Source organism: Homo sapiens, chromosome 17 (assembly GCF_000001405.40).
Source record: "Homo sapiens chromosome 17, GRCh38.p14 Primary Assembly".
NCBI lineage: Eukaryota > Metazoa > Chordata > Mammalia > Primates > Hominidae > Homo > Homo sapiens.
The window spans coordinates 67,801,004-68,822,590 of record NC_000017.11 but is presented as its reverse complement, the minus strand read 5'-3'; the positions used below and the strand labels follow the sequence as shown (position 1 = coordinate 68,822,590).

General features: G+C 43.6%; 9 protein-coding genes, 5 long non-coding RNA genes, 2 other non-coding genes and 7 pseudogenes across 174 annotated transcripts, besides 91 other annotated features; 12 read left to right on the top strand and 11 right to left on the bottom strand.

Annotated features, from left to right (window-relative positions):
• Window positions 47,693-48,062: an enhancer, noted in NCBI's record as "active region_12651". NCBI's record gives its function as "activates an Ori minimal core promoter by ATAC-STARR-seq in GM12878 lymphoblastoid cells {active_cell/tissue: GM12878}" and the evidence as "EXISTENCE:reporter gene assay evidence [ECO:0000049][PMID:35858748]".
• Window positions 88,429-88,723: an enhancer, noted in NCBI's record as "tiled region #8583; K562 Activating DNase unmatched - State 9:DNaseU". NCBI's record gives its function as "activates a minimal TATA promoter and a strong SV40 promoter by Sharpr-MPRA in K562 cells {active_cell/tissue: K562}" and the evidence as "EXISTENCE:reporter gene assay evidence [ECO:0000049][PMID:27701403]".
• Window positions 89,740-90,321: an enhancer, noted in NCBI's record as "OCT4-NANOG-H3K27ac-H3K4me1 hESC enhancer chr17:66728411-66728992 (GRCh37/hg19 assembly coordinates)". NCBI's record gives its function as "activates a minimal SCP1, AML or CMV promoter by ChIP-STARR-seq in primed H9 embryonic stem cells {active_cell/tissue: H9 hESC(primed)}" and the evidence as "EXISTENCE:reporter gene assay evidence [ECO:0000049][PMID:30033119]".
• Window positions 127,492-130,801, top strand: LOC124904049 (uncharacterized). Its single transcript, XR_007065887.1, has 2 exons — window positions 127,492-127,617; window positions 130,555-130,801. It is a non-coding gene; the product is annotated as an uncharacterized LOC124904049 (long non-coding RNA).
• Window positions 135,246-135,745: an enhancer, noted in NCBI's record as "H3K27ac hESC enhancer chr17:66682987-66683486 (GRCh37/hg19 assembly coordinates)". NCBI's record gives its function as "activates a minimal SCP1, AML or CMV promoter by ChIP-STARR-seq in naive H9 embryonic stem cells {active_cell/tissue: H9 hESC(naive)}" and the evidence as "EXISTENCE:reporter gene assay evidence [ECO:0000049][PMID:30033119]".
• Window positions 135,746-136,247: an enhancer, noted in NCBI's record as "H3K27ac hESC enhancer chr17:66682485-66682986 (GRCh37/hg19 assembly coordinates)". NCBI's record gives its function as "activates a minimal SCP1, AML or CMV promoter by ChIP-STARR-seq in naive H9 embryonic stem cells {active_cell/tissue: H9 hESC(naive)}" and the evidence as "EXISTENCE:reporter gene assay evidence [ECO:0000049][PMID:30033119]".
• On the bottom strand, window positions 142,985-194,437 carry LINC01482 (long intergenic non-protein coding RNA 1482). Its single transcript, NR_110825.1, has 5 exons — window positions 194,405-194,437; window positions 179,826-179,921; window positions 150,425-150,478; window positions 145,226-145,642; window positions 142,985-145,000 (listed from the first exon to the last, which is right to left on the bottom strand). It is a non-coding gene; the product is annotated as a long intergenic non-protein coding RNA 1482 (long non-coding RNA).
• Window positions 190,504-191,003: an enhancer, noted in NCBI's record as "H3K27ac hESC enhancer chr17:66627729-66628228 (GRCh37/hg19 assembly coordinates)". NCBI's record gives its function as "activates a minimal SCP1, AML or CMV promoter by ChIP-STARR-seq in naive H9 embryonic stem cells {active_cell/tissue: H9 hESC(naive)}" and the evidence as "EXISTENCE:reporter gene assay evidence [ECO:0000049][PMID:30033119]".
• Window positions 194,129-194,423: a silencer, noted in NCBI's record as "tiled region #13674; K562 Repressive DNase matched - State 22:ReprW". NCBI's record gives its function as "represses a minimal TATA promoter and a strong SV40 promoter by Sharpr-MPRA in K562 cells {active_cell/tissue: K562}" and the evidence as "EXISTENCE:reporter gene assay evidence [ECO:0000049][PMID:27701403]".
• Window positions 221,224-287,475, top strand: FAM20A (FAM20A golgi associated secretory pathway pseudokinase). 11 transcript variants are annotated; one of them, NM_001243746.2, is made up of 12 exons: window positions 221,224-222,328; window positions 232,242-232,467; window positions 266,848-267,032; window positions 267,764-267,814; window positions 270,640-270,718; window positions 278,870-278,962; window positions 279,782-279,897; window positions 280,426-280,606; window positions 281,633-281,742; window positions 282,625-282,706; window positions 283,195-283,254; window positions 284,850-287,475. In NM_001243746.2, exons 3-12 carry the CDS (start codon window positions 266,858-266,860, stop codon window positions 285,112-285,114), a joined length of 1,212 nt encoding a protein of 403 aa, NP_001230675.1. In that variant the 5' UTR covers window positions 221,224-222,328; window positions 232,242-232,467; window positions 266,848-266,857; the 3' UTR covers window positions 285,115-287,475. The 11 variants fall into 11 exon arrangements, 6 of the variants coding, with proteins under 6 accessions (NP_001230675.1, NP_060035.2, XP_047292275.1 ...); XR_002958041.2 differs by lacking the exons at window positions 232,242-232,467; window positions 284,850-287,475 and adding an exon at window positions 281,868-282,044 and having other exon boundaries at window positions 283,195-283,255; NM_017565.4 differs by lacking the exon at window positions 232,242-232,467.
• On the bottom strand, window positions 271,275-408,968 carry PRKAR1A (protein kinase cAMP-dependent type I regulatory subunit alpha). Of its 11 annotated transcripts, none has more exons than NM_001369389.1 (12): window positions 310,449-310,591; window positions 307,472-307,604; window positions 307,015-307,197; window positions 299,665-299,835; window positions 298,775-298,866; window positions 298,514-298,575; window positions 297,633-297,679; window positions 296,679-296,837; window positions 294,691-294,751; window positions 293,600-293,721; window positions 292,590-292,671; window positions 289,160-292,314 (listed from the first exon to the last, which is right to left on the bottom strand). In NM_001369389.1, exons 3-12 carry the CDS (start codon window positions 307,189-307,191, stop codon window positions 292,142-292,144), a joined length of 1,146 nt encoding a protein of 381 aa, NP_001356318.1. In that variant the 5' UTR covers window positions 307,192-307,197; window positions 307,472-307,604; window positions 310,449-310,591; the 3' UTR covers window positions 289,160-292,141. The 11 variants fall into 11 exon arrangements, with proteins under 11 accessions (NP_001263219.1, NP_001356318.1, NP_001263218.1 ...); NM_001276289.2 differs by lacking the exon at window positions 310,449-310,591 and adding an exon at window positions 310,043-310,161; XM_047436370.1 differs by lacking the exon at window positions 310,449-310,591 and adding an exon at window positions 309,613-309,863.
• Window positions 294,289-294,583: a silencer, noted in NCBI's record as "tiled region #15560; HepG2 Repressive non-DNase unmatched - State 15:Elon". NCBI's record gives its function as "represses a minimal TATA promoter and a strong SV40 promoter by Sharpr-MPRA in HepG2 cells {active_cell/tissue: HepG2}" and the evidence as "EXISTENCE:reporter gene assay evidence [ECO:0000049][PMID:27701403]".
• Window positions 309,691-310,200: a silencer, noted in NCBI's record as "silent region_8904". NCBI's record gives its function as "represses an Ori minimal core promoter by ATAC-STARR-seq in GM12878 lymphoblastoid cells {active_cell/tissue: GM12878}" and the evidence as "EXISTENCE:reporter gene assay evidence [ECO:0000049][PMID:35858748]".
• Window positions 309,691-310,980: a biological region, named in NCBI's record as "H3K27ac hESC enhancer GRCh37_chr17:66508045-66508618".
• Window positions 310,114-310,687: an enhancer, noted in NCBI's record as "H3K27ac hESC enhancer chr17:66508045-66508618 (GRCh37/hg19 assembly coordinates)". NCBI's record gives its function as "activates a minimal SCP1, AML or CMV promoter by ChIP-STARR-seq in naive H9 embryonic stem cells {active_cell/tissue: H9 hESC(naive)}" and the evidence as "EXISTENCE:reporter gene assay evidence [ECO:0000049][PMID:30033119]".
• Window positions 310,271-310,360: an enhancer, noted in NCBI's record as "active region_12650". NCBI's record gives its function as "activates an Ori minimal core promoter by ATAC-STARR-seq in GM12878 lymphoblastoid cells {active_cell/tissue: GM12878}" and the evidence as "EXISTENCE:reporter gene assay evidence [ECO:0000049][PMID:35858748]".
• Window positions 310,621-310,980: a silencer, noted in NCBI's record as "silent region_8903". NCBI's record gives its function as "represses an Ori minimal core promoter by ATAC-STARR-seq in GM12878 lymphoblastoid cells {active_cell/tissue: GM12878}" and the evidence as "EXISTENCE:reporter gene assay evidence [ECO:0000049][PMID:35858748]".
• Window positions 323,861-324,044: a silencer, noted in NCBI's record as "fragment chr17:66494688-66494871 (GRCh37/hg19 assembly coordinates)". NCBI's record gives its function as "represses an EF-1alpha promoter that drives an FKBP-Casp9 reporter gene in an ReSE screen in HepG2 liver carcinoma cells {active_cell/tissue: HepG2}" and the evidence as "EXISTENCE:reporter gene assay evidence [ECO:0000049][PMID:32094911]".
• Window positions 356,254-356,303: a silencer, noted in NCBI's record as "silent region_8902". NCBI's record gives its function as "represses an Ori minimal core promoter by ATAC-STARR-seq in GM12878 lymphoblastoid cells {active_cell/tissue: GM12878}" and the evidence as "EXISTENCE:reporter gene assay evidence [ECO:0000049][PMID:35858748]".
• Window positions 364,653-364,939: a silencer, noted in NCBI's record as "fragment chr17:66453793-66454079 (GRCh37/hg19 assembly coordinates)". NCBI's record gives its function as "represses an EF-1alpha promoter that drives an FKBP-Casp9 reporter gene in an ReSE screen in HepG2 liver carcinoma cells {active_cell/tissue: HepG2}" and the evidence as "EXISTENCE:reporter gene assay evidence [ECO:0000049][PMID:32094911]".
• Window positions 364,653-365,355: a biological region, named in NCBI's record as "ReSE screen-validated silencer GRCh37_chr17:66453793-66454079".
• Window positions 364,676-365,355: a silencer, noted in NCBI's record as "silent region_8901". NCBI's record gives its function as "represses an Ori minimal core promoter by ATAC-STARR-seq in GM12878 lymphoblastoid cells {active_cell/tissue: GM12878}" and the evidence as "EXISTENCE:reporter gene assay evidence [ECO:0000049][PMID:35858748]".
• WIPI1 (WD repeat domain, phosphoinositide interacting 1) lies at window positions 365,095-401,310 on the top strand. Of its 5 annotated transcripts, none has more exons than NR_135470.2 (13): window positions 365,095-365,249; window positions 369,599-369,681; window positions 371,694-371,863; window positions 378,002-378,098; window positions 386,112-386,209; window positions 386,879-386,971; window positions 387,965-388,171; window positions 389,016-389,123; window positions 392,431-392,595; window positions 393,655-393,762; window positions 395,338-395,456; window positions 396,416-396,516; window positions 400,771-401,310. NR_135470.2 is itself a non-coding variant. In NM_017983.7 (13 exons), the coding sequence occupies exons 1-13, from the start codon at window positions 365,170-365,172 to the stop codon at window positions 400,816-400,818; spliced, it is 1,341 nt and encodes a 446-aa protein (NP_060453.3). In that variant the 5' UTR covers window positions 365,095-365,169; the 3' UTR covers window positions 400,819-401,310. The 5 variants fall into 5 exon arrangements, 3 of the variants coding, with proteins under 3 accessions (NP_060453.3, NP_001307701.1, XP_016880297.1); NM_017983.7 differs by having other exon boundaries at window positions 387,965-388,035; NR_135471.2 differs by lacking the exon at window positions 387,965-388,171.
• Window positions 370,572-563,421, bottom strand: ARSG (arylsulfatase G). Of its 44 annotated transcripts, none has more exons than XM_047435634.1 (14): window positions 531,023-531,096; window positions 514,880-515,648; window positions 478,800-478,987; window positions 475,419-475,466; window positions 470,905-471,016; window positions 465,787-465,924; window positions 453,847-454,043; window positions 452,067-452,147; window positions 437,419-437,527; window positions 427,398-427,518; window positions 426,016-426,096; window positions 421,141-421,231; window positions 402,085-402,402; window positions 381,070-381,890 (listed from the first exon to the last, which is right to left on the bottom strand). In XM_047435634.1, exons 2-13 carry the CDS (start codon window positions 515,095-515,097, stop codon window positions 402,128-402,130), a joined length of 1,659 nt encoding a protein of 552 aa, XP_047291590.1. In that variant the 5' UTR covers window positions 515,098-515,648; window positions 531,023-531,096; the 3' UTR covers window positions 381,070-381,890; window positions 402,085-402,127. The 44 variants fall into 44 exon arrangements, 43 of the variants coding, with proteins under 43 accessions (XP_047291600.1, NP_001339839.1, XP_047291603.1 ...); XM_047435633.1 differs by lacking the exon at window positions 381,070-381,890 and adding an exon at window positions 393,216-393,954; XM_047435644.1 differs by lacking the exons at window positions 402,085-402,402; window positions 426,016-426,096; window positions 531,023-531,096 and adding exons at window positions 370,572-371,900; window positions 563,165-563,421 and having other exon boundaries at window positions 381,767-381,890.
• Window positions 384,245-384,334: a silencer, noted in NCBI's record as "silent region_8900". NCBI's record gives its function as "represses an Ori minimal core promoter by ATAC-STARR-seq in GM12878 lymphoblastoid cells {active_cell/tissue: GM12878}" and the evidence as "EXISTENCE:reporter gene assay evidence [ECO:0000049][PMID:35858748]".
• Window positions 386,051-386,551: an enhancer, noted in NCBI's record as "H3K4me1 hESC enhancer chr17:66432181-66432681 (GRCh37/hg19 assembly coordinates)". NCBI's record gives its function as "activates a minimal SCP1, AML or CMV promoter by ChIP-STARR-seq in naive H9 embryonic stem cells {active_cell/tissue: H9 hESC(naive)}" and the evidence as "EXISTENCE:reporter gene assay evidence [ECO:0000049][PMID:30033119]".
• On the top strand, window positions 398,043-398,140 carry MIR635 (microRNA 635). The gene has a single exon (NR_030365.1). It is a non-coding gene; the product is annotated as a microRNA 635 (primary transcript).
• Window positions 408,155-408,811: an enhancer, noted in NCBI's record as "H3K27ac-H3K4me1 hESC enhancer chr17:66409921-66410577 (GRCh37/hg19 assembly coordinates)". NCBI's record gives its function as "activates a minimal SCP1, AML or CMV promoter by ChIP-STARR-seq in naive H9 embryonic stem cells {active_cell/tissue: H9 hESC(naive)}" and the evidence as "EXISTENCE:reporter gene assay evidence [ECO:0000049][PMID:30033119]".
• Window positions 408,610-408,659: an enhancer, noted in NCBI's record as "active region_12649". NCBI's record gives its function as "activates an Ori minimal core promoter by ATAC-STARR-seq in GM12878 lymphoblastoid cells {active_cell/tissue: GM12878}" and the evidence as "EXISTENCE:reporter gene assay evidence [ECO:0000049][PMID:35858748]".
• Window positions 408,812-409,470: an enhancer, noted in NCBI's record as "H3K27ac-H3K4me1 hESC enhancer chr17:66409262-66409920 (GRCh37/hg19 assembly coordinates)". NCBI's record gives its function as "activates a minimal SCP1, AML or CMV promoter by ChIP-STARR-seq in naive H9 embryonic stem cells {active_cell/tissue: H9 hESC(naive)}" and the evidence as "EXISTENCE:reporter gene assay evidence [ECO:0000049][PMID:30033119]".
• Window positions 423,424-423,783: an enhancer, noted in NCBI's record as "active region_12648". NCBI's record gives its function as "activates an Ori minimal core promoter by ATAC-STARR-seq in GM12878 lymphoblastoid cells {active_cell/tissue: GM12878}" and the evidence as "EXISTENCE:reporter gene assay evidence [ECO:0000049][PMID:35858748]".
• Window positions 427,701-427,775, top strand: TRUND-NNN5-1 (tRNA-undetermined (NNN) 5-1; annotated as a pseudogene).
• Window positions 441,157-441,357: a silencer, noted in NCBI's record as "peak2959 fragment used in MPRA reporter construct". NCBI's record gives its function as "represses an SCP1 promoter by STARR-seq MPRAs in K562 erythroleukemia cells {active_cell/tissue: K562}" and the evidence as "EXISTENCE:reporter gene assay evidence [ECO:0000049][PMID:32103011]".
• Window positions 443,854-444,373: an enhancer, noted in NCBI's record as "H3K27ac-H3K4me1 hESC enhancer chr17:66374359-66374878 (GRCh37/hg19 assembly coordinates)". NCBI's record gives its function as "activates a minimal SCP1, AML or CMV promoter by ChIP-STARR-seq in primed H9 embryonic stem cells {active_cell/tissue: H9 hESC(primed)}" and the evidence as "EXISTENCE:reporter gene assay evidence [ECO:0000049][PMID:30033119]".
• Window positions 465,784-465,843: an enhancer, noted in NCBI's record as "active region_12647". NCBI's record gives its function as "activates an Ori minimal core promoter by ATAC-STARR-seq in GM12878 lymphoblastoid cells {active_cell/tissue: GM12878}" and the evidence as "EXISTENCE:reporter gene assay evidence [ECO:0000049][PMID:35858748]".
• Window positions 475,708-475,847: an enhancer, noted in NCBI's record as "active region_12646". NCBI's record gives its function as "activates an Ori minimal core promoter by ATAC-STARR-seq in GM12878 lymphoblastoid cells {active_cell/tissue: GM12878}" and the evidence as "EXISTENCE:reporter gene assay evidence [ECO:0000049][PMID:35858748]".
• Window positions 475,868-475,977: an enhancer, noted in NCBI's record as "active region_12645". NCBI's record gives its function as "activates an Ori minimal core promoter by ATAC-STARR-seq in GM12878 lymphoblastoid cells {active_cell/tissue: GM12878}" and the evidence as "EXISTENCE:reporter gene assay evidence [ECO:0000049][PMID:35858748]".
• Window positions 477,249-477,749: an enhancer, noted in NCBI's record as "H3K27ac hESC enhancer chr17:66340983-66341483 (GRCh37/hg19 assembly coordinates)". NCBI's record gives its function as "activates a minimal SCP1, AML or CMV promoter by ChIP-STARR-seq in primed H9 embryonic stem cells {active_cell/tissue: H9 hESC(primed)}" and the evidence as "EXISTENCE:reporter gene assay evidence [ECO:0000049][PMID:30033119]".
• Window positions 477,750-478,250: an enhancer, noted in NCBI's record as "H3K27ac hESC enhancer chr17:66340482-66340982 (GRCh37/hg19 assembly coordinates)". NCBI's record gives its function as "activates a minimal SCP1, AML or CMV promoter by ChIP-STARR-seq in primed H9 embryonic stem cells {active_cell/tissue: H9 hESC(primed)}" and the evidence as "EXISTENCE:reporter gene assay evidence [ECO:0000049][PMID:30033119]".
• Window positions 503,729-504,023: a silencer, noted in NCBI's record as "tiled region #10227; K562 Repressive non-DNase unmatched - State 21:Repr". NCBI's record gives its function as "represses a minimal TATA promoter and a strong SV40 promoter by Sharpr-MPRA in K562 cells {active_cell/tissue: K562}" and the evidence as "EXISTENCE:reporter gene assay evidence [ECO:0000049][PMID:27701403]".
• Window positions 530,009-530,238: an enhancer, noted in NCBI's record as "active region_12644". NCBI's record gives its function as "activates an Ori minimal core promoter by ATAC-STARR-seq in GM12878 lymphoblastoid cells {active_cell/tissue: GM12878}" and the evidence as "EXISTENCE:reporter gene assay evidence [ECO:0000049][PMID:35858748]".
• Window positions 530,639-531,328: a silencer, noted in NCBI's record as "silent region_8899". NCBI's record gives its function as "represses an Ori minimal core promoter by ATAC-STARR-seq in GM12878 lymphoblastoid cells {active_cell/tissue: GM12878}" and the evidence as "EXISTENCE:reporter gene assay evidence [ECO:0000049][PMID:35858748]".
• Window positions 531,098-531,272: a silencer, noted in NCBI's record as "fragment chr17:66287460-66287634 (GRCh37/hg19 assembly coordinates)". NCBI's record gives its function as "represses an EF-1alpha promoter that drives an FKBP-Casp9 reporter gene in an ReSE screen in K562 erythroleukemia cells {active_cell/tissue: K562}" and the evidence as "EXISTENCE:reporter gene assay evidence [ECO:0000049][PMID:32094911]".
• SLC16A6 (solute carrier family 16 member 6) lies at window positions 531,112-555,565 on the top strand. Of its 6 annotated transcripts, NM_001174166.2 has the most exons (7): window positions 531,464-531,505; window positions 539,468-539,594; window positions 544,264-544,502; window positions 548,521-548,664; window positions 549,824-549,952; window positions 550,937-551,752; window positions 553,245-555,565. In NM_001174166.2, the coding sequence occupies exons 3-7, from the start codon at window positions 544,271-544,273 to the stop codon at window positions 553,493-553,495; spliced, it is 1,572 nt and encodes a 523-aa protein (NP_001167637.1). In that variant the 5' UTR covers window positions 531,464-531,505; window positions 539,468-539,594; window positions 544,264-544,270; the 3' UTR covers window positions 553,496-555,565. The 6 variants fall into 6 exon arrangements, with proteins under 6 accessions (XP_024306789.2, NP_001167637.1, NP_004685.2 ...); XM_024451021.2 differs by lacking the exons at window positions 531,464-531,505; window positions 539,468-539,594 and adding an exon at window positions 531,112-531,198; NM_004694.5 differs by lacking the exon at window positions 539,468-539,594.
• On the bottom strand, window positions 565,427-616,462 carry AMZ2 (archaelysin family metallopeptidase 2). Of its 30 annotated transcripts, none has more exons than NM_001346472.1 (8): window positions 616,353-616,462; window positions 594,971-595,115; window positions 572,121-572,403; window positions 571,624-571,797; window positions 571,413-571,541; window positions 568,024-568,187; window positions 566,715-566,891; window positions 565,427-565,777 (listed from the first exon to the last, which is right to left on the bottom strand). In NM_001346472.1, the coding sequence occupies exons 3-8, from the start codon at window positions 572,401-572,403 to the stop codon at window positions 565,622-565,624; spliced, it is 1,083 nt and encodes a 360-aa protein (NP_001333401.1). In that variant the 5' UTR covers window positions 594,971-595,115; window positions 616,353-616,462; the 3' UTR covers window positions 565,427-565,621. The 30 variants fall into 30 exon arrangements, 28 of the variants coding, with proteins under 28 accessions (NP_001333401.1, NP_001333402.1, XP_024306556.1 ...); NM_001346473.1 differs by lacking the exon at window positions 594,971-595,115 and adding an exon at window positions 573,886-573,951; XM_024450788.2 differs by lacking the exon at window positions 594,971-595,115 and adding an exon at window positions 573,886-573,947.
• Window positions 573,063-573,112: a silencer, noted in NCBI's record as "silent region_8898". NCBI's record gives its function as "represses an Ori minimal core promoter by ATAC-STARR-seq in GM12878 lymphoblastoid cells {active_cell/tissue: GM12878}" and the evidence as "EXISTENCE:reporter gene assay evidence [ECO:0000049][PMID:35858748]".
• Window positions 574,422-574,721: a silencer, noted in NCBI's record as "silent region_8897". NCBI's record gives its function as "represses an Ori minimal core promoter by ATAC-STARR-seq in GM12878 lymphoblastoid cells {active_cell/tissue: GM12878}" and the evidence as "EXISTENCE:reporter gene assay evidence [ECO:0000049][PMID:35858748]".
• Window positions 574,936-575,481: an enhancer, noted in NCBI's record as "H3K27ac-H3K4me1 hESC enhancer chr17:66243251-66243796 (GRCh37/hg19 assembly coordinates)". NCBI's record gives its function as "activates a minimal SCP1, AML or CMV promoter by ChIP-STARR-seq in primed H9 embryonic stem cells {active_cell/tissue: H9 hESC(primed)}" and the evidence as "EXISTENCE:reporter gene assay evidence [ECO:0000049][PMID:30033119]".
• Window positions 575,482-576,028: an enhancer, noted in NCBI's record as "H3K4me1 hESC enhancer chr17:66242704-66243250 (GRCh37/hg19 assembly coordinates)". NCBI's record gives its function as "activates a minimal SCP1, AML or CMV promoter by ChIP-STARR-seq in primed H9 embryonic stem cells {active_cell/tissue: H9 hESC(primed)}" and the evidence as "EXISTENCE:reporter gene assay evidence [ECO:0000049][PMID:30033119]".
• Window positions 583,475-583,544: a silencer, noted in NCBI's record as "silent region_8896". NCBI's record gives its function as "represses an Ori minimal core promoter by ATAC-STARR-seq in GM12878 lymphoblastoid cells {active_cell/tissue: GM12878}" and the evidence as "EXISTENCE:reporter gene assay evidence [ECO:0000049][PMID:35858748]".
• Window positions 584,204-584,453: an enhancer, noted in NCBI's record as "active region_12643". NCBI's record gives its function as "activates an Ori minimal core promoter by ATAC-STARR-seq in GM12878 lymphoblastoid cells {active_cell/tissue: GM12878}" and the evidence as "EXISTENCE:reporter gene assay evidence [ECO:0000049][PMID:35858748]".
• Window positions 586,884-586,943: an enhancer, noted in NCBI's record as "active region_12642". NCBI's record gives its function as "activates an Ori minimal core promoter by ATAC-STARR-seq in GM12878 lymphoblastoid cells {active_cell/tissue: GM12878}" and the evidence as "EXISTENCE:reporter gene assay evidence [ECO:0000049][PMID:35858748]".
• Window positions 593,074-593,959: an enhancer, noted in NCBI's record as "H3K27ac-H3K4me1 hESC enhancer chr17:66224773-66225658 (GRCh37/hg19 assembly coordinates)". NCBI's record gives its function as "activates a minimal SCP1, AML or CMV promoter by ChIP-STARR-seq in primed H9 embryonic stem cells {active_cell/tissue: H9 hESC(primed)}" and the evidence as "EXISTENCE:reporter gene assay evidence [ECO:0000049][PMID:30033119]".
• Window positions 616,579-616,628: a silencer, noted in NCBI's record as "silent region_8895". NCBI's record gives its function as "represses an Ori minimal core promoter by ATAC-STARR-seq in GM12878 lymphoblastoid cells {active_cell/tissue: GM12878}" and the evidence as "EXISTENCE:reporter gene assay evidence [ECO:0000049][PMID:35858748]".
• Window positions 616,709-616,838: a silencer, noted in NCBI's record as "silent region_8894". NCBI's record gives its function as "represses an Ori minimal core promoter by ATAC-STARR-seq in GM12878 lymphoblastoid cells {active_cell/tissue: GM12878}" and the evidence as "EXISTENCE:reporter gene assay evidence [ECO:0000049][PMID:35858748]".
• Window positions 616,849-617,378: a silencer, noted in NCBI's record as "silent region_8893". NCBI's record gives its function as "represses an Ori minimal core promoter by ATAC-STARR-seq in GM12878 lymphoblastoid cells {active_cell/tissue: GM12878}" and the evidence as "EXISTENCE:reporter gene assay evidence [ECO:0000049][PMID:35858748]".
• Window positions 621,477-622,293: an enhancer, noted in NCBI's record as "H3K4me1 hESC enhancer chr17:66196439-66197255 (GRCh37/hg19 assembly coordinates)". NCBI's record gives its function as "activates a minimal SCP1, AML or CMV promoter by ChIP-STARR-seq in naive H9 embryonic stem cells {active_cell/tissue: H9 hESC(naive)}" and the evidence as "EXISTENCE:reporter gene assay evidence [ECO:0000049][PMID:30033119]".
• ARHGAP27P2 (Rho GTPase activating protein 27 pseudogene 2) lies at window positions 622,289-623,931 on the bottom strand (annotated as a pseudogene). Its single transcript, NR_027283.1, has one exon. The product of NR_027283.1 is annotated as a Rho GTPase activating protein 27 pseudogene 2 (transcript).
• Window positions 622,950-623,029: a silencer, noted in NCBI's record as "silent region_8892". NCBI's record gives its function as "represses an Ori minimal core promoter by ATAC-STARR-seq in GM12878 lymphoblastoid cells {active_cell/tissue: GM12878}" and the evidence as "EXISTENCE:reporter gene assay evidence [ECO:0000049][PMID:35858748]".
• Window positions 623,040-623,179: a silencer, noted in NCBI's record as "silent region_8891". NCBI's record gives its function as "represses an Ori minimal core promoter by ATAC-STARR-seq in GM12878 lymphoblastoid cells {active_cell/tissue: GM12878}" and the evidence as "EXISTENCE:reporter gene assay evidence [ECO:0000049][PMID:35858748]".
• Window positions 623,210-623,299: a silencer, noted in NCBI's record as "silent region_8890". NCBI's record gives its function as "represses an Ori minimal core promoter by ATAC-STARR-seq in GM12878 lymphoblastoid cells {active_cell/tissue: GM12878}" and the evidence as "EXISTENCE:reporter gene assay evidence [ECO:0000049][PMID:35858748]".
• A 3,983-nt stretch (window positions 623,932-627,914) lies between the features above and the next one.
• LOC105371870 (uncharacterized) lies at window positions 627,915-657,188 on the bottom strand. 4 transcript variants are annotated; one of them, XR_934937.4, is made up of 4 exons: window positions 655,679-657,188; window positions 640,919-641,040; window positions 640,245-640,295; window positions 627,915-639,223 (listed from the first exon to the last, which is right to left on the bottom strand). It is a non-coding gene; the product is annotated as an uncharacterized LOC105371870 (long non-coding RNA). The 4 variants fall into 4 exon arrangements; XR_001752982.3 differs by lacking the exon at window positions 640,245-640,295; XR_001752983.2 differs by lacking the exons at window positions 640,245-640,295; window positions 640,919-641,040; window positions 655,679-657,188 and adding an exon at window positions 641,397-641,887.
• Window positions 636,491-636,560: an enhancer, noted in NCBI's record as "active region_12641". NCBI's record gives its function as "activates an Ori minimal core promoter by ATAC-STARR-seq in GM12878 lymphoblastoid cells {active_cell/tissue: GM12878}" and the evidence as "EXISTENCE:reporter gene assay evidence [ECO:0000049][PMID:35858748]".
• Window positions 636,661-636,750: an enhancer, noted in NCBI's record as "active region_12640". NCBI's record gives its function as "activates an Ori minimal core promoter by ATAC-STARR-seq in GM12878 lymphoblastoid cells {active_cell/tissue: GM12878}" and the evidence as "EXISTENCE:reporter gene assay evidence [ECO:0000049][PMID:35858748]".
• Window positions 637,631-638,231: an enhancer, noted in NCBI's record as "H3K4me1 hESC enhancer chr17:66180501-66181101 (GRCh37/hg19 assembly coordinates)". NCBI's record gives its function as "activates a minimal SCP1, AML or CMV promoter by ChIP-STARR-seq in primed H9 embryonic stem cells {active_cell/tissue: H9 hESC(primed)}" and the evidence as "EXISTENCE:reporter gene assay evidence [ECO:0000049][PMID:30033119]".
• Window positions 639,004-639,063: an enhancer, noted in NCBI's record as "active region_12639". NCBI's record gives its function as "activates an Ori minimal core promoter by ATAC-STARR-seq in GM12878 lymphoblastoid cells {active_cell/tissue: GM12878}" and the evidence as "EXISTENCE:reporter gene assay evidence [ECO:0000049][PMID:35858748]".
• Window positions 639,084-639,153: an enhancer, noted in NCBI's record as "active region_12638". NCBI's record gives its function as "activates an Ori minimal core promoter by ATAC-STARR-seq in GM12878 lymphoblastoid cells {active_cell/tissue: GM12878}" and the evidence as "EXISTENCE:reporter gene assay evidence [ECO:0000049][PMID:35858748]".
• Window positions 640,345-640,474: an enhancer, noted in NCBI's record as "active region_12637". NCBI's record gives its function as "activates an Ori minimal core promoter by ATAC-STARR-seq in GM12878 lymphoblastoid cells {active_cell/tissue: GM12878}" and the evidence as "EXISTENCE:reporter gene assay evidence [ECO:0000049][PMID:35858748]".
• Window positions 652,522-653,021: an enhancer, noted in NCBI's record as "H3K4me1 hESC enhancer chr17:66165711-66166210 (GRCh37/hg19 assembly coordinates)". NCBI's record gives its function as "activates a minimal SCP1, AML or CMV promoter by ChIP-STARR-seq in naive H9 embryonic stem cells {active_cell/tissue: H9 hESC(naive)}" and the evidence as "EXISTENCE:reporter gene assay evidence [ECO:0000049][PMID:30033119]".
• On the top strand, window positions 663,531-666,094 carry RDM1P3 (RDM1 pseudogene 3; annotated as a pseudogene).
• Window positions 667,684-668,183: an enhancer, noted in NCBI's record as "H3K4me1 hESC enhancer chr17:66150549-66151048 (GRCh37/hg19 assembly coordinates)". NCBI's record gives its function as "activates a minimal SCP1, AML or CMV promoter by ChIP-STARR-seq in primed H9 embryonic stem cells {active_cell/tissue: H9 hESC(primed)}" and the evidence as "EXISTENCE:reporter gene assay evidence [ECO:0000049][PMID:30033119]".
• Window positions 668,184-668,685: an enhancer, noted in NCBI's record as "H3K4me1 hESC enhancer chr17:66150047-66150548 (GRCh37/hg19 assembly coordinates)". NCBI's record gives its function as "activates a minimal SCP1, AML or CMV promoter by ChIP-STARR-seq in primed H9 embryonic stem cells {active_cell/tissue: H9 hESC(primed)}" and the evidence as "EXISTENCE:reporter gene assay evidence [ECO:0000049][PMID:30033119]".
• On the top strand, window positions 670,120-696,116 carry LRRC37A16P (leucine rich repeat containing 37 member A16, pseudogene; annotated as a pseudogene).
• LINC00674 (long intergenic non-protein coding RNA 674) lies at window positions 686,662-721,036 on the bottom strand. Its single transcript, NR_027418.1, has 6 exons — window positions 720,632-721,036; window positions 719,533-719,648; window positions 716,038-716,169; window positions 708,066-708,169; window positions 697,111-697,201; window positions 686,662-697,006 (listed from the first exon to the last, which is right to left on the bottom strand). It is a non-coding gene; the product is annotated as a long intergenic non-protein coding RNA 674 (long non-coding RNA).
• SH3GL1P3 (SH3 domain containing GRB2 like 1, endophilin A2 pseudogene 3) lies at window positions 686,826-689,375 on the top strand (annotated as a pseudogene).
• Window positions 720,137-720,915: an enhancer, noted in NCBI's record as "H3K27ac-H3K4me1 hESC enhancer chr17:66097817-66098595 (GRCh37/hg19 assembly coordinates)". NCBI's record gives its function as "activates a minimal SCP1, AML or CMV promoter by ChIP-STARR-seq in naive and primed H9 embryonic stem cells {active_cell/tissue: H9 hESC(naive and primed)}" and the evidence as "EXISTENCE:reporter gene assay evidence [ECO:0000049][PMID:30033119]".
• Window positions 720,602-720,761: a silencer, noted in NCBI's record as "silent region_8889". NCBI's record gives its function as "represses an Ori minimal core promoter by ATAC-STARR-seq in GM12878 lymphoblastoid cells {active_cell/tissue: GM12878}" and the evidence as "EXISTENCE:reporter gene assay evidence [ECO:0000049][PMID:35858748]".
• Window positions 720,916-721,695: an enhancer, noted in NCBI's record as "H3K27ac-H3K4me1 hESC enhancer chr17:66097037-66097816 (GRCh37/hg19 assembly coordinates)". NCBI's record gives its function as "activates a minimal SCP1, AML or CMV promoter by ChIP-STARR-seq in naive and primed H9 embryonic stem cells {active_cell/tissue: H9 hESC(naive and primed)}" and the evidence as "EXISTENCE:reporter gene assay evidence [ECO:0000049][PMID:30033119]".
• Window positions 720,922-720,981: a silencer, noted in NCBI's record as "silent region_8888". NCBI's record gives its function as "represses an Ori minimal core promoter by ATAC-STARR-seq in GM12878 lymphoblastoid cells {active_cell/tissue: GM12878}" and the evidence as "EXISTENCE:reporter gene assay evidence [ECO:0000049][PMID:35858748]".
• Window positions 721,032-721,171: a silencer, noted in NCBI's record as "silent region_8887". NCBI's record gives its function as "represses an Ori minimal core promoter by ATAC-STARR-seq in GM12878 lymphoblastoid cells {active_cell/tissue: GM12878}" and the evidence as "EXISTENCE:reporter gene assay evidence [ECO:0000049][PMID:35858748]".
• Window positions 721,095-726,489, top strand: LOC124904048 (uncharacterized). Its single transcript, XR_007065885.1, has 2 exons — window positions 721,095-722,039; window positions 726,113-726,489. It is a non-coding gene; the product is annotated as an uncharacterized LOC124904048 (long non-coding RNA).
• On the bottom strand, window positions 726,101-727,522 carry FBXO36P1 (F-box protein 36 pseudogene 1; annotated as a pseudogene).
• Window positions 732,433-732,482: an enhancer, noted in NCBI's record as "active region_12636". NCBI's record gives its function as "activates an Ori minimal core promoter by ATAC-STARR-seq in GM12878 lymphoblastoid cells {active_cell/tissue: GM12878}" and the evidence as "EXISTENCE:reporter gene assay evidence [ECO:0000049][PMID:35858748]".
• Window positions 735,014-735,589: an enhancer, noted in NCBI's record as "H3K4me1 hESC enhancer chr17:66083143-66083718 (GRCh37/hg19 assembly coordinates)". NCBI's record gives its function as "activates a minimal SCP1, AML or CMV promoter by ChIP-STARR-seq in naive and primed H9 embryonic stem cells {active_cell/tissue: H9 hESC(naive and primed)}" and the evidence as "EXISTENCE:reporter gene assay evidence [ECO:0000049][PMID:30033119]".
• Window positions 735,317-735,376: a silencer, noted in NCBI's record as "silent region_8886". NCBI's record gives its function as "represses an Ori minimal core promoter by ATAC-STARR-seq in GM12878 lymphoblastoid cells {active_cell/tissue: GM12878}" and the evidence as "EXISTENCE:reporter gene assay evidence [ECO:0000049][PMID:35858748]".
• Window positions 741,252-741,752: an enhancer, noted in NCBI's record as "H3K27ac-H3K4me1 hESC enhancer chr17:66076953-66077453 (GRCh37/hg19 assembly coordinates)". NCBI's record gives its function as "activates a minimal SCP1, AML or CMV promoter by ChIP-STARR-seq in primed H9 embryonic stem cells {active_cell/tissue: H9 hESC(primed)}" and the evidence as "EXISTENCE:reporter gene assay evidence [ECO:0000049][PMID:30033119]".
• Window positions 741,753-742,253: an enhancer, noted in NCBI's record as "H3K27ac-H3K4me1 hESC enhancer chr17:66076452-66076952 (GRCh37/hg19 assembly coordinates)". NCBI's record gives its function as "activates a minimal SCP1, AML or CMV promoter by ChIP-STARR-seq in primed H9 embryonic stem cells {active_cell/tissue: H9 hESC(primed)}" and the evidence as "EXISTENCE:reporter gene assay evidence [ECO:0000049][PMID:30033119]".
• Window positions 774,151-774,351: a silencer, noted in NCBI's record as "peak2956 fragment used in MPRA reporter construct". NCBI's record gives its function as "represses an SCP1 promoter by STARR-seq MPRAs in K562 erythroleukemia cells {active_cell/tissue: K562}" and the evidence as "EXISTENCE:reporter gene assay evidence [ECO:0000049][PMID:32103011]".
• On the bottom strand, window positions 775,737-786,856 carry KPNA2 (karyopherin subunit alpha 2). 2 transcript variants are annotated; one of them, NM_001320611.3, is made up of 11 exons: window positions 786,035-786,856; window positions 785,384-785,481; window positions 785,096-785,233; window positions 781,825-781,913; window positions 780,238-780,506; window positions 779,592-779,686; window positions 779,228-779,491; window positions 778,520-778,753; window positions 778,088-778,270; window positions 776,670-776,819; window positions 775,737-776,087 (listed from the first exon to the last, which is right to left on the bottom strand). In NM_001320611.3, exons 2-11 carry the CDS (start codon window positions 785,456-785,458, stop codon window positions 775,995-775,997), a joined length of 1,590 nt encoding a protein of 529 aa, NP_001307540.1. In that variant the 5' UTR covers window positions 785,459-785,481; window positions 786,035-786,856; the 3' UTR covers window positions 775,737-775,994. The 2 variants fall into 2 exon arrangements, with proteins under 2 accessions (NP_001307540.1, NP_002257.1); NM_002266.4 differs by having other exon boundaries at window positions 786,751-786,856.
• Window positions 786,324-786,543: an enhancer, noted in NCBI's record as "active region_12635". NCBI's record gives its function as "activates an Ori minimal core promoter by ATAC-STARR-seq in GM12878 lymphoblastoid cells {active_cell/tissue: GM12878}" and the evidence as "EXISTENCE:reporter gene assay evidence [ECO:0000049][PMID:35858748]".
• Window positions 786,563-787,110: an enhancer, noted in NCBI's record as "NANOG-H3K27ac-H3K4me1 hESC enhancer chr17:66031597-66032144 (GRCh37/hg19 assembly coordinates)". NCBI's record gives its function as "activates a minimal SCP1, AML or CMV promoter by ChIP-STARR-seq in primed H9 embryonic stem cells {active_cell/tissue: H9 hESC(primed)}" and the evidence as "EXISTENCE:reporter gene assay evidence [ECO:0000049][PMID:30033119]".
• Window positions 786,563-787,123: a biological region, named in NCBI's record as "NANOG-H3K27ac-H3K4me1 hESC enhancer GRCh37_chr17:66031597-66032144".
• Window positions 787,074-787,123: a silencer, noted in NCBI's record as "silent region_8885". NCBI's record gives its function as "represses an Ori minimal core promoter by ATAC-STARR-seq in GM12878 lymphoblastoid cells {active_cell/tissue: GM12878}" and the evidence as "EXISTENCE:reporter gene assay evidence [ECO:0000049][PMID:35858748]".
• Window positions 802,131-802,704: an enhancer, noted in NCBI's record as "H3K27ac hESC enhancer chr17:66016003-66016576 (GRCh37/hg19 assembly coordinates)". NCBI's record gives its function as "activates a minimal SCP1, AML or CMV promoter by ChIP-STARR-seq in naive H9 embryonic stem cells {active_cell/tissue: H9 hESC(naive)}" and the evidence as "EXISTENCE:reporter gene assay evidence [ECO:0000049][PMID:30033119]".
• Window positions 802,131-802,769: a biological region, named in NCBI's record as "H3K27ac hESC enhancer GRCh37_chr17:66016003-66016576".
• TRR-CCG2-1 (tRNA-Arg (anticodon CCG) 2-1) lies at window positions 802,622-802,694 on the top strand. Its single transcript has one exon. It is a non-coding gene; the product is annotated as a tRNA-Arg (tRNA).
• Window positions 802,650-802,769: a silencer, noted in NCBI's record as "silent region_8884". NCBI's record gives its function as "represses an Ori minimal core promoter by ATAC-STARR-seq in GM12878 lymphoblastoid cells {active_cell/tissue: GM12878}" and the evidence as "EXISTENCE:reporter gene assay evidence [ECO:0000049][PMID:35858748]".
• C17orf58 (chromosome 17 open reading frame 58) lies at window positions 826,122-831,492 on the top strand. Of its 3 annotated transcripts, NM_001382359.1 has the most exons (4): window positions 826,122-826,468; window positions 828,607-829,167; window positions 829,356-829,547; window positions 830,488-831,492. In NM_001382359.1, exons 1-4 carry the CDS (start codon window positions 826,393-826,395, stop codon window positions 830,676-830,678), a joined length of 1,020 nt encoding a protein of 339 aa, NP_001369288.1. In that variant the 5' UTR covers window positions 826,122-826,392; the 3' UTR covers window positions 830,679-831,492. The 3 variants fall into 3 exon arrangements, with proteins under 3 accessions (NP_001369288.1, NP_858041.2, NP_858042.2); NM_181655.4 differs by lacking the exon at window positions 826,122-826,468 and having other exon boundaries at window positions 828,985-829,167; NM_181656.5 differs by lacking the exon at window positions 826,122-826,468 and having other exon boundaries at window positions 828,985-829,167; window positions 829,356-829,690.
• Window positions 826,803-826,892: a silencer, noted in NCBI's record as "silent region_8883". NCBI's record gives its function as "represses an Ori minimal core promoter by ATAC-STARR-seq in GM12878 lymphoblastoid cells {active_cell/tissue: GM12878}" and the evidence as "EXISTENCE:reporter gene assay evidence [ECO:0000049][PMID:35858748]".
• Window positions 828,647-828,906: a silencer, noted in NCBI's record as "silent region_8882". NCBI's record gives its function as "represses an Ori minimal core promoter by ATAC-STARR-seq in GM12878 lymphoblastoid cells {active_cell/tissue: GM12878}" and the evidence as "EXISTENCE:reporter gene assay evidence [ECO:0000049][PMID:35858748]".
• Window positions 828,957-829,036: a silencer, noted in NCBI's record as "silent region_8881". NCBI's record gives its function as "represses an Ori minimal core promoter by ATAC-STARR-seq in GM12878 lymphoblastoid cells {active_cell/tissue: GM12878}" and the evidence as "EXISTENCE:reporter gene assay evidence [ECO:0000049][PMID:35858748]".
• Window positions 829,147-829,206: a silencer, noted in NCBI's record as "silent region_8880". NCBI's record gives its function as "represses an Ori minimal core promoter by ATAC-STARR-seq in GM12878 lymphoblastoid cells {active_cell/tissue: GM12878}" and the evidence as "EXISTENCE:reporter gene assay evidence [ECO:0000049][PMID:35858748]".
• Window positions 829,447-829,496: an enhancer, noted in NCBI's record as "active region_12634". NCBI's record gives its function as "activates an Ori minimal core promoter by ATAC-STARR-seq in GM12878 lymphoblastoid cells {active_cell/tissue: GM12878}" and the evidence as "EXISTENCE:reporter gene assay evidence [ECO:0000049][PMID:35858748]".
• Window positions 838,213-997,088, bottom strand: BPTF (bromodomain PHD finger transcription factor). 51 transcript variants are annotated; one of them, XM_005257150.4, is made up of 32 exons: window positions 996,254-997,088; window positions 967,829-968,651; window positions 955,904-956,127; window positions 947,571-947,774; window positions 946,847-947,035; window positions 936,275-936,463; window positions 930,557-930,747; window positions 928,866-929,221; window positions 928,426-928,557; window positions 918,673-918,802; window positions 917,751-917,889; window positions 912,830-913,009; window positions 909,404-911,714; window positions 903,753-903,877; window positions 902,448-902,576; window positions 899,601-899,751; window positions 898,002-898,044; window positions 893,990-894,236; window positions 893,471-893,632; window positions 893,104-893,255; window positions 890,572-890,680; window positions 881,935-882,152; window positions 878,219-878,441; window positions 876,266-877,182; window positions 874,783-874,865; window positions 874,285-874,510; window positions 862,716-863,050; window positions 859,085-859,258; window positions 858,187-858,379; window positions 855,935-856,019; window positions 846,633-846,819; window positions 838,213-840,339 (listed from the first exon to the last, which is right to left on the bottom strand). In XM_005257150.4, the coding sequence occupies exons 1-32, from the start codon at window positions 996,864-996,866 to the stop codon at window positions 840,303-840,305; spliced, it is 9,477 nt and encodes a 3,158-aa protein (XP_005257207.1). In that variant the 5' UTR covers window positions 996,867-997,088; the 3' UTR covers window positions 838,213-840,302. The 51 variants fall into 51 exon arrangements, with proteins under 51 accessions (XP_005257207.1, XP_005257216.1, XP_005257208.1 ...); XM_005257159.3 differs by having other exon boundaries at window positions 876,695-877,182; XM_005257151.4 differs by having other exon boundaries at window positions 930,557-930,744.
• On the bottom strand, window positions 844,619-844,893 carry RN7SL622P (RNA, 7SL, cytoplasmic 622, pseudogene; annotated as a pseudogene).
• Window positions 867,924-868,218: an enhancer, noted in NCBI's record as "tiled region #4989; K562 Activating DNase matched - State 8:EnhW". NCBI's record gives its function as "activates a minimal TATA promoter and a strong SV40 promoter by Sharpr-MPRA in K562 cells {active_cell/tissue: K562}" and the evidence as "EXISTENCE:reporter gene assay evidence [ECO:0000049][PMID:27701403]".
• Window positions 987,258-987,317: an enhancer, noted in NCBI's record as "active region_12633". NCBI's record gives its function as "activates an Ori minimal core promoter by ATAC-STARR-seq in GM12878 lymphoblastoid cells {active_cell/tissue: GM12878}" and the evidence as "EXISTENCE:reporter gene assay evidence [ECO:0000049][PMID:35858748]".
• Window positions 991,105-991,606: an enhancer, noted in NCBI's record as "NANOG hESC enhancer chr17:65827101-65827602 (GRCh37/hg19 assembly coordinates)". NCBI's record gives its function as "activates a minimal SCP1, AML or CMV promoter by ChIP-STARR-seq in primed H9 embryonic stem cells {active_cell/tissue: H9 hESC(primed)}" and the evidence as "EXISTENCE:reporter gene assay evidence [ECO:0000049][PMID:30033119]".
• Window positions 996,215-996,484: an enhancer, noted in NCBI's record as "active region_12632". NCBI's record gives its function as "activates an Ori minimal core promoter by ATAC-STARR-seq in GM12878 lymphoblastoid cells {active_cell/tissue: GM12878}" and the evidence as "EXISTENCE:reporter gene assay evidence [ECO:0000049][PMID:35858748]".
• Window positions 996,447-997,142: an enhancer, noted in NCBI's record as "H3K27ac hESC enhancer chr17:65821565-65822260 (GRCh37/hg19 assembly coordinates)". NCBI's record gives its function as "activates a minimal SCP1, AML or CMV promoter by ChIP-STARR-seq in primed H9 embryonic stem cells {active_cell/tissue: H9 hESC(primed)}" and the evidence as "EXISTENCE:reporter gene assay evidence [ECO:0000049][PMID:30033119]".
• Window positions 996,535-996,734: a silencer, noted in NCBI's record as "silent region_8879". NCBI's record gives its function as "represses an Ori minimal core promoter by ATAC-STARR-seq in GM12878 lymphoblastoid cells {active_cell/tissue: GM12878}" and the evidence as "EXISTENCE:reporter gene assay evidence [ECO:0000049][PMID:35858748]".
• Window positions 996,915-996,964: a silencer, noted in NCBI's record as "silent region_8878". NCBI's record gives its function as "represses an Ori minimal core promoter by ATAC-STARR-seq in GM12878 lymphoblastoid cells {active_cell/tissue: GM12878}" and the evidence as "EXISTENCE:reporter gene assay evidence [ECO:0000049][PMID:35858748]".
• Window positions 997,143-997,840: an enhancer, noted in NCBI's record as "H3K27ac hESC enhancer chr17:65820867-65821564 (GRCh37/hg19 assembly coordinates)". NCBI's record gives its function as "activates a minimal SCP1, AML or CMV promoter by ChIP-STARR-seq in naive H9 embryonic stem cells {active_cell/tissue: H9 hESC(naive)}" and the evidence as "EXISTENCE:reporter gene assay evidence [ECO:0000049][PMID:30033119]".
• Window positions 997,165-997,234: a silencer, noted in NCBI's record as "silent region_8877". NCBI's record gives its function as "represses an Ori minimal core promoter by ATAC-STARR-seq in GM12878 lymphoblastoid cells {active_cell/tissue: GM12878}" and the evidence as "EXISTENCE:reporter gene assay evidence [ECO:0000049][PMID:35858748]".

The window sequence follows — 1,021,587 nt, the reverse complement described above, 5'->3', positions numbered from 1 at the left end:
ATTCTAAAATCCTATCATCCACATTGCTCCTGGGAGGCACAATTACAGCATCTCCTACTGTCAACCCTGCCCATAAAGGACAGCACCACTGGGCTTCTCAACAATACTGACACCTTCCTCACCAGCTCATTCCTACTGCTTTGATAAAGTGTCCTCTAAGCCCTCCCAAGGAATGTACACATTAGTGGGTTTCCCAGTTTTATACAGTAAATACATTCTGGCATGCCAAATCCCCTGGGTCCTTGAAATATTTTCTCTATAGACTTCCATGGAAGTTATAGCATCTTCACTTTGTTTAATATGCATCATCACTTTTTTCATGCTTCCAGGAACCTTCCTAGCAGCTTACTAAACCTGTCACTCAGAGCCATTGCCATGGTGTTTAATCTTGTGTCACAGAAAAGGGATCTCATATTGATAATCTCTTCTTTCTCCAGCTTTTATTTGACTGTCCTTGATCCGGCATGCGGATGATTCACTTCCACACTCTCCTACTTGCACACATGAATCACGTCCTGCATTTCCTTTGATATATGATCCCTCTCTTCAGCAGGACCAGATCTCCAGTAGAGTTATTCTGGTTATGCTGAACTCTTGCCCTATTAATGAGTCTAGTGTCCAAGTGGTTGCAAATCCTGGGGAAGGCAAGCATTTTCTTATAGTGCACCTGATTCATTTAAGGCCTCTGCATAGTCTTTGAACAAGTAGAAGGGGCCACTTCCACCTTTCAACAAAGAGAGTGGGACACTTCTCAGTGTCTACATATATGTCCCCATTCCATGTCTCAGAGTCCCACTTCTTCTATACCAGGACCCGAACTTCAACATAAAAGACTTGTTTGGGCTAAGAATTCAGCCTTCTTTGATGTTCTTTCATTTTTAAAGTTAACTCCTGAGTCTTGTTTTTAGTATTGCTGTCCTCTGGCTGCAAAAGACAAATATCCCTTTAAATGCTACCAAGAAGATTCTCTGACTTTCACACTTTGTTTTTAATTTATTTTTAATAGAACTGAGCCTTTTTGTTTCTCTCCTCAATGCATTATTAGTCCTTATCAATGGCCACTCAGTTTCATAGCCCTGATAGTTACTGTTCCCCTGTGCTATCTCAACATAGATAAAGTTGTAACCTCCTAGAGCATGCCAGTAACTATCAATACTCCAGCTGCCACCAGTAATAGGCTCCTACTTGCCTTTGAAGAGACAAGTGATTAACCTCTGGAATCCCATCCTGCCTGTGTCTACTTCCTAGGAACAATTGCAGAACCAACTGGCTTAGTTTGGGTGCCCTGGAAGCAGCTCCTAATGTAAGGATTCTTATGAAAGTGATTTACTGACGGAACACTCTCAGAGAAGGAGAGTAAAGGAAGCAAGGCAGATAAGGAGGAAAAAACTAAGCAAGGAATGGTCTAGGATGGAGAACAGATTCAGCCTGGAGCTCTGGAGAGTGGATTGCGACACAGAGTTGGTGTCACTTAAGGCCCGTGTGCTGGTCTTTGTACCCTGCATGTCACTTAGTCAATGGTCGCTTGCCATCATGGGGGATGATGAGATGGCTCCGATTTGGCCCAAGGCAATTATTGGAAGAGAGCGGCTAAGAGCCAAGAGCAAACAAAATTCATTGCAGCTGGAGATGCGTGCACTGACCCAGAAAAGGAGATCAAGGCAGGTATCAATGTTATCTATTATACACAGTTTGTAAAAGCAGAGCCGGGATTCCAACCCAGGCAGGTTGGTCTGTTGTTTGAACAAGCACATATATTGCTTCATGCAACTGCAGAGGATGGAACATGTTTATGTCTTGATTTGTACAACTGAAATATTATAGTATTATCTCTAACCTCATTTTCAGGTCAAAACCCTGCAATGACTTTGTTTATCTTGGGCTAAAATACACTCACTTGCTTAAGTTCAAGAGGCACTGCTCTCTCCAGTTCCCACAGTAAGGTTCTGTTTTCACCGTAATCAGATTCTGGCCGCCGAGAAACCTATTTGTCTATTGTCTACAACAGTTCGGACCCCATGTTCCCTCTTGTAAACATTCGGAGGAAAACTTCAAACCTAAGTTATCTCACCTTCTAAAAATATTTTTTCCAAAGGAACAAACAATAATTATTGCTACCTTTTTTTAGTTATTTCAGAATGATATTTCATTTTAGTGTGCTATTGTTGAAAAATGAAACTAAGTGGAAAGACACAATAACACAGTGGTTTATAATTTCAGCAATATTATGAAAATACTAAATTTGATTTTTGAAGAATTTACTCATACATGATTGCAGAGATACAATATTAAATAGGATGAGATTACCAACAACATGGTTTCTTTGGAATCATTACCATTTAATATTTATTGAACAACTAGGCAAGTTAGAATCAACTTCACATTGAAAGTTATTGCCTTAAGGATTCTTACAAGGATCGTGATGGTTTGGGAGCATCATTCATGGTCTTTTCTCAATGCCCCTTGGTTCAAATAAATTAGAATAGTCATGACTGGTACTTAGCAATCTGAGTATATGTGTGCTGATCAGAGCATATGGCATAAAATGGCAAAACAGAGTATGAAGAAATACTGAACACAAAGTGAAGATGATTACAGGTTTTAAGTGTGAGTTTAAATATAACATGGCAATTCAATTTTGCATATTTAAATTTGCTTTCTCTCAGAATCCATAGAATTGACCAAAAAATATAAAAAGAAGAAAGTCATTAGCACTAAGAATCAGAAAAGTGGCATTAATAAGTCAGTAATGATGTTGTGTAAGTTATGTCAGATGGAGGAAAATAAGAGATTTAACACAGAAAGTAAATAGAAGAAAATAGATGGAACATCCCTGGGAAACCCCCCAGTGAGTAGCGAATGGCCAGTAAGGAAAATAACTAGACAGTTGGCTTGGGATAAATCAAAGGATTTTGGCAGCTGCACCAGGACAGTGCACACAGGACATCTGTCCACAACGTTTGACCTCAGCTTTCACGTGGCATGGACTGGCATCACGTTCTTGTAAGGAGGGCATTCAAAGACGCTAATGAGGGTCCCTAGTGCTCCCCCTGACTTCAGATGGCCACCACAAACAGAAAAGGAAGATAGTGCATGTAATGGATGCCTGTTGTTTTTTCCTGCCAAGCATTCATTCACCCTTCTGATTTTCCTTGGGAAAAAAACACCTGTCCCAATCATAGTTTCTGTGGCTCAGATGGGACCATCTGTGAGGTCCAGGCCTAGCTGATCCACCTCGGCCTTCCAGTATACTCCATCCATCCTAGACATTTTTCTCTTTTTAAGAAAGGTACTCAATTTTAAATCTCTTGGCATGGGAAATTTGGGGGAATAAGTAAATTTATTTCTATTGGAACTAGAAATTGAGAAAAATTGAAATTTTTTTAGCATTCTATCCTTTTTCATAATACAGAAATGCAAACATAGAAAAACAGGGAAAACCTCTGAAGCACTGCTGGAAAACAAGATGAGAGTACCAAATAACAAAAGGTACTAGGAACATGTAAACCTGTGCTGCTGACAGCTACCTGGTACCAGGAAAAAAAAAAAAAAAAGGAAAATTCTAGCTTTGACCTGATAAAGATTCCCCAGGTTTAGAGACACATGGACTGGACCAAATGGCAGGACTGGAAGCCCTCCATAGGAGCAAACCTTGACCCACAAAACACTCTAGGAAGTGGAGACACCAACCTCTTCATTCTGAGCAGCATAGGAGAAAAGATATGGGTGAACTTCCCCACTGCATGACTGTATTCAAATTGTCCAGTAAAACCTCCTTCCAGCCTGCACCCACAATGTCTCAGGCAGTGTGCTAAGTGACTTTGAAAATAGGACTTCATTTACTCTGAACAATGATCAATTTCCATGCTACATGTGAGACAGCTGGGGTGTGTGTTGCAGTCACTCGCCCCTGTCGTATGGGCAGAAAGTGGACCAGGCTTTGAGTTTGGGCTGCTTGGATGAGATCATATTTCTCAAACCACTGGATTCAAATGATACATTTATACAACTCACAGAACCCATCAGAGAAGGTAGCTTTTCAGTTTTAAGATGGCAAAGTGAGAAACTTTTTAGCACCCCATCCCTCTCCATAATACAGAAATCCAAAAACATAAAAACAAAGAAAACTTCTGGAGCATTGTCGGGAAACAAAATGAGAGTACCAAAAAACAAATTAGAAACAACTTCTGGAGAGCAGAAAGCAGATGGCATCACAGGGACTGAAATGTTTATCACTCTCGGTAATTTAGACATGCGGAGAGGCCCCCCTCATCCCCCATGAGTTAAGGAAACATGTTACCCTATTAAAATCTTAGAATGGCTTCAAGTAAAAAATTAAGGGCTAGAAACAGAGATTCAGGCTAGCAAATTGAAGTTTTCTTGGACTGAGCTGATGGCTCAAGATCTCGTCAAGAATTTCTCACTAAGCAGAGTGGAGTGGAGAGGAGGGGAGAAAATGTAAGATCAGAACTTAGTGTGGGTGAGTGCCCTAATACATGGGCCGGGGGATAATGCCAGCTAACTATCAGAACAAACCTGGAGTACATTTTTAAGAGTTATTTAATGGGCTCAGCTGTCTCAGGATATTATTCACTAGATTTCACAGCCAGTTGCAGCCTCACGCAATAGACTTCCTGAAAGACACGGCAGCAGAGGGTGGCAGGAACACCAGGGAGTAATTGGCAGGCAGCAAAGTGAGGGTATTCAGGAGCCCAGAAGACCCCTGCACAGAGTGTAGAGTGGTTGCCCTTAAGCTGAGACCTCATGATGTAAGAAAGAACACACAAGTTACAGTGGAGTTATATAGTCCAAAGATCTGTAGAGTCACCCACCTAATACAGGAAGGCCCCTTACCCAAAATATATTATAGAATGCAGCAAAAAAAAAAAAAAAAAGATGCAGAAAAAACTTCCATGAAAATGACGGACAAAACACATACTGAAGTCTTCCTTTCTACTCCAAGGACACAAAGGATGATTTTTAAAAATGTTTTACCAGACAAAACCACTTGGAGGCCACAGGTTGAATGCGTAAGAGCTGTTTGAGGAGTTATGGGTACAGAAGCCAGACCAGTGTGGGTTAAGTAATGAGTAGTGGGTGGGAAAAACTAAGATAGCGAGTACTGGCAACGCTTGAGAAATTGGACTGCGGAAAGAAAGCAAGAAATGGATTGGTACCTGAAGGGCATGTTGGTTCAAGGAATTTTTTTTTTTTTTTTTTTTGAGACAGTCTTGCTCTGTCGCCCAGGCTGGAGTGCAGTGGCACGATCCTGGCTCACTGTAAACTCCGTCTCCTGGGTTCAAGCCATTCTCCTGCCTCAGCCTCCCAGGTAGCTGGGACTACAGACATGCGCCACCACACCCGGTTAATTTTTGTATTTTTAGTAGAGACAGGGTTTCACCATGTTGGCCAGACTGATCTTGAACCCCTGACCTCAAGAGATCCGCCCACCTCGGCCTCCCAAAGTCCTAGGATTATAGGCATGAGCCACCGTGCCTGGCCTGGAATGGTATTTTTAAAAAGAAAAAATATGAGCGTGTGTAAAATCTAAGAGAGTTCTCTAAGGGATTGCTTATAAAATGACCTTAAAAATGAACATGTTTATAGAAACTGGAGGAAGGAGGATGAGTAGATGCCTATGGTGCCAGGTCTGTAGATTTGGAACCTGGAAAATGGGAGCTGCACTCTGATGATATCTACTGTGTGTGGGTGTGATAAGGAAGTCAGAAAATGAAGGAGAGCAGGAAATATTTGAAAAGCCACTGTGTCACGTAATTTTCTATTTCTTATAGTGATTGGTGGGCACCTGAGTGTTTATGGTATCAATATCCTTTACACGGTATAGCCATTGTATTCCCTATTTATGCAAGTGATAGAGTTCACAACAGTTGTTTTAAAGAGAGATATCATTTGTGGAAAATATCAGAGTGGATGATTAGATCTAAATATGGAGCAGTGAAAATTTGCAGGAATAGGCTGGTGGGGCACAGTGACTCACACGTATAATCCCAGCACTTTGGGGGAGCCAAGGTGAGAGGATCACTTGAGGCCAGGATTTCAAAGGTTGCAGTGAGCTATGATAGCACCACTGCACTCCAGCCTAGATGACAGAAGAAGGCTGTCTCTAAAAAATAAAAATAAATAATTTAAAAAATAAATGTGTGGGAGTGAATCTGCTATTGGTGTGACTTTATCATGTATCTCTTGGCTGCTTGAATGAAGGCATGGAGTTAGAAAATGGCTTAGTTTATCTTAAGTGTTATCATATGGGTAAAAAAAAGAAAAAACAGAGAAGCAAGAGAGTTTGGCATTTGAGGCAGTATCACGGAAATAATGAATTATATATTTTGAGCTATTAAGAGTGAAAGGGAAAAAATAAAAAATTAAAAAATTAAAATAATTAAAATAAATTAAAATAAAATAAAAAAGAGTGAAAGGGAAGAAAGGGAAAAGCCAACAGTTTGGGAGAAAGTTGAAGATTAAAACACCAGACATTGTGAAAATGATCAAAGATGGTCTACAGGGGTAGATTAATAATCTGAAAGTAGAGGGGGCTATGGTGAGAGGGAAAGATGCTTGAATTATTAATTCTGTCGGTGGGATGGTTTTTGGTGATGATATATTTCCAAAATGTTCTTGTGGGAGTGGGTGGTTGAAGGGGTACGGAGGAGAAGGAAACTGGAAGAGTGGGGGCTGGAAACCAGAAAGCCATGGTATTCACTGGGTTGTTCATGCAGTCGTTGGAGGACTGAGGATACCCAAGAGGATAGCAAGGTTAGAGTAGAGAGGAAGGTGACGAGACAAATGTCAATGTCTTTGATGAATGACGGATGGTGAATAGGTGGTCATTCGAGGGCAGCTTTGAGGAGGGGCAAGGGTAGAATAAATAAATGCCATGGGTCTCAAATGAGTAGTTTTTGTTTTTAGAGATGGTGATATACTACTCTGCAATGGAGAGCAAAGAGGATAGGTAGCCCACCCCTCAACCGTGAGGTAAGCGAGGTTGAATGCATAAACAGACACTTCCTGAATGGCAGTAAGACAGAGCCAAGTTTAAGCTGAAGCAAATTATCGAAAAGAAGTGGGAGATGTTGTAGCTATAACAACATCTTACAACATGTTGCTGGTTATCAAGTGGCAATTCCAGAAGGCTCACTATAAATATTCTGTGCCAGGAGGAAATTTGAGAACTAGATCAAAGGCAAGACCATGCAAAACTGAGTCTTTCTACCTCCAGCAGTGTTAATTCATTCCACATTTATTCAGTCAAAATTGAGTGATCTATTTACATCAACCTTGAAGTTACTAATCTATTTATAATAATATTTTAAGATGTTTATCAAATTGATACTTTCTAAAAACATAATTCAGAATGGCCCACCACAATTCAGAATAAAACCACCGAATGAAATGAGGATCATACACAGTTTATAGAACAGTTAACCTAAACATATTTGTGCACACAACAAATGAAAATTGATATAAAATGTAAATATGATATTAATTACCAAGCCCCTCCTTGCTAGATTACAAAAACATCCAGTAAACTCTGAGGTTCTATAAAAATGGACAGGATTTATTTATGTTTTTACCTAAAACCTAAAGAATGATTGGCAGTATAGTTACATTTTGATGGATACATGGCCATCAAAAAGATAAGCCTACACTTATCTGTTTTCCCAGTACCATATGCTCCAGATAATCAGCTTGAAGTGAGGGATCTATCTAACTTACATAAATGAGAGGTTGAGGGAAGGTACAAAAACATGTTTTTTGTACATGTTCCAAAATGTTTTCTCAATTAGGATAAATATTACTTCTTTAGAGTTCAGATAAAGGGTTGACACATTTTAAAATTCTTCTTTGTTAGAATGAATTTTGCCCTATGAATATCCCAAAGCCAAATGTGCAAGTATAAGTAAAGAAGCTAGGAGACATCAAAACACCCATTTTTAAAAATTAGTAATGGGTAGTATTAACAACTATTTGGTTCATAAATGAATGCCATTTGCAATTCCTTTTTTAAGAGATATCTTCATTCCCATGTTCATTACGGCTCTATTCACAAAGGCCAAGATATGAAAGCAACCTAAGTGTCTATCAACCGATGAGTGGATAAAGAAAATGTGGTATATATGTATGTTTTCACTCATAAGTGGGAGCTAAATGATGAGAACTCATGAACACAAAGAAGAGAACAACAGACCCAGGGCCTACTTCAGGGTGAAGTGTAGGAGGAGAGAGACGAGCAGAAAAAATAATTATTAGGTAGTAGGCTTAGCACCTGAGTGATAAATCTTTACAACAAACCCCCATGATACAAGTTACCTATGTAACAAACCTGCACATGTAACTCCTGACGTAAAATAAAAGAAAATGTGTTATATATACGCAATGAAATACTATTCTGCCCTAAAAAGGAAGAAAATTCTCCCATTTGTGACAACATGGATGAATCTGGAAGACATTAAGTGAAATAAGCCAGTCACAGAAAGACAAATACCACATGATCTCACTTATATGTGGAATCTTAAAAAGTTGATCATACATAATTAGAGAGTAGAATGGTTGTTTCCAGAGGCTGGGGTGGCTAGGGGAAAGGAGGGCTTAGGAAGATGTTGGTCAGCAAATACATATTTACGGAGCAATAAGTTTGAGGTGTATTGTACAGCACAATGACTGTAGTTAATGACAATGTATTATATTCTCAAAAAATGCTAAGACAGTGGGTGTTAAGTGTTATGCCCACAAAAAATGATAATTATGTGAGGTAATGAATTTAATTAGCTAGATTTAACTATTCCGCAATGTATATATATACTTCAAAACATCATGTTATACACAATAAATATATACAATTTTATTATGTCAATTTAAAAAATAAATCAATGTGGAAAAAAGTAATTTATTTTCAAGAAGCATGGAAAGGAATTTGTTAGAGTTTTTCCCCACTCTTCCTCCCAGACCCTGTTAGAAAGCAAATCTTGAAGTGAATCTATTTATAACCAGAGTGTCTCTCCCAATTTACTGTGGTTTATGATAAATTTTTATCTTATCTCCTCCTTGACAGTTTTATAATAGAGATGTGTTTACACTTAATGAAATGTGTGCAATATTTCTAAAACAGAGAACTAGAGGCACACTCCAGAGCTGAGCAACACATTCTCAGCATGACAGTGACTTCCTGTAGCTTCTGTGAAAAATTATTGCTTCCTCTCAATGCCTTGTCTCTTTTTCTCAAGATGTGAAGCCTTTGTGTTGACAGTAGTTACAAAATCTAATTTATACCACTCTTTGATCTTTAGATCCAGGATACAATCCCTTGTGCTTTAAATCTGTCACTTTTCACTTGAACCTTGGGTGGGCTTTATTCATGTGAGGTGAAAAATTTTAGATTCAGGTAAAAGCTAAAAAATGCATGGGAACTTGGTTTTGCCAAATCCACAGGGTGTTACAATGTCTTATTTAATATTCAATTCAGAGCCAAGTACTAGTTTACGATTTTTTTTTTCTGAAACAGCATAGTTTTGCAATTTGCACTGGCTTTAATAGCCTCTTCTCATGCTAATGCTTCTGAGTTACATGATTTTCTAAACACTCAAAGATTTTACCATTATGGTGACTGCCCATTTATAGCAGCATCCCCATTATATTCCAAAGAATAAATGAAAACCAGCCTGGTTCCCAGAATCTAAACATACTTCATTAACTTAATGTTGCCTATCTAAATGTATTTTATTACTGTGATATCATTCCCAAGTCTCCCTCTAGTCAGTCCCCTCTCCCAACAGTACAACACCAAAAAGTAGAAGAAATCCGTTGGTCGCATTCTTCCTGAATCCTATCCAATACTTTCATAAGGGCTTTAGATATCTCATGAACTACAGCACATGTCAACTAGCATTAGCAAAGTTTCAGATGCACCTGTGCATTCCCAACATTTGGGCCCCAAGTTCACCAGTCACATTCGTTCCTCAACGTCCAACATCCATTGTATTCAATATCTTTCACTGTATAATAAATAATCCTAAAATTAGTGGATTAAAACAACACACATTTTTTGATTAGCAATTTTGTGTGTAAGGTATTTTGAAATGACTTAGCTGGGTCCTCTGCTTCATGGTCTTGCAATCCCATGAAGTTGGCTCAGGGGGCTGCTGTCCCATCTGAAGGTTTGACTGGGGAAAGGTCTGCCTCTAAGTTTACTTCATAGTATTGGCAGTTTACTCAGTTCCCCTTGGGCTGTCGGACTGAGGGGCTCAGTTACTAGCTGGCTGTTGTCCAGAAGCTGCCCTCAATTTTAAGCTATGTGGGCCTCTCGAACTTGGCAGCTTGCTTCTTTTATACTGTAATCAAGGAAATGACATTCCATTATCCCTTCTGTATTCTAATGGTTAGAACCAAGTCACCTTGTCCAGTCCACACTTGAGTGAAGCATACTTACACAGGGCATGAATACAAGAAAATGGGGATCTTTAGTGACCATTTTACAGGACATTCATATTCATACAGAAAAATTAGATATTCATGAATCCTGTGTAAGATAAATAAATATGGTTTACCTCCATGAATATAATTGTGCCCTAGTAACAAGGAGTAAGAGCTCCAAGGAAGAAAGAGAATGTGACATGCCTCCTTAGGTAAGAAAATGCAAATCTTAGTCACATGATAAGGGTTGGCTGTGTCCCCACCCAAATCTGATCTTGAAGTGTAATAGTACCCATGTATCAAGGTGGGGCATTGGATTTGCATTGCTATAAAGAAATATCTGAGACTGGCTAATTTATAAAGAAAAGGGGTTTCATTGACTCACAGCTCTGCAGGATGTACAGGAAGTATGTGCAGGAAGCATGGCTGGGGAGGCCTCAGGAAACTTACAATCATGGCAGATGATGAAGAGGAAAGAGGCACATCTTACATGGCTGGAGCAGGAGGAAGAGAGAGCAGGAGGTCTAATACTTTTAAACAACTAGATCTCATGAGAACTCACTCACTGTCATGAGAACAGCAAGGGGGAAATCTGCTCCCATAATCCAATCATCTTCCACCAGGCCCCTCTTCCAACACTGAGGATTACAATTAAAAGACTTGGCGGGGAGGGACACAAATCCAAACTATGTCACAGCCCTATGTATCTCCCTTTGATGAGCACTACAGTCCCACTTTACCCACAATGCAGACAATGCATGCAGCTATTGGTAGCATCTAAAAACACAAAATTTTGTATAAAGGGCTTCACACCTCAAATACAACTATGCAAAGCCCACAGCAACCATGGCCCCAGTGTAGCACTGTTTCAGATCTCCTGGCTCTGTCTTCTAAAGTTAGTCTATACTTCAATAATGGGAAGCACATCAGTGCTTGCAGATGAAGGAGTAGTTAAATACTGGGGTTTGAAACCCACAAATAATTACCTTGCAATAAACCAAAATCAATGTATGAAGTTTCAAACAATTTTCCACAATTGTAAAAACAATCTGACTTTCTAATGCCTGAAGAAAATGTAATAGTGTTAAAAAGTTTCTGAAAACACCTACAGCTTATTACAAAGGTCAATATCTATTGATTGATATGAGAATACTCAATATAAAATCATCACAAAACCAATGAAATAAAAATGCAAGTATAAACAGGCTTTTTGATTATAAAAAAATCAAGAGCCCTGATCAAGTTCTGTAAAGAACACATATTTTTTATAAGAACCCAGGTTAGTTCAGCAAACCAAGCCATCAGGAGTTTCTGCGTTTTATTTATATTTGTTCTTTCATTGACATTTTTGTTTGTTTTGGCTACAAGTTCATCTAATGATGGGTTCAAATCTCAACATACACAGTTACATTGAGATTTGAACCCATCCTAGTTTTACTGTACTGTGCAGGGATGTGTGCCTGTTGAGGGTACGTTGAGGTGTATTTGGTACTCAGATGCTGGAAATGCACGGATGCACTGGAAACTTGACCTGTCTAGCTGACAGGCATTGCCGGTCACAAGCTGTCTAGAGACCTTAAGAAGAATCACTTTGGGAGGCCGAGGCAGGCAGATCACCTGAGGTCGGGAGTTCAAGACCAGCCTGGCCAATATGGTGAAAACCTGTCTCTACTAAAAATACAAAAATTAGCCAGGCATGGTGGCAGGGGCCTGTAATCCCAGATACTCGGAAGGCTGAGGCATGAGAATTGCTTGAACCCAGGAGGCGGAGGTTGCGGTGAGCCAAGATCACACCATTGCACTCCAGCCTTGGTGATAGAGAAAAAATAAATAAATAAATAAATAAACAAGAAAATCTGAGGACTGGATGGGAATCACGAAGAATAACACCAAAACCTTCCTCTCGCTTTTTGTTGTGATGGGGGGAAAAAGTTGAATAAGAGGAGGCTAGAATAAGGCATTACAATAATGAAACTTGCATGTCCTCAGAGACTCTGGGGAACACATATTCATGTGCAGAATAATGGCTGGATGCTGATAGATGGGAAAAATATAAGCAGAAAGAAACATCATGACTTAAGGTGCAGAGGCAGAAAATTATGAGGCAATTTCAAAAGCTTTTGTTGTCTGGAATGGCAGGAATTTTTTTGCCTGGTGGACAGCATGGTACCCCAAAAACATAGCAAATAAGACAGTCAGTGTCCAATACAGGATAGAAAAACAAATCTATGAACATTATCCATTTGTATTTTTGTGAATGCATATTGTAAAATGCAGAGATTAAATGATACGGAAATTATTTACCTCCAATAAAAGTTTAGTAGGACAAATCTCATCTCTAGGAAATAAGAAAATACAGTCAGCCCTCAGAAAAGTTGCGGTGCTATCTCTTGGAAACTAAACTGTCCTCTCTGGTCCTTCCCCTGTGTATCTCTGGAGCCTGATGCCTCCATGTACTGCTTTAGTGTGAACCAAAATCACCCTTTCCCCTAAAATTACCTTTTATCCTCCTCTTCTTCATCCACTGAACTGAAATCCACTTCTTAGTGTAACATTAAGACATTTTGGGAATGCTTCATATAAAAGAGCTGGGTCAGAGAATAGACTTGGCAAAGAGATCACTTAGGACTAATGAGAGCAGGCAAAGAGGGCTGGGTGCACATGGGTGAAGGGACAGGAATGGATTTGGAGGCAATAATAGCAAAAAAAGGTTCTCCTTCCCCACATGCAGAGAATACAGTACTATAATAATGTGCTATTTTTATAAGGGACTTGAGCATAGCAGATTTTGGCATCTGCGGGTTGTCCTGAAACCAGTGCCCCACAGATATGGAGAGCTGACTGCATTCCAAGTGAAGTTCATGAGGATTCCTAGAGCAGAAAAGAAGACAGCAAGCTTAGAGGGTGAGTTCCTCAAATTTTGGAATAGTGTATTACATTTTTCATCTTATCTCCGGCCCCAGAAAAATGATTGGTTAGGGAAGACCTCCCTCATAGTGAAATTCCTTCATTAAAATTATCTCAAGTCAAGCAAGAGCATCCTTAAAGCTAGGAATATGGAAATGTGAAAGAAATAAAAGAATTTTTCAATTTTCTATAAGAGTAATCTGAGTAAATGTTAAATTTTGTTTTCTCGTGTTTGGACCTATCAAACCTTCCAAACTATAGGTACAGAATATGAGTATCATCTGATTTACAGTAAAAGCTATTCCCACAACCTACAGCTTCTAAACACAACAGGATTTTAATTAAATTCTTATACTGGGCACTCTTGGTTCATGATGGGAAGATCTAATGAGGCTTAGTGCTAGGTATTAGAAGTTGATTAGCTACACCTACAAGTAACATTGGTGCAAGAAGTCTCAGGACTTAGAGCCTTATTTGTCTTCCTTCTTCTTTACCCAGTAGCTATTCTTACCTAGAAAAAAAAAAGAATTAAAAAAGCTCCTGACTGTGTGCTGCTATTTAGATTTTTAAAAAGGCTTTGCTTGCAACTTTTTTTGGGCCTTATGTAATGTCTACAACTTTCCCAGAAGGGACATCTGAGAGTCCTTTGCCAATTTTTCGAAACTGAAAAACAAGTTAACAACAACAACAAAAATCCCTGAAAGCTTGAAATCATCAAAATGTCATCTAAAGTCTTTTACAAAAGCTGTTTCCTTCCCAGCCCTGCATTACTTCTCTGGAATTGACATAAAGAACATGTTTCTACTGTTCCTTTGTTTTGCCAAGCTAAATTTTCAAAGGATGCCATCTTTTCATCTGATTTTTCAAATGCCCATGGACCTCCAATTCCAGAATGCGTTCTACAAGCTTGATATTCAGTGGCCCTGCACTACCCATAAGATAATTGCTTTCCACTTCCAGCCACCTGGGTGGCACCAAATGTCTCAGTCTTCTGAGAATCTGACCCATGTTTCTTGGCAGGCACTAGCTGGAAATGCATTCCAACAGACTGAGAATTGCAAACTCTTAATGGCTGCAGATTGGAAGGCAGCTTTCAAGTGTTAACATTATGTCTTACAAGTACATTTCATCTCTACACTGGGGACAGGTTGCTGTCCTCAAAGTGCTCTTTACTGCCAAAGGAACCAGAAGTCCACAAGCCATGTGCTTTCCAGCTTTTCATGCATGTTCAAAATGGCATCAATCCTGTAACTGAAGTTAATTCAAACACAAAAATACTTTAATGTCTCATATTTACTTGAGAAACTAAATAATTTATCATGCCAAATTTTAAAGTCCTGTCTTATTTCTCCAAGTGCAATGTACCACTTACATCCTAATCAATGAGTGCCACTTCCAATCATGAAACTATCACTTTGTGTCAGATTAAACCTCCTGATGATAATAATTACACAAGTTGTTTTAAGGTAAGGGTAAGGGAAATATTTAAAGGAATGAAGAACAAGCAAAGCAGACAAAAACTAGATGGAACATGACCCTTGAAAGAAGGGACTCAAATGAGGTAACTGCCATATTTACCCAAATTTCCTCCTAAGAGAAATTTCCAATATTTGCCAAGTCTGGGAATAGAGCCTAAGAAGAAAACAGCAATGTTACTGAAATTTGGGAGGCAGAGGTCAAAGTTCAAGGCTTCAGTAGTGGCTGGAAATTAATTCTGGAGAGGAGGAAACCACGAAGTGTTAGCTCTAAAATCTGCACAAAAATGCCAAACAGGAAGACCCAACTGCCAATCCCAAGTGAGATTCCCTCTGCATGGAATAGCATGGATCACAGCAGTGCCAACCACTAGAAGTAGGAGCCCAAGACATCTTCTATGGGTTCAGAGCTGGGGGGCCTGTGTCAGGTACAACTGCTGCAGGACCACAAACCACCCTAGGAAGAGCATTCCAGAGGGGAAAAAAATAAGGAGTGATTGTGTATACTGGGGTTCCTCAGGTTCCTAACTGGACAACTGCCAGGTCTTCCACCCCTGCCACGCTCGGTATTCCAAAACGTGTTGGAAGGGCATGCTTCCCTTTCGCAGGAATGAAGTACTGAACATCCAAATGGTCCTAGTGAGGCAGACAGCATCTTGCTAATAACGCTTTCTGGTGTCCCTTCTTTAATTCTCTTAGTCTTCCATGCCACTCTTCAAGGGCTCCATTAGTGTGTGGGTGGTATGGAGCATGATAGGTTCAGCCTATGCCATGGGATTGTGCCCATTGTTATGTGTTGTGCTGTAAAGGAAGTGCCCTGGTCTGATTGGAGTCCACTAGGGGACTCAAACATATGGTAAAGATCTTTCTCTGAGATGACTATGGTGGCACCAGCATCCTCATGCTGTAAGGGGTTGGCAGTTTCATATCAACAGTAAGTGTCAACTGCCATGAAGCACCAGCAGAAACCACAGCTGGGTGTTAAAGGTCCAATATGATCAATCTGCCAAACCCAAGCCAGGCCAATGCCTGTGATAATATGTCCCAATTCTCTGTGCATTGTACTGCTTGGGCTCCCTGGCAGGAATTGCAAAACTGTTTGCATAGCATCCTTGGCTTCTGTGTCTTCAAAATTCACGTTCCTGGATTTGATTGCTGCACACGAGGCCACCTTCCGTGACCACTTTGCTGATGCACCTGTGGGTGGCCATTTCAACTTGCGCACAAGCCCCGTTGGCTGGGGAATTCCATTTGTGTTCTCATTTGAAAAGCTGGTTTTGTCATGAGCATCCACATGAGTGACAAAGATTTGTCCATTCTATGCAACAACTTGTTGCGATAGTCCTTGTCCTCACACAGGGGATTCCTTAAAATTCCAATCATGGCCGAGCGCAGTGGCTCATGCTTGTAATCCCAGCACTTTGGGAGGCCAAGGCGGGAGGATCACGAGGTCAGGAGATCGAGACCATCCTGGCTAACACTGTGAAACCCTGTCTCTACAAAAAACACAAAAAATTTAGTCGGGCGTGGTGGTGGGCACCTGTAGTCTCAGCTACTCGGGAGGCTGAGGCAGGAGAATGGCATGAACCTCGGAGGCAGAGCTTGCAGTAAGCCGAGATCACGCCACCGCACTCCAGCCTGGGCGACAGAGTGAGACTCCATCTCAAAAAAAATGTCCAATCATTTAGTTGCCTATCTCCTGATCAATGGCTAGACCTCTTGCCACATCCCAAGAATCCCTAAAGATGTAGTGAAGATATTTGGGCAGGGAGGCTTACACAGCCATCACCATTGCATACAATTTGGCCCACTGGATGAATTCTTCCATTTTTAGTACATTCCACTCATTTTGATTAAGAGGCAGCCATCCACTCTGAGAATAGCTCAGAGTGGAGTCTGCAGCCTTTCAGTTTCACAGAAGTTAGACCACAGCTTCATCTGGATCCTCTAGGTGTTCACGGGGTTGGTTCTTTCTGAGGTTGGTGAGTGAGAATCTGTTCCATGCCTCTCTGGTGGTTTGCTGACCATCTCTGGTGTCCTTGGCTTGTAGAGCTCTGCCTTCATCTTCACATGGCTTTCTTCCTATATATGTGTCTGTGTTCAAATTTTTCCTTTTTATAAGGACCCCAGTCATACCACAGTAGGGGCCCACCCTACTCCAGTATGACTTCATCCCAACTTAACTAATTACATCTGCATCAACCCTGTTTCCAAATAAGGTCAGATTCTGAGGTACTGAGGGTCAGGACTTCAGCCTATGAGTTTTGGAGGCTGTACACAGTTCAACCCCTAATAGGATCTGTCTGAGTGGGTCCATTTGTCTCTCTCTGTCTCAAAGCAACAGTTCCCAATTTATCTTTTCTCAGCAATGGTGTTATTTTGGTCTCTACTGGCTTCTCTCTTGTTTTGCTTCTAAATTTATTTCAAAGCCAGTCAGAGAAGAAGTGTGATTTCTGGGGAGGTGGGTGAGGATTTCCCTTTGGAGATCCTAAAATGGTACATAGAAGTATGTTCCACAGCCACACTTTCAGTCTCATGAATAATAAGCTTCAGAAACCTTAGAGCAATTGAGAGTGATTTGGATAACTCGTGCTCTCTTCTTTAAGGCATAAGATTCTCCTATCAGCCTCTCTTTCATGGTTTTGTCCTATTGCCTCAACTTCTTCCTACTGCTATTGCCTTCTTTCTGTGTGCCTCACATTCAGAAACTTTCTAGAGAGTCATGTACTGAGACAGTTTTTCCATATCCAGTATGGAGTTCCCTTATTCTTCAGAGCTCTAGGGTCAAGCTCCTGTCTAAGGTCATTGGCCTCTCTCATATCCAGGCTACAGATGTGTGCCTTTAAGCCATGGTGCTGATGATGAGACAATGAACTGTGGTCAGAATAATACTAGCACAGAGAAAACCACAAAGCTTAACCTATACAGGGGGTCTTTACTCAAAAGAAGGTGTTGGCATCTCAGATAGGATATTTATGGACTTGTCATTGCAAATTTACTACATAGTAGTACATTCACTTAGCAAATGCCATTATGATGTTGAAAATAAGAAACGTATGTTTTCCTGATACTAGTAAACATTGACTGATTCTATGCTCTGAAGATCTGGTTCTTAAGACAAATGCATGAAAATTGGAAGTTAATTAGGAAGTATATCCTCTATTTCCCAAAGAATAAATAATTAATTGACATGGATATATTATTTCAACAACATTTTGTTCAGTAAAAAGAGATACACTGTCAGTTAAATATTAAAAATTATCTCTATACTTTTGTAGTATTTATAACTTCAACACAGTAACGGAATAGGCAAATACAGACACCAGAGTAAATCTTACCCATTTACGACTCTATTTATGTAAAAATTTTTCTTCATAAACTATCATTTCTTGATTTGTTCTGCTATTAATTAATTGGTAAGTCTTTATTTTTATTTATTTATTTCGAGACAAGGTCTCACTCTCATCACCCAGGCTGGAGGGCAGTGGTGTGATCTCGGTTCACTGCAACCTCCACCCTGCCAGGGTCAAGCAATCCTCCCATCTCAACCTCCCAAGTAGCTGGGACCACAGGTGCACACCACCATGCCCAGCTATTCTTTTGTATTTTTGGTAGAGATGGGCCCTTGCCATGATGCCCAGGCTGGTTTCGAACTCCTGAACTCAAGCAATCCACCCTCCTCGAACTCCCAAAGTGCTGGGGTTACAGGAGTGAGCAACCATGCCCAGCCCCAAGTCTTATTTTTTAAAGGCTCCTTAGAAGGAGGTGTTTTAATAACAATTTCTGTGTTTTGTCTACCAGCTAAAACATTTTGTTGCCAAAAGTATTTTTGTGTGGTTCAAACACTGAACTATATTGTAAATTCTGTCATCAATGTCAGTTACAACCTCCTCCTTTTATGCTGTTTTCTAGTGCAGAAACTAGAAAGCTACAGATTATCTTGCAGCCAGAACTGTCCACGGGACTTCATGCCAACCAATGAGACAACCAGAAGTCTGCTGTTGCTGCCTCTTTTATTCCTCTTTTTTCCTGCCTGAATGGTTTACTGATTATGGATGCAGCGCCCATTGTTAAGGACAGAGGAGCAGGGAGAGCAAGAGCTTGCTCCTTGGTAGCATTATTGAGCCACAGTACAACTAAGGATTGTCTACTCCCAGATTTCCTGTAGTGTGAGACTAACATATGCCTTTCAGTCTAAGCCACTCTGTCTTGTGCCTGAAGCTGAACATAATACTGTTACACCTTTTTATTACTAGCATTTTGGTCAGTGTCTCAAAATCATCTACTTGACAATAGTGTGTGCCAAGTAGCAGGGTAGGATAAATGCTGTAGCATCTAACTGCAAAAATCAATGACTTAACAAAATTAAGATTGATGATTCATTCACGTCATAGTCTTTTCAGGTGTTTGTCTGGTGCCCTTCTAAGCAGTGTTTCAGAACTTGGGCTCCTGCCTGACTCGTGGCTCCTCTGAGTGTCCTCTAAAAGCTCTGTACCATATTGTAACTGAGTATTTCAGCTTTGAAGTGCATTCTAAAATGTTTTTTGTCCTTTCTCCCTAGTCTCAGGGTGTAACCTTGAAGCAAATTGTAAAAAAACTTTTTCCCTCTTAGTCTTAAAATATGGCCTTGAAATGTACTTTAGAACACTGTCTCTCCCTCCTTTTCCCACCACACCATGCACACTTATCTAACTATATGCTTGTTAAGAAATTCCAGGGGCTAATTTTAAAACAAACTGGGGGCTGGGCACGGTGGCTCACGCCTGTAATCCCAGCACCTTGGGAGGCCGAGGAGGGTGGATCACGAGGTCAGGAGATCGACACCATCCTGGCTAACGCGGTGAAACCCATCTCTACTAAACAAAATACAAAAAATTAACCAGGTGTGGTGGCAGGAGCCTGTAGTCCCAGCTACTCGGGAGGCTGAGGCAGGAGAATGGCGTGAACTCAGGAGGCGGAGCTTACAGTGAGCCGAGATCGTGCGACTGCACTCCAGCCTGGGCGACAGAGCGAGACTCTGTCAAAAAAAAAAACAAAAAACAAAAACAAAAAAAAACTGGGTATGGGGGTATGGAGAAATTCCCTTCTCCCCACTTCAAGATGGATAATCTACAGCTCGGCTGCAACTGAGATGGTGCCAGCTGACACACCAGGTTGACAATAACTGAAGATAGCCATAGGAGCAAGACGTGTGGACCTGCACCCTGCATCACTCTTGCATATTTCCCACACCAAACTTCCCCTTTTGTTGTTGTTGGTTTGTTTTGGGGTCTTGTTTTTGTTTTTTGAGACAGCGTCTCGCTCTGTTGCCCAGGCTGGAGTGCAGTGGCGTGATCTCAGCTCACTGCAACCCCCGCCTCCTGGGGCTCAAGCAATTCTCCTGCCTCAGCCTCCCAAATAGCTGGGGCTGTAGATGCACACCACCACACCCAGCTAATTTTTGTATTTTTAGTAGAGACGGGGTTTTACCATGTTGGCCAGGCTGGTCTCAAACTCCTGACCTCAAGTGATCCACCCACCTAGGCCTCCCAAAGTGTTGGGATTACAGGCGTGAGCCACTGCACCTGGCCTGGACTCAACTTTTTTAAAGCTGCCCTCAGCCCAGAATCTGAGATGGTTCATTTGAGAGTTAAGCCTGGGCCATTCTCCCATCTGCTAGCATTGGAATAAGCTGCTTTCCTTGGACCACACCTCGCTTCTCATGCTTTGACTTCCCAGTGGCGAGCAGCCTAACTTAAGTTGGTTACAATATTAGGAACAGGTGAGGGAGAAACTATGGCGATTCTTCAGGGATGATTTAGGGGCCAGAACCAGAAACTGTGTATATCACATTCTCCTGTATTCCGTTAGCCAGAACCCAATCCCACGACACACCTAACTAACTACAAGGGAGATTGGAAAAACATAGTTTAGCTGCAAATCCAGGAGGGCAATGAAGTGGGTCTCATGACCACAAAGCATCTAGATTACAGATTCATAAAATTCTAGGTCAGGAGTTGGCAAACTATATGGGCTATGGCCCATCAACTGGTTTTTATAAATAAAGTTTTATTGGAACACGGCCACACTTACTTATTAATGTCTATGGCTGTTTTCAAACTACAACAGCACAGTTAAGTATCTGTACCAGAGACAATATTGCCCACAAAGCCTGAAATAGTCGCTATCTGGTCCTTGATAGAACAAGTTTGCTAACTCCTATTATAGAGTAATAAGTAACTTTAAGAAATTTTTTTTTACTCCTTTTGTTTCTGGCAACACTACTACGGAAAAAAAAATTGTTTGCTAAAATTATGTCTCCATAGAAATAAAGTATTTTGTCCTTGAAAATATTCAAGCCTTTTTCAAATATTCATGTAAACATTTTTATACATTCCACCCTTTCAGTGTTGACAACAATATATAATTATTTTTAACAGAAAACAGAACAAAATATTAAATAATGATTTCATCAGATATGTATCGTACAAACATTTCTCTTTTCTGCAAACTCCACTTTTCTTTCTTTTTTTTCCAATTGTGTGATTTACTATCAATGTTAAATCTCCAGATTATTTAGCACTTCTATATATGTTTTCTATATAATATTCACCATTCTACTACTACCTCCTTTTTCTCTTTTATTTCTTAGTTTTATACATCCTTTATTAGAGGTATAACTTCTAACTACTTTATTTCCCAAGCATTTAGCCAACTATTTTCCAAACTATTTTGCAATTTTAATCTCTTGGGCAAGTGATTTTTCTGACTTCTCCAACTTTTCTTTTGCTCTTGACCAAGTGTAATGTATTGAACTGAATTGTATTTTTCTATTTTTTTCTCTTACCTCAAACATGGTTACAAAATGGTTAGTTGTATCATTCTCTCTGGGAGGTCTGCTACTCAGCTTTCTTGGCAGACTGTTAGCAAAGAAGTGGGAGATGAGGAAATGATGGAAATGAAAACAAGATTAACTATGATAAACTTGACTCTTAAAGGAAGAAGGGTAATAGCATCATCATTGCAAGATGTAGGAAAAATCTCATAAAATGTTGTTGTTTATGTTGTTGTTATCATTGTCGTCCTTGTTCTGGTCCCCTGGGAGCTTGCATGGCTAGATGGTGACTTCGTGATCTCCTTCACTCACTTACATAAACAACATACTTCACCACCACTGATCAAAACACGTTTTCTTATGATAATGGCCAAGCGATCCCGACAAAGCTATATATATATATATATACATACACATATAAAATGGTAATTGCAAAAGAACATGCTCATTACTTCTTGCTCATGCTTCTATAAGAAGCTGTCATATTACTACATCAATAATCTATTCTGTCTTATATACATAAATATTAAATGATATTAGCAAAAGAACACTCTCATTACAGAATGTGATAGCCTCTTATAGAAATGTTATGAACAAACGATGGAAAAGAAGCCACAGAATTTTATTTATTTTTTATTTTTTACTTTTTATTTTGCAGTTATTTATTTATTTATTTATTTATTTATTTATTTTTGAGATGGAGTCTCGCTCTGTTGCCCATGCTGGAGTGCAATGGCACGATCTTGGCTCACTGCAACCTCTGCCTCCCAGGTTCAAGTGATTCTCCTGCCTCAGCCTCCTGAACAGCTGCGATTACCGGCGCGCACCACCATGCCCAGGTAATTTTTTTGTATTTTTAGTGGAGACGGGGTTTCTCCATGTTGGTCAGGCTGGTCTTGAATTCCCGACCTTTTGATCTGCCCACCTCAGCCTCCCAAAATACTGGGATTACAGGTGTGAGCCACCAGACCCGGTCAAGAAGCCACAGAATTTTTAAAGATTTCTGTGGAAAACAAAGATTACAAAACCACTTAAATAAGGACCTAATGACAACATCTAGCAAATTCAGAATGTCTTATTCTAGCAACTGAAGTGAAAGGTGGGAAAAGGGATTGGATAAAGGAAAAAGCATGCAACAAAGTACCAGAAAAAAACACAAAAGATTTTGAAGTGGGGAAAAAACGTAAAAGATGGCTGCGTGTCTTGTTTACTGCACCCTTCTGGATTATCTTTGCCTTTCATCATCTTGGAGTTTTTATCTTTTCAATATCCTTATCTGTGAAATAAAAGTGCTTACCACATTGGGTTTTAGTGATAACTGAATGAGGTATCTTTGTACATACTTAGCACTCCATAATAAGCATCCAGTAAATACTAACATAACAATACTACTAAAAGACCACTACACTCCAGCCTCAGTGAGAGATCTGTGAGATCTGATGTTCCGTCTTGTAAGGAATCTTCTTACAGACAGTAAAGAATTTAAAACGGGATTGGAAATTAGTTCATCAACCCTCTTTCTTAGAATGTCTGTCTCCTTCATCATAATTTCAACTCAAGAGTTGAACTGAGCGTCTCCATGTGCAAAGGGCATTAAAGGGAACATTAGACTGACACCAAAATCCTATTCTCAGGTTACTTCCGGCTTTGCCTTAAGGGGAAAGAGAATGTCCCAATCAAATGGAAAGTATACATGCAAATTGAGGGAAAATTATAGTTTCTTGTGTTAAAAGATAATTTTAAAAGGAGTTTATAATTATGACCCTTAAATAGATATAAAATAATAGCATATCAAAAAATTTATTTCAATCACTGATTTATAAGGGAACTAGTAAGAGATTACAACCAGTTCAAGAGAGAACTCCAGAGAATATACATACACAGGCAGATGAGGAAAACTGAAATGACTGTACAAAAGGACATGAGAAGGATCTATCCATTGGATAATAATCATTTGCATTCCACTGATACAACTCATTTTCATTTCTTTGTAATCATTTGCCTTTTTTTAAAATCAGTTTTCTTCCATTTACAGAGATATTAAGGCAGAGAGCAGTTAAATAACTTGCCAAAAATTCTCAACAGGTGAGTACCAAGAGCTGAGATGAGAAATCAGTTTAGAAATCAATCTAGCTTCCCCCAGGAACAAGTCTCACAGCTCCCTTGTATCAACCTCTTTTTTTCTTTCTCTCTTTTTTTTTTTTTTTTTTTTGTAGGGACAAGGTCTTGCTATGTTGCCCGGCCTGGTCTCAAACTCCTGGGCTTAAGCAACCCTCCCCAGTCCTGCCACCATAGCCTCCCAAAGCCCTGGGATTACAGGTGTAAGCTGCAAGAACTTCTTGAAAGGCAATTCAACATAGTGTTTAAAAGCATGCAGGAGTCCTGGGTTCAAATCTCCATTCCAGCTCTATCCAGGTATGTAAAACATGAATAATAATAGAACCTGCATACAGCATTTCGTGAAGATTAAATAGATTAATATATAAATTCTTAGAACAGTGCCTGACACATAGTTAGTTCCCAATAGGTTGTGATTATCATACTAAGAGCAAAAAATAAAATGAAACAATCTGGGTGCACCTGGAGTTTCCATCGGTTGCAAACTTTGTAAACAATCAGATAGTAATTTAAGCTTTGTGGGCTAAAATGGTCTAATGTTGCACATTCTTTCACCTTTTTTTTACAACCCTATAAAAATATAAAAACCGCTCTTAGCTCATGGGCCATATGCAAACAGGCCACAGGCTAGGACATCACCTATATTATGATATTTACCAGAAAGAAGCTAGTTATTGTAATAACCAAACTGGTTAAAATCTGTTCGTAACACATATGATCTTTCTACATACTCAGTACCCAAAATTGTCATTGTCAGGCCTCTGAGCCCAAGCTAAGCCATCATATCCCCTGTGACCTGCACATATACATCCAGATGGCCTGAAGCAACTGAAGATCCACAAAAGAAGTGAAAATTGCCAGTTCCTGCCTTAACTGATGACATTCCAGCATTGTGATTTGTTCCTGCCCCACTCTAACTGATCAATTAACTTTGTGACAATACACCCTCCCCACCCTTGAGAAGGCACTTTGTAATATCCTACCCCAACCCACTGCCCTTAAGAAGGTACTTTGTAATATTCTCCCCACCCTTGAGAATGTACTTTGTAAGATCCACCCGCTGCCCACAAAAAAATTGCTCCTAACTCCACTGCCTATCCCAAACCTATAAGAACTAATGATAATCCCACCACCCTTTGCTGACACTCTTTTTGGACTCCGGCTGCCTGCACCCAGGTGATTAAAAAGCTTTATTGCTCACACAAAGCCTGTTTGGTCGTCTCTTCACACGGACACACATGACATTTGGTGCCGAAGAGCTGGGACAGGAGGACTCCTTCAGGAGACCAGTTCCCTTGTCCTCGCCCTCACTCCATGAGGAGATCCACCTATGACCTCGGGTCCTCAGACCAACCAGCCCAAGGAACATCTCACCAATTTCAAATCAGGTAAACAGTCTTTTCAGTCTCTTCGCCAACCTCTCTTGCTATCCCTCCACCCTTCAATCTCTCTCTTCCTTAATTTCAGTTCCTTTCCCTTTCTGGTAGAGACAGAGAAGATGTGTTTTATCCATGAACTCAAAACTCCAGTGCCGGTCACGAACTCAGGAAGACAGTCTTCCCTTAGTGTTTAATCACTGCGGGGATGCCTGCCTGATTATTCACCCACATTCAGAGGCATCTGATCACCATGGGGATGCCTGCCTTGATCCTTCACCTTGGTAGCAAGCACCACCTCCTCTGGGTGGCAAGTACCACCCCCACCCTCTGTGTCTCTACCCTCTCTTTTCTCTGGGCTTGCTTCTTTCACTATGGGCAACCTTCCACCCTCCATTCCTCCTTCTTCTCCCTTAGCCTGTGTCCTCAAGAATTTAAAACCTCTTCAATTCTTGCCTGACCTAAACCCTAAGGGTCTTATTTTCTTCTGCAGCACTGCTTGGCCCCAATACAAACTTGATAATGGCTCTAAATGGCCAGAAAATGGCACTCTCGATTTCTCCATCCTACAAGACCTACATAATTTTAGTCGAAAAATGGGCAAATGGTCTGAGGTGCCTGATGTCCAGGCATTCATTTACACATCAGTCCCTCCTTAGTCTCTGCTCCCAATGCAACTCATCCCAAATCTTTCTTCTTTCTCTCCTGTCTGTTCCTTTAGTCTCCACCCCAAGCTCTGAGTCCTCTGAATCCTCCTTTTCTATGGACTCATTTGACCTCTCCCCTCCTCCCCAGGCTCCTCCTCACCAGGCCGAGCCAGGTCCCAATTCTTCCTCAGCCTCCACTCCCCCACCCTATAATCCTTCTATCACCTCCCCTCCTCATACCAGGTCTGGCTTACAGTTTTGTTCCACGACTAGCCCTCCCCCATCTGCCCAACAATTTCCTCTTAAAGAGGTGGCTGGAGCTAAAGGCATAGTCAAGGTTAATTTTTAAATGAACAGTGTTGTTTTTACCTAAATCAATCTGGCCTGGTATATGACAACATAAAAAAAAAAAACTCAAGGATAGAGCCCAAGAGCTCACCAAACAAGCAAAGAATTATGCTGAACCCCCTTGGACACTCTTTAATTGGATATCCTGGGTCCTCCCAATTCTTAGTCCTTTAATACCTGTTTTTCTCCTTCTTTTATTTGGACCTTGTATCTTCCGTTTAGTTCCTCAATTCATGCAAAACTGCATCCAGGCCATCACCAATCATTCTATACCACAAAAGCTCCTTCTAACAACCCCACAATATCATACCTTACCCCAAAATCTTTCTTCAGTTTAATCTCTCCCACTGTAGGTTCCCATGCCGCCCCAATCCTACTCGAAGCAGCCCTGAGAAACATCGCCCATTATCCCTCCATACCACCCCCAAAAATTTTCACCGCCCCAACACTTCACCACTATTTTGTTTTATTTTTCTTATTAATATAAGAAAACAGGAATGTCAGGCCTCTGAGCCCAAGCTAAGCCATCATATCCCCTGTGACCTGCACATATACATCCAGATGGCCTGAAGCAACTGAAGATCCACAAAAGAAGTGAAAATAGCCAGTTCCTGACTTAACTGATGACATTCCACCATTGTGATTTGTTCCTGCCCCACCCTAACTGATCAATTAACTTTGTGACAATACACCCTCCCCACCCTTGAGAAGGTACTTTGTAATATCCTCCCCCCACCCACTGCCCTTAAGAAGGTACTTTGTAATATTCTCCCCTGCCCTTAAGAAGGTACTTTGTAATATTCCCCCCACCCTTGAGAATGTACTTTGTAAGAACCACCCCTTGCCCGCAAAAAATTGCTCCTAACTCCACCGCCTATCTCAAACCTATAAGAACTAATGATAATCCCACCACCCTTTGCTGACTCTCTTTTTGGACTCCACCTGCCTGCACCCAGGTGATTAAAAAGCTTTATTGCTCACACAAAGCCTGTTTGGTGGTCTCTTCACATGGACGCATGTGACAGTCATCTCACTGGCAATTATATTGAATCAAACTATATAAAATTGCTATTTCTGTAGGTCAAGGGTTAATTTTTGGAAATTTTGTGTGGCTCAACCTGCCAGCAAAGGCATGTGAGCCGAGACCTGGATCACTCCTTGTCTTACTTTCCCTTTCTGTTTGCATCTGTAAGTTTTTTTGACGGGAAAATAAAGCCCATCAAACCTAATGTTTTGCATAATGGAAAACAAAATATATGAAAAGAGTTTGGGGGGAGGGGAAGATTGTTTTGCTGTTTTGTTTTGTGACTTTTCAGCCCATTATCTTCACTTCCTCTTCCTTGTTCTCTAGCTTCTTCCCTGGTTACCTCTTTTCCTGCCTTCGTATTTACCAGCTCTTTACTTTATTTCAATCATCTTCTTTCTAGCTTGTTTGTGTTTGTTTTTTCCTACCCTTAGGGGATTATACAGACTTTCAGACTACATGGTGGTAAGAATAATGGATTGTTCTGTGTTAAAAAAAATTCAGAATGGGAGAAAGTAGGGCTGTGTTCTGGAAGCAATGAGAGCCTGGGGCCTTGGAGGACTTTCTATGCCCAAGCCTCACAAAGAGAACATCTGGTGCGACACGCAGCTGGGAAAAGATCTAGTTTTTAAAAACAGACAAAGCCCTATTATATAAAGGGAAAAACATATCTTTTTTGTTGTTATTTCAAAGTTACAAGTGCTCCCTCTTCTGTCAACCTTTAGAATTTGTGCTCTCTTGGGCCACTCTGCATATCAAAGAAAAAAGTGGATAAATAAAAATAATGAAGCAGAATAAAGTTCTTCACTCATGGAAACTTGAATGTTGTAAGCAATGGAAGAATTCAGGGACACTACACGAGGAGTGATCCCTCTGTATTAAATGCAATGTCCCTGCCGGGGGTGGTGGCTCACGCTTGCAATCCCAGCACTTTGAGAGGCTGAGGTGGGCAGATCACATGAGGTCAGGAGTTCAAGACCAGCCTGGCCAACATGACAAAACCCCCTCTCTACTAAAAATACAAAAATTAGCCCGGCGTGGTGGCGCACACCTGTAATCCTAGCTACTGGAGAGGTTAAGGCAGGAGAATTGCTTGAACCCAGGAGGCAAAGGTTGCAGTGAGCCAAGATCATGCCACTGCCATGCAGCCTGGGTGACAGAGTGAGACTCTGTCTCAAAAATAAATAAATTAATTAATGATTAATAAATGCAATGTCCCATGGTGCTGTGGCCTGTGCTATTTGGATGGTCAGCTACTTCATTGCAACATGCACCAGTTTCCTGGAGGTTAGTTGCTAATTCTAAAAGGCTTCAGATAATTCACTGTGTATTGAGTCATGGCTTGATGACGACCTTGTTTACAAAGCTCATTCAAACAGCCCAGTTCCTGCCCGTTTGCTCTTTGACCCTGACCGAAATCCACCAGAAGGCGAGTGACTTACAATGGGATTATTCACATTTCTGCTTTTTGTTGCATTATTCACTTGAAACTAAAAAAAAAAAATCAAGGAGCAATTACTTCCAAGACTTTTCCAAACACATCACTGGGCGGGGGAGGGGTCTTCATCTGGGGGCAAGGCACTGCAAACTTCCAACATTAGGATATAATCTGTGAATGAGATAACCTATCAGTGGTGGCCTAGGCTCCAGCCTTCTGGTCAATCTCAGCAACTTGGAAGCAAAAAAGCAGAAACTGTTACATTGGTTGATACTTCTTTTACAAAAGGGATGCTCTGTTCTCTTTTGCAGCCAAAATCCACAGTGATCCACATAATACTCAGGAATCACCCAGAAGGGATTTCTATCTGAAAGGAGAAAGAAGCTCTGGGGCATGAATATACGTTGTCTTGTAAAAAAATAAATCAGTAATTCATGTGTGTATATTTTATACTCAATGGGAAAAAATGTTTTATTTAAAAAAACACTCAATATTTTACATGACATTGTGAAAAGGCAGCACGGAATTACTCATTTGCTTCCTTTTTTAAAGTTTTAGATGAAAAATAAACATTTAATCCCATCACTTGTTCTTAAATGTAATATTATTTTGTTGTCCTTTACACCCCAGTTGTCACAGGTCAGAAACCCTGAGAGAAGCCAAGATTGCTAAAATGAAACTTTACTTCTAGAAACAACCCCAGAATTAAATGTTTCTCCACTTGGCATGGAATTTGAAGATTGACTTTGAATGCCACCTTGGAATCTAGCATTAGCCAGTTACTGCAATAAAGAACAAAGGAAGGCTCAGAGGAAGTTGTAGGAAACCTCAGTGTGTCTGAGATGACCTGCAGCAGAGGCCATGCAACAAGGTCCCACCCCTGGGGACCTGGAGATGTCACCTGATAATTACGGTTTTGGTGAATAGTGATAAAGATGCCAAAAACAGTTTTACCAGCAAGCATGACTACCTAGCAATAGGATTAGACCTGTGGTAACTTTGTAACTTTGGTCTGATGTCATAGTTTTGTGTGTGTGTGTTTTTTTGTTTGTTTGTTTGTTTTTGGTGTGACCGGAGTTAGTAAAAGCTGAGAGAAGTAGAAAGATGAAATAAAACAAACAGTCCAAGGTTACCCTGCAAAAATTAACTCCAAGCCTGAGAATCAGTATGCAGAAAAAATAGCAACGTGTATAGTGTCAATTTCTTTTTGTCAGCTCCAGTTTATGAGAAGAAAATGATGGTAAAGAGTATAGCTAAAATTTTGGTCTTCTTTCAAGGTTTGCCATGTAGATAAATGTGTCTAGGAGTTTGTAAACCACAAAACAACAGGGAAACTCAATCCTCAAAACCTTCCATTTACAAATGAAAGCCTTCTCTTTACAGGGCTTACAGAAATAACCATACAAAATTAGCCACTTACTGTTATTTATAACCACATGGAATATGGCAAAATAATTTTGGCTTGATTCTTATTCCTGTTTATACTGATAATCCCAACTGCCATATATTCAAATTCCAGATAGATGAGGCACTAGAGGTCTTATGGAGTCTCTTTCTCTCTTTTCCTTTTTCCTTACCCAGTACTTTTTTTTTTTTACCCTTTCTCCTTGTAGTTCTGTGTGAAATATAAAACAATTTTTGAAAATGATGAAACACCCTGCATAATTAGATTTCATCATTTGTTCTCTTGCTTCTTTTGCCCCTCATTGTATAACAATTGCAGATCCTTTCTTTTCCTGAAATCATTATGTTTTCCCCCACTCCCTTACGTTACGCAATAAACTTGGAGTGATATTAACGTCTTGTTTTGAAATGAGGGAGAAAGAATAGAAAAAAAATGTCAAGGGCTTTTGGCTTTCTTAATGCCTTGTAGAGCATTTAGTGTTGTTCAATGCCTCATTTGATTCTCAAAAATATTAATCAAGGGTAACAAATGAGATGCCTTACTCAGAATGTGAGGACTAGCTCAAGAAACTGCCCAGCAACTGAAGTGAGTGCATTGGCTATGCACCTTGTTACCAGAATCTTTCTGCTGAGCTTGGAATTTAGTGTTTTGCACATTTCTTCTAACCTGGACATCTTACGTGGATGTGACTTTTAGTTTAGATTTAGGGAGGACATGTGTAGGTTTCTTATGTTGGCATATTGTGTAATGCTGAAGTTTGGGGTATGATTGATCCCGTCATGCGGGTGGTGAGCATAGTACCCAACAGCTAGGTTTTCAGCCCTTTCCCCTTCCTCCCTCCCCACTTTTAGAGTCTCCAGTATCTATCATTTCCATCTTCGCATCCATGTGTACATCCAGTGTTTAGCTCCCACTTATAAGTGAGAACATGTGGCATTTTGTTTTCTGTTCCTGCATTAGTTTGCTTAGGATAGCGGCCTCTGGATGCATCCATGGTGCTGCAAAGGACATGATTTCATTCTTTTTATGGCTGCATAGCATTCCATGGTGTACATGTACCACATTTTCTTTAGCCAGTCCACCGTGGATGGGCACCTAGGTTGATTCCATGTCTTTGCAGTTGTGAATAGTGCTGTGATGAATGTACAAATGCATGAGTCTTTTTGCCAGAAGTATTTATTTTCCTCTGGGTATGTACCCAGTAATGGGATCACTGGGTTGAATGGTATTAATAGTTCTGTTTTTAAGTTCTTTAGATGCTGATTTCTTGCAGCTGTTAATATATTTTTAGACTTTTGAAAGCGATAGCCAAAAAATACTTCCTCTTATCTCTTAATGATCCACATTGCAGCTTAGAGTCCAGTGGTCCACACGTTAATGTTACATAAGCTGATGGCTCTGGCCCATTTTGAGCTGTTGAGATGTCAGATAGGAGTAATATAACTATCTCTGCCAGAGGTCACTCTAGGATTCCTGGCAGATTGAGCGATCAACTGTGCGGGGTGGTCCAAGACTGAAGAGGTTCCCAGAACAAAGGACTTTAACTTTTAAAACTGAAAAAGTTCCAAGCAAACCAGATGAGTCTGCCCTGACTCAACCCACAGTGGGTGTCCGAGTCTGTGCCGTATGATGGTGCCCTGGGTCTGCCACAGCCTTCCCCTTTCCAGTTTCTCATCCCTTGTTACCCTTATTCCCACCTTTGAATACGAGCCCCTCTAGTCATTTATCATTTCCTTTCACAAACTTTCAAATCCTCAACCCCAAACACAGAGCTGAACTAGGATGTTGGCTAATCAAGGTGAAGGTCTGAGATGGATGGGGATGTCTCTACTTAACCACCTTGCTGCTGCAGACCTCACTCAGTTAACTGTGAACACATCTCTTACCAGCATTGACCGGGCCTCATTGCTGTCTGAGAGGCAAGTTTCCAAAATCTGATTCACTTTTGAAACCTATGTGAGTTTCCTGTAGGGCCCTCCCCACTGCCCAATTTCCTAACATAAGAGATAGAACTTCCAGCCCAGTTTCTGCCATTAGCAATCCGTGCATCCCACGGCCTCTTGCTACTGGCAACCCCTCATCCTAAGGACAGCTCTTGTGGGAGTCAAGATGGTGCAAGCCCAGTTGACTTCCTTGGTGGCCCACCACATGACCTGTGGAAACACTGCAGACCCTTGGCACAAAATGGATGGGAGTACAGCTGCTCTTCCCTCATGCCTCTCCCCACCCTACCAGTTTGTTCTAATCCTCTTCTTCCTTAGGAACAGATCAGCAAATGCAGTGTCTAAGCAGAAATCCAGTTAAGGAAAGGAAGGCAAGTGCTCCCTTCTGGGCATCACCCTCCCTATCATCTTTATTACAGATTCTCTTGGAAACTCTCTCCCTCTCCCATTCTTGGATGTAGTGAGGGGAGGGAAAAGGGGAAACCTCTCACTACAAACTCTGCATTTCCCATGTGGCCAGTGACAGGATCCTTCCCCATCTCCTCAAGAGTGGGGGGCTAAAATAAAATTAAATACCTAGGAATTAACTTAACCAAAGAAGTGAAGGATCTCTATAATGAAAACTATAAAACACTGATGAAAGAAACTGAAGAGGAAACAAAAAAATGGAAAAAGATTCCATTTTCATGGATTGGAAGAATCAGTGTTGTTAAAGAACACTGTTGTTACTCAAAGAAATCTACAGATTCAATGCAATCCCCATCAAAATACCAATAACATTCTTCACAGAAATAAAAAACATCCTAAAATTTATATGAAACCAAAAATGGCCCAGAATAACGAAAGCTATTCTAAGCCAACAGAAAAAAAAAACTGGAGGAATCACATTACCTGACTTCAAATTATACTACAGAGCTATAGTAACCCAAATGGCATGGTACTGACATAAAAACAGACTCATAGACCAATGGAACAGAATAGAGGACCCAGAAACAAATCTACACACATACAGTGAACTCATTTCCACCAAAGGTGCCAAGAACATACACTGGAGAAGAGACGGTCTCTTCAATAAATGGTGCTGGGAAAATGGGAATCCATATGCAGAAGAATGAAGCTAGACCCCCATCTCTCACCATATAAAAAATCAAATGAAAATAGTTTAAAGATTTAAATGTAAAGCATCAAACTATGAAACTACAAGAAAACATTGGGGAAAATCTCTAGGACATTGGTCTGGGCAAATATTTCTTAAGCAATGCCCCACAAGCATAGGCAACCAAAGCAAACATGGACTAATGGGATCACATCAAGTTAAAAAGTTTCTTCACAGCAAAGCAAACAATCAACAAAGTGAAGAGACAATGCACATAATGGGAAAAAAACATTTGCAAACTACCCCTCTGACAAGAGATGAAAAACAAGAATATATAAGGAGCTTATACAACTCTATAGGAAAATAATCTAATAATCCTATCAAAAAATGGGCCAAAAAATTGGATAGACATTTCTAAAAAGAAGACATACAAGTAGCAAACAGATATATGAAAAGATGCTCAACATCACTGATCATCAGAGAAGTGCTAATCAAAACTGCAATGAGATATCATCTCGTCCCAGTTAAAATGGTTTATATCCAAAAGACTACAATAACAAATGCTGGAAAGAATGTGGAGAAAGGAGAACCCTTTTACACTGTTGGTGGGAATGTAAATTAGTACAACTACTATGGAGAACAGTTTGAATGTTCCTCAAAAACCTAAAACTTGAGCTATCATATGACCCAGTAATCCTACTGCTGGGTATATACCTAAAAGAAAGGAAATCAGTATATCAAAGAGATATCTGCACTCCTGTATTTGTTGCAGCACTGTTTATGATAACTAAGATTTGGAAGCAACCTAAGTGCCTATCAACAGAAGAATAGATGAAGAAAATGTAGTACATATATACAATGGAGTAAGATGAATGGATAAGGAAAATGTGGTACATATACACAGTGGAGTACTATCCAGCCATAAAAAAGAATAAGATCCAGTCGTTTGCAATGATATGGATGGAACTAGAGATGATTATGTTAAGTGAAATAAGCCAGGCACAGAAAGACAAACATCACTTGTTCTCACCTATTTGTGGGATCTAAAAATGAAAACAATTGAACTCATGGACAAAGAGTGTAGAAGGGTGGTTGGTTACCAGAGGCTAGCAAGGGTAGTGGGGGACTTGCAGGGGTGGTGGGAATGGTGAATGGGTACAAAAAAAATAGAAAGAATAAGATCATAAGACCTACTATTTGATAGCACAACAGGTTGACTACAGTCAACAATAACTTAAGTGTACATTTTAAAATAGCTTAAAGAGTGTAATTGGATTCTTTGTAACATGAAGGATAAATGCTTGAGGGCACAGATACCTCATTCTCCATGATGTGCTTATTTCACATTGCATGCCTGTATCAAAATGTCTCACGTACCCCAAAAATATATACACCTACTATCTACCCACAAAAATTAAAACTTTAAAAATTGTTTAAAAGAGTGGGAGACTTACAGCGTGGGTCTGGTTCTCCTATATCTTTGGACTCCCTGGGGCAGGAGTTTAGGATCTTTAGGGGTCTACTTCTAACCTGTTTGTTTGTGCCAAGTTCTTCTTTACCAAAAAAAAAAAAAAAAATTATTGGTGAGAAATCTAAAGTACATAGCATACTCTTTCAAACAAGGACCATTTTGTTAAACATTTAGTGAATGTCCACTGAATGTCTGATGCTGGAGTTACAGAGAACCTGATGGTTAACTGAGAGAGACACTGAGTCACAGAGTAGCTCAGATCATCTCCCCAGTGTGTGAAATGCACTGAGCCCAGAGAGTGGGGCTGACTCCCCTGAGAGAGATCATAGATTCCCCCCTCAGCGTGAACCACAGAAAACAACCTGGTGTTGGCAGCAGAATGGGAAGTGGATGAAGATACATGAGAACAGCCAGTCATAGCTGACATGTTAGCACCAAAAAATGCTAATCTCCATGTTGAAACATGACATTATAGACTGGACATGCAACTGAAGATCATAAAACTTGATTTACTCAGCACCTTTGTGACCATCACAATCAGGTGTTCCTTGGCCTCGGTGCCAGCTCCCATACCTGCAAACCTGCGTGTCCCAAACCCAATATTTGACTTCACATGCATTCTGCTTATTTGTCTCTGATGACGACTAACTTCATTTTTCACATCCCCCACTTTGGCCTTGAAGACCCCTCTTTGGGTGCTGTCTCCCCATTTATCTGCACTGTGTAATAAGCTTTTGTCATTGTTTCGCTCTGAGTGTGGAGCTTCAGTCTCAATTTCCCCCTCACACACGTTCTAGCCAAATGAAGCAGCCTCACCAAGGGTCCTCAAAGCATGGTGAAGCTCTCCTATGCTCTGTTCCTGTTAGTAACATGATGCCCACATTAGCATAGACGAGCACAGAGCTGTGAAGAAGATGTTGGAACATCTCTTGCCTCTTGTTTTCCCAGCTTGACCTCTTAACCTATTCATGACAATGATGTTCATCTCCAGCCACCACAGTTCCCTGCACACAACATGCACCTGGCTGGCTCTTCCCATATATCTTCATCCACTTCCCATTCTCCTGCCAACACCAGGTTGTTCTCCGTGGTTCACACTGAGGGAGGAATCTGTAATCTCTCTGGCAGGAGTCAGCCCCATTCTCTGGGCTCTCACTGCGCTTCACACACTGGGGAGATTATCCGAACTACTCTGACTTGATGTCTCTCTCAGTTAACCATCAGATTCTCTGTAACTCCAGCATCTGATGCTCAGTTGGTATTCACTAAATGTTTTAAAAAAATGGTCCTCATTTTGAAGAGTATGCTATTTACTTCAGATTTCTCACCAATAGAGTCTTTTTTTTTTTTTTTTAGGGAAAGAAGAAATAAAAAACAAACATCATTAATTAAGCAACTGCTTATATACCAGGAATCAGCCTCTTCTATTCTTTGATGCCTTAGTGAAATGGTTGAGTAATTTCACGTTTTTTTAAATAAAGAAACTGAGACTTAAAAAAGCAAGGTAGATACCTCATAAGTGTCTGAGCCTGATGTGCATAGTAGGCTATCTGGCTCCAAAGTCTTGGATCTTTCCACTATGCCTTTAAAAATATATAAAGGGAAAAAAGGAAGGAGGGAAAGAAGGAAGGAAGGAAGGAAGGAAAAAAGAACAGGAGGGAGAGAGCGGGGAGAGGAAGGAAGTAGGGAGGGGAGGAGAGGAAGGAAGGAAGGAAGGAAAAGGAGGGGAGGGAGAGAGGGGTGAGAGGAAGGAAGGAGGGAGGGAGGGAAGAGGGAGGGAGGGAGCAAAGAAGGAAGGTAGGAGGAAAGGAAGGAGGGAGGAAGGAAGGTGGGAGGGAGGAAGGAAGGAAAGAGGAAGGAAGGAAGGAAAAGAAACAGCAAAGCCATACTTGTATATTAAAGCTGTTTTGCTCTGGTTTGGTTATGATAGGAATACTAAAAAGAATGTGGATTGGAAAATACAGCCACCTGATGGTTTCATTGGAGCTCTGCAGGAAATGCTGGTTAAATCACCTTCAGGGTTGTGGAGACATCTTCCCCACTTGCTCGCATTCATGGCCCCATGAGACTGGTACCAGTGACTTCTCTAGACCCCTGGACACACTTCTGAATGTGAAGCCAATGCTTAACTTAGCCCATTCTCACCATTCACTTCCTCATCTGCAACTACCATTGAATTACGTTAGGTTCCCCCAGAATACCGTTTATGAGCCAGTGTTGCTTTCACATTCTCCAGCTTCAGTCCAGCTTTAATTTCTGCCATCTTTGCAAAGGCAGCTACTGACTATTCGATGGATCCACATACTTTATCAGTGTGTTGCAGGGGCTGGCATGTGGTTCTATCATCGTCCACAGTCACTCACAGACAAATCTCATCTAGAGGAGAACAGCTGATGGCTTCTTGAAATGATTCTTACTGTGCAGTTGTTTGGATGGTAAATACAGATGTGGTTTCCGATCACCAATATTTGCTTACAAAATGCTAAATATCATCCCTTGCAAAGTACACAATAAAATAAAAGACCCAAGAGCATTTTATAAGCTATAGAATCTGGTAAACATATAAGGAATTAGATGAAGAGGGCAGATCTTGATCTCAGACCACTTGGTCCAGTCATTTACTCCTTAGGCAATTTGGGACAGGTTCCCAAGGCTCTCCGGCCTCCATTTCCTCATGTGTGATATACAGCTGATAAGAGTTCCAGACCTTATCATCCAATCATAATGATTAAATAAGGTAAAACCCAGAAAGCCTATTATTAGCATGTATTTGGCTCCTGGTCAGCACTCAATAAATGTTAGCCAAAGTATCACCATCATCATCACCTCCCTAGAGTTGAAAAACAATTTATGACAATTCACAGATACTTCAAGCTTCTACTATGGAAACTTCATTATTACTGACACACAGTGATAGACATTACTGCTTGCTAATTATCTCAAATTTTTTTTCATTTTCAAGGGCTATTAATTTAATAAATGTATTTGAATTCAGTGGAGGAAAACAGAAAAAAAGGTAGAAAAGTATTTCAAGCTGTATGTAATAAGGTAGACAGATTATGAACATTAAACCTAGCCCATGTGGTTTAAGAGCAGTGATTTCTAGCACAAAGTATAAAATTCTAAAGCATAAAAAATTTAAACGAAGATATATGGCTATCTCCGTTTCATGTAACAAAAGTTGGTGGTAGTCAAGATTTAAAATATGATCAGTGAATAACAGACCTTGGGCTTTGTTTTTCAAAAAGGCTGGAAATTAGATTTTGGTACTGCAGGTATTTCAGGTAGCTAAATGAGATTCCCTCCATCTCAACTGCAGTATTGGTCTGTGTTTTAGATAAAATGAGAATCTTGTTTCTAAAATCATGTGCCGCATGTTCAGAGTATGTTTGTTTCTTTAGTAACCTCACTTGTGGGGGTAAAACTGTACATATTAACCCAAACTGTTATTATGTTTGTACTTAGCTGGAGAATAACAGAACTATTAATCCCTGTTGCCGTAAACATCAGATAGCAGGGGCGACTGCATGTATTTATGTCTGCATGCCAGGACATGGTGTCTTATGATACCTGAGTAAAGATAATAAATACTTCTTTCACAGTAGGAGTTTACTAAAGCTGTAAGTCTGTGTTTTCTACCAGAAATTTAAAACAGTAATCAGAATAAATGCCACTCAGATGTTTATTGTCATTTGCAATGAACAAATAAGTGACTGGGAGAAATAGGCTGGGAAAAAAGTCTCAGAGCCAACAGAACAAGTTCTCAGAATAAAGGGGTTCCTTTGGTTTATGCAGAGGGTAAAAAAGAGTCCCTGGCTCTTCATTCCTTTGTCACCTTTCTATCCAATGTTTAAAGCCACTGTGTTCTCAGAATGGCCGCAGAACGTGGGCAGCTGGTGCCTTGGACGCTGTCCTACTGTGGCACGCTGAAGTCCCCTCAGCCCTGCTAGAAACTGGCACACAGTGCCACATAAATAGCATGGGCTTTATTTATGCAAAGGGAACAAGTGGTCCCTTCTCTAGGAAGGTTACACCCTTAGGACTGGCATTTGGTGGCAGATGGGCAGTCTTCATTTCATGGAAACCTAACTCCTATCACCCTAAGGGGTGACACAACATTCCATTCTAGACCCTTGGACATGGGCCAGGACAATTCACATTTGTTTCATATGAAACAGCAAGTCAGAGGAATAAATAGCCCTTTAACCTTATTCAAAGGATCTGTCTGTGTGGGACCTTTTGGGCTGAGCCCCAAGGGTCAAGGAGGCCTCACATTTTAACCACTCTCCAATGACAACTTTTTTGTCAGTAGAGATGAAGGGGACTTGCCACAAATATTGATCCTAATTTAATTTTGGACACGTAATAGTAATCAAATTTAAGAGTAGTGAGGTGGCTGTAAAAATGGGGCATCCCCACCAAAGCTCTCAGAAACCTGACTTTTCATTGTGTTTTGAAAAGAAACAGTGGCCAGGCTTGGTGGCTCATGCGTGTAATCCCAGCACTTTGGGAGTCTGAGGCGGGCAGATCACCTGAGCTCAGGAGTTTGAGAACAGCCTGAGCAACATGGTGAAACCTTGTCTCTGCTAAAAATACAAAAAAAAATTAGCCGAGCATGGTGGCACATGCCTGTAATCCCAGTTACTTGGGAGGCTGAGGCATGAGAATTGCTTGAACCCAAGAGGCGGAGGTTGCAGTGAGCTAAGATCATGCCACTGCACTCCAGCCTGGGTGACAGAGCAAGACTCTGTCTCAAAAAAAATTAATATTAAAAAATAAAATGAAATAAAAAATAAAAGGGAGAGAGAGAGCGCGCTTACCTATTACTGAATAAGAATAAAATCTCTTAATGCCACTCACTTTAATCTCTGCATCTCCTTTTCTGGAAATGGTGGAATTTTTAGCATGTTTCTGAGTCTGATATGTCTCATATTTTTAAGTGCCTATGGCATGCAGGAAAGAAGAGAGACACTCCCCAGAGGAAAGCCTGCTGCCCTCCCTGAACTTGGGCCATGAACTGACCATGTCATTACATTATCCCTCTTCAGTCCCAGGACTCAATGTTGCAAGATCCCTGCAAGCCGCATTCCATTATTCAAATGCCATTTCAGCCAAAATCTCCATCTGCCTAAAAGATGTCTCTGTCCTAGCCAATGGCTCCTCCACTGGCACATCATCTGAAGCCTCAGAATTCTATACAGAAAAGCCATCATGATGATTTAAGAGTCCTTGGGGTTTGTAAGAATGAGAGTCTGTTTCATAAAAATTGGCATCCAAATCATGGTTCCAGCTACACATGTTTAATACTGAATTTAAGTAATCAGATTCCTAATTTGAAAATTGCTTAGTTGCCAAGACTCTGATAGACCTTTTCTCAACACAAAAGTACAAGACGAGAGGGCAGCTTAAGATATCCATATGAAAAAGAATAAAATTGGACCCCTACCTCACACCATATACAAAAGTTAACTCAAAATGGACCCAAAATGTAAATGTAAGAGGTAAAGCTAGAAATCTCTTAAAAAGGAATATAGGTGTAAATCTTAGTTACCTTTCTTAAACATTATACCGAAAGCACAAACAAGGAGAAACTGACAAGCTGAACTTCATCAAAATTAAAAACTTTTGTGTGTCAGTGAACACTATCAAAGAAGTGAACAAAGAATGCACAGAATAAGAGAAAATATTTGTAAATCAAACATATAATAAGGGTCTAATATCTAGAATATATTTTTTAAAATTTGAAACTTGACATAAGAAGATAAATAGCCCAATTTTAAAATACACAAAAGATTTGAATAGACATTAGTCTAAACAAGATATACAAATGTCCAATAGGCACATAAGAAGATGCTCAATATTATTAGACATTAGAGAAATGCAAATCAAAACCACAATCAGATACAACTTCATACCAACTAGGATGGCTATAAACAACAACAATAATAAAAACAACAAATAAATAAAAACAGAAAATAATGTTGGTGAATATGTGGATGTATTGAAGTCTTCATGCCTTTCTAGTCAGAATGTAAAATGGTTCAACACTGTGGTAAACAGTCTGGTGCCTCCTCAAAATGTTAAGATTTACCATGTGGTCCAGCAATTCCACTACTGGATATGAATCCAAGAGAATTGAAAATGTGTGCTCAAACAAAAGTTTGCACGTAAATGTTCATAACAGCATTATTCATAATAACCAAAAAGTACAAACAACACAAATATCTACTAATTGATGAATGCATAAACAAACTGTGGCATAATCATTCAATGGAATATTACTGCACCATAAAAAGGAATGAAGTGCTGATACATGCTAAAATGTAGATGAACTTTGAAAATCTTATGCTAAGTGAAAGAAGCCAAATACAAAGGCTATATATGGTGTGATTCCGTTTATCTAAAATGTTCTAAATAGGCAAATCTATGGAACCACAAAGATTAGTGGTTGTGAGTTACTGGTAGGGGGACTGGTGGTGTTAGGGGAGAGTTGAGAGCGACTGCTAACCTTTTGAGGTGATGGAAAGGTCCAGTAATTAGACAATAATGATAGTTGTACAACATTTTGAATATATTAAAAACCACTGAATCATGTACATTAAAATAGTGAGTTTTAGGGTAAGAGATTTATATCTTAAGTTTTTCAAAAAAATAAAAATAAGATAAAACCACACACAGAGAACAGTAAGTGCTCAACAAATCACTAAAACAGCAGTCACCAGCTGGAACATCCATAAGTAGACATCAATAGAATGAACCAGAAAGCCCAGAAACAGACCAGGGAAACAGGAGAATTTTTTTAATAGGATACAACGCCATTTCAAGTTAGCTAGGAAAACACAGATTATTCAACAAGTAGTGTTAAGACAAAGTTTAACCATCTAAAAAAATAAATAAATAAGGCGGATCCAGACCTCACACTCTACACCAAAATAAATTACATAAAATATTTAAATATAAAAAACAAAATAACAAAAATGCTTTTAAAAATTGATAATATTCTATAAGGGACTGCATCTATTTTATAATTCCAGGATAAATTTACAATATAAAATATTTTAATAATTCTTATTCAATATTTGCTTTTATTGTTATTATTAAGTATATATTTAGTTGTTATGTTCATATGTAATGGCGTGTTTTTCAGTATTGCGGCAATAGAGGGGACAAAAAATAAAAATAAAAAATTGTAGTATTGATCTAGAAGCACACGAACAGCTGAATATGTTACAATATGTTCAAGCCATGTTTCAGCAATCTGTTTCTGGTCTAATGGAGACATTCCCAGCCAGGAGGGATTTTGCCTCCCAGGGAACATTTGGCAATGTCTGGAAATATTTTTGATTGTCCCAACTTGGGCAGTGCAGAGGGTGATGCTACTGGTATGTGGTGTAGAAAGGCCAGCAACAATCTAAACAGGGCAGCTACCCAGAGCAAAGAATTATCCAGCTCAAAATATCAATAGCGCCTCTGTTCAGAAGCCTTGCACTAGTGGAAGGATGGTGCTTGATGTTCTTAATAATAAACCTGTTTCCTGGGACCCGTGGAAACTCCCAGGCATTGAGACACCAGAAACCAGAAGCTCCTTCTTTGATGCTTCTCTTTTATTATTATTTATTGAGAACTTATTGTATGCCAGGCACTATGCTAAATTACTTAAGTGCAGTATTTAATTTTAATCTTCACAATTACCCTATTCTACATACTACCTTATTGTACACATTTGTTATTTCTTATTCACAATGAGGAAACAAATGCTTTGGGTAACTTATCAGAGGTTCCTAAATATTGAACAGTGAAGGTAGGACTGGAACAAAGATGAATCTGACCCCAGGGTCCGTGTATAAAACTTCCATGCTTTGCCATCTTATAAGACCCTGAGCCTATTCCATGGGTCCAGTTACATGTCTCTGTCCTCCAGGGTAAAAGTTAAGGCAGGAACATGATCAAATAACTGAATGTGATTATCATTGATCATCACTGATAAGGAAAGATTCCTGGACCACACTGCCCACTGTTGAGGGACTAAGTATTAAAGAGCACTAGTAGACATCTCTCTATGAAGAGCAGCATTTATTGTAAGGTTACACTCTACCCATCAGGGGTACTGACATAGCACCCCTGACCGTGGCTTAGGAGCAGGGAGACTCAGGGTCTGGCAATGTGCAAATTCTCAAGAAGCAGAAAGTATGTTTTCTGTCAGCTAATGGGTAGAATTTGGCTCTGAACCTAGAAGCATGAAGCAGTGAGTCTGTGGCTCTGGATCTACACACAACAGGAGGGATGAAAACCAGGGAAACTTAGAGAAAAAAGGACTTTAAAATACATTACGTGAGCACATAGTAGCTTTTAAATAAATAATGAACCAATGAATCAATGAATGGATGGAGAGTTTTGCATTCCATGCTAATCAACAATATGACTTTTGATATGCAATGAATCTCTTGGTAATGGCATCAGCATGATGTTTTAGCACGACAGAGTACTTTTACATGCATTGTGTTGTTTGTTTCACACAACAATCCTATGAAAGAAGAAGAGAAGCTATAATTAATCCCATTTTGGAGATTCATTATTTCATCAATTAAACAGCTGCACCATGCTGGGAACCAAGCAAGGCTCTGGAGGTCTGTGATAAACAGAAAAGACCTGGCCTCCACCCTCACAGAGCAGGAGTCTAACGGGGAAGGCAAATGTCCAATGAGTAATTGCAAGTCTCAGAAAGTCACAGAAGGGACAACAAGACCTACAAATAAACAAACAGTATCCCAAAGGGGTTAAGGGCTCAAAAGTCATGTCTTGGGTTGGGCATGGTGGCTTAAGCTTATAATCCCAGCACTTTGGGAGGCTAAGGTGGAAGGATTGCTTGAGCCCAGGAGATCAAGACCAGCCTGGGCAACACGGCGAACCCCCATACTTAGTAACCTCTGGTAAGTTACCCAAAACATTGGTTTCCTCATTGTGAAAAAGAAATAACAAATGTGTACAATAGGGTAATATGCAGAGACATGGGCATTCGGGTCCAGGAGCCTTTCCTAATTACAAAAATTAGCCAAGCATGGTGGTACGCATCTATAGTCTCAGCTACTTGGGAGGCTGAGGTGGGAGGATTGCTTGAGCCCAGGAGGTCGAGGCTGCAGGGAGCTGTGTTTGTGCCAGTGAACTGTAGCCTGGGTGACAGAGCAAGACCCTGTCTCCAAAAAACAAACAAACAAACAAACAAACAAAAACAAAAAAAAGTCATGTCTTTTAGGAGGGCAGTTGGAAAGCTGAGTCTGTTTAGCCTAAAAAAAAGGGAATTAACATTAAGACACGATCATAGCATTCAAACATTTGAAGAGATGTCATGTGGAGGAAGGAACAGACCTCAGACAGAGGAACTGAAGAGCACAGGATAGATCCTGGTGTCCTGAAAGACAGATGTGTCTAATGACATTCAAATAAAAATGCTCAGGTGGCAGGTGAGAGAATTGGATCCCTGCCAGGCCATCGACACACACTTCAGTAGACTCAAGAACACTGTGGTTCAGCGTATGAACTCTGGGTCAGCCAAACATGGCTCAAAACAAGCCCCCTGTTACCACTACCACTGCTTTTGAGCTGTGTTTCCTTAGACAATAATCATTGTCCTTAACCTTTGTTACTTAATCTTTCTAAGCACCACCTTCCTCAGCTGCAAATGGGAGATAAAGACAGCACCTGTCTCAGGTGCTCGTCGTAGGATTCAATAAGATAAGGCATGTAATCTGTTTCACTCATTGTTTGGCACATGAAGCCCCAGGTAAATAATCATTAAATGAATATTCCTTTAATGAATGGATTTCATAAAGAAAGTACCCAATAAGCATTATTAGCAATGATGTCAGTAGCACAACGAAAACAACAAACTCGCCATGCAGATATGAGGATGAAGTGAAAGACGGGTGAATGTACTATTGACCCCACCGAGGTTTGCAAATAGGTGGTGTTTCTCTTATCAGTCAGAGAGATAACAAGATCAACTTCTGCACCGGGTAAAGTTTGGACCAAATGTCCTCAAAAATCATCTCCAATTCTTAAATTCCGTGAAAATCAGAAGTGTCTAATAGTCCAATTGTAGAAGTCAGGAAGTTTCTATTCCCTCAGGACAGCAAGAAAGGTCATGGAGCTGCAATCATAAAGCTGTTTGTTTCCAGAAAGGAAATGAAAAGTCCTTCTCCCAGTCCCTATCCCAACTTGTTATTTACAACAACATAAAAGTGCTTTGTTTTTGTACCTTTCTCTGAAAGAACGTGGCCAATCGTCTCTAAAATTCTCAGAGTGTACATATGAGATTTCTTTTGCTTGTTTATTTTTTTCCCAAGCCCTCCCAAAGAAATGCCCCCAAGGACTGCAAGAATCTTCAGGATATGAATTATAGTCTTTTACAATATTTGGTCTTCTTCCAGTTCTACTTGGAATCTTTGACCTGAATGTGAAAAACACAGAGCCCTTGTTTCCACTGAGATGCAGAAAAGGGTTTTCAGATTGTGCCACCTTCTGGCCAAATTTGGAAACCAAAGTGACAGATTTCCTTCATGCCTTCCCAGCAGTGATTCTGCCCCACCAGGGAAGTGGGGCAGGAAATGTCTGCCTGCTGGGCCTCCCCGGAGGTATCATCTTGAACTAATTCAAATTAAACCATGGGACAGCTTCAAAAGCTCATTGCTTATGTATTTAGAAGCACATGTTTGTACTAAAGAGCAATTACTCATGGTGCTCTGATGTAGGTTCAACCTCTGGAGTGGGAAATCAAATCGGGAACTTTCTCAAACGCTTTTAGCTGCCAACCTTAGCAGATGTGTAAATCAGTTGTTGTTCAGTTGCCTGAAACACTCACAGCTACTTTTGTAACTCTAATAAAGAGAGATTAAGAAAGAGAGAACAAAGATCCAGGATCTGAAATCCCTGTCTACTTATGATGACTGAAGATTGATACAGGATTCGTGCAAAGGAGCCACTCTAGAGAAACCCCTTCATCTATAAAACTCATCCGAGTTTTGGGCCCAGACCCCTATGCAGAACTCTTTCTATGAATGAGACACCAGGATGCCTCTCGTGCCTCTGCTTTACGCACAAAAAAAAAACAGAAAATGGAATGATCTCCTTGATGTGTTTTCCCTAGAACCCACATCTTAACCTAAGCCAATATCTGTGGGAAAGAAGAGGCAAGGAAAGACTAACCCAGGTTATAGAGTCCCATAATTAACAAAGTTTCAAAAGAACCTAGATTAAATCATCCATTCCAGGCCTTCCCAGGGTGAAATAGAGAAGAAAGAACGCAGGTTTACCCAGGAGGGAAACAGCCCCATATCTACCTAGTAGTGAAGCTTCATGGAAGATCAAAACCTTAGGAGGCAGAGAATGCCAGACTCTGAGCCCCACAGTATCAAAGCAATGATGAAACCTAAGTATGTCTCATCAGCAGGTTCAGTTCAGCTCTGCGGCCCTGGCAGGCCCTGAAACCTCCTTCTCTAAACAGTGCCTCTCTTAACAAGAGCAGGGGAGAGAGGGATGCTTGAACATACTTTATTCTTCCTGGAGCTGGCGTATTTCACCAGAACAAAATTCATCAGCATTTTTTTAATCTGAAAGAGCTTGGGTTTATAACACACACTTACAACTAATATCCAAAAGTTTGCCTTCCAGGTGGTTGAAATATCACTATGCTGGTGGTCTATTCTAGACATAGATAGCTGACATAAAACACACACTTCCAAATATGCCTAAGATTTTTTTGAGAAAAATATTTTCAAAAACTATTAACCATTTCAAAAAAACAGGGAAATGTCTTGTGAATTGGCTATTCTCTATGAAACACATCAATACAGACGGTTTTTAAAGGAACATGATCTGAAAACACATAGGCTTAAATATGTACCTGATTTGTTATGAGGTGGATCCTTGGACTTTGTCTATTACTTAACACATTTTTTCATTAAAACCTTAATTTGTAGGCTTTTTGGGGACTAGATGTCTAACAGGAGAAGTTGGTTTTAACGCACAGGTTGAAGTAACAGAGCACTTCCCAAAGTATGTTCTTTGGGACACTAGTCCCTCAAGATGTTTGGCAAAAAGGGCATCTGTACCCAAAATTTGGAGAAATGTTTCATGTTATATATGTCTTCTAGGAGATTCACAATGCACATGAGCTTATAAAGAATCTGAGAAATTTGGAAGTAAAGGAATAACAGATTAAATTTGCTTAACTTCAAAATGTTCAAACTTCATTGGCCAAGGAATACTTATATAGAGAAACATCTAATGAGATCTCAAGGAGCTGAACACATCACAGGAAATTCTGCTAATACAACAAGCAGATATATGAGGTTTTCATTCTTATTGATTATGACTTCCCAGAACCAGGAGAAACAGGCCTCAACACTGAGACCAATGCACAATTGCTCTACAACACCAAAAACAACTTTCTATGGCAGGAGAACAGAGAGGAGACTGAACTAATAGGTCCTTGAACTGCTGAGGGCCTTTATAGACCATTTTCCTAAGCCTTTGCCCATAAAAACTAAGTTCCAGGAAACAACAGCACAGCTTGTAGTTATGACAACAGGAATGAAAAATCAGCTTCTTCATAAATCATTTAGGAAGTGAATCAACCAAGCCATATTTGAAGAGCTGGATTCTAACACAAATCTTGTCTTCACCTAAATCTCATAGGATTATTCTTCCAGAAAGGGTTGGATTTCTATTTCTTCTCTGTAAAATCAGAAAACATGGATTGCAGTATCTTAGAAAAACTCCTCTGCCTTAAGAAGTTGTAATACTCATGAATCATAAAAAAGAAATCAATCATGTTTTCTTTTTTGCTGCCTTTCCTAGAACTTTAAACTTGCAAGGAACCTCTTTGTATATTCTCTATACTAGACGTAACTACTTTTTATTTCTGGGTTACTGGCATAGGACATTGTATTTTCTGGTTTTAGGGAAAGAGGAAAATTGAGTGCTGTAGGGACCAGACCTACAGTGTTTGTGGGTTTTTCTCCTCGTGTGCAGAGATGAGAGATCATAGAAATAAAGACACAAGACAAAGAGATGGAAGAAAAGACAGCTGGGCCCAGGGGACCACTACCACCAAGACGCAGAGACCGGTAGTGGCCCCGAATGCCTGGCTGTTTGGTATTTATTAGATACAAGGCAAAAGGGGCAGGGTAAGGAGTGTGAGTCATCTCCAGTGATTGAGAAGGTCACATGAGTCACGTGTCCACCGGACAGGGGGCCCTTCCCTGTTTGGCAGCAGAGGCAGAGAGAGAGAGAGGACAGCTTATGCCATTATTTCTTCTATGCATTTCAAAGACTTTTAGTACTTTCACTAATTCTGCTACTGCTGTCTAGAAGGCAGAGCCAGGTGTACAGGGCGGAACATGAAAGTGAAACAGGAGTGTGACCACTAAAGCACAGCATCACAGGGAGACATTTAGGCCTCCAGATGCCTGTGGGCAGGCCTGACTGATGTCAGGCCCTCCACAAGAGGTGGTGGAGCAGAGTCTTCTCTAACTCTCCCTGGAAAGGGAGACTCTCTTTCCTGGTCTGCTAAGTAACGGGTGCCTTCCCTAGGCACTGACGCTACCGCTAGACCAAGGTCCGCTAGTTAACAGGCGCCTTCCCAGGCGCTGGCATTACCGCTAGACCAGGGAGCCCTCTGGTGGCCCTGTCTGGGCGTAACAGAGGGCTCACACTCATGTCTTCTGGTCACTTCTCACTGTGTCCCTTCAGCTCCTATCTCTTTATGGCCTCGTTTTTCCTAGGTTATAATTGTAGAGCAAAGATTATTATAATATTGGAATAAAGAGTAATGCTACAAACTAATGATTAATGATATTCACATATAATCATATCTATAATCTATTTCTAGTATAACTATTCTTATTCTATGCATTTTCTTTATTATACTGGAACAGCTTGTGCCCTCGATCTCTTGCCTTGGCACCTGGGTGGCTTGCCGCCCACAGAGTGCCAAAATAATCTTCTAGGAATTCACAAATGGTTTCCTTTGGCTGAAACTTGTTAAGGGTTAAGCAAATCCCCCTGGGGAAACTCAATTTGCTTCACCTCTCAAGAGTAAAGTTAATCGTAAACTGGCCACATTTTCCCTTTTACTTCACCTTCATCTCCCACAGAGAACTCCTCTGCAAGGATTTGTTTCTCCTTTATTTTTCTACTTCAAGCAAAAGTAGATTAACCACCACGTTCTGAAAACCTACTCTTATTGGTCTTCTTTCTTAAATACTTATAAATGCACTAAAAGTCATCATTAACCCCTGAGAAGTTTTTCTGTTTTGTTTTTTTACTTTAAGTTCTGGGATACATATGCAGAACGTGCAGGTTTGTTACATAGGTATACATGTGCCACGGTGGTTTGTTGCACCCATCAACCCGTCATCTAGGTTTTAAGCCCCACATGCATTGGGTATTTGTCCTAATGCTCTCTCTCCCTACCCTTGCCCCCCAACCCCGCCAGGTCCCTGTGTGTGATGTTCCCCTCCCTGTGTCCATGTGTTCTCATTGTTCAACTCCCACTTATGAGTGAGGACATGCAGTATTTGGTTTTCTGTTTCTGTGTTAGTTTGCTGAGGATGATGGCTTCCAGCTTCAACCATGTCCCTGTAAAGGACATGAACTCATTCTTTTTTATGGCTGCATAATATTCTATGGTGTACATGTGCCACATTCTCTTTATCCAGTCTATCATTGATGGGCATTTCGGTTGGTTCCAAGTCTTTGCTATTGTAAATAGTGCTGCAATCAACATACTGTGCATGTGTTTTTCTAGTAGAATAATTGTCAAATGCTGTTGGAAGCAGAGATCCCATATCCTTTCTACCATTTTTGGCCCAACCTAAAGTGCCATCTATGGGGGGATAGTTCTGACTAAGAAGTGTTTATTTCAAGAGATGTCAGAGAGAAACTATACTTTTGGTTTCATGGGAAGTCTTTACTTCCATGCAAGGATGCTGGAACAAATTTTTCCAATCTTTTTTCACTCTGCTATGGAAAAATCTACATGCAACCAAGGAGGTGCTCATTGTCCCTTCTGCCCATGCTGAGCAAAGGATGAGATGCTTTCTGTTCACAAATTGCTACAACCACAAAGTGTGACAAAATAAGAAATTTGAAAAGTAAAAGGGCCAGACGAAAAATTCAAAGAACTTTTCTTGGGCTCCCTTTGAAAATAAGAGCCATTGCTTTCTGTACCTCAGTAAGTCTTGTACTTTTGCACATTTCTAAGACACCTTTGGACTTTTACAAAGAAGTCTTTGCCCCCACCTGCCTCTAGGGACTTGTGTAATCACAAATATTCTAAAGGTATACACATTCATTGAATTTGTGGTGGCCACATCCTTCTGTTCATCTAGCTATGATTATGGAGAAGAGAAAAGTCTCAGAGGAGTTCAATCTGAAGCTTGGACACACCATTTGTGCCTCTCTTTGGGATCCTGGAAAAAAAAAAACCAAGGATCAGAAAGCTGAGGTGATGCCCTGGGCAGGATTCCCCCAAGTAAACTTCCCACCTCATCCCCCTAGAAGTTTGCTCTCCAAAAGTTGAAGAAGGCTCTCCTTTCTATGTCACTGGGCTCTAAGCACTGGGATTACCAAAGTTTATTTTCAACAAGCCTTAAAATCTAACCCCTTATTGGCCTTGTGAACAGGGCAGGCCTCTTACAGAGGGTAGAAGCGGAATGGAACGACACACATTCAGCCTGTACTGGAGATTGTGGTAGCCACTCGGCCTCATGAGCAAATTCCCAGCTCTCACTGTTAACATCCTCCCACTTCTTCTTACAAGCTTCTCTCTTGCTTTCACTCTGTCTCAATCTTTCTTAAAGTGAAATCCTCAACTCTAGCCCCAGGAATCTAAAGGAAGAGATTCTAGCAATAGTCAAGGCTATCATCGATGATTTCTCCTCTCCAGTGGGCATTTACAGTCAATACTGAACCCAGAAAGCTTTCTTAATTTCTGCCCTCTTGGGATGTCGCTCCTTGGACTTACTGATGCTTTTCGAATAGTGAAAACATTTTAGGCAAGGGGAAACATTGCCCTCTACAGGGCGTATGAATCTCAACGTTTTAAAGGCCATCACTCAGCAGCACAGCACATGTGATTTTCAGGGATTCTTCATTCTTCCTCTACTTTTAGGTTAATACAGCTGGTGACAATCTTTTTTTTTTTATTTTTTATTTTATTTTATTTATTTATTTTTTTTTTGAGACGGAGTTTCGCTCTGTCGCCCAGGCTGGAGTGCGGTGGCGCGATCTCGACTCACTGCAAGCTCCGCCTCCCGGGTTCACGCCATTCTCCTGCCTCAGCCTCCCGTGTAGCTGGGACTACAGGCGCGCGCCACCATGCCCGGCTAATTTTTGTATTTTTAGTAGAGACGGGGTTTCACCGTGTTAGCCAGGATGGTCTCGATCTCCTGACCTCGTGATCTGCCCGTCTCGGCCTGACAATCTTGTTGGCTAGAATGACTTCTGCACACATTTATTGCTCATGTATAAAGAGAAAGAGAACGCCAAGAAAAAATTTTAAAGTTCCATTCTTTTTGCAAAAACGTGTTGATGCAATACTTCCCAAAATCAGGCGAAGGTGAGGACATTTTGAACTTGAAGTTGCTGAGGGTCCTTCAGTGGTGCTGGGAAAGCTAAATCCTGTCAGTCCATTTCATAACACCACACAGCTAACAGGAAAGGGAGTGTCATGGGTTTTTCAGGTTTTCCTTCCAGGTCCTGTATAGAAAATAAGAAGCTATGTCTCTGCATAGCAAAAGAAACTACCATCAGAGTGAACAGGCAACCTACAGAATGGGAGAAAATTTTTACAATCTACCCAACTGACAAAGGGCTAATATCCAGAATCTACAAAGAACTTATACAAATTTACAAGAAAAAATCAAACAACCCCATCAAAAAGTGGGCAAAGGATATGAACAGACACTTCTCAAAAGAAGACATTTATGCGGCCAACAGACACATGAAAAAATGCTCACCATCACTGGCCGTCAGAGAAATGCAAATCAAAACCACAATGAGATACCACCTCACACCAGTTAGTATGGCGATCATTAAAAAGTCAGGAAACAACAGGTGCTGGAGAGGATGTGGAGAAACAGGAACACTTTTACACTGTTGGTGGGACTGTAAACTAGTTCAACCATTGTAGAAGACAGTGTGGCGATTCCTTAAGGATCTAGAACTAGAAATGCCATTTGACCCAGCCATCCCATTACTGGGTATTTTCCCCAAGGATTATAAATCATGCTGCCATAAAGACACATGCACAAGTATGTTTATTGCGGCACTATTCACAATAGCAAAGACTTGGAACCAACCCTAATGTCCATCAATGATAGACTGGATTAAGAAAATGTGGCACATATACACCATGGAATACTATGCAGCCATAAAAAAGGATTAGTTCATGTCCTTTGCAGGGACATGGATGAAGCTAGAAACCATCATTCTGAGCAAACTATCGCAAGGACAGAAAAACAAACACCGCATGTTCTCACTCATAGGTGGGAACTGAACAATGAGAACACTTGGACACAGGAAGGGGAACATCACACACTGGGGCCTGTCATGGAGTGGGGGGAGGGAGGAAGGATAGCATTAGGAGATATACCTAATGTAAATAATGAGTTAACAGGTGCAGCAAACCAACATGGCACATGTATACATATGTAACAAACCTGCACGTTGTGCACATGTACCCTAGAACTTAAAGTATAATAAAAAAAAGAAAGAAAATAAGAAGCTACGTCTCCCCTGATGCGTAGCCCCACATATCACCTATAATAGAACTCTTTAAAAATGCATGGTTAGGCCTGGATCGGTGGTTCACCCCTGTAATCCCAGCACTTTGAGAAGCCAGGGTGGGCAGATCACTTGAAGTCAGGAGTTTGAGACCAGCCTGGCCAACAAGGTGAAACCCCGTCTCTACTAAAAACAAAAATTAGCCGGGTGTGGTGGCACATGCCTGTAATCCCAGCTACTCGGGAGGCTGAGGCAGGAAAATCACTTGAACTTGGGAGGCGGAGGTTGCAGTGAGCCGAGATCACACCACTGCACTCCAGCCTGGATGACAGAGTGAGACTCCATCTCAAAAAAGAAAAAAAAAATGCAAGGTTAAATTAAGAGGATTTCATGATGTTAGTCTCTATGACTTCAGTTAAGTAAAATCACTATGAAGGTGAAAATAAATACTTACCTCAATGGTCATAGAGTCCTAACCAACAGAAGTTTCAGAGAAAATATAAGAAATAATACATGGGTTTTTTTCTTTAAAAAAAAAATGAAGGGAATTATCAAAAGCTAAAGATAGCCTGAAAAACAGTGGATCGATTAGAAAATATTGAGGCAAAGTAATTAGTGCTAAACTCTATGCAGAGTAGCCTCTGTTAGCCAGCAGGGAAAACTAGGCTGAAGTCAAAAACCAGAAGGCAAAAACTTCAGGAGTTCCTGAGACATAATTATCAAATACATGGAGTTTAACTCTGTATCTTAAATTACAAATATCTAAATGTGGGTGTAAGTCTTCACCTAGGTCAGGTTTCTGAGAAAAGGCTTCTCATGCATATTCTGTGAATATAAAAGAGATTTTCAGAGGGTTCCCTAAGTATTTTACATCTGAGCCCTTTAAAAAAAAAAAAAAAAAAAAAAAAAAAAGTTTGTTTTAGGCCAGGAGCAGTGGCTCACGCCTGTAATCTCAACATTTTGGGAGGCCAAAGTGGGTGGATCACTTGAGGTCAAGAGTTCGAGACCAGCCTGGGCAACATGGTGAAACGCTGTCTCTACTAAAAATACAAAAATTAGGTGGGTGCAGTGGTGGGCGCCTGTAATCCCAGCTACTCAGGAGGCTGAGGCAGGAGAACCGCTTAAACCTGTGAGGTGGAGGTTGCAGTGAGCTGAGATCACATCACTGCACTTTAGCCTGGGTGACAGAGCTAGACTCTGTCTCAAAATAAATGAAAACTAAAAAATCTGCTTTAGAGGGCCAGCTCCTCCTCCCACCTTTCCTGTATCTATAAACAGTACTATTGTTTCCAAGACTCAACGTTGTCACCCACACCCAGCAATTCACCAAATCCAATGGCTCATCCTGCTTGACGTCATGTTTTTCTAGGGATATGTCCCTTCCTTCGTAGAGCCAACACTCTTGAAGTGTGGAGCAGAGAAAGGATTAAAAGGGAAACGGGATAGGTATTTAGTGAATTCTAATGAATTTTTCATAATGTCATTCAATCGCCACAAAAAAAAAAAAAAATCCTCACAACAATCCTGTGAGGAAACTGAGGCTTGGAAAGTTTAAGGAACTTTCCCAGGGCTTCCTGGCCCATCAGACGTGGAGCAACAATCATGCACCCCGGTCTGCGTTACTCCAATCCCATGCTTTCCCACCATCTCATTCTGCCCCCCAAGCAAGTGCCTACATAGAGCCGTGCATGGATCGCAATGCAAAAGGGACCTCTGTGTTTTTGCACTATATACTCAATCCATTACAGCAGCCCAGCCTCAAAGTTAGGCTACGATTTCCAGTTGACAGAAATAGCCCCATAATTAATCTGTCTACCTCTTCTTGTACTCTCCTTCAAGCTGTTCAGATAATCCCTTTCTTTCTTTTCTTTCTCTCTCTCTCTCTCTTTTGTTTTTCTTTTTTTTCTTTCTTTCTTTCTTTTTTTTCTTTTGAGACGGAGTTTCACACTTGCTGCCCAGGCTGGAGTGCAATGGTGCCGTCTCGCTCACTGCAACCTCTGCCTCCTGAGTTTACGTGATTCTCCTGCCTCAGCCTCCCAAGTAGGTGAGATTACAGACACTCACCAACATGCCCAGCTAATTTTTGTATTTTTGTAGAGATGGAGTTTCACCATGTTGGCAAGGCTGGTCTCGAACTCCTGACCTCAGGTGATCCACCCGCCTCAGCCTCCCAAAGTGCTGAGATTACAGGTGTGAGCCACAGTGCCTGCCCCAGATAATCCCTTTCAAATTAATCTTACTGCAACACAAGTCTGTGCCGCCCATTAGCCATAAAATTAAGGCCAAATGTGTTGATCTTGAACCATAAAGCCCTCCACAATCTGGCATAACCCATAATTATTCCTGGTATCCCTATGCAAATGCCTCACCAAGGCAAATGAGAATCTTCACATTCCCTAAGCATATTTTTATGTCCTTTCCAGTTTTGAACAAATGCTCAGTACTAACAGAAGCATTCTCTTCCCCTCTGCTTCCTTCAGGAATGATTTCAAGGCCAGGCACAGTGGCTCACGCCTGTAAACCCAGCATTTTGGGAGGCCGAGGCGGGCGGATCACGAGGTCAGGAGATCAAGACCATCCTGGCTAACACAGTGAAACCCCGTTTCTACGCCGGGCATGGTGGCGGGCACCCGTAGTCCCAGCTACCCTGGAGGCTGAGGCAGGAGAATGACATGAACCCGGGAGGCAGAGCTTGCAGTGAGCTGAGATTGCACCACTGCACTCCAGCCTGGGCGACAGAGTGAGACTCCGTCTCAAAAAAAAAAAAAAAAAAAAAAAAGAAGAATGACTTCAAATGCCAAGATTCATCCTTGTCCTTCCCCGGACACTGGAGTTACACTGCCTTCCTTCCACCCCACCTCTGCCACTTACTAGCTGGGGAACCTTGGACAAGTCACATAACCTCTCTGTGTCTCATTGTCTTCTACTGTAACATGAGGGTACCTACCTCATAGAGTTGTGAGGCTTAAATTAGTGAATATATGATACTTCAAACACTGTCTGACACATTGTAAATGCTCTGTAAATTTAATTGTTATCAAAATCTTCATCATTTCCATCATCATCATCCTCATTATTTCTTGTTCAAAATTTCCATAGACCTTTTAGTACCTGAATATATTTGGCATGAATACATACATTACTTCGGGCAGGGTTTTCTTTAAATAGTTTGTGGTTTTGTCCTGTATCTGTTCCATCTATTTTTGTTATGGCCTATAGAAATTCAAACAGAATAAACCTCGCTAAGACAGAATCTACAAAGACAACTGTGTTCTTGTGTCTCCCACGCTGAACAGCAGAATCTTGACTCAAAGAATACTAAAATCTATTTTATTGAGCTAACATTTGTTGAACACGTATTTTTTTCCAGGAACTGTGCTAAACACTCTTTTTACACGTTCTCATTTAATCCTTGCAATAACTTTATGAGTTATAATTAACCCCATTGTATAGATAGGAAAACTGAGACTTAAGGAAGTAAGCTATACACGGCCAAGGAAACATCCCAAACTCAGGTGATTAAGGCCTCTGTATACATTCCACTTATAGTTACAAGCACAAATAATACAACTGACTGACAGGCTGCTATAGCTTGGATGGGTACCCCTCTTCCCCAAGTTTAATGTTGAAATGTAATCTGCAATGTGGTTGTGTTGGGAGGTGGGGCCTAGTGAAAGGCGCTTGAGTCCACGAGGGTGGATCCTTTATTATTGCTGTAATTCCCTACCTTGGGGGTAAGTGAGTTCACACTCTTGATTATTAGGTCGGCACAAAAGTAATTGCGGTTTATGCCATTACTTTTCATGGCAAAAATCGCAACTACTTTTGCACCAGCCTAATAGTTTCCATGACAGCTGGCTGTGAAAAAGTGTGGCACCTCCCCTTTTCTCTGTTGCTTCCTCTCTCGCCATGTGGCCTCTGCACACACCAGCTCCCCTTCACTTTCTGCCAGGAGTGGAAGCAGCCTGCAGCTCTCCCCAAATGCAGTTGCCCAATCTTGAACTTTTCCAGACATCAGAATTTCTAAGCCGAGTAAGTCTTTTTTCTTTATAACTTATCCAGTCTCTGGTGTGTCTTTATAGCAACACTAAATGGACTAAGACACATGCCATACTTAAGTTCTCCTGTGAAAATTCAGATCCTCTTCATTAAGGGATTAGTGAGAACCCTTGGCCAATGTGGCCAAGAACCTCTGTTCCAGAATCTTCCTTTTCTTATGTTGCCTCTCCTCATGGTTTTAAATACCATCTATATGCTGATTTCTCCCCAATCTTTATTTCTAAGTCAGACTTCCCCTAAACTCCAGAATAATACAGCAAGCCACCTTATCAAGATCTTTACTTACATTATATCTCAAACATAACATGTAAAAACCTAAATTTCTGATTTGGCTCCCTCAAATTTCTCTAACCATAGCCATCTCCATTTCAGTTAAAGGAAGTGTCATTCTTCAGGAATTTGGTCCCAAATCCTTGGAATCATACTCAACTCTGCTTTTTACTTTTTTTATTTTTATTATTATTTATTTATTTATTATTTTATTTTTTTGAAAGGGAATCTCGCTCCATCACCCAGGCTGGAGTGCAGTGGAGAGAGCTTGGCTCACTGCAAGCTCTGCCTCCTGGATTCAAGTGATTCTCCTGACTCAGCCTCCCAAGTAGCTGGGATTACAGGTGCCTGCCATGATACCCGGCTAATTTTTGCATTTTAGTAGAGATGGGGTTTCACCATGTTAGTCAGACTGGTCTCAAACTCCTGACCTCAAAAGATCTGCCCGCCTCGGCCTTCCAAAGTGCTGGGATTACAGGCATGAGCCACCGTGCCCTTCCTCAACTCTGCTTTTTCTCTTATCTTCCATATTCAGTGTTTCAGAGGTATGGGAGGCTCTACTTCCAAGATTTTTCTAGAATATGAGCGCTTCCCACCACTTCTGCAGTCATCACCTTGGTCTGAGGCACCATCATCTCTTACCTGGTTGTAATTCCTGTGTCTCTGACAGGAATTGTTCTCTGCACCTGGAAGGCTTTTCCACTGCGTATCTCACAGCTTGCATTGTCACCTCCTCAGGTCTTTGCCCAAATGTTATCTTCTTAGGGGCCTACCCTGTCCACCCTACTGAAAACTGCAACCTCATTTTCTCCCCCTTCCCTGGGCGTTTTTCCCCCATAGATCCATCGCTTCCAAATATAATAATTTCCTCATTGTTAATGCTTATGGTTAGCCTTCTCCTAGAAAGTAAGTTCCACAAGGATTTAGATTTTTGTCTTTTTTATTCACTGATAAATCCCCAGCACAAAGAACAATATCTAAAATGTGGCAGGTGCTCAGTAGACACTTACTGAATGAATCAATTAGTAAAGCTGATACTCAATCCCTGGCTGTCTCAGCTCTTGACAACTTGATTACTGTGGTGCCCTCTAGGAGAAGAGAGGGGTCTTTTTAACTAGATCAGAGACCCTCTGATGCGAGCTGCATTAAAAACAAATAGCCTGTAGCTGACATTCCTGGGTAATACCATTGCACATCCACTGGCTGTCATTGCTTGGACACATCACAAATTAATAATGTATTGCCCAGTGTTATCTAGTCCATATCAGGACAGTCTTTGGTATAGAATGTACACAAGCAAACATTTGTGTGGCTTCACAATAGTGTGGGCAAAGCTAAAGGCTGAGTTTGGGGATAATGTGGAGAAAAGGCAAGAGGCAAGACAGGGACAAGTCACTAGGAACAGAAGTCGTCACCTGGCAAGAAGCCCCAGGAGAGAACGCCATAAATGTGAATCTGGGTTGACCCAGAGATTGGCCCTCAGCTGTGGAGTACAAGCTCAGGAACCCCATCTGTTTATGTATTTGGAGAAAATCTGAGCCTCATGAGTGGACAACATTAACTGGAAACTCCAAAGTGATGATGAAAATCAAAATGGTAATTTAGAATTTAAAATTTCCAATGAGTACTGCAACTTCCAGGGGCACTAGGTACCCATTTCATTAGTCAATGAATTTTCTCCTGCGAGTGAGCTACTTAGGGGGCCAAAGCATAATCCAATGCCAACATATTAATTTGCCATGAAAAAAATGAAATTATAGGCTGGGTGGGGTGGTTCATGTCTGTAGTCCCAGCCCTTTGGGAGGCTGAGGCGGGTGGATCACTTGAGCTGGGCAGCATGGCAAAACCCCATCTCTACCAAAAAATCAAAAAATTAGCAGGATGTGGTGGCATGTGCCTGTAGTTCCAGTTACTCAGGAGGCTGAGATGGGAGGATCGCTTGAGCCTGGGAGGTCAAGGATGCAGTGAGCCATGATTGTGCCACTGCACTCCAGCCTGGGTGACAGAGTGAGACCCTGTCTCAACAACAACAACAAAGAAGTAAAAGAAAAAATGAAATTGACATGGACCAAGGTAAAACATCTTGAGAATGTGCTGCCACCCCAGGTTGGTCTAAATCTGTGATGAACAAATTCATACCTGCAGCTGACCCAGCAGAAAGTGAAAGTGAGTGATACAAAGTTTCCTAGAAAACCCTGGAAGTGGCTGTACATTTGTGTTCAATAGTCCATGAGTAGCTAAAAGTGTAGAATGAGTCATTGAAGGAATGAGCACAGCATGTAAGGAGGATGATAAATAGGGTTGGTCAGACAGAAGGAGATGGTCCACCTTGAGGAACTGTGAGATGTCAGCCTGGAGCCTGGGTTTGGGAGGTCTTATGGGAGTCGACAGAGCAGCATCATAAAAGCTCTTGAGTAGAAGTCTGAAATGATGAGCCAGGATGTATTCTGTGACCCAGCATCAGTTAGGATTTTCCTGTTGTGTAGCAGGAGATCCAGCTGCAACAATAAATCATATTTATTTGTTCTTACGACTTGAGGTATGAAATGTTTCAGGTACAGTTGGAACATGGCTCTGCTTCCATTCCTCCACAGTTCCATCAGCTTTGTCCTCCACTCCGTATCCATTCCATGTTCAGGGTAACAAACACTCCCCGTGACAGTGAAATGCCTGCAGAACTTCCAGGCTTCATTTTTACATATTGGACAGCAGTGTTACCCAATAAGAATATAATGTGAGCACATTTGTAATTCTTAATTTTCTAGTAGTCTCATTCAAAAAATGTTTTAAAGGGCAGGGCACAGTGGCTCATGCCTGTAATGCCAGCACTTTGGGAGACCAAAGCAGGAAAATCGTTTGAGGCCAGGAGTTCAAGACCAGCCTGGGCAGCATAGCAAGACCCCATCTCTACAAAAAATTTAAAAAATTACCCAGGCATGGTGGAGTGCCCCTGTAGTCCCAGCTACTCGGGAGGCTGAACTAGGGGAGGATTGCTTGGGCCCAGATCAAGGTTGCAGTGAGCTGATTGTGCCACTGCACTCCAGCTTGGGTAACAGAGCAAGACCCTGTCTCTTAAAAAATAAATAAATAAATAAGAAACAGGTAAAATTGATTTTAATAACATTTTATTTTTCCCATATGTCCAAAATTTTATCATTCCAAGATGCAATTGATATAAAAACCAATTATTATTTATGAAACATTTTACATTCTGGGGCAGGCATGGTGGCTCACACCTGTAAATCCAGCACTTTGGGAGGTTAAGGCAGGAGGATCGCTTGTGTCCAGGAGTTTGAGACCAGCCTGGGCAATATAGCGAGACTCTGTCTCTACAAACAATAACAAATTAAAAAATTAGCCAGGCATGGTGGTGCATGCCTGTATTCCCAGCTACTCAGGAGACTGAGGCAGGAGGATTGCTTGAGCTTGGGAGGTTGAGGCTGCAGTGGGTTGTGACTGTACCACTGCACTCCAGCCTGGGCAATAGAGTGAGAGTAAGACTTTGCCTCAAAAAAAAATTACATTCTAGTTTTAATGAGACTTTCATTATATTACGTCTGTGAATATGTATGCATTTGTGAATAAATAAAATAAATGTGTTACTACAGGCATTTCAAAAAGTTTGCAAGCCACTGCTGCCTTAAGGAGAACAAGTCTTTGCTACACATGCAAACTCAGACCTATTGAATGACATTAATCTTAATAATCTTAAAAACCTAAGAGAAAAGAGAATTGTAGAGTGTCACATCATTCTAATGCTCATCAATTATATAGCAGTTCTACACACAGCACATTTTGAATTAACCGTATGCATCTGATTAGAGTTTTTCAAACAGATGAGTTATGATGTGAACCACTATAATATGCAAGACTATGTCACATGGTACATAGGATAATTTTTTAAATTTTGTGTTTATATTAGGAAAATATACCTAGCACATTCAATAGCAATGGAAATGGACAGTGAACAGTTGGAGTTAGGGAAATATTGAAATATCTGGCTGGATGAGTTGCAGAAACTAGAGATACACACCAATAAATATGTCCTCTCTGCTGTCTATAGAGATGACGTAGCTTCTACTTCCTTCCTTAGCAGACTCTCTGGGATTTTTTCCTCCTTTGCCATTTGAACAGAGAATCCCAGAGAAATCCAATTTCCCCCTTTTTCTTTCCAGCAAGAGCAAACACCAAGAGACTTGGCCATTTCTTATCCTCCTCTTCCGTGCTTTCTGAGTGTCTATAAAGGAGAGATTCTTGGTGTTTGAAGACCACAGATGCCTCCTTCAAAAGTCACATGAAGGACTGGGCCTGTGGGCCTCGTGGCTCATGCCTGTAATCCCAGTGCTTTAGGAAACCATGGTAGGAGGATCCCTTGAACCCAGGAGCTACCCAGGTGTTTGAGGTTACAGTGAGCTGTAATCATGCCATTGCACTCCAGCCTGAACAACAGAGCAAGATCGTGTCTCAAAAAAAAAAAAAAAAAATTACACGAGGTGAAACCCCAGAAAATTCATCAAAATATCAAAATAGTGTGGAGTCTTGTGGAGTCTTTTTTTTAAAAAACAGATTCAAATAGGAGAGCTATCCGGACTACCCATTCCTGCTTCTAACTTCTGCCAGAAGTACTGGACAGAAAAATACCAATGTCAAAGGACAAAGGGTGTCACTCCTGGGAAGGAGCTCTGACCAGCCTTTTAAACTTTGCCTTACCTTGCATGGCAAAGAGTTCTGATTAGAGAATTGCAAACACTTGCAGGCGAATATCCTGCAATAGCAACAACAGCAACCCTGGGAAAACACCCTATTTACTATGAAACGTATTCTACATGTCTTCGTTATGATGGTACTGGGGGAAGTCATACAATGCATATGGTAGGCTGGTAGCAACACATCAGAATCTAACCCAATGTTACAAGGAATATAACTAGAAATGGTAATGCACCTGGTCCAACCTGAAGTGTTGTTGAATCCATATTAATGAATCAAATGAAAAATTATTTATATCTGTTAATGTTCAAAAATATATTTTTCACCTATGCTAATGTTGCTATCAGTTATGGTTAGGTTTTGTTTGTTTGTTTGTTTGTTTGTTTGTTTGTTTTTGAGACGGAGTCTCGCTCTGTCGCCCAGGCTGGAGTGCCGTGGCACAATCTCGGCTCACTGCAAGCTCCGCCTCCCGGGTTCACGCCATTCTCCTGCCTCAGCCTCCCGAGTAGCTGGGACTACAGGAGCCCGCCACCACACCCAGCTAATTTTTTGCATTTTTAGTAGAGACGGGGGTTTCACCGTGTTACCAGGTGGTCTCAATCTCCTGACCTCGTGATCCGCCTGCCTCGGCCTCCCAAAGTGCTGGGATTACAGGCCTGAGCCACCACGCCCGGCCAAGAGTGATGGTTTATGTGTCGACTTGGGCTAGTACCAGTTATTTAACCAAACACTGGTCTAGATGTTGCGGTGAACGTATTTTGCAGATATGATTAACATCCAAAATCAGCTGACTTAAAGTAAAGGAGACTATCCTAGATAAAATTTGTCGACCTCATTCAATCAATTGGAGGCCTAAAGAGAAAAAAACTGAGACTTCCCAGGGAAGAAATTTTGCCTCAAGATGGCAACATCAACTCCTGCCTGAGTTTGCAGCCTGCGGCTTGTCCTACAAATTTCCAACTTTCCAGCCCCTACATTTGCACCAGCCAATTCCTTAAAATAAATTTCTCCATCTTATGCACGCATATGCTCTTGGTTCTGTTTCTCTGGGGAACTCTGATTGATTTATTACATTTTGCTAAAAAATAATTCCGGGTGTCAAGACACAACCCAGGCCTGATAGTGCTGCTTTTTGTTGCAAAAGGGAACCAGTCCCATTTGCTCCATCCCTCGGAACTGCTGATCATGTCAAGTAGGGCTCGGCAGTGCTCACACACAACTCAAGGTGGCGTTCATGCTCTACTAGAAAGAGCCAGGCTTCCTAGTTGCCGGCCACGCCTCACAGACTTTTCCCCTCAGATTTCAAGACAGCCCAGTGACTCAGCAATGGGAAAGAGAAAGCATAAAATTTGGACCGTGAATACTGCAAACATATCCAACACTATCAACAGGAAAATTCACTTTGGGAATGAATGCTTTCTTGGGAGCCCCATTTCTTTGGTAGGATTTAACCTACTCTAAGCAAATAGTCACTCGGACAGTCCTACAAAATCCCCCACATAATAGGAATATGGTTAACTCGCCATTTTGTCTTGTTTCTGCCTGCCACAAAAGCTAGGCCACCTACTCATTGTTCTAGATTTTCTTACTTTTCAAGTTTTCAGGGTTGTCTTTTGGAAATTTAAGCCCCTGGAGCCCGAGGGTGCTGCACGCATGCCTGCATGTTCATGCACACAGGGCATGACTCACCCTGACCCCAGGATGTCAGCTGCCCTACCCGCGGTCCTGGAGAGACAGACACTGCCTGTGCCTGCTCTGCAAACCCCTTGGTTAATCCTGCTGGTGGCCAGGACCATAACCTGCCATTAGGCCATGTCCTTGACCACAGAGTGCAAAACAGTTTAATGGTACAGGCTTGTTTAATCCCTGTATTGTTTTGCAAGATAAGTTTGAGATGTCTTTACTTTTTAAATTTCTGCTTTGCATGTGGGGAAACAGGACCAGATATGCTGAACGTAACGCAGTGATTCAGAATTAGAATGAAGGACTCTTACCTTCAGTTAAAGGTGCTAACCTCCCTAAATCTCTCCCACGAAAGTCTTCCCTTTTCCCCGCCACTGCTGACCTTCACCGTATACATATAGTATTTGCTTGTTTATTTTTTAGAGTGTACACATTTACATAAGCACACAGATCAATGTCTGTGTTCCTGCAGTTTTAAACCATGTGCCAATGGTGCAGTGTTACTGCCATGACCCGAAATTAGAATCTTTTACATTAGAATCTGACTTTTACAATATACACACAGTCTCCCTCTTAAAGATACATAATTCAGAATAGCAGGTGGAAAGCCCTGAGAAATCCTATCCAAAATAAAAAATGTAATTCTATTTAATCACATAATTTCTTAATTTACTTGAACAGAGATCATTTTTTTTGCACTGTACTCTTTAATTTAACATCAGTAACATTCCCTGTAGCACCCTTTTGGAAATGCTGAATAAAATTAGAATTTTTTTATAACATAAAGTTAGGTGTGTAGACAGTGACCACCCCTCCCCTCCAATAGTCCACCTTACTATGCAGAGGAATTTCAGAGTTCACAGAATTAGTCTTAGAGATAGTTGGATTTCTGTGGCTTCCCAAAGCATCCCAATGGTTGACAAAAGCCAAATCCCATAGCAGTTTTCTAATCCTGAAATTAAGGAGCAGAGATCAGCTTACGTGGGTTAAATAGCACTCTCTTGGACTTTGGATAGGCCCTTCCCTTCCTAAGCACACAGGCATCTCCCAAGGTCCCCTTGAGGCCCCTCCAGCTGTTCCAGCCTTGGCATCAACAGGTGACTCCCACTCCTAATCCTTTGGAAATGTCCTCCAGCCATTTTCATTCCCTTAATTCTTGAAAGGTGACTTGATTACTGGGATATTCCTAAAAATCCACTACATTTTTTACTTTTTTTTAATTTTCATTTTAAATTCTAGGGTATATGTGCAGGATGTGCAGGTTTGTTACATAGGTAAACAAGTGCCATGGTGGTTTGCTGCACCTGTCAACACATCATCTGGGTATTAAGCCCAGCATGCATGAGCTATTTTTCCTAATGCTCTCCCTCCCCACATCCCACTCCCTGACAGGCCCCAGTGTGTGTTGTTCTGCTCCCTGTGTCCATCTGTTCTCATTGTTCAGCTCCCACTTATGAGTGAGAACATGTGGTGTTTGGTTTTCTGTTCCTACATTAGTTTGCTGAGGATAATGACTTCCAGCTCCATCCATGTCCCTGCAAAGGACATGATCTTGTTCCTTTTCATGGCTGCATAGTATTCCATGGTGTATACATACCACATTTTCTTTATCCAGTCTATCATTGATGAGCACTTGGGTTGATTCCATGTCTTTGCTATTGTGAATAGTGCTACAATAAACATATGCATGCATGCATCTTTGTAATAGAACGATTTATATTTTTTGAGTATATACCCAGTAATGGGATTGCTGGGTCAAATGGTATTTCTCGTTCTAGATCTTCGAGGAATCGCCACACTGTTTCACAATGGTTGAACTAATTTACATTCCCACCAACAGTGTAAACGCGCTCCTATTTCTCTGCAACCTCACCAGCATCTGTTGTTTCTTGACTTTTTAATAATTGCCATTCTGACTGGTGTGAAGGGGTATCTCATTGTGGTTTTGATTTGCATTACTCTAATGATCAGTGACACTGAGCTTTTCTTTTTTTAATCTAGCCCCAAATGAAAGCCAACTCCAGGCAATGACTTTTCTCCACAATGATAAAAGCCCTCATTCTCACAGAGGAACACACCCTTCATCCCTTTTATTTGTCCAAGAGAGTGGGTAGCTTTGTACCCACTAACGTTTCTCACACTACTCCTGGTGGTCTTTCATACCCATAGGAGCTAGAAAGAGGTATGGACTTTGTTTGAAGTGTTTTAGGGGTCAGAGACCTTATAACAATGACCCTACATGGCCAGGAATTTGTTGTTGAATATAACTGTATGTTAGTTTTCAAACTCTGGATCATCTCAGAAAAACATTGACTTAGAAGGAATAAAACTACTGGGCAACGGTGGTCATCCCACGCTGAGTAATTTCCTCTGGCTTCTTTGTGAGCTTGGGGACCATCGATAAGACTGGTCTTCAGTTTGTGGCCCTTGCAAACTTTTTTTATCAGGATAATAATCTTAGTTTTCTTTAAATAATTATAAGAGTTAAGCCCAAAAGGGCAAGGAGACCTGATAGAATCGGCCTCTTTTCTGTTAGAAATGTGATTTCTATTGATCAAATATATTTTCTTTATAATCAACCGACTCTCCCCAAATCCCAGAAAATGAAACAAAACAAAGCCAAGCCACTTACAGGACCAGTAACATCTACATCTAGAAACAATCCTACTCAAATGTTTCTTCCTTCCTAAAGCTCAGGATCCAAAGTAAATAAAAGAGGCTCCTTAGTGAAGATTTTAAGAAGACAGAATCCAACTAACTTGAATGATTTGAGTTCCGTCCTGCTAAGAGAGAAAGAAATAAATTCATCTCTTAAGACTTGGTTCAGGCCTGCTTCCTCAAGGAAGCCCTCCCTGACCACCACCCCATGCAGCCTAGCTTTAGCAAGGGGCACTTTTCTCTGAGCCCTCAGCCCAGAGACAGAGCTCCATGCACCCTGTGAATATAGCACAAAGGGTTATGATGATCTTCTCCTTGCCACAAGGCTTGATGCCCATTCACCTTTGTAGGCCAAGCACATAAAGGTTTACTAAACTGAATTGGGCCTCGCAGGCTGAGGATTCTGGGAGTTCAAGCATGAGTGATGGCAAATGCTGCCTGTAGAGTTCAGCTTGTAGCCCTCCCCACTCACCCTGCATCTGCCGGTTAACACGGCTTCATCTCCACCGGTCAGTTTGTCAAGAGCTGCTCACTCTCACTCTGGAAAGATGACCATGAGGACTGAGTATGCTTTGCTTCCATCATTCTCACAACAGTCTATTTGAAAAGCCTTTCGTTGGGCCACATGGACTCTCAGGCATCTTCAAGATAGAGGATCAACTGCCCTTATTGTAGTCTTCATGGTTATTTTATTATACTATCTATGGAATGCATGTTATTTGCCAGACCCTGTGCTTAGACCTTTGCATATTTAATTTTACTTAACTCTAACCTGTTAATGTAGGTTTTCCTATTCCAATTTTACAGATGAGAAAACTGAGACTTTGAGAGGTTTAATACCTATTCAATATCACACAGCAGCCAGAACTAGAAATCACTCATGTGAAAGTTCATCTGTCTATTTAATTTTACTTAACTCTAACCTGTTAATGTAGGTTTTCCTATTGCAGGTTTACAGATGAGAAAACTGAGACTTTGGGAGATTTAGTACCTATTCAATATCATACAGCAGCCAGAACTGGAAATCACTCATGCAAAAGTTCATCTGTCTTCTGTTATCAAACTCCACTGCTATCATAGAAGATACATTAAAATGTGAAATTGAAATATAAAAGGAAGAGGTGGAGAAGGGAGAGGAGAAGGGAGAAAGAGGGAAAGAAAAAGGAGGGAGAGTGATACGGTTTGTCTGTATCCCCAAGCAAATCTCATCTTGAATTCCCACGTGTTGTGGGAGGGACACAGTGGGAGGAATCGAATCATGGGGGCAGGTCTTTCCCATGCTGTTCTCGTGATAGTGAATAAGTCTCACAAGATCTGATGGTTTTTAAAATGGGAGTTTCCCTGCACAAGCTCTCTTCTCTTGTCTGCTGCCATTTGAGATGTGCCTTTCACTTTCCACCATGACTGTGAGGCCTCCCCGACCACATAGAATTGTGTGAGTGCATTAACCCTCTTTCTTTTGTAAATTTCCCAGTCTCAGGTAGGTCTTTATCAGCAGTGTGAAAACGGACTAATACAGAGAGGAAGGGAAGAATAAACTGAATAATTTTTTTAATTAACTCCTTTGAAAGAAATTAAGGACAGAATTTTAATTTGAGTGATGCTGGTAGAAGTGATGCAGGTTAAATGTTACTATAAAAGACAAAATAGTTATCTTAAAAATAAGTAACTTCCTGCATTAATTATCTATTTCTGTGTAGCAAATGATCCCAACACTTAGCCATTTAAAACAACCAATATATACTATCTCATATTTTCTGGGTGTCAGTAATTCGGGAACTGCTTAGTTGGATGGTTTGGGCCCAGGGTTTCTCATGAGGCTGTGTCAAGCTGTCAGCCAGTGCTGCAGTCATCTGGAGGCTTCACTGGGGGGCTGAAGAATCTGCTTCTAAATTCACACCCATGACTGTTTTCAGGAGGCTTTCATCCTTGCTACATGGGACTCTCTATAGGTCAGCTTGTGACTTAGCAGATGACTTCCCACAGAGCGAATAATTCAAGATAGAGAGTCTGACCATGACAGAAGTCACAATGACTTTTATAACTTAATCCTGGAAGTGATGTGCCATTGCTTCTGCCATGTTCTGTGTGGTGCAGAGAAGACAACACAGGATGTAAATACTAGGCAGAGTCCATTGGGGATCATCTTGCAGGCTATAGCTTCTACCCTCTCTAAGCTACAACCTCACAGAAAATTGCATTGCCTCTGAATCTGGGGCCTACTGCTGAGCATCCAGCTGATGAAGTTCAAATGTTCAGTAGGCAAAAGCCACAAAAATGGGCATGTCGGGGGCACTTTCAGACAGAAGGCAGATGTTTAGCATCATCCACGAAAAAGGAGAGAATCAAACAGGTCATTTGTATGCATAAATGGAGGCAAGAGAATCTCAGACAGACTTCAGTACGGGGTATAGAGGAATGAGTGGAGACCACTTCATTGGAGACCACTCAGACCACTTCAAGAGAGATGACTGTATGCGTCTCTTTTCTACTCCATCTTCAGTGGAGTTGAAATCAGCCATGGAGGAGTATTTCATCATGCAAACCAGCCAATGCTACAAACCAGGACTTTTATTTGTTTTTAGGAGAGTGATTTGTTTAAACATTTGCCAGGACACCAGTGAAAGAAACCCACTTTCATCTTTTTTTTTTTTTTTTTTTTGAGATAGAGTCTCTCTGTGTCACCCAGGCTGGAGTGCAGTGACACGATCTTGACTCACTGCAACCTCCACCTCCCAAGTTCAAGTGATTCTCCTGCCTCAGCCTCCTGAGTAGCTGGGGTTACAGGTGCCCGCCACCATGCCCCACTAATTTTTGTATTTTCAGTAGAGACGAGGTTTCACCATGTTGGACAGGATGGTGTTGAACTCGTGAGCTCAGGTGATCCACCAGCCTCAGCCTCCCAAAGTGCTGAGATTACAACCATGAGCCCGGCCTCCCATTTTCATTTTGATCAGGACCCACTGAAGCTCACACAGTCATAGATAAAGTTCTGAGTTTGGTACCAATCAACTCTAGGTCTTGATAATAACAGGATAATTGCCTGACTGTAACAATCCACATTAAACAGATTAAGTCCCTCATATTGCATTGGTGGCCACCAATGCTGTCTTTTTACATATGTAAGTCAGGCTTTGCAAGGAGTACATTCATTTTTCAACAAATATTTTTAAGTTGTAGTTTTATCTTATCATCGAAACTCACACCAGGCATCTTGACCAAGGAAAGTTTACAGTTTATGGCAAACACCTGGAAAGAATGACAATGTTTCTAACTTTGATCCCTTGCCAGTACCGCATAGTTAGTAACTAACTAACTAACTAAATAAATAAATAAATATTTTTAATTGCATTGGATTCCAATCTTGAGGAAGGTTAGGGATTTTAGTTTGTTTGCAAGAATGTAAGATAGCAACGTCTCTTAATTTTTTAAGTCTAACTTTCAAAAACTGCCACATAGCATGGAATAAACCCAGGGTCCCATCCACACTGGATCAAATAAAGAAAATATGGTGCATATGCACCATGGAATACTATGCAGTCATAAAAAAGAACGAGATCATGTTCTTTGCAACAATGAGAATCAGCTAGAGGCCATTCCCCTAAATGAGCTAACACAGAAACAGAAAACCAAATACTACATATTCTCACTTATAAGTGGGAGCTGGCTGGGTGCGGTGGCTCACACCTGTAATCCCAGCAATGTGGGAAGCTGAGGTGGGCAGATCACCTGAGGTTTGGAGTTTGAGACCAGCCTGACCAACATAGAGAAACCCCGTCTCTACTAAAAATACAAAATTAGCTGGGCATGGTGGCGCATGCCTGTAATCCCAGCTACTTGGAAGGCTGAGGCAGGAGAATCACTTGAACCCAGGGGGCAGAGGTTGCAGTGAGCCGAAGTCACACCATTGCACTCCAGCCTGGGCAACAAGAGTGAAACTCTGTCTCGAAAAAAAATAAGTAAATAAGTGGGAGGTAAACATCAAGTATACATGGACATAAAGATGGGAACAATAGACACTGGAGAATATAAGAGGGGGAGGAATGGAGACGGGCAGAGGCTGAAAAGCTGCCTATTGAGTATTGTGCTCACCACCTGGGAGATGGACTCATTAATATTCCAAACCTCAGCATCATGCAATATATCGTTGTAACAAATCTGCACATGTACCCCCTGAACCTATAATAAAAATGGAATTGCCAAAACAAAACAAAACAAAAAACTGTCACATAGAACCTGTCAATTCAATTCAACTGACAAACACTGATTGGTTACCAACTGTTGGCTAATGCCTTGGACCAGGTACATTCTAATAAGACATAGTCCCTGTCCTTTGGTAGCTTAATCAGAGTCAAGGGCATTCAAATATGTAGGTGCTGCTCTTAAAAAAAAAAAAAAAAAGTGTTAAATTAAGTTTAGCCTAAAGCTGCCTCCCTGCATATTTTAAGCTCAACCTAAAGGTTTCTCTGTCCATAGTGAACTGTAACCTCACTGGATGTATAAATAGACTATAACCTAGTCTTATATCAATCACCAAGTTTAGGCCAATAACAGACAGTCAACTATTCAAACCATGTTCAAATAGGACAAACGCTGAGCAGTTGCCAGTACAGCTATTCTGTACCTCACTTTCGTTTGCTGAATGTCATTTTCCTTTTTCTGCCCACAAATCCTCTCCAACCATGCCACAATGCTGGAGTATCTCTGACCCTATTCTAGTTTGGGCAGCTGCCTGAGTCGTAAATTCTTATTTGCTCAATTAAACTCTGTTAAATTTAATTTGTCTAAATTTTGTTCTTTTAACACACACTTGGCCAATACTTCCCTAAGTAAATAGCCACAAGTTTTTTAGCCCAGTCATTAAGAAGAGTACAGCCTCTATATTAGAGTCCCAGTTCAAGACCCAGTTCCACCATATAATAACTGCATGACCACAGTCAAATTATTTAACCTCTTTAAGTTTTAGTTTCCTCATCCATGAAATGGAATAATCATAGTCCCTGTCTCTAAGCTTATCATGAGGATTAGATAAGATAATGCATCCAAAACACTTTGTACAATATCTAGCATATAGTAAACTCTCAATTAAAAATAGTATTTACTATTCATCTTCTTCTCCCTGCCAACCTCTGCTCAGGATTGTAAAAAAACACAACCACTTTCTCAGCTTTAACTACATCTCTATTCTCTACTATAAAGCCATTTCCCAACCTGTACATTCCAGAAACACAGGTCATTTCATTCTCCACCAGTCCCCAAATATTCATCGTAATCGTAGACATCAACCAAAAAGAGAAAAACCTATAAGTGAAGTATTAAAAGGGTGAAATCAAGATCTACCCCAGATACCGTGAAAGGGGCAGGAGGAGAGTGCCACAATTTTGTGGTATATCCCCTCACACATTCTTATGTTATTGTCGTTTACTCTCCAAGAAGTCATGTACTTTGACTATTGCAAGTCTCTGAACCTCCCTGGGAGGACTACACAGCTCTGTACAACTGTGAAGTTCCTGCATCATCGATCACCCAACAGCCATTCTCCAAGGACATTGCAGAGAGATTCTGGGAGTCACCATCTATGAAGCTCAAGGGCATAAGCTCAGCGATCCCCAGGATGCAGTGAGTAGATTATGCTTTCATTGGCTCTCACTGTCCATGGAACACGCCTGATGCTCTCCCAATGCTCCAGGGAGAGTAAGATGGTTTCTCCTGGCTGCTTTCCCTTAGTAGAGAAAATCCTGCACCTCCCTCCTTTAGGGAGCGGGGCACTAGTAGATCACCTGGAGATTCACAGCTGCTTATACCAGCAGCAGCAGCCCTTGGACAGCTCTAGTGCCAGGATTCCCAGACTTGTGGCTTATCACACATAACACCAGTGCAGTTTGATAAGTTTGTTAGAATATGGCGCTCATGTAGAAAAGATCCTCGTTCATTTTCTTAACAATGTTCTACATTCAAATACCTTTAAAGAGGGATAGAATAGTTTGAAATGAAACCAAACCAACATGACTTTTTAAAGAAGTTGAAGGGTGGCCGGTGCAGTGGCTCACGCCTGTGGTCCCAGCACTTTGGGAGGTGGAGGTGGGCGGATCACAACGTCAGGAGTTCGAGGCCAGTCTGGCCAACACCGTGAAACCCCGCCTCTAGTAAAAATACCAAAAATTAGCCAGGCATGGTGGCGTGTGCCTGTAATCCCAGCTACTCGGGAACTCGGGAGGCTGAGACAGGAGAATCACGTGAACCCGGGAGGCGGAGGTTGCGGTGAGCCGAGATCGCTCCACTGTACTCCAGCCTGGGCGACAGTGTGAGACTCTGTCTCAAAAAAAAAAAAAAAAGAAGTTGAAGGGTACAGGATCAAAGAATCACAACTAATTGATAAAGATTAAAAAAAATAAAACAAAAAAACTTCCATAATAGTTTATCATTGATCAAGTTCTTGCTACATTCCAGGCAGCATACTAAGTGACTTACATAGTTTCTCATCAAATCCTCTCAAAAAAACTCTTTAAGAGGATGCAATATTATCCCCGATTAAAACTGAGAAGACAGGGCGGCTTAGTGGTGTTAAGCAACTTGCACAAGGTCATGTGGTAAGTTTTCAATGCCTCGTCGTTTCTAAAAACTTGTATTTAGAGAGTTTCAAAAGCCCTGGAGAGGAAGAGAGAAAACATAATTTCAACATTTCTTGGGTTGCATTTGTAATGGGTCGGGGTACGGACTGGTTGAATGAGTACGATCGTCAGTACCTTTAGGTGTTTGCTGGTTGAGCCGTCTTCCCTCGCAAACAACTATTTCCGAAGCATGGACTGACGTCATCACCTAATTCTGAAAGTAAATATATGGTCTAAGTGGTTTTACAGTGGTTCTTAGCCTCACTTCAGGCTGGGACGATCTTCTGCTAGAAGGGAGGAGGGCCAGGAGTTCTAAACAGAGCAGAAAAACTCAGTAACCTTCCCTTCTTAAGCCCTCATGGGCTTGTTTTCCTGTTTGAGGCGTAGACACAGTTAACTCCAGCAGTCAGAGCCCTCAGAGTACTGCTGATTCCAAATGAGAGAGTCGTATTTCTATTATGTTATATTCCCAGATGCCCCCTCAAGCTCTCCATTTCTGTTCATCTGCTGAAGATCCCTTACTGAGTTTAAGATTATCCTTGAGTGTATGTACATTCTAATGCAAATTAAAATGGTGATGAAGAACAAACAAGTGTCACAGGAAAGAATCTGCCTTCTTTAACCTCAGAAAGTAGAAATACACCGTTGAAAGAGATTCCACAGTTAACAAACTTTACAATTAAAAAAAAAAGTCCTAAATTTCACTTGGAAACGCAGCATGTGAACTCACTGGCTGATGAGAAGCAGCTTGCAGAGGCTCAGCTTTGACAGCAAGGAGGCCAGCATTCTGGTTCTAGCTGTGCCACCAACTGGAAGGGTAGCTTTAGAAAAGCTAATCCACTCAAGAAACAACAGATGCTGGTGAGGTTGCAGAGAAATAGGAGCACGTTTACACTGTTGATGGTAATGTAAAGTAGTTCAACCAGTGTGGAAAGACAGTGTGGTGATTCCTCAAAGACCTAGAACCAGAAATACCATTTGACCTGGAAATCCAATTACTGGGCATATACCCAAAGGAATAGAAATCATTCTATTACAAAGATACATGCACATGTATGTTCATTGCAGCACTATTCACAATAGCAAAGACATGGAATCAACCCAAATGCCCATCAATGATAGACTGGATAAAGAAAATATGGTACATATACACCATGGAATACTATGCAGCCATGAAAAGAAACAAGATCATGTCCTTTGCAGGGACGTGGATGGAACTGGAAGCCTTTATCCTCAGCAAACTAACGCAGGAACAGAAAACCAAGCACCGCATGTTCTCACAGTGGGAGCTGCACATGAGATCACATGGACATGAGGAGGAGAACAACACACACTGGGGCCTGTCAGGGAGTGGGATGTGGGGAGGGAGAGCATTAGGAAAAATAGCTAATGCAAGCTGGGCTTAATACCTAGGTGATGGGTTGATAGGTGCAGCAGACCACTAGTGCACACGTTTACCTATGTAACAAACCTGCACATCCTGCACACGCACCCGGGAACTTAAAAATAAAAATAAATTTAAAAAAAGAAAAGCTAATCCATGTCCTAACCTTCCTGTAGAGAGGAGCAAAGTCACATGAAACACATTTGATAAATGTTGCATTTTGCTTTCATTATCATAATATTAATCATAGTTTGAAATATCATGACTTTTCATGATGTCAAGTGTACTGGTAGCTCTCTCCCAATTGATGACCTCACTTTGCATTTCTCTAACTGGAAACACTCAGCCAAGAACTATCTCATCTTTCCAGTTGTCTCCCACCTGGTCTCCCTAATTCCGCCCTTGTTGCCTTGGGCCCTTTCTCTGACCAATAACTAGAATGAGACTTTCAAGTCCTAAATCAGGTCACGTTGCTCTGCCACCAGAATCTACCAGTGGCTCCCCTTCATTCTTGATGTAAAATCTAAACTCTTTCTCTTGACCTACAAGGGCCACAGGATCTGATCCCACCTCTGACCCCTTTTCCTCCTGTTCTCTTTCTCTTGCTCTCTGTGCTCCAATCCTGCTGACCTTGGATACACAAATTTTGGGGCTTATATTGTTCTAAATTTAGATTCTAAATCTTTGCACGGGTGGCTAGTTTACCATCTATCTAAAACTGACCTCCCATTTCTATGGCCTACTACCCTGGTTTATTCTTAAAAGTATATTATTTCTTCATTTGTTTACTTTTTCTTGTAGCCCTCACAATTCCCAAGTGTCTAAAATAATGACATGTTGTAGGTATTCAATAAACGTTTATTGAAACAGATGGAGAGATGGATGGATTCAGTTCCAAAGCCTACATGTGTGTATGTGTGTGTTCATTTATTTACTATTCTGGAAGACTGACACTTAGCTCTACAACACTAGAGCATCTAATTGATCATTGATGCTGTGTTTCTCGACAGTGACCTCAAATGGATTACTGACTGACCACCTGCAGAGGAAATTATCATCACTTCCCTTGTGGGACTCAGTATCAGAAATAGTGAGAACTAAGGAGTATCTGTGATAGGACAAGTAAACCAGAAATCAAAAGACGTATGTCTAAATAGAATAACTTAGGACCCAAACTAGAGGAATACAGAAATGAGCGAAGGAGTCCTGAACCTAGATGAGAAAAATCACAATCTCTGTTGGAGAAGAAATTTCTTCATTTTCCACCATGTTCCAAATTATGGATGCCTTATGTCTTCTGCCCACTCTAGCCCTGCTCCTCCTTATCTATGTCCTAGCTTAGTCAATGTTCTCATCATTCACCCACCCACCCTCCCATGCCTACAACCTTGGTGTCAGCCTACGATTCCTTCCTCAGCTTCATGAATGTTCCTTGTATTCAGTCGATTTGCATATCAGGTCAATTTGATCTCACCTTCTTCTTGCAACCACAATCTTAGTTCCTGAGCTCTTGTCTCTAAGCGGACCTCCACATTACTTCTCAAAGGATCTTTCTAAGTAGTAAATCTGATTATATAACCTCCATACTTAAAACCTCTTGAAAGGATAAAGTCCAAATTCTGTAATATGGTTTTTAAGGGTCTTCTGCTCATCTCTCTGGCTTCAATATCTGCTTTACTCTCTCACTTTTACCACCGTGAGCCACACGTACACAGTTGCTCTCCTTAATCTCTTTCTATCTCTCACACATTCTCTCTGTCTGTAACATTCTGTTTTTGTTTTGGGGGGTTTTGGTTCCGTTTCTGCTTTGGAGATGGGGGTCTCCCTATGTTGCCCAGGCTGGTCTCAAACTCCTGGCCTCAAGTGATCTTCCCACCTCAGCCTCCCGAGTCGCTAGGGTTACAGCCATGAGATGCCACATCCATGTCAAACATTCTTGCTGCCTCGCCTTTCCTAATTACTTAAAGCTCCCTAAACACATCTTGGTCTTTCTAGTCCTTCCTTAGCACATCTTGTTTCCTCTACTCATCTTACAGGACTCAGTTTAAGCATCTTTATGTTCAGAAAAAAACAGTATTTTCCCTGATGTATGAGAAGACATTTTTTTTTTTGCTTTTTTTTTTTTTTTTTTTTTCTGAGACGGAGTCTCACTCTGTTGCCCAGGCTAGAGTGCAGTGGCGTGATCTTGGCTCACTGCAAGCTCCACCTCCCAGGTTCATGCCATTCTCCTGCCTCAGCCTCCCAAGGAGCTGGGACTATGGGCACCCACCACCACGCCCAGCTAATTTTTTTGTATTTTTAGTAGAGACGGGGTTTCACCGTGTTAGCCAGGATGGTCTTGATCTCCTGACCTCGTGACCCACCCACCTCGGCCTCCCAAAGTGCTGGGATTATATGAGTGAGCCACCATGCCCTGCCTTTGTTTGCATTTTTAAAATAAACCCTTTTTACATGATATTCTAATTATTTATTTACACGTCTGTTTTTCTAGCTACACTGAGTGTTTCTTGAGGGCGAGGATTATATTTTACGTTTGTTTCTCCCAGAACCTAGTTCATAGTCAGTACCAATAAATGTTTATTAAATGATATAGACAAAGGTAAGATTAAAATGTATTATTGATTTATGTCTTTCTTTGGCTGCTGGACACAAGCAATCGCCATCCGTCTTAAATAGATAACATCAGCATAAGGCTCTTTTCCGTTTCTATACATATATCTTAGCCATCAAATTAAATGGGTTGTCATTGGAATGAATCACAGCCAACACACTACTATATATTTAACATTCAGGATGTTGTGGGTACACAAGCCTCTTAGAAGTGAGTTAGGATCTTCAAATAAAATAACTTAAATCCAAGAGCCACAAACACAGGGGATTTAGATGGGTTTCCTGATCTGCATAAGAATGACTGACATAGGATTCTTTAACATTAACACAATCCAGAAACTCATGGAAATGTTGACTTTTATTCTTTCTTTTATGATGAAAGGTTTCGGGCATCCTCTCCTACAAGTGTCTGCAGACCATGATGCTGAAGGATCATATCGCCCACACCTGAATGACCCTCCAGAGGAGCAAGGCAACTTCTCCCTTGTGCTTGTCCAGCAGCCTGTTCCCTCCTTCTGATCTCCTGTGCTGATTCAGCCAATCTGCTCAAATTGATGCAAGAATCAACCTGCATCAAGGCGCCACTGTGTGAGTCTTGTATGATAGTTACCACCAAGTTAGACACCACTGAAACGGGAGAAGTTTCTTTATCCCCCTTGCAGGGCATGAAACAGGAGTGTGGCTCACTTCTTCAGTGCCCTGCTGCTCAAACCCCTAGGGGAAGCATGAAGATGGGCAGGTCGTGGGGTGTGTTTTGGGGCTCCAACCCCACAGCAGCATCTAGGGTTGAGTGTTTACAGCTCCCAAAGCCCCAGTGGACATGTGTTACATTGTGCTCCTTCAGCTTTGCCACCTGCAGGTGGCTTGTGTTAATCAGCTCAATTAGACCTTCTGCCTTATTGCAAGGACAGAGGGCTTTCTGTATCCTGGGTTCTTGCCTTAGTGTACAGGAAAAATTGGATCACTCGTGGGCTTGGAGAATAAGTGCAAGGTTTTACTGAGTGGTGAAAGCAGCTCTCAGTAAGGTGGATGGGGAGCTAGAAAGGGGAATGGAGTGGGAAGGTGGTCTTCCCCTGGACTTCGTCCACCCAGCAGCCAGACTCACCTCTGACCGTCCCTGGCCAAATACCCCTTGGCATCCACGTTGTTCCACCATCGATGGCTTGCTGGTGTCTACTGGTGTCTGTCAGTGTGTTCTGGACATTGTGCACCTCCCAATGTCCAGCCACTTGTGTCAATGCCTGCTATGGTCTCGGATTTTTATGGGCACAGGATGGGGGGCATGGTGGGCCAGAGTGGTCTTGAAAAATGCAATATTTGGGTTCAAAAACAAGAGTGCCTGTTCTCACTTAGGTCCATGGGCTTAGGCCCGAGGGTAGAACCCTCACCAAGGACCCCACCCTTCTCTACCCAGCACTTCCCTGCCCCCTTCCTGTATCATTATGATTAAAAACTCTTAGGGTCTAAAGCCAGGCTGATGAACCAAGCAGAGGATATGACAAAAGTAGATTTGGCCTCTAGTCTGCTCCTCAGTTATGCTGGCCATGTCTGATCTAAACGGTGAAAGTAGGGATGTATGAGATGAAAGAAAAGGGAATACAACCTTCGTATGAGTTCAAAAATGACCAAATGAAGGTGATCTGGAGTAGATATCTGCTCTTCAAAACACTTAGCCATTTGTGATAACTTGTGGTTATCTTCTTGCTTTCACTTCATCTGCAGACCTCAAACAATAGCCCCTGGAATCATATGTGACTCAAACACTTCTTCAGTTGTGATTCCTAAATAGAAAACATTATTCTCTGGCAGAAACAAATGCTACGGAGCTGCGAAAAAGGAAATCCAAGTACAGCCAATGTCTCAAAGAGTGTTTTAAAAATGAAGGAAAAAGAAGCTTTCAAATACACTATTACTTCTCAACAGCACAATTGCTCCTTCAATGTTGAAAACACTCTCTCTGGTATCAGGAAATAAATTACCTTCATGCTAAGTCAAAGGACAGGCTGGAGAACTGGGTAGGAATTTATCCCATTTTCCCCACCTCCACCCCTCACCACTTTTCCAGGAGAAATTCTAAAGTTACACCCCTTCTCAGCCAGGGATCCTGCAGGGAATTAAGCCCTCAGATCCTAGGACATGCATTGTATTAACTTATCTTGTTTGCATCGAAAATGCTCCTAACTCTGTACTATCTATGGGAGAATTGAGAAAATAGTCATTCAAAGCATTTTCTGTAGGACTTAATTCTCTCAAGGAACACCGGTTGAATAAGTCTGTAGGTAAGAGACTAGATTTTGTTTATTAGCAAGCAGAGCTGAACATCTAAGTGAATATTGTCTCTTATAAAGTAAATATCTTCCTCTGATTCTCATATCTCAAAACAGCTTTGGGACTACTTTTTGGGAATGAACTCCATGGCCCATAGCAACATTCCTTTGACTCTTCAGCACTGGCAAATTTTCATCTTTTCTATGAATTGCATTGAACTAAACACAAATATAGTGAAATGTGCAAGCCTTAAGTATGCAGCTCAAGAAACTTTTACAATGGCAAGACATTCACTCAACGGCCTCCTAGAACCTCCTACATTTTTTATTTTATTTTATTTTTTTGTAGAGACAGGGTCTCACTATGTTGCCCAGGCTGGTCTTAAACTCCTGGACTCAAGTGATCCTCCCACCTTGGCCTCCCAAAGTGCTAGGATTATAGACATGAGCCACTGCACCCGGCTTTTCACTTTTTTTTTCCAGTCATAGCCTTCCTCCCAAAGAAAACCACAATTCTGACTTCTATTACTATAAATTAGTTTTTCTGTTTTGGTACTTTATATTAATGAAATTTAACAATATATAAAAATTTCAGTCTACTTTCTTATTGTCACACGTAGCCCTCATTTGTAATTTTTCATTACCATATGATATGCCACTGTTTGAATACATCATATCCATCATAATTTGAAGCATATTTGGGTTTTTCTCACTTTCTGGCTACAGTGATAATGCTTCCGTCAACATCTCTCATACATTCTTTTGGCAGACGAAATGTTTTATTTCTATTGTTTATATATCAAATAATGTAATTGATGGGTAGTAGGGCATGCATATATTCATAGGTTTAATAGATATAGACAAACAGCTTTTCAAAGTGGTTATATAAATTTACACTGACTAGTATTGTATGAACATTCCATTTACTCCAAGTTCTCAACACTGCTTAGTAACCAAAACACAGGGTCAGTCACTCACCACCAGCAGAGTCTAACTAACAAGAGTGAGGTCTGGTATAAAGAAAGTGACTTTTTATTCCTAAAGTAGTATAGGGGAAGTACAGGCTTCCTGCCTTAAGTATCCTTAACGGTACTGCTTCACTTTTGCAGCAGAAAGTGGGTGCTTTTAAAGAGGGAGTCTATGCAGAGGTGGAAATGAACAAGTCGGGGCCTGCATATCACATTGGTGCCTTACCTATCGGGCAGTAGAGTTGGCATTTTCATGGGCAGAAATAGGTTGTAAAGGTGGCTGAAAACTCTCTGGGTGGGAGAGAGTTTTGTAGCAAACATACTTTGGGTTATGAGTTGACTATTATCTCTCAAGGCAGTCTCCTGGTGGGTGAGAGTTCCTCTCTGGAGCTTCTAAGCACATAGTTACATGAACTTGATCTGCAGCAAGTATCTGGTGAGGGGAGGTAAGAGGTTATAATTGCATTTCTAAAGGGCTAAGTAGGAAGTCAGGAATGGGGGAAATAGAGTAAACAGAAATGAAGAGAAAACAATTTTTAAAAATAGTAACTCATTCTCTTTTTTCTTAGAAAAAATAATATTGCCTTTTGTACTAGGTTACACTAATGACAGTTAAATAATAATGTTGCATGTCGTACTAGGTTACGTTTTTGGTTTTTTTAATTTGGGCCATTTGGGTGTCTAATAGTATCTCATGTAGTTTTAATTTGCATTTTCCTGATGACTAATAACGTTGAACATTTTTTCTTTGTTGAATGTCCAGTTAAATAGTCTCTTTGGGAAGTAATTTGTTTACCCTTTTTTTTGAGTTTTTTTCCTTAATGATTTGTAGAAATTCTTTATAGATACTAGATATAAGTCCTTTGTTAGATATATATTTCAAATTTCTTTTCCCAGTAAATGAGTTTTCTCTTTTATTATAGCATCTTTTGAAAAACAGCAATATTTTATTTTCATGAAGTCCAATTTATCAAATATTCTTTCCTTTCGTTTATTGTGAATCCTGTTTAAAAACTACTATCCACCCTAAGTTTAAGTATTTTCTCTTTTTTATAGAAGTTTATTGTTTTACCTTTTATATTTTCTAGAACTGATTTTCCTATTTGGTGTGAGTAAGCAATCGAGATTATTATTCCCATGTGAATATCTAATTGATTCAGCAACATTTATTAAAAATGTCATCTGTCTGTGATGCTGTAACGTCGTTGTAAATTAGGTGACTGTATATGTATGGAATTGTTTTTGCACACTCTTCTCCTCTACCATTGGTATACCCTTAAATCAATAACATTCTTCTATATTTACTGTAACCTCATAATAATATTATCTGTAGTGTAGAGCCTCCAACTCTATTCTTCAAGATCATCTTTAACATGGTTGGTCACTTGCTTGTCTATATAAATTTTAAAATTAGTTTGTCAATTTAAAAAAAACTTCAAAGATTTGATAGGATATTGGATGTATAAGTTGGTTTGGTGAGCATTACCATCTTTACAATATTTAATCTATGACTATAATATGTTTTTCCATTTATTTAGAGTATTACTAATTTCTCTTGAAAATTGTAGTGTGTTAGAATTGTGGGTCCCCCAGCCCAAAAGATATTTCCACCCAAAACCTGTGAATGGGACTTTGAAACAGGAGAGTTCCCTGATCGCCCTCACAAGACATATAACAGGGGTGTGGCTCCCCTCTTTGGTCTCTGCCACTGCTCACACCCCTGACAGGAGCAGGAGCACACAAACAGGTAGGTGCAAGAGCCGGGGTGAGTGCTTTGGGCTCTGGCCCCATGGTGGCATCTAGGGGTGGGTGTCTGAGGCCCCAGTGTTACAGTGCTCTTATAGCCTTGCCATCCACAGATGGCTTAAGTGTTAACCAGCTCAATGGACACCTCTGCCTTTTCACAAGGGCAGAGGGCCAATGTGACAGCTTTCTTTATCCTCAGCTCTTGCCCAGCATCCCAGAAGAATCAGGTCACACATAGGCTTGAGGGATGAACATGGAGTTTTACTGAGTGCTGGAGGTGGCTGTCAGTGAGTTGGATAGGGAGCTGGAAGGGGGATGGAGTGGGAAGTTGATCTTCTCCTGGAGTTTGGCCATCTAGTGGCCAAACTCTTCTTCAACCAAACCCAGCCGGACTCCTCTCAGTGTTTAGACGTTCCTTCTCTTCTCTGCTTCTCTGTCATGCCATTCCACCATTCATCTGCTTGTCTCCTCATCTCCTTGTCTCCTCATCTGCTCATCTGTCTGCTTGTCTGCTTGTGGAGCCTGGGATTCGGAGTTTATATGGGTACAGGATAGGGCGTGTGGAGGGCCAAAAGGCAACTTTTTGGGTGTGAAAACAGAAATGCCTGTTCCCACTTAGGGCCACGGGTCTCCAGGCTTGAGGGTTGTGCCTTTGCCAGGGAACCACCCTCTTCTACCCAGTGTTTCCCTTTCTCCTGTTCATGTCATACTTATCAGGAAAAGAGTCTTTGTAGATATAACTAATGTTAAGGATCTTGACATTTAAAATTTTTCGAGATCATCCTGGGTCTAGCATAAGTCTTAAATCTAATGTCAGGTGTCCTGATAAGAGAAAAGCAGGAGATTTCTCTCACACACACACACACACACACACACACACACACACACACACACACACACACACACATACGGGAGAAGGCTATGTGAAGATGGAGGAAGAGATTAAAGTCATGCAACCAAGGAATGCCCGGAGCCACCAGAAGCTGGAAGAGGCAGGGAAAGAGTTCCCCCTGGAGACTCCAGAAGGTGGATGTCCCTGCCAACATGTTGGCTCAGACTTCTGACCTCCATAACAGTAAGAGAATAAATTTCTATTGTTTTAAGGCACTAATTTGTGCCTTAAAAGGCACTAATTTGTGGTAATTTGTTACAGCAGACCTATGAAACTAATACAATAATTTTTATGGTGTTCTATGCAAAGATAATAAAATCTCGTTTAGACATATTTCTAGATTTTTTAAGTTATTGGTGTGACTGTAAGAGGTGTCATTTAAAATTTTTCATTTGTAATTATTGGTACTGTATAAAAATACAGTTGATTTTTCTATGTTGACCTTTTATCCATCAACCTTGCTAAATTTACTTATTAATTCTAATTGTTTGCTAGTAGATTCTTTTGAATTTTGTACATGCACAAATAGTGTTTATATATGTGGCTTCCTCAAATAGTAATTGTTTCATTTATTCATCTGCCATTTTTAAAGGCTTTTTTTTTTCATTGCTTTATTGCACTGACCTTCTATGCCATACTGAAAATAGGTGGTATTTGTAAGCATCCTTATCTTGCCCCTGATCTCAGCGGGAAAGCTTTCAATATTTCACCATTAAGCAGGATGTTTGCTATAAGTCCTTTATAAATAACCTTTATCAAATTTAAAAAGTTCCCTTTGTTTCCTAGTTTGTAAGGTGATTTTTTATCATGAATAGGTGTTGAATTTTATCAAATATTCTTTCTGCATCCAATGAGATTATTATGTTTTTTAGTCTTTATTCTGTTAACATGGTGACTTACATTATTTGATTATCAAATGCTAAACCAAATTTGCATTCCAGGAGGCAAATTTGCATGATGTGTTACCTTATACGTCACTGGGTGTGATTTGCTAGTATAATGTTTAAATTTTTACATATTTTTGTAAGAGAGATTGGCCTATAGTTTTCCTTTCTAGCCAAGTTTTTGGTATCATTCTTTTACAAAATGAAAATGAATAACCTCCAATTTTTTTAATCTACAAAATTCTTTCTCAAAATGTCTATATTTCATCTTCACTTATTAAGGGATAGTTTTTCTGGGTGTAGTTTTCTATATTAGCACCTTTTTCCTTCGGCACTTTAAACTTATCATTTTATTATCTTCTGGCTTCTATAGTTTATGTTGAAAGACAGCTTTTGGCCATATAATTTCTCCTTTGAATATAATATGTCTTTTTTCTCCAGCTGCTTCTAACATTTTTTTACTTTCTTGGTCTTTCTGCAATTTTAATAGGTTGGGCTGTCTTTACATTTACTTCGCTTAGTGTAAGAGATTCTTCAATTTGTGAATTGATGCCTTTTGTCAACTTGGAAATTATCAACCAGCATCTTTTCAAATACTGTTTCTCCCTAACACCATTTCTCCTCTTTTTCTGGCACTCCAATTACACATGCTAGCCAATTTCAGAAATTTTCATAGGCTTCTTATACTTTTTCTATATTTTCCATTCTTTATTTTAGTATCTGTGCTCCAATCTGGGTATTTTAAAAGAGAATTTACTAGCCATTTCTTCTTCTGTGTCTAATCTGCTATTAAATCCATTTATTAAATTCTTCATTTCTTATGTTATTTTTTAACCTATAAATTTCTACGTCTTTTTATCCACAATAAAATCATTTCCAATTCTCTAGTGAAATTCTCTATATGTTCATTTGTTTTTTAACATATTTATAATATTTATTTTAAAGTCTGTGTCTCACTACTGTCTGTTTTTCCTCTTAGGACTGGGTTGATTGGCCGTGCTTCCTGGTATATCAGGTCATTTTAATTGACTGTCAGACATTGTATGTAAAAACTACAGTGGTTCTAGGTGATGTTATCTTTCTCCAGAGATGATTAATTTTCTTCTGGCAAGCAAATATGGTTAGTCTCATCACCTTGATCCAACAAGGGATGAAAATCATGTGTTTTCATCCAACAACGGATGAAAGCTCTGTTTCAGGCTTTGTGAGAGCTGGTCAATTTCTGGTCACCTTAATCCTAGTGCATAGCACCTGATGAGGCTCAACTAAAAGCCTAGGATGTTCGCCAGGCCCCTCCTCCTTGGCAAGCTCTGAATTTCAATGTTTGTCTCTCCAGCAGTGAGACTGCTGAAACCTCTGCTTAGCTTTTTATCTTCTAAGCTACTATTTTCTGCTTGTTTTTTTAGATCAGCGCTCTAGGCATGTGGAATTTAGTAATCAGTAACTGCTTCAAGTAGAAATAGCACTTAGAATGTGAGGCTTATTTCTCTCCAGTTTACTGTGCTCTGGGACATTGGCACCTCACGTCCTGGCTGCCTTGGTAATCCTAAGCTCAAGTTTTACCCTTAGTCCAGTATAACTGCTACAAGCTCCAAGCAACCTCATTTGGTTCTCTATGACCCATGATGTACATTTGCAAATTCCCTGAGGGGAGCATAACACGTAAACCTCACTTCAAGGTATTTTCCTTCTCACCTGAATCTGGGCCCCTCTTGTTCAACTGCTTTGGCTAACTTCCAATACCTTCACAGAAATGTTTATGAATGTTATCCATCTTTCCTAGTTATTTTCAGCAGGATCGTTAATCTGCTATAAGTCATTCCATAGTTGTTGGAAGCAGAATCTTTATTTTACATTTCAAATTTTTGAAAATGAGCAAATTAGCCACAAACAATTTCAGCAAAAATGTTATATATATACACACACACACATCTAGGGTTGTATTTTGTAGGTTAAGAAAAAGGATGGCTATAAAACAATTTTGCCAGTATGTGCAAGGGTTAAATGAAAATACAGATGATTCATACTGGCCAGATGTAAGACACTAAGAAATGGAAGACCTCTGCTAACTACTAGAGACTGTGTGTGTCCCGTGTAAAGGGGTCAATAGCTTTTCAGCCCTAGATCTAATCAGCCAAGCTTTTCTGTAAGGGCCAGATATTAAATGTGTTAGGCTTCGTGGGCCATACGGTCTATCAAAACTACTCAGCTCGGTCATTGAAGTGTGAAAGCAGTCATTAGACAATAAGTAAACGGTGGGTCCGGCTTTGCTCCAAGAAGATTTTATCTACAAAAACAGGTGGTGGCTATATTCATGAGAGACATTGGCTTGTTGTTTCTTTCTTTGTACTGTTGTTTTCTGTTTTGGATATCAGAAAAATGAGTTGGGAAGTGTTTCCTCTTCTATGTTTCTGAAAGAGATTTTATAGAATTAGTGTTAATTCTTCCTCAGACATTTGGTAGAAATCTCCAGCAAAACCATCTGAGCTTAGAGATTTCTTTTTATGAAGTTTTTAAATTAAAAAATTCAATTTCTCATATAGTTAACAAGGCTATTCAAATTATCTATTTCATCTTTTGCAGTGGTTTGTGCCTTTGGGGGAATTGGCCCATTTCATTTAAATAGTCTATTTTATGTTTGTAGTGTGGTTTGTAGTATTCTCTTATTAGCCTTTGGATGCCTGTAGAGTCTGTAATGATATCTTCCGGTTCATTTCTGGTGTTGGTAATAGGTGTTTCCTTTCTCTTTTTTCTTTGTAAATTTTGAAATTGAGGTTTCTCAATTTCATTGATCTTTCCAAAGAATCAGATTTTTGTTTCATTTATTTTTACCTATTTTAGATTATTTTTTAAAAAAAGCACTCTGCCACTCTCTTACTTTTCTTTCCTTTTCTTCGTCTTGCTCTTCCTTTTATTTCTGAAGGATATTTTCACTGGATGTAGAATTGTGAGTTGACAGTTCTTTTCCTGAGCACATTATGCCATGTCCTTCTGGCTTTCATGGGTTCCAAGGAGAAATTACAGTGAAAATGTTATCTTTCTTTCAATCTTTTGCAGACTTTTTCTTTGTTCTAAGTTTCTGGATTTCGCTTATGAGGTGTGTTGGCATCAATTTCCTTGGTGTGGATTTCTTCAGGTAGGGGGCTGGATTTGGCCCACAGGCCCTGGCTTGCTTTACTCTGCCTGGATGATTGATGCTACATGAAAATCCAGGCTCAGTATTGTCAGACTTTCTGATTTCTTTAAGAGAAACTGGAAATCCAGAGTTCTTTAAAACTTGAAATCACCTGAGTTTTTAAGTCTCCCAATAAATTCTAATTTTTTTCAGCAAAGAACTGGACAAAAAATGAAAACAAACAAAAAATCTTCATACCTTCAAAGGCCATGGGACATATTTGTTAGATATTAATGTGGTACTCTTTAAAATTGTAAAGTGTCATTCTTTGTTTCATTTAATGCTTTTTTTGTGCCTTTACTTTAACTTTGATACAAAAATAGAGATTCATACTTTTTTTTTTTCAAGACAGGGTCTCACTTTGTTGTCCAGGCTGGAGTGCTGTGGTGCAATCACAGCTCACTGCAGCCTCAACCTCTCAGGCATAAGCTATCCTCCCATCTCAGCCTCTGGAGTAGCTGGGACCACAGGCATGCACCAACCACCAAGCCTGGCTAATTTTTAAAAAATTTTTTTGTGGAGACAGGATCTCACTATGTTGCCTAGGATGGTCTTGAACTCCTGGGATCAAGCAATCCTCCTGCCTTGTCCTCTCAAAGTGCTGGGATTATAGATGTGAGCCACCAAGCCTGGCCCATACTTTCTTTTAACTTATATTTGCTTGTCATGCATTTTCCCATCCTTTTATATTGAATTTCTATGAGTCACTTTGTTTTAAACATGTTTTTTTCTCAGCTTATAGTTGGGTTTTGAGTTGAGAAGTGTTTCCTCTTCTATGTTTCATATTTTTAAATCATATTTTTAAATTATGGGTTTTAGCTCAATTATAGTAATTGACATGCTAGATATGATTAGTCTTAATTTGTTTCTTCTCTGATGAATGCATGGGCTTTTATGCATGGCTTCTGAAGACAAAGAAGTAACGATTATAGAAAAGGCCTACTCCAGCAAAGATCTGGAATAAGCATGTCATCAAGATGACTACATTGATAGGGTTTAATGATGTTTAATGCTCCCAGGGATGTACAGCTTTTGACATAGCAGATATTTAAAAGGCCATTCTCATTTATTTATAGTTAAATCACAGATTCCTTTCAAAGAAAATCATTGGAGAATAAAGCAATTATACTTCCCTCCTTTCTTTCTGCTTCCAATGCCCAAAGGAGCCACAAACCAGTTAGGGTGGTGGGTTTTTAATGTTTCCCATACACCAACTGGCACCTCCACATCCCTTAGCTGCTGGCTGTCAAGCAGCTGGCCCTAATTTCAAGAAGTGGAAGAGCTCAGTCATGTGACATTTGGGACTCACTCTGCTGCCCAAAGCAATTGGAAAAACCTGTTCTGTTTTTGCATTCCTAAAACTCAAGCTGCCAAAAGGCAGAAAGGAATCATGAGAAAATTACTTTTTCATCTCAGGCCTTCTTTTTGTCCTAAATAGGGAAAATTGATATGGGAGAGCTATGTCATCCCTTTGTCCAGTGGCCCCTCTCCTATATCATGGACCCTGGATTTACTTCCTTCCTCCCTTGTGCCCTATGCTTTTTGGATCCCATGTTTACACTGAGAGAGGCAGGAATCAAGGGGGTTGAGGGCAGAGGGCTGCTGCCAGGAAATATCGAGAAGCAACGGAAAAGCAGAGCATCTCTTTGGCACATGGTTGATGAGATAATGGACTCTCCAGGTGAACTCCCAGGCACCTGGGATGGAAAAAAAAATCACCTCTCCTTCCACTGAAACTGAAGGGCTCAGAAGGATCAAGTCATCCTGATCCCAGCCAACCTGAGCTGGCAAGGACCTGACATTGTGTTTTCTCAGCCTTAAAGACCAGCTGTGTTTTGTACAGCACAGCACAGTGAAGCAGCAAGCCCAGTTACTTGATTCTCCATTAGTTCCTCACACAAACAAGAGTATCCATGATCCAAGTTCTAGTGAAAAGGCCTCATTGCCTGGGGTGGCACCCGAAGTTCTTTGTCTGACAGCCAAGGAAATCAAGGACGCAGACACACCAAGGGTGAGGTTAGAGCAGAAGTTTACTGGGCAAAAAAAAGAGAACAGCTCTCTGCTGCAGAGCGGGGTCCCAAAAAGGGTTGCCATTCTGCAGTGAAATGCAAGGGTTTTTATAAATGAGCTAGTGGGGAGGGGGTACCTTATCTACATAGGGTACAAAAAACAGTTAAAACGAGGTGTGTCATCTGCATAGAGCATGAATCTCTGGCAGTCCCCATCCCAATCTTTTATTATGCAGGCGGGTCCTTAGCCTGAACTACTCTGTCTTGTTTATCTCTTTCCTACAGTGCATGTGCTAAAGGAGAGGGGATGGTGCTCCCACAATGAGCATGCCTGGCCCAAGGTAATCCTTTCTATCAGTGCAGCTGCAGGCATTCCCCATGCAAGTTTCCAACTTCCTTATCTGAGTATGCCTAAAAAAGGAAAGGAATGTGCTTACTAAGCCCCACTGTGCTTGCTGGGACCCACCGTATGTATGTGAAGCTAGCTGATTACCCAGGAAGCTCCCTCTCTGTGCCAGAGTGCACTTCCTTATCTATGTTTGCAGCCCAATCTTCCAGGCTGCTCTTTGTTAGAAGAGAAGTGATTTCTTGGGCTGCTTTTCGTTAGAAGGAAAGTTCTGCCGAGGACTCTGCCCTATCTGCCTTGCTAGTTTCTTTCTACTGTCTCTCTCACTAGTTTTTCAAAAGTCCTTTTCTGGGCCCCAAGGAGGGTGATTTGATGAGGATAACATGGGACTTGATGTGGATTTGAATATTGTCTCTACCACTATTTGTAACTATTTGACCTTCAACAATCAATGCCCTTAAGAATGCAGTGAGATATGCACAGAGTGCCTGTGACATCACTGTATGGGTCTGAACTCTCCAGAGAAACAGAATCAAGTGGATATGGAGAGAGAGAAAAAGATTTATCTTAAGTCATTGGCTCACACAACTGTATAAACCTGGTGAATCTAAAATCTGACTGGGGAGGCCAACAGACTGAGGACTGACTCAGGAAAAAGTTGAACTTCAAGTCTGAAGACAGTCTGCTGGTGAGCCAGGAAAAGCCAATGTTGCAGATGAAGTTGGAAAGCAGTCTGCTGGCAGAACTTCCTCTTGCTCATGGGAGGTTAGTCCTTGTTCTACTCAGTCCTTGAACTGACTGGATAAGGAGAACTCATATTTTGGAGGGCAATATGCTTTACTCAAACTCTACTCACTTAAGTGTAAATCTCATTCAAAAACCCCCTCACAGAAACATCCAAAATAATGTTGGCCAAATATCTCAGTGCCATGGCCCAGCCAACTTGACATTACCACTGCCAACAAACACTGGAGATCCAGTAAATATAATTCCTTCTTTCTCATTTCCCTAATTCCTGAACTATTAACTCCTCTTTCTCCCAGCTCCTTTACTTTTTTCTCTGTCTTGGGCCCTTTGGTCACTGACAGTCTCTGTCACTGTAACTGCCCAATGGGTTCTTCCTTACTACTGCACAAACACATACCATGGCATTGCAGTGAGGAAAGCATTTAATTGACATGAAGCCAGCCATATCACACAAGAGACGGAGTTATTACTGAAATCAATCTCATTGAAGGTTTATATGTTAGGGGTTTTTCAAAGATCATTTGAGGGAAGGAGTAGGGGCTAGGCAATGGGTGCTGATGGTTGAGTTGGAGATTAAATCATAGGGAGTTGAAGCTTTCTTCTTGCACTGAGTCACTTCTGGGTGGGGCCACAGGAGCAGCTGGCAGATCTAGGTGGAGCCATGGGTGTCAGACATGCAAAAAAACCTGAAGATATCTCAAAGGCCAATCTTAGGTTCTACTGATAGTGATGTTATCTGCAGGAATAATTGGGGAAGTTGCATATCTTGTGACTTCTAGAATAATGGCTGGCCATTGTTTATGTTTACACCTTAGCAGAATTTAGGCTCCTCTCCTCCTCCTAGCCTAGTGGTCTCTCATTAGCTTTACAAAGGAAGTTGAGTTTTGGGAAAGGGCTATTATCATTTAAACTAAATGTGTCCCAAAGTTACCCAGCCTAAGCCCAGGAATAATTAAGGCAGCTTGAAGGCTAAAGGCAAGAAGGAGGTTAGCTAGATCAGATCTCCCCCCCTCCCATTTCACTGTTATAATTTTTGCAAAGGCAGTTTCATGATTGCTGAGTGAGAATTGTCTCCCAGAATGCTTGCCCCCAGAATATTCTGCATGTGCTTTTAAACTGCCATCTGCTTTGCTCCTGATAACCCTCTGTCCTTCACTGTGCCCTTGCCTTCTTGTTCTACTGGCCTAGGCACTTACCAAATGTTTACTCATCCTCAAGGCCACCTGTCTGACATTACATGCAGTCTCCCCTCCACATTTTTATCTCCTCTCAAGAAAATTAATGATGATTATACATAAAAATAACCATGAAGAGGAAATAGCAAAGACTGAATTTAAATTCTTCTTGATAATCACCTGTTTCAAATATTTCTGTGTTCCATTTCTCTTATATTTGGCTTCCTGGTCTTTACTTTTGAGAAAACTGAACAAACAGCCTCCCCACTTGGTTGCTTTTCCCTTGCTGCTCCTCCTCTTTCGGTCAAGGCAGTGGAGCTCATTTTGCAAATCTCTTCAGGTGTTTTCTTTTAACATATGCAGAGTGAATGAAGATTTTCTCTAGGCCATCAGTGACCCACTGATATGGTTTGGCTATATCCCCACCCAAGTCTCATCTCGAATTGTAGTTCCCATAATCCCCACATGTCATGGGAGGGACCCAGTGGCAGGTAATTGAATCATGGAAGCAATTACTCCATACTGCTGTTCTCGTGATTGTGAGTGAGTTCTCATGAGATTTGATGGTTGTATAAGTGGCTTTTCCCCCTTTTGCTCAGCACTTCTCCTTCCTGCCATCATGTAAATAAGGACATGTCTGCTTCCCCTTCCGCCATGATTCTAAGCTTCCTAAGGCCTCCTCACCCGTGCTGAACTGTGAGTCAATTAAACCTCTTTCCTTTATAAGTTACCCAGTCTCAGGTATTCCTTCACAGAAGCATGAGAATGGACTAATATACCCACTGACCAATTAACAGAAAAAATTAATTTGGGTAGAGAAAAACTTTCTCAAAACTAGAAAATATGCAAAGATTTATAAATGCATATTAATCTGTAATCTGTCTCTAAGAGATAAATGTAATGGTCTTCTATATAAATTACAGAACAGGAAAAGAAAGATCACTTCTTGAATATACAGTTTTACAGAGCTTGATCTGGGGTACTGGGAAGGCACTCTAAAGATAAAGAAGGCACAAAAGGCCCGTCACAGTGGCTCATGCCTGTAATCCCAGCACTTTGGGAGGCAAAGGCAGGCAGATCACTTGCGGCCAGGTGTTCAAGACCAGCCTGGCCAACATGATGAAACTCCATCTCTACTAAAAATACAAAAATTAGCCAGGCATGTTGGTGCAGGCCTGTAGTCGCAGCTACTTGGGAGGCTGAGGCATGAGAATCACTTGAACCTGGAGGCAAAGGTTGCAATGAACTGAGATCATGCCACTGCACTCCAGCCTGGGTGAAAATGTGAGACCCTGTCTCAAAAACAAAGAAAGCTACAAGAAACAATAGACAATGAAGATGGAGGAAATTTAGAAAATACCTTAAATGGCAACCAATGCATAATTGAAGGAATGCAAAGAGTAACAAGCACTCCTAGATTCAATAAACACCCAGAAGAGCATCAGAAGCACTTCATCCTCTTCTCCAGACAGCTAATTTCTACCCAACTTAAATCCCCAGATCAAAACTCTCCTCATTCTCAAAGATTTCTTAAAGCACTCCAACTCACATGTTATCACTTTCTTCTCCAAACTCTTAGAGAAGTGTGTTGCCATAAGCTTTGTTCAGCACAAGATTGTGATGTCTAATAAACTGCGACAGTTTGCTTTGCTATTGATTGATTTTTCATCCTTCTATGTCGTGCTTTTCTCATTAGACTGGAACATACTTGAGGACTGTGCATATGACTTGTTTCTCCATGTCACTCGGAGAACATAACACAGTGACTGCAATGGTCACTCAAGACATATGAGTTGTTTGTTAAAATGTGTCCTATTTTACCCACACTATCAGGAAATGACCCAAGAACACCCACCTAGTATGGTGAATTCTTAGAATTTTATGTTGCCTCGGCATTCATTTTGAACATAAGTTTAGCTTTCTCATACCAAAGCAGGGCTCAGTCACGCTTAACACAGTTTCTAGTTCTATATCTCCTTACAGTACCTCAGTGAGGCTGATCCAGTTGTTTGCCTGTAACAGGAATGGCACAGCAGAGATTACTGCCCAGATATCAGAAGTAAAAAACACCATACCTAAATGGCCCAAACCAGTGGCCAGAGATAAGAACTTAGAGGCATTCTTCCTGCCTACTACACTGGGCTCCCACTTTTCAGCTGCTTCCTTTAAACTGATCATTCAGACATTTACCCAGGAACTTAAACGTGATCCACATCCTATTCTTCTATATTCACTGCTAGTTGTTGCACTCTCTCTCAGGCTCCTTTTTTTTTTTTTTGAGATGGAGTCTCACTCTTTCACCCAGGCTGGAGTGCAGTGGTGCGATCTGGGTTCAAGTGGTTCTCCTGCCTCAGCCTCCCAAGTAGCTGGGACTACAGGCATGTGCCACCACATCTGGCTAATTTTCTTTATTTTTAGTAGAGAGGGGTTTCACTGTGTTAGCCAGACTGGTCTCCATCTCCTGACCTCATGATCCACCTGGCTTGGCCTCCCAAAGTGCTGGGATTATAGGCATGAGCCACCATGCCTGGCCTCAGCCTGACTCTTTATTTCTGCCTTGCCTGACCTGGAGATGGAGGACTGCCCTTCTGACTCATTTCTCTAATGATTAGTGATGTTGAGCATTGTTTCTTATGCTTGTTGACCACACATACATCTTCTTTTGAAAAGTGTGCCCTCCCTACCTAGGATCTGTAAGTAATAAATCTTTGAACTTATTTCCTGCTGCAGTGGTGGATTGAATTTGTGCCTTCCATCTGAGGAACCCAGGCTGAGTTTTCCCTAGGACGTTGGGAAGAACGCAAGGCCAGGCTCCCAGTGCCAGAGAGATGGTGATGTGGGTATAAACTGGAAATGGCTCATACAAGAGCCATCAAGATGTCTGCCAGTACAAACAAGTTTCCCGTGTGAGGGTCAACTGGTCATAGGTTGGGCAACTAGGCATTAGGCCGTTCATAAGGTAAGAGAAAGATCCCATGAAAGGCAGTCACTTACAGACACCCACTCCCAGCTCCCTTTTATTTACCACTATCACAGGGCTGCTAGTTGCTTTGGTACTGGAACACCAATTTAGCTAGGAGCTCTCAAGTCACCTCGTCATATATATAAATTACAGAACCGGAAAAGAAAGATCATTTCTTGAATACACAATTTTACAGAGCTTAGGTTCACCCTTAGCTAAACTAAGCTCTTTAGTTTAATTTAGCTCTTTAGCATTTTTCATGGCTGCGTAGAATTCCATGGTATATATGTACCACATTTTCTTTATCCAGTCTATATTGATGGCATTTATTATTCTATCTTTGCTATTGTGAATAGCGCTACAATGAATATACATATGCATTTTACACGTTTCTTTATGGCAGAACGATTTATATTCTTTTGAGTATATACCCAGTAATAAGATTGATGGGTCAAATGTTAATTCTGTTTTAAGTTCTTTGAGGAATCACCACATTGCTTTTCACAATGGCTGAATTTACATTCCCACCAGCAGTATATAAGCATTCCCTTTTCTCTGCAACCTTGCCAGCATCTGTCATTTTTTGACTTTTTAATAATAGCCATTCTGACTAGTGTTGGATGGTATCTCATTCAGGTTTTCCTCTGCATTTCTCTAAGTATTAGTGATGTTGAGCATTTTTCCTTATGCTTATTGGCCACATGTACATCTTCTTTTGAAAAGTGTCTGGTTCATGTCCTTTGCCCACTTTTTAAAGGGGTTGTTTGTTTTTTGCTTGTAAATTTGTTTAAGTTCTTTATAGATACCGGATATTAGATCTTTGTTGGATGCATAGTTTGCAAATATTTTCTCACATTCTTTAGGTTGTCTGTTTACCCTGCTGATAGTTTCCTTTGCTGTGCAGAAGCTCTTTAGTTTAGTTAGATCCTATTTGTCTACTTTTTGTAGCAATTTTTTTTGGTGTCTTCGTCATGAAATCTTTGCCAAGTCTTATGTCCAAAATGGTATTTCCTAGGTTATCATCCAGGGTTTTTATAGTTTCACGTTTTACATTTAAGTCTTTAATACATCTTGAGTTGATTTTTGTATGTGATGTAAGGTAGGGGTCCAGTTTCAATCTTCTGCATATGGCTAGCCAGTTATCCCAGCACCATTTATTGAATGGGGCCATTGCTTGTTTTTGTCAGCTGTGTCAAAGATCAGATGATAGTAGGTGTGTGGCCTTATTCCTGGGCTCTCTATTCTGTTCCATTGGTCTGTTTGTTTCTGTACCAGTACCATGCTGTTTTGGTTACGGTAGCCCTGTAGCATAGTTTGAAGTTGAGTAACATGATGCCTCCAGCTTTGTTCTTTTTGCTTAGAATTGCCATTTCTATTTGAGCTCTTTTGCAGTTTCATGTGAATTTTAAAATAGCTTTTTTCTAGTTCTATAAAGAATGTCATTGGCAGTTTGTTAGAAATAGAATTAAATCTGTAAACGGCTTTGGGAAGTATGACCTTTTTAACAACACTGATTCCTCCTGTCCATAAGCATGAAATGTTTTCCATTTACTTGTGCCATCTCTGATTTTTTTGAGCAGTGTTTTGTAATTCTCATTATAGAGCTCTTTCACCTCCCTGGTTAGCTGTATTCTGAGATATTTTACTCTTTTCATAGGCAATTGTAAATGGGATTGTGCTCCTGATTTGGCTCTCAGCTGGGATGTTGCTAGTGTATAAGAACGCAATTGATTTTTGTTTGTCAATTTTGTATCCTGAACTTTTGCTGAAGTAGTTTATCAGATCAAGGAGCTTTTGGACAGAGACTATGGGGTTATGGGGTTTTCTTAGAGTGCAGTGGCCTGATCTCGGCTCACTGCAACCTCTGCCTCCTGGGTTCAAGCGATTCTCCTGCCTCAGCCTCCCAAGTAGCTGGGATTACAGGCATGCGCCCCACGCCTGGCTAATTTTGTATTTTTAGTAGAGACAGGGTTTCTCCATGTTGGTCAGGCTGGTCTCGAACTCCCGACCTCAGGTGATCTGCCCACCTCAGCCTCCCAAAGTGCTGGGATTACAGGCATGAGCTACCACACCCAGCCAGGGTTTTCTAGATATAGAATCATGTCATCTACAAACAGGGATAGTTCTACTTCCTCTCTTCCTATTTGGATGCCGTTTGTTTCCTTCTCTTGCCTAATTGCTCTGGCCAGGACTTCCAATACTATGTTGAATAGGAGTGGTGAGACAGGGCATCCTTGTCTTGTGCTGGTTTTCAAGGGGAATGCTTCCAGCTTTTGCCCATTCGGTACGATGTTGGCTGTGGGTTTGTCAGAGATGGCTCTTATTACTTTGAAGTATGTTTCTTCAGTGCCTAGTTTATTGAGGGGTTTTGTTTGTTTGTTTGTTTTAACATGAATGGATGTTGAATTTTATCGAAGTCCTTTTCTGCATGGCCCAAACCTTCTTATTACTGCTGACCCCTATACTCCAGAGCTCTGACAACATTCCACCTACTTTTCAAGGCCCAGCTGAGATTTGCCCCACCCAGGAAACTTAGCCTTCTATTTCTTTCCTCATCAGAATTTATCCTCCTCTCCCCCTAAAAGATGACATTTGTAATAATTTCACCACTGATGACTTGCATTCAGATAAGCTTCCTAACACAGATGAGAGGCACAAAGCCAGAGCTGGTAAGCTGGTTGGCACACATACATCACCACACCTTATGTCTCAGCTGAAATGAAGCAAGCACTCCTTATATAGATTCACAGGGGTATGGGGGACATGTGCATCAGGAAAAAAAATTTAAGTTGGAAACTACATATTTATGTGAGTTTCACACACATAAATAATGCTAGAAAAATTATGAAGGGTTATAGTCAAAATAACCCTGAATCCACTTAGATTTACTTTTCAATTTTTTTTTATTTTGTTTTGTTTTTATTTTTTTGAGACAGGGTCTCTCTTTGTTGCCCAGGCTGGAGCGCAGTAGTGCCATCTCATTTCATGCAGCCTCGATCTCCTGGGCTCAAGTGATCCTCCCAACTCAGCCTCCCAAGTAGCTCAGACTACAGATGCACACCACCATGCCTAGCTAATTTTTGAATTTTGTGTAGAGACGGGATTTCACCATGTTGCCCAGGCTGTTCTCCAACTCCTGAGCTCAAGTGATCCTCCCACCTCAGCCTCCCTAAGTGCTGGGATTACAGGCATGAGCCACCGCACCTAGCTAGATTTATTTTTATTAGTGCATTTTATTCAGCACTTTAACTATTATTTGTAACAAACTGCTGATGACATGTCTCACAACTGATAGAGCCCACCAGAATGTGTTAACAGCAAGGCTGAAAGCTGCTGAACTGATAATGCCTCCTCTTGCTTCAAAGGCTTTGGAAGGCACAGACTGTATCTTCTTTGCTTAAAGGTCTTAGCCCTGTGCTTCAGTCATAGGAGGAACTTATGAATTGTGAATGGTATTGACCCGAACTGACTTTACCAGACCTGAATGAGGGTTTAATCAGAAAAGCTCCCATAGTAGAAGAGAGAGCATTCTGAGGAATCCAGCAGTTGATAAACAAGCCTTTACTGCACTCCCTCGGGAAATGAAGCTCTGTAAGTAGGCACTCTAGATAATGGATGGTGGGGAACAAGCCTGTCCCCACCCTGTAAAGAGGGCGTATGGGAGACAAGACCAACAAATATGTAATCAGCATAAACACAACGAGAAAAATACAGTCATTCCAAGAGTATGTTGAGGGGGAAGAATGAATGGGTAAGGTGGGAGAAATGAACCACAAGATCACTGGAGAGAGAAGAGCCTGGTTGTTGTGTGTCTGGCTCAGCTAGTCATTAGCAACCTGAAAGCAGAGAAATCCCAGAAAGCAGTCTTCCAGGGGCCTCACACTGCCCATTCTCCACCAGTGCAAAGGGCTGGGATTAGCAAAGTCCTGCTCTGAACTTCATAAGGCTTTGTTTGGAGTGTGGAGCAGTCAGAGCCACTCAGTCCACTAGGGAAGGGTGACCCATCCTCACTGGGAACCCAGATGAGTCTTTTCCTGTATGGTTCTTTCTAGAGCATTCACGTGGTCACCAACACATGAGAATGGGAGGACAGCTCCACACAGAATGCGGCTTAGCTGTGGATGACTGTCCACCTCTTGATCCCTTTGCTACCACTAGTTTTGATGGAGACATCATTGTATGGAATGTGGAGACCCCATTGGCCTCTGCTGCTTCCAAAAGACACTACGTGTCCCTCTCAGAGAGAGATGCCAAATGACAAAAGAAGGTTGGAGATCCAAGCTGACTTCCTTTCAAGTTATATTAGTTGATGATTAGGTGAAAAAGAATCTTTCTGCTGATAGACTGGCTTCCCTGTGATCAAGTTGACCCTTTAACAACACAATTTTGAACAGTTTGGGGCCACTTATATGCAAATTTCCTTCTGCCTCTACCACCCTCGAGACAGCAACACCAACCCCTTCTCTTCCTTCTCCTTCTCCCCCTCCTCTGTCTACTCAACATGAAAATGACAAGGATGAAGACCTTTATGCTGATCCACTTCCACTTAATGAATAGTAAATATATTTTCTCTTCCTTAGGATTTATTGGTAACATTTTTTCTCTAGCTTACTTTATTGTAAAAACACAGTACATAATACATATAACATACACAATTTGTGTTGATTGTTTCTATTATCAGTAAGGCTTCTGGTCAACAGTAGACTACTGGTTAAGTTTTTGGAGAGTCAAAAGTTATACACAGAATTTTCTACTGTGCAAGAGTTAGCACCTCAACCCTCACATTATTCAAGAGTCAACTGTATATTCACTATTTGTATATAAATCTCAGGAAATATCCTTTTATATGAAAGGTTCTTATTAACATCTTCCTGCAATATCATTTTAATGAGCTGGGGAAATGAGCAGACTTGCTCTCCTATATTTGACTATCCCAAGAATTCTCAAGTGATACAACTTAGCAATATTTGTGCGGCCTCTAAAAAAACTGGAAAATCAGTTCTTAAAGAATTAAACCATTCCACTGAGCAGTTTTGCAAATATTCAGTTGCCTGTCTGCTGCAGAAAAGCAATTAGGTTAGTAGAAGAGTACTGCATGTACTTTTCTGCTTGTACTAGATCCTGGAGGATCTAGGACTGCTGTTTTTAAAAAACTTCACAAGCTAATTTTTATTTATTTATGACCTCTTATTTCCAGTATCATGCAAAGTGTTTTTATGAAGATCAGTCTTCACTACCACAGATTCATTACTTTTTGGTCCAAAACAATGGGATAGAGGAAAATATTCTAAATGTCCTGGACTTACTAATGACTTATGTTATTAGTAATGATAGTAGGTAAGTCTTATAATCTCTGGACGTTAATTTCTCCCACTTCAAGAATGGAGAACTAAAGTGTCCCATGCAGGATTGAGGAGATCAAATAAGAAAATGCGTATGAATCTCTTTTGTAAAGAATAAGATATACCAATGTTAATGACAGTGTTGCTGTTACTATTTTTACCCTCACTGTGATCACAGGGCATTGGCCACCAGATTCAAGAGTGTCATTAAAATCCACATTTAAGGATAAGCAAGATCCCACTCTTTTCATCAAAATGTAATAGTGTGGCATTTGACTATTTAGCTTTGATTCTCAGAAGTATAATTCATTGAAACTGAACTGGGCTGAAAGATTATTGGATAATCTATCGGCTACCCATGTTTTTATTTATGAGTATTTTCTCTGTGTCAAAGCAACTAACCTTTTCTTAATTCTTCTTTAAGGAATAAAAGTAAGTTTTAACCCATTTCTATGTTCATTTTTCCTTCTGACATCCTGTGAGGCTGGCAGTTTTTCATTTGTGTAGGATGGGCTCAGATCAGCCTGATTCAAAAAGAGTAAGAACATTATCCCAGAAGAAATAAGAGTAAAGCTGAAATGGTCTTATCCTTCCATATGATGGAGGCAGCCTACATAATCTGTCTAGTTCTATTTTTTATTTCACTCTAGAGCTAATAAAACACATTCAGTGATAATTCTGTTAGCAAGAGATAGTGCAAATAATGGCAATAAATCTGCAGGACAATTCAAGCTTCTAGAGCTTCTATGGATCATCTAAAAGAATCAAGTTAATATCTGAATGCATTAATATATGTGTGCCTGGCACATAGGATGCTTCACGAACTTGGTAGCTTTTAATATTGAGTGACAGCAGTTGCTTTTTGTTTGCTTTTTTAGACAGGGTCTTGCTCTGTCACCCAGTCTGGAGCACAGTGGCGCAAACACGGCTCACTGCAGCCTCGACCTCCTGGGCTCAAGCAATCCTCCCACCTCAGCCTCCCAAGACACTGGGATCAAACGTGTGTGCCAATTTGCCCTGCTGATTTTTTTTAATAGGCATGGGGTCTCCCTATGTTGCCCAGGCTGGCCTTGAACTCCTGGGCTCAAGTGATCCTCCCACCCTCAGCCTCTTAAAGTGCTGGAATTATAGGCATGAGCCACCACTCCCAGCCAACAGATCTTCATTTATGAGGTGGGACAATGCAGCACAACTAGGCCTGTCTTGTGTTTCTTACTCTAATTTTCATCTCCTTGATCCCATTCGGTAAAGTGGAAGCCCAATAACAGAAAGTACTTCTCAGGTCCCAACTTCACCTCCTGTCAAACTCTGGCATCCTTTAAAGTCCTGATGGCACCATCTAGGGGTCCCCAGGTAGTGTCTCCTGATGAAAGATAAACAAGTCTTGTCTTCTAAAAAGGACTTGCATCTCAGCCTTCCCACAAACAGACCCATCCAAGAAACCCTCCAAGACATCATTAAATGTCAGGGTAAATACAGTATCATTTGCCAAAATAAGACCGGGCTGACTTATCATAGTTTCCCCACAGGAGACAGCACAGCACCTAGAACCAAGATTTTGGAATCTGACAGACCCAGAATCAAATGCAGCCACAGCTATTTACTAAGTGTGACATTAAGTCATTTAACCTTTCTGATCCTTATGTTCCTTGTAAATGGGAGCTATTTGAAACCCACAATATATTTGGTCAATCTGTTGCTTCTGTACAAAATTTGTATTTTATCAAATACTTGTATGTAATTTATTAAGTGCTTAGCAAACGTCAACTCATTTAATTCTCCTACCAAGCCTATGGTGTAGGTACCATTTTTATCCACATGTTATAGACGAAGCCAGCAAGACACAAGAAGATAAAATAGGTCACAAGGTCACACAGAGTGTGGCAGAGGCGAAATTCAAACCCAGGTATTCTGGCTACTGAATCCTTATTTTTAACCATCATCCTAGCTAATCTTTAATAGCCAAACAAGGAAGTATTTTTTAAAACTTTTTCAGGGAATTAGTTTTTAAAATAAGAAAGTATTTTTTAAACCATGTTGTCATGGACATTTTCAAACACACAAAAGCAATGAGAATTCCTTGTGCATTGCATTTTCCTCTCATTGCAATAAAAAATATCTTTGTTATTCTTTTTGATCTTGCTCATATCATTGGCTAAATTACAGTACTTACCATAATTTACCTTTTGTCTCCTCACACAATCATAAAAGTAATCATGGTGAGTTCTTATATTTGTGCAGTACTTTCTTTCTTTCTTTTTTTTTTTTTCTTGAGATAGATTCTTGTCCTGTCACCCAGGCTAGAGTGCAATGGCGCGATCTCGGCTCAATGCAACCTCCACCTCCTGGGTTCAAGCAATTCTCCTGCCTCAGCCTCCCAAGTAGCTGGAATTAAAGATGCATGCCACCACTCCTGGCTAATACATATATATATATACATTTTGTATCTTTAGAGACAGGGTTTCATCATATTAGCCAGGCTGGTCTTGAACTCCTGACCTTGTGATCCACCCACCTCAGCCTCCCAAAGTGCTGGGATTAAAGGCGTGAGCCACTGTGCCCAGCCTTGTACAGTTCTTTCATAGTATTATTTTCTACATTACTTTGGAATGTTCACTAAGTACTTTTATTTTACTGTTTCATTGAATTCTCCAGCAATCTTCTAAGGCAGGCAGTGAACTTTCTATAACCCCATTTTGCAAATAGTCAAATGCAGCTCAGAGAGCTTAAGGAATTTTCTCAAGTTCACACACCTAACAAATGATGGAGTCTATTAAAATATCAATCTGATTTTTAAAGTTTTCAGCTCATTTATTCTCTGGACAACAATATATAGTGGAAAAATTAGTGAGTTCTGGAACTCAATGGACTTCAGCACAAATCCTCATTCTTCCTCTTAAAAGTATGACCTTACACAAGTAATTCTCTAAGCCGAAGACACTTTATCATTAAAATTGGCTAATACTACTTATATCACAGGTATTTGGAAAGATTATATTTTAAATTATTATAATATATAAAATATATTATAAATACATATAAAACACGTGCACATATAATGTGTGTAATCTAATATGTACATATGCATAAAATCTATACATACACATATGTAAGCATGTGTGTATGTGTATGTATAATCTAATACCACAGCTATCCCAAAGCAGATGCCCATTGAATGTAAGTTACTTTTTCCTGCTTCTAGATAGGATCAATCAGAAGAAACACCCTACTGATTGCTCAGTAGTCAGGTGCCCTACATCCAAATCTCCCCAAACTTTTTCAGCATTAGGATATTCACCAAAGACTCCTGGATGCTTTTTTTCTTTCCCAAAATTGCCTACTTCTTTGGTGCTCAGTTTCCCCATCAAACTGAAGATGTTCCAGTTTTATTGATTACATTACATTCATCTCTTTGGAAAAACTAAGCAAAGCCTCCATTATTTTATTTCAACCTGGGGGTCAGGTTGGAGGCTATATGTTATATTCTTATAGAAAGAATCATTTGTGTAAAATCAATTTTAAAAATGCATTACAAGGCTGGGCACGGTGGCTCATGCCTGTAATCCCAGCATTTTGGGAGGCCGGGGCAGGCGGATCATGAGGTCAAGAGATCGAGACCATCCTGACTAACACGGTGAAACCCCATCTACTAAAAAATGCAAAAAATTAGCTGGGCGTGGTGGCGGGTGCCTGTAGTCCCAGCTACTCGGGAGGCTGAGGCAGGAGAAAGGCGTGAACCCAGGAGGCGGAGCTTGCAGTGAGCTGAGATCACGCCACTGCACTCCAGCCTGGGTGACGGAGCAAGACTCTATCTCAAAAAAAAAAAAAAAAATGCATTACAAAAGTGGTCTTCCCACCCCTGAACTAAGCCTTCTCTATGTCAAATAAACATATCTGTGGCTTCATGTCTTCCTTCTATATTTATGAATAGTTTATTAAGAACATCATGGATGAATACTTTTTAGCTGAAAAATATTAGACTTTAACAGGAAGGCACAATTTGTCTTTTGTGACTGGATATGTCAGCTAGCCTGTTTCTTTACTCATATGTTTGCATTTAAACTCTCCTAAATCAGTAGAAACATAAGTGACTTTTAAAGAAGAAATTCAAGAAAAGCGGTTCTTTTCACTTGTTCCATTACAAAATGAAACTTCCCTGCTTAGAACTAGATGGCATAATGCCTGGTACGGAATTGGCACTGAATATACTTTTGTTGAATGACTAAATGAATGAATGAGATCATCTAAGTATCTTACTGAAGCATATGAATTATGACACTTTCCAGAAATCTGCTTTTTGATTCTTTTCCATATATATGTGAAGTAGTTTCAATTAGAGCTAATAGTTTCTTCAAGTATTAATATTTTGAAAACCTATTTTAATGAATAGTGATAATATTTAGTGAATATATTGATCATATTATACAATAAATCTCTCAGACACACACTGTTGCTCTCTCTTTCTTTCCTAAAATAAAAAACATGAAGGTAAATATCAGGTTTTCTCCTTCTAAATAATTACAACTTCTGAATTAGTGAATTAAGTGAGGTTGTATTGTATCTAACTTTAATACTTTATGTTTAAATTGGAATCCATTTTCATACTGAGATATGAAAAACATATGGTTGCCAACTTTGTAGTACCAGCCCCTGGGCAGGGTGCATCGCTTTGCCAAGCGAATGCTGAACTCACATAGACCAATCCTCAGCTGTTCCACTGGTTGAGCAATTGCAGCTCCTTAAGGCTTTTCTCAAAAGGCCTTCTTTTCTCCCTTTTTAGCTTAGTGTTCAGTGGAAAAATTCTTGTTTCTCTAGCATCATCCTACCCTTTCCTCCCTAAAGAAGGCTGCAGTCCTGATAAGCTCCCATTCAGGGTCCCTCCACTGATGGAGTGTCTCTGAGGAGAGAAAGAAGTATGACAATACATAGTTCACAGTAACTATGGCCTCAAGGCACAGGGGTACACTGGGGGGTGGGAGGAGACTTGGGTGGCCTTTATATCTAGAATGGTGAATTTGGAATCAAGAAATCAATAGTCCAGGTCTGGTTCTATCATTAACTGTGAGATCCTCCTCTTCTGTATTTAAGAAAAAAAACATCAAAACTCAGTGTTTTAAATAACCTCAAATATCATCCAATCTGACTCAGAGGGAATCACCACTTCCCAGTGCAATAGGCTTAGATTTTTTGGTTGAAATCTCCTGTTTTCACAGTCTCTTGCAGACAAAAATGGAAGTAAAATGATGTGAACCAGACCTGGCTTAGTTATTATTTCACTGTTTGGAACCTCTGTGCCCTGTATCAGAGTAGCATGTCTTTATTTTGGTCTTCTGTAAAAGATTGAGATTCTTGATGGGAAGTTTCAGTAGTTTTTTTTTTTTTTTTTTAGATGGAGTCTCGCTCTGTCACCCAGGCTGGAGTGCAGTGGTGCCATCTCGGCTCACTGCAAGCTCCGCCTCCCGGGTTCATGCCATTCTCCTGCCTCAGCCTCCCAAGTAGCTGGGACTACAGGTGCCCACCACTAAGCCCGGCTAATTTTTTTTGTATTTTTAGTAGAGACGGGGTTTCACCGTGTTAGCCAGGATGGTCTCGATCAGCTGACCTCATGATCCGCCCACCTCAGCCCCTCAAAGTGCTGGGATTACAGGTGTGAGCCACCATACCCGGCCTCAATAGATGTTTTTTTCCATCTCCAACGTTTTATGATTCTGTATCCTTTGGATACTGAGGATTGTTCATTATTGGTAACTTCAATAAGCCAAAGCTAACCCCACAGCTAACACTGATACATAAAAATTCTATGTATCCTCTTTTCACCCACCCTGCTACTGTAAAATACAATAAAACCTCAAATAAAAAAATCAGGTAAGCTTATGAAATGGCTAATAAATACAGGAAATATTTTATCATAATTTTTAAAAAATCATAATGAAACTACATCAGCATCAAAGTTAAACTCTTATAAAGAGAATATTAATAATAAATACATCAATTATTAAATTAATAATATTTGTTATTTTTAAACTACCAAGTACTGAATATTTATTGTGAGTCAAACTCATAGTAAATAGAAAAAATAATAATAATATGCCAGACATTAGTCCAAATAGAATTTAATCAGAAGAAAGATATGTGGATTACATTTTTTAAATACTGATCAAAATAAAGATGCTCTAACCATATAAATTGGCAGATGAAATAGACTTTAAAGTAAAAACATTATCACACAATATGTCAGAAAAATATTACAAACCTGAACCAACAAACATGAGCAACATAGCTCCAAAATATTACATCAAACTGTAAGAAATTCCTAATAGTTGACCACTTTTTGCCCTACAAAAGCAACAACTCATATAAAGTAAAGGTCAATAAAATTATGGTATATTGAATTTCTTAGAGTGTAATTTTTAATACTTAATTATTACAGACTGATCGATCAAGTGATCAAAAAATTAATGATGTTGGTGAGTTAAACAGCAGGAGTAAGACATTTGGTCAAATTCACATATTTAGAACTTTATGTCAACTCTTAAATAATCTGAATTCTTTTCAATTTTCCAGAGAATATTTTCAAAAACTGAGCACATACCAGACCATAAAGGACATTTCAATAAATATTAAGGAATTGATTGATAAAACATGCAGACTATATTCTCCAACACAATGCAATGAGAACTCAATTTCAAAGAAAAAAACAAAAATACTTTTGTGTGTTCAGAAACTGAAAGAAATATGGTTCTAAATTATTCATGACTCACAAAGGAAATTATAAAAGAAATTAGAAATAATGTCAGTCCAGCTTATCACGATCTGATTTTCGTATTTGATTTGGTCAGCATGACTTAAAATCTGGTAATGCTGCCAAAGCTAATGTAGTGGGCTTCAGGAACAACAAAAAGAAAATTGCTTGTTTATTTCACCCATTTGTCCATAGCTTTTGCCTCTAGGTTTGATTCAGTCTTTTCTCTATTTTTTTTTCTCCAGGGTTTATCTAAGTGTCACCCCCTTCAAAGCTGAAAAATACACAGGAACATCATCAACGGTGCTTAGTACTTCTCATGTGGCCCCATGATCATCATGTTTGAGATACTTCTGCAAGAAGCTCCAAACAGTGAACTACTGAGAGAACACTTGTGGGAATATTTGCAGAGACAAACAAATGTCATCTTAAAATACCAGCTACTGTAACTTACCCACAACAAGTAGGCTTCTTGGTCTGTATTAACCCTGTAGGTACTATTGTTGAAATAGGCATCTCCCCTACTCAGGAATGTGGGCAAATCTGATCATGCCTCTTTAAGGTTCTAATTTGACAGAAGCACGTGAATAAGCAATCATTTAGAAGAGTATATGCCTCCAAATCAGAGCAATACAAATAAGAGCAGGGAAAGCTATTTCACTTCACTGCTCATTTCCCAAGTATCCAAGTAAAACACTTCCTTAAAGTGTCACATGCATTAAAACACAAAGGAGAAAAACAGGCAGAGGTAAGCAAAGTTTAAATCTGTAAATCTGTTCTTTAAGACTCCAATTAATAAAAACTCAGGGATTCTACTTGGAATATCCTACCCATAACATCATAATGTCAATAATCCAACAGTCAAGAGCCCCAGAATCAGGGTCTAGAATGCCAGATGAAGAATAGAGAGGAATCCCCGTGAATCCTGGGGTTTTGTATAATGGCAAACACTAAGAAGTAAGATAGAAAGAGTGAAATCCTATTGACACTGTTGAGTCTGGACACCATCCTAAAAATGTCCTGTTTCACTAATTGGAAGGGCATCCAAGTAAGGAGAAGCTTGATGCCATATGACAACATCAGGTACTCAGCTCATTTCTCTCTCTCTTTCTCTCTCTTTTCCTTTACGTCACCAAGGACAAACTCAGGATGTTGACAGGACAGACTTTTGTAGGCAAACGGTTTGGCCAATCTCTCACCAGTATATTAACCACATGGGCAAAGAAAATATTTTTTCAAAATGGATGTTTTTGCTTTAGGGTGGAGGGATATGATATTTTTCTTTCTATCTTAATTTCCTTCCATGTTTATGTTTAAAATTACTTAGTAAGTAAAAGTAATGGTTATGTTAGATAAAATTCATTCACCACCCTTAATATGACTCAGTGACTCAAAGACAAAGTTCCAGAGCAAAGGGTCAATCTTGTGAGAGAGGTCATGCAGAATTTACAAAACAAAATTTATACAGAACACTCAGAAGTATAAAAAAGATGAAGTTCATTATTGTTTATAATTACTCACTTACTCTGAAGCTACCTTTCCTCCTGCTGGCAGAGAAAAATTCAAATTAATTAAATTAATTTTAATTAAGGGCAACTGACTTTGTTCCTGTTTAAAACATTTCACTTTGGGATTAACTCAGCTTCATTTGGGTAAATTGCCCAGGAAATTCAAAGACTGCTTCCCTCCTCTCTTAAGGGGTCACTTTGCCCATATCTTCTTCCCAAGGTGATATCTGGGGGCAGAGAAAAGCTGGCATATAGTCCTTGGAGTCCTGAGTCTTCAGCTACACGCTGGTTTTGTCCCTGAATGTCCTTGGCTGGTGTTTACTTAGGTGTGGCCAATTTCACTGTCCTTTATGGGCATCCGCTGGCATCTGCTGCTGATGTCCAAGGTCTCTGGGTCCCTCAAATCACCAGCCCTCTATGGTTTGTGGCCTCTTGCTTCTTAGCCCTGAAGTCTATACCAAGACAACATTGTTCTCAGCACCTTGGTGTCCTCTCCCTGGGGCAGACAGGAACTCTGGGCCATAAGGAACCCTCTACCCTGGAAGAGGGATGGTGGAAGTTTCACCACTTCCCTACCACAGTAGTCACAGGGGGGACACGGGGGACAAGTCAAGATGTGTTGACTCTCCCTCAAGCTATCTGGGCTTTCTGTGAGGGTTTCCAATGCCTCATCACACCCTGCCCCAATTTTGCTTAAGTAAGGTGGGGTTGGGGAGGAAACAGTCATTTCTCAGTGACCAAGCTGCGGTACACATCCTGGTTGTGCCCTCTCAAAATCTCCCTTCCTTCTCCAGGGCAATGGTTTCTATTTTCTCTTCCTGTCTGGTGGAAATTTCCCACAAGTCATTTCTCCTGCCTGCTCTCCACTTGTGGCTTTGATCCTCTGTGACCTAGCCTGGCTTTCTATATGTTAATGGAAACCTCCAAGAATTTTAAAAACTTTTTTCTCTCTCCATGAAGCCTGATTTCTAGGACCATTACCTTGCTGTAGATTCAAAATATTGTCTTGAGATTGGAACCTTAAAATTAACTCCTTTTCTTTGATTTTTACTTTATTCTTTTTTTTTTTTTTTTTTTTTTTAAGACAGAATTTCATTCTGTCACCCAGGCCAGAGTGCAGTGGTGCAATCTTGGCTCACTACAACTTCCACCTCCCAGGTTCAAGCGATTCTCCTGCCTCAGCTTCCCGAGTAGCTGGGATTACCTGTCACCATGTACTGCTAATTTAGTATTTTTAGTAGAGACGGTGCTTCAGCATGTTGGCCAGACTGGTCTTGAACTCCTGACCTCAAGTGATCCACCCACCTCGGCCTCTCAAAGTGCTGGGATTACAGGCATGAGCCACCATGCCCAGCCACAATTCTAATTTTTTTTTCAAGGCAATGGAAGCTACATCAGCTGATGATTTACTCCAAGTAGGATAAGTAGAAATTGTTTTGATAAAAAAGATTGTCTACAAAAGGTTCAAAGACATATGAGAGCACTGCAAGAAACGTGACAGAGCCTCAGGGCTAGTGAGAGTGTCATCATTACCACCCCAGGTCCAGGACCTCATGGTCTGACGGAAGGGTTACCAAACTCAGAAGGAGAGAATATTTGAAGGGAAGTAGTAATCTTCAGTGAGGGTCTCAGCAGGCTCAATGCAATGCCTTAGGGAAGAAGCTAGACAGGGGAATAAATAGTGACACCATTATCCTCTACTGATATAATCCAAACAAGTCAGCGTGGAATAGGGTGAAGGGTGGATGTGACAGCAGAAGATTCTCTGTCAAATGCTTTTCCCTAAGAGGAGAATATAGAGAAGACCAACTACAAGAAAGTAGGAAAAAAGAAAAATTCACTGTATTTTTCAAAAATATTATGTCCCTATAACAAATGTGTGTGTTATCCACAGTTTAATTTCTGTCGGTGTCCACTTAGGTATGTATTTCAATTAGATACCCATTAATTTGCAAAGCTGCCTAATAATGACCATAATAATAGCTAACCCTGAGTTCTTTCTCTCCACCAAGCACTGTGAAAAAAACTTTTTAATTGAGGTTTTTTAATCCTCAAAAGAAACTTTTGGGATAAGCGTTAATGATTATCATCTTCATTTTACAGACGGGATAACTGAGACTAAAAGAGTGAAAGTGTTTGTCCAATCACATGAGCTGGTCAGTAGTCAATATAAGAGGTAACACTAGGTTATCTCTAAGATAGAGCACTAGGAAGAAACAGTGGAGAGAACTGGAAAGAGCCTGCCCTTCTAAGTTACAGCTGATGGTCATGATCTGGAATGCAGGGGGTCTTGTGTTGCCAGATCTGGTTTTTCAAAAGAAGCTTGTCATCCACATTGCATAGGAAAGGTCTCCATTTTTTTAACTTAACTGGTCAATTTGAATTTTTAACACAATTTGAAAAATAAGTGAGTTAAACACACCAGGAGCTTCCCTTTTGCAACATTTGCTAGACTGTATCAGAGAAGCCCTACCCCATCACTCCGGTGCCCTCTTACCATGGTTTTAGTGCTTGTCAACAGCCCTTACAGGGCTACAAACCAAGAAGGTATATTTCCTGTCAAACTGACACCATTATATTTGTATATTCAATGATAATAGCATGACAGACTATTTGTGGTAACCAGCATGAAATAAGTATCATCTAAGAACTTTACATATGTCATATTATTTACTCTTCACAACAACCCAGCCATTTACATATGTATAATTATCCATACTTTACCGACGAAAACACTGGGTTCAAAGACATTAAGTCACAAGCCTAAAGTTGCAAAATAGAAAACAGCAGAACTAAGGACTGAACTCAGGGCTCTCTGACTCCAAAACTTAAGCCTTTTCTATACCAACAGTAGAGGAGTCTCCCCTGCACCATTCTGAGATTCTACACACACAAAGCAGAAACCTGCAGGGTCAATCTCCTCTTCCAGGTCTGGTACCAATGCTAACATCAAAGTAATGTATTTTGCTTTGCAGACTGTTCACTAACCAACCAAATATTATGGTTTCGAAAAGCACCATGGACCCCTTTTGAACACCAAACAGAAAGAGATAAGCAAAGAGTGGGACAGCTTGTACTTGGAAATGGGCAGGCAGGTAGAAAAACAAGCCCAATCTGCTGAAAATTAATAGGAAGGCAGAGACTCCACTGAAGAAATGTTAAGAAGGGCCTCAGGTCATTTTTTTTTCATGCCTGATTTACAGAGAAAATATCATTTTAAAGAGTAGCTTTAAAAAAAATGGGCTGCACTCCATAAAACTCAAAGGACAATATTAAATAAGTACATTGTATCATTTCCTAAGCGTACCTTCCAACCCTGGAGTACTTCCTCCTCTCCCTGAATCATAAAGCTTATCTTCCTTGATGGACGTTTTGGCCATCCCCTCTCAGCACAAGCAGCCCTCACACTCCCTGCACCCACATCTCAGTCAGCACATTTGTTTCCAATACAGAAATAAGGTCTAATCAGACAGGAAGCTACAAAGGAGAAAACCCATGTTTACACTTTCCCATATGCTATGTCATTTGCTAGATTTATTGCTAACCCTGAATCATCTCTGATTTTCCGGACTTCAGTTGTCTCAAGTGCCATCTCATGTTTTTCCAAACGTTTCCATCATTACGTTGAGAGTTACAGCAATGAGTTACAAGGTTTGCCCTTTCAAGAGATACATTGCCAAAAGACTTCTTCATTTCTACATACAGCTTACTAACAGGTCTTCCCAATTAATGGGTTCAAGATGAATTTCCATTCCCCACCTTCCCACAAAACAGTCGTTCCTTCCCTAGGACTCTTCTCACAGTCACTAGTACTGTCAGCGACCTCATTGCAGGTCAACACGCTAGCAGCTCCCTTGAGTCTTCCTATTGTCTATCTCCTCTATCCAATGCACCCACAAGTCTTGTCAATTCTACCTCCAAAACCTCTCTCAAGCTCATCCTCCTCTCCCAGTCTCCAATGATACTATCCCAGTGCAAGCTGCTGTGGTCCTCTCTCACCTGGACTGAGCCAACCGCCTCCCACCTGGCTTCCCTGCTTCCCCCTTCCCCCTTCCAATCTGTTCTTCATAGATAAGCCAGCCTAATTCTCCTAAAATGTAAATCCAAACATGGCATTTTCCCTTGGCTTTCCATTGCTTTTGGAATAAAATCTAAAATCATGAATATTTCTCATAAAACCTGCCTGGGCAGGCTCAGGTTTCTCTCCAGCCTTATCACCTGGCATCCCTCCATGCCATTTTCCCCCTCTCTGTCCACTCCAACTACATTGGCTGGTTTTCTGTCCCTCAGATACTGCAAGCCCTTGTAGCTCAGCATTCCCATCTATCATATTAGGAAGCTATGCGGTGCATTTTTAGTCAACCTCAAGTCCACAGTGATGACCAGAGGCTTTGATAGGCTTTGACTATCTCAAAGCCTTTGCAGATGCTGTTTCTTCTGCCTGGAATCCTCATCCTTCCATTTCTATTTGAGAGGCTTGTTCTTAGCCTTCATGCCTCAGCTCTAAATTCTTTTCTAACCACCCAATCTAAAGATTGTCCTTGACAATCTTGGCTTGATTGTCTCTGTCTCCCATGTTTATTTCCTTTAGGGCAACTTTTGCAAACTATAATTACTTTACTTATATATTTACTTACTGAGTATCTTGTTCCCACTGTATCCCCAAAATGTAGCATAGATTCAGGGGCATGACAGGAAACAGAAAATAAGTGCCAAATGAATAGAGCCCACCAACATCATGCTTTACCTCCAGTAAAGCACAACTCAGAGTCAAAATGAAGGAAGAAATATCGCTGGCTTGTGTAAGGAAGCAAGCAGCCAGATAAACTTATAAAAACATGCTTTCCGCTAAGATCACAGAAGATCTTTTTCTAACTGATTATGCTGAGCTGGGGAGCATGACGCAAAGATAATAAACACGTTTAATTTGAAACAGATGGAAATCTGGTCAGTTCCCCCACAGGTTCTTTGACATGGGGGCCTTTAAAAAGCATTCTCTTCTCTTCAACATTTTATGAGTATGATTTTTAAGTGCCAGAATTTGTTCCCAGGGAGGGCATCTCAGCTCACCAGCAGTCACTGGATAACTATTCATCTTGACAAGGCATGGCTTAACTGAGTCCTGTGGGCTCACATCATTTGCATATCTTCTTGATACGATAGATGGGAATGCTGAGCTACAAGTTTATAAACAAGAATCCCAAAGCGAAAGAAGCACTTTCAGATTCTTCAGTGGGACACTGGAGAGATGTATAATAACCTATTTATTGAGCATAGATTTCCTTAATGTTCCGAAATATGCCTTAGGGTTGTCAGTTCAAATGTCACAACTTGCTAAAAAAGTTGGCGGAATCTAACGAACAGACGCAGAGCAGATGTTTTTCCAAGCCTAACAATTTTGTTTTCCTAAAAAAAAAACTGCCCAGCTAGTCACAACTGTGCAACACATAAACCGCTTAAGCTGAGTCTTTTGAGAGGAGTAAAAGAACCATCAGAAATGAATAGAAGCTTCAAAAAACACAACTGTAGGCACCAAGTTGCAACTCAAATGAAAAATGATGCATCTTTTTTTAATCTGGATGGCATGAGAAAATTTCAGGTTTCTATCCAATATGGATGAGGATAGTTCCCATGTCTGATGTGAGTATAAGGCTCCAGTTGGGACTCTATTATTAACCATTCTCTTCTAATTATCACCTCCAGGATCCTTGTTTTCAGATTAAATTTCTTTGGCTCTCAGGGAAAAAAATATATTAAACCTACCAAATATGTTGCCACTTAGTGCTTCTGTAGGTGGGCTACCCAGAAAATGCCAAAGCAACGTCATGGCCTGTTGTCTGAGCCCTTACTATGCAGCAGGACACTCTTGAACAATCCCAAACACAACCTTCTTGGGTGAAGAAGCACGCCCTTGACTTTCTGCTCCTGACTCACTCTGGTCATCACTGTGGACTTGAGGTTGATTAAAAATGCACCACTATCGGCCGGGTGCTGTGGCTCAAGCCTGTAATCCTGACACTTTGGGAGGCTGAGGCAGGCGGATGACTTGGAGGCAGGTGGATGACTTGAAGTCAGCAGTTCGAGACCAGCCTGGCCAACATGGTGAAACCCTGTCTCTACTAAATATACAAAAATTAGCCAGGCGTGGTGGCACAAGCCTGTAATCCCAGCTACTCAGGAGGCTGAGGCACGCAAATGGCTTGAACCTGGGAGGCGGAAGTTACAGTGGGCTGAGAACAGGTCAGTGACCTCCAGCCTGGGTGACTGAGCAAGACTCTGTTTCAAAAAAAAAAAAAAAAAAAAAAAAGCACCACTATTAACTCTCTCTTCTTCATAGTTAATATTTAGAGTCTACAGTCTACTATCTATGTTTCCTCTCTACCTTCATCCAATACTTTGTAATCCATCCATCTATCCCTCCATCCATCCATCCAACAAATACAAATTGAGCATCTACCTTTTGCCAGATATAGTACTACATGGTAGGGGTACATTGGTGAACAAGGTTTGCAGAATTCTGACCTCATGGAACATATAATCTAACAGTGGAGATAGGCATGAAAACTGACCATTACATATAGCACAACTGGTCATTACTAAAAATATATAAATGAATAATTAACATAATGTGAACTGAAAAACAGAAAACACAGTCTAACATGCAGTATGTTGACCCTACTTACTCTAAAATGAAATACTTTGTTGTCACCACTGGAAGCATTAGTGTGGAAAACCTGTTCTCCAATCGTCTTACTATTTAGAAGAGTATTCCCACTTAATGAGACTATTAAGTGGGAATTACTATCTTTTGCAAGAATAAGCTGACAGTATTCTTTCTTTCTTTTTTTTTTTTTTTTGAGACAGGGTCACTCAATGTGGAGTACAGTGTCACCCAGGCTATAGTGCAGTGACGCCACCATAGCTCACTGCAGCCTCAACCTCCTGGGCTCAAGTGGTCCTCCTGCCGCAGCTTCTGGAGTAGCTGGGACCACAGGCATGCACCACCACACCCAGCTAATGTTTCAGCTTTTTTGTAGAGACCAGGTCTCGTTATATTGCCCAGGCTGGTCTCAAACTCTTGCCTCAACCTCCCAAAGTGCCGGGATTACAGGTGTGAGCAGCCGCGCCCGGCTCATTTCTTTCCTTTCTAGATTAAGTCATTTTTCATGAAGTTGGGGGTTCCAGTTCAACATCTTCCTCTTGTGACCACATGATGGGTCACCCACTGAGGTTTGTTGAGTCACTCAGCACATCACACCTGAGGGTGGATGTTTCTCTGTCCAGATTTCTCCGTGAGAGGAAGGATGGGAACAAGAGGCAAGAGGGCCTACCTGAAGACGGGCACTTGCCTCCCAGTCAGGCGTTGCAGAAGTGGGAGGGTGCCTGGAGCACTGAGGACAAGACAAAGGAGGCAGAAGATAAGGCTGCCGAACAAAGCCCTTCTCTCAGCAAAGCAGAACTGTGTAAAGATGCAAAGGGTAAGGCCAGCCCGGGGCTGCAGACCCAGCCCTGGTGCATTTCAGTTTATGAAATGGAGTCCTGGAGCTAGGGCCTTTTGGGACAAGGCCAGAGCTAATGTCCTAGGACAAGACAAAGAAAAAAAAAAAAAGCCAGGCACGGTGGCTCACGCCTGTAATCCCAGCACTTTGGGAGGCCAAGGCAGGCAGATCACCTGAGGTCAGGAGCTCGAGACCAGCCTAACCAACATGGAGAAACCCCGTCTCTACTAAAAATACAAAATTAGCCATGTATGGTGGCAGGTGCCTGCAATCCCAGCTACTCGGGAGGCTGAGGCAGGAAAATTGCTTGAACCCAGGAGGTGGAGGTTGCAGTGAGCCAAGATTGTGCCATTGCACTCCAGCCTGGGCAACAGGAGCAAAACTCCGTCTCAAAAAAAAAAAAAAAAAAAAAAAAGTTGTAAACAGCAAGTCTGCATAGCTACTACTACCCACGACTGGAATCTGGCTTGAAAACTCTAATTCTCATATTTAGGTATTATCTGGTGTTGGGCCAAAGAGGACGACTTCCAATAAAACCAAAGCCTGTGCATGCCACTAGCTCAGTAGCTGCATATGGCATCCTGGGTCCTGGAGACTCAGCCCCATCTTCTCAATGAGAGAATCTGATCATTTGAAGGAAATGTAGAGAGCACCACCTCCAGGGACTAGCTTGATTCTGGCCAAGGGCCCCCCACTCTTTGTCGCATTTATTGCCTTTGTATCTGTGGAGTTGGGCTCCTCCCGGTTGGGTTCAGTCTCCAAGCTTAGCAAACCACATATCTGAGCCCCAGGCACATCCCATTAAGGCAGGGAGCAGTCACTAGCCAATGAGGCATCTCTTCAAGAGGAATGAATCAGCTGGGGATTTGGTGTCTAGAGCAGCAGGCCACAGTCATGAGCTGATGCACAGAAAGGCAGCTGAGCTGTCTGGAAGCATGTTACCACCTCTCCTCTTTTCTCGTCTTGTAAATTTTTTTCTCTTTTTTCCGCCTCTCTTTGTCCCTCCTCCCCTGCCTAACCTATTACCTAAGGAATCACCTATCCTTGCCATGGCTCTCAGAGCTCTGACTTACTAACCTTGGATTCAACACACAGAGGAGCCTGTGCTCTCTATGCCAAGAGAGCTTGGGAAGGCACATAGGCAAGTCGTCTTTGTGTTTCCATTTCTTTCTCCAGCTAAAGAAATCAAGCCTTTTGCAAATAGCTCTACATGATGTTTCTGCTAAGTGTGCCTTATTGATGGAGGAGGGAAAGAAAGAAGGTGTTTTATCTTTAAGCCTCATTTAGTAAGTAAAATATGCAACCCTTTGTGACTATTAACATAGAGCTATTACTCCAAGTACTAAAGAGAGTGACAAACTGCAGCTGGCAAAGGGGGGGTACATAAATTCTCCAAATTTCCTCTAGAGCTCCAGTCACATACAGTCAGAGAGGGTTTTTAGTTATGCAGATGCTGTGTGCTTTTTGGAAATCACAGTTTCGATTCCCTGAAGTCTCAGCTTTAATCACATTCAGGCCAATGAAAGCTGTCAAGATGTGAATTTGTTAAGAGAGAGTTTCGAAATGGGTCTTTCGCGAAGCCCAATCTTACCATCCAGAACTGAAACTAGCTATTAAGGAGAATTGCAGTGTAGGGAAAGAGAAGAAAAGAGATGTAGCGAAAGTGATAGGAGAGAGAGGGAAGACCCTTGATCTCAGGATAAAGGCCTTGGCCTTGAAGCAAAGCAAGGGCAAAATCTTCACTGCAGAGTTCAGAGTGAGATGCAAACTTCAAAGGTATGTGAGAGAAACGACAGGCCTATACCAGGCTGAGACACTTTCCAATGGTCTGCATATGAGCCGTGGCCTCGCCAAACATCCCTACGCAGCGATGTTGGCTCCCTTATTTTCTTTCAGCCTCCCCAGTTTATATTTCTCTCAAGTTCTGTCTAGAGATCAAAATTCCTTTTTTCTATTGTTGTTGTTGTTGTTTTTAACCTCCATTTCAGATATCAACCAAATACAGAGCCAACTAAGACATAGAAACTTTAGAGAGAGCTTAGGACACAAAAGTGCATTCATTCTGTCATTCAACAAATGTTTGTTGAGCACCCACTATGTGTCAGGCACTGTTCCGGGTGCTGAAAACTCGTTGGTGACTAAAACCAAGAAAGATGATCCAATACACTAACACAGAGAACTCACTAATGGGCTCCGATCCATCATTCTCCAACTCATCTCCAGCCTTACAGAGCAATGTTGGGAGGGTGAATTTGATCACCACTCCCACCCACATATGGTCCAGTCTGTGCCAAATAAATCATTTCATGAGAAAGTGAGTTCTTGCTCCCTAAGAAAGTATTGCTTTGGAAACATTTACCCCAGAGGCCTGCAGTTCAGAATCCACACACTGCACCCATGCGAGCTTGTCTGTTTCTTATTTTTCTCCCACTTGAAAGCAATTAGGCTTTTCTTCCATTTGGGGGTTTCTACCCACTTCTGACCCTAAATGCTCAGGAAATTACAAAGCAAGTTTCCCAACAGATGCTTTTACCAGCGTCAGACAGTCTTACACAGCTGCTAATTTGCTCTTGCTACATCTTGCAAGCCTGATGCACCACGGAGGAATAGAGGCTTGAGCTGAATGGCCCTGCTCCTTCCTTATGAGATGCCCAGCTGCAAAAGTAAGGTTGGCTTTCATTGCCTGATGAGGTGCTCCCAACCCATGGAGGTTCTGCCAGGCAAGAGGTCCTAAAAGAGAAAAGCCACAGATATAAGATGTAAAGATTGGCTATGGAGTGGGGTAGTGTGTGTGTGTCTGTGTGTGTGTGAGAGAGAGAGAGAAAGATTCACAAATGTTTAAAAAGAAATTGGCTTTCTTGGAGGTGTGTGGTTTCTACAGCAATTTTTGGAATGTAAGTGCAGAGAATAGCGGGGGCGACTGAATCTGAAGAATCCACAGCCACGCCCCAGTGAGAAAGCCATGTGTTCCATCAAATCTGAACCACAGCCCTTGCATATAATCTGCCTCTGCTTGGGGGTATCTGGGGAAATTTGGAAGATTGCAGATCAAAGGGAGAGCTTGCTTCAATTTGTCCAGAGTCAGGAAAACACATCTTTCCGACCAATACTGGGTAACTGCACATCCTCCCCAAACGTGCTCGCCAAGCCCAGATGGTTTTTTTGCGTGTTTTTTTTTTCTCTGAAAGAAACAGCCGTTTGAAAAAGAAAGGAGACTAGAGAGAGCAAAAGCTCAGAGAAAATGAAGAGTCCGCTACATATGTGTTCCGTGGCTTTGTACAACTCACTCCGGATCTTGGTACATCAGTTTCCCCCATGCAAAATGGAACTAATTATACTCAGAGTATCAAAGAATCACAAAGTTAGTAGAGATTTCAAAGGTTGTAGTCAGTCAGACCAGGCTGTAAGAGCCTGACACATGGCAGGCACCACTAATTGTTAATTAACTATTAACAGTTAATTAACTGTTAGTTAATTAACCATTAACTAAAAGAAATCAATTAGTTCATTGAGTGAAGAAGCCAACAGGTGAATGCATGCTGGGATCCCTGTACAACATCCCAGCAAGTGGTAGTTCCATATGTGCTTAAATACCCCCAGCAGTGGGACCAGCCACTGAGATGGGTCACTGTGTCTTTGACATATACAGATCCAAATCCCAACCCAAATCCAAATATTGCAACCTGGAAGTTTTTACCATTGGTTCCAATTCCACCCACTGGGACTGAGCCAGAGGAGATTGATCCTTGCTCTATGTGGAAGCCCTTCAGATTTGAAAATAACTGTCATGTCCTCCACTGGGTCCACTTTTCTTCAGGCCATTATTCCTACTCCTATAGTCATGGCCCTAAATAACAAACAGGGTTTTGGTTTTCTGCCCCATCCTCATCACTTTCCTCTGACTGAGCCCCAGTTGGTTGGTCCAGGTGCCTACTGGAGTCAAGCCCTTGAGCTAAATTCAGGGGTTTGGCTGTGACTGGACTGAGGAGAGAAAAGTGTGCTCATCCCCTTCTTGTTCCATAATATCTGGTGTCTATTGATGCAGATGATGTCTGATATGGTTTGGCTGTGTCCCCACCCAAATCTCATCTTGAATTGTAGCTCCCAGAATTCCCATATGTCATGGGGGGACCCAGTGGGAGGTAATTGAATCATGGGGCCAGGTCTTTCCTGTGCTGTTTTCGTGATGGTGAATAAGTCTCACAAGATCTGATAGTTTTATAAAGGGGAGTTACCCTGCACAAGCTGTCTTGACTGCCACCATGTAAGACATGGCTTTGCTCTTCCTTCATCTTCCGCCATGATTGTGAGGCCTCCCCAGCTACGTGGAACTGTGAGTCCATTAAAATGGCCTTGCTGGGGTATACATTGGTTACTGCCCACTTGTCTTACCCCAAATCCCTACATATTTTCTAGATCTCAAGTGAACTCTCTCTCAGGCAAGGGGTGTTCAAAGACAGAGAGCAACTCTTTCTTGGGTCTTCCCTGCCTCAGTCAAAATTAGACACATTAGGCCTGATGGGCAATTCGTTACTCTGATTAAATTATATTTTGGCCACACATTCCCATACCATACCAGGATATTTACTTCCCACAAGTCAGTACTGAAGAAGAGAGACATCCCTGTCTCTTCTCCTTTCACACTGATTATATCTCTAGAAAGGGATCTTTAATAATAAAGTTGTCAAATGACTTCTTGCATATGTTAACATCTGATGGCTCACTGAGTATTTTCAAATATTTGGGAAGGTACCTTATGAGGCAGGTTTTTACATCAGCTAGAATTGCATTTGGCCTGAAGGGATAAAAAGAAAAAAAAAGATCACCAATAGAAAGAGAAGTATATTTCCACCATGTGTTAAGATGTCCAAAGGAAGGCAGGGAAGGGCTGGTGGGTGGCTCCATGATGCCATCAGAGACCCAAACCATTCATAGCTTTCTGCTCCTCCTTATCCTTAGGCTCACAGGATGGCTGCTCACCTCAGGACATCACATCTACATTCCAGGTAGGAAGAGGACATGCAGGTAAAGGGAAAATGAAAAGGAACATTCTAGCTGAGTACAGGAAAATGATAACTTTCCAAGACACCCCTTCTTTACCAGTAGACTTTCACTTCTCACTAGCCAGAGATAGGTCTTACAGCCATCCCAGCATCAAGACAATGAAATGGTTTTAGTTAGAGCACACTAACTTCATCCCACAGTTAGGCTCCTCCTACTGAAGAAGAGAGGAGAATGGATACTGAGTAGGAGGTCCGCCCAAACATTATTATCCCTGTTTTATAGAAGAGGAAATGAAGGCTAAGACAAGTCAAGTGACTTGCCCAAGGTTACACAGCTGCCAGAGGGTAGAGTAGGGTTCAACTACCTTCGAGTCAAAGTCCACGTCGTGGGCAGTTCCAGAGTTACATTGCTCATCGGAGCTCACACAGCACCATTCAGCTTATAAATACCTATGGAATGCTCTGGTGCAGGACACCCATGGCCTTTGCACAAGATGACAGAGGGGGTGGTGACCACCTCTCTGAGGAACCATTTAGAAGCCAACACAAGAACACACACCTCTGTTGACAAAAGCTGGCTTTGGCCACCCAGCACAGCCAATATCCTGCAAGAGAGCCCATGTGGCCCCAGTCTGAGAATAACCAAATCTTAAAAGTTCTCTCTATCAATCTCCTTAAGAAAATGGAAAAGCTGGGCCGGGCGTGGTGGCTCATGCCTGTAATCCTAGCACTTTGGGAAGCCAAGGTGGGCAGATCACGAGGTCAGGAGATCGAGACCATCCTGGCTAACACAGTGAAACCCCATCTCTACTAAAAATACAAAAAAAATTAGCCAGGCATAGTGGCGGGCACCTGTAGTCCCAGCTACTCGGGAGGCTGAGGCAGCAGAATGGTGTGAACCTGGGAAATGGAGCCTGCAGTGGGCTGAGATCGTGCCACTGCACTCCAGCTTGGGCGACAGAGCAAGACTCCATCTCAAAAAAAAAAAAAAAAGAAAAAAAGAAAATGGAAAAGCTGGACTAAAATGTACATTACTAATGAAAGTAAAGCTTAGCTTTTCTTTAAGAAAGGACCACTGTATAATTATGATGTTTAAATTCTGGATCTGATCAGAAATGTAGGCCAACACCCTCGCCTCTCAGCTGGAGCAAAGCAGATATGGTTGTCACCAGGCGACCACAGCCCCATCTCTTTCTTTCTTAAGGTTTATTTGATGTTCAGTAAATTGGCCTTTGAGGTCCCAGTTGTGATTAAAACAGCCTTCTTCAGTCCTTCTCTTGTTCACGACTGACATACGTACCAACTTGGGGGCACAGCTTGGAGTGTGGATCTGGAAAAGACACCATTTCCACGCCTCTGGCCCTGACCCTCCACATGTGTGGCATATGCTGGCAGCTCCTGCCTCTAATTCCACATCATTGCACAAAGCAAGCAAGACTTTGAATCCACCTTGGTTTTGTCCCAGTTTATAGCTTTCAGAAAGCCAGTGGGCTAGTGCAAATGAGCCTCATTTTATAAATAAATGGTGGTGATGGTGACATGATTAAACAGCTTGGGGTCAGAAATGTCAGGGTTTCACTCCCAGCTCCACCAGCTCATAATGTGGATCATTGGCCAAGCCCTTTAACCTCTCTGTATCATGACTTTTCCACTGGTGTATTAGTGTTCTATTGCTGCATAACAAATTATCACATATTTAGTGGCTTAAAACAACACCTGTTTATTATGTCATGGTTTCTGTGGGTTGGGAATCTGGGTGTCTTAGCTAAGTCCTCTTACTCAGAGTCTTATCTGGAGCTCTGGGATGTCAGCAGAATCTATTTCCTTACAGCATTAGTACTCACGGTGACTTGCTTATTAGCAGGCCTCCAATCTCTAACACTTCTTTTAAAGGGCTCACCTGATAAGGCCAGGCCTACCCAAGATAAGCTCCCTTTTGATTACTTTAGAGTCAGCTGATAAGGAAACTTAGTCACATCTGCAAGAGTTCTTCACCTTTGCCATCATATAATCACAGGAGCGACATCCCATCATATTCATGGGTCTGGCCCACATTCAAGGAGAGGGGATTATATAGGGCAGGCACAATAGGGGGCAGAATGTTGGCATCGTCTTAGAATTCTGCCTTCTTCACCTTCCTAAAGGAAGATACTAATAGGACCTACCTCATATGGTTGTTTTGAAGATTACATGAGGTGTTCAGTGTAACAGTAGGTACCCAGCAAGCAGCAGCTACTGTAATTATTGTAGCGTTTTTGACTAGCTACCACATGGCAGGCCTCATTCTAGGAGCTGGGGATTCGGAAAACTGTAACACAAACCTTGCTCTGAAAGAAATCATGACATTTCTCTAGCACTAATAGTTTCCACCCAATTCAAAAGTTGGCAAAAAGCAATAAAGCTTTAATCCAACTAAATGACTTTTTTATATAAAGATTCAGGGTTTGCTTGACTTGTTGGAACCACTGCCAAAAATAAAAAGTGCTGACTGTAATCAAATACTGTAATCCACAGGATTATTATTTCCACTCTCCAGAGCCCCCTGGTTTGACTGCTATTTTGCAATCGGAGGAGCAGCTATTTGGCGCTAGTGCTCCAGCATGGGTAAATGCCAACTCAGGGGTGTCTCAGCCTAGGCTGCCCACATCTGAGTTACCTGGAGAGCTTGTCCAGGATCCCACTTGCCAAAACTCAGATGCAATTGGTGTAGAGTGCACCTGTGTGTTGGGATTCTTTTAAACCCCTCAGGAGGCTCCAGCATACCACCAGGGTTGAAAATTCCTGCTCTAGCCAAAGCTTGATAGTTTCCCAGTGGTCTGAAGACTGAATTCCCTTTTTAACAAAACTGTTAAAGACATGATAAGCCAAAGAGACACGAGCAGCGATAACACATTTTTCCATTTATTTTCAGCAAAGGGATTGAAATTCAACACGTCGCACACCTTTTCAAGCCACTATCGCAGGTCTGGATGTTGAATGTAATTCTGCTACTTTTTGCAGATAACAGCTTGTCTCTGGGTAGAGAAAGGCTGGGATCGTATTGAGAAAAGATTAAATTTCCCACATATCCAGAAAAGCTGATGGTGCTCAGCATGTATTCTGCTTGCTCATCTGATGTTCACTCTGTCACCTACAAGTATTAAGCACCTACTCTATGTCATGCTTCATGCTGGATGCCAAGGCTTCAAAGATCAGTAGAACCTGAATTTTACCTTAAAGAGACTAGAGTCTAATGTCAACATGCAAACTTGCCTTTTCTGTACCAGAGGAGAAATGCTTCTGGCATCAAGGGCATGGAACTAATTTTGAGGTTATAAACAATCTTTAGAATTTGTCTCAATTTGGCTAGGCGCAGTGGCTCATGCCTGTAATCCCAGTACTTTGGGAGGCTGAGGTGGGCGGATCACGAGGTCAGAAGATCGAGACCATCCTGGCTAACATGGTGAAACCCCATCTCTACTAAAAATACAAAAAATTAGCCGGGTGTGGTGGCAGGCACCTGTAGTCCCAGCTACTCAGGAAGCTGAGGCAGGAGAATGGTGTGAACCTGGGAGGCAGAGCTTGCAGTGAGCCAAGATGGTGCCACTGCACTCCAGCCCAGGGGACAGAGCGAGACTCCGCCTCAAAAAAAAAAAAAAAAAAAAAAATTTGTCTCAATTTTCTTTGAATATGTCTTCTCTCTTTCCAGGGTCTCATAACTTCCAGAGAGCAACCCCTTTCCAACTTCCCCTCCTTCTCCGCCCACTCCCCCCAGCAAAAAAAACAAAATTGTAATTAATGATGGGAACTTAAAAATTGCCCAGACTTCCTAGTTATCTCACAAGGAAACAGGGCAACACAGAGCCCCAGCCTCCACTTCTCCCACCCCTCCGAACCCCCAGTTCCTTCTCCCCTACAAAGGAACAGTCTCTACAATCCAGAACAAGTCCTGAGCTAGGTGGGGGCTCATGGCTTCTACGTGCTCAACATTCCCTGCTGCCAGTAGGGCCAATTGCAAATGCAGCAGAAAGCAGATGCTTATTGATTTGGGCTTTGGCAAAAACCAAGGAAGCTGGATTCCTCTTTTGAGATAATGCTGAGCCAGTAGCAGCTGTTAGAAACAGGAAGCCGTGTGGACTCTGGTGTCATAAAAGTAAGACTGGATTTGACGTGCCAATTGCCTGGGATCCAAAGGGGAACTTCTCTCCACTCCTCAGAATGTCATATGTTTCTACAAAGACCTGAGAGGCAACCCAAGAGGCAGTTCAGCTGGAAGGAAACCAGAATTCCTGTTCAGACAAAATGCTCTCCTAAACCCTCACCCCCTTCATTTGTATAGTAAACCTTTATGGAGAGCCTACTAGATACAAGATACTGCACTAAACTATGCCAGTCCATCACCTCCCCACCCCCACCAACGAACATTTTTTTAAATATCAGAATCCCACCATGGTCTCAGAATTCAGCGCCTTGGCAGACTCCAGAAAGAATCATCCTGAGTTATTTTTTAAATGCCTACTCTGGTGTCTTGAGAAAACTGCTACATTAAGCTTACTTTATTCTCTATTTTTAAATTCTGTTATAGTGGTGCTTCACTCTGGGCTGCTGGAAACATTCAGGAACCACATCAGCAAACACCACCCCCGTTCTCCATAACATCAGCTCCTTCCATCTAGGGAAAAGGAAATGATCCACACCTAAGGTCATAGCTGGCCCAGTAGAGGAAAATGTCAAATAAAACCCAGAAATGGAGAGTCGCCATTATTTACCCCTTTGGTGCATATGTGTAGGGGAATAAACAACTCTCTCCATTACATTACATCATTACATTACATTACATTACACTACTCATCCACAACATTAGGAAGTCAGATTGCATCACACCCCTGAAAGCTGGCCAGTGTGAAAATGAGTGCTTAAGGGACATGAGGATGAAATTGTTTACTCTAGGAGTTAAGGTATGTTTTCCTCTAACAGACAGGGGCTGTGTATCCCTAAGTTGGTTTAAATGTGGTCATAAAGTCTAGAATATGACCTGGAAGACTTCAAGGTCCCTGGAAGCCACAGATTTCATAATGGAGTTAGGCAGGCAAGTCCAGGCTTGTTTCTTTTCAGACTTATCATGGACCAGTTATCTAGCCTGAAAATGGATTTTGAAATTGCTGGGGAAACTTCAAAATTACTCATTTCTATCTTGGAAACTAGCTCCAATCTCCTTACAACAGGAGGTGCACTGAGGCATCCCCTAAGACAGGAGTCAGCAAACTACAGCCCACAGGCCAAATTTGTTCTACCACTTTGTATGGTTTGTGAGTGAAGAATGGTTTTCCATTTTTAGATGGTTGACAAATAAATCAAATGAACAGTTTTTTTTTGACACATGGAAATTATATGGAAGTCAAATGTTAGTGTTCATATGTAAAGTTTTATTGAAACACAGCCATGCCTACTCATTCACATATTGTTACTTTTGTGTTCCAACAGCTGTGTTGTATAATTGCAACAGAGACCACATGGCCCACAATGCCTACAATATTTGATACCTGGTCCTTTAAGAGGAAGTTGATTGACCCTTGCACTAAAGTAAAAAATAATAATAATAATAAGCCTGTACACATACAGAAAAATGAGAGGGTCACATAATTTATTCTTTAATTATCTAATTAAACAATCCTATTGTAGCTCCTAATTATCTTCTCCACTCAGTAAAACCCCCACAATGAGAATCAACTCATGTGGCATTAGCAGAGCAACTTACCAATAATGCACCTGGCAAAGAGACTTTTCCACCATGTTCATCACATTCTCAGAACTTCTAGAAAAGCATATCAGAATATCAGGTAGATTCTGTTTATCTCCTAACCAGAGTTTTCATTCTTGGCTATGGGTTGGGGGTCTGCTTCCTTCTCAGCTGCACAAGCCTCTTTCTTGTTATGCTGTAAGGTCAGGCACCCCTAATCTAGCCATGGAAGAAGTGAGTGCCATATATGGAATCCTACGGTGTGGCATTTCTCTCCCTGCTTCCTGGCAACAGATTGGATGCTGCCACTTTCCCTGGGACCTGTTTATCCACCATTAATCTCTTCAAGTCTGACCACCAACAAACCTGTGGGATGAAGCTGGGAATTGTCTTCTCCAATAGCAAAGAGCTTCCTAATGCGTGACGTAAGTCTTTCAAGGATCCCTTTTTATCTCTTATCCTTTGCAGACTGAGAAGTGACAATGTACCCTATACAGGGGTGGGCTGAGTAAACAAGGTGTTGTGATAGACCAAGACCAAAAAAGCAGGAGTAAGGGGTTTCTGTTCACCACCATCCCCACTCTCACCACCCCCACCCACCCCCGTCACCTCTCTGCCTCCGTGTAAGGGCAGCTCGGGGAGAGAAACAAAGCCCTTGAAGTCAGTCATAATGCACAATAAACCTCTCCAGCAATCCTCAAAAAGAGAAAAAAAAATAAGAAATTCTTAAAATCGAACGGTTTTCTGATATTCCTAATGATTTTTTCCAACCCCCTGGGCACCCCTGTTCCTCTTCCATACCCTAAATTTCTGCTCCATGTTGACTACATACGCTGTTATGAGTCTCATCCCCTGATACCTTATCCTGTAGTTACTAGGCTCATTTTGCTTTGTGTGAAAGAGGCATTTTGGAAAAGTTTGGTATTATCCTAACTTTCTTCCTATTATGTTAAAATCCAGAAACGTCCTCCTTCAAAACTTAGTCGTTTAATGTGACAAACTCCTGGTGAGCACTTCCTACATGACATGTAATTCATGTAGAAAGATAAAACGCAGGCATCGTTCTCAGGGACCTTGGAGTCTGAGTGGGACATTATTAAGTATCTCTACTTGATCACTTACACAAGCAATAAATCAACTCGGGGACACAGACCCTTGAAGTAAATGGTGTGGAAGCCCGGAGGAGGAGGAGCTAATTCTGATTTGGGGGCCAGAAAGGCCTGCAGTAGAGGTGACACTTCATTGGAAGCCCAGATTAGGGTCCTGAAAGATGAATAGGAGTTAGGCAGGAGGAGGCAGGAGAGCAATGGGTGGAGGGCAGTGGGTGATACAGCCAGAAGAAGAGATACATGCAAGCTTCAGCTCCTATAGTAAAAATGTAATGATAATGGTGATGATGGTGGTAGTGGTGATGATGGTGATGGTGATGGTGATGTTGAGGGTGATGATAATTATAATGGTGATGGTAGTGATGATGATGACGATGGTGATGGTGATGATAGTTGTGATGATGGTGATGATGGTGGTGATGACGATGGTGACTCTTCTGAAGAAAGGCAAGATGACAAATCAGGAGAAAGAGAAGAGCCAGAGAAGTCCAGGGATGGAGGCCTCTCTCATGTTTCACTGCAGGCACAGCTCTGCACTAGGTCAGCTCTGAACCAATCAGAATGACCAGTTGGGCTGGCCCCTTTGAGGTCCACTGGCATCAAGCTGCTGCTCTTCAAGGTGAACTCTGGAAACTACCTTTTTTGGAACCCAGTCTCCAACCTGACGCTGCCTAAATTAATTTAAACTTGATGCAAGAGAGTGACAGCCCTTGGGAAAATGCTTGCTTTCACTTTGCTGGGTCTAAGTTTCCTCATCTGAGAAGGAGGATATTTGATCTCTGAAGTCCCCGATGACCTCTGATTTTTGCCAGCTCCTCTGTCTCCTGCCTGCCTCCAGAGCTTCTATCTCAGTTCCTGTCTGGCATCTTTATGGTCAATGCTGGAAGAAATAAAACAACACACATCTTTGTTTCCTGCTGTGTGGGAGGCAGGAAATGGCCTAACTCCCTAATTGCCATGAGGTTCTTGTGGTGTGTCCAGCTGCCCACTCCTTAGCACACCCCCACCCTCCCAGGTGTCTCAGCCAGAAAGGAGGGCACGCTCGGCCATCAGAAGCTGGAATCCATTCACCACAACCACCAGTTGCCAACCACACCCCTGGCTGTGTGGAGTATAAAATAAGTCAAGATGTGGGTAGAGGTAGCATTTGCTGAGCCTCCTCTGAACACAAGGCGGATGGTCAAGCATGGCTGAGGAAGGTTTTCTGGTCAAGAATCTAGGCTGGGCATCATTCTCCCAGTGACCACACGTGGACAGAACAAGAGCAGGTATGAGCTCCAAGGGAGAAACTGATGTACAAGCCAAATTTGGGCCTCTGTTGTCAGTCCAAATGAGCTAGACCAGAAGAGAGAAACCAGTTGAGAGTGAGATAGTCAGGAACTAGGAAAACCAGCGGAGATCTGGGGTCAAAGCAATTGGAAGCCAAAGTCTGGTGCTGCTGGAGCTGTGGCCCCAAGCACAGGAGTTGCTGTTGATAAACCAACCTGTAGACCTGTCCTGGGCAGGAGGCTATTGTTAAGGAAGACTTCCTGGTTGGCAGAATTCACTGGGCACCCTATGTTGGTGTCTTTCCTAGTGGAAGGCAAATGGGGTTCCTTTGCTTCTCGGTTTCTAATAGAGGCAAGATGAGAATTGCAAGACAGGACCCCTCATCACACATCAGATCCTACCTCCTGACTCTGGGAAGAATGACTCTCAACCCATGACATTCTCGTCATGCCTTTTTTTAACGTAAATCATGCAATCTCATGGCTATAAAAAGATCTTAATCAATAATGCACTGCAGAGATGAGTGACGAGGCAAGGTCTCGTAGTGAGTGGCACAGTTAGAGCTAGAGCTCAGTCCCAGGTTCCCAGCAGCAAATAAGGGGATGGCTCTTGTGTCTGCCTCCCCAAGCCTACAGAAAACTTTGTGTCTGCCTCCCCAAGCCTACAGAAAACTTTGGTCTGCCTCCCCAAGCCTACAGAAGACTAAGAAAGATAAATGGAAGTCCACTAATAAACGAGAGGCATGAACAAGAACCGCCTGCTTTAGAAAGTACACCTTGCCTTGGAGTGGGCACGTGGTACTTGGTAACCACATGCTATCTGGCTCCTCTGCAGGCACTGCAGGTCTGCCCCAGCAGGGCCCTTTCCAGCGCTTCATGAACAAGAGGTGGAGAAGAGACTAGCCGGCTGGAAGGAGCGCCGCAGTCTCTAAGGAGACATTGACGTGCACAAGTACTATCAGTCTTGGCTGGTCTTCACCCCTTTCCAAGCCCTCACCACCATGGTGAGCCCTTCTTTTGTAATATGTTTTGAAGTCTTTTGGTGGGACCAGTGGCAACCCAAATTCTTTATCTTTTGAGAAGTGAATTAGTTCTGGCTGCAATCATGCTGAGAAACATACGACCCTAAAACTGAGTGGCTTGCAATAGCAAATATCAATGCTTCTCAGTCATAAGAAGGTGAGAAGCATTCTCTTCCACTTCTGTTCACTGCAAGCTCACAGAGCAGAAGAAAGTCAAGAGCTGAGAACAATAATCTCATCTGCCACAGGAGACTAAATCTAGCCCACTGAAGGTCAGTGACCTGAGGTTTAGGGAAAAATCTGAGAGCAGACAGCTGCAGCTGTGTTGTTCAGAGACACAATCATTTCAAGGAGAGGAGGAGATCTGGGGAAAAGGGAGGTTTTTGTGATATAAAGGAAAATGGTTCTGGTTCCCATTCCTCTGTCTCACCTGTGATTTTCTGTACCCAAGTCAATTCAGGCAGGGCTATTCTGAAGTTCATTTCTTTAAGACTATTACTATTATGTTTTTGCTATACTTTCTATATATACATTCTTGTGATTCTAAAATTTGAGCATGCATGTGAATCACTTGGAAAGCCTGATTCAAATGCAGATTCCCAGGCTTGTAGTCATTCCACTTTGGATGGTCTTGAGTGGGGCCTTTAAATTCCCTTTTTTAATAACTCTCTATTCACCACCTTTATGCATTATTACTCAGTCAGTGCTTCCCAACCTTGTGCATGTCATAGCACACACAGAAAATGGCACATTTTGGAAGGCACACTGGAGTGAAATGAGAAGGTTGCTAATGGGGCTAGACAACCAGTGCCCTTGAGTCTGAAGGGAGCCAGTTTGTTAGCCCCCTGTAACCCATCCACAGCTCAACGATGTGCACTGCAACCCTGTCAGGAGCTCCTGCTCATCAGCACTTCTCATCCTTTTCTGAACATCAAAATCACCTGGGTTATTAGACACACTAATGTCCAGGCCTCACCCTAGACCACAGCTTATATCTTAAGCTCTGGGGCTGAGTCCCAGCCATCACATCAACATGTTTTAAAGTTCCACTGGTAGGGTGACCACTCATCCCAGTTTCCCAGGACTTACTTTCACACCTTTCCCAGGACTTTCCAACTTTTAGCACTGAAAGTCCTGGTTTTAAAACTGAAAGTCCCAGGTCCTTGGAAACTGGGCAAACGATGGTTGGTCACCCTATCCACAGTGACTCCAAGGTATAGCCAAGTGTGAGAACCACTGCTCTCTGAACTTTCTAGAAACTAGCCCCAATTCTTCATATCACAGGTAGTTGCTGCCCATCTACCCAATCCCTGGCCAACATTCCTTGCACATGTGCATGTGCGCAGCCCAGAGCTCTGCATTCTTGAGAACCCAAGAATGGAAATCCCAACTCTTCCCTCAAGGAGCTTCTCATCTGCTAGGGAAACTGAGTCACATGCCAAAATCATGCTACAAACACAAATACAATTAAATGTGAATGAGAGAAAGAGCTCCATGAGTTGCCAGACCCACAAGAAGAGGGTTATCCAAATTTGAGCTGCCATCTGCTAAATCCAACTCCAGAAGGTCTTGCTAAAGAACAAATTATCCCGATAGAGACATTTTCTCCCAGTCACAGTGACACTTGGAAACAGCAGTTGTCCCATGTATTGTGAGTAGTAGTACCCATGTATAGAGTTCTTACTACATATTAGGTATAACGCTAAAGACTTCACACATACTTCATCCTCATGACCTCCACCATATTACCATCATACACATTTTATAATGAGAAAACAAAGTCAGAGACATGTTAAGTAATTTGCCCCGAATTCTTATTAGTCACTGGCAGAACCAGGATTTGAACCTGGTATTGTGGAACAGGTGCTTCCAATCCCCACGCTCTATTTTATTGCTATTATTCTGTGCCTCATAGGACATGCAAAGATTGGTGCTTCCCTGAGACCTGCCCACTAGTCACCACATGCAGAGAATGGACACTTCATGCCTCACTGATGTGAACCTCCAGGACTGACCCTTGTCTTCCACAGAGCTGGATTTGTGAAAGGATGACAGCAACCACAGGAAAAAGAAATCAGTGAGCCACATTAAAACGCCTTTATTCCCTGCAACAGTTAAAGCAACAAAATCTAATGACATGAAATAAACACTGCAAAACTGCATTCTGACCCCTTGCTGCAAGGTTTTTCATTAAAACAATTAGAGCCCATGGCCCCAAGAATGCTGAGACACTTTCAAACTTGACAACATTTAGATAACTGGAGGAACACCAGCATCATGCCTCTGTGTGAACATTTCGGAGAAGGTGAAATAAATTAGGACCTGCAATACAATTGGAACTGAATCCTCAATAAAAACACTTTCCTCAGAAGTGTGAATATGGGCTGAGGAGATGGTTATATTTTGATGAATCAAGGACCCCACTCTTTGCATTTTTCTGTTCTACCATCCTCAGAGTACTGGATGGTAACCTCAGGTTTTGCTCTTCATGGTCATAAGATGGCTGCCACTGCACCAAAAACCACATGCTCAAAGGGTACATCAAACACTGGAAGGTTGATGCTTTTCCTCATGTTGCACATGCACACACACACACACACACACACACACACACACACACAAAGAAGGAGAACATCTCCCAGGAACCACTCAGAAGATTTCCCAGCAATTCTTGGCCAGGATAGGGTGGCTCGCCTATTCCCTAACTACAAAGGAAGCTGGAAAAACAAGTACTGGGCATATACTGGGAGGCTAGTTCTACCATCAGGAAAAGAAAGCAAGAAAATGGCTGATGGAAAAGCGATTAATATCTGCCCCCAGTGGGAGATTCAGTAGTTTGCATGTCAGATCATTACAATGAGAAATTTTTATTTATGCTGAGTGAAAATCTGCCTTTTTATAATTTCTAAGCATCAGTCCCAACACTACACCTCTGAGAAGGTGGCTCCACCCTAAATAGTTTTTATTTTCCTTTGACATTTAAAAGTAATACATGCCAATAATAAAAATTGCTGAAAGGTATAACAAGAAAATAATTACCCAAAATCTTACCATTTAGAAATAAGTTGTGTTTGCATCTGAGAACTTTCAGACCTTTTTTTCAATCTCTTGTCCCTATTTATAGTGTTGAGGTTGTCTTTGGGCTGAGAACTCTTTTCCATAGTTTTTATTAGGGAGTCTTCTTGGAACCATTGCCCCATAACTCTCAAAGGATCATCCAGTCCACTTCTGGGTCCTGTGGTCCACTTCCAGGTCCTGTGGTCCACTTCTGGGTCCCCTTCCAGGAGGCTACGGTTACAGAGGCTATGGCATCCATTTGCATTACAACACTGTACCCAGGCGAGTGCCCATCCTCCCCTTGCTACAAACTTCTGCACAGACTAAACAACCCCCCAAAACAAAAATAAAACCTATTCATTCTTTTTTAAGAAAATCATTAACCTTTTTACTAGATTCATGGAAAGCTTAGCCTTTTTCTTTTTTTAACATCATCATATTTATTTCTGAACTACATGATACGCGGAAGACACCACAATTTCCCTACTTTTTGGCACGTGTCGTCTTTCAGTCTGAGGTAAACAGTTCCCACTGAAGCTATGTTGGCTCATTTAATAATTGCCTTGTTAGTTTTCAATTTGCTGTCATCATTTACAATGACACAGGCAGAATTTTGTATTTTCCTGTTTCCCATTCCTCATCAGCCAAGGGTCCACAAACTATACAAACCTGTTTTTATAAATAAAGTTTTATAGGAACACAGTCATGCTCAATTGTTTACACATTGTCTGCGGCTGCATTTGTGCTACAATGGCAGAGCTGACTAGTTGCCATAGAAAGCGTATGGCCCACAACGCCAAAAATATTTACTACCTGGCCCTTTACAGAAAAAGCTTGCTGAACTGTCTTAGGCCAAAATCCCCTCTATGTTTTCTACTTCATTTATCTTTGACTTTTTTAGTTAAAAAATTAAAGTTTTAGTTAAATTTTAATTTAAAAGTTATTTTTTAGATTTCCCTAAAGTCTAGGGCCCATGACTCTCCATCTAAACTTTCCCTCACAAGTATGAATTCAAGTAACGATCATACTAACAGCTAATGTTTATTGAATATTTGCCCTGTACTAAATGGACTGATTTGATTTTTGCAACCATGACATGACGTAGGTACTACTATCATCCCCATTTTTCAGAGGAGAAAACAGAGACACGATAAGGTAAAGGAATGTCGCTGATAAGTAGCAGGGCCAGCATTTGGACCATGGGGCATGATCTCAGTGCCTATGCCCTTACCACTGTGCTATCTGCCTGCCCAGTGAGGTTATTTTCTCCCAAAGCTTCCCTCACCTTTGTGCTCCCAATCAGTTTTTCCTTACTGGTTTAAGTTCCAGATAGAAGATCTCCGTGTGGTTTTCTTTACCTTCTCGAAGATTAATTTGCCAGCAAAGAAAGTCAAAGACTTATCTAGTTTCCTTCTACTTTTGTTTAAATGTTTGTCCCCTCCAAAACTCATGCTGAAATGTACTTCCAAATATGGCAGTATTAAGAAGTGAGGCCTTTAAGAGTTGATGGGGTCTGCCCTCCTGAATGGATTAATTGGATTAATGGGAATGATGGGTTATCTAGGGGGTGGGACTGGTAGTTTTATAAGAAGAAAAGAGGACATGATGAGCATGCTCAGTTCCCTAGCCATGTGATGCCCTATGCCAGTCACTCAGGACTCTACAGAGTCCCCACCAGCAAGAAGGCCCTCACCAGATGTGGCTCCTTGATCTTGAACTTCTCAGCCTCCATAACTGTGAAAAATAAATTTCTTTTCTTTATAAATTACCAGGTTTCAAGTATTCTGTTATAAGCAACAGAAAATGAACTAAGACACCTTCCTAGAAGGACCTATAGTTGGCATCTGCCTAGTGTCATCCCCATCACGGCTCTACCTGCCCACAGGCTAATTTATCATCTGTATTCAGAAACCAGCCTGCATACCTTGTGCACGACCTGGCAGTTTGTGTATAACTTCTGTCTCTCCTATTGTTCTAGCCATGAGCTGCTCTATTCCATCTGTGGAGGGAGGGAAGGTTCCATACAGTTGGCCCCATACAGGTGCCAATGAGGGCTTAACATCAGTGTTCCCCTACCTACATGTTTTCTTTTAGACAAGGAATAGCCTTCCAGAACCCCAGCAAAGTTCAATGGAGACCAACAAGTGCTTGAGACCCACAGAGGAGATTTCCAACACTTAGATCACATGCCCAAGCATTAAAAAGAAGAACTGTCAATTTAGTTTCACAAGTGACAGTAGACCCAAGGTAAATACAGCTTTGCAGGAGCCCATTAATTACACAAAGCAAGATCTACATTTTAAAAAAAGTGTATCTTCTACTCAGAGGACTCAGGAAAGTAAGAACTCAGAAGTGAAAATTAGTAATATTTGTATCAGCCAAAATATTCTGAGTAATTACTTTGCTCCATGCGTATGTTAAAAGCTTTTGCGGATTCACCTCTTTTAATCCACACTATTGTTCCACTATAATAATCCAGTATTATTAACCATGAAAAAACGGAAGTTTCAAGATATTTTAACAGTGCTCCCATATACCTACCTCCCTCTCTCTACCTGATCAGCAAAAACTAATCCTGCACATTTGTGCCCAACCACCACACACATTCTTACCCCACCCTCCCTGAAGTTTATTTGTTCTGTGTTCTTTTCTCAGTTCTCTTGGTAAAACAGCCTGTGCACCTACAATAAACGCTAATGGATTCGTCTGCCACTGTTTCTTCTTTTTTTATAATAAAATCCAATACATTTGTTGAATAATTAATACATGCTGATACATGTATACAAATTCATTTTATTTCTATCTCTTTCTTTGTTCTTCCAATTTTGACTGCTGCCTTCCAGAGCTAAGACATAAAAGTGAGCACATTAACCTCATGGCAGCTGAGTGGGGCAGGCAGGTTCCATGGTAAGAGCCCTGTAACGAAGATGCTAGAGCTTTGGAAGTTGGGCAAGTTCCATAGGAGGGGAAAAATCAGAGGAAAGGAGGGGAGCAAGCTAAAGTTAGTCCTGTATGGTCAAAAGCTGGAAGATGGGTTCAGGCTGAAGCTCTGCCACTTATGACCCTGGTGTGCATGTATAAGTATGTGTGTGTGTACATGTATATGTAATGAATTCAGGTAGAGAGGTGAGAGACATGACTGGGGCTGTGAAATCCAACAAAGCAGCCTCTTATTCTAGAATCATTCCCTCACACCAACCTGGCAACCGTGCCTGTCTCTCTGATGACTTACTCTTCTCCCTTCCAGTGAAGATGTCCCATGCCGCTATTCCTACTATGAAGAGCAGGGCCCTCACCCTTCCCTACAGCCCAGACCAGAAAAGCACTGCCCTTTGATAGGTGCCCAGAGCCAGGCCTGAGGATAGACAGAGAGACACAGCTGCTAGGCAAGGGCCACTGTTAAGGGTAAAATCAAGAGCCTGCAGTTTGCCATTTGCAAGGAGGAAGCAAGACTAAAGCCCACAGGAATGGGCTCAGCTCCATTTTTGTGGGGATCAGGGATACCTTTTATTTGGAATTCTAGAAATTATGACTTTCTTATTGTACGTTAATTAAACTTCCCCATCTGCTTTGCACTGTGACCTCCAATAAGGTCACTGGATAAAGATGGATGTGGCCCACGCCTCGTAACAGCCCTCAAAAACCCTCCCAAAATGCTTCAAGGTAGAAATTAGTGATCCTGGTTAAACTGGGCTGGGCCTGAGCCAGAAGGAGAGATGCTCTGACATGAGCCTCCATCTGTGGTTTCCTGCCCCTGTCCTACATCTGCAGGGGACTCTGGGTCCTAGGGGTAACAGGTAAGGGAGTGAGGCAGGGAGGGATTGGGAAAAAGGAAAAGCAAGAAGGGGCCCCCCCAACCTCAGACTCTGCATTCATCTCCGTCTGTAGTCAGCAGTCATTTCCTGTGCATCTCCCACTCTCTGGGCCTGGACCAGGCTCTGGGCTTAAAACACCAAGCATGACAGTGTCCTTGCTTGCAAGGAGTCCTCTGTCTACCCTCCCTGCTACCTGTTCTCAGCCCATTACCTGAGCCCTTGTCGCCCTGCTCTGTGGTCCTCAGGTCATGGCTCCCTCCCACCCCCTGCCCCGCTGGGATGCCGGTTACAGACCGTGGCAGCCACCACCATGGCTTGGCCTGATGCCATCTCTATCCTGACTGTTCACCCAGTGGGGTGGCTGTGGGGAGGGGAAAGCCCTGTGGCCATTGGGGGCAGTGGCACTCTGAGCACCTCTCGCATGGACATAACGTCATGTACAGTCACAAGTGCCTGCACCTCGGACACACTCATTCATTTGGCAAATATTTGAGTGAGTGTCTGTCATGTTCCAGGCATGGTACAGGTATGAGGGATATCACAGGGAGCAAGACAGATATGGACTTTACCCACCTACACTATCCTTCAAGCCTAGAGGTTTAGTGGGAAGAACAGATTCATGAACAATCTCCACAGGAAAACAGCTTTACCTGGAGAATCAGGGAAGGCTTCCCTGAGGAAGTGACATTTATACTGAGATAGACATGAGTCAATCATAGAGCAGGCATCTACCAGACATGGAAAACAGTATTAGTGACGTCTCAATGGTGAGTCAGCACAATGCTTTCAAGAAACTGAAAGGGGGCCTATGTGGCTAGAATAGGAGACGATGAACGGGGAAGAGGCACCAGGTGAGGGGAAGAGGCACCAGGCCCTGCTGCAGAGGACCTCAGAAGCCATGCCAAAGACTTCAGGCCTTACCCCATAGGCAATGGGAACCCAATGAAGGGTTTTTAACATGGGAGTGCCTATTGAAAGGACATATTTGGCCAGGCGCGGTGGCTCACACCTGTAATCCCAGTACTTTGGGAGGCCAAGGCGATCACCTGAGGTCGGGAGTCTGAGATCAGCCTGATCAACATGGTCCCACCTCTACTAAAAATACAAAATTAACCAGGCGTGGTGGCACATGCCTGTAATCCCAGCTACTCGGGAGGCTGAGGCAGGAGAATCATTTGAACCCGGGAGGCGGAGGTTGCAGTGAGCCGAGATCGTGCCATTGCACTCCAGCCCAGGCAAGAAGAGTGAAACTCCATCTCAAAAAAAAAAAAAAAAGACATATCTACCCATCACGTGGAGGGAGTATCAGAGTATCAGAGATAAGAGACTCTAGTTGGGACACTAATGTCATGGTTCAGGCAAGAGATATGAAGCCTTGGACCAAGGTGGAGGCAGAGGAGATGATGAGTTTGGGGTGGACAAAATGTGTGGTTTGAGTGGACGTAACAGGTGGGAGCAGATGCTTTTCAAAATAGCTTCTTGGTTTCTAGCTTGAACAACAGGATGGAGGATGATGGTGTTTGCTAGAACAGGATTATTTGCCCAGGCTGGCCTGGAGACCTATAAATTACCATCTCTATGCAAACCTGAATTCCAAGTTTCAAAATACAGATCTAGCAACAAACTTTTGAAGCAAGGCCTCCATAAAAATTGCGAATAGCCTGTTCTTTTATCATTTTATTAATATCAGGTGTTTTCAAAAGAGGCTTGTTCTGTATAACCAAGCCTGGGTCTCAGATATCCACATCCTTGAAAAGCAAAACAAAACAGAAAAAGAGAACAAAAAATATTGCTCACAGTTTGGCTTTGTTTTGTTTTGTTCCTATTTCTTGCTGACTAAAACTAAATGCTGCCATATGCTCAGAAAATATCCAGCGTTTGCATGTTTTTTTTTTTTAATTTAGTTTTATCTGGTGGAGTCACAGAGACTTCAGCTAAGTAACCCTATAATCTGCGCCTCGTGAATAACCATACAATTGAGCAATTGCAGTGATCACTGAGGGCTGCTGTGTGGACAGTAGGTTTTGGGGATTTTTCCAAAAATTTTTTTCTCAAATGCCAGGAAAGAGAACATGTGTGTTGAGTCTCATGGCCCAGTGTCCTTTGGAATCTGCAGCCTTCCTCCAAAAATAATTAAGGTGAAGAAACAGGGCCTTAGTAAGCCAAATGCATTTCCAGGCCTAAGTCCATTTCCCAAAATAATCTTTTGGACTTTTTTTTTAAGTGGAGAAACTTGGGAATAGCTAAATCTGTGCAGAGCCTTTTTGAGTGCTTAGAATTATCTTTTTAGAACTCTTCACTGCCTGATTATTGCTTATAGTGTCTCCACATCTCAGTGAATTATCACAAACCCTGTAGACTGATATTAACAGGCCCCATTTTTCTGTTGTGAAAGCTGGCTGGTAGCTGTGGGTTAACCTGTATAAAGTCAGGATGTTGGGGCCAGGTGTGGTGGCTCACACCTCTAATCCCAGCACTTTGGGAGGCCGAGGCGGGCAGATCACCTGAAGTCAGGAGTTCAAAACCAACCTGGCCAACGTGGTGAAACCCTGTCTCTAATAAAAATACAAAAAATTAGCCGGATGTGGTGGCACATGCCTGTAATCCCAGCTACTCGGGAGGCTGAGGCAGGATAATCGCTTGAATCGGGAGATGGAGGTCACAGTGAGCTGAGATCGTGCCACTGCAATCAAGCTTGGGTGACAGAGCAAGACTCTGTCACCAAAAAAAAAAAAAAAAAAAAAGGCAGGATATTGGTAAATTAGAGTGACAAAATTTGAACTTAAACTAGTCTAATGCTGAAACTCAAGATGATAAAGATTCCCATTTTACTCTAAAGTTGTTGATCCATAAGCAAAGTAAAGGACAGAGATGTTCTAAGGCCCAGAAACAACAGCACTGGTAGTTTCATACTATTCCCGAGTTCTAGATTTGACTGGATATCTCCAAGTTCAACATGTCACAAACACAAACCATCACGTTCCCTCCAAAGTTTGATTCCTTCCCATCTTCCCCAACTCATTCAATAAAGCTGCCATCTACCAAGCTATTGGTACTAGAAATCTTGGGATCAATCTTCATGCCTCTCACTTTTGGTGTTGCCATCTATAGCTCCTACCTTCTAAGCATCCTTCAAATTAATTATGTTCTTCATCCCCATCCATCTTCCACTACATTAGTTTTAGCCCTCATCATCTCTGCTCTGCACTTACCATAGCCCAATAACTCTTCCCCCTGCCAGAGAGATTTTTCTGAACACAAATGAAACCATGTCCTCACTCCTTAAATGGCTCCCCATTGCCTCTACACAATGAGAGCCACAATCCTGATCATCTTACACGGGGTCGTTCTTCATCGGTTTCAGCTTCATCTCCTGCTTCTCCTCACCCACTTCCTTCAAATCCCCCCTCTCACATTCATCCCTTCCCTTCACACCAACCATCTCTTGGCCATTGAATGTCTTGCTCTCTTATATTCCTCTGTGCCTTTGCATATAATATTCCCTCTGTCTTGATTCTTTCTTCTTTTCTTATCTCTTAGGGAATGCCTACTTATCTTTCATCTTCTCTGGGAAGCTTCCTTCCAACTCACAGGCAGAATTAGTTCCTCTCTATTTTGCTCCACTTTTATAATGTTTATCACAATGAATGGTAGTTGTCTGTTGTCTGCCTTGAGAGCTCTGATTTCCTAGAGTGGTGATTATGTATTATTCACCACTATATTCCCCCATGCCCAGTACATGCCTAGTCCTCAACAGCATCTCATTAAGTGTCTGGTAAAGAAGTGGATGAAAAAAAACATGGCACCCAAGCTTTAGAAATTGGGTGTGGTTTTGCACTAATACAGCAGCTATTATCAGCGAGCAGAGAAGACACTAGAGACAGCACAAGGTGACTCAGAGGTGAATGTGCGTGTGACAGAGGGCCAATGGGATGTTTAAAAAGCTTCAACAAGCATAAATGAATATGGGCAGACTCCCCTGAAATTGGCAGGCATTTTCCTTAGGGAGCTCTGTGTGATTTGCATAATTGACGCAGTTCTGCCCATCTCGTAAATCACAGTCTGAAAACAGCCACATGACAGCAGTCTGGCAGGGAAACCGAGGAGGACTTTGTATGAAGGACTTTCCCAGCCAGGCTGGGCAAATCATTTTCCAGTTCTCATTTTATTTTAACATGAATATATTACATGCCCATTCGGTATCTGGCCTTTTGCTCTATGCTCTAATGAGGCTTTTTTTTTTAAGTGTTAGATGTTCTCCTCCCATTCAGGAAATTACAGTCTCACTGAGAAAGCTAATATATACACCTGGAATTATCAGAAGTCACAAGGCTAGGTAAGATCAATGTTAGATTGTGCAAAATCACTTGGAAGTAAAAAAATACCTAGGGGATGGATGGATGGATGGATGGATGGTTGGATGGATGGATGGATGGATGGACGGACAGATGGATGGATGGATGGATGGATGGACACGTGGACAGATGGATGGACGGACAGACAGATGGATGGGTGGATGGATAGATGGATGGATGGATGGATAAATGGGTGGGTGATTGAATGGACGGATGGATGGGTGAGTGGACGGGGGGGTGGGTGGCTGAATGGGTGGAAGATAGATGGTAAGCTGAGATAATTAGGGAAGAGTTTATGGTGTTCATTTCCAGGCACAGAACTTAACACACAGGCCAAGCTTAAAAATGTTTGAATAAAAGACATGGAAGAGGAGACTGGTAGGAAGTGGAAAGGCAGAAAGGAGGAGAAAAAACATTGCAAAATGGAGGAAAATCTTGATAAAAGTAAGAAATGAGCACAATGTGGAGCAGAACAGAGTCTGAAGGGAAGAAGATGGATACAATAACTATCACTATAAAAATGGCCATTTACAGAGCTCTAACCATGTGCTAAGTACTTTTCATGCGCTATCTCCAGCATTCTTCACATACGTATACACATGCACACACACACACACACACACACACACACACAAAATCCTACGAGTATTGCTAACAACTCAATATGGTATATTAATGGAAGGAAAGCTCAAAGAAGTTAATCACCTTGCTCGAAGTCACCCAGCTAGTAGATGATGAGGACAAGACCAGAATCCAGGCTCTCGACTTCTTCTTACCACTGCACTGACCTAACTAGATAAACAGAGAATAGATATGGAACATCTTGACTTCAATAATGTGGAATTTCTCCAGGTCCCTAGATCACTAGGCAATGTTTCTAAGGACCATAGAAATCATATCTTTTTCCTGCTTCCCAAAACTTTTAAGTTACTCCATGCAGGATATATATTATGCAGAGTAACTGATTCAGCTGAAAAGCCCTAATAGCCAATGTACCTGCAAAATGTTGATTTCTGATATGGAAGATCAGACTTTTCCAAGCCTCAGTAAAAACTCCTGTTTGTGGGGCATGATCCCTATGCTCACAAGCTACAAACTGATCTGATAATGACTTCAACCTCCTCTTTGCTGGCTCCTCCTCTTCTTACTAATCTCTAAATGCTGGAGTTCTCCAGCATTCCTTCTCTATCAACACTCTTTTCTAGGTTATTTTTTGTAGTCTCACAGTGTTAAATATCTTCCATGTGCTGATGACTTCCAAATGTCTATCTCCTGCCTGACCTCTCCTGGACTCCTCTTATATATGCTCCTGCCTACTAGGCACCTTCTGTCACAGGGTTCATAGATGCTGCAAACTTCAGTATCTAAAACAAAGCTGTTAGTTGTTCCCTGCTCCCCACGTCTGACTACCCCTCAGTGTTTGTTGTCCCAGCCAGGATGTCAGTGTTCAACCGATTGCTCAAACCCTGCACCTGGAAGCCATCGTTGGTTAATTTCTTTCCCTCTCACTCTATGTCCATTCCACCAGCAAACCCTATGAGCTCCACATCCTCAATCTGTCCCTTTGTCTCCATCAGCACCGCTACCTTTCTCTTGGACCTTTAACTTCTTTTTTTTTTTTGAGACAGAGTCTCGCTCTTTCGCCCAGGCTGGACTGCAGTGGCGCTATCTCGGCTCACTGCAAGCTCCGCCTCCCAGGTTCACGCCATTCTCCTGCCTCAGCCTCCTGAGTAGCTGGGATTACAGGCGCCCGCCACCGCACCCAGCTAATTTTTTTTTTGTATTTTTAGTAGAGACGGGGTTTCACCGTGTTAGCCAAGACGGTCTCGATCTCCTGACCTCGTGATCCGCCCGCCTCGGCCTCCCAAAGTGCTGGGATTACAGGTGTGAGCCACCAAGCCCGGCCTGGACCTTTAACTTCTATCCTTGCCATCCTAAAGTCTATTCTCCACATAGCAGCCAAAGTGATGCTTCTGAAATGTAAATTACATTATGTCATCCCTTTGATTAAAGCCCCCTGCAGTGGGCTCCCATTGCATTGAGAATAAAGTGACCAGAAGTCTTCAACAATGGTCTACAGGGCTCTCCTTGGTATGGCCCCCAATTTCTCCCCTTTCCTTCCATCTCCCCTTCCCCCTCCCACCTTTTCTCTACCTCTTCTCTCCACACTTCACTATGCTTCAGCTCAGTAATCTACACCAAGCTTGGCCGGGCACAGTGGTTCACGCCTATAATCCTAGCACTTTGGAAAGCCACTTGAGGCCAGGAGTTCAAGACCAGCCTGAGCAACACAGTGAGACCTCATCTCTACAAAAAATATTTAAAAATTAGCTGGATGTGATAGCATGTGCCTGCAGTCCTACCTACTTGAGAGGGTGATGCAGGAGGATCTCTTGAGCCCAGAAGTTCTAGGCTAGAGTGAGCTATGATCATGCCACTGTACCCCAGCCTGGGTGACATGGGAAGAATCTGTATCTAAAAGAAACAAACAAACAAAACACACCAAGCTTGTTATTCCTCAGTGCCTTTGCACTGTCTGTCTCTTCAACACAGAACACTCAACTCATTTCCTTCTTTGGATGGATGGATGGATGGATGGGCGGATGCATGGATGGATGGATGGATGGATGCATGGATGCATGGATGGATGGATGGAAAGGTGGGTGGGTGGGTAGGTAGATGGATGAATGGATGGATGGATGGCTGGCTGGATGGATGCATGGATGGATGGATGCATGGATGGAAAGGTGGGTGGGTGTGTAGGTGGATGGACAAATGGGTAATGGAATATGCTGTGCACTTGGAATTGCTCCAAGCTAATCAGATATATGAGAAAATTATAATGCATCAAGATGCCAGTCTTTCAGCATTCCAAATAACAGGATGATTTAGCACAAGTTAAAATACTCAACATTAGTTTAAGGAATGATACTGATTGATGAGTGAAAGGTGAGAATTTTTGGAAGCCTGCAAGAAGGACTGATATTTTTTGGTCCCCAAATGACACCTTCTTTGCCCTCATAAAATGTTATTCCTGGCAGGAAGTACCAGTCACTCCTCACCGCTTGAATGAAAATAAGAATGAAATGAAGGAAGGAAGGAATGGAAACAAGAGACAAACAGGAAACCATGTTTATTTTTTACCATAAGTCAGCCAAACTCCCACACACCTATGCTGTGCATTTCCTCTGTTGGGTGTTAGAAAGCGCAGCAAGAAAATGACCGTTTCCTCCTCCCTTTCTTCAAGAAGCTATCTGGCAGTCACCCTCTGGATACACAGCATGTGAAAGATTGCAGTGGAGCAAAGCTTAGAGGCAGGAAAAATGCTCCATTCTCCATTTATCCAGGATTTCTCAAGAGAGTCATTTAGAAACTCTCCTTAACAGGGAACCGTGTAGATATTTAGCAGTGGTAAGGCTAATAGGGACAAGGTAACATTTGATTTAAAACTCTCACATGCTTGGCTGGGAGCGGTGGCTCACACCTGTAATCCCAGCACTTTGGGAGGCCGAAACGGGCAGATCCCAGAGGTCAGGAGATCGAGACCATCCTGGCTAACATGGTGAAACCCCGTCTCTAATAAAAATACAGAAAATTAGCCGGGCATGGTGGCGGGCGCCTGTAGTCCCAGCTACTTGGGAGGCTGAGGCAGGAGAATGGCGTGAACCCGGGAGGCAGTGCTTGCAGTGAGCGGAGATCACGCCACTGCACTACAGCCTGGGCGACAGAGTGAGACTCCATCTCAAAACAAAACATGCCTTACTGGGCCACAAGGTAGATCAGGTTGCTGTAGAAAATTGTTCTGTGATGAAATGACATGGAAGAAAACAGCAGGACCCTTAACACCGTGGGATGTGTGCATGTTTCTAAACCTTGCACTCCAGGGCTGGTAAAGTTTACCTCCAATCGATTTATTTTGCTCAGCGAGTTTTCTTTATCCAACAGAGGCTCTTCTCAAGAGAAATTGGAATGTGAATACCTGTTCTAATTTAGACTGCTCTTTTAACTTCATTTAAATTACTATTATCATGCCCAGTCTTCCATAATGATGCACCTTGGTAGGCTGAAATGTCTCTGAGGTGCAGGCCTTTAATGAAGATCTTAGTCCAAGAGATATAATTTGACTAGTCTGCCATGAAGTGCTCACCGACTCAGCTAGGCTTTGTCCCAACTTGCACTGACCTCCCTGCCCCCTAAGGATGCAGTCTGCTTGGCTCTCTTCCATTTTCCATGGTACAGGTACCCGACTGTCTCTTTCTGCTTAGCTCCACCTGCCCATTCTTTGTATAACAATAGCATCACAGTCAAACACAAACAAGAATATTGGCAAAATATCCTTATCCATATCCACATGGGCAAGAAAGTGATTAAAATGTCATTCAGTTGAGAATAAAGTTGCTTTAAAATGTAGTTGTTGGCTGGGCACAGGGGCTCATGCCTGTAATCCCAGCACTTTGGGAGGCCAAGACGACTGGATCACCTGAGGTCAGGAGGTCGAGACCAGCCTGGCCAACATGGTGAAACCCCATCTCTACTAAAAATACAAAAATTAGCTGTGAATGGTGGTGCATGCCTGTAATTCCAGCTACTTGGGAGGCTGAGGCACAAGAATCGCTTGAACCCAGGAGGTGGAAGTTGCAATGAGCCGAGATCGCGCCACTGCACTCCAGCCTAGGCAACAGAGCAAGGCTGTCTCAAAAAAAAAAACAATGAAAAAAATAAAAAATAAAACAAAAATAAAATATGGTTGTCTTAAGTTTTTACACATGCTGAAGAATTTGGAGCTTCATTCTGACCTTTTTCCATATACAAAGGAGCCTGAAAATTCTCCTAGACGTTTCATAAGAGTTTGCAGTATAGCAAGGATCTTGACTTGAACGGAAGCTGTGTTTCCCTGAGGTGTCAGGTATGTGAAGGTATCACTGGGGTCCAGTGAGCACATGAGATTGATCAAATAAAAGGTCTCAATCATTGGGAAATAAGAGGCCGTTTTTGGCATAGCGTGGGAGTCTGTCACTCAGATCAACTCTTCAAGAATTTATGCCCGGGTCCTAGGAAGAAGGGAGTCACAAGTGAAATGATGGGAATTCTATGACATGGTGAGGCCATGACAGCACTGGTCCGGAACCGAGGCCTGGGAACACACAATGGGAAGAGACAGGGGACCCTCTTAGATAGAAAACAGGAGCAACTTTGTTCCTCAGAGGTATGAGCAAATTAGCAGTGCCAACTTGTGTGCTTTGACTCTCTCAACCCAGACCCCATTTCTTTTAGAACACCTCCCCACCCCCATTCCTTATCTAGTCTTCAGAGATAATTGACAATCCATATCTATGGAGGATCACCACCCCTTTCTTACTTTTCCAGGAAGGATCCTTGAAGCACTTGAGTAGAAAGAGCACACATATTCAATGAGTCCTGCTCTGAAAACAGAGGGCCTCTAACATGGGACTCCAGACCCAGAAAGCCAGGAAGATAGTGCCAGGTTTGGGAAGAGGGATGGAGAATCCTGAGTTCCAGTCCTAGCTTTGCCACTGACAGATGGACGACTTAGGCAGGAAATTGCTTCCCCTCTCTGGGGCTTCTGTTATTTCGTACGGCTGCTTGCCATGAATCTCCTCCAGGGGACTCTCTGGGTCTGGAATTCATTCTTTTGAAAGGTAGTCTGGGATCTCCAGGCTCTGGAAATACCTGCATGGCTGGGGAGCGACTGCACGGGAAGGTACAGGATTTCCCGAGTTCACAGTTGCAGACTCACTATGCCATGCAGGCTCATCTGCCACAGAAGTTGGAAAAAAGTGTCAAACATGCATCATCGTATATTCCCACATCATTCAGCTGATTTGCCTCCAATCCGGATCCAATGACCTGTCTTACTGCTCTGGGCTCCACTTTAAGGTGGAGAGTTTCGCATCTGGAAAGTGAACAGCCAGGGCCTGCAGGGAAGTTCATCATTCTTTTCAATTTGTTAAAATCATACCACCCCTATCTCCCTCCCTTCGGGGCTGGCCAGTCTTTCTCACCTTCCCTCCTGAAACTGCAAACAACATATATTCAGAAGCGAAGTGATAGATTAGTGCAATGAACTGAATGTTTGTGTCCTCCCCAAATTCACATGTTGAAACCCTAATCCCCAGTAGGATGGTTTTGGGAAGTGAGGCCTTTGGGAAGCAATCAGGTCATAAGGAGTGCTCATGAACAGGATTAGCGCCCTTATAAAAAGAGACTCCAGAGAGCTCTCTACCATCTTCCTGCCACATGAAAACACAATGAGAAGTTGACCATCTGTAACCCGGGAGAGGCCCTTACCAGAACCCAACCACGCCGGCACGCTGATCTCCGACTTCCAGCCTCCAGAACTATGAGAAACACATTTCTGTTGTTTATAAGACACTCAGTCTATGGTACTTTGTTACAGTACCCTTGGCAGACTAAAACAATCAATGGGTTATGATGCCTGAATGAGAAATAGAGCAGTTTAATTTGGAGCGAAGGGAAGTCAATGTGGGATCATTTTTGTAACAGGGAAGAACGAGCAGAGGACAGATCCTTCCTTATTTAACCACCTCCCATTCTTACCACTATGCTGTCCAGAGATGAAAATAGACAGTTAAATATTTGGTTAGTCAAGGAGGTGTTCACCCAGGAACAAAATCTCTTGTGTGTCATTTGCCTTAGTCCCCTAGATACTGACCTCCAGTCTCAAACAAAAGGAAATGAGGAACGGGAAAACGATGATAAGACAGGACTTGAACCTTAACTGCTGCTTCCTCAGGCCAGACGGAGCTGTCCTTAAATGCACTGTCCTACTGCTTGCTGGGTCACTGCTGTTATGTGCTTGCTGGCATTTGGGTCTGGTCTGGTATTGATTTAAGGGAAGGAAATAAGTCACAATTCCTTATGGGCAAAGATAATTGCAATGGGACTCGTTTTTCCTAACCAAAGTCTTTTCTTCATTGCCACTGGATTCAAAACGACTCCATCTCCACATTCTCCACCATGGCTGTCTCCCCAGAGTGGGCATTCCAGTCCCTGCCCTCTGGCCTTTAATGTGGCCATCAGCTAATCTTCGAAATCCTCCTCTTCCACCCTTCCCTAGATAGTTCCTGAGGCTTAAAAGAAATTTTTCCTTTAAAGCAACAACTCTATTGTCCAGATACAGGGCTTTGTACTTGCCTATTTGAAGTCTAATCTTTTCATTCATACTTTGATGAATAAAGTGGTCTATTATTTTTACATGTATAGAGAACTGGCCTAAAGGTACGGCCAACTCACAAGTTCTATTTGTAGACAATGGTAGTTGGTGAAGAATGTATCTATTCTCTCACAATGTTCCTTCCAGGCTGTAAGAAAAGCAAGTCTCAAACCAAATTTGTCCTATCGCATGGACATTTATTCAATAAATAATTATTGGCAAGCAGGCTCAACACAGTTCACGCAATCGTTTCCATAGACTCAAATGAACTTCCAGCTCTCTTTTGGGAACTATAAACATCACATTTATAGGACAAATTTTGTCAAGACAGACACAAAAACATACCAGAGGCAGGATTCAGTTACTCTCAGTTATCCTCGCAAGACTAGAAATGCTCCCAAGTCAGAGAATTAAGCCAAGGTCAGTGACCCAGCCTCAGGTTCATGGTCTAAGGGTACGTGTGACAATCTTGTAAGATGTTCATGCCCTGGTAATGGAAGGTAGTGGGTGTCTCTAAAATATTTTAGCCAACACACAAAACCTGAATGCTTTGATTTCTCCAATGAGAATGCATTTCTAATAATCGTTGTGCTAATTAACAAGCTATCATCTTCACCAATAAGAGTATTTCTAATATCACTCAAAGGAGTTAGCCAGCTTGCTTTAGGCAGACAGTAAGTGAAGGGTTCCCGGAGAAACTCCGACCCGTGTTTTGTGCAGATAAGGGAACTTGCACAGGGGGCTTGCCCTGCGCAACATGCCCGCAGTGGACTAAGGGCCTGCATGTGCACTGAAGGAATGCGGCAGAGCCACAAGGAATTCGCACCTTATACAACTAGGGAATCCAGCCCCATCAGCACGTATGTAAAAGCCCTTGTATTCAACTGTGAAGGGGACAACCAGGAACCTGCTTTCAGGACTTTTCTCTTTGCTGAGAGCTTTCCTTTTGCTTAATAAGTTCTACTTCACTCACTCTTCGAGTGTTCGCATGACTAATTTTTCCTGGTTGTGAGAGAAGAACCCGGACCTAGCTGAGCTAAGGAGAAAAAGATCCTGCATCATCACTATGCTATCTAGCAAAGCCTCGGATGTTGACCAAAATCTGGGTAACAGAGCACTGATAGTAACCGCATTGGGTATGGTACCTCTGACATAGCTAACTAGATATCCACACTCCCATCTCCATCTACCACCCTTTCCAATGTGAATTCTCATTTTGGGTGACTGGATGGATATAAAGTTAAAGCTTAAACTAACTGCCCATGCATAATTTTGCATAGTCTATGTTAAAATACTTTAAAGGAGAACATTGCAATGACTCCTTATAACTCAGCTTCTAAGTCACAGCCCAAATCAAGTCAATCCTAACTCCTTGAGTATTCTGCCTTACATATTATTTCATGTGCAATGCTGGATGCTTCCTATATCAAGTGTGTGCAGATGAAGAAAATACATGATGAATTTATAATGTTGTGGAGGCAAAGACATGTAAACGTATTATTTGAGGAGGGAGAAAACATGGAAGGATAAAACAGCAGCTAGTCACAAGACGTCAAATTGAAACATTGGCTTTGTGCTCTGCACATTTTTTAAAAATCTTAATCCAGTGACATCCTTGATATTAGAGGGCTATGGCTAGTTATGGGGACTGGTTAAGTTAAGGTATTAACCAACTGGATGAAAAGTATGTAGGTAAATTTTACTTCACATTTCAAAAAGTAAAATAATATGAAGAAAGGACATATTTAAGGGGAAAGATGAAGTGTTCTGTTTTATATGTTTTATTCATACTTTGGTGAATAAAGTGGTCTATTGTTTTTACATGTATAGAGAATTGGCCTAAAGGTTATGCCCAACTCACAAGTTCTATTTGTAGATAATGGTAGCTGGTGAAGAATGTATCTATTCTCTCACAATATTCCTTCCAGGCTGCAGGAAGGAACTATATGTGTTTTCTATGGAATATGGAAATGTTAGAGTCCAATGGATATTTGGATATGTAGAAGGAGACATTTTTTTCTGATTGGATAAACATAAGTTTTAATGCCAAAGAGAAGCAGTGTGTAAAAAGATAGAGAATGTAGGGGAATTTGAAGGTCAAGCACAGAAATTCCAGAGGACACAGGGTAAGGCTGAGTGGGAGAGAAAGAAAGGAAGAGCCAAGTGAGAGGAACAGTATGTGTAGGAAGGTAGCAGAGCATCTGCAGCCACATGGCAGAGACCAAGGCTGATGGTAAAGTGAGACATGGTATGACGACCGCATCTCAAGGTCTCAAAAGAGCTAGGAGGTAAAGCAACTTCATGGCAGTGAAGGGGTGAGTTTGCACACTCAATGGCGGGCTAGTGTATAGGGGCAGCAATTTATCCAAAAGCCCTATTTATACAGGCCCTGCCCTTGATCTGGGCAAGGGAGCTCCATCAGGATAAGATGTGATCTCTTTCCCAATCACGAGTTCTCTGCCACAATTACCTTGCTGGTCCAGTTACCTGGTTTCTACCTGACTCAGGTAGGAACACTCCTTCTTTGAACGATTGGGTTTTCTAATCCTAAAAACCACACTTGTATACTCAGTGTCATTATAAATATGCACCCACACCCGGGATGTTCCTCCATCTATCCTAATGGATGACTACATCCAAGGAAATATCCAGAAGTTTAAGAGCACCCAAGAAAGCAAACTTACACACAGGTATACCTTCTCTTTAAGTGGTACCTACTTATGGTTTTATCTGATAAATGAAATCACTGCATAGCCATTTGTGAAAAATGTGGAAAATATAAAAAAAGCACAAAGGATAGAATTAAAATCGCCCATTATCTGTACTCCTCTCTCAGAAGTAACTACCATATTACCATTTAAAACCTACTTCCAGACTTTTTTCTTCACACAGATAACTTATACATTTTATTAAAATGGATCTATTTGCATAATCATATACTCTGAATGTTTTTCTATGTTAGGAAATATTCTTCTACTAAAATAATGTCAATGGCTGCATGGTACAGATTAATTTTCCAAGTTTTCATTTTTATGAAACAAATTGTGCTTATTATGCCTGTAAATAAGTTTTTGCAGAAATTTATTCTTACTTCCTTAAGATGGGTTCCTATATATGGAATTGATAAATGAAAGCATATGTGCATTCATAAAGCTTTCAAGACATCACCAAATTACTCTGCAGAAACTCTAATATTCCCCCCCCATCAGAGGTATGGGAAAGAACCTTATTCCCTGTTCCCAAACCTTCCAATATTAAAGAAGTTCAGCCATACCAAATACACAAAGTGGCTATTTGCATTACAGAAGAAGCAATAATTACTAAGTAGTCAAGGGCACGGACTTTAGAATCAGATCGTCCTACACTCAGATGTGTAGTTCTATCACTTCTTATGTGAGAGATTTCCACTGGGTTATTCTAAAAGAAAAAGAAAAATGCCTTATTAAGGTATAATCACCATACAATCAATTGAACATATTTAAAGTATACAATTTCAACCATAAGAGAGCTGGCATGGCATACTAACATCAGACTAAACAGACTTTAAGATGAAGTATACGAGTTGATAAGTTTTGACACATGTACACAACTCATGAAACCGTCACCACAATGAAGATTGCAAACACATCCATCCCCCTCAAAAGTTTCCTTTTGGAATTTCTCCTTCCTGGTCTTCTCCAGTCCCAGCCCCAAGCAAGCACAGATCTTTCCGTCACTACAGATGAGTTTATATTTTCTAGAGTTTTGTATAAATGCCACAAAATAGCATGTACTCTTTCACCTTGCTTCTTTCACTCAACATAGTTTATTTTGAGATTCATTTATGTTGTCACATATGTCAATAGGAAACTGGTGACATCAGGGTACAATTGAGACTGGGAAGGTCAAGTGACTCAATGAACAGCATGTAATCAGGGCTTGGATGTAATATCAGGAGAACTGCAGAAATGAGTGAGAGCTCAGGGTACAGTGGTGAGGGGTGGCAGGGATGGGGTGGAGGGCGACACGTTCGCAAGCAGAAGACAGGGCTGAAAATCAAGCCTCAGAGCAGGACTCTCTTAGGGTGCACGGAATCATGTGAGCTCAAATCCACCCTACGTCACCACAAAAAGCAAATCAGAGTAAGTCCCTGGCATCTGTAAGAGTCTTTGCTTGCCAAAGGGGCAATCAATCTAATTCTAATTAGAGAATTAGAATTAGAACTATCTATGGACTTGCCAGGAAAGGCCCTTAACACTCTGATATCCATTCATTTCTTTTCAAAAATGGAATTCTTTGTAATTGACTGAGTTGAAATCACTGGAGTTATTTGTATTAACAAGCCCATACACATCTGGGAATTTTGCTTTATTCTATTACAGCCTATACAATGCTAATAAACATGCATTTTCTTCCAGCCTCCGAGCTACTTAAGAAAAATTAAAAGGACATATTTCACTGCAAACAATCCTCTTTGAATTGACATGGCAATTCTAAAGCTTTCCCTCGGTCCCCAAAAGTAATTACACCCAGTCAGGGAAAATAAATCTTTGTTTTCTAATTATAGAACAGATGTTTTCCAGAAACAATTACCCCTAAGCCACTAGTAAAAATAATATAACAAATTGATCTTTGATTTAGGAAACAGCTGTGTGATTCTACCAGCAACAAACACTTATTAGAAGAAAAAAAAAGAGTTGCAATTTATATGAACCAAATGTATTTCACATTTCCTGATTTTCCCAATTTCCCAGAATTCTGAGATTCCAGGAATCAAGAGCAAGAGCCAGTCACTGCTGTTTCTTTGAAAGCAGTGGAAGCCTGGGGGGCACTTTACTTTGGCCGAAGAGGAATTTCATGAGCTCACTCCTGTTGGATCTCAGGACCCTCGGTACATCTTACCTATTATCTTCCCTGTAAAGGTACTAACAATTTTCTCCAGGGTGGTTCTGACCAATCATTCACTCAACACTCAACTTCACTGAGCATCTACCATCTCAGGCACAGTGTCACTGGCCTGCTCTAACCCTTTCAGAGGTTCCCCTGTTGCCTGGTAAACTAAGCTAAGCATCAGTGCCTCACCTGAGAATTGGAGACCCTCCACAACACACGTACTCCTAGCACCCTTTCTTTTTTTTTTTTTTTTTTTTGAGACAGAGTCTTGCTCTGTCGCCCAGGCTGGAGTGCAGTGGTGCGATCTCGGCTCATTGAAACCTCCGCCTCCCAGGTGCAAGAGATTCTCATGCCTCAGCCTCCCAAGTAGCTGGGATTACAGAGGCGTGCCACCTCGCCCAGCTAATTTTTGTATTTTTGTATTTTTTAGTAGAGATGGGGTTTCACCATGTTGGCCAGGCTGGTCTCGAAATCCTGATCTCAGGTGATCCACCCGCCTCGGCCCCCCAAAGTGCTGGGATTACAGGCGTGAGCCACCGTGCCCAGCTGTGCTTCTTGCACCCTTTCCTATTCTTAGCTTCCACTCCTCTGTGCTCTTCTTACCTCTACTACTTCCCACTTTAAGTTGACTTCCAAGCTAGAGATAGTCACATTTTATGCCAGAAATTTCTTTCTTCAATTAACATATCTTAGGACCAATTGTCCTGCAGGAACATATATAATGTTTGGAGTATATACAGTTAAAAGCAAAATTATTCTTACAGATATGTAGCCATCAGTTTCCTCATTTTCACCATAATTTTGTCCAATTACAGAATTTTGTGAACCTAAGGTGTACCTACCATACTCTGTTTTATTTTTTCTCAACATTAGCTCTAATGCATTCTTCTAAATTACTATTACAGTTATCATAACCACTGCTTGGTCTCCTTCAGGCATTTTAATACATCTAGCTTTCCAAAGTTATTGACATTTTTAGGCACATTTTTTGTATCAGGCTTAGCACCTGCACAAAATAAAAGTCTAGATAATATTATTTCACACTATATAAAAGATTTAAAAATTATAATAACTGTAAATATTAAAATGGCAACACAGCAATCACCACGATCAGAATTTTCAATACCCATAAACAACAGATTGGTATCTGGACTAAATAATAGTGATGTGGAATAGTGAGTATTTTGCTTAACCAGGAAAAGATGCATCAACGTTTCACAAAAATTCAAACACATTTTATTATTCACTCAGCCCTCCAGCTTGGAAGTTATAGAATAAATTGGCTTTTTTTATTTGAGAAATGAGAATAATTCCACATTTGTACAGTAAATGAAACTCCATTAATATACCTATGCATCATATTTTCAAATTCCTCTAACTCAGGCTCACGTAAAATGAAACCACTTTGAAATTTTCTCCCTTAAATGTCCTCCCTCCTTCTCCCAACAATTTAGACCTGTCAGAATCTCACCAGTGTTTAAAGCCTAGATGACACAGAATTAATTTGCTTGTTGCTTAAATCCAGTAACATCTGAACTTCTATTACAGTAGTGTCTTATGTGAATGTGTCTGCTTTTCTTATCTCTTCCTATTCCTCCTTAGACTAGCTATTCCTTACAGACAACTAAGAAGTATCATACAGTTAGAGCCCTTAAACAGTTAGCACACAGCGCTTGATTGAGGAGGTGTTGAGGAAGTTTGCTGCCAGGTGTAGACCCAACCATGGGATTGCTGGATCACAGAACAGTTTTGGTTTTAATTTTTAAATTTTAATTTAACACCATACTGTTTTCCATAATGGCTATACTAATTTGCATTCCCACCAGCAGTATATAAAGGTTCCTTTTTCTCCACATCCTCACCAATACCTGTCATCTTTTCATGTCTTTGATAGTAGCAATTCTGACTAAGGTGATAGCTCACTGTAATTTTGATGTGCATTTCCCTGATAATTAGCAATGTTGATCATTTTTTCATACACCTGTTGGCCATTTGTATGTCTTCTTTTGAGAAATATCTATTCAGGTATTTTGTCCATTTTTTTAATTGGCTTATTTGGTTTTTTGTTGTTGAGTTGTTTGAGTCTTTATTTTATGTTTTTTCTCTGAAATGGGATCTTGCTCTGTCACCCAGGCTAGAGTGCAGTGGCACCATCATAGCTCACTGTAGCCTCCAACTCCTGGGTTCAACTGATTCTTCCGCCTCAGCCTCCCAAATAACTGGAACCACAGGTGCATGCCACTTCACTTGGCTAATCTTTAAATTTTTTGTAGAGATAGGGTCTCACTTTGTTCGCTGGTCTCAAACTCCTGGCTTCAAGCGATCATTCCACCTCAGACTGCCAGAGTGCTGGGATTACAAACATGAGCCACCACACCCAGCCTTGGATATTAACCCTTCATCAGATGTATAGTTTGCAAATATATTCTCCCATTCCGTAGGTTGTCTCTTTGCTCTGTTGATTGTTTTCCTTCCTGTGCAGAAGCTTCTTAGTTTGATTTAATTCCATTTGTATATATTTGCTTTTGTTGCCCATATTTTTGAGGTTTTATCCAAAAAAAATCCAAGGGAAATGAAATCAATATATAGAAGAGATATTTGTACCTCATGTTTATTGCAGCATTATTCACAATAGCCAAGATATGGAATCAACCTAAATTTCCATCAGTGGATGAATGGATGTAGAAACTGTGGCATATATACACAATGGAATATTATATACAGCCATAAAGCAGAATGAAATCCTGTCATCTGAGACAACATGGATGAACCCGGAAGACAATATGTTAAGTAAAATAAGCCAAGCACAGAAAAACAAATACCTCATGATCTCACTCATGTAGACTCTAAAACGTTGTTCTCATAGAAGTAGAGGGTATAACAGTGATTAACAGATAATAGGGAGTGGGGGGTGATGGAGAGAGATTGGTCAATGGGTACAAAACTTCAGTTACAAAGCAGAAATAAGTTCTGGTGTTCTATTGCATAGTAGCATAGTAGGATGACTACAGTTAATAATAATGCATTGTATATTTCAAAATAGCTAGCAAAGAGAATTTTGAATGTTCTCATCACAAAGAAATGATAACTGTTTAAGGTGATAGATATGTTAATTACCCTGATTCAATTAACACAATGTATACACCTATTGAAACATCACATTCTACCCCATAATTATATACAACTACTATGTGTCAACCATAAATTGAAAAAATAGAAACAAAAGAAAAAAATTGCTTTTCATTGAATCAAATATTAAATCAATGTTAATGACTAGTCTCCAAATGATCTAGCCTCAAAACTGTTTTTTTTGGTTCAGTCAGCAATAGTGAAAAATCATATATTTTCTAAGAAATAAGATTTGTTATAGTTTTAGTTTCCTAGGGCTGCCATGCAAAGTACCAAAACCTGGGTGACTTAGAACAACAGAAGTCTATTATCTCAAAGGTCTAATATCCAGCATCTATAAGGAACTTAAACAAATTTACAAGAAAAAAAAAACCTTAAAAAGTGGGCAAAGGATATGAACAGACATTTCTCAAAAGAAGACACGCATGTGGCCAAGAAGCATATGAAGAAAGGCTCAATATCACTGATCATTAGAGAAACGCAAATCAAAACCACAAGGAGATACCATCTCACACCAGTCAGAATGGCAATGATTAAAATGTCAAAAAGTAAATGCTGGCAAGGTTGCAGCGAAAAAGAACACTTACACACTGTTGGTGGGAGTGTAAATTAGTTAAACCGTTGTGGAAAGCAGTATCGTGATTCCTCAAAGAGCTAAACGCAGAACTACCATTCGACCCAGCAATCCCATTACCAGGTATATACACAGAGGAATATAAATCATTCTGTCATAAAGACACATGCACGTGAATGTTCACTGCAGCATTATTCACAATAACAAAGACATGGAATCAACTTAAATGCCCATCAATGGCAGACTGGATAAAGAAAATGTGGTACACAAACACCATGGGATACTATGCAGCCGTAAAAAAGAATGAGATCATGGCTTTTGCAGGAACATGGATGGAGCTGGAGGCTATTATCCTTATCAGACTCACGCAGGAATGGAAAACCAAATACCACACATTCTCACTTATAAGTGGGAGCTAAATGATAAGAACTTACGAACACCAAGAAGGGAACAACAGACGCTGGGGTCTACTTGAGGGGGGAGGGTGGGAGGAGAGAGGAGCAGAAAAGGTAACTATTGGGTATTGGGCTTGAGCGGGGAGGATGGGAGGAGGGAGAGGAGCAGAAAAGATAACTATTGGGTATTGGGCTTAATACCTGGATGGTGAAATAATCTGGACAACAAATTTCCATGACAAGAGTTTACCTTTGTGACAAACCTTCAAATGTATCTCCAAACCTAAAATAAAAGTTAAAAAAAATTAAAACACTTTTTCAATAAAGTAAAGGTAAAAAGAACGGTATTGTCTCCCAGTTCTGGAGGCCAGAAGTCTAGATCAAGGTGTCGGCAGGCTTGGTTCCTTCTGAGGCTGTGAGGGAGGAAGTGTTCCCTGCCTCTCCCCTCGCTTCTGGCAGCTTGCTGGCAGTCTTGGGTGCACATTGGCTTCTACTGCGTTACCCCTATCCTGCCTTTACCTTCACACGGTGCTCTCCCTGTGTGCCTGAGTGTCCGTGTCCAAATTTCTCCCCCGCTTTTTCTGAGACAGGATCTCACTCTGTTGCCCAGGCTGGAGTGCAGTGGCACAAGCACACCTCACTGCATCCCCCCTCCCAGTCTCAAGCAATCCGCCTGCCTCTGCCTCCCAAGTAGCTGGAACTACAGGTACCTGCCACAATGCCCAGCTAATTTTTTAATTTTTTTGTAGAGATGGGATTTCACTACGTTGCCCATGCTGGTCTCAAACTCCTGGTTTCAAACTTCTGGTCTCAAACTCCTGGCCTCAAGCTATCCTTCCACCTCAAGTGATCCTTCCGCCTTGGCCTCCCAGAGTGCTGGGATGACAGAGGGGAGCCACCACACCCAGCCTTTCTCTTTTTCATTAGGACACCTGTCATATTGGATTAGGGACCCACTCTACTCCAGTATGACATCATCTCAACTAATTACATCTGCAACCACCCTGTTTCTAAATAAGGTCACATTCTGAGATGATGGGAGCTAGGATTTCAACAAATGAATTTTTGCAGAGACATAGTTAAACCCATAAGAGGCACCCTTCTATAAAAGAGCCAAAGGAAAAACCTGGAATCACTTTCTGGGATGAAAGAAAGGGCCTGTGAGCTGGCTTTCAATGAGCACTGAATGCCAGTTAAGAGACAATTCCAGGTTCTCCCAGATAAGTCATTGAGCCTCTTGGGGTTTTCTGAATGTAACAGAATCTGCCCTATCATCTTCTAACAATTGTTTGGAGTAATATGTGGGTTTCACAATGTGAGTGATGCTTGGGAGTAAATTATAACACTCCTTGAAGAGAGAAACTATCTCATGAAGGTACTTTCCTAAGCTCGATGCCCAACCAGGGTGCTTAGTTCAACATATTAGTTGAATACATGAATGAATAAAGCAACAACCAAGAAACGTGCTGACAATTGATCCAGATGTGAATATTCCAAATAAGTAATACACTGTAGCCAGAAAAGTCATCGATTACATCCCTGTGATATTTTGAGAAGAGAGGAGAAGGAAAGCATGATGTTTATACAACCTACCACCCCAGCCATCACATAACAAACACAGAGCCCTAGGAAAAAGGAAAAGAAACAGTTACTCCATCTGTCTGAACTTTCCTTAAACATTACATTTTATAATTCTTCTCAATGACTTAGACAGCAGATTTCACCATCTTTCATACTTTAAGCTATCTTAGGGTTTTTGTTAGTCACAAGTATATATCATGAAGCAGCCATTTGAAAATGTGGTTTCTCATGTTATCTTTTTCTTTTAAATACTTGTGAAGATTAATTACCATACATGTGGTCTAACAGCCTCCTTTCTTCACTTAGTAGCATTTGTTGAAATTATTTTCTTATCCACACATATAGAGCTACCTTTTCATTTTCAGTAGTTGTATAGCATTTCAGTGAATGAATGTACCACAATGCATTTAACAGATGTCCTATCAGTGAATATTTATGTTAGTTCCCAATATAATCAATATCCTCAAATATTTTTCCTTGCAGTCTTGTCAAATAATTTCTGCAGTTATAACTGAGAAGTGTTATTTATTTATTTATTTTGAGACAGAGTTTCATTCTTGTTGCCCAGGCTAGAGCGCAATGGCGCGGTCTCGGCTCACTGCAACCTCCGCCTCCCAGGTTCAAGCAATTCTCCTGCCTCAGCCTCCCAGTAGGTGGGATTACAGGCACTTGCCACCTCGCCCAGATAATTTTTTTGTATTTTTAGTAGAGATGGGGTTTCACCATATTGGCCAGGCTGGTCTCGAACTCCTGACCTCAGAAGATCTGCCCGCCTTGGCCTCCCAAAGTGCTGAGGTTACAGGCGTGAGCCACTGTGCCCGGCCAAGAAGTGTAATTTAATGTAACCTGGGAGTGAATTGTTGGGCCAGATTTTATTACTAGATTCCCATTCATTCTTTCTTTCCGCAAATATTTAGTGACCATGGACTATGGGCTATGTATTGTTCTACAGTGTTGAATGTGGTAGGCACTGATTCTGCCTTCATGGAGCAGACATCCGAGTAGGGAAGACAAAAAAACAGAACAGAAAATGTATAAATGAGCAAGAGAATTTTTCAGAAGAGCAGTGCTTTTGAATAAATAAATGGGGCAGTTTGATAAAGATCAACTAGTAGGTGGGAGGAGGAGGATTGTTATCGATCAGGGTTTAACCCGGAAAGCAGAACCAGTAGGAGATGTATATTAAGAGATTTATTGCATGGAATCGATTTACTCAGTTGTGGGACCTGCCTAGGTAGCTTCGAAATCCACAGGGCAGGCTGGCACTTTAGGAATGGATTGAAGCTGCTGTTCACAGGTGGAATTTCTTCTTCAGGGAAGCCTTGGTTCTGCTTTTAAGTCCCTTCAACTGATTGAAACAGGCCCACTGAGATGATCTAGGATAATCATCCTTTTTTCAAGTCAACTGATTATGGACTTTAATCACATCTACAAAAGATCTTCACAGCAAAGCCTAAGCTCGTGTTTGTTTGTTTGTTTGTGAACTGGAGACTGTAGTTTAGCCAAGTTGACACATCAAAAAAACCATCACAGTGTTCCAGATGGGATGGTCAAAAAAAAAAGTGACATTGAACAAAAAGTTGAAGAATGAGAGAAGGCAGGCAGAGGGAGAAACAAGTACATAGGCCCTAAGATAGGAAAGAGCATGACATGCTTAAAGCACTGCAGGGAGGCCAACGTGCCTGGACTGTCACAAACCAGGAGGAAAGAAGGGAAAAAAATAAGTGGGAGATATCAAGTCATGTGGGCATTTTAAGTCATAAAAACATGTGCAGATTTTATTCTAACTAATATAGGAAGACATTATAAGTTTTAACCAGCAGAGCAGCATAATAGATGTAAGTTTTAAAAGATAAACATCCTTTTGCTGTGCAGGAAGACCAGCTAGAAGAATGTCCAGCTGAGAGTGGATTGTGGTTTCACTGGGATGTTGGCGGTAGGGAAGGAGAAAATTGGATAGGTTTGAGAAATACTTGGGGTAAACCAAGGCAGACACTGCTACTTAACTATCGGTATTCATTCTCCCCTTTTTACCTACCCACCGCATCCCCATCTTCATATTCAATATTCAAGATAGAATATTCCCTACTGCAATAGTCATTATCCCTAGCTATCCGTGCTGCTGGACTCAACAGTGGAGATGCAAATGGAAGTTGCTAGACAGGCTTCCGGAAGAGCTCTTGTTAAGAATGGACCCAACTGGCTTGAGTTTTTATCCTTTTGCCCTCCCCCCTTCTTCCTGCCTTAAATAGGAATGCAATTTTGGGTACAGCAATCATTTTGCAACTGTGAAAACAAAAGCAGCACAACTTATGTGCATGCATTTGCATGTATATTTGTGCTGAGACAAGGGTGGTTATGGGCATATGCATTGGCACTGAGAAATGAGATGCTTTATAAATGAACTAATTTGCTGGGTCTGGACTTGAGTTATCAGAAGTAAAGATTCCAGAAGTCACTTCTCCTCTCTTGACAAATAGAGCACCCATTTACCTTTTTTCAGGAAGACACAATGAGGCCTTGATGTACAGATGGCTGGTTAAAATACTGTGATTCCCTTCATTATGTTCATAACTCCTTTGCTGCATTTGCATCTCTAAAAATCCAGATCAGAATAAACAACCTCCCAGTGTTTTCTCAACTTCTGGCTCGGGAATCTATCTGTTAATAATTTCCAGAATAGACGGTAGAAAAAGAAGCAATGGTTCATTCTAGGTCATCTTCCACAACAACTGACTGATGTTAGCATCAGAATCTTTCCGCGGATGGTGCCTTTAGAAGAGAGAGAAGTGTGTGGGTGTAATGGCATAATCTCCATTCACTCTGAAAGACACTCAACAGTGATGTTTATAATCTGGTGCTTTTGGATTTTCCTTTTTCTTTTTGGGGGGAGGCCTTGCTGATTCATTTAGTTAGAAAGACACCTCCAGCTTGTTGCTATTTATTATTGTTGTTATTTATTGAAATAATTTGTTGTTATTTATTGAAATAAATGTCAAAATGGCCTTGGAAATGACAGGACTGAAGGGTTTATTTGTAGCATCCTTTGTTATTAAAATAGCAACAGTGGCCCTAAAGAATCACTTGCTATACCAGTTTTTTTTTTCTCACAGCTCTGGTTGCCCAATTGCTGTCTTATTTACAAATAACAGAGTAGGCTGCAGGAAGAGCAAAGGCCTGATTTTTTTTAAGTGCAAATTCTAGGGCTAAATCTTACACCAATAAATCAGAAACTTTAGGGATGAAACCAAGGAATCTATGTGATTCCTATGTGCGTGTGACTCTAATATTATTAGAATATATTATGTCTCCTTCTCACTCCCAAGAATCCTTAATATTATGATTTCTCCTGGAAGCAAATGAGAACAAGGCATAAAGAATATTCCAAAAGCAAAGTCTGTTGAAATTGGCTAATTTGTAGCTCCATGTAAAACCCTATAGGGTTGGGGAATATGTGAAACAGAAAAAACTACCAGACCTGCCCTCGTTTGCTGGGGAAATGAAGTCTATTTATATGGTAAACTGTTTCAGGAGCAACCCCGGGTAACATGCATGTGAGAAAGAAAACCAGCCACAATGCTGAAGGTATGAAATCAAAAGAATAATCTGAGTTGGGTGAGTTAGTTTGGTTTTCATATTGGGAAATTGCATATCTCCATAAGAAATATTGATTTGGAGTTAGTTGCATGTTAGAATTCATTCTTTTCATCCCAGAAACAGAAGCATGAATATGAGGGCATATAGCGTACGTGTAGCATTTTTGAAGGGGAGGACAAAAAGAATCAGTATTTACTAAACTGTGTTGGGGCTTTCCATTTAAAAAAAGAGGTTAGATTCCTCCTTCATACCACTTACAAAAATGAATTCTAGATGTATTAAATACCTAAAGATAAAGCACAAGACTATAAAAGCATTAGAAAATGTTTTTATAATTCTAAAGCTAAGCCTTTCTGGGCAAGACATAAAACTGAGAAGGTAAAAATGAGAAGATTTGACAGATTTGGCTACACAAAAATAAAAAAAATCTGCACTACAAAAGATACCACAAAGTTAAAACAAACCAATAATAGGCTGGGAGAAATATTTGCAGCAAATATGATAGATAAAGAAATAATATCTAGACTATAGAGTTATTGCCAATCAACAAGAAATGGGCAAACATCTCAACAGAAAACAAAATGAGGTAAAGAAAACAAATTACCCAAAAAGAAACAAACCATGAGCAAACATGAAAATATGCTCACCTTTTTTTAAACTCTAAAGAGACAAAAATCATTGTAGCAAATATTTTTCTTTTCCTTCAACTTTTACTTTAAGTTCTGGGGTACATGTGCAGGATGTGCAGGTTTGTTACATAGATAAACGCGTGCCATGATGATTTGCTGAAAGACCAACCCATCACCCAGCTATCAAGGACAGCATCCATTAGCTATTCTTCCTGATGTCTAGCAAATATTTAACAACTACTGATAATATCCCATGTCAGCAATAAGGCAGGATAAGGAGCACTTTCACACACTGCTGATATGTTTGGAAACACATAAATACAGTCATATGCTACGTAATGATGTTTTGTTCAATGACAGACTGCATACATGAAGGTGATCCCATAAGATTATAATACCTTATTTTTATTCTACCTTTTCAATATTTAGATATGTTTAGAAATACAGATACTTACCATTGTGTTACAATTGCCTACAGCATGCAGTACAGTAACATGCTGTACAGGTTTGTAGCCTGGGAGTAATTTGCTACCCCATATAGCCTAGGTGTGTAGGAGGTTATACCATCTAGGTTGGTGTAAGCGTACTCTATAATGTTTATACAATGACAAAATCTCCTAACAACACATTTTTCAGAACGTGCCTCCTTTGTTAAGCGACACATGACTACATAACTTAAAGCAAGTAGAGGTCATGCAGGCTTTCCATTCTGAACTAGGGTTTATATACAGTTTAACCATTTGGAACCTTATAAGCACCTCTCCTTAACTGTTTACATCACTCTAAATTTTGCTCACCTTTACCAATAGTAATTCAGATACAACCTTATCTTCCATTAAAACATACCAGAATTCCACTAGAAAGTAAGTTCCATGTGAGTGGTGATTTTTTTTTTTTTTTTTTGACAGAGTCTCACTCTCTCACCCAGGCTGGACTGCAGTAGCATGACAATGGCTCACAGCAGCTTTGACCTCCTGGGCTCAGTATCCTCCCACCTCAGCCTCCTATATAGCTGGGACTACAGGCACTCGCCACCATGCCTGGCTTATTTTTGTATTTTTTGTAGATACAGGGTTTCGCCATGTTGCCCAAGCTGGTCTCAAACTCCTGGACTCAAGTGATCCACCTGCCTCAACCTGCCAGAGTCCTGAAATTACAGGCATGAGTCACCACACCCAGCTGAGTGATGATTTTTTTAAAACTGATTCTTATTACCGTATTTCTACTTCCTAGAGCAGCACAAGATACATGGTAGAGGTTTAATAAATAGTTTTTAACTGAACAGAATGAATGAACTCAGCTGTCCAAGCTGTGAAGACCTAGTTCCAGGGATAGAGTTTCTGGCTATGATATGCCTCTGGCTAATGTAGGCAGAAAGGAAATTATTAAAAAGGTAACAGAGAGTTCTAAGTCTATGAGGAGGAGGAAGAACCTGGATTGGGAATGGCAGGAACCAAGAGAGACTGAGAAGTGGGAAGAGAGACAGGGTCACGCCCCAGGAATGATGTTATATGCTGCCGCTGGATCCACCAGTTCACACCCAGCAGCCATTGACACACCCTCAGTGCCACCTCTACACGGAATCATTTTTCATCTTCCTGTACCTTTGCACTCCTCTCACTAGGCTTAAAGCATTATGTGGCTGAACTTACATCCTGTTCCCCTGTCCTGGCTTCTGTGGAGTGGGGAGAAGGAATATTTGGCTCATCTCCTAATAATAAGCGTATTGGCCTTTGGAGAGAGGAAGGCTACATACAGCATGCGAATGTCCACCATAATTACACTACAATCTTAAATTTTGCCTGTCCTTACATTTATGGGTGTAAAAAAACAGGCAGCAGTGTGGAAAATGCTAATACTGTCATGTTAAGTTTTTTAAAAGCATGTTAGAAATTAAATAGACATTTGACAACACCTCTGAATGAAACTGATGCATAAGAAAAAGGATGGGGAAAAAAATGTACCAAATTTCAAACACGGATGGCACTAAGATTATAGGTTTATGGGTGATACTTACTTTCTTCTCTTTTTCACAGAAATGATGAATATTTAAATGCATAAATTCTGTTCAATGGCAGGGCCCACTTCTTTCATCTCAGAAATGCCTGTGTATGAGACAAGGTGGAAGGGAAGCTAGAGTGTGTTGATCTTTGGAAGACTGACAAGACTAAAATTTGCCACTTGCTTTTTTTTTCCCACAATTAAAATAATTTAATACATCTTTTTTTTTTTTTACAAAGTTTGTTTCCAGAAGAACTTTTGATGTCAGTAAATCTTCACAATTCCTCCTGTACATTTTAACATTCATGGACTTGTAATGATGATGGTAAAGGCTAGTAGCCTAATAGATATATTTAATCTCATAGTACACAATTAATTAACAGCGGTTAAACAGCAAGCATGCTGCCTGGCCTCAGATCGGAGAGGAGGAGAATCAAAATCTCGTTTCCAAATCCCTCTCTCATCAACCCACCATAACTCAGAGATTTTCAGGGCTGTGGCTGGAGGCAGGGTTTTCCTCCTGACCAGAAAAATGGGAAGACGAATTATAAGAAAGCACAGGAAAAACAAATAAATGAGGAATGAGATTCTTATTAGATGACTTCTTGCAGAGAGAGAAGATCAGCAAGGCAGCGTGCCCTCATAATTCAGGCTGCTGTCAGCTTAGACATTTCTTGTCCTCATCAGCTCTGTGGAAAGGTCCTGGTCTTGGGAGTGAAATAAACCTGGGGAGGAAAGCCATTTGACCTTGGGCAAGTTACTTCACCCCATTGACTCTCGGTTTCCTCATTGGAAAAGGAGGGTAGTTATATCTCTTAGTATTATTTAGATTTCTTTTGTTGTAAGTATCAGAACTTCACTCAAGCCAACTTTAGCAAAAAAATAAATAAATAAATAAATAAAGGGTGATTTATTATAAGGCAGCTGGAGTGTCTCATGGAACTGAAGAACAGGAATCAGGAACAGGAAAGCCATCAGGAGACCAGGAAGAATGATTTCTCCTTATTCTTTTCTTCTTCTCTCTCTCTCCAGTGTTTTCATTCCTCTTGGGAGGATCCTACCTTCCCACACCCCCAGACTGGCTTCTCAGCTACTCATGGGGGGCAGTGGGTGGTAGAGAGGATACCGTTATAAATTTGGCTGTGAAGGTCATTATTTTAAAATACTTGTTTGGGGACTCATATTGATGACACAAAGCTTCTTCACAATTGTTGCTCATGTCGAATGAATTACTACAAATCATACAGCTTCTGCAGCCTGTGTTTGCTGGAACGAAAAGCCTGCCTCTACTTCAAGTGCCCAGAAAAGCCACACCATGTTCTTTGTTGCATCCAATTAAACTGCTGGCCTAGAAATGAATTTGCCTGCCTCTTCTGGAAGCTGCTTTGTCCAGCCACAAGTTTGTTTTGTTGGCTTATAAAATACAACAGCTGGTAAGGAATGGGGGTTGTGGATGGGAAAGCCTATTATTATTTCGTTGGTTTTTTTAAACTTTCACAGCAGTGGGAAAAAAAATGTTCGTGACAAGTACTACTGTTTTGTGAATATGTCTATCCCTTTGTTTATGTGCATGATTAGAAAAAGGACGGGGGCAGGGAGTGAGGGTAGGAGGGTTAAGGGGAGAAAGCGAGAAAGAAAGCGTGACAGATAGAAGAGCCAGAAAACCACAACAGGTATAATTTTAGTCTTACCACTACTGACAAATTCTATCCTCTGAGTTAGGACAAAAATCAATGGAATACAAAAATCTCACTTTTAATAAATGTAAAGAAGAAGGTTATTATGCCATCAAAGGGTTAACTGATACAGCTTCGGTCAATAGAGAGGCTGGCATTTTCCAAGCTCGCTCCTGGAAGAGATACTCTGATTGGGCCGGCTTGAGCAAGCTGCCCCTTTTTAAGCCAATCATCGGTGACCAGGGGTGAGGTCACATCATACAAAATGGCTTCCAGGGGTCCACTATTCTTGATAAGGGCACAAAGACAGGATCATGGGATGCTGGGGCTATACCTCAAAAAATACCCACTACACAATCTCAAGAGGTGATGCAAACACTACTTGTATGTTAAAATCCAAGCATTTTGTTCAAGACAAAAGCAAAACAAGTGTCTATTTCCTTTCCTGAAGCATAACTCTGTTTCCTCGTTGCTCAGATTGAGGTACCCATTCCGGTTACTCTTGGCTCTGCTGATGTCTGTGCCAGAGACATGGTAAATTGATAAATGTTTCCAATAATCTGAAGAACCTGTTTCCTGAAGGAGGTGATTAACTCTCACAAGTATCTTTCATTTATCTTTTGGTTGCAAGAAAAATCTCAGTCTTTTTTGTTGTTGTTGTTCCTCTTTTTTATTTATTTATTTATTTATTTATTTATTTATTATTATACTTTAAGTTTTAGGGTACATGTGCACAATGTGCAGGTTAGTTACATACATATACATGTGCCATGCTCATGTGCTGCACCCACTAACTCGTCATCTAGCATTAGGTATATCTCCCAATGCTATCCCTCCCCCCTCCCCCCACCCCACAACAGTCCCCAGAGTGTGATGTTCCCCTTCCTATGTCCATGTGTTCTCATTGTTCAATTCCCACCTATGAGTGAGAATATGCGGTGTTTGGTTTTTTGTTCTTGCGATAGTTTACTAAGAATGATGATTTCCAATTTCATCCATGTCCCTACAAAGGACATGAACTCATCATTTTTTATGGCTGCATAGTATTCCATGGTGTATATGTGCCACATTTTCTTAATCCAGTCTATCATTGTTGGACATTTGGCTTGGTTCCAAGTCTTTGCTATTGTGAATAATGCCGCAATAAACATACGTGTGCATGTGTCTTTATAGCAGCATGATTTATAGTCCTTTGGGTATATACCCAGTAATGGGATGGCTGGGTCAAATGGTATTTCTAGTTCTAGATCCCTGAGGAATTGCCACACTGACTTCCACAATGGTTGAACTAGTTTACAGTGCCACCAACAGTGTAAAAGTGTTCCTATTTCTCCACATCCTCTCCAGCACCTGTTGTTTCCTGACTTTTTAATGATTGCCATTCTAACTGGTGTGAGATGGTATCTCATTGTGGTTTTGACTTGCATTTCTCTGATGGCCAGTGATGATGAGCATTTTTTCATGTGTTTTTTGGCTGCATAAATGTCTTCTTTTGAGAAGTGTCTGTTCATGTCCTTCGCCACTTTTTGATGGGGTTGTTTATTTTTTTCTTGTAAATTTGTTTGAGTTCATTGTAGATTCTGGATATTAGCCCTTTGTCAGATGAGTAGGTTGCGAAAAGTTTCTCCCATGTTGTAGGTTGCCTGTTCACTCTGATGGTAGTTTCTTTTGCTGTGCAGAAGCTCTTGAGTTTAATTAGATCCCATTTGTCAATTTTGGCTTTGGTTGCCATTGCTTTTGGTGTTTTAGACATGAAGTCCTTGCCCATGCCTATGTCCTGAATGGTAATGCCTAGGTTTTCTTCCAGGGTTTTTATGGTTTTAGGTCTAACGTTTAAGTCTTTAATCCATCTTGAATTGATTTTTGTATAAGGTGTAAGGAAGGGATCCAGTTTCAGCTTTCTACATATGGCTAGCCAGTTTTACCAGCACCATTTATTAAATAGGGAATCCTTTCCCCATTGCTTGTTTTTCTCATGTTTGTCAAAGATCAGATAGTTGTAGATATGCGGCGTTATTTCTGAGGGCTCTGTTCTGTTCCATTGATCTATATCTCTGTTTTGGTACCAGTACCGTGCTGTTTTGGTTACTGTAGCCTTGTAGTATAGTTTGAAGTCAGGTAGTGTGATGCCTCCAGCTTTGTTCTTTTGGCTTAGGATTGACTTGGCAATGCGGGCTCTTTTTTGGTTCCATATGAACTTTAAAGTAGTTTTTTCCAATTCTGTGAAGAAAGTCATTGGTAGCTTGATGGAGATGGCATTGAATCTGTAAATTACCTTGGGCAGTATGGCCATTTTCACGATATTGATTCTTCCTACCCATGAGCATGGAATGTTCTTCCATTTGTTTGTATCCTCTTTTATTTCCTTGAGCAGTGGTTTGTAGTTATCCTTGAAGAGGTCCTTCACATCCCTTGTAAGTTGGATTCCTAGGTATTTTATTCTCTTTGAAGCAATTGTGAATGGGAGTTCACTCATGATTTGGCTCTCTGTTTGTCTGTTGTTGGTGTATAAGAACGCTTGTGATTTTCGTACATTGATTTTGTATCCTGAGACTTTGCTGAAGTTGCTTATCAGCTTAAGGAGATTTTGGGCTGAGACAATGGGGTTTTCTAGATATACAATCATGTCATCTACAAACAGGGACAATTTGACTTCCTCTTTTCCTAATTGAATACCCTTTATTTCCTTCTCCTGCCTAATTGCCCTGGCCAGAACTTCCAACACTATGTTGAATAGGAGTGGTGAGAGAGGGCATCCCTGTCTTGTGCCAGTTTTCAAAGGGAATGCTTCCAGTTTTTGCCCATTCAGTATGATATTGGCTGTGGGTTTGTCATAGATAGCTCTTAGAAATACAAACTACCATCAGAGAATACTACAAACACCTCTACGCAAATAAACTAGAAAATCTAGAAGAAATGGATAAATGCGTCGACACATACACTCTCCCAAGACTAAACCAGGAAGAAGTTGAATCTCTGAACAGACCAATAACAGGAGCTGAAATTGTGGCAATAATCAATAGCTTACCAACCAAAAAGAGTCCAGGACCAGATGGATTCACAGCCAAATTCTACCAGAGGTACAAGGAGGAACTGGTACCATTCCTTCTGAAACTATTCCAATCAATAGAAAAAGGGAATCCTCCCTAACTCATTTTATGAGGCCAGCATCATCCTGATACCAAAGCCGGGCAGAGACACAACCAAAAAAGAGAATTTCAGACCAATATCCTTGATGAACATTGATGCAAAAATCCTCAATAAAATACTGGCAAACCGAATCCAGCAGAACATCAAAAAGCTTATCCACCATGATCAAGTGGGCTTCATCCCTGGGATGCAAGGCTGGTTCAATATACGCAAATCAATAAATGTAATCCAGCATATAAACAGAACCAAAGACAAAAACCACATGATTATCTCAATAGATGCAGAAAAGGCCTTTGACAAAATTCAACAACGCTTCATGCTAAAAACTCTCAATAAATTAGGTATTGATGGGACGTATCTCAAAATAATAAGAGCCATCTATGACAGTCTTGATAATATACTAGGTCCACGTAGAGGCAAAGCACAATGTCACAGATTACTTCGTTAATCCTCACAGTAGTCCTGCAGAAAGACCGACGTTATTATCCTCATTTTGCAAACCTGTTCACTGAGCTCAGAGAGGTTAAATAACTTGTTCAAGGTGACCTGGGTTACGGATGCAATTTAAATTAAATCATCTAATCCCTAGCTCAACGTCATCTTCATTGTACAAGGCAAGGTCTTTTATTTCAGTAGAATTTGGTGCTTGAAGCAAGGCTTGGAAAGATTGGTTCATTCTATGACTGTCAAGCACAAACTAGGCTTGAAAAGGCACAGTAAAAATACAGTATTATAATTATTAAAATAAGACTTGAAGGGGTCTGGATAAGGAAAATACAGATTTTTAAATGTTTTCTTCATTATTTTATATATTTTCTAATTTTTAAAAAATGATCAGGCATTACTTTTTAATTTTCTAACTAAAGGTTTAAAAATTACTTTTAAAACACACAAGTAATGCATGAATGTGTTCTTGTAACAATTCTAAAATTTAGAATTATAAAGTACGGTAATCTTAAAGTCCCTTTTCAGTTTCCTTTCCCCCAATCTCATTTCTTTCCCCATAAATCACCCATTAAAATTGGAGTGTATGTATATCCTTTTGGACTCCATATGCAAGTACCTGCACATATATATTGAGAACTACCATTTCTATTCAAGTGATATCTTATTATCAAATGTATTATTCTGTAATTTGCCTTTTACATTTAATAATATAACTTGGAGAACTTTCTAGGTCATCATAAATCTCATTTATAAAAGGTGAAGTTATGCTTCATCATATGACTTTTCCATAATTTCTTTCATCAGTCCATTAATGATGGAAATTTAAGATATTTCTACATTGTTTTTGCCATTACAAACAACTCAGAAATAAACACTTTTTGTACTTGCATCTTTATAGTACCAGCACTAGTATTTTCTGAGAATAGATTCTTAGGAATGGAATTTCTGATTCCAGGTATATGGGCATTTATTTGTCATGCATCACTTAATGACAGAGATACATTCAAAAAATGCATCATTAGGTGATTTTGTTACTGTGTGAACATCCAAGAGTGCACTTATACAAACCTAGATGGTATAACCTACTGCACACCTAAACTACATGATATGGCCAATTGCTCCTAGGCTACAAACCTGTACAGCATGTTACTGTACTGAATACTGTAGGCAATTGTAACACAATGCTAAGTATTTGTGTATCTAAACATAGAAAAGGTACAGTAAAATTACAGTATTATAATCTAATGGGACCGCTGTCATATATGTGATCCTTCATTGACAAAAACATTGTTATGCAACATGGGACTGTGTGTGCCTCTCCCTGAGATTATAGCTGTGTCAGCACAGGTTCATAATGATCTTATCAATGAATGCAAATTAAAAGAAAGTGGACAGTCAATTTCTCTGTACCCTAGCCCAGATCTACAGATCTTACAACTGTGTAAGGCTTCACATCAATAGAAAACCAAACCCATGCCCAGTTCTTAGTGAGGAACATGTTGGCTTCCAAGAGAGGAAAACTAGGCAGCTCAGAAATGGTTCAATCATTCATCTCAAGGTCTAGTCATTATTATTCAAACTGTCAATCTCTATAATTTTCTAGGGAGAACCGAACTGCCTCAGGTGTGGGTGAATGAATAAATGGTAAAAGGAAATATGAATAGAAGAATAGATGAATAGAAGAATAGATGAATGGAGGGATGGATGGATGGATGGATGGATGGATGGTTGGGTGGTAGGCAGATGGATGAATAGGTGAATGGATGTAAGATTACAAAGGCTAGAACTAATAGCAATACCTTTCATGAAACTTACATTTTAATTCTAAAGAATTTGGGGTGCTCACTTTTCTCATTTAATCTTAACTTTTTTTATTGTGAAACATAAAGCACAGAGGGAAAAGTGAAAAAGAAATTCACAGCCACCATAAAGCATACACCCATATAACAACCATCAAGTTCAAGAAACAAAACTTTCCAAGACTCTAGCACCTCTTTGCTTACCTCTTCCTAATCACAACCCCATCCTTCCCCCACAAGGTACCATCCACCTTTTATGGTAATAACTTACTTGCCTTTTTATGTCATTTTTACCTACTATTTGTTCATCCTTAAAATCTATAGTTTTATTCAGTCTATACTGTTCTTTACATAAGTGGAATCCTAGAGTATGTCATCATCCTTGTGAATAGCTTACTTCACTCCACTTCATATTTGTGAGATTCATCCACATTTTTTTGAAACAGGGTCTCATTCTATCACCCAGGCTGAAGTACAGTGGCATGATCACAGCTCACTGCAACCTCCACCTCCTGGGCTCAAGTGATCCTCCTGCCTCAGCCTCCTAAGTACCTGGGACTACAGACATGTACCACCACATCCAGCTAATTTTTAAAATTTGTTTGTAGAGACAGAATCTCACTCTGTTTACCAGGCCGGTCTCAAATTTCTGGGCTCAAGCAATTCTGTCTTAGCCTCCCAAAGTGCTGGAATTTACAGGTGAGAGCCACCACACCCAGCTGATCCCCATTTTTTATGTAGCTATAATTTATTAATTTTTATTGCAATAGATACTTTTATTGCATGCTATATTGCAATGCATTTATCCATGCTGTGGTTGATGGGTATTTGTATTGTTTTCTCTTTAGTGTTATCATGAATGATACTGCTTTGAAATTATTGTATATAACTGCATGCACTTATTTATATTAGCTATATATCTAGGAGAGAAATTCCTGGGTCACAGTGTATATGAATCTTCAGCTTCAGTAAAAACTACCAAACCATTTTCCAAAGTGACTGTAACCAATTTATCCTGTAGCCAGCAGTGTGTAAGAGTTCCAGTTACCCAAGTTCCTCCTCACTGCTTGATTTTAATGTTAGCCATTCTGGTGGGTGTGTACGGTTACCTCACCGTGTTTTTAACATTCGTTTCCCTGCAGGGTAATGAAGTTGAGCCTTTTCATAAGTTTATTGGCCATCTGTATATCCTCCTTTTGAAGTGCATCTTCAGATCATGTTCATTTTTCAACTAATCTACCTGGCTTTTTTCCATTTATTTCAATAAGGTTTTTATGTATTCTTATTTTGGTATAAAGTTATGATGGGAATGCATTGGGAGAATGATCCACCTTTCATCATTCTCTGGAGGAGTTTGTGGAAGAGTAGCATTTTTTTCTTAAATTTTTTGGTATAATTTGCTAGTGAAGCCACGTTGGCCTAGAGCTTCCTTAGAATGAAGATTTTTAATTATGGATCAATGTCTTCACTAAGAGCATTCAGGTTGTCTATTTTTTCTTGTGTTAGTTTGAGTAAGTTGCTTTATCAAGAGATTTTATTTTTTTATCTAAACAATGAAATTTATTTGAGCTTGTATCAGTTTGCTAGGGTACTGTAACAAAATACCACAGACTAGGTGGCTTAAACAACAGAAATTTTCTCTGAGTCTGTGGCTTGCCTCTTCAGGTTCTGGAGCCTGGAAGTCCAAGATCAAGGGGTTGGCAGGTTTCATTTCTCCTGAGGTCTCTCTCTTTGACTTGCAGAGGGCTGCCTTTTTTTTTTTTTTTTTTTCTCGAGACTGAGTCTCACTCTATTGCCCAGGCTGGAATGCAGTGGTGCGATCTCAGCTCACTGCAATCTCCGCCTCTCAGGTTCAAGGGATTCTCCTGCCTCAGCCTCCCAAGTAGCTGGGATTACAGGCACCCGCCACCATGCCTGGCTAATTTTTGTATTTTTAGTACAGACAGGGTTTCACCATGTTGGTCAGGATAGTCTTGAACTCCTGACCTCAAATGATCCACCTGCCTTGGCCTCCCAGAGTGCTGGGATTACAGATATGAACCACTGCACCCAGCCACACTGCCTTCTTATTATGTCTTCACATCCTGGTCTCTATGCACACATTCTTAGTTGCTCTTTCTCCTCTCATAAGGACACCAGTCACATCGGATTAGGGCCCCATCCCTACAAGCTCATTTAGCCTTAATTACCTCTTAAAAGGTCATATATCCAAATATGGTCACATTCGAGGTTAGGACCTCAACACGCAAATTTGGGGGTAGGGAATACAATTCACTTCATAACAGCATTTATAAAATCCTCTTATCTTTTTAATGTCTGTAGGATTAGTGTTGCTATCTTCCTTTTCATTTTAGGTAACCATTTGTGCCTACTTTCTTTCTTTGTCTTCTTTTAAAATCATTTTGTCATCTTTTTAATGTCTGAAAGGTCTGTGGTGGTGTCTCTATTTTTATTTCAAACATTAGTCTTCTGTGTATTCTTTATTTTTTAAAAAATTAATCTTATGAGAAGTTTATCAATTATGTTAGTATTTTCAAATGGCCAAATTTTAGCTTTGATGTTTGCTTTCTACTTCATTATTGTCTGTTGTAATATTTATTTCTTTTCTTCTGCCTCCTTGAAGTTTACTTGGCCATTTTCTTCCTAACTTATTGGAGTGGATGCTGGGTGTATTAATTCATTTTCACACTGCTATAAAGAACTATCCAAGACTGGGTAATTTATAAACAAAAGGGATTTAACTGATTCACATTCCACGTGGCTGAGGAGGTCTCAGGAAACTTACAATCATGGAAGAAGGGGAAGCAAGGCATGTCTTACATGGTGGCAAGAGAGAGAGAAAAAGAAGGGGGAAGTGCTAGACACTTATCAAACAACCAGATCTCATGAGAACTCACTCACTATCATGAGGACAGCATGGGGGAAACCACACACATGTTCCAGTCACCTCCAACCAGGTCCCTCCCTAGACATGTGGGGATTACAATTCAAGATGAGATTTGGGTGGGGACACAGAGCCAAACCGTATCACTTTGGTAATTAATTTTCAACACTTTTTTTTCTTTTTCAATATATGTACTTAAGGCATTTCCCACTAAGTACTTGTTTAACAGGAAGTTTTGACATCTAATATTTTTAATATCATTCAATTCAAATTTTTTTTGTTTCCATTATAATTGACTCTGTGCCTCACGGTTTATTTAGAAGTGTATTTCTTAATATTTTTATTGATTTTTTCTTTTTAAATCAATTTAATTTAGGTTCAAATTTACATACAATATATTATATGCATTTATACATAATACAGTTTTGTGAGTTTTGAAAAACATAAACATTAGTGTAACCATGACCACAATTAATATATTGAACATACATTTTCACTCCAAAAAAAGTTCTCCAACTCTACCTTTAACCACAACCACTAAACTGCTTTCTGTCATTGCAAACTAGTTTTGTTTGCTGTACAATTTTGTATAGATAGAATCACATATTATTTACTCTACCCTCTTTCATCATCGTAATGATTTTGAGACATAGCCATGATGTTGCATGTATCAGTAGCTTTTTGCTTTTTATTGCTGAAGAAGTGTTCCATTGAATGAATATATCACGATTTGTTTATCCATTCACTGTTTGATGAATATCTGAATTGTCTCCAGCTTTTTGTTATTACAAATAAAACTACAATAAACATTTATATATAATTCTTTTGTAGACATGTGTTTTCATTTCTTACATACAACATAGTAATGAAATTTCTGAATCATACAGTGAATGTGTTAACTTTACAAGAAATCGCCCAATTTTTTCTAAAGTGGTTCTACAACTTTAGAACCACTTTGCAGTTCTACAGTTCTCAGTAGTAATAAATGAGGTTCTAGTTTTTCTTTTCTTTTTTTTTTTGAGATGGAGTTTTGCTCTTGTTGCCCAGGCTGGAGTGCAATGGTGCAATCTCGGCTCACTGCAACCTCTGCCTCTTGGGTTCAAGTGATTCTCCTGCCTCAGCCTCTGGTTGGGGTTCAATCAGGCTGGTGGGAAAAATATTAGAGATAGTGTAGAGATAGACACAAATCTTCTTGGAAGGCCGAGAAGTTTGCATAACTTCTATAATAGATCTGGCTGAAGGTGGCCTGGTCCCTTTATCTTTAGTTAAACAAAATTAAAGTAGTAACAAAGGAAGGCAGAGTAGTTTACCTAGCTAGCTTGTTTACTCATATGATCTTAAGACTAACCTTTATTGTACCACAGGTACTTAAGTGCTTTTTACTCAGGAAGTCCACAATGTCAATTACCCTTTAATGGTGTTAGCTCAAGCCTTTATTAATTAATCTTACCAAATAAATGTGAGTCTCGCTAGCTGATCAGGGCCAAGTCACGACTGTTTACAGGACTCAGCAGGGAGTCTGTAAGCGGCTGAGACACACTCAGCTGGACAGGCAAAGCAGAATATCTGTGTGTCAGTGTACGTTATTCATCCGTCACCGGGTCAGGGGTCTGCAACGGACAGACCCCTCCCCGCAGCTGGCGCCCCCATAAGAGGTGCACTGCCACAGTTGGTGCCCCGTGTGGGAAACTGTGTGATGAGCACTGCCACAGCCTCAAGTACCTGGGATTACAGGCATGTGCCACCATGCTGGGCCAGTTTTTTGTACTTAGTAGAGACAGGGTTTCACCATGTTGGTCAGGCTGGTCTCCAACTGCTGACCTCAGGTGATCCATACACAGGCTGGTCTCCAACTGCTGACCTCAGGTGATCCATACACCTCAGCCTCCCAAAGTGCTGGGATTACAGGTGTGAGCCAGCACTCTCAGCCTGGTTATAGTTTTTCTGCATCTTCACTAACACAGGCTACTGCTAACCTTTTACATTTTGACCATCTTAGTGGTTGTAATTTGTATTTATCTTATGACTAATAATGTTCGGCATCATTCCATGTGCTTCTTGGCCATTAAGATATCTTTTGTGAAGTATGCATTCAAATCTTTTGCTCATTTTTTATTGAGTTTTTGTTATCCTCTTACCATTCAGCTGCAAGAGTTACTTATACATTCTGGACACAAATCATTTGTCATATATGAGTATTGCAAATATTTCATCTGAGTCTGTGGCTTGCTTCTTTGATTCTTAACAGTGTCTTTCGAAAAGCAAAGTTTTAAATTCAATGAAGTCCAATTATTATGACTAATTTTTATGATTAGTGCCTTTTTGTGATCTGTGTAAGAAATCTTTTCTTCTCCAAAGGCCATGAAGACATGAAGACTTTTCTCCTCTGTTTTTTTTTCTAATTTTTTTATAATGTTAGCTTTTTCATTTAGATCTAAAATCTATTTTGAGTTCATTCTTATGTACAACGTACAGGTTGAAGTTCACTTTTTGCATATAGATGCCTAGTTACTCCAGGACCATTTGTTGTTACTGATTTTCAACTTTATTAAATGTGTTTAGAAATCAAACACTATATAATTTGCATCATGAAATCTGGTGAGACTTCCTTTACGTTTCAGCATATAGCCAATTTTTATTGTGCTTGAAATTAGTAAGTATTCTCCAGTTGTTGGCTGCAATATTCTCTACATGTCCTTAGGTAAAATTTGTTGATTGCATTATTCAAGTTTTGTGTATTATTGCTGTTTTATATCTACTTATTTTATCAGCCACTGACAAGTGTGATAAAAATCTGTCAGTATGACTGTGACTCTATTCATTTCTGCCTTTTTGATTCCATATTACTGGATCTATACAAATTGAGAATTTTTATACCTTCTTGGTAAATTGATCCTTCTGGCATTATGAAATTCCTCTTTATCTCTACCAGTCTTTTTGCATTAAAAACAGCATTTTTAATCTTAACATAGCTACATCAAATTTCTTTTGGTTAGAGTTTTCATAGTGTTATCTTTTTTTTTCACCTTTTTATTCTAATCTTTCCACATTCTTGTGTTCTTGATATGTCTCTTGTAACCAACAAGGGTCTTCTTTCATTGCAATTTGAGCCTTTTAATTTGACCATATAGTCCATTTGCATTTGACATAAATACTGATATGTCTAGGAAGCTGTATTAGTTTGCTAGGGCTGCCACAACAAAATACCACAGACCTGACAGCTTAAACAATACATACTTGTTTTCTCATAGTTCTGGAGGCTAGAAGTCCAAATCAAGGCATCAGCTGGGCTGGCTTCTTCTGAGGCATCTCTCCCTGACTTGTAAATGGCTATCTTTTCCCTCTGTCTGCACATGATCTCTGCTCTGTGTCTCTGTATCCTAATATTCTCTTCTTATAGAGAGACCAGTCATTTTGGATCACATTTACCTTAATGATCACATTTAACCTTGATTACTTCTATAAAGGCACTATTTCCAAATAACGGTCACATTCTTAGGTATTGGAGGTTAGAATTTCAATATATGAATTTGGGGAAGAGAAGGGGACATAATTCAGTAGTAAGTATGTCATCAAGCAGATAAAATACCATCTATCATGTGTTTTCTATTTGTTCCATCTGTTCTTTGTTCCTTTTTTGTCTTTTCTCATCTTGTTTCGAATTGATTTCTTTATTATTACATCTTTTCTCTATTAGCATGAAAGTTGTACGTGCATTAACCATTCTTTTAGTGCTACCTGGAAATTATAACATGCATCCTTGGCTTATCAAAGCAGAACATTAATTGGTGTCTTTACCTACTCTCCAGACAAAGACCTTGGAACCCTTTAACTCCATTCAGCCCCATTCTTATTTATGTTTAAATTAGCCTACATTTTAAATCTAAATATATTTTAAATCCCACGATGTGTTATTATTATTGCTTATATAATCAATATGAATTTAAATTCATTCACATCATTGCCTAAAAACAAAAGTTCCTACTTTATTTATCTTTCTTTTGTTGTTCATGAAGTGAAACAACACTTCATTTGTCTCTTATGCTATCCTTGTGCAACATATAAAAACAGATATGTTCATCCTCTGGTGACGTAAGTGGAAGAACGACTAAAATTCCCGACTCTATAGAGTCCTAAGAGAGGAACCTACAGAAGTCAGAGGAAACTTCAATATCAAGAAGTTTGGAAAGAGGTAAATATTATAATACCCCATAAAGACAAAACTTCTGCCAAACTGGATGACATCGGTTCATTTCTGTGATGTTTATTTTGTTTTGTTGAAGAGGAAACTAGATGGGAAAAAAGCAAAGCTGAGAGAAAGGATGAGAGAAACATGCAAGGATTGAGAGAGTGTCTAGAGATGGAAAGAGGAGCTCCATGGAGACCTCCCAAGAGAGTGACCTGGGTGGCATAATAGCAACCAACATGAGTTGGAACTCAGAAACTGGTAGATGTTTGTCATTCCCAACCATAGGTCCTGGATTAAAGGAGCCCAGAAAATCATAGCAGAAGCCCAGATATCACACAAGTGACAGCAGAGCAGGCATCCTCCATGTTTATGAACTTCCTAGTAATACGATTCAGCTTAGAGCGCTGTAAATATTGTCAGTCCCTGCTCTTGGGCTTGTGAAAACCTGTCTGGAGCTTTGCAACTTGTGACTATTCAGACTCAATTAATGGAAATGAGCTGTGTTTTTAGGGTGAAAATATCCTTTCCTTTGCCAGCTTCCGAACCATGTGTCTTGCATTTTGAGACGAATCCAGTTGCGATGTTGACAGGTGCAGACTAACTACTCTTTCCACAACAAGCATTTGGAAACATTTTCCTGGTGGTCATGCTGCAAGTCTTGTGTATTAAAACTAGGGCATCAGGTTTGCTAAGTCAGCACACTCAACATAAGATATGTTAGAGACATAACTTCTGAGGTGAAGGGAATGATGGCAAATTTACATCAGAAGCTTTGTCTGCTGGTCCTTAAGATCAGTTGACTAATGGTCTTTGCCTCTGGGGTTTTTTCCATGCTCAGAAATAAGGACAAAGAAAAGACCTACTTAAAGATAACTAAAATGAGGAAATTTTCAGAAAATTGACTCTTTTTATATGATTGTTATTATAAGTTAACATTCATTCTGCTTGCCATGAGCCAGGCACTCATTATACTTAGCTCTTAGTGTGCATTACATCACCTTATTCAAATCTTACAGCAATCCTACCATATAGACACCACTGTTATTCCCATTGCAATAATTGGGAAGGTTTAGTAGCTTGCCCAAGTCAACTATGTGGAAGTGCCAAAGCCAGGAATCAAATGTGGCTTTCTTACTCTGAAAATAATGTCCTTAACAACTCCAATAAACTACACATTAAAATGAGCTTACCACCAGTATTATATCAACAATCGAGTTAATCACCATTACTATGTCTCATCTCACTAAAAACTTGCATATAGATGCATCTGCGCTGGATCTAATCGCCAAATGTCTGGTTCACCAAAGTGGTTTGTATCCAACTTTATGTGCCCTCTGAACTCAGTTGCATATGATGGGCAACAGTAAAAGCCACACTTTCAAAACCACGATGCAGCAAAGTTCTCAGGTGTGCTTCATTATCCTCCTTCCTTCTCCTCTAGCTCCGAATCTTCCACCTCTCCCAGTTCCATACTTCTTTGCCAGAGGCTGAGTGAACCATAGCAGAGAAGGACAAGTACAAGGAAGAGCATTTAGGAGAATGATCTATCATTTAAACAGGTGCAGCATGGAAAAAGAATAGAAACGTACATAGATCTGCACAAATTGCATGGCAATTCATCTGGGACATTAGATTTTGTAGCAAAGTGATATTTTTTAAATATGTATCTATGGTATCTCTTTTTTGGCCTTTTCTCCATTTTTAACAGCAAAGCTAATTTATGTTTATTGGTTAGGGCATAAGGTTGAGCTTAAAGAAGGAAGCAGAGAAACAAACAATATTTTTCCTGGCTCCAATGTTTTAAAAGCCTATGATGTTAGGAGTCTGGAAAGGATTCTTACCTTAGACAAAATGTTCCTCGGAAGACATCTTTAATTAAGGGGAAGGCCATGTATGAACCATATAGACACGAACAAGGAAGTCTCCGTGGTGACATGCTTGGGCCAATGAGGAAGGATCAAATCAGGCGGCAGATATCTTACCCAATGCCCATATAACCAGATTATATTAAAAAGTAGAAAAACCCATGAGACATCCAGTTCCCCTGAATTTAAATACAATGCCAGGGCAGGAAGAAACCTCAAATTAACTGAGATTACATTTTTCCGCCCTAGAGAAATAGGAGATTGAAATATAAATTAGATTGAATTTCAAAAATACATTATAAGTTGTTTTTCTCATACACTCAAGCTTCTGAACAAAGAGTCGTACCTATGACAATTTATACAATTGAATGCAAATCAGGAGAGCATTCACAGCTGACTTCCATCCAAAGGGAATCTTCGGAAAGGATAGAAAGGAAGAGGTTACCGGCCACAAGTTTGGGAGATTTCTGGACAGCAAAAGGGACAGGCCATGCTTCATTGCCAGGTCAACTCATATGAAAGGACAATTTGTCTCTTTGTAGACATCCCAGAGCAGGGACGTCAAACAATTTTGAAACACTTCTTTTTGGAAAAAGAGCCAAGATGTTACATAAAGTTAAAAAAACAGGTTTGCAGCCCAAGGCTCAAGACTAACACTGAACGCTCTCTCAATGTATTAGGAATCTTGTTTCCCTAAAAAGGGAGAGCTAAGCCTTTGCCCTATGGACATGATGCCATTGGTTGCTTTTCTCTTTGAGAGGAGTTAGATATGCTCCCTTTGTAGCCAACAAAGAAAGGGAGAAATCTGAGGACACATCTGTGCTGAATCTAATCGCCAAATGTCCGGTCTCAACAACGTGGGTTTGTATCCAACTTCATGTGCACCCTGAACTCAGTTGATGCCTTGGAGACAGGGCAGGGGAATAAAAAGCAAGAGAGGTGCATTCCATAAAAATAAGAGGCTCTTGACCTTTCTATTCAAAGCACACTCCAGGGATCATCAGGAGCAGCATTGCCTGGGAGCTTGTTAGAAATGCTGGATCTCTGGTCCCAACCCACATCTCCTTAATCCTGGTTTTCACACAAGATCCCTTGGTGATTTGGAAAGCTCATTAAAGTGTGAGAAGCACTTGTCTAGGAAGCCAGCCTCAAGCTTCCGGAAAAATCGAGACTCCTAGCTGTTCCAGCAGGAAGGATTCCTCATTCTGGGAGGTCTTGCAATCATAAGAATGGCATGGAGAAAATGACAGGCCCTGGAATTAGTCTGCCTGAGTTCAAAGCCTAGCTACTTTATCAGCTCTGGAGCCTTAAGCAACAGGCTCTCTGGACCTCAATTTCCTAATCTGTGAAATGGAGACAAAAATGATAATACTAGCCAGGTGTGGTGGCTCACGCCTGTAATCTCAGCACTTTGGGAGGCCAAGGTGGGAGGATCGCTCGAGGTCAGGAGTTCAAGACCAGCCTGGCCAACATGGTAAAACCCCATCTCTACTAAAAATACAAAAATTAGCTGGGCGTGGTGGCGTGCACCTATAGTCCCAGCTACTCAGAAGGCTGAGACAGGAGAATCGCTTGAACCTGGGAGGTAGAGGTTGCAGTGAGCCAAAATTGCGGCACTGCACTCCAGCCTGGGTGACAGAATGAGACCCTATCTCAAAAAAAAAAAAAAAAAAAAAGGGTAATACTGGAATTTAGTTCCCAGGGTTGTCATGAGGATTAGATGAAAGAAAATACATAAAATATTTAGAATAGTGCCTGGCACAAGGAGCCCTCAATAAAAGTTAGCTATTAGTATTTTTAAGAGAAAATGTCTTATGTTTTGGATTCCTAACAAAAGTGCTGAAACCATCTTGGAGAGTTCTTCCATGTTCTTCCTTCTCAGCTACAGAAAACACAAGGAATGATTTTAACTGCTTCTGACCAGTCTATGCTAAGTGGTGGGGCATGGAGCCAATTCTAGGGGGAAAAAAAAATGGCATAGTCACTGTTTCCCAAACCGTATTCATTCCAAAACTCCTTCAGTCTTTTTTTAACCATATCCATATACAACCCTTATGTGTTATTTTTATTTAAGTCAATTTACAATGAATTTTGTTTCTTAAGAGACACATCCAAAGCAATAAATATTATCTATGAAGTCAGTAGTTTAATGTGATTTTTTTCTAATTCACTTTAAAGTGAAACCATAAATATGAAAATTAAAATGTTCACACATACATAAAAATGTTACTTAGAACTCCAGGAAGTCTTTTCATTCCTACATTAGCATTTTATTAGCTCTCAGCTGTAATTCCAAATGTTTTGACATCAAATCTCTCCACTCAAGTGATTTGAGCAAAACCTTTGCTTCCAGCTCATGCAGCCCAGCTGAGGACCAGAGCCACCAAGCAATTTGTCCAAGCAACACAGCCAGTGCAAGGCAGAAAGATTAGACCACAGCTTTTCTGCAGTAGAGACGGCAAAAGCATCCTTATTCTCCCAACAGCACTGAGACAACAGCTGTGTCTGTGCCCCTATTCCTATTCTCTCTGCTTGGTGACTTTTGTCTTGTTCCTGTAATGATTGAAAGTCCCCTTCCTTTCACATCTAATATGATCACTGGATTCATACGACAGAGCTAAAGAAATGATTTCTAAATGTCATGCCTTTCCTTTTGCAGTTTTCCCACATCAGGGGGGCCAGTTTCTTTCGGGGCCATCAAGTTTTTTCTCACATAGCAAATGCAACAGCTTAGGTTTTCCTGCCACCCTACTTTTCACAGAGCATATGTCAAACAATGAGCCTCATGGGCCAGGTTCCCTGCTCCTCAATGATGCACAGCTTCTGCAAAAGGAATGCCTAAGCAAGCTCTCACGAGTGACAGCCTCCGGCCCAATTATTTCTTCTCCATGTTTTTTCTCTGTGAATTATCAAGTGACATTCTAGTGATTCTTGACAATGTTAATTAATGTAAAAGGAAGGAGAATAAATTAACCCAGTCTATCTGCTCTGCTTTATGGCGGGTATGATAATGTTCTAAGACGTTGTGTTATCAACATTCAGTTCCATTTAGTAAATATTTTTGAAGGGCTCCAGACAAGCTACAATTACTAGAGGCTGCACAGGTTTCAAGAGTTGGATCTTACAACCCTTACAACAGAGGGATGTGTCTATTCCATAGACTCGCCAAACAAAAAGTTTTCAACTTGTGTTTATCCGAATCATGCATTCTCAAAGGGGGCAATATTACAACCCTACTCAACAAAATCTTATTCTTTAGTATTTAATTTCTCGTATCAGGGAGAAATTTAATGTAATTTAATTAACTTAATTTACAATTAAATTAGCTTGTCATTTTACTTTAATTTAATAATTTCAATTTAATTTTTTCTGGGGGGAGGATAATAACAGAAAAAACGGTTGAGAAACACTGCTCTAAATGCAACGATAATTCAAATATACTCCTCCTTTGACCCAGCAGTTCCGTTACAGGAAAGGGGTCCCGATCCAGACCCCAAGAGAGGGTTCTTGGATCTCCCGCAAGAAAGAATTCAGAGCAAGTCTGCAGTGCAAAGTGAAAGCAAGTTTATTAAGAAAGTAAAGGAATAAAAGAATGGCTACTCCATAGACAGAGCAGCCCCAAGGGCTGCTGGTTGCCCATTTTTGTGGTTATTTCTTGATGAGATGCTAAACAAGGGGTGGATTATTCATGCCTCCCCTTTTTAGACCATATAGGGTAACTTCCTGATGTTGCCATGGCATGTGTAAACTGTCATAGGACTGGTGGGCATGTAGTAGTGAGGATGACCAGAGGTCACTCTTGTCACCATTTTGGTTTTGGTGAGTTTTGGCCAGCTTCTTTACTGCAACCTGTGTTATCAGCAAAGTTTTTATGACCTGTATTTTGCACTGACCTCCTATCTCATCCTGTGACTTAGAATGCCTTAACTGTCTGGGAATGCAGCCCAGTAGGTTTCAGCCTCATTTTACCCAGCTCCTATTTAAGATGGAGTTGCTATGGTTCACATGCCTCTGACAATTCCACTTCCATTATTTGTCTCAGAGAAAGAGTCCCTGGAAGAAACAAAGTCATTTGTTGCTGACTATATCATCATTTTTAACAGGGAAAACAACCTAAATGTCCATCATTTGGAAATAGTTCAATAAACTATAGTGCATCTATATTATGCATGCCTGTAATCCCAGCACTTTGGGAGGCTGAGGTGGGCGGATCACTTGAAGTCAGGAGTTCAAGACCAGCCTGGCCAACATGATGAAACCTGGTCTCTACTAAAAATACAAAAATTAGCCAGGTGTGATGGCACAGACCTGTAATCCCAACTACTTGGGAGGCTGAGGAAGGAGAATCGCTTGAACCCAGGAGGCAGAGGTTGCAGTGAGCCGAGATCGTGCCACTGCACTCCAACCTGGGTGACAGAGCCAGACTCCATCTCAAAAATAAATAAATAAGTAAAAGGAATGAGGTAAGCTTAGGGAAACTGACATGGAGAGAGAGGCCTCCAAGCCTGATACAGTTGGGCTGCGTCCCCACCCAAATCTCATCTCGAATTATAGCTCCCATAATTCTCACATTTGTGAGAGGGACCCAGTGGAAGATAATTGAATTATGGGGGCAGTTTCCCCTATACTAGTCTCATGGTAGTGAATAAGTCTCACGAGATCTGATGATTTTATAAGGGATTTCCCCTTTTGCTTGGCTCTCTCATTATTTCTTGTCTGCCACCATGTAAGATGTGCCTTTCGCTTTCTACCATGATTGTGAGGCTTCCTCAGCCTTGTGGAACTATGAGTCCATTAAACCTCTTTTTCTTTATACATTACCCAGTCTCAGGTATGTCTTTATCAGCAGAGTGAAAATGGACTAATACAAAGTCATATTATGGGTTGGAAAAAGCACTCTGCAGAATATGTGTGCATGATCACTTTTAGATTAAAAAACACACACAACAGATCTATGTATTTCTGTTTGTGCATGCTCTATATGTAAATGCAAAAGAAAGTCAATGGAAGGTTACCCACAAAAGTGATAAACTCAGACTACCCTTGGGGATAAGGATGAATTTGACAACAGAGAGGTGGTTGAATTGGCAGATGCACTATTTTATTTATTGTTTTCTGTGTGCTTTCTTTCACATTTTGCACAAGAATAAGTCCTGAATGACTCATAGAAATAAGAATAATAAATAAACAAATATTTATAAAAATCAACCCTTCCTCACCTAAAGAAAGGAAGAAAAGATCTCTTCAGCCCTAAAGAAAAGATTTGTCACTTGATTTCTAATAAAATCAGGAAGTCGAAAGCCTCTGTGCTTCACTTGGATTATAGTTTTTGTCTTTTTAATCAAATTATAGAAAAATGACATAAAGCTATGCTAGGTTTAAAAAAAAAATTCCTAAGGCTTGAAGTAATCAAAGAAATCAAATAGTCAAGAGAAATGGATTTTACTATCTAAAAATGAAACACTGGTGGGCAAGACCTCTAGAGGATGGTTGGCAACAGGTATCAACATGTAAATAAGCATACCTTTCCACAAGCAGTCACAATTCTAGGAATTACACAAGGATGTTCATTACTGCGTGCTGTACAATAGAGAAAAACTAGAAATCACTTGAAAGTCCATTAATATGAGATTAATAAGCAAAATAAGGCAGATCTATATAGAAGAATACTTTGTATTCATTCCCAATGATGATCTATATTTATTGGAAATGGAAAGAGATCTACAAGGTATTATTGTATTAAAGAGTGTATTAGGCCAGGCATGGTGGCTCACACCTGTAATCCTGGCACTTTGTGGAGCTGGGGAGAAAGATCACATGAGCCCAGGAGTTCATGACCAGCCTGAGCAATACAGCAAAACCCCCATCTCTACAAATGGTGGTGGTGGTCCCGGCTACTCGGGAGGCTGAAGCAGGAGGATCAGTTAAGCCTGGGAAGTCCAGGCTGCAGTGAGCCAAGACTGCACCACTGCACTCCAGCCTGGGAGGCAAAACATTCTTTTACTTGAAGTCTAAATCCAGTTTTGGGGGTACCAGCCCTATCTCCACTTGGCTTCAAGAACATTAGCAGCTAGACTTAGACCACAGGAAGGGTCTTATAGGATTCCTTTTTAAGGAAACTGATTAGTCCAGGAGAAAAATCCTACAGACACTGATATCTGAAAGTCTCCCAGTGAAATGCCAGGTTACTACTTGATCACTTGACAGTGAAGTTCCAAATTGACAGGCTTTTGTCAATTACCCACCAGTGTAGAGTTTGCATTTTAGTGTCTCTCTGGTAAGTATAAATGAACAGCCTAGAAGAGTTAGACATTGACGTCAGCTTTTACGTAGTTTTGCATTGCTTTGAATTGGTATGTTACAAAGTTGGGTCCCAGCTCTCTTCCAAGCTTTGAATGTCAAAAAAAAAAAAAAAAACGTTGAGGGTCAGGGGGCAGGGTGGGAAACAAACTAAGAGAAAAAATTTCATGGAAATAAAGACAATGCAGATGGCAAAATGACTTTTTTAACTATAATAAATATCCTCAGAGAAATAGTTATATTATTATACAATGATGGTCTATAAAAAGAGATAATAAGAGAATAAGAAACAGCTCTTGGAAATTAAAAGAATAATTGTAGAAATTTTTAATTTGATAGAATGTTTGAAATGAAATAGAGTTGAAAAAATCTACCAACAAGTAAAACTCAAAGATAAAATAAGGAAAATAAGAGAAAAAAGATAGAAAAACTAAAGGGTCTATTCAAGAAATTCTACATCCAAAAAAAGGGAAAAAAGAAGGAAGAAAAGAAGAAATGTTACAAGAAAAAGAGTACATGGAAAACAGAAGGGAAGAAATTTGCAAAGAAATAACACAAGGAGTGAAGGCCGTGATTTTCCAGACTGGAAGTTTTCATCAAGTGTTCAGCACAATAAATAGCGGGGAAAAGACCCACAAGGCACATAACGATGAAATTCAACAACAACAACAACAAAGTTCAGAACAAAGAGAAAAGAGCAGATCAAATGGAATGAACAAGGCTTCAGAATGCTATTGGAATTGAACAATGAGCAGAACCTTCAAAATTCTGGAGAAAATAATGCCCAATGTAATTTGATATTCAGCCACGATGTTCTTTATTTGAATAAAGATATTTGCAGACATGCAAGAATACAAAAATTTACTTCTCATGAATTCTTTCTTGGGAGGTGTATTAGTCTGTTTTCATACTGCTTAAAAGAACTGCCTGAAACTGGGTAATTTACAAAGGAAAGAGGTTTAATTGACTCACAGTTCAGGCATGGCTGGGGAGGCCTCAGGAAACTTACAATCATGGCAGAAGGCAAAGAGGAAGCAAGGCACCTTCTTCACAAGGTGACAGAAAGGAGAAGTGCCGAGCAAAGAGGGAAGAGCCCCTTATAAAACCATTAGATCTCATAAGACCTCACTCACTATCATGAGAACAGCATGGGGGAAACCGCCCTTCTCCCCCACCTCCCCCAATCCCCCTTCCCCCTCCCCGCCCCCGCCATGATTCAATTACTTCCACCTGGTCTCTCCCTTAACACGTGGGGATTATGCAGATTACAACTCAAGATGAGACTTAGGTGGGGACACAAAGCCTAACCATATCAGGAGGTTCTTGGAGAATATTCTCCATCAAAATAAGAAAGTACACCCAGAAAGTAAGGGCTTGTGATTTGAGAAACAGAGATCCAACCCAGAACAGGAGTTACAGGATTTTTCAGGAATGGCAGTAAAGAGACATCTTAAGACCTGTAGGCCTAGAAAGCAACCAGACCAGATGAGAAAAGCAGAACAAGGATCAGAGTGAGAGGGTGTCAAGAAAAGATGATGAAATTGAGGGAGTACCTGAGCTGTCAAATGTATTCTCAGATTATCCATTCACTTAGAAAGTTAAGGATTGAATTAGTAATGGATGCAATGGAAACCTAAAGCGAATAATGGAGGAAGCAATTATTAAGCCCAAGAATACAAAAAGTTGTGTGAGACACGCAATTGCAGCTCAGTGGTGAATCACAGCTATATAATCATTGTAGTGTAAATATACGATGTTGATTTACCCAAGAATGGGAGGTGGGAGAAATAAAAATGCGTGGCTACAGCACGAGGGCAACCCAGACATGTGAGGACCACCCTTAACCAAGGAGGGACTGCAGCCAGTGCACTGGTATCTCCACCCTCCTGCCCTCTAGCGGGACAATTCTGAGGTATGCTCCATAGTCTCTCAAAGGGCTCCCAGCATGACTGAGCTCAGATCGTCCACAGTGACAATCCACTCACTAAATGGACCCTTCGTTGACTATTCTCTCTTCATTCTCTCGTTCTCCCTTCATTCTTGCTTGTGCTTCCTCGGAGTGCCTTTTGATTAAATTGTGTACTGTATTAGTCCATCTTCACGCTGCTGATAAAGACATATCCGAGACTGGGTAATCTATAAAGAAAAAGAGGTGGGTGGGCACGGTAGCTCAGGCCAGTAGTCCCACAACTTTGGGAGGCCGAGACGGGAAGATCACCTGAAGTCAGGAGTTCGAGACCAGGCTGGCCAACATGGTGAAACCCCCGTCTCTACTAAAATTACAAAAATCAGCTGGGTGTGGTGGTGTGTGCCTGTAATCCCAGCTACTCGGGAAACTGGAGCAGGAGAATCGCCTGAACCCAGGAGTTGGAGGTTGCAGTGAGCTGAGATTACACCATTGCACTGCAGCCTGGGTGACAAGAGTGAAACTCTGTCTCCAAAAAAAAAGAAAAAGAGTTCTTTTTCACAGTTCCACATGGCTGTGGAGGCCTCACGATCATGGTGGAAGGCAAAAGGCACTTCTTATATGGCAAGAGAGAATGAGGCCCAAGCGAAAGGGGTTTCTGCTTATAAAACCATCAGATCTCATGAGACTTACTCACTACCATGAGAACAGTATGAGGGAAACCACCCCATGATTCAATTGTCTCTCACTGAGTCCCTCCCACAACACATGGGAATTATGGGAGCTATAATTCAAGATGAGATTTGGGTAGGGACATAGCCAAACCATATCATGTACTGTCTTTATCTCTGTGTCTCCTTCACGCAAGGTTGCCAGATTTAGCAAATAAAAATACAAAACGCCCCACTAAATTTGAATTTCAGATAAATGACAAATCATGTTTTCATACAAGTTTGCCCATGCTATACTTGGGACATACTTGTATAAAAAATGATTTGTTGTTCAACTGAAATTCAAATTTAAATGAGCATCCTACATTTTATTGGCAACTCGACTATTGTGGGGAACAAAAACTAAGACAGAGGTAGAGCCTCTTGTTTTCTAGTAAGATGTCAATAGTAATACATAAAACCAAAAATCGAGAAAGAGTTCCTTAAGCATATTATTTTAAGATATGAAAGCAGGCCGGGCGTGGTGGCTCACGCCTGTAATCCCAGCACTTTGGGAGGTTGAGCGGGTGGATCACCTGAGGTCAGGAGTTCAAGACCAGCCTGGCCAACATGGTGAAACCCTGTCTCTACTAAAAATCAAAATTAGCTGGGCGTGGTGGCACATGCCTGTAATCCCAGCTACTTGGGAAGCTGAGGCAGGAGAATCGCTAGAACCCAGGAGGTAGAAGTCACAGTGAGCCAAGATCACTCCACTGCACTCCAGCCTGGGCAACAAGAGCAAAATGCCGTCTCAAAAAAAAAAAAAAAAGCAAATAGCGAAAGAACTTGCTAAAAGAGTGGACAACAGTTGGCTCCAGGGAACAGGATCTAGTGTGAGAAGGGGTGGGGCAGGAGATTACTATCTTTTATATTATTCCTCATGGTACCACTGGACTTTTTAAAAGCTCTGTACATGTATAACTTTGATTACAAGTCTTTTGTAAAAGAAAAATTGAACCATGTATTTACATTCCCATCCACAGTCTCTCTCCTCACTTTGACACATCACATTTCTTTTGTTCTTAACTAATCTGGTGGGTGAAAAAAAAGTTACAATTTATTACTTCCAGATACTAATAATTTTGAACATTCACATCCCTATGTTTCTTGAATATTCCTAATTATCCTTTTACAAATTAGCTATAATGTCTTCAGCCGAATTTTCCTTCATGGTGTTATTTGTAAAAATTTCAGTGTTCACTTTTATTACATTTTAATACGATATACATGATTGACATGACTTTTAACTCCAAATCAAGTTTGTACTGAGAGATGGTGATTTATTAGTTTGAATCAGTGGAAAGACTCCATAATTGCCAACTTTGAAAACACACACACACACACACACACACACACACACAGAGTGAAACACAACCATTGGGGTCCTACCCTTCGTATGCAGAGGGACCTCCACAGCCGACTTTTGGGTATTCATCAGACCTCTGGATTTATTTTTTTTTTTTCTTTTTTTTTGAGATGGAGTCTCACTCTGTCACCCAGGCTGGAGTTCAGTGAATCTCAGCTCACTGCAACCTCTGCCTCCCGGGTTCAAGCGATTCTCCTGCCTCAACCTCCCAAGTAGCTGAGACTACAGGCACACGCCATTACGCCTGGTTAATTTTTTTTGTATTTTTAGTAGAGACAGGGTTTAACCATGTTGGCCAGGCTGGTCTTGAACTCCTGATCTTGGGATCCACCCACCTCAGCCTCCCAAAGTGCTGGGATTACAGGAGTGAGCCACAGCACCTGGCCTATCTTGTTTTTCTTAACCTCTTTTTGCTTTTAACTGGATTCCTTCACTTAAAAAATAAAATCTCATTTGGTGAAGCATGTATTCATCTTGGAGAAGTAACCACAGTTTCATGTTAACAATACTTTTTTACTGATATACAATATTTTATGGATTTATGGGGTACGTGTGATATTTTGTTACATGCATAGAATGTGTGATTAGCGAGTCAGGGTTTGGTGACAGCTAGAATGGCTCGGAAGCAGTGTCTCTCATAAAATTACAACCAGGATGTCAGTGGAGGGTGGGGAGGCAGGGACCGGAATGCCCACTTCTAAGGCGGCTCACTCCCATGGCTGTCGGCAGGACGCCTTACATCCTCACTGGCTGTTGGCAAGAGGACTCAATTCCTCACCATGTGTACCTCCTGCTTGGGACTGCTTGAGTGTCTTCATGACACAGTGGCTGGTTTTCCCAGAGTGAGGGATTTAAAGAGTAAGAGAGGCCAGGCGCGGTGGCTCACGCCTGTAATCCCATCACTTTGGGAGGCTGAGGCGGGTGGATCACCTGAGTTCGAGACCAGCCTGACCAACATAGAGAAACCAATCTCTACTAAAAATACAAAATTAGCGGGTGTGGTGGCGCATGCCTGTAATCGCAGCTACTCGGGAGGCCGAGGCAGGAGAATCGCTTGAACCCAGGAGGCAGAGGTTGCCATGAGCCGAGATCATGCCAATGCATTCCAACCTGGGCAACAAGAGTGAAACTCCATCTCAAAAAAAAAAAAAAGAGTAAAAGGGATGCAGCAATGTTTGGATGCCAGGCCTCAGAAGTCACACTCTGTCTTCTCTGCAATACCAGACACAAATCATCCCTGCTCAGAGTGGAAGGGGATTACACAAGGGTGTGAGAACCAGAAGGCAGAGATCACAAGGGACCCTCTGAAGACTGGCTACTATAGGTATATATTTTTCTTAGTTTGTGTAAATCTTATTACAGCAAAATGGGACAAAACCAGATGAAAGAGGTAACTATTACACTGTGTGGTGTTCAAAACGTGTTACTATTTTTCATCAAAACTAAAATTCTATCACCTGAAGGACAAACTGTTATTTTTTGTACCTTTAAAAAGTAAATAAAACACTGTCAGTTAAGTTATAACACAGTTTATCAGTTTGAGGTTTTATTTTCTACTTATTGAGAAGACTTTTGTACTTATATTTAGTGACTGTCATAGAATTACTCTTGTGTCTTCATGAGAAAGAGAATATAAGAGAAAGAAAAATTCAGTCTGAATGTTCACATTGCATGCCTATATCAAAGTATCTCATGCATCCCACAAATATAGATGCCTACCATGTACCCACAAAAATTAAAAATTAAAACAAATTTAGTTCTGCCTGGCTGACAGTAACTGCAAGATGCATTTCTAATTTCAGAGATGTTAAAATATGAAAAATAGGCATCTTTAAGGAATGATATATAACATTTTTTTAAACTTCCCAACAGCCCTGCGAAACAATGATTGTTTTTACAGAAGAGGATGCCAAAATTTAATTAGATAAAATTGCTTCCTTAAAGTCACACATCTAGTTAAGACAGAACAGATACTTGGCTCCAGGTTCCTCTGACTCTACAACCAAAGCACATAACTCCTGCATGTTCCTGCCTCTCAGGTCAGTATGGTTATCCTCATTGCCGGCATCACTGACACCCTTATCAACATTGTCACAGACACAACCATCGCTGTTGTCACCACTATCATTCCTGTCACCACTATAATTACCATGGTTTTATCATTGTCACTGCCACCATAATTGTTGTTGTCAACATCATCATCATCATAGCTAATATTTACTGAGCATGTACTATGTGCTAAGCTCTGTGCTAAGGGCTTTACATGGTTTGCCTCATAACTACCCTATAGGTAGGTTTATCATTACCCTATTCTACAAATATTAATAGTGAGGCTCAATAAGATTAACTAATTTGTTCTAAGTTATTCAGCTGAGGTCTGAATAGCAGGGTTGAATTCAAATCCACTGACTATAGAAACCACACGCAGTATCTGACTATAGAAACTACTACAAGCCGGGCGCTGTGGCTCATGCCTGTAATCCCGGCACTTTAGGAGGCCGAAGCGGGTGGATCACATACGCTCAGGAGTTCGAGATCAGCCTGGGCAACATGATGAAACCCTGTCTCTACAAAAAAATACAAAAACTAGCCAGGCATAGTGATGTGTGCCTGTGGTCTCAGCTACCCAGAGGGCTGACATAGGAGGACAGCTTAAGCCCAGGAGGCAGGGAGGGATTGCAGTGAGCAGAGATCACACCACTGCACTCCCACCTGGGTAATAGAGCGAGACTCTGTCTCAAAAAACAAGAAAAGAAAAGGAAGTACTACTGTGTACGCTATTAAATACAGTATACAGCAAATCATAGGGCCTCAGTAAGTGATGTATATACTTGTGCCTAACCCAGTGACTGGCATATAGGCAATAAACAATTACAAAAGCACCACCAATGATCGAAGCTAATGTTCATTGAGCAATTACTATGTGCCAGTCATGATGTTAAATGCTTCACAGTTTATTGCTGTTAGTCCTCATATTACCCTTATGAGGTAGGTACAATTTTTATCCTCAGTTTACAGGTGGGGACATTGAAGGGTAGAGAAATTAAGAAAGTGTTCAAGGTTGCACTATCAGTGAATGACCCAGCCATAGTTCAAACCCAAACAGTGTCATTTAAAAGCCCATGTTTTTGATTACCATACAATATTGTCTCCTACAAGAAATGTTATGAGCGAATTTGTTTTCATTGATTCACCCCACAAATATTGTCTGAGTACATACCATAGGTCATGTGTTTGCCAAGTGCTATAGATATAATACAGAATAAAAAAAAAGATAGACCTTTCCTCCATGGAAATTACAGTGTGGAGAAAGTACCAATAAAAACAAAAGCTACGAAGACCATGTAGATACAGGGATGTTCAATCTTTTGGCTTCCCTGGGCCACATTGGAAGAAGAAGAATTGTCTTGGACTACACATAAACTACACTAACACTAACATTACTTGATGAGCTACTGAAAAAAAAAAAAAAGTCCATGCACAAATCTCGTAATGTTTTAAGAATGTTTATGAATTTTGTGTTGGGCTGCATTCAAAGCCATCCTGGGCCACATGTGGCCTGTGGGCTGCAGGTTGGACAAGTTGATGTAGAAAGATGGCGATATTAATAGAACACTCATATTTACATCCTACCCTTCCCAAAACTCCACTAAGAAGATGCTGAGATGGTAATGATGATGACTAATATTTATTGAATGTTCTCTGGGTGCCAGACGTTAATCTGGGCACTTTACATGTGTTGTCACTTTCCAACCTTATAACAATCCATTTTACAATTGAAGAATCTAAGGCAAAGAGAGGTTAAATAACTTGTCCAAAGTCACATAGTTAGTATGCGGCAAAGCAAGTGTAAGAATCTAAAGCTTGTGCTTTAATGCATCTCTTTCCACAGTAAAGGAGAAAAAAATACATAAATTCTCACAAACAGAGACATCAGGACAAGAGATGTCCTGAATGGGAAAGATAAACAGTTTTGAGGAAGGAGAAACAGGGCAGAGGGAGTAACTTCTTTAGCAGGGCAGAGAAAGCTGTGAATAAAAGCAGAGGGCTGAGAATAGACCTGCCTCTCCCCACCACAGAGAGTCAGAGAAACTCATAAGCTGGGGACATCTGATATCACAGAGTGTAGGAGGGGGACACAAGAGCAACCCTGGAGGCTAAGATGGAATTCAGTATTTATAACAGTCAGCACCTTCACCTACTCCCACACACAGAGTGCCAGAAACCAGGAACTGACCCTCCACCCCAAGGAGAGGTTGGCAGGGAGACTTACCAGCTTCCCGTATCTCCCTCCACATGGAGGCAGGACACGCTCTGGCCTTGCCCACCCTCCCACTAGCCTCTCCCACAGGGCAGTAAAGGTGAGTCTGGGAGAAAGAACCGGTCAGACTTAGTTCAGCTCCACCCTTTCCTCCTGGGAGTGAGTCTTTCCAAGACAGAGCATGTTTTTTTCTACCCCTCAGTGAGAACAGTCGTACCATGGGAGGAGTCCTGTCCCAGTTCAGCATTGCCCGTGATTGGCTGCCTAAGTTTCCCAGTTCTGGGGTTGAGTTTGCAGGCCCACTGGACTCTTAGACTAAACTGCATCCTCTACCTGACTCTTCAATTGTTTAATAAAAGTGGTTTCTTGGTCTTTCATCTGCCTTACCTCTTTTCCCACATTATTTCTCAATATGCCAAAGTTTGGGTTAATTTTTTAAAAAGGAGAGACAAAGGGAGGAAGAAAGAGAAAGACAGAGCCAGAAAGGGAGAAAAGAAAGAAAGAAAGAGAGAGAAAGAGAAAGAGAAAGGGAAAGGAAAGGAAGGGATTTGTGCTAAATGTCATCCTTGGAGAGATATGAGAAGATAATGCATCCATAAAACAACCTTAACATAACATCCTTGGAAAGATATGAGAAGATAATGTATCCATAAAACAAGAATTTATTAATCAGTGAGGAAAGAAGAGCTCTTAATAAATAAAGCTAGAGCACGCAAAGTAAAAATTTCTATGGAACTTTATCTTTCCATGAATATAAAGTTCATCCCAGTTTCCTTCCCACAAAGATAGCAAATAGAGATCAGGAAATAAAAATTATGGGCAAAAGCAAGACATGAGAGAAAGGATTAACCCAGAAAACCTAACAGTCAAATAACAGGAATAGAAGTTTCCGTTCCAGACAAACAGAAAACAGGTAAAGAAAAATACACACACACACACACACACACACACACACACATTTATACACATACATACAGGAGTAAAAGCTAGCAGCCTGTAGACTGAAAGAATATACAAGGAAGCCAGCATCAGAAGGAAAAATAGAGCTAAATTATCACAGAACTTTACAAATCATGAATAAATAAAAGATCTTAAAAAGATCTTAGAGGCCAAGCGTGGTGGCTCATGCCTGTAATCCCAGCACTTTGGGAGGCTGAGGTGGGTGGATCACGAGGTCAGGAGTTTGAGACCAACCTGACCAACATGGTGAAACCCCGTCTCTACTAAAAATACAAAAATTAGCCAGGTGTGATGGCACATGCCTGTAATCCCAGCTACTCAGGAGGCTGAGGCAAGAGAATTGCTTGAATCCAGGAGGTGGAGGTTGCAGTGAGCCAAGATTGCGCCACGGAACTCCAGCCTGGGCGACAGAGCAAGACTCTGTCGCAAAAAAAAAATAATAATAATAATTTAGAGGGAAAAAATGGTGGAGGAAATGCTAAAGTCAGACTTCTCAGCCTCAATATTGAAGAGGATCTTTACAAAGTATTATGAAACTATTACCAAGACACATTGCTCACTGAAAAGCGCAAGGTGCAGAACAATGCACTTAGTGTGCTACCAAGTGTGTTAAAAGAGAAAAAACAAAGAGAAGAGAAAACAAGGGAAGAGAGATGCTTGAGTGTGCGCAGACTATTCCCGGAAGTATATAAAAACTGGTAGAAATAATACATGGACATGTACTATTCGAAGTTTTTTGTCATGGATTGGGGGCCAGGCGCGGTGGCTCACGCCTGTAATCCCAGCACTTTGGGAGGCTGAGGCGGGCAGATCACGAGGTCAGGAGATTGAGACCATCCTGGCTAACATGGTGAAACCCCGTCTCTACTAAAAAAAAAAAAAAAATCACACACACAGAAAAATGGATGGGATAAAGATGGCATACAACCTTGGACTATGTCCACGATAAAACATCCAGGAGCCTGGCGCGGTGGCTCATGCCTGTTATACTAGCACCTTGGAAGGCCGAGGCGGGTGGATCGCTTCAGCTCAGGAGTTCAAAACCAGCCTGGGCAACATGGTGAAACCCTGTCTCTGCAAAAAAATACAAAAATTAGCCAGGCATGGTGGTGAGCACCTGTAGTCCCAGCTACTCAGAAGGCTGAGATGGGAGAATGACTTGAGCGTGGGAGGCAGAGGTTGCAGTGAGCCATAATTAAGCCACTGAACTCCAACCTGGTGACAGAGTGAGACCCTGTCTCAAAAAAAAAAAAATTAGGAAAAAATACATTATATAAAATTTGTGTATGTGATGATTACAACTACCATAGTGTCACTGATTGTAAGATGCACATTTTGTTCACACATCTCTGAAATTATGCTATGTATTAAAATCAACAGTGCGCTATCCATCTTATGACAGATCATATTGGCAGATCATATTGGCAGGAGTGTTTCTTATTTGGGGAACATAAAATAAAAGGTATCTTACCATTAATGGCATCTTACAGTTTGTGACGTTTGTGTATTCATTATCTATTGCTATGTAACAAATTATCCCACGACTTAAAGGATTAAAACACCATTAATTATTTACATTGTTTGTTGGTCAAGAATTCAGGCACAACTTAGACTCTGCCCTAGAATCAGTCACACGCTGCTATGGAGGTGTTACTTGGGGCTGGGGGTCATCCCAAGACTTGACTGGGGAAGAGTCTATTTCCCAGCTCACTGGTTGTTGGCAGGATTCAGTTCTTTCTGGTTTGTTGGATTGACAGCTTCAGTTCCTCACTGGCTGTTGGCCAGAAGTGACCATTGTTTCTTTGCTCCATGGCCTTCTGCAGAGGGCAGGTCACACACAGCAGATGGCTTTATGTAAATGAGTAAGTGAGGGAGCAAGAGAGGGCAAATAAGAGAAAAGTCACAGTTTTTTGTAACTTAATCTCTGAAGTGACACACCATTACTTTTGCCGTTATTCTATTCATTAGATATAAGTCACTAGGTTCAGCTCACACTTTTATTCCATGAGGGCATGAAAACCAGGAGGCAGAGGCCACTGAGAGCCCTTTTAGAAGCTGCTTACCATAATATGTAAAAATATATGTATATGGACAAAAAAATAAAGCATTTGGAAGTAAGCTTTGTCAAGTTGTTGGTGCTTTAAACCAAAACTGGCAAGTCAAGGAAAAGCTTATTTTTCATGCTGTTGCTTTCAGACAAATCTGCTAGTGTGATCCTTTGAAGGAGTGAGATAAATCCCAGGGACCTGGAAGTCTTTGTCCAGAGTGAGGCCACACTTCCCACGCTGACATAAAGTCAGAAGGAGCAGTTGCAACCTCGGATCTGTAGGTGACCTTGGGCAGCCATGGGGAAGACAGGCAACTGGCGAGCCACAAAGGCCTCCCTGCCAATAACAGCTCCCCCAAGCCATCGTGTAAATCATGCTTGGAGGTGAAGGCAATGAACATTCCAAATCTTCACAGCTTCAAACCTCTTGATTTTCTGCCACATCTATTTTGCCAATTCCTGACCCCGAATCAAGCCAACCATCCATTTTCTTTGTTTCTGCTCCTGGATTGTCAAACATTGCTGGAGGAAATTCTAAAACCATGCTCATTCATTCTGCTACAAATCCAGGCTTCACAGCCTGGGCAAGACACCATGTGACTCATGCCCAGTGAACTCCCTTTCTTATCCCCTGCAACAGCAAGGAAATGATTGCATGTGTGTGTCTTCATAGATAGGTAGGTAGATAGGTAGATAGATAGATAGACAGATAGATAATAGAATGATAGGTGAATAGATTAATTTATAATACAGACACATAGAATATATAGTATATGTTGTTTGTAATATTCATAAATGTATATATGGTACATATTGATATAGATTTCTAGATATATAGAAATATAAAATCAGATAGTGATAAGTGCTCTAGAAATGCAGATACACTGTTCAAACTCACCACATTCCTTCACAAAGAAGACTTCTTCATAAATGCTATTGCCCTGTTAAGAAGGCTCTTACAGGCACTCTTTTGCCTGAACTATCCTTTCTCATTGGTAACATCTTGATTCAAATATTCTTTCACTCCAAAGGCCTTCCTTGACCACCCATCCCAACATATTAAGGTGCCCCAGGGCATTGTTTTAAACTCACATGGAGCATTCTGGGATATTTTAAATTTTCAAGGGAAACACAACGATGGCTGGCATCTGCTGAACACTGGGAGAATTCCTAGTCAGAGGTACTTAACAGTTTCCACATGAAGTCACTACATTCCCTTTGATGGTGTCATATTTTGGTGAAGTTGGCTTTGGGGTGGCAGATGTGATCTAAGAAGCAAGTACCACATGAATTCAACGTGAAAAAAGAAACGAGGGTGGCAACGTCCAATCTGCTTCCAAGGTTCGAGAAGCTGTGCAGCGCCCAACAGGCATGCACGTGTTACTAGGAAGTAACCATGGTCTTTAAGAATAAAATATGTTTTCATTCTACAGTATGCCCTGTGTATCTTTTTAAGCAGCTACTAAGTTGTTAGGACATGAAAATTTATTAAAATATCAGGACTTAACTACTTAATAAATGGAACTCTTAGGTATTTATTTTGCCATGGGGCACTCTAAAAGAATTGCTAAAACACGAAGGCCTCTGTGAACCCCAAAAGTTTAGAATCTCTGCTCTAGACTCTTATCACCAGTACAATCTACCCTTGTAATGCTCTTTACCTTCCCTCACTAAACAATCATTGTACTTTGTTGCAGTTGCTTAAGTAACAAAGTGTTTGGAGCTGTCAGCTGCTAGTGTAGATCACACCTCTCTCTTTCTTTCTCTCTCTCTCTCTCTCTCTCACACACACACACACACACACACACACACACACACACAATTAGGGAATGGACTGAAAGAAGTGATAAAGGACACATGAATGGGAATGAAATAATGTCTGTGCACCATCCACTTCACCAGATCCCTTGAAGCTCCAGAATATGGAGTGAAGACATTAGAGACAAGCCATGACAGCTGCTGTGAAACTCTGGACAATAGAAGAGAAACTTGATGAGTGCAGGAGACAAGGCATAACACAAAGTATACAGGAAGCCCTAACCTGAGTCGCACCCTTGCATGTGACATTGATCATCTCGTGAGCACTGGTTTTTCGGGCAATGGGAATAGAACAAAGGGAAGCTGGAGGCAGAGAGTATGGGTGGAACATATGCAATGTGGTGAATGCAGGAGAGAGATTTGTTTCTGGGCCCATCCCCTTGGAGATATTTCCTAAGTATCTAGGACACTGCATGGATGAGAGTTGAGGCCCTGCCACTCACAAATGAGAACAGTTTGGATCACTTGTAAGCTGTATGAGGACCAGGACCAGGTTGGACCTCTTTGCTGCTATCTCTATACCCTAGGACAGGGCTCACCCCATAGTAAATGCTTATGTATTTGTTCTTGTCTATGTGGGTTTCTTTGTTTGCTTCTAACAGTCTTGAAAAAAAAAAAAAAAAAAAAAAAAGGCACAGATATTTCCAACCTACCAAACTCCATATATCCTAAAACAAACTCATTGTCTTGGAATGTCCTTTAACTCTCCCATGTCCTTTGATATCTCATATCCAATCTTCCATGGTTTCCATCTCCAACATTTCTCTTGAATACTGCCTTATTCAGGTCTTCATTTCCTCTTGCCTCAAGCCCTTCCTCCATTCTAACCCATCCTACACACTGCTTTCTGATACTCAGTTTCTCACTCCCCTGCTCAGAAACCTCCCATGGTTTCCTATTGCTTGTCTAATAAAGACCAAATTCCCTGGTAAATCTTGTGAAGGTCTTCACGTTCCAGTCCCTTACAACTTCAGTTTCTTCAATTTCCCTCACCCTTCACTGACTACCACCTGCCCTAATGTTTGTATGTCTGTATTGCTATTCATGCCATTTCCTCTCTTTCATGCTAGCTTATAAGTTCCTTGGCTCTTCAGGCATGGGCATGTTCTTTTTTTTTTTTTTTTTTTTTTCTTTTGACAGAATCTCATTTTGTGGCCCAGGCTAGAGTGCAGTGATGTCATCTCACTCACTGCAACCTCTGCCTCCTGGGTTCAAGCAATTCTTCTGCCTCAGCCTCCCAAGTAGCTGGGATTACAGGCGCCCACCACCATGCCTGGCTAATTTTCATATTTTTAGTAGAGACGGGATTTCACCATGCTGGCCAGGCTGGTCTCAAACTCCTGACCTCAGGTGATCCTCCTGTCTCAGCCTCCCAAAGTGCTAGGATTACAGACATGAGCCACCGTGCCTGGCCATGTTCTTTATCTTTATATATCCTGTGCCCTTGTCCCTAATACAATTCCTTATTTTGTGGAGGAAACTTCATCTGCCTGCAAGCCATGGGAAGGACGTCAGTTAGAGCTAGACTGCAGGACTCTCCCTGCCTTCCTCAATGACTCTGCCCAGAGAAGAAGAGGTGACTTATCTGATTCATGAGTTTGGCGAAAGGATTTGAGTTTGCTTAACTTAGCACCCCCCCCAATCTCTCTTTGAAAATCCAGCCACCTATAGGAAACCTGCTTTCTCAGTATATCCTCATTTGTTCTTGGCCATCCAGAAAGAACAAATGAGGATATACTGAGATGTCCCTAATTGGGACAGGATTATTCCTGCATGAAAGGCCTCCAGTTTGGGGGACTGATATAAATTTGACTCAGGGTAGTGCATGCAAGCCTCTTGGCTAGATCTAAGCTATGCCCTATGATATAGAGCTTTATGAGTAACAAAAGGGATATTTTTATCTACATCTGTTTGATTCTTATGTCTATTTTTCAACACATTCCAATTGAGGCAGGTTGGGAGGATGCTGTTTTTTAGGTCATCTCAAACCTAACATCTCATACATATTACGCATATGCTATAGGTGTCTCAATTTAACTGACTTGAATTCTATCCCAGAGGCATATTTTCCATTTTCTCATCCTGAGTAAGATTGAGCAAACAAAGCCTTACTTTATAACTTTATAAATAGTATAACAGTAACATGGCATCTTTCAACTCAGGAAATTGAAACATTTAAGGCTTGAGAAACATCATTTATTTCACAAACAGCATGAGGTTGGGAAAAGCCAAAAATGGATTTTCCATGTCAAATTTCTCTTCATCTGTAACCCTTCCCTTCTCACGGAAATTTATAGGTTTCTGGCTTCCTTTCTCTTTGGTCATTAAATTTAATTTCCCAGGACTTGTGTTTTTGTTTGGGGTTTGTTTACTTTTTCTAGTTCCTGTTCTAAACTTGGAGAATTTTCCCCATTTTTGATTTTATAGATCTTCTCCTCTCATTTTAATCTGTCACTTTTCTAACCTATTCTTTTCTTCTACCTCTCCTCTCCTCTTTTACTTCTTAATAAATTCCATAGATGACCAGGCCTCCTGATTCTCTAAATGCTATTTTAAGCCTTTGTATTTCTTTTGTCATCCTCTCAAAATACAGGCAAACCTACCTTTTTCCATCCTTCCCTCCAGCCTTGAATTATATGCCTGTCTTCCTCTTTTCTATCCCCCATAGTACCTAGCATATCCACTTTTCTCCATTCCTCTTACATCCTTTCTATCTCTTTTTCTCCACTGATTCCTTACCCCCTACCTTTAAACATAGCCAAATGTATGAGTCCATTATCATGTTGCTTTAAGGACATACCTGAGATTGAAAAAGGTTTAATTGGCTCACAATTCAGTATGGCTGGGGAGCCCTCAGGAAACTTACAATCATGGCGGAAGGGGAAGCAAACACATCCTTCTTCACATGGCCAAGCAAAAGGGGGAAAATCCCCTTATAAAAACTTCAGATCTCATGACAACTCACTATCACAAGAACAGCATGGAGGTAACCGCCCCCATGATTCAATTATCTCCACCTAGTCCCTCCCACAACATGTGGGGATTATGGGAACTACAATTCAAGATGAAATTTGGGTGGGGACACAGCCAAATCATATCACCAGGTTTCCCTGCTTTGAAAAAAAAACTCTCATTTCTCACTTTATTTGCAGTCCCCTCCCACCTCTAGCTATCTTACCCTTTCACTCACCTTCTTTTCACTCTCAGAAAACTAAAAACATCGCCCCATATGTTCTACCTGTGTTTCCACACTGTTGGATTGCTCCATAGCTCCCTGACCTTCTGCTTTCAGCCTAATCACTCAACTGAAATAATTGCTGTTAGAGTTCAAGAACAATTTCTTCATTGTCACTTCTCAGTCTTTCTTCAGTCCTCATTTGTCTTGACATCTTTGCTACATGTGACATTGTTGATCACATTCTGACCTTAGCCTCATGTTCTTTCTTTTAAAACTGTGGTTCAATCCTAAGTCTTGGTGAACTCTGTGGCAGGCACTTTCAGTTGCCATTCTCACCATCTATCAACAACTGATCAGCCCCAATCATGGGAAACTCTCCCCCTTTGGCAGCGATTGATGTAAGGGCAGGCACATGGCCCATTTCTGATCAATGGTAAAAGGAAGACCTCCAAGAGGGTCTTGGGAAATATTTGACTCCCTATAAAAGGCACATAATGAGAAAAAACATTTCTTCCTTCCCTTCCCTTTCTTCTTGGGATATTCCCACATTAAAAACATAAAGCATTGAGCTGCATCATCCTGCCACCATGAGAAAAGGTCAAGAAGAATACAGAAGCCAGTGCTGTGTCCTGACATCTGGAACTGCCAAGTCAATATTACAACTACACACATACTGGAATGGCAACAGGTATAGATATAAGTAGGGAACTATTGGCTATGTTTGTATTATTTGCAACCAAATACATTGAAGCATTCCTCTGAAACTTTCTGCCTCATCCATTTTCACAGAATATATTGTGAGGTCTATGCTGACCTTATGAAAATCTTTATTTGCAAACTTCCCCACCCCCTAGACTCTCAGGGCACCAGATGTTTCCACCTGGATTTCATACCATCAGCTTAATGCAACATATGCAAATCCAACTCATCAGTTTTCGCCTAACATCAAGAAGCCTTTTGTCATTTTCATTAGGATGAAGAACTCCGCTGAGCTTTGTTAGAAGGACATGAGTTCCAAGAGCTCCAAAGTAGGGGGTATAGTACAGATAGGTGAGACAGACAGAATTTCAGATTTGTCTTAACATGGCTTAGCTCTGCCTGGGTGTTCTGGCCATTTCACCATGGCATGGATGAGACACAGAGTACATGGTAAGACATGGCCAATGATAAAGCCAAAGTAGAAGCAGTTGTCAGATCATGAAAGATGCCTTCTGAAAGAGCTTGGCCTTAATAGTGTAGATGGTGTAAGACTCTCAGCTGTGGAACAGGATGATCAGATTTGTGTTTTGCAAAAATAGCTTCAGCAACATTATGAAGGATGGATCAGAATGTTCAAGACTGAGATTAGTAAAGCAAAATAAAAATTCTCTAGTCAGAAAATCATGAGGTCCTGAACAAAGACTCTGAAAGTGGCAATGGAGGGGAAAGGATATATTCGAAAAATAATTAGGAGAGAATTCATAAGATTGAGTATGGAAATTGAGGGAAACAGAAAAGTATAAAAATGAGAACGTAGGTTGACCAAGTAGTTAACGGCATAATTGTATAAAAGGGAAGACTGTAATTATTGTGGGTCAATATACTGGAGTTCAGTTTAGCACATGTTCAAATTAGTTGCCCATGTAACATACAGGTGGAAATATCTAGTAGCCAGGGAAATACATGTTTCCAAAACTCAGAAGAAAGATTTGGAAACCCAGGTTTGGGAGTGTGAAAGATACTGGGATGTACATGCTCAATACCCATCCCAAACCCCTTCTTGCATGATTTCCTCTCCTGCAGAGGCTACAATGTTAAAAAAAAAAAAAAAAAATACGTTTCTCAGTTTCCCTAGTAACTAGATGTAGCCATGTGACTATGTTCTGTTCATTAATGTTAAGTAGGAATGCTGTGTGGGACTTTTAAGAAAACTACTTTAACTAGTGTAACTCAAATGGGAGGTAGACTTTTTGCCCTCTCATTCTTCCTTTTTTCTTCTGCTGAGGTCAAGAATGTGATAGCTGGAGCTCCAGCAGCCATTTTGGCCATGATGTGACCTTGAAGATGGAAGCCATATAGCAGGAAAATAGAGCAGAAAGATAAGAGGACCCTTGATTCCTAATTACTGTGGAGCCTCCGTACCAACCCTGGACTGAGCACCCCCAGACTTGTTTTACATTTCGGTTTTATGTTTTATCCCCCAAAGTACAATCCTAAATGATACATTAAATCACTATCAGTTTATAGGTAATCCCCACAGAGGATGAGAGGTCACGTTAGAGCCATGGAAGTGGAAGAGATCTTCCAGAAATAATCTATACGATGGGGAGGAAAATAAGCACTGATTTCTAGAGAACCTCAATGCAAAAAGCAGAGGGAGAGAAGTCAGCCAATGAGACTTGGAAGGAAGAGAGAGAAAGTTAAAACGATGTGTCAGACCTAGAGATGGCCTGCTCAGATTCCTAGCTACAAGAAGTGTGAGGTGAGAAAGGACTCACTGCCTAGCTGAAAGGAGTGGGATTGGTTAACAGCTCCATCACGGTCTACCTCCATTTTAAGGTCATACTCTTCTTGGGCTAGCTCCTGGCCAATCACTGAGTAACACAGTAAGTGAAGATCACTTCTCAGTGCAGCTCTGCCAATGATTGAACAATGCATGACACAAAACTTCTACCCATAACAGGACTTCTCTAACAGGCCCTCTTTGTTCCAGAGCTCTCTATTGGGCTGATAGACACCATCAGACCTGCATCACCATCTATCTGATCTTAGTTCCTTCTGCCCAACTAATCTTTTGACGACCTAACTCTGTTTCAGCATCTCCTTGCCAGAAAACCCAGCTGGATATTAAGAGGCTGTACAAGTTAACATGTATTATTTGATTTGATTAAATATGTATAAAATCATTTACTTTCAAAGTGAAGAGGTAGGTTAATGATTTCTTCAACTTACCAAAACTGCCAAACACAGATGTTCTTACTCAAAGCAGTTCACTTTCCAATTCATGTGCTCAGTCCTCTCTGGTTTTTTATCTCTCTTAACCCAGAATAAAACCATATTCCATCAACAGTCCTTCCAAAATGTCCATTTCTGTTGTCTTACTTTCCATTTAAGTTTTATCTTGCAATCAAATATGTAGGAAAAATGAGTAAGAATGAATTAATAACATCACAAGTAAAGGAATGCATTCGAGGCCCTTTGCGTGCATCATTACCGAATACTGTCCAGATTCAGCTATATTATGGTATAAATCACAATCATTCAACACATAACTCCATATGGTAAAAGCTCAATATAACAAGATTAATTTCTAAGGCAGGTATTAAATATGTTCCCAGAACATAATGGCCAAGAGTATTGTCAATAGAATTCATTGAAAAGGTCCTTGTTTCTGAGAATCCAACCATTTATTTCACAAAGGTTCATTTTCTCTTCCTTCCTTTTATGTCAATCATCACTTAGCACAAATTAATCTCCCAAACAAAGTATGAATACCTGCAAATATGTTGGCATTTCCTTCTTATAAGAAAAGCAACAAAGCAGATAAAAATCTGCTTTCCTCAATTTCAGAGAGCCACTATTATTGGTGTACTATTGAAAACCTCTGATGTTCTCTTTGGAGGTCAGCAAACTACCACCCATAAGCTAAATCTGACCTCTCATCTGTTTTTTAAATAAAGTTTTATTGGCACACATTCCTGCCCATTAGTTTAAATACTCTCTATGGCTGCTTTTGTAGTACAAGAGCAGAGTTGAGTCACTGCAACAGAAACCATTTGGCCTACAAAACCTAGAATATTTACTATCTGCCCCCTAACAGAAAAGATTTGCCAACCCCTGTTCTAGTTTAAAAATTATCATGTACTTTTATATTTCAGGTATTTATCCACTCATTTCACTGACATTTTAACATGTTAACCTCAGAGTTAACAGATGTCAATCTGAAATCAGATAACTCTTTTTAAAGATCATAATACATGACCTTTTTCTTTGATTAATAGGTGGTTATTATTTTTAATTAATCTATTTTTTAAATTATCTTCTGCCCAGATGACATTTGTGTTTTTTCTCGGATGACATTAGAATCTTGACTCCAACACTTGATATTCGGCCATGTTTTAAGATAGAGGTTTAAACTTCAGGTTTTGGAATAAATAAATAAATAAATAAATAAATTTTAAAAAAAGCTAGTCCCCAGAAGAGACTGGAAATAAAATATCTACTGCTTTAAGAGAAATAAAAAGATGAGTATGCCCTAATTCCAATGTTTTTCTGTCTTTCCTTTTGAAAAGATTGCCTCTCTAAATAAAAGAAAGATGACAGCCTTTTAAAATGCCTTTTATCCTCAGATCTTTTGACGTCACAGACCTTCCTATTTTAATGGAGCAGCACCTTCTAAGAATTCATCAATGAATCGTAACACAAAAAGGAAGGGGAAGAGGAGGTCCGGAGTGCAGGAAGATTCCAAACTGCTGTCCTAAATGGCAAGTGTTATGCAGACCACAAGTTTGCTCAATTCAGAGATGCCCAGAAGGCTAAGCGTGGATTTCTGGTTATCAGCTTCCGTGTGTCAGCTTTCGGCTGGGAGGTCTGTAGCTTACCCATAGAACATAAATTAACTTAGGTTTCTGTGTGATGACTTTGCCCTCCTCCTGAGGCTCTTTATTTTCTCTTACTGTTTCCTTCTCTGTAGTGCACACAACTACTTGGAGTTTGTGAACCATGGGTTCAATCATAACTTCAAGATGATCAAATCAGCATTTTTGAATGTAGTCTCTCAGTTTTCATATGCCAAGTACATTTTTACTTTCCTTTTATTTCTAAAGTAGTGTAAAGATCTTTGCATAAAAATCATAAAATACTAGTAAGTAAAAAAAAGGAAAAAGAAAATTCAGATTATTCATAAATCCCACCACCCAAAGAAACCAATGTAAAATGTTGCTATATATTTATTTATGCATGCAATGGGTTGAGTGGTACTCATCCCTCACCTCACCTTCCAAAAGATACATCCACCCAAAACTTGTAAATGTAACCTTATTTGGGAAAAGGGTCTTTGCAAAGACAAATGTAATTATGTTAAGGATCTCAAAATGAGACAAGTCTGGATTATCTTGTAGGCCCTATATGTAATGGCAAGTGTTCTGATTTCAGACTCCTGGCATCCAGAATTACGGAAGAGCACGTGTCTGTTGCTTGTGGCAACTTTATAGCAATTTGTTACAGTAGCCTGAGGAAGCTAATATATTTATTCAGTAAATATTTATTGAACGATTGTAACTCAGATATTATACCAAGGAGCTGGTGTATAACACACCAAACAGGCTGGGCGTGGTGGCTCACACCTGTAATCCCAGCACTTTGGAAGGCTGAGGCATGTGAATCACAAGGTCAGGAGATTGTGACCATCCTGGCTAACATGGTGAAAACCCATTGCTACTAAAAAAAAAAAAAAAAAAAAAGCTAAGCATGGTGGCAGGCGCCTGTAGTCCCAGCTACTCGGGAGTCTGAGGCAGGAGAATGGCATGAACCTGGGAGGCGGAGCTTGCAGTGAACCGAGATCACACCATTGCACTCCAGCCTGAACAACAGAGTGAGACTCCATCTCAAAAAAAAAAAAAAAAAAGAAAGACACCAAACTTCTCAAAGTTTTAATCTATGCATACATAGAAATATATATATAAGTATGTTTTTAATGGGTAATGATATGATTGTTATTAACACACCTTTTCCATCTAGTGATATAAACATCTTTTTATGAAAATAAATAAATACAGCTTAATCTTATAGATAAACCATTATTTTGCTCAGTTTTCAATTTTCAAACATTACACTTATTTCCATTTTTTTCTATACTGTAATAACCATTTTTTATCTAAATATTTACATACAACTTTAATGATTTCCTCAAATTTTTATAAATGGAATTCAGAAGTCAAAGTCTGTACCAGTTACGAATTTGTTGCCTCTCAGTTCCAAACCTACCTTTCTCTGTTGGGCTTTATGAAACTGGAGCTGGACCCTCTAGACATTCCTCCTTTACCAGTTGTCACAATAATAGGCTTTGTCAATAGAGGGCGCTGGAGGAACTCTGCAAGGCAGTAGTGGCAGGAAGACACTTCTCTGGGTCCCAGTCCTCAATTTTACTTCAGCATGGGAGCCCTGCAGCCTTCACCAACTAGCTCCAACCACACTATCAAGTCGCACTCCCCACCACCACCACTCTGTGGTTGTTTCCACAGTAGCTCTGACCATGGCCTCAGGCATCGGTAGCCCCTCCCATGGGCTCTTTGACAGATCAACATGGCCTGCTATCCAGAAAGTTTCTTCACCAACAGTGGCTGTTTTTTTCCAGTGGTAAACATGCTCTCTATAACGAGGTCTAAACTTCAGCCTTGGCTTAAGGGTAGGGGAACCCTCCTAGTCCTTAGATCCACTTTTCCTCAGCTTAGATGTAGCAGCTTCTTTTTTTAATTTTTGCAGCTGCTACTTCTAGATCCCTTTTACAGGTAGGTGTCTTATCACTTTTACTAGTTAATAATTCTTTTTATTAAATTTTTCCTTTTCAAATAATTGGTATGCTTTTCATCTCCTAACTGGATCCTGACTGATATAAAGTCTGTAGGCATTTACATTACCAAATTAACCTCCAGAACAGTTTCTTCAATTTACAATTCCTTCCCCAAGTCCTAGTCAATTCTGGATATTTTGTTGTTGTTTTTTTTTTTTTTTGCAATGAAAATGTGATAAGAAACAAATGATCTATTGTCAATTGTTTTAATTTGCATTTATCTGATTACTATTAAGGTAGAGGCAAAGCTACCTGAGTATATGTAGCATTGGAAGGAGTCATATCAAACCAACAATGGTTACCTGTGGGGAAGAAAATCAGATAGGGAAGAGGAAGAAGGAAGGGAGACTTTCACTTATTACTATAAAATTTTGTCTATTGTCCAAATATTTTAAAAAGAGAGAATATTCATATATTATTTGTAGAATTAAAAATAAATACATCATGAAGATATGGTGCTACTGAGTCCTCTGTCTGCCTAGATTCTACTGCTGCTAGTCAGAGTTACTGCCTTCCTTTGCAAAACTGAGCACTCAGCTTTGAAACTGGTTTGTCCAGACCTGATACCATGGGCTCCAGTTGTGTCCACTGACTTCTCCCTCTAAGGCTGCATCTAGAACATCAAAGGGAAGTGAGGGCTTAGCATATGTGCCTAGTTATGGCAACTATAGTTCCTGACTCTTCTGGGATAGATGACTTATGATTTTTAATACCCTGTTTCATGAGTTTGACCCTAAGTCCAGATTTCCAGTTCATAAAATATGGCCAGCATACATCTGTGAAAGAACAGAGGGAGAGTGTAGAAGCCATGGGGTCCATTTGCCTTTTCCTAGTTATCAAGTGAACACTGTGGAAGGTTGTGAAATGTAGGACTTAGTCTAACGCAGAGAAAGGAAGAGAGCATGATTGGTTCACCACAGACTTAGGCTGTAGTCATGCATCTATTTCCAAAATGATTAATCATCTTTTACACCTTTCATCCTTGCTTCCAAATTTAAAAAACAAAAGCAGCACGAAGAGAGTTAAGATGATGTCATTGTATCTGTCCCCACTGTAACTTATAATTTTATGATTCTTCATTTGTCAGAACTAAAATATCATAAAAATATAAATATTTGAAATTCTCCTTCCAAGACAGAAGAGTCCTTTAATTACGCAGCCAGCTAATAGACCTCCATCAGGCTGAACTGCATTGGGAATGGAGAGGGAGACAGAAGCCATTAAGAATGGAGACTATTGCCCTATGTATGAAAGGACTGAAGTGGGATGAAATAAAGAGAAGAGAACAGGCATAGGTGGGGAGGAGTTTATGGGAATTGGGGTGAGAGGGTAAAAAGGAAAAGGAGATTACAAAGCCTGAACTTTGTGGAGAGAGACATGTATTGTGGATGTTTAGAAAGGAATACTAACAATTGTATACCTCCATAATGTAATTCTCCTTTTCCATTCCCTCAAAAATTACTGAGTGAAGACCTATGTTAATTTTCAAAGCTTTTTGGAGTCATTTCTATTTATTTTAGCTGTATTGACGTTCTGACACTGAACTTTGAGCCAGACCAAGATATTTATTTGTGTTACATTTGTTTAATGTTTGTCTCACCCACTAGCTGTGAATTCATACAGTGGATTAGGAGTTGCTAGAAAACAGTTATGATACTTTAAGACATGACATTCTAAAGACCCAAGAAGTCCCAGCTTCCCACCTTCTAAGAATAGCTGTACTGTCAAGGTAGTAAAAACTGAAACAGGGAAAACACATCTGTTGTTGTTCAGTCTGGCATGTAAAGCTCACATAATATATGCAAGAGTTCTGTTCAGATGAATTGCACAGTCTGAAAGCAGCCACGCATAAAATCTGTGAATTTCTTCCCCTTTTAAAATATAAACTCAGTTAATTTAAGTTGAAATTGCTCTTACACATATTCCTTGCCCTCTACCATGTATTTCCTTTAAAATAAAATAGAGCAAATTTCTTTGACTGCTGCTGCTTATTAACCTGCTTCACCTTAATGTCAAAGCCCAACGCTTTCTTTCAATGGTCTCTTTAAAAACCTAGAATAGTCCAGGATATGAGGTCACAAAATGAATCAAGTCAGATTTTTAATAAATATTGTAAATATGAAAAGTAAAGAGAATGAGTCATAACGTGATAGAGAATAATGTGACCAACATCCATATAGCACTACCCAACTTTGTCAAATTTTAACATTTTGTAATATATGCTTCAGATCTTTTTTCTAAGAAATCATTTCAGTTACTGCTGAAGCCCCATGTATAATCTTCAACAAGCACTTTTTTCTCACTTTAATTCCATATGTAATCACTGTGCTGAATTTGGTGTTTGCTAAGAACTGAATATCTGTGTTCTCCTCAAATTCATATGTTAAATCCCCAATTTGATGGTATTAAGGGGTGGGGTCTTTGGGAGGTGTCTCAGTATTTTAGTGTTGCTATAAAGAAATACTTGAGGCTGGGTGGTTTATAAAGAAAAGAAGTTTATTTGGCTCACAGTTCTGCAGACTATACAAGAAGTATGGCACCAACATCTGCTTCTGGTGAGGGCTTCAGGTTGCTTCCACTCATGGCAGAAGGTGAAAAGGAGCCAGTGTGTACAGAGATTACATGGCCATAGAGAGGAAGCAAAAGAGAGAGGGGAGGGAGATGCCAGGCTCTTTTTTAACAACCAGCTCTCCCGGAAACTAATAGAATGAGAACAGTCTTCCTTACCCTCCCAGACATTAATATATTCATGAAGGATATGCTCCCATTACACAAACACCTCCCATTAGGCCCCACTTCCAACAATGGGGATAAAATTTCAACACAAGATTTGGAGGGGTCAAACATCCAAATCATATCAAGGGGTAATTAGAGTATGAGGATGGGGCCCTCATAAATGGGATTAGTGCCCTTATTAGGGGATGAAAGGACCAATGCTCACTCTTTCTTCAGTGTGTGAGGATACAATGAAAAAAGGGCTATCTGCAAACCAGGAAGAGTGTCCCCATCAGACACTGGATCTGCCAGCACCTTGATGTTGGAATTACCAGTCTCCAGTACTGTGAAAAATAAATTTCTTTTATTTAAGCCACCCAATCTATGGTATATTTGTTATAGCAGCAGACTGACTAAGACAGTATTCATTATTCTCATGCATGTTTTTATAATTTTACCAATTTTTTGTTTGTTTCTTTTTCAGAGACAGGGTCTCCAGGCACTGGAGTGCAGTTGCATGATCATAGCTCACTATAACTTCAAACTCCTGGGCTCAAGATATCCTCCTGCCTCAACCTCCCATGTAGCTAGGACTACAGATGAACACCATTGCACCTGACTAATTTTTAAAATTTTTTGTAGAGAGGGGTCCTATTATGTTGCCCAGGCTGGTCTCAAACTCCTGGCCTCAAGTGATCCTCTCTCCTTGGCCTCCCATAGTGCTGGAGTAATAGGTGTAAGCCACTGTGCCTGGCCTAGTTTGCCAGTTTTGAAGGTTATCTAAATAGTATCATACTGCTACACACACACACACACACACACACCCCATATTCATGTTTTCTTACAACTTAAAGATGTATCTTTGCTGAGAAAATACAGTTGTACTTCCTTCATTTTAACTGCTCATTACATAATAATACCACAATTTATTAACATATTTCCCTATAGATGGATGTTTACTTTTTTGTGCAATTATTTGCTATTATGAGCCAGGCTACAGGCAAAATTCTTTTGGATGGAGGTATGCAACCTTTGTTTTTTATTTTATTTTATTTTGTTTTAACATAATTGAACAATAGGGCCAATAAAGTTGCCCTTTTTTTAATGTACAGTTCTGTCAGTTTTAACACATGGATGGATTCACATGACCACCATCATGATAAGGATATAGAATAGTTCCATCACCCAAAACAACTTCCTAATGCTGTACCTTTGTAGTCATACCTTCATCACGGTCCCTAATGCCTGGCAGCCAATGATCTATTCTCTGTCACCATAGCTTTTCCATTTCTAGGCTATCATATAAATGTAATCATACAATATGTAACCTTTTGAGACTGGATTCTATCACTCAGCATAATGCCTTTGAGATGCATCAATGCTGTCATGTATACCCATATTTTGTTCTTTGTTGTTTCTAAGTAGTATTCCATTGTATGATGTACAACAGTTTATCTATTTGCCCACTGAAGGACATATGCACTACTTAATGTTGGCAATTATTAATAAAGCTGCTATAAAACTTTCATAAGTAGGTTTTTATGCACACATAAGTTTTCAATTCATTTGAGTAAATACCTAGCAGTGGATTACTGGGTCATGTGGTAAGTACATGTTTATGTTTTCAGATGTTTGGAGATTTACCAGATATCTCTCTGTCATTTATTTCCAGTCTATTTCTATTATGAGCAGAGAGCACAGTTTGTAAGATTTGATTATATTAAATTTAAATGCTTGTTTTATAATGGAGGATATAGTCCATCTTGGTAAATGTCATGTACACTTAAAAATAATGTGTATTAGGCTGCTTTTGAGTGAAGTGTCCTATGAATGTTAAATTAGATTTAGTTGGCCAATAGTATTTTTCAGTTCTTCTATATCCTTGCTGATATTCTGTCTACTTGCTCTGTGAGTGGCAGAAAAAGAAACACTAAAGTCTTTAGCTATAACTGTTGAATTTTCCCATTTATCCTTTCAGTTTTATCAGTTTTACTTCATGTACTTTGAAGCTGTATTGTTAGAGGCATACACATTTAGAATTATTATGACTTCTTGGTATATTGTCTTTTTGATTGCTACTTTGAGTAATACTAATATAATTATGCCAGATTCTTTTTAATTAGTGTTTGCCTGATATGTCATTTTCTATCCTTTTAAGTTACCAGTGGTCATATATACACCGGGTTTCTTGTAGGCAGCATAACATTGAGTTGTTTTTTAATTCATTCTGAAAATCTCTGTCTTTTAATTGGTGTGTCTAGGCCATTTATATTTAATATAATTATCAGTATGTTTGCATTTAGGGCTACCATTTTATAATTTGTTTTCTGTTTATTTCCTATATTTTTGTTCTTCTTTCCCCTTTTCTGCTTTCTTTTGTATGATTTGGGTAATTTTAGTGTTTCATTTTAATATATTTATTATTTTTATTATGTCTCTCAGTATAGTTTTTAATTTTATTATATCTCTTAGTACAGTATAGTATTATAATCTAGGAATTATAACATATATACTTAATGTTTCTCAGCTATTTGGAATTAATATTTTACCACTTCAAGTGGAATGCAGAGTTCTTACCAACAAACAAGTCCCTTTACCCTCTTCCCTTCGTATTGTAGTGGTCATACGTATTACGTCTCTGTATACTGAATCTCTATCAGATAATGCTATAATTTTTGTCTTCAATTATTAGGTATATTTTGTAAAACTTAAGATGAGAAAAAATAATCTGTTATATCTACCAATATTTTCACCATTTCTGTTGCCCTTCCTTCATTCCTGATGTTCCAGGTTTCCCTCTGGTGGCAGTTGCCTTCCATCTGAAATCTTTCTTTAGCATTTTTGTTAGAGCAGGTCTGCTGGTGATTGTTTCTTTTAGTTTTCTTTCATCTAAGAATGTCTTTACCTCATTTTCACTCCTGAAGGAACTCAATGCTGGAAGAGAACTTTGAAATTGTCTACCACAAAATAGTTATTTACACGTGAGGCAAAGGAAGCCCAGAGACATTAATTAATTTGTCCCATGCCACCAAACTAGTTAATGACTGAGCCAAGATTACAGTGTAAGCTCCCTAACTCCCAATCCAGTGCTCTTACTCTTCCTACAAAATGCCTTGGTTTGCTTTCTCAAGTATTTGGTTTATACTGGAAATAAAGTTGTGTGAAAAGGTCTAGATTAATATATGCTTAGTAGAAAAAAAAGTAAAATTCTCATTCTTTAGAGCTGAAAAGGACATTAAAGATCATTCACTTCAGCGTTTCATGTTTCAAATGAGGCAACTGAGATCCAGGGAAGGTAGTTCAGTTTCCCAGGGGAAATTTACCAATAAGTACAGCCATGACTTTTTATAGCAAGATCACACTACATACCCATCATTTGTAAAGAACAGGCACTTATTTGTTTATTTGTGTTCCCCAGTAGCAATGATGGGGAAACACGTACTCTCTGTCTCTCTCTCTTTAGCGCCTTAGAACCTTATGACACAAGTTGGATGGCCAATGTTAGACAATGGATCCTACCTAGCCTATTTGGAATCAAATCTGTGACTTTGCTCTCATTAGCACTGTCCTTTCAACCAGTGATTCCCAAACTTCAATGTGTGTCAGAATCTTATAAGCTGGTAAGAATCAGCTTATTGAAAATGTACATTCCTGGCCCCACCTCCAAAAAATACTAGAACTATGGTGTGGCCCTGGAATTTGCATTTTTATAAGCACATCAGGTACTTCTGATCCACAGGCTGCACTTTGAGAAATCTCTGGCTTATGCTGAGGCATTATGTGTTGGTCACGATTAGAAAATTTTGGACTTTCTACCTCAGAATAAGGTGTTGAGTGCAATACTAAATCAGTTTCAGTTTCTTAAGTTCACTCCATTCTAGGTCTTCCATTTATAGTAATTTCAATTGCATCTCTTGCTGATTACTGAGACAGCTAGCAGGTAAAGGTAACATTCCTCACATGCATCTATACTATAATAAAAACTGTGAGGGACATAGATGTCTACATTTAGTTATTTCTTTATGTGTCTCTTACTTATTGGTTTTTCAATAGGATCAAGGCAATTTCCATTGATGTTCTAAGTAAACATCTACTGGGGCCAGGCACAGTGGCTCATGTCTGTAATCCCAACACTTTGGGAGGCTGAAACAGGCAGATAGCTTGAGCTCAGGAGTTGGAAACCAGCCTGAGCAACATGGTGAAATCCCATCTCTACCAAAAAAAAAAAAATTAGCCAGGCCTGATGGCATGAGCCTGTAGTCCCAGCTACTCAGGAGGCTGACAGGTGGGAGGATCACTTGAGGTCAGGAGTTCAAGGCTGCCATGAGCCAGATCACACTCTGCCACCCTGCACACCAGCCTGGATGACAGAGAAAAACCCTGTCTAAAGAAAAAAAAAACCATAACGGATGTTTAACTTAACACTTATGTAGATGTTCTAACTTAACACTTATCTTGAGCTAGATTATATACATTTATGTTCTTATTTTAAGTGCTCTTTTCCAAACCACTTCCCACCTCCATGTATGAACACACATAAACCCACAAACATCATTTATTCTGCAGGAATTTGTTAATTCTCATTTGCATGCCTTGCTGTGTCTAAGATCCTATGAAGACAGGAAAATAAAAAAGAAAACATGTTACCCTTGAACTCATGGAGTTATAGTCTAGTATAGAAAACTGCCTACACAAACAAAAAACAACTAGTCAAGTTCTAAGCAACACGGGAACATGGGCAAGATAAAAATAGAGTCTAACCTTCACAGATAGAGGAACTTGGTGTTTAAATGTTGACTCTATTGTTTTCATGATTTAACTCCTGCAAGTAGAGAGCTTGATATTTAGCTAGACTGAAAGGAAACACAACTGCCCTTTGCATTTGCTCCTCTTAATGCATGCAATGGCACAGATTGCTAATCTGCTCTGTGTACTACCTCATACTTTTTTCCCATTGGCTTGTGAGTACAGGTATAGCTGGACTCTCTGATGATCACAAGACTCTTGAAGGCAGGAAGGAATTGTGTCATATATTTCTTTATGTCTCCTACAGGGTCCAAAGCTATGTCATCTTATTGTAAACAATAATTTAGCCCCTACTGTATACTAGGCCATATGCGAGATTCTACAGTTGTAGAGATGGCCAATATCTCTGCCTTCACTCAGCAAACATTTCTTGAGCATTTCTCAAATGATAGGCCCCATCCTCAGAGCTCTGTGTACATATATAAGTAGCATTCTCCCTCTACACTCAGGAGTAGTGCTCCAGTGAAGATGGCAGACATGTGTACTGTGTAAATTTGCAATGGCTGCTGTAACAAAGTGCCACAAGCTGGGTGGCTTAAGCAACAGAAATTTATTGTCTCACAGTTCTAGAATTATAAATCCAAGGTCAAGGTGTCAGTAGAGTTGGACTCTTCTGAGGGCTGTGAGGGACAAATTTGTTCCATGCCTCTTACCTAGCTTCTTGTGTTTGCTGGCAGTCTTTGGTATTCCTTGGCTTATAGAAGAATTGCCCAATCTGTCTTTTATCTTCATAGGGCATTCTCCCTGTATGCATGTCTCTGTGTCCCAATTTCTCCTTTTTATAAGGACACAAGTCATATTGCATTAAGGGTCCACTCTACACTAGTACGCTATCAGCTTAACTAATTATTTCTACAACAACCCTATTTCCAAATAAGGTAACGTCCTGAAGTATTGGAGGTTAGGATTTCAACAAGTGAATTTGAGAGCAGGATATAGTCAACCCATAACACATACTAAAAAGGAAACCCAACATGGCCAACGTTGTAATAGGGGAACATATGAGGAGCTGTGGGGGCACATGAGAGCACAAGGCACTGAGTTTAATGGGTATGAAGACAAGCATCAGAGAAAAATTGGACAAGTGGCCAAAGCTTGGGTGGACTAATGGGTGTTTTCCAGGTGGGGAAAGGAGAAAGAGCTTTCGGTTAAAGACACATCTGTGAGAGGTTGTGTGGGGAAAAGCAAGAGAGATCAGATTGTTACTGTGTCTGTGTAGAAAGAAGTAGACATAGGAGACTCCATTTTGTTATGTACTAAGAAAAATTCTTCTGCCTTGAGATTCTGTGACCTTACCCCCAACCCCGTGCTCTCTGAAACATGTGCTGTGTCAACTCAGAGTTGAATGGATTAAGGGCGGTGCAAGATGTGGTTTGTTAAACAGATGCTTGAAGGCAGCATGCTCCTTAAGAGTCATCACCACTTCCTAATCTCAAGTACCCAGGGACACAAAAACTGCGGAAGGCCGCAGGGACCTCTGCCTAGGAAAGCCAGGTATTGTCCAAGGTTTCTCCCCATGTGAGAGTCTGAAATATGGCCTCGTGGGAAGGGAAAGACCTGACCGTCCCCCAGCCCGACACCCGTAAAGGGTCTGTGCTGAGGAGGATTAGTAAAAGAGGAAGGAATGTCTCTTGCAGTTGAGACAAGAGGAAGGCATCTGTCTCCTGCCTGTCCCTGGGCAATGGAATGTCTCGGTATAAAACCCGATTGTATGCTCCATCTACTGAGATAGGGAAAAACCGCCTTAGGGCTGGAGGTGGGACCTGCAGGCAGCAATACTGCTTTGTAAAGCATTGAGATGTTTATGTGTATGCATATCTAAAAGCACAGCACTTAATCCTTTACATTGTCTATGATGCAAAGACCTTTGTTAACGTGTTTGTCTGCTGACCCTCTCCCCACAATTGTCTTGTGACCCTGACACATCCCCCTCTTCGAGAAACACCCACAAATGATCAATAAATACTAAGGGAACTCAGAGGCTGGGGGGATCCTCCATATGCTGAATGCTGGTTCCCCGGGTCCCCTTATTTCTTTCTCTATACTTTGTCTCTGTGTCTTTTTCTTTCCTAAGTCTCTCGTTCCACCTTATGAGAAACACCCACAGGTGTGGAGGGGCAACCCACCCCTACAAGGTTGGAGCACTTGGGAATTGCAGAAAGTCTTGTGGGGTGAAGACGAAAGAGGGGGCATATAAAGAAGAAAGGAGGTAGAAGCCAGACCACGAAGAGCTGTGTCACAATGAGTGACCTAATCCAGCAACAAGGAGAAGCTCAGGGGGTTTTCAGGAGGAGAATATCCTGGTTGCCTCTGCATACTAGAAGTCTCACTCTGGCAAGAGTGTGTGTGGGCACTGAACTAAGGTACCATGGAAGCAGAGGGACCAGTTAGAAGCCTATTTGCAAGTATGAGCAAGAGATTATGAGGCTCTAGATACATCAAGATCAGTAGAGATGGAAAAGGAGGGAGGGGCTTCCAATGAAAGATTTTAAACAGAATGATGGGTCCCAGCAAACAGCAATTTAGGATACCTTCAGTGTGAACGGAGAGGATGTATGTGAGGCTGGCAAGTAAGCCAGGGCCCAAGACATGGAAGATCGGAGGAGCAGGAGAAGGCTCATTTCTAGGAGGGGTAAAGGTAGATTAGAGGCAAACCTGAGGAAGCCAACATCCTATTGGCCAATCCTACTGGTAGGATTTCCACTCTCCTATCCAGCTTCATTCACACTTAATATCTAACTCCCACATGCAGTTCTGCACTTGACTGTGACCTTTAAAGGGCATGGAAAATATGTTTACATAATTTCCAAGCAAGTTACACTATTGTTCCCTAAATTGGGGCCAGAAAAAAAAGAGTCTACTAAGCGAGTATGACCCCATGGGTTGAGGAGAATTGAAGTCACAAGACCTGCAGTGTCACCACATCCACGTCCTTTGCCAGCCGAGAAAAATGCGCATCAGTTTGCCACACAGTTACTGCAGTTACATCACCACCATTCAATGCCTGACTTCTTCATTCGCTTGCCATGACATCTAATTAAACACATTAGAAGTTGCAACGTCTCTCAGAAATTGGAAATCAGTTAAAATTTAATTCCAGATAAAAAGGAGGAGGTTCTAGAACCCCTCAAAATGCCCACCATCATACCCAGAGGAGTGGAGTAGCTGGGAATAGTACCGTCTTGGGCTTTTTCACTTGGACTGGGCACTCAGGCCACAATGTTATGCCCCTGAAAGCAGGTTCCTTCCTGCTATCTTCCTTTTCCATCCTTTTCTATTTTTGTCCTAGCGATGAGCAGTCTCTAACCAAGCCTAGTGTACTACAGGAACTAATAAGTAATCATAATGATAGCAAACACATATTTCACACTTATTTAGGATGAGTTAGGAGCTCTTCTAAGTAATTTATACATAGTCAAGTGCCACATAACATTTTAGTCAATGCAACAGTGGTCCCATAAGATTACAATACTGTATTTTTACTGTATGTTTCCTATGTTTAGACACACAAGTACTCACCACTGTGTTACAACTCCCTACAGCATTCAGTAGTCGCATGCTGTACAGGTTTGTACCTAGGATCAACAGGCTATGCCATGTAGCCTCCGTGTGTAGTAGGCTGAACCATCTAGGTTTGTGTAAGTACACCCTGATGTTCACACACACAGGAAAATTGCCTAAGGATGCATTTCTCAGACGTGACACATAATTGTACTTCAATTCATTTAAGTCTCATAATAACCTTAGGAGGTAGGTTCCATCATTATCTTCATTTACATTTGAGGAGACTGCAAAGTCCCGAAGAAATCTTACACTGAACCACGGGGAAAAGAACTCTGGTCTGAACCCACAAGTCAAAGTATGTCTGAGGGTTCTCAATTCCAGCAAGGGAAGGGAGGGGGTTAAAGAGTAGAACTAACTTACATGGGAAGCTTTGCTGCCTGGGCAAGCAGCTTCTGGTGGATTTCCTGAAATTCAGCAGGGTGGGGCCGCCTCTCCAATCAGACTTCACTTTACTATACTATGGGGTCATTAAATAGAGGAGCCAGGAGTTCAGGACTCCCTCCCTCTTCTTCAAAAGGAAAACTGGGTGTGGGGAGGGTACATTACCTCACAGAATATTGGAGAAAGCCTAAATGTGTCCTCCAGTGATTCATTTGGGTGGACTACTTTCACACCAAGCTAAACTCAAAAGTTCGGAGTGGGGTCATCAGGGCCCCTCCCTCCCTGAGTGCAAGAAACATTTCCTCTTTTTAAAGTACAGGCAGAGTTGGAATCAAACTCCTTCCAAACAGGAAATCAGCAAGATTCTAGGTAAAACTGATACCTTACTTTTAAAGGTCAAGCTCTTTCCTTCACCAAGAGCGTGTTTCCTGAGCACCTACTATGTGCCAGGCATGTGGTAGGTAGTTGTTATGAATCTTGATGTGCCCTGCGCTCTGCAGGGGGGCGGAGGTGGAAGGGAACACAAAGAAAGAACAGATACCAACACTGCCACCCCCGCCTCCCCCCACCCCCCCCCACACACTCATTTGGCAAAGCTTACAGGAAAAAAAGGGTTTTAGGGGGCTTGTGGTGGTTTTTTTTTCCCTAAAAATAATAGAAATGGTAAAAAGAGGCTTCGGACCCCTCGCGTGAGTCCCTTAAAGTGACTGGATTGAGACCTGGGCAGGGAAAGTGGGAGGCCCGAGCGAGGGGGAGGGCGCAGGCAGTGGGTGGGTGACAAGGTGCAAGGGCAGCGCCGGCTTCGGATCGGGAGTTGGCCGTCAGCTGCGCCAGAGGCAGGTGCCAGCGGAGAGTGGGTGGGGGTGCCGGCGCCAGGCCAGGCTCGGGGAGGCCCCGCGCTACCTCTGCCTCTAGGAGTCCAGGCGCACAGACAAGCTCCCCGGAGCCGCTCCTGCTTCGCCAACTCCCCACTCGCGCCGCCCGTGCCAGCCGCCGGCACTGGCGTCTCCGCCGCCCGCAGGAGGAGTCGCGGGAGCACTAGCAGCCGCCGCCGAGCGACAGCATCCTCAGGAGAGACGCCCCGGGCTTTGCAGCCGGCGGCCTCCGTCCGCCCTCCGCGGTCGCCCCCCGCCCCGTCGCCCGTCCGCCCGCGGTGGCAGCCGGCGCCGGCGCCCCGGGGCCCTTCACCTGCCGCGAGCGTCCGGGCGGGCGGGCGCACGGGAGAAAAGGCGCAAGAAGCGGGCACCCCGGGAACCCCATTCCCTCGGCTCACTCGGCGCGGAGAAGCGACGCCCGCTGACTCCGAGAGCCCCGGTGCTCCGTGCACCTGGTCCCCAAGTTGAGGAGCGACACCCCTCCACAGGGGACTAGCCCGCGCGGGGAGCATTCCGGTCTCACTGACCCCGGCCCACCCGCGGGACTCCAGGCACCTCTTCTGCCCGCACCCCGCGACCCCTCCCGGGACCCCGGAGACAGCCGGCCTGCCCCCGGCGTCCCCCTTGGCCAGCACGCCATGCCGGGGCTGCGCCGGGACCGCCTACTGACTCTGCTGCTGCTGGGCGCGCTGCTCTCCGCCGACCTCTACTTCCACCTCTGGCCCCAAGTACAGCGCCAGCTGCGGCCTCGGGAGCGCCCGCGGGGGTGCCCGTGCACCGGCCGCGCCTCCTCCCTGGCGCGGGACTCGGCCGCAGCTGCCTCGGACCCCGGCACGATCGTGCACAACTTTTCCCGAACCGAGCCCCGGACTGAACCGGCTGGCGGCAGCCACAGCGGGTCGAGCTCCAAGTTGCAGGCCCTCTTCGCCCACCCGCTGTACAACGTCCCGGAGGAGCCGCCTCTCCTGGGAGCCGAGGACTCGCTCCTGGCCAGCCAGGAGGCGCTGCGGTATTACCGGAGGAAGGTGGCCCGCTGGAACAGGTGAGGACCCCGCCCGGGACGCGGGAGAGCGGGCGCTCTGGCCGGGGCCTCCCCGCGCCCCAGTCTCGAGTTTCCTGACGCCCCCGGCCCAGGGCTGCAGCGGCTCCACCCACGGCTCCAGCCCTGGCGCTGGGCTTAGAGTGTGTTCCCCACCCGAACCCCACCAGCTGTTGCAGACCTCACAGTCCAGTCCCGGAGTCAGATAGTACGAGGAAAAAGTTTCTATTGCAGCCGCACAGCGAAGAAACGCTCTCAGCCCCTTCCCCTTGAGCGCCTGGGTCGTCGTTGAGCCCCACTCCTGCTCCCTCGTCCACTCCCGCTCCCTCGTCCGCTCCCAAACCCCACTCTCTGTCCTGATGTGGAGGAAAGCTGCCGCTGGACTTCGGGTTTCCAGAATGAGGCCCCAAACAGGGTGACTCCAGAGCTAGTTGAAATTCAGCACTTAACTGTGCTCTTTGGGTAAACCTGGGCGCCTTCCAGAAAGCATGTTTCTCCCCAAAACCCAGTTCTTTCCCTTTCCTTATTCCTCTGCCCAGTTTCAGAGATCACAAGGGGGTCATCTGAGGCAGGAAGTAAATGGTCAGTTCTCTGCCGCAGCCACCCCATTGTTCACATTTAAAACGCGGCTTGGGCCCATCCAGCAAGTATTAGAACTTGAAGGCACTTTTATCGTCTTGTATGATCCTGGTGATTTGGACTGACTTGGATCTGCGGCTTGATGCTTCCACAGACGAGAAAAAAATCTTTCAGGGAATTTTTTAAACCCAAAGCAAAATACAGAGGAAAAAATATCAAATATATTTAGGATAAAATTAAGAATCTTTCTGGAAAAGGATGGGGGTGTTAGGGAAGGCAGCACGCTCATTACTGAGATCCCTTGCTAGTGGCAGGAAGCCTTCGTATGAGTTAAGGACTCTGTTTTGAAGTACAGAACTTGTCTAAATACCACTCACATGCAGAGTTCACTATCGCACCACACCCATCTCTTTACTTAATACAAGAGATTTCAAAGTAAGATGTCATCGGTGGTTTTATGGTCCCTCCAGAGGATGAGCAGACCATAAATCTCTCTTGAAACTCAGAGCTGGGCCAATTTAACTGTTTGCTCATTATTTTGTAATGCTGAGATTGAAGGGAGAAAAAAAAACCTTCAGAAATTTTTGCAAAGGAATAAGTTGAGTTGTTGGCTGAATCACTGTGGTGAATTTCAGTAGTAACTCTACGGCTCACATTTTATGTTAGAAAGAAAGTGATTCTCAATTCCACGTTAACTGTGTGCAGTAATAAAAGGCAGTTTGAGATTGCTTCTCAGACACTGTCATTTTCAATATTATCTTTATTTCGTCAATAACATGGAAGTCTGGCTTAGTGAACCAGGAAATTTTGCCCTTAGAAAAAGTATCTATATGTCTACTATGGATCTGAGAATGAGAGACTTTGGACAAAGTCACTTGCTTTTGTAAATGTGATCAGCATTCATTTAGTCACATTTCTGTGGTCTTAAACTTCCCGGTGTTACTTTGGACCCGAAGCAAAGTCCAGGGGAATATTATGGCAGAAAAGCAAAAATCTTTCTCACCAAACTGTTCTACAATCAGTTTTAAGCTTGATTTCTACACCATTATGTGTCAACAAAGACAAAAAAAACTCGCAAAAACACACATACTTTCTGACCAGAAATGATCTTGGTCATTTAACAGAAGATCAAGTGGGGGCTGGTGACCTTACTATATTCAGAGATCACAGAGTAGTTTTGTGTGGTTGCTCAAATGTGACATTTTCCCAAGTAAGGTTTGTGGGCCACAACAGGAGGACCCGCTGCACTTATAAATGTTAAAACTGGACCTCAGAGGCAGAGAACACTCTCCTTCCACCCAAACTGGATAGTAAATGTTAACATGAACATATTAATAAGCAGATGTGTTGTTACTTATATCAGGGTTAAAAATGAAACACAAGGCCGGGCAGGGTGGCTCACACCTGTAATCGCAACATTTTGGGAGGCAGAGGCAGAGGGAGGATCACTTGAGCCCAGGAGTTCAAGATGAGCTTGGGCAACATAGTAAGATGTCGTCTCAAAAAACAAACAAAAAAAATAGCCAGTGGTGACACATACCTGTAGTCCTAGTCACTTGAGGGACTGAGACAGAAGGATTGCTTGAGCCCAGAAGGTTGAGGCTGCAGTGAGCCATGACTGTGCCACTGCACTCCAGCTTAGGTGACAGTGAAACCTTGCCTCAGAAAAAAAAAAAAAAAAAACCATACAGAAGATTCATTAGCCAGGGTGAATTTGAGCCACACTCAGAGTTCTATTGTGAAAGGGAGTCACTCATTACCTTAAATGAGAGTGCTCCCTGCCAAATATGAGGATGTAGCAGTGCTGATGAAGACAGGGGGCCTGCCATTATGTGCAGGGTCGAGGACACCCCTAGATCCTAGCAGCAGACAAATAAATAGAATGGACAGCAGAGGAAGAAACAATGAAGGACCTTGCTAATTGTTTTTCTCTTCACAGACAAGCTCTCCTTGTTTGTAGCCCTGCCAATATTTAAAATCTAGTGATTTATAAACATATGAGGGCCAGGCACAGTGGCTCACACTGGTAATCCCAGCACTTTGGGAGGCTGAGGCAGGCAGATCACCTGAGGTCAGGCGTTCAAGACCAAACTGGTCAACATGGTGAAATCCCATCTCTATTAAAAATACAAAAATTAGTTGGGCATGGTGGTGGGCACCTGTAATCCCAGCTACTCAGGAGGCTGCGGCAGAAGAATCACTTGAACCCAGGAGGTGGAAGTTGCAGTCAGCAGAGATCGTGCCACTCTACTCCAGCCTGGGCAACACAGTGAGATTCCATCTCAAAAAAAAAAAATGTGGATGCCTCCATGCCAATACCTAACATGAAGTCCTATCCAAAATAATTGTATCAGCAAACTGTCCACCACACCAGGAGAAGTACAGAGAATAAAATAAGCCAAATCAGTGTTCTTCGCCACTTGCCCACAAGAGACCATTAGTCTGAGTGATTTTTTTTTTTTTTTGTAATTTTGACCATCATACTAATAAGAAATGGTATGAAGTCAGAAAGTATCCTTCCACAATTCAAGCTCATTACCAATAAGAGGTAGGTTATGGTGTGTCTCCCCACCTCCCCACTCACCCACACGTTCCTTTTTGATTTCACACAATGGAAGATGACATTTGTGCAGTTTTGAATGTCTTGGGTTTTTAATTAATATTTGTTCACTGGATGTCAACATTTAGACATGTAGTTAAGTTACAAATGGGAAGATGTGTTGATTTTTAAGGTGGGCTGTCTGTGTGCTATCTGGCCCTGAAGCTTTCTGCAAACCTCCTTCACTCACTGTTCTTCCCTCCCTTCCTTTCTTTTCCCCCCAAAAATGTAACTAAGTGTGGCACAATCCAAGTTAAAAATGTAATTAGGGAAAGTGTTTCTGTCAGGTGGTCAGCTGCTGATCACAGCCAGCCAGCCAACGCCAGGCTCCATCAAGCATGATGACACATTTGGCACCTGTATTGAACAGTGACGAGGAAAGTGCACAGGGAAGAAGGGAAATGAAGTCTTCACTTTCAGGCCATACACTAACAAGCCAGAATTGTGCTGCTCTTAGTCCTTTGCTTGAATAAGTGATGACGCAGGGCAGGCAGGCTTTACCTGGAGCACAGGTGATGGTTCACACTGTTGCTCGCCTTTGCATTCTTAGATACTGAGCTTTGGATTTCTTCTCTGGCCCACAAGCTGCCCAAGTCAGACAACATCTGTCTTTTGACGTGTCAAACTGATCAGCTTGGCCAGTTTTGCCCACATATGATTGGCCTTTTGGCCACATATCTTTGGTCAGTCTCTCTGTAACCCTCTGGTCTCGACAGGCAAGGTCAAACAGGGTCAGCTCTCCCTAATGTAGAAACCCCAGCAGCTATAACACAAATATGAGTTTTTGCTTTTCTTTCTTGACATCTTCCTCAGATGTCAGGAAGGTTATATTGTCTTGCAATTACAGATTCAGCATTTCTTAGGGGTGTGTGTGTGTGTGTGTGTGGTTTCCCACATCAGAAACTCCTGTCTTCTTCACCCCTCCTCCTACCTATTGCTGTCACTGAAAGAAAACCTAGTCCTGGGTCTCTCTTTGAAAATCACCGCAAAGAGACTGGGCAGCTTTTCAAAAATGACAGTTGGTCAAAGGGAGTAAGTTGGCTGAAGTTTTTCTGGGGGATGCTTTGAGAAGATCCAGAAGCCAAGGCAGATAGAGGAGAAGGGTGGAGAAGAAGTCAGGAGAGATGAAAAGGAATTCAGCTAGAAATAAGAATTGCCTCGTCTAGGAGCTTGGGGAAGATAAGCTCCTCCCTGCCCCAGCTCCCCCATGGCATCTGTGGAAGGAAAAATACAATCTCTCCATTCTCACTCCCATCTTTTTATCTCTGTCCTGCTTATTTTGTGCCTGCCCTAGAACGCTCTGAACCTAGATTTCTTGTGAGCAGGCAATTCAACCCGCAGGCTGGATGAAAGTCCAGGTTCTTACTCATGGATGGTGGCCATTTGCTTCTCTCCCAGAGTCAACAGGGCCTTGGCCCCTTGTTAGATTCTCCCGCCAACAATGCTAAGCTAAGACAGGAAGTGGCCTCCTGTGATTTGGAAATGGACCTCAACCACGGCCCGTGTGTGGTTAGCAGAGAGAGTGGGGAGCCTGACTTCCATTTCCCATTTCTCCCAATTAGAGCCTTGCTGGACTAGTTTTGGAAAAGATATTATTTTAGTGGTTTCCAAATCCCTGAACTTGTAGTTGGAGGAAACCTCTCCACTCCTCTCAGAATCAAAAGCTTCAAGCAGATGGTTTCTGAGAGGGCTGGTCCAGACGGCCATTATCAGGTTTTTTCTCCCTCATTCCAAAGCCTGTCCTCACTGCTGTTGCCACAGCAAAAACCTAAATCAGGGAGAGCATCAGTGTCATTCATCCAAGAAAGACAGGCACTTCCTGCTTCCAAATAGATCAAAATGAAGCCCTTCAGCTGAGAACCAGAGGCTGTTCCATTGTTCCTAACAACACTCTTCTTTCACCACAACCAAGTTCTCATCAATCCTGAGAACCCAAGTGGCTAATTTTTTGCATGCAAATGCTCCTACCTAAAACATGCTTGTTATGTGCCAGGCACATTACATACACTTATTTTAAGCCTCATAACCTCTGTAGAAATAGGTGCATGTGGTAGATGGAATTCCAAGACAGCCTTCCAAGATTTCCAGCCCTGGCATACACACCTCTCCTAGTTGTTCAGCCCACTGCTAATATGGGTACTGCTATAAAGGGATTTTACAGATGTAATTAAGGCCCCGTACCAGTTACCCTTGGGATATGGAGATTATCTGGTTAGCGTGACCTAATCCATGAATGATTTAAAGCAGAGAGTTTTCTTGGGCTGATCACAGGAGAGGAAGTGAGATTCAAAGCAGAATAAGGATTTGATGAGCCATTGCTGATTGAAGATGGAGGGGCCATGTGGCAAGGGATAGGAGCAATCTTTAGGCTAAGATTAGCCCCAGCTGACAGCCAGCAAGGAAACAGGGACTACAGTCCTACTGCCACAAGGAAAAGAATTCTGCCACCACCAAGAATGAGCTTGGAAGCAGATTTTTTTCCCCAGAACCTCCAGATGAGAAATCAACCTAGACACCACCTTAAATTCAGCTAAGTCCCTGTGCAAAGCATACAGCCACACCAAGCTGGACATCTGACCTACAAAACTGTGAGCTAATTAATGAGTGTTGTTTTAAGTTACTAGGTTTGTGGTACTCTGTTATACAGCAATAGAAGACAAATACAATACTGTTTTGTTTTTTTTTTTTTGAGACGGAGTCTCGCTCTGTCGCCCAGGCTGGAGTGCAGTGGCGCGATCTCGGCTCACTGCAAGCTCCGCCTCCCGGGTTCACGCCATTCTCCTGCCTCAGCCTCCCGAGTAGCTGGGACTACAGGCGCCCGCCACTACGCCCAGCTAACTTTTTGTATTTTTAGTAGAGACGGCGTTTCACCATGGTCTCGATCTCCTGACCTCGTGATCCGCCCGCCTCGGCCTCCCAAAGTGCTGGGATTACAGGCGTGAGCCACCGCGCCCGGCCAGTACTGCTCTTTACTTCATTTTATAGAGGAAACTGGAAACGAGAAAGTTATATAACCTGCCCAAAGTCAGGCAGCTAGAAAACCACAGGCAGGGTTTATACCCAAAGGGTCTGGCTTCAGAATCCATGCTCTTAACCACCAGCTCCACCACCCTATGTCCTTTGATGCCCAGATGTCCCAGCTTTTCCTCCTTTGGGAAGGCTTTTCTGAATACCTCTCCCCACTGTGGTCCCTCCCTGACTATATACATCCTCTCCATATGTACCATATAATTTTTTGATTTTCCACTATGTCCAGCTGTAACTTCATGGAAGCTGTCTGGAGCTTCATGTGAGAAGGAATGGTCACTTGCCCTTGGCATGAAAAGCCCCCAGCTTGCCCTGGTCGCTCTAATATAGCTGTTGCAGAGCCAGAGTAAATATCTGTGGAACAAATCATTGGAAACAGATGACACCAGGATTTGGGGGCTGTTAGTCAATGGCCTGTTATCTTCTTTGAAAATAGCCTTGAACAAAAACAATTCCAACTGTAAAATCATCCCACTTGTCTACTCCTCCCTGTAGAAGTCTAGAGCAAAACCACCCTGCTGAGACATTCTGAAATTTGGATGTGGAGTGCTCTTCTTATTGCAGTAGCCTAAATAAAATCAATGTCAAAAAAAGCCATGAAGGAAAGTTGAGAAAGCATCATTTGCCAAGAAAAGAGGGAATTTCTTCAGCTTCCTGTGCTTTCTGAGGAAGAGCAGCCAAGAAGTCTTGCATTAAAGAAAAATGGGAAATACAGAGACCTTGATTTAGCCAAAGCTATCCCTGCTCTGCCCCCTTGGCAGGTGCTGACCTGTATTTTTTGTAATTATTCATTAAGCTAGAGGCTGATGAGAGCCTGCGGATTCTGCTGAAGTAGGCTTGCATATGGCCAAAAGCCAAGTAGGGATAACATTCTAACCAGCTGCAGCTGTAGCAGAACAGAAGTTACTAGACATAAGTTCTTACCTGTTATTATAGGCAGGCACACACATATGCACTTAATGAAAACCACAGTACAGAAAAGAGGCTTAGCTCTTTTTGTGCCCTGTCACTTGGCAGAACATCCTATAGTTGAAATGTGAAATCAGGACAGAACTGAGTTTGAAGTGCTATGGAGATGGCAGCATCCCTGACTTTCAATCCCTGTAGCCTGGCTTTGGAGACCAAGCACTGGGGGCAGCCAGTAGACTCGGGCTTGAGCAAGAGGCAAAGTCAAGTCCCAGGGAAAAGCCTGTTTTATTGAATTCACTAGCAATAAGCCAGATAATAAATTTAAGAGGCCCCAGGGAACACAGCATAGTAGAGGAGTACTGTTCCTAAGAAGCCAAGAGCCTGTAATAAAATTCAGCAAAATACGGAAAGTAAAAAAGAAATTTAAGAAGTGTTGGCACAGGGTACATGGACTGAGAAGCTGGATCATGAAAAACAAGGTGGTGTGGAAAGAGATGAGATTTTTAAAAGCTTGGGAGAGGTTGATGGGATAGGAAAGATGTCCACTGAAGAAAAACAGCGCTGTTCAGCCCTGGCAAGTGAAGCGCAGCTCTCAGATTGCAAATTTACCTTCAATCGTCAACACCTAGGTTGAGCTCCACAGGTTGTAGGTAAATCTTTTTGATGATACCAACCAAAATGGAATATATACGGAGGGACAGATTGTCTCTCCTGGCCAATTCAAGTGTCCTTACAGGGTCTCAGTTTCACCAGTTGAAACGGAATTTTTTTATAATTCTGATTTTCTTCAGTGGCTGAATACTCATAAATCCCATAGGGAAAGTATGTCTATCTGCCTCCACAGCTGGCTCACGTACTTTTTTTTAACCCCATTCATAGTTAACTCATAGCTCAGAATTATGCACAACCAGTAGCTGCTTATTTTCACATTCCATGCAGCCCTGAGCACTCAGATAGGAGAAAAGTTAGATTGACCAACCTCAATTCCATAATCAAATCCAGCCCCTTGTTAACCAGAGTTTCATTGCAGAAGTTTTGTAATTGGGGTCATTGGATCCCACTGAGTCCAGTTGGTGAGGTCCATTTTTCCCTTAAGTTTCATGCAAAATCTGCATCCAGTGCATATGTTCATTTTCTTACTGTTGCAGAACTTTCTCCTTAGTTCAGCTAAAACTGGGCTCTTTTCACACCACCAGGAAAGATTAGGTTCACGGACACATAGAAGGGTGAGGAAAACGGAATTTACTGGGCAAAAAGGAAAAAAGAAAGATACCTCTCAGCAGAGCAAGAGAGAGTCCTGCTAGCAAATTTCCCGCCTCACAGACTGAATCCCAGGTCACCACACAGGAACAGGAGAGGCCAGGCTCCTCCCCACGCAAACGGGGTGACCTTCCCGAGGCTCCACCCCCATCCTCCCAGTGCGCAGGCGCAGGTCGGCGTGATTAAGAAAGGATCAGCTGGGAAAGGGAGGGCTTCATCTGGGACCAGCAGTCCGGTTGTTCAGCCTTCAGGCTGTTTTAGGCTTGAAGGTGGGGTTTCGCCAGGGACCCTTAGCTGTCTCCTGTCTCTATCACTAGCAAATAAGTCATTATATTTTTTAAGTATTCCCCACATTCATCAGGATTCTGCGGTTTCATGTGACAGAAACCCAATTCAAACTCACTGTAGGAAGAAAAGGAAGTTTTAGACTCAGTAACCAAACCTCAGTAAGGGCAGAAGGAACTGCCCTCACAGCATTAAAAAGAGTCCTTGGGGCCGGGTGCGGTGGCTCACGCCTGTAATCCCAACACTTTGGGAGGCCGAGGCGGGCGGATCACGAGGTCAAGAGATTGAGACCATCCTGGCTAACACGGTGAAACCCCGTCTCTACTAAAAATACAAAAAAATTAACCGGGCGTGGCGGCGGGCGCCCAGCTACTCGGGAGGCTGAGGCAGGAGAATGGCGTGAACCCAGGAGGTGGAGCTTGCAGTTAGCCGAGATCGCGCCACTGCACTCCAGCCTGGGCCACAGAGTGAGACTCCCTCTCAAAACAAAACAAAACAAAACAAAACAAAACAGAGTCCTTGGACTCTGTGTCTTTGTCTCTATTCCCTCTTTCCATAGTTCATCTGCTTATCTTCATCCCTTCCTGTGGCCCATGTACCCAAAGCCTTGGGACTAGACAGAGAAGGTTTCTCTGATTTCCAAAAAGAAAGATCCTGGGCAAAGATGCTCATTGGGCCAGGTCTGGGAATACAGCCAGGCTTCAGAGGGCTACAGTTGGCCCAGATGGAGGCTGATTCCCACCGTCCAACCAATCACTGATGCCAGGGAGGCGGAGTCATTAGAAGCACGTGGCTCAGAGTGGGGAAGAGCAGTTCCCCCGAACCAAGATGGAAATGCAGACTGACAGGGTGGTGGAGGGGCTTTAGTGACTAACATGGTACCAGAAAGTTTCTCAACTTGTGTCTGCTACAGTCACTGACTCCTATGGCTGCTGCTCTAAGGTTTTAAGAATTTTAGAAAGCAAATTCAATCATAAATTCACATGTGCAGACTTTTTATACCAACTATTAAAATCCTCCCAAGGAAATAGGAATCTTTATTTGGGCATTCTTTTAAAGCGACTTTGGTCTTTTTGTGAGAGCATAAAAAAGAAACTGATGGGGACCCAGCTCCTTCACGGGTTCATGTCTCTTTCTCCCACGGGTTCATGTCTCTTTCTCCCACGGGTTCACGTCTCTTTCTCCTGAAAAAAGAGGTCTCAACTGGGAGCGAAGATACCTGTGTGTAAGTCCTGAGAAAAGTGTTTTCTTCCCCAGGCCTCAGTTCCTGCTTTTGAAAGGAAGAGGGGGAGTCTGTGACCCCTGAGGCCTCCTTGCAACTCTGTTTTCCAAGCTTTGCACATCTTCCGAATTTCTTCTTCAAAGTCTACCCTAATGAAATATCAGACAATTTTCCAAGTGTGCTTCATGAACTTCTGGGAGGTGCTTCACAGTTTCTGCAAATGATTGATTGAATTTTCACTTTGAAAAAATATACTTTAAGGTAATTTTTATATAATTTAAGAAAACCTACACCCAATTGTGTTATGCACCATTATGATCCTGCCTCCAGTAACTGTGCTGACAGATGGCTTCTCCTCTCATCTTTGTTTAATTGAGGAGTATTCTGAGATTGCAAAGTGAGCTGTTAAAAGCTGTTTCCTGCTGCAACTACTTACAGATGTTTATCAGGATTTTCAATACTCTGCTACCAAAATAATATATAGAAATTGATTGGGTGCTAAAATAAGATTATTCCTGTCTCCCCTTACATCCAATTTTGAATGTTTGCATTAATAATCGTATTATCCTTCTTGTTTTCATTGATTAACTTTTTAAACAATTTTATATATTTGACCATATGTTAGATTTATATCAATAAATTACAAATTGTGTCTATTTCATACATTGAAGTTTCTGTATAATATTTCTTTTGAAAAGAAGCTGCCACTTCTAGAAATTTTTTTTAAACCACTGATTTGCAATATTTGAAAATAGAGTAAACTTCCTTCCTTTCTCCAAAATTGATGTGCCCAAACCCAAGACTTCTGCTCCCCTTGCCCCCAACTCCAAACTATTATCACTAGTAAGAACATGGTATTGGTCTCTGATAACTCCTTTCCATGACTTTGACAATGCTTCTACCACTTGAGCCTAAGAGAGTATCTTTTAGGCCCTGTGTACTGTTAGCTTTTGCTGTATAACAAACTATTCCAATACTTAGTGACTTAAAACAAAAGCCACTTATTTAGCCCCCGATTCTGCAGGTCAGCACTTCTGGCTGGGTTCAGCTGAATGGTTCTTCTGGTCTCTACTGGACTTACTCAGGTGTCTGTAGTCAGCTACTGCATTGGTTCCGCTGATCTTGGCTGTACTGCCTCCCATGTCTGGGTTCTGGGCTGGAATGGTGATCTTGGCTCCACGTGGCCTCCACCTCTCATTCTCCAGGAGGCTAATGCAGACTTGTTCATATAGTGGCAACAGGGTTGCAAAAGAGGGTAGAAGCCTCCACAGCCTCTTGAAGTACAGGCCAGAACCTGTTAAATGTCATTTCTGCCATACTATGTTGGCCAACATAAATCAAAGGCTATCTGGGGAGATTCAGGAATCCTGGCCATTGAAGAGAAAGTGGTCTACACAACTTAGTTCTCTTCTACTGAGCAAAAGCTCAAGGGAAATCCCTTCTGCTGGTGAGTTGTCCAGCAGTGGGCAGACAGCTGATAGTGGTAAGACCCCGTGCCATATGTTAAAGTGAAAGAAATTGAATACAACCCTTCAAAAACCTAATGAGGCTGGTATAGACTGAATTGTGTCTCTTCAAATTCACATGCTGAAGTTCTAAACTCCAGTACACCTCAGAATGTGACTGTGTTTGGTGACAGGGCCTTTTAAGAGATAATTAAGGTTAAATGAGGTCCTGTGGGTAGGTCTTGATCCAATATGATTGGTGTCCTCATAAGAAGAGAGATACAAGGAACTCATGCACATAGAAGACCATGTGAAGACACAGAGAGAAGGCAGCCATCTGCTAGCCAAAGAGAGAGGCATCAGAATGAAATCAACCCTGCTGACACCACGAACTTGGACTTCCAGCCTCCAGAACTGTGGGAAAATACATTTCTGTTGTTTAAGCCACCTAGTCTGTGGTATTTTGTTATGGCATCCCTAGAAAACTAAAACAGAGGCTAACTCACCTGGAATGGCCAAGGACAATCTGCTGGCTTAGGCCTGTCTCCATCTCAGTTCCCTGGGGCAGGGGCAAAGCCATATCTGAAATTTTCTTTTTCCTCCCATATGGTTCTTACAGCCTCAAGAGGCCTCTTGGCCTTTCCTTCCTTAAAGAAGTGACCCCAGCCTCTCTGCCTCCCAGATGAGACAGTCTGGAGCCTGGATCCTCTCCTTAAAGCAAAATATCTAGTTCATCATTTATTATCTTTTTAATCTATTTGTTTATGGATGGGCTTTGAGCTCCCCTTCTTCTGGGCCCCCTTTTTTTTTTTACGTCAAAAGCTGAAAACTGGCTCTTTGTCTCTCTTGGCATTCCTCCTGTAATTGTTCTACTCCTACCAAGGCTGCAGATGCTGTGGTTGGATGAATCAAGCATACAGTATCATCTCACAAAGGTTTTAAAGCTTGCTTTGTAAACTCATAAGCACTTCCTTTCATATTAACCAACATAATACGTAGAAACAAAAGTGAAGGTTTGTTTTTCTTCATCAGTTCTGTTGACAGCCTATATTTTATGTGTATTTCCAAGACCATTATCTGTTCATTTATCTACAGGGCACTTGTGATAATAGTTGTTAAGATTATTAACACCATGAACATGTAGAGTCCTTTCCACTTCTTGAAGCTCTTTTAAATTGTATGTCATTAGATCACCACAGCAAAATATTGGTCTTTATAATTCGTAAGACTCTGGCCTGAAAATCTCCATGGAAAGGCATCCAGCCAATTGATGTTTTATTATGAAGCAGCTTGCCCATTGCCCCAGACTAACTGGGCTTTAGTTGTCCACAGTGGATTCCATGTAGGGCCTCTGGTGAAAACATTCGGCAGGAAACATAGGTGCTGCCCTTGCAGTGACACCTCCTAGAGGCTGAACCTCTTGGAGAGCTCTCCACTCTCCACTGAAATGGATAAAAATGCCCTCAGTGCAACTTAATGATATCAAAGCAACACAGGTAAAAATTTTGTGCTCCATAGGTATTATAATGATAATCATTATGTTACTTTAATGTAATGGTGAGAAACTGAGACTGGATCTTCTGGTATAATTTGCTGTCAGAAAATTAGATATATCATCAAGGATGGATTTTCTGCTACACACTTTGCTGCACTAGCCTAGACCCTGTGGCAGAGAACTCTCTGTGAGCTGTACAGCCAAGGGTGAATGCCCGAAGTGTCACACTCCCAAAACATTGGAGGTCAGTCAGGCGCGGTGGCTCATGCCTATAATCCCGGCACTTTGGGAGGCCAAAGCAGGTGTATCACCTGAAGTGTCAAGAGTTTCAGACCATCCTGGCCAACATGGAGAAACCCCATCGCTACTAAAAATACAAAATAAAAAATAGCTGGGCATGGTAGTGGGCACCTGTAGTCCCAGCTACTCGGGAGGCTGAGGCAGGAGAATTGCTTGAATCTGAGAGGCGGAGGTTGCAGTGAACGACATCACACCACTGCATTCCAGCCTGGATGACAGAATGAGACTCTGTCTCAAAAGGAAAAAAAAAAAGAAAGTTGGAAGTCAAGTCTTGAACCATCAGATCTCTTAGCATTGCCTGAGCAAGGTCTGAAAGGGAATTTGGTAACTATATTTGTTCCCTAGGGCTGCTGTAACAAATTGTCACTGTTTAAGCCACTGTGGGTGGCCTAAAACAACAAAAATGTATTATTTACAGTTCTAAAGGATAGAAATCTGAAATGAAGGTGCCAGAAGGGCAGCACGCCATCCAGAGGCTTGAGAGGAGAATCTGTTCTTGTGGCTGCCAGCTTTCACTGGCTTCTGGCTGCATCACTCCAATCTCTGCCTCCATGATCACATTGCCTCCTCCTCTTCTGTCTTTGTCTGTCTGTGTCTTCTCCTCCTCTATGTGGGTCTTTCTCCTATAAGGACACTTGTCATTGGCTATCAGGTCCACCTAAATGATTCAAGATGATCTCATCTCAAGATCCTTAATTTAGTTAAATCTGCGAAAGCCTTCTTCCAAATAAAGTCACATTCACAGGTTCCAGGGATTATCTTTTGGGGGACCATTCAGTCCACTTGAATCATGTTCCATGACAAATACAAAGGCCATGCAGTTACCATTTATCTTCACTCTTGTAAAAAAAATTTAATCTTTTAGATAAAAGATTATCTAGTAGATTATCTATACCTATATCTTTATCCAAGAGTTAATCTTTTAGGTAAATCACAAAATAATTCTGATATATCACAATATAAAATGGTTGAGAAAAATGTGCCAAAGGAAAAAGAAGGATACACAAGACCAGTGGAGCCAAGAGTGAGGAACTTCTCAGAACACTTGCCATGAGAACCTTCCCACCACAGAGTCAGCCCTGCTTGGTGGGGAGGAGCCACCAACCATGTCTATAAGGTAAAAAGCAGCCAGTGACCCAGGAAGGGCACTGGTAGTGACTAGGTAATTCACTGGTAATTCCTGGTAGTGACTAGGCAGATGAATACCTTCCTTGTCCTTCTCGCCTCACCTCCTCCAAGAGAGGACACTGTATGGTGTCAGGACTAGCATTTTCCATCACATCCATAGGGGAATTACCCAGCAATGGCTCTCAGTGAGTCTCTCTGCTAGCACTGTGCCCCACAGCAAATTCCAAAGTCATGTCCCAGGCACCACCCCACCCATTCGCGATCGTGGTGATCAAGCCTGCTTTCTTGTCTCATCTCAGGAGAGAATTTAAATTGCTGAGGCTCCAGAGGAAAGGGCAGCAGGCACATTCTTTGGGCAGCCCTCCATGAACCTGGATTTTTTCAGCAGGGCTTTTCACTGACATTGAGTGGCAGTGCATTTAGGATAAAACTTTCAGAAACACTTTGAGTGCAGTTTTTCAGGGTTGTCATTCAGTACAGAAAAATAACACGTTTTGCCCATGTACCCTAGAACTTAAAGTATAATTTAAAAAAAGAAAAATTTACATAAAACCTAAAAAAAAAATAAATAAAGCCATGGTATTGGTGGAAAAACAAAAAAGAATGTGTTTGCACGGATGAAGAGAGTGCAATAATACACAATGAAGACTCGGAAGTGTGGGAGGCAGAGGGGTTGAATAGAGGGATATTAATAAACATAGTGTTTGTTATTTGAAAAAAAAAAGAAATAGATTTACCAATTAACTGAACTTAGAGGTAGGAACAAAAGGCTCTTTCTGAAGTCATGGAGTCAAACAGGATAGGCAAGTGAACTCAAAGCCACTGACCTCTGTCTACAGGGAAGCCACAGGTCTAAGGGCCAGCCTAGATTCCCTTCAGACAATACCTTTGAATCTGCTGTGACAGGCGAGCCAGCGGGTAATCAATACCTCAAAGCCACATGCCATGGAATGTGGCTGCAAAATGTTTGGCTGGAAAAATACTCCAAGAGACTGTAACCAAACACCTACCTTAGGTATTAAAAAACATCAATAAAGCAACCATTGAATGCCTAACTTTATCAGCGTAACTCACCAGTGGCCTCTCTGGGTTTAACTCACTGCAAAATGTACACCCCAAGTAACTGAATGAGACGACATTCTGTTCTGTTATTAGCTATAAAATCATTAAAAGGCAGGGGAAGTCAGCCAAATATGATGAGCTAGGATTTATAGCAGTTGGTCCGCAGCAGCTCTTTTTGGCAGTTGTGAAGACAGTGGTCTGTTAAGGCTGCTTGCAGTTTATGATATTAAAGCCATTTTATTTGCATATAAGAAAATGCTTCTTCCTCCCTCTCCTGGCAGGAGATGCTATGCCCAACTCATCCAGAAGTATTATTTACTCATTAAGGCATAAATTAAGCTGATGAACCAGAATGGTCAGGCTCTACTGAAGATGTGAAGATGATCAGCAGGCTGCTTCTTGTCCTTTGCGTCTACTTTCAAAACTGCCCACTCAGAGAGAACTTTCCTGTCCTGCTGACCCACAGGGGTCCCAGATGTTGTCCTTACCAAGCCCTGTTTTATTTTCAGCTGGGCTCTTAACACCACTTAATGCCTTTTTGTGTATTGATTTGCTTAGTGTATAGCCTCATTAGATCTTAAGCTTTTTGTGTTTGGGTTTTTTTTTTGTTTTGTTTTGTTTTGTTTTGTTTTGTTTTTGAGATGGAGTCTCACTCTGCCACCCAGGCTGGAATACAGTGGCACCATCTCAGCTCACTGCAACCTCCACCTCCTGGATTCAAGTGATTCTCCTGCCTCAGCCTCCCAAGTAGCTGGGATTACAGGCGTGTGCCACCACACCTGGCTAATTTTTGTATTTTTAGTAGAGGCAGGGTTTCACCGTGTTGGTCACGCTAGTCTCAAACTCCTGGCCTCAAGTGATCCACCTGCCTCGTCCTCCCAAAGTGCTGAGAATACAGGCGTGAGCCACCACACCCAGCCAGATCTTAAACTCTTCAAGGGTTGAATTGGTTTGAGTGGTGGCTCTATTTTGCATTCCCTAGGATGGCCCTTGAGGTAGGCCGAATAATGGCTCCCCAAATGATATTCATGTTCTAATCCCCAGAACCTGTGACTATCATCTTTTTTTTGAGATGGAGTCTCACTCTGTCACCCAGGCTGGTGTGCGGTGGCACGATCTCCACCTCCTGGTTCACGCCATTCTCCTGCCTCAGCCTCCCAAGTAGCTGGGACTACAGGCACGCACCACCACGCCCGGCTAACTTTTTCTGTTTTTAGTAGAGACAGGGTTTCACTGTGTCTCGATCTCCTGACCTCATGATCTGCCCGCCTTGGCCTCCCAAAGTGCTGCAATTACAGGCATGAGCCACCGCAACCAGCCAACTATCATCTTATGTGGTTAAAAAAAACAGGTCTTTACAGATATAATTAAGACTCTTGAGATGAGGAGATCATTCTGACTTATCCAGTGACCCCTAAGTTCCATGTCAAGTGTCCTTATATGAGGAATGCAGAAGGAGATTAGACACAGACGGAAGAGGAGAAGACAACGTGACCACAAAGGCCGAGAGTAGAGTGAGGTGGTCACAGGTTGAGGAACACCAATAGCCACCAGAAGACAGAAACAGCAAAGAAGGGGCTTTCTCCTAGAGTCCCCAGAAGGAGCACAGTCCTATTGCTACCTTGATTTCAAACTCTCAGACTCCAGAACTGAGAGAAGGAATTTTTTGTTATTTACGCCACTAAGTTTGTGGTAGTTTGTTAGGGCCCCAACAGAAAACTAATAGAAAGATGGAGGCTTCTTTGTGTCTTCATCATTGTAACCCAGGTATCTAAAATGCTGTTTGTATATAGTAGGCACTCAACAAATATTTGGTAAATGAATGGTTAAGAGAAACTTGGCAGTCAGGCAACTCTGGGTTTAAATCCTGGCACTAATCTCAGCACTTTCGGAGGCCGAGGTGGGCGGATCACGAGGTCAGGAGTTCAAGACCAGCCTGGCCAACATGGTGAAACCCTGTCTCTACTAAAAATACAAAAAAAAAAAAATCAGCTGGGCCTGGTGGTGTGTGCCTGTAATCCCAGCTACTCGGGAGGCTAAGGTAGGAGAATTGCTTGAACCAGAACCTGGGAGACGGAGGTTGCAGTGAGCCTAGATCATGCCACTACACTCCATCCAGCCTGGGCTACAGAGCGAGACTCTGTCTCAAAAAAAAAAAAAAAAAAAAAAAAAAATTAATCCTGGCTCTTCCACATAAGCGCTATGCAGGGCCAAGGCTCATTTCCTCCAAGCCTCAGTTTCCTGGTCTATAAAGTGGGATGTAATCTGGACCCCAAGAGGTGGCTGGGAAGATGGAGTCAGATCATGTACAGAACACACTGAGCAGGGTGCCTGGTTTCCTACAGCACTGATCCTCAAGCAGATAAAGGACCACTGCTAGTTGATTATGCTTTAATATTCCTTACAGGTTATTTGATACTTATCGATATGCAGCCTTATCCATTTATGTTTGATGTTTGGGTGGATGATGATGATGAAATGGCTTTTGTGGCCTCCTGTTGTCAGGGAAAGGCACCAGTGCTTCCAGCCCAGCCATCGCCCTCACTTGACTTAGCTGCCTCTCATGCTTCTAGCGAGAGAGAAAACACACATATTGATCTCTCCTCCATCACTTCGACGTCAATTACCTAATGCTTGCAAATGGGGAGAAAACACAGAACGCAATCAATCTACTTATTTTGGAAACTCTGCCCCCCTTCCCCTCCTACATGCACATACCCTTCTCAGTGCAAACTGCTGAGCCCATGTTTCTCAATGACTTTCCTTGAAGTGACAGGAATTCTGCTGATTCTAGGAACAACTCTTTTTCTTTTACTAAAGCATTTATTAAACTGGTTAAACAGGCTAATCTCTGCTCCCTGGAGACCTTCCCTTCAAACCGTGCCTCTGGTGAGTCGGTGACACTTTGATGGCAGGTGACACTTGTGCGGCACTTACTCTATGTTAAGCACAGTGCTGACCACTTCACCCACCACACATTTACTCCCTGCAACAACCCCATAAGCAGGTACAGTCCTTATCCTCATTTTCAGATGAAGAAAGTGGCTCAGACAGAGTATGTTACACAAGAAACTGGATTTTGGCTGGGCACAGTGGCTCCCACCTGTAATCCCAGCACTTTGGGAGGCCAAAGCAGGCAGATCACGAGGCCAGGAGATCGAGACCATCCTGGCCAACATGGTGAAACCCTGTCTCTACTAAAAATACAAAAATTAGCCGGGCATGGTGGTGCACACCTGTAGTCCCAGCTACTCAGGAGGCTGAGGCAAGACAATCGCTTAAACCCGGGAGGCGGAGGCTGCAGTGAGCAGAGATCACACCACTGAACTCCAGCCTGGGCAACAGAGTGAGACTCTGTCAAAAAAAAAAAAAAGGAAAAAAGAAAGAGAGAGAGAGGAAAGAAAGAAAGAAAAGAAAAGAAAGAAAGAGAAAGAAAGGAGAGAAAGAGAAAGAAGAAAGAAAGAAAAAGAAAGAAAGAAAGAAAGAAAGAAAGGAAAGAAAGAAAAGAAAAAAAGAAAAGAAAGAAAGAAAAGAGAAAAAGAAAGAAAGAAAGAAAGAAAGAAAGAAAGAAAGAAAGAAAGAAAGAAAGAAAGAAAGAAAGAAAAACTGCATTTCGGAGATACCTTTTCAACTCCAGAGCCGAAACTCAACACTGAGTTTAACTTTATTTCATGTCTGAGCCTGAGTCCTGGAAACCAATTTGAGAAGAGATTTGTGTCCAGGAGGCTTAGTGAGCCATGCTGTCACAGTACACCCCTTTGCATCAGGGCCCAGAGATTATCGAGGCAGAATTACTCCCAGTACCCTGCTCTGGAAGTATAGGTTGCTTTCTCTTTCTGGAGGGCAAGTTGGCAATAAGCATCAGACGTTTTAAAAGTTATCCAACTCATCCCTCCTTATGCACCATAGTTTTTTATTTTTATACAAAAGTTTTTTGGTCTTCCTAATCAGGGGGAAAAATCATTATTGGTGGAGTATCTTACACATATTCAGATGTCATACTCGGGTGTCATCGCAACGCTGCCTTGTACTAGCAGTGCCACCTTGGAGGTGTCATTTTTGCTGCCTATATCTGGTTCCCATATGTTTACAATGGTGGTAATAATAATAATACTGACCTTATGAGGAGTTTCTGTGGGGGTGAAATGAGTTAAAAGAGCAAAGTGCTTAAAACTGCCTGGCCCCATGTGAGTGCCACATAAGAGGTAGTTAGCTATTTTCCTCATTCACACTGTAGGCCCATTTTGGGACACTGGTTCCTCTTGAGTCTGATTTTTGCTCACCAAGGCAGAAGTCCAGGTGGTTTCCACCCTGGGACAATCCATGATATGCCCCTTCTCATTCAAGTCCCTTCCAGTTCGGGGCCACTCCAGCTCAGAAGCCCCATGCCCCTCTCTGGGCGGGTTTTACTTAAGTGCTGAGCCAGGGCTGTGGTTCTATGAGGTCAGGATAAGGTTAAGGACACAGTTAGCTGGAGTGGAAACAAGAGGTGCATTGCAACATAGCATAAAACCAGCTCCCAGAAGAGGAAGCAATTGTATTTTAACGAGAAAGGAATGAGTTTTTGTCGGGAAACCAGCCCATTTCGGGAAACCAGCCCATTTCGCAAAAATCTCAGTAAAATCTTGGTACAGTCATTGCTTTCTCAACAGCAAACAGTTAATCAGGTTCTGTGTCTCCCCCCACCCACCACCACCATGATCTTTAAGAAGGCTCCAAGGAAATTCAAATTAAATTCTTGACAAAGCATTCGTTTCTCTGCAGCCACTGTGGAAGAGCAGAAAAAGCTCAGGTCACAACCCTGGCTTTTATTCCTCCTTTCCACTTATTATGTTGTTACTTCCACTTTGTGGACCTTAGTTTCTTTAAGAGCTTGAGGAGAGGAGAATAAGACAATAAATGGAAATAACCTAAAATGCCTTTATAATGAGATTTATGCAAATGCAAACTATTAATAGTATTAAATCAAAAGACACATCCTATGTTCAATAAGTACCAAGAGGCTGTGGCAGAGGCATTTTCTGCTCACCAAAGTCCACTTGTTCTCCCGTGTGTTCCAGCCCCCAGCAGTTAGTTGGGGTCATGTGACTAGTCCTGGACAATGGGTTATCAGTTGATGTGATCTGCGTCGCTTCCCAAAGCATTGAAGAGCCAGCACTTCATCTTCCAGTTCCTCTCTTTTCTTGCCCTGATGACTGTGAAGACCATTTGTTGGGATCTTGGTGTGTTCATCAAGCTGGGTCCCTGAGTCAGTGTGTGGAGCAGAATCCCTACTGACCTTCACGAGACAAGTAGCATGAGTGAGAAATAAGCTCTTGTTTTGAAAAGCCACTCCGATTTCAGGATTAAGCTGTTGCTCTAACAGAACCTACCCTACTCTCACTCAATAGGTAAATGAATTCAGATGGATTTTGCTCTACAAACTCAAAAATCAAAGTAACATAGCATTGGTTTATTTTTCAAAAGTCCAATCACTTTGGACTCTAGGCCCTCTTTTCTGTTTGGTTGGCTAGAAATTTAGTCTGAGTCATCACTGGAGCTCCTTACCCCAAGCCCCTCATGTTGGGTCAATGTCCTTAGGGTGTCTGGGAGCACATTTGAGGAGGACCCATAGTCCATGTTCCATCACCTGGTCTCGTGCAGGTGGGTGGCACTGTTGGTTCTGCATCAAGTTCAAGCACAGGATTATTGGCTGAGACTCGGTTTCTGGTGCCTAAAATGAGTCTTTCTCTGCACACACCTAACCGTTCCCCAGCACATTGGATCACCTCCAAGAAACAGGCCAGACACAGACCCCAGTCAACTCTCCTTTCCTAACCTTGGAGTCTCTTCATGCTTCCCCAAAATTCTGTGCTTCTTTATGCACTTTCACATTCTCTGTTAAATCCCCCTGCCTAGCAAATGCCTTCACTGAGCCTAGACATGTTTTTTTTTTTTTTTTGAAACAGAGTCTCGCTCTGTCACCAGGCTGGAGTGCAGTGGCGCGATCTCTGCTCATTGCAACCTCTGCCTCCCGGGTTCAAACAATTCTTCTACCTCAGCCTCCTGAATAGCTGGGACTACAGGCACCTGCCACCACGCCCAGTAATTTTTTTTTTTTTTTTTTTTTTTTTTTTGGTATTTTTAGTAGAGACAGGGTTTCACCATGTTCACCAGGATGGTCTCGATCTCTTGACCTTGTGATCCGCCTGCCTCGGCCTCCCAAAGTGCTGGGATTACAGGCATGAGCCACTGCACCTGGCCGAGCCTAGACATTTTTAAAAATCCAAGGAAGGAGTGAGAGAAGCCTGGCTACCTGTCTAAACTTCCCCTTGGTCCTGGATCCTAAAAACACTCTGAGGCAAGGAACACAAAGGCCCAGCTATCTTCTGAGAACAGGGGTGGGTAAAATTCCGGAAGAACAAAAAACACATTAATATCTCAATAAATTATCCTACCACATGGGTGACTGGTCATGCTGAGGAGGAAAGGAGGCCAACATTTGCTATCATTCTCTTGGTTTGCAAATCAGGTGGAAAAATAATACCACGCAAATTAGCACTAGCTCACAGGCCAAGGACTTGAAAGAATTTAATCTGAGTGAGCCACAAGGAAATTTGCTTATGAACCATGAAAATATGTGCCCCAGCCTAACCCCGTATTGTACCCACCTACATGCAGATTCCCCAACATTCAAATCCATCTCTCTTTCAAATGCCCATGCCTGTATGATAGGCAGTAAGGCAGAATTCAGACACTTTTGAAAATAAATATATTCTGGTAAACCTTTGATTATTAGAGGACCCAGGGGGTGGATTTTTAAAGCTCCTGCTTTGTCTTGGTTCTCTCAGAGTATTGCCTTTACACCACGTTTCTTCTTTTTGCATTCAGGAAAATGGTAGAGGAAAGAGAGGACACCTGTCTATCCAATGTCACTTGCTAATAGTGTGCGTGTGTGTGTGTGTGTGTGGTGTGTGAAATATATATTTATTTATTTTAGGATTACACAGTTGGAAGATTGAAAAGCACCACAATGATGACATTTAAATAAATCAATATTGCATCTTTTGCAACTAACACGTGTGTTAGTGTTTTATCAATATGCTTGTTAGGTTGGTAGAAGTCTGACAACTAAATGCTTGCTGACTCAAATTGGTTTTCTTTTTTTAAACAATTAAGTAACATTTTTAATTTTTGGCTGTGCAGAAGCTATAGAAGGAGTGGAGAGGCTCTGAGGAAGGCTTTTACGCGTCTATGGAAAATATTAAATTACACCGAGTGCAAAATCCATCAGAGCAATTTTCAGGCCATCATCAGAGGATTAAGTGCTTTATTTGCTCATTATTCTATGGCTCTAGCCCAGGATTTCTAACTCAGCATTACTGACATTTGGGGCCAGATCATTTTCTCTTGTGCAGAGCTGTCCTTTGCATTGGAGAATGTTTACAACAGCCCTCAGCACTCTCCCCACCAACTATGACAACCAAATATGTCTCCAAACATTGCCAAATGTCCCCTGAGGGGTAAAATCGCCCCCAGTGGCGAACCACTGGTCTACAGCAGGGAGGCAACAGTTCTGCAGAAAGGGAGATTCTGCAGCTGCAAGGCCCCTGTGCTGCGTGAATCATCACATCACAATTAGGTTGAGGAGCTCCGCAGTCCAGCTTTAATATTTCATGTTTCCCAAAATGTGTCATGTACCATGCAGAATAGAGGGGAATTGGTGTGTGCTACGTAAGGAAATGGTTTAAGAGATGTCCTCTGAGCAGGAGCCGTCATGGCAGGACTTCTGCAAGCCTTGACTGTCTTTCTGCACATGGTCACTCCCCTCAGAGTGGTCACCGTTGGCAGCTCTTTCTAAGTTTATTTGTGTGGAGCTAGATGTTTTGGATCTTAGCTCTATAGCCAAAACAAGAATCTGGGAAACTTGGCCCGGATAGAAGGCATCTGCTAGTTCCCTGACTGGACTCTGGGGACTCTTAGATGAGGGATCATTCTTTCATTCTTCTCCAGGGTGTCTGAAAGTTGTTGTGAGGGTAGATAAGCAGACTTTTTACTATAGACAGAGTCCCAGCTCCTAGAATGTCCCTCCTGGCCTGCCCTAGGCAACTAGCTCAGCCTGGGGCCATTTTGACTCAGAGCTGTTAGGCTATTCAAAATGAACAGGGCTGAGCAAAATCAACAGGGCAAGTCTAGCCACTTTGATAAAACCATTTAAAACAATCATATTTTGATTCCTAATTTTTTCTCAGATTTGCTCATCAGTTAAGCAAGTCGTTTTGTCCCTAGGTCCCCAACTACATGTAACTAACGTTTTCTGTAGTACCCACCACTAAGTGTCTGAAAGGTGTCTACAGCGAGGATCTCCCTGCCCAGACTGAGCACCCTCACAGCATTTATGGACTTACAGGTCTCTCTCCCTGGGGAGGAGGCTGGGACAGTCAGAAGGGAGCCTTGGGCTCAGGGCTGCAGCATGAGGAGCCAGGAGGTGCCAGATGGACCATGATGCAGTCAGCACGTAGGGTCATGATGAAGAGCTTGGCCTAGGAAGCCAGTCGGCCAGGTCCAAATCACTGCACTGTGCCTGCCACTCACCAGGCAGGTGACCTTGAGCTAGCTCAAGTCAGTCTCCTCATCTATAAAATGGGCTAACAATGGACCTGTCTTATGGGGCTGTTGTGAAGAGTCATGAGCCAGCACATGTGAAGTCTTCATAAAAGGTGCTGGCAGAGAGCCATGGCTCCAGAAATGGTGACAATTATTACATGTGAGGTGTGGGGGATTGAAGCAAAGAGTGCTTGAGGCAGGTATGGGGGCAGGGTCTAGAGAGCCAGAGAGGACCATGGCACTACGAATTTGGAGCTGGCTGAGCACTGGGCTTTTGTACTCTTATGGGAGCTTGTTCCATTGGCTGGCCAGACCCATTTAAAGGGCTCAGCATGCAGCCAAGTTTCAGAATTCGGGATGAGATGAAGAAGCAAGAACCTCTCTCCAGCCTAACACCATCCACTTCCCCAGGGTTAGCTCCTGGGCAAGGGAAAGGCCATTCTTAGGGGGCGCCCTTTGGACTTGGTTCTCAGAAACAGCAGTGCCTAAACATCACGCCCTGCCCGGTGGCAGCTGTAACTGCCAATGGCTGATTATGTGTGTGTGTGTGTGTGTGTGTGTGTGTGTGTGTGTGTGTATAATATAAAATATACAATATATAAAATATAAAATATATATAATATATAAAATATATAATATATAAAATATAAAATATATAATATATAATATATATAATATAAAATATAAAAATATAATATATAAATATAAAATATATATAAAATATAATATTCTATATTATATTTTATATATAATATAGAATATATTATATATAATGTATAAAATATAGAATATATTATATAATATATAAAATATATATTATATAATATATAAAATATATATTATATAATATATAAAATATATAATATCTAATATCTATAATATATAATATATAAAATATATTATATATAATATATAAAATATATAATATATAAAATATATAATATATATAAAGTGAAGACATATATATATAAAATATATATATATATGTAAAGTAAAGTGAACCTGTGTTGGCCAGGTTGGTCTTGAACTCTTGGCCTCAGGCAATCCTCCTGCCTTGGACTCTCAAAGTGCTAAGATTACAGGCATGAGCCACTGTGCCTGGCCTGCTTGTATATTTGTAAAAGCCACCAGAACACATTATTACAAACTGACTGGCCTAAAACAACATAAATTTATTGTCTTACATTTCTGGAGGCCAGAAGTCCAAGCTCAAGATGTATGCAAGGCTGTGTCCCCTCCTGAGGCTCTAGGCGAGAATCCATTTCTTATCTCTTTCAGCTTCTGGTGACTCCAGGAATTTCTTTTTTAAAAAAATATTGATACATAATAGTTGTACCTATCGACTAGTGGCCACCTCATGCCAGTCTCTGCCTCTGTGGTCACATTGCCTCATCCTCTTTTCTCTGTCTTCTTGTCTATGTGTCTGTTTTATAAGGGTTCTTGTAATTACATGTAGGGCCCACCCAAATAACCCAGGATCATCTCTCCATCTCAAGATTCTTACTTTAATCATATCTGCCAGCCCATCTGGACACATAGGGTATGTACAAGCCCAGAGATTAAGACGCAGATCTCTTTGGGGGCACCATTATTCAGCCTACCCCAGGGACCATCCTAGGGAATGCCAAATAGAGCTCTTGACTTCACCTTGGTAAGCAGAACTCAGGTAACTGGGAAATTAAGCAGAAGTTGGAAATAATTCTTCACAGTATTCCTTCCCCTTTGTAAAGGATAAAGTTACCAGTACTGAGTCCCAGAAGTCACAGTAACAATAACTCACATGATGTTACGGTTTGAATGCTTGTCTTCTCCAAAATTCATGTTAAAACTTAATCTCCAATGTGGCAATGTTGAGAAGTGGGGTCCTTAAGAGGTGATTGAGTTATGAGGGCTCTACTGTCATGAATGGATTAACTCATTTATGGATCCATGGATTAACAGATTAACGGGTTATCGTGGGAGTGGGTCTCATGGTGCTATAAGAAGAGGAAAGGAAACCGGAGCTAGCACACTCAGCCCCCTCGCCATGTGATGCCCTGCACCACCTCAGAACTCTGCAGAGGATCGCTTAGGCCTAGGAGTTTGAGACCAGCCTGGGCAACATAGGGAGATCCTGTCTCTATAAAAATAAACAAAATTAGCCGGGCATGGTGGCACACGCCTGTGGTCCCAGTTACTTGGGAGGCTGAGGTGGGAGGATCACTTGGGCCTAGAAGGTTGAGGCTGCAATGAGCCATGATAGCTCCACTGCAGTACAGCCTGAGTGACAGAGTGAGACCCTGTCTCAAAAAAAAGAACTCTAGAGAGAGTTCCCACCACCAAGAAGGGTCTCATCAGATATGCCCCTCAACCTTGGACTTCCCAGCCTCTAAAACTGTAAGAAATAAATGTGGTCAGGTGTGGTGGCTCACACCTGTAATCCTAGCACTTTGGGAGGCTGAGGCAGGCGGATCACCTGAGGTCAGAAGTTCAAGACCAGCCTGGCCAACATGGTGAAACTCTGTGTCTACTAAAAATACCAAAAAAATTAGCTGGGCTGGGCATGGTGGCTGGCACCTGTATTCCCAGCTACTTGGGAGGCTGAATCACTTCAACCCAGGAGGCAGAGGTTGCAGTGAGCCAAGATCACACCACTGCACTCCAGCTTGGGCGACAAGAGCTTAACTCTGTTGAAAGAAAAAAAAAGAGAAAAGAAAGAAAGAAAAGAAAGGAAGAAAGGAAGAAAGAAAGGAGGGAAGGAGGGAGGGAAGGAAGGAAGAAAAGAGAGAGAAAGAAAGGAAAGAAAGGAAGGAAAGAAGGAAAAGAGAAAGAGAGGGAAAGAAAGGAAAGAAAGGAAGGAAGGAAGGAAAGAAGGAAAAGAGAAAGAGAGAGAAAGAAAGGAAAGAAAGAAAGAGAAAGAAAGAAAGAAAGAAGAAAGAAAGAAAGAAAGAAAGAGAAAGGAAAGAAAGGGAAAGGGAGAAGTGTTATTTCTTATAAATTGCCCAGTTTCAAGTATTTTGTTATAAAGCAACAAAAAACAGGCTAAGAAACATAAACTTTAATTCATTTAATCCTCACTAAAATTCTATAAGGTGGGTACATTTATTATCCTGACTTTTCACATGAGGTGAGGCGCAGAGAGGTTAGATAACTTGCCCTAGGTCACACAGCTGTGAGTGGCAGAGCCAGGACTCGGGATGAGGGATCTGCCTCTCCCACCCTTTCCCCTTTCTAGATTCACAAACCCATCACTAATGGTGACTCTGATTTACAGATACAGCAGCATTTACCACCTATCACCTGCTCCTTAAAATCAAGCTTTGATTCATGAGCTAGCTGAAGCAGATAATCTTTCAGGGCTGGAAGGACAGCCTCCAAAGCGGGGGTGCATTTCTCTTTGGGGAGGTGACATGAGAAGGAATTGGGAGCTCACTTTGGGGTCTAGCAGATCACTGCAGCTCCGGCCCACTCACATTGCCTCAGAGCTTTGTTTGGACTTCCCTTGGCCTCTAGGACACAGAGATAAATGGGCGAGGAGGCAGATGAACAGAAAGGGAAGCAATGAGAAATATGTTTTTTGAGCCCATGAGATGGAGCGGTGGGAAGAAGTCAGTCAACAATTCTTAAAACAAAAATAAATAAATAAATAAATAAAATTAAAAAGAAAACAGAAACAATTCTTCAGCCTGCTTATGACAACCCATAGAATTCTGATGATGAGTCAGCTCGTTCTGCTGAAGATGCATTTTGGGGAGAGTTGATCGTTCTGCATAATTCTATCATGAACACAGGCAGCCGGCACAAACGCAGTGCTGAGGTTTCAGAAATGAAGCCCATTCCAACAGTGAACACCAAAAAGCCATTTCCAAAAGCCCATGCCCTTCTTGGCCCAGTTACTACTACTCAGTGTTACTGCTCTGATGGTCTCATACTCAGAAACTGGTTAGAAGAATCAAGAAAGTCCATTGGATAAGGACCCAGACTTAATGTCTCTGAAAGTGCTCAACAAATACGCCTGGATTGTGAATTGCACAATTGCCTGTCAGAGGCAGATTTACCATGAAGCTGATGAAGCCTCAGCCCACTTCCCCTCACTTCCCCTGTGGGTGCTGAATGCTGTGGAGTTGAGAAGGGAGCCAGGTTATGATCAAGAAATATTTCTACATACAGCTGGGCACTGTGGCTTACACCTGTAATCCCAGTACTTTGGGAAGTCAAGGCAGGTGAATGGCTTGAGCCCAGGAGTCCAAGACCAGCCTGGGCAACATGGAAAAACCCTGTCTCTACAAAGAAATAAAAATAAAAATAATAGCCAGTTGTAGTGGAATGCACCTATATTCCCTGCTACATATATATATATATATATATATATATATATATATATATATATATATATATATATGTATGTATATACACACACATATATATACACACACACACATATATATATTTCTACATAAGTTTGATATCTCAGAAAAAAGCCTTCAAGTCACCAGTAATTTATTGATTCTTTTTCATTCTAAATAAACCTTTACTCTCATACCTGGTTTTGTATTCGTAATTTTGTACTCTTTTGCTTAAAGATGGTCCTCCAAATTGTATTAGCTTCAGGTCTCACAAAACCTGAATCCTTCCGTGTCACAGGAGAAATAGAACAGTATGAAGGAGGATTCTTCCAAATTCATCACAGCCATGGGGAAAAAAAAGAAAAACAACCTTGAGAAAATGTTCTTTCTAGGACCCACGTCAAGGATAAGAACACTGAAAGAGACATATGGATCAAACAGATGCAAGATTTAATTTAAAAGCCGAGTGCTATAGAAGTTCACTATAATGCTTTTCTAATTGTCTGTGTGACAGAGTGCTCTTGGAAATGTATTAAATGAGTGAGACCAACCTTATGAACTCCATGGATAGAATTCAAGTGCAATTCCTGTGTCCAAGGGATTTTCTTCCTCAAGTTTTGATACTAGTGTTTTGGAGTATGATGGAGCTTTGGCAGCAGGAAACGTGTTCAAGCATCTAATAATCGGTTATTTATAGAATATTTACTGTGTGCATAGCACTCCTGAGTGCTCCTTCAAATACTGAGGAGGATGCAAAAGAAATCCAGGGTAGATCCTTGCCCTCAGGAAACTTAGAGTTTAACTGGGAAGAAAGCACATGGCTCCAGCTCTTTCATTGCTGTTCCATTTCTCTTCTGATGGTATAGCACAATGAGCAGTAAATTCAGTTTCCAACGAAGAGATTTTTCCTGAGTGCTGACAGCCCCTTTCTCATTTTCCTCTCACTATTTGGGATCCCAGGCACTGATGACCAGAGCTTCATGAACCTCTGCAGGTCAACCATCCTAACCCAGGTGATGGGACTGGGCGGACCCCATCATACCTCTCCATCTGACACAGTGCCTCCTAGAATTGCTCTGGAATGAACAGCTCCAGGAAATGTACAGGGGTTCAAATAATTAGAAAATACTTAATGGATTATCACCAAATTCCTCCCCAGGAGACCTCAGTATGAGCTCTCAAAACAGAAAGAGTGCCATTTCTCATAATAGCTTAGTAACCAGTGAATTTAGCAAAATATAAATTCTGTGGCATGCAATTTAAATAGCTATACTTGAGAGGACTTGGCATCACTACTTTTGGAGGAGAATGTGTGGCCAGATGCCAAAGGGAGACTAGTTATTTCAGCAGAAAGGACAGAAGTTATTTCTCATTATCATTTCGGTTCATCCTAACTCAGGAAAGCCCCAGGAAATTTAAGATGTGACAAAGTTGGAAAGAAGGAAGAATGGGAGGCAGGATTTCTGGAAATTTTAACATTATAGCAAACATATCCTATCCAGAGAGCATGCAAATCAACTTCTCCTATACTGGGCTTGAGTAAGCTTATGGTTCCCATTAGCTGTCTTTCCAGAAAAATACAGAAAGTCGTTCTCCTGAAGCTATCATCCACTAGGTGTGAGATAAGGAGCACATTAATTCATTCAACAAATATTTATTGAGCATCTGTTGGCCAGGTGTAGTGGCTCACACCTGTGATCCCAGCACTTTGGGAGGCTGAGGCAGGCAGGTCTCTTGAGGTCAGGAGTTCAAGACCAGCCTGACAAATGGTGAAACCCTGTCTCTACTAAAAATACAAAAATTAGCCAGGTGTGGTGGCAGGTGCCCATAATCCCAGCTACTCAGGAGGCTGAGGCAGGAGAATCACCTGAACCTGGGAGGTGGTGGTTGCAGTGAGCTGAGATCATGCCACTGCACTCCAGCCTGGGCGACAAAGCAAGACTCAGTCTCAGAAATATATATATATTTATTGAACATCTGTTATGTGCTCAGGATGCTAAGGATTCAAGGGTTAAGCAGAAACAGAAATAGACTCTACCTTTGTGGTGTCTGGGGTGGATGAACACAAGCAAATGTGAAACTGTAAGTGCAGCATGGATAAAGGAGAGAGACACTGTGCAACGCAACACAGAAACAGAGACATGGGACCTCTCCGGAGGCCAATGCAGACTTCCAAGGAATGAAGGCCTGAGCTGGTAGACAAATGAGACAAACGAGGAGGCAAAGATGAGGAAAGTGTGCCCCAGGCCAAGGATATGGCTGTTCCAAGCACCCATGGTGGATAGATCATTGCCTTTGTAGCTGGGATAGAAGAACATGAACCTAGACCACTGAGTCCAATAGAACTTTTCACAATGATGAAAATGTTTTATCATCTGTGCTGTGCAAAAGGGTAGCCACTAGTTACATGTGGCTACTTAGCAATTAAAATGTGGTGGGTGTGGCTGGTGTGACTTTAATTTTTATTAGTTTAAATGTAATTAGTCACATGTGGCTAGTAGCTATTGCATATTGGCCAGTGCAGGCCTAAGGAAGCTTGTTTTCATTTAACATCAATAAAGAGACATTGAGTGCTTCTGAGCAGGAAGCTAAAGGTTTAGATTTGCATTTTGAAAAAGCAATCATTCTGGTTACAGTTAGGAGTGCTGATCAAAGAGAGTCCCAGTGGAACTTCCAGTTAGGAGGCTATTGGAAAAGTCCAGGTGACAGGCTAGGGTGATGGTGGTAGAGAAGAGGGGTGGACAGATTCAGGAGCTGTTAAAGGAGGTAACATCTACACAATTCGGTGATGCAGGGGACATTTTGGGAAGGGAGAGAGAAATTTCAAGGATAACTCCTGGAATTCTGACTCCAGGATAACTCCTGGAATTTATGAGTCCTTTGCACAAAAGCGATCATTGAAGCTGGGGGGTGTGGATGCAATCTCATCCAAAGCAAGGCTAGAGGGAGAAAGAAAAAGAGCCAGAACAGAAGCTTTCAGAATTGTAGTGTTTAATGATGGACCAAGGTAGACTGAAAAGGAGGGAGCTTCTGTATGCTTTGTGGCTAGTGGCTAAGACACTTACCTCACCCTTAGAAAGATCGGGCAGTGCCTAGGAATTTTATTCTGTTAGAAACTCCCCACCCCTGCTCCCACCCCTACCCAAAATATATCCACGTCAAATCCCTGGAACCTTTGAATGTTACCTTATATGGAAAAAGGGCCTTTGCCCATATGATTAAGTTAAGAATCTTGAGATGAAGAGATAAACCTGGATTATCTGGGTATCTCAATGCTTGCACAAGAATCCTTATAGGAGAGGAAAGAATTAAGAGAAGAGGAAGAAACAAGGTAACCACAGAGGCAGAGATTAGCATGATGTGGCCACAAGACCAGGGATGCCTGGAACCACCATAAGCTAAGAGAAACAAGCAATGGATTCTCCCCTAGAGAGTGAAACTCCCCTAGAGTCTCCAGAAAGCATAAAGTCTTGAAAATACCTTGATTGTGCACTTCTGGCCTCCTGAAGTATGACACAGTAAGTTTCTTTTATTTATTTTTAAAATTTTTATTTATTTATTTATTTATTTATTTTAGAGATGGAGTCTCGCTCTGTCACCCAGGCTGGAGTGCAGTGACGCGATCTCCGCTCACTGCAAGCTCCACCTCCCGGGTTCATGTCATTCTCCTGCCTCAGCCTCCCGAGTAGCTGGGACTACAGGCGCCCACCACCACGCCTAGCTAATTTTTGTATTTTTAGTAGAGACGGGGTTTCACCGTGTTAGCCAGGATGGTCTTGATCTCCTGACCTCGTGATCCGCCTGCCTCGGCCTCCCAAAGTACTGGGATTACAGGCGTGAGCCACTGCGCCCAGCCGTTTCTTTTATTTTAAATGATCAAGTTTGAGGTCATGTGTTATGGCAGCCTTAGTAAACTCAGACACTCCCCCTATTCTCTCTTTCCCCAAGAACAGTCATAGCCAATGACTGACCAGAGTAAGAGTATGTATTAGTCCGTTTTTGCACAGCTATAAAGAAATACCCAAGGCTGAGTAATGTAGAAGAAAAGAGGTTTAACTGACTCACAGTTCCGCATGGCGGGGGAGCCTCAGGAAACTTATAATCATGGCGGGAGGTGAAGGAGAAGCAGGTACCTTCTTCACAAGGTGGCAGGAGGGAGCGAGTGCAAGAACAAGGAAGTGCCACACTAAAACCATCAGCTCTCTTGAGAACTCACTCACTATCATGAGAACAGCATGTGGGAAACCACCCCCGTGATCCAGTCACCTTGACCTGGTCCCTTCGTTGACACGTGGGGATTACAATTCGAGATGAGATTTGGGTGGGGACACAGAACCAAACCATATCAGAGTACAAAGGCTCAGCTCCTTTGCTTCAATGCAGGACAAACTTTCAGGTATACCAAGCCTAACAGCTCCCCAAAGGATTAGACCAAGACTAGGACTTCTTTGTCTGGCTTCTTCCTCCCCTGTCCTCACTTTCTTACTGGTTTCTCCAGGGAGCACCTTCATAATGAATCACCTGCTCCTAAACCCAAAGCCCAGGGCCAGCTTCAGGGAGAACCTGACCTATGACAGGTGGCCTTCACTGGGCAGAACAGAAGCCACAACTGAGGCCCAGGCTTAGAGAGACAATCAAGAGTTTAGTTTTAAACATGTTGAATGTAGATGTTTTTAAGGCAGGGGTTGGCAAACTGTGGCCTGCAGACAAAATCTGGCCCATGACCACTTGATTTTGTAAAAACAAACAAAAAAAGCAGCATTAGAACACAGCTTTGCCTGTTCGTTTACAGATTGCCTAAGGCCCCTTTCGTGCAATAACAGCAGGTTTGGGCAGTTGAGACAGAGACCATAGGGTCCACCAAGGCTAAAATATTTGCTATCTTGTCCTTTACAGATATGAGCAGTGGAATTTATGAGTCTACTGCTGAGAGAGCTGGAAGAAAAAATTTATGAGTCCTTTGCACACAAGTGATCATTGAAGCTAGGGCGGTGGATGCAATCACATCCAAAGCAAGGCTAGAGGGAGAAAGAAAAAAGCCAGAACAGAAGCTTTCAGAATTGTTGTATTTAATGACAGACCAAGGTAGACTGAAAAGGAGACACGGACTAAGTGACCGAAGATGCAGAAGTAAATCCAAGGAAGTTCCTTAAATTTTGAAAGATCAGAATAACATCTTTCATGTTGACCGTTTATTTTCATATCTGAAGACACTGAAAGCTTTTATTTTCTCCTGGAGAGTCAGCATTTAAAACTACCCATCAAAAGAAATGTGTTTTCTCCAGTGCAATCAAAATGATTTTGAATTAAATTATTTTGGAGTTAGTTTGTCCCAATGCAACTAAAAACAGAGAGATACATTGTATACCTATGCAAACCCTTAGCTCTGAACTACCCAGTGATGTTCAAACTCATAGAGAAGTGTCTAATCCTGACTAACGCTTTTGCTGTTTTCCCTCTTTGACCCTGCTGTAGCATTGCCTAACTCCTGGGGAGTTCCTTTATTTAGAAAGTTTTCTTTGTACACAACTTGGAGCGAAATACTCTGAAAAAGACCATATTTGTCTTGGATTATAAACCATCAAACCCCTAAAATATTTTGTAACCCACTAATACCAAAAATATACTCAGGCCATAGTAGCTGCATATGTCAGTACTAGTGGAGAGCTTCCAACTTCTTTCCATAATCAGTGTTAAGTACCTTCTGTGCACAAGGTGCTGTGCTAAGTTTTGGACGAGGCACAAAGTTGAGTAAGACATTGCCTCTGCCCACCCTCAGTTAGAAGAAATGAGAAATATGCCTAAATCACTATTACTCAAAATATGGCAAGAACAATAAAAGAAATTGGAGTTTTATGAAAATTTGGGGGAGTGAGAAAGAAAGCTCACATCTGGTTGGTTGTAGGACTGGAAAAGATTCAAGGAGGAAGTTCCATGGGAGTTTGGCTGGGAGGAATTTCTGGAGATGAAAGTGTAGAAGAAGGCATTCCAAGGTGATGGAACAGCATGAGGTGGGAGGAAAGTACAGGAACACTAAACATAGAACTTAGGTAGGAGGGCAATGGGTGGGGAGGAAGATTTAAAGAAGTAAAACACTTGGGGAAATGCTAAAGTAGGAATTTGGATGAGAGTCCACGGACAACAAGGACCTATTGAAGGATTTCATAGGAGGGAAATAAGTGCTTGCAGCTGTGCCCTGGACAGTGAATTTGGCAGTGATGGAGGCCTGGAGTGGAGAAGGGAAGAAGACTGAGGTCGTGAATATCAGTAAAGAGACTATTCCAGGATCCAGATAAGAGGGTTAAGGCACAGGCAACAGAAAAAAAGGGGAAAATTAAGAGGTAATGGATGGCTGGGCATGATGGCTCATGCCTGTAATCCCAGCACTTTGGGAGGCAGAGGCAGGCAGATCACCTGAGGTCAGGAGTTCAAAACCAGCCTGACCAACGTGGTGAAACCCCATCTCTACTAAAAATACAAAAGTTAGCTATGCTTGGTGGCACACACCTGTAATCCCAGCTACTTGGGAGGCTAATGCAGGAGAATTGCCTGAACCCAGGAAGCGGAGGTTGCAGTGAACCAAGACCGGGCCACTGCACTCCAGCCTGGGTGACAGAGCAAGACTCCATCTCAAAAAAAAAAAAAAAAAAAAAAAAAAAAGGAGGTAATGGAGGTTAAACTCCAGGATTTAAAAATGATTGGGAAGAGGCAGGAACCAAAGATGTCTGTGCTTTTTAGCTGGGAGACCTTAGGAATGAACAGCTAGCTATATAGTTTTGGAGGGGAACAAATGGGGGTCTCAGCTTCCCCTTCTGATACTGCCCCACTTCTCCACTGTAACACCCATTGGAGAGGATTGCTGTGTCTATATTTGCATGGTCAGGTATCAAAATTACTCCAAAGGGGCCTGACCTCAATCCCCAAAGAACTGTTGAATATAGCAGCCATAAACCTTTGCTCTAAAACCTTTGGAGGCGGGGGATCCAAACCTATTCCTTCTATTTCCTCAAAACAAGGAAATTTAGGCACTGGGGAAGATTTTCAGACCTGAAGCCGTGTGGTTAGTGACTAGGAGCATGGGGAGCCGCCCAGTCTTCTGAGAACCTTCCAAATCCTCCCTGAACCCTGTGAGTCACAGCCGTCTCCCCTCCCTGTCTGGAGCACTCGCAGCACCCCAGTGGCTCTGCCCTCAGGGTCCCAGAAGAAAACAGGGTGCAGATTGGCACCCTCCTCACGCCCTCAGCTCCCATATCCCAGGAAGCAAATGGGACTCCAGGCTCCCGTTTAGGCCACCGAAGCTCCATTTCCAGGCTTCCTGCCATCCCCATGCCTGCAGACACCCACCTCCTAAGGCCCAAGCCCAGACCTGCCTTGGTTCTCCCTCTAATGCCTTGATAACCTGCCTATTGCTTAGTCTGCACACCAAGAGACCACAGAAAAGCTACAGCAGGATTCCAAGGTCCCTTGGATGATCTGCAGTCTCACACACATGCCAAGGCATGCAAATTGTGGTGGTGTCTAATGCAAGTATGACATACATGCCATTCCCTTGCTTATGGGATGTTCCAAGGGATTTTGCAGTGGCTTGCAAAGCTGGTTGTTTCTGGTTAGCCAGTAGAACAGTGTTTTTGAAAAAAATCATCATCCACCTGGTCTCTCATCTTTATAAGTGGTAAAAATCATGATTAAAAATAGCCACCATTCTTGGATGCCTGCTCTATGGTTGAATATTACTGCACTTAATTCTGATGGTATAGGAGGTAGTATCAGCATTCCCCATTTCCCACAACAGCTAAACTGAAGCTCAGAGGGCTTAAACTACTTTTTAAGCCTGTACCCTATCTTCAGTCTTCTCATTTGCAAACTGTGGATAGGAATATGTATCTCGTGGGGGGCTGCAGGATCACATGAGACATCGTGTTCATAGCAACGACACTAGCATTGATTTTTGATGCTCCACTGGTAAGAGGCAGAACCAGGTCCTTGTGACACAGACTCTGCATCCCTTTCTGTTACTGCACTACCGATTAGTTCTTGTTCGACTTGCTGTGCATTCTGTGACCCTCTCACTTCATTACAGCAGGGGTCGAACTATGGCATTGTCATCATTGTCACCAACCAGTGACACCAAAACAGAGCCCTGTGTTTGGCCTTTGTGCTGTTTATCCTTTATTTGGGACAGTCAAAGAAAGGTTAATGCTAGAGATGGAGACATCTGAGGTGGTCCTTGAAGGACTTCTGTAGGTGAAGACTGATATTGAAGTGGACTGACATCTTGGAACCATCTCAAGAGAAAGATTTAGGGAGATTTAAAGAGGTTAAAACAACAACAGTAACTCTAAATTAGTCTGGAGATGAAACAAGGGCACTGCGTGATGATGAAGGTTATTGAGAAAGATGCCTATCATGTTGACCCACCTATAAGATCATCTTAGGGAAGTGGTTTTGTTTGTTTAAGAAAAAAAAAAGCCCCTAAAAACTGCGGACATGGGGAACAAATTTCAGAGTCTTGCATGGACATCATGGGGCAGACGAGATTCTGTCCTTCCAGGGTGTGGGCTGTGAAAAGTGGAAGCTGACACCATCTCCCAGAGCCAGTGCAAGTGCATGGCACATCAGGAAGGGGTTTGCATCTTTCTTTTTTTTTTTTTTTTTTTGAGACGGAGTCTCACTCTTGTTGCCTCGGCTGGAGTGCAGTGTCACGATCTCAGCTCACTACAACCCCCGCCTCCCGAGTTCAAGCAATTCTCCTGCCTCAGCCTCCCAAGTAGCTGGGATTACAGGCGCCTGCCACCACACCCGGCTAATTTTTGTATTTTTAGTAGAGACAGGATTTCACCATGTTGGCTAGGCTGGTCTTGAACTCCTGATCTCAGGTGATCTGCCCGCCTCAGCCTCCCAAAGTGCTGGGATTCCAGGTGTGAGCCACTGCGCCCGGCTGTTTGCATGTTTCAAAGGGCAGCTTAAAAACTTAGTCCTAACCAGCTGGAGGAAAGGGATCCATTCCGTTCAGATAACTAAGTCCAAGTATGATGGCTGCATCCAGGCACTCAAACGATGCCTTTGAGCAACCTCTTGCCCTCTGTTGCTTACTTCACTGTTCAGTTTTCCTCAGTGGTGGCAATACCAGGCAGGCTTTCTGGTCATTGGCAGCTCTTCATGTACAGTCTTCTCATAGCTGAGAATCCCAGAAAATGAAAACAGCTCTTCTCTGCTAGCCTTTGAAAAATCTTTAAGAATCCTCAGATTGACACAGCTTGGGTCATTTGCACATGCCTGAATTAACCACAGGGACTCAAGGAGATGGGGCATTGTGATCTGAAATTGTGGGTCACAGATCATGCAAGTACAAGAGGAAATATTTTTTTTGCCAGGTCTGGGAAATGCAATTCAAATGAGAAGATGCAATGCTTAAAATAAAAAGGGGGGGGGATGGAAAAGGATGCTAGATGGGGAGACACATGGAGGAATGAGAAAGAGGTATGCAAAAACAACTTGCAGTGTAATTTGTTTAATTGTACAATTACAGAAATATATAAAGTAAAAATGAAGCTACTCATGCATACCCCCAAGGAGCACCATCATTGAGTTTGGTATGTGCTCTTTTCATGCACACTAAATGAAAGTGTCTATGTCTATATAAGCACCTGTATATGATATTTTTAGCAAAAAGAAAAAGACCCACTCTACACTGTTCTGAAATTAGACATCCTTCTACGTCACTACATATAGAGATATCTCTTAAATACCCCTGTCCTAGATATTTCTCTTTTCTCCAGTTTTTACAGTTACAAACAATAATGAACATCTTTGAACATATTTTCTTGCACAGTTGTGCAAATCATTCTACAGGATAAGTTGCAGAAGTGAAATTGCTAAGTCAAAGGGTACACTCATTACACGTTTTGAAAGGTACTGGGGGCCGGGCGTGGTGGCTTATGCCTGTAATCCCAGCATTTTGAGAGGCCAAGGCGGGTGGATCACCTGAGATGAGGAGTTCAAGACCATCCTGGCCAACATGGCGAAACCCCGTCTCTACTGAAAAAACAAAACTTAGCCAGGTGTGGTGGCATGCGCCTGTAAATCCCAGCTACTCGGGAGGCTGAGGCAGGAGAATTGCTTGAATCTGGGAGGCAGGGGTTGCAGTGAGCCAAGATCATACCACTGCACTCCAGCCTGGGTGACAGAGGGAGACTCTGTCTCAAAAAATAAAACAGAAAGAAAGAAAAAAGAAAGAAAGAAATGTACTGGGAAGTTACCCTCTAGAACGATGTGCCAACTACACGCTCATCAATAATTCAAGAAGACATTATAATAAGGTTACTTGATAAGCCTGTTTAAAACTTTTTAAGGTTTCCATTTTGAAAGCGTTTATATAATTGTAAAATTCATGTGGATAAGTATACAAGTTGGACTATATAGGAAAACTCTTTAAAAAAAAAAAAAAAAAAAGAGCAATCAAAAAGACTAGCCCCACCAGCTGTTAAAGTGTTTTATCAAGTTAAAAAAGTTCAACAGCATTGCCTTGGAATATGGCCAGACAGAGCATGAAACAGAATGGAGCTTCCAGAAATAGACCCAAATACAAATGGAAATGTTTTGTCTGACAAAGATGACATTTCAAATCAGTGAACTAAAAAATGAATTTGTTTAATAAATGATTGTTAAAGAACTAGCTAGTCATCCTGGAGGGCGGAAGAAAGGTGAACCCATACCTAACACATTTTATCTAAATAAATTCTAGACCTCTCAGATATTTAAATGGAAAAAAATGAAACCACAAAATACTAGAGGAAACCATGCTTTGGTTTGGTTTCTTATTCTTGTAATTTCAACGTGAGACTGGCCTAAGAATTTCACACAAGTTGGAGCCATGAATAAGTGGGTTGGTCATTTCAACCTTATAAAAAATCAACATTTCTGCATTTTAAAAAATCACCATAAGTGAAGTCAAAAGATTGACAACAAACTGGGAGAAAAATGCAAATCATATGAGAAAAAATGTAATTTTCTGAGTGTATAAACTCAATAGGAAAAAGACTAACAACTCAATACAAACATAGGCAAATGTAATGCAAATGACTCTTGAACAGAGGAAAAGATGTTCTGCTTCCCTCATAACAAGATAGAGATGCAAACTCAAAATGCACTGTGATACCATTTTTCACCTATTAGATTGACAAGGATCAAGAAGTGTCACTACACTGTTGGCAAAGCTTCTTGAATATAGTCTCATACAATGCTGAGGGAGAGGGATTAGCAGTATCTTGCCTTGGCAGAGGGTACTTTGGCAATATCAGTAACAATTATAAATGCACCTACCCTCTGACCCATCAACAACACTTATAAGAATTTATCATACCGATACACTCTCACACATGCAGAACGTCATATTTATAGGTAGAATGTCCCAGCATCGCTCGGCATAACAAAACATTACAAACAACCTAGAAGTTTGCAAGTAGATGATGTCTTCATCTATTCAGACTGCTATAACAAAGTAACATAAACTGATTGGCTTATAAACAAAAGAAATTTATTTCTTGCAGTACTAGAGGCTGGGAAGTCCAAGATTAAGCCACCAGCAGATTCAGTGTCTAGTGTGAGGACCTGCTTTCCGGTTCATAGATGAAGCCTTCTCTCTTCACATAGTGGGAGAGATGAGATAGCATTCCGAAATCTCTTTTTTTTTTTTTTTTTGAGATGGAGTTTCGCTCTGTCGCCAGGCCAGAGTGCAGTGGCGTGATCTCAGCTCACTGCAACCTCCACCTCCCAGGTTCAAGCGATTCTCCTGCCTCAGCCTTCCAAGTAGCTGGGACTGCAGGTGCATGTCACCATAACCCCAGCACTTTGGCAGGCCGAGGCGGGTGGATCATGAGGTCAAGAGATTGAGACCATCTGGCCAACATGGTGAAACCCATCTCTACTAAAAATACAGGATATTTTTTAGAAGGGCACTAATCCCACCCATGAGGGCTCTGCCCTCATGGCCCAATCACCTCCCAAAGGCCCCACTTCCTAATACTATCATACTGGGGATTAGGTTTCAACATATGAATTTAGGGGTAACACAAACATTCAGACCATAGCAGGTTAATGATGTGATTTTCATACACTGGAATATGATGTGATGAACTTAACAAAGAATGAGGAGCTTTCTGTGTACTGAATTGGAAAAATCACCAGAACCTATTGACAGGAAAATAAAGCAAGTTTCAGAACAGTGCGGATTTTATATTATCATACCTATAAAAATAAAAGTGGAAAAAAACAATGGGGAAAAACACCAGCAACATTAGTTGCCTCTGGAGATGGGAAGCGGGTTAACTCAGGGACAGGATGGAAGAGTCTTGACATTTAACATTTTGAGCCATGTAAATGCATTTGCTACTTAAAAAATAAGTAAAATCAAACGTTTTAAAATGCTCTTTTTTTCTGAAAGAAATACTCTTCTTTTTAGGAAACTATTTCCAAGGAAAATTCCAGTATTGCAGAGTCAGGAGCAAAGTGATTTCTACTTCTCCCCTGAAGATCATGTGATTTGTAACTAAGGTTTTATTTTTGTTGATGAAAGCAACAGCCATGAAGACTTTGTGCTTTATTTTTGTGATATATACTTTTTCTCTTTCCTTAAAAGGAAGGCCAGTGTTACCAGGCAATGGCCTCACTGTCCAACACAAATAGAAGGCAATACTATGGCATGGCTTTTGAGGGAAAATAAAAGTTTTATTGCAGAGTATGAATAGTTTTCTAGATCTAATAAAAAATATTACTTAGGGTTATTTTTAAAAGAAATGAAAGCATATGCTTAAAATAAGAGCATTTAGCTTTTGAGCCTTTCTGTGAACAAAGTACGTATTCGTTTTTTATTTTTGAGTACAAATTGCCACAAACTTAGACACTTAGAACAACACCCCATTTGTCCTATAGGTCAGAAGTCTGGGATAATGTTTCAGGCCGTTTTGCGTTGCTATAAAGAAATATCTGGCGAGGTGTGGTGGCTCACGCCTGTAATTCCAGCTCTTTGGGTGGTCAAGGCGGGCGGATCACCTGAGGTCAGGAGTTCAAGACCACCCTGGCCAAGATGGTAAAACCCCATCTCTACTAAAAATACAAAATTAGCCAGGCATGGTGGCATGCACCTGTAATCCCAGCTACTCAGAAGGCTGAGGCAGGAGAATCGCTTGAACCTGGGAGGTAGAGGTTGCAGTGAGCCAAGATTGTGCCATTGCACTCTAGCCTAGGCAACAAGAGCAAAACTTCGTCGAAAGAAGGAAGGAAGGAAGGAAAGAGAAAGGAGGGAGGGAGGAAGGAAGGGAAGGAAAAAAGAAATACCTGAAGCTGGGTAATTTATTTTTTAAAAAAAGATGTAATTGGCTCATGGTTCTGCAGGCTGTACAGGAAGCATGCTGCTTCTGGTGAGGGCCTCAGAAAACTTACTCATGGCAGAAGGTGGTAGAGAACAGGCACATCACATTGGCAAGAGCAGGAGCACAAGAGAGTGAGCGGGGAGGTGCCATATGCCTTTAAACATCCAGATCTCACATGAACTCTGAGCAAGACCTCATTCATCACCAAGGAGACGGTGCTAAGCCATTCATGAGGGACCCACCCCTATGTTACAATTACCTCCCACCAGGCCCCACCTTCAACACTGGGGACTACATTTCAACATGAGATTTGGAGGGGACAAACATCCAAACCATATCTGATGGTATGACTCATTTTCTGCTAGGATCTCACAAGATTAAAATCAAGGTGTTGGTTGGCTGCATTTTCGTCAGCAGCTCAGGGGTCCTCCTTCAAGCTCATTCTCGTTGTTGGTAGAATTCAGTTCCTTGCCCCCATTTCCTTGCTGGCTTCAGCCGGGAAGCATTCTCAGCTCCTCATGGTGGCTTTCTGGTCCTTCCACTTGACCCAACAATAGTGGGTCTTCAAAGCCAACAATAGTGTGTCAAATGCTTCTGATGCCCTGGATCTTTTGGACTTCTGAAAACAGCCAGAAAAAAAACTTTACTTTCAAGGGCTCATGCGATTCAATCAGGCCCACCTTGACAACCTCCCTAAATTCAACAATGCCATCAACGCAGCATAATCATGGAGTGAGAGTGCTTCATAGTCACAGGTTCTGGAAATGAGGGCATGGAATCTTAGAGGCCAGTTTTAGAATCCTGCTTACCATAAAATCATGTTTTCTTAGAGATACGTGACATGATTTCCCAAAGATTTTCAGTCTTGGGTTACGTTCATACAAGGAAAACGCCATGAATGGGGGTGGTGATTACCGTATTCTCCTCTGCACTGGGCAATCACGTCTGGGGATATTACACTTAATTCTGGGTGTCAGAAATAGGAGAGAAATGGTGAAGCAAAACTGCCTTAGTCTGTTTGGGGTGCCGTAACCGATACTATAAACTGGGTGACTTGTAAACAACAGAAATGTATTTCTCACAGTTCTGGAGGCTAAGAAGTCCAATACCAGGGCGCTGGCAGATTCCATTTCTGGTGAGGCCTCTTTTCCCGGTTCACAGATGCTGTCTTCTTGCTATAACCTGACATGGCAGAAGGGGTGAGGGGTTTCTCTGGGGTCTCTTTTATGAAGGCATTAATCCCATTCATGAGGGCTACCCCCTCATAACCTAATCACTCCCCAGAGGCCCCATCTCCAATACCATCACCTTGGAAGTTAAAATTTCAACATATGAATTTGAAGGAAACATAAACATTCAGTCCATTGCAATCACTAAGATCACAAATGGATTCAAATCCCTGTGGTATATTTTATTTCCTTCCCCATAATACATCTATTTTTATTTTGATAGAAAAGTAATTTTTTTTTTTTTAAAGTCAGAGTCTCGCTCTGTCGCCCAGGCTGGAGTGCAGTGGCGTGATCTCGGCTTGCTGCAACCTCCACCTCCTGGGTTCAAGTGATTCTCCTGCCTCAGCCTCTCAAGTAGCTGGGATTACAGGTGTGCACCATCATGCCTGGCTAATTTTTGTATTTTTAGTAGAGACGGGGCTTTATCATTGTTGTCCAGGATGGTCTCAAACTCCTGACCTCAGGTGATCTGCCTCAGCCTCCCAAAGTGGTAATTTTTAAAACTCTCCACCAATGAGAAAATTGGACACGCCCAAATCTGCCATGTTTGTTTTGTTTTTCACCCCACCCCAGACCCAAGGTATACTATCACAGTTTGAGAAACAGGGATATATAGGAACTGCAAAACCCTGCCCCTATAATCCCACCTACCTCTCCCAATCAGCTTTTCCCAGCCAGATGACATCATACTAATTTGCCTTCCCTTCCAACCCAGAGGCCTCCGTCTTCTCATTCAACAGTGCATTTATTCAACCTGCCTCTCTCATCCCCAGATACATCCGTTTCTTGCCTACCTCTCAAAGTGCTCATGTTGTCCTTAATGCAGGAGTACCCTCCCTGTCCCCTTCAAGCCAAACCACCCCCCCTCCCTGCCCCGTTCTTTAGGATCCAGCTGAAGTCTGCCTTCTTCACTGTGGTTGTCCTCAGGCTACTTCATCATAGATTCATCTTTTCCCTTCTCCAAAATGTTAAGGCTTTTCCATCTGAGCCACATGTTTAGCAGTTGATTTATAACAGCTTTGTATTTTGCTCTGGTTATTTCATAAACATACAACTTGTCTCCTAAATTACAGTCTACATCTCTAAATGGTAGAACCATCTTTTTTATTTTTCTCTTTTTTTCCTGGGAGAAAAGGCTACCCAAGCAGAACAAACAGTAAATGGCTCATTAATTCTTCTTTTCGTTTATAATCTAACTCAGCTTCCAGCCCCACTTAAAGATCTGCACCCTCTCTTCTTTTTATTCTCACCAATTGCCTTCACTCCTCTATCTTCTGATTCTTTGGAACATAAAATACTGGGAAATGTAAGATAGGGAGTTTTAATGAGAAAGTGCATAAAGAGGCCCACAGTCTCACCCTGAGATCCCAGATTATATGAGGCCCTAGTTTTATTCTTAGCAATCTGCCTTTTTTCCTTCCCAGGATTTGTCCTGGTTTGTAATTAAGTATTTGTGTATGATATTGTATAACTATGTGTGTGTTTTGCTCACTAGAGTGTAAGCCCTCTGAGGGTAAGAAAGGACCCCACAGGTGTTTTGCTCCCCAAGATATCCTAAGCACAGCTTAAAGCCTAGCCCTCATTAGATGCTTAATACACTTGTGGAATAAATGAAAGGATGAATAAAAAACTGCAGACAAGGTATCTTGGTGGGTCTTTGCATTCTTGTTCCTCTAATGAACAACTATCTGGCTCTTTCAGGCGACACAAGATGTACAGAGAGCAGATGAACCTTACCTCCCTGGACCCCCCACTGCAGCTCCGACTCGAGGCCAGCTGGGTCCAGTTCCACCTGGGTATTAACCGCCATGGGCTCTACTCCCGGTCCAGCCCTGTTGTCAGCAAACTTCTGCAAGACATGAGGCACTTTCCCACCATCAGTGCTGGTAAGGTTCATGGGATCAAGCAAGGGGGGACTGACTTTCTCCCAGAGAGTCTGGGTAAAGCATCCCAGGCTAGGCTCCAGAGTGGAACATTAGAGGCTTGACATGGACACCTGAGAGAAGAGGAACATATGCATTGATCTTTTTCCCTCTGGAAGAGATCCTATAGCGATAATCTCATCCTGACCCCATAAGGAGGTATGCTGTTGTTTGGTACACCTAAAGGAAGGTGATCGCTACCATTTATTGAGTGTTGCTTTTGAAGCAGGCGACATTCTCTTTCAACCAAAGACCTTATGGCATGGATATTACCATTGCCATTTTACAGACAGGGAAACTGAGACACAGAAAGGTTAAGTAACTTGGCCAAGGACCTAGGGGGTGGAGCTGGAATTCAAACACAGGCCTGCTGATACCAAGTCTGTGCTGTCAAGCACTAAGACAATCTAAGTGACACAGCAAATTATTAGCAGAGACAAAAGCAGACTCAGTCTCCCAGCCAGGTATTGCTGGAGTGCCCACTGAAGGGCTAGAGAGCAGGGGTCTGGGACACAGCAGGGAAGGAGGCTACAGTCTCCTGGGCTCCAAGAGACCTCCCACGGAGTGGTCAAGGGCCCCAGGCTACATCACAGTCTCCCCTCTGGTGATCTGAACCAGAGTCAAGGGACCTCCATGTTGTAGGCTCTCCCAGGAACAAGACTGGAAGTTCTCATTGCCCTTCTCCTCCTTTGCAGATTACAGTCAAGATGAGAAAGCCTTGCTGGGGGCATGTGACTGCACCCAGAGTAAGTGACCTAGCCCCACCCCCACCCAGCCTCTTCACCCTCACAGCTGTGCAAACCCCAAAACCCACTCCAGTGGCGACCTTGGGCAAGAGTGGAAGGAGCATGGCTCTCTGCCTAACCTCTGAGAACTCAACGTTTCTCCCCATCCACCCACAACAAGAAAAGGCACTTAAGGGGAAGGGTTGTATAGGCCCCGCTGGGCAATGCGTGGCCCAGGAAAAGCATCATCAACATCACTGAGGAGCTCATCAGAAATGCAGAGCCTCACTCTCTTTCTGAATCAGAATCTGAATCTTAAGAAAATCCTCAAGTGATTGGAGCACGCTTTCAAATTCAAGAAGCAAATGGTGCCCACTATTGACAAAATATTAGAATCAGCCGGGCTCAGTGGCTCACACCTGTAATCCCAGCACTCTGGGAGTCCGAGGCGGGTGGATCACTTGATGTCAGGAGTTCGAGACCAGCCTGGCCAACAGTGAAAACCCGTCTCTTCCAAAAAATATAAAAAGTTAGACGAGCGTGGGAGGCTGAGGCAAGAGATTCACTTGAACCTGGGAGGTGGAGTTTGCAGTGAACTGAGATCGTGCCACTGCACTCCAGCCTAGGCAACACAGTGAGACTCCAGCTAAAAATATATATATATATATATGTGTGTGTATACATATATGTGTATATATATGTGTGTATATATGTATATATGTGTGTATATGTGTGTATATGTGTATATGTGTATATATGCATGTGTGTATATATGTATATATGTATATATGCATATATGTGTGTATATGTATATATGCATGTGTGTATATATGTATATATGCATATATGTGTGTATATATGTATATATGCATATATGTGTGTATATATGTATATATGCATATATGTGTATATAGGTATATATGCATGTGTGTATATATGTATATATGCATAAATGTGTGTCTATGTATATATGCATAAATGTGTGTATATATGTATATATGTATGTGTATACATGTATATATGTATATATGTATATATATGTATATATATGTGTATATATATGTATTAGAATCACTGGGGGAGCTTTAAAAAGTGCTCCTGCCTAGCCTCCACCCCCAGGGGTTTTGATTCAAGTTCAGACGGTGAGGCCCAGGTGATTCTAATATAGCCAGAGTTGAGACTCACTAGGATAAGTGATTAATGGCATCAAAAAGCTAGGACTGAGAGTGGCAGAGCTCCCCTCCAGGAGTGCTGTGACCTGGTTATAGGTGGGTCTGGACCCTAAAGCCCTCAGGCCAGTCATCACCAGCCATGAGTGGCCCCATCCCTTTACTTCAATATGTGGAACACACATCAGAAATGTCTACATGTGACTACATCTGATGGTGTGTGTCAAAATGTATTAGTCCATTTTTACACTGCTCTTAAGAAATGCCTGAGACTGGATAATTTATAAAGGAAAGAGGTTTAATTGACTCACAGTTCTGCAGGCTTAACAGGAAGCATGGCTAGGAGGCCTCCGGAAACTTACAATCATGGCAGAAGGGGGAGGGGAAGCAAGGCACATCTCACATGGTGGCAGGAGAGAGAGGATGCAAAGGGGGAAGAGCCCCTTATAAAACCATGAGATCTCGTGAGAACTCACTATCACAAGAACGGCACAGGGGAAGCTGCCCCATGATCCAACCACCTCTCACAGCATCCCTCCCTCAGCAATTTGAGATGAGATTTGAGACAAGGGGATTACAATTTGAGATGAGATTTGGGTGGGGACACAAAGCCTAACCATATCACTAAGGTTTGAAAATAAAGGTTTAGGCCGGGCACGGTGGCTCACGCCTGTAATCCCAGCACTTTGGGAGGCCGAGGCGGGTGGATCATGAGGTCAGGAGATCGAGACCATCCTGGCTAACAGGGTGAAACCCCGTCTCTACTAAAAATACAAAAAATTAGCCGGGCGCGGTGGCGGGCGCCTGTAGTCCCAGCTACTCGGGAGGCTGAGGCAGGAGAATGGCGTGAACCCGGGAAGCGGAGCTTGCAGTGAGCCGAGATTGCGCCACTGCAGTCCGCAGTCCGGCCTGGGCGACAGAGCGAGACTCCGTCTCAAAAAAAAAAAAAAAAAAAAAAAAAAGGAAAATAAAGGTTTACAGGGCTCCAGGCTTCCCTTTTCTTCAGTTAAGCACCTGCCTTGACCATTTTATAGAACACAAGGTGAGTGAGGTATTGTCCTGACCCTCCAGAACCAGGGAGAGGGTAAGAGAAGTGAGGTGCCCAGGATGCAAAATTTAAGGAAGTAGCACTCCCTGCACCTAAGAAGCACTCACTTGCCAAGCCCTGGTCCCAGCCCAGGTGTACAGTCTTAAGTAGAAAGAGGCATAAACAAACTAGTCTAATATAACAGAAGGCATAATTAGAATCTACAAAGATGTAGTTGAAACACAAAGAGGAAAGGGTTCATTCTTCTTAGGAAAACATTCTTCAGGGTTTTCAGTAAATGTCTTCATTGTATTTTTTGCTCTTTTCCCATACCAGCAGAAAATGTACTTTTTTTTTTTCAAAATGGAGGTCTCACTATGTTGCCCAGGCTGGTTTCAAACTCCTGGGCTCAAGCGATCCTCCCGCCTTCACCTCCCAAAGTAAAAAGTACTGTCTTGAGCCCCTGGACACCGTCACTACGGCCTGACACCATGGCGTTTACCCTGCAGGCTATGGAGAGCACATCCTAGTCTTTAGGGTCTCATTACATAAGAGGAAAGCGAAGTCAGCTGGGCTTATTGAAGGAACAGAGTCACAAGCCTTGGCTGAGGCCCGGAAGCATGGTTAACTCACCCTTCTGCCTTTCACAGTTGTGAAACCCAGTGGGGTCCACCTCAAGCTGGTGCTGAGGTTCTCGGATTTCGGGAAGGCCATGTTCAAACCCATGAGGTAAGTGACTGCCTTCCTCCTTTCCACACCCAGTTGGGGTGGCCCTGGGAAGATTTGGACCAAAAACTAATAAAAGTGACCTAAAGTCTTTCTGCCAGTTATTCAGAGATTCTCTAATCTGCCCAAGCACAGAACTGTTTGGGGTGATAATAATAATAATAATAATAATAATAATAATAATAATTGAAAATACTAAGAGCTTGTCTTTTTCAGGCCCTTACTATCATCTATGCCACACAATGACCTAAGTTGTGTCCTTGGTTCACGGGCAAGCTTATGAGCCAGATACTCTTACAATGTCCACTTTACAAATAAAGATACTGAGGCTGAAAGAGACCATCTCATCCCAATCTTCCAGCTGCAAACAGCAGACCCAGGATTCAAACCCAGGCATCTGGGTTGCTAAGTTCACACTCCACCACTTTAATTGATCCATACTTTTTTCCAGGGAAAGCACTCTCTTTTTGACATCAAAAAGTTTACGGACTTGTATACCACAATACTTGTTTCAACTGAAAAACTAGACAATCAAGAAAGGCTACTAGGAAGTCAATTACATGTTTACATTAATTTATATTTTATTCATAACAACAGCAACTACATGCCTTGAAAATTTTGTGAAACATAGAGATGAGTGAAATAATATGTATTGAGTCCTTAGACAGAGCTTGGTGTGAGTTTGGGTTTCTGGCCCCCAAAGGATCTGCAGCCCACAGGTTAGGGTCTCCTAGAGTTCGGCCCCAGTGCCTTAGCCCAGGGGAATGCTCCTCCTTGAGATGATGAGGTGACCTGCAGAAAAGAAAATCGCCCCAAGAGGGGCCACGTTACCCAAGTCATGCTTTCCTCCAGAATGTGCTTCTTCCAGTGGAATACAATTAGACTGGCAGATTCCAAACCTTCAGCCATTCAAGGGGAGGCCCATTGAGAGCCCCAGTAGATGGTTCTAAGGGCAGGGCCTACTTGAATAAGCACCGAATAAAGAGTTTCAGTCCCAACTGCTTTGGCGAAAGCACCTCCTTAAAGAAGGGGTTGGAGTGGATCAGCTGCATGTTAGATTCACTTAAGGAGGCTTTAAAAATCCTTATGCCTGAGTCCCACCCTCAGGGAGTCCAGTGGACTAGCTCTGGGGGCTCTCCCCGTGATCCCAAGGCCCAGGCAACCTTGAGAACCACTGCCGTATAAAGAGTTCCTCTGCTGGGCACGATGGCTCACACCTGTAATCCCAGTACTTTGGTAGGCCAAGGCGGGTGGATCACCTGAGGTCAGGAGTTCGAGACCAGCCTGGCCATCATGGTGAAACCCCATCTCTACCAAAAATACAAAAATTATCCAGGTATGGTGGTGCGTGTATGCAGTCCCAGCTACTCGAGAGGCTGAGGCAGAAGAATCTCCTGAACCCAGGAGGAGGAGGTTGCGGTGAGCTGAGATCGCACCACTGCACTCCAGCCTGGGCAACAGAGGGAGACTCTCTATCTTAAAAAAAAAAAAAAAAAAAAAAAAAAAGTTCCCCCATTTTTCCTATGTGAAAGATCCAAAATCCTAGTTGTTAGATCAACTTAAAATTCTCCAGAAATGTACATGAGACAATTGAATGTCTGCTTATATTTATATTGATTTTAAAATCCCATCATATAAAACAGTATATAGATTTAGAAATATTGCTTTTGTTCTCCCACTGTAGATTTTACTTGTCAAAAATTTGGGGAATTGGTTGTCATCATCACTTAGAGTCAAGTTGGGGGTGAATGTCAAATCAATATTAACTTATTTCCCCACTCCCCTCCCCCATCACCACCATCAACCCGTTGTAACCGGTTACACTAGGCAGTAAAACCAGCGCAAAGTCAAGTCATTCCAGGTTAATGTATCTGTCCCAAACAAAACAAAGTGGTTGGCTAACTATGCCAGGACTGAATATAGAGACTCCTTTCCAAGGGACAATTTCAGGAGAGACCTCATCTTGTATTCAGACATATAGGGTACTAAAATATGTAAATAAATACATTGTGTTCCTTTGAAATGAGAGCTATAACAGCAAATACACATGGCAATTAGCAGAGGTTCCACAAGTAGACATGTGACTCTTTGGCACAATGCTCAGCTGAACACAAGAGTCACCAGTGAGGTTCTGGTTGTCATAGAGTTTAAATTATTGTTACAGTTAGTCGAGCACATATAATATATACTCAAAAGACAGCCCCAGTTAGAGAGAGGCAACCTAAGGAATACTGATAGAGAAACAGGAGATGTTAATGAGAAGCATAAAAGTAATGATAAATCTGCAAACGCACCACAAATCACCAGGTCCATAGATTCTGTTCTCCGAGCAAAATTTTTATGTGGCACAATAGGATGTCTCTAACTTTTTTTTTTTTTTTGAGATGGAGTTTTGCATTTGTTGCCCAGGCTGGAGTGCAGTGGCGCTATCTCGGCTCACTGCAACCTCGGCCTCCCAGGTTCAAGCAATTATCCTGCCTCAGCCTCCCAAGTAGCTGGGATTATAGATGTGTACCACCACACCTGGCTAACTTTGTATATTTAGTAGAGACAGGGTTTCACCACGTTGGCCAGGCTGGTCTTGAACTCCTGACCTCAGGCGATTCCCCTGTCTTGGCCTCCCAATGTGCTGGGATTCCAGGCGTGAGCCAATGCACCTGGCCGGATGCCTTTCATTTTTTAAAACTGGAAGCTAATATGCAATGGATGAGCTCCACTCTCAGTTCTTTTGTATCAGGGAGGAAAAACTGCTAGAACCTGTAGCATTTCCTTTGCAGGAAAATAAATTAACATAACTCACAGCCTAATACATCTCTGCCTGGTCAGTTAAAACAAATACAGGCAGGCTGGGCACGGTGGCTCACGCCTGTAATCCCAGCACTTTGGGAGGCTGAGGCGGGCAGATCACGAGGTCAGGAGATCAAGACCATCCTGGCTAACACGGTGAAACCCCGTCTCTACTAAAAATACAAAAAATTAGCCGGGCGTGGTGGTGGGTGCCGGTAGTCCCAGCTGCTCGGGAGGCTGAGGCAGGAGAATGGCGTGAACCCGGGAGGCGGAGCTTGCAGTGAGCCAAGATCGAGCCACTGCACTCCAGCCCAGGCGACAGAGGGAGATTCTGTCTCAAAAAAAAAAAAAAAAAAAAAAAAATATACAGGCATAGCTCGCTGTATCTGCGTTTCACTTTATTGTACTTTGCAGATACTAGGTTTTTTACAAAGTGAAGGCTTGTGGCAACCCTGCATCAAGCAAGTCTATCGGTGTCATTTTCCCAACAGCATGTGCCCACTTTGTGTCTCTGTGTCACATTTGGTAATTCTCACAATATTTCAAACTTTTTTTTTTTGAGACAGAGTCTCACTCTGTTGCCCAGGCTGGAGTGCAATGGTTCAATCTCAGCTCGCTGCAACCTCTGCCTCCTGGGTTCAAGCGATTCTCTTGCCTCAGCCTTCCAAATAGCTGGGACTAAAGGCGCTGCCCACCACACCTGGCTAATTTTTGCATTTTTAGTAGAGACGGGGTTTCACCGTGTTGGCCAGGCTGGTCTCGAACTCTCGACCTCAGGTGATCCGCCCACCTCAGCCTCCCAAAGTGCTGGGATTATAGGCGTGTGCCACCATGCCCAGCTAATTTTTTCTATTTTTAGTAGAGACGGGGTTTCACTGTGTTGGCCAGGCTGGTCTCGATCTCCTGGCCTCAAGTGATTGCCAACCTTGGCCTTCCAAAGTGCTAGGATTACAGGTGTGAGCCACTGCACCTGGCCTAAATGTGTGTTCTGACTGCTCCAACAACTTGCTGTTCCCCCAATCTCTCCCAGTCCTCAGGCCTCCCTATTCCCTAAGACACAACAATATTGAAATGAGGCCAGTTAGTAACCCAACAAGGGCCTCTAAGTGTTCACATGAAAGGAGGAGTGTCATATCTCTCACTTTAAATGGGAAGCGAGAAATTATTCAGGAGGCTAGTAAGGAAGGCACGTTGAAAGCCAATAAGCCAAAAGCTAAGCTTTTTGTGCCAGTCAGGCAAGTTGTGAATGCAAAGGAAAAGTTCTTGAAGGAAGCTAAAAGCGCTGCTCCACTAAACACGAATGATAAGAAAGCAAAACAGCCTCACTGCTGATACGGAGCAAGTTTAAGTTATCTGGATAGAATATTAAACCAGCCACAGCATTCCCTTAAGCCAAAGCTTAATCCAGAGCAGGGTTCTAACTCTCCTCAATGAAGGCTGAGACAGGTGAGAAAGCTGCAGAAGAAAACTTGGAAGATAGCAGAGGTTAGTTCACCAGGCTTAAGGAAAAAAGCCATCTCCATAACATAAAAGTACAAGGTGAAGCAGTAAGTGCTGATGGAGAAGCTGCAGCAGGTTATCCAGAAGATCTAGCTAAGATCATTGATGAACGTAGCTACACTAACAATAGGTTTTCAGTGTAGATGAAACAGCCTTCTATTGGAAGAAGATACCATCTGGGACTTTCCCCATAGCTAGAGAAGAAAAGTCAATGCCTGACTTCAAAGATTCAAAGAACACACATGTATACATATGTAACAAACCTGCATGTTGTGCACATGTACCCTAGAACTTAAAGTATAATAAAAAAATAATAATAATAATGATAAAGATTCAAAGGACAGGCTGACTCTCTTGTTAGGTGATAATGTCGCTGGGAACTTAAGTTGAAGCCAATGCTCAATTACCATTCAAAACATCCTCAGGCCCTCAAGAGTGATGCTAAATTTTACTCTGCCTGTGCTCTAAATGGAGCCTCAAAGCCTGGATGACCACACATCTGTTAACAGCATGGTTTACTGAATATTTTAAGCCCACTGTTGAGACCTTACTGCTCAGGGGAAAAAGAAAAAAAAAAAGATTCCTTTCAAAATATTACTGCTCATTGGTAATACACCTAGTCACTCAAGAGCTCTGCTGGAGATGTCCGAGGAGACTAATGTTGTTTTCATGCCTGCTAACACAACATCCATTCTGCAGCCCACAGATCAAGGAGTCATTCTAACTTTCAAGTCTTACCTTTTTTTTTTTTTTTTTTTTGAGCCGTAGTCTCGCACTCTCGCCCAGGCTGGAGTCCAGTGGCTCAATCTCAGCTCACTGCAAGCTCCACCTCCCGGGTTCACGCCATTCTCCTGCCTCAGCCTCCCGAGTGGCTGGGACTACAGGCGCCGGCCACCATGCCCGGATAATTTTTTGTATTTTTAGTAGAGACAGGGTTTCACCGTGTTAGCCAGGATGGTCTTGATCTCCTGACCTCGTGATCCGCCCGCCTCGGCCTCCCAAAGTGCTGGGATTATAGGCGCGAGCCACCACGCCCAGCCAAGTCTTACAATTTAAGAAATACATTTCATAAGGCTATAGCTGCCACAGTTAGTGATTCCTCTGATGAACCTGGGCAAGGTCATTTGAAAACTTTCTGGAAAGGAGTCTCCATTCTAGATGCCATTAAGAAAATTTGTGATGCGTGGAAGGAGGTAAAAATATCAACATTAACAGGAGTTTAAAAGAAGATTGATCTCAATCCCCATGGATGACTTTGAGGGGTTCAAGACTTCAGTGGAGAAGGTAACTGCAGATGTGGAAATAAAAGAGAACTAGAATTAGAAGTGGAGTCTGAAAATGTGACTGAATTGTTGCAACTGCATGATCAAACTTGAACAGATAGAGTTGCTGCTTTTTTTTTTTTTTTTTTTTTTTTTTTGAGATGGAGTCTCGCTCTGTTGCTCAGGCTGTAGTGCAGTGGCACAATCTCGGCTCACTGCAACCTCTGCCTCCTGGGTTCAAACAATTCTCCTGCCTCAGCCTCCCAAGTAGCTGGGACTACAGGCATGCGCCACCATGCCTGGCTAATTTTTTGTATTTTTAGTAGAGACAGGGTTTCACCGTGTTAGCCAGGATGGTCTCAATCACCTGACCTCGTGATCCACCTGCCTCAGCCTCCCAAAGTGCTTGGATTACAGGCATGAGCCACCGCACCCGACCAATAAGGAGTGGCTTCTTATGGATAAGCAAAGAAAGTGGTTTCTTGAGATAGAATCTACTTCTGGTGAAGACGCTGTGAACATTGTTGAGATGGCCACAGAGGATTTAGAATATTATGCAAACTTAGTTGATAAAGCAGCAGCAGGGTTTGAGAGGACTGACTTCAATTTTGACAGAAGTTCTACTTTGGGTAAAATGCTATCAAACAGCATTGCGTGCTACAGATACATCTTTTGTGAATCGATGCAGCAAACTTCATTATTGTCTTATTTTTAAAAGTTGCCACAGCCTCACCAACCTTCAGCAACCACCACCCCAGTCAGTCAGCAAAAAGATTATGACTTGCTGAAGGCTCAGAAGAGTGTTAGCATTTTTTAGCAATAAAGTGCTTTTTCCATTAAGATGTATACATTTTTCAGACATAATGCTATTGCATATTTATTGGACTCCAGTATAATGAAACGTAACTTTTATATGCCTTGGGTGGGGAACCAAAAAATGTGCATGAATGACTTTATTGCCATATTTGCTTCATTGTGGTGGTCTAGAAGCAAACCTGCAATATCTCCGAAGTGTGTCTATACAAAAATTGTTCCAACTAGCCAGCTTTTTTCCGAAATACAATGCAAAACCCTCCAACATTCAGTGACAGGACCAATTTTATCTATTTTCATACCATAACACAGTGTAATCTACATTTTTATAAAATTCAGTCCCAAATCTAAAATACTATCATTTTAAAATGTATCTCTTGAAAAATTATGCGCTTTGTATTTTTCTGTAAGTAATTTAAGGCGAACACCATTTTTTTCTGATTAAAGAGAGAATGTAGAACTTTAACTTTGGAAAATATACATTAGGAACATAAAGATTTATATTTTTAAAATGTAATGTATACAATATAATGTGCAATGAGACGTGCATTAGTGCTTCTCAAAGTATGAGAAGCACTGATCTAAAGTAAAAACAACCTTTGAATTTAAAATTACTTCTTATCTTACATCATACAAAAATGAGAAAATGTTTTAGAAGAACCTAAAAGGTGTCTGAAAGATGATATGTTCCTACAGATGGGACTCAGGAATTAAAATGAGACTGGGAAGAGGGATTGTCCTTGCTAGCCTGGACATCCAGTGATGATGATAAGCTGGCCAGGCCTGAGCACGGAGGGTTGTGCTGTAACGGTGGCTGCACCTTTTAAAATAGAATCTCTACTTTTGGCAGCACCTCACTGTGGTTTCCAGGACTCACTCGTGTTTTTTGGCAAAATGCACAACACGGTTTAAATTGCCAGTGCTTCTTATTTATAGATTTCTGCAACATCACGTTTATTTACATCTAAATCGCCTTGCAGTCGTTTCAACAGTCCCACACAGTGGATTATAAAATTATTCGAAGATCATCATTCTTCCATGTTTATTAGCCTCGAGGCAAAGTCAGCCTAGAGGCCAGAACTCACACCACAAGGCCCTTAAGGATTAAAAAGCACTTTCATGAATGTACACACCCAGCAGGCCCCACCACTCTCAGGCAGCCTGGCGCTTTTCAGGAATTCATTAGAGATTTAATGTATATAAATCAATATCCTCTGCACCAGCTGCCCCCAGCCCTCATGATCCGGCTGTGTTTCTCTGAGGGGATGATGGTCCACGTATTTCCCCCACATCCCCCTAAGACCCAGAACTTTTCTGTTCTTCAACCCCAGCATACTAAGTTGCATTTCTGGGCCACTTTTCCATTACCAATTCCTGGCTCATACCCCACCTTTCTTCATCCTTGGACATCTGGATCTGCACTACCTCTGGTTCTGCTAACCATTCCCCTCTCTTCTGTTTATACCTGCAGAAGAATGTCTATTTCTTCCCTCTCAACTGCTGGGTTTTGAAAATAATCAGCCACTGTCACCAAAGCTTCTTAAGCAGGAAACTTGGTATTGGTGGTGCCTGCAGGACAGTGTCTTGCAAGAAGCCTGTCTCCTCCCACTTTGCTTGTCTTCTCCTGGCGAAGGGAGCCACAGGCCATTCCTGACTTGCCGTGCCATCGCCTGTGTGTACATGAAAAGCATAAAAGCCCGTTTTCCTTTCTCGCTGGTCATGCTCATCAGCTCTCTTCTCAGGCTCCCAGCTGAAGTCTGAGTCCAGGGCGTGATTCCTTCCTTCCTTCCAGACAGCAGCGAGATGAGGAGACACCAGTGGACTTCTTCTACTTCATTGACTTTCAGAGACACAATGCTGAGATCGCAGCTTTCCATCTGGACAGGTAGGGTCTGGCCCCATGGAGATGGCATTGCCTATAAGGACCAATCCTCTGGGAGGGGTGGCTAGACAGACCCTCAAGGTGGGAACTCCCTGGCATTTCTTCCTTCTGGCTTTCTATCTTCTTCGTGCCTCATCGTGGTGTCTTTGAACTCAAAATGTCCCATGCAACCCCCCAGATTGAAAAACACAAGGCCTTTTAACGAATGTAACGAAAAGAACAATTTACAAAGAACACGCTTCCCGCCATGCTGCTTGGGGCAGTTGCTCTAGTTTCCTGATCTGAGAGCGAGGAGAATGCACCCACTCCTATTTATCCAAGGAGTCTCACTGTTATGATATTAGGTGAAAGCACATTCCTAAACATTCCACTCCCTCTATTTGCTCAGTCATTGCTACCCAAAGTGTGGTCTGTAGCGTCATGGGCACTTCCAAGAAGCTTTTTAGAAATAAGAAATCTCAGCCCCACCCTAGAACCACTCAATCAGACCCTGTATTTGAACAAGATTGCCAGGTGACTCACAGGAACATTAAAATATGAGAAGCACTGACCAAGAACAGAGTTGGGATGGTGGGAAGGTTTGCCCAGGAGGCTTGACGGAATAAGGATTCATTTTCAACTCCATCTCCACTCCTTTAGACCTAGGTTTAAAGGCCCAGTGTTGACCTGGGCACTACCAGCTCAACAGTGCAGAGTCACGCCTCACCGGCCACCCTCCTGGGTACACCAGCCAATTCCTAATGTGCACTGGCCGGGGGACAAAACCCCTCCTCCTCACTCCCTGATCATCCCTCAGATGGAACAGAGCTTCCTCTCTTGCAGGATTCTGGACTTCCGACGGGTGCCGCCAACAGTGGGGAGGATAGTAAATGTCACCAAGGAAATCCTAGAGGTCACCAAGAATGAAATCCTGCAGAGTGTTTTCTTTGTCTCTCCAGGTAGAGTACTGGCCCGAGTGATATTCCGGGTCTGAGTAGATCGTAAGCCAGAGTGTCCACCCCTCCATTCATCAGTGGCCTGACACCCTGCTGCTAGCACTATCCATTACTGGGATGGGCGTATGAAGTTGTAAGACACTCCCACCATGGTCTGCCTGACCATAACACAAGATGAACTGGATGGGAAAGGTTGTGTTTGAGATGCTACCTAGTCTGTGTGGGCATTGACCCTACAATGCTGGCCTCCCCGGAACCAGAGGTTATCCACCCAGGGTAATAAAGAGTGTTCTACTCATAAGGATAGAATGCAGTAAGGTTGGGACATTTGAAAGCAGGTTCCCAGGAGGTTCAGCTTAGTAGCATTCACACCCTCACTTCTGGAAAAGTCAATGTTTCCTTCTTCTTCTTTCTCTTCCCGAGCTGTGAGTTCAGGGTTTCCCTTCCCTCCCAGTGGATTTCCTAGGCCAGGAAGATGTCATGCCTCCAGAGCCCTCCACTTACTCCTCCTCTCTCCTCCCCATCCTCCAGCGAGCAACGTGTGCTTCTTCGCCAAGTGTCCATACATGTGCAAGACGGAGTATGCTGTCTGTGGCAACCCACACCTGCTGGAGGGTTCCCTCTCTGCCTTCCTGCCGTCCCTCAACCTGGCCCCCAGGCTGTCTGTGCCCAACCCCTGGATCCGCTCCTACACACTGGCAGGAAAAGAGGAGTGAGTTGGTCCCCAGGCCACACAGCCCAGTCCTTGACAGTAGCCACAGACCCTGTACCAGGGACTTGTTGCTAGCTTGGCTTTTGAATCTGAAAAGCTGCCTCAATACTCCTTTGCCCCATTTCATATTGATCCTGGGATCAGCAGGCCTGGGTCTGTTCTCCCCTTTAGTTCATTTATTCAGTTCTAAAGAACCTTCCATATACCCAACACTAGGTGTTATGGGATACAGAAATGGAAGACTCAGACTCTCTCCTTGAGAAGCTCCTTGGTCTAGTGGGGAGAACAGACATGTAGCCAGATCACGAAAACACAGCACAGCACTTGCTATAACCAGGGAGCACACGAGAATCCCATGGGAGGGACACCTGGTTCCCGAGCAAGCCCTGGGAGACCAAGGACCTCACTGCTGTATCCCCAGGACCTAGCACCCTCCCTGGCACATAGCAGGTACTCCACACTAGCTGACTGAGTGAATCGATCCATCAGTCAAGCCGTCATGATCATCGTGGGAAAAGAAGTAACCAGGCAGAATTTCTGGAGGACATGACAGATCCTAAGGGACTCTGTGAAGGCTGAGAAGAGCCCTCGGATGAAAATGGGCATCGGAGCATTGTAGGCAGAAAACCATGTGTGAGAGAGAAAGGGCAGGAACAGCCCATGGAGGTGCTATGAGTGGCGCAGGGTCCAAGAGGCTTGGTGAGAGGGACTGTGGAGGGACGAGGAAGCAGGTGAGGGTCACTACCTCCTCCTTTCCTGCCTGCCCCGGCCTCTCCCCTCTGGCACACAGTATCCCAACCATGGGTTTAGTGTCCACCAGACTTAAAGGACCCAGGACCTTCTCACCACACGGAATATGCAGCCTTACGCGTCCTTGCCCAGGGCCTTTCTGAATTTTAGAAGCTGCCACCAGCCCAGGGCAGGATCAGGGAGGCAGGGATTGGGGGGGCAGGGGGAGGTGTGGGGAGACCCCCGACACCCTGCCATCTTGGCTTTTCCAGCCCCAGGACTTCTTCTCCCCCTCAGGTGGGAGGTCAATCCCCTTTACTGTGACACAGTGAAACAGATCTACCCGTACAACAACAGCCAGCGGCTCCTCAATGTCATCGACATGGCCATCTTCGACTTCTTGATAGGTAGGTCCCCACACGCAGGCCCCCAGCAGAAGTGGGCTCTGCTATGTGGCTAGGGTTCCCCGTGACCTTGAGCACAAACTTACAACCTGGTTCATGAGGACTGAGTAACTCTGCACCTCCCACAGCCTCAGAAGTGGCGGAGGTCCCAGAGGACAGAAGGTAACAGGCTCCCCTCTCTTCAAAGAACTGGAAGAAGCTCAAGGGGTCGTCACTCATAAGGCAGGCATCTCACCCTGCCACGGGCCTGAGTGGGCGTCAGATTGGAAGCTGTATGTTCACTTCACCAAGTGAGGGGAAACCAGGTAGGAAGGGAAGAAAGTACACAAATATGTAGCAGGGAGGGCCTCAGGCGAGGCCACGGACACACAAGACTAGTAATTCCACCTTCCAGGCCCACAGGGACTTCTAGGGAGACGAGACACTTATGAAGGTGGCCGTCATACAGGAGCTTAGGTCGGAAGCAAGTCAGACAGCTGGCTCATCATCGTGCCTTTCAGGAAGTTTAGCTGTGTCTGTTTACTATAACCAGGATCAGCTGAGGATCTCTGGGCTGAGGAAAGCCAATGTCAATACATACACGAGGTGAAAAGATGACTTTCTGCACATTCAAATCTCTGGCCAAAGGCTGGAGTAGGGGCAGGGGCAGGGGTGAAAGCCTTAGACTTGAAGCCAGTCCATTTAGGGTTTGCTTGTTTCGCTTCCTTCTCCCTCCTGCGGCTGCTTCACTGATGGCCCTGAGGAAATGACAGTGTGAGGCCCAGCTTCGTTCACACCCCTGTCTCTCAAGTGATGACAGGCCTCCGTTCCCTGGAGAGAACTCAGGTCAGGAGCACCTGTCCCCCTGGCCTGCTGGTTCCAGCTAAGTCCTCCCCTCCTTCACAGGGAATATGGACCGGCACCATTATGAGATGTTCACCAAGTTCGGGGATGATGGGTTCCTTATTCACCTTGACAACGCCAGAGGGTGAGCTTCCCCACGTGTGTTCAACAATCCCCTCTCCCAGATGTGCTGCTCTGTGCAGCCAGCTGCTCGGGGGAAACAGACGCCCTGCAAATGAGGGCCTCCACCACCACGTGCCTTGTCTCCTTCGAGCCCGGCTTCTTCCATTTCCTTCTTTCTCTTTACCTTTGCAAGAACCACTTGATCCTCCTCCAGCCTGAGAGCACTCGTGTGCCCTCTAGTGAAATAGGGTGAGGTTTTCGAGAGCAAGGTGCATCCTCAGTGGCTGGCCCTCTGCAGCTAGTGAATGAATGAAGGATTGCTTAGCTCTAACATCTCTGTACAGATGCTTTTGTGATCTGACTGGGGAGAGGGGCTGGAGAGGCAGCTGCCATGATCCCTGGCATTTTACCCCAATCTCTGATTCACAAAATGCTGAGAGGAGAGAGGAAGCCTCAGGGGAATGCAAAGGATGCTGCCGGCCACCCATAAAAGCCTGTTTCTCCTCCTAGGTTCGGACGACACTCCCATGATGAAATCTCCATCCTCTCGCCTCTCTCCCAGTGCTGCATGTAAGTTTTCCTGCAGCAGATAATACGGGCAAGTAACAGTTGTGACCCTTCATGCTGCTTGCAGCCAAGGTCTGAAGGGCTTCCAGTTTTCACTGGTCCAGGACGTAAGTGGGTAGAATGACATGAATCACCTTATTTCCTACACATTTGTGCACTGCATGACATCTCAGCCAATGACAGACTGCATATATGACGGTGGTCTCATAAGATTAATAATATGGTATTTTTACTGCATTTTACAGTTTTACTATCTTTTCTATGTTTATATACACAGCTATCCACCACTGTGTTGTAAAGGTTTTGTAGCCTACAAGCAGTTATCATATAGCCTAAGAGTGCAGGAGGCTACACCATCTAGGTTTGTGTGAGTACACTCTCTGATGTTCACACCGTGACAAAACCTGCGCTTAAGGATACATTTCTCAGAACATATCCCCATCACTAAGCGATTCATGACTGTACTACAACTATCAAAATTTCCCCCACAACGTTTTGTCTTTTTCATCCTTCCACATAGGATGAATTAGGATTTAATCCTTTAAACCTTTCAATTGCCAACTTTAATCGTTGACCCACTCAGATAATCACCTATTTTTGCAGTCTGCTGGGTTTTGATATTACTAATCAGACCTCTGCTTTGCCCAGCATTCATATCGGCTCATAAATATTACTACTTGATCACCATCTAAGCAAAACCCTGATTAAAGTCCTGTAAACCTGTGCAGACTGGAAGAAGGCACGAAGGCCCTTGCTTGGCCACCATTTCTCTAGAGAATGTCTAACTTACTTCCACACTTCTCCAGTGTTTCAGCCAGGCTTGTAAAATTGACCACCTGCTCAGCTGCAGTATGCAGAGCTAATTATAAATATGATATTCACACCTAGCAAAAACATCTCATTTGTTTCCAGCTGGAAAACTCGGAGTAGAGCATGAGTATTCCTCATCTATGTCTTAGGTTAATTTAAACATGCTTCCCTCTGGCCTCCCTTCCCTGCCTCCAGAGCAGGACTGGATGAGCAGTACCTGTTTTTGACAAAAGTCAATTAAGCTGCTTACACATCAGAGTCCAAGTCAGATTCCCACATAAAAAGAAACTGAAATCCTAAAGATGGGTCCTACCACATTTTCATCTCTGTGATTTTAAAATCTGACAAACAGAAATAAAGTTAGCAAGAAACAACTTAAAGGCTGGCAGTACTGGGGGATTTTGAGACAGCAAATAGCTCATCAATTCACCTACTAGAAACTTCTCCCATTAGCTTTAAATCTCCTTGAAAAATCCTAAGTATCACTTTGGTTTTGATTCCCTTAGCGTTGTCAGAGAAAATGCATATAGCCCAGCATCACCATTATTAGAGCACAAATGGCTATGCAGGCTCTTGACCAAATCGCAATTGGGCAAAGGACTGCAGGATACTGGATTTTGCCTTTCATTTGTTCCCTTTTTACCTGGTTTCCATTAAAATGTGCCTGAGAAGACACAAGGAGAGGCGCCAAGAGTATCAGCTACAACAGCTGTTTGTGGGGAAAGAAGTTCAGGCAAGTTATTTTCTTTACATTTGCTTATTTGGTTCCTGTAACTTTGTCTTTTCAGGATAAAAAAGAAAACACTTTTGCACCTGCAGCTGCTGGCCCAAGCTGACTACAGACTCAGCGATGTGATGCGAGAATCACTGCTGGAAGACCAGCTCAGCCCTGTCCTCACTGAACCCCACCTCCTTGCCCTGGATCGAAGGCTCCAAACCATCCTAAGGACAGTGGAGGGGTGCATAGTGGCCCATGGACAGCAGAGTGTCATAGTCGACGGCCCAGTGGAACAGTTGGCCCCAGACTCTGGCCAGGCTAACTTGACAAGCTAAGGGCTGGCAGAGTCCAGTTTCAGAAAATACGCCTGGAGCCAGAGCAGTCGACTCGAGTGCCGACCCTGCGTCCTCACTCCCACCTGTTACTGCTGGGAGTCAAGTCAGCTAGGAAGGAAGCAGGACATTTTCTCAAACAGCAAGTGGGGCCCATGGAACTGAATCTTTACTCCTTGGTGCACCGCTTCTGTCGTGCGTTGCCTTGCTCCGTTTTTCCCAAAAAGCACTGGCTTCATCAAGGCCACCGACGATCTCCTGAGTGCACTGGGAAATCTGGGTATAGGTCAGGCTTGGCAGCCTTGATCCCAGGAGAGTACTAATGGTAACAAGTCAAATAAAAGGACATCAAGTGGATACCTGACTTCTCAGGATCCTTATTCTAGCTACAAGTCAAAGATAACTCCTGGTCCAGACAAAACACCTGGCCTATCACAAGCTGACTAAAAATCTGCACTTTGGGCCAGCGCAGGCAACAGTAACTCTGACAGGTTCAAATTAGACCTCACACTTTCTACTCATATTCTAGTCACTGGACCCATCTGAATCAGTAATCCCTACTGCCCGGTCCTGGAGTAACTTCTTAGAGATATTATAACAAGTGGCAAAAATAAAAGAGGGATTTGCTAAGAATATCAGAAAAGGAGTGTTCCAATTTGAAGAGTATTACAATTGAAATAACATCAAATATGTCACACTAAGCAGCCAGTAACAGAATAAATAATTACAACGAAGGAAAAAAAAAGGAAAGTCCTCCAAGGTCAGGATGGCATGGGAACAGGCCTAGCAGGGACACAAGCCTGGAGTAAGGCAGGAAAAGAGCCAAGGCTGACTACAGCCCACCAACCACAATCTTCTTCCCTAAGACCCCAGGATTGTCCCCGGCCCATCCCCAAAAGAAGAAAGGGGCTATGTGGAAAGGTGAGGCCCTCTAGATGCCCCTCCCTGTGACGGCTGGCTCAAAAAAGACTAAGTCAGGTTTTTTATTGAAGCCTCCCTTAGAAGAAAGTGTAGTAGGGATTCCTTGTCTCCTCTACCTTCTCCCTGACTTGTTGATATCTGAAACTCCTTTTAATAGGAGGCTTTGTTTCTTATTCCATAATTAATGACCGAAAACACAAAGGACAGTAAGGTCTTCATTCCATGGAGTGACTAGTCAGTCAACAAAAGTAAAAATGCCTCATTTCATCAAATCAACTTTTCCAGTAAAGGCCAGAGTTCAAATACTGTAAGCATGAGAATAGAATGGAGCTGTCACTAAAGAGAGTACAAGGTCAAGAACCAGAAATGTCTCCAAGCTTTCTGCAGTGTGAGCAAAGATAGCCTCGACTGGACAAATAACACTTCTGACCCCGTGGTACCCCCACATGACTGGTATGCTGCCCCTGGACTTTGTGTCTCTCTAAAATCACTACCATTCACTGAGATCTGACCAGGTGAGGCACTCACCAACGCTACAGAAGCAACACACAGGTTTCCAATCCTCTCAAACACAGATACAACCCCCATCCTCCAATGTGCATGGAAGAACTTTAAATCTCAGAGAGAGTAAGCAAAATCACACAATTTAGTGGTTTAGACCTATTCCAAAGTCTTCTTTTCACTGTAACACAAAACCCAACAGTATCCCACCCAATTTATGAAGTCAAATTTGTTTGCTTAAAAAAAAAATCAGCTGGGCATGGGCTCACACCTGTAATCCCAGCACTTTGGGCCTAAACAGGCAGATCGCTTGGTCTCAGGAGCTCGAGACCAGCCTGGGTAACATGACAAAACCCTGTCTCTACAAAAAAATACAAAAAAAAAAAAATTTTTTTTTAAATCAACTCTTTAACAGAGAAACCTTAATCCCAAAGATTTCCTTAACTGTTGTGGCCCTACTGCAGCATAGGGCTCCCCACTTCATTCACTGTCTCTCCTGCTTCAAGATGTTTCTTCCCTGTGGATGAAGAACCAGGAGATCACACACAGAAATGGGAAAATATCTGGGTAAAAACATTCAAAGAATAGCACAAAATGGTTTGGGACTTCCAAATAAGACTCTCAGGAAAGCAGGCTACAGCTCTACCTCAAAACCCGCCACCTCCTATAACGAAGGACTGGTTTTCCAATGGCCTATATACACATTTTGCTGCACTCTACAAACAGAAAGCAATAGGCTTGAATTTCACCATGATATGTGGTACACCTACCTTATTATTCACTTATCTTTCAACCTTCCATTACTTTTTGATTAGTAACAAAATTAAGACTCATTTCTCAAAAATATCAGAAAACCAACCGTTTCATTCTTACTCGAGTTCTTCCAGCATGTTCATTTTGAACTGTTTACCTCCCATGAAATAAAAAGTCTCTTGACTCTGAGAACTTTTCAAGTTACTACTGACAGCAAACTAAAAAATGAACGGGAACTGTACTGATGGAAAGAGGCATTTGGAAGAATTCGTTTTAGCCTTCTCAAAAGCCAGGAAGACAATATGAGTTTGAATATTACAAAAAAATTAGTCATTCTCTTACGAGTTAGTTTTATGTTCCATAAAGTCACCACAAACACTGCATTGGCAAATACTGAACATTGCTCCTAGGGGAAATACAGGGTTAGGTTGCTGGGAGTCTCTAGTTACATTTTTATTGACCGATCAATACATAATCTTGCTGTGTGCGTGTTTTATGTTAACGCATGTTTAAGACACTTTATTTAATATATACTGATTCATTAACATTGTACTCATGGCAAACAGCACTGTAACCCAGACCTAAAAGAAACATCCAATATACATATTTTCTACATATGGCACAACACAGCCTTCTTTCACTTAGGAACACTAGTCAGCACTTCATCACTACACTTAGGGGCTTTTAATAGTGAAATCACCAACAACAAAAAAAATACAAAAATGCAAAAAAAAAAAAAAAAAAGGCACTAAAAAGACCCAAGAAAAGGACACTTATTCACAGTATGAAAGATGAGCATCCCTTTGTTCCACCTCAGTTGGGAACATGTGTGTTGGGAGGCTCAAACTTTTCACTTCCCAGCTCATGTCTGCAAAAGCCCTGTGACTATTGATTTTGGGGTTACAAATAAAGTTTAGCAAGTAGGTAAATTACAAATACAGAATCCATGAATGATAAGGATCAACAGTTAACTCATTTGAGATTAACGAAGATTAAAAAAAGCCCACCATCTAGTGGCAACCTTTAAAATCACACAGCTACTTAAGCAAAATTGGCAGAACTTTCACAAAATGAAAAAATCTTACTCAGTGGTTTTGGTTTTAGGTGTAGTCCAGATGAAGTCACAGCTCTGAACTTATGTCAAGAAACAAATGTTAGCGGTACATGTACATAACAATGCTGCTTTCTATGTAAAAATCACATAGCATAGGAAGGAAGAGATTTAAGAAATTCACATAGCTACAGCGTTTACTGATAGCTATTATAATAATACCTTTGGGAGACGGGCACGCTGGCTCACACCTGTAATGCTAGCACTTTGGGAGGCTAAGGTGGGCAAACTGAGCTTAGGAGTTCGAGACCAGCCTAGGCTACATGGCAAAACCCCACCTCTACTAAAAATACAAAAAACTAGCTGGGTGTGATGGCACACATCTGTAGTCCCAGCTATTCCAGAGGCTGAGGTACAAGAATCACTTGAATCTGGGAAGCAGAGAGGCTGCAGTGATCATGCCACTTCACTCTAGCCTGGGTGACAGAGTGAGACCATCTTAGATAGACAGATCGATAAATAGACAAATAGACAGATAAAAACGTACCTTTGGGGACAAATTAAATGGTTATCTAGCCATTGCTTCTTGATGTTGTCTTAGCCCATCTAAACATACACTGCCAGGGCCTAACATAAGTACAAAAGGTTCAGCTATTATTTGTGGTTAGAGATAAAGTAGTATGAAGAAAACTGACATGCTACTTCAATTTTTAAATGTCAATATTTAAATCATTAAAAAATAAAAGAAACAAAAAAAAGAGTCTACTTGGGCCACTGTTTAGAGAGAATTCAACTATAACCAGGACTGTCAACCCAGAGAAATTTTCTTTAGTTACATTTTATTGTGACTCTAAAGGTTTCATACTCCAGAGGACGGGGGGAAGGGATTACTGAATCTAGAAAAGGTACACATGTTCAAAGCAACACAATTTAAAGAATGCTCTTCTAACATACAACATATCTCCAATTTCACTGGATGTGAAGAAATACCAATACACTAATGAATACAACTTAATCATCTCACTCCTCAGAAATCTAAGAGCATCAGAAATAAGGCTTTATATATGAGGCTTTATATATGCAAAATATAAAAGTATCCCTAAGTAACATTAAATGTATATATTAAATTTAAACCAAAGAGTATGCTAATCTAGAAATGATGTTTCCCCATTAAGTCTGGGAAAGTTCCAAGGCCACAGAACCAATCTGTCTTCAATCAAAAGGAAATCTTTAGCTTTTGACTGAATTTTTTTCTTTCCATGACTAAGTAAATAAATCTGCTACATCTCAATTACCCTTTAAGCAAGATTTTGAGATCCACTCTTTGACAAACTGAAAAGCACTGAAAATAAACATTGCTCTTTCAAAACACCGATCCCATAATTCACTTTCCCCCTTTTCATTTTTGCCCACCCGAGTAGACTTTCGGGGAAGGACAGAGAGAGGAAAGACGGAAAGGAGAAAGGGAAGAAAAACTGATTCATTTAAGAATTTAAATTATTTCATCTCTTTTTATTACTTGACCTACCATTAAGACAATCTATAACAAAAAAAGTATATTAGCACACATGGTATAATCAGACTGGTAATCAGGAAGCAATACAAAACGGTCCTTTGGCCATCTATACTTTCTAGAGCAGTAAATCTCATAAATTCACTTACCAAGCCCAGGAATAATGACTTTTAAAGCCTTGAATATCAACTAAGACAAATTATGCCAATTCTGATTTCTCACATATACTTAGATTACACAAAGATAAAGCTTTAGATGTGATCATTGTTTAATGTAGACTTATCTTTAAAGTTTTTAATTAAAAACTACAGAAGGGAGTAAACAGCAAGCCAAATGATTTAACCAAATGATTTAAGAGTAAAACTCACTCAGAAAGCATTATACGTAACTAAATATACATGAGCATGATTATATACATACATGAAACTGCAATTTTATGGCATTCTAAGTAACTCATTTAAGTACATTTTGGCATTTAAACAAAGATCAAATCAAGCTTTAAGCTTGTAAGAACGTAATTTTCATTTTTAATTTTTTAAATATAAAAAGGTAGCTAAACACAAAGTACAGATCAGAAACCCTCATTTAATATAGATTATTTTGGAAATTAAAAAATTTGTAACAAGGTGGCTTTCTTACCCACCCTAAAATGTAAATAAAACCTCTTCCCCAGATTTATACTTCATACTTGGTAACAACCTAAAAGTTTTTCAAATCTATGAAAAAAATCTACCATGACCAATTTAAATTACCTGGGAAAGGGCAGGAGAAGGGATCAATAACAGAGTCAGTTAGTTGCACACAGATGGAAAAATGCTTGCAGTCACTCCCAAATATAACCCTACATTACCTTATATATAAATCACAATGAAAATAAAAGTGCCTACATTACAGAACTGTGAAATTTTGTTTAAAAAAATAATAAAAATAAACTGTTGGGTATCATTGGAATAATGTAACACATAAGGCTGGAAAATACTGAAATACAGTTAAGACTCAATACACAAGTTTACTTTAAAAAAGAAAAGAAAGAAAAGTTTGCCAGAGAAATAAATGCTAGATAGGAAAGCAGGACTTTCAGCAGGATAGCCTTTCAGACCAATTTGAAGCAACACAGACACATTATACCCTACCATCAACCCACCAGAAATTCTAGCTGAATAAAAAGGAAGGAAAAAAAGACTAAACCAAAGTAAAAAACTTCTTCCAAAATCTCATGCCCCAGTGAATGTCACGGGGAAAATTCCCGACACTGAACTTTGTCCGCCTGGCATTTCTCCCTTTAGCAGCATCACCTCTATTTCTCTGTTAGGACATTTGCTCCATCTGTATCTAGTCACAGCAAATCCAATCTCCTGGAATCAGTTTAATGAGCAGAGGAGATTATACTGGAGTCAGCTGAAGGACATACTTTAACCAAACGCTCTAAATTAACAACCAAGAATGTAGACCTCAAATTCTTATTCTCAATTCAGCATCTGATCAATTATTTGGCACTAGCTGGATAAAGGTCTAATCGGAATTTGTGAGCCGAGGCAGATGTAGTTAAATACTAACCAATATTTGCAATCTATGAGTTAGTTTCAAACTTAAAAGGCAGGTATAGATAGCCATACTCAAAAGTATTTCAGAATTGGAGAAGAAACATTAATAACAAGATATAAATAAAACCAGGCAGATTAGCTTGGCAAACAACAACTCTGGAAAAAAAAAAACTGAACCAATCATATCCCATTGATAATTAGCAAAAATGGGCATTTTTCCACCCTTAAACTAGTTTAATTACAGGCAGATGTCTTTCTACTATACTAAGATTTTCTATATCCATTTTCCCTAATCTTTAGAGTTTAATGAGAAACCATTTATTCTACAAAGAAATACAGCATATATGGCCACAGTCTAAATACGCTTATAACTGGACAATTATGTCACTTAAAAAAAAAATCTTGCACTGTTACATCATTACTCTATGGTAATTCAATAGGTGCTGGGATCTGCCCTCACCAAAAAGCATGGCACTCACTGCCCAGGGTGAATACTAACACTGCACAAAGAGAAGCAGTAACAGCAAAGTCTCCATAGAACTCTTTCTATTTATTTAACTGTGTATGAGCATTTAGTTAATGCTCCAAATTGAAAATGGTGCAATAAAAGCAACTTTCAATATATAAACAGACAGGAAGCTGCGATGCCAGTGGCCACTTGGCGCTGCAAGTAGGGAAAATAAAGCAGTTTGCATGAGTGAAGCATGGATTGGGGAGAGGAGAAAAGGGAGGCACAGGAGGCAGATTTCAGACAGACAGTGACACAAAACTGTTGTACTGCTGGATGTTTCGTTTGAGGATGTCTGAGCATGGGCCAAGAACACGTTCAAATCTAGGTCGGTCCAGCTTAACGCACTTCAAGGGGCCACGAGCAACAACTGTGGCAGCACGAGGACGATTCATCAGTAGTGCAATTTCACCTGGAGAAAGCAAAGATGGGTAACAGGCTAACTTCTATGAAAAACATTTCCTTAAAGCAGTGCACTTCTGAGAAAGAAGACAATAGATATGAGACAATCAGTAATTTCATTAAATGAGTAAAGATCAAAATCTCACACCTTCCCTCTCAGAGCCAAAAAAGACTGCAGTTAGAAAATAAAATTCAGGAGAAGACAAAATTATGGAAGACTACAATATCTCACTGAGAGGTGACTTAAAGAAACCATGTATTTATTGTGAGGGAATTCATACATACCAAAATAATCAGAAGGCCCCAATCTTCCCACTTCAACAAACTCTTCATTTTCTGACCGACGTTGTAGCACAGCAGCTGACCCCTATAATAAAATCACCAAAAAGCTAAACAAACACACACTCTCAAACCCAGGGTGGCACCTTAAACATCCTATGCAATTTTAACTACCTTGCAAATGTGTGCATATGATAAAAAATGACTTTAAAGTTAGTCACCACATGAGCTTCAATTTCTATTTTACCAGCATCTCCTGCTAGCGAGGTTCTTCGTATCAAGCTAAGGTGCTTAAAGGGTGCACACTTGGGTTAGCAAACTGTAGATGAAGGGCTAAATCCAAGCTCACTGTCTCTTTCGCAAATCAAACTTTACTGAAATACCACATACATTCATTTACATATTATTTGTGGCTGCTTTTGCACTATGACAAGAGTTGAGACTTTGCGAATGAAACCCTATGGTCCACAAAGCTTAACTTACTTACCACCTGGCCCTTTACAGTCTCCTGACCCCTGATTTAAATAAAATCAATTAGCAACTATGGAGCCACATTCATAGAAATCTGCCACTTGGATCCGCTTAGCAAGAGTATCTGCTATACATTTCCATGGAATGTGGAGATATACAAACACAGTAATTTTTCAAATTTAAATAATTACCTTTAATCCTTATTTGCCAAATAGCCCAAACACTTGCATTTTAACAAGAATAGTGCAGAATCATCACAGTTTGTTATGTTAAATGGTTTTTAGAATTTGGCTTTTCATGTCTAGGGCCCTTCAAGAATTCTGACTCAAACTCATTTAAAAATATAGTGACCTGGCAGAAAACCAAACAACAGCATTTCAAAGTAAAAGATAATTTTAAAATAAAATGGTCAGGTATTCTTAAAAACTAAAGCTATAGTTCAGAATTAGCCCACTCTTTCCCTCTTAGAGCGTACAACTTTTTAAAGTATTAAATTCTGAGTTCTTTACCTCTAAAATTCAAGTATTAAATTCTGAGTTCTTTACCTCTAAAATAATGAAGAACTCATCCCCTGGTTCTCCCTGCACCACAATCTTCTGCCCATCTTCAAACTGCACTGGTTCCAATGCATCAGCTACCGTAAGACGTTCCCACTTGTCCAGAGACTCTGAAAGACAAGAATCAAAATAACTGCTCTGTATTATTTGGTGCTGTTATAAAGGTAAAAAGAAAGTATAAAGAGATTCAACCAAATAGCCATGCCCATTCAACATTCTAGTAGTGTCTCAGATTAAAAGTGGTACCTGTCTTCAATTACCTCTAGTCTGAGCAGGATTCTCATACTGCCTGCAGATAGCCCTTAGATCCTTACTTCGGTAGCCCAGTGGCTAGGTTAATTTATACCAACTGTACCAAATGGCAAGGGAATAAGAAAATGTAATCCTTAAGTATTCCTGAAGATTGCCATCAATGCAAATCAAACCTACAACTACAATACTCAAAAGTCATAGTTTCCCCATCCATATCGTTCCAAAGTTTCATAGAAATAATTTAATCTATTTAAATTCTTGGTTTACTTTATGAAAAAGAACTAGAAAATAACTTTTATTCCCAAAGGCCAAACTACTATCCAAAACACAAAGCATATGTAACCAATTCAAAGAAAAGACAAAGAAGAGGTGAAAAATTCACTGTAATAAACAATGGCAGAAGCCTGTTACCTTATAAAAATCCCCATTCCCCTTTCATGAAGAACAAGTTCTAACATCTCCAAGTCCACATAACAAAATGCACAAAAGAATATCTTCAATTAATCTGCTTTACTCTAAATTTCAACAAACTTCTGGCATGTTTTCAGAGGATGCCAGCAAATGATACCTAATCTTTCCACAGAGGAAATGTATTGTTGGAAGTACTCACTTTTCTGAACCAATCAACTCAATGATGGAACAAGAGAGACGGGAAGTCACAGAGGAAATAACTGTGAATGTCCACAGTCAGAAGGACTTTCAGCCCTTCTGTCTTTTCAGGGGGAATGAGTAGCAATTATACTTTCAGAAGGCTTTTCCCAAGTCCATCCAATTCTAATTCAGGGGTATCTCACATACTAGCAAAGTTAACACACTTTACAACTCACCTAAAATAGAGACTTTACTAAGGAATTCCTCATACATCTTCCGCTTTCTCAGTGTGCTTCCCTAAAAATAAAAATAACAAAAGTGATATCCCCAAGACGTGTAATTATCACCACATAATGCTATGGAATAATAAATATTAAGTTTCAAATAAATTTTAAAACCAGAAAGTCAAAGCTTGTTGCTTTTAATGAGGAAAGTTTAATTTTAACTAATTCATTTTTATTTTACAGGTAATGAATGATATGACATTCTTGTGATTTTTATTTTCCGCCAATATTATGCCCAATTCCTAGCATTTGCAACCAGTATGTTGACATATTTCACAAAGCATTTCCCAACTTCCAAATACAGTCGAAATACCGGTTTATACCTGAGCCTATCACTCAAGATATTTTTCCACACACTTTAAACCAATGTCCAATTTCCATGTTTACTCTCAAACTGATTTTGTGCCACTGCCAACCCAATTTATCTCTGAAAATATTTTCTCACAAAAGTAATCTAGGTCATTTACAACCCAATAATCCTAGTGTTCTTCCTGTTCAACGCTGGTATTTAAATGCAGATTCCTCCATTAGTTCTGGCTTCTCACCTATACAATTGACATGTCTTTATTCTATAAAAAAAGGACCATATCCTCCCCTACCCAGCTATATAGATATTTCACCCCATATCTACAGTTCCTAATTCCTGTCCACAAAGCCAAAGCATTGTGAGGCCCTAATTTCCTTTCAGGCCCACTATGAGAAAGTAAAATATTTTATTTCAAACCAATAGTTCCAGGTCCTACCTCTTCCTTCTTTGACAATGAGATAAAGCTGTAAACATTCTATGTTTCCTTTTACTAATAGTATTCCTGTAGAGGAAATGCAGAACTAACTGTATGGTCAGTTTCTTCTCCAGTAGACTGTCACATCACTTCAAAACCAATCTTTCTAAAATTTAGACTTATCTTTGCCATAAGCGTTTTTTTGTGTGTGTGGGTTTAAGGTTCAGGGGTACATGTGCAGGTTATATAGGTAAACTGGGTGTCACAGGGGTTTGGTGTTCAGGTAATTTTGTTGCCCAGGTAATAAGTAAAGTACACCACAGGTATTTTTCCTGATCCTCTCCCTCTTCCCACCCTCCACCCTCAAGTAGGCCCCAGTGTTTGTTGTTCCCCTTCTAGTATCCACGTGTTCTCATTGCTTAGCTCCCAACTGTAAGTGAGAACATGTGGTTTGGTTTTCTGTTCCTGTGTTATTTTGCTTAGAAAAATGGCCTCCAGCTCTATCTATGTTGCTGCGAAGGACAAGACTATCTATCTAATCTAATCTATCTATATATCCCAAATGCAGAAAAATTTCAAAGTACATCAGGCTGTACATTTTCAAATGGTCAGATGGACACTGCACAAATTTAAGAAAACCATTAAAAATGACCAATGCATTGGCTGAGACTTAAACATCCAAAGCTATCCTATAAATTTATCACAACGTTCTCAAAAAATCTGACTATCACCAGAAAGTTCCAATGGTTTTAGTATTTTGTTTATTCCTTTAACGAGAGGGGACATGACATACATATACATTACTGATAACCCACTTTCACAGGTTAGGGAAGCTGATTATTTCTGAATGGCCCCAAATAACTTTAAGCACTTAAAAGCAGCACCTATCATGCTGTAATGGGTATAACTAGGTAAATTAAGATGTGCCTACCAGCAAATGGATAGATTTCCAAACATGAGATGACCAGCACATATATACCAGATCTTGTTTCCCAAGGTTTTGTTCTAAAATATCACTGCCTAAAATGGCATAATGAATAATGCTAAGCTGGGCTTAATGCAAAGTATTTGCTCATTAAAAGAAAAATATTCGCTTATTAAAAGAAAGAAATATTTGCTCATTAAAAGAAATATTCTCTTTTTAATTTGGTAATATTCAAACATTAGTTACGTAGATGAGAATTCTAAATCACACTCTCAAACACCATGGTCTCTTACCATGAGGATTCTTCTATAGCTGTCTCGGTCGATGCCCCACAATTTCACATTTGTCTTTGCTTTGACAGTGGCTGCTCTCGGTGTTCCATAAATCAAAGCAAGTTCTCCAAAGCTCCCTCCTTCCCCAACACTGGTTGCCCATTCATTGTTAACATAGACCTAAAGTGCAAGTGACATCAAAAAAGTTTATTTTCTAGATACAAACACTTAAATGTTAAAAACCCTCAAACCTTTTTAAAAGGTCACAATCCTGAACTTTGTTTTAAAAAACAGAATATATTATGTTTGCAGTACACAACAGAGAAGAATAGGTGATTTCTGACGAGTTAAATGAGTTAAGAGTGTCTATAATTTACCTGATTTAATTATCTGATAAGAAAAAAGCACTCTGTAAGGATGTAAGGGAAAAAGGTCAGCTAAGCACTAATACCAGTCACAGATACTTAGAGAACCGTGCTGAGCACTATGCTAAACATTTTACTTGCATTAGGTCACTGAATCTTCTAATAATCCTAAAAGATCAATGCTATTATTGTCCCCATTTCATTTGTGAATAAGAAAGGTATATTAATTTTGCTAGCTAATGGCTGGGTCTAGAATCTTTTTTTTTTTTTTTTTTTAAGAGATGAGGTTTCACTTTGTTGCCCAGGCTGGTCTTGAACTCCTGGGCTCAAGCAACCCTCTTGCCTCCATCTCCCAAAGTGCTGGGATTATAGGCATCGGCCACTGCACCCAGCTACACACACTTCTTCACCACCACTCCAGCAAAGTTCTGAACAGAAAATTACCTTTAAAGAGTTTCTCTGTGTCATAAAAATACTTGGCAAAAGGTATTAATAAAATCTGACATACAAGGGATGTAATGACCCTTCAAAATCACTATTCTTATTGCTCGGAAGCGATCAATACATTGGCTTTTAAGATCAACATATTTTTGATATTGGTAAATCTTACATCCGTCTCTCCTTGATCAATCACATAGAAGTTATCCCCTTCATCACCTAAAAGAGGGTAAAAAAGTTAGAAGCATATTCCAAATTAAAGAAAGAAATTATCAAAATTATTACAAAACAATAAACTTATTTTACAGTGGTACTGTGAGAGTGTGTTACAAACTAACACAATCTTTCAGGGGAAAGAAAATCAAGCAACATATTTTAAAAGTCATAGAATTAATCAAAATTTTTTTAGTCATCTCATGGTGAAGAATACCTCTGAAAAAAATTTTTAAAAGCTACATATGTGTAGTTATTAACTGCTATGGCATTTATAACAAGGACATTAGAAACAACTCAAATAGTTAATAACAAATTATCAGGCTGCCACAAAATGAAAATATATACCCACTCATAAAATGTCAAGAATAAATAAGAAAATAAAAAGAGGAAGATAGTCAAAAAGTTAGATCCATGTTAGTCTATATAGGCAAAGTAAGAATCTATAGAAGTCCTAGAACCTTTTTAATAGACAGGGCTATACAATGAAGAATGTAGGTGTTTCATTTATTTCTTACTTTAAAAGTGATTAACAATATAAAGAACATGAGAGATATATATGATTCTGCAATTCTATATGACATTCAAGGTAAGACAATGTAGGCATTTCCTTTAAATTATAAACAAAACTGTATCAAAAATATTAGTTCCCAATACAAAGTGTTCTGTCCATCTCAGAAAATCTTAATTTAAAAGAAATAGAAAAATCCAATAGTATAACAGAAAAAAAAAAGTGGTAGGATCAAAGAGGAAAACAAACTTCAATAAAACAAAACCAAAAAAATCCTCTAGTCTCGCCTCCTCTCCCGTAACAATATTGCATGCTCCAGAGGCCCTTACCTTGCTGAATCACAGTCTCTCCTGCGATAAAGGAGACCGAAAACATGGCATCAAAAATATCACTGCAAAAGAGAGAAGGCCTCGTGTTACATTTCACATGTCTCTTCCGTGAATTTCAAACATTAAGCTTAGAATTAAAGACCCCAGACTGTCATCTGGTGAACAATTACTAAGAGCTCTAAAACTTGCAACAAGTGTTGAAAACAATTTGGGATCACACCCTTACTTGAAAAATAGTGTTAAGAAAGAGCCTGTTCCTACCTTCTCTCATTATCATCAAGATGTGAAAACAGCACATTCTTTTCAATGGCTTTGGCTAAAGCGGCCATTGTCTTGTAATCTTTTGGTATAACCTAGAAAAGAACTGAAGGTCAAATGACAATTCCATAAACCAAAAACATTTCACGTTTGCAACCTGCGCTTCAATTAAATGTCAAGCCACATTATGGTATTTAAACAAGACTGCTTTGTAGTGTTTCACTACAACACACTTGTACTATCTTTGATCCATAAACTACTCAACAAGTATTGACTAATTAATCCCCTTGCCTACAGCCAGGCCTAAATATAAAGTCTGGTACTTGGTTCCCAGTTAACAACTAAAGAAACAAATCAAAACACCTGGACCAAGGTCATTATTCTGAGGCAAAACTAAGTATTTTATAATAATTAGTCATTTTAAAAATCTGTGATCTGTTAGCTTCACAAGCCTCAAGTGCCAGGACAATTCTGTTCCCCTTTAAGGCTAACAGCATAACTCAAAATAGCCTGGCTCTGAGGAAGAGGAGAACACAGGACAAATGAGGCTCGTAGAATAAAAGGTTAAAAGCCACAACATTTAATAGGATAGCAAAAAAAGGACATCACGATTCAAGAGAAAAAGCAATACCGCCCACCTCCTTCTACTGCAAAACAACTGCAAGGAAATAACAAACCCCAAAATGCAATTATTCACTAGTTCATAATCACTATTAGTTATTTCCTCTGACAGCATGCTATTACAGAAACCTGTTTTCCAGTACCCAAGAATTGTACAGGATGGATGAAGTTCCACCCTGTTTTGTATTTTATGATTCATTCATCAAAGGAGACTAGATGACCACCAAGTGGGTCCCAAAAGCATCCCCCCGATATTCAAATATCAAAACTACCTTTCTAACATAGGATGCCGCATCTTCCTCCGTGTAGACCTCAGCGCTGATAGCACCTCGTCGCCTCCTACCTTTAACCACTGGGTTGGGTGGAGGAGGAGAAATCTCATCCTCCCTTGAGTCTGTACGAGTGCCTGCTTTCTGCAGATTCTGAATCTGTTTTGCCTCCTCCTGAAAGAAATTACGAGTTTGCAAAATGAGATCCTTCGGCATGTAAAGCTGGCACTCTCATGTTCCAATGATAGTCTATCTCAGTCACTTCCAATCTCTTCTTCCATTAACAATGTAAGTTAAGAGGAAAACACCAATTCCAAAGGGGAAAAAAAGAGAGTAACACTTGAAACACTCTCAACAGAATGTACCTCAGATGATAACAGATGCTATCCTTTATTAATGGGCAAAAGTCATTAGTACAAGCCATTAGTACTCACATAACATGTGAGTAACAAATCAGATATTCATTAATGTCTTGACAACAATTATCTGTGATGCACACAACAGTAACACACTGCAAGACAAAATCCTGAAAATTGGGTTTTTTTGGATGCTACTGCAGATAGCAAGAGACCCTCCTGCCAAAAGAAATGTTATCAGGAAAAACAATTCAAGCCCAACATAGTGATCCAAGAATGTCTAGATTACTGAGTTATTTCATTAACTCAATAAGCCATTTTCTGGATCTGCCAGGCCAAGACCTATGCTAGGCAACAGGAAATTAAAAACAAATAGGAGAGGGTCCTGAGCCTGTGGAATTCACATTCCAGTTTGATCCCAGATAAAAACAAATAATGAAATGATGTGATGGTAACCACGAATTTAAACGAGATCGTATCTATAATACTTCTCCCAGCAGAGCTAGGATCACTCTTTGTAATCAAGGTTTAAACTTGAAGTTAAAAGACAAAAAGAGTTTACTTGCTTTTAAAAACTACTTATTGGACCAATTCAAATAAAACCTAAGATAAACTATTAAACATTCCTTTTTTCACATCTAGAGCCTTAAAAACAAATTCCTCTCAGATCTAAAGAATTAGTTGTTGTGCCTGAAGTAAAAGGGAAAAAATAAAAATGTGTTATCTTCTACTTTCTCATTCATTTGACCCGTTATTTCTTTTCTATATATAAATTTGTAAGTGCCCATATATTAATCTCCAGAACATTGGCAGCATTCAAGAAAAGCAATGGCGTGGGAGGGAGACCTTTCATTATTATGCCCCTTTGTACCTGCACAACTTTGAAATATGTGAATATGTAACCTACTTTTTAAAATATGGTTTTTAGAAAACTCATTTCATGTTAATTCTGGTTGTTCCAATAACCAGTAAGGTTTTCTCATTTCATATTAACACAGGTATAAAACTCAAGTCTCTCCCAAGTTTAAAGTTTAAGAATACATGACTGGGTACAGTGGCTTACGCCTATAATCACAACCCTTTGGGAGGCCGAAGGTGGCAGATCACTTGAGTCCAGGAGTTCGAGACCCGCCTAGGCAACATTGTAAAACCTCATCTCTACAAAAACACATAAAAATTAGTTGGGCGTGGTGGCACACACCTGTAGTCCCAGCTACTTGGGAAGCTGAGGCAGGAGGATCACCTGAGCCTGGAAGGTAGAGACTGCAGTGAGCCATGATCGCACCACTGCACTCAGGCCTGGGCAACAGAGTGAGATCCTGTCTCAAAAAATAGGCCAGGCATGGTGGCTCACACCTGTAATCCCAACACTTCGGGAGGCCAAGGTGGGCAGACCACAAGGTCAGGAGTTCAAGACCAGACTGGCCATTATGGTGAAACCCCATCTCTACTAAAAATACAAAAATTAGCCAGGTGTGGTGGCAGGCACCTGTAGCCCCAGCTACTCAGGAGGCAGAGGCAGGAGAATCGCCTGAACCCAGGAGGCAGAGGTTGCAGTGAGCCGAGATTGCACCACTGCAGTCCAGCCTGGGTGACAGAGCAAGACTGTCTCAAAAAAATAATAATAAAAATAAAATAAAACACACACACAGTTTAAGAGTATAAATGAAAACACAAATTCTCCCACCCCCAAATTTGTCACTGACATTTCACAAAAATTTCAGGAAAAATTTCACAAATAACATTTCACTTGGGACTACATTCTACTTCACTGAATTTTTAAGATTAATTTTGAAGTAACAAAAGCATTCTGATTTTAGCAGTGTCTCATGGATTCTAGTGAGTCTTTTAAAAACAGCAATCTGAATATAACCTAATCTGACAACTCAGAGCCATTACTCAGATCATGAGTTTTCTAGTATATACTATGATATATTTTTATATCCTTTCTCTTGCTGTTGTCATCCTTCTGTCAGTCTCCTTCCTCCTCAGCTCTTTAAGTGAGGTGATGAATAACCTAAATACCTTGACGTGATCATTACACATTCTATGCCTGTAAAATATCACATGTACTCCATAAAAACATACAAATGTTATATATCAATAAAAAATTAAAAATTAGAAAAAACCTCCCAGTCTACTCAGTGGTTAATTATGTTCTTGACTCTGAGGTTCAAATTCTGCATTCGGTTTTGCATTAAATTCTGCACTATCTTCTTGACTCTTAGGTTCAAATTCTGTCCCCACTACTATGTTTTCCCGATTATTTGTTCCCTCCCTGCTTCTGTCACTCTTCCCTGTGGGTAAAGTATACTTCCCACCCCACTGACTTAAGGCTTGGCTACAGGACTTGCTCTGGCCATGGAATGTAAGTGGACATGCCATACCATGGTTGCCTGTGTGGTTTGGCTCTGTCCACCTTGAGCTTCTGCCCTCCCTCTGCTTTGAGAACAGCATGCCCTATATAGGGCTGCTCCTTCTGCTCAGCCCCAGAACAAGATATGTGGTGTCAAGAACATAAGACAGGCTGATACCAGAAGAACTGCACATGACTGGTCTGTTGTAGTAACCACTGAAATTTGGGGGTTGTATGTTGCTCCAGCAAAAGCTGACGACTACAGTCTATAACCACAGCCACATTACTTAATTTCTCTCAGTTTTACTGCTATGTCTATAAAATGCTGAAAATCACATACCTCGTACATTTGAAATAACGAGTATTTATGTATATAAAGTGCTTCACACAGTACCTGACACAGCAGACACAAGGTCACTGTTATTTTAATTCCTCTTACCTAAGGGTCTAATAAATACAAGAGTAAAAGAAGACTCAAATTCCAGATGACTGAATTAAAATGCAGAAGCTTTCAAAAGACCAACTGTCAAGAGTTTTTGGTACATTTCTTATGGAGTAGTTGAAGGTAACAGAAACACAACCCCCCAGTAATGACGAAGAAGGTGATGAGAATATGACTGTATTTTCAGACTGATATGGTTTGGCTGTGTCCCCACCCAAATCTCATCTTGAATTATAGTTCCCATAATCCCCACATATTGTGGGAGGGACCTGGTGGGAGGTAATTTAATCACAGGGGTGGTTACCTCCATGCTGTTCTGGTGATAGTGAGCTCTCATGACATCTGACAGTTTTGAGGGGCTTTTCCCCCTTTTGCTTGACCCTTCTCCTTGCTGCTGCCATGTGAAGAAGAATGTGTTTGCTTCCCCTTCTGCCATGATTGTAGCTTCCCGAGGCCTGCCCAGCCATGAGGAACTGTGAGTCAAACCACTTTCCTTTATAAATTACCCAGTCTTGGGTATGTCTTTTATTAGCAGCATGAGAACAGACTAATACAGTAAAATGGTACACAGAGCGTGGGGTGCTGTTACAAGGATACCCAAAAATGCAGAAGCAACTTTGGAACTGGGTAACAGGAAGAGGGTGGAACAGTCTGGAGGGCTCAGAAGAAGACAGGAAAATGTGGGAAAGTTTGGAACTTCCTAGAGATTTCTTGTACGGCTTTGACCAAAATGCTGATAGTAATATGGACAATGAAGTCCAGGCTAAGGTGGTCTCAGATGGAGATGAGGAACTTGAGAACTGGAGTAAAGGTGACTCTCGCTATGCAAAGAGACTGGCAGTATTTTGGCCCTGCCCTAGAAATCTGTGGAACTTTGAACTTGAGAGAAATGATTTAGGGTATCCGGTGGAAGAAATTTCTAAGCAGGAAAGCATTCAAGAGGAAGCAGAGCTTGAAAAATTTGCAGCCTGACAAAGCAATAGAAAAGAAAATCCCATTTTCTGGGGAGAAATTCAAGCCTGCCGCAGAAATTCACATAAGTAACAAGGAGCCAAATGTTAATCACCAAGACAATGGGGAAAATGTCTCCAGGGCATGTCACAGACCTTCAGGACAGCCCCTCCCATCATAGGCCCAGAGGCCTAGGAGGGGAAAATGGTTTCCTAGGCCATGCCCTGGGGCTCCTGTACTATGCAGCCTCAGGACATGGTACCCTGCGTTCCAGCTGCTTCAGCTCCAGTCTTGGCTAAAAGGTACAGCTCTGGCCATTACTTCAGAGAGTGCAAGCCCCAAGCCCTGGTGGCTTACAAGTGGTGCTGGGCCTGTGGGTGCACAGAAGTCAAGAACTGAGGTTTGGGAACCTCCCCCTAGATTTCAGAAGATGTACAGAAATGCCTGGATGCCCAGACAGAAGTTTGCTGCAGGGGCGTGGCCCTCCTGGAGAACCTCTGCTAGGGCAGTGCGGAAGGGAAATGTGGGGTCGTTTGGAGCCCCCACACCGAGTCCCCACTGCAGCACTGCCTAATGGAACTACGAGAAGAGGGCCACTATCCTCCAGACTCCAGAATGGTAGATCCACCAACAGATTGCACCATGCACCTGGAAAAGCAACAGACTCTCAATGCCTGCCCATGGAAGCAGCCAGGAGGGGGGCTGTACCCTGCAAAGCCACAGGGGCGGAGCTGCCCAAGGCCACGGGAGCCCACCTCTTGCATCAGTGTGCCCTGAATGTGAGACATGGAGTCAAAGGAGATCCTTTTGCAACTTTAAGATTTAATTACTGCCTCGTTGGATTTCGGATTTGCACGGGGTCTATACTCCCCTTGTTTTGACCAAGTTCTCCCATTTGGAATGGGTGTTATCTACCCAATGACCCCAGGAAGTAACTAACTTGCTTCTGATTTTACAGGCTCATAGGTGGAAGGGACTTGCCTTGCCTCAGATGAGACTTTGGACTTGAACTTTTGAGTTAATGCTGGAATGAGTTAAGACTCTGAGGGACTGTTGGAAAGGCATGACTGTGTTTCAAAATGTGAAAACATGAGATCTGGGAGGGGCCAGAGGTGGAATGATATGGTTTGGCTGTGTCCACACCCAAATCTCATCTTGAATTGCAGTTCCCATAATCCCTATGTGCCCTGAGAGGGACCTGGTGGGAGGTAACTTAATCATGGCAGGGGGGTTACCCTCATGCTGTTATCATGATAGTGAGTGAGTCCTCACGATAGCTGACGGTTTCATAAGGGACTTTTCCCATTTTGCTCTGTACTTCTCCTTGCTGCTGCCATGTGAAGAGGATGGGTTTGCTTCTCCTTCTGCCATGATTGTAAGTTTCCTGAGGCCTCCCCAGCCATGCTGAATTGTGAGTCAATTAAACCTCTTTCCTTTATGAATTACCCAGCCTCGGTATGTCTTTATTAGCAGCATGACAACGGACTAATAGACTAACATACAAATTAACACCTAATACACAGAACTATGACCCACTAACAAGTTGAAAATCTAATTACTTAAAGGTCCAGGTATCTATATTCAACCCTGGAAGGAATGTATACATGTGAACAAAGACCCTTGAATTACAGCAAAAACCATGTTGAACTGTGACTTTAATTATTAAAAGTTAAAGAAGCTGAAACACATTAAATCTAAAAATTCCATCTGCAAAGAAACCATTTTAATAATTATTTATTGCTTTCCACCTTTGTTAGTCTTTAAACAGTACTGTGGCAACTACAAGCTTTGAAACTAGCATCACACATTCAACACTCCCTATAAAAAGATACACACTTAATGTCTCACCAACTTAATCCTCTCATTTGATGGTTTCTATTGATGTCCAAAGAAGAGGGATCACCTTACAGTGACCCATTTCAAAACCGGATCTCCAGGAATGCACTTGACTTCAAAACAAGCTACATCTATGACCTGGCTCTACAATACTTCCATGATTTGGAAATTGCATAAATAAGAGAAAGCCAGAATATCTACTATAATTCCAAGACAGCAAAGCAACATTCACAGTGACTAGTTGTTTTTGTTTTTTTTTTAATTATTCTGATCATGGTACTAAATACAAATTTTAACAATCAGTTTTTAAAGAAAATAGAAAATACCTGATCAATGAGCTACCCAAATACTTTTTAAAGCTTAGTACAGATTCTTTTACTAATAAACTATACTGATTATAAGAAACTATAAAAACCAATGGAAAATAAAGCAAATTATTTCTATTATACAATTAGATAATCATATACCAAAAGAAATGATTCATTTCTTTTGGTATATGAATCATTTCTTTTGGTATATGATTCATTTCAATTAATTCATAATCATTATGAACCACCTCATAACTTCCACATGCACAAGAAAATCAGTAAGTTTCTCTCACTGATTTACAGAAGCGAATCACATAAACTATTCAAAATATTTGGTAACCCAGACTTTTTCATTCATCGTTTCTTGAGGGAGATGAATTGAAGCATTCATTTGCTTCAATTATCCCTGATGTAAAATTATCACTTTGCTTAGAAAAACATATGCCATATACGTAGGTCACAATGACATACAAGCAAGGAGGAAGAGCAAAAAAGAATAAAAATTGGATTAATTTTTTTCAAGGCGCAACAAGTCCTGACCAATAAAATGGAGTAAAATTTTTGAGGAACATCAATATCAATATCTCTACAGTAATTTATCAGATATACTCTATACTAAAATAGACCGAATCTAATTGAAAATTTCTGATATATCAGTCACAAGCTAGATTCATGTTTCATTACACTAGTTTTAAAAGTGGGATAAGATTTACTACGCTTACTTGCTTTGTTCAAAACGGGAGGAGCATTAACTGCCTTTAAGAACTATAGAATTTCTTATTCATAGAACTGCTATACTAGTTCTGATCAGTTTTATCTGTTATAGTTCTACGCACTAATTTAAAAAGTTACAAAGAATTGTTTGGAAACCCTTTATTAGCCAAGTACAGTTAGCATACAGGTTCATTTTTCTGATAAATTCTACTAATTAAGAATTTTTAAATTACTACAAATGCCTTAACTGTATTTCTTATTTGAAATTGTTTTAGACTTTTTATTTAGTCAGATTCCTTTTCTTCCAAAAAATACAAATTAGTAACATTCCAGTTATTAAATGTAACAACTGTCACAATCACCTCATCATCTCCCCACATTTATTTTTACCTTCTCCAACCTCTCAAAGTATTCCCTGAGGAATGCCATGGGTCTCTCAGGTCGAGCAGTGCACAACTGCACAATAGAATCTTTGAGCAGCGCTTGAATGTTATGCTTCTGGACGTAGAGCTCACATTCTCGAAGGCTGCGTGCCTCCTCACTGGCGGCGGTACTGCCAGACTCCATGGTTCTCTGCGAGAAAAAAACACACACATGCTTGTATAAACTATAAAGCAAAATGTCAATCTGGCATTTAACTTGCTAAATTCATTAGACAACTGATTCACAGGGATTTTTTTCTAAGTAGATTTTGTTTTTAAACAGGGAAGTGGGGACTAGGGAATAAAATATGTACAGAATTAGCATTATTCCAAGTAAATGTTTCATTTAGTTCAGGATCTGTGCTCTGTAGGCAACAGTGAGAGTCGATAACCTCAGCTCCTGGGAGGAAGTATGAGCCACTAACCTCTGCAGAGACGGGTGCTGAAGTCAGGCCCTTAAGGGAATTTCATTCAGTTCTCCCTCAAAAGAAATCATGATGACGTGGGAAGTAGGTAAACGGTAAACAGGATACAGAATTACCAGGGCACAAAAGTCAACTGTAAGCGAAAGCAAGTCAGCACAATGAAGAATATCTGACATTCCCTATACGTAACTTCTATCCCATGGGAGTATCCTAACGTCACAGAGCAAACCACTGGAGTGAGGATCTGATTAGCCAACTACTAGCATAATCAAAATTTTTAAAAACACACAAGAAAATTAGATGAGTTTTAAAAGCAACCTTTATTCCAGACTCGTTTGCCAGATTCCACCCCTAAATGATAATACACTAGTGGTAAAAGAAGGAAAATCCTTAGTTGGGGGAGGGGAGAATTCTTACCACATAAACTGTAAAACATTTGGACAGAAAATTGTCAAAATATTTTCTTCATCTTGACAGGAGAATGTTAAAACACTTAAGTTTCAAACTTGCATGAAGATTCAATAGATAAATTGCATTTAATGGATTACATTTAATGGATAAATTGCATTTAATGGATTTTAGAGGATTCGAATTATGGTACCTTTATGTAAAGTAAAGCAAACAGAGATAATGATGAGCAGCTAACCTTACCCTAGAATTAAAAGTTTACTAATTTAACAACAGGGTCATATACTGTTTTCCTTCCAACTCCTAATTACTAAGCACTTAAGAGTAGAAGACAAGAGTGTGGTCCCCTCCACTCAGCAACTGAATTCAATACTAATCAGACTTTTCCAATTATAATGCATTGTAAACTATTGAGATGAAACTGTAAATTTAAAAGAACTTATAGAAAGAATTAACAGAGTAAAGAGCTATTCTAAAGTGCTACACTGTTACTCATTTTGTTTTGACAACTTTCACCATAAAGGTCAACAACAAGTAGACTAATTAACAGACCATTAGAAAGTTCGTGGCTCCAAGACAAGCACATAAATTAGAAGCCATGGAAAAATAATCATGCTGCTACTTTAAACAGGCAAAACAAAAACAAAAACGCGCATTTACTTTAGGATAGATTTATACAAGCCACTTCTCCAGGTCAGGCAATCATATGAACTGAAGATCCACTTCAGTAGAATTGTCTGCATTTCAAATAATACTTAAAGGCCACCAAGAACAATCATAAATCAGATCTTTCATGCTTCAAAGCATTGTCATATTTTAAGAACATTCAAATGATCAATCATTCTAAGATCAGGTCTTTGGCTGGTAGAGATGAGAGAACTGGGCCTAAGGAGTGAAACTGTGTTTTTGTTTGAAACAACTAATGTATTACGAAAACCAAAAAGATAGCCACCGGTAATAGGACAGTATACGAACAGAAATGTACCAAAATTAATGCAGTCACCATGTAAATCCCTGAATAACCAGACTTCACAGTCTTAATATTTTTAATCGAGTTACCCGGATTCTCTATGTGTACTTATTTGTAAAGCCCAACAACCTAGCCTTCCCTCCCCACACACAATTATTTAACTGCTTTAAAACTTTCGCTGCATTGTCTCTATGTAAAACAAAACACTCAGATTCATTCTTTTGAAAATTCAGTTGTGACAAAATTGTTTCGAAAGGATTACATTCTGGGAAATAAATAAAAACACTTTGAGAAACTGTTCCTGATTCAGACCGCACCCCCTTAGACCAGCCAAGTTACGGCTCCCCTAGGGTCATCTTGAGTAAGTGTTTGCTTTCCTCGCTCTGCTAAAAAGACGGATCTCTTGGGAATCTCTCAAGGAGTAGGACGGTCGTCACCACAGGCTCTGAGCTGAAGAGGTTAATAGGTACCGTGTATTTTCTAGAAGAAGGGCAGGAAAATGCCCTTCACTTCACGTAGGCCACGGTCATGACCACAAAATGAAGGGAAGCCGAGACTTCAAGCTACGCCAGTCGGAAGGCCACAGTGGTGGCGAGGAGGCCTCAGGGGGGCAAAATTGGGAAAGGGAGAGAGGTGAAAGGGGACAAGAGGAAATTCAGGAGCCCGACTAAGACCGTCGTGTTGGGGGAAAGATCACTCCGCTATGAAGAGGAAAGGCTACTGCTAGCAATGACGAGTCGTCAAAAGTGGAGAGGAAAACTACCGGCTTACAAGAAGAGCCAGGACCGGCGGACGAGACGATGGCGGACCCCAGTAAAATAGAGCCGTTGTCCTTCAGGAAATGGGGGAGGGTGAGCGAAGAGGCCGCGGCGCGCGGGGGCGAAGGCGGCCGGGGAGGGCCGCGGAGGGCCCAGGGCCCCAGGAGCCGTGGGGTGGGGGCAGCGAGCGCGAGCGGGGCGGCTGGGGAGCCCCGCACCAAAGCCAACGCCCAGACGGCCTTGAGGATGCAGACTCGGAGCCGGGGGCGTGAGGCCTGCGGGGAGGCGCCCGCCGGGCCGGGGAGGGGCAGGGGGTGCGGCCGTCCCCCTGCAGGTCGCTCCCCGTGACGCCATCTTGGATCGGTCCAGCTCCCGCAAACCGGCTGCGAAGCGACGAAGCTCACCTCGCCTGAGCCCCCGGCCGACCCCACTCACCTGGGGACGGGCGGCGGCGGGCGCGAGGCTGCGGGTGCGAGGCGGCGGCGTACCGAGCTCCCTCAGCGCTTTGCTCCCAGCCCCGCTCCACTCTGCGATAGCGGCTAGGCGACAGCTCCACCGGAAACGGCCTGGCCGCAGCCAATCAGCGTTCGGCTACTGACGTCAATGCGCCTCGCTCTGGCCAGAACCGTCGCCTTAGCAACCTTAAGGGCGCAACAGCCCCAGTTCCTCCCCCCTGGTCGCTCTTGGAAGGACCCTCACTCTGCGGTCGTTCGTCTTCCGCCATTCTTTCCATCTTACTCGTCCCTTATCCACAGCAGTTTCCTCACGCCCGCCACTTCTCCTTTCCGCAGTCTCCCTAGCCCGGTTCTCTCCTCCTTCCTGCTCACCTGCCCCTCCTTACCTGTCCCTCTCTGGGTGTCTTGGGTCGCCTTTGTTCCTCCGCCTGCTCTTCGCTCTCTCTCCGCGCAGCTATCGTGCGCTTCCCTCTCGTCCCTCCGCTCCTCTGTCCACCCCACTCTCCCTCCGGCCTCCCTTGACGCCTCTGCCTTTTCTCCCTCCTTTCCACCCCCTCCCTGGCCGACCCACGTGGGGCGTCTCAGATGACAGGTGGGCGACTCCTCCCCGCAGCCCCTGCAAGGGAGGGCCCCGGGCCGGGGCGGGGAGAGTCCTGTCGCTGCCAGCCCCCGGAGGAGGTGGCGGCCCCCGCGGATCTGCAGCAGCTGCGCTGCGGGGCCGAGCGCGGGCGGATGGCCGGGATGCGCTCTCCGGGCCGCGCATCCTGTGCCCGGCCAGCGCCGCCCGGGCCCCGGGCTCAGGTCAGTCATCCGGTCCAGGAAACCTGAGCCCTGCCGAGTCTCCGCTGGGGCCGCTCTCCCCCGCCGGGGGTGCTGTCGTCTGTGCAGGCAACACCGTCCCTGTGGAAACCAGGCACGGGAAAGGACTTTGTCAGGGTCCAAGAGGAGGCCTGAGTCCTTCTAGAACCTGAAGTGCCCCCCCATCACTCCTGACCTCACAGAGGGAGAAGTGCAGAGCGTGCAGATTGTCAAAAATGCCCTGTGACCCAACAAGAAATCGCAGCTGTCCAGACAAGCTGCACTAATGGGGAAAATTCGGAGGAAAAGCGACTTTACTCTTTCAGCCATTTTTTTTTTCCATCAGAGTATCTGTCTAAGGAGGAAGAAAAGGGAGACGGTACAATTTTAGACACATCAAGTCTGTAACTCAATAAAGAAGGCCCATCAAGGAAACATGTCCAAGTGTCTGGCTAGGGGCTGCTTTAGTAGCATTGTATATATTTCTAGGGCCGTGTGCTTAAAATTCATAATGGATTCAACACAATACAAAAAAGCAAAATACACACATATGCAAGTGTCCAGGAGCTGTTGTAGTAACATTGTATATACTTCAAGGGCTGTATGTTTAAAGTAAATCATGAACTCAACACAATACAAAAAAGTAGCTCAATAGTGTTTATATTGATTCCAGATTGAAATGATAATATTTTTGATATATTAGGTAAAATATTAAAGTTAATTTCACTTTTGTTTTTTAATTCTTAGTGTAGCTATTAAAAAGTTTAAAGTTACACAGATGGCTCCCATTATATTCCTATTGGGCAGCGCTGCCCTCGGAGGCCGACTGCTCCCCCAAATCCACCAGGCTCTAAGGGTACTGTCCATCAGATGATTTATTTAGTTATGTTATTCACTGCCTTCTGATAGGGATACATAGGCGATATCAAAAGGGCAATCAGGCTTACAGGGGGGAATGGAAAAGGGAAGTTTCTCCTTTCACTGACTCCCCAAATGTTGACCATTGGCCCTTCTCCAGGGTTGATCAGAAATGGGGATAAAAGAGCCTCAGTCAGATAGGATTTCACTCTTGACAGTACAAAGAAGGGTTGATAAACTGAACCCTACGCTGGCAAGCAGCAGAGGGAATTTGATAGCATTGAGCAGGCCCGGTCATGTTATGGGAAGAAAATATTGCAGTCAGGTAAATCTGAGTTTGGTTTCAGGCTCTGCCATGTCCGGTAATTGACTTAATCTCCATGGGTGTCCGTTTCCTCGGTCATAAAAGGATGAACAGGACTTTGTTGAAGTTAACTACTAAGGGTATAACAGCAAACACACGTATAGCACTTACTGTGTTCCAAGCACTGATCTAAGGGCTTTACACATAATTAATTTAATCCTCATAGTAACTCTTAACATAGGTAATATTGTTATTGTTACAGAAAAAAACATGAGACATGGAGAAGTTAAGTGACTTGCCCATGGCCACACAGCTAACATGGCTTAAACCCAGGCAGTGATCTTAATCACTCTCCATTGCAGAATAGATAGATCTCTCTCTCTCTCTCTCTCTCTCTCTCTCTCTCTCTGTCTACATATATATATATGGTGTTCAGTACAGTGGGGGATATATTAAATGAATGTTAATTTACTTCCCATTTCTCCCTCTTCCTGCAGAGCTACCCAAACTACAAGGTTAAGTCAGAGTGACACTATGTCCCACCATTAGTGTTACCTTCCAAGTGCAGTTAAGACACTAAGAATAAGGAAACAAGCAAGCTGCTGACATTGAGCTGAGCACTTTGAGTGACAGCTGCTTCCTTGCTGAGTCCTGGCTGTGTGTCCCCATTCAGCTGCATGCAGGCGCCAGTCCAGCCACGGGCCATTTCCTGTGTCAGTCACACTCAACCTTGTTCTAGGTGCCAAATCCTCATATGCTGGGGCTTTAGGAGACATAAAGGGAAATGGGCAGTAGACAGTTGAGCCCGGGGAAAGTTCAGTGAGACAGCTGTTCTGAAAAACTAAATAGCCTCAGTGCTTTCCAAATGGTGCAAATGTTCTTTCAGTGCCACTGTGCCACTGTGAGAATACCAACTTGTTGGTATTCGTAAATTATGTTTCAGAAATGACATTTGTTCCACTGTAGTTTCTGTATGGTTTCCCTTCTCCAGAGGCCTTCTGCCCTTGATTCAAAGGTCTGTTAGCCTTTCCTTTGGACTGTGTCCTTGAGAAACTCAGTTTAAAAATATGTTTCTAGAGTAGTGGGATTATAAGTAAATTTTCCTGTTTAACTGGTGGCTAACATCTGTAATCCCATCACTCTAGGAGGCCCAGGCTGGAGGCTTCCTTGGGCCCAGGAGTTCAAGACCAGCCTGGGCAACACAGTGAGACCGCCGTCTCTACAAAAAAATTTTAAAAATTAGCCAGATGTGGTGACCCACGCATGTACTGGGAGGATTGCTTTAGCCCAGGAGGTCAAGGCTGCAGTGAGCCATGATCGCACCACTGCACTGCAGCCCTGGCCACACAGCAAGACCTTCCCACTCAAAAAACGAAAAAGAAATTGCATAATTGCTGTTACAATGCTTGTGAAACAATACCAAAAACCATAAAAGCAAAATAAACATGAGTGATAAGCAGAAATAGAATTAAGAAAGCTAAAACGTGAAAGGAAGGAATACTTTGGTGGTCCATTTCTTGGTGGTTCTTGCACCTAAAGTTTCCATTGGCTAAACACAGATCCACGTATTTCCAATTTCAAAGTCCATCACCACCTACTTATGGTGTACAATGGTACTGAGTACTTATACTTCCTAGGAGACCCAAAGTTGTGGTTTCAGACATAACTAATTCCAGCAAACACCCGAATGCCAAAATGTCTTCCTACTTTTCTCACTGGCAAATGCTCATTTAAACTAAGGAGGGGTGTTTATCTTGAGCATTAATTGAAAATATTAACCAAGAAACCAGAAGGGTGGCAAACTTGGATCTAACACTAAAGCGTTCCAAGTAAAAATATCTTAATCTAAAACATATCTTCATCAAAAATAGCATATTTACTTATTCATTCAACTTTTATTTTAGATTCAGGGGTACAGGTGCAGGTTTGTTACCTGGGTATATTGTGTGATGCTAAGGATTTGGGTACAAGTGATCCCATCACCCAGGTAGTGAGCATAGTACCCAATAGTTTTTAAATCCTTGCTCCCCGACTCCCCCTTCTAGTAGTTCCAGGTATCTATTGCTGCCATCTTTATGTCCTTGAGTAATCAATGTTTAGCTCCCACTTATAAGTGAGAACATGCGGTAGTTTTCTATTCCTGTGTTAATATGCGTAGGAGAATGGCCTCCAGCTGTATCTATGTTGCTGCGAAAGACATGATTTGATTCTTTTTATCACTGAATAGTATTCCATGGTGTATATGTACCACATTTTCTTTATCCAGACTACCACTGATGGGCATTTAGGTTGATTCCATGTCTTTGCTATTGTGAATAGTGCTACAATGAACATAAGCATGCATGTGTCTTTATGATACAATGATTTGTATTTCTTTGGGTATATACAGTCCAAAATCTGCAGGGCAGGTCAGCAGCCTAGACCCAAGGAAGAGTTGATGCTGCAGTCTCAAGTCCAAGGCAGAACTCCTTCTTCCTCAGGGAACCTCAGTCTTTTCTCTTAAGGCCTTCAACTGAGTGAGGCCCACAAACATTAAAGAGAGTAATCTGCTTTACTCAATGTCTATTGACTTAAATGATAATCGCATGTACAAAAAAAAAATACATTCACAGCAACATCTAGACTTGTGTTTGACCAATAACTGGGTAGCATGGCCTACCCAAGTTGACACAAAATTAATTATCACAAGCATGTATTCAGTGAAGTCCAGATATTTGTATGAATCTCTTCTAAAATGTTCTTCCTTTGAATACTAATCTCCTAGGCCTAAGCTGTTTTTAAACAAGGCTGACCTTTTGTCATGGATTTGAGGCTTTAAAAAATAGGGATGAGTCAGTCACCCACACAGATCTTTTTTTTTTAATGTGAAAAGATAGTGGTTTCCTGTTTTTCAGATGTATGTATGTTTGTTTGTTTTTTAATTTAATTTAAGTTCGGGATACATGTGCAGAAGAACGTGCAGGTTTGTACATAGATAAACGTGTGCCATGGTGGTTTGCTGCACCTATCAGCTCATCACCTAGGTATTAAGACCCACACGCATTAGCTGATTCTCCCCCTCCCTGCCTCCCCAACAGGCCCCAGTGTGTGTTGTTCTGCTCCCTGTGTCCATGTGTTCTCATTGTTCAGCTCCCACTTGTAAGTGAGAACATAAGGTGTTTGGTTTTCTGTTCCTGTGTTAGTTTGCTGAAGATAATAGCTTCCAGCTCCATCCACATCCCTGCAAAGGACACGATCTCATTCCTTTTTATGGCTGCATAGCATTCCACAGTGTATATGTACCACATTTTCTTTATCCAGTCTATCATTGATGGGCATTTGGGTTGATTCTATGTCTTTGCTATTGTCACACAGATCTTTGTGTCATGGATGGTATGATCGTTGACTAGGATCAGTAACTTTCTTTGTTTTTGTCAATCTGACAAAGTCAACAAATCTTGTTAATGTATCCAGGTTGGCACTGTACTGATCATGTACCTATACTCTTCCAGGAATTCTTCATTTTTTTCTTTGCTGGAGGCTGGTCATGGTTCCCTTTGAGAAGCTCATGAAAACAATGGGCTTTCTCCCCAGGAAATAAGCCCAAACAAACATACACACACAGCCTTTTTCATCCCATTTCAAGGTGGTCACAGATCCTGAAGCCCATCCATGTATGGACTCCAAGTTTAGAATCCCTTATAAAATGATTCCTGATCATCCACACTAGTGGATACTAGCAGGTACTAGGTAACAGGCATGCAGAGATAAATAAGCCATGACCTCAAACTTAAAAGTTCACAGTCTGGGCCAGGTGCGGTGGCTCACACCTGTAATCTCAGCACTTTGGGAGGCTGAGGTGGGCAGATCACGAGGTCAGGAGTTTGAGACCAGCCTGGCCAATATGGTGAAACCCCGTCTCTACTAAAAATACAAAAATTAGCCGGGTGTGGTGGTGCACGCCTGTAGTCCCAGCTACTCAGAAGGCTGAGGCAGAAGAATTGCTTGAACCAGGGAGGCGGAGGTTGCAGTGAGCCGAAATCGGGCCACTACACTCCAGCCTGGGTGATAGAGCGACACTCTGTCTCAAAAAAAAGAAAAAAAAAATTTCACAGTCTGAAGGGGCCAGCAATAACATGAGTTCTTTCAATAAAATGGCCAAATTATGGGGGTGGGATTGGGGGGGTACATTGAAAGGGCATCTAACTCAGGCATCAGTGATCAGAAAAAGCCAGCCAAAAAAAGGTGTCTGGGATATAATGGTACCCAGTTAGTCCTGCCTGGTATTTCAGGTAGAGGAACTAATGGGCAAGAGAGCATGGATTTCTAAGGAAAATATTTTTCAAGATGGCCTAAGGATAAGATGGAAGATGGTGTGAGGCTGGAAGAGTGATCAGTGGCCTGTGGTAGGGGGGAGGGGCAGATAGTAAATGCTTTAGATGTTGTAAGCCATCTGGGCACTGTGGCAACTTCTCAGTTTGGTTATTGTATCACAAAAGTGGCCATAGGCAATATGTAAATGAATGGGCGTGGATGTCTTCTGATAAAAATTTATGAACACTGAATTTGAAATTGATGTAATTATCCTAATTAATAGACTTTTGGTTTTAGCAATTCTAGGTTTACAAAAAAATTGGCAGAAAATACAGAGAGTTCCCAGATACCACCTCATCAACCCTCCATACATGGTTTTCCCTTATATTGACATCTTGCATTCGTGTGGTACATTTGTTATACTTGAAGAGCCAATGTTGATACTTCTGTGTGTGTGAAACAGGATCTGGCTCTGTTACCCAGGCTGGAGTGCAGTGGCACAATCTCAATCTCAGCTCACTGCAACCTCCCATCTCCTGGGCTCAAGCCAGTCTCCTATCCCAGCTTCCTGAGTAGCTGAGACTACCGGCATACACCACCACGCCCAGCTAATTTTTGTATTTTTTGTAGAGTCAGGGTCTCACTATGTTGCCCAGGCTGGTCTCAAACTCCTGAGCTCAAGCAGTCCATCCACTTGGGCCTCCCAAAGTGCTAGGATTACAAGCCTGAGCCACCTCACCTGGCCTGATACATTATTATTAACTGAAGTCCATAGTTTACATTAGAGTTCACTCTTTCTGTTGTATATTCTATGAGTTTTGATAAATGTGTAATTACATTTACATCTACCATTACAGCATCCTGTGGAAGAGATTCACTGCCACAAATATCCCCTGTGGTCCACTGTTTATCCCTCTCTCCTTCCCCTAAGGCCCTGATAACCACTGATTTTCGTTTTATTTTATTATCTACATATATATTTTTTGAGACAGAGTCTGGCTCTGCCACCTAAGCTGGAGTGCAGTGGCATGATCTTAGCTCACTGCAACCTCCGGGCTCAAGCCATCCTCCCACCTCAGCCTCCCAAGTAGCTGGGACTACAGGTGCACACCACCATGCTCAGCTAGTTTTTGTATTTTGGGGGGTAGAAACAGGGTTTTGCCACATTGCCCAGGCTAGTCTTGAACTTCTGGGCTCAAGAAGGCCTGCCTTGGCCTCCCAAATTACTGGGATTACAGATGTGAGCCACCACGCCTGTCCAACCACTGAATTTCTATACTTTCTCCCTATGTTTTTCTCTCTATTTTTTATTTGTGTGGGTACATAGAAGGTGTATGTATTTATGGGGTATATGGGATATTTTGATACAGGCATACAATGGGTAATAATCACATCAGGGTAACTGGGGTATCCATCACCTCAAAGCATTTATCCTTTACAATTATACTCTTTTAATTATTTTTAAATGTACAATTAAATTATTTTTTACTATTGTGCTATCAAATACTATGTCTTATTCATCCTTTCTAACTAGTTTTTACCCATTAACCATCCTTACATCCCCTCCACCCTCCACCGCTACACTTCCCAGCCACTGGTAACCATCCTTCTGCTCTCTATCTCCATCAGTCCAGTTGTTCTAATTTTTAGCTCCCACAAATAAGTGAGAATATGTGAAGTTTTTCTGTGCTTGGCCTACTTCACTTAACAAAATGAACTCCAGTTGTTTCCATGTTGTTGCAAATACATCTCATTCTTTTTTATGGCTGAATAGTACTCCATTATGTATTTGTACCACATGTCTTTTTTTGAGACAGAACCTCACTCTGTCGCCAGGCTGGAGTGCAGTGGCACGATCTCAGGTCACTGCAACCTCCGCCTCCTGGGTTCAAGTGATTCTCATGCCTCAGCCTCCCAAGTAGCTGAGATTACAGGTGTGCACCACCATGCCTGGCTAAATTTTTTTTTTTTTTAGTAGAGATGGGGTTTCATCATGTTGGTCAGGCTGGTCTCAAACTCCTGACCTCAAATGATCTTCCTGCCTTGGCCTCCCAAAGTGCTGGGATTACAGGTGTGAGTCACCATGCCCAGCCTTGTACCACATTTCTGTATCCACTCATCTATTGACAGACATTTGGGTTGCTTCCAAATCATGGCTATTGTGAATAATGCTACAGTAAATATGGGAGTGCAGATATCTCTTTGATATACTGATTTCCTTTCTTTGGGGTATGTACCTAGCAGTGGGATTGCTGGATAATATGGTAGCTTTATTATTAGCTTTCTGAGGAACCTCCAAACTGTTCTTCCTAGTGGTTGTACTAATTGACATTCCCACCAACAGAGTACAAAGTTTCCCTTTTCTGCACATCCTTGCCAGCATTTGTTATGGCCTGTCTTTTGGATAAAAGCCATTTTAACTGGGGTGCTATGATACCTCATTGTAGTTTTGATCTGCGTTTCTCTGATGATCAGTGATGTTGAACATCTTGTCATATGCCTGTTTGCCATTTGCATGTCTTCTTTTGAGAAATGTCTATTCAGATCTTTTGCCCATATTTAAATTGGATTATTAGATTTTTTCCTATATAGTTGTTCAAGCTCCTTATATATTCTGTATATTCTGTCTCCATATGTTTGCTTTTTGCAGAATGCCACATAGTTGGAAGCATACACTATGTAGCCTTTTTAGACTGACTGCTTCACTTAGTAACATGCAATTAAGATTCCTCCTTGTCTTTTTGTGACTGGATAGCTCATTTCTTTTTATTACTGAATAATATTCCACTGTATAGATGTACCACAATTTATCCATATTTACTAAAGGACATCTCGTTTGCTTCCAAGTGTTGGCAATTATGAATAAAGCTGCTATAAACATCCATGTGCAACTTCTCTGAGTAAATAGCAAGAAGTTCAATTTCTGGATCACATGGCAAAAGTACCTTTTGCTTTGTAAAAAAAAATTGCCAAACTGGATTCTAAAGTAGGTGTACCCTGTACCATCTTGCATTCCCACCAGCAATGAATGAGAGCTCCTGTTGCTCTACATCCTTGCCAGCATTTGTCAGTGCTTTGGATTTTAGGCATCCTGTTAAATGTGTAGTGGTTCCTCCTTGTTTTAATTTATAGTTCCCTAATGGCATATGCTGGTAAGCATCTTTTTTTGTGCTTATTTGCCATCTGTGAGTCTTCTCTGAGGTGGTGTCTGTTTAGGTCTTTGGCCATTTCTTTTTTAATCCAAAATGATTTTATTATTTTTCACTTTCCCAAAGCTTGTGAGCATGAATGCTTCTGAATCAGACCAATAAAGTCTATATTTTGGTTGAATACATTATTAGACTAACTTGTATGATCAAGTCCAGCTCGATTATCAGAAATCATAGAAGTTAACAATTTACTCTGAGAATCTGTTGCTAATATAGATGATGGATTTCCAATTTTTTCTTAGCTAAGAATTTACTCAACTTTAGCTCAGAACCAGATTCAAAATATCTTTTTTTTTTTTTTTTTTTTTTTTCCTGAGATGAAGTTTCGCTCTTGTTGCCCAGGCTGGAGTTCAATGGTGCAATCTCAGCTCACTGCAACCTCCACCTCCCAGGTTCAAGCGATTCTCCTGCCTCAGCCTCCTAAATAGCTGGGATTACAGACGCCCACCACCAACCTTGGCTAATTTTTGTATTTTTAGTAGAGACGGGGGTTTCACCATGTTGGTCAGTCTGGTCTTGAACTCCTGACCACAGGTGATCCACTTGCCTCAGCCTCCAAAAGTGCTGGGATTACAGGCGTGAGCCACTGTGCCTGGCCCCATTTTAGCCATTTTTTAATTGAGTTGTTTGTTCTCTTGTTGAGCTTAAGAGTTCTTTGTATATTTTGGATAAGGTCCATATAATTTTCATGTGTCACATTCTTTGACTTTTTTTTTCAATAATTTTAAAATGTAAAAAATTTCTTAGCATTTATGCTGCATGAAAACAGGTGATTCAACCCATGAGCCATAGCTTACCAACCCCTGCCTTAGAAGTTTAAATTGTCTTATAGCTGTGGGGATTTACTGAATGGCCTCATGCAGGGAAGAGATGTGACCAAGTGCACACTTTATCTTTTGGGTTCTAATGAAGCAAGGACATGAGTAGGGACTGCAAGGGCTCTCTGGAGTCTGGAGCCTGAACACTTCTCAGGAGTCTGTTGCAATGATCCAAGTAAGGGATGATGATAGCTAAAACTAAAAGATTTTGATGCAGGTGAATGAAGCTGGGCAGATTTGAGAGATATTAAGAAAATAAGAGCGAGAGAACCTAGGGATTGATGTGAAGGATAAGGAGGAGACAGGAAGGACTCAAAGATGATACCTAGATTTCTAACTCAGTGATTCTGCTGCTATTCACTGAATCAGAGAACACAGGAAGAAGCAGCAAGGGTTCCATTTTGGAATGTGTTCAGTTTGAAGGGCTGCTGGACATCCACAAAGAGCCGTCTAGTTGCTTCCTTGCTGGTCGGAAGTTTAAGAGAGCTGAGTTCTGGGCATGGTGGCTCATGCCTGTAATCCCAGCACTTTAGGAAGCTGAGGAGGGAGGATCACTTGAGGCCAGGAGTTTGAGACCAGCCTAGGCAAGATAGTGAGATGTCCCTCTCTACAAAAAAATTTAAAAATTAGCCAGGCATGGTTATGCACATGTGTAGTCCTAGCTACACAGGAAGCTGAGGTGGGAGGATGGCTTGAGCCCAGGAGTTCAAGGCTGCAGTGAGCCATGATTATACCACTGCACTCCAGCCTGGGCAATATAGCAAGACCGTGTCTCAAAAAGAGAGAGAGAGAATGCTGAGGGTTTTGAAATCATCAGCTTATTGATTATAACGCCATAGGAGTGAATGCAGCACCTCCTGGGACAGGCTATTGAGAGAGAAGTGGGAAGAAGAAAGGCAGCTGAATATAGAACCATGAGTAAGGCTAACAGTGAGAGGTTAAAGGGAGGAAGGGAGCCCAGAAGGAACATTTAGAAAGCAGGTGGCAAACCTGGAGAGGAAGGAGGTCACAGAAGCCAAGGGAAGCAAGTGTTCTGAGAAGCAGACAGATGCTGCAGAGAGTCAGAGTGAGAAATGAAGAGTCAGGGCAATTCACAGCTCAGGCAGGATACTGGAAACCAAGATGACACTTCTGATCCACCGTCAAGGAGGAGTATGCTCCGAGCTCTCTCCACATGGACTTATGTGCATTGACCAACCAGTAAGAGATGAGAGAATAAATAAACAGGAAGCTGTCATGCTGTTAAATGTTCCTTTGGAACTTGTATCAAAAGGCACAGGGAAAATATACAGAATGTGAAAACTGCGTTGTTTCCATTAACTGCTTTTCTACTCACATCTCAGGGAACAAATCCTCAATAGTGTCCTTACCTGAGCACTTTCACGGTGTGTATATTTGTCCATTTTCATGCTGCTGATAAAGTTATACCTGAGGCCGGGCGCCGTGGCTCATGCCTGTAATCTCAGCACTTTGGGAGGCCAAGGAGGGTGGATAAGCTGAGGTCAGGAGTTCAAGACCAGCCTAACCAACATGGTAAAACCCCATCTCTACTAAAAATAGAAAAAAAATTAGCCGGGCGTGGTGGTGGGCACCTGTAATCCCAGCTACTCAGGAGGCTGAGGCAGGAGAATCACTTGAACCCAGGTGGTGTACGTTGCAGTGAGCCAAAATCGCGCCATTGCACTCCAGCCTGGGCAACAAGAGCAAAATAACTCCATCTCAAAAAAAAAAAAAAAATACTCGAGACTGGGTGATTTACAAAGGAAGAGAAGTTTAATGGACTCACAGTTCCATGTGGCTGGGAGGCCTCACAATCATGGCGGAAGGCAAAAGGCATGTCTTACATGGAGGCAGACAAGAGAGAAAATGAGAACAAAGTGAAAGGGGTTTCCCCTTATAAAACCATCAGATCTCGTGAGACTTATTCACTACCTCAAGAATAGTATGGGGGAACCGCCCCCATGATTCAATTATCTCCCACCTGGTCCCTCCCACACACGTGGGAATTATGGGAGCTACAATTCAAGATGAGATTTGGGTGGGGACACAGCCAAACCATATCAGTGTGATTTTGAGAACTGTTTCCAATTGGTACAGCCCTCAAGCCTTGTTCTCAAACCTTCTCAGAAGTCTGTGAGTCATCCAGTATATAATCAATAAATTCTGATTCTACTTAGATCACCTAGGTTATGTTTCTTTGTTTGCAAATAAGAACTCTGGCTGATATATGTCCCATATCCTGTCCTGGGTATAAAAATCTCTAGGTTCCTGTTTGGATGATTAGGAAGTGACCTGTTAGTTAATGTATGGTCTTCATGTCATCCAAGAAGGGAAGGCCATGAAAGAGTGACTGTGGTCAGTTAGTCAAAAGTCGTAACTGCATGGCGAGCCTGGGCTGGCTGGCCATACTTTGACCAACGCTGATTCACCTACACCACTGGCTGGGGTGGCAGCCCACAGCAAAGAGCTGTGATCAGTGGCCACCACTTACAACTCATTACTCTATAGCACGGTGGCAATCTTAACTCTAGAGGACCAACACAAGCAATTCTCCTCTGTATACTGAAGAAAATTGTAGTAGAAATTCCAACACCTATTCTGAGAAACCCAACGTGCATTTTCCACCTTGAAATAAACATTTTACATGCAATGGTCTTAATAATGGTCATTAGTGAGCTGTAGTAAGCAACCCTGATGGATAGCCCATCTGGTCGGAAGCCTGGCTTGCTGTCCCAGCCCTGCCTGCTCCTAGATTTGGATTCTGGAATGCAAATCAGCACCCAATTTCTGAATATTTTCTCATCCCTTGTTGCTGAGTTTGTCTTGCTTACTTATATCCCTCCTCTCTCTCTCTCTCTCTCTCTCTCTCTCTCTCTCTCTTTTCCTCCCTTCTACTTCCATGACATCCCTGCTCTCTGATATAAGAAGAATGAGGAAGAATAGGTTAAGAGGGAGAAGGAACACTTTCCAGCAGAGGAAATGTGCAGAACACCCAAAGATGAGCAAATTCAGGCTGGAGGACATTTAGGAAACTACAAGTAATTCCACTGGATGTGAAGCCAGAAACTGTGTGAAGGGCATTGGCAAGAGGTGAGTCTGAAGAGCTCATGACAGTGACAATAACACATGGAGAGATCTTCTGTGCCTGGAACCGTTGTGAGGTTTCACATAGATTCCCACACCCTACCCTCACAGCACCTTTTGAGGTACGTACTATTGTTGTTCCTATTTTACAGATAAGGAAACTCCGGCATACAGAAGTTACACAACTTGCCCAAGTCATGTAGTGAGGAAGAGGCAGAGCTGGGGTGTGAACGAGGACCCTAAGCAAAGCTACTGAACTTGGACTTCCACCTGAGAGCTACAGAAGACCTTTAAAGAGGAGAGGGATCTGATTGGCCTGTACTTTAGAGAGATTGTAGGATGCCAGTGTGTCCCCTGATGCCAATAACAAGACTGAAACTGAGGATGTTTGGGAGTTAACACTCGAAGAAGATGTCAACAGACATCAGAGCCAGCACAGGAAGCAAGCGGGCAGTGGCGTGGGATGGAACTAGGGCCAATTGCCAGGTTTCCAAGAACTGAGTGGGGAGCTGCCAGGATTGCAGCCAAGGCTGCAGGAGATAAGGGCATGGGGATGGCACCTAACTGGCTCAGGCTATTTCTCAAAGGCAGGAGCACCCACCAGCTTCCTTGACCCTGACTGTACCCAGTGCCTGACACCAACTTATCTTTTCCAATTTATCTCCCTGGGTTCACATCCTCCCACAACCAGAACCTATTCTGTCATTTATACCCACACGTATTCACAAAACGACCCAGGGGCATTGCAAGAAATAAATACGTAATGAAATGATGTTAAAATATGGATAAAAACAAATATTAAGACCAGAGAAAACACTCATCAGAGCAGAAATTGAGCTTTTGGGGAGGAAAGGAGAAGAAACTCAAATATTCAAGCTGTGTGGTTCCTTGCTCTTGCTCAAGTTAAGCTCAAGTTTGAAGCTAAACTTCCAGTCAAAGTGAAAACGAAGGCAAGGTCATTTACATGGTCGTTACGGAGAGAAAAGAGGAAGTGCACCAGCTGCCAAGAAAACTTGTGGCCCTTTGCTAGCAAAGGTGTGGCATGAATTTTCAAAGTGGACTGCTTTCCAATCCCTTAACCCCCCCTTTACTTCCCCCATCACACCTGTGTTTAGGTGGTTGCATCCATCTAGCTTACAAGCATGTAAGTGTCAATCAAAATCCTGCCCAAATTTTAGAGCCCATCTTAAGTAGTTTGGCACCCATGAAGAAGGTGTCTTTTCCCTCCCTGGTCAGAAGTTTTTCCCCTTAATTATTTCTCTGCCTTGTTGTTGCTTCTTTCATAGCACTCATTATATTCTCTCACATGTTACAATTCAATGTCTATGTGTCTTGTCTTTCGTGAGGCAGCATAGCCTAATGGTTAGAGCAACAGCTCAGGAGTCAACCTCCCTGGGTTCTAGCTTGCCCCTCTCTGGCTGTGTAACCTTGGGCAACATACTTGATCCATCTAAGCTTCAGTTTTTTTTCATCTGTAAAATGAGAATCATAAGAGCATCATCCTTGTTCTCTTAGCACGGCACTTGGCACATGGTAAATTATCACATTTTTATCAGCATCTTCATAATTATCATCTCATCTCCTAGGGCTGTCAGTACAGTAGCCACTAGCCACAGGGAGCTCTTCAAATCTAAATTAATTATAATCAAATAAAGCTTAAAAGTCTTTTCCTTAGGGGTACTAGCCTCATTTCAAGTGCCAGCTGTAGCTAGTGACTACCATATTGGACAGCCCAGATACAGCATATTCCCACAATCACAGAAAGTTCTAAAGTTCCCTCTAGAACGGGGACTAGCAATTTTTTTTCTGTCAACGGTCAAATAGGTAATTATTTTAGACTTTGTGGCCATAAGGTCTTTGTTGCAACCACTCACCTTCACCACTATAGTGTGAAAGCAGCATAGACAACAAATAAATGAATGGGCATGGCTGTGTTCCAATAAAAGTTGACTTATGGACACTTTAAAGTAAATTTCATCTAATTTTTATGTCACAAAATATCATTCTCCATTCGAGCTTGTTTAGCCACTGAAAAATATACAGCCAGGCACAGTGGCTCACGCCTGTAATCCCAGAAATTTGGGAGGCCTGGGCAGGCAGATCACTTGAGCTCAGGAGTTCGAGACCAGCCTGAGCAGCATGGCAAAACCCTGTCTCCACAAAAAATACAAAAATGGGCCAGACATGGTGGTGTGTGCCTATAGTCCCAGCTATTTGTGGGGCTGAGGCAGGAGGATCACTTGGGCCCAGGAGGTCAAGTGCAGTAAGCTGTGTTTGCACCACTGCACTCTAGCCTGGGTGACAAAGTGAGACCCTGTCTCAAAAAAAAAAAAAAAAAAAAAAAAAGTAAAAACTAAGCTTAAGAGCTGTACAAAAACAGGTGATAGATCCAAATTTGTTGACCCCTTCTTTTAGAATATAAACTCCATTTGAACAAATATCATGTCTTCCTCATATACTACATAGCAGACTTCTGTTCTACATTCGAGGAGAGTGATACATAGTTCACAGCCTTTTTACCATAGGAGCTCACAGACTGCAGTCAGCCAAATGATGACCCCTGCAAGAACGTCCACGTCCTACTGCCCAAAAACATGTTGAAGTGTTACAGTACATGGCAAATGGGAATTAATATTGTAGATGAATTTAAGGTTACTAATCAGATGATCTTAAAATACAGAGATTGTCCTGGATTATCTGGACGTGGCCGGTGTAATCACAAGGGTCCTTCCATGTGGAAGAGGAAGATAGAAAGCTAGTATCAGAGTGATGCAGCATTAGGAAGACTCATCTGGCCATTGCTGGCTTTGAAAATGCAGAGAGGGCCGGGCGCAGTGGCTCATGCCTGTAATCCCAGCACTTTGGGAGGCCAAGGGAGGTGGATCATTTGAGGTCAGGAGTTCAAGACCAGCCTGGCCAACATGATGAAAACACATCTGTACAAAAAATACAAAAATTAGCCAGGCGTGGTGGTACACGCCTGTAATTCCAGCTACCCAGGAGTCTGAGGCAGGAGAATTGCTTGACCCCGGGAGGCGGAGGTTGCAGTGAGCCGAGATAGCGCCACTGCACTCCAGCCTGGGTGACAGAGTGAGACTCCATCAGAAAGAAAGGAGAGGAGAGGAGAGGAGGGGAGAGGAGGGGAGCGCAGGGGAGGGGAGGGGAGGAGAGGAGAGGAGAGGAGAGGAGAGAGGAGAGGAGAGAGGAGAGGAAAGGAAAGGAAAGGAAAGGAAACGCAGAGAGGGACCAGGAGCCAAGAAATGTGGCCTGCCTCTAGAAGCTATAAAAGGCAAGAAAACAGATTCTCCCCCAGAGCCTTCAGAAAAGGATGCAGCCCTGCCAACATCTTGCTTTCAGCCTATTGAGACCCATTTAGGATTTCTAAGGTTCAGAATTCCAGATAATAAATTTGTATGGTTTTAAGGCACTAAGTTTTCTGTAATTTGTTATAGCATCAAAAGAAACTAATACACAGATAAGTAGAAGAAATAGACATGAGAACAAATGTGCTACAATGTATGTGATGAGTAAATGAGTATAATAAGAGAAGCACGTGCAATACAAACATTAGCACAGAGAAGATATAGAACCCTGTATGGGAAGAAGTAAGTCTTTCCAGAAGCACCATCAGAGGTAAATTTTGAAAGCTCAACAAGAATTTACCAGGGAGATGGAGGAGCTGGTGGTGTGATAGACAGGTGAGGACAGAGGAATGGAGTAAGGATGGGAACGTCAGTCCAGGCAAATGGAATAAATAAGAAAAGGAGGCTGGTATAGACAATGGCACCAAGGTAAAGACTATAGTTGGTTCAGGAACCTAGAAGAAGCCTGGGGCCAGGTATGATGGCTTTCACCTGTAACCCCAGCACTTTGGGAGGCCAAGGTGGGAGGATCACTTGAGGCCAGGAGTTTGAAACCAGCCTGGAAAATATAGTGAGACCCCATTTCTACAAAAGAAACTTTTAAAAAAATTAGCAGGGCATGGTGGCACACATCTGTAGTCTTAGCTACTCGGGAGGCTGAAGCGGGAGGACCTCTTGGGCTCAGGAGTTCAAGGCTAAAATATTCTACACTCGAGTCTGGGAAACAGAGCAAGACCCAGTCTCAAAAAAAAGAGCCTGAGATATAAAGAAGAGTACAGTAGGAAGGGAAGGTAGACAGAGGCCAGATCTAGGAGGATCTTAGCCCTGCTAAGAAGACTTTCTTTGTTTAATAGAATTCCAATTATCTACGGCTATCTAACAAGTTAACATAAGGCTTAAAACAATAATTATATCTCATTTGTGGAGCAGGACATTTGGCAGGCCCAGCTAGGGGGATTCTTCTGTTCCATGTGGTGTCGACTGAGGTCAGGGGTGGCATTCACCTGGAGGATGGGCTGGTCTGAAGGATACCAAGTGGCTTCTGCTTGGTGGGGAGGATTGATATACCAGGCCCAGCTGAGACCGTTTGCCGGGCACTTACATTACAGAAGTCTCAGGGTATCCAACTTTTCCACAGTGGTCAGGGCTACCAGACAGAATGTTCCATGAGAGGCAGGCAAAAGCTGCATGGCTTTTTATAACTTACCCTTGAAGTCCCAGCACAGCACTCCTGCTATTTTATTTTATTTTATTTATTTTTTGAGACAAAGTCTCCCTCTATCTCCCAGGCTGGAGTACAGTAGTGCCATCTTGCTCATTGCAACCTCTAACTCCTGGGTTCAAGCGATTCTCATGCCTCAGCCTCCCAAGTAGCGGGAATTACAGGCTCCCACCACCATGCCTGGCTAATTTTTGTATTTTTGTAGTAGAGATGAGGTTTCTCTATGCTGGCCAGGCTGGTCTCGAACTCCTGACCTGAAATGATCCACCCACCTCAGCCTCCCAAAGTGCTGGGATTACAGGCATGAGCCACCACACTCGGCCCATATTTTCTTACTCAAACAAATTACTTAGGCCAGCCTAGATTCAAGGGGAAGGGAATTAAACCCAGTCCGTCAACGGAAAGAGTGTTAAAGCTCTTTGGCTGTCTTTAATGTGCCGCAACTAGAACAGGGAGCCAGTAAATGGCATTTTTGATTATATATTTTTAAACATTTTCAATATAGAAAAATACAAAAAAGAAAATTAAAATCATCCATAATCCTCCCACCTAGAAACTATTCACAACGTTGTGAAGAATTTTCTTTCAAAATTTTTGATGGACGATGTTGCCACATTCTCCATTTATCTTCATGCTTTTCCACTCAAGGGCTTTAAGTAGGAAATAGATACTATTAAATTTGCGTGTTGGGCCAGGTGCCGTGGCTCACACCTGTAATCCCAGCACTTTGGGAGGCCAAGGCAGGCAGATCATGAGGTCAGGAGTTCAAGACCAGCCTGGCCAACATGGCGAAACCGCATCTCTACTAAAAATACAAAAATTACCTGGGCATGGTGGCACGCACCTGTAATCCCAGCTTCTTGGGAGGCTGAAGCAGGAGAATCGCTTGAACCCAGGAGGCGGAGGTTGCAGTGAGCCGAGATCACGCCACTGCACTCCAGCCTGGGTAACAGAGCAAGACTCTGTCTCAAAAAAAAAAAAAAATTGCAAGTTGAAAAATATCTTTGGCATCAGTGCAAAGAATAGTTTGGCAAGGAGACAAAGTGGGAAGCGATTGCTACAGCGCCGGGAGTGGCCACTCCGAGGCTTGGCTGCAAAAAAGTAAGAACACGTGCGGGGGGAATCAGCTATTCCATGAGCTTCTCCCTATTTAATTTTTTTATATGGACAACTTAACTTTTAAAAAATATTACACAGCACTTGCCTTTCAAGTTGCCTGCTTGGCCCTCTTCCAAGTGTATTTTCCTTCCTTTTGTTCCTGCTCTAAAGCTTTCTTTTCCCTTCAACTTTTAAGTTCAGGGGTACATGGGCAGGATGTGTAGGTTTGTTCCATAGGTAAACGTGTGCCATGGTGGTTTGCTGAACAGATCAACCCATTGCCTGGGTATCAAGCCCAGCATCCATTAGCTATTCTTCCTGATGCTCTCCCTCCCCACAACCCCCACCCCTCTGACAGGCCCCAATGTGTGTTATTCCCCCCCACCACATGTCTATGTGGCAATTCCTCAAAGACCTAGAGGCAGAAATAGCATTTGACCAGCAATCCCATCACTGGGTATATACCCAAAGGAATATAAATCATTCTGTCATAAAGATACATGCACACATATGTTCATTGCAGCACTATGCACAGTAACAAAGACATGGAATCAACCTAAATGTCCATCAATGACAGACTGGATAAAGAAAATGTGATACATATACATCATGGAATATTATGCAGCCATAAAAAAGGAATGAGATCATGTCCTTTGTAGGGACCTGGATGGAGTCTAAAGTTTTTAATAAACTTGCACTCCTGCTCTAAAACTTGCCTTGGTCTCTCCTTCTGCCTTATGCCCCTCAGTCAAATTCTTTCTTCTGAGGAGGCAAGAATTGAGGTTGCTGCAGACTCATACTGATACAGATTCACCGCCAGTAGCATACTTGGGTGCTGTGTGACTTGGATACGTTCCCAAGCGCTAACACACTTTGGCGCTGCATAGCTCACATATGTTCCCTAGTGGTTAGAGATCTCTACACCTTCTTCAGCTGCAGGCATTCAACCCCTGTACAGTTTTCTTCTCCCTTTCGCTCTCCTGCTCACTAACCAACGCCCAAAACAATTCCTCTCAGTCACAGTGGCTCTGCTCCCATGGCTGATTTTCTGCTCACCCTGACGGCTGGCTCGCAGGGGTGGGAAGAACCTTGGGGTCTGCACCAAGTAGAACTAAGGCACTAATGACCCTCCTGGACAAGAGGCTCATGAGGGTGGTAAAGCTAAAGCCTCAAACCGTGCAATATCTGGGGTGTCCTCTGCTTTTTCAAATAAGATCGGCTCTTTCCCAAGAACCCGCACTGCCTGTTCTTCTGTTTTCCTGTGTCTCCTGAAAAGCGGCCTTGAGCACCTGCCGAATGAACCATCGGCCTCAGGAGCAAGTCAGCCACTTGGCTTTCACTTCGAATGCCACATGACTTCTTAAACACACGCTCCCTGTTATTCATGTGCCTGCGGCTTTTGCATGGCAGAAAAGACACAGGCTTCCTTGCGGATATCTCCTGAGATTTATACTTGGTTTTAACCTAACAGCTTGGATGACCTCCAACCCTTCCCCTGTCTGCTGGCCCATGGCCAGGACAGACACTAACTGGAACTCTGGCTCTGCCAGCTCCTTATGACTTACCATATGCTTTTTGTTCCTGTTATGCCACAGGACCAAGTTTTCTGGTGGCTTTTGAAGCAGTTTGTCCACCTCCATAGGGCCTTCTTCTGGCCCTTTAAGGATCCCACCTACTTTTTTCTTTTTTTTTTTGTGCGTTAGCACCACTTGGGAGGAGGGGAAATTCTGCTTTTGCTATTTGTGAGTTCTTACTCCAAGCCCCAAGTCCTCCAGAGGTTGCTACTTTATGTCAAGAGGGCAAATGAATATTGCCCTCTTGAATCCGAGGTCTGCTCTTTTTGCAAGCATATGAAGGCTTTCCACAAGTGTTCCTCTCACTTCCTCCCACTTCCTCCCACTTCCTCCTGGAGCCTCCACTTCTCTAATTACTTCCACGCCCTTCTCAACAAGCATCAAGTCCTGCAAGGTCATATTCAAATCTTGCAGGGAGGGAAGTCCAGCCCCTTTGCAGCAGTGAGCTGAAAAACAGGCTTCTTGTCTACTTGAAGAACATGGGAACTAGGCATCTGACAAAGGAAATAATCATTTTGGCTGGGCGCGGTGGCTCACGCCTGTAATCCCAGCACTTTGGGAGGTTGAAGCGGGCAGATCACCTAAGCTCAGGAGTTCAAGACCAGCCTGGCCAACTTGGTGAAATCCCATCTCTAATAAAAATACAAAAATTAGCTGGGCATGGTGGCACATGCCTGTAATCCAAGCTACTTGGGAAGCTGAGGCAGGCAAATCACTTGAACCCAGAAGGCAGACGTTGCAGTGAGCTGAGATCATGCCATTGCACTCCAGCCTGGGTGACAGAGCCAGACTCTGTCTCAAAAAAAAAAAAAAAGAAAGAAAGAAATAATCATTTTTTTGCTAAAATGCTCTGAGTGAGAGTCTTGGAGACAAGGATACAGGCTGGTCCAAGGCCACAGGCACAGGAGACCCATAGGACAGAGATGAAGGCTGATCCCAGGCTAACAGATTACCATTAGAACAGAGATGAAGGCAAGGTTAGAGGTATACAGTAAGACAGTTCACTCTAGAACCTCAAGGATAAACATGGGACCCACTCTTCACTCCAGTATCTCCTCTGTTCTCAAGCGGGTAATGTGACGAGATGGGGCCAAGGGTACACGATAAGACTGCTTCATTCTGGAACCCAAAGGATGATGAGGGATGCCCCATTCAGGATAATAGGAAAGTAGAGGGAGTGCTTTCTTTTTTCCTTTTTCTCCTCTATTCTCTCTTCACAGATGGGTAATCGCATCTCCATACCACAGGACACGCCCCTCAGATGCATCCCCAAAACTGGGAAAAGTTTTATTACCCCAAACCTTAAGAAAAAAAAAAGTTTTCCTTTGTGATACTGCTTGGCCTAAAAATGAACTGGAAGGAAATTACAAAACTCAGCCATGGAACCCAACACTCCCTGTGCAGGAGGTCCTCAGATTAGCCTCCTCTGTCTTTTATAACCCAGATCAGAATAGGAGGACAGGGCTAAGAAAAAGGAGAAATGCGGGACAAGAGGCAACCTCAACAACTGGCTGCTTTACAAGCTCTCCAGCACTCTCCATGTTGCCCTAAGGATACTCCTCCAGGTAACTGCCAAAGGTACAAAAAGCCAGGACACTGGAAAACAAAGGGCCCCAATGGGATAAATGGGGAAAGGCCCCGCACGCTTGCCCCCTCTGCCACAAGCTCAGCCAGTGAAATGGGACTGCCCAGAGGGCCAAAGGGACCCTGGGACAGAATCCCAACCCCTGTTAGCCTGGAGCTGAAGGGCTGTCTGCTCAGGCCGGCTGGCTTCCAAACCAGACATCGTCATCAACAAGACAAGCCAAGGGAGGCAAGTAAAATGACACATTTCCCTTTTGGGTTCAAAAGCTGCCTATTCTGTGCTCATCTCCTTTTCTAAACAACTCTCCTCCAAATCCTGTTGAGTAATCAGGGCAAATGGCATTCCCTCTCTCTAAAAGAAAAGATTCACACCCCTTTATATTACTTAAGGGACCAATTACCATTCTCCCACCAGTCCCTGGTAATATCTAAATACCCCACACCTCTTTGGAGCAAAAATATACTCTCCAGCCAGGCGTGGTGCCTCACGCCTATAATCCCAGAATTTTGGGAGGCCAAGGTGGGTGGATCACTTGAGGTCAGGAGTTCGAGACCGGGCTGGCCAACGTGGCGAAACCCCGTCTCTACTAAAAAGAAAAAAAAAAAATTTGCCGGGTGTGATGACACGCACCTGTAATCCCAGCTACTTGGGAGGCTGAGGCATGAGAATCACTTGAACCTGGGAGGCAGAGGTTGCAGTGAGCTGAGATTGCACCACTGCACTCCAGCATGGGTGACTCTTTCTCAAAAAGAGAAGTATGTGTGTATATATATACTTTCCATATATACATATATATATATACACTTTCCATATATATATACTATCTATATATATAGATATACTTTCCATATATATATATTTTTTCCATTTATATATATATATACTTTCCATATATATATACTTTCCATATATATATATATACTTTCCATATATATATATACTTTCCATATATATATATACTTTCCATATATATATATATATATACTTTCCATATATATATATATATACTTTCCATATATATATATATACTTTCCATATATATATATATATATATATACTTTCCATATATATATATATATATATATATACTTTCCATATATATATATATATATATATATATATATATATATATATATACTTTCCAAGATGGGTGCTCACTTAGTATTTACCCAACCTCTATCCTATTTCTCCTAGGAAAGCTACCTAAATCTTTAACCGATAACTTCAATCTGGTCAGCCCCACCTCTGGGGTTTAGAAATAGCCCAAACTTATTCAGACAAGCCTTAGGAAAAATCTGAGCATTTTTTTTCAAATTTTTAAAAAATAAAAAATAAATATTTTAAAAATTGTGTAAAGTGCTTTACACACACAGCTTCAAGACAAGCCCAATTCAGACACAGGATAGAGAAAGAGCCCTCTGAAAGCTTATTTCTCACACCATATCCACCAGGGAGCCTGACATCCAGTTCCATAGTTTCTTCACTCCAGAGCTCAGGTCTAAAAGGTGACCTCTTTATAGAACCATGTGGCAGAGGGAAAGGAATGATGGAGAAGCCCACGCTGGCTCTTTTTTTTTTTTTTTTTTTTTGTTTTGAGATGGAGTCTCACTCTGTTGCCCTGGCTGGAGTGCAGTGGCATGATCTCAGCTCACTGCAACCTCTGCCTCCCAGTTCAAGCAATTCTCCTGCCTCAGCCTCCCAAGTAGCTGGGATTACAAGCTTGAGCCACATCATCCAGATAATTTTTTTTGTATTTTTAGTAGAGATGGGGTTTTGCCATGTTGGTCAGGCTGGTCTGGAACTCCTGACCTCAAGTGATCCTCCCACCTCGGCCTCCCAAAGTGCTGCGATGACAGGCATGAGCCACTGCACCCAGCCCCATGCTGGCTCTTAAAGCTTCTTCCTGAGAGGGACACTTGCCACTTCCTCTCTCATTTCATAGGTCAAAGCAGGCCAGAAGCCAATCAGGTTGTATATATGGGACAGAGAAGCCTTGCAATGGCGTGCAAGCTCCTTAGATCTGGCCACTGTCAGACTCAGACCTCAGCTCTTCTCTCCTGCTCCCACCTTTCTCCAGCCACAGACATCCTGGCTGTTGCTCAAATAAGCCAGGCCCACCTCGATCTCAGGGCAGGCTGTTCCCTCCACCTGAAACATAGACCTCCCCAAACAGCCTCAGGGCTCACTGCCCCACTTCCTTGGGTCTGTGCTCAAAAGCCACCTGGCCATCTTCAAATTGCAACTCTCCCCATGCCACCCCCCTACTCCCCTGTGCTTCATATTTATCACGATCTGACGTATTACATGAATTTCTCTAGTCTGTTTATTCCCTCTCTCTCTCTTTCATACAAACGTAAGCTTCATGAGTGCATTTTTTTTATTTATTTTTGAGTTTTTTTTCATTATTATTGTTGTTCACTGTTATGCCTCTGATACCCAGAACACTATCTGGCACAAAGAAAATGCAAAATAACCACAAAACCACTTTTCTTTCCTTTTTCTTTTTTCTTTTTTTTTTTTGTCTGAGATGAGGTCTTACTCTGTCGCCCAGGCTGGAGTGCAGTGGCGTGATCTCAGCTCACTGCAACCTCCGCCTCCTGCTTCAAGCCATTCTCCTGCCTCAGCCTCCTGAATAGCTGGGATTACAGGTGCCCACCACCAGTCCCGGCTAATTTTTGTGTTTTTAGTAAAGATGGGGTTTCACGATGTCGGTCAGGCTGGTCTTGAACTCCAGACCTCAAGCAATCCACCCGCCTTGGCCCCCCAAAGTGCAGGGATTATAGGTGAACCACCGCGCCCGACCCCAAACCACTTTTCCAATAAGTCAATAATGAATGAATGAATACAGAAAAATTATTAGCACAGGAGAAAGTCAGGAAACGTTGGCTTAAGTTATAACTATATGCCTCTCAATATATACCATAGTGTTAGGCTAAGTAAGTATTGATTAATTAACTTGGTAGCCTTCATTTGAAAACACTAGAATGTAAAAATGTACCTGGAGGTAAAGTTTATTTCCCAGCAGTTGAATTATAATGTTGGTTATCTACATTTTTCTGATTTTTATTAACAAAACCATACTTTGAGATTTCCCTATGTGCCAGGCACTGTGCAATGTGTGTACATGAATGTCTTATTAAATTCACATAACAGGCCGGGCGCAGTGGCTCACGCCTGTAATCCCTGCACTTTGGGAGGCCGAGGCGGGCGGATCACGAGGTCAGGAGTTCGAGACCAGCCTGGCTAACATGGTGAAATCCCATCTCTACTAAAAATACAAAAATTAGCCGGGTGCGGTGGCAGAAACCTGTAATCCCAGCTACTGGGGAGGCCGAGTTGGGAGAATTGCTTGAACCTGGGAGGCGGAGGTTGCAGTGAGCCGAGATCATGCCACTGCACTCCAGCTGAGGTGACAGAGCAAGACATCATCTGAGAAAAAAAAAAATCCGCACAACATCGACTTTGGGAGGTAACTAGCATTAGTATACCCATTAACACTTGGGTACCTGAGGCACAGGCATATTAGATGAGTGACTTCTGTAAGGTAATGCAGCTGGTTAGCAATGGAACCAGATTTTCAGCTCAAGTTTCATTCCAGAGCAAAAGTACACAGTCACACTATATTTTCACTTTCTACAATGAGCATAATTTATTTTTATAATAGGAAGAGGGAAGAGAAAGCTAATTAGGAGAAGGAGAAGGAGGAAGGAGAGAAAAGAAGGAAAGCAGAAGAAGGAAGGAAGGAAGGAAAGAAGAAAGAAAGAAAGAAAGAAAGAAAGAAAGAAAGAAAGAAAGAAAGAAAGAAAGAAAGAAAGAAGGAAGGAAGGAAGGAAGGAAGGAAGGAAGGAAGGAGAGAAAGAAAGAAAGAAAGAGGGAAGGAAGGAAGGAAGGAAAAGAAAGAAGGAAGGAAAGAAAGAAAGAAAGAAAGAAAGAAAGAGAAAGAAAGAAAGAATAAGAGGAAGAGGGGGATGAGAAGAAGGAGGAAGAGGCAGCCCCAAGATAAGGAGCTTGTGCCTCCTGATGCTGTGACAGACTTCAGCCCAATCACTTCATAGAACAGTTTCCTGCAAAGCCATGTATATGTCCAAGACTCCTTAATTATGCGGACATTAAAAAAAAAAACCTCATGAGCTCTTCTCTTAGTCCAGGCACCAGTGTGACTGAGGTGAAACTGATTGCAAAGTGGCTGATTGCTGGGAGAATGTCTTCTTTCCCTTTGATGAATCAACAGTTCACTGAATCACTAAACATGTTATGGATTGTGGGGCTCGATCACTGAAACTTAGGCTGGGCACGATGGCTCACGCCTGTAATCTCAGCACTTTAGGAGGCTGAGGCGGGCAGATCACTTGAGGTCAGGACTTGGAGACCAGCCTGATCAACATGGTAGAACCCCATCTCTACTAAAAATACAAAAATTAGCCAGGCATGGTGGCACGCATCTGTAATCCCCGCTACTTGGGAGACTGAGTCAGGAGAATCGCTTTAACCCAGGGGGTGGAGGCTGCAGTGAGCTGAGATCACGCCACTGCACTCCAGCCTGGGCAACAGAGTGAGACTCTGTCTCAAAATAAAGAAACTTAAAGTATGTTTCTTTAGGATCAGTGGAATGATTCTAAGTAAAGTTTTAGATGAAAAACTGTAATTCTTTATGCCTCGCAAGAATAATTGGAGTGTTTTCTCCTTCAGCCACTTCAACCCCTTATCTCCAAAAGCTTTGGATGTAAAACGGAGTCTCTTCTTCTGTGGTGCGGGCATTATCATCATTTTACAAACACAGGGAGGAAAGCAGAAGAGTTTCAAAGGTCCTATTTCCAAAGCAAAAGATCAAAGGGTCAAAATAACAAGTGGTCACTAAAAGGGAAATATTTTTAGAAGGCTTAACTCAATAGAAGTAACAGATGTCTTCCCCTTTTTTACTTTGCTCTTTCTCTTTTACCAAGCAAACCCACTGCTGCATTATACAACACAATCCAAGGATAAAGGGGAACTCTGAGGTCTAGGACAATATCCTTGCCCAATATTAGCTCATTTTAGGGGTCACTCAGCACTCAGCTATTTGTGGAAGCGAAGTTGATCTTTGTTTCCCACTCTCCATCTGTCTTGAGCTTACCTTCAATTCTAGGCAAATTGTTCTATGTGCGTAAACTACTGCTTGTTTGATCATTTTTCCATGATAGTTTGGTGGGTAAAATAATCTAATTAGCAGAAAGGCAGCCCACAGTATGCCCTTGAATCCAGCAAATCATAGAAGTTCAAGTTGTTCTTTGAGTCCTTGGTAAAACAGATAACATCTGCAATGTCTTAATATATTCCGTGGATCTCTTACAAACTAAATTGCTAATTTGTTAATTCTTTGCCATTGTGGCAGAAAACACATTCATTTTAAAGTGAACATAGCACATTTAACTTTGCCTTGAACTATGAAAGTGAACAATATCCTTTGACTCCCCACTTTTATTTTCATGACAAATTTAGGGACATTTTGTTAGTTTGGATTGTCTCCAGAATCTGAGACTTCACCCTCACTTGCTTTCTCTGTCGGGATGGAAAACACTACTTTGTTTGTCAGCCTTTCTTGCTACATTTGATGAGATTCCAAAACTGACCCAAATGGAGCTTTTTCAACCTGTTAAAGGACATCTGTGAAAAACCTGGAACATTTTACTCAATGATGAAAGACTGAATGCTTTCTATCTAAGATCAGGATCAAGTCAAGGTCATCCACTCTCATCACTCTTATTTAACATTATAATGGAAGATCTAGTCAGTTCAACAAGGCAAAAGCAAGAAATAAAAGGCATCCATATCAGAAAGGAAGAAGTAAAATTGTAGAAAACCCGATGGAATACAAAAAAAAAAAAAGATACCACGATAAGTGAGTTTAGCAAGGTTGTAGGATACAAAGTCAAAATAAAAAAATTAATTGAATTTCTATCTACTAACAATGAAAAATTTTAAATTTAAAACTCCCATTTCTAATACTATCAAAAATACAAAACATTTAAAGATAAATCTGACCGATGTGCAAGAGCAGTACACTGGACACCACAACACATTACAGAGATGAATTTTTAAAGACCTAAATAAATGGATAGATTTAATTTGTTTGTGTGCCAAAACAGTCAGTATTGCCAAGATGTCAGTTCTCCCCCATATTACTCTATAGTTTCAGGGCAATCCCAATAAAAATGCCTGCAGTTGTTTGTGGATTTTTTGTAGACATTGACAAGCTGATTCCAAAATTCATAAGGAAAGGCACAAATACCTAGAATAACAAAAACAAAGTTGGAGGGCTAATGGTACCTAATTTCAAAAGTCATTATAAAGCCCCAGTAATAAAACAACATGGTATTGGCATAAATATTAACAAATAGATCAATGAACTGAACAGAGTCTAGAAACAAACACACACATATATGGACAATTGATTTTTTTTCTTTTCTTTCTTTTTTTTTTTTTGAGACGGAGTTTTGCTCTTGTTACCCAGGCTGGAGTGCAATGGCATGAATTCAGCTCACCGCAACCTCCACCTCCCAGGTTCAAGCAATTCTCCTGCCTCAGCCTCCCAAGTAGCTGGGATTACAGGCATGCGCCACCACACCCAACTAATTTTGTATTTTTAGTAGAGATAGGGTTTCTCCATGTTGGTCAGGCTGGTCTTGAACTCCTGACCTCAGGTGATCCACATGCCTTGGCCTCCCAAAGTGCTGGGATTACAGGCATGAGCCACCGCACCTGGCCTGACAATTGATTTTTAACAAGGATGTGAAGGCAATGCAGTGAAAAAGGACCACCTCCTCAACAAATGGTGCTGAAGCTTTTTTTGTTTTGTTTTGTTTTAAGACGGAGTCTTGCTCTATTTCCCAGACTGGAGTGCAGTGGCGTCATCTCAGCTCACTGCAAACTCTGTCTCCCGAGTTCAAGTGATTCTCCTGCCTCAGCCTCCTGAGTAACTGGGATTACAGGGGCTGGCCACCATGCCCAGCTTATTTTTGTATTTTTAGTAGAGATGGGGTTTCACCATAATGGCCAGGGTGGTCTTGAACACCTGACCTCAGGTGATTCACCCACCTCTGCCTCCCAAAGTACTGGGATTACAGGTGTGAGCCACTGCGCCTGGCCCGGTGCTGGAGCAATTTGATGATTTGTATGAACCAATATGAACTTGGGTCCATGCACATCATAGACAAAAAAAAAAACTCAAACTAGATCATGGATCACAATGTAGAGCTAAACTAACGAATATGTAGAAGACAACATAAGAAATTCTTTTCTGACTTTAAGTTAGCCAATGATTTCCTATGTTTGACACCACAGCATGATTTGTTCAAAAAAACTGATAAATTGGACTTCCTCAAAACTAAGGACAAACAATTAGCCACATCCAGATATGATCAGACATCAAGCTGGAATCATAAAGAAATACTTTCTGCCTGGAAAACTCATAGCTTGCTCCAGGTGGTCTGTCACCCCAGTGTGGGAATGGTTGATATATTTGCTGAGAGCAAATAGTTTATATGCTGAAGGCAATTTGAGGACATCTGGCCCTTCCTTTGTCCACCGATTGACCTTAGTAAAAACAGATAAGGGAGCCAATGGATAGACACACAAAGCCTCCTTTTCTGCCCATTCTTTTTACCTTTATTGTACGGGCAATATTTGGTTTGATAACGCTAAGCTTAATGAGCTATTTAACCTTCACCCGGTGTCTAGGGTTATTGCCCCAGAGTGAAGGAAGTACAAAACTTGAAAACAAAGAGGAATTTTAAAATCCTAAATGTCTTTGCCATTTAAAATATTTATTTTTTTCCTCTTGAAAAGCTAGTGATTGCTTCCTTATTACAGCACCGTAAAAAAAGTCCCAATAATCCTTGTTTCTATATTATAGCATATAAATGAGATGAAACTGTATTTGAATTCCAGTTTTACCTCCCAACAGTTGTGTGTCATTGGGCAAACAACTGAGCCTCAGTTTCCTTGTCTGTCAAAGAGTAATAACATCTTCGTAAGGTTTTTGTGAAGCTAAAATGAGAATGTGTGCAAACATGCACCACTATGCCAGGCATATAGTAAATTGCCAATAAAGACGACATAAGTTTTAAATTACATGCAGTCAAATCCGTCTGTCTTTTTCCCTGTCGCTTCATCCTACTCACCGCCACTCATCTTTCAAAATTCAACTCCAACATCTCCTTGGAGACATCGTCTCTGACCTGCCCTGTCTTCTTGCTCCCCTGGTGGCTTTTACATCCCCCACTGGAACACACAGCACTTGCCACACAGTCAGGACCCATCTCCTAGTCTGTCTCTGGTTCCACCCACTGGATTATAAACTCCTTAAAGGTAGGGCATTTCTTCCACTTTGTGCCCTGGCACCTAGCGCATTGCCTAGCACGTACCAAGCAAGCACTCGACACACATATGTCTCCTTTTCCGTAATCAACAAATCTCGGTTTAAGTTCCATCCATCCGAGAAGTGTTCCTTGTCAACTCAAGCTTCCACTGGCTTTGACATGGTCTATTCAACTGTGTATATCCCCACTGACCAGCATACAATGGGTGCCTAAATAATATCACACGAAAAAAATGAATGAATGGCTGTATGAATAACTATCCCAGGGTTCCAGAAAGATGGAAGACTATGATAAAGAGAAAAATGTCTGGCTACCTGGAAATTCTAGATCAATTAATATAATGTTTTAATGCAGGGGTACCCAACCCTGGGCTACAGACCAGTACTGTGAGCTCTGCTCCTCTCAGATCAGCATGGGCATTAGATTATTATAGCAGCAAGAACCCTATTGTGAACTGTGCATGTGAGGGATCTAGGCTGTGTGCTTCTTATAAGAATCTAATGCCTGATGATCTGTCACTATCTCCCATCATCCCCAGATGGGACCGTCTAGTTGCAGGAAAACAAGCTTAGGGCTCCCACTGATTTTACATTATGGTAAGTTGTATAATTATTTCATTCTATATTACATGTAATAATAGTAGAAATAAAGTGCCCAATAAATGTAATGAGCTTGAATCATCCCAAAACCATCCCACTTTACCTTGGTTGATGGAAAAATTGTCTTCCACAAAACCAGTCCCTGGTGCCAAAAAGGTTGGGGACTGCGGTTTTAATGCGTAACTAAGCTTTCAAAGAGGAAAGGGAAACCTCAAGGGCCAAAAACATGCCACAGGCAAACAGGCAAAATAAAAAGCACAAACAAAAATGGCACTGAAAATACAACCACCCACAAGAGGGTGAGCTGTTGCTATAACTGGGTAGGGAGACACCTGACTGTTAGACCGATAAGCTACAGGCTTATATTTTCTTACCTATGTAGACATAGAGATGAAGCTGTGGACCTGCATGAGGTAGAGAATTGAATCTAAGATTCCTGAATAAAACTGAGGACTTTCAAGGTCTACTACCAAGTAAAAACGTAGAAAATTATCCAGTAGCTCAGGAAGATAAAAATCCTTGTGTTGGCTGGGCACGGTGGCTTGCACCTAGCATTTTGGGAGGCCAAGGCACACAGATTGCTTGAGTCCAGAAGTTCGAGACCAGCCTGGGGAACATAATGAATCCCCATCTCTACAAAAAAATTACAAAAATCAGCCAAGCCTCACGGCACATGCCTGTAGTCCCAGCTACTCAGGAGGCTGAGGCAGGAGGATCACTTGAGCCCAGGAGGTTGAGGCTGCAGTGAGCCATGATTGCACCACTGCACTCCAGTCTGGGCAACAGAATGAGACACTGTTTCAAAAAAAGTAAAAAAGCTTGTGTCATCTGAGTCTGGGTAAAATAGTTTTCCCCTGAGAAACTAAACCCCCTAGCCTGCATTTCCAGTGGGTTTGGATCTGAAATATATAGTAGCAGGGTTGTCTGGGAACCCCTGAACTGATAAATTAATGTTTAAAAATGTCCCGGGATAATGATATCCCTGGGGCACCTAACAGAAGAAACAAAAACCTCCCTGGAAGGTCCTTCCCATAACTCAGGCCACAGGGATTCTCATAAATAGCACTACCCAGAAGATGAGTTCGCAATAGAATATTAATGCTCAAAACTTTAAATTATAAAACAGTCCAAAAATACTTTCAATCAAGTATGTTTACATAATCGAAGACATTAAAGAAAGAATCTAAGGGGAAAACCCTAGGATTTAAAAGAACTGCTATATTTTTTTCAAGGATCAAATAACTTCTAGAAATGAAACATGAGATTGATAAGCTTTGGCTGTGTCCTCACCCAAATCTCATCTTGAGTTGTAGTTTCCATATTCCCCACATGCTGTGGGAGGGACCTGGTGGGAGGTAATTGAATCCTGGGGGTGGTCACCCTTATGCTGTTCTCATGATAGTGAGTGAGTTCTCACAAGACCTGGTGCTTTTATAAGGGGCATTTCCCCCTCTGCTCAGCAATTCTCTCTCCTGCTGCCATGTGAAGAAGGACGTGTTTTCTTCCCCTTCTACCATGATTGAAAGTTTCCTGAGGCCTTCCCAGCCATGTGGAACTGTGGGTAAATTAAACTTCTTTGCTTTATAAATTACCCAGTCTTGGGTATTTCTTCATAACAGTGTGAGAATGGACTAATATAGGAATCACTGAAATTAAAATCTCAGTAGACTAGTTAAACAGGATGTTAAATGCAGAAAAATAGAAAATGTGTAAATTTGAAGAAAAGACTGATAAAATTACATGGAATACAGCACAGAAAAATAAAAACTGGAAAATAGGAAAGTTAAGAGTCATAGAGGATGAAGTACATTTTTAAAAATAACATATTCTCAATGAAAACCCCAGAGATGATGAGGAAGAAGTATCTGAAACATGATGGCTGATAGCATCCAAAACTGATGAAAACTATAGATGTGAGCATCGGAAAACATGCCAGTTCCCATTCAGAATACATAAATCCAAACCCAAAAAATAGCAAAGCAAAATTGCAAAATCACCAAATACAAAAAGAAAATGTAGAAAGCAACAAGAGGAAAAAGAGATTATGTCATCTGTACCTAAAATGGAACAGCAATTCAATCCACAGCTGACCTCACAGTACGAAGATGAAGGAATAAAACACAAGAAATAAAAACAAAAGAAAATATTAAGACTGTGAATAAACCTAAACAAGTTTTTACTGGATAAAAATAATAGCTGTAATTACCAATGTGAAAAGTATAAGAACAATGTAGAAACTAAAATACTGGACAAAAAGAGAATGTGGATAACTATAGTTAAAGCATTCTAAGTTTTTTCCCTACAGTAAATCTACATGGAGAAATGGATTAAGACTGCCTAGGCTGGGCGCGGTGGCTTATGCCTGTAATCCCAGCACTTTGGGAGGCCAAGGTGGGCGGATGGCCTGAGGTTGGGAGTTCGAGACCAGCCTGACCAACATGGTGAAACCCCGTCTCTACTAAAAATACAAAAATTAGCCAGACATGGTGGCGTGTGCCTGTAATCCCAGCTACTCGGGAGGCTGAGGCAGAAGAATTGCTTGAATCCGGGAGGCGGAGGTTGCAGTGAGCCGAGATCGTGCCACTGTGCTCTAGCCTGGGCTACAGAGCGAGAGTCTGTCTCAAAAAAAAAAAACAAAACTGTCCAACATATACATACTAAAACCATAGGGTTTAACACACCTAGGCCTAGTATTATGAAAGTTCTGAACATTGAATATAAAATATAGACACATTCAGATACACACACACACACACACATATTTCTAAATGGTCATAACAAAAGAACAATAATCAGATCGCAATACAAACTTTCATCAACACAGTGGATGTTAGAATGCAATCTGATATTGCCTTCGATGTGTTGAGAGAAAAATGGGTTTTTTGGTTTGTTTTTTGTTGTTGTTGTTGTTGTTTTTGAGACGAAGTCTCACTCTGTCGCCAGGCTGAAGTGCAGTGGTGTGATCTCAGCTCACTGCAACCTCCGCCTCTCAGGTTCAAGTGATTCCCCTGTCTGAGCCTCTCGAGTAGCTGGGACTACAGGCGCACGCCACCATGCCCAGCTAATTTTTTGTATTTTAGTAGAGACAAGGTTTCACCATGTTGGCCAGGATAGTCTCGATCTCCTGACCTCATGATCCACCCCCCTCGGCCCCCCAAAGTGCTGGGAATACAGGCATGAGCCACCACACCCGGCCAAGAAAAATGTTTTTAAACAAAATATTACATTCCAAGCCAAAATATCAAAGAACATGTGAAAACATAATAGATATTTTGGGGCATTAAAGGACTCATAAAGTTGTGTCTCAAGTACAGTTTGTTAAAGCTTACTTGAAAATATAATCCAGGCCAGGCACAGCGGCCATCCTCTGTAATCCCAGCACTTTGGGAGGCTGAGGCAGGCGGATCACCTGAGTTCAGGAGTTTGCGACCAGCTCGGCCAACATGGTGAAACCCCGTCTCTCCTAAAAATACAGAAATTAGCTGGGTGTAGTGGCGTGTTCCTGTAAGTCCAGCTACTTGGGAGGCTGAGGTGGGAGAATCGCTTGAACCCGGGAGGTGGAGGTTGCAGTGAGCCGAGATGGCACCACTGCACTCCAGCCTAGTCGACAAAAGTGAAACTCCATCTCAAATAACATAAATAAAAATGGAAGATATACCAAAAAAAAAAACAAGAATAAAATTGTATTTGAAGCATTAGATCGAACATAGGAGAAAAAATGAAGGGAAGTAACTGAAAATCATCTGCGTAGAAAACCAGAAAGCACTGAATCTGAATTTGACCAGATGGGTTGAATAATATGGAAATAAGTACACACGGGGAAAAAAGATATCTGTCAACTCTGTCAACTTGCTGGGCTGATAAGAGTTTGGAAAAAGATCTGGAGTAGCATTAAACTGGAGAATTCACTTGAACCCAACACTTGAAACATTCTCCAGACTATGACATTAAGATTGTAAAACTGAATATTTACTGGTGCAACTGCAGTCTCATAGTGAGTCTTGGCTCTGAAGTGAATAAAATTTACATGATAATGATGAATTAATGGCAGAAAATGTAAAAGCAGAGATACAGCAGAGAAAAGAAAAGAATTAAATGAATTAGAAGTGATGGAGGGAAGGATGAGTGTTCTGATATCCTCTCATTGTCAACCAGATTTGATGCATGACGAATAAAGGAATAAAGGTTTATGATCATTACTGTCATATGCAAAGATGATTGTTGTGGATTTATAAAATTACTATATGACTGAAGAAGAGAGTGTTTGGGACTTCTCTATTGTACCAAGACAATGAAAGTCCTTGTCTAAAAATTTGTAAATGAATAAATAGCAAAAGCCATATTATTTTGATATACTGCAGAATTCAGAATTTGGGAGAACAAAACAGACATTAAAAGTAGAAATCTCGGCCGAGCACGGTGGCTCACGCCTGTAATCCCAACACTTTGGGAGGCCGAGGTGAGCGGATCACAAGATCAAGAGATCGAGACCACCCTGCCAACATGGTGAAACCCCATCCCTACTAAAAATACAAAAATTAGCTGGGCATGGTGGCACACACCTGTAGTCCCAGCTACTCAGGAGGCTGAGGCAGGAGAATCGCTTGAACCCAGGAGGCAGAGGTTGCAGTGAGCCGAGATTGCCTCCAGCCTAGGTGACAGAGCGAGACTCCATCTAAGAAAGAAAGAAAGAGAGAAAGAGAGAGAGAGAGGGAGGGATGGAGGGAGGGAGAGAGGGAAGGATGGAGGGAAGGAAGGAGAAGAAGAAAAGGAGAGAAAATGAGAGAGACGGACAGACAAATTCCAGAAGGACTGGTAAGAAGCTGGTAACAGTGGTTGCCCCGGGAGGAAAGCTGAGTGGCCACAGCCCAGAGAAGGGGTCAAACACTTTTCACTACATGCCTTTCAGTACTTGTAAATTTTGAACAATGTGCATATATTATCTATTTCTAAAAATATCTCTTTTAATAAAGAAAGGGGGAAAATGGAGACCTCCACTTCCTGCAACATGACAGGCTAGATAACCTGAGATCCTTCTGCCTTCAAATACCTGGTAAAGGCAAATAGAATATGACAACTTCTAGCCATAGTGAGAGTTTTTAACATACCATCTCCTAGTATTGGTTCAATCACACAACCCAAACATAAGCAAGGTGGTAAAAGCTTTGAACAATATAATGTAAAAGCTTGACCTAGTAGATTATAGTAGATTATAAATATTATAGTAGATTATAAATATTATATTATAGTAGACAGAGCTAGGCACTCAACAATTAGTGCATTAACATTATTTGTAAACACTATAGGGCAATTGCCAAAATTGACCAGGCCATAGGCATCAAAACATATTAAACTACACAGAAGGCATCAACAAAACATAATAACCCCCCCAAAAAATCAACATCACATTGCCATATTCTCTGCAAAATTTGAAATCAACTTTAAAGAGAACAACAATAACAAAAAACTTAATATTTTAGAAATTTTAAAATATTCTACATATATATGCATAAAAATATATGTATCAAAGAAGTGGCTATAATGAAAATCAGAAAATGTTTAGACCTGAGATACAACGAAAAGTCTGTGTATCAAAATGGCTAGGATGGGCTGGGCGCGGTGGCTCACAACTGTAATCCCAACACTGCCCCGCGTGGGGCAGATTGCCTAAAGGTCAGGAGTTTGAGACCAGCCTGGCCAACGTGGCAAAACCCCGTCTCTACTAAAAATACAAAAATTAGCCAGGCGTGGTGGCACACGCCTGTAGTCCCAGCTACTCAGGAGGCTGAGGCACGAGAATCGCTTGAACCCAGAAGGTGGAGGTTGCAGTGAGATGAAATTGTGCCACTGCACTCCAACCTGGGCAACAGAACAAGACTCTGTCTCAAAAAATAATAATGAATAAAAACAAAATAAAATGGCTAGGATGAAGCTATACAGCAGGACTTAGAGAGGAATTGTTTCATGTTATACTCATCCTGCTGTTGCTTGCTTTCTTTGTTCAGTATTATGCTTTACACAAGGGGTTGTATTGACATATGAAGATTTAATTCACCCATTTAACTACAATGTAGAAACAAGGGCACAGGTGTCCTGCCTGATGCCAAGGAAATTCTTTCCATGTTTCCACAACAAGTATAATATTCGCTAGAAGTTTTTGGTAGATTTTTTTTATTAGGTTAAGGAAGTTCCCTTTTATTCCCAGCTGGCTGAGAATTTTTATCAGGAATGGATTTGAAACATATCAATCCACTAAGAGATCTGTTGAGAGGGTTATATTTTCCCTCTTTATCGATTTATATGCTAAAAGTGCATTAAATGTATTCATTGATTTTCAGATGTTGAGCTATTCTTTCATTACAAAAATAAATCCAACTTAGATTTTAGAACTTAAAAAGACATTACATTTTTTTTAAAATTTACTTAAGTTAGCAAATAGGAAAACTTGGGCATTTTGATTGTGATTTATTTATCTTTATTTATTTTTTTGAGATAGATCTTGCTGTGTTGCCAGGCTGGAGTGCAGTGGCGCGATCTCGGCTCACTGCAACCTCCACTCCTGGGTTCAAGCGATTTTCATGAGTAGCTGGGACTACAGGCGCCCGCCACCACGCCCAGCTAATTTTTTGTATTTTTAGTAGGCACGGAGTTTCACCGTGTTTACCAGGATGGTCTCGATCTCCTGACCTCGTTATCCGCCCGCCTCGGCCTCCCAAAGTGTTGGGATTACAGGTGTGAGCCACTGCTCCCGCCCTATTTATTTATTTTTGATAAGCTGATTGAGAAATCCTTGTAGAGAGCCGCCTGACACGGTGCACTGCTGACCACTCGTCACGGGATCAGCCCAAGGCCGCGCTGCCTTCCTGTTGCCAGACTTCTCACTATGTGTGACATCAGACAACCGGAGATCAAGCGGGCCCCCGGGGCACTGCTGTACAAGTCACTCAAGCCTCAAACACCTCCTGTACACGCCTGGGGAGTCCAACGCAGAAAGTAACCTTCTGTCAGCATCCTTTTTATTTGTTAGGAAGCACACTTCACCTTTTTAAAAACAGCAGAAATGACAGCTGACTCCCTACCTTTCCAAAAACTTAGCCCCAGGGAAAAGCAGAGTTGATGTGACTAAATGCTCTAAATTTGGAAATGTTTAGGCTTAACATTTTTCAGCTGAATTGAAGATACCTAAACTATATATAGCTATGTATAATACACATGAATATAGAAATATATTTGGTGGTTTTTAGAAAGATTAGCAAGAATGAAAACAGTATCAATGATCAACTGAGTATGAAGATCTTATGTTAACATGCATTTTTTTCTTCAAGAGTTCCTTTTCTTGTTAACAAGTTTTTAAATCAAAAAACGAATACATGCACATGTTTAAAAAGCCAAACAATGGCAAATTATACCAATAAAGAATAAGTTCTCTCCCATCCCATTCTCCCAGTTTCCAAGGTTTTAGGGAATGAGAAGAGACTTGGAAATCACCGTTTCCAGTTTCTCTCCATCTTTCCAGAAATCAACAATCCATATAAAATAGATAGGTTGGCCAGATGCGGTGGTTCACGCCTGTAATCCCAGCACTTTGGGAGGCCGAGGTGGGCGGATCACAAAGTCAGGAATTCGAGACCAGCCTGGCCAATATGGTTAAACCCCGTCTCTAGTAAAAGTACAAAAAATAGCCAGGCATGGTGGCGCACGCCTGTAGTCCGAGCTACTTGGGAGGCTGAAGCAGGAGAATTGCTTGAACCCGGGAGGCAGAGGTTGCAGTGAGCTGAGATCGTGCCACTGCACTCCAGCCTGGGCGACAGAGTGAGACTCTGTCTCAAATAAATAAATAAATAAATAAATAATAAAATAGGTCAATTGATTTACCAAATCAACTGTTTTCAGATAGATCTGTAGCTAGATCAGTAGTTTTATCTTTTCACACTAATCAGTTCTATGTGAGTCTGAATTTAAGTGTATTTATTTATTTATTTAATTTCTGGAGCGTTGAGGTCTCACTATGTTGCACAGGCTGGTCTCCAACTCCTGGGCTCAACTGATCCTCCCACTCAACCTCCCATAGTGTTGGGATTACAGGTGTGAAGAGCCATTGTGCCCAGACTTAATTTTAGTTTAAATGTAAGTGTGTACAATGACATTCTAATATTTCCTCTGTCACCTCCTGTAACTTGTGGAGGCTGTAGCAAGAGCCAAAAGTTGCATCTACAGAATAATTTTTCTCATTATTAAAAATTATTTGTGATCCAGCATTTGCCAAGAGAGGCTGATATCACTTTCAATTATATCAATTAAAAATGAAGTTGCTGAAAGTATGTCGATGACCTAGTGAATGAATTTGCAGAAAAGTGAGCAGAAAAATCTAATGATCAATCAAATACCACATTAACAATTTATTATTTATTACTTTTTTTTTTGAGACAGAGTATCACTCTGTCACCCAGGCTGTTGTACAGTGGCATGATCTTGGCTCACTGCAACCTCCGCCTCCCGGGTTGAAGTGATTCTCGTGCCTCAGCCTCTGGGTAACTGGAATTACAGTGGCATGCCACCACGCCCAGCTAATTTTTGTATTTTTAGTACAGACAGGATTTCACTATGTTGGCCAGGCTGGTCTCAAACTCCTGGCCTCAAGGGATCTGCCCACCTCGGCCTCCCAAAGTGCTGGGATTACAGGCATGAGCTACTGCACCCAGCCATTACATAAAATGATGACACGAAAATGTTAACTTTTTTGCAACTTGTAAGTTAAGTGTGATGCTCACGCATCACTCTTTTCCCTATTACATTTTATTTAGAAATAAAATATTTTTAAAGAAAAGCTTTATGTTTTAGTGTCTTTAACAGCAGTTTCTCCTGTTTTTTGGACAGGAAACCCTACGTTTCCATTTTGCACTGGGGTCTGCAAGTTAAGTCACTGGCCCTGATTGGAAACTTGGTAGTGCAGTGAAGACTCACACGCCCGGAGCAGGAAAGTTCCTGGGAGTTCCACCTGTGTCCCCCAGAACATGGAGGGGTGAGGAAATGGTAGTGTGGGGAGGACTTCTCCACCCATGGCAAGGTGAGGGTCTGAGAGCTTCGAGAGTCATAGAGGCTGGGGGAGTTAGCAAGGCTGGAGCCATCCTGAATGGCCTTACTTGCCACCTGCCTGGGCCACAGAAGAAAGGGGTTGTGTGGGTGGGGCACTGGGGAAGGAGCTGAGCACAAGAAGACAGCTGAACCACACCTCCTCACTCCTATTAGAAACTAGGCAGTGCAGGCTGGGCGCGGTGGCTCAGGCCTGTCATACCAGCACATTGGGAGGCCCAGGCGGGCGGATTGCTTGAGGCCAGGAGTTCAAGACCAGTCTGGCCAACATGGTAAAACCCCCGTCTCTACTAAAAATACAAAAACATTAGCCAGGCGTGGTGGCGGGTGCCTGTAATCCCAGCTACTCGGGAGGCTGAGGCAGGAGAATGGCTTGAACCTGGGAGGCAGAGTTTGCAGTGAGCCGAGATCGCGCCACTGCACTCCAGCCTGGGCAACAAAGCAAGACTCTGTCTAAAAAAAAAAGAAAAGAAACTAGGCCATTCAGAAGGTCTCACGGGAGTCCTCTGAATAACCCCACAAGTGGGGGGCCTCTGAGACAGTCAGGCATTTGCAGACATTTGGAGAGCTCCCCTAGTAGAAAAGCATTAGGCAAGAAAGTACTACAGGGACATCCCTGGCGAAGACCTCCCCCCTCTCCCAGTAATCCCCTCTCATGGCCCCAACTCAGGCAGAGAGAGAGACGGAACGGAAAGGAGGAGGTGGGAAAAGAATAGAGGGGCTTAGCCATTTTGAATTGGCTGTGAGAGTGATGTTTTGATGTTACACATGGCTGGATGGTTCTGCTCTCTGAAAAGTTAGGGTTTCTGTCCATACCACACATCAAGGTCTATGTCTGGGGGAGGAGGAGATTATGGTTACAGAAAAATAAGCTGCCTCCTGCTTGTCCCTCTACTGAATTCACAAAAGCAACCAGTTACCAGTGCATATTCATATATACATTTTAAATACAAATGACAGCATACTGTAGAACTTGAGCCACCTTATTTTTTCCCATCTTAGAGATAGTTCTATTTCAGTACCAATAGAGCTGCTTTGTTCTTTTTAATGACTGCATAGTATTGCATCCACAAGTGTGTCGCAATTAATGCAACCACCCTGTCCCCTACTGATGGACATTTAGTTGTCTTTCAGTTTTCTGCTGTGGGTGTATTACTTTTCAAATCTGGGGGAAAAAATGCATTGAATTTTTAAATTTACACATCACTAGAAGAAAAAAAGGAGTTAGTTTTTTTATTCATTTATACAAAACAATAAGGCTAATGTGTACAGTGAACTCTTCATTGTTTCTGAGTTTTTCCCTCCCATTTTGTGGTAATCTAGAATTTGATGGTCAAAAAGGCCATGCTTTTGGAAGAAAAGAGATTTGGGGGTGGCAGTCACCTCTCTATTACTTATTAGCTTGGCAATCTTTCATACATTATTTTGGTTTTCTGAGCCTCCATTTCTTTGTCTATGAAATGAAGCTGATAATTCCTGCCTGGAAATGTTGATATAATAATAGAGATAATCTTTGGAAAATATAGAGCACACAGTGCATGCTTCACAAAGGCACATGTTTTTATTGTTTTTTTGTTTGTATGTGGATGTGTCTGTATAAAAGCAACGAATTATTAACCTTTGGTTTGTTTTTCCATCACCCCTTCCTCACTATGTATCTTGGCCACCTTTGGCAGATTTGAGGAATGCAAATGTATTTTAATATTAAGCTAAGCAAAGGATATCGAAGAGAAAAGTAGTGTTTAAAGATAATGTAGTTCAAAGACAAAGAAAAATATTCCTCTCCACTAATATCAATCTTTGGTTCTCAATGTGCTTCAGCAATCCCTGGGTTTACCCAAGACTCTCTTGGGGCATCTATGAAGTCAAAACTATTTACAAAATAATCTAAGATGGGCCGGGCACGGTGGCTCATGCTTGTAATCCCAGCACTTTGGGAGGCCAAGGCGGGTGGATCACGCAGTCAGGAGTTTCAGACCAGCCTGACCAATGTGGTGAAACCCTGCCTCTACTAAAAATACAAAAATTAGTCAGGTGCGGTGGCACGCTCCTGTAATCCCAGCTATTAGGAGGCTGAAGCAGGAGAATCACTTGAACCTGGGAGATGGAGGTTGCAGTGAGCCGAGGTCACGCAACTGCACTCCAGCCTGAGTGACAGAGTGAGACTCTGTCTCAAAAAAAAAAAAAAAATCTAAGATGTTATTCGCCTTTTTTACTCACATTCTCTCACAAGTGCACAGAGGGGTTTTTCAAAGGCTACATGATGTTGTGATATGATACGTTGAATACAGAAGCAGATATAAGAATTCAGCTGTCTTCTATTATACCAGACATGAAAGAGATATGCAAAAACAAAAAACGATGCCTCTGTTCTCCCTGTGTTTTGTATGTTTGGGGGTATAAAAAATAATATTAATGTTAACATATAATGGGTTTATTATTACTTTAATGCATTAATAAATATTTTAAATTCTCAGTTTTAATTTCTATTTCACTAAGTAATGATAGATATAATCCATACAAACAAAAGCTCTTTGGGGTCCTTAATAATTTTTAAGAGTGTAAAGAGCATCCAAAAGCTTGAGAGCCACTAATACAGTTAATTGGCATTTGTCAATAATGCTAGTTAAATCAGGACAACATCCTTACTCAAGAGAGGGAAAAAAAAAAAGGACATTCATGATGGAAAGTTTTGTATGATATTTAAGCAACTGATTCTGTAAGTCAGTCAGCCAACAAACATTTCATGAGCACCTATACATGGGGGCATTGCTCTAGGTGCTAGGAGAAGACAGGAGACCCCATCCTCATGGAACTTTGTTTTAGATGGAGGAGGCAGATAGTAAACATGTAAACCAAGAAATCAACAAGATAATTTCAGTTTTGATAACTGTTTTGGGAGAAATACACAGGCTAATGTGATTAAAAGAAAAAAAAGCTCCTGGGGGTAGAAGAAATTGAGCTATGTGGTTGTGGGAAATTTTACACTTCAAAAGGACTTAACAATCTATACTATGTTCATGGATTGGAAGAACAGGAGAGAAAAAAAAAAGCAGCCTACCTTGAAAATAGACAGTGCCTAAAATGGTGCAAAATGAGTGATTCCTGTTTTGGTGTGGGATAAATCTCTTTTTTTAAAAAAATGACTCTCTCAATTTTCCCTGGGAGTCACTGAAGCAGGACTCTTTCAACTGCTCAGGAGAAAGAGATCCCATCAGGAATGCCAGCGGAAGTGGGTGTTGATGTTCCCTGGGATGAAAGTCAGAGGCATATGGAGCATTCCAGAGTATAAGGTCAGACAAGGGTCACCTATAGATAGAGGCTGACTTAAGCCCCCATCTGTGGAACAGATCCCTGGAGAGGAAGTGGAGAGAGAAGAGCTGAGAGCCTAGGAATGGGCCACTTTAAATATTTTGAGATATGTCTTGTCTGCTTGATGTTTTTCCTAACAGCATGTAAATAGTCTCTGGAACTGACCTTTCATGAAAAATTAGAAACCCACCAAAGGACATTTCTAACCTCAGAGAAATAATGAAAGGTCCAATCTGTACCCTCTTTAGATATTCAGCAGTGAAAACATTCAGTCATGTTTTTGGAAAGCAAGCCAGCTTTTTATTCCTCGTGCGTATTTGCAATCAATAAGGAAAATAGGAGATCATGGACATAATAGGTACCAAAATAAACTGGTGCATTCAGCTTTAGCCAATGAGCATTTGCCAGTTCACATTTCCATTTATAACAGAGGTTCTCACTCATCAGCAATGTGTGGTTTAGAGCTGCTGCAGCCGACTCAGCTCACAAGCTAGCCTCTTTTCTGATAGTGTTCCTAAAATTAAAGGAATACTCAAAACGTCAAACCAGGACATTTCGTTCCAGTTCTTTACCAACTGACACATTTTCCATTACAGCCTGCCTCCTCTCACAGCTTCAGCTACTACATCTTCCCCCAATGACTCCTAGATCTCTCTCCCAATCTCACATATCTACCCTTAGCCCCAGATGCAGATATCAAATACCTCCTAGACATGCCCTCTTTGATGTCACACAGGGTTTTCCTTACAGCCAAAGGGACCAAAGTTTCTGGTCCTCAGTGTTTATTTTTCTGTATCATCTGCATGATTGGCCCCACTCTCCATCCTAACAAGGACCTCCATCACAGCCTGGGTGACATGGCAAAACATCATCTCTCTAAAAAAAATGTATATCTATAAATTAGTTGGGCATGGTAGTATGTGCCTGTGGTCCCAGCTACTTGTGGAGGCTGAGGTGGGAGGGTCAGTTGAGCCTGGGAAGTCAATGCTGCAGTGAGCCATGATGGCACCACTGCACTCCAGCCTGGGTGACAGAGCAAGATCGTGTCTCCAAAACAAATGAACAAACAAAAACAAACAAACAACAACAACAACAACCCCTGCATAATAGAGATCCCCGGCCGAAGCTAAGCAGCTAAGTTTGGAAGCAATCATATCCCAGTGTACCTAAAGAGCTGGTGGTATATCAAGAGATTTTAGCTAGGAGAATGAAAGATAAGATTGGAAAGAACAGGCCAGGAAGGAAAGCCTGGGATCTGCTTCAGATATCGAGTTCTTGAACTCCCATTTGAGCTTCATAAAGAGAGAGCTCTGTGTTGAAACTTATTGTCCAGGTGTCAAGAGTGTGACCCAGAATGAGCACAGGGATCTTGAGAGTACAGTAGGGCTTTGACTCAGTGAGAATGCTGGGGCATCGAGCACTGGTTAGATGTCCCAAGGGTTTGCAGTTTGCAGGCATCTCATAAAACTTTAGTGTTCATGACACCCACAAGGATGGCTATAGTAATTCGGAAAACAAAAACAAAAAAACAGAAAATAACAAGTGTTGGCAAGGATATGGAGAAACTGGAGTCCCTGTATGCTGCTATAGGAATGTAAAATGGTTCAGCTGCTATGAAAAACAGTTTTGCAGTTCCTCAAAAAGTTAAACATAGAATTACCAGGTGACCCAGCAATTCCACTCCTAGGAGTTCAGAGTGTTCTCAAGAGAATTGAAAACACGTACCAAATAAGTACATGTATGCACATGTTCATGATATTCACAATAGCCAAAAGATGGGAACAACCCAAATGTCCCTCAGCTGATAAATGTATAAAATTGTGATATGCGTATTCAAAGGAATACTATTCAGCCATAAAAAGAAATGAAATACCGACACATGCTACAACGTGGATGAACCTTGAAAACATTCTGCTAAGTGAAAGCCAGACACAAAGGGCCACGTATTGTGTGATTCCATTTATATGAGATATCCAGAATAGATAAATCCATAGAAACAGAAAGCTGACTGGTCATTGCCAAGGGCTTGGGGAGGAGGGATGGGTAGTAGCTGTTTAAGGGGTACAGGGTTTTCTTTCGGAGTGATGGAAATGTTTTGGAACCAGATAACGGAGGTGGATGCACAACCTTGTGAACGCACTAGATGTCACCGCGTTGTTCACTTAAAAATGGTTAACTGTATGTAAATTTCACTTCAATAAAAAATTACTCAATATAATTCTCCACATTAACATAAGATAGGAGAAAACATGGTTGGGCACGGTGACTCACGATTGTAATCTCAGCACTTTGGGAGGCCAAGGGGGGTGGATCACTTGAGGCCAGGAGATAGAGAGAAGCCTGGTCAACATGGCAAAACCCTGTCTCTACTAAAAATATAGAAATGAGCCAGGTGTGGTGGCAGGTGTCTGTAGTCCCAGCTACTCGGGAGGCCGAGGCACTAGAATCGCTTGAACCTGGGAGGCAGAAATTGCAGGGAGCCGAGATCGCACCACTGCACTCCAGCCTGGGTGACAGAGTGAGACTCTGTCTCAAAAAAAAAAAAAAAAAAAAGAGAGAGAAAACATAAATAACATTTCAATACAAGCAGAAAGGGTGTGTACTGGTGGGAAGAAACACTTCAGTGTTGTTACAGTGGACTCCAGCAGGTGGCAGCAATTAGGCATCAATCACAAGGGCCTTCATCAGCAGAAACAAAAATCCCTATGGGCAAAGCCTAAAAGGGCAGGTCCCCGCACGTGCGAGGCATTTCCGGGGACTCCCAGTAATTAATAGGAAAGGCTTTGGAGGGAGCTGTATGTTCTATAAAAGGTAGAGGAAGAAGCCGGTGAAATTTGGGTAAGTGATAACACAGGCCCATTTGCACGACAGGCCCATTTGCACGCAGAAGTCAGTAAGGTCAGGGGAAACCCAAGTTACACTGACAACCAATCTCCATGCTGACCTGCCTCTCCCAGTTCCCTCATGTAATAGGCCACTGAGTCCTATACATTCTACCTCCACCCACAGCAAGCACCTAAGTTCCAGTGTCTGACTTGAATTGACATACCAGCCTCTCACCTGGTCTCTGCCCCCATCACTCGCCCCTCTCCGACATCCTCTACTGCTGCTGTAGGGAGCTTTCTAAGATGCAAGTCTGCTTTTGTGAATCACCATTGCCTATACACTCATCACAGCTCAAGAAAGCTGAGACAGGCCGGGCGCGATGGCTCATGCCTGTAATCCCAGCACTTTGAGAGGCCCAGGCGGGTGGATCACCTGAGGTCAGGAGTTCGAGACCAGCCTGGCCAACATGGTGAAACCCCGTCTCTACAAAAAAAAAAAAAAAAAAAAAAAATTGCTGGGCGTGGTCGCGCACCGCACGTCTGTAATCCCAACTACTCCAGAGGTTGAGGCAAGAGAATTGCTTGAACCCCGGAGGCGGAGGTTGCAGTGAGCTGAGGTCACACCACTGCTCTCCAGCCTGGGCAACAGAGTGAGACTCCATCTAAAAAATAATAATAATAATAGAAAGCTGAGACAATGTGCTTTGTTTTGCCCAGAAACAATCTGGTCTGTCTCCAGACATCTGTGCATTGCCCAAGAAAGTCCAAGGAGGCTCCCAGCAGAAGGGAAGCGTATTAAACCCTCATCAAGCCAAGAGATCCCATAGTACAAATGTTCAGCCAAAAATGTTAGCAGCAGAAGGGACCAGATAGACAAGGAGTAACTTATAAAAATAACCCGGCCGGGGCCGGGCGCGGTGGCTCACGCCTGTAATCCCAGTACTTTGGAAGGCCGAGGCGGGCAGATCACGAGGTCAGGTGATGGAGACCATCCTGGCTAACACAGTGAAACCCCGTATCTACTGAAAATACAAAAAAAAAAAAATTAGCCGGGCGTGGTGGCGGGCGCCTGTAGTCCCAGCTACTCAGGAAGCTGAGGCAGGAGAATGGTGTGAACCTGGGAGGTGGAGCTTGCAGTGAGCGGAGATCACGCCACTGCACTCCAGCCTGGGCAACAGAGCAAGACTCCGTCTAAAAAAAAAAAAAACCCACACTTCCTCACCCTTTTCATTCTTAAAATGCTGTTTTTGATTGGTATACAAGACAGTTTTGGGGGGATGCAATGTCTTTAGACTCAGAATTTCATAATAGGAAGTGATCATTTTGTCCAGCTGTTCTTACACCTCGTTCTATGAAACGCTGGGCTCTGATAACACCTACAGGTAAAGTATAAGAGGAATAAACCTTTTCAATGTTAGGTGTTTTTTTTGTTTTTTTTGTTTTTTTTTTTGAGACAGAGTCTCGCTTTGTCGCCCAGGCAGGAGTACAGTGTGCGGCGGCACGATCTCGGCTCACTGCAACCTCCACCTCCCGGGTTCAAGCGATTCTCCTGCCTCAGCCTCCCAAGTAACTGGGACTACAGGCACGTGCCACCACACCCAGCTAATTTTTGTATTTTTAGTAGAGACGGGGTTTCACCGTGTTGGCCAGGCTGGTCTCGAACTCCTGACCTCACGATCCATCCGCCTCGGCAATGTCAGTTTTATTAACTTCCTGCAGCAAGAGGGTGTGCACATCAAGTGAACCATGAGGCATCTCAGTAAGAGGCTGTGGGAAAGGGCTTTTTGCCAGGTTTGTGTTAAGTTATGCTAGGAAGGGAAAGGTAGAAGAAACAGGAATCAGGTCAGGAATGGATGTGTTGTGAAGCAGGTGGTTTCATCATCGGATATCTCAGAAATTTTTGTTCAGCAAGTGGAGAAATCGAGTGGGTCTGGGAGAGGCTTTGATAAGAAAGGATTAGATATGCCAATGTCAGTAATTTTGCAGCTACAGTGTGGCCTTGGGTTAAACACAGTTTTCACCTGGCCTTGTGCTGGCCTTGTTTATGACTGTTGGGAACATTCCAGTCTGCTCATCTGAGCTGATTTCCATTTTCTCAGGTTCCCACATGAAGTAGTGGGTGTTCCTGGAAGAAAGGGAATCTATCTTTAAATAAGCTTGGAAAGTACTTGGGAAACAATGTTAAATAAACATAATGCTGGGCTTTCTGGAGACTTGAACGTGCTAAAGTGAATTGTGAATCTCCCAAGACACCTTCAATTTCTTTTCAACACAGCTGTCTGTGTCGAATTCCAGTGTAAGTCAGAACTTCCAGTGATTTCTCAGGTCACTCTGACCTCTTTGCCTGTAGTTCTCCCCACTCTTCTCCCCACTCCAGCGGCCCTGCCTCCTCGCTGCTCTTTGAGCTTTTTCCCATATGACTGCATAACCTGCTCCCTTTTCTTCCTGAGGTCTTGTTCAAATGGAAATTTTCAGTGGGGCCTTCCCTGCCCACCCTATGCAAAATTTCTCCTCCCTACACCCCACACTCCCAAACACACTTTCACTGCTATACATTTCTTAGCACTTATCACCATCTAAGATACTATACATCTCATTTTTCTTGTTAATGGTCTCTCTGCCCAGGTGGGCAGGGGTTTTTATTTATTTTGGACAGCGTCATATCCCTAGAACCTGGAGCCATGACCGGCACACAACAGGCACATGATAAAAATTGGTCAAATGAATGAATGGATGAATGAATGAATATACAAACTCCTTCCAAACTTCTCCTCCTTCAGAGGAAGTGGTGAGGGAGGCTTCTGTGTTTTCCATTTATAGACAGTAAAGAGGTTTTGGAAAAATACACAAGGGAGCCTCAGAGACTTTCTTTTGGGGCTTTAGGACTGGCTACCCATATCTTATCACTCAAGCCAGTTTTTCCTGAGGTGTCCCCCCAACCATCCTAGAACTAAATCATACAGACCACTAGATGGCACTGTTCACCAAGAATCTCGGGATTCTTAGCCACGCCCCTCTCACCCTAAGCCCAAAGCCTTTGAATCCACCTTCTTCCCAGGGGTGACTGATTCTAGAGAATGATTACCACTCCCTGCACCACCGCTAGACTAGAAAGAAACCTAAAGTCGTACAGCACGTTCCAACAAGCCATGCCCAGCCAGGAGCACAGGCTAACTCTCTGCTTGGGAGCAAAGGACGTTTTTGAATATTTCTAGATGTACCCTTGGTAAATGTAGGCAAAGTGCTGGTGCCCTTTGAAGAGCTGCAGGACTCCACACTCTCCCCCTTGTACTTGGCCCGTGGCCCTCTTGGCACAATTCTGCCTCTATCTCTTCACCCCTTGCTCCTCTGTCCCTTCATAGGATGAAGCACAGGTTAAGATGCCAATTCTATTTCCAGCCTTGAGCCAAAGCAGTCCAAGAGACAGCGTGACAGGCAACCTGGGCACCCAGTGGAAGGGACAGAATACAAACTACACCTGCATCAAAAACTGTCCTAGGGCCTTTGGCAACTTACTCGACAGTCTCCACTTTGGCATATGCAGCTGCCTGATGGGGATAAACATTCCTAGACCAGATAGATGTGGTTAGCGTCACATGAGAAGATCTATGACGCTCCAAACCAAGCTTTCTATAAAGCTTGGTCTTCTATTTTCAAGTATCGCCTATAATTATATTCTAAAATTTAAGGCAGGGTGATTGGCTGACCTGCTGAACCCGTCTCTGTGTTCTTGACCAGTGCGAAGATGCCTCGGTGAACAAAAACACCTTGATTGAACCTCTCTGCACTGGCATGGGTAACAGACTCTCAGCTCCAAGGACATTAGCAAAAGCACTTGTAGAAAGCAACTGTCTTCGTGATCATCAGCCAATCAGCAAGCATTTATTGAGAACCTGTAATTCACCTTGGTGTTTTAGGAAGGCTATTCTGGAGGCAAAAATAAGACAGGTGAGGGGAGAGAATGAAGATTAAGACATCAATTCACTCTTTCATGAAATAACATTTTTCCTGACTCTTGGGAAGGAATATATAAGTCAAGGAATATTAGAAGTGTTGTTAGTTTTTGCTCCCTGTCTCTCCCCTTTTAATCAATAAATCCAGAAATAATGGTTCCATTTGGGGGACAAGGGCACATGATAGGGCCTCTTCATTCACTGCAGCCATGCTATCTCACACACACTGTCTATAATTAGAAACAGAAAACCCAGTTGCACCTGCTGCTCGGCCAGACTTCTGGCTGGGGCTTCCTGCTTGCCAATCAGTTCGATCATCTCCTTTCCCAGAAATCACCCCACAGCCCAACCCCTCCTCTTCTACCCTGGCACCATAGGGCTGACTCCTTGAGCTTCCTCCACGTACTGACACATCGCCCTTCCCTCCCTCTCCCTCTTGGCTCCATTGTCCCAGGGCCCTTCCTCCTTTACCCTTTCTCAAAGGGCTACCATACACTGGTCCATTAGAGTTCAACTCGTTCTCAGTTCATGTTCTGAGTGTTGCCCCATAGCAGAAAAGAGAAAGGAGATTATTTCCTGTAACTTGATTTTATAAAAATAGAATGGACTTTATAAAAAGAAGAATAGGACAGGAGTGGTGTTTGTTCACCTAGTAGTTACTTTAATTGTAGATGGTTGGGTGCCATGAATGACCATATGGGGTGACAGGAGTGTTGCATCAGACAGGATGTCTCATTTCCACCTTCCCCTGTGAATGCCCTGTGCATGCCCTAATCAGCATTTTAAAATTACAACCTGATTGTTATACAAATAAGAAGTCTCTCCATTAGATGAACTGTGGCCTGCAATTTTGTATTACCAAACATGTTTTTAATTCCCAGAGCCCAGCTTTATTTTCCCAGATTTTGCTGACTGGTAAGTAACTTACTAGTTACTTACGAGTAAGTTTTCCTAGAAATAATGGAGTTTTTTGTTTGTTTGTTTGTTTTGTTTTTCAGGGAAAAGATAGACATTTAGGAATTTCAGTTGAAAGAAAGAGAAAGGCCAAAATCTTATTCCCACTGGAACAAAGCATTGTCCCCTGCCCCACCTACCCCATTATCTTTTGCTGATGTTATTTAGTAGTGAAATTGCTGTTGCAAGAACTTGTAAGACTTAGGTTGCCCATAAGCCCAACATTCAAATCAAGAGTGTCCTCTCCCACAGAACCCAGAACTAGAATGTTAAAAAAGAAAAACCAGCCTGACATTAAATGGATTCAGCACCTCTTAAGTTATTTATAACCTTGCCCTTGGCTTTTTATATGAATGGACTTCTGGGAAATTTTTTGAGGGTGGAGCTCTTCAAAGTGGCTGCTTACACCTCTAACAGAAATCACAAACCAGCCCTCCACAAACCACATCCAGCTAGCTGATGTATTTAGTTTAGCTTATGAGGTACTTTTTGAAAATAAGAATTAGTTTTCATCATTTTTTAAATTTACCTACAAATACAGGTTTTTAATAAAATAGGCACAGATTTATATAAAAATACAGACTTACATATTGTCTTGGGAAAAATGAAATCAGATGAGGCAGCCCTGAGATGTTATTTCCACATGGCTGGTGCCATAATGGACCATTAGCCTGGAAAGAAACATATAAGGGGGACCATTCACAGGAAAGGCTGAGGCTGGGAAGGTGACCATTTTTCTCCCGTGGCCATAGCTCTAGATCCAAACCTTGATTCCAGTAAGCATGCAGTTCTGCTGCTGATTTAAAGTGTCTGAAATGAAATACAACTTCCTGAATACCTGACTGAAGATCTAGTTTCTAAAAGCAACCCAATGGGCTTCCCCTTCCCAACCATGAAATCAGCTTTGACTCTTCCCTCTTCTTCCCTGCCCCTCCCCCTTCCCCATCAGTTGCCATGCCTGTCATTTAGTCCCTCAAGACTCTACTGAGAATAAAGTAGCCACCAGCTACATGAACACTTAAAATGTGGCTCATGTGAACTGAGATATGGTGTAAGTGAAAAATACACACCGGATATTCAATATTTAGTTCTAAAAAAAAATTAAAATCTGAGGCCAGGCGTGGTGGCTCACGCCTGTAATCCCAGCACTTTGGGAGGCTGAGGCAGGTGGATCATGAGGTCAGGAGTGTGAGACCAGCCTGACCAACATGGTGAAATCCCGTCTGTATTAAAAATACAAAAATTAGCTGGGCATGGTGGCGGGGGCCTGAAGTCCCAGCTGCTTGGGAGGCTGAGGCAGGAGAATCGCTTGAACCCGGGATGGAGAGGTTGCAGTGAGCCTGGTGACAGAGCAAGACTCTGTCTCAAAAAAAAAAAAAATTAAAACCTGAATTAACTGATTAGTAACTTTATATTGATTATCTTTATATTGAAATGATATTTTTGACACATTGGATTAAATAAATGATATTATTCCAATTAATTTGCCTATTTCTACCTTTTTAAATGTATCTTCTAGAAAACTGAAATTTACAATGTGGAGTTCACATTTGGGGCTCATTTTATCTACTGGACAGCAATGCCTGAAAACAACTCTATGATTTGGTCTAATTTTCTGGCCTTGTTTTCATCACTTTAGCCTAGTCTCTCCTGTCCCTTTACTTCCAGAATTTCACATTAGTCCCCTAAAGACTTCTAGATCTTTTCCCACTTCTAATTTGTTCTGCACACCCTGGCCAAGTTTATCTGACAAAGACACTGCTTTTTTATCATGAAACACTCCTGCTCAAAAACTAACACCAGCTCCCAGGTCTATCCCATAAAGTCCAAACTCTTAATAACAAACTGATAATAACAGCTTACACTTTAAAAACTTTATGGTACACTTCATGTAATTCTCCAAACAACGTAGCACCTAGCATGCCAGATTCTAGGTTTTCTAACCAGGACAGAAATGACTGCAGCATTTGACAGAGCTGGAAGGTGGGGGGAAGCACCTTTGATCTGAAAGGTTACAAAAATGGCACAAAGTATCTAAACAGCAGTTCCATTCACTTCTGATAGTTTATACAACACCTCACAATCAGCCAAAGAGCAATAACATCTGTGAATCTATGAGCTGAACTATTTTTTACATCAGTGGAGAGAAAAAAATAATAAAGTTGAGAAAAGAAACTGTTACATTTGCATCTCAGAAAACACAAACCGGAAATCCAACCAGAAAGGTTTAGGTGAAATAGTGCCCTTTGTTCATCTATTGTAGGTCCAAGGTTAAATATATATATATATACACATACATAAAAGTAGCTTTGTCATAAACTGGGTATTAAAAGTGGGAAATGGGGAAAACCGCAATTACTTTTGCACCAACCTAATAAATTTGAATTATGCTGATTTGAGAGACTGTCATATAACAATAACTAAAATATCATCTCAAAATTTGAAAAAATGAATTAAAAATCCATCAGCAGTTATACAATCCAAAGCTGGCAGAGCTCCTGCTTCATAAACCGTATTGACAGTAATTCCGCATGGGAACATGTACAGTACTCAGCTTTTAAAAAGAGATTCTTTGTTAAGGTTTATCTCGAATTACGTGAGTTTTGAATTGTGCTATATCTTCAAGACGTTACCCCTTTCATAAACTACACTGCCCTACACACACTTTCATTTTTTTCAGCTGCGGATCGGATAGGTCTTGTTTAGATACTTTGTGCCATTTTTGTAACTTTTCAGATCAAAGGTGCTTCCCCCCACCTTCCAGCTCCGTCAAATGCTGCAGTCATTTCTGTCCTGGTTAGAAAACCTAGAATCTCGCATGCTAGGTGCTACGTTGTTTTTGCAAATTACTGTTTAGCAGTTATTTAGTGCACAGGTCTTGAAAGCAGACATGCAGACATTCTACCATTTACTGTTACTTTAGACAAATTGTTTAGCTTTGGAGCTTCAGTTGCCTCTTCTGTATATTGAGCACAATCGTATTTTCCACACAAGTTTTATAAGAATTCAAGATGACATACATAGTACGGCGCGCTTGGCAAGTAGTGAGGGTTCTCAACCGCTCGGCAATGGATAAGATAACTTGCTATCTCTCTGGCTGAGGCAGCCCCATTTCAGGAGCTTCTCTCAATGCGGCTTGAGGACTCGACAAAAGGGTGGGGCTTTGGAGTCTAACGCTCTCTGCTAAACTCTGTAAGTTTAATAGGCAGAGTTACACATGGCAAGGGGTCTGGGCGGGGTGGGAACTAGCGCGTCCTCCTGTCACCCTTGCGGCGGCCCCGACGCAGTTGCCGGACTGAAACCAGCAGATCTGGCCCCAGCCGCATTCCTTCTTCCCTCTCCCTCCCAGCTGGGCGGCTCCGGCAATGAAAACACCGCCACGTGGGCCTGCTGCCTTTGCGTCACGCGCCTTTGTCCAATGGAGAGCCGCGTTACGAAGCCAGGGGCGGGTCGCCAGCCGGGCGGGTCCGCCCACAGCTGCCACGGATTGGCCAAGGGGGGCGGTGCCCGCCAGCCGTGGCTTGGGCTCGTGGCCAATGGTGGCCGGAGGCAGGGGCCCCGCCCTATCAGGTGCTCTGGTCCTCGGGACCAGCTGGAGGGGCGAGAAGGGGCGGGGCGAAGCCGGGGACGCGGCGGGGACGGGGCGGGGTAGGGGCGGGGTGGGGACGGGGCGGGGTAGGGGCGGGGTGGGGACGGGGCGGGGTAGGGGCGGGGCAGGACCGGCGACCCGGCCCGTGGAGCCGGCGCGGGCGGGCTGCTGAGGTGGCTGTCGCCGGCTCCGAGCTGCGGCTTCCCGGGCCGAGCCCCCGATGGAGGCCGAGGCCGCGGACGCTCCCCCGGGCGGGGTTGAGTCGGCGCTCAGCTGCTTCTCTTTCAACCAGGACTGCACGTAAGCTGCGACTCGGCCCCTGCCAGGGAGGTGGGGGACAGAGTGTCAGGACCCAGGGGTGTCGTCCTGAGAGCAGCTTGTGGCTTCCGCCTCGAGGCGGCCTCGGCGGGAGGGCCGGTGTCTGCTTCGGACGCATTGGGATCTTGTTATCCCCGTACCCCTTCAGTGGGGTTTGCCGCACCCCCCACCCCACCCCACTCCCAGTGTCCTCCCAGAGCGACAAGGTTGGGCCAAGGGTGAAAGCAGGGAGTTCGCAAAGGGAGTGGTGGGGCTGCGGGGGCCACGGAATATGGGGGGAGCAGGGCGGTGGGAAAGCCAGTGACCAAAGTGGGTGTCTGGGGAAGAGAGACAGTGGCCAAAAGAAAGAGATGAGAAAGGAGAGGAAGTTGCAAGTTGACCCAGGACTCTGTAGTTGGGGCCCAGGAAGATGAGAGTACAGGAAAAACTTTCCCATTTGTCCTTGAGCATCTCAACGTGGCATCTGGGCAGGGCCTCGGACAAAGAGGCAGCCTATCCCTGCGGCCAGGCCAGCCCCTGTCCCATCCCCGACGCAGGGCATCGTGCCTGCCCGCTCTGGATGGAAGAAACCTTTGGATTTCTTTGGCTGTTTTCACATCGCCCACCCAGCCAGGCAGGATCTCCTTCTCGGAGTCCAAGACTCTTTTCCCGGGCGCAGACTGCTTTCTCTCCAGGAAACAGGAGCTCCACCCTGTTGTTTTTGAGTGGATTTTTAATGTTTTACTTCGATGTTCACATTTGGGCTTTGAGAGGGAGCTGGGCTGAAGTGTGTTTCAGGCATCTGCAGGATTCTGTGACTTACAGGCAAACGCCTGTTTCTTTCCCTATTTTCATGGAAGCGAGCCCTGGGGACCATATGGAATCATCTTTTTGGAATGTGCACCCTGAGCATCAGGCGGGGATGACCGATTCCCAGTTTCCCACTTCCTGCTGTACCAGTTTCTGTGCCTTGGCTGCTGGTGACTGAGCTACGCTAATATTGATCCTTCAGTGGTGTAATTAAGGCCATTATGTACCATTAGCCACCCTGGCTTCCATTCCCTTTATGTTTCTGTTTAAAAACACCCGGTGCTGAACAATATGCCTTTGTTTGAAAAACCCATATGTGTAATCATGTAATCGAGTAGCTCTACAGCTTGGTTATTTGAGTGACTTTCAAGTTTTTCTTGACCACAATCCACAATACGAAATATGTATTGCAACATCACCCAATACCCATAACACATACACTATTCACAAAATATCATGTGCAATTTTCTGTGTCCTTTTTTTCTAAGCTGCTTGTGACTCACTGAATTGCGTTTTAGGATCCACTCATGAGTTGAGACCTGCAGTTTATAAAAATGCTGGTATAGATAAAATCCTGATGTTCTGTAAGAAACATTTTGCAAGAGGGCATGGCTGTTGAAATGCCTGGGTGATGTTTTCCTTCCCAATTGAACACAAGTTAAGAAAGGGGGTTAGTTTGCTTGTAAGTAGTAAATGTTCTAAATTCTGCTTTGTAACATCATTAGATTTGACAAAAAAGGGTGTTAATTTATACTCTAGCCATTAAATAACGCAAAGTCCCAGCTTTCTACAGAAATTGAATAAGAATGTTATTTTCAAAACGGTAGGGTGCTTTGAAAGTTAATTTCCTTACTCCCTACTGTTAGTTTTATTTTCTTGGATGGAAGCTCTGCTGGGCAGCTTTGCCTTGCCTATAAATAAAAGTTCTTGTCACAGTCAGTTGCTTTGAGCCACAGAGGGTATGACATTGGATTTTAAAATAAGTCAAGCCCCTTACTGAATACATTTAGGTGTATTGCCATGTCTTTTTCTATAAATGTAGGCTGAATTTGGGATCCAGTATTTCCAAAGAAGGTAGGTGAAAACAGCAAACCCTTACCAGTCCCCTACGCTCATACTTCGTGATTGGTACTTGTGCTATACACTTTGGGTACTTTTTTTTTTTTTTTTTTTGAGACAGTCTTGCTCTGTCACCCAGGCTGGAGTGCAGTGGTGTGGTCTTGGCTCAGTGCAGCCTCTGCCTCCCAGGGTTCAAGCGATTCTCCTGTCTCAGCCTCTCAAGTAGCTAGGATTACAAACGTGTACCACCACACTCAGCTAATTTTTTGTATTTTTAGTAGAGACGGGGTTTTGCCACATTGCCCAGCTTGGTCTTGAACTCCTGACCTCAAGTGATCCACCCACCTCAGCCTCCCAAAATGCTGGGATTACAGATGTGACACACTATGCCCAGCCTACTTTGGGTACATTTTAAATTTGATTAATGATAAATATTTGTCCCAAGCTCTGTTTCCATGAGTGGTGATTAGAATTTTGTTTCTACAGAAAGACTTTATGGATGAAATAAGGTCTAAGTCTAAATTCCTTGATTCAGAGTCTTTTGTGGCCATTGATCAATCACGTAAAACATCACATAAAACATCACTCTGTGATTTTCTCATATGTAGAATTCTTCTGGTCCAGGAGCAGGGCTTATGTTTGAAAATTACTTTAAATTGCTGTCACTTTGCATTAATGTTATAAGACTCTAGTTACAGTATTTCTTTCCTTACTTGCAAACTTTACAAACCTCATTTCGCAGCCAAACACATCTATATTTATGTGAAAAAGTTTATGTGAAGAAAGTTTAAAAACAATAACACTACAAAATACATTTTGAAGTTTTAAGATGCTCTGGGCTTACTTTTCCAGTTGCTGTTTGTCATCATGAATACCTCAGTCTAGGTACTAAATGCCAGTTCTAAGTGCACAGCTGCAAATGTCTAACCCACCAGTTTAGCTACTTAGCAGGTTGGAGGGCTGCGAGACGTCACCAGCTACCTTGTGGATTAAAAGTTTACTGTAGTTGCCCTATCCCTGTGTCCCAGGGAAGAACAAATGTCTGGGTAGGGAAAAAAAATTCCAGGGAAAATCATGTGACCTTCTCTTTTTTAGGCTAGTGAAACAAGAGCCTTGGCCATCCAGGCTTGTAATAGTAAGTTGCTTATTTTAGTATATGCTTCCCTGTAAAGAGTGAATTTCACCTTGCCTTCCAGAGAAGCACACTTCTGTGAGTGTGCTCCGGGTCAGATTCTGTTCATCACTTAGGTGCGGAGGGCACAGCTGGAAAGAGCTGGGTGAGGATTCCCAGCTGCTGAACAAAGTTGACTTTGATGTTTACTTTCAACACAAGGCCAAGAAAATCTGGATTCACGTCCTGTCTTTATCTCCTCATTGAAAAATGAAAAATTAAGAGAACCAGATTTTTTTTAAGAGGCACTTTGATTGTCCTAGATAAATGTTTAGTTTGTATTTTGTTTGTTGGTTGTGATGATTGCTTTGTAGGATATAGTAGAAAGCAGAGTTCTCCAACTTGGGCTGCTCATTAGAATACTTGAACTTCAAATCCAATTAAACTTCCCAGCTGAGTTTAATATACATCCAGGTGTGAGAGCTACTAGTATGAAGTATCAGGACATTTTTCTGGAAACTGATGAAAGGAAGCATCTATTAAATTTTACCTACTAATGACCTACTATGCCTACTTTGAAAGTGTATTTCTTAGACCAGGCATGGTGGCTGATGCCTAAGCACTTTGGGAGGCCGAGGCAGGTGGATTACTTGAGGCCAGGAGTTCAAGACCAGCCTAGTCAACATGGTGAAACCCTGTCTCTACTAAAAATACAAAAATTAGCCTGGCGTGGTGGTGCATGCCTGTAATCCTCACTGCTCGGGAGGCTGAGGCAGGAGAATTGCTTGAACCCAGGAGGCGGAGGTTGGAGTGAGCTGTGATGGCACCACTGCACTCCAGCCCGGGTGACAGAGCGAGACTCCCTCTCAAAAAAAAAAAAAAAAAGGAAAAGAAAAGCAAAGCATGTTTCTTCTTATAAGCAACAAACAAATAAAGTTATGAAGGAAAGAAAAACTGATTTATCTGGTAAAGTGCCTCTCAGACAACAAGAAGGCCCCCTCGTTGTGTTGGAGGTAGAGCTTTCAGCTATTATGAATATTCTTAAACATTCAATTTTTCCTGTTATCTGCCCAGTGGGAAAAACATGTCTGCTAGATTTGACATTTTGTTGGATGACAGAGCTCATGCAGTTTCATGCCCCTTGATCATTTCACTTTTTTTTTTAAGTTGCCTTTGACTTTTTCTTCTTTTCTTTTGCTCTTCCTGCCTGTCAAGACATGCGTCACCATTTAGGAAGTTACCAAGGATCTAAGCTCCTGCAGATGCTTGTTTACTGTACCCCTGAGGCTAGGGGGCAAAAGGCATCTATTTGCAGACAGATCTGTTGTTAGAATACCTGTCGTTATTCCCATGCTGTCATTATCCTCCACAGATCCCTAGCAACTGGAACTAAAGCCGGGTATAAGCTGTTTTCTCTGAGTTCTGTGGAGCAGCTGGATCAAGTCCACGGAAGCAGTAAGTGTGTGTGAGAGAGACCTCAGGGATCTGCAGGAGAACCAGAGCCTCCTTCTAGGCTTTAATCTGCGGTGCTACCAAGCTGCCTATTTTTCCCTTCCTTAGCCATCAAACTTAGGGAGTCAAGATTTTTAGATTTAAATATAAATCGTTGCCACTACTTGCTTTAAACCACAAGCACTTAGATCTGGCAACAGTTTAAGTAACATTTTCTTTTTATAGAAGAAATTATTTGTGTGAAATCATATTATTGAGACTTTTTCACATGCTTATATGCACAGTCATTAATTTTTATAACTGTCAAACCTAAAGGACACTTGTGACATTTTCTTTCTTTCTTTTTTTGAGATGGAGTCTTGCTCTATCACCCAGGCTGGAGTGCAGTGGCACGATCTTGGCTCACTGCAACCTCCACCTCCTGGGTTCAAGTGATTCTCCTGCCTCAGCCTCCCAAGTAGATGAGATTACAGGCACATGCCACCAAACCCAGCTAATTTTTGTATTTTTAGTAGAGACGGGGTTTCACCACGTTGGCCAGGCTGGTCTCCAACTCCTGACTTTGAGTTATCTGCCCATTTTGGCCTCCCAAAGTCCTGAGATTACAGGCGTGAGCCACCTCACCCAGCCACCTGTGACTTATTTTTGCCATTATATTGGCACCATAAGATACTGATAACATTGATTCAGTTTTGGAAGTATTTGTTTGAAGAAGGCAACGGTATCCTATTTACATAGCCCATGTCAATGATGTTGAAGCATGTCTAGTGAACACTGTAAATAATTCACTAGAAATGTGACTTCCTTATTTTGTCAGGGTGATGGTTTATGCCATCATAATAGCGAACAATATACAACCTTTCAGTTTCCTGGAAAAAAAGTGGTTCAGTAAATAATATTTTGGGCTCCTACTTTATTTGTAAGATGTTATTGTTATTACACCATTTTTGTGAATTTTTTGCTCTATGTCTGTCCCACATTGTTCCCTGTGGGCCTTTTCCAAGTGGAAGAAAGGCACACATATGAAAAGAATGTGCTCAGAAAGATACCAAAGCCGTAACCTTTGTGCTCAGGAGGGTCATTAACTAACTTCTTCCTGAGTACAGAAGTACTTTCCTCGTCATAATACTGATGTCCAGATGGTTTTCAGCAGGAAAGAGATCCAGGGAGCACAGCAAGATAGGGGGTGGGGGGAGTACAGATTTAACTGTGTTACTGTCCCCTCCCATATTGGCACCCCTCTAGCAGGACAAGAAGAATTCTGAAGCAGAAGTTCCCAACTGAGAAGTCACGCCTTTGAAATCTCTCAGGGAAAGGGTAGATGAAAATTGTTCAAATATTCCAAACATGTTTGACAGAGCAAACAGTGGAGCCCTAGGGTCTGGAGGGGAGATTCTGCCACTCAGACAGCATCAGAGGCAGCTGTCTGCCTTTGCTCTGACTTGCAGTCTAGTCACTAGTGTTTTCTTTTTCTTTTCTTGAGACGGAGTCTTGCTTGTCGCCCAGGCTGGAGTGCAGTGTTGTGATCTCGGCTCACTGCAATCTCTTCCTCCTGGGTTCAGGTGATTCTCATGCCTCAGCCTCCCGAGTAGCTGAGATTACAGGTGTGCACCACCATACCTGGCTAATTTTTAAAATATTTTTAGTAGAGATGGGGTTTCGCCATGTTGGCCAGGCTGGTCTTGAACTCCTGGCCTCAAGTGATTCTCCTGCCTCAGCCTCCCAAAGTGCTGGGATTACTAGGCGTGAGCCGCCATGCCAGGCCACTAGTGTTTTCTTTACTTTAGATATTTGGAAAGGACTCTGAAAGTGCTCCCTGGGAGAGGGTAAAAAGCCACCTGGCAGGGTGGGGGGCATGGTGGATCACTGTCAATGCAAGCTCAGAGAGGGCGCCTGGCCGGCAAGACCCGGAGAACCTTTGGAACCTGGCCTGCGCCGGGCCCAGTGTCATGGAGGCTGGAATCCTTCTTGGAAGTGATCAATCCATGTAACCTCCCGGCTGCTTTTCCTCCCAGATGAAATCCCGGACGTCTACATCGTGGAGCGCCTCTTCTCCAGCAGCCTGGTGGTGGTAGTCAGTCACACAAAACCACGGCAGATGAACGTGTATCACTTCAAGAAAGGCACAGAGATCTGTAATTACAGCTACTCCAGCAACATCTTGTCCATAAGGCTGAACCGGCAAGTAAGTGGGGAAATCCCTCAGGGTTTCAAAGCTTCTGCTAACGGGAGCCAAACAAAAAGATGGACATCTTTCAAGATCAATGTCTGTAAAACAAGCTTCCAATTCTAATGAGAATGTTAACACTCAGGCCCCGTGTCCCGGGGGTATTGTAAACAGAGTCTACTCCAGGTGCTGGTTGTAACGTTGTTTTCCCTAGACCTCTGGCTCATGTTTCCAGAACGTTGGTCCCTGACTGGTAGGCTGCACCCTCTCCCTAGGGTACAGATTGGGCACCGCAGGGATGGGTCAGAGCTCTGGCTTGGACAGTCCCATGAGCCACCGCAAGAGCACCTTAAATCAGAGGAGCGACTCTTCTGGTTTTGCCCTAGATAGTGTCATTCATTGCAGATGTTGGGGCAATACCACTGAGCAGGAGATGCCTGAGAGTGAAGTGGGGGCTCCCTGGGTCAGGAAAGCTGCCCTTCTCCCACCACGTCCTCAGCTCTCCTGGAAGGTCTGCTATTCAGCCTTGGGTTCTCATTTTTCTTTTTCCCAGCTAACCCTTGAAGACTTTTTGTTTTTTTTGTAGCATTTTCTTTGTTGAAGGATTATTCTGATCTCAAATAGGCAATATGTTCTCTTTTAAAATATAAATTCTTATTCAGTAAGTATTGGGGGTGTTAGCAGATTTCCTTTTGAATTGCTGGGTTTTCATTTTGGGTTGTTGTTTCTGTTTTTGAGACAGGGTCTTGCCCTATTGCCCAGGCTGGAATGCAGTGGCACAATCTTGGCTCACTGCAGCCTCCATCTCCCAGGCTCAAACAATCCTCCCACCTCAACCTCCTGAGTAGCTGGGACTACAGGTGGGCACCACCACGCCCAGCTAATTTTTCTGTATTTTTTTATATTGCCAGAGTGTATTCGTCTATTCTCACATTACTCTAAAGAACTACCGGAGATTGGGTAATTTATAAAGAAAATAGGTTTCACTGGGTCAAGGTTCTGCAGGCTGTACAGGAAGCACGGCAGCATCTGCTTCTGGGGAGGGCTCAGGGAGCTTTGATTCATGGCGGAAGGCAAAGCGGGAGCAGGCGTCTTACGTGGCAGGAGCAGGACCAAGAGACGGGTGGGGGGTACTACCCACTATTAAACAACCAGGTCTCGTGAGAACTCACTCACTCTATGGTGGGGGATGGTACTAAACCATTCATAAGAACTCTGCCACCTTCCTCCAACACTGAAGATTACAATTCGACATGAGATTTGGGGAGGGACACTGATCTGAATCATATTACAGTGTTTCCCCATGTTGCCCAGTCTGGTCTCAAACTCCTGGGCTCAAGGATCCTCCTTGGCCTCGCAGAGTGCTGGAATTACAGGCATGAGCCACCACGCTTGGCCAAATTACTGTGAAGGCAGGCACTGTGCTGGTGTGTTCACCATTATACGACCTGGTAGAAAAGGCAGTGCTTGGTAGATACGTGCTCATAAATATCTGTTTCCTGACTGACTGTTAAATAAGTAAATAAACAAAGAGATTCTTTATGTGACCATGCAGATTTATCTATTCAATTAAGTATTCCCAGAGCGGTTGCTGCATTCATTGAGGACAATGTTTTCTTCTGTCTTTGTCTAAACTCTTAAGTACTAATTAATTTTTTTTAACAAATGAGACAAATAAATGCTTTTTAAATTTATGAGAAGGAAGGGATTGTTTCTTTGAATTGATCAACTCTTTCAAATGAAAATCCACTTAAGTCCACCTAAAGCAGTGCGGTGAAAAATAGCTGGAGAAAGAGAAGTGGGACCTTTTAAGTAGGGAGTAGCAGGAGTAAGAAAGAAAAGAAACCTGCATTCTTGGCAAGGGAGGGAAAGGCAGTTTGAGAGTTTTCTGATTGAAGGCTTTTAGATGAAATTCTTGACTCAGGTGTTTTCACTGAAATCTGTTGGTAGCAGATTAAGTTTCGCTGCTAAACTTTTTATCCTTGCATATAGTAGTAATCCGTATACAAGGTTAAATGTCTGTTTTTGGCACCTGATGATCTTTTTAAGATTGTTTAGGCAAATGATCTGTAAAGACCGGAACCCTCAAATAGCGTCTATTGTATTTGCTTGTATGATTTCTCTCTTTCTGTCTGGTATATTCATTAGCAAATGGGACAAGGAAGGCCTATTTGAGTGTCCGAGTCTGTTAACCTTTAGGTGCCAGCCTCCCCTTAATATAATACTCATTAACTGTGAGGTTCTCCTCCCCCACCTTCTAAAGAACACTGATGCACCAGGAACTGTCAGCAATTCATGGCAAAGCCACGAACCAAGATCTAACAGTTCTCGGAACCAAGATCTAACGTCGGAACCAAGATGAGCATCGGTTCATTGGAACCAATATCTAAGAGTTCTCCCTTCCTTTACATTTCTTCTCCGACAAGAATGATTTGAAACAGGTCTGGGAAGTATTGGGGGTTTGCTTTTCTTAAAACTTTCAGGTTTGGGACTTAAATTTTGGTTTAAGCAACTCAGCTGCTGCAGCCTCTCTTGCCAGGTAGGGATTCTGTGGTGTCCGGGAGGACTGCCCACTCTGGGGAAATGATAAAGGCCCAAGGGGAGTGTGTCCTGTTCTATTCTGTAGCACTCAGTCTGCTACTTCCTCAGGCCTTCAGACAGCACAGTTTCTTTTTTGAAAAACAGGAAAAAGTTAAAGATTTGGATAAGGTGTTATAAGGATCCAAAATCCCTTTTATCTTTTTTTTTTTTTTTTTTTTTTGAGATAGAGTCTCACTCTGTTGCCCAGGCTGGAGTGCAGTCTCAGCTCACCACAACCTCTACCTCCCGTGTTCAAGCAATTCTCCTGCCTCACCCTCCCAAGTAGCTGGGACTACAAGCACCTGCCACCACGCCCGGCTAATGTTTTTGTATTTTTAGTAGAGATGGGGTTTCACCATGTTAGCCAGGATGTTCTCGATCTCCTGACCTCGTGATCCACCCACCTCGGCCTCCCAAAGTGCAGGGATTACAGGTGTGAGCCACCGCACCTGGCCCCAAATCCCTTTTTTCTAAGTATATAGGAAGGAAAGGGCCAAGTGTGGTCCCAGCACTTCAGGAGGCCGAGGCAGGAGGATCGCTTGAGCCCAGGAGTTTGAGTCCAGCTTGGGCAATGTAACGAGACCTAGTCTTTACTAGGTCTTTACTATAAAAATAAATTAGCTGGGCATGGTGGCACTTGCCCGTAGGCCTAGCTACTTGGGAGGCTGAGGCAGGAGGATCGTTTAAGCCCAAGAGTTGAAGGCTGCAGTGAGCTATGATCACGCTGCTGCATTCCAGCCTAGGTGACACAGCAAGACCCTGTCTCTATAAAAAATAAAAATTTAAAAATTTAAAAAAGAAGAACACTTAGGAATTGTCATATGTTTCATTTTTAGTTAATGTTATTTCTCTTGTATTGAACTGAGGAAATATATTTTATGGAATCAAGACAGCTGTATGATGTATTTAGATTTGCATACTTTTACAGTTCTTTTGCAGTCTCCTCCCAGGGGCCCTTGCTATCCAGATGGAGGCTGATTGGCTCGAAGCCTCTGAGGCCAAATCTGTGGTGTTCTAGGGCAGATGCTATAAATATTTTGTAATTGATAAAAGGAGTTATTGCTTATAAAACCTAGAAAAGTAGATGAAATTCAAAGCAACAGACAAGGAGCTGAGTTGAAGGCAAGACCATGGTTCTGCGGGGGCTGAAAACTGATAGTTAAAAAAGCAATCAGCAGCATCGTGCCCACCCCAGAAGCATGCTCTCACACGAACTAAGAGTGCATCCTCGTTCCCTCCCAGTGTTTTCTCTCTGTTTCCCTCTGCGTTTAGTCTTATCTGCAGCCAGCATGAGGGTGACCTGAAATTCAGCTGAGTGAGCCGCAGAGCAGATGGTGCCATCAGAGCTCTTGGGAAAAAAATGCAGATCAGATCAGATGGGCTAGATGTAGATGCTGTTTCTAGGAGAGGCATATGTCAAGGCCCCGCTATCCCAGGGATTGGGTGTGGGGCTGGGAGGGGACACAAGAGGATATCAGAAACCTCTGAACAGAAGGAAGCATAGAACCACGTAGTTCTAACCACGGCATGTGCTGGCAAAAGGCACAGTGATTGGATAAGTCAGAGAATATTTCACAGAGGAACACTCATATTTATCATCAATTTTGAGAACCTGTTAGAATTTTTTTAACCCTCAGTCCCCAGTCTCAGACCTACGACAGAGCCTTAGGTAAAACTGAGAAAGGGCTGGGCACAGTAGCTCATGCTTGTAATCCCAGCACTTTGGGAGGCCGAGGCAGGAGGAGCTCTTGAGCTCAGGAGGTAGACTAACCTGGACAACATAGTGAAACCCGGGTCTCTACAAAAAATACCAAAAAATTAGCCAGGCATGGTGGCGCACACCTGTAGTCCCTGCCACCCGAGAGGCTGGGGTGGGAAAATGGACTGAGCCCCAGAGGTTGAGGCTACAGTGATCTGTAATCCTGCCACTGCACTGCAGCCTGGGTGACAGAACGAGACCCTGTCTGAAAAAAAAAAAATTGAGAAATGTGTTTAAATTTTATTTTTCTGCTTGGTTAACACTGATGACCTTCATCATTCTGAGCCATGGATAGTCTTCCTTGGGGAATAGCAGGGCAGGCTTTTCCCAGGAGCAGAGCCTGCCTCTTTTGTGTGGTATTTTTTGGTACCTTCCCTTCTAGCTGATGTTCCCTGGAATAAAAGGAGCTGGCTGAGACCAGTGGTTCTTGAGCCTCAGTGTGCATCGCAATCACCTGGTATTCGTCTAAAAACTTCCCAAACCAGAATCTCCGGGGAGAGCCCAGGGCTTGCTCCTTGGGCAGCTCCTTGGGCATCCAGGTCTAAGAAACACTGGCCTGAGGGGAGCCAAGTCAGGCATGTGCAGGGGTGGTCGGCAGCTGCTCAGATGTGCGAGGAGCTGCCCAACCAGAAATGCCTTCCTGACACCTCCTCACCAGCACCGATGTCTGCCCTTGTACTGGGCTATGCGTTATATTCCTTTAAACACCCGATACATCAACCCTGTGGCCTGTTTTCACTTAGCTGAGAGCACAGCCATTGGGAAGAGGCTCTGAACCTGACAAGCTTTCATGTGGAGAGGAAGAGAAGGGTCTGGCAGCAGTGGGGAGAGCAAGCACCAGAGAGAGGAGCCCAGGAAGGAACAGTGGGGACGTGGGGCACTGGGGTGTTCAAATGGGGCCGAAGCCCTTCTCCTTTTCCCTTTGCCAGGGCTCAGACAGCGGCCCAAAAGCAGGCCTGGAGGAGAGTCTGAGTAGAAATAAGTTAGAGCTGGTAATTATTCAGAGAGGGGTAAAACCTAAGATTTGGTGATGGAGAGAAAGCAAAGAAACCCATTTTTATATAGGAGGGAGACCTGTGCTATAAACACTGAAAGGCAGCCTGTTAGATGGCAGTGGAAACTACAGAAGGCACATGAAATTGTCTTACATGGCACAGGGGGTCTGATCAGAAAGTGTTCAGAAGTCCTGTTGAACGCGGTGGCTCAGGCCTATCATCCCAGCACTTTGGGAGGCCGAGGCGGGCAGATCACCTGAGGTCGGGAGTTCGAGACCAGCCTGATCAACATGGTGAAACCCCGTCTCTACTAAAAATACAAAATTAGCCAGGTGTGGTGGTGCATGCATGTAATCCCAGCTACTCAGGAGGCTGATGCAGGAGAATTGTTTGAACCCTGGAGGCAGAGGTTGCAGTGAGCTGAGATTGCGCCACTGCACTCCAGTCTGGGTGACAGAGTGAGACTCCTTCTCAAAAAAAAAAAAAAAAAAAAAAAGTGTTCAGGATCCCTGTTCTAAGGAAAGAAGGAGAAGGAAGAGAGGGAGGGAGGAATGGAGGGAGGGAAGAAGGAAGGAGAGAAGTAAAAACAATCTTAATTTCTAATAAAATTTCTTAAGATCTTGCATTTTATGCTTGTGTTCAGGTGGATGATTACATGTGTATGTGTGTACATCCATAAACACAATCTTCAAAATGCATCATCAAAATTCTGCTTTAGGCTTAGAATCAAGTTAGGACTCATATGAAAGATGAATGATTTGGATTTGGTCAGGGTCTTTGTAAGGAACGGTTCGGTAGACTGATAAGTCTGTGTGATTACAGAGGCTGCTGGTTTGCCTAGAAGAGTCCATTTATATTCACAACATTAAAGACATGAAGCTGTTGAAGACCCTCCTGGATATTCCTGCAAACCCAACAGGTGAGCTCCAAAAATGGAACAAATGTCCCTGAAATTTCATGTCCTGGTGCTTCTTTCCCAAGCTTTATTTTCCTCCAAATTGCGAACGTGAAGCAGTGTTTGCTTTTTGAGTCTTAGTGAGGTTTATCTCGAAGCTTTGTCTTAATGGCGGCAGATTCAAATTATGTCAGGCTGTGTGTCCTGCAGGGGGGCTGTGTGCCCTTCATTGCAGTCCAAGAATAACAACACCCTTTGTCTGGGACCCATATCAGCAAATGTGTCAAGGCACGTAAGGTAGACATGTAAAAGATTTCAAGCATCTGCTGTTGAAAAGTGTTTACCCCTAATTGTTTTTTGTGGTTCGTTCAGTACAGAGTAGGCGTGATAATTAGAAGCAGGTTTCAACTTGGCGTGTCTGCATGGCCAGCAAAAAGACAATCTGAACCATAAAGAATATGTTTTATTACATGACAAAGAAATCTCTCTACTTCGACGATATGCTAGGATATTAAACCTTACTGAATTCTCGGGATTTAACACTATTTAATACATTCCTGGTGTATAAGAAGAGGAATGGTTTGGATTTGTTATATTGAAATAGCAGATGACATTATATGAATTCATCAAGCTAGGAGTAAACAAGAAAGAATTCCTTCATTGTGTGGTGGGGTGAGGAGTCAGCACACTGGAACAACTTGTACATTTAATGACTCCAGATTAATATTTGCAGATTATATTTCAGTTTGGTATCATTGAACAACTGCTTCTATTATATTTCAGTTTAGTATCATTGAACAACTGCTTCTATTTGCTGTTTCTGAGTTATTTGGCTTTCACTGAATTTCAAGATCTATCTGGGTGCCATCCAAGTCACCTAGACTTTTTGAACCTTGGTTCCCTTATGAATAATACCCATCTCCCAGGGTTGGCTGAGAATTAAACAAGGTAATGTTTGTGAAAGTGACCAGCACAGGAACTGCCATGCATGAAATACTTCTGATGCCTTCTCTTCATTCCAATTCTATAAATGGCCCTTGGCTGTTGATTTCAGTGCTTTCACATTTCAGCTATGGCAAAAGGATATTTTAAAAGAACAAAGCTAGCCGGGTGCGGTGGCTCACACCTATAATCGCAGCACATTGGGAGGCCGAGGCGGGTGGATCACCTGAGGTTAGGAGTTCAAGACCAGCCTGACCAACATGAAGAAACCCTGTCTCTACCAAAAAAATACAAAAATTAGCTGAGCATGGTGGCGAGTGCCTGTAATCCCAGCTACTTGGGAGGTTGAGACAGGAAAATTACTTGAACCCAGGAGGCGGAGGCTTCAGTGAGCTGAGATCGCACCACTGCACTCCAGCCTGGGCAACAGATCGAGACTCTGTCTCAAAAAACAATGAATAAATTAAAAATAAATAAATAAATAAAAGAACAAAGCCATTGAGGCTGTTAGGGAGTTCTGTGAGATAATGACTTTGAAGCACATTTTCTGAAATGGAAGACGGTACGTGAAGAAGCTGTGGGTGGTAAGTTTTTCCCTTAGAAATGAGAGGCTGAAATCATCTGGACAAGTATCTATTGCAGACATTCTTTGTGCTTGGCACCATAGTAGGCACCATTAGGCAACCTCATACCAGGAGCCCAAAATCTAGTTGTCACGAGTTCCCTTCAACAGTCTGTCTGAGGTGGTCTGAGACAGGTGCGCCAGCAGCCTTTGGCAGGGGTGGAACCATGTTTAACTCTGGGGTGCGGACACAGTTGAAGGGAGCATGTGCTCTTCTGATCAGGAATGAGAGGCCCCTGAATCTGCATAGAGCTTGAGGCTGGCAGGGCCTGAGCTGGGCCTTCAGGGATTTGGGGAGGGACATCGGGCATGCAGAAAGCTAGAAGCTGCCTGTGGCTCTCAGTTTCTCTGAAGAGAGGGGAGTGGACAGTAAATGCCACTTACTCCTCACACCTGTTGCACACTTGACCCCCAGAGGACAGGGTTGCTTCAGGACTGAGCACCCTCCCTTGCAAACAGATGTTTCTCCTTTTTTTTTTTTTTTTTTTGAGACACAGTCTCACTCTGTTGCCCAGGCTGGAGTGAGGTGGTGCAATCTCAGCTCACTGCAACCTTCGCCTCCCGGATTCAAGTGATTCTCATTCCTCAGCCTCCTGAGTAGCTGGGACTACAGGTGCCTACCACCACACCCAGCTAATTTTTTGTATTTTTAGTAGAGATAGGATTTCACCATGTTGGCCAGGCTGGTCTTGAACTCCTGTCCTCAAGTGATCCGCCCGCCTTGGCCTCCCAAAGTGCTGGAATTATAGGCATGAGTCAGCATACTTAGCCACCATTTACTCTTATTTTTTAGCAAATATAGTTGTTTTTCTGTAGTTCAGAAAACTCACTGGTTGCCTTACTTTCTGCAGCTTAAACAGAGAGAAAATAAGGTTTAAAAGTGCAGGGCTATTTGTGTTCCCTGTTAGAGACAGTGTATATTGTTTGTAAAGGGAATCGATTTTATCTCAAGAAAAATGAGAAACAATAGCAGAGACTTCCTCTGTCTCAGATAAAAGAATGCCTCCTTATGAAAGGATCCAGGGATAGGTTGAGTATTTCTTCTGAAAGACCAGGAGCAAACTGTGTCTTTTTAGACCTCTGATGTTCTTTGGAGATATAGCCCAAGGTGTTTTAAATGCTCACGTTTATAATTATCACCTCAACTTCTCCTGAGCTCCCTTTCTACTGCAGTAAAATGGAGATGATCATTTTTAGCCCCCAGAGTTGCCACGGAGAGCGTTACCTGAGGTTGTGGCCTGGGTGGGCAAAGGTGGGTCCGCCCTGTCCATGCGGGCAGTCAGACTCACTCCGCAGCCCTCTCTGTCCCATAGGACAGCCTTGCACAGGTCAGAGCTGCGCTTCAGTGACATGACCAGGTCCTCACTCGGGAACCTTCAGAGGACTCCGCCCTGCCAATTATACATTCCCCAGAGGCCAGGAGTCGCCTTATCTGTTCTCATCCTCTAGTTTATTTTCTGAACAAAGAAATAAGATGGAAACTGTGACTGTTGATTTTATAAATCCTTGCTGGGTACAGAAGGAAGACACAATCACTCGTCTAATTGTCTTCAGCACACAAATCCTGAATGCATTTTGACTTCATAAACTACAAGTAAATTAGCTATACAGAGTTCGCCTGTTGCCTCACACTTGGTATCTAACGCAGCTGTAAATTTCCTTCTTTCTGTCTGTTTGTGTCATGCCCGTTCCTGTTGTGTCAGAGATTGCAGGCTGTTTCCTTTAAAGAGCTTGGCCAGACAGGGGCTCGAAGTTAATTTCCTGCTAGCACAGCAGTCTGCTCTGAGCAGTCAAGGGTGGAAATCTCCATGAAAGTCCTGCCAACTGCAGACCTCCCAGTATGGAGGAGGTGGTCACAGAGCTGACCACCTTTTATGGGATATTGAGGGAGCGTTCCATACCACACAGCAATGCAGATCATTGAACAGTTCATGGTTTCTTCCCCAGCAAGACCTCTTTCTTGTTTGAAAATGCTAATAAAAGTGGTATAAATGCTTCCCTTTTGTAGGAGCATAGGGCATTTGCTGTACAAAGAAGATGTCTTTCTATTTTTGAAAATCGGAAAGCGTAACCTGAGACATTAATCAACTCAGAGGGAACTGCATTTTATAAATCACTGTTAACTTACCTAAAGTTTGACATGCAATACTTTAAATACCAAGATGAGAATCATTTAGAATCATGGGACTTCCTTTGAATTCCACTGATGATGCCATTGGTTCTTGAGTTGAGAGCAGGCACTTCTTTTCCAGCTGTAGAAGAATTACAGCCAAACAATTACAGTGGAATTATAGCTGCCAGTGACTTATGAAAATATGTGTCAAGCTATAACACATCCAAAAGCCCCATCAGAACCTCATTCCTAGGTAGAAAAAAGACTGGAAGAAAATATGCTCAGATGTTCAGAACAGTGAAAAGCCTCTGGGTTTTAGAATTGTGGGTGATTTTTTTTCTCCTTATATTTTCTAGGCTTTGCAAATGTTCTACACCATCACTTTTATATTATACAATAATATTTTTAAAGCCCATATCCTTCCTTAAAAAGGCTTTGTGTAACACCTGTAACAGAAAGAGGAGACTGGCAGAATGGCAATAGCCAAGCTAAGGAAAACTCTTCTTGCTTGCCTTGGGTGGTTCCCAAGATACGAAGATACATTCGTGTGGCTCGTTGGATTTTTCTGACACTTGGGCCATAGGGAAGTCACAGTAGGCTTTTCTGGGGACCTTCATTAAGTCTGTAAGGGTAGGAAGGCAGGATTCCTTGTCTAAATTCAGATGGATTGGTAGAGGTGCGAGCCTGGAGGCAAAACTGTCAAATAAGTGGTATGTGTCAGAGTATGCCTGCCCTCACTCTTATCCTTTGTCCCTTTCTTGTTAGCATCTAGTGTCAACCAGTTCTATAATAGGTATTGCAGAAAGTTCAATATTAGCTTAGAAAGTTTAAACGTTTCTTCCCTTCTGGGAATATTTATGTTTTAACATAAGACTCTGAAGCACAGCTGGAGGTATGCGTCCAAGGCTTCTGCTCCAAGACTGCTTAGCTCTCTCTGCCACAAAGACACGCCCAGTATTTTCAGAGGGAAGAAGTAAGAAACGAAGGCTTGGCATCTTGAAGTGTTAAATCTGGAAAGACCTCTATATCACGGTAGCCTTCATTTCACAGACAGGAAACAGGCCTGAAAGAGCAGCAAATAACTCGGCCAGAGTTTCACAGTACATAGCAGACCTCAGTCTTGAACTCATGTCCTCAGCCTATCTCTAACCAGATAAATATTCCTGAAACATGCCTTAAAATAAAATTTGAAAATCTTTTTTGAGATAAAATTCACATCCTATACAATTCACCCGTTTAAAATGCATGGTTCAATAGCTTTTGGTATATTCACGGAATTGTGTAACCATCACCACAATTAATTTTAGAGCATTTTCATCGCCCCAAACCTTGTACCTCTAAGCCATCACTCCCTATGCCCCCAGCCATAGGCAACCCCTAATCTACTTTCTGTCTCTATTAGATTATGGATTTCTCTATTCTGGACATTTTATATCAGGAGACTCATACAATATCGGTTCCTTTGTGACTGACTTCTTTCACATAGCCTAATGTTTCCAAGGTTCTTCTGTGTTGTAGCATGTATCAATACTTTATTTTTCTTGCTGGATAATATTCTATTATAAAAATATATCACATTTTCTTTATCCATTTATCAGTTGATAACATTTGGGTTATTTCCACTTTTTGACTTATGAATAATGCTGCCATGAACATTCATATACAAGTTTTTGTGTGGACATATGTTAAATTTCTCTTGGGTGTATATGTAGGAGTGGAATTTCTAGGTCATATGAGAACTTTATGTTTAGCTTTTGAAGAACTGCTAAACGTTCCAGAGCACTGCCCCATTTTACATTCCCACCAGCGGTGCATAAGATCCCAGTTTCTCCATATCCTCACCAACATTTATCTGTCTTTTTCACTATAGTCATCCTAGTGGTTGTACAGTGGTATCTCATCGTGTTTTTAACACAGCCTTTTTAAAAACATATGTGCTAGGCCAGGCACGATGGCTCACGCCTGTAATCCCAGCACTTTGGGAGGCCGAGGCAGATGGATCACCTGAGGTCACGAGTTCGAGACAGCCTGGCCAACATGGTGAAACCCTGTCTCTACTGAAAATACAAAAATTAGCTGGGCGTGGTGGCACACGCCTGTAATCCCAGCTACTTGGCAGGCTGAGACAGGAGAATCGCTTGAACCAAAGAGGCGGAGGTTGCAGTGAGCCAAGATCGCACCACTGCACTGCAGCTTGGGCAACAGAGTAAGACTCCATCTCAAAAAACAAAGCAAAACATATGTGCTGAGAAACCTTCAGCAGTTACACACTGCATTTGTAAGGTCTTAACTCTTTAGTTTGGTACGCTAGTCCTTGTAAGATTTCCACAGTCTTCACATCTTTTCTGCCAGCCGCCTCTTTGGGAACCCAGCACACAAGACAACCAGATCTCCTGACTGCCTTCCCTCCCCAGTTTCACAAGACTAGAATCCCTTCTGCCTGCCTAGCTGTTCTTGAAATTTCATTTGGATAGCAAAGAATTCAGAAGGGGTGAGGAATTGGGGTTTCCAGAGCAAAACTGGAAATGGACGAGTGGCCTCTTCTAAGGCTGGGGCCAGGAATGACCTTGTATCGCCAAAGGGGTGGCAGGGCTGCCAGAACGTGCAGTTAAAGGTTCCGGGGCTCAGCCACTTCCTCCCGTAGCTATGCATGGCAAGTGATAAGAGGACAGCCCTGCTGTGGACTCAGCAAAGCCAGAGCAGGAAATGAGACCTAGGTTCCAACTCTAAATGTTTACTTTCTTTTTCCTTTGCTCTCCTTCCTCAGCAGATTAGTTGAGGTATGTTTCAGCCTGACCTAAAGTTTTTTCTTATACTTTTAGAAGAAACCCACTTAATATACTAACTTGTAATAGACGCCAGTCACTTTTTTTTTTTTTTTTTTTTTTTTTAAGAGAGATGTCTCTCTTGCGTGATCTCAAAGTTTCTGGTAACACTTTGGTTTCTATGGAATTGCTGGAATTCACTGCTATCATGTGCACCTCTATTCATCTAAACCATTGTTTTGAAAATCCTTTACTTAAATGCTCCCTTCTTGAATCCCCTTATAAATAAAAACAGCTTATGTTGGTTCAGTGGTTTGATGGGCTGTTTACTCTTCCGGAATATTATTGAAGCATCTTAAATCCAAAATGTCCTCTTTATTTAGTTTGTCTCAATGTCTAGGCACACCATCTTGACTGCAGACGCAGACCTCAAATAAACTTCCTCCTCGGGAGGTACCCATTTCCCTTATCAAGGCAGGGCATTTGGCTCAGAAATTGCTCGGTTTCTTTTTTTTTTTTTCTTAAGACAGAACCTCACTCTCACCCAGGCTGGAGTGCAGTGGCACTATCTTCACTCACTGCAGCCTCCACCTCCAGGTTTAAGCAATTCTCCTGCCTCAGCCTCCCGAGTAGCTGGGACTACAGGCACATGCAACCACACCTGACTAATTTTTGTATTTTTAATAGAGACAGGGTTTCACTATGTTGGCCAGCCCGATCTCGAACTCCTGACCTCAGGTGACCCACCTGCCTCGGCCTGCCAAAGTGCTGGGATCACAGGTGTGGGCCACCTTGCCTGGCCTGAAATTTCTCAGTTTCTAAATAGGTTCTTGGCAGCTCCTCTTCTCCAACTTGAAGTTACTGGCCAACAGTATATAATCATCTGCAGAAAGACCAATATGTACTGACTTTTCACTATAGGAAGATTTATTTCAGTTTTGAGGAAATCTCTTGTAACCCTAGAGGATAATGGAATTGGAAGAAAAGTAGATGCTGTTTCAGAGTCCTGGGGTAAAATGTAAAAATGAGCAATATATACACACACACACACACACACATATATATATATTTTTTTTTTTTTGAGACGGGGTCTCACTCTGTAGCCCAGGCTGGAGTGCAGTGGCACGATCTCCACTCACTGCAACCTTTGCCTCCTGGGTTCAAGCGATTCTCCTGCCTCAGCCTCCCAAGTAGCTGGGACTATAGGCACGCACCACCATGCCCAGCTATTTGTATTTTTAGTAGAGATGGGGTTTCACCATGTTGGCCAGGCTTGTCTGGAACTCCTGACCTCAAGTGATCCGCCCGCCTCAAAGTGCTGGAATTACAGGCATGAGCCACTGTGCCCGGCAAGTCTCATTGTTTCACTGTAGCAAGGACGCAGCCAGTGTTAAATCAGGAGGTCTTCCCCTGTGAAGTTGCTTTATTGGAAGCCTTAATCAGAAGAATCATCAGCGGAAAGCAGTTGTCTGCAAAGCCATTCCTCCCCTTGCCAGTAGGTGGCACTGTAGCTGTACTGTTTTCAGATGCCCTCTCCAGCCGTGCAATCTCTCCCTTGGCCCCAGGCTTCTCATGTTCTGTTTCTTCTTTGCCAGGTCTATGTGCTCTCTCTATCAACCATTCCAATTCTTACCTGGCCTATCCTGGAAGCCTGACTTCAGGGGAGATTGTGCTTTATGATGGAAACTCCCTGGTAAGTTGACGGTGACCTGGCTGAGCCAACCCACCTGCCTTGGCTGTGTGGTCATGGAAGGAGATAGATAAGGACGCCCTGCCGTCGGGGGCTGGAGGCGGTGGGAGTAAGCAATACTGGGGAGTTGTTCAAGAGAAGGTGATACTATTTCCCCTCGGGCTTGCTGTGAGTCAACCTCACCATAAGCCAGCTGGCCAGGCCAAGTTAGACATCTGCAGCATAATGAAAACCACTTGCCAGCAGGGGGCCAGTTGTCTCCCTGAATGTGTCACCCTGTCCCATGCCACAGCCTGAGACAGTGTGCAGGTGTTTCATATTCCCTGCCCTCTGGTCTCTGAGGCATCCCTGAGCGGGACAAGATTGCTGTGGGAAGTTGCCTAAAGATGCGTGCAGGGCGCGCCTGCGACGGCATCACACTGCATCAGGTGCTCCGTTCGTGGCCACCTTCCCAAGGGCAGGAAAAGGGATGGAAATGGAGTGGCCCTTGAAGCCAAATCTTGATTCACCAGAAAATGACACACAGCTTACATGCAGATGGCCTGGGGGACAGAGGAAGAGACAGGGAGCTGGACAAAGGAGGGAGAAAGGAGAAAAGAGGAAGGGGAGGGAGGTGAAATCCATCTTCCCTCCTCCGCAGCATCTGTATCCATTTTTCCTTTTCACCAACAGAAAACAGTCTGCACTATTGCTGCCCATGAGGGAACACTAGCTGCCATCACCTTCAATGCCTCAGGCTCCAAACTAGCAAGTGCGTCTGAAAAAGTGAGTCCACTCCCACCAACACCTCTGTCTGGGTTTCGCTGGATGGCTCCTGCCGTGCGCAGGGATGGGATTGAACAAACCTGGTGACATGAAGACTGACTGGTCTCTGGGCCCACTCAGAATTTGTTTCAGAGGGAGAATTTCTGGCCTCTGCATGTGTGGTATATTCATGCATTTGTTAATTCAATAGGCCAGGGGCCTGCAATATGCAAGATACAAGACACTTTGCATGAAAACTCGTGGTCTTATGAAGAAATGTACGTGTACATCAGCCGTAGAGACGGACAAATGCTACACCTTATAAACACAGTACAGTGCAAACCAAATGCTTTACTTTGCTATTTAGAGAAATTGATGTCTTCTGCCTGGAATAATCAGAGAAAGTGATCCAATTGAATTTTTTTTTTTTTTTTGAGGTGGAGTCTAGCTCTGTCGCCCAGGCTGGAGTGCAATGGCGCAATCTCGGCTCACTGCAACCTCCGCCTCCCAGGTTTAAGTGATTCTCCTGCCTCAGCCTCCCGAGTAGCTGAGATTACAGGCACATGCTGCCACGCCTGGCTAATTTTTTGTATTTTAGTGGAGACGGGGTTTCACTTCACTGTGTTGCCCAGGCTGGTCTTGAATTCCTGAGCTCAGGCAATCCACCCGCCTTGGCCTCCCAAAGTGCTAGGATTACAGGCGTGAGCCACCACACCCGGCCTCAAATTGAAATTCTAAGAAACCAGAGCAGTTGGGTGAACACACACATGCACACACACATACACGCAGAGCCTTGGGCACAGGTGGAAGGGAAAAGGTAGACAGAGGGTGTTTATAACATTTTCCAAGAATTGTTGATATGGCACATAAATAAACATGCCTCTATGCTCAACGTGGTGTTCTTCCTCCTCAGAGACAGATGTTCAAAACCAATAAAACAAACTCCTCTCTAAAGGGACATCTCTGTGTAAAGCCACTAATGGTTATGAAATGTCCACCTGCTTTCTTTTCCAGGGCACAGTCATCCGGGTGTTCTCTGTCCCTGATGGGCAAAAGCTCTATGAGTTCCGGAGAGGGATGAAAAGGTCTGTGTTCAATGTCAAACCCATTTTAAAGTCCCCGCAGAAGTCCCGCAGGGACCGCTGGCAGCTGTCTAGGGAGAGGACAGAGAGTGGCTCTGTGCCCTCCACTCACCTGGAGGAAGTGTAACTACTCTCCCAGGTAATTGACTCCCAGGCTTTACTTAGGGCTCAGCAAAACTGAAAGCCGAGATGCTGTTTTAACACAGTTCAGCCGTGAGAGTCCCTTTTTGATGTGTGTGTGGGCGGCCGGCACAGGAGAAATGAGAGAGCCAGGGAGTCACAATCCAAAAATAATTTCTGATTTCCTTCCATGGAAATAAAGGACGATGTAAAGTGTGACTGTTTGGGATCTTATCGGATGTAGGTTTGCAGCCAGATCAGTGCACAGAGCAACTGGAAGATTCCAAGATGCCAGGAAGGCACAGTTCCTCCCTTCTGCTGACAGAGGCAGGGCTATACCTTGTTTCTTCTCACATAAATAAGACTATGGGCCGGGCGCGGTGGCTCACGTCTGTAATCCCAGCACTCTGGGAGGCCAAGGCAGGCAGATCACCTGAGGACCAGCCTGGCCAACATGGTGAAACACCGTCTCTACTAAAAATACAAAAATTAGCTGGGTGTGGTGGTGTGTGCCTGTAATCCCAGCTACTTGGGAGGCTGAGGCAGGAGAATCGCTTGAACCCAGGAGGTAGAGGTTGCAGTGAGTTGAGATCAAGCCACCGTACTCCAGCCTGGGCAACAGAGCGAGAGACTCTGTCTCAAAAAAAAAAAAAAAAAAAAAAAAAAAAAAAAAAAAAACTATGACCCTTTGTGAATCTTTCTGACATTAATTTCTAAATATGAGCACCACAGTGTTTAAGGGATCTGGGTCTACCTAGGCTCTTCAGGATACATCTGATTTTCTTATAAAGCTGATCTCTGAGTTATAAGGCCATAACTCCCATTTCTCTTGCTCACTGACCCATGTGTTGCTGTGCTTGTAGGTATGTGACAATCAGCTCTCTAGTGTTCAGTATGGATTCACAATTCCTCTGCGCCTCCAGTAACACCGAGACGGTACACATCTTCAAGCTGGAACAGGTCACCAACAGGCAAGTACTCCGCGGGGCACCAAATGCTCATTAAACGAAAGGAGTCAGGCCTAGGCTCTTCTACTGGCATGAATGATCTCTTTTCTTTCTGAACACCCAATCTTGGCTTCACTTGGGACTTCACCTAAGTGATGGAGTGTGTGTTAGCAAAACTTTGGAGGCATGATGCACAAAAGCAAAAAACTGGGAGCCACCCACGTGAGTTCACGTCCTGGCTCTGCCTCTTAGGAGCCCAGAGATCCCGGGAAGATAATTTAGATCTGTGTCCTTCAGTTTCCTCATCTGCAAAATGAACATAACAGTAGTATTAAATGAGTCTGCAGATCTAAAGTGTTCAGCATCGTGCCTGGCACATAGGAAGCACTAAGAAGTGTTAGCTGATATAGCTGTAAATATAACAATATATTTATTTATCATTGTTGCCAGCAGCACCACTGAGCGCTTGGGAAGCACCTGCAATTTCTCAGGGCTTAAGAAGCTGTCTGAAAAGTGAAAGAAAAGCCTAAAAAATGGATAAAATCTCTAGGGAAAGAGTAAAAAGAACTTCAGGGCAGACAATGAGCTTTGAGTTACACCTGTGCAGAATGGGGGTTGGAAAATTCTGGAAAGATGGAGGAGTGAGAAAGGAGCAGCCCCCAGTGTTTCATACCCCACGGTGGGGGGCAAGGATTCTAGAGAAAGAGCGCTTTGAAAACGTTACCCCAACCTGCAGAGAAAGGCAGGATCAGGACAGAAAGCCTACTGTATCTGGGGAGTTGGTTGCTGGTACCCTTGGATGGAGTTTCAGAAGAGGAAGGTGTAGAGGCTGGGCACCATATCACGCTGATACATGCTAACACATACGTAACAGAGGCCGGGCACCTTATCACGCTGATACATGCTAACACATACATGACAGAGGCCGGGCACCTTATCAATGCTGACACATGCGGACCTCATGATCCACCCGCCTCAACCTCCCAAAGTGCTGGGACTATAGGCAAACAGCCACATTTATGATTTCACAGTTCTGCAGCCCAGAATGGCAGGACTGGGTCTTCTTCTCAGCATGACACAAGGCTGAAAGAGAGGTGCCAAGATTTCTCTGACTTGCCCTTCTGCCATCTTTTTCTGCCACCAGTTGGAGAAAGCTATTTTTAAAGGCATGTGTGATTAAAGCAAGCCCACGCTGCCTGAGGTCACCTGAGCCATGTCACATATCACAGCCATGGGACTGACGTCCCCTCATCTCTAGAATCCTTGTCTCCCCCCACCCCCAGTGGTGTATGAAACACTGGGGGCGGCTCCCTTCTCGCTCCTTCATCTTTCCAGAACTTTCCAACCCCCAATCTGCACAGGTGTAACCCAAAGCTCATTGTTTGTCCTGAGGTTCTTTTTACTCTTTCCCTGGAGATTATATCCACTTTTTAGGATTTTCTTTCACTTTTCAGACAGCTTCTTAAGCCCTGATCTTTTTTGGAGCCTTAATTCATCATCTGTTGTCATGGGTTTGAGCACTAGAGGGCGGCTGAGCTGTTAAGATGCCGTTCAACCCCAAGGTTCCACGAGTGAGTGATCGCAATTGCTGCTGCAGCCCCGCCTCCACTGGGGATTATTATCAGAGATTGATTTTCCACTCCAGGCTCTCCCGTTTCTGTCTGTGAGCACAGGTGACCAGGAGCAGAACCTCCAAGCTGTTCTGGGTTCTCCGCTCAACCTGTCCACGGGTGTTCATATGTCCCCGGCGGTTACGGCTCACACGTGCCTCTTCAGCCCTGCTTCGCTGGCCAGGGCCCTTGAACGTGTCTTTAGCACCTCGTGCTGGTCCAGCCGTTACTCTTACATTTGGTCTGACTTTCCAGTCTCTTTCAACCAATACCAGTCCATCCTATATCATCTTGCTGATTAATCTTCTGAAAATGTCCCTTTGAACATGACACCTCCTCCTCAGACACCTTTATTCCCCTTTGACCTTGGGAATGAAGTCCCAGCTCCTCCCGTCCCCCTGAGTCAGACCTGCTGCAGAGCCCAGCAGCCACCACCCCCAGAACCTCCTCATTTCCTCCAGCCACAGAGACACCATCCCATAAAACAGTATGCGCCACGTGCCGGGCTCCATGCTCAGTCCCCAGCATCCTTAGTTCTCCCAGCAACCCTGTCAGGGAGGTTGTGATGATGATTCCTGTTTCCCAAATGAGGAAATCTGGACACGGAAACGTTAAGGAACCTCATCCGCCTCTCCCTTCCTCTGTGGTCCTGGACTAGCTCCTGCCTGGACCATCTGTGCAGCACCGCATATTAACTGCTCACGTGGTTTTTCTTTGTATACACCCGTGCTCTCTCAATCTGGAATGCAGGGTCTGGATCGTACACCTCTTTGTAAACCCCAGCCCGGAGCACAGGGCTGTGGGACAGACAGTACAAGGATGTCTCAGGATGCTTCGGATCACAGAACCCTAGCAGTGCACCTAGCATAGTCACTTTCAGATGAGAACATGAAGGCCCAGAGAGGTTTGTCCAAAGACCCCCTAGCCCATTGGTAGCATAGTAAAGAATACCTCCCAGAGCTCTGAGCTGCAGGGCGAGCTTCCCACCAGGACCTAATCCTGCAGACAAGCAGCCTCTCAGCAGTTGCCTGCTCCTGGGAACTCATATGGCAACCTTGGTTCTCAATGTGCCACCCTCTGTGTGGGGCAGAGCTGGGGGTTGTCTCTCACCAACAGAACAGTCACCCCCTTTGTCTGGCAGAGGCCTTGGGATGAAGTTCCATGACTGTAGGCGACATCCCAGGTCCCTTTGCATGATCTCCATCATTACACATGCTGGGTACCTGGGTGACTCCAGGGTTATCTACAATCAAACACCACCCAAAGTGTCTTGCCCGGAGGTTTGCTACCCACTCAGTCTGGCTCAGGAGGCCTTCACGTTGAGATCTGTCTGTTCTTCCATGAGCCCGGCACAGTCCCAAGCTTATTTAATGGTACCTGGATATCAAGTCCATCTCACTCTCTACCCTAACTCTCTTCTGGAAATCTAGGAATCAGACTAGTCATCAGATAAGCCTTCTTTAATAGGGGAAAGCAGTAGCATTGGGAACCTTTTAACAGCTTTACAATGGCTCTTCTGAAGAACAAACAAGCCCTTGATGCTCTTTAGTTATTGCCAGAATAATACGTCCTGGATTGTTCTCAGTGGGCAGAACATTATGCTAAGGCACAGTCTCTCCCTGCTGCGGGGAGTGTGGCTAATGACGCTTGGGTGTGGAGATTCCTGGGTGCGTGTGGGGCCTGCAGCCCAGTCCCATCGTTGCCTGTGCATTACTCCCTAGTCGACCAGAAGAGCCTTCGACCTGGAGTGGCTACATGGGAAAGATGTTTATGGCTGCTACCAACTACCTCCCTACCCAGGTGTCAGACATGATGCATCAGGACAGGGCTTTTGCCACTGCACGCTTGAACTTCTCCGGACAGAGGAACATCTGTACCCTCTCAACGTACGTACAATGACACCCACTCTGAACAAGACCACACTTTCGTCAATGTATTTTTCCAAAGCACAAAAATCCCCAAACCTGAAAAGAAAAAAAGAAAACTTGCCCCAGGCTGGGCACGGTGGCTTACATCTGTAATCCCGGAACCTTGGGAGGCCAAGGCAGGCAGATCATCTGAGGTCAGGAGTTTGAGACCAGCCTGGCCAACGTGGTGAAATCCCGTCTCTACTAAAAATACAAAAATTAGCCGGGTATGGTGGTGCGTGCCTGTAGTCCCAGCTACTTGGGAGGTTGGGGCAGGAGAATCGCTTGAACCCAGGAGGCGGAGGTTGCAGTGAGCCGAGATCATGCCACTGCACTCCAGCCTGGGCGACAGAGCAAGACTCCATCTCAAAAAAGAAAAAGAAAACTTGCCCCAAAGGAAGGGTGAGCGGAATCAAACCCCTGCTTTTCCTATCTGACTTCAATACGGATTCTCAGGGGGCAGCCAGAAGTTGGCATGGGAATTTTAGCCTTCTGGTTATAATGACACTGTCTTAAAAACAATTCTTATTTTTATGTAATTATGTAAAAAGCCTCCAGATCTGTTTTCTAGGTTCGGACTCCTATGGGGCTGACAGATGTTTTAAGAAGTTTAAAGGAGTTTATTCAAAAGTTGAACATTTTTAAAATTTCACAAAACTAACCAGCAAAGACAGTAAGCCAATCCTCCATTTACCCCCTTTCTGTCTTGGTTAAGGGCAGAGACACATGTCAGAGGGAGACTGCGTCCCATGTAGGGAGCTAATGTGTTCACTAGCTATTGCTTCTCGCAGGGTCGCAGCATCTACACTCACTTGCCTCATCCACACTGTCACGTTCAAAGACAAGAAATAATCCTGAAAGTAGATCCCAAGGCCAGAATGCAAAGGAATAGCCAGAAGCCCAGACCAGATCAGTGGGCTAAGGGTTTGTCAAAGGCAGAATCTGGTGACAGCTAGGGTGAGGGGGGCTTTGTCATTGGAAGCGAATCCATCGCCCATCTTCGTTGTCATCACGGTTTATGTTTTCCTTGGCCCTTAGGATCCAGAAGTTGCCACGGCTGCTAGTTGCGTCATCCAGTGGACACCTTTATATGTACAATTTGGATCCTCAGGATGGAGGAGAGTGTGTCTTAATCAAAACCCACAGGTGAAGAGACTGCTTTTCAAAAGACAGCCTTTCGAGAGCTGGTCGTGTAGAGTTGTCCCTTCGCCAAGAACGACAAGCTTCAGTGCCCTTGCATTGATTTGTTCTTCACTGGCAGTCTCAGTGGCAAACCTCTAGTGGGCAAGTGCTCTGCACCGGGCTCTGTGTCAGGTGCCCTCAGCATGTGGTAATCATCTGGAAAAGTGCCAGGATTAATAACACACAAGATGGTCTCCCCCTCAGCCTATGCTCCTAACACAGCCCTGAGCTCACAGTGGGTGTTCAAAAATATTCCCTGCCACCAGGTGTGGCGGCTCACACCTGTAATCCCGGCACTTTGGGAGGCCGAAGCGGGTGGATGGCTTGAGTCCAGGTGTTCAAGACCAGCCTGGGCAACATGGTGAAACCCCATCTATACCAAAAACAAATACAAAAATTAGCCGGTTGTGGTGGCACACACCTGTAGTCCCAGCTACTCAGGAGGCTGAGGTGGGAGAATCACCTGAGCCTGGAGAGGTTGAGGCAGTGAGCCATGATCACACCATTGCACTCCAGCCTGGACAACAGAGTGAGACCCTGTCTCAAAATAAAAAAAAAAAAAAACCTATTCCCTGCATGGAATTGAAAAGTGCTCTACCAGTCATGTTGACTCACGCCTGTAATCCCAATACTTTGGGAGGCCAAGGAGGGCGGATGGCTTGAGCTCAGGAGTTTGAGACCAGCCTGAGAAACATGGTGAAACCCCATCCTTACAAAAAGAAAAAATATAAAAATTAGCCAGGCATGGTGGTACATGCCTTGTAGTCCCAGCTACTTGGGAGGCAGAGGTGGGGGGATCACCTGAGCCCAGGAAGGTCAAGACTGCAGTAAGCTGTGGTCACACCACTGCACTGCAGCCTGGGCAACAGAGTGAGACCCTGTCTCAAAAAAGAAAAGAAAACAAAAGAAAAGCACTCATGCCTTCTGTGAACAGGCACAGACTGAGCTCTCCTGCTGTGGCCAGGGCACCAGAGCTGCCACCGCCCCCCACCGATGGCTGCTCTCCTTGCTAGCATGTCCTCACCTGTGTGTACTGGGAAGAGCAGAGGACTAATCTTTGTCTAGCCAATGTAAGAGAAAGAGGCCATTTTGACGGTGTGTGACTGCCCCTGGCAGTTGCAGGTCACTTCAGCTCATCCTGGCCCAGCAGCGTGTGGGTAGGTCTACAATTTAAACCCACAGAGTTGGCGGGCGGATCACCTGAGGTCAGGAGTTCGAGACCAGCCTGGCCAACATGGTGAAACCCAGTCTCTACTAAAAATACAAAAATTAGCCAGGCGCTGTGGTGGGTGCCTGTAGTCGCAGCTACTCGGGAGGCTGAGGCAGGAGAATCGCTTGAACCCAGGAGGCGGAGGTTGCAGTGAGCCGAGATTGCGCCACTGCACTCCAGCCTGGGCAATAGAGCAAGACCCTGCCTCAAAAATAAATAAATAACCCACAGAGCTGAGCACAGGCTTCTTCATGCTTTTCCTTTGGAAGGTGTCCTAGATATATGATGATTTCTTTTTTCTTTCACCTCCTCTTGATTGTCACAAGTAGCTTGCTTGGCTCAGGAACAACAGAAGAGAATAAAGAAAATGACCTCAGACCTTCCTTACCTCAGTCTTATGCAGCGACCGTAGCCAGACCAAGTGCATCTTCAGCCTCCACGGTGCCAGGTGGGTGGACACGGGGCCAACAGGGGAGCATCTCCAACAGTGACCTCCCTCCCCTTCTCCCTGCACGCTCCCTCCCCTTCCCCCTTCACTGTTACCTGGGGGTGGAGTGCCCTCCCTCCCCTTCCCCCTTCACTGTTACCTGGGGGTGGAGTGCTCTCCTTGAATTTTTTATTTTCTCACAGGTGAGGCCATGGTAATAGCCTTTAAACCTGGGACCCTCAACCTGGCAAGGCATCACACGATACGGTCTTTTTCCTAACAAGTGGTGTTAACCCTTTGCCTCTTCAAAAATTCCAATGAGGCCAGGCACATTGGCTCACACCTGTAATCCCAGCACTTTGGGAGGCTGAGGCCAGCGGATCACTGGAGGCCAGGGGTTTGAGACCAGCCTAGCCAACATGGTGAAACCCCATCTCTACTTAAAAAATAGAAAAATTAGCTGGGCATGTTGGCACACACTTGCAATCCCAGCTACTCCGGAGGCTGAGGCAGGAGAATTGCTTGAACCAGAGAGGCGGAGATTGCAGTGAGCTGAGATCATACCACTGCACTCCAGCCTGGGTGAAAGAGTGAGACTCTGTTTCAAAAAATAAAAACTAAACTAAAATTTCCAAAGAGCCTGTAGTCCTAGCCACTCAGGAAGTTAAATTGAGGCAGAAGGATCCCTTAGGCTCAGGAGTTCGAGACCAGCCTGGGCAACATACTGAGACCCTACCTCAACAAAGAAAAATTCAAAGAGGTAGGATGCCTCAGGCATCTGAAGTGGAAAGGCAGGTCAGGCTTAAAGATGGCAGATGGTGAGGATTATGACTTGTCCTAGGCACAGTACCTCCAGGGGGAAGACAGACAGCCCCTTTGCTTCCTTTGCCCTTTATTTGAGCCCCCGCTCCCCACCCGCCAGGTCATGGCATAAAAGCAGATCCCCAGTGCTTGTTTCATGTCTCTTTCTTGGTTTCCAGGTTATTCTGAGGACGGCGGGGCGCTGCGAGGAGAAGTTATTCCTGAACATGAGTTTGCGACGGGACCAGTGTGTCTTGATGATGAGAATGAGTTTCCTCCTGTGAGCATTAGGAACCCGTAACTGGGCGGCTCAGTCTGTGTGCTTAGAAGGAAACCTTCGCCTCATACGAGAGGCAGAGTCCCTTTCCCTGTTTTCTAATCTATAACAACTAATTCTCTGCTCTAGTATTTGGAAAGCCATAGGATATTTGTTGTACTGTGTGCTTCGAATCCTACAGAGTAGGCTTTAGGTGTCGAGCTAAACCCTGATGGCATTAGAGTCACCGAATACTAATCCAGGGAGTCTTGGTGGCCTCCCTCCAGCCAGAGGCCTGCGATCCCTTACTTTGCTTCTGTAGCACTGACTTTGCTGCCTGGAAGGTAGGAACACGTGACTTGTCTAAAACTTATTTTCCTGAGGCTCCCATGGATGCGTTTGCAGAATGCTGCCTTCCTTGTGCTGGAGGGGATGGTTTCAGAGGGCTGGGCTGTGTGTTCAGGACTCTGAGCTGAGTTGCTGCACTCTGTGAACCAGCTTGACCCTCACTTACCTGCAGCTCTGGCCGGCAGACCCGCACCTCCCCAGCAGTTGCAGACACTCATTAAGAAACAAGTGGCCGGGTGCGGTGGCTCACACCTGTAATCCCAGCACTTTGGGAGGCCGAGGCTGGAGGATTGCTTGAGCCCAGGAGTTAGAGACCAGCCTGGGCAACACAGCAAAACCCCATCTCCACCAAAAAAAAAAAAAAAAAAGAAAAGAAAAAATTAGCCGGGTGTGGTGTCACGTGCCTGTAGTCCCAGCTATTCGGGACGCTGAGATGGGAGGATCACCTGAGCCTGGGAGGTCGAGGCTGCAGTGAGCTCTGATTGTGCCACTGCACTCCAGCCTAGGTGAAAGAGTGAGACTCTATCTCAAAAAGAAAAGAAAAGCAATTGTGTGCTCTGTGGAGGGCAGCAGGTGCAGGGCAGGAGCTTGCCCGAGCACCTTTAGCTGGGTTTCCCAGCAACCTGCTCAGCCTGTTCCCACAGCTAGGGCCCTCGGGGCTGGCTGAGTGCTGGGCGTGGCTTCTTCCATCACCTGGAACTGAAGACAAGATTCCCTCCTGAGAGCCTGCTGGGGCTTCCTTAACTGCTGATTCTTCAGGCTCCCATCTGGAGTAACATATAGACCGCTCTTGTGAGCTTCAGTCAAAACATCCCAGATAGTCAACCTGAAATCATTTCGAGATGGAAGTACTGATTTGTTTTGTTTTGTTTTTGAGACGGAGTCTTGCTCTGTCACCCAGGCTGGAGTGCAGTGGTGTGATCTCGGCTCGCTGCAGCCTCTGCCTCCTGGGTTCAAGCAATTCTCCTGCCTCAGCCTCCCGAGTAGCTGCAATTACAGATGTGCGCCACCATGCCCAACTAATATTTTGTATTTTTAGTAGAGACGGGGTTTCACCATGTTGGTCACGCTGGTCTCAAACTCCTGACCTCAAGTGATCCACTCGTCTCGGCCTCCCAAAGTGCTAGGATTACAGGCGTGAACCGCCGCACCCGGCCGGAAGTAGTGTTTGGGCCAAGACTTGGAGCATCAGCTCCTAGAGCCAGAGAGGAGCTGCCACTTGGGCACTGAAACAATGTCCATTAGGCTTTGTTATGGAAACTTCTCCTGATCATTGTTTTGTGTCCATTGAGCTTCCAATTGTAAAAGGATGGAGTGCAGGTCTGGCTTCTTTCTCCCGCAGATCCGTGGAACCCTCTAGTGAGCACATTTGGCTTAGAAAACAAAGCTGCGGTGGGGCCCTGCATGCAGGGCTGGGGCTGTTGTTTTGTGATTTCCCACATCGGCTCTGCGGGTCGGTCGCAGCGTGAGCTTTTACATTTCTGGCTTTCAATAGGCAGGTTGTCAGAGACGTGGCTGGCAAGTGAAGTTTATATCTCAGTGGCGGAGAGCAGTTGTTCTTAAAAATACTAATTATAAACTTCAAAACCTCTGTTGGCATGCTGCCTAACTATAAACCAGTTGTTTTACCTTTGGGTTCTCATGGCCCCAACTGGCCTTAAAGGGCGTTCTTCTGCACCCTCAAGAGGCGGTGGTTATTTACCTGAAGTCGAGGCTTCCAGGATCCAGAGCACTCTAGGTCAGACACCGTGGGGACAAATGTGACCATTCTACTCTGTCAGGGTTTACCACATCCAGACACTCACTAGGTTCCGTTTCACTAATTTTGGTAAAAGTCTGTAACTACTATAAAATATTATTAGATTCTTAATTGTAATCGCAGTAAGCCTTGCAACCTCTTATAGTTACAGAATTGGGGTAATGTGGATATTAGTATCTAGGAGGTAGTTCCTTGCCAAAGAACCTGTATAAAATAATAGGTACCTTGTGCAGATCATTTATTTGGGGTAAAAAGGAAAAGGGGAGGTGCTTAATTGAAGAACCAGTAAGAAAGTTTGTCCTGAGGCCTGTGTGCCCATTCAGTGCCAGGAAGCTGGGCATGAGCCAGTTGTTTCTTCTCCCTCCTAAGGACCAAATGAGTGAAAGTTGGTTGAAATTGCATCAGGAATTCTTATTTATACGCAAGAAATACTTCCTGCCAGTGAGAGTGGTCACTGAACAAGGTCCCTAGAACAGGTGTTAGACCCTTGTGAGTGTCAAGCAGCCCCTGTGTGCAGGGCTGTGTCGTGGCAGCCACCAACCTCTCAGTCTGCCCTCCAGCCTGCAGGTAGATGGTGATGAGGGGCAGTGCTCCCACTAAGGCACTGTCTCAGTAGCAGGCAGGCTTCTCCATCTCACCATGTAAGGACCAGAGGCATGCATGCTCCTGGGATGCTCTATCAATATGGCCCATCTCAGTCATGCCTGAATTGGCAGAAATGTTCAGCGAGGGATGCTAGGGAACTTCCTCTCTGTCTCCTTATTCTGAATTGTCATGCCTATTGCAAATCTCTGTGCAGAATTCACATCTTTACTCACATTCCTTAAAATCTTCTAGGACCACAAAAGGCTCTTGGAGTCTCAGCTTGGTTAAAATCGCCTCTCTTGTAGTGACGAACAAACATAGGCTTGCCTGAGTAGTCTGCTACAGGAGCTCTGTGAGCCGCTGCCTTAAGAACGCGGGTCATCACTAGTGATCTTTTCAGAACACATACTGACACTTCCCTGCGTAGGATCACGCTTGCCTCCTTGGGATTTACTTTTGCTCTGAGAGCAGTGAAAGAAAAGAGACTTGATCATTTCTGGTGCCTTAGAAAGCTGCTACATTCGGGAGGATGAGAAGCTTTTGTTTCAGGAACAAGCCAACCTGTACAAGTCTCTGTATTTTGTGAGACTAGTCCCAATCTTGTGAGCAAGAGTCAGGAAATCAGGCCCAAGGGTATAAACTGACCTTCCCTTTTTTTTTTTTTTTTTTTTTTTTGAGATGATAGAGTCTCACTCTGTCCCTCAGGCTAGAATGTGTTGGCGTGATCTCCACTCACTGCAACCTCCACCTCCTAGGTTCAAGTGATTCTAGTGCCTCAGCCTCCCAAGTAGCTGGGGTTTCAGGCATGCTACCATGCCCAGCTAAATTTTGTATTTTTAGTAGAGACAGGATTTCACCATGTTGGCCAGGCTGGTCTCAAACTCCTGACCTCAGGTGATCACCCCCCTCAGCCTCCTAAAGTGCTGGGATTACAGGTGTGAGCCACTGCGCCCAGCCTAAACTGACTTTTTTTTTTTTGAGATGGAGTCTTGCTCCATCGCCCAGGCTGGAGTGCAGTGGTGCGATCTCGGCTCACTGCAGCCTCCACCTCCCCGGTTCAAGCGATTCTCTCCTGCCTCAGCCTCCCGAGTAGCTGGGATTACAGGTGAGCGCCACCATGCCCGGCTAATTTTTGTATTTTTTAGTAGCGATGGGGTTTCACCATGTTGGCCAGGCTGGTCTCAAACTCCTGACCTAGTGATCCACCCACCTCAGCCTCCCAAAGTTCTGGGATTACAGGCGTGAGCCACCGCGCCCAGCCTAAACTGACTTTTTAATAGTGATTGAGCAGTCCATGTTTACAAGTAAGATGAGCCTTTTAAAAATATATACATATACATATAAATACATACACACACACACAGAGACATTTTTATAGTCAGTATTTTCTAGAACTGTGTCATACTTGTCTACACCTAAATAAGCTGGGTGACCATTCTGTGGCCATGAGCGAGTTCAGACAGAAAAATTCCACAGTGCCCAGCCTCTCCCTGCTCACTCTGCATGGGCACAGACCTGTTGATAATGCACCTGCCTACCAGCCTCTTCCTGAGAAGAGTAAGGCCATTCTGTTTTGATTTTGGTAGATAATCTTGTGCCGTGGAAATCAGAAGGGCAAAACGAAGCAGTCATGATGAGAAGCACACCTCAGAAATCAGGACATCCCCCCTATCAGGTGGTTTTGGAGAAAACAAGGAAGGCGGAAGAATGGAGTGCAATTGTGTGAGCAGAAAGGGGGGCAGGAATCCCGGGTGCTCCACTGCTTAAACCACAGGACCTGGTTAACTCCTCACCAAGCTTCCCACGACCCTGGTTGCCAATGGGCGCGGGAGACATTGTATACACATCATGCTATTTAAAATACGTTCAAACTATAGTGTAAATGCTAATTAACCATATTGGTATATAACCGGAATTTTATATTAAAAGGGGCCTCCTTTTTAAATATATGCCGTGTAAAAAATGTACTTATAGGAACATCTCTTTGAATTGTATTTCTTGTATATTACATACTTAGAGAGAGACTCTTTTAGCCAGGCAAAGTCTTTTTTGGCTGTGGCTGGAATAAATCATTTATTACTTGGGAGTCCCATTTTGGACACTAATAATAAAATCATGGCAATGCATTTTTGAGGTTTTTATATATTTTTTTGTTTCCTTGTGGTTATAGGGGACAGGAGGAACTCTTTAACTTCTTTTAAATGCAGTCATTTCACCCTTAAAAGGAGAGGAAGGGGATTGGGCCACAGACTTATCCATGGACTCGTCTGCTCTGAGATCTGGAAAACGACCTAACTTTGGTCTAAATCTGTGCTCCTCAAGGCATTGTTTGATAGAAATGTAGGATTTCAGGATCTACTCGAGCCCTACTGAGACGGAATCCGGATTCTCACAAGATCCCAGGTGATTTGTTTGCATATTAAAGATGGAGACCAGTGAGTACACTGGTTTGTGGAAGGAAAAAAAGAGAAAAGAGAGAGAAGCTCTGCCCTAAATACTAATTAGAATGGATTTACACCAAAATGACCAGAGAAACTGGGAACCAGAGAAACAAGGAAACTAAAATGTATTGAATGTCTGCTCTGTGTCAGGTAATTTGCCAGGCATTTTCATGTATGCCTTTATTTAACCCTCAAAATCAACTTGCAGGTTAGGTTAAACAATTGCCCAAGTTCAAAAGCTGGAGCTGGCACCTGTGCCTGACTCCAAAGCCCGTGTGCTTCCCATTAAGGCACACTCCCTGCCCAGAGCCAGCGCAGCTCAGCTGCTCTCGGGTCGGCGTGGAGGAGGGACAGGATACAGAAGGGATATGCAAGGCTAACTCCAAAACTAAACTCCAAGACTAAACTAAAGCGTGTGTTTGTAAAGAGGGTAAAAATGAAATTTGGAAGCAAACTTGCCTAATTTCCAGGTACTCCTCCTCGTGGAATAAAAATTGGTCTGTTATGCGGCTTGACAGCGGCAGGCAATTTGGTAGGGATTACAGCAGGGAGTTACTGAAGGGTCCTGAGTGTAATCTGCGCTGGAGATGTTGTCGTTGGCAATGTCTTGGAGGACGTCTGCAAGAACCTTTCTGACCTCGGGCAGCACAGCCTGGTACTCCGCACCACCTCTTTCTAGGGGCACAGCTTCTGCGGTATCGTCTTCCAGGTTGAAAATCAGAGGAAACTTATGCTGCAGCTCAGGCCCCGTGCTCCCATCACACGCCCTGGCTCCACCTAGAGAGGGAATGACAACAAATGCCTCGCTAACCCTGACAGTTGCCCTGTGTTGTAAAGACGAGAGCTGCGAGTGATTCTACATTAATTCAAACATACCAGATAACCAAATGTTCCAATGATGGCTCTCTCTGTCAAAGAAATATTACCTTGAGAATCTATTTGCTCCTTCCAGTGATGATCCTGTGGTCCAAAATGTTTTGCTTTTTTCATTTCTGTTTTTGTTTTTTGAGGCAGGGTCTGGCTTCGTTGCCCAGGCTGGAATGCAGTAGCGTGATCCTAGCTCACTGCAGCTTCAGCCTTTTTGGGCTCAAGTGATCCTCCCACTTCAGCCTCCCAAGTAGATGGGGCTACAGGCATGCACCACCACGCCCAACTTTTTTTTTTTTTTTCCAGAGACAGGGTCCCGCTATGTTCCTCAAGCTGGTCTCAAACTCCTGGCCTCAAGCAATCCTCCTGTCCCAGCCTCCCAAAATGCTGGGATTATCAGCAGGAACCACTGCAGCCACACTAAAATGATTTGGAAGTTCTCCTTGAACTCGCCTTCAGGGCCAGTAGAACATTCATTCAAGTATCTTTATTGACACAAAATCAGGATATAATTATTTTTTCAAGTTGGAGTCTCGCTCTGTCACCCAGGCTGGAGTGCAATGGCACAATCTTCAGCTCACTGCAACCTCTGCCTCCCAGGTTCAAGCAATTCTCCTGCCTCAGCCTCCTGAGTAGCTGGGATCACAGGCACCTGCCACCACGCTCGGCTAATTTTTGTATTTTTAGTAGAGATGGCGTTTCACCATATTGGCCAGGCTGGTCTGTTGGCCAGGCTGGTCTCGAACTCCTAACCTCATGATCTGCCCACTTCGGCCTCCCAAAGTGCTGGGATTACAGGCGTGAGCCACCACACCAGCCAGGATATAATTTTTTAAAGTATCTTTAACCTCTGCCCTTTAGGAGTAAATTTGATTTTTTTGAAAATCGATTTCTTGACTACCAATTGGTGAATCAAGTAGAAAGGCAGGTGAGTCATTTCACTTTGGGTTGAAGATGACAGTCTTACGTGGATTCGAATCTGGCTGTGAAAGCCATCCAGAAGAGGAAGGACAAAAATGTTTGGAATGATAGCAGCTTCCTTGGCTCTTTATGATTCCGATGACTTTTTTTTTTTTTTTTTGGCTTTGCTATAGAAAAAGCAGTTAAGGGTCTGATGGAAATAAATATGACATAATTAAATAAACAAAGGGAATTAAAGCAAAAGATAGCCCTCAAAATTACAAGAGTTCCTAAACACTGACTTTGCTTCTGAGCTTAGCAGCAGCCAAACATTAATGAGATAGAAACTTATCAGTTGCTCAGGAGAAGCAGAGCTTTTTCTGGCACTAAAATCTGAGAGAAATTCTTCCAGTGGCTCCTTCTCCTACAGGGGACCCTGTAGGATGGAATGCTCACTGGCATTCTTATGAAAAATAAAACTGAGATTAGGATGGTTCCACTGACGACTTCTTATCACATCCTTTACTATATGATGAGGGCAGATGCCAACATGCAACTCAATACAAGGAAGTCTATAGGGGCAAAGCCATACCACCTAAGGATTCAGCCTTCTGGTCCAATCTGGCCAGAAATAAAATTTGAAATATTTAGGAGAATGGGTAGATCTCAAAGCCTTTAGACAACCCTTTTTTATTACTGGTTTTCCACCTGTGGCTGAGAGTCAAGTTGATCAGTAGAGATTAATAGTTGTTGTCTTTGCCTACAGTTTGGAATAGAATTTGATTATTCTTCATTGCCAGTACAGGGCAGTGACATGAGCTTTGACAAACAGTTCATGCTAGGAGTAGAGACTGTGTCCCAGGACTGAGGGATCTGCCTAAGATCAAGGGAAAAATCTGAAAGACTCGTCCTAACAAAGTGTAAAACTAAGGCTTTATAAGTTCAAGGGAACTGACTACTGATTAGCTGCCAGTGAAAACAAAAATCAACACTCTCAGGTAACAGAAATCAGAATTGCTACAATGCATCACCAACAATGTCCAGCTTACAATTTTTAAGGACGACTAAATAGGAGACTCCCAGTTTCTAGTCTGGCACATAAGGAGGTCGGCAGTCATCACTTCATTCTAACAAGTAAAAAGCTGAACAAACTAAAAAATCAACAACTCAGCCGGGTGTGGTGGCTCACGCCTGTAATCCCAGCAGTTTGGGAGGTTGAGGCAGGCGGATCATGAGGTCAGGAGTTTGAGACCAGTCTGGCCAACATGGTAAAACCCCGTCTCTACTAAAAATATAAAAAATTATCTGGGCATGGTGGTGGGCACCTGTAATCCCGGCTACCTGGGAGGCTGAGGCAGGAGAACCACGTGAACCTGGGAGCCGAGATCGTGCCACTGCACTCCAGCCCAGGCAACAATGTGAGACTCCATCTCAAAAAAAAAAAAAAAAAAAAAAAAAAAAAAAATTCAGCAACTCTTATTAGGTCTTTTGGAGAAGTGAAGTCACAGGGCAAACTACTGCCCCCAAAATTAGAGAGACAGACAAGCAAATAGAAACAATCACAACTTAACAGAGCAGAAACCCACAAGCAGAAACCTCTGCAAGAACCAGTGCCAGGAGTAGGGAAGCCCTGAACTGTAATTGACAAATTGCTGGAGGCTCAGTGTGGACAAGTCTGAGAGATGAAAAACTCCAGTGGGGCCCAGTTATCAAGCGCCACCCCCCACCGCGGCACCCAAAACACAACACACTTTTGTGAGTTTTACCTCCAGGAGCTCAACCAAGTTCTTACAGTAAATACTGGAGAAAAATCTCTTCATCCTTCCAAAAGGGGTAGGAGAAAAGTAATTTTTAAATATACCAAAACATTCTAGTTTTCTTAACAAGGCCTGCCCTCAGGAGAAACTAATTTACCAGAGCTTAAATTACTTAGGTTTTTCTCACAGCCTAACTGACCTAAGGGTAGGGGGATACCCAGCTCTAGCCACTCTAGCTGTTCCACCTAAGGGGAGGGAAGGGATAGACTAAGAAGCACTTGTGAAGTTCACAGTCCAAGGGCCCAGGCTCACCAAAACTACTAAGACTTAATAATAACCTACCCAAATGAGAAGGAACCAGAAAACCAACTCTGGTAATTAATATGACAAAACAAGGCTCTTTGACACTCCCCAAAAAATCACACTAGCTCACCAGCAATGGATCCAAACCAAGAAAAAAATCCCTGATTAACCTGAAAAAGAATTCAGGAGGTTAGTTATTAAGCTAATTAGGGAGGCACCAGAGAAAGGTGAAGCCCAATGCAAGGAAATCCAAAAATCAATACAAGAAGTGAAGGGAGAAATATTCAAGGAAATAGATAGAATAAAGAAAAAACAGTTAAAACATCAGGAAACATTGGACATACTTCTAGTAATGCAAAATGCTCTGGAAAGTCTCAGCAATAGAATTGAACAAGTAGAAGAAAGAAATTCAGAGCTCGAAGACAAGGTCTTTGACTTAACCCAATCCAACAAAGACAAAGGAAAAAGAATAAGAAAATATGAACAAAGCCTCCAAGAAGGCTGGGATTATGTTAAACGACCAAATCTAAGAATAATTGGTGTTCCTGAGGAAGAAGAGAAATCTAAAAGTTTGGAAAACATATTTGGGGGAATAATCAAGGAAAACTTCCCTGGCCTTGCTAGAAACCTAGACATCCAAATACAAGAAGCTCAAAGAACACCTGGGAAATTCATTGCAAAAACATCACCAGGTAACCTATAAAGAAAAACATGAGACAAAAATACCAGGTATCCTATAAAGGAAAACCTATCAGGATTAACAGCAGATACCCTACAAGCTAGAAAGGACTGGGGCCATATCTTCAGCCTCCTCCATCAAAACAATTATCAGCCAAGAATTCTGTATCCAGCAAAAATAAGCGTCATATATGAAAGAAGGATACAAACAAATGCTGAGAAAATTCACCACTACCAAGTCACCACTACAAGAACTGCTAAAAGGAGCTCTAAATCTTGAATCAAATCCTGGAAACACATCAAAATGGAACCTCTTTAAAGCATAAAGCTCACAGGACCTATAAAACAAAAATACAATTTGAAAAGCAAAAACAAAAAAACCAAGGCACATGGGCAACAAATAGCATGAGGAATGGAATGGTACTTCACATCTCAATATTAACACTGAATGTAAATGGTCTAAATGCTCCACTTAAAAAAATACAAAACAGCAGAATGGATAAGATCACCAACCAACCATCTGCTGCCTTCGGGAGACTCATCTAACATATAAGGACTCGCATACATTTAAAGTAAAGGGGTAGAAAAAGATATTTCATGCAAATGAACACCAAAAGTAAGCAGGGGTAGCTATCTTATATCAGACAAAACCAACTTTAAAGCAACGGCAGTTAAAAAAGACAGAGACATTATACAATGGTAAAAGGCCGTGTCCAACAGGAAAACATCACAATCCTAAACATATATGCTCCTAACACTGGAGCTCCCAAATTTATAAAATAATTACTAATAACGTAAGAAATGAGATAGACGGCAACACAATAATAGTGGGGGACTTCAATACTCCACTGACAGCACTAGACAGGTCATCAAGAAAGAAAGTCAACAAAGAAACAATGGATTTAAACTATACCTTGTAACAAATGGACTTAACAGATATATACAGAACATTCCAACCAACAACTGCAGAATACACATTCTATTCAGTAGTGCATGGAACTTTCTCCAAGACAGACCATACAATAGGCCACAAAATGAGCCTCAATAAATTTAAGAAAATTGAAATTATATCAAGCACTCTCTCAGACCACAGTGGAATAAAACTGGAAATCCATTCCAAAGGAACCTTCAGAACCATGCAAATACATGGAAATTATATAACCTGCTCCTAAATGATCATTGAGTCAAAAATGAAATCAAGATGGAAATTTAAAAGTTCTTCAAACTGAATAATAGTGACACAACCTATCAAAACCTCTGGGATACAGCAAAGGAGGGGCTAAGGGGAAAGTTCATAGCCTTAAATGCCTACATCAAAAAGACTGAAAGAGCACAAACTGACATTCTAAGGTCATACCTCAAGGAACTAGAGAAACAAGAACAAACAAAACCCAGCAGACAAAAGGAAATAACCAAGATCAGAGCAGAACTAAATGAAATTGAAACAAAAAAATAAAAAAGATAAATGAAACACAAAGCTGGTTCTTTGAAAATATGAATAAAATTGATATGCTGTTAGCAAGATTAACCAAGAAAAGAAGAGAGAAAATCCAAATAAACTCAATAAGAAACAAAACAGGAGATATTACAACAGACATCACAAAAATACAAAAGATCATTCAAGGCTACTATGAACACCTTTGCATTTAAACTAAAAAACCTAGAAGAGATGGATAAATTCCTGGAAAAATACAACCCTCCTAGCTTAAATCAGGAAGAATTAGATACCCTGAACAAACCAATAACAAGCAGCGAGATTAAAATGGTAATTTTTAAATTACCAACAACAACAACAACAAAAGTCTAGGACCAGATGGATCCACAGCAGAATTCCACCAGACATTCAAAGAAGAATTGGTACCAACCCTTTTGACACTATTCCACATGACAAAGAGGGAACCCTCCCTAATTCATTCTATGAAGCCAGAATCACCCTAATACTACAACCAGGAAAGGACATAACCAAAAAAGAAAACTACAGACTGATATCCCTCATGAACATAGATGCTAAAATCCTTAACAAAATACTAGCTAACTGAATCCAACAACATATCAAAAAGATAATTCACCATAATCAAGGGGGTTTCATACCAGGGATGCAAGGATAGTTTAACATATACCAATAAATGTGATATGTCAATAAATGTGATACACCACATAAACAGAATTAAAAACAAAAATCACATGGTCATCTCAATAGATGCAGTAAAAGCATTTGACAAAATCCAGCATCGCTTTATGATTAAAACTCAGCAAAATCGGCATACAAGGGACATACCTCAATGTAATAAAAGCCATCTATAAGAAACCCACAGCCAGGGGGAGGAGCCAAGATAGCCGAATAGGAACAGCTCCGGTCTACAGCTCCCAGCGTTGAGCGACGCAGAAGACGGGTGATTTCTGCATTTCCATCTGAGGTACCGGGTTCATCTCACTAGGGAGTGCCAGACAGTGGGCGCAGGTCAGTGGGTGCGCGCACCGTGCGCGAGCCGAAGCAGGACGAGGCATTGCCTCACTCGGGAAGCTCAAGGGGTCAGGGAGTTCCCTTTCCTAGTCAAAGAAAGGGGTGACAGACGGCACCTGGAAAATCGGGTCACTCCCACCCGAATACTGCGCTTTTCCGACAGGCTTAAAAAACGGCGCACCAGGAGATTACATCCCTTACCTGGCTCGGAGGGTCCTACGCCCACGGAGTCTCGCTGATTGCTAGCACAGCAGTCTGAGATCAAACTGCAAGGCGGCAGCGAGGCTGGGGGAGGGGCGCCTGCCATTGCCCAGGCTTGATTAGGTAACCAAAGCAGCCGGGAAGCTCGAACTGGGTGGAGCCCACCACAGCTCAAGGAGGCCTGCCTGCCTCTGTAGGCTCCACCTCTGGGGGCAGGGCACAGACAAACAAAAAGACAGCAGTAACCTCTGCAGACTTAAATGTCCCTGTCTGACAGCTTTGAAGAGAGCAGTGGTTCTCCCAGCACGCAGCTGGAGATCTGAGAACGGGCAGACTGCCTCCTCAAGTGGGTCCCTGACCCCCGAGCAGCCTAACTGGGAGGCACCCCCCAGCAGGGGCAGACTGACACCTCACAGGGCCCAGTACTCCAACAGACCTGCAGCTGAGGGTCCTGTCTGTTACAAGGAAAACTAACAAACAGAAAGGACATCCACACCAAAAACCCATCTGTACATCACCATCATCAAAGACCAAACGTAGATAAAACCACAAAGATGGGGAAAAAACAGAGCAGAAAAACTGGAAACTCTAAAAAGCAGAGCGCCTCTCCTCCTCCAAAGGAACGCAGTTCCTCACCAGCAACGGAACAAAGCTGGACAGAGAATAACTTTGACGAGCTGAGAGAAGAAGGCTTCAGACGATCAAATTACTCTGAGCTATGGGAGGACATTCAAACCAAAGGCAAAGAAGTTGAAAACTTTGAAAAAAATTTAGAAGAATGTATAACTAGAATAACCAATACAGAGAAGTGCTTAAAGGAGCTGATGGAGCTGAAAACCAAGGCTTGAGAACTACGTGAAGAATGCAGAAGCCTCAGGAGCCGGTGCGATCAACTGGAAGAAAGGGTATCAGCGATGGAAGATGAAATGAATGAAATGAAGCGAGAAGGGAAGTTTAGAGAAAAAAGAATAAAAAGAAATGAGCAAAGCCTCCAAGAAATATGGGACTATGTGAAAAAACCAAATCTACGTCTGATTGGTGTACCTGAAAGTGACGGGGAGAATGGAACCAAGTTGGAAAACACTCTGCAGGATATTATCCAGGAGAACTTCCCCAATCTAGCAAGGCAGGCCAACATTCAGATTCAGGAAATACAGAGAACGCCACAAAGATATTCCTCAAGAAGAGCAACTCCAAGACACATAATTGTCAGATTCACCAAAGTTGAAATGAAGGAAAAAATGTTAAGGGCAGCCAGAGAGAAAGGTCAGGTTACCCTCAAAGGGAAGCCCATCAGACTAACAGTGGATCTTTCGGCAGAAACTCTACAAGCCAGAAGAGAGTGGGGGCCAATATTCAACATTCTCAAAGAAAAGAATTTTCAACCCAGAATTTCATATCCAGCCAAACTAAGCTTCATAAGTGAAGGAGAAATAAAATACTTTACAGACAAGCAAATGCTGAGAGATTTTGTCACCACCAGGCCTGCCCTAAAAGAGCTCCTGAAGGAAGCACTAAACATGGAAAGGAACAACCGGTACCAGCCACTGCAAAATCATGCCAAAATGTAAAGGCCATCGAGACTAGGAAGAAACTGCATCAACTAACGAGCAAAATAACCAGCTAACATCATAATGACAGGATCAAATTCACATGTAACAATATTAACTTTAAATGTAAATGGACTAAATGCTCCAATTAAAAGACACAGACTGGCAAATTGGATAAAGAGTCAAGACCCATCAGTGTGCTGTATTCAGGAAACCTATCTCACCTGCAGAGACACACATAGGCTCAAAATAAAAGGATGGAGGAAGATCTACCAAGCAAATGGAAAACAAAAAAAGGCAGGGGTTGCAATCCTAGTCTCTGATAAAACAGACTTTAAACCAACAAAGATCAAAAGAGACAAGGCCATTACATAATGGTAAAGGGATCAATTCAACAAGAAGAGCTAACTATCCTAAATATATATGCACCCAATACAGGAGCACCCAGATTCATAAAGCAAGTCCTGAGTGACCTACAAAGAGACTTAGACTCCCACACATTAATAATGGGAGACTTTAACACCCCACTGTCAACATTAGACAGATCAACAAGACAGAAAGTCAACAAGGATACCCAGGAATTGAACTCAGCTCTGCACCAAGCGGACCTAACAGACATCTACAGAACTCTCCACCCCAAATCAACAGAATATACATTTTTTTCAGCACCACACCACACCTATTCCAAAATAGACCACATACTTGGAAGTAAAGCTCTCCTCAGCAAATGTAAAAGAACAGAAATTATAACAAACTATCTCTCAGACCACAGTGCAATCAAACTAGAACCCAGGATTAAGAATCTCACTCAAAACCGCTCAACTACATGGAAACTGAATAACCTGCTCCTGAATGACTACTGGGTACATAATGAAATGAAGGCAGAAATAAAGATGTTCTTTGAAACCAACAAGAACAAAGACACAACATACCAGAATCTCTGGGATGCATTCAAAGCAGTGTGTAGAGGGAAATTTATAGCACTAAATGCCCACAAGAGAAAGCAGAAAAGATCTAAAATTGACACCCTAACATCACAATTAAAAGAACCAGAAAAGCAAGAGCAAACACATTCAAAAGCTAGCAGAAGGCAAGAAATAACTAAAATCAGAGCAGAACTGAAGGAAATAGAGACACAAGAAACCCTTCAAAAAATCAGTGAATCCAGGAGCTGGTTTTTTGAAAGGATCAACAAAATTGATAGACCGCTAGCAAGACAAATAAAGAAAAAAAGAGAGAAGAATCAAATAGATGCAATAAAAAATGATAAAGGGAATATCACCACTGATCCCACAGAAATACAAACTACCATCAGAGAATACTACAAACACCTCTATGCAAATAAACTAGAAAATCTAGAAGAAATGGATAAATTCCTCGACACATACACTCTCCCAAGACTAAACCAGGAAGAAGCTGAATCTCTGAATAGACCAATAACAGGATCTGAAATTGTGGCAATAATCAATAGTTTACCAACCAAAAAGAGTCCAGGACCAGATGGATTCGCAGCTGAATTCTACCAGAGGTAGAAGGAGGAACTGGTACCATTCCTTCTGAAACTATTCCAATCAATAGAAAAAGAGGGAATCCTCCCTAACTTATTTTTTGAGGCCAGCATCATCCTGATACCAAAGCCAGGCAGAGACACAACCAAAAAAGAGAATTTTAGACCAATATCCTTGATGAACATTGATGCAAAAATCCTCAATAAAATACTGGCAAACCGAATCCAGCAGAACATCAAAAAGCTTATCCACCATGATCAAGTGGGCTTCATCCCTGGGATGCAAGGCTGGTTCAATATACGCAAATCAATAAATGTAATCCAGCATATAAACAGAACCAAAGACAAAAACCACATGATTATCTCAATAGATGCAGAAAAGGCCTTTGACAAAATTCAACAACCCTTCATGCTAAAAACTCTCAATAAATTAGGTATTGATGGGACATATTTCAAAATAATAAGAGCTATCTATGACAAACCCACAGCCAATATCATACTGAATGGGCAAAAACTGGAAGCATTCCCTTTGAAAACTGGCACAAGACAGGGATGCCCTCTCTCACCACTCCTATTCAACATAGTGTTGGAAGTTCTGGCCAGGGCAATTAGGCAGGAGAAGGAAATAAAGGGTATTCAATTAGGAAAAGAGGAAGTCAAATTGTCCCTGTTTGCAGACGACATCATTGTATATCTAGAAAACCCCATTGTCTCAGCCCAAAATCTCCTTAAGCTGATAAGCAACTTCAGCAAAGTCTCAGGATACAAAATCAATGTACAAAAATTACAAGCATTCTTATACACCAACAACAGACAAACAGAGAGCCAAATCATGAGTGAACTCCCATTCACAATTGCTTCAAAGAGAATAAAATACCTAGGAATCCAACTTACAAGGGATGTGAAGGACCTCTTCAAGGAGAACTACAAACTGCTGCTCAAGGAAATAAAAGAGGATACGAACAAATGGAAGAATATTCCATGCTCATGGGTAGGAAGAATCAATATCGTGAAAATGGCCATACTGCCCAAGGTAATTTACAGATTCAATGCCATCCCCATCAAGCTACCAATGACTTTCTTCACAGAATTGGAAAAAACTACTTTAAAGTTCATATGGAACCAAAAAAGAGCCCGCATCGCCAAGTCAATCCTCAGCCAAAAGAACAAAGCCGGAGGCATCACACTACCTGACTTCAAACTATACTACAAGGCTACAGTAACCAAAACAGCATGGTACTGGTACCAAAACAGAGATATAGATCAATGGAACAGAACAGAGCCCTCAGGAATAACGCCGCATATCTACAACTATCTGATCTTTGACAAACCTGAGAAAAACAAGCAATGGGGAAAGGATTCCCTATTTAATAAATGGTGCTGAGAAAACTGGCTAGCCATATGTAGAAAGCTGAAACTGGATCCCTTCCTTACACCTTATACAAAAATCAATTCAAGATGGATTAAAGACTTAAACGTTAGACCTAAAACCATAAAAACCCTAGAAGAAAACCTAGGCATTACCATTCAGGACATAGGCATGGGCAAGGACTTCATGTCTAAAACACCAAAAGCAATGGCAACAAAAGCCAAAATTGACAAATGGGATCTAATTAAACTAAAGAGCTTCTGCACAGCAAAAGAAACTACCATCAGAGTGAACAGGCAACCTACAAAATGGGAGAAAATTTTCACAACCTACTCATCTGACAAAGGGCTAATATCCAGAATCTACAATGAACTCAAACAAATTTACAAGAAAAAAACAACCCCATCAAAAAGTGGGCGAAGGACATGAACAGACACTTCTCAAAAGAAGACATTTATGCAGCCAAAAAACACATGAAAAAATGCTCACCATCACTGGCCATCAGAGAAATGCAAATCAAAACCACAGTGAGATACCATCTCACACCAGTTAGAATGGCAATCATTAAAAAGTCAGGAAACAACAAGTGCTGGAGAGGATGTGGAGAAATAGGAACACTTTTACACTGTTGGTGGGACTGTAAACTAGTTCAACCATTGTGGAAGTCAGTGTGGCGATTCCTCAGGGATCTAGAACTAGAAATACCATTTCACCCAGCCATCCCATTACTGCGTATATACCCAAAGGACTATAAATCATGCTGCTTTAAAGACACATGCACACGTATGTTTATTGCAGCATTATTCACAATAGCAAAGACTTGGAACCAACCCAAATGTCCAACAATGATAGACTGGATTAAGAAAATGTGGCCCATATACACCATGGAATACTATGCAGCCATAAAAAATGATGAGTTCATGTCCTTTGTAGGGACATGGATGAAATTGGAAATCATCATTCTCAGTAAACTATTGCAAGAACAAAAAACCAAACACCACATCTTCTCACTCATAGGTGGGAATTGAACAATGAGAACACATGGACACAGGAAGGGGAACATCACACTCTGGGGACTGTTGTGGGGTGGGGGGAGGGGGGAGGGATAGCATTGGGAGATATGCCTAATGCTAGATGACGAGTTAATGGGTGCAGCACACCAGCATGGCACATGTATACATATGTAACTAACCTGCACATTGTGCGCATGTACCCTAAAACTTAAAGTATAATAATAATAAAAAAAGAAATATGTAGAGAGTGTTTAGTTAATGCCAAAGGCTAGTGCACATTTGTTTTGCATAAGGAATAAATAATGCTTAATAAACAGTAATTTGCACCAATAAAAAAAAAAAAAAGAAACCCACAGCCAACATAATACTGAATGGGGAAAAGCTGATATCACTCCCTCTGAGAACTGAAACAAGAAAAGGATGCCCACTGTCACCACTCCTCTTCAACATACTACTGGAAGTCCTAGCCAGAGCAAGACAAGAGAAAGAAGTAAAGGGCATTCAAATCAGTAAAAGGGCATTCAAATCAGTAAAGAGGAAGTCAAACTCTCACTGTTTGCTGACAATATGATTGTTTACCTCGAAAACCCTAAAGACTCCTCCAGAAAGCTCCTAGAACTGATAACAGAATTCAGCTAAGTTTCTAGAAACAAGATTAATGTACACAAATCAGTAGCTCTTCTATACACCAACAGCAACCAAGCGGAGAGTCAAATCAAGAAGTCAACCCCTTTTACAATAGCTGAAAAAAAAAAAAACTTAGGAATATACCTAACCAAGGAGGTGAAAGACCTCTGCAAGGAAAACTACAAAACACTGCTGAAAGAAATCATAGATGACACAAACAAATGGAAACACATCTCATGCTCATGGATGGGTAGAATCAATATTGTGAAAATGACCATACTGCTAAAAACAATCTACAAATCCAACACAATCCCCATCAAAATACCACCATCATTCTTCACAGAATTAGAAAAATTCATACAAAAACAAAAAAGAGCTTGCATAGCCAAAGCAAGACTAAGCAAAAAGAACAAATCTGGAGGCATCACACTACCTGATTTCAAACTATACTATAAAGCCATAATCACCAAAACAGCATAGTACTGGTATAAAAATAGGCACATAGACCAATGGAACAGAATAGAGAACCCAGAAATAAACCCAAATAATTACAGCCAGCTGATCTTCGACAAAGCCAACACAAACATAAAGTGGGGAAAGGACACCCTTTTCAACAAACGGTGCTGGGATAATTGGCTAGCCACATGTAGGAGAATGAAACTGGATCCTCATCTCTCACCTTATACAAAAATCAACTCAACATGGATTAAGAACTTAAATCTAAGACCTGAAACTATAAAAATTCTAGAAGATAACATTGGAAAAGCCCTTCTAGACATTGGCTTAGGCAAGGATTTCATGAACAAGAACCCAAAAGCAAATGCAATAAGAACAAATATAAATAGCTAGGACATAATTAAACTAAAGATCTTTTGCACAGCAAAAGGAACAGTCAGCAGAGTAAACAGCCCACACAGTGGGAGAAAATCTTCACAATCTATACATCTGACAAAGGACTAATATCCAGAACCTACAAGGAACTCAAACAAATCAGCAAGAAAGAAACAATACCATCAAAAAGTGAGCTAAGCACATGAATAGACAAGCCTCAAAAGTATACAAATGGCCAACAAACATGAAAAAATGCTTAATGTCACTAATGATCAGAGAAATGCAAATCAAAACCACAATATGATACCACCTCATTCCTGCAAGAATAGCCATAATCAAAAAATCAAAAAACAGTAGATGTTGGCATGGATACGGTGAACAGGGAACACTTCTACACTGCTGATGGGAATGTAAACTAGTATAGCCGCTATGGAAAACAGATTCCTTAAAGAACTAAAAGCTGAACTACCATTTGATCCAGCAATCCCACTACTGGGTATCTACCCAGAGGACAAGAAGTCATTGTACGAAAAAGATACTTGCACACACATATTTATAGCAGCACAATTTGCAATTGCAAAAATGTGGAACCAGCCCAAATGTCCATCAATCAATGAGTGGATAAAGAAACTGTGATATATATATAATGGAATACTGCTCAGCCATAAAAAGGAATGAATCAACAGCATTTGCAGCAACCTGGGTGAGACTGGAGGCTATTATTCTAAGTGAAGTAACTCAGAAATGAAAAACCAAACATCGTATGTTCTCACTGATATGTGGGAGCTAAGTTATGAGGAGGACATAAAAGCATAAGAATGACACAGTGGACTTTGGGGACTTGGGGGTAAAGTGGGAGGGGGCAAGGGATGAAAGACTACAAATAGGGTGCAGTGTATACTGCTTGGGTGATGGGTGCACCAAAATTTCACAAATCACCGCTAAAGAACTTACTCATGTAACCAAACACCACGTGTATCCCAATAACCCATGGAAAAATAAAAAATAAATAAAGTGAAATGGTAGGAAAAGATTTTCCATGCAAATAGTAACCAAAAGATAGCAAGAGTGGTTGTACTAATATCATACAAAATAGACTTTAAATTTTAAAAAGGGTTATAAGAGACAAAGAGAAGGACATAATATATTAATAAAAGTTTCAATGCCATTTTTGCCATTTCTGTTCCACATAGTACTGGACATTCCAGCCAGAGCAATTCGGCAAGAAAAAGAAATAAAAAGCATCCAAATTGGAATGGAGGAAGTAAAATGACCTCCTTCAGATATGATATAATCTTATATGTAGAAAACCTAAATATTCCACATAAAAACAGAACTAATAAAGGAATTCAGCAAAATGGCAGGATTGAAATTCAGAACACAAAGCCAGTTATATTTCTATACACTAACAGTGAACAATCTGAAAACGAAATTGTGAAAACAACTTCATTTACAATGGCATCAAAAAGAGTAAAATAGGAATTAACACAAAAAAGTGAAAGACTTGCATAATGAAAACCATAAAATATAGCTGAAAGACATTAAAGAAGACATAAACAAATGGTTACATCCCATGTTCATGGATTGGAAGACTTAATATTGTTAAAATGTCAATACTACCCCAAGTGGTCTACAGGTTCAGTACAATCCTTATCAAAATCCTGATGATGTTTTTTGCAGAAATAGAAAAAGCCATCCTAAAATTCACATGGAATCTCAGAGGACCCAGAAATAGTCAAAACAGTCTAAAAAAAAAAAAAAAAAAAAAGCCCAAAGCTGTAGGACTCACACTCCTGATTTCAAAACTGCAACAAGTCTACAGTAATTAAAACAGTGTGGTACTGGCATAAACATAGACATATAACTAATGAAATAGAATAGACAGTGGAAATTATCCCTCACATGTATGATCAAATGATTTTTAACAAGGGTGCCAAGACCATTCAATGGGGAAAGGACAGTGTTTTCAATAAATGATGCTGGGAAAACTGGATGTCAACATGTAAAACAATGAAGTTGGACCCTTACTTATGCCACATACAAAAATTAACTGGAAATGGATCAGAGATCTAAATATAAGACCTAAAATACTAACACTCTTTTTAAAAATATGACAAAATCTTCACAACAATGAATTTGGCAAATCATTTCACAGATGAATTCAATCAAACATGAAAGAAATAATACTGATCTTCCACAAACCCTTTCAGAAAATAGAGAAGGGAATATTTCTCAACTCATTTTATAAGGCCAGCAAAATCCTGATACCAAACCTTGACATAGACAAGAAAGGAAAATTATAGACAAAATCTTAGCAAATCAAAATCAGCAAGATATAAAAAGTATGATACATCATTACTAAATGGGATTTATTGAGGAATGTAAAGTTGGCTTAACACTTGAAAATCAATCAATGGAAAAAGAAAAAGAATCAATGGAATTCACACCATTAAAAGGGTACATACACGGTATCTACATTTATAAAACCTCACCAAATTATACATTATAGATCTGGGCCTTTCACTTTGTGTACAGGTTGCCTTAACTGGACAAATAGGAACACTTTTACACTGTTGGTGGGACTGTAAACTAGTTCAACCATTGAGGAAGACAGTGTGGCGATTCCTCAAGGATCTCGAACTAGAAATACCATTTGACCCAGCCATCCCATTACTGGGTATACACCCAAAGGATTATAAATCATGCTGCTATAAAGACACATGCACACGTATGTTTATTGCGGCACTATTCACAATAGCAAAGACTTGGACCCAACCCAAATGTCCATCAATGATAGACTGGATTAAGAAAATGTGGCACATATACACCATGGAATACTATGCAGCCATAAAAAAGGATGAGTTCACGTCCTTGGTAGGGACATGGATGAACCTGGAAACCATCATTCTCAGCAAACTATCACAAGAACAAAAAAACAAACACCACATGTTCTCACTCATAGGTGGGAATTGAACAATGAGAACACATGGACACAGGAAGGGGAACATCACACACCGGGGCCTGTCGTGGGGTGGGGTGAGGGGGGAGGGAAAGCATTAGGAGATATAACCAATGTAAATGACGAGTTAATGGGTGCAGCACACCAACATGGCACATGTATACATAGGTAACAAACCTGCACGTTGTGCACATGTACCCTAGAACTTAAAGTATAATAATAAAAAAAAAGAAAAACAATAAGGTACACCTTAATTCTAGGCCACATACCAAAACAGACTGGTTGTCTTTTCAAGACCACTCCCAGTGCGTGACCATAACATCATATCCTCATCATAGACGAACACATCTTTCTCTAATCTAATGTAGTAGATGTCAATTCATCTAGCTTATCCAAAAGCAGTTGTAAGTAACTGGAATGCAAATATTAGAAGCAAGAGGAAGAGGGAATCAGAACATGCCCCTGTTTCATCCTATTCCCAGTTTTCACTGATGGATTAAAAGTTCAGTGCTCCCTACCCAGACTCTCTTGGGAGTTTGGTGACTCCTTAGAAGAGCAGACCTCCCCTGGGTGTTATAGTTCCTATCTGATTGTGATCATTTAAATAGCCCTATTACTTCATAGTAACATGTCTGATTCCAACATTGTGGTGCCAAGGGCTTTCTGGCAGGACTTTTACTTGTGAAATTAACTCAGCCTGGAGGTCCCATACCTCTTAGATAATGTAATATAAGGACTCTAATCTAGAAACTTTTCAACCGAAAACAACAAATATCTGACTGAGTTTTAGGTTTTAGAGAATCAAAGATTTTTGTGACATTTTTAATACCCCTCAAGTCATGTTTTGTTTTTATGCCACATTTTCTTCAGGATCACTTATTTACACTCAGGGAAAATAATTTTTTTATCATATAATTTGAAAAGCTCCAACATTAAATAACTGAATCAAGTTGGAATCTGCATTAGGTCACAGGTTTTCCTTTTTTTATTTTTTGTTTTTCATTTACTTAAAAATTGTAGCGTTCCTACTAAGTGTGCTAAGCACTTCAAGACAACAAAGATTAAAGTGCTGAAAGAGTTCCAAATTTAGAAAGCTTAAAACTAGTACAGGATCAGGCTGGGCAAGGTGGCTCATGCCTGTAATCCCAGCACTTTGGGAGGCCGAGGCGGGTGGATCACGAGGTCAGGAGATCAAGACCATCCTGGCTAACACGGTGAAACCCTGTCTCTACTAAAAATACAAAAAAATAAGGCGGGCGAGGTGGCGGGCACCTGTAGTCCCAGCTACTCGGGAGGCTGAGGCAGGAGAATGGCGTGAACCAGGGAGGCAGAGCTTGCAGTGAGCCAAGATCACGCCACTGCACTCCAGCCTGGGTGACAGAGCGAGACTCCATCTCAAAAAACAAAAACAAAAACAAAAAACTAGTACAGGATTGGGAGGCTGAAAGGCGGGCGGATCACGAGGTCAGGAGTTCAAGACCAGCCTGACCAATATGACGAAATACAGTCTCTACTAAAAATTAAAAAATTAGCCGGGAATGGTGGTGCACACCTGTAGTCCCAGCTACTCAGAAGGCTGAGGCAGGAGAATCGCTTGAACCCAAGAGGCGGAGGTTGCAGTGAGCCAAGATGACGCCACTGCACTCCATCCTGGGCGACAGAGCGAGACTCTGTCTCAAAACAAACAAACAAACAACAACAACAACAAACAACAAAAAAAACTAGTACAGGAAATAAGACGTGTACCTAAATGACGGGCATGCATGGCAGAAAGTGAGAGATAACAGAGTTCTCCAGAATTCCTACCCAGCTGGGAAGATAAGAGAGTTTTATGAAAGTGGCATTTGACTTGGGCCATAAAGGCTTAAAAGGATTTTAATATGGAGACCAAGGAAGAGGAGACTTGTTCTTGGAAAACTAAGGGTGGAAAGACAGTAGGACTCGGGATTGAGAGTCTGAATTCAATTGGCAGCAAGAAGCCATTGGAAGACCCTGAGGACCATCCTGATACAGTATGACATTTCTAAAGTATACATCTAAGAGACAGATAGTCACAGTGAACCAAGAAGCAGAGAGACTTCTGTCGGTTTGCTAACTAGTCCTCTAAAATCTATTTTCTGAAACGGTCTATTGTCAAGTAAATTATACTTTAAAATATCTCTAGGCTTCCATTTAATGTTCATCCAAACTGGCATTTAAAGCACGACAATAGGAAATGCTCTCTATGTGAAAAGGAGCTGAATAAACGTGCTGAGAGCTCCCAGCTCACTAGAAATTCAGGTGAACAGCACAAAGATCTTATTTGCATATGAGGGATCCAGAGAGCCTGTGCAGGGACCCTGGGTTTGGAGGAGACGCTTGTCAAGAGGTGCTGAGAACCCCCCACAAAGGAGGGACTCACACTCATTCCCAGAGGCCTGGGTGAGAGTCCATGGGGTCCCCGTGCAGCTGTGACTGTGGGAGGCAGGGCTAAGTGGCCCCTCACTCACCGGTAATGTAGAAGGCCTTGTAACGCTCCAGGCGGACAGTCTGCAGGGCTCCAAACTCTCCAGCTGCCCCGCTGTTGGGGTGGAACAGCACCTGAGAAAGGGTGGCAGAGCTTACTAATAGAAAAATTGGCAGAACTCGGTGACTCATGCCTGTAATCCCAATACCTTGGGAGGTCGAGGCAGGAGGATCACTTGAGCCCAGGAGTTTGAAACCAGCCTGGGCAACACAGCAAGACCCCTCCCTACAAAAAAATACAAAAGTTAACCAGGCATGGTGGTGCACACCTGTGGTCCTAGCTACTTGGAAGCTGAGGTGAGAGGATTGTTTGAGCCTGGGAGGTCAACGCTGCAGTGAGCTATGATCATACCACTGCACTCCAGCCTGGGTGATAGAGCAAGATCCTGTCTCGAAACAGCAAAAGAAAATAAAACATGCTAGATGATGCTAGATGCTCCCTGGAACATATTACTGTCTTTTTCAGGGTCTGGTCTCCCTATCCCTGTGCCCAAACACACACTGACAGATACAAGCCTGGAGTCCACACCAGTCAACTCCAGGGAGCCTGTGAAGTTGTTATTTTGCTGGTTAATTGATGGGAGTGGGTTACAACTCTGGAAGAGTAGGCAAAAGGTCTCACTAGGTAGGTCAGATTTCTAGGCCTGAAACCTGCTATGTAATTTGCAAAGTCCACAACAAAATGCAAATCAGGGATACCTTGTTCACAAACTTAAAATTTCATGATGACCACGGCAGAGCTTTAAACCAAGCACAGGGTCCCTCCAAGTGCAGGGCTCTGTGTGTGGGGGGCACCGGTCACAGGCCCACAAGGCCACCCTGCCTGAGTTCCAACCCCTCAGGGTCAGGATGGGCCCTGGGGACTTACTTGTTTTACAAGTATTTCCAAGGGTTCTGATGCAGGTGACCCTCAGCTGTCTTTGAAGAAAGGCTTCTTCAGCATCAAGTCAATGTTCCAACTCTCCCTTGAGCAAGGATGGTACAAAAGAAGGCATCCTTGATTTCCGCAGAATCGGGCACAGCCCAGACTCTGGTCACAGACGCCCACAGCTATGACTCAATCCGACTATATTTGGACTGAGGAAATCTTTCCTCATCAGGTCACAAATAAAAGAATTACCGTACAGAATGGAAACACCTAAATCAGGGTTCTCGAGGGAAGGATGTGAAAGAAAACAAAAGGCCAGTGTCCTTGGTAGGTTGGTGGGTCTGGGCTAAAAGCATGAGACTGCCTTGGTATGAATCACAACCGTATATAGGGCTGGAAAGGCACTTACATGATTCAAAGTTTCCACACGAGACTTAAGAAAAAAATGAGAAACATCTGTTGGAGCAGTAAACAGCTGTCCCCCGGAGTTTCACAGCTCTGAGAGGATGCCGCCAAGGTGGGGCTCCTCCCCACACCTGCGGCTTCCAGGTTCTCGTGACAATCCCTGCACAAACCCAGGGCGCGCATGATGATAGCAGGTTCCTTCCAAACAGGAAAAGAAGTCGTAACTGAAAACCCTCACTTCTTCCATCCCTGCAGAAAGCCAAGCCTCTTCACCACAGGAGACTGTTTTGTTTCCTTCTTGAGACAGCAGGAAGTGGGAGACTTGGAAAATCTATTGTCAACTGATATACGATGCACGCGGACATGCAGAAGATGGGAGTGAAGTTGCTGCTTCAGATCAGTCACAGTACTTGCGTCTCAGTCACAGAAATTCCATGAGGGTGGGCTGCTATATTCCCACTATTTATGTGGCGTTACCAGAGGCAACTTCCAAAATCCACGAGGAAGCAAAACTGTGGGATGGCTCATTCTCAGAAACATAGATGGACTTTGGAGAACTTGTCTATGCATTTTTTTTGTTTGTTTGAGAAGACCCATTATGGCTTTCTTGTTTATATCAATATAGGAAGGAAGCTGTCAAAAGTACACATGAATCACAGCTCTCCAGATGCCTGGTTCAAATTTCAAAGATGACTTTATCTTCTGCAAACTTGTTTTGCCTTCCTGGTGGCCTTTCTTGCTCTATTTTATCTTGTTTTGTTTTTTAAGCACGAGAGCATTCCTTTACCTTAAGTCCCACAGGGTGCTGATATAGCATCCCCTGAAGGTGGGCTTCTTCTCCATTCAGGTGGGGATGCACAGCTACAGCCTCCAAAGGGGGTGGATGGGGGTGGTCAGTTTGCCAGCCACGCCAGATGACATCTCTCGCCACTAGGGGCCTCCCTAAGAGAAGTGATCAGCGTTCTTTCTGGACATTAAAACTCAGCTTGTTTCCTCGATGTATGGCCTCCAGGGGCGTGTCAAGCATTTGATGACCCACAGCAGCCCCAGACTGTGTGAGGCTGGGCAGATGCAGAGCTGTTAGGGGAAACGTTCCTTCGTTGACAATTTCTGGACCTGATCATGACAACCTGGGGCTAAGACACGACCTGACCAGTGATGATGTTACCACCTTCAGCTTCCATCTGGGAGCCAGGAAAGCACAAAGTGGGACCTTTGGTTCTAGGCTGTGCAGCCCTCCCCTTCCCAGCCCTCATCTCTCTCCTGGTGCCCCTCACTGCCTAGACACAGACCCATCAAGATCAGAAGCAGGAGGTTGAGCTGATGCAAGAATATGCAGCATGGTGTCAGCTGATGTGGTTTCGAACATCACAGAGACAACGTCCCTAGAGGTTGCTGGAGTGGGTTGTGAGAAGACCATCCAGTGTGGAACTGGAGCTCATTGTGCACATGACACCTCTCAACTCTCTTGCTCCTCTCCTTAACTCTTGGTTACTTGGTTTGCAATAGGGAAGGACTGGATTGCTGAGAAGCATTGGCATATTGTTCCCAGTTGAATATCCAGGAGTTACTTTGAGCTTCTAGAACTGAAAGTGTTTCTAAACCAACTCATATTGGAATCCTTGTAAGCCCAGGATGTATCTGAGGGTGAACACAAATTGTGCTTATTTTAAAATACATATGTACACATGTATGCATATGTTACAGACATATGCATCTGTGTACACATATGTATGTGTATATTGATATATGCATATATATACACGTATGTATACATGTGCATACACCTGCATATAAATATGTGTGTATATCTCTATTTATGTGCCTGGACATATGCATATGTATACATGTATGTGTGTGCATGCATGTGTATACATATATGTGCATAGACATGCATAGGCATACATATGTACACATGTATAGTGTATAAACATAAGCATGCATATGTATGTTTATATAGACACATGCATATGCGAACATGTGTATGCATGTGTGGTATAAGCATGCATATGCATACATATGTATGCATGTATGTATACAGATGTGGATATGCATACATGAATATACATACATGGTACATAAACATGCATATGCAGCCCAGGCACAGTGGCTCACGCCTGTAATCCCAGCACTTTGGGAGACCGAGGCAGGCAGATCTCCTGAGGTCAGGAGTTTGACACCAGCCTGGCCAACACAGTGAAACCCTGTCTCTACTAAAAATACAAAAATTATCTAGGCGTGGTGGTGAACGCCTGTAATACCAGCTACTTGGGAGGCTGAGGCAGGAGAATCGCTTGAACCCAGGAGGTGGAGGTTGCAGTGAGCCAAGATTGTGCCGCTGCACTCCAGCCTGGGCGACAGAGTGAGACTCCTCTCAAAAAATAAAATAAAATTAAATTAAATTAAAACAAAACATGCATATGCATACACGTCTAGAATATGCATGCACACGTATAACACACATGTATAGACGTATGCACACATATGCATACATGTAAGTATGTATAGAATATTGTGTGTGTGTGTATATATATATAATTCCTCATATTCTTACCTTCAAGCCTCCCCCATAGCTATTCCAAATTTGAGACAATTTACTCTTATTTCCTTAGGTCTATGACTTTGCTTTGATAGAGAGGACTGACTAGAGAAGACCAAACCCAAATTCAGGTCCAGCAACTACCCATGTTGTCCTCAAACTTCAGAATCTTATCTCAAGTGTCTTCACTGACACTGCAGGCATGCTCTGGGAGACTGAGTGTGACCCACAGGTGCCAGCCCCGTGTGCTCTTAACCTTGAAGATACCATCAGCTGCTTCCCACAAGCAGTAAGCATGGCTGTTTCTTTCTGGGCCATGGGGTGTGGTTAGGGAGCAAATCAGTCCTGACTCCAGCTGCATTAACCACGCCATCATACCTCCCCGTGACGATGCTGTGACTTGTATCTGGTTTTCCAATCTGGTTCCTGGGCCTAACCCTGCTGGGCACTAGTTAGGATGGGGTCTCTACGAGCCTGCGCAAAACTCCAGTTAGAGCAAGAGCAGAGCTCTCCCGTCTGAGAAAGGAAGTTAGTACATGAAGGAGCTGGCTCCCACAGGCAGTACCGACAACGTCAAGGAGAGCACAGTCCTTGAAGCACTTCCTGATGACCCCAATTATTCCTAGCAGCCATGGTAATAAACACTCCGGAGCACCTCTCCAATGACGTCTGTGACAACCCTCCAGGGTCACATACTGCTAACTTCCAACCTCAAGGCGGAAACCATCTTCCTGCCTGGCTGCTCCTGCTTAGGGAGAAGGGCTAGGCCTGGAAGGGTCTGCAGCTCTAGGGGGCAGATATTCTGGGGAGAAGCAGGACTTCAGAACACCTCTCAGGCTTCATCCAACAACCCCTAAAAACTGCATTAATGTGCACAGAAGAACCGATGGCCCATAGAAGACCCATGTTCTGGTTTGCTGGGGGAGGCTGGGTGGGAAGGGCAGCTTTGGTAACTACCAGCCACAGGACACTTCTGTACATTTGAGTCACTTCCATGTGACCCTTAGCAAAGACACAAATAGACCCTTTGATGTGTGGGTCCCTCACCAAGAAGCCATGCATTTGTAGGGCGTTGCAGAGGGGACTCTGTGCTCCTTCCGCCTCCTTGCCTCCTCCTGCTTCCTCTTCCTTTTGGTGAAAGGAAAACACAGGGAAAAGACAAGGAAAGGCCATGAGGCCTGACATTTCCTGGCTGTCACTGCCAATGAGTGCTTCAGAGTGCAAACAGGGGACATTGAGGAGGTGATGCTGGGAAGTGGAAGCCCAGAGCCATTGCCAAGGTCTGCTTGGTCAAGAACAGGCTGCAGGTCGGATACAGTGGCTCACACCTGTAATCCCAGCACTTTGGGAGACCAAGGCGGGCTGATCACTTGAGGTCAGGAGTTCAAGACCAGCCTGGTCAAGATGGTGAAACCTCACCTATACTAAAGATACAAAAATTAGCTGAGCATGGTGGCATGGGCTCGGGAGGGTGTAGTCCCAGGTACTCGGGAGGGTGAGGCAGCAGAATCGCTTGAACCCAGGAGGCGGAGGTTGCAGTGAGCTGAGATCACACCACTGCACTCCAGCCTGGGTGACAGAGCAAGACTCCATCTCAAAAAAAAAAACAAAAAAAAAAAACAGGCTGCCAAGAGTGTGCTGAGCCCTCTGGAGCTGGGAGAATGTTGGATGTAAGGCCCTTGCTGGACCTGCTGTCCAAAGGGTCTTTCACTCATTTGTTCATTTGTTCCTTCATTGGTTCATCCAGTTTGCATGGACTGAAATGCTGGCTGACTGCAGGCAGTGAGAACTCGGAGCTCAACTCAACAGCTCAGATTCTTGCCCTCAAGAAGCTTCCATTCTAGAGGGTGAGGCTCACAATAAACAAGTTGCAGACACTAGTCAGTCATCTCATCTAACAAAAATACTGGGTAGCTATGTTATTAAATTAAATACATGCAGGAAAAGAAATTGCCCATTATAGGGAATGAGAACCTATATACACCCACCCTAAGCCAAACTGTTAAATATAAATCTGGACTGGGGGTTGGGGGTAGAAAGAGGCTCATCTCAAATGCTTCACCTTTTGGGGTCTGAACCAGCCACTTGCTGGCGGCAACCTCTGCCTCCCGGGTTCAAGCGATTCTGCTGCCTCAGCCTCCCAAGTAGCTGGGACTACAGGCCCATGCCACCATGCTCAGCTAATTTTTGTATCTTTAGTATAGGTGAGGTTTCACCATCTTGGTCAGGCTGGTCTCGAACTCCTGACCTCAAGTGATCAGCCCGCCTTGGTCTCCTAAAGTGCTGGGATTACAGGCGTGAGCCACTGTATCCGACCTGCAGCCTGTTCTTGACCATCTTCTGATGATGGTTCTGTCTGCACAGAGGTGAGAGGCAGCAGACCAGCCTCCTAAAGAGCCTACATGTGGGCAAGTACCTCCTCCACTTACCCTGTGCCCAGGCTGTGACCGGCCAAAGAGCACCTCGGAGACGTCCACACCATCAAAGCGCCGTCCTTGAGGTAAGCTGGCCTGGGCCAGGGCTACCACAGTTGGAAAAATGTCCAGCACGCTGCGGAAATAACAAGACTGAGTTGTCCCCAGCTCTTCTGACTCGCTCCCTGACCCTGCCGTGTCAACCCCCACCTGAACCAGCCCAGAGCAAGCACCCACAGCCTCTCCTATGGGCTGGCTTAACTTCTCTACCTGCTTGTTTTTCCTTTCAGTTCCACCTGGATTTCTGCTCCTACAAGAGGCAGAATGGTGCAGCGGTTCAGCACCCAGGCTCTGCAGCCAGCTGTTGCCTGGGCTCAAATCCCAGCTCTGCCACATATCTAGCTTCTCAATGCCTCAGTTTTCAATTCTCTAAGATGGGTATGATATTTTAATAATATAGTAGTCCCCCCTTATCAGAGAGAGACACATTCTAAGGGCCTCAGTGAATGCCTGGAACCTTGGATTGTACCAAACCTGATTGCCATAAATCAAACATGTTTATTCTTAATTTTTTTAGAGACAGAGTCTTGCTCTGTCATCCAGGCTGGAGTGCAGTGTGTGATCATAACTCACTGTAACCTTGAACTCCTGGGCTGAAGTAATACTCGTCTGACTCCAAGAGTAGCTGGGACTACAAGCATGTACCACCACACCTACAAGATTTCTTTGTTGTTTTATTGATTTTTATTTATTTATTTATTTATTTTTTTGTAGAGACAAGGTCTTGCGATGTTGCCTAGGCTGGTTTCAAACTCCTGGCTTCAGGTGATTCTCCTGCCTCAGCCTCCCAAAGTGTTGGGATTGCAGACATGAGCCACTGCGCCCGATCAGAACACGTTTCTGTTCATGTCTTCCACTCACAAATGTAATGACTTTTCCATCTTAACTAAGTACTTACCATGAACTGTGGCCATAACTTTTGCAGTTTGAGGTGCAACAGCAAAATTAGCACAAATTTCTTTTTCCTTCTTTACAATTTCATGGATAGGAAATTCATTCTTGGTGGCTTATGCCTGTAATCTCAGCACTTTGGGAGGTCAAGGTGGGTGGATCAGTTGATTTTGTTCTGACATGAACAAAATCCACCAAAATGTGAATAAAGGCTGAACAATGGCCATGTGAACAATGGCCGGTTTGAGACCAGCCTGGGCAATAGGGCAAAATCCCATCTCTACCAAAAAAAACAAAAAGAAAAAACAAAAAAATAGAAGATTCATTCTCACCATAGATCTTAACAACCTCAGCATATAATTTCTTTTTCTTTCCCTTTTTTTTTTTTTTGAGATGGAGTCTTGTTCTGTTGCCCAGGCTGGAGGTGCAGTGTTGCAACCTTGGCTCACTGCAGCCTCTGCCTCCAGGGTTCAAGCGATTCTCCTGCATCAGCCTCCTAAGTAGTTGGGTCTACAGGTGCATGCCAACACACCCAGCTAATTTTTGTATTTTTAGTAGAGATGGGGTTTCGCCGTGTTGGCCAGGTTGGTCTCAAACTCCTGACCTCAAGTGATCCACCTGCCTCGGCCTCCCAAAGTGCTGAGATTACAGGCAGGAGCCACTGCACTCAGCCTTCTTTCCTTATTAAGTCAAGAACTTCACCTTTCACTTAAAGGAAGCACATTTCGGCTTCTCTTTGGCATATTCGAATTACCCACATCACTGCTCTTGCACGTTGGGGCCATTAGTAAGTAAAAATAAGTGTGACTGGAACACAAGCACTGCTATATCTCGACAATCAATCTGATAACTGAGATGGCTACTAAGTGACTACCAGGCAGGTAGCGTATACAGCGTGGATCCACCGGACAAAGGGCGGACTCGTCCAGGGCGTTACAGGGTGGGTGGGATGGTGCCAGACTTCACCACACTCCTCAGAATGTGCACAATTTAAAACTTAGATTCATTTCTGTAATTTTTCATTTAATATTTATAGACCATGGTTGATCACAGGTAACTAAAACTGCAGAAAGTGAAACCGTGGATAAAGGAGGACTGCTGTATTGGTGCCAGCTCACAGGTGGTTGTGTGCATGAAACACACATGTAAGGCACAGAGAAGAAGACCTGGCACTCAGAAAGTCCTCACTGGATGTTTGTGTCTTAATGATTCACAAGGGTAATCCCTGTGAGCCCACCTAAGAACTGAGGCGTTCTACCTGTCACCAGCTTGGTGACAGCCATTGGCTTAGAGGAAACAGTGTGGGACAGGTGTCCACAAGAGAATATTCACTGCCTTTTCCATTAGGCGGGTCTCTGTGTTATAAAAGATCTAGTTTTTGTTCAAAATGCCATGATATGTGGAACATTCCACCGGCTTTATTTTAGCTCTTTTAGTCCATTACAAAGTAGTGAATGCGGCCAGGTGCGGTGCCTCACGCCTGTAATCCCAACACTTTGGAAGGCTGAGGTGGGTGGATCACCTGAGGTCAGAAGTTTGAGACCAGCCTGGCCAACATGGCGAAACCCTGTCTCTACTAAAAATATAAAAATTAGCTGGGTGTGGTGGCACACGCCTGTAATCCCAGCTACTTGGGAGGCTGAGGCAGGTGAATGGCTTGAACCTGGGAGGTGGAGGTTGCAGTGAGCCGAGATTGCACCACTGCACTCCAGCCTGGGTGAAAGAGCAAGACTCTGTCTCCAAAAATAAATAAATAAATAAAAATAGCGAATGTTTATGGTTGAAAAAATGAGAGCATCCGGAAATATAAAAGAGAGAACAACACACACTTAGTCCATCACCCAAAGGCAGCCATTGTTCATATTTTAGTGGATTTTGTTCATGTGACTTTTTTTTAAGTCATATGGTGCAAGGTTACTCTACCTATGGCACATCTTCCTCCAGCCTGTTGTGCTCATGTTGGGGGAAAAAAGTCTTCCGCAAGAACAGAGAGGCTGCCCCTTCAACAGAGCCGTTTATATGATGGCCAGGCCAACTGGAAGTCAGCGGGGCTTACTGGAGCCAGGAGGGCTGAGCTAATGCGAAGCTGGACTTTCCCAAGAAAGAGGCCCTGGTAGCCCTGAGGCTGGGCGCAGCAGCAGAGTTCAGGCTTTCGCATGCACCATTCATCAGGAAGCCTCCAGGGCCACAAATCCCCACTTTCCCCAATCTGATATCTGAGGGGCTGGGGGGATATCCGCCCTCTAAGGGGGCTGCAGAAAGGACCTGCTCTGAGGCTCCGTCTCCTGTTGGCCATCTCCTTCTCCTCTCCAGGGCTCTACCTACAACCCCAGGCAGAATCTCTCCATTGACTACAGTGCAGAATGTTTCTGTTTGCCTTTGGCTCCCACAGTCCATGGAGCTGGTGGCTTATCTCTTAAGAAACAAGCTCCAGGACCTGGCACCCCACTCTGATGCAAAGTCAAGAATGCAGAGTCAGCACTCGCAGAGCACGGAACAGTCCAGAAACCTGTCCAGAGTCCAAGGTTCCTGCCACATACCGGAAAGCAAAGAGGACCACAAAGCAGTCTGAAAAGGCCGCGGTGGTTTGGAGCTGTTTGCTCGAGTTTTCTCTAAATTGTGCCCCTAAGAGAGATCAGCGTCACAGATGGGTCAAATCAGTCAGCAAGAGAAACAGGATCTGCGTTCGATTTTGGAAAGTATTGTGTACTTTCTTTTTCCATCTGATTTCCCCCCACTACTCTCTCCTGAGGTTTAGCATCCCAATTATAGAGCACTAAGTCTAATGTTCACGGAATCCTAATGTCTCAGACTTTGGCAAGAACTTCAGAGGTACCTAGTCCACCTGGAGCACAAAGAAAGCCTCTCGCCCATGAGAAAAGCTTCAACATGTCCAGTGACTCAGGCCACTCGAGGCAGCCCCATCCCGATTTGGCAAGCTTGGGCTGTCAAATAGTCCTTCCTTAAGTAACAGAAAAAGCCAAGCCCAAGAGCTTAGCCCTGGAAGAGGGAGACGGTCCCTGGCACATGCAGCCCAAAGTCATCCCAGGCCTGGGCCCCCAGCCTACATGAGAACTTGAAGAAAGCATCCACCCTACTAAGGCTACCAAGGGCACCCCAGCTACTCCAAACCTCAAACCCCACCAAAGAAATTGGGCCTGGGAGTCTTTAAAACCTCGGAGAAAGAGACAAAATAAATACAAACCTATACTTCAAAGCTTCCCCTGTTCGTTTCGGTGCCCGGCTTTTGGCAGAGCCACACTGCAGCTTTCATGGGACCTGGGCACTTCTGCCTTCGTGGGTCTCTTCCTTCATTAAAAAAAAAAAAAAGGACCGGGCACAGTGGCTCACAGTTGTAATCTCAGCACTTTGGGAGGCTGAGGAGGGTGAATCACCTGAGGTCAGGAGTTCCAGACCAGCCCGGCCAACATGGTGAATCCCTGTCTCTACTAAAAATACAAAACAAATTAGCCAGGCATGGTGGCAGGCACCTGTAATCCCAGCTACCCGGGAGGCTGAGGCAGGAGAATCACTTGAACCCAGGAGGTGGAGGTTGCAGTGATCTGAGATCGTGCCATTGCACTCCAGCCTGAGTGACAAGAGGGAAATTCCATCTTAAAAAAAAAATTCCAAAATTCCATGGACTCTGGCACTATGCCTCATGGGTCTGATGGAGAAGTGGTTCCCAGCCTCTGATGGGATGAAACCCCACTTCAGTGGGCTTTTTGGTTGTGACAAGGGCAGCCATGAACCCACTCGTGATAACAGGAGAAGGCTGAGATTGCTCTGCACAATGGCACAAAAGGCTGTCCTCAGAGTGGGCAGGGTGACATCTTTGCAGGTTGCATTGCCCTTATGAAAATATGTGCTTTTTCTTTCCTGTGGCTCTGGTCACCCCAGGCTCTGAAGGTTGTTCGTAGGAAGGGTGCATATTTGTGTTCTTATCCAAGGGGCTGCTGAAGGATCCTAGGAGTGGAGATGGGGCAGTGGTGGCGAGGAGGATGCAGAAAGGCCTGACCTGCCAGGCAGATCATCTGAGGTCAGGAGTTCGAGACCAGCCTGGCCAACATGATAAAACCCTGTCTCTACTAAAAAGACAAAAATTAGCCGGGCATGGTGGCGCATGCCTGTAGTCCCAGCTACTGGGGAGACTGAGGCAGGAGAATCACTTGAACCCGGGAAGCAGAGGTTGCAGTGAGCCGAGATCACATCATTGCACTCCAGCCTGGGTGACAAGAGTGAAACTCCATCTAAAAAAAGAAAGAAAGAAAGAAAGAAAGAAAGGCCTGGCCTGCTGGACCCCAAGGTGTGCAGGTGGGGGGTAGGTAAAGGGGAGTGGAAGGCCAACAGGGGGCTCGTTCCAGAAGGAACCACATGGACTTCAGGATGCATAGTATGGGAACTGAGGTGCTGTGCTGGGCAGCCCTGGGGTGGAAGGCATCCCAGGATGAAGGCAGGGGACAGAGAAGCTGAGAACGTTTTATCTGGAAAAAAGGTGGATCTGATCTAAGGACAGGAAGCGAGAGGCAGGAGAGGTTTGCTTGGGGATGGATTGGAGGCGCTTGGACCTGGACAGAGACAGAGGCTTTGTGTTCATCTCTCCCGAATGAAGGCAAGAAGAGAACTTCCTCTGAAGAAGAGGAAGGGACAGGGAACAGTAGGGATCATCCCTAGGCCGTGGGAGCAGTACTTTCTTAGCACTGAGTTGTAAATTTCTTTCTGCATTTAGTTTTAACTTTTTTCCTGCATTGTTCTTCCCTGTCATTATCCCCGAGAAAAGTGAGGTGCCCACGCCTTCCTGGTCTCAGCCGTGGAGACATGAGGGGCAAGCCTATGCTCACATTTGATGGGCAGCTTCCCTGGCACCCTCATCCACACACGAGTCCCTCTTAGAAGCCAGCATAGCCCCAGCCACATTGATTTCAGGGAGAACCGGGGTTGCAGGGGTCCCAGAGCATCAGGGGATGCCCCCCAGCAAACCAAGCGCTTCTTACAGAGTAAAGAGAGCTGCCAAGAGTGGGGGTGGGGGTGAGACCACCTCCACCAACCACCACTACCCACTGCCAGATCCAGGGAGGAGGAGAGGACTTGGAAAGGCGACATGTGGTTAGGCCCTGCCTGTAGGTGACAGCTAAACCACAAGACACTGATGTGAGCACAGCCTCCTCGTAGCTTTTACTTCCAAGACCGGTGCCTTCGGACAGGCCAGAACCAGCTGAATCCCTCTTCCACACACCTGACTGTCTTTCAGAGCCACGAGGTAGCCCAGGGAGTTACCTCTTCTGGCTACACAGCAGCTTTAGCTGTTTTTCTTTTTTTTTTTTTTTTTTTTTTTGAGACAGAGTCTCACTGTCGCCCAGGCTGGAATGCAGTGGTGCGATCTCGGCTCACAGCAACCTCCGCCTCTTGGGTTCAAGCAATTCTCCTGCCTCAGGCTCCTGAATAGCTGGGATTACAGGCACGCGCCACCACGCCCGGCTAATTTTTGTATTTTTAGTAGAGACGGGGTTTCACCATGTTGGTCAGGCTGGTCTCGAACTCCTGACCTCATGATCCGCCCGCCTCGGCCTCCCAAAGTGCTGGGATTACAGGCGTGAGCCACTGCGTCCGGCCTTAGCTGTTTTTCAAATAAGATTGTTTCAAGTCCTTTTTGCCATTCTGGTCACCTCATAATTGCCCCAGTTCATCTCTGAAGGATCGATCCTCATTCGGAGCAGAGGTAGGGGTCTCCCAGCTCAGAGGCAGAGCAGGCCCTTCCCCTTCTTGTATATGGCTAAGAGAGCTTCCGCTAAAGCCGTAGTTCTCAGCCAGAGTGAGTTCATTCTCCCCGGGGACATTTGGCACTGTCTGGAAACGTTTTAATTGTACAACTTAGGGGGTGGGGTGGGGACACGATTGGCATCTAATGGGTAGAAGCCAGAGCTGCTGCTAAACATCCTATAAAGCGCACAGGACAGTCCTCCAAAACGAAGAGTGATCCAGCCCAAAATGCCGACCACGCCACGGTTGGGAAAGCCTGCAGCACAGTTTTAAGTTAAAACTACTGAAACCTTTTCCCATGTGCTGCCAAAGCCCTGGCCTCCTGAAGGTAAGGTAGCCCCTAAACAAAGAGCTTTCTGTTTGGTCTGCTCATGACTGCCATCTCCCCAGTCCCTGGAGTAATGATTGACCCATAGTTGGACATGGCAATAAATATCTGTGGAATAAATGCATTTTCCCCATCCTGTACTTGTGTCTGTGGAGGCAGGTCACGTGCAAGACCCTTCTTTCATCTTATGACATCACCCAGGTACACACCGATATTAACACTGGTTATCTCTAAAACCAATGGGATCCATGTGAATGGATCCCCCGCCCCCTCTCCCACACATTCTCTTTCACTTTTCTGTATTCATATTTATATCAACTTGACCACTCTCTGATGCTCATAATTCCTCAGGGCCTCAAGGATATAGGTTTAAGGGACTCTGGCTTTAGCTCTTAGTGGCTTAAGGGAGTTATCTCTGATCTGGAAGATCTATATTCCTCAAGCAATGAAACAAGAGTAGGTGATATGCAGTCTGGGCGGAGGGTGCCGGGCTGGGCTCCCAACAACATGAAGCATTAGCATCAATGTCTTGAATTTGGATCATAGTACCATTCTCTGTCAAGCTGACCCTGAGGTGTCAAGGGAAAGAGAAACACACACACACAGCCTGTCCAGGCAGTAGGAAACTCCGCCCAAATTTGCTTAACATGGATTCATATGGGAAACAGCAAGAAGGTAAATCTATAGAGGTAAAACTGGCTGGCTGAAATCCAGCCTAATTTAACACCAAAAACTAGCCTTGGCTGTGTGTGATGGCTCATGCCTGTAATCCCAGTGCTTTGGGAGGCCCAGGAGGGAAGAGTGCTTGGGACCAGGAGTTCAACACCAGCCTGGGCAACATTAAGAGTCCCCATGCCTACAAAAAATTAAAAAATTAGCCAGGCATAGTGGTGCATGCCTGTAGTCCCAGCTACTTGGGAGGCTGAGATGGGAGGATTACACAAACCCAGGAGTTCAAGGCTGCAGTGAGCTATGATCTTGGCACTGCACTACAGTCTGGGCAACAGAGTGATGCCCTGTCTCTTAACAAAATAAATAAAATAAAAGGTATGTGTGTGTGTGTGTGTGTGTGTGTGTGTGTGTGTGTGTGATACACTATATATTAGGTTGGTGCGAAAGTCATTGCAGTTTTTGCTACTAAAAGTAATGGCAAAAACCGCAACAACTTTTGCACCAACCTAATGTATCTCCTAGGAGGTACCGATACGGTGTGTTGGTATTATCCTGGTACAATTCTGGGGCCCTCAGGCAGACACTGCCTTGGGTCACCAAACCATCCTCTCAGTCAGTTGTCTCCTCTAAGGCCCTACATTATGAATGAGATGAGGCAGTTTTATTATGGTTGACTGTAGGTGCAAACACCATTCTCTGATGAGAAGCCACTGGTTGGCTTTCTGTGAAGCAACTTGAGAGACGGCTGAGTTACTTGTCCATGTGCAGCCTGGCCCGTGAACACTTGGCCCCTCTTGATAAGCACTTTGACTACACCAAGTCAGCCCTATAAAAGCAGCCTGCCTGGCCCTTTTCCCAGGCAGCCTGACATCACAGATTCCAGGCTCTGCTGTTGTTGTCACACCTGCTGGTACCCGCTGACAGCACGCTGCCCCCTCCTGACTGTACAGGGCTGACCCGGAATTTCTGGGGGCCCCACAGGCTGCCAGGGGTGATGCCCACCCACCCCATACTTTGGCCCTGAAAGCTGTTTACCCTTTTCCCCTGGACTTTGAGTCTCTCCCCTCCTCCCCATTGGATCTAGGGAAGTCAGAGGGTGCCAATGAAGCTTGCCTGCCTCTACTCAGCTGTGTTCTTTACGCCAGAACTCATTAGGCTAATGGCAAAGAACCTTTGGAATTAGGAAATCGGTCTTTAACCAGCAGTTTTCTGAGCACATGAATGAGCACAGGGTTCTACGGAGGGTTCCCCTTGTTAGTGAACACAGGGCAGAACACAGAGAGGAAGGTCCTGTCTGAATTAGTGAAAAGTCCCCAGGATAAGTCATGGTTCCATAGCTGGGAAGATGTTGTTTTCACATAGACGCTGCACAGCCAAGTTCTTTGCCATGGAGATGGCCTCCTGGATCTGCCTTAAGGCGGCAATAAGAATAATGGTGAGACATCACATTTACCTGATGTGATGGGTCTGCAGTGAGCTATGCAGACACTCAGCTCATTAAGAAGCATCATGGCCAGAGGCAGGAGGAATGTCTTCACCTAAGGATTCATTATTTCCCTAATGGCCTGGAGGGGCCACCTTTCTTCTCCACCCTCCTCCAGGGAAAGTGGACATCTGGACTCCTTTCTTGGGGCCATCGGATTGCTAGAGACTAGCCGGCTTCTCACAGCCACCCCTAAGACACCTGCCTTAACCCCAAGGATGGAACAATTAGGTCTCAAAGGATCTATTGCCTCGGTCAGCTTGGCACAGGCTGAGAGGGAGATGCTGCTGCTGCCGCCTTTTCTGCACTCTCTCCAGCAGACACAGCCAGGACCCAATGCTGATGTATGTGAAACCAACCAATCCCTTCTTCACTCAGGTGTTATTCCCAGAAGATGGCTCGAGTCCCACTTCACTGTTTCTCCCTCCCCTCCCCTCCTCTCCCCTCCCCTCCCCTCGCCTCCCCTCTCCTTCCCTTCCCTCCCCTCCCCTCCCTTCTCTTCCCTTCCCTTCTTTTTAGAGATAGGGTCTTGCTATGTTGACCAGGATAGTCTCAAACTCCTGACCTCAGCAATCCTCCTGCCTCAGCCTCCCAAAGTGCTAGGATTACAGAAGCGAGCCTCCACACGTGGCCCCACTTCACTATTACTTTCATCACTTCTACAGTCAGAGTCTTGGAAGTGTCTGGGAACACCCGGCAAAGGCAAGTGGTGAATGACCTTCCTGAGGCCTCTAGCCACCCATGCCTCCATCTAGCCACCCATGCCTCCATCTAGCCACCCATGCCTCCATGACTTTTCTTGCTCTGGGCCCCAACATCTCAAGGTAGTTTTGGTCTCATACCTTAACAAGGCAGTGCTGGTGACATTAACTGGAACTCTGCCAGGCCAGTAAGCCAGTGCTGGGACCCGGTGCCCTCCTTCCCAGGTCGTCTGCTTGGCTGGACTTCCCCCTGTGAGAGGAGGGGAGGCAGCTGGTTCATCCATGGTGATAACTCGAGACTTCTTTTCAGCTAAGAGCTAGTCTCTGGGAGAACCCCTCTCTGAGTTTCCAATAACCCCAACAAAGGAATGACTTTTTTGGTAACCAGCTATTTCCCTCAACTAGCTAGTATCTTTCAAAATATGCTTTTTATTTTACTGGACTTCAGATGTAAAAAGTTGCCTCACTCTACTGAATCACCTCATTTTATTTTCTTCATGAGACCTTCCCCACTGTAAATTATTTTTTCATTTATTGATTTGCTTGTTTTGTGTCTCAACACCATGAGACTTCATCAGTCTCATGCACCTAAGACATAGTGGGGCTTAGCAAATCTTTGTTGAGTAAGTGAATTTCTCTTCCTGGTGATCATAATGTGACTGTCTGTTTAGGATGAAGAAATACAACTATTAAAGAAGAGAGAAAGAAGGAAACTTCTGCAGCTATTTGATCTGCTCAACATCCAAGAACCGATCTGGCATGGATTTTATGGCTTTATTTTGTTTTGCTTTGCTTTGTTTTTCCTTGAATTCATGAGTTGTTCTGATGTTATGGAGACAGTGTCAGTAATAGTTCCAACCTCTTGCCTCCTGGGGGAGGTAAGAAACAACTACGTGCAATCTATGAATTTCCACCTTGGTTATTAAAGGAATTATTTTTGTAACCATTAAGTCAAAAGTGACCACCAGTATAATGATAGCTAGCGGGCTGGAAGACATGAGGTCATGCTTGATGGAAACATCCTGAATACATGTTGGGTTGCATTAACCACGGCCATCCCACCACCCCCACACACACCCCACCCTCATCCTGGTTGAGCCAAGGGCCAAGGATCCCACAAAGTTAGCGTGTGCACAGCCTTTCCAAGGCAAGTGCTGTGTGTGGCTCACACACACTGTGGTCATGCAATTTCCCTTTGTTTGGCTGGTGTGAATAATGAAAGCAATTATGTGGGGAGAAGCGTGGGGAGGAAGAAGATGAAGGCTTCTGTCGCCCTGTACTAGCACTGTTGCAAACGGAACCTTTGATGTCCCTGGCCCAGCACACCACACGGGAAATGCTCAGCATTCTTAGGACTCTTTCATAATCAGCTTTGGAGTCCCTCAAGTTTTGAAGTAAGAAACAAAACACAAAATAACTTATGTCCTATGGACTGTTTATGTTTAAGGGTGTGGGGTTGAAAAATCTAACTGGAGTCTCTGCAGGCTGAATGAGACGCTCTTTGATCTAGCCCAGCATTTCTCTAATACATCCTTCCTATCGAGGGCCACGTCTCCCATAAATACATATAGCTCCCTCCAATTTATTCACGCACTTGGAACAAAGAATCCAGAACTCCAGCAAGCATAAAACGCATTTCCACGTGGCTTTGGAATGTATGACTTATGCGTCAGCTTAGGGCCAAAGGGCAGGGAGGAAGCATCCGCTCAAAGGCATGTGCCAGGGCTTTGTAGATACTTCCACCCCCGTGGGGGCATCTTTGTGGAAGCTTGGGGTATGGGTGGGTGAAAACGGGGAGCCTGTTTATCTGCATGTCCATGGTGTACACTATTCAAATAGTCTTGCTTAACCTTTGAGGCCAGATGCTAAGGAAAGATCACGGCTGTGGTTCCAGGAAACAAGCCATTAGCTCTATCGGTCAACCAGAAGGCACTGGGGTGGGCAATGGCACCAGGGTTGAACACAGGATTTGGTCTCTGCCTCCAGGATGTTTCCAGAAGGGTAAACTGACCTTTAGTTAATAAATTTGCTAATTGGTCTTCACCAATTAGGGATTGGTCTAATTAATAAATTTGCTAATTGGTCTTCACCAATTAGGGATCCCTTCAAGAATTAGGGATTCTTCTCGTTTGCCACAACCTTTTGTGTTGCTCTCTTGTAGGTGACTGACTTTCCTAATACGCTCTTCAGAGAAAAACGTTTCAATGTGCTTGTCTTATTTCAGCAAAGGACTGAAAGCTGGAGGGGTTTGGAGGAATCCAGCTAGTTATAAAACAGGTGTAGTCAACAAAGCAGACAATCTCCTTGCAAAAGATTCAGGAATTAGGAGAAAGAAAAAGATTGGCTGAGAGAAGCCTCTCAGTGTGGCCACTTAAGGAGCAATCCCCTCTTTTTGTTGTACAGACTAGTTGGTTAGTGCAGGCTACATCCTGGGTTCTGGCTCTAACAGGAAGACACAATTATATATGCCAGCCACCCAAATGATCACAGGTCCACAGACCTTGTATTCTAAAGGGATTTATCTTAAAAGGGTCTAGAGTGTGAACAGGCAATTGTAAAATATTTATGTGTCACCAACAGCGCAGATACTGTCTTGCTATAAATCTCAGCTTCTCACTGGTACTGCTAGGAGTGGACAAAACTTACAAAGATCTGACTGGCATTCTATCGGCCCCTAGGATTGTGTACTCTAATTATGAGATGCATATGCTTATATCAAACAGGCGTGTTGTGTTTTATCTGCACCAGCAAAGGCTAAATTCTAGGATAGCTACTCCTGATCCCCCAATATTCTTCAGTAATACCTGCTCCCACTAATGGATAGTTATTCTAAGTTAAACATAATAGTAATAACAACAACAATAACATCTCGTATTTATTGAGCCCTTACTAAGTACCAAGTTAAGTGCTCCTCAGCATGATACATGCTTCCTGGCATTATCTCATTGAATCCTTATGACAACCTCTCAAGTTAGCCACTATTGTCCCCATCTTTCAGATGGGGAAACCAAAGCTCAGAGAGGCTAAGTAATTTGCCCCCAAGTCACATAGCTAGAAAATGATAGAGCCGGCCGGGTGCAGTGGCTCACGCCTGTAATCCCAGCACTTTGGGAGGCTGAGGTGGGCAGATCATGAGGTCAGGAGTTCGAGACCAGCCTAACATGGTGAAACCCCATCTCTACTAAAAATACAAAAATTAGCCAGGCGTGGTGGCGCATGCCTGTAATCCCAGCTACTCAGGAGGCTGAGGCAGGAGAATCACTTGAACCCGGGAGGCGGAGGTTGCAGTGAGCCAAAATTGAGCCACTTCACTCCAGCCTGCACGACAGAGACTCTGTCAAAAAAAAAAAAAGGAAAGAAAGAAAATGATAGAGCCAAGATGTGAACGCCGGTCTGACTACACAGCCAGCACCCTCACTCACTAAACCTAGGGAGGTGGTTCCATTTTGAATATGTATTAGAATCACTGGAGAGCTTTTAAAAAATACGCATGCCAAAGTCTCTTTCCCAGAGACTGTGATTTAATCGACCTGCAGTGAAGCTCTGACATCAATATCTTCTAAAACCCTCCTGGGGATTTAGTGGGGAGAGCACTCATTCCCAGGGAAGGAGGGCAAGGGGCAAGATCGGGAAGAGAACACAGCACGTTTCAAAGTTAAATGTAGCTAATAGTCATCGTCACTGCAGGCTTTCTGTTGCCCACGACTTTATACCTCTATGCCATAGCATCATAAATATGACCTTATAAGTCATAGTAAGAACAATAGACAATCCATAAATGAAACTTCTAATCACTTTTCAATTTCAAACACTATTCATTTAGATAAGCCTCCATACTTTGATCAGGCACTGGCACATTAAAACTGTTAGTTGCCTTCGGCTTTCTGTCGAGAAATGCGTGTCTTATGGCCATGAGAATGCATTTCTACGCACTTGTGGTTACTTGTGACTCTAATTAAAGCAGAACCTCTTAAAGCAATAAATATTTAGCCACAGCAACCAAAATATCAACAAAACCATGATTCATGAATTTGCTTATTTGTGCTTCTCTGGTTACGGAAGTGAAGTGGCATTTTATGATGCATGAAGACAGGGGCAGGCCGGGGAAGACTCACCACTGCCCACGCGGAGGAACAGTGGTCTTTCTTGGCTGGGACCCAAGGGCCATGTTTCACTGAGTCAGAAAGGCAATGCAGCAAACAAGGAAATTCGCAAATTTCTCCATACAAGAGAATCACCAGATGAGATCTCATCTAAGACATGGATTTCTGGGTCCTATTCCCAGGAATTCTAATTTAATAAGTCTGGGGTGGGGCTCTGATTCTAGGTAATTCTGATGTCAGTGGTTTGAAAACTAGAGTTGAAGAAGTATTCAAGGAATAATTAGGATGATGCCTTTGGGGGCAGGCAGGTCTCCAGTGCCACCCCTGCCAACCAAGTGGTCTTGGGCAGAATTCATAACCTCCCTCAGTCTCAATCATCTCAGCCAGGAAGCAGGGAAACGATTGTACAGTTGACCCTTGAATAACACAAGAGTTAGGGCACTGACTCCCAAGCAGTTGAAAATCTGGGCATAACCTCTGACTCTCCCAAAACTTAACTACTAATAGCCTTATGTTGACCAGGAAGCCGTACCAATAACATAAACATTTAATTAAGACACATTTAGTATGTTACATGTATTATATACTGTAGACTTACAATAAAATGAGCTAGAGAAAAGAAAATGTTAGTAAGAAAATCCTGGCCAGGCACAGTAGCTCAAACCTGTAATCCCACCACTTTGGGAGGCCAAGACAGGAGGATGGCTTGTGCCCAGGAGTCCGAGACCAGACTGGGCAACATAGTGAGACCCGTGTCTCTACTAAATAAATAAATAAATAAATAATTAGCTAAGTGTGGTAGTCCCAGCTACTTGGGAGTCCTAGCTGGTAGTCCAAGTTACTTGGGAGGCTGAGGTGGGATGATCGCTTGAGCCCAGGAGGTTGAGGCAGCAGTGAGCTCTGATTAGATCACTGCCCTCTAGCCTGGGCAACACAGCAAGACTGTCCAAAAAAAAAAGAGTAAAGAAAGAAAGAAAGAGAGAAAGGAAGGAAGGAAGGAGGAAGGAAGGTAGAAGGAAGGAAGGAAGGAAAAAGAAAATTGGAAGAAAGACAAAATATATTTTCTATTCATTAAGTGGAAGTGGATCATCATAAAGGGCTTCATCCTCGTTGTCTTCACGTTGAGTAGGCTAAGGAAGAAGAGGAGGAGGAAGAGGAGAGGTTGGTCTTGCTGTCTCAGGGGTGGCAGTGGCAGAAGAAAATTCATGTATTACGTGGACCCATGCAGTTCAAATCCGTGTCGCTCAAAGGTCAGTTGTACGTATCTCACAGGGCTGTGGGAACAGTTATATAAGACAGTGTACATAAAGCTTCAAGCAAGGTACTTTTGCATAATGCCTGCCAGAGAAGTGCCAACCAAATTACCTGTAGGGAGAAAATAGCAGAGATCACAACCTCCGACAGTTTGGTTGGGCATGCCTAGTGTTTTTCATTTAACTAATGCTGAATGTCATTCGACAGGGTCCTCTCTCCAGCATATTGAATTCCTAACACTGCCCATAACTGACAAAAACAAACATGTGTTCCTTTATATCACCTGCCTGGCCCACAAAGGCATTAGCATTTGTGACTGGGTAGAGTGCCTGTTCTGAGGAGTGCACATTCTAATAACCTTCTAAAGAAGCAGGCTTTCAGCCCAGTGCAGTGGCTCGCACTTGTAACACCAGCACTCTGGGAGGCCGATGCAAGGAAGATCACTTGAAGCCAGGAGTTCGAAACCAGCCTGGGCAACAAGCAAGACCCCTCTGCTCCATCTCTGTAAAAAAAAAAAAAAAAAAAAAAAAAAAAATTGTAGTGTTCCAGGCATGGTGGCACACACCTGCAGTCCCAGCTACTAAGCTACTAGGGAGGCTGAAGCAGGAGGATTGCTTGAGCCCCGGAGGTCAAGGCTGCAGTGAGCCATGATCAGACCACTGCACTGCAGCCAGGGCAACAGAGTGAGACCCTGTCTCTACAAAAATAAAATAAAGAAGCAGGCTTTGTTTCTAAGTGTAGTATGTCCCCTTGCCAAGGATGCCTACAGTGTACTCGTTTTCTAGAAACACAGGGCGGCCTGGCCTCTATTCAGACCCAGGACTCCGGCTGGCCTGGGGTGGCCCTGAGTATGGGATGAGGACATTCCACCAAGCCTGGTGGCCAAAGGCCCAGAAAGAGACGCAGTTTGACTTCCTCTAGGTCCCTATCAGCAGGCCCTGTCCCCAGCCAGGGCCAACAGCCAGAGTCCCTTATCCCTTGCTCTGTCACCTCACAGCACCTCTGACTTTTCCCCGCCCCACCCCCGACCCCAAACTGGACAGAAGGCCCAGGATGCAGAGACTGCTTCCCAGCGGGAAAGGTTATGCAACAACCTGATAGCATCAAATTACAAACAACCAAGGTCTCCTAGGAGCCTGGATGCCAAATTCAACAGAATGTTTCCTCATCACCAAGGGGGAGGAAGGAACAGTTCTGCTCTTCAAATAAAACGAGAAAAGATTTTCCAGACAGAGGAGCAGTCAGTTAGGGGAAAAACAAGGTGTTGGTTCTGTCCTGGGTAGGAAACAGATCTGGCATGGAGAAGGGAAGGCGGCTGCTGGGAGAGCCAGGCCTCCTGGACCAGGCTGTGGACTCAGAGACAGCAGGGGTGTCTGACTCGTGCCCTTCTTCTTCGGGAGAAGGCAGGGCTGCTTTGCTCTGCCCCCGCCCCAGTTCCGTTTCTCCTCACCCCTGCAGGGCACAAGCCAAGTGGAGCATTCTCAGTCCACACGCACGGGGTGAAAAGATGACTCCAGGAGACGCTGCCTCATCCCATCAGCTGAGCTGGGCGGCTCGGCCAGGAAAGGAAAGGGAAGACAAGCAGGGGGGCCTGGGGGCCCTGAGAACAGGGGAAGACAGCACGTGGCCTGACGCAGCAGCCTGGCTTCAGGGAGAAAGTTGCACGACTCCGGGTACTGTTTGTCCTACTCCGTTGCGAAAACATTGACCGCCTTCTCTCTTTCATCTGCTCTTGAGTCTGGCCCCTGTACAGTGAGCCGTGCAGATGTCCCACTGATGGGGAACTGGGTGAAGAGGAGCAGGTGACCAGAGGGACCCCAGCCCCCTTGACTCACAGGACATGGCCACCTGCTGAGCAGGGCGCTGCCTGGCTTCCCAGAGCTCCAGCAGCATTCCAGGCAGAGAGGAAGAAGGAGGCTGTGGAATAGTTAGTTGACAGGAAGCCGCTTTGGAGACTGAGGAAGAAGAAGTATTTACCCCCAGGCAGCAGCCTTTCAGGCAAAGTTCACTTTCAGACTCCCAAGAAAAGAGGGCAATGGCATCCAGCCCCAGCCCGATCATGAATTCAAGTGCTGTCACCCACCGATCCCACATCAGAGTTACTGGGAAGGCCTTGCCCCAAAAAAGAATGTTATCTTGAGGTGCCTGAAATTCAGCTTCAGAACAAAGTTTCCCAAGAGTTCCTGAACACTTTTAAAGTTATCTGTATGCGATTTAAGTTGCCTGATCCTTTTGTGGGGGAATCTTTTTCAGGGTGTTTGCCAATCCCCTTCTAATGCTTCTATGGGTGGGGTTCCGCCAGGTTGTTTCAGCCAGGAATGAAGAAATTTAGTCTAATGGGGGTTATCATTAGAGGCCAGGTGCAAGGCTGGGAGCCTCCTGGGCAGTACCCCCACTGATTCTCCCAACAGTCCATGGAGAATGGTCCACAACCCCACCTAATGAGAAGAGGATGCTGAGCCCTGAGCTGAGTCAAGATTCAAGCCCAGCCTGAGCCTCCAAACCCTCTCTGCCTCCCACCGATGTAGAAAGATTCAGACTGTTGCAAGGGCTAAAGACTTTTCCTTGACAATTGCTAGGTTCAAAGAGCAAGATAGGATTTTCCAGGTGGCTGAGGAGTCGAGTATAACAAGGTGTGCGTGAGAGCAGTCACGTGACTTGGAGAATGAGCCAGTGATGGTCAGAGGATGTGGACCCCTCCATTGCTGGCTGGCCTCGGGGATGCCTTCCATTCTCCTTGGCCTCAGTTTCCTCATTTGTCCAATAAGGTGGTTGGAATAAAGATCGCTGAGGTCGGCCAAGCACGGTGGCTCACGCCTGTAATCCCAGCACTTTGGGAGGCTGAGGAGGGCAGATCACTGGAGGTCAGGAGTTCAAGGCCAGCCTGGCCGACATGGTGAAACCCCGTCTCTACTAAAAATACCAGACATGGTGGCGGGTGTGGTGGTGCACGTCTGTAATCCCAGCTACTCAGGAGGCTGAAGCAGGAGAATCGCTTGAACCTGGAAGGTGGAGTTTGCAGTGAGCTGAGATCGCACCTCTGCACTCCAGCCTGGGCGACAGAGCAAGACTTTGTCTCAAAAAAAAAAAAAAAGATGACTGAGGTCTTTTCCAACTTTGGCGTTCTTTGAACTTGGGGATATTCCTGGAGATTTTGTCACTGGCTTCTCTCATTGGTCATTTTGGATCAGTGGAAATGAGGCTGGTACTTGCCCTTCTCCTTGTTCTCAGCTCCCCTGATATAAGAGGGATCTTTTAAAAAAAAATTGAATAGTATGCTGGAGGGGGAGTGGGAAATGGTGAGCAACTGTTTAAAGGATATGGGGTTAAATAAAATAAATATATATATTTTAAAAGCTAGGCATAGGACAGGTGCAGTGGCTCACACCTGTAATCCCAACATTTTGGGAGGCTAAGGTGGGAAGATTGCTTGAGCCCAGGAGTTTCAGACCAGCCTGGGCAACATAGCAAGACCCCGTCTCTACAAAAAAAATTTTAAAAGGTAAAGAAAAATTAGTTGGGTATGGTGGTGCATGCCTGTGGTCCCAGCTACTTGGGAGGCTGAGGTGGGAGGATTGCTTGAATCCAGGAGGTTGAGGCTGCAGTGAGCTGTAATGATGCCACTGCACTCCAGCCTGGGCAACAGAGCAAGACCCTATCTCAGAAAAAAAAAAAAAAATGCAGGGGGCGCAGTGGCACACTCCTGTAGTCCAAGGTACTCAGGAGAATGAGGTGGGGGGAATCCCTTGAGCTCAGGAGTTTGAGGCTGCAATGAGCTATGATCGCGCCATTGCACTCCAGCCTGGGGGACAGAGCAAGACTGTATCTCTAAAATATTAATTAATTAATTAATTAAAGGATATAGGGTTTTCTTTTGAGGTGATAAAAGTGTTTTGGAACTAGACAGATGTGGTCGTTGCACAACATTGGGAAGGTGCTAAGTGCTACTTAACTGAACAACTTAAAATGTTAATTTTATGTGATGTAAATTTCACCTCCATATTTAACATTAAATAATGTCCCTCCCACTCTTAAAATCTTCCCATGGTTCCACATTTCCTTAAAATAAAAGCCAAACTGAAAAGATCGTTGAACGCTGGCCCCATCTCTCGCTATTCTCCTTGGTCGCCACAAACTCCAGACTCACAGACACAGGGGCAGCTCTAGGGAGCGGCTCCTACTCCCCGATGTTCCCACCCCTGCCCGGGCTGCTGCCCTCGCCCAGAGCCTCTTCTCCTGCCAATTCCTGGCTGTCTCCTACTCATTCTTCAAAACACAAATCACCCCCAGGGAAGCCTATTTGCTACCCAATATGGTAGCCACTAGCCACATATGGCTACTGAGCCCTGGAAGTGTGGCTGGTGTGACCAAGGAATTGAATTTTAATTAAATTGTATTAATTTTAATTTAAATAGCTATATGTAGCTAGTGCCTGACATACCAGACTGTGTAGCTCTAGACAGGTAGTTCTCAAATTTTAACCTGCATTATCGCCCAAAGGACTTGTTTAAACACAGATTCCTGGGACCCATCCTGAGTGCTTCTGATTCTTTTGGCCCGGGGTGAAGCCCTAAAATTTGTACTGTTAACAATTTCTCAGGTGGTGCTAATGATGCTGGTTAGGGACCACACTTTGATAACCATTGGTCTAAAGTTGAAAGTTCTACACTCAGATGATTCTAGACTCATGGTCTAGATGTAGATGTTCTGGACTGGTGGTTCTCAAAGTTTGGTCCCTGGACCAACCACATCAGCGTCACCTAGGAGAACCTTAGAAATGCAAAACTCCCATCAGCAACCCAGCCCTCTTGGGTCAGAACTGTAGGTTAGCAAGATCCCCAGGGGACTGTCTGCATATTAAAATCAAAGAAACACTATTCTAGACTATTATTCCTTGCGGCTGGGGCTTTGTTGATCTTTGTGGCACCAGCACTAAGCATAGTTCCTGGCACACAGTAGGTGCTCAACAAATAGGAGGAATAGAAAACAGTAGGCACTCAACGAATGCTTACAGGAGGAAGGAAGGAAAGGAGAGATGGTGGTTGCCCAGCTAGTAAATTTATTTTTATTTTTCTGTTTTCTTTCTCTTTTCTTTTTTTTTTTTTTCTGAGTCTCACTCTGTTGCCCAGGCTGGAGTGCAGTGGTGCAATCTCAGCTCACTGCAACCTCCTCCACCTCCCAGGTTCAAGTGATTCTCCTGCCTCAGCCTCCCGAGTAGCTGGGATTACAGGTGCCCGCCACCATACCTGGTTAATTTTTGTATTTTTAATAGAGACGGGGTTTCACCATGTTGGCCAGACTGGTCTTGAACTCCTGACCTCAAGCTATCTTCTTGCCTCAGCCTCCCAAAGTGCTAGGACTACAGGCATGAGCCACTGCACCTGGCCAGCTAGTAAATGTATTTCTCATCATTCCCTCGAAGAATGGGGTCCCAGTCCACATCCTTAAGCCTGACTCACTATTTCAAAACTGCCTCATAAAGAGAGAAGAGATCAATAAGGCAAGTCCTCAGATAGGAGATCAGTAGGTAAATTCTTCTCCCCACGGAGAAGCCACTTACTTACAGATCCTTCCCCCTGCATCCATGGTCTCCACACCTTCTGCACCTTCTGGACTTTTAGCCTTGGGGCTTCTGACACCAGGCTATTCCAGGCTTTCTAACTGAACACTGAAGATGACAGCCTGGCCCAAGAGTGTCCCAGGTACAGAAAGGAGGAATTGTAATCAGCTAATGCAACAAACCACTCCCATTTATGCTGTATTTCTCTAGGCTCTTGTTTCTTTTTTTTTTTTTTTTTTGGAGACAGAGTCTCGCTCTGTCACCCAGGCTGGAGTCCAGTGGTGCGATCTCAGCTCACTGCAAGCTCCGCCTCCCTGGTTCACACCATTCTCCTGCCTCAGCCTCCCGAGTAGCTGGGACTACAGGTGCCCGCCACCATGCCCGGCTAATTTTTTGTATTTTTAGTAGAGACGGGGTTTCACCGTGTTAGTCAGGATGGTCTCGATCTCCTGACCTCATGATCCGCCCGCCTCGGCCTCCCAAAGTGCTGGGATTACAGGTGTGAGCCACCGCGCCTGGCTGGCTCCTGTTTCTTGACACACCCCCATCCACCTCCAGTCCTCCTTAGCATCTTCTTTTGACCCAACTCTCCAGAAATCACAACTAAATCACAGCATTTTTGAACTGAAGAGGACCAAAAAGATCTATACATATATATAGAGAGAGAGAGAGTGAGAGTGAGAAACACCAATACTCCAAGAGATAAAATAATCTGGTCACTGAAAAGGTTAGTGGGAGGTGGTACTCAGCTCTCCTGACCCCGACTCAAATTTCCAGACACAAGATATGGCCACAGTCCTGCAGCCACTTGCTCCTAAAGTTCTCAAGATATCTGATCCAAGGGACAATAGGTTAAAATTGAAAAGTAGGCCAGGCATGGTGGCTCACGCCTGTAATCCCAGCACTTTGGAAGGCCAAGATGGGTGGATCACCTGAGGTCAGGAGTTCAAGACCAGCCTGGCCAACATGGAGAAACCCCATCTCAACTAAAAATACAAAATCAGCCAGGTGTGGTGGTGGGTGCCTGTAATCACAGCTACTAGGAAGGCTGAGGCAGGAGAATCACTTGAACCCAGGAGGCGGAGGTTGCAGTGAGCCGAGATCATGCCATTGCACTCCAGCCCAGGGAACAAGAGTGAAACTCCATCTCAAAAAAAAAAAAATTGAAAAATAAAAATGATCATGGCCGGGCACGGTGGCTCATGCCTGTAATCCCAGCACTTTGGGAGGCCGAGGCAGGTGGATCACTTGAGGTCAGGAATTCAAAACCAACCTGGCCAACATGGTGAAACCCCGTCTCTACTAAAAATACAAAAACAAAAAAAAACAAACAAAAAATTAGCTGAGCGTGGTGGCACACACCTGTAATCCCAGCTACTTGGGAGACTGAGGTAGGAGAATCGCTTGAGCCCAGGAAGTGGAGGCTGCAGTGAGCCAAGATCGTGCCACTGCACTCCAGCCTGGGTGACAGAGTGGGACTCTGTCTCAAAAAAAAAAAAAAAAAAAAAAAAAAAAAAAATCAGCATTTCCTTCTCTGCACCAGAATTGAGGCGCACAATGCTTCAGTTTCTAGGTAACTACAATTATCCTGCCAGACTAATACGATGACGGGAGTGCTAGTGGAGACCTCCTGGAGACAGCTGAGGGTCATAGGTCAGGATTGAGTTTGACAGCAGGGAAAACAGCCTGATACGGTTTGGCTCTGTGTCCCCACCCAAATCTCATGACGAATTGTAATCCCCAGTGTTGGAGGAGGGGCCTGGTGGAAGGCGACTGGGTCATGAGAGCGGATTTTCCCTTTGCTGTTCTCATGATGGTGAGTGAATTCTCATTAGCCTTGGCTGTTTAAAAGTGTGTGGCGCCTTCCCCTTCACTCTCTTCCTCCTGCTCCAAACATGTAGGACATACACGCTTCCCCTTCGCCTTCTGCCATGATTGTAAGTTTCCTGAGGCCTCCCTAGCCATGCTTCCTGTACAGCCTACAGAACTGTGAGTCAATTAAACCTCTTTTCTTTATAAATTACCCTGTCTCAGGTAGTTCTTTATAGCAATGTGAGTTTATTTTATCTCTTGGAGTATTGGTGTTTCGATCGATCGATCGATCAATTGATAGATAGATAGATAGATGACAGTTAGATAGAACTGGCAGACAGACAGACAGATAGACCTTTTTGGTTCCCTCTAATTCAAGAATGGTGCGATTGTGTGTATTAGTCTGTGGACTAATACACAGTCCCAGATCTAAAATTCTGCCCCACACATCCCTCAATGAGGGTAAACTTGCCAGGTCCACCTCTGAACCTCTTGGACACAAATACCTCCTAAACATTTAATTTATATGAAACAAACAATACCAGTTTATTGTGGGGGGAAATTCACCCCTTCAACTCTCCCTCCGCTGCCCAGAGGTAATTATTGCTAATGTTTTGTTACCCTTTATTGACTCTTTCAAGATTTTTTTGAGTCTACATGTGATTATTTTTATATAATAAAATCATACTTTACATATTGTTCCATACTGGAACCTGCTTTATTCATTTAAAAATATTTCATGTAAATGTTTCCAAGTCAATAAATATGAATTATTTTAGTGGTTCTTTGTTATTCCTTTTAATGGAGGTATAATAATTTCTTTAAGCACTATCTTCTTACTAGACACTTGGGTTATGTCCAACTATGAAAAAAATTCACTGCAATGAGCATCCTTTTTCGTATGTCATTGAGCATGTGCCTAATTATTTCCTTAAGACAAATTCTTACAGGAGGAATTGATGCATCAAATGATATGCGTATTTTTCAAGCATTTGGTCCATATGTCAAATTGTCCCCAACATGGCTGCAGTCTCAGAAAGTGAGGTCCTTGTGGCAAAGCTCTCCCAGAGCAGATGGGAGCTGAGTTGGAAGTTGGAAGATGTTGAAATAGAGACAGAGGCAGCTGTGAGAAGCATTATGGTACAACAGGGCGAGCACCAACTTTAACTTCAGTGGAAAACCTGGCTCCCTCCTCACAAACTGTGTGACATGGGCAAATTACTTACCCTCTCTGAGCCTCTCTCCTTCTTTTTTTTTTTTTTTTTTTTGAGACGGAGTCTCACACTCTCGCCCAGGCTGGAGTGCAGATCTCAGCTCTGTCTCTGCAAGCTCCGCCTCCCAGGTTCACGCCATTCTCCTGCCTCAGCCTCCTGAGTAGCTGGGACTACAGGCGCCCGCCACCACGCCCGGCTAATTTTTTGTATTTTTAGTAGAGATGGGGTTTCACCGTGTTAGCCAGGATGGTCTCCATCTCCTGACCTCGTGATCCGCCGGCCTGGGCTTCCCAAAGTGCTGGGATTACAGGCGTGAGCCACCGCGCCCGGCCTAGCCTCTCTTTTTCTTCATCTGTAAATGGAGCTATGACTGCCACCCTCTCACTCTTGTAAGAACTGGAGACAATGTACATTAAAAACCTTGTACAGTTGTACACTAAATATTTTTTGAATGGATGAAATAAATTAATGGTTAGATGGATGGAGGGATGAAGTTTTAAAAAGGAAGGAGGAAGAGCAAGGGAACAGGATGAAAGTAAAGACAAAGCTCATTTGTTGGAATGTTTGTAGGTAGACTGGCTCGTTGGGTGGAGGGCTGGTCGCCTTTGGGAAGTTCTAGGAGGAAAGGAGAGACAGGGATGGTCCAAACTGAGCAGTCGTTTTCTCCACCACTACTTGTTCCTTCTTGTCTGGGTGCTGGTGGCTGGTGAGCAAATGTGTCCCTGTTTCACAATGATGACCCTAAGGCCCAGATATAAGTTGTCCCCCACCCGGAGGCAGAATCCCACACCCCAGCCTGGGCTCAGCATTGCAATGGGATCCACCAACCCCAGCTGAGCCCCTTACCTTGACGAGTTTGCCAAAATCCAGTGAAGGGACCCACACTGCCCGCTAGCTCACACTTCTGAGCCCACGGGCCATTGTCTCCTAGAAACCAGAAAAAGCATTAATGGTCACCAGGCTGGTTGGACACTTTCGCTGACCCTCCCACTCTGGCCCTATATCCCTTGCGCAGAGCAGGAACTAGATAGAAAAAGGACTTATAAAGACAAACATGGGCCTAGTGCAGTGGCTCACGCTTGTAATCCAGCACTTTGGGAGGCGGAGGCAAGCAGATCACTTGAGGTCAGGAGTTCCAGACCAGCCTGGCCGACATGGTGAAACCCCTTCTCTACTAAAAATACAAAAATTAGCCGGGCATGGTGGTGGGCACCTATAATCCCAGCTACTCTGTAGGCTGAGGTGCAAAAAACGCTTGAACCCAGGAGGCGGAGGTTGCAGTGACGCGAGATCCTGCCACTGCACTCCAGCCTGGGTGACGGAGCAAGACTCCATCTAAAAAAATAAATAAATATAAATAAATAAAGACAAATATGATTCCCATCCGTGAAGAACAACCCTTGATATGAGATGTGTCTCTACTGGGCTTTCAGAGACAGGTGGCCTTTTCCTGCCCCAACCCAGTCCCATCGTGAGCCTCTTGCCTTCCTTGCCTTTCCTCCTCTTCCTTCCTCTTTCCTCTCTTGCCTTTTTGTAAGGTTTCAGCAATCTCATTGCCACCGTCATCAGCTTCAGCCCAGCAACTGTTTATTGAGCATCTATTATGCACCCAGTGTTTCACATACATCATCTCATAATCCTCCAACATGCTATGGAGTAGATTCGGTTATTAGCTTAATTTTGCAGATGAGGAAAAGGAGACTGAGAGATTAAGGGAATTCCCCCAATAGTAGAGTATAGATTCAAACCCTGTAGGAGTTTATAACACCTTCACTGCACGGTAGAGAGTATAAGTCTCTACTTGACCCGAAAGCAGTGCTTTTTTTTTTTTGAGACAGAGTCTTGCTCTGTCTCCCAGGCTGGAGTGCAGTGACACGATCTCAGCTCACTGCAACCTCCGCCTCCCAGGTTTAAGCGATTCTCCTGCCTCAGCCTCCAGAGTAGCTGGGACTACAGGCGTGTGCCAATATGCCCAGATAATTTTTGTACTTTTAGTGGAGACAGGGTTTTGCCATGTTGGCCAGGCTGGTCTCGAACTCCTGACCTCAGGTGATCCGCCTGCCTCAGCCTCCCAAAGTGCTGTTATTAGATTATAGGTGTGAGTCAACCTGGCCAAAAGCAGTGCTTATAACCTCTGCAGTCGCTCCAGACAGAAACCTAAAATACACAATGCATGTGTGAGGCCTTTAAAGAGGCCACTAGTTCAGCTCGCTAAGGCCACTCAGCCAAAAGACGTGACACGGGGAGTGGCAGCAAGTAGAATCTTTGGGACCAGGGAAGATGGAGAAGAGGGAAATCTTAGAACTGCACAGGGACAACACAGGCTCACAATGTCAATGTCATTCAATGGCAATTAAGAGCAATACCCAGATAGCCTGAATCGACACACAACGGGCCAGCAAGGTGGCTGCTCTGTGTGTGCAAACCTTTCCAGGGACTTGGCCTTGGAGGCCCCAATGGACAGGTGCTCAGCATTCAGGCCAGCAAGCCTTATCTGGGCCACAAGTTCAAAGCAAGCCTCCTGACCTATGAAAGGGGATCACGGGGCCAGACTCTGCTCTTCACAGGTAATGTGCAAGGTTGTCTATTAAATGGCAGTTAGGCTGGCTGGCTTTTACTACTTTACCTGTAAACCAGAGGAATGTGTTTTCCTTCACTGTGTGGTCAACTTTGTCCTTGATCTGGCCCACCAGACTGTCCATCTCCCAGAGCCCTGCACCATACAGGCTTCTGCCCCGTGGCGCTGCTGGTAGCTGAGTCACAGGTAAGGGCACGTGCATGTGGGCCAGAGCCACATAGAGCAGGAAGGGCCTCCCGCTGGTGCTGAAACAGGAGAACCAAGAGGTGACTCTGCAGAAGGCTCTCCTGGCTCATCTGGTGCCTCAGGGATCCTCCCTCTCCTCCAGGAAAATCCCCAAAGCTCCTTCTGCCCCACGGGCTCAAGAAGGACACATTTATCCAGAATCTTCCAAGGAAATGTGAAAGCAATCTGGTTAGCCAATTAAAAATGAGAATTGTAATAACAGTTACTATCCCTTATCATTTACTGAGAGCTTATTATATGGGAATCACATTGTCTAGGTTCGTCCTCATCATAGCCCCGTTTTTCAGATGAAGAATCAGAAGCTTAGAGATTAAAGGACTTGCCCAGGATATGCAATTAGTTACATGTCCGAATCTTGCTCTTAACTGCCACACTGTAAAGTCTAAGGCACACACACACACCTTTAAATTTTATTTTGCAGCATCCAGACTATCCTGTCCATTCTCAGCCTCTCATTCCTTTCTTTCTTTTTTTTGGAGACAGAGTCGCACTCTTGTCGCCCAGGCTGGAGTGCAGTGGCGCGATATTGTCACACTGCAACTTCCGCCTCCTGGGTTCAAGCGATACTCCCGCCTCAGCCTCCTGAGTAGCTGGAATTACAGGTGCCCACCCCCATGCCCGTCTAATTTTGTATTTTTAGTAGAGATGGGGTTTTGCTACGTTGGCTAGGTTGGCCTCAAACTCCTGACCTCGGGTGAGCTGCCCTCCTCGGCCTCCCAAAGTGCTGGGATTACAGGCGTGAGCCACTGTGCCTGGCCAGCCTTGTTCCTTTCTAAGAGATAAATGGTTGTCTCAAGTTGATCACAGGAATTTCAAGGACACATATGACCACCAGGTAACATCTAGATCAGGGATCTGTCAGAGGCCTTGTTGTTCGGCTGCCTCTGTACTCATCCTGATTTCCCTGGAAAGTGCAGAATGAAAGGCTTGGAGGGAGCTGGCGTGGCTTCCAAGCAAAGGTCCCAGTCCTACTCCCAGCCAAGAGCAGCTGCAGAATCACAACGGTGGCAGGGACCTTCAGGGGGCCCCTCTCCCACAGATCCATCCATGGGGGGTCTTTCAGAGGACACCAAACAAGGGTATTGGGAGAGTACAGAGTCAACAACATTCTGGTGGGGGTAGATGCATGGCCCTTTCATACTAGTTCACGCAGAGATTCAGTTGGCCCCAGGGTTCTCCTTAGCTCACCCTGGTTTACACCACCTTACAGCCTTGCTCTATAGCCAACTGTGCCCTCAAATCCCCCCTGCACCCTGGCTCCCAGGGTCTGCCGCCTGGGACTGTGCTTGCACTCAGTTCTCTTTGCTATGCATAAAACCCTGGACACAAGTCCCAAGACAGGGGCGTCTGCCTTCCCCATTTTAATCCACACTTTCTCTGCAACATTGCTAGAGTTGTGTTGTTCAGGGCAGCAGCCACAAGTCACATGTACCTATTTAGATTTAAATTAATGAAAATTAAATCATATTAAAAGTTCCATGGCCCACACGCTAGCACATGGGTGGACCCGGAAAATATTATGCTAAGTGAAATAATCCAGTCACCAAGAAACAAATAATTGTATGATTCCACTTGTGTGAGGTACCCATAATAGTCAAATTCATAGAGAGAAGGTAGGATGGTGAGTGGCGGGGCACTGCGGGGAAGAAAAACTGGGCAGTTTATGTTTCATGGGTACAGTTTCAGTTAGAAAAAATGAAACAGTTCTGAAGATGGATAGTGGTAATTGTTGCAAAACAAAGTGAATGTTTAATGCGACAGAACTTTACATTTAAAATGGTTAAGATGGTAACATTTTATGATTATATATATCTGTATATATACATACCCACAATAAAATACACACACACACACACACACACACACACATACATAAATTCCTAGCCACATTTCAAATGCTCAGCAGCAGCAGGTGGCTAGAGGCTAGCAGCTTGGACAGTGCAGATAGAAAACATCTCCATTCTTGCCTAGTTTTTTCGTACAGCAATGATTTGCAGTGCCTGATGCCAACTCTCCCAGGGATGGTCATGTACAGTTGTGCAGGTTGTGGCCTGCATCAGGACATCCTGCTGAGTGAATGGGTCCTTATTTCCAGCTTACAATCTACTGGCTGGTTACCCTGCACAGGGCAGTGCCTGGCCAGTGGGGGTGGCTTTTTTTAATTTTCAGGTAGATTCCATATTGCAGTGGTGCCTAGATCTGGCTCAAATTTCAAGTATTTTGCAAACCAGTTGTTAAACATGGCCATTGCTAAAAATTCAATTATAAAAGTCCACAATTAAATAAATTTTATTTTATTTTATTTTTTTGCCAGGCGTAGTGGCTCACACCTGTAATCCCAGCACTTTGGGAGGCCGAGGCAGGCGGATCATTTGAGGTCAGGAGTTTGAGACCAGCTGGGCCAAGATGGCAAAACCCTGCCTCTACTAACAAATACAAAAATTAGCCAGGCGTGGTGGCAGGTGCCTGTAATCCCAGCTACTCGGGAGGCTGAGGCAGGGAGAACCACTTGAAACCAGGAGGCAGAGGTTGCAGTGAGCCAAGATTGTGCACTGCACTCCAGCCTGGGCGACAGAGCGAGACTCTGTCTCAAAAAAAAAATAAATTAAATAAATCAATAATATTTTTTGAAAGTAGTACATTCTCACCATTTATCACTTCCCAACTACTACATTCTGCTATGATGTAGGCTCATGGGGTTATTTACATCTATTGTATCTGTGTGGTGGAAATAACACACAATGGCTTGCTACTGCCCATCATTTTTCAATGCCATATTCGGTGACATCTCCATAGCTGGAAATCAGCCATGGTGAGATTGAGTATTTACACCTCAGGAATTGGCAAATGCTACAGACTGCAGCTGTTTTCTTAGAAATCAGCTCACCATGTGTATGGGCGAGGGGTGGTCCTGCTGTCCACCCTTCATCATCCATCATCATCTTCCAAACTCTCACCCATTATCAAAGTCACATTAGCACCCTGAGCCAGAGGCTTACAGAGACAGGCAGTTATGAGAGATGGCAGAGCACAGGCTGATGAAGAGCACAGGCTTGAGAATCCTGCATCCAAACCTCCAGATTTGTTATTTCATGACTGTGTAGCCCTGGACAATTAACTTAACCTCTGTCATCTATAAAATGGGGACAATCAGACCTCCCCAACAAAGTTGTGTAACTTCCCACACTAAGCATCTAATAAATGGTAGCTTATTTTGTTGTTGTTTTTTGTTTCTGAGACGGAGTCTCGCTCTGTCTCCCAAGCTGGAGTGCAGTGGCGCGATCTTGGCTCACTACAACCTCCGCCTCCCAGGTTCAAGCAATTCTCCTGCCTCAGCCTCCCGAGTAGCTGGGACTACAGGCATGCACGCCACCACACCTGGCTAATTTTTGTATTTTTAGTAGAGATGAGGTTTTGCCATGTTGGCCAGGCTGGTCTCGAACTCCTGACTTCAAGTGATCTGCCTGCCTTAGCCTCCCAAAGTGCTGGGGTTACAGGCATGAGCCACTGCGCCCGACCGCTTCCTTGTTAAGAATGTTGAATACATGCCAGCAGTAGTAAGCATAAATGATGCCCAAGGATGTACCTCTCTCCCTGCATCCTGATGCCAGGCTAGATTCCAAAACATGGCATCAGGCAGAGCCCACACAGACTAGTCCCTTGGGGGCATCTGTCCCGCAAGCCACCTCTTCATTATGCACCTGTGCTGAATGGAAAATAGAGTGGGGGGACACCTGATGCTTTAAAAAAATACTGATTATATCACAGTGTGACTCCACTTTTGTTTTCTAAAACACATTCATTTCAACTATACCTTAATAAAACCAGGGAAACATATGTTTATGCACCAGCATAGAATGAGGCTAGAAGAACATACTCGGAGGTATTAAAACAGGTTATCCTCACACTTGTAATCCCAGAACTTTTGGAAGGCCGAGGTGGGTGGATCACCTGAGGTCAGGAGTTCAAGACCAGCCTGGCCAACATGGTGAAACCCTGTCTCTACTAAAAATACAAAAATTAGCCAGGCATGGTGACGCGTGCCTGTAATCCCAGCCAGCAAGAGAATGGCTTGAACCCAGGAGGCGGAGGTTGCAGTGAGCCCAGATTGTGCCACTGCACTCCAGCCTAGGCAACAGAGCAAGACTCTGTCTCAAATAAACAAAAAACAAAACAACAACAACAACAACAAAAAACAGGTTATCTCTGGGATGGAATTCAGGGTGATTTTTTTTTGTTTGCTTGTCTCAGTTTTCCGAGATTACTAAAGGGAACACATGCTATTTTTGTGGGAAAACAAGTGGAATGGTGAGTAGAGAAGGAAAAAAACAAGTAAGATGACAGAGGGGACATTCCAGGAGAGCAAGAGGATGGGGCAGGGTGTGGAGACAGGGTGTGGAGAAGATTATGGTGCAGGGACCGTTAAGGCTGGGGAAAATCATCTGATCCGAAATGGAAGAGGGCAGGTGAGAGGCACCCATCTCTCAAGAAGTGTCCCCAGATGGTGCCTGGGTGGAGGGAGGCAGGCCTGGAGGTGAAGGCAGGGCTTCCCTCATGCAGGGGGAAATGAACACCTGCAGCTCTCAGCCCACTGGCCTCTCTGGTGGTGGCTCCCTGGGGATGGATGGGCAAGGGGTCTCTCTGAAATGGACTGCTGCAATAACCACTTGTCCCCCGCCCCACCATTTTGCCATCTTCCACTAGACCCTGGCATCACAGACAACCTTCTCTAACCCAGACTTGATCTGGCAGATCTCTATTTAGAAACGTACTAGGGCTCGGCCAGGCACGATGGCTCACGCCTGTAATCCCAGCACTTTGGGAGGCCGAGGCAGTTGGATCACCTAAGGTCAGGAGTTCGAGACCAGCCTGACCAACATGAAGAAACCCCATCTCTACTAAAAATACAAAATTAGCTGGGCATGGTGGTGCATGCCTGTAATCCCAGCTACTCGGGAGGCTGAGGCAGGAGAATTGCTTGAACCTGGGAGGCAGAGGTTGCGGTGAGCCGAGATCGCGCCATTGCACTCCAGCCTGGGCAACGAGAGCAAAACTCCATCTCAAAAAAGAAAGAAGAAAGAAACAAAAGAAACGTACTAGGGCTCATTGCAGCCTGCAGGGTCAATCCAAACTCCTCACCCAGTCTTTGCAGCTTTCCCTATCTCCGTCCCTTCCAGCCTGACCTTCCTTCCCTGTCAAAGACTCTTTCTATATGCCAGTGTCCCAAGCACCTCACCTACTTCCTGTGCCTCATCTATGTTATTCCTCTCTCAGCAGTATTCTCCCTGTTATCTTGCCCCAAAACACTTAATCAGTTCTTAAGATCCAATTCCAAAGCCACCAATAGTCCTCCTCCTTTGCTCCCAGGTCATGGTTGGCTGCCTCCTCTCTGCCCCCATCCCTGCCATAGCCCTTTTCCCTGCTTCTTGCGGTATTAATAAGATACAAACAACCTGCATTAAAGCCATGTTTTTACATATCTGTTTCCCCACTAGCTTGGGAATCACTCAGAGACTGGACATGTCTAATTCACGTTTGAATCCCTGGCACAGCACCAGCACATCACTGGAGCTGGATAAGTAACTCACTCATTCATTCATTCATTCATTAAATATTTATTAAGCTCTAACTGGGCACTGGGGACAGAGGAATGAGCACAATAGATATGATTTCCACCCTCTTGGAGTTTAACATCTAATTGAGACCAGGAAAGAGAAAAAGGCAACTAAAATATAAATAAGATGATTATTTAAAAAGTTAGTATAGGCAGCGCATCCCAAATCTGAAAATCCAAAATACTCCAAACTCCGAAACTGTTTGAGCACTGACCTGACACTCAAAGGAAATACTCATGGGAGGATTAGGGATGCTCAGCCGGTTAAGTATAATGCAAATAGTCCAAACTCTTTAAAAATCCAAAATCTGAAATACTTCTGGTCCCAAGCATTCCAGATACGGAATACTCAGCCCGTAGGAGAGATGGAAGAGAAATACAAGTTGCTGTGGAAGGTGTAACAGGGGAACCAAATGGGGTTTGGGGTGTGGAGGGGAGGGAAAGATCCCTGAGACAGTGGGACCTGGAGGACGGTGTGTGGTGACCACACAAGGCAGAGAACATAGCCCTGGGGGAGACGTTCGATATGATTGCCTCGCTAGTCATTAGTTTATTCTCTCACTCACTAGAGATCCGTCTCTGCATTCAAACAGGAGAAAGGAGAAAGAGGGGTTGGGGGTGAGTATGGTCTTTGGATCTGAACCTGGATCCCTGACATAGGTTGGTGTCGGGTGGGAGCCGGGTGAGAGGCAAGATGAGGAGGGGGCAGCACCACAGCAGGGGCACTTAGGCAAGCATGGGGGCCAGCAATGAAGACGGATAGTGAGTCAAGGAAAACGGAGAATTCTGCAGATCCCAGGCATGAGCTCATGAAGGCTGGAACATGTCTTTCATCTCTGCATCCTGAGGACCTAGTTCCAAAAGATGCGTGTCCTGTGTCTTAGCCTGCTAGGGACGCTATAACAAAATACCACTCCCTGGGGTGGCTTAGTATACAACCATCGACTTCTCCCAATTCTGTTTTTTGGGTTTTGTTGTTGTTGTTGTTTTTGTTTGTTTGTTGTTGTCATGGTTCTTTCTGAGAGTTTCGCTCTTGTTGCCCAGGCTGGAGTGTAATGGCATGATCTCGGCTCACTGCAACCTCCGTCTCCTGGGTTCAAGCATTCTCCTACCTCAGCCTCTCAAGTAGCTGGGATTACAGGCATGTGCCACCATGACCGGCTAATTTTTGTATCTTTAATAGAGATGGGGTTTCACCATGTTGGCCAGGCTGATCTCGAACTTCTTCTGACTGCATGTGATCTACCCACCTCGGCCTCCCAAAGTGCTGGGATTACAGGCGTGAGCCACCGTGCCTGGCCTTTTTTTTCTTTTTCCAGGTTCTAGACTGCAGAAGGACCTATTTGTTTGTTTGTTTGTTTGTTTTGTTGTGTTTTTTGTAGAGATGGGGGTGGTCTCACTATGTTGTGCAGACTGGTCTTGAACGCCTGAGCTCAAGCAATCTCCTACCCTTGGCCTCCCAAAGTGTTGGGATTACAGGCATGAGCCACCACGCCTGACTTTACGTCTCCCAGTTCTAGAGGCTGGGAAGTCCACTGTCTGGTAAGGGGCTGATTCTTGGCTTATTAACAGACAAGTGTCTTCCCACTGTATCCTCACATGGCCAGGAGAGAGCACACCAGAGTCTCTTTCTCTTCTTTTAATACAAACACTAATCCCAACATGGGGGCTTCACTCTCATGATCTTATCTAAACCTAATTTCCTCCTAATGGCCCCACCTCCTAATACCACCCCATTAAGGGTTAGGATTTCAATGTGTAGTACATGACACCATGGAAGATTGATTTGTTTGAAAGGTCTGATTTCAGGCCGGGCACGGTAGCTCACACCCGTAATCCCAGCACTTTGGGAGGCCGAGGCAGGTAGATCACCTGAGGTTGGGAGTTCGAGACAAGCTTGGCCAACATGGTGAAACGCCGTCTCTACTAAAAATACAAAAATTAGCTGGGTGTGGTGGCGGGCGCCTGTAATCCCAGCTACTCGGGAGGCTGAGGCAGGAGAATCGCTTGAACCCAGGAGGCAGAGGTTGCAGTGCGCCAAGATTGCAACACTGCACTCCAGTCTGGGTGACAAGAGCGAGACTCAGTCTCAAAAAAAGAAAACTAAGAAATGTCTGATTTCAAACATGCTGGGCCGCTGCTCATCCTGATGCCCGATACACTCCTGCTTATCAAGCCCTGTATTGCCCGCGTAGGTGCAATGCACGGTCCCAGACCTCAAAAGGAACAGAGGCCCAGCTAGCTCTGTGACCCAGGAGTCATGCCTTCTACCGGCTCCTTTTCCCATTCAGAGATTTGCCTGCTGCTTAAAAAACTCCAATCAAGCATTAGCATTCAGCATTGCTACCAGATGAAGGGTCTAAAGTCAAGTAAACTGAATGACCAGCAGTGATAACCAAGTACTACGTCGAGGGTCTTGGGTGAAACACTAAAGCCAACTAAAGACCCAAGTAAAAACTCCCTAAGTCCCAGGGTGGGCCCCCTTGTCAAGGAAGAGCGGGAAGCCACACTCTAGGGACAGCTGGTGGTTTTGAAAAACAGGTCCAAGGTGGGGGAGGGGCTTGAGGCAGGGGCCAGAGTCATGGAGGAGGAAGGGCATGGACCTGAGGGCCTTTTCTGCTGATGCTCAGAAAATCATTTGGCATGTGGAAATCCCAAAGAAATCAGCATTTCTGGGGATTTCCTTCTGTGATGTTAAATGCCAACAGGACTCGGGACTTTTCACTTAATAACCAGCTAATGAATTAACAAAACTGTTCCCCTTTTTTGTATAATAAGGAGGCTGTCGGTTGATTTGCCCTTTAATGGATTAATTAACGGGTGGATGTCCAGGCCCTATGCCCACTTCGGAGGGGGCATTAAACGGCCCCGAGTCCCCATTCCTTCCCCTAAGAACACAGTGTCGTTTGAGTCACCACAAAAGCAGAAGAGACTGTCCCCACTAGCCTTGAAGCATCCACGTGCCATGGGGCACAGGGGCCCGAAACCATCCCAAAGTTCCAGGGAGCTGGGAGACGCTCAACCCTCCAGATGGCAGAAGAGGCTCTGCCCTTTCTACTATTGACAATCTGAAATAAAACAACAGTGTTCTCAGAAAGTCCTGATAAACCCTTAAGATGCAATTTCTGAAGCCCTTAGGAGCTGCTTTTGAGATTCAATCCTTAAATAGGTTTTATTACCAAGAAAACAGGATGCCTGGATCTCCTGCATTGCTGCCTCAACCCTCCCTGCTGAGCTTCTAAAAACGTCCAATGTGGCTGAGCGAGGGGTGGGGGATTCCTGCATATTCAAGGGGCTGCTGTGATCACTTAGCCACAGGTAGAGTCCCTTTTTAATTCTGCCCAAGTGGACAGCCGTGCAGCACGTGCTTTCTTGACCACTTAGGCTAAGGCTGTAGAAAACACCAAGTTTCTTGGAGTCCATTGCCCTTGAGGAGTGGAATCTCCTAGGAGGAAGATAAGATGAACATATATGGGGTCATTAGAGGGCAGCAGAAGGCAGTTATGAAGGGGGCGGGGAGGGTGACTGTGTGTGCATGTGTGCAGGTACACGTGTGTGTGTGCACTTGCACCCCACAGTCTATGGGTGTGCATTCCAAATAAGTGTGCACAATTTTGGAGTTGTCCATTATTTCACAATGTCCATTCTTTGCCCTGACACCTCACACGTATATGATTTATTAGAGATAGACTGTGGTATGGTTTTGTTTTTGCTTTTTTGTTTTTTGGGTTTTGGGGTAGTTTTGTTGTTGTTGTTGTTGTTGTCGTTTTGAGATGGAGTCTCACACTGTCGCCCAGGCTGGAGTGCAGTGGCCTGATCTCGGCTCACTGCAAGCTCCACCTCCCGGGTTCACGCCATTCTCCTGCCTCAGCCTCCCGAGTAGCTGGGACTACAGGCGTCCGCCACCACGCCTGGCTAATTTTTTGTATTTTTAGTAGAGACGGGGTTTCATCGTGTTAGCCAGGATGGTCTCGATCTCCTGACCTCGTGATCCACCTGCCTCAGCCTCCCAAAGTGCTGGGATTACAGGCGTGAGCCACCACGCCCAGCCGGTTTTGGGGGTTTTTTAAGAGACAGGCTCTCCATGTGTCAGGCTGGAGTACGGTGGCACCATTATGGCTCACTGCAGCCTTGAACTCCTGGACTCAAGTGATTCTCCCAGTTCAGCCACCCGAGTTAGCTGGCACTACAGATTCACACAACTATGCTCAGCTATTTAATAACTTGTATTAATTTTTTTTTTTGAGACAGAGTCTTGCTCTGTCGCCCAGGCTGGAGTGCGGTGGCACAATCTGGGCTCACTGCAACCTCCACCTCCCGGGCTCAAGTGATTCTCCTACCTCAGCCTCCAAAATAGTTGGGACTACAGATGGGTGCCACCACTCCCAGCTAATTTTTGTATTTTTAGTAGACACAGGGTTTCACCGTGTTGGTCAGGCTGGTTTCGAACTCCTGAATTCAGGTGATCTGCCTGCCTTGGCCTCCCAAAGTGCTGGGATTACAGACGTGAGCCACCGCGCCCAGCCACTTTTTATAATTTTTTGTAAAGACAAGGTCTCACCAGGTTGTCCAGGCTAGTCTGGAATTCCTGGCCTCGAGCGATCCTGGAGGATTACCCAGTGTAATCCCAAAGCACTGGGATTACAGGTAGGAGCCACCGCACACAGCCCACTTCTTTGTTTTTCTTATTTACCTTTATTTTATTTTATTTTTCATTTTATATTTTTTTTGAGACAGGGTCTCGCTCTGTCACCCAGGCTGGAATGCAGTGACACAATCTTGGCTCACTGCAACCTATGCCTCCCAGGCTCAAGTGATCCTCCATCCTCAGCCTACCAAGTAGCTGGAACAACATGTGCAGATCACCACGCCCAGCTAATTTTTGTATTGCTTGTAGCGACAGAGTTTCACCATGTTGCCCAGCTAGTCTTGAACTCCTAGACTCAAACAATCTGCCCATCTTGGCCTCCCAAAGTGCTGGGATTATAGGCATGAGCTACCACCCCCAGCCTTTTGTTAATTAGTAGTTTCTAATATTTCAAGATCAGGAGATTTCACATAAAAGCCAGGTATCCTATCTCTGTTGTAAAATGAAAAGATGTGATATTCCAGGTTCACATTTTCACAAAGAAGCACCAAGCAGCTGGAGCTAGGTAGTAGCTGCCCCCTTCAGATGGGGCATGTGCTTACAGGTTCACTGTAGACCCCACCACTCCCTAATGCCTTACGTTCATCCTGCTTCCCTCTTTAAGGTTACCTATCTGTGCCTTCTAGATGCGGGAATTTGTAACTTCTGTCTGGTAGAATGAAGGATAGCTCCCAAAGATAAGCAGGGTCTAATTCCTGGAATCTGTGAATGTTACGGTATATGGCAAAAGAGAGTTTTCAGGTGGAATTATGTTAAGGGTCTTGAGGTAGGGGGATCACCTTGGATTCTCCTGGTGGACCCTAAACGCCATCACAAGTGCTATCGTAAGTGGGAGCCAGAGGGGAGATTTGACTGAAGATGCAAGTGAACAACAGAATTAGAGTTGAGAATGATATGGCCATAGCTCAGAAATGCCAGAAGCTGGAAAAGGCAAGGAAGGAATCCTCCCTAGAGACTCCCCAAGAAAACAGTCCTGCTGATGCCTTGATTTTAGCCCCCTAAGACTCATTTCAGACATCTGGCCTCCAGATCTGTAGCAGGGTAAGTTACTGTTGTTTTAGCTACTAAATTAGTGGTTGGTTGTTACAGCAGCAATGGAAAAGTAATACATCCTGCCAGCTAGTGAGCTCAACAAATGCCTTGAGTGCCCAGAGTGCAGTGGGCAGGCCCTACCCTTGAGGAGCTCGTACCCTAGAAGGAGAGGACAAAATGATCATGGCAGTGGAACGTGATCAAAGCAACAGAGGGATAAGCCCCAGGGACTCTAGGAACATACCTGAGGAATCTCTAATCCAGGACCGCAGATTTCCAGAAGGGGCTGTTTTCCAGCTTTACTTATAGGAGACATGTATGCATCCATCTCTGCTGAGCAGCAAAACTCTGCCATGGCCTCAAGCGTGCTGAGGCCAAGGGACATGGTGTGTGTGCACGGGTAGGTGGAGGCAGGGGGAGGCCCTGCGGAGGGAGGGAGACTCCTCACCTTGCACGCTGGATGAACTGGGTTGCTTTCTCAGCATACTTCTGGGCAAGGCTGCTCAAGTTCACCGGCTGCTCCACAATGTTGAGGTTTTCATAAAGAGGGAGGGCCACGTCAGTGTAACAGTCTCTTTGAAGGTTCCTGTGTGGAAACCACAGACCATAGAGTATTCATTTCCTACGTACTCACGGAGCAGAACTAAATGCTTTAATGCAACAATGCATATGCACATAAATACAACACTCTGGCCCCAAATGATTTTTCTGGTTGGCCATTTCCTCCAAGTGTAAAAGTCTATGCATAATGCTTTCTTCCATTCCCTTTGAATAGATATTTATGTTCCATGGACGAGCTGACCACTCTGTAAAGCTTGCAAAGACTCTCGTGAGCTAGGGACATTATTTTTTATTACTTGCATTTTGCGGGGAGAGAAACTGAGGTCTAAAGAACCTAAATGATGTCAAGCAGAGTCCCACCACCAATCAGTAGCCCCATTGCTGGCTTTCTCTGCTGTCTCACTTCAATCCCAGCCTCTGTGTATGGCGTGCAACTCAGCGTTTTCCGAAGTCAACAATTGGGACTTCATGTAATAGCAGGTCTGTCAATAGGACAGAATATATAAGATGGGCCAGGTGCAGTGGCTCATGCCTGTGATCCCAGCACTTTGGGAGACCGAGGCCAGCAGATCACTTGAGGTCAGGAGTTCGAGACCAGCCTGGCCAGCAGGGTGAAACCCTGTCTCTACTAAAAATACAAAAATTAGCTGGGCATGGCAGTGCACATCTGTAATCCCAGCTACTCAGGAGGCTGAGGCAGGAGAATCATTTGAACCCGGGAGGCGGAGGTTGCAGTGAACTGAGATCATCCCACTGCACTCTACCCTGGGTGACAGAGTGAGACTCCATCTCAAAAATAAATAAATACATAAAAAGGAATACATAAGATGGGTTGGGACAATTTTAATTTTAAGCCATGTTTGCAGAATTTGGAGAAACTTCAGCAGTTGGAAAAAAAATAAGAGTCAAACTAATAACATCTCCTGGAAAAAAAAAAAAAACAAGCTCATGGCCAGACGCCGTGGCTCACGCCTGTAATCCCAATACTTTGGGAGGCTGAGGCAGGCAGATCACCTGAGGTCAGAAGTTCAAGACCAGGCCAGGCACAGTGGCTCATGCGTGTAATCCCAGAACTTTGGGAGGCCAAGGCGGGTGGATCACCTAAGGTCAGGAGTTCAAGACCAGCCTGGCCAACATGGTGAAACCCCATCTCTACTAAAAATACAAAAATTAGCCGTGGTGCTGCACGCCTGTAGTCTCAGCTACTCAGGAGGCTGAGGCAGGAGAATTGCTTGAACCTAGGAGGCGGAGGTTGCAGTGAGCTGAGATTGCGCCATTGTACTACAGCCTGGGCGACAAGAGCAAAACTCCATCTCAAAACAAAACAACACAAGCTCAAGTTTTGGTCTTACAGATTGAAATGAATCTGACCCATAGCTGCCCATCAATGTGGCTGAGTCATGGTCTGACTCTGGTCATGATCTCTGGCAAGTTACTTAAGCTCCCAGAGTTATCTCCTTATCCGTAGCATTGGAGGGCCTGTGCCATCCTTACAGGGGTGCTGGTGGTCTAAGGGAGATAACAAATGGTTAGTGCATTGCACACATCTTCAGTGTATTAGGAATTCTGAAAAATCTCAAGCTCTCAGTCCTGGTCACCAAAGAGAACCAAGAGAGAAGCTGAGAGCAATGCAGACAGAGGTGGTAATGAATGGAGTTCTCTCAGGCAAATACGTCATCCTAATAGTGCTGGGAAGGATTTGTGAAGAAATCAAAACTTGCCATCACACCTACATGCACACACACCCCATTACAGAAATATAGGAGATATGGTCAGACTGTGTGGATAATTGTCAAAAACCACAATTTTTGTTTTGTTTTGTTTTTTTGACACAGGGTCTCACTCTGTCGCCCAGGCTGAAGTGCAGTGGCACAATCTCAGCTCATTGCAGCCTCAAACTCCCATCTTAGTCCCTGAGCAGCTGAGACTATAGGTGTGTGCCACCACACCTGGCTAATTTTTGTATTTTTTGTAAAGAACGGGTTTCACCATGTTGCCCAGGCTGGTCTCAAACTCCTGAGCTCAAGCAATCCACCCACCTCGGCCTCCCAAAGTGCTGGGATTACAGGCATCCCAAATTTTTTAAAAGAGAAAAAGAATTATCACCATGCTGGGCATTAGAACACTAATCGCATATTTATGTTGAATTTTTCAGCTTTTTATTATACCATTGCAACTCCATGAGTCATTTACATTCTTTCCTGTTTTTCTCTCTCTCCTAAGCCACCCATTATTTCTCTGTTTGATTTTTTTTTCTTTTTTTCTTTTTTTTTTTTTTTGAGACAGGATCTGGCTCTGTCACCCAGGCTGAAGTGCAGTGGCATAATCTCAGCTCACTGCAACCTCCTCCTCAAGCCATCCTCCCACCTCAGCCTCCTGTGTAGCTGGGACTACAGGCATGGGCCACCACACCCAGCTAATTTTTGTATTTTCTGTAGAGATGGGGTTTTGTTGTGTTGACCAAGCTGATCTCAAACTCCTGGGTTCACAAGGTCCACCCACCTCAGCCTCCCAAAGTGCTGGGATTACAGGAGTGACCCACTGCACCTGGCTTTCTACTGGATTTTTAACATAGATTAAAAAGAGATTTTTAACATAGATTAAAAATTAAAAAATAAAAATAAAAAAATACAGAAGGAACAGGATTGAAATAAAAAAAAAAAAAAAAAGAACAAGAAGAAGAAAAAGAAGGCCAGGTGCAGTGGCTCATGCCTGTAATCCCAGCATTTCGGGAAGCCGAGGTAGGCAGATCACTTGAGGTCAGGAGTTCAAGACCAGCTTGGCCAACACGGTGAAACCCCATCTCTACTAAAAATACAAAACTCAGCCAGGCATGGTAACACAAGCCTGTAATCCCAGCTACTCAGGTGACTGAGGCAGGAAAATCACTTGAACCTGGGAGGCGGAAATTGTAATGATCAGAGATTGTGCTACTGCACTCCAGCCTGGGCAACAGAACGAGACTCCATCCTTCCAAAAAATAAATTAATTAAAATTTTAAAATTTTAAAAAGAGATTGGCTGACATATGTCATACCTTCATATGGCCAGGTGTGATTACAGGTATGCCCAGCAGGCCACGGTGGGTAAGAAGGGCAGCAGGATGCTCTATAGCCTCGCTTTTCATGCCATAATGTGCAGAATCCCTGGGCTGGTTTTTGTTTTTGTTTTTGTTTTTTGAGACGGGATCTTACTCTGTCACCCAGGGTGAAGTGCAGTGATGCAATCATAGCTCACTGCATGCATAAGTCTTGTTAAAAAGCAGACCTGGGGGTAGGATGTGAATCTGTGCACTTCTACCAAGCATGTAAGTGATATCCACCATGCTGGTTCAATGACTATGCTATGAGTAGCAAAGATAGGAAGGGCATATGGGCTCTGGACTCAGAGAGACCTGGATTGGAATCTCCATTCCTACCTCTTTCCAGCTCCGGTGTAACCTGGGCAACATAAGCTTCCTTATCTGTAAAATCAGGTATCAGGTTGGTGCAAAAGTAATTGTGGTTTTACTTTCAACAGCAAAAACCGCAATTACTTTTGCACCAACCTAAGAAATACCTACCTCACACAGTGGTCACGTGGATTACAGATAAATATAGACAGTGCTTAGAATGTAACAATTTCTCAATAAATACCCACTATTATATTAACTATTGTTTTATAGATAGACGAGCTGAGACTCACCTTTCCCAAGTGGCTCAGACAACTGTAGCCTTAGAAATAACCACAGTGCTCTGTCCGAACAAGGGAACACGTGTTTTGTGCTGCTTTATTACCTGAGTGAGGCTTATCATCTTTTTTTTGTGATCATAAATGCATCTCAGGATACTTAGGAAATACAATGACAAAGAGGAAAATAAAGAGAAAGTGGAGAAAGAGTCACCGCTGGGTGCGGTGACTCACGCCTGAAATCCCAGCACTTTGGGAGGCCGAAGTGGGCAGATCACCTGAGGTCAGGAGTTCAAGACCAGCCTGGCCAACATGGCGAAACCCCGTCTCTTCTAAAAATACAAAAATTAGCCTGGTGTGGTAGTGGGTACCTGTAATCCTAGCTACTCAAGAGGCTGAGGCAAGAGAATCTCTTGAACCAGGGAGGCAGAGGTTGCAGTGAGCCGAGATCGCGCCACTGCGCTCTAGCCTGGGTAAGAGAGCAACACTCCATCTCAAAAAAAAAAAAAAAGAAAGAAAAAAGAAAATGAAAACCCTGAGTCCCACGACCAGAGAGATTCCTTGATAACATTATGGCATATCTCCTTTGAGTCTCCGTTGATAGGACTACAAAGATAGGGTTACAGAGCTCATTAGGATCTTACCGTTGATGACTTGCTTCCTGCTTTTTTTTTTTTTTCACTTACTATTATATCATAAGCATTTTCCCATTTCATTAAATGTTTTTTCAAAACATCCTATTTGGTGCCTGTTTGGCATTCCAACATCAGAATGCTGGCTTAGTTGTCCATGCGGGGAGAAGCTCAAAAGGAATCCTGTTCTCTCTCTCTCTGTCTCTGTCTCTCTCTCTCTCTCTCTCTGTCTCTCTCTCTCTCTCTCTCCTCTGTCTCTCTCTCTCTCTCTCCTCTGTCTCTCTCTCTCTCTCTCTCTCTCTCCTCTGTCTCTCTCTCTCTCTCTCTCCTCTGTCTCTCTCCTCTGCTCTCTCCCTCCCTCCCTCCTTATGTCCAGTGTCTGGGCTAGAAGCAAAGACAGCAGGCAGAGGAGGAGGGAGGCCCCACATGTGTGAGACCCTAGCAGCACAAGCCTCTCCCTAGCTGAGCTCAATAGTCTGAGGAACCTGTAAAAATTTCAATAGAAGAATTTTGTGGACCTCATCGTTGAAAGGTTTCTTGCACTCCCTGCAAATAACACATTTAAATTTGCACAGAATGTACCGTGTATCTTATTTGCCGTCTTAACTGTTTCCTGTCTGCATCTTTAATTTATTGCTGATGGACCACAGTCTTGGAACTTTGCCTTGTCCTGGAGCCTATCGCAAATGTGTCAGACAGCATTACCTTGATGGTCCATCACCCTGTGGACACGCTGGACAAGGAGGGTGGTTGTAGCCTGGAGTATCAGTACAGCCCATATCATGGCTATATGGGATTCCAAAGTAGTAATCAAAACCTGGAATAGAAGCAACCGGTTAGCACCCCCACGTGGCTGCGACTCCATGTGCTTGCCTTTGTACACCCACGACAAAAATGTAATTTCCTATGATTTAATACTGCAGTGCTATAGAGTATGTAATTATAAGAGGATTTGATTAATATCCCTTTGTAGTATGCATAGAAAATCACTTTGCTGGGTTCTGGCTGTTAGATTAGATTTGCAAAACATCTTGTGATTAGAATTAACCCAGTTTGGGAGGAAGTGGAGAGAATTATTGAATGCCTAACATCTTCAACGAAATTATGGACATACTCAGTATTTGGTGAAAACCTACTATATACATGACACTTTAAGGGATAAAAAAAAAACAGTTGTTCTTAGCTGCCACAACCACAGAGAAAAAAAAAATTATAAAAAATTTTTTAGAAAGAATAAATTCTGCCTTCAAGAGACTTTTCATGTGAGGAGAAAATAAGATATAAAGATTAAGAAATAAGAGATGAATAGGTGAGCCAACAAGAGTGATCACAGGAAGTTACCCCCGATAGAGATGGTGGGATGGGGATGGGGCAGGAATCTCAAAATGCGCCTTGAAAGATACTGCCTTTCAGCTGGGACTCAAAAGGCTGACAGAATTTGGGCTTGGAGTGGTGGAGTGAAGGTGAGGGATGGAAGGGTGTGAGCATTGAAACCCAAAGCCTTTGTGTTGAAGTTTTCTTCTGAGTTCCTCCTTCCTTCTATCTCTTCTCCAGCCCAAGCTTTATTTATGTATTTATTTATTTTATTTTATTTTATTTTATTTTTTGAGACGGAGTCTCGCTCTGTCACCCAGGCTGGAGTGCAGTGGGGAAATCTCGGCTCAATGCAAGCTCCGCCTCCCAGGTTCATGCCATTCTCCTGCCTCAGCCTCCTGAGTAGCTGGGACTACAGGCACGTGCCACCACGCCCGGCTAATTTTTTGTATTTTTAGTAGAGATGGGTTTTCACCGTGTTAGCCAGGATGGTCTCAATCTCCTGACCTCGTGATACACCCACCTCAGCCTCCCAAAGTGCTGGGATTACAGGTGTGAGCCACCGCGCCCGGCCCAGCCCAAGCTTTTAATCAAAGGCTATAGCTGCATATGCAGCTAGAATGCAAAAATTCTCCAGAAAAAGGAAACCTTCCCCAATTACCCAGGTAACTGCTTCAGCTCTCTTTATTTCCTAGAGGTAGATAGAACTCGAATCTCACAAAGAATTGCTATTTCTCATTAGCCTCAAATTCCAGGCCCAGGAGTAGGGAGAGCTGTGTTTTCAGCTTCAACTCCTGCCCCTCCAAATCGTTTTTGGCCCTCTCTATAAGCACCCTTCCTAAAAGAAGCAAGCTCTCTTCAGTTCCCTGTGAGCCTCATGCTTTGGGGCCTCGGTGGCTTTGCCTGGAATTATCTGCTCTGTGTCTCTCACAGGTGAAACTGCATTAGCACTTCCCAGCCCAGTTTGAGTGTGAAGTTTCCTACAGAATTTCCCTGCTCTTCACTGCATCCCGCCTGCCACAGCCCTGCACTCAACCCATTCTCCTAGTGTAGCCTACAGACTTTTTATCATCTGGGTAATACCGTCTTCCCCATTAGTGATGCACTCCTCGAGTTAGACATTAGATCTTTGCCAACCCAATATGTGGTGTATGTAGAATAACTAGTAGATGCTTGTCGTATTTTTTTTTCTTTTTGAGACGGAGTCTCAGTCTGTCTCCCAGGCTGGAGTGCAGTGGCACGATCTCAGCTCATGCAACCTCCACCTCCTGGGTTCAAGCGATTCTCGTGCTTCAGCCTCCCGAGTAGCTGGGACTACAGGCACCTGTCACCACGCCCAGCTAATCTTTGTATTTTTGTAGAGATGGGATTTCAGCATGTTGGCCAGGCTGGTTGCAAACTGCTGACCTCAAGTAATCCACCTGCCTCGGCCTCCCAAAGTGCTGGGACTATAGGCATGAGCCACCATGCCCAGCCTGTTTGTTGTATTTTTAAAAAATTGATATCTTCATGCTAACTTGGTTTGCACAAATGGATTTAGCTACCCCCTAGGTACACAACATAGCCCTGAAATGCTACTGCATCTGGTATCAGGATGACTCTCCACCAAGGAGAGCAAACTTCTGCCGGAAAGAGCCAAATAGTAAACATTTTAGGTTTTGTGGGTCAGATGATCTCTGTTAAGGCCACTCAACTCTGCCATTGTAGCGCAAACACACCCACAGACAATATGTACACAAATGACTGTACATATTGGCTGTTTTCTTTTTTTCTTTTTTTTTCTTGAGATGGAGTTTCAGTTTTGTCGCCTAGGCTGGAGTGGTGCAATCTCAACTCACTGCAACCTCCACCTCCTGGGTTCAAGCGGTTCCCCTGCCTCAGCCTCCCAAATAGCTGGGGTTACAGGCATGCACCACTGTGCTGAGCTAATTTTTTATTTTTTTAGTAGAGACAGGGGTTCACCATGTTGGCTGATCTCAAACTCCTGACCTCAGGTGATCCACCCACCTCAGCCTCCCAAAGTGCTGGGATTACAGGCGTGAGCCACCATGCTTGGCCTTGCTGTTTTCTAATAAAATTTTATTTACAAAAACAGCTAGCATACTGGATTTGGACCACAGGTCTATGCCAACCACTGATCTAAATCATAGGCATCCTCATACCCCAGTGTTAGAAAGACCTCGTTGTGTTTGCAGGAGCCCTGACCTGAGGAACAGCCCAGGGCAGCAAGAGGAGCGTGGGTGCTTAGAAGGAATGTGTAAGTGTGCTTGGCATAACCCAGGGCATGTGAAGTTTTTTTCCGACTTCCTCCTTCATTCTATCTCTTCTCCAACCCAAGCTTTTAATCAAAAGATTAACCAGGCATGGTGGCGGGCACCTGTAGTCCCAGCTACTTGGGAGGCTGAGGCATGAGAATCACTTGAACCTGGGAGGCGGAGGTTGCAGTGAGCCGAGATCATGCCACTGCACTCTAGCCTGGGAGACAGAGTGAGACGGGGAACCAGGACAGTGCACCGCAGAGAGGATGTAAGAGGCAGGAGGGAAAAGGAGTGAACTTGGACATAAGCATGAAGAAACCTCAGAGTGTCCATGCCAGAAGGCTTTTTGGAATTGTCTGGTCCAAAGAGCAAATAGGTAGGAGGTACTCTTTCTTCCCACTTCCCACACCCACAGGAGACACCAGATCCATCATGGTACCACTTCCTGCTGCATAGGAGCTGGTCTCAGTATCCCCTCACCACAGGAATATGCCCTCAAGGTGCCAACACCTGATCTGGTCCAACCCCTCAACTGTCAAGTGAGAAAACTGAAGACCAAGGAGGAAACAAGTTCTGGAGTAATTTTTAGTGAGTGCAAAAGCCAGGTCTTCACTTCTCCCATCTGTCATTTTTTTTAAAGCATGTGTGGATGATGCCACGAATGCCCACCTGGGAAAAGGGGCTCAAGGGAGGAGAGGGAGAGGAATGAGCATCAAAGGGGAGGTAAGAGTTGAAGAAGACGTCAGCCAATGGGGTTACTGACCAGTGGGTCCCTGCTGAAGGCTGGCTCCAGGCCAACCCTCTGAAAGTCATTCTCCAAATGCAAAAATCTTCCAATGCAAACCTTCCGCCAGGTCTAGGACAGAACAATTCAGCCGTTTTCCATAGAGATAGGGAGAGATACTGGGGCAGGGGAGGGGAGAAGTCTGCAAAATAGTCAGAGAATCACATTTGCTTATAAAATGGCAGAAGAGGAAGGGGCCAGGGACAGGAGAAGCCACCAAAGCTGAGATCATGGTAAATGCCTTTAAGAGAAAGTCCACGGCTTCCTATAGGAAATGGAAAAGGTCAGTGGCACGAACTGCAACTTTGAAAAACCATCAGTAATTCAGTGAATTGGACGTTTGGAGAATCCGCCCTTCAGCAAAGTGATTTTCAGAGAACCAGCTTTGGTAGCTTGATCTTGGCCTACTTCCCCAAGGCCAGAGGGTGAGGAAGCAAAGGCTGCAGGAAGAGGCCAAGAGGCAGCATCTCCTGTTTGGGTCTATGGCCAGGTTTCCTGCTTCGGTGAACCCATCAGTCAATTTTTACTTCTTCCCAGATTAGCCATGTCTGGACCTCATGGGGCAGAATGTTCCCTGAGGTGTAAAGAACCGAGAGATGGCAAAAAAGCTGATGGGCCTGTGATGGGGCAGTTGGAAGGGCAAACAGGCACCAAGGAAGGACAGTCAAGGAAGATGCCAGCAAGTGGGATGTAAGGTCCCGGAGAGCCCTGGCACCCCAAATGCACTCAAATGACCTCGTGAACAAAGATGTCCTAACTTAGGGTTGCCCCCAGAGACAGGATGGCTTAGCTGTTCATGGAGTCTTACACAGAGACCTTTATTTTCTGTTTCCCAGGTAACAAATCCCCAAAAGAATTCTTACCACGGAAGTTGGGGTGATAAGAGCCGTGGTGTCCAAGATGCCATTTGCCTGTAGAAAAACATAAGAGAGATTTTCAGAGGAATCCCCATAGGGGTACCACAGCCCCCTGAGGAGCTGATCACACACTCAGCTCTCCATTAGCTTCGCCTCGCACTGTGGACAAGCCAAAAGAAGCTGCAATGTGGTGTACAAGCCAGGCTTTGCTCTCTGGGGCCGAGACGGTGTCCACAGGGACACATAAAGGATGACCCCAGACTCACACGGGAAACCACAGTGAAAGGGGAAGACAGCCCATCACCAGGAGCCCGGAGAAGCCTGAGCCTCTGCCCCTCAAAGAGGGCTCCACAGACACAGCAACCCCACATGGGCTCCTTCACTTTGCCCTCCCGCGCTGGGGCCCTGCAAAGGCACCAGGAGGCCCAGGGTGCAGGTGCACCGCCCCACATCGTCTCAGAAATGCCCGCTTCCTGCCTGGTTTCATCATCTTCCTCTCTGGCCAACATCAGCAGCCCGCAGTTCAAGCACCGAGACACCTACGGGGCAGCAAATGAGGAAACTCAGACACCCTGCTGCTCCTCGGTCTGCAAATGCGCTCAGTCTGGGGGAATAATCGGGCAATGTGTGGCAAGAGCTCTGACAGTGTCAGAACTCTCTGATCTGCTCTTCCGCTCTGAGGAGTAGACCCCAGGGACGCCACCCCCATGGTGAGGGGGCAAAGAAAAGAATGTGGTACAAAGATTGAGACGCTGGCAGCATTAAACCGCTCAAACGAGAGATTAACGGGCAACCACAGGAGTATGTCTAAGTACATTATTTGATGTGGCCTCAATAAGGAACTATCGATCTATTTTTTCAAGACAACTGCATGTAGCAAAAATTAAGAATCGGTGAAACTGGATGAAGGGCCTCTAGGAGTCCATTATTCCCTCCCTGCAACTGCTCTATGGGATTGAAAAAAAAGATTAATAAAAAATTGAGAGAAATGGGCTCTCAATTTCTCTCAATTGAGTGGCTCATGTCTGTAATCCCAGCACTTTGGGAGGCCGAGGCAGGCGGATCACATGAGGCCAGGAGTTTGAGACTAGCCTGGGCAACGTGGCAAAACCTTATCTCTACTAAAAATACAAAAATTAGCTGGGTGTGGTGGTGCACGCCTGTAATCCCAACTACTCGGGAGGCTGAGGCAGGAGAATCACTTGAACCCGGGAGGTGGGGGTTGCAGTGGGCAGAGATTGAGCCACTGTACTCCAGCCTGGGTGACAGAGTAAGACTTTGTCCCAAATAAATAAAAAAGATTGAGAGAAATGTATTAAGCATTATGTGAAATATTTGGATTAAACATTACATGAGAACATGACATTATATTAAAATTATGAAAAGTATTGTTTAATCATAAAAATTATACTATGTAAAATTATATGACATGGAAACATAGAATAATGTGAAAGGGGGAAAAGTGGAGCCCAGTGGTATTCGCACAGCTAGGCAACACATAAACATGGACCAAGATTAGAAGCAAAGTGTGAGTGTTGTAAAAGGATCTGATATTCCTTTGGTGGGTCTTTAATTTTTCCTAAAAGTGTACTTTAGTTCATAATTGCAACAGCTGGATATGCTTAAATATCCTGCCCAGGATGTGCAAAAGGTGTCGTGAGTGGTGAGGGGGTGAGGAATGCAGCTAAACAGTCAAGCTGCAAACAGTTGCTTACTGGGAGTTTAAAGGCATGAAGACGGAGGGGCCAGTGAGGTCAAATTCAGCTCCAGAAGAAGCCAGCCCCACTTCTGCAGCATAGGGGCTGAGTCTGGGACAGCCCTGGGACCTAACTCTTCCTGGCTATGAGTTTTATTATTTATTTACTTATTTGTAGATACAGAGTCTCACTATGGTGCCCAGGCTGGTCTCGATCTCCTGGGCTCGAGGGATCCTCCCACCTCGGCCTTCCATAGTGCTGGGATTACAGGCGTGAGCCACTTCGTTCAGCTGGCTGTGAGGTTTACATGGACGCATGTAACTGGCCTAGTAAGGAGAGTCAGCCCACAGTGGCAGTTTCACAAATGGTGTCTTGGTGTTGATGTTGTTAACATAATGACTCCTTGGGGTATGGGAAGAAAGGGATTGGAAAAAGAGAAGTGTGTGACCTTAATTGGTCTCTCCTACAGCCTGGGACTTACCCCTTCTGGGACAAAGAATGCCGCACTCCAGGTTGAGCTTCCGTAAAAGGATATCAGGCTCTTTAACCCAGAGTGGGATAAAAGGGCCAATAGCAGAGGCACCAGCCCTGGGTCTGGGTAGAACAACCTCCCACAGGTTCACACGGTTCAGACACCCAAGGCATGCCCACAGGGCCACCCGCTTGTGGTTGCACCCTCCCTCCCTTGCAATTTCCTGTATAGTGGAGGAGGCAGGGATCCCAAGGGGTCCAGCTCTTTGAGAGTTAGACTAACAAACACAGGGAGCTGAGGATACTTCTGGGAATACTGGGCTGTCTTGGCTCCTGGAGGGGAGAAGGGCAGTGAGGCAGAGCCTCAGGGCAAGGCTGGGAACAGATATACCTGCCTAGACCTGGCCTCCACCCCTCCAGGTTAGGCAGCTTCTCTTCACCGGCCTGAAACTCAGTTCTCTTGCCAATACAATAATCATCTTCATGCCAATAAACAGCCCAGTGCCTAGCACATAATAAATGCTGAGTAAGAGATGCCTAAAAAAATGTTTTAAAGGAGAGGGAGTCATTGGACAATGTGGCAGACGTTGCTGGTCTCCCAGCAATGCCCATGTCCCCATGTATCCTGCTAATAGAACTGTGGTTTTGTTCAAAGGGAGGAAGATTACCATGCCCAAGTTCAAGTCAGTCACTACAATGCTGTCCCCAGTTTCTCAATCTGGGAGTGCAGCAGTGAGGCGTGGCCAAAAGACCCAGCTCTGGCCAATAAGATATAAGTGCAATTCTTGGGGTGCAGGCAGAGCTGAGCCATCTCCCTTCTCTTCTTCCTTCCTTGAGCCAAATCGTGGTTCAGGGGCCTAAAGTCGCTGGATGGCAGTCATGAGGCAGTGAGCATGAGGACAAACACCAAACACCAACATGCTAAGGATGGCAGAGCAGAAAGATCGAGTGAGAGCACCTGGCTCCCGGCAGCATCTTTGAGCAGCTGAATTAATGAAAGCAACCAGTTACCACAAAACTTGCTATAATGGGAGGAAAATAGCTCCATGTATGTTTTAATTCACTGTTAGGTCTTTTCAGTTCCTTATAGCTGAGAGCATCCCTAACTCACACAGCAAGACATGAACAGGAAAGCAGACAGGGAGTATGTTGGGAATTTGCAAACACAAGGCGGCTGCCACTGCAGTAAATGCAACAGGCAGACGGGGCCCAGAGTTACCTATTATCCCAGTGACGTAACCCGCCTGCTGCAGCACCTCTGCCAAGGTGGTCTCGTTGAGCGGAAGGCCTCCCACAGAAGTGACTGCAAAGTTGCGTGTGACTCCATTGCGAAGGCCAAGCCGGCCGGTGAGCAAGGAAGCCCGGGAGGGTGAGCAGGTGGAGGCAGCTGCATGGAAATCCACAAACCTGCAGGGAAAGGACAGTGGTCAGGACCGCACCAACCACAGGAAGCCAGAGTAAAAGAAAAGGCAGTGCCCACTCAGTTCCTGCAATTTCAGTGCTCAAAGATCAAAGATCACCCAGTCATGGAACAAGTCAGGAAATGGGATTTCTGGCCAGGCGCGGTGGCTCACCCCTGTAATCCCAACACTTTGAGAGGCCGAGGTGGGAGGATCACCTGAGGTCAGGAGTTCAAGACCAGCCTGGCCAACATGGTGAAACCCCGTCTCTACTAAAAATATAAAAATTAGCTTGGTGCAGTGGCGTGCGCCTGTAGTCCCGGCTACTCAGGAGGCTGAGACAGGAGAATTGCTTGAACCTGGGAGGCGGAGGTTGCGGAGAGCCAAGAGCACGCCACCGCACTCCAGCCTGGGTGACAGGAGCGAGACTCCATCTCAAAAAAGAAAACAAAACAAAACAAAAAAAGGAAATAGGATTTCTGGGTTTCAGGAAAAAGAAACCCAGAGAGGCAACACAAGTAGTCCAAGTTTCCACAACTCATTCAAATGGATTTAATCCAACAAATTCAATCTTATTTATTCGAAGATTCCACATTTCAAATGTGCCTACTTACTAACGTTGTATGTTTTTAATCCCAAAATCAATACTTGAGGTGATTTAGGGTCATTTGCGGATATAGGCAGACCTGCAAAGTTTGAGTAGCTTTGGCGCACACATTCTCAGTGGAGGCTGAAGGAGGTGACCCTCTCCCTTCTGGTTTCAGCTCTCATATCGCACTGTAAACAAATGTCCTCACAGTGTATTTAGAGCCATGGCTTTTGCATTTTTGTGTTTTGTGTTGGTGGTTTCACTGTGGAAAATGGCCCCCAGATGTAGTGCCTAAGTGCTGTGTAGTGTTCCTAAGCACTCAAAGGCTTTGATGTGCCTTATAAAGAAAATGTATGTGTTAGGACCAGGTGCGGTGGCTCACGCCTGTAATCCCAACACTTTGGGAGGCCGAGGCAGGTGGATCACTTGAGGTCAGGAGTTCAAGACCAGCCTGGTCAACATGGTGAAACCCTGTCTCTACCAATAATATTTTTTAAAAAATTAGCTGGGTGTGGTGGCAGGTGCCTGTAACCCCAGCTACTTGGGAGGCCAAGGCAGGAGAATCGCTTCAACCCAGGAGGTGGAAGTTGCAGTGAGCCGAGATCACACCACTGCACTCCAGCCTGGGTGACAGAGCAAGACTCCAACTCAAAAAAAAAAAAACACATACATATATATATGTATATATATATATGTACATAAAATAAGGTATCTTTACACAGCAGCATTCATAAAATACAGTTATATATTAATTTAACTAGTGAATGAAAATATTGTGAACAGATGCCCATAGGAAGCTAACTCCATATTTTCCCTGGGAGCAAAAGAGTCAGTATTCCCCAATTCAGTACTCACGGTGGCTTGATAGAACATAACTATTATCAATAACAAGAATTGACTGAGGTCGGGCGTAGTGGTTCACTCCTTTAATCCCAGCACTTTGGGAGGCTGAGGCAGGTGGATCAACTGAGGTCAGGAGTTGGAGACCAGCCTGGCCAACATGGCGAAACCCCATCTCCACAAAAAATACAAAAATCAGCCAGGCATGGTGGTGCATGCCTGTAACCCCAGCTACTTGGGAGGCTGAGGCAGGAGAATCGCTTGAACCGAGGGGTTGGAGGTTGCAGTGAGCCAAGATCGCGTCACTGCACTCCAGTCTGGACGACAGAGCAAGAGTCTGTATCAAAAAATTAAAAAAAAGAATTGACTGAATCTATTACCTATTACTGTATGCCCAGTCCTTTTTTAGACATTGTTGAGAAATACAAAAGAATTCTAGCCATTATCCTATCCTCAAGGAACATGCAGAAACAAGACATTGAGTGACAAGACGTGAGCAAATGTAAGTCACAACAATGCACAATGGCATGTAATTAAGACCCCAAATAGATGAATAGAGCCACAGGACATGGAGATAAAGAATGCTCTAGGATTGAGATACGGAGAAAGAACTGGATGACGGTCCAAGGTTTAGAGAAATCTCCATAGAGGAAGTGGCACAGAGGTTGGAATCAATCTAAAAGATGGGACTGTTATGAACACTTCAAAAAGCACAAGGAAACACTGAAAGGATACACCAGAAGCTAATAAAAGAATGGTTTCCCACAAGGGGAGGGAGAAACAGTATGTGGAGGGGGAAAGCAAGTATCTCTGGACTATGTTGTTATACAGTTTGACTTTCGTACCTTGTAAACGTTTGACATGGCCAAAAAGTAGAATTAAACCACAAGGGGAAAACAAGCAGACCCTATAATTAAAAAACAAAAAACAAAAAACGCTGAAACAAATAAATCCAATCATATAATAAACAGTAATATGACCACACAGAGGAAAGAATCATTTCAAGTAATATCAGCACCCAGTGTTCTGGCTGTACAATATTAATGGGATATAATCTAAGGACAAAGAGAACCACAAAAAAAGCTTAAACTTCACTCAGTAGCTGTTCCACTGGTGGCAATATTGGGTTCAGGATTTTGAAACGATTTTATGTGATATGGTAGAGTAAAGCAAACAAGTAATTATATTAATGTTCCTAATCAGGAACCGAGATTTCCAGGGTAAAAGGTAAAGATATAAAATAAAAGAAGATAATAAAAAACCTATAATGTTAAAATTAATATAGAAGTCATTATGAACTCATGCTTTTTAAAAATACAGATCTCCCAGCTACTATCTGCTGAAAGGGCCTAGAATCATTGACACGCCTGTGGCAATGAGGATACTACACCTCTATCTTTGTTTTAAACCCCATCCTGCAATAAAAGGAATTGGCTCTCCTTTGAGAAATAGTTAATTGCAGATTTGAGGAAGGAGAAGTACCAGGGGAGTCTGGGACATCTGCTTGTGCCAGGAAGCAAAGAAAGACCCAAGAGTCAACTTCGAGGGGCTCCTCCTGGCCAAACTTGGGACAATGTGGGCATCAAAAAACAATTAGGCCTGGCGTGGTGGCTCACACCTGTCATCCCAGCACTTTGGGAGGCTGAGGCAGGTGGATCACTTGAGGCCAGGAGTTCGAGACCAGCCTGGCTAACATGGCGAAACTCCGTCTCTACTAAAAATACAAAAAAATAGCCGGACATGGTGGCACACGCCTGTGATTCCAGCTACTCAGGAGGCTGAAGCATGAGAACTGCTTGAACCTGGGAGGCAGAGGTTGCAGTGAGCCGAGATCGCACCACTGTACTCCAGCTTGGGAGACAAAGCAAGACTCAGTCACACACACACACACAAAAAGAACAATTAGTGTATTTGATTGTAAGCCATGAATAAATAAAAATCCATTAGTCCATACTGACACTCAGAAAAATTCATTTACCACCATTAGAAAAGAATGTTATGCCAACTCCACACCCTAAAAATTCGTAATTAAACATTCATCTTGACACTTTAGAAGGACCACAGTCATCACTAGGTGATGAGAGAAAGCACTCCTTTTCAGAAGGATGCCAGGCAGTCAGATGCAAGGAAGGGATGGCAGGCTCAGGAAATCACCATTTTTGCAACCCCACCTCCACCTCACCCAACCCTCATCTATTTTCTTTTTTCTTTGGTGCAGCCAAATCAACCCATCCCCCAGCTAATAGCTGATGATCAGTGGATGTGTTGGGAGTGGTTGTTCAGAGTGTCAACCGCGGAGCATCATAAATTGGACAGAGCTGGCGATCCCCACCTTATAAAATGATTAAGTTTAGTGTCATGCACAACGGGTACCCTGACCTCGTACATCTCCTGATGGGATGCAAGATGAAGTTTATAAAATCAAGGATTCTTGCCAAAAGCGTTTACCCTGAATCTAATCAAACCTCTAGATCTAATTTCCAGGTTACAGGAAATACAGCTCATAGAAAAACAAATTAAATGACACCACAAGGAAGTAATTTAACAAACCAGTATTTTGATATTCTACAAGAAAACTGGTCTAGTCTCTTCAAAAAGTCAGTATCATGGGATAAAATGGGATTGGGGTGGGTAGTAACCTACATTAAAGCCATTAAAGAGACAAAACCAAATGTAACATGTGATCCTTGATTGGCCTGCAGTTCACATAAACTAGCAATACGTTTGAGGATAATTAAGGGAATTTTAATACAGACCCAATGTAAGACATCAGGGAATTTTTGTTCATTTTCTGAGTATAATAACAGTATTATAGGCATATGGAAGAATAATATTCCTCTTTTTTATTTTTTTAATTTTAATTTTTATTTATTTTTCTCTTTTTGAGATACAGTCTCGCTCTGTCGCCCAGGCTGGAGTGCAGTGGTGCGATCTCGGCTCACTGCAACCTCCACCTCCCAGGTTCAAGCGATTCTTCTGCCTCAGCCTCCCAACTGAGAGCTGTAGCTGGGACTACAGGCACGCGCCACCACGCCCGGCTACAAAGTGGCTAATTTTATCTTATGTATATATCACTTCATTTAAAAAAAAAAAATCCTACAAACTGAGTGGAGAATGCTCAAAGAGAATCTCTTAGGCAGGGGCCTTGGCCCCTTAAGCTGGCTGTCAGGAGGTCTTCAGGAGAGAAAGCTACTGATTTATAACAAAGGGATTCATTTATCATTTCACTCATTCCAAAAATATTTACTGAGCAGCAACAGCTACTGGGGCAGACCCTGTAATCCATGTTAAGGAAGCAAAGAAACAGTCCCTATACTCAATGACCTTCCAGTTTCATTTTCAAACGAAAGTCCAAGGAGGTCGTTTCCATTTTACAACGAATAGTTATAACCATTTTTTAGCTTGAACTACGAACAGGGCGCTTTACATGTGCTAAGTCATTTAATGGCATTAAATGCCCCTCCTGGGAGAGCCCTAGGATGGGCTCATATAAGGATTCCCATATATAGATGAAGAAACTGAGGCAGGGGGAGGTTAAAGACCTTGCCTCACACTGCTGGAAGGGGTAGAGCCACAATTTGTATCCAGGCAAATCCAGTCCATGCTCCTGGCCGTGGCACTATGCAGTCAGGTATCCAAGGGCACACCCTGGGACTCAGGCGTGTCTGATTCCAAATCCTATGCAGGTGCCATTAAACCATGCTGCCTCTACTAAGAACTCCAGAAGCTTGTCTTGAAAGTTGAAGGGAAGGGGCAGGGGAGACTCGCCCACTCCACAGCCAGTCTTGGAAGGAGGAAACTGAGATAAAGTGAAGTTTTAAAGCGGAGAGGAAAATGTGCCCAGTCCCCCTGGCCTAATGTAAGGGAGGACAGAAAAATGAATTTGGTTTGGGCATGAGAAGAGACCTTGAGGCTTAACCATCCAAAGACAGGTGTGGGACACCCACACGCGCACACACACACTAAAAACACACATGCATGCACACACACACACACATCTTCAAATACAGCTCAATGTGAACGGAGGAAAGTACTAACTGGGCCTGGGGAAGGCCTCTTGAAATCAGATGACACAACACTGGAATGATCTATTCAGGGAAGCCAGTTTTTCAAGGTTTTTATACCCTAAAAACCATCTAGAGAAAAACCAGGCACCTGAATGCCTGGGGGGTTTTCCTCGGAGACCTGCCTGAAACAGAAGTTTCCTGGAGCGAGCGGTGCTGGGATTCTAGGAATGTATGCTTTTGGAAAGAAGAGTTTCTGCTGGCCGGGCGCAGTGGCTCACACCTGTAATCCCAGCACTTTGGGAGGCCAAGGCAGGCGGATCACCTGAGGTTGGGAGTTCGAGACCAGCCTGACCAACATGGAGAAACCCCGTCTCTACTAAAAATACAAAATTAGCCGGGCGTGGTGGCACATGCCTGTAGTCTCAGCTACTCGGGAGGCTGAGGCAGGAGAATCACTGGAATCCAGGGGACAGAGGTCGCGGTGAGCTGAGACCGTGCCATTGCCCTCCAGCCTGGGCAACAAGAGCGAAACTCCACCTCAAAACAATAAATAAATAAATAAATAAATAGAAGCGTTTCTGCTTAGCTTCCTAATCTCCAGGTGCCTGTTCAGGGTCATGATCATCCAGACAGCACCTTGTTTCTGGAAACCTTCCTCCTTCGCCTTCCAGGAGACCTGTCTTCATCCTCCTTTGGCCTCCCTGATGGCTGCTGTTCTCCCTCCACTGTGGGCCTGTCTTCTTTTGTCCACATCTAAGATGTTGGAATGTGCCCAGGCTCCCTCCCCAGCCCTCTTTTTACTTCTAGTCCACTCACACACTCTGGGAAGTCTCAGACAGCCCCACTCTCTAAACTAATGCCTAAAAGCTGATGATCTCCAAATCCGTATTTCCAGTTCAGACTTCATGTGGGGACCACCTTCGCTCCCCTCCCCTCCCGAACATCTCTTCTTGGCACCTTAAACGCAATAATCCAGGGCTGCCCTCAGTGTTTCCCCTCCAAAATTGCTCCCATCTGCCATCTGGGGAGCAGTGCCACCACCATCCACCCCACATCCCAGCAGAGAACCCATCAGGGCTGCCTAGACGCTTCACTCCCGCTCATTCTCCATGTCAGGTGGTCACCAAGTTCTATCAAGTCTCCCAGATCTGTCCTCCCTCTCTTCCACCCACTATCACGGCCTCCATAGAGGTCCTTAGGAGCTAGAGTCAAGGTTATTACAGGAGCCTGATCTTCCTGTCACCTCAGGTCACCCTCCACACTAGTACAAATATTTTTCTTTCTTTTTCTTATTTATTTGTTTATTTATTTATTTATTTGAGACAGAGTCTCATTCTGTTGCCCAGGCTAGAGTGCAGTGATGTTGCAATCTCAGCTCACTGCAACCTCCACCTCCTGGGTTCAAGTGATTATCCTACCTCAGCCTCCTGAGTACCTAAGATTATAGATGCACGCCACCATGCTCAGCTAATTTTTATACTTTTAATAGAAACGGGATTTTGCCATGTTGGCAAGGCTGGTCTCAAATTCCTGGCCTCAAGTGATCCTCCCGCCCTGGCCTCCCAAAGTGCTGGGATTACAGGCATGAGCCACTGTGCCCAACCCAAATGTTTTTCCATAATGCGAATTTGATCACACTAATCCCTTACTGAAAAACATGATCTTGGCCAGGTGTGGTGGTTCACGCCTGTAATCCCAGCATTTTGGGAGGCCAAGGTGGGTGGATCACTTTAGGTCAGGAGTTCAAGACCAGCCTGGCCAACATAGTGAAACCCTGTCCCTACTAAAAATACAAAAATGAGCCAGGTGTGGTGGCGGGTGTCTGTAGTCCCAGCTACTCAGGAGACTGAGGCAGGAGAACCGCTTGAATCTGGGAGAAGGAGGTTGCAGTGAGCTGAGATCGTGCCACTGCACTGCAGCCTGGGCGACAGAGTGAGAGTCTGTCTAAAAAAAAAGAAAGAAAAGAAAAGAAAGAAGACCAGGCACGGTGGCTGACACCTGTAATCCCAGCACTTTGGGAGGCCGAGGCAGGCAGATCACCTGAGGTCAGGAGATCAAGACCATCCTGGCCAACGTAGTGAAACCCCGTCTCTACTAAAAATACAAAAATTAGCCAGGTGTGGTGGTGGGTGTCTGTAGTCCCAGCTACTTGGGAGGCTGAGGCAGAAGAATCGCTTGAAACTGGGAGGCAGAGGTTGCAGTGAGCTCAGATAGCACCACTGCACTCCAGCCTGGGTGGCAGAGTGAGACTCCATCTCAAAAACAGAAAAGAAAAACACGATATTGCTCTTCTTGCTTCTCTGGGCTTATCTGCTGCCCCGATGCCTGCACCTCCTTTGCTTCCAACACACCACATTACTCCCATGCATCTGTGCCTTCGCACACGCTGTTCTCCCCACTGGGAATGTCTCTCCCCACTATCCTACCTTCCATTCATTGGCAAATCCCAGCTGTCTTCAAGGCCTAGTTCAAATGTTCCAATGTTAGCACCTCGATGACATCCTCCCTGATCTCTCCTCCTGCAACCTATCTGCCACGCCCCAATACCCGCACAGAAGCGGGGTCTCCCTTCTCCATGTAATTATATACCATTTGACATATATCTTTTTTTTTTTTTTTTTGAGATGGAGTCTCGCTCTGTTGCCCAGGCTGGAGGGCAGTGGCATGATCTCGGCTCACTGCAAGCTCCGCCTCCTGGGTTCACGCCATTCTCCTGTCTCAGCCTCCCGAGTAGCTGGGACTACAGGCGCCCGCCACTACGCCCGGCTAATTTTTTTGTATTTTTAGTAGAGACGAGGTTTCTCCGTGTTAGCCAGGATGGTCTCAATCTCCGGACCTTGCGATCCACCCGTCTCGGCCTCCCAAAGTGCTGGGATTACAGGCATGAGCCACCTGGCCGACATATCTCTTATAACACTCAACTACAACAGTGATAATTGCTTGAGTCCAGGAGTTCGAGACCCAGCCTGGGCAATATAGGGAGACTCCCGTCTCTACAAAATATTTAAAAATTAGCCAGGTGTGGTGATACATACCTGTAGTCCCAGCTACTTGGGGGGCTGAGGCGGGAGGATGGCTTAAGCCCAGGAGTTAGAGGCTGCAGTGAATCATGATCGCACCACTGCACTCCAACCTGGGTGACAGAGTGAGACCCTGTCTCAACAAATAAATAAATAAATAATAAAGGCCACTAATGCTTTGACATGCCTCCCATTGAGAGGTGGGGTCTATGTCCCCTCCCCTTGAATCTGCATGGGTTCTGTGACTGCAGTGACCAACAGAATAATGTGGCAGTGAGTGACCCTACATGCCAGTTTCTGGGCTCAGGCCTTACAAGACTGGCAGCTTCTACCTCCTGTCTGGAAACACTCTGTGAGCCGCCATATAAGAAGCTGAACCACCCAGAGACCATCACGTTGCAGAGGCCGTCTGTAGGTCCTCTGGCCGGTGACTCCAGCTCAGACCTTCCCCGTGGAGATGTCCGCCATAGGAGCAAGGCCATCTCAGACCTCCCAGCCTGACCATCTGCTTGCTACACTCCACGAGGCGACCTTAGTCAACGCCCAGTACTAAAGAATTGCCCAACCAAGGAGTGCCTGAATTCCTCACCGCAAAGATCATGGGCTCTAAGAAAATGGTTGTTGCTTGAACCTAAGGTTAGGGCTGGCTTGTTACTCAGCAATACACAGCCAGAAGAATGTCTGTGTCTCTCATAAGATAAGGTTTGGTTCACTATGAAGTCTCCAGCACAGCAAAGAATAAATGGGGTGCTACCAAATGTGTGCTGATTGGGTGACGCCACTGTCCTCTTTGCTTTCGTACCACATAACAAGGCTTGCTAAAGAGACCTGGGCCTCAGTCCCAGAAGATGGGTTCATTCCCTGATGCTGTTTTTCAAGGTGACAAACAGCAATGGACATCATCAGAGAGCAGTGAAATTGCACTGTGAGATCCCAGTCCTGTCCATCTGGAAGCCTGGCCTGGCCTTGAAACCAAATCTTAGAAGCAGGCCATTGATCCCTCTTTCTGCCAGAATGAGGGAAGGGAAGGTGTGTGCGCCAACATATGCACTGACAGGTTGGGTGAGGTCCTCCCTCCAGAACCTCAGGGAGCTCCTGGCGCCACCCCGGCCAGCTCTTCCTTCCTGAACCATCAGTCTCCTGGAGGCTAGAAGAAACACTGCAGGCTTTCTTCCCTCCATCACTGGGGGCCTTGGGTAAAATTCCCTAGGCACAGGTTTCTTTCAAAGCGTCCCTGGCAGCCACACGTATTGGGACCACCAGGACCCAACTTCTGAGCCCAGGATGTGGATGTGGCTGGTAGCTAGTAACTGCTACCCTTTGATGTCCAAATCGAGTTCTAGCTATTGCTCACAACTTTGCTCCCCAAATATTCATCTCTACCCAGCTTTTTCTGTTCCCTTCCTCCTGAGACTGAAGCACAAGGATCCTCTTGGCTCACACTCCTAAACATTCCTTATAACAACTCTTATTACTCTTTTATTATTATTATTATTATTATTATTATTATTATTATTATTATTTTTGAGACAGAGTTTTGCCCTTGTTGCCCAGGCTGGAGTGCAATGGCACGATCTCGGCTCACTGCAACCTCCACCTCCCGAGTTCAAGCGATTCTCCTGCCTCAGCCTCCCAAGTAGCTGGGATTACAGGCGTACACCACCATGCTCGGCTAATTTTGTATTTTTAGTAGAGATGGGGTTTTGCCACTGTTGGCCAGGCTGGTCTCGAACTCCTGACCTCAGGTGATCCGCCCGCCTTGGCCTCCCAAAGTGCTAGGATTACAGGCGTGAGCCACCACGCCCGGCCTCTTATTACTCTTTTATTTTTTTTGAGACGGAGTCTCGCTCTGTCGCCCAGGCTGGAGTGCAGTGGCGCGATCTCCCTTCGCTGCAAGCTCTGCCTCCCACGTTCACGCCATTCTCCTACCTCAGCCTCTCGAGTAGCTGGGACTACAGGTGTCTGCCCCCATGCCTGGCTAATTTTTTGTTGTTGTTGTTGTATTTTTAGTAGAGACGGGGTTTCACCATGTTAGCCAGGATGGTCTCAATCTCCTGACCTCATGATCCACCCACCTCAGCCTCCCAAAATGCTGGGATTACAGGCGTGAGCCACTGGGCCCAGCCCTCTTATTACTCTTATAGCTGACATTTATGCAACACTTACTATAATCCAGGCACTTTTCCAAGCACTTCACATACATTAAGTCATAAGCTTCTGTTGCCCCTGGCTTCATTTTGGTCAGAATTTGTAGCTCTGTACAAGCTGGCCCAAGCTTACTGGTGTTGTCTCTTTATCCACCACAGCATAACCAGCTTCAAAATTCATGGAACCCAGTAAAATATGAAAATGCAGGGTCAGGTGTTGCAGGAAGTCAGGGACCCCGAACGGAGGGACTGGCTGAAGCCATGGCAGAAGAACATAAATTGTGAAGATTTCATGGACATTTATTAAGTTCTCCAAATTAATACTTTTATAATTTCTTATGTCTGTCTTTACTGCAATCTCTGAACATAAATTGTGATGATTTCATGGACATTTATTAGTTCCCCAAAATTATACTTTTATAATTTCTTATGCCTGTCTTTACTGCAATCTCTTAACATCAATTGTGAAGATTTCATGGACACTTATCACTTCCCCAATCAATACTCTTGTGATTTCCTATGCCTGCCTTTAATCTCTTAATCCTGTCATCTTTGTAAGCTGAGGATGAATGTCGCCTCAGGACCCTGTGATGATTGCATTAACTGCACAAATTGTTTAAACAATATGAAATCTGGGCATCTTGAAAAAAACAGGGTAACAGCGATGTTCAGGGAACAAAGGAGATAACCTTAAAGTCTGGCTGCCTGTGGGCTGGGCGGAACAGAGCTATATTTCTCTTCTTTCAAAAGCAAATAGGAGAAATATCGCTGAATTCTTTTTCTCAGCAAGGAACATCCCTGAGAAGCAGAATGCGTTCCCAAGGGGAGGTCTCTAAAATGGCCACTTTGGGAATGTCTGTCTTTCACGGTTGTACATAAAGGATGAAATAATCCCCGGTCGCCCGTAGTGCTCCCAGGCTTATTAGGACGAGGAAATTCCCACCTAATAAATTTTGGTCAGACCGGTTGTCTGCTCTCAAACCCTGTCTCCTAATAAGATGTTATCAATGACAATGCATGTCGGAAACTTCATTAGCAATTCTAATTTTGCCTCGGTCCTGTGATCTCGCCCTGCCTCCATTTGCCTTGTAATATTCTATTACCTCGTGAAGCATGTGATCTCTGTGACCCACACCCTATTCGTACACTCCCTCCCCAAGCTTGCTGGTTTTGTGGCTTGGGGGCATCACGGAACCTGCCAACATGTGATGTCTCCCCCGGACACCCAGCTTTAAAATTTCTCTGTTTTGTACTCTTTCCCTTTATTTCTCAGACTGGCTGACACTTAGGGAAAATAGAAAAGGACGCACGTGAAATATCAGGGGCTGAGTTTCCCCCAATAGTCAGGCCAGGCACAGTGGCTCATGCCTGTAATCCTAGCACTTTGGGAAGCCGAGGTAGGCGGATTGTCTGAGCTCAGGAGTTCAAGACCAGCCTGAGCAACACAGTGAAACCTTGCCTTTGCACCAGGCGCAGTGGCTCACGCCTGTAATCCCAGCACTTTGGGAGGCCAAGGCGGGCAGATCATGAGGTCAGGAGATCAAGACCATCCTGGCTAACACGGTGAAACCCCGTCTCTACTAAAAATACGAAAAATTAGCCAGGCAAGCTGGTGGGCGCCTGTAGTCCCAGCTACTCCAGAGGCTGAGGCAGGAGAATGGCATGAACCCAGGAGCTTTCAGTGAGCCGAGATTGTGCCACTACACTCCAGTCTGGGTGACAGAGCAAGACTCTGTCTCAAAAAAAGAAAGAAAGAAAGAAAGAAAGAAAGAAACAAAGAAAGAAAGAAAGAAAGAAAGAAAGAAAGAAAGAAAGAAAGAAAGAAAGAAACCCTGTCTTTGCTAAAATACAAAAAATTAGCTGGATGTGGTGGTGGGCGCCTATAGTCCCAGCTACTCGGGAGGCTGAGACACGAGAATTGCTTGAACCCAGGAGGCAGATGTTGCAGTGAGCTGAGATCATGCCACTGCACTCCAGCCTGGGTGACAGAGTAACACTCTGTCCCCGCCCACCACCTCCCCCCCCCCCCGCAAAAAAAAAGAAATAAAGAAAAGTAAAGAAAAGAAAAAGGTAAAGAAAATGCAGCGTCCCTGGTTCAAGAATCACTAAAAATTTTAAGACAGAGACAGCAAAGCCTGCAACCAAGCACAGGGTCTAAGTGTGCAACTGCCCAGGCCACAGTGCCCCTAAAGCTAGCCCTCCACAATGCCATCAGCCTTGTCTTAAATCTCTCAGCCCAATGGGCTTCCCAGGCCAGGAGAAAACTGCTTGTTGGTCTCAGGGCCCCAGACAGCGCTCCCATGTGGCATGTGGTTGCTTCCTTTGCCAGTTTCTGCAAGTTTATCTGGGCTTTCTTTAGATTTTTCCCTACATACCAGCTATTCCTATACCAATCTTCCCTCTCAGTAAATAGCACCCCCCACCCTGTCACTCAAGTCACAGTCATCTGAGGTTTCTCTCATTCCCTCCTGCCTCTCCACAGCTAAATTATTAGCATGTCCTATCAACTCAACTTCCAAATATATCCAGAATCTATCCATTTCTCTCCATCTATCTGCTCATGTCCTGGTCCAAGCTACCACCACCTTGTACCCAGATCCTAGGGCCATCATGTCAAACAACCCAAGGGCCACCATTCACACCACAGTCCAGAGGTGAGCAATATACAGTCTCCCCAGCTATAAGTGGCAGCCCTACTTACTCCCCACTTCCAATTCCTGTCTCCAATTCCCCCTCCCCTCATTTTCCATGGTGCATCCAAAGTCATCTTTAAACTTTTTCTTTTTCTTTTTTTTTTTGAGATGGAGCCTCACTCTGCCACCCAGGCTGGAGTGCAGTGGCTCGATCTCAGCTCACTACAACCTCCACTTCCAGGGTTCAAGTGGTTCTCCTGCCTCAGCCTCCCAAGTAGCTGGGATTACAGGCACATGCCACCACACCCAGCTAATTTTTGTATTTTTAATAGAGACAGGGTTTCACCATGTTAGCCAGGCTGGTCTCGAACCCCCAACCTCAGGTGATCCACCCGTCTTGGCTTCCCAAAGTGCTGGGATTTCAGGAGTGAGCCACCACACCCAGCGTCTTTGAAAATGATTATCACCTAGCATGAGTACATACAGCCCAGGATAGCTTGAATGCGGCCCAACACAAATTCATAAACTTTCTTAAAACATTGATTTTTTTGTGATTTTTTTTAGCTTATCAGTTATCGTTAATGTTAGAGTATTTTATATGTGGCCCAAGACAATTCTTCTTCCAACATGGCCCAGGGAAGCCAAAAGATTAGACACCCCTGCGATTAGTCCCTGGCTGGAAACCCTTTCATGGGTTCTTATTGCAGTCAAAGCAAATTCGAAGTCAGCACGGTCTACAGGCCCTCCATCACAGCCTCCCAGCAGGGGAGCTGGAGCACAGTTAGGCCCAAATGAACCAAAAGTTTTCTTAGACTGTGCTCATCTCAGCCCCTGGGGCAGCCAGTGGGGCCTGGGGCAACTCGAGGCACCAGAGCTGTCCAATGTGGGCTCTGTCTGTTACCCGCCCAGCTCCACGGAAAGCAGTCCCCTTACAGCACAATGTGGAGACAGCCCTCCACTGCCAGCCTCAGTGGAGGTCCTTGGAAAGGGGCACAAATATCACTAATTTCCAGATGTGACATGACACGGGAAAGGTGGGAACTCACCACCCCAGTGATCTGGACCCTGTGTGGCATCAAACCCCTCCTCCCCAAGCTCTCTCCCGTCCAGCCAGACAAGGTGAGTTGCTTTTTCTAGAACACCCCCAGCTGGTTCTGGCCTCAGGCCCTTTTCTTGTTCCCTCTGTCCTAATCACTCTGCTCTGGTCTCCACATGGCTGGCCCCTCTTGGTCAGCTGGACTTCAGCTCTCATTTCACCTCCTGGGGAGGTCTCCCTGACCCGGCTACACCCGCAGCAGCACTGTTCGAGTTTGTCCCTAACCCTTATCATATCTGACTTTATCTTGTTCAGGGATTTGTCTTTTTGCTGCTGCTGGCTCCCTTATCCAGATTAGAGTTCCACAAGAGCAGAGGTATGTCTGCCTAGTCTCATCACTGCCCTGGGGTGTAATTCCAGACCTCAAGAATGCTGTTTTTCCACCATCAGCAGCTCAGGTCCTGCACTCTACCTCGTAAGACCTGTTTCTTCCAGTCTGGTGGGAAAGCCATAGCCTGCATCGACACTGGCTTCCTCAGCTGGGTTCTCTGCAGGTCCCATGACTTCATCCCTCCAGCATCTAGGCATGTAGACCTGAAGACACCACTGGACATCCCTCCCTTTGTTCATCTCTCTGCCTCCAAACAGACACATGCGTATCACCTGCCATCTCAAACCTTTCACCTACAAGCTCCTGGTCTAGTTCAACCAACCACGACAGAGCTAGCTGGGGAGCTACAGCCCTTTCCATCAACGAGTTTATACTCTAGCAGAACTGTCATATGTGGATAATAAGAGAAAATAAGATGAGCCCTATCTGAGAAATACAAAGAAAATGCTATGGGAGGCAGAGTGATAAGAAAATTAAAGGCACGGAAAGACAAGCCTGGGTCCAAATACGACCCCAACTCTGTCTAGTGTGAGACTAGACAGGTAACTCAATCTAAGCCTCAGTTATCTTCTTCTGCAAAATGGGCATAATCAGACCTATCTCATCAAGTTATTTGAAGAATTCCATAAGGTGATGTACATAAAGTAATTAGCAAAGCATCCAGCACAGAGTAGGTTTTTAAAATTCATGGCAGGCAACATGATGACTGCCATCACCAGCTAAATGGGAGAAAGAGAACATTTCAGTGTGTGGAGGGGCAATAAGTGAGCGGGATGTGAGTGGATGGAACTCTGGGGGTGAGTGGCATTTCGATGCTGCTGCTGCTATCCTGGTATCATGTACACTGCCACACGTATGTCACATGTCAACTCAGACTCAACATGCACTGAACCAAGCTCAGCATTCTCCCTCCAAAAGCTGTGACCACCCCCTCCTGGTCAAGCAGTGGCACTGAGGCAGTAGAGACCAAGGCATTATCTTCAAGTCTCTCTGCCACTTCCTGCATCCTTCAGATCCTCCTCATTCCCAATGACGCCACCCAGGATCAAAATGATGGTTGTCCCTCACCCGAAGCACTCTCTCTAACCCATGGTAGCACGCTGATTGGTCATGCCATTTTGTAGCCCCAAGTCTCAGCCACCATAACCCGTCATGCTCTGGCTCAACCTACCTATCAGCCTCTGAGCCATGGCTGCTTGCTGTGGGTTGGGCTGCGTCCCCCCAAAAGATATGTTGAAGTCCTGAGCCCTCTACCTTAGAATGTGAATGTAATTAGAAAAAGGGTGATTGCAGAGGTAATTTTAAGTTAAGATGAGATTATACCGAAGTAGAGTGGGTCTTGATGCAATGTAACTGTTGTCCTTATTTTAGAAGAGCAGAGAGACACAGAGAAGAGAATGCTGCGAAGACACAGAGACACACAGAGGGAAGATGGCCATGTGAAGAAGAGGCAGAGATGAAAATGATGCCAGCACAAGCCAAGGAATGCCTGGAGCTACCAAAAGCTGGAAGAGGAAAGGAAGGAACTTCTCCTAGCGCTGTGGAGGGAGTGTGGCTCTGCCAACACCTTGATCTTGAACTTCTAGACTCCAGCATTGTAAGATAATATATTTTGGTGGTTGTAAGCTACTCAATTTGTGGTACTGTGTTACAGCAGGCCTCAAAACGAGTACACCTCCCTGCGTGTCTCCAGGGTCCAGCTCAACAGTATTCTTTTTCCTGGAACATCTGGAATCCCTCCCTCCCCCACGCCCCACTCAACTCTCCAGCTCAACATGTTAACTCTGTTGTATCTCTGCTAAATAATGCATTACCCTCTTCTTGCCCTTCCAAACTCCTACTTGTCCTTCAGAACCTACTATTATCACAAAGTCTTTCCTTACCCTCCAGGAGGATAAGCCCTGACTTTGACTTCGGAAGCACGTGAAACTGTCTTGCAGCCTTTTCATGTCTAATGTAGACATCTGCCTGTTGTCTGAGCACTGACTATTGCTACCATCAGTTGTGTTTTGCTGTAGAGCATCCACTCTTTCTCTGGCCACTCCTTCCACATGACTCATGGGGCTGCTGACGACTGTTGCTTGATGCACAACCACCCACCCCAACCCACCACAAGAAGTATTAGTTTCCAGGTGTGACACAACACGGGAAAGGTGGGAACTTGCCACCTCAGTGATCTGGACCCCGTTTGGCATCAACTCCCCTCCTCCCCAAGCTCTCTCCCCTCCAGCCAGACAAGGTGAGTTGCTTTTACTTTCTGCTTTTTTTGTTTGTTTGTTTTTTAGACGGAGTTTCGCTCTTGTCACCCAGGCTGGAGTGCAATGGCACGATCTCGGCTGACCACAACCTCCGCCTCCCAGGTTCAAGAGATTCTTCTGCCTCAGCCTCCCAAGTAGCTGGGACTATAGGCATGGGCCACCACGCCTGGCTAATTTTTGTATTTAGAGTAGAGACGGAGTTTCACCATCTTGGCCAGGCTGGTCTCAAACTCCTGACCTCAAGATCCATCCACCTGGGCCTCCAAAAGTGCTGGAATTACAGGTGTGAGCCACCGCGCCAGGCTGAGTTGTTTTTTCTAGAACACTTCCAGCTGGCTCTGGCCTCAGGCCCTTTTTGTGTTCCCTCTGTCCTGATCACTCTGCTCTGGTCTCCACAGGGCTGGCCCCTCCTGGTCAGCTGGGCTTCAGCTCTCATTTCGCCTCCTGGGGAGATCTCCCTGACCCGGCTACACCTGCAGCAGCACTGTTCGAGTTTGTCCCTAACCCTTATCATATCTGACTTTATCTTGTTCAGGGATTTGTCTTCTTGCTGCTGCTGGCTCCCTTATCTAGGTTAGAGTTCCACAAGAGCAGAGGTATGTCTGCCTAGTCTTGTCACTGCCCTAGGGTATAATTCCAGACCTCAGGAACGCTGTTTCTCCACCAACAGCAGCTCGGGTCCTGCACTCTACCTGGTGAGACCTAATGATAGTTTCCCATGTAATGTCCCACCTGGATACTAATGCAGTGTGGGACTCCACTGCATGCTAATCAAACTAGCACAAGCTTCTGTCCTTGGTGAACTGGCCCATGACCCATGAGCCAAGCAGGGCTATTGTGAATTTAAACTTGGAATTTTCTGAACCAGAGAATGAGAAATAGCTCTTTTCTCCCCCTCTGGAATATCAAGCTATAAGCAGGCAACCCCAGAAGGGTAAGGGCTTCCTTGACTATCACATGGAGGAACTTGAAAGAATGGGCCAACTGGCTCAGAAGCACAGAGGAAAAAATGGAGGCTCTCAGGGGCTTAGTTCAAGAGCCCCACCTGTGCCTCTTTTGTGTTTAGGTTGATTGAGTTGGGTTTCCGTCACTTACAACCAGAGAGTCCTGGCTATTATACTGTAGGTCAGCTATCCCCCACCTTCCTGGTACCAGGGACCAGTTTCATGGAAGACAGTTTTTCCACAGACAGGGGTTGGGAGGGATGGTTTCGAGATGATTCAAATGCATTACATTTATTGTGCACTTTATTTCTATTATTATTATATTGTAATATATAATGAAATAATTACACAACTCACCATAATGTAGAACAAGTGGGAGCCCTGAGCTTGTTTTCCTGCAACTAGATGGTCCCATCTGGGGGTGATGGGAGCCACTGACAGATCATCAGGCATTAGATTCTTATAAGGAACATGCAACCTAGATCCCTCACATGGGCAGTTCACAATAGGGCTCGCACTCCTGTGAGAATCTAATGCCGCTGTTGATCTGACAGGAGGCGGAGCTCAGGCGGTAATGCAAGCGATGAGGAGTGGCTGTAAATACAGATGAAGCTTCACTCACATGCCGCTCACCTCCTGCTGTAGGGCCCAGCTCCTAACAAGTCATGGACTGGTACAGTGGCCTGGGGGTTGAGAACCCCTGCTGTAGGTGATCCAGGATATATCAATGAACAAGACAAATCCCTGCCCTCAAGCTGCTCACTGGTCAGTGAGGGAGGTGGATAATTTCATTATGTAAGAGGATTTGGGAAACATGAAGCACAGGATGTTCTCAAAGGGCACCAAGTGTGTATACCTGTGTGTTGGGAAAGCATTTCCCAAAAGAAGTTAAGTGTAAGCTGAGACCTAAGGTATAAATAGGCATTAGCGTTGTCTTATAGTAACAAAAATATCTAACACGTACCAAGTGGCTACTACTCTACTCATGTTACACATATTTCTAACTTTTAAAACACTCTGTAAAACAGGCATCCAAATTCCCATTCTACAGAGAAGGAAGCTGAGGCAGAGAGAGTTTAAATAGCTTTCCAAGACTACATAGCTGGTATGAGCTCAGTGCATCTTATGCCAAGGCCTGTCTCATCACGGTGCCATATTGAAGACTGCAGACCCCTACAGGGAGGAAATGGCAAAGCCAGAATTTGAACCCAGGCCTTTCCAACCCAAATTCCTATGCCCTTTCCACTACAGCCACGCGAGGGAAGGTTGTCTGGAGCTGGGCCGGTCCGCAGGAGGTATCGTATTAACTAGGTCATCGTGTTACAGGAGCCAGTCTTTGGCTGGGAAGGTCCTGAGAGTCATGCTTGGTGGTGCCAGCCCCGAGAGCCTGACTCACATCCACACAAACCATGTGAGCCCAAGAAAGAGGCAGGAATGCCCACGACCCATCTGACTTCCAAGGATGGGTACAGGAACCAGAATGTCAGCGTGGTCAACATGTTTTCTTCCTGTGCACAAGCTACACAGGAAATCAGAATCTGAAGTTTGCCTTAGTGAGTGTGGACTTCGTTAATGCTAAGAGAATTCAAATGGAGCATCAAAAAAGTCCTTTACTTTGTGAAGCTTGAGGGCCTTTTCTCTACTGTAGATTAACTTTTTTTTTTTTTTTTTTTTTGATGGAGTTTTGCTCTGTTAACCAGGCTGGAGTGCAGTGGCATGATCTCAGCTCACTGCAACCTCCACTTCCCAGTTTCAAGCAATTCTCCTGCCTCAGCCTCCCAAATAGCTGGGATTACAGGCACCCGCCACCACACCTGGCTAATTTTTGTATTTTTACTAGAGATGGGGTTTCGCCATGTTGGCCAGGCTGGTCTCGAACTCCTGACCTCAGGTGATCCACCCGCTTCGGCCTCCCAAAGTGTTGGGATTACAGGCATGAGCTACAGCACCCAGCCTGTGGATTGATCTTTGACAGTGGGTCTGGGATACTCAAAGGCTGTTGAGCCACCATTTCCTCTTGCCTGGTTCCATGGACTGAATGTTTGTGTCCCTCCGAAATTCATATGTGGAAACCCGAATCCCCAGTGTGTCCATATGTGGACATGGGCCCTTTAGGTGGTAATTAGATTTAGATAAGGTTATGAGGGTTCCATCAGCTTCCATGATGAGATAAGTGCATTTGTGAAAAGAGGACTTGGCTGGGAGTGGTGCCTCATACCTATAATCCCAGCATTTTGGGAAGGTGAAGTGGAAGGACTGCTTGAGCCCAGGAGTTCAAAATCAGCCTCGGCAACATAGCAAGAGCCCATCTTTACAATAATAATGATTAATTAATTAATAAGAGGGTTCTTTCTCTCTCTCTCATTAAGTATGTCTATGGCTTTGGGGTAAAGTCAAGTTAATTTGAGTCCTTTTCCTAGTTTTCATTGACTTCTCAGACCTAGAATTTATAAATTAGAGTCTGCAGTGACTCAAACTATCTGAACTTCATTTTACTCATATGTAAGTGAGGATAATAATGCTAATCTTATAAAATCCCTGCAAGGATCAAATGAGAGAATTTATAAGTCACACTGATAGGATATGGCACCAACTAGATGTTAATTCGAAATCTGTTCACTCCAAAAAAAAAATAACCAGTTCTCCTCCCAGACCCTCCATGTCTTCCAATAATTAGGATGATAACATCAGAGAGAGAGAGAGAGAGAGCCCTCTCTTATTAATTTATTATTATTGTAGAGATGGGGTCTTGCTATGTTGACCAGGCTGGTCTTGAACTGTATTCTCCTTGTGAGAATACAGCAAGAAGGGGGCCGTCTGCAAGCCAGGAAAGAGCCCTCACCAAAACCTGACCATGCTAGTACCCTGATGTTGGACTTTAGCCTCCAGAACTGTGAGAAATAAACATTTATTGTTTAAGCCATACAGTCTGTTGTATTTGTTACAGCAACCCAAGCTGACTAATATGGCTGGTCAGTGCCAAAAACACACTGCCTGAATGTTATCCCTGCTTGCCCAATTTTAACAGTGGCCCTAAATGTAATCTCCCCGTGGGCTTGTTAACGTCCTCATCTTGGGAACAGCTATCTTAATTTCTTTTTTTTTTAATTTTTTTTTATTTTATTTTTTTGAGACGGAGTCTCACTCTATCGCCAGGCTGGAGTGCAGTGGCACAATCTTGGCGCACTGCAACCTCCGCCTCCCAGGTTCAAGCAATTCTCCTGCCTCAGCCTCCTGAGTAGCTGGGACTACAGGCACGCAACACCATGCCCAGCTAATTTTTGTATTTTTAGTAGAGATGGGGTTGGCCAGGATGGTCTCGATCTCTTGACCTTGTGATCCGCCTGCCTCAGCCTCCCAGAGTGCTGGGATTATAGGCATGAGCCACCGCGCCCGGCCAGCTATCGTACATTTCTACAGCGGGATGCAGTTTTGAGTTCCTTTGCCGGGTGTAGGTTTCATGAGATGGGGCTTAGAGTTGCAACTCCAGCCCCAAGCACAGCACCTTGGTGGGGCAGGGCTGCCCCAGCAATATCTGGTGAACAAACAAAACTTAGAGAAACTCAGGTGGTTTGATTGGAAAAAACATGTCAGTTCATTCTTCATGTAATCACTTAAGCGGATGCTTTCAGGGCTCAATTCCTTCCCCACAGTGTGTTAAAGTTCATAGCTTAACTCTCAGAAACAATCTCGTTTCCTTTATTTGCAATTCTTTGGAGACGCTGTACCCACCCCCAAAAATGCAGCTTTATGAACTGGCCTGCACGTCACCTTTTTTCCCCCTCCTGGCCACTGTCTCCATTTAGTTGGACTAATTAATAAGCAATAAAATGACCTTGTTATTTGGAAAGCTTTCTTTCCTCCCAAGTCTATCTGGGCAGGCTCAGGCCAGTTCATCATCAGGGGTCCTAATTAAAGTCTGAAAATACATTGTAAAGCAAAGCTGGAAATACAGAGCCAGACATTACAGCAGCCTGTTAACAAGAAAATCAACGCAAATTAAGACACAGCCAGACAGAAACCAAAGCAACTTGCCATTGCATAAATTATGTGTATTAGAATCAGGGAAGGCTAGCACTGGAAAGGCTGCCACAAAAGCCCCGGAGAGACATAACGTTGCAAAGTTAAGCGTGTCCAGCCTTCATTTACAAGGAATTTAAAATAGATGATGGGGTGTTCTGTGGCAACTCTGACTGGAATAAAAACTGTCCTTGTTCCATTCATAATTTAAAGGCATGGACGTGAAAATAGGTTTTTAAAATCTTTTGCTGCGGCCTTTGTGTGTAAAGGGACAGGGTTGGGAGATGGGAACTGGAAAGTAGCTGAAATAAAACTCAGAGAACCAGCTCAGCCCAGCCTCCACATTGCCTTCTGTTAAATGGGAACACAGCTGACTTATTCCTCAGAAGGTTGTCAAGTGAGATCATTGAGATCATGGATACGCAGGCCCTTTGTAAGCTACAAGCAAATGTGGCAGCAAATAGTGAACTTGGTGCCTTTCGTCTACTCATTCATTCATTAATCCATTTATACTCTTTTTCTTTTTGTTTCTTTCTCCTTTTTTTGAGATGGGGTCTTGCTATGTTGTCCAGGCTGGAGTGCAGTGACTATTTACAGGAGCAAGGATAGTGCACTGCAGCCTCAAATTCCTGGGCTCAAGCGATCCTCCTGTCTCAGCCTCCTGGGTGGCCTCCTAAGTAGCCACCGCACGTCACCACATCCAGCCTCTTGTTCTTTTCCAGAAAGGATTCCTGGCAGCTGAGCTTGGTTATGGTCCTTGGCAAATTTCTCCTTTCCTTTTCACAGTCTCATATATATATGCACATTCACATTCAAGGAAGCACACACACAAGGTATACGACAATGCGACATACACATAGGCATCTATAAGCCTCCTGAATCTGACATCTCTCTCCATTGCCACAATTCTGAGTCAAGCCATCCTGGAGATCACTGCAACGTGACCCCCGCCCTTCCAGCCACCCAGGTGGGCCATCCTGGTAAGCTGGAAAATCCCATCTCAAATTCTCAAATGTAGGTGGATGACTTCAGTCATTCAGGATCCCCACAGCTTGCAGGATCATGTCCAATCCTGTAAACATGTATATGACACACTGTACCAGATGCCCAGTCCCTCCATCCAGTCTCACACTCCCAGCCCTGCCATACTCAACTGCTAGAATGCAACACCCCCCGGAGAGTGAGGGCTTTTGGTTGTCTGGATCACAGCTGTGTTCCCAGCACCTGGGACAGTGCCCCGAGGGAGATCCTAGGAATCAGGTCTGGGTCTTTTCTCTTGCCTTCCCTTCTGCCTACAACACTCTCCTCTCCCTTCATTTTAAGTCTCAGCATTCAAGTCTTAACAGATAATCTTTACTCATGACCTCTTGACTTTGCTCTAGAGAAATGACTTTTCTCTTCCTGTAGCCCCACGGCACTATCTTTTTTTTTTTTTTAAGACGGAGTCTTGCTCTGTCACCTAGGCCAGAGTGCAGTGGCACGATCTCGGCTCACTGCAACCTCCAACTCCCAGGTTCTAAGCGATTCGCCTGTCTCAGCCTCCTGAGTAGCTAGGACTACAGGCGCACGCCATCACGCCCGACTAATTTCTTTTGCATTTTAGTAGAGATGGGATTTCACCGTGTTGCCCAGGCTGGTCTCGAACTCCTGGGCTCAGGTAGTCTGCCCACCTTGGCCTCCCAAAGTGTTTGGATTACAGGCGTCAGCCACCGCACCCAGCCACGGCACTATCTTTAACAGGATTCCTCACTGCAAGCTTTATCACCTAAAAGGTGAGAAGCCCAGCAAGGGGCCTTTCTCTTTCTTGACTGAGACCAATCTATAAGTGATATGCTAGTTCTATCCCCTAAGCTGTCAATTCAGATACATCTACCTCAGGTTATAAAAGCAAAAGGAGTAGGAGATATGGCAGGAGTCTCCACTCTCACAGCACACTACCCTCCTGCATTCTAAAGGCTGGTTTTCTTGTCTTTATTTGCCATCAGGCCATCGGTCCCTTAAGGGCAGAGCTGGCTAGGGTCTCCCAGCAGTTGTCTCACGTCCTCCTCTTCGTAGAGATTCACTGTTGAATGACTGTATTTGGGAGGCTTAAAAGAGGAACTATTAATAGCAATTGGACAGGCTACTTTGAGCTTGCAGTTGGTTAAGCAGGCTGGCACCAAGGCCCCACTGGTTAATATTTCAGTTCCTTTTCTTTTCTCTAAGATTGGCTACCATCTAGGTCATTGTGTTCCTGCCTGTCCCCATCTATCAAACAGAGCCATGAGGTAAAAACCTGAAGTCCCTTTTGTTCAGCACTTACCTGGCCCCAGTTGAAAGGTGGGCATGACATGATTTTGATTCTATTTGACCTATTTACTCAAGTGCAAAAACATAAAGTCGCCTGTCCCACCATGCCGAGAGCTTACAAAGAGAAGTCAGGATGGGACCTCCCAAAGCTGGCCTCTAGGGGATAATGGTGAAGGTCAGAGGACAAGAGGATTTCTCTCCAGTGAGGGTCCTCCCAACCCTGAATCTGAGTTACTGTCAGGGTTAGGAATACAGCTGAAAAGGAATTACATGAAAGAGGAAGCGGCCTGCTCTCCCTAATATTGGTCTTGTTTAGACTGTCCTTTCTGCCCTCGTCCCCATACTGTCCACCAGATATCAAGACCTCATCACAATCCCCTGCAGTGTGACTGCCAACCTGGTTCGCATCTTCCATTAGGTTACTGCCAAATCCCCAAGGCAGCAGGGTGGCTGAGAAAAAGAGGTCTGAGAGGTAACAGGGTGCATGAACTCTTGCAAAAAGCCAATTCTGAGAACACAAATCAAGCCAAGTGTTCAACTAAATTGACAGCTCAATTCATTGCTCACTGAGGCCCGTTTTAGAAACAGCCTCAAGTCCCTGGGAGCCCCTGACCTTCCTGTGGCAAATATTGATCTTTGATTCCGAGCTAAGCCACTGCCCGTAACTCCTAGCAGCAGCAGCATTGACTTGACTCAAAATTAAACCAGGGGTAGAGAAGGGGGAAAGCAGAGAAGAAATGAGATCAAGGCGCAAAGTTAACATATTGCAAATCAACGTACATAAGTAAACATGATTACAGTGTGCTGTCACCTGCACCTCTGAGTCAGCCTGGCAGACAGTTCAAGCAAATGGGAAGTATCTGGGCTTCGCTGCCTGTGGCCACCTCTCTCTCACGATCACTGGGCATTCTCTGTCTCTCTCCCAAGAGACCTGTGAGTCATTACTGCCCAGGAGCTCAAATCCCCATTCAGAAATCCTAGGCCATTGCCTGAATCCAGCCACCCAGCCAGGAGTCATATGCAAGGCACTTCCCAGCCTGAGAATTTTCAAGAAATAATGTCACTTGTTTATCACAGGTGAAACCAGCACTGGCTTTCCCTGGGTCTGAGATGTGCTGCCAGCAAGAACCAAACTAGTGTTGTATCATCAGGGTTATTCACCGAGCTCTCAGAGTTATCTTAACTAATTTCAGACTGCATGAAGAGCTGGAAATGATGCCAACAGAATGCATTGGTCCTCTTCTCTTTTTTAAATCATGAGCAATTCATCCTCTGTCCCCTATTGTAATGCAAGTTGCTTTCATCTCCTGTTTTACTTGATTTTTTTTTTTTTTTCCAAGACAGAGTCTCGCTCTTGTCGCCCAGTCTGGAGTGCAAAGGCACAATCTCAGCTCACTGCAACCTCCACCTCCCGGGTTCAAGAGATTCTCCTGCCTCAGCCTCCCGAGTAGCTGGGATTACAGGCACCCGCCACCACGCCCGGCTAATTTTTGTATTTTTAGTAGAGACGGGGTTTCACCACATTGGCCAGGCTGGTCTTGAACTCCTGACCTCAGGTGATCCACCGGCCTTGGCCTCCCAAAGTGCTGGGATTACAGGCATGAGCTGCTGCGCCTGGCCAATTGCTTAACATTTTTAAGTTTTAGTTGATTACTAAGTCCCTGACATTTTCATTTAAATTTCATTTCAATTATCTTCTGGCTATCTTATCATTTTTAAACTGATAAGTGTTCAACAGCACAGCCCAGCTCAGATCTACAAAGGACATTGGCAAAATGACATCCCACAAGGTCAACGGCAAAATAGGTTGGCTGCTTAACCTACTGACATGTGCGAGGGGACTTGGGGCCTTGCGGTGCATACATGAGCAATCTCTCAACACTGGGGGCCCTAAACGACAACGCCCTCTGATAAAGAGATGTTTGCTGATTTGCAGTAGCTTTGGGTTTTTCACATACAAAAAAAAAAAAACAAAACAGTTCATCATTATTTTTCATGTAGTCAATCTTTGAGCTAGCAAACCCACAAACCACATAATCGACCCCCACATGGCAGAGAGCTGATTATAACAGTAAAAACACTTCGTCTCTCTCGGCCTCAGTTTCTCCCAAAGGGATATGGTGACATGAATGCTCTTTGACCTGGGCTACTGTAAATGGGCTTAAGGCTGTGGGATTTTAGGCCATAATCCCTATTTTATCTCCATGTAAATAGAGTTTAGAAGTCTGAAAAGGGATACCAAAATATGAAGTCACCGAAAGATTCTGCTTTTCTTCCCCCAGATTCCTTTCTTCCTTTAACAAATAACGACATCATAATTGTGGTACGGATGGTGCCCTTTCTGTGCAAAAATGGGCAAATCACATCTCCTGCAACCAGGTTAAAAACAAACAAAAAACGAATCGTGTGCGCTGGCCACAAACTAAAAGGGAAATGTTACTGAGACCTTTAGGTGTTGACTTGGGGATTTGGTCTAGGAATGAGAAGAAACAAGCAGATTCTAAGAAGCCAGATGAGTCCTACAGCTCAACCTGGGGAAGGGTGAGAGTCTGGGAATAGATAGAGCAAGGTGCTTTTGGAACAGACGCTGAGAAAACAGGCCTCACCCTCCAGCCAGAGGAGGGAATTGTGACGAACAGGGGAGCAGGGCCGGTGTCATAGGGAATCATAAGAGCTAGCACCCATCAAGCACCAATACATGCCAGGGACCCTTTTGCTGCCTTATATGACCTAACTTATTTCCTCCTCACCATAGCCCTGTGATGTAGGTGCCATTATTTTCCCATTGCAGAGATAAGCATACTAAGGTCCAGCAAGGTTTAATAACTAGCACAGTGTCCCAGAGCTAGCAAGTAACAGACCAAGGCAGTCTAGTTCCAGCTCTCATGCTCGGGTCAACCCATGTGTGCACACCTAGAAGTTTAGATCCAGGAATCCAAGTACGTGAACAATTATTGTTTGAGCACCTACCATGTGCCAGGCATTGTTTTAGCCACTGAAGACATAAATAAGACAGATAAGGAGGCTGCTGTAAGGAGGCAATATTCCAGTGGGAGAGACAGGCAACAAAGAAGTAAACAAAGAAGATCATTTCAACAGTGATACAGGTCATGGAAACAGAACAGGAGAATGGGTAGGAGATGTGCATGGGGTAGGAAGGCAATGTTGGAGAGCACGGTCAGGAAAGGCCTCTCTGAGGACATGGTATTTGAGTGGAGGCCAGAAGGATGAGAAGCGATCAGCTGCTTGAAGCCTGAGGAGAGACCTCGCCAATAAGAGGCAACAGCCAGTGCAAAGGCCCTGAGGCAGGGAAAAGCATATGTTCAAGGAACAGAAACATGTGCAATGTGAGGAACATGAGGAGAGGGTTGGAGATGAAGCTGGAGTAGGCAGGATAAGATTGCAGGCACCTGAAACTGCAGCCATCACACATCCCTGGCTGGGTGAGCCTCCTGAACGATGGTTGCATCAACCATTTTGATGACTGACATCTAAATCCCATTTCTGCCTGGGTGCCACCCACGCACTTTGTAATCCCAGCACTTTGGGAGGCCGAGGCAGGTGGATCACCTGAGGTCGAGTTCAAGATCAGCCTGGCCAACATGGTGAAATGCTGTCTCTACTAAAAATACAAAAATTAGCCAGGTATGGTGGCACACACTTGTAGTCCCAGCTACTCGAGAGGTTAAGGCAGGAGAATCACTTGAACCTGGGAGGCAGAGGTTATAGTGAGCCAAGATCGCGCCACTGCACTCCAGCCTAGGCGATAGAGCAAGACTTCATCTTAAAATAAATAACTAAATACAATCCCATTTCTCAGGTTGCCTCTTATGCTTGGACAGCACAAAAATCCTTCATTAGCACCAAAGGGAGAAAAAAAATGATGAGATTCCAATCTCCTTTTTTTTTTGAGACAGGATTTCACTCCATCACCCAGGCTGGAGTGCAGTGACACGATCATAGCTCACTGTGGCCTCAACCTCCTGGGCTCAAGCAATCCTCCTGACTCCGCCTCCGGAGTAGGTAGGACCACGCCCAGCTAATTTATTGATTTTTTTGTAGAGATGAAGTCTTGCTATGTTGCCCAGGCTGCTCTCAAACTCCTGAGCTCAAGCAATCCTTCCGCCTCGATCTCCCAAAGTACTGGAATTACAGATGTGAACCACCACGCCTGGCCTCCTGCTCTTTGACAGCCATATGGGAAAGCTGGCCAAATCTTGATGGATTCTCTTTGCTGATTCCCCAGTTCTGCCCAGCCCTGAAAGAATAAGGCTCTAGAATGAGGAAATCTGAGTTTGAATATTGGCTTGGCCACTCACCAACTCTGGGCGTGTTACTTAACCTCAATTTCCTCATCTGAGATATAAGAGAAAAGTAGGGTGGTACCAAGAATTAGCCAGGGTAATGCCTAGAGCCTGGCACCTTGCAAGAGCTTGGTAAGGGTTAGTGATTGTTGCAGCTGTTGTGTTGATTCAAATAAAGGTGTTGGCCCCAATGCACAGCCAGCATAGGGATTAACAGGAATTTGTCACTGGAACTCCACCTCATCCTTCCAAGTTTTGTCACTGGACCTTTTATCATGCAGATTAGCCAATTCACACTGACATTCCATTTGGACATTTCTAGTAACAATAACAAAAATAACCATAGCTAACATAGAACCCTATCTATTGTATGCTAGGCTCTATGCTAACTGATTACACAGATTACTTAATTTTTTATTTTTTATTTTTTTTATGAGACACTCTGTTGTCCAGGCTGGAGTACAATGGCATGATCATAGCTCACTGCAGCCTTGAACTCCTGGCATTAAGGGATCCGTGTGCTTCAGCCTCTGGAGTAGCTGGGACCACAGATGTGCAACACCACACCTGGTTTACAGATTACTTAATTTTTTTTTTTTTTTTTTTTGAGATGGAGTCTTGCTCTGTTGCCCAGGCTGGAGTACAATGGCGCAATCTCAGCTCACTGCAACTTCCGCCTCCCGGGTTCAAATGATTCTCCCGCCTCAGCCTCCCGAGTAGCTGGGATTACAAGCATGTGCCGCCACGCCTGGCTACTTTTGTATTTTTAGTAGAGATGGGGTTTCTTCTTGTTGGTCAGGCTGGTCTCAAACTCCTGACCTCAGGTGATCCATCTGCCTCGGCCTCCCAAAGTGCTGGGATTACAGGTGTGAGCCACTGTGCCCGGCCCAGATTACTTAATTTAACCCTCACAACATCCTGTGAGGTAGAGGTGCTATCATTGTCCCCACTTACAGAAGAGGAAAGCAAAACTCCAGGGGATGATGCAGTTTGCCCGGGGCCACAGATAGGAAGTGGCAGAGCTGGGATTTGAGCTCAAACTGTCTGGCTCCTGCCCTCTTAAGCATGACATTTAGTCTTTAATGCGACAGATACTGACTGACCACCTACTACATTATAGACTGCGTTAGAAGCGGAGTAAAAAGAGATATGTAGGCCAGGCATGGTGGCTCACGCTTGTAATCCCAGCACTTTGGGAGGCCAAGGCAGGTGAATCACTTGAGGTCAGGAGTTCAAGACCAGCCTGGCCAACATGGCAAAACTCCGTCTCTACTAAAAATACAAAAATCAGCCGTGCGTAGTGGCAGGTGCCTGTAATTCCAGCTACTCAGAAGGCCGAGGCAGGAGAATCGCTTGAACCCGGAGGCGGAGGTTGCAGTGAGCCAAGATTGCACCACTGCACTCCAGCCTGGGCAACAGAGTGAAACTGTGTCTCAAAAAAAAAAAAAAGAGAGAGAGAGAGATACGTAATACAGCTAATTGCACCAGACTGAACAGCGTTCCCCTCAATTTCATATCAATCCAGAACCTGTGACGTGACCTTATTTGGAGATAGCGTCTTCGCAGATGTCATTAAGTTAAGATGAGGTCATACTGGAGTAGGGTGGGCCTTCAATCCAAAGACTGGTATTTTTATTAGAGGAGGGGAGTCTGGACACTGGCATGAAAGAACGCCTCATAACAACTGAGGCGGAGATAGGAGTCTAGAAGCCCAGAATGCCAAGGATTCCAGCAGGCACCAGAATCCAGGAGAGAGGCAAGGAATGGATTCTCTGTCAGAGCCTTCAGTCATAACCTTGATTTTGGACTTCTGGCTCTCCGAACTGTGAAAGGACAAAGTAATGTTTTTTTGTTTTTATTTTTGTTTTTTTTGAGATGGAGTCTCACTCTGTCACCCAGGCTGGAGTGCAGTGGCGCAATCTCGGCTCACTGCAATCTCTGCCTCCCGGGTTCACGCCATTCTCCTGCCTCAGCCTCCTGAGTAGCTGGGACTACAGGCACCTGCCACCATGCCCGGCTAATTTTTTGTATTTTTAGTAGTGACAGCGTTTCACCACGTTAGCCAGGATGGTCTTGATCTCCTGACCTCGTGATCTGCCCGCCTCGGCCTCCCAAAGTGCTGGGATTACAGGTGTGAGCCACTGTGCCTGGCCAGAACAAAGTAACATTTTAAGCTGTCCAGTTTGGAGTAATTTGTTCCAGCAGTCCTAGAAAATTCATGCACAAATAAAAAGGAGGCAACAGAACCGGGCGTGGTGGCTTGAGCGTGCAGTCCCAGCTAGTCACCCCAGACCCTGTTGGGCAATAAGAGTTCGTGTCTGAAAGTCATGGTTCCCCACTGGCCGTGAGTAGGCAGTGGGAGAAACCAGCGATGAATCAGTTCATGGCCTCACAGGAAGCCCGGCTTTCCTGTCAACAAAGAAGAATGAAAAGCCGTCGACCTCAGGCCAGAGGGCTAGCCACCTGGCCACTGTCACAAGGCTCAGATGGAAAGAAACACTTTCATAAGGGGGTGGGGAGAAGGAGAGCCCAACGAACCACATTTGGCATCTGACCCCTGAGTCCTCCTTTCTGCTCAGGATGAGAGTGTGACAGTAGAGACAGCACATGAGAAAAAAAAAACGTGTAGGCCTCGCAAATCTCAGCTTAAATAATGGGACTAATATTTCCCCGCTAACCTGCTAAACACTGAAAGCGGAAGTTCCTAAGCATTTGGCAACCCACGCCCTTTGGAGAATCTGGTAAATGTTCATGAATGGATGAACTCTCTCCCCAGAAAAGTATTCCTACATGCAAAATTTGGGGTGACATTCCAGGGCATCTTGAGCTCCTAGAGCCCATTTATTGATGAACAAATATTTATTAATTGCCCACTACGTACCAAGCACTGTGTTACATGCTAGGAATATAAGCGGGAAAGAACAGATGAGGCATTTTTCTTCCTGAAGTCCAGAGCTAGGAGGGAGGTGTGTAAGTTTTCTGTGGCTGCCATAACAAATTACCACAAGCTGTGTGGCTTAAAACAACAGTACAGGCCAGGCGTGGTGGCTCAGACCTGTAATCGCAGCACTTTGGGAGGCCAAGGCGAGTGGATCACTTGAGGTCAGGGGTTCGAGAGTAGCCTAGCCAACATGGTGAAACCCCATCTCTACAAAAATACAAAAATTAGCCAGGCATGGCAGCAGATGCTTGTAATCCCAGCTACTTGGGAGGCTGAGGCTGGAGAATCGCTTGAACCTGGGAGGTGGAGGTTGCAGTGAGCCAAGATCGCACTACTGCACTCCAACCTGGGCGACAGAGCAAGACTCCGTCAAAAAAAAAAAAAAAAAAAAGTACAGTACAGGAGGCTAAAAGTCTGAAATCAAGATGTCGGCCGGGCTGGTACCTTCTGGAGGCTCTGAGGGAGAATCTGTTCCATGCCTCTCTCCTTGTTCTGCTGGTTGCCAGCGGTCCTTGGTGTTCCTGGCTTGTAGAGGCATGGCTCCAATCTCTGCCTCCATCTTCACGTCACCATCTCTCTCTGTGTGTCCCTGTGTCTTCTCCTCTTCTTATAAGGAAATGTCACTGGATTTAGGACCCACCCTAAATCGATTCTGAGATCATCGAGAGCCTTAATTAATAACATTTGCAAAGACCCTGTTTCCAAATATGGTCACATTCTGAGGTTCTAGATGGACATGAATTTAGGGAGGATGCTATTCAACCCAATGTAGTGGTCAGATGATTGAACAGCCACCACAGAAAGCAGCAAGGACCATCACAGAACACCCGAGGCATCCACGAAAGCTTTCCTGAGGCCCTCGTGTACAACTGAGACCTAAGTAGTGAGTAGAAACTAATTAAACAGAGGAAGTGGAGAGTGCACCAGGATGAACCCATCACACAGATGAAGGGAGGGCTCATCCAAAGACCACTGCAAGAGAGAAGAGTGGAGAAGAAATCAGTTTGGGGTTTTGTTGGTTTTGTTTGTTTGTTTTGAGACAGAGTCTCAGTCTGTTGCCCGGGCTGGAGTGCAGCAGTGCAATCTCAGATCACTGCAACCTCTGTCTCCCAGGTTCTCCCGTGCACCGCCACATCTGGCTAATTTTTGCATTTTCAGTAGAGATGGGATTTCGCCATGTTGGCCAGGCTGGTCTTGAACTCCTGTCAAGTGATGTGCCCACCTTGGCCTCCTAAAGTGCTGGAATTACAGGCGTGAGCCACCACACCCAGCCAAACTCCAGTTTGTTAGCTGTGGTATGGGGTATGGGTTTTATCCTTAGGGCTAAAAAATGTCTTTGAAGGACTGGAAGCAGAAGAGTGTTTCTACAAAGTTCACCTTGATGGAGGTGAGGAAGAACTGGAGTGGGTGAGACCAGATGCAGAAACTACCACCCACCAAGGGCGCGTATCTCAGGAAAAGCATCAAGCTCTAGGATGCAAGTGGCCAAAACTCTGTGGAGATGCCCTATGCGTCATCCTAAGCGGTGAGCTGAAATGATTCCCCCCGAACCACATGGAGGAGTTTCGCCCAGTGCAGACAGAATCCGAGCTGGACAATCAGACCAATGTTAGCCCAAGAAGAAAATCCTGAAGTCTGAAAGCTCTAACGCTTGTTCTCCATCTAAGAAGGGAAAGGAGCTGGGTGTTTTAACAAAAATCTGCAATAGCTGTTTTCTAAACACTTCAACTCATCAGATGCATAGGCTCCTCTTTTGTGGTCCCTTAGAGTTCAGTATGCCTTAAGTGTAAGCCACGCCTTTCATAAATAAGTGAGTCACATCTCCCACGCCTCACAGACTCTCTTTTGCTCTTCAAAGGCCATCTCCTCCCTTGAAACCCCAGGTTGGGTTCCACACCCTCGCTTCTGTTCTCCAAAAACTCTGGATGTTGGGGCTGGGTGTGGTGGCTCACGCTTGTAATCCCAGCATTTTGGGAGGCCGAGACGGGCGGATCACCTGAGGTTGGGAGTTTGAGACCAGACTAACCAACATGGAGAAACCCGATCTCTGGGGTTTCTCCCCAGGTGGCACACACCTGTAATCCCAGCTACTCGGGAGGCTGAGGCAGGAGAATCGCTTGAACCCGGGAGATGGAGGTTGCAGTGAGCTGAGATCGTGCCACTGCACGCCAACCTGGGCAACAAGAGCGGAACTCCATCTCAAAAAAAAAACACAACAAAACAAACAAACAAACAAAAAACTCTGGATGTGGGCTCAGAAGCTATTTGCTTATAATTCTTATTTCCCTTTCTTTCTTTATTTATTTACTTTTTTATTTTATTTATTTTTTTTTAGACAGAGTCTCACTCTTATTGCCCAGGCTGGAGTGCAGTGGTGCGATCTCAGCTCACTGCAACCTCTGCCTCCCAGGTTCAAGTGATTCTCCTGCCTCAGCCTCCCGAGTAGCTGGGGTCACAGGTGCCTGCCACTGCGCCCGGCTACATTTTGTATTTTTAGTAGAGAGAGGGTTTCGGCAGGTTGGCCAGGCTAGTCTCGAACTCTTGACCTCAGGTGATCCACCTGCCTCAGCCTCCCAAAGTGCTACAGGCGTGAGCCACTGCACCCAGCCTATTTACTTATTTTTTAAGAGACAGAGTCTCGCTCTGTGACCCACACTGGAGTGCAGTGGCACAATCATAGCTCACTGCAACCTTGAACTCCTGGGCTCCAGTGATCCTCCTGAGAGGTGACAGCGTGCTGGCAGTCCTCACAGCCCTCGCTCGCTCTCGGCGCCTCCTCTGCCTGGGCTCCCACTTTGGTGGCACTTGAGCCCTTCAGCCCACCGCTGCACTGTAGGATCCCCTTTCTAGGCTGGCCAAGGCGAGAGCCGGCTCCCTCGGCTTGCAGGGAGGTGTGGAGGGAGAGGCGCGAGCGGGAACTGGGGCTGCGTGCTGCGCTTGTGGGCCAGCTGGAGTTCCGGGTGGGCGTGGGCTTGGCGGGCCCCGCACTCGGAGCAGCCAGCTGGCCCTGCGGGCCCCGGGCAATGAGGGGCTTAGAACCCGGGCCAGCAGCTGCGGAGGGTGTACTAGGTCCCTCAGCAGGGCCAGCCCACCAGCACTGCACTCGATTTCTCACCGAGCCTTAGCTGCCTTCCTGTGGGGCAGGGCTCGGGACCTGCAGCCCGCCATGCCTGAGCCTCCCACCCCCTCCGTGGGCTCCTGTGCGGCCCGAGCCTCCTCGAGCACCACCCCCTGCTCCACAGCGCCCAGTCCCATCGACCACCCAAAGGCTGAGGAGTGCAGGCGCAGGGCGCGGGACTGGCAGGCAGCTCCACCTGCAGCGCCGGTGCGGGATCCACTGGGTGAAGCCAGCTGGGCTCCTGAGTCTGGTGGGGCCTTGGAGAACCTTTATGTCTAGCTCAGGGATTGTAAATACACCAATCGGCACTCTGTATCTAGCTCAAGGTTTGTAAACACACCAATCAGCACCCTGTCAAAACAGGCCACTCAGCTCTACCAATCAGCAGGATGTGGGTGGGGCCAGATAAGAGAATAAAAGCAGGCTGCCCGAGCCAGCAGTGGCAACCCGCTCAGGTCCCTTTCCACACTGTGGAAGCTTTGTTCTTTCGCTCTCTGCAATAAATCTTGCTACTGCTCACTCTTTGGGTCCACACTGCTTTTATGAGCTGTAACACTCACCATGAAGGTCTGCAGCTTCACTCCTGAAGCCAGCGAGACCACGAGCCCACCGGGAGGAACGAACAACTCCAGACGCACCGCCTTAAGAACTGTAACACTCACCGTGAAGGTCTGCAGCTTCACTCCTGAGCCAGTGAGACCATGAACCCACCAGAAGGAAGAAACTCCGAACACATCTGAACATCAGAAGGAACAAACTCCAGACGTGCCACCTTAAGAGCTGTAACACTCACCGCGAGGGTTTGCAGCTTCATTCTTGAAGTCAGTGAGACCAAGAACCCACCAATTCCAGACACACTCCCACTTCAGCCTCCCGAGTAGCTGAGACCACAGGAGCGTGCCACCACCGCTAGCTAATTTGCTTTTATTTTTTGTAGAAGTGGGATCTTGCCAGGTTGCCCAAGCTGGTCCCAAAATCATGGGCTCAGGTGAACCTCCCACCTGAGTCTCCCAAAGCATTGGGATTACAGCCATGAGCCACTGTACCTAGCCCCTTACTTTCCTTTTAACCTGTCTTCTCTACCAGACAATGAATAACTTGAGGGCAAAAATGTTTTATCTTGTTCACCTCTGTATTCCTAGCTCCTAACACATAATGAATGTTACTAGATAGATGGATGGGTGCTAGATGGCTGGATTTCTTCACGATGCTATGCTGGCTTCAAACCAAATTAATTAATAAATTAACTAAATCAGCATGGGTCCATCAATGACTCTTTAAGTGCTTTGCACGGCCCCTTCCCCTCTCAAGAACGGGAGTAAGACATCCAAAGAAAGGCTGGCCTGGCATCTCAAGACTCACCTCATTCCCTCCGAAGCCATCTTATCAAGGTTGGCAGTGTCCTTTGTTTCTGCCCAGTTTGCTCCCAGGTCACCCCACCCCATGTCATCGGCCAAAATAATCACAAAGTTTGGCTTCTGTCCTCTTGTTTTCCCACTGATGCAAAAATCCACAAGAGGATAAAGAAATCCTGAGAAACTCACTCCCGCCAACAAAACCTTTAGAAAAAGCCAGCCCATGGTGGTGAAGGCAGGATTCCGATTGTCTGGAGCGACGGCAGCCACCACTAGAGATTTTTCTGAGAGCTTCCTTTCTGCTCACTTTCAAAGCAGGAAGTCTCTGGGGAGCAGGGGTGGAATCTGCAAGAAGATGCTGGTGGCAGTGGTGATGGCAGTGATAACGGCTATAGGAATGTTGGGGGCTGTAGAAATGAGGCCCCCATCTGGAATCCTAATTCAAAAGAATCAGGAAATTTGCAATCCCTCATTTGGCTTGATCTTCTATGGTCAGTGTTTCCTCACCGCAGCTCAGTAAAATGACTGGTCGTGTTCAATAATTAGACATCAATGTCAACAACTGCTCTTTGGCCACTAAGAAAGTGACCCTTCTGTATTCAGGGCCTCAGAGCCACAGCACAGGCCTTACATCTGCTTGGCTGTTTGGGACTCCATCTGGTGACTACAGGATGAGTTCTCGCATCTGCAGAACACCTGGATGTTCTAGAAGCCGCCGTCAGCCCCGAATAACTGAGTAGCAGATGGTTGAGGGCTTCATGTTTCTGTAAGGTTTCCTGAAAGAACAAAAATTGACAAGAAAACAGAGTTAAAACTGCCAGTGCAGCTGTGTTTTACTCAGTAGCTTAGGAAATAATCACTTTTCCATGCCAACAGATGTTTTTATTCAAATATTTAACTGGTTCATCAGTTTCTCCACCTGAAAAATAGTGATGATAATAATATTCGCAATGGACCTATAGCGACAGGGTTGGAAGTAACATTAGAGATGATCTCTGCCAACCCACTCACTGTAGAGATGAGGATATTGAGGCCCAGTGTTCTGGGTGGGACCAGGACCAGCCCCCAATGCTGCTAAATCCCAGTGTGCCACTGAGAATTCCAGAAGGAGAGGTGAGACCCTTATTACCAAGACATGGTTATTTGTAACAGTCAAGCTATAACCTAATGTTTCTACATTTAAAAAAATTTTTGGAGATAGGGTCCTGCTACGTTGCCTAGGCCAGTCTTGAACTCCTGGCTCAAGTCATCCTCTTGCCTCAACCTCCCACATAGCTGGGATTACAGGCATGTGCCACTATGACCAGCTAAAATTCTTTTTTTTTTGAGACTGAGTCTCACTCTGTCACCCAGGCTGGAGTGCAATGGCACAATCTCGGCTCACTGAAACCTCCGCCTCCCGGGTTCAAGAAATTCTCGCAGGGAGCGGTGGTTCACACCTGTAATCCCAGCACTTTGGGAGGTCAAGGCGGGCGGATCACCTGAGGTTGGGAGTTTGAGACCAGCCTGACCAACATGGAGAAACCCCAGTTCTACTAAAAATACAAAATGAGCCGGGCATGGTGGCGTATGCCTGCAATCCCAGCTACTTGGGAGGCTGAGGCAAGAGAATCGCTTGAACCCAGGAGGCAGAGATTGCGGCGAGCTGAGATCGCACCACTGCACTCCAGCCTGGGCAACAAGAACAAAACTCCATCTCAAAAAAAAAAAGAAGAAAAAGAAAAAAGAAATTCTCATGCCTCAGCCTCCTAGTAGCTGGGATTACAGGTGCCCACCAACACACCCCAGCTAATTTTTGTATTTTTGGTAGAAACGGGGTTTCACCATGTTGGCCAGGCTGGTCTCGAACTCCTGACCTCTCAAGTGATCTGCCCGCCTTGGCCTCCTTAAGTGCTGGGATTACAGGTGTGAGCCACCACACCCAGGCCCAGCCAAAATTCTTGACAGAAGTTAATCTGGGGGAAAAGGAAATGGTTTTAAAAAGTTAATAATAGAATCTAGGTAGCAGATATATGGGTGCTTACTAAAGAACTCTTTTAATTTTGCTGTATGTTTGTAATTTTCATAATAAAATGTTAGAAAAAATTTCAAAAAATTTTTTTCATGGAAATGTGTCCCTTTGCATCCTAGCCATGTAATTTTAATAAGAAAATCTAAAGACATGTTCAACCAGTGGTGCATCTTACACATGGAGGTACATATGAATCTGCTGTGGATTTTATGTTGATTAAACCGCAGATTCAGTAGGTAAGGCTGGGCCTGGGATCTGTATTTCTAACAAGCCCATGTGAGGCCTGTACTGCTCGTCTTTGGATCACACTTTAAGCAGCAAAGTTGCTGGAAAACAAAAACATCATGAGGCTAGTGCAAGAAGAAAAAGGAAACTGCTTAATCTAACTGATGACTCAACTTCAGTGGACAAATAAAAACGACAAATCAGACTTGAGTTTTGAAAGACGGGAATTGAAGGTTATACTTTAAGCTGCAGGTTGCAAATGGAGCCAAGGATAAAACTAGATTAGCTCTAGTTCACTTAAAAGCCCTAAATTTGCAAGTTTATTTTATTTATGTATTTATTTTTAAAGAGACAGATCCCAGCTCACTGCAATCTCAAACTCCTGGGTTCAAACGATCCTTCTGCCTCAGCCTCCCGGGTAGCTAGAATTACAAGTGTATGCCACCACGCCCAGCTAATTTTTTTACTTTTTGTACAGACTGGATCTCACTATATTGCCCAGGCCAGTCTGGAACTCCTGGGTTCAAGTGATCCTCCCACCTCAACCTCTCAAAGTGCTGGGATTACATGCATGAGTCACCACATCCAGCCAATTTGCAAGTTTAATAAGGAGGAACAGAGTTGAAATTGTGGACCAAACAAAAATTTCAGTTGGCTGGGCATTGTGGTTCATTCCTGTAATCCCAACACTTTGGGAGGCCGAGGCGGAAGGATTACTTGAGGCTAGCGGTTCAAGATCAGCCTGTCCAACATAGTGAGACCTTATCTGTATTTTTTAAATCTAAAATTAACAACAACAACAACAAAGCTTCAGTTGAACATCCAGTGTATGGAGCAGATTAAAGGAGAACCACTGTGTAAAAAAGATAGGCCTGGGATTATGACAGACACTTTTTCCAGTTGTACATCCTTGCAAGCCAACCCAATTGATCAATCCACATGGATGGGGGTGGTTAGAGGTATGTAAATTTTGGAAGACCGGGATAAAAACCAAAAGAATGGGCAAATATGTACTTAATCAAACTAAAAGGAAATCCAAGTAAACAGTCATGTCATCTGGAGGCCAATGAATCAATTGTTCAGAAATGCAAATTCTTCTGTTTCCCAAAAGGAGATGTATTATCTCAAACTCAATTAGACTCAACTGGTATTTGTTGATCTTAAGACTCCAAAGGCATCTCCCTTTTCAGGAGAAAGAGCCTCAGCACAAGGAGGGTGGTTAACAAACACCTGTGGACCTGCTGCTTGATTCCGAGATCATTCTACTGGCTTCTGACCATGTGCAACAGACACAGGAGACTTTTCCTCTTAAAGCTTCTTAGCTTGGAACACTAGAGTGGCCTCATGCCTGGTCAATAATCCATTTCAGAATGGATCCCATGTACAAGACTTCAGGGAAAAAAAATTCACTTAAGAAAGAAGCTAAAATTTAGGTGGGAATATAAATAAACAGATTGTGTTTCTTCAGTGTTCCATGATGAAACATTCCATTGAGGATTTTCAAAGAGAATCATTACTTAAAATGTTCATAGAATGGAAATAAGCGAATCTAGCCAGCAGACCACTGCATTATTCTTCACACCCACACCTCCAGGGAAACATTTAATCCTTTCCCCATTTTTGTTAACTAAATGGAAAAGGCAGACCAGACACTCAAAGAATGGATGCCCAGGTACAGACTTTGATTAAGATCTAAGCTCAAACGTTGAGCTCAAGTGCTATAAGGAAAATGGGGCTGGGTGCGGTGGCTCATGCCTGTAATCTCAGCACTTTGGGAAGCCAAGGCAGGCAGATCACCTGAGGTCAGGAGTTCAAGACCAGCCTGGTCAACATGGTGAAGCCCCATCTCTACTAAAAATACAAAAAATTAGCCAGGCATAGTGGCGTGCACCTGTAGTCCCAGCTGCTTGGGAGGCTGAGGCAGGAGAATCGCTTGAACCTGGGAGGCGGGGGTTGCAGTGAGCTGAGATTGCGCCACTGCACTCCAACCTGGGTGACAGAGTGAGACTCCATCTCAAAAAATAAAACGAAACAAAAATATAAGGAAAATGGTTCCATAGCCAGACTCAGTGGCTCATGCCTGTAATCCCAGCACTTTGGGAGGCAAGGTGGGAGGACTGCTTGAGCCTGAGAGTTGGAGACCAGCCTGGGCAAGATGGCGAGACCTGATCTCTACAAAAAAATTAAAAAATTAGCCACGCATGGTGGTGTACATCTACAATCCCAGATACTTGGGAAACTGAGGTGGAAGGACCACTGGAGCCCAGGAGTTCAAGGCTGTGGCGAGCTATGATGGTGCCACTGTACTCCAGCCTGGGCAACAGAGCAAGATCCTGTCTCTGAAAACAATACCTCCAAACATACAGCTATATAAGCCAAGCATTTGATTGCATCTAGCCCCTAGAACAAAGGAAGAAAAGAAAATGGCCTTACTTGCTACCCTCAGATCTTATCTGATGTTATTTTGCCAGCTTTTTCTTTCTCCATCACTCTCAGAAAGGAGAGTAGACACAGGGAAGGAGCACTCCTGGCTATAAAGAAAGGCAGAGTCTTTGGCAAATACAGCATTCACCCCTCCTTCCACTGGGGCAGAAGGTACTCGGCCACGTCAGTCAACAAATCCCACAACGAAGGCCCATCTGCTCCATCAGAGCACAACTGACTGTGAAAGATCCTTGTTGAGCACAAGCATAAACAATTTCCCATGTCTCATGCTCCCCAAGCAGGAGCAGAGTGAACTTTAGTTGACAATCAGCTTTACCCATGATTCCTATTCTTCTCCACGACCCCCATTTTAAAGCAGGGCTGCTAAGTGTGCTCAAGTTTGACCTCCCTTCAGTTTCCAGGCTTGCTTAGGGGTAAAGGTACTGATAAACAGCCAAATGACCCACAGGCAGGCTGTGGGCCAGAAGCACTGAGAAGCGAATGGAATGCAGCAACCTGAAGATCTGCTGAGCAGTGTCTGAAAACACAGAGCTGAAGTCCTTGGGCTTCCTGAGCCACTCACTTCATCACCTGACCCTCGTTTCCCATGGGCCTCCCTGTGGCCAAGCATCCTCCTAGAGAACCTTGAAAACAGCTGAAATAACAAGAAGGTCGGGCAGACCTTTCTGGCAGAGGGTTCTGTTGGTTTTCCAGAGACAAAAGCATCTGATGAGCCGAGGCCAAAAAAGACAAAAGAGCAGGGGGGAGCAGGTCTCTGGGATGTGGACTGCTGTTGTTTTACTCCCCAGATCAGAACATGGTCTGTGTGCTGGCTGGCGGCCACGAGCCATCAGGGGCTGTCAGAAGGGGCCTTGGGCATCAGCTGCTCACGTGTTGTCGGAAGCAACTCCCCAACGCATTCTGTCATCTGTCCACCAAATTTGTACTGACTGACAGATTTTAAACCAGGCATAGTGCATACAGCCGTAAATGAAACAGACAAAAGTCCCTGCCCTCACACCACTTACTTTTTTGACAGTGAGGGGAGAAATGAAATCAATAAAATGTAAATAGCGTGAAGAACATCAAAGAAGGAGCTCAGGCATGGGATGGAGGCTGCAAAGTTAAAGGGGGTGGTCTGGGACAATCTCATCGAGAAAACACAATTTGGATAAGGATCTGTGTGAGGTCAGGGAGGAAGCTACGCAGCCATCAGGAAGCCAAGCAGGAAAGGCAGAGAAACTGGGAAAGGCTGAGGTCTGGCACAAGCAAGGAGCGGCAAAGAAGCCACTGCAGAAGCAATGGAGAAAGGAAGGGCAGGGATTAGAGTCAGAGAGGAAAGAAAGGCTTTTGCTGCGAGAGATGGGAAGCCAGAGGGATTCAGCAAGAGCAGCAGGCTCTGGTTTACATTGTAACAGAATCCCTGCCCTGTTGAGAATACACAAATGCCCCGCAGGGCAGCAGATGAAAGAAGCAGCTGAGTTAGGAGTCTCTTGCATGGGTCCAGGTGAGTCCAGGTGAGAGACAGTGCTAGAGCGAGACAAGCAAAATGCCTAGGGCACAAAACGTCAGGAGGTGGCCCTTCTGCTCGGGTAGCCACCCTGTACTCGCACCACCTGGGCAGTGAGCACTTCCTTACATGTTGCCTCACCCTAGTCCATCCAGGTGAAAAGGAAAACCCAGTTACCACGATAGCCAGGACAAAGGGTTATTTATTATCTACATGTAATAAACATCCTTGTGTCCCAGGCTTTTGCCCATAGACCCCAATATGTAATTTTGAGGCTAGCCCAACTTGGAAAGACTGCTTTCTTAGAGTGTAGGGGCCAAGATGTAGTAGTCTAAGCTCAACAGAAGATGCACAAGACATCTTTGAATGCCTCTATCCAGCCTGGGAGAGCAATTTCACTTACGTAATTAAAATGCTTTTTTTTTTTTTTTGAGACGGAGTCTCACTCTGTCACCCAGGCTGGAGTGCAGTGGTGCGATCTCGGCTCACTGCAAGCTCCGCCTTCCAGGTTCACACCATTCTCCTGCCTCAGCCTCCCGAGTAGCTGGGACTACAGGCGCCCGCCACCACGCCCGGCTAATTTTTTGTATTTTTAGTAGAGACGGGGTTTCACCATGTTAGCCAGGATGGTCTCGATCTCCTGACTTCGTGATCTACCCACCTTGGCCTCCCAAAGTGGCTTTTTTTTTTTTTAAAGCTTGGAGACCTCACACCAGACACTGTTTCGGGCAATATCATTTCTGTGAACCCAACGATGCCAGGAAACCCATCCACAGGGGGCATATGACATCCTGCCTAGTTTTAGGCTCGAACCACCTGTTGAGACTGTCACAGAAGAAAGCCATGTTGCAGGAGCCAGTTTGAGAGAGCCTAGGTGGCATCACGCCATGCATCTAAAAACCCAGTAGCCCTGCGGAAATTATATCTGTGTCCTCGCTCACAGATCAGAGAGAGGAGATGGACCTCTGAATAACGTCTTTCCTCTAAAAGTCTATCCTCCACTTGAGAAGAAAAATCCTGAGGGGTATGATCAAGAAGAAAGCTCCAGGTCAATGTCTGAAATTCGCTCACTGGAAGCCTGTTTGCCACATTTTTAAGAACCTTTTACAAAGCTGTATTTACTTATCACTTATTAAACATTTTATTATGGAAGTTGTCAAACACACAAAAGTTGAGAAACTCACATGTACTTACCCAACATTTCAATTCAACAATTATCAACACATGGTCAGGCTGGCTCTCTCCTTCAATTTCCCTTAGCCTCCCTCTCCACATATGCTGGATTATTTTGAAATAAGCCCCAGGCCAGGCGTGGTGGGCCACACGTGTAATCCCAGCGCTTTGGGAGGCTGAGGCAGGAGGATCACCTGCGGCCAGGGGTTAGAGGCCAGCCTTGGCAACAAAGCGAGACCCCATCTCTCTGCAACAACAACAACAACAAAATAACTGGATATGGTGGCATGTGCCTGTAGTCCCAGCTGCTAGGGAGGCTGAAGTGGGAAGATGGCTGGAGCTCAGGAGTTCAAGGCTGCAAGTGAGCTGTGATCATGTCACTGCACTCCAGCCTGGGCAACAGAGCAAGACCCTGTCTCTTAAAAAAAAAAAAAAAAAGCAATACCAAATATCATATAATTTTATCCAGAAGTATTTTGGTACAATTCTCTAAAAGTTAATTCTTACTATATAACTACAATTCCATAACACCCTCCTTTTAAAAATTAACAATTGGTTAGTATCATCAAAAATCCAATCAGAGTTCAAATGTCCTCCATTATCTCATCAGTATTTTTTTAACAGTTGGTTTGTTCTAATCAGTATCCAGACAAGGTTCACAACACACTGCACTTGGTTCACGTGTCTCTTTTCTTTTCATTTATGGCTCCCCTCTTCCTTTCTCTGCATAGATTTGTAAATAAATTACGGTGTTTGCCCTGTAACATTTCTCAAATTTTGGATTTAGCTGATTGTATCCTCTATTGAAATGTTCCCTGGACCCGTTTTCCTGGTAAACTGGCTTGTAGATCTAGGATGAGATCCGATCCAGGTTCGATTTTTTTTTTGGCAGGCCCACCTTATGCATCATATCTTTCCCCTTGTCATGTTCAGCCTGATCAGTGGTTTACGTGTCAACGTTCCATTTTTTCAGCTAGGCGCGGTGGCTCATGCCTGTAATCCCAGCACTTTGGGAGGCCGAGGTGGGCAGATCACCTGACGTCAGGAGTTCGAGACCAGCCTGGTCAACATGGTGAAACCCCATCTCTACTAAAAATATAAAAATTAGCCGGGCGTGGTGGTGGGCGCCTGTAATCCTGGCTACTCAGGAGGCTGAGGCAGGAGAATTGCTTGAACCCAGGAGACGGAGGTTGCAGTGAGCCAACACAGTGCCACTGCACTCCAGCCTGGGCAACAGAGTGAGACTCTGTCTCAAAAAAAAAAAAAAAAAAAAAAGTTCAATTTTTTTCCCTTTGTCATTTTTGCATGAGAATAGGAAACTTTCTCTTAAGAAAAACAGTGCTTTGTACTATCTTTTCTATTTTTGTAGATTTATCCTTGCCCTGGATCCATTCTACTTTCTCAATGAAATATGTTTTTATAAACTAAAAGTTTGTGTGCCCCCAAAATTTGTATGTTGAAGCCCTAACTCTCAGTGTGATGATATTTGAAGATAGGCCTTTGGAGGGGTGATAAGGCTTAGATGAGGTCATGAGATAATGGGATTAGTGCCTTTACAAGAAGAAACATCAGAGAACTTGCTTGCTCACTCTCTCTGCCATGTGAGGACACAGCAAGAAGGTGGCTGTCTGCAGGCCAGGAAGAGAGCCCTCACCAGGAACCAAACTGGCCAGCCTCCAGAACTGTAAACAATAAATTTCTGTTGTTTGGGCTGTATTTTTGTAAATTTCTGTTGTTAGTCTACAGTAGTGTTCTTCTCTTTTTTTTTTTTTTTTTTTTTTGAGACAGGATCCCGCTCTGTCACCCAGGCTGGAGGGCAGTAGAGCAATCTCAGCTCACTGCAACCTCCACCTCCTGGGTTCAAGTGATTCTCGTGCCTCAGCCTCACAAGTAGCTGGGACTACAGATGCACACCACCATGCCCAGCTAATTTTTATATTTTTAGTAGAGACAGGGTTTCACCAGACTGGTCTTGAACTCCTGATCTCAAAGTGATCCACCCACCTCACCCTCCCAAATTGCTGGGATTACAGATGTGGGGCACCAAGCCCAGCCTAGTCCATGGTATTTTATTATGGCATCCTGAGCACCCCAAGACAGATTCCCCTAAAGTTTTAGGAATCTCTGAAGCCAAGGCTCAGGTAGGGGCAGAAATAGGGGTAAGACCCAAATTTAGGAAAAAAACAATTTAGTGAAGCAGTTACTTAGCAAATTTGCCTTTTGGGGAATTGACTTTTGAGATGTGTTATTTCCAGAGGAGTATGTATCCGGGATTCAGCAGTGATTTGCCAGCTGTGTGACCATGGATATGTTACAGAATCTCTTTGTGTCTCAGTTTCCTCCCTTACCTGAAAAATGGAGTTTTGGCCTGGAATTAGATATCAGGGGAAAAAAAAAAAAAAAAAAGAGTCACAGTAAACTTTCTCAACCCCAAACACAATGTGAGAATGAAATAATCCAACCCAAGTTCTCAGTAAGTGCTAAGAAATATTGGCTACTGTTAGTCCATCTCTTGATTGTTTTGAGGATAAAGGGATAATAAATATGAGAACACACTAAAAATGTGCTATGCAAGCCAAAGCGTTACTAACATTAAAATAAAACATAATGGCTGGGCACAGCGGCTCACGCCTGTAATCCCAACACTCTGGGATGCCGAGACAGGAGGATCACCTGACCCCAGGAGTTCCAGACCAACCTGGGCAACATAGCAAGACCCCATCTCTATTAGAAAAAAAATTTTTTTAATTTTAAAAAAAGATAAAAACATAACTATTCTGAGTATAGATGGCAAAATCCAGACTCCCTGCAGCTACTGGCTGAATCTGCCAGAATTGTTTGTTAAGCAAGCTCTGATGCTGGTTTCTGAACCTAGAGAAGACAGAAGCTACAAACACGCCACCATAGTCACAAACAAGGCAAAGAGGAAATAAAGACTGATTTCAGTTTACATTTTCAACGTTCCAAACTATGGTTCCTTGTTACACAATCCCATGACTATCTGTGCCATCTTGGCTAAACCTGAGCCAGGTCCCTTCAGCCAAGCAGACTCTAATAATAGCTGGCATCCTTGGAGTATGCTGCCTTCCAGCAAATCTGGTTTCGGACAATTTAACAATATGAGGTCAAGATGTAGGATGCGTGTGAGGGGAATCTCCCCTTTGTTGATGTTAATTGAAAATGGAAGTTACATTTCCATATCAGAAACATTTCAAAAGAACTCTTTGTCCAGGATGCTTGGCTAGCTAGGTGCTCAAGCAAGAAAGATCTACAACTCCAGGGCGGAAACTCTGTAAAGGCAGGGACATTCTGTATAGTTTATGCACTGCATAATTCCGGCACCCGGCCCAGAAGGTATTCAGTCAATATTTGCTGGATGAGTGCATGTAACATGAACATCAACAGCCCAGCCTGCTCTGCCTCGCCCTGCCAGCTTCATCTCATCATTCCCCTCAACTTAGATGACTTTTCTAAGTTCTTTCTTAGAAGACATTCACTTGTAATTCTCACTTGTAAAATTGTACTTGTTGAAATGCTGTTTTACGTAACAATCGCATGTGTCCTGTCTTCTGAACTAAACTATACACACTATGAGAGAAGGAACCACATCCTCTGAGGTGTGGTTTTGTGGCCTGGGAGACAACAGCAGTTGTCAGTGCTCACGAGTGGGCTATGGATGAGCAGAGGCCGCTTGGGTGGATGGACGGATGAACGATGGGCATGGGAGGGAAGGATGGAGGGATGGATGCTCCCTGGACCCAGTCCTGCTGTGTATCCCTACAAAGCTCACCTAACTCCACAGGCCCCCACCGATCACAGCAGGGCGGGGCCCCTCCTCACCATTTGCCCACAACACAATCCTGCAGCATCCTTGTAGTTTCTTCGCATCGTCCCCTAGCCATCTGGAAACTCACGGAGGCACTGCTCCTAAAGGGTTAAAATGGAAGCTTAACATTGCCTATTGTTCCTGGGAATCTAGAAACACAGGACAGGAGGTACCTGTTTAGACAAGATAGGGAAAGTCAGCATCTCCCTTTAGGCAAGAAACACAGCAGGAGAGCAGGTTTTTATTCATTGGGCCTTGAGGAACAGGGCAGGTGGAACAACTTCAACAACTATCTGAAGAAAGCGTGACTCGATCGGGGCAAAATCCACTGGTCCCACACACAGCCCTTCCCAATATTGCCAATGAGATCCCACGACCCACAACTGTGTCACACAGTTTAATGTGACGTGCATTCACTCCTAAATGTAATGTGATTTAAATAATTTTGTTCTGAGATTTGGAGTTGGTTGGTTGGTTTGAGACAGGGTCTTACTCTGTTGCCCAGGCTGAAGTGCAGTGGTGTGACAGCACCACCACACCCAGCTAATTTTTTAAAAATATATATTTTTTAGGCCGGAGCAGTGGCTCATGCCTATAATCCCAGCACTGTGGGAGGCTGAGGTGGGTGGATCACCTGAGGCCAGGAGTTCGAGACCAGCCTGGCCAACATGGTAAAACCCTGTCTCTACTAAAAGTACAAAAATTAGCCAGGCATGGTGGCACACACCTGTAGTCCCAGCTACTTGGGAGGCTGAGGCAGGAGAATTGCTTGAACCCGGGAGGCAGAGGTTGCAGTGAGCCAAGATCGCGCCACTGCACTCCAGCCTGGGCAACAGAGGAAGACTCCATCTCAAAAAAAAAAAAAAAAAAAAAAAAAATTTGTCTTAGATGTGGTGTCTTGCCGTGTTGCCCAGGCTGGTCTCAAACGTTTGGTCTTCAAGCAATCCTCCTGCCTTCATGCCAAAAGCACTAGGATTATCACACTCAGCCTGGGTTTGTTTTCTAGGACTTTTGCAACAGGCTTGAGATAATTTATAGAAGCCTCCCGGAGGCTATGTTCTCTATTTTTTTTTTTAATTTTTAAGCAGTAATAAATGGCAAAACTACAGGAGCAGTCAACTATGAAGACTGAGAAGCCTAGGAATGAAATTCAGTACTGATCAAGTAAAAGTTACTTCAGAGTTAATGACAGACACCAACGATACATCGATACTGCACCAAATGGTAACAGGTATGACAGAAATCAATCATCGGCCGCCCACACACACGAGTGGGAAGGTGACCTCACTGTCCCCAAATACAGAATGGCCTCACCTACCTCCTACCTTCTTCTCATGCTGTTCACCTCTCCCTTGGCTCAGCACCCCTTGCCAGTTCTCCCAAGGTCCTCTCTGCCAGTTGAAGGCTTCCCTGATCGCCATCCTCCTCAATCCCCCAGGACTCACAGGTTGAAAGAGTCGCAGCCAAGAGTTAGGGAACCTGACCATGAGCCAATCCCAGTGCTAAGCCCCTTGCACGTGTTAATTCAGTTAACTTAGCAACTGTACTAAGCCATGCACACAACTCTGTAGTATTATTATTATCATCGTCATCACTATCTGTGCCTCAGAACCCCTTGGCAAATCTTTAAATTCTCCCAGAAGTGTGTGTTTCCCAGTTTGAAGGGCCCTGCCTTCCTACAAACTGTGAAATTTGGCGGGGTGCTGCGGGGGAGGAACCCAAATCACAAAATAAACCTAGCAGAACTACCTGTACCATCGGTTCACTGTTGCTAGATGGCAGAGTGTGTGAAGTTCCTGGCCAATTGGAGAAGCAGATATTAAAGTTTTAAAGCAAGAAATTGCTTCAGTGGCATACAAGTCACTTGCCCAGAACACAAGCCCCTGGGTGGGAGCATGGTGGGTGGAACAGAGACTGGAAGAGGAAGAATGGAAGGGTGGGTGGGCCATCGAAGCCTCCCATGGAAGCCCCCTTCACATATTCTCCCCCTTTGATGGCTGCCCTGAAGAGTCAGCCCCCAAAAGCAGGCTTGCGGGACCCTCTTCCCAGAGGTCCAGACCAGATTCCTTTCAGTCTACTTACCCAAGTTGAAGTTCTCACAGGCTGGTAAATGCAGTGAGCTTATTTGCAAGCCAGGGTCATATCTGCCTAGCAACCCAACACGAAGACTTGAAGGACTATAAACGTGGACAGAGAACAGGCAGGCCAACTTTACACAAAGGAATCTGTTCTCATGCAAATGACCCTATGCAAGAGGGCTAAAAGAGGGAGCCTTGGGGACAGCTCTGAAGAGCCAACTTTTTCCCCAAGAAGATGTTGGGGGTCTTCTTAAGGGCATCATGATGGTCTTGCCCACTGTAAAGGAAAGCCGAGAGGGGGCTCTGCCTGCCACTTGGGATCAGGCAGACACAACAGGAGAGGCTAAGAGGGGAGCTGAGCCCTTCACTTGATTTCCTGATTTTTCTGGTCCTGTACTCCAGACTCCAAAGGTTCTTTTGTTCTTATTTAGAACTAAACAGAGTTAGTTTTGTTTGGGGGCAAGGGGGCGTTGATTAGCATGGCAATGCAGTGCTTTCTCTGGAGAAGTTAAAAAAGCAGGGGTTTTCACGCTTGGTCTCACTAGGATTGAGGGAACAAGGTGAAGCCAGCCTCTAACTAGGGTGGGCAAAAGTCATGTTGCGTGACTTTTTTGTGACTAGCAAGGCTGTGCGTAGGTTGGGTTTCCAGCTACCTCTCCATTATTCAAACACAGATGGCAAATGTCATCTTTGGATGAGCTCTAGTGGTAAAAAGTGCTAGTGTGTATCTATAAACATGGTGTAACCTTAGGTCAATCCCTCCAGTGCTCAGTGCCTCCACTTTCCTCATCTGTAAAATGGGAATAATGAGTGTCAACTACAGAAGGTTACTGATGCGGTTAACATTGCATTACATGTATGGCACTTAATGCAGTGTTGAGGACAAAGCAAACATTTAAAAAAGATTAATATTAATAAAATATAAGAATAGTAACACATTAGTAACAAAAATCTATTATTATTATTATTATTATTATTAGAATCATGCTCCCCAAAAGCCAGGTTTCACTTGCTCAAACATTCAGATGTGATTTTTCCAATCATTCATTCACTCCTGAGGATTTAGGTATAATTTGAGTCATTTTTTAAATCAAGAGACTGAAGTACAGAGATTTTATGTGACTTGCTTCGAGTCACTCAGGTATAAATGGCTGGCTGCACCTTTAGGTTCCTAAGACATACAGAATATGCTGTCATATTGCACATGATATTTCCATATAGAGTACAGTAACAGGTCCTAAGTATTAAAGTGTAAGATCCTAAATATCAAAGATTATCTTACAGGCAGCCCTGCATTAGCATGAAGTGTTCAAATCAGTTTCTAAATATCATTATATATGGATCCTTTGAAGAACAACTCAAAAAAGGGCTCTCTCTCACAGGGAGTGTGTTGGAGTCAGCAATTAATTGGCCTTGGTAAAGCATAAATCGTAACAGCAGCAAGAGCTAATGGGTACTGAGGCCTTACCAAATGCCAGTCACTGCGATCCGCACTTTACAAGTACCATAAATTAAACCCTCCAATTCTGGGAATACCACCTCCATCCCCATTTTACAGATCTGGAGAAATTAACGCTCTACGAGGTTAAATTACGCCTACAAGGTTGCAAAGCTGCTCAGCGGCCCCTTGGCTGTACACTACTGGCCATACAAGGCACCCTGTACCAACGAATCTTCTCCCCACTTACACAACCAGAACTTGTCAACGGCAAAGGATGGCATTTAACTCAGGAGAGCCTATCCCAAAATGGTGAGAGAACTCAGCGAGCAAGGAAGGATTTTTATTAAAATTCAGATCGCCGACTCCTCCCGGTGGCGACCCTCCGTGCATGCACTCCCAAACTAGGCTCTCTTGAGTTTCTGACATCAGAACCACATTCTCCGAACCCCAATGAAGGCAGCAGCCGGCGCCAAAGTCTGCATACGAATGCAAATAACATGGCCTTTGCTTCCGAGCAGTTTCCAAATTTGCCCTCGGGATGTGAGGTAGAGACCAAGAAGCTAAGTTTGCGCCCCCGCAGGCTCTGAAATGTCTAGGATCTGACACATGCTTTGTCCCCATGAGGAGCTCCTGAGATTTCGCGTGCATCATCCGCTTAGTTCACGGTGACCTTGGGGTCGGGGACTACGGGATGAGGGGCACGGACTGTCTAAACCTCCAGGTCCCTTACAGAGGGCTCCCCGCGGGTATGGGAGCCATGCACCTGTGCCGACGCCGCCACTGCCTGGAGGGTGCGCGCGCGCCCCGGGCCGGGGATGCTGACTCAGCCCGGCTGCTCACATTCCTTTCGCGCAACGCGGATGCTGTTGCTGCCGCTGCTGCCGGTGCAGCAAAGTGGGGGAAGCAAGGCACCCGCAGCGGCCCGGCCGCTCGCTCCCTGGGGCCCACTGCGACACTCCCTCCCCACTGCCGGAAGGGGAACTGTGGGGGTGCGCGAGTTGACGAAACTGGGGGAAGTGGGCGCTGCAGGAGGAACTCAGGCGCCGCGCGCGCAGCTCACACCCAAACTGGAAGGAACCTGTTCTGCCCGGGGCGGGCGCGAAGCCGCCGCAGCCGCGAGCGCCGCGCGGGATCAGCCCCGGCGCGCGCGTGTTCCCCCTCGCCGCTAAATCCCTAAATCCTCAGGGCGCGGGCGGGACTGGGCGGTGGGCGCGCCGGGAAGGCGCCCGGGGGTGGGGACGGGGACCCGCGCGCTCGCGCCTGGCCGAGGTGCTCCGAGACAGGATGCAGGCACCCCCAACACCCTGCACGCTCGCGCTCCTACTAGCGTTGCAGCAAAGCTCCGGGGTCTGGGCGGGTCACGCGCGCAGAGGCGCACCCGGGTTGGGAGATCGGGGCGTTGTGCCAAGGACCCCGGCGGCGCTGGCGGGGGCGGCCCGGCCCCGGACCGCGACGCGGTTACCTTTCGTGACCCCCAGCCCAGGCGGCAGGCTGGCGGGCGCGCGACCGGCGCGGCTCAGGTCCACGTGGGACGGCGCGCGCGCGCCAGGCAGGCCCCCTCCTTGGCTGCGCTCAGCGCTCGCAGCACATGGTCGGCGGCGGCGCGCCCCCGAGGCCGGCGGAGACCGGCTGCAGCCGGTATAGGATAAGAGCTAGGCAGCGACGCGGGGCCGGGGCGCGGGCGGCAGCACGCACGGCCCGGGTCGCAGGCGGCCGGGGTGGGGGGCGGGGGGAGGGTGTGGCTCGGGTGCCCGAGTCGCGGGAGTGGGTGGAGGGCCCGGGCGCTCGGGCCTCACCAGCCCGAGCCAACTTGCGCTAGAGTCGGGCCCGCCCCCTAAGGGGTTAATCCTTTTCTCATGTTACCGAGCGGCTTATAAGGAGGGGGAGGCCAAGCCTCCGCCTTATTGGGAGCCTTTGGGGGTTTATTCTCTTCCCTTCTAACTTGGTGAGTTGGTTTATTATTTTACATGTTTAAAAGTTTGATTGTGGGATGTGGGTTGTTTTTTAAAAAATATGTGTTGGGGCCTTTTTTTGTGATGGGAGGCGGAGGAGACCACTGAACATCTTCACATTTTGGAGAGGTTATTCCCAAAAATATTCGCTCTGACAGTTAGGAATGCCCAGGGCCACCGGGATGACGCGCTCGCGCCGGTGTGGGTAGCTGAGAGTTGAATGTCCGTGACCCTGGTACAGTTGGGTCCCGGAAGATACCTAAAGGCACGCCTGGCCTTTGAGTGCCCCCTGCCCCGGGTTGGGGGCTCCGGGACGTCGGAAGAGTCGGGGGCTCCAGGCTCAGCCCCTCCGCGGATTTTCCGCATGAAGTTGCCTGCGCGTCGCAGGAGCGAAATGTCAGAGGTACCTTCCTACCCCAGGCTGGCGCGCGCACGCAGGCCGGGCACTGAGGCAGCGCGAGGGAAAGTGGGGCTCCCTGCCTCCCCCGACCCCCAAACACAGCACTCCCTGCGGCGGCCACCGTTTGTCCCCAGCGGGAAGCCGGGGATTTCCCGGCAGAGCGCGGGTCCTCCACCTGGACTGTCAGAACTGTCAGCGGCTGACGGCCGGTCCCGCGCAACTTCAAGGTTCCCGGGCTGCCAACCGCAGGAAAGCGCTGGTGTCGCCAAGCAGTTCCGTAGCAAGGGAAGATGGTTTTGCAGAGGAAATGGGTTATTTCCTTCTAGGTTGTTGTCGTCTTTTCTTTTTATTCCCCCCACCCTAGCAAGACAGGTCATAGAAGTTTGTTAGGTGGCGTATATAAAATGTCACCAAACATGGGGGGCGTCAGTCTTAGAAAAAGCTCCCCGGAGCCAACTGGGGAAGAGCAATTACAACTTGTCAACCTGGAAGCCGGTTTTGTTTGCACGGTTAGACACTCCGTGCCAGCTCCTTCTCGCAGGAGATGGTTTCTACCCCGGGAATGAGATTTCTCAGTGATCTGATTGTTTTTGCAAATCATGGTAAGATAGGTGTCTTGCTTGTAAAAAAGATGCCAAGTGCTTATGCTGAAATCTCTAAACCATGCATCTCCCCATGTCCCAAGCACCGTTATGTGGCATTTTTGGGGTCAACAATACATCCGGCCAGATGATATAATAGAAACCCCTCTTCTCATAATTAAGGGAAGAGTGTCCAAAATAGGAACTTACAGTGTGTAAATAAACAATGCAGCCAAGTGGAAAAGCTCCTTCCAGTGTAATGAGTACCACTAACCCTGAGTTTTCCTTCTGTGGTTTCCGAAAAAGGACTTTCCTCAGTGGAACTCCTGAGGAGGACACTTAAATTAGGGGCTCAGGTTTCAACACCATAGTCTTGTAAAATGGTGACTCGGTTGTAGCCAGTGATTCAACATCGTGAGGCAGCTATCCAGGTTAGGTTTGGAAATTTTTTTTAAATAGAGAATGCAGATGAACTTTAGCCAAATACAGACTGGTTTTGACAACTTGGGCCAGAAACAACTTGTCAAAGCTGTTCTCCGGGCTACGCCTTTAAGAAGAAGAGAAATCCGCAGTGCTTTTGCTCGAGGTCTGCCTACAACAGTAGCCACCCCATTTCCATCCAGAGCCTGCGTTTTGAAACTTGCTCTTAGCTGACCCTGGAATAACACTCTGATGGTCTACAATAATACAATTTTTTTCATGCCCTCGGGCCAAATCTTCTCTCGACAAATTAAATCACAGTGAAACTCCCAAGGATAGCGGATTTCCAAGCCTTTGGCAAGATACCTACTTATTTATTTGTTTAGAGGCAGGGTCTCACTCCCATCATGGGAGTGCAGTAGCGTCATCTCTGCTCATTGCAGCCTCGACCTCCCGGGCTCAAGCGATCCTCCCACCTCATTTTTTAATTTTTTTGTAGAGACACAGCCTCACTATGTTGCCCGGGTTGGTCTCAAACTCCTGGGCTCAAGTAATCTGCCTGCTTCGGCCTCCCTAATTGCTGGGATTATAGGCATGAGCTACCGCACCCGGCCAATACTCATTTATTTAAGGGGACACTTAACCACATGCTACTAGGAAATCCTCCAAACTGCCCGTGGATTGTGTCATTGTACTTCCTCCAGAAGAACACTAGGGTGAAGGGAAGATGGCTGCCGGGAACCCCCATTCAGAATTGTCGAGTTTTGTAAGTTGGAAAAGGCTTGAGAGACTCCCCTGACAACCCATGCTTTACAGATGATAGAAGTTCTAGAAGTTCAGGATTCTGTGGTTTCCATAACTGTGCAGCCAGTTAATGGTACACAGAAATTAACAAATATGGCCTAAGAGCTTTAAGAAGACCAACTCTTCGGCCTTGCCTTCAAAGGGCTTAGAAGGATTAAAGCAAGTGACGGTCAAAGGCTGTCATAGAAGTATAGACTATTAGGGCAGGAAGAGATCTAAGCTCATCAGAGTCTAGTTCAACTCCCTTTTTTACATTTACCTTGATTTTACATTGACATTGAAAATGGGGAAGTGAAGTGATTTGCCTAAATTCCATCATCCGTAAAGCAGGGGTTGATGGGCAGGATGACTCAGCTCGCCTCACCAGTTAGATCCCTACACAGCTGAAAAATATCCCTACCCGTCAGATAAATTCACATGGCCACAGACCAAAGTGGACAGATAAACTTTTATATTCTGGAACTTACAGAGGCTTCTGCATAAATGAGTTCAAAATTCAGGCCTCAGTTGCTTTGTTTGCAGAGACAGAAGGTTTGGCCTTCTGCTGAAGGAATGGAAAAAAAGAAAAGGAGAAGGCCGGGCACAGTGGCTCACGCCTGTAATCCCAGCACTTTGGGAGGCTGAGGCGGGCGGATCACAAGGTCAGGAGTTTGAGACCAGTCTGACCAACATGGTGAAACCCTGTCTCTACTAAAAATACAAAAAAAAAATCAGCCGGGCGTGGTGGCATGCGCCTTTAATCCCAACTACTCAGGAGGCTGAGGCAGGAGAGTCGCTTGAACCCGGGAGGCAGAGCTTGCAGTGGGCTGAGATCGCACCACTGTGCTCCAGCCTGGGAGACAGACTGAGACTCCATCCCCAACCCCCAAAAAAAAAAAAAAAAGAAAGGAGGGAGGGAGGGGGAGAGAGAGAGAGAGAGAAAGAGAGAGAGAAGAGAAGAAGAGAAGAGAAAAGAAAAAAGGGAGAAGAGTCCAGGAAGGGTTTTATTCTGCAACCAAGCACTTTCTCCCCTTATGACTCGGTTTTTTAAGGAAAGACCTGTGCATGACTTTACTTAAATACAGGCATTATCACCCAGGAAGGTTCAGAAACCAGGTTATCCTGTTATTACTTTATATTGTGGTCTTATCTTCAAAGCTAAATTTAATAGGACATAGGATGCTTTAGGATGATAAAGGCATAAACCTTGGGGGTAGGACGGGGTTCAGGGTGTCATCTTTCCTTGATGGAGATCTCAGTTATAAAAAGAAAAGAAAGCTTCTGTCCAAAAACCCAAGAATGCAGGTGAAAGTTATATGTGGCTCTAGCTAGAGTAGAATAGCTCAGACATAAAGCAGAGTTTTTTAAAAAAACTAAGGAATTAACTTCCCAGCAGTGGCTCAGAAAGGAAATAGAAATGAATAGTCCACCATCTGGCTAGGTGAGGTGGCTCACACGTTTAATACTATCACTTTGGGAGGCCGAGGTGGGAGGATCGCTTGAGTCCGGGAGTTCCAGACCAGCCTAGGCAACATAGGGAGACCCTGTCTCTATTAAAAAAAAAAAGAAGAAGAAGAAGGCTGGGCATGCTGGCTCACGCGTGTAATCCCAGCACTATCGTTTAGATACTATCTAACGTTTAATACTATCACTTTGGGAGGCCAAAGCAGGCAGATCACCTGAGGTTAGGAGTTCAAGACCAGCCTGACCAACATGGTGAAACTCCATCTCTACTAAAACAAAATTAGCCGGGCATGGTGGCGCATGCCTGTAATCCCAGCTTCTTGGGAGGCTAAGGCAGGAGAATCACTTGAACCCGGGAGGTGGAGGTTGCAGTGAGCTGAGATTGTGCCATGGCACTCCAGCCTAGGCAACAAGAGCGAAACTCCATCTCCAAAAACAAAAACAAAAAGTCCACCATCTTCTAAACAGCTGTCATAGAATAGATCTAAGCAATGACCAGCTAGCTACTTTACACCCATGTTTGCAAGAACCATCTAGCATTTACACTTTCTCCGAGCTCAGTTTCCTTGGGCCACCAGGCTTCGCTTAAGCCATCAGTTGATTAATAGAATTCAGTACTAAATTCAAAAGTATCAGCTGTTTCTCACACCTGTAATCCCACACTTTGGGAGGCCAAGGCGGGCAGATCACTTGAGGTCAGGAGTTCGAGACCAGCCTAGCTAACATACTGAAACCTCATCTCTACTAAAAATACAAAAATCAACCGGGCATGATGGTGGGTGCCTGTAATCCCAGCTACTCGGGAGGCTGAGGCAGAAGAATCGCTTGAACCCGGGAGGCTAAGGTTGCAGTGAGCCAAGATCGTGCCACTGCACTTCAGCCTAGGTGACATAGCAAGACTCCATCTCAAAAAAATTAAATACAATAAAATGCTCTCCTGTAGGCTTGTACAGCAGGAGCCCTGGAAGGCAGGAGATTCAGTATTGGGCTATTTCAGTCAAGTCCCTTCACCTCTTGGGGATCAGTTTCCCGATTTTACAAAATGAGTAAGATTTTACAAAAAGGAATTGAAAAAGATAACCTCAATTTTCCCCTTCAGCTTTAACATTCAATAATTCTAACTCTATTCAGGGGTTACAGATTCATCCTAGCCCCATCCCTTTTGCAAGTGTAAACATCTGATGATACAGGCAAGGGAAGAGAGGAAAGGGGCAGCTGGCACCAGAACTTCAGTGCTGGCCAGACAGAGCCTTCTCATGATGGCAGGTAATCTCAGCTCATACAAAAACTGCAATCTGGTCCCACTCATCTAAATGCAACCCACAGCCCGGTCCACATGGTGAGACCCTGTCTCTACAAAAAATAAAAATTATGCCAGGCGCGGTGGCTCACATCTGTAATCCCAGCACTTTGGGAGGCCGAGGTGGGTGGATCACGAGGTCAGGAGTTCCAGACCGGCCTGGCCAACATGGTGAAACCCTGTCTCTACTAAAAATACAACAAATTAGCTGGGCATGGTGGCGGGCGTCTGTAATCCCAGCTACTTGGGAGGCTGACGCAAAGAATTGCTTGAACCTGGGGGATGGAGGTGGCAGTGAGCCGAAATCATGCCACTGCATTCCAGCCTGGACTCCATCTCAAAACATAAATTAAAAAAAAAAAAAATTGGCTGGGCATGGTAGCACATACCTATAGTCCTAGCCACTTGAGAGGCTGAGTAGGGTCACTTGAGCCCAGGAGTTTTTTTGTTTTTGTTTTTTGAGACGGAGTCTCGTTCTTGTCACGCAGGCTGGAGCGCAGCGGCACAATCTCAGCTCACTGCAACCTCTGCCTCCTGGGTTCAAGCAGTTCTCCCACCGCAGCCTCCCGAGTAGCTGGAAGCACAGGTGCGCACCACCACACCAGGCTAATTTTTGTAATTTTAGTAGAGACGGGGTTTCACCATGTTGGCCAGGCTGATCTCGAAACCTGACCTAAGGCAATCCACCCACCTCGGCCTCCCAAAGTGCTGGGATTACAGGTGTGAGCCACCGTGCCCTGCACGAGCCCAGGAGTTTTGAGGCTGCAGTGAGCTATGATCGTGCCACTGCACTCCACGTCTCTCTAGGGTCTTTATCAAATTTTATCACTATATGTTTTGTTTCAAGGTGGTCCTGAGCCCTCCATTAAAACTCTTAAGACCTTCTGGGCACATTTCTGGGTTAGAACAACTGTGCCAATTTGACCTTGGTCTTAGTAGCTACTGAGTCCTGACTGCTTGTCAGAAATGTGCTGAACTCTGGCAAGATGTGGTTGAATCATTTACATAGGATGCATTTCAGATGCATTCATTTTCCTTAGCATCATCATCAGCAAATATTTTAGTCCATGGAGGCAGAGACCATCTCTTGGTCTTTTCACTGTAGTGCCCCTATAGTGAAAGCGAGGACCTGGCACCTGATAGGTATTTTGTTGCAAAAATAAATACAAGCTGTGTACAAGGTACAGGCAGGGTCCGGGGACATGGGGTTGTACAAAGAGAAATAGACCTCAGATTTTGTGAGCATATAATTTATGACATATCAACACACATCAAAATGCAAAGGCCTTTGCTGCAAAGAGCATACTCATCTTACAGCATCTTATGCCTTATTTTAATCAACCAAATATTTAGCCGTAATAGTGTATAAAGTGAATATATAGTCCTTCCCAAGTACTAGGCTACAGTGGGAATGGCGCTATCAGTAGGATGAATGATACTAAGTTAGATCAGATTTGCTGCTTTTTAAGATTTGTAGAGTAAATTCAGAACATTAGATTTTAAAAATAGAAAACCAGCAAGTCTGTTGGATAGATGAGGTTGTGTCCTGTTATTTTTCAGTTGCCTTCTACTTTCAATAAAACCTTTGCCTTAGTAACTTTGACCCAACAACTTATGGCTAGGAAAAGGATATAAAGGATATAATGCACCCTGACCCTGAAAATTCACCTGTATACAATTGTATAATTGTAAAGAATTTTCTTTTTACATTTTATTTATTATTTTATTTATTTATTTTAGACAGAGTCTTGCTCTGTCACCCAGACTGGAGTGCAGTGGCACGATCTTGGCTCATTGCAACCTCTGCCTCCCGGGTTCAAGTGAACCTCAGCCTCCTGAGCAGCTGGGACTACAGGCACGTGCCACCACACCTGGCTAGTTTTTGCATTTTTAGCAGACACCGGGTTTCACCATGTTGGCTAGGCTGGTCTCAAACTCCTGACCTCAAGTGATCCACCTACCTTGGCCTCCCAAAGGATTACAGGCATGAGCCACTGCGCCCAGCTTTTTTTTTTTTTTTTTTTTTTGAGACAGAGTCTCACTCTATTGCTCTATTGCTCACTCTAGGCTGGAGTGCAGTGGTGTGACCTCGGCTCACTGCAACCTCCGACTCCTAGGTTCAAGTGATTCTCGTGCCTCAGCCTCCTGGGTAGCTGGGATAACAGGCTCGTGCTACTACTAATTTTTGTATTTTTAGTAGAGACAGTGTTTTGCTATGTTGGCCAGGCTGGTCTTTTTTTTTTTTTTTTTTTGAGACGGAGTTTTGCTCTTTTTGCCCAGGCTGGAGTGCAATAGCACGATCTCGGCTCACCACAACCTCTGCCTTCCAGGTTCAAGTGATTCTCCTGCCTCAGCCTCCCGTGTAGCTGGGATTACAGGCGTGCGCCACCACACCCGGCTAATTTTGTATTTTTTTTTAGTAGAGACAGGGTTTCAAGACTATACTTTCAGGGATCATTTCTGTAGTTTGTTAGTAGAGACAGCGTTTCTCCATGTTGGTCAGGCTGGTTTCAAACTCCCAACCTCAGGTGATCCACCCGCCTCAGCTTCCCAAAGTGTGCTGGGATTACAGGCGTGAGCCGCCGTGCCCAGCCTTTTTTTTTTTTTTCTGATACGGAGTCTCACTCTGTCGCCCAGGCTGGAGTGCAGTGGCGCGATCTCGGCTCAATGCAAGCTCCGCCTCCCGGGTTCACGCCATTCTCCTGCCTCAGCCTCCGGAGTAGCTGGGACTACAGGCGCCCGCCACCACGCCTGGCTAATTTTTTTGTATTTTTAGTAGAGACGGGGTTTCATCGTGTTTGCCAGAATGGTCTTGATCTCCTGACCTCGTGATTCGCCTGCCTCGGCCTCCCAAAGTGTTAGGATTACAGGCGTGAGCCACTGCGCCCGGCCCAGTCTGGTCTTGAATTCCTGACCTCAAGTGACCCATCCACCTCGACCTCCTAAAGTGATAGGATTATGGGTGTGAGCCACCACGCCAGCCAACTTAAAAAAAAATTTTTTTTAGACAGGGTCTTGCTCTGTCATTCAGGCAAGAGTGCAGTAGTGTGATCACTTCTTACTGCCGCCTCAAGCTTCCAGCCTCAACTCAAGCAATCCTCCCACCTCAGCCACCCAAGTGGCTGGGACTACAGGTATGTGTCACCACACCCCGCTAATTTTCTTTCTTTTTTTTTTTTTTTTGAGACAGAGTCTTGCACTGTCACCCGGGCTGGAGTGCAGTGGCACAATCTCAGCTCACTGCAACCTCCACCTCCGGGGTTCAAGCAATTCTCCTGCCTCAGCCTCCCAAGTAGCTGGGGTTACAGGCACCCACCAGCACACCTGGCCTTTTTTTTTTTTTTTTTTTTTAGTAGAGATGGGGTTTCACTATGTTGGCCAGACTGCTCTCAAACTCCTGACCTCATGATCCACCCATCTCGGCCTCCCAAAGTTCTGGGATTACAGGCATGAGCCACCATGCCCGGCACTGCTAATTTCTTCTTATACTTTTTTGTAGAGACAGCGTCTCCCTATATTACCCAGGCTGTTCTCAAACTGCAGGGCTCAAGCAATCCTCCAGCCTCAGTTTCCCAAAGTGCTGGGATTACAGGCGTGAGCCACTGCGCCTGGTCCTATGTGTAGTTTTTTTTTTTTTTAAGTTCTAGGGTACATGTGCACAACGTGCAGATTTGTTACATATGTATAGATGTGCCATGTTGGTGTGCTGCACCCATTAACTCGTCATTTAACATTAGGTATATCTCCTAATGCTATCCCTCCCCCTTCCCCCAACCCCACGACAGGCCCCGGTGTGTGATGTTCCCCTTCCTGTGTCCAAGTGTTCTCATTGTTCAATTCCCACCTATGAGTGAGAACGTGTGGTGTTTGTTTTTTTTGTCCTTGCGATAGTTTGCTGAGAATGATGGTTTCCAGCTTCATCCATGTCCCTACCAAGGACATGAACTCATCCTTTTTTATGGCTGCATAGTATTCCATGGTATATATGTGCCACATTTTCTTAATCCAGTCTATCATTGATGGACATTTGGATTGGTTCCAAGTCTTTGCTGTTGTGAATAGTGCCGCAATAAACATACGTGTGCATGTGTCTTTATAGCAGCATGATTTATAATCCTTTGGGTATATACCCAGTAATGGGATGGCTGGGTCAAATGGTATTTCCAGTTCTAGATCCTTGAGGAATTGCCACACTGTCTTCCACCATGGTTGAACTAGTTTACAGTCCCACCAGCAGTGTAAAAGTGTTCCTATATTTGTAGTTTTTTGAGGAAGCTCCATACTGTTCTCCTTATTGGCCGTACTAGTTTACATTCCCACCGACAGTGTATAAGAGTTCTTTTCTCCGCATCCTTGCCAGCATTTGTTATTTTTTTGTCTTCTGATCATAGCCATCCCAAATGAGGTAAGATGATACCTCACTGTGGTTTTGATTTGGATTTCCGTAATGATTTGTGATGTTGAGCATTTTTTCATATATTTGTTGGCCATATGTATGTCTTTTGAGAAATGTCTGCTCAGATTATTCACCCATTTTATTTATTTATTTATTTATTTGAGACAGAGTCTCGCTGTGTCACCAGGCTGGAGTACAGTGGCACGATCTCGGCTCACTGCAACCTCCACCTCCCAGGTTCAAGTGAGTCTCCTGCCTCAGCCTCGCGAGTAGCTGGGACTACAGGTGTAGAGGTGCATGCCACCACGCCCAGCTAATTTTTGTATTTTTAGTAGAGACGGGATTTCACTATGTTGGCCAGGATGGTCTCGATCTCTTGACCTCATGATCCACCTGCCTCAGGCTCCCAAAGTGCTGGGATTACAGGCGTGAGCCACCGCCACCAGCCTGTTCACCCATTTTTAAGCCAGATTGTTGGGGAGTTTTTTTGCTGTTAAGATGTTTGAGTTCCTTGTATATTCTGGCTATTAATCCCCTGTCAGATGAATAGTTTGCAAATATTGTCTACCCTTCTGTGGGTTGTCTTTTCATTCTTTTTTTTTTTTTTTGGAGGCAGAGTCTCCTTCTGTCACCCAGGCTAGAGTGAAGTGGCATGATCTCAGCTCACTGCAACCTCCACCTCCTGGATTCAAGCAATCCTCGTCCCTCAGCCTCCCAAGCAGCTGGGACTACAGGTGTGTGCCACCAGGCCCAGTTAATTTTTCGTATTTTCAGTAAGGATGGCATCTCACCATGTTGCCCAGGCTGGTCTCAAACGCCTTAGCTCAGGTAATCCACCCACCTTGGCATCCCGAAGTGCTGGGATTATAGCGTGACACACTACATCTGGCCTCACTCTGTTGATATGTTTCCTTTGCTGCGCAGAATCTGTTTAGCTTAATATAATCCCATGTTTATTTCTGCTTTTGTTGTGTGTGCTCTTCCAGTCTTATCCATAAAAATCTTTCCTCAGACAAATGTCCTAAAGTGTTTCCCCTATGTTTTCTTCTAGTAGTTTTATAGTTTTAGGTCTTACATTTAAGTCTTTGATCCATTTTTAGTTGATTGTTGTATAGGGTGAAAGGTGGGGATTTAGTTTCATTGTTTGTATTGATATCCAGTTTTCAAAGTGCCATTTATTGAAGAGACTGAACTTTCTCCAATGAATGTCTTTGGCACCTTTGCCAAAAATCAGTTGGGTGTAGACATGTGGATTAATTTCAGGGTTCTCTCTTCTGTTCCATTGGTCAGTGTGTCTGTTTTTATGCCAGTACCATGCTGTTTTGATTACTGTTGTGTTGTCATATATTTTGAGGTCTGTTAGTGTGATGCCTCCAGCTTTGTTCTTTTTTTCAGGATGGCTTTGGCTATTCATGATCTTTTGTGGTTCCATACAAATTTTAGGATTTTTTTCTTCTATTTCTGTGAAGAATGTCATTGGTATTTTGATAGGAATCCACTCTGTAGATTGCTTTGGGTCATATATAAATAATTCTTTTTTTTTTTTTTTTTTTTTGAGACAGAGTTGCTCTATTGCCCAGGCTGGAGTGCAGTGGTGCAGTCTCAGCTCACTGCAACCTCCTCCTCCCAGGTTCAAGCAATTCTCCTGCCTCAGCTTCCTGAGTAGCTGGGATTACAGGTGCCTGCCACCATGCCCAGCTAATTTTTGTAGTTTTAGTAGAGACGGGGTTTTGCCATGTTGGCCAGGCTGGTCTCGAACTCCTGACCTCAGGTGATCCACCCGCTTTGGCCTCCCAAAGTGCTGGGATTACAGGTGTGAGCCACCGCGCCCAGCCATAAAGAATTCTTAAACTTGAAGTTGGTTGCCATTAAGAGCTTGAAGACCATGGACTCATTGATTATTATAGATATCATTAATTTTTAGTTAGGCTAAAAATACACATGACTGTTTCAAAGTATATGTAATTACAGAGGCTTTGAAAAAGACAGTATTCATGTGCTAGAGCCCAATCCAGAAGACTTAAGTTAAACCAATGTCAATGTCAATGTCTCCTTAGAAGTGTTAAGACAGGTTGGCTTGTTCTGATGTTTATTGCAGTTTGAATGGAGAGGCACAGTGAGGTTAGGGGTAACTCAGTTAACTGGTGTCCAGATGGGGCCCTACAGGCTTGTATAATAGTACCTTATTTAGACACCATATTCTAGAGTATCATCATGTACTTGGAAATTCAATTGCTAATATACTAAGTGGTGGTCAACTTTGAGGAAATTACTCCTGCTTAACAAACTCCCAGAAGACAGAATGCCCTCATTTTGATTTATAGTGACATTGTGTCTGTGTAGGTACATCCACATGGAACACCAAATCATAATCAGAATATTGCTTACTGAGTAGAAAATGGCGGGGAAGAAGAGTTGACTAGGTGATCGCGGTGGCCAGGGACATCAAGCAGAGACGCTTATGGTATCTCAAACACTTACTCGGTGGAAGGTGCTGGATGCACCGCCAATGTTTGCTTTTCAGCCTCCGTTTTCTAGGCTTCATTTCTGATCAACATTCCTTATGGTCAATTCAGTCTTTTTTTGCCTAAGTTGAGTCCTTCAAGGTCAGCATTAATACTTGGTCTGGTGGCCATTTGGTGTCCTTCAATATGCTTCTAAATATTCTGCTCTGGTTCTTCATGTCTGTTTTTCCCATTTAACTTTCTTTTTGGGAGGCCCCATGTACAATACCAAGATTTGTATATACATATATATGCATAAAAGTATCCAAATACTTTATACTGCTTGTACATGATTTAAATATTCAACAATCAGCTGGGTGTGGTGGCTCATGCCTATAATCCCAGCATTTTGGGAGGTCAAGGCGGGTGGATCCCTTGAGGTCAGGAGTTTGAGCCCAGCCTGGCCAACATGGCAAAACCCCATCTCTACTAAAAATACAAAAATTAGCCGGGTGTGATGGTGGGCATCTGTAATCCCAGCTACTCGGGAGGCTGAGGCAGGAGAATCACTTGAACCCGGGAGGCCGAGATTTCAGTGAGCCAAGATCACACAACTACACTGCAGCCTGGGCAACAGAGTGAGACTCTGTCTCAAAAAAAAAAAAAAAAAAAAGGAAAAAGAAAAAACATTAGCTGGCTGTGGTGGCACATGCCTGTAGTCCCAGCTACTTGGGAGGCTGACGTAGGAGAATTGCAGAGGTTGCAGTGAGCTGAGATCATGCCACTGCACTCTAGCCTGGATGACAGAGCAAGACTCCATCTCAATAAATAAATAAATAAATAAATATTCAACAACTTAAGAAATGGGGTAAGTAGTTCTTATCTGTTGTTTGCTTAAGAGTATGAGAATCATCGATCCTCATGCTATTGCTGATCTGAATTGCTTTTAACTTTTTCTTTCAGATTAAGAATGACCCAAAATAAATTAAAGCTTTGTTCCAAAGCCAATGTGTATACTGAAGTGCCTGATGGAGGATGGGGCTGGGCGGTAGCTGTTTCATTTTTCTTCGTTGAAGTCTTCACCTACGGCATCATCAAGACATTTGGTGTCTTCTTTAATGACTTAATGGACAGTTTTAATGAATCCAATAGCAGGATCTCATGGATAATCTCAATCTGTGTGTTTGTCTTAACATTTTCAGGTTAGTACATCTTTCGGCCTAACCATGACGTAAGTATAGGGCCCTTTTAATTTGGCTACCTTGGTAATGGTAGTCGATGTGTTTGTGATGCTTTCATTCCCTTATACGCCTGTTGGTCCTTCCTAGCCCTGACTAACAGGGTTTTCAGAGCATTGAGGATTGGCAAGAAACAAAAGGCACTGAAGAAAAAAAGCCTTATTTGCCAGCCATGACAGCCTTCAGTTTAACACACATGTATTAAACATCTGCTGTCTGCACACTCTTAGGATTCTGTAGATTCCCTTAAGGAGTGCAGTCAACCTCCTTTTGTGAGGATGTGAGGATATAGTCACTGTCTAAGAAGCAACATCAAAAAGTTGCTGATGGCCGGGCACAGTGGCTCACACCTGTAAGCACTTTGAGAGGTCAAGGTGGGTGGATCAGTTGAGGTCAGGAGTTCAAGACCAGGCTGGCCAACATGGCGAAACCCCATCTCTACTGAAAATAGAAAAATTAGCCAGGCACAGTGTTTTGCACTTGTAATCCTCAGTACTTGGGAGGCTGAGGCACGAGAATTGCTTGAACCCAGGAGGCGGAGGTTGCAGTGAGCTGAGATCACACCACTGCACTCCAGCCTGGGCAACAGAGCGAGACACCATCTCAAAAAAGAAAAAAGTTGCGGCCGGGCGCGGTGGCTCACGCCTGTAATCCCAGCACTTTGGAAAGCCGAGGCAGGTGGATCACGAGGTCAGGAATTCGAGACCAGCCTGACCAACATAGTGAAACCCCCTCTCTACTAAAAATACAAAAAATTAACTGGGCATGGTGGTATGTGCCTGTAATCCCAGCACTCAGGAGGCTGAGGTAGGAGAATCGTGTGAACCTGGGAGGTGGAGGTTGCAGTAAGCCCAGATCATGCCATTGCACTCCAGCCTGGGCGACAGTGTGAGACTCCATCTCAAAATAATAATAATAATAATTGCTGACATACCAGGCCCCAATCTCATAATTCCAAGTGGAAACATGTAAATGTGGATGCATGAAGCAAAATGAGATGTGTACAAGGAGATAAGGTGAAATTACAAATATTGTTCTGAGGAGACCTTCTGAATTCCAAGCACCTGTTTCCCTAAAGGACTTCACTGATTCATCATTACATAATATACTCCCAGACCCAATCGCATAAAATAAAATGGGGCTTCAGTATCATTTTTAACATACTAATCTTCACTTGGTCCTATAAAGGGCTATTGAATATACATGCCAGGTCTCATGAGTTCATTGGTCTGTCAGAAATAATTGCCAAGGGTTTTCTAAGAGAAAAGGGCTGTTGAACTCACCTCAGAAAGTTAACCAAGCTGGGCATGGTGGCTCACGCCTGTAATCCCAGCACTCTGGGAGGCCAAGATGAAAGGATTGCTTGAGCCCTAGAGTTTGAGACTAGCCTGGGCAACATAGCAAGACTCCATCTCTACAAAAAATTAAAATAAAAAATTGGCCGGGCATGGTGGTACACACCTGTGATCCCAGCTACTCAGGAGGCTGCAGAGCGAGAATTGCTTGAGCCTGGGAGGTCAAGGCTGCAGTGAGCCATGATCATGCCATTGCATTCCAGCCTGGGCAACAGAGCAAGACCCCATCTCAAAAAATAAAAAAAATAAAGAAAGTTAACCAGGCTGACCTTAAACTTCCCTAAGTTTACACTTACACACTGTCATGGAACTGTTATCTCTGAAGTTATTGCTGAAATTAAAGCCCTTCTTTAAATGTAGTCCATTTTTAGCCATAGAATGTCTTTACAAGGCAGTTCTACATGTTTTTACCCTTTGGGTAAGGTAGAAATTTCTCGTTAGCCGGGTGTGGTGGTGGGCACCTGTAATCCCAGCTACTCGGAAGGCTGAGGCAGGAGAATCACTTGATCCTGGGAGGCAGAGGTTGCAGTGAGCTGAGATTGTGCCACTGCACTCCAGCCTGGGAGACAGAGCAAGACTCTGTCTCAAAAAATAAAAAAAGAGAGAGAGAGAAATTTATCTTGTTAGTTCTCATACTATCCCTTACAAGTTTCATGAAGTCATTCCTGGTTCTATTTTAAGTGAGTATCAAGATAACTTAATTTTTTTTTTTTTTGAGACGGAGTCTCGCTTTGTTGCCTAGGCTGGAGTGCAGTGGTGCGGTCTCAGCTCACTGCAACCTCCGCCTCCCAGGTTCAAGTGATTCTCCTGCCTTAGCCTCCCGAGTAGCTGGGATTACAGGCACCTGCCACCACGCCTGGCTAATTTTTTGTATTTTTATAGTAGAGACGGGGTTTTGCTATGTTGGCCAGGCTAGTCTCTAACTCCTGAACTCGTGATCCACCTGCTTCGGCCTCCCAAAGTGCTGGATTTACAGGTGTAAGCCACCGCACCCAGCCAAGATAACTTCATTTTTAAATTGTGGAATGCTTAATTACCTTCTTAGAAAGATAACAAATGAATTAGGACTAAAATGTTACATTTGGTAATCTAAATAAAAAGAAAATCCCAAAGCTTAAGTTTTAGGTCTTTTATAACTAAAAATAAAAATGTAGTCAACAAGAAATTTCCACTTAATACTATTATACCAGAAGATAATTCTTCCAAATGCTATTATTCTAGTTGTTAATGCTTTGAGCCAACATCCTGGCTCAAAATGATGAGAGTGGTTTTATTATGAGCTACATCCAAGATTACTTTGTATTCTAATAGTTAACATAGTAGATACATATAGACTAACCCAAAAAAATGGAATCCTTTTTTTCCCACTTCCTTTTCTAGCATGTTGTTGTTCCTTGACCCAACTCTCAATGGCTCACTTACGTCACTGTTGTCAAGTTAATATTAAGTAACCTATAACTAGGAAACTAATTTGCCAGATTTAAATGTCCTAGGGGATACAGCTTATAGAAGCTAAGCAAATGATGATTCACTTTCAATTATCTATCCCATAGCAACTCTCCTTCAGGAGTGCATAACTTAGAATTCACATTCTTTCATCCTGTCAAGAAACTAACTAGGCTGGGCGCGGTGGCTCACGCCTGTAATCCCAACACTTTGGGAGGCCGAGGTGGGCGGATCACCTGAGGTCAGTAGTTCGAGACCAGCCTGACCAACATGGAGAAACCCCATCTCTACTAAAAATACACAATCAGCCGGGCATGGTGGCACATGCCTGTAATCCCAGCTACTTGGGAGGCTGAGGCAGGAGAATCAGTTGAACCCAGGAGGTGGAGGTTGCAGTGAGCCGAGATCACACCACTGCACTCCAGCCTAGAAAACAAGAGCAAAACTCCATCTCAAAAAAAAAAAAAGAAAGAAACTAACTAGAATCTGACCCCAAATGGAGCTTTTTAAAAAGAATCCAAAGTAGTGAGTAGAGAAAAAATAATTCAAGCAATCATAGGAAAACCAATTTTTATTATAGAATAACATAAATTCAATACATATCTAATTTTATAGGTGCTCATGGTGAGTCAGAGTCATCTAAAAATATAGATAAAAGTTTTATACTGTTATTCTGGCTTTCTCTTTCAGGAGTCTGACAAATCGTGTTGAATTTGAACAAATAGTAAAATAATTCCTGCACTGACTTTGCATGAAATGTGTTATGGTTTGGTTTTGTTTTTTCTTGAGACAGGGTCTCACTCTGTCACCCAGTATGGAGTGCAGTGGTGCAATCTTGGCTCACTGCATCGTCTGCCTCCCAGGCTCAAACAATCCTCCCATCTCTGCCTGCCAAGTAGCTGGGACTACAGGTGCACACCACCATGCCTGGCTAATTTTTGTATTTTTTGTAGAGACGGGGTTTCACCATGTTGCCCGGGCTAGTCTTGAACTCCTGGGCTCAAGCGATCCTCCGTCCTCAACCTCCCAAAGTGCTGGGATTACAGGCATGAGCCACTGCGCTCGGCCATATTTATATTCGACATCATCTCTCCATGTGCAAGACGTGGAGGAAGGAGTCTTATGGCAGCTAACCCTGAAGCCTCTGTGAGTTAAAATATCGTTTTGTTCTTTCCCGGCAGCTCCCCTCGCCACAGTCCTGAGCAATCGTTTCGGACACCGTCTGGTAGTGATGTTGGGGGGGCTACTTGTCAGCACCGGGATGGTGGCCGCCTCCTTCTCACAAGAGGTTTCTCATATGTACGTCGCCATCGGCATCATCTCTGGTAAGTGTTCCTCTTTGGCTCAGAAGTTGTCTAGACACTTAGTTTGAAGAACAAGGAAGGGGAAGGAGGAAATTAAAGCCAAACTATATTTCTTTCTCTTTCTTTTTTTCTTTAACATTAACAGTGTCTCAGATCAGTAGTTTTGAACTGAGCTATATGGACTTCAGGGGACCTGGGAATCTGTTCTCAAGTGCCCAAGGGTTTTTGTTTGATCTTCACCAAAGATGATGATAATTTCTCTTTTGCTGTATTTGCAGCCAAAAGATAGCATTTTTACAAAGTAAGACGAATTTCTGTAGCCAGTATTTCTCACATCAGTGTCTGAGGATCCAGGGCTGTAGGGGAAGTGCAACATGCCAGACTTATTCTTGGGGGCCTAAGAAAACCTTTTTCCATTCAAAAGGAGTAGCCAGCATGGTGGCTCATGCCTGTAATCCCAGCACTTCGGGAGGCTGAGACAGGAGGATCACGTGAGCCCAGCAGTTTGAGACCAACTGGGGCAACATAGGGAGACTCCATCTCTACAAAAAATAAAAACTAGCCAAGCGTGGTGGTGCGTGCCTGTGGTCCCAGCTGTAACCATCCTATCACTTTGGAGGCTGAGGTGGGAGGATCACTTGAGCCTGGGAGGTCAAGGCTCCAGTGAGCTGTGATCACACCACTGCACTCCAGCCTGGGCAACAGAGTGAGACCCTGTCTGTTTAAAAAAAAAAAAATGAAATGAACAATAAAAGGAGGCCATATATTCCTCATAGATGATAGATACACACACAGTTGTTAAGATTTGCAGACTTTAAATTTTTCCTGTATTTCTGCACATATGAAATGACTTATTTCTTTCTAGATACAAATCTTATATAAAATTTCATGCAATAATAGTTTCATCCATTGTGAATTATATAAATTTGAAAAAAAGTGTTGCAAAGATAAAAAAAAAAAAAGTTATATTTTTAGTATCCCAAACAACCACTGAAGTTTATCCAGACCGTTAATGAAACCCATTTTTCTTTGCAACATCACCTTTGTCCAGAATGAATTACTTGGCTCCTAGAACTTAAGATTCAAAAAGCAAAACCAAAAATCCCAGATCTTTTAATGCATCCTTCCAGTCTCAAGCAGTATGTGGGTCTCATTGGCTTTTTTGACTTTTCTTTCACAGGTCTGGGATACTGCTTTAGTTTTCTCCCAACTGTAACCATCCTATCACAATATTTTGGCAAAAGACGTTCCATAGTCACTGCAGTTGCTTCCACAGGAGAATGTTTCGCTGTGTTTGCTTTCGCACCAGGTAGGTGGACTACAACAGCCTAAGTATGAATGTGGATGAGAGACGTCACTCAGGTATTCTTGCTACGCTAACTTTTGCCAACAGTATGGATGACTTTCAGTGTATGTGTAATGAGACGTTATTTACGTCTCTTCTCCAGCTCATTTTTAGGATCTGTCCTCCCTAACCCCCACTTTAGGTATTCAGACCACCTTAATAATAGGTTTCAATTCCTAACTGGGCACATATGCAGTGGTAGGGCTTTCTTGACACATGCATTCCAGAATAATCTAGTAATTTGCAATTATTCACCTGTTATGTCCTCTCGTTTTTCAAAAGAGCTACATTCAATGTGGATTTAGATTATGCTAATAAACACAGCATTCTTATCTGTGTGTAGATCATCTCAAAACAAAATCTGTAACTGAGCACGGTGGCTTACACCTGTAATCCCAGCACTTTGGGAGGCTGAGGTGGGCGGATCACCTGAGGTCAGGTGATCGAGACCAGCCTGGCCAACATGGCAAAAACCTGTCTCTACTTAAAACACACAAAAAAAGGCCAGGTGCAGTGGCTCATGCCTGTAATCCCAGTACTTTGAGAGGCCGAGGCAGGCAGATCAGGAGGTCAGGAGATCGAGACCATCCTGGCCAACACAGTGAAACCCTGTCTCTACTAAAAATACAAAAATTGGCTGGTCGTGGTGGCGCACGCCTATAGTCCCAGCTACTCAGGAGGCTGAGGCAGGAGAATCGCTTGAACCCGGGAGGTGGAGGTTGCGGTGAGCTGAGATCAGGCCACTGCACTCCAGCCTGGTGACAGAGTGAGACTCTGTCTCAAAAAGTAAATAAATAAAGATTGAGTACATTCATACTGCTGAGTATAATAAATTTCCACAGAACTTATAACAAAATCTGGATCCATATTTCTTCTTGATGGCTTCTCCTGGGTCTTGAGTCCATTATTGACCTTATATTATTTCTTCTTCACTCCTGCCTATTCAAGCAATCATGGCTCTGAAGGAGCGCATTGGCTGGAGATACAGCCTCCTCTTCGTGGGCCTACTACAGTTAAACATTGTCATCTTCGGAGCACTGCTCAGACCCATCTTTATCAGAGGACCAGCGTCACCGAAAATAGTCATCCAGGAAAATCGGAAAGAAGCGCAGTATATGCTTGAAAATGAGAAAACACGAACCTCAATAGACTCCATTGACTCAGGAGTAGAACTAACTACCTCACCTAAAAATGTGCCTACTCACACTAACCTGGAACTGGAGCCGAAGGCCGACATGCAGCAGGTCCTGGTGAAGACCAGCCCCAGGCCAAGCGAAAAGAAAGCCCCGCTATTAGACTTCTCCATTTTGAAAGAGAAAAGTTTTATTTGTTATGCATTATTTGGTCTCTTTGCAACACTGGGATTCTTTGCACCTTCCTTGTACATCATTCCTCTGGGCATTAGTCTGGGCATTGACCAGGACCGCGCTGCTTTTTTATTATCTACGATGGCCATTGCAGAAGTTTTCGGAAGGATCGGAGCTGGTTTTGTCCTCAACAGGGAGCCCATTCGTAAGATTTACATTGAGCTCATCTGCGTCATCTTATTGACTGTGTCTCTGTTTGCCTTTACTTTTGCTACTGAATTCTGGGGTCTAATGTCATGCAGCATATTTTTTGGGTTTATGGTTGGAACAATAGGAGGGACTCACATTCCACTGCTTGCTGAGGATGATGTCGTGGGCATTGAGAAGATGTCTTCTGCAGCTGGGGTCTACATCTTCATTCAGAGCATAGCAGGACTGGCTGGACCGCCCCTTGCAGGTAATTTAAATACACAAAATACAAACACTTGTCTACTTTCCCTTGTGAATTGTGCTAGCTTCCTGTTCAAGCCATAAAAAAAACTTACTGCCGTTTTATATTTCCATTGAATTTTAGAGCTGCCAGGGATTAGAGATTACCTGAGCCAGCCCTCTTGATTTAAATATGAGGAAACTGAAGGCCAAAGAATTGAAGCTAAAGGTCAGATGGTAAATTAGTGGTCGATTCAGGACTGGAAGCTGTGTCTGTAGTCCAGATTGACCCTGGCCTTTTTTTTTTTTTTTTGAGATGGAGTCTCGCTCTATCACCCAGGCTGGAGTGCAGTGGCGCAGTCTCAGCTCACTGCAACCTCCACCTCCCAGATTCAAGTGATTCTCCTGCCTCAGCCTCCTGAGTAGCTGGGACTACAGGCACCCACCACCACGCCTGGCTAATTTTTGTATTTTTAGTAGAGATGGGGTTTCACCATGTTGGCCAGGATGGTCTCAATCTCTTGACCTCGTGATCCGCCTGCCTTGGCCTCCCAAAGTACTAGGATTACAGGTGTGAGCCACCGCACCCGCCAACCCAGGCTTTTTCTGTCACCTTGCCTTCTCTCATGCTAGGCAAGAACTCATGGATTTATCACCTTCAGAGCCCACCTGACTTTTGGAATGATAGAACTAATGGACTTCTGTAAGTCATCTTCCTTTCTTAGGAAAGGTATTTGGGAATGGATAGCAGCACTCTGTAAATACCTAACTGATTTGTACAGAATATTTCCTTGTAGGAGGGACATAGGTATGTTTCATATCTTAGATCCCAAATGGGTCTTTAAAGTGTTTGTGATTAGAAATCGTACCCCCTGTCAAAAGATACCTAAAACGGGCCGGGCGCAGTGGCTCATGCCTCTAATCCCAACACTTTGGGAGGATGAGGCGGGCGGATCATTTGAGGTCAGGAGTTCCAGACCAGCCTGGCCAACATGGCAAAACCCCATCTCTACTAAAAATACAAAAGTAGCTGGGCATGGTGGCAGACACCTCTAATCCCAGCTATTCGGGAGGCTGAGGCAGGAGAATCGCTTGAACCTGGGAGGCAGAGGTTGCAGTGACCTGAGATTGCACCATCGCACTCCACCTGGGGCAACAAGAATAAAACTCTGTCTAAAAAAAAAAAAAAAAAACCTAAAGTGAACTCAAGTGAAAATAATACAGTTCCTTCCTACCGAAGAATATTACCTTTTCAAAGAAGTATGCATCGAAATGTCCCAGGTTTTAGGTCCTCTGCTAGGACAGGCTTAGCCCAAGAAGAACAAGTATATTGGGTGTTTGTCTCTTTCTCCTCTCCAGTCTAGTAAAGATTTCTGCCCTTAACACCCATTTTTCTTTAGAAACACAAAAGAAAACAAGGAAGGCAGTGAAACTGAGAGGCTTCTGAATGGGATGGTCGCCTGGGTGAGGGGCTTATGTCTAGGAAGGATGCTGTTAACGGACGCCATGCTCTCTTCCAGGTTTGTTGGTGGACCAAAGTAAGATCTACAGCAGGGCCTTCTACTCCTGCGCAGCTGGCATGGCCCTGGCTGCTGTGTGCCTCGCCCTGGTGAGACCGTGTAAGATGGGACTGTGCCAGCATCATCACTCAGGTGAAACAAAGGTAGTGAGCCATCGTGGGAAGACTTTACAGGACATACCTGAAGACTTTCTGGAAATGGATCTTGCAAAAAATGAGCACAGAGTTCACGTGCAAATGGAGCCGGTATGACACACTTTCTTACAACAACAGCCACTGTGTTGGCTGGAGAGGGATGGGGTGGGCCCAACGGGGACACAAGGAGGCAGAGGAGCTAACCCCTCTACTCCACTTTCAAAACTACATTTTAAAGGGAATGTGTATGTGAAGAGCACTACCAACATCGCTTTTGTTTTGTTTTGTTTTGTTTTAAGCTTTTTTTTTTTGCTTGTTTTTAAAGCCAAAACAAAAAACAACCAAGCACTCTTCCATATATAAATCTGGCTGTATTCAGTAGCAATACAAGAGATATGTAGAAAGACTCTTTGGTTCACATTCCGATATTAAAATAGTGACATGAACTGGCAAAGTGGTTTTAAAAGCTTTCACGTGGGATAAATGATTTTCTTTTTTTCTTTTCTTTCTTCCTATGGTCTTGTCTGAATAAACTACTCTCCTGAATAAAACAACATCCAACCCAGGTCATTGAAATGAAATTGGCCAGTCAAAAAAAAAAAGACTTCAATCATTTTTAAAATTCCTAATTTTCAGAAATATGAATAAATAGTTTTTGTTAAACCCTTTGTAAAATACCAAGGTTCCCGTTAACAAATTACGGCCTCTGCTTGCTGGAAATGAAATATAGTTTAAGACCAAACATTTTACTAATAAACAAATTTTAAGTATATATATATATATATAACTTGAACTTCATAAATGTGAAGATTACCACTTCTTTTTATGGCCAGTCCTTATCAGAAGTGTTTCAGTACAGAATATACAAAATGGCATTTAAAAATGTGTTTCCTGTTGCTTTTAGTTATACAGAAATATGTGACTGTAGTGTCTTTAATTTAAACCGCTATTTATTATTAAGTTATTCTAGGATGATTAAAGTAATCAAAAGAAATAAAATCTGAGACATAAGCAGCATTTTTACCTCCTTTCTGCAATCCTTTAAATGCCTCACAGAATACGTCTTATCTTGTAAAAATACTTTCATAAAAGGCCAAGTTGTCATGATTCTTCCATTTGATTAGGGGCAACGTGTGCTATTAAAGGGGAAAAAATAATGGATTGCAAATCGCCTTAGCTTTCAAAACTAATTTGTTTTATCATTTAAGAATACTTGAGGAACTTCTTTGATCAGAATTATATTTCAGAGAATTGTTAAAGCATTTCTGATTTAAAGAAAAAACCATCTAATTATTGAAGCATTTCTGTATTTCACATGGGGGTAACAGAGACAATTATGTTATAGCGAGTTACAAGTTGCAATTTACATCTTCTATAACACATGACTTGATTGGTCTAAGTTGCCAGAGGTATCGGGTAACTGGTCATTGTTTTGTTTTGTTTGTTTTATTCTTCCTTTTTTTTTGGAGTCACACTACATGTATAGTATTGCTCACGTTAGCAGTTTTCTGTAAGGAGGGCAAGTGTCAGGATAATAGGTGGACTTTTTACTCACCTATTTTACCACAATCTCACCCTGCAGGTGATGGTCAATGCTTGCTGCTCCATCTTTATTCATCGTTAATGTTAATTTATGACAACTCAGGGGGAAAAACATAACAAGCCTAGTTTGGTTACAGGTACACACAAGCTTGAATATTTCTCTGCACTGAAATGAAAGTGGCATAGTTCATCACCACCTGCTACATTTTGTAGAGCATCTTATCAGCCATAGAAATAGGACAATCTATAAAACTTTGGGGAGGGTGGGGGAGGAAATGACAAAGTGTCTGTCAAAAACAGGCATAATCTAAAACAAGGTGGATGTAGCAAATCTCTGTCACTGCTTGAGAACTTTGAGCTTGTGGCAGTTTTGCAGACTTACATGACTTCAGCACTTTACGACATATTTTTTACTATGAATGTTCAATACAATTTAATATTTATAACTGATTTCTGAGGGATCTGCTCCATGTCTATTCTGTTATCTGCATGAAAACAAAATGTATGCCAATTTCAGTATGTCAATAATCAAGGTTTTAAATGTTTGGAAGAAAATACAAACAAGATTGCTGATCTGTTCTGTATTAGTGACATTCTGGTACTTCTAGATTTGCAATAAATTTATGGATTTTTTATTTAAAGAGACCGATTCTCTTCTAAGATTTTTTATTGACTCTCACAGCATTCAGTGTTTGAGGCAATTAAAGTTATAAAAACTCACCAAAGATTCACTCCAAATAAATAATTTTTTAACGTTTATCTTCTGCAAAACCTTTTAACTCTACTAGAGACACATAAAGTTTCCCAAGAAGTTTCTACTGAACTTTTTATTTACTTATATTTATTATTATTATTTTTTGAGATGGAGTTTCGCTCTTGTTGCCCAGGCTGGAGTGCAATGGCACAATCTCAGCTCACTGCAACCTCCGCCTCCCAGGTTCAAGTGATTCTCCTGTCTCACCCTCCCATGTAGCTAGGATTACAGGTGCCCGCCACCATGCCTGGCTAATTTTGTGTATTTTTACTAGAGATTGGGTTTCACCATGTTGGCCAGGTTGGCTTCAAACTCCTGACCTCAGGTGATCCACCTGCTTCGGCCTCTCAAAGTGCTGGGATTACAGGTGTGAGCCATCATGTGCAGCCTAAACTTTTTTATGTCTTTTTTTTTTTGTATACTTTTTATACAAAAAAAAAGTATATATATACATATATATACTTTTTATACAAAAAAAAGTATATATATACATATATATACTTTTTATACAAAAAAGTATATATATACATATATATACATATATATACTTTGATCATTGAAAACAGGACGATTTTATTTTATGTTGAGTTTCATACGAACTATTTTAAAGCACCTTAGAAAAAGACTAAATAATTCAAGGGAAGTATTAAGTAATGAATAACAGAAGAGGGAAATAAAAATTAAACAATATAATCAAATGAAGAAGCATATTTTCATCTAAGAATTGAAATAAGAATGAAAGCATCAATGGAATTTAATTATTAATCAAAAATACATGAATGAAATGATATCATGGTAGCCAGAGTAAGCCTATCAAAAGTCATAAAGGCAAATAGTTAAAGACCACAACCAGTTACAGAGTCATTCCAAGAACTGTTGCAACCTGTAAGTAAACAGCACAGACTCTACATGCCAGGGGTTGGCAAACTTTTTCTGTAAAGGTCCAGATAGTAAATATTTAAAGCTTTGCAGGCCATGAGGCCTCTGTCTAGTCAACTCTGCCATTGAGGGTCAAAAGCAGCCACAGACAATATATAAATGAATGAACGTGGCCATGTTTCAATGGAATTTTATTTACGGATACTGAAATGTGAATTTCACAAGATTTTCACACAGGAAATATATTTTTTTTCAATCACATAAAAATGTTAAAAAAAAAAAAACAACACACACTATTAGCTCTCAGGCTGAAAAAAAAAAAAAACAGTGGACTGGATTTGGCCTGTGGACCACAGTTTCCAGCCCCTTCACCACACATCTGTAACACCGGCACAGGTCAGTACCGCCAGAAGCAAAGCTCTGAGAACTAACATCCTGACCCATGGGAAAGGATTCATTGTGGTCAAAGTAATTCTTAGATCATAACTGCCCCAAAATAGGAAAGATCAAGCAGCTAACACTTTTTCATTGTTGTTGTTGTTTTGAGACAGAGTCTTGCTCTGTCGCCCAGACTGGAGTGCAGTGGCACAACCTTGGCTCACTGCAACCTCCACCTCCAGAGTTCAAGCAATTCTCCTGCGTCAGCCTCCCAAGTAGCTGGGATTACAGGCGTGCACCACCACACCCAGCTAGTTTTTGTATTTTTAGTGGAGACAGGATTTTGCCATGTTGGCCAGGCTGGTCTCGAACTCCTGACCTCAAGTGATCTGCCCACTATGGCCTTCCAAAGTGCTGGGATTACAGGCATGAGTCACCGTGCCCGACATTATAGCTAACACATTTGTTAATTACGTTTTCTTTTTTCTTTTTTTTTTTTTTTTCTGAGATGGAGTTTCACCCTTGTTGCCCAGGCTGGAGTGCAGTGGCGTGATCTCCGCTCACTGCAACCTCCACCTCCTGGGTTCAAGTGATTCTCCTTCCTCAGCCTCCAAAGTAGCTGGGATTACAGGCATGTGCCACCACGCCCAGCTAATTTTTGTATTTTTAGTAGAGACAGGGTTTCGCCATCTTGGCCAGGCTGGTCTCAAACTCCTGATCTCAGGTGATCCACCCACCTCGGCCTCCCAAAGTGTTGGGATTACAGGCGTGAGCCACCACACCAGGCCGCTAATTATGTTTTCATTTCCCCTGATTAAAAAGATTCTGCTTTAAGCTTGTTGACTTCAAGAGGTTTCAGTATAAACCTTATGTAGACTTTCTCTACCCAAAAGTAAAATTATTCTACTTATAAAAATGAGTTGGGCCAGGTGCAGTGGCTCACGCCTGTAATCCCAGCTCTTTGGGAGGCCAAGGCGGGTGGATCACCTGAGGTTGGGAGTTCGAGACCAGCCTGACCAACATGGAAAAACCCCATCTCTACTAAAAATACAAAATTAGACAGGCATGGTGCTGCATGCCTATAATTCCAGCTACTCGGGAGGCTGACAGGAGAATCACTTGAATCCAGGAGATGGAGGTTGTGGTGAGCCAAGATTGCGCCATTGTACCCCAGCCTGGGCAACAAGAGCGAAACTCCAACTCAAAAAAAAAAGAGTTGAGACCATGTACTCTTTTAAGACCTATGTATCCGTAACTAATACAAAATGTGTCCAAACCTTTTAACAAAGTTATACATTTTATACTCCAATAATATGTAATGTAGCTTTTCAGCATTTATTTGCCTTTCCCTTTGCTTAATATCTGGTGATAAAACAGAAAATGGATTCTATGTCAGCATTCTTGTGGCGCAGATTCAAATCACCAGGTGGTATTTATTACATTTAGATTTCCATACTCCAATTCAACTATTGTAAATCAGAAATCATCATGATCCTTCAGCTGGGCGTGGTGGCGCACACCTGTAATCCCACCCAGCACTTTGAGAAGCCGAGGCGGGTGGCTCACTTGAGGTCAGGAGTTCGAGACCAGCCTAGCCAACATGGTGAAATCCTGTCTCTACTAAAAATACAAAAATTAGCCGGACATGTTGGTGCGTGCCTGTAATCCCAGCTACTCGGGGGGCTGAGGCAGGAGAAGCACTTGAACCTGGGAGGTGGAGGTTGCAGTGAGTCGAGATCACGCCACTGCACCCTAGCCTGGGCGACAGAGCAAGATTCCATCTCAAAAAATAAAAATTAAGAAAAAATAAAAAAGAAATCATGATCCTTAGTTTCACAAGTTTGCAAATATGGGGCTCACCAATAGGGAACTAGAGTTTAGAAGCCATTGTCTTTAATTCTTTAAACCGTGGCCAGGTGTTGTGGCTCATCCCTGTAATCCCAGCACTTCAGGAAGCCACGGTGAGTGAATTGCTTGAGCCCAGGAGTTCAAGACCAGCCTGGGCCACATGGCGAAACCAAAATTAGCCAGGTGTGGTGGCTCATGCCTGTGGTCCCAGCTACTCAGGAGGCTGAGGTAGAAAGAGCACTTGAGCCCAGAAGGCAGAGGTTGCAGTGAGTCCAGATGGCATCACTGCACACAGCCTTGGCAAAGAGTGAGACCCTGTCTCATAAAAGAAAAATAGTAATGGTTATGCACATTACTTAAAATGACCTATTTAAGGAATTCAGACATGTTACACGCAAAAATGATCACTGCTATAAGTATACATTGCATTGATAAAAGAGAAGCTGCCCTTGTTTTCAGATTTGTGTTTATATTGCATGTGTCCTAAGTGAGGGCGATCGTAGCGTACAGCTGGGCCAGCCGCCGTTGCATAAGTAAGGAAACTGGGTCCCCCTAGTGTTCAGTTCTCGTTAATGACTCTCTAAAGGTGCAGAACAAGAAAAGTGGCAAGAGAACTTACAACTTCCCTTTCCATGTAACAACTCACCCAAATCAAAACTACTTCAATGACTATCCATTTCCTACATGGAAAATTAGACGGGAAACCTGATGCCCAGAACATTTCACCAAATATTATTGAGAAAATACAGATTGTGGCCATGTATTTGTGTCATTTATATGCCTTTCCAGCAACTCAAGAACAAGCACGCTAACTTCCCTAACAACTTATACACCCTAGAATTCAACCAAAACTTTAAGCACCCTCTCTGCACTGGCACCTCCCATTCTTAGTCCCAACTTTGTCCCTGAGCTCCTGATTTATATCTGCCCGCATGGCAGGGCATGGATATAAAACTAGGCATCTTCTACTTAAAGTGTCCTCAGCAGAACTCTGGATCATCCTCCTCAAACCCACTCCTCCACACATCCAATCGGCTCTCCTTTCTAAATATATCCAGGAGCTGACTGCTTCTGCCAACTGCACCAGGACCCTTGATCCAAGCCAATATCATCTTAGCTGGATTATTACAGTAGTCTTCTAGCTGGCCTGCCTGCTTCCACTCTTGGAACACGCCACCCCCACCTTAATTTTCCATACAGCAGCCACAGTAATCCTCTTACAGCACAAGTCTGAACTAAATCCTTAGCAATGGGCCCTGCATGAACTGCCTGATGGATACTATTACTTTTCCCTCTGCTCCTGCTACACTAGCCTCACTGGCTCTTTTTCTGGGGGGGTTGGGGGGGCAGTCTCGCTCTGTCGCCCAGGTTGGAGTGCAGTGGTGCAATCTTGGCTCACTGCAACCTCCGCCTCCCAGGCTCAAGCAATTCTCCTGCCTCAGCCTCCCGAGTAGCTGGGACTACAGGCGCCCGCCACCACACCTGGCTAATTTTTTGTATTTTTAGTAGACACGGAGTTTCACCGTGTTAGCCAGGATGGTCTCGATCTCCTGACATCGTGATCCGCCGACCTCAGCCTCCCAAAGTGCTGGGAATTCAGGCGTGAGCCACTACGCCCGGCCCTTTCTTTTTTTTTTTTTTGTTTGTTTTCGTTTGAGATGGAGTTTTGCTCTTGTCACCCACGCTGGAGTGCAATGGCACAATCTCGCCTCACTGCAACCTCCGCCTCCAGGTTCAAGCAATTCTCCTGCCTGAGCCTCCTGAGTAGCTGAGATTACAGGCACCCGCCACCACACCCAGCTCATTTTTTTTTTGTATTTTTAGTAGAGATGGGGTTTCGTCATGTTGGCCAGGCTGGTCTCGAACTCCTGACCTAGGTGATCTACCTGCTTCAGCCTCCCAAAGTGCTGGGATTACAGGTGTGAGCCACCACGCCCAGCCTCTCTTACTGTTTCTGGAATTGTTCTTACTGTTGCAAGCTTCAGGCCTTAGCATTTGTGGTTTCCTTTGCTTGGTACTCCCTTCCCTGAGATGTGTATGCAGTGTGACCCTTCAATTTGATCACTTCCAAATGCCACCTCCCTAGGGAGGCATTCCTGTCTATCCTATTCAAAATGGTACTTGTTTCTATCCATTTACTTTGCTGTTATTAGGTTATAACAGCATCCACTTTGGGAGGCTAAGGTGGGCAGATTGCTTGAGCCTGGGAGTTTGAGACTAGCCTGGTCAACATGGTAAAACCCCTCTCTACAAAAACTACAAAAATTAGCCAGGCATGGTGGCACATGCCTGTACTCCCAGCTACGTGGGAAGCTGAGGCGGGAGGACCACTTGAGCCCAGGAGGCAGAAGATATAGTGAGCCAAGATCACACCACTGCACTCTAGCCTGGGTGACAGGACAAGACTCTGTCTCAAAAAAATAAATAAAATAAAATAAAGCATCTGTTTACTCCTTGACTCTCTGTCTCATCCACTAGTGTATTAGGGTAGGAGTTCTTTGTTCACTGCTGTATTCCCAAGGCTTTGAGCAGGGCCTGGCACCCAGTAGGCGGTGCTCCATGAATATTGTTGAATGAAAAAATACATGAATGAATGAATGAGTTATAGACTTTTTTCCCTTTAGTTACACAAGAGAAAAAAAATGTTATCTATTGACAGTTACAGTTCAAGAGAGTCTGTGCTGCTACGAAACAGCTGGATAACCATAGGACACTGAAAGCACTGTGCTGAGAACCCACCGGCTCAGCATCTGAGGATGGATGGGTCTCAGAGTGCCCAGCAGTAGTGTACTATATGGGTGGGTCAGTTGTAAAGAAGAAAAAACTGATCCATGAGCAGACACTAAAGAAAACAGTGGGATGAAATCAATACTGGGTTAAGTATGGAGGTCTGTGGGTTTTAACATACTGCCTCAATAGATTTTGTTTCAACTATTTTCCAGTAGACTTTTTTTTTCCATAATGCTTTCTTTTAATGCCTCAACTAGTCGGAAGAGCTTTACTAAATATTGCAACTCTTGGCCGGCCATGGTGGCTCACATCAGTAATCCCAGCACTTTGGGAGGCCAAGGCAGGCAGATTGCTTGAGCTCAGGAATCCAGACCAGCCTGGACAATGTGGAAAAAACCCCATCTCTAAAAAATAAAAATAAAAAAAATACACGGGGCATGGTGGTGCACACCTGTAATACCAGCTACTTGGGAGGCTGAGGTGGGAGGACCACTTGACCACGGGAGGTGGAGGCTCCAGTGAGCCGTGATCATGCCACTGCACTCCAGCCTGGGCAACAGAGCAAGACCCTATTTCAAAAATAAATAAATATTGCACCTCTCTTTTTTTGGTACTAAGGCAGAAGTATATAGACTGATTTCTCCAACTTTGAGCAACCCCAGATGACTCTACTTGAACAGAAAAGAAATTGACAGTTTAATCGTGTATAATCCCTTGTAAACAACCCGGGGGAAAAATGGTTAGGTTCTGGTTGGTGATATTTTACTTCAATGAGGTCATGCAGCACAGTGAAAACAACGAATAACTCAACATTAGGGAGACTTGGGATCTGATCCCATTTTTGCCATTGGTTAAACAACAAGCAAGTTTACTCGGCTGCTGCAGGCTTGTGTCCTCATGCATGAAATGGACTAAATAATCTCCACATTATTAATGCTTTACGACTCTGCTTTCCAAAAATGGAAATGCATTTGAAGACAATACCAGGCCCTTGAAAATGAAGACGGGAGGGTAAAAAACAAGCTGCAACAGAGAACAGTATCAAGCTTTTAAAGAAACAAGTTAACACCGAAGCCAGAGGCCTTTAATGTAGACATTAAACGGTGTCTACATACACCCTTTCAGCTTGAATGTCAACACCGGCTGTACTGACAGAAGATTTACATGACCTTTTCCTGAAATAAGCCTTCCTCTCCTAGTAACTCAATACCACGGGTACATTTTTCCAGGTACACTAGAGTTGGGTACTGGTCTAGAGCTGCACTGTCCAATACAATAGACACAAGCCACATGGGGCTGTTGAGCACTTGAAAATGTGGCCAGTTGGAAGTAAGATGTACTGCAAGTGTAACAAACACACGGGAATTTGAAGATGGTACAAAAAAAGGACATAAAACATTCAGCATTGATATTGATTGAAATAATATTTTGGATGCATTGGATTAAACAGAATATACTATTAAAATTAACTCCACCTGCTTCTTTATGCATTTGCTAATACGACTACTAGAAACATCAAGCTTACATATGTGGCTTGTATTATATTTTTGTTGGACGGTGCCACTCTAGATATCAGAATCTACAAAGTGACTGAGATTCAAACTCTTCAATGAAGCACTTTTTAAATGCTCTACTTGAGAATTAATTCCACTCACTGCTCTGCTGCCGTCGCGGTCCTGACTTTCCAAGGCTGTGCCCAGAGCGCGGCACACGTGGCTCTCACACAGGCAGGCCTGCACGGCACGCAGCAGTGGAGGAGGTTACCCTGGGTCGCTGACGCCAGGGGAAGCCAAGCGACCGATCCCACACTTCTGAGCCCCGCCGGGGAAGTCCCCGGGCGCGGAAACAGGTGGTGCGCCGGCGGTTCGCAGCTGCTGGGCCCGCCGGCCTGGGCGCAGCCGGGGACAGCGACGCGTTTCCTGCCCGGGAAGGGCCCGAGCGCAGGGCCGGCTATAGCGGTCCCGCAGCTGCCTGCTTCGATTTTAGCACTGCTGCTCCCAAGAGGGAGCAACGCGGCCCTCTGTCCCTCGTAGGGCTTGAAATGTAAATTATTCATATCAGGGGAATGTGTGCTTCAAAAAGCAAGCTGGACAAGAACCGACGGGTAATCCTCGACAAATTCTTCTACTTAACCCTCACCATTAGAAGTCTGAGGCCTGAAAAATCTCTTGACCGGAGAGATACTAACTCCACAGGTGCCCAGGATCAGGATCTATGACATAAATGAAAAACATTCCAAATTCACTGATTTTTAAGAGTATTTAGATAGTAGAAAATTATTAATTCTCTTTATTAGCTCAATACTTTGTTCAGCCAGCATTTGCAGAGCAAAATCTGCGTGGATTTATTTAGTGAAAATTATCTTTTAAAACCACAAAGATTTAACCATAGTACATAAAATTTAGTTGCAGTAAGCAAATTATATTTTTAAGCTGAACCCTAAGAAATTATCCAAAAATATATAGTTATACACAGCACTTATGATTGCTGAACAAATGAATCATATAAAATTTATGTTTAGTTCAATTTTTAGCAAGAGTGAATGACTTCTTAGATGATTTTTCTCCTAGTCTCATAGTGCAGTGTAGACACAAATGGACCTTATTTATTCAACTAGGCAAATCTTAGTTCAAAAGAGTTTGTGACAAAGGCTGACCTACAGGACTAAAACCGTGCTTGCCTTGTAGGAAAATAAAAAAAAATGTAATCGAATGGACAATAATTTTTTAAATACATTATTCAAGGAGGAATAAGCCCTGTAACAGAATCCATAAAACACCATGCTCCATCAGTCTCTTTTTCCTAATAGAATGACCAAGTATTCTCTCCAATTAATTTTAATAGCAAACCACCATTTTCTAAAATGACTTAAATGGGTTCAATCAAGTAGAATGACTCCAAGGGAAACCACTGACTCAGATATGAAATGTGCCTTACATCATACTCCATACATCAAAGACTATACTTTCAGGGATCATTTCTATACTTTGTTACATCATACTGCATACATCAAACAATGAAGAATCCAGGTTTCAAATTACAAATACATATATACCTTTAAGTCTTACCCTCAAGGTAAGATAGGAAAGTGGGAAATGCTGTCTGCTCACTGATATTCCATAAAATATTCACTGTAATTTCTGGATTTCCAAGATACATCTATCTAGCAGAGGTGGTTTGTCAAGTCTGAGCTTTTCCACCTGTCCACCCCCGTAGCAATGGGGCTGATGTTCACACCCTGCAGACCATCATCAGCATTCATGGCACCCCGACAGATAACCCCATTAAACTCTCTCCCTGACTCAGGTAAACACTTCACAATGTAATGTGAGGAGGACATTATTACTGAAATAAACCTGAAAGCCGCTCTAAATCTATAGAAAAAGTGCAACACTCACAAATATAAATACCATTACACACTATTTGTAAGATCCCTCATAAATGACTATGTTATAGCTGAGACCTGCAGCGGAACTCCCACCACCAAATGTTGTGGTAGTGTAAGGACCATTGTTATTTTCACTTGCAAATATTCCTGATAGGTCATATTTTAAGCTGCTAAAAACTGATACAAGCTGTTCATTCTTTCAGGGATAAGGTGACAACCAGCAAGAGAAAAAAACAAGGTAATGCACTTGAGACAGTAAGGTAGGCTCTCGGAAAAGGAGGGCTGTGGTGATCAGAGCCCACGGACGTCCAAAAATGTGACTTGGCTGGGCCTAAAAGAGGGGAGCGGCTCTTCTAAAAACAAAATCACCCCCTGGAAATTATGTTGGTTGGTTCCTTGGGGCATTGAACGGTTCTTTTTCAAGTTATTTACTTGCTCGTTACCGCCAGTCCCAGCTTTCTTGGGAGACCTAAACATATTTGGGGAATGGAAATAATGTGCTTGCTGCCACAGACCAGGCCAGTAAGATGAGAAGATAAAGAGTTTCTAGAGTTTTTATTATTCAAAATGAGTTTCATTTCAATTCAGGTACTTGAAAGAAGGTTCTAGTCTGTTACTTTGACACAGCACAAGATCAGTAGTTTATTCCAATGAAGTATTCCACCCAAATGAAAGCATAACATGCAAGTAGTTATTTATTTCAATCACTCCTATTTGAAGGTCCTCATTTTTGGAGAACAGCCAGGCATTTTATTATCCACTCTTTCCATTCCTTAAAGGCTTCCACGGGTTTCGGTAAATTCCCATTATCCTCGTGACTGTGTTCTGGAGTTGCTCCAGGTGTGTCAGAAGATTCATCATCAATCCACCTCACCAGTGCCTGGAAAAACATGAAAGATGCGCACTTCAACAAACCACAGCAAAATACCATCAGGCAAGAGAGAAGCATTGGCTTCTAGATCATAGGGTGACATATTACCCCATGAAGACGCTGCATTTGATAATGATGGTGTGAATATGAAATAATGCTAATGATATACTGAGTGAAATGGCACGTACCAAATACACACAGAATTACAAATGATGTCAAAAGTACGCACTGAAAAAAGATGAAAAAGAAATACACTCATTCTTACACTTTGTTTCTAGCATAATAGGATGTTATTTTTTCTCAACTTGCTAAATATTCCACAAGGCATTATATTACTTTGACATGTACGTATATACATATATAAGTGTCCACACAGGCATGGGTAGACATATGTATGTGAAAACACATGTGTAGACATTTCTGTGCAGTCACCTGAATGCAGTCATACCCATGAGTAGACACATGAATGTATATTGATGTTTGTGGGCAAGTGTGGGCACACACACACACATACTGAGATTAGGTACTTTCCTTCTTCCTTTTTAAAGAAAATCATTTTTTTCCTCCTAATGAACATCATACCTCTGTCCCATATTTGGAAAGGTAAATCCTGTCCACACACTTATAGGGTTTAAAAAATGAACTCTGCCACACATATCAATATTTATTCTGTTCTGCAAAGTCAAGCTCTCTTGCCCTAAATGGAAGAGAAGCAAAGAAACTTCTTCCACTATTTCTCATTGAACTGTAAGCATAAATCACTCAAAGGCAAGCTGAAGTTTTTAAGAAGAGCATTTCTTCACATTTTTAAACCGCAGCTTCCTGCTTATCTTTACACTAATTTCCTCTGATAAATTATAACTCCAGAGAAGGATATAATAGAAACATGGGTTTGCTACTCAGATAACCACTTCCCCCTCTTTAGACTGTCCACCCCCCAACTTACTTTGTATCTTTCTACAATGCTGAAGCCAACAGCACACTGCAACTTGTGCAAACAGATAGGGCAAAGGTTTAGAGGGCGCCGGTCAGCTTCTTCCAAGTGGTTGGAGCCTTGCATGAGGCATGCAAGCCACTGGCAGTGTCGCAGTCCAAATATGTGTCCGATCTCATGGGTTAAAGTCTGCAAGACAATCATGTTGAGGCTTTATAAGACCACCATCACATTAGGCTACACGTCTCTTCTTTTTCTTGCTTTTCCAAGAAACATAGGAATCAACTCCCTTACCATTACCACCAAAACTTCACCCTGTCCAGACCTTCAAAGACTTAATAATCCCTCATTTCCCCAAATGTCTTACTGCCTTTCTTGCTATAGACTTCCTCAACCTCAACATCGCTGACATGTTGGACCGATAATACCAGGTTGTGGGAGGCTGTCCTGTGCACTGTGCGATGCTTTGCAGCATCCCTGGCTCTACCCACTAGAGGCCAACAGAACTCCCTCCCTGATTGTGAAAATCAAAAATGTCTCCAGACGTTGCTAATATTCCCTGGATGGCAAAATCACCCCTGGCTGAGAACCCTTGATCTACACTAGGGTACTTGTTGTAATTCTGATTCTGGGGCTCTTCCCCTAGAGATGCTGATTTCAGTAGGTCTGGGAGAAAGGGGGCTTGATCTGCATGCTAATGAGAACATCAGGTGGCAATGACACAGGGGGCCCATGAAACACACTGTGAGAATGTAGTTCTCAGAGGTGTAGCTGTCAAACCCCAACAAATAGTACAGGTAAAAGCAGAATTTCTCTAGCTGAAGGAAAAGCCCATCTCTCTGGCTATGGAGAAAGGGGAGATAGGCTTTCCACAAAACCGAGTTGGGGATATCAGGAACTGCCAGGACAACTACAGTCGAGGGTAACCTGGAGCCCAGGGCAGGAAGGCCCAGGCTCCCAGAGAGGCCAGAGCAGAGGTTCTCCAAAGGCCTGGGGAAAGCAGCTTTGCCCAATGACCACAGTAGCTTGAAAAAGTAGGTTACCCACTCATACCAGAATTCAGAATTACACTAATAGCACATGGGTACAGCCAAGGCTGTAACTAGTAGTACAGAAAAACTGGCACTGATATTGTAAATTTCAATATGAAGGTATCCATTTAAATTGTTTTACTGATCATTTCAGTCAAGCACTATGCACCAAAATTATACAAATGATACAAACTCATTTATAATATTACCTTACGGACTGACAATATACAGTTTACGGAACTAAGATCTCTTTTAAAGAACTGTCCTGTCAGATTTTTGTAATAACTTACCTTACAGGATCGAAGTAGTAAAACACTAGTTATTTCTGGAATATAATAGTTGTCGAAAATTGAATAGTCACTTGAAGATGTTTTCTTGAGCTTCTTCACTTTGCCTTTATAGTGCATGCTATAAAAATCACTGCCATACCTGGCAAAGCTGAATATCCCCACACCTACAAAAAAAGGACAAACAGTGACAGAATGAGAGTAAGGTCCCTGAAGAAAGACCAAAGAAAGAAGAGACTGCTGGCCCATCTGGCCAGTGAGTGCATCTCTGTGTCACTGTGTCCACACCATCTGATACACTTATGGTTTGCCACCAAAAAGGAAGACTTTTGCCCCAGATTTCCCTATCAAAATCTTTTGCTGCTATCCACTTTGCCTTGCCTTGTAAAACTTAATGGACTTGAGGTCAAATGCTTGAGAAACTGAAGTTTCAGAGAGTCTTTTCCCACAAAAGAAGTCTTTTTCTGAAAGTAGCAAGTACTCCAAATCAAGTACTCAAAAAGGAATCATAAAAAATAACCACATGGGTTGGGCGTGGTGGCTCACGATTGTAATCCTAGGACTTTGGGAGGCCGAGGCAGGTGGATCACCTGATGTCAGAAGCTCAAGACCAGCCTGGCTAACATGGTGAAACCCTGTCTCTAAAAAAAATTAGCCAGGCATGATGGTAGGTGCCTGTAATCCCAGCTACTAGGGAGGCTGAGGCGGGAGAATGGCTTGAACCCATGAGGCGGAGTTGCAGTGAGCCAAGATCGCACCATTGCACTCCAGCCTGACGATAGAGTGATACTCAGTCTCAAAAAAAAAAAAATCACATGAACAATAGGAAGTCATGATTTCACTATTTAAGGACACACTAAACAGATCTGTTACACGTGTGTCTGGAGGGGTTGCTGGCCTTCCCTCACGCAGCACTGACTGAGGACAACTGCCCCTGATGTCTTGAAGCCCATGCTTTAAACCACGGCTTTTGACAGAATAACCTCGTCCCCTTCCCCAACCCTACCCCCTTTTCAAAGAACAGCTCAACTCTATTCTGTCACTAGTGTCTGGTGACCAGAATAAATACCCTTGTAACTGACTTCCTGTGTTACATTTAGAGTTATATCAACCATCTCTGCAAGCACAGAGAACACGGTTTGCTACATAACTCACCCTACAGGGTACTGCTTCATAATTCGACTTGTTTACATGATCACTTTTATTTATGTCTCTCGTTCAGTTTTTAAAGTAATAAACCCATAGTAGATTTGTCCAATCTAATTTGATTCAAAAACAAACTTCCTCACCTCCCTTTACCCAGAAAATGTAGACTGATATTTGAAAATTAAGCAAAGATAGCATTCTGGAAATTAAGAGCACACTAAATCTATTCCTTTATCACAAGTAACCCCCTCTGGCCAATCAAGTGTGAGCATATTTCACTACTTTCAGCAAGGACATTTCCTTCTTCCAATAATCCTACAAATAGACTATTTTTTTCGTAGTCAATGCGTCTCACTTTAAAAATATCAATCTTTGTAAACTCGGAGAAAACAAGACCACTGTGTTAAGATATTGTCACTGTCTAATCCTGCTACTTTCCTATGTAAATCTTTTATGTCATGTAATATTTAAGAAACTTACCAAAAAAAGAATTAAAGTAAATACAGTTTGGGGAAATGTTTCCTGACCTCCTCAAACACATAAGATAAGTTAGCTAGCAATATCTAGATAAACGAACATATGGTTTTAAAATTATTTTTTTAGCTGGGTGTGGTGACTCACACCTGTAATCAAAGCACTTTGGGAGGCTGAGATGGGAGGCTCGCTTGAGCCCAGGACTTCAAGATGAGCTTGACCAACACAGGGAGATCCCATCTGGCCAAAAAAAATCCCATCTGGCCAAAAATAAAATAAAATAAAATAGCCGGGTGTGGTGGTCCTGTGGTCCCAGCTACTCGGGAGGCTGAGGCAGGATGATCCCTTTAGCCCAGGAGGTTGAGGTTGCAGTGAGCCATGATCACACCACTGCACTCCAGCCTGGGTGACAGAGGGAGACTCTGTCTCAAAAGAAAAATAAAAGGTAGATAGAATTATTTTTCAATGTTTCCATCTCTATCAGGTTAATAATAAAAGAGAAAACTTATGATAAAAAGCTACCTCACACCACCAAAATCAGTAAGAAAGTAGTGACCCACGTCTCCAAGAGTGCATGCTGGTAGGGCCATGGGGGCCACAAGAAACCTCACATAAATGGAGAATAAAGAATAAAGGAGTAAGTGGGAAGAGGCTCTATAACCCTACAGCCCCCACCTCTAGTAGAAACATTTGTCCCAAAAAGCTTACCACCCCACACAAATCCTAAGGCTAATGTAACATCCAGACAGACCATAAACTCTCAGGATAGTCCCTGTACTTACTCCCCATCCCCAGAACACTAATGAACCACTCCCCTTAGGGGGCCTTTTCCCTTTCAAGTCTGTGTTGGATTCTTAGGGATGAAGTTAGAGAAATAAGAACAATAATTAAGGGGAGGGGAGAAGTAGAGAGATGACAAAAAAAAAAAAAGGTTAAAAATATGACCGGTTTGCAGAACCTTTCCCATCCCTAATATTACCATACAGAGTTCCTAATGAGTCAAGGTTTATTACATATCTCAAATCAAAGATGGACGTTTTGACTCTTTAAATTAAAAAACAAATGTCGTATGATGAGAAAGAAGCATACACTTAGTCTATGGCTATTCTAACTGTGCAAGATGACTATGAAAAGAATTGAAAAATAATTAGCAAGATTTTCACATCCATTGATAGCTCAAACTGTAATTGGTTTAATTCACCTTGCTACTGAATTACTGACATTTACTAGCTGTTATGCTGTATGCCTATATATATGCCAGGCCTATATATACATTTTTTTTTTGAGACACGGTCTCACTTTATTGCCCAGGCTGGAGTGCAGTGGCTCGATCATGGCTCACTGCAGCCTCAACCTCCTGGGCTCAAGCAATCCTCTCACCTCAGCCTCCTGCGTAGCTAGGACTACAGGTATGTGCCACCATGCCCAGCTAATTTAGTTTTTTAAATTTTTATTTTTTTGTAGACATGTGGTCTATGTTGTCCAGGCTTATCCACACTTTTTATGTACAGGCACTTTTATGTAAATTATCTCCAAATGACTCCATGATGTGGGTATTGTTACCTTTAAGGTCCTGTAGGTAGTGAGTGGCCAACCAGAACCTAGATTATCACAATCTACCAACAGCACACTTCCCATTATGGCATAATGTCTCAACTGAAAATATTTTAAATATCAATATGATTCTTGGTTGGAATTTTTTCCCTCTTCTAACATCTTCAAATATTCTCAAGCTGAAGAAGCTTCTAACAACAATGCCAAAAACGGAATACCATCTGTCAAAGAGGCCTGTCCAAAGACAAAATTCCACGAGTCTCTTGGGTAAAGATCAATCATTGTTATTCCCACAACACAGAAGGCATCTTCAGGTTTCTTCTTTTTCAAGAACTTCAGGATGTCCCCTATTTAAAAAGAAATACATAAATGTATGAGTGTATATTATATACATATACTCAGTTCGAATTGCAAAGTCGTGTAATTCACCTGCATGAATTTGTAGGTTGTGTGTGTTCTCATTGACTCTAAAGGAACATCTTGTTACAGAAACAGGAACTGGTTCTAGGAGTTTTACTCTCAAGCCATAGAAATATGCTTTACAGTAGCCCGTGAGCCATTTAATATATTCTTCACTGATAATTCTGGTGTTTCCTAGAGAGCCTACAATATGGAAGAACATTTAAAAACAGACTTTAAGATGATTATTCAGTGTTTACCCAGTCTATGAGTAAGAAGATTCAAATTAGAAACAAAACCAACTCTAAATTTTCAATAACCTTTATCATTCATTGGTGTTGCTATGAAACAAAAAGAAACAAAATGTTATCTTTTAAGTCAGTTTGGCTACAAAACTTGTACCGCCGCAATGAATATCAAAAACGATCCTAAAACGGCCCATCTGAATCAGACCCATAGCCTGGACTATTCCTGACAAGAGCGCCACTGCAAAACTGAACCAAAACCAGCACATTACCAGTATTTACCAATGGACTGTATATAAATGCTGCGTTTGTTTGGAGAGGGTGTCTTTCTGTAAGGATCACTGAAGAACTGTTCAAAGTCTTGGGGAGCCTCAGGGTGGGAGGTGATCCAATCTGATGGAGAATGCAAGGTAATGGGTCCAAAGAGATCACTGGCTGGCTGGAAGGCTTCATTCATTAAACGTTGTTCCCCAGCATTTAATTTCTCATACTGTGATACAAGCACTGGGTTCTTTGAGATGAGAGCTGTTTTTAGTGTCTGTTCGGAGTGCCGTATTATTTGCATCTAACAAAAAAAAGCAAGTAATCAAATATAAAAATACATATCTACATTGGGGACTTTACCTATCCTCTATATTTCAGCTCTGATTTCTCCCTAGAGTGAAATGACTGATTGCTAATGCTTTAGAGTGGTCACACTTAGAGTGGTTTCCTCATGTCCAATTTCTTGGAGATCTAAGAAATTAAAAAGACAATCATGAAATCCATTCCTCCATCTCATATGGAACCTGCTCCCATTACAAAAACTAGTGGTGGCCAGGTGTGGTGGCTCATGCCTGTAATTTCAGCACTTTGGGATAGGAGGATTGCTTGAGGCCAGGAGTTTGAGAACAGCTCAGGCAACATGGTGAGACCCTGTCTCTACAAAAAATTTAAAAATTCCCTGGGCATAGTTGTGCACATCTGTGGTCCTAGCTACCAGGGAGGCTGAGACAGGAGAATCACTTGAGCCCAGGAGCTTGAGGCTGCAGTGAGCCATGACTGTGCCACTGCACTCCAGCCTGGGCAAGAGTCCAAAACAAAAAAAAAAAACCTCACGGTGACCACAGGAGCAGGACCTCACACCCAACTTCCTTCTTTTGGGGAATAATATTGGCCTGGCACAGTGGCTCACGCTTATAATCCCAGCACTTTGGGAGGCCAAGGCAGAAGGATTACTTGAGCCTAGGAGTCTGAAATCAGCTTCGACATCATGGCAAAACCCCATATCTACAAAAAAATTAGCCGGATGTGGTGATGTGCACTTGTAGTCCCAGCTACTTGGCAGGCTAAGATGGGAGGATCATCTGAGCCCAGGAGGTCGAGGCTGCAGTGGGCCGTGATCGTGCCACTGCAGTCCAGCCTGGGCAATAGAGACTCTGTCTCAAAAAATAATAATATGAATTAACTCATCAGTGCCACATGAAAAATACTCATCGTTTCTAATGTGACTCAAAGATCTTCAACATCAAATAAAAACAAAACTAATGTAAGCCCTATCATTTCTGCAATTTAACTGCAGGCTGAGAAACTACAGCTTAGCCACTGAAGTTTATGGCCTCAAAGTCATGTCACATTAGGGAAGACATCAGATGACTAATCAAAAGCCAGCCTCACAATGACAGGTTTCTTCCATTCACATCGTGTTCCTATATAGAGCTTTCATCCTTCCTCTTGAATGGGTCCGATGTTCCACCACGAGGCTTTTTGAATTAAGGAAAAAGTTGAACATCTCTGTCTGGATCATCTTTGTCATATTTTCTAATTATTTAGATTTTGCCAGTTTAATGATAGACGATTGATGGGAAAACTTAAGCTAATGTCTGTTCTGATTGAACCTATAAATTCTGGGGTTGAAGAGGCTGACTAAAATTCCAGACCAAATGTCTCTGTACTCAAAGCTCTGATATAAGCATAGGCTCATCCTCACTCCTACACAACTGGGCTGAAATCTGACTTCTACAGGACAAAATATAAAACAAGATGTACCTTCCTGTAGTCTACCTACCTTGATTAGGAAGGAAGGCTCCCATGGAAGCTTTTAACTTACAAGGACGGACATGTCTGGGCCTGGCTGGAAGAAAGTTGTGGAGTGTGACTTCATCTTAATATTAAAAAGGCAGTGTGAAAGGTCAGGAGGCCTCCTCTTGCCTCCCAAGCCTAATCTAGGGAAGCTGCGGGAGAAGATGGGCAGGGGGCGCAGAATTCGGTCACTGCAGTGGGCTGGAGGCCTAGGATGCTTTGGTCCCAAAACCAGAACATCACGGGCAAACGGGAAGGAGCTGGCCACCCTGGCTGGTTGCCTATAGCAACTCGCACTGTGGGCTCTGGTCCATGCAGACACAACCCAGTCTCCAGCTGGGAGTGGAGTGGGGGTTCCCCAGGGACTCTCGCTTCGCCTCTTCTTCCCCAGGAGCCTCGGGAAAGGCCTCCCTGGCTCCCTAGAGGCACCGACCCCGCGGACCCCGCGGCTTCCGCCACGTCCGCCCCTCCTACATCCTCATCCCGCTCCACCGACCGCGACCGGCCCCCGCCTCTACGACCCGGCTACCCTGCCTAGGGGCCCCGGCCCAGCTCTGACAGCACCCGCGAACCGCCCTGACCCGACAGGCCTCGATACCACCCACCCGCGGCAGCCCTCACGCGCATGCGCACCGCGTCCCTTCGCACTGCGCCACGCCACGCCCACTGGCGCCACGCCCCTTACGCCACGCGCCGCGCCGCTGCGTCGCGCACGCCCTGTGGGCCCCGCCCAACTCACGACCCACCCATGCCACGCCCCTGAGCGTGCGGCCGCCTGGGCAGGCGCAGAGCTGGAGTTCAGCGGCCGCGACCCGCCTCTTCCAGAATAGAGGGTAGCGAGGGGACTACAAGCCCCAGCTGTCCACCCCCGCAGTCGCCGATTCCTCGCTTGCGCTCGCGGCGGCTCCGCGGCCCGGTTCTCGAGAGCCACAGATGCGCCCGCGTCGCTGGGGTCTCCCGTGTGGGAACGTCCTCGGCAGGCCGCGGGTTTGAGAGGCATCGCCGGCGTGACGAATGCAACCAGCGTGGCCCCAAATGAGTCGGCGGCCGCCGCAGGTTGACGTAGAGCCGCAGCGCTCCCCGGGGCCGTCACCCTCAGCACTTTCCCTTCTTTATTTGTTGGGGGCCGCGGGGGCTGGAACCCAGAAGCGCAAGTGTGGGGCGCGTCCTCGTGGCGTCCCTGGCGCTCCGAGGCCGAAACCCGGATGCTGAGGGGAGGCCGTGAGCTCGGAAAGGCACCGCGGGGCCGGCATTAGGGCTGAGCTAGCTCTGTACCCTCTGGTGGGACTTTCGGTCTCTCTGGGCCTCGCCATTCTCTTTCTTTTTCTTGCTTTTTTTTTTTTTTTTTTTTTTTTGGAGACGGAGTCTTGCTCTGTTGCCCAGGCTGGAGTGCAGTGGGACAGTCTGGGCTCAGTGCAACCTTTGCCTCCTGGGTTCAAGCGATTTTCCCGCCTCAGCCTCCCCAGTAGCTGGAACTACAGGTGCCCGCTATCACGTCCGGCTAATTTTTGTTATTTTTAGTAGAGATGGGGTTTCACCATGTTGGCCAGGCTGGTCTCGAACTCCTGACCTCAAGTGATCCGCCCGCCTTGGCCTCCCAAAGTGCTGGGATTACAGGCGTGGGCCACCGCGCCCGGCTTTTTTTTTTTTAATACGGGTTTTCACCCTGTTACCCAGGCTGGTCTCGAACTCCTGCGCTCAGGTGATCCACCCCCCCGCACCCCGGTCTCCCACAGTGCTGGAATTACAGGCGTGAGCCACGGCGCCCGGCCTGTTATTTTGAAGTCAAGCTATTTTACCATCCTCTGGATTTTCGTCATCCTAATTCTCCTTCCCAGTCTCAAGGAAAGACAGGCACATTTTCTTGATGACTTCAGCATTTGTAACCCCTTGTTGGCTCTCCTTAGAGGACATTAACTCTGAACCTTTCAACTTCGAGGATCTCTTTAGCCCTTCCTTATTTGTTCACTCTCCTGGATCATGAATTCTCCAAATTTGTCCTTTGAACCCAGTGCCCATATCCACCCTCACCTGAACCCATTCTTGAATAAAATGCATTCCTACCATGACTGTTCTCAAAGTTTGAAGTTGAGAATACCGATGCGCCACTCCTGCTTCAATGCTTGAGAAGTCGTGGGCTTTCTTCCATGTGCCTTTTGACTGGGCGCCTATCTCCCGACAGCCTGAGGTGGTGTAGCATAGGGGCGAAGGTGGTCTGTGCTTGAATCCCAAAACCCTCACTAGCGTGGGACCTGTGTCAACTACTTGACCTCTTTTGTAAAACGGAGACAATTACAGCACATCTTTTTTTATTATTATTACTTGACACGAAGTCTCGCTCTGTCATCCAGACTGGAGTGCAGTGGTGCGATCTCGGCTCACTGCAACTTATGCTTCCTGGGTTCAAGCGATTCTCGTGCCTCAGTCTACAGAGTAGCTGGGACTACAGGCACACACCACCACGCCCGGCTAATTTTTTTTTTTTTTTTTTTTTTTGTATTTTTAGTAGAGACAGGGTTTCGTCATGTTAGCCAATTTTTGTATTTTTAGTAGAGACGGGGTTTCACCATGTTGGCCAGGCTGGTCTTGAACTCCTGACCTCAGGTGATCCACCTACTTCGGCCTCCCAAAGTGCAGGGATTACAGGCGTGAGCCACCGCGCCCCACCTACAGCACATCTTAACAGAATTTTAGGGATCAAATGAGTTCCTTTGGATACTGTGCCTGTTTTTGACTGAACAGCTGTCTTCTGACATCCTGAGTGGCTTCTTTAGCTTAGTTGTCACCTCTTCTATAGCCTCATCCTGCCTCATGACAAAACTTTACTTCTGCCTGTTCATTGCCTTGTGTGTACATAATAATACTGCAGTTGTCCTTGTCACAATGATTGTAACCTATTTCTTACATGTCACCCTTACTCAACTGCGAGATGCTTGAGGGTAAAGACTCTCTATACGAGGTGTCTGAAGCATAAAAGGTATTCACTAGATTTTCAGTCAGTTTTTTGGTATTCATTAAAAAGAACTTCATTTTGCGTTTAAACTGTTTAAATTTCTAAATCATGAACTTTGTACTTGCTCACAAATTTTAGGATAGCATTATTTCTGCATGGTCTAATATTTATTTTCTTAAATAACTGACCAGGCATGGTGTCTCATGCCTATGATCCCAGCACTTTGGGAGGCTGAGACAGGAGAAAGGAGAATCACTTGAGCCTAGGACTTCCAGACCAGCCTGGTCAACATAGGGAGACCCCATCTCTAAAAAAAAAGAAAAAAGAAAAAAAAAAAGCCAGGTGTAGTGACACATGCCTGTAGTCTCAGCTACTTGGGAGGCAGAGGTGGGAGGATGGGTTGAGCCTAGGAGATCGAGGCTGCAGTCAGCTGTGATTCACAGCACTTCAGCCTGGGCAACAGAGTGAGACCCTGTTCAAAAAAATAAACAAATAAACACCTTAGTGCTTCGGGGGGGTTAGGTTTTTTTTTTTTTTTACATTAGAAGGAAAAGACACTTTCTCTTACTAAGGTATTTTTGCCTGTTAACTAATATGCAGTTGCAGAATGAACCATAGTCTGTCTGCATTTCAAAGAGCACTACAAGTTCTGATATTTAAAATGAGTGTATATGCCAGTGGCCCAAGGTTGGAGAAGAAAGTTGGTAACAAATTGGAAGGTGGCAGAAAGCAGGAAAGAAATGTAACATATATGGCAGATGAAGGGTTTTAAAATAGCTTTTACAAATCAGCACAGAAAAGATAAACACCATGACATAAAAATGAGCAAAAAATATGAACCATATAACCCGAATGGTCCATTAACATCCATGTGTTCAACTTTACTGAACACATGAATGAAATAAAATAAAAAACACTAATAATTTTTTCTTACCTGCTAATTTGGCCAAGCTGTTTGTTTTGAAATAATTTCTAGCTAAAAGAAAAGTGGCAAAAGTAGTATAAAGAATCCCTGCATTCTCTTCACCCAGATTCCCCAGTACTTAACATTTTACCTCATTTCTTTATCATTCTCATCCTTTTTGTGTCTTTATCTCTGTCTCTATATGAAAATATACATTGTTTTCCTGAACCATTTGAGAGTAAATTACAGGCTGGGCGAGGTGGCTCATGCCTGTAATCCCAGCACTTTGGGAGGCTGAGGTGGGTTGATCACTTGAGGTCAGGAGTTTGAGACCAGCCAGGCCAAAACGGTGAAACCCCGTCTCTACTAAATATACAAAAATTAGTGGGTCATGGTGTTGCATGCCTGTAATCCCAGCTACTTGGGAGGCTGAGGCAGGAGAATTGCTTGAACCCAGGAGGCGGAGGTTGCAGTGAGCTGAGATGACATCACTGCACTCCAGCCTGGGCAACAGAGCAAGACTGTCTCCAAAAAAAAGTAAATTGTAGACATGATGCCCTGCACTCCAAAATATCTCAGAGTATATTCCCAAAAATCAAGCACAGTTCATAAGTAGCCACAGTACAACTAAAACATGAGTCCATACTGACATTTTCAATACCAGTCCAGCCTGACACCACAGAGTTCATTCATTCTAGCCTTCCATTTTTCCATATGTATGATGTCCTTTGCCAGTAGAGAGAAACCTGGCTCCTGTTATTCACAATTTATTTATTTGCTCTGTACTAGAATATGTACTAAAAATAATTTCAGAATTCCTAATCCATAGCACTGCAGGAAAACAATTCTACCAATTAGTATTTATTTAAGGTTCTTTATAGCCAGAAGATATATATTAAAACCCAGTTACCTACCTGGGTTAGTTCTTCCCCCTCCCAATTCTGCCCTTCACTGTAGTATTGTTATTAACATGAAATATAGTTAGGTTCATTTATTTTTGTTTGCATTCCATTTTACGAATTTCCCCCCAACCTTGATCTTTTTTTGAATGTGTGATATATTAACATGGTTACTAAAAAGTTGTCTTTGATGATAATGTCCAATGATGGTAGATTGTCCTGGCAGAACGGTGTATAAACAGGTCGAATCTTTCTGGTGAACAACCTGACATGGAGTATTAATAGCTTTTAAAATGTTCATACCTATTGACCCAATAAGAGATCTCACAGACTTATGGTTAAGGATAGTCACCAAAATATTATTTATAATTATGAAAATTAGAAACAATCAAAGTATCCAGCTATTGGAGACTGGAAAAGCATAAATTATTAATCATAGACCATAAATTACATGTATGTTCATATGTTAGAATACTAAGCATCTATTTAAAATCATTTCTCAGCTGGGCACAGTGGCTCATGCCTGTAATCCCAGCACTTTGGGAGGCCAAGGCAGGCTGATTACCTGAGGTCAGGAGTTTGAGACCAGCCTGGCCAACATGGTGAAACCTCATCTCTACTAAAAATACAACAATTAGCCAGGCATGGTGGCACATGCTTGTAGTTCCAGCTACTTAGGAGGCTGAGGCAGGAGAATTGCTTGAACCCGGGAGACGGAGGTTGCAGTGAGCTGTGGTCCCACCACTACACTCCAGCCTGGGTGACAGAGCAAGATTGTCTCAAAAAAAAAAAATCATTTCTCAAAGACAATAGTGACCTACAGAAATGCTAAGGGGAAATAAAGTGTGACACAGAAATGTTTACACATTGTAATTTTTTTTTTTTTTTTTTTGAGACAGAGCCTCACTCTTTCACCCAGGCTGGAGTACAGTAGTGTGATCACGGCTCACTGCAGCCTGGACCTCTTGGGATCAGGTGATCCTCCCACCTCAGTCTCCCAGGTAGCTTGGATTACAGGTATGCACCATCACACCTGGCTAATGTTTTGTGTTTTTTTGTAGAGAGGGGGTTTCACCATGTTGCCCAGGCTTGTTTTGGTTTTGAACTCCTGGGCTCAAGACATCTGCATGCCTCCACCTTCCAAAGTGCTGGGATTATAGGCATGAGCCACCCTGCCTGGCCTATACATTGTAATCTTATTTTTGTTTTAAAAATATGTGCTTGGTTGGGCACGGTGGCTCATGCCTGTAATCCCAGAACTTTGGGAAGCTGAGGCAGGCAGATCATCTGAGGTCAGGGGTTTGAGTCCTGCCTGGCCAACAAGGTGAAACCCCATCTCTACTAAAAAATACAGAAATTAGCTGGGCATGGTAGCACACGCCTGTAATCCCAGCTACTCGGGAGGCTGAGGCATGAGAATCACTTGAACCTGGGAGGTGGAGGTTGCAGTGAGCCGAGATCGCGCCACTGCCCTCGCTCTGTGTCAAAAAAAAAGTGCTGATAAATAATAATCTATGAATAATGAGATATTTGGTGGTTTTGATTTTTCTCTGTCCCTCTTTAGTTATTAATTTGCATTTTCCAAACTTTCTACAATAAGTATTATTACTTTTACAGTCAGAAAACAATTTAACAAGTCAGTAATGTATTAATATTTAGGCATTCCTAAATATACAAATGACCCTGAGGCATAACAGCTTCTCCATGCTTTCTAGGTGGTTCCCTGCCTCTGTCTTTCCGCCTACCCTTTCAGCTGCTCCTCAATCTATTTTTCTATGGTCTCTGAATTTTACTTACACCAACATACCACTAACTAGAGATTCATTTAGATTAACAACCAAGCCATCCTTTGTCTTCCTAATTTGTTGACTTTATTTTAAAATTACTATATGGACCGGGTGCAATGGCTCACGCCTGTAATCCCAGCACTTTGGGAGCCTGAGGCAGGCGGATCACTTAGGTCAGGAGTTTGAGACCAGCCTGGCCAACATGGCGAACCCTCGTCTCTGCTACAAAAAAAAAAAAAAGAAAAAGAAAAAAGAAAATTAGCCAGGTGTGGTGGTGCACACCTGTAATCCCAGCTACTTGGAGGCTGAGGCAGGAGAATCGCTTGAACCTGGGACGCAGAGGTTGCAGGTTCTGAGATCATGCCACTGCACTTCAGCCTGGGTGACAGAGCAAGACTCCATCTCAATAATAATAATAATAGTAATAATAATAATAAAATTACTATATGTATGAAAATATTCCAAGTACACATTTTTAAAAGCTAAGAAGTACTAAAAGCATTGTAATGAAAAGTAATAGTCCCCACCCCATAGGCCATCTTCCTAGAGGCTACTGTTCTCAACTCTTTAGCTGTTTTTTCTGGTATTTATCTCCATGTTTCTCAACAATGTGTGTATAATGAGATTTCTTGATCTTTTAATTTTAGGTAGCATCTGTTAGTTTACTGCCATGAGAAATGAGGACTTAACTCTCATACATCATACTTTCCACCTATCATTCCTCTTGTGATTCTATCATAAATTTTGGTTGAATCTGGTGGTCAGTGTTTACATTATGATAATTATGCAAACATTGTGCACTACAGAGCCAAGTAGTGTACATGACCATGCTTTCGTTCTTGTAGAACCTCTTTATTTTTGCCTAGAGTTAATCATCACTTGATTTCTATTATTTATTTTCTTAAAAAATTATATAATATGCATGTGCCTCATTTTTTATGATTCTCTGATTCTTTGTTTTTTAATGCTTCTCTACATGGCCCATGCACACTGGTTACATTTTTTTTCTGGGTAACTTCATCTCCCCATTCATATCTATACTGGTTGTCCATGGGCCTACTGCATAGCTGTTCCTAGGACTACAACTACACTTTGCTCTGTTGGATCCCCTGTTTCTTAAATTATTAAATTCTGTGTCTTCCTCTTTCCTGGCTGACTCGTTTGGTTTCAGCAGCACATCCCCAGAACCTTCTGGAATAAAGGTACATAGAGATAAATATTGTGAGATCTTTGACATCTGAAAATGTTTTTATTCTGCCCTCATACTTGATTGAGAATTTATCTGGGTTGGTGTGGAATTCTAGATTGCAAATCATTTCCCCTCAGTATTATAAACAGTTTGCTCCAGTTTCTTCTGACTTCCAATGTTGCTACTGAGATGTTCAATGCCATTTTGATTCCTAGTCCTTTGTATGTTATCTGTTATTTTTAGGAAGATTTTAGTATCTCCTTTTTATCCTTAGAGTTCTGAAGGGTTATAAAGATGTGCCTTAGCCTGAACCTTTCTTCCCATTCATTTTGTGGCTCACTTAGCAGGCGCTTCGATACTGAGACTCTTATCCTTTCATTCTGAGAAATTTTCTGGTATTATTTCTTTGATAATTTCCTGCCCTCCATTCTTGCTGGATGTTGGACTTTCAGAATGAATCCTCAGATTTTCCTCTCTCTCACATTTTTCCATCTTTTTGTACTATGGTCATCAATTATTTTCTATCTTTTCTTTTGAATACTTACTTTCAACTATTCTGCTTTTTCATAGCCAAAATCCCTTTCTTGTTATGATTATTTTATTTTGCACCCTGCTATGGTTTGAATGTCTGTGTCCCCACAAAATTTATATGTTGAGACCTTACCCCCAATGTGATAGTATTTGTAGATGGGAACTTTTGAGAGGTGATCAGGTCATGAGAGTGGAACTCTTATGAATAGTATTAGTGCCTTTATGAAAGAGACCCAAGGGAGTCAGCTCACCCCTTCTGCCATGTGAGGCCACTGCAAGAAGACACTATCTCTGAACCAGAAAGCAGGCCCTCCCCAGACACCAGATCAGCACCTTGATCTTGGATTCCAGTTCCTAGAACCGTGGGAAATAAATTTCTGTTGTTTGTAAACCATCCAGTTTATCATATTTTCTTATAGCATCCCAAACAGTCTAAAATACACCCTCTCATTTCATGGATAAAATGTCTTTTCGTATTTCTCTATAGATAGTAACTATACTACTTTTGAAGATTTGTTCTGTTGTTTCCTCTGTTTGGTCTTTTTGTTTCATGTTAGAACTTTCCATCAACATCTGGTAATCTTTGGCTGTTAAGATTTCATTATGATGCACAAAAAACTGGTGGGGGGTTCTGTGTGCATGAATGTGGCTTATTCTCAGAGGCGATCTGGCAGATAATCAGCTTATTCACTGAGGGGAGTCTCCCAGTGTCTGAACCTGAAAGTTTCTTCTCTGTGACCATCCCATTTTTTTCCAGAGTAGGATCGTTTCCTAACTGACTGCCAGTGTTCTGGAAGCAGGTGCAGTGAAGAGCCTAAGAGTCCCACTAATGTGTGTGTGAATTCTGAATCCTTAGCCACCGTGTTCATCCCTAACCCATACTGCCACAAGGACTCTCAAGTCTCACAACCAATTCGTTTTAACACGAGAAGACATTAAGAGGGTTAAGAGGTTCTCCATGATTCACCTACTAGTGTGAATTCATATCTGCTCCTTTTGCTTTTCCCCTGGCCCTTAGCTGATATCAACTGCCCTGAGGAAATGGAAGTCTGATTGGTCAGGAAGCAGGAGTAAGTGGGTAATTTGGGGTCACAGACCCCCCTCAGCAGGCAAGCAGCCCAGAGGTGGGTAAAGCACATTAGGAAAGGATGCTGCAATCCAGGGACTAGGGCCCTGGACCTGGATGCCAAAAGGGAGTTGGGAAAGTAGAAAAGAAAACAATTTATGCTTAAATTGTGCTCAGAGCCAGGGCTCTATGCAAAGCAGCAGCAGGTGACCTGTTTTCTCCCTCCTGCACTGCAGAGAACCTGCCCTCAAAGACCCAGAGCTCAGCTTCAGTGGAAGTTGAACGGCACTGTACAAGCAAAACTGAGAACCCAGTCACCCTGAGAAAAATGGTTTCTAGGGGGAAACACATTCTTTGGTCCAAACAACCAACTTACAAATGATCTTTTGGACCACGTCCTGCCTGCAAACTGAGGCTCGATTCACCTTTAATGGACCAGTTCTGGCAGTGCCAAGGGAGAGAGGCCATTAGCAGAAATGAAAAAAGCAAGAAATCTTTTAGTCCACTAGGTTAAGATTTTTTTATGCTTTGTTGTTTATGATTTCCCACTTTAGTTACTCTTTCCCGGAACAAATGTTATGATTCTACTTCATCTCTATTTACTGAAGCAAATAGATGCTTATCAGCAGTCATGCTACAAATCGCAAAGCAGTCAGTAAGGCCTTTGGGGCTGTGGTCTCTTTTGCAATTCTTTGATGTCTTGTCAGGCAACTTATTTTCTGTGCCTCAGAGAGTTTCCAAAAGCTACCACAATCTGATTGTGTGTGTGTGTGTGTACATATGTGTGTGTATATCTATATGCACTCTTTCTCTCTATATATATATACATATGGCATATAAATACAGTAAAGTCAAAGAATTGAGCAAAAGCAGATTTTGGTTTTTACCTTAAGAATATCATTTCACTTCCTGAAAAATTAGGAATTAGGAGTCCCAAGAATACCACATAGCATTTAGGAAGACTTGAGTGGGAGCTAAGAAAGTTCGAATGAGGGGAGGAAGAAAGTCCCTGGTCAGGCTGGGTATAGTGACTCAAGCCTGTAATCCTAGCACTTTAGAAGGCTGAGGTGGGAGGATTGTTTGAGCTCAGGAGTTTGAGATCAGCCTGGGCAACCTAGCAAGACTCTGATTTCTATTTAAAAAAAGAAGAAGAAAGAAAGAAAATAAAAGAAAAAGGCTGGGTCAGTGGCCTCAGTTGAACCCTGGAGGATGCTGTGATCCTCTTGGTGATGTCCCCAGCCTCTGCTTCAGGATGACAGCATGGTCTCCTGCACTGTAGCTCGGTTTGAAATTTTCAGTTTTTCTTTCAATTTCGCCTTTTTCAGACTCCAAGGGGGATGGAGGAGATGGTCTGAATAAGACAAATATGAAAGAGGAAGTGTCTCAGCACCAACCAAACGTAAAACAGCGACAGCGACCCACTTCACTTGTGACCTATACAGAAATACTGAAGACGTCCTCTGTGTCCTTTTAGACTTTCTGGGGGAGGGAACAGCCGCTGCCCAGAAGCAAGCAGCTTCCTTTTGGCCAGGTCAGTGCAGGGAACCAACAAAGACAGGGACCTGTGGCCAGAAGAAGCACAGCCGCAGCAGGTGTCTGATTGGACTGAGCCAGGAAAGGCCTTCTTGCCCTTAGGGACCCCTCAAGGCTTTTTTCCCAAAAGCTGGAAACTGCTTGGCTCACTGCTGTGCTAAATGCAGGTGCCAGCCGAGGGGGTTACCCTAGGACCGTGAGCCATTAACAGCTTGTCTCAAATACACTTCTCCAAGGCAGTCAGCAACTCCCCACTGAACACCTGTGGGTTCCTGCTGGTGCTAACTTAGGCACGGGGCTAGCAGGTCCCTCCCCTGTAGCAGATGATGAGAGCAAGTGTGGTGCAGGAGGAACTGAAAAGAGAGCGTCGTCAGAGATGACACTTGCGTGGATTAAAACCATATATTCTTGTGCAATGTAAAAATGCCAACTTGCATCAGCGTAACGAAGGACACACTTAGAATAGAAAAGCTGAGGAGGACAGAAGAATAGGAAGAACAACAAAACCATGCCTGGTCCTTTTGCCCAGAAATGACCCATGTGAATCTTGGCTGAACTTTTAGACTTTTTCGTGGTGCACATTTTTCAACATAATTTGACAACGTGGGACCTCTAGAATTGTACATTCTAATTTTTCAGTCCATTTATTTCTTATTCCAGAAAGAATCCATGTATAAGGATGGCTCATCACAGTGTTGTTTTTAATTCTGAAAAGCTGAAAGATGGATGCTCACCACTAGTGTTTATACATAAGTTCAATAAAGTTATGCTCTCACAATAAAATATTATGTAGTCATTAAAAAGAACAATCTCATGCTATGCGTATTATCATGGAAGGATGTCCCCAAGATCTTGCTGAAATGTTTTAAAAAGTCCCAAGCAGTGTATATATAATTTGAAGCTATTTATATAAAAATATGGGTGTATATGTGTGTAAAAAAGGATGTTTGGGCCGGGCATGGTGGCTCACGCCTGTAATCCCAACACTTTGGGAGGCCAAGGTGGGTGGATCATTTGAGGTCAGGAGTTGGAGACCAGCCTGGCCAACATGGTGAAACCCGTCTCTACTAAAATATATATAAAAAAAAAATTAGCTGGGATGTGGTGGTGGGTGCCTGTAATCCCAGCTACTGGGGAGGCTGAGGCAGGAGAATCACCTGAGCCTGGGAGACAGAGGTTGCAGTGAGTTGAGATCTCCCCAGTGCGCTCCAGCCTGGGCAACAAAGTGAGAATCCGTCTCAAAAAAAAAAAAAAAAAAAAAAAGGATGTTTGCCAAATGTTAATAATGTTAGAAGGAGGGCTTTTTGTGCTGTTTTACTTTCTTCTTGATATTTTTTAGCAATATTTATTTTGCAATGAGCATTTACTAGCTTTATTTTTTTTAACTATTTACCTTGAAAAAATTATGTAAATCTATACTTACTATATAAAATACATTTATTTTGTAGTGAGTGAAAATGAGGGTTACCAAACATATACATAGTATAATATCATGTTCATATGTTATAGTTTTATATATAAATTTACATAGTTTAAGTGTTTATAAACACAAAAATACATATTCACACATTTGATATATATAATGTGCATATAAATTTTACATGTATATATAAAACGTTTTAAAACATTTTTTTAAGATTACTCTTATATTTTGAATAATAATTGTATTTCCATTCTGGGGAAAAGAGTAATATTTTGGAAACCAGATGCAGTGGCTCATTCCTGTAATCCCAGCACTTTGGGAGGCCGAGGCGGGTGGATCACCTGAGGTTAGGAGTTCGAGACCAGCCTGGCCAACGTAACAAAACCCCATCTGTACTAAAAATACAAAAATTAGCCAGGCATGCTGGCGGGCACCTATAATCCCAGCTACTTGGGAGCCTGAGGCAGGAGAATCGCTTGAGCCCGGGAGATGGAGGTTGCAGTGAGCCAAGATTGTGCCACTGCATTCCAGCCTGGTGGACCAAGTGAGAAACTATCTCGAAAAAAAAAAAAAGTAAGATTTTGGGCTAAGTCTTGGAGGGGTAGGGACGGCCAGTCCACGGCAGCCCAGGCTGAGGGCACAGCACGTACCAAAAAGCCACAGCAGAGCAGGGTCACACGTGGCACACGCTGCTCCTGGCACCTGATAGCACCAGTGTTCTGTCCTCCTGGAAACTCTCCTCTTGCTTTTCTGGGTCACTGTTCTCTCTGGGCTGCCCAGTCAGCCAAGCAGGCACCGAGAGGGGCCCTGAGGGATTGAGGCTGTCCCGGATAGGGGCTCCGTAAGGGGGAAGCCAACCTACTTTGCAGTGTTCCTGAGGCTCAGGCCCGTGTGCCACAGTGAGAGGGCGCGAACTCCACGGTCTGTGGACTTGGGTTCAGCTGAGGCACCACCAGCTCCTGGGTGGCCCTCAGCCAAGGCACTTTACCTCCCTGGGACTCAGTGTGTTTATCCAGGGGTATGAACAATAAGAACCTCTGGCCCACAGGCTTAATGAGAGAATTAAATAAGACATGGGAACAGCTCCTTTCAACTGTTTATTACCAGAAGGTGCCCAATAACCAGGCATGGCAAAAGCCCAAAGGCAAAAACACAAAGCCCTGACATTTAACAAGTTGTTTTTTTGCTAAGAAACCAGCGCTGGAGACAAGTACTTGTGATATATCCTCGTGGTTGGATGTGTTGGTCACAAGTTCTAATTACGGAAATGCCCGCTGACAAAAGGGCCTGTTGATGTGAGTCACTATGAGTGGTTTCACTCTCTAGGCCTGGGCTGCTCCTAGGAATCATTTGCAGATACATCTATCTACCTATCTTTTTTCTTTTTTTTAAGATTGGAGTTTTGCTTTTGTTGCCCAGGCTGGAGTGCAATGGCACAATCTCGGCTCACCACAACCTCCCTCTCCTCGGTTCAAGCGATTCTCCTGCCTCAGCCTCCGGAGTAGCTGGGATTACAGGCACCCGCCGCAATGCCCGGCTAATTTTTGTATTTTCCTAGAGACAGGGTTTCACCATGTTGTTGGCCGGGCTGGTCTCCTAGCTATCTTTTTTTTTTTTTTCTTTTTTTTGAGACAGGGTCTCACTCTGTCACCCACTCTTCACTCTGTGAAGTGCAATGGCACCATCAGGGCTCACTTTAGCCTTGACCTTCTGGGCTCAAGCATTCCTTCCGCCTCAGCCCTCTGAGTAGCTAAGACTATAGGTGTGTGCCACCATGCCCAGCTAATTTTTTTATTGTTGTTTTGAATTGTAGTATAGATGTCTCACTATATTAACCAGGCTGGCCTTGAATTCCTGAGCTCAAGCAATCCTCCCACCTCGGCCTCCCAAAGTGCTGGGATTACAGGCATGAGCCACTGCACCCAGCCAATAAGATACATGTTTTTATTAAAATAATGCAGTGATTTTTTTTTTTTTGAGACAAGGTCACATTCCGTTGCCCAGGCTGTGCACTCACTGCAGCCTTGACCTCCTGGGCTCAGGCGATCCTTTCACCCCAGCCTCCATGTAGCTGGGACTACAGGTATGTGCCACCACACCTGGTTAATCTTAATTTTTTTTTTAGAGATGGAGTCTTGCTATGTTGCCCAGGCTGGTCTTGAGCTCCTGGACTCCAGTGATCCACCCGCCTCAGCCTCCCAAAGTGTGCCACCACACCCAGCTAATTTTGTATTTTAAGTAGAAACAGGGGTTCTCCATGTTGGTCAGGCTGGTCTCGAACTCCTGACCTCAGGTGATCTGCCTGCCTCAGCCTCACAAAGTGCTGGGATTACAGGTGTGAGCCACCGAGCCCGAATGCTACTTGTTCTTGTTACACATTTATATGCTGAAGAAATGGAATCTACGATTTGCTGTAGTAGCAATCCAGAAAAACAAAGCGTAGTTGTTGGAATAAAACACGACTTATTGACATTGAGTGTCACCTGGGGGTGACCCAGCACAGCAAGAATGGATCAGCTTAAGCAGGTGTGGTGGCGTGCACCTGTGGTCCTAGCTACTCAGGAGGCTGAGGTGGGAGGATCGCCTGGGCTCAGGAGGTTGAGGCTGCAGTAAGCCAAGATCATGCCACTGCACTCCAGCCTGGGCAACAGAGCAAGACCCTGTCCCAAAAAAAAATAAATAAAAATAATAAAAATAAATTAAAAATAAAAAATAAATAAAAGAATGGACCACCCTTGTAACATCCAAGCTCATAGAGAGAATGATGTAGAAAAACCCCAATGGCTTTGTATTGAATCATCACCCTCAGAGGGCTGGGGACATAGGTTCATAGATCAGCACCTTCACTCCCAGGAGGCAGGGGAAGACAATTTCTCTCTTTTTTTTTTTTTTTTTTTTGAGACATAGTTTCGCTCTTGTCGGCAGGTTAGAGTGCAGTGGTGCGGTATCGGCTCACTGCAACCTCCGCCTCCCAGGTTCGAGTGATTCTCCTGCCTCAGCCTCCCGAGTAGCTGGGATTACAAATGCCCACGACCACGCCCAGCTAATTTTTACGTTTTTAGTAGAGACGGGCTTTCTCCTTGTTGGCTAGGCTGGTCTCGACCTCCTGACCTCAGGTGATTCACTTGCCTCAGCCTCCCAAAGTGCTGGGATTACAGGCGTGAGCCACCACGCCCAGCCAGGAAGCCAATTTATAACAAGCTTTCTTGGTAAACATGGGTAATTAGTTGATGACCCTAATGGTCCCTACCCCTCAAAGTTTGGTGCATCCTCTTTGTCCCAGCCATGTGAGGACACAACATGTAGCTGGCCATCTGGGGACCAGGAAGAGAGCCCTCCCCAGAACCCAACCATGCTGACACTTGACTTTGGACTTCTTAGCCTCTGCTGTGAGTGATGAATGCTTGTTGTGTAATCCACCCAACCTGTGATACTCTGTGGTAGCAGCCCAAGCTGACTAAGACACTTGGCAAGTGCATCTCCACAATAAGATCCAAGCCATCTCAGCCTGGAAGTTGATGCTTCCAGATGGTGTTGAGGAGAATGAACAAAGTTTGTCTCTCTTTTTTTTGAGACAGAGTCTTGCTCTGGCTGGAGTGCAGTGGTGCAATCTCAGCTCACTGAAACCTCCACCCCCTAGGTTCAAACAATTTATCGTGCCTCAGCCTCCCAAGTAGCTGGGATTACAGGCATGCAGCACCACACCCAGCTGATTTTTGTGTTTTTAGTAGAGATGGGGTTTCGCCATGTTGGCCAGGCTGGTCTCGAACTCCTGACTTCAAGCGAACCACCCACTTGTCCTCCCAAAGTGCTGGGATTATAGGCATGATCCAAAACCACACCCAGCCCAAAGGTTTTCCTTTGACCTTTCATTTTCTATTGTTGATCAATCTCTTTTTTTTTTTTTTTTTGAGATAGGGTCTTGTTCTGTCACCCAGGCTCGAGTGCAGCAGTGTGATCACGGTTTATTGTAGCCTCAGACTCCCAGACTCAAGCAATCCTCCTGCTTTAGCCTCCTGAGTAGCTGGGACTAGAGATGCAGGCCACCACACCCAGAAAATTTTTATTTTTTTGTAGAGATGGGGTCTCATTATGTTGCCCAGGCTGCTCTCATACTCCTGGGCTCCAGTGATCCTCCAACCTTGGCCTCTCAAAGCACTGGGATTATAGACGTGAGACATCACGTCCAGCCCTAACCCCCTTTCTGATTGGCACGTTCTTAAGGTACCTTACAAGAGGTTAGAAGTGTTTTTGTAAATATACCTTTTTTTTTTTTTTTTTTTTTTACAAACTTCAGTTGTAATCAAGTCTTGCTAAAGAACACATTCTGATCTCTTAAGGTAACCTTACATTTCTTTACATTAGAACTTTATATTTCTTCTAATCCATATGCATTGGTTCTACAGTTTTAGTTTTGTAATTGCCAAAAAAATACAGGATTCTCAGTCACATCAGAATTTCAGATGAACAATGAGTGATTTTTTAGTATAAGCATGTCCCATAAATTTCATGGGATATACCTACATTAAAAGTGATTTGTTGTTCATTTGAAATTCTGTTTAACTAAGCACCCTGTATTTTTATTTGTAAAACCTGACCACCCTCTCTCCAAGGGAAATCCTAGTTCCCTAATTTCCAAATTGGTGGAGGTGGTGGTGACCTCATGATTGCTCATGTAACCTATCCACAGTTTCAAGAAGAAAAGAAAGGTAATTCTGTATGCTAAAAAGACACATACCACACAAATAGCAAGTATGTCCCCATGCAAGGAAAACTCGTACTACTACTTATGTGTTTCCCACCATGCACTGCCTAACACACATGAGGGCATATAATGGGAGAAGACTTGCAGAAAAATTCTCTTTAAGTTTATATTTGATGGAAAAAAATTATATTACCTCTTAGTAATGTTGAAGCAGGACTTCTTTTTTGACCTTTAGGATACAAGAAGCCACAATTTCATGGCTAGTTTTGTTCATTCCAACTTAACTAGTGCTGGATGACTCACAGAGAGTGATGTCTGGTCAAACACAAGCCCCTGGGCACAGTGGCTCACGCCTGTTATCCCAGTACTTTGAGAGGCTGAGGCAGGTGGATCATGTAAGCCCAGGAATTCAAGACCAACCTGGACCATATGGGAGAAAACCCTCTCTACTAAAAAAAAAATACAAGAAAATTAGCCGAGCGTGGTGGCACATTCCTGTAGTACCAGCTACTCGGGAGGCTGAGGTAGGAGGATCACTTGAGCCCAGGAGGTCCAGGCTGCAGTGAGCCATGGTCACACCACTGCACTCCAGCCTGGACGACAAAGGGAGACCCGGTCTTGGGAAAAAAAAAAGAAATTAAAAATTAAAATAAAAAAATAATAAAATTAAAATGTAAAAAATACATATATGTCTTGCCCTACAGGTTAGATGCATTCAGAGAAATTTACCTGAAAATGAATTTCTGAAAAGTAAATTTATTTCCCTAGTTTTCAATAAAAAATGAGCATAACTAGGCTTTCAACCTCAATCTGCCAATTTATCATTTGGTCCTTGGCAAGTGTATAAACTAAAAACTTCACTGAGACTCAGCTTTCTCATTTATCAAACGTAGCCCAAATGGCTACCTTTCCCTCCAGCCAATGCCAGGGGAAGTGCTTGGTGAGGAAGGGGTAAGCAGCATGAGAGGCCCTCCAAGATGCCCCCATGGCATCTGTGATCTCCCTGTTCCCTTCTTAATAAAATGAATATAGATCAAGCAACTCCTAGGTGTGAGCCATTCTGAAAGGGGCTGTGGGATAGAACACATCCCTGCATCCCTTGAAGAGTTAGACTCCACCTGGAAAGATAGGACATGTGTAGTCATCTGTTACAGTGGTAGCCCCCAGTGAAATGCACCTCCTGGTATTCATGCCCTCTATAGATCACTCCACTGAATCTGGGCTGCCTGAAACAACAGAAGGTGACAGAGATGACACTGTGCCAGCTGTGCCAAGGGGCACGCATGGAGGGGCTCACTTCAGGGTGCTGGATGAAGAACAGGGCAGGAGGCCGGACACAGAAGCTCATGCCTGTAATCCCAGCACTGTGGGAGGCCGAGGCGAGTGGATCACCTGGGGTCAGGAGTTCGAGACCAGCCTGGCCAACATGGTGAAACTCCCATCTCTACTAAAAATACAAATATTAGCCAGGTATGGTGGTGGGCACCTGTAATCCCAGCTATTCAGGAGGCTGAGGCAGGAGAACTGCTTAAACCTGGGAGGTGGAGGTTGCAGTGAGCCGAGATCACGCCACTGCACTCCAACCTGGACGACAAGAGGGAGACTCCATCCCAAAAAACAAAACAAAACAAAACAAAAAAAACAGGACAGGGACAGATGCTGGGCTTTGAAGACTGCAAAGCTCTAGGGCTACGCCTTAGGATATCTTGGTGGATTCCACATTTGTAGTCCTGGGAGCCCTGAGCCACCAGGTAACGGGCCTTACTTTCCTGTTAGAGAGGCCACGTGGAGAGTGAGAGGCCCCTGAGACTATATGGAGGAGAACGAGAAGCTCAGCCAAACACGTGCACATGTTCAAGCTGACCCAGCCATCCTCCGGACTCCGGAGCTACACCAGCCCGGACCCCTGACATGGGGGTGGTGAAGCCACATCTCCAACTCATTCCTGGGTGTGCAAGATGCAAGTTAACATGGAACTCATTCTTGGGTATGCAAAAGATCAGGAATGTTTAAGCAAAGCAACCAATGTCTAGGTAAAGGTGATGCTCCCCAGACAGGGAACAGCACCCAGTATCCCCTGTTTAAATTCCAGACCCACAGATTTGTGGGCAAATAGCATTTTGGTTGTTTTTAAGGTACCTCGCTTTTGGGTAGTCTGTTATGTAGCCATAGGTAATAAAATCTCAAACTCTCAGGAAAAGTAAAATGTCCCTCAAAATGTTAGGCATCTGTGCCTTCCAGCCAGACAGGTTTCTCAGGGTCGAAAGCAAGGACATGCCCAGTTCTAGCACAGGCAGGAACACTTCCTGTTGGGGACTGAGCAGGAACTCCCTGTGAGGGCCCCAGGTTTCTGGATCCTGGGTGGGTGTGGGGACAGGCACCCGGGCTGAGGGGCTCGCCTGTGTCTGTTCAGCCACGGCTGTGCTTCCCCAGAGAGGAAACATCATGGGGGGCTGCGTTTGAGGTGGGGGTGTCAGTGCCATGGAATCAGGGCTACCTCTACTGCACAAAGCACCGTGACGTCCCCTACCTTCCAGGCAATAGCAAAAACCAGAAGAGACAGGCGGTAGCAAAAAGGGAGGGTGGAGTGGAGGGAGAGAGGGATAGAGGCCAAAAAACACCCCATGAGGCAGCAAGGGCAGCTGCCAAGGCTTCAGTTAACCCAGGACAGAAACAGGACTCGCCACCTGGCCACGGAGGCCAGAGGGCTGCAGAAGGGCGTGCATGCAGAGGGGCTGACTTCAGGGCACTGAAGACAGCACAAGCTCTTGACGGGGCCAGGATACTACACACACAGGGCCAACAGGCCAGCACACGCGGAAGCAGCAGTGCAGGCATCCCGCTGTGGATGTAGGCTGCTTGAGGCAGTGGTGGGTCGGTGTAGCAGGCAGGAGGAGCAGGTGGAAATGTGAATGCCAGGCCAAGGCAGCATATGGGCCAGGCTGATTGAAGGCTGGGCCTATGCCTGGTTCATCTTGGGCTCCCCAGCCCCTAGCACATAATAATAGATGCTCAATAAATGCTTGCCAACAGATGGACTTTGCTTCTAGGTCACTGGGAAACACTGAAGCTATCTCCACAGGGGTGACCCAAATGAAAGCAGCGAAAGGAATGCTGGAGTGGCCAGAGTGGCTGGCTGGAGAAGGCCCACGAGGCTTCCGCAGCCTCCCAAGGAGGGGAGGCAAGGGCAGGGCTCAGGAAGGGACAGAAGGATGGAGAGAGCCTTGTCCTCAGGAAGCATTTTGCCGATGGGCAGTCAGGGTAGGAGTGGATCCCAGGGGCCTGGGCTGTGGTCCAGTCTCGCCATGAAATCACCATGTGACCCCAGCAAGTCACTCCCTATCTCTAGGGCTCAGCTCCATCTCTGTGCATCAGAGGAGTCAGATGAGAAGTTTCCCTTTTGGTCAGACTGTGATGCTGAGATTTGGTGACTGATGTAAGGCGTAGGTGGAGTGGCATCAGGAAAGGGTAGGAGCACCAGGGGTCAAAGATAGTTCTGAGGAGGATGGTGGAGAAAATGATGTGGCTGTGGGCAGAAATAGGAAGTCTCAGGATGGGGAGCTGAGCTCGGGCAGGAAAGATGATGTGTGGGCGGCTAGGGGAGCTTGAAGGAGACAAGGGCACAACTCCACAGCAAACGGGCAGTGGAGGCAAAAAGGACAGCCAACTTGAACATGTCCCCCGCAGCTGGGTGTGACAGGCTGGAAATGTCTCCCTCCCCAAAATATATCCACACCCTGATCCCCAGAACCTGTGAATACAAGGGTCTTTGCAGATGTGATTAAGTAAGGGTCTTGACATGGAAGGAGATTATCCTGGATTACATGGGTGGGCCCTAAATACAGTTCTTTTCTGTTTATTTTGTAGAGACGGGGTCTTACTATGTTGCCCAGCATAATCTTCAATTCCTGGCCCCAAGTGATCCTCCCACCTCAGCCTCCCAAAGCACTGGGATTACAGGTGTGAGCCACTGCATCTGGCCAATGCAGGTATCTCTGTAAGAGGGAGACAGAGGGATATCAGACACACCGAGGAGAAGGCCGTGTGAAGATGGAGCAGAGAGAGATTTGAAGATGCTGACCTTGAAGACTGGAGCGATGCAGCCACGAGCCAAGGAATGCGGCTGGCCACCAGAAGCTGGAAGAGACCAGGAACAGATTCTCCCCTGGAGCCCGCAGCCAGTGCACAACTGAGCAGTAAGGAGTTTAGACTTCTGGCCTCTAGAACTGTGAGAGAGTAGATTTCTGTTGTCTTAATCTACCAAGGGTTTGTGGTAATGCCAGCAGTCACTGGAAGTGCATACACTGGCCATCCCACAAATCCCAGGCTCTGAACTCACAGCCAGGTCCCTACCCAGGCTCCTGGTTAACTGCTTTGCATGTGTTGCCTCTTACTCCTCCAATAAGCCAGGGGGGAGGACCTATTAGTATCCCCACTTCCCAGAGGAGGAAAACCAGGTGTCGAGAGGTCAGATCATCTTCCCGAGGTCACGGAGCAGGTCTGTGACAAAGGCTGACTCTCGCTGAGATGGGTGTGACACCAGTGGGAACATTTCACCATTCTGCCACTCTGTCCCCAGCTATGAACATAGATTCCTAAAAATGTTATTATGTACACAAGGGTTCCAGTTCTGGTAAAGGAATTAGGGCCTCCCTCTCTCGGTGCCCGAAGCCATAGAAGTTATTATGTATAACAACAGCAGTTCAAAATCCCAACTCAGCCACGGGGTGATGGCAGGTTAGCTTGTGCTCCTCCCTCCTAACCCTGCTGTGCCACAGGGCAGCAAACTGGGACCCTAGGAAGTGGCAGCTTGCTCCAAGTCTTAAGGCTGGTCCCCTGATGTTAGAGCCAGAATCAGAAGCCAGTTCAGAATTTCCCCACCCAGCACACAGAGTACATTTTAGGAGTAAATTAGGCAGCTGAAATGTGAAAAGAAATGGGGACTTGGTCACATGATCCTTGCTATTGAAGACAGTCCCAAGACCACTGTCCAGAATTAAACTCTAAAATCAAATGTATTTTCCAAACACATGCATGATGCCTGCCCTCCACCAGAGGTGGGAGGTGGCCAGGCAAGCCAGACTGGGTGCCACCTAAGTCACTGGAGATCAGGGGAGGACACTTGACCAGAATAGGTCCATTGGCTGACAGGTGGCCCATGAGGACTCCCTCCAATGGGGCAAACTATTGAATCCATCAGACTGGCTCCCTGCAGTGGGCTGGACAATTTGTAGAGGACTGGACAACAGAGAAAGAGACGCAGGGGCTGGGGGGCAGGAGAGAAGAACCTGTTGCCAGAGCAGCCTTGCATCCTGGCAGCTTTCCCTCCTCACTCTTCGTCCTGAAGGAAGCCTCCCTGGGTTCTCCATTCTAACCACGTTAGAGTCAGCCTCTCACGTAACTCTTAAGGCACAAAACAGAGTCAAATGTACATAGTAGGCAGGTCTTCTCCCAGTCCTTTTGCTTGGCATCTTTTCGTTCAGATTCCTGCAGTTTTGACTCCTTTGTGAAGTGATACACTTACGAATGCCTTACTGAATTAATTTTGCTGCCTGTCACTCTAGCAAATCCACTTCGGGCCAGTCGGATTTGCCAGGGTTTGTTCTCCTCCTTACGGGTCCGGCAGGGCTCCCGGGCGAGCCAGCTTCAGGCAGAGACCACAGCACGTCCCCCTTTTCATACTCCAAAAGCCAAAAGAAGATGGGGTTGGGGCGAGGCAATCTGGGACCCCATTTTCTATTAATCTTGCCTTAATTACATGCTGAAAAATGAACATTAAGGCTGGGTGCAGTGGCTCATGCTATAATCCCAGCACTTTGGGAGGCCAAGGTGGGTGGATCACTTGAGGCCAGGAGTTCGAGACCGGCCTGGACAACATGGTGAAATTTCATCTTTACTAAAAAATATAAAAATGAGCTGGGCATGGTGGTGGGCACCTGTAATCCCAGCTACTTGGGAGGCTGAGGCTTGGACCTGGGAGGCGGAGGTTATGGTGAGCCGAGATTACACCACTGCACTCCAGCCTGGGCAACAGAGTGAGACTCTATCTCAAAAAATAAAAAAAAGAAAAGAAAAGAATATTAAAATTCTCACCATTGAGGAATGTTTACTATGTGCCTGAACACAATGCTAACTTTAAAAAATAGCTATTGCTCTTCGGCTTGAGTCACAGAGGGAAAAAGAAAAAAATTAAAAATCAAAATACACAGCTATTGTGTGTTTTCCTATAGTAAAAATAGAGGAGAGCTGAATTCTGTTGGGTATGGAGTTAATAATAATTTACACCTGTGGTGCTCAGCCAACCACACGGGTGGGGTGCTTGTGAATTTTACTTACAGATCCTATTAATATAAGGCTGAACTTCTCCATTTCCACCCTCCCACTTCAACCACCATCAACACGACTGCTCTCTCAGGGGACTTTTAGCTCCTCTATCACTGCAGGGTGGCAAAGGTGATGCTACAGCCCGTCAATTTCACACACTGGTTTCCAGTTTTGTTTTTGTTTTTTTAAGACAGAGTGTCACCTTTCACCCAAGCTGGAGTGCAGTGGTTCCATCCTGGCTCACTGCAACCTCCACCTCCCAAGTTCAAGCAATTCTCCTGCCTCAGCCTCCTGAGTAGCTGGGATTACAGGTGCACGCCAGCATGCCCAGCTAATTTTTGTGTGTGTGTGTTTTTTTTTTTAGTAGAAACGGGGTTTCACCATGGTAGCCAGGCTGGTCTCGAACTCCCGACCTCAGGTGATCCACCCGCCTCCGCCTCCCAAAATGCTGGGATTACAGGTGTGAGCCACCACGCCCAGCCTGGTTTCCAGTTTCTTTGGGGGGAAACTGCCAAAGCAAAAACCCAAATGAAACAAAGAGGATGATAGATAGAGAGGAAAGAAGGCAGGCAAAAAAAAGGGAGTGAAAAAGAAGCAGATAAAAATAAAAATAGCTGCCCCTCAGCCCGGGCAACATAGGAAGACCCCAACTCTAAGAAAATTTAAAAAAATTAACCAGATGTTGTCGCACGCCTCTGTAGTCCTAACTCCTGGGGAGGCTGAGACTGGAAGATTACTTGAGCCCAGCAGGCTGCAGTGAGCTATGACTGCACCAGTGTACACCAGCCTGGGCAACAGAGTGAGACCCTGTCTCTAGGGAAAAAAAAAAAAAAAAGCTACCCCCAATTCCTATCCCATGCCTGGCACTGCAGCAGTTTCTGCATTTGATGTTTAACAATAAACTGAAACTGCCGCATAGGTGTTATAGGTAAGGCAAGCAACACGCAGAGAGGCTGGCATTTGCCTAAGGCCACACAGCTCAGTAAACACAGAAGCCTGGATTTGAATCCAAGTCCCTCTTATGGTAAAGCCCATGTTCTTGTTTACCGATCACAGAAGCACCCTACTCTCATTCCTTAAAGAATCTTACAAAATAAAAGAAAAATGCAGCACAGCAATTCTCTAGAAAATCCATTAGCGGGCACAGTGGCTCACGCCTGTAATCCCAGCATTTTGGGAGGCTGAGGCTGGCAGATCACCTGAGGTCAGGAGTTCGAGACCGGCCTGGCCAACATGGCAAAACCCCGTCTCTACTAAAAATAGAGAAATTACCAGCCTGGCCAACATAGTGAAACCCCATCTCTACTAAAAATACAAAAAATTAGCCGGGTGTGGTGGCGGGCGCCTGTAGTCCCAGCTACTCGGGAGGCTGAGGCAGGAGAATGGCGTGAACCCGGGAGGCAGAGCTTGCAGTGAGCTGAGATGGTGCCACTGCACTCCAGCCTGGGCGACAGAGCGAGACTCCGTTTCAAAAAAAAATATATATATATATAAATTAGCTGGGTGTGGTGGTGCACGCCTGTAATCCCAGCTACTCAGGAGGCCAAGGCAGGAGAATCACTTGAAACCAGGAGGCAGAAGTTGCAGTGAGCGAAGATCACACCACTGCACTCCAGCCTGGGTGACAGAGCGTGACTCCGTCTCAAAACAAACAAACAAACAACAAAAAAATTAGCCAGGCATGGTGGCAGGCACCTGTAATCCCAGCTACTTGGGAGGCCAAGGCAGGAGAATCACTTGAACCCGAGAGGCAGAGGTTGCATTGAGCTGAGATCGTGCCACTGCACTCCAGCCTGGGCAACAAGAGAGAAACTCCATCTCAAAAAAGAAAAAAAGAAAAGAAAATCCATTAGTTAGAATTGAAGGCTTGAGTGAAAAAAATGTAGTGAGTTATGTCTTATGCTGGAATCAGCAGTTTGGATCTCTTGTACTGTTGAGCAAAAAGGCCATTAAAGAAATGGAGCACAGTAAGGCTGGCAAGAAAGCGCTGCCCCGCAGGGCTTCATTATAATGAGGCCACGAGGGGCTTCTGGCTGAGATGAAAGATCTTGATGTCATGGATCCAGCATAACTCAGTCCTTCATGCCTTCTGGTGTGGACTCTACTCAAGCCCAGTCTTCGAAACTGACTATGTTTACAACCTTTCCCCAATGAGGGCATGATCTCCTTATTCTTTCTGACTTTTTATGATGGAAAGTTTCAAACATACACAAAATTTGAAAGAAGAGAATCATGAACACCTTAGAATAACGGACAATTAATATCTTACCACTTGCTTTATTTCTCTGTCTCTGTCTCTCTCTCTTCCTCAATTTCCTCCTTGGCTTCCTTGATACCCCTCCCTCCGAGAGCACACGCCTCTCTGCTGCTCCTACTTGGACAGTTCTCTGTCCTCCTCTTGAAGGCAAGGTTTCCTGCAAGCCCACTTCTCTCCTGACTCTAGGAAGTCAGTTCCCTAGGACAGGGATCCCCAACCTCTGGGCCACAGACCCGTATTGGTCCATAGTTTGTTAGGAACTGGGCCACACAGCAGGAGGTGAGCAGTGGGTGAATGAGGAAAGCTTCCTCTGAATTTACAGCCACTCCTTATTGCTCGCATTACCATGAGCTCCGCCTCCTGTCAGATCAGCGGTGGCATTAGATTTTCTTAGGAGTGCAAACCCTATTGTGAACTGCGCATTTGAGGGATCTAGATTGAGCACTCCATATTAGAATCTAATGCTCGATGATCTATCGCTGTCTCCCATCAAGCCCAGATGGGACCGTCTAGTTGCAGGAAAACAAGCTCACTGCTCCCACTGATTCTACATTATGGTGAGTTGTAAAATTATTTCATTATATATTTCATTATATATTACAATGTAATAATAACAGAAATAAATGTAATATGCTTTAATCATCCCAAATCCACTATCCCCACCCGGTCCGTGGAAAAATTGTCTTCCACAAAACCAGTCCCTGGTGCCAAAAAGGTTGGGGACCACTGCCCTAGAACAATCTCCCTACAACCCACGGCTTCAGCCACTGTGCGTGTAGCTTACATTCTGTGCTTTTATTTATCAGACCTCTCCACTGAGCTTGAGACCTGTAGATCCAGCTGCAGTTAGATACCCCAGAGGGACCTCAGACTGAGCATGTCCCTCAGAGCCCACCTGGCCCACCCAAGTCTGTTTCTCCCCCTAGACGTCCTATTTCAGGAATGGCTCCATCCAGTTGCTCCACCAGAAACCTGGGGAGCCTGCTGGGTTTCACCCTCTTCCCTCCACCTGCTGCTTCCAAGTGCTCCGTCCAGTTTTCTGCCTGAAGTATCCTTTTCATTCACCTCCTTCTAATTCCATTGCTAATGTATAAGCTCAGCTATCTTGCTTTTCCTGTACCTCAGCAGCCCTAACTTTACTTCTAGCCTCTGGCCATTTGTCACCCTCACTGGGATTACTGTAATACCGCTGAGGTCGTGTCATTCTGCTTCTTGTTTTTCTTTTTCTTTGAGATGGAGTCTCACTCTGTCATCCAGTCTGGAGTGCAGTGGTGCGAACTCAGCTCATGGCAACCACCTCCCAGGTTCAAATGATTCTCCTGCCTCAGCCACCTGAGTAGCTGGGATTACAGGCATGTGCCATGCCCGGCTAATTTTTTTTTTTCTTTTTTTTAAGACAGAGTCTTGCTCTGTCGCCCAGGCTGGAGTGCAGTGGTGTGATCTCGGCTCACTGCAACCTCTGCCTCTCAGGTTCAAGCGATTCTGTTCACCTCAGCCTCCGGAGTAGCTGGGACTACAGGCACCCGCCACCACACCCGGCTAATTTTTTGTATTTTTAGTAGAGATGGGGTTTCACTGTTAGCCAGGATGGTCTCAATCTCCTGACCTCGTGGTCCGCCTGCCTCGGCCTCCCAAAGTGCTGGGATTACAGGCGTGAGCCACCGTGCCCTGCCTCTGGCTTTCTTACTGACGCAATGTTCCACCATCTGGCATGCACCCTTTCCTGCATCTTAGGTCTAGGTAAATTAAAGACATCTTTAAAGCCCCAGCCCAAATGCCTTCTCTTCCACAAAAGTATCCCTGCCAGCCTGGGCAACACAGTGAGACCCTGACTCTACTAAATAAATAAATAAATAGTTGGGCACGGTGGCATGCACTTGGGGTCCTAGCTACCGGGGGGGCGGGGGGGGGAGCTGAGGGCTGAGGCAGGAAGATCACTTGACCCAGGAGGTCAAGGCTGCAGTGAACTGTGATCCCACTTCTGCACTCCACCCTGGGTGACAGAGCGAGACTCTGCCTCAAAAAAGAAAAAGAAACAGCTGGGCACAGTGGCTCACGCCTGTAATCCTAGCACTTTGCGGGGCCGAGGCGGGTGGATCACCTGAAGTCAGGAGTTCAAGACCAGCCTGGCCAACATGGAGAAACCTTGTCTCTACTAAAGAATACAAAAATTAGCCGGGCGTGGAGGCATGCACCTGTAATCCCAGCTACCCCAGAGGCTGAGGCAGGGGAATCGCTTGAACCCAGGAGGCGGAGGTTGTAGTGAGCCGAGATCGCACCACTGCACCCCAGCCTGGGCGAGACAGATTGAGACCCTGTCTCAAAAAAAAAAAAAAAAGAGAAAGAAAAAGAAAAAAAGTGTCCCTGATTGCACGTAGATGGAAGGAATTGCCTTTCTCTGAAGGGTTGGAGCATTTTATCTAGTCCCCTCGAATGGTATCTTGGCTTAAGTACTTATGCACCTGTGTCTTCTCCCCTGCTGGACTGGAAGCATCTTAAATTCAACTCCATAAGTGGATCATTTTCTTATCACCCAAAGTGTCCAGCACATGGGTGACATAGTAGACATTTAACAAATTCAGTTAAATTCTACAAACATTTTTTGAGCACTTATACTTGATGGGTATATACCCATCAAGCTACTAGACTGAGGATTCAGAGGCAAATGAGACAAATACAGTGATCTCTGACTTCCGGGAGCTTACAGTCTAATCTAGAAGTCAGACTGGAAGACAAATAGTTACACATGTGATGACCGAGATCAATGCAGTAGGTGAACTCTTGTAAAGCAAGGGGAGGCATAGTCTTTGCAGGTCAAATGCAGGGCTGATCTTCTGCCTCTAAATGTTTATTAAGTTTTTTCTTCATATAAAAGTAACCAATGCTCTTTGTAGAAAATTTAGAAAACAGAGAAGTATAAAGAAGACAAAATATTTTGTGATTCCCATCACTCAGAAAAGCTAACATTTTGCCATATTTACTTTTAATCTCTTTGCTAACTTTGTGGAGTGACTGAAGTCTCAGATTCTTTGAACAGCCTTATTGAGATATAATTCATATGCTATAAAACTGGAGAGCCAGTCTCCATACTGGCAGGGTGGCATTCTCTCCACTCCTCCACAGTCAGATTCTCATCACAATTTGATTGAGATTTGAATTAGATTGAATCTGATGGGCACTCAAAGAGCTTAACAGGAGCATCTGTGTAGCAATGTCGAGTTCACAGCACAGTGGAGTGGAGGAGCTAAGAATCTATGAACAATAATAGCTTCAAAATAAGGTACAGAGGTCAGGCGAGGTGGCTCATGCCTACAATCCCAGCACTTCGGGAGACTGAGGTGGGCAGATTGTTTGAGCTCAGGAGTTAGAGACCAGCCTGGGCAATATAGCGAGACCTCATCTCTACAAAAAAAAAAAAAAAATTTGCCAGATGTGGTGGTGCGTAACTGTGGTCCCAGCTACTTGAGAGGCTGAGGTGGGAGGATCACTTAAACCTGGGAAGTCAAAGCGAAAGTGGCCTATGACTGTGCCACTGCACTCCAGCCTGGGTGGCAGAGTGAGACCCTATCTCAATAAATAATAGTAATAATAATAATAGCAGTAATGTGGAATGATTTAAGTTCCCTGAAAAAGCAGTAACATGGGATAAGTACTCAGAGAAAGAACTGCTTCTAGCCCAGGATGCATAGCAATTGGGATATCCTCCCTTGAACTGGGTCTTGAAGGATGAGTAGGATTTGCCATGTGGCAAACAGAACCAGACAGAAGAGGTGAGAGGTGTGGGGCAAAGAAGCCATCTAGTTTAGCTAGAGTGGAGGAAGCTGGAAGGGAAGGCCGGTTAGAAAAAGGCTGATGCAGCTGGGCACGGTGGCTCACACCTGTCATCTCAGCACTTTGGGAGGCTGAGGCGGGCGGATTACAAGGTCAGGCGTTCAAGACCAGCCTGGCCAACATGGTGAAACCCTGTCTCTACTAAAAATACAAAATTAGCCAGGTGCACCTGTAATCCCAGCTACCTGGGAGGCTAAGGTAAGAGAATTGCTTGAATTTTTGGGGGTTGCAGTGAGCCGAGATTGGGCCACTGCACTCCAGCCTGGGTGAGACTCCATCTCAAAAAATAAAAAATAAATCTTGGAGGGTTGAGGTAGGGGGTTACATATAGACCACTTTAGGGGTGACCGACTAGTCTAATCGAGATGACACTGGCTTGTATCACGGAGGGACAGTGGGAATGGAGAGAAACTGATTCAATATTTATTTTAAAGGCATAGCAAACAATAAAGGAAAAAGTTTATTCTCATATTTCTAGCTTGAGCAGCTGGTGGGACAGTAATCCCATTTACTAAGATGAGAACACTAGATGAAGAGTAGGTAATGGGGGGAAATTATGAGTTCAGTTTTAAACACATTTGAGGTGCCTGCTTTGCAGACATGTCCAGGAGTCTGCTGGACATACAGAACTGAATGTGGACAGAAGGAATTCAGACACAGGTCTGATGGCAACTAAAGTCAATAAGCTCACATGTGGCTTGTAGCTAGAAAGGGGAGTAGAAAGCTGTATAGATTTAAAAGTATAGTTTAGTTCATTTGGAAAATGAAAAGAATATAGATTGATTTTAAATGCTGCTTAAATGCGTGTGGTGGTTCACACCTGTTGTAATCCTAGCACTTCGGGAGGCCAAGGCTGGAGGATCGCTTGAGCCCAGGAGTTCGAGACCAGCCTGGCAACATAGTGAGACTCTGTCTCTACAAAAAAAAAATAAAACATAATGCTGTGTTCACGTAGTTTTATTTAGAATGGACAGTGACAGAAAAACATGCTAATCTTATCTGCCCATTTCTATTTTAGTAGGTCCTAATTTCAGAGCAAAGATTGACAGGATAAAAGCAATAGTTAACAAAGATTGGCCCACTTACATAATGAATGAAAACTGACCTCTAAGTTATATGCTGAATATGTCTTGGTTCCTCAGGTGGACCATAAATTCATGTATAAGAACCTTTTTTTTGGCCGGACACGGTGGCTCATGCCTGTAATCCCAGCACTTTGGGAGGCAGAGGCAGGCAGATCACGAGGTCAGGAGATCGAGACCATCCTGGCTAACATGGTGAAATCCCATCTCTACTAAAAATACACAAAATTAGGTGGGCGTGATGGCGGGCGCCTGTAGTCCCAGCTACTCAGGAGGCTGAGGCAGGAGAATGGCGTGAACCCGGGAGGTGGAGCTTGCAGTGAGCTGAGATCACGTCACTGTACTCCAGCCTGGGCGACAGAGCCAGCCTCCATCTCAAAAAAAAAAAAAAAAAAAATCTTTTTTATTATATGCTTCACTAACCTATACAAATAACATATTTTTAAGCACTTATTAAATAAAAGCAATAATGGAAAACTTAATTTCTATAAATTGCTAACATTACAATTAAAACCTCTGCATACTATAAACTGTGTGAAAATTTTACATGGCTTTAAAACTATCATGAGGAGTCCACATGTAATCTACCACAAAAGTACAGTTAAACTGAAATTACTTTAATCTCATTTTCATAAAAGATGTAAAATCTTTCAGATTTGTCAAAATTGTTGACACAGAACACTTAATTATCACTATGTTTAAAGTTTCCTACTTGACTTTACATAGAAAAATACTCAAGATATCACAGCATGGAAAAAGATAATCCTATTTGCCTGAAATCATCTTTAAAATCTGTGCACTTTATTATGCATCAAAAAAGGCAATTTGAATGACGACTATAGCTTTTAAAGCAAATAAACTTAAATGAACAGTTTTATTGACAAATATAACTTGAGTAAAGAATTTTACTGTTCCACTAAGAAAAACAGAATATTTGATTTCCTCGACAATGTATCAAAAATTCACCCACAGGTATTTGTCATCTGAGTCATGTGATTTCAAAGGTTTGCATTTATGTAACTATCAAATAGTATATATTTTGCTTCCCTGAATGCTGTTTCATATATTGATACTGATATATCAGGAAACAGAACTTTTCTGAAAGGCCACTTAGTTGAGATTTTCTTAAAACGCCTTTATTTCAAAATTTTAAAGACTTTTTTTTTTTTTTTTTTGAGACGGAGTCTCGCTCTGTCGCCCAGGCTGGAGTGCAGGGGCGCAAACTCGGCTCACTGCAAGCTCCACCTCCCGGGTTCACACCATTCTCCTGCTTCAGCCTCCCGAGTAGCTGGAACTACAGGCACGTGCCACCACGCCTGGCTAATTTTTTTGTGTGTTTTTAGTAGAGATGGGATTTCACCATGTTAGGCAGGATGGTCTCAAACTCCTGACCTTGTGATCTGCCCGCCTCAGCCTCCCGAAGTGCTGGGATTACAGGCGTGAGCCACCGTGCCCGGCCTAAAGATTTCATAAATACTCACTGCAGATATAACAAAAACCATTACAGTATCTTTCTCCTCGAGTTATAAGCATTGGTTTTAACAGCTAAAACAATGCAAGTTGCAGATTTCTCAAGAAGATGGTTTGAAAACTCTATAGACTACAGTATAAAATAAGGTATTGAAAATACTCTCATAAAATACGTTCTGAAAAAAATTCCAGGTTCTACCTCCTAAGAGCCATAGGATCTTGGGCAAATCAAGGGCAAATTATTTAACCTCTTTGAGATTTAGTCTCTTCATCTATAAAATGCAGACAAAAATAGTGCCTGCAAGGCAGGGCATGGTGACCCAGGCCTGTAATCCTATCACTTTGGGAGGCTGCGGTGGGAGGATTGCTTGAACCCAGGAGTTCGAGACCAGCCTGGCCAACACAGTGAGACCTCTACAAAATAAAAAATAAAAAAATCAGCTGGGCGTGGTGGCACATGCCTGTAGTCCCAGCTCCTAGGGGGGCTGAGGTGAGAGGACAGCCTGAGCCTGGGAGATTGAGGCTGCAGTGAGCCATGATCATGCCACTGCACTCTAGCCTGGGCGACAGTGAGACCCTGTCTCCAAAAGTGATTAATTAAAAGTAAAATAAAATTTAAAAATATAGTACCTGCGTTATTGGGCTGTTGGGAGGTTTAATTTTAAAATACATAAAATGCTTAGGACACTGTGAGGCATGCATGAAGTGCTCACTAAATGTTGCTCTTGGCTGTTACTAACTTATCACAACTACTTCTTTTTACAGGTCTCTGAAACTAAGACCTATACCACTGATTACTGTGTAATGAGCCTTACAGATGTCAAGGTTTTTCTGTATGTGGACAAGACACCTTTGGTCTGTATCTGGCCAAAAAGGGCAGCACAGGGAAAGAAAGAGGCAGTGAGAGTGAATATCCAAAGGGTAAGGACAAGCAGCACAGAAAGGAAGGCACAGGAATGGGAGAATTGGAGCATGGACTAAATTTCACTTACTTCCTAATTTGTTCCCAGCCATCCTGATGACTATGAGCTCCTTTCAAGAGGGCACTTGAGATTGCGTGAATGTGACCTGCTATAACTGCTGAATGTCTATACAGAGTACAAGCACCGGGCTCCCTGACAGGCAGCCATCACTGAATTTCCACTTACAATGACAACACAGCAGTAAACTTTTTTTTTTGGAGACAGACAGAGTCTCACTCCATCACCCAGGCTGGAGTACAGTGGCTCCATCTCGGCTCATTGCAACCTCCGCCTCCTAGGTTCAAGCGATTCCTGTGCCTCAGCTTCCTGAGAGCAGTAAACTTTAAACTTTAAAAATGTGGTTACAGTTATTTCACCATTTGGAATGACCTTGCTGACAAAGGTTTCCATGTTACCACCTCAACAGTGAAATGTTAAAACAAAGACAAAAGCAAAAAATGGCACAATGAATACCATGACCAGATGTTTGGGAGGTAAGGGAGCAAGAAAAGAAAAAAGTTACACATATTTTACACATATTTCTTAAAATATCTGATCCAAACCAAAAGACATAGAATATACATTTAAAACCTTATGTATTGTTTCTCTTAGCAGTTTCTGGGTTAAGGTGACAGATTTCATTTTGCTCCCTCCTGAAACCTTCTTAAAACCATACTAAAGAAATATTGTTAGTCTGGACGCAGTGGCTCACGCCTATAATCCCAGCACTTTGAGAGGCCGAGGAGGGCAGATGGCTTGAGCTCACAAGTTCGAGACCAGCCTGAGTAACATGGTGAAACCCTGTCTCTACAAAAAATGCAAAAATTAGCCGGGCGTGGTGTCACACACCTGTAGTCCCAGCTATTTGCGGGACTGAAGCAGGAGGACTGCTTGAGCCCAGGAGGTCGAAGCTACAGTTAGCCAAGATAGCGCCACTGCAGTTCAGAGCTTGGGTGACAAAGTGAGACCCTGTCAAAAAAAAAAAAATTGTTAAAGACTAACTCATAAGGATAAAGTAGGAGACACACAATTAAAAAAAAAATTCTGAAAGTAGATGAACAAGTGATTACTGCCTCAGCAGACTCAAGAAAGTCTGATCTCCAACTAAAAAGGAAGGTGAAGTTGAGAACACAATCCTCAAAACGCAATGATAACAAGGAGGGGTGTCTCTAGAATAGGGAACTGGCTGGAGCAGATTCCTAAACCATCTCTCTCCCCTTCAAGCTGCCAAAGGTCTAGTCTCTAGAGGAGGTAAACTGAGGTTCCCTGGACTGGGAGAAACCACGCTCAGTTGTGAAGAAAGGTACTGTACAGAAAACTGAGGATTTAAGTGACGATATACATAGTAAATGCTGTGTGCACAATAAATGAAGCTTTCTTCCACCACTCAGCCACCAGAATACCACCAGCAAGACCTCCATGCTTCAAGCAGGACACAGGAAAAGGCCTTTCCATGCCATCGCTCCTCTAGAGCTTACTCTCGAGGACAGACCTCAAGATACTGACAAGAGGGATTTCCCCCAATAAAAGAGACAATGAAAATCATCCAATGGTTAAGTCAAAATTGATAAGGCCCACCCACTTGCTCAGAGCTTCCAACTGGCTACAGAGTACCACGATGTTAATGAGAAGCAGAAAATTAAGAATTAATAAACATCTGAGGAAGAAATAAAAAAAAAAAAGAATAGGAAGCAGCAACTTAGAAGAAACAGACCATGCACAGAGGAGAAAAAAAAAAACCTGTCATTAATAGCCTCAGAAAAGTAAGAGAAAATACTATATCCAGGACACAGAAACAGGATTTTACTAATTTTTTTAAAGGAAGATTCTAAAAACAAAAGAGCTCTTAGATAATAAAAATATGGTAGCAGAAAGGAAAAACTGGATAGTAGGGTTGGACGACCAAGATAAGGAAATCTTAAAAACCTGAACACATACAAATACCCCAAAAAGAAAAAGAGACAAAGAGGAAAACTGGAGAGAAATGATAAGAATGTCAGAAGACCAAAATAGGAAGTCCAACGTTCAATAAAATCATAGCTCAAGATAAATACAAGAGGGAAAAGAGGAAGTTGTCAGGAGAAGTTCTCAGAATCAAACACAATTGCCAGATTGAAAACGCCCACCAAAAATACCTCGTGGATGAAAGTGGCCCACACAAGGGCGTATCACTGTAAAACTGCAGAACACCATAGACAGCGAAGATTCCGTAAGCTTCCAGCCACAAAGAATCAAGAATCAGTGTGGATTCAGACCTCTCGACAGCACATTGATAAAGTTTCTACTCTCCTTTCCATTCCCTGCTCTGACACTCATTTCATCCTACCAGATTTTTTCATGTGACCTAATTCTAAGAACTGGAAGAGGGCTTTGAAGACTTCAGAAGCTGAAGACGCAAAGTAGCCCATCCCTCTGCCCAGTTTGTTTTATTCTCCCCATTTTGGTTATTATGATTTTTTAAATCCTTTCATTCTTTTCACTCAGAAAGAGGCAAGTAATTGATTTCCTTATGAAGAGGCCAGGCAGTCCATTTTTCATGGCGTTCAGCGTGCACAGCAAATCTAAAACCATTGTCTGGCAAATGCAGCTTGCAGCCGCAATCATTTTTTTCACCAGGTAAGCCGGCTGGCGTATGTTTTTAAAATTTTATTGTTAAGTATTGTCTTTTACTGGTTAAATCAATGATAACATTCTTTACTTTGTGGTTGTGTTACTCAAAACGAGGATTTTTAACAATGATAAAAAATAAAGCTTGTTAGATCATTTTTAATGGTAATGAATTGGTTCCTGAAGATTTGATTAAAGAGAACTAGGCCAATCTAAGCAGAGTCCAAATGAGGTAGAAAGTCCATAGAGAACAGGAAAAAAGGAAGTTGTGGAACCACAGACACAGTAAAAGGAAAAAATTGGCCAGGTGCGATGGCTCACTCCTGTAATCCCAGCACTTTGGGAGGCTGAGGTCGGTGGATTGCTTGAACCCAGGAGTTTAGGCAACATGACAAAACCCCCATCTCTACAAAAAATACACAAACAAAAGACATTAGCCAGGTGTGGTGGTGTGCACCTGTATAATCCTAGCTACTTGGTAGGCTGAGGTGGGAGTATCGCTTGAACCTAGGAGGTGGAGGTGGCAGTTAGCTGAGATTGAGCCGTTGCACCCCAACCTGGATGACAGGGTGAAAGAGACCCTGAAAAAAGAAAGAAAAGAAAAAAAATTATTTAATTAAATTATTTATTTTTGTGACAAGGTCTCTTTCTGTCTCCCAAGCTGGAGTGCAATGGCATAATCATAGCTCACTGCAGCCTCAAACTCCTGGGCTCAAGGCATCCTCCTGCCTTAGCCTCCCAAAGTGTTGGGATCACAGGCATAAGCCACTTCAAGGGTAGATTTTTTTTTCTTCTTTGAAACAAGATTTGGTTCTGTCACCCAGGCTGGAGTGCAGTGGTATATTCTTGGCTCACTGCAACCTCTGCCTCCTGGGCTCAAGCAATCCTCTTGCCTCAGCTTCTCAAGTAGCTGGAACTACAGGCACGTGCCACCATGCCTAGCTAATTTTTGTATTTTTTGTAGAAAAGGGGGTGTCGATATGTTGCCCAGGCTGGTCTTGAATTACTGGGTTAAAGTGATCCACCCACCTTGGCCTCCCAAAGTGCTGGGATTACAGGTGTGGGTCACCACACCTGGCCAAAAACATGTTAAGTTTTAAAATCAAAAGAAAATCAGCAAGCCATTTTGCATATTTTTCTGGAGATATATAAATACAGATATATATAGATAGAGATAAAGATATACAGATAGATCTGGACTGGAAACCTTATGATAATATAGTATCAGTTGGGTATAACTTAAAAGGACAAAGGGAACTGATTAAAAAAGACTCAAGGCATATATATATACATACACACACATATATACATATACATATATATACATGTACATATATACATATACATACACATACATATATACATATACACATATATACATATACATATATACATATACACATATATACATATACATATATACATATACACATATATACATATACATATATATACATATACATATATACATATATATACATATACATATGTTTTCCCAATTCTTCATACCACTTTTTATTTTTATTGAGATATAATTAATTTATACACCATAAATTCACCCTTTTAAATAAGTGCACAATTTAGTGGGTTTTAGTATAGTATTCACAAGGTTGTAAAACCATCACCACTATTTAATTCCAAAACATTTTTTCTTTTTTTTTTTTTTAAGACGGAATCTTGCTTTGTTGCCCAGGCTGGAGTGCAGTGGTGTAATCTTGGCTCACTGCAATCTCCACCTCCCAGGTTCACACCATTCTCCTGCCTCAGCCTCCCGAGTTGCTGGGACTACAGATGCCCGCCACCACGCCCAGCTAATTTTTTTGCATTTTTAGTAGAAACGGGGTTTCACTGTGTTAGCCAGGATGGTCTCGATCTCCTGACCTCATGATCCTACCGCATCGGCCTCCCAAAGCGCTGGGATTACAGGCGTGAGCCACCGTGCCCGGCCAATTCCAGAACATTTTCATCACCCCAGAAAGAAGCCCCAGAATCACTGGCCCTACTCAACCATTTCCCCTCCCATTTCCTGGCAAGTATTTACTTACTTCCTGTGAATTTGCCCATTTGGGACATTCCATATAAACGAAATCATACAATACGTGATTTCACTAAACAAGATTTTTGTGTGTGGCTTCTTTCAAATAATTTTTGAAAATTGTGGTAAAGTATGCATAACATAAAATTTACACTCTAACCACCTCCCCCCCCCCCTTTTTTTTTGAGACAGGGTCTCACTCTGTCTTTCAGGCTGGAGTGCAATGGTGTAAACACAGCTCAGTGCAGCCTCAACCTCCTTGGGCTCAGGTGATCCTCCTACCTCAGTCTCACAAGTAACTAGGACCACAGGCACACACCACCACACCTGGCTAATTTTTGCATTGTTTGTAGAGACAGGATTTCTCTATGTTGCCCAGGCTGATCTTGAACTCCTGGACTCAAGTGATCCTCCCACCGTGGCCCCCCAAAGTGCTGGAATTACAGGCATGAGCTACCACACCTGGTTGTCTCTAACCATTTTTAAGTGTACAATTCAGTAGAGTTAAGTATATTCACATTGTTGTACAACCAATCTCCAGAACTTTTTCATCTTCCCAAATGGAAACTCGTACCTATTAAGCACTAACTCCCCATTCTCTCCTTCTCCCAGCCTACAGTAATCACCCTTCTACTTTCTGTCTTTACCAATTTGAACACTCTAAGTACCTCATGAGTGGAATCACACAGTATTTGTCCTTTGGTGACTGGCTTATTTCGCTTAGCATAATGCCCTCAAGGGTTCTCCATGTTGTAACATGTCGGAATTTCCTTCCAAGGCTGAATAATGTATCTGTTATATGGATCAATCACATTTGGGTTATCCATTCATCAGTTAATGCACATGTAGGCTGTTTCCACCTTTTGGTCATTGAGAATAATGCTGCTGTATACATATGTGTATACGTTTTTGCATGACCATTTGTTTGCAATTCTTTTTTGACTATATATGTATGAATAGAATTACCGGGTCATATAGTAGCTCTAAGTTTAACTTTTTGAGTAACTGCCAAAGCATTTTCCAGTGTTACATGGTTTTACATTCTCTCTAACAATACATAATGGTTCCAATTTCCCCAAATCCTCCCCAACACTTTTTATTTTTATTTTTTTTAAACATTACAGCCCTGCTAGTGAATGTGAAGTGGTATCTCATTGTGGTTTGGGTTTTAATTTTATAATATTTTAATTTTTAAAATCAAAAGAATATACTGGGGCTGGGGTGGTGGCTCAAGCCTGTAATCCCAGCATTTTGGGGGGCCAAAGGGGGTGGATCACCTGAGTTTATGAGTTCAAGACCAGCCTGGCCAACATGGTGAAACCTCATCTCTACTAAACATACAAAACTTAGCCGGGTATGGTGGCAGGCACCTGTAATCCCAGCTTCTCAGGAGGCTGAAACAGGAGAATCACTTGATCCGGGAGGTGGAGGTTGCCATGAGTCAGAATCACGTCACTGCACTCCAGCCTGAGAGGAGACTCTGTATAAAAAAAAAAAAAAATATATATATATATATATATATACATATACACACACACACACACACACACACCCACAATTATTTTCTTCTATAATATTATTTTACAAAAGAAGTCCATCACTAACACACGCTTGCATGCAAAATACAAGACACATCTAAAGGCCGGGCATAGTGGCTCACGCCTGTAATCCCAACACTTTGGGAGGCAGAGGCAGGCGGATCACTTGAGGTCAGCAATTTGAGACCAGCCTGGCCAACATAGTGAAACCCCATCTCTACTAAAAACACAAAAATTAGCCGGGCATGCTGATGGGCGCCTGTAATCCCAGCTGCTGGGGAGGCTGAGGCAGGAGAATCGCTTAAGCACAGGAGGTGGAGGTTGCAGTGAGCCAAGATCGCGCCATTGCACTCCAGCCTAGGCGACAGAGCAAGACTCCATCAAAAAAAAAAAAAAAAGTACTAAAATTAAGTTGGCAAAAATTTACATGTAGTCCTTTCTACATATAAGACATAAATATCTGACACTGAATTCATTCCTTTTATTCTCCATACAGCCTCCCCGGACAAGTCTGGCAACGATTCTGACCATCCGGCAAAACAAATTACCTTTTTCCAGTTTATGTTAGTGTCCAGCATTGGTGGGTTCCTGGTCTCACTAACTTCAAGAATGAAGCCGCAGACCCTCGCGCTGAGTGTCACAGTTCTTAAAGGCGGCGTGTCCGGAGTTTGTTCCTTCTGGTGCTCGGATGTGTTTGGAGTTTCTTCCTTCTGGTGGGTTCGTGGTCTCGCTGGCTTCAGGAGTGAAGCTGCAGACCTTGACCTTCCAGGTGAGTGTTACCGCTCTTAAGGCGACGTGTCTGGAGTTGTTTGTTCCTCCTGGTTGGTTCGTGGTCTCGCTGGCTTTAGGAGTGAAGCTGCAGACCGTCGCGGTGAGTATTACAGCTCGTAAAGGCAGTGTGGACCCAAAGAGTGAGCAGCAGCAAAATTCACCACAAAGAGCGAAAGAACAAAGCTTCCACAATGTGGAATGGGACCTGAATGGGTTGCCACTGCTGGCTGGGGCAGCCTGCTTTTATTCTTATCAGGCCCCACTCAAAATCCTGCTGATTGGTCCATTTTACAGAGAGCCGAGTGGTCTCTTTTGACAGGGCGCTGACTGGTGCCTTTACAATCCCTGAGCTAAACACAAAGGTTCTCCACCTCCCCACTAGATTAGCTAGATACAGATTGTCGATTGGTGCATTCACAAACCCTGAGCTACACACAGGGTGCTGATTGGTGCATTTATAAACCTTGAGCTAGATACAGAGTGCCGATTGGTGTATTTACAATCCCTTAGATAGACATAAAGGTTCTTCAAGTCCCCCACCAGAGTCAGGAGCCCAGCTGGCTTCACCCAGTGGATCCCGCACTGGGGCCGCAGGTGGAGCTGCCTGCCAGTCCCGCGCCCTGTGCCCGCACTTCTCAGCCCTAGGGTGGTCGATGGGACTGGGCGCCGTGGGGCAGGGGGCGGTGCTCGTCAGGGAGGCTCAGGCCACACAGGAGCCCACGGGGGCAGGGGAGGCTCAGGCATGGCGGGCTGCAGGTCCCAAGTGCTGCCCCGTGGGAAGGCAGCTAAGGCCCTGCGAGAAATTGAGCACAGCAGCTGCTGGCCCAGGTGCTAAGCCTCTCACTGCCCATGGCCGGCGGGGCCTGCCGGCTGCTCCAAGTGCGTGCCCACCGAGCCCACACCCACTGGGAACTCACGCTGGCCCGCAAGCACCGCTCGCAGCCCCGGTTCCCGCCTGCGCCTCTCCCTCCACACCTCCCCCGCAAGCTGAGGGAGCCGGCTCCAGCCTTGGCCAGCCCAGAAAGGGGCTCCCACAGTACAGTGGCGGGCTGAAGGGCTCCTCAAGCGCGCCCAGAGTGGGCGCCAAGGCCGAGGAGGCGCCGACAGCCAGGGAGGGCTATGAGGGCTGCCAGCACGGTGTCACCTCTCATTAGGACAACCTACGTAGGTTTATATTTGGCTCAAGATAATACTACTCTACTTCTCCAGTAAGTAAGCATTTATGAAAAATCAGAAACTTTTCAAGTTAACCACTTCTACTACAGCAGTCTCTCTGAGAAAGACATGACACACCTTACTTCAAGGAAAAAAGGGTCCTTTTTCCTCACAAGTATTTTCTCATAAACTTTATTTTTTTAATGCTTTTAAAAACAGATTCTAATTTAATTAATCTAGATTTGCAAAATTATAAAGGAAAAGTCTTGCCGGTTGTTGCTTCGGTTACGTTAATTTCACAATTTAGTAAATTCCAACTACGTATTTAATACAAAGCAGCCTTTGTGGGGGGGGGGTATTTAACAAAATGCATCTTAGCAACAGTCTAGAGAAACTTTTCTGTGTGAAAACAGAAGAGGGGTTACCATGGAGAAATTCATTACGGATTTCGGGAAGGCTTTTTCCTCAGAAATAGAGTGAAAACAAAAAAGTCGTTGTGTAATAAATCTGATAATGATGCTGTGTGACTTAGAAGTTGGTCCAAAAGTTTATCTTCAGCAATTATGTCTAGATGATCAACTACATATCTTCTGCAACAGGTGACACGAAACTGCATTTCCCAAGCAAGGCAAAGCGATCAAATGAGCTAAGATGCGCGTTCCTGCGGTTTTGTACTTTCATTTTTGATTTAACCAAAAACAATTTTGAATCGAATGAATAACCAAAGTTGGGTGGGTCTTGTTTGGCTTTCTGCTTTGCTTTTTAATCAGCCATTTACCAGCAACTGTTGCACAGGCCCATTAGCACTCGAAGAATAAAAGCAAACATACAGGACCAGATAAAATTCCCCTACTAACCCAAATGATCCATTTCCTTAACACAATTTTAAAACCACAGCTAGGGATGTGAAAACAGACATGTTTTTGTGTGTGTTTGTGTGCCACAATCTGTCCAAACCCTTAATTCCCTTTTAAGTAACATATCTAATAAAAATCTGAAAGAAACCACATTAGAAATGCAAAGAGGTTTGTAAAACAAGAGGCTTCTTTCATTCCAGAAAACCAGACCAAAACAAGGGGAAAGAAATGAATGCAATGGATACGTGTTTGCCAAAGTTTCAATCCTGCCCGGTGGAGACACTGCACTGGCACAAATTTTGAAGAGGAAAAAGAGGAGGTTGGGGGGGAGAGAGAGAGCGAGCGAGTGTAGCCTGCAAACTGCAACAATGCAATCTCCATTTTTAACAATGCGCCTCTTTCCTCTTGTAAATCTAGTTTTTTGCCACTTGATGTGCCCTCGCATTTCCCCTCTGTTTGGGGGGGAGGCGGGGTTGGGGGGAGATCGGAGCAGGATGCACAGCACACGAGTGAGCAAGGGGGGAGGGCAGAGGAGGTGGGGAAGGAGTCTGCAGCAACTGGGCTGGGTGGGTACCTGGAGTGCTGCTGTAGGTACTATGGCTCCTGAAGCTGCTTTCTGTGCAGTAACTGGCGTCGTCGTCGTCTTCCAGCTCCTCCAGATAATCGGAATCAGCCTCGTCCTCCTCCATCTCATGCTCCTCGTTGTCCTCAGACTCCTGGGTCTCCTCGACGTCGCCGTCCTCTTCCTCCTAGCTCCCGTGGTCATCGTACACCACTTTGTTCACGGCCCTCCGGGCCGCGGTGGTCCGGGCCAGGTGGCCGCCGCCGCCGCCGCCGCCCCCGCCTCCTCGCCCCTTCCACCCGGGCGCTGGTGCTTGGGGGACCAGCGGCGGCTTCCTCCGGCTACTGCTGCTCCCCCCTGGGCGAGCTCAGCCACGGCTTGGAGGCTGCCTCAACCTAGGCGGCGGCGGCGGCCCACCTGCCCCTGCTGCTCGCGGTGCCGCGAGCTGAGCCCCCCGATGGGTCCGGACTTGGGCGGCGGCGGCGGCGGGGCCGGGGCAGGGGCCGGGGCAGGGGCCGGGGCGCAGCGCTCCGCAGCGGAAGCCGCAGGCTGCTTGGGCTGCCTGCCCCGCCTGCCCCTAATGTCGGAGCCGAGGACGGGGGAGAAGGGAAAGCGGAGGAGGAGGGACGGGCGCGGGTGGGGAGGCCTGCGAGGCCGCGCGGGAGGGCCCCGGTCGGCAGAAGCGGGTGGAGGGAAAAGGCTCATTCCGAATTGCTGGGGCCCCACTCAGGATCGGCTTCAGCCGCCCTCTTGTTTCATCCCTCTCCCGCAGCGCGGTCACGTGAGATGCGCCACAGAAGAGCCTGAGACCGAGTGAGGCGGCGCGGCAGCCGCTAGGGGGAGCGCGGGGGCGTCGAGTCGGGAGCGCGGAGCCCGGAGCGCCTGGGCTCGGCGCAGCGCGGTGCGCCTGGACTCGGGGCGCGGATGGCGCGGCTGAGAGGGGCGCGTAGCTCGCGAAATGCCCGGCGTCAAAGGCCTTCGGAGACCAGTCTCCGCGGACCCCTGGCTGGAGCCCAAAGCCGGCCAGACCTCCTCCCCGCGTCTCCCCTTCCGCGGCTCGGAGAGGAAGGCAGGGGAGCCCCCAAATATCATTCCCCTCCCGCCCCCTAGGGAAACTGATGCTGAAAGAGCCAGCGAGAGAAAGAAAAAAAAAAGTCGCTGAGGGGGGCGGCCCGAGCGACCGAAGGCACCGGACAGCGCCAGCGACGGAGGGAAACTTGGGGCGGGGGGGGGACAGGGAGACAAGCCCCCAGAATTTTGGAAACCCCAAAGCTTGGAGCTGGAGTCCTGAAATTGACTCCGATGACAGCTGCTCCGGATCCTTGCCAGGAGCCACGCCCCGGGCTGCCACGCCCGGAGGGAGGGGCGCCCTAAGACCTGTTGCGTGGAATGCCCACTTGGAAAGCCTCAGTAAACTCCAGAACGCAACTACTGCACGTTCCAATGTCCCGCCACCTTCCCAGTGCCCCAGGTGGGACTTTGACCACCTCAGCAAGAACTTACCTCTCCTTTGCAGTGGAAAAGAGGGAATCCTGCCTAAAACCTACTTCACGGTGTTAAATGTTTGTATTATTGGGAAATAACCTTAATTTATTGACCTGACAAGTCACTAGGTTTCAGCTTAGCCCAAAGGACGAATCATGATGACATTTCAGGCACCCTCAAACCTTATCACAGCGACTCAACCCTGAGTGGTTGAGGTCAGCTCTTCAGATAAAAGAAAGGTACATATTAATATTTATTGAGAGAAGTGACAACCGAAAAGTAATTTAAAGAAAAATAGTTGGCTGGGCGTGGTAGCTCACACCTGCAATCCCAGTCCTTTGAGAGGCCAAGGCCGGATGATAGCTTGAGGTCAGGAGTTCAAGACCAGCCTGAGCAACATAGCAGGACCTCGTCTCTAGAAAAATTTTGAAAAAATTAGCTGGGCATGGTGGTGTGCACCTGTGGTCCCAGCTACCCGAGAGGCTGAGGTGGGAGGACTGCTTGAACCTGGGAGGTGGATGTTGCAGTGAACTGTGATTGCACCACTGAACTCCAGCCTGGGTAACAGAGCAAGACCCTGTTTCAAAATTTTAAGAAAAGAAAGAAAAATGCCTAACAGGATTCTGTATATCAAATGGCTTATTTCAATCTAGTTAGGAAAATGGAACACATATGTGAAATGAAAATTAAAATACAAGAACTAATTGCCAAATAAATGCATTCAATACAATTTGGTTGAGCACTAAGGGTGACAAATGTGTATATGTCTCCAAGGACCAGGTAAGTAATGTAAGTCAATAAAGTAGGCAAGATGAAGACCTAGGCCAATGGAAATGCCCATATTTTGTTTGAAGAGGATAGCCAGGCACGGTGGCTCAGGCCTGTAATCCCAGCACTTTAGGAGGCCAGGTGGGCAGATCACTTGAGCCCAGGAGTTTGAGATTAGCCTAGACAACATGGTGAAATCCTGTCTACTAAAAATACAAAAATTAGCTGGGCATGGTGGCACGAGCCTGTAGTCCCAGCTGCTTGGGAGGCTGAGGCAGGAGAATTGCCTGAACCTGGGAGGCAGAGGTTTCAGGGAGCTGAGATCGTGCCACTGCACTCCAGCCAGTCTCACACACATACAAAAAATAATAAAACTTCATGTATGAAGAATTATCACAATTTGATGATTCCAGAAAGTCCACATCAGTGGCTTCTAACATACTTTGTGTCACAAAACCCTATTAGAAATGGATAAATACTGTGATCCTCTACCAAGGAAAAAAGTATGTATATAAACTTTTGTAATCTATTTCAATGGTTCTTGGACTCCTTGAAGTTTATATAACAGAATAAAAAGACTGAAGAAAAATAATGAAGTGCAATGTGTGGCCTTGTTTGGACCTGGTTTACTGCTAACAGTAAAAAGGTATCTCTAAGAAAACTAGGGCAAGTGGAATATGGACTGAGAATCAGATGATTAATTTGTTAATTACAGTTAATTTATTGAGTGTGATAATGACATGATGGTTATGGAAAAAATGTCTACATAGAGATACATACTGAACTTCTGGTGAAACGTGATTTCTGGGATTTGTTTTAAAACACTATAGGATTTCAAAAAGTGGTCAGTGACAACTGAACCAAGAGTGATAAATTTGGCTGGGAGCAGTGACTCAACGCCTGTAATCCCAGCACTTTGGGAGGCCAAGGCAGGCAGATCACTTGAGGTCAGGAGTTCGAGACCAGCCTGGCCAACATGGCGAAACCCTGTGTCTATTAAAAATACAAAAATTAGCTGGGCGTGGTGGCAGGTACTTGTAATCCCAGCTATTTGGGAGGCTGAGGCAGGAGACTTGCTTGAACCCAAAAGGTGGAGGTTGCAGTCAGCTGAGACCATGCCACTGCACTCTAGCCTGGGTGACAGAGCAAAAGTCCATCTCAAAAAAAAAAAAGTGATAAACTTTGATAATTGTCACAGCTGAATGATGGTTGCTTGGGAGTTCATTATTCTCTTCGTATTTGTGTAGTTTTAAATTTCCCATAGTAATTAAAAAAAATCAAGCCTCCCAAAACAGAACTACTGTCTAGATGAATTTTCTTGGGCCTTAAAGGCTTTTTTGTTTGTTTGTTTTTTTGAGACAGGGTCTTGCTCTGTCACCCAGGCTGGAGCACAGTGGGTTGATCTCAGCTCACTGCAGCCTTGAACTCCTGGGCTCAAGCGATCCTCCCTCATCAGCCTCCTGAGTAACTGGGAATACAGGTGTGTACCAATCTGTCTGGCTAATTTTTGCATTTTTTGTAGAGATGGGGATTTGCCATGTTGCCCAGGCTGTTTCTTGAACTCCTGGGCTCAATTGATCCTCGCCTGCCTTGGCATCCCATCACAGGTGTGAGCCACAGCACCTGGCCTTAAAGGCATTTTCCTATTCTTTACCTTCTTTTTCACTTGAACCTAAATATCCGAAGGACCTAGCAAGGTATATCTATTTTTTATTTAAATGAATGATTTCTTCCAGAAAGATCTGGCTGAAGGGAAGAGAGTGCAAAGAAACCATAAGCCTTTCAAGAGCAGGATACTGGTGAGAGAAAATAGATATAAAAAATATATCTATTTTTAATTTAAATGAATGATTTCTTCCAGAAAGGTCTGGCTGAAGAAAGGGAAGAGAGTGCAAAGAAACCATAATCCTGTCAAGAGCAGGATAGTGGTGAGGTAAGAGAAGAATCACAGAAAAGGGCTTGGGACCTGCCAGCGTTCTATCACTCTGTGCATATGTGGTCTTCACTATGTCACCTGGCACCCTCATGAAATAATCGGCTCATTGAACATGAGTTTAAAAACACATGATCTTTTAAAAGAGCAGTTCATCTCTATAGAATTCGGTGATTCTAAATACTAAAGCTCATTAGCCAGTTGTAAAAATTCAATTAATAGCTCATTTATGTGACAGTGTTTTGGAAGCCTCTATCACTTCCTTTCTGGTTTTCTCTTACATGCAACAATGCCAAGGTTACCAGATACATGACTCTCCTCGAGAAGTGAATTAGAACTGAATTAAGATTTTTTTTTTAAGAGAGAGAATCTTGCTCTGTCATCCAGGCTGGAGTGCAACAGCACATTGCACAGGGTAGGAAACAGGACCAGAGATGCAAAGTGACTTGTGGAGGTCACACAGTGAATTAGGGCCACAAGTGGGGCCAAGGAGCAGCCTGTCTCTGGCCAATGTCCTAGTTCCCCCCGGGTAAGTCCCCTGCCCTCATCACCTGTGCCCCTCCCCCCATATGCCACTGCAACTGGGAACCTGCTGGGAGCTGGAGGAAGGATGGGCAGAGGGGCCACCTGGCAGGCGCCCTGGCAGCCAGGGTCATCTGTCTTCTCAGGAGATGTCAGGACCTGGGCAGTCTCCTTCCTCTTTGGTCCTGGGGCCTGGTGGTGGCCCTTGGGCAGACCTACAGAGGCCTGGCTCATAGGTAAGGGGCTGCCGCACCTGCGCCCTCCTCAGCACACACTCTGTGCACTCTGTCTGAGCCAGACCCTGGGCCGGATGCGAGGTTCAAAGAATAAGGCCATTCCCCCACCTCCAGGGGCTCCGCTCAGACGGGCAGGAACCCTCCTACAGGACAGAGAATGTGGAGAGGCCGGGAAGTGCGCCACCGGGAGCCTGGGCAGGAAACGGAGGGGCGCTGCGGGGGAAGAGCGCTGGCATCCAGCCATCCATCCCAGAGAAGCTGCCTGCTGGCTGGCAGGGGCGCGAAACAGGAAACAGCCGTGGTCTCCTGCCCTGTCCGCCGGGTGCCGTTTTCCACCCTGGCCACAAGGCGGCGGGCTGCCGCTGCAGGAGCTCGAGTGAAAGCGGCACAGTCCTAAGGAAGCCAAACCAGGACGACCCGGACAGTCTGGGTGGACCCCCTGCTGCTGCCAAGTGCTTAGAAGCCTTACCTCGTTTAGGGCTCACAACCCTAATCCTTAGGTATTGTGCTTACACCAGAGGACGCTGGGCCTGGGGGAGCGTCCTCGCGTGTAAGTTAAGTGGCTGTCAGCAACTGGCAGGTGACCCAGCAGAGTCCAGTTGCCCTTTCCCTAGTCTCGAAACCTGAGCTCTGCATTGTAACGAGTCGAGCGGAGGGAACATCCAGCAGCGGGCCTACGGAGGCGTGTCTCTTCGTTTGGGCATCCCGGACTCAGTCCTGGCACATGGTGGGCATCAGTGTTCATGGTAATGACATCAGGCACAGCGAAAGAAATCAGAGGCTCCCAAGGTTCAGCGGTCATCTGTCCATCCCCTCCCTTTGGGCTAAAGAACAAACCGAGACCCTGAGAGAGGAAGGGAACTGCCCCTAGATCATCACACAGCTGGTGGCAGATGAAAGAACGGTTCTGAGCATCTCTTTTTCCCACTCGGGCTGCCCCTCCTTGAAAAGTTCCTAAAGTTCAAAATGTCAGGGTCGCCCAGAGTGTTCTGAGGATGTAAGCGTGTTTTTAAAACGTGCTTTATTTTCGATTTCCCTGATTAACACAACCGGATTCTGAAGAGAGAAAAAAAACAACCTCACCATAACCGGACGCCTTTCTGAAACAAACCCATCAATGTTGGAAGCACCCAAACAAACCCATCTGAAATGTTGGAAGCACCCTCAAAGGGAAGCAGACGCCTGAGTTTCACATCCACCCTCTCATCTGACCCCAGGCTCCTGGGAGACTGGCAAGGCTGTTGAGCCGGCGGCAAGCCCGCAATCCCCCGTTCCGTGCCCAGATGCGCTTCGGAATACAGAACAGCTGGGACTTGGAAAGAGACTATGGGGCACACACCTGCTGTAGGTCACATAACCTCCCAGCAGGGCTTGGGGCAGCAGCCGGTCATCGAGCTCATTTGCATTTCTGCAGCAAAACATGAATATTCACACAAGTTTGACAAATAAAGACCATCAACAGCCTCACATCAGTTCAAGCGCAATTTTGCCACCAATTGGATTACGAAAAACTTCTGGGCTTCCAGGCAGCTTTGGAGCTTGGGAATCGCAGATGAGGGACTAGGGGCTTGCACCGCTCCCGTTTCGCGGTTGGGGAGAGGGAGCTCATTCCAAGTCTTCAGACAGAGGTGGGCATCGTGCCCGACGCTGAGCGGAGCAGGTCTCCTCGCGCCCCGGCTCCGTGCGGGCGCGGTCCCCAGCGCGCCACCCCTGTTCCCCGCTCTCCTCCCGCGGCGGGCCGTGCACATCCTGGATGGCCTCGTAGACGGTCTCTGAGTCGCTGCGCGCCAGGGGCCGCGGGCACATCCAGGAACCCGCCACACTGCAGCCTTGAAGCTGCCGCTCCTTCCGAGGTGGCCGGCGGGAGGCGAGACGGCGGCGCGCGCCAGGTAGTCCAGGGACTGCGCAGGCCGCAAGTACAGGCAGGCGGGCAGGCCGGGCGCCAGGCTGCTGCGCTGGGTCGCGGCGCCGCGTTGCGAAGGGCCGCACAGGGAGCTGGCGCGGCCTCGGGGCTCCGCGGGGGTGCTGTCGGGGCCCGCTGCCGCCGCCGCGCTCACAAGCCGGTAGTCGTAGGTGAGCGGCTCGGGGGCCGAGGGGACTGTTGGGGGGACCTGGCGGCGCGGCAGTGGCAGGTTGTCTCGTCCGGGCGTTCCCGTTCGCGGGGAGGTCATTTGCCCAGCGCAGGCAGCTCGCGCACGTACTGCGCGGGCAGGTAGAAGGGGTGGCCGCCAGGCTCGCGCCGCACGTGCCACCAGTGCTCCGTGCTGCGCCGCAGCAGCCAGTAGCGCTCATTGGGCCAGATGGCCACGCGGCGCCAGTCCTTGCGGGTATACTCGAAGGGGTGCTCCACCACCAGGTAGACATCCCCCTCCACATACGCCGGCATCGTGGCCGCGGCGTTTTTCTGCAGGCAACAAGGAGGAGGGCCGTGGAGGTCAAGACCACCGAGCCTGGAATAGCCCCGCACTCGGGGACAGACTTGGGTTCGAGTCCCGATGCTGCATTCGCCGTTCGCCTTCGGGCCTGAGTTTTTCCATTTCTAAAATGGGGACTTGAATAAAATCACATGTAAGGCTTCCATTCTTACACTCAGTGCTGGAATTACGACAACCTCTTCATTCCGTGGGGTTGATTCTAAGATTTCAGCCTCGCTTCAGTCCTGCGGTGGGGAGATTGTGGGTAGTCTTGGTCCAAATCGACTGCGAGGGAAACTTTGGTTTTAAAACGAGGGGTGATTGCCCGCTCTGAGGTCGACACCACGCTTACTCAGGTGACTGAGCCTTAGTTTTCCATCAGTCAAGTGGGAAGAGCAGCCCATTGCCAGCCGCTCCCCGGGCCCTGTCCCGCCTGGACGCCTCCCGCCCGCAGAGAATCCGCAGAGTCCCGTAGCACCGCCTCCCTCCAGGAGCCTGCGCCCCGGCCCCTGGGTCAGGGTTGGGATGCGGGCTCTGCAGACGCCCCGGAGAACAGCTTTACCTGCGGGCTGTCCCTGCCCGGTTTAGTCCAAGGGCCTCGGTGTGAGGGCCTCCGCTGTCAAGGCGGGGGAACCGGTTCTCTTGGTTTCTCTCTCCTTCCCCAGAGGCTTCAACGCAGACGTGAGCCCCAGCCGGGCCCGCCCCGCCCCCTGCTCTCCGGCTCTCACACCGCACCCCCCCCGAAAAAGGCTGCCCACCTGCCCTGGGACCCCCCGGATGCCTCCACGAGAGTGGCCCCTGGAGAATGCACTCTGAGACAGTGACTATCCGTGCGGAGTCCCAGAGCAGGGGCCCCCAAAGCTCTCCGGAGTGGTCACAAGCCCCGCTCCCGCCCCGGCTCCAGTGTGTCAGGGATGGGGGAGAGCCTAACTAAATCTGCCTGCACCCCTCCACCAAAGCCACGAGTCGGTGGTCTTCTCCGGAAGTGCATGGCCCCTCCAAGCTCCCACACTGACCACATCTCCTCCTGCCTCCTAAGGTGACCCGGACCAGGGGCCAGGAGACCGCCGCTTGCCGAGGCTGAGGGACTGAAGGAGCAGGGTCCAACCAGGCCCCCCGTAGGGCTCCTTCGCCACTTTCTCAAGCGTTCCTCGACGAGGAAAAAGTGTAAACTGAGTCACTAAGCACACTGGGTCCCGGAGGCGGGGTCATCGAGCTGCCCAGAGCTGGACCAACAAACCCCAAGGAGGACACTGCCCCGGCGCCCCTTCCCCATGGACCCCGCAGCGCACTCACGTCGGCTGGGCGGGCCTCAGGGAGCCCAAGGGCCGGGGGGGGCCGAGCCGGCAGGTTAGGCCCCGACCATCGCCCTGGGCGTGGCTTCCAGGGGCGAAGCCGGAGAGGCTGCACGGAACCGGAGCTGGCAACGGGAGCTAAGAGGGACAGGGACACTCAGGAGTGCTGTCACCGATACCCAAAGCAGCTGTGTCTGGGCGGGGCGAGGAGGGGCCAGAAGGCCTCTGCTGGGGACCTTGGGGGCATGGGGAAGACAAGGCCCGAAGCAGAAGGCCGGGGCCTGGAGCCGGGAGGGCTGCGTCTGAAGGGGTGCTGGCTGATCGCTAGCAGAACCCAAGGAGGGTGGGGCCGCCCCTGCCCGGCCTTCCCCCTTCTCCCCTCACCTGGGGATTTGCTGTCCCTGCGTCCCTGCGTCCCTCCCGCACGCGGCTCTGGGAATGCTGGGCTGGGGCTGGTTGTCTTGTCCGGGCGTTCCCGCTCGCGGGGAGATCATTTGCACCCTGAATCCCCCACTGCGAGCACTTCCAACCGGACTGCAGACCGCCAGCTCCGGGCCCGCCTCCCTCACCAGGGCCTTTCCCCGCACAGCCCGGCCGGGCTTGGAAAAACTCCGAGCGGGATTCCCAGCGCAGGGACGCCCACCAGGCGCGGTGTCTCGGGCTGGATAAGAAGGGGACCCGGCCACGGCTCCTTCCCCGACCTGGGGGCACACAGAGAAGGAGAGAGATTGGTGGGGGGGGCGGGGTGCCGGGAGGATCCCTGGAGCGCAGGAGCGCACCAGTCGCCAGGAGGTCTCCTGCGTCCACCGCCCAGGCGACGCAAGATACAGAGGCGTCAACGCCTGGGTGGGCGTTGGGGGCCTCCCTGCTGCCCTCCAGCCCAATGGAGGGCAGCCCTTCGCCTACCTTCTCCTTCGCGTGGGATGCGGCCCGCGCAGATCCTGCCCCAGCGCGGAACTAAGGGGAGCAGGCGCGCGGAGCTCCCAGGTGCGGACCAGCCACCTGCCGCACCCTTTCCTCCCCCACCCTGTCCCCTTCCCCACCCCCTACCCCCACCCCTAACCCCACTTCCCACCTCAACCCCCGCTCGGCGCCTCACTCCCGACCCTGCCTGCCCGGGCAGCTCGGGGCGTCCGCTCGCCGGCCTCGCCTCCACTTGCCCCGGCAGGCGCGCGTGGGCTCGGCGTTCCGCGCTCCCTCCTCGACCGCGCGGCTCCCGCGCTGCCAGGTTTCCTGTATAACAGTATAACCAGGGAGGCACCGGCGGAGAGCGCCTGGCAGAACTTCCCGGACTGGGTCTGGGCTGCAGTTGACAGAGACAATCCCCGGCGCACTGGCTTCCTGGCGCCGGGCCAGCGCCTGAGGAGCGAAGACGCCACCCCCTCCCCTGCTGCACTTCCCGGGATCCTGGGCCACACCTGGCTGTCTCCAGGGAGGAAGAGGCCGCGGGGCTGAGATGGTGGGACTGGGGATGGCGGGAGTCTCCCCCGCAGCTTCTCCTGGCCAGATTGCCTTCCCACCATCCCCCAGTCCCTCTTGATCCTTGTGGGGAAAGAGGGCCACCCTCCAATCCGTCCACAGGGTAAGCTCAGAACAACCTCCTGGAGGCCAGGAGTCCAGCCCCAGGGCCCTCTGCCTTGGAGGTCTTCTGTTTGGGAATTATCTGCCTCTCTGGACAAGCTGCCTTGCCCTGATCTGAGCCTGCGCTCACTCCACACATCACAAGCCCCAGCCCCAGCAGACCCCCTGCCCTCAGGGGCCCCAGGAAATTGTTGTGCCTGTGGACCTGGCTGTGTGTGCGCAGAGCTGGCTGATTCAGGCTAGTGTTCTGGGAGGAAGAGACGCCCGCACCCCAGGCCATGGCCCCTCTTGACACCACCTCCTGGGGGTCCAAGGTTGGGTGGGAAGCTGAATCTGGCCACACTCGTTCTGGAACTCCCTTATCTCTATATGTTTGCCCCCGCTAGGCGTTGCCCACCCGTTGAATCCACACTTACTCTGAGAATCTCAGTGTGTCTGAGACCTGGTGGCACCTTGGGACCCTCCAGGGTGGGCACACAGCAGAACTCAGCATTGGTCTAAGCATTGACCTGCTTAGAAAATAGTGACTGGAGGAATCTTCTCTCCCTCCCTACCTTTTAGGTCTCTCCCCACCTGCACACAGCCAGGCAGCGGCTGGCAGTAGTGATGGTCTTTGCGTGGGGTCAGGCATGTATGATGCCCCACTCTGCTGCCTGGTAGGCCTTGGGAGTTCTGCCTTATCTCTGCAGCTCAGCTTTCTTTCCTATCAACGGGATAGTAACACCCACCTCACTGGATTATTGGGAAGATTAAATGAGGTCCACTAAGCAGTGCTTACCACATGCCTAGCGCACACCATATATCAGCCTTTTTTTTTTTTTTTTTTTTTTTTGAGACGGAGTCTCGCTCTGTTGCCCAGGCTGGAGTGCGGTGGCACAATCTCAGCTCACTGCAACCTCCACCTCTGGGTTCAAGTGATTCTCCTGCCTCAGCTTCCTGAGTAGCTGGGATTACAGGCACCCGCCATCAGCTATTTGATTTGAGCTATTATTTGAGCTCAAATCAAGGAAACTTGACTTGAAAATTAAATGATTTCTTTGCTTTATAAGTTAAAAAAATGGTTTAAAAGTTTAACAAATGGTTGAACTAAAATGAACAGAGCCTCAGTGACCAGTAGGAGAATTCTGAGTCTACCATACGTGTAACTGTAAAAGGAAAGGAAAGAGATATTTTGGCAAGTAACTCCTTGGCAAATATTTGGCAAATATCAAAAGAGGCTGAATTAAAATTCTGGTAGAATTTTTAAAATAAATTGACAGGTGAATTCTAAGATTTATATGTATACGCAAAGGATCTAGAATAGTCAGGACAATTTTCATAAAGACTAAGAAACTGGAGGATTTGTTTTACAGAACCTCAAGTTTTAATATAAATATACACTATCAGGAGACACTAGTATTGGCTAAGGAAAGAAAAATAGACCAATAGCATAGAATAGAGATTACCGAACTAGACATACACACATATATGTTTAATTTACTTTTGATAAGATGCCAAGCAAATCTATGGGTAAAAGAAAGAGTTGCCACATGGTGCCGAACTATATTTCCATATATTAAAAAAATAAACCAACCTTCCATGAAATGCAAAAATTAACTGAGTGGATAATAAGCCTAAACAGAGGGCTAAATAACTGTATGTCTTCTAGAAGAACGCATTGGAGAAATTACTTCTGACTTTGGAATATGCAAATGTTTCCTAAAGAAGGCACAACACCTACAAAATGTGTTTTAGAATGATAAATTGATTGTATTAACATTGTAAACTTTTGCTCATCAAAATACGTGGAAAAAATAAAAAGGTGGCCGGGCGCGGTGGCTGACGCCTGTAATTCCAGCACTTTGGGAGGCCGAGGTGGGCAGATCATGAAGTCAGGAGATTGAGACCATCCTGGCCAACATGGCGAAACCCTGTCTCTACTAAAAATACAAAAAATACAAAAACAAAAACAAAAAACATTAGCTGGGCATGGTGGCAGATGCCTGTAGTCTCAGCTACTCGGGAGGCTGAGGCAGGAGAATCGCTTCAACATGGGAGGCAGAGCTTGCAGTGAGCCGAGATGGTGCCACTGCTCTCCAGCCTGGCAACAGAGCGAAGTCTCTAAATAAGTAAATAAATATCAAAAAAATAAAAAGCCAGAGACAGAAAAAAATTATTTGTACTATATGCATACCTGACAAGTGACTTCTATCCAGGACATATAGTTTTTCTACAAATCATTAATAAAAAGACAACTTAAAAATGGCAAAGTAAGTGAGCCATATTGGCTTTCAAGGGCTATAGGATATTACGAGCCTTATATAAATACACAGATACACATTATTAAATATTTCATTGACATTTTCATGAATAAACCAGAAAAGCAACTTATTAGTTTAAGATCAAAATAATTGGAGTCAAATAATTCCAAATTATAACTATATTTTTGCCACTTCCTCAAAAGCCAAAATAGAGATGAGATTATTTTATTTACTACTTCATGTATTTTCTGATAAAAAGAAAGGTGCATATTAAATAGTATTTAAAAATAACCAAAGGACATGAAATTAGTATACCAAAGGGATAGCCACACCCCCATACTTATTATATAGCATTATTCCTAATAGTCAAGATATGGAATCAACCTATATGTCCATGAAGAGATGCTTGGATAAAGAAAATGTGGTCTATATACACAATGGAATACTATTCGGTCATAAAAACAATGGAATTCTGTCCTTCCTGGCAACATGGATAAACCTGTAGGACATTATATTAGGCGAAAAAGATCAGGCACAGAAAGATAAATACTGTATGTTCTCACTCAAATGTGAGACCTAAGTAAAATTTAAGCTCATGAAAGTAGGGAGTAGGATTGTGAGTATTAAGATGCTGGGAAGGGTAGGGAAAAGGAGGATGGGGACAGTTTGGTTAATGGATACAAAATTATAGCTAGATGGAATGTTTTATGGTGTTCTACAACACTGCAAGGTGAATATGGTTAACTGTAATTTATTATATATTTTCAAAAAGCTAGAAGAGAGGATTCTGAATGTTCACAACACAAAGAAATGATAAAGTGATGGATATGTTAATTACTCTGATTTGATCCTTACATATTGTATAGATATATCAAAATATCACTCTGTATCCTGTAAGTATAATTACTGTGTCAACTAAAAAAAGGAAAAAATAAGTATTCTATACATTGAACAACGATAAAAAGACATTCAAATTGGCATATACATATATCTGTTTAATAACTTTAGCTACATTATATGCTTTACTAAGCATTCAAGTCTTTTCATTTTATACTCAATTTATACTCTCATTTCTCAATACAAGCAATAAAGTTTCATTAGCATCCTGGTATCTCATAATTATCAATAATTACTATTTATTAAGTTTATAGTCTATACTACCTTGTTGGTAGACACAAACTATTTTGAGACAATTTATAGTAGGGTGGAGAACACTTAGAAATAATGTTTTGCCAATAAATCTATGGAGGATTCATCACAATGGAGGAAATTAATTGGAAGGTTCAGAGGAACATTCAGTTCTTTATCTGGATGGAGTATGGTAGCAAAGGAAATTGTTCATGTTAATAATCGATACAGAGCCTTTGCTTTTAAATGTTATGTTATTGTGGATTATGCTGTGCTTGGAAATAAAAGTCACCATCCATACTAATAATTATCATAGTGACTAGAGAATCAAGAAGAAAAATACTACAAAATAAAGTTTGACTATGTAAAAGTAATAGCAACCCAGAGTAAACTCATATGAACTCCTACCTATTCAATGCCTTAAAAACTATTTATCTTATTAAATGTGTTAAACATTTGCCATAAATTATCATCCCAAATTTTATAAATGCTAAGCCTTAACATTGACTATGCATGTGTGCTTATCAGCTCATGTAACTCATTATTTTTTAAAATTCCACTTATGAGAGCGAAGGCTAGTTCAATTCTCTACATGGCAGGGGGTTAGAGATAGGGTTAAACTGACAGATTAATTTTCCAACTTCTATCAGAATTGAGTCTCAAAATAGGAGTAAACTTCAGTTATTAAATATGAAGAAAGTTATATCTGATTTAGTTCCTGCCTGCTTTTCTTTCCATGAACCAAATTCTATTCTTCATAAATTCTACCCACTGGTGAGGATTATGCAAATGGAGAAATATGTACTCTACATTGGAAAATAATCTGTCTACCCTCTGATTTAAACTGCTAACTATTCTAAATGTCTTACACTATTCTCTGCTAGTCAGATTGGATCTCTTGTTATCTGTCCAAAATGGTAACTGAAGTTACTGAACTCTAAACATTTTTTATTCATTGAATGCCATTGCAAAACCTTTTAAACATCACTCATCTTGGGTTCAAACATCCCAGCATCCTTACAAATAAACTTTCCTATCTTGAAACTAAATTTCTTTTTGGTAGCTTTAATTTAGTCTTAAACTAAAAACAGAGTTTATTTTCTGATAATCACCTGTTTCTACATCACATTCATATTTGAAAATGTGTCATGAACTAATAATGTATAGCATAATAATTTTAACATTTAATTGCATTGATCAAAAATACACCTTTAAAAATTGGCAAATCTTATAAAATTACAATAAATCACTTTCTAATGAATGCATAAATCTTATATAACGTTTTCAAATTTGAGATTATAATGAAGAATAAATTTTCATGTGGTTTTAGATTTTAACTCTTAATTTTACTTTTATAATGTTTGAAATTGAAGTTTGACCTCATGGCTAATTATTCTTAGTTATACTGTATTTTACAGTATTTGAGATATCTGAAAAATCAAGAATTTGTTTTTCTAAGGGCTCTGTGGTTTTGAAATAGGATTGTCATACTCTACACCATAATTATTTATGTAAAATCTTAATGTAAATTTGCATTAGATGTGGGTTATTAAACTAATTTAGGTATGACAGCTATACTATTCCAAATAATATGAATTCCAAAATTCTGTTTGGAATGAAATTCAAGAGCAATGAGAACTTGACATAAAGGCTAATTTTATAATAATCATCGGTTGATAAGGCATTAGAAATATTAATTTTCTGTACTTTTACTATGACTCATTGGAACATAATCTCAATTATGAATCCACATTCATATACCAAATAATATATATTAATATGCACAGTTGATCATGGTGGAAAATATACATATATTAGTTTCTGAAGAGTTTTGAAGAAACCAATAATAAAATGCTAGAAAATATGTATGAAATAACCAGATAGATGATGTATTAGAAGGCAAGGAGGAGCAAGTCACGTCTTACATGGATGGCAGTAGGCAAACACAGAGAGCTTGTGCAGGGGAACTCCTTTTTTTAAAACCATCAGATATCGTGAGACTTATTCACTATCATGAAAATAGCACGGGAGACTTGCCCCCATGATTCAATTACCTCCTACCGGTTCCCTCCTACAACATGTGGGAATTCCAAATAAGATTTGGGTGGTGACACAGTCAAGCCATATCAAATGGATAGATATAGACATATTTTATACATCTTTTAAATGTGATGCTTCCTGTTCACTTTTGGCACAGGCTGTAGGTCTCAAACTAATGCCAAAAATACCCCTATTATAGTTACTGAACCTTCATAGGGTAATCATTCTAGTTTGCTCAGGATAGCATCAGTTTATGCTCATGGAGTAGAAGACAGAATATTGCTGAAGTATCAATTCCCTCCATTGGAGCCAAGTTTGAAGAGGCTTTGTGATAAGATTTAATGGGGTGCTGGGCGCGGTGGCTCACGCCTGTAATCCCAGCACTTTGGGAGGCCAAGGCAGGCAGATCACCTGAGGTCAGGAGCTTGAGACCAGCCTGGCCAACATGGTGAAATCCCCTGTCTACTAAAAATACAAAAATTATCCAGGCATGGTGGCACACAAGGCAATTATCTATAAACCCTGTGACAAGACTGGTAGCCTCAATTTTCCTCTCATATATAACAAACATAACTCATAATTTCCTGTGGTTCCCACTGACCAAGCTCACTGACAGCCCAGAAGACTTGTGCTGGAAGAGCAGCATTATTAGTAACCTTCTCTTCATACCAACTGAAATAAGGAGGAATTAGCTATTTTTTGGCTGCTTGGGTCTTCAAAGTCCTACAAGCTGTCCTTGAATGATTGATACAATACAATTTGCATCTGGAAAGCATTGAAAAAGAGAGGTAGGTTATCACTGGTTACATTATCATATTATCCTCATGTTAAAAAAAATTTTCTGCTTATGTGTATCTCTATATCTTACACTCCTAGAAAAGATGATGGCAGAATTTAAAGCACCAAGTGGTGACTTATCAAACCCATCCCTATTTATTTTAACGCAACTATAAATAATAGTGCTTGGTTAAAAAATCCAGGACAAGGCCGGGCGCGGTGGCTCACGTCTGTAATCCCAGAACTTTGGGAGGCCGAGGCGGGTGGACCACGAGGTCAGGAGATCGAGATCATCCTGGCTAACACAGGTGAAACCCCATCTCTACTAAAAATATAAAAAATTAGCCGGGTGTAGCGGCGGGCACTTGTAATCCCAGCGACCCGGGAGGCTCAGGCAGGAGAATGGCGGGAACCCGGGAGGTGGAGCTTGCAGTGAGCCGGGATCGCGCCGCTGCACTCCAGCCTGGGTGATAGAGCTAGACTCCGTCTCACAAAAAAAAAAAAAAAAAAAAAAAAAAATCCAGGACAAATGGTATATGTATGTATACATTTTTTATCTGAAAATTGTTTATCACATTCACAAATGAAACTATTTGAAGTAATATTGCTGCAGTTTCCATGGAAACAGATATGTGGTTGACATTGGCCAATTAGTTGAGCAATTCATTCCTATAACAATCAAAAAAAGTTTATTTACATGGCATATCAATATTATAACCATCAATTTTCCCTCAATTCTTTAATAATGAAAAGATCAAATTCTGACAAATGTAATTTCAGTTATGAAACTATGTTATATGATGGTGCATTTAAATTGAAATAAAAATTAATTTTGATACTTTACATAAGGTTTTCCTCTTCTGACCCCAGACTATAATATAAAATATTTTTTTCTGGCTAGTGGTATTTGAACTTTATTTAATTTACATGATATTTTAAATTTTTAATTGTTTTTTTCATGGTAGATAGTATTAGTACATATAAGTACCAGTTTTTCAACATACAGAAGATATTGCAGTGGTAACTTACACAGTGACACATTCAAATGTGTATTGTGTCTCACCCTTATCCCCTAGCCAAGAGAACAATTCAAAAGGAGAAATAGCTGCCTGGATTCTCAGAATTATGTGCATAAACTTGCAAATTCAACACTTCTTTGTCCTTGCTGGCATATCAAATTTTCCAAATCTCACTTACACATACTATTGTGGTCCCACTATATCAGTTAACACAGCCTTCCATAACATACTTGTACTATGCATATTTAATCATCTTATAATACGCTTAGTAGAGGAATGTGCCTTGGAAATCTCAGGGCACAGCAAGTGGACAAATGCTGTTACAAAACAACTGCATGTAATTTGGCAATATGCTTTTTTCCTCAGTTTAATTAAGCTCTTAATTTAATTTATAAGCAGCTTTTGCCATTATCACTGATGTCTTTCCAATTCCTTATATACTGACATCCCTGCCTCACTAATGCGGAACTCTTCTTTCTTCATTTACCTCCAAGCAACCCTAAACATAATGAAAATATAAATAATGAAATTGTAAATAAAAATCATTATGTTTCAAAATGCTTTCCAAACACAAAAACTAAATTAACAGTAGAATGCTCTACAGTCCATGCCCTAATTAAACCTTAGTGAGTTTTATGAGCTAAATTGTGCCCACCCACCCCCGCCAAATTCATGTGTTGAAGTCCTAACCCTCAATATCACGGAGTATCTATACTTGGAGACAAGGTCTTTAGAGAAGTACACAATTAAGGTTAAATAAGGTCAGTAGGGTGCGTCCTAATCCAATGTGACTGGCGTGCTTCTAAGAGGAGAACATTTACACACAGACACATACAGAGAAATGACGATGTAAAGACACGGGGAGACGATAGCAGTCTATGGACCAATTGAATAGGTCTCAGAAGAAACCAAACCTACCAATACCTTTAATCTTGGACTTTTGGCATCTAAAACTGTGAGAAAGTAAGTTTCTGTTTAAGCCATCCAGTCCATGGCACTTTGTTACGACAGCTCTACCAAACGAATGCAGTGAGCTTTCTCAATTGTTTTGGCAATTCTACATATTTCATTATCTTCTGAGATTTTAAAAATGAAGTAACTATAATTAAAGTTGCAAATGGAGTATTAATGTTATAAAAATAAGCACTCTTTAGATATTTTTACAGTGCTCAAAGTTTAATGACTTAAAGCACCTATGGCTGTAAGAAAGAGAAAGAACGAAAGAAAAAAAGAAAGATCTTCAGTAAGAAGCAAACCATTCTATGCAGTTATAATAAAACCACTAAAATAATATCCCATGAACTATGAATGCATACATGCAAATTAATATTCTGACACATGGTAGAAATTTTCTGGCCAAATATCCTTTAAAACTCTTCGGACAGGCGAAAACGGATGCTTTAGAGACGGTGTATTAAATTGCTTTATCATTCACTCCAAATCAGCAATTTGAGTGCTTTCACTTTTTCTCTAGCCTGCCTTAACTTTAATCACCTGATATACCCCAGCGTAAATCAGGTTGCACCTTCTATCACCAATGTCAGTACAGTCAAATGAGAATTTGATCCACATTATAGAGACAATATATTCAATGGCTATTATTGGTATTAACTTCTGTAATGATCTTGGTACTGAGCTACTATCAAGTCCAAAACGACTCTGAAAGATTGGACTAGGTGAATTTTACAGCCTACAATGGCTTATTGAGGTCTTCCATTAAATCTTTTCTTGTTTTATTTTGTTGTTTGTTTTTGAGACACAGTCTGGCTCCGGCCCAGGCTGGGGAGCAGTGGCGCGATCTCAGCTCACTACAACCTCCGCCTCCCGGTTCAAGGAATTCTTCCGTCTCCGCCTCCTGAGTAGCTGGGATTACAGTTGCCCACCACCACACCTGGCTAATTTTGTATTTTTAGTAGAGACGGGGTTTCTCCATGTTGGTCAAGCTGGTCTTGAACTCCAGACCTCAGGTGATCCACCCACCTCAGCCTCCCAAAGTTCTGGGATTACAGGCATGAGCTATCACACCTGGCCTCGAGTCTGCTGGCGTCTTTATCTTGATTTTCTCAGTTTCTAGAACTGAAAGAAATACATTTCTATTCTTTATAAGCCACCCAAATTATGGTATTTTAGTACAGCAGCCTGAATGGACTAAGATACTCACTCTGGCAGAAGTTATTGATGATATTGCCTTTGTCCTAGATACAAATACAGAACAATCTCAACTCATTGGCATGGGCAGTGATAGACAATAACATTACCCTAGGTTTTTTTTTTTTTTTTCTTTTAGTCATCCTGGTGTCTGTGCCGTTGCTCATACTTCTTGTCCTTGGATCAAAGAAACAAGCAAGTTGGAACTATTATATATTGTTTCATGGTATAAGCTATTTGGCTAAGGTTGATCCCATAATCTATCAAATTTGTTATTTTGGCCTTGATTTGGCAATTGAGGTTCCTGGTTCCAAATCACCTTATAGGAACTATTAATTATTCTGGCTTTGTAAGAGTGGACATGATGCTGCGTGCTATCTAGATTCTTAAAAGCTTCTGCACATCTGCTCTCTAGTCAAAATCACCATGATGATACAAAAACAAAAAGGTCAGGAATATTTTGCAATACAGTTTTATATGGAGTTTACTGAATAATCTCTGAGTGATAAAGAGCTAGATTTCCAGCTTTCCTTGAATTGGCCAACCTCTTGAAAGTAAGCGAATGACCAAAAGGGGTGACTAAGAGACTGAATATACAAATACAATGGCCAGACCATAGATGAAAGTAAAACTCTGACCCACCTCTACAGCAACCAGTCTAGAAAGTCAAAAAACAACCCTATAGCAACCAGCTGAAAAACAGCCAGGACTTCATTGACTCACAGCTTCCTTAATTTTTGCGCCTGCTTGCAACTTAGGACCCAATGAAGAAAGACAAATATGCACACATAACCAATCACATTGGATGTCCTAGTTCCAGTTAGCTGACCTACAGCTTCTCCATGCCAGTGGCCTCCAATCAGGGCATAACTAAAGCCTTTGCCAAGCCTATGAGGCCCAGGTGACTGCAGCCCCCTGCAGGTCCTGCATGGGCTTATTGATTTCATGTTTTTGAAAAGCACTTTTTCTGTGGCTCCTCCCATTATTAAGATAATACATGTCTATTAACATTTTAAAATTAAAGAAAAGCCCAAAGACCAATCAATATTTTGTGTCATAACCCAGAGATCACCATTATTAACATTTTAGGGTATACCCTTTTCTGTGCATTTATTGACATATGCATCTATTTTTTATAAAGTTGGAATCAGACAGGACTCATACTGCTTTATAACAAGCTTGGTTCACTTAATATTATACCTTGGGTACATATTTATGTTCACCAAATGCTTTTGAATAAGATGTATCCTAAAGTCTTTCAGAATTTTCCTTTTCTCCAGCTGAACGTAGCCACTTGCCTAGCTGTGTTACCACGAGCAAATTAACTTCAGTTTCCTCATCTGTAAAAGGAGGGTTAACAACAGTGTCTGTATCGGGGTTGTTGGGAGGGCAGATGTGGCAGTGTGTGCCTGTCAGAACAGTGTTCTTTCCCTGTCACGCCTCCTGCCTGTCACACCTCCTGCCCATTCACCCACCCATCCACCCATCTGCCTAATTCATTTGGTCAAGTGTTTGCCTCAAGGGGTGCAAATTCAGTTTTCTCCCAAGGGCACAGATTTCTACTAAGAGACACAGAAACACAAGGAAGAAGCTGTTTGCTCCTCTGGACAGCCAGCACCTGCCAGCTGTGTAGTCCTGATGTGTGGATGTGTCTTCATCACAGTGCAGGGAGGGTGATTCTCTCAGTCAGTTCTACCTCAGCCTCCACCTCCCTGGGGTGGGGAAACCCCACAGAAGTTGGTTTCATTTTGGCTTTTTTGTTGTTTGCCTTATCCCTACCCCTGCTCTCAGTGTTAAATAGTTAACTAACTACATAGAGGAAATTAAACCTCAAAATCACCAAAAATGCAAAGAACGGTTTGATCATAAAACACGTTCCCTATTTACAGGACCCTGGTACTTCCATTGAACCATCTTCTTCATTGCCCTCATCTTTGTGCCACTTCCTTTTCACACTAGAAAATTACAATCCTTCTCTAGGCCTATCTGAAATCAGGAAATCTTCAGCTCGCTCTCCCTCTCAAACATTGCTGGCCTAGGAAAGACAGAGAAATTCAAGATAGAAAGTGGGGGGCCCACGGGTTTGGGGCCTCATTGTTCGTCGTTGCTGTTCTGGCTGACCCACTGGTGCTGAGGCCCGGCTGGCACTGGCAGGATGTCAGCCCAGGAGTGGGGCTTCTTTGTCGGTCTCCTCCATTCCCGCAGGATAGGAACAGTCGCTGGGGAGCACAAAGCCCCTGCCCACCTGCAGTGCTTGGCAGTGTTCAGCGCACATTCCTGTGTGTTATTTCATCGGAGCCTCACCCAAGGCCTGGGGGCCAAGTCACGGGAAGAGCCGAGTTGGGATTGGAGAACAGCAGCTTGACCCAGGTCACCAGGAGTTTGCCACTGGGCTGTCCCTAGGCTGGGGGGCTGGTACCTCAGGGGCCTAAGCTATGGGAAAAGAAGGGGTTGTACATTGCTGGGGGAGGTGAGAGATGCTGGTGGAGCTAGGAGACAGGAGGTCAGAGATCTCCCCAGCCCCCGAATACACAGGCAGGCTTCCTGAGGGCCTGTTTTGTCCCCCAACCCTCAAGGGGACAACAGGGCCACACCAGGCACTCACACAGCAGCTGACAGCAGCTCACATTTACTGAGGATGTGCCACCTGCCAGGCCCTGTGCCAGGAGCTCTCCTGGAATACCTCTTTTCATCTAAATTCAAAATAATACCATGAGAAAGAAGCTCCAGTCCTGGGCTGACATCCCGCTGAGTGCCAGGCCTCAGCACTGAAGCCACAGCAGCAGCAAGCAAAACGGCCCCAAACCTGTTAGTTGCTTTCAATTTTCCCATTTTACAGATGAGGAAACTGAGTCACAGAGAGGGATAAGTTTCACCAGGTCATATAGGTAGGAAGTGGTGGAGGCAGGATTCAATTCCGTTCTGACTCCGAAGCCAGACTTTTTTTTCCCTACACAATTTATTAGAATTTGAAAAGGTTGCTGGATACAGTCAAATAAATCAATTTCATTTCTATATATCATCAAAGTATTATTTTAAAAGATAATCATTTATAATAGCATCAAAGACAAAGCCACCAGAAATATAACAAAATATGTTGACAGGACTAGTTCAGATGTTAAAGATCTAAGCCGCGCGAAAACCAGACTTCTAACCACTAAGCACCTGTCAGCTGTGGAGACAACAGCTCCTCCATCCTTACGATGCAGCGAGGCCACTGCAGGTGGGGAGGGGTCTTCTGGTTAGTGCAGCAGCCTGGTGTTCAGAGATGACACCTCAGCTCAGACCTGGAAGGTTCTGCAGGCAGGTTGTATAAGCCACGTTAGCTGCTCTAAAGCCTCCATTTCCTCATCTAGAAAATGGGGACAGGGAGGCCCTCCCTAACGGGTTGTTCTGAGGATGAAGGGAGGATGTGGTCAAGTTCCTGGCCCAATGTTTTGCAAATAGTAGGTGCTCGATTATTGGCACTGGTATTAGGATCAGGGCCAAGAGTAGAACCTTCAACTCCCTGTCAGCTGGGAGAGACTGAGATGGATCACTTATCTGCACATGGAACCCGGCGTTGCTGCTGGTGTGAGCCAAGGGGGCTCAGGGAAGCCTGTTGTTGAGCTGTGTCTGATCTGTGGCTTCCTGTGCCTGGGGCCTGACTCAGCACATTACCTGGTTCCTGAGTCACGGCACAGAGGGGAGTGCTGGGATTACAGGTGTGAGCCACCGTGCCTGGCCACAAACTGCTTTTAAAAGGTTCAGGCCCTTTGCTCCAGCAATTCCACTTCCAAGAATTTATCCTATTGCAATGATTTTCAAACTGTGTTCCCAGTGGAATCCTGGGGTTCCATAGAGTTGCTTTGCTAGTTCTGCAAAACTTTGATTTGAATGTCACTGGTGCCGAGTCTGATTTAAAACTGCAGGCATCTGGCCAGGCACGGTGGCTCATGCCAGTAATCCCAGCACTTTGGGAGGCCGAGGTGGGCGGATCACAAGGTCAGGAGATCGAAACCATCCTGGCTAACACGGTGAAACCCCGTATCTACTAAAAGTACAAAAAATTAGTCAGGCGTGGTGGCGGGCGCCTGTAGTCCCAGCTACTCAGGAGGCTGAGGCAGGAGAATGGCGGGAACCCGGGAGGCAGAGCTTGCAGCGAGCTGAGATCGCGCCACTGCACTCCAGCCTGGGCGACAGAGCGAGACTCCACCTCAAAAAAAAAAAAAAAAAAAAAAAAAAAAAAAGGCAATCATCTGCAACCCCTAACTGGCCTTCTAAATACTGCACATTTGAATTTATAAAATATATTTATGCTAACAGAATGACTTCTTACCTGTTACTTATATGAATCTTACTAAGTTTCATTCAAAGAAGGGTCCTACTTCTAAAAAGAAACAGTATAAAATCATTGTCACAAGAAAATGATCATTTCATACTAGGAAAGTTTGGCTTCAAAAAGATGTACCACACAATGTTTATAGAGTTGGTTCAGTGAACCATGCCATGGCTCACAGGCCAGATCTGGCCACCACCTGTTTTTCTAAATAAAGTCTGATTGAAACACAGCCATGTGCATTCATATATGCATTGTCTGTGGCTGGTTTTTTGCCGTAATGGCAGAGCTCAGTAGTTCTAAGAGAGAACTTGTGATCTGCAAAGGCCAGAACAAATACCACCTAGCTCTTTACAGAAAAAGCATGCTAATTGCTGGTTTATGATGATATAAAAATTGGAACCAACCTAAATGTCCAAGAAAAGGGGATTGATCAAATTACAGCGCACCCCCTTCAGCAAATGGAATGCAAAGCCCTTGTTGAAAAATGCTGGCCGGGCACGGTGGCTCATGCCTGTAATCCCAGCACTTTGGGAGGCTGAGGCAGGTGGATTACCTGAGGTCAGGAGTTTTGAGACCAGCTTGGCCAACATGGCAAAACCCCGACTTTACTAAAAAAAAAAAAAAAAAAAAAAAAAAAAATGCAAAAATTAGCCGTGTGTAGTCGTACACACCTGCAATCCCAGCTACTCAGGAGGCTGAGGCAGGAGAATAACTTGAACCTGGGAGATGGAGGTTGTAGTGAGCCAAGACTGCACCACTGTTCTCCAGCCTGGTAAACAGAGCACTCCTCCACCTAAAAAAAAAAAAAAAAAAAAGTTGCAGTTTAGCAGCTCTTAGGTTTGGCTGCATATTTAAACTACTTGGGGAGTTTTTTTTTTTTTTTTTAATTCCAAACCTCAGGCCACCTCAGATGAATTAAATTTGACTGTAGGTGTGGAACCCAGGCATTGACATTTTTAAAGCTTCCCCAGGGATTCTAATGCAGTGCCACTGTTGTAGAATATTTAATGAGGCCAGATACAGTGGCTCATGCCTCTTATCCCACCACTTTCGGAAGCTGAGGTGGCAGAAGCACCTGTAGTTAGGAGTTTGGGATGAGCCTGGCCAATGTTGTAAAACCCTTGTCTCTAATAAAAATACAAAACTTACCCCGGCGTGGTGGTGGACACCTGTAATCCCAGCTACTTGGAAGGCTGAGGCAGGAAAATCGCTTGAACCCAGTGTGTCTAAAATCGGTGGGTTCTTGGGCTGACTTCAAGAATGAAGCCGCAGACCCTCGCAGGTGGTGTCACAGTTCTTAAAGGGGGCCTGTCCAGAGTTTCTTCTTTCTGATGTTCTGAAGTTCGGATGTACTTGCACTTTTTTCCTTGCGCTGGGTTCATGGTCTCGCTGGCTCAGGAGTGAAACTGCAGACCTTCATGGTGGGTGTTACAGCTCTTAAGACAGTGCCTGTGGAACTGTTAGTTTCTCTTGGTGGTTTTGTGGTTTTGCCAGCTTCAACAGCAAAACCTTAAACCTTCACAGTGAATGTCACAGCTCATAAATGCAGTGAAAATCCAAAGTGATTAGCAGCAAAACTTACTGTAAAAACGGGGGGAAAAACCTTCCCATTATTTGGAAGAGAATCAGAGCGGGTTGTTACGGGTGGCTCCAGCAGCCTGCTTTTATTCTTATCTGGCCCCACCCACATCCTGCTGATTGGTCCATTTTACAGAGAGCCGATTGGTCTATTTTACAGAGAGCTGATTGGTCCGTTTTGACAGGGCACTGATTGGTGTGTTTACAATCCCTGAGCTAGACACGAAAGTTCTCCACGTCCCCATTAGATTAGCTACAGAGTGTCGATTGGTGCATTTACAAACCTTGAGCTAGACACAGGGTGCTGACTGGTGCATTCACAAACTCTGAGCTAGACACAGGGTGTTGATTGGTGTGTTTACAAACCTTGAGCTAGATACAGAGTGCTGAGTGGTGTATTTACAATCCCTTAGCTAGACATAAAGGTTCTCCAAGTCCCCACCAGACTCAGGAACCCAGCTGGCCTCACCCAGTGGGTCTCGCACGGGGGCCACAGGTGGAGCTGCCCGCCAGTCCCGCGGCCTGCCCCCGCACTTCTCAGCCCTTGGGCGATGGATGGGACCGGGCGCCGTGGAGCAGGGGGCCGTGCTCCTCAAGGAGGCTCAGGCGGCGCAGGAGCCCACGGCGGCGGGGCGGGGCAGACTCAGGCATGGCGGGCTGGAAGTCCTGAGCCCTGCCCCGTGGGGAGGCAGCTAAGGCCCGGCCAGAAATCGAGCGCAGCACCCGTGGGCCAGCACTGCTGGGGGACCCGGCGCACCCTCGGTAGCTGCTGGCCTGGGTGCTAAGCCCCTCACTGCCCGGGGCCGGCAGGGCCGGCCAGCCGCTCTGAGTGCGGGGCCCGCCAGGCCCACGCCCACCTGGAACTCTAGCTGGCCCGCAAGCGTGGCGCGCAGCCTCGGTTCCCGCCCGTGCCTCTCCCTCCACACCTCCCCGCAGGCTGAGGGAGCCGGCTCCGGCCTCAGCCATCCCAGGAAGGGGCTCCCACAGTGCAGCGGCGGGCTGAAGGGCTCCTCAAGCACAGCCAGAGTGGGCGACGAGGCCGAGGAGGCGCCAAGAGTGAGCCAGGGCTGCCAGCATGCTGTCACCTCTCACCAGGAGGCGGAGATGGCAGTGAGCCAAGACTGTGCCGTTGCACTCCAGCCTGGGCAACAAGAGTGAAACTCCATCTCAAAAATAATAATAAATAATTAATGGCACAGAAAGATGGCCACTATATATTATTAACTGAAGACGAAGATTTTGACAATGTGTAGCATGTGACTCCTTTCTGTTAAGTTTCTACACACACATGCAAACAGACTCACATGTATGAAAATATATGCTCACACATTGACAGTGGCCATCTGTGTAGGCTGGGACTAGGACAGATTTTGATTTTTTTTCTTTTCGCTTATCTGTATTTTTTAGATGTTCTACAATGAACATGTGATATAATAGGTGCAAAGAATAAAGTTGTCAATGGCTTAAAAAGCCATGTACTTTTTGTTTTAGGCAAAACTACAAAGATGAGCATCTAATCAAACAACACATCCCCAGGTCACTCTGTATGCAGCATGCCCTCAGGCATGCATCCCAACAGAGGCAGATCCCAGGCTCATGGGGACACCAGGTTTTCCTCGGTGAGGAAGTCAGGCACTGCAGCCTCCAAGCCTCAGGCTCCTCAACTGTTAAAAAGGGATCAGTCTGACTGCTCCCACAATTTAAGGCATGCAGGCAGTGTCTGGCACGTAGTATGTGCTCAACAAAGGTTGCTTCTTTCTCCATAAGCAGCTTTTAGCGTCACAGCCTGCAGCCAGTCACTGTTCTTGCCAAAGGAAGATTGGCTTTGCCAAAGCTGGGCCTGCCCAAGTGCATCCGCAGCCACTGGTCTCTGATACCGTCCACCTCGGCTTGGAATCTCTGCTGCTCTTGGAATTTTTCTGTGTTCCCTAGAAGGACCGTGACCTCTCATCAACAAAACCTGTGTCCCCTATCCCCAGAATGGGTTCCATCTGCGTAAAGGAAGTGAGGGCTTTACATCTTCCTGGGGCTGCTCACTTTTATTTATTTATTTAATCTATTTTTTTTTTAAATTTTTTTGGACAGAGTTTTGCTCTGTCTCCCAGGCTAGAGTGCAATAGCGTGATCTCAGCTCACTGCAAGCTCCACCTCCGGGGTTCTCCTGCCTCAGCCTCCCGAGTAGCTGGGACTACAGGCGCCCACCACCACACCTGGCTAATTTTTTGTATTTTTAGTAGACACGGGGTTTCACCGTGTTAGCCAGGATGGTCTCAAACTCCTGACCTTGTGATCCGCCCGCCTCAGCCTCCCAAAGTGCTGGGATTACAGGCATGAGCCACCGTGCCCGGCTGGGGCTGCTCACTTTTAATAAGAACAATAGTGGCTGCCACGTATCAGGAGCCCCTACATGTGCCTGGGCTGACATCCTCTATCTCTCAGCCCCAACTCTGCAGGAATGTGATCGTGTTCCCATTTCCCAGATGAGGCTGACAGAGATGAAAGAACTCCTTGAAGGTCACACAGCTGGTCCATGGCAAGTGCCACTCTGCCTTCTTAGCTATCTTGGTTCCATCTTCTACTTCAAAAGACAGACATTCCCCAGTGGATTCTAACTTGCAGCCAGGTTTGAGAAGCATTGTTATGAAAGTAGTGGTTCTCAACATTGACTATACTGTGGAATCACCTACACTGATTTACAAAAACGCTGGTGGGGGCCGGGCGCGGCAGGTCACACCTGTAATCCCAGCACTTTGGGAGGCCGAGGCGGGTGGATCACCTGAGGTCAGGAGTTTGAGACCACCCTGGCCAACATGGTGAAAACCCGCCTCTACTAAAAATATACAAAACTAGCCAAGTGTGGTGGCACGCGCCTGTAATCCCAGCTACTTGGGAGGCTGAGGCAGGAGAATCGTTTGAACCCAGGAGGCGAAGTTTGCAGTGAGCTGAGATCACGCCATTGCATTCCAGTCTAGGCAACAACAGTGAAATTCCGTCTCAAAAAAAAATGCCGGTGGGGGTTGGTGGTTGAAGACTGGGGAGGGTGGGAAGAGGACAGGAAGAAGGGGATGGGGGCGGCTTCTAAAGTTCTAGATAATGTTCTATTTCTTGATCTGGGTGCTAGCTACTTGGGTGTGTTCATTTTGTGAAAATCATTGAGCTGTACATTTATGATTTATGTACTTTTCTACATGGATGCTATTCTATAGTAAAATTTTAAAGAATAAAAGAAGCTGTCATCAGCCACATCACTGCCTCCTGGGAAAAGGCAGTCCCTGGCCTTGACCCATATTTTGAGGATACTTTTCTCAGCATCAAGCAGCTGTTGGCCTCTGAGTCTGTGCCTGTCCCTGCCAATGAGCAGACTAACCCTACTTTCTTGCCGTTGAGGCTTCTTCCTGGGCTAATGCTGGGTTAGCTACAAAAAAAAAAAAAAAAAAAAAAGGCCAGGTGCAGTGGCTCATTCCTGTAATCCCAGCAGCACTTTGGGAGGCCAAGGTGGGTGGATTGCTTGAATCAAAGAGTTTGAGACCAGCCTGGGCAACATGGTGAAACCTCGACTCCACTAAAAATACAAAAAATTAGCCAGGCATGTTGGTGTGCGCCTATGGTCCCAGCTACTGAGGAGGCTGAGGTGGGAAAATTGCTTGAGTCTGGGAGGTAGAGGTTGCAGTGAGCAGAGATTAAGCCACTACACTCTAGTCTGGGCGACAGAGTGAGACTATCCCCCCACTCCCCCAAACAATACCCACCGTTGCTGTGGTTGCAGGTACTTGGACAGCCAAGCACTGTGGTTAAGCTCCACGGCCCCTCCCTCCCACAGTGGGAGTCATATGACACCAGCCTGCCTAAGCCCCAGGACCTAGGGCAGCAGGGGTGTAAATGGCTACAGCCCAGCACCCTGGGCCTGAACTGTGAGTTCCCTGGTTGACCTCTGGCTTGTGTCATAATTTGAGTCACTGGAGTTATGTTCTCTTTTCTTCAGTTACAGGTTCTGATTTTTAGCTAGGCTCATGAATACGTGAAAAGAAGACAACATTTCCAACCCTCCTTTGCAGCTAGACATGGCCATGTGACTCAGTTCTGGCCAAAAGAATGTAAAGAAAACCATCTGTGCAGTTCTGGGAATTGCTGTTAAAAAAAAAAAAGGAGAGTACTCTTCTCCTTCCCATACTCCTTCCTGATACCTGGAATATAGCATGGAAAGGCTGAGCTCCAGCAGCCATATTGTATCATGGGGTAGAAGTCATGTTTGTGGATGGCAGAGCAATAAGACAGGAGCCTTTGCATCATGGAGCACTCTGTTGGCTCTGGATTGATTCCCTCAGGACAGCTAAACATGAGAGAGAAACTGAGCTTTGAACTTGTTTGAGACAATGATATTTGAGGGTTTTCATTCTTCTCAACCCAACTGAATCCTACCTGATACACAGGGCTTCTGACTTGCTCCTTGGGCCTGAGTTCTCACCTTGGTCACTTGCCCAGTGTAAGGATGGGGGCCCGGCCTGCTCCATCCTGCAACTGGAGTTCTGCCCTCACCCCAGCTCAGTGGCTGGTCCCTGCTACCTGCTGGAACCCCATCTATGCTGCCTCCCCACCCAGCAGGATTCTGTTCCTCGGCTGGACCCTTGCCAGGGTGGAGGGCAGGTCTCCCACTCTGCTTGCTTTCCTGGAGTGAGCTCTCTTGCCTGCCTCCCACTCTCTGCTTCCCACTCATCCCTGTGCCCTTGGCTCCTTCGCTGGGCCCACCAGGATGGCTGCTCTGTGGACATCCCAATGCCTCCAGTATCTTCCCCAGTGGAGAGGTCCAGGAGCAGCCCATTCCTGACATACAGAAACAACACCTCCTTCATTCATTGATTCATTTCAACAGATATTTACCAAGCATTTGTTATCAGCATTGAGAACACCACAGGAAATAAGATCAGGTCGAATGGTGGGCCTAGTGCAAGTGCTTACAGGCACAGGCTTTAGAGTGAGAACATCAGGCCCAGCCAGCAAAGACACTGAAACCCATCACAAGGAATTTTCAGGAGTTTCTTTTAAGGATATGCCCATGACCTGGGTGATGTGCGCAGGCCTGGATGAGTCACTATACCTCCCAGTCCTCAGCCACCCCATCTGCACATGGCGAGGCTGAACTGCATGCTCTTGATGACTCTGTGCAGGTCTGACCTCCTGTGAAGGAAGGAAAGGGCCCAGGGGCCCCTAGGCCTGGTTTTGCCATGCATGGGCTGCTGATGGATTTAGGGCCTTAAAACAACCACTTGATTATTAATTTCTTTAGAGACAGGGTCTCACTCTGTTGCCCAGGCTGGAGTGCAGTGGTGTGACCATAGGTCACTGCAGCCTCAAACTCCTGGCCTCAAGCAAGCCTCCCGCTCAGGCCTCCCAAAGCGCTGGGATGACAGGTATGAGCCACCACACCCAGCCTTCACTTTTTAATTATTTATTATGATTTTGTCGGTTGGCTGGGCCAGCCAATTCTTCTGCTGGTGACAGTTCCTTCAGCCCCTCTGACCTCTGGCCTAACATGGAAGTGGGGATAATCCCACGTACCCAGAATCTTCCCAGAATTGATGAGATAAGACTCCAGGTAATGGAATAGTTAACAAGGAGGAGTTTCTCTTTAGAAGTAATCCAGCTAATAAATGAAGACAGGATGATAGAATATTACCATTTCTGTGCCAGGCGCAGTGGCTCACACCTGTAATCCCAGGACTTTAGGAGGCCAAGGCAGGCAGATCACTTGAGGTCAGGAGTTCGAGAGCAGACTGGCCTACATGGCAAAACCCCAACTCTACTAAAAATACAAAAAAATATATCTGGGCTTGGTGGCGAACACCTAGAATCCCAGCTACTGGGGAGGCTGAGGCAGAAGAATCACTTGAACCCAGGAGGCGGAGGTTGCAGTGAGCCGAGGTCGCGCCATTGCGCTCCAGCCTGGGCAACAAGAGCGAGACTCCGTCTGAAAAAAATAAGCAAATAAAAAAGAATAAAGGGAAAAAGAGAAAGATTAAAGAGGAATCCATGGATTAAAAGAGATTTAAGAGACATCAACTAATCATATTGTGTGCATCTTGTTTGGATCTTGATTTAATAAAAATGTTAGAAAATGCTTTTTGACATAAAATAGTTGGAAATTTGAACACTTACTGAATATATAAAGATATTAAAGAATAATTGTTTTAAGAAAGACAGAGAGAGATAATGTGTAACCAACCCTTAATAAAGAAAAACCAAGCAGCCTATCTATTATTAGAGAAGTCTACAGGGTATGCTGGGAGTCCTAACCCCGGCTCGGCCATCAGTGTGCTGTGTATGTGGCCTTGGCTGAGTCCCTTTCCCTGCCCAGACCTTGATTTTCCCATTTATGAAATGAAGGAAGGGACCCAAGGGGCCTGTTTAACTCTGGCCTGCTTTTGCTTTGTCTTGTCACGGGCAGCCATGGATCCTTTAATTCGGGGCTTGTATCAACACCACCATGCGTCCACAAGAGTATAAAATGGGCAGAAGAGTGCTTGATGGGCACAAGCCCAGAGCTGTTGGTTTCTGCAGAACCCAGAACAGGAAGGGTCACCTCCCTGAGGCATCTGGAGTGGAGAACCAACTGCATAATCCCAGGTAGGCTGAGTCAAAGCCAAGGGGAAGGAGAGAAACTGCTGGAGGACTTCCTCCCACAAAGCATGGGCACGTGTTATCTACTCACCAGGATGCTTCGACCTTGTTCTGATGCATGGGGACTTCTGGTGAGTTCCCTGGGCCTCCATCCTGGTCTGGTCACCTTCTCAGGACTCCAGTTGAGTTGGGCTGTGTTTGACAAACCCTTTTAAGTGAGTGCAAATAAACAATGTCACTGGATTCCTGCATCACTGACCCCTCAGTTCCATGTTGCTGGCCTCTGCCCACCTGCCCTTCAGACACTGTCATCATGAAAGTATCATCCTTAGCATGGAAACTCACACACTGTAAATGCTCCATGTAAAGTGGTGAAGGGGTGGAGAGGGGAACCTCCCTCATGGACCATCACAGATGCTAAACATTCTCTTGAAGCCTGACAAGCTTTCTCCAGAAAGCTGAACTACAATACCAACCATCTGCTACCAACACCAACGAGTGTAACACATGAACTAAATAATCGAGAAGGACACTTCCGTTTAAGTGGGTACTACAGAGCAGTAGCGAGGCCCACGTGTTAGTGTCAAATCTGGATGCAAATCCTTGCACTGCCTCCTACCAGCTCTATGACTTTGGGTGTTTCTTAACCTTTCTGCAGCTTATTTAGTAACAATGCTGTGAAGATGAGATGATTCCCTTCATACAGTGTTTGGCATCATGCCTCACCCACTGGGAGGGTTCAATGTGTGTCCACAATTATTTTTTTTGAGACTGGGTGTCACTCTCACACCCAGGCTGTGGTGCCATCATAGCTCACGGCAGCCTTGAACTCCCAGGCTCAAGGGATCCTCCTCCCTCAAGCTCCTGAGTAGCTGGGACTACAGGCACGCACCACCATGCCCGGCTAATTTTTGTAATTTTTTTTGTAGAGAAGGGGTCTTGCCATGTTGCCCAGGCTGGTCTTGAACTCCTGGGCTCAAGTGATCCGCCCACCTTGGCCTCCCAAAGTGTTGGGATTACAGGCGTAAGCCACCACACCAGATTCTTTAGGCGTTTCTTAAACCTCTCTGCAGTTAATTTAGTAAGAGTGTTGTCAGCCAGGCACGGTGGCTCATGCCTGTAATCCCAGCACTTTGGGAGGCTGAGGCAGGCAGATCACTTGAGGTCAGGAGTTTGAAACTAGCCTGGCCAACATGGTGAAACCCCATCGCTACTAAAAATGGAAAAATTAGCCGGGCGTGTTGGCACTCGCCTGTAATCCCAGCTACTCAGGAGGCTGAGACAGGAGAACTGCTCGAACCTGGGAGGCAGAGGTTGCAGTGAGCTGAGATAGTGCCAACTGCGCTATAGTCTGGGCGACCTCCCTGTGCTCCTGGTGTTGGGGGACCAACAAGATGGAATCAGGAGCCAGAAACCGAGTCCCAAGTCTCAGCTCTAACTGAGTATTATGGGGGTATTAACGCCCACCTCCCAGGATAGGGAGCACAGAGCAGGGAATTCTTAGTATTGAAACCCTGAAACGCCGACTTCCTGTACATGAGTCGCTGCTGTCCTCTAGTGGCCACTGGATAAATTGCACAGCACGCTGGCCTGAAGAAGGGGAAGTGGGAGATGCTTTTCCCCACTTCTGAATCTACCTGATGCTGGGGTTCTCAACCATGCTCCACTCATGACTTCCTTCTGAATCTACCTGATGCTGGGGTTCTCAACCATGCTCCATTCATGACTTCCTTTTCATAAAATGTATTTTGTATAATTACAGTAATTTTTAAACATTTTAGGCAGATTTACTGAGGTACTGACATATAATAAACTGTGCATATACCGAGATTACAATTTGGTATCTGACCCTTGGTATACAGCTCAAATCATCACATTCAAGATAGTGAAGATATCCATCCTCTCAAAAAGTTTCCTCATTACCCCCGGTGATCCTGCTTTCTGCCCTTTCTACTTCCCCATCACCCCCAAACAACTACTGATCTGCTTTCTTTTTCTTTTTTCCTTTTTTTTTTGAGACGGAGTCTCGCTCTGTCACCCAGGCCGGAGTGCAGTGGCGCGATCTTGGCTCACTGCAAACTCTGCCTCCCAGGTTCAAACAATTCTCCTGCCTCAGCCTCCCAAATAGCTGGGACTACAGGTGCCCGACACCATGCCTGGCTAATTTTTGTATTTTTAGTAGAGACTGGGTTTCACCACTTTGGCCAGGCTGGTCTCGAATTCCTGACCTCATGTGATCCGCCTCCCAAAGCACTGGGATTACAGGTGTGAGCCACCATGCCTGACCCTGATCTGCTTTCTGTCATCATAGGTTAGTTTATATTTTCTAGTGCTTTCTAGACATGGAATCATACAGTGTGTACTTTTTTTTGTCAGGCTTCTTTCACTCACCATAATTATTTTGAGATTTATCCATGTTGTTTTGTGTGCCAACAGTTCATTACTTTTTAAATTTTTAATTATAGTTTTTGTGGGTACATTGTAAGCGTATGTATTTCTGGGATACCTGAGATGTTTTGATACAGGAATGCAGTGCATAATAATCACATCATGGAAAATGGGGTTTCCAGACCCTCAAGCATTTATCCTTTGTGTTACAAACAATCCAATTATATACTCTTATTTTTATTTTCATTTATTTATTTATTTTTGAGATGGAGTTTCACTCTTGTTGCCCAGGCTGGAGTGCAGTGGTGCTATCTTGGCTCACTGCAACCTCTGCCTCCTGGGTTCAAGCATTTCTTCTGCCTCGGCCTCCCAAATAGCTGAGATTACAGGCACGTGCCACTAGGCCCAGCTAATTTTGTATTTTTAGTAGAGACAGGGTTTCACCATGTTGGTCAGACTAGTCTCGAATTCCTGACATCAGGTGATCCACCTGCCTCTGTCTCCCAAAGTGCTGGCATTACAGGCGTAAGCCAGCATGCCCAGCCATTAGTTATTTTTAAATATATAATTAAATTATTATTGATTATAGCCACCCTATTGTGCTCTCAAATACTAGGACTTACTCAATCAGGTTTTTTTTTTTTTTTTGGTACCCATTAACCATCCCCACCTCCCCTCATTACTTTTTATTGCTGAGTTCTATTCCACTGTATGAATGTACCACAATTTGTTATTAATTCAGAATGATAGTAATTTAAAAAATCAATATAATGCCCTAACTAGAATATACAACAGAACCTAACTCAAAGGCGAGTTCTGTATAAAGGCTCAGGGAAGCTGGGTGTGATGGCTCACACTTGTAATCCCAGTGCCGAGGCAGGTGGATCACTTGAGTCCAGGAGTTCGAGACTAGCCTGGGCAACAGAGCCCCTCCCTCCTCAACCTCTACAAAAATTTTAAAAAATTAGCCAGGCTTGGTGGTGCAGGTCGGTAGTCCCAGCTACTCAGGAGGCTGAGATAGGTAGATCACTTAAGGCTAGGGATTTGAGGCTTCAGTGAGCCGTGATCGTGCTACCGCACTCCAGCCTGGGCAATAGAGTGAGATTCCCCCCACCAAAAAAAAAAAAAAAAAAAACTCAGGCATGACCATCCTGGAACATACAATGAAACAGTCGGGCACATATATAGTATACATGTACTAGCTACAAGTACAGCCAGGCAGAGGTGGGGCAGATGGGCACATCAACTACTAGCACCATTATGCCGGACATCACACAACAGAGAGTCAGGGCTGGCCTTTGAGCCCAGGTTTGTTTGGCTCTGAAGCCCAGTGGCTGGCCATTCCATGCAGGAGGGTACAGTGCTCTGTGTCCCAAAGCATGGGGACTGGTGTTGAGCAGACAAGATGGACACAGGCAGATTTTAGCTGGATGGAAGGATGCGTTTCTCACAGGGCTGACCATTGGAGTAGCAGTTCCTTTTTTTATTCCATGGATGGTGTGTTTGGGCTGGCTCACCCTGGGATTTCTCCGGTCCAGCCATGACCCAGACTCATTCACTAAGGTCCGTATTTGTCTTTCAAAGGTATGTTTGTATTTCACCCACTTTGCGTTTCATGGTGACCCAATCCAGGGGCTTTTCCCTGGCACTTCCCACAGCAGAGACATGCTCCTTCCTTGCCCGCTACCCTCAGGGGCCAGCAGCAGGAGGTGGCACTTCACAGTCTGGCTGGGGGCCTCCCTCAGGGCAAAATATAATTTTATGGAAGAAAGTGTTTAGCAATGCTTTCTTGAGACAGGATCTCGTTCTGTCACCCAGGGTGGGGAGTGCAGTGGTGCAATTGAGAGGTAACAGCATGCTGGCAGTCCTCACAGCCCTCGCTCGCTCTCGGCGCCTCCTCTGCCTGGGATCCTACTTTGGCGGCACTTGAGGAGCCCTTCAGCCTACCGCTGCACCGTAGGAGCCCCTTTCTGGGCTGGCCAAGGCCGGAGCCCACTCTCTCAGCTTGCAAAGAGGTGTGGAGAGAGAGGCGCGAGCGGGAACCGGGGCTGCGTGCCGCGCTTGCGGGCCAGCTGGAGTTCCGGGTAGGCGTAGGCTTGGCAGCCCCGCACTCAGAGCAGCCGGCCGGCCCTGCCGGCACTGGGCAATGAAGGACTTAGCACCCGGGCCAGCGGCTGCGGAAGGCGTACTAGGTTCCCCAGCAGTGCCAGCCCACCGGCGCTGCGCTCAATTTCTCGCCGGGCCTTAGCTGCCTTCCCTCAAGGCAAGCCTCAGGACTGCAGCCCGCCATGCCTGAGCCTTCCCCCGCCTCCGTAAGTTCCTGTGCAGCTGGAGCCTCCCCGAGGAGCGCCGCCCCCTGCTCCACGGCGCCCAGTCCCATCTACCGCCCGAGGGCTGAGCAATGCGAGCGCATGGCGCAGGACTGGCAGGCAGCTCCACCTGCAACCCCGGTGCAGGATCCACTAGGTGAAGCCAGCTAGGCTTCTAAGTCTGGTAAGGACGTGGAGAGTCTTTATGTCTAGCTCAGAGACTGTAAACACACCAATCAGCATCCTGTGTCTAGCTCAGGGTTTATGAGTGCACCAATCGACACTCTGTATCTAGCTGCTCTGGTGGGGCCTTGGAGAACCTTTATGTCTAGCTCAAGGATTGTAAATACACCAATCAGCACTCTGTATCTAGCGCAAGGTTTGTAAACACACCAATCAGCACCCTGTGTCTAGCTCAAGGTTTGTGAGTGCACCAATCGACACTCTGTATCTAGCTGCTCTGGTGAGGCCTTGGAGACCCTGTGTGTCAAAACTGTATCTAACTAATCTGATAAGAACGTGGAGAACCTTTATATCTAGCTCAAGGATTGTAAACACACCAATCAGTGTCCTGTCAAAACAGACCACTCAGCTCTACCAATCAGCAGGACGTGGGTGGGGCCAGATAAGAGAATAAAAGCAGGCTGCCTGAACCAGCAGTGGCAACCTGCATCGCGTCTTGTTCAACACTGTGGAGGCTTTGTTGTTTTGTTGTTTGCAATAGATCTTGCTACTGCTCACTCTTTAGGTCCACACTGCTTTTATGGCTGTAACACTCACTGTGAAGAACTGCAGCTTCGCTCTTGAGCTAGCAAGACCGCGAACCCACCAGAAAGAAGAAACTCCAAACACATCTGAACATCAGAAGGAACAAACTCCAGATGTGCCACCTTAAGAACTATAACACTCACCACAAAGGTCTGTGGCTTCATTCTTGAAGTCAGTGAGACCAAGAACCCACCAATTCCAGACACACAATCATAGCTCACTGCAGCCTTGACCTTCTGTGCTCAAGAGATCCTCCCACCTCAGCCTTCCAGATAGCTGGAACTATAGACATACAGCACTATGCCCCACTAATTTACCTCACTTTATTTTTTGTAGAGACAGTATCTCACTATATTGCCCAGGCTGGTCTTGAACTCCTGTGCTCAAGCAATCCTCTCACTTCAGCCTCCCAAAGTGCTGAGATTATAGGTGTCAGCCACTGTGCCTGGCCCATAGCAATGCTTTTGAGACAAGGTTTTAAAACCTGCTACTATAAGATAATCAGTTATATTTGCCTTCAGGGGTAATTTACCTATTGTGTTGTTATTAAAGGAGTCTGTTGGTGGTAACTCCTTGGCTTCAGAGTGGCCGTCTCCTTGCAAGGAAACTTTGAAGAATTTAGTCAAACATTAGTGTTACAGAGAAGGACCCAAGGTCCATAGGAAGTGGAGTGTAATACACAAGTTCTCCAGTCATTTCCTAACTCCGTTTTTAACATCTCACCCCAATAGTTTCCCCTGGATCCAATTAAATACACATGTCATGCTTTTATTCTTAAGCTTGCTTCTTCCTGATTTCCTTGGAAATGTTTTCCTTCTGCTCCTTATAACTTTTTGGGTTGAAGGCTCAGTTCATTTATTTTATTTATGGGATTTTTGGTTTTTGTTTTTAGTCCCCTTTCCTCTCCTCTGTTGCTCACAGTGCAGACAACTTTGTGCAGTGGAAACAGTGCAGCCTTTGGGGCCTGAAAGTCTTTTGTTTTGACTCTTGGTTCAACTTCCCATGAGCAACTGTTAAGTCTCAGTTTTTTCGTGTGTAAAAGGAAGGCAGTGGTAGCCCTCTGCAGTGTTTTTTGAAGATTAAATGGGATCGTGGTATGTAAGGAACATTGCGCAGTGCCTGATACATGGCAGATGCTCATTGGATACCTGTCTCCTGATCATTTCCCACCCTGCACATGTACAATGCCTACCTACTTAATAAAACAAAACCCCATGGTTTCTTTTTTCTTTTGTGTCATTTATATTAATACTTCTTGCTGTAATGTCACAATGCTTGAGCTGAGAGGTGAGTTGCCAGCAATAAGACGGGGACATAGCATAGAATAGCTATTAACATGGGGGATTCTGGAGTCCGGCTGCTGCTTTCTGTCCCAGGCATCTCCACAGACCACCTGGATTAAGCAAATAGCATCGAAGCCTGAGGATCCTGCTCTCTATTTTGTTTTATTGGAACAAAAGCAGTTAAGACAGGGTTTCACCATGTTGGCCAGGCTGGTCTCTGTGGGATTTTAATTGTAGTCAGAATATTTATCTATATAATTTCTCCTTGGAAAGCTTGAGGTATTTTTTGTAACCCAGTTTATATCAATTTGTGTACTTATTCCTGAAATATCTGAGAAGGTATACCTTCTGTGGAGTAAAGACAAGCCTGATAATAAAGCCAAAAATTCAGTCTTATTAATCATATGATTTGAAATATGTCTAAGCAGTGACGGTCTTTTTTTTTTTTTTTTTTTGGAACAAAGTACACCTGTCAGCTCCACAGACCCACCTTTTGTCATCTCTGGTGTGTTTCTCCAGAATATCTGTCATTCAACTTCCGAGCTCCAATCTTTGTTGTCCCTGGCCATCCTTCTCTGGTTCACTGTTTTTCACACCTTTCTCCTCTGCCTTCTCGAGGAATGTCTCAGGTGTGCAACTACAGCCTTGATCGATTTCATTTTTGTCACTGGATTTCAGTTCCTTGAAAATTCTTTTATCATTGCTGTCAGAATTTCAGCACACTGTATCATTTTTGGTTTTGTCTTATATTTTATTGAGTATTCAAAGCAGACATTTCCTTAAAATTTCCTCTCTGTAGGGTGGGCGCTGTGGCTCACGCCTGTAATCACAACACTTTGAGAGGTCTAGGTGGGCAGATCACAAGGTCAGGAGTTTGAGACCAGCCTGGCCAACATGGTGAAACCCCGTCTCTACTAAAAATACAAAAATTAGCCAGGTGTGATGGCAGGCACCTGTAATCCCAGCTACTCGGGAGGCTGAGGCAGGAGAATTGCTTGAACCCGGAAGGGGGAGGTTGCAGTGAGCCAAGATTGCGCCATTGCACTCCAGCTCTGGGCAACAGAGCAAGACTCCATCTCGGGGGGAAAAAAAATCCTCTGTTTTCTACAGCAATTTATTTCCAGAAGTATATTTTCCCAGTCCTGTCCTTAGAGCTGACAAGAGGAGCCCCTGACTGGGCCCTGCAATTTAGAGAACTCTACATACAAAAAAACTAAATTAATTAAGGACTACAAGGCTGGGTGTGGTGGCTCATGTCTGTAATCCCAGCACTTTGGGAGCTCAAGGTGGGCAGTTCACCTGAGGCCAGGAGTTCGAGACCATCCTGGACAACATGACAAAACCCCGTCTCTAGTAAAAATACGAAAATTAGCCGGGCGCGGTGGCACATGCCTGTAATCCCGGCTACTAGAGAGGCTGAGGCATGAGAATCATTTGAACCTGGGAGGCAGAGGTTGCAGTGAGCTGAGATTGCACCACTGCGCTCCAGCCTGGGTGACAGAGCAAGGCTGTCTCAAAAACAAACAAAAACAAAAAAACAAAAAAACAAAAAACATTAAGGCCCACAGGATGCCTCTGCTAGTCTGGATCTGGTGCCTGGCGTTGGTGCAGCACCACCTAACCCCATGCATCCTCTCTTGACTGACAATTTTCAGGCCCCAGAGGGATGCTTCTCTACATCTTATCCTCTGTCCATGGGAAAAATTATAACTAAATCTAAAGGTTGAATGGGGCCTCTGGTAGGCACTATTTTGATGTACAGAGAAGCTGTGGGCAGAAAAGGACTTAGATAAGAGAAAGACAAGTTAACATATCATGGTTCCAGAGGTCCTCATGAGTTAGCACAGTATTTGTCTCAGTTGCATAGAAGCTGAGGAAAAGTTTGCAATATTAACCCTTTTCCCGTTTAGGAAAAAAGGGGCAGCTCACTGCCAGTGCTCATTTAATTTTACAGAAACATGCTCTTTGAGGCTGAAGCAAATATCACGGATTTCCTTCCTTCCCCGCCTCCCTCCTCCCTCCCCTTCCCTTCCTTTCCTTCCTTTTACAGAAACATGCTCTTTGATGCTGAAGCAAATCTGACTTCTTCCTTCCTTCCTTCCTCCCTCACTCCCTCTCTCTCTTTCTTTCTTTCGACAGAGTCTTGCTCTGTCACCCAGGCTGGAGTGCAGTGGTGTGATCTCAGCTCACCACAACCACTGCCTCCTAGGTTCAAGAAATTCTCCTGCCTCAGCCTCCCGAGTAGCTGGGATTACAGGTGCCTGCCACCACAGCTGGCTAATTTTTCTATTTTTTAGTAGAGTCGGGGTTTCACCATGTTGGCCAGGCTGGTCTGGAACTCCTGACCTCAGGTGATCCATCTGCCTCTGCCTCCCAAAGTGCTGGGATTGCAGGCATGAGCCACCATGCCTGGCCACAAATCTGAATGATTTTCAGTTTGAAAATAAAATATAAAAACTGTTCTTGGAATTATTTATAAACAGAACTAACATCAGAATCATCTGAATCATCAGAATAGTCTATTCTGGAAAAATCAGATTCATCAAATGAATCTTTGGCCAACAACTGTTGGAGAATGATGTTAGTATCATGTGTAGGAATGCTATGTTTTCTAGGATTTGATATTTTCAGCCATGGACAATTACTGTATTTTGTAAATGGAAATCCCGCTACTAAAAACACAATGCTATAAATAGAATGATGCCTTTTGTTTCCAAAGTGGATATACTAGAGTGATGCGAAAATAATAATAAAGTGAGATATTTCATGGCAAAGTTATCTTCGGGAAGATGCTGCAGCTGCAGGTGCCACCGGTGAGTCTTCTCTGGGCAAACGAGAAAAGGATGAAGTAAATCACATTACACATTATTCTTAAATTTGTATCTGTGTCTAGCCCTCAGACAAACTGTGATGCTTACTAATTTTTTTTTTTTTTTTTTTTGAGATGGAGTCTTGCTCTGTCGCCCAGGCTAGAGTGCAGTGGCGCGATCTCAGCTCACTGCAAGCTCCACCTGCCGGGTTCAAGTGATTCTCCTGCCTCAGCCTCCCAAGTAGCTGGTACTACAGGCGCCCACCACCATGCCTGGCTTTTTGTTTTGTTTTGTTTGTATTTTTAGTAGAGACGGGGTTTCACCATGTTAGCCAGGATGGGCTCGATCTCCTGACCTCGTGATCTGCCCGCCTTGGCCTCCCAAAGTGCTGGGATTACAGGCGCAAGCCACTGCACCCGGCCACCTTTTCTTTACATTGGCAATGAGGTGGTCATTGAATGCTAGAATTATGAATTTTAATTTAATGTAATTTAATTAAGTTTTCAAAAATCAAAATAAAATGGATTTCAATCATTTTGATTTACAAATTTGATTAATTCTAATTTGTATGTTGCCTTTTGGTTTAATAGGTACTTTTCTTTCTTTTTTTTTTTGAGATGGAGTCTCGCTCTGTCGCTCAGGCTGGAGTGCAGTGGCACGACCTCGGCTCACTGAAGCCTCTGCCTCCCGGGTTCAAGCAATTCTTCTGCCTCAGCCTCCCAAGTAGCTGGGACTACAGGTGCGCCACCACACCTGGCTAATATTTTTTGTATTTTTAGTAGAGATGGGGGTTTCACCATATTGGCCAGGCTGGTCTCAAACTCCTGACCTCATGATCTGCCTGCCTCAGCCTCCCAAAGTGCTGGGATTATAGGCGTGAGCTACTGGGCCCAGCAATAGATACTTTTCAATATTTGAAAAGAATATTGTTTGGGAAAACATTTCTGACAAAATTAAATTTTTTACATAAACTTATTTTGATGAAAATGTTAAGATACTTGTACTGTGAATATGACTGTTTTAATCCTTACATGTATTTTTTTTTTTTTTTTTTGAGATGGAGTCTCACTCTGTTGCCCAGGCTGGAGTGCAGTGGCGCCATCTTGGCTCACTGCAAGCTCCGCCTCTCAGGTTCACGTCATTCTCCTGCCTCAGCCTCCGGAGTAGTTGGGACTACAGGCACCCGCCACCACGCCCAGCTAATTTTTGTATTTTTAGTAGAGACGGGGTTTCACCTTGTTAGCCAGGATGGTCTGGATCACCTGACCTCGTGATCCGCCTGCCGTGGCCTCCCAAAATACTGGGATTATAGGCATGAGCCACCGCGCCCAGCCTTCTTACATGTATTTTTAAATCTTGACAATAATAATTGATTTTGCTGAAAGGAATAAAAATAAATTTCATGGAATAGTTTCAGTAATTTATAAATTACACATATCTTTATTTTATTACGCATCTCAATATTAAGAATTGCTTGAACCCGGGAGGCAGGGGCTGTAGTGAACCGAGATCGCGTCACTGCACTCCAGCCTGGGCAACAGAGTGAGACTCCGTCTCCAAAAAAAAAAAAAAAAAAAAGCAAAAAAATTTTATGATCTTTGATATTTTGCTAACTTTCTGTCATGTACAAATCATAGCTTCATACACATTTTTAAATTTTATCATTTTAAAGGAATATTTGTCAGGGGATGAGGTTAGAACATACTTTATTTAACACCCTGTTAGTTTAATTTATAATTTGGAAATATTTAGACAGATGGCCTGTGGCGTCCATCTGTCCTCTTGCCCCAAACTGCACGTCCAGACTTGACTCATGGGCCCCAGCTTGGGTTTTTGATAGGAATCTTCCCAGGGCTCATGTTTGTAATAGCTGGGGGGGCCAGGGGTGGAGGGTCCCTCTGGTCCCCCTTTGAATGCTGCAGACACCATCTTCTCTCAGATTTTAAGCTGCAGAGACCAAATTTCCAGCATGTGGTCCTGGGCTATGGAAACCTCTCCTCCTGCCCAGGACTCTCACTCTACAGAGATGAGTTCATTCAGGTCCCTGAAGCCCCTGTAGAGTTCTGGCCATAAATGGTTCCTCATAAAGTGGTGCCCCCAGGATGTTCAGCCTCCCCGCCCCCGCCCCTGCAGACCTCCTATCCCAGGGTGCCATATGCTGCTGCCCTGCTGGGAGGAGAAGCCCGGGGGGCATGGGGCAGCACTGCCTGCTTAGAAGCCCCTTGTAAACTTTCTTTCTGCCAGATCCTGCCGCCCTGTTTCAGAGGGTAGAGTGGGCCAGCAGTAACAAAATGTTTCCTCCCTTGCCCCTTTCTGGTAGAAATTTCTCCCAGACTTCCTTGGTGACTAATGGTGTTGGGATGTTGTGGCCTTCACAGGGAGGGGACAGGTTGTCAGCTCACAGTTTCACAGATGGTTGACCGATGCTGACAGTAGCTGGCAGGTTTCTTTTGGCTGCAAGTGACAGAAACCCAACTCAAACTTGTTCGCAAGTAGGGACATTTACTGCTTCTCAGAATTGAAGGAAGGGGAAGGGTGTGTTTGGGTCCCAGAAAGGGTGGACCGTGGGACTGGAATCCGGTCCAGACTCCACTCCCTCTTCACAGAAGCTTAGCACCTCAGATGGGCTGTGTCCTCTGGCCCTGCACACATGGGCTTCCTGTTGGAAGCTGAGCAGCTCCACCAGCTTCCCCTTATAAATGTAGTGACTGGCGCAGAAGCGTTCCTATGACTATGGGGGGTGACAGGGGACCGGGCACTGGCACTGGCAGCCCCCGCCTAAAACCCCATGAGAGAAGGAGTTACCCCAAAGGTGGTGCTGTTCCCAGAAAGGAAGGGAACAGCCCGTGCTCTCCACCCTGTCCCACCCAGCCATTTTCCTCACAGACGTCACCTGTGCTTCCAGGCCCAGCTGCTATTTCTGCCTGATGCTTAACTAATTTGCATGGTTAAAACCAGCATATTTCCAGGAGATGGATAATGTCACAGAACTGGGGTTCCAGAAGGCTGGGGTGGTCCAGCACTCCTGCCTTCTTTAGAACATGGAGAGCTGTTAGTTGGGCAGGGCTGAAGCGTAGGTGGCGAGGAACAGGAGGCTCCTACTGCAGATGGCCTTGTTCTTCGGATCCTCCCAGAAATCCCCAGGCCAGCTGGAACCTGGGGTCAGAGAGGGATGGGAGAGAGGTAGGCTGTGAAAGGGGGTGGGAACACACCTTCTGGAACCACTGTCTTCCTTGAGGGGACCCCAAGAGGGGGCTTGATGGGCAGGGATGGAGCTTCCTCCTTCCCGAGGCTCAGTGACACTTATCTCTGAGGGACCCTCCTGAGACAGTGTGGGGTAGTTTGTTGTTTGTCCGAAATTCTAATTTAACAGGATCTTGTAAATTTTATTTGCTAAATCTGTCAGCTCTGGGGGTAGGAGGATGAGAGGAGCAAAACAATGGTCCCAAGCTCAGGCTGGTATGGAGTGAGTCTTAGACAGAAAAAGAGACCAGAGAGGAAACAAGCCCACTGGGGTAGCCATCTTGTCCAACCGGAAGCCGCCTGACACTTGAAGGCGATGGATGGAAGAACTCAGCCCTCTGCCTCCTCAGCAACATGAACCTAGTTTAAGGGGAAAGACACACCTTCTCTCAGTGACAGAAATAGCCCCAGATTTTCAGATTTATCAAAAGTATTATTTTTTTCAGGCCAGGTACAGTGGCTCATGCCTGTAATCCCAGCACTTTGGGAGGCCAAGGTGGGTGAGATCAGGAGTTTGAGACCAGTCTGGCCAACATGGTGAAATCCCATCTCTACTAAAAGTACAAAAATTAGCCAGGTGTGGTGGACGGTGCCTGCAATCCCAGCTACTCGGGAAGCTGAGGCAGGAGAATTGCTTGAGCTCAGGAGGTGGAGGTTTCAGTGAGGTGAGATTGTGCCACTGCACTCCAGCCTGGACAACGGAGTCAGACGAAAGAAAAAGACAGACAGACAGACGGAGACAGAGACACAGAGAGAGAGTGAGAGAGAGAAAAAGAATTTAAATCAGCCAGTTGTAGTGGCATGCACCTGTAGTCCCAGCTATTTGGGAGGTTGAGATGGGAGGATTGCTTGGGCCCAGGAGTTTGAGGCTGCAGTGAGCTATGATTGCATCACTGCACTCCAGCCTGGGCAACAGAGTGAAACCCTATCTCTAAAAAATGAATGAATGAATGAAATTTTCACCAGAAGAGTTCTGCTTATATTTACTTTTTAAAATATTTTAGAGACACAGTATCACTGTGTTGCCCAGGCTGGTCTCTAAGTCCTGACCTCAAGCAATCCTCCTGCCTCAGCCTCTTAAGTAGCTAGGTACAAGCCACCATGCCTAGCTATATTTACCTTTTTTTTTTTGAGATGGAGTCTCTCTCGCCCAGGCTGGAGTGCAGTGGCGCAATCTTGGCTCACTGCAACCTCCGCCTCCCGGGTTCCAGCAATTCTTCTGCCTCAGCCTCCTGAGTAGCTTGGATTATAGGCACACACCACCACGCCTGGCTAATTTTTGTATTTTAGTAGAGATGGAGTTTCACCATGTTGGCCAGGCTGGTCTCCAACTCCTGACCTCAAGTGATCCGCCTGCCTCAGCCCCTCCAAAGTGCTGAGACTACAGGTGTGAGCCACCACACCCGGCCATATATTTACTTTTATGTGAATTTAAAACATGTAGGTGTGACCAACTCTTCTGCCAGCTCTTACATAAGGAGACTTTATCATCATCATCATGTTCATCATCACTCACAAACTGCTTATTTGGAACTCCCCTCAGTTCTCAGAGTGGGAACATTCTTTAAGCGGCCTTGTAGAAACCCTATTCCATGCTAACATGCCAACCAATTTTACTTTCCCAGAACCACAGAATGATATTTCATTGTATGCCTCGACTCAATCACCTTTCCTTTTTCAAGGACCATTTCAATGCCTGATTGGCTACTTGATCTGACTGCTTCCTGCTAATCTTGCTGCCTATTCTTGTCTATATTCCATTCCTCATCGAATTAACCTTGATCGAATCTGAGAACTCTGCTTAGTAATGACTCCGGGTATTCTATACCCACTTCTGTAGCTTGTTCAACACCCTCTTCAATCCTGGTCCCACTTCCTGTGACTGAAATGATTACCTGTAATATATTATTTAACTTTTGGACTATGATCTGTTTCTAACCTGTGACCATTTCACATAGCCACTCAAATATTGTAAAGGTACGGTAAAGATGATGAAACAGTTAGTTGGCATCATTTTGTACGTAATGAGTTTGTAGTGCGCTTTGGACATTGAGACCACTTCATAAGCTTTAGGTTTTGAGAATTTCACAGAATAAAGCTCATCGCTGATGCAGTAATGAAGGAAATGTTCTACAAGTCAATAGATAGGTGAAAGGAGAGGGCATTCATATTAGATTTACTTACTGAACTCAGAGCCTTGGGTTACCACCTGACCACCACTGCCATCTAGTTTAAGTGTCCTTTTCTTTTTCTTTCAAATCTCTGGCAGGTTGTGATATTTATGGGTCTATCTCTTGTGACTTTAGGTTCGTCTTGGCACCAGACATAAGGCAGTTCCACAACAAGCTCTTGCCCTAAACAGCTCCTGATGCCAAGAACTGCCGAATTACTACTTTGATTTCAGTAGATGTCAAAAAGGATCATCAGGGTAAACTTTGTAGATTTCTTTCAATAACCACACTCTCCTTTCAACATTGAAATTCTAGACCGTAGACAGAAGTATTGAAATGGGTTATAGGGAGGAGATGTGAGAGGCCTCCTGCCATTGATAAGTGGACATGTCTGAATTGGCCTGCTACCTAAATTAATAATCTCAATCACTTGGATGGTGGTATCCATAATTTTCTCCACTGTTTGTGTGGCATATAATAAAAAACGGTTGTATCTAGCAATTCCTTTGCAAATCTTACTTGATTTTGAAGCCATAGAATGCCTCAACTCTTAGCTTGAATGACTGGAGTTTAGTTTTTATTTCTCAGAACAAAACAGTTTGAAGCCTAATTAATATCCTTGGAAGGAACTCACACTAAAAATTCTAACAGCTTCAGGAGTTTTCTGAAGGAAATTTCTTCAAGGATTTTCCCTTGAAGAAAGGGAAAATGAAGAGACATGGTGCCACTTCCGAAGCAAAGCCTGAAGTTCTGTGCTTTAGAGGTGGTGCTGCCATCCTATGATTGCAGGAGTCTGGCATTGGCTTGGTGGAGGAACCTGTGGGTAAGGCGGAGGAAGGTCTGTTTTCAATGGGGGTAGAGTAGAGTAAGGAGTTGAAGTGGGAATGATCTCTTTTTTCTTAATTTCTAAAACTCATCTTTTCAGACACATATTAAGTCCTTCCCTCTCTGAGCTACTGAAGTCCTAGGCAGAGTTTTTGTGTCTTACAATATAGGTTTTCACCTTAGGCAATACCTGACAAAACCTTTAAATTTAAAATTGTAAAGTCAATTTCCTGCCAGGAAGCTTAGGAGGAAGAACGAAGTAATGTTTTTCCAGTTTTGGGTTAAGAACTTGTTTTGTACTAAAATAGTCCTTCACATACGTATCTCTTGTAGCCTTCAGTTATCCCAGCAAATCATCTAGATTTATTTATTTATCTTTTTATTATTATTATTTTTTTAGAGACAGGGTCTCACTCTGTTGCCCAGGCTAGAGTGCAGTAGCATGATCATAGCTCACTGTAACCTCGAACTCCTGGGCTCAAGGGATTCTCTTACCTCAGCCTCCTGAGTAGCCAGGACTATAGGCATGCACCACCACATGTGGCTAATTATTTTTTCTAGAGATGGGGGATCTCGCTGTGTTGTCCTGCCTGGTCTCAAGCTCCTGGCCTCAAGTGATCCTCTTGCCTCAGGATCTCAAGATGCTGGGGTTATAGGCATGAGCCACCCACCATGCCAGGTCATCATCTAAAGATTTACAAAAACTTTTGTGTTAACATTCAGTCCTTTTTTTTTTTGAGATGGAGTCTCGCTCTGTCACCCAGGCTGGAGTGCACTGGTGTGATCTCGGCTCACTGCAACCTCCACCTCCCAGGTTCAAGCAATTCTGCTGCCTCCTGCCCACCACCACACCCAGCTAATTTTTTTTTTTTTTTTTTGTATTTTTAATAGAGACAGGGTTTCACCATGTTGCCGAGGCTGGTCTCAAACTCCTGACCTCAGGTGATCTAAATGATCTGCCCATCTTGGTCTCCCAAAGTACTGGGATTACAGGTGTGAGCCACTGCGCCTGGTCTCTTTTTTTTTTTTTTTTTTTTTTAAGAATAGTCTCACTCTGTCGCCCAGGCTAGAGTGCAGTGGTATGATCTCGGCTCACTGGAACCTCCACCTCCCAGTTCAAGCTATTCTTGTGCCTCAGACTCCCAAGTAGCTGGGATTACAGACACATGCCACCACACTTCTCTAATTTTTGTATTTTTAGTAAAGATGAGGTTTTACCATGTTGGCCTGGCTGTTCTTGAACTCCCGGCCTCCACCCACCTTGGCCTTCCAAAGTGCTGGGATTACAGGCATGGGCCACCATGTCCAGCCAACCAAACCTTTTTCGGTGAGTGATTTCAGCCCTTGATGCATAGGAGGGTAGGGTCTGTAGGAGTGTAGCCTTAACTGATGAATTTGAAATCTCTGGGTGATGTGAGCATGTGCCAGGTTCTTGGCTTGTATCTCCCTTCTAGTACTTCCGGAACTTCCCAACTAGATGGAGGCAGTAAAAATGGGCCCTGCCAGGATGTACCTATAACAGAGCCATTCAACCATACCCTTGTGCTGTCTACCCTTAATCATGAAGATTATGAGCTAAGAATCATGGATGCATTTTTATTTTTTAAACGTGTAGCAATTATCACTCAGATAGGTATCTTAAATCCATTTGTTTTGGTTGGATTTAAGACCGTTATTGTTCCTTATGAAAGGGAAGACAGCCCAGAAGCTTGCTATTCAGAAGGTTTTGTCAGATGCATTCCAGAAACTGTTGATTGTGGTTCTAGGTAAAACTTTCTTAATTTTAACTTCAGTTTCAATGAGCAAATAAACTCATTTTGAAAAGTTAATTGGATAAAAATATCGATATCTAAAACACTCCATAGTATGCTTTCATTTGCTAAATTCTTTCACAGCAACAGGCTCAAATTTGTTATTTGTGACATTTGTAGAAAAAATGGCAGCAACTATTGTCCCTAGTTTATAGTTGTAAAAGGACTTGCCTCAGTTCACACGGAAAATGTTTGAGGCAGGTCTTCTTTAATTGCATGCCTATCATACAGAATAGTGATTATAAGCTTTGGACACATGGACTTGAGTCCTAACTCTGTCTCTTAGATTTTTTTTTATTCAATTTTAAGTCTTATAGCCAGAGAGATTTGAAGATATTTAATATCTCTAAGCTGCAATCTCTTTATCTGCAAACTGGGGTTAGTAATCCAATCAACCTTATGGGGGATATTGTTTGAGAAAATGAGATGACAAATGTAAAAACTCAGAACTATACTTACAAGGTAAGCGACAAAATATGCTATTATTGTTGTTTTCTCTCTGAATAAACTCTCTGCCGAAGAGTTTACTAGATTATGTTTCCCGAATCGAGAATTCAGTTCCAGCTTTCATTTCTGGCACTGACATATTGGCCAAATAGGATTCTTATGCAATAATCAGTTGCTTTGCTGTGAGCCTTGGAAGTGGTCATGCTATTGAATGCCATTGCTTGTATTCCCTGTTCAGTTCTACAGTGGTGCAAATGTTATAGGCTGTGCCCAGAGGAAGCCCGATGTTTAGCAAAGAGTCCCTGAACAGAGTTGCTCTTCTGCTTCACAGCCCTGAAGACTTAGAGACAGAGATCCTAATTAAGTTACCACAGACCTTATTTGCTTGTAAGAGGTGGCCCTGATTGCTCTCGGCTTTCCAACCTGGGCCGCCCTTCTAGTGAAAGTCTTACTTCCTTGGTCATCAACTGTCAAGTCTGAGTAACAACCTTTAATAACCAAGCTAAATGTGTGGGTTGTTTACCTCTCCCTAGTATACAAAGGTATCCCTTGCACACACTCAAAACTTCTTAGACCAAAAGCCTTATATCTCTAATTTGCCTTGAAGGAAGTTGTATTGTCTATAGAGTATGCGGGATATTTTCTGCCAATAAAATGTTCAAGTGTTCTCTCTCTCTGAAGCTTTGCTCATTGTATCTGGTGGAATTTTGGTTCTCAGGGAGTAGACACCTAGCCGTGCTTCTAATGTGAAGTGTCTACTAGCCCAGTGGTCTCCATTTTGGATTTGAACTTCGACCCCCCCACCTGATGCCTTACTATTTAATATTGTGATTGAACATTTTTGTTTCCAAATTTTTTATTTCTTATGTTATTATTCCTTAGTTCCTATCTGTAAGATCATAAAGTCCTTTGAACCAAACACAGTTGATATTTCATACATATGTTAAAAACTGAGGTGTGAGACCGGACATGGTGACTCACACCTCAAATCTCAGCACTTTGGGAGGCCAAGACAGAAGGACACTTCAAGTCAGGAGTTCGAGACAGCCTGAAATAACAAAGCAGGACCATGTCTCTAAAAAAGAGAATTAGCCGGGCACAGTGGTGTAGTCCCTGCTACTCTGGAGGCTGAGGCAGGAAGATCACTTGAGCCCAGGAATTCCAGGCTGCAGTGAGCTATGACAGTGCCACTGTACTCCAGCCTGGGTGACAGAGTGAGACCCTGAAAAAGAAGAAAGGGAGGGAGGGGAGGGGAGGGGAAGGGAGGGGAAGGAAGGGGGAAAGGGAAAGGGACAGGGAAGTATGTGATGAGATGAGGAAACTTCCAGGAAAATGCTCTTATTTTCTGCTTTTAGAAACCAAAAGAATGTCTCACTGTGGGGTGCTACCATTATATGCAGGAAGTTTTAGAATGAAAAAGATTCTGAATTGCTCCTTGCTAACTTTATTTCAGAAAGTGGTAAAATAGCTGTGGAGTACAGACCCAGTGAAGAGATTGTAGATGTCAGATGGGAAGAAGAACTACACGGCTTAATTCAAGTATGTGGAGATAAAAACTCAAGGGTAACAGAGCCAGGCGTGGTGGCTCACACCTGTAATGCCAGTGCTTTGGGAGGCCGAGGCCGGCGGATCACCTGAGGTCAGGAGTTCAAGACCAGCCTGACCAACATGGAGAAATGGTGGCGCATGCCTGTAATCCCCGCTACTCGGGAGGCTGAGGCAAGAGAATCACTTGAACTGGGAGGCGAAGGTTGCTGTGAGCCAACATCATGCCATTGCACTGAATCCTGGCCAACAAGAGCGAAACTCCATCTCAAAAAACAAACAAACAGGCCAGATGCCATGGCTCACGCCTGTAATCCCAGCACTTTGGGAGGCCAAGACGGGTGGATCACGAGGTCAGGAGTTCAAGACTAGCCTGGCCAACGTGGTGAAACCCTGTCTCTACTAAAAATAGCTTAGGTGTGCTGTAGGCTATACCACCTAAGTTTGTGTAAGTATACGCTATGATGGCAAGCAACTCATGACTGTATATGAAAGCTCTTAAATAGGGATTAAGTTTCTAAATCTCAAAACAGTCATTATTTACTATATATGGAATTTAAAAAAAAAAAGGGGCAAAAGTTTCATTTCAGTGAGAACTTCATTTGGGGCTAGAGTGTTTTATTTAACTTTTACACCAAAGTTGCAAAGTGTTTTGAAGTTTTTCCCTGTAAAATAATTATTTTAATTCAATTTAAATAAAACCCACCAAGAAAACTTCAAGCTTTAAGAAGTCTAGCTTCCCGTGAAATGTGAGAGGAAGTCAGCACTGATTTCAGAAATCTGATTATAACAATAGATCTATCCCTAAATGAGGCGAATCTTGGAATCCCTTCAATTTTATTTTATTTTATTTTATTTTATTGAGGCAGAGTTTCACTCTTGTTGCCCAGGCTGGAGTGCAATGTCGCGATCTCGGCTCACTGCAACCTCCACCTCCCAGGTTCAAGTGATCCTCCTGCCTCAGCCTCCCGAGCAGCTGGGATTATAGGCATGCGCTACCACACCCGGCTAATTTTGTATTTTTAGTAGAGACAGAGTTTCACCATGTTGGTCAGGCTGTTCTTGAACTTCTGACCTCGGTGATCCGCCTACCTCAGCCTCCCAAAGTTCTGGGATTATGGGTGTGAGCCACTGCACCTGGCCCCCCTTCAATTTTAAAACCATCACTGTGCACGCTATGCCTATGCCAGGCACTGGAAGAAGATGAAGCACCTTCTTGGAGTTTACATGCTGGTAATTGTGCCAGACAGTAATACAATAGGTAAGAATGGCTGTGGGGGAAGTCAGCTGGGTTCTAGTTACAGTCGCATTTCAGGAAATTATTTGACATGCTGACTTTAACAACCTAAGCCTCTTCTCCATGTGTACACCCAGGGTAGATCTCTGAAGGGTGGTGCTGTAACTTCTAGGGTAATGGCTGTGTTAAGTCAAGGCAGGATGACAGTTCAGCCTCCTCCCAGGCTAGTGCAAAGGATTCTTCACTCTCCCAGACTGAATTGCCTACCCCCAATGCCCCTCCTACAGAAAATTTGGAATCCGGGCTTACTCCCTGACAGCCCCTACCTAATAGGGTGGTGAATTATCAAACATGCAACAAAAGATACCGAAAGTTTGGCGAAAATGGCAAATTTTGGAATAAATGACTGTAATGTGCGTCCTCCCTGCCACCCTAACTGGCGCCCATTTTGCAGGTCAGTTGCTGTCCTTGGAAGGAAGTGTATTCTTGGATTTCACCTTGGAGGAGGAAGAGTTCAGGCTGCCAGAACTGGACTAGAGCTTCTGAATATCCTGAGGCGGGGTCCCGTGACTTCCTTGGGAAGCTCTGCCGTGCCCCCACCCCACCCCACCACAACAGGCCCCAGGAGTCCTGGGACCACCCGGGTCTGCGGCCCAAATCCTACCTCGCTAAGGGGAGGAGAGGGGAGGGGGGAAAGGGGAGCTTGGGCGGGATTGTGACATAAGATTGCCATGGAGACATGGAGCAGATCTGGACCCAAGCCTAATAAAGGTGGCATAAAGATGTCATAAAGACTGGGCGGGGCGCACGCTTATCGCGGGTGCGAGCCTCTCCAGGCTGTTAGAATGGCTCCCACTCACTGCACAGCGCCAGCGTGTGTCATGTCCCAGCTGTGTCTCTGGGGCCCAAGGCCCTTCCTCACGTGGCAACTATTGTGGCTACTAGTCCAGGAGGCTCAGCCTCTGGAGTGGGTCAAAGACCCGCTCCAGCTGACCTCTAACCCCCGGGGCCTACTGAGCCCTAGTCTTCCTGCTCCTCCCATCTCCCATGGGAATCTCCCCATGCGTCTACTCCCTCTGCTGACCTGGAGGGCTTTGATTACGTGGCGTCGCGTCGTCTGCTTCCTCCCAGATGTCAGCCCCGCCCCAGGAATCGACTGAAAATTTGGTTCTGTTCCTGGACACGGATTCAGCTGGAGAGCTGCCCCCCGGGGTCCAGAGCAGTTCTCGGCTGCACACCAGGATCTAAATGACAAGCTGACTCCGAAGAAAAGGCACCAGAGGTGGTTCCAATGCTGGACTGGGATCAGAACTAGACCCTAGTTCAGCTTCCTCACCTCAAAAGTAAGGTTCAAACTGCAGACCTAGATCAGGCTGCAGATCATCAGGCAGATGAAATACTTGTTCCACTAGACAGTAAGGTTTCAAAAACCAACCAAATTTATTGTTTCGCCCAAGAAGCTGAAGAGAGATCTAGCTCAGCACTGGAGCCTTGCTGAGCAATTATCCAAACCTCGGTGTCAGAAACAAACTTTGCTGGATGAATATTCAAGTGTGGATATACTGTATCCCAGCAGCCTGCCTCCAGAACTCCGGTGAACTCTGATGAGCCTCTAGGGCTGCCTCCAGAGTCCTCTATGGAGAGTCTAGCTCAAACTCCACCAAATCATGAGGTGACAGTTCAACCTCCGGGTGAGGATCAAGCTCATTATAACTTGCCCAACATTACAATTTAAACCTGCAGATGTGGATGTTACCATAACTTCAGAGCCTACCAATGAGACAGAATCTTCCCAAGCCTAGCAGGAGACCCCAATTCAGCCTCCAGAGGAGGTGGAACCTTCTGCAACCCAACAGGAGGCCCCAACTGTGCCTCCCATTCCTCCTATGGAGGCTTAACTTTCCCCCAGTGAGCAGAAGCAGCCAGCTCAGCCTTCTGAGTCTTCTAGGGAGGTTGAATCTTCTCAGACCCAGCAGGAGAGCCCAGCTCAGCCTCTAGAAGAGATGGAACCTTCTGCAATCCAAGATGAGGCTCCAACTGAGCCTCCAGGTCCTCCTATAGAGCCTGAACTTTCCCCCAGTGAGCAGAAGCAGCCAGCTCAGCCTTCTGAGTCTTCTGGGGAGGTTGAATCTTCTCCAGCCCAGCAGGACAACCCTCCTATTCCCACTGAGCAGGCTGACTTTTCTCTAGCCCAGCCTGATCTCCCTTCCCCACCTCTGTGTTCTCCGGAAAAGACTGAATCTCCAGTCCAGCAAGAGGCCACAGCTCAGACTCCAGATCCCCCTAGGGAGGCAGAACCTTCTCCAGTCCAGCAAGAGTTCCCAGCTGAGCCACCAGAGCCCCCTAAGGAGGCTGAACCATCTGCAACCCAGCAGGAAGCCTCAAGTCATCCTCTGAAGTCCACTGAAGAGGTCAGTCCTCCACCACAGGGGAGATACCAGCTCAGCCATCAGAGCCACCTGAGAAGGTCAAACCATCTCCAGTCCTACAGCAGGCCCCAACTCAGCTTTTAGAGCCACCTAAAGAGGTAGAATCCTCTCCAGTCCAGCAGGCAGTCCCTGCTCAGTCTTCAGAGCCCCCTAGGGTGATAGAACCCTCTCTGACCCAGCAGATGGCCCCATCTTTGCCTCCAGAGTTCCCTCAGTAGGTGGAACCATCTCTAACTCAGCAAGAGGTTCCAGCTCAGATTCCAGAGCCCTCTATGGAGGCAGAACCTTCTCCGACCCAGCAGGAGGCCACAGTTCAGGCTCCAGAGCCCCCTAAGGAGGTAGAATCTTCAAGCCAGCAGATGGTCCCAGCTCAGCTTCCAGAGCCACCTAAGGAGGTTGCAGCTCAACCTCCAGCTCATTATGAGGTGACAGTTCCAACACCAGGTCAGGATCAAGCTCAGCATTGGACATTGCCCAGTGTCACAGTTCAACCTTTGGACCTGGGACTTACCATTACTCCAGAACCCACTAAGGAGGTTGAACATTCTACAGCCCTGAAGAAGGCTATAGTTCCTCCAAAGCACCCTAAGGTGACACTTCCACATCCAGACCAGGTTCAGATTCAGCATTTACACCTGACTCAAGCCACAGTTCAACCTGTGGACCTGGGGCTTACCATCACTCCAGAATCCACTACGGAGGTTGAACTTTCTCCAACCACGCAGGAGACCCCAACTCAGCCTCCTAAGAAAGTTGTACCCCAACTTCCAGTATATCAAGAGGTAACAATTCCAACACCAGGTCAGGATCAAGCTCAGCATCAAATATCACCCAGTGTCATAGTTCAACCTGTGGACCTGGGACTTACCATCACTCCAGAACCCACTATGGAGGTTGAACATTCTACACCCCTGAAGAAGACTATAGTTCTGCCAAAGCACCCTAAGGTGACACTTCCACATCCAGACCAGGTTCAGGCTCAGCATTCACACCTGACTCAAGCCACAGTTCAACCTTTGGACCTGGGACTTACCATCACTCCAGAATCCACGACAGAGTTTGAACCTTCTACAGCCCTGACTACAACTCCTCCTCCAAAACACTCTGAGGTGACACTTCCACCTTCAGACAAGGGTCAGGTTCAGCATTCAAACCTGACTCAAGTCACAGTCCAACCTCTGGACCTGGAGCTTACCATAACTACACAACTTACTACAGGGGTTAAACCATCTTCAACCATGGAGGAGACATCAACTCAGCCTCCAGACCTGGGGCTTCCATCACTCCAGAACCCACTACAGAGACTGGACATCTACCGCCCTGGAGAAGACTACAGCTCCTCATCCAGACCAGGTTCAGACTCTGCATCGAAGCCTGACTGAAGTCACAGGTCCACCTACTGAACTAGAACCTGCTCAGGATTCATTGGTGCAGTCTGAAAGTTACCCCAAAATAAGGCTTTAACTGCACCAGAGGAACAGAAGGCCTCCACAAGCACCAACATATGTAAGCTCTGTACCTGCAGATATGAGACGCTGCCTTGTATTGATCTCAGTCCAAAGCAGAGGTTCCGCCAAGTGCCTGTGCCACAGCCCAACACCCACAATGGCACCTTCCCCATCTTGTAAGAATCACATTTCCTCAACTGTCCTCTGTGTCCTGCCTGACATGGCAGCCTTTTCCTGGAGGCCTTCCTGGGCCTTCTTTATCTCCCTAAGCCATATTGACAACTGACTTTCTGCTTTCACCTTTGCTTGTCAACTCTCCCTTCTCTTCATTTTCCTTTACTGTTAGGCCCTTTCTCCAGTCTTTTCCTTTTACTCCAGTCTTTTACTCATGTCTTATTCATTTTTATTTAGCCCCATCACATCATTGCTTAACCGCTGCTCTCCTCCCATTTTCCCTTCACTCCCTTTACAGCAGCCTGTCCCTCTCCGCATGTCAGTGATGATGCTGTAAGTGGTTAAGAGTTTATTCTGGCGCCAGGCTGCCTGGGTTTGAACCCAGGTCTGTCATTTATTAGCTTGGTGACCCAGAGCAAGTTATTCTGCTCTGTGACTCAATTTCCTCACCTTTAAACTGAGGATTATGCTAGTTACCATTTCATAGGATTGTTGTGAAATTTAGGTGAGTGAATATATGAAACACTTCATCAGTGCCTAGCATATGTAGGATGTGTTGACTGTTAACATGATTACTCAGTCCTTTAGTTATGTCCAGAACTCATCTTTGTCCCTGGCTTTCTATATGTAGCACTCATTTTGTGTCACACCTAGGGCCAAGTATGCTACTGTCTCCAGAACACGAAAATGATAGGAGGGAAGAAAGAGAATAGGCATAAAAAGGGAGGTATATATAATTAATTACTAAAAGATAATGCAGACCATTGGTGCTATAATTTACCAGAATCTGTGATCCCTGAGGTGTGGAGACCAGGGAAAGCTACATGGATAAGCTAAAACTTTACTGGGGTCTTAAAGAGTAGTTATAATTTGTTAAATAGAAAAAAAAATGGGAGTACAGTCTAGGCAAAGGCATGGCTACAGGTATGGTTGGAATTTAGTAGACCAATCTGGCTGCAAAGAATTAGGTGAGGGAGCAATGAAGATATGATTATGTAAAATCTTGACTATCAGCTATAGGAGTTTGAAAGCTACAAAATGGGGTATGGAAAGCCATTGAAAGTTTCCAAGCAAGAGAGATTAAATGATTAAAACAAAAGGATTCTTTCATTTTGTTTTGTTTTTGCTTTATGTTCAAGTGTAAACATGCAAAGGATTATTTTAGAATCCATATGTAGAGTGCTCAAAGGGAAAATCTTATTTCAGGGAGACAAAATAGAAAGGAATAGCAAAATGTAGGAGTAAGGTGTGAAGGGGCTAAATCAGATCAGTTGTAATAAGAATGGAAAGAAAAAGCCTAGGATGTTTCAACAGAGGGCAAAGCTTTGGTGTCACCTGGCATAGGGTTTCTTTCTACTTATTTATTGATAATGATAAGCTTTTGCCCATTTTTCTGTTGAAGTATTTACCATTTTTTATGTGTAGAAGGAGTTAGTTTAGACACATAAGTGCTTTTGGATAAAGGCCTTACATTCAAAGTAATTAACTGGCATCGTCTGTCCAAGAGATGGGATGGATAGGAAGTTAAGCTTCCAGGAGATGCCTCATCATTTGTGCCAGTGGCCCGGCATTACTTCTTGATGAACTGTGCAAACTGGGAAGCTAATAGCTCTGGAAGTGAGAAAGCAGGTGTTATTTTCTGTTTCTGAATATCCCCGACAAGGTTGCCATGATTCTTTTACTTATCCTGTTCATTCTTTTCCTACCTATTCAAGGATATAAACTGTGTTTCTTCACAGAAGTTACCAAGGAAACTATATTTCCTACATTGATGGAAATGTATGGAAAGCATACAGTTGGACCAAGAAACTGTGAGTATATTCTCTCCAAATGTGACAAAAAACTAACTGCATTGTAAGATCCTTCTTGGTCCAGAATTTTGAGGTCGGTACCTCTGAGAAAAGATATTTCTCCTCCATATCCCAAATCAACCTCTGTTGATTGCGATCCTATGGTTATTTTAAAATTAAATTTGGTAGGCTCTCTTTAAAATAAGAGGCAATTTAAATTTATTTTTTATCACAGAAATAATACGTGGTTATATTCTCTTTTTTCTCTCTTTTGTTTTTTAAGAGACAGGGTCTTACTTTGTCCCCCAGGCTGGAGTGCAGTGGCACAATCACAGCTCACTGCAGCCTTCACCTCCCAGGCACAAGTGATCCTCCCACCTCAGCCTCCCAAGTAGCTGGGACCACAGGTGCATGCCACCACGCCCACCTCATTTTGTATTTTTTGTAGAGACAGGGTCTTCCTATGCCATTTAGGCTGGTCCTGAACTCCTGAGCTCAAGTGATCCTCCCACCTTGGCCTCCTGAAGTGCTCATATTACAGGCATGAGCCACCACCCCCAGGCCATGATTCTATTTTTAATGTATAAAAATGCAAAAACAGGTATAACAAAAACCCTCCTTGTGTCCTACTCCCTCATCCCTGAGGTAATGCTGCTCTGCATTTAGTATACATGCTTCCAGACTTTTTCCCATTTGCCTACATACATATTTACATAAGGCAAAATAGATTTGTTGTGTGGTTTTTAAAATCTTTTTTCTTTACCTAAATGGTAACTTCTTGCAACTTGATTCTTTTACTTCATGGTTATATATCTAATTTGACAAGTGTATCACCTATATGATATCATATACAGTATCACTTATTGTATGACATGATATTCTTTCACTTCATGATTTATTTCCTTCCCAGTACTTAGAGGGTCACCCCATTCATTTAAACTCCTGCATAATCCACGGTATGGATGCACTGTAGTTTATTTAATAATTCCCCCATTGATGAATTGTTAGATTAGGCTTAGTTTTCTTGTTACATGCGTTGCTGCAATGAAATCCCCGTACATGCTTCTTTGTGAATATGGGCAAGTATTCCTGTGGAATAGATATCTAGAAATGGAATTATTGGGGTGAAGACTATGTAGACTATGTAGATATAAAATTTTAATTGCCCCCAAAGAAGACACTTCTGGAGAGTTTATATGATGACTGTGTGCAGGATAGTTTAGGAAGGGAGAGACTAGAGATGGAGACACCAGCCAGACAACGTAACACCATCCAGGTAAAGAGGGAGGGACAACAAGCCCCATCACTGTATAACTGAAGAAATCGCTTTCATGAAATATTAAAGCAATATAAAACCAAAAATGAATTTATATTAATATGATATAAATTAATTATATTAATATGATTTGAATTAGTTCAAAGTTATGTATTAGGTAAAGGGGCAACTTCCTTTCAAATGCTGTGAAAGGATGTCTTTTATTTCTTCTGATCCTGAACTGGCTTAGGAAAACAGACCTGAACTAGGAAGGTGTATAAATGTGAGGCTATTTGTTTTAATATTAGAAACTATATATAGAGATCAAAACTTTGAGCTCATAATCTAGGATTTGATGAGACTACAAAAGGGCATCTAATCAAGTCTACTGCTCTCAGGAAAAATTAATTCCAAAGTCTATTAAGTTGTATATTTTATTTATTAAAACTATGAAGGTAAGACTCTAGGAGAGGTATGGGCAGGGTTAGGGCTCTGGAAAGTTCAAATACAAGTCCAAACGTTTAGAGTTGAAAAATGTGTATTCAATATTATTCTAAACTCTATTATTCATACTAATCGACATCTAATAACTTATCAAGGCAATATTTTCCTTTTCCTAGAGATTTATCCTGCAATAAAATACAGTCTATTGAAAGACATACATTTGAACCCCTACCATTTTTGCAGTTTATGTAAGTTACAAATATAACTTTATTGCATTTGGAATTTTTATAAAACTTAATTATAAACCTCTTTGCTATTCATTTTGAAATGATTAAAATTTGACCAGTAGAAAGGAACTAAAATTATATAGCAAACTGTTTTTGTCTCTAGCAAGGATTAGTGTGAGAATTATTACACAGATCATAGTGAATCATCAGAGAGCAGTGGTTCTCAACTGATGTGATTTTGTACTCAGGTGACATTTGGTAATGTCCAGAGACAGTTCTGGTTGATAAAACTGTGGGTGTGCTCCTGGCATCTGGTGGGCAGAGGCCAGAGATGCTGCTAAACATCCTCCAAGGTATAAGACAAACCTCCATGGCAAAGAATTATAGAGTCCAAAATGTTGATGGCACTGAAGTTGTGAAATCCTGTTCTAGAGAAATAAAGATCACTTAGCACAGATATTTACTGAGCATTCACTGTTTTGTATCTAATGCACCACATATGCAATGTTAAATTATAAATCATAAGCCAGTATCTTCCACAGGGAGATTTCTTTAGTGCTTAGAGAAAGGATTGACGTTACGTTCCATCCTATATAAATTAGACTCACAGCAAATGATAAATGCTCTGAAATAATTTTTTTTTCCTTTGGCTTATGTTTTTTTTTTTTTTGTAGAAATCTTGGTTGCAATTTACTAACAGAACTGAGCTTTGGAACATCTCAGGCCTGGCACAGAATGCAGTTTTTACACAAGTTGTAAGTGAAATAGAAGATGAATAAGTGTAAACATCTATTTATGTATAAAAACTCATACAATTATTGGTTAGCTGGGTATAAGCCCATTATGAACTCTGAAAAGTATGTCTTAAGATCCATTTGTTTTTTTCAAATGGGGAAACTAAGGTACAAAGAGGCCAAGAGACTTACATAGCTTATATATGACCTGCTCTGCTTGTCCTAGTTCTGACCTATGGCATGGGCAAGAAAAGGCATCAAACAAGTGACCCCCAAATTAGTCTTATTCCTGGGTGGGGTGGCTCAGGCCTGTAATCACAGAACTTTGGGAGCCGAGGCGGGTGGATCACCTGAGGTCAGGAGTTCAACACCAGCCTGGCCAACATAGTGAAACCCTGTCCCTACTAAAAATGCAAAAAAATTAGCTGGTTGTGGCGGTGCAGTTTTTTGCTCCCTGGGGGACTTTGTGTTAAGCTTTCTTCCTTGCAGCTAAATGTTGCAGACATTTAAGCAGTTATAAACTCTGCATATGAGCAGGAATCAAAGTTAAATCCAAAGTGTAGGGCCAGGCGTGGTGGCTCACGCCTGTAATCCCAGCACCTTGGGAGGCCAAGATGGGAGGATCACTTGAGGTCAGGAGTTTGAGACCAGCCTGGCCAACATGGTGAAATCCCGTCTCTACTAAAGATACAAAAATTAGCAGGTCGTGGTGGCAGGTGCCTGTGATCCCAGCTATTGAAAGGCTGAGGCACAAGAATGGCTTGAACCCGGGAGGTGGAAGTTGCAGTGAGCCAAGATTGTGCCACTGCACTCCAACCTTCCCTCCAGGCTGGTCTCGAACTCCTGTGACCTCAGGTGATCCACCCATCTCAGCCTCCCAAAGTGCTGGAGTTACAGGTGTGAGCCACCATGCCTGGCCAAGATAGTGTTTATATTAAGCAATTGTGCCAAAAAAAAGAAAAAATTTTGTGAAGAAAATACATCGCTCTATTTTAATTCCATATACATTCCTGACTACTCTTCTACCATAAGTGCAAGAATTCTATGATTTCTCTGTATAACATACCCAGCAAATCAGAGTGGGTATATTCAATCGCCTGAAGGGGAGTTTAGACTCAAGGTGAAGATTCTCCTCCACATCTGACTTTAGAAAAGACTTTCCACTTCTCTTGTGGTTCAGAAATCTAGTTTCACACAGTTCATTTTGAGGTAGAGGGAGGCGTTCAGGATGTGTCTGGACTAGAGCAGCAGTTTCTGCAGATGCTCCTCTCTGTCCTCATTAATTTGCTGATGCTTAACTTAGGGAAGGGGCACTGAGGGTCTGTTTTTCATTTGCTCTCACACCAGAGAACAGGCTCATTAGGTCCCTCCATCAAGAGGTTTAGGTAGCATCAATACAAATGTCTTAAATTCACCACCTTTACTAAACACTTTATACACCGGGAGTCCCTCAAAAGAATCTGGCAGCCAGGAGCAGTGGCTCATGCCTGTAATTCCAGCACTTCTGAAGGCTGAGGTGAGCGGATCACATGAAGTCAGGAGTTCAAGACCAGCCTGACTAACATGGTGAAACCCCGTCTCTACTAAAAATACAAAAATTAGCTGGGCGTGGTGGCGGGCACATGTAATCCTAGCTACTCAGGAGGCTGAGGCAGGAGAATCACTTGAACCCAGGAGGCAGAGGTTGCAGTGAGCCAAGGTCATGCCATTGCACTCAAGCCTGGGTGACAGAGCAAGATTCCGACGGAGATGGGGTCTGGCTCAGCCTGACCTCAGGCTGGTCTGGAACTCCTGACCTCAGATGATCCACCCACCTGAGCTTCCCAAAGTGCTGGGATTATAGGCCTTAGCCACCAGGCCCAGCCAATAAACGGAAACTTTAACTTAAAAGAAGGAAGGGAGGAAGGGAGGGAGGGAGGGAGGACAAGGAGGGAGGGAAGGAAGGGAAGGGAAAGAAAGAGGGAGGAAGGGAAATGAAAGAAAGAGAAAGAAAAGAAAAATTTAAAAAACCATAAGGTTAAAGTAAACCCTTTTTCTTCATACAGATTAAGCACATGAGTTCAGATTACAGCTTTGTTTCTTAATAGCTTGGTGACCTAGGACAAGTTATGTTACCTCTCTGTGCCTCAGTTTCCTCATTTATAAAATAGGGCAATAATATCTACCACATAAGGTTATTGTGAGGATTAAATGTGAAATGCTGATCACAAATACCTAGCAGCCCAATAGAAACTCACTGTAATAATTATTATTTTTATAATTTCTGCAAAAGTACAGTGATTCTTGGGTTAACCTAAAGGGTGGTTTTCTTTTATTTCTTCCTGTTTCTTTTCTTTTTCTCATTCACTTTAAAGAATTAAAAAGAAAATAGATTCCAGCATTTTGGAATAAAAATTCACATCAAAATGAATTTATTCATTTATTGACATATAAACAAAATGTCATTTGTTTATTCAATAAACATTTATTAAATCCCTAGTAAATTTCAGACATGATGCCAGTCACAGGGATGACAATGACGATAAGATGTGGTCTCTGCCCTCAAGGAGCTGATAGCCCAGGAGACTGACAAGTAGACAGATGATTATATGCAATGTAACAAAGGCTGTGATGTCATACAAGAAGACAAGTGAGAGTATGTGATAGGAGTATGGTTTTGACCAGTTCCTCCTCTTAGATTTATCCCTTTTACTTTGGCTATAAAGCAAAAGAATTGGTCCTATTTTTTTTTTCCTTAACTGTGCAAATTAAACCATAAAATTTAAAAACTTTATGAAGATAAAAGGCAAGCAGTCAGGTGCAGTGGCTCACGCCTGTAATCTTAACACTTTGGTAGGCCAAGGGGGATGGATCACCTGAGGTTAGGAGTTTGAGACCAGCCTGTCCAACATGACAAAACCCCGTCTGTACTAAAAATACAAAAATTAGCTGGGCGTGGTGGCAGGCACCTGTAATCCCAGCTACTCAGGAGGCTGAGGCAGGAGAATCGCTTGAACCCAGGAGGTGGAGGTTGCAGTGAGCCGAGATAGAGCCATTGCTCTCCAGCCTGGGCGACAGAGCAAGACTCCATCTCAAAAAACAAAAACAAAAAAAACCCGAGCAACTTGAATTATGGAGGACACTAGATATAGTGTTTCCTGCAGAGTCAGGGCTTCCTACCAACATAGTCACTTCTAGGGTTTTTGACCTGAAAAGTTCTGCAGCATATTTTTTCTTTGCTATCCGCTTGTTTTTTTTTTTTCTATTTCTTCCCCTCTTTCTCTCCTCTATCTTCTAGAGACCTAGGTAGTTCCCAAAGGAATAGTGCTTTACAGATTCTAATGGTGATTTATTAGGTAAAAACAGAAAATGATTTTTTTAACCTAAAAGTTCCATAACAAAAAATGAATATAAGCTTTTGATGCAGTTTCACACATTGAAAATGCAGGTAATTTTAATTTCATTGCATTTTTATCAGAATTCTCAATCACAATCCTCTGACAGCTGTTGAAGATCCGTAGCTCTTGGAACTGCCGGCATTAATATATCTGTAAGTACTATAGTACTCTCATGAGTCATGAGATGACTTATGCTCTTTTAAATTTGTCATCAAAGATTAAGTATTTTGCATTTAGGCTAAAAAGTCATAAATTTTAACTGAGTTATTGAAAAAAGTTATTGGCAAAGAAAAGGATTAAGAAAAGATGTGTAATGGTCAAGACAGCCAGCAGCAGCAGAGGAAGAGAACCGTGTTGAAAAACCTGTATAGATTTGGAACATGTAGACATATGGAGGAATACTACTTAACCAAGAAAGCAAAGAGGAATAGGTGTTCATTATTCTAAAAAGGAAGAAAAGAGTAAATAATCAAAATGGGTGAATGCAATATGAAATGAGAAGATAATGGTAAAAAATAAGTGTAAGTTCTACTCTTAAGTATCATTAAATTTGATGATGCAGATCAACTTAAATTTCTTTAATAAGAGCTCTCTGGAATTTTACAGCAAATAAACTGTTGAACTGGCTTGTTTTATAGAGAAGCCAAAATTGAAGTAGTCACATGTCCTTGAAATATCTTTTTAAGGACAGAATTTTGGTATTGGGCTTCATATCATGAATGTTTCGGCTTTCTTCTTCAGATACATGGGAACAACACAAGTCCCACTTACAACAATTAAGAACATTCTCAGGATGACTGTTGAATTGGAAAAACTGTAAGTTATTTTTTTCTTAGATTTATTTTTACTTAGTTGGTTTTTTAGGTTTGTTTTATTATTTTCTTAAGTCAGGTTTATTGAGATATAATTTTCACATAACATTCACCCTTTATAAGTGTATAGTTTGATTAGTGTTTTTGTTTGGGTTTTTTTGAGATGGCGTCTCACTCTGTCACCCAGGCTGGAGTGCAGTGGCGCAATCTTGGCTCACTGCAAGCTCCGCCTCCTGGGTTCACGCCATTCTCTTGCCTCAGCCTCCCGAGTAGCTGGGTCTACAGGTGTCCACCACCACACCCGGCTAATTTTTTGTATTTTTAGTGGAGACGGGGTTTCACCGTGTTAGCCAGGATGGTCTCGATCTCCTGACCTCGTGATCTGCCCGCCTCAGCCTCCCAAAGTGCTGGGATTACAGGCATGAGCCACCACGCCCGGCGCTACTTTGATGAGTTTTGACAAATGTATAGTTACATAACCACCACCACATTCCCAATATAAAGCATTTCTGTCACCTCAAAAAGGCCCCTCGTGTCCCTTTGTAGGCAATCCCCTCCTCCCACCATCAGCCCCTGTTAGCTACTAATCTGATTTCTGTTCCTATAGTTTTGCGTTTTTCAGAATGTCTTATAAATGAAATCATGTAGCATGTAGCCTCTTGTGTTTGGCTTCTTTCACTTAGTACTGCTTTTTTTTTTTTTTTTTTTTTTTTTATAAGATGGAGTCTCACTGTCACCCAGGCTGCAGTGCAGCGGCGTGACCTCAGCTCACTGCAACCTCCACCTCCCAGGTTCAAGCAATTCTCCTGCCTCAGCCTCCCAAGTAGCTGGGATTACAGGCGTGTGCCACCACGCCCAGCAAATTTTTGTACTTTTAGTGGAGACGAAGTTTCACCATGTTGGCCAGACTGGTTTCGAACTCCTGACCTCAAGTGATCCGCCCACCTCGGCCTCCCAAAGTGTTAGGATTACAGGTGTGAGCCACCTTACCCAGCCTCACTTAGCATAATTTTTTTGAGATTATGCTACCATCCATGTTGTTGCACCTCCATATCTGCAGGTTCCTCATCCATGGATTCAACTAACAATGGATGGAGAATATTTGGGAAAAAATAAAAATATGTAAAATAATAATACAACAATAAAAACAATAGAAAATTTATGGTATAATTATTTACATACCATTTACACTGTATTAGGTATTTAAAGTATACCCGAGGCTTATGTCATTTATTATATCAAGTATTATGTCATTTCATATAAAAGACTTCAGCATCTGTGGACTTTGGTATCCGCAGGGGGTCCTGGAGCCAATCCCCTGCAGACACCGAAGGACAACTGTTCACTCCTTTTTATTGCTCAGTAGTATTTCAGTTGTGTGGACGTATCAATGTGTTTATCCATTCATCAATGTATGGACATTTGGGTAGCTTCCAGTTTTTGGCAATTTTGAATAAAACTTCTAAAAACACTCATATACAGGTCTTTGTGTGAACCTATGTTTTCATTTCTTTGGGTAAATACCAGGAGTTGGATGGTTCACATGCTTAGTGTATATTTAACTTTTTAAGAAACTGCTAAACTGTTTCCTAAAGTGGCTGTGCCATTTTACATTTCCACCAGCATTGTATGAGAGTCACAGTTATTCCACATCCTCAGCATTTTTTTTTTTTTTTTTTTTTTTTTTTTTTGGCGACACAGTCTTGCTCTGTCCCCAGGCTGGAGTGCAGTGGTGCCATCTTGGCTCACTGCAACCTCTACCTCCTGAGTTCAAACAGTTCTCCTGCCTCAGCCTCCCAAATAGCTATAGGCACCTGCCACCACACCCAGCTAATTTTTGTATTTTTAGTAGAGACGGGCTTTCACCATGTTCGCCAGGCTGGTCTTGAACTCCTGACTTCATTTGATCCACCTGCCTAGCCTCCCAAAGTGCTGGAATTATAGGCGTGAGCCACCATGCCTGGCCCAGCAGATTTTTCTTTTTTTTTTTTTTTTCTGAGACAGAGTCATTGCTGGAGTGCAGCAGCAAGATCTCAGCTGACAGCAACCTCTGCCTACCAGGTTCAAGCGATTCTCCTCCCTCAGCCTCCTGAGTAACTGGGATTATAGCTGCGCACCACCACGCCCAGCTAATTTTTGTATTTTTAGTAGAGATGGGGTTTCATCTTGTTGGCTAGGCTGGTCTCGAACTCCTGGCCTCACTTGATCCACCCGCCTTAGCCTCCCAAAGTGCTGGGATTACAGGCGTGAGCCACCATGCCTGGCCCAGCCCAGCAGATTCTTATATTTGAGTTTTTAAAGAAATATTCACCTTTCTACTGCTAGATGTGTAGTGGAATCTCATTCTGGTTTTAATTTGCATTTCTTTAATAGCTAGTGATATACAATATTCATGTGCAAATATCTTTACTAAATTGTTCAAATCTATTCGCATATTTTAATTGGATATTAATATTTTTATTGAGGTTTTTTTCCCTGTAATCCCGTGAGACATTCGTCATTATTGAGTTTTAAGAGTGCTTTAGGCCAGGCGTGGTGGCTCATGCCTGTAATCCTAGCACTTTGGGAGGCCAAGGCGGGTGGATCACGAGGTCAGGAGATCAAGACCATCCTGGCTGACATGGTGAAACCACGTCTCCAGTAAATAAAAAAAAAAAAAAAAAAAAATTAGCCGGGCATAGTGGCGGGCACCTATAGTCCCAGCTACTCGGGAGGCTGAGGTAGGAGAATGGCGTGAACCGAGGGGGCGGAGCTTGCAGTGAGCAGAGATCACGCCACTGCACTCCAGCCTGGGCGACAGAGTGAGACTCCGTCTAAAAAAAAAAAAAAAAAAAAAAGACTGCTTTATAGATTCTAGATACAAGTCTTTTCAGGGACTAGGTACAGTAGCTCATGCCTATAATCCCAGCACATTGGGAGGCTGAGGCAGGAGGACTGCTTGAGGCCAGGAGTTTTAGACCACCTGGGCAATATGGTAAAACCTTGTCTCTACCAAAAATATAAAAATTAGCCAGGTGTGGTGGTGCTCACCTGTGGTCCCAGCTACTTGGGAAACTGAGGTGGGAGGATTGCTTGAGCCTGGGAGGTCGAGGCTGCAGTGAGCTATGATCACCACTGCAGTCCAGCCTGGGTCACAGAGTGAGATGCTATCTCAAAAATTAAATACGTAAATAAATAAAAACAAAAAACAAGGCCTTATAGATATGTGTTTGGTAAATATCTTCTCTCTGGTTGTGGTTTGTCTTTTCATTCTGTTAAAAGTGTTTTCTGGCTGGACACAGTGACTCACACCTCTAATCCCAGCACTTTGGGAGGCCAAGGCAGGTGGATCACTTGAAGTAAGGAGTTCGAGATCAGCCTGGCCAACGTGGCAAAACCCCCATCTCTACTAAAAATACACAAGTTAGCCAGGTGTGGTGGCCCACGCCTGTAATCCCAGCTACTCCAGAGGCTGAGGCACAAGAAGTGCTTGAACCTGGGAGGTGGAGGTTGCACTGAGATGTGACTGCACCACTGCACTCCAGCCTGGGTGACACAGTGAGACTCTGTCTCAATAAATAAATAAATAAATGTTTTCTGAAGAGCAGACGTTTTTAATTTTGATCAGCTTTAAGTTAGCAATTTTTTCTTATATGGCTTGTGCTTTTTTGTTTCTTACCTAAAGAAATCTTTAAGAACCTGTTGTTTAATCCAAAGTAGAAAAGATTTACTCTCTATGTCTTCTCCCAGAAATTGTATAGTTACATCATTTAGGTCTATGATCCATTTTGAGTTAATTTATATGGTGTGAGTTTTTTTTTTTTTCAATTTTATTTTTTGGAGAAACGAGGTCTCACTGTGTTGCCCAGGCTGGTTTCAAACTCCTGGCTTCAAGTGATCCCCCTGCCTCATTCTCCCAGAGTGCTGGGATTACAGGCATGAGGCACCATGCCTGCTTCTTTGTAGATGTAGCTATAGATATATATGTATCTATATATATATATATATCTATATCTTCGCCAAGTGTGGTGGCACATGCCTGTAGTCCCAGCACTCTGGGAGAATGAGGCAGGAGGATTGCTTGAATCCAAGAGGTAGAGGTTGCAGTGAGCCAAGATGGCACCACTGCACTCCAGCCTGGGTGACAGAGCAAGACCCTGTCTAAAAAAAAAATATATATATATATATATATGTATTTCTCCAGGGCCCTATTGGGAGTTTGTTACACAACTTACTGCAACTTAAATTGTGCCACCACCACCCCCATCCCCCCACAATATGCAAGCTAAATAGAAACTCAGTTATGCTAAGGCTGGTTGAGGGCATTATACAAGATTAGCCCTTCATTTAGTACTCTGCTCCATTCATTTTTGTCAGGTCACTTTCTTACCTTCACCACGTTGTTAGATCTGTTTTACTGCTCTAGGCTCACTTTCCTCAGCCTCCTGCAGCATCTTTCTGTCAGCTAGATCCCTTCCTCTCTGGATGAAGTCCTCTTCACTGACCAGCTTTCTCACTTAGTTCTCTAAGATAGTGAGGATCTGTCTGCTTTTTTCTTGACCATTAGTGTATAGGAAAAATGCTCTCATTGTCTGTAACCATTTGTCGCCAAGGCCATAAAGACATTGAACTAATTGCCTTATTGGAGTTCATTATTGGAAGTCTTCAGGAGTTTACACATTTATATACAAAGTAAGTAGACCAGCTCATTTGTCTTAGCTCATGTGTAATGATCTTTAATGCATATTGAAAAATTACTATTCTCAAGTAAAGATAATGTATACCTCAGGTCATTTACAGTCTCAAAGGTTTGTCAGTATGCTTTTAAACAATCCTGGGAACAGATCTAGATTGAAGGAGACTAAAGAATCATGAACTCGAGGCGGCGCCGGGGCGGGCGCCGAGCTGGCAAGCGGGTGGTGGAGGCGGTGCTGATGGGGGCCGCTGAGGCGCGCAGAGGGTTGGTGGTGCCCGGGAGCCTGTCGCTGGCGGGGTCTGGGCAGGGGGGTCTGGGCGGAAGGTTCCGCGGCAGGAGGCAGCATGTCGGTTGCCGGGCTGAAGAAGCAGTTCTACAAGGCGAGCCAACTGGTCAGTGAGAAGGTCGGAGGGGCTGAGGGGACCAAGCTGGATGATGACTTCGAAGAGATGGAGAAGGTGGATGTCATCAGCAAGGCGGTGACGTAAGTACTGTCCAGGACCATCGAGTACCCGCAGCCCAACCCAGCCTCGCAGGCTAAACTGACCATGCTCAACACCGCGTGCAAGATCCGGGGCCAGGTGAAGAACCCCGGCTACCTGCAGTCAGGGGGGCTCCTGGGCGAGTGCCTGATCCGCCATGGGAAGGAGCTGCGCGACGAGTCCAACTTCAGCGATGCACTGCTGGATGCCGGCGAGCCCATGAAGCACCTGGCAGAGGTGAAGGACTCCCTGGACATAGAGGTCAAGCATAACTTCATTGACCCCCTCCAGAACCTATGTGAGAAAGACCTGAAGGAGATCCAGCACCACCTGCAGAAGCTGGAGGGCCGCCGCCTGGACTTTGACTAAAAGAAGCGGCAGGGCAAGATCCCCGAAGAGGAGCTGCACCAGGCGCTGGAGAAGTTTGAGGAGTCCAAGGAGGTGGCAGAAACCAGCATGCACAACCTCCTGGAGACCGACATCCAGTAGGTGAGTCAACTCCCGGCCTTGGCAGAGGCGCAGCTGGACTACCACCGGCAGGCCGTGCAGATCCTGGACCAGCTGGCCCAGAAGTTCAAGTGCAGGATCCGGGAAGCTTCCTCACGACCCAGGCGGGAGTATAAGCCCAAGCCCCGGGAGTGCTTTGACCTCGGAAAGCCTGAGCAGTCCAACCGGGGCTTCCCCTGCACCACAGTCCCCAAGATCGCAGCTTCGTCCTCTTTCCGATCTTACGACAAGTCCATCTGGACTCCTAGCAGGAGCATGCCGCCCCTAGACCAGCCGAGCTGCAAGGGCTGTATGACTTGGAGCCGGAGAAAGATAGGGAGCTGGGCTTCCATGAGGGCGATGTCTTCATGCTGATCAACCAGATGAACGAGAACTGATACGAGGGCATGCTGGACGGCCAGTCGGGCTTCTTCCTGCTCAGCTATGTGGACGTGCTCGTGCCTCTGCCCAGTGACTCAGGGGCGCCCCCGCCCTGCCCCTCCATCCACACTGGGTGGCACCCCCTGCTGGGTATCCTGCCTTCCACGGGGCCCCTGCTGCCAGGGCAGTGTCCAAGCCTGCTGGCGCCACCCAGGCCGGGGCCCTTGAGGTACTCCCTGAGCAGGGCTCCACACTTGGGTGGGGGGCTTATCTGGGTGGGTGGAGATGCTCGTTTACACTAGCGGCTGATCCCCAACAGTGACGGCTCCCTTCCCCACTCCATGGCGCCGGCCTCCTCCCCGCTCCCCAACTCCTTGCCCAGCTGGCTGAGGCAGAGCAACACTAAGGTGCTCTCAGAAACACTAACGTTCCTCCAGGGCAGCCCCCACACCTCCATCCTGAACCCACGGTGGCCCAGCCCACTGCCTACCCTCGAGTTCCACGGCCTTAACAGGCTTGGATCAAGCGTCCCTGTGGGGTGGCTCAGAGACAGGACTCTGGTTTTAAATCCTCCCCGCGCCTGGTGCTGGCGATGAGCCCTAGCCCCACTCCAGGGCCACTGTATCCCAGCCTCACACATGCACTCCTTCTCCCCAAGGCCAGGGCAGAAGGCCTCACTGCTTCCCTGGCCTGCTGTCAGCTTGCAGCCCAGGGACAGGGGCCAGTTGGGATCTGCCCCACCTTCCCCCCCCCAACACCTCCCCCCTCCTAACCAGGACAGAGAACATGACGTCCTGCAGGGCCCCGCCTCCCAAGCCTTGCCCTCACAAAGCCAAGTACCTTTTCGGCTTTTTAACTGCCCCCAGCCAGGCCCACAGAAGCCTGTGTCACTCTGGCACAAGCTGCCACCACCAGCCACCTACACAACCCTCAGCACACCTTGCACGGGACCACAGCCCCAGCTGTGCTGCTGAGGGCCAAGCACAAAGGCTCCAGTGAGCAAATCTTCAAGCCCCTAGTGGCCACCCCACCCTGTGGGAAGTAGCCGCAGCCATCTCCTCTAGACCATGGCAGGCAACCCCGGGGTTCCCAAACCCCTGCCCAGACCAGCAGGTCTGCAGCCCAGACATCTGCTTCCTCTGTTGCCCAATCCAAAACTGATGAAATGGAGGGTCCTCTGGGCCGGGCCACATTCACATTCCCCTCCCCCTGAGGCCCAGCGAAGCCTCCAGACCCCAGGCTCTGCTCTGCACCCTCCACGTCAGCAGTACATGAGGGCACAGACATCCTGGCAGAGATGAGCACACAGCCTTGGGCACGGTTCAGGGCAAACTGAAATGTATGCCTGAATTTTGTAAACAGAAGTATTAAAGGTCTTTCTACAAAAAAAAAAAAAAAAATCATGAACGCTAAATGCAATGTCTGATGTTGGATTGGATTCTGAATTTTTTAAGCCATGTTATGATTGGGACAATTGTGAAAATGTGTATATGGGCTGCATAGTAGACAATGATAATATGAAGTTCCATTGGGTGATGATAGTCCTCTGGTTATGCAGGAGAATGCCTTGCTTCTTAGGGGCTGCACACTGAAGTCTTTAATGGCAAAGGGTCATTTTGTCTGCAACTGACTCTCAAATGGTTTGTCCAGAAAATGTATAGACATACACACATGGAAAGCAAATGTGGCAAAGTATTAGCAACTGTTGATTCCAGATGAAAGTTATACAGGTGTTCATTATACCATCTGAAAATGCTTCCTAGCCATCCTAAGGCTTAAAGGAAAAAAAGAAAATGTTTAAAATCAAAAGTCGGGGGCAGGAAAAGAATAACAATTAAACTTCAGGCTCATGCCTGTAATCCCAGCACTTTGGGAGGCCAAGGAGAGAGGGTTGCTTGAGCTCAGGAGTTTGAGACCAGCCTGGGCAACATGGTGAAACCCCATCTCTACAAAAAATACAAAAATGAGCCAGGCATGGTGGCACTCACCTGTAGTTCTAGCTACTCAGGAGGCTGAGGTGGGAGGATCATTTGAGCCCAGGAGGCAGAGGCTGCAGTGAAGTGAGATTGCACCACTGCACTCAGCCTGTGTAACAGAGTGAGACTTGGCCTCAAAACAAAAGAAACACTTTTGTGTCAGAGTTAAGGTTGCTATATAAGTAAAATGCTAGGTTACGGTTCTGGGTACATTCAATCTGTATGAAGATCAGAGACCTCTATTGGACCCAAAGGAATACTAGTCACTTGTGATTATTCCTCTATAGGTTTGAAAGATGTGTCAGACCAACTTATTGGATGCAGTTTTAATCTAAAACTCCATAAATTGTACCCCCAACTCATAGACTTCATTTATCTGTTGAATACTCTTCTGTTTCCACAGTCTTAATGTGGCCCTAATAAAGTCATCCTTTTGGAGGACTCAGAAAAGGCCCCCCCACAACCTCTGTAATGTAATAATTACAGTAGTTAACATTTATTGAGCACTCACTGTGTGTCAGGCATTTTTCAGGTACTGATTCATCTAATCCTCAAAACTCATTAGAGGTAGGTACTATTATAATGACAAGGCCAAGGAACAGAGATTAATCAATGTGCCCAAATTCACATTATTCACAGAGCTGGGATTTAAGCCTAGTCTGGCTGTGGAATCTGTATTCTTAATGACCATGCTATATTGCTTAAGATTAACCTTGAGAATTTACTCCAGTTACAAAGATTGTTTTTATTTCTCTGAAACTGCCCCCAATGAGCCATAACAATAAATTAATCAATTATCTTGGTTATCTCTTTTGCCCAAGTTTATATTTCAAAAAAAATTCAAACATACCAGAAAGATGAAAGAATAGCACAGAATCCAATCAAAGATTAGGCACTGCATGTCATGTCTTCATTTCCTTTAATCTAAAACATTCCTCTACTTTTTTTGATCTTTCATGACATGGCATTTTTTAAGAGTCAAAGATAGTTGTTTTGTAAATTGTCCCATAATCTGGATTTGTCTGTTTCCACATGATGAGATTCAAGGTAAGCATTTTTGGGAAAAATACTGCATAGGTGATATATCCTTCCTGCCTCGTGATTGCAGGTGGCTCATAATGCTAAGTTTGATCACTTGTTTAAGGTGATCTTCCAGATCTCTCCATTGTAGTTATTTTGCTGGGTGTGGTGGCTCATGCTTATAATCCCAGCACTTTGGAAGGCCGAGACGGGCAGATCGCTTGAGTCCAGGAGTTTTAGACCAGCCTGAGCAACAAGGTGAAACCCTGTCTCTACTAAAAATACAAAAAAAAAAAAAAAAAAAAAAAAAAATTAGCTGGGTGTGGTGGTACAAGACTATAGTCCCATATACTTGGGGGGCTGAATTTGGAGACTCACTTGAGCCCAGGGTGGGGGTCGAGGCTGTTGTGAGCTACGATTTTGCCACTGTATTTCAGCCTGGGTGACAGAGTGAGACTTTGTCTCATAAAAAAATAAAAAATAATTTTTCCCTTTGGTAATTAATAAAATATCTGTGTGGTGGTACTTTGAGATCAGTAAAGATCCTGTTCTCAAATGTCTTCTCACCCAGCTGTGTCCATCAATGACAATCCTTGTCTGAATCAATTTTTATTACATTGGTGGTTGCAAAGTAACACTTTTTAAAATTCTGTCATTCCTTCTACATTCATTAGCTGGCATTATTTCATTAAAGAACAACTCCCTCTCTTTTTAAATATCATTCTTCATGGATTCTTTTTTATATATTAATTATGTTGTAGCTTATTGTTACTCTTTTGAATGCTCAAATTGTCGAGATTTGGCCAATGCAATCTGTTATTTTTTTAACCCCACAATCCAGGTTAAACTGAGCTATTTTTAATGCCCAGAGTAATTTCTAATATTTCCCACTGCCAACAGAAATTGAGAAAGGGACTCCAGAAGTTGGGGGCTTATTCAGACTCTTCTTAGAAGTCTACTTTCTTCCTGTGTACTTTCAGCCCAAAGTGAGACTTTTGAGTTGGGAAGAGATACTTCTGAATTAAACTACTGATCAGTGTCACCCAATTCTAATCCCAACCACTTTTATTCTAGGCATACCATACTCACTGCCATGCTTACCCTTCAGTTGGGCACCTTTGTCCTCCTTCCCATTGCCCTTCTGGTTCCTACCCAACTGTCCAGTCCACAGGCCTCAGTAACACCTTTCTGCCCAGCCCTGTGGTAGCGTTGGCCTGCCTCCTTTGCCTACTCAAGTAACTGCTTTACCACTATTTATTGTTTTGTGTTTTCATCTTATAGGATCTTACCTAGCCATATGGCCTGCTGCCTCTGCCAATTTAAAAATAGCATTGAGGCTGTCTGCAAGACAGTCAAGCTGCATTGCAACAGTGCATGTCTGACAAACACCACACATTGTCGTGAGTCCAAATTGCCTGGTGATAAATTGTTACATTATTTTAAGTATTTGTTTTTAAATTTATTTTTAATTGATGATAAAATTTTAAGCTAATGATATAATTGCTTTATTTACTCATTCAGATTTAAACTCCCTCAACTTCTGAACTACTCCCTTGCTGGGAGTCAGGTTCTCAGTTATTATTACAAAATTTAATAATGGAACTGTTCCATATGCATAAAGGACCAAGAGAAGGGAATGAGAAGGCTAGGGAATGACATTAACATCCACACCCTGTGTATTGTGCTCCCTACTTGGTGATTTGCCCCCAGTGATAATTTCTTCATATAGTGCGATGTAGTTTGTAAGCTGGTTTTATATGCATGAGGTCTCAAGTACTCTCTGCCTTTTAGGACAAATGTAGATCCAGTTTTGTTTTTGTTTTTACAATTTTATAAGAGTACAAGTGATGCTGTTTTATTTGAAGCCTGAGAGCTTCTGGTTCCATAACCAGAAATTGCTCCCTGGCTCTTCTAATGGAATGGAGGGCTTTTCCATTCTTAGACCATCCAACTCTGAACTTGCTCTGAATCTCAAACCTTTCTATTCACAGAACAAATGCTCAAGTGCTTTCAAGAGTTTTTCTGTAGATTAGGTTTATTAGCACCAACTTCATGACTTCTAAAATGTGACTGCTTTTATGTCCACATAGCTTGAATACAGGTATCTACCAGTGATATGGGGTGGATAATTAATAATGCTTGGCTACTTATATAAAGACAGAGTTGCTTATTATTCAAAAGTTTTTTTTTTACCAACTAAATTATTCCCTTCTCCCCAAGAGGTGGGCAGAAAAGCATTGTTAATCTCCTTTTACGGACGAGGAAAAACAAGATCAGAGGTGCTAAGTGCTATAGCTTAGTGCCAGGTCTTCTGTCCCCAATTCTGGGTTCTCCCCAAGCCCATGTTTCTCCTTTCTCACAATTTTTACTTCTTCCTCTGACCCTCAGCACCACCCAAAATACTTTTAATTCTGGAAAAGAAACCCAGCTGCACACTGGCACACTTGACCTTCATGCGGCCAGAAGCTTTGGATGGTTCCCCATCCAAAATATTAGAGATGAAATGAAAGCAAAGTAAGCATCTGACAAAAGCTGCTTTTTCCCTTCTGCATTTTAGGACCTCAAGTAATGTTTATCCAGAAACTGCTATCATACCATAGATTCATTGTATATTTAACAACATAGGCATACCATCTGGCAAATTAAAAATCTCTTAACCTATACCCTGGATCTCTGCCCAAATTTAAGAAAAGGACTAGGGTGGGCACAGTGTTTTTTCCATGTCACTTCTTCTTTAATGGGGCTACGATATGTGGTAGCAGAGAATGGGGTGGGTGGGTGGAGTGCATGCCAGATGAGGATCTATCAGCAATGGGAGGGGGCCTCCACTTTAGCATCTCCACCCTGCTCCTCTCAGAGGATAGCCTTTCATTGCATTCAGCTGTGATGGTAGTAAGAACACAGGCACACTGAGGATGAGGAGGGAGGCTTGTGCTCTCTCTGCATCTGAGGCAGGACAGCACAGGGTACGGAGCAGTCTGCAGAGAGGACAGCTCATCAGGGAAGCACTTGTCTTCCACCTTGGGCTTTGACTGAGCACTGGGCAATTGGCCCCTGGGGATCAACGAAATAATCCTAAGCAGAGTTACTCTATGTCACACTAGGAATGTTCCAAGTAAGTAGCCATATTTTCAAAAGATGTCTTTTCCTCCTTTTGTTGTTGCCATTTCATAGATTTAGGCTTGGGTGTGTGTTTCTCCTCTCTGAATGGCACTCTAATGTTTGCTGACTCCTACTTTGTGTGACTGGGGCATACAGCTGTGGACTGATGCATGCCGTTCCATTATCTTTCATGATCAAAGCAGTCTCTTTTTTTTGACAGGTGAAGAAGCATCTGTAGGGAATCCAGAAAGAGTGTTCATGAAGGTGTTACAAGCCCAGAAGAAGCACATGAGCATTGAGCTGACTACTGAGCCGGAGGCAGCCTCAGACAGCAGTGGCATCAACTTGTCAGTCTTTGGGAGTGAGCAGCTAGACACTTATGATAAGAGTGATGTTATCACTGCGCTAAATTACATCTTGCCTTATTTCTCAGCAGGAAATCTAGATGCGGAATCAATGTTGTTACCATTCATTAAACTGCTTTTTTCAAATGTGCAAGATGGAGATAAGCTCCTGTTTTGAAAAACAATACAAAGAGCCCCTTGTTTCAACCTGCATCCAACAATTCAACTTATGAAAATAAATTGAGAAAGGTGTATTTGCTAGAAAAGATGTTAGATGCAGAAATACAAGAAAAAAATCGATGAAGTTAAAAGGGAAGAAAAAACTGCCATGCTTATGCAGTCCAGCCTTCTAGGTAACAAATTTAAATGCCAAATATTTGAAAAGAAATTAGAAACTGTCCAACCACAGGAAAACAGCCTGGCAAAGGTTCAAAGTGTAGGCAAAAACCTGCAGAGAGTGAACAGAGTCCTCATGGGCCCAAGGAGCATCCAGAAAAGGCCCTTCAAAGCGGTGGGAAAGCAGAGTATCAGGAGGGAACAGGGTGCCCAGGCATTTGGGGAGAATGCTGCCAAAGAAAAAAGGCTCGGGAGTCCAGCCCCAAGGGAGCTGGAATAGCCTCACATAGTGCAGGGGCCCGAGAACGTAGCGGGAAACGCCGTCTACACCAAGCCTTCATTCACCCAAGAGCAGAAGCCAACAGTCTCCTCTTTGCTGAAACCCTTCTCCATGGGCATGCCTTCTGCCTTCCACAACTGCAAAAGCCCTACCTCAGGTCATAGACAGATTGAAAGACTTAGCCTACACCATTTTAATTTTAGAAAATGCAAAGGCTAGAGTTAAAAAATATGAAGGCTGCTAAACGAGTAGTACATTCCAGAAAAAAATACCACTTTCATAAAACTCACTCCCGTGTGGCCCACAGAACACCCAAGGCCAAAAAGATTAGAAAATTGAGAAAGAAAAGTTATCTCAATAGACTGATGCTCGCAAAGAGGCCGCCGTTCTCTGCAGTGAAGAGCCTCATAAATTCCCCTTCACAAGGGGCTTTTTCATCCTCAGGAGACCTGAGTCCTCAAGAAAACCCTTTTCCAGAAGTATTTGCTCCTTCAGAATGTTTTATAGAAAACACTACTGTAAAAAACACAACTGCAAGAAATGCCTCTGAAGAAAACGTTTTTATGGAAAACACTACTATGCCAGAAGGCACCATCTCTGAAAACACAAACTACAATCATCTTCCTGAGGCAGATTCCCACTAGGACTGCATTCAACTTAGAGCCAACTGTTAAACAAACTGAGACAAAATGGGAATACAACAACGTGGGCACTGACCTGTCCCCCGAGCCCAAAAGCTTCAGTTACCCATTGCTCTCATCCCCAGGTGATCAGTTTGAAATTCCGCTAACCCATCAACTACAGTCCGTCATCCCCAACAACGATGTGAGAAGCTTCATTTCTCATGTTATCTGGACCTTGAAGACGGACTGCTCCGAGACCTATGTGCAAGTGACCTGTGCCAAGCTCATCTCCAGGACAGGCCTCCTGATGAGGCTTCTCAGTGAGCAGCAGGAAGTAAAGGCGTCCAAGGCAGAATGGGATACAGACCAGTGGAAAACTAAGAACTATATTAATGAAAGCACAGAAGCCCAGAGTGAACAGAAAGAGCAGAAGTCGAGTGAGGTGAGGACCACACAGAAACATGAGACCCAGACTTTCCCATCATTTAGCATATGCCAGGAAAGTGCCCACACAGGAGAACCTGGGACTCCCAGGCCATAGTTTGTCTTGGCCATGTAACTTTGGCCATGACAGTGATCTCCCACTTTGTTCATTTAGAGAGTGAAACAGATTAGTGCACAGGATGAACTGTAGGCTGGGCATGGTAGCTCACGCCTGTAAACCCAGCACTTTGGGAGGCCGAGGTGGGTAGATCACTTGAAGTCAGAGGAGTTTGAGACCAGCTTGACCAATATAGTGAAACCCTATCTTCACAAAAAATACAAAAATTAGTTGGGTGTGGTGACTTGTGCCTATAATTCCAGCTACTCTAGAGGCTGAGGTGGGAGGATCACCTGAGCCCAGGGAGGTCGAGTCTGCAGTGAACTGTGATCACACCACTGTACTCCAGCCTGGGTGACAGAGTGAGACCCTGTCTCAAAAAAAAAAAAAAAAGAACCTGTAAGCTACTCAACTAGAATACTGGGGTTTTGAAAAGTTAGCTTTCACTCTTTTTTTAATTGTTCTTTCCTTTTTTCTTTTTTTTTTTTTTTAGCTCACGAAAGAAGTTCCAGGATATGGCTATAACAACAAACTAATCTTGGTGATATCTGTGACTGTAATACTAACGATTTTGATTCTAATTTTTTGTCTTATTGAGGTAAGGACAATAATTAATTCAGGTTTTCAGAAAGCAATCCTGTCTTTGTGTGGATTCAGAACCCACAAACTGAAAACCAAAGCCACTTCCCCACTTGACATTCTTCTTCAGTCGTTTAAGGCTGAGGTATGCTTTGTTCTTTTACTGCAGTGTATATTCCAGGATTTTTAAAGGATCCTCGCTTCCAAGAGATCTCTGTGAATTGAAACAAAGTTAATCCCACTAGACCATTTTAAGAAGTTGATATAATAGCAAAATTTCTCCCACCCAAAACTATGTCAACAATTGGATGTACTCACCAAGTCACCCTTACTCTGCCACTAATTTATTTCCTTGTTGCTGAAATGATGAGAGATGTATAATCTCCACCCTCACGGAGTTGTCATCACCCTGGAGAGGAAGGAGACAGCCAAAAGAGAGAAGTATTGTCTGGTAGATTTATTAGAGTCACAAAGTATCATCCTTCTCCAGTGTGTAAGGCGTTGTCTAAATAGGTCCAGTTAAAGCACTGCAGGGTAACCATCTTTTAAAAAAATTGTTGGCCACATTTTTAAGTTCACAAGGGAGGGGAAATGTCTCATACTGTAGCCCTCCTGAGTCTAGGCCCTCTGTGAGATGTGCCCATTTCTTGGACACCATATGAGACATTCCCCCTCGGATTAGAGATGCTCAACCTGCATTAACATATCTAAAGTCTACATCTGGCCACTCTAGGGTGAGTCCTGTTTACAGTGCCCATTCCTGGAGCTTGCCTCTGTTTGCCTTTTGTTTGATTACATGATGCATTACTTTTCCCAATAGGCCAGTGCTAGCATATTGGAAGAGTGATTTAATAAGCTGGCAACCTTGATGCTATCCTACCAATCCAACCTTATTTGCCTCATTTACCATTTCCACTATTGTGGCAGCCAGCCCTCCATTCCAGCCAGAGCAGCCCCTCACCATCCCCCAGTCACACCATCTGCATTTCTGCTTTTGTCTGTGCGTTTGTTCATCTAAAATTCCCTTATTTCACTCTGCCTGTGGGAATCCTATGAATCTCTCAAAAGCCAACTCAAGTTCATCTTTCTGCTTGAAACCTTCCCTGAATATTCCAGCCCTCCTGAGCCTAGTCCCTTTGTGAGATTTGTCCCCATTTCTCGGACACCATATGAGAGACTTCAGAGGCTGAAGTGGGAGGATTGCTTGAGCCTGGGAGGTCGAGGATGCAGTGATCTGTAGTCATACCACTGCACTCTAGCCTGGGCAACAGAGCGAGGCCCTGTCTCAAAAACAGCCACCACCAAAAACTATCTGAGGATTTGAATAGGATTACATTAAATTTGTAGACTAATTTGAGAATTGACATCTGTACAACATTCTAGAAATGTGCTGCCTCATGTACTCATTTCTTTTTAATGTCTTTCAGAAGAGTTTTAGGGTTTTCATCATATAGATTTTATATATTTTTTGTTAGATAAAAGATCTTTGCATTTTTGTTCCTAAATACTCCATACATTTGTATTGCTATTGTAAATGGGATCTTCCTTCCATTTTCTAATTAGTTATTGGTGGTACATGGGAAAAGTAGTTGAGGTCTGTGTGCTGCTGTCTTGATTTTTATATAGCCACTGTATTGAATTCTCATATTACTTCCAGTAAGACAAACTTAGTTGATTCTCTTAGGCTTCCTTGGCTGTCTCACATTTATCATTTCATATGCAAATAATCAGTTTTGTCTCTTCCTTTTCAATACTTATATTCTTTCCTTCCTTTCCTTTTTCTTTTTTTTTCTTCTTTCTCAGGGCCTTGTTGTCACCCAGGCTGGAGAGCAATGGTGTGATCTAGCTCATTGTAACCTCAAGCTCCTGGGCTTAAGGGATCCTCCTGCCTCAGCTTCCTGAGTGGCTGGGACTACAAGCAGGCAGCTAATTAAAAAAAATTTTTTTTGTAGAGACAAGGTCTCGCTATGTTGCCTAGGCTGATTTTCCTGCCACTTTAGAGGAAGGACTTTTTTTCCTACTTTTAAGAGTTTTTTATTAGGAATTGTCTGTTGAATGTTAGCTAAAATAGTCAATAAAATGTATTAAGTGCCAGCTGCATGCAAGACCCTAAGTTAGATACAGTCAGCCCTCTTCATCATCAGGTCCACATCTTCAGATTCAACTAGATGAGGCTGAATATTTGAAAAAAGAAACAATAAAAATACAAATAGAAAAGACAGCATAACAACTGTCACCATTGTACAATATCTATACATTTTATTAGTGATGACTTAAAGTACATGGGGCCAGGTACCGTGGCTCACCCTTGTAATCCCAATACTTTGGGAGGCCAACCTGGGCAGTATAGTGAGAACTTGTCTTTACTAAAAATAAAAATTTTTTTAAAATTAGCCAGGTGTGGTGGTATGCACCTGTAGTCCCAGCTACTCAAGAGGCTGAGGTGGGCGGATCACTGGAACCCAGGAGGTTGAGGCTGCAGTGAGCTGTGATTGTGACACTGCACTCCGGCTGAGCAACAGAGGGTGATCTTGTCTCTAAGTCAATAAAGTATATGGGGGGATGTGTGTTGGTTATACGCAAATACTGCACCATTATATGTAAGGGACTGAGCATCCACAGATTCTGGTATGGCGTGGCAGCGGTATCCTAGAACCAATCCCCTGCAAGATATCAAGGATGACTGAACTGTGGAAGAATCAAAGCACTGTTAAACAGCATACAATTCCTATCTTCAAAAAAGTTATTTCATCAGGTAGATGAGACTTATAATGAATAATGAATAGAAGCAATGAATACAGATTTGGAGATAGTGGTTGTTGTGATGGATAATCTTAATTGCATTTTCTTCCAAAACATATTCATTCTCATAGAAGGGCATCAGAAAAAGATAAAGAAGGATCCTCAATGTCAGGCCGCTGAGCCCAAGCTAAGCCATCGTTAACCCCTGTGATCTGCAGGTATTCGTCCAGGTGGCCTGGAGCAACTGAAGAACCACCAAAAAAATGAAACAGCCAGTTCCTGCCTTCACTGATGACATTCCACCATGGTGATTTGTTCCTGCCCCACCCCAACTAATCAACTGGCCTTGTGACATTCCTCCCCTGGACAATGAGTCTCATGATCTCCCCATCCTGCACCTTGTGACCCCTGCCCTGTCTGCAAGAGATAACTACCTTTAACTGTAATTTTCCACCACCTACCCAAATCCTATAAAGCTGCTCCACCCCATCTCCCTTTGCTGACTCTCTTTGTGGACTCAGTCCACTTGCACCCAAGTGAAATAAACAACCTTGTTGCTCACACAAAGCCTGTTGGTGGACTCTCCTCACATGGACATACGTAACAGTTGGGAGTTCAAGACCAGCCTGACCAACATGGCGAAACCCCGTCTCTACTAAAAATACAAAATTAGCTAGGTGTGGTGGTGCAGGCCTATAATCCCAGCTACCTGGGAGGCTGAGGCAGGAGAATTGCTTGAACCCAGGAGGCGGAGGTTGCAGTGAGCCAAGATCGCACCATTGCACTCCAGCCTGGGCAACAAGAACAAAACTCTGTCTCAAAAAAACAAACAAAAACAAGAAACCATGAAGCTGCATGACAAGGAGTCTTCCAATGAGGATGAGATCTTCAACAGGGACACCAGGTAGACGACAGGGCCCTCACGGTTCCCATCTAAAATGAGGAGGGGGTGAGAAGCTAAATTGCTCCTTTCAAGAATCAAAACCTTGGCACTGTTATTCTTATCCCAGGGACACTGAATCCCCAACAGAGAAGACCCCAACTGGAGAGTCGGCTGCTGAGGGGGAGGAGAGTGAGGCCCTGCTGTAGGAGGAGAACACAGAGTGACTCCAGCCCACATCAGGCCTCCTGCAAAACTACTTATTTTTTCATTCATAATTGAGATTTTATTAGTTGAGGATCAGTACAGACATTTCAATTTGTACACAATTCTTAACACACGTAAAGAAAATCTAAAAAGCCAGGTATTGTAATTCTTTTTTAAAGTTATTCCAGTGACTTTCCAGCTTAAAATTTGGAAGCAAATTTTCCTTAACAGGCTATCAAGTACCAGTATCTTCACATGTTGATCAGCTGTGACATACATCCCAGCAGTTCACAACTGAACTGTTTCAAGCAATTCTCCTGCCTCAGCCTCCCAAGGTTTGTCAGTATACTTTTTTTTTTTTTTTTTTGAGACAGAGTCTTGCTCTTTCACCCAGGCTGGAGTGCAGTGGCACGATCTTGGCTGCAGGTTCAAGGGTTCAAGTGATTCTCCTGCCTCACCCTCCTGAGTAGATGGGATTATAGGTATATGCCACCTCGTCCGGCTAATTTTTGTATTTTTAGTAGACGGGGTTTCACCATGTTGGTCAGGCTGGTCTCGAACTCCTGACCCCGTGATCCACCTGGCTCAGCCTCCGGAAGTGCTGGGATTACAGCCGTGAGCCACTGTGCCTGGCCTACTGTCTAGTTTTTTAAAAAATTATGATAGCCATCACTGTGGGTAAGAAGTGGGAGCTCATCGTGGTTCTGATCTATGTTTCCCTGACAGTTAATGAAGTTGAACATCTTTCCATGTGTGTATTGGCCATTTGTGTATCTTCTTTGGAGAAATGTCTATTCCAAACCTTTGGCTTTTTTTTTTTTTTTTTTTTTTTTTTGAGACAGGATCTCACTGTGTTGTACAGACTGGAGTGCAGTGGCATGATCACAGCTCACTGCAGCCTCAACCTCCCGACCTCAAGTGATTCTCCCACCTCAGCCTCCCACGTAGCTGGGATTATAGGCATGCGGCACCATGACCAGCTAATTTTTTGTAGAGATGGGGCTTTGTGATGTTGCCAGGATGGTCTCAAATTCCTGGGCTCAAGTGATCCTCCCGCTTCAACCTCTAAAAGTGCCAGGATTACAAGTGTTAGCCACCACATTCAGCCTACCTTTGCCCATTTTAAAACTATGTTTTGTTGTTGTTGTTGTTGGATTATAATAGTACTTTTTTTCTCTTCTTTTTTATTTATTTTTGAGACAGAGCCTTGCTCTGTCACCCAGGCTGGAGTGCAGTGGCATGATCTCAGCTCACTGCAGCCTCAACTTTCCAGGCTCAGGTGCTCCTCCCACCTTAGCCTCCTGAGTAGCTGGGACTACAGGCTCACACCACCAAGACCAGCTAATTTTTTTTATATTTTTTATAGAGACGAGGTTTCACCATGTTGCCCAGGCTAGTTCTTTAAATCGTATATATTCTGGATACTAGAACCTTACCAGATACATGATTTACAAATATTTTCTCCCATTCTGTTCACTCTTTTGATGGTATTGTTGGCAGCATAAAAGCTTCTAATTTTGATGTAGTTCAATATATCTAGTTTTTGTCACTTGTGCTTTTGGTGTGGTATCTAAGTACCCATTACCTAATCCAAGGTCACGAAGATTTACTTCCATGATTTCTTCTAAGAATGTTATTTTAGCTCTTACATGTGAGTCTGTGGTCCATCTTGAGTTAACTTCTGTGTATCAAGGATGCAGATACCCAGTAGAACCAGCACCATTTGTTAAAAAGGCCGTCCTTTCCCCCATTGAATTGCCCCACTTTCTCCGTTAAAAACTTTTTGAGGAATGATGTATCTAAAGTACCAGATCTTCAGTGTCCTCCACCTTGGTGAGTATTTACCTATGATGTGCACCCTGTGACCACCACCTAGATCAAGATCTAGAACATGTCTAGCCCACCAGAGGCTCCTGTGTACCTTCTCCCAGTCATTGTGCCCCTTGAAAACCACCATTCTGACTTCTAGAGCCGTGCGTTAGTTTTTCCTGTTGTTGAACCTCACGCCTATAAATGGAATCACACAGTATGTACTCTTTTGTATCTGGTTTCTTTCACTGAACACTACATCTGTGAGCTTCAGCTGTACATACAGCATAAGACTGTAGTTCATTCTTTTCCATTGTTCTGTAATACTCCATTGTAAAAATATATCACAGCCTATCACCCATTCTCGTTAATGGACATTTGGGTTGTTTCCAGATTTGTTTGAGACGGAATCTCACTGTGCTGCCCAGGCTGGCGTGAAGTGGCATGATCTTGGCTCACTACAACCTCTGCCTCTCAGGTTCAGGTGATTCTCCTGCCTCAGCCTCCCACGTAGCTGGGATTACAGGCACGTGCCACCGCACACAGCTAATTTTTTTATTTTTAGTAGACACAGGGTTTCACTATATTGGCCAGGCTGGTCTCGAACTCCTGACCTTGTGATCCGCCCGCCTCAGCCTCCCAAAGTTCCGGGATTACAGGTGTGAGCCACCACGCCCAGCTGTTTCCAGGTTTTGACTATTATGAAGAAAGCTGTAGTGAACATCTTGTACGTGCTTTTGGAGAACCTCAGTGCTTATTTCTGTGGGTATATACCTGGGAAAGGAATTGCTAGGTTCTTGGATAGATTTACTTTTTTTTCCTGAGACGGAGTCTCTCTCTGACGCCCAGGCTGGAGTGCAGTGGTGTGATCTCGGCTCACTGCAACCTCTACCGCCCCGGTTCAAGCAATTCTCCTGCCTCACCCTCCTGAGTAGCTGGGACTACAGGCACGTGCCACCACACCCAGCTAATTTTTTGTATTTTTAGTAGAGATGGGGTTTCACTGTGTTAGCCAGGATGGTCTCGACCTCCTGACCTCATGATCCGCCCGCCTCAGCCTCCCAAAGTGCTGGGATTACAGGCGTAAGCCACTGTGCCTGGCATGTTTAGCTTTAATAGATACCACCACCAAACAGTTTTCTGAACTATTTGTGCTAATTTATACTCATATTGGCAACAAATGAGCATTCTAGTTGCTCTTTATCCTGGCCAATGGTGTTACCAATCTTTTTCATTTTAGCCACTCTAGTAGATGTGTAGTGGTTTTAATTTTCATTTCCTTGATGACTAAAGATGATACTTTTTCATTTACTTATTGGCCAGTCAATCCTCTTTTATAGAATGTCTGTCCAAGTTTTCATCCCAGTCTTAAATTGAGTTGTATGTGTATGTATTGATTTGAAGGAGCTCTTTGTATATTATAGATATGAGTCTTTTACTGGACAAAAATAGTATATATATCAAGTATCTTTTTCTAGTCTATAGGGCTTGACTTTTAAATGTCCTAATGGTATTTTTATTGAACAGAGATTCTTTTAATGATGTGCAGTTTATCAGTCTTTTTGTTTATGGCTTGCTTGGTTTTTGTCCCATTTAAGAGATATTCATCTCCCCCAAGGATCTGAAGGTATTTGCCTATATTATCTTCTAGAAGCTTTAGTGATTTATCTTTCACAATTAGGTTTATGATCTTTCTGGGATTAATTTTTGTGTGTGGTGTGAGTTAGAAGTCAAAGCTCATATTTTTCCATATGGGTATGTGATTGGCCTCGCTCTGTTTCTTGAATATGATCATGTAAATCACAGAACTGTCAGTGTGGGTCAGCCTCTTCATATTTGCTATTCTGAAGATGCTTCAGTACATCCTGAAGATTTACTTCCTGAAAATGAATGCTCTAGGACCCTGAAGGTTTTGACTGTGCACCTGCCAACTCAAGCTGAAGGTTGAAGAGGAAAGCTCTGCAGCCCCTGCCTCGAGCTGGAGGCAGAGTGACGTCTGCTGGGGATGCAGGCTGGGCACCCCACAGGGCTCCACAGAGTGGCACTGACCATGTTGAGTTCACTCCTGCCCAAGGTCTAGCTTCTGCTTTGCAGGCTCAGGCATCCTGTCTTGCCAGGGCCTCAAAGCTTGATGGGACAGGGTAGCATCTCTGCTCCATAAAAATCTTAAAATTCACATTTGTCTCCTTCCTTCCAGTTCCCTTCACCTACCTTTGTTATTTTATGTTAAAGACATTGGGATGGTCATAATTTATTCCCTCATCTTGTATGATTCTGGGCCAGGCACTTGCTGGAGATACCAAGAAAAAGAACCATTCCAAACAGCCTTATAGCTAGGATGGGGGAACAAAATAAACTTACGATTGGCATGTCAAGAATCTCTTGGAAGTTCAAGAACTATTCAAGAAGGAAGACTCTTAGTCTTCCTTCTCTTTGAGTGCCTGTTTACAGTGGTTATGGTCTCAGCACTAGCTTAATGCTGACACTAATTATTCTAATTTTTTTTTTTTTTTTTTTTTTGAGACAGTGTCTCACTCTGTCACCCGGGCTGGAGTGCAGTGGCACGATCTTGGCTCACTGCAACCTCCACCTCCCAGGTTCAAGCGATTCTCCCGTCTCAGCCTCCCGAATAGCTGGGACTACAGGCACATGCCACCATGCCCAGCTAATTTTTGTGTGTATTTTTAGTAGAAACGGGGTTTCATCATGTTGGCTAGGATAGTCTCAATCTCTTGACCTCGTGATCTGCCCGCCTCGGCCTCCCAAAGTGCTAGGATTACAGGCATGAGCCACCGTGTCTGGCCAAAAAAAAATTTAATAGGCATAGAAGCATGTGCCTATAGTCCTAGCTCTTTAGGAGGCTGAGGCAAGAAGATCACTTGTACCTAGGAGTTTGAGGCTGCAGTGAGCCATGATCACACCACTGCACTCCATTGAGCCTGGGTGACAGAGAGAGACCCTGTCCCTAAGAAATTAATTAATTAAACTACTTATTTGACCTATACATATAATTATAGTACTTAGATGCCACCAGCAGATGATCATGATTAAGTTTTCCCAATAAACATTCAAACTCTAGTTATAAGTAAATAACACAAATTCCACAAAAACTATCAAGTCCTAAGTATGATGTGCAAGAGATTATTTTTAAAAATCCACGCTAGCTCTCCCTCTCCCTCTCCCTCCCTCTCCACGGTCTCCCTCTGATGCCGAGCCGAAGCTGGACTGTACTGCCGCCATCTTGGCTCACTGCAACCTCCCTGCCTGATTCTCCTGCCTCAGCCTGCTGAGTGCCTGGGATTGCAAGTGCGCGCCGCCACGCCTGACTGGTTTTCGTATTTTTTTGGTGGAGACGGGGTTTCGCTGTGTTGGCCTGGCTGGTCTCCAGCTCCTAACCGCGAGTGATCTGCCAGCCTTGGCCTCCGGAGGTGCCGGGATTGCAGACGGAGTCTCGCTCACTCAGTGCTCAATGTTGCCCAGGCTGGAGTGCAGTGGGGTGATCTCGGCTCGCTACAACCTCCACCTCCCAGCCGCCTGCTTTGGCCTCCCAAAGTGCCGAGATTGCAGCCTCTGCCCGGCGGCCACCCCGTCTGGGAAGTGAGGAGCGTCTCTGCCTGGCCGCCCATCGTCTGGGATGCGAGGAGCCCCTCTGCCCGGCCGCCCAGTCTGGGAAGTGAGGAGCGCCTCTTCCCGGCCACCCATCGTCTGAGATGTGGGGAGCGCCTCTTCCCCGCCGCCCCATCTGGGAGGTGAGGAGCGTCTCTGCCCAGCCGCCCCATCTGAGAAGTGAGGAGCCCCTCCGCCCGGCAGCCGCCCCGTCTGGGAAGTGAGGAGACCCTTCGCCCGGCAGCCGCCCAGTCTGGGAAGTGAGGGGCGTCTCCGCCCAGCAGCCGCCCCGTCCGGGAGGTGGGGGGCAGCCCCCGCCCGGCCAGCCACCCCATCTGAGAGGTGGGGGGTGCCTCTGCCCGGCCGCCCCGTCTGGGAAGTGAGGAGCCCCTCTGCCCGGCTGCCACCCCGTCTGGGAGGTGTACCCAACAGCCCATTGAGAACGGGCCATGATGAGGATGGCGGTTTTGTCAAATAGAAAAGGGGGAAATGTGGGGAAAAGAAAGAGAAATCAGATTGTTACTGTGTCTGTGTAGAAAGAAGTAGACATAGGAGACTCCATTTTGTTCTGTACTAAGAAAAATTCTTCTGCCTTGGGATGCTGTTAATCTATAACCTTACCCCCAACCCTGCGCTCTCTGAAACATGTGCTGTGTCCACTAAGGGTTAAATGGATTAAGGGCAGTGCAAGATGTGCTTTGTTAAACAGATACTTGAAGGCAGCATGCTCGTTAAGAGTCATCACCACTCCCTAATCTCAAGTACCCAGGGACACAAACACTGCGGAAGGCCGCAGGGTCCTCTGCCTAGGAAAACCAGAGACCCTTGTTCACTTGTTTATCTGCTGACCTTCCCTCCACTATTGTCCTATGACCCTGCCAAATCCCCCTCTCCAAAAAACACCCAAGAATGATCAATAAATACTAAAAAAAAAAAAAAAACCATGCTAAAGAAACCACCCATCTATAGGTTTAAAAGATAACAGAATGAAAATAAGTCTACAAGTACACACATGTAATGCTAAATAATAATTAATGGGAATTATTGAAAACATAATTTAATTTTGGTTGGATTTAAGATTAGGGAAAGCAGAATTACAATGATCCTTAAAACATTTCAGTAGAGAGCTACAGTGTTTATCCTACATTTATATAAAACTAATTTTCATATTTAGAAAAGAATTCTTATAGTAAATATAATATCAGAAATAAATCACTGGCTGGGTGCGGTGGCTCACACCTGTAATCCCAGCACTTTGGGAGGCCGGGGCAGGCAGACTACTTGAGCTCAGGAGTTCGAGATCAGCCTAGGCAACATGGCGAAACCCCATCTCTACAAAAAAATTACAAAAATTAGCTGGCTGTGGTGGCTTGTACCTGTAGTCCCAGCTGCTCAGGAGGCTGAGGTGGGAGGATCTCTTGAGCCCAGCTTGGGGAGGTTGCAGTGACCCGAGATCGCGCCACTACACTCCAGCCTGGGTGACAGAGGGAGACCCTGTCTCCAAAAAAAAAGAAAAGAAAAAGAAATCAATTTGACTTGACCTGTGAGTTACAAATGTAGCAGAAGCATTATACCTTCTGTACTGAAACATTCTGAGGACCATCATGATATGTACATGTGTATACACACATGCATGCATACACATTCATTTAACAAGGAAAAAAGGCATAACAAATGGAAGCAAAGAGAACCAGTATTCAGTTCGTCATATATCGTTTAAATCTCAAAACTGTTCCTGACAATGTAAAGCAGAGGCAATAACATGCTGAAGGAGAGATGGAGAAAACACAGGGCCTGCAGTCTCATTGGACTCAGATGATCTATTGGGGAGTTCTAAAATACTTGTCCAGTAGCAGTACTATCCTAACCTCATTATGAATATATCTATTAGGATATCCTCAGTAATACAAACATTAGGGAATAGAATACCCAAAAAATAAATGTCGATGAGAAAGTTATACCGCAGGAAATATCTTAAATTGGTAAGTACAAAGATGCGTATGTCATAAGCTGGCAAGCAAGTCCTTACCTGGCAACCCCTCCGTAGTCAAGGCCTTCTTCTCCATGAAATTTTATCATTAATCGCTTCCAGAGATCTTTTGGTCTCATTTTCATGACCTGTCAATATGATTCCTGAAAAAAATAATTTTTAACACACTATTACTATTAGGTCCTGTTAGCCTATTACTTAATTGCTCCCTGCCAATCCGCTCAAAAAACTCAAGTCAAAATAAGGTGAAATTTGGCCAGGTGCAGTAGATCACACCTGTAATCCTCAGGTGGGAGGATCACCTGAGGCCAGGAATTCTAGACCAGCCTGGGCAACACGGTGAAACTCTATCTGTGCAAAAAAGTTTTTTCTTAAATAGCTGGGCATGGTGGCAGGCGCCTATAGTCCTAGCTACTTGGTAGGCTAAGGTGTGGGAGGACTACTTGAGCCCAAGAGTTCAAGGCTACAGTGAGCTATGATCATGCCACTGCACTCCAGCCTGAGTGACAGAGCAAGACCTTGTCTCTTTTAAAAAAATAAAGAGGCCAGGTGCAGTGGCTCACACCTGTAATCCCAGCACTTTGGGAGGCCGAGGCGGGTGGATCACGAGGTCAAGAGATCGAGACCATCCTGGCAGACATGGTAAAACCCCATGTATACTAAAAATACAAAAATTAGCTGGGCGTAGTAGTGGGTGCCTGTAATCCCACCTACTCAGGAGGGTGAGGCAGGAGAATCGCTTGAACCCAGGAGACGGAGGTTGCAGTGAGCTGAGATCACGCCACTGCACTCCAGCCTGGGCAACAGAGCAAGGCTCTATCTCAAAAAATATATACACATACATATTTGTATATGTGTATACAAATATGTATGTGTATACACATATATTTGTATATATGTGTATATATTTTTTGAATATATATATGCTTACATTCTAATAAAATTAAGTTTCTTCCTTTCTTTTGCCTTTTAGAAAAAATATACACATAAAATAAGGCAAGCAAAAGCAAGCCAGGCACAGCAATGTCTCAGGCCTATAATCCCAGCACTATGGAAGGCCAAGGCAGGGGATCACTTGAGGCCAGGAGTTCGAGACCAGCCTGGGCAACACAGTGAGGCCCCATCTCTACGAAAAATAAAAAAAATTTAAAAATTAGCTGAGCATGGTAGTGCATGTTTGTAGACCCAGCTATTCAGAAGGCTGAGGTGGGAGGATCACTTGAGCCCAGTTCAAGATCACAGTGAGCTCTGATTGTGCCATTGCACTGCAGCCTGGGTGACAGAGACCCTGTCACAAAAATAATACAAGCAAAAACGATAAATACTCATAATCCAACCCATACTTAACACACCAATCACCTCCTTTCTTTTCTATGGTCACATTTTAGATATGTTTATTCTTTATATCCCACCTTTTTCCAAAAATGATTTGAGGGGACTGACAGCTGGTAAACAAGCAAACTTTGTTAAGTCCTGGTTGTCATAATCCTCTTTCATCACATAGTAAGAGATGAAAAAGATTAATTAATTTAAAAATGTAAGGTTCATAATAGAAATTCTGAAAGGAAAACTACAGGACCCCATCTAGGCTTTTTCTGATTTCTTATATCTCCATTCATGGTACCACATAATAAAAATAATATCTGTCACATATCAAAAATGATAAATACTTATTGGCTGAACAAATTAAACAATGGCTCCAAAGCATTACAAGATTCTAAATCAAAGACTCAATTTGTTTGAAAGCTGCTTTATTTTAAAGCTATAGTAATCAAGACAGCACGGTGTTAAAAAGAATAAACTTAAAGGGGTAGAATCATAGATAAAGAAAACAGAAGACAGTCCAGAAATAGAATTATATGTATATTGTCAACTGATTTTTTTGTTTGTTTTGAGACAGAGTCTCATTCTGTCACCCAGGCTGGAGTGCAGTGGCACCATCTGGGCTCACTCCAACTTCCGCCTCCTGGATTCAAGGGATTCTCTTGCCTCAGCCTCCTGAGTAGCTGGGATTACAGGCGCCCGCCAGCATGCCCAGCTAACTTTTGTATTTTTAGTAGAGACGGGGTTTCGCCATGTTGGCCAGGCTGGTCTCGAACTCCTGACCTCAAGTGATCTGCCTGCCTTGGCCTCCCAAAGAACAGGCATGAGCCACCACACCTGGCTTGTCAACTGATTTTCTACCAAGGTGCCACGACAATTCAATGGAGGAAACAAAAGTATTTTCAACAAATAGTGCTACAAAAATGGAATATCCATATGAAAAAAAAACCATGACTCTTACTTCTCACAGCATATTAAAAAATTAACTTGAAAATAAGTTTAAACGGATGAGTTAAAATTATAAATAATGCTGAAGAAAACACAGAGAGAATCTTTAGAACTCTGGGTTAGAAAAAGAGTTAGGGCCGGGCACGGTGGCTCACACCTGTAATCCCAGCACTTTGGGAGGCTGAGGCGGGTGGATCACCTGAGGTAGGGAGTTCAAGACCAGCCTGGCCAACATGGGGAAACCCCATCTCTACTGAAAATAAATAAAAAAAAAAAAATCAGCTAGGCGTGGTCGCGGGCGCCTGTAATCCCAGCTACTTGGGAGGCTGAGTAACGAGAATCGCTTGAACCCGGGAGGTGGACCTTGTAGTGAGCCAAGATCGCGCCACTGCACTCCTGCCTGGGTGACAAGAATGAGACTCCATCTCACAAAAAAAAAAAAAAAAAAGACTTAGTTAGGACTCAAAAAACATGAACCACGAAAGAAAAAAAATTGATAAACAGGTTTCATCAGCATTCAAAACTTCTTCTCTTTGGGACATCTTTTGGGGGCCGGGTGGGAGCTACACTCCAGGAGGAAATATTTGCAAAGTATTTATCTCATAAAAGGCTTATATCCAAAATACATAAAGAATTCTCAAACTTAATAAGAAAACAATCCAATTTTAAAACATGAACAAAAGACTTAGATATTCACCAAAGATTATATGGACAATAAATAAGTGCATTAAAATATGCTTAAAACTGTAGGTTATTAATGAAGTAAAAATTAAAGTATAAAGAAATATCTATACCTACCAATTAGAATGGCTAAAATCAAAGACAATATCAAGTGCTGACTAGGATGAGGAACTACTGAAACTCATACAATGCTGGTAGAAATGCAAAATGGTACAACTTTGAAAAAAAAATTATTATTATTTTTTTGAGACAGGGTCACCCATGCTAGAATGCAGTGGTGTGAGCATAGCTCACTGCAGCCTTAACTTCCCAGGCCCAGTCAATCCTCTATTAGCTTCTTGGGTAGCTGGTACTACAGGCATAGGCCACCACACCTGACCAATTTTTGTATTTTTTGTAGAGACGGAGCTTTGCCATGTTGCCCAGGCTGGTCTCAAACTCCTGGGCTCAAGCAATCTGCCCAGCAGATTTTTAAAAAGTTAAAATGCATACTTTTTGTATGGTGCAACAATCCCACTCATTTACCCAAGGGCAAGAAAAACATGTTCACAAAGAGCCATGTACTCAAATATTTATTCGTAATGGCCAAAAACTGGAAACAACAAATGTCTGTGGATATTTACAAACAGATAAACAAATTGATGTACAATGCAATATTCCTCAGGAATGAAAAGGAACAAAGTACTGATACCCAGCATGGATGAATCTCAAAAGCATTATGTTAAAAGAAGCCTCACCCAAAAGACTGCAGACGGTATGATTCCATTTACACAAAATCCTAGAAAAGGCAAAATTATAGTGATAGAAAACAGATCAGTAGTTGACAAGTTCTGGGTATTAAAGAAGACAACTGGCTATGAAGAGGTAAGAGGAAACTTTTTGGGAAGAAATGGGAAGAGCATTGCATGATTGCAATCATCTATGTGGTAATTCCTCCCTAAAAATTAATCATCACAGTTTATTTAAAAATTTAAAATTTAGGCCAGGCACAGTGGCTCACACCTGTAATCCCAGCACTTTGGGAGGCCAAGGCAGGCGGATCACCTGAGGTTGGAAGTTCGAGACCAGCCTGGTCAACATGGAAAAACCACGTCTCTATGAAAAATACAAAAAAAAATTAGACTGGCATGGTGGCGCATGCCTGTAATCCCAGCTACTCGGGAGGCTGAGGCCGGAGAATCACTTGAACCCGGGAGGCGGAGGTTGTGGTGAGCAGAGATGGCGCCACTGCACTCCAGCCTGGGCAACAAGAGCAAAACTGTCTCAAAATAAATAAATAATTTAAACTTTATGTCTGCTATCAATTTTTGTATAAAACCAAACCAAACTGCCAATCAAACTTAAGATTAGGTTTTGATACTTTTTAATACAATATCAAAGGTGGTTTTTAAAAAAGGTAGCCAATGCCATCAGAAGCTATTCTAAAACAGAGAGTCTGTCTGAAACTATTCTTGTTCAGGAGACTGCTCGTATTTAAAAAAATTTTAATAAAATAAACAAAATTTCTCACTTTGTTCAACTACTTATATGTTGGGGAGGAATCCAAGAGAAAAGAAAAATTTTAAGTGTTAACATTCAACTGTAACAAGTACCAAACACTTGATACCTAGAAAACTAACATCAGCTGGGCACAGTGGTTCATGCCTGTAATCCCAGCACTTTGGGAGGCCAAGGCAGGCGGATCACCTAAGGTCAGGAGTTCGAGACCAGCCTGACCAACATGGAGAAACCCCGTCTCTACTAAAAATACAAAATTAGCATGCCTGTAATCCCAGCTACTCGGGAGGCTGAGGCCGGAGAATCGCTTGAACCCAGGAGGCAGAGGTTGCAGTGAGCCAAGATGGCGCCATTGCACTCCAGCCTGGGCGACAAGAGCGAAACTCAGTCTCAAAAAAAAATAACAAATAAATAAATAAATAAATAAATAAATATATAGATGGGGTCTCACTATGTTGCCCAGGCTGGTCTCAAACTCCTGGGCTCAAGTGATCCTCCCACCTTGGCCTCCCAAAGTGCTGGGATAACAGGCATGAGCCACCACGCCCAGCCAAAATTGTTCTAATCAAGCAAAAATACATATAACTGCATTCCTAAATACAAGCAATAACTAGGATTAGAAAACACAATGTAAATCAGACAAATATAAATTATCTGAAATTAAATTCAAACATAGGAAGAAAATTATAAAGCTATCCTGAGCAATATGAGCCAAAGCTTAAATAAATGTAAAAACTTAGCATGCTCCTGGGTAAGAAAACTAAATAAACTTAGATGCCTCTTTTTCCCAAAGTAAGGAAATTCTAATAATAATCCCAATTAAATGTCTTTTTTTTTTTTTTTTTTTTTTTTGAGACACAGTTTCACTCTGTCACCCAGGCAGGCTGAGGCTGAGTGCAGTGGCATGATCTCGGCTCACTACAACCTCTGCCTCCTGGGTTCAAGTGATTCTCGTGACGCAGCCTCCCCAGTGTGCCACCACGCCCAACTAATTTTGTATTATTAGTAGAGACAGGGTTTCACCATGTCGGCCAGGCTGGTGTCAAACTCCTGACCTCAGAAGATCCACCCTCCTCAGCCTCCCCAAAGTCCTGGGATTACAGGCGTGAGCCACCACGCCCGGCCCCAGTGAAATTTCTTATTAAACTTAACAAGTTTAATATTTATGCGGAAACAAAAAATAAGAATAGCAAAAAAAAAAAAAAAAAATTGGGAGGCCAACGCAGGCAGATCACTTGAGGTCAGGAGTTCGAGACCAACCTGACCAATATAACCCCATCTCCACCCCAAAAAAATTAGCTGGGAGTCGTGGCATGCACCTGTAATTCCAGCTACTAGGGAGGTTGAGGCAGGAGAATCACTTGAACCCAGGGGTTAGAGGCTGCAGTGAGCCAAGATCACGCCACTGTACTCCCTGGGTGGCAGAGTGAGACTCCATCTCTTAAAAAAACTGGCCTAGTGAGAATATTAAACTAAATTATAAAGCTACAATATTGAAAACAGTATGGCACTGAACAAGAGATATATCTGACTCTATTATAATTAACTGAAAAGATACTACATCACTGTGGAAAGGAAGAACTGGTTAATAAATAATGATGAGACGGCTAAATAGGAATTGAAGGGGGAATAGTTTATTAAAGCATTTTTAAAAAACACTAAATATAACGTACTTATTCATCAAACTCCTTGAAGAAAAAGGTTTTCCAAGTATAGAACAGGAAAAACAAAACAAGAGTTGGACAGATTTTGACTCCTAAGATAACACATTTCTACATGTCCAAACAATGACCAATATTAAAAGACAAATAATTCACCATGGAAATGTTTGTAGCAAATATGACAACAGATTAATATATTTGTAAGTATCAGGTAGATCAATAAGAAAAACACTAAGGCTTTAACATAACTAGGACAAGGCCAAACAAATCAATGAAAATAAATATGATTAGTAAACAGACAGGAAAATATTCTGCTTCACGAATGTTTAAATGGCACATGCCATGAAATTAGCAAAATATTTAAAATGCAATTAGCTAATGCTTACAACAGAATAGTAAAAAGGGACATCTTTATTTACTGCTGCTCTAAACAGGCCCAACTCTTTTAAGAAAGAGCCTAAAGGAAAAATTAATCACAAAACCTTAAAAATATCCACACACTTGAACTCAGTAACACTATTTTTATGGAAGCATCCTAAAAAAAAAAAAAATCCTTTTAAAAAAATCAAAGTTACCTACACCAAGATGCTTACAGCAATTATTTGTAATAAAAAATTTGGAAATAAATGTTCAAACAAGAAAAAAAATCTGAACGATGGCTGCTGTTGAATCTTCTTAACCAGTTATCCTAAAACCAGTCTTCATGGCTCCCATTCCAGTCCATCCTCCATATTGCTCCCAGATTGTGTCTAAACAACAAATATATCAATGCTTAAAATCCTGCAATGGCTCCCACCACCTTAAAAAAAATGAACCTCTTGGCACACTATAATAAGGTCCTAAACTAGGTTGGTCCCTGTCCAAGAGCCTCACCTCTTGCCACTCATACCCAGTGCGTTAGCCATAAAGAACACACGCAGAACTATTCGGAACTATTTATAGCTCTCCAGCATTCATTAAATAAAATGCCAAAAAGGTCTTAATCCATGCTCACACAAGGATCCTGACTTCATGGAACTTAAAGCATAGGAACAATAGATGCCTATCAGCGGGTTAGGTCTGATACTAAAAGAAGAGTTTCCTAGAGTCACAGAGGACAGTTCAACTCAGGTCAGGGAAAGTTCTAGGGCTAACAGTAATCCTTGACTTGAGCCTTAAAAGATGGGCAAGTATTGCTAGGGGCGAGTGCAATTCCAAGTGAACAGAATATGTCAATTTTATTTTTCCACACAAATTCTAATAAACTTGTAATAAGCTTTCTAGACAACTTTGGTTGTGACATGTACTTCTCCAACTTTCAGTTTCTCCTATCACTTAGAGCTACTATGAAAATTAAAAGTGATAATAGATACGAACTTAACATAGCATCTGGCACTTAAACTTTCAATACATGTCAATCATACAGAAACACGTAACAATGCTGATTACAACGGCGTATTTCAAGGGTTCAGCATTCTTAGACAAAGAAAGTATCAGTAAACAAAAATGAAGGCAAAGAGAAAAACTAGTAAGAACAAGTTAAATGACCTATCACCATTTAGCCAGGGTGAAATACTTCTCTCTACAGGCCCTAATGAGATCCTCACATTGCATATGCAACAAAACAATAATTTATATTCATAATTATATTGAATCATAAGTAAAACATTAAGTTCTACTAAGTATGATCTATTTGAAAAGAGGAGGACATACTACATCTTTAAGACTCTCACCAAGAAAGACTAAAATAGGCCAGGCATGGTGGCTCACACCTGTAATCCCAGCACTTTGGAAGGCTGAGGCAGGAGGATCTCCTAAGTGGAGAAGTTCAAGACCAGCCTGGGCAACCTGGAGAAACCCCATATCTACTGGAGAGGAAAAAAAAAAAGTAAAAAAAATTAGCCAATCACAGTGGCGCGTACCTGTAGTCCCAGCTACTTGGGAAGCCAAGGTGGGAAAAGCACTTGAGCCAGGAGGTCAAAGCTGCAGAGAGCCGGGATCACTCACTGCACGCTGTTGCCACTGCACTCCAGCATGGGCAATAGAATGAGACTCTGCCAAAAAAATAAAAAAGGCTAAAATAAAATCTTGTATGCCTAAGTGTGACCCTTCATTTATCTTGAAAACTGAGTTATGCTAAATGAGATGTTAGTATGCTGTGATAGTAACAGCTCAACCAACAAGAAAAAAGTAAAAGTGATGACTAAAATACACAGACTTTACTATGAATACCAAACTACATCAAGGACCTTGACATGTTCTACTGCCTGCCTGAAGAGGGTTAGACTAGTAGACAGGATTTAAGAGAAAAGGAAAGAGCTCAGCTACATTGTCTTCCTTCTCAGAAACCAAGAAAAATAAAATGAACTGGGGACATTCAAATCACTAACACCTATAGTATATAAAAGTCATTATGGGCTCGGTGCAGTGGCTCACGCCTGTAATCCCAGCACTTTGAGAGGCCAAGGCAGGCAGATCACCTGAGGTCAGGAGTTCAAGACCAGCCTGGCCAACATGGGGAAACCCCATCTCTACTAAAAATACAAAAAAAATTAGCCAGGCATGGTGGCGGGTGCCTGTAATCCCAGCTACTCGGGAGGCTGAGGCAGGAGAATCGCTTGAACCTGGGAGGCGGAGGTTGCAGTGGGCCAAGATTGGGCCATTACACTTCAGCCAAGAACAAAATTCCATCTTAAAAAATAAATAAAATCATTATGGTGTATAGGCATACTTAAAAACCTGTCAAACAGAATGAAGCTATAATTTTTAAAGCCTTGACTCGATAAAATATGTAGTGTACCAAGATTAAGATGCTAGCATATCTAAAGGAAAATTTTTAAAGTTAAATTTCCTTACACTATAGACAAGTTTAACCTCCTTATTGCCAAGGGCTTTGAAATTAATAACATGAGAAACAGCATACAAAAACATTAAATGTATAAAAATGTCTGAAATAAATGTTCTGGAGGAGTAATCTTATTCTACTTCTCCATACCTAAGAATTTAAAATATTAGAAATTACACTAAGCTGCTTTTTCCAGCCTTTGGTTTTCAGAAACAATAATGGTCTAAAAAATTATCCCAAAGTTTTTACTGTAAAGAATATTTTTCTAGGCCGGGCACCGTGGCTCATGCCTGTAATCCCAGCACTTTGGGAGGCCAAGGTGGGAGGATCATGAGGTCAGGAGATTGAGACCATCCTGGCTAACACGGTGAAACCCCGTCTCTACTTAAAATACAAAAACAAAGTTAGCCGGGCGTGGTGGCGGGTGCCTGTAGTACCAGCTACTCGGGAGGCTGAGGCAGGAGAATGGCGTGAACCTGGGAGGCGGAACTTGCAGTGAGCCGAGAGATTGCACCACTGCACTCCAGCCTGAGCGACAGAGGAAGACTCCAACTCAAAAAAAAAAAAAAAAAAAAAAAAGAATATTTTTCTATCCAACCCATTGGAAGAAAAGCCTGTATAAGACAGTCATATAAACATAATGATATAGAAATTATACATTTTGTCATCAATTTGTTATAGAAATATTAGTTGAAGTTAATAGTGTTACCACACAGCCCATTTTAATGATCATATGTTAATGTGTCATAAAGAACAGAAGTAGCTTGATGGATGAAATCGGATTCTAACCCCCAATTGCCTGAGGAATCTAAAATTTGGGATTAAATTATTAAATTAGCCCCACCTTGTTAGCGTTGACAAACACCAAACAGTTCACTGATAGTGGTTTTAAGAATAGTATGTGGAAACGTCTAATATCAATTGTGGGCAGAGATCTCATGGTTTAAATGTTTCCTTTTCTTCAGAAAGAGAGTGTGTATGAGTGTGTGAGAGAGTGTGTGTGTGTGTGTGTGTGTCACCACGCAAGAAATGTTGATACCTTTCAGTAAAGGGGCAATTCCACAATAAGGTTATTACCAAGTAACTGAAGTTTATACAGCATCTTGAAATCAAAGGTACTCTATAAATTTAAAATACTAATATGTTATTAACTTAAAGCAAAGAACAATAATTTTAAAACATCTTATAGCCCAAGTGTATTGTAAACCAAATATAAATTCGCTGTGGGATCTGTCTTTTTTTAAGTGATTTTTTTTCCTCTATTAGGGAACCCAGATCTAAATGAACTGTCACTTAGTCTAAAGGTATGCCAAACATTTCTTAAGGTCTTCACAAAGAATCAACTTTTTTTTTTTTTTTTTTTGAACAAAATGAGGCCTAGGTTAAGTATTTTATTTGGCTTCTCAAGATGGACTGAGAAGTTGGGCACCAGCTCCAGACCAATTCCTGGACACACATCAAACACAGCCCTGTCATTTATCCAGTCAGTCAAAACAATCTTTTCCATCTAACCCTTTAATGTTTATGTCCTTAAAAGCTGCTAATTGAATCCAGTTCTTGAGATCTATTTGCTAAAATCTATACCATCTAATTTGTAAATGATGAACAAAAATGAAAAAAACAATATGTTAACTTTCCTGGCAAAACAGAAGAGACTCCACTGTAACCAAAGAAGGAAGGACAATGTTTTTAATATTTGTCAAATTTTAAGAGAAAACTATTCAGAGACAAATAGTTGTAAGAAACTTAGAGTACCTCAAACTGTTTTTACTATTAAGAGGACACAGGGTATTTAAAATTCCTCAGAAAAACCTGAAACAAAATCACTCTATAAATGTAGCTCAATATTCCCTCTTCCCCTAAAAGATAAGCATAATCTTTCCTCTTAACAAACTTTACATACAGATTTTTATAATGTATCTTAGGCAGTACAGAAACTGCAGATAAACACTTTAAGATCTATTGAGTCATACTAAAAACTTCAACTCATTTTATCTGCAGAAAATCAAAATCCCTACTTTTTCCTCATTTTCTCTATATAGCCCAGAGGAAAGTAAATGGAAACAGCCTATTTCTGATGCTTTCTGCACACCTGGGATCACATGTTCTTTCCACAATCACTGACTCCAGATAGTAACAGCAACAGATAAACTCCAAAGCAACAAAGATCCCCTACAAAGGTTTCCACTGACTCCTCCCAATATAAGGACACTGAATGGGGGGTGGGGGGGAATATAAGTATCCTCCAATCCAGGTTTTCCATTAAGAACCACTCAGTTAATGATTCCTGGCAATTTTCCCTAGGGAAAGGAAAACTGTCATGAAGGTAATACATTATCTAAATTGCAGCCAACATACACATTCAAGCTAAATTCTCAAATACCAAATTCACTGCAAGTTTTCATCCAGCAAGTTTAGCCAGTGGACTGGGATGTGACACACAAGCATTCAACTGCAAAATTAGTCCAAATAAATCTCAAAGTCTAGTGTGGGCAAATATAATTACAGTTTATTAGTACATGTGCACGCACACACAAATCCTCTACGGAAAATTATCTTTCTCACCACTCACCCAAATATAAACGTGGACAATTTATCAGGGGTAAATGGTGAAGGTAGGATAACGCCGTGATTCCAATTCCTTCTCAAACCAAATACAAGTTCTCCTAAAACGGGGGTGGCATGTCCCTGTAAGAATACCAAAAATGGCACTGTAAGCAAAACGTACCTGTAATGTTAAAGATTTCATGCACCTGGAATCATAAACACTTTGTAAGTGTAGTCTTCTATCTAGCAACCCCTCTGGACACTCTTTTCCATTTCGAAAAAGGAAGGGGGAGGGTGGGGAGAGTAACAGAAAGTTTGTTCGAAAATTTGTATGAGGACATACTTAGAATTGTACCCTCTCCGCCCCCCCACCAAAAAAAAAAGTGTGTTTTTAAAGCAGGTCTGGAGCTAGAAGTGAGACACAAGTTCTGCGGCCTATAAGGAACAACCCCCAAACATGCCACCCTACAATCAGACACTTCCAAAACACAGTGTACAATGAGCCCAAGCCGTCGGATCAGACAGGCACACCGGAAGTCAACCTGTCTCCCCTCCTCAGAGAGACGTGAGTTTAAGGTGTGTGACCCTGGCAGCGGTGGCCGGCGGCGGGGAGTAAAGGTTTTTCACGCGGGCATAAGTGGGTGTGTGCAAGGTAACAACCCGGGAACACAGACGCACACCCTCCCGTTAAGCGCTCCATCTTTAAGGAGTGTTTACTGCGCGCAGTCAGCAACCGAATTCAATAATCCTCGCCACGGGAGCTCTTCATCCCCTTCACGATCTCACCTGGGCGGTAGCCCAGGGGCTGTTCCCCGAGCCCCGGGAGGCAGCGTCGGGCTCCTTGACCAAGACTTTCCGACCTGAAATCCGCCTGCGATGCGAACTGGTGTACCCTCCCCTCCACAAAACACCACCCCCCCGCCCCGAGTCATCCTCGGCTTTTTAAACAATGTCCAAACCGGAACAAGTGGTTTTCCAATTGCTCTCTCTGAACTAGGCCTTCCCACACCTCCGACCCCCAACTCACCACTGATCGCGACCCTGGCCCTTCCCAAGGCCACAAGCACCCCTGCCAGCTCGCCCACCTCGCGGCTGCCCAGCCCGGCCCGCCGCGCCCCCTTCACCTGTCAGGCGCACTTCGACAGGCCCGTTCCTACGGCCTCCGAGGTTAGACATGTCCCTGGCGGCTGGGGCGGCGGGCGGGACGGGGGCGACGGCGAGGCGCGGCGGAGTCACCACAGCGGCCGGGGCTGGGGCCCGAGCAGCCGGCGACGCGACTGCAGCGGCCTGAGGGTCCCGGATGTGCCAAGCGTCGTCGCCATGAGCCGCGGAGGGAGCGGACGCCACGGCCTTTCCCTCCTCTAGGCGAGGCCTAGTAGCGGACAGGGCTGGTCAGCTGAGGTGGGCGGTGCTCGGCGGCACGGGAGCAGGACTGTGGACTTGGCCGCTTCCTCCTCCACCCGCCCCCTTGTCTGAGTGACGCCGGACCTGAGGCCGCCGCGGCCATTTGTCGGCTCCGGGGGGGCGAGGGGGAGATGGGAGGCGGGGCCGGTGGGGTCAGCGGGGCGGGGCCGGCGGGCGCGCGCCAGATGCCCGGAGCGGGCACCGGCACTGAGGGAAGGTGTGAGCTGCCGCCGAGGGTCCCAGGCGGAACGCGGGAAGGGAGCAGGCAAGGAGCAAAGTGGCGGCGGGAGCGGCAGCTGTGACCCCTGGAGGGGTTTAGTGTCCGGTCCACTCAAGGGAGAGTTTTAGACCAAGCAGGGCCGACTGCATTTATTAGACGCCCACAGCATGCAGGGCGCTCCAAGAGGCTGGGGCGAGGAAAATTAGAACCAAGTCTGCTACCCGCCGGGAACTTGTCGTATTTCTGGCGAGGGAAGAGACAGCATTCCCACGCCGATGGTTCCAGCAAAGCCCCAGGAGTGCTGTTCCTGGTCTTGTAGTTGACGCCTCCATCCGGGACTCACCTGGTGGAGAAAATCGGGTTACCTGCAGAGTCCCGCTCTTTTCAGGTGCAGCCAAGGATAGGGAGATGATACGTCTTAAAGAATTAACAAGATAAACCTTGGAGTAACGTATGAAGAGTTGTTCATACACTACTGTATTTATCTCAGGAGCAGAAAGATAACAACTTTCTAAAGATGTACCATATCCTTTGACCTTGTAACTATACTGCTAAAATTTTTTTTTTTAAGACAGGGTCTCCCTGTCACCCAGACTCACTGCAGTCCCAACTTCCCAGGCTCAGATGATCCTCCCACCTGAGCCTCTGCAGTAGCTGAGATCACAGTATGCACCACTACACCCCACTAATTCTTTTATTTTTGGTAAAGACACGTTTAGGAGGGACATTTAGGTTTCTCTATGTTGCCCAGGTTGGTCACGAACTCCTGACCTCAAATGATCTGCCTGCCTTGGCCTCCCGAAGTGCTGGGATTACAGACCTGAGCCACCGCACTCAGCCCTATTGTGTCCAGAATTGGTGGGCTCTTGGTCTCACTGACTTCAAGAATGAAGCCACAGACCCTGGTGGTGAGTGTTACAGCTTTTAAGGTGGCGTGTCAGGAGTTCGTTCCTTCTTGACCTTAAGATGTGTTCGGAGTTTTTTCCTTTAGGTGGGTTCTTGGTCTCACTAGCTCGGGAGTGAAACTGCAGGCCTTGGTGGTGAGTGTTATAGCTCTTAAGGCGACGTGTCCGGCGCTGTTCATCCTTCCCGGTGAGCTTGTTGTCTTACTGCCTTTAGGATAGAAACTGGAGACTTACGTGGTGAGTGTTACAGCTCATAAAAACAGTGTGGACCCAAACAGCAAAAAACTGAAACTTCACACTGTGTAAAGAGACGCGAACGAGTTACCACTGCAGGCTCTGGCAGCCTGCTTTTATTCTCTTATCTGGCCCCACCCTCATCCTGCTGATTGGTAGAGCCAAGTGGTCTGTTTGGACAGGGCGCTGATTGGTGTGTTTACAATCCCTGAGCTAGATACAAAGGTTCTCCACGTCACCATCAGATTAGTTAGATACAGAGTATGGACACAAAGGTTCCCCAAGGCCCCACCAGAGCAGCTAGATACAGAGTGTCGATTGGTGCATTCACAAATCCTGAGCTAGATACAGAGTGTTGATTGGTGCATTCACAAATCCTGAGCTAAACACAGGGTGCTGATTGGTGTGTTTACAAACCTTGAGCTAGATACAGAGTGCTGATTGGTGTATTTACAATCCCTGAGCTAGACATAAAGGTTCTCCAAGGCCCCACCAGAGTAGCTAGATAGAGTGTCCACTGGTGCACTCACAAACCCTGAGCTAGACATAAAGGTTTTCCAAGACCCCACCAGACTCAGAAGCCCAGCTGGCTTCATCCAGTGGATCCCCCACCGGGGCTGCAGGTGGAGCTGCCTGCCAGTCCTGTGCCATGTGCTCGCACTCCTCAGCCCTTGGGTGGTCGATGGGCCTGGGCGCCGTGAGCAGGGGGCAGGGCTTGTCGGGGAGGCTCGGGCTGCACAGGAACCCACAGAGGCGGGGGAAGGCTCAGGCATGGCGGGCTGCAGTCCCGAGGGCTGCCCGGCGGGAAGGCAGCTACGGCTCGGCGAGAAATTGAGCGCAGCGCCGGTGGGCTGGCACTGCTGGGGGACCTAGTACACCTTCCGCAGCCGCTGGCCCGGGTGCTAAGTCCCTCATTGCCCGGGGCCGGCAGGGCCGGCCGGCTGCTCCGAGTGCGGGGCCGCCAAGCCCTGGCCCACCCGGAACTCCAGCTGGCCCGCAAGCGCTGCACGCAGCCCCAGTTCCAGCTCACGCCTCTCCCTCCACACCTCCCTGCAAGCTGAGGGAGTGGGCTCCGGCCTTGGCCAGCCCAGAAAGGGGCTCCCACAGTGCAGTGGTGGGCTGAAGGGCTCCTCAAGTGCCGCCAAAGTGGGAGCCCAGGGAGAGGAGGCGCCGAGAGCAAGCGAGGGCTGTGAGGACTGCCAGCACGCTGTCACCTCTCACTATTCTTGACAATAATACAGAAGATGTTCTTTGCTCTATTCCATTAAAAACAAAAGGGGAATGAGGGAACAGCATAATGGTCCAGGAACCACATGGTTTTTTATGCAGCCATTTAACTATTTTAATGAAGATCATATAATATGGAAGAATGTATATGTAATGCAAAGTTTAAAAACAGAATAAAAGTTGTATGCATATACATGCAAAAGTGTCTAGCACAAAGTAAACTAGTAAGGACAACAGCGTGGGGGATTTTTTTTTGAGACGGAGTCTCGTTCCGTCGCCCAGGCTGGAGTGCAGTGGCGCCATCTCGGCTCACTACAAGCTCCACCTGCCGGGTTCACACCATTCTCCTGCCTCAGCCTCCCAAGTAGCTGGGACTACAGGCGCCCGGCACCACGCCTGGCTAATTTTTTGTATTTTTAGTAGAGACAGGGTTTCATCGTGTTAGCCAGGATGGTCCCAATCTCCTGACCTCATGATCCGCCCGGCTTGGCCTCCCAAAGTGCTGGGATTACAGGCGTGAGCCACCGTGCCCGGCCACGTGGGGGATTTTTTATGTGATTCATTAGTTTTGCTTTAGGCTGTTATAACATTAATGCAATTTTAAATGTTTCAGATTAATATATTTTAATCCTTATTCCATGCCAGTCATTTATTTTAATCAATCAGTGAAGTCACTTCTCCAAATAGTTACCTCCGAGAGCATTTGATCAGTTTGGATACAGCCCTACAATTAAAGTAATCCAAAAAAGTATATGAAGTTCTAGACATCACACTAAAAATACCACAGATAGGCTGGGCACGCTGGCTTACGCCTGTAAACCCAACACTTTGGGAGGCCGAGGCGGGCGGATCATTTGAGGTCAGGAGTTTGAGACCAGCCTGGCCAACATGGTGAAACCCCGTCTGTACTAAAAAAAAAAAATACAAAAAAATTAGCCAGGCGTGATGGCTTATGCCGGTAGTCCCAGCAATTAGGGAGGCTGAGGCACGAGAATCGCTTGAACACAGGAGGTTACAGTGAACCGAGATCACACCCCTGCACTTCAGCCTGGGTGACAGAGCAAGACTCCATATCAAAAATAAATAAATAAATAAAAATAAAAATACCAGAGATAGTGCCAGCAATTCATTCAACAAATATTAAGTGGCCATTTTGTGCAAAGCAATGAACAAGGTCCTTTAGAAATGCTTCTTTGTACTACAAACATATACAAATCAATGTGAACAATAGCTGCTACCACAATTTAAGAGGTCAGACGGTGGCAAAAAGCTTAGCAAACTGTTTCACACATTCACATTTACCTTATTTTTATGGCACACACTTTGTTCCCAACCATCCAATGAACATAATTTGTAGTCTTGTATTAGGTAATAGAAGTTAGGATTTCAGAACGTAATGGGAGACTTGGGGGAGACTGCTTGTTTTGAAGTTGAAAGCAGTACATTCAAATATGTAAGTAACAGCATAGAAAAATGTATATAGGGTTAACGTGCAGAGGTTTGTATTTAGGCTTTCCTGTAAGGTTAAATCCTGTTGTTTAAAACAAATATTCAGATAACAATAACACTTTAAAACCATTCAAGAGCTGGGCATGGTGACTCATGCCTGTAATCCTAGCACTTTGGGAGGCCGAGGCAGAGGAATCACTTGAGCCCAGGAGTTTGAAACCAGCCTGGGCAACGTGGCAAAATCCCATACCTACAAAAAATTAGCCGGAAGTGGTGGCATGCAACTACAGGCCCAGCTACTCAGAAGGCTGAGATAGGAGGATCACCTGAGCCCGTGGAGGTCAAGGTTGCAGTGAGCCGTGATCATGCCACTCATTCCAGCGCCACTGCATTCCACCCTCGGCAGCAGACTGAGAATATCACACACAAAAAAAGAAAATCAATATACTGGTAATGATTTTTTTTAAGTAGTTACATGGATGTTCATTTTATTGTTTTCCTTGCCATGTTAAATATTATTTGACATTGACCGAAACCTTTTTTTTAAAGTAACTAAACATTTAAAATGAAGTAAAATAAATGAAAAAACAAAACAGAATAGGGGCCGAGCATGGTGGCTAATGCCTGTAATCCCCACACTTTGGGAGACCAAGGTGGGAGGATCACTGGAGCCCAGGAGGTCGAGGCTGCAGTGAGCCATGATTATGCCATTGCACTCCAGCCTGGGCAACAGAGTAAGACCCTACCTCAAAAAAACAAACACACACAAAAACAGAACACTCCTAATAGGAAAGTCATTTTGAAGGCCTCTCTTAAGTGAGTGGCCACAACTAGTCCAGGCTCAGATTTCAGAGATGATTGGGTTAGAAACCTTAAAAAAAAAAAATAAAAGTCTCTATGTTTCTCTTCCCTTGGGTTTATGTTTATGTCTCCAAAGGGGGATATATGTACATTATAATGACAACATGTAGGGAATTACCAAATTAATAGCCAGAACTTGGGAAAGATAAGACGGAAAATTAAGGGATGGGAATCTTACGTAAAATGAATTATATACATTCAGGTGTAAAATCTTTGAGGAAAGGAAAATACCACTGGACATGAAAACAGGACCATTCTTTATTTTTTATTATTATTTATTTATTTATTTTTTAAAATGTTTATAGGTTTATTTAACAATGTGAAGTAGTCCTGGGAAGTTGTACTTTGAGCAAGGTCCGCAAGCAGTATTCCTGCACTTCTCCAGTCATGCCCCAGCGCCAGGTCGGAAGCTGTCCACATGCGGGGATGGAGCCTGGCGTCCTGGGCCCACAAGGACAGGGCCCTGAATATGGACTTAGCAGAACAAAGTTGGGAAGGCAACTGCACTCACCCCTTGTGCCTCCTGTGGTACCTGCCCTTCACGGTTCCTGGTGGGGACACTCAGGCACCAGCTTCATGGCTGGACTCAGATGACACAACGCCAGGAAAAAAAGTAAAAGCCCCATTACCCTTTCCAATGCCTAGATAAAATAGATGTCTAATAAAAACCTGCTAATAATCATTTATTGTTTGTTTATATACAATTAAAACAAACATTAAAACAATCATTTAAAAACACTCTTTTTTAATGAGTGTGGGATAAGGACGATGATGGCCTATGGGGCTCCCTGTCTTACAGCCCTTGTCCTCAGGCCATGATTTGACCTCAGAATGATGGTGACTCTAGCAAGGCACTGGGAAGCCAGATTCTGCTGCATTTGTGTGCAAATCCTCTATGAGTTACAAATGGCTCCATGCACCAGCAAAACCTCTTAGTTCTTAAGAAAAGGAGACGGAAGAGATTTGGACACCGAAGAGAAACACAGCCATGCCTCAGCTCCCTGCTGGTAGGAAAATGTGTGCCTAAGGTTGCTTTTCTCTCAAGCTTCCATATTTTTGTTTCCTCTTGCGGAGCTGCCGCTGGAGCTGGAGCTTGTTGGTGAAGAACAGCTGTCTCCAGCCCGTGTCCTCCGCCAGGGACCTCACGTCAGGAGTGATGGTGTCGCAGATCGACTGGACTATCTGTTCCCACAGTTTATCAGACATGCACAGCTTCTCCAATTCCTGCAAGGTGTGAGCACTTCTTGGTCTTGAATGTAGAAGATATTCTATTCTTCTGTTAACTTTTGCCATTGCACACCATAAAAAAAGAATGAAACCATGTCCTTGCGGCAACATGGATGCTGCTGAAGGCTGTTGTCCTCCTATCCCAAACAGCACCAGCCCTGGCCAGCCCTGTTGTGCTGTGGCCCTCTGTGTCCTGACTTCCTCCTTTGCAAATCTGTGTGATGTTTGACAAAGCCTAGCAATATCTTCAAGATCCAGATAAGAAATGATATTCAGGAGCAAATCGTCTGAGAGCCGTTCAAGGAAGTCAAATTTACCTTTGCACAAATTGATAACATAGTCTAATATTCTTGCACCAAATATTAAGGCAGTTTGACCTTGAAGATGTAAATTCTCTAGGAAGTCTTTGTGGGTTTCTTTTGCTTCTCCAGGTTTTGTTGATCAATACTCACTCCTTAGAGAGATCTTCCACCATCCAAAGATTACCTCTCTGTTGAGTCAAAGTCCAAGTTTCTCAGGAATAGTGGTGAGTTCTCCATGTCATGATCTACTGGCCAGCATCAGGTAACATGCCCTCCATCCCATCTGTAGTTCGTTATCAGTTGCACAGGTCAAGGCTGCAGGATTCTCCTCCTGGTACCCTCTTGGCAACACTGCCCCACTGGTGGCTGCAGAAGAAGGTGCCTAATGGCTCCCTGAATACCGCAGGAGGCTAGGGAGCTGGGAGGGTGTCTTAACCTGTCCACCCACCACCTCCTTTAGCAAAGTGCTGGGGATGCGAGGCACTTTAGATTTCTCGGCTGGCTCTCCCATTCATCTGCAGCCCTGTGAGAAAGGTCGGGTGGAGGTTTGCTCAGCCACTGGTTTACTGACCTTCACTCCCCAACTTGATTGAAAGCTGAGGATGCCTCACGGGAAACAGGCATGAGCCACCGCGCCTGGCCTGTTTTGTTTTGTTTTGAGACAGAGTCTTACTCTGTCGCCCAGGCTGGAGAGCAGTGGCATGATCTCCGCTCACTGCAACCTCTGCCTCTTGGGTTCAAGCGATTCTCATACCTCAGCCTCCTGAGTAGCTGGGATTACAGATTATAATCTTACAATTACTTACAAGATTCTATAATTACTTACAAGATTATAATCTTACAATTACTTACAAGATTCTATAATTACCTGCAAGATCATCATCTTACAATTACTTACAAGATTCTATAATTACTTACAAGATTATAATCTTGTAAGTAAAGAAATTCTGATACTGAGGGGAAACCCCCTACCCCTATAAAGATATCACAAGTCATTCTGGAGAAGATCTTTAAAGATAGCACCTTGTAGCCGGGCACGGTGGCTCACGCCTGTAATCCCAGCACTTTGGGAGGCCAAGGCAGGCGGATCACCAGGTCAGGAGATCGAGACCATCCTGGCTAACATGGTGAAACCCCGTCTCTACTAAAAATACAAAAAATCAGCCGGGCGTGGTGGCATGTGCCTGTAGTTCCAGCTACTCGGGAGGCTGAGGCAGAAGAATCGCTTGAACCCAGGAGGTGGAGGTTGCAGTGAGCCGAGATTGTGCCACTGCACTCCAGCCTGGGTGACAAAGTGAGACTCTGTCTCAAAAAAAAAAGAAAAAAAAATAGCACCTTGAAAATTAAGAACATTCCATTCATTTCAAGTTTGATAGGGTTTGGTACAAATATCTACTTTACCAGGATAGTAGAAAATATGGCACTGGCTGGACACAGTGGCTCACACCTGTAATCTCAGCACTTTGGGAGGCCGAGGCAGGCAGATCACGAGGTCAGGAGTTCGAGACCAGCCTGGCCAAGAAGGTGAAACCCTGACTGTAAAAATACAAAAATTAGCCGGGTGTGGTAGCATGGGCCTGTAATCCTAGCTACTCGGGAGGCTGAGGCAGAGAACTGCTTGAACCTGGGAGGTGGAGGTTGCAGTGAGCCAAGATCACAGCCACTGCACTCCAGCCTGAGCAACAAAGCGAGACTCCGTCTCAAAAAAAAAAAAACAAAAAACAAAATAAAAAAAACCATTGTGGTCTAATCCATATGTCTTTTTTCTGAATTCATTTGAACTCATTCGCTGCTATCACTGACAGTTTAAAGGCTGGGCGTGGTGGCTCACGCCTGTAATCCCAGCACTTTGGGAGGCCAAGGCAACATGGCAAAATCCCGTCACTACAAAAAATACAAAAAATTCAAAAAATTAGCCGAGTGTGGGCCAGGCAAGGTGGCTCACACCTGTAATCCCAGTACTTTGGGAGGCCAAGGCGGGCGGATCATGAGGTCAAGAGATGGAGACCATCGTGGCCAACATGGTGAAACCCCATATCTAATAAAAATAAAAAAATTAGCTGGATGTGGTAGCAGGTGCCTGTAGTCCCAGCTACTTGGGAGGCTGAGGCAGGATAATCGCTTGAACCCAGGAGGCAGAGGTTGCAGTGAGCTGAAATCACGCCACTGTACTCCAGCCTGGCGACAGAGCGAGACTCTGTCTCAAAATGAAACAAAACAAAAAATTAGCTGAGTGTGGTGGTGCACACCTGTGGTCCCAGCTACTCCAGGAGGCGGAGGTAGGAGATCACTGGAGCTCAGCAATGGAGGCTTCAGTAAGCTGAGATCACACCACCAAGAGTAAGACCCTGTCTCAAAAAATCAAAACAAAATTTAAAAAGCACACAGTTTAAATATTGTATGTAGGCATTGAAAACATTTTGGAGTTAATTTCTTTCTTTTTTTTTTTTTTCTTGAGATGGGGTCTTGCTCGGTTGCCCAGGCTGGAGTGCAGTGGCATGATCTCGGCTCACTGTAAGATCTGCTTCCCAGGTTCAAGTGATTCTCCTGCCTCAGCCTCCTGAGTAGCTGGGATTACAGGCACACACCACCACGCCAGGCTAATTTTTGTATTTTTAGTAGAGATGGGGTTTCACTATGTTGGCCAGGCTGGTCTCACTCTCTTGACCTCAGGTGATCCACCCACCTTGGCCTCCTAAAGTGCTAGGATTACAGGCATGAGCCACCGTGACTGGCCTTTGGAGTTAATTTCTAAGAAAAGGAAGTGGGCACAAGTAAGATGTATTTCATCTTAAGAACTCATTCAGAAATTTACAGTTTTTTTTTTTTTTTTTTTTAAGATGGAGTCTCACTCACTCTTGCCCAGGCTGGAGTACACAGGCGCCCTCTCGGCTCACTGCAAGCTCCGCCTCCTGGGTTCTCACCATTCTCCTGCCTCAGCCTCCCGAGTAGCTGGGACTACAGGCGCCCGCCTCCACACCTGGCTAATTTTTTGTATTTTTAATAGAGACAGGGTTTCACCATGTTAGCCAGGATGGTCTTGAACTCCTGACCTTGTGATCTGCCCACCTCGGCCTCCCAAAGTGCTGGGATTACAGGCGTGAGCCACCACGCCCGGCCAATTTACAGCCTTTTTTTAAAAAAATAGAGAGTGGGGTCTTTCTCTATTGCCAAGGCTGGGGTGCAATTGCATAATCATAGCTCACTGCAGCCTCGATCTCCTGGGTTCAAACCATCCTCCCTGCCTCAGGCTTCCTAGTAGCTAGGATTACAGGTGCATGCCACCACACTAATTTATTTATGTATTTATTTTTAGAGGGGAAGACAGCGGGGAATCTAGCTGTGTTACCCAGGCTGGTCTCTAATTCCTAGCCTCAAACGATTGTCCTTCCTCAGCCTCCCGAGTAGCTGTTATCAGCATGAGCCATTGCCCCTGGCTGAAATTTATAGTCTTTATGTATGAATTCATAAACATCATGAAGCTTTGCCCATAGCATTTCTGAAAGTGGAACTTGGCTCATGTGAATTCTCATAACAAAAGAGCAATTGCCAAAACAAGCAACTTTCTCTAAATAGAGGCGAAATAATAGTCTTACAGAGTAAATCTTCACAATGTAAAAACATAGAGTCAGTTCACTAAATATTCTCTAAAACATGCTTCCAACATGCTGTTAAGTGGAAAAAACCTTTATGATATAGTATTACTGTATAAATTCACCTCTTAACAGAAAAATATACCATATAGGCAGATTTAAAGTTTTATTTTTTTTTTTTTTGGAGACAGAGTCTCACTCTGTCACCTAGGCTGGAGTCCAGTGGTGTGATCTTGGCTCACTGCAACCTCTGTCTCCCAGGTTCAAGCAATTCTTCTGCCTCAGCCTCTCCCGAGTAGCTGGGAATACAGGCACCCACGCCACGCCCAACAAATTTATGTATTTTTAGTAGAGACAGGGTTTCACCATATTGGTCAGGCTGGTATCGAGCTCCTGACCTCAGGTGATCCACCTGCCTCAGCCTCCCAAAGTGCTGGGATTACAGGCGTGAGCCACTGCGCCTGGCCGATTTAAACATCTTAAAGGAAACACATGCAAGTGTAACTAGGGTTGTTTCTAGATAATGGGACCATGGGGATTTCTATTTCTTCTTTGACATATTTGTATTTTCCACTTTTTTCTATAATGAACATCTATCGTTAAAACAGTTAAGATACTGAGTATTAGTAAGATAAAATATGCAAATATAAAAGAAATATACCAAATGTCAACAGTGGTTGTCACTAGATGATGGCATCATCTGAGATTTTTATTTTCAACTTTTTTTTTTTTTAAGACGGAATCTTGTTCTGTTGCCCAGGCTAGAGTATAGTGGCACAATCTCGGCTCACTGCAACCTCCGCCTCCTGGGTTCAAGCTAGTCTCCTGCCTCAGCCTCCCAAGTAGCTGGGACTACAGGTGTGTACCCCCATGCCAGGCTAAGTTTTGTATTTTTAGTAGAGACAAGGTTTTGCCACGTTGGCCAGGCTGGTCTCAAACTCCTGGCCTCAAGTGATCCTCCTGCCTTGGCCTCCCAAAGTGCCGTAATTACAGGGGTGAGCCACCTTGGCAGGCAAATTTTCATCTTTAACTTCTATGTTTTCTGAATTTTCCACAAAAAGCATAGATTAGAATTATATTGGTAATATCACATATTATATCACCTCATAGTAGATGAATGGGAAGAGGAAGATAAGTGGTTACAGAGTTAGAAGGGTCACTTCAATAAACTAAAACTAATAACTTCTCATTATCGTCAACTGCTATAGAGTCTTTCTTTTAAAGATGTGTAATTGTCAATAGCAGGATCCCTAAATGAAGCAGATAAAGATGTGATTTGCAAGTAGCAATGACACCTTCATACTGGTCCTAATGATAGAGGGGTTCCCTAACTCAACACTGCCCCGTTCCTGTGGTCAGAGCACCTCTCTCTGATGTCGTCAGGAACAACCCCAGGCCAAATTCAAGTGAGAAAACTGGAGCTTAACAGTGGTTCCTAGGGTTACTTGGATCCAAAGAATCAATTGCTGAAGTAGAAGTTGAGGGAGGTGTGAGTCAAGAACAGCCTCTGTAGAAACAACTTCAGGCTTTTAGTTGACAATGGGCTCGGTATGAGTCATCCTAGTGACATGGGCTCTTGGCCAAAGAATTGCACTGAGGATGAGGGACATGATGGTGACCTGCTGCCAGCAGCCCAGCAGCCCACGCCACAAGCAATACTTTCAGTTCTGGGTGCTTTACTGTAAATGGGACAAGGAGGAGAGGAATCAAAGTGCTTAGGGACTTCAAGTCACGTACCTCAAGGAATGTTTGGAGAAGCTGAGAAAGAAAACTCAGGGGGCGGGGCGCGGTGGCTCACGCCTGTAATCCCAGCACTTTGGGAGGCTTTGGTGGGCAGATAGCTTGAGGCTGGGAGTTTGAGACCACCCTGGCCAACATAGCAAAACCCCATATCTACTAAAAAATACAAAAATTAGCCAGGTGGCGGCGCATGCCTGTAATCCCAGCTACTGGGGAGGCTGAGGCATGAGAATCACTTGAACTTGGGAGCCAAGATTGTGCTACTGCAATCCAGCCTGGGCGACAGAGTGAGACCCTGTCTCAAAAAAAATAAAAAAGAAAAAGAAAAGAAAACTCAGGGGACCCTAACAGCTACCTGCCTTAACATACCTGGTATGTTACCTGGTAAGCTATCAAGTTCAGGTCAATTAAATTTGTTCCATGTGGTTCTACAGGAAGTAGCCAGGACCAGTGTAGTGGGGCTGCAGTTGGAATTATACTGAGACAGACCTTGAAACAGGAGAAAGGATTTTTGAGTAGTTTGAAATGGCGGAAGATACACTGGTCTTGAACCTGCTCCTCAAAGTGTGGTGCAGAATTGCAGCCTGGCTTCAGAGGAAGCCTATTAGACAAGTACTAGGTCTCAGCCCCCAGCTCAGACCTACTGAATCAGTGCCTGCAGTTTAAAAAGATGCCCAGGGCCAGGCACAGTGGCTCACACCTGTAATCCCAGCACTTTGGGAGGCTGAGGCAGGCGGATCACCTGAGGTCAGAAGATCAAGACCAGCCTGACCAACATGGTGAAACCCCCGTCTTTACTAAAAACACAACAATTAGCCAGGCATAGTGATGGGTGCCTGTAATCCCGGCTACTCAGTAGGCTGAGGCAGGAGAATCGCTTGAACCTAGGAGGCGGAGGTTGCAGTGAGCCAAGATTGTGTCACTGCACTCCAGTCTGGGAGACAGAATGAAACTCCATCTCAAAAAAAAAAAAAAAAAAAGATACTTTGCCTGAAAACATAATGAGCATATTTGAAAATGTCAGTAGCATACACTTTTAAAAATAAATGTAAATAAGTAAATAGAGACAAAAGACAAATCTCCCATGTAGTGTTCCAGATAATTTCGGTAGATACTCCACCTCCTAACTCCCACTCTTTATACATGGGTTGTACATGGTGAATGACCAAAGAGGATGGTATGGAAAATGGGGAAAAAAAGAGTAACTTTACAGTGGAGAAACTGACAAACACTACTTCAGCCAGGTAATTAATAGCGGAGAGAGCAAGCGTGTATGTCCTGTGTTTTTCAACCTTGCTGACACCCTATAGTCTTGTGGGGAACAGTCTGGTGAAGCATAAAGATCTTGGATCTGGAGTCAGCCAGCTCTGAGCTCCAATCCTACCTCTGTGTGCTCTTGGGGCAGTCACTCAACCTCATTGAGTCTGTTTCCCCATCTGTGAGAAGAGGATTAGAATGCAGCGATGAGGCCGAGTGCAGTGGTTCAAACCTGTGATCCCAGTACTTTGGGAGATCAAGGCAGGAGAATCGCTTGAGCCCAGGAGTTCAAGACCAGCCTGGGCAACATAGAGAGACCTCCATCTCTACAAAAAATTTAAAAATTAGCTGGGTGTGGTGGTGCACACCTGTAATCTCAGCTACTTAGGAGGCTGAGTGGGGAGGATTACTTGAGCCTGGGAGGTTGAGGCTGCAGTAAGCTATGATGGTGCCACTGCACTGCAGCTTGGGTGACAGTGAGACCTTGTCTTAAAAAATACATGACATTAAAAAAGAAAAAGAATGCAGTGACGTCTGTCTGGCCCTTAGCAACTGTGAGTGCTGTTGGAATCATATTCTATTTGAAGGCAGCTCCAAAGTACTGGAGTGGAGTCAGGGGTGGCTTTGCAGAAGGGTCCTGCTGCTAACACAGTTTCCCTCGGGCAGATCCCCTCATACTGCCAGACTTTCCAGTCCTTCACTCATTCTTCACTAAAGCTGCAAGGGGCCAGGGCGAGATGGTTCACGCCTATAATCCCAGCACTTTGGGAGGCTGAGGTGGGTGGATTGCTTGAGATCAGGAGTTTAAAACCAGCCTGGCCAACATGGCAAAACCCTGCCTCTACAAAAAAAAAATACAAAAATTAACCAGGCGTGGTGGCGTGCGCCTATAATCCCAGCTACTCCAGAGGCTGAGGCATTAGAATTGCTTGAACCCAGGAGGCAGAGGTTGCAGTGAACTGAGATCGCGCCACTGCACTCCAGCCTAGGCGACAGGGCGAGACCCTCTCTCAAAAAAAAAAAAAAAAGCTCCAAGGTCAAGGGCTTTTCAGACCCTCTTGGTCCATTTGGTTAGGGGGTGTTTTCACAGAGCTTTGCCTGTTAGCTTTATGGGACCCGGAGGGCATACTTTATAGAACACAATTTTCATACCAGTGTCTCTAACCACAAACCCCAAGAGTCTGAACGTTGAGACACTCAGGAAGTTGAAAGGGACCTCTCCTCTTCAGAGGCCCGGCCCAGCTCTCAGGAATGGCATGCATCAAAAGGCAGGAAGTCCCTCACAAGTCTGTCCTATCAAGCCACCAGACACTGGTTACCTTTATGTGGCTGCACAAGAGGCTGAGTTCCCAGGGAGGGGCGAGGTGGTCTGGGGCCTTCAAGCCGTGGTGGAACCCACGCCTGAGAAGCGAGGCCTGCCGCTCCCACCACAGGAAGCCTGGCCCCCGCCAGCAACAGAGAGACTCAGAGCCCGGGCCTCGATGCCCTCATGGGATAAGTGGCATTTTGGTTCCTGTTTCCTTCCCTCTCTGTTTTTCTTTTCATAGATTCTCCATGCAAATATTAAACATGTCCTGCAAATCTCAGGAACCAGCACACAGAGAAACACAGAGAAGAGTGAGTGGCCTTCTTCCAAGACCTGGTTTATCAAAGGTCTGAGGCAGTCCTGATCCGCTGCTCTCCTCCTGCTGGCTGAGCCTCGCCGCTGGCTCAGTGGCCCAGGGTGCCAGCTCCCTTTCCTGGGCCTCCCGGGAAAGGAGAGGGAGAAGGTTGAGGGAGCAAGAGGGTCCCAGGGCTGCCTCCAGGGCTGGCCTGGCAAGTTGCAGCTCTGCCCCTGGGGATTTCCCTGCAGCCAATGGCTGTGGAAGAGGAAAGGAGAGGACCTTTTGATGTGGTGGAGAAGCATCATTGTAGAAGAAAGAGGAATGAGTAACAGGTTGGCCAGGGAACCATGGTGGGGCATGGTGGCTCCTGCCTGTATTCCCAGCACTTTGGGAGGCCAAGGTGGGCCGATCACTTGAGGCCAGGAGTTTGACACCAGCCTGACCAACAAGGTGAAATCCCTTCTCTACTAAAAATACAAAAATTAGCCGGGCATGGTGGTGAGCACCTGTAGTCTCAGCTACTTGGGAGGCTGAGGCAGGAGAATCACTTGAACCCAGGAAGCAGAGGTTGCAATGAGCCGAGATCGTGCCACTGCACTCCAGCCTGGGTGACAGTGAGTAAGACTCCGTCTCAAAAAAAAAAAAAAAGTAAAAGGTTGGCCAGGGAGCCTTGCTGGCCTCCTGAAGGCAGCCAAACATTAAACACACCTGCAGTCACAGAGTCCAGCTTAAGAAAGAGGCAGACCAGGAAGTGAAAGTGAAGAAAGAACGGGAGGAGAGATGGGTGGGGGCGCGGATCAAGGCAGAAAAGGGAGGCAAAAGGCAACGCTGCTAGGGACAGAGAGTGGTGACGTGCCAGCTTCTGTTCGTTAAAACCCTGCTCTGGACCATGAACACTGCTAGGCAATTTTGTTATGACAGCTCCTTGCATCCTCCCAGCATTTTACAGCTAAGGAAACTGAAGACCATGAGGTTAAATTCTTCACCCGAGGCCCACAGCTAGGGATTAGCAGAATCAGCATTTAAACCCAAGGCTGCCTGACTCCAGTGTCACACCCAAACTTCCTATCTCTCTGTTAGCAGTTCTTAGTTGCTGGGGATTCAGACTCTATTTTGTTGCTTGTATAGTTCAATACTCCCCACACTGTGGCCACATTGCAGCCTGCAGAGGCAATAAAAGGGAGGGGAAGGCATGCATTTCCTCTAAGGGCACAGCCCAGTGGCTGAATACATCATTTCTTCTCACACTTTACACACTGGAATGTAGTCATAAGAGCCACATCTGGGGGCAAATGGATTATAGGTGAGCCTAAGAGGTTGCTCCCCTCGGCCCTTCAGGCAGACCTGAGATAATGGGTGTCTCTAGCCACAGGGAGCAGGTTCATTACCCCAGCACACCATGCAAAGGAATGACTTTCTCTAGGAGTATCGTCCTGTGCAAAAATTGGGCTCCACTGACTTAGAAAACTAAAACTAGGTGGCCTAGAAGTCTGGAAAAAGAATAGGAAAACATTCCCATGGTGTTGTCGGTGGGAAAAAATGGATATCAAGGACAAGAGTGATGGTCAGGCATGGTGGCTCACATCTGTAATCCCAGCATTTTGGGAGGCTGAGGCAGGCAGATCACTTGAACCCAGGAGTTTGAGACCAGCCTGGGCAAAATGGCAAAACTCCGTCTCTACAAAAAATATTTTTAAAAATTAGCTGGGCGTGGTGGCATGCACCTGTTGTCTCAGTTACTCAGGTGGTTGCAGAGGGAGCCTGGGAGGTCAAGACTACAGGGAGCCAAGATTGCACCAGCACTACTGCACTCCAGCCTGGGTGACAGAGTGAGATTCTGTCTCAAAAAAAGAGTAAAAAAAGGACAAGAGTGTGAAGACAAACTCCATCAACTTTCACAAAAAGATAATCATCAATACAGGGACATTTCTGCCAAAATTAATTGCAACTTGGGGAAACCCTTCTTTAAATTGGTGAGAAAATAAGAAAAAGGCCTGGTGCAGTGGCTCACCCCTGTAATCCCAGCACTTTGGGAGGCCAAGGCAGGTGGATCACCTGAGGTCAGGAGTTTGAGACCAGCCTGGCCAACATGGTGAAACCCCATCTCTACCAAGAAATGCAAAAATTAACTGGATGTGGTGGCACATGCCTGTAATCACAGCTACTTGGGAGGCTAAGGCAGGAGAATTGCTTGAACCCGGGAGGGGCAGGTTGCAGTGAGCCGAGATCGCACCACTGCACTCCAGCCTGGGCGACAAGAGTGAAACTCCATCTCAAATAAATAAATAAATAAGAACAAAGATTTTAAAATCCTAAATAGTATATATATATATATATATACACACACACTATATATATATATATATACACACACATATTATATATATTTATATAAAGTGAATTCATTAGGGAATTTTTAAAAATTAAAATGATCAAGTAAGATTTATCTCAGATTAGCAGGGGTTACTACAACGAAGGACATCCCCTCAAAATAGAATCCTGGAAAATGTGTAGTGGGGATGGAATGGGTCAAGTGCAATCAATGGCATTCAGTGGCATTAAAATCACACAAATTATCAGCAGTGGCATGGGATGAAGGGTAGGTATAGAGGATAAGGCACTGGGATTTGGAATGGCTTGGGCACTTAGACACTGTGACAGTGATGGTCAGTATAAAGATTATAGAGTCACTTGGCCTCTCTCAACAGCACTGGAGAGATTACACAGGGAAAAGGAAAAGTCAAAAGCTATGAATGAGGGCCTGGCACAGTGGCTCATGCCTGTAATCCTAGCACTGTAGGAGGCCGAGGTGGGTGGATCACTTGAGATCAGGAGTTCGAGACCAGCCTGAGAAACATGGCGAAACCCAGTCTCTACAAAAAAACACAAAAATTAGCTGGATGTGGTGGCTCGTGCCTGTAGTCCCAGCTACTTGGGGGGCTGAGGCAGGAGAATCACTTGAACCCAGGAGGTGGAGGCTTGCAGGGAGCCGAGATCTCAACACTGCACTCTACTGGGTGATAGAGTGAGATCCTGTCTCCAAAAAAAAAGGAAAAAAAAAAGGCCGGGCACGGTGGCTCATGCCTGTAATCCCAGCACTTTGGGAGACCAAAGCAGGCGATCACCTGAGGTTGGGAGTTCGAGACCAGCCTGACCAACATGGAGAAACCCTGTCTCTACTAAAAATACAAAATTAGCCAGGCATGGTGGCATGTGCCTATAATCCCAGCTACTCGAAAGGCTGAGGCAGGAGAATCGCTTAAACCCGGGAGGCGGGGGTTGCGGTGAGGCCAGATCATGCCATTGCACTCCAGCCTGAGCAACAGGAGTGAAACTCCATCTCAAAAGAAAAAAAAGCTGTTAATGTTGAACTGAGAATGCAATAGACAGCAAGAAAGGTTTGGTGGCATCTTAGAAGGAGACTTCATCTCCTGTACTTTCAGGGTGGATATGATGGAAGACTCAGTCCAGGGCCTCATTGTGCATGTAAGAGCTCCAAATAAATGCTTAGGAAAGGGCATAGTGGGGACGTAGTGGGACCTTGAGACTTAGAATAGGAGCATCTAAATGGTCACAGACAAGGCTGAGACTTTGGCACTTTTGAATTCTCAAATCCTGTCTGTTCAGGTAAGTCCTCCCGTGTAGAGGTAACCAACTTATCCCTGCCTAAGGGACCTTCTGTGACTGCACCTAGGACAGTTGCTTCACTAAAAAGGGACTCCAGATCTTCTCTTCATTCCTCCAGCTTCAAAAAGAGAGTTAGATCCCAACATAGCCCACTTGGGCAGTACAAGGCCTGCTCTAGAAAGAGAATGTTTATACACTAAGGTAGTTCCAAGACCTTGCCAATTCAAATCCACAACGCTCTTGGGAGCACGTGTGGGAGTGGATTCTAAGCATTGTTAGCCGAAAGATGGTAAATACAAGGCTTGGCTGGGCGCAGAGGCTTGCGCCTATAATCCCAGCACTTTGGGAGGCTGACGCGGGCAGATCACCAGGTCAGGAGTTTGAGACCATCCTGGCCAACATGGTGAAACCTGTTTCTACTAAAAATACAAAAAATTAGCCAGGTGTGGTGGTGGATGCATGCCTGTAGTCCCAGCTACTCAGGAAGCTGCGGCAGGAGAATCCCTTGAACCCAGGAGGCAGAAGTTGCAGTGAGCACAGATCGTGCCACTGCACTCCCGCCTGGGCGAAAGAGTGAGACTCTGTCTCAAAAATAAAATAAAAGGCTTGATTGGGCTGAATTCACTGATACACTCACCCAGGTTTGGGCTTTGGAGTTGGCATGAATAATCTACAATGGCTAAGTTGGACTTAATAGAGACGTGAAGTTCCACCACCCAGAAGCAGCTGGCTTAGAAAGCGGTGAAATAGCTGCTGAAAGTTAATTTACAGGGTTAGCCTAAAGACGACACCCCGTGGGCTTCAAGTGTTGGCCTACAGGATAGTTATGTCTTTTAAAACATGCTAACATTTGGAGTTGTCACCTTCATAACTAGAAAGTGTACATCTAGAGGCCAGGCGCGGTGGCTCACGCCTGTAATCCCAGCACTTTGGGAGGCCGAGGGGGGTGGATCAGGTGGTCAGGCGTTTGAGACCAGCCTGACCAAAATGGTGAACCCCTATCTCTACTAAAAATACAAAAATTAGCCAGGCATGGTGGCAGACCCCTGTAATCCCAGGTTATTTGGGAGGCTGAGGCAGGAGAATCGCCTGAACCTGAAAGGCAGAGGTTGCAGTGAGCCAAGATCGCACCACCACACTCTAGCCTGTGACAGAGTAAGACTGTCTCATTAAAAAAAAAAAAAAAAAAAAAGCGTACATCTAGGAAACAGGATGAAGAAGTAGCTGCTCTCACTCTTACACCTAAACTCTTGCTGCCCATCCCTATTGTGTCCAGAATTGGTGGGTTTGTGGTCTCACTGACCTCAAGAATAAGGCCGCGGACCCTCTCGGTGAGTGTTACAGTTCTTAAAGGCGGAGTTGTCCGTAGTTTGTTCCTTCTGATGTTCAGATGCATTTGGAGTTTTTTTCTTCTGGTGGGTCCCTGGTCTCGCTGATTCAGAAATGAAGCTGCAAACCTTCACGGTGAGTGTCACAGCTCTTAAAGCTGCACAACTGAAGTTGGTCGCTCCTGACGGTGGGTTCGTGGTCTCACTGGCTTCAAGAGTGAAGCTGCAAACTTTTGTGTTACAGCTCATAAAAGCAACATAAACCATAACAGTGAGCAATAACAAGACTTACTGCAAAGTGCAAAAAAAACAAACCTCCCAGACTATCAAACAGGACACAAGCAGATTCCCGCTGCTGGCTTGTGCAGCCTGCTTTTATTCTCTTATCTGGCCCCACCCACATGCTGCTGATTGGTCCATTTTACAGAGAGCCAATTGGTCTGTTTTACAAAGAGCTGACTGGTCCGTTTTGACAGGGTGCTGATTGGTGCATTTACAATCCCTTAGCTAGACACAAAAGTTCTCCATGTCCCCACTAGATTAGCTAGATACAGAGTGTCTATTGGTGTATTTACAAACCCTGAGCTAGACACAGAGTGCTGATTGGTGTGTTTACAAACCTTGAGCTAGATACAGAGTGCTGATTGGTGCATTCACAATCCCTTAGCTAGACATAAAGAAAGATTCTCCAAGTCCCCACCAGACTAACTAGATACAGAGTGCTGATTAGTGCATTCACAAACCCTGAGCTAGACACAGGGTGCTGATTGGTGTGTTTACAAACCTTGAGCTAGATACAGAGTGCTGATTGGTGTATTTACAATCCCTTAGCTAGACATAAAGATTCTCCAAGTCCCCACCAGACTAACTAGATACAGAGTGCCCATTGGTGCATTCACAAACCCTGAGCTAGACACAGGGTGCTGATTGCTGTGTTTACAAACCTTGAGCTAGATACAGAGTGCTGTTTGGTGTATTTACAATCCTTTAGCTAGACATAAAGATTCTCCAAGTCCCCACCAGACTCAGGAGCCCAGCTGGCTTCACCCAGTGGATCCCACATGGGGGCCGCATGTGGAGTTGCCTGCCAGTCCCGCGCTGTGCGCCCGCACTCCTCATCCCTTGGGTGGTGCATGGGACTAGGCGTGGTGGAACAGGGGGCGGCGCTCCTCGGGGAGGCTGGGGCCGCACAGAAGCTCACTGCGGTGGCGGGGAGGTTCAGGCATGGCAGGCTGCACGTCCCTGAGCCCTGCCCCGCAGGGAGGCAGCTAAGGCCCGGCAAGAAGTCGAACACAGCAGCTGCTGGCCCAGGTGCTAAGCCCCTCGCTGCCCGGGGCTTGCGGGCCGGGGGCCGCTCCTAGTGCGGGGCCCACCGAGCCCACGCCCACCCGGAACTCGCGCTGGCTGGCAAGCGCAGCGCGCAGCCCCGGTTCCCGCCCGCGTCTCTCCCTCTACACCTCCCCGCAAGCTGAGGGAGCCGGCTCCGGCCTTGGCCAGCCCAGGAAGGGGCTCCCACAATGCAGCGGCGGGCTGAAGGGTTCCTCAAGCGTGGCCAGAAGTGGGCGCCAAGGCCGAGGAGGCCCCGAGAGCGAGCGAGGGCTGCAAGGGCTGCCCGCATGCTGTCACCTCTCACTATGACCTTGGATTTGGGAGTTTGAATATTCTAGTGCCTAAGGTGGGGACTGTTTCTACCAGGGAATTGTACTACCATGGTCATGGGTCTGATAAATTGGAAGCTAAGGCTTCCCTCAGGCCATCTGGAGATACTTATGTCATTGATCCAGCAGGCACGGAAGGAAAGACAAATAAATATCTTTCCTTTTGGTCACCCAACACCTGAACCTTCTTCCTATATCTCTAGGGTACAAGCAGATGACCTGGGCTCAGCCCTATAAAAACACTCAGCCGCTGGCCAGGAGTGGTGGCTCACGCCTGTAATTCCAGCACTTTGGGAGGCTGAGGCAGGAGAATCGCTTGAACCCGAGAGGAGAGGTTGCAGTGAGCCGAGACGGCGCCACTGCACTCCAGCCTGGGCAATAGAGCAAGACTCAGCCTCAAAAATGAAAAAATAAAAACTAAAAACACTCAGCCCTAATTCGAATGGAACATGAGTTGCCCCACCTGCAGTGGCATAGGATAGAGTTCCTGGAGCAGGGGCAGCAGTGCTACTGGCAGTCTGAAGGATTCAGTGCTGGAGAGGTGGGAGGAGAAGCAACAGCATCTACAGTTCAGAGAACCAGTCTTCCCCATAATTCAGAGAGATGCCACTCTCCTCCTCATGAATCATTTTACCGCTAAAGTTGATTCCTATGGCCTGCGACTGACAACTCTTATTGAAACTGTTGTACTGTTCTCTATTTCTCTGTTTTTGAAGTATTCCATAATAAAGAAAATGAATAAGGAGGAAAGATGCAGGATCATCTTAATAAAAGCAGAAAAAGCATGCAATAACATTCAACATTCATAAATAACAGTAACAGGCTGGGCGCGCTGGCTCACGCCTGTAATCTCAGTACTTTGGGAGACCGAGGCGGGCGGATCACAAGGTCAGGAGTTCGAAACCAGCCTGGCCAATATGGTGAAACCCTGACTTTACTAAAAATACAAAAGGGTGGCTGGGCACGGTGTCTCACGCCTGTAATCTCAGCACTTTGGGAGGCCGAGGCGGGCAGATCACGATGTCAGGAGTTCAAGACCAGCCTGACCAACACAGTGAAACCCCGTCTCTACTAAAATACAAAAAGTTAGCCAGGCATGGTGGCAGGCGCCTTTAATCCCAGCTGCTCGGGAGGCTGAGGCAGGAGACTCGCTTGAACCCGGGAGGCGGAGGTTGCAGTGAGCTGAGATTGCAGCACTGCACTCCAGCCTCGGCGACAGAGGGAGGAGACTACGTCTCAAAAACAAACAAACAAACAAACAAACAAACAAACAGTAATAACAAATTCGTAGGAAACTAGACTAGCTGCCAACTTCCTTAACATGATGAACATTTTCTATCAAAACACGCAGGAGAAATAATAATGGAAATGTAGAAGCCTTCTCTTTAAGAGCAGAAACAAAGAATGAAAGCCCATTGTCACCATTTCTATTTAACATTGGAGGGCCAGGCCGGGCGCGGTGGCTCATGCCTGTAATCCCAGCACTTTGGGAGACCAAGGTAGGTGGATCACTTGACGTCAGGAGTTCGAGACTAGCCTGGCCAGCATGGTGAAACCCTGTCTCTACTAAAAATACAAAAATTAGGCAGGCGTGGTGGCGGGCGCCTGTAATCCCAGCTACTCAGGAGGGTGAGGCAGGAGAATCACTTGAACCCAGGAGGCAGAGGTTGCAGTGAGCTGAGATCGCACCACTGAACACCAGCCTGGGCAACAGAGCAAGACTCCATCTCAGACAAAAACAAAAACAAAAAATCCCATTTACAATAGCAACAAAAGTTATAAAAGGCTTAAGAATAAATCCAGCTGGGTGCAGTGGCTCACGCCTGTAATCCTAGCACTTTGGGAGGCTGAGGCGGGCAAATCACTTGAGGCCAGGAGTTTGAGACCAGCCTGGCCAACATGATGAAACCTCTACTAAACCAAAAAATTAGCCAGGCGTGGTGGTGTGCACCTGTAATCCCAGCTACTTGGGAGGCTGAGGCTGAGGCTGAGGTGGAAGGACTCCTTAAGCCAGGAGGTCCGCAGAGGCTGCAGTGAGCCATGATGGTGCCATTGCACTCCAGCCTGGGCAACAGAGCCAGATCCAGTGTAAAGAAAAAAAAAAGTGTAGTATTTGTGCAGGGAGAAACAAAGAACCCAGTGGAACAAAATATAACCAGAAAATGACCCATGCCATATGAAAATAATATATGGCAGAGAAGACATTACAGATCAGTGAAAAGAAGATAGTGGTGCTGGCCTAATTAGTTACCCAAATGGGAGAAAATAGTTTGATCCTTACTTCATAGCATACACAAAAACAAATTATAGGTGAATTGAAGACCTAAATGTGGAGGCAAAACTCCAAAATGGGTAGAAAAAATATATAAGGGATTTTGTTTATAGCAGAATACAAAAGAGTTTCTCAAATAAGACACAAAAAGGATAGACTATAAAATTATTTTAGAAACTTCTTACCAAAAGAAATAAAGGAAACAAGAAGGAGAATTTAAAAGCCATAACAACAGTGAAAATAAAGCCACAGACTTTAAGATTCATTTTCAGAAAATTTGTTTTAAACTCCTATAAAATCAAGAAGAAAATAACAAACAACCCAAGTGGAAAATGGGCAAAGGATATTAAAAGGAAACTCACAGAATGGTCAAGGGCATGTGAAAAGAGCCTCCAAACTCATTAACAGGGAAATGAAACTTAAAACAACCCGGAAAGACCACTTTGTATCCCTCAGCTTGGCAAGAGCTTGAAGGACTGACAATGGCAAGTGTTGGCAAGGACACGCAAAAATGGGAACTCACACACACTGCTGGCCAGAGTGTAAATTACTACAGTCACTTTGAAGAACAATTTGGCCATAGCTAGTAAAATCAGTGGTGAACAAATCCTTCAGTCCACCAGTTCTGCTTCCGGATATACACCATAAGCTCACACACTTGCCCGAAACGGAGTAAACAACAATGCCCATTGTAACTCTGTCTGTACTAGTAAAAAACTGCAAAACAACTCAAATATTCATCAACAGAAGGCCAGAGAAACAAGTTGCATACAGTTGAAAAAAAAAGAACGAGAGCCACATATATCACTATGGATAAATTTCAAAAACAAATTTGAAAGCATGCTGAAGTTTTTGTTTTGTTTTGTTTTGTTTTCAGACTGAGTCTCGCTCTGTCACCCAGGCTGGAGTGCAGTGGCACGATCCCGGCTCTCTGCAATCTCTGCCTCCCAGGCACAAGCAATCCTCCCACCTCAGCCTCCTGCATAGCTGGGACTACAGGCACGCACCACCACACCTTGCTACTTTTTTGGGTTTTGTTTTTTTGTTTTGTTTTGTTTGGAGATGGAATTTCACTCTTGTTGCCCAGGCTGAAGAGCAATGGTGCAATCTTGGCTCACCGCAACCTCCACCTCCTGGGTTCAAGCAATTCTCCTGCCTCAGCCTCCTGAGTAGCTGGGATTACAGGCACCCACCACCACGCCCAGCTAATTTTTGTATTTTTAGTAGAGATGGGGTTTATCCAGGTTGGTCAGGCTGGTCTCAAACTCCTGACCTCAGGTGATCCACCCTCCTCGGCCTCCCAAAGTGTTGGGATTACAAGCGTAAGCCACCACGCCTGGCCAAGTTTTTTTTGTTTGTTTGTTTGTTTTTTGGGTGTTTTTTTGTTTTTTTTTTTTTTTGGTGGAGACGGGTTCACCATGTTGATGGCTTTCTCAAAGTCTTAAACACAGAGTTGCCCTATATCACCTTATGACCCAGAAATTCCACTTCTGGCTATTCATCTAAGAGAACTGCAAACATACATTTACACAAAAAATTGTACACAAATGTTCATGGCAGCATTATTCATAAAAGCCAAAAAGTGGATATAACCCAAATGCTCTTCAACTGACAAATGGATAAACAAATGTGGTATCTCCATACATTGGAATGTTGCTTGGCAATAAAAAGGAATGAAGTACTGATCCATGCTACAACAGGGATAAACTTTGAAAACACACTAAATGAAATAAGCCAGACACAAAGGACAACAGAGAGTATGATTCCATGTATATAAAATGTGCAGAGTAGGCAAGTCCATAGACACAGAGAGTAGATGAGCAGTTGCCTAGGGCTGGGGAGGAAGGGATCAGTGGGGAGTGACTGCTAATAGATGCTCAGTTTCTTTTAGGGAATGAAGAAATCTTCTGAAATTAGATAGTGGTGATAGTTGCATAACTCTGTGAATACAGTAAAAGTACTGAATTGTACACTTTACAAGGGTTAATTTTATGGCATGTCAATTATACCTCAATTAAAAACACACACACACACATTGAGAATCTTATGTTGAAGTTTGTGGCCTGCTCTGCCCATTTCTATATCGCCTCCACCATTTGCCCCTAGGAGAAGGTTCAGGACAGTATAGTGGGAGTGTGAGCTGGACACTGTTCAAATGCTTGCCCTCCTACAAAGACCCTGAGGAAATGAAGCTGGAGCCCAGTGTCAGAAATCCAGTTTTATAGGCTGCAGTGTGGTCATCAAGAATGTTTGTCCCTGTCTCCTATAGCCAAGCAAATGTTTAATTGTAGGAAACAAGTGAGCTTTGGAGTGGCATATGATGGTTTAAAATGTTATTCCATATTTTATTTTATTATTTTATTTTATTTTATTTTATTTTTTGAGACAGAGTCTTGCTCTGTCGCCCAGGCTGGAGTGCAGTGGCATGATCTCGGCTCACTGCAGCTTCTGCCTCCCAGGCTCAAGCGATTCTCATGACTCAGCCTCCTGAGTAGTTGGGACTACAGGCATGTACCACCACACCTGCCTAATTTTTTTGTTTGTATTTTTAGTAGAGACAGGGTTTCACCATGTTGGCCAGGCTGGTCTTGAACTCCTGGCCTCAAGTGATCCACTCACCTTGGCCTCTGCAAGTGCTGGGATTACAGTTGTGAGCCACCACGGCCAGCCTAAGTGTTACTCCATATTTTAGATCTGCTTAACTACTCCAAATTTACTTATAAGACTGCTATAGTCATGTCACAAAGTCATAGTAGTTTCTTGATAAGCAGTCATTTTCATTCATTTTGTAAGCAGATCTGAATGCTGTAGTATTTCAAATGTCTAAAATATTTGTAAATAAAAATATGAGGCCGGGTGCAGTGGCTCATACCTGTGATCCCTGCACTTTGGGAGGCTGAGGTGGGAGGATCACTTGAGCCTGGGAAATCAAAGCTGCAGTGAGCCCTTATCATGCCAGTGTACTCCAACCGAGGCAACAGAGTAAGACCCTGAGAAAGAGAGAGAGAGAAACGGAGGGAAGGAAGGGAGGGAGGGATGGAGGGAAGCAGGCAGATGGGGGACTGGGCGAAGTGGCTCACACCTGTAATCCCAGCACATTGGGAGGCCGAGGTGGGTGGATCACCTGAGGTCAGGAGTTCAAGACCAGCCTGGCCAACATGGAGAAACCCCATCTCTACTAAAAATACAAAAATTACCCGGGCATGGTGGCAGGGCCTGTAATCCCAGCTACTCAGGAGGCTGAGGCAGGAGAATCGCTTGAACGCAGGAGGCAGAGGTTGCAGTGAGCCAAGATCAAGCCGTTGCACTCCAGCCTGGGCAACAAGAGTGAAACTCTGAATCAAAAAAAAAAAAAAAAAAAAAAAAAGACAGATGGGATTATTCATTTTTATAAAATATTTAACCCAACAAATCCAAAATATCATTTCAGCATGTAAATAATACAGATGGTCCCCAATTTAACCATGGTTCCATTAAAGGATTTTTTTTGACTTTAATAATGGATTTATCAGAATATAACCTCATCATAAGTTGAGGAACATCTGTATAAAAATATATTAATGAGATACCCTACATTCATTATCCTTTGTATACCAAGTCTTACCATGTGGATTTTGCACTTCCCACACATCTCAATATGGACCAGCCATATCACGTGCCCCCTGCCAGATGCATCTAGTGGCTTTCACATCGGACAGCTCCACACTAGAATGACAGTAAGGCACAGAACCAGACAGTCCCCCCGCTTCCAGCTCCTGATCAACCACTTGTAGCCATGGGAGCTTTGGAGACTGCCTTAATAGTTATGAATCTAAGCTAGGTGTCATGGCTCACACCTGTAATCCCAACTCTTTGGGACGCCAAGATGGATGGATAGCTTGAGGCTTTTTTTTTTTTTTTTTTTTTTTTTAGACAAGAGTCTCGCTCTGTTGCCAGGCTGGAGTGCAGTGGCACGATCTTGGCTCACTGCAACCTCCGCCTCCCAGGTTCAAGGGATTCTCCTGCCTCAGCCTCCCCCTGAGTAGCTGAGACTACAGGTGCGCACCACCACGCCCAGCTAATTTTTGTATTTTTAGTAGAGACAGAGTTTCACCATGTTGGCCAGAATGGTCTCGATCACTTGACCTCATGATCCACCCACCTCAGCCTCACAAAGTGCTGGGATTACAGGCGTGAGCCACCGCGCCCGGCCAGCTTGACGCTTGAGTCCAGGAATTCAAGACCAGCCTGGGCAACATGGTCGAAACCCTGTCTCTACTGAAAAAAAAAAAAAAAAATTATCCGGGCATGGTGACACACGCCTACAGTCCCAGCTACCCCAGAGGCTGAGGTGGGAGGATCATTGAACCCCTAAAAGTCAAGGCTGAAGTGATCCAAGATTGCATCACTGAACTCCAGTCTGGGTGATGGGAGTGAGACCCTGTCTCAAAAAAAAAAAAAAATAGAAAAGCTCTGAATCTATGGGTTCTAGCCCTGGGAAATTCTGGATAACATGGAGTTAACAGTTCACCTGCCTCAGGTGAGATAATGTAAAACTAGAAAGGTCCATACCATTGTGATGTCTAATTGAATCTATTTATCAAAACAGTACCCAAATGCAGTATGTTCAGAAACCTTATACTGTTAGGTAATAATAACCATAAACAAGATAAAAAATATGGGCTGGGTGTGGTGGCTCCCACTGTTATCCTAGCATTTTGGGAGGCGAAGGCAGGAGGATCACTTGAGGCTGGGAGTTTGAGAACAACCTGGGCAACATAGCAAGACCCCATCTCTATAAAAAAACATATAAATATAATATAAAGATATATATATTTTATATATATACATATATTTGTACCTGTTAACGTGGGGTGAGGGGTGCAGGGAGGGTGGAAAGGAGAAAGTCATAATATTAAGCATCAGTAGGCCGGGCGCAGTGGCTCATGCCTGTAATCCCAGCACTTTGGGAGGCTGAGGCGGGCAGATCACAAGGTCAGGAGATTGAGATCATCCTGGCTAACATGGTGAAATATCATCTCTACTAAAAATACAAAAAATTAGCCAGGCGTGGTGGCGGGCGCCTGTGGTCCCAGCTACTTGGGAGGCTGAGGGAGGAGAATGGCGTGAACCCAGGAGGCATAGCTTGCAGTGAGCCGAGATTGCACCACTGCACTCCAGCCTGGGCAACAGAGCAAGACTCTGTCTCAAATATATATATATTTATATATATATATTTTATATTTAATATATATAATATATATTATATATAAATTTATTATATATAATATATATTATATATAAATTTATTATATATAATATATATTATATATATTATATGTTATATATATTTATTACATATAATATATAATATATATTTATTATATATAATATATATTTATTATATATTATATATTATATATTTTATATTTTATATATATTATATAATTTTATATTTTATATATATTATATAATTAATATTTAATATATATTATATATATATATATAATATATATTTATTATATATAATATATATTTATTATATATTATATATTATATATTTATATTTTATATATATTATATATTTATATTTTATATATATTATATATTTATATTTTATATATATTATATATAATATATATATTATATATTTTATATATAATATATATTTATTATACATATTTTATATTATATATAATATATATTTATTATATATTTTTATATATATTATATATAATATATATATATTTATATATATATATTTTATATTTAATATATATAATATATATTATATATAAATTTATTATATATAATATATATTATATATAAATTTATTATATATAATATATATTATATATATTATATGTTATATATATTTATTACATATAATATATAATATATATTTATTATATATAATATATATTTATTATATATTATATATTATATATTTATATTTTATATATATTATATATTTATATTTTATATATATTATATATTTATATTTTATATATATTATATATAATATATATATTATATCTTTTATATATAATATATATTTATTATACATATTTTATATTATATATAATATATATATTATATATATATATATATATATATTTATATATATATATATTTATATATTTTATATATATATAATATATATTAATTATATATAATATATATATTATATATATATTATATATAATACGTAATATATATTTATTATATATATTTTGTATATATTATATATTATATATTTATTATATATATTTTATATATATTATGTATATTTTATATACAATACATAATATATATTTTATATACAATATATAATATATATTTTATATACAATATATAATATATATTTTATATAATATATTTTTATATAATATATATTTTATATTATATATAATATATATTTTATATATTATATATAATATATATTTTATATTATATATAATATATATTTTATACTATATATAATATATATTTTATACATTATATAATATATATTTTATACTATATATAATATATATTTTATACATTATATAATATATATTTTATATATTATATAATATATATTTTATGTTATATAATATATATTTTATGTATTATATAACATATATTTTATGTATTATATAACGTATATTTTATATATTATGTAACGTATATTTTATATATTATGTAACGTATATTTTATATATTATGTAACGTATATTTTATATATTATGTAATATATATTTTATATATTATATATTTTGTATATTATATATTTTGTATATGATATATTATATATTTTATATATTATATATTATATATTTTGTATATTATATATTATATATTTTATATATAATATATCATATATATTTTATATATATATAAAGCATCAGTAAACAACTCTAGAGCCAGGCACCGTGACTCACTCCTGTGATCCCAGCTTTTCGAAAGGCTGAGGCAGGAGGATCGCTTGAGGCCAGGAGTTCAAGACCAGCCTTGGCAACATAGTGAGACTCTCCCGTCTCTAAAACAACAACAACAAAAGGTTAATTAAAAATTAAAAGAAAAGAAAACTCCACAGCCACCTTCTCCAGGAAAATAAGTCCCAAAGCCACTTGCCACTGATGCAGAGGTGCGCAGAGCCCGAGGAACACGGAGTCATAGCAGCTCTGCAAATTGATTTTATTCCAGGCTAAAAGATGCTATTTCTCAAAAAAAGGAGCTGGGAGCGTCTCTGTTCATGAATTCATTTTTCAGGGGTGGGGTGATTTCAAGAGTCCAGGCTGTTTCCTGACCATGCACACTGTTCCGGCCTGGAAGCCTCAGACCCCAGCCAGGCTGACCACGAGCCAGACCCGGAGTAAGCTTCGTCCCATGCTTCCTGTCGGTCCGGGCAGCCTGAGTTTCCTGGTGACCCTTCCCTGCACCCAGCCAATTCAAAGGTCTGGCAAGGCCTGGTGCCAGCCAAGAAAATCTGAGGCAGCCAGGTTTGTTATTTCAAATCTCTAAACCTTCAGACCTCTGTGCTTGGCTTACATATGTGAAAGTTAAAACAAGGATGTGTGTCGCAGTGGTGATTATAATTCAAGTAAGCAAAGATCCCTGCATGACCAGCCTTCGAATGTCAGCCCATGCTGAAGTTAACACATTTAACTCATAGAACAAAATAGTTAAAATGAGGAGTGGATGCAAAATGGTACTGCCATTCTAGAAAACAGTTGGCAGTTTCTTATAAAGTTAAACGTACGCTTACCACAAGACCCAGCAATCACCCTCCCAGAGAAATGAAAATTTATGTTCATATAAAATATTGTACACAAATAATTATAACAGCTTTATTTGTAATAGTCATGTATCAATCAGGATTCTCCAAGGAAACAGGACCAATAGAAGAGAGATATATACATAATAAATCATATATATAAATGATATATATAAGAAGTTATATATATATACACAAACACATACATATATTGTGATAACCTACCTTGTTTTAACCTGAGTGACTCTCTCCTAGCAGAGAGAGCCAGACAGACTCCATTTTAGTTTCTTCATTCACAGCCCCCTTTATCCCCCTTAAGGGAATAACTAGTGCAAGCTGACTCTAAGCACATCCAGTAATGCACCTGCTGATAAGATATTGAGGCAGGCTGTACCAGCAGCTCCTGGGAATGTGCTCGGTGGAAGGTATCTAAAAGCCCCTGCATTTATCTCTTAGTGATAGTTTAAGCCCCTGCACCTGGAACTGTTTATCTTTTACAACTGCTTCTATAACCAATTAATTTTTTAACTTTTTGCCTGTTCTGCTTCTGTAAAACTGCTTCAGTTAAACTCCCCCTCCCCTATTTAGACCATAGTATAAAAGAGAATCTAGCCCCTTCTTCGGGGCTGAGAGAATTTTGAGTGCTAGCTGTCTCTCAGTCGCCGGCTAATAAAGGACTCCATAATTTGTCTCAAAGTGTGGCGTTTCTCTATAACTCGCTTGGTTACAACACTATCTCTCAGGGATCTCCAAAGAAATAGAACCTATAGGATATATCTATCTATAATAAATCATTGCCAGGCATGGTGGCTCACCCAGTACTTTGGGAGGCCAAGTCAGGAGGATCACTTGAGCCCAGGAGTTTGAGGCCACCTGAGCAACATAGTGAGACCCTGTCTCTACAAAAAAAAAAAATTTTTTTTTTAATTAGCCAGGTTGAGCCAGGCACGGTGGCTCATGCCTGTAATCCTAGCACTTTGGGTGGCCAAGGTAGCAGATTGCTTTGAGCTCAGGAGATCAAGACTAGCCTGGGCAACATGGTGAAACTCCATCTCTACAAAAAACACAAAAATTAGCCAGGCACGGTGCCACATGCCTGTGGTCTCAGCTACTCAGGAGGCTAAGGCTGGAGAATTTCTTGAACCGGGGAGGTGAATGTTGCAGTGAGCCAAGATCATGCCACTGCACTCCAGCCTGGGTGGCAAAGTGAGACCCTAGCTCAAAAAAAAGAAATTGTCCAGGTGTGCTGGCGCACACCTGTGGTCCCAGCTACTCAGGAGACTGAGGTGGGAGCATTGCTTGAGCCCAGGAGGTTGAGGCTGCAGTGAGGCCATGACCACACCATTGTACTCAAGCCTTGGTGACAGAGCAAGAACCTGCCTCAAAAAAAAAAAAAAAAAGACATAGGGATAAGAAATGATATATATTGATCTATATAAATAAATGATATGTATATAATAAATCATATATATATAATATATACATTTACTACAAAGAATTGGCTCACGTGATTATGGAGGTTGACAGATCCTAAGATGTGCAGTCAGCCAAGCTGAAGACCAAGGAGGATCGATGGTGTTGTTCCAGTGCCAAGGCCAGCAGGCTGGATACCCAGGAAGAACAGATGTTTCGGTTCCAGTCCAAAGGCAGGAAAAAAACTGTTGTCTCAGCTCAAAAGCAGTCAGGCAGGAGGAATTCTCTGTTATTCAGGAAAGATAGTCTATTTGTTCTATTCAGGCCTTCAACTGATTGGATGAGGCCCACCCACCTTAGGGAGGGCAGTCGGCTTTATTCAGTCTATTGACTTAGATGTTAAACTCACCCAAAATCACCCTCACAGAAACACCCAGAATACTGTTTGATCAACTGTCAGGGCACCCCATAGCCCAGTGAAGTTGACACATAAAATTAACCATCACAAGCCAAAAACTGGAAACAAGCCAAATGTCCCTCAACAAGTAAACAGATAAACACATGATGGTCTATCCATTCAGTGAAGTAACTCAGCAATAAAAGGTAATGAGCGATTGATCCATGCAACAATGTGGATGGGTCTCAGGGCTTTTTGCTGAGTGGAAAAAGCCAATCTCAAAAGGCCACACACCGTCTGATTCCATTTATATAACACTCTTTTTTTTTTTCTTTTTTTTTGAGACGGACTCTTGCTCTGTCACCCAGGCTGGAGTGCAGTGACATGATCTCGGCTCACTGCAACCTCCATCTCCTGGGTTCAAGCGATTCTCCTGTCTCAGCCACCCGAGTAGCTGGGATTACAGGCGTCCACCACCACGCCCAGTTAATTTTTGTATTTTTAATAGAGACGGGGTTTCACCATGTTGGCCAGGATGGTCTCGATCTCTTGACCTCGTGATCCACCTGCCTCAGCCTCCCAAAGTGCTAGTATTACAGGCGTGAGCCAATGTGCCCAGCCAACATTTTGTTTTGTTTTGTTATGTTATGTTTTGAGATGGAGTCTCGCTCTGTAGCCCAGGCTGGAGTACAGCGGCACCATCTCAGCTCACTGCAACCACTGCCTCCCTGGTTCAGGTGATTCTAGGGCCCCGGCCTCCTGCGTAGCTGGTATTACAGGTGTGCACCACCATGCCCGGCTAATTTTTGTATTTTTAGTAGAGACAGGGTTTCAACACGTTAGCCAGGCTGGTCTTGAACTCTTGACCTCAAGTGATCTGCCTGCCTTGGTCTCCCAAAGTGCTGGGATTACAGGCATGAGCCACTGTACCTGGCCTTATATAACATTCTTGAAGTGACAAAGTTATAGAGTTGGAGAATAGATCAGCAGTTCCAGGGGTTACAGTTGGAGGAAGAATGTGACTGAGGGGTAACAGGAATAAATTTCTTCTTTTTTTTTTTTTTGAGACAGAGTCTCGCTCTGTCGCCCAGGCTGGAGTGCAGTGGCACGATCTCAGCTCACTGAGACCTCTGTCTCCTGGGCTCAAGCAGTCCTCCCACACCAGCCTCCCTCATAGCTGGGACTGCAGGAGGAGTGTGCCATCTGCACGCTCAGCTAATTTTTGTATTTTTTGTAGAGATGAGGTTTCACCATGTTGCCCAGGCTGGTCTCAAACTTCTGAGCTCCAGTGATCCACCTGCTTCGGCATCCCAAAGTGCTAGGATTACAGGCATGAGGCACCATGCCCAGCCCCAGGAAGAAATTTCTTAGTGGTGATGGAATACTTCTGTATTCTTATTGTGGGGATGGTTACTTGAATCTATGCATGTGATAAAATTTCATAAAACTTGTCCAGGCTCAGTGGCCTGTAATCCCAGCACTTTAAGAGGCCAAAGTGAAAGGATCACTTGAGACCATGAGTTTGAGGTTATAGTGAGCTATGATTGTGCCACTTCTCTCCAGGCTGTCTCAAAAAAATTTTTTTCATAGAATTATATACCAAAAGAAAAAGATGAGTGTCTCTTTGGTATATATCTATTACGTTCCCAACACTGCTTTTGGGACTTTACACATATTACACGCAACATTGACAGTAACTGGCCAAGTGCGGTGGCTCACACCTGTAATCCAAGCAATTTGGGAGGCCAAGGCAAGCAGATCGCTTGAGTACAGGGGTTCGAGAGCAAACTGGGCCATAGTGAGACCTTGTTTCTACAGAAAAAAAAAAAAAAATATATATATATATATATGGTGTGTGCCTGTAGTCCCAGCTACTCAGGAAGCTGAGGTGGGAGGATTGCTTGAGCCTGGGAGGTCAAGGCTGCAGTGAGCCAACATTGAGTCACTGCACTCTAGCCTGGGCAACAGAGTAAGATTCTGTCTCAAAAAATAAAAATAAAAACAAAAGCAAACCAGACAGTCACCTTAGGAATAAACACTATATCCCCAACTTTATAGTCAAGGAAACACTGAGAGTGTAATCACCACCCAGTCACATAGCCAATAAATGGCAAAACCGGATCTAAACCTAGTCTACCTGACTCCAAGGCTTTGGCCCTTTCTCATGTTGCCTGCTAACATACACACAAGCTCCAAGAATGGGGCCTCCATGCTGCCCATGACAGATCTTTCTAGCCCTGATGTTGCCTCGCACCACAGCTGAGTGTCCTGCACTGTGTTTTCTGCACTCCCTGGACAAACACAGAAAGTCCTGCTCTGTGAAGAGGCCATCAAAATTAGCACAGAGATGAGGCATTGGAGAGCAAACTCCAGGTCAAGTCCAGAGAGACAGATGGCTCAGCCCAAGGTCAGGGTCCTTTTTATACCTCACTTGAATTTAGACGGCAGGCCGGGTATGATGGCTCACGCCTGTAATCCCAGCAATTTAGGAAACCAAGACGGGTGGATCACCTGAGGTTAGGAATTTGAGACCAGCCTGGCCAATATGGCAAAACCCCGTCTCTACCAAAAAAACTAGCCAAATGTGGTGGCACGCATCTGTAGTCCCAGCTACTCAGGAGGTTGAGGCAGGAGAATCCCTTGAACCCGGGAGACGGAGTTTGCAGTGAGCCAAGATCGCTCCATTGCACCCCAACCTGGGCGACAGAGTGAGTCTCTGTCTCAAGAAAAAAAAAAAAAAATTTAGATGGCAACCAACTTCCCAAGGGTGTGTGTCTCTGGGATGCCTCCCCTGACTCCCTCCAGGCTGAGCTGCGGACCCATCATCCACACTCCCACATCAGCAGGATTTCCCTTAATCAAGGACCTAGTGTGTGGCTCTAGAATCACCAATGTATCATTTGTTGATGCGGGAGCCTCTCACAGAACTTGGCCTGGGTAGAAGCGCAGTAAGCGTTTGCTGAGTGAATGAATGAACTGCAAGAATCTCATGCAAGGGCTGTGGGCTCAAACACTTTCAGAGGCCAGGCAGACACCACCAATGAATGAGGTTGGGGGTGGTGATTCGTGGGGAGTGGAGAGGACAGGGGTGGAGTGGGGATATGTGCCCGAGCCACCGGGGCAGCTGCCACTCCGCTTGCCCTCATGCTGCCAGGTGGGAATGTGGGCCATCTATTACCACATCTGATTTTTCAAAAGAAGCCAAAAGCCAGTCTTTTATGATGAGCTCCTGATTTTTTCATGTTGTGGACTAATTTTAAGCTTTTTAAATTAAGTGAGGGCCAAATGAAACACATATGCTTGTTGAATACTGCCCAGAGGACATGGTTTGGAATTTCTGCTTTGAAACTTCAGGATGTTCCAGCGTTTCTGATGCAGTGACAGTGATTTTCCTGATGACTACGAGACAAAGGTGTCCACAAGCAGGTAAAGGAAAGCCAGTGTCACCAACAGCCATAAGCCAATTCCATGTGGATGGCCTCCTCTGCTGGCATCCCACTGGGAGGGGCTCCAAGAACTGGTAAGAGCTCTGAAGGCAGGGTTGCAGGGAGGGCAGGGAGGAGGGTACAAATGACCTATGACTGCTGGTTGGCATAGTATAAGACTCTTGTATAACTTGAATTCTCATGAAACATGCATTTTTGATGGATTATTAGATTATTTTCATCTTTGCACTAGTGGCACAAAGACCAGACAATCCCATGTAATGGATAAAAGATAGTGCCACTTGCACCAGACAGAGAGAAGCTAAGACAAGACTGGACAAGGTCCTGGGAAAGAGGCCACAGGTGGCAAATCCACCCCACCTGAAGGACCTCATCTGGGTGCAGACTTCTACCTCCCACCGTTGCTTCAGTACCGGAAGTCTTTCCTTGTTTTCCTCACCAGACAGTTCTTTTTCTCAAACTAAGGAAACGAGCACACATCTCAGAATGGCCCCAGTTCAAATCCATTCGCTGACTGTGATGAACAGCTTTGGAAGCCCCATTTGTCCATCTTTCCAACATGACTCATATATGTTGATATCACACATCCCGGATGTGATAGGATGAGGGCACTTCATCTCTTAGGTATTCTTCCCAAAATTCTGCAGTCCCAGTCTAATCATGAGAAGACCAGAAACTGTCACCAGTCAGCAGAGACTAAGGAGACATGGACACTCAACGCACCACGGTGTCCTGGATTAGGTCCAGGAAGGGAAAGAGGCCATTATTAGTAAGATAACTGCTGAGACCTGAAGAAAGTGTGTAGTCCAGTTGAAAAATCATGGATCTAGGCCAGGCAAGGTGGCTCACACCTGTAATCCCAGCACTCTGGGAGGCCAAGATGGGTGGGTCATTTGAGGTCAGGAGTTTGAGACCAGCCTGGCCAACATGGTGAAACCCCGCCTCTACTAAAAATACAAAAGTTAGCTGGGCCTAGTGGCACGCACCTGTAATCCCACTACTCAGGAGGCTGAGGCAAGCGAATCACTTGAACCTGGGAAACAGAGGTTGCAATGAGCCGAGATCGTGCCACTGAAGTCCAGCTTGGGTGACAAAGCGAGACTCCTTCTCAAAAAAAAAAAACCAAAAAACAAAACAGCCGGGCTCAGTGGCTCACCCCTGTCATTCCAGCACTTTGGAAGGCTGAGGTGGGCAGATCACTGAGGGCTGAGAGTTTGAAACCAGCCTGGCCAACATGGTGAAACCTCATCTCTACTAAAAATACAAAAAATTAGCCAGGCATGGTGGCACGCGCCTGTAATCCCAGCTACTTGGGAGGCTGAGGCAAGAGAATAACTTGAACCAGGGAGGCAGAGGTTACAGTGAGTGGAGATTGTGCCATTGCACTCCAGCCTGGGCGACAAGAGCGAGACTCCATCTTAAAATAATAATAATAATAAACAATAAATAATAAAATAAAAATGATGGGGCAGGGTACAGAGGCTGACACCCATAATCCCAGCACTTTAGGAGGCTGAAGCAGGTGGATCACCTGAGGTCAGGAGTTCAAGACCAGCTTGGCCAACACGGTGAAAAAATGCAAAACTAGCCAGGCATGGTGGGGTGCACCTGTAGTCCCAGCTACTTGGGAGGCTGAGGTGGGAGGATTGCTTGAGCCTGGGAGGTGGAGATTGCCATGAGCTGAGATCGCATCGCTGCACTCCAGCCTGGGTGACAGAGTGAGACTCCGTCTCAAAAAATAAAAATAAAAGTTAAATAAAAATAAAAACAGTTAAGATTGCCAAATAAAAATAGTTAAAATTTTATATTATATGTATTTTACCACACTTTCTTTTCTCTCTCTCTCTTTTTTTTTTAAGACAGAGTCTCGCTCTGTTGCTCAGGCTGGAGTGCAATGGTGCAATCTTGGCTCACTGCAACCTCCATCTCCCAAGTTCAAGCGATTCTCCTGCCTCAGCCTGCCGAGCGGCTGGGATTACAGGCACCCACCATCATGCCCGGCTAATTTTTGTATTTTTAGTAGAGACAGGGTTTCACCATGTTGGCCAGGCTGGTCTCGAACTCCTGACTTCAGGTGATCTGCCCAACTCGGCCTCCCAAAGTGCTGGGATTACAGGTGTGAGCCACTGCACCCAACTCACAATTTCTTAAAATAATAAAGAAATCAACACAGATGTGACTGATTGTATATGTGCGTGTGCATGTGTGTGTACACATCTACATTCCCCAGCTGTATCCACTGAGAGGGACAAGGAACAGCCTCATCCTAGTGGCAATGAGCACATGTAGCATCCAGATCTTGACTTCTAAATACCATTTTCAAAAAGGAGAACCAGGATCTTTGGAGAACAGACTGATTCCAGGGCTAGGACAAAAAACATACGGATGCTTCTATAACAGCTTGTACTAAAAAGCTCAAAGAATGATGGGTCACCAAAAAAGGGCACAGCTGCGAGCTTGAGTGGGTTCCCACTGGCCAAACTGGGAATTATTATTATTATTATTATTATTATTATTTTTGAGATGGAGTCTCACTCTGTTGCCCAGGCTGGAGTGCAGTGGTGCAATCTCAGCTCACTGCAACCTCTGCCTCCCAGGTTCAATGGATTCTCCTGCCTCAGCCTCCAGAGTAGCTGGGACTACAGGTGTGTGCCACCACACCTGGCTAATTTTTGTATTTTTAGTAGAGACGGGGTCTCACCATGTTGGCCACGCTGGTCTCAAACTCCTGACCTCAAGTGATCCACCCGCCTCAGCCTCCCAAAGTGCTGGGATTACATGCATGAGCCACTGTGCCCGGCCTGGGAATAATTTAATTATTACAGTGAATAGTGAGAGTCATGGATTATAACCTATTGCATTCATGAGTCCATGCAGACATAGATAAATCACTTGCCCAAGATCACAATGGGATAAGATAGCACTGGGGACGAGGGATGCTCACTCTCATTTTCCTTTAGCACTTCTTTCCCCCCAGATACTGTGAGTGGGAAGGACATGACACAGAGCAAGCTGGAGGCCCAGGAAATTCCTAGAGAGAGTGTCCAGGACATATGGACTTTTGAGATCTGCCCAGTGTCATTTCCTGTTTCAAATCGTGCTGGGGGAAGGGAAGGTGCAGGAGGTGCAGTGAGGGAGGGGCTATGGGGGTGAGAGAGGCCGGAGAGCAGGGAGGAGGCTGGTCCATCAGCTGTGGCTGCCAATGATGCCTGGTAGGGGGGGTACGGGTGAGGGACCTCCTGGAGAGCAAGGTGCCCACATCTGGTTCACATTGAAGGGTAAAAACAAACAGGTTCGTGAGCTGGAAGAAGCCCAGTGGACTGAGCCAAGCCGTGCTGCTTGGACACTAGGGCACAGCATCCTCTCTTCCATGGGTCACTGGGCCTGGGCAGCTCCCAAGGGCTTGCAGAGGGGACGCAATTGGAATAAGGCTATCTTCTCTGCTTGGAACCACATTATCTGGGTCCAGCTCCTCCTAATGTACAAACCAGCCTCATTCTGTGTCCGGAGAGGCTGGTTCTTTGATTTGTAGATGACTCATTTCAGGCCCTTGAACGAGACTGAGACTGCACACGTGCCAAATGTCACCATGTCCACCCACAGGGCTTGTTTGTGCTTCGTGTAATGTCTCCCTTGGCTGGGAAGAGACAATGGCTTGCTGTAGGATCTGGAACAACTTTCTTAACTTCTATGAGCCTCAGTTTCCCCTGCTATAAAATGGAAACAACAGTTCCTCCTTAAGGGGTCATGGTTGGCCTACTAGAGTTACTGAGTATCGGGCCCAGCCACAGTGCCAAAAAGCTCGCAATCAGCGTCCACCATTCCTACCGGTCATTTGGACTCCAGCCTTCTCTCGTCTATTGGGTATTTAAAGTTAGCCTGTAGCCCCAGCTACTTGGGAGGCTGAGGTAGGAGGATCACTTGAACTCGGGAGGCAGAGGTTGCAGTGAGTCAAGATCGTGCCACTGCACTCCAGCCTAGGTGACAGAGCGAGATTTTGTCTCAAAAAGATTTTTAGGAGAAAAAGACTTTCCTCTAGGCCAGGCGTAGTGGTTTACACCTATAATCCCAGCACTTTGGGAGGCCAAGGCAGGTGGAACACCTGAGGTCAGGAGTTCAAGACCATCCTGGCCAACATGGTGAAACTTTGTCTGTACTAAAAATACAAAAATTAATTGGGCATGGTGGTGTGTGCCTGTAGTCCCAGCTACTTAGGAGGCTGAGGCAGGAGGATCACTTGAACCTGGGAGGTGGAGGTTACAGTGATCCAAGATCACACCACTGCACTCCAGCCTGGGTGACAGAGCAAGACTCTGTCTAAAAAAAAAGTTTTAGGAAAAGAAGGCTTTCCTCTAGGATTTGTATTCCAGCAATTAGTACTATCCCTGGCAATTCGAGGCAAGTGGCAGGCAGACCACAGATGACTTTCCAGTTTTGTTATTTGGTGGCTGTGTGACACTAAATAGCTTCCTTAACCTCTCTTAGCCTCAGCTCCTTCTTCTGTAAAAGCAGAATTCTTGCCCTGCCTCTCAGGTATTTGTGAGAATTCGGAGGGGTAATGCATATCAGAGAAGGGTATGGTTTGTGGTAAATACTATTTTCCTTCCCAGGCCCATATTAAAGGCTCAAAGAATAGTTGTTGGGTGGAGGTGAAACACACCAGGAAAGCACCTTTCAAAACCACCTGGGTACAGCCCTTTCTCTGCTCAGCGTTAGTTCTTTCCTCTTCAGTAAGTGGCACCATGGCCAGGCACAACAGCTCACACCTGTTATCCCAGCACTTTGGGAGGCCAAGGCAGGGGGATCACTTGAGCCCAGGAGTTTGAGACCAGCCTGGACAATATAGTGAAACCCAATCTCTACAAAAAAAAATTTTTAATTAGCTGAGCATGGTGGCACACACCTGTAGTCCCAGCTATCTGGGAGGCTGAGGCAGGAGGATCACTTGAGCCCAGGAGACAGAGGTTTCAGTGAGCCATGATCGTGCCACTGCACTCCAGCCTGGGCGACAGAGCGAGACTCTGCCTCATAAATAAATAAATCGGCAGCAGACAGCAGCGAGCAGATTCATTCTGGAGAGAGCCCTGAGGCCCACATCCTGGCCAGCACCTTGTAGAGACCTCAGCTTCCTACCCTGAACTCACCTCTTGCTGTCCCCAAACTTACAGAAAAGGACGTTGCCCCTTTGCCACATGCAACCAGCTTGCTCTCCTCCAGCGCCCTCCAGGGTGTTCCTGGGGAGTCCGCTTCCGTGGGCCCACTTGTCCGCTGTCAAAAGCCCTTGGCCGGCTGGGCTTGATGGCTCACACCTCTAATCCCAGCACTTTGGGAGGTCGAGGCGGGCGGATCACAAGGTCAGGGGCTCAAAACCAGCCTGGCCAATATGGTGAAACCCCGTGTCTACTAAAAATACAAAAATTGGCCCCGTGTGGTGGTGCATGCCTGTAGTCCCAGCTACTTGAGAGGCTGAGGCAGGAGAATTGCCTGAACCCAGGAGGTTACAGTGAGCCAAGATCGTGCCACTGCACTCCAGCCTGGGAGACAGAGAGAGACTCTGTCTCAAAAAAAAAAAAAAAAGCCCTTGTCCAGGAGCCCCTACAAAGCAAAAGCCCGGGACACCATCCGCCTTGGTCCTTCGGAGAAGGTGAAATTAGACAAACTGGTTACACCTTGGCAAATCATTTGACCTCATTGTGCCTCAGTTTTCTCATCTGTAAAAATGACTTTTTTGTTTTGAGATGCAGTTTTGCTCTTGTTGCCCAGGCTGGAGTGCAGTGGCACGATCTCGGCTCACTGCAACCTCTGCCTCCCAGGTTCAAGCGATTCTCCTGCCTCAGCCTCCCAAGTAGCTGGGACTACAGGTGCCTGCCACCACGCCTGAATACTTTTTTGTATGGGTTTTACTGTGTTGGTCAGGCTGGTCTCAAACTCCTGACCTCAGGCGATCTGCCTGTCTCAGCCTCCCAAAGTGCTGGGATTACAGGCATGAGCCACCACGCCCAGCCCCTTCATGCAGTTTCTCTCACTCCTTTCAGAAGCAAGGAGTCTGATATTCCATCAACATGGAATCCACTGCTATAAACCAGCCTGCAGTCCCAGCTGGTGAACTACAATCCAATCAGGGATTAAATCTAAATTCCTCCCATCTGATCAGTGGGATCCCTACACATCCAACTCACCCCTTCCTCCTCCAGAAATGTTATCAATCCCCTACATGCCTCCAATAACCTGTTTAACCACCAGCCAAGAGCTTACTACTCCCCCTCTCCCAAGCTTAGACACTCAGTGTAATTAATGGACACGCAACATTGGGAGCTTTCACATTAAGCTCTTACTTTGAAACTTTGAACATGAAAAAGAGCAGAAAAAAGCAGATCTCCTAATCTCGGTGAAATTGTAGGTAAAACTCCAAGTAGAATACCCAAAATAAATTGTATAAGTAATGATAATATATCATAATGTATTTATCATATGCATATATATTAGATATATTTGGAATATATAGGTATTATGTATTCTAAATTTCCATCATCTATCTATCTATCTCCATCTGTCTATCTATAGTCACCCCAAAGGCTAAAAGAAAGTTTTCCACACTCAAGAGTGAAATGGGGCTGGGCTCAGTGGCTCACGCCTGTAATCCCAACACTTTGGGAGGCTGAGGCAGGAGGATTGCTTGAGGCCAGAAGTTCAAGACCAAGACCAGCCTGGGCAACATAATGAGACCCTGTCTCTACAAAAAAATATAAAAATTAGCCAGCTATGGTGGTGCACACCTGTAGTCCCAGCTACTCGGTAGGCTGAGGTGGGAGGATTGCTAAGGGCAGGAGGTGGAGGCTGTATTAAACCATGATTGCTCCACTGCACTCCAGTCTGGGTAACGAACTGAGACCCTGTCTCAAAAAAAAAAAAAAAAGAAAGAAAAAGAAAGAGAGAGAGAGTGAAATGGAACAAATTATACATCCTTTGCATGACAAGAAAGAGGTAGAAGAATAACATTGTGGAGGGCCTGGTTTCTCTGAAGGAGCTGTTGAAATCTGCTCTATGATCAGAAGGGGACATGATTGTAGGTGGAGGCTGGAAAAAGGCTGTTTGAGCAACTGTTTAGATTTTGGGTTAAACCATTTGGCACAGCTTGAAAAATATTATGCTCTCAAAAAAAATCTATTTATCCAAGATCCATCTATCTATCTATCATCTATCTATCTATCTATCTATCTGAAATGAAATTAGTTGCCCCCTTAAACTCCTGCTTTGTAAACTAACACTGACTGAGAGCTTACTTGTTGAGCTGCGTATTCAAATCACCTTTAAAGCACTGGTAGGAGTTAGATACTAGTTTTATCCTCATTTTGCTGAGTTGAAAAGTGAGGCACAGAGCAGTTAAGCAACTTGCTGGACGTCACACAGCTATTAGGTGTCAGAGCTGGATTGAAATTCAAATCTGATTCCAGAGCCAATGCTATTTGCCACTAAGCTCTACTGCCTCCCTGTGGCGGTTTTCCAGTCAGGAGGGAGTCTTCAGCTTTCACAAATACTATACCTCCCTCGCCCACAACACACAGAACTCAGTCTCCCCCTGTTGCTTTTCATAGCAAACCCTATGCCCTGTGTTCATATTTTTGACATGCATAAAATCTTGGCACACCATGAGAAAACAAATACTTTGTTGATGTGTGTGTGTGTGTGAACCAATAACTTCCACTTTCTGTCTTTCTAAACTATTAGAAGGAAAAACATTTGTTCTCACCCTTCCCATTTTTTGTTCGTTTGTTTGTTTTTTGAGACGGAGTTTCTCTCTTGTTGCCCAGGCTGGAGTGTAATGGCATGGTCTCAGCTCACTGCAACCTCCGCCTCGCAGGTTCAAGTGATTCTCCTGCCTCAGCCTCCCAAGTAGCTGGGATTACAGGCCCCTGCCACCATGTCTGGCTACTTTTTGTATTTTTAGTAGAGATAGGGTTTCGCCATGTTGATCAGGCTGGTCACGAACTCCTGACCTCAGGTGATCTGCCCACCTCAGCCTTCCAAAGTGCTGGGATTACAGGCGTGAGCCACCGCACCCGGTCCTCACCGTTCCTATGTAAAGCCAAAAGCATTCACTCACTGTCCATCCACAGCACAGGTTGGAAGCCACTTAGGAGCCCTGGGGGTTGAATCTAGTGAAGAGAATCTGACGATGCCTGGTGCACTCTGGGGTGAATTCATTTTGACACCTAGCTCTGAATTTTTAGAAATATCGTTGTTCTTAATATTGGTGTTTTAGATAAAGGAGGCACATTAGTTTTCTTTTTCTTTTTTTGAGATAGAGTCTCACTGTATCACCCAGGCTGGAGTCCAGTGGTGCAATCTCAGCTCACTGCAGCCTTGACCTCCCTGGCTCAAGCGATCCTCCCACCTCAGCCTCCCAAGTAGCTGGGACTACAGGTGCACACCACCACGCCTGGCTAATTTTTGTATTTTGTAGAGACGGGGTTTTGTCATGTTGCCCAGGCTGGTCTTGAACTCCTGGACTCAAGCAATCCTCCTGCTTTGGCCTCTCAAAGTGCTGGGATTATAGGAGTGAGCCACCGCACTCAGCTGAAATGTTCCATGTCTTTATCTGGATGGTGGTTACCTGGGTGTCCATGTAGGTAAAAATGCATTGAGTGGCTGGGTACAGTGGCTCACTCCTGTAATCCCAGCACTTTGGGAGACTGAGGCAGGAGGGTCACTTGAGTCCAGGAGTTCAAGACCAGCCTGAGCAATATGGCGAAACCCAATCTCTACTAAAAATACAAAAATTAGCTGGGCATTGTGACTTGGGCCTGTAATCCCACATACTCATGAGGCTGAGGCACAAGAATCACTTGAAGCCGGGAGGCAGAGGTTGCAGTGAGCCAAGATTGCACCACTGAACTCCAGCCTGGATGACAGAGTGAGACCTTGTCTGGGAAAAAAAAAAAAGCATTGAGCGGCACGCTTCAGATTACAGCACTTCACACTCATTACTGAATACAAATTGCACATAAGGCCAGGTGTGGTGTCTCACGCCTGTAATCTCAACACTTTGGGAAGCCAAGATGGGCGGATCACCTGAGGTCAGAAGTTCGAGTCCAGCCTGGCCAACATGGTGAAATCCCGTCTCTACTAAAAATGCAAAAATTAGTCAGGCATGGTGTCGGGCACCTGTAGTCCCAGCTACTTGGGAGGCTGAGGCAGGATAATCCCTTGAACCTGGGAGGTGGAAGTTGCAGCGTGCTGATATCGCACCACTGCACTCCAACGTGGTCGACAGAACAAGACTCGTCTCAAAAAAAAATTAAATTAAAAAGTTGTACCTTATTATAATAAAGACAATAGAAAGGGAGGAATCTAGGAGAATAAGTTGTTGTAAGGGTGAACAAGGTTCATAAAACACACACGCACACACCCTGTGGTGGTTGTGAGGACTGGTGTGGTACAACAGAGGAAGAGAAGGCAGGGAGACCAGAGTTGAAGGCTATTGCATGTTGTCCACGTTTTAATCTCTTAGGCAGAAAAGGGCAAAGACATGCCCTTTTCATTGTCACCAGCTTTACTTTTACCTTTTAAAAGTAAATTGTTGGCTGGGCGTGGTGGCTCACGCCTGTAATCCCAGCACTTTGGGAGGCCAAGGAGTTCAAGACCGCCTGGCCAACATGGCAAAACCCCATCTCTACTAAAAATACAAAAAGTATCCATATGTGGTGGCAGGCACCTGTAATCCCAGCTACTCGGGAGGCTGAGGCAAGAGAATCGCTTGAACCCACGAGGTGGAGGTTGCAGCGAGCTGAGACCATGCCATTGCACTCCAGCCTGGGCAACAAGAGCGAAACTCCGTCGCAAAAAAAAAAAAAAAAAAAAAAAAAAGTCTACAGAATTTGTCAATTGTCATCTTGGGGGGCAATATCTCCCTCGACTGAGAACCACTGCTTTAGATAAAAGCAAAATCTTAGGCCAGGCTCGGTGGCTCACGCCTGTAATCCCAGCACTTTGGGAGGCCGAGGTGGGTGGATCATTTGAGGTCAGGAGTTCGAGACCAGCCTGACCAACATGGTGAAACCCTGACTCTACTAAAAATACAAAATTAGCTGGGTGTGGTGGCACGTGCCTGTAATCCCAGCTACTTGGGAGGCTGAGGCAGGAGAATCACTTGAACCTGGGAGGTGGAGGTTGCAGTGAGCTGAGATGGCGCCATTGCACCCAGCCTGGGCAACAAAGGCAAAACTCCACCTCAATTAAAAAAAAAAAAAAAAAGCAAAATCTTAGACTTGTCCATTTTTGGGCCATTGCCTGAAATCCTGGACAAAGGCCTAACTGACCCAGTTAAAATGCCAGTATCTGAGCCCCACTGTTACGCTGAAGCAAACCAAGGAGGCAATGAATTACGTGTTGCCTAACTTGCTTCTCCCTTGCAGTTTCAATTGCGTTAGGCAGCCAGCTTCCCTTCCTCTCCACTGTTTGAATTGTTGCTGCCGGGCAAAAACTGCAGCTGGTCCACCTCAGAGCTGGCCTCATTTCAATAATAGCCGGGAGGACTGGCATGGGGCTTTCCAAGCTTAATTAGCTCATGTTTGTAGAGTTCCTTAGGAAGCTCAGGCCAGCATGCTATGGGAAGTCCAAGTTAGTAGGATTCTCGCCACACTTAGAAAACGAACATTCCCACATAAAAAGGCTGGTAGAGGCAGAAAAGAACGCCTCGGAGCGTGTGTGTGAACAGCGAAGGGTCCTTGTGAACCACATTTGAGACCATAAAGAGAGTAATGCATTCCAAGTTTCAGGCCCTCCTCCTACTCTCTACAGCAGGAAATTATTTAAAGTATTTCCTGAACAGCTGAAGTATGTTAGAAACCTGCTAGCATCCTCCACAGTATCTCCAGGAAATGGACACCAAAGAATTTCTTTGTAATGAGAAACTATCTGAGCTCTACTGGCCATTTCTACCTGAACAGGTTGGATACTCTCAGCCTGGGACCTGGAGAATACAATCTTCTTAGATCATTTTTATGTCAAACTTAGCATCCTACTGCAAGAACACACACTGGAAGAGAATTCCTCTTATGTATGCACATATATATGAAGAATTCTCTTATATATATAGTATACATACACATATATTAGTATATATCAAGAGAGACAGAGACAGAGACAGAAAGAACTTTGTTAGGTAATTTAGCAATGTCAGTAATAGCTTGCTAGTTAGTTATTCCCGCTCAATCTTCGGGTGGGGCAAGAATGAGGTCAGCCTCTTTTGTTTTAGGCAGAATTCTAGAACATGCAACACAAGGAAACTGCTTGGCCCCATCCCACCTCTAGAGATTTGTTCTCTCCAAGGCCTGCCTATAAATCTCCCAGGGTGGGGTTCCAGAAGAATGGTGCCCCAGCAAGCCAAGTTTGAACCTCCCAAGCAAATCGCATTGGAATGTTGGTGGGGTCACAGGATCAAGAGCCATCTGGGAGCCAGCTGTGACTGGGGCTGATTCCCATGATTTCCTATGAGAAGGGCAAGTATGATCACTACAGCAGAAATACCAAAGAAAAATGGCAATTGTTACCTCCAGAGCAAAGAACAAGGCCTAGAGCAGAGCCAGTTCCTGAAGAGAATGACAGATCTGATTATGCTGGTGAAGGCCAGGCAAGTTCTGTGCTTCCTAACTAGTTAGACTTTCCTTCTGCGGCAGCGAAGCTCGGATCCAGAGCTTGGGAAGTGTGGGACTTGCCTCTCTGAGACCTGGCTGTCAGCAGGAGGATGAGGAGCCAAACACATCCCATTGTTACCACCCACCTTCTGGGGCTTGCAGGGAAACTGTGAACTCCTTGCCAAACGAGATATAAGCCCTTGCCATCTTCCCTTTCCTGGGACAAAGGAACCACACAAGTTTTCAGTGTTTCATCATGCTTTTGGAACGAATGTCAACCAAAGGCCATCTTTTAAGGACAACAGCTAAAACGCCTGTCCAACTAGAGTTCTTTAGTCAATGGCAGTTACATTCGTTCATCTGAGGTCTTACACTACTTAGGATCAGGGAGTGACATTTAAAAAAAAGCGACAGGGTGCAGTGGCTCATGCCTGTAATCCCAGCACTTTGAGGCCACGGTGGGCACGTGTCCAGAACTGGTGGGTTCCTGGTCTCACTGACTTCAAGAACGAAGCTGCAAACCCTCGCTGTGAGTGTTACAGCTCTTAAAGAGGCGTGTCTGGAGTCTGTCCTGTCTGATGTTCAGATGTGTTGGGAGTTTCTTCCTTCTGGTGGGTTCATGGTCTACGCTGGCTCAGAAGTGAAGCTACAGACCTTCACGGTGAGTGTTAACAGTTCTTACGGCAGCGCATCTGGAGTTGTTCATTCCTCCCGACGGCCTTGTGGTCTCGCTGGGCTCAGGAGTGAAAGTTGCAGACCTTCTCGGCGAGTGTTACAGCTTTTAAAAACACCGTAGACACAAAAACTAAGCAGTAGTAAGATTTATGGCAAAAAGCAAAAGAACAAAGCTTCCATGGCGCGTAAGAGGACCTCAGCAGGTTGGCAATGCTGGCTCGGGCAGCCTGCTTTTATTCTCTTATCTGGCCCCACCCACATCCCGCTGATTGGTAGAGCCGAGTGGCCTGTTTTGTCAGGGCGCTGATTGGTGCGTTTACAATCCCTGAGCTAGATAGAAAGGTTCTCCACATCCCCATCAGATTAGTTAGATACAGAGATTCGACACACAGGTTCTCCAAGGCCCCACCGGAGCAGCTAGATACAGAGTGTCCATTGGTGCATTCACAAACCTTGAGCTAAACACAGGGTGCTGATTGGTGTATTTACAATCCCTGAGCTAGACATAAAGACTCTCCACGTCCCCACCAGACTCAGGAGCCCAGCTGGCTTCACCCAGTGGATCCCACAGCGGGGTCACAGGTGGAGCTGCCTGCCAGTGCTGTGCCATGCGCTAGCACTCCTCAGCCCTTGGGCGGTCGATGGGACTGGGCGCCGTGGAGCAAGGGGCGGCATTCGTTGGGGAGGCTCGGGCTGCACAGAAACCCACGGAGGCGGAGGAAGGCTCAGGCATGGCGGGCTGCAGTCCCGAGGCCTGCCCCGTGGGAAGGCAGCTACAACCCGGCGAGAAATCGAGCGCAGCACCGGTGGGCTGGCACTGCTGGGGGACCCAGTACACCCTCCGCAGCCGCTGGTCCGGGTGCTAAGCCCCTCACTGCCCTGGGCCGGCAGGGCCGGCCGGCCGCTCCGAGTGCGGGCCCGCCAAGCCCACGCCCACCCGGAACTCCAGCTGGCCCGCAAGCGCTGCGCACAGCCCCGGTTCCCGCTCGCGCCTCTCTCTCCACACCTCCCTGCCAGCTGAAGGAGCCGGCTCTGGCCTTGGCCAGCCCAGAAAGGTGCTACCACAGTGCAATGGTGGGCTGAAGGGCTCCTCAAGTGACGCCAAAGTGGGAGCCCAGGCAGAGGCGGTGCCGAGAGCAAGCGAGAGCTCTGAGGACTGCCAGCACGCTGTCACCTCTCAGGCAGATCACAAGGTCAGGAGTTCTAGACCAGCCTGGTCAACATGGTGAAACCCCGTCTCTAAAAATATAAAAATTAGCTGGACACAGAGGTGCATGCCTGTAATCCCAGCTACTCAGGAGGCTGAGGCAGGAGAATCACTTGAACCTGGGAAGTGGAGGTTCCAATGAGCCGAGATCGCGCCATTGCACTCCAGCCTGGACAACAAGAACAAGACTCCGTCAAAAAAAAAAAAAAAAAAAAAAGGCCGGGCGCGGTGGCTCACGCCTGTAACCCTAGCACTTTGAGAGGCCTAGGCCGGCGGATCGCCTGAGCTCAGGAGTTTGAGACCAGCCTGGTCAACAACAGTGAAACCCCGTCTCCACTAAAATACAAAAAATTAGCCGGGCATGGCAGCATGCGCCTGTAGTCCCAGTTACTCGGGAGGCTGAAGCAGGAGAATCGCTTGAACCCGGGAGGCGGAGGTTGCAGTGAGCCGAGATCACGCCACTGCACTCCAGCCTGGGCAACAGAGCGAGACTCCATCTCCAAAAAAAAAAAAAAAAAAAAAAAAAAAAAGCACATTTACAAAAGTGTAGGAAATAGGCCGGGCGCATTGGCTCACATCTGTAGCACTTTGGGAGGCTGAGGTAGGTGGATCACCTGAGGTCAGGAGTTCAAGACCAGCCTGCCCAACATGGTGAAACTCCGTCTCCTACTAAAAATACAAAAATTAGCTGGTCATGGTGGCGCACGCCTGTAATCCCAGCTATTCGGGAGGCTGAGGTGGGAGAATTGCTTGAACCTGGGAGATGGAGGTTGTAGTGAGCCGAGATTTTGCCACTGCACTCCAGCCTGGGCAACAGAGTGAGACTTCATCTCAAAAGAAACAAAAAAAGAAAAGAAATGGAAAGGAACTACACCTGAAACTTGTAATATTTTGAAGGTAGCTCTGCCTTTGAGGGCCTAATTTTCCCCAGGCTATATTCCCCTTTCTTTGAAAAGCACCCACATGTATTTAACAGTAAACTGTGCATACAGTTTCAGAGGTTCAGGAGCCCCATAACCTATCTTGGATCTCAGGTTACACAGGTTAAGAATTCTTATTCATGCCAAAATATACAATCCAAAGGTAGAATTTTAGGTTATTATTTTAATCTTTGTGGTATTCTGTTTTTCAAACTTTCTAAAATTAGTATTATTTCTGTAACTAGGAAAATACATTTTAAAGAGTTACCAGGAAGAAAAGGAAGAAAGAAAGAGGAAGGAAGGAAGGAAGGAAGGAGGGAGGGAGGGGAGAGAGGGAGAGAAAAAAGAAAGAGTGACAGAAAGAGAAGAAGGAAGGAGGGAGGGAGGGGAGAGAGGGAGAGCAAAAAGAAAGAGAGAAAGAGAAGGAAGGAGGGAGGGAGGGGAGACACGGAGAGCAAAAAGAAAGAGAGAAAGAGAAGAAGGAAGGAGGGAGGGAGGGGAGAGAGGGAGAGAAAAAGAAAGAGTGAGAGAGAGAAAGAGAAGAAGGAAGGAAGGGAGAAAGAAAGGGAAGGGAAGGGAAAGGGATGGGAAAGGGAAGGGAAAGGGAGAGAAAGTAAGGAAAATGAATTAGTTTTGTGTTCCCCAAGTTAATCTTTGCTGAGTGGCTGAGATGTTGGTTGAAAGGATGGGCAAGAACAGAGTAGGGTGACAGTCATTGGTCACCTACAACTTTAGTCTAAGACAAAGGGTTGAAAGAGACCATCTTGGCCAGGCGTGGTGTCTCATGTCTGTAATCCCAGCACTTTGGGAGGCCCAGGCAGGCGGATCACCTGAGGTCGGGAGTTTGAGACCACCCTGACCAACATGGAGAAACCCCATCTCTACTAAAAATACAAAATTAGCCTGGTGTGGTGGTGCATGTCTGTAATCCTGGCTACTCGGGAAGCTGAGTCGGGAGAATCTCCTGAACCTGGGAGGCGGAGGTTGCAGTGAGCTGAGATCACACCATTGCACTCTAGCCTGGGCAACGAGAGCAAAACTCCATCTCAAAAAAAAAGAAAAAGACCATCTCATTCGTACATGTTTTTCTACATTTCTCCTCTATTTCAACAGTTTTGCTTTTAAAATATGTATTTTTGCAGCCACAATCGGGAGATGCCTTCTGGATATCATCCTTTGACCATTAATTTTAATTTTGAATTGATTCAAAGTTTTCTCATTCATCCAATCTTTCCTCATATTCCCTTGTTTTTATGGATAAGCTTCCAATATTTCTGCCTAAACTTGTTCAAGTTCTAAACATGAGTTTCTTCATAGTAGAAAATATGGCTTTGTGGTGGCTGTCTCAACAGTCAAGTGTTTGCTCATTAAAGAAACTTCATTAACACTAGTATTAGGGGCCTATCAGGTATTGATACTGACAAGCTTCCATCACCAAGTTGGACTTGGGTGGTTCAGTCCTGTTCTCATGGCCAATGAGAAGTTAGGGGAGGAGGTGCTCCAATTATTACGTCCAATAGAATTAAGAGAAAGGGAACCAGTGGGCACAGGAAGACAGCTGGACCTCTCACTGAGATACTGCAAAGGCTAACAGCCAGTCTAGGAACTTAGTCACAGTGGGCCCTCCTTGAGCCAGTTCCACTGTTCAGAAAGCTATGCCAAGCCCCTAAAAGACCTAAAGGCTGACAAAACATCTGACTTTTCGGTAGAATCCCATCATTAAGTATATGAACAATCCAGTATGGTCATCTTATGTTATGTGTATCTGACTGATAAGGGGGAAAAAAAAAGAAGAGTAATAATCAACTTAGCCTAGAAGGTAAAATATATCAAAACAAGAGTCTATGTAAGAACAAACAGAAATCTTTGGTGTTAAAAGGTTGGAGGCAGCCAGGTGCAGTGGCTCATTCCTGCAAATCCCAGCACTTTGGGAAGCTGAGGCAGGAGGATAGCTTGAGGCCAGGAATTTGAGACCAGCCTGGGCAACACAGCGAAACTTTGTTTCTTCAGTTATTACAGCTATTCCCAAAAACAAAAAGTTTGGAATAGCCGTAATACTCATCTAGGATATTTCTATTATGTAGGAATTAGTATCTATACTTTTCTTATGCCAGCACTTAGCTGCCCCACCAAAAGGTCTTTCACTGACACAATAAAGAGGCAGGATTTGAATTCAGACAGATCTGGCTCTTAAATACTAGTCCACTTCACTGCACCATGCTACCTCCCACAACTAGGATGGGAAAAGACATTTACGATTGTGAAAAGCCTGGAACGCACGAACTGATCAGTTTAAGAGGGTTCGATGCATACACCTCCTACACAGTGTTATGAAACTGTCCCAAATATTTAGGAGGAACTGAGCGTTCAGACACTAGAATTAGCTTTCAAACTATGCCAACATGTCATTTAACATGCAAGTGCTCAAAATTAAATTGCACTTCTGCCCTCAAAAAACCCTAGTTGATAGCTTGGGTGTTTCTTATCATTTTTATTAGCTGGGGTTATGAAACTTAAATGGGTGATGTTGCTAAAACACTTTTCTCTAACACTTTCCCATGGGGAGTTAGAGGGAGGCTGCATGATTTGGCCGGGTTTTGTTCATCACAAATTAGGTCAACAGCCCAATCCCAAAAGAAAGCACCATTAGTGAAATGACACGTTTCAAGGGCTTTCCAAAATCAGTCCACTGGGTTTTGGCAAGCTCCAGCAAGGGTGGAGAGGGGTAAGGAGCAGCCAGGCCTTAATGGCCTTCTGAACTTGGGTCCTGTATCTGACAAGGTTTCCAATGGCTCCTATGAACAAAACTGACTTTGCTCTTACTGCTGTTATGCAATTAAAGCAGCCAAATGCTGAAATAAAAAATCTTAACAATAAGGATTTACAGTAACGAAAAATTACCCCGTTTTTTCTTCAGTGATGATGCAGCCAGATTGATGAGAGAAAAAAAAAATCAACATTAGGAAACAGAATGTTGATTTCCTTTGTTCTAAAAATAATCAAGTAGCCTGATTATTTTTAGCCAAAATGCAATATAGCAATGAAAGAATACTTTGTGAAATGTTTAACACTGACATCTTTTAATGTTACTCTTTTCAGATTATTTCAACAAGCAAAGTAAGTGTCAGCAGTTTTTACTATAATTGCCAAATGGTATTAGGAATATTACCTTTCCTCCCTTGCTTACAACAAAAACAAATACAAAAATTAAAGTTATAGGTAAAGATATATTATCAAAGGGGATTTTTTTTTAGACAAGAGTCTCGCTCTTGTCACCAAGGCTGGAGTGCAGTGGCGCAATCTCAGCTCACTGCAACCTCCGCCTCCGGAGTTCAAGCGATTCTCCTGCCTCAGCCTCCTGAGTAGCTGGGATTACAGGCTCCCACCACCATGCCTGTAATCCCAGCTAATTTTTTGTATTTTTACTAGAGACAGGGTTTCGCCTGGGTGACAGAGCGAGACACCATCTCAAAGAGTAGTGGCTATCAACCTACACTGTACAGGAGCCCTTGGGAATTACATTTTTAAAAAAGACACATGGTGGACCCTCATGCCCCTCATCAACGAAACAGAACTGGGTACTTTCCCAGATGAGGCCCATGTGCAGCCGTGATTTACCTTGGAACCCCATTCGGCCTTGAAGTTTGGGAGGAAAGAATTCCATTTGTAGCTCCAGCAGAGATTTATGATTAAATTTACGGTGTTTAGCCCATCTCCCTGGCCAAGGAGACTTAAGGAGACACTGGCTGAGGGTTTCCAGAAAATGTTATTCATTCTTCTGCAAAAACTGCAGCCAGGACTACCTCTGGTTAATCCCATCAGTTTGGACAGGTTACCTTTCACTAGCAACATTAAAGGCCCCAAATTAGAAAGCAACACATAGGCATGGTGAAGTCAAGAAAAGGGTGGACTTGAATGTTTATTTACAGGATGCTGCAAGATAGGAAATTCCACATAGAAATTAGAAACCTAGTCAGAGGACAAGCTTCATACAGTATGTATGTACAGTTGGAACTGTTCAAGTATAGTTTCAGTGTAAAAAGTGCTACAGTAACAAACCACATTTAAGAAAGAGTTCTTAGTAGAGAAACAATAAGACAAAATACCAAACGTAGTACACAACAAATTTATGTCTCAGCTACATGATCTAAAAGTTAAAGGTCCCAGGAGCCCCATCCTGAACTTGGAAAGTGTAGCCTTCAGAGGTAGTTTCTGGTACAACGTTTTGATCTTCCTCTTCCTGGAAATATATTAAAAAATAAGTATAAAAATGATATAAGTATTCCAAGCAGCAGCCTACCTGAAGTCTGTATTTAATCTCTAGGTCTTGATCTGCATATTACACCTTTAATCCTGTATGATATTATAGTATTTGACATAGAGGAGGGAGGGTCTCTGAAACTTTGCCAATTCATAAATGCTAGCTACTACAGTAACACAAACAGGCCGAGATTTTTTTCTTCCCCAACCGTCACTTTTCAATAGGAAAAGACTGTATTAGGCCCAGAGCATGGTGATGAGTTTGGCCTACTTCTCTATCACCTCCTACAATGACACCCGTTAACTTACCCTCAAGATATTCTAAGATTCTCAAGGTTGTTCATTTGAAACTAATCTGGTGGCTTTTAAAATCTCAGTTTAAAAAGATTTTATTACCATCAAGCCAAACTAGAGGGGCAAATAAGTACATTATGTCCCATGCACACTGATATTTTACTATATTTAACAAAGATATGACACTTATTTTTAAAAGGGAAAAAAAGGCTTATGGCCTTGACTTTATGTTTCCAAGTTGTTATTAATATTACCATCCATTACTCACCTCTACAGAGAAATACTTCTCAATTAAGCTTAACGAAGCCTTATACACAGACTCATTTTCATGGTTTTGTAGAGCTTCAATTTTGTCTAAGCCTCCACATTCTTCAATCATTATACTAAGTTTCTCAGTTTCACCTAGTTTCTCAGCAGCCTAAAAAAAAAAAAAATCCAAGTTTACTGGCATATACTCTGGTTTTATTTTAATGAAGAAAACATCAATAATTTGAATATTGATACGTCAGGCAGAAATAAGCACCTAACAATTCCTTCATCAAGCCTATCATAGTTTTATGTCCATTTTATATTTTGTTGACACTCAATGTGATTGGATCTGTACCTGCTTTTAGCACTACTTCAACTGGAGCCAAAGATCTTACAATCAGTAGTAGCTCCCAACCTTTTCTATGTATCAAAATCATGCGGGCAACTTTTAAAACAACACTACATTCCAGTTCAACTGGTCTGCTATGGGAACAGGGGTGTATTGTTTCATAAAGCATCCTATGTCATCACAAGGTGTAGTCAAGGTGTCTAAGGGCAAAGATGGCCTATGGAGTGCTAAACTAAACGTCCCCAAACAGAATGTGTGTTGGTATTAAGGATTTACTGGACATATGGAATGGTATGTAGGTTAGTTTTCCTTTAAATTTTCAACCTTAAAGAGATACATAAATATCTATAGATGAAAAAAACAGATTTGCTTCAAAATAACTTAGGGGATTAGATGAGGGGAAGAAGAAATACTGGCCACATACTGACAAATTATTTATACACAGTAACAGATACGCTAGCATCCATTATTGAAGGCTCAACTTTTTTTTTTTTTTTTTTTAAGACAGTTTCACTCTTGCCCAAGCTGGAGTGCAATAACACAAACTTGGCTCACTGCAACTTCCGCTTCCCGGGTTCAAGCGATTCTCCTGCCTCAGCCTTCTGAGTAGCTGGGATTATAGGCGCCCACCACCACACATGGCTAATTCTTGCATTTTTAGCAGAGACAGGGTTTCGCCATGTTGGCCAGGCTGGTCTCGAACTCTTGACCTCAGGTGATCCACCCACCTCGGACTTCCAAAGTGCTGTGATTACAGGCATGAGCCACCGTGCCTGGCCAAGTCATTCAAATTTAATGTCACCAAAAATCGGTATGAAATTGGGAAATTAAATCAACCAAGTAAACAGGTGTGATGAGTCCACATAAGCGCCTGACTCCGATTCAGGTCACACCATCCACTTGTCGTCTCTTTTGTATCTTTTATAATGCCTGCCTCATTTTTAATCAAAGGGGTGGCCACATAAACAGGCTTTCTGATTCTGTGGCTTACTAGTGAGTAAACTTACAGCTGCCCTCCCCCAAGTCTAAATAGTAAACTGATTATTATCAAGTCCAAATTCAAACAAAGCCACCTTGATAGGACTTACCTGAAAGATATTTGAAATGGCATCCAGGATAACCAGAATAATCTTGGTATCTTTTGCAGTTAAGAGGTTCATCAACGGTTCTATTATGCCACAGTGAACAAGGTACACAATCTGTTCAACTGTTCCACCACTGGTATAGTTGGTCACGGCCCACACAGCTTCCTTTTGTGTCTTAAAATCTGCCTATTAAACATAAGGAAATGGTTTTATTTCAGAACAGTTGCACAAATAAGATTCCAAGAGTACTTTTTCACAAAAACAATGACTGAAAGTACCAAGGTTCTATCCAACCTTAAGTAAAAGGGGTTACTGGGTATTGTTCAGCAAAGGACTCCTAGTAGAACCCAAGATTCTTGCACGTGAAGAAGCTTATCAAGCACAGCTTTCTATAAATACTAAAAATGACTTGATTAAATCCTAAGACTTCGTTACCTTAGAGAGAACACTGACAAGGAATGGGACTAATCCATGATTCACAACTTGCTGTATCTGGTCCTGGCGGCCGGCTGTGATGTTTGACATTGTCCACGTAGCTTCCTTCTGAATGTTAGTTTTGGGGTTGGTGAGCAGGCTGGGAAAGACGGCGAGTGCTCCTGCATCAATCACAACCTGAGTCTGTTCATCTGTACCAGTGACAATATTCCCTATGGCTCTTAGGGCAGGAGTCTGAAAAAAAAAAAATATGTTGATGCTGGTTATTTTTTCCCCAGCACTTTAGAAATTCTATACCCTAAAAGTTTTAACAAGAGGCCCATCATGGCCTGAAATAGGCAATATTTCAATATTACTATCAACTGATTATGCTTTTTTTTTTTTTTTTGAGAGACTGGAGTATAATGGCACGATTTCGGGTCACTGCAGCCTCTGCCTCCCAGATTCAAGCAATTCTCCTGCCTTAGCCTCCCGAGTAGTTGAGATTACAGACACGTGCCACCATGTCCAGATAATTTCTTTGTATTTTTAGTAGAGATGGGCTTTCACAATGTTGGCCAGGCTGGTCTCGAACTCCTGACCTCAGGTGATCCACCTGCCTTGGTCTCCCAAAGTGCTGGGATTACACAGGTGTGAGCCACCACTACCACGCCCAGCCCTGATCATGCTTCTTATACTTATGTCCTAATCTACAAGTAAATAACTTACCACAATTGGCAATTCAGAAGCTCCTAGAAGCTTCACAAGTTGGGGCACAACTCCTGTTTTCACCACCATGCCAATTCGTTCATTTGGACCATCAGTAAGGTAGGAAATAGCCCAGCAGGTATCTGCTAATACTTCTGGATCATCATGATGCAGGAGCCGAACTAAGGTAGGAAGAATCTGCTCAACAGCATCTATCGGGGGTGCAGGATTCTTGTTGCGGCAAAGATTAGAAAGTGTCCAGGTAAGATTACGTAAGTAGCCACACTGGGGGAAAAAAAATAGGCAATGAGAGGTTCTGTCTTTTGAGAAGATGGGGGAAATTAGAATGAAGAAGTGAGTAACTTTACTCATGTTAGTAACTTACTGCTAAAGATGACATATCAGGAACTGCAAGGAGAGCCAACAGTGGGTCAACTGCACCGTACTTAATAACCAAGTCTCGGAACACTGAGCCATCACCTGAAAAAAAAGGCAAGATTAATTTTTTTTTTTTTTTTTTTGAGACGGAGTTTCTCTCTGTCGCCCAGGCTGGAGTGCAGTGGCGCGATCTCGGCTCACTGCAAGCTCCGCCTCCTGGGTTCAAGCCATTCTCCTGCCTCAGCCTCAGGCGCCCGCCGCCACGCCCGGCTAATTTTTTGTATTTTTAGTAGAGGTGGGGTTTCACTGTGTTAGCCAGGATGGTCTCAATCTCCTGACCTCATGATCCACCCGCCTCTGCCTCCCAAAGTGCTGGGATTACAGGCGTGAGCCACCATGCCCGGCCGAGGCAAGATTAATTTTATTACCTTGTCCAACACCATCAATTTTCAGTGACTGAATGCACCAGCAAAAACTCCCAAACTTACTTAGATGGCCCTCTGCTGCCTTTGTAAAGACGACACTTTCATTCCTAATAAGGGCTTGAAAGCAAGCTCAAAACTTGACAAAGTCACTATTACTTATAACAAGGCCTTTCTTCCAACTAATTACGATTAGATACATTCAGTCAAAAGAACTTCAAGTCCAAGTACCTGCAATGTTTCCTAGAGCCCAGACAGCTTGTTCACTGATGTGAGCATGGGGAGATGCCAACAGAGAAATGAATGCTGGGATGGCACCTCCATCTACCACAGCCTTGGTTTGTTCTGATGTCCCAGAAGCAATGTTAGTGAGTGCCCAAGCAGATTCAAACTGAATGGGACTACAATCAGTTCTGCCCAAGAAGGACACAAATTTCGGAATCAAACCAGCCCGGATTATGTTGTCTATGGGGGGCTGTTTTTCTCTGGAAAGTAGTTTCCTAAAGGGGAACAAAAAGAGAAATAAAAGTTGACAGTGATTAACAAAAGGAGTTTGTGTAAAAACCAATATAAAATGCAATTCAAGAGTTTAGAACTTCAGACAACCTTTTAAGTAAATCACTAAATGCTGAGACATTCTGGAACCTAAGAGAAGCTGAACAGATTACTTGTATGGTGCTATGTATGCGGTATAATTAACTACCATTTTTCCAGAAATTAATGTAGATTACCCTCCTTTCCATCCCTGCAGAAATCTACTCCAGATCTTGTCACTTTTTAAAAAAACTTTTCACATTCTGACAGGGTTATACTCTCACTGAATTTGTTCTGATAGTTGTGGTTAAGCACATTTTGTTTTTTTGAAATAGGATCTCACTCCACTCAGGCTAGAGTGCAGTGCCACGATCACAGCTCACTGCAGCCTCGACCTCCTGGGCTCAAGTGATCCTCCCACCTCAGCCTCCTTAGTAGCTGGGACGACAAGTGTGCACCGCCACACCCAAGTTATTTTATTTATTTATTTTTTGAGACAGAGTCTTGCTCTGTCGCCATGCTGGAATGCAGTGGCAAGATCTCAGCTCACTGCAACCTCCGCCTGCTGGGTTCAAGTGATTATTGTGCCTGAGCCTCCCAAACACGTGAGATTACAGGCATGTGCCACCACACCCAGCTAATAATTTCTTTTGTAGAAACTGGCTCTCACCATGTTGCCCAGGCTGGTCTCAAACTCCTGGGCTCAAGTAACCGACCCCTTGGCCTCCCAAAGTGCTGGGATTACAGGAATGAGCCACAGCACCCAGCCTAGAACTTTTTAATGATAATTTACCATTGAAATTTTTCTTCTGCACACTGTCAAGCTATAGAACTTATTAATCCTTTCTATTATATCATAAATATCCACGTATAGTGGGAGGTAAAGGTCAAATTATACTTATCTCCTAAATGGATCTATCATTCTAAATGCATGTCTCAATCCCACTTACTATTTATTTCTTCCTTCCCCTGCCAGTGACTTGAAACATTACTTTGGTAAAAACTTTATGGGCAGGTGCAATGGCACACACCTGTGATCCCAGCACTTCAGGAGGCTGAGGTCAGAGGACTGCTTGAACCCAGGCATTCCAGGCCAGCCTGGGCAAAATAGCAAGGCCTCCCCTCTCAAAAAAATTAATAAATAAAAAATACTATTTGGCTTATGGCTGGCTGGCCTAATCTTTCCTTGTACTATCTGTCTGTCCCTTCCTGCCCCACCCCCCAAAAAAAAATCTAAAAACACAAATTTCTTAGGCTACCCATGCTATCGCAGACAAGACTTACCTGGCAGCTTGAGTAGCTTGGAGCTGATTTTCCACATTGCTGCTATTTATGCCTTTGACAATGTCATCAACAGACCAATTTACAGTGCCCTAGAAGAAAAGTGAAAGTTTGCACATTATCATTAAGATTAAATACAAACAATAAAATCCACACTTACTTGTGAAGGCAAGTGTAAACATCGTTAGGCTTATAGCCAGCTACTAAATATTTAGCCCTACATTTAATTTTGCCTGTTAAATATTCATTATTTTATATGTAGAACAGTTTCCAAACTTGTTGTCATGGACTCACTGGAGTCTCAAGTTATGGAGTATCCAAGTGTTTTGTCGCTAAAAAAGGCAGCTTTGAACAATTTTAAAAAATGAACGAGAAGGACAGGCATGGTGGCTCACACCTGTAAGCCTAGCACTTTGGGAGGCTCAGGAGGGAGGATGGCTTGAGCTCAGGTGAGACCAGCCTGAGCAACACAGTGAGACCTCCCAACAAAAAAAAAAAAAAAAAAAAAATATCCAGGCATGGTGGTGTTTGCCTGTCGCCATACAAGACCTTGTCTCAAAAATCAAGAATCAGAGCAGACTGAAGATTATTTCTACGTTAGTCTCAATCACTTGCATTCAGATATACTTTGAGGGAGAAAGACATGAAGTCATAGGCAACGTTCTGAGGATTTTCTTTTCTTTTTTTTTTTGAGACGGAGTTTCACTCAATCCCCAGGCTGGAGTGCAGTGGCATGATCTTGGCTCACCACCACCTCCGCCTCCTGGGTTCAAGCGATTCTCCTGCCTCAGCCTCCCAAGTACCTGAGATTATAGGCATGCGCCACCATGCCTGGCTAATTTTTTTTTTTTGTATTTTTAGTAGAGACGGGGTTTCTCCATGTTGGTCAGGCTGGTCTCGAACTGCCAACCTCAGGTGATCCACCTGCCTCAGCCTCCCAAAGTGCTGGAATTACAGGCATGAGCTACCATGCCCGACTTTTTTTTTTGGAGACAGAGTTTTGCTCTTCTTGCCCAGGCTGGAGTGCAATGGCGTGATCTCGGCTCACCACCGCCTCCACCTCCCGGGTTCAAGCGATTCTCCTGCCACAGCCTCCTGAGTAGCTGGGATTACAGGCATGCGCCACGATGCCCAGCTAATTTTGTATTTTTAGTAGAGATGGAGTTTCTCCATGTTGGTCAGGCTGGTCTCAAACTCCCGACCTCAGGTGATCCACCTGCCTCGGCCTCCCAAAGTAATGGGATTACAGGTGTGAGCCACCACACCCGGCCGAGGATTTTCATATCTAATTTTATAATCTACATATTTCCACGGTTAAGTGTTGCTGCAAATATAAATGGTTTATGTTTGGCTGGGCGAAGTGGCTCGCGCCTGTAATCCCAGCACTTTGGGAGGCCGAGGCGGGTGGATCACCTGAGGTCAGGAGTTCGAGACCAGACTGGGAAACACGGTGAATCCCCGTGTCTACTAAAAATGCAAAAATTAGCTAGACATCGTGGTGATCCCCTGTGATCCCAGCTACTTGGGAGGCTGAGGCAGGAGAGTCACTTGAACCCAGGAGACGGAGGCTGCAGTCAGCCAAGATCGTACCACTGCACTCCAGCCTGGGCAACAAACCAAGGTTTTGTCTCAAAACAAAAAAAAAAGGAAGCATATTGTGAGAAAAACATGTAGGAAAGGGCCCAGATGAAAGATAAATTTGAAAATCTAAGTTAAGTCTACTTTATGGAAGGCCTTCATAGAGTAGGGATTTCTTAGAGACAGGGTCTCACTGTCACCCAGCATGGGGTGCAGTGGTGCAATCACAGCTCACTGCAGCCTCAAAATCCCGGGCTCAAGTGATTCTTCTGTCTCAGCCCCCTGAATACCTAGGACTAAAGGCCGGCGCCACCACACCCAGCTAACTTTACTTTTTATAGAGACGAGGTCTTCCTATGTTGCCTAGGCTGGGCTCAAACTCCTGGCCTCCAGTGATCCTCCCATTTCAGCTTCCCAAAGTGTTGGAATTACAGGCATGAACCACCATGCCCAGCTGGAGTATGGATTTATTTTATTTTTATTTTTTTCCTTGAGACGGAGTTTCACTCTTGTTGCACAGGCTGGAGTGCAATGGCATGATCTTGGCTCACTGCAACCTCCACCTCCCAGGTTCAAGCAATTTGGAGTATGGATTTTAAGGAGCGAAAACACAGGTCTAAAGCAGTACTTCAGGAAAAATTTCAGGAAAATAGTATATGGCATAAAGAAGGATATGATAAATTAGGAGGCTACTGTAAATATTTCAGAAGGAAAGTCCTGAACAAAGCTGGTGACAAATACAAAAACATAGAGAATACCAAAAAAGGCAGAAATAAACCAAAAACGGGAAGGGCCTGGTGGCTCACGCTTGTAATCCCAGCACTTCTGGAGACCAAGGCAGGCATATCACGAGGTCATGAGTTCAAGACTAGCCTGGCCAACATGGTGAAACCCCGCCTCTACTAAAAATACAAAAACAGGCCGGGCAGTGGCTCACGCCTGTAATCCCAGCACTTTGGGAGGCTGAGGCGGGTGGATCACGAGGTCAGGAGATCGAGACCATCCTGGCTAACATGTTGAAACACCGTCTCTACTAAAAATACAAAAAATTAGCCAGACAGGGTGCGGGCGCCTGTAGTCCCAGCTACTTAGGAGGCTGAGGCAGGAGAATGGCGTGAACCCGGGAGATGGAGCTTGCAGTGAGCGGAGATCGCACCACTGCACGCTAGCCTGGGCGACAGAGCAAAACTCTGTCTCAAAGAAACAAAAACAAAAAAATACAAAAACTAGCCAAGCGTGGTGATGCGCACCCATAATCCCAGCTACTCAGGAGGCTGTGGCAGGAGAATTGCTTGAACCCATGAGGCAGAGGTTGCAGTGAGCCGATTGTGCTGCTGCACTCCAGCCTGAGCAACAGAGCAAGACTCCATCTCGGGGGAAAAAAAAAAAAAAGAAGAAATAAACCAGAAACTGGCTGGCTCTGGACACACTGGTCAGGCCAAGGTACCCAGCTAGTAGCTAGAAATGCAGGGAAGTCTGAAGGAAGGTCAGAGCTAAAGGAAGATCCTAAATCAGCTTCAGTGGATTACAGAAGGCAGGAAAGAAGACAATTACTAATTGCAAACAGAGAAAAAGATGTTCACAGATAGTTAAAACCGTTAAGACTAGAAATGTTAAGTTTACTTGAATTTCTAAGAAAAGTCCCTACTGATTTTCTGGATTTCACGTAACTCATAAACTAAAATACATTTTTTACCTGGTTGTTGCGGTTTTCCTGCAGCGGAGAAGTAGCATCATCAGGAAATGAGCTTACATTTCTCCTCTTCAGCATCTGGTCATCCTTCTTAGCTTTCCTCAGCTCCACATTGACCTCTATTCTGCGACGCCTCATTTCCTTGAGAAAAGATAACATGCCGTTTCACCTATCACACCAGTTTTTGTTGCTAAGTGAGGGCATTTTTTTTTTAAATACCTCAGTTTTCACCCCTTTCCAAATGTCTTCCCATTTAAATACCACCACAGGAAAGCAACAGAAGGTACTCACTGTACTGTCTTTTCCCTTGTTCTTGAATCTGTGAAGACGGGCAGCTGGTGTATTAGCATTCTCGTTGGTGGACATGGTTATGAGACAAAGGGAGAAAGCTAAAAGATGGGGGAAGAGAAAAATATTTCCTTTATCATTTTCCTTTGTCAATAATAGTACCAAATAAGAACTGAATTATCAAGCATCTACTGAATCCACACCTGTATACTAGAGGGGGGATCATCATGTTTTCGGCACTATGAAATAGCTTTACCCAAAGGGGAAGTGTCCCCCTTCCCTCTAAAGGGCTGAGACTTCCTGGAGAGGGCTCTCCATCAGAAATAGAATGCAAGCTATATAAATTGAAACTTCCTAGTAGCCATATTTTTAAAAAGGAGAAAAGAAACAAGTGAAACTAATTTTAATAATGTATTTTACTTAACCCAACATATCCAAATAGTATTTCAACGTGTTATCAATATATAAAATAACTGACATCTTCTACATTCTTTTTCCATACTCCATCTTTGAAATCTTTTGTGTACTTTAAGCTTACAGCGTATTTCAATTTGGACTAGCCACATGTATCCACCGTTTCTGACAGCCTAGTTCGATACTCCAGAGTCCCTAATAGTTAATTCAAGACAAAGTAGGGGAACCAAGTCAACTTACAGCTAAAAATTATGTGCCAGGGCAATAAATTCAGATCCTCAGGAGGCTCTCCCTATTTTACTGTCTTTACTTGGCCAAAATAGGTGCAGACTCGAAAATTAAATAAAAATTTGCTTCATCATTACATTATGGTCAACATTAAAAATGCAGTGCCGCATCTCGCATATTTGATTTGCATTTCCAGAGACTAGGAGTGAATGCGCTTAATTAGGATGACATCAGCTGTGCGTCATTCAGAAGATGACAAAAGTCAAAGCCCTCCTTACAATTTGCTATCTTTGCTTTCATTACGCTCGCCTACGACTTGGTGGCAGAGCCACCCCCGGGGCCTAGGTGTCAGAGACGGTGCTCCCAACTGCCACCCCCAGCCCCTGCCCCCACGCCGGGGAAGATGCAACGAGAAAGGAGGAGGCGAAACCAGGGCCGCCACAAGTCCTCCCGGGACATTCGCCCTCAAGCCTGGCTCGCTCCGATTCTCCCGGCCGCGACGCGTTAAGGCCTCCGCTGCCGTTTGCAGAGCGTCGGCGCCCTAAACCCGCAGACCCCGCGAAACTCAGCCGCCTGGTCAATGAACGTCGCCCCCGAGGCCTAGTCAACGCGGGAGGCAGAGCCAGGCTCGGCGTGGACCCGGGGCCTCCCTCCCCCAACCCAAAAGGCGAACGCCGCCCACGGGCAAGCCGTTAGCGCTCGGGCCGGGCCGCCGCCTGAGTCTGTACCTGCGAAGCGGGCCTGGGCTTCCACGGGAGGCGATGCGGGGGGAATCAGCGGCTGTAGGGCGACTGCGTTCAAAGGGTCCACCTCGACTCAGCTCAAAGACCGTGTGGCTCGTGCAGCCGGCCGGCGCGATTTAAATTTCCCGGTGACTCCGCATTCCGATTGGCTGGTTCGAGCCTAAGCTGTGTGCCCATTGGTGGATTTGAAAAACACGTTGGGAGGGGAGGGAGTCATAGGGCTTGGGGGCGAGTGGGAGGGGGGAAAGAAAAAAAAAAAAAGAGGATGGCATCGCGAGATGAGGGAGCGGCCGGGCGGTGAGGGAGCGGCCGGGCGGTGAGGGAGCGGCCGGGCGGTGAGGGAGCGGCCGGGCGGTGAGGGAGCGGCCGGGCGGTCCCTGAGCGCCTGGCGGGGCGGAGCGGGAGGACTCCAGATCCCGTCAAGCAGCGCGAAGGGGCGGTTCCCTGGGCCGTTCGTGTTTCCATAGGGTTGAAGCGTGCATGGTCCTTGGGCGTTTTCCTGGGCGACAGCCTTAAACAAATACCACAAAATGATTCTCTAAGTCATTATTTTAAAAACTTTGTTGTTGATCTTCATGAAAATAAAAAAATTCTAATTAGTAAATAAGTAATCTTTATAGAAAAACATATTGCTTTGCATTTTTTTCCTATTATGACACCCAAAGTACTCGGCGGGGGTTTCTGGCTACTATGGGAGGGAAGATTTGTGTTATATTTTTTAGTTTAGTTTTTTTTTAATTGCATCATAAAAGACTGTATAGAAGCCGCAAATATGGAAACAAAAGGTTTCTTATGCCTGTTTCTCCAAAAACTCAAGTTTTTTATTTTTAAATAATTTCAAATGCAGCAGAATTGCAAATCTTTATCCAGATTTGCCAAATCTTAACATTTTGCCACATTTGCTATTGCTTTCTCTATACATATATATGTATACATATGCACGCGTGTACATATGTGTGATTTTAATATGTTACTTTAAGAGAAAGTTTCAGAATCATGTCCTTTTTCCTCTGTTTCACGGTGTCTCTCCTAAGAAAAGACATTCTCTTATATAACCACACTGCAGTCATCAAATTCAGAAAAACTGAAATTTCATGCTGTTGTTTAGTATGTAGTGTGTGTTCAAGTTTTTTCAATTGTTATAGTAACATTCTATGCTCATTACACATTTCTGAATTTTGCATTTTTTGCCATATGCTCAAACGAACAAACAAAACAAAGATGGTCAACAGAGCATCAGGATTCTGGGCCATTTTTGTTTCTGCAATTTTTTTGTGTTCTAAAAGATTACATTTTAGAAAAGTTTTCATGGTTTATTTCTTACTATAAATAAATTCAAACAGCAAGTTTGTCCATTTTTGCAGGCATTAATGCCAGCCTCATTCATCGTAAAGCCAGAGTTCATAAAGGGTTGGACCTACTCTTAATCAGCATAATCCCATCCCCCTAAATGCAAGAATGTGGAAGGAATTCACCCCTAAACCAATCACTGTGTGGCATTCTCTCAGCTACTGAGAATGGTTCAGGGGCAGGCACATGACCTAAATTCATCCAGTTGGACAGCCTCTGCCTTTTGTTTACTGGTTGGAGGTAGGAAAGCAGCCTCTGTTCTTCTGAACTAAGGGATGTGAGTCCTAGAAATCTGAATAAGAAAACTGTAGGGAAACCTTGAGAGGTCTGACCTGCTCTATCTCTGAAGGTTTGCAGGTAGGAGATCCGATACACATTTCTTTTGTATTGTCAAGTTGAGTTTCTTCTCTTTTTTTTTTTCTTTTTTTTCTTTTCTTTGAGACAGGGTCTAGCTCTGTCGCCCAGGCTGGAGTGGAGTGGCACGATCTCAGCTCACTGCGACCTCTGCCTCCTGGGCTGAAGCCATCCTCCCACCTCAGCCTCCCAAATAGCTGGGACTATAGGTACACACCACCACGTCCAGCTAATTTTTGCATTTTTTGTAAAGACAGGGTTTCACTATTTTGCCCAAGCTGGTCTCGAAGTCCTGAGCTCAAGCAATCCACCCACCTCAGCCTCCCAAAGTGCTGGAATTATAGGCCTGACCACCATACCAAGCCAAGTTGAGTTTCTTTTGCTTGAAAATACTGACTACTATGTGCCCAGAAGTGTTCTGAGTGTTTACCATATATTAATACACTTGATCTTCACAACTGTGAGGTAGTACTGTTATTTGCTCTATTTCACAAAAGAGAGCACTGAATCACAAGTGTTTATGTAACTTGTTCCAGGGTCACACAGCCAGTAAATGGCAAAGACAGGATTCAGCCATAAGCAGTCTGGTTCCAGGATCTGTGTTCTGAACCACTATTCTGTACTTGCACCTAAAAACAACCTGAAACAGAAGTATAATGCCCAAAATTGCCTTTGAAAGATACGATATCGTCGGGCACAGTGGCTCACACCTGTAATCCTAGCACTTTGGGAGGCTGAGGTGGGCAGACCACCTGAGGTCAGGAGTTCAAGACCAGCCTGGCCAACAAAGGGAAACCCTGTCTCTACTAAAACATACAAAAAATTAGCTGGGCGTGGTGGCAAGCACCTGTAACCCCAGCTACTTGGGAGGCTGAGGCAGGAGAATTGCTTGAATCTGGGAGGCAGAGGTTGCAGTGAGCCGAGATCACACCATTGCACTCCAGCCTGGACAACAAGAGCGAAACTCCATTTCAAAAAAAAAGACTAGCCTGTCCAACATGGCAAAACCCTGTCTCTACTAAAAAATATAAAAAATTAGGCAGGTGTGGTAACACACACCTGTGGTCCCAGCTACTCAGGAGGCTAAGATACAAGCATCACTTACACCTGGGAGGTAGAGGTTGCAGTAAGCTGAGATGGTGCCACTGCACTACAGCCCAGGCGACAATGCAAGACGCCGTCTCAAAAAAAAAAAAAAAAGTCCTATCATTTATGACCAAGTTTTAGCTGATGTGTTAGTCCACTAGCATAGTCCGCTTAGGTTACCATAACAAAGTACTACAGGCTGGGAGGCTTAGATAACAAACATTTATTTTTCTCACATTTCTGGATCACGAAATCTGAAATAAGGGTGCCAGAGTGGTCAGTTTCCAGGAAGGGCCCCCCTCTTTGGCGTCCAGATGACCATCGCCTAATTGTGTGCTAGCATGATCTCTTCATTTTAGCACAGAGAAGGGAGAGTGAAAGCTCTCTGGTGTCTCTTCTTTTTTTTTTTTTTTTAGATGGAGTCTCGCCCTGTCACCCAGGCTGGAGTGCAATGGCGCGATCTCAGCTCACTGCAACCTCTGCTTCCTGGTTTCAAGTGATTTTCCTGCCTCAGCCTCCCAAGTAACTGGGATTACAAGTGCATGCCACCACACCTGGCTCATTTTTGTATTTTTAGTAGAGATGGGGTTTCACCATGTTGGCCAGGCTGGTCTTGAACTCCTGACCTCATGATCCACCCACCTCAGCCTCCCAAAGTGCTTGGATTACAGGCATGAGCCACTGCGCCCGGCCTGATGGCTCTTTTTATAAGGACACTAATCTCATCATGAGGGCCCCACCCTCATGAATTCATCTCAACCTCCCAGAGGCCCCATTTCCAAATACTATCATACTGGGAGTTAGGTTTTCAACATATGAATTTTTGAGGGGGATGCAAACATTCAGTTCTTAATATCCATTCACCAGCCTGGGCAACATAGCGAGATGCCCTCCTCCAAACCACCATCTCTACAAAAATTAAAAAAAAAAAAAAAATTAGCAGAGGCTGGGAGCAGTGGCTAACGCCTGTAATCCCAACACTTTGGGAGGCCGAGGCAGGTGGGTCACTTGAGGTCAGGAGTTCAAGACCAGCCCAGCCAACATGGTAAAACCCTGTCTCTACTGAAAATACAAAAATTAGCCAAGCGCGGTGGCTCGTGCCTGTAGTCCCAGCTACTCGGGAGGCTGAGGCACAAGAATCGCTCGAACGCAGGGGCAGAGGTTGCAGTGAGCTGAGATTGTGCCACTGCACTCCAGCTTGAGCAACAGAGTGACACTCTGTCTAAAAAAATAAATAAATAAAAATAAAAAATTAGCCAAGCATGTTGGTATATGCCTGTAGTCCCCGCTACTTGGGAGGCTGAGGTGGGAGGATGGCTTGAGCCTGGGAGGTGGAGGCTGCATTGAGCCGAGATTGTACCACTGCATTCCAGCCTAGGTGGCAGAGTGAGATGCTGTCTCAAAAAAAAAAAAAAAAAAAAATCCATTCAGATTATCTTCCTTCAAAATATGAATGTTGAGTTAAAACATGCAAAGAAAGAAAGAAAGGGGCCTGGAGCTGAGCTGGCTGAAAGACATAGGACCACCAGCTACTGAGGCTGAGGCCCTTTAGTTACTGTCTTTCTAGGCCGTCTTGTAAACTCATGTTTCAGTTCTGTGAACTATACAACATCCCTCAAACACACCACTTTCTCAATTTTTTCTTCTTTTTGAGACAGGGTCTTGCTCTGTCATCCAGGCTGGAGTGCAGTGGCACGATCAGAGCTCCCTGCAGCCTCAACCTCCTGGGCTGAAGTGATTCTCGTACATCGGCCTCCCAAGTAGCTGAGACTACAAGCATATGCTACCACGCCCAGCTAATTTTTGTTTTTTTTTGTAGAGATGGGATTTTGCCATGTTGCCCAAGCTGGTCTAGAACTCCTGGGCTCAAGAGATCTGCCCACCCCAGCCTCCCAAAGTGCTGAGATTACAGGTGTGAGCCACCGTGCTCAGCCAAATACAGCCCTTTCTGATTTGAGTGTGGCAGCAATCCCTAATTCTCCACCAAAACTCATGTTTCACCTTCCATTTGGTCTACTTGTTGCTGGTAGATGGGTGGATGGGTGCCTAGCCAGTGACTCTACTTTTCAGTTTCCTTGGATCCAGGTGAGGCCATAAGTCTAGTTCAAGTGAAAGTAATGTATTTGTCTAATGGGTTAGCGCTTACAAAATGGTGTCTCTCTCTCTCTCTCCTTTCCCTGGCTTGAAGCAGACAAGCCTGGCCACACTGGGAGCCCTATGAGGAAGGTGGTAGAGCTGCAACATGGAAGGAACCTGGGTCCCTGTGTCAGCCAAAGAGTCTCCAAACCCATCCTAGGTTTACTTGCCTGTTCCTGAGTCTGCGGGTGGGATGGATGTTCCCAGCTGCTGGCAGAACCCCCACGCTGGCTTTCTTACCCTCTGCGTCAGGGCTACTGTGGCAGGCTTGGCTAAATGAAAGCCATTGGTGCTCCCTTCCCCACAAAAACAGTAACTCAGAAGCAAAACTGCATCCTTGGGGAAACTGCAGAGATTAGTGCCACATATGGAGGCTCTTCAGTAAGGAACTATCCTCGTTTTGAGAAAGAGCTCTTGATCACCTACTGAACTCCAAATAAAAATGTAACCTGCCAGGTGGGGTGGCTCATGCCTGTAATCCCAGTACTTTGGGAGGCCGAGATGGGTGGATTGCTTGAGCCCAAGAGTTCAAGACCAGCCTGGGGAACATGGCAAAACCCCATCTCTACAAAACATAGCTGGGCGTGGTGGCATGCACCTGTAGTCCCAGCTACTCAAGAGGCTGGGACGGGACGATCGCTTGAACCCAGGAGGTGGAGGTTGCAGTGAGCAGAGATCATACCACCACACTCCAGCCTAAGTGACAGAACAAGACCCTGTCTCAAAAAAAAAAAAAAAAAAATTAACCAGGCTTGGTGTGTAGCCAGCCCTGGTGGCACGTGTCTGTAGTCCCAGACACTCAGGAGGCTAAAGTGGGAGAATCACCTGAGCCCAGGAGGTCGAGGCTGCAGTGAACCATGTGATCATGCCACTGCGCCATAGCCTGGGTAACAGATCAAGACCCTGTCTCAAAAACAAATAAAATAAAACCAATGTAATGTGAGCTACTCATGACGAATTGGGGGTTATCTGATCCCATGAAGTTGGGTGGGCACAGCAGCACTCCATAACGAAGTAGAAGTGGGATGGGAGGGACCTGGACCAAAAGGACCCAGAAGGTAGAAGAAAACTGCATGAACAAGTGACTTATGTTCCCAGCTGCTGACTCCTGCCAGCAGATTACACCTGTGGCCTCATGGGACAATCAATGACCAGCAAGATGAAGGTCAAGCTAGGTGCTCTGCATACTATGTTGACATTAGCTGAAGTGGATTGCTCCTGACCGATGGCCTCACATGTAGGCAACCTAATATAGTTCGGCTATTTGTTTCCTCCAAATCTCATGTTGAAATTTGACTCCCAGTATTGGAGGTGGGGCCTAGTGGGAGGCGTTTGGGTCATGAGAACAGATCTCTTAGTAATGGCTGGTGCCCTCCCCATGGTAACAAGGGAGTTCTGACTGTCAGTTACTGTGAGATCTGACTCTTTTTCTTTCTTTTTCTTTTTCTTTCTTTTTTTTTTTTTTTTTTTTGAGATGGAGTCTCGCTCTGTCGCCCAGGCTGGAGTGCAGTGGCGCCATCTCCGCTCAATGCAAGCTCTGCCTCCTGAGTTTACGCCATTCTCCTGCCTCAGCCTCCCGAGCAGCTGGGACTACAGGCGCCCACCACCACGCCCAGCTAATTTTTTTTTGTATTTTTAGTAGAGACGGGATTTCACCGTGTTAGCCAGGATGGTCTCGATCTCCTGACCTCGTGATCCACCCGCCTCCGCCTCCCAAAGTGCTGGGATTACAGGCGTGAGCCACCGCGCCCGGCCCTTTCTTTTTCTTTTTAAAATGGAGACGGGGTCTCACTATGTTGCCCAGGCTAGTCTCATACTCTTGGGCTCAAGCAATCTCCCCACCTCGGCCTCCCAGAGTGCTCACAGGTGTGAGCCACTGTGCCTGGCTGAAGTCTGATTGTTAAAAAGAGCCTGGGCCAGGAATAGTGACTCATGCCTGTAATCCCAACACTTTGGGAGGCCAAGGTGGGTGGATCACTTGAGGTCAGGAGTTAAGAGACCAGCCTGGCCAACGCGGTGAAACCCCGCCTCTACTAAAAACACAAAAATTAGCTGGGAATGGTGGCGTATGATTGTAATCCCAGCTATTCAGGAGGCTGAGGCAGAAGAATCACTTGAACCTGGGAGGAAGAGGTTGCAGTGAGCCAAGATCGTGCCACTGCACTCTAGCCTGGGTGACAGAGTGAGACTCCATCTCGAAGCTTCCTGAAGCCCTCACCAGAAACAGATACTGGCACCATACTTCTTGTACAGCCTGCAGAACCATGAGCCACTAAACCTCCCCTTTTTAAAAAAATATAAATTACCTAGCCTCAGGTCTTCCTTTATAACAATACAAAATGGACTAACACACAGCTCTGAAGGAAAGTAAGCAGTCAAACTCCCTAGTGGGTAGAACCTTGAAGCATGCAGCTGGTACACATTTTTCTGAAAGAGCAGATATCCCGAGGTGAGATCCACACTGATTCCCAAACAGTGAAAACCAGCTTAGCTGGCTGGTTGGTATAAGGGTCATTAATTTTATTTATGTTGCCCAGCAGATATGCACACCTCTATTAAAAGAGTAATTCCTAACTTTCCTGCAGGAACCAGCGCTCACCCACACCAGTCCATGTGGTTGGATGAGGTTGACTCCCTACCCTGGGTGGACTCTAACTGGCATAAGCCAAGGAGGAAACCCTTCCCGTAGGTCACAGGTATGGTTTCATGGAGAGCATATAACTCAATAGGGACTGGTAAGAATCAGGCCTGGGACTTTGACTAATAGGGGTGAGATGTACTTCCTCTACACTTGGAATTATGATAATGGATGTAAAGTCTGGAGCTGTTGTAAATATTTTACCACTGTAAGGAAAGAGCCTGGAGCCTGTCTGAAAATAGAGTGACAATAGAACAAAGTAGAACAGGTTCAAGAGAGACACCAGATTCTGATTTCTTTTATTGTATTTATTTATTTATTTATTTATTTATTTATTTATTTATTTATTTATTTTTGAGACAGAGTCTCACTCTGTTGCTCAGGCTGGAGTGCAGTGGTGCGATCTCGGCTCACTACAAGATCTGCCTCCCGGGTTCACGCCATTCTCCTGCCTCAGCCTCCCGAGTAGCTGGGATTACAGGCACCCGCCACCACGCCCGGCTAATTTTTTTTTTTTTTTTTGTATTTTTAGTAGAGATGGGGTTTCACTATGTTAGCCAGGATGGTCTTGATCTCCTGACCTCGTGATCCGCCCGCCTCGGCCTCCCTGATTTCTTTTAAACCCCTAATCAAGACACATCTGAAAGGCAGACCTATCTCTGGACTTTTTTTTTTTTTTTTTTTTTTGAGACAGAGTTTTACTCCGTCTCCCCAGGCTGGAGTGCAGTGGCGTGATCTTGACTCATTGCAACCGCCACTTCCTGGGTTCAAGCGATTTTCCTGCCTCAGCCTCCCTAGTAGCTGGGATTACAGGTGCATGCCACCCCGTCTGGCTAATTTTTGTATTTTTTTGTAGAGACAGGGTTTCACTAGGCTGGTCCTAAACTCCTGACCTCAGGTGATCCGCCCGCCTCGGGCTCCCAAAGTGCTGGTATTACAGGCGTGAGCCACCGTGCCTGGCCCAGCCTTCTTTTTTATCATTGAATAATGTTCCATTGTATGTTTGTATACCAAGGTAGGAGGATCGCTTGAGCCCAGGAGTTTCGAGACTAGCCTGGGCAAAATGACAAGACGCCATCTCTACAAAAAATAAAAAATATATTAGCTGGGCATGATGGTGCATTCCTGTACACAGCTACCTGGGAGATTGAGGCAGAGGATCACTGGAGCCCAGGAGTTTGAGGTTAGCAGTGATCACGCCACTGCACTCCAGTCTGGGCAACAAAGCAAGACCCTGTCTCAAAAAAAAAAAGGAAAGAAAAGAAAAAAAATCTGAAAAAGAAATTCCATTATATGGATGTACCACAGTTTGTTTATCCATTCACCTATGGAAGCACATCTTGGTTGGTTCAAATTCTGGCAATTACGAATAAAGCTGCTATAAACAGTTGTGTGCAGGTGGAGATTTTTGTGTAGACATACGTTTTCAACTCACTTGGATAAATACCATGGATTGCGATTGCTGGATGGTATGGTAAGACTATGTTTACCTTTGTAAGAAACTGCCAAACTATCTTTTGAAGTTGCTGTACCATTCTGCATTCCCACTAGCAATGAATGAGAGTTCCTCTTGTTCCATATCCTCACCAGAATTTGGTGTTGTCAGTGTTTTGCATTTTAGCCATTACAATAGATGTGTAGCGGTATCTCATTATTTTGATTTGCAATTCCATAATTTCACTGTGAGGTGAGTTTCTTGGTTGGAGCAGTGTTGTCTCTTTGGGAATCCATGACAGCATAAAAGACTTGCAAAGTGAAAGGAGGGGCCGGGCGCGGTGGCTCATGTCTGTAATCCCAGCACTTTGGGAGGCCGAGGTGGGCGGATCATGAGATCAGGAGTTTGAGACCAGGCTGGTCAACATGGTGGCCCCATTTCTACTAAAGATACAAAAATTTAGCTGGGCGTAGTGGCACGCGACTGTAATCCCAGCTACTCGGGAGGCTGGGGGAGGAGAATCGCTTGAACCTGGAAGGCGCAGGTTGCACTGAGCCGAGATCATGCCACTGTACGCCAGCCTGGGCGACAGGGCAAGACTCCGTCTCAAAAAAAAAAGAAAGTGAATGGATGGTGGTGCTGGCAGCAGAGTGACACATTGGAAAGTAAATATGGCCCAATCCAGATAAAATGTCTCTTCCTCCTGATCTATTATGGAAAGGGTCCAATGTTATTGTCATGATCACCAGGTAATTGAATGGTCCCTTCAGGGTGTGAAGCCAACATCAGGGCTGGTTGGGCCCCCGGCAGAAATAGTAGCCAGACCAGACTCAGTAGTAGGAAGTGAATGATACTGAGCGTATGCATAGCCTCTGTCTCTGCTGCCTTGGCCATGTGGTTCATGATCCCATTAAGCAAGCACTAGCCTGGCAGGGGAAGGAGGATGATGGACATCTACAGAGCAGGCCATCATGGCCACCTGAATATTAATAGCCTATTCCACAGTGGAGGCCTTTGGGTGAACATCCATATAACTCAAATCCACACCTTCTAAGTTCATTCCAAAAGATCCATACATCTACCCCTTCTCCAAACCACCTTTGTTGTCAATCCTATCTTCCTCTCACAAATTCCTGAGTGTATTGTTTATGACTCTTTTGGTTGCAAGAGGCAGAAGACCCAATCCTAAGTTGGCTTATGAGTAAAGGAATTTGCCACCTCAAATAAGAAGGCTGGGTGCCGTGGCTCATGCATGTAATCCCTGCACTTTGGTAGGTTGAGGTAGGAGGATCACTTGAAGCCAGGGGTTTGTGTAACCAACAGAGGGAGACCCCCTTTTTCTACAAAAAAAAAAAAAAATTATCCAGGTGTGGTGGTGTGCACCTGTAGTATCAGGTACTTGGGATGCTGTGGCAGGACAATTGCTTGAACCCAGGAGTTTGGGGCTGCAGTGAGCTATGATTGAGCCACTGCACTCCAGCCTGGGTGACTGAGCAAGACCCTGTCTCTAAAAAAAATAATAATAATAACAAAAGTCCAGACCGGGCGTGGGGGTCGTGCCTGTCATCCCAGCGCTTTGGGAGGCCAAAGCCGGTGGATCACCTGAGGTCAGGAGTTCGAGACCAGCCTGGCCAACTCCAGTAGAGATGGCAAAACTCTGTCTCTACTAAAAATACAAAAATTAGCTAGCCATGATGTGATTCAGGAGAATCACTTGAACTTGGGAAGCAGAAGTTGCAGTGAGCTGAGATTGAGCCACTGCACTCCTGCCTGGGTAATAGAGCAAGACTGTCTCAAAAAAAAAAAAAAGAAAGAAAGAAAAGAAAAGAAGGCTGGGCATGGTGGCTCATGCCTAGAATCCCAGCAGTCTGGGAGGCTGAGGTGGGCAGATTGCTTGAGTCCAGGAGTTTGAGACCAGCCTGGGCAACATGGTGAAACCTGGTCTCTACAAAAAATATAAAAATTAGCCAGGCATGGTGGTGCACGCCTGTCATCCCAGCTACTTGGGAGGCTGAGGCGGAAGGATCATTTGAGCCTGGGAGTTGGAAGCTGCAGTAAGACGTGATTGCATCACTGCACTCCAGCCTGGGCAACAGAGTGAGAACCAGTCTCAAAAAAACAAGCAGATCGGGCATGGTGGCTCACACCTGTAATCCCAGCACTTTGGGAGGCCGAGGCAGATAGATCACTTGAGGTCAGGAGTTTGAGTTTGAGACCAGCCTGGCCAAAACAGTGAAACCCCGTCTCTACTGAAAATACAAAATATAGGCCGGGTGCGGTGGCTCACACCTGTAATCCCAGCACTTTGGGAGGCCGAGGTGGGTGGATCACCTGAGGTCAGGAGTTTGAGACCAGCCTGGCCAACGTGGAGAAACCCCATCTCTACTAAAAATACAAAAATTAGCCAGGTGTGGTGGCATGTGCCTGTAATCCCAGCTACTCCAGAGGTTGAGGCAGGAGAATTGCTTGAACCCAGGAGTGGAGGTTGCAGTGAGCCGAGCTCATAGCCACTGCACTCCAGCTTGGGTGACAGAGTGAGACTCCATCTCAAAAAAAAAAAAAAAAAAATTCAGCCAGGCATGGTGGCACACACCTATAGTCCCTGCTACTTGGGAGTCTGAGGCAGGAGACAGAATTGCTTGAACCCAGAAGGTGGAGGTTGCAGTGAGCTGAGATCGTGCCACTTAACTCCAGTCTGGACAACACAGCAAGACTCCATCTCAAAAACAAACTTACAAAGAAACAAACAAGCAAGCAAAAATTGAGCTATCAATCCATGAGAAAAACATGCAGAAACCTTAAATGCATATTGCCAAATGAAGGAAGCCAGTCTGAAAAGGCTACACATTGTATGATTCCAACTACAGTAAATGACATTCTAGAAAAGATAAAACTATGGAGACAAAAAAGATTAGTGGTTGGGGCCACGTGCAGTGGCTCACACCTGTAATACTAGTGCTTTGGGAGACTGAGGCGGGCGGATCACGAGGTCAGGAGTTCGAGACCAGCCTGGCCAATATGGTAAAACCCCGTCTCTACTAAAAAATACAAAAATTAGCCGGCCATGGTGGCTTGTGCCTGTAGTCCCAGCTACTTGGGAGGCTGAGGCAGGAGAATCGCTTGAACCCGGAAGGCGGAGGTTGCAGTGAGCCGAGATTGTGCCACTGCACTCTAGCAAGGGTGACAGAGCGAGACTCCATTTCAAAAAAAAAGATTAGTGGTTGGAAAGGGTTTCAGGGGAGGAAGGGGAGAATGAATAGGTGGAATAAGGCATTTTAAAGGCAGTGAAACTATTCTGTGTGATACTGTAATTGTGGATATATGACATTATACCTTTGTCAAAAACCATAGAATGCACAATACAAAGAGTGAACCCTGCAAGTATCAACTATGGACTTTACTAATAATGTATATTAAATATTATTATTAATATTAATTATTATATTGTTAATGAAGTTAATTATAATGTATCAGTATTAGTTTATCAATTGTAATGAATATACCATACTAATGCAAGCTGTTAATAACGGGAAATTGGTGAGGGAAAGTGAAGGAATATACAGGTACCCTCTGTACTTTCCACTCAATATTTCTGCAAACCTAAAACTGATAAAAAATAATAAAGTCAATTAATTAAGAAAATATGCTGCAATGTGAAAACTAGAGCATATCACCAAACTTTCTGCATTCTGTTACATTAAAATCCATTAGTCTGGCCGTGCGGTGGTGGCTCATTAGTCTGTACTCCACTTGGATGCATATTTTACCTTTACCCATGCAGGAATATCGAACATTATGCACTGGTCATTTGAAACACGTTACACTAAGAGGTATGCAGATCTTCCAAGTGTTGACACATTGAATTGTACAACATCAAAACATTGCACTCATTAAACAGAAATGTCTTTAAATATTTGAAAGCTATCAAGCTTACAGTGGTGGATACAAAGTTTCAAGCTTTTAAATGTTCCCTTGACGGTTTTTTTGTTTTTTTGTTTTTTGTTTTTTTGAGACGGAGTCTCGCTCTGTCGCCAGGCTGGAGTGCACTGGCGCCATCTAGGCTCATTACAACCCCCGCCTCCCAGGTTCAAGCGGTTCTCCTGCCTCAGCCTCCCGAATAGCTGAGACTACAGGCGCGTGCCACCACGCCCAGCTAATTTTCGTGTTTTTAGTAGAGATGGGGTTTCAACATGTTGGCCAGGATGGTCTTGATCTCTTGACTTCGTGATCTGCCCTCCTCGGCCTCCCAAAGTGCTGGGATTACAGGCCTGAGCCACCGCACCCGGCCTTCCCTTGAAAATGTAGGTTATTTCATTAGCCACAAACAGTGCATATTGTTTTCCTTGAAGCGACATGCTCACTTTGTTCATTTTCTAAAAAATATCTGCAAAATGCCCAACTCTGAATAATCTAGTTTGTCGGTCAGTTGTTCCTTCAATGAAAATTCGGTACGACTGAAAAGCAGCTAGTTCGGAGTGCAACTCCAACATCCCACAAGTGCTTTACTCAAGCAAAAACCATTGTATTTTGGTATGCGTAGAGGTGATTTATTCATACTTCCCATTGTCAAAGAAAATATTAAAAAGCTGTGCACTCAAGCGTTGAAACTTAATACACTTAATTATTCTTACAGCGTCACCAAGGATATGCTTCAGTAAACCTGGCTTTTTCCCTCTGCCAGTGCACGAAGGTAAAGAATATGACTCTTATTAGTTTAGTTCAAATGCCTTAAATTTGCTATTTCACCCGCTATTGCTTCTGCACCATCGGTGCAAATGTCAACGCAATAAATAACCTGTTTTCATGAAAAGCATTTCCTGAATGCCTCAGAGTTCACAGGCCAAGGATAACAAGGATAACACATCACACGCAGACTAAATTAGAAAGATATGCACCAAAATGTTAATACATTTTGTAGGAGTGGTTAACTCCGACTTACAGAATTTCGATTTTCTTTTTTTTTCCCCCTAGACAGAGTCTTGCTCTATCGCCCAGAGTGGAGTGCAGTAGTGCAATCCCGCTTCGCTGCAACCTCTGCCTCCCAGGTTCAAGCGATTCTCCTGCCTCAGCCTCCCCAGTACCTGGGATTACAGGCACGCGCCACCACGGCCCACTAATTTTTGTATTCTTGGTAGAGACGGGGTTTCACCATGTTGGCCGGGCTGGTCTCGAACTCTTGACCTCATAATCCGCCCGCCTCGGCTTCCCAAAGTGCTGGGATTACAGGCGTGAGTCACCGCGCACGGTCCCTTTTTTTTTTTTTTTTTTTTTTGAAAGAGTCTTGCTCTATCACCCAGGCTGCAGTGCAATGGCGAGATCTCGGCTCACTGCAGCCTCCGCCTCCCCGGTTCAAGCGATTCTCCTGCCTCACCCTCCGAAGCAGCTGGGACTACAGGCGCTCGCCACCACGCCCCGGTAATTTTTGCATTTTTAGTAGAGATTAGGGTTCACCTTTTTGGCCAGGCTGGTCTCGAACTTCTGACCTAAAGGGAACCGCCCGTTTGGGCATCTCAAAATGCTGGGATTACAGGCGTGAGCCACCGAGCCCGGCCCAATTTCGATTTTCTTTACCTGGCTTATCTTTTTTTTTTTTTTTTTTTTTGAGACCGTCTTGCTCTGTCGCCCAGGCTGGAGTGCAGTGGCACAATCTCGGTTTACAGCAACCTCCGCCTCCCAGGTTCAAGCGATTCTCCTGCCTCAGTTTCCCTGGTAGCTGGAATTACAGGCGCACGCCACCAAACGCCTGGCTAATTTTTTTGTATTTTTAGTAGAGACAGGGTTTCACCACGTTGGCCAGGCTGGTCTCCAACTCCTGACCTCAAGTGATCCGCCAGCCTCAGCCTCCCAAAGTGCTGGGATTACAGGCAGGAGCCACCACGCCCGGCCGGCTTAGCCATATTTTAAACAGACTTGTGAAGAACAAGTGTTACGTGTCTAAGAAGAAAACGAAATTGTGTATTTGTAAAAATCACAAATGCAGCATCTTTACATGCAACAAACATACAGATAGTGTGCATGGCACCAGAAAGTCTCCAAGTCTTTACTCAAAACTTAACTTCAGGATGTTGGCTGAGGGAAGGGGGAAGCCAAACCCGTACTATTTTGCACTTAGGGACTTTGTTATGTTCATTTTCCCTTTACTCCAGAGGGAAAGAAGAGTCAGGGGGAGGAAAACGGCTGAAGGTGAATGGCCGTAGGGACAAAGGTCAGATTTGAAGTTCTCGTGGGGTGGAAAAGCCTGTTCACCCAGGAGCCCAACAGTTCCCAGCACATAACAGGTTATCACATTAATCTCTGCTGAATAAACGCGGGAAAGAAAGAGAAGACAGGGACAAGAAGGTTGGCGGGAGAGGGAAGCTGCGGGAGGATTTCGCGATCTGCAGTGGCTCCCAACGCCGCCTGCCCTGCAGAGGGTCCCGGGGAGCTTTGTAAAATGAAGACGCCCAGGTCCGCCCCAGTCAACTGAACTAGAATGGGATGGGGCAGGCACTGGAACCTTGTTTAAAATTCCCCAGGTGAGCCCAATGGACAACTGGAGTTAAGAACGCTTGAAGAACCCGACAGGAAGGATAGCACCCAAACCCGGCGGGGTGGATGCCATGCAGTTACCGGGCAGGAGAGCTCGGAGGGTCACGCGCAGGCCCTCCGGGGCCCTTGCGGCCGCTCCGGGCCCATGGCGCAGCGCGCGGGAAGTCCAGGCGGCCGACAGGGACGCAGAAAAGCGCAGGCGCGCGCCGCCGCCGCTGGGGGCGGCTGCCAAATCACTTGCCTCTCGGCGCGAGACCGCGATGCGCGGGGGCGGGAGCGTGATGATGGCATCGCGTAAGGAGAGGGTGTGAGAAGCCGGATCCTGTGGTGACCCAGTGGCCTAATGGATAAGGCATCAGCCTCCGGAGCTGGGGATTGTGGGTTCGAGTCCCATCTGGGTCGCGTGAGATTAGTTTTGGTGGAAGAGAGGGCGATCATTGGACAGTTGATTAAGAGATGGTTCTTGGCAGCTATCGTTATCACAAATAAAGAGGTGCTTTTGAGAGTTTTAAAAACACTGTCAGCGAATGGGTACTAAAATACGGTCAGACCTAGTGTTCGGTAGCACAGTAGGGTAATTATAGCTAACGGTAATTTACTGTATATTTCAAAGTAGCTAGAAGAAAATATTTGAAATGCTCCTAACACAAAGAAATGATCAGTGTTTGAGGTGACAGCTATCCCAGTTACCCTGATTTGATCATTACACATTATACGAATGTAACACAATATCACTTGTTATTCGGGGTGGGGTGGCTCACGCCTGTAATTCCAGCTCTTTAGGAGGCCAAGGCGAGAGAATCACTTGAGTCCGGGAGTTTGAGACCAGCCTGGGCGACATAAGGAGACGACACCACCCCCAACCCCAACCTCCCCAGAAAAAAATTTTAAAATTAGCAGTAAGTTATAATATGATTGGGCCACTGCACTCCAGCCTGGGTAACGGAGCGAGACCCTGTCTCAAAAAACAAAAACAAAAAAATTCAAAATCAATATGAAGTATCAATCTTTAAAAAGAATTTAAAAACCAGGCCATGGCTCATTCCTGTAATCCCAGCACTTCGGGAGGCCGAGGCGTCACCTGAGGTCAGGAGTTCGAGAACAGACTGACCAACTGTTGAAATACTAAATAGAAAAAATTAGCCGGGCGTGGTGGCGCATGCCTGTAGTCCCAACTACTTGGGAGGCTGAGGCAGGAGAATCGCTTGAACCCGCGAGATGGAGGTTGCAGTGAGCCAAGATTGCGCCATTGCACTCAAGCCTGGGCAACAAGAGCGAAACTCTGTCTCAAAAAGAAAAAAAAAAAAAATTAAAAAACCAAAATGGCCGGGCACGGTGGCTCACGCCTGTAATCCCAGCACTTTCGGAGGCCGAGGCAAAAAACACTGTCATTGAGAGCTTGCAAGTGAACACGAAATCTGACCCCTAAAAAGAAATATTTACTTAAAAAAAAAAAATTCTTGGCTGGGCACGGTGGCTCACACCTGTAATCCTAGCACTCTGGAAGGCCGAGGCAGGCGGATCACCCGAGGTCAGAAGTTCAAGACCAGCCTGGCCATGGTGAAACCCCGTCTTTACTAAAAACACAAAAAATTAGCCAGGCGTGGTGGTGCGCGCCTGTAATTCCAGCTACTCGGGAGGCTGAGGCAAGAGAATCGCTTGAACCGGGGAGGCGGAGGTTGCAGTGAGCCGAGATCACGCCATTGCGCTCCAGCCTGGGCAACAAGAACGAAACTCCGTCTCAAAAAAAAAATTCTTTTAGGCCGGCCGCGATGGCTCACAACTGCAATCCCAGCCCTTTGGGAGGCCAAGGCGGGCGGATCACCTGAGGTCAGGAGTTCAAGACCAACCTGGCCAACATGGTGAAATCCTGTCTCTACTAAAAATACAAAAATTAGCCGGGCGTGGTGGCGCATGCCTCTAATCCTAGCTACTCTGGAAGCTGAGGCAGGAGAATCGCTTGAACCCGGAAGCTGGAAGTTGCAGTGAGCCGAGAGCCGAGATGGTGCCATTGCACTCCAGCCTGGGTGACAGAGCCAGACTCCCTCTTAAAAAAATAATAATAATAAAAATAAAAATTTTAAAAAGTGTTTTTCCCCAGCATTATTGAGATATAATTGACAAATAAAAATTGCACACATTGAGGAAGCATTTATTCTTGCTTAACTTATACTGATTTTTAAAAGAAAAAGACCTTAGCAAACACAAACTGGTGACTAGACATGTGGCATCATCTCTTTTTCTGTCTACTTTTTTTTGTGTGTGTGAGACGGAGTCTCGATATTGTAGCCCAGGCTGCAGTGCAATGGCGCGATCTTGGCTCACTGCAACCTCTGTCCCACAGGTTCAAGCGATTCTGCTGCCTCAGCCTTCTGAGTTCTGTCTACTTTTTCAAGCTGAGATTAACAATGGGCAGCCACACTTACAAAACTTTGTCCCTATTCTTATCCCAAGGGACGTGTGAGCAGGTCCAACTGTGCTGGCCTCAGATTTCCAGGACGGTACCAAGGAAAGTTTACAGCAGAGTAACTGTGGAGTTACCCCATACAACTATGATAAACATAATTTATTGTTGCTGTCTTCAAAATATTATGAACAACAAATTGTAATTAGAACAGTTTGTGTGTTTGTGCATATGTGTGTGTGTGAGAGATCTGCAAATTAGTGAAATAAAAAAAACACACAATAATCAGAGTTTAAGCCTTTCAGACCAGTTCAGTTGACTAGCTTGAAAATTTTATTTATTTATTTATTTTTGAGACAGAGTCTTGCTCTTTTGCCTAGGATGGAGTGCGGTGCCATGATGGGGGCTCACTTCAACTCCACCTCCCAGGTTCAAGCGATTCTCATGCCTCAGCCTCCAGAGTAGCCTGAATTACAGGAATGCGCCACGACGCCTGGCTAATTTTTATATTTTTAGTGGAGATGGGGTTTCACCATGTTGCCCAGGCTGGTCTTGCACTCCTGACGTCAGGTGATCCATCCGCCTCAATCTACCAAAGTGCTGAGATTACAGGCATGACCCACTGCACCTGGCCTAGCCTGGACAGTTTAAACTCTTCTTGCACACTTGTACAAAAGGAACATCCACTGAGTTCATCACTACTCTTTAAAAACAACTAAACACTAAATGCAGTGTGGTATCCTGGGTTGAAGTCTGAAACAGAAAAGGATATTAGTGGAAAAAAAGCAGTGGACTCAAATACTGTACAGTGTGGAATTTCATTACTAGTAATGTACCAGTGTTGATTTCTTAGTTTTGACAAATATACATAGTGACGTAAGATGTTAACATTAGGGTTAAGGGATACACCAGAACTCTGCCCTACATTTGCAGCTTTTCTGTAAATCTGAATTTATTCCAAAATAAAAAGTGTATTAAAAGAAAACCCAACTACTAATAACCAGTGGAGAATTTTAACGGACACCTTTGTCCCTTAAGATTAGAAATTAGGCCAGGCGCGGTGGCTCACGCCTGTAATCCCAGCACTTTGAGAGGCCAAGGCGAGCAGATCACGAGGTCAAGAGATCGAGACCGAGCACTTAGTGCTGAATGTTTAAACCAGAAAGCATTAATAAATACAGAAGACCAAGAATAATTTCCAGTTCAATTTCTGGTAGGTATCTCAGAGTTGAATATTGGTGGCCACATTAGGTCCTTGGATGCAGTAGGTATTCAAAAAATCTGAACTGAGGCCAGGTGAAGTGGCTCATGCCTGTAATTCCAACACTTGGGGAAGCCGAGGCGAGAGGATCACTTGAGCCCAGGAGTTCAAGACCAGCCTGGGAAACACGGTGAAATCCCCATCTCAACAACAAAATTAAAAAAAAAAAATTAGCCTGGTGTGCAGTAGCACACACCTGTGGTCCCAGCTACTCAGGATGCTGAGGTCAGAGGATCCCTTTAGCCCAGGAGATTGAGGCTGCAGTGAGCTGTGTTCATGCCACTGCACTCCAGCCTGAGTAACAGAGCGAGACGCTATCTCAAAACAAACAAAACGGCCAGATGCAGTAGCTCACGCCTGTAATCCCAGCACTTTGGGAGGTCGAGGCAGGCAGATCACAAGGTAAGGAGTTCGAGACCAGCCTGGTCAATATGGTGAAAGCCCGTGTCTAATAATAATACAAAAATTAGCCGGGCATAGTGGCACGGTCCTGTAGTCCCAGCTACTCAGGAGACTGAGGCAAAAGAATCGCTTGAACCCGGGAGGCGAAGGTTACAGTGAGCAGAGATTGCGCCACTGCACTCCAGCCTGGGCGACAGAGTGAGACTCTGTCTCAAAAAAAAAAACAAAACAAACAAACAAAAAAAAACTAAACTGCATGGTCTCCTGTCCCCCACCTGCAGGCAGCGTCTGGAAATTACAGACAGTGACAATGTATCCTTGGTCCCTCAAATGCACAGATATTGGAATGTGCAGCCCCCAAGGCTGGGCACAACAAACTCATCCTGGGTTCTCTGCCCTTTGAGCTTCTGACAGCGGCTCAGTCCTCCACGGTGCTCATCTGCCTCTCCCACCTCCTTCCCCTCCTTTAGCCTCCTTGTGAGCCCAGCTCCTTCTCTCTGGAAGATGTTTCTAGCCTCACTCACCATAGTCCATTGAGCTGGAGTCAGCAAACAGTGATTGAGTGCCTTTACTTTGTCCCTCTGCTGGCTCTTGCCTCGGAGTCCAAAAACATTCTGCAAGGCTGGGCGTAGTGGCTCAAGCCTGTAATCCCAGAGTTTTGTGAGGCCGAGGTGGGCAGATCACCTGAGGTCAGGAGTTCAAGACCAGCCTGGCCAACATGGTGAAACCTGTCTCTACTAAAAATACAAAAAGTAGCCAGGCGTGGTCACACATACCTGTAATCCCAGACACTCAGGAGGCTGAGGCAGGAGAATCGCTTGAACCCACGAGGCAGAGGTTTCAGTGAGCTGAGATCACACCATTGCACTCCAGCCTGGGTGACAGAGCAAGACTCCGACACAAAAAAAACAAAAAAAGAAAAACATTCTGCAGGTTGCAGGTTCTCCACCCATTCCAAGCTCAGCCCCGGGCCTATGGCGCTTCTCACAAGTCCTGTTTGCCCTCTCTCCGAGCAGTCAGGCTGCATCATGAGTGTTGTCTACGTGTCCAGAGTCTCCTCTTCACTTGCTGTCCTCCCTCCACTGCCACCTGACACACTCCTCCCCAGCAGTGGCCTCTTCATAGACAAATTTAAGGAACACCTTTCAGTCCTTGTCTTGCTTAACTTAGCCCTGACATTTGAAACTCCTAACGAATCTTTCTTCTGGAAACACACTTTTTCTAGGCTTCCAGGAAATCTTTTTCTTGGTTCTCCAGACAACTCCTTAGACTCCTTGACCAACTCCCTCTTGTTGCCAATGATGGAAACAAACCAGCCCTACCTAAACAAAGCACATTATAACTCACTGGAAAGATAGAGGGGAGGGGGTGCCCACTAAACCACTAAAGAGACAGGAGGTGGGGAGCTGTAGGACCAGGTTTGGGAACCTGCAAGAATCAAGACCAGAGCCCCTGAAATAGCAAGAAGCTGGAAGCACAACAAATGTCAGAGCCAGATGGCCGTCACTGTAGTCAGCGCCTCTGATTGATTGTTTGTTTGTTTGTTTGTTTGTTTGAGATGGACTCTTGCTCTGTTGCCCAGGCTGGAGTGCAGTGGCAGGATCTCGGCTCACTGCAACCTCCATCTCCTGGTTCAAGCAATTCTCCTGCCTCAGCCTCCTAAGTAACTGAGACTACAGGCTCTCGCCACCATGCCCAACTAATTTTTTATATTTTTAGTAGAGACGGGGTTTTACCATGTTGGTCAGGCTGGTCTCGAACTCCTGACTTCAGCTGATCCACTTGCCTTGGCCTCCCAAAGTGCTGGGATTACAGGTGTGAGCCACCATGCCCGGCCAATTTTTGTATTTTTAGTAGAGATGGGGTTTCACCATGTTGGCCAGGCTGGTCTGAAACTCCTGACCTCAAATGGCCCACCCATCTCAGCCTCCCAAAGTGCTGGGATTACAGGCATGAGCCACCATGCCTGGCCACGTCTGATGGTTTTCATCATCCTCGGGCCACTTGCTCCTGAATCAAGGTTCCAGACAAAAATCTTACAATTAGTCCAGCTTTGGCCAGGCTCAGTGTGTTGGTTAATATTGAGTGTCAACTTGATTGGATTGAAGGATACAAAGTGTTGATCCTGGGTGTGTCTGTGAGGGTGTTGCCAAAGAAGATTAGCATTTGAGTCAGTGGGCTGGGAAAGGCAGACCCACCCTTAACCTGAGTGGACACAAGCTAATTAGCTGCCAGCAGAGCTAGAATATAAGCAAGCAGAAATATGTGAAAAGAGAGACTAGCCTAGTCTCCCAGCCGACTTTCTCCCATGCTGGATGCTTCCTGCCCTCGAATATCTGACTCCAAGTTCTTCAGTTTTGGAACTTGGACTGCCTCTCCTTGCTCCTCAGCCTGCAGACCGCCTTTTGTAGGACCTTGTGATCATGTGAGTTAATACTTAATAAACTCCTATAATACTTAATATACTTAATACTTAATAAACTCCTATATATAGTTCTGTCCCTCTAGAGAAACCTAACACACTCAGTGACTCACACCTGTAATCCCAGTACTTTGGGAGGTTCAGGAAGGAGAATGCCTTGAGCCCCAGAGTCTCCATCTCCTTCTCCCTCTCCTTCCCCCTCCCTCTCCCCTTCCTCTTCTTCCTCTTCTTCTTCCTCTTCCTCTTCTTCTTGTTTGAGATAAGATCATTGCCAAGGCTGGAGTGTAGTGGCACAATTGTAGTGGCACTGCTTCTCAACCTCCTGAGTGAGGATCACACCACCACACTCCTGCCTGGGTGACAGAGCAAGACCTTGTCTCTGAAAACAAACAATAAACAAACAAAAAACTCTGCTGTGATAGAGGTGAATTGTCTGTTTTATCCTGATAATTCTGCTTCCTTTATTCCCGTGGTTCTCAACTGGGCCAATTTTGCTCCCCAAGTAACATTTGGCAATATCTGGAGATTTGCAATTGTCACAGTGGAACTGGAAGGGGTTGCTATTAACATCTAGTGGGCAGAGGTCGGGGATGCTGCTTAACATCTTAAACCACACAGGACAGTCCCCCACAAAAAAATGATGATCCAGGCCGAGCGCGGTGGCTCACGCCTGTAATCCCAGCACTCTGGGAGGCCGAGGCGGATGGATCACCTGAGATCAGGAGTTCAAGACCAGCCTGAGCAACATGATGAAACCCCGTCTCTACTAAAAATACAAAAAGTAGCCAGGTGTGGTGGTGGGTGCTTGTAATCCCAGCTACTTGGGAGGCTGAGGCAGGAGGATCGCTTGAACCCAGGAGGCAGAAGTTGCAGTGAGCCGAGATCGTGTCATTGCACTCTAACGTAGGTGACAGAGCAAGACAATGTCTCAAAAAAAAAAAAAGATGATCCAGCCCAAAATGTCAACTGTGTCAAGGGGAAGAAACTGCCGTAAAGCCTTGGAAACAGGGATGGTATGATGAATTATTGATAGGCCACAGTAAAACATTTAGGGCCACATTGATTGTCCCTGTTTTAACGATTTCTTCTTTCTCCCCATGCACTTTCAGGGGCAAAGTAAGGACATAAGTCAAAGGTGGTTCCAAATAGACATCTGGGAATCTTAGGGTGTAATATGGCCCTCGTGGAGGCCCTTGCTGAGTTTAGGGCCTGATTCTGGAACCCTAGCATTGCCAAGAGAGGCAGGCTGCCAGGTGAGAAGACAAATAATGGGAGAGCCCAAATATGTTGGAATTCATTTGATAGTATCTAAGCTGGGGCGATTTTCCCCACTAGCATTACATGACTATGGATCCAGTTATTTGGAGAAATCCATTTCCTCCACAGGGAATATACATTACATTAGAACCAAAGATGGAATCCTTAGGAAATGGAATCATTTGGCAAAATTCAGTGGTCTGAAATGTTTGCATAAAATTCTCTTTTTTATTTTAATTGAGCCAGATAAATAAAGTATCAGGTGTTTGCTAGGGTCACCATTCATTGATTGGGTTGACTTTTTTTTTTTCCCCAGACACGGTCTTGCTCTGTTGCCCACACTGGAGTGCAGTGGCGTGATCTCAGTTCACTGCAACCTCCACCTCCTGGGCTTACCTCCCATCTCAGCCTCTCAAGTAGCTGGTACTACAGGTGTGCGCCACCACGCCCAGCTAATTTTTGTATTTTTTTGTAGAGATGGAATTTCATCATGTTTCCCAGGCTGGTTTTGAACTCCTGAGCTCAAACGATCCGCACGCCTCGGCCTCCCAAAGTGCTGGGATTACAGGCATGAGCCAACCATGCCTGCCCCTTAACACAGTATTTGAAATTATAATACTATAATGCTTTTAACATTTGCCAGGTTCCAGCATTAAAATGACAGTGAAGATGCAATTTTTTTTCTACTCTTCTAGGAAATCCCACAAAAGCAACAAGGGGGATGAGAATCAGAATCACAAAGACCGCTTCAGTGAAACTGGGGGATATCAGAAACTTCAAATAAAAGGAGAAAAAGGCTACAAAAACAGTGAAGAGGCTGGGCGCGGGGGCTCAACGCCTGTAATCCCAGCACTTTGGGAGGCCGACGCGGGCAGATTGCTTGAGGTCAGGAGTTCGAGACCAGCCTGGCCCACATTGTGAAACCCTGTTTCTCCTAAAAATACAAAAATTATCCGGGCATAGTGGCGGGTGCCTGTAATCCCAGCTACTTGGGAGGCTAAGGCAGGAGAATCGCTTGAACCTCGGAGGCGGAGGTTGCAGCGAGAAGATTGAGCTACTGCACTTCAGCTTGGGCGACAGAGCGAGACTCCGTCTCAAAACAAACAAACAAACAAACAAAACAACAACAACAACAACAACAAAACACCAATCCCTACCTCTGTTGGTGAGGATTGGAAGGGAGACGCGCGTGGCCACAGATCTTAGGGGTGACCAGCAGAGGGCGCTGCTCCAAGGTGAAGGTCGCGCCGTGAGAGGCCATCCTTTTTTGTAGTGACCAGACTGGGGTGTGCGGACAGTGCCTCTCACAGCGACAGACCCGTGTTCTGGGTGTGGATTTTCCTCCCTTGCCTGCGGGGCTTCTGCTAGCACTGCCGTTCCTAGACTTAGACAATGTTAGAATGAGTCCAGGAAGCGAGGAGAGGAGGTGGGAGTGGCTCCTCCCACTGTGGCCCCTAAGAATTCACATGAAGAATTTTTGTTTTCCTTGCCACGGACCCGGGACTGAGTGGGTCCAGAGGTCCTAGTGCCAAAGGAAGGAATGTGTAGATCAGGAAACATTATTGTGGTTTTATTCAACTGGAAGCCGAGGCTGGCCATTTATTTTATTGTTTGTTTGTTTATTTATTTATTTAGAGACAGAATCTCACTCTGTTTCCCAGGCTGGAATGCAATGGTGCAATCATGGCTCACTGCAGCCTCAACCTCCGAGGCTTAAGTGATCCTCCTACCTTAGCCTCCTGAGTAGCTGGGACTACAGGCACATGCCACCATGCCTTTTTTTTTTAGACGGAGTCTTGCTCTGTCACCCAGGCTGGAGTACAGTGGTATGATCATGGCTCACTGCAACCTCTGCCTCCGGGTTCAAGCGATTCTCCTGCCTCAGCCTCCGGAGTAGCTGGGATTACAGGCACGCTTCACTACACCCAGCTAATTTTTGTATTTTTAGTAGAGACAGGGTTTCACCGTGTCAGCCAGGCTGTTCTCATGATCCTGACCTCAGGTGATCCGCCCACCTTGGCGTCTCAAAGTGCGGGGATTACAGGTGTGAGCCATCATGCCCAGCCCTGTCCAGCTAATTTTTAAACTATGGGCAAGTATGTTGCCCAAGGCTGCTTTGGAACTTCTGGGCTCAACTGATTGTCTTTCCTCGGCCTCCCAATGTGCTTGGATTAGAAGCATGAGCCACCTTGCCCAGCTGAGGCTGTCCATTTAAAGTTCCTCATGCTGCTGAATCAATAAGGAGAGAAGGCGGCCACTATTATGGGCTAAGTGTTTGCATCCCTCCCAGATTCTTACGTTGAAGCCCTAACCCCAGCGTGATGGTATTAGAAGGTGGGGCCTGGCCAGGCACAGTGGTTCACGCCTTTAATCCCAGCACTTTGGGAGGCCGAGGTGGGTGGATCATGAGGTCAGGAGTTCAAGACCAGCCTGGCCAACATGGTGAAACCCCATCTCTACTAAAAATACAAAAGTTAGCCGGGTGTGGTGACGTGTACCTGTAATCCCAGCTACTTGGGAGCCAGAGGCAGGAGAATCGCTTGAACCCAGGAGGGGGAGGTTGCAGTGAGCCAAGACTGCACCACTACACTCCAGCCTGGCAACAGAGCAACACTCCATCTCAAAAAAAAAAAAAAAAAAAAAAAAAAGAAGAAGAAGGTGGGGCCTTTGGGAAGTAATTAAGCTTAGAGGAGATCATGCAGACAGTGCTCCACGATGGGATGAGTGTCTTTATAAGAAGAGACCAGATGACTGGGCACAGTGGCTCATGCCTGTAATCTCAGTACATTGGGAGGCCAAGGCAGGTGAATCACTTGAAGACAGACGTTTGAGACCAGCCGGGGCTACATGGTGAAACACCGTCTCTACTAAAAATACAAAAATTAGCTGGGCATGGTGGCACACATCTCTAATCCCAGCTATTTGGGAAGGTGAGGCAGGAGAATGGCTTGAACCCAGCAGATAGAGGTTGCAGTGAGCCCAGATCAAGCCATTGCACTCCAGCCTCCAGCCTGGACAGGCAGAGCATCTGAGATTCTCCATCTCAAAAAAAAAAAAAAAAAAAAAAAAAAAGAAGATGCTAGAGAGCCTTTCTTCTCTTTGTCCACCAAGTGAGGCAAGAAGGCAGCCGTCTTCAAGCTAGGAAAAGAGCCCTCACCAGCACCCAATCATGCTATCTACCTGATATTGGACTTCCTAGCCACCAGAACTGTGAGAAATCATTATCTGTTGTTTAAGCCACCCAGTATGTGGTATTTTGTAATAGCAGCCTGAGCTGACTAAAACCATCACTGAATTAGCCTCTGTATATATGATTAGCAAGAGGAAAATGGCTCTGTTACTTAAAAGAGGAAGGAGACTATGTCTGGAAACCAAAAATTCACTGGGGACACATCTTAGCAGGCTCTTGACCCTAAGACCTGGTTAATGGAAAAGTAGAGCAACCCAGTAAAAACAAGACCACCAAGAAGTCAGGTCTTATGGGAATAAAGTATTGGGTGTCCCTGTGAGGCATCCTTCAAAAGGGGACTGGAAGAAGTGGTGGAAGAAGGCAGCTATGATTATTGGCTGGGTGTGGTGGTTTACGCCTGTAATCCCAGCACTTTGGGAGGGTGAGGCGAGTGGATCACCTGAGGTTAGGAGTTCGAGACCAGCCTGACTAACATGGTGAAACCCTGTCTCTACTAAAAATACAAAAATTAGCCAGGCATGGTGGTGCATGCTTATAGTCCCAGTTACTCTGGAGGCTGAGGCAGCAGAATCGCTCAAACCTGGGAGGTGGAGGTTGCAGTGAGCCGAGATCACGCCACTGCACCCCAGCCTGAGCGACAGAGCAAGACTCTGTCTCAAAAAAGGAAAAAAAAAAAAAAGAAAGCAGATATAATTATCGACTTAGACTTCATGGCCATTTGTAGAAGGAGGCTTCTAACAGCTATGTTTTATGTTAATTGGCTCTTTTCTTTTTTCCTTCAACCTTCTTATTATTATTATTATTATTTTTTTTTTTTTTCTGAGACAAGAGTTTCGCTCTGTCGCCCAGGCTGGAGTGCAGTGGCGCCATCTCGGCTCACTGCAAGCCCTGCCTCCCGGGTTCACGTCATTCTCCTGCCTCAGCCTCCTGAGTAGCTGGGACTACAGGCGCCCGCCACCAAGCCCGGCTAATTTTTTGTATTTTTAGTAGAGACGGGGTTTCATCGTGTTAGCCAGGATGGTCTCGATCTCCTGACCTCGTGATCTGCCCGCCTCGGCCTCCCAAAGTGCTGGGATTACAGGTGTGAGCCACCGCGCCCGGCCTCTTTCAACCTTATATTAAGAGCACTGGCAGAAGCTATCAGTTTTGGTATCATGTAATTACTAGCTGTATAACCTTGGCCAAATTACTCAACCTTACTGTGCCCCAGTTACTCATCTGTAAAACAGGGTAATAGAAGTCTCAAGCTTGTAATTATGTTGTTATAAAGATTTAATACTAGGCCAGGTATGGTGGATCACGCCTGTAATCCCAGCACTTTAGGAGCCCGAGGCCGGTGGATCACCTGAGGTCAGGAGTTCAAGACCAGCCTGGCCAACATGGTAAAACCCTGTCTTTACTAAAAATACAAAAAATTAGCCAGGTGTGGTGGCATGCGCTTATAATCCCAGTTACTCAGGAGGCTGAGGCAGGAGAATCACTTGAAACTGGGAGGTGGAGGATGCAGTGAGCTGAGATTGTGCCACTGCACTCCAGCCTGGGCAACAGAGCGAGACTCCATCTCAAAAAAAAAAAAAAGACTTAACACTTTGAACAAAAGAAAAACATGATAATAAAAATAAAATTTAAAAAAGCCTTTAACACTTGGGCCAGGCATGGTAGCTCATGCCTGTAATGCCAGCATTTTGGGAGGCTGAAGAGGGAGGATTACTTGAGCCCAGGAATTCCAGACCAGCCTGGGCAACAGCAAGACTTTGTTTCTACTTTAAAAAAAAAAAAAAAGTCAGGTGTGGTGGTACACACTTGTGATCCCAGCTATTTGGGAGGCTGAGATGGGAGGATCCCATGAGCCTGGGAGGTTGAGGCTGCAATAAACCATGATCATACCACTGCACTCCAGCCTGGGCGACACAGTGAGACCCATCTCAAAAAAAAAACTATTCCCAACACTTAGCAGCTTAAAACAAAAAATATTTATTATTATTATTATTTGAGATGAAGTCTCGCTCTTGTCCCCCAGGTTGGAGTGCAAATGGTGCAATCTCGGCTCACTGCAACCTCCACCTCCCAGGTTCAAGTGATTCTTCTGCCTCAGCCTCCCGAGTAGCTGGGATTACAGGCACCTGCCACCACGAATTTTTGTATTTTTAGTAGAGATGGGGTTTCACCATGTTGGCCAGGCTGGTCTTCAACCCTTGACCTCAGGCGATCTGCCCGCCTTGGCTTCCCAAAGTGCTGGGATTACAGGCATGAGCCATCACGCCCGGCCAAAAACCATTTATTATATCACACTTTCTGTGGGCCAGGAATCTGGGAGGGACTTAGCTGGATGGTTCTGCTCAGGTCTCTCGGGATGTTTCAGTCAAGCAGTGGCCTGGAGCTGCACTCTTATCTGAAGACTCAACTGGCAGAAAATATGCATGCAAGGTCGCTCATTGGTTGTTGGCAGGCTGCAGTTTCTTACTGAATGTTGGCTGAAGACATCACTGGCTTGCTACATGGACATCTCCATAGACTGCTTGAATGTCCTCCCCACATAGCCAGAGTGAATGAGCTAAAAGAGAGACAGCAAGAACACACACACCCCAGATAAGAGTTCAGTCTTTCTAAGTCATATGAAAAAGATACTTGGACATGCATGTTTATAGCAGCACAATTCACAATTGCAAAAATGTGGAACCAGCCCAAATGCCCATCAATCAATGAGTGGATAAAGAAACCGTGGTGTGTGTGTGTGTGTGTGTGTGTGTGTATATATATATATATATATAATATATATATATGCATACAATGGAATACTATTCAGCCATAAAAAGAAATGAATTAATGGCATTTGCAGCAACCTGGATGGGATTGGAGACTTATCATTCCAAGTGAAGTAAGTCAGGAATGGAAAACCAAACATCCTACGTTCTCACTCATAAGTGGGAGCTAAGCTATGAGGATGCAAAGGCATAAGAATGACACAATGGAATTTGGGGACTCAGAGGGAAAGTGTGGGAAGGGGTTGACAGATAAAAGGCTATTAATTAGGTGCAGTGTATACTGCTCGGGTGATGGGTGCACCACAATTTCACAAATCACCACTAAAGAACTGACTCATGTAACCAAACACCAACTGTTCTTCAATAACCTATGGAAATAAAAAATTAAAAAAAAAAAGAGTTCAGTCTTTCTGTAATCTAATCTTGGAAGTGTATATTATCCTATCCTATCAGTCTTCCAGACCAACCCTGCTACAGGGTAGGTGGGGACTATATGGGATGTGAATACCAAAAAGTGGGCACACTGGGGGCTGGCTACTTGGAGGATGGTTACTACAAACTATATTTGTAATTTTTTTTTTCTCGAGATGGAGTCTTGCTCTGTCGCCCAGGCTGGAGTGCAATGGCATGATCTCGGCTCACTGCAACCTCCACCTCCTGGGTTCAAGTGATTCTCCTGCCTCAGCCTCCCAAGCAGCTGGGATTATAGGCATGCGCCAGCATGCCTGGCTAATTTTGTATTTTTAGTAGAGACGGGGTTTCTCCATGATGGTCAGGCTGGTCTACAACTCCTGACCTCAAGTGATCCCCCTGCCTTGGCCTCCCAAAGTGCTGGGATTACAGGCCTGAGCCACCACGCCCGACTATATTTGTAATTTTTTAACCACTGGAAAAAAAAAAAAGAAAGAAACAAGTATGGGAAAATACTAAGATCTGATAAAACTGGGTTATATTTGTGCAGCTGTTGATTACACTATTCTCTATAACTTTGAATGTTTTATAATAAAAATAAAAATATTTTCTCCTTAAAAATGTGCAGAGCATACCTCACATAATGTTGACAAATAATCCTAGAGACAATTATTTTTTTTTTTTTGAGACAGGGTCTCACTCTGTTGCCCTGGCTGGAGTGCAGTGGCACCATCTCAGCTCACTGCAACCTCTGTCTCCCAAGTTCAAGCAATTCTCCTGCCTCAGCCTCCTGAGCAGCTGGGACTACAGGCGAGCACCATGATGTCCGGCTAATTTTTGTATTTTCAGTAGAGACAGAGTTTCATCATGTTGCCCAGCTGGTCTCAAACTCCTGGCCGCAAGCGATCCACCCACCTTGGCCTCCCAAAGTGCTAGGATTACAGGCGTGAGCCACTGTGCCGGGCCAAATACATACATACATATATATATATATATATATATATATTTTTTTTTTTTTTTTGAGACAGCGTCTTGCTCTGTTGCCCAGGCTGGAGTGCAGTAGTGCAATTTCGGCTCACTGCAGCCTCTGCCTCGTGGGCTCAAGTGATTTTCATGCCTCAGCACCCGGAGTAGCTAGGACTACAGGTGCCCATCATCAGGCCCGGCTGATTTTTGTATTTTGAGTAGAGACGGATTTCACCATGTTGGCCAGGCTGGTCTCAAACTCCTGACCTCAGGTGATCCACCTGCCTCGGCCTCTCAAAGTGCTGGGATTACCGGTGTGAGCCACTGTACCTGGCCAAGACAATTTTAAGAAACAGGCACTCTCGGCTGGGCGCGGTGGCTCACGCCTGTAATCCCATCACTTTAGGAGGCTGAGGAGGGCGGATCACAAGGTCAAGAGATCAAGACCATTTTGGCCAACATGGTGAAACCCCATCTCTACTAAAAATACAAAAAATTGGCTGGGTGTGGTGGCTTGCACTTGTAATCCTAGCTACTTGGGCAGCTAACGCAAGAGAATCGCTTGAACCCAGGAGGCAGAGGTTGCAGTGAGCCGAGATCACGCCATTGCACTCCAGCCTGGGTGACAGAGTGAGACTCCGTCTCAAAAAAAAACAAAAACAAAACAAGGAGAAATAGTCCTTGTAAAGAAGGAAATTATAAGAAGGCAATAGACTGAAATGAACAAACAACAGGATGAACAAAAAAGGAAGCTGACTATTAATTCCTGAGCTTTCAACCCCTTACTGGGGCCAGGTGCAGTGGCTTACTCCCTTAATCCCTGGGCTTTGGGAGGCCCAGATGGGCAGATAGCTTGAGCCCAGGAGTTTGAGACCAGCCTGGGCAACAGGGTGAAATCCCATCTCTATTAATAAAGAAAAAAAAAAAAAAAAAGCGGGGGCGGAGGGAGGGGAGGGGAGAAAGGAAAGAAGATCCTTATTGGAAAGAGCAAAAGGCAGAACTGATGCTCCTGAAAATGAAATCAGCAACAAATGTACAAATTCCGGAATGTCTCCTAGAATAACGAGGAAAACCGAGTGTGGTAGGTTATGCCTATAATCCCAGCACTTTGGGAGGCCAAGGAGGTTGGATAGCTTGAGCCCAGGAGTTGGAGAACAGCCTGGCCAACATGATGAAACCCCATCTCTACAAAAAATACAAAAATTAGCTGGGTGTGGTGGTGCGTGCCTGTAGTCCCAGCTACTCTGGAGGCGAAGGTAGGAGAATCACCTGAGCCCCGGGAGGTCAAGGCCACAGTGAGCCTTGATCGAGTTTTGCCACTGTACTCCAGCCTAAGCAACAGTGAGACCCTGTCTCAAAAAATAAATAAATAAATAAATAAATAAATAAACAAGCAAATAAATAATAGTAGAGATAGAAGATAAAATGGAAGGCCGAAAGTAGAATATCAACACTGATAACATAACAAGGAAATATGAATATTTGTCAGATTCCTAAGGCAAAAACAACAGCCCAGGAGTGTGGATAAAAATAACCCTATATAGGCCGGGCGCGGTGGCTCACGCCTGTAATCCCAGCACTTTGGGAGGCCGAGGGGGGGCGGATCAGGAGGTCAGGAGATCGAGACCATCCTGGCTAACACGGTGAAACCCTGTCTCTACTATAAAAAAAATACAAAAAAATTAGCCGGGCGTGGTGGCAGGCGCCTGTAGTCCCAGCTACGCGGGAGGCTGAGGCAGGAGAATGGCGTGAACCCAAGAGGCAGAGCTGGCAGTGAGCCGAGATCGTGCCACCGCACTCCAGCCTGGGGGACAGAGCGAGACTCCATCTCAAAAAAAAAAAAAAAAAAATAGCTCTATATAATCCGTGTAAAATCAAATTTTTAGTTACTTGAAAGTAAAATATTTGAAATGCTCTCTAAAAATGAGGAATATTAATAAAACAAAGATGATGGCTATGATTAGTATTATTAACAAAGCTTAGAAAGCTTTTATTAAGGCCGGGCGCAGTGGCTCACACCTGTAATCCCAACACTTTGGGAGGCCGGGGCAGGCGGATCACGAGGTCAGGAGATTGAGAACATCCTGGCTAACACAGTAAAACCCCGTCGCTACTAAAAATACAAAAAAATTAGCCAGGCGTGGTGGCGGGCACCTGTAGTCCTAGCTACTCAGGAGGCTGAGGCGGGAGAATGGCGTGAACCCGGGAGGTGGAGCTTGCAGTGAGCTGAGATCGTGCCACTGCACTCCAGCCTGGGCAACAGAGCAAAACTCTGTCTAAAAGAAAAAAAAAGAAAAGAAAAAAGAAACCTCTTATTAATGCATGGCTGGGCGTGGTGGCTCACACCTGTGATCCCAGCACTTTGGGAGACCGAGGCAGGCGGATCACCTAAGGTTGGGAGTTCAAGACCAGGCTGACCAACATGGAGAAACCCCATCTCTACTAAAAATACAAAATTAGCTGGGTGTGGTGGATGTCTGCAGTCCCAGCTACTACGGAGGCTGAGGCAGGAGAATTGCTGGAACCTGGGAGGTGGAGGTTGTGGTAAGCCGAGATCGCGCCATTGCACTCCAGCCTGAGCAACAAGAGCGAAACTCCGTCTAAAAAAAAAAAAAAAAAAGAGCTCTTATTAATGCAATAAAAAAGCTAAATGAATATTTGAGCTGGGCGCAGTGGCTCATGCCTGTAATCCCAGCACTTTGGTAGGCCGAGGCAGGTGGATCACGAGGTCAGGAGTTCGAGACCAGCCTGGCCAATATGGGGAAACCCCCATCTCTACAAAAAATACAAAAAATTAGCCAGGCGTGGTGGCGTGAACCTGTAGTCCCAGCTACTCTGGAGGCTGAGGCAGAAGAACCCCTTGAACCCAGGAGACAGAGGTTGCAGCTAGCTGAGATCGCGTCATTGCACTCCAGCCTGGGCGACAGAACGAAACTCCGTCTCAAAAAAAAAAAAAAAAAAAAAAAAAAACAGGCTGGCGCGGTGCCTCACGCCTGTAATCCCAGCACTTTGGTAGGCCGAGGCAGGCGGATCACAAGGTCAGGAGAGCGAGACCATCCTGGCTAACACGGTGAAACCCCGTCTCTTCCAAAAATACAAAAAATTAGCCTGGCGTGGTGGCGGGCGCCTGTAGTCCCAGCTACTCTGGAGGCTGAGGCAGGAGAATGGCATGAACCCGGGAGGCCCAGCTTGCGGTGAGCTGAGACCGCGCCATTGCACTCCAGCCTGGGCGACAGAGCGAGACTCTATCTCAAAAAAAAAAAAAAAAAAAGTTCAGGCGCGGTGGCTCACGCCTGTGATCCCAGCACTTTGGGAGGCCGAGGCGGGCAGATCACGAGGTCAGGACATCAAGACCATCCTGGCTAACACGGTGAAACCCCGTCTCTACTAAAAAAATACAAAATAAATTAGCCGGGCGTGGTGGCGGGCACCTGTAATCCCAGCTAGTCGGGAGGCTGAGGCAGGAGAATGGCGTGAACCCGGGAGGCGGAGCTTGCAGTGAGCCGAGATCGCGCCACTGCACTCCAGCCTGAGCGACAGAGCGAGACTCCGTCTCAAAAAAAAAAAAAAGAAAAAGAGCTTAGTAGTTTTTCTAGACACCTACTAAAACCAGTCAGAAAATATAAAAGAAAAAATATGCTATCCACATTACATCAAAAATATAAAATACCCAGGAATTAAATCTAAGAAGAAATGTTTAGAGCTTAGACGAAGAAAATGATAATACCCTAGCCGGGCACGGTGGCTCACGCCTGTAATACCAGCATTTTGGGAGGCCAAGGCGGGGGGATCACTTTAGGCCAGGAATTTGAGAGCAGCCTGTCCAACATGTCGAAACCGGGTCTCTACTAAAAATATACAAATTAGCCAGGCATGGTGGTGTGTGCCTATGATCCCAGCTACTCAGGAGGCTGAGACAGGAGAGTCGATTGAACCTGGGAGGTGGAGGTTGCAGTGAGCCAAGGTTGCAGTGAGCCAAGATCGCACTACTGTACTCCAGCCTGGGCTACAGAGCCAGACTCCATCTCAAAAAAATTAAAAAAATAAAAAAATATACTGTCTATGTTAAAGATGATAGCTCAGATTTCAGATTTAGGAAGGGATGGATTTATCTGTCAATTGGATTAGACAACTTTCTGTTACTCAAGAAAAAATTAAAATTAGATTCTTACATCAGACTACAATACCAAAATAAATTCCAGATGGAATCAAGATTTAACTATAAGCATTATAAAAATATACGGAGATTTTATATATATATATATATATATATATATATATATGCGCGTGTGTGTATATATATGTGTGTGTGTGTGTGTGTATATATATATATATATATATATATATATATATATATATATATATATATATATAATTTTGATTTCAAGAAAGTCTTTCTCGGCCAGGCGCAGTGGCTCACACCTGTAATCCCAGCACTTTGGGAGGCTAAGTAGGGTGGATCACAAGGTCAGGAGTTCAAGATCAGCCTGGCCAACATGGTGAAATCCCGTCTCTACTAAAAATACAAAATTAGCCGGGCGTGGTGGAGCATGCCTGTAATCCCAGCTACTGGGGAGGCTGAGGCAGGAGAATTGCTTGAACCCAGGAGGCAGAGGTTGCAGTCAGCCAAGATGGCGCCATTGCATCCAGCCTGGGCAACAAGAGCGAAAATCCGCCTCAAAAAAAAAAATTTTTGATGGATTTTATGATACATAATTTTAAAGTTCTATGGCAAAAATCACTAAAAGGTTTTAACAAACAAAATTTTGACAGGAAATATTTGGAACATATATAGACAAACCATATGAACAGGCAATTAACAAAAGAAGAAATGCAAATGGCCAATAAATCTATGAAAAAAATGTAAAATTTCACCTGCCATTAAAGAAATGTGCATTAAAACGAAGATAATTTTTTTTTTTTTTTTTTTTCTGAGACGGAGTCTCGCTCTGTCACCCAGGCTGGAGTGCAGTGGCATGATCTCGGCCCACTGCAACCTCTGCCTCCCGGGTTCAAGTGAGTCTCCTGCCTCAGCCTCTTGAATAGCTGGGATTACAGGTGCATACCACCACACCCAACTAATTTTTGTATTTTCAGTAAGAGATGGGGTTTCACCATGTTGGCCAGGCTGGTCTTGGACTCCTGACCTCAAATGATCTGCCTTCCTCAGCCTCCCAAAGTATTGGGATTACAGGAGTGAGCCACTGCACCTGGCCCCCACCCCCATCTCTATTAAAATAAGAGAAAAGAAACATAAAATAACGAACCAACAAAATAATAATACAACTCATTGTAAGTAAAATGCTATCCTGAGTTCTGTGAGTCACTCTAGAGAATTCAAGTTCTCTAGAATTACCACCTCAGCTGGCTATTTTATTTTTATTTTTATTTTGTAGAGACAGTTTCACCATGTTGCCCAGGCTGGTCTTGAATTCCTAAACTCAAGTGATCCGCCCGCCTCAACCTTCCAAAGTGCCAGGATTACATGTGTGAGCCACTGCGCCTGGACTTCAAATTCTTTATTATACAACACAGAGTAGATGCTCAATAAATATCTGCTAAGCAGAAACACACACTCAAAATACCAGAAATTATCAAGGAAGGGAATGCCAGTTGGTCTCTTGGGTTCTTCCTCCTGACAGGTATACACACCTATTGCAGAGACAAACACTTAGGCTGTCAGAAACCAATACTGTTAAACATTCCAATCAGGTGACAAACTCCCCAGGCTCTGGTTTATATTACCAAGCACCCTGAGGATAACTTGGCTTCCTCTGTGGCTTGTTTATAGAAAGAGAATGCTACCCAGGCTGACATGAGTTTGCATTTCTGATTTGATTTCTCATTGTAAATTAATAAACTGGCATTCTGGCTACATAGATCAGTCTCTTTGAACTCTTTGTACCTTCCACCATTAGTGTGGTTTCTTTTTTTTCTTCTTCTTCTTTTTTGAGACGAAGTCTCGCTCTTGTCCCCTAGGCTGGAGTGCGATGGTGCGATCTCGGCTCACTGCAACCTCCGCCTCCCGGGTTCAAGCGATTCTCCTGCCTCAGCCTACCAAGTAGCTGGGATTACAGGCACCTGCCACCATGCCTGGCTATTTTTGTATTTTTAGTAGAGACAGGGTTTCACCATGTTGGTCAGGCTGGTCTCAAACTCCTGACCTCAGGTGATCCGCCCACCTCAGCCTCCCAAAGGGCTGAGATTACAGGCGTGAGCCACCGCGCCTGGCCCATTAGTGTGATTTCTAAGGCTCAAGCCAGACACTGCCCAAGACCCAGGACTGGACTCTGGCAGGTTCTTCCAGCTGGTGCCACCCCAGGAGCCTCTGGGAGCCCCTGGGAGCCATCCAGCCTGCTCCCTGCCTCTACATTTCAGGGTGTGGGTTTCAGGGCATTCACAACATTCCTGCAACAGAAGAGTTTCGGGAACACCCCCAATAGGTTCTGGGTGATTTGAATGTAATGGTAAGAAGGTATGTTAGAGATGTGGTTGTAACTGAGAAATCTTAAGCCTAGTGAATTTTATTCCACTTGACTTAAAGAAAGAGCACGTGAAAGAAGGGGATCTGAGGACATCTATAAACAGGGCCCCAAGGGCATGAATTTACTAGTGTTTATCTGGTCTTGTCTAGGGTCTGGAGACCCTGACTCTGGTATACCCAAGCTTTGCAGGGGCTGTAGAGGTTTACTCTTTTGGATGGAGAATATAATTCACTCCTCTAACACCTGAATGAGGGAAGATTAGCTCATCTCCTTAGCTGCAATTTGATTTAATGCTCAACAGGCAAATTTCTTTTCTTTTTTTTCTTTTTCTTTTTCTTTTTTTTTTTTTTTTTTTGAGACAGAGTCCTGTGCTGTTGCCCAGGCTGGAGTGTAGTGGCGCAGTCTTGGCTCACTGCAACTTCTGCCTCCTGGGTTCAAGCGATTCTCCTCCCTCAGCCTCCCAAGTAGCTGGGATTACAGGTGCCCGCCACCATGACTCGCTAATTTTTGTATTTTTAGTAGATATGGGGTTTTACTATGTTGGCCAGGCTGGTCTCGAACTCCTGACCTCGTGATCTGCCCACCTTGGCCTCCCAGAGTGTTGGGATTACAGGTTGAGCCACCGCACCCAGCCAGCAAATTTATTTTCTTTGATTTAATGCTCAACAGGCAAACTTCTTTCCTCCTCCTCCTCCTCTTCCTCCTCTCCTTCTTTTTTTTTTTTTTTTTTTTTTTTGAGACAGAGTCTCACTCTGTCACCCAGGCTGGAGGGCAGGGCAGTGGCGCCACACTGCAAGCTCCGCCTCCCAGGTTCACGCCAGTCTCCTGCCTCAGCCTCCTGAGTAGCTGGGACTACAGGCGCCCGCCACCACGCCCGGCTAATTTTTTGTATTTTCAGTAGAGACGGGGTTTCACTGTGTCAGCCAGGATGGTCTGGATCTCCTGGCCTCGTGATCGACCCACCTTGTCCTCCCAAAGTGCTGGGATTACAGGCGTGAGCCACCACACCTGGCCCTGCTCTCCTTCTTCTTCTTCTTCGTTCTCCTCCTCCTCCTCTTTTTTTTTTTCTTTTTGAGACAAAAGTCTCACTCTATCACCCAGGCTGGAGTGCAATGGCATAGTCTCAGCTCACTGCAACCTTTGCCTCCCAGGTTCAAGCGATTCTCCTGCCTCAGCCTCCTGAGTAGCTGGGACTACAGGTGTGTGCCACCACACCCTGCTAACTTTTTTGTAATTTTAGTAGAGACAGGGTTGCACTAATTTGGCCAGGCTGGTCTTGAACTCCTGACCTCGTGATCCGCCTGCCTTGGCCTCCCAAAATGCTGGGATTACAGGCGTGAGCCACTGTGCCTGGCTCCTCCTCTTTCTTTTCTTTCTTCTTCTTCTTCTTCTTCTTTTTTTTTTTTTTTTTTTTTTGAGACAGGGCCTCTCTCTGTCACCCAGGCTGGAGTGCAGTGGCACAATCTCGGCTCACTGCAACCTCCACCTCCTAGGCTCAAGTGATCCTCCCACCTCAGCCTCCCAAGTGGCTGGGACCACAGATGCGAGCCACCATGCCTGGCTAATTTTTGTATTTTTTGTAGAGACAGGTTCTCTCCATGTTGCTCAGGCTGGTCTTGAACTCCTGAGCTCAAGAGATCCTCCTGTCTCGGGCTCCCAAAGTACTGGGATTACAGGCATGAACCACCCTGCCTGGCCTCAACAGGCAACATTCTGATTAATAATTAGACCTCTGGGCCCGGCGTGGTGGCTCATGCTGTAATCCCAGCACTTTGGGAGGCCAAGGTGGGTGGATCACTTGAGGTCAGGAGTTTGAGACCAGCCTGGCCAACACGGTGAAATCCCGTCTCTGCTAAAAATACAAAAATTAGCCTCGCATGGTGGCATATGCCTGTAATCCCAGCTACTTGAGAGGCTGAGGCACGAGAATCGCTTTAGTCCGGGAGGCAGAGGTTACAATGAGCTGTGATATATAATGAAACAGTTTTACTAAGGAAGCAGTGACTTGGTTTCTCTAGAAATTGCCTAACACACACATTCCAGGATACATTCTCTGTCATCTGGAATCTCCCTTCCACAAACCCACGCTGTCTTAAGCACTATTTTCCTATTTGTTGTTGACCTAATCTAGAAAAAAGCTCCCGTCACTCGTTCTCCCCCACCCAGTCCCTCAGTCCCGAAACACGCTTATTCTCTGCACTTGTCACCCCACCCTTTGCTGCCCCCACCCCAGCGCGCAAACGCACACAGGTTTAAAGTTTAGGCTGTGATGCTCTCCTCGCCCGCAGATCACAGGACAGACATTCCCGGGGACAACTTTGCAAGGCCATGTGCTCGTCCTCCTTAGGAAGGAAGAGGGAGAAATCCCTGCGGCTCGGTTTTGTTCCAATGGTCTGCTCAGCGAGTGATTCCCGTTTCCCCAAAGGCTGCCCCTCATTAGCATGAACGGGGGTGGGGGTGTGGAGAAGGGGTTGGGGGAGAGAAAGCAAGCAAAAGACCAGGCTCACTTTTAGAGCCTGGGAACCCTGTCTGCAAAAATGACAGCTAGAGCTTTCTGGCTCCTCTGTTTGATCGTCGGATCATCCCCCGAAGCACCGGTGGCGGAGAGAAAAAGTAAGATTGGTGTAGTGCGGGGCCCTGGGAGCGGAGCGGGGATCTGTGGGGGGGAGCTGGGAAGGAGGCTCAGTGAAACGTGGGACGAGGAGGGGGGTCAGAGCTCGCAAGAGAGGACACCCCGGGTCTGCGTTCGTCTTATAAAGGAGCAAAGTGTGTCCCCAAGGTTTCGTGTCTCTTGGCAGCCTTTTCGGAAAGAAGCCAATTTAGCTACTGAAATGATCCCGAGCAAGCCGGGCAGGCTGGGGAAAACTTTGCATGTTAAGTAGTTGCTCCATCACGGAGGAGGGAAAGTGTCAAAAGGGGTCGTGGCGCGCCTTTCGGGAGCCGTGCCCGGGCCGGGCTCGCAGGACGCCGCGGGGTCCGCCCCCCTCGACTGGGTGAGCAGGGGCTGCGGGGGGCGCTGTGGAGGGCTGGGGGGAAGCGGGGCCGAAATCCGGCAGCCCCGGGCACTTTGCTCTCCCCGCAGCCCCAGCGCACAACCTTGGGACACCTGAGCCGGGGTTTAACTAACACGCACACACTCTTATACTTCATGCACGAAATGAAATTAAGTTACTCAGCCCGTGAAGAAATGAGGGGTTCTCTGGGGGATCGTGTTTTTGTTTTGCTTTTATTTGGATGTTCTGTCGGCTTCGCTATCTCTGGGAAAAACAGTTTCCGTACCTCACAGGGCAATTTACTCTGGGTTATTTTTCCACATGGAAATTGAATGACTTCAGTGGCATTTAACCCAAATATCAGACAATCTTTCCCATGACAACAGATGGTTATATCAATGGGGAAGCAGTTGTGAGGTCAACAGTTGACAGTCAGGAATTGGATATCCACCAGAACTTTATTCAGCTGTGCATGGCACAACCGTTTAACAACATAATGAGTCAGAATCAACCTCTTTGCAAAAACATGAACTCTAACCAGCTATTATTGCTGGGTGAAAGCTGATTTTAAAGCAGATTATCGATTTGGCAAGACTGATCAACTTTAAATGAAGTGTTGCCAGAGCTGCAAATGGGCAGATCCATCTCTTTAATGCAAGGGGAGAGAAAAATAAAGGCTAGTTCTTGCCTGTTTGGAGGGCACTGGGACCCAGGCAAGCAAGGAGGTGAAATTGTGTAACTGGTATGGAAAGGTGCCCAGCTCCCAAGCTGGCTGAGGTTTACTCACCAACCTGTCTGCAGAACTAGGGAAAATCATTAATAATTTTAAAAATTTGTTTTCATGCCATACCATTTAGGAGTCTTTCCTCCATCATCTAATGGGGAAAAAAATGTAAGCGACGTGTGCTTTTATACTTAACCAGGGGCCTCTCTGCCTCCCAGCCAAGCTTTTAAAACCTTCCTTAGCTGTGGTTTACCAGTAAGTGGTGTCCAAGAAGCCAGATAAAAATCCACTTACAAATGCTCGATTCTGCAGAGACCGGGATGACAGTGTAAACATGGATGGGAAAACCAAATAGTTCTGTTGTCAGGGGCGCTTAAAGAATTAGGAGAACCTGTAATATGAGACCTTTCCCCCTGGGGTTTGCTCTTGGTACTTTCTCAACAAACTGTAAATAGCAAAGAGGCGGATGTTTATATATGTTTTATATATATATATATATATACACACACACACACACACACACACGCACACGCACACATACACACATATACGTATATATTAAAGGAAGGGCAAAAAAGTTTGTTATCTAACCAGTGTTGTAAGACATGTTTAGTCTTAGAGTAAATAGGGGGTTGTAATTTTAAAAGCTATAATCTTAGAGGTCAAGACCCTCGTATCCTTCTTCCTTTGGGGCCTGGGAAGCGCGTGCCCCGCTTGGCCGCGACGCTGCGTCCGGGTTCTCCCTGCTTCACTTCCAGGCCTCCGGGCCTCCCTCCCATCTCTCCTCTTGCAGGTGCCTGCGAAGCCTCCCTTGTCCTCTATCTCCTCTCCCCCTCCCAGAGCCCTTCTTCTGCAGCGCCCCTGCCCCACTAGCGGCCTCCTCCCCTCCTGGCTTCCCTTCCCCTCTCGGCCTCCCGTCTCAGCCTCCCCTTCCCTCTTCTTCCTTCTCGGCTTCCTCGGCTTTCCCCGACGGCCTCCCCTCACTGCTTCTCCTCCCCCACCGCCTTCCCGCCTCTCCTCTTCTCTCCCCACAGCCTCGCCGCCGCACAGCAGAAAGCCGGACTCCCGCGGCTGCCCGAGCGCGGAGGAGACACCGGGGCCCCGCGCGCAGCCACTCCTTGAGGCCCCGCAGCGGCCGCGCGCGGCCGAGGTCGCTCCCGCCGCCCGCGCCTGGCCTGACCCGCGCCGCCGGAAGCCCCCACCGCCGGCCGACAACCAGGCCAGCTTCCGGGAGGCCGCACGCGCGCCCGCTGGCCCGCCGGGCCCGCGCCTGGCGCAAGCCGAGAACCGCGCGTCGCCGCGCCGCGAGCCCGCGTCGGAGGACGCCCCGCGACGCGCGCGCTCACGGGCCCTGCGCTTCCCCGCCGCCCGGCCGCCCGCGCTCGCCACCGAGGGCTCCGCCGGCCACGCCCACCCCAACCGGCCGCGCGCCGCCGCGCTGGCCCCGGGACCCGCGCCCGCGCCGCCGCCGCGCTTCAGCCTCAGCTTCGGCCTCAGCCCGCCGCAGAGGGACGCGGAGCCCGGCGCTGAGCCCTGCGCGCGCGCCTGCCGGTCCGATCTGGACGAACGCGAGGCGTTCTGCGAGAGCGAATTCGGTGAGCCCGGCCGCCGCGCCGCCGCCCCGCCGCCCCGCGAGCCTTTCCGAGCCCCGGAGAATCCGCCCGCGAGATCCCAGGGCGCCTGACCCGTGCGGGCCGTTTCGCGGTTGCTAAAAACCACCTCCTGGGGGACTGGGAGAGGAACTCGGGGTAATGCTCTTCTCCAAACTGTTTTTCGGAAGCAGCGGTGAACGGGATCGTGCACGATGTGGACGTGCTGGGCGCGGGCATCCGGCTGGTGACCCTGCTGGTGGATCGGGACGGGCTGTACAAGATGAACCGCCTGTACCTCACCCCCGACGGCTTCTTCTTCCGAGTCCACATGTTAGCCCTGGACTCCTCCAGCTGCAATAAGCCGTGTCCAGAGTTTAAACCTGGTATTGAAACTGACCTGAATGACGCTGCATATGTACTTTATACCACCGTTTGTAACGTGGGTGCCACAGCCCGGGCTGTAGGTCGCCCAGCCTTTTTTTGGGAGCGATGGGAAACAATGACATGAATGGGATTTAGACGACAGGTATTATTCCGGCCACTCTGTGATTTAAGCCCTGTCAGCCCCCACCCTCAAGGGTGAGAACAGCAAGGGTTGGCACAAAGCGGGCTGTCAATAAATAGATGTTGACAAATGGGGTGGACGACCAAACACCATTGCCAGAAGGGACTGTACAGAACCGAGTTTAGAAAAGCTGCTTTTTTGGGTGTGTATGTGGGGTTGGTAGCGGGGAATACCCACTCCCACATCTTTCTAGACATGTGCTCTGGGAAATCCTGATAGATTGTGATAAGGACCTTTGTTCTGTAATGTGGTCCGGTTACATACTGCTTTTTTTTTTTTTTTTTTTTTTTTTTTGAGATTGAGTCTTGCCCTGTCGCCCAGGCTGGAGTGCAGTGGTTCGATCTCGGCTCACTGCACCCTCCACCTGCCGGGTTCAAGCGATTATCCTGCCTCAGCCTCCCAAGCAGCTGGGGTTACAGGCATGCGCCACCACGCCCTGCCAATTTTTGTATTTTTAGTAGAGACGGGGTTTCACCATGTTGGCCAGGCTGGTCTCAAACTCCTGACCTCAAGTGAGCTGCCCACCTCGGCCTCCCAAAGTGCTGGGATTAAAGGCGTGAGCCACCACACCGGCCTGGTTGGTTATCTTGTAAAGGTGGCTAGGCTGTTTCCACCAGATGCCTGTAGACTCAATATCAGTTTCAACTTGTGCAGCAAGATAATAGATTGCAGCTTAGGCGTTTCTTAAAGGCCTTACATTTTCTGTTTCATGGCATTTAAAAGACACTATGAATTAATGTTCTGGTTATTTTGTCCAGGCAGCAGGTATATTGTGATGGGCCACATCTACCATAAGAGACGGCAGCTCCCTACAGCTCTGCTCCAGGTCCTGAGAGGCCGCCTCCGTCCAGGGGATGGACTGCTAAGGAGCAGCAGCAGCTATGTGAAAAGGTTTAATCGAAAAAGGGAAGGGCAGATTCAAGGTGCAATTCATACCCAATGCATTTGAAACAACCATCCTGGCATTTCTGGACCGCAAGAGACTTGGACGTCGGCAACAAGACATGAAAGGTCTACCTTCATGTAATGGGTCCTCCTTCAGAAGAGAGCCCTCAGCTACTCTGTGAATGACTTGCATAGCTGCAACTGTAATCTCGAAGGTGTCACTTTGTTATTTACAAGATGCTTCTTAAATGGGCTGCTCCTGAGCTCAGTGTCAAGGTGATTCAACTGTAGTGCCAGACAATGATTTACACAGCTCAGATAATTGACCTGTCCAGTTAACAGATCATTGCTTCATAAGTTTTTAAATTATTTTAATTTAATATTCTTTAGTAGAAATAGTCCACAAAAACATTTTCTTGAATTTAAATATACAACTTTTATATCATGTATCAAACCAGATTTTATATTCAAACGATCACATTTTAAATTCTGTACATAACAGTAAGCGCACTAGTCAAAAGACATTTATGTTTGAAATGTCATTTAGATCAAACACAAGGGTCAAAGCCCAGGACAAGTATTAAAGTTTTATACTTAAAGAGTACTAAAGGGCCAGTGTGCAGATGGGTGGATTAAAAAAATAAATAAAATAAAAAATAGTACTAAAGGGCTTACTTCAGGCAAAAGTGTTCCTGACGTACCAAAAAGTAAGATATAGTTTATTTTCATGCCTCCCTGCTCCTAGTAATGTATGTTTTGTGCTGAACTGGCAGCTATCCCAATGTGAAATGTATTTTGGATGTATCTGGTGTCATTTTTCTATTAAGACCAAGTATAATGTTTGTTTGTAAAGCAATAAATCTTGACTTGAAATCAGATCTTGGATGCACCTGTTTGTTTTTGTTTTAGCCTTACTGAGCCCTAAAGGTTTGAGAAAAAGGCTTTCTCAAATTCATTCCCCAAACCTTGGAACCAATATTCACCAATGACGGCTCACAAGCAAGCGAATTTTAAACATTTTTCAGTTGGTTTTAAAAAGGTTTAATTGGCCGGGTGTGGTGGCTCATGCTGGTAATCCCAGCACTTTGGGAGGCCGAGGCCAGCGGATCACCTGAGGGTGGGAGTTCGAGACCAGCCTGACCAACATGGAGAAACCCCCGTATCTACTAAAAATACAAAATTAGCCGGGCGTGGTGGTGGGTGCCTGTAGTCCCAGCTACTTGGGAGGCTGAGACAGGAGAATCGCTTGAACCCGGGAGGTGGAGGTTGCAGTGAGCCGAGATCACACCACTGCATGCCAGCCTGGGCAACAGAAGCGAAACTCCATCTCAAAAAACAAACAACAACAACAAAAAAATGGTTTAATCACTAGCTAAATTAAATATTGATTTTATACTTGAGTCCACAAAAGAGTATTTTTTCGGAAGATCAGGCTGTACTTTAGTTTATATGAAGCATGGTGAACAGAGACACCACTAATGCATAGATGAAGATGACTGCCTAAAGACAGAAAGGAATCTTCACTGGAGAGAGAACAGCCTATTTGGCCTCACAGTGATGCACTCAGGAAGCTCAGAATGTGTCCTGACACTGTCCATGGCACACAGTAGTAGCACTGTGCACCTAAAGGACATCCAGGATGGGACGCTAGGGAATCACAGGAGCCAAGAAGCAATAGCCCAACATTACAATATCTGATACTATTATTTGTTCCAATTATGGGGCATACAGGTAATAAAGGGTTGAGAGGTTCTGAGTGTTCCATGGTAAAGCACTACTGAGGGATTTTTCAAGTATTTTTCAAAAATGAGTTTTGTCCAAACTTATAAATTTTACTAGAATCGCTTTTTGGGAGTCAGCAGCATTATTACATGAACTATTGGTGATAGAGTACATAGCTAATGAAGACTTCCTGAGTTAGTTTTCTTTAAGATAAAAAACTAACTCGGGCATAACTCAGGCCAGTCAAATCAAAGTTGAATTTTTAAATGTCTAAAGGCTAGGCCAGGCGCGGTGGCTCACTCCTGTAATCCCAGCACTTTGGGAGACCGAGGTGGGTGGATCTCAAGGTCAGGAGTTCGAGACCAGCCTGGACAACATGGTGAAACCACATCTCTACTAAAAATAGAAAAATTAGCTGGGCATGGTGGCGGATGCCTGTAATCCCAGCTCCTCGGGAGGCTGAGGCAGGAGCATCGCTTGAATCCGGGAGGCAGAGGTAGCAGTGAGTCGCGATTGTGCCATTGCACTCCAGCCTGGGAAACAGAGCAAGACTTCATCTCAAAAACAAACAAACAAACAAAGGCTAAGTGGTTATCTCGAATAATGTGGTGGAGACAACTACAAGATGACCAAATAGGGCCGGGCGCGGTGGCTCACGCCTGTAATCCCAGCACTTTGGGAGGCCGAGGCGGGCGGATCACGAGGTCAGGAGATCGAGACCATCCTGGCTAACACGGTGAAACCCCGTCTCTACTAAAAATACAAAAAATTAGCCGGGCGTGGTAGCGGGCGCCTGTAGTCCCAGCTACTCGGGAGGCTGAGGCAGGAGAATGGCGTGAACCCGGGAGGCGGAGCTTGCAGTGAGCCGAGATCGCGCCACTGCACTCCAGCCTGGGCGACAGAGCGAGACTCCGTCTCAAAAAAAAAAAAAAAAAAAAAAAAGATGACCAAATAGATAAGTTATTGGTTGGATGCTCAGATGTTAAAACAAAGAGAAAAGTTATAAATAGTTCTGGAATATTTTTTCGAGACGGAGTCTTGCTCTGTCACCCAGGCTGAAGTGCAGTGGTGTGTGATCTCAGCTCACTGCAACCTTCACCTCCCAGGTTTAAGAGATTCTTCTGCCTCAGACTCCTTAGTAGCTGGGGATTACAGGTGCCCAGCACCATGCCTGGCTAACTTTTGTATTTTTAGTAGAGACAGCATTTCACCATGGTGGCCAGGCTGGTCTTGAACTACTGACCTCAAGTGATCCAACCCCCTCGGCCTGCGTGTGTTGGAATCACAGGCGTGAACCACTGCGCTGGGCTGATTTTTTAATTTTAGTCTGTATCCTGCTGAAATAACTCTAGTTTAAAAAAGGTCCAGGTGTAATGGCTCATGCCTGTAATCCCAGCACTTTGGGAGGCCGAGGCAGGATCACTTGAGGCCAGAAGTTTGAGTCCAGACTGGGCAACATAGCAAGACCTCATCGCTACAAATAATAAAAAAATTAGCCAGGCGTGCTAGCGTGTGCCTTTGGTCCCAGCTACTTGGGAGGCTGAAGTAGGAGGATGGCTTGTGCCCAGGAGGTCAAGGCTGCTGTGAGCTGTGCCACTGCACTCCAGCCTGGGCAACAGAGCAAGACCCAGTTTCCAAAAAAAAAAAATAATAATAATAAAGAAAAAGGAAAAAAATAACTTTTACATAATCCTGAAGCTTAAGTTTAGGGTTTGACTTAGATTGGTTTGATAATAGTCCGTTTCTGGGTAATTCTGGAAACAAAAAAAGTGCCAGAGCTGTGATACCTGTGATACTTGGAGGTCACATAGTTAACATGCACACCTTGGCAAACACATGCAGGCCAGATTCTTAGAAACTTCCTGGCTAAACATTAAGGTCTTCATTCAAAACCAGGTCTGTGTCGGGCGCAGTGGCTCACGCCTGTAATCCCAGCACTTTGGGAGGCCGAGGCGGGCAGATCACTAGGTCAGGAGATCGAGACCATCCTGGCCAACATGGTGAAACCCCGTCTCTACTAAAAACACAAAAAATTAGCCTGGCGTGGTGGCGGGCGCCTGTAGTCCCAGCTACTCGGGAGGCTGAGGCAGGAGAATGTCATGAACCTGGGAGGCGGAGCTTGCAACTTGCAGTGAGCCAAGATCTCGCCACTGCGCTCCAGCCTGGGTGACCACGCCTGGCCAATTTTTTTGTATTTTTAGTAGAGACGGGGTTTCACTGTGTTAGCCAAGATGGTCTCGATCTCCTGACCTCGTGATCCGCCCACCTCGGCCTCCCAAAGTGTTGGGATTACATGCGTGAGCCACCGCGCCCGGCCTCAATGCCCGGCTAACTTTTGTCCTTTTTTTGAGATGGCATCTCACTCTGTCACCCAGGCTGGAGTGCAGTGGCGTGATCCCGGCTCACTGCAACCTCTGCCTCGCGGGTTCAAGCGATTCTCCTGCCTCAGCCTACCGAGTAGATGGGATTACAGGCGCCCATCACCACGCCCGGTTAATTTTTGTATTTTTAGTAGAGATGGGGTTTCACCATGTTGGCCAGGCTGGTCTAGAACTCCTGATCTCAAGTGATTCACCTGCCTCGGCCTCCCAAAGTGTTAGGATTACAGTTGAGAGCCACCATGCCTGGCCTTTTGTACTTTTAGTAGAGACGGGGTTTGGCCGTGTTGCCCAGGTTGGTCTTGAGCTTGTGGCCCCAAGTGAATCACTCACTTCAGCCTCCCAAAGTGCTGGGATTACAGGCATTAGCCACTGCGCCCTGCCAATTTGATGGAAAATTTTAATGAGCAAATGCACTATAGTTTCTTATAATCTTGTCCCATTGATAGATTTTTCTTAGCAAATGGGTTTGTGCCTATGTGCACACATTAATAGTCCCTAAATGGAATACTCTCTTGCCTTCAGTAGTAATTCAATAGCATCCCTCCTTCAAATGAAGCTATTATTTTACAATTCAAGGGAAAAAAGTACTTGTTTTTCTTTTTTTTCTTTTCTTTTTTTTTTTTGAGACGGAGTCTCGCACTGCGGAGTGCAGTGGCACAATCTCAGCTCACTGCAAGCTCCGCCTCCCGGGTTCACGCCATTCTCCTGCCTCAGCCTCCCGAGTAGCTGGGACTACAGGCGCCCGCCATCACGCCCGGCTAATTTTTTTTGTATGCTTAGTAGAGACGGGGTTTCACCGTGTTAGCCAGGATGGTCTCAATCTCCTGACCTCACAATCCGCCCGCCTCAGCCTCCCGAAGTGCTGGGATTACAGGTGTGAGCCACCGCGCCCAGCCAAGCACTTGTTTTTCTTTGGGTAGGAAAACGTCTATAAAACACATACACTGTTTGTTTGTTTATTTATTTATGTGAGACTGAGTCTTGCTCTTGTCACCCAGGCTGGAGTGCAGTGGCACAATCTTGGCTCCCTGCAACCTCCACCTCCTGGGTTTAAGCGATTCTCCTGCCTCAGCCTCCCAAGTAGCTGGGATTACAGGCACCCACCACCAGGCCCGGCTACTTTTTGTATTTTTAGTAGACACAGGGTTTTGCCACATTGGCCAGGCTGGTCTCGAACTCCCGACCTTGTGAGCCACCTGCCTTGGCCTCTCAAAGTGCTGGGATTACAGGCGTGAGCCACCACGCCCGACCCATAGCTCTTCACAACTGCCTTGTAAAGAAAGCATCATTTGGCACTGTTAGTATTTCTCTTGAATTTTTTTTTTTTTTTTAGACAGAATCTCGCTCTATCGGCCAGGCTGGAGTGCGGTGGCACCATCTTGGCTCACTGCAACCTCCGCCTCCCGGGCTCAAGCAATTTTCCTGCCTCAGCCTCCCGAGTAGTGGGATTACAGGCATGTGCCACCACAGCCTGCTAATTTTTGTATTTTTAGTAGAGACGGGTTTTCACCATGTTGGCCAGGCTGGTCTCGGACTCCTGACCTCAGGTGATCCGCCCGCCTCGGCCTCCCAAAGTGCTGGGATCACAGGCATAAGCCACCGCGCCCGGATAAAATCATTTTTAAGGCTGACCATTCACACATAGAAACAAACTCATAAAAACTGACCTGCCACCTATAATGCATCACCTCAATTTCAGGAAATATTTGAGCAAGCAATAAATAAATTAGATAAAGCAGGACATTAACATTTTAAAAATATAGCTAATTTTAGTTGAAAATATAGCTAATTTCTTTAGTTGAATTTGGTTCAAATTGGATCAAGCGGTATGATCTTCTGAGAAAATCTTCTAGTATCTCGCTCCAAGTATCCAGAAGTACCTCAGAATGTTTCAAATTATTAAAAATACTTCTCAGCTGGTTCTTACCCCCACCTCCTCAAGTACTTCATTACTTTATCCATGAAATATCACCATTCTCACATTAAGGACAAGAAGTCTGAGACCTACGGTAATAGCTTCAATCATGAAGAGCGAAAGCTGTAATAACCATGTAGCTTTGTCTAAGTGTGCAGAGATCTGAAAGGCCACCAGGTTGGCTCTTTAACATAAAGCAGCAGAGAGTTTGCCTAAAGGAATTAACAGAAATAGGGAAGTAACTTTTATTTGCAGATCCTAGGAAGGTAGATTACAAACAACAGCAAATCTTAGTGTCTCTAAATAACACTCTAGGCCATTTGAAATATAAAAAGGTAATTATTTTCCTTCAGAAAATATCTCCAAAAGCTCACTTTTTTTGAGACGGAGTCTCGCTCTGTCACCCAGGCTGGAGCGTAGTGGCACAATCTCAGCTCACTGCAACCTCTGCCTCCCGGGTTCAAGCTGTCCTCCCACCTCAGCCTCCTGAGTAGCTGGAACTACCGGCGTGTGCCTCTTGTCCAGCTAAATTGTTGTATTTTTAGTAGAGACAGGGTTTCACCATGTTGGCCAGGCAGGTCTCTCCAACTCCTGACCTCAAGTGACCCACTTGCTTCAGTCTCCCAAAGTGCTGGGATTATAGGCGTGAGCCACCATGCCCAGCCACAATTTTATTTAAACCTCCTGCAGAATTTGGATAGGAGAATAAAAGCTTTACCAATAGGAAAATACTTTTCATGAAATGGTTTCAAGGATTGTGAACTTGGCAGGTAAAGTATAACAGGTACTGAAAATACTTTTAGCCAAGGAAATCTATTGATGCAAATTAAATGTATTTATAAGCCCAAGGCCTGGGGTAGAAACATCCTAAGAATATCACAAATGTACAGTTTACTGCCTGAATTATTGGAAGCAAAATAGCTGTATTATGTAGATCTTTCTGAATAGCAGAAGCTTGTCAAAGATTTCTGCTTGTCACAGAAAAGCAGCTTTTGGAATTCATTATGTTCTATAAGAATGTATGGTTTTCAGGCCAGGCGTGGTGGCTCATGTCTATAATCCCAGCACTTTGGGAGGCCGAGGCAGGCGGATCACCTGGGATCGGGAGTTCGAGACCAGCCTGACCAACATGGAGAAACCCTGTCTCTACTAAAAATACAAAATTAGCCAGGCGTGGTGGCGCATGCCTGTAATCCCAGTTACTTGGGAGGCTGAGGCAGGAGAATTGCTTGAACCCGGGAGGCAGAGGTTGTGGTGAGCCGAGATGGCATCATTGCACTCCAGACTGGGCAACAACAGTGAAACTCCATCTCAAAAAAAAAAAAAAAGAAGTATGTTTTTCAAAAATTACTTCTGAAGGACTAAAGCTCTGTAGTTGATGAAACTATAAAATGTCTATGTATTTGTATGGTGATAGAAACTATACAACACTTTATACCGTTAAATACACATATGAAATTAACATCTTCCTGGTTTCAGATTTCCATAAAATTTATCCTTTTTGTACAATTTGGCAAGGCTAACAGCTATAGAAAACATATTAACCAACCAACCATTGCTTCATTAGAAACTGCACCAAATCCAATGTCAAAAACATTACTTTATTTTTCTAGGATGAAATGTCCTATTACGTACAAAAGAATTGCTGTTTAGAATTTGCCACAATTTGTTAAAAACATAGCAATCTATTGCCTACAGGTAGGAAAGTTCTTGCTGCAACAAATTTTAAATGATTAAGCCCATATATATTTATATATATGAATAAATAGTACAGAAATACTGTGACGTGATGAGATGCAGAATAATTTTATAACTCATTAAAATGTAGAATTCTTGCATCAGCACAGTGCATACAATATGTAACATTTTTTAAAAAAGTAAAAGGACAAAATAACCCATATTTAACTACTTCCATCTTAATACTTTAAGCAAAAATTTTTTCATGTTTTCATATTGAGCGATTAGTCTTTAGTTTGTAAGCATAAGTTTAAGTGACATCTTTATGTACAAAAAGGAATGGGCTTCATTAGATAAAATTAACCCAGAATAACCTGTACACCTGAGCCTGTAATAAGAAAGAATCGGGAACTGTAGCAACATCTTTCTTTTAAGAAACTGAGGTCTGGGAAAGGTTTTGCATAGCAGGGAAACATTAAAAGGAAAGAAACTTTGAAAAACAATAATTAGATAAATTCCAGAAGTTGGTAGGACAAAGCTAATATGAGTTAGTGCAAAATCTAGTAAAAATTTTTGCAAAGCTGCATAATCCAACTATGGCAGATTTTATAGAAGCTATTACCACAATGCAGTGATACAACGTGTAAGAACACTGAAAGGAAAAACATGCAAAATACATCTTCCTCTGTGGTTTCCATTTTCTCGCTACTGTTTACACTACTTTTCCTTACGTGGAAGAAACAAACAAACCAACAAACAGAAAACAAACCCAATCAACAAATAACACAGAGGATGAGGTCATCTAAAAAATGCCCTTCATAAAATATAAGTAGCTGTGTGTAATTGGTAATTTGCCTGGTATCACAGAATGTACAGATGAAGGCAATGTGTATCTTGTCGCATTACCGTTCTCGTTAGTATGATCAACTGATGCAACAGGATTAGCACCCCTGAAGATTTTTCTCTGACGTGATGACAATGGACTGGGAATGATAAAACGAGGGGCCACTGCTGTCCTGGAGAAATCCAGGCACAATTAGACTCTTCTGCCTTTCATGACCTTGCAGGCCTCCCTCCCCACAAAGGCTTACAGATAATCATTAGCGCACATTCAAAGACACCTCTGTCTGTGGGAGAAAAATTATCTCCATTTATTTTGTTTCATATACATCCATAGTTGAATTTTAATACAAAAGAAAAAAATTAGAATCTGACAAATGTTTACAAACAAGATACCTTCAAATAGATTTTACTCATTTTAGCCTGGTGCAGAGTAATTGACAAATTGTACTGTTATATTCAAGGCAACAGAGTCTGTAGTCCAGGACCACTTAGCCCAACCTTTATGCAAGCTTAATTTTAATCTACCATGAACAATAAACTCATTGTTGATTCCCAGTTGTGTGTGTGTGCACATGTGTACATAGCAGCTCCTTTCATAGAAAGAAAAGACATCTAGAGGTCGTCTTGTACTTTTACCTACAGGAATCATGATAAGATACAGATGATTATATGTAACCGGGGCTGGATTTTATAAGAAAAAATAATTAGCTGACAAATGAGGGCAGCAATAAAAAAGCGTCTTTTTTGCAACAATAAATAAATACAGTCAAAAGTTTTCTGTGAGACTCTAAACCAGCTTCTTCACTGAAGAGCAGACGTGGCATTTCCATGGAGTTACACTTGACCCCATAGTATCTTTTTTTCTTGCTTTCTTTTTCTTTTTTTTTCAATAAACAAAGTTTTCTCGCTTCTGCCACAATAGTAAAACCATCTGATCTTGACAAGATAATGGTGTCGTTGACTTTGCTTTTTTCTTGTCCGTTGGACAAAATTGGCCAAGAATATAATTGGACTGTTATGACCAATAAAAACGAAGTTTAGGTCAAGTCTTGTCAGGATAGCCTGACTAAAAACATCTGGCTCCTTAATTTAAAATAGTTCAGACAACCAGATTCTTGCTGTGTTTTATGTTAGGTTAACACGCTGAACTTTAAGAAGCTGTAGACTGCAGTTTGTTGTTATGAGACCTACAGAATATAGAAAAAAGGGAACAATTAAGCACCCTTCATTTTTGAAAACAATGATGCTTTATGCGGATGCCAAGGTCAGTCAGTCTGGGAGAAGCAGCCATGTTCTTTCATTCACCCTTGGCAAGCGAATAGAAAAGAACGATTAAGAAAATTTTAACCTATAATATTAAAACTTTTCACTGTACACTAAACATAATAGCTCACTGGAAAAAGCCAATATTTAAATATATATATATATATATATATATATATATATATATATATTTGTCTAATAAAGATTACAACATTTTCAGCCAACTGGACAAATAGAGGCATTTACAGAAGCATTACCATTGTGGTGAAAGGTGTGTGTGTGTGTGTGTGTGTGTGTGTGTGTGTGTGTTTATTTACATTGATGAGGGGAATATAAAGGGAAAAATTACGCTAAAACAAAAGAAAAAGCAATCTTAAAATCACATTTTTCTATTAAAGTCCAGAAAGTCTCCCTTCTAGTTTCACAGTTTTATTCACAACTTTCATTAGTAAACCAAATTACTGTACAGTTACCAGGACTAAGTCAAAGGACTTTATATTGAAATAGCAGATAAATACAGTATTCCAAGAGTTTACAATTTTTAAATACATTGTTCAACATGGCTGCTAGAGTAAATTTTTTACCACGATACATCTTTAACATTAAAAAATTATATTAACTAATCTGACTTTTTGGGGGGCAATTTTGAATTAGGTAATCACGAGGTACAATAAAACAAAGAGTGACCCCAACATCCAGTTCTGATTCCAGTTAAAAATTCAGACTAAAGATATCACAATCTGTAAGAAAAGAAAGAATATGGATGGTATAAATGATGAATTATAACAAAGTGCAGTAATGAAAACAATGTGCAAACAATGCTGGAGATCATAAAATGGGAAAATATGGCAAAGGAAATTCTGAAAATCCATAAATAAATCAATTTTCAATAACTGGCTAGTTATGTTTCATTCTGCCTTAAATCTGGAAAACAATAGAAATTCCCTAAAAAGGCAACAGCAAGTTGCCCTTATACAACTCTTTACATTGTAATTTTGTTTTGTTTTGTTTTGTTTTGAAACAAGGTCTCACTCTGTAGCACAGTCTGGAGTGCAGTGGCGCAATCACAGCTCACTGCAGCCTCAACCTCCAGGGCTCAGGTGATCCTCCTACCTCAGCCTCCTGGGTAGCTGGGACTACAGGCACATGCCACCATGCCCGGCTAATTTTTTGTATTTTCTGTAGGGATGGGGTTTCCCCATGTTGCCCAGGCTGGTCTCAAACTCCTGGGCTCAAGCGAACTGCCTGCTTTGGCTTCTCAAAGTGTTGGTATCACAGGCATGCACCATTGCACACAGCCTAATTTGTTTATTTAAGCAGAATTGAGCAAACTTCTCAATTCAGCTCCCATGTGCTTTAATGAAAATTATGTCAACTTGAGTATATTTAAAAACTACATAAAATAACCACGTGGCAAGAAGACATCCTAAGTGGCCCCTTCACTGTGCAGGCCCAGCCTAGGCCTCCATCTCTCCTTTACCAATTCCCTTTGTCTTGCCTACAGTCCCCAGGACCTCCAGGCAATTTCCTCTCCTTCATCAGCAGTTGCCAGCAGTCATCCTGTGGGCTCTGCCAGCAAGCTGGCAGCAGGGTAGGATTCACACTCCTTGGCTTCTACCTCACAGTTACCACCAAAGGCCTTCCCAATTTAAAAAAGCAATTTTAGAAACTGAACCAGAGGAATAACCACGATGTACAAATGAAAAAGCATAGAGGGGCTTATAATGAGAAGTTGTGCTCCTCTGTCCTACCTTAACTCCATCTGAAATCCAGGCTCCCTATGATCAATCCCTTTGACTTTTCAGTTCTCTGGGTAGATGTATTTTTCTTTTTGAGATGGAGCCTCAGTGTTGCCCAGGCTGGAGTGCAGTGGCAGGATCTCAGCTCACTGCAACCTCCTCCTCCCAGGTTCAAATGATTCTCCTGCCTCAGCCTCCCCAGTAGCTGGGATTACAGGTGCCTGCCCCCAGGCCCAGCTAATTTTTGTATTTTTAGTAGAGACGAGGTTTTACCATGTTGGCCAGGCTGGTCTTGAACCCCTGACCTCAAGTGATTCACCCACCTCAGCCTCCCACAGTGTTAGGATTACAGGCATAAGCCACCACACCCGGCCTGGGTAGGTTTTTTTTTGTTTGTTTGTTTTCAGACGGAGTCTCACTCTTGTTGCCCAGGCTAGAGTGTAGTGGTGCGATCTGCAACCTCCGCCTCCAAGGTTCAAGTGATTCTCCTGTCTCAGCCTCCCAAGTAGCTGAGACTTATAAGCGTGCACCACCACACCTAGCTAATTTTTTTATTTTAGTGTAGACGGGGTTTCACGATGTTGGCCAGGCTGGTCTTGAACTCCTGACCTTAGGTGATCCGCCCGCCTCGGCCTTCCAAAGGGCTGGGATTACAGGCATGAGCCACTGCGCCCGGCCAGGGTAATTTCTTATACTGCTATTTCTTGTTTTATCAACTTTTGTTTAAGCCCTGCTATGGCAAGGAGAACCAAGCTCACTTAACCATTTCCCAACCTCCCTTTTTTGAGTCCAAGTTTTATTTCCCTATAATTTAAAAATTATATCATTCTATGCTTTGTCTATAGGGTGATTCTAAAAGTCGAAAACCAATGTCATTATTTTTATTATCTTTGAGACGGAGTTTTGCTCTTGTGGCCCAGGCTGGAGTGCAGTGGCGCGGTCTTGGTGCACTGCAACCTCCGTCTCCCAGGTTCAAGTGATTCTGTCTCAGCCTCCTGAGTAGCTGGGATTACAGGCATGTGCAACCACACCTGGCTAATTTTTGTACTTTTAGTAGAGACAGGGTTTCATCATGTTGGCCAGGCTGGTCTCGACTCCTGATCTCAGATGATCCACGTGCCTTGGCCTTCCAAAGTGTTGGTATTACAGATGTAAACCACCGTGCCCGGCCCAATGTCATTATTTACGTTACTACGAAAATGTAAATATTTTTCTCTGTAGCACCTAGTCCTTTGCTAACAGGGCCTTTTTTTTTTTTTTTTTTTTTGAGACAGGGTCTTGTTGTGTCTTCCAGGCTGGAGTGCAGTGGCATGAAGATGGCTCACTGCAGCGTCTACCTCATGGGCTCAATCCTCCCACCTCAGCCTCTGAAGCAGCTGGGACCACAGGTGTACATCACCATGCCTGGCTAATTTTTGTGTTTTGTAAAGATGGGGTTTCCTCATGTTGCCCAGGCTGGTCTAGAATTCCTGGGCTCAAGCATCCTCTTGCCTCAGCCTCTCAATGTGTTGGGATTACAGGCATGAGCCACCGTGCCCAGCTAACAGGGTACACTTACACAACTTTCTGTTTTTAGTGGCGTTTCTAATTGCCTTTCATTTTTATCCCTGACGTTCTTTGGCTTAATCATAGCCTTATGTTTTTCTGTCTTAAACAAATTATCTAATGTATGAGTCATTTTCTTGCTCTACTGAGCCTCTGGGGAGTGCTCCATTCTCCTGCTAGGATTTGGTCTGCTGACATTTTACAGCCTGCTGTATAAATGTCATCTTGGGTCAGAGTAATTCTCATTGCTTTCCTGAACCACTTGTTTTCTGAACTCAAATAAACAAAAATTTCTGGCCGGGCACGGTGGCTCACATCTGTAATCCCAGCACTTTGGGAGGCTGAGGCAGGCGGATCACGAGGTCTGCAGTTTGAGACCGGCTTGGTCAACATGGTGAAACCCCGTCTCTACTAAAAATACAAAAATCAGCTGGGCATGGTGGTGGCTGCCTGTAATCCCAGCTACTTGGGAGGCTGAGGCAGCAGAATTGCTTGAACCCAGGAGGCAGATGTTGCAGCGAGCCGAGATTGTGCCACTGAACTCCAGCCTGGGCAACAGAGTGAGACTCTGTCTCAAAAAAAATATATATATATATATATATTTCTGGCCCAGCACAGTGGTTCACAGCCCCAGCACTTTGGGAGGCCAAGGCTGGTGGGAGGATCGCTTGAGCTCAGGAGTTCAAGATTAGCTTGGGTCATAGCAAGACCCTGTCCCTAAATAAAAAGATACATCATGGCCGGGTGCGGTGGCTCACGCCCGTAATCCCAGCACTTTGGGAGGCCGAGGTGGGCAGAACACCTGAGGTCGGGAGTTTGAGACCAGCCTCACCAACATGGAGAAACCAGGTCTCTACTAAAAATACAAAATTAGCCGGGCGTGGTGGCACATGCCTGTAATCCCAGCTACTAGGGAGGCTGAGGCAAGAGAACCACTTGAATCCGGGAGGTGGGGCTTGTGGTGAGCCGAGATCGCGCCATTGCACTCCAGCCTGGGCAACAAGAGTGAAACTCCGTCTCAAAAAAAAAAAAGATACTTTTTTTTTTTGAGATGGAATCTCCCTCTGTCGCCCAAGCTGGAGTGCAGTGGCGCCTTCTCGGCTCACAGCAAGCTCCGCCTCCCAGATTCAAGTGATTCTCTTGCCTCAGCCTCCCTAGTAGCTGGGATTACAGGCATGTGCCACCACGCCCAGCTAATTTTTTTGTATTTTTAGTAGAGACGGGGTTTCACCGTGTTAGCCAGGATGGTCTCCATCTCCTGACCTCGTGATCCGCCCGCCTCGGCCTCCCAAAGTGCTGGGATTACAGGAAGATACATTATTAAAAGGAAAAAATTTGTTTCCTTATTTTTGACAGCACACTTTTTTTTTTTCTTCTGAGATGGAGTCTCACTCTGACACCAAGGCTGGAATGCAGTGGCGCAATCTCAGCTCACTGCAGCCTGTGCCTCCCGGGTTCAAGCGATTCTCATGCCTCAGCCTCCTGTGTAGCTGAGACTACAGGCGTGCACCATTATGCCTGCCTAATTTTTGTATTTTAAGGAGAGATGGGGTTTTGCCATGTTGGTCTGGATGGTCTTGAACTGCTGACCTCAAGTGATCCACCCACCTTGGCCTCCCAAAGTGCTGGGATTACAGGCGTGAGCCACCATGCCTGGCCAATAGCACACACTTTTTAAAAATACCTGCCAAGAAAGGATGCCCTGAGTCCTCACATGACTGAAAATATATTTATTCTGCCTCTAAACTTGACTGGCTGCACAGACTTCTAGGCTGACAATCATTTTTTCTTAAACTTTTAGATTTATTCTTCCATAATCTTCTAGCACTAAATGTCACAGCAGAAAAATCTGACACCAATCTAATTCTTGTTTTATAGATTGTCGGTTTTATCTAAGAGTTTCTTTTATTCTTAGCATTTGGAAATTTTATAGCGATGTATGTAGGGGTGAGTCTTTTTCCATTTGTCTACCTGGTTTATGATGTTTATCAACTGTCCCCCTTGCTCCACCCACCCCTCATAGAGTGCAGGGGCTTTAATTTATTCACTGCTAAATTCCCAGTATCAGGCACACATCAGGTTCTCAAAAGTTATTTGCTGAGTGAAGGAATTTATTCTGCTAGAATTTAAAGTCCTGTGACAATCATCAGCTCAGGAAATTCTTCTTTTATTCTTATTTTTTTTTTTTTTTTTTTTTTTTTTTTTTGAGACAGGGTCTCACTCTGTCACTCAGGTTGGAGAGCAGTGGTGTAATCACAGCTCACGGCAGCCTTGAACTCCTGGGCACAAGTGATCGTCCTGTCACAGCCTCCTGAGTAGCTAGGACTACAGGTGCATGCCACTATGCCTGGTTAATTTTTTAAATTTTTGTAGAGACATGGTCTCATTATGTTGACAAGGCTGGGATGTTCCCCCCACCTCCTGTGAGAGTCTCATTGTCACCCAGGCTGGAATGCAGTGGTGTGATCTTGGCTCACTGCAACCTCCGCCTCCCAAGTTCAAGTGATTCTTGTGCCTCGGCCTCCCAAGTAGCTGAGATTACATGCGTGCGTCACCACACCTGGCTAATTTTTGTATTTTTGGTAGAGACGGGGTTTCCCCATGTTGGCCAGTCTGGGCTCGAACTCCTGACCTCAGGTGATCTGCCTGCCTTGGCCTCCCAAAGTGTTGGGATTACAGGCGTGAGCCACTATGCCCGGCCACTTCTTGAATTTTCAAAAAAAGACTTTAAGTAGATCAACAACAAACCCAGCAATTTGTCCACTTCTCCTTGGCAGTAGATCATAACCCTGGAGTCTTGATTTATTTATTTTTTTTTTAAAGATATTTAAGGTTAAATTTACCATAAACTGCACTGGTTGAATCGTTAGACAGAATAGTATAAAGAGTGTGAAGAGTTGAATTAATTCAGAATACCGAACCCATCTGCTCACCTGCTAGCTTTGAAGCCTTTCAATTTCTGTACAAAGAATGATTCGAGAACTTCTGCACACTGGTAAAATGGGGAGTCACTTGGATTGTAGTAACGACAGTTATCAAAAATTTTGGTCATATCTGCCACAAATTCCGTCAGCTTTTCATAATATCGTCTTTGTACTCTTTCTTCCATGGTGGCAAGGTCTTAAAAACACAAAATGTAAAACATTTTCAGAGCTTTAAGGTTTTTCCAATGTGAATATTCTCCGAAGTTCTAACAAGTATATATGTTTACTGTGCAAGCAGTCCTGGAGCCAGGCTGGTTCACCCTGGAGGTTATTTTGCAATTCATAAAGAACAAAAGAGTACTTTTCCAATTTTGTTTCTGATTGAGGTTCTAAAATATAAATCCGGGTTGCTGTTAAGGTTCTTTTACTTTCAGGTAACTGCACAGAACCGTTCTTCATTCAAATGGTTTGAAATCAAGGAAACACACCGACATGCTCTATGCATATCTAAGTATAATGCATTTTTACATGCAAACCATTTAGTGTATGTACAAAGATGGGAATCCAGAATTAAGAACAAAATCTCTGTACTAGTGGCTTTATGATCCTGGTATTAGACTTTAATAACATCATTTTGCTTTATTTTTATTGTTACCTTTTATTTGTGACAAAGTGATACTGTCTTACCATTCATGACTGGATTGATAAGTGTCCACTTAAATGTAAGGGAAAAATATCAGCTGATACGAATATTAGTATGTAATAGTACAGGCAATATGCAGAAAGGAGAAAATCATTATGGTGATAGATGGGTGTGATATTGTGAAATATATATTTGGTTTTTGTCCCCATTTCCTGACACTTAGCTCCTAACACGGTTGGAATCTCCGGAGTGATAAGAGTTTCTTTTATATGTTAATGACTGGTGGTTGGAATTCCCTAGATAGCTTCAGGATTGGGGCTGGTCACCGGAAAGACCTAGTCAGGATTGGAGGGTTGGGACTTTTAGTCCCATCCCCCAACCTCCGGAAGGGGAGAGGGGCTGAAGGTTAAGCTGATCACCAATGGCCAATGATGTAATCACTCATGCCTACGTAATGAAGCTTTCCTAAAAACCCAGAAGGACCGGGTTCGGAGAGCTTCCTGATACAGCTGAACATGTGGAGGCAACTGTCAGGTGGTGTGCCCAGAGAGGGCATGGGAGACTCCACACCCCTCCCCACAGCATTGCCCCGTGCATCTTCTCCACCTGGTGTTCATCGGAATCCTTTGCAGTGTCCTTGAGAAACCGGTAAGCCTAAGTAGGTGTTTCCCTGAGTTCTGTGAGCTGCTCCTGCAAATTACTGAACCTTAGGAGAGGTTTGTGGGAACCCTGATTTATAGCCAGATGGTCAGACGTGCAGGTAAAACCACCTGGGGCTGGCGACCGGCATCTGAAGAGGGGGTAATCTTGGGGACTGAGTACCCAACCTGTGGGATCTAACCCTATCTTCAGGTAGATAGTGTCAGAATTGAATTGAATTGAATTAGAAGACACTCAGGTGGGGTCTGAGGCTGGATTGGTTGTTCATGGGGAGAAATCCCCACCCACTTCTTGCTGACCAGAGGCCGCCAAACAGAATTCTCCCACGTTGACCGTAGCGTGAGAGCACAGGAAAACAAGTTTGTTTTTTTTTTTGCTGTAGAGCAGGCAACTGCTTTGGAATGTACTGACTGAAATAAATCTATCTGAAACAACATTGATCCTAGGAGAACGACGTGTTTGAAATAAAATTCTGTATACAATTTGACATAAATATCTGAGAGAGTGAAAGGCCAGTAATCTCCAATCAATCTAGGGTAGACAGACAACACATTTCAAACTAAAGGTTAGTGAATATTTTAGAATTTGAAAGTGATTTGGAAGTTCAACCAATAAATAAAAGTACTAGAATACCTAAGAAATATCTGAAAAGTAATGAGATAATCTTATCTGTCAGACATTAAAAAATATTCTAAAGCTGTGGTAATGAAAAGTGTGGCAGCATGCAGAACAACACAAACACTAACGCAGACAAGTTCAAAACAGGAACAGATTTAACTGTATCTAGTATAAGAATTTCACATATATTAAGGGTGTCCCTTCAAGTCAGTAGGGAAAGGAGTTCATTCATAAATGAGGTTGCGGCTGGGGTGGCTCACGTCTGTAATCCTAGCAGTTTGGGAGGCCGAGGTGGGCGTATCATCCAAGGTCATGAGTTCCGAGACCACCCTGGCCAACACAGCGAAACCCTGTCTCTACTAAAAATGCAAAAATAAGCCAGGCATGGTGGCACATGCCTTTAATCCCAGCTACTAGGGAGGCTGAGGGGAGAATCCCTTGAACCCAGGAGGTGGAGGCTGCAGTGAGCCAAGATCGCACCACTGCACTCACCACTGCTTGTGCAACAGAGCCAGACAATGTCTCAAAAAACAAAAACAAAAAAAGGGTTTGGGGCAACTGCCTACAAATCTGGAAAAAAAAATTCTCTCTCATTATATGCCAAGATAATTGTGGGTTTATTAAAATGATTAAAATGGCAAATTTTGTTATATATATATTTTATTTTTTTTTCTTGAGACAGTCTCGCTCTGTCGCCCAGGCTGGAGTGCAGTGGCGGGATCTTAGCTCACTGCAAGCTCCACCTCCCGGGTTCAGGCCATTCTCCTGCCTCAGCCTCTGGAGTAGCTAGGACTACAGGCATCTGCCACCATGCCTTGCTAATTTTTTGTATTTTTAGTAGAGACGGGGTTTCACCGTGTTAGCCAGGATGGTCTCAATCTCCTGACCTCGTGATCCTCCTGCCTCGGCCTCCCAAAGTGCTGGGATTACAGGCGTGAGCCACCGTGCCTGGCCTTATATATATATATTATATATATATTTATATATATATAAAATATATATATATATAAATATATATATTTTAGTACACACACAGACACACTACTCTTTGAAAGCTCCAGTTTATGCAGTTAAAGAAAAAAAATGTGTAAATGTGAAGAACTGTGAAAACACACAGAGTTGGATTCCAAGACTTGGCACATCGATGCTGTAGGTTCATGTAAGGTGTTCAGGAAAGAACGCACACATCACACTAGGACATTCTTGGTTCATACTTATATTATGTTCTGGTTACTTACTGCTTGACTAATTTTCATTTTAATAAAGTATGTGAATAATGCTTGGACATTGTATGGTTCCAAGTTAATTAGGTATCCCTTAAGGTACTAGGAGAACACATAGGTGAGTATATATTATGGAGGAGGAAAAAGACTCCAAGCATGACACCAAAGGCTGAGTTTATAATGATTAATAGATATGACTCCAAAAAATGTTAAAAACTACCATATGCCAAAAAATCTATGAAACTTTTACTTGTCTTTAGTATATAAATAGCCCTTAAATAGCCAGACGCAGTGGCTCACATCTGTAATCCCAGCACTTTGGAAGGCAGAGGCGGACGGATTACCTGAGGTCAAGAGTTCGAGACCAGCCTGGTCAACCAACATGGTGAAACCCCGTCTCTACTAAAAATACAGAAATTAGCTGGGTAGGTATGGTGGTGGGCGCCTGTAATCCCAGCTACTTGGGAGGCTGAGGTGGAAGAATCGGTTGAACCCGGGTGGCAGAGGTTGCAGTGATTCAAGATCACGACACTGCACTCCAGCCTGGGTGACAGAGTGAGATTCCTTCTCAAAAAAAATAAAATAATAAAATAAAAGCCCTTAAATAATACTGATAACAATCCAAATATCTCGAGAGAAAAATATAAGAAATATGTGAATAGGAAACTCTTACATAAAAACACTTTCTTTGCCAAATTAGCAGAAATTAAAAATGGTAACACTGGCCTATTAACAGAGGTTAACTATAGGGGACACTATAGGAGTAGTGGTAAATATTACATTTTACATCTCTGTAACATCTGCATTTGTACACCATAAAACACACTACTTTTGAAATAAATATTCTCAAAGACAAAAAATATACCCCTCAAAAGAGTGATAATACTCAGTGTTTTCCAATAGCGCAGACAGAATGCCATAGATATACACTATTAGTGGAAGCTGGTTCAATTTGCTAACGTGTAATTTTTTTCTTCTCTTTTTTTTTTTTTTTTTGAGATGGAGTCTCACTCTATTGCCCAGGCTGAAGTGCAGTGGCATGATCTCAGATCACTGCAACGCAACGATCTTGGCTCACTGCAACCTCTGCCTCTTGGGTTCAAGCAATTCTCCTGACTCAGCTTCCTGAGTAGCTGGGATTACAGGCACACACCACCATGCCCGACTAATTTTGGTATTTTTAGTAGAGACGGGGTTTCGCCATGTTGGCCAGGCTGGTCTTGAACTCTTGAACTCATGATCCGCCTGCCTCAGCCTCCCAAAGGGCTGGGATTACAGGCATGAGCCACCGTGCCCGGCCCTAAAGTGTAATTTAAAAATAACTCTTTTTTTTTTTTTTTAAAGACAGCGTCTCACTTTGTAGCCCATGCTGAAGTGTGGAGGTGTCACAGTGATGAGCCACCTTGCCTGGCCTGGACATTGTTTTTAAAAAAAAGCCTAAAATGGGCCAGGTGCGGTGGCTCACGCCTATAATCCCAGCACTTTGGGAGGGCAAGGCAGGTGGATCCCTTGAGGTCAGGAGTTCGAGATCAGCCTGGCCAACATGGTGAAACCCTGATTCTACCAAAAATACAAAAATTAGCTGGGTGTGGTGGCGCATGCCTGTAATCCCAGATACTCAGAAGGCTGAGGCAGGAGAATTGCTTGAACCCGGGAGGCTGAGGTTGCAGTGAGCCGAGATAGCGCCACTGCACTCCAGCCTGGGCGGTCCATCTCAAAAAACAAACAAACAAAAAAAGTATACTACATCCCCGCTACTCAGAAGGCTGAGGTGGGAGAATCAGCTGTACCTGGGAGGACGAGGATGCAGTCAGCTGGTGATGGCGCCACTGCACTCCAGCCTGGGCAGAACAACAACAGCAAAGCCTAAAATGTACTTAGACCCTTTCACCTGGAGACTGTTTTCTTAGAACAAACAAGTACAGGCAGATGTATAAACAAAGATGTCCAGTGGCATGTTGTTTATACTAGCAAAAACTACACACAATAAAAAAATCTATTGATGGGGGCTGTTAATTTTAATTTCATATAATTTAAAATGATGTAGGTCTATAACAGCTGATGTGAAAAAGTATTAAGTTTACAAAATACATTAGCAAACATAATTCATTTAAACCTATTTCTATTTAAGAATATAAAAGTTGCTGATTTTGTTGGTTCCCTTATATCCTCAAAGAAAATTACTATTTTCAATTTAGTCTATATTGTTCCAGACATTTTCTATGCATTTCTAAACACATTTAGGTACTCTTAGAAAATAAATGTTTACTGCTTAAAATCTGGGTACTGCTCTGTAACTTTCACTTCTTTTCCCAACAATACGTTTTAGAGATCTATATTATTATCTTTATGTACCTACTTAGGAGATATAGGAGATTATGTTTAACTTAGTATGTATGTATATATGTATTTTATTATTACGTTTGTGGGACAAGGTCTCGCTTGTTGCCTAGGCTCGAGTACAGTAGTGCGATTATGGCTCGCTGCAGCCTCCACCTCCCAGCTGAAGTGATCGTCCTGCCTCAGTCTCTCGGGCTGGGACCACAGGCATGAGGCACCATGCCTGGCTAAATTTTTTTTTTTTTTTGAGATGGAGTTTCACTCTTGCTGCCCAGGCTGGAGGAGTGCAATGGCGTGATCTCAGCTCACCGCAACCTCCACCTCCCAGGTTCAAGCAATTCTCCTGTCTCAGCCTCCTAAGTAGCTGGGATTACAGGCATGTGCCACCACGCCTGGCTACTTTTGTATTTTTAGTAGAGACAGGGTTTCGCCATGTTGGTCAGGCTGGTCTTGAACTCCCAACCTCAGGTGATCTGCCTGCCTCGGCCTCCCAAAGTGCTATGATTACAGGCATGAGCCACTGCGCCCAGCCATTTTTTGTTTTTATTTATTTATTTGACACGGAGTTTCACTCTTGTTCCACAGGCTGGAGTGCAATGGTGCGATCTTGGCTTACCACAACCTCTGCCTCCTGGGTTCAAGCGATTCTCCTGCCTCAGCCTCCTGAGCATTTTTTGTTTTTTTGTAAAGACAGGATCTCACTATGTTGCCCAGGCTGGTATTAAAATCCTGGGCTCAAGCTATCCACCTGCCTTGGCCAAAGTGCTGGGGGAACCACCATTTGGGGCTTATCTTGGTATTAAAAAAAACAAAAACAAACAGGAAAACCAGGTCTTCAAGAAAATAATTTTGGTTAAATAAGCTAAGGTATATTCAACTAATGGACCATAAAAACCCATTAAAATCATGGGTTTTCGAAGAAGATTTACATAGGAAAATGTATTCACTGTATGATATGAATTTTAACACCCATGCATACAAGAACACACCAAAAGCAATGGCTATCTCTTTTTTTTTTTTTTTTTTTTTTTGGAGACAGAGTTTTTCTCTGTTGCCCAGGCTGGAGTGCAGTGGCGCGATCTTGTCTCACAGCAACCTCTGCCTCTCAGGTTCAACTGATTTTTGTGCCTCAGCCTCCTTAGTAGCTGGGTACAGGCACCCGCCACCACACCCAGCTAATTTTTGTATTTTTTTTTTGTAGTAGAGATGAGGTTTCACCATGTTGGCCAGGCTGGTCTTGAACTCCTGATCTCAAGCAATCTGCCTGCCTCAGCCTCCCAAAGTGCTGGGATTATAGGCATGAGCCACTGCGCCTGGCCTTGGCTGATTCAAAAAAATTTTTTTTGGAGAGACAGGGTTTTGCCATGTTGTCCAGGCTGGTCTTGAACTCCTGGGCTCAAGCCATCTGCTTGTCTCGGCCTGTGAAAGTGCTGGGGTTACAGGCATGAGCCACTGTGCCTGGCCTATCTTCTTTATTTATTTTGTTTATTTTTTATTTTTTTGAGATGGAGTTTCGCTTTTGTTACCCAGGCTGGAGTGCAATGGCGCGATCTCGGCTCAATGCAACCTCTGCCTTCCAGGTTCAAGCAATTCTCCGCCTCAGCCTCCCGAGCAGCTAGGATTATAGGCATGTGCCACCACGCCGGGCTAATTTTGTATAGTATTTATTTTCTAAATTTTCTTTCTTTTTTTTTTTTGAGACGTGTCTCGCTCTGTCAGCCAGGCTAGAGCGCAGTGGCACAATCTTGGCTCACTGCAAGCTCCACCTCCCGGGTTCACGTCATTCTCCTGCCTCAGCCTCCTGAGTAGCTGGGACTACAGGTGCCCGCCACCACACCCGGCTAATTTTTTGTATTTTTAGTAGAGACGGGCTAACACGGGGTTTCACCGTGTTAGCCAGGATGGTCTCGATCTCCTGACCTCGTGATCCACCCACCTCAGCCTCCCAAAGTGCTGGTATTACAGGCGTGAGCCACCGCACCTGACCTTATTTTATGAATTTTCTACCATTAACTTGTATTATTACTTCTATTACCAGCATAATTAACTTATTATTTTAGTAAACATCCCAGGTACTTTCTCAAAGGCGACTACCCAAATTTGAAATATGTACAATGATTAACTCCTTCTATTTTCAACATCAGGAGAACAGAGATAATAACTACTTCATTACGTTTATTTTTCAGAGATAGTTTTCATTTATTTCCACTTCATGTTTCCCCCTCTTTCATGCTGCCATGAAACACAAACTCTTCTCATTAAAAAAAATGCTTAGCTGGCTTTTGGAACATAATTCTTTCATTAGTGGTAAGTGATCCTTTGGAAGGTTTTAGCTATGTTTTAATTTTTCTAATTTCTTTTGCAGATAAATTATTTTTTAGTAAAATCATTTGTAGCCATTCGTGTTGATACGATTACTCGTGGCTCCTATTACCATTTTTTTTTCTGGGAAATGAGGGTATTCTCTCTAGTTCATAAAATTTACTCTCCTTCAGAAAAAGAAGAAGTAAATGGAGAAGGATGAGAGGATCAAAGAGACCCCAACCCATTCATTAATTTCATTCATTCTTTTATAAAGCTGCATAATACTCCACTCAGACACCATCTGATATAGCTACTCCTCTATTGATGGCTACTTATTTCATTTCCAATCTTTTTTTTTTTTTTGACAGAGTCTCGCTCTGTCGTCCAGGCTGGAATGCAGTGGCGTGATCTCAGCTCACTGCAACCTCTGCCTCCCGGGTTCAAGTGATTCTTGTGCCTCAGCCTCCTTAGCAGCTGGGATTACAAATGCCTGCCACCACAACTGGCTAATTTTTCTATTTTTGTAGAGACGTATTTCGCCATGTTGGCCAGGCTGGTCTCGAACTCCTGACCTCAGGTGATCCATCCACCTTGGCCTCCGGAAGTGCTGGGATTCCAGCGTGAGCCACCCCGCCATTTCCAATGTTTTTGTAATTATAAACACTGCCACAATGAACATACTTGTGCACATGTAAATCCTAAGAAATGAAACTGCTGGGTTCAAGAATATGCACAATTGGCCGGGTATGGTGGCTCACACTTGTAATCCCAGCACTTTGGGGAGGCCGAGGGGGAGCGGATCACAAGGTCAGGAGATTGAGACCATCCTGGCCAACATGGTGAAACCCTGTCTCTACAAAAAATATAAAAATTAGCTGGGTATGGTGGTGCATGCCTGTAGTCCCAGCTACTCGGGAGGCTGAGGCAGGAGAATTGCTTGAACCTGGGAGGCGGAGGTTGTAGTGATGTGAGATCGCGCTAGTACACTCCAGCCTGGCGACAAAGCAAGACATCGTCTCATTAAAAAAAGAAAAAAAAAGTATGCACAATTAAACTTTATTTTATTTATTTATTTATTTTTTTGAGACAGTCTCATTTTCTTGCCAGGTTAGAGTGCAGTGGCGCGATCTCTGTTCACTGCAACCTCCGCCTCCCTGGTTCAAGCGATTCTCCTGCCTCAGCCTCCTGAGTAGCTGGGAATACAGGCATGCACCACCATGCCCAGCTAATTTTTGTATTTTTAGTAGAGATGGGGTTTCACCATGTTGGCCAGGATAGTCTCGATCTCCTGACCTCATGATCCGCCTGTCTCGGCCTCCCAAAGTGCTGGGATTACAGGCGTGAGCCACCGCACCCGGCCACAATTAAACTTTAATAGATACTAACAATTTACCCTCCAAAGTGACCATACCAATTTATACCCCCACCAGCCTTGCTAAAAATATTCTAAGATATTAATTTTATGGATAATAAAACATCCACTGAGACTTCTGAAAAACTTCATATTCAACTCATGTACTTACCCATAGGTTCCTTAATAACACCATAATAATCTGGTGCATCATTAGGGTCTACTGGTTCAAGGAAAGGCCAGGCCATCTTATGGGCCTATAATGAAAAAGCAGCATCATTATTGTCAGTGAAAACACTAATTCCATTTAAGTTTCCTGGTTGAGTTACTACATCAATGAACCCAAAAGTGAGTTTTAAATTTGATACATGAAATATTTTATATTAAGTGATTTCTGCTCTAGTAATAGTTACCTAAGATGAGCTTCCTCTACAATAATGGTACTCAAAGGCTGGTCAGAAGACTTTGTGTTGGGAATGGAGCACAAGCTTAGAAGTCACAAAATCAGTATTCTGGGCCCTACATGATGAGCCGTCACTGAGTGATGCTGGCATTGCAATCGCTTCTGTCAACAGGTGGGATGGGTTCAAAGTGTGGAATCATTACCACAGCTGGTTAATGATGAGGTAGCAGAGACGTGATGTTAGATAACATTCAAGCACACATTGAGACTATGATTCTCTTTTTAGTTACTTCAATTCTTCTGATTATGATAACGACAGGAGAAAGTTTCAATCCAGTGCACTATATCCTTTTATTTCCCCCCACTTTTTTGAGACAGGGTCTCGCTCTGTCATTCAGGCTGGTGTCGAGTGGCGTGATCATAGCTCACTGTAACCTCCTGTGCTCAAGTGATCCTCTCACCTCAGCCTCCCAAGTAGCTGGGATTACAAGTGCGTGCCAACATGTGCAGCTCATTTTTTTTTAATGTTTTGTAGAGGTGGGGGTCTCACTTTGTTGCCCAGGTTGGTCTCTAACTCGTCAACTCAAGTGATCCTCCTGCCCTGGCCTCCCAAAGTGTTGGGATTATAGATGTGAGCAACCACACTGGCTTTCTGTGTCTTCAGTACATCTGTATCACTTGATAATCCTGCAAACCATCCCTATCCTGTTATTCTTTTTGTTCTGAGATGGAGTCTCACACTGTCACCTGGGCTAGAGTGCCGTGGCTCGATCTTGGCTCACTGCAACCTCTGCCTCCCGGGTTCAAGAGATTCTCCTGCCTCAGCCTCCTTAGTAGCTGGGATTACAGGTGTGCACCACCGTACCTGGCTGATTTTTAAAAAATTTTTTTGTAGAGATGGGGTCTCACTTTGCTGCCCAGGTTGGTCTCTAACTCATTGACTCAAGTGATCCTCCTGCCTTGGCCTCCCACAGTGCTGGGATTATAGGTGTGAGCAACCACACTGGCTTTCTATGTCTTCAATATATCTCTATCACTTGCTAATCCTGCAAACCATCTCGATCCCGTTTTTCTTTTTTTTCTGAGACAGAGTCTCACACTGTCACCTGGGCTAGAGTGCCGTGGCTCGATCTTGGCTCACTGCAACCTCCGCCTCCCGGGTTCAAGCTATTCTCCTACCTCAGCCTCCCTAGTAGTTGGGATTACTGGTGCGCCCCACCGCACCTGGCTAATTTTTTGTATTTTTAGTAGAGAGATGGGGTTTCATCCTTTTGGCCAGTCTGGTCTCGAACTCCTGACCTTGTGATCCACCCGCCTCAGCCTCCCCAAGTGCTGGGATTACAGGTGTTAGCCACCACGCCCAGTCCCCTTTTTGTTTTTCATAAGGAAAAGAATAACTATAATCTTTTTTTTTTTTTTTTTTTTTTGCGATGGAGTCTCACACTCTCGCCCAGGTTGGAGTGCAGTGGCGCCATCTCGGCTCACTGCAAGCTCTGCCTCCCGGGTTCATGCCATTCTCCTGCCTCAACCTCCGGAGTAGCTAGGACTACAGGCGCCCGCCACCACGCCCAGCTAATTTTTTGTATTTTTAGTAGAGACGGGGTTTCACCGTGTTAGCCAGGATGGTCTGATCTCCTGACCTTGTGATCCGCCCACCTTGGCCTCCCAAAGTGCTGGGATTACAGGCATGAGCCACCATGCCCGGCCAAGAACAACTATAATCTAATCATACTGCTTCTCAATCCATGGGGGTGAGAGGAAGTCTCCTTAAAAATAAAATGTATAAAGAAGTGAGTCATGTTAACACTCTTGTGAGTGTGAGATAAGCTGACGTGGTGTGGGGATATGGTAAAGCTCATGGCACTGGTACGTGAAGGACTGCAGTTTGTTAGGCACTTCACTAGACTAGCTGGGAGTCAGTAAATAATCATTCTAAGATTGGAAACTTGAAATCCTAGAAATGCTTCCAAAATTATGCTGGCTGATTTCATTTTGAAATGCTGCACACAGAGGGGTCTCACCTGTAAGGAACGGAGCACCCTCTTCAACCCCTCATAATCCTTCTCTGTTAGTGGCGTGAGCACTGTCATGGCATCCTCTGTTGACTGGCACTGTGGACAGACATACTCATCAATGAGCTCTGCCTCACTTTGCAAGATGCCAACGCAGCGCCCATGGTACCAATTCTGACACCGATCACAGCCAATATAAAATCTGCAAGATCCGAAATGGAAATGTGAGTTCAAAACACATGGGATGATGTTACTTATAATAAAGCATGCACCTGAAAATTTGCTAAACCCTGGGATATAAAATAGTTTTAGTATTATGGTTTTAATACTTTCAAGATTGACATTCCAGTTCATTAATTTAGTATTTTTGATGTTAAGAACAAGCAGTAAAAAAATTTATAAGAACACTGTGTAATACTGGAGAACCAATTTAAAGATAAATATGAAACATTCAATTGATTTTAAAGCTGAAAACAAAGCCAAAAATCTTTCAACTAGTACTGTACCATATGGGTGTTCAAAATCCTATAAGCTAATAACAGAGTCTCAGAGCTTGTACCCAAATTAGTGTTTTTCTAACCTACAATAAAGCACCATTTCAAACACTGATAAAGTCCAAACAAGTCAGGCTATTTTAATCTCATTAATTTCTATGTTACATATTGAAGAATCAAATCTACCATTAAACCACATTTTCCCCAATGTGTCTCAAACATTCACTATGAAGCAAGATAAATTTTGAAGGGTAGGTAAAAAGGGAAAAAGAGAAAAATGAAAAGGAATTTGTAATGTAAGTGTATAATAAATGTAGAAAAAAATCTGCTTTTTATTTTAAAATAAATAAGTAACCAGTCAGAGCAATTTGGCTTCCTAAATTATTAAATATGATGCTCTTATCAGAACTCACTGTGACTCATCATAAGGTGTTCTGCAGATACAGTACAATTCCTCACTGCTGCCCTCTTGTGCCCGTTTACAATCATTACAGATGTACACATCCATTTTCTTAGCCTCCTTTTCTGTGATGCCAACACATTCTCCATGATACCAGTTAGTACAAAGATCACAGCCAATATAGAACCTAAAAGTATTCACAATGAAAATGACAATGTAATTGTCATTTTGAGCTGCATGGTACTTAAATCTGTCTTCCCTGCCTTGATTCACTTTTTTACAGTGTAACTTCCTGCAATGAGTCAGCTAAACATTTCTGAATCCAACCATTCTACTCCTGGCAAACTCCAGTATCTGATGCTCTATCACATGTGGAAACATAAAGTCACTCACATCAGTTTCAACAAGTACACTGCTTAGTGAAATATGGGTCTTTAAAAACATACTGGAATTTGAAAAAAGAAACAACACATTGATGGTAATGTCTTCCTCTGAATGAATGTGTGTAAAACTGTAACAGGCACAAAAACCAAAGCCAAAGAATCAAAGACTTACATCTGTCAAACCTATTCCACAGAAGCCATTTCAATATCAGGGCTATTTCTTAGATAGGTTTGAAAATGTATCTCACAATTTAAATTTGAAAACAAAGCAAAGCGCAAACACCAAGTAGAAGTTACACTACAAGGAACATGCAGGTCAGCCAGGTGTAGAAGATAAATGGTCAAAATATGATATGAAGAAGAAAACTAAGAAAGTACATAGAGTAATTCAATCTCTACCAGGTTTTCTGAATAAACATTGGAATTTAATCGAATTAAAAATAACCTCTCATAATGGAATATGGCACGGGCCAGTTTTCCTGTTAATATAATGTTTGTGACAATGTGGGCAGTGGCCTGGCTAACTAACGGGCAGGGAACGTGGAAGGAGATGCTTCAGTTCAACACCGGGGACAAGGTGTGGAGAATGATGCAAGGATAGTTATCCAAAGCCTGTGAGGGTCTACACTGCTTGGCAAGGGGGAGCTGTGTAAATGTGTGATTGTGGAGAGCAGAGTGGCCTCTGTAACAAAAGACCTAATGACAAAAGGAAAAGTAAATGTAACAAACGCTTACACAGTGTGTCTATAAGTGTTGATAGGCACTGTGTAGGAACACCATGTCAAAGTCATAGTGAGAATTACCATGAATCACAGGGAACCAGACTGGCCTTGCTGATACCATTGGCACTCTTAGTTCTACCAAGGCATTTCTTGGCAGATTCACCTAGAGGAATGGAAGTCGTCCTCAAGCTTCAAATTGACCTGCTTCATGAATGTGAAGGAATAATATATGGTTATGTAGTTTATCCTGTTACCACTAACTTTTTTCTTTTTTTCTTTTGTCTCGCTGTATAGCCCAGGCTGCAGAGCAGGGGCAGGATCACGGCCCCCTGCAGCCTGGACCTCCCAGGCTCATGTGATCCTCCCACCTCAGCCTCCCGAGTAGCTGGGGCTATAGGCATGCGCCACCAGGCCCGGCTTTTTTTCTTTTCTTTTTTTTTTTTGACAGAGCTTTGCTCTGTCTCCCAGGCTGGAGTACAGTGGCATGATCTCGGCTCACTGCAACCTCAGTCTCCCGGGTTCAAGCGATTCTCCTGACTCGGCCTCCCGAGTAGCTGGGATTACAGGTGTGTGCCACCACATCTGGCTAATTTTTGCATTTTTAGTAGAGACAGGGTTTTGCCATGTTGGCCAGGCTGATCTCGAACTCCTGACCTCAGGTGATCCGTCCACCTCGGCCTCCCAAAGTGTTGGGATTACAGGCATTAGCCACCACGCCTGGCCAATTTTTTGTACAGACGGGGTCTCTCTATGTTGCCCAGACTGGTCTCAAACACCTGGGCTCAAGTGATCCTCCCACTTCGGCCTCCCAAAGTGCTGAGATTACAGGTATGAGCCACGGTGCCCAGCACTTTTTTCTTTTGAACTATGACTCTCACATGATTTTCACTGCCACAGGTGGGGGTCCTCTGAGATAGTTTGTGTGTTATCTCCACAGGGTGATAGGCTGTGTTCTGGAAGGATGTTCAGGACTTGAATTTCAGTTTTCAGTCACTCTCACTGGATTCCCAAACCAGCCTAGTTTGGGACAAGAGATTACGAAACACTCCTTAGAAACACTAACTCATCTCAACTAAAATAGGGAGTGAATGAACCTGGTATACTAAAGTGTTAATAATGACAAAATGAAAAATATAAAATAACACAAAATAATGAGGCAATCTCGATGGAATGGGCACATGTATCTGTGTGCCTCATTTTATGCAATGTAGGTATTTCAAAGAAGTTGTGTGTGAAATCAATTTCTGTGATCTGAATACTCTAAACAGGCCAAAGAAGCCTTGTTATTTAAAGAAATTCTGTAAACAAATCTTTTTAACTGAAAAAGTAAGGAAACTCCTGTTTCAGAAATCATTTAGTATATTTTGCTTAAAGTGAGGCACACTTGTATTAAACTAAAGTAAAAAAAAATCAGTGAATCACGTTCTACTGTTTACATTATGTATAATTTCCAATGAGATAAGATAATGAAAAGTGAAGATGCCTAAATTGATTTCTGTTTAATTCAGCACACAGCTCAATCTGCCAACAAAGAGTTTTCATTTGGCATTTGCAAACAGATTATCATTTAGATAGCACCACCAAAGCAGCTTCAATGTTGCAACTTGAACATCATTAAAGGGACCACAATTTTATTTTAGGAATCAATTAGGTATCCACTTAAGGTAGGCATTAAGCATTCCTAATTCTAATTAATTGATTCTAAATGATCAGTTTTTAAAGCACAATCAGACTTTTTGGTCCTGTAAAAAGTATGGTGGTTAACTGTGGCTTTAAAAAGCTGGACTACATTTTAATGTTCAAAGTAGAAGTTAAATATTTTGTAAAATGATAGTAATGACCAAAAAAATGAAACTACATTTACGGTTTAGTGCCTCTATAATCTTGTTTATATCACCAAATACAAGTCACAACTGTCAAAAACAGCTTCCAGCTGCCAAACTGTTGGACGTTATGCTTGAGGAATGGGGGAAAGGAACACTTTTTGTATTTTTCTGGCTTTTGTCTCTGATAAGAAAGTGGAAACTTTGACAAAAATATGAGTTGCAGTATTTTAATACAAAAAAAAACAACTGCTTAAAATAAAACAATTAAGAAACCGAACCACTCAAATTCAAAACCTCTGACCATTCATGTTCAACTGGTTTCCAGGATTTCATGTATTCGCAGGGCTTTGAACAGATCCCAGAAAGGATGCTCTCCATTTTGGGCAACAGTAATACACCTCCTTCTCCAGACATCAATTACTCACTGATTTGGAGTTAATTCAGAGGGAAGAAGAGAAAGCAAAGGAGCAACAGAAAGCTTGTTTTTGACAGAAAAGAATATAACAAAGGACAATCACAAACACGTGAAATAGCAAATTTTACTTTACTAGCGTCAATGGTAAGAATATCACATGCAAGACCATGGATGAAACATTACTCTTAAATTTAATATTTTCATTTATATCACTCCCAAAATATTCATTTTCTTCAAAATCCAATTTAATAGCTAAACTTTCAAGACAAAAAACTAGAGCTCAAAAAGATCTACTCACTTAGATTCATCATAAGGCGTTTTACAGATACAGTAAAGCTTTGTGTCCTTCTTAGTTTCCTTTGAGGTAGTAGAGATCATTTTCTTTTTCTTGGACTTTGAGCTGGAGTCTTTTTCCTCTTCCCGCTTCCTCTTCTGGGAAGCAGCAGGTAAGGTGGGCGTGGACAGAAGGCCTGTGTGTTGCACAGCAGGTGGAGGGGGAGGTGAAGGTGGAGGGGCTGGAGGGGCTGGAGGAGCTGGTGTCACTGGGGGGCAGGGTGCAGCTACTGCTGTGGCCTGAGCCAACTGCATCAGGTCTTTTTCTTTCTTAATTTTCAGGTCTCTCTTCAGCTCTTCCTGTTATCAATTAAAGACAATACAAGACTATCATTAGAGTCATGTAAATGTGTGATCTGGCCAGAAGATGGTACACTACCCACTCTTGTCAAAGTAGCTCCACAGTTCAGCCTAACGTGAGAGTTTTAGTTAGTTGCAAACAAGAGTTTTCTTATATCTTAAACCCAACTAAGACAACTAGAAACAAAATGAAGACTAGGTAAGAACAACTAGAAAGCTGCTAGTTATCTTCAAAGGAGAGCTGACTGAAAGATGAGCCAAGTGGCTAGGAAGAGCGTCCCTCCTGGCTTGCCCCTGTCCCATCTGGGCTCTTTCTGTGGTTGCTCAGAAGGTGATTTCAAGCATCCTCTCTCACTGGCTGCTTTCTTCTAGTTGCTCTTGCTCTCTGTCCTTACAGTGAGACTGGACATGAACTGGCCTTGAGACTCAAAATGTGGTCTGACCAGCATAAAGCAGAAAAGAGGCAGATTTGCCTTATTTATTATGATGCTCCTATGTCTAGAATTTCAGACTGCAGGGAGAGTAGTGCAACATAACGCACTATTTTCTTTTTTTAAAAGATAACTTTCTTTTCATATATATATTTTTTGAGATGCAGTTTCGCTCTTGTCAATGGTGCAATCTCAGCTCACTGCAACTTATGTCTCCTGGGTTCAGGCAATTCTCCTGCCTCAGCCTCCCAAGTAGCTGGGATTACAGGCGTGCAACACCACACCCAGCTAATTTTTTTGTATTTTTAGTAGAAACGGGGTTTCGCCATGTTGGCCAGGCTGGTTGCAAACTCCTGACCTCAGGTGATCCACCCGCCTCGGCCTCCCAAAGTGCTTTGTTGCCTAGGCTGGAGTGCAGTGGCACAATCTCAGCGCACTCCAACCTCCCCACCTCCTGGGTTCAAGTGATTCTCCTGCCTCAGCCTCCCAACTAGCTAGGATTACAGGCACCCACCACCATACCCAGCTAATTTTTTGTATTTTTAGTAGGGACAGAGTTTCATTATGTTGGCTAGGCTGGTGTTGAACTCCTGACCTCAGGCAATCCACCCACCTTAGACTTCCAAAGTCCTGGGATTACAGGTGTGAGCCACACTGCCTGGCCCCTTTTCATATATTTTTTAAAAAGTTTTAATGAGCAGTGAGGACAACCAGAGGTCACTTTCATCGCCATCTTGGTTTTGGCCAGCTTCTTTACTGTACTCTGTTTTTTCTTTTTGAGAGTGGGTCTCACTCTGTCACCCAGGCTAGAGTGCAGTGGCACAGTCTTGGCTCACTGTACCCTTCACCTCCCAGGCTCAAGTGATCCTCCCACCTCAGCCTCCCAAGTACCTAGCTAGGACCACAGGCACGTGCCACCAAACTCAGCTAATTTTTGTATTTTTGGTAGAGATGGGGTTTCACCATGTTGGCCAGGCTGGTCTCGAACTCCTGACCTCAAGTGACCTGCCTCGGCCTTCCAAAGTGTTGGGATTACAGGCGTGAGCCTCTGTGTCTGGCCAACATACTACTTCCTCAATATGCATTTGCCATACTTTTTAAGCACACCTCTTCTGCTATCTAGTGGTACAACTTACTCTTGGAAATGATCAAAGCAAACCTTATTACCCTAGGAACAAACCCATTGTGATTGGCATCCACAAACAAACTTGGTGTAAAGAAATCATAGCTATGACCAAGAGTATTTCTTATGTGGAGACAGTGTCTCACTTTGTCACCCTGCCTGGACTGCAGTGACATAAACACGGCTTGCTGTAGCCTTGACCTGCCAGGCTCAAGTGATCCTCCCACCTCAACCCCTTCAAGTAGCTACAGGTGCTCACTACCATGCCCAGCTAATTTTTTTGAGGAGATGGAGTCTTGCTGTGTTGTTCAGGTAACTGAACTCCTAAGCTCAAGTGATCTGCCTGCCTGGGCCTCCCTAAGTGCTGGGATGACAGGTATGAGCCACTTACACCCGGCCATAAGAATATTTCTTAAAATCTGACTTAAAAATTTTTTTAAAAATTCTTTTAGAGACAGGGTTTCACCATGTAGGCTAGGCTGGTCTTCAATTCCTACCCTCAGGTGATCTGCCCACCTTGGCCTCCCAAAGTGCTTGGATTACAGGTGTGAGCCACTTTGGCCAAAATCCGACACATTTATAAATTTCTACAATAATTTAAAGTACCAAAAATATTCCCAAAACATTTCATCATGATTTATAGTCTCTCAGGAAAATAAATTAGCCCACGTTTCCTTTATTTTTTTTATTTTTTTATTTTTTTGAGACGGAGTTTCGCTCTTGTTGCCCAGGCTGGAGTGCAATGGCGCGATCTCGGCTCACAGCAACCTCTGCCTCCTGGGTTCAAGTGATTCACCTGCCTCAGCCTCCTGAGTAGCTGGGATTACAGGCATGTGCCACCACGCCCGGCTAATTTTTGTATTTTTAGTAGAGACGGGGTTTCTCCATGTTGGTCAGGCTGGTCTCGAACTCCGGACCTCAGGTGATCCACCTGCCTCAGCCTCCCAAAGTGCTAGGATTACAGGCGTGAGCCACCGTGCCGGGCACGTTTCCTTTAAAGAGCTTTTTTTTTGTTTATTTTTTGAGACGGAGTCTCGCTCTATCTCCCAGGCTGGAGTGCAGTGGTGCGATCTCAGCTCACTGCAAGCTCCGCCTCCTGGGTTCATGCCATTCTCCTGCCTCAGCCTACTGAGTAGCTGGGGCTACATGCGCCCGCCACCACACTCGGCTAATTTTTTTGTATTTTTAGTAGAGATGGGGTTTCACCATGTTAGCCAGGATGGTTTTGATCTCCTGACCTCGTGATCTGCCCGCCTCGGCCTCCCAAAGTGCTGTGATTACAGGCGTAAGCCACTGTGCCTGACCGTTTTTTTTTTTTTTTTTTAAGTAGAACTGAATTAATTTTATTTTTCCTTCTTTAAAAAAAATTGGTCCAGGACAGTGGCTCACACCTGTAATCCCAGCACTCTGGGAGGCTGAAGCTGGAAGATCGCTTGAGTCCAGGAGGTCAAGACGAGCCTGGCCAACGTGGCGAAACACCATCTCTACTAAAAATACAAAAATCAGCCAGGTGTGGTGGCACATGCCTATAGTGCCAGCTACTTGGAAGGCTGAGGTGGGAGGCTCCCTTAAGCCTGGGAGGTCAAGACTTCAGTGAGCTATGATGGCACCACTGTGCTCCAACATAGGTGACAAAGTGAGACCCTGTCTTTTTTTTTTTTTTTTTTTGAGATGGAGTCTCGCTCTGTCTCCCAGGCTGGAATGCAGTGGCGCAATCTCGGCTCACTGCAAGCTCCGCCTCCCGGGTTCACGCCATTCTCCTGCCTCAGCCTCCCGAGTAGCTGGGACTACAGGCGCCCGCCATCACGCCCGGCTAATTTTTTTGTATTTTTAGTAGAGACGGGGTTTCACCGTGTTAGCCAGGATGGTCTCGATCTCCTGACCTCGTGATCCGCCCGCCTCGGCCTCCCAAAGTGCTGGGATTACAAGCGTGAGCCACTGCGCCTGGCCCGAGACCCTGTCTTTACAGGCGTGTATCATAACACCCAGAGAATTCTTTTTTGTAGAAACAGGGTTTTGCCATGTTGCCCAGGCTGGTCTCAAAATCCTGGCCTCAACTGATCCACCCGCCTCAGCCTTCTAGAGTGCTTGGATTACAGGCCATGAGCCACACCTCTCCTGGCCTATAAATGATAATTTAAGTGAATCCCTGAAGCTACAGTTTTTTGTTTCGAGATGGAGTCTCATTCCGTCATGCAGTGGTGTCATCTCGGCTCACTGCAATCTCTGCCTTCAGGATTCAAGTGATTCTCCTCCCTCAGCCTCCCAAGTAGCTGGGATTACATGCGCCCGCCACCATGTCTGGCTAATTTTTGCATTTTTAGTAGAGACAGGATTTCGCCCTGTTAGCCAGGCTGGTCTCGAACTCCTGAGCTCAAGTGGTCCTCCAGCCTTAGCCTCCCAAAGTGCTGCGATTACAGGCATGAGCCACCGTGCCCGGCCTCTGAAGCTACAGTTTTAAGATTCTAAAGCAGAGACTTCATGTAGATGTCTATGAAAAGCCAAAAACAAAAAACTCACAGGAAAACCTGATTCCCCCCTGCCAAAATTTCAAGGATTTGCCTAAAGATAAGGTCCATTTGTACCTGAAATAGAGTTTGCTGTGCCCCTTTTTTGCAGGGTCACCCATCCCTATGCACCAACTACACTAGTAACAATCATTACATGAGTACCTCAGGAAGCTTTTTTTTTTTTTTTTTTTTTTTTTTTGAGACAGAGTCTGGCTCTGTCGCCCAGGCTGGAGTGCAGTGGCGCTATCTGGGCTCACTGCAAGCTCTGCCTCCCGGGTTCATGCCATTCTCTTGCCTCAGCCTCCCAAGTAGCGCCCACCACCATGCCTGGCTAATTTTTGTATTTTTTTTAGTAGTGACTAGGTTTCACCATGTTAGCCAGGATAGTCTCAATCTCCTGACCTCGTGATCCGCCCGCCTCGGCCTCCCAAAGTGCTAGGATTACAGGCATGAGCCACCGTACCCGGCCAAAGCTTTTAAACATATCACAAATATTTTACTAAATAAACCTGAATGGCCCTGGTTTAATGAATCTGTTTCTGTCTATAGACTATCTGGTCTTACAAAGTCAAAAGAGAAGTCAGGTGACAAATTATTCAACAGCCCTTCTCTATTTATAGAGAGAGACTGAACTTCTTCCTAGGTTAGAAAGAAAACCTTGAGTTTCATCTCCTAGTTCATATGTTTATAACATCATGGGACGGATTTTGGGAAAACCAAGATTGTATAGTGGGCACACACTTTGATCTTCCCTCTCCCTTCAAAAACATACAAATGAAAATAAAATATAAAAAAGAGAAACTGAGAAGAAATAGTCATGCTTAAATAAGTTACAACAATCTCAATGGAATAGAGACACAAAACTGTGAGCAGGACTAAAACTGCAGGCCTGCTAGGCTCCAGATTCAGAAGGAAGAAGAGGTGGCCGAACACTAACATTAGGGTTTCTGGGGGGTAAGGGAGACTAACATGCTGTGTGTGAGGCAGTGATAAGAGCCGGCTCCCTGTTGGAAGTTAAGGGTTGACTGGGCTCCACTGGGCTTTGGGAGAGAAAACAAAAACAAAACTCCTCTCACTCAAAATAAGCTTGCAAAACTTAAATGTTTGAAAAGGAAAACATGTAATATGAAAAAAAGACAACCAGGGCCGAGTACGGTGGCTCATGCCTGTAATCCCAGCACTTTGGGAGGTCGAGGCAAGAGGATCACTTGCTTGAGCCCAGGATTCTGAGACCAGCCTGGGCAACATGGCAAAAACTTGTCTCTACAAAAAAACAACGACAACAACAATAACAACAAAAAACACCCCAAAATTAGCCAGACAGGGTGGCATGGCATTCGCCCGTACCCGTAGTCCCAGCTGCTTGGGAGGCTGAGGCGGAAGGACTGACTGATCTGGGTAGGTGGAAGCTGTGGTGTGCTGTGATTGCACCGCTGCACTCCCGCCTGGGCAACAGAACAAGGCCCTGCTTCTCAAAAAAAAAAAAAAAAAAAAAAAAAAAAAAAAAAAAAAAAAGAAAAGAAAAGAAAAAGAAAAAAGATAAAAAAGCCAATAAAATCAATGGTCTAATCTGAATTCACTCCAAATGAAATTATACAGCCAGGCACAGTGGCTCACAGCTGTAATCCCAGCACTTTGGGAGGCTGAGGTGGGTGGATAACCTGAGGTCAGGAGTTCGAGACAAGCCTGGCAAACATGATGAAACCCCATCTCTCCGAATAATACACAAAAAAATTAGCTGGGCATGGTGGTGCACGCCTGTAATCCCAGCTACTCGGGAGGCTGAGGCAGGAGAATTGCTTCAACCTGGGAGGTGGAGATTGCAGTGAGCCGAGATCGTGCTATTGCACTCCAGCCTGGGCAATAAGAGCAAAACTCTTTCTCCAAAAAAAAAAAAAAAATTATAGAACAATTTGACGGGCCGGGCATGGTGGCTCACGCCTGTAATCCTAGCACTTTGGGAGGCTGCAGTGGGTGGATCACCTGAGGTCAGGGGTTTGAAATCAGGCTGGCCAACATGGCAAAACCCTATCTCTTCAAAAAACAAAAAAAAATTAGCCGAGTGCAGTGGTGGGCGCCTGTAATCCCAGCTACTTGGGAGGCTGAGGCAGGAGAATCGCTTGAAACTGGGAGGAGGAGGTTGCAGGAGCCGAGATCGCGCCATTGCAGTCCAGCCTGGGTGACAGAGTAAGACTCCGTCTCAAAAAAAAAAAAAAGGCCAGGCGCGGTGGCTCACGCCTGTAATCCCAACGCTTTGGGAGGCCAAAGTGGGTGGACCACAAGGTCAGGAGATCGAGACCATCCTGGCTAACATGGTGAAACCCCGTCTCTACTAAAAATACAAAAAACTAGCCAGGCGTTGCAGCCTGCGCCTGTAGTCCCAGCTACTCGGGAAGCTGAGGCAGGAGACTGGCGTGAACCCGGGGAGACGGAGCTTGCAGTGAGCCGAGATCGTGCCACTGCACTCCAGCCTGGGCGACAGAGCAAGACTCTATCTCGAAAAAAAAAGTAAAGAACAATTTGACAAAAACTTTATTGATATATTCAAAGATGTAATGAAGGTATAAGCTTTATTAAAAAACAAATTATTTTATCAAAAAGACTAGCACAGGGGGAAAGAGGAGGAACAAGAAGGTGGCACACGGGATTGTTAGGGCAGTGTAACTATTATGAATGATACTGTGATGATGAATACGTTACATTAGGGATTTGCCAAGCCCACAGATCACGAGGAGTGAACCTTAATGTAAACTATGGACTTTCGTTAATAATAATAATAATCACTATTGGCTCATTAATTCTAACAAATGTGCCATGCTAACATTAATAGGGGAAATTGTGTGTGGGTGGGGGAGGAATAATATGGGAACTGTACGTTCTGCACGTAAAACTGCTCTAAAAAATTAAGCCTATTGGCTGGGCGTGGTGGCTCACGCCTGGAATCCCAGCACTTTGGGAGGCCGAGGAGGGAGGATCACTTGAGGTCAGGAGTTCAAGACCAGCTTGGCTAACATGGTGAAACCCCATCTCTACTGAAAATAGAAAAAAAGCTGGGCGTGGTAGCAGGTGTCTGTAATCCCAGATGCTCAGGAGGCTGAGGCAGGACAATTGCTTGAACCCAGCAGGCAGAGGTTGCAGTGAACGGAGATGGCCCTACACGCTCCAGCCTGAACAACAGAGCAAGACTCCATTTCCAAAAAAAAAAAAAAAAGCCTATTAAAAAAAAGAGGCAGAAATAAGAATAGGCAGATGTAAGGAAGCAATCACATATCTTATAAAATTAAAATTTATTTTTAAAATATGCCAGTACATATACATATTTGAAGCTTTAGCAGAGACGGGGATTCACCATGTTGGACAGGCTGGTCTCAAACTCAAAGCAAATTACCTTAGCAATAATTTTTTTTTTTTTTTTTTTTTTTGAGACAGAGTCTCACTCTGTCGCCCAGGCTGGAATGCAGTGGCATGATCTCGGGTCACTGCAACCTCCACCTTCTGGGTTCAAGTGATTCTCCTGCCTGATCCTCCTGAGTAGCTGGAACTACAGTTGTGCGCCACCATGCCCAGCTAATTTTTGTATTTTGGTAGAGATGGGGTTTCGCCGTGTCAGCCAGGCTGGTCTCGAACTCCTGGCCTCATGTGATTTACCTGCCTTGGCCTCCCAAGGTGCTGGGATTACAGGCATGAACCACTGCACCTGGCTCCTCCTTTCTCAAAGTATAACTTTTCTTCCTCGTTAGATTGTTTCTGTATAAAACAGGTTTATATATGAATACATACATTAAAGTAATATATACAAGATATATTCTAAAGTTGTTTAAAAATGATTGTCTTTGGGGGTTAGATTTAGAGATCATTTTCATTTGTTGGCTTTGAAGGGCAACTGACCAACTTTTTTATACATAAAGGATATAAACTACAACTATTTTCCCACTCTGTGTAGAATGTGGAACGGAAACAGTGTGTGGCACACTTTAAATGATGCTAAACTTCTACAGTGTGTAAACTGGCTTGTTCAAGAGGCCAAAGTGCTTCTGTTGAGAAACACTGATGACCAATCTCCTCTTTGTGGTCCTGTGATACTGTGAAATATATATTTGATCTTCCTCCCTGTTTCCCAGCATACAATTCCTAAAACCCTCAGAATCTGCAAAATAAGATTTTTTTTTAATGCTAATGATTGACTGATGGCTGGAGGCTCCTAGAGAGCCTCAGGATTGGGGCTGATTCTCAGGGCTTTCAGTGCCACCTCCCAACCTCTGAGAAAAAGAGAGAGAGAGAGAGGCTGAAGGTTAAGCTGACCACCAACAGCCAATGATGTAATCATTAATGACTATGTAATGAAGCTTCCATAAAAACCCAAATTGAGGCTGGGCACAGTGGCTCATGCCTGTAATCCCAGGACTTTGGGAGACTAAGGCGGGTGGATTACTTGAGGCCAGGAGTTCGAGACCAGCCTGACAAAAAATGGTGAAACACCCTCTCTACTAAAATACAAAAAATTAGCCAGGCATGGTGGCACATGCCTGTAATCTCAGCAACTCGGGAGGCTGAGGAAGAAGAATCACTTAAACCTGGGAGGCAGGTTCAATGCTTATCTTGTAACTGACTACGTTACTGAATTTTTTTTTTTTTTTTGAGACCTAGTCTCACTCTGTCACCCAGGCTGGAGTGCAGTGGCATGATCTTAGTTCATTGCAACCTCTGCTCTAGGGTTCAAACAATTCTCCTGCCTCAGCCTCCCAAGTAGCTGGGACTACAGGCACCCACCACCATGCCTGACTAATTTTTTTGTATTTTTAGTAGAGATGGGGTTTCACCATCTTGATCAGGATGGTCTCGAACTCCTGACCTCAAATGATCCGCTCGCCTCAGCCTCCCAAAGTGCTGGGATTACAGGTGTGGGCCACCGTGCCCAGCCTTGAATTATAAATTGTAATAATTATTTTCTTGGGGTTTTGATGTAATAATCATACCACACATAAAAACAATGTCTTCTTTCCTCAATTTTTTGTCTTTGTTTCTTTTGCTTGGCTTAACATATTTGCCAGAACTTCCAGAAATGCTAAATAATAACGTTGATTGTTGGCATCACTGGGGTTTCTGGTTTCTGACTTTAACTGGAAGATCTCTAATGTTTCACAGATAGGTAGTATTATTAGTCTGGTTAATATTATCTTACTATTTCTCATCTTCTTTTTTTGGCGGTGGGGGCGGGGGGACAGTCTCACTCTGTCGCCCAGGTTGGAGGGCAATGGCATGATTTCGCATCACTGCAACCTTCACCTGAGCTCAAGTGATCTGCCCGCCTCGGCCTCTCCAAAGTGCTGGGATTACAGGCATGAGCCACTGTGCCTGGTCTATTTCTCACCTTCTTAAAATGTTTAAGATATGTTATGAAATGTTTTTTTTTTTTTTTTTTTTTGAGACAGTCTCATTCTGTTGCCCAGGTTGGAGTGCAGTGGTGCGATCTTGGCTCACTGCAACCTCCACCTTCCTAGTTCAAGCAATTCTCCCCACCTCAGACTCCTAACTAGCTGGGATTACAGGCACCTGCCACCATGTCCGGCTAATTTTTGTTTTTAGTAGAGACGGAGTTTCACCACGTTAGCCAGGCTGGTCTTGAACTGACCTCAGGTGATCCACCTGCCTCGGCCACCCAAAGTGCTGGGATTACAGGCGTGAGACACCGTGTCTGGCCTTGAAATGCTTGAGATAACCTACTTCTCTTTAAAAAAGCTGTGTAATTATGTGTAAATTATATATATACATGTGTGTATATATATATGTATGTCTGTGTGTATATATATATATGTCTGTGTGTATATATATATATGTACGTATGTGTATATATGTGTGTGTGTATATATATGTATAAATAGATGTCTACTTTTTTTTTTTTGAGATGGAGTCTCACTCTGTTGTCCAGGCTAGAGTGTAGTGGTGTGATCTCAGCTCACTGCAACCTCTGCCTCCCAGGTTCAAACGATTATCCTGCCTCAGCATCCCAAGTAGCTGGGATTACAGGTGCCTGCCACCACGCCCAGCTAATTTTTGTATTTTTAGTAGAGACAGGGTTTCACCATGTTGGTCTGGCTGGTCTCGAACTCCTGACCTCGTGATCCACCCGCCTCGGCTTCCTGGAGTGCAGTGGTGCGATCAAGGCTCACTGCAACCTCTGCTTTCCGGGTTCAAGTGATCATCCTGCCTTAGCCTCCCAAGTAGCTGGGACTACAGGCGTATGCCACCATGTTTGGCTAATTTTGTGTATTTTGTAGAGACAGGGTTTTGCCATGTTGCCTAGGCTGATCTTGAACTCCTGGGCTCAAACAATCTGCCTACCTTGGCTTCCCAAAGTGTTGGGATTATGGGCATGAACCACCACAGCCAGCCTACTTTCATTTTTTAATAAATTCCTCTAGAAAGCAGGTTAGCAATACCTACAGAATCGTTTACAAGTCAAGGAAGAAATTTTTTATTTGTTTGTTTTGTTTATGAGACAAGGTTTTGCTCTGTTGCCCAGGCTGCAGTGCAGTGGTGCCATCAGGGCTGACTGCAGCTTCAACCTGCCAGGCTCAAGTGATCCTCCTGCCTCAGCCTCTCGAGTACCTGGGCTGTGTGCCACCACATCTGGCTAACTTTTTCATTTTGTGTAGGGATGAGGTCTCGCCATGTTGGCCAGGATGGTCTCGAACTTCTGGGCTCAAGTGATCTGCCTGTCTTGGCCTCCCCAACTGCTGGAAGTATAGGAGTGAGCCACCTCATTCTGGTGCAATTTGTCTTATTTAATGGACTCATGTTATTTTTCATTCTTTCAACGTTACTTCACTGTCTCTGTACCTTTCTCATGAAGCTCTGCTCCTAATTACTTTTGGCTAGACTATGTCATAGACATGAAAAGCTCTTCTCAGAGTTTTTCAACAATTCAATCAACAAGCTCACCTCTCAGAGTTGCTAGTCTGGAGAATACAATATAACTACACATTTAGTTATAAAAGCTCTGACTTGTTTTGCAAGACACACACGCTGCACTGCTTTTTACTCTATGTACACAAATGTAAGTTCTAGAAAACATACTGAAATTTTAAGCTTTATTAAAAAGGCAAGGGAAAAAAGCAGAACCTCAGATGTTAAACACTGGACACAGAAGAAAAGGATGTGCCCTCTTACCTGCACTTCAATTTGCAGATCCTTGTCCAGGAGTGCTCTCTTCTTCAGGATCTCGGCTCTGAGCTGCTCTTTGTGCTTGAAGAGCAGAGCTGACAGCTTAGTGGCATTCTGCTTGCTACGTTTCTGCTCCACACTCTCTTCACGCTTCCGTTTTTTTGCTGCCTGTTTTTCTTCTTTATCTATCTTATCCAAAATATACTTCATCACCTGGTTACAGACAATCATTCTAGAGAAAAATACACAACCTATGTAATGCTGGGCGTTTCATTTTGAAAGGCTTAAGACATCATTCTTCTATGCCTCTACAGATGAGACAAAAACTTTCTGTGACTGGAAAACGTCAAGAGTGGTTCAAACCAGTTATGAGTAACTATTAGTGCCAAGTGTTCTCATTTAATGAACTTCAATCAAGATAAACAAGTATAAACTCAGAACTCTGTGCGTGTGCACGATAAAGAGAAGAGACGGACAGACAACAAGACCCTGCGTCTCCCCTACCTTTGATTCTCTTCTCTTTCAGCTGGAGTCATGCTCTTTTTCTGTTTTAAATGTTCTATTACAGCATTATGCTTCATCACCACCTTCAGGACAGAATAAATCCAAAAGCGCATATTTTATAATCACCACAGGTTAGTACACAGATAACAACAGTAGAAATTTGAGCACATATGTGTTTTTTTAAAGAAACTGTAAGAATTTTATATCGTAACATAAATAAAATTAGCAGCTACCAGATGGCCTGGGTGCTTACCACCTGCTGGGTACCGTGCTAGGCTAAGCACTTGACATTACCTCGTTTATTCCTTACAACAACACTGAACCATAGCAATAATTTTATAAACAAGATACTGAGACATAAAGAAATTAACCACCTTGTTTGACAAACAGTAAGTAATACAGCTGAAATTTTAACCTGGCTATCCTTCTCCAAAGGCCGTATTTTTAACATTATGCTTTCTTCCCAGGAATGAATTTTAAAGAACTGTCCCTCGTCTCCCCTATACAAAGATTAGCGGATAGACAGACAGTGTAGTAATTCTCAGTTTATAGATACACAGTAAAGCTGGGTAATAATACATTTAAATATAATATATATGACCGTCATTTTCATAAGAATACTACATCTTTAAAATAACTTCGCTGTGTAAAAAGTGCTTCTACATTTATGACCTCATTTAATCATTGCAATAATCTCATGTGGCTGGAAAGAGAAGGGTTTTAAGAGGCTATAGCTAAGGAGGGATAAGTGAGTTTCACGGACTGTGAATGGGAGACCTAGGAACTGAATGAAGGTCTCACAACTTGGTAACACTTAAAATCCACATTCAAACTCCTGCCTAGTGCTGAGCGAAGCAAGCTATAGGTAGATGAAAAGATGGTTTCTGCCAGTAATGTTATCAGATGTTATATGTGTGACTTCACTTTAGTAGACTAATTCTAACTCATCTAAATTGCTTTATTTCACTAATGTGCCATTGCAAGATGTTGCTGGATGATGCCACTTTTTACTTAAGCTATGAAATAATATGTTTTCAAAAACTTTTTTACAAAGGTGTGGCTAGAAATGCAAATGAGTTTAATCTGTCTATAATTTGCATAGTCTACATGCAAACTAAGGAATGACAACTTTCAATAACTTTAAAGGAATTGCTATAATGTCTGAAGTGGCTTTAAAACTTAGTTAAACCCTCAAGTTTTATATTAAAGATTAAAGCTCATAACTCCATTCTTCCCATCTTAGTCCTCCCAAAATACAGGTCATTCCTAATAAGCACTGACTATATATTATATGTATCTAACGAAGTGTTCCACACCACAGTAGTCATTCAGTATTTTTTTTGGTCAATTCAGTGTTTCTTCTAAATTTAAACATTAATGACTTTGTCTCATTTAGGAAACCTAACACAACCAAACACTAATTCTACTGCACAGCACAATAATTCAAGCTACTGAACATGCTGCTTTTACTTAATAACTTTACCTGTTTCTGAATGATTTCACTTTGATTAGAAGCTTGGAGGGTGTGTTCACGCTTAATTTCTATCTGTTGCTGTTTCTTCTTTTGCTGCTGATCCCTGAGTTGCTGAACCCTTTGCAACTGCTCTTGCACACTGGCTGCCTGCACTGTAACCACATTCTGAATCTGGTGAGTCTGCACAGCACTGCTTTGCTGAATTTGGATAGGTAACTGGAGTTTGATTTGCTGGGGCACACCACTTTGCTGAGCCTGTATCTGAGCCACAACCTGTGACTGGATCTGAGAGAGAACCTGGACTTGTTGTTGCAGCTGAGGCACAGCAATGACTTGGGGCTGTGGCTGCTGTATTTGTAGCTGAGGACGGGATGGGGATGAAACAGTAACTTGATTTAAAGTTTGTCCTGATGAAAGAGTTTGAGTTGAAGACTGTACCTGGGGTTGTGACTGTGGCTGGCCTTGGGAAGGTATCTGAAGAGATGTATGTGGTTGAATTGGAATCGGTTGTGAGGTTGTAGTCTGAACCTGGGATTGTTGTCCAGGAGACAGTTGGGATGGAGTTGATGGACGTATTCGAGTCTGTGATGGACTTTGGACACGAACAGGAGACTGTCCTTGGACATTACTTTGAGGCTGAGACTGTGCTGCAACTTGGGGCTTGGATGACTGTGCGTGGGTGGGTTGTGCTTCAGAAGGGACATGGGATGAAACAGTTGTTTGGGTCTGAACTTCAGGCTGAGTCTGAACTTCAGGCTGAGCTGGGGACTGGGGCTGGGTTTGGGGCTGGGGCTGAGCTGAAGGCTGAGCAGTCTGTGGCTGGGCTTCTGCTGGACCCACACTTGATGACTGAGCTGGTGGCAGGGTTTTGTCTTGATGTACCTGCATCTGGGGTGACAGTTTACTCTGCCTTTGTTCACCTGTACCTGTAAAAAGGAAAGATGAACCATTTCTATTACTCTGGAACATAAAACTGTGGTTAAAGAAGAATCTGAAGGAAATCTTCTGAAGTTGAGAATTCTGGCCAGGCGTGGTGGCTCACACCTGTGCACCTTGGGACGTTGAGGTGGGAGGATCGTTTGAGCAACATAGTGAGACCCCGTCTCTACACAAAAACAAAAAAAATAAAAAATTATCTGAGCATAGTGGAGCATGGCTATGGTCCAAGCTACGTGGGAGGCTGAGGTGGGAGGATTGCTTGCGTCCAGGAGTTCAAGGCTACAGTAAGCAGTAATGGTGCTACTTCGCTTCAGCCTGGGCGACAGAGCAAGACCCTGTCTCGAAAAAATAAATAAAGTAAATAAAGTTGAGAATTTTGTATTTTGGTACAGAAGGTCTATGCCTTTGAAATGCTCCATTTGGACACGCTTAGGGCAGGACGCTCTGAAACTGGGAAGCCTGGGCCCTGCTTCTTGGCTGTCCCCTGTACACTCTCCTAACTCTAGAGGGCTGGTTTCCAAAGTAAGTTGCAGCCTCTGGAAATCAGCTGGGTCATCTGGCCCAGGCTAATTGCCACGCTTCACTTTTCTCCCATGATGTGGTGGTAGTTAGTTACAATGACTTGCAGCAGAAGGTCAACAAAGTGGTTCTGGACCCACTCTCAATCTGAGGTCATGAACTGGATTTACCCACCCTCCCTGAGATCACCTCCATGACTGAATCAGCACCTACAAGGCTTAGCAAGGAGTAAGTGTGGGCATAGTTACCAAGATAACCATTATTTTTGCCCCCTTTCTCTCTCTCTCTTTTTTAATAGGAGGGAGAGGGTGGTGGTAACAGGGAGTCTGTAAGAATAGGGTACAAAAGCTTCGAGACGTTGTGAGGCTGACTATGTCAACTGTTGAGGTCACTGGCTTGAGGCATATCCTTCCAAAGGTAAATACTGGTTCTCCTGTTGGCCTCTGTTAGCCCAGCCACGTGTAGTAGTAACATCCGACATTTCCGATAAACCCACAGCTCTACCTGCTGCTGTCGTGGAAACAGTGGTGGTGGTGGTGCTGGCTGTGGTGGCTGTTGTTGCCAATGGGGTAAAGAGGAATCGCTGAACAGTACCATTTGGCATTGCAGCTTGCATTAGCTGCTGGCCTGGGCCTGGGAGTACAGTCACCCCTTGAGGTATCAACTGCAACTGTCCAGTAGTTTGACCTTGTCCTTGAATTACTACTGTCAAACCTTGATTGCCACCCTGTGGAAAAAACACAACATGTAAACAGTGTTCAAAGCATCAATCTGTATGTATATCATTTTTATTAAATCATTTTTATGTGTAATTATCTTTTAATATAATGAAAATACATATTTGAATGTCACCAGCAGGAATTTAGATAAGCTAAAGTAAGAATATTTATGTTGCTTAGTAGGAAAAACATCAACAATCCAGAGTTCCAGTTCAAGCTCCCCCAATGGTCAGCCAGTTATCTGTCCACAAGCAACACTGTTCCTCCAGATCCAAGTTTCCCAATCTATAAAATAAAGGTATTGAATAACTAAAGTCCCCACAAAATTCTGATTTTAAATAATCTTATATTCATATTTTACAATTTCAAAAGCATCTTCATAGATACTGCCTCATTTGATTCTCACAATGGACTTGTGACTTTATGGGGTAGGCAGAGAAAATATTCTTCTGATTCCCAACTAAGAAACTCAGGTTAGAAAGGTCAAGTACCCTGGCCAACTTAAAGGTGAGATAAAAGAAGGAACCTAGATCTCCTGAATTTTGTCTTTCAATACGTGCCAAATTACCTATGGGGTGTGTGTGTGCTAAACTGTAAAAAGCTTAGGGTTTTAGATATGTAATGCAAACACCAAGTAAGGAGGATCACTAAGGTCTGAGCAGTTACCAAAAAGGGGTCCAGAAATTTAAAATTCTCTAGGCGCTCTCTCTTCTGTCCAGAACTGTAATTCAACTAGAAACCCTGAATACCAGGAACATGCTGGAGAACTGGAAAGCAAAAGTAAAAACCATCCCCTAAACTCCCAATGACCAAAACTGATGGCGCAAAGTCCATGTACTAAGTAAGCTCCATATACATGTGAATCCCTCAAAACTTATTTACTCTTGCTTTTCTAAAATACATTTTTTATGCACAAAATGCACAAAACACCAAGTATAATTTAAAAATTATAAAGTAAACATCTATAAAACCGCCACTGTGGTCACCATTGCCAGTGTCCTAGAAGTCCCCATATGACTCACCCGGATTTCAATTCCCTCCCTCTCCCCTAGAGGTAAGCACTATCCTCACTTTGATGATAACACTGTATTTCATTACTACTTCGGTATGTATCTTAGGTATATATAAGGCCACTGAGGTTCACAAACTCAGGAGCAATATTCACAAAGAATACAATGGGAATAGTGCCCCCTCCAGGCAGGCAATGCAGCAGCCCTGTATCCCTACACAAAATAGCTTAGTTTTGCCTATTTCTGAATCTTATACAAATGAAATTATAACATGTATTTTTTTTGGCAGCTACTTGCTTCTTTAGCTTACCATTATATATTTGTGAGAATCATCTGCATAGTTCTGTGTGGCTGAAGTCTATTCATTTTTATTGCTGTAGGAATATACTACAATTTACTTAGCTAACTGATTTTGATAGACACCTGAGTTGTTCTTAGTTTTTGATTCTTATGAACAATGCTGCTACCAATATTTATGCCATGTATTCTGGTGCTCACATGGCCAACAACTTCTCTAGGGATATACCTAGAAGGTATACTGGGACCTTGGGCATACACAGCTTTGACTTTACCAGACCATGTCCAGGAAGTTTCCAAAATGGCTGAACCGACTGATAGGCCCACCAGCTGTGCATGAGAATTCTTTCTGCTCTATGTCTTTGCTAACTCTTGGTTTTGTTGGACATTTAAATTTGTACCAATCTCTTAAGCATATGGTTTTAATATGTACTTCTCTCATTATTAATAAAGTTCAGCAGTTTTTTGGAATTTGGGACATTTAGATTTCTTCTTTCCTCATAATGTTGGTTTGTCCTTTTTTTTTTGTTTTTCTTTTTTTTGAGACGGAGTCTGTTGCCTAGGTTGGAGTGCAGTGGTATATCTTGGCTCGCTGCAACCTCTGCTTCTTGGGTTCAAGCAATTCTCCTGCCTCAGCCTCCCAAGCAGCTGGGATTACAGGCGTACACCACCACGCCTGACTAATTTTTGTATTTTTAGTAGAAACGGGGTTTCCCCATGTTGGCCAGGCTGGTCTGAAACTCCTGACCTCAAGTGATCCACCTGGCTTGGCCTCCCAAAACCTTGGCCCCCCAAAGTGCTGGGATTACAGGTGTGAGCCACCGCACCTTGCCTGTTTGTCTTTTTTCCTATTGATCTATCTGGATTTTTTTCTTTCTTGATTTGTAGTAATTCTTTATATATTCTGGATATGTAATAGTCCTTGGTTGGTTCTTTTCTCATTTTCTTCACTCTCTCTGTAGTGAGTTTGATGAACAGAGGTTCTTACTCTTATTTTTAAAGTAGTTGAATTTATAAATCTTTTCATTTATGGTTAGCATTTTCTATCTGTTTAGGAAAGCTATGAAGATATTCTTCTATCTTCTAAAGGTATTATAGTTTTACCTTTCACAGTTAGGACTTTCATCCTCCTGGAATTGAGTTTATGTAGAGTGAGGTAATAATGGTCCAATTTCACAGTTTCCCATGTATATTCAATTGTCCTGGCACCATTTACTGAAAAGTCATCTCTTCCTCAATGATCTGCAATGTCACCTTTGTCATATAACAAGTGTCCACATACATGGGGTTCATGTTCTGCACTCTCTACTGTTCTGTTGGTCTATCTGCCTCTCCTTATGTCTGTACCTCACTATATTAATTAGTGAAGTATTATATACTAAGTTTTTTGGTTTTTTTTAGATGAAGTCTTGCTTTGTCACCCAGGCTGGAATGCAGTGGTGCAATCTCAGCTCACTACAACCTCCGCCTCCCAGGTTCAAGCAATTCTCCTTCCTCAGCCTCCTGAGTAGCTGTGATTACAAGCGCATGCCACCACGCCCAGCTAATTTGTTTGTACTTTTAGCAGAGATGGAATTTCACCATGTTGGTCAGGCTGGTCTCAGACTCCTGACCTCAAGCAATCCACCCGCCCTGGCCTCCCAAAGTGCTGGGATTACAGGCGCAAGCCACCATGCCCAGCCTATACTAAGTTTTGATATCAAGTTATCATATATAGGGCAAATAATCCTGTTCTTCAAAGGTACAGATATTCTTAATACTTTGTACCTCCATATAAACTTTCAGTATCAGCTTGTGAAGTTTCACTAAAAACAAAACCTCTTGGGATTTTGATGGGAGCTGCATTCAATTTATTAATCAATATTAGAAGACTTGCTAACAATATCGAGTCTTGCAAGGAAGCAGCTTAATGTACTCAAATTTTATTTGTCTCATGGAGATTAGCCAACTAATAAAATTTTGGTGTTTAAAAGGGTTATCTGTCTCACTGTTTTAGCTCACTGTCTAAAGATTACTCTAGTAGTTGGGGTTTATTATATCCTGTCTAAGAGGTATTTCTGCTTGACTCCAGGAAGCAACCATTTCTTCAAATCAGCACATTTAAAAACGTATCAAAATAAGTTCATGTTTTTAAACTTACCGCAAGAATAAATAAGATCACCTCTAAAGTTAAAATAAAGCTTATGTTACTTACGTGGCCCTGTGTTAACTGAGTAAGTTGAGCCATGGTGAGCTTCACTTGTCCTTGTTGGGGGCGAGGGGGTTGTGAGGCTGAAGACTGTATATTTGAAGTGGACGTTGCTGAAGTTAAGCTTTTCTGCCCAGGTGTTGAGGAAACCGTGTTAGGGGCGGAGACTGCAGTGGAGACAGGCTGCCCCCTGATGATTTGAGTCATCACTTGCTGAGGAGCACCTACCCAAACAGCAAAACATTATGAATGCTTATACACCCTTGGCATTATTTTGAATTGAAATAATTCAACACCTCACATGAACGTATTCTTTTCCATCTTCAAAAAAACACTGGGATATTCAGAGCCTAAGGATACATTCAGACATATACCCACATCCAAAGGTCCTGCCTGGTTGGCAGTGAGTCTGTTTTCACTGCCAACCGTTATCCAGTCTCTGCTGTCTGTAGGATAATGGAAAAAACCAATTAAAATTCTTCCTATAAATCTAAAACCAAAATGATAATAGGGAAGACAAAAAAGAATGTGTAAAATATGCCATTTATAAGGCTGCCTTTTCTTAGGAATATAATATTAAAAATAAGTGCTAATTTAATAAAAAATTAATTCATATGAATTTTAAACAAAATATAAAGAATCTGGAATATTCTGGGCCAACTGCATTTATAATAAGCTTCTCTTACAGCTATTTGACAGATAGCTTGGGAGAGCCATGAAGGCAAGGACCACTATATCCTCAATACTAGGGCAGAGTGCTCAAATAATGCTTTTCTTTTTTTTGAGACGGAGTCTCGCTCTGTCGCCCAGGCTGGAGTGCGGTGGCGTGATCTTGGCTCACTGCAACCTCTGCCTCCTGGGTTCAAGCGATTCTCCTGCCTGAGCCTCCCGAGTAGCTGGGACTACAGGCATGTCCCACCACACCCGACTAATTTTTTGTATTTGTTTTAATAGAGATGGGGTTTCACCATGTTAGTCAGGATGGTCTTGATCTCCTGACCTCGTGATCCACCCGCCTTGGCCTCCCAAAGTGCTGGGATTACAGGCATGAGCAACCTCACCTGGCCCAAATAATGCTTTCATAGTAATTGTTCAATAAATGTCTATTGAATGAATGAAGTTGAACTGGAATGGCTCTACAGTTTTCCATAAACCTCTTTTTAGTTTAACTTGCTGAAACTAGAATAGGCAAGTGGAATTTTCCCCCATGTAGAACAGTTGCTAAGAATAATTTTTTGGTAGCTAATTTGACACTTACAGACTCATTACTAACTACTGAATAACATCAAATTTCTCAAGCTTTTAATATTTACTCGCTGCCTTTTTTCCATCTGTGGATACACATATATATCTTTGTGTTTCTCTTAATGGCTGAATGATACTTCATATTACTGCACATATGTAAAATGAAACTTATTTTGACATTCAGAATACTTCCCCCACACCTTTTTGTTGTTGTTGTTAAACTAACGCCATGGTAAAATTCCTGCTTATCCATTTTTGGGTGCTTCTGATTATTTCTTTAAAGTAACCCTCCAAAAAATATTACTGGGTTCATAGTAGGAATATAGTACTAAGTTGAAGTTTTGAAAGGTTATTCCAATTCACACTACTGCCAGCTCTGTGTGCCTATTTCACTGAACCCTGCCAAACCTTGATATCACCAGTAAAGTAAAATATTCAGGCAACTGCAAATAGTATCATGTATCACAGTGCTAAATTTCCTCAATTACCACAGGTTGGCATTAAAAACTGTTTTAAGTCATTGTTCTTCATTTGTGAATTCACTCTCCACACACTGCCCATTTCTTTTCCTACTTATTTAATACATATTTTTAGAAACTATTTTTTCCACTTTGCCATCTACGTTTTTATTTCTAAACTTGCAATTTTAAAAAATGCGGCCAGACTAGTCTTTTTAAAAATTTTGGCTTTAATTATTGCTTGTAAAGTTCTCTTGTATTCTCTCATCAGATACATCCTCCCAAGAATGTTCTTAGTCCTGGTATATGTTGTAACACGGAAGTCTATTTTCCCCCCAAACTATAAGCCAATTATTCCAGTATCATTTACTGATGCAAAATGACACCACTGTCATGCAGCCAATTCCCACATATAATGCCTCTGTAACTATTTGTGTTGCTTCCTTTGGTATCATGCTAATTTTGGTGGCTTTATAATAGCTTTAACAACTGGTAGTACAAGTTTTCCATTATTACTCTTTCTTCTAAATTTTTCTTGGTTACTCTCATTCATTTACTCAAGATGAACTGAAAGACAGCATAACATAGTGTGGCCAAGGTCTTTAATTTGAGAACTCCTATATCCCAGTGCTATGTCCTTGCATTGCAGTTTGAGAAACAATACATGAAAAGTTATCACTTCCAGAGATCACCTGGTACAGATACATTGCCATCATAAGCAGAGACAGATAAAAGGATTGGTACTGATTCATTTTTATAAGCCACCCAGATGATCTCCAATAGGTATATATCAATTTATTTTTAGATCAAAATGGAAATTCAAAAATGTAATAATTTCTGACTGTACTCCGAGGGTCTGTGAAGTCTCGCTCTATTGCCCAGGCTGAGGGGCGGTCTCAGCTCACTGCAACTTCTGCCTCCTGGGTTCAAGCGATTCTCCTGCCTCAGCCTCCCAAATAGCTGGGATTACAGGCTGCGCCACCATGCCCGGCTATTTTTTGTATTTTAATAGAGATGGGGTTTTGCCATGTTGGCCAGGCTGGTCTTGAACTCCTGACCACAGGTGATCCGCCCGCCTTGGCCTCCCTAAGGGCTGGGATTACAGGCATGAGCCACTGTACCCGGCCGGATCTCATCTTAGGAAAAGCTAGTGTGGCGTAGGAAGAGGGATAAGTTCCAGTGTGATCTGTGCACACCTGAAGACACAACCCATACCCACCCACCCTCCACCTCTCTGACCATAACTCCTTTGACTCCCACTTCTTGTCCTCCTTGGGTCCCCCTGAGATCCACTGGCTACCCATCCCTTCAATGTCACCAGGTCCACTCCTGCCTCAGGGCCCTTGCATTTGCTGTTTCTTTTTCATAAAAGACTCTTTCCTCAGATATCTGCACAGCTCCACAGCTCTCTCATTTCCTTCAGGTCTTTATCCAAATTTCATCTTGTTAGTGAGTCCTTCTCAGGCCATCCTTCCTAAAATTTCAACCCTCCCTGCAAATCATTCCCAAATCCCAACTCTAAACATTATCGTTCCTCCCCTCAGTTTTTCTAAGTACTTTTCTTTCTTTTTTTTTTTTGACAAAGTCCGATTCTCCTGCCTCAGCCTCCCGAGTAGCTGGGATTACAGGCACCAACCATGATGCCCAGCTAATTTTTTGTATTTTTAGTAGAGATGGGGTTTCACCATGTTGGCCAGGCTGGTCTTGAACTCCTGACCTCAGGCGATCCACCCGCCTCAGCCTCCCAAAGTGCTGGTATATTAGGCGTGAGCTATCGCGCCCGGCCAGTACTTTTCATTATTTAACATGATATATGTGTAAAATTCATACATTATTATACAGTATATTTAAATATATGTATAATTAATTTACTTCATTATTATCTACCTTTTCCACTAGACTATAAGTTTCATGAGGGCATTATTTTGTCTGATTAGTTTATAACCATGGCCATTTGGGCCTGGAACAGCATCTGGCACATAGGTAGTACTGAATAATTGTTGAATGAATAAATGAATATCTGGACTTGGAAATCAGATAAATCTGGTTTGAATCCCAGATTAATAGCTTGGGAAATTACTCAACATTCTAAATTTCAATTTTCTCATCGGTAAAATGGGGATAGTATTTTATATGCTTTATATGAAGATTAAATGAATGCTTATGTACAAAACACATACACCCTGGCACAGAGTCAATGATGAATATATGACAGTTGCTATTTTAGAGTATTACTACTAAGAATTAATTCGTTTAAGGCAGACTTTCATTTAAGTACATTAAATGAGCACTGCACAGCCAGGCGGCAGGGTTGGGTAGTTCATCATACAAACCCTATCCTCACAGGGGATTCAAGACTCCAGGGAAGAAAAGTGGCAAAACCCTGGAGAAGAGAGTGGTTTGGAAACTACACATTCACTTATGCATGTCAGACAAACACATACTTACAGCTACATAGGGCATTATGCAACAAAGGCTCTGTGTATCCATAGTAATACCAGCATTTACAGTTTCTCTGGCAATTTACCACAACTGTCAGTTTTCTAAGTATATAGAAAACATTTATCACCTATAAATTGCACTTTCTCCTTTATATTAGTTCTCTTTCCTAGTAGCTACCTGTCTCACATAATAGATATTAAATCTTATCAATTGTTCCTGCAGCATTAACTGAAATAATCCATCTTCCTTTCTTTTCTCAGGTAAATGCTACTTAGGCAAGACGATTGCCTTAAAACAAAACAACAACAACAAAAAACCCTGCTATATTTCATATTAGAATTGGTGCTAAATTAGTAAAATGGGAAAGATTTTATCTATCTTTCCCCTTATGCCCTGGAACCATGTTTTATAGTAAGAAAATTATTTCCTACCCATTTCCAAGAACTATACCTGTAAAACCATGAAGTCTGTAATTCCTTGCTATAGGTAACATTATGGCAACTTTTCAAATTTCTTCTGTTGATATGTCATTGAGACATTCAATTTATAAGCACAATATTTAATTATGTCTTGCTATTCAAATAGATTTACGTCCTAAGTATGTATAGTAAGACTTCTGAAAGTCTTACTACAAGGATACCTATACAAAATTCTTTTTTTCAGTTTTGTGAGTTTCACTCTGTCGCCCAGTCTGGAGTGCAGTGGCGCAATCTTGGCTCACTGAAACCTCTGCCTCTAGGGTTCAAGCAATTCTCCCTGCCTTGACCTCAAGTAGCTGGGATTATAGGCATCTGTCAACATTCCCAGTTAATTTTTGCATTTTTAGTAGAGACAGGGTTTCACCACGTTGGGCAGGCGGGTCTTGAACTCCTGACCTCAGGTGATCTACAGTTCCTTTTGAGTTAAAAAAGCTCACTTTATTTTTATTGTACTTTTTCATTCCTAATTCTGTGAACAAGCATATTCCTCCCTTTTCCCTAGATTAGACTTGCAAAATAATGGTCTAATTTTTTTGGTCTTTTCTGTTTTGTAATTATTATTACTTGTGCTTTCATTTCCTCCCTCATTTTCTTTCCTTTTTTCTTTTTTTGAGACAGGGTTTCACTCTGTCACCCAGGCTGGAGGTGCAGTGGCAAGATTGTGGCTCACTGCAGCCTTGACCTCTTGGGCCCATGTGATCCTCCTGCCTCAGCCTCCCAAGTGGCTGAAACCACAGGCATGTGCCACCACGCCTGGCTAATTTTTTAGAAATTTTTTGTAGAGATGGGGGTCTCACTACATTGCCCAGGATGTCTAGAACTAATAGGTTCAAGTGATCTGACTGCCTTAGTCTCCCAAAGTGCTGGGATTACAGGTGTGAGCCACCGCATCAGGTCTTGTTTTCTTTCGAAACTTGTTTTATATATGTTTCTAACTTTTGATTAAGAATAGAGGTATTTTTGGTTTGTTTTATTCACTGATTTATTTCAACTGCCTAGAGTAGGTGTTCAAATATGTATTGAATAAACTGAATCACCTCAAAGTTTAACTGCAGCTTCAAGGCTTAAGGCTGCTATTTGAGAATTGTTTTGTAATTACATATTTGATGTATCTTTAACTTAAAAGTTACTTAGAATGTACTTACATGCTTTTTTTTTTTTTTTTTTTGAGACAGAGTTTCGCTCATTGCTCAGGCTGGAGTGCGATGGCACCATCTTGGCTCACCATGACCTCTGCCTCCTGGGTTCAAGCAATTCTCCTGCCTCAGCCTCCCAAGTGGCTGGGACTACAGGTGTGCACCACCACACCCAGCTAATTTTTATATTTTTAGTACAGGCGGGGTTTCACCATGTTGGTTAGGATGGTTTTGATCTCTTGACCTTGTGATCCACCCGCCGGCCTCCCAATGTGCTGGGATTACAGGAGTGAGCCACCACACCCAGCTGTACTCACATACTTCTAAGCAAGTTAAGATTATTAGTATAATATCTAATATCTTTTTCTTTTCTTTTTTTTTTTGAGACAGAGTTTCACTCTTGTTGCCCAGGCTGCAGTGCAGTGGTGCAATCTCCGCTCACTGCAACCCCCACCTCCCAAGGTTGCAGTGATTCTCCTGCCTCAGCCTCCCAAGTAGCTGGGATTACAAGTGCTCGCCATCACACCCAGCTGATTTTTGTATTTTTAGTAGAGAAGGGGTTTCACCATGTTGGCCAGGCTAGTCTCGAACTCCTGACCTCAGGTGATCTGCCCATCTTGGCCTCCCAAAGTGCTAGGATTATAGGCGTGAGCCACAGCGCCCGGTCATGTCTTTTATTTCCTAACACATCTTGTTACAGCATAATATAGTATTTTAATATTAATTTCTAGCTTTACTATAAAGAATGTGGCCTATACACATTTTATTTTTTGGAATTTATCAAGGTTTTATCTATGACTCAAGAACTACTTTTCCACCAAAAAGCCTATGAATTATTATTTTTTTTTTCTTTTTTCTGAGATGGAGTTTCACTCTTGTTGCCCACGTTGGAGTGCAATGGCAGGGTCTCAGCTCACGGCAACCTCCACCTCCTGAGTTCGAGCAATTCTCTTGCCTCAGCCTCCCAAGGTGCCCACCACCAGGCCTGGCTAATTTTTATATTTTTAGTAGAGATGGGGTTTCACCATGTTGGCCAGGCTGGTCTCAAACTCCTGACTTCAGGTGATCTGCCCATCTCGGCCTCCTGGAGTGCTGGGATTACAGGCATGAGCCACTGCGCCTGGGTTAAGCCTACAAATATTTTAAATGAATGTGTATTTCAGAAGGCACAAAAGTTGATACATAGTTTAATTGTGGCTTACTATGCTCCTATTAATTTCTCCTTGATTTCAAATAGTTTTGCTTTTTACACTTTAATATGACATGTTACTTAATTCATAAAGATTCAAGATTATACCTTAACTGCAATCTTTTTTTTCTTTTTTTCTTTTTTTTTAAACAGGTCGTGCTCCGTCTCCCAGGCTGGAGTGCAGTAGCATGAGCATACTTCACTGCAGCCTCCAATGTCTGGGCTCAAGCAATCCTCCCATCTCAGCCTACCAAGTAGCTGGGACTACAGGCGTGCTCCAGGATGCCTGGCTAAATTTTTATTTTTTGTAGAGATGGGGTCTCCCTATGTTGCCCAGACTGGTCTCCAACTCCTGGCTTCAAGTGATCCTCTTGCCTCAGCCTCCCAAAGTTTTGGGATTACAGGCTTTAGCTACTGTGCCTGGCCATGATCTTTACCTTTTTTTTTTTTTCCTTCAGACGGAGTCTCACTCTTTTTGCCCAGGCTGGAGTACAGTGGCACAATCTCGGCTCACTGCAACCTCCGCCTCCTGGGTTCAAGCGACTCTCCTGCCTCAGCCTCCCGAGTAGAGTAGCTGGGATTACAGGCGCCCACCTCCACACCCAGCTAATTTTTGTATTTTTAGTAGAGATAGGGTTTCCCCATGTTGGCCAGGATGGTCTCAAACTCCTGACCTCAGGTGATCTGGCCTGCCTTGGCTTCCCAAAGTGCTGGGATTACAGGCATGAGCAACTGCGCCTGGCTGATCTTTTTTACCTTTAAGCCAATAAAAAATGACTCTTTTTCATAAATTTTTCCTTTTTATTAAACATTGAATTTTATTCTGCCCAGTATCAGTAGGGCCATCCTTGTCTTTTCTTTCTTTTTATGGCCTTTATTTCATGTGCCTGTGTCCATCTCTAGTTTTTTTATCTTTTGTAGCTTTTGTAGTAATTTGATTTTAGCTAAATTTCTCATAAATGTATAGGGTTTAAAAAAAAATCTTTAACATTTTCAACTTTTTTTTCTTTTTTGAGACAGGGTCTCACTCTGTTGCCCAAGCTGGAGTGCAGTGGCATGATCTTGGCTCACTGCAACCTCTGCCTCCTGGTTTCAAGCGATTCTTCCACCTCGGCCTCCCAAGTAGCTGGGATTACAGGTGCATGAGGCACCACGCCCAGCTAATTTTTTAATATTTTTAGTAGAGATGGCATTTTGCCATGTTGGCCAGGCTGGTCTTGAACTCCTGGGCTCAAGTGATACTCCTGTCTTGGCCTTCCAAAGTGGGATTACAGGGGAGAGTCACCTAGCCTGGCCAGTCTTCAACTTTTAAAATGGTAGTTTTAATGTATTCTCATTAAGAGTAATAAATGAACATCTGGCACTGCATTTGTAATTTTGTTTTATATGTTTCTTTGCTATCTCCTTGATTTTCTGTCTTTTGCTATACGGACTGTTTTCTTTACTTCAATTATATATTTTATTTATTAGTGATTTCTGTTACATTTTTAATAAGCATACTTCAACCTATTTTACTGTCAATGTCAAAATGAAATAATATCAATGAATAGAGCTCACAATGGATTAGAAATTTAGTATGCTTTGAAGTACTAATTAAAATTATATTTCTCGTATGTAGTGCCAAATGCAGAGAATTACGTATTTCCTAGACTGGCTGTTGAGATGTAAAATGATAATGCTGGATGGATAAATACCTGGCTGTACCATCACAGGTGTTCGAATAATTGCCTTTCCTAGTGTTGACTGTTGGAGTGGTGTTCTAATCACGGTCATACCAGGGCGAATCTGAGGCCCTGTGATTACCTATAAATGACACAAAGAACAATGAATTAAAATGCTTTAAAAAGATTAAAGTATAATGGACTTAGAACACAAGATCTTTAAACATTCTATATTAATAAAAATGTTTACAGGAATGACAGGGGCTCTTGAACATTACATTTTAAATTGTATTAAACATCAGAATAAAGACGGAATTTTGAGGAAAGAAAACTTAATTCAAATGCTATCATACAAAATTCCCTGCCACTGATACCAAAATAGCCTATGGAATAAAAGGAAGGAGCATGTGCCAGCGAGGCTCTGCTCTGTAACTAGTGCTCACAGGAAAATGTGGAGTCGCACTTTCTGTAAGCTCCAGACCATACCTGTAACCCACAGAATATAACAGGAAGATCAGAAACCAAATGTTCTTTCATAGTTTTTTAAAAATTATTTATTTATTTATTTATTTATTTTAAAGACAGGGTCTCACTCTGTTGCCCAAGATGGAATGCAGTGATGCAATCACAGCTCATCGTAGCCTGGCTCACTCCTGGGCTTAAGCAATCCTCCTGCCTCAGCCTCCCAAGAAGCTAGGACTATGGGTGAATGGCACCATGTCCGGCTAATCATTCATTCATTCATTCATTTACTTATTTAGAGACAGTCTTGCTTATTTATTTATTTAGAGACAGAATCTCGCTCTTTCGCCCAGGCTGGAGTACAGTGGCACAATCTTGGCTCACTACAACCTCCGCCTCCCGGGTTCAAGCAATTCTCCTGCCTCAGCCTCCCAAGTAGCTGGGATCACAGGCGTGTGCCACCACACCCAGCTAATTTTTGTATTTTTAGCAGAGACAGGGTTTCACCATATTGACCAGGATGGTTTCGATCTCTTGACCTTGTGATCCGCCCCCCTTGGCTTCCCAAAGTGCTGGGATTACAGGTGTGAGCCACCGCATCCGGCCCAGCTAATCTTTGAACTTTTTTTTTTTTTTGAGACAGAGTCTCACTCTGTCACTTAGACTGCAGTGCAGTGGCACCATCTCAGCTCACTGTGGCCTCTGCCTTGTGGGTTCGAGCAATTCTCGTCCCTTACCCTCCCAAGCAGCTGGGAATAGCTGGGACTACAGGCACATGCCACCATGCCCAGCTAATTTTTTGTATTTTTAGTAGAGATGGGGTTTTGCCATTTTGTTTAGGTGGTTCTCGAACTCCTGGCCTCAAGTGATCCTCTCGCCTCAGCCTCCCAAAGTGCTGGCATTACAGGCTTGAGCTACTGCCCCTGGTCCTTTCATAGTTTTAAAAGGGAAACTAGAAAGTATTTTATTTTCAGTTTTATAGTTAGGTTCAGAACATTTTCAAAAATTTAAAACTTTAAACCTTTTTCCACAATGCTAGTCTACAAAACTTTAAGCCTTTTCCATACTAGTAACAAAGAAATTACATATCTGGGCCAGGTGCAGTGGCTCAGGCCTGTAATCCCAGCACTTTGGGAGGCCGAGACAGGTGGATCACCTGAGGTCAGGAGTTTGAGACCAGCCTGACCAACATGGTAAAACCCCATCTCTACTAAAAATACAAAAATTAGCCAGGCATGGTGGTGGGTGCCTGTAATCCCAGCTACTTGAGAGGCTGAGGCAGGAGAATCGCTTGAACCCAGGAGGTGGAGTTTGCAGTGAGCAGAGATCATGCCATTGCATTCCAGCCTGGGGAACAAGATTGAAACTCTGTCTCAAAAAAAGAAATGATGTATCTAATATGTGCACATATCAGCTGATAACAAACTAGTTAACAGTACTGTAGATTACTTTTTAATTTTTTTTTTTTTTTTTTTGAGACAAGGTCTGGCTCTATTGCCCAGGCTAGAGTGTGGTGGCACAATCTCAGCTCACTGCAACCTTCCCCTCCCAGGCTCAAGCCATCCTCCCACCTCAGCCTCCTGAGGTGCTGGGACTACAGGTAAGCACCACCACGCCTGGCTAATTTCTGTATTTTTTGTAGAGATGGGGTTTTGCCATGTTGCCCAGGCTGGCCCTGTACTCCTGAGCTCAAGTGATCCACCCGCCTTGGCCTCCCAAAGTGTTCGGATTACAGGCGTGAGCCGCCGCACCTGGCCCAGCATTTTAAATTTGATTTCTTAGCGAGCCTGCACAGCACACTTCCGTGGGTGGTCTAGTGCTGTCCACTGTTTTACATAAAGAAATTTTCTTTATAAAATCCTAGAAAGCAATTATTATTCTTCATAAACCATACTAATGTGTCATTAACTGTTAGACATTAATACTTCATGTATCATTTTCACTTATCAGAAATATAACAGATTTTTTTCCAAATCAGTACTCTGTCACAGATTCAGTAATAGGCAAAGGAAACTGAGTTGGATTAATCTTGGAAGAAGTCATTCTAAAAATAATGTGATGTGCTCAACACATCAAACCAAATAAGTCTGTAAGAATTCTTACTTGTGAATTGCTTGTGGTTCCTCCAGAGCCTGAGGTATTGGGCCTAATTGTGACTGTTGCTGTCCTGGGCTGGAATGAAGTAAAGGTTTGCTGACTGGTACCTGTACTTGATGGAATGATACCCAGGACTTTCTGCTGTACTTGAACAACGCCTTAAAAAAAGATGAAGCCATAATTAAAAACTATCACTTTATTGGAAAGCATTACGTGGTGCTCGGTTGCTGAGGAGAAACTACGTGTGGCAGGGTTTTATAGTGGGCTACATAGAATGTGAGATCCGAGGACTGAAATCAGTGAAAAGGAGATGAAAAATAATGGCAACAGTATGATCTGGCAAATGTGAATTAAAACTTCACATTTCCCTTACCTCCTTGTGTTGCTGGCACATTTACAGCGACAATCTTGCTGTTTGCAGGAAGTGGCAGTTTGGTAATTACTTTTCCTGCCATAGTGACTGGATTGCCTGTAATTTGGAACGTCTGACCTGTGCTGGCAATGGTTGTAGCAGATGTGGCAGCTGTGCTGGTGGCTAATGGGGTATAAGACATTTAATAAGCTTTAGATTTAAAATAACCAGCAACGTAGTGACTTCTAGGAAAGGGCACCAATGCATGAAATGTGGCTCATTTTGTATTTTTAATAAAAACATTCCTCTCCACTCAAAGTGAACTATGTAAATGTTGAAAGTGAAATAATGTAAGAGAGGAGTTTGCTAATGTAATATTATGAACATTATTTGTAACAAACCAACCGTTACAGCTTGTTTGCTCAACTGGCTGCAAAAGAAAAACAATCTTCTAAAAAAATGTTTCATTTCAGTAGCTAAAGGGTTGAAAATTCTTTTTCCTGAACCAAAGTAATCTTTTACTTAATGATAGTTCCATACCTGAATTTGACTGGCCTTGCTTAACCCATGTAGCAAAGGTTTGATGAAAGTTCTTGTTTTGTTGGAATGTTACTGTAGCTGGAGATCCAACTTTAGTAGTTAGTACCATTTTGGTTCCAGTTGTAACTGAGCCACTTATGGGGGCCACCATAACCTTCTGTGCTGGAGAGATGGTGCTGGTTGTACTGCTTGTTGGGGAAGTAGTGGAAGTTGCAATCACTGTCGGCTTCTGCTGCTCCAGTCGTTTCTAAAAAAGTGAAGGAGAGGAAACATGAATCAAAATAGTTCTAAATAAAAACAATACCATTCTACAAGAAGTCTGTCCACAATTTCTCTCACCTTAAGAAATTCCACTACATTTCTGAAGTATTTTACTTCCAAAAAGAATATATGTCCATATAAATTTACCCGTATTTATGGCTGGCTGCGGTGGCTCACACCTGTAATCCTAGCACTCTGGGAGGCTGAGGTGGGTGGATCACCTGAGGTCAGGAGTTCGAGACCAGCCTGGCCAATATGGTGAAACCCCACCTCTACTAAAAATACAAAAATGAGCTGAGCATTCTGGCTCATGCCTGTAATTCTAACTACTCGGGAGGCTGAGGCAGAAGAATTGCTTGAACCCAGGCGGCAGAGGTTGCAGTAAGCTGAGATCATGCCACTGCACTCCAGCCTGGGTGACAGAGTGACTCCATCTCTAAAAAAAAAAAAATTACCTGAATTTAATTTCTTGATGAAGGCCATATATATATTTTTAATTCCTCCAAGGTACCTATCTATGAAGGCAGTATTTTCATGTCTCTATACCACATATATTACATTAAAAGTACTAAGCTGTTCATAGCAGAAAATTTTATAACAAGTTTTTCTGGCTTGTACAAACATCCAAGGTTTCAGACTGAAAACAACAGAGATGTGGGTAAGCTTATTGGAGACAGAAACACCATGCTGCTCAGCGGTGAGATTCAGAGCTGAGAACAAATGGAGCTGTGAAAGGTTTCTGTTTCACTGTAATATTAATTTATCCAACTATAAAAACATGTCAATAGTTAATGACACTATTATTAAAGTTGGCAAACCTGCAATCAAGCAAGCTGAAAATTATAAAAGTTTTTCTAGACTTCTTCTATTATACATTCAAATATTTTTACAGAAAAATACTTTATACTATACAGAGTAGTATAATACAATCTTTAAAACTACAGGTATTAAAGATATTCTGTATATCTTTTATTATAGATTGCTAAACTTTTCTAACAGCTTATCAACAGTGGTGTGATAAGTAACAATATAACCACACACATGTAAAACAACAGGTGAAATTTATTTCAAACCTGGTGGCAGATGCTTTACCTTCATTATCTTATAAGATGAGGAAACGGAGACTAGAGAGGTTGTGTAACTGGCCCAAGGCCACAGAGCTAGTTAAGGGTGATGTTGGGATGTCTGCTAAAATCAAATTCCAATCCTGCACCACTATCTCCTGCCTTTGACATAGGTGAGCCTCCTGCTCACCTATGACATCACGTCCAATTTTTTTAGGACTACTTTTGTACCTATCCTATATACCTGAATATAATATAAAGTACTTTACACAATTTCTCATTCCTCAGAAGAAAAAGAGCTTAGTTTTCAACTCTTAGAGACATCATCTGATTAAATCAGTTAAAAAAAGAAAGAAAAAAAAAAAGAGGGAGGCAAAGGTGGGTGTGGTAGTGTTTCTGTAGCTCCAGCTACTCAGGAGGCTGAGGCCGGAGGATCACCTTAAGCCAGGAATTCAAAGTTGCAATGAGCTATGATCTCACCACTACACTCCAGCCTCAGCAACAGAGCAAGCCCCTATCTCTAAAAAAAAAGGAGGCAAAGAAATAGAACAGATATATTAGTACTTATTTATAGGAGGATATGCCTTCAAAGTTGAAGTGTTAGCTATATTCATAAATAAGCATCTTAAATAAATTTTTTAAAGTAATATACTGGCTGGGTGCGGTGGCTCACGCCTGTAATCCCAGCACTTTGGGAGGCCAAGGCAGGCGGATCACGAGGTCAGGAGATCGAGACCATCCTGGCTAACACAGTGAAACCCCGTCTCTACTAAAAATACAAAAAATTAGCCAGGCGTGGTGGCGGGCGCCTATAGTCACAGTTACTCGGGAGGCTGAGGCAGGAGAATGGCGTGAACCCGGGAGGCGGAGCTTGCAGTAAGCCGAGATCGCGCCACTGCACTCCAGCCTGGGTGACAGAGTGAGACTCCATCTCAAAAAAAAAAAAAAAAAAAAAAAAAAGTAGTATATTAGGGCCAAATGCAGTGGTGCTCGCTATCTCAGCACTTTGGGAGGCCCTGGTAGGCAGATCGCTTGAGCTCAGGAGTTCAAGACTAGCCTGGGCAATATGGCAAAAGTCCTATCTCTACAAAAAACACAAAAATCAGCCAGACACGGTGGTGCATGCCTGTAGTCCCAGTTACTTGGGAAGCTGAGGTGGGTAGATTGCTTGAGCCCAGGAGATTGAGAATGTGGTGAGCCATGATCGTGCCACTGCACTCCAGCAGCCTGGGCAAGAGAGTGAGACCTTGTCTCAAAAAAAAAAAAAAAAAAAAAAAAAAAAAAGTAATATGTTAGGTTACATTGCAGAGATGAGAAAACACACCCAATAAAATAAAAAACAATACAACTAGCCAGTTGTTATAGATATTTGGGTTTAGTGATTGGTTTCCTGTGACAGACAGCATCATACATAGAATCCAAAAGTGCTATCATCTCAAACTTTGATGTAAGTGAAGATAAGGACCTATAGTAAACTGAAAGATACACAAGAATTTGAAAAAATGTTTTATAAAATGAAAGGGAAAACTAGTTTGAAACAAATAATTTGGTTTATATATGATTTTTAAATAGTTATGTATAACTATGTTAATAATACTGTATATAGATATATCTACTCACTTGTATCCTCAATGTTTATATACTGAAGTTGGTAAAAACTCTTACAGTATTTTCTCAATAGGAATAAGTGGTAATCATCTTTTATTCAGGTCCTCAATGTTTAGGCACATATGGCACATTGTATTTTTATTTTTAAAATTTTGCTTTTTTCTTTTATTAGAGACAGGGTCTCCCTATGTTGCCCAGGCTGGTCTCAAACCCCTGGACTCAAGGGATCCTCCTGCCTTGGACTTCCAAAATGCTGGGACTACAGGCATGAGCCACTGTGCCTGGCCATGGCACATTATTTATAGTATGAAAACACTAAGAAACCATCAGTAGCTTTATAATAATCAATTACAACAAACTCTTATGGAGTTTTAGCATACTTTGCTTTTTCATAGACTACAGAAATTTTCCAGATTGGAAATTCACAAGAAAAAATTATTTTCAGAAATTACTTATGAAACTCTAAAGATAATAAATAATAGAAATCTTATTTCAGATGTCCTCCAAATATGTATACTTTTTACAAAACCACAGCTTGGTGTACCCACAGAGCTGTTTTCAAATAATGACAATAAGATAGACGTGAGATACACTTAAAAAAAAAAAAAAAAAAAAAACCTGGATGGGTGCAATGGCTCACACCCAAAATCCCAGCACTTTGGGAGGCTGAGGCAGGTGGATCGCTTGAGTCCAGGAGTTTAAGACCAGCCTGGGGAACACGGCGAAGCCCTATCACTACAAAAAATACAAATATTAGCTGGGCATGGTGGTGTGTGCCTGTAGTCTCAACTACTAGGGAGGCTGAGGACCGCTTGAACCAGGGATGTCGAGGCTCGGTGAGCTGTGATCTACTCCAGCCTGGGTGATAGTAAGACACTGTCTCAAAAAAATAAACACCAAAACCCACAAGAATGTATCATTACTGTGCATGGGTGTGCATGAATTTGGCTAAAAAATGTATGTATGTTGTCAAGTGGGACCAGCACCAACTCCCCCTGCTGATGGGAGGTCAAGTGCTTTTGTTTTGAAAGAGCCTCCATTTGGGCCTTGATGTCCTCTGCCTTCTTCTGTTCACTAACCTTAGCCTGTTGCTCAACTGCTTGTGCCTTTTCTTTCTCCACTCTGCAGGAAAAAAAGGAGAAACTTATCAGAAACTAGCCTGTTAGGCATCTGGCATCTAATAAGAGTGAAATCTGGTTGATTTTCACATCATACAAAGGTATGATATTATCTCAATTTAAAAATAAAACATTTGGTTGTGCGAGGTGGCTCATGCCTGTAATCCCAGCACTGTGGGAGGCCAAGGCAGGCAGATCACTTGAGGTCAAGAGTTCAAGACCAGCCTGGCCAACATGGTGAAACCCTGTCTCTACTAAAAATACAAAAGTTAGTCGGAGCTGGGCACAGTGGCTCAGGCCGGGTGCGGTGGCTCATGCCTGTAATCCCATCATTTTGGGAGGCCGAGGCAGGTGGATTGCTTGAGATCAGGAGTTCGACCCATCTCTACTAAAAATACAAAAAAATTAGCCAGGCATGGTGGTGGCCACCTGCCTGAGGCAGGAGAACTGCTTGAACCTGGGAGGTGGAGTTTGCAGTGAGCCGAGATTGTGCCACTGCACTCCAGCCTGGATGACAGAGCGAGACTCCGTCTTAAAAAAAAACAGCCAGGCGTGGTGGCACATGCCTGTAATCCCAGCTACTTGGCAGGCTGAGGCAGGAGAATTGCTTGAATCTGGGAGGTTGCAGTAAGCCAAGATCGCGCCACTGCACTCCAGCCTGGGGGACAGAGTGAAACTGTCTCAAAAATAAAATAAAATAAAAAATAAAGATAAAACATTTATGGTCATTAGAAATCGACAAATGGACAACACATTAAAAATAAGAGAGAGGGCCGGGCGCGGTGGCTCACACTTGTAATCCCAGCACTTTGGGAGGCTGAGGCAGGTGGATTACCCAAGGTCAGGAGTTCGAGACCAGCCTGGCCAACATGGTGAAACCCCGTCTCTACTAAAAATACAAAAATCAGCCGGGCATGGTGGCACACCCCCGTAATCCCAGCTACTCAGGAGGCTGAGGCAGAATTGCTTGAGCCCAGGAGGCAGAGGTTGCAGTGAGCCGAGATCATGCCACTGCACTCCAGCCTAGCTGACAGAGCGAGACTCTGCTTCAAAAAAAAAAAAAAAAAAAAAAAAAAAAAGACAGAGAGAGAGGACCTTACTAAACTATTTACAGCTAGCACTTAAAATCAAAGGTGGAGTAAAGTCAAGCTAGGACTTTACTGCACTGAATAAATGATTAAAGTGTTCTTTTACCCCAGGCAGGGTAGCTCATGCCTGTAATCCCAGCACTTTGGGAGGCCAAGTTGGGTGGATTGCTTGAGCCCAGGAGTTCAAGATCAGCCTGAACAACATAGCAAAACCCCATCTCTGTACAAAAAATACAAACATTAGCTGGGCGTGGTGGCATGCACCTGTAGTCCTAGGTACCGGGGAGGCTGAGGTGGGAGGATCACTCGAGCCTGGGAGGCAGAGGTTGCAGTGAGCCAAGATTGTGCCACTGCACTCCAGCCTGGGTGACAGAGCAAGATCCTGTCTCAAAAAAAAAAAAAAAAAGTAATTTATTGATTCTGAAGTGATAAAATCTTCAAATAGCTGACCAGGTATTAACCATTTCCTTACCTCTCAGCAAATGCCCTGATCTCCCACAATTCCAGTTCTTCTTCTGCTACCCAGGTTTCAATAATAACAGGGCCAGTTTGCTTGGGCGTTTCTGGTCTCTTTGGCCGCAGTGCACTTGATCGAAGGCCTTTCCTCTGAGGTGTAGGCGTTTCTTTGGAAAGGAAATCAGAATATTTTAAGCAATATTGCTTCTAAAATTAAAGTACTTCTGGCATCTTCTATCATGAAAAAGTGGTTGGCAAACTTCTTAAATAGCCAGATGGTCTCTGCTGCAGCTACTCAGCTGTGCCTTTGTATCATGAAAGCAGCCAAAGACAATACGTAAGTGAGTAAATGTGGCTGTGTTCCAATCAAATTTCATTTATAAAAGCAGGGTAGGCCAAGGCTCATGGGCTGTGGTTTGCTGACCCCCAAAATACAAGGCTTATGAGCCTTTATACAACCTGTTTCTTCCACCTGGAGCACTATTCCAAGCCTCCACCGCTCATCTGACTAATGTCAATTCATCCTCTGGACCCCAACATGAATTCAACTTCCTACAAAAGCCTAGCATGTTCTTCTCACACTTGGGTGTACAACATGTGTTTCCCTATCACCGCACAGAGAAGGGGGATTTGAGAGTTACCAATATAAAGTGGAGATGTGAAACCTAAGAATAGATAAAATCTCCTCATAAAAAGATTTAAAAAATAAAAAGCAGGGAGGGACAAGCATTGAACCTTCCCATATATTCAATCACAAGGAAGCAGCAGAAGGAAACAGAAATGAAAGCAGGACCTGAATTGTACAAAGGGATACAAGCCAAAGAGAAGTGATTTTAGGGGACTGCAGTGGTTTGCATCAAAGGCTGTGGGGTCAAGGAGACTGAAGGCCTGCCAGGTACATCTCCCATCTGTGTCTCTGCCCATCAACAGAGCTGTTTCTGTGCCAGGACGACCTTGTGATTTTGTTTTTTTTTTGGAGACAGAGTCTTGCTCTGTTGCCCAGGCTGGAGTACAGTGGTGTGATCTCGGCTCACTGCAACACCCCCATCCTGGGTTTACCAATTCTCGTGCCTCGGCCTCCCGAGTAGCTGGGACTACAGGTGTGTAATACCATGTCCCGCTAATTTCTGTATTTTTAGAAGAGACAGGGTTTCAACATGTTGGCCAGGCTGGTCTTGAACTCCTGACCTCAAATGACCCACCCGCCTTGGCCTCCCAAAGCGCTGGAATTACAGGCGGAAGCCACCGCACCTGGCCGCTGTTTTAAGTAAGCTAAAATTTATCATCTACTAGGAACAGGTATTACTTCATTGGTACTCTTTTCAAAAAGGTTATTCTCCAAGAAGAACTCCCAAGTTAATTTAATCAAGTTTCAAAAATTAATTGTATACATTTGGGGAGAACTAACTTTTATAAAAACACTACGTTTCTATCTAAGGACATTATCTTTTTATTTATTTATTTATTTATTTATTTACTTGGAAATGGAGTCTCACTCTGTTGCCCATGCTAGAATGCAGTGGCACAATCTTGGCTCACTGCAACTTCTGCCCCCTGGGTATAAGTGATTCTCCCGCCTCACCCTCCCAAGTAGCTGGGACTACACGTGTGTACCACCACACCTGGCTAATTTTTTGTATTTTTAGTAGAGATGGGGTTTTGCTATGTTGGCCAGGCTGGTCTCAAACTCCTGATCTCAAGTGATCTGCCCGCCTCGGCCTCCCAAAGTGCTGGGACTACAGGCTTGAGCCACATGCCTGGCCTGTATTTCTTTTTTTTTTTTTTTTTTTTTTTTTTGACACGGATTCTCAATCTGTTACCCAGACTGGAGTGCAGTGGTGTGATCTCAGCTCACTGCAACCTCCACTTCCCAGGCTCAAGCAATTCTCGGGCCTCAGCCTCCTGAGTAGCTGGGATTACAGGCATGCACATTACCAATATTTTTGTAATTTTTGTATGTTTTGTAGGGATAGGGTTTCACTACATTGTCTAGGCTGGGCTCGAACTCCTGGACTCAAGTAATCCACCTGTCTCGGCCTCCCAAAGTCCTGGAATTACAGGTGTGAGCCACTGTACCTGGCCTTTTATATATTTCTTACTAGGTTTTTTCCTAAATATTTTTATTGTTTATATAAAATAAAATGGAATTTATATATTTTCAATCTGGATACTACAATGAACTCCTATTAGTGCTAATACTTTTAATTCTCATGAATTTTCTAAGTAGACATTCATAATTATCTATAAATTAGTGTTAATCTTCTTTTCCAATATTACTCTCTTAGCTTACTGCAACACATATAACACTGATATTATAATACTATAAGCTTTACTTTGCTTCCTTGAGATTAGGGGCCAAATATCATTCTTCTATGTATTTGCCACCCAGTGCCTATTGTACTGGTGCTCTATAAACATTTTTTGAGTAACTCTTTATGCCTCTTGGATTATCTCTACCTTGAGCACTGAAGTATTTCACAGTAGTTTTAATCCTTAAGAAACCTTTATTGACCCACTTACATATCAGACTCGGTACTAGCTGCCGTGACTTCAATAAACCAGACAGACGAGATGGCTGCTCTCCAGGAGCTGCTGGTCTGGGGTCAATCAATGTCTCACATCTTAATTACAAGAGGTATTATTATAGCCCTTTGCTGTGCTTAGAACAAGGCTTATAGGCATCGATGTGTGTCTACCAGAATCTTGATATGTTTATTACTTTAATATCATTTTCAAAATTTGGTAGTTGTAAAATATGTCTTTTTTAAAAGGTGAACAGAGAAGAAAAAATTATATCAAATTTCAATTCATAAAATACATGGTTAACAGGTTAATCATGAAAGAATAGAATTCTATTTCTTACCTTTTGGTGTTTCTGGAACTCCAATGGGACAAATGATTTTCCTGATACAATATTCAGATCGAATGCCATAAGGACCAACATCTCTCCTCTTAATTATTTCTGTTGTTGTGATTTCAGTTTCGGATGTTTCTATGGTGATTTAATTCAATAGTATTAATAACCAACTGAAATACTCAGAGACTAAAAAGGTACATCTGGTGCTTTCAAAAAGAGACACACGTGGAATAAACTTTTGGAAACACCTGACTTAATTAACAGGATCACTAACATCTAGCAGGATCACTGCTAGACTGCAACAATACTGAGCTTCTTCCTCGCTGCAAATTCCTAAACGAAACAAAATGCTGCTGGGTATAGCTGAGCTCCTGGTGGCAATACTCAATCAAAATAATAAAAAGCCTAGGACAGAAGCAGCAAGCACAGGCCTCCAGAAGTCTTAGTTTAAATTTTTAATTAAACAATCATAAATATCTTTTAAAAAATGTAGACTGGTTCACACATAAGTGACTCACTTTATAATCTGAACCTTCCCTTCTGGCCCCTGGGATTTTATAGCATGTGCCAAACTTCAACAAAGCTGTATGTGAAAAAAAAATTTTTTTTAAGAGACAGGGTTTTGCTCTGTTATCCAGACTGGAAGACATTAGTGGACCACAGTCACTGCAACCTTGAACTCCTGGCTCAAGCAATCCTCCTGGCCCCAGCCTCCCAAGTGGCAGGGACTACAAACACAAGGCCTAGTTGATTTTTTTCTTTTTAAATTAGAGTTTTGAAGAGACAAGGTCTCGTTATGTTGTCCAGGCTGGTCACAAACTCCTGGCCTCAAGTGATCCTCCTGCCTTGGCCTCCCAAAGTGCTAGGATTACAGGTGAGAGCCACCACACATGGCCAAAACTGTATTTCTAAAAAACAAGCATTATATTTTATTATTATTATTATTATTATTATTATTATTATTATTATTATTATTTTGAGACAGAGTCTCACTCTGTCGCACTGGCTGGAGTGCAGTGGCACAATCTCAGCTCACTGTAAGCTCCGCCTCCCAGGTTCACGCCATTCTCCTGCCTCAGCCTCCCGAGTAGCTGGGACTACAGGAGCCCACCACCACGCCCAGGTAATTTTTTGTATTTTTAGTAGAGACGGGGTTTCACCATGTTAGCCAGGATGGTCAGGATCTCCTGACCTCATGATCCACCTGCCTCAGCCTCCCAAAGTGCTGGGATTACAGGCATGAGCGCCCACGCCTGGCCTGTGATTTTAGCTTTTAAACTTAAATTAGAAAATAACTCCCTTCCCCCTTACCTGTCCGTGTAGTCCCTCCTCCTGGAGGAGCCTTGGCCGCCATATCATCCCATCTCAAACTTGCCCACAGTAACCGTAACATCAGGCTCACTCCAGCTAAGGACTTTACTGTCTGAAGTCTATACCTGAAAGGAAAACCAAAGAAATCCATATATATCTATATGTATATACATACACATACACATTCATATTCACTCTACTAAACTGAAGGGCTGTGTTTCTTGTCCTCATTAGGACTCCAGTATTTATAATATGGTTTTGTAAGACTTTGGTATTATATGTCCTTTAAAAGAAAAACTTCTTCATTCATAGGCATAACACGCACCTAACATTTTTTTTTAAAAGGGGCTATATTCATTTTAAATGCCATATAAGTTTATAAAATGAGAATGTTTCATTGTAAGGTTGATAAGGCAAAAATTCATGAAGACTTTATAAAGTTAACCTAATTCCAAAATATCTGTTAGGAAAATTTTGGGGACCAAATATAGAGAAATAGATAATTGTTATTAAATGTGATAAAGGAGTTTTGAAGGAAAAATCCTAACTTTTGCAAAAACAAGAAACCTGAAAATGTTTAAATTTTCTAAAAGAATAAAATGAGGTCAGATGCGGTGGCTCACGCCTGTAATCCCAGCACTGTGGGAGGCCGAGGTGGGCAGATCACCTGAGGTCAGGAGTTCGACACCAGCCTGACCAATATGGCAAAACCCCATCTCTATTAAAAATACAAAACTTAGGGCCGGGCATGGTGGCTCATGCCTGTAATCCCAGCACTTTGGGAGGCCGAGGTGGGCAGATCACAAGGTCAGGAGATTGAGACCACGGTGAAACCCCATCTCTACTAAAAATACAAAAAATTAGCCAGGCGCGGTGGTGGGTGCCTGTAGTCCCAGCTACTCGGGAGCCTGAGGCAGAAGAACGGCGTGAACCTGGGAGGTGTAGCTTTCAGTGAGCCAAGATCCGGCCACTGCATTCCAGCCTAGGCGACAGAGCGAGACTCTGTCTCAAAAACAAAACAAAACAAAAAATACAAAACTTAGTTGGGCATGGTGGTGCATGCCTGTAATCCGAGCTACTTGGGAGGCTAAGGCAGGAGAATCAATTGAACCCAGGAGGCAGAGGCTGCAGTGAGCCAAGATCATGCCATTGCACTCTAGCCTGGGCGACAAGAGTGAAACTCTGTCTCTAAATTAATTAATTAATTAATTAATTAATTAAATTAAACCAAAAACATCTTACAAATCTAGTAAGACCTTTCCAAACGGACAAAAACATTCTGCATCCAAATGGTGGTTATTCAAAACATGAACAACTGGATGATGAATAAAGTTAATACTAATAAAACTTTAACAGCATTAGTGTAGTTTTCAAATTCTACAATGAATAGTAAAATATTAGAAAAAGGACAATATCAGCTGGGCGCAGTGGCTCACACCTGTAATCCCAGCACTTTGGGAGGCCAAGGTGGGGGGATCACGAGGTCAGGAGTTTGAGACCAGCCTGGCCAACATAGTGAAACCCCATCTCTACTAAAACTAAGCTGGGTATGGTGGCGGGCGCCTGTAATCCCAGCTAGTTGGGAGGCTGAGAAAGAAGAATAGCTCGAACCCAGAGGGCAGAGGTTGCAGTGAGCCGAGATCGCTCCACTGCACTCCACCTCGGGCGGCAGTGTGAGACTCTATCTCAAAAAAAAAAAAAAAAAAAGGACAATACCATATTAGTTACTTATCAACAGACAAATCTCTCTGTGTTCATGTTTGTTTCTAAACATTGTGTGTGGAGGTACTAAACGTTTTACACATTCTTAAAAAATACTAAAAACGTATTTCAAAATAAATTTACTTAACTGCATTAAATATCATGTCCTAAAATGGAATTCACTATATATCTTTGTGTAACTGAATACTTTGTTGACATTTTCACTCTACTTAAATGAACTTAGTGGTTGATTATGGTGTAGACAAAGGCTATAAAATAAAAATAATTTCCTCTTCTAACAGAGGTGGAAGGTAAATCTCAAACAACTCTGTATGTAAAAGGCAATGCTTTCTTTTTTTTTTTTTTTTTTTTGAGACAGAGTATTGCTCTGTCACCCAGGCTGGAGTGCAGTGGAGCAATCTTGGCTCACTGAAACCTTCGCCTCCCAGGTTCAAGCAATTCTTCTGCCTCAGCCTCCCGAGTAGCCGGGATTACAGGCGCCCGCCCAAACATCCAGCTAATTTTTGTATATTATTATTATTTTTTTGAGACGGAGTTTTGCTCTTGTCGCTCAGGCTGGAGTGCAATGGCGCGATCTCGGCTCACTGCAACCTCCGCCTCCCGGGTTCAAGTGATTCTCCTGCCTCAGTCTCCTGAGTAGCTGGGATTACAGGCGCCCGCCACCACGCCGGGCTCATTTTTGTATATTTAGTAAAGACGGGGTTTCACCACTTTGGCCAGGCTGGTCTCGAACTCCTGACCTCAGGTGATCCACCTGCCTCGGCCTCCCAAAGTGCTGGGAGGCGTGAGCCCACCTGAAAGACAATGCTTTCTATTGACAGCATTCAGTTGGAAAAATGAACACTGTGAAAGAGAAAGCTCTAGCCAAAAAGTTGCTGCAGCTTCTTAACTTCCCATATCCACTTGTGACACCATTACTTTCTCCACTGTGTTATCGCACTATGAATCCTCTGACCTGGACAGAGCAGGTCAAGGGGAAATCAGAGGGGAAATGTTAACTAGTGCAGGGATGTCCCAAGAGGGGGAAAGTGTCTGTCACTTTCAGACCATACCCCATAGTAATTCCTAGAGATCTTTAGTGTCACAGGAGAAAGCAAATAAATATTTATTTGCAAGGAAAAGTTTGTCCTCATTCTCTGTGGTCAAACAATGACTTTAAAGTATCCTTATTTTAAAATGGAAATAACACCAGGGAGGAACACACCACATGCACGGTAAGTCTGCTCATTCAAGCATTCATTCAAAAAATACTTGAGCATCTTCTATGTGTTAGACTATGTGAAAGGAGCTGGGGACACAGAGGTAAACTAGAATCTGTCTGTGTTCTCAAGGAGCTGTAAGAGAGGAAAGGACAAGGGAGGGACATCTGAGTTGGCTCGGGAATGAGGATCAGAGCTTTGCTGGAGTCTCAAAGGACAAGTTAAGAGTATGGGGGTTGCTGATCAAAGGCAAGGGGCACACATATGCTAAACAGAACAGTGTGCAGGAGTACACATTTCTTCCCAGAAACCACATCCAGTGTTTTATGACTGGAGGGAAGGGGTGTAGAGGTACAGAAAGAGATGAAGGTGGCATGAGAGAAAAAGGCAGAAGCCAGAATGCGCTGTACCAAAATAAAAGATTAAAGAAGAGCATTAAAGGGTATGTATATTAAGTCCTCTGAGATTTATCCAGTACTGGATGGGTTGTAAAGGGAAGTACTTTCCATGAATGTGATCTACAGGTGACAAATGCTTTCCCCGCTCCTTGCTGCAGTAGTTACCAAGTCCCTTAGCTCAGTCAGACTATTCACAGGATAGAGGGGCATTTTAGGAGAATCTTTCTGGCAGCACTGTGGAGGACAACTATCAGTTCAATGTGAAAATGAAGCACAGAATCAGGGCCTGGGAGGATGGGCATAAGGGAATGGATGGTGTGGAGGGAAAAAGAGGCCCTATTGAGTGTATGAGACAAGTTTTCCAATATTGCTCAGCCTTAACATTAATAACAAAGATCATACATGCATCTTTGGCATTCTTAACTCCTAACCATCAGATGTATTCTATTCTAGTGTTAGTATAAAAATGCATTTCACGTGCATGGCTTTTTATAGCAATATGCTTTTAAAAAATGCATTCTAAAGTCATGATCAATTTACATATTTACCCATGCCTCCATTAGACAGAAAGGATTATGCTTCTCTCAAATATGTTTTGGCAAATTAAGACGTTAGCATACATTTGAAGGCTGTATCAGTTTAAAATGAATGTTTAATGGAAGGTATTTCCTCCCATTAAAAAATGTGAAATCAAGTAATATAAACTGTACCATAGTGCATACTAAGACATGAAATTCAGCTCCAGAAATTCAGCTGTGCAGAACAGGGCCCCGAGCAACACTTGATTGGGACCAGTGCCTAACTCTCCTGGAGAGTTCAGAGAAGAGTGCTTCCCAGTTGAGCCTACCCTCCATTTTAGAATACAAAGAGCAGAAAGGTCGGCCTCCACAACTGCCAGGTCACTTTAATTAAAGTATTTGTACATAGTAACTTTTCCAGTGGGAAAGAAGTTACCTGCAGGACAGTCAAGGATACATTTTGGGACCGCTCTCAATGAAGAAAGCAGAAAAGTGCAGAGTAATCCTATAAATCCATGAATTGTAATGAAGAGTTCCTTGATTCCCTGCAGGATTCTGCAAATCCTTCATTGCAGGCCCTGCAGAGAAATTGTACTTTTCAGCTGTCTCTATTGAATGTGTAATGGAGTGATGATATTTTATTTCAAATCAAAAGATGAGTTATAAAAAACTTGGTCAAACAAACTATGACTGGTTGTATTAATAAATGAATTCCTTTATAGAGAGTACTTACTTTTTTTTCTAGCTGATTGTAATTAATATAAAGGAAACCAAAAAAGTGTGATTTTTAAAGAAATTGGAAAAATATTAAAAGACACACAAAAACGAAGCCTAAGGGGAAATGAAAACGGCTCAGTAACTCGCTGAAATAATTTGAGGGTCCTAGCAAAATCTAACTGCAACTATGACTGATTCTGATTTCTAAAGATGTTCCCAGAACTCTCATGTTTTCAGTGTTTATGTTCCATCCTTCTCAATTACAGGGGTGAAAAGATAAAGACAAGGACATGAAAAAGGAGAAAGCAAGGACACATAAGTGAAATGTGATACAGCAAATAAAGTACTAGACTGGGATTTAGGAAAACCGGGCACTATTCCTGTGTCTCTGTAGCCACAGGCAAATTACTGTACATTTACAAAAGATAAGAATTTCTAAGGTGCCTTCCCAACATAAAACTACATGATTTTACAACTACCAACACTATCTATTTAGGACGCATCCCCTAAACCTAAAGTGCCCAGAAAATTTTAAATTAGGACTATTTCTGGGTTTAAAAAAATTTCTAAGGAATCTTAGAGACTACCTATTCATACATAAATAACAGAGAACTCCAAAACAAATGTTTATCATGCAACTAAGCTACATTAGGAAGATTTTCACATTATGATAAGCTTTATGAAATTTACAGGCGTGTTTATGTCTTATTTTTTATGAATTACCTAATAAAAATAAAATACAAACATTCCAGAAAGTTGGTGGTTATCTTGTTCCCAGAGCAGTAACTCAGAAAATCAGACCACAAAAACAATCACATCTGACATGTTCCTTTTGTCTTATGAAAGTTAAAACTGAATTTCATTTTTAAAATAGTCCCTTAAATTTTAAGACTTTAAACATTTTTCCCTACAAAAACTTTAGTACATTAGTTGGCCAATTTTGAAGCTTTCTGTATCCTGTTTCCATTACTATCTTTGGCCATTAATATGTTTCCTGTCTTATCTCTATTATCTCATTTTTTAAAAATGAGATATTCTTGTGAGATAATTCTTTTTAAAATTTTCTCCCTCCCCCAAATACATTTTAAAGTACATACCTCCAAGTGATGCCAAAGGTCGGTCTAGGAGAAGGATATGGCCATATATCCAAAGCAGGTTTTGCATTGTAATTAAAATAAGGGACCTCTCGGATTCCTCCTTTTCGGGCCAACTTTTTTAAGTCATCATTAGGCAAAACAAAAATGCTCTTCTTGCTGCTCTTGGTAACAAATTTTCTATAGGATGGCAGAGCTGTACCTGAACGAGTCTTCTTTGGTCTTGAAAATTTCATCAGTTTCACTTTGTCTCGTGTGGAATACTCTTTGCTCACAGTCATAGATGTAACCAGTGTGCCTCCCGTGGTGGTCAGGGAGTCTGTCACTGTCGTGGTGACCACGGTTTTGCTCTGCTCCTTTACAGAGATGATGTCCACACTGCCGCCTGTGGAGGGTGTGGAAAGCTTGGTCACTGTTGTAGTGGTGGTTGTGACAGTGGATTTTGCACAATTTTCTGTGGAAGAAACCACAGTTTGCTTATCGCCTTTTTCTACCTTGATCACAGTTTTTGATTCTGTGGCCACTGTGGAGGTCATCGTGGTGACTTCTGTGATGACGGTTTTTCTTTTAGATTCTCCATTGACATTTTCATTTTTGTTGATGGGCAGACCATTTTCATCAATAAAGTCATTACTGAGATTAGATTCCTCTTCAGAAGTAATAGGTGATGAAGTAACTTTCTTAACTTCTGAGGTTTCTATTTCCATATCTTCTACCTGATTAACTGAATTGCTTTCTGGACAAGATGCTGAGGGTGTGGTCGTCTGTGTACTGTCAGACTCTTTGGTTGATGGCAGGGTCTCAAGGCTATCTCGGTAGTTACCTTCAGCATCTGAAGAACTCAGCAAATGCGATTTTGTTTCGGAGCTGTTTCTTTCATTAAAATCTTCCATGATGACATCACCATTAATGAATGGCCTTATAGCAGATTCTTTAACAGTCAATGATTTAATATCATTCTCAGGGATTATTTTATTTATATTATTAACCTTTGGTTCAACATTACCACTTACTACTCTACTCTCAGAAATTTCTTTCAAGCATTCACCTTTCAAATATATTTTGGGTTTATTATCTTTTCCATTTATTTGAAATGTACTTGTTCTCTGTCCTTTCTTTTCAGACTCTCGATTTTCATTATTCTTTTTGTCAGTGGTATTTTTTAGCTTTATTTGATCACTACATTTATTAACTGGTCTCTCCTCTAATTTCTTCTGCTGACTTGGTTTTTTACCATTTGCTTCAGTCCCCTTGACCGGCAGCCTGTCCTCACAGTTTCCAGTGGACTCACCAGAAACCAACTCACACTTTAACGGCTCCAAGACTTCAACATCTTGTTCTCGAGTTCTGAACTGTTCAGAAATGCTTTCATTGCTATTCTGAACAATCATATCTTCTTCACTGCTATCCTGAATAGACACGGTATCAGAACTATTTTCCAAAGTGCTATTAGATTCAGAGTCACATCCCAGTTTTCCTTCAAAGTCCATTGCTCTTGACAGAGGTGTGGCATCTCTGTCATTGGTACTTTTAGGCACTGATGAATGTAAAGCACTCTTGGAAGAAGAAACAATGGTGTCACTTTCCTCCTGTATGAGCGGTTTTTTGTTCTTACAGATCAAAGTACCAATATCATCTGCACTGGCTAGTTTAGAGTCATCGATGAAAAAATCATTTCCTTTTGTTTTACTCTTACTGGGTTCCTGGCCTCTACTGGCAAGGTCAGAGACTTTTTCTTCTATGTCATTTTCAATGGAATTTTGTTTCGGACATTTTGTTTCTGGGCTCCGAATGGAGACATCATCTAACACTCGATCTTTTGGATAAAGTTTGTTTGTGGTATGACTAGGATCACTCATTCTAAGAACTGAGGAATCACTTTCTGAACATCCCTGAATCAAGTCCTCAGGTTGATCATTATTTGCATTTGGGCTCTGTTCTTGTCTCATCGAGTCACTCTGACACCCTTCTTTTGCTTTCGTTATTACTGGTGATTCAGAGAGATTTTTTGAAGAATTTGTAGAAGTCTTTCCTATACCCTTAATTCCACCCTCCAACTTGATTTTTTCGAGTCGCTGTTTTTCTTCCAGTGTAAACTGTTTAATTCTCCTTTCAAGAAGTCCATCTAGTTTGGATGATTTTGTTTTCTTTTTGTAACTAGTCCTTAGATGAAAACCCTCACTAACATTGACCACATCTACTTGAGAACTCTCCTGACAATTTACATGTGACTCTGTTTTCATGTCATCGTCTACTTCCATTGGTTCTTCCTTGCAGGGTTTATCACTGTCAGAATCTAAGAGCTCCTTCACATCTGTGAAACAAAGACATTTATATAAATGTAATTTTTACTCTGAAAGGAGGAATTTATATATATATATTTTTTTTTTTGAGATGGAGTCTCACTCTGTTGCCCAGGCTGGAGTGCAGTGGCATGATCTCAGTTCACTGCAACCTCCGCCTCCTGGGTTCAAGCAATTCTCATGCTTCAGCCTCCCAAGTAGCTGGGATTATAGGCATGTGCCACCATGCCTGGCTTATTTTTGAATTTTCAGTAGAGACAGGGTTTCGCAATGTTGGCCAGGCTGGTCTTGAACTCCTGACTTCAGGTGATCCGCCCACCTCAGCCTCCCAAAGTGCTGAGATTACAGGCATGAGCCACCACGCCCAGCCAAAAATATTTTTTTAAAGTATCTCTAGCCACATGCATTATCTAGCTTATCTAGTTTTTTTTTAAAAATGACTTGTTACAAAAGACAATGTAGTTCCTCAAAAGGTTAAACAGAGTTACCATATGATCCAGTAATTCCATTCCTAGGTATATCGCCAAGAGAAGTGAAAACGCATGGCCACAAAAAACTTCTGCATGAATGTTCATAGCAGCATTATTCGTATAGCCAAAAGAGGAAACAGCCCAATGTCCATCAACTGATGAATGGATAACAAAATGTGGCATATCCATACAGAGTATTATTCAGAAACAAAAAGAAAGTACTGATAAATGCTACAACATGGATGAACCTTAAAACCATGCTAAGTGGATGAAGCCAGCCACAAAGGACCACATATTGTCTGATTCCATTTCTATGGACTGTCCAAAATAGGCAAATCCAGAGAGACAGAAAGTAGACCACTAAGCTGGTGGCACTTTCGGGAGGGGTTGGGAAGTAACTGCTAATGGGTATGAATGAGGCTTCTTTTCAAGGTTATGAAAATGTTCTAAGATTGATGTAATAATGGTTGAACTTTGTGAATATACTAAAAGCCACTGAATTTACACTTTAATTGGGTGAATTGTATGGGATATCAATTATGTTTTGATAAAGCTGTTATCAAGAAAACACAACGCAGTACCTTTCCTGTGGTGGGACCCTGATCCAGTGCATTCTTATCACCCCCAGGCTGCCCTCCACAGCTGACTCTCCTTACCTTGGTCCTTCTTCTCAGTAATCTTTGAGATATCCATTTCATTTTGGTCTGCTCCTTTTGCAGCATCTGAACCTTTTACCTCATCTTTTTCAGAATCAGGCTCTATTTTTATTTTTTTTGGACTTCGTGAACATTTTCTTTTATCTGACTCATCCATATTTTCATCCATATTATTTTTGGCTAAAAAGAACCATGTAACGATAATTTACGTTATTTCCAGAGTATTAGCACTTTAATATGTCAAGTTTAGTGAAAATAAACAAGTAATTTCCAGCAAGTTATGTTTCATTTTTTCATTTAAAAAAAAAAAAAAGACAAAGGTCTTATTGAGTATAAGGTACCATATAATCCTATATGCCTGGCTGACCTAAAACACAGAAGGAATGCCTGAACTTCAGACATTTCAGAAAACTTTGTGAACATTTTTGGTGAAATATGATTTAGGAAATTTGTTTTAAAACACTGCAGGATAAAAAAAAAAAGGGGGGGGGGGACCTGGTGCGGTGGCTCATGCCACTGCACTCCAGCCTGGGTGACAGAGTGAGGCTCTGTGTCCAAAAATTAAAAAAAAAACAAAAAACTGTGATTCAGTAACATAGTCAGCTACAAGATAAACATTAATACTATAGGCTGGTGCGGTGGCTCATGCCTGTAATCCCAGCACTTTGAGGGGCCGAGGTGGGTGCATCACCTGAGGTCAGGAGTTTGAGACCAGCCTGGCTAACATGGTGAAACCCGATCTCTACTAAAAATACAAAAATTATCTGGGTGTGGTGGTGCACACCTGTGATCTCAGCTACTCAGGAGGCTGAGGCAGGAGAATTGCTTGAACCCAGGAGGCGGAGGTCGCAGTGAGCTGAGGTCACGCCACTGCACTCCAGCCTGGGCGACAGAGTGAGACTCCGTGTCAACAAAAAAAAAAAAAAAAAAAAAAATTGTCAGTGACAACTGAAACAAGAGTGATAAAATTTGGATGGGTGTAGTGGCTTATGCCTGTAATCCCAGCACTTTGGGATGCCAAGGTGGGCGGATCACTTGAGGACAAGGAGTTCAAGACCAGCCTAGCCAACATGGTGAAACCCCGCCTCTATTAAAAATACAAAAATTAGCCAGGCATGGTGGCGTGCAACTGTGATCCCTACTCAGGAGGCTGAGGCAGGAGAATCGCTGGAACCTGGGAGTTGGAGGCTGCAGTGAACTGAGATCGTACCACTGCACTCCAGCCTGGGTGACAGAGTGAGACTCCATCTCAAAAAAAAAAAAAAAAAAAGTGGTCAGTGACAACTGAAACAAATGTGATAAAATTTGGGTGAGTGTGGTGGCTCATGCCTGTAATCCCAGCACTTTGGGAGGCTGAGGCAGGCAGATCACTTGAGGCCAGGAGTTCAACACCAGCCCAACAAGGTGAAACCCCATCTCTACTAAAAATACAAAAATTAGCCAGTCATGGTGGTACGAGCCTGTAGTCCCAGCTACTTGGGAGACTGAAGCAGGAGAATTGCTTCAACCTGGGAGGCAGAGTTTGCAGCGAGCTGAGATGGTGCCACTGCACTCCAGCCTGGCTGACAGAGCAAGACTCTGTCACACACATAAAAAAATAAAATGAAAGAAAACTCGTGTATGAAGGATTATCACAATCTATTTGATCATTCCAGAAAGCCCATATCAGTGGTTTCTAACATACTTTGTGTCACAGAACCCTATTAGAAATGGATAAATGCTATGATCCTCTACCAAGGAAAAAAGTATGTATATAAACTTTTGTAATCTATTTCAATGGTTCTTGGACTCCTTGAAGTTTATATAACAGAATAAAAGACTGAAAAAAAGGATCAAAGGCAATCTGTGGCCTTGTTTACTGCTTACAGTAAAAAGGTATCTCTAAGACAACCAGGGCAAGTGGAATATGGACTGAGAATCAGATTATTAATTTGTTAATTACGGTTAATTTGTTGAGTGTGATAATGACATGATGGTTATGGAAAAATGTCTACGTAGAGATACATATTGAACTTCTGGTGAAACATGATTTCTGGGATTTATTTTAAAACACTGCAGGATTAAAAAAAGTGGTCAGTGACAACTAAACAAAGAGTGATAAAATTTGGCTGGGAGCAGTGACTCACACCTGTAATCCCAGCACTTTGGGAGGCCGAGGCAGGCAGATCACTTGAAGTCAGGAGTTCGAGATCAGCCTGGCCAACATGGCAAAACCCCGTCTCTATTAAAAATACAAAAATTAGCTCGGCGTGGTGGCGGGTACTTGTAATCCCAGCTATTTGGGAGGCTGAGGCAAGAGAATTGATTGAACCCGGGAGGTGGAGGTTGCAGTGAGCTGAGACCATGCCACTGCACTCTAGCCTGGGTGACAGAGCAAAACTCCATCTCAAAAAAAAAAAAAAAGTGATAAACTTTGATAATTGTTGAAGCTGAATGAGTTCATTATTCTCTTTGTATTTGTGTAGTTTTAAATTTCCCATAATAATTACAAAAAAAAAAAAAAAATCAAGCCTCCCAAAACAGAACTACTGTCTAGATGAATATTCTTGGGACTTAAAGGTTTTTTTTTTTTTTTTGGAGACAGTGTCTTGCTCTGTCACCCAGGCTGGAGCACAGTGGGTTCATCTCAGCTCACTGCAGCCTTGAACTCCTGGGCTCAAACGATCCTCCCTCATCAGCCTCCTGAGTAACTGGGAATACAGGTGTGTACCAATATGTCTGGCTAATTTTTGCATTTTTTGTAGAGATGGGGATTTGCCATGTTGCCCAGGCTGTTTCTTGAACTCCTGGGCTCAACTGATCCTCCCCTGCCTTGGCATCCCATCACAGGTGTGAGCCATGGCACCTGGACTTAAAGGCATTTTCCTATTCTTTACCTTCTTCACTTGAACCTAAATATCCCAAGGACCTAGCAAGGTATATCCATTTTTTATTTAAATGAATGATTTCTTCCAGAAAGGTCTGGCTGAAGGGAAGAGAGTGCAAAGAAATCATAATTCTGTCGCGAGCAAGATACTGGTGTGAGAAAATAGATATAAAAAATATATCTATTTTTAATTTAAATGAATGATTTCTTCCAGAAAGGTCTGGCTGAAGAAAGAGAAGAGAGTGCAAAGAAACCGTAATCCTGTCAAGAGCAGGATAGTGGTGAGGTAAGAGAAGAATCACAGAAAAGGGCTTGGGACCTGCCAGCGTTCTATCACTCTGTGCATATGTGGTCTTCACTATGTCACCTGGCACCCTCGTGAAATAATCGGCTCATTGAACTTGAGTTTAAAAACACATGATCTTTTAAAAGAGCAGTTCATCTCTATAGAGTTCGGTGATTCTAAATACTAAAGCTCATTAGCCAGTTGTAAAAACTCAATTAATAGCTTATTTATAGGCCAGGCGCAGTGGTCACACCTGTAATCCCAGCACTTTGGGAGGCCGAGGCGGGCAGATCACAAAGTCAAGAGATTGAGACCACCCTGGCCAACATAGTGAAACCCTGTCTCTATAAAAAATACAAAAATTAGCTGGGCATGGTGGTGTGCACTTTTAGTCCCAGCTACTCGGGAGGCTGAGGCAGGAGAACTGCTTGAACCCAGGAGGCGGAGGTTGCAGTGAGGCCAGATACGCCACTGCACTCCAGCCTGGTGACAGAGCAAGACTCCATTTCAAAAAAACAAAAACAACCCCTCCCCCCAAAAAAAACCTCATTATTTTTTTAAATTATACTTTAGTTCTAGGGTACGTGCGCACAACGTGCAGGTTTGTGACATATGTATACATGTGCCATGTTGGTGTGCTGCACCCATTAACTCTACATTTACATTAGGTATATCTCCTAATGCTATCCCCCAACCTCCCCCAACCCCACGACAGGCCCCGGTGTGTGATGTTCCCCATCCTGTGTCCAAATGTTCTCACTGAAAAACCTCATTTATGTGACAGTGTTTTGGAAGCCTCTATCACTTTCTTTCTGGTTTTCTCTTACTTGCAACAATGCTAAGGTTACTAGATACATGACTCCTCAGTGAATTAGTACTGAATTAAGATTTTTTTTTTTAAGAGATTGAGTCTGGTTCTGTCATCCAGGCTCGAGTGCAACAGCACAATTATAGCTTACTGCAGCCTCAAACTCCTGGCCTCAAGCAATCCTCCTGCCTCAGACCCCCAAGTAGCTGGGACCACAGCCATGTGGCACTACACCTGGCTAATTTTTAAAACGTTTTTGTAGAGATGGGGTCTTGCTATGTTGCCCAGGCTGGCCTTGAACTCCTGGCCTCAAGTGATCCTCCTGCCTCAGCCTCCCAAAGCACTGGGATTATAGGTGTAAGCCACTGTGGCTGGCCTGAATTTTTTTTTTTTTGAGACAGAGTCTTGCTCTGTCACCTAGGCTGGAGTGCAGTGGTGCAATCTTGGTTCACTGCAACCTCTGCCTCCTGGGTTTAAGCCATTCTCCTGCCTCAGCCTCCTCAGTAGCTGGGATCACAGGCGTGTACCAGCACACCCAGCAAATTTTGTATTTTTAGTAGAGACAGGGTTTCACCATGTTAGCCAGGTAGTCTAGAACTCCTGACCTCAAGTAATCCACCTGCCTCAGCCTCCCACAGTGCTGGGATTACAGGCGTGAACCACCGCGCCTGGCTGCCTGGCCTAAATTTAAGATTTTGAAAAATGATAATCAGGCGGCTGAGGCGTCTTCTAAAAAACAAGTTCCATTCTACAATCTTACGGAAATCTGAGACATCAAATTCCTGTGAATAAAGGTAATTTTTAAAGTTTTAGGGTTTTAGTAAACTAAACTAGTAATTCTGCAGTACGAATAAAAATTTCAGAAAAATGTTTTTATCTAAAATATAGTCAAAATACTACAAATTTATAAGAAATATAAAGCAGAAACGATTATGCAGGACATGTAATTTTAATTACTTACTTCCTTCTAACGACTTTCTGTAATTCACATTAGTATTGCCTGGCAATTTAGGAACAAACCTATAAACATGAGTTTTACTAATCCAGCTCCAACCACCATATCCTGTCACTCTGTACTCTTCACCTTTTTGTTTCCAAACCTGGTGTAAATGAAAACATTTTGATTAAACAATAAGAATAACAATGCTTATAAACCACATGTGGTTTTATGCATTTTTACCAAACAAGTTTCAAAGTCAGGCAAATGAAATTTACTAATCATCCCCAGGTTTTTCCAAGTGGGGACAAAAAAAATTTACTAATCAATTTAGTTTTCACTGGGAATCAAAGATTAATGAACTAATACTCCTTTTTAGCATGTAAAATGTAACACAATTTTACAGTTTTATAACAATTTCAACAAATTGGCCTTGTAAGCCTCCAATATTCTAAGATAAACCAATGCTTTGTAAATTTGCCAGGAAGATGTACTTTATCCCTAACATATTAATTAAAAGACTATGTCAAAAGTAGGCCAGGAGCAGTGGCTCATGCCTGTAATTCCAGCACTTTGGGAGGCCAAGTCAGGAGGATCACCTGAGGTCAGGAGTTCCAAGACTCACCTGGCTAACATGGTGAAACCCCATCTCTACTAAAAATACAAAAATTAGCCAGGCGTGGTGGTGCACGCCTATAATCCCAGCTACTTGGGAGGCTGAGGCAGGAGAATCGTTTGAACCCAGGAGGCGGAGGCTGTAGTGAGCCAAGATTGTGCCACTGCACTCCAATCTGGGCAACAGAGCGAGACTCTGTCTCAAAATAAATAAATAAATAAATAAAATACAAAGACTATGTCAAAAATAAAATTAGTAAGTATTCAAAGTTTCAGAATAAAAGTCTCAGAAATGGCTAACACTATTTTAAAGGGTTGTTGTAAAAATTACCTGATGCTTAACTGGAAATGTGTATTTTACCCATGTCGCTTGCTGCATCGTTTCTTCTTCTTCCTGTTTCTTCTCTTTTTTTTTGACTTTCTCCTTTTCTTCTCTTTCAATTGATGTCATCCGGTGTAACCTAAGAATTCATGCATAGAAAGACAATGTTAACTTGGAAAAATAAACAGAAAAGATAAAAATGCAATACTGAAAAATTAGGAAAACAAAGCAGACTGTTATAATCCTACAAACCAGACAACCCCAACTGACAAAACTTAGTTGTAGTTGTACAATTCCTTAACAAGAAAAGATAAAGAGTACAAAAAGGCAAAAACAAGAAATACTATATCCTTTCCATAAGAAATAATTATGATTTATTTCTAAAACATTTCATGTATATATGGTATATACCAACATTTATGTATCTCTTTACATAGTCCATTACATATTCACACATATGTACTTTTTAGTGCACACACAACCACAGTTTTTAATCAATGGATAATTACACTAGAAGATCTTTCCTTATCAAAATATACAGATTTTTTTAAGGAATTAAAAAATATTCCATTGCATGGATATGCCATAATTTATTAAACCAGGTCACTGTTAAAGAATACTTTGTTTCCAGAGTTTTTTCCTTCCAAAAAACGAAGACCAAAGAATACAAAAACATTTATTTTATCAACCAGTATTTCTGATTCTCACAAGCACTGCGGATTTTAAAGCACTCACAGATCTACTAACAGAAATCAGGTTTCTTACATCCGCAGAGAAAGGGGCCCATGGGGCCCCATCTTTCGAGAAAGAGAGGAAGGATGAGGAAGGTCGGCCCATATTGACCTAAATCATGAGACACAGGCATCGGCCACAACTCCTTCTCAGGCAGGAAAGGAAATCACTGCACCTACCAGTAAAGACTGTGGTGAGGCTCTACATTTAGGGGATTAGACTAGATTTTTATGAATCAGAATATTTCTCAGAGAGACACGAAGCAAAACCTACAAAGAAAGGAGCTCTTGTCTCTAAGAGCGCTAGTGGCAGAAGAACTGCTTTTATCACACCCTAACCAGATGCAGCCAATTTCTCATGCACAGCTCTGCAGAAAGAATAGAGACCTTTTGTTAACTTGGGGTAGTGATGCCGAAAAGATGTGGGAGGGGATTTCAGTCTTTTTATCTCCTTTCCCCCCACAAAAAACTCCCCATCAATCTCCCGGCTTCTTCTCTCCCTCCCAACTTTTACGACGGCTTTGTGTCCCTGTGATTGTAGGTTCCCAGAATACAGTCTCCCCCAGGCTGACAGCTCATGCCTATTAACTGCACTCAACTGGTGTAGCAAACATTCTCCATAGGCTCTTCGTAGTCTCTCATAAGCTGATGGGAGGAGGGGAAAGGGAGCAGATCCTCACTGGGAGCTAATGTACTCAAATTCCATCCCTCTGCCAACACGCTTGGAACTAAGGAGAAGGACTAGCTCTGTAGGCACAATACGGTGGATAACCTGACAGTCTCAGGCTACAGGAGTAAGGCGGGGTGACTATGCCAGGAGGACTGTGTAGGATTTCTCATGGAGATTTTGAGGGCTTGGCTTCTATACACCTCTGAAAGGCCAGGTCCAGCATGGCAACTGGGCCATTTTCACTGAGAGAGGCCAGGAATGGAGCACTGTCTGAAGGACTTCAGCGCAGTGACACCCTAGGAGCTCAAAGCTGGGCAGGGTGCTCAGTTGTGTTCTTGGTGTCCATGAGGCAAAGAGGTCCCTTTTATCACCAAATACAAAGGCTTCTCTTTGTGGAGGAAGCAAGGCCAGTTAGGCAGTCTTATGGCTAATCTCTGATGCTACCTATCCCAGAGTAGCATGCTGGTGGGTGTGCCAGTGGCAGATTTTCTTTCTACTTCTTGGCCAACGAAGTCCAACCAAGAGAATGAACTCAACTTCAACTCCACTGGTGCTCAGGGTTTTGTGGTGTTTTGCTATCACAGCCATAGCTGTAACAAACAATATTTTATGTCTTTCTTGGTAAACCTGGGGAGTACCCCCCTATATCCTCCAGTGGTGGGATGGCTGGGTCCAAAAGTTCTTGCACTGAAAATGCTGACGGATATAGGGTCAAACTACTCTTCAGAACAGTGCAATCATAAAGCCACCCTGCGTTCCTACACCTTCACTCATGCTGAGTTAGTATTGAACTTCTAAACTGTTAGTCAAACTCAGAGGTAAAAAATACTATCCCATTGTTTTTAATTATGAGAGAAGTAATCATTTTTTATGTCTACTGGCCTTTCATATTTATTTTTCTGCAAAATGCCTATTCAAATCCTTTGTCTTGTTTGTATTAGACTATTAGTAGTTTTCATTTATAAAAGGTCTTTGTCAATCAAGAAAATTTTCCATTTGTGGTAAAAATATTTTTCCTCGGTTTGTCATCTGTCTTTTGACTTTGATTACAATAACATTTTTCCACTCAGAATTTTAAATATATGTATCCACTTTTTTCCTCTATGGCATCTGGATTTTTTATCTGTTTAAAAAGAAAGTATCACAACAAAAACATAAATTAATTCATGCTTTCTTATTGACGTTTTCTTTTGTTTTTAGGGTTCTGGGTTTTTTTTTTTTTAACAATTCTTCATCAATCTAAATGTTTTTTGCTAAGGCAGAGATCTAAGTGATATCTTCCCAAACATGCTTTCCCTTTGTGATGTGCAATGCTACTACAGCTAAATTCCCATGCTTAGGTCTATTTTTGGATTCTGTATTTTATCTACTGATTTGCTTCTTCTGTAGAACAAATTATTGAAGCTTCAAAATGTGCTTTAATATCTAGTACCTTTTTCACTAACATCTATTTTTTCCCCTTTTGGCTATTCTTACACAATAACTTTTTTTTCTTTTCTTTTTTTTTAAAGACAGGTTGTCACTCTGTTGCCCAGGATGCAGTACAGTGGCGCAATCATAGCTCACTGCAGCCTCAAACTCCTGGGCTCAAGCAATCCTCCTCCAACTTCTAGGCTCAGTCTCCCAAGCAGCTGGCATTACAGGCAAGCAAGACCATGCCTGGCCAATTTTAATTTTTTTGTAGAGACAGAGTCTTGCTATGTTGCCCAGGATGGTCTCAAACTTCTCACTTCAGGTGATCCTCCCTCCTCAACCTCTCAAAGTGTTGGGATTACAGGCGTGAGCTACTGTGTGCAGTATTCTTGCACATTAACTTTTCTAGATCAAATATTAGTATCGTTTTGGTCAAACCTCCCCTGCTCCAGGATGGAAAATCTTATTCCCAAAGTATCCTTCATGTCTTTAGTTAAGCTTTAAAGATTGCTTAGCTTTTTAATTAATTAATTAATTATTATTTTTGGTAGAGACAGGGTCTCCCTATGTTGCCCAGGCTGGTCTTGAACTCCTGGGCTCAAGCAATCCTCCCGCTTCACCTCCCAAAGTGCTGGGATTACAGGCATGTGCCACCACACCTGGCCTAAAGATTGCTTTACACAGGCCTTGAATATTTCTTGTTACATTTGGCTGAACGCGGTGGCTAACGCCTGTAATCCCAGCACTTTGGGAAGCCATTGAGGGTGGATCACTTGAGCACAGGAGTTCGAGACCAGCCTGGCCAACACGACAAAACCCCATCTCTACTAAAAATACGAAAATTAGCCGGGCATTGTGGTACTTGTCTGTAATCCCAGCTACTCAGCAGGCTGAGGCAGGAGAATTGCTTGAAACCAGGAGGTGGAGGTTGCAGTGAGCCGAGATGGCGCCACTGCCCTCTAGCCTGGGCGACACAGCAAGACTCTGTCTCAAAACACACAGACACACACATGCGCACACACACAATTATTCCTAGGTGCTGGAGGTTTTTGTTGTTGTTGTTCCTGGAATCTTCTGCTTCATTAAAATTTTCAAAAATATGTAAAATGCAACCAGGTTAAGAAACAGAACTTTATCTACAACCAATACATCAGATGCTTGTGTGTCCAACTCCCTGGCAATCAATACTTTTGTGCTAAACATTCCCTTGTTTTTCCTTATACTTTTAGAACCTATGTGTGTGCATCCCAAACTGTATAAGTTTGCCTTTTGAAAACTCAGCATAGGCCGGGCGCGGTGGCTCATGCTTGTAATCCCAGCACTTTGGGAAGCCGAGGTGGGCAGATCATGAGGTTGGGAGTCGGAGACCAGCCTGGCCAACACAGTGAAACCCCATCTCTACTAAAAATACAAAAATTAGCTGGTCGTGGTGGCACACGCCTATAATACCAGCTATTCAGGAGGCTGAGGCAGGAGAATCACTCGAACCCGGGAGGTGGAGGTTGCAGTGAGCTGAGATTGCACCACTGCACTCCAGCCTGAGCGACAAACAAGATTCTGTCTCAAAAAAAAAAAAAAAAGAAAAAAAACTCAGCATCAAGTATAAAACTACCTGCATAGAGCAGTATTGTTACTATCAAAGAAGGTTCCCAGGAAAATATAAACTTGTCTCTGGGTCACAGTCTGGCTTCAGCTTTCAGGAAAGTTTACAGACCTCTTTTGGTGAAATCAGTGGGTGAGATCATGAGCAAACCCTGGAAGATACAGGGCTCACCACAATCAAGGTATCTGGCGTGACTGCAGCATAAAACAGGTCTACTACAGCCAAGCATCCAAAGCGGCTGGCTCTGTACTTCCTGCTTTTGGATCTTTTGAGGACTGTTTTCCCCCACTGACTTGGGATTTGGCCTTTGTGGGTAGGCTGCCATTTGTCTACCTGCATTATTGCTTCAGCAATTTTATAGGTGGTGTATTTTCTGTTGTTCCTCTTGTCCCTGTGGGTCTGTAATTTTACAAAAGTTTGGCCACAGTTTTGGTGGAGTTCAGCGTGGAACAAAATTGTATGTGTTAATTAATTAGATCAACTGCATATAATAATTGTGTCTATATCTTGACAATATTTATAAGTTTTATTTCTCTTGGCAAACTGCATTTCCTGGTACTTTTAGAAATTTTTTTTTTTTTTTTTTTTTGAGACAGGGTATCACTCTGTTGCCCATGCTGGAGTGCAGTGGTGCAATTATGGCTCACTGCAGCCTCCAGCTCCTGGCCTCAAGTGATTCTCCTGACGTGGTTGCCCAAAGTGCTGGGATTACAGGTGGGAGAGCCACCTCACCTGGCCAATAGTGGGTATCTTTTTTGTTCCACCTGAATGTTATTGGGAATGCTTCAAGGGTTTCACCAAAAGGCATAATAATTTGGTTTGCAATACATCTTCAAAAAAAAAAAAAAAGACTTCATATACTCGTATTTATCTAAGAGTTTAAAAAAAGAATGAATAAATAGGCCAAGTGCAGCGGCTCACACCTGTAATCCCAGCACTTTGGGAGGTCAAGGTGGGAGGATAACTTGAGGTCAGAGATTCAAGATCAGTCTGAGTAACATAGGGAGACCCCATCTCTACGAAAAAATTAAAAATGTAAAAAAATTAAAAATAAAAAAACCCAATAAATTATAATGAACTTAGATAAAATACCTTCTTGGCATCTAATGAGATGATCAAAAGGTTTCCTTTCTTCAACTTTTTTCTTTTTAAGACAGCATCTTGCTCTGTTGCTCAGGATGGAGTGCACTGGTGCGATCTCAGCTCATTGCAACCTCTGCCTCCCAGGTTCAAGTGGTTCTCCTGCCTCAGCCTCCTAGTAGCTGGGACTAAAGGCATGCAACACCATGCCTGGCTAATTTTTAGTAGAGATGGGGTTTCACCACATTGGCCATGCTGGTCTTAAACTCCTGGGCTCAAGTGATCCACTCGCCTTGGCCTTCCAAAGTGCTGGGATTACAAGTGTCAGCCACTGCATCCAGCCTTTCTTTGACTTCTTAAAATAGTATGGTATTAGTAATCTCCTAGTATTGGAGATTGGTGTCTAAGGTGAAGCCAATTCAGCCATGGTTTCTTATTCTTTAAATTTACTCCTGAATATATCTGCATACCAATATTTTCAGATTTCTTATAGATACACCTATTTGCTATTAATTATTAATAAATATTAATAAAGAAGACAGGGCCATAATTTTCTATTTGTCTATTTCTATTTATCAAGTTTCCTAACAGTTTCACACTAACAGAAACAATAATTATAAAATTTCCTTTTTCTATTCTGGTAGAAAAGTTTAAATAGAACTATCTGGTTCTCGAAATTTAAGAAATACCTTATGAAATCATCTGGTCCTGCGATCACCTTAATGACAGGTGCAGTGATAACCAGAAATCCTTTTCCTGCCTAAGAGTGTGGCTTCTGCCCTACTAAGGACTGAGATCATTGTGGCATCCTCCCCAACCCTTCCCCCCACCCAAAAGGAGCTCGGTGGGTCCCTTTCTGTGGCAGTGGGGATGGAAGGTGGGGCACGATGAGTTGGGGACTTTTATTCCACCATCTTGGTCCACTCTTTCTAGGTGGACCCCTTTCTTTGTGGATGTAGGAAACCTGAATACTGTGTTAGTGACCCTGTGAAGGCTTTAAAATTCCAAGTTCTAATAAAAGAGAATCAGAAATATTGGTTAGTATGTCTCTTTCTTTACTTTTTTTTTTTTTTTTTTTTTTTTTTTTTTGAGACAGAGTTTCACTCTTGTTGCCTAGGCTGGAGTGCAATGGCATGATCTCGGCTCACCGCAACCTCCGCCTCCCGGGTTCAAGCGATTCTCATGCCTCAGCCTCCCGAGTAGCTGGGATTACAGGCATGTGCCACCACGCCTGGTTAATTTCGTTTTTTGTTTTTGTTTTTTTTAAGTAGAGAAAGGGTTTCTCCATGTTCGTCAGGCTGGTCTCGAATTCCCGACCTCAGGTGACTGCCCACCTTGGCCTCCCAAAGTGCTGGGATTACAGGCATGAGCCACCATGCCCGGCCTCTTTTTTTATTCTTGATATTGGTTATTTGTGCTGTATTATTTCCTCCCCCTTGATAATCTTATCAGAGACTTATAAAACATAATGGGATCTAAGGTATATTTGTTTTCTATTTCATCATATTTGCTCATCTTTAATATTTTATTTCTTTAGGTTGGTTCCTTGAGATGTATCCCTAGCTAATTAATTTGCAGTTTTTCTTTTCTAATATAAGCACTAAAAGCTAGCAACTTCTCCTAGGAAGTCTTTAATTGCATGTGACAAATTTCAATGTATGTAGTACTTTCATGAACATCCAGATCAAAATGTCTTCTAGTTTTATGATTTATAGTTGAGTATTTATTTATTTAGAAGTGTATTTCTTACCTTTCAAGCATATAGCCCTTGCCTTTAAAATTTTACAAACGTCTATATCCCTAAACAATACTGTAACATTGTGTTATCACACATGCTTTTAAAATCTCCATAAATGTATGTAGTATATAGATTTATCCTGATGTATTTTTAGTGATGGAACTGTTTTTTCTTTTTAAAAATTTTTATTTTAGATTCAAGGGGTCTATGTGCACTGGGGGGACAGTTTCTAGTTACTCATTACCCGTAGAGTAAACACTGTACCCAACAGGTAATTTTTACAACCCTTGTGCCCCTCCCACCCTCTCCAAATGTTTTCCTTCTATTGTAAACTTACGAGATTCAATCTCGACACTTGTTGCTCCAGTGTGTTTTTCACTGCTATGTAACAGTCCATCATGAAATAACACAATTTAAACATGCCCAATATTGGCTGGGTGCAGTCACTCATGCCTGTAATCCCAGCACTTTGGGAGGCCAAGGCGGGCGGATCACAAGGTCAGGAGATGGAGACCATCCTGGCTAACACGGTGAAACCCCATCTCTACTAAAAATACAAAAAATTAGCTGGGCATAGTGGTGGGTGCCTATAGTCCCAGTTACTCGGGAGGCTGAGGCAGGAGAATGGCGTGAACCCGGGAGGCGGAGCTGCAGTGAGCCGAGATCACGCCACTGCACTCCAGCCTGGGTGACAGAGCGAGACTCCGTCTCAAAAAAAAAAAAAAAAAGCCTGATTGAGTACTTAGGAATTGTTTCCAAATTTCACCATTATGAAATAATATTATAAGGAACACCCTGCTATAATGTCTTCTCATGTACACAGGGTAAAAGTCTCTCTACTGTACTAGGAAGGAGTCGAATTGCATTTTTAACTTTGTTTTTGTCAAACCATTCTCTAAAATGGTTATAGCAACCACTGTACTAATTGCACTCTTATCAGAAATGTATCACAACTGTAATCCCAGCACTCCGGTAGGCTGAGGCAGGCAGATTGCTTGAGCCCAGAGTTCAAGAACAGCCTGGGCAACATAATGAGACCCCGTGTCTATAAAAAATACAAAAATTAGCCAGGCATAGTGGAATGCGTCTGTAGTCCCAACTACTCAGGAGGCTGAGGTGAGAGGATAACCTTAGCCCAGGGAGGTCAAGGCTGCAGTGAGCTGTGATGGCGCCACTGTACTCCAGCCTGGGTGACAGTGAGATCCTGTGTCAAAAAAAAAAAAAAAAAAATGTATGTGGTGGAAACACCAAAGAAAACTGGGAGCCATACCTTTAGCAAATGAAAACCATTTAGTAGGCATAAATGTACTTTTCTCAAAAACATATATTACATTCCTTTTTTTTTTTTTTTTTTTTTTTTGAGATGAAGTCTTGCTCTGTCACCCAGGCTGGAGTGCAGTGGTGCAATCTCGGTTCACTGTAACCTCCGCCTCCTGAGTTAAAGTGATTCTCCTGCCTCAGCCTCCCGAGTACCTGGGACTACAGGCATGTGCCACCACACCCAGCTAATTTTTGTGTTTTTAGTACCTCGGTCTCCCTAGGTGCTGGGATTACAGAAGTTGAGCCCATGTGCCTGGCTTGTATTTATATTTTAAAAACTATAGGGCTATGCCTTTGGAGTGGACTCTGTAGAAAAGATTGGGGCAGAGAAGATAAAATGGTTCTTACTTTTTGCTTTATGCCCTTAAATATTCTATTATTTACCATAACCTTAGTTTTGTAATAATAACTTTTTAAAGACTAAAGTTACAAAGCAAGTCTATCAGGGCTAAAAAGTAGATTCAAGTCACAAAATTTTCTTTCTTTTTAATCATCTGTTGAAGTTGCACAGCCCTGGGTCTACTCAGGAGCTATATGATCTTTGGTTGGACAATGAACTTTAAAAACAGATGTAAATCAGATTCCTAGCATAGTGCCTACAAGATTCCAGAATACTAAAAAATGTGAGTGCTCTTTCTAGTCAATAAAAATGCTATTTACTTTAGAAAATATTTTAAATTTTCATATACCAGATCTCTTTTGATCTTCATCACAATCCTGTATGGCAAATAAGAACTAATATTCATGGTGGGTGCGGTGGCTCACACCTGTAATCCCGGCACTTTGGGAGGCCGAGGAGGGCAGATCACAAGGTCAGGAGTTCAAGACCAGCCTAGCCAACACAGTGAAACCATGTCTCTACTAAAAATACAAATAATTAGCTGGGCACAGTGGCGGGTGCCTGTAATCCTAGCTACTTGGGAGGCTGAAACAAGAGAATCGCTTGAATATGGGAGGCAGAGGTTACAGCAAGCCGAGACTACACCACTGCATGCTAGCCTGGGCAACAGTGCAAGACTCTGTCTCAAAAAAAAAAGAAAGAACTAATAATATTCATTCATGTTTACAACTTATATAGGAAGAAAATGAGGCCAAAAGTAAAGTCTTCAATATGGCCTCTTAAATATATTAACTTTCATTATTAATAGGCTAGTATTTCAAAAGGGAGTCCAATACTCATCATTTACAAGGCTCAGAATTCATTTACCTGGTATGTCCTAAAGATTCTCGCCATATTGGTAGCATCACAACTGGTTTAACTGCACACTCCAAAATGGCTAAAGCCAATGCAAATTCTCTGGGTTTGCTACACATCTGAACTGCCTTGATCCAATTTGCCCTGTATTTCAGAAGAAATGAGAGAAATTATTTCACTAGGTTGACCTTAAATTAAAAGCACAATAGTTGTAACTTTGGCCTCCATCTGATTCCAGGTATAAAGACGATGACTCCTAAAAATCCTCCAAATAGTTAGTGGTGTCGGTTCAGTAAGTTAGAAGTACACTCATGCCTCTAATGTCCTGTCTGCTGACCACATTGACTTCATTCAACTCATTGGTAATGACGTTTTCAAATGCACAACTACAACAATCATTTTATAAACATTTAGTATATTTACAGCAATAAATTAACCTTAGTTTCCTTTACCTATGTGATGCCCAGTTGGGATGAAGAAAGGATGAAGGGATGTTGTTTTCTAATTGGGTGATAGTCAGTCTCAGAGTAGATATGGTAAGAACTTTGGACCCATGGACAGAACCGTTCCATTTGAACTCTCCTGCTGGAGTCAGACAGAACTTATGTGCAAGATGCCTTCTCTTATCATGGTCTTCTCTGTGCTGGTGCTTATTCAAAGCAAATGAATTGGTGGAGTATTGATTGTGGTAGACGCGATACTTCCCTTCTTGACCCAATTTAAAATAATTGTTGATATTTCCTTTCATGATCACTTCCTTTTTGGTGCTCAACCGTGAAATTTCTCCTTGAGAGTTAACTACCAGTACCTGACCAAAAAAATAAAAAGACTGCATTATTTATGTCAATCAAAGATGTGAATTTCATCTAATCAACTGTCTTTCAATAATTAAAATTAATCATTCAAAGTAAGTTAAGATAAATCTTATGATAGAACTTTTGAAGTCTAAAAGCTAAGTTAAAAGTAAAGCTAATTGTTTACAATTAAACAACCAAGATATGCCTGCAGAAAGAAAACTAACACATATTAAGTACCTATTACATGTCAGATACTATTATTCACTGCTTTCATGTATTAATACTTCAAATATACCCATGAAACCATACATATAAATTACTCACCTATCATTTTTTTCAAGTTTATAACATATACTTAAGGGAAAAAGAAGGGCATCGCATGTACTATCCCCCAAAAAATATATTCCTAAAAACATCCTTTCGGGTCCTTTTATCATTCCAGCTACAGTGTAAGACCCCATGGATACTTCAAAATAGTATTTTCAAACAGTTGATCCCAACTCTTAGTGGACTATCAGATAAACAGTGGCCTTATTCAGCTTTTTTAAAAAATAAAATGTAATGCAATAGGCTAGCACAGAAAATATCAGAGTGCTTCCCACATCATAAAGTAAAATAGTATTTCAGAAAGCTTTTGAATATGTGTACTGGGCTGCTATGAAAAAATGTGTATGTGACTGAGGGTCAGAGTCAAAAAGAAGTATGAAAGCCATTGCTTTTAAGCAATTGCTGCAATGTTAAGAATGTCCTTTATTCTTGCATATCTACCCTGCAAATAATTCTCGAATATGGGAGACAAAGTTGGGACCATGTCCTGTCACCACGGCTAGCTGAAGCACAGAGATACCGAGTCCTAGCTCTGATCCCATTGTTCATGATCAGAGCTGGGATGCCATGCTGTCCTATCCACAGTACTCTGCTATCAGTGGGTAAGCCTCATCCTCTAATTAGCTGCAGGTTCACCTGAAGTGATCATAGCTAGAACTGAGCAGTGAATCATCTACAGTTCTTTAATAAACCATAAAACCCAAAATAGCCTACTCATATGTGTAAAGAAGGCTTTAATTCTTTAGAATTATATGTAGAATAAAACTGTTCATGTAGTAAGAAAGTGTATCAGCCATTTATAGCATTTTTATGCCTTGACTGAAATTTGGGTACGCAACTATGCTTATAAAGCCTAATACTTTCAGTCTTGTTAACTACTACAGTTTCGGAAACAGAGAAAATATAATTCAAAAATAGGTCTACAAATTTCTACAAATTTCCAGCCCCTATTTTTAAGGTGTGGTAATTAAAATTATCTCACATTCCACAGATTTTTGTTTTAAACAGAAAGAACACACCTCTTTGCCCTCCTTAAATAATTTATTTGCTTCATGTGCAGCGGCTGCCACCTGCTGGCTCTTCAGCTGACTAAGTTTGCTATCTGGATTCCGCAATCTGGTGATGATTCGAGTTGAGCCAGATGCTCCTTTTCCAGCTCCAGGAGATTCACTTAGCTCCCCGTTGGACTTCTCCGATTTGAAATCACCTACTGTCAAATGAATAGGCCACAAAGCAATTGCTGACAATAAGTAAATAATTATAACCACCTTATTTCACCAAAACTCGTATCTGGTGTATGTGTAAGATCCACAAAGTAAACAGATAAAAAAAGGCCCTTGAATGGCAAAGCAAGTATCATTATTCCTTAAGTTTTTTACTTAAAAGAAAATATGTTGTAACTTTACTGTGAGTCATCTATTATTCCACAAAAAATTGAAACATGCTGGGTTATCTGTTTAAAAACTCATCTGTTTGAAAACAGGAAGAGCTGCTACAAACTTACAAGTAACAAACATAATAATAACTCAAAAAGCAAACTAACAAAGTGTTGCCTTATATATTCAATATGGATTTCTGTATAAAAAGGTTTAAGTTTTTGAAAGATTTCCACTGAAATTCTGTTTAAATACCAAATAGTTTTGAGCTTATAAACATAAATGTCATGAATTTTCCACTAGGGAATTTAGATAATTATCTGTGTAGGCTTATCAATATAAAACAATCAACTAAATTAGTTTTTTATAACCTAATAAAGACCTCTCAACATTTTCCTAGTAAATTTTTAAGGACACACTAAACTCCACAGGAGCAAATTTCTGCTTTACATACTGATCAATCTCACTTTGGCTGAATTTTTTTTTTCTTTTTTTTGAGACAGGGTCTCATTCTGTTGCTCAGGCTGGAGTGCAGTGGCACAATCTCAGTTCACCTCAGCCTCAACCCCCAGGCTCAGGTGATTCTCCCATCTCAGCCTTCCAAGTAGCTGGAACCACAGGCATGCACCAGCACACCTGACTAATTTTTTGTATTTTCTGCAGAGATGGGGTTTCGCCATATTGCCCAGGCTGGAAAAATTTGTATACATTCTAAAACTACTGCATCACTGTTAAATTTCCATTGACCAGATAGTTGAATAAGCTCTGATTTTTCCTTTTTAATTTAAAGCTTTAAAAAAATGAAGACACTGTGGCACTGGCAAATGAAAAGACAGATAATTTACTATATGATATATAATAAAGATGGCATTTTAAGTAAATAGAGAAAAACTAGGATTGGGAAAACTGGCTATGCATTTTGGGGAAAATAATTAAGACAATTTTGTAAACATCTGTTAATTTTACCTGTTCCATACCCCTTCTTTCCTTTGGGGAGATACTTCCCTCACCACCGCCCTCCCACACTTTAATCATATGATTCTGCCAGGGCTGCAAATCAAGTATGTTGCCCCTTTGGAGCGAGCAGCAGGACCCAGCGTGGCCAGACAAAGCACACCACTAGCTGGCCACAGTGACTGTCCCAGGACTGGCTCTTTGGCTCAATCCTCTCAGCATCCTTTTCCAGTTTTTAAAATCCAGAGATGGAGAAGGGGTCTTTGCTTTTTGTACTAATGAGCAGGAAGGGTGTAAATCAGAAGTTGGCCACTTTTATTCCCACAACATGGAGAAAACCGTTGATAACAGCAAACAATAAGCCCATCACAAAGAAGAAATAAACAGAAAAATATGAAACGGCAAAATCAGAAGTAGCCTCGATAACCTCATTTGGCTCCCTAGATCCAACAATGCACCTGAGGCTGTCACCAACACTGGACTTCTCAATAGTGTATGTCAATAAAATTCCCTTTTTAAGCAAGTTTGATGTATTTCTATCAAAACCAGTAAATTCTAAATAATCTGGTAGAATATTTTAAGATTTTGACTCCAAAATATCACACTACTACAGTTTTGGAAATAAAGAAAATACAATTCAAAAGTAGGTCTAGAAATTTCTACAAATTTCCAGCCCCGATTTTTAAGGTATGGTAATTAAAATTATCTCACATTCCACAGATTTTTGTTTTAAACAGAAAGAACACACCTCTTTGCCCTCCTTAAATAATAAGTCAAAATGGAGAGAGGGTACTGAGCATCTTGCCACCCCAGGCTGGAAAGCAAGTCACTTTGGATGTGTGGTAGCAAAGCAGTTGGTCAGACTATCAATTTTCTCTTGGGTCTCAGATCATGGAGGTTTTTTTTCTTTTTTTTGAGATGGAGTTTCGCTCTTGTCGCCCAGGCTGGAGTGCAGTGGTGCGATCTCGGCTCACTGCAACCTCTGCCTCCTGGGTTCAAGCGATTCTCCTGCCTCAGCCTCCCAAGTAGCTGGGATTACAGGCGCCCGCCACCATGCCCAGCTAATTTTTGTATTTTTAGTAGAGACGGGGTTTCACCATGTTGGTCAGGCTGGTCTTGAACCCCTGACCTCCAGTGATCCACCCGTCTCAGCCTCCCAAAGTGCTGGGATTACAGGCGTGAGCCACTGCGCCTGGCCTTCAGATCATGGAGTTTTATGCCAAGATGTTGAACTATGGTGGTTAGTTCTTGGGACCATCTATAAAGTCCTGTAATAGATACTTTTTAGACATCATTTGGTCTGGGTCAGATTTCCCGAAAAGAGAAAGAGAATGACACAGTGCTTTTAAAAAGCTTCCTAATTCAGAGCCAACAATCCAATACTGCTCAGAGTCAATCCTTTATCACTTGCTAAATTTAGTGCAAATAAGGGAAAGGAGGAGAAAATTACCACAGGGGTAAGACTTAAAGGAATGGAGAAAAAGAACTAAACTGAGGGTAGAGGTCTTTACTGAACACCCTCTGCCCAAAGGCCATATTCCTCCTATTATAAAGCAGTGGATCCTTGTGATGCAGCCTGGCAGCAGGCTACAGATCTACATCAGCCTCTGCAGCTCACTGTTTAATGATACCAGCAGGCAGAAGCCTACACAAACTCTTCACCTGAGGACTAGGACTATTGGCCTACTAAACAGATAAACTGAGGAAGTGGAGGGTGTTCACCTTCATGGATCCTAAAGCAAGTTACTGGGCATTAAGTACTAGCTGGGAACCTAGGAATCTACAAGTGAGTGCTACTGTCAGAAAAAACCCCAAACCTGCCAAATAGGGTTATATGATTGTTTAATCCTATAGAAGTCCCCAGCAACCCAACCCCAGTAACAGACAGCAGGAACTAGGCAGGTAAAACAGAATGGCCTCCAGAAGGGGAATCTTCTTATATGTTTCTCACCTCTCAAACACAGCCATTCTCCCAGAAAAACAATGGCATCCAGTTTTATTAAAGAACACCCTCTACTATGTTTATGAGTGTCATAGGCAGTTAAATTCATAATGTGGCTCATGGATTGTGAGATCAAGATAAGCCACCTCGAGATCTACTGGAATTTAATTTTTTTTTTTTTTTTTTTTTTTTGAGACGGAGTCTCGTTCTGTCACCCAGACTGGAGTGCAGTGGCACGATCTCGGCTCACTGCAACCTCTGCCTCCTGGGTTCAAGCAATTCTCCTGCCTCAGCCTCCCCAGTAGCTGGGATTACAGGCACACACCACCATGCCCGGCTAGTATTTTTTGTATTTTTAGTAGAGACAGGGTTTCACTATGTTGGCCAGACTGGTCTCGAACTCCTGACCTCGTGATCCGCCCGCCTTGGCCTCCCAAAGTGCTGGGATTACAGGTGTGAGCCACCGAGCCCGGCCCAGATCTACTGAAATTAATATACACACAGAGAAATACTAGATTTAGGTCTAGATACAATTACAGGATGTAACTGTGGGAAAGAGGTTTTTGAAAAAGTTTTAAGTTGTGGGTGAAATCTTTGCATTATATTAGGCAGAACCATTTTTGAATTGTATGTATGAGAACAAATGTGAGTACACACACGTGCTGAGCTACCAAAGGATGGAAGTGTAGATATTTACTATGCTATAATATTTGCAGCGTCCCTGTTTCCTTAGAAAACCATTCCTACCCAACTTTTGCTGGAGGCATCAATCGTAGTACCTTGCCTGCCCTGGCCATAGGGTTAGAAACAATATGATCCAAGATAAGCCACTCAAATTCCTTCCTCAAGGGCTTCTGATTTGGAGCAGAAGTAGGGGCCTTGCCTTTGGGTCACAGACCTTGGAAACATATAAATACAAATTGCTGGTGCCATCTTCCCTGCCACATGGGAATAGCCTGTCTGTACTGGGAGAGAATGAGGTTAACACACATAAATATATGTAGACCTAAAAGGTGAGAGAGAGAGGAAAACAAAGAGTTTGATACCTGAGGGTCCAGTTATACCTGATGATGGCTCGGACTTCCCAACTACATGAGCTAATTAAATTCCCTCTTCACTTAAGCTAGTTTAAGTTGGTTTGGTCACTTGCAATTGAAAAAGTCCTAATTAAAACAGATTTCCAACTCATATCAAATGAAAATTATTACTTCAGATAGGTTGAAAACAAAGTTATAGAAGTATTATAAAGAATTACTATAAAACATATATATATTCTTGGGATGGGGATAACCCTCCTCAATAAAACACAAAATCCAGAGAAACTCTAAAGAAAAAGATTGATAAATTTAAGTAAATAAAAATGTAAAAATGTCTGTATGACAACGAAGAGCTAAAAGTAGGCAATTACTATGCAAATATACGTAAAATTGAAGATTAATAGCAACAATACATAAAGCATTCCTAAAATTCATTAAAGAAAAATAACAAAACTCATTAGGAAAAAGTGAGAAAAAGATATGAATAAGCAATTCACAGGAAGTTCAACAAATACATGTAAGAAACTTAACCACATGAGTAAGAATATGTAAATTTGTATACGAAATACTTTTCACCATTGGCAAAAATGTTAAGAGGAATGATGTTGTTGAATTTAAGTGAGAGAATAAGGAAACAGAAATGTATGAAAGTTACTGGTATAAATCTCTTTTGATATACAATTAAGCAGTAGCCATCACTGTTTTTTAAATGTAGCTACCATTTGACCAGCAAGTCCACTTACTGTTTCTATACTGCCAGAAATACCTGCACAAGTACACAAAGATATACGTTAAGGATGTTCAAAAGCACCACTATTTGTAATAATGAAAAACTGTTAACAACATAAATGTCCATTAATAGAGAAATAGTAGATGAATTATGGTTCATCCATACTCTGGAGTACCATGCAGCAGCTTTAAAAAAAAATGAATTCAATTCATAACACAAAAAGATTCTCTCCATGTATCACTGAGTAAAAAAAGCAGGATGCAGAACAATACATGCAGAATGATCCTGTTTATATTTCAAAAAACCCCAAAACTAAAAAATCGCCCAAAGCTCTCCAAAACCTTTGTAAACATACATACATAAATGTAACTGCAGAAAGATCTAAAATGTTACACACCAAACTGTTGATGCATGGTGGTTACCTTTGGGGAGGGGAGTATGAAAAGGATCTTTCTTCCCTGCTCTGTGTGCTTTTGTAGATTTTGAAAACAAAAACATTGAGTGCAAGTGCTGTGTTTAAAAAAAAAATGAAAAATAAAGGAAAAGAACATCTAAATTCCACCCCCCACCAAACTTTCATTTAAAAAATTAAAAACTAAAAAACAAAAACAAAAGCAAAAAACCACACACACACACACAAAAAAAAGAAAAAAAAGAAAAAACTTCCCTTTAAAGGAATGGATGAAGTATATTCTTACCTATCTCTTCCTGAATAGAGACAGGTGTATGAGATTCTCTTTCTCCATTTTCAGGATCATCAGCTGCCTTAGCAGATTCACTCTGGGAAGAATTTAGTTCACTGCTGCTGTTACTGTTTTCCAGATTAGGCTGGATGGAGGTAGTGGTAGCACTAGTGTTACTGCTCTCACATGTCTTGTTAGGTTCTTCTAGAAAAATAGAATATCTGATTTTTAAATTGGAAATCACATGAAAAATGACGAATTGTCAGAAAAGACAATTGTTTTAGGATTTCATTAAGAAGCTGTATTTTTAAAAGAAAATCTGTTCATGTATCAGTAATGCAATGTATAAAAGAAAGTGGTAGGCAACACCTTATTTTTTTAAGTCTTCCAGGCTATTAACTCACTGACTTTTTTTGGGGGGGTGAGGACCCAACTCTAACTCACTGACTCGTATCACCTTAGTCTCCAGTACAAGGCAGACAATTTTTTGGATACCCCAGAGCTGGAGAATAACCAAGTGATATGACTATCTCTCAAAACTTACAGTGCGCCAGATATTGCAGAGGTAGTTTGCTGAGATAGTATTCAAAATCTGAAGCTTATAGTCTTACTTTTCAAAAGTACTCAAATAGTATTAGAAACAGAATTAAGCAGGATTATTTAACTCTATGGTCTTCTGCCTGAATACTATGCCCAAATTAACTGAAAGGTAATGCCTAAATGCGATTGTTAACTTCTTTTTAAGATGGAGTCTCACTCTGTTGCGCAGGCTGGAGTGCAGTGGCACAATCTCGGCTGACTGTAGCCTCCACCTCCCAGGTTCAAGAGATTCTCCCGCCTCAGCCTCCTGAGTAGCTGGGACTACAGTCAGGTGCACGCCACCATACCTGGATAATTCTTTTATATTTTTGGTAGAGATAGGGTTTCACCATGTTGGCCAGGCTGGGCTCGAACTCCTGACCTCAGGTGATCCACCCACCTTGGCCTCCCAAAGTGGCTGGGATTACAGGCGTGAGCCACTGTGCCCAGCTGTGATTGCTAACTTCTGAGGACAATTTAATAGTATCACTAAGAGTATAGTTCTTAAAAGCATATAAAAATTACCACTACCATGAACAGAAAGCCTGTCTTTCCATGGTAGTTCAGAAATTAAAAGTCTCCCTCTGCCTTTGTTTTTGCCACTGACAAGATACTCTTCAAATCACCTAAAAATTGGTTGATAGTCTATTGCAGTAACTATCTTTAATGTATAATTTTGGGTTTCAGGAAAAAAACCTGACAACCTGATAAAATATGGGAAAATATGTGAACAGTCATAAAAGAAAAGAAAATGGCCTTTAGGCATATGGAAATATGCCCAATTCAAACTATGAGAAATGTAAAATAAAACTATATGAAGAAACTACTCTCAGTTATCAACTGGCAAAAATCCAAGTCTCACAATACACGAAGGGAAAATTACACATGCATTTACTTAACACAGCAATCCTGTGTCTAGAAATCTAGCCCAAAATACACTAAAAAAAAAAATACTAAATTACTTATCTATAGAGCTAGCTATTCATTGGAGTATTTAAAATGGCAAAAGACCCAGAAACAAAGAAAATGCCTATGAAGGCTGGGAGCAGTGGCTCACACCTGTAATCCCAGCAATTTGGGAGGTTGAGGCAGGCAGATCACTTGAGGTCAGGGGTTCGAGACCAGCCTGGGCAACACGGTGAAACTCCATCACTACGAAAAATACAAAAATTAGCCAGGCATAGTAGTGCATGCCTCTAGTCCTACGTACTTGAGGGGCTGAGGCAGGAAGATCATTTGAACCCAAGAGCCAGAGGCTGCAGTGAGCCGTGATTGCGCCATTGCACTCTAGCCTGGGTAACAAAGTGAGAACTTGTCAGAAAAAAAAAAAAGGGAGGGGCCAGGGGTAGTGGCTCATGCCTGTAATCCCAACACTTTGGAAGGCTGAGGTGGGCGGATCACCTGAGGTCACCTGAGGTCAGGCATTCGAGAGCAGCCTGGCCAACATGGTGAAACCCTGTCTCTACTAAAAATGCAAAAATTATCCAGGTGTGGTGGTGCATGCCTGTAATCCCAGCTACTTGGGAGGCTGAGGTTGCAGTGAGCTGAGATTGCGCCACTGCACTACAGCCTGAGTGACAGCACGAGATTGTTTCAAAAAAAAAAAAAAAAAAAGAAAGAAAATGCCCATCAATAGGGCATTGGTTGAATAAAAGCTGGTATACACAATGAAATACCATGCATTGTAGCAAGAACTGAGGATAATCACTATGTTCACACATAAAATGATCTCCAAGATTAAATGTTAAAAGCAAGGTGTAGAACAATACTTATAATATGCTTACTTTTGTGTGAGAAGAGGAGGAAATACAAATTTATAAACAGATTTTACTTTTATTTATAAAAAACAAAACGAGCCGGGCGCGGTGGTTCACGCCTGTAATCGCAGTACTTTGGGAGGCCAAGGCAGGTGGAACATGAGCTCAGGAGTTCGAGACCAGCCTGGCCAACATGGTGAAACCCCGTCTCTACTAAAAATACAAAAATTAGCTGGGCACAGCGGCAGGCGCCTGTAATCCCAGCTACCTGGGAGGCTGAGGCAGAAGAACTGCTTGAACCCAGGGGGGCGGAGGTTGCTGTGAGCCAAGACCGTGCCACTGCACTCCAGCCTGGGCAACAGAGTGATACTCTGTCTCAAAAAACACACACAAACAAAACAAAACAAACAAGCAACATTCAAGAATAACCAAAAACCAATAAAAATGGCTACTTAGAAAAGAAAGACATGGTTACCTAGAGAGAGAAGGAATGAAAGTCAAAATTCTCTGAATATCTCCCGTTACATAGTTTTCAATTTATAATAATGTAAATGCTCTACATTTTCAAAAAATTAAAAGTTATTATAGAAATACAATCCCTAAAAATTAAACTGAAACAAATGAACTGTGTATCAAGTTGTGCATAACTACACAAAGGATTATTATTATTATTATTATTTTAGATGGAGTCTCGCTCTGTCGCCCAGGCTGAAGTGCAGTGGCGTGATCTCAGCTCACTGCAACCTCTGCCTCCTGGGTTCAAGCGATTCTCCTGCCTCAGCCTCCTGAGCAGCTGAGACTACAGGCGCCCATCATCACGCCCGGCTAATTTTGTTTGTATTTTTAGTAGAGACAGGGTTTCACTATAATGGCCAGGCTGGTCTCGAACTCCTGATCTGTGATCCGCCCACCTGGGCCTCCCAAAGCGCTGGGATTATAGGCGTGAGCCACCAAGCCCAGCCCTTTTTTCTTTTCTTTTTTTTTTTTTTTTTTTAGACAACGTCTGGCTCTATCACCCAGGCTGGAGTGCAGTGGCGTGGCGTGATCTCAGTTGACTGAAACTTCTACCTCCTAGGCTCAAGCCATCTTCCCACCTCAGCCTCCTGAGTAGCTAGGACTACAGGCAAGCACCACCACGCCCAGCTAATTTTTATAGAAAAGGAATTTTGCCATGTTGGGCAGGCTGGTCTTGAACTTGTGAGCTCAAGCAATCTGCCCATCTTGGCCTCCCAAAGTGCTGGGATTACAGGCGTCAGCCACCACGCCCAGCCCAGGGGATTATTTTAAGTGACTTTGGAATATGATATTTTGTCTGTACATCCTTACTAGAAATGTAGTATAATGAGAAATAAAGAGCAGCAAAAAGTCGTAAATGCCATTCAGTAGTCTTAGTGTGAACAATAATACTGGTATTATGAAAATACTACTATTTAAAATAAATCACTTCCTCTTATTATTAATGCACATTAGGATAGGAATACCCTGTATTGGGATAAAGCAAACATATAGCTGAATTACTGTTGCTGGAACTGAGGCTTTCAGTGTAAGGGAACAGATATACAAATGTAAACAAAGAAACTAAGTATGCTATCTGCAATCTGAATCTGAAATGTCAATGTAAACTGATGATCTTTTTCTTTTCAAAAATATGTCTTTCATAACACTACCCACCAAAAAAGCATAGGGACAGTGAGAGCCCAACAACAAAAAGTATCCCTGAGTCTAGACTGTGGTCTCTAAATATCATTTCCCATTAAAAGGAACCAGGACTTCTTGGAGGAAAAAAAAATGATTCCAAGTCAGGATAGGTACTGTGTAACATAAGCCTCAAACATTTTATTCTGCTAAAAAGCAAGAAGTCCGGCCAGCACGGTAGCTCACGCCTGTAATTCTACCACTTTGGGAGGCTGAAGTGGGCGGATCACCTGAGGTCAGGAGTTCGAGACCAGCCTGGCCAACATGGCGAAATCCTGTCTCTACTAAAAATACAAAAATTAGCTGGGTGTGGTTGTGGGCGCCTGTAATCCCAGCTACTCAGGAGGCGGAGGTTGCAGTGAGCTGAGATTGTGCCACTGCACTCCAGCCTGGGTGACAGAGCAAGACCCTGTCTCAAAAAAAAAAAAAAAAAAAAAAAAAACAAAAACCCAAAATCCCCAAAACTCCATATTACAGTCTCCAAATAAATAACTGATTCTGGGCCAGGTGGGTGGCTCACACCTGCAGTCTCAGCACTTTGGGAGGCCGAGGTGGGCAGATCACAAGGTCAGAAGTTCAAGACCAGCCTGGCCAACATGTGAAACCCCATCTCTACTATAAATACAAAAATTAGCCAGATGTGGTGGCGCGCGTCTATAGTCCTGGCTACTCGGGAGGCTAAGGCAGGAGAATCGCTTGAACCTGGGAGGCGGAGGTTGCAGTAAGCCATAAGATCGCACCACTGCACTCCAGCCTGGGTGACAGAGCGAGACTCTGTCTCTCAAAAAAAAAAAAAAAAAAAAAAAAAACCTTGATTATGGAAAGATTATTAATGAGTGAGAGGTTAACAGAGAATCTTGCAATCTCACCACCTAAACTCGTTGATCAATCTAGGCATCTCTGAAGGTACAAAAACCATATACCATGAGCCTTTTGATGGGATACAATATCAATTAACCAGCACATTCTTTATAAAGTATTCTTGCCAAAGACAGTTGAAACTGAATAGGTATTAAGAGATTAACTTTTTAACTTTTAAAAGTGATAGTAGCAATCTTTCCCCAAATATTGCCCAACTTTTTCAGTTTAATCTTTAATCTGAGCCACACAAAATGTTTCTGATCACTGATAATACTCAATATAATGGGTATCATGAAATCTGCCCAATTTTCTTATGTTCTCACTCCTATCATTTTTTATACTACAATTTTGTCATTTTCTCCTTCACATAACTTCTACCAAATTATATGAAAATGACAGTATTCTGACAAGATTTTATTTCAAAGTAAAGCCTGAAATATATATATGTAATATATATACGTGTGTGTGTGTGTGTGTGTGTATATATATATAATATACATACACCCTCTTCAATTGTTCATGGAACATTTATCAACATTAATTAAATGTTGGGCCACAAAACAAGAGTCAATAAAATTTAAAGGACATAAATCATGCATAGAATGTTCTCTGATAGAGGGTTAAACTAGAAATCAACTAGAAAAAAAAAAGATAATTAGCCTATAGTTTCAGCTACTTAGGAAGCTGAGGTGGGATAATCACTTGAGCTCAGGAGTTCCAGGCTACAGAGAGTTATGGCCACTTTACGGCAATCCAGCCTGGGTAACAGAGCAAGACCCTGTCTTACACACACACAAAAAACCAAAAACCAAAAACCAAAAACAAAAACCTACAAATGTTTGAATATTAAGCAATATACTTCATCACACACCATATTAAAACAGAAATTAGACAATATTTTAAACTAAATGATAAAGGGAACATGACCTATTACAGTTTGTGGTTGTGTTCTGGTCATGCATTTAAAAATAAAATAAGTTTGTGGGATGTAGCTATAGCAGGACATAGAGGAAAGCTGATAGCCTTGATAGTAGACGTCATAAAAAAACAAAACTAAACTACAAACCATCAAAGCAACCATCTTCAGAAGCTAGGAAAGAAAATCCATAAAAGTACAAAGAAAATAAAAGGAAGGACAAAATACTAAGACCAGAAATTAATTTGGAGAAAAACATACAATAAAGAAGGTCAACAAAGACAAAGTTGTGTTTTTTTAAAAAAAGACTAATGGAATTGCTAACAGCCTCACAACACGATTAACGGGGGCAGGTAACGAATTTCCAGATTGGAAAAATAGAGCGAGTATAGACCCTATATATATAAAAAAGATACGATGTTATTATGCTAATAAATTGTAAAAATTTGCCAAAATGAGCAGATTCCTTAAAAAAAGGCGATTAAAGAAAATGAACCTAAGAAAACAACAGAAAATATGAATAGCCCACTGCTGTAGTTTGGATAGTTTAGATGTTTGTCCTGCCAAAAATCTCATGTTGAAATTTGATCCCAATGTTGGAGGTGGGGCCTAATGGGAGGTGTTTGGATTCTGGGGACGGATCCCTCAAGAGCAGATTAATGCTCTCGGGTTGGGTGTTGGGGGTGAGTGAGTTCTCACACTATTAGTTCCCACTAGAGCTGACTGTTAGAAAAAGAGCCTGTCATCTGCCACCCCCGCCTCCCCTATTTGCTCTCTCACAATGAGGTATCAATATACACTGGCTCCCCTTTCCCCTTCCGTCATTAGTGGAAGCATCATAAGGCCCTCACCAGATGCAGATGTCAGTACCATGCTTCTTGTACAGTCTGCAAAACCACATAGCCAAAGAAATCTCTTTTTTTAAATAAACCACCAGCCTTAGATACTCCTTTACAGCAACACAAATGGACTAAGATAGCCATTATCTACTAAAGAAGTGAATGAAATCTATAATAACCTTCTCACAGTGAAAACTCCAGAACCAAATCACTCCAGCAAACATTTAAGAAATAACACCAGCCCTAGCCGGGCGCGGTGGCTCACGCCTCTAATCCCAGCACTTTGGGAGGCTGAGGCGGGTGGATCATGAGGTCAGGAGTTCAAGACCAGCCTGGCCAACATGGTGAAACCCCGTCTCTACTAAAAATACAAAAATTAGCCAGACGTGGTGGTGGGCACCTGTAATCCCAGCTATTTGGGAGGCTGAGGCAGGAGAATCGCTTGAAACAGGAAGGCAGAGGTTGTGGTGAGCCGAGATCGCACCACTGTACTCCAGCCTGGGCGAAAGACTGAAACTCCATCTCAAAAAGAAAAAAAAAAAAAAAAAGAAATAATTAACAACAGCCCCACAAAAACTCTTCTAGTACCAACTCATGATATGAGGCCAAAATATTCCTGATACTAAAGACTGACAAAATATTCCTGATACTAAAGACTGACATTATCAGAGAAGAAAAATGCAAGCCAATTTTACTCATGAAAGTAAATGCAAAAATCCTAAACAAAATATTAATAAACTGGATGCTATAATATATAACAAGGAAAATACATCACAACAAGTTATATTTACCCCCAGGAACATGAGATTAGGTTAACATTCAAAATTCAGTGTAGATACTTCTGCTTCTAGTCAAGGTAAAGTGGAAGAACCAGATTTACCCTCTCCCATGAAACAACTACAAAGCAAAAAACAGAACATTTATAGAAAATGAACAAAGAAGCAGACAGGTACCTCCCAAAAGAGGATATCTAAACGACTGACACACACACACACACACACACGAACACATAAAGACGCTCAACATCCTTAGTCACAAGGGAGCTAGCAAGTGCAAAGAACAGTAAAATATCCCTACATGCCCACTAGCATGTCCCCTCAGTCCTCCAAAAAGACAAAGAGTGATGCTGATGATACCCAGTGTTAGCAAGGATGCAGAGGAGCTAGAACTCTCATACACTGTTGAACTGAATACTTCTACAACCCCTGTGGAAAACTGTTTAGCAGTATCTACCAAAGATGAGCATAAACCAGCTCCATGACCTAGAAAATCCACAACTAGGCTTGTACCTCCAGAAATGCACATGTATGTGCACAAGAAACATGTAAAATATTCATAATAGTATTATTCATAATGGTCCCAAACCAAAAATCATTAAAATAACCACCAAAATGTAACAAGAATCATGACATATCTATATAATGGAATATCATACTGCAATAAAAAAGAATAAGCTGCTACTACTAGCAACATCTGGATGGCTCTCATTGATGTTTTGTTGAGGTGGGAAAAAAGCTATCAGGCATCAAAGAGTATATACTGTATGGTTCCAGTAATTTTTTTAAAAAAGGCAAACCAATCAGTGGTGATAGAAGTCAGAATAGTCAGTACCTTTGTTGGGCTAGGTGTAGTGGTAGCTAAAAGGGGGCACGATATGGTAACACAGATGTGTTAACTTCGTAAACATCCATCAAGTTATTCACTTAATATTTATAAACTTTACTGCAGGTTATATTTCAATTTTTTAAAGTTGCTGGGTGCAGTAGCTCATGCCTGTAATCCCAGCACTTTTGAGAGGCAGAGGCGGGAGGATGGCTTGAGCCCAGGAGTTCGAGACTGGCCTGGGCAACACAGTGAGACCTTGTCTCTACTTACTTGTTTACTAAATAAATAAATAAATAAGCTGGGCATGGTGGTGCACACCTGTAGTCTCAGCTACTTGGAAGGCTGAGGTGGGAGGATCACTTGACCCTGGGAGGTCAAGCCTGCAGTGAGCCATGATCACGTCACTGTACTCCAGCCTGGGTGAAAGAGTGAGACTCTCTCTCAAAAAAAAACTTTACCAAAAATATCTTAACATCCAAAATGCTTTCCAATCTGACAGTTATCTTTTGTCGATAAGTTTTAATCATTAAATTAGGTGCCTAAATACATTCTGAAAGTTTAGAAAAGAAAACCAAGTAAGATGTCTTCTATCACGGCTATTGTTCTTAGTCTGCCTTTAACAATTCTCCCACCCCAATTCTTCTAACAAGGCATCTCATCCACTGACCATAGGTAGTAAACAGTGGTAACAGAGTTTGGTCCAGGGACATCACAAAGTGTCTAGCACATAGCCAGGCACATTGTAGGGCACTCAATAAATAGCTGTTGAATAAATAACTGCATAGAGAGCCACAGAAACAGAAGGAAGCAGGTGAAGGTCAGAACTCTATTAAGTCCGTCTACTGCCCACTAGAATGTAAGTCACCAAGGGCCCAGACCTTATCTATTTTGGTCACTGATACATCTCCGTTAGTATATTCTGAAGTCAGGGACCTATTAAAATGTTTATCTACTTTACAAAAGTACCAAACTCCTCTTTAAAATCTGGTATGATATATTTAATAAAGTCTTTTAAAATGCTTTTCATGTTTGATCATTGTTTTGTTTTTTACTCTACTCAAGAAGAGAACTATGAGTTATTAAATGGGAAGGTTTTGAATTTGTAGGTACAGCATCTTCAGCTGTCCAACACTCTCACCCTGCTAATGACCCAAATTCCCCTCTGATGCCGGCCACTGACAGTTGCTATATTTGCTCCCATTCTAGTTTCCTTGAAACTTCTTGCTTATGTTTTCATATAAATATATTTTCTTTTTCTCTTTTTTTACTTTTTTAAGATGAAGTCTTGCTCTGTCGCCCAGGCTGGAGTGCAGTGATACGATCTCAGCTCACTGCAACCTCTACCTCGTGGGTTCAAGTGATCCTCCTGCCTCAGCCACCCAAGTAGCTGGGATTACAGGCGCATGATATCATGTCCAGCTAATTTTTGCATTTTCAGTAGACACGGGGTTTCAACATGTTGGTCAGGCTGGTCTCGAACTCCTGACCTCAGGTGATCTGCCCGCCTAGGCCTCCCAAAGTGCTGGGATTACAGGCATGAACCACCACACCTGGCCCTGTTCTTGATCTTAATGATCAATCTCTCATCAGTATAAAGTAAGGTGGACTTACTGCTGATTGCTGTGGTTCTTCTGGAGCTTACACTTACATCCCTATCTGTAGCGCCCTGTTAAACTGGTGTTTTCAGCAACACAGCTCACTGCTGACCAGTACTCAAATGGAAGTCGTCCCCATAAGAACTGCAGGTTGTCAAAATCCTTCATGTTATGCAACAGGACACTCTTGGTGTGCTATAACTTACTTGGAGTATAACTTTAATTTTAAAAACTGAAAATGTGAATTACTGGTCAACTTACATTTTTATGTCAAAATACATCTGACAACAATGTTCTGTGATAATGATTTTCTACCATAATACTACGGTTTGAAATGCTATAAATATTACACGAGCACATGCAAACATAAAATTAATTTGTTAGTATCTACAGAACTGGAAAGGTCAGATCATTCAACATTGAGCCATTAGTACATAAGTAATTAAAACCAAAATATCTGCCACTATGGTCTGGTGATAAAATATAAAAATAAATCTATTAAACAAAAACAGCTAAATGAAGTTTAAGAAGCATGAAAATTATGATGAGTTTCAAGCACTAACTGCGAGGACATTTATCAAACTCCAAATGTTAGGTGACAATTTAGCAAATGGGGATGGCACTGTAAGCAAGCAGCATGAATGAACACATAGTTTAAGGTTTTAGGTGACATTCGGCTTTTACTACAAAAGGGAAGGATTCCCCCCATTACAGAGGCATTGATACGCTGCCCTCTGTACCTGGCACATCCTGGGGGAGCTCAGATGCCACCTTCTTCTCTGCCATGTTGCTGCTATCGGGGGTTTCTGAGAGACACCCCACAGGGCTCCTCCCTTCAGAGGGACTAGTCTCTTCTGAAGTTGCATTTGTTGTGTTGTCGCCAAGATTTGCTGACACAGAGTTACCTTTATCCCCAACTTCTGTTGGCTCTACAGCAAAATGCACAACAAAACTTCAAAGATATTCTTTAAAATTGCTTCAGGGCAAATGGCCACATTCAGTCAACTACTAAATAATCACAAAAAACCTGCTTCCATTGAACGGCCATTTTAAAGCAAGTAGATTCTCGGATATTGCTGCAATAGGTAATTCAGAGAGTATTTAAGAATATTTAATAATATATTAAGAATGCTTAAGTAATTAATATAAAAATGAACATTTTATCACATACAAAAGTGTATACTCTGGTATAATATTAAAGAATAGTTCTTTTTCATAGGGAAATGGCAACTTAATGGGAAGTATAAATAGAGACATGAATATAACATTATAGCAAATTCACTAATACATAAAACTCATTACAATTGTTACACACGTTATAAGAGGGGACGGTATCCTGATCTCTTTAGAAATATTAAATTAGGTAGCTGCTTGCAATATTTCACTTTCATTTTGCAAGTAAAACTGGAGATTTCATAAATAACACTAATGAAATATTTCTTTTTAATCAAGTAATTTTTTTACCCTCAGATTTTCCTTGCTCAGGGTCATCATCTGGTGTTTTGTCGTCACTGTCTTTTTCAAGGGACTGGTCTTCAAATTCTTCTCTGTTTTTCTCAGCATCTTTAGAGTCATTCTCAGTCTCATTCTTGTCTTTTTCTGTTTCTTCTGGGCTTTTAACATTATCAATGTCTCCCTTTTTGGCTCTTATGGATTCCAAAATTTCTTCTATAATGTGTAAAACAAACAAAAAAATTATTCCTATATATAACCAAATAGAACAGTACCACAAATGTCACTTACGAGTTTCAATACAAGCTATTAAAGAGGAAAAATTAAGTATTTTTAAAGCATTAGACCTATGAAATAAAAATCAAGATTACAAACAAAATTGTGTTTACAGAATTCAATCAATTTGGTGTACCTTCACCTCTAGATAATACATGCTAATTATGGGCTCTACTTTTTAAAAAAAGTAAAATGAGCCTATCTTTTTAAAATATAGCCTTGATATAGATATCTGTCACGGATATCTGTGACAGATGACAAAAACTGCAAGCTGACATAGACCCACAGTCTGGGCAGCACACTGCAGTGATCAAAACCTAGAAACCCAAAACCCACTGCAAATCTGACTTGGATTAGCTGTGTGACTCTGGGCAAGCTACCTAACCTCTCCAGGCCATCATTTCCTCAACTGTAAAAAGAGAAAACAGAGGCCCTTTTGGAAACAACTTTCTTTCTGAAGTCCCTTAATTGTTCTGAAAGTCACTAAGTCTCTTAGTACACCTACCCTCTTTCAACTTAGACAGAGTGATACTATGGCATGTTATAGACCACGGGATACAGAAGGACCACAGTGTACAGAACACACGGTATATCAGTACGCACTCATGGATATTAATTATATTCTTTGGGTTATCATGCAATACTATCACTTTTAATTTTGTTGCACAAATTGTTTCAGCTTTGGCCACTGGGGACTTTTTCCGAGTCCAGTGTCCTTTTGACACATATCCATCCATCCATCCATCCATCCATCCATCCATCCAGCATTTTCTTACTTTCCACTATTACAAGATGCTCCGGGCTCACCTTGTATTTTCCCTGCCCCAGCCCTACAATCCACCATCTCTCCAAGGAGCCTTTGTTCTTTTTTGAAGAACAAATTGGAGAATGATGTTAGAAGTCACAATCTAAGTGGTTGGTGTGTTTGTTACTATTGGGGTGTTACTATTCTAGAGTCTCTCAGCCAACAGAGCTAAAAAATGTAGTCATAAATATATACATCTATATTATTTCTGTATTTATTTGTGTGGGCACATATGTATATGAGTGAATGCCTATGTGTCTGTATAGGGTTCATTTACCATTGCCCACTTGCTTATCTGTAACTTCTCTGACAGTGAGAAATCTGGCTCACATTATCTATAACATATCTAGTTATTTGTTCATTCCTAGTACACACAGTAAAATAGTTTCGGAATTGCTAAACTGTTTCCTCATAAAAATAAATTTATCAACTAGAGTACGCTATTTGTGAATAAGAAGAAACACGGTTTTTCTTTTTCTTTTTTTTTTTTTTTGAGATGGAGTTTTGCTCTTGTCACCCAGGCAGGAGTGTAATGGCGCACTCCTGGCTCACTGCAACCTCTGCCTCCCAGGTTCAAGCAATTCTCCTGCCCCAGCCTCCCAAGTAGCTGGGATTACAGGCGCCTGCCACCACACCCGGCTAATTTTTGTATTTTTAGTAGAGACGGGGTTTCACCACGTTGGCCCGGCTGGTCTTGAACTCCTGACCTCAGGTGATCCGCCCACCTCAGCCTCACAAAGTGTTGGGATTACAGGCGTGAGCCACTGCACCGGGCCATAAGAAACACTTAATACCATGTATATCCACAGTACTCCTCTTGGATTTTTGGGTTTGTGTTTCCTTTTTTATAAATTTATTTTTTACTTTTTTAGAGACAGAGTCTCACTCTTGCTCAGGAGTACACTGGTGTGATCACAGCTCACTGTAACCTTGAACTCCTAGACTCAAGTGATCCTCCCACCTCAGCCTCCCGAGTAGATGGAACTATAGGTATGTGTCACCACGCCTGGCTAATTTTTTAATCCTTTTTAAAATAGAGATGGAGTCTCACTATGTTGCCCAGACTGGTCTTGAACTCCCCCGTGCCTTGGCCTACCAAAGCACTGGGGTTACAGGCGTTAGCAGTGCCCAGCCCTTAATTCCTATATTTTAAAGAACACTTTATTTGGAAAAAGAAAATGTAGTTACCGATTATCTGTTTTTCTTAGAGGCACAGATTTCCTTTTTTCTTTCTTTCTTTTTTTTTGAGACAGAATCTCACTCTGTTGCCCAGGCTGGAGTGCAGTGGCGTGATCTCGACTCACTGCAACCTCTGCCTCCTGGGTTCAAGCGATTCTCACACCTCAGCCTCCCAAGTAGCTGAGACTATAGGCGCATACCACCACACCTGGCTAATTTTTATGTTTTTAGTAAAGATGGGGTTTCACTATGTTGGCCATGCTGGTCTCAAACTCCTGACCTCAGGTGATCCACCTGTCTCAAAGTGCTAGGATTACAGGTGTGAGCCACCACGCCCGGCCATTTTCAAACACAACTACATCCTATAGCTTTTCTTAACCAAATCATTGTACATCCTCCCTACTTTCCCAGTGCCATTTAATGAAAATAAAACCAAAAAAATTGTTTTAGTTGCCTACTAAGTTTAGACCATTTAAATTGGTTGAAAAGCACAGGTTGCATGACCATAGTTCTCTGACTTTCTATAAAGATTCTAATTTCAAATAGTCTATATTGTTAAATACACATATACATATATACATTCATACAAGTTTTAGGTTCAAAAAACTATGGCAATCATAGCCATAAGAAAAACAGACCAAAAACAGGGCTGGGCGCAGTGGCTCACGCCTGTAATCCCAGCACTTCAGGAGGCCGAGGCAGGTGAATCCCTTGAGGCTAGAAGTTTGAGACCAGTCTGACCAACATGGTGAAACCCCGTCTCTACCTAAAATACAAAAATTAGCCAGGTGTGGTGGCACACGCCTGTAATCCCAGCTACCTGGGAGGCTGAGACATGATAATTGCTTGAACCTAGGAGACAGAGGTTGCAGTGAGCCGAGATCATGCCACTGCACTCCAGCCTGGGTGACAGAGCGAGACTCTGTCTCAAAAAAACAAAAACAAAACAAACAACAACAACAAAAAGAAAAAGAGACCCAAAATGTTCAGCAGAGAGAAAAACATTAAAGGATGAAAGAAAATTACATTGTATCTGATCTATACTAAATATGCATATTCTATCAACAAGTATATTCTATACTTTGCATGAACATTTCAAAACTAAACAAAGAATTAACCTACCAGGTTTTAGAAGCCATCTCTACTCAGAAAAAATTCTTCTAAAAATAAACTTCCCTCAAATAAGCAAAATAAAGCATTTCATAATTACCATACAGGCATAGGATAAAGCAAATATAGTAAGCTGTATATTTAGTTACAAATATAAAGTACAGATCTATACGATGAATATATGAGTATTTACTGTATAATTTTTTTTTTTTTTTTTTTTTGGAGACAAAGTCTCACTCTGTTGCCCAGGCTGGAGGGCAGTGGCACGATCTCGGCTCACTGCAACCTCTGCCTCTGGGTTCAAGCAATTCTCCTGCCTCAGCTTCCCGAGTAGCTAGGATTGCAGGCGTGCACCACCAAGCCCAGCTAATTTTTGTATTTTTAGTAAAGACGAGGTTTTGCCATGTTGATCAGGCTGGTAACTGTATAATTCTTTCAACTTTTGTGTACATTTGAAATTTTTAATAAAATATTGAGGAAAAATGGAGAAGAAAAATTTAACTATCAAAAATAGAATTAAACTCTCCTAAAGTAGACACGTGTGTGTGTAGATAAAAACCAGAGAGTTATACATTAGAAATGAAGCATTTTCGGCCGGGCGCGGTGGCTCACGCCTGTAATCCCAGCACTTTGGGAGGCCGAGGCGGGCGGATCACGAGGTCAGGAGATCGAGACCATCCTGGCTAAAAAACGGTGAAACCCCGTCTCTACTAAAAATACAAAAAATTAGCCGGGCGTAGTGGCGGGCGCCTGTAGTCCCAGCTACTTGGGAGGCTGAGGCAGGAGAATGGCGTGAACCCGGGAGGCGGAGCTTGCAGTGAGCCGAGATCCCGCCACTGCACTCCAGCCTGGGCGACAGAGCGAGACTCCGTCTCAAAAAAAAAAAAAAAAAAAAAGAAATGAAGCATTTTCTTTGAGAGGTTAACATCAAGTCAAAGTCATCAGACAGGCTACAATTCTGAAATTCCTGTTATGCTGTAAATTATTCTTGGCTATTATCAGAACCCCAGTAGTTTCCATTGTTTTCATCTCATAAAACCCCAAGTTAAAGAACATGATTAGATATTATTTTGGGTATTTACCTGGACTGGGTGGTCCTAAACTGACTATCACAGCCAAGATTTTAGTTACCAGAGAGAACAAATAAAGGTAACAGTGGTGAACTGGTGTTTTAATCGGGAATTCTTCTATTTGAATGCTCAATTCATTACCAATACACTCCTTAAAAAGTTGCTGAGAGGATTAAAGAATTGTAAAACACCTAGTTGAGCACCTGGCCCACAGGAGGCACCCAAAAATGTCCGTGTCCCCTTCTCTTCCCCAACAATTTTCAATTCTTGTGAATCCCTCCTCCTACAGTACCAGGTTGATGTTGTACCTTAGCCGAAAAAAAAAAAAAAAGGAAAGAAAGAAAAAAATATTTATGTCATTTTTGGGGTCCAGATCTCACCATTAAATCCAAGGTACAACTCACCTTATTTCCATGTACTCCATGTAGTACTAAGAGGATAACTGCAGGTTGCAAGGCAATCTCACAGCACACAAATTTTAGTCATCTAACTTTCTAAGAACATATTGTGGCCTAAAGCTCAATGTTCTCTTTGTTGTTCCCCATTACTACAAAAGGTTTTGCTAATTTTTTTTTTTTTTTTTTTTTTTTTGAGACGGAGTCTCGCTCTGTGTCGCCCAGGCTGGAGTGCAGTGGCTCACTCGGCTCACTGCAAGCTCTGCCTCCCGGGTTCACGCCATTCTCTTGCCTCAGGCTGCCGAGTAGCTGGGACTACAGGTGCCTGCCACCACGCCTGGCTAATTTTTTTTTTTTTTTTTTTTTTTTTGTATTTTTAGTAGAGACGGGGTTTCACCATGTTAGCCAGGATGGTCTCGATCTCCTGACCTCGTGATCCGCCCGCCTCAGCCTCCCAAAATGCTGGGATTACAGGCGTGAGCCACTGTGCCCTGCCGGTTTAACTAATTTTTAAAAGTACATTACATGCTGAATCATACTGAACTATATAACATGCTCATTGTAGGAAATGCAAAAAATATGAGAAGGAAACCAACTACAATTCTACTATGCTAATTGGTTATTTTTTAATGATAAAACCTGATCCAGTTGGTTATTTAGAGGAAGAAGAATTTAAGTATCTCACACAGTTTTTGCAAGGTACTTTACTTAATTCTCCAATACGCAGTGTTCTATCACATGATAATTCATAATGAAATTTATCAATTCCCCTATATTAACATTTTTAGGTTTTTACATTCCCCCAAATCACAACACTTAACACTTGATTACCCATTCCTGTTTTGACTTTGTTCTTTAATTATGATTATACTGTATACATAATCTAACACACAGAAAATATTTTTTTGTTTTTTCTATTTTTTATTCTGAAAAATATTTTAATTCAATGTACTTTATAAAATCCTATCTCACATTGCCTTTTAGAGGACTAAAGATGGTTCTCTGTTGTTGTACTAAAACACAGGAGAGCAAAAAGGGATTTGTCTATTTTAATGCCATGATTCATAAAAGGAAATTAAGGGGGGAAGTAAGCTGGCTGAAATTAATAAAATTTCCTATGATTTGATCTATATGGGGGGAGAGTAAGACGGAGATTGTGTTACTGCAATTACTTATCCCCCAAAGACTTCTGAACACTAAAACTTTTCTAATAAAAAAATTACACATTTTTCTAAACAGATCTAATAGAGAAATACTTCCAACTACCAGATATGAATAAATATAATTCATGGTAACTAAGAATGCTTTTTTCTGAAGACAAAGTATATTTGTGCCCAACAGTATTTATATGTGAGAGCCTATCATTCTCCAAAAATACGCATGAATTCACAGGAATATTGATGTAGAATATGTGAGAACAAGGTTGGATACAGCTATCCGGGTATCTTTATTAAATATAAACATTCTATTTTTAAGCAAATGGAGAATGGGGAAAATTAATAGGATTATATGTATAGCAGATAATGTATGCAGAAGAGCAGAACTCAGAACCAGGCACTTAAAAGTGTACTTTCAGAATCTTACCTAATAATTTTATCTAAGCTAAAACTTAAAAGGCACTATAGTCAGCCCTCTGTGGCCAAAGGTTCTGCATCCTTGGATTCAACCACCCTCAAATTGAAAATACAGTATTCTCAGGATGCAGAACCCTTGAATATGGAATGCCAACTTTTCATATCAGCAGGTTCCACAGGGCTGACTGCAGGACTTGGGCATCCATGGATTTTGCTATCTGCAGAGGGCTCTGGAAGCAATCCCTGAGAATACTGAGGGATGGCTACATTAGAAAACACAGGTGGTATTTATTAAACATGCACAGAATACATCTGGCAGGACAAAAAAACATACAGCAATAATGATTGCCTCTGGAGAAAGGAAGGTCAGATTGGAGATTTTGAAGGAGAGAGATTCATTTTTCACAGCATACCCTTTATACTATTTAAACTTTTGAGATATATATGTATTTATAACTTAAAAAAATAAAGAGTTGAGTAACAAAATAAATAAGGTGACATTGAATTATAACCTAATAAATATCCAATTATATTATAACCCAGTAAGTATAAAATATCCATGAATGTATACTCATAGAAATAAATGCCTGAAAAAATAAACACATCTCCTGTGCAGAAAAATTCCAAATAATTTATGTAGATATTGCCCCTTCAAGAAGGTAGAACATAACTCCTCACCCGCTAAGTGTGGCTGTTTATAGTGACTTGCTTCCAGAAAGTACAGTATTGGGGGTTTGAGGGGTTGGGGGAGGATGTGGAGAAACCTGACGAACACTGCCTCACCCAGGGACCAAGGTTAACATCATCAGTGGTAAGTCACGAGGACACCATGCACTCTTGATAAGAAGATGAGAATTGCACTTCACTTCTGTGGTCTTCCTCCCCAAAATGCATAAACCTAGGCTAACCATGAGAAAAACCCATAATGAGGGCTTTCTACAAAATACCTAACCACTACTCCTCCCAACTGTCAAGGCCATCAAAAACAAGGAAAGTCTGAGAAACCGACAACCCAGAGGAAAACATGATGACTAAATATCAAGTGGTACAGGATCATGAGGCAGAAAAAGGACATCAGGTAAAAACTAAGGAAATTGGAATGAAGTATGGACTTGAGTTAGTAACAGTGTATCAATACTGGTCCATTAGTTGTAACAAATATTTCACACTAATCTAAGACTTTAATAACAGGGGCAACCAAGTGCAGGATATATGGAAACCCTCTACTATCTTTGCAACTTTTGTATAAATCTAAAAATACTCTAAAATTTAAAGTTTTATTTTTTTAAAAAGGCAAAAAGTTCAAAAAGAATATTATTTCTTAAAATTAAAAACTGGAATGCCAAAAAAGTTTAATAAGATACTTGAATTAAAGAAACAAACTAACATGTTGGGGAATATCAGTAATGACCCAAGGCAGAAATAAAACACTAAAATGTATAGCATCCCTAATTTACAGTGGAATGAACAAGGTTCTCTTGGGAAAATGAAATATGGAGAACTAAAGTAAAATATACACACAGTCATGCACTGCACAATGTTTCGGTCCACCAGGAACCACATACGTGATGGTGATCACATAAGATTATACGTATTACCTTTTTAAATGTTTAGATATAGTTAGATACACAAATACCTGCCATTGTGCTACAACTGCTTATGGGATTCAGTACAGTCACATGACGTACAGGTTTGCAGCCTAGCAGCAACAGGCTATGCCGTATAACCTAGGTGTATGGTTTGTGTAAGTGTACTCTATGATGTTCATACAATGATGACATTGTCAAATGACACATTTTTCAGAATGTATCCCCATCATTAAGCAATGCACGACTGTACTTGAAAATTTTAATCTATTTTCAAATTTTGCAGTGATTTCATACCAACGGTTTAGCTCAGACTTAACAAAAATAAAATGAGAAAATGCCCCTCTCACCATTAGCTGCCGCCAGAAAGGATTTGTTACTGCCCCGAGCCTTATTGGTCAGGTCTTCAGTTATGTCCATGTGTCGGTGGATTTCTTCACGCATTTCTTCTAGAATTTTGCAGAGTTCTGCTTCCCAATAATCTTTGTCTAGACAGTCAATTAATTCTGCAAGTTGGACCTTTGTGCTGTAATACCAAATTTTCTTTTCATTTTCATTTTCTGTATCTTCTTCTCTGTTTAAAAATGGGGGGAAATACTTTATATGTTAGACATAATGCCACTTATCTGACAGTTCATCTACCCAGTGAAAACTTAAAACAAAGCTTATGCACTAAAACTCAATATAGGCGCTCACAAGAAAACCCTGCAGGTCTCACTCAAACTTGATTTACTCTGAGAAATGATATCTAAAAAACATGACACAAAGAAAAATAACCTCAAAATTCAGAACCACGTGAGAGTACTTTGTGGAAGCCAGTTTCAGCTACATCTCAACCAACTTTAAGATCATCAATGTAACAATATGATGAGAAGAATGTATTTAGAATTATTTTAGAATAAAATAAATTTATTTTAGAGACAGGGTCTCACTCTGTCGCCCGGGCTAGAGTGCAGTGGCACCATCGTGGTTCACTGCGTACTCAGACTCCTAGGCTCAAGCAATTCTCCTGCCTCAGCCTCCCAAGTAGTTAGGACTTACAGACATGTGCCACGATACCCAGCTAACTTTATAATATAGTTTAGAAATATTTCTAACAAAATGGTGTAAATGCTTTGCTAAGTTCTGGTTTTTGAAGGAGTTATCTCAAATAATATCTCATCCCTCTTCTTTACTTCTGGACAATCGAAGCCCAAACTGGAGAGAAGAGGAGCTTCCTCTCCTGCCTAAAACTCTCCTAAGGTTCCATTCACTTTTAATGGAGTTAAAGACTTCAACAGAGATGGTCACTAACTTAAAACAAACAGGCAAATTAATGTCTAGGACTAGACATAGAGGAACACATATAATGGTATTTCTGTCCCCACTCAAAAGGAATTCAAGAGTATGTGTGAGGCACTCGATGAGAGTGAGCCTGATTTTCCTGTTTACTCAATGGCAAACTGAGGGAACTGAAAGAACTGGGCTTTAGGAGAGATCTGGCTTTAAATACACTCATTTGCTTGTAAGATATGTGGACATGGACAAGACACAGCCTCTCTGAGTCTCTAAGCCATTCTATTTACCTCACTTGTAAAATGAAGATATAATAAAACCTGCCTGCAGGCCACTATAAGACTTAAAGGTATAATGATAAGGCATCTACCACAGTGCCTGGGCACACCAGTGATCAATAAATGTTAAATATTATTACTAAGGTAATAAATGAATAAAAATTTAGCAGCATTCCAGGAATAAGTCATTCAGTAATTCTGAAGAAAGAAGGCCTATATTAAATCACAGATAAATAAAAGGATATGGGTGGAGTTCCCTTAATCCGAAAATCTGAAATCCAAAATGCTCCAAGATCCAAAAGTTTTTGAGTGCCAACATGCCGTTCAAAGGAAATGCTCATTGGAGCGTTTCAGATTTTCAGATTAGGAATGATCAACTGGCTGGGCACAGTGGCTCATACCTGTAATCCCAGCACTTTGGGAGGCTGAGGCGGGCGGATCACAAGGTCAGGAGATCGAGACCATCCCGGTTAACACGGTGAAACCCGGTCTCTACTAAAAATACAAAAAAAATTAGCCGGGCATGGTGGCAGGCGCCTGTCGTCTCAGCTACCCGGGAGCCTGAGGCAGGAGAATGGTGTGAACCCAGGAGGTGGAGCCTAGAGTGAGCCGAGTTCGCGCCAGTTCACTCTAGCCTGGGTGACAGAGCGAGACTCTGTCTCAAAAATAAACAAAAAAATAAATAAATAAGGAATGATCAACTGGTAAGTATAATGCAAATATTCCAAAGCCCATAATACTTCTGATCCACAGCATTTTAGATAAGGGATACTCAACCTATACCGTATTCACTGACCTAACATTTTTCTTCTTGAAGCCACAGAAAGAAAAATTCATTAAAGCATAAAGCAGCAAAACAGTGAATACCTGCTAATCCATTCAAAGAAAAGTTGGGGGTTTTTTTGGTCTGTTTTGTTTTGTTTAACTTTTTTCTTTTCCTTTTTTTTTTTTTTTTTTGTGATGGAGTCTCACTCTGTTGCCCAGGCTGGAGTGCAGTGGCGCAATCTTGGCTCACTGCAACCTCTGCCTCCTGGGTTCAAGCACTTCTCATGCCTCAGCCTCTGAAGAAGCTGGGATTTACAGGCACACACCACCACGCCCAGCTAATTTTTGTATTTTTAGTAGAGACAGGGTTTCGCCATGTTGGCCAGGCTAGTCTTGAACGTCTGGCCTCAAGCAATCCGCCCGCCTCAACCTCCCCAAAGTGCTGGGATTACAGGCACGAGCCACCGCACCGGGCTGAAAAGTTGTTTTTTTATACTTAGTTACTTGGCCTATATACAGTTTATATAATCAAAATTATTTGTCCTCATTGTAAAAGTGACAACAGCTTTCCACATAAATATACATTATGTATGTATATTTGGTTTTGGAGTTATAATGTGGTTCTGTAGAAGCTCTGGTTCTTACAAGGCCTACCATGTTCCTCAGGCTCACCCAAACTGGCCAGGCTTCCCTGAAGTTACCACTGGGCACACATTCTCAAGGACTCATAGGGTGGCAAAGAGAAGACAGACTGGCAAGAAAAGGTTTGCTAAAAATATAATTAAGAGCAAACATACATATTATATGTCTACATTTTAAAGCTTCTTTGACTTTTACCTAGGCTAGCTAAGTAGAAGGTTAATGACTCACAGTAAGTTTCAACTTTCGTTTCTAAACAAACCCATAGAAATGAAGAGTAAAGAACACTAGTGAAATGAGTTGAATAATGTCCCCAAAGTTCATGTCCACCTGCAACCTCAGGATGTGATCTTATTTGGAAATAGGGTCTTTGCAGATGTAAAGTTAAGGATCTTGAGATAAAAATCATCCTGGATTTAGGGTGGCCCCTAAGTCAAATGACTGGTATCCTTAGAAAAGGAGAGGACCCAAGGTGACACATAGAAAAGAAGGTAATGGGCCGGGCGTGGTGGCTCACGCCTGTAATTCTAGAACTTTGAGAGGCCAAGGCGGGCAGATCACAAGGTCAGGAGATGGAGACCATCCTGGCCAACATGGTGAAACCCCATCTCTACTAAAAATACAAAAAATTGGCCAGGAATGGTGGCATGTGCCTGTAGTCCCAGCTACTTGGGAGGCTGAGGCAGGAGAATCACTTGAACCTGGGAGGTGGAGGTTGCAGTGAGCCGAGATCGTGCCACTGCACTCCAGCCTGGGCAACAGAGACTCCGTGTCTCAAAAAAATGAAAAGAAAAAGAAAAGAAGGTAGCATAGAGGCAGCAACTGGAGTGATGTGTCTGTTTGTAAACCAAGAAATGCTAAGGACTGCCAGAAGCTAGGAGACAGGCATGGAACAGATTCTCTTTGAAAGTCTCCAGAAAAACCAACCCTGCTGACCCATGATTTCAGACTTCTGGCCTCCAGGACTGTGAGACAATAAATTCATATTTTTTCAAGCCACCCCATTTGTGGTACTTTGTTATGGTGGCCCTGGAAAACTCCCAACTTTTGGTACGGGAAGTGGGGTGCTGCTGCTAACATACTCAAAAATGTGAAAGTGGTTTTGGAACTGGGTAATGGGAAGAGGCTGAAGAACTGTTAGGTGCTTGATAGAAAAAACCTAAGCTGCCTTGAAAAGATAGTGACAGGGAGATTGGAATTATGCTGCCAGCAAGCCAAGGACACTTGGGGTGCTAGAAGCTAGAAAAGGCCAAAAAAAAAAAAAAAAGCAAGGATTTTTTTCCTAGAGCCTGCAGAGGGAGCATGGCCCTGCTGACACCTTTGAGTTTAGACTTCTATTCTCCAAAACTGTTAAATAATCAATTTCTACTGTTTTAAACTACCCAGTTTTATAGTACTTTTTTTTGGTATAGTACTTTGTTATAGCAGCTGCAGGAAACTGATAAAACTAGCAATTCAGCAATTAAAGACAAAAGCTAGGTCCTAAGCTCTTGGTCAAGCAGCCCAAGTAGTGCTTAGGAGCACACATTCTGGAGCCAGAATGCCTAGGTTCAAATCCCGATCCCACCACTTTGTAGTTGTGTGATCTTGGATAAATTACTTAAAACTCTCTATGCCTCAGTCTCTCCATCTGAAAAATAGGGTGACGGTACATATCCTGGAAGATGCTGTTGTTAGAATTAAATTAATTAAAATATATAAAGTGTTTAGAGTAGTACCAGCACTTCATGGGTATCATATACATAGTTGTCATCATTTTCCTCACCTTATGAAGTGTATAATATTTACCTTAAAACAAGTAACTAGGCCGGGCACGATGGCTCACGCCTGTAATCCCAGCACTTTCGGAGTCCGAGGCAGGTGGATTACCTGAGGTCGGGAGTCCAAAACCAGACTGGCCAACATGGTGAAACCCCATCTCTACTAAAAATACAAAAATTAGCCGGGTGTGGTGGCAGGCACCTGTAATCCCAGCTACTTGGGAGGCTGAGGCAGAAGAATCACTTGAACCTGGGAGGCGGAGGTTGCAGTGAAGCAAGGTTGTGCCACTGCACTCCAGCCTGGGCGACAGAGTGAGACTTGTATCAAAAAACAAAACAAAACAAAAAAACTATTGGTAGGATGGGTGTTTTAAAAAGTAGTATTTCACGATGCAAGAGAAAAAGGGGTTCAGGGAAAGAAAGGGGTGCAGGCAAAGAAATCCCTAGGAAGTAGCATAAATAGGCTGAGACCTCAAGAATGAGCTAGTTAGCCAACAGGTTTTTAGGTGCTTTGGTTTGCTTTTTATTTATGTTGTCTTAAGTGTTAGAAAGCAAGATAATTAAATGTACAAAGTTAGGGATCTGTGCTAAAGAATCTGAAGTTTTGGTTAAGGGCAAATGGAAGTAATTGTAATTAAAAGGTTTTTCAACTTAGGGGAAAAGGAGACTTGATCAAAATTGCTGTTTTAAAAATCATCCAGCTATGGCTGGGCATGGTGGCTCACATCTGTAATCCCAGCACATTTGGAGGCTGAGGTGGGCTGATCACCTGAGGTCAGGAGTTCAATATCAGCCTGGCCAACATGGTGAAACCCTGTCTCTACTAAAAATACAAAATTAGCCAGGTGTGGTGGCGGCCGCCCGTAATCCCACCCACTCGGGAGTCGCTTGAATCCAAGAGGCAGGGGGTTGCAGTGAGCTGAGACTGGGCCACTGCAGTCCAGCCTGAGTGAGACTCCATCTCAAAAAAAAAAAAAAAAGAAAAAATCTTGGAAGGTTGGGGTAGGGGGTTACACTACTTTAGGGGTGACTGACTAGTCTAATGAAGATGACACTGGCTTGTATCACGGAGGGACAGTGGGAATGGAGAGAAACTGATTCAATATTTATTTTAAAGGCATAGCAAACAATAAAGGAAAAAGTTTATTCTCATATTTCTAGCTTGAGCAGCTGGTGGGACAGTAATTCCATTTACTAAGATGAGAACGCTGGATGAAGAGTAGGTAATGGGGGGAAACGATGAGTTTGGTTTTAAACACGTTTGAGGTGCCTGCCTTGCGGACAGGTCCAGGAGTCTGCTGGACATACAGAACTGAACGTGGACAGAAGGAATTCAGGCACGGGAAGTCAGTAAGTTAATATGTGGTTTGTACCTAGAATGGGGAGTAGAAAGCTGTATAGATTTAAAAGCATAGTTTAGTTGATTCGGAAAATGAATACAGATTTTTAAAATGCTGTTTAAAGGCGTGTGGTGGTCCACGCCTGTTGTAATCCTAGCGCTTTGGGAGGCCAAGGCTGGAGGATCACTTGAGCCCAGGAGTTCGAGACCAGCCTGGCAACATAGTGAGACTCTGTCTCTGCAAAAAAATGAAATATAATGCTGTGTTCACGTAATTATATTTAGAATGGAGAGTGACAGAAAAACATGCTAATCTAATCTGGTAATTTCTATTTTAGTAGGTCCTAATTTCAGAGCAAAGGATTGACAGGATAAAAGCAATAGTTAAGAAAGATTGGCCCACTTACATAATGAATGAAAACTGGCCTCTGAGTTATATGCTGAATATGTCTTGGCTTCTCAGATGGACTATAAATTCATGTATAAGAAGCTTTTTTTATTATAAGCTTCACTAATCTATACAAATAACATATTTTTAAGCACTTATTAAATAAAAGCAATAACAGAAAACTTAATTTCTATAAATTGGTAACATTACAATTAAAACCTCTGCATACTATAAACTGCGTGAAAATTCTACATGGCTTTAAAACTATCATGAGGAGTCCACATATAATCTACCACAAAAGTACAGTTAAACTGAAATTATTTTAATCTCATTTTCATAAAAGATGTAAAATCTTTCAGATTTGTCAAAATTGTTGACACATATCACTATGTTTAAAGTTTCCTACTTGATTTTACATAGAAAAATACTCAAAATATCACAGCATGGAAAAAGATAATCCTATTTGCCTGAAATCATCTTTAAAATCTGTGCAGTTTATTATGCATCAAAAAAGGCAATTTGAATGACGACCATAGCTTTTAAAGCAAATAAACTTAAATGAACAGTTTTATTGACAAACATAAGTATTTTACTGTTCCACTAAGAAAAATAAAATATTTGATTTCCTCGACAATGTATCAAAAAATCACCCACAGGTACTTAAAAAGTCATCTGAGTCACGTGATTTCAAAGGTCTGCATTTATGTAATTATCGAATAGTATATATTTTGCTTCCCTGAATGCTGTTTCGTAGACTGATACTGATATATTAGGAAACAGAACTTTTCTGAAATTGCCACTTAGTTTAGATTTTCTAAAAACGCCTTTATTTCAAATCTTTAAAGATTTCATAAATACTCACTGCAGATATAACAGAAACCATTATAGTATCTTTCTCCCCAAGTTATAAGCATTGGTTTTAACAGCTAAAACGATGCAAGTTGCAGATTTCTCAAGAAGGTTTGAAAACTAGACTACAGTATAAAATAAGGTATTGAAAATATTCTTATAAAACACATTCTAAAAAAAATTCCAGGTTCTACCTCCTAAGAGCCACAGGGTCTTGGGCAAATCAAGGGCAAATTATTTAACCTCTTTGAGATTTAGTCTCTTTATCTATAAGATGCAGACAAAAATAGTGCCTGCAAGGCAGGGCATGGTGGCTCAGGCCTGTAACCCTATGATTTTGGGAGGCTGAAGTGAAAGGATTGCCTGAACCCAGGAGTTTGAGACCAGCCTGGCCAACACAGTGAGACCTCTTCAAAATAAAAAATAAAAAAATTAGCTGGGCACGGTGGCACATGCCTGTAGTCCCAGCTCCTAGGGGGGCTGAGGTGAGAGGATGGCCTGAGCCTAGGAGACTGACGCTGCAGTGAGCCATGATCATGCCACTGCACTCTAGCCTGGGCGACAGTGAGACCCTGTCTCCAAAAGTAATTAATTAATTAAAAATAAAATAATAATTAAAAAATATAGTACCTACATTATTGGGCTGTTGGGAGGATTAATTTTAAAATACATAAAATGCTTAGGACACTGTGAGGCACACATGAAGTGCTCAATAAATGTTGCTCTTGGCTGTTACTAACTTATCACAACTACTTCATTTTACAGGTCTCTGAAACTAAGACCTATACCACTGATTACTGTGTAATGAGCCTTAAAGATGTCAAGGTTTTTCTGTATGTGGACAAGACACCTTTGGTCTGTATCTGGCCAAAAAGGGCAGCACAGGGAAAGAAAGAGGCAGTGAGAGTGAATATCCAAAGGGTAAGGACAAGCAGCACAGAAAGGAAGGCACAGGAATGGGAGAATTGGAGCATGGACTAAATTTCACTTACTTCCTAATTTGTTCCCAGCCATCCTGATGACTATGAGCTCCTTTCAGGAGGGCACTTGAGACTGCGTGAACGTGACCTGCTAACTGCTGAATGTCTATACAGAGTACAAGCACCGGGCTCCCTGACAGGCAGCATCACTGAATTTCCACTTACAATGACAACACAGCAGTAAACTTTTTTTTTTTTTTTTTTTTTTTGGAGACAGAGTCTCACTCCATCACCCAGGCTGGAGTACAGTGGCGCCATCTCGGCTCATTGCAACCTCCGCCTCCTAGGTTCAAGCGATTCCTGTGCCTCAGCTTCCTGAGAGCAGTAAACTTTAAACTTTAAAAATGTGGTTACAGTTATTTCACCATTTGGAATGACCTTGCTGACAAAGGTTTCCGTGTTACCACCTCAACAGCAAAATGTCAAAACAAAGACAAAAACAAAAAATGGCACAATGAATACCATGACCAGATGTTTGGGAGGTAAGGGAGCAAGAAAAGAAAAAAGTTACACATATTTTACACATATTTCTTAAAATATCTGATCCAAACCAAAAGACACAGAATATACATTTAAAACCTTAAGTATTGTTTCTCACAGCAGTTTCTGGGTTAAGGTGACAGATTTCATTTTGTTCCCTCCTGAAACCTTCTTAAAACCATGCTAAAGAAATATTGTTAGCCGGGCACGGTGGCTCACGCCTGTAATCCCAGCACTTTGGGAGGCTGAGGTGGGCGGATCACAAGGTCAGGAGTTCGAGACCAGCCTGGCCAATATGGTGAAACCCCATCTCTACTATAAATACAAAAATTAGCTGGGTGTGGTGGCGCATGCCTGTAGTCCCAGCTACTTGGGAGGCTGAGGCAGGAGAATCGCTTGAACCTGGGAGATGGAGGTTGCAGTGAGCCAAGGATCGCGCCACTGTACTCTAGCCGGGGCAACAGAGTGAGACGCTGTCTCAAAAAAAAAAAAAAAAAAAAAAGAAAGAAATATTGTTAGTCTAGACGCAGTGGCTCACGCCTATAATCCCAGCACTTTGAGAGGCCGAGAAGGGCAGATGGCTCGAGCTCACAAGTTCGAGATCAGCCTGAGTAACATGGTGAAACCCTGTCTCTACAAAAAATGCAAAAATTAGCCGGGCATGGTAGCACACACCTGTAGTCCCAGCTACTTGGTGGGCTGAAGCAGGAGGACTGCTTGAGCCCAGGAGGTCGAGGCTGCAGTTAGCCGACATAGTGTCACTGCACTCCAGAGCCTGGGTGACAAAGGGAGATCTTGTCTTCAAAAAAAAAAAAAAAATCTGCTGTCCAGGCACGGTGGCTCACACCTGTAATCCCAGCACTTTGGGAGGCCGAGGCAGACAGATCACAAGGTCAGGAGATCAAGACCATCCTGGCTAACACGGTGAAACCCCGTCTCTACTAAAAATACAAAAAATTAACCGGGCACGGTGGCGGGCACCTGTAGTCCCAGCTACTCGGAGGTTGAGGCAGGAGAATGGTGTGAACCCGGGAGGCGGAGCTTGCAGTAAGCCGAGATCACGCCATTGCACTCGCACTCCAGCCTGGGCGACAGAGCAAGACTCTGTCTCAAAAAAAAAAAAAAAAAAAAAAAAATTGTTAAAGACGAACTCATAAGGATAAAGTAGGGGAGACATGGTAACAACAAAAAAAGATTTTAAAGTAGATGAACAAGTGATTACTGATTCAGCAGACCCAAGAAAGCCTGATCTCAAACTAAAAAGGAAGGTGAAGTTGAGAACACAATCCTCAAAACGCAATGATAACAAGGAGGGGTGTCTCTAGAATAGGGAACTGGCTGGAGCAGATTCCTAAACCACCATTCTCCCCTTCAAGCTGCCAAAGGTCTAGTCTCTAGAGGAGGTAAACTGAGGTTCCCTGGACTGGCAGAAACCACGCTCAGTTGTGAACAAAGGTACTGTACAAAAAACTGAGGATTTAAGTGACAATACAAGTAGTAAATGCTGTGTGCACAATAAATGAAGCTTTCTTCCACCACTCAGCCACCAGAATACCACCAGCAAGACCTTCATGCTTCAAGCAGGACACAGGAAAAGGCCCTTCCATGCCATTGCTCCTCTAGAGCTTACTCTCGAGGACAGACCTCAAGATACTGACAAGAGGGATTTCCCCCAATAAAAAAGACAATGAAAATCATCCAATGGTTAAGTCAAAATTGATAAGGCCCACCCACTTGCTCAGAGCTTCCAACTGGCTACATAGTACCACAATGTTAATGAGGAGCAGAAAATTAAGAATTAATAAACATCTGAATATGAAATAGAAAAACCAAAACAAAGAATAGGAAAAAGCAACTTAGAAGAAACAGACCATGCACAGAGGAGAGAAAAAAACCTGTCATTAATAGCCTCAGAAAGGTAAGAGAAAATACTATATCCAAGACACAGAAACAGGATTTTACTATTTTTTTTAAAGGAAGATTCTAAAAACAAAAGAGCTCTTAGATAATAAAAATATGGTAGCAGAAAGGAAAAACTGGATAACAGGGTTGGACGACCAAGATAAGGAAATCTTAAAAAACTGAACACATACAAATACCCCAAAGAGAAAAAGAGACAAAGAGGAAAACTGGAGAGAAATGATAAGAAAGTCAGAAGACCAAAATAGGAAGTCCAACGTTCAATAAAATCATAGCTCAAGATAAATACAAGAGGGAAAAGAGGAAGTTGTCAAGAGAAGTTCTCAGAATCAAAGAACGTAATTGCCAGATTGAAAATGCCCACCAAAAATACCTCGTGGATGAAAGCAGCCCACACAAGGGCGTATCACTGTAAAACTGCAGAACACCATAGACAGCGAAGATTCCGTAAGCTTCCAGCCACAAAGAATCAAGAATCGGTGTGGATTCAGACCTCTCGACAGCACACTGATAAAGTTTCAACTCTCCTTTCCATGCCCTGCTCTGACATTCATTTCATCCTACCAGATTTTTTCATTTGACCTAATTCTAAGAACTGGAAGAGGGCTTTGAAGACTTCAGAAGCTGAAGACACAAAGTAGCCCATCCCTCTGACCATATATCTACAGGATGTCAGATACTCAGTCCACACTATAACCCTGCCTGATGCCCTGACTGAGGTAAACCCTGAGACTGTCTCCTGACCTCGCCCACAGGCTTCCCAGAAGAGCTTCTCGAAACCCTCAGGAACACTGAGGCCAGACTATGACCCTCAGTCTGTTGGGATCATCTTCTCCTGGGGGATTCCAACCAATAATGGCAGAACTGACCTTTCCTTAGACAACTAGGTATTTTCTTGCTGTTCCATTTTACATACAGATATGGTAAAACCAAAAAAGAAGTAAAACAACCCTAACACCAAAGTTAAGGGTGGATGAGCTGAGCTAGGCTATAGAGGAACATAACCAAAAACAGGCCCACAGTGGCATTCCACCTAGAAACTTTTTGTTTATTTATTTATTTTTGAGACAGAATCTGTCTCTGTCACCCAGGCTGGAATGCAGTGGTGTGATCTCAGCTCACTGCAGCCCCTGCCTCCCAGGTTCAAACAATTCTCCTGTCTCAGCCTCCTGAGTAGCTGGGATTACAGGTGTGCGCCACCACACCTGGCTAAGTTTTGTATTTTCAGTAGAGGTGGGGTTTCACCATATTGGCCAGGCTGGTCTCGAACTCTCAACCTCAGGTGATCCACCCACCTTGGCCTCCCAAAGTGCTGGGATTACAGGCGTGAGCTGCTGTGCCCAGTCCCAACTAGAAACATTCTATTTCCTAGCCTAGGCATCAAAAAACAATGGAATTTTGCTTCTTTCATATATGTTTCCTTTACCTTCTTAAAAGCTATTTTAATGCACATATTCCTTCAATTAAGAAATTATTTAACTGTATAACTATTAAGTTACAAAGGTTTATACCACATCAACAGCATAGCTCTGCTACATCAATCACGAAGGAAACTAGTCTAATTTTAAATGCATACAAAAAATTAAGACCAGATTTACTTACATTATGAGTCTTCGGTTCAAGAACCAGTATTTCCTCCGACTTCTATCATATCCAATAGGTTCATGTCGAATATATGGTTTATTTTTTTGGATTTCAGCAACACAGTCAGTCACACCAGGCACCTTGTGTGCTACACAGACTTCACACTGCCACTCGTCCTCTGGCACCTCCTCAAGAGGTGGCTTCACACATTCCAAATGGTATACTGCTGAACATGTCTCACAGCAAAGCAAATCCCCAAGTTTGTGACAAACCCTACAATGGTCATCATACTGTATCACCCCTTCAGACATCAATTCCTCTCGAGCAATATTTGTTGTAAGAAACTGATCGACTAGAAACTGTAGAACTTTGATCTTGTTCTCTACTGGTCCATATGGGTAGTCCTCTGCCTCTTGGTAAGGAAGAACGTGATGGTACTCCTTATCACTCTCACAGTACACCCGCAGCACCTCTGGCCACGTCATCCCATCTATGAAATACAGTGTGGAATTAACGCTATCTTTCAGATCAGCAGGTCCAAAGGTAGTATTGGAAGTGTCTTCTTCACGCAGAACTGCTTTCAAAAGCACAACATGCATCTCTGCCATGAGTGTGCACTGCTCTTGGCTCACCAGAGCTGCACAAAAGTCCTCAAAGCGAAAAGGAGATAATCTCAAAACAGTGCCAAAGTTCCGCAGTACCTCGTAAATGGCAATGACATTCATTATATGCTCATTAGGCACCATTAAATCCTCAGAGGACTTGGGAAATTCAAGGGGCGGGATGTCTTTTTCTTCCAATATAGGAGAACGAGGCCGATGTACTCTTGGTTTTCGCCTACCTGTAGATAAAGACGTGACATCATTACAAATCAATACATTACATCATTTCTACAAATTTCCTATTTGAACATATACCCCCCTAAAATACATAAGTACATTTCTTTAATAATTGTCAAGTTAAAATAATACGAAGAAGCAATGATTCAGCTCTAATTTTTAAATCTATAGAAAATCTAAATGCAAAGTTTTCCCATTAGATTATAAACCAGAAGTAAAAAAATTATAAATTATAATCAGTTCTCAATTACCTAGAGAGATTAACAGGCTCACAGGTAATCATGATTAAAAAATAACAGTGTCAGAACAAGGATCTCTAAGGAAATAATAATAATAATAATAATAAATAACTGCATTTGTGAATGATTTGACAAGAATATAAATGAGAAAAAACATTTACACATAAGATACACAGCACAAAGTAGGGGCAATAGATCTCACACTGTCAGCTGCAATACAGAAATGCCTGTCAACAACCAGACACGAAGTTCCCAGTGCAGACCTCTTTTTTTGTCAGAAGTACCTCCTAAGTGGAGTTCCACAGCGAAGCATGGGCTCAAGGTGAAGACAGAAAGGAAGGAAGTGCAGAGGAGGAGAAAAGAGAAGAATTCCAATGCTGGGGGAAAAGAAAAGTGGCTTACCTAGGAAACAGACAACAGACTACATTTCTTAACAGTCAGTTAAACAACTTTTTAGATACCTGTTCTCCAATTATGAGATGTGATGTCCAGATATACATATGTAAGTATATAAATGTATCAATATAAATAACTGAGAGTTTTGTTTTTAACAAACGTATCTATCTCATTTAATCACCTACAGCCGTCGCCTAGGCTGGAGTATGGTGGCGTGACCTCGGCTCACTGCGACCTCCGCCTCTCAAGTTCAAGTGAGTCTCCTGCCTCAGCCTCCTGAGTAGCTGGGACTACAGGCAGGCGCCACCACCCCAGCTAATTTTTGTATTTTTTAGTAGAGATGGGGTTTCACCATATTGGCTAGGCTGGTCTCGAACTCCTGACCTCAGGTGGTCCACCCACCTCGGCCTGCCAAAGTGCCAGGATTACAGGCGTGAGCCACCGCACCCGGCCCATTCTGATCTATTTTTGGGAGAGTATAAATTGGTTGGATTTTTAGAAGGTAATTTGGCAAACATCTATCTGAATGTATGTCCCTTTGACCCTGTAATTCCACCTCCTGGAACTTATCCTGTAGTCACACATTCATTTAAGTACAAAATATTTAATTCAATATAGTTTACAAAAGCTGAAATTTTTATGTGGGTTTTCTTTTTAATCTAAATATACATAAATAGTCAAATGAATTATGATGCATCTACAGAATGGAATCAAATTCAGTAGTGGTAAAATTCCTATGTGTTAAAATGAAACAATCTTTAAGATACAGTGTTAAGCAGAAGGAATGAACAGCTACAGAACAATGAATAGAATGTCATTTGAATAAATAAACTAAAAATAAAAAGGAGGGCAAGGGGATAGTGATAAGGTATATATATATCTAAGAGGTCATATAAGAATCTTTTTATAGTACTTGCTTCTGGGGAGAGTCGGGGGACAGGAAAAGAAGACTAATTTCTTTTTACTTTTTTATACTTTAAAAAATAATTCATACATGTATTTTCGTTATAAAATTTTAAAAGAAAAAATTGGACAGGTATCTATAAAAATATAAAAATATTAATACTCAAATCAATAAAATGATGCTGCCACTAATGACTACTCATAGTCTTGTATAAATACAACGTCATTATACTAAATTCAAAGATTCAAGTTTATAGAATTGAACATAGACTACAGTGTTTAAAGAGAGAACGACATTAAATTAAACCACTTAAGCCCCTCAACTGTCAATCATTAGTATTAGCAAGTCAAGTCATTTCACTTCTTCACAGAAGTGTATTTAGAATATGCCACTGAGCATTACACTCATTATCAATTTCAACACTAATCTGGTATCTCTCTACCAGGTGAATTATATTAATTTTCCTGCATTAAAAAAAAAAAAGGACCCCAATCTCACTAGTTAGCAAGGAAAGGCAAAGTAAAACCACAATGAGATAACTGTTCTCAGACTCCTCAATGGAAAAAAATTTAACAGTTTAACCAAACAAACTGTTGGGAAGGATGCAAAACAATGGAAACACCAGTATACCACCACTGGGACTGTAAACTGGTATCACAACTTCAGAGAGAAATTCAGGATTGTCAAGTTTAAGGTTCTGCTTATAACTGAACAGCCTGCACACCTGTTTGCCCACAACCAAAGTAAGAAATATATTTTACATCTTATCCAGTACACATACCCCTGAAAACAAAAGCTCTATAAAACACTATTCTCACTACATGCCTTATACTAATATCTTCTCTCCTACCAACATTTTCTATTCTATTCTCTTTCTACTTTTAAAACATGCTGCTTGCAGCTCACAATTAGAAAAACACTTCTCTAGAGAAACTATCCTTATGCATACGCATGTGGAGGAAAAGTTAAATATTAAATCTGAACTCAATTGAACGTGCACACAAACAATGGTCACCAAGTCTTGGAAAAGGTTGTGTGAGCCCCTTGAGGCGTTCATCCAGCACTGTTTCAGAGAAATCTCTATTTCAGTCTATTCCTATATGGTGGTTATTAAAAAAAAAAAAAAAAAAGCAGAAAATCGCAAAAACAAGTTGACCTTTTTGTGTTCCTTGAGCCCAGTCACGAAGGCCCCTTGTGACTGGACCTCATGCCAAACAACTCGTTACAAAAAGAGCTAGGGTCCCAGACTCTGCCGAAGCTTCATGAGACCTCTCCTTGTCTGTGCACAGATAAGTGGCCGACTCTGGAGCCCAGGCTGTTGCTTCCCAGTCTGGTGATGAATCCTCCATAGTCTGGTGAGTGTAAATATATATACCTCTTTTCCCTTCTCCTCTTTCCATTACAATTTGCTTATTGTATCAATTTGCTTATTATATCATTTGTTTATTATATCTGCATTGCCATTTACATGGGATAAAGCTTGTTTACCCTTAAAGGTATTGTGTGTGTGTCTTTTCTTCTCCCCTAGCATGTTTCCCACACAGAACAATGCAGAGCATTTAATATGTTTATAAAAGCAAAGAAACAATCAACCAAGCTGAAAACAACCAAAATGTCCATCAACAGGAAAACAGTCAAATTGTGGCTTATTCATTGGATAGAATTCTGTAGATCAATTTTGAGTAATTTAGGGCTATGCATATCAACATGGATCAATCTTAAAAACAAAAACACAGGGCCAGGTACAGTGGCTCATGCCCGTAATCCTAGCACTTTGGGAGTCCAAGGTGGGCAGATCACGAGGTCAGGAGTTCCGGACTAGCCTGGCCAATATGGTGAAACCCCGTCTCTAAGAAAAATACAAAAATTAGCTGGGCATGGTGGCACACACCTGTACTCCCAGCTACTTGGGAGGCTGAGGCAGAAGAACCGCTTGAACCCAGGAGACGGAGGTTGCAGTGAGCCGAGATCATGCTACTGCCAGCCTAGGCAACAGAGCGAGACTCTGTCTCAGAAAACAAACAAACAAACAAAAACACCATGAGGCAAAAGAAAAGTTAAGTTTTACAATATAAAACCATGGAAATACAGTTTATATACTACTTACGGATGAATACATACATGAACTAGTAGTTAATATCACCACTAGAATATAATCTCCTTAACGACAGGGATTTTTTAAGTTTGCCAATGTTAAGTAGTGGCTAGCATATAATAAGCTATTAAATAAACATTTATTACAAGAATTAGTAGTTTTGAAAGTGCTAGCCCATGCACTTACACAAGAAAATGATATCCTTGCATTATCTGACAACATTAGAAATGTGTTTTGATTTCTACGTAAGTAAATACAGGACTACAGTGAGAAGCCTTAAAACAGTGGTTCTCAAACTTCAGAGTGCATATGTCACTGATTCAATAGGCCTAGAATAGAGTCTGAGAACCTGAATTTTTTTTTTTCTGAGATGGAGTCTTGCTCTGTTGCCCAGGCTGGAGTGCAGTGGCACGATCTCAGCTCACTGCAACGTCTGTCACCTAGGTTCAAGTGATTCTCCTGCCTCAGCCTCCCGAGTAGCTGGGACTACAGGTGCCCACCACCATGCCCGGCTAATTTTTTTTGTATTTTTAGTATAGAAGGGGTTTCCCCATGTTGGCCAGGCTGGTCTCAAACCCCTCACCTCAAGTGATCCACCCGCCTTAGCCTCCCAAAGTTATGGGATTACAGGTGTGAGCCACCACGCCCAGCCGAGAACTTGCATTTCTAACAATTCCCAGGTTGTGCTGTTCTGGCGAACCATACTCTGAGAAACACCTCCCTATATCCTGATAGGTTATTTTCCCTAAGATCCAGATAAGTAAAAATTAATACACATTAGATGAAATTCCAGAAGTTACCTTCAAACCTTGCTATTCATTGAATGTCATGAAAATACTGGAAAAACAAACAAAAAATAAAAAACAAAAAACTTGCTACTCGACAAGTGACTGGCATTATCATGTTTGAGAGAAATTCAGAATCTCAGGCCCAAGCCCAGGCCTACTAAATTAGGATCTGCAGTTTCTCACGATCTTCAGGTGATTTATATGGTCACTGAAGTTTGAAAAGCTGCCCTGAAATGGAGGTGCAGCAAAAATCATCTGGTAAATTGTTAAAAGTAATCTCAAATGCAACCCAAATTCACAGAACCCCAGGTGAAGCTCAGTAATCTATATTTTTATCCTTCTCCCCAAATGATTCTGATGTGCGGCAAGTTTGAAAACCACTACTTTAAAGAAAATGGATACTCCCCTTACCAAGCAGAAAGGGTTTTGGAAACTCATGCAAGGGAAGCAAAAAGATGCCTCAGGAGGCACGATTACAACAGGATTGATGCAAAGGGAAGCTGAAGCTTAACCAAAGACATTAATGTACGCCCACAAAAGAAACTGCTAAGGAAGTCAAGTGGTCTGCATGAATTCTGAAGAAAAATGGAGAATCAAAGAACAAAATTTGTCAATGAATTTCCAGCACAGTCTAGGTTAAGGGAGTGAATTTCCTGACTGAATGGCAAACTCTGGACCACCTGATAGCTTATTACCTCGACGGAGTAATTATGTTACAATGTATAGGTATTCTAATTAGAATGACCTGGCAGTTATTGAGACAAAATTTTCTGCTCCTTTGTATTCTGTAACACAAAAGGGATCTACATGGATGTTCTCTTCTCTGAACTGTTCGGATGAACTGGTCAACAGCACTCATCATGCCTTGGTTTTTAAATACGCACTGTAGTCATAATCTGTTAATTAATTTCTCATATTTTTAATTTTAAAAAAAAGTTTGCCTACATATTTTAGACAGAAATTGCCTTACTTTGCTGAAATTCTGAGAAACCCTAGACAGTTTTCAAGGCCGGGCTCAAATGTCACCTCTACTACCCTTTGCTGTGCCTCCAGGTGCTGTGCTTCTGACACTTTGTACGGTCCTCCATGACAGCGTGAGCACAATTATATTACAGGCAATTACTCATGCCCCCTGGCTCATTTGTTGACTCCTTTAGAGGACAGATCATGTTTTAGTTATTGTAGCAACTAAAAAAATATTTGTTCAACCAATGACACCCATAAACAAAACTACCTGCCGAGGGCAGAGATGCAGGGGTAAAGTCATGCCAAGATCAAATCCCAGAAACCACTGTCGATTTTTTAGAGTTGACCCCTACATTTATTGTACTAATTCAAAAAAAAAAAAGAATTTACAGTGTTTTCAGACTTCTAGACCTCAAAAGGCAACTCTCTATATAATGTGTGTTTCTAGAAGGAAAAAATGTAACATTGTCCCCTTATTTCTGATTGGTATCTGAGAGAAAGTGGCCTCACTCGGTATTGGTATAGAGAAGGGGGAAGTTCATTTCCAGCCGAAGTTAATACTCCAGAACTAATAAAATCTAATTATTTAATCTACTGTTACATATATATAAACCATGAATGGCACATCAAGAAGAAATAACCTGTGATGCATTGAAATCTTTTAAAAATTATGAAACTTAGTTGTCAAATGTAACAAGGATTCACCTTTTCATGTGGAATAGTGTCCCAATCTAGCATTAACGTTATTACTGAACAAGGTTATGCTCTTCCAGTACATTCCATTTGCCCCCAATCCCTATCTTCTGTGTCAGTAATAATATAAAAATCAGCAGCTAGCTTTTATAGAGTGCTTTCTTTTTTCTTTTTTTTTTTTTTTTTGAGACGGAGTCTGGCTCTGTCGCCCAGGCTGGAGTGCAGTGGCGCAATCTAGGCTCACTGCAAGCTCTGCCTCCTGGGTTCAAGCCATTCTCCTGCCTCACTCCCAAACAACTGGGATTACAGGTGCCCACCACCACACCCGGATAATTTTTTTTTTTTTTTAGACGGAGTCTCACCCTGTCACCCACGCTGGAGTGCAGTGGCGCGACCTCTGCTCACTGCAAGCTCTGCCTCCCCGGTTCACGCTATTCTTCTGCCTCAGCCTCCCGAGTAGCTGGAATTACAGGCATGTGCCACCACGCCCGGCTAATTTATTATTTTTAGTAGAGATGGGGTTTCACCATGTTGGCCAGGCTGGTCTCGAACTCCTGACCTCAGGTGATCCACCCACCTCGGCTTCCCAAAGTGCTGGGATTACAGGTGTGAGCTAACACGCCTGGCCTAGAGAGTGCTTTCTATTTGCCAGACATTGTGCTAAGTAAGCATTTTAAAGTGCATTATCTTATTTTTATCCTCAGATCAACTCCATAAAATAGATACCATTATTACTTCCTTTCAAAGATGTTTATAGAGAGGCTAAATGACTTGTCCAAGGTCACAGCCAGTACCACTAAGAGTTACAACCAACACAGGTCCCAAATAAAACAAAAAAACAACAACAAACCCACAAGTCCAGCTGGGCTTGGTGGCTCATGCCTGTAATTCCAGCACTTTGGGAGGCCAAGGCGGGTGGATCACTTGAGGTCCGGAGTTTAGGACCAGCCTGGCCAACATGGCGAAACCCTGTCTCTACTAAAATAACAAAAATTAGCTGGGTGTGGTGACGTGTGCCTGTAATCCCAGCTACTCCAGAAGCTGAGGCACTAGAATTGCTTGAACCCAAAGGGCAGAGGTTGCAGTGAGCCCAGACTGTACCACCGCACTCCACCCTAGGCGACAGGGACCCTGTCTCCAAACAAACAAACAAACCCACACAAGTCCTAAGCTATGGTCTTTACTACTATATTAGACTTCCTCCCATATTGTTAAAAACCACCTGACTTGACCTCTCAGTGAAAGGGAATTTGAGAAATAACAAGTGCCTATTGTGCAGGTGGGAGAAATGACAGATAAAGGAGACAAATCAGTGAAGTGACAATGTTATAAAGTATGAGACCTGAACAAAAATTTCAGGTGCTTACTTAATAGCCATGTGTCTCGTGGCTACCATACAGGACAGTACACATACAGAATATTTCCATCATCACAAAAAGTTCTATTGGACAGCCCTGGTCTAGAGATACATCTAGGGACTACCACACAATAAGTGAAGTTCAAATAACCCACTGGGTTGTCAACACAAAGCTAAAATACATTCAGTATCCTCTATGCTGCCCAGGCTGCTCTAAAACTGCTGGGCCCAAGTGATCCTCCTACCTCAACCTCCCAAAGTGTGGGAATTACAGGTGTGAGCCACCATGCCCAGCCTATATTTTTAAAACTTTTCTGAATGTTTGGACTATTTTATAATTATTTTAATGGGATAACTTCTTTTATATTTGAAAGATTTATTTACAGAAGATTGCCACTAAATACAATGGTTCATCAACCACTAGTGAATGTTACCCTATATTCAAGAAAAAATTTTGCTTCAGTAGCAAAACAGGATAAAGAAAAATTTTGGCTTCGAAAAAGTTTAAGAACTCATTTAATGTCTTTTAGCCTTTGAAAGATAAAAATAGCTTTCATATACCTCTTTAGTTTTTTCCCCAAGTAAGTATGGCTCTAGGATAGTTTGGTAAACATTCCTAAAATGTGGGCTCAAAAACTGTAACATAAAGATCCCCTGTTTTTCTTTTTTATTATATACATTTATATAAATACATAGTTATAAATATATATAAAATAAAATATATATATTTTTTGAGACAGAATCTTGCTGTCGCTCAGGCTAGAGTGCAGTGGTGCTATCATAGCTCACTGCAGCCTCACCTCCTGGGCTCAAGAGATCCTCCCACCTCAGCCTCCTGAGTAGCTGGGACAAAAGACATGCACCACCATGCCCAACTGATTTTTAAATTTTCTGTCGAGATGGGGTCTCCCTACATTGCCCAGGCTGGTCTTGAACTCCTGGGCTCACACAATCCTCCCACCTCGGGCCTCCCCAAGTGCTAGGATTACAAGCGTGAACCACCATGCCTGCCCTCTTGTTTTTCACAATGAATAATAAAAGAACTCGAGGCCACTCTTCAGTAAGACTCCAAAGGGAGAGAGGAAGAAAGGGAGATGTCTTCAAATGCCAGATAATTAACAAAGAAATGATAGAAATAGAGAAGTCACCATTTGCAATCAGAGGTGTAACTGATTCAAGCAAGAACCATCAACAGATCCTAAAACTACTGGGTGAAAGGTTGTTGGGCAATAGGATATTCTCAAAGAATCACCTTACAGATAAATACTACTTTCAAAGGTGAAAGATACCTTTACAGGGATGATTCTAGCACATGTCACCTTTACCAAGTGATCTATATCAATAATGGAACAAATTGATGGTGCACCTCCTGATGAGATGTGCTGAGGAGGAGACGTGCACTTATACAGCATTCCTATCACAAGTATACTAAACTCAATCTATGCATGTAAAAAACAATCAGGCTGGGCGCAGTGGCTCATGCCTGTAATCCCAGCACTTTGGGAGGCTGAGGCGGATGGATTACTTGAGGTTGGAAGTTCGTGACCAGCCTGACCAACATGAAGAAACGCTGTCTCTACTAAAAATACAAAATTAGCCAGGCGTGGTGGCACATGCCTATAATCCCAGCTCCTAGGGAGGCTGAGGCAAGAGAATTGCTTGAACCTGGGAGGCAGAGGTTGCGGTGAGCCGAGATCATGCCATTGCACTCCAGCCTGGGCAACAAGAGTGAAACTCCGTCTCAAAAAAAATAAATAAAAAAATCAGATAAATCCAAATGGTGAGACATACTGTAAGGCAACAGACTGGACGCAGTGGTTCACCCCTGCAATCCTAGTACTTTGGGAGGCCGAGATGGGCAGATTGCCTGAGCTCAGGAGTTTGAGCCCAGCCTGGGCAACATGGTGAAACTCTGTCTCTAGTAAAAATACAAAAAAAAAAAAAGAAAAAAAAAATTAGCCGGGCGTGGTGGCTCACGCCTGTAATCCCAGCACTTTGGGAGGCCAAGGCGGGCGGATCACGAGGTCAGGAGATCGAGACCATACTGGCTAACACGGTGAAACCCCATCTCTACTACAAATACAAAAAATTAGCCAGGCGTGGTGGCGGGCGCCTGTAGTCCCAGCTACTCGGGAGGCTGAGGCAGGAGAATGGCGTGAACCTAGGAGATAGAGCTTGCAGTGAGCGGAGATTGCGCCACTGCACTCCAGCCTGGGCAACAGAGCTAGACTCCGTCTCAAAAAAAAAAAAAAATTCGCCAGACATGGTGGTGCATGCCTGTAGTCCCAGCTAGCTACTCCGGAGGCTGTGGCACGAGACTCACTTGAACCTGGGAGGCGGAGGTTGCAGTGAGCTGAGATCATGCCACTGCACTCCGGCCTGGGTGACAGAGTGAGACTCCATCTTAAAAAAAAAAAAAAAAAAAAAAAAAAAGGCGGGGGCCGGGCACGGTGGCTCACACCTGTAATCCCAGCACTTTGGGAGGCTGAGGTGGGTGGATCACCTGAGGTCAGGAGTTTGAGACCAGCCTGACCAACATGGTGAAACCCCATCTCTACTAATAATAATAAATTAGCCGGCCATGGTGGCACATGCCTGTAATCTCAGCTACTCGGGAGGCTGAGGCAGGAGAATCACTTGAACCCAGGAGGCGGAGGTTGCAGTGAGCCACGATTGCGCCATTGCATTCCAGCCTGGGCAACAAGAGCAAAACTCCATCTCAAAAAAAAAAAAAAAAAAAAAAAAAAAAGACAACTGCTCCAGACAATTTAAAAATCTCATTATCACAAAAGACCACCCTCACACCCAAAGGTGATAGAACTGCTCTATAGTAAAGGTGCTACAGAGACATTAACTAAGCTTTTCTGTATATATATCTAGATATATACAGATATTTATACATATATATCTAGATATATATCTTCTGTATATATATCTAGATATATACAGATATTTATACTATATATATATCTAGATATATATCTACATACATTCAAAGTCTCATGTAAGGCCAGGTACGCCTATAATCCCAGCACTTTGAGAGGCTGAGGAGGGCAGATCACTTGAGGTCAGGAGCTCAAGACCAGTGTGACCAAAATGGTGAAACCCCATCTCTACTAAAAATACAAAAATGAGCCGACATCACACCACTGCACTCCAGCCTGGGCAATAAAGCTAGACTCAATCTCATGTAGATATATATCTATATGTATCTATGTCTACATATCTATATGTATCCATATATGTAGATATATATTTACATGTATGTAGATATATAGGTATATATCTACATACATCTACATGTATGTAGATGTATGTAGATATCTATATGTATCTATATATGTAGATATATATTTATATGTATGTAGATATAGGTATATATCTACATACATCTACATATATATAGATATATGTATCTACATATATATCTACATACATTGAAAGTCTCACCAGTGTTATAACTTTTGCTTTAAACCACTATACATATTTTAAAGAGCTTAAGAAACAACTGTTTGTGTTTTTACATTTTCCCAGATACCATTTCTGTTGCTCTTTATCTCTGAAGTTCTAGTATTTCCTTTGGCCTAAAGACCTTCTTTTATATTTATTTTACAGCAGAACTTTTGGCAACACATTCTCTTAGATTTTCTTCATCTGAAATGTCTTTTTTTTTTTTTTTTTTTTTTGGCCTTAATTGTTGAAGGGTATTTTTGCTGGATACAGAATTCTGGATTGACATTTCTCTCAGTACTTTAAAGATGTTCTGCAGTTACATGAATTACTGAAAGGCTTAAAGTTGGGGACAGTCTCTATCACATATATGTTTTATAGAGACATGTTTTATATTTTCATTGTGGACCACAGCCTTTGTCATCAAAAAATCTTTGTCTCGTTTGTGAGTTTCTAAATTTTGCTTTGAACCTAAACTTTTATAACTCCTTTCTTTTTATTTCCTACAATGTGGAGTTTATCTGGGACAGCACAGAAAGTTGGAAATACATAACTGGAGTTTAGAGGAGAGGTCTAAGAAGAAAAGTGGATCTAGAAGTCATTGATATTATGGTGGTAACTCAGACAACTGATAATTAGGGGAAAGTTGGGGAAACTAAATGCTGAGGACTATCACATGTAAGAGGGATGTCTGAAGGAGGAGTAACTGGTCAAGGAAATTGAGTCATGAGTTGCAACAGGAAATTTAAGAAGGATGTAGTGGCCAAAGGTATCATGCATGCATTGTATATGTATGTAGATATATATCTGTCAATGTATGTAGATATATGTCTATGTATATATACAATGTATGCATATAGATATACACTGAAAGCATATGTAGATACATATCTATATGTATCTACATATATTGAAAGTGTATAAAGATATATACACATATGTACAATTATAACATAAGGGAGGGGCGCTAGAATAAAGAAACCTGTATGGTTGCAATACTTTTACGTTTTATTTTACATTTTATTTAGAGGTAAAATGCTAACTCTAAGTAGATAGTTTAGGTATATATTTTGTAATTCCTACAGCAAAAACATAGCACAGATATAACCAAAAGCCAATTAATAAAACACTAAAAAATATTCAATTAATCCAAAAGTAGGCAGAAAAAAGAAACAGAAGAAACCCCTCAAAAAAGAGATAATCAGAAAACAAATAATAAAATAGGAAACCTAAATCCAATCATTATCAATCATATTAAATGTAAATGGTCCAAAACACATTAATTAAAAGAGGCTGTCAGATTAAATTTAAAAGAAAAACAAACAAGAAACCATTTCAAATTATAATGATATGGCCAGGTATGGTGGCTCACACCTGTAATCTCAGCATTTTGGGAGGGTGAGGTGGGTGGACTGCTTGAGCCCAGGAATTCAAGACCAGCCTAGGCAACATGGCAAAACCCCATCTTTATTTTCACAAATTAAACAATAGACGAATATCATGATATATAAATTAAAAGCAAAAGGGTAGAAAAAGATATGTCATTCTATCACTAGTCAAAAAAAGTATTATATTACTGCTAATATAAAATACTAATTTTATATTAGTATTAAATAGTGGTATTTATTTTTTATTTATTTATTTGAGACAGATTTTCGCTCTTGTTGCCTAGGCTGGAGTGCAATGGCGCAATCTCGACTCACTGCAACCTCCGCCTCCTGGGTTCAAGCCATTCTCCTGCCTCAGCCTCCCGAGTAGCTGGGATTACAGGCATGTGCCACCACGACCGGCTAATTTTTTGTATTTTTAGTAGAGACGGGGTTTCGCCATGTTGGTCAGGCTAGTCTCAAACTCCCAACCTCAGGTGATCCGCCTGCCTTGGCCTCCCGAAGTGCTGGGATTACAGGCATGAGCCACCATGCCTGGCCTTACTATCTGACCTTTTACCAAAAAAATCTGGCAAGCTCTGGATTAGGGAGAGTTGTTAGACGAACCCCAGATGTGTAAAAGAAAAAAAGTGGTAAATTAGACTTTATCAAAATTTAAAACTTATGCTCTGGGAAAAAGACACTGTTAAGAGAATGAAACGCAAGGCACTGACAGGGAGAAAATATATGTACATCACACAGCCTAACAAAGCACTTATATCCAAAATATATAAAGAACTCTTACTACTCAATAATAAGAAATTGGCTGGGCATGGTGGCTCATGCCTGTAATTCCAGCACTTTGGGAGGCCGAGACAGGCGGATTGCTTGAGCTCAGGAGTTCAAGACCAGCCTGGGCAACATAGTGAAACCCCATCTCTACTAAAAATACAAAAATTAGCCAGGCATAGTGGCATGTGCCTGTGGTCCCAACTACTTCAGAGGCTGAAGTGGGAGGATCACCTTGAGCCTTGGGTAGGCGGGGAATGACGGGCTCCAGTGAGCCAAGATCATGCCACTGCACTCCAGCATGGGTGAAAGAAGGAAACTGTCTAAAAAAATAGAAAGGAGGAGGAGGAAGAGGAGAAGGAGAGGAGGAAAAGGGGGAAGGGGGGAGGAGGGGAAGGAGGAGGCGGAGGAGCAGCAGCAGCAGCAACAACAACAACAAGAGGAGCAGCAGCAACCCAATTAAACATCTTAAATAAAGATTTTGGTATCTTGGCCAGGCATGGCAGCTCATGCCTGTAATCTCAGCACCTTGAGAGGCCGAGGCAGGTGGATTGCTTGAGCCCAGGAGTTTGAAATCAGTCTGGGCAACATAATGAAACCCTATCTCTACAAATAAAAATAAAAAATTAGCCAACTGTGGAGGTGCGCACTTGAAATCCCAGCTACTGGGGAAGCTGAGAGGTGGGAGGATGGCTTGAGGCTAGGAAGTGGAAGCTGCAGTGAGTGGTGACTGTGCCATTGCTCTCCAGCCTGGGCAACAAGCAAGACCCTATCTCAAAAAAAAAAAAAAAAATCAGTATTTTTCCATAAAAAATGGTATACAGATGGCAAATAAAAAGATGCACATAAAAGGAGGCTCAGAACCATTTGTCATTAGGGACAAGCAAATTAAAACCAGAAGGGGATATCACTATATACTTATTAAGGTGTCTTTTAAAAAAAAAACTGACAATATCAAGTACTAGGGAGGATACAGGGCAACCGGAACTCTTCATACACTTGCAGGTAAGAATGCAAAATGGTACAGCTACTTTGGAAAACAGTTTTGGCAGTTTCTCATAAACATACAACCCAGAAATCATACTCCTAGGTATTTACTCAAGAAAAACAAGTATTGTGTTCATACAAAACCATTATGGAAACGTTTAGGACAACTTTATTCATAGTTGCCAAAAACCAGAGATAACTGAAATATCCAACTATTGAATGGATAAATGCACTGTGATACACTCATATAAGGGACTGCTACTCAGCAATAAAGAAACTACTGATACACACAACAACATAGATGAATCTCAAATACATTATGCACTGTACATGTATAAACTATTTAAAAATTAAAATACCTTTTTAAAAGTCAAACAGTACATGAAAAAGTAGGATCAAGAGAGGTTTGCTGCAGGAATGTAAGGGTGGATCAATATTATAAGATCTAATATAATTCTATGAATATACACCACAGTAATTAATATGTAGCTTGCAGGAGAAAAACTATATGATCATCTTAAAAGATGCTAAGATGACATGTGACAAAATACAATAGCCATAGCTGATTTTTTTTTAAAAAAAAACTTAGGAAAAAAAAGAGAACCAGGTGAATACATTCAACACATTGAAGGTCTCAAACCCACAGTTAACCATGAAATATTCGCATCAGTTCCATTAAATTCGGAAAGCATACTAAGATGCCTATCGTTATAACTAACATTTAACATTGCTTTGGAGGTGGTACACAATGCAATTTGTTTCTTTTTTTTCTTTTTTTTTTATTACCCAGGTTCCCATCAATGGTAGAGGGCAATGTAATTTGAAGAGAAAAAGGAGATACAAATGTAAGAAAATCAGATGTGTACATATGATTCATTTTTGCAGATGACACAACTTTATTCCTAGAGTAAAATTATTCCAATCAAAGCAAAAGCTACAAGAAACAATTAGAAAAAAGAATAGGTGGCTAAATACTAAATTAATTTTTAAAATTCATTAGTTTTCAACTAGAAGCCCCAGCAGAGCAGGTATTTTTATACACAAAGATAAAATCTGATTTCATGGCATAAGTGAAAATATTTAGCAAATGAATTATACTTCTTCCAATTTTGTAAAAAGTATGTATGCACACATGTGCTGGGTGTGGTGGCTCACGCCTGTAATCCCAACAGTTTGGGAAGCCAAGGAGGAAGGACTGACTGAGCTCAGGAGTTCAACACCAGCCTGGGCTGGTGAAACCTCGTCTCTACTAAAAAAATATAAAAAACTAGCCAGGCATGGCAGCGAGCACCTGTAGTCCCAGCTACTCTGGAGGCTGAGGCAAGAGAATCACCTGAACCTAAGAGGTGGAGGTTGCAGTGAGCCAAGATTGTGCCACTGCACTCCAGCTTGGGTGACAGAGCGATACTCCAGCTCAAAAAAAAAAGTATGTACATACACATGTTTACACAAAGATGGTTAACTAATGAGAGGAACCAAAATATTAATGTTCTGGGTTTTCTAAATGTTCTACATTACTTTCCTGATAAAGAGAAGAAGCAAAAATAAAATTTAAAGGTTTTACTAGATTTTCAGAAGCATTATTTGTAAAACTCAAAGCCTTTTTCCTAAACGAATTATCGAAATCACAGACTAATGAATGTCAAGAGCTCAAAAATGGGGTGAATAAACTATGGCCAGCCACAGCCTGTTTTTGTAAATAAAGTTTTATTAGAAAGCAGCCATGCTCATTTGTTTACTTATTGTCTATGGCTGCTTTCCTGCTATGAGGGCAGAGCTGAGCAGCTGTGACAGAGCCAGATGGCCTGCAAAACCTGAAATATCTACTAATTGGTAACCTAAGAACAAGTTTGCCAGTCCCCTGACCATTAGATCATCTAGTCCATCCTATACTGTACAGGTGAGTAAACTGAGGTCCACACAAGAATGACTTCTCTATGGTCCAAACTCAAGTTAAGTAAGAAGCAATGAAGAACTCCATTTCCATGGTACTTTCCACCACTTGGCCAGGAAACTCTCAAAACAGACATCCTGCCATTTGGGAGGTAAAACTCAGGGTCTCATATCACATCGCAAGTGAGTGTATTTGCCAATAAATTGATGAGAAGAGGACTCTGGGCCTAGTCAGTATCCAAGAACACCTGCTAAAGGTCTGAGTAAACCTTAGTAGATTCTAGAAAAAGTTAATTTAAAACCACATAGGCTGGGCACGGTGGCTCACGCCTGTAATCCCAGCACTTTGAGAGGCCAAGGTGGGCAGATTGCCTGAGGTCAGCAATTCCAGATGAGTCTGGCCAACATGGTGAAACCCCGTCACTACTAAAAATACAAAAAAATTAGCCAGGCGTGGTGGCGTCCGCCTTTAATCACAGCTACTCAGGAGGCTGAGGCAGGGGAACTGCTTGGACCAAGGAGGTGGAGGTTGCAGTGAGCTGAGATCATGCCACTGCACTCCAGCCTGGGCGACAGAGCAAGACTCCATCTCAAAAAAAAAAAACAAAACACATAAGCACAGACTAGGGAAGGTTTAAAAACAGATGTTGAGAGTATAATCTGGTCCAGACTTTTAAATGGTACACACTATAATGCAACAATCCAATCCCAGTCCTAGGAATCTACCCTACAGAAACACCAGCTTAAGTGACTAAAGGTACATCTCTAGCACATTCAGGACAGCACTGTCTGTAAACGCAAAAAGAGCCTGAATTCTCAATAGGACTAGTTTTTTTAAGGCAAATCAATATTATCAGCAAATGCAGTTATGTATTAATAAAAAGGGGGGCACTTCATGTCTTTACCTTAAAGAGGGTCCTAACCTGAGCATGTAAATTTGTGACCCTTGCCATAAACAATCTCCACTGTTAGGTTTCTTCTGAGACACAGAGAAGATTCACAACTCATGCTATTAAAGCAATTAAGGAAAACCAATATACCTGGAAGAAGGTAATCTTCCAAGTTTACAGAGGATCAGAAATCCAATGCATTTCACCTGGATAATTCAGACTCAAAAGTTCAAATATGTATGTGAAATTACAGTAAAACCACCTTAAAACATTTTACTCTTTGCACAGCACTTTGAAAGCACAGTACAGTCATAAGGTGGAGAAATGAGTAACTTACTGAATAAGACTTTAAGAAGTGTGTGAAATAATTTTGCTGTCTACAAAAACAGAAAACTGCACTTTCTTTCTGCCTACTTGTTCTCTTGATTACTGTGAGAAGAGTGTTGAAGTCTACGATATTGTTAAGGATTTGTCTGTTTCTCCTTGGAGTTTTATCAGTCCTCATGTATTTTGAGGCTCTATGAATAAGTTCATAAACCTTTAGAAAGGATTGTTTTAGGATGAGCTAAGATGTCATTCACTATTTTAAATGTTGGACCATCTCTTGAGACAAGTATCTATGCAAGAATTAGAACAGGACAAGAGAAATTCCACACAGATTAATACATGCATTTCTGAAATACTTCTTAACTTCCATAAATAGAATATACTATATACTATACACAGACCTCAAAAGAGGCACTATGAACATACTGAAATCGAGCAAGAAGCCATATTTCTAGTAAAATATATAAACTGCACCTACTGAACATTGCCATTTGGTATGAATCACATGGCCATGCCGTTTCCCAAGCGTGTGAATTACAGAACATATCCATGAGTAGAAAGAAGTCTAAGTATAACTTTCTTAGCAAATCTCAGGGGGTTCCATAGATAAATAATTTGGCCAGTGACTCCTAAGACGTTTTATACAGGAGAACCCAGACACACTAGGACATACTAACATCTCGCAATTCAGTTTGCATATCAGCTTTTACACTTTTATAACACTGAAATTCTCTGAATTATCAAATTTAATTTCTCAACCAAAAGTCTCTGAATCCTAATCCTTCCTTCTCTTCTGGCCTATATATATAACTTTTAGCTTAATTTTACCAGGACTGGGCCAGGCATGGTGGCTCACGCCTGTAATCCCAGCACTTTGGGAGGCTGAGGTGGGCGGATCACAAGGTCAGGAAATCAAGACCATCCTGGCTACCATGGTGAAACCCCATCTCTACTAAAATTACAAAAAATTAGCCGGGCATGGTGGCAGGTGCCTGTAGTCCCAGCTACTTGGGAGGCTGAGGCAAGAGAATGGCGTGAACCCGGGAGGCAGAGCTCACAGTGAGCCGAAATCGCGCCACCGCACTCCAGCCTGGGCGACAGAGCGAGACTCCGTCTCAAAAAAAAAAAAAAAAAAAATTACCAGGACTGTGGCAGATTTTCTAATCACATGTTAACTTCCTCTTCACCCTACCACCAAGGACAACAAATAATGGAAAGTCATCTCACACATGACCCCAAATCTTATTGCAGAAATGCAATACCATCACATACACAAATAATGCTGGGCCCAGAGTCTCCACAAAGGAGGACTTCACTCAGCCAGAGTGCTGGGGCTACCCAAGCTGTGCAGGATTTAGGGCAAATAAAAGGCTAGAGAAAAAGAGATGTTAGGTAAATTCCCCCTGGTCTAACAGAGGCAGACTGACTACAATGAGTCCAGGAGAACTTTCTGCAATGATATGAAATGCCCCAAATGCTCTACATTTGTGTGGTGCAATACATGTGGCTATAGAGCACTTGAAATGAACATATAACAGCTAGTGCCACAGGAGAAACTAACTTTTCATTTTACTTAAATTTTTTTTTTAAGAGATGGGTTCTCACTCTGTCACCCAGGCTGGAGTGTGGTGGCATGGTCCATAGCTGACTAGGGCCTCTAACTCCTGGGCTCAAGCAATCCTCCCACCTCAGCCTCCCAATTAGGTAGGACTACAGGCATGCCAACCTCTGCCAAACTATTTTAATTCTTTTGTAAAGACAGTGTCTTACTATGTTGCTCAGGCTAGTCTTCAACTGCTGCCTTAAGTGATCTTCCCACCTCAGCCTCCCAAAGTATTGGGACTACAGGTATGAGCCACCACGCTTGGCCTGCCTAGTTTTAATTAATTTAACTCTCCACATGTGGCTAGTGGCTACCATACTGGACAGTATAGAGCGTGAAAAGAATCCACAGGCTTTCTTTGACTCATCATTCAGTTCCACAATTACTTGTGCTGCCTACTGCATTCAAGAGATTGAACCAGGCACTACAGAGACTGAATGAGACTGTCCCTGCCCAAAGTAGGTTGTAATTAAAGAAGGGCCAGATATTAAAAGCCCATTTCAGCTCCATGTCTTAACAGATAAAGATAGAGATAAAGGGGTTAAATAATTAAGAGGATAAAATAATCCTTCCTAAAGGTTTATGGACTTTAGGAAGGAGCCTCAAAATACATGAATATAAAGCCTCAAAATACATGAAGATTGCTAGAACTTCAAGGAGAAACAGACAAATCCTTCACAATAGCTGCAGACTTCAAGACTTCTCTCAGTAATCAACAGAACAAGCAGAAAGTCAGACAGATCTTAGTAACATTATCAACAAACTTGACCTAATTGACATTTATGCAATACTCCACTCAACAAGAGCAGAATACAAAATTCTTTTCAAGTACATATGGAACATTCACTTAGACTGACAAAATTTTGGGGTGCAAAACAAACCTCTAAAAATGTTTTATAAAATTAAAGTCATACAAAGTATACTCTCTGAACAAAATGAAATTAAATTAGAAATCAGTAACAGAAGGATAGCTAAAAAATTCCCAAATATTTGGAAACTAAAACACTTAATGCACATGGTCCTGGAGGTTATACGGGTGGGAAACACAGGAACTTAGCCCCACCTGGCGGTAAAGGGAATGGTGATCAGAGAAGGCAGGCTGGAGAAGGTGATGGATGGATGACTAGGAGTTAGGTGTGTGAGAACTACAAAGAAATCAGTATTACTAGATCCATTCGAGATGAAGAGAAGAAATAAGGAGTGAATAAGGAAAAGAGAAATAAGGGAGATTCAGAAGTCAGTTCATCCTTGAATCCTTTTCTCCCACTCACCACATCCCAGCCTAACCAATCTATCACTAAGGATTCATTCTAACTCCTGAATTACTTTCTTCCAGGCACGGTGGCTCACACCTGTAATCCCAGCACTTTGGGAGGCCAAGGCGGGTGGATCACTTGAGGTCAGAAGTTCAAGACAAGCAAGGCCAACATGGTGAAACCCTCTTCTAGTAAAAATACAAAAATTAGCCAGGCATGGTGGCACACACCTGTAGTCCCAGCTACTCAGGAGGCTGAGACAGGAGAATCACTTGAACCCAGAAGGCAGAGGTTGCAGTGAGCCAAGATCATGCCACTGCACTCCAGCCTGGGCGACAAGAGACTCTGTCTCAAAAAAAAAAAAAAGAAAGAAATTAAAACTGAATTTGCAATAATACAGCAAATAATCCTAGTTATATACCCAAGAGAAATGAAAACATACGTACAGATAAAAACATGTACACGAATGTGCTCAGCAGCATTATTCCTAATGGCCAAAAAGTGGAAACAGTTCAGATGTCCATGAACTTAAGAAATGGATAAGCAAAACATGGTCTCTGGACACAGAGATGTGTGCCTGTAATCCTAGCTACTCTGGAGGCTGGAAGGCTGAGGCAGGAAGATTGCCTGAGTCCAGGAGTTTGAGGTCAGCCTGGGCAACACTGCAAGACCCTGTCTCCATAAAAAAAAAAAAAAGGCTGTATAGCCATACAATGAAGTGTTATTCAAATATAGTACTGATACATGTTAAGATATGCATAACGCTTGAAAACATTAGGCTAAATGATGGAAGACATATATTATATGATTCCACTTTATAAGAAATGTCCATAAGAGGCAAATCAGGCGGGGCGCAGTGGCTCACGCCTGTAATCCCAGCACTTTGGGAGGCTGAGGCGAGTGGATTACAAGATCAGGAGTTCGAGACCGGCCTGGCCAACATAGTAAAACCCTGTCTCTACTAAAAAAAAAAAAAAATACAAAAAATTAGCCAGGCACAGTGGCAGGTGCCTGTAATCCCAGCTACTTGGGAGGCTGAGGCAGGAGAATCGCTTAAACCCGGGAGGTGGAGGTTGCAGTGAGCTGAGATCCCGCCACTCCACTCCAGCCCAGGTGACAGAGCGAGACTCTGCCTCAAAAAAAAAAAAAAAAAAAAAAGAGGCGAATCAACAGGGAATCAAAGTAGATTAGTGGCTGCCAGGGATGAGCAGGAGGGAGGTGAAGAACAGGGAGTGATGCTGACGGTGCGGGCTTCTTTTGCGGGGGTATAAAAACGTGCTGGAATTAGGTAGTGTTAATGGTTGCACAACTCTGTCAATATACTAAAAAAACCACTAAATTATATACTTTACAAGGGTACATTTTACAGTATATAAATTATATCTCCATACAGCTGTTACCTTTTAAAAACTGAATTTTCATAAATATTGCTTGAAAATCATTCAGCAATTCAGAAGATGTCCAATAAATTTAGCTATTACTGTCACTATTTTTAAAATGTGACAATCACAAAATAATAGTTGAATATAACTTACTATCTAGAAAAACATAAAAATTTTAGATATATACCAGCAGACAAAACAATTAAAACATTATAATTATATTTACGTGCATTTTAATTATTTCTATACGGTCACCTTCGATCTTTTAAAGTGCATTTTAATGTATAAGTGGTTTTTTTTTTTTAAATTAAGAAACATGCTGCCTCCTGAGGCTTATCATTTTAAAAAACCAAAAGCATGAAAAAAATTAGAGGCCGGGTACGGCAGCTCACCCCTGTAATCCCAGCACTTTGGGAGGCTGAGGCAGGCGGATCACAAGGTCAGGAGTTTGAGACCAGCCTGGCCAATATGGTGAAACCCTGTCTCTACTAAAAATACAAAAATTAGACGGGCGTGGTGGCAGGCGCCTGTAGTCCCCTACTCGGGAGGCTGAGGCAGGAGAATCGCTTGAACCCAGGAGGTGGAGGTTGCAGTGAACCGAGATTATGCCACTGCACTCCAGCCTGGGTGACAGAGTGAGACTCTGTCTCATAAATAAATAAATAAAATTAGAATAATCAGTGTCAGCATTAAGCTAGTGCTGAGATCATAACCACCGTAAGCAGGCACTCAAAGAGAAGGAAGACCAAGGTGCAAAACAGGACTCAGGGAAGATCTCCCAGGAAGAGGGATTCCAGCCTGGCTAAGGAGCAGGAAGGGAAAAGGGCATCAGCTAGGATTTGCTCCTGTGTCACCCAGAATACTACTTGCCCACCATGACTACCAGTCTCTCACCCCCATGTCTCCACCATTAAGGGTCTTTAGTCAAAGGGAAGACACAGGGTCTTGAGGAAAGAGGAAAGGAGGACCTAACAGAAGAGACCAGAGTTCCTGGTCTTAACATCCCCAGTCCTGTGATACGCATGTTTCAATACAAACTTCCAAACACGCCCGTGGGTGAGCAGAATAGAAAAGCACGAACTGTGTGCAAGACTATTTATTAATGCATACCTAGGACACACCTCTCTACTACTCACAAATCATATTGCCCAACTTTTTCATAACCCTTTTGGCTCTCATTTTGTTTAATTCTCATGTTTAACCTCTTGAGGTGCTGATAACTGAAAACAGATGTCATTAATTTCCCTTATAATCTTGACCTCCCCATTGTTACTGAAAGTGCTACCATTCTTAGGGAGGCATATGTAATGCATTCCTCTCTCTACACATCTATGTGTCAAGGCCTGAAGAACTCTAAAGTGCCTCCTGGACTGATCTTCCATCCAGGGCTACAAAACCCACCAGCTATCTCGTCCTTGTCAATCCATCCTGCAGAAGAGAATCTAAGCTATACTTCGTGGCATCCCTCTGAAATCATACCCCACTCTTTCAAGATCTTCCGATCATCCCAATACCCAAAATTAAACAGATGTGAAAGAGAGAGAGCTTCAGGCCATTTCCCCAGTAATTCTCTCAATTTGGGAGAAACAGCTACACCAGTGGTTCAACAGCATCTCTGTGATTTGATATGGTTCTGTTTCATGTTTGTGCATGGTGCTGCTGGGAATACAACATAACTCCTCTGGGTGTTCAGGAGTGAAAAAGGGCTGAGGATCACAATCCAGCCCAATCCCTATTCTACAGAAAAGGGGGAAAGTACAGTTGCTATAGCCTGATCCTCTAGGTACTGCCCAACACAGCATACAAAGGAGCTTTGGTTTATTTCCTATTCACACACTCAGGCTCTTGCTAAACCGAGTTACTTGAGACTGCCCACACTTTACTATCAGTGCCTGCTGCTCCCTCCCGCTCCCGCTCCCTCTCCCTCCCTCCCTCCCTCAATCTGCCTTTCCTTACTCTCCACATGCCCATCCAGGAAGTGTATGCCCACATCAATCCCCTTAAATGGGGTATATTATCTCGCCCTCCTTAAAATGCCCACTGCACTGCGTACCTCGCATGCAGCAATCAGAAATTATACTGAAAAGATATTGACACTGATAGGAATAATATTGTCAAACCAGTGACAAATTCTGCTTGAATTTGAATCTATGGTTCATTCATGGCATCTCTGCCACTGATCTCCAATGTCACAATCCTTAGAGGACATAAATCACTAACTCTCCCAGGGTAACACCAGGGTTTTTGTTTCATGAAGTTATCAGAGGTTCCAAGTTTTAAAATTCCAGGTAAGTATTCTCAGAAGTCTCACACAAGACTGAGACTGCAACACAAGAACCATTCTGTTTTAAATATAATTTCTTAAAATTAGCAAATGCTTAATTTCAAAGTGCTGTCAGAACCTTACCAAATGCCTATTGAAAACACTTCCTATACAATCCTTCTCAGTATATTGGCAATGTCATAAAACCTATAGGCTGAAGTAAGTCTAAATTTAAAAAGTAAAAATGAATTAAAGCATTATTCAGCGATATGCCTTTAGCTTAAGCAAAACTAGGTGATTTCAATTTTATACTAAAAAGTTGGCATCCTTACATTTTTTCCATAAAAGGAAAACAATCTTCAATGAATAAACCTTTCATGACTTTAGTAATGTCAACTAATGTCTTTGCATTGTTACATTACCTACAAAATACTGAGTTATTTCTTGTATTAGGAGTGAGCTATTTCTTATGTTAGGAATGTCACGTCAGTACTTAAACCAACCCTGTAAACTATAAAAATTAATCAAATTACTCTAAATTACCAATAAGGTAAATTCCTCTTTCAGCCTTCACAGTACAACAGGATTCAAACTCATCAATCATACTTCTTTATGTGTTATTCGGATATCTTAAACCAGTTCTAAAACTTTTTTTCTTCTATCTACACATTTACCTGACAGCCTTCCTCCAGGAAGTACAGACTAAAAAACCAATGAAACTGGTACTTAGCCTAATCAACTCACTGTCATGCATTGTTACTCATTCCAGGCAAGTGGGCATGTTCTAAAAGTTTAGAACTCAAAATGTCACATCCGGGGGGTGGGGGGCAAGGGGAGGGAACTTAGAGGGCCGGTCGGTAAGTGCAGCAAGCCACCATGGCACACGTATACCTATGCAACAAACCTGCACGTTCTGCACATGTATCCCGTTTTTTTTTAGAAGAGATAAGGAAAAAAAAAAGTCACATCTATTTTACCATAATCTTTAAAAATAATGTGTTGCAAAAGGTAAAGCATCCAAATTAACATCACAGCCAATAAAGGAAAATGCCTGGCAAGCAATATGAAATAGCAACTCAAAAACAAAGTAACTCTTGCAATGAAAAACGTTCACAGAAAAAAAAAAAAACATTCACTGATCAAATTGTCCATCAAAAACCAATTAGAAAAAACAACAACAACAAAAAACAAAAACAAAAAACAATTAGACCAATTTTTAGTTTCCTAAATCCAAAGTATTTAGAGATTATGACACCCACTGTAGAGTTATCAAAACTTCATCTATTACAAGTTCTTATCTACTAACAATAATTTATCCAACCAATCTTTGATGAGCACCTGCTATGTGCAAAACTCTGTTACAGGAGCTGCAGGGGGAATAAGCTCAATACTTATCTCTAAGGAGTTAATAATTTCATATAAGGATAAGACAAGTAGACACAAGTGTCATTAAGAAAAACAAAATGTCAGACCAGGCACGGTAGCTCATGCCTGTAATCCCAGCACTTTGGGAGGCTGAGGCAGGTGGATCAACTGAGGTCGGGAGTTCAAGACCAGCCTGACCAACACGGAGAAACCCCGTCATTACTAAAAATACAAAATTAGCTGGGCGTGGTGCTGCATGCCTTTAATCCCAGCTACTTGGGAGGCTGAGGCAGGAGAATTGCTTGAACCCAGGAGGTGGAGGTTGCAGTGAGCCAAGATTGTGCCATTGCACTCCAGCCTGGGCAGCAAGAGCAAAACTCCTTCTCAAAAAAAGAAAAACAAAATGTCACAAAAGTATCAAAAGTAAACACATTTTTCTTAAAGGACACCTAGCTACAAATTGTAATTTAAGTCAGCATATGCACACCCATCAATCTTAAATATTATTTGCTATGCCTTCGAATAGGACTTAAAGTTAGCTGAACTGTCCTGCCAAAATGTCTCAGCTCTTTTTAACCAGAAAAAACTTCCTCCAGGGGTGTATGCAATTCAGTCTCCGTGTTTCAATTACCGGCTCTGGGTGCAAAGAAGACCAACATGTGATTTCTTAAGGTAAAAATTATTACTATAAAAAACGTACTAGGCTGGGCGCGGTGGCTCACACCTGTAGTCCCAGCATTTTGGGAGGCCGAGGTAGGCGGATCACGAGGTCAAGAGTTCGAGACCAGCCTGGCCAACATGGTGAAACCCCATCTCTACTAAAAATACAAAAATTAGCCGGGTGTGCTGGTGGGCACCTGTAATCCCAGCTGCTCAGGAGGCTGAGGCAGGAGAATCGCTTGAGTCTGGAAGACGGAGGTTGCAGTGAGCCGAGATCAGGACACTGCACTCCAGCCCAGACGACAGAGCAAGACTCCCTCTCAAAAAAAAAAAAAAAAAAAGTACTAAAATTAAGTTGGCAAGGATTTACATGTAGTCCTTTCTACATATAAGACATAAATACCTGACACTTGATTCATTCCCTTCATTCACCAGACAGCCTGCCCCGGACAAGACTGGCAACGATTCTGACCACTGGGCAAAAGAAATTACCTTTTTTCAGTTATGTTAGGACAACCTATGTGGGTTCACATTTGGCTTAATACTACCCTACTTCTCCAATAAGTATTTAAGCATTTATTAAAATCAAACTTTTCAAGTTAACCACTTCTACTACCCTAGTCTCTCTGAGAAAGACATGACACACCTTACTTCAACGAAAAAAAAGGTCTTTTTTCCTCACAAATATTTTCTCATAAACTTTATTTTTTAAAGGCTTTTAAAACCAGATTCTAATTTAATTAATCTAGATTTGCAAAATTATAAAGGAAAAGTCTTGCCGGTTGTTGCTTTGGTTATGTTAATTTCACAATTTAGTAAATTGTGACTATGTACAAAGCAGCCTTTTGCGGGGGGCCGGGGGTGTTTCACCAAATGCATCTCGGCACCAGCCTAGAGAAACTTTCTGTGAGAAAACAGAAGAGGGGTTACCATGGAGAAATTCATTACGGATTTCGGGAGGGCTTTTTCCTCAGAAATAGAGTGAAAAGAAAAAGTCGTTGTGTAATAAATCTGATACTGATGCCGTGTGACTTAGAAGTTGTTCCAGAAGTTCATCTTCGGCAATTATGTCTAGATGATCAACTACATATCTTCTGCAACAGGTGACACGAAACTGCATTTCCCAAGCAAGGCAAAGCGATCAAATGAGTTAAGACGCGCGTTCCTGTAGTTTTGTACTTTTATTTTTGATTTAACCAAAATAATTCTGAATCGGATGAATAACCAAATTTGGTTGGGTCTTGTTTGGCTTTCTGCGTTGCTTTTTAATCAGCCATTTAACAGCAACTGTTGCACGGGCCCATTAGCACTCGAAGAATAAAAACAAACACACAGGACCAGATAAGGTTCCCCTACTAACCCAAATGATCCGTTTCCTTAACACAATTTTAAAACCACAGCTAGGGGTGTGAAAACGCATTTTTTTGTGCGTGTTTGTGTACCACAATCTGTCCAAATCCTTAATTCCCTTTTAAGTAACAGATATATAATAAAAATCCGAAAGAAACCACATTAGAAATGCAAAGAGGTTTGCAAAACAAGAGGCTTCTTTCATTCCAGAAAACCACACCAAAACAAGGGGAGAAAAATGAATGCAATGGATATGTGTTTGCCAAAGTTTCAATCCTGCCCGGTGGAGACACTGCACTGGCACAAATTTTGAAGAGGAAAAAAAGGGGGTTGGGGGGGGGAGAGAGAGCGAGCGAGTGTGGCCTGCAAACTGCAACAATGCAATCTCCATTTTGAACAATGCGCCTCTTTCCTCTTGTAAATCTAGTTTTTTGCCACTTGATGTGCCGTCGCATTTCCCCTCTGTTTGGGGGGGAGGCGGGGTTGGGGGGAGATCGGAGCAGGATGCACAGCACACGAGTGAGCAAGGGGGGAGGGCAGAGGAGGTGGGGAAGGAGTCTGCAGCAACTGGGCTGGGTGGGTACCTGGAGTGCTGCTGTAGGTACTATGGCTCCTGAAGCTGCTTTCCGTGCAGTAACTGGCGTCGTCGTCGTCGTCTTCCATCTCCTCCGGATAATCGGAGTCATCGTCGTCCTCTTCCATCTCATCCTCCTCGTCGTCCTCAGAATCCTGGGTCTCCTCGGCGTCGCCGTCCTCCTCCTCCTCCTCCTCGGAGACCATGTCCTCCTCTTCCTCCTCCTCCTCGCTCTCGTGGTCATCGTACACCACTTTGTTGACGGCCCTCCGGGCCGCGGTGGTCCGGGCCAGGTGGCCGCCGCCGCCCCCGCCCCCCGTCCTGCCGCCCCCGCCTCCTCGCCCCCCCCGGCCCGGGGCGCTGGTGCTGGGGGGGGCCGGCGGCGGCGGCGGCGGCTTCCTCCGGCTACTGCTGCCCCCCCTGGGCGAGCTCAGCCGCGTCTTGGGCGCCACCTCAGCCTGGGCGGCGGCCCACCTGCCCCGGCTGCTGCCGCGGTGCCGCGAGCGGAGCCCCCCGATGGGTCCGGACGTGGGCGGCGGCGGCGGTGGCGGCGGGGCCGGGGCGCAGCGCTCCGCAGCGGGAGCCGCGGGCTGCTTGGGCGGCCTGCCCCGCCGGCCCCTCATGTCGGAGCCGAGGCGGGGGGAGAAGGAAAGCGAAGGGGGAGGGGCGGGCGCAGGGGGGGCGGTGGGGAGCGCCGGGGCCGGGTGGGGAGGCCCGCGGGGCCGGGCGGGAGGGGCCCGGCCGACGGAAGCGGGTGGAGGGAGAAGGCTCAATCCGAATTGCTGGGGCCCCACTCCGGATCGCCTTCAGCCGCCATCTTGTTTCTTCCCTCTCGCTCGGTGACTGGGGGAACCGACAGCGGCCGCAGGCCCAGAGCGCGGTCACGTGAGCTGCGCCGCCGACGAGCCTGGGACGGAGCGAAGCGGCGCGGCGGCCGCTAGGGGGAGCGCGGGAGCGTCGAGTCGGGGGCGGGGAGCCCTGGGCGCCTGGGCTCGGCACAGCGCGGTGCGGCTGGACTCCGGGCGCGGGTGGCGCGGCAAAACTCCGGGCGCAGGTGGCGCGGCTGAGAGGGGCGCGCAGCTCGCGAAATGCCCGGCGTCAAAGGCCTTCGGAGACCAAAGTCTCCGCGGACCGCTGGCTGGAGCCCAAAGCCGGCCGGACCTCCTCCCCGCGTCTCCCCTTTCGCGGCTCGGAGAGGAAGGCAAGGGAGCCCCCAAATATCATTCCCTTCCCTCCCCCTATGGAAACTGATGCTGAAAGAGCCAGCGAGAGAAAGAAAAAAAAAAGTCGCGGAGAGGGGCGGCCCAAGCGACCGAGGGCACCGGGCAGCGCCAGCGACAGAGGGAAATTAGTCGAGGGGACAGAGAGACAAGCCCCCTGAACTTAGGAAACTCTGAAGCATGGAGCTGGAGTCCAGAAAATGACTCCAATGACAACTGCTCCGGATCTGTGCCAGGAGCCACGCCCCGGGCTGCCACGCCCGGAGGGAGGGGCGCCCTAAGACCTGTAGCGTGGAATCCGCACTGGGAAAGCCTCAGTAAACTCCAGAACGCAACTACTGCACGTTCCAATGTCCCGCCACCTTCCCAGTGCCCCAGCTAGGACTTCGATCACCTCAGCAAGAACTTACCTCTCCTTTGCAGTGGAAAAGAGGGAATCCTGCCTAAAACCTACTTCACGGTGTTAAATGTTTGTATTATCGGGAAATAACCTTAATTTATTGACCTGACAAGTCACTAGGTTTCAGCTTAGCCCAAAGGACGAATCATGATGACATTTCAGGCACCCTCAAACCTTATCACAGCGACTCAACCCTGAGTGGTTGAGGTCAGCTCTTTAGATAAGAGAAAGGTGTTATAAACATATGAATATTTATTGAGAGAAGTGACAACCGAAAAGTAATTTAAAGAAAAATAGTTGGCCGGGCGTGGTAGCTCACACCTGCAATCCCAGTCCTTTGAGAGGCCAAGGCCGGATGATAGCTTGAGGTCAAGAGTTCAAGACCAGCCTGGGCAACATAGCAGGACCTCGTCTTTAGAAAAAATTTGAAAAATTAGCCGGGCATGGTGGTGTGCACCTGTGGTCCCAGCTAGCGAGAGGCTGAGGTGGGAGGATTGCTTGAGCCTGGGAGGTGGATGTTGCAGTGAGCCGTGATTGCACCACTGCACTCCAGCTTGGGTGACAGAGCAAGACCCTGTCTCAATTTTTTTTAAAAAAGATGCTGGGCGCGGTGGCTCACGCCTGTAATCCCAGCACTTTGGGAGGCTGAGGAGGGCGGATCACCAGGGCAGGAGTTTGAGACCAGCCTGGCCAATATGGTGAAACCCCATCTCTACTAAAAATGCAAAAGTTCTGTACTAAAAATACAAAAGTTAGCCAGGCGTGGTGGTGCGTGCCTGTAGTCCCAGCTACTCCAGAGGCTGAGGCAGAAGAATCGCTTGAGCCTGGGAGGTGGAGGTTGCAGTGAGCCGAGATCGCACCACTGCACTCCAGCCTGGCAACAAAGCAAGACTCCGTCTCAAAAAAATAAAAATAAAAATATCTAACAGAATTCTGCATACCAAATGGCTTATTTCAGTCTTGTTAGGAAAATGGAACACATATGTGAAATGAAAATTAAAATACAAGCACTAATTGCCAGAGAAATGCATTCAATACAATTTGGTCGAGCTCTAAGGGTGACAAATGTGTATATGTCTCCAGGGACCAGGTAAGTAATGTAAGTCAATAAAGTAGGCAAGATGAAGACCTAGGCCAATGGAGGTGCCCATATTTTGTTTGAAGAGGGTGGTCAGGCACGGTGGCTCAGGCCTGTAATCCCAGCACTTGAGGAGGCCAGGTGGGCGGATCACTTGAGCCCAGGAGTTCGAGATTATCCTGGGCAACATGGTGAAATCCTGTCTACTAAAAATACAAAAATTAGCTGGGCATGGTGGCTCATGCGTGTAATCCCAACTACTTGGGAAGCGGACAGGAGAATCGCTTAAACCCAGGAGGCAGAGGCTGCAGTGAGCCAAGATCGTGCCACTGGACTCCAGTCTGGGTGACACAGCAAGACTCTATCTCAAAAAAAAAAAAAAGGTAGTGAGGAACTGAGAATTTTATTTGGAGACACAAAAATTGAAACCTTAAATATGCATATCCCAGCGATCTTGGTTCACTGCAAACTCCTAAGCTCAAGCAATCCACCCGCCTCCCTCCCAAAGTGCTGGGATTACAAGCTACAGCCACTGTGCCCAGCCACCCTCTTTAAACAAAATACGGGGCCAGGGCCGGGCGTGGTGGCTCATGCCTGTAATCCCAGCACTTTGGGAGGCAAAGGCAGGCAGATCACTTGAGGGCGGAAGTTCGAGACCAGCCTGGTCAACATGGTGAAACCCTGTCTCTACTAAAAACTAGCCAGGTGTGATGGAGCACCGGTAGTCCCAGCTATTTGTAAGACTGAGGCAGGAGAATCGCTTAACCTGGGAGGTGGAGGTTGTAGTGAGTGCAGATCACACCACTGCACTCCAGCCTGGGCAACAGAGCGAAAGTCTGTCTAAAAAAAAAAAAGCGGGGGGCACTTCCATTGGCCAAGTCCTCATCTTCCCCTACTTTGTTGACTTTCATTACTTACCTGGTTCCTGGAGGCATATACAGATTTGTCACCCATAGTGCTCAACCAAATTATATTGAATACATTTATTTGGCAATTAGTGCTTGTATTTTTTCATTTCACATATGTGTTATATTTTCCTATCTAGATTGAAATAAGCCACCAGGCGCAGTGGCTCATGCCTGTAATCCCAGCACTTTGGAAGGATGAGGCGGGCGGATCACCTGAGGTCAGGGGTTCGAGATCAGCCTGACCAACATGGTACAACCCCATCTCTACTAAAAATACAAAAATTAGCTGGACGTGGTGGCACTTGCCTGTAATCCCAGCTACTCTGGAGGCTGAGACAGGAGAATCGCTTGAACCCAGGAGACGGAGGTTGCAGTGAGCCAAGATCGCACCACTGTACTCCAGCCTGGGCGACAAAGTGAGACTCTGTCTCAAAAAAAGAAAAAAGAAATAAGCCATTTGGTGGACAGAATCAGAATCCTGTTAGGTTTCCTTTCTTTTCTTTCTTTCTTTTTAAATTTTGAGACGGGGTTTTGCTCTGTCACCCAGGCTAGAGTGAAGTGATGCAATCGCAGCTCACTGCAACGTCCACCTCCCAGGCTCAAGCAATCCTCTCACCTCAGCCTCCCGGGCAGCTGGGACCACAGGCGCGCACCACCATGCCCAGCTAATTTTCAAATTTTTTCTAGAGACAAGGTCCCACTATGTTGCGCGGGCTGGTCTCGAACTCCTGGCCTCAAGCTATTCTCTGGCCTCGGTCTCTCAAAGGGCTGGGATTGAAGGTGTGAGCCACCATGCCCAGACAACTATTTTTCTTTAAATTACTTTTTGGTAGTCATTTATTTCAATAAATATTAATATATGTTTATATTGCACTCCAGCATGTGTGACAGAGCAGGACCCTGTCTCAGAACAAAACACTACAGATTGATAAAAATATAAGCAGTCTTGGCCCGGTGTGGTGGCTCACACCTGTAATCCCAACACTATGGGAGTCTAGGGTGGGTTGATCACCTGAGGTCAGGAGTTTGAGACCATTCTGGCCAACATGGTGAAACCCCGTCTCCACTAAAAGTACAAAAATTAGCTGGGCGTGGCGCTGTGCACCTGCAATCCCAGCTACTAGGGAGGCAGGAGAATTGCTTGAACCCAGGAGGTGGAGGTTGCAGTCAGCCGAGATCGTGCCACTGCACTCTAGCCTGGACGACACAGCAAGACTCCATCTCAAAAAAGAAAAAATAAATAAAAAATAGGCAGTTTGGATATAGCCCAGAGTCTACTAGTTTGCAATGTATATCCTACATAGTGTGTAAAATGCTATGTACTGCCAGGTGCGGTGGCTCATACCTGTAATCCCAGCACTTTGGAAGGCTGAGGTGAGAGGATCACTTGAGCCCAGTAGTTTGAGGCAACATAGTGAGATCCCCAGCTCTAAAATTAAATAAGTATGCTATGTATTATAGGGAATACAAAGATATTAGAAGTGGGAATACCCTTCAAAATTTATAATTGAATAGTAAAGCAAAATTATTTACAAAAAGTGTACAATAGATGGAATGAGAGGTGTTTTGCATAACTTTTTTTTTTTTTTTTCAAGAAATGGTCTCGCTCTGTCACCCAGGCTGGAGTGCAGTGGCGCGATCTTGGCTCACTGCAACCTCCACCTGCCGGGCTCAAGCCATCCACCCACCTCAGCCTCCTGAGTAACTGGGACTGCAGGTGGCTGCCACCTTGCCCAGCTAATTTTGTATTTTTTTTTAGTAGAGACAGGGTTTCGCCATGTTGGCCAGGCTGGTCTTCAACTCCTGACCACAAGTGATCTGCCCGCCTCAGCCTCCCAAAGTGCTAGGATTATAGGCACGAGCCACTGCGCCCAGCCTACGACATGTCTTCTTGGGGAAGGGAGCGCTACTGGACATTTTTTGGCTAAGTGGAACAAATACTCAGTTCCTGACAAGCTGCACAGGTATGTGGTCACCTGGCTTTCAATCTTTGCTGGGGCCCAGGAGCAAAGTAAGACCAGTTTCCAGAAAGAATATTTATTAGCCAAAGAGAGCAAGGCTTTGATCCAAAACCCTAAGCACAACCATAGGATGCTCCTTTGCAGGGTTTTCATGCGCCCTTCATACAGCACCCCAGTATGTGGTTGTCCAGAGAGTGCTGTTGGGTACATTGGGTCATGAGGACCAATTAGCAGAAGTCCTTGCACCACAGCCTGGACCTGCTGAAGAATCTTCTCTTGCTCTGCCTTGTGGCTCAATGTTAGCAAGGCCTCAGGTCACTCTGAAAATGGGTTAAGGCAGCACAAACAAACGTGGTATATATAGTCTTCTTCTTCTTCTTTTTTTTTTTTTTTTTGAGACGGAGTCTCACTCTGTCACGTAGGCTAGAGTGCAGTGGCGTAACCTTGGCTCACTGCAACCTCTGCCTTCTGGGTTCAAGTGATTCTCCTGCCTCAGCCTCCTAAGTAACTGGGATTCGAGGCACACAGCTAATTTTTGTATTTTTAGTAGAGACGGGGTTTTACCATGTTGGCCAGGCTGGTCTCAAACTCCTGACCTCAGGTGATCCACCTGCCTCAGCCTCCCAAAGAGCTGGGATTACAGGCATGAGCCACCATGCCCAGCCTTGTATATCTAGTCTTCTAAATCCAAAGAGAGCCACCAAGCATCCAGTACTGTCAAATGAAATCACCCCATCCATAGTCCTTGACTTCTTTTTTTTTTTTTTTGAGATTGACTTTTGCTCTTGTTGCCCAGGCCGGAGTGCAATGGCGCAATCTCAGCTCACCGCAACCTCCGCCTCCTGGGTTCAAGCGATTCTCCTGCCTCAGCCTCCAGAGAACTTCATTACATCTGTTATATGTCCCTTAGCTATGGCCAGTCTTCAAGACTTGCCTTGAAGTCCAGGTGGCATGGGTGATTTTGTTAAAATCTTTTGCCATTGATTGCAAACACTGTGCTCCAAACAATGTCAAATTGGCTGTCAGAGTCTCATTCTGTATTACTAGATACATATTTTCTACCATTGGCCGCAGAAGACTAGAGTGAGAGTTACAGACCACTCCCATTCCATTTCCCTGAGCATCTACGGCCTACCACCACTCTGGTACCAATTTCTTTATTGGTTTTTTTTTTTTTTTTTGAGACGGAGTCTTGCTCTATCACCCAGGCTGGAGTGCAGTGGCATGATCTTGGCTCACTGCAACCTCTACCTCCTGGGTTCAAGCGATTCTCCTGCGTCAGCCTCCCAAGCAGCTAGGACTACAGGTGTAAGTCACCACTCCCGGCTAATTTTTTTTGTATTTTTAGTAAAGACGGGGTATCACCATGTTAGCCAAGCTGGTCTCAAACTCCTGACCTTGTGATTCACCCACCTCAGCCTCCCAAAGTGTTGAGATTACAGGCGTGAGCCACCGCGCCCGGCAAATGTGAGCCTTTTATGGCACTTGTCTTTTTTTTTTTGAGATGGAGTCTGGCTCTGATGCCCAGGCTAGAGTGCAGTGGCATGATCTCGGCTCACTGTAACCTCTGCATCCCGGGTTCAAGTGATTCTCCTGCCTCAGCCTCCTGAGTAGCTGGGATTACAGGCACATGCCATCATGCCCGGCTAATTTTTGTATTTTTAATAGAGTTGGGGTTTCACCATGTTGGCCAGGCTGGTCTCAAACTCCTGACCTCAGGTGACCTGCCCACCTTGGCCTCCCAAAGTGCTGAGATTACAGACGTGAGCCACCATGCCTGGCCTATCGGTTGAGTTCTTGATGGCAAGCAACAGAACCATTGCCTACTTCAAGCTCACAGAATCTCTGATAGTGCCCAAGAATGAGGCTCTGAGACTTTGCAGCCAACAAGTGTCCAAAATCAGGCTATAGAATTGGACCAGTGAGGACAGCATGATGGCAGCTGCCTGGCAGAAAGCCCAGCTTGTCCTGGTAAAGCATCAATCCAGGGCCACTGCTTCACAGCTGTTCTGGCTTCCAGCTAAAAGGCTGCGCTGGGTGTGCCTGAGTGCAGGGTCTAGCAGCAGGAGGGACCATGATGGCAAGTGCCTGGCATCTTAGTTCCCATAGTGGGTTACAGGCTACATATAATGTGAAGGGTTCCTTAAACCTGGGAGGGAGTTCAGATTGGATGGAATATGACAGGCTAGGTGTGGTGGCTCACACCTGTAATCCCAGCACTTTGAGTGGCTGAGGTGGGAAGAACACTTGAGTCCAGGAGTTTGAGGCTGCAGTGAGCTATGATTGTGCCTCTACATTCCAGCAGTCTGGGCAACTAAGCAAGCCCTTGTCTCAAAAAAAAAAAAAAAAAAAACGAAAAACGAAAAACAAACAAAAAAAAACAGCCACGCAGAGAGAAACCAACCTGATATGATTTAAACTTAGATGAGTTGGGTAATGTGTCACACATCTGCAGTTAAGGCTCAGAAAGTCAGAGGACAGGAACTGATTTATGAAGGAAGTGATTAGCTCTGTGACGTCAGATGGGTCAATCAACCCTGACCGAGCCCCAGTTTGCTCACAAATCAGTTAAGGGGGCTGGGTTAGAACCAGACTTTCCAATACTTTCCACATATATAGCACCCAATGAAAATTAGCAGGGGATATGGAATGTGGTTTAAAACATTTCTTTAAAGAATACAATTGGAATAAAAACAAAATATATATGGAGAAGATATTAAATATTGCATTTGTAACACTTTCCCCAAAAAAGCCCTCTTTTTTTTAATGAGAAATTTGAACTTAAATCCGTATACCTAACTTTTTATTCTGTTTTGCACTCTAAATAGCTCATGTAAGGTAAGTCCTGATTGAGTCTCTTTAACTGATCTGTTTCTTTTTATCTTTCTTTCTTTCTTTTTTTTTTTTTTTAGAAATGGGATCTCATGGCCGAGCGCGGTGGTTCACACCTGCAGTCCTAGCACTTTGGGAGGCCAAGGTGGGCGGATCACAAGGTCAGGAGTTCAAGACCAGCCTGGCCAACATGGTGAAACCCCATCTCTACTGAAAAAAAAAAAATACAAAAATTAGCCAGGCGTGGTGGTAGCGCACTCCTGTAATCCCAGCTGCTGGGGAGGCTGAGGCAGGCGACTCGCTTGACCCCAGGAGGCGGAGGTTGCAGTGAGCCGAGATCACGCCATTGCACTCCAGCCTGGGTGACAGAGCGAGACTCCATCTCAAAAAAAAAAAAAAGAAATAGGAAATGGGATCTCACTCTGTCACCCAGGCTGGAGTGAGTGATGCAGTCACACCTCTCTGCAGCCTCAAACTCCTGGGCTTAATGCATCCTCTCACCTCACCTTCCCAAGTAGCAGGGATTGTAGGCTTGAGCCACCACCCCTGGTGCGTGATCTCCTTAAATGACAAGAAACCATTTGCAACTGTATGTGCTAAAATAATTTAAGCCATCTTTTATAACCAAACATTCACAACAGTGGAAATGATATTTAAGTTATATTTAAAGCTCTTTTGTTTCTTTCATTGACAAATGTCCTTAGAACTTAGAATATTCCGGCTGGGCGCAGTGGCTCACGCCTGTAATCCCAGCACTTTGGGAGGCCGAGGCGGGCGGATCACCTGAGGTCAAGAGTTCGAGACCAGCCTCAACATGGAGAAACCCCGTCTCTACTAAAAATACAAAATTAGCCGGGCGTGGTGGTGCATACCTGTAATTCCAGTTACTGTGGAGGCTGAGGCAGGAGAATTGCTTGAACCCGGGAGGCGGAGGTTGCAGTGAGCTGAGATCGTGCCATTGCACTCCAGCCTGGGCAACAAGAGCGAAACTCCGTCTCAAAAAAAAAAAAAAAAAAAAAAGAACTTAGAATATTCCTTCTGGATTTTAGATCTAATCAAACTTGCCATAGCGAGTATTTCAAAATCATGATGAGGTTCCAGTTGACAGAACACAAATGCATTATTAGGACAATCACTTCACAGCCTGGACATCATTTGTGGTATATTGGCCAAAATTATCCAATACAAACGTATGTGAAGACAGAGTTTCTAAGCTGCCTGCCCCAGAATTCCCAACCCCCATCTCTTAATTAATTAATTAATTAATTATTATTATTATTCTTAGAGATGAAGTCTGGCTCTGTTGCCCAGGCTGGAGTGCAGTGGCGTGATCTCAGCTCACTGCGACCTCCGCCTCCTGGGTTCAAGCGATTCTTCTGCCTCAGCCTCGTGAGTAGCTGGGACTACAGGCACAAGCCACCACGCCCGGCTAATTTTTGTATTTTTAGTAGAGACGAGGTTTCACCATGTTGGCCAGGCTGATCTCGAATTTCTGACCTCAAGTGATCCGCCTGCCTCAGCCTCCCAAAGTGCTGGGATTATAGGCATGAGCCACCGCACCCAGCCCTCATCTCTTTCTCTCCTCTCTCTCTCTCACACACGTACACACACACACACACACACACACACACACACACACACACTCTGACACCTTCCTGCACATTGGATCGTTCCTTATACTTCTTGGGCTCCTGAGATAAACTCTTCTAGCATCTTCGTGGGTCCCTTGTCTACGCAGGCAATAATGTGCTATGCAACTGAATGCCAATGGTGGGCTCCTGCCCACCATCAGACCCCACCCTCTTAAGCCCGTCAGGGGATGAGGTTGTCATGAACAAAGTGGATCAGAGGCTGCGTACACCCTGAGAGCTTGGAGGATGAATATCTATCCCCACCCACCTCTTATCCTATTCACTGTGTATCAGTCTATAGCTCTCCAATCAGGAAGGTCTAGATTAGATCATCTCTAAGGTTCCTTCCAATACTGATCTCTATGATTATGATCTGGCTATTGCTCCTATTTAAGTGCGCTGAATTTGGGTTATTGACAAGATAATGAGGTGGAAATGTCCAAGAGACAGTTTGAAATGTAGACTGGGCTGAACGAAGTGGCTCACACCTGTAATCCCAGTACTTTGGGAGGCCAAGACGGCAAGATCACTTGAGGTCAGGAGTTCTAGACCAGCCTGGGCAAAATGGTGAGACCCCCTCTCTACAAAAAGTATAAAAATGAGCCAGGTGTAGTGGCACGTGTCTGTAGTCCCAGCTACTCAGGAGGCTGAGGTGGGAGGATCACCTGAACCCAGGAGGCAGAAGTTGCAGTGAGCCAAAATCACACTGCTTGCACTCCAGCCTAGGTGACAGAGTAAGACCCTGTCTCAAAAAAAAAAAAAAAAAAAAAAAAGGAAAAAGAAAGAAAAAAATGTAGACTGAAGCTCTGGAAGGATTGAAGCTGGGGGTATAAATTGGGAACCAGTCTCATTGAGATGAAAATTGCAGCCAGCAGACTATTTATCTATTTATTTTGAGACAGAGTCTCACTCTGTCACACAGGCTGGAGTACAGTGGCGCAATCTTGGCTCATTGCAACCTCCGCCTCCCTGGTTCAAGCAATTCTCCCGCCTCAGCCTCCCCAGGGGGCTGAGATTACAGGCATGCGCCACCATGCCCAGCTAATTTTTGTATTTTTAGTAGAGATGGGGTTTCACCATGTTGGCCAGGCTGGTCTCAAACACCTGACCTCAAGGGATCCACCCCCTTTGGCCTCCCAAAGTACTAGGATTACAGGCATGAGCCATTGTGCCCAGCCTCAGACTAAACTATTATAAAAGAGAAAGCAGAGAGACTAAGAGCACCTCATATATACCCTGGGGAATCACCTACATTTCAGAGCTGGAAGGAGAGAAGGAGTGGTCTACTTGATGATATGAAGCATGATCAATCAGTATCACTACTAGCTTTAGGGTGAAGGCATAGCCAAATTGGAAACTGGACAAATTTCAGAAACTATGCACCAAAACTTACAAACCTCAAATCCTAGTTTTCTTCCTATCTCTTTGGCCACTCCCGTTAGTCCTCAGCTTCTTTTTTGTTTTTCTTTTTTTTAGACAGAGTCTTGCTCTGTTGCACAGGCAGGAGCACAATGGTGCAATCTCTCCTCACTGCAAGCTCCGCCTCCTGGGTTCACGCCATTCTCCTGCCTCAGCCTCTCAAGTAGCTGGGACTACAGGCACCCGCCACCATGCCCGGCTAATTTTTTTGTATTTTTTTAGTAGACATGGGGTTTCACTGTGTTAACCGGGATGGTCTCGATCTCCTGACCTCGTGATCCACCCGTCTCGGCCTCCCAAAGTGCTGTGATTACAGGCGTGAGCCACCACGCATGGCCCACACCCAGCTAATTTTTGTATTTTTAGTAGAGACGGGGGTTTCACCTTGTTGGCCAGGGTGGTCTTGAACTCCTGACCTCAGGTGATCCGCCTGCCTCAGCCTCCCAATGTGCTGGGATTACAGGTGTGAGCCTGTAATTTGTATTTATTTATTTACTTGAGACAAGGTCTTGCTCTGTCGCCCTGGCTGGAGTGCAGTGGCGTGATCATGGCTCACTGCAATCTCAACTTTCTGGGTTCAAGCAATCCCCCCACCTTAGCTTCCTGAGTAGCTGGAACTACAGGCTCTCACTACCACACCTGGCTACTTTTTTTATTTTTAATAGAGACAGGTTTTGCCATGTTGGCCAGGCTGGTCTCGAACTCCTGGCCTCAAGTGATCTGCCTGCCTCGGCCTCCCAAATGCTGGGATTACAGGTGTAAGCCACTAGGCCCGGCCTCAGTTTCTTTAATGGACTGACTTACCTCCGCAGATTGGCTCAAATGTCATTACCCTCAGGCTTCTCTCCTGTTTACAGGTCTCTTGGACCACCCAGTCCAGTCTCATGATACTTGCCACCCAATATGCTCATGTTTCCCAAACCAGCAACTCTTGTCTAGACCCACGCTCTAATTAGCTGTTTCTCAAGCAACGTTTTGACTGGTTTTGTTTTTGTTTTTGTTTTTTTGCTTCCCTGGTACCTGGGATAAAAGTCCCCTGAATTAAAACATGAATATTCACCTCACCCAGTCCTCTGGGAGGTTCACCAGTCCCTGTTTTGGGAAGAATGGAGCTGAGCTCTAGCTGAGAAAAAAAACTCCATTCGGTGATCTAAAAATTTTGCAGCTTGGAAGTGCAAAAAAAAAAAATTGCAGCTTTGCACAGTGAGTCAGGGTGACCAACTTCTCCTAGTTTGCCAAAGAGTTTCCCAGTTTTAGTACTAAAAGTCCCAAATCCCAGGAAACCTCTCAGTCCCAGGCAAACCGGGTGGTTTGGTCAACCCCACAGGGAGGTGTTCTTTATGAGGCGTGGCAAGGGTGAAGGCTTGGCAAAGGGTGGCTGTGCCCATCAAACACAGACAGTTTATGAATACTTGAGTGGGTGGGACATACACTTTTAACTATTCCCTAGGGCCCCCAGCGCCTTCGCAGAGGTCCAGAAGAGCAGGTGGGGGCAATGGGGCAGTGAAATTTGGGTAAAAGGCTAATGTGACCTCATTTAAAACCGCAGGCTGGAGAGGCCCAGGGACTTTGGGTATCTATTTGCATAGCCAAGATCACACCAGATTCACATTTTATCTAGTACTTTTTGTATCTGTGACTCTGCCAGACATTGTTACAGTTTAACAGCTACATAATACTCCATCAAGAGAATATTTAGACTGGGCGTGGTGGCTCACACCTGTAATCCTGGCCTTTTTGGGAGGCCGAGGCGGATAGATCACTTGAGATCAGGAGTTTGAGACAAGGCTGGCCAACATGACAAACCCCATCTCTACTAAAAATACAAAAATTAGCCACATGTGGTGGCTCATGCCTATAGTCCCAGCTACTCGGGAGGCTGTGGCACAAGAATTGCTTGAACCCATAAGGTGGAGGTTACAGTGAGTTGAGATTGCACTCCAGCCCGGGCGATAAAGTGAGACTCTGTCTCAAAAAAAAAAAAAGAAGAAGAAGAAGAGGATTTTCAGTTTGTTCCAGAAATGTTCCTATTATAAATACATCTTTGTGCTTAAAGTTTTTTCTTTTCCTATATTTAAGATTTTTTTTCAGGCTAGATGCAGTGGCTCATGCCTATAATCCCAGCATTTTGGGAGGCCAAGGCAGGAGGATTGCTTGAGGCCAGGAGTTCGAAACTAGTCTGGTCAACATAGGGAGACCCTGTCTCTAAAAACTATGTTTAAAAAAACTTAGCCACACATGGTGGCATGCCCCTGTAGTTCCAGCTACTTGGGAGGCTGAGGAGGGAAGATCACTTCAGCCCAACTGTTCAAGGTTGCAATGAATGAGCTATGATTGCATCACCGTACCCCAGCCTGGGTGACAGAGCAAAACCCTGTCTCTTAAAAAATAAAAATATACGGCCAGGCACAGTGGCTCACTCCTGTAATCCCAACACTTTGGGAGGCCGAGGCAGGCGGATCACCTGAGGTCAGGAGTTCAAGATCAGCCTGGGCAATATGGTGAAACCCCGTCTCTACTAAAAATACAAAATTAGCTGCACGTGCCTGTAATCCCAGCTACTCGGGAGGCTGAGGCAGGAGAATCGCTTGAACCTGGGAGGCAGAGGATGCGGTGAGCCGAGATCATGCCATTGCACTCCAGCCTAGGCAACAAGAGTAAATCTCCACCTCACCAAAAAATAAAAATAAAAAATAAAATAAATAAAAATATACATTTTTTTTCAGTACTAATTTGGAAGTACCATTATGTGCCAGAGACAGGGCTAAGCACTTTATGTGCATTATTTCCTTTAAATTTCACCATAGATAACCCTCTGGAGTAGGTAGTATTTTCCCCGGGTAGACACTAGTGCTCAGAGGATATGTAATTTTCCCAATGCCACACAGCTACTGCATGATGAAGCCAAGATTTGAAATCAACACCACCACTTACTTTCAAAATATGTTGATGGTGAATTTTGGTTTGTTTACGGCTGTGTCATCTTTTGCCTGGCTTTGCTCTACTGAGCCACCACTGAGTCTTGTATATGTCTCTCTTTATTTTTGGTTATGTGCACTGCCCCAGTGACCACTCGTGTCTCTCTTTAGCACCTCTCCCACTGTGTTGAAGTTGCTTGTTTACACTTCCGCTCCACCTACAAGTGGAGGGTAGAACTGCATTTATTCATCTTTTTCCAACACATCTAGCAAGATATAGTAGAGACTCAAGAGAAATTTGTTGTTGAACATATAAAAGGAGAACTCCAGGCCAGGCGCAGTGGCTCACGCCTCTAATCCCAGCACTTTGGGAGGCCGAGGCAGGTGGATCACCTGAGGTCAGGAGTTCGTGACCAGCCTGGCCAACGTGGCGAAACCCTGTCTCTATTAAAAATACAAAAATTAGCCAGGCATGGTGGCATGCACCTGTAATCCCAGCTACTCAGGAGGCTGAAGCAGGAGAATCGCTTGAACCCAGGAGGCAGAGGTTGCAGTGAGCTGAGATCATGCCACTGCACTCCAGCCTGGGTGACAGAGTGAGGCTCCATCTCAAATAAATAAATAAATAAATAGGCCGGGCACGGTGGCTCATGCCTGTAATCCCAGCACTTTGGGAGACCGAGGTAGGCGAATCACGAGGTCAGGAGTTTGAGAACAGCCTGGCCAATATGGTGAAACCCCGTCTCTAATAAAAATACAAAAATTAGCCAGGCATGGTGGCGGGCGCCTGTAGTCCCAGCTACTCGGGAGGCTGAGGCAGGAGAATCGCTTGAACCAGGGAGGTGGAGTCTGCAATGAGCCAAGATCACACCACTGCACTCCAGCCTGGGCGACAGAGCGAGACTCCATCTCAAAAAAAAGAAAAAAAAATACAAAAAATTAGCTGGGCGTAGTGGGGTGCCTGTAATCCCAGCTACTGGGGAGACTGAGATAGGAGAATCGCTTAAACCCAGGAGGCGGAGGTTGCAGTGAGCCAAGATCTCGCCATTGCACTCTAGCCCAGGTGACAGAGCGAGACTCCGTCTCAAAAAAAAAAATAACTAAAATAAAAATAAATAAACAAAAGGAGAACTCCAGTGGTTGAGAGTGAAGGGAAGGATTATTTCAGAATTGAGGAGACTGGAACTGCTGGATGAGTGAGGGTTGACAGTCTTATAGGTATTCAAAGAAGGTGGCATTACCAGAAGTCAGGCAGGAACTGAGTCAGGTAGGCAAGGCGTTCTGGACTTTGAGAATGGAGGAAGCAATTTTGGGCAGTAGGAATTTTCATGGAATGCCTTCCCTTACTCACTCAACAAATATTTATTGAGTGCCTACTGTATGCTGGTAGGTGTACAATGAATGCTACTTTGGATGAGGTCAAGGGGGAAGGCTTCTGTAAGGAGGTGACATTTGAGCTCAAACTTGAGTATATAAGAAGTGGTCAATGTGAAGAACTGGAGAAGAACATTCTGAACAGAGTGAATTCAGCTTGCTTGGGAAACAATGGGAAGACAAAATGTTTGGGGGCCAGCTCTGTGATCCTGGGCAGGTCTCTTTTGAGACAGAGTCTTGCTTGCTCACCCAGGCTGAAGTGCAGTGGTGCAATCTCGGCTCACTGCAACCTCCACCTCCCAGGTTCAAGCGATTCTCCTCCCTCAGGCTATGGAATAGCTGAGATTACAGGTGTACACCACCACACCAGGCTAATTTTTGTATTTTTAGTAGAGATGAGGTTTCACCATGTTGGCCAGGCTGGTCTTGAACTCCTGACCTCAAGTGATCTACCTGCCTCAGCCTCCCAAAGTGCTGGGATTACAGGCAAGAGCCACCACATCCAGCCTGGGCAGGTTTCTTGACCTTGGTCTTCTCATCTGTAAAATGGAATGTACCCACCCACCTCATAGAGTTTAATAAAATGAGCATTAAATGAAATAATGAATATAAAGAGCTTAGCGTGGTGCCTGAAACCTAGTAAACAATAAAGGTTAGTGGTAGTAAAAATTATGAATTTATTCTTTACTATTTTATTAATAGAACACTTAGGAATGTATGGATAGTCACATGGTATAGTTCAATGTAAATACTCTGGAATCAGATCTGGATTTAGTCCCAGGGATACTGCATACTGTTATAATTTGCATATGTAGATATATATACATATACATATATATGTATTTTTTTTTAACCTCTCTGAGTCTTAGTTTTTTCAGCTATTAAATGAAGGTAAATATAGAACTTATTAAAGGTTGGGCGCGGTGGCTCACGCCTGTAATCCCAGCACTTTTGGGAGGCCGAGGCGGGCGGATCATGAGGTAGGAGATCGAGACCATGCTGGCTAACACAGTGAAACCCGGTCTCTGCTAAAAATACAAAAAAATTAGCCGGGCGTGGTGGCAGGCGCCTGTAGTCCCAGCTACTTGGGAGGCTGAGGCAGGAGAATGGCGTGAACCCGGGAGGCAGAGTTTGCAGTGAGCCGAAATCGCGCCACTGCACTCCAGCCTGGGAGACAGAGCAAGACTCTGTCTCAAAAAAAAAAAAAAAAGACCTTATTGCATAGGATTATTTTAAGGATTCGATGAAATAATACACGTAATATATTTAACTTGGGGACCTGATAACATGGGAAACTCTCAAAATTTTTATCTTTTAATTGTCATTTAAGCTTGCAGGGATTTTATTTATTTTGTTTATTTTTTATAATCTATTTATTGTAGAGATGAGGGTCTCACTATATTGCCCAGGCTGATCTTGAACCCCTGGACTCAAGTGATCCTCCTGCCTCAGCCTCACAAAGTGCTGGGCCTGCAGGTGTGAGCCACCGCACCTGGCTAAGAGATTTTATTTTTATTAATTGATTGATTGAGATGGAGTCTCGCTCTGTCACCCAGGCTGGAGTACAATGGCAAGATCTCAGCCCACTGCAACCTCCGCCACTCAGTTCAAACGATTCTCCTGCCTCAGCCTCCAGAGTAGCTGGGATTACACGTGTGCACCACCACACCCAGCTAATTTTTGTATTTTTAATAGAGATGTGGTTTCACCATGTTGGCCAGGCTGGTCTCAAACTCCTGACCTCAAGTGATTCACCTGCCTTGGCCTCCCAAAGTGCTGGGATTACAGGCGTGAGCCACCATGCCTGGCCTGGCTAAGAGATTTTAAATCCTCTCATCCTCCTAGAAAGAATACCATCAGTTCATGTCAACCCAGAGCCCATCTCTGACTTACTCTTTAACATTTTGTTAGTTATGTGAATAATTCTCCTGTTTGTACCAATATAACCTTAGATGTGTTTTTTGGTTGTTGTTTTTGAGACTGAGTCTCCCTCTGTTGCCCAGGCTGGAGTGCAGTGGCATGATCTTGGCTCACTGCAACCTCCGCCTCCCGGGTTCAAGCGATTCTCCTGCCTCAGCCTCCCAAGTAGCTGGGATTACAGGCACCTGCCACCACACCCAGCTAATTTTTGTATTTTTAGTAGAGATGAGGTTTCACCATGTTGGCCAGGCTGGTCTCCAACTTCTGACCTCAAGTGATCTGCCTGCCTCAGCCTCCCAAAGTGCTGGGATTACAAGCATGAGCCACCACGCCCTGCCCTTAGATGTTTGTGCTTTGCATATACACATATGTGTATAGATACACATATATGTATTTTTTTTAGATAGAGTCTCCTCTCAGGCTGGAGTGCAGTGGCGTGATTCCGACTCATGGCAACCTCCACCTCCCGGGTCAAGTGATTCCCCTGCTTCAGCCTCCTGAATAGCTGGGATTACAGGCGCCTGCCACCATACCCGGCTAAGTTTTGTATTTTCAGTAGAGATGGGGTTTCACCATTTTGGCCAGGCTGGTCTCGAACTCCTAAACTCAGATGATCCACCCACCTCGGCCCCTCAAAATGCTGGGATTACAGGTGTGAGCCACCACACCTGGCCAAAGTATATTCTTTTGATTTTAAAAATTAAAATATTATAAAATTAAAACCCAAACCACAATGAGATGCCACTTCACATTCACTAGCATGACTGTAATTGTTTTAAAAAAATAAAAATAAAAAGTGTTGGAGAGGATTTGGGGAAATTGGAACCATTATATATTGTTAGCGAGAATGTGAAACCATGTAGCACTGTGGAAAATGCTTTGGCAGTTACTCAAAAAGTTAAACTTAGAGCTACCATATGACCCACTAATTCTATTGATACATATATAGTCAAAAGAATTGCAAACAAATGGTCATGCAAAAACATACATACATATGTATACAGCAGCATTATTCTCAATGACCAAAGGGTGGAAACAGCCTACATGTGCATTAACTGATGAATGGATAACCCAAATGTGATTGATCCATGTAACAGATATATTATTCAGCCTTGAAAGGAAGGAAATTCTGACGCATATTACAACATGGAGAACCCTTGAGGGCATTATGCTAAGCGAAATAAGCCAGTCACCAAAGGACAAATACTGTGTGATTCCACTTATATGAGGTACCTAGAGTGGTCAAATTCATAAAGACAGAAAGTAGGCCGGGCATGGTGGCTCACACCTGTAATCCCAGCACTTTGGGAGGCCGAGGCAGGCGTATCACGGCATCAGGAGTTCAAGACCAACCTGGCCAACATAGTGAAACCCTGTCTCTACTAAAGATACAAAAAAATTAGCTGGGTGTGGTGGCAGGCGCCTGTAATCCCAGCTACTCAGGAGGCTGAGGCAGGAGAATCACTTGAATCCGGGAGGCGGAGCTTGCAGTGAGCTGAGATCCCGACATTGCACTCCAGCCTGGGTGACAGAGCGAGACTCTGTCTCAAAAAAAAAAAGGACAGAAAGTAGAAGGGTGGTTACCATGGGCCGGGAGAAGGAGAGAATGGGGAGTTAGTGTTTAATAGGTACAGAGGTTCAATTTGGGAAGATGAAAAAGTTCTGGAGATTGGTTGTACAACAATGTGAATATACTTAACACTACTCAAATATACACTTAAAAATGGTTAGAGACAACCAGGTGTGGTAGCTCACGCCTGTAATCCCAGCACTTTGGGAGGCCGAGGTGGGTGGATCACAAGAGTCCAGGAGTTCAAGACCAGCCTGGGCAACAGTGAAACCCCATCTCTACAAACAATGCAAAAATTAGCCAGGTGTGGTGGTGTGTTCCTGCGGTCCCAGTTACTTGTGAGACGGAGGTAGGAGGATCATCTGAGCCCGGGGAGTTTGAGGCTGCAGTGAGACGTGATCATACCACTGCACTCCAGCCTGGAAGACAGAGTGGGAGACCCTGTCTCAAAAAAAAGGGGGGTGGTGGTTAGAGTGTAAATTTTATGTTATGCATACTTTACCACAATTTTAAAAATTATTTGAAAGAAGCCACACACAAAAGTCTTATTTAGTGAAATCACATATTGTATGATTTCATTTATTTAAAATGTCCCGAAGGGGCAAATTCATAGGAAGTAAATAAATACTTGCCAGGAAATGGGAGAGGAAATGGGGAGTAGGGCCAGTGATTTGGGGGCTTCTTTCTGGGTTGATGAAAATGTTCTGTTTTTGTTTGTTTGTTTGTTTATTTGTTGGGACAGAGTCTCGCTCTGTCACCTAGGCTGGAGTACAGTGGTGCAATCTCGGCTCACTGCAACCTCCGCCTCCCTGGTTCAAGCAATTCTCCTGCCTCAGCCTCCCAAGTAGCTGGGATTATAGGCATGCACCACCACACCCGGCTAATTTTTATATTTTTTTTAGTAGAGACGGGGTTTCACCATGTTGGCCAGACTGGTCTCAAACTCCTGGCCTCAGGTGATTCTCCCACCTCAGCCTTCCAAAGTGCTGGGATTACAGGTGTGAGCTACCGAGCCCAGCCAGATGTTCTGGAATCAAATAGTGGTGATGGTTGTATAACCTTGTGAATACTATATTAAAACCCACTAAATTGTGTACTTATTTAAAAGGGTGAATTTATGGTAGATAAATTAATTATATCTCAATAAAAATTAATAAAAAGAAGTGGTATGAGGAATTGGGAAAACATTACATATATATGCCTTAAGTCTTCTTTAATAAGTTCCCTTTGTCCTTTCCGGAACAAAGTTATACCCAACTGATACTATATTATCATAAGGTGTCCAGTCCAGATCTATCTGTATATCTTTATCTCTCTCTACATATATATCTGTGTCTGTATCTATATCTCTCCAGAAAAATATGCAAAATGGCTTGGTGATTTTTCTTTTTGATTTAACACTTAACATTTTTTTGGCTGGGCGTGGTGGCTTGCACCTGTAATCCCAGCACTTTGGGAGGCCGAGGTGGGTGGATACTTGAACCCAGGAATTCAAGACCAGCCTGGGCAACATATTGAGACCCCTTTTCTACAAAAAATACAAAAATTAGCCAGGCATGGTGGCACGTGCCTGTAGTTCCAGCTACTTAAGAAACTGAGGCAGGAGGATTGCTTGAGCCCGGGAGGCAGAGATTGCAGTGAACCAAGATTGCACCACTGCACTCCAGCCTGGGTGACAGAGCCAAACTTTGTTTCAAAAAAAAAAAAAAAAAATCTAGCCTTGCAGTGGCTCGTGCCTGTAATTCCAACACTTTGGGAGGCTAAGGCAGGAGGATGCCTTGAGCCCAGAGTTTGAGGCTGCAGTGAGCTATGATTATGCCATTGCACTCCAGCTTGGGAGACAGAAAGGGACTTTGTCACAAAACTAAATTAATTAAATAAATTTCTTTTCTTTTTTTTTTTTTTGACAGGGTCTCACTCTGTCACCGTGTCACCCAGGTTGGAGTGCAATGGCTCAATCTCAGCTCACTGTAACCTCCACCTCCCAGGCTCAAGTGATAACTCCTACCTCAGCCTATGAAGTAGCTAGGGACTGCAGGTGCCCACGACCACGCCTGGCTAATGTGTTTTGTTTGTATAGTTTTTGTAGAGATGGGGGTTTTGTCATGTTGCCCAGACTGGTCTGGAACTCCTGGGCTCAAGCGATCCATCCACCTCAGCCTCCCAAAGTGCTGGGATTACAGGTGTGAGCCATCGCACCTGCCCAATTTTTTTCCTTTTACTGTGTCTGTGGTTCCACAACTTCCTTTTTTCCCGTTCTCTATGGACTTTCTACCTAATTTGGACTCTGCTTAGATTGACCTAGTTTTCTTTTTAATCAAATCTTCAGGAACCAATTTATTACCATTAAAAATGATCTAACAAGCTTTATTTTTATCATTGTTTAAAATCCTCATTTTGAGTAACATAACCACAAAGTAAAGAATGTTATCATTGATTTAACCAGTAAAAGACAATACTTAACAATAAAATTTTAAAAACATACGCCAGCCGGCTTACCTGGTGAAAAAAATAATTGCGGCTGCGAGCTGCATTTGCCAGACAATGGTTTTAGATTTGCTGTGCACGCTGAACGCCATGAAAAATGGACTGCCTGGCCTCTTCATAAGGAAATCAATTACTTGCCTCATTCTGAGTGAAAAGAATGAAAGGATTTTAAAAATCATAATAACCAAAATGGGGAGAATAAAACAAACTGGGAAGAGGCATATCATACATTTCAAGCTAGTGTTGCTTTGTTTGAAAGTAAAGTCTTTATGCCTTCAAATATTTAAGGTGATTTTTATTCCTTCATTCTTGACTCCTCTGAAGCTCCTGGGAACACCCCCCCAAAAGCAGCTGCCAGCCTTTACTTCCTTTTTTTTTTTTTTTTTTTTTTGAGATGGAGTCTCCCTCTGTTTCCCAGGCTGGAGTGCAGTGGCGTTATCTTGGCTCCCTGCAAGCTCCGCCTCCCGGGTTCACACCATTCTCCGCCTCAGCCTCCCGAGTAGCTGGGATTACAGGCCGCTGCCACCACGCCCAGCTAATTTTTGTATTTTTAGTAGAGACGGGGTTTCACCGTGTTAGCCAGGATGGTCTTGATCTCCTGACCTCGTGATCCGCCCGCCTCCGCCTCCCAAAGTGCTGGGATTACAGGTGTGAGCCACCACGCAGCTGCCAGCCTTTAACCATGCCCCATGTCATTTTTTTCCCAGCTTGTCAGGACAGTCACTCAAACAGAGTCTCCTCTGATCCTCCCCAGCGCAGGCATCCCATTCAAGAATTTGCAGCCCGGCTCGCCTGGCAGTGGAAAACAAATTTTGTTTCCAGGGGGAAGTTACACATAATCTTTTTTTCTGAACTGGGCTTCCATCATACTTGAGTTACTTCTTTTGGCTCTGGGTGCTCCCTGAGCAGGCCTGGCTAGTAGGAAGTAAAGCAAGCACTGGTTTTTCAAAGCCCCATTTAGTCTTCCTAATGGGTCATTCTCACTGAGCACTATAGGGGCAAAAATATGTTGATTTCCTGATTGACTAAAGCTACCTTGAGTCATTTCAGCCATTTCATTATCTTCTCACCCTCACAAATACCACTTTCTCAGCCAGGAAGCTATAAAGCTGATGATGTCTTAGGAGATTTAGAATTTGATTAAACATTTATTTGCATTGCTCAAAACTGAATTTATAGTAGCTTGATCATAATATGAATGACCTTTTTTTTGTTGTTAGAGGAAGGGAAGACAGTAAATAAAACATACGTTTACATTTGCCAGCTGATGTTGAAGGCATATAGGATTTTCTTTTTCCTAAAAAAAAAGAGGCTGGGGAAAAGCTTCTTTTTCTTTTTCTTTTTTTTTTCTTTTTTTTTTCTGAGACACAGAGTCTTGATCTGTTGCCCAGGCTGGAATGCAGTGGCATGGTCTCAGCTCACTGCAACCTCTGCCTCCCGAGTAGCTGGGATTACAGTTGCCCACCACCATGCAGGGCTATTTTTGTATTTTTAGTAGAGGTGGGGTTTTACCATGTTGGCCAGGCTGGTCTCAAACTCCTGACCTCAAGTGATCTGCCTGCCTTGGCCTCCAAAGTGCTAGGGTGAGCTACCTTGCCTGGCCTTTTTTTTTTTTTTTTTTGAAACAGGGTCTCACTCTGCTCTGTTGCCTAGGCTGGAGTGCAGTGGCATGATCTCAGCTCACAGTAGCCTTGACCTCCTGGGCTCAAGTGATCCTCCCACTTCAGCCTCCAGGTAGCTGGGACTACAGGCACTTGCCACCATGCTAAGCATTTTTTTTTTTTTTTTGGATAGAGACGGGGTCTCACTATGTGCCCTGGCTGGTCTGGAACTCCTGGGCTCAAGCGATCCTCCTGCCTCAACCCCTCAAAGTGCTGGGATTATAGGCGTAAGCAAATGCACCCAGCCTGGGGTAAAGCTTCTTTTGCCTTGGCTGGGATCTATGGATTGTGTGGTGGTTAACTTTAGGTGTCAACTTGAATGGATTAAAGAATATCTAGAAACCTGGTAAAGCATTATTTATCCAATCTCCTAGGGTCCCGGAGAGAACAAAAACAGAGAGGTAACTATGTCAAGCTATCTGCTGGAGCTGGGACACATTCTTCCTCTCCTGTCCTTGGACAACAACTCCAGGCTCCCCAGCCTTCAAACTCCAGGACTTCTCCCCTCTCCTCCACCCTTCCTGGCTTCTCAGGCCTTTGGCCTTGAACTGAGAGCTACACCATCAGATTCCCTGATTCTGAGGCCTTCGGGACTTGAATTGAGCCATACTACCAGCCTCCCAGGGTCTCCAGTCTGCAGACGACCTGTTTTGGGACTTCTTGCCAATTTCCCTAATAAATAAACTCCATTTCGTCTTTCTCTCTTTCTCTCCTGTTGAATCTGTCTCCCTGGAGAACCCTGACTAATACAGATTGAGGCTGGAAGGAATGGATCTTCTTTGCCTTGTCCTGGGAAAACACACATCCACGTACATACAGTAGATTGCCCTTACAAACAGGTATGGCCAGGCTGGACCAAATTCTATAGGCTCTGACCTCAGCCAGGGCTACTGTAGTCTTATAGCAGTCACTCCCCAGGACTGCGCCTTGCTTTGCTGATTGTCTGACTCCTTCGTGTTCAGAAAAGCAGACCCAGATCACAGAGGCAAGGAACAGAAGGCAGTCTTGCAGACATGCCTCAACCCGTTTACATAGATTGAATCCCTTGGCCAGATCAGTGGCCCAGAAATGAATGAATGGAATCTCTCAGACCACCTGCAGCTACCTGACTTACCTGACCCCTCCGCTAGGAGGTGCTCAACATAACTATGGGGTGAAACTGGCCAGGCTGCGGGACATGGGGTGATGAAAGTATGACCAGCCCTTCAATCTAGCCTGCTTGCAGTCTTTTTTTTTTTTTTTTTTTGAGACAGAGTTTTGCTCTTGTCACCCAGGCTAGATTGCAATGGCGCGATCTCGGCTCACAGCAACCTCTGTCTCCCGGGTTCAAGCGATTCTTCCATCTCAGGCCCGCCCTGCTTGGAGTCTTTTTATTAAAGATATCAGATGTGGCCAGGCGTGGTGGCTCATGCCTGTAAGCCCAACTCTTTGGGAGGCCAAGGCGGGTGGATCACTTGAGACCAGGAGGTCGAGACCAGCCTGGGCAATATGGTAAAATCCCGTCTCTACAAAAAATACAAAAATTAGCCAGGCACGCACCTGTAGTCCCAGTTGCTTGGGAAGCTGAGGTGGGAGGATGGTTCGGGCCCAGGAGGCAGAGGTTGCAGTGAGCCTAGATTGCACCACTGCACTCCAGCCTTGGTAACAGAGATCCTGCCTCAAACAAACCAACCCACCAAAGATGTCACATGTATCTTTGCCCTAAAAAACACTCAGTACATTTTGATCAGAAGAGTGTTTAAGCTGTGTCATGGAATAATTTTTTGGGAAGGCTGGATTTGGAAGTTTTATTAAGACATCAAGGTGTAATATTTAAAACCCAGATCACTCTGGACCTGGGAATGGAAGTTAAAAACAGATGTCAAGGCTGGGCATGGTGGCTCACGCCTGTAATCCCAGCACTTTGGGAGGCCGAGGCAGGTGGATCATTTGAGGTCAGGAGTTCGAGCCCAGCCTGGCCAACAT

What these genes read in the sequence shown, in the direction of transcription:
- AMZ2 (NM_001346472.1), bottom strand. Translation starts at nt 572,403, where the DNA reads ATGCAAATAATACGGCACTCCGAACAGACACTAAAAACAGCTCTCATC. An exon ending in CATTTATATACAGTCCATTG is followed by an intron (nt 571,798 to 572,120) that starts GTAAATACTGGT and finishes TCCATATTGTAG; the next exon opens with GCTCTCTAGGAAACACCAGA. An exon ending in CAACCTACAAATTCATGCAG is followed by an intron (nt 571,542 to 571,623) that starts GTGAATTACACG and finishes CTTTTTAAATAG; the next exon opens with GGGACATCCTGAAGTTCTTG.
- SLC16A6 (XM_024451021.2), top strand. Translation starts at nt 531,149, where the DNA reads ATGGTCGGCGGCGGCGCGCCCCCGAGGCCGGCGGAGACCGGCTGCAGC. An exon ending in CGCCATCGGCATCATCTCTG is followed by an intron (nt 548,665 to 549,823) that starts GTAAGTGTTCCT and finishes TTTCTTTCACAG; the next exon opens with GTCTGGGATACTGCTTTAGT. An exon ending in GGCTGGACCGCCCCTTGCAG is followed by an intron (nt 551,753 to 553,244) that starts GTAATTTAAATA and finishes GCTCTCTTCCAG; the next exon opens with GTTTGTTGGTGGACCAAAGT.
- C17orf58 (NM_001382359.1), top strand. Translation starts at nt 826,393, where the DNA reads ATGACAGCTAGAGCTTTCTGGCTCCTCTGTTTGATCGTCGGATCATCC. An exon ending in ACCGGTGGCGGAGAGAAAAA is followed by an intron (nt 826,469 to 828,606) that starts GTAAGATTGGTG and finishes CTCTCCCCACAG; the next exon opens with CCTCGCCGCCGCACAGCAGA. An exon ending in GTGTCCAGAGTTTAAACCTG is followed by an intron (nt 829,548 to 830,487) that starts GTATTGAAACTG and finishes TATTTTGTCCAG; the next exon opens with GCAGCAGGTATATTGTGATG.
- ARSG (XM_047435632.1), bottom strand. Translation starts at nt 515,097, where the DNA reads ATGGGCTGGCTTTTTCTAAAGGTTTTGTTGGCGGGAGTGAGTTTCTCA. An exon ending in CACATTCCTCTGGTTTACAG is followed by an intron (nt 452,148 to 453,846) that starts GTAAAGTAGTAA and finishes TCTGGTTTCTAG; the next exon opens with GAGACAATGGCCCGTGGGCT. An exon ending in CAAGGCCTTCTACATTACCG is followed by an intron (nt 402,403 to 421,140) that starts GTGAGTGAGGGG and finishes TTCCCTCTCTAG; the next exon opens with GTGGAGCCAGGGCGTGTGAT.
- KPNA2 (NM_001320611.3), bottom strand. Translation starts at nt 785,458, where the DNA reads ATGTCCACCAACGAGAATGCTAATACACCAGCTGCCCGTCTTCACAGA. An exon ending in GGCTCTAGGAAACATTGCAG is followed by an intron (nt 779,687 to 780,237) that starts GTACTTGGACTT and finishes CTTTTTTTTCAG; the next exon opens with GTGATGGCTCAGTGTTCCGA. An exon ending in CTGATATGTCATCTTTAGCA is followed by an intron (nt 779,492 to 779,591) that starts GTAAGTTACTAA and finishes TTTTTCCCCCAG; the next exon opens with TGTGGCTACTTACGTAATCT.
- FAM20A (NM_017565.4), top strand. Translation starts at nt 221,925, where the DNA reads ATGCCGGGGCTGCGCCGGGACCGCCTACTGACTCTGCTGCTGCTGGGC. An exon ending in CTTTCCCACCATCAGTGCTG is followed by an intron (nt 267,033 to 267,763) that starts GTAAGGTTCATG and finishes CCTCCTTTGCAG; the next exon opens with ATTACAGTCAAGATGAGAAA. An exon ending in GGCATGTGACTGCACCCAGA is followed by an intron (nt 267,815 to 270,639) that starts GTAAGTGACCTA and finishes TGCCTTTCACAG; the next exon opens with TTGTGAAACCCAGTGGGGTC.
- BPTF (XM_005257150.4), bottom strand. Translation starts at nt 996,866, where the DNA reads ATGAGGGGCCGGCGGGGCAGGCCGCCCAAGCAGCCCGCGGCTCCCGCT. An exon ending in ACCTTTGGCATCACTTGGAG is followed by an intron (nt 903,878 to 909,403) that starts GTATGTACTTTA and finishes TTTTCCTTTCAG; the next exon opens with GTATAGACTTCAGACAGTAA. An exon ending in TGTGCCAGCAACACAAGGAG is followed by an intron (nt 893,256 to 893,470) that starts GTAAGGGAAATG and finishes TCTTTTTTTAAG; the next exon opens with GCGTTGTTCAAGTACAGCAG.
- WIPI1 (NM_017983.7), top strand. Translation starts at nt 365,170, where the DNA reads ATGGAGGCCGAGGCCGCGGACGCTCCCCCGGGCGGGGTTGAGTCGGCG. An exon ending in GGATCAAGTCCACGGAAGCA is followed by an intron (nt 369,682 to 371,693) that starts GTAAGTGTGTGT and finishes TTTTCCTCCCAG; the next exon opens with ATGAAATCCCGGACGTCTAC. An exon ending in AACATCTGTACCCTCTCAAC is followed by an intron (nt 392,596 to 393,654) that starts GTACGTACAATG and finishes CTTGGCCCTTAG; the next exon opens with GATCCAGAAGTTGCCACGGC.
- PRKAR1A (NM_001278433.2), bottom strand. Translation starts at nt 307,191, where the DNA reads ATGGAGTCTGGCAGTACCGCCGCCAGTGAGGAGGCACGCAGCCTTCGA. An exon ending in CTTGATGATAATGAGAGAAG is followed by an intron (nt 298,576 to 298,774) that starts GTAGGAACAGGC and finishes TCTCTTTTGCAG; the next exon opens with TGATATTTTTGATGCCATGT. An exon ending in GCTATAGAAGAATCCTCATG is followed by an intron (nt 294,752 to 296,678) that starts GTAAGAGACCAT and finishes TTTTATTTTTAG; the next exon opens with GGAAGCACACTGAGAAAGCG.